The 1,153,433-nt window shown below is 39.0% G+C and overlaps 16 protein-coding genes and 4 long non-coding RNA genes across 31 annotated transcripts in view; 9 read left to right on the top strand and 11 right to left on the bottom strand.

Annotated features, from left to right (window-relative positions):
• Nucleotides 1-111,397, bottom strand: part of LOC115258752 (neurogenic protein mastermind) — a 564,992-nt gene extending 453,595 nt beyond the window's left edge. For 3 of the 5 annotated variants that reach the window (XM_062850838.1, XM_062850840.1, XM_062850841.1), the window contains exon 1: nucleotides 109,878-111,396. The gene's annotated coding sequence lies outside the window, so the exon portion shown is untranslated. Of the gene's footprint in view, nucleotides 1-109,877 lie in introns of all 5 variants that reach the window. The other 2 variants (XM_062850837.1, XM_062850839.1) reach the window with 1 other exon arrangement.
• LOC134286290 (uncharacterized protein K02A2.6-like) lies at nucleotides 24,536-26,530 on the top strand. Its single transcript, XM_062847891.1, has 2 exons — nucleotides 24,536-24,551; nucleotides 25,692-26,530. Exons 1-2 carry the CDS (start codon nucleotides 24,536-24,538, stop codon nucleotides 26,528-26,530), a joined length of 855 nt encoding a protein of 284 aa, XP_062703875.1.
• On the top strand, nucleotides 27,748-28,455 carry LOC115258811 (uncharacterized protein K02A2.6-like). The gene has a single exon (XM_062847890.1). It carries the CDS (start codon nucleotides 27,748-27,750, stop codon nucleotides 28,453-28,455), a length of 708 nt encoding a protein of 235 aa, XP_062703874.1.
• Nucleotides 72,029-74,154, top strand: LOC134287826 (uncharacterized). The gene is made up of 2 exons (XR_009997567.1): nucleotides 72,029-72,876; nucleotides 72,911-74,154. It is a non-coding gene; the product is annotated as an uncharacterized LOC134287826 (long non-coding RNA).
• A 17,052-nt stretch (nucleotides 111,398-128,449) lies between the features above and the next one.
• Nucleotides 128,450-139,497, bottom strand: LOC109409309 (coiled-coil domain-containing protein 43). The gene is made up of 3 exons (XM_029858748.2): nucleotides 139,215-139,497; nucleotides 138,940-139,155; nucleotides 128,450-128,914 (listed from the first exon to the last, which is right to left on the bottom strand). The coding sequence occupies exons 1-3, from the start codon at nucleotides 139,380-139,382 to the stop codon at nucleotides 128,651-128,653; spliced, it is 648 nt and encodes a 215-aa protein (XP_029714608.2). The 5' UTR covers nucleotides 139,383-139,497; the 3' UTR covers nucleotides 128,450-128,650.
• A 19,095-nt stretch (nucleotides 139,498-158,592) lies between these two features.
• Nucleotides 158,593-159,318, top strand: LOC115258812 (succinate dehydrogenase [ubiquinone] cytochrome b small subunit, mitochondrial-like). Its single transcript, XM_029859241.2, has one exon. It carries the CDS (start codon nucleotides 158,710-158,712, stop codon nucleotides 159,175-159,177), a length of 468 nt encoding a protein of 155 aa, XP_029715101.1. The 5' UTR covers nucleotides 158,593-158,709; the 3' UTR covers nucleotides 159,178-159,318.
• Nucleotides 159,319-211,548: 52,230 nt separating this feature from the next.
• Nucleotides 211,549-778,833, top strand: LOC115258767 (alpha-protein kinase 1). 2 transcript variants are annotated; one of them, XM_029859165.2, is made up of 8 exons: nucleotides 211,549-212,726; nucleotides 256,271-257,624; nucleotides 740,459-740,565; nucleotides 740,954-741,050; nucleotides 764,288-764,981; nucleotides 765,040-765,292; nucleotides 765,355-765,824; nucleotides 777,651-778,833. In XM_029859165.2, the coding sequence occupies exons 2-8, from the start codon at nucleotides 257,448-257,450 to the stop codon at nucleotides 777,755-777,757; spliced, it is 1,905 nt and encodes a 634-aa protein (XP_029715025.1). In that variant the 5' UTR covers nucleotides 211,549-212,726; nucleotides 256,271-257,447; the 3' UTR covers nucleotides 777,758-778,833. The 2 variants fall into 2 exon arrangements, with proteins under 2 accessions (XP_029715025.1, XP_062706820.1); XM_062850836.1 differs by lacking the exon at nucleotides 211,549-212,726 and adding an exon at nucleotides 674,148-674,305 and having other exon boundaries at nucleotides 257,487-257,624.
• On the bottom strand, nucleotides 459,476-460,048 carry LOC134286261 (uncharacterized). Its single transcript, XR_009996878.1, has 2 exons — nucleotides 459,852-460,048; nucleotides 459,476-459,789 (listed from the first exon to the last, which is right to left on the bottom strand). It is a non-coding gene; the product is annotated as an uncharacterized LOC134286261 (long non-coding RNA).
• Nucleotides 778,834-778,968: 135 nt separating the features above from the next.
• Nucleotides 778,969-811,321, bottom strand: LOC115258768 (alpha-taxilin). 2 transcript variants are annotated; one of them, XM_029859167.2, is made up of 6 exons: nucleotides 811,160-811,321; nucleotides 790,941-791,120; nucleotides 790,093-790,490; nucleotides 789,888-790,034; nucleotides 789,647-789,827; nucleotides 778,969-779,988 (listed from the first exon to the last, which is right to left on the bottom strand). In XM_029859167.2, the coding sequence occupies exons 2-6, from the start codon at nucleotides 791,031-791,033 to the stop codon at nucleotides 779,233-779,235; spliced, it is 1,575 nt and encodes a 524-aa protein (XP_029715027.1). In that variant the 5' UTR covers nucleotides 791,034-791,120; nucleotides 811,160-811,321; the 3' UTR covers nucleotides 778,969-779,232. The 2 variants fall into 2 exon arrangements, with proteins under 2 accessions (XP_029715027.1, XP_029715028.1); XM_029859168.2 differs by having other exon boundaries at nucleotides 790,941-791,104.
• Nucleotides 811,322-814,257: 2,936 nt separating this feature from the next.
• LOC109409303 (lysosome-associated membrane glycoprotein 1) lies at nucleotides 814,258-845,772 on the bottom strand. The gene is made up of 4 exons (XM_029862286.2): nucleotides 845,359-845,772; nucleotides 826,348-826,683; nucleotides 815,430-815,657; nucleotides 814,258-815,365 (listed from the first exon to the last, which is right to left on the bottom strand). The coding sequence occupies exons 1-4, from the start codon at nucleotides 845,414-845,416 to the stop codon at nucleotides 815,037-815,039; spliced, it is 951 nt and encodes a 316-aa protein (XP_029718146.2). The 5' UTR covers nucleotides 845,417-845,772; the 3' UTR covers nucleotides 814,258-815,036.
• Nucleotides 845,773-859,506: 13,734 nt separating this feature from the next.
• Nucleotides 859,507-954,925, bottom strand: LOC109419521 (sodium/potassium-transporting ATPase subunit beta-2). 6 transcript variants are annotated; one of them, XM_062850835.1, is made up of 9 exons: nucleotides 954,743-954,862; nucleotides 954,272-954,525; nucleotides 945,129-945,432; nucleotides 870,667-870,807; nucleotides 870,481-870,600; nucleotides 870,255-870,418; nucleotides 870,070-870,180; nucleotides 869,819-869,987; nucleotides 859,507-862,847 (listed from the first exon to the last, which is right to left on the bottom strand). In XM_062850835.1, exons 3-9 carry the CDS (start codon nucleotides 945,256-945,258, stop codon nucleotides 862,744-862,746), a joined length of 939 nt encoding a protein of 312 aa, XP_062706819.1. In that variant the 5' UTR covers nucleotides 945,259-945,432; nucleotides 954,272-954,525; nucleotides 954,743-954,862; the 3' UTR covers nucleotides 859,507-862,743. The 6 variants fall into 6 exon arrangements, with proteins under 6 accessions (XP_062706819.1, XP_062706818.1, XP_029718143.2 ...); XM_062850834.1 differs by having other exon boundaries at nucleotides 954,272-954,582; nucleotides 954,743-954,845; XM_029862283.2 differs by lacking the exon at nucleotides 954,272-954,525 and having other exon boundaries at nucleotides 954,773-954,925.
• Nucleotides 954,926-977,451: 22,526 nt separating this feature from the next.
• On the top strand, nucleotides 977,452-979,198 carry LOC134286252 (uncharacterized). Its single transcript, XR_009996875.1, has 2 exons — nucleotides 977,452-978,116; nucleotides 978,238-979,198. It is a non-coding gene; the product is annotated as an uncharacterized LOC134286252 (long non-coding RNA).
• An 11,254-nt stretch (nucleotides 979,199-990,452) lies between these two features.
• LOC115258593 (dynein axonemal assembly factor 1 homolog) lies at nucleotides 990,453-1,002,964 on the top strand. Its single transcript, XM_029858848.2, has 10 exons — nucleotides 990,453-990,590; nucleotides 990,643-990,734; nucleotides 990,814-990,953; nucleotides 991,024-991,111; nucleotides 999,533-999,675; nucleotides 999,732-999,830; nucleotides 999,899-999,963; nucleotides 1,000,027-1,000,112; nucleotides 1,000,170-1,000,213; nucleotides 1,000,271-1,002,964. Exons 1-10 carry the CDS (start codon nucleotides 990,550-990,552, stop codon nucleotides 1,002,893-1,002,895), a joined length of 3,423 nt encoding a protein of 1,140 aa, XP_029714708.1. The 5' UTR covers nucleotides 990,453-990,549; the 3' UTR covers nucleotides 1,002,896-1,002,964.
• LOC115258594 (cytosolic 10-formyltetrahydrofolate dehydrogenase) lies at nucleotides 1,002,904-1,018,609 on the bottom strand. Its single transcript, XM_029858849.2, has 3 exons — nucleotides 1,018,420-1,018,609; nucleotides 1,003,129-1,005,826; nucleotides 1,002,904-1,003,074 (listed from the first exon to the last, which is right to left on the bottom strand). Exons 1-3 carry the CDS (start codon nucleotides 1,018,462-1,018,464, stop codon nucleotides 1,003,019-1,003,021), a joined length of 2,799 nt encoding a protein of 932 aa, XP_029714709.1. The 5' UTR covers nucleotides 1,018,465-1,018,609; the 3' UTR covers nucleotides 1,002,904-1,003,018.
• Nucleotides 1,018,610-1,035,810: 17,201 nt separating this feature from the next.
• On the bottom strand, nucleotides 1,035,811-1,037,465 carry LOC109409299 (zinc carboxypeptidase A 1-like). The gene has a single exon (XM_019682741.3). The coding sequence runs from the start codon at nucleotides 1,037,417-1,037,419 to the stop codon at nucleotides 1,036,151-1,036,153; it is 1,269 nt and encodes a 422-aa protein (XP_019538286.3). The 5' UTR covers nucleotides 1,037,420-1,037,465; the 3' UTR covers nucleotides 1,035,811-1,036,150.
• A 14,356-nt stretch (nucleotides 1,037,466-1,051,821) lies between these two features.
• LOC115258746 (zinc carboxypeptidase A 1-like) lies at nucleotides 1,051,822-1,053,176 on the bottom strand. The gene has a single exon (XM_029859111.2). The coding sequence runs from the start codon at nucleotides 1,053,159-1,053,161 to the stop codon at nucleotides 1,051,878-1,051,880; it is 1,284 nt and encodes a 427-aa protein (XP_029714971.1). The 5' UTR covers nucleotides 1,053,162-1,053,176; the 3' UTR covers nucleotides 1,051,822-1,051,877.
• A 9,407-nt stretch (nucleotides 1,053,177-1,062,583) lies between these two features.
• Nucleotides 1,062,584-1,065,231, bottom strand: LOC115258786 (ionotropic receptor 75a-like). The gene is made up of 5 exons (XM_062847889.1): nucleotides 1,064,783-1,065,231; nucleotides 1,063,737-1,063,892; nucleotides 1,063,227-1,063,701; nucleotides 1,062,899-1,063,164; nucleotides 1,062,584-1,062,838 (listed from the first exon to the last, which is right to left on the bottom strand). The coding sequence occupies exons 1-5, from the start codon at nucleotides 1,065,211-1,065,213 to the stop codon at nucleotides 1,062,604-1,062,606; spliced, it is 1,563 nt and encodes a 520-aa protein (XP_062703873.1). The 5' UTR covers nucleotides 1,065,214-1,065,231; the 3' UTR covers nucleotides 1,062,584-1,062,603.
• Nucleotides 1,065,232-1,073,461: 8,230 nt separating this feature from the next.
• LOC109419514 (ionotropic receptor 75a-like) lies at nucleotides 1,073,462-1,076,175 on the bottom strand. Its single transcript, XM_062847888.1, has 5 exons — nucleotides 1,076,089-1,076,175; nucleotides 1,074,965-1,075,413; nucleotides 1,074,742-1,074,903; nucleotides 1,074,236-1,074,683; nucleotides 1,073,462-1,074,175 (listed from the first exon to the last, which is right to left on the bottom strand). Exons 1-5 carry the CDS (start codon nucleotides 1,076,173-1,076,175, stop codon nucleotides 1,073,633-1,073,635), a joined length of 1,689 nt encoding a protein of 562 aa, XP_062703872.1. The 3' UTR covers nucleotides 1,073,462-1,073,632.
• Nucleotides 1,076,176-1,087,688: 11,513 nt separating this feature from the next.
• Nucleotides 1,087,689-1,088,994, top strand: LOC109419528 (zinc carboxypeptidase A 1). The gene has a single exon (XM_019693744.3). It carries the CDS (start codon nucleotides 1,087,720-1,087,722, stop codon nucleotides 1,088,989-1,088,991), a length of 1,272 nt encoding a protein of 423 aa, XP_019549289.2. The 5' UTR covers nucleotides 1,087,689-1,087,719; the 3' UTR covers nucleotides 1,088,992-1,088,994.
• A 52,845-nt stretch (nucleotides 1,088,995-1,141,839) lies between these two features.
• Nucleotides 1,141,840-1,142,365, top strand: LOC115258669 (uncharacterized). The gene is made up of 2 exons (XR_009996873.1): nucleotides 1,141,840-1,142,087; nucleotides 1,142,185-1,142,365. It is a non-coding gene; the product is annotated as an uncharacterized LOC115258669 (long non-coding RNA).
• The last annotated feature ends 11,068 nt before the right edge of the window (nucleotides 1,142,366-1,153,433 follow it).

The following is a 1,153,433-nucleotide window of genomic DNA, read 5'->3' as shown; positions in this document are numbered from 1 at the left end:
TGTGCAACTAGAGGCGAAGAAAAGTGCCTTGAAGTTAAAAAGATATAAGAACATCTTAGAAGGCGATCTAACAGGACATTTGGAAATCTTAACCAATGTTACTGTAAATCCACTAGTAATACAAAATGAAGACTGGATGGAACCAAAATTCATCTTAGATATACCATACAAAGTTTCGATTGATGATCGGAGCGTATGGGAATCAGGAGGACCAACGGTTCGACCAGGATCTATTGTATTCTACACGGATGGATCGAAAATGAGTGATAGAACTGGGGCTGGAGTATATGGACCCAGGACTAAACTCGCCATACCGATGGGTAAATGGCCAAAGGTGTTCCAAGCTGAAATTCAAGCTGTTTTGGAATGCGCTGCCATCTGTCTTAAAAGAAAATATAGACATGCGAATATCTATATCTTTTCAGACAGTCAGGCAGCTTTAAAGGCAGTCTGCACATTTGAATGTTATTCTAAGCTAGTATGGGAGTGCATTACTCTACTGAAGGAACTGGCTGGAAGGAATACTGTGAAATTATTCTCGGTACCAGGCCATTGTGGAATTGCAGGCAACGAAATTGCGGACCAGCTAGCTAGGGAGGGATCTCTGGGTGCCTTGTATGGACCGGAACCCTTCTGTAGAGTATCATCTAGTGCTCTATCGATGGAGCTAAAAAAATGGGAGAAACAGAGCGTAGGAGCAAACTGGCATACTGCACCTGGAATATCCCAGTCAAAGAGATTCATCGTGCCAAGCGTGAAAAACACGAACACACTACTAAAACTTAGTAAACGCGAATTAAGTGTGTACACAGGATTGTTAACCGGGCACTGCCCATCTCGACACTTTCTATTGAAGCTCAAGAAGATTCAATCAGAAGAATGTCGGTTCTGTGGTTTCAACTCTGAAACCTCGGAACATCTACTTTGTGAGTGTAGTTTTATCTTTTAGAAGAGAGCACGTTATTTCGGTGGATGCATCATGCATCCCCGAGATATCTGGTGGAATATAAATCCCAAGAAGGTAGTGGCTTTCATTTTGGAAGCTATTCCAGACTGGGATATAATGCAGGCCTAAAAAAAAACAATCGCTAGTTCTTAATACTAGTGAGTGTACTAATGTACTGCATAAAGCATCTGGGTCTTACCACAATAGATCAATTAATGGTCGCAGTGGTTGCCCAGTAAACCACAGATCTTAATGGGAAGTGCATTCAAAATCGTATATCTCGCTGTCAAAAATCAAAGTCGTAAAAACCGTTGTGTCTTGTGATAATAAATATCAAGTCCAATTGTATATAAATCGTTGCTGCGATTGGGTTTGGAGTAAGTTTGTTGTGTATAAAGCAAGTCATAAATAGCGCTAATTGAAGTCATCTTTGTTTGCATACGTTTACCAGTCATATATATTGTTAGTAAAGTTTGGATGGGAATCGTAATGACTTAATGAATTCGGTGATTGGGTGGTGTTGGATGCAAAATAAAAAAAACATCCCACTTGCTTGCTTTGCTCATCTCCGCCTGGCCACTGATAATATTTTGGGACTGGAAACATTTTGTCTACCAATAATAATATTCGGGCAATCTTCGGGAGTGTTAATAGTTACCGAAGCAAGACATAAATGACAAATTTGTCTCACAATTATTCTTACATGAGCAGTAAACTTTTCCCGCGACGACGACAACGACGACGACGACGTCGTCGTCGAAACGTACACTCGATGCGGGACTAATGTTGTAAACAAAACATGTCGTAATGAGTGCAAATCCAACTCGCCACGGGTTGTATATAATTTGACAACTCATCATTAGGTATAATATATATTAGTACAGCATTGTGATAAATGGAATCGCAATGACTTAGAAAAAAATGCAGCCCATTCTTCATATCAGCGTTCATGTAGAAAGGCAAAGACAAGTTTCAAGGGTGGTTTAGAAAGCATCAGTTAATATTGGCCAAAATTTGTGCTCTGCTCAAGGCAGATCAGTTAGTACAATGGTATGGGCTTGGACTCACAATCTCGAGGTGCCGTGCTATAGGCTAGGTGTCAATTTTTTTGCAGCTAATTTCAGACATCGTATTACATGTCACCCGAAGTCGTATATTATTCTTTCGATCAATTATTTGGGACATCGTAATGATGATCATATGAAATCGCGAAACATCGTCAGAAGTATGTATATGGCCTCCACTTTGGTACGTATATAGCAGTTTTGTGCAGTTTATACGATGGAATAGGTTCTTATATAGTAGTGTATAACACAAATTATACAGACCAAAATGTTTACTGGGTGTGTACCCCTACAGGAAAAAAAAAACTCCTGAAGAAGCCTAAAGGGCTCATAGGGAAAATTTCACAAAAAAGCATTGTAGAAATTGTTGAGGCGCCGCAGTGCCTCAAACGGGAAACTCTTGGATTCCTGGCGGGACGGAGTCTCGCAAGACCTGGGGTACCAGAAATCCTCCGTTGATCCGGCTCGAAGGACCAAAATGTTTGGGGCTCCGCAGTGCCTCAAACGGGGGATTTCTTTCTCGCAAGAAAGAACACACGGGTTTTCACTTCAAACACTTTATTCACTTAACTTGGCGTTGTCCAAGCCACGCCAACGCTTGTAAGTACACTTCACTTAACACTTCACTTAACACTACTTGACCGTTTGCCAGGTCAGAATAAACTGTTTTCCAGTACGGAGTTGGTGCTCTCCTTATATAGCACCTCAACTTGGATCTAGAATGTTCTCCAACTTTCCCGAATAAAACATTCCAGAATATTCTAATCATCTGGCTACACTGCCTGGTGGAAGTCACTCACGAGTCACTCATGCGCGGCATGCACGCGTTCGTCCAACTGGGTGCCGCCGCGATGACGCGCGCTCGCTTACAGCTGTCACCATCAATCATCATCGCAATCATCGTTGGTGGTGAGTGGTCCCGCGCTGTCGCCGTGTTTACATTTGTGGGAGCTGGAGTGACGCTCTTCATTCTAATAGGGGAAAGAGGGGCACATTTTCCACCGGAGCGTACGATGGGCGCGAACAGAAATCTCGTTAATACAGATAAAAAAAAAAAGCATTGATAATATATCTGAGAGAAATCTCGGAGAAATTTTCGGAGCAATTCTTGGACAAATCATCCAAAGACATCCTGGACTGATTCCAGAAGAAATTATAGAGAAAATTCTTGGATGAATCGACGGTACAATGCATAGAGGAATCTTTAAAAAAGCCAAAAGAATCCTCTGAGCCCTTGTGTTCATAGAAATAGTTGCATAATAAAGCCTTGAAAAAAAATTATGGAAGAATTCTCTTAAGAATTCCTGAAGAAATAACTTTCCTGTAACACTTGAATACCTAAAAAAATATATTCGATGTTACTTTTGAAATGCGCATTTAAAGGGTGGACTCTCGAAGGAGTCTTAAAAAAATCACAAGAATTTCTAGAGGAACCATCAGCGAAATTCCATTAGGAAATCCTAGACCCTACAGAATACCATCATGGAACTCCTGGAGAAATTCTCAGAAAAAAAATGAAGGGATTCCCAGACCAATTTTGGAGTTCCATAATCCACGGGCATCCCCAGAGGCATCTTCGAGAGATTTTTCAGAGGAATTTCAATTGAATTTCTGGAACTATACTTTATATATCTGATTTAAATCCAGGAAGAATTGACAAAAGATATACTCGGAGTAATGTTGGGCAAATTCTAAAAGGTTATCTGAAGAAATTCTCTGGGAAATGATAAGGTAAATGCCTTGAGGAATCCAAACTAGAATCACATATGGAGTCTTTTGAAATTCTTGAACAAAATTCTCCAAAATTCAGCAAAACTACCTATTTTGATTTACCCAAGACTGAGAAATTCAGATTTTCAGAATCAACATTTTCCAGTCGTACTCATCCAGCACAATTCTTGTTTATACAGTCATTGCACAATTATGGGTCACACACAATTATTAGTCACTTTTCACTTTAATAGATAAATACTAATTAATTGCAAGCTTTTGTTAGCCATTATCATTTTTCGTTCATAAATTGATTTGTTTTTTGTCATTATACGTATCGCACACGGGCTTATACGTCAAAACATACATATTTTCGATTATTTTTTGTTCGGCACAAAACCATATGTCAAAGTAACGCTTCGATTGTGAATATCGTAAAGTGCGTGCGCTGCTTTCGTAAGCTCTGTAACAGCGTGCTTCAGTGATTTTCAAGTGCAAAATGGTATCGTCACCAGAACAAAGGTATAAGGTATAAGGTATAAAGGTACTTCAACGATTGTATGCAAATTATTTGGAAAGGACTTTTTGAGAATTAGCTGGAGGCCGATGAACTATCGTAAGATTTCAGAGGGAATTTCTTGAGAAATTCTAGAAAGAATCGCTGGAGAGATCCCTGGAAAAACATTCAAAGGTATTGCAGGAAGAATCGTCTAAAGATAATCCTAGAGGAATTTCTGAATGAAACGCGGGGAAAATCCTAGAAGAAATTGTAGGATGAATTCCTGGACAAATCTTTCGAGGGGTTAATTTAGCAGTTCTTGAGAAAGCTTCGGGATGAGATCTTGAAACCACTCCTTTGAGTATTCTCGGAAGTATTCTTAGAGAAGTCAAGTATATGGCGGAATCCTGGAGAATCCCTCAAAGGAATAACCAGCAGAAACATAAGAGCATTTCCTAGTGAATCCACTGTAGGATTTCTGGAAAACATTTCGGGAGAAAACCAGGATGGAACCAAGAGAAAATGATGAAGGCACTCTATCAAAACATCTTTATGTTAGTTCCTGTAGGAATTCACGCAAAAAATCTTGGATGATAGCTTGGATAAATTGTTGGAAAATGCTTGAAGTTATTTCTGCACACATTTTTGAATAATTTCCCAAAACAAAAGCCGTTAAAATTGCGGGTTAAATTCCTCGAGAGGAATCCTTTTCAAAAATTGTGATGGTATGTGCAGATGGATTTCCAACGGAATATGTGGATGATTTTTTGGAGTAATCGTCGAAAAAAGCATTTTTTTTTAATTTTTGAAGTTCCTTAGAGGATTTCTAAAGGAATTTGTAAAATAATATATCGAAACGTCGTGGAATTCTCGTTGGTAATTTAAAAAATATCTCAAAAGAATACCAACAAGCAGGGGTGAGAGATGATTTTTTTGAAACATTTGTTTCACTATTTTCAAAAATCTGTATTCCATGCAAAATTTTGGTGGAAAATCTGTGTCTCATAGAAAAATAAAATGCTCCCTCTAGCTCAAAAATCTGAATTTCATATAAAACGAAATTGGTACGGATGCTCAAACATCTGTAGATAAATCTGTATATATGACATCTTTGCCAACTCGAGTCCAATAGTTTCGAAATACATTCTCATAGCAAATTTTTAAGAAACCCTTCCAGAACTTCTGTAGGAATCCATTCTAGAGAATCCCTCTCTCGAATAGTTTCGCTGGATTTTAAGGTGAAATGCCGTAGAAATTTCTGAAGGAGTCCTCGTAGTAATTCTTTTTATTGTGCCCTAAATATATCTTCTGTGGATTCTCAGAGTGCGTCTCGTAGGAACCCTCGGATAAATCGATCAATTTATATAAAATTCCTGATGAAGTTCCTGGAAAATAAATAAAAATTACATTAAAACTTTTCAAGTACTCCTTTGAGGCATGGGGAAATTCTTGCAGAAGTGATCCTTCTATGAATTTCTTCAGCTGAAATCTTAGGATATTCTGGAGAAATCTGCTGGAACAATTAAATAAATCTTCAATGAAATTCTTGCATAAATTCAATTAATAACTTCATAAGAATTCTTAGGGTAATCTAAGAAGCAGCTTCTAAAAACTGCTTATAGAAATCCTCATGTAGCAATTTCTAAATGAATGCCTACAGTTGTCCTCGGAGGAATTTGGTGGGTTCTTGAAAAAAAAAAACGATTCTAGGATTAGCTCATGGAGGACGTCATGGAAAATCAAAATTACAGAAGAGATATTTTTGAAGGAAACCTCAGGTCCTGAGGTAATCCGCGAAGAAATTCCTGAAAAAATATCAATCAAACTGTAAAATTTTCGTAAAACTTTTTGGCATAAACTCACGTTGCAGTTCGTGGAGGAATTCCCGGAGAAATACTTGCAGAAGACATCCTCCTAAACACTTATGACGTTCTTTTTTGCAAAATTACTTGAAAAATTATCGGAAATATCCTTCATTGATTTTCTTGGAAAATTAGCCAGAGATTCCTTTAGAACTTCCTCCAGTGAATCTTCTTCCATAAAATCTCTGAGGAATTTTGCCATGGATTTTTCCAGAGTTTTCTCAAGAAAATCCATGGAATCATCATTGAATTATTTTGAAGACCTAACAATTAATCCTTCCATGGATTTTCTAAAGTTTTTCAGGGAAACCCTCCATGGTTTTATTATATTTTCCTCGGATTACTTTAACCTGTGTTGTTCTTTTAACAACGGCGTGCGTCCTGAAGGGTTGAAAAGTCCTCCAGCGGTTCTTTTATACAGTCGAGTCTCCTATTAGATGCTGCCACCCATGTTACGCCCATCGCAATTTCTCAGTTGTCTTGCATCCAATCCAGCTGATTTTTTTAGTGCAGTTAGTGGTTACTATAGACTCATGACTTACAAAAAATAATCAAATTGGTTAGGAGACAGACTGGAAAACGCGTTGGGCGTAAAGTGGGTGGCAGCGTCTCATAGGAGACCCGACTGTAAATTCATCATTGCATTGCTAAGGAAATACGAGTATCAAAGAAATTGCTCAATGAGTTTTTCTTTCAGAAAACTCTCCTGAGATTCTTTCGCAAAATTCTTCCGTAGATTTCTTTTAGCAAATCAATTCTGAATTCCTTCAGAAGGAAAATCTTCCTCCAAAAATTCTTTCAGGGATTCTTTCAGATAATTCTTGAAGCATTCCTTGAGATGCTGAAGGGTAATTCTTTCTTCTAGGGATTCAAAAACACATTTCGCTCAAGTTTCCAATAGAAATTCTTCCAGGGGTTCCTTACGATATTTCTTCAGAGAATCCTTTAGAAAATCTTCAATGGATTTCTTCCAAAATTTTATTACGGATATCTTCGGAAATATCTTCAGGAATCCATTCATAAAATCTTTCAAGAAATCTTTGAAAAATATCTTCCATAGAATCTCTCAGATATATCTCGAGGGCTTTCTTCAGATGTGCCCTTAAGATATTTTTTTAGATAATCCGCCATGAATTCCATTGGGAAGTTTTTCATGGGTGTCTTGTGAAACTTCTCCTAGATTTTCTTCAGAAATTCTTCTAGAGTGTCCCTTAGAAAATCCTTTTGAAGAAATCCTAAGTTTCTCCAAAAATATCTTCATTATTTAACCCAAGGCTCTAGAAGTTTAACATTACTTAATTGTTCCTTTGAATTCCACTAAGAATTTGCATCCTTTGACAGATACGTATTTCGACCTGCAAATTCTTAGTGGAATTCAAAGGAACAGTACTTAACCCGATTTTCTTTTTATTTACAGATATTCCCCTAACAAGCCCAGGTTAATCATCATTAATTATTGGGATTTTCAGGCTAGTTCATCTGCGCATTCAGAAATGTCTTTCAAAGATTGTTTCAGCAATTTTTTCAGCCAGAGATTTTTAATGTGCCGATGGTTCCTTCAGTTCTTAGTGCAGGAATTTGTTTATGAATTCCTCCAGAGATTCCATTGGAAATGTGTACAGGTATGCAATTATTTAAAAGATTCACACAGGAATTTTTTCTCACACAGGGATTATTGCTTTATTATTTTCAGTGATTCAAGCAAACATTCTCTGGAATTTCATACATCGACTCTTCAGTAGAACTCTCGCGTATTTGCCCAATATTTTTTTCCAGCATTATCTCTAAGGATAAGTCTAGGATTTTTCCACGGATTCAGAAATATCTGCAGAAAATTTTCCTAGGAGTTTCTCCAATTAATAACTGTGGAAGTGCTCAAAGAACACTAAGTTGGAGAGTGGCAGACCAAGTTCCAGTGGGAACGTAGAGCCATACAGAAGAAGAACAGGTTTGTTTTTTTTTTAAGGAAAATCGTCCAAACGGTTTTTTTCCAAGAACTCTTTTGAACTTTCTCAATAAATTCGCTTGAAGTTCCACCAAGTATATTTCCTGGTACTCCTTTAGGTTTTTTTTTTTCAAGGTTTCCTCCAGAGATACCTTCAGGAATCAGACGGGATATTTCTTAAAAAGATCCTTCAGAGATTCTTTAAGAAATTTCTCCATGAATTTTTTTTTCAGAAATATCTTCAAATTTCTTCCAAGGGTTTTTTTTATCATAAAATTCTCCCTTTTTAATTAACATGTGGAATTACCTCATAGGAACTCAGAAGCAAAAATTCCCACAACGGTTCTTGTTAGAATAACTTCTGCGTTTCCGTCAGAAATATCATCTGTGATTCCTTTCAAGATTCCTCCAACCCCAGAGATTTTTGTTGCAGTTCTTCCAAAAATTGAACATAAACTACTGGGCAAATTTTTTAATTTTTAGAGAATCCCTAAAAGAACTCTATAAGATACCTGGAAAGACCTTCTAGAAAAAAAATCTGAATGTTTTCCTAGAATAAAGTACCTGTAATAATTTTGGGAGCAATCTCTGGAGGTATTCATTTTATAATAATTTTTGAGAGAATAGATGAAGAATGTCCCTGAGATATCACTGAAGGGATTTTCAAAAGACTTTCATTAGAAACTTGTGGAGAGATTCCGGAAATAATCCAGAAAGTTCCTGTAACAATTCTTGAAAAAAAATCTTTAGGAATTTCTGAAGTAAATAAAAGAAAATCGGGTTAAGTACGGTTCCTTTGAATTCCACTAAGAATTTGCATCCTTTGACAGATACGTATTTCGACCTCAACTGTAAGGTCGTCTTCAGTGTCTTGTACTTGACTCGACTCAAGTCGAGTCAAGTACAAGACACTAAAGACGACCTTACAGTTGAGGTCGAAATACGTATCTGTCAAAGGATGCAAATTCTTAGTGGAATTCAAAGGAACCGTACTTAACCCGATTTTCTTTTATTTACAGATATTCCCCTAACAAGCCCAGGTTAATCATCATCATTTCTGAAGTAGTTTGCGAAGAATTATTACTCAAGGTATGCACTTCTATAAATATTTCTTGAAAACATCCTTCAGAAGTACCAAGAAATAAAGCTCTGGAAAAACACAGCTCCAAAAAACAAAGGAATCCCATAAGAAATGTCTGAATAAATCCTAAAACAGATTTATGAAGAAGTGTTTGAGGGAACCCCTAGACGGACTTTTGGAGAAAATCCTGGAGGAAATTTTGGAAGAATCTCTTGAGAATTCTTATGAGGAATTACCAGAGAAAAGCCAAGGAATAATTCGTGGGGGAATTTCAGAACAGATTCCCGAGAAAATCTCTGGAATAATTCTTGATGGTATCGTATAAGAATATATAGACTATAGAGGAATACTTGACAGGGCCTCTAGAGGAATTCCAGCAGAAAAATCTGAAAGAATTTCTGAACAAACTGAAGGTATTCGTCGAGGATTTTCTGCAAAAATCTCTGAAGGAATTTTGCGAAGGAATTTCTGCATAAATCTTTGGAGTTACTCCTGCTAGAATTTCTAGATTTACCTCTTCAAGAAGTCCTCGAGAAATCCCTAAGATAAATTCCTGGACAAAATTTTAACTGAATCCCTGAAAGATTTTTTTCTACTTCTGAAATAATTCTGGAAGATACATACTTATGAAGGAATACCGGGAAAATCCTGAATTAACCCGTAGTTCTTAACAGAATATTTTTAGAAATTTGTTGAGAAACTCCTAAACGAAATCTCAAGGACAATTTCTGATGGGATTAAATGAGCATGAGCATAGATGACCGCACAATTTGTAGTTGCTGCTCCGTGATTGACCGCAGTGTGTAAAAAATTCGAAGGTTGAAAGTGAAGATTGACAATCTCATTTTTTCATTCATGTTTGGCCACATTCATTGTCAGCAGAATGCCTCTCTTTTTTCATTCAATTCTCTGTCAGGAATATTTTTTCGCACGTCGTAAAATGTCCAATTTCTGTTAACAGACGCACAATCCGACTTAATGGACAAATAGAGCAGTTAATTAGTTTTGTAATTAACTATTATACACAAGGTTGAGGTGATTGGAAGAATAATCAGGAGTTACGGTCTAGTTATATTTCTCAGTGAAAATTTTCAGTGACAGAAAAATGAATGAATAAGTGAGAAAATTCATTCACCGAAATGAATTTTATTTTGATCCCTCAGTTGGAATCTTCAAAATTCACGTTGAATTTCACTCACTGAAAATGAAAATTTTAAACTCTGGACCGGAGCAATCCAAAATGCACAGTGAACCATTGAATGGGGCATGGGACTAGCACAGCATTCTCAATGTGCACAGTTTGAGAACTCTCAACTATATTAAGGACAATAACGGCGCCGGCCACGTCCTTACGGTATAATCAAAGTGTGCCTTAAACATAACAATAGAAACGTCTATAATGATTACTATTTCTGCAATACTATGTGATTTAAAATGAACTCTTCAAAATCTCACAGTAAATAATAGTATGAAACAAGCTCACCCATGCATGTGCCTCTATCTATATCTAAATCGCTGATTTATGAAAGGACCCGACCTGCTTCCAGTGATCAAAGTGAACCGACTGGGCGCGCTTTTCAGTATTTCTAAAAAAAAATGATTTCTCGTTATCGCCGAACTAAGAACTTTGTAAGATTGGATTCTAAATATTTGATGTACTCTTAAAAAAATGCTCAGTTTTAAACGTCTTAAATTTTAATACTGCTGAAACACATAAGTAAATATTTCGCTTCAGTTTGGTCCAACCTGTCAGCTGAGTGTCCGAATCAAGTCGCGAGGTTTTTTTTTGTATCTGAAACATATTTGCCAAATCGGTTCTTCAAGCTGCGCTAGTAGCGTAGGACAGACTACCGGCTCAATAAATGAAGACAAACACATGAGGACGTGCGGCGTGACTGTTCTACACTCTATCCTCGACAGGAGATGAGAGATTTGATTCAATTTCCGTTTCCGATCCTGACGTTGTTGTTAAAAACGATGGTGAATGCTTCCTAAAGCTGTCGTTGAGTTGTCTATCTCCGAGTAGAGGTATTCATCAAAACTGAGATGTTACGATGGAAATGACTAAACTTGCAAGGGGCTTGGCCCGTCATCATCGTCTTCTTCCTTCTCGCAGAAAAGCTGGGCGGAGTTGAAGCCTAATTCAAGTCTGTCGTCAATCTTCTAACTAAGCACTCCACACAGGCGGATAAAGAACTGCAATATTGATGGGTAGCTAATAGCTAGTGAACGAACGACGACGGCTGCCTGCTGATTTCCAATACCTACGTTTTACGCGATTGATGTTTTGTGGCATTCAACAGATGGATACGCGACGACGACGACGACGACGACGACAGGGGATACTCGTTGGAATAGAATGATTGATGACTTTTTCATCGATTGACTTTTAGTGAATGGTGGTATGCCAACAGGTGCCAGTGTGGCAATATGGATAGAATTATAATTGTAATGAAGTTCTTAGGAATATATAAAGATTGTTAATATTGAATTGAATTGTTGTTAAAGCGGTGAAAGAAATTTGAATTTTGAAATTTTTAAATATTTATTTTTTTAAGTCAGTGTACAAAGATAAGCAGAATCTACTTTACAGAAGGCAAGGTACAAAATGTGAGAATTATTCGCCTTGATTTGCTGCCTAGTGCCTGCCGTAGCATGAGGCTAGGAATAAATCGACCAGAAAAGAATAATGATTTGTGTTTGAAAGTTCGCACTCATTGGGGCGTTAAATTTGCTGTAATTGGCACAACATCGCCCCTGAACGATGTATCTCTTCGTTAGACAAGGAACTAATTAGTTTGAAATAAAAAGCCATCACTGATTCATTGCACAAGCGTTTGCCATTTGGGCGTGTAATCGTGAAATAAACTCAATTGATTCATGTCAATTAAATTCACAGTTCATCGTCAATTACACGCCCACGAGTGCATGATCATTGAAAGCAATTCGCATGCTTAAAGAGTTACTTATTTTTATGTACCGTCGTGCGGGGCTTCTTTTTACACTTTTTCATGATTTTTCAACTTTATGACATTATAACTCCCAGAGTAGTGAATGGATTTCCACAAGTTTTACACATAATAATTGTGAGTATGTATGTAGGATGTATGCAAAATTTGAACTGAATCCATCAATAAACAAAAAAGTTGTTCATACACCAATTGGACACATCTCATATAGAACCAGAGGGGGGCTACTTTGGACATTTTTATCTAAAACAAAATTGCATTTCAAATTCCAGGTTTATTTAGAAAACTACTTTGTACCAATACTGTAGTATACTATATCAGACATGATTTCAATAAATTGATGCGTTTGAAGATGGTTCCGTGCTACCTTTGATATTATGAGCAGCGTGATATTGCTATATAAATAGCCTGAAAAAAAGGACCATCAATCCTTTATTTGGGTGAAATGGTCTTTTATAATGTATAACGATACAAATATTCGATTGTATATGCTACGTTGATATATTTTGAATGAATTGATCAACCCTTTGAAATTTATGAACTGTAGAAACGATGCTTACAGACCAAATGTTCTGATACGTTATGTATATTTTATTCATTTATTCGATGTATTTTCGCGTCCTGCCAAGCAATAAACGGTCTGTTTGAAAAATAATTTCAACCAAATGGAGGGAAAACTATTGCTTCATAATAGTCCCAAAGACATCAAACAGATTTGAACCATATTTCGAATTCAAAAAATCCATATTCGAAAGTGTCCAAAGTAGCCCCGCATTTCAAAAGTAACCCCGCACGACGGTATTCAACCGGTCGGTATGTAGTTCCAGCTAAACCATCAACGCTGCGAATTGCTTTCTAATCCTTCGCCATTTCTGTGCAAAACCGTTTGGAGACTATCCAACAACTGGGACTGGAGCGAAACTGAGTCATTTAATTGCTCAAAACTCCGAAGAAGAATCTGCTTCACGACTTCACCTAATATGCCCCCATAATCATCACTGTCGTCCTCGTAGTCGTCGTCTCCATCGCACAACTAACGTCCAACGCACAACCATCAACGCTATAGACTGACTGTAGCTTGCTGTCTGTATCTGATTTCGAAACGCAACGACGAAACTCCTCTCGCAACTCTTTAGCAATTGCAATAAAAATAATGACTTTTATTGTTGCGACAATAAAATCTCCAGTCCAGTCCCCGGTTCGCTTGGTCGGTCGTCCCATCCGGGTGTACGTGGATACAAGACGAACGACAACACGTTTGGTCGATGATCAAATGGCGGTAATTATTCTGCGATTCATATCGTGTTGTTCTTAAGAGTACGCCAACAAGGGAACTGCATTTTTTCGAAGACTGCGTCTGCTGAATCGAAATAAATCCCCTCACCCGGTTTAATCTACTTCAGCTTCCAGTAGATAAAGTCCACCTTTACGGGGCTCCGGGCCATTTCGAGTGTGCGCTTAGTTTTATGGCCGGCCAGAGCCCCTCAGCTCAGCTGGTCTAGAATGATAAAGGTACGAGTATGGAGTGTAGGTAGGTATACCAGTACCACACATGCCACATTTGGGTCGTAAAAAGTTGAGTAGTCATGAACAGTGAGCATGATTCTTCGGACTGAGTGCAACAAAGATTACACCACTATTCAGTTTGACGGATGATGATAGCTTTTGAAGAGGTATTGAAGCCAAACGCACAGGTAGCACTCACATTCCGGAGATGAGCCATAAAACGGTGCTCGGAGTGACTATTTTTCAAGACGACACGCATTCATTCGTGAAACCGGATCGGCAGTGGTAGTGTGAGGTACCGTACATAGGTTCTTCTGGAGAGATAACGTGGGAAATCCACGACAGTAAAAATGGCGATGACGTTGCTGGAAGTTACCGAGCACTACGACTAGTCACTACGTGCTTAGTCATAAAACTATAAAGCATATGGTGTATGAATTGAAGGGGACGACGTTAGTTGCATGCTAAAAAGCTACATGGATGTACGGTTTAAACTGTTGAACAGATTAGTTCTTCTGTAGAAAGTCTCTGGGACTGCCCGAGCGGCGATGTCCGGGTAGGTTCCAGTCTAACGCTTGTTGGCAGATTTCGTTTCCGTTCCTGTGTAAGTAAGTGTGGTTAATTCACTCCCACTTTCGCTCCCGAATTTCTGTCACTGATATCGGCGATGGAGGCCATGATTCACGTATTATATACCGCAGGCACCTGGTGATAAAGGCCTTCAGCCGTTCAGTGTTCTCCTCTGATACACCTCAGGTTTCGCTGGTGCACAACAGCTCGAGTTACACGGATAAGTGCTGATGTGTACTAGCCTCTGTAATATTCTCGAGAATAGCTGCGTAGTCTTGCAGTAACGAACATTACGAGACGCTCTTTTAAAAGGACATCAAGATAATTTGATGGCGCATAGCCAGCTTCCCGGGAGGCCTTATCGCTCCCTTTGTCCTTGGATGGTGAAAAGAGTCGTCACCACGACAACATCCAACTGCTATGCAAGTATCGGGAACTGTTACTGCGTGCACCGTGATTTGACATCCTGAAGGCTAAGTTCCCATCGGCTAGACACACAGAAAGACTTGCCAACATGGAGAATTCACCAGCTCGGATACAAACCAGAAGACCGACGCCATGACAGCGACGCTACCAGGATGTTCTCCGCACGATCACTTATTTGGCAAAAGAATTGACTTTGACCGAAGGGCATGGGTATGAACTGCGTATCCGACTCCAAACCCTAGGGCCACCTCTTATTCAACGCCTAAACTAACTACTCTTCGAATCTTCGTGCCACTTTCTCTAAAGCTCTGACATGATTTGGGCCACCATCCTTTGGTAGATCTATCCTGCGCATGCCCCTTTTTTCTTCTAAGCAATGGGGGAATAGACTGCTCAACAGACCCCTGAACAGGGAGGTCCAAGTAGTGTTGGGGTAGGGCCCGCCTCCTACAACCAAAGTTGAAGCCAATAATACCATTTCCACAAACCAGTAAACAACCTTCTCATTGCAGTCAAACCCTTCGTGTCTCCGGAATCGTCAAGAAGGCATAGCTAGTGCACATCGCATCCCCAAGGCTAGCTGCGTAGCAAGCAGCAATGAACATCGTTGACTCGCTTTGGAAAGTCCACCAAGGTAGCATATGCTAGCGCATAGCCAGTTTCCCGAGAGGTCCGTGCCAGTCCTGTTGTCCTCGGAAGGCAGACAGGGTCAACACCATGCCTGTTTCCAACAGCACAGCATGTATCAAGAACTGATACCTCGTGAACAACGTTTTGACCATCCCGTAAGTAAGGCTCTATCAGCCAGCACACACAAGGACGTGCGGACATGGGGCCTCCACCTGCCCCAACTCCAACCGCGAGCTCGGATCCAACCCAGTAGACCGACGTCATGTACTAACCCCAACTAACTAACTAACTAACTAGTGACCCGTGCCGAGGAATGAGTGATCGAGAGGGTGAAAAAGATGCTCGAGCGTTGACGAAACCTGTGGTATACCTGTGCAAACACCCCCCCCCCCCCCACAGTATTTCGTCCTTTACTGCGTTAATGCAGGGCGCAGGGCTCTGGCGTAGCGGACCTTTTCCCGTAGTACTCGTGGGATTAAACATGAAGAACTCTAATAAAAATCAAAATTAGCAAGTAGTGGTAGTGGTGAGGCCAAGCTTCGCAAGAATTGGGTTGGCCAGGTCAACGTGGGAGCTCCGATCCATTTCCGCGCTAGCCTGCCAGTGGAGATATTGGACGAAGCGTGGTTGATGAGGACCATCAACAAAAGTGAGAAGGGCTGTACGGGATCGAAGTGGCTGAGCAGCAGCTTGGCATGGTCATCGACTTTGCGTCCACGAAGTGCAACATAAATAAGAACCTGAAAACAGCCCTGAGCGACTTTGTAAGTCGATGGACGATGCCAAGCAGGATCACGTGAGCCTCGTGAAGACTGCTGCAGTGGAGGAACCAGCGAAAGTAAAGGTTACGAAGTTTACCCAAACGGAGGCCCTCGCTTGTTATAAACACTCGCAGAAGCGAGTGAGGCAGTCTTCAGGTGAGGAGCTGTCTGGTGGTGCCTGCAAGGCTAGGAAAATGCTAACCCCGAATTCCGGTAGTAATACCGGCAAGTCCGACCTCAGCCAGGCGTCCCCGGAAAACTGGGAAGTGTGGGCTTGAAAAGGCTGGCCCGTCCCGGATGGAAGGGTACAGGGGGTTGGACCGTTGTTAGGCCCTCAGAAACTACATATTAGGGTGAACCGAGAGGGGGACCTTTAACGAAAGTTGAGCGTAAGAGGAAAAAGGAATAGAGACGCCAAACCAAGAAGGCGTAAAAGAGTATATGCCAAGCGCGAGAAAGGCGATGCGCTCGTCATCAAGACGGAACAGTTCAAGTACGTGGACGTCTTGAAGGCGAGCCGAAGTGCGCAGTATTAGTGATTAGACATACTGATACTCGAAGTTTTCGGCTATTCAGTCAGGCGGATTCAAACGGTAGTTTGTTAACTGCCCGACGTTTCGGCTGTGTTGGCAGCCTTCTTCTACGGGAAATAAGGTCTGTCGTTTCTAACAAACTACCGTTTGAATCCGCAAGACTGAATTGCCGAAAACTTCGAGTATCAGAATCTAACAGTCGGAAACTACAATAAAATTAGCCCGACACGAATGCACCCTTCAGGTGTAAAGTGTCGTAAATACATTAACAAACAAACAACAAACAATAAAATTAGCCGTACTCGTACGGGTGAAATAATCCTAGAGGAAGCGCGACAAAGAACGCAAGAGTGCCGCCTACAAAAGTTTGGTGGAAGAGGTCCTTGACGAAGGGGTAGAGGTGAGGGCTCTTACACAAGAGGCGACTTTGAAGTTGAAAAACCTAGACATGGTCACCGAAGTGGAAGAGCTCGTCACGGCACTGCGGCAACAGTGCAGGTGGCCGCCGCAGCCGTTAGGCTACGGAAGGGGCCGGTAGAGACACAAGGTAGCTTTGGTTCAGCTACCGGTGGCGGACGCAAAACAGTGTGTTGAAATAGGGAGGATTAAGGTAAGCTGGTGCGAATGACATCTGACATTCCGCGAGCCACCGGAGGTTTGTTTCAGGTGTCTGGAACCAGGACATAAGTCATGGGCCTGCAAAGGCTCTGACAGGAGTAAACTGTGTAGAAGACTCTGCGCCGAACGCAATAAGGCACAAGACTACAGGAGTCTACCCATTTGTTTGACTTGTACCAGGAAATCCGTGAACTACAGGCATCCATCGGGTGATCCAAAGTACCCGGCCCTCAAGTAAGCCGCAGCCAACAAATCACAGTGCAGGTTACGATGCTGAACATTAACCACTGTGATGCGGCTCAGCAACTGCTTTGTCAGGTGGTTTCTGAGTGTGGGACGCATATCGCCATCATAGTGGACCGTTACCGAGTACCCGCCAGCAACGGCAATCGGGTCGCGGATGGGTCCTGAAAAATAACGGCGATATAGACGACGGGTAAAGACTAAATACCCCGAGCAGAAATTGGTGTCTACTACCTATGAGGGCTTCGTGGTCATCACAGTAAACGGGGTCTTGTTTAGTAGCTGTTATGCGCCTCCGAGGTAGTCGACCGAGCAGTTTACGCAGGTGCTGGACTGTATGACGACCGTGCTGACAGAGCGAATGCCGGTGGTAATAGCGGGTGACTTTAATGTCTGGGCCGTGGAATGGGGAAGCCATTCCTCGAATCAGTGGGGTCAGATCCTGCTAGAGACACTGGCAATACTAGATGTCGTCATGGCTAATGTCGGTACCAACAGTACCTTTAGTCGGAACGGTGTGGAGTCGATAATTGACGTTCCTTTTTGTAGTCCTGGCCTAACAAATAGTTCGAACTGGAAACTAGACGATAGCTATGCTCACAAAGATCTGCCAGGTACCGACTCACAGCAGCAGGCAGCGGGTAGAAGAAGAGGCGGCTAAACCAAGGATTAGCCCTCACAGGTGGAAGACATCATACTTCGACGAAGGAGTATTTAAGGAGGTGCTCCGCCGTGAGCGAAACTTATTTGGTTTAGACGGCGATGAGCTGGTAGCGGTGCCCTGGGTACCCTCATGTGCGTGTGATGCGACCATGCCTAGGCGAGTCCACCCTAGAAATGGGAGGCCACAAGCTTACTGGTGGACCGACGCGATTGCGGACCTGCGCCGCGCCTGCCTACGGGCTAGGCGGCGGATGCAGCGAGCACGATCAGAGGAAGAGCGAAACGAACGGTGGGTGGTGCTCGCCACTGCAAAAGCCGCGCTGAAGACCGAGATAAGAGCAAGCAAAAAGGCCTGCTTTGAGGGTCTCTGTCAGAGTGCTAATGTGAACCCGTGGGGTGATGCCTACAGGATCGTTATGGCCAAGACGAGAGGTGTGATGGCTCCTATAGAGCAAACTCCAGAGATGTCGGAGGGGATCATCGAGGGGCTTTTTTCGCGTCATTATCCTAGTCCTTGGCCTCCTTTCGTAGGGCAGCCGAGGACTGGGGCAGGCGATGAGGGTCACCGATGTGGAACTTGCGGGGATCGCAAAGTCCCATAGCGTAGGTAAGGCCTCAGGTCCGGACGGAGTTCCGAACCTGGCCTTAAAAGTAGCTATTGCAGGGGCTTCCGAGCCGTTCAGGTCTGCTATGCAGATATGCCTGGACAAAGGAGTCATATCTACATACAACATTCAGTGTGAATCGCTGCTACAGGCTACGACTTTATGCATCCACATTGACTGAACAATTTGCAATTTGTACTCGTTATCATGATAAATCGACAATGATTTTTCATAAGGGCCTAACTGACTTGATCGATTTCTCTTCGTCGACTCTCTCTTTCGCTAATAACTTGATCAAAACAAACAAAATCATTATTCTTTTTGATCCTATAGCAACATGCAGTCGTCTTCTTCGCATTTCAATCAAAAAATCTTTGGTAAACTCAATACACATTCTGTGATAACACAAAGAGAGGATCGATGAAGAGAACTTGAAAATGTCAGTTAGGCCCAAATGAAAAATCAGTGTCGAAATGTCCAGTCCTTGACATTGGCTCGTAAACTAGAGCACGGCCCACATTTCGGCTTTCCTAATAACTTAGGTCATATGTGCTAATTTCCAGCTATGTTCGACCCATTTTATTCGCGCTCCGTAGTCAGGTGTCTCCGATGCCCCAATACCGATTCGTAGTCAGTCAGTCAGTACTTGTTCCGGAGATAAACAGGCCGCCATTGATAACACAACACCATCATCATCGTCATTCGTCATTCGTCACTTCGTCAATTTGTGACTATGGGCTTACGCCACTTTGTTCACCGGTGGTGGCGGCGACTGGTACGCGAATTGTTGGCGTAGGTACCTACCTACCATCATCATAGCTCACCATCGCCGCCGCCGCAGCCGTGCTAATATATCTTATCAGTGAAGGTCAACCTGCGGCGCGGGTTGTCAGGTACCTAGACTCTACCTACAGCGCGCACCGCGAGCAAGCCGAGCAAGGCTGGCACTTTCCCCTTCAACTTGTAGACGTCACGCCGTGCCAATTATTGGGACGGAAATTAGAACAAGGAAAGACCTTCGATCGTTCTTTCTTTGTCGGGAGATAGCGCCCCCGCAGGGGGAAGATAACTTGACGAAGTACAGTTTCATCAAATTCAGATTTGTTTGGTACCTTGAACGGCTTCCAAGTAACAGCAACAACAATGCCAGCGAAAGGCTCTTCCTGCGATAATCTATGTGTACAGTACATTGTACCTTCACTTCACATATGGATCGAGTCGAGAGGCATACTAATTTGTCTCGGTTTCCACGAAACGCTTAATTTATTCTCAATGATATCGCGATGAGGCGTGTGCAACATCGGAATACATGCTGGTTCGCCCCGTCGCCGTCGCCCCTTTCTAATCAACCTCAACAATGAAAAGTTTGTTCCCTCCTGTGGACTTAATGTGCTCGCAGTGTCGAAGAGCTTTTTCAACCCATACACTCCATGAAATAAAAATAGTACCTCAAAATAAATGCCTTATGGAATGAAACCAAGATTTGGGGCGCTCCAGTGAATTTAAACCTGGTTCTTCTGTGTACAACATAGTTATTTATGTAATGAGTTGCAGACAATTGTGTTTTGCAACGAGTTCCATACAAAGTTTTATGCAATGATTTTTTCATTATACAACGCATTTGAGTAGCATAATGTTCATAATGCAACTCAAATGAGTTGCATAATCAACATTATGCAACTATTTTTCATTATGCAACTCATTTCAGTTGCATTATGAACCGGTACGAAAAAGTAGGTCATTATGAAACTGAAATGAGTAGTATAAAACAGAAATTATGATATTGAATTGCATAAAATAAGTTAACTTTATGTACTACTGTTCAAGTCTGAGATTAAACTCTCTTCGAAATCGTAAAATAATAAATTCATCTTAATTTTAGTTATGTGGTTACGCTGGCTAAGATAGTGCGTAATGCCCACCTACCCCTACAATATTCATCTAAATTTCCAAAGGCAAAAGAAAATACATTGCTGCCTTACTTATCATGCAGAGTGTGCCCTTTCGCTTAAAGGCGGAACTTTCGTTATTTTCATCACAATACAACACCAGCCCTGCTGGTTAAGGCTTCAGTATCCTATAATACCATAGCATTACCTAGAGCATTACTGAAAATAGCTCTGAGTAAGTAGTGCTACTATCGCAATGATAATTAGCGGATTCGTAAATTGCAATGCAATTGTTTGTGGGTATGTTTAAAAGTTGAATGAAAAGTCTGATAAAATTTAGTTGACAAATGTCTAAAGTAGTGCAAATTGTCATTCCAGCTGAATTCACGATACATAGACAAGTTGAAAGCTTTTTTGCAGTTTTGTTCTCTAGAAAATGTTTAACTCTTTTCAGCTTGCACTTTTGTCAACTCACGCAAAACCCCAAAAAATCGACATATGCACGCAAAGCTTTCGGTTGTTGTTAGGTACTCCGCGTTGTTTATGTGAGCTTCAGGTTCTCGTGATATGTAGTACCAAATGCAATCATGTGTTGTTGTTGTTGTTAGAAGCACTTGTTGCCGTGTCAAGCCAAAGCCGAAGCCAGTGCGGCACCAACCAGCTCATTTGTTCCCCTTGACACACATTTGGGACTGTGCAAAAGCTGAATGCTTGCCGGAGTTGGCGGGCGCGAAGCTCTCGTGTGTAACTTTGCTTTTTTGCTTTCGATGGCGTTGCTTTTTTCTCGCATTCAACTGTGCTCAAAGTTGACTGTTGTTGCTGGCTGGTGCTGGTGCTGGTGCTGCTGCTAGTACCTACTGGGGGTTTGTGATGGGGGCTCTCTTCAAATAATTATAGGTTTTAGTAAGCAACAATCGTAGGTTCGTAGATAGGGTGTGGGACCAATGATACAGGGGCTTTTGTTTTGGGCACTTTTCATAAATAGCTCAGTCAGTTTTACACATATTGACTTGATGTTTTACACATGGCTTGATACTGTGCGTATGTCCGTATTCAATACAATTCAATTGGTAAGCAATCAATTGAGATATGGAATAAAGTGCCCAAAATAACACCTTGTGCCAAAAACCCCTTCACCCTAGTAGTTAAGGGTATGCGGTATACCGAAAAGTTTCGCCAAATGCACCTCGAAACGAAATTCCGCGGAATTCTACGGAATTCAACCAGGCGAAATTTATGATTTTGAATTTCGTTTCGTTTCGTCAAATTCTAAAAATTTCGCCTTCAAAAAATATATTTTGACGAAATTAAACGGAATTTCACGGAATGTCTAATAAATTTCGAAAACAAGTTCATTGTGTAAATGCCTTTTTTGAAAGAGTTTATTTTTTTAATGGAACTCTTGAAAGGGATTTACCATTACATCTGTATGACCAGGGCTGGATGTACGGGTGGGATGGGGGTGGCCGGGGGTGGTTATTCGGGCTCCGGGCCCCCACATTTTAGGCCCCCCTACAAAGACCTTTTTTGATTATTACACATCAACTTTATGTTTCATATTGCTCAAATACTGTTTGAAAACAAAGAAATTTTTGTATGCTCATCACCAATGGACCTTCGCATCCGCTCGGGCCTCGGGCAATCCTTGATCCGGGCCTGTGTATGATGAAACGCTATTCACGGTTAAGCTCTTATTCCTTTCGTTAATAAGAAATCCCGTAGAATTTTCTGGCCAAATTATATATGTACGATTCATAAAGCTTGTAACTAATGACGGTGGCCACAGCTACCGTTGGCTGAGGAGAGGGTCACAGAAGGTGACCCTTCCCAGTGGCTAACGAGACTCTGTATTTACCCTCAATCCCAGGGTCGGCACGCTTATCCTTGCTATTTCGCGGATTCAGGAAAACACTTGAGCTGCCTTTTTCACACTCCTGTTTATTCCTCCAAACTTTGTGCACTTCCTCTCTATCTTTCCCTAGCTCTCTACTTTCACTCTACTTCCACCCACTTTCTTAAGACTAATCTGACCTTCTGTCTTCGGGGCCCCTTTCTCCTGCTGTCCTCATCCACCGATCCTCTCCTTTCTCGTTCTTCTTCTGCTCGTTCAATGCGACCTTAATCGCCCGATCGAATCGGGGTATCTGCGGCCACTGGAGAACAGCTCCTAGGGTGGTCCTCGGCCTGGTGTAGCGAATAGCCGGATCATCATCTGCCCAAGCCTTCGCCGGATGTAGCCACGGCGGAAGGTGACCCATTTAGGGGTTAGGGTTCACCTCTTTGGTAGTGGTATAACTACGGCAAAACCTCGGGGTGCTGTGTGAGGGGGGGGGGGATTCCAGGTATTATATGGTTCATGGAATTATCTAGATTCTAGATTACCTGTGTCCTTGGAATCCACCACACACACACAATAGGAACACATTAGACACTACAAGTACAGAGGACTTCACGAGTGTCGATCACTTGGGCAAATGGCCGTTTCTTAGGTCGATTGAGGATCTGCAAGATCCTAATGGCCTCCTCTCGCTACCACCATCTACGGCCATGTTTCAGGTAAGGCCGAGTCATCTGGTGGCTAATGTTGACGGGTGATGGTAGCTGCTATATATGGCTGCGTCCTTTTCGGGTGACCAGCAAACACAAAGAGTGGAAACAAACAACACAAACACTTTCCTGAATTTTAAATAAACAAACAGACGAAAACTACACTAGACCACGACAAACTCTCATAAACCTGCTGAGGGGGTGCTACGAACCGTTACAAGCTATAACCCTAGGCTAGTCCCGAATCAAATGACCTGAAGGTAGAACACACTTTTTAAATTTTTTTGGGAGTGGTTTTTTGATCCCAGGTCCTCGATGAGAAGGGCATGCACATCAACCATAGCATCAGGTCCGCTTAACATGTAGAATCTTGAGTCCAGTTTTATCTGGTAGAATTGTTGGCTTAATATCTAGAGATGATTGTATTTATATTTTTAGAATTTGCGAATTGCGGATCGAGTTTGCGGATGCTTCAATGATTACCGCATATATTTCGTAAGCATTCTCTGTGAGTTTTACAGGGTATTTTCTGATAAATTCAATCATCTATCATTTCTTTGAAGGTTGTAGATTTCAAGCTGTCTTTAGCTTGATTGGTAAACATCTAGTAGTTGATGTTTCCACATCATATGCTTCATGTTTCTGATAAACAATCGATATTAGAGCATCTTACAGTAGAGGTGTGCGCCGATTTGAAATCTGGCGGCGTTTGGCGCTTTTTAATTCGGCGTCGGCGTGAATCGGCGTGGCCATAATTTTGACTTCTCTATCAATTTGATCTTCGCAAATCAATACTAGTTTTTTTTTTATTTTTTATTAACTTACCTCAATCGTTGAAGATTCAACAATTTTTTTATAATTAATGTTTAAATTTATTTAGATTTTCCTCTGTCTTTTTAAACTTATCTGAACCCTTTCCTTCCCGCGACTTGAACGGCTATTCCTATGCCAAGAAAGCATTTCCGAAAAAAGTGTTTGAACAAAAGTTTAGCAAATTGACTAAATTTTTCAAAATCAACGAAAATAGTTGTAAATCAATAGTGTTTTGATTGTTTATCAGCAGTTACACTTTTGAAACAAGTAGTTAGGATTTGGCTTTACCTAATGAGATTACAATCATATTCTAAAAAGTATTGCATCATATTTATCTGATTCCGCTTGTCTGGAGTTCGTAGAAAATCGATGGTGCTCTAGAGCAATCGTGGGAAGTAGAGAAGTAATAATCATCAACAAGCTGCACGAGAAATGAATCCAAAAGTTTTTTTTTTATTTTTTTGTATTTAAGATATTGTTAGAGTTTAGATACCCAAAATATCTTTCCAAGTATTTATCTCCAAACTCCATTAGGACTTTATCTTCAAATTCCCACTATATTCTACTTATATTCCACTAGCAAGTTGCTCCAAATCTTGAATACTCATTGAAAAAGAAACATCTGTACAAATGACTTGATTTTTTATGCAGTGAGATGTGCAAAACTCCAAGTAAATTGCTACAATATTGGCTGACTTACAGCTCAAAATGGTCAGAATCGGTCCAGGGCCCAAATGGTCCTCCACCCTTGCTAGGCAAAGTTGGGTACTTATCTGAAATGTTTAGACATAAATATCAAATTATATTTGAACACTCCTAGTCATTCATTCTGCATAAAATGCATGCGAATAGGAATTCAATTGTAAGTTTTGTGAGGAGGTGTTTCCAAATTAGATCACCGAATTTGTGAGTAGTTATATTTTTCATGTGTATGTTTGTTCTAATAAATGTATTATTTTAGCATTTTAGCTTACCGAAGACAAATCCAATGTCGGGTTTGATGTGAGAAACGGTAGAAAAACGGCAGCCCCAGCAACAAACCTAAAAATGGAACTGTAGCAAATGAAATCTTGAAGATGAGACTAAACTGAAACACCGCCACGCCAACGCTAGAAAAAAACACGCAGCATCCATTTCTTGATCAATTTGATATAACTGCAAAATTCCGCGGAACTTTTTCGAAAATTTCGTTTCGTTTCGAAAAATACCGAGTGAATTCGGATTTCGTATCGATCTCACGAAACATTTTTGAATTTCGTTTCGTTTCGTACCGCATTGCGTCAAAAATTTCACATATCGTTTCGTTTCGTTTCGCTTTGAAAAAATCCCATACCGCATACCCTTACTAGTAGTTGCCAAACCATAGTTTTGCCGCGTTTTAGAAACTTGATGAGGATGTTTTCTTTTTTTTGCGTTGAAAGCATTTTCTCAAGGATTTTACTGATGTGATTATAGTCATTCTATGTATTATAAATTTCATAATATTCAGCAAAAATTGTTGCCAAACATTATTTCGAAAAACTTTGCTAGTAATTATACAAACTTATTTAGAAATTATAATTTTTTTACGAAATTTTCCTGCGATTCACCTAGATAACAAGATTCACTAATGAGTTTTTTTGCCTTTCTCGTACACCAAAGTGTACTGAAAGGCTATATGTTCACTCAAAAAACTAATTTTCGATAGAAGGCTCGGAGGGTCAAGTCACATATACTAATCAACTCAGCTCGACGAATCGTTGGACACCGATTCGAGAGAGGAATTCATCTGTTACAACGGGTCTGGTTTCCGTGCGGTTGGCACATTCAAGGCGGAGCTTCGGTACAAAGAGCACGTGTCGAAAGAAGAGCTCTACGTTTTCGAGGGAACGAGGCAGCCACTGCTCGGACGGCAAACAATGTGCCGTTGAGGATCGTTGGAATCGATCTTCAAGATTTTTGCCACGTGTCGGAAAAGAAGGTTGACTGCAAGAAGCAGTTGAAGCCATTGCTGCTGAAGCATGCTGAAGTATTCGAAGGTGAGTTGGGCTGTTTCAAGCATGGCAAGGTGCATTTGTCCCTGAAAGAGGAAGCAGTTTCTAGGTTCTGCAAGCCAAGAAAGGTTCCGTTCGCGTTCAAGGAGAAGGTGGAAGCGGAACTGGATCAACTGGAAGAATCCGGCATTATTTCGAAAGCGCCATCATCAGAAGCAGAATGGGGTACACCGCTAGTCCCCGTTCTGAAGAAAGATTCGTCCATCAGGCTGTGTGCAGATTATTGGATCACGGTCAACCCGTTTTTGGTGGACAACCGTCACCCTTTCCCGGTGATAGACGAGATTTTTGCGGCGCTGCAAGGAGTTAAATATTTTTCGAAGCTCGACCTGAAGAACGCCTATTATCAGCAAGAGGTGGACGCAGACACAAGGCATCTGCTAACTTGGAGCACGCACAGAGGTGTGTACCTGATGAACCGGCTGCCATTCGGAACCAAGACAGCCTGTGCCATTTTTCAAGCGACGTTGGAGAAAGTTCTACAAGGCTGTCGTGGCACAGTCAGTTACCTGGATGATGTTATGGTGTCAGGTAGAACCGTGGAAGAACACCTGGAAAACCTGAATGCTAACGCGACTCAAGGAAGCGGGATTTGTACAGAACATGCAGAAGTGTGAATTTTTCAAACAAGAAGTCGGTTATCTTGGTCACGTCATCGACCAGGATGGCCTGCACAAGGACCCTGAAAAAGTTCAAGCAATCATGGATGTCAAACCGCCGAAGGATGTCAAGAAAGTTCGAGCATTCGTGGGCCTAGCGAACTATTATGCGAAGTTTTGCCCAAGTTTGGCCCAGTGTTTGAAACCGTTGTACGAGCTGCTGAGGGACGACGTGAAGTTTTCTTGGACGGAGAATCGGCAGAGAGCATTTGCAGCCATCAAGAAGCTGCTTTCGGAGGACACGGTTCTGGTATATACAACTCGGACATGCCGATCAAGCTCTATTGCGACGCTTCAAACGAAGGAATTGGAGCTGTTATTGTTCATGAGTTTCCGGACAAGAGTGAACGACCAATATCATTTGCATCGAGGGTGTTTAAGAAGCACGAAGCAGGATTTTCCGTGATCGACAAAGAAGCACTGGCCATCTATTACGGAATCAACAAGTTCAACACTTACCTGCAAGGACGACACTTCAAGCTCATGGTGGAACACAAGCCTTTGACAAGCCTCTTCAGTCCTAAGGGTGTTCCGGAGACAGCAGCTGGACGTTTGCAGCGATGGGCAGTTTTCCTGTCGAACTGTGACTACGAGATTCAACATGTGAAAGGAGTTCGAAACGTTCCAGCGGATTTTTTGTCAAGGCACCCCATTGGTAACGACGGAAGCGAAGAAGACGAGGACGAAGCGGTAAGTTTCCTGAATTTTGTGGAAGCTGAGACCCGTTCATTGGTAGAGCGCAAGCAGATCATCGTCGAAAGCCGCCGTGACAAGTTGTTGAGCCGTGTAGCTGAATACGTTAAATCTGGTTGACCGCAAATGATCCAAGAAGAGGACCTGAAGGTTTTCCACCGAAAGCGAGATGAGCTGAGCATTGAAGAAGGAGTTCTATATTGGGGCTACCGGATTGTAGTTCCAACCAAGCTGAGGAAGTTTTTGCTAGACGAGCTCCATTCAGTCCACCTGGGAATTGTGAAGATGAAGAGTTTGGCCAGGTCATATTTTTGGTGGCCATCCCTGGACAAAGAAATCGAGGACATGGGTAAGAAGTGCGAGATGTGCATGCAGCAGCGACCGGAGCGAAGCGATCCAATTTCCCTGTGGCGTTTAACCACGCCCCCTGTGATCGAGTCCACGTTGATCATTTTTCGTTTCGTGGTGCTGAGTTGCTGGTGATGGTGGATAGCCACAGCAAGTGGATCGAGGTGTTTCCATTACGCACGCTGACTTCGAAGGAAACAGTGGAGAAGATCTCCGAATTCATCGGCAGATTCGGTTCCATCGGTACACTGGTGTCCGACAACGGGACTGCATTTTCTTCGGAAGAGTTTCAAGATTTTTGTTCATCCCGGGGAATCAAGCATTTGCGGACAGCACCCTACAGCCCTTGTTCCAATGGTGCTGCAGAGAACGCAGTCAAAACAGCCAAGAACGCGATGAAGAAGCTATCATCGGATCCGGCGTTCCAACGAAAGTCGGTATCGTTGCATTTGAGCGCATATCTGGAGATGTATCGCGCCACCAAGCACGCGACAACCGGTGAAAGTCCCTTCAAGTTGATGTTCGGAAGAGAGATGAGAATCCGTTTCGACAAGCTGAAGGTAAATCACGAAAAACGACAACGCGAGAAGATTGAAGAACACCACCTCAAACAGAAGAGAACGGTATTCCAGATTGGTGAGACAGTCTATGCAAGAGATTACCGAAATCCGAAGAAGCCGCTATGGGTACGAGCAAAGATCGTCAAGAAGATTGGAGCTGTCCTATACGAGTGCGTTTCGGACGATCTAGGAATTATCAAGCGCAGGAGCCATCAGTTGTTGAAATACCCTTTCGATGACTATGACGACGAAGCAAGACAACCCACAGGCGCAGGTGCGTAACCGAATGATGCATCTAGTGAAGAGACGGAATACGGCTCGTTGGGCGAGTCAGACACGGAAGAGCGGGCCAGACAGCAACCACCACCGGCCGGGTCGTACGTAACTAGGTACAATCGAGTTGTGCTGCCACAACGTCGCTTGGGGGAAGAGTAGTTGTGGCGTATTGCATCTGGAGCGGCGACTAGCGTATTTGCGACGTGTTGCGTTCAACGCGACGACTCGATCTGCGGCGTCCAATCGTCGGTGCTACGCAACCGACCAAACAATCATCAGAGTAACTGTAGATGAAAATTACTTTGTAATAATTAGTTTAAGTTCTGATTCCAATAAAGATTGACCATATCTAACAATCACAATGGGATCTGAATTGCGCAGCACATCCAGCCTTTACTGTGCCGAAGTCCTTATTGATTTCCTCTTAAATTCTCCTTGAGTACCTTAACACACTTCTCACACCTCCTGGATCCCCCTCTTTCAAGTTCTTCTGCAATCCCTGCAAACTCCCTTGGCCGCATGTCATTGACTCAGATTCAGCATGATAAGAGAATTGATCTCATTGATTTTGTAGTGTATCACGGGATGTCCAATAATTTGAACTCTAAAAAAATCTCTACATGCTCCATGGACCTGTAGGATGTTACACCGCATCATTAATTTCGCTTGTTGATCTTCAGGTCTTTACTCTCGGAAGTTCTTGGAGGTCCTAGAATATCTTTGAAAACTCTTTCTCAACAGATCCATGGAAACCCCTATTTAATCTTTCCTAACCCCACATACATTGCCACCAGTCACATATCCCTCCCCTTCACTCCCCACATCCCTACAGGCTTCATTCTCAGTTTCCGTAAAATTTGGATGATCTGTCTCACTATTTGTTGAAAATGAATAGAAAAACATAAGACCTCCTCAATGACTTAGTAGATACTTTTCTGGGGGCAATGAAGGTTGTCGAAACTTATGATAAGCTTGGATTGAATGATCCGTGGAAAGTAGCGAAAACTGATTGCTTTCCAGAATAAATAGTGATCCTGTCACTATGTGGAATATCTGCGTGTCCAATACAAGTTCGATCTTCAAAATTGATTCAAATTTTCACAAAATTGACCATAACTCAGGGAAGAAAAAAAAGTGCATTCCAAAAATTTCAGCGATCAAAGCTTAGAAAATTACATTTTCAAAAATGTTTTTTTGAAAATTTTCTACGGGTTCGGGCATAGGCATAGAAAAGCCGGAAATTCTTTACAAATTTTCTCAACTGTGGAAGTTTTTTTTGGAAAACTTTTACCGGTTCACATTTTTTTTTTATTTAAAAGAATTTGTTTCTACGATGCTTCCTTCTCGAATTATTTTTCAAAGTAAATAATGTCAGGGGAAAACAAAAAAAAAACATCTGAGTTTTCCGAAAAAAAGGCGGCCCTGAATTTTTCTCAATTGTTTTTTTTTTTCATGTATCCCTGCCCTGTCTGTGGAAAAAGTTTCTTGAAAACCTGGGACCTTCGGCCCAATTTGTACGATAATAAAAACAATTCCCATTTACCAAAACCTAGACAAGGGCCTGTCCATAAACTACGTAGCTACTTAGAGGGGGAGGGTGGGTTGTGGCCAAAGTATACGTTTCATACAAATTTCGATAATTTTATATGATCAAATGTCTACGAGGGTTTATCGACAAAGGTTTTTGGAGGTTTTTTTTGTATGCAAAACGTTGAGAAGATATAAAGCCTGCTGTGTAAGTAGAGGTAAAAACATTAAATGAGGGGCTTAGATGAAAATGGGTGCAATTGACGATTTTGTCGATTTTGAGCTGACCATATTGAAGAGCTCTTCAGATTTCAAGATTTTAGGAACTTTTTAAGAACATTTTTACGATGAATGGAAAAATTGCAATAAATCGGAGAAAATTGGTTTCATTTTGAAACCCCATACATTTAGTGTGGGATAAAAAGTTGGTGAAATACTTTAAACCTCATTTACTCGAAGGTGGGTTTTTGTCACTTACAACCCATTGCTTCTAACCACCTTAAATATCATACGGACCTTCACTACATAGAAAGAAATTCTGAAAATTACACGTGACGTAAATATTAGAACGTTTAAAATTCCACTTCATTTCATTGAATTTTACATAAAAGAATGTCTTGCACACAACGTTGTAAACAAGCTCGATGCTGCAGACAACCTTTAATTTTACAATCCGATGGAGAATTGTGTTGAAAGCGATGGAGGTCATTTTGTTACAGCGAACTCGATGTAACAATTCTTAACTGTGTACTTACTGGCTAAAATACCAGGCATAAATTGTATATTTAGAGAAAGTTACAGAGTAGGAAGATAAGGTTGGACCAGTGATTGAATCCAGGGCATTCACTATATGAATGAGACTACTAAACCCGTCTTCTAATTGAAACTTGAACGTAAATTTGGTAGGTATAATTTTCATTGAAATCCTGTGAAACTGGATTATAGTTATAGACTTGCCCAAGAAAATCTAGAAGTCTTGGTAGAGACGAAACAGCCAAGGGCTGAAAGTCTTTTAAATAAAGACAAATCAATCAATCAATAGAAGTCTTGGTGTATTGATAATATGAAAATATATTTAAGTGCCATCATCATATTAACATTAATTACGTAATACAATTTGTCATTGGAATAGTTGAATTCAAGAAGCACATTGTTATCAAGTAATCCAAGAATTCACAACTGTTCAAATCATTGTTTTCCAATTCCTCCCAATTGACCTACAAAGCCGCTTCAAGCATTGCGCACTTCAATCCTCCGGTCACGATTGATTATTTCTCTTTCCCCCCAATCAAAATCATCCCACAAAAGACGCACGTTCGAAAAACAATGGAAAACTCCGAGGACTCTACCAAGCTAATTGTCAATGCTCCTCCGGGCAGCCATGAAGTATTGTGGTGCGTACTGGACTGGACTGGAGCTTTGCCTGGAGGCTATTCGCATCATGGCTTGCAAATTTAATTACAGAAAATAATAGAAAATGAATTGCATTATATTGGCTCTGTTTCTTCCCAGAGGATGGATGGATAGATGCTCGCTTCGCACAGCAGTACATAGTGCTCTCATTAAGTGTGCTGTGGCTTGATGTTCGGTTTGTACCGAGAACTCTTCGGGGGATTTGTGGAAAAATGAAAGGAAAAATACTGCAAGTGAACCATATTTGCTAAATTAAAAATTTTCCATGACAGTGTTGTGTGGGTCTGAGTAACACATTTTGAGTCAATTTATCTTTATTCTTAGGTACATTTTAATGAAATTAAACTTTTTGGGTATTTTGAAGGCTGGTTAGTTTTAAGAAAGACGAAATAAAATGAGAAAGGGTTTTGATTCTCCTGCAGATAATGTTTGCAATCAATAATGTTTGAAGTAAACTTCAATAACAAAAAAGATACCGTCGTCAATTGGGAAACTTTCTCCAAAGCCCTCAGAAAAGCATATTCATCAACACAATTTGATTCCATCTCTTATCAATTCTACTTATCCAACTGCTCACATAAAGCTCCCTGCTTTCGTCATCGCGCGCCATAACTGCCATTATTATCGTCGCCGCCCATTTGGGAAAGTGTGTGCTTACCTGAAAGAGAAAACAGAAGAAACCGAAATCCAATTATTTTTATGATGATAAATTAAACGAATTCATCTTCCCGTGGACGACGCGAAGGGGAGATGTGCTCATCATCACTCTCCACTGACTGGCTGCATCTCTGTAGCAGAGCTCCAACAGTATCATTAGATGTGGAAAACAACCACAATCGAGAGTGGCGTTTCGAGCGTGTTTGTGTGTCGGTCTGTGTGCCTAGCAAACTCCAGAAAGTTGCAGAGGAGCTCCGGCCCGATGCAGATGCACTTAAATCAACAAACGGATAAATATTTCTTCGAAATGGGTCATCCAAACAATGACGTCTCCCGTAAGTGCTTCTATACGCTCATAAATATAACTTTTCTTAGTAGCAGATGAATTCATAATGGAACGGGATCCACCTGATGAGCATATTACTGGCTGTATTTGGAGACACTAACATGAATTTAGTTGATTAACAGCACAAAAACTTGATCAAATAGTCCATAAATGTTCAAATAAAAACCTAATAGATGCGTTGCTTGAGTAATTAGTGCACATTGATAACAAATAGAATCAGATTTTGAGATACATATTAGGTAAAATGGAATTATTTCACTTTGAAGTGTAATATGCCGTTGAGCTTTAGAAGTTCCTTTTTTTTCTTTATTTACGACATTTCTATCCCGGGTTAGTTCATTTCGGGACTCACGGTTTTATTTTCCTTCCGAAGAAAGAATTCACATTTTGTGAGTATGTCGGTAGTAAGATTCGATCCCAGAATCTTGGCGTGATAGTCACGGGCTTTAACCACCACACCAGGTCCAGATTAATCTAAAACATCAGTGTTACCATAATCCGAGGTAACATTGATCAGAATTTTCGATCTTTCTTAAATAATTCCATTGTTAAAGCAAATATACACCATTTCACGGTACTACGAACTTCAGTACACTAAGGTATTTTACACGGAGATTACGTAAGGTATTAAAATCGTGTTAATTCGTAAATCCGTGTAAAAAGGTAGGCTGTTGCATAGCGTCTGAAAACAAATAATCCATTGATCGCGCTTGTAAATCGCAAAGCCTGTATTTGTGTGAGTTCTTAGATGACTTGGAATATCTTTGGATATTATTGCTCTACAGAACTATTGACCATGTACCTGTAGGATTTACACTGCATCAGTTCTGTAACAACAATGGATAGATTACCCTAGTAGATCTTGAGGCCTTTGATCGCGAAATTTCTTTTATGAACCTAGACTTGGAAATCAGATCATTACTGAACTATGTTTCATGGACCTGTAGGAGGTTGAACCGTATTAGTAATGAAACATCAATCCATTGATTGCACTTGTAGGTCTTAACTCCTTTACTCGAGTATGTTCTTGGGTTGCCTAGAATATCATTGAAAATAATTGAAATACCGCTCACTTGAATTTGTATAAATCTGTAGGATGTTACACTGCACCATTAATTTCGCTTGTAAATCTTCAGGTCTTTACTCGCGGAAGTTCTTGGAGGTCCTAGAATATCTTTGAAAACTACTTCTCAACAGATCCATGGAAACCCCTATTTAATCTCTCCTAACCCCACATACATTACCATCAGTCACATACCCCCTCCCCCTACACTCCTCACATTCCTTCTGAACCCTTCAGAATTCATTTATTTATTTATTTACATAAAGTCAACAGGTAATACAAATCACCCCAATGACACTTAACTAACATTTACAGACTGCCGTGGTACCTTACATAATTCACGTTTAAAACTACACTTATTTGCCTTGCGTGAAACATTAAAATCAAAAACAAAATAACATTTATTAAACACACGGGACATGCTACGAATCGGTTCGTGTTGACCGTAATTAGTCCTAGCTGAAGAAAGACGTAAAAATGAGTGTGTTCGAAGATTCCGGCGTCGTGCGTTGATGTTCAGCATGCTCAAGAGTGATGGGCAGTCAATATTGCCCTGCAGGAGGTCTCCGACAAAACATGCTTGAGCAACATTTCGCCTTGCAGCGAGAGATTCCAAATGTATAAGTAGGCAACGGCTCTCATAACTTGGTAGGTCGTGCTGATTCCTCCACCTGAGGTGGCGTAAGGCAAAACGAATAAACTTTCGCTGGATACGCTCAATTCGTTGTACGCTGTTATCATAGTAGGGGGCCCAAACAACTGCCGAATATTCCAGGATAGGACGTACGATTGAGCAGTATAGCGATTTCATGCAGTAAACGTCCTTGAACTTCTTGGAAAAGCGGAAGAGGAAGCCGAGCAGCGACGATGCTTTCCCAACGACATAAGCAACATGGTCCTTGAATGTCATTTTGGAGTCAAGGAGAATCCCCAGGTCCTTCACTGTCGATACACGATGTAATTGCACTCCTGCCAAAGCGTAATCGTAGCGGAAGGTTGTTTTCTTGCGGCTAAACGAAATGACAGAGCACTTCGACACATTCAGGGACATTCGGTTAACAGAACACCAAGTAGCAAAGGCTTCTAATTGTTGCTGAAGAAAAACGGCATCACGAGGTTCCCTAATCGTGGAATACAGCTTCAAATCGTCGGCATATGACAGCTTCATGCAGTTGAGGATCGAATTGACATCATTCATATACAGCAAAAACAAAAATGGACCGAGGTGACTGCCTTGCGGTACGCCAGATGATACTGGAAACGGGGAAGAAACATGATCGCCAAGTTTCACCTGCATACTACGACCGATTAAATAGGAACGGAGCCAGATAAGGAAGCTGCTGTTCATTCCCAATTTTTCGTATTTGGCGAGTGCAATTTGGTGGTTCATTTTGTCGAAAGCGGCGGATAGATCTGTGTAGATTGCGTCCACTTGATGCCCACTTTCTATTTGACGTATCAAATACGAAGTGAAACACGTCAAGTTTGTGGTCGTTGATCGTTTGGGCATGAATCCGTGCTGGTCCAGCGAGATATGATGGGAGAAACACTGAACCAACCTTTGAAGAACTATCTTCTCCATGAGCTTAGAGATGACACTCAACGAAGCAATTCCCCGGTAGTTTGAGACAGTCCTCTTGCAGCCTTTTTTAAAAACTGGAAAAACAAATGACTGCTTCCAGCAATCCGGAAAAACGCCAGTAGAGATGGAAAGATTGAACACGCAGGTCAATGGAGTAGCAAGCGAGTCCACACAACGTTTGATGACTATCGGAGGAATACCATCCGGACCGCATCCCGTAGATGATTTCAGCTCTTTACCAGCAGTAATGACCGCATCGTTAGTGATATCAAAACGCAGAGCGGCTGAAGGAAGGCTTGGAACGTTTCGGGTAGCGTCGTCTATGTCCTGCAGGTTAAGCTGTTCATCAACGAACACCCTACTGAATTGGGAGCGGAACAAATCGGCAATTGAGGCGGTAGTATCGGCTTCATGTAATCCATCAGTCATCGTAGAGGGCAATCCAGTTTCCTTCCGCTGATCGTTTACGTGCCGCCAAAAACTCTTAGGGTTCGATTTGAGGTTGTTTTGTAGGCGAACTAGGTGAGCATTGTAGAGGCGATCATTAAGTTGCTTATAAGCCGTGTTCGCTTCTAGATAACATGTTCTAGTAGAATCCGTGCGATATTTGCTGTGACGTCTCAGGGCTGCCTGTTTCACTCTTTTCAGGTTTTTGAGGTCGGCATTTGACCAAGCGGGTTTTGACGGTTCACGTTTAGACTTTTTGGGAACAAACTGGTCAATAGCATATAGCAACACACTAGACAATGTGCTAGCAGCGAGGTTTACGTCCGAATTACTCAAAATTCCGTTCCAATCGACACGAGCAAGGAAACCATCCATTTCGTCGAATTTTGCTCGGCTGAAATCATACGTGATGCTTTCCGAAGTGTCGTGGAAGCAACGATGTGGTTTCTTTTCCAAATTGATCAACAGTGGGAGGTGATGCCTCCCGATTTTAACGAGCGGCGCAGGGGCTTGCGTAACCATACAGTCGACGGTCAGCTCGTTGCTCACAAAGCATAAATCAAGTGACCGATTATTCTCGTTTTCCACACCAACCATCTGTTTGAGCCCTGCAGTACAATATGCATCAAGCAGCTCGCGTGAAGGTTCGCCAAGTGAAGACCGGGAAGAACATGGAAAGAAAGCTCCGCGGGGATCACGCTGCCAGGAAATCGTGCTCATGTTAAAATCGCCGAGGATGACCACGTTATCTCTGGGAGCCATTTGCGATACAACCCAGTTGAGCGAATCGATGTGACTCTCTATCAAAGATATGTCATTCACTCGATCGGGAGGAATGTACACAATGCAAACATAAATTTCTGCGTCGACAGTAGAAATTGCGACCCACAGCTGTTCAACCGACGAGCAATTCGGAGGGTTGATCAATCGGGACCTGAACCCAGAGCGCACCGCCAGTAACACACCGCCCCCGATGCTCTTGTTGCTATTTGACGGCGATCGGTCCTGTCGGTATACGACGAAAGAGTCGTCGAACAGCTGATTAGAGATGGTATCATCGTTCAGCCATGTTTCGGTGAGGGCGTAGACATCGTAGCTCCCGTCACTAAGAGCCAGCTGATACTCAGCGATAGAGCTGTTGATACCACCAACATTTTGGTAATACCAAACGACGTTAGAGGAAGCAGCTGCCACATTAGCATCACGGGGCGAGGACCTACGAATCGAAGAATCTTCAGGACGAGAATTGCTGCTATGGATGTCATACATGCCTTGGTTGGCAGATTGGAAGACCCCATCTCCAGCACTAGACTCAGGGCCGGGACGACTTGGATGGCAGGAACGAGTAGACAGCGGCATGTTATCGTCGACAGCAAAAGGCGCGACTGAGCTAGGTGGATCCGGGGCTTCCGTACTGCTTAGTGTCGTGCGTCCCGGGTCAAGTGGCGGTATGCTTGAGAAATAGTGCGTCGGCGAAGTGATGTGCGTTGGACACGACGATGACTTTCTACGAGCGATAATGCCCGCCGAAGAATACAAACTGGAAACGGAATGGCGATCAGGTACGGAGAGGTTTGCGTATTGAAGGTACTTGCCTGTGGAAGGAGGTTGGAGGACCTCGACTGCAGACTCAACAACAGGACCACGACGGCTTCGATGTTCGCTGGCAGCAGAAGGCAGGACTGAGTCGAGCTGCAGCGGGTCCCCCATAGTGCTTTCTAACAGGCGTCGTGGTGTCCTTGGTCCATCACGCTGGATTCCTCCATGGCAGAGAAACCGCTGGTTGAAGGGTTGGCTACTCTCGCATCGGTTCGAATCGGTGTCGGTTGTGGTTTCCAAAAATTTTCATTCGTTCGTGTGTCCTGGAACTCGCGAAAAACAATTCCTCTCGGCCAGGTTGAAGAAGACAAAGCTTTCTGCTTGACATTCTCGCACAGCCCAACTTTAAATGAGATGAACGATAAAGTGCTCACGTCACGGCCTTTAGCTACGAGGCGGACAACATCGACGTCATCCGTACCCAATCGACGAGACGCCAAAGCTTTCACTTGTTCCGTAGTCACATCGCGGGAAATGCGGGAGAGATAGAGCCAGAATTTTTGACTGGGTGGTCTTACAGCAAAATTATCGAAAGACGGTGACAGAGAATCTGACGTTCCGGGCAAGGCGGCTGGCGGCTGCGGTCTATCAGACTTTCCAAACAGTCGACGGCGTCTAGTAGAGATGACAGCCGAAGCGGAAAACTTCGATGATCTAGGGGTCATAGAGCTGGAATTGATGAGCTTCGAAAAATTCGAATTTATTTCGTTTTTCAATTCCATCAATATCTCCTGCTTCAAGCTTGCGACGATTTCATTGTGAGCAGTAAGCACACTCTTTTGACCCGATTCATAAGCCACGCGAACAGAATCTCTCATACGGATGTCATTCATTAGAATTGAGCACGCCTTGCACATCCAAAACACCTGGTCATTTGTCATCACCTCAGTGAAAGCAGGCGAGTCGATGCTGCAGCAAGCAGGATGAAACTTTTCTTTGCAAAAACCACGGCATGTAACATGCGCGTCGGTGATTTCTGTGGCACAAGAGTTGCAGATCGAAGGCATACTTAATTGCGCGCAGCGGTGGTGAATTCACTTTGAGATTCGCCTGCGGGTATGCAGTAGTGGAGGTCGACGAGTCGTATGCAAGAAATTCTTACGCAAGCGGCGGTACGGTCGTATAGGGCGAGGGGCGTTGAGGTAGCAGAACGGGATAATGTTGTTGTACCGGAGAAATGTTTAGTGCTGTGATATGGGCACTATTGATAATAAATCAATTGACACTCACTGTAACACGCGACTAAACACATTAACAAATACGAAACAAAGGTGCACAATAATTTGGGACAAAGGCAACAAATCGAAAAACGAATTAAAAAACCGCGACGGTGAGATTGCAACAAGCCAATATGACAGTGATGCCATACTCCATTTCCGCTAAAATTGCTACATCTGTTCCACTTCTTGCTGAAACTGAGTAGGAATACAAAGAACATATCGATATCTGAATAAGACCTACTCTATGACTGAGTAGACGTTCCGTTTTTTTCGGGTGCAATGAAGCTTCTGGCTTGGACCCAACAATTCATGGAAAGTAGCCAAAGCTGATTGCATTTCTGAAAAATAGTGATCCTGGCTACGACTCGGGATCACCGAATATGCAGCATGCCAGCGTGTCCAATTCAAGTTCGAGCTTCGATGTTTGGCTATGTCTGTTCATCATTCAAACAGGAAAACCACCGTGAACGAAATGCGGCAACGATTTGAAGTGACAAAGCTGCGAAGTCTTGTTGAGAAGTTTTCAAGGGAATCCCAGTCAACCAGTGATCGTATAAGATGTTGCATAAGATGATCTACCGTGTGCAGCATAGTTATCCCATGTTCCAAGCCAGCAAACTGAGAAAAAACGCGTTTTAGGTTTCAGCATTGTTTCCTTCCCTACGGACAAGTGTAATAAAAACTCAAAGTGAACCCACCAGCATAGTGTTAGAATCGATATTTATCACTGAAGTATGAACAAAAAGTTTCATAAACATTCAATTTACTTTGATTTTTTAAAGAAAAACTCTGGTGGGACTGTTATACCGATAAATCTAGCAAATTTTTGGATTTTCTCGGCATGAGCTGTCCATGTTGTAATTTTCATCATAAGCTGTCCCATGTCGAGTTTTGCAGCATAAGCTGTCCAATGTTGAATTTTACAAATGAAATCATGATTTCCGAAAAATATTCAGGATTTCCTCAAAGGGTCTCGGATAGCTTTTTATGCGTTTAAAGCCTGTATCCGCAATAATCGGGACACAGAAATACAGCTGTAACTCTGCAATAGATACATTGAAATTGCTCAAATTTTGTCTAATAATATGTTAAGATGTGTTCATTTCACCTACAAAATTTCATGTGAATCGGTGCAGTACTTTTTGTTGTAGCAAAGAAAGAGTAGACTGTGCGCCATTGAATTTTGTACAGCCCCTAGTTTTGCTTGTCAGCGCTTTTGAACTTTTGAATTTGGCAAAGGAAATGGCTGAAATTTTGAACACAAACCTCTCAATCTTCATTTGTTGCATAGGCAAAATTTCAAAAAAATCGATGCACTATCAACAATTTTATAGTCGAAACATGTATTGGGACTGAACGTGATTTTAGTCCCTCAGACAGCAATTAGTCAGCACCCTCTATTGTTTTGATTGAACTATTGAAAGTACAACATCAATAATCATGAAATAATGCAGGCTTTGGCCAGTAATAAACCCGTTTCCCACATCAGAGTCTACTTGGTTTATGAACAGGCCATTACCTCCTGGCCAGTGGGACCAAATGGTTCAGGAAAAAGTTATACCTGAATGTGGGCTCGTGTACGTGTATAGAAGAGAATCTCCGTGAGCGACGAACTAGTACGAAGAGCGCTAGTACGTTCAGCATCACGAGTATTCGGAAGACCCACGATGAAGTTAGCTCTCTACTGGACGTCGGGTAGAGTAGTGAACCCGAAGTCAATTTTGATGGTGGCTCCTCAGAGGAACCCTATGACATCATCCATTTTCACAGGTGCGAAGATATTACGCTCTGAGACGAGACTCGTGAACAGAAAAAGAAGAAATGTCGTATGTTAAAGCTTCACTGCAGCTGTCACGAAATGACCAGTTATTTCCTTTTAGTTTTGTGATCTAAATCGAGGGATATATTGTTTTTCGAGATTAATTTTGGTGACAAAATTAACCCGAAGTCGTGATTTCCTCTGTTCCACTGTCAAACCTACAATCGAAAACCAAGTATTTCCAATAATTACTGTGTTTGGTAACCTGGTTTGATCTTAGAGAGTCTCGTCTCGGACTAAAATATCCCCGCACCCGTGAACTTGGATGGTTCCTCTCTGGAGCCACCAGACTTTAGTAATACAAAGTTTCATCCTCACATGAATTTCAACGTGAGTAGAATCCTATCGCAACTCATGGGGTCTCCAGTTAGCTTAGCGGCTTCGCGGTCAAATCTATATATCGCCAATCCAGAGACGGCGGGTTCGATTCCCGTTCCGGTCGGGAAAATTTTCTCAACTCCCTGGGCATAGGTATCATTGTACTTGCCACACAATATACAAATTCATGCAATGGCAGGCAAAGGAAGCCCTTCAATTAATAACTGTGGAAGTGCTCAAAGAACACTAAGTGAGGCAGGTCAAGTTCCAGTGGGAACGTAGAGCCATAAAGAAGATGAAGAAGTCATGTGAAAAAAATGGCATAATGGTGAAAAAGAAGACTATCTTCGCAAGTCTCTTCTCAGCTTACGAAGGGTCTCCTCTCTGTGCAGATAATTCAGTCGATGGGCAAATGGTGCCAATGGTCCCAAAAACCGGAGTGTAAACAACTTAGGATCGTGTCCAGCCGAAATATAGGCCTATGCGCCGATGGATAACCGGGTAGCTTACTCGTATTCGGGAGCAGTACCAATTTCCGCAGCTTCCATCGATCGGAGTTCGATACACTTCGGCAAAGTAGCTTGAAACATGTACGGGTTTTTATTGGATTGCTGTTTCCAAAACCATGTTGGAGATGCCATTTTTTCCTGGCACTTTGTTGGCTATAAGACTTCCCGCTACCGAGGTGAGCTTCTGATTGGAAATTTGGGTTTCGTCCATATCAGCGACTACCACCTCATATGGCACAGAAGACCAAACCGTTACGTTGGCTCGTGCTACGAGAACAGTCCATCTATAATGGCTTTCGAGCTTTCTGGGCACCGCTCGAGTGAAATCGTCGGGCATTTTATCCTTATTATAGCCACTCTGTAGGCACCTCCCCATGGATTTCCTGTATACGCTACCTTGCTGAGCTTGATGCCTCTTTCGGGGGCCGCTCTCACTGCCCTAAATACAGGTTTATGTAATTCCCTTTCTTCATTAGTGTGGACTCTTTGCATCCTCCTTGCTCGAAGACAGTTCCGACGGAGTTCGGCGATGCTTTTATTCTACAGTAGACTGGACGGTGGACTTCCGTGGCTGTATCTTCCTCGGCATAGTTGCATCGCAGGCTCGAACCAGAGCCGAAACCAATTATTCAAGACTCAGGTTAAACAGGTTGCGCTCATACTAAAGCGCTTTTGCGAATACCTCCTTAGGCAGGAACAAATCTCATTTTCTTCTTTTGTCACTTTGCTCGTTGGCTCGTCAAGGGGGGGGATAATAAATAATAAATGAATTTGATGAAAAATTACCCAAACAATAAGGCAAAATCGTAAAACTTATCTGATTTGTTAAGAAATTTTCTCGACAACTTTAATTTCAGTTCAAAATTTTTAAATTTTTGAATAATTTATTTGTGCCCACCTCAAAATGTCGAGGGGGGGGGGGGGTGACATTATAGAAAATCGAAATTTGTGTCAGTCTTATCGATAAGTTTAGTCCTCCACTTCCGCTCTTTGGAAATATTCGTCCGTGCCTCCATCTGTACCCGCTCTTCTTGACAGCATCGAATCGCTTAGTGATCGCTAAGCGTATAATATTCGCGGACTCCCGGACGCCTTCCCTTCGATAGGTGCATGTGGATCTTTTTTTGGCTTGAACTAAGTTCAATCTAGATACCACATCTGGATATTCACCAACCTTCCAAATGTCCGCGTTTCCAGTTTCATCCACTATCCAGTTACTATTTCCGGATGGGATGCGATACTCAACCGAGATGACTGCTACCAGTGAAGTAGCGCCCCTCATTTTCGCAGTTGCACTTTGGTAGCTTCTTACACTCTTGTGCTCTGTGGCCATCCTCTCCACATCTGATGCACAGTTACGATTTATTTGGACTTTGGCCAAATTCTAAACTCGTAGCATCTGAAGCAGCTACGTAGCCTGCAGCTACGAACATCGATGACTCGCTTTGAAGAGTCCGTCACAATAGCATGCTGGCGCTCAGCCATTTTCCCGAGTGATCCATACCACTTCCTTTGTCCTCGAAAGGAAAGCAGGGTTGACACCCTGCCTGCTTTCAACTGCACAGCAAGTATTAAGAACTAATACCGCGTGCATAACGATTTGACCTTCTGCTGTGACTTCGGTTGTTCACAATCACCACCTCAGTTTTGAGGTAAGCCCGCTCCAGCTTCCTGAATCTCATCCACGCCTCCACAACCTTGATCGAGGGGGCAGCAGTTAACTTCACTTCTTCGATCGATTCACCGTAGACTTCCAGCCGACAATCTCCACCCCTACCAGGAACTCTAACCTCAAAACTTCGTCATACATGACATTCCACCGGACCCAGGATGGAACCTTGTGGGACTCCTGAGGTTATGTGGAAGCACTTCCGACCCACCTCTGTGTCGTAAACTACTGCTCGATTCTGGAAGTAACTTCCAAAAATCTACAGCTACTCGGGTATCTCAAGACGCAGGAGCACCTTCCCCGCCGTGTAGATCAAGCATATTGGCCTATGCTATGCTGACGGGTCTCCGGGTGGTTTCCCCGGCTTTGGCAATAGAACCAAACCCTGCCACTTCCAAATTTCTGGGAAAACTTCCTCGTCTAGGCATTTCTGCATAGCAGACCTGAACATCTCAGAAGCCTCTGCAATAGCTACTTTTAAGGCCAGGTTCGGGACTCCGTCCGGACCTGGGGCCTTACCTACGCTAAGGGACCTTATCCCCGCAAGTTCCACATCGGTGACTCTCTCCTCATCGCCAGCCCCAGTCCCCGGCTGTCCTACGAAAGGAGGCCAAGGACTAGGATCATGACGCGAAAAAAGCCTCTCTATGATCCCATTCAACATTTCTGGGGACTGCTCTGTAGGAGCTATTCCCGTCTTGACAATTACGATCCTGTAGACATTACTCCACGGATCGTAATGGCACTCTGACAGAGACCCTCGAAGCAGGCTCGCCCTTATCTTGGATGTGTGTATGTGTGTGTTTTTATGACTATGTACTATTGTTCAAACTAGGTTACTCACTTTTAAGGCACTTCCTGATGACCTTAACCCGGGAGCGGTCGCGTCGTGTACTGAGTACACACACCATAAAAAATGCACGCATGTGATACACAGCGTGAGCGCGGCGTCGCTGCAGCTAGTTAAAGACGCGACTGCTCGAGGGTTAACGCTTTTAGCACGAATGATTGATGAAGATCCCAGTCAACACATGATCGTATATGATGTTGATTATGATGCAAAAGTGGAGGCGATATACGCACACTTGTACGTACGCACAAGCATGTACGCATATGGCCTCCACTTTTGCATCCTATGCAACATCATATAAGACTTTGTGTTAGCTGGGATGTCCTGAGTCAAAAAGTGATGGCTAGAAAATTCCAGATCCTTCAAAAGCATGACCAGATCAGATCAAAAAGACGGCAAAATCGAGGGTTGACAAAATCGCGAGAAAGGCACCACCATCACTAGATCGATGGTGAAAAGTATTTGACTTTACCTTCCATTACAAATCAGTGAGATATAACCAAGAATTGGTGATGGTGATTAAGACAATTGGTTTAAAGAGCCATCATAATGCTCACGACCAAGCTTCAAAAATCCGGCGAACCTCATCATTACCGGACCGCGTCGCTTCATCGCCGTCAGCTGTTTTCTAGTTCGCATAGGTAAATACGCACGTTTCTGTATTCATGCATCGGACCGGCTAATTACACACCCGCCGCGCACAGAATCATAGCGAGTTTGCACATCCACTGGCACTGGTAAGGCATATGCTGGTTGGTGCTGGATTGGTGCTTCATAGTTTAGCGAGAGCTGCGCCACCACGGATCTTCACCGCTTCTCCTGAAGTTGAAGAGCTTTGGTAGGGCGGCGACGGCGGTTGGATTCAAGAGCCGGCAATGTACGGCTAGGCCGAAGCAGTAGACACAGACCAGACCGGGCGGCGGCCTTGAAGCTAACAACTACACTACTAGAGGCGCATACATTGTTCTCGTCCGGATTTCTGTGTTGCCTAATGGCATCTCTAATAGTACGTTTAATGGTCTCTAAAATGGTCTTGAGAGAGCCCGAACGTCAGTTAGTCGGTTAGTGCTTTGGTGGATGTCTAGTTTTTTTTTGTTTTACGGTTTTTGCTACGAGGGTTGAGAGTGGTAAAAGAAATCGCAGCAAAATGCGTGGTCAAGTTAGACCGACCTATATTATGGTTGTATTGCATATTTTATAGGATAAATTAAAAGTATTTTTTGCAACTCGGCACTATAAATTCTTGCTTTACACTTGCCGTTTTGGAACCGAAACGACCTACTTTGTCGCACTATATCAAACAATTGCATTATGGTTCATAATGCAACTCATTTCGGTTGCATTATGAACCATAATGCAATTGTTTGATCAATAATCTGAGTTTCCACCTTGGTTGACACCGTTTCCACGGTTAGAGCTTGCAAAACTGTGACGGTTGTAGTTGGTTATAGCACAGCTTGCTTGATCCATACTTCAGGTCTAGTATGTTGGAGCACGTGGTCGTTCCCATTGAACTACCGCGAAACGTGATGGTACTGACGGAAATGATCATATTCTAGGGAATAATTTTGGTCATTGCAAAAAATGTTGTATGCAACTCGTTGCAAAACTCAATTTTTACAGCACTCTTCGTATTTATCCAACTCGGCAAGCCTCGTTGGATAAATGTACGACTCGTGCTGTAAAAATCATCATTTTGCAACTCGTTGTATAAATAACTATTAATATCTGTTCCATTAGTTAACAAATTCTAAATTATATTATTTTATATTATAACATCTGTGTATGTTGATGGACTGTATAACAATTATTTTTAATTTATATATATTTTTCTTTTTTTTAATTTGTTTTTTATGTTTCGTTTGCAAGGAATTTTTTTCTCTCTGTTTTAATTAAACTTTTTCTACTACTTCTCCTTTCGTCATCTATTCTAGTTTTTTTTTATAATGGAACTTGCAGCACCTTCAAGATACTATGTTTGACATTCTTTTGTAGACAATTGCTCGGATTTTTTGACAGATTTCAAACCACAATTTGATAATGTTCTTAAGACACACACTTTCCTCCCTCCTCCCCAACGTTTGAAGTCCGCACCACTTAATAGTTCAGGGTAGAAACCAAGAGGCAGCAATCTCCCGAGGGGGTAATGTAGTTTCGTGTTTGTGGTCGTCGTCGTCGTCATCATCATCACCCACAGCCATCATGGCTCAGTTAGTTGCTGTTGCTGCCGTAGGAAATTGAGACAGAACGGAATCGTAATGCAATCTGTCAATCGTAACTGGCACAAGGAAGCAGGCTGAGTACATGCGCGACAGGACAGATCCTATTAGGGACACAGGCTCGGCTCGAGAGAGAAATGTTAACCCTGATGTCAACTGGGGCACGTGTATGCATGCCTGTGGAGCATGTGGAATTGGATAATGTACATATCCTGTTGAAAGCACCAGGTGGTCTATCCGGAAAGGATTCACCTCGGTGAGGGTGTGCTTTGTTTTGTGGGGGAGGCTTGAAGGGAGGTCGGTTGATGGATTGGCGAAGTAATGCTTTTTGCTAATATTGCACGGGAGATATGCTCTCAATTGATTTGTTTGAAGATTGCATGAAATTTAGGAATCATTTGTTCAGTAAAATATAAAACGCTTGTGAGAGCATAAAGTTGAATAATTGTCTCAAGAGCAAACTTATGTGTTCCTGACAGATTTTGGGCCGCTGAATCTCAAGCCGGGCTCAGATTTGCTCAAGCACGTCACAATTTTGAACTATATATCAATTTATAAGGCAAAATATGCGATGTTGAGCTTTTTTTAATTGCAGGCCATTAAGCATGGAATTTTTTTTTCATGTAATCAAAGGGTAAATTGGACAATTTACATCTAAATTAACATGAGAAGAATTAGCTTAAGTTAAAATTCACAAATAAAAATAAATTAAAAAAAAAAAATCTAAATTAACGGCTCATGCAAAATATTTCGTTTAACCAAATTAATAAAACATTTAAATCAAGTCATCCGGGAATTGCTCTAGGAAATCCTTCAGGGATTCCTCCAGGAATCCTACTGAGAATTTATCCAGGAATTTCTCCAGTAATTCCTCTTGGACCCCCATCAGGAATTCTTCCGGGGATCCCACCAGGAATTCCGTCGATAATTTCTCCAGAAATTCTTCCGGGAATCTCTCCAGGAATTTCTCTGGAAAGGTTCCCAGGATCTCCCCCGGGATTTTGTTTACAGGAATTCCATTTTTTATTCGTGAATTTTAACTAAGGCTAATTCTTCATATGCACAGGAATTCCATCAAGAATTTCTCCAAGAATTCTTCCAAAAATTTCTCAACGAATTCCTCCGCGATTTTCTCCAGGAATTGTTCTGAGGATTTCTTCAGGAAATCTTTCAGAAAATCCTCCAAGAATTTCGAGGGATTCTTTTGAACCTCCTCGGGGAATTTCTTCAGGAAATCTTCCGGTGTTTTCTCATGAAATCCTCTGGGAATTTCTCTAGGACTTCCTCCAGGAATTCCTCAGGAATTTTCTCTAGGAATTCCTTCGGGAATTTCTCCTGCAATTACTCTGGAAATTTATTCAGGAACTCCTTTTTCCTGGAGGAATCCCTGCAGGGAATTTCTGCAGGAATCTTCTTCTTCTTCTTATTCTTCTTGGCGTAACGTCCTCACTGGGACAAAGCCTGCTTCTCAGCTTAGTGTTCTATGAGCACTTCCACAGTTTTTAACTGAGAGCTTCCTCTGTCAATGACCATTTTGCATGTGTATATCGTGTGGCAGGCACGAAGATACTCTATGCCCAAGGAAATCAAGGAAATTTCCTTTACGAAAAGATCCTGGACCGACCGGGAATCGAACCCGTCACCCTCAGCATGGTCATGCTGAATACCCGTGCGTTTACCGCCTCGGTTATATGGCCCCCCCGGGGTTATTCCTGGAGGAATTACCGGAGGAATTGCTGGAGAAAATCCCGGAAGAAGTTCTGGAGAAATTACCAAAGGAATTCCCGGAGGAATCACCGGAGGAATTCCTGATGGGAGTCCTAGAGGAATTGCTGGAGAAATTTCCAGAGGAATTCCCAGAGACATTCCTGGAGGAATTCCTAGAGAAATTCCCGGAGGAATTCCTGAATAAATTCTCGGTGAAATTCCTGAAGGAATTCCCTGGAGGAATTTCCGGAGAAATTGGATGTCCTATAGAAATTCCCAGAGGAATTCTTGGAGAAATTCCCGGTAGAATTCCCGGAGGAATTCCTGGAAAATTTCTCGGAAGATTTCCTGGAGCAATTCCCGAAAGAATTCCTGTAGAAATTGCCGGAGACATTCCCGCATGGAAAACAAAGCCAAAGAAGCAATATTATGGGGTGACAAAATTTGTCTGCAAGGGAATCAAAGATGGTGTAAAAGTATTGCCTCTTGCACCACCGTATTCGACCGTCTACTGTCCTGCCAAATAGCTCATAGATTGCGGATCAACTTTGCTGAAAACGGAATAATTCTTGTTTATAAGAGTGTTGATAAAAGTATTTTTATTCGATACTAGACAGAACCTATCGAATAATATCAGAACCAAGGACATCAGATACGTCTTACTTTCTCTTAACATTCGGAACAATTTGCCAGACGTTTTCAAACTTTTGAGATGAAATTGTTTGAATATTTTGATTACTGGAGTCATCTAGCGTCACAATTGCCGGATAGATCTCAACCTGCCGAACAATTTTGCAGAAAACGCCATGCTTTTAGCTCATTAGAGTATCAAGATATACGAATTTATATACTTTACACAAGGCGCCACCAAGCGAATAAATCATGAATTAAAGACTCAACTTTGAAACAGTTTTTTGCTTACTGAAGAACTTTGTTGAAGATGGCATCATTCTATCTGATCAGGATTGTGAGATATAGAAGTTTGAACATTTTTCACCTAACGCCACCTAGAGGACGATTTTCGAACCAAAGATGTCATTGCCAGATAGTTTTTAGCCTGCTCATTATGGTATCGAGATATACGGGTTTGAAATTTTCAGATACAAGGCGCCACCTAGCAGATAAATCCTAAGCCAAAGACTTTACTATAAGATAGAAATGAGCTTGCTAAAGAACTTTGCCAAAACAGCAGCATTCTTTTTTATCAGGTTTCTGAGATATGAGGGTTTGAATTTTTATAACACTGGCGCCGCCTAGCGGCCGAATCGCGAACCAAAGTTGTCGTTGCCAGTTAGTTATTAACATGCTGAATAAATTCGCTGAGACACTACACTTCTACCTCATCGGGATCGTGAGGTATGCGTTGTGCAAAGTATGTGGCCAATTTTGGTACCCCAAGACAATCCGGAATAGCTTCGAAACCATGTGGACCAGGAACCCATGTCCCCGAAATCCAAAACTAGAAGAGTTTTTCAGGAAGTTGTGGAAATTTTATCAAAATCCATCGAAAAATAAAAAAGTTATGACCATTTTGCCTAGAACTGACTCTCTGTATTCAAAAAATAATATATCAAAATCTAAAAGACATACACTTCTGATTTTTTATATGTTACGCAAAATTTCCTGAATATTCTGATAAAAATATAAAACCATGGTTAGAACCAGGGTACCCCTTTGGTCCCAAGACCATAAAAACATAAAAACAAACTTTAAAAATTCACATTTTTTAACCCAAAACACAATTTGCCCCTTTCAACTTATGTTTTTAAAACTACAATTCAATAGCTTTCAAACAAAAAAAAAAAGAAGTTTAAAATCGGTCAACTGGTTCAAAAGTTATGATTATTTGAAATTATTTAGTAAAAACCTTGATTTTTAGGACCAGCCTATCTGAAAATTGAGTTTTGGCCCATATAATATTGAAATAAGTTCCATAACATGGGTTTCGACCAAATGTACTTTCGACCATATGTCATTCGAACAAACGTCATTCGAACAAACGTCTTTCGACAAAATGTCTTTCAATGAAATGTCTTTCGACGAAATGTCATAGATCGGAAGACCCTAACTTTCTGGGTTATCGGATTCTTGAGTTTTATGCGATAAAATATGTGCATGCTCACTAGCGCCGTCTAACGACCGATTTACGAATTAAACAATCCTTTATCTGTAAGACCTTAACCTACCAAGCAACTTTGCCGAAGACAAAACCTTCAAAAACATTAGAATCTGGAGTTGACTACACCTGTACTATACTGTTATTCTGTAAATCAAAGGACCCGTTTTAATTCCAAAAACCGTGTTAATTCCGGAATTTGTGAAAAAAAAAACGTACAAAAAAAGTGTAAAAAACCTTAGTGTACACAACAGAAAAGGGTTACATAGCCGATGCGGTAAGCGTACGCCCAGACAACCAGGAGTCGCATAAGAATGCACGCTATAAGTCGTATAAAATACTATTTTAAGTCAGTATCGCATATTTGTACAGCAGACGGACAATATTCATCGCATATGATGATATTTTTCGAACTTATTACGACGTATCAGGTAAAGTCATATAAGAATACAAATCAACTTTTATTTGGTATGAGTACATCGTAGTAGATAACATTCTAATGTTTTATTACGATGAACTTTGATTATTCGCAAAAGCGTGCGAATAATCCCGCAAAGCGTCAAATGAATTCACATAATTGCGTACTGCGATGATTATACAATTTCGCTTGGTACTTTTCTTATTGTGTCTGTTTAACTTGCATTGGTGTTTGGATGAAATCGCATGAAAGAACAAATAAACTCGTTAAAGTGTGCATACAAACTCGCATTAGCTAGAAGTGTTTATGTTAACATAATGCGATTTTATATGTGACTAGCTGACCCGGCAAACTATGTATTGCCCCATTTTAATTGTGGATCTTTCTCTACGACACTTTAGTTCTGATGGTTTTGAATATCTTCTGTTCTGATATTTTCTCAATTTTTTCTTGTTATTTTTTTAATGGTAATGCTCTTACCCTGAGAACAAATTAAACAATTCAAAAATCTTGTTGATGATTTCACGTTATCTTCCATTTGAGGCATTTGACTTTATCTTATTTTATTTTTGGTTGATTTTTTATGTAAAGGCCCACACTTTCATAACAGTGCAAACGAACAGCCTATTTCAAAAGAAGGAAAAATCGCAGATAAAGAATGCTGTTTGGTGGTTTGGTTGCTAATCAACTCTTTATCAATGTATCTTAATGGGACAAATCGATCATAGAGTTCACAGTTAAACTGCCATAAACTACACAACAGCGCCACTCGAAAAAAAAAACCTTCCATAAAAAGAAGGAAACATTTAGGTATGATGTAAATTTTAGCAGTTTGTCCGTATAGAAAATGTTATAGTGTGACTTGAAAGAACAGCCTATTACTAAAAGAAGGAAAAATCTCTGATGGAGTGAGCATTATAAGCGGCAGAAAGTACAACATGTGTGACACGACACAGATGACATGGTGATCATTCTACCTGTCAACTCATTCGGCTTTATGAACTTCAGCCTAATAACCGTCGGCCGTACACTTTTTCCTAATTAAGCAAAAATTTCTATTTAATTTGCATGAGAACCCCCTACAGTCTCTGGAAGCACTCACAATATCATAGATATTTCATGCCTTCAAAAATGTCCACATGCCAAATTTAGTTTGTTCTGGAAATATTATGCAGATATTCTCTGCATTCTGTTTCGTTAGGATGGTGGGGTGTTGCTCTCAGATGAAGGAAGGGTCGTTGACCCTCAACTTTTGAAGCATTCTTTGCCTTCAAAACCCTCCACATGCCAAATTTTGTTTTATTTGCTTGATTAATTTTTGAGTGATGAGTCATGTTTTACCTGTATGTGAGCATTTACCTTTACCCACCACCATAGAAACATTTCTGGTCTTCACAAACCTCCACATTTTTGACTGAGAATAAATTGAAACTTTTATCAGTACATTCTTATTACCTGGGAAACACACAGTTTGTGTTCATTTATCTGAATAAATTTTATTTTTTGTCGATCTTTTCTTCCTAGAAGGTCCCGGAGTGTAATGCGAAAGAATTACTTATTTTTAAAAGAAGGAACAATCTCAAATCAACTATTTAGCAGCGTGACTTGAAAAAACAGCATATTATTAAAAGAAGGAAAATTCTCAGATGGAGTGAGAAGCATAAATATCGGAAAGTACAACCTGTGTTACAATGCGGGATTGATGTACACTCCCGTTCAAAAGTTTGGGGTCACCCCCTCAAAAACATGTCATTTTTTTAGGCCCATATCTCCGCCAATTTGCGTCTGATTTCAAAACCCTAGGTTTCATTCAAAAGATAATAAGTCAAAGAAACTTTGAACATGATTTAAAAGAAACTTTTTCAAAAAATTTTGTATGTAAACTTAACCCAAAGTTGCCAAATTTTCTAAAAAATGAATATAAACTAACGGCAGTGTCGCTGGAAGTTGGGTCGACCAAATTTCAAGATGAGAGCGGTAATATGACCCATTTTCTATTAGCTTTCAACTGCTTTTTACAGAACTTAGCTAAAAAATCTAGAAAAAAAGTTATTAAGTAAATTAATCCTTGATGTCATCGACCAAAAGTTTGGGGTCACCCTTCAAAATGCTGTATCGGCCAACAGTTTGGGGTCACTATCGTAAAACATGGAAAAGTGATTTGTTGATATCTTTGTCATCTTTCATTCAATTTTAATTCTTCTTGGCTTATTTGAAACAAAATGAATGATACTTACTGCATAGACATTGAACCACACATATTTGTTGAAATTTACATACTAAAACTTAACGTAAAGTTGCCTCATTTTTTGAAGCGTGGTAAAATGTGCTAACTTTACATAACATTTTTATATACAAAAATCGTTAAATTCTTAAAGTTGAAGACATCAAACGTAAATTTAGTTAAATATCTTTGAAATGAGCCAAAAATAATTAAAATTGAACTATACAGGGGATAGACAAAATGATCGGGACAGGCAAAATTTTCTCTTCTCAAAAAATATTCAAATAGCTGTAACTTTTTTAAAAGTGCATCTTATATTCTCAAATTTTTACTGTAAGTGGATCAACTAGTTGTGTATCAGTGGACAGAATTTGGAAAAAATCGGGCTATTCTGCACGAAGTTATAAAGATTCTAGGAAAAGGTATATTTATCCGATAGCCAACTTTGAGCTGTTATATCTCCGGATTTAATGTACCGAATGCAATGAAATGCTGACCATTTATGACTTATATAATGAGCTTTAAAAAACTTTTGAATAAACTTAAAATTCTTAATACGGAAGAAAATTATAACGATTAGTTTAGTTTTCTAATAAAACACCAAATTTTCTTAAATTTCAATATCGTTTCAAAATTCAAGATGCTAATTAAAATTTATTTATATTCCCACTAATTGTCTTGAATATAAATATGTTTTAAAAGAAAATAACAACATAGCCGGCAATTCATTGAAAAAGTAATGGGATGCATAATGAAAATAGACCAATTTACTAAAAAATCATAAAATAAATGATATCGCTATAACTTTTTCTCTTGATAATAATTTCAAGTTGAGTCAAACGTTTTTCAGAGCACATTATATAAGTCGTAAATGGTCAAAATATCATTGCATTCGGTTCATTGAATCCGGAGATATAACAGCTCAAAGTTAGCTATCGGATAAATATACCTTTTTCTAGAATATTTATAACTTCGTGCAGAATAGCCCGATCTTTTCCAAATTTTGTCCACTGATACACAACTAGTTAATCCACTTACAGTAAAAATTTGAGAATATTTGATGCACTCTTCGAAAAGTTACAGCTATTTGAATAGTTTTTGAGTAGGAAAAAATTTGCCTGTCCCGATCATTTTGTCTATCCCCTGTAGATGACGAAGATATCATAAAATCACTTTTCCATGTTTTACGAAAGTGACCCCAAACTTTTGGTCGATGACATCAAAGATTAATTTACTTAATAACTTTTTTTTCTAGATTTTTTAGTTAAGTTCTGTAAAAAGCAGTTGAAAGCTAATAGAAAATGGGTCATATTACCGCTCTCATCTTAAAATTTGGTCGACCCAACTTCCAGCGACACTGCCATAAGTTTATATTCATTTTTTAGAAAATTTGGCAACTTTGGGTTAAGTTTACATACAAATTTTTTTGAAAAAGTTTCTTTTAAATCATGTTCAAAGTTTCTTTGACTTATTATCTTTTGAATGAAACCTAGGGTTTTGAAATCAGACGCAAATTGGCGGAGATATGGGTCTAAAAAAATGACATGTTTTTGAGGGGGTGACCCCAAACTTTTGAACGGGAGTGTATATGTTGCCTGGTGGCATTTTGGTTAAATAACCATGCTGCCTAATGTCCGTTCGGGATATTGTTCATTCGGCTGTATAACGTTCAGCATAATGGTTATTTCGCTTTTCATAGAAGGAACTCACAATATTATTGACATTTCCAGCCTTAAAACCTTCCATATTCCAAATTTATTTCCTTTTGCTTTTTTCACTGTTTTGTTACCGATGTTTTTTTGTTGGTTTTTGTTTTGTATTTTATGTTGAGTGTCGGACCCATCTCTTTTCTTGTTTAAAAACAGTAGGAAAATATTACAGAAGTGAATGGGTATTGTACCGCTGTAACTGTGTTTTAGCCAAAAATGTAAGTAACATGAATATAGAGATGACATCATAAATCTCTACATGCCAAATTTGATTCCCTTTGCTTGATTGATTCTCGAGTAATGAAGAAATGTCTGTTGTATGAGAGCTCCCTTTTCCAGAAAAGGCAGGATTTTCACATATACTTAACTTCAAAATACTTTTGTCAGGAATAAATCAGTTCTGTTTTATGAAGCCACTTGCTCCAACAGTTTATTTGCCTGTGTTTCATAAAATGGCTCATTCTTTAGCATGCCAACTAACATAACCTCATAATGTTTGACAGTTCTCATGTCACTTTGAGAGATCTTACATGAGAAAGGTAAAGACAAAAAAATCTTCACTTTGCCGACCTTATTGCCGTTCTCATTTTGCTCATGTTGTTACATCCTTCAAATTACCTGGAACTGTCAAAGGTTTTGTAGCTTATGTTTCGAGGTGTAATAAAGAATATCGTAATCAAGATTGAGATATTTTCTTATTAATATATTTGAAAATGTCATATATCAACCTGAAATGGAGTTCAGATTTACACTTTCTCTGCACCAGACCGGGTCCCGGGCATCAATTTACCCAGCAAACCAGAAGTCATATAAGGATGTTAGTCCAAAGTTATATTAATGGACACATTTAGTTAGAATTATATAAGGTGCAATAACAGATTAGGTTAAATTGTATACCAAGCCCACAATTTCATCCGATTTCATTTGGCAACATTAGTAATTTCAACTTTGCGTTTACAAATATATAACTTCAAGTTGGCATTCTTCAACAACTTCAGATGCACTTGTTGCGATTCTATTGTAATCTTAAATGTGAGATTACATATGAGGCCATATTTGTAAAAAAAATTATACGGTGAGAACATCTAGTTGAAGAGCCAGTGGTTGATGAAAGTTATATGTTTTTGGGAATATTTCAATAGGCGCATCTTTTAATTCAAATAAGTAAAGATACAGATGCGTTTTATTACATTAACCTACCTAAATCTCCTACTAGTAGCTCCAAAGGCATCTCTGAGCAAGTGCCAGCCCAGCCGTATAGCGAATGAACAGCTGCGTTGTTCTAGGCAGAAGTTTCTATCGTTTCTCGCACGGTTCATGCATTCATTTAGCTGCCGCTGTACAGCCTCATCCCAGCATAATAAATGAATTTCACTAAACCATCAGAATATTTCACACTTTGCTTTATTTTTCACCAACATTTTCGCTAAAATCCACACTGTTGATCAAGAGACTGACACGACTTGTTGTTATTTAATTATTTGTGAAAAAGAAATCATATAAAGAGTCAAACTAAGTTATATGTGAAATTATATAATGCTCCGGATGAATTCGTCTTGAATTGTATATGTCAAAATGATATTGTCAATTTGTACGTATATGGCCTCCAAAATGTATACGGATAGATTAAATGTGGGCATTTTAAACAATCCTTTTCGAACGAATAAATCCCCACATATCTGAGTTGCAACAGTGTAATGGATTTGAGTGCACAATTTTATCACCCAATGCTGGTATTTGTGGCCCTCCAGACCACACTTTGAATTATTTATATTTGCTTATACTTCACGTTCTACAACAGTCAGTTATTGACACAGTGGTAGAGTATCTGATTAATGAGATGCAGGTCGGAATACCTAGGCTTGAAATCTTCCTTTTTTTTATTTGCACATGTGCAAATGAAATCATATATATTGCCAAGCAAAGTTATAATAACAAGTTATATAACATGCCAAATGAATTCGTCTGAAGTTGTATTACTCAAAGTGGTTTTCCCAAAATGTACGTATATGGCCTCCAAATTTGTGCGAATAGAGCATATTTGGTGCATCTTATACAATGTGTTTTGGACGGATAAGAGTTCACTCAGCACAGTTGTAACAGAGTTATGTGAATCAATTTGTTGGCTGGGTAGTTCCTAAGGATTTATGACGTGTGACCGCTGTCCGTTGGCAACATGGTGATGGTGTTATGATTGTAGTCGTTAGTCTCCCAGGTTCGGCTTAGATCATGTTGGTCCTTTCAACCTACCTTGCTTTTGTAGTATTTAGAGGAATATATCTGGCGTTTAAATTGAATAGGTCGTATGTTTGTTGTGATTCCTATGTTGTTTAATTTTTTTTCTGATATGCACCATTCTAACGAAGTTATTTTCTATGAAGCTCAAAACATGCGTAAGAAAAAATGATATCATTTAATAAAATTGTTAAGGAACGACATGATCCTTAACAAATTTATTAAATGATATCATTTTTTCATTGCTCTTTGAGTTCTCAATGATATTCTGCAGGAATTTTTCGAGAAATTTTTCATTCAGGTTTTTTCTGAGAGTATACAATAAAATGTTCAAGGTTTTTAGTCTTGAAGAAACCCATATATGAGTGCGGAAAAGTAGGGAAATATTTGTCCAGATAGCGTAATTTTCCAACGGTCAATACTAAAGTGACCGTGAAGCGCCTCATGAATGGCAAAATGGGTGCCCGAGTATGGTACATAGCTACCTCCACTGAACTCCTACTGAGTGTGGGCGGAAATAGAGGCACGATCGGCACACGATTTCGGTTAAGGGGGATGCCCGACCGTGCAAGTTGATTGAGATTCAACTACAAATTAGAGAAGTTCCAATTGCCAGAAATTATCGACCCTTTTATACACGATTGCGTCACCGATCGGTTTTGCCACCGTTTGCAACCGACAGTGCACCCTCTGGAAGTGCCTCGGATGATTAGTTGTATCGTGCGAATCCAAATAGCCATTGCAAGGCTCCAGCGTCTGGCCCGTACGTGGCCTGTTCGCCAGTTAACATTCGCAGGGATGGTTGTTGCCCTGCTAAAGCAGATCGGCGGGAGTAAGCTAACGTCCGGCCACCAGAGCTGGTTTTGCCGGGTTGTAACCCTCATCCCGCGGTGGTCAGAAACCTGCCGGTTGGTGGCAGCCCTCTTAAGCCAGTTGCGCAGCCCACGGTCCTCCCAGGCATGTTTCCTCGGGGTGAAGTCGGCACACCACGGGAGTTAGATACCACGGTCTTTCCTCGGTGGCTATCGACGACAACCTTGCCAGCCACCACCGTTGTCGCCCCGCCGTTGTTCACCACCCATGCTGCCCTCTGCCAAGCGCCTGCCATTGTGGGACTGGTTCTTCGAGACGAAGCCGTCGTTGCACCCGTTGGGTCAGAAACCCCCGGCCTTTCCTCTGTGGCTATCGGGGCCCACCTAGCCAGCCACCGCCGTATTTGCCTCAACATTGATATTGGCAATTTAAAGTTTTCAAATGTCACTGGACTGCGGTCACTGGAGCACCGCACTCTGGATTGGTTTTGTTGCTTTTGACTGTTGAGCTTTTCTCTCAGCACATTTCTGTTTCATTTGTATGGGAGCCCCCCTTTCCAGTGGGGGGAGGGCTCTCACACTATGCTAAGAACCTTCCCCGGCCCCAAACCCACCTTCATACAAAATTTCACGCCGATCGGTTCAGTAGTTTCCGAATCCATAGCGGTCAGACAGACAGACCGACAGACAGACAGACAGACAGACAGACAGACAGAAATTCATTTTTATATATATAGATAGATAGATATATAGATAACAATGAAAGAGTTGTTGTTGGACTGTGGATATCAGTGCCAAAATGCTATAAGAAGGTGAACAGCCGTAACTATGGTTATAAAGTGATAATCAACCATGGGAGGGGCTGGCCAGAGAGCTGTAGTGAAAACTGTGCGGAAAATGGTGCCTCGTCGTTTTTAACTCCAGATAGTCTGCCAAATACGCCCAGCGCAGGTGAACCAAGTGCATTCCAACAAACACTAAGGTGAGTTAGAATATCATGGTAATTGATCAGCTTATTTCATAAGTAGCGTTTGTGAAGTCTGGCTCAACAATCCAAAGGTCATTAGTTCGATATCGAGCTGACAAGAATTGTTTTTTTTAATATTATTTTTCAGAAGCATTTCAGCTGGTTTCTAGTTTCCGGATTTCAGAAAGTTTCTGATTTGCGAATCGTTTCGATAGCTTTCAAGATAATTCAAGGAGTTTCAGAAAGGTTTTAAGGGCATTTCAAAGTCACTGAGTTTCAGAGGGCTTCAGATATATTGAAGGCGTTCATGGGCGTGTTAGGGAGTCTCAAAGAATTTTTGAAATATTTCTGGAGGTTCAGGGGGGTTTCATGGCTTTTCAAGAGCATCAAAGGGAAGTTAAAGTTGTTTAATGATGTTTCAAGGCGTATGAAAGCATTTCAGAGTGTTTCAAAGGAGACTCCAGTGGTTTTTTTGGGGTGTCCAACAGCCTGAAAACTCTTTCAAAACTATTCTTGATCTCTTGCAACCCTCTGGAACCCATCTGACCTAGCCATGGAACCATCAGAAATCCTCAGAAATCTCCATTAAACTTTCTGAATTACCATTTAACACGCCTGACATCGATTTGAGCCCCAAAACTATGAACGCTCTGAAACCCGTGGGGCCCCTGAAATCCTCAAGATCAAAGGCCTGCTAGTAGTGGAGACGTTCCTGAACAAATCTACAACTCCCTGAAATTCTCCTGAAATTTTCTGGAAACCCTTTTGGCCTCATATAATACTCCCAGGAGCAAACCAAGGGTACCTATGCAGACAATTTTATTATGCCCATTGTTCTAATTTCTGCAGATTTTCAATCGATGTGCTCCAATTCTATGATTCTATGTATTATAAAAAGAGGATCCACTTTATATTTGAGAAGTCAGCAGAGAAATGACAAATGATAGAAGTTTTAAGACAAAATAGAGAAGATAAAAGAAAAATGACAAAAAACAGGAGACATAAATCAGAAAATACACAACAGAAGACAATGGACAGAATTTAAAAGGTAGAAGTTGTAATACAGAAAATAGAAGACAGTGAATACAAGGCACACGACAGAAAACAAAATACAGTAATAAAAAAACGGAAGACAGTAAAAACGAATAATAGAGGAAAATAGAACAAACAGAAAACCAAATCGACCACATTCTAATCGACGGTTAATTCTTCTCGGATATAACTAACTTTCGATGCTTATTACCACGCGTCGAAGTCAAACACCGAGGCTCAATATCGAGCAGCTGCGTAACGCAGAAGTGGCACAAGACTACGCGCAGCAGTTAGCAGTGGCCCTGCCAACGGAAGAGCACCTTAGCGCAGCTACTCTTCAAGATGACTAGAGGGACGTCCGATCCGTCATAGGTAGTACCTCGGCTGCAGCACTAGGTCTCGCGACTCCGAATCACAGAAACGACTGGTACGAAGGCGAATGTGAACAGTTGAAAAACGAGAAGAATGCAGCATGGGCGATAATGCTGCAATACCGTATGAGAACAAATGAGGCACGTTATAGACAGGCGCGTGACAGGCAGAACTCACTCTTCCGGAGGAAGAACTTACCGCGCTAAGGACATACGGAAGTTCTACGAGAAGCTGAACCGCTCGCGCAGAGGCTTCGTACCACAAGCCGACATGTAGCGAAACAATCACTGGAATCTTCTCACGAGCGAGCGTGAGGTGGTGGTCGAGAGGTGTCAGCAGCAAGCCGATGAGCACCTCAATCGCAACGTTGTTAGCACTGAAGGTGACGTGGTAATAGATCTAGGAGCAGAGATGCCATATATACTGATTTATCTGTATTATACAGATTTTTGAGCTTCCGTACAGATTTCGTTTTACATGAAATACAGATTTTTGAGCTGAAGTGGCTATTTTATTTTTGTATAGGATACAGATTTTTCACGAAAATTTTGTATGAGATACAGATTTTTGAAAATAGTGATACAGATTTTTCAAAAAATCATCTGGCATCCCTGTCTAGGAGTACGTGCGCAGGACGAAAGATTTTCAACCTCTAACCTCAGAAAGATTGAGGAGGAGGTTGGCCGGTTGAAAAACAACAAAGCCGCTGGCTGGAGTAGATTAGCTATCAAAATACGGTGGAGAAGCACTGGTGAGAGCACTACACTGGGTCATTACTAAGATTTGGGAGGAGGAAGTACTACCGGAGGAATGGATGGAAGGTATCGTGTGTCCCATCTACAAAAAAGGCAACGAGTTGGTTTGCGGGAACTATCGCGCGATCACACTACTGAGCGCTGCCTACAAGGTACTCTCTCAAATTTCTTGCCGCCGTCTATCACCGATTGCAAGAGAGTTCGTGAAGCAATATCAGTCTGTATTCATAGGTGAACGCGCTACAACGGACCAGATGGTCGCTATCCGCTAGGTGTTGCAGAAATGCCGCGAATACAATGTGCCCACACATCACTTGTTCATCGATTTTAAATCGGCGTATGATTCAATCGTTCGAGACCAGCCTTGGCAGATTATGCACGAATATGGATTCCCGAATAAAATGATACGATTCATCAAGGCGACGATGGATCGAGTGATGTGCGTAGTTCGAGTATCAGGGACACTCTCAAATCCCTTCGAATCTCGCAGAGGGTTACGGCAAGGTTATGGTCTTTCGTGCTTCCTGAAGTCCGTTGAGCTGCTTGGTTTTGCTAATGATATTGATATTATATGTAGACGATGGTGGAAACGTCTATCCGACTAAAGAGTGGAGCCAGGCGAATCAGATTAGTCATTATTAAGTCGAATGATGGCAAAGAGCTCCAGGGAGGTAATACCACGCCTCGAATTACTATTGACGGTGATGAAATTAAAGCAGTTGAAGAATTCATGTACTTTGGCTCACTGGTGACCGCCGACATGGACACCAGCAGAGAAATCCAGAGACGCATTGTGGCAGGAAATCGAGCCTTCTTTGGACTCCGCAAACTCTACATTCGAACAAAGTTCGCCGTCACACGAAGTTAACTGTCTACAAAACGCTGATTTGACCGGTAGTCCTCAATGGGAACGGAGCATGGGCTCTACGTGTAGAGAACTAACGCGCCCTTGGAGGTTTTGAACGGGCCTTGTCAGTTCTAAAATTATTTTACTAATTTGTTACTTATTTATAAAATGCTATGAGTAGCATAGTATTTAACTTAAATCGAACAATCTTCTAGTAACTCACTATACCAGATGATTATTACCAGTTTCAATCGTGCTTTATTGATTTCGTGCCATACCTTATTCCATCTCTCACAAACCACCACGCGCGCTGGTTATTTGGTGATCATTAGCGAAAATGGGTGGTTATTAGCTGAATAGCACTTTAAATTATTCATCCGCGTTCGCTCATGCCGCAATCGTAATAGTAGAAAAAATGACTGGGGAAGAGATGAAAAAAAACGGGCGAACTTCCGTCATTCCATTATTATATGGAACTTATAACTGTGCAACAACCAGCCAGCAGTCTGCAGTAGTGGTGGCGGTCAGCAGAGTTTTTTTTTTATTGATGATCAATGTCAGTTGGGGTTTTCAGCAAACTACCTACCAAATCTCGCAAGATGCCATTCGTTCATGATGTCAATCAATCGAAAATTGGGAGATTGGCATCCAATTATGGACTGGCTGTGTTGACGTGTCACCAATTCCAATGAATATTAATTGAATTTAATTCTCGATAAAAGATACTTTGGAAAAAACTTTGATTTTTCATTGTAATTAAAACTGTGTTAAATTCCAAGGATTCCAAAGATTAAAAAAAATCAGCCATTTGATAGTAAATTTTGTGTCAAAATATGATTCTACCATCTAGGCATATATTGTATGTTTGGGCATCCCATCCATCTGTGCAAACAATTTCCACAAGATAATGAAGAAAATTTGTAACAAACTCTTGTTTCATCCATCTGGGTGATCGTTATCCAGAACTCAAAGCCGAGATTATAATCCTTTTGCAAGCGAGAATCCCAGTTTCATCTGTGCATTCGAGAGTGCTGGTTCCGATATGCTTTCAGCATTTATGTTTCGCCAGCAACAAACGGAATTTGTACCAATGATGGAGAGAACAACACACACTATGTAGGTATGCAACTAATTGGAACACCAGATTAACCAAAGCTTGCTGTAGTTGGAACTTTTTTTTCCGCACAAAACAAGATGTTCATTTTGCTTGGTGGCTCTTGAGCTGTTCAAACAATCGCAAGCAGCGTGTGTGCTTCACCAAGCAAATCATTATTTCTGGCACGCAATTTGCATGCGTGAATTGGCAGAATGTGTTTTGTGCAAGTGAATCATGTTCAAATAAAGATTCGTAAAACGATCTTTCGTTCGAGCGGAATAAAGTAAATGACATCGCAATCAATCCTGTGCTCAACAACCAGAAAACTGGAGTTATCTGGATATAATGTTCCTCATTATCTGGCTGCGTCGATTGATAAAATGAATTGTACGTGATCTCTCCTTTTTACGTCACGTCCCTCGAAACATCAGTCACCATGTGATATAATTGTTTTATGCTGCTCGCTCGCACACCTCTTCTGAGTTAACTACATGTATATAACATCATGGTGCAAGCAGCGTACCTACCAACCCACAATCGATGCCAGCAGTGATTTGGCACCTCGCAACACAATTTATACGCCGTGCATCGATGATTGCTGAGTGCAATTTAATGAATCACGAAATGTCTGATTACAGCTATTGAACAGAGGAGTAGGTACGAAAGTGATGATTATGGGCTTTTTCCGTCTCGTAATCCCATCTAGGTTTTAAATGTAAACTCTTTCCACTGCGTTTTGGCAGTTCAGTGCGAGGGCTAGGGAGACCAACCTTTTAATAGTGTTTTTTTTTTTAGCTAAAAAGGGTTGGCTAATACAGAAAAAGATAATTAACGAAATTAACACAAAAGCTGAATAATTGTGGGATTAAGAATAACGGGTTTTGTTGGATTTTATAGCATGAGCAGAGCATGTCTCGTATCCGTAGAGGACCACCGGTCTTCTAGGCGTTTTGTACATGGTGTTTTTGGTGCGGGGGTTAATCTTTTTAGACCACAGTTTCTCCTGGAGCACGTAATAGATGCGACTTCCACTGTACTGATATTGTGCCTTCGAACTTCACGGTTCCACCTATCTTTGCTGATCCGCGTTTCATGCGGATGTCCGTCCAGCTCTGCGACCGTTCTAAATGTTTTGGCGACAATGTCCATGCCATCTGCAAAGCACACAAATTGACTGGATTACGTGAAACTCGTACCTCGGCTGTTGAGTCCAAGTCATCGCAGTATACCTTTCAGAGCGACGCTGGAGAGTAGGCATGAGAGTCCATCATCTTGTCGCAGTCCCCGGCGACATAGCTCTGTGCGGTCGATACTGTCGTATCATATGGCGCCTTAAAGTCGATGGACAAATGAACCGATGAGACCTGGTATTCACGGCATTTCTGGAGATTTGCCATATGGTGAAGATCTGGTCCGTTGTCGACCGACCTTCGACGAAGCAGGCGTGATTCTTTCCTACGAATTCATTCGTTTTATGTTGCAAACGACGGAAGACGAACTTACCAGCTGCTTTGTTGGTTTTGAGCTGGTAAATAGCATCCTTAACTTCCCTCAGCGTGGTACAGGGGATGGCCAAAATGTATAGGGATAGACAACTTTTTTTCTCCCACAAAAAAATTCAACATGCTGCAACTTTTCATAGAGTGCATCATAAAATCTCAATTTTTGACTGTTTATCAACCTGTTATATGTGCATCATTGGTACAAATTTGGGCACGATTGATTATTTTTTGCGAAGTAAGAACCGTTCGGGTAGAACACTATTATTTAGACAACTAGTTTTTGAAGTGTCATATCTCGGAAACCAGTGAACCGAATTGAATAATTTTTTTCACGTTTATCAACAATATATTGATACTTAATACAAAGTTATAAAATGTAATATTTTCTCACGGCGAATTGAGTTATACCGAGCTGAAGTTTATACTCATGTAGAGGAAAATAAGTCAAATTTACAATACCACACAAAAATTATTAAATATGTTCTTCCTTCAATCTAAATAGGCTCTTATGTATCTGATTAGAGATAACTTGAGAACAGAAGTGAAAAATCTTTAGATATCAACACTAAAATTTATTGACATTGTTGTAAAAAAATAACATTTTTTCGAGAAAAATCCAAAAAGTGTCAATCTATGATAACTTTTTTCAACGTTTAAAAAGTAGGGGGATTAGGGGCACAATGGACACCCGGGGCGAAATGGACACCCCTGTTTTTGCCGAAACCGTTGACCTTTATGTTAAACTTTGAATGCATAAGTGTAAAGGAACAAGTTATTGTTCTATTTTCCAAAAGTACCATTTATATTGCTTCAAAATAACCAAAATATCATTGAAATTGAAGTATGTTTATCATATGGTGACATTCTTATAATTTCGAAGCAGCAGTAAATAAGGTATTACGAGTGTTTGAGTGTGTCCATCATACAAACAAGTAAATTGTTAGCTTATCTACATGTATACGCAGATTTGGCAATGGATGAAGTATTATATTTTTGATCAGAACTTACTCAAAATAGCAATTTCAATGTTGTAGTCGATTCGGGGCGAAATGAACACTCGCAATTATGAATGGATGTACGTCCATTGCATACTGTTAGGAGTTTTAAAGAGTTTGGAAAAAATCAATCCGATTATGTTAGCCTAAAATTTAGTTAATTAACTTTGATGTTATGTAAACTCGTCTAAGATGGAGTATTATATCTGTGGTATTGATCTCCGTAGGCAAATTACTTAACTGGTCGATATTATCAAAGATACAGCATAAAATATGCAGGGGTGTCCATTATGCCCCGATGGGTGTCCATTTCGCCCCGTACCTTTCCTGCCAGCCCCAAAAAACACACGGTTTACAATTCACTATTTCTTCACAATACCGACATTCTACGTGCTGTAAATTATTGAAATACGTAGGAAATAAGTTAAAGTTGTGAGCCAACTGATAATTTGTTAAGTTTTTGTCTGATATACAGGCCTAACATACTCATTTGCTTAGGGTGTCCATTATGCCCCTAATCCCCCTACCTACGTTTTAATGGTTTATGAAACATTTACCGTCCAATGGGGTAACTTGCAACACTTTTCGACTTTGCAGCAATATCATTGAAAATCTAAACATTTGAAACATCCTGTGAAGCATCGTGTACGCTAATTACCCCGAGTAGAATACTATGCAGCACTTGATTTACCAAAATACGTTGCCACCTAACCAGGAGGTGCGAAATACATGCTTGTTGCAAATTTCCCATCTGTGGGGTAACTTGCAACATAGGACATGAAGCTAAGATAGCTATCATTGAACAGCATTAATATTCTAGTATTTAGTCGTATTGTAAATTTTTGATGTTATGCATGAAACATACCATGAAAAGATGCACACTAACCAATTGACATATAATTTTTCATGAAAGGATTGAAAGTAATTGCAAGCGAGAATATATCGTTTAGCAACAGGTCTCACGTCCGTCAAACACAAAATATATATGATTCTCGTGACTTAGCACTCATTACAAAATGTCAACAATGATTATTGTCATTTCTTGAAAAGGTAGAGTGAGTCATCTTCAAGTAGTTTTCAGTTTGAAGTGGTGTTTGGCAATTTCAGCTAAATTAACATGATTGAAACACACCTATTCTACTTTGTAAATGTCAAACTCGCTAATTTGGGTATTTAACTGAAATAATTTACTCCATCCATTCAGAATTGATGTTGATGATTGCTTTACAGCATTCATAAACAAAAATTGAACTTTTAACATGATGAAACATGGATGAAACTTCAAAATGTGGAATATCCTAACAATGTTGAAGGTCACGTGCAAAAAAAATGTTAAAAATGAATTGTCATTTGAAAATGAACGCGTTACGTAATCAATAAATGATCCATTTCGGTTATTTCTGTCAAATATATCGTGAAATGAAAATAAATAATAAAAGGTTTCGTCAAATTCAACTGTTACAAGTTACCCCATAGTGGTTGTCGAATATAATAATGATTTTTTGCATTACTTAGTCGATAAGTTTATCAAACTTTTATCGTTTAGCTAAGCTTAAGTGCCCCACACAATGCATACGTTTGCGTGTGCGTGACAGTAGTTTGACACATTTCCCATGGGAAAACTGTCAAAAAAAAACGCAAATCTCGACGGAACGGACGCTATGTGTTCCAGGCTTTACTATTAGGTACCTCAACTGCAAGCAAGGTCATCAGACTTATCGCACTTACCATAAGGGAGAGGTCAAGCACGATTTTCATACTTGTTTTTATGGCATAAAATGAGCATTCCGTTTTAACAGTGTAGCTAAACCATAAACAAAGAAACAAAGCTAATTTTTATACTAAATCGATCTATGATACACATAGTCTTGATAACCGAAATAGTAGGGCATACTAGTTTTCATTATTATTAGAAAATGTTTCACATTTAGTGCCTGTCATCGTGTTGCAAGTTACACCGCTGTTGCAAGTAACCCCGTTTGACGGTACATATTGTTAGTGAACATTCAAAATTTCATTCATTTCGGTTCACTGGTTTCCGATATATGACAGCTTAAAAATGAGTTGTCTAAAAAATAGTGTTTTACCCGAACGGTTCTAGCTTTGCGAAATATTAATCAATCGAGCCCAAATTTGTACATATAGGTACATATGTATATATAAGTTTAAAAACAGTCAAAATTTTAGGTTTAGTGATGCGCTCTATGAAAAGTTATAGCAATGTAAACATTTTTGTGAGAGAAAAAAAAGTTGCCTATCCCAAACATACTGGCCATCTCCTGGAGTTGGTCATCAAAATGCTGTTTCCACCTTTCAATCACCTCAAGTCCATCCGTCAAGAGGCTCCCGTTTTGATCCCTGCATATTTCAGCTCGTGGTACGAATTCATTGCGGGATGCGTTGAGCCTTCTGGTAAATCTTCCGTGATTCTTGCGAACGGCACAGCAAATCCAAATGAGATTTTCACATTAGGCGCTGAATTTCGTTAAGAACTACATGTATCGCCCACCTTTGGGAATGATTTGTGGAAAAATACCCGGATTTTCCACGTTTCTGAAATGTTCAATTTATGAGTTGCTATGGGAACCGCGAATTTCCCCTTCGATTGTCTCCGTTCGTGGATTTTGTTAGATTTGGTAAATTTAAGCTTGAATTTGTTTTTTTTTTCAAAAATCTTCAGAAACATTCCGCACAAAACAGTTTAAAGATTTTCATCTAGAAACTACAGTAGTTTCAAGTAACTTATCTCTTCTTCTTCTTCTTTTATGGCTCTACTCACCCACTGGGACTTGGCCTGCTGCGCTTCAACTTGTGTTCTTTGAGCACTTCCACAGTTACTAATTGCGTGGCTTTCTTTGTCTGCCTTTGCATGAATTTGTATATTGTGAGGCAAGTACAATGATACACTAAATTTTCCCGATCAGAACGGGAATCGAACCCGCGTCTCCGGTTTGACGAACTATAGCCTTTACCACTAGGCTAACTGGAGACCTTAGTAACTACCCTCATACTAACCATTGGAATTCTAGGAATATGTGATGCACATTTCTTGTAAGTTTTTACATCAGTTATTAGCAATACCAATATTTGAAGTTTTGGTCACAATTAAGAGTATTTAACACCAACTTGAAAACGACTCAATAATGGGGTGCAGTGAATAATAATAGCACAGACAAACAGACGTCTCACTATACCCACTTCCCATCATATCCCTTTTTAACGAATTATTGAAATATTTTGTAGTTCGCAAATCTCTCGCTCATGGCACTCGCTCCGTTTTTGCTCCGGTTTGAGGTTTGCTCACTACCGCCATCTACTCAGTGGGCTTACGAAACACAGCATAATTAGCAGTGGGCGATTATGCTTTTGAGACGATGATTTTAATCGCACTTTGTTCCAAGTTATTCGTCTGTTTGCCTGTGATAACAGTTTAGTTTTTTATCTGTATTAACTAGATTTTTAGCCCTTGGCTAGTTCTCGGCACACACGCTTTACATCCCTTCCGAAGGAAGAACTCACATTTTGTGAGTTTGTCGGAAGTGTGATTCGATCCCAGGTCCTCGGCATGATAACCACATGTTCTAACCATCCAAACCGATCCACAGTTTGCTTTTATTTTTTACCATGATCATAGTTTTATGTCTCGGAAGATTTGATTTATATTTATTTGAGAGACTTTCAGCCCTTGGCTGGTTCATCTCTATGTCTCGGAAGAAGGTGGTACAAAAGAATGGATATTTTACCTGAAACAAGATAAAAAAATAGATTGTTAGAATGATTATTGCATTAATATGAAGAAAAATAGATAGAGTATTTCAAACCCAAAACACGGAAAAATATACCATTTTTGACCCAATATTTTATTTTCAATTTGAATGGGATTTTGTTCATGCGCTGGACTTCCTAAATTATTTTCGTAGCATCCACACATAACAATTTTCCTAGCCTTACTTTTGAACAAAAAAGTTTAATTTTTGTCTTTAAAAATTATAATTCAAAAGTAATTTGTTTGATTGAATCGATGTTTTCTAAAATGTTAAAGGATATTTAAAGGATTTTTTTGGAACATAAATACACCAAGACTAATATTCATCGCGGACCCATGTTATGTGATATATAATTCATTTTTTAAACCTTTTCATTCAACTTTTTATGCGAATTGTAGATGTAGAAGTTTGGCTTTCAGCTTCAACATTTGCCAAGTAGCCTAAGAAGGTCAAATGCATCCAACATTTTTTCTCAAATTTATATTTTTCATAAATTAAAAAAAAAGCAAAATTGGAGATTCTTTATACCATTTTTATAGTTTCTACGTACAATTTCCAATAAGGCGAGGGGCCTAGAGGGACATGCGTAATTTTGTTACCAATTATGTGACGACTTTTGAAATTTCCCAAAAAAGCAAATAAGAAAAAAACAGATTTTCACCCAGGAAAATACTCCCAGACACCCTTGGTCTGGCTCTTTAAGTTACCTGATGGACGGTTAACAAGAAAAAAAAATCTTAAATCATATTTGGGAATACTTCCCAACAACCCGGTTCCGGGTGTCGCTCCGGAAGTGATTAAAAGGGAACCAAACCCATGCATGCGACACATCAAAATGCAGCTTTTTCGATAACCTGATGCCGGGATAGGCCAAATGTAAAAATGAACCATGTAAGTGTTCCGGAGCCGGTTCCGGGTGTCCCACCGGAAGTGGTCAAATCTAAAAGTGAACCAAACCCATGCTTGGGGTTCATCAAATCATTTTGTCACTAACCTGATACACGGATAACAAGCACAGTCCATATAAGTTACTACCGGTAGTGCTACTAGTTCCAGGTGTCCCACCAGAACCAAACTCATGCATGCGATACATCAAATAGCTGCTTTTTAAGTATCCTGATGAACACTTGCCATGAACATAAGCTCAGAGCACATTTAAAACTACCGGTAGTGATCCGGAATCATTTCCGGGTGTCCCGTCACAATTGACCAAATGTGAAGTAAACCAACCCATGCATGGGACACATCAAACTGTGACGTTTTGATAATCTGATGAACGGTTAGCAAAAAAAAAAGGCTCAGACTACATAAGAGGCTACCGGTGGTGTGGCAGAAGCAGCGTTGGGTGCTTTGCCGGAATTACAAAAGTGAACAAAATCAATTGAAGCAATTGATTTGTGTAAGGAAACCAAAAGGGGAAAGGGCGAATGATCGCCTCATACAAAATGTTTAGGACTTTCAAACAGAAAAACGGTGGGGAGAGGGGTCAAAAATTTCCGATTCTAGCGTTACGTAATAATGCGCTGTCTTATGTTTTGATTAACCGTGCTCCTGTTTGAGCTTTTTGGCAGTATTGTATCCCAGATACTAATTTAAAGTTGTACAAACTTCCTTTCAAATATTTTAAAGCAGCCTTTATTTGAACAATAGAGCACAAGAAGTACACTCCTTTATTCAGCTCCTAAACATCCAATTTTGGTGATTTTATTCAACCTTCTGCTGAATTGAGGTTTATTGAAAGGCTGATTTAAGGCTGCATATGCTCTTAATCAGTAATCAATCAAAATATTTATTGTGGTAAAAAAAATAAAAAAAAACACTTTAGAAAAACACACAATTGATTGAAATCCTCGAAAAAGGGAGTATTACTTGTCATGTCTGAATTATCAAGCAATAAGTTGAACTACGCCTTTATTGAGGCTGAAGAAGGTTTGTGGACTCTACGAAAACATTGCTTGGGTCAACAGTCAACAGTTATTTGAGCTAAGGCTGAACAACAAATAATGAATTCTGAATGTTGGTGTATGTTTTGAAGCTGGTTACACAGATTAATAATATTCTATTTAACTTGATATTCGTGTACATACTGTTGATTAAAAAGGTTGAACAAGCCATGCTTTATACCAATATTCAGCTATAATTGGGTAATTTTTTTTTCAAATTCTTGTTGCTTATTCTCTAGAAAGTGATAAAAAAAGATGCAAACCACTTTGGTTGGGTTAAATTGATGGACCCCTTGCTTGCCATAGAGCATTTTTCATCAAATTTCACTTAATTAATCGCTTTGTATCTCGAAAATTCATGTTATAACATGTACAGACCTTAACCCTCTAATACCCAAATTTTTGATTTTGATCTAAATATCATTTTTCGTCATCTAAAATCGGTTTAAACATGTTTTGGAAGATGATTCTTTTCAATTCTCGATTTCGTGAATTTCAGTATTTGATTTTTCTAATTTTTATTTTTGAACATCCCCACACTTTCATATTTTTCCTGGAAGCCTATTTGGGGAACGGATTTTTTTAGATGAAAACATTTTGAGATTTTATGATTATTGTTGAAATATTATTATTTTAAATTTTTTTCAGAGAAAATTTTATTTTCCGTGTAATTTTAAGGAAAATAATTTTAGAGTGTATTCGACTCCCTTGAACTATTAAACAAGGATAGAATGATTTGGGAAAAAATTAAAATATGTTAATTGTAGCGATTCAATACAAAATAAACAATGACTTCTAAAAGGTGACTAAAACATCAATTTTTCTATGATTTTTAAAAAATGTAAATACGCTTTAAAATACACTAAAAACTATTTTAAGATATACAAAACAGTCCTAAATATCAGCCAAAAATATAAAAAATATGATTTTCCACGAAACAAAAATTACAAAAATGCTCAAACTATACCCCGTCTAAAGGCGGGATTGGGTATTAGAGGGTTAACATTTCTATGAAGAGAAAGTATACACCTTTCATTTGAAGTTGCAAATGTTTTGGCAGCCATCTTGGATTTAGCCGCCATTTTGAATTTTATTATTAAATCGCGATTTTTGCTGTGATCACAACCACCGATTTCAAATCTGGACTTTTCATTAGGTAGCTGAGAGTCTAAGCTTTTCAAAACACTCAAATATTTAGGTGTTCATTGACCGCTACAATCAAATATCGATGAAAATGTGAGCGAAAATAAGTGTTTTGATTTAACCTTCCTTTTGCAACACGTTGGCAGCAGCTCGCTGACGTAGTGTACGCCAAAGGAGGGTTGAATAGAGATTGCATGTATCACATTATTTACCAAAGTGAATCCAGATCATGTGACTCCTGCTCCCCATTAACGAAAACTCCTACCCGTGACAGTCGTGGAGAAGATAAGGTGATCTTGGTCTCTAGCACCACCCTTCTTCGATGACCATAAAGATGTGAAGATGTGTGTTGAACCCTTGTGCAATTTCGATTTTTTCTGGTCAATTACGGAGTAGCAACAATGAATTGTATGAACATCTAGAGTCGGGTCTCCTATTAGACGCTGTCATCCACTTTACGCCCACCGCGTTTTCCAGGCTGTCTTCTAACCATTCTTGTTCATTTTTTTGTATGTGATGAGTCTACAGTAAGCACTAACTGCGCTGAAAAAATCAGCTCGATTGGATGCAAGACAATTGAGAAATTGCGGTGGGCGTAAAGTGGGTGGCAGCGTCTAACATGAGACTCGACTGTATGCTGCTGATATCTATGCTCATGCTCAGACAACTTTGGCATATCCCAGAGGCAACAAAGTAGAAGAGCGGTTCCATATCATTTCAGCAACGAGTAATTTTCATATATCTTTATTTGGATGAAACCTTGCATACAAGTCTTTGGGGGAGAAAAACGCCGTTTTGCATACTTGGTTCGCCATTTTGAATCTAGCCTTACTTATGAGAAGGGCCTATGAAAAATGCACATGATATCTTCAAAAAATTGTATCTCAAAAACGGTTTGTCCGATCGGTTTGGTGTCTTCGGCGAAGTTTTAGACAATTGTTGGTGCTATATGGAGAAAATATGCACGGTAAAAAATATGTTTGGTTTTTGTGATTTGAACTAAAATATAGATTTTCCCTCAAAAGTGACATGTCAATATTTTTTTTATTATCCTTATGTTATAGCTGACTGAAAATGCTACCTAGTGCACAGTGGGTTGTTCTGGAGAAAAATAGGTTACAATGAAAAAAAAATGTTTTAAAAAATTACGGTTTTCAAAAATAGCTATTAAGTAAAGTCAAAAAAGTTTGTCGCCCTAATTTTATGAAAGTACATCAAATTTGCAAGAAAAAAGTACTTCGGTAACATTTTTCTAAGATGCACCGTTTAGAAGATATTACTAATTTAATATTGATTTTTTTGATAACTTAATAAGTTTTAGCCCTTTTCGGATGTACTCCGTGTTTCTCCAGTTTCAAAAGTATTTTTTTCGGAAAGATTGGAAAATTTTGAGTTAAAATGACACTGACAGCTTAAAGATTTGAGTTAAATTCTCTGCCTTAAAAGTATTTTGAAACAAGTTACAAAATCCCACTATCAAGAACAATGATTTCTTCCAGTGGTTTTTGGTGCCTTCTGCTGAAAACGTGCTAATAAGTATTAGATACAGGTAATTAGATACCAGTTAGCTGTACTACGTACAGTTGGTGATTGTCAACATGGTCTTTGTTGGAACTAGTCCACCATGGCCACGCTGGCCCAGGCTTGTAAACATTCGACACTTTTCACTGCCTTCGTTTCGTTGTCGCGGTCGGGTGTCAGCTTGCTTTATTTCATTCGAACGCGACTGCTACCTCTTACACACAACACAAGCGGCAGAACAAAGATCAATAAACAAAAAAGTGGATCAAATCAACGTAGTCTGACACGATGACATTAGTATAATTCCAGCTTTTCGCAAGATTTCAGCCAATTTTGATTAAAATTGGTATAATATTAGTATAATATTAGTCACCTTTCATCAAACTAGACGGCTGCTGACTGATACCTTAATCAACAACCGCCGCACTCTTTATTCATTCCAGGTATATACAATTTACAATCTTCTTCAATAACAATATACCTACGCCAGCAAATCTACCTCGCTCCAACTCTCCAAACTCGTACCTGACGATACCTGAGCGTTCAACTCTACCTATCTTCCAGCAGTCTTTACCCAGCATTCTATGATTTATACCCGTGAGCTGTATAATAATGTCTGACTCGGTTCTGAATTCATCCAGTATCTACTAGGGAAAACCAAACAGTAAATGCAGAAAGGTTGCTAGAAGCATAGTGATTTCATAGTAATTTCAGCTAATAATCCAGTGTTTTTGAACTAGATCCAGTGTTGTTTGATAACATAATAATTGTAAAGGAAAGTGTAACACGTTTTGGTGCAAAGGTAAGTTTTAAATACACATTTTAATTATATGTGTTGTGATATTTTCGTTCAAAACTAACAATTGGAAAATATTTTCTATGTTACAGATTACAAAATGAGTAAAATCAGATGTATTCGTCCATTCAAAGACATTCAGTGTTCGAAAGAGCTACGATATCTCACGGATGGTATCATCCAAAAACTAAAGTCAATTGGATTTTCCAAGGTATCCACACTGAACACCAAGGATTTTCGTATTTGTTCGTCTTGCCGTCTACATATTGATTCAAGAGCTCACCTCACCCAAAACGAAGAACAGAGCGTAGCCGGTGGCTCAAGGATGCCAACTGTTCAGACCATACCTGTTGTACCTGATTCGCAAAGCTATGAAAGTTTGGTCACGATACCATCAGCGTCAACGCTAAGCACAATTCAATCAAATGAAGACTTCACGATGCCTGTAGACGTCGAAATATTCAACCGAGGAATAGCAGCTATTCGTGTTTCGCCTATAGATTTAGGTAAGGTTAAAAATGTTCACTATCCTGAAAAAAAAGTGCGCTGAAATCGTCGAAGGTGTACGAAGAAATCTTTTTAAATTAGACGCTAAAACAGATAAAGCAAACGAGTTTAATGAAGTCATAGAAAATATGAAAATTAAATTTTTAAATTCAGCCACAAGGCAAGAAAAACTATCAATTTTATCATTGTTACCAAAATCATGGTCAGTACAAAAAATTGTAGACGAATTTAAAACTAGTAGAAATATGGCATCAGATGCAAGAAAGGAAAAAAATAATGTATTAGATTCATCTCAAGGTTCAAGCTCTGGAAAAGCTTTGAGTAATGAAACAAAAGAACTGGTTTTGAATTTTTTTGAGGACGATGATATAAGCCGTGCAATGCCAGGCCAAAGAGATTTTGTTAGCGTAAAGACAGGAAATAAGAGATTAGCTGTTCAGAAAAGATTGTTAAAGATGACATTAAGAGAAACTTTTTAAAAAGACACAGACACGTTTAATGCTTCCAGTGAGCTATTTGCTCTTTGAAGGAAGCACGACACTAGACAACGGACTAGCATGCAACGCCCAGTGACACAGCCGAAAACTTTTCGTGACAGCTGCGGCGGGAATCGAACCCGCGCTCCTTAGCACGATGCGACCAAAGGCTTGGTGACCTTAGCCGCACGACCACGAAGCTAATCGCTTTAATGAAATGTACGTCAATGTAAAAATAGGGTTTTCATCATTTGCAAGCCTCCGGCCAAGGCAATGTAAACTATTGACTATCACAGGAACACATAATGTTTGCGTTTGCACTACGCATGAAAATGTCAATTTAATTCTACATAGCTTAAAAAAATACAATGTCTTGAATGATCTAAAAACATTAACGAATAGATTACTTTGCGAAAATAAGACAACTCATTGCCATCTACGAAGATGTAAAAACTGCCCAGATACCTCAGTTTTAGAAGACAGTTTATTGAAACAACTGGAAGAAAACTTTGTTGAAAAGCTTCCATTCGAACAATGGGTTACCACTGACAGATGTGATTTAGAAACTATTGTAAAGCAAACCGATGACTTTGTTACATTTTTCAGCTCAAAATTAGAAAGTTTGATTCCGCATGATTTTGTAAAAACCGAACAATCCAATTTTTTGAAAACTACAAAACAGAACTTGCAAGATGGTGAATTTTTGGCTATTTGTGACTTTTCTGAAAATTACAGCTTCGTTTTGCAGGATGAAGTTCAATCACACCATTGGAACGTGCAACAGGCCACAATCCATCCTTTCGTAATATATTATACTGAAAATAGGCAAATTAAACATTTTAGCTTCATTATAATTTCAGAAGAACTAAGACATGATTCAGTCGCTGTTAATTTGTTTATTGATAAAATGATGAACTTTTTACAAATTGATCAAAATAAAAACATGAAAAAAATTTATTTTATGTCAGATGGTGCTGCTTCACAGTATAAAAACCGAAAAAACTTTTCTAGCCTTTGTAAGTTTAAGTCAAAGTATGGTATTGACGCTGAATGGCATTTCTTCGCAACATCGCAAGGAAAAGGTCCATGCGATGCTATTAGAGGTACGATAAAACGCATGGCTACCAGAGCAAGTTTAGCCAAAGAACGCGAACACCCGATAAAGACTGCTAGAGAGTTGTTTAATTGGGCAAACAAACGAAAAGAAGAAGAACTTACAAAGTTGTCATTTTGTTATTCTACTACAGAAGAATACGAAAATATGTCTTTGCAGCTAAATAATCAATATAATAATGCAAAAACAATTCAAGGAACTCAAAAATTCCACTCATTTCTTCCTCTATCAGAAAATACAATAAAGGCAAAGCTTTATTCAAACTGCCCTGACAATGATGCCAAAATATTCGATATTGTTAAGAAAGTTGTGTAAACAATAATTTGATAAAAATACAGGAATAAAAATAAACTGATGTACAAAGTATAATGTTATTTTTTATTGCGCACAAATACCACCCCTGAAAAATAAGCCTTATTCGCTCTTTTGAATCTTGCTAATTGAGGAGCTTGTGATATGCAAGAGTTGAATGCACATTTTCAACACAATACCACTGGAAGAAATCATTGTTCCTGATAGTGGGATTTTGTAACTTGTTTTTCAAAATACTTTTAAGGCAGAGAATTTCACTCAAATCTTTAAGCTGTCAGTGTCATTTTAACTCAAAATTTTCCAATCTTTCCGAAAAAAATACTTTTGAAACTGGAGAAACACGGAGTACATTCGAAAAGGGCTAAAACTTATTAAGTTATCAAAAAAATCAATATTAAATTAGTAATATCTTCTAAACGGTGCATCTTAGAAAAATGTTACCGAAGTACTTTTTTCTTGCAAATTTGATGTACTTTCATAAAATTAGGGCGACAAACTTTTTTGACTTTACTTAATAGCTTTTTTTGAAAACCGTAATTTTTTAAAACATTTTTTTTTCATTGTAACCTATTTTTCTCCAGAACAACCCACTGTGCACTAGGTAGCATTTTCAGTCAGCTATAACATAAGGATAATAAAAAAAATATTGACATGTCACTTTTGAGGGAAAATCTATATTTTAGTTCAAATCACAAAAACCAAACATATTTTTTGCCTTTCTCGTACACCAAGGTGTACCGAAAGGCTATATGTTCACTCCAAAAACGAAAATTTGATAGAGCCTCCGGAGAGGTCAAGTGTTATATACCAATCGACTCAGCTCGACGAGTTGAGATGATGTCTGTGTGTGTGTATGTGTGTGTGTGTGTATGTATGTGTGTGCGTATGTGTGTGTGTGTGTGTACAAAAAAGGTCACCTAACTTTTAGATAGTAAACATCAACCGATTTTAATGACCGACGGTTCATTCGACGCGGAATCTGGTCCCATTGTTTCCTGTTGAAAATGGTTCGGATCGGTCCAGCCGTTTCGGAGTTATGGCCATTTAGGTGTTCCGGATCGGTACCCGAGGAAGGGGCTGGATATGAAAATGCAACAAACCAATGCATGCGACCCATCAAACCACGGCATTTTCGATTATCTGATGAACGGGAAGTAGGAAAATAGTCTCAGACTATATCTGAACCGGTAGTGTTCCGGAACCGGTTCCGGGTGTCCTGCCGGAAGTGGCCAAATATAAAAGTGAGCATAACCCATGCATGTGACACATCAAAGCGCGGCTTTTTCGATAACCAGTTGAATGGAAAGCAGGAAAGAAGTTTCAGACCATATTTGAACCGGTAGTGTTCCGGAACCGGTTCCACTGTCCTGCCGGAAGTGGCCATTTAAAAAATTGAACCAAACCCATGCATGCGACATATCAAAGAGCGGCTTTTTCGATAACTAGATGAATGGTTAGCAGGAAAATAGTTTCATACCGTATTTGAACCGGTTGTGTTCCGGAAGCGGTTCCAGACGTCCCGCCGGAAGTGGCCAATTAAAAAAGTGAACCAAACCCATGCATGCGACGCATCAAAGAGCGGCTTTTTCGATTACCAGATGAACGGTAAGCAGGAAAATACCTTATCTGAACCGGTTGTGTTCCGAAACCGGTTCCAGGTGTCCGCTGGAAGTGGCCAATTGAAAAAGTGAACCAAACCCATGCATGCGACACATCAAAGAGCGGCTTTTTCGATATCCATATGCATGGTTAGCAGGAAAATAGTTTCATACCGTATTTGAACCGGTTGTGTTCCGGAACCGGTTCCAGGTATCCCGTCGGAAGTGACCAATTAAAAAACTGAGCCAAACCTATGCATGTGACGCACCAAATAGCGGATTTATCAATAACCAGATAAACGTTAAGCAGAAAAATAGTTTCAGACCATATCTGAACCGCTTATATATTACACTGACGAAATTAAAGGGGTGAATCCAACTGAATGCATCTGACGATGACCGAAGAATAGTAGTTCGTAACGCGTAACGCTTAACAAGCTGTTTCCGGTATTTGTCACAACATACCTGAACCGGTTGTGTTCCGGAACCGGTTCCAGGTGTCCCGCCGGAAGTGGCCAGTTAAAAAAGTGAACCAAAGCCATGCATATGAAACATCAAATCATCAAAAATGGTGGATAACCAGATAAACGGGTAGCAAGAAAATAGTCTCTGACCACACCTAAGATTATTAGCAGTGTTGCAGAATCAGAATTGGATTCATCGCTGAAATTACGAAGGTGAACAAAATCAATGCAAGCGATAAATATGCGTAAAAGAACAAAATCTTGATAAAAATTAAAGCGATCTTGTCAAATCACACCATTTTAGATTCCTGAGACGTAATTATACAGCAGGATGAATCAACGTTGTATGGGGAAATTTTAATTTAATAGCATCAACCCCCTTTTGCGGTTGAAATTACTACACACAATTTTGATGCAACTGGTTGAGCCTTCGCGCTTTGTAACACAGTTGAAATTTGAATGGGTTTTATTATGAGAAATTTTACTAGCTTGCATCTTTTTGTCAAATTTTTCATAAATCTTATAACCAATTTTATTATCATAAGGCTAAAGTGTGCAGACCAAAAATTGCCGAAATATCTTGCATCGGCATCCAGTGCTAGTGAAGGTGGTTAAGCAGTCAACTGAGAGGATTGATATTCTTCAGCTCTGCTTATATACGTTCAACATAATACATAACTTCGGAATATGAACCATTAATAAGTTTCCTAATTCGATTATGGCTTTGATATAATTGTTGCTTTTCTGAATAAGGCTGACACAAATTTCGATTTCCTCTTAAGTCAAGAGGGGTCCCTTTTGGGAATTTTATCATTTTGAGGAAGGGCACTAATGAATAGGAGAGATCGGGGCATAATGGACACCCGGGGCGAAATGGACATCCCTATTTTTGCCGAAACCGTTGACTTTTATGCAAAACTTTTAATGCATAAGTGTAAAGGAACAAGTCATCGTTCTATTTTTCAAAAGTACCATTCATATGCCTCCAAAATAACCTAAATATCATTGAAATTGAAATATGTTTTTCATATGGTGAAATTCTTATAATTTCAACGCAGTAGTAAATAAGGTATTACGAGTGTTTGAGTGTGTCCACCATAAAAACAAGTGAATTGCTACCTTATCTGCATGTATACGTAGATTTAGCAATGGATAAAGCATTTTATTTGTGATTAGAATTTACTCAAAATAGAAATTTCAATGTTGTAGTCGATTTGGGGCGAAATGAACACTGGTAATTATGAATGGATGTACGCGCATTGCATACTCTTATGCGTTTAAGAGTCAATCAATTGGATTATATTAGCCTAAAGTTTGTTTAATTAACTTTGATGTTGTATAAACTCAACTAAACTTGGGCCCATATAGCCGAGGCGGTAAACGCACGGGTATTCAGCATGACCATGCTGAGGGTGACTTCGTGCCTGCCACACGATATACGCATGCAAAATGGTCATTGGCAGAGGAAGCTCTCAGTTAATAACTGTGGAAGTTCTCATAGAACACTAAGCTGAGAAGCAGGCTTTGTCCCAATGAGGACGTTACGTTAAGAAGAGAGAGAGAGAGTTGTATAAACTCGTCTAAGATGGAGTATTTTATCTGTGGTATCGATCACCGTGGGCAAATTACTTGACTGATCGATGTAATCAAAGAATTAGCATAAAATATGCAGGGGTGTCCATTATGTTCCGATAGGTGTCCATTTCGCCCCGTACTTTCTCTGCCTGCCCTAAAAGAAAACACGATTTACAATTCATTATTTCTTCACAATAAAGACATTCTACCTGCTGTAAATGATTGAAATACGTAGGAAACAAACTAAAGTTGTAAGCGAACTAATAATATGTTAAGTTTTTCTCTGTTATACAGGCCTAACGTACTCATTTGCTTAGGGTGTCCATTATGCCCCTAATCCCCCTAAACGAATAAATTTTTAAATTTTGAAAGTGAAGGTAAATTAGAGTCCAGAAAATTTCTTACTAAATCCGATGAGTTAAGCGGATTTGCTTAATTGTTTGGGTATTTTTTATCAAATACATTAATTATTTATCAACTCTACTCCCCCATTGATAAGTCAACGAGCACTGTGACAAAAGAAGAAAATTATTATTATTATTATTTATCTTTATTAAAGAGATTTTCAGTCGGCGGCTGGTTCATCTCTGAAAAGAAGAAAATGAGATTTGTACCGTTCTACAGTATTCTCAAAATTCAGGAAAACTTCGGCTTATAGCTCTTGAGTACATATTCGACGAGAAAGGCACTATCACCACTAGGTGGATAAATCTTGGTTTTTACCGTGCATATTTTCTCCATATAGCAGCAACAATTGTCTAAAACTTCGCCGAAGACACCAAACCGATCGGACAAACCGTTTTCGAGATACAATTTTTTGAAGATATCATGTGCATTTTTCATAGGCCCTTCTCATAAGTAAGGCTAGATTCAAAATGGCGAACCAAGTATGCAAAACGGCGTTTTTGTTCCCCAAAAACTTGTATGCAAGGTTCCATGCAAATCAAAAAATACAAAAAATAAAAACTGGAAAAATTTCCCACTTGTTCGTGGAATCGCTATTTCTAATCTATTTTAATAGTCTTCTAGCAAACTGATACGCCATTCACTAAAGAGGTTGAAGAGGGTGGATTTTTTAAGGCTGACAAGATTGAGGGTAGACGAAATCGGAGGCAATACGAACTGTCTTTCTACCTAGTAATCATCAAATTTCCCAAGGTCCAACATTCGAAAAATTTTAAAACCTTAATGAAGTATTTCTATGCTTTTTTTTGTAACTATGCTTGCCACAATACGTTAGAATTGTTCGAGAATAAACTTTCATGAAGTTCAGTGTGTATGTGTGTTTTGTCTTGGAAAGCGGAACATTGGGTGGGTAATAGGCCTGTCCACCTTTTCAAAAATGTTCTCTGATTCTGAAGTCCACCCCCATATTTTGATTGGCATCGTAAAAGAAGTAACTGGTCAAAATTTCAGCCAAATCCATTTAAATTAAGAGGTGCATCAAATCAATTTTTGTGTTTTTCGACTATTTTTGAACTTGCCGTTGATGCCGTTTTAAAATATCAAACTTGTTACGTATATTAGGGTGTTTCAGAACGAAATCTATCAAAAAATCAACTTTTTTAGGTTTTTCTCCACAGATTGAAAAGATAGTGTAAATTTCTGTGACATATTATGCACATGTTTGGAGCGTTGAATTTCACAGAAGTTTACATGACATGTCATGTAAATCTCATGGAATATCATGTAAACTTCCATTATATGTCATGAAAATCAGCATGACTCAGAGTTTTTACATGACATATAACACAAATTTACATGATATATCATGTAAACCATCATAACTGGAAGTTTACATGACTAAAATGAAGTTTACATGACGTGTAAACCTCATTATTTTTATCTGTGTGATTACAAATGTGATAATGTTTCCTTCAATTTTATTGGCACACGTTGTTCGGAAAAGTTGTAGCAAACAAGTATAGCTTTCACAAATTTTAGTGTAGTTGTGATTTTTCGAAGTTCAAAAATAGTCGAAAAACACAAAATTGATTTGATGCACCTCTTAATTTCAATGGATTTGGCTGAAATTTTGACCAGTTACTTCTTTTAGGAAGCCAATCAAAATATGGGGGTGGACTTGAGAATCAGAGAACATTTTTGAAAAGGTGGACAGGCCTAGTGGGTAACTATTATTCAAGTCCAAAACTCCAATCGTTCTTGGAAAATATTCAAAACTATTTCACTGTCTCATAATATGACCCGCCTGCTGATCGTTCATGCCATCTAAAACAGGTTCTTCAAGCTCATCATTCGATTCTTTCCTCCCAGCTGAGATTAGCGCAATCGAAATTGTACGGTTTCTACTGTACAAACGTGGGCAGACGAGGTAGATGGTAGGTGGTTCCACTTCTCCATGGCAGAGTATTCTAAACATTATTAACGCTACAGAACAGTCAGTAGTGGCAGCAGCAGCAGTACCGAGCGAGAGTACACCAACTGGCTGCCCATATGTTGCGTTGCGTGTTTCGGGTATACTTTTTTTTTCTCTGTACTCAAAAGAAACTTTAACTACCATTCAACATCAACACCATCCTCATCATCATCATCATCACGGACAGAACGTCCAGAACGTAGGAAGAAGGTACAACACAACGCAACTCGCTGTGTACAGCTATAACGCCCCACACACAGCCGTCGGATTGAGGTGAGCGCGTGAGGTGAATGGAAGTGCGGTATAGCTGTTCTGACAAAATATAACAATTTCAAGTAGGTATTATAGTGGAGTTAATTGCCTCTTCGCAGTCTCGAACCGAATCGTCCCGTCCGTTCCGCATCAGTAAGCGAAAGATTGAGAAGTCAGATTCTGGATTCTGATGGCGGTGGTGGAGGCACAGCCGCGATGGTTACGGGTATTCATTGTGTTGCGCTCCCGACGTGAAGTGTGCGATTTTAACGGACTGGGCTCAGCTGAGCAGTGCGTTTTGTTGTTCGTGAAATTATTTGGGGAAGCAGCAAGTGGGATTTAATTGGCAGAGCTTCTAGTAATTCTAAAGTAAACTTTTGAATATTGATTCAAAGACTTTGCAATACACATAAACTCTGAATGTAACATTGCATATTTATTTCGATTTTTTTTTACCAATCGCAAATGTGCTTCATTAATCAGACAACATCTAAAGAAGCGGATAATTGCTAAAGAAAAAATCGGATATAATTCCAGATTTTTTTTGATTAGAATCCTTGATATGCTTCCTCAATTCCTTTTATTTCAATTTTATCTTCTAGACAAAACTTTGTTCTCCATAATCGTTTTAATGAAGAAACGAATTCAAAGTTCAAAGATTAAGAGATACAAATAAGAATGAAGAAAATAAAAGCATTGTAACTAAGAACATTGAAGGAGAAAGCTTATTGATATAATTTTAAAAAGATATAACTACAACAGCAGATACATTGCGTGTTATCTGAATTATTTGATTATTGATACTTGTTGTGTTAACGGTTCTAACATAAGGAAATGAAACCATCTTCACCTCATCTTTATATACCTAATAGTTATTCCAAAAACCCGAATTTCAAAGCCCAAATTACCCTAAACTTTGGTATCAATCGCCAATTTTGCTCCAATAGAGCCATTATCATAATTCCCACCTCCGAAGCGGCGTCGTCGCCATCCACAGGCATTTCTCATTTCTGCCACACCAAAAATTAGCATCCAGCCCATAAAGTACCACGCGCGGAGTAGACACGGTGCTGATTTCCGACATACAAAAAAACCCCATCGTGAAATTGCTCATTATGTTCATCCGCAAATGGAGATCGCCACCACGGGTGAGGAAGCGGAAAATAGTCAAAAATTCGAAATTTATATTCATTAACTTTGGGCAACAGGCAAAGCCTGGGCAAGGTTGGAATTCCACCGAAAGCCACGCAAAAAAGCATGGTCCGGTCCGGATCCATACTATAGCAATATGATACTGAAGATTGTATTGAAGCAATGGAGCGTGGTTTCGCCCCAATCCGGCAACAATTTTTGTTATTATACGGTAGTGCATCAAATGATGCGATTGGGTAGATTCTATGCTCTTGTGTACTTAATCTAGACGGGTTTACCGCTTATCATTCGTATGCAGAAGTTTCAATCCCTGGCCCGTCTTTTTCAACGAGATTTTCGCACCGAGGCTAGATCATCTAGGGACTCACGTTTCATTTCCCTTCCGAAGGGAATATTTTTTGCAAGAATGTTGGAAGTGGGATTGTATCCCAGCTCCTCGGTGTGATAGTCACGTGTTCTAACCATCACACCAGGTTCGCTACCGTCTCTTTCTTCTACGTTGTATCTTTTTACTCTGCCAAGCTTAAAATCTGAACAATATTATGAGGTGATCAACTAAAATTCGACAAAAATGCACATACACCCCTATGCATAATAAAACAAAATAAATAAAAAAAAAACACTACAATTTATATAAACAGATATTCAATTGGGTAAAATATCATACTGTTGGATGAAACACTATCCGCAAAGACACGTGCATCACATGGCACGGTTAGATCAAAGTAAAAGAGAACATTTTTTTCGTTAATAACTGACACAGCAGCTTCTTCTGCAATAGGTTTGAATTTGCAAACATGTTAAAAGGCTCGACTCGATGCCTCAGAGTTCGGAGTAGGGGGCGTTGGCGTTCAGCTGGGCTAATCTATGAGAGATGGCCCAGGTTGGCTCGCTGTAACAGTTATGGTTATAGCAACTGGTTGATAGCAAAAGCAATTGGGACTGATAGAAGAGAGCATCTGGTGCAACCTATGCACCGCATTTTGCAGAAATTCTAGTAAATCTTCCAGGAATTTGTTAAGAAAGCTTTCCTGGGATTTTTTTAGGAATTCTTCCAGGTTTTCCTCAAAGAATTCCTCTTCTGTGTTTCTTTCAATTCCAGCGAATTTCTTCTGTGTTTCTATCAGGACCAAATCCAGGGATTATTTTAAAAATTGCTCCAAGGATTTCCCCAGGAAGTCTTTTTAAAATTCCATCAAGAATTCCGCCCGGAATACTTTCAGGAACTCCTCCAATACTTTCTCCAGGAACTGTTTAGAGATTCCCTTAGAAATGTCTCTTTTGATTACTTCCGGGATTCCTTCTTGGGTTTCTTCAAGAACTCCTGCAGGGATTCCTTCAGAAACTGCTAGAGGGATTCCTGAAGGAGTTCTCACGAACTATACTTAGGATTCCTTCAGGATTTCTTCAAGAATTTCATCTGCGATTTCTTAAAAAAAATCTTTGTAGATGTCATCCAGAAATTCCTCAAGGGATTCTATTGCTGGGGGGAGTTAGGGTCATCATCATGAAAAACGGGTTTTTGTAGTGTGGTGGTCGACACACTCAAAACTGTAATTCATTAAGTTCATTGATATAGTAAACAAATAAACAAGTACAAACTTACAGTGCTACTTACAGAATTGGTTTTCTCCCACAATCTCAGCACCCGACCCTCAGCACTCGCTTTTTCCTGTTATATCAATCTATAAACTACAATCAATCAAAAACATGTCCAATAGATGTTTGTAGCTACTCACAATATGCTTTTACACAATCCTACGATTAACTACTCCTAGAAGGCGTTCATACAAAAGAAATCTTCACCCACGGTAAGTAATTTCATTTACAATAACAACACCAATTTCATAATAATTTGCACTTACTATTTTCAGCTATTCTAATTCAACTAATTATACAAGTTCTGTTCTAATTCAGGGGTTTTGGGATATATTTTAATAGATTCTCGTTCACTGGAATGCAATCCTACTCTGACAAAGCAAACAACACCAAGATGTCAGCGCCCAGTGTGTATCGGGCCGATGACAATGCATTTGTTCTCCACGTGTGCAATATGGAATTCGTTCGTTCATCAAACCCTTTCTATCCCGGCGTAACAGATTCCTTCATGTATTTCTTCAAGGATACCTCCAGAATTCCTCTAGAGATTTCTCCGGGAGTTCATCTGGACATCCTTTAGGAATTCCTACAGGCGTTCCTCTAGGATATCCTTCAGGAATGGTTTCAGGGATTCTTCCAAGAATTACTCCAGAGGTCGCTGCAGGAATTCCTTCAAGAATTCTACAAGGAATTTATCCAGGAATTCCTTAAGGGGTTCCTTCAAGGTTTTCTCCAGAGACTCTTCCTCGAACGATTTCTACAGGGATTACCTCAGGGATTTCTCCAAGAATTCCACCAGGAATTCTCGTAGGCATTCTTTCAGGAATTTATCCAGGTATTCTTCCTGGAATTCCTCCTTGGATTCCTGCAGAGATTTTTCACTACATGCATTCCTTTAGGACTTCCACCAGGCATTCCTCCAGAAATTTCTCCAGCAATTGCTTCAGGGACTCCTCCAAGAAATCCCCAAGAGTTCTCCCAGGAGTTTCTCCTGGGATTGCATCAGGAATTCTTCCCGAGGTTCCTCCAGGAATTCATACAGGCATTCCTACAGAATTCCATCCAGGGTCTCCTCGCGGAATTCCTCTAGAAATTACCCAAGTAATTTCTTCAGGACTTTCACCAAGAATTGATCTAGAAATTCCTTCATACAATCTGTAAGAAAATCATCCAGCTATTTCCCCAGGAAATGCTTCAGGGATTTGCTCAGAAATTTATCCAGTATTTTCTCTAGGAATACCTTCTGAAATTTTTCCTGCGATTGCTTCAATAATTGTTCCATATCTTGCTCCAGGAATCACTGCAGGTAGAGGTGTGCGCCGATTTGAAATCTGTCGGCGGCGTTTTGCACTTTTTTGCCGGTGGCGGCGGCGTGATCGGCGTGACGCCGAATGAATTTTCGGCGGCGACGGCGTGAAACGGCGTGGTCATAATATTTAAATTTTTCTCGATTCCGTTGATCAATTTCTGTGTTTGATTTATTAGTAACTCATCATTTTGAAGATGCAATGACATGTTTATATTTAAGGCTCAGTTATTTTTTTTATTCTCACATGTTTTTTTGAAAATTTATTGAAATAATTGTTATGGTGAATCAGCTGCCCTAAAAATTATCTAGAATGACCTTCTAAAGGAATTCCCGGAAGAAATTCTAGAGGAATTTCCGAATAAACTCTTTAAGGAATTCCCGGAGGAACTTATACACGAATTTCCAAAAGATCATCTTAAAGAGTTCCCTGTTGAACTCTTAAGAAACTCCTGGAAGAATTTCGGAAACAAATCTTAGAAGAACTCTTAGAGAAATTGCCGAAAGAACTCTTAGAGGAATTTCCGGAGGAATTCTTAGGGGAATTATCGGTGAAACTCATAGAAGAATTCTTGGAGGAAATTCCGGCCATTCCTTGTACAACTTCCAGAATTACTTTTAGAGCAACTAGTAAAGTAATTGCCAGAGGAATTTTCGGAGGAACTCGTAGAAAAAATTCCAAAGAAATTCGAAAAGGAATTCAAGGAGCAACTCGTAGAGAAATTATCAGAGGTATTTATAGATGAGTTCTCGGATGAGCTCTTTATGGATTTCCCAGAAGAACTTTTTGAGGAATTGCCAGCCGGATTTCTAGAGCAACTCCCGATGGAGTTCATAGAAGAATTCCCGAGAAATTCCTGAAGCAATTCCCGGATGAACTCAGACACTTCTAGATAAATTCCTGGGAGAAATCCTAGAGGAACGTTCGAGGAAATTCTTAAAGGACTTCTCGAAAGAATCTCGTGGCATACCCAGTGCAAGTTCTAGAAACAACTTATATAGCAACTCGTAGTGAAATTGCCTGGCGAACTTCTTCCCGGTGAAACTCGTAAAGGTGTTTCTGAAGATATTCGAACTCCCGGAAGCACTTCTAGATGAATTCCCGGAAGAACTTCTAGAGGAATTCCCGGAAGAACTTTTAGAGAAAGTCATGGTGAAACTCTTAGTGTAATTCTCGGAAAAAAAAATGGTGAGGAATCTCCCAAGGAACTCGGGAGGGAAGGAATTCCCGGAAGAATTCCTAGAGGAAACCCTAGCGAAATTCCCACAGGAACTTCTAAAGGAGTGTTTGGAGAAACTTCTAGAAGGAAATTCGAACTCTTAAAGAAACTCCTGGAAGAACTCCCAGAAGAATTCCCGGTATAACTCCTAGAGGAATTACAAGAGAAACTCCTAGAAAAAATATCGGAGGAAGCTTCTAGTATTTCCAGTGCAATTTCTATGAACTCTTAAAGGAGTTCCCGTAGAAATTCGTTAAGGAATTCCCGGATGAACTCGTTGAATAACTCGTGGAGGAATTCCCGGAAGTGCTCCAAGAGGAATTGTGTATGTATTTGGTTTTGAAGAGGGACATTTACCAAGTGATTCGTCCGGATTGATCTCCTAAAGGAACTCCCAGGATAAACTTTTAGACTTCTAGACAAATTCCTGAAGGATCTCCTAAAAGAATACCCGGAGTAACTCTTAGAGGAGTTTCTAGAGGAAGTTCTACAAAAAGTCAGTGAAACTTCTGCAGCAATGCCCGAAGAAACTCCTAGAGGATGTCTCGGAGGAAACCCTCGGATATCCCGAAGGACCTTCTAGAGTTCCCGGAAGAACTCATAGCGGAATGCTTCGTGAAACTGCTGGAAGAATCCTCAAAAGAGTTGCTGGAGAAATTTCATCTCTTCTGGAGATGAACACGACAACAACTTTTTTTTTCAGAATCACCAGCATTTTCTTCAATCTTCGGAATCCCTTGATTCTTTTTTTTTCAGCCATAAGCAGAGCCGTAGTGTAGTCCCATGGCGCCCTTGGCAAGCATACAGATTGGCGCCCCACGACAATTGGTGATTGTGTTTTTTAAAAAGATTGTAGTTATTCATTTTTTTTAATGTTTAAAAGTTGGGTTTTGGTGTTTCGAAAAAACAAGTTGTCCCTCGATTTTTTATTTGCTTAGAGTACTTTTCATTCGTGTTTTTATTTTATTGTTCAATGGATGTCACCTATTTTTTTCCAAAATTTATTTCTCTTGTACGAATATAAGTGCAAACATATTTTGTATTTCAAGAATTTCACTAAGACCAACATAGTAATAAGAAATGACATAAATGATGAATACATTTCTTCAAGATATCTTACAGATTCTTTTCTTTCCTGGGTTTTTTGTTCAACTGAATGATGCTTAAAAAATATACTCAATTGATTTTCAAGGGTTTTCAGGAAAACTCAAACGATTTATTTTACAAATTTTCGGCGATTAGCTCAATTGGTTTTACCAGAATTTTTCCACATAGAAATTTCTATATGAGCTTTTGTTGGAATCTGTGCAATAATTCCTGCTGGTATTACTAAACAAAATTATGCAGGAATCTCTGAAGGAATTCTGCTGGAATATCCGGTTCATCTGAGAATCCAGGAGACATTTCAGCAAGAATTTCCAACGGAATTCATGTAATAATTCTTACAGGAATTTCTGTAGTAGTTTGTAAAGAAATACATGAAGGAATGCCTGTAGGAATTCGTAGAGAACCCCTGGAAGAATTTCGAAAATACTGCTGAAATTTTTGAAGGAATCCCGGTAAAAGTTTCTTAAAGAATCTCTTGAGGATTTTCTTCAAAAAATCCATAGAAAATTTTATGAAGAAATCCCAGAGAAATTTTTGAAGGAATCCATGGAAGCTTTCAATCGAATTCTTTAAAGAAATTTTGTTACAAATCAATGGTAGATTTTCAAACGGAAAACCTAGTGATGTCTGAAGAAATTCTATATTTACGGTTTTCTGAAGGAATTTATTATGAAATTCATAAAATGTTTTCCATGGAAATTCTACTAGAAATGTTTGGATCTCTAGTGAACATGGAACAATTTTTGAAGATTTTCCAAGCTCTAATGTTGTCGTTGCCTTTTTTCTGAAGAAATCTATAGAACACTTTTTGAAAAAATATTTGGTCACATTATTTACTAAAGTAATCTATAAAATATTTTCTAGAATTTCTGAACGAATGCTTAAAGGCATTGCTGAAGAAATCCCTGAAGGAATTTCGAAAGAAATCTCTGCAGGGTTTTCTGTACAAATTACTGAAGGGTTTCAAAGTTAACTTGTAGATATTTTTGCAGGAATCTTCTTAGGAAGATTTCTGAAGACAATTCTGGAAAATTTATAAAGAACCTTTTTTAAGATTTTCCAGGAGAAACCCAGGAAAAAAATGTGAAATAGAAGTATGAGGAATTTCTGAGGCTATCCTTCAAGAAAATTTACAAATTTATCACTGAAAGATTTTTTGTAAGAATATCTGCTGAAACTCTGACATAACTAAGGCAAAATTATCTAATAAAATCTTTAGAGAAATATCAGGAGGAATCGTTTGACTTATTCCTGAAAAACATTCTAGATAACTTCCTGAATTTCTAAAGGAATAAAATAAATACTTCAATAAATGCGAAGAAAACCCTCGGAAGTAATCTCAAAACATCCCCAGTGAGAATGTTTAGGAATTTTTAGAAAGAAACTAGAATTTTGAAAATGGTTTCTCAAAATAAAATAGTAGATAAACTCCCTGCTCATATCATGGTAAATGCTTAGAATAAACTAGAGGAATCTGAGTTTTTGAGAAAACTGAAAAATTAAAAAAAAAAACATATTATCAATCTCAAACATTATAAACAGTGAAATCTTGACAACATTCCAGAAACCATAAGCAACATCCGATTGAACACGAATGTCAACTCATCTGGTAAAGTGTTCTTTATAAAACATAATAATTATAATTAGCATCATCCAGTTTCCTTCTAGCCTTAGGCCTTTTCGGCGCCCCTCTGAGGTTGGCGCCCTTGGCGGGGGCCAACCTGGCCAACCCCACGCTACGGCTCTGGCCATAAGTTATCTTCAGGAACCCCTGGTATCTTTGTAAACTCGTTTTAATTCCAAGGACAAACTCTTTCACTTTTTAGAACTGTTATAAATTTGGGTCAAAAAAATGGATCACCGCTGAAAACGACCTTACAAATGCTATGTGTGCAGATGATTCAATTCCATTCCATTGTAATGAAATAAATCAAGAAATGATTTAATTTATCAATGCGTTTTTAAGATCGGCGTAGAAAATTGGAGTTCGGCGGCGTAAGCGGCGGCGCGCCGAAAAATAACCGGCGGCGGCGTGAACCGAAAATCGGCGGCGGCGCCGGCGTGGCGCGACGGCGCACACCTCTAACTGCAGGGATTCCTCCAGGAGTTCCACCAAGAATTCCGCTGAGAATTCCTCCAGAAATTTCTTCAGTAATTTTTCCAGAGATTTCTCCACGAGTTTCTCCAAGGATTCTGCCAGGGATTCCTTCAGAAATTTCTTTAAAGGTTTCTGCAGGAATTCTTCCAGGAGTTTCTTAAGGTTTTTTCTCAGAAATTTCTCACGGAGCTCTTCTAGAGATTCCTCCAAAAATTTAACCAGTAATTTTTTCACGAATTTCTCTAAAGATTCCAGAAATTTCTTCAGGAATTTTTCCAAGAATTCACCCAGGGATTCCTTCAGAATTTCTTTAAAGGTTCCCCCAAGAATTCTTCCAGGACCCAGACAACCAGTAATCGTATAAGATGTAGCATAAGATGATAATGTGGAGGCCATATGCGTGCATGCCTCCATTTAGGCGCATGCAAAATGTACGCATATCGCCTCCACTTTATCATCTTATGCAACATCTTATAAGATTACTGGTTGGCTGGGGAGTTTCCTAAAGTTTTTTTTTTCAGAAATTTCTCGAGGAGTTCCTCTAGAGATGCCTCCAAAAATTTAACCAGTAATTAATTCACGAATTCCTCTAAAGATTCATTCAGGAATTCCCACAGCAATACCTCCAGAAATTCCCCCAGACATTCCTCCAGGAATTCCGCCAGGTATTTCTCCAGGATTTTTTTTTCAGAAACTCCTCCAAAAATTTCTTCAGGAATTTTTCCAGGAAATTCTCCAGGAATTTCTACAGGAATTGACATTCTTCAGAATTTATGCCAGCAATTATCACAGGAAATCCTCTTCTTCAGAAATTCTTTAGAAATATCTTCAGGATTTTTTCAGGGATTCCTGCAAGCATTCCTCCAGAGATTCCTACAGGAATTGTTCGGGGATTACTCCAAAGATTTCTCCACAAATTCCTCCAAAGGTTCCCCTATGGATTCCTTCAGGAATTCCTCCGAGGATTTCTCCAGGAATTCCTCCCGAAATTCTTCTTGAAATTCGTCCATGAATTTCTTAAGGGAGTTTTTCATAAATAGATATCTTAAAATTCATCTAGATATTCCTCTTGGAATTTATCCAGCAACTCTTTCAAGTATTCCCCTAGAATTCCTTCAGGGATTCCTCCAGTCATTTCCACAGAAATACTTCTAGAAATTCCTTCAGGGATACATCCAGGATTTTCTCCAGCAACTCCTTCAGGAATTCCTCCAGGAATTACCCTAGGAATTATTTCTTCAGGAATGCAACCAGGAATTTCTCCAGGAACTGCTCCTGGACATCCTTTGTATCCTTCACAAAATAAGTCGACAATTCTTCCAGGTAATCCTCTAGGGATTTCTTCAGAGATTCCTCCAGGAAGTTCTCCAGAAATACCTTCAGGAATTGCTTCAGGAATTTCTCCATGGATTTTCATAGAGATTCCTCCAAGAAATCCTTTAGAAAGTCTTGCAATTATTTTTCCAGAAAATCCTCCTGGAACTCTTAAAGAATTTTTTTCAGAAAATTCTCGAGGAATTCCTCCCAGAATTCCTCTGAAGATTTGTCCAGGTATTTCTCCAGGAATTCTTCCAGAGATTGCTCCAAGAAATCATCCAGAAATTCTCTCTTATTTCTTTCTGATAGGAAATCCAGTAATTTTTTCTGGCAAAATATACAAGGTCCCCTCTTTGTTTTTATTGATCTACAAAGTAACCAGCCTTGATGACAGCACTGACTAAAACACAAATTCAACGTGAAGGTTTCGTGCATCTTCCGAAAAATTCCCTTCTCGCATAAATCATCCTCTAGGAAAAAATCGGCGCTGCGCCGCCACTTTGCAAAACTGTGCCCATCTGTGCGCCGTGGGCAAAGTTCCTTCCTAATCTTCCGGACCATGTGGTCAAGTAAGTTTATGTCATAACACCTCATCTTCACCACCACCACCGCACCATGCCTCTGCGGTAATTAACTCTAATTTGATAAGAAAATTGATTATCACCGACCGACTGAGCGACAGTCTCTCAGCAGTGCTGGAACGAAATCCAATCCGACGACGATTCGGTGATGGTGGTGTCGCGCGTGTGTTTAGCTGCACTGCACCGTTGCTGCGTCGTCTTGGGTGTTCCTGGTAGGTAGTAAATTTCCGAATTTTGTTTGTTTCGTCGAAAAAATTAGCAAAGCGTTTGATTAGTGGCAGCTGCAGTTTCTCGAACGCTTTTTTTTTGGTTTGCAAAATGGTCTAAATGTCTCGCGGTTTCGGTCTCTGGAGAGAATTAATTTGGCGTTGTCGTCGCCATCCGGATCGGGAACAGCAGGTGACGTGACGGAAGCATGCAGTTTGATAAGTGGCTGACGGGAGGAGAGGTCACTAATTAGACGACGTCCTGAAGCTATATCGCGATACAGCTGGATTTTATCCGTAGGCTATGGTTTAAAATTTCGGAACAATTTGTTTTTTTTTTATAGAACACGAAATTTATTGCCGTTTATAGCCTATTAGCGAAATTCAAGGAAACGAACCAAAATGATGAGAAAAGAATAAACTAATTGATTATCAATTAATCAAAATGTGAATATAACAAAATACACCGCAAAATATGTATCGTAATCAGAGGTAACAATTAACATAAACAATATTAATTAACAATATTAATGCTGCAGCACGGGATCCTACAGAACGTGGAACGTTACAAACAGAAGCGGACACAGCAGATCCGCCATTTTCTGGAGAAAAAGCGCCGCCTGAAAGAAGCGGAGTGTGAAGAAATGGAACTGCTGTGCCGTTCCTAAGAAACACGGAAGTTCTATCAGAAGCTCAACGCATCCCGCAACGGCTTCGTGCCGCGAGCCGAAATATGCAGGGATAAAGACGGAGGCCTCTTGACGGACGGACGTGAGGTGATCGAAAGATGGAAGCAGCACTTCGATCAGCACCTGAATGGCGTCGAAAACGTAGGCACGGGAGAATACATAAACAGAGGAAACGACCACACCTGTGCAGCGGAGGACGGAAATGAACCAACTCCCACGCTGAGGGAAGTTAAGGATGCCATTCATCAGCTCAAAACCAACAAAGCAGCTGGTAAGGATGGTACCGCAACTGAAGTCATCAAGATGGGCCCAGAAAAGTTGGTGCTTGCGCCGGCTGATAGTCAGGATCTGGGAAACCGAACAGCTACCGGAGGAGTGGAAGGAAGGGATAATCTGCCCCATTCACAAGAAAGGCGACATCGCTCTGGAAGATGTGATGCGACGAGCCGGGCTCAACAGCCGGGGAACGATTTTCACAAAATTCGGTCAAAGCACACAATTGCGGACGACATGGACATTATTGCCAGAACATTTGGAATGGTGGCAGACTTGTACATCCACCTGAAACGCGAAACAGCAAAGGTCAGACTGGTGGTGAATGCCTCAAAAACAAAGTACATGCTGGTAGGCGGAACCGAACACGACCGGATCCATCTGGGTAGTAATGTTACGATAGACGAGGATACTTTCGAGGTGGTGGAGGAATTCGTCTACCTCGGATCCTTACTGACGGCTTACAACAACGTCAGCCGTGAAATTCGGAGACGCATCATCAGCGGAAGTCGGGCCTACTACGAGCTCCAGAAGAAACTGCGGTCGAAAAAGATTCACCCCCGCACCAAATGTACCATGTACAAGACGTTAATAAGACCGGTGGTTCTCTACGGACACGAGACATGCACCATGGTCGAGGAGGACCGGCAAGCACTCGGAGTTTTCGACTGACGCGTGCTAAGGACGATCTTCGGCGGTGTGCAGGAGAACGGTGTGTGGCGGAGAAGGATGAACCACGAGCTCGCTGCACTTTACGGCGAACCCAGCATCCAGAAGGTGGCCAAAGCCGGAAGGATACGGTGGGCAGGGCATGTTGCTAGAATGCCGGACAACAACCATGCAAAGCTGGTGTTTGCAACTGATCCGGTTGGCACAAGAAGGCGTGGAGCGCAGAGACCACGATGGGCGAACCATGTGGAACGTGACTTGGCGAGCATTGGGCGCGACCGAGGATGGAGAGCGGCAGCCACAAACCGAGTATTGTGGCGTACCGTAATCTGGGGGGAAGTTGATCACTTTTGCTTTATTCTTTTCAATAAAGTCAGGTACAAAGCATACCATTCCACACAAGTTTATGTTCAATAAGCCTACCATCAATGAATAAAAGTATTATGTGAGTCAAGGCGTTGATGGGAGGCGTTTTTTGACAGACAATCTTTTCATCGTGATTTATTACACATTCAAAAAAGTAGATATTTTATGTAAAATGTGACACAATTGGCATAAAAACCTTCAAAAATCCTTCAAATATATTTACCCAATCGATTTACGTCAAAAGTTCTTCCACTGAAACAGAATTGTAGCGTCCTCATCCGTTGGAAGACGTGGATCCCATAGTGTCAACTTTGTATGGTCGCCCTTTCTTCCGTCCACTGCCTGCTGTTATTGTAGTCAATACTGTAGCGAACCAATGTTGATCGCTGTGAGTGTTGGCATTGTCTAACATCCACTTTTAACTACTTTTTTGGTCAAGAGTCAGAACTACGCAACGTAACGTTGGTGGTCGACGTCATGGGGCAGCAGGGATTACAGTCCCGGGGCTTGACGAACCCCCTCGCTTGCGGGTCAGCCGCGTAGTCGCCGGCTAAGAATAGGACTACGAACCCCAATCCAAGGTCAAGGTGTCTAGCGACGTGGGCCATTAACCAAAAGAGAGAAGGATTGTTCGCGATCAAAGTGGCTGAGCAGCATCTTGGAAAGATCATCGACTTTGCGTCCACGAAGTCTAACATTAGTAAGGACCTGAAAACGGCCCTGGTTCAACTTCGTAAGTCGATGGACGATGCCAAGCAGAAGACGTGAGACTTGTGAAGACTGTAGCAGCGCGGAACCGGCGAAAGTAAAGATTACGAAGTTTACACAGATGGACTGCCGTTCTACGCTCAATTGTCCCATGTTATATGGGAATCCCAGATAACATGGGACAATTATGCGTAGAACGGCAGTGGAGGCCTTCGCTTTATGGGGGAAGTCCAAAAGGTGTGGCTCGTGATAAGCACTCGCAGAAACTGGCGAGGCAGCCGTCAGGTGAGGAGCTGTGTGAAAGCTGGGAAGGGTGGACCTGAAAAGGTTATCACGAGGAAGGGAACAGGGGGTTGCGACCGTTGTTAGGCCCTCAGCAACCACAGAGTAGGGTGAGCCCCTTGGACGAAAGTCAAGCGAAAGAAGAAGAAGAAGAAAAAGCCGCATGTCGAGAGGGTCAGGGACGCCAAGCCAAACGCGAGAAAGGCGACGCGCTCGTCATCAAGACCGAACAGTCTAAGTACTCGGACGTCTTGCAGGCGATGTGAAGTGACGCCAAGCTCGTGGTTCTGGGAACCGAGGTGCGCAGTATCAGTCGTACTCGTACAGGTAAGATGATCCTAGAGTTGATGCGCGATAAGGAACACAAGGGCACAACCTACAAAAGTTTGGCGTAAGAGGTCCTTGGCGAAGGGGTAGAGTTGAGGGTTCTTACGCAAGAGGCAACTTTAAAAGTGAAGAAACTAGACGATGTCACCGAAGCCCCAGTATTCGTCACGGCACTACGTAACGTAAGAAAGTTCGTTGAAGTAGGGAGAATCATGTCATCTGACTTTGCACGAGCCACCGGAGGTTTATTTCAGGTGTCTGGAACCACGGCACAAATGGGAGCGGACCTGGTGGGATGGTTAGAACTCTTGACCATCACGCCGAGGACCTGGGATCGAATCCCACTCCCGACAAACCCGCAAAATGTGAGTTCTTCCTTCGGAAGGGAAGTAAAGCGTTGGTCCCGAGATGAACTAGCCTAGGGCTAAAAATCTCGTTAATACAGATAAAAAAAACGGCACAAATCATGGGACTGAAAAGGCCCTGACAGGAGCAAACTGTGTAGGAGATTCGGCGCTGAAGACCATAAGGTACAAGGCTACACGAGTCCACCCATTTGTTTGTTTTGTACCTGGAAATCCGTGGGGGATGGATATCGCCATCACAGCGGACTCATACCGAATACCCGCCAGCAACGAAAATTGGGTCGCGGATGGGTCCAGAAAAGTGACGGAGATATGGACGACGGGTATATACCCCGTCCAGCAGTTGGTGCCTACTACCTATGAGGGCTTCATGGTCGCCAAAGTAAAGGGGGTCTTCTTCTGCAGCTGGTATGCGCCTCCACGGTGGCCGTTCGAGCAGTTCACGCAGATCCTGGACCGCATGACGACCGTGCTGACAGAGCAAAAGCCGGTGGTAATAGCGGGTGCCTTCAATGCCTGGGCAGTGGTATGAGGAATTAGTTTCACGAACCAGCGGGGTTAGATCCTGCTAGAGACACTGGCCATATCAGATGTCGACTTGGCTAATGTCGGTACTAAGAGTACCTTTAGTCGAAATGATGCGGAGTCGATTATTAACGTGACCTTTTGTAGTCGTGGCCTAACAAGTAGTTCGAACTGGAAAGTATGACTGATGCGACTGCTCGTGATAATCATTCGCAAAAGCGGAAAAGTCAGCCTTCAGGTGAGGAGCTGTGTGACGGTGCCCGCAAGGTTAGGAAAATGCTAACTCCGAAAGTCGGCAGTAATGCCAGCAAGTCGGACCCTAGCCAGGTGTCCCGGAAAGCTGGGAAGGGTGGACCTGAAAAGGTTCGACCGTCTCCGATGGAAGGGAACAGGGGGTTGCGACCGTTGTTAGGCCCTCAGCAACCACAGAGTAGGGTGAACCCCTTGGACGAAAGTCAAGCGAAAGAAGAAGAAGAAGAAAAAACCGCATGTCGAGAGGGTCAGGGACGCCAAGCCAAACGCGAGAAAGGCGACGCGCTCGTCATCAAGACCGAACAGTCTAAGTACTCGGACGTCTTGCAGGCGATGTGAAGTGACGCCAAGCTCGTGGTTCTGGGAACCGAGGTGCGCAGTATCAGATGTTCTCGTACGGGTGAGATGATCCTGGAGTTGATGCGCGATAAGGAACACAAGGGCACCACCTACAAAAGTTTGGCGTAAGAGGTCCTTGGCGAAGGGGTAGAGTTGAGGGCTCTTACGCAAGAGGCAACTTTAAAAGTGAAGAAACTAGACGATGTCACCGAAGCCCCAGTATTCGTCACGGCACTACGTAACGTAAGAAAGTTCGTTGAAGTGGGGAGAATCAGGGTTGGCTGGTGCGTATGTCATCTGACTTTACACGAGCCACCGGAGGTTTATTTCATGTGTCTGGAACCACGACACAAATCATGGGACTGAAAAGGCCCTGACAGGAGCAAACTGTGAAGGAGATTCGGCGCTGAAGACCATAAGGTACAAGGCTACACGAGTCCATCCATTTGTTTGTTTTGTACCGGGAAGTCCATGGGGGATGGATATCGCCATCACAGCGGACTCATACCGAATACCCGCCGGCAACGGAAATTGGGTCGCGGATGGGTCCAGAAAAGTGACGGAGATATGGACGACGGGTACATACCCCGTCCAGCAGTTGGTGCCTACTACCTATGAGAGCTTCGTGGTCGCCAAAGTAAAGGGGGTCTTCTTCTGCAGCTGGTATGCGCCTCCACGGTGGCCGTTCGAGCAGTTCACGCAGATCCTTGACCGCATGACGACCGTGCTGACAGAGCAAAAGCCGGTGGTAACAGCGGGTGCCTTCAATGCCTGGGCAGTGGTATGAGGAATTAGTTTCACGAACCAGCGGGGTTAGATCCTGCTAGAGACACTGGCCATATCAGATGTCGACTTGGCTAATGTCGGTACTAAGAGTACCTTTAGTCGAAATGATGCGGAGTCGATTATTAACGTGACCTTTTGTAGTCGTGTCCTAACAAGTAGTTCGAACTGGAAAGTAGACAATAGTTACACTCACAACAATCGAACACCTGGCGCTTTGCTACAGTATCCGACTACAACAACAGTAGGCAGCGGGTTGGAGGAAGAGGCGACTAGGCCAATGCTAAGCCCTCGCAGTTGGAAGACATCATACTTTGATGAAGGGGTATTTAGGGAGGTTAAGACGGTAACGAATTAGTAGCGGTGCTCTCACGTGCGTGCGATGCGACTATGCCTAGGCGAGTCCACCCTAGAAATGGGAGGCCACCGGCTTACTGGTGGACCGACACGATTCCGGACCTGTGCCACGCCTACCTACGGGCTAGGCGGCGGATGCAGCGAGCACGATCAGAGGAAATGTGGGTGGTATTCGCCGCTGCAAAAGCCGCGCTGAAGACCGAGATAAGAGCAAGCGAAAAGGCCTGCTTTGAAGGTCTCTTTCAGAGTGCCAATGCGAATCCGTGGGGTGATGCCTACTTACAGTATCGTGGTGGCCAAGACGAGAGGTGTAATGACTCCTACAGAGCAATCTCCAGAGATGTTAGAGGGGATCATCGATAGGGATTTTTCCCGTCCATGATCCTAGTCCTTGGCCTTCTTTCATAGGACAGCCGGGGACTGGGGCTAGCGATGAGAATATGGTCACCGATGTGGAACTTGCGAGGATAGCAAAGTCCCTTAGCGTAAGTAAGTCTCCAGGTCCAGAAGGAGTTACGAACCTGGCCTTAAATGTAGCTATTACAGAGGCTCTCGAGATGTTCAGGACTGCTATGCACAAATCCCTGGACGAGGAAGTTCTCCCAGAAGTCAGAAAGAGACAGAGCATGGTTCTATTGCCAAAGGCGGGAAAACCACCTGGAGACCCGTCAGCATGTAAGACCAATATGCTTGATCGACACAGCGAGGAAGGCGCTCAAAAAGATCATCCTCAATAGAATGTTGAGGTACACCGAGGGTGAAAATGGTCTTTCGTGTAGCCAGTAATACTTCCGGAAAGGGAAGTCGACCGTAGACGCTATCCGGTCGGTTATAAAAACCGCCGAATAAGCACTTAGGCGTATGAGAAGGGGGATTCGCTACTGTGTAGTGGGTAGTGACTCTGAATGTAAGGAATGCGGTTAATGGCACCAGTTGGCCAGCTATTGCCGATGCGCTCCTGCGTCTGCGGATACCCGGGTACCTATGTAGTGTACAAGAAATTCGGAAGTTACTTCCAGAATCGAGCACTAGTTTACGATACCGCGGTGGATCGGAAGTGTTTTACCGCAGGAGTTCCACAACGTTCCATTCTGGGTCAAATGTTATGAGGTAGTGGTTATCAACAACCGGAAGTCGGAGCAGCTAGCAGGGAGCGGTGAACAAGGCGAATGCACTATCACTTCGAAGCACTTCGTCAATCACTTGGAGGTGATGATCGTTGATAAACTTACCTTCGGTAATGTGGCTACACTTGCAAGAGAGCTTCTGCAGCTATAGTGGCACTGCCCCGGATGATGTTCAATAGCTCTGCGATGTACGCCAGTAAGCGCAAGCTTCTGGGAGCTGTCGCCTCGTCCATACTAAAGTATGCCCGACTTTGTGCACGCTGCTAAGTATCGAATGCTACCGTGGCAAGCCGTAAAGTACTTATAGGATAATCTGCCTGAGGGTTGCGAGCGCTTACCGTGTCATGTTGCCTATACTCAGTGTAGCTCCCATCTCCATTTTGCAACGAAAGCCCAAAACCAAGTTTCCAAAACATCCGAATTCCGGCCTGATCCACCTCTGTCCAAACGACTTTCCATCTCATAACACCGCGTACCAACCAAAAGCACGAGTCGTGACCAACAACAACAAAAATGCGCGATTTCAAAACAAACTACCTCAACACAGTGCGCGAGTATGGTGACAAGAAGCGGACATCCCCACACCTGATGGGAAAAAGCAGCTGACATGGAGACAGGCGAGACGCGAAGAGTGAACTCACAACACTCGCGTTTTGCTTTGCTCGCTCCGCTCGCAGTAGTGCTCTAATGTGGAAGTGAGTGTTTTAGCTCTTCGCCCGCCGAGCTGACTGACTATGATGGTCCTCACGTTAAAAAATGAGTTTATTGCCGCGAGCACGGCTTGTGTACAAACATTTCTCCGCACTTTGACTACGACGACGACCATTATTAATCGTCTCATCAGCAGTGTTGGTGTGTTGTTAAATAAATTACGTAACTTTTTTTAAGTGGAAATAAATATGCTTGCACTTTTACTATGCTGGGACCGCCGGATGGATTGGTGGACGACATAATCACTTTCATTTCCTAGATTTCATTGGAAAATGAAAACACTAAAATTTTAGATTTTAGTAATCCAATAGGAATCAATCAGAGTACCTGTTGGATTTCCTATGAAGACCATGGTTGACCAATCCATTCATTACGCAAAACTAGTTGGAATAACGATGATAACTAGTTTTGCTTTTGTCGGCAAAGATGGAGACTCGCTCGGGCGAAATCCAAGATACTACTACTAACAGAGAAAGGCACTCACTTCTGATTGGTTGTGCAAGGTAGCATAACTACAACCACGCTCTCTGTACCCATAATTGAGTGAGTGCATACATGTGTAGCCGTGTGGGTTGTTTTGTCGACTAGACACTCAAAAACTTAAGGCTTTTCTTATTGGATTATTTCAACGATTTCTCCTCCGTCATAACTCTTCATCAGGGTTGCCGTCAGCATTGGTGCGTAGTTTAACTGATGGTTGCCAGATTCGAACATGTAACACTTTTGCTTTATGGGTTGATAAGTCTCATATTTGAGACCTTTAATGTTTGGTGTTGGTGAAGCTCACAACTAGTTTGAGCTCAAAGATTGAAAGATGAAAACAACACTTCGCCGAACACTTGAATGACACAGACAAATGCATAAAAATAGCTAGGAAAGCCTTGGTAGCCTAGGAAACTAGGTTGAAATCATCCGTTACATCCTTCTTGGATATTTGAACCATTTAAATTTTATTCAGGTAATTGCTTTGGGAAATCAATTGGCAAATTTGTTCCTTCGGCTACATCTTTTCAAATCCTATCGGCATTTCTTAAGCAAATATTTTGAGAATTTTGGAAACTTCCATAAAATTTCTTTGTTAATTCCTTCAGAACATCCAAACAAGTTGACATACCCCTTTTAGAATCAGGAATTTGGAATATTTTTGGAAATTCCTCCGGAAATTTCTTTGGTTTTTTTTTTTCATTTTCTAGAGCAGTTTATTCACAAGCACTATCAGAAATTTCTCTGAAATCTGCTCTAATACTTCCTTTGAAAAATTCTCCGATATTTCCCGTAGAAATTCTTCCGGAATTCCTTCAGTAATTTCATTGGCGGATTGAAATAATCGCTTGCGCATTTATTTGAAAGCTATTTGGCAATTCTGTAGGAAACTTTAGGAAAATGCTCTTGATATTTATTCAGCTCTTTTTTGTGGAAATATTTCTGCAATCTATTTGGAAGTTGCATTGAGATTATTCTTTTATCCATTTATTTGGAAACACCTTCGATATTTCCTAAGGAACTTCTTCGGCAATTCGTTCCGGAAATCCTTTTACCAATATGTGGGGAATTCTTTCACCAACATTTATCGAAAGCAATTCGGCAAGTCTTTGACAATTTCTTAAGCAAATATTTCGATAGTTTCGAAAATTGCTATGAAGTTGCATTTGTATTTATTTTTCTATATTTTTGAAATATTTTGAGCAATGCATTTGCAAACTCAGATTTCTTTAAAATTTTCCGCTATATTTCTTTTAAAACACATTTCGGTATTTCCTGTGAAATTTCCGTCGGCATTTCTTTGGTTAAGACTTTTTTATGGGGTTTAAAAAAAAAATATTTACAGCTTAACGCAAGATTTTCTTACTTAAGATGCATTCTCTCTCTCTCTCTTCTTGGCGTAACGTCCTCACTGGGACAAAGCCTGCTTCTCAGCTTAGTGTTCTATGAGCACTTCCACAGTTATTAACTGAGAGCTTCCTCTGCCAATGACCATTTTGCATGTGTATATCGTGTGGCAGGCACGAAGATACTCTATGCCCAAGGAAGTCAAGGAAATTTCCTTTACGAAAAGATCCTGGACCGACCGGGAATCGAACCCGTCACCCTCAGCATGGTCATGCTGAATACCCGTGCGTTTACCGCCTCGGCTATATGGGCCCGAGATGCATCTGAAGTTCTATTTGGATTTCCTTCGAAATTTTCTTCAATGTAGAATCGTAGAGCGCTATCGACTGAAATTCTTTATAACCGGGGAAGTTTTCCGGCTTCGCAGTCATCAAATGCAATCAAACGACCAAATATCGTTCTTCATCCGACGTTTAGGTGTTTATTACCCTTTCTTCAGGGAATTCTACAATTAAAACGAGACATCATAAGCCAATTATAATAAGCAAAAAAGCATTATACCTCACAGAACTCACAATCGTTCTCGTTCTGCGGGCTCGATTTTAGCATGATCCGTCTAAAATTTCCAAAAAAAAGTGTTGGAAAAAATCCTACAAAAAATATCAAATTACTTCTACACATTTTTATCACTTGACATACTCTCAGAATAACAAAAAAACGTTTTTAAAAATATCTGAATTCATTTTTGCCAACATTTTTTTGGAAATTTTAGACGGATCAAGCTAAAACCAAGCCCGCAGAACGAGAACGATGGCGAGCTCTGTGAGGTCTAATGCTATTTAGCTTATTATAATTGGCTTATGATTTTATTTTTTTTTCTTCGATCACTTAACCTAATTTACAGCTCTATTGTTAACTAGGGCACTGCGTGAGCGATTCCAATTGGAAGCTGTACTTACACTTTGTACAGCGCCTAAATGTATTCTATTTTAATTGTACTATATCGAACTGGTTCCCGTTGCGCTGCTTTCACTTTCTACCCTCTCATGGTAGAATGATGAGCATGGGATGTTGATGTGGCTGTTCCTATTTCCAGTCCCATTGAGGGTCCATTATGGGTTGCCGTTCGCCAATGTACAAGTATCCGGGTTCATTTGAGCCATGTGCTCAGAAGAGGGTCAGTGGGTCAGGGAGAAAGAGCAACTGGCGAAAGTGCCGGGGCTGGGATCGAACCCACGACCATCTGCTTATGAAGCAAACGTGTAGCTACTACGCCACGGGCCCCGGCTGATTGGCTTATGATGTCTCGTATTAATTGTAGAATTCCTTGAAGAAGGTGGAATAAACATCGAAACGTCGGATGAAGAACGATATTTGGTCGTTTGATTGCGCTTGATGACTGCGAAGCCGAAAAACTTCCCCGGCTTCTTCAATGTATTTATCTAGGAATTTTATTCAAAATTTTCATAAGAAACTCTTAAAAACGTCGTTTTTTTGAAGATATTTTGGCAGCATCTTGTGTATATTTTTTTACACATAAAAAAGTTTAAAAAACAAAAATCCAACAATTTCTTGTCCAATTTCTTTTTACAAGAGAAAAATGTAACAGAACTACAGCACCATATTTCTAATAGGGTATTTTCCAGGTATACTAAAATCTCTTTTTATGCAGGTCATTTCAAGGCACTCATGTTCTGCATAATAAAGGCGAGGGGCTATTCCAGTGGTTCCCAAACTTTTTGCTATCGCGGCGCCCTTTGACATTTCCAAAAATGTCACGGCGCACCAAAGTTTTAAATATTTTTTTTTTAATTTTGGGCAACTTTCACTTTACGGTGTGCAAGACAAAATCGTGAAACACTTCTCTAATATCATGTTTTCAGAATTCAATATTTGGAAAACTATTTTTTAAATTAATTTCTCAAAGATAGTTTAAATATTTGTAAGATTCCAAAAATCATGTTGATTTCATTATAGAAGTTTAAAAAAAAAGAACAAACTCAGATGTACAGGTAAAACAAGCTGCTGAATTTCCAAAATTCAGTCAAAAATTCTGAAGCGTTTGTAATAATTAAAGAATTCTTATTGAATGAAAATGACTACACAGAGCTTGACCAAAGCTTCAACTTTTTGCGGAAATTGCAAAGCAACACTTTTATTATTTTGGAAAATTTCGGCAAACTGGGACACATGAAGAGATTGTAAAGACCTGCCAGGTGGGCTTTGATTGAACTTATTTTCATAAATTTCAATTTAACCCTTTGGTCCTGGATTGGCCATATATAACCCCATTTATGAAACTGAGCATAACGAGTTCAGCGAGGTTGCGGCAATACTGATGAAACAGTCCGGTTCAAAAAGGTCAAAGCTAGCTCTTCACACTACCAGATCGGAAAACCTGCATGCCGCTTAGCTGTTCCGAAGACCTTGTAATTATTCTGAAAAGAACGTAAATAATGTTCATGAAATTAAAACTTTAGACAAGATATAGTAAAATCAAAAGCTAAGCTTATGCTTAAGAATTCCAAAAACAATTTCAAAAACTTGAAATTTAAAAATGTGGTTTAAATTGATATGTTTAAATAGGATACCAGAAATCCTATGGAACAATCGAAGAGTCAGGAAAGATTAAAAAAAAATGTGAGCGACACTAGTTTTACTATTAAAAAAAATTAAAAGTGTTCCGCAATACAATTAAAGAGTTTGTTTTTTTTTTGTTTCGTCACAAAAGCAAAAATCCTGCGGCGCACCTGGGAATGGTTCGCGGCGCACCAGGGCGCCGCGGCGCACACTTTGGGAAGCACTGGGCTATTCAAAACCAATATTATGTATGAGAAAAATGTAATAATGACGGTAAGTATGGCTACGGCTGGCAGGGGGCGCTTAAAAGGAGAGCGAAAGGAAGTTGCTGGGGTGTTTCAGGGGGCTCCAAGTATTTCCCAGGATGTCTCAGGATTGTTTAAGAGGGTTTCAGGGTCATCTCTAGTTCCCAGGGACTTCAAAGGGTCTCTGGGGCTATTCAGTGAATCTCAGGGGATTCCAGAGGGCTGCAAGGGTGCAAGGGGTTTTAGGGGTTCCAGGTACCAGGAGAACTTGGGGGCGTTTCAAGGAAGTCCCCGGGGGGTACCAGTAGAAGTGTTTAAAAGAGTGGGGCTCCAGTGAGTCTCAGGTGCGTTACAGAGGGTCTCAAGGGCGTTTCGAGGGGTGCTTGGGGGTACCAGGCGTTCTCATGCGAGCTTCAAGAAGTTTCAGTGGCGTTCCAGGGGGTGCCAAAGATATTTCTGGGAAGTCCCAAGACGTTCTAGGGTGAACCTGGAGGTCTCAGGAGCGTTTCAGGGGATCTCAGGGGGTTACTGATCTCAAATAATCATTGGGAACCATGCACTAATTTGATTGCATTGGCTATTCTCGATGATAGATCGAATTAAACAGCGTTCTACACGATATGCGTTTCGGCTTTTCTTAAGCCTGAAATAGTCGCCTGCAGGGAGTTTCAGGGGGCTCAGGAATCTCATGTGGTCTAGGTGATCTCAAAGACGGTTCAACGGAGTTCAAAGCGATTTCAGGATGTACCTGCTGGTCTCAGTGAGTTTCAGGAGATTCCATGGGTATTCCAACGGCCCTAAAACCCATGGAACGACCTAAAAAACTCTCGATACCCCCCAGAAACACATTTGAAACTCTTTCAAACACCCCTGATATGCCGTAAATCCTATGAAACCTCCATAATCCCATTAACCCTTTGGAGCCGGAGGGGTCATATATGACCCCGGCGATGAAACCAAGCATAACAAACGTGTTCGACACCAGCGAGGTTGCGTCGACAGCGGCGAAACAAATCGGCTCCAAAAGGTTAAAACGCCCTTGGAACATTCCTGAAACTCCACTCTGACGTCCCTGAATATCCCTTGAAGCGCCCTTAAAATGCTATCAAACGCCTCGGAAACCTCTCGAAACGTCCTTAAAACGTTAATGAAACCCTGGAACCTCTTGAAACGCGCTCCTGAAACCCACATGAAGCCCTTTAACCCTTTGGAGTCGGAAGCGGAGGTATCAATATGACCCCGGCGATAAAATCGCACATTACATATTCGAGATCAACGAGAATGCGGCAGCAGTGGCAAAATTATCTGGTTCCAAAGGGTTAAAGGATTCGCGAGACTCTCTTAACTATCGATTGATTTTTGGAACCCTCATAAGCTCATTGAAACACAAACGAAACCTGTCGGAACGCCTGGCCACATGATCTCTGGTCGGAACCTGGCCATATAATCTGTGTGAACTCTCAAACAGTAACCACTCACATTCCGGTTGAAAACAGATGAGTTAAAGTGTCACATCGCAAAATCGGAACATGACCGGAATCTGTTCACATAACCTCTGTGAGGACTCCAGCAGTTCTCACTCACATGCAGGTCACTCGATTTAAATCTTTGTCCAGACGAAATTGATTCTCTCTGCTTCAAACATTCCCGTAGACACGACTGCTTTGCGATAAGAAGGTATGAATTATGATCCAATGTGTGGTTTTCGGGTTTTTAGTTGTTATCACCCTTTTCCCAAGTAACCAAAATGCTTTTTCAAATTCCGCGAAGTTCAAATAAAGTTCCAAATGAAACTTTCTGGCTGCTTAAGAGGCTAACGATGAGCCTTGCTGGAACTTTGGTCACAAGTTCCGGCAAGGCTCATTGTTAGCCTATTAAGCAGCCGGAAAGTTCCATTCAGAACTTTATCTGAACTTCGCGGAACTTTAAGGCTGCTTAAGATGCTACTCGGAAGTTTGTCGGAACTTTCAAGTTCATAGAAGTTCAGTTCAGTAGCATTGTGTTTCAATGAAGATTAAATTTATTTATGCAATTCAGTATTATAATTTTCATTTTATATAACTCATTGTTGGATCTCGCTCCAACGTCGTCGGCCGGCGTCATCGTAGGCTCTTCTACCGCACAACGCAGTGTGCAGAAGCAGCCCATTCAACAGCCAACTCATTGTCACCGCGGCAGCCTGATATTGCGTCGGGCTCCATGCATACAGCAGAGCAGCGCACAGCTGCTATTCATTCTTTGTATTTTGTACCTATCTCTGTAACGTTTGTATGTTCCATCCGTACTAGCAGTCGCCTATAAAAGACGACTGCACAATCTGTACCTATAGTGTGTATCGTCATATCACCGCCGTGTGGAGCACTGCCACACGGTGGTGCGAATAAATAGTTAAATCGTAGTCAAGCGTTGTTTCTTCTCCGCCGCTCGGGGCAATTAAAATTACACAACGTGGGGCTAGACATCCTGGCCGAAACACTCATTTTGGTATCATAATGGCCTATTTTTTCCGAACTGGCTCATTATGCAACTGAAATGAGTTGCATTATGAAAACTAGTTGTATATATTATAAACATTATGCAACTGTGCATTATAAACATTATGCAACTCAAATGGGTTGCATTATGAAAAAATCATTGCATAAAATTTTGTATGGAACTCGTTGAAAAACTCGATTTTTTCAGCACTCTTCGTATTTATCCAACTCGGCAAGGCTCGTTGGATAAATGTACGACTCGTGCTGAAAAAATCAACTTTTTGCAACTCGTTACATAAATAACTATTATTTTACAGAAAACAACTGTTTAAGCATACACGAATAAAAGACAAATATGAATTTATCAAATCAATGAATACTAGGCTTGAGCGAAAAAAAAAATTGCCGCCCATCGGATTCGAACCGATAGTCGCTGCGTGAGAACCCAACGCTCTACCATAGCACTACAGCTGCGATTGAGTGGGCAGCAGGTAAAATCTGACTTGAATCGATTTTCTGTCAACAGCAAGTTTTGCACATTTGTACAGTAGTGAAGTTAGCTTGACTTTGTCAAGTGTCTTCAGCAGCGCTGCGGTAAGTCGACAGGTTATCACGCAGGAGGATCCAGTTCAAATCTACATAGCAGCGACATGTGTAAAAATATAATTATCCGAAGCGATTTCCAGACGTGAATCACAAACCCACCAGCAGGGTTGTGATTCTGCACATTTTTGTTTCTGCATGAATTTTGTCAAAGTTCTGTCAGAAGCTGCTTAGCAGGCTATCCAGCGTGCTTATGTGAACTTTCAAGTTCCAAAATTACTTAAAAATGAAGCTGCTTAGAAGGCTAATGAGCAACCTCGAACAAGCTGCTTAGCTTATAAAGTAGGGTAAACAGGTTTAATATGCCCCCCCCTAAGCAGAAATGGCAATATATCTAAAATTGGCGCCTTATTCCATCTATTGTCCACTGCAAATCGTTGTTTCTGAAGTCAGTAAAGTGTTGCATGAGAACTTTACCTCTGGAGGGGCGGCTATGGAAGCTTTGAAACGTTTTCCGAAAACGTTCCAAAATTTACCTTATCAAAACAAACGGGGCAATACGCCCCATCAAAAGAAAAACGTCCAGCCCCGTGATAAAACTGTATCACGGGATAATTCTACCACATGCTTATCCTAGGAGGGCCTTTTAACAAGTGTTTAACTGCATAAAAGTTGCAAAATAACATAAGCGAACAGAACTGGCTTCATTTACAATAAAGCCAGCTTGCAAGAGGTAAAATATTACGCCAAAAGCCTCGATTTCAGACTTTTTGATATTTTTATTGCTTTTCTATACCAATCAACTAACGGATCAGCTTGATGGCAATTAGTCATCAATATTTAAGATTCCCAATCGATCTCGCATGCAAAAAGCGCTTGAATCGCTACAAAATAAAGGGGGGCGTTTTGCCCCGATGGGGCGTATTATACCCTTTTACCCTACCCTTTTATCTGAACTTTTGGTTACTTGGGTTAAGTCATCTGGATCAATGTTGTTAGCTATCTGGGAATCGCAAAGCTCAACAAACGCCTCTTCACTTTAACTGAATTGGACGATAAACATAGCCGAAAATACGAGCCTTGCTAACACTACCTAACTATAATGCCCCATCCGCAACAAAATTCTTAAGTTAGAATTTTCAATCGACATGATATTAACAAGTCATTTAACCATTTCCTTTTGCATAACCATTTGCAATTACTGACATGTTTCAGTATCATTAAGACTATACAACGTATATTAAAGGGCGGATTAATGGGAACTTCTTTAAAGGTTACTGATTTTAGCTGGCAACACTTCCGTCCACCAGCGAATAACAAGCTTTGTTTTCCATTCGGCATACCGCTACTCAGACAGATTGTTGACAACATTCGCATTCGAATGTATTGGTATTCAAAAGGTTCACAAAAGGAATTGCAGAAAACAAAAAAAAAACATAACATTGACCAAATTACATTCATTTCGTACTGCGTGTTATGTGTTTTGAGTGATAACTCAGGCAAATGGAATCTCAAACTGTATCTCACCTTTGCGGTTTATTTGCATGCTATTCCACAGGAAAAGTTGGAGAAATCCTCACTCGCTTGTTTATGAAACAGACTAAGCCTTACATTCGGAACCACAAATAAAATCAAATCAGCAACCCAATTTTCCTTTCACCAAGCTTTTATTTTCGAATCTTCTCGTACACTGATTATTCTGCACTTTTATGACACATGATAGAGCCTTCCAACTGGATTCTTGCTATCGAAAGCATCGAAGGTAAACACACACTTGTCACAGAACAGAAAACAAAACCAAACTCTGACACGGGTAACACTTTTTTCCGCTTTGCGATTCACATCAATGGTTTAGTAGGATCGGTCTTTCCGATTTTTTCTCCTTTTTGCACAGTCGAAGAAAAGTTTGTCAAGGTTGAAAATATCAGCACACTGTTGGTGACACCAAGTGGGAGTCTTTCTGTTTTCGGTAGTTTTGTTTTTGTTGGTGTTGTTTAACCAACATTAAGGCGATTATCTATTCAAATTAGAATACAAAATATTTTCTTAAAGCAGTGTTGCCAAACATGGAAGCGTTAAGAATATAAACATATATTATTTACTATCAATTTTGAAATGCAAACAAACTGCATAATATCAACATCAAAATATTATGTTCTTTTGCAGTGTTGCCAAACAGGAATCTTCTGGAATGCTACCATCTCGTTGGCAACAATGCTTCGATGCATTGCAACACAAACATTGGATCCCACGCATACTCGCACACACACTCTTCGCCGCTACAAGTCTGGGCGCCGTGAAATCCAAAATATTTTCACATACGCCACCACAAACCAAAAAAAAAAAAACTATGAAAAATCAATTGAATTTTTCCGCACGATCCATACATACACTCACACCAAATCAGGAAAACCGCTTAGTACAAAAATTACTTTTCCCACACCGAACCCAACACAAGAGAAAATCTGCTTCCACCCCACTGCTCATTACCCACCACTAGACCATTCGCCTTCTTCTTTTTTCCCTAAGACTTATTTTCCTCCTCAAACCCCGAAAACACTCGCTGTCTACACACGAGAAAAAAAGACAATTTCCGCACTTATTTTGGGTCCAACAAATCACTTTCCCCACAGAATCCACGACCAATGCACAAGTCAACCGAAGGCCACCGGGACACCGAAAAGGGGAACCAATCTTTCCGGACTGGACCTTCCCTAACTCTCCGGTAGACAGACGAATCTACGGCGACGACTACGCGAACGAAAACTACGGCGCGGCCACGACAGACAGACGACGTAACAAGTTCCAATCTTCGCACATTCCCGAAACAATCGGCACAGTTCGAAACAAATCCGCCGAAAACGCACTAGAACACCAGGTCCGGACACCAGGCAGGAAAATTGCGTATTCCGATATTTTTGGAGTAGTAGTACCCCCGAAGAAAGATAGGACCGCGTATACACTTTTGCGAGACGGAGAGTATAGATACAGTATACAAGAAGAGGTCTTCCTCGCAGGATCGCTTAATGAGATGTTATTCTGCTCGGCTGAGCTACTAACTGAGCGCGGTAAAGCGGTATGCGAGCGAAGGAACTCAGTTGCGTGGGGCTCAGTTCGGCCGCTGAGCGTACCTGCATCACTGGTTTTACTGCTAATCAGAACAAGCTTGTGATTGTGTGATTGATTTGAAGGTTGTGAGAAACAAATATGGCTGAATTTGAGCTCTATTTTGCTTCGCCGCAAATGAAGATGAGCAACTTCGGTAAAATCCGCAAGCGAGGGGCTTTTCGATGCCTTTATTGGATTTCGGCGAAAGTATTAACAGACTGCGATAGTATTCAGTAAAAATAGAAGAATCACAATTATTAGTAGCATCGCGTGGTCCATCAACACGTTAAAGCTTCGTTGGCAAGCTTGTTGGCTATGCTTGCATATTTTTGGACACCTTTAACTTATGAAAATGTGAACTCTCAAGTGTGACCTGAACAGATTGAAAGCCCTTAATTGAATCCTTAATTGAAAGTCAGTAGGGGAGACTGGGGAGACTTGATCCCTTTTTCTTAATTTACCTGAAACTTTAAGAAAAAACACAAAACTAGATCCGATTTCCGTACAAAATGGCAGGTAAAAATCTATTGCAAGTTAATACACAACAGGAGGCCTTTAAATTATTGTTAAAGTTTTCAAAACTGTGTTTTTATGGAGGCATGTCTTATGATGTATTTTTCAAAAATGGGTGACACTTGATCCCCCTTTGAGCACATGGTTTATTTAAAGGGAAAATAATTCCAGAGTCTTCTTATTCATTTTCTTTTCGAGTTTTCTTGTATTTTCGACGAATTTGGAGTGTTTGAAATTGTAAGATTTCCTTAAATTTTTAAGGATATGCCGTATTTTCAAAAATGGGGAGACTTGATCCCCCTTTTCTTGGTTTGTACTAAAGTTATAATTATCTGACACATTTTATCGTTGAATATACTAGAATTCCAAGTAAATAGAGGCTTCCGAATAGAATTTTATTTTTCACATGTATAATGTGTGTGTAATCCTCGAGGGATCAAGTCTCCCCATGTCACTATTGTGTATACTAAGCTGAATTAATTAAAATATGTTAACAACAGCCTTATTTGGATAAATAAGTTTTGAAGTATTCTATTTAAACTACGTGCTGTGAAATTTTGACATGGTTTGGTTTAACTTTCACAAAGTTATTGAGATTTTTCGGAATCGTCTAAAAGATTTCTGAAGGATTGAAAACAAACCATCAGCCGTTAAAAAATAATGCAATGTACAATCGAAATCACTTGTAGCCAAAACATAGTCGTTTGTCCAGCAGTAGTTTTGGAAAAATTATGCTAGAAGAAAAATGTTTTTGATTCCGAGTAAATATGGGGGGAACAAGTCTCCCCAGGGATCAAGTCTCCTCAGTCTCCCCTAATGGAATGAAAAGCGTCTGGACAGGTAGACGCACTAGCGATTCCTTAAGAAGACCCCAGATGACAACATTATTGATTATATTTTGACTGTTGTGGATTTTTTCATTATCGTAGGGTTCAGTTCACAATTTTCCACAATTGATGAAAACCGGTTGAAAAAATCGAGTAAAAAACTATTCAGGAAGTCCGGAAAAATTATAATCTATTTTCTGTGATTTTTTCAGGATATGTTGTTTTTTTTTTTGTTTCTGTGTTATGACCAATTTTATGGAATTATCCAGATGTGTTGTATGAGCCGTTTTCTTTGAAAAGTCATTACTTAAGAACGAAGCATCGTAGATACAATGTTGTTTTGTGAAATCACAAGCAAATTTTATAAGCAATCAAAAAAAATTCTAAATAAAAATTGTATTCCACAAAACTTTCCACTGTTGAGGAAAATTGGTTGGAAAAGTCGGAAAAACTATTTACAAAATCCTTAAAAATTCCAAAAAAAAATTTGGAGGAAAATTTCATAAGCTATATTTTGTGCAATATTCAAGATGTGTTTTTTTTTCGTTTCTTAGTAACCGTTATGTGGCCGACAGGGTACCCGGGTACCCAGTCCCCATTTAAAAAGCACGGTGTAGAAAAAAGCAAAAATTTTGTCGGACACATAACGGGTAATGATCATTTTTGTGCAAATAAATTATCAAGACGGTCGGAAATCAACCAACATCTGGACATTTTCCACAAATTTGGTAATTACTCAGGAACGAAAAATACATCTTGAAAATTTCACAGAATATTGCTTATGTAATTCCCTTCTATTTTTTTTTTGTGAATTTTACGAGATTCCCTAAAGAATTTTTCCAACTTTTCCTACCAATTTTCTTCAACAGTGGAAAATATTGTGGAAAACAATTTCCATTTTGTGTTTTTTTTTCTGGATTGCTGAACAAATTGCATACGATTTCACAAAAAAAAACATTGTGTCTAGGTCTACGATGCTTTGTTCTTAAGTTATGATTTTTCAAAGAAAACGGCTCATACAACACATCTGGATAATTTCCACAAAATTGGTCATAACTCAGAAACAAAAAAAAACAACATATCCTGAAAAAATCACAGAATACAGCTTATATATTTTCCTTCCAATTTTTTTTTAGAATTTGAGAAATTGAGAACTTTGGAAATTTTGTGGAAAACTATTATCATTTTGTATTTTTTTTAAATTGCGACCATGATTTTTTTTTTTTCAATTTGGTTTTTGTTCATATATACGATAATAAAAAAATCCAAAGTGTAAATTACAACGTTTAAATGATTTGACATCCATCCACACAACAGAAACACATTTTGTTGAATAAATTGAAACTTGAATTGCAAAGAGATATCCACGTGCTTCGGTAGGAATCAAACCCACGACTCCTAATTCGCTAGATGAGCGCTTCTATTCCCTAAAGGCAACTTCACTGGTGGGGGGTGGAAGCTCAGGTAAAATATTATCTCCTGGGCGCCCATTATAAACATCACCCCCGGCGAAGACTGGCGCTCGAGCCTAGCTATTTAGCACTGTAGTTGGAGGAAATGCCAATGCAGAACCCGTAGCTTCCGGGAAGGTAAGCCCAGCTCCCTGGGTTAGTGGGTTGGTGTCAGGCCCTGCGAGCCAGCCGTAAAAAAGACTAGCACCGGAAAATCAACAAGAGAAGAGTGCGAACCGATACCAATGGCGACGACCACAGCGACGAAAAGGGACTTGCGATTGGAAGCTCGGTACGTGGAACTGAAGATCTCTCAACTTCATCGGGAGCACCCGCATACTCGCCGATATACTGAAGGACCGCGGGTTCGGAATCGTAGCGCTGCAGAAGGTGTGTTGGACAAGATCTATGGTGCGAACGTTTAGAGGTAATCATACCATCTACCAGAGTTGCGGCAACACACGTGAGCTGGGAACAGCTTTTATAGTGATGGGCGACATGCAGAGGCGCGTGATCGGTTGGTGGCGGATCGACGAAAGAATGTGCAGGTTGAGGATCAGGGGGCGATTCTTCAACTTCAGCATAATAAACGTGCACAGCCCACACTCCGGAAGCACTGATGATGACAAGGACGCATTTTACGCGCAGCTCAGTGTGTGGATTTTTATCGCGAACCACTGAATGGTCCATGCTCAGCAAGTGATACATTCGCGAATGTAACATTTCGTGAACCAACATGCTCGGGAACGCTCCTCGAAATGATGTTCATTCTCTTGTCCGGTTCGATACGAGTGCGCAATCAAGAGAGAAGATGCTCGATGGCGCTAATGAAAGCGATGCATTCGGTAAGAATATTTTATTGCCATAATTATTTTTTTATTGTAACTACACAACCTGCAACGTCATGAATACAGTTAAATTTAATAGCAGTTCACGTTTTTAAAGCGAAAACGCATTAAATACTGATGAAAATAACGATTATTCACAGTTGCCCCAAGCCAACGATGAGAGATCATCGGTAAGTGTTACACTTAGCGATGCCCGCTCATCGCCGCAGCTTGTCTATATCGGAATATCTTCTTTGTGTTCCTTCGTGAACCATGCGACTCAACGAGGGAACATACACCGCTTGGTAATTGAAACAGAACCAACAGAAGGGAAGAAAAACTGCCGAGTGGTTCACTGATCACTTTTTCGTCCAAACACTGGCGCAGCTCGAACGCGAGTACGATCGCTGCCCAAACCACGACGTCCAGATCATCATAGGGGATCTAAACGCTCAGGTAGGCCAAGAGGAGGAATTCAGACCGACGATTGGAAAGTTCAGCGCCCACCAGCTGACGAACGAAAATGGCCTACGCCTCATCGATTTCGCCGCCTCCAAAAACATGGCCATTCGTAGCACCTTCTTCCAGCACAGCCTCCCGTATCGTTACACCTGGAGATCACCACAACAAACGGAATCGCAAATCGACCACGTTCTGATTGATGGACGGCACTTCTCCGACATTATCGACGTCAGGACCTATCGTGGCGCTAATATCGACTCTGATCACTACCTGGTGATGGTTAAACTGCGCCCAAAACTCTCCGTAATTAACAATGTACAGTACCGGCGGCCGCCCCGGTACGATCTAGAGCGACTGAAGCAACCGGATGTCGCCACCGCATACGCGCAGAATCTCGAGGCAGCGTTGCCGGACGAGGGTGTGCTCGATGTGGCCCCTCTAGAGGACTGCTGGAGTACAGTCAAAGCAGCCATCAACAACGCAGCCGAGAGCACTATCGGGTATGTAGAACGGATTCGACGAAACGATTGGTTCGACGAGGAGTGCAGAGCGGTTCTGGAGGAGAAGGATGCAGCGCGGACGGTAATGCTGCAGCATGGAACCCGACAGAATGTGGAGCGATACAGACAGAAGCGGAAGCAGCAGACCCGTCTCTTCCGGGAGAAAAAGCGCTGCCTGGAAGAAGCGGAGTGCGAGGAAATGGAACTGCTGTGCCGTTCACAGGAAACACGGAAGTTCTATCAGAAGCTCAACGCATCCCGCAAAGGCTACGTGCCGCAAGCCGAAATCTGCAGGGATAAGGATGGGAGCCTCCTGACGGACAAACGTGAGGTGATCGAAAGGTGGAAGCAGCACTTCGACGAGCACCTGAATGGCGAAGAGAATGTAGGCACGGAGGACCAAGGCAGCGGAGGAAATGACTATGTTGGTGCAGCAGAGGACGGGAACGAACCAACTCCCACGCTGAGGGAAGTTAAGGATGCCATCCACCAGCTCAAAAGCAACAAAGCGGCTAGTAAGGACGGTGTCGCAGCAGAACTCATCAAGATGGGCCCGGAAAAGTTGGCCACCTGTCTGCACCAGTTAGTAGTCAAGATCTGGGAAACCGAACAGCTACCGGAGGAGTGGAAGGAAGGGATAATCTGTCCCATCCACAAGAAAGGCGACAAGTTAATGTGTGAGAACTTTCGAGCGATCACCATTTTAAACGCCGCCTACAAAGTGCTATCCCAGATCATCTACCGTCGTCTCTCACCTAAAGTAAATGAGTTCGTGGGAAGTTACCAAGCCGGTTTCATCGACGGCCGTACGACAACGGACCAGATCTTCACCGTACGGCAAATCCTCCAGAAATGCCGTGAATACCAGGTCCCAACGCATCACCTGTTCATCGACTTCAAAGCGGCATACGACAGTATCGATCGGATTTCGGGTGAACTATCCAGTTCATTTGAATATCGACGGGGACTACGACAAGGTGATGGACTTTCCTGCCTACTATTCAACATCGCCCTGGAAGGTGTTATGCGACGAGCCGGGCTCAAAAGCCGGGGTACGATCTTCACGAAATCCAGCCAGTTTGTCTGTTTTGCGGATGACATGGATATTATTGCTAGAACATTTGGAGCGGTGGCAGAACAGTACACCCGCCTGAAACGTGAAGCAGCAAAGGTCGGACTGGTGGTGAATGCGGCTAAGACAAAGTACATGCTGGTAGGTGGGACTGAGCGAGACAGGATAAGCCTTGGCAGCAATGTTACGATAGACGGGGATACTTTCGAGGTGGTAGAAGAATTCGTCTACCTCGGTTCCTTGCTAACGGCTGACAATAACGTGAGCCGTGAAATACGAAGGCGCATCATCAGTGGAAGTCGTGCCTACTATGGGCTCCAGAAGAAACTGCGGTCAAAAAAGATTCACCCCTGCACCAAATGTACCATGTACAAGACGTTAATAAGACCGGTGGTTCTCTACGGACACGAGACATGGACGATGCTCGAGGAGGACCAGCAAGCACTCGGAGTTTTCGAGCGACGGGTGCTAAGGACGATCTTCGGCGGCGTGCAGGAGGACGGTGTGTGGCGGGGAAGGATGAACCACGAGCTCGCTGCACTTTACGGCGAACCCAGCATCCAGAAAGTGGCCAAAGCCGGAAGGATACGATGGGCAGGGCATGTTGCAAGAATGCCGGACAACAACCCTGCAAAGTTGGTGTTTGCTAACCATCCGGTTGGTACAAGAAGGCGTGGAGCGCAGAGAGCACGATGGGCGGACCAGGTGGAGCGTGATCTGGCGAGTGTTGGGCGTGACCGACGTTGGAGAGCTGCAGCTGCAAATCGAGTATTATGGCGGCAAATTGTTGATTCAGTATTATCATGAATTTGATGTTAACTAAATAAATGAAATGAACTTCACTGGTGGTCCATTTTTTGGCCCAAATTTATTCCAATTTTGGACAGTTCCAAATTAAATAGACCGAAGAAAATAGACCTAGGTGCTCGCGAACGCACCGGTTTTTATAAATTGGTTGGTCTATTTGAGTATAAACAGTAACAGGCAGCAAATTCATTGAGAACGTTGCGGCGGATATACATATTTTGTGTATTTTGCGAGTAATTCTGTATTCCCTGAAAGGAAATACTGGAGAATTCCTCGTGACGAATGGTTGGGGGATTTTCCGAAGGAATTGCGAAAGAAATCTGCGGCATAAACTGCAGGAGGATTTCGCGGAAGAAGCAGTGGCGGCAGAAATTTTTAACTAACTCCGGATGGAATGATTCCCGGGAGATGCTGTTGGAAAATAAATTGCTAGAGGATTCCCTAGAAGGAATCTCTGGATAATAACCCGGTAAGGAATGCAAGACGCATCCCCATAATGAATTGATGGAGGATTTCGTTATTTATTGGTTGTGGAAGAAATTGCTAGAAGATGGAACTGCTGCTGCCGAAAAGTTTTTCGTCTGAAGATTCCTTCCAAGATTCCCAAGAAGATTCCTCCAGTTTTTTTTTCTTCTAGGGATTCTTCTAAAGTTTTTTTTTTTGCTAGAAAGTCCTATATTAATCAGCAAATTTTGGCAAGGGGTTCCTTGTTGGAATCCCATAAGAAGTTCCTTACGGGGGTCCCTCCCAAAGTTTTTTCTTCGGATTTCTCCTAGATGTATTAGAGATTCCTCTAGGTGCTCCGTCTGGGGATTCCTCCAAGAATTCCCAACGGTGATTTCTCCAGGAATACTAAATAAGGATTCCACCAGGAACTTTTTTCGTGGATGCCTCCAGAAACTCCCATGGGAAATTCCTCCATCAATTCCCACCAGGGATTCCTCCGGGAACTCCTCTCGTACCGCTTAGACTCCGTTTTGATTGAACTGATTGTTGTATTTATACAGGAAACCGGTGTGACATCTTCCACCGAGGATTCCTCCAGGAGTTCCATCTGAGAATATAGTAGTTTCCACTGGAGATTCCTCCAAGAGTTTCTACCAGGGATTCCTTCAAGAGCTCCCGCTGAAGATTCCTCCAGGAGTTTCCGCTGGGGATTTTTCCAGAAGTATCCACCGTGGATTCCCTCAGAAATTTTCACAGTGGATTCCTCCAGCAACTCCCATCGCGAAATCCTCCAGAAACTACTACCGGGGATTCCAACAGAAGCTGCCAGGAGTTCCTGCTGGGGATTCTTCCAGGAGTTCCCGCTGAAGATTCCTCCAGAGGTTCCCACCGGGGCTTTATCAAGGTATTTCCAAAAATTCCCACCGCGAATAATTCCAGGAATTTTACAGAGCATTTCTCCAGCAAATCCCCCCACGAAATATCTAGAAACGATTCACCAGAAGTTCCCACCATAGATTCCTCCAGAACTTCCCTCCGGAGATTCCTCCAGATGTTCCCGATGGACAGTGGCGATTCCCTAACCTCAAATCTACCTGTGCACTAAGTATAAATTCTTGATTTTTTTGAACAAATTTGCTTGTAATAATGAGAAAATAACTAGAATACCTGCTTTCACACAATCTATTTCGATTTTGATCATAAATTTCCTGCAAGTGCAAGCTTTAGGGTCGGTGCACAGGTAAAAAGTGAGGTTACGCGACGCCGCTGTGGAGATTCCTACAGGACGGAATACCTTCAGAAGTTCCCACTTAGAGTTTCTGCTGGCTTTCCTGCTTAGAATTCCTGCAGGAGTCCCCATTGGGGAGTTCTTTCCAGGAATACATAAGAAATTCCTTCTGGGAATTCAATATGAGTTCCTTCCGGGAATTTTGAAATAGTTCCCTTCGGGAATTAAATAGAAAATGCTTCCTTCAATAGGAATTCCTTCCGGGAAACAGAAATTCTTCTAGGAATTCATCTGGAGTTCAGTCTGCGAATCCACCAGGAATTCCTTCCAAGAATCCTCCATGAGTTCCTCCCCTCCTTTCTGGAAGAACGCCTGCATTACTTCACAGCGGAACTCCTGGAGAAATTCTCGGAGCAACTCCTGGAGGAAGTCCTGGAGGAAGTCCTGGAGGAATTCCCGGAGGAACTCCAGGAGGAATTGCGGAGGAACCTCTGGAATAATTCTCGAAGAAACTCTTCAACAAACTCCAAGAAGAAGGAGTTTCCGGAGGAACTTCTGGAGAAATTCCTGGAGAAACGCCTGGGGTAATTCTTGGAGGAATTCTTCAAGAAACACTCGGAGGAACTCCTGCAAGAATTCCCAGAGGAACACCTGGAGGAACTTTCTGTACGAACTGTTGAAGAAATTTCCGATAGAACTTCTGGGGATATCCAGAAGGAACTCCAGGATGAATACCCGGATGAGGAACTCCTGCAGGAATTATGGGAGGAACTTCTGGAAGAATTTTCTGAGGAACTCCCCAAGGAACTCTTGGAGGAATTTCCGGAGGAACTCCTGGAGGAATTCCTTGAAGTTCCTGAAGGAATGTTCAGAGAAACTCCTGTAGGAGGTTTCCGCAAAACAATACCTGGGAGAATTCCCAGAGCAACACCTGGAGGAGTTCACGAAGGGATACCTGGAGGAGTTTCCGGAAAAACTGCTGAAGTAATTTCCGGAGGAACTCCTCAAGGAATTTCCGGAGGAACTCCTGAAGGAAGTTTCGGAGGAATTCTCGGAGGCACTTAAAAATTGCGGAAGGAACTCCTGAAGAAATCCACAGAGGGAACCCAGGAGGAATCCCCTGAGAAAAATCCTGGAGGAATCCTCTGAGGAAAATCCTGGAGGAATCTTCTGTGGGAGCTCCTGGAGAAATCTTCAATGTGAACACCTGGATGAATACCAGATGGAAACTCGTGGTGAAATCTGTTAAAGGAAACTCTTGGAGAAATTCCTGGTCGAAAATCCGGAAGCAATTTCCTGTGGATACTCTTGGAGGGATCCCCGGTGGGAATTCTTAGAGGTATCTTCATAAGGAGTTCCTGCAGGAAACCACTTAAGGAACCCTTGGAGAAATACCCTTAGGGAATCCTGAAAGGGAACTTCTGGAGGTAACATTCAGAGGAATCCCCTGAGGAAACCCTGGAAGTCTGCTGAAGGAAAAATCTTCTGAGTAAACTCCTGCAGGAATCCTCTGACAGAACTTTTTAAGAATCCTCCAAGGAATCCCAGGAGGAATTCTTTGAGGGAACCCCTCTCGGCAGGGAGTCACTCCTTAAGGAATCCCCTTAAGGTAAGGACTTCAGGAGAAATTCGCTGAGGAAAACCCTTGGAGAAATCCCCTGAAGAAATTTTTGGGGGAATCTGCTTAGAGAATCCATGAAGAAACCTTCTGAGGGAACTCTTGGGAGAATCCTCTGCCTGAACTCCATGAGAATCCACCAAAAACTATTGGGGGGAACCCTTGGAGGAATCCCCTGAAGAATCACCGGTGGAAAGTCCTGGAAGAATCATCTGAAGATACTTCTGGAAGTTTCCCCGGTGGGAATTCCTGAAGGAATCTCTAATGGGAATTCCTGAAGGAATCCCCAGCAGGAACTCCTCCAGGAATCCCCAGCCGGATGTTCTAGAGAAATCCCCAGAAGGAATTCTTGAAGGTCCTCTAAGGAAACTCTTGATGGATTCCCTGTGGTAACTCCTAGAGAAATTCCCTGAGGGCATTCCTGGAGGAATCCCCTTCGAAAATTCCTGCAGGAATCCCCTTCGAAAATTCCTGCAGGAATCCCCTGCGAGAGCTGCGGGAAGCGGGAATTCTTGATGAAATCCTCAGCGGGTATTCCTGGAGGAAACTCCAGAATGTTTTGAAGGAATTGTTCTGGAGGTAACTCCAGAAGGAATCTCCAGAGCGAGCTGCAGGAGAAATCATCAGCGGGAGCACCTTTACTATTGTGAATTTCTCTAGAAATTCCAAGAGGGAAATCCTGGCGGGATTATCAGAGGTAAATTCTCTGACGGAATGAATTCGTAATGTTTTATGGCTTCTCAGTCTTGACAAAATCAAATCACTGTTATGTTATTTTGTCCGACGTTTCGGTCCGTTTGGGACCTTCTTCAGGGACTACTTCGAATACACCAACGATACGGAATGAATTCGTGGCTAAATCACCAGAACGAATTTGTGGCGATTCCTTACAGATATCCTTAGAGAGGGCATAGTTACCTAAACGTATACCATCTCAGTTACCATTGATCAGTATATCATAATAGGCAACTTACTGGTGTCGTTCCTGATGTGCCCGAGGCACTCCTGGCTAAACTGATGATACTATGGAAGCGGTGCCATTTCACTTGTACAGAGTTGCTTCCGGATGTGTGGAATTTCTGAAGAGGACCAGCAGAGCCCACGCCTGGAATTACTCCGCTTAAGCAATCTGTATTCCCTGGTGCTCGGTCACCTCCCGGTGCCAAAGGTGGAAGTCCACACTGTTGTGTGGATATGGTTCGCTTAGGAAAGAATCCTTGGCTCCTACCTGACTCGCAGAAGGAAGGGTGTTCAAGCCTCTAGACTCCTATCCCTGCTGACCTGTCCATATTGCATGTGTGTACCTAGTAGTAAGGGTATGCGGTATACCGAAATATTTCGCCAAATACACATAGAAACGAAATTCTGCGGAATTCCACGGAATTAAACAAGGCGAAATTTATGATTTTGAAGTTTCGTTTCGTCAAATTCTAAAAATTTCGCCTTCAAAAATATAATTTGACGAAATTAAACGGAATTCCACGGAATGTCTAATAAATTTCTAAAGCAAGTTCATAGTGTAAATGTCCATATCATCTATCGGAGATCTTGTTAATCTCAAGTTACTGAAAAGTGTTATAAAATCATTTTGAATATCGAGAAACAAACCAGTGCCAGGTTGAAAGTCTCTTTAACCCTCGAGCAGTCGCGCTGTTGTATTTTGTACAACACGCTGAAAAAATCTCGCTTTTTATACTCAGCATTAGCGTGGTGCTGACGCAGATAGTCAACCCCGCGAGTTACGGAATGTTAATAAAGACAAAACAAATCTCGAATACACCTCTTATCATGTCTTTTATCTCGGATCTACCATAAAGACATTTTTCGAAAGCCCAAGTAACACACTTGTCACAGAAGAGTCACGGTGGCGCAGGTTATTGTTGCGCAGAAGTCGCTGTGACTTACTTCTAACAAATTAACACTTACTTGCTAGAAGTAGTTCACTGTGACTTCTGCGCAACAAAAATCTGTACAGCCGTGACTTTTCTGTGACAAGTGTTACTTGGAAGGATACTTTCAACGCTGGACCGTAAATTATATTTTGGTTAATTTTCCTGATGGAACCACATGTAAAAAAAAAATAAAAAAAATCTTCACTTTAGATTCCTGATAAAAATTTTTAGCAGAGTATGAAGAATAACAGGATTAGATGATATATGATGTGGGATGTACTAGCAAAAGTTTTGAGAAAACATGGAAACTCTCTCAGGAGATATCACTATAAAAATATTGGAAATCTCAGGAGAAATCGATTAAGACGCATTCGGTTTGTTCCATGGAAAAGTTTCTGGTTAAACCCTTTTGTAATAGTTTAAATTTCCAATGGAACTGTCCAGCCAACTTTTACACTAAGGGAACTCACTAAACAGTTTAAGTTGCTGCGTAGAGTCCAACTTCGTGTTCTTGAGTGATTCCTGGCAGAAACATTCTACAAAGACTGCCTTTTGAATTGTCATTCCTTCAGAACTGCGTACTGCTATCGAAGAAAAACGGTTTCTTAAGTGATTCAGACAAAGAATTTCTCATGCGTCAAGATAGGCTGAAAATTCCTTCTGAACTGCAAAGGATCCTTAAGCTATAACCTTCTGCTATTTGAGACATTCCATTAAATTGCTAATGAAATAATCGCAGATTGCCTTGGTGATCGCAACGTTTAATCAGGATAATCATTAACCAGCAGTTAACGCTGTAAAATGAATACTCCTATTTAATTCGGTAAAAAGACGTTTTTAGCTAGATTTCATCAGGTTATTCGCCAACAAACTCTGGACTAGTGAAACTTTTTTTTTTAAATAATCCGTAATTATGGAAAACATGTATTTTTTTATTTTTTTTCACCTGTTTTAGCAAAATAACTCATAAGCAAGTTTATTTTGGGACCTAAAGTCCCGAACCGAAAGACTGAAGGTTGAGCTCACACTAGGCTGTCCCAAAAAAAATCGATGTTTGAAAAGTCAAGGTGCTTAGCTCTTAAATGAAATATACGCATATTTGAAGGATTTTTGCAGAACATTTCGATTTTCTAAAAAATCGTTTAGAGGTTCCGCCAGAGCAATTTTTGAAAAAAAATTCAAACAGATTAAATATTTTTTTAGAGAAATGGCGCATATGAATAATTCTATCAGATAAAACTTTCAGTGTTGAAAAAAAAAAAATGGTACATGTAGTAAATTTTGATGAAAAATGCACAAAAATTAGATCATTTATCAGCCCTGGCGGAACCTCTAAACGATTTCTTAGAAATTTATCTGTTTTATTGATGTTTCTCAGTGAGCCAATCGAAAATCTAACTGTTATACAAAAATGCTTCAAATATGTATATCTTTCAGTATTATCATGAATTTGATGTTAACTAAATAAATGAATGTATATCTTTCATTTGAGGGTTTAGCAACTTGACTTTTAGAACATCGATTTTTTGTTGGGACAGCCTAACAGACACTGATTTTACTAGGTATTTTCTGAGAAATTCAAGCATCCATCAACCTTTTTGAAGATTTTAGCTTGATGGTAAACATCTAGTTTATGATTCTTATCATATGCCTCAGAATTCTGATAAACAATCGGTATTAGATCCTTTTATAGAGCTTTCGATTCCGGCGCTGCAGGTTTGGGGAATTAAAAGGATTTTTTTTTTATTTTCCTAACATTTCGACTCGTATTAGAGTCTGCTTCAGGGGATAATTCTGGTTAACCGTTTTTCGTTTGGGGTGCTATAGAACTATCGGTGTCTGAACTAGGTACTGAACATTGGATATTTGGATATTAAGTCAAACGTAGCGGTTTTTCTTAATTTCACTTAATGAAGCAATTGATTTCTTTGCACTACACCTCTAGTAGAGGTACCGGTTGGTTTGAAGATGGTGGCTCCCCAAGAAACAGAACTAGCTGAACAACGGTTTCTTAAGCTAAAGTTTGCTTAAGCATGGTTTGCTCCACTCTTGTACAACATCAATATTTGTTGGGTCGTTTGAAGTCCGAGCATTTTTTAACATCATCGTAATGATGCAACGTATTCATTAAGTCGTTGGAGCAATCTTGTTAGGATTTTAATTTAATTGTATGAAATTCCAATATCTATGGTTAAAAATTGTAAAAAATAGGATCTGGGACAATTTGGGTAGGAGGACCTACTAAGGGCACTTTGCGCGCTAGCTAGGGATGTAGTACCGGTAGTACCGGTATCGAAAATACCGGTATTACCGACCAATTTCTGGTACCGAAATACCGGTACTGACTGAACCTTGGTACCGGTACTTTCGGTACCGTGAAATCTCTACTGAAGTGCTGAAATCCGGTCACTAGTATAGCCAATATGCAATGGAAATAAACGAAAACAATTAAAACCAATTACTGCGACAAACAAACATTTCATATATGCAACATTTCTGCAAATTCAGGATATCCAAGCCATGATCAGTTTAATGAATGTTGAAGCATAGCATAGCATAGCATAGCATGAATACTTGCACAAATCTTGGATGGAGTTGCAAAGTTGAATATTTCCATTGACATTGCTGATGTCGCTACTATCTACAATGTCATAGATTCACTCAGCTCCACACACCTGGCCAAGTCCTTGCAAGCATTTATAAATCCCTTCATCAACTTAGAAAGAGCCCAGAACTGAAGCATCTTCCAATAGATGAAAGAATGTTGAAAATAGCGAATTTTCAACTTATATGCAGTTATAAAGTAAATATACTGAAATAGAAATATTTATAATTAAATAATATTGGAAAGATCTCACCAATTGTTGTGGGGTTTTTGTGGATCAATGCCGATCATCTAATTGTCTTGATTAATGTTCTTCTCTGTAAAGAACAACACAATACTCAGCAAAGAACAACACAATACCGATCAGTTTAATGAATGTTGAAATGGATTTACTAGCTTAGAATAAAACTTGTTAGATTAGGGTTTCTTTCAGGGGGTGAGAAACTCGGCACACTTCATTTTGTGCCAAATGTGCCGGTGATGTGCCGAACGTGCCGAAGTGTGCCAGCGTGCTGGCAGTCATGCTGTCAGTTGATCAATTGCTTTTTGTGTATCTGGCAACCTTTCGCTTGGTTTGTTTTGATTCTAAATCTTGCAACTTCATTGTAATCAAAAACCGATTCAAAAGCATGCTTGCATGAAATTGCAATCTCCTGATTATGCTGCGATCTTGCTGGTATTTGTAAGCATGTTTTTGGCAAAAAATTACTCCGCCGAATAAATATCAGTACCGTAGGAAACCCCCACTAGCTGCGCCAGGGGCTGTGCTTGTTTCAGTAAAATCAGGAAGGCTTGATCTTGATGCCGCTGCTAAGAAATTCAGCGCTTTGGGTCCTCATTCTTGTTACGCTTTCCCAGGCGCCTCCCATTAGACACAGCTAAAAAAATGCAGCTTTCGAGCTTCAAAAACATACGAGTTGCATTTTTTTCCAAAGTATTGAGAAAAGTTGTTTTCGTTACTTTCTTCTTCATTTTCTTTCTCCAGAAAAAAAAAACATTAAAAAAGTGCTGCCAGTTTGATGACAGCCAGCGTCATTAATGTGCCGGCGAGTGTGCCGGGCACTTTGTGCCGAGTTTCCCACCCCCTGGTTTCTTTTTTTTTTTCATCAGTTATTTATTCAGTTTTCAGAATCAGTTGAGATAGCATCATCAAGGAAAAATCTGTTAAATATTCTTCTGTCTCATCTTGCAGCTATATATCTGCTTTTGATACATGTAAGGTTGTTCCTGTTTCATTTTAGACTGATCAAGATACTGCCTGTGAAACTGCCCAGAAGCTAAAGAATAGCTCCAAAACAGTTTCATATAACTCATTTCTTTATATCTTTTTTTTAATCAATCTATATTTTAAGGCTAGCTTTATGACATCCCTTAAAACCGGAATTCACAAATGCCTGGTAAATTGTAGATATCCTGTGCAAAATATATTACTCTTCATTTTAGTGAAAAAAAATCCCAGTACCGGTATTTTACCGGTACTACCGGTACTGCAAGCCCCAGTACCGAAATACCGGTACTCACCAAAAGTGGTCGGTACTGCGACCCCTAGCGCTAGCACAGTGAACTTTGCAATTGATTTGATTGTTCGTATGCAGTGAGATGTGTTCAATATCTAATCACGTACAAAATTTCAAGTAAACTGCCCAAATGGTCTAACACCCAACTGTGACAAATGAAGTCTAGGGGATGAGAGTCTTAAGGGAAACACAATTCACGCCACCGGTAGGAAAAAAAATGCTAATTTGCACAAAATTGATATAATTGCAAACTTCCGCGGAATTTTTACGAAAATTTCGTTTCGTTTCGAAAAATACCGAGTGAATTCTGATTTCGTATCGATCTCACGAAACATTTTTAAATTTCGTTTCGTTTCGTATCGCATCGCCTCAAAAAAAATCACATACCGTTTCGTTTCGTATCGCTTTGAAAAAATCCCACACCGCATACCCTTACCTAGTAGGCATGAAGATACTCTATGTCCAACGAAATTAAGGAAATACCCTCCACCAAAAGTTTCTGGACCGAGCGGAAATCGAATCTGTCCCGCTCAGCAGGGTTATGCTGGATATCTACGCATTTACAGCTGTGGATACATGGGCCCTTGGAAATTCGTAGGCGATATAAATTTACAGCCTCGTAACTACATAATTCATAACTTGATTACATTTTGATTGCTTGCAATTTTAGTCAGCATTCATAATTCATAGCATTCTGTTGCTGCTATACTTAAGTGTATTGAAAAACATTCAAACAGAATAGTTGTAAAGCGATCAGCATTGATTTCGGACTGGAATAGTGGAAATGAGGCAATCTAATTTCATTCACTCGGTTTCGGTTTTACTTGTGATATGTTCTGCCTGTGATGGATTTCGATTAAGTACGAAGCCTTCAAAAAATGTGGTTTTGTAAATAATTCTTGTTTTTTATTCGTGGAATTTAGACATTTTCACCGGTTCGAATCTCTTCAGCAGCATAATGGGATTCTATAAACTACCTAACAGTGAAAAACAATACCCGGAATACGACTACTACCAGGATTATTATGGTGATGATAGCTTGTACGACGGCTTCAATTACTTCTCAGATTATTCAACACGGGAGCCATTATACGACCTGAACTACAACGATTACTATGCAGAAGATTCATTTTGTTGGTATTGCTGATGTATACCCTGTTTGAGTTAAAGAGGACAAATTGTGATACTAAATAGAAATAAAACATGTTTCTTTCAACATTGCTGATTGTATTTTTTTCCGACAATTAGTTTTTTTATTGCGTATCTGCTTCAGATCTTTATCGGAAAGCTATTATAACTGAACGAAATCGATTTCGGAAGTGTTACGCATGCTCCACATTTCCACGTCAATCTGCCGTCGCTACCATCGGCCATACCTATTTCCTGTACAAATCTTGAACTCGACGAATCCCCACATTCAAGGGCGCTACCGTCGTCTTTCGCCCTTGACGGTCTTGCGCTTTTCTTTCTTTTCCTCGCGCAGCTGTTTCTGCTTTTCGCGGTCCTGTTTGTCCTTTTCCTTCTTTTGCTGGCTTTCCAGTTTGGCCTGTTCGCGCTTTTCCCGTACCAAGGCGGCTACGTCGGCGGCGTTAGTGTTACGCGCGAGACCTCCGTTTGACGACGAAGAAGGCGCCCCTCCTCCGCCGGCTCCGTCATCGTCGTCCTCGCCATCCGGTTCGCTTTCCGAGAGCTGGGAAAAAAGTAAATCGAAGAATAGTTTTGAACAGGATTCATAAAATGTAAGTAAAACAGTGTAATGAAAAATGAATCAGCTCCAATTCACAAGACAGACGACAATTTAATAATATGAATACTCCCTGCAAAGTGCTATCCCATCTTTCGGTATTCATGCGTAATTATCAAGTCGGCTCCCTCTACGGCAGGTCGTATTTGGACCAGACGCCATACGGCATATGATCATATCGATCGCACTAAGTTATAGAAAATCATGAAAAAAAAACTGTTTACACGGGAAGCTTATTAGGTTGATCAAAGGAGAGTGTACTGAAGCATGAGTTAAAGACCCGCGATTCGCCACCATTGGAGGTTTTTACGAAGCACGTCTAAGAGAATCAATAATCATATCTCGGAAACTAAACAACATGCATCTCTGATTTTTTTTTATATGTTTCGCCAATTTTTTTTAAATTTTCAGAAAAAAAAATATACAACTAGTGAACCTTTTTGGTCCCAAGACAATGAAAACGTGAAAAAACACAAAAAAATGCAATTGTTTGCACTCAAACATAATTTGACCCGTTCAACGTATTTTTCCTGAAAACTACAATTCAATAGCTTTAATACAAAAAAAAATAAGTTTAAAAACGGTCAACTGATTCAAAAGTTATGATTTTTTTGAAATTTTTCAGTTTTTAAATTTTCGATTTTTAGGACCACCCTATCTGAAAATTGGTCACCCTAAGACAGGTCTTATTTTTTTGTCTTATATTGGATGAGCTACAAACCCACCAAGTTTCACGACAATCGGGGTTGCAGTTTATCGTTTTTTTATGGAATGGCTGTATGTATGTATGAGTAATCAATTGGCTTCTTTAGCGGTGTTGAGATAATTCCATATTCAGAATCTGCATGCAAAACTGAGCCGAAATCCAAATTTTCATGAATTTTGGTGCCCGGGAACCTATTTAAAAATCAGTTTGAAGTTTGTATGGGAGCGATTTGTCAGATCACCCCTCGTCGCATTTTGTACTGGGCGGAGCTGTCAAGCAGTTGGGCAGCTGTCAAAAGGTGATTTCGAAAAATCTCTTCGAAAGCGATTTTAGGTACCAAAATGAAGTTCTAAAAATCTGAAAAAAATCATGGTAGTTCAGAAAAAGGTGCTCTTTCGTATAAAATCAAAAAATCAATACATTTTTCTTAATTTGAAAACCCAATTGACTACATACAATGCTGACAATCACCAAATCAATTTTGAGGAATTTTTAGTAGAAGAGAAACATGCGGAGCTGTTGGAATACACTAGTTTACAGCGGCGCAGTATCATAACGTCCGAGGCCATAAAGTCCCAGGACTTTATGGCGCATTTTTCCGGGGCATAATGTCCGAACTTACAGATACGCCACGAAGTCCAAGGAAAGAAGGCACATAGGATATTATGACGCATCCAAACTTTTGGACGCTATTTCGCAAAAAAACGCGACTTAATGTCCGGGACTGTATGGCCTCGGACGTTGTGACCCGGCCCCGTTTACAGCATTTTTGAACTCGGTAAGCTGATGATCATTTTTGGTGCAGAATCATGCCTCCTCCTCTCCTCTTCTTGGCGTAACGTCCTCCTGGGACAAAGCCTGCTTCTCAGCTTAGTGTTCCATGAGCACTTCCACAGTTATTAACTGAGAGCTTCCTCTGCCAATGACCATTTTGCATGTGTATATCGTGTGGCAGGCACGAAGATACTCTATGCCCAAGGAAGTCAAGGAAATTTCCTTTACGAAAAGATCCTGGACCGACCGGGAATCGAACCCGTCACCCTCAGCATGGTCATGCTGAATACCCGTGCGTTTACCGCCTCGGCTATATGGGCAGAATCATGCCCTGAGTTCGAAAACACGAAGGAAAAAAATTACAGTAGAGCGGAAATTTTTTCGACTTTCCATACAAGGTTGATGATTTGAAATCGATTTTTGTTCTATTTTTAAGCAAAGTCGCTCACTTCACACATCTCATTCTCCGTAACTAATGCTCCGATTGAGTTGAATTTTTTACTGTAACTCGCCAACATATGATATGTCAAATAAACGTTGAGAAAGAATTTTTAAATTGTTTTTATCTCATTGAAAAAAATACATTTCTTCATATATTTTTGGAAATTTGCTAAAATTTTAGGAGATCGTCCCAAAAACTCGCCAATATCTTGAATTTCATCAATCTGACGCAAAGCCTGCATTCAGATCATCGAATGGTATTGTATTCAGCTTTTAATTTTTGGAAAAAGATTTGAAATTGGTTGAACAAAACGCAAGATATTTGGATTTTGGTAAATTCCATATTTTAAAAAATGTAAAACTCGATATTGAGCTAAAACTCAAAAACTGCTTTACTTAAAATTTTTTGAACCGGTTTGGAAATCAGCACTAAATTGTACTTCAAAAATTTTGGTAGTTGACAGAAGTTCACGACTTTCGTTTTATTTTGTACACTAGTGATATTGAATAGAAAAATATCCTGAGGAGCACTCATCTAAAAAAAATCCTGTCATTAGAATTGGGCTGAACATTACCCTGTATTTCAGTGCTACTGTGCGCCGCGGCGCTCTGGTGCGACGTGAATATTTTGCTGGTGCGCCGCAGGCTCTTGAGAGAAAACAAAACGAAAAAAAAGCCATATTGGAACGTTTTTTTTTTGTTTGAAGGAACTTGGCTTCAGCTTATTTTTCCAAAATTTATCCCAACCTTCGAATATTCTATGGAATTTCTGGTATCCTCTTAAAACATTTTAATTTTGACCAAACTTTTAAATTTAAAGAGTTTTGAGAAATTTTTGTTATGATTCTGAAAAAGATAATTGGATTTCTAATACTTCAGTTGAGTTTTCGATTGTACCTACAGCTTGTAATTGAAAGTAAATATTTTAAAAATCTTAATAAAGTTCTCTCCGGAATAACTTCCGTCAGTCTCCATTCTTTGAGTATACTCTAATGGTTTTCGGGACGACATGTTCAACTAACGTCACTATTACAGATTAATTCTGCAAATCCATCTTTAAAAAGATTATTTTTGAGATCTTGATTGAATATGATGGAAAACTATGTAACTTTTGATCTCATTAAGACACATCCACAAATGATTTAAGAAATGAGAGATTAAGACCTTTTTTTTATAAATTTTGTATGCCAAAGGCACTCCTGAAAGTTCATCAATTTTTTCAGTGGTCGTTCAAAACTAGGCATCCAAAACTCTTGTGAAAGATAGCCCTTCAAGTTTTTCTCAAGACATAATGATCAAATGCATGGTAATGAATGATCAATCATCAGCCTGGTCCTGAACATTATATTTTTGTATCTAAGTTTAAGTTGATGCGCCGCGAAATTTTCAAAAACTTCAAAAGGCGATACGATAGCAAAAAGTATGGGAACCTCTGCTATAAATGATATATTTTATGGAAGTTGCCTAAATCTCTTTGTTTGGGTTGTGACTGTTAGAAAGAAATAATGTCCTTTTAAAGCTATGACATAGAACTGCCGGTTATCGAAAACTTCCAGATGTTTTGGACTGAATATTCTGAATAGAAATGCTTTTGTTGACTTTTTAAATTACTTGAGCTTTATACATGTTAGGTTTTTAAATGAGTGATGTCGATGCTACGGGAAATCTCTATTATGTAATTAATTGAATTCGCTATATTGAAATAAAGAGCAGTTTGTGTTGAGCACCACGACAGATCGGAAGCTGTGATCTGGTCGGCAGAATTAAATATGTGTTTTCGCGATCTATAATTCGAAATTATGGTTGATTGGTGTGGTTCACCAGAGATCCCAACATACATACATTATAATCAAAGACATATTAAAAAAAATAAATAATGGTGGTCATGACCAGGTGATTTTCTTGGTCACGTAAAACGCTCTGGAGTTCTGAGTGGAATAATCTATTGATATTTTCCAATCAGTATGGATAATAAAACTTTTGATGGATATGCATGCTTTTTGAATAGAACATGTTTAGCCACGAAAGAAGAATTGTTGAAGTACTCATAGAACAGAAATTATCACGAGATACGGTATGTATATTAGACTGGGTCAACAAGGTCGATTTTTCGGAAAAAAGCTATTCCTCGATTCCTTCTAACGTCCATAATAACTGTGCCAAAATTGGGAGCGATTGGTTGCATGCCCGTATTCCTTCAAGAAATTATTTAGAAAATTACTAAAAGATTTTTTTTTTAATTTCCCAGATCATCCGTCCATTAGTTCGTTCGAGAATCCATTCAGGACTTCTTTGATAAATACCACTAAGAGTTCTATCGAGAATTCGTCCATGAGCATATTCGTTAATCCTTCAAAATAATTTCAAGAATCTATGACACATTCTACAGTGACGTTTCAACGCACAGTGGTCCACGAACCAGATTTACGAAGAAAGATGCATTCAGCGCCTTCAAATGAGTTTTTAGGCAAATATGGTCTTCTACAAAGTTGTCCCTAATAATAAGGCCCTCTTTTCAATGTACATGAAAATTAGGGTGGACCATATTTTCAAAGAAATTGGGAACCAAACTTTTTTATTTGCAATAATAACTATATACACACTTTGAAATAGCTGTAGATCTATCAATTTTGAGCAAATTTGCTGAAGACACTATTTATGTAGCTTTAAAATCGACCGATCTAGAGGTATTTTTCTGAATAAGCTTAGGGTGGTTCAAGAAAAACCGGTTTTCTGGCGATAACTTTTTCAGTTTCGATTTTTCATCAAAGTCGCCCAGGAAACACTTGTAGAGCATTTAAAGACGCGTCGTTTCGTGCGTTGAGATGGACCTTATCTCTTTTGGTTAAAAAATTACAGGCGCTTTTCTTAAAAAATCATAGTTTTTTAAAAAGGGTTTATGATGGGTTGGGGCAAAACATAAAAAATATCTTTTGCCCGCATTCAAAAGACGAAATGTTATTATGAAAATATCAAAAAATTAGAGGGGTGTTATTTTTGTAACTCAAGTGAACAATACTTGAGAAGTGCTTATTTTTTCTAGAAAATCATCAATATCTTTCGAACGGAATGACTTAGCAACATTCTAAGCGCACGAAAATGCGCGTTTTTGGAAGCTCTAAAAGTGGTTCTTAGGAGACTTTGACGAGAAATTTGAAACAAAAAAGATAATGCAATAAAACGATTTGTTTTAGCGTCACCCTATGAAAACTATGAGAAAATGCTCCAAATTTGGTCAAAACAGTTTAAACGCTTTATATTTTTTGTTTCCAATTTATCATCAAAGTTGTCTAAGAACCAGTTTTATAGCTTTCAAAAACGCACATTTTCGTGCGCTTTGAAAGCTATATTGCTACGTCATTCCGTTCGAAAGATATCGATGATTTTCTGGAAAAAATCGGCACTTTTCAAGTATTTATCACTTGAGTTACAAAAACAACACCCCTCTAATTTTTTGATATGTTTTGTAACAACATTTCTTTTTTTGAATACCGGCAAAAGATATTTTTTTATGTTTGCCCCAACCCGTCGTAACACCTTTTCAAAAAAAACTATGTTTTTTTTTAGAAAAACGCCCGTAACTTTTGAACCAAGAGAAATAACGACCATCTCCGCGCACGAAACGACGCGTCTTCAAATGCTTTATAAGTGTTTCTTGGGCGACTTTGATAAAAAATCGAAACTGAAAAAGTTAGCGTCAGAAAACCGGTTTTTCTTGAACCACCCTTAGCGTATTCAGAAAAATGCCTCTAGATCGGTCAATTTTAAAGCTACATACACTCCCGTTCAAAAGTTTGGGGTCACCCCCTCAAAAACATGTCATTTTTTTAGGCCAATATCTCCGCCAATTTGTGTCCGATTTTAAAACCCTAGGTGTCATTCAAAAGATAATAAGTCAAAGAAACTTTGAACATGATTTAAAAGAAACTTTTTCAAAAAATTTTGTATGTAAACTTAACCCAAAGTTGCCAAATTTTCTTAAAATTGAATATAAACTTACGGCAGTGTCGCTGGAAGTTGGGTCGACCAAATTTTAAGATGAGAGCGGAAATATGACCCATTTTCTATTAGCTTTCAACTGCTTTTTACAGAACTTAGCTAAAAAATCTAGAAAAAAAGTTATTAAGTAAATTAATTCTTGATGCCATCGACCAAAAGTTTGGGGTCACCCCTCAAAATGCTGTATCGGCCAAAAGTTTGGGGTCACTATCGTAAAACATGGAAAAGTGATTTGTTGATATCTTTGTCATCTTTCATTCAATTTTAATTCTTCTTGGCTTATTTGAAACAAAATGAATGATACTTACTGCATAGACATTGAATCACACATATTTGTTGAAATTTACATACTAAAACTTAACGTAAAATTGCCTCATTTTTTGAAGCGTGGGAAAATGTGCTAACTTTATATAACATTTTTATATACAAAAATCGTTAAATACGTTAAGTTGAAGACATCAAACGTAAATTTAGTTAATTATCTTTGAAATGAGCCAAAAATAATTAAAATTGAACAATAGATGACGAAGATATCACCAAATCACTTTTCTATGTTTTACGAAAGTGACCCCAAACTTTTGGCCGATACATCATATTGAGGGGTGACCCCAAACTTTTGGTCGATGACATCAAGGATTAATTTACTTAATAACTTTTTTTCTAGATTTTTTAGCTAAGTTCTGTAAAAAGCAGTTCAAAGCTAATAGAAAATGGGTCATATTACCGCTCTCATCCTAAAATTTGGTCGACCCAATTTCCAGCGACACTGCCGTAAGTTTATATTCATTTTTTAGAAAATTTGTCAATTTTGGGTTAAGTTTAAATACAAAAAATTTTGAAAAAGTTTCTTTTAAATCATGTTCAAAGTTTCTTTGACTTATTTTCTTTTGAATGAAACCTAGGGTTTTAAAATCGGACACAAATTGGCGGAGATATGGGCCTAAAAAAATGACATGTTTTTCAGGGGGTGACCCCAAACTTTTGAACGGGAGTGTAAATAGTGTCTTCAGCAAACTTGCTCAAAATTGATAGATCTACAACTAACCCTAAGAATGTATATAGTTATTCTTGCAAGTTTGGTTCCCAATTTCTTTGAAAATATGGTCCCCCCTTATTTTCATGTACATTGAAAAGAGGGCCTTATTTTTAGGGACATCTTTGAAGAAGACCATATTAATCTAGAAAATCATTTGAAAGCGCTGAATGCATCTTTCCTCGTAATTCTGTTTCGTGGACCATTGTGCAACGTTTTGAGGCCTTTTTGTCAGATTTTTCACTATACCTCGTAAATTCGACCGTAAACCCTCAAATATTTTAGCATATTCGGATTCCTTGTAACATTTCCAATAAGTATGATCTGTGGAACAGTTGGTTTTCATCGGAAATGTATGTTAAAAATGGGAATGAGTAGCGTGACGTTACAACGTTGTAACATCACGCTACTCATTCCCCCTTTTCACATACTTTTCCGATGAAAACTAACTGTTCAACAGATCATACTTATTGGAAATTTTACAAGGAAGCCGAATATGCAAAAATATTTAAGGGTTTACGGTCGAATTTACGAGTTATAGCGAAAAATCTGACAAAAAGGCGTCAAAACGTTGTAACGTCACGGTAGAATGTGTCTTATATAGAAATTGTTTCAGAAGTATTATGATGGATTTGCTTCGAAACTGCCTTCAGGAGTTCCCTCGATAATTCCTATAGAAGTATATTTAAAATGTTTTAGAAGCGTTTCCGGGAATCCTTGATTCATTCAGGAGTTCACAAGGCAAGTTCTTCAGAATTCTCAAAGAAATACTTTCTCTGAAAGCTCCTCCAAAATCTTTTACGGAAATACTTTTTGAAATAACTTAGGAAAATACTGCGCGATTGGGACAATTTCAATCCTAAAACTAAACGTCAAACTGGGACGGAAATCAAATTTGCATGAATTTTGCTGCCCGGGATCCTATCAAAAAATCAATTTGAAGTTTGTATGGGAGCGATTTGTGGAATTACCCCTCATGAGATTTTTTTCTGGAAGGAACTGTCAAGCAATTGCCCAGCTGTCAAATTGTAATATCAAAAAATCTTTTTGTTATTGGTCAAAATCACCTAGTCACCAAAAGAAAGTTTCAGTAATAATAATTAAAACATAGAGGCTAAGAAAAATATGTTCGTTGTTTAAAATTCTAAAATCAATGAAAGGAACATGCAATTAAATTTCATTTCTATAGAAGATCTTTCTAGAATTCCATCAGGTTTTTTTTGAAGATATTTTCTAGTAGTTCTTTTGAGAAGTTTGCTCTTTTTTTATTCTTATTCACTTAACCTAATTTACAGCTCTATTGTCCACTGGGGCACTACGTGAGCAATTTCAATTGACAGCTGCACTTTTGTACAGCGCCTAGATTCTATTCTACTTTATCGAACTGGTTGCCTTTCTGCTGCTTTCACTTTTTCTACTTTTTATACTTAGTAGAATGATGAGCACAAGGATGATGATGGATGGCCGTTGTTCCTTTCCAGTCCGATTGGGGTCCATTATGAGTAGCAGTTCGCCGATGTCCAGGTATCCGGGTCCATTTGAGCCATGGGGCTCAGAAGAGGGTCAGTGTCAGTTGCTCTCGGGGGAAAAGCAACTGACGAAAAATTGCAAGTGCCGGGGCTGGGAATCAAACCCATGACCATCCGCATATGAAGCGAACGTGTGACCAACTACGCCACGGGCCCCAGCTTAGAAGTTTGCTCTTAAAGGAGACTTTTTTGTTATTTTGAAAGTCCATCCAAGGATTATTTCTCCTGGAATTTCTTCTAGAATTCCTCTAAAAGTTCCTCTGAGAATGCCCTCGACAGTGTTTTCGAAAACTATTCCAGAAGCATACTATATTGAAATGCTTACAAAAGCTCTTTCGAGACTTTTATCCAGAAGTTCCTTCGATAGCTCTCCAACGATTCCTTGATAAATTTCTCCAAAATGGTTAATTAAGCCTTCCAGAGATTTTTTTTGGAATTCTTAGAGTAGTTCCTTCATTCTTGGGTTATTGCGAAAATTCTTCCATAAAGTTCTTCAGGAACTTCTCCAAAAGATTATTATTCGACAATTCCTCTAAAGCAGAGGTTCCCAAACTTTTTGATGAACTTTTGATATTTGCTAAAACACCATGACGTGTCTATGAGGAATCCATCCGCAGCTCCACCGGAAATTAGCATTCCTCAAAATAATATTTTTTGTTTTACCCGCAATATCATCTTGTAATTTTTCCAAGAGCTTCTCCTGATATTCCTTCTGAATTTCCTCAGGGGTTTTCTTTGATAGTTTCCGTGGGAGTTTTTCCATGATATTGTTTTTGAAATTCAATCGGCAATTCCTGAGACTCCCCCTCAGAATTTTTTAGGGAAATTCTCCTGCAATAAATCAGGAATTTTCTTCAGGGGTTCAAACAGGAGTTCCTTTTCTCCTGCATGGATCCCTTCCGGAATTTACTGCAATAGCTTCTGCTGGATTCGTCTTTGTAATGTCTCCAAGATTCTCTACTGAGGTTCCTTGCGGAATTAAACGTTCTATTCAGTAAATTCTCCAGGAGGTCCTTCTGAGGGGTGATACACAAATTATATCACGCAAAAATTGACCTATTTCAATCCCCCTCCCTCCTATGTTACACGTTTAGTATGAGACCTGAACAATTTTTGTATGGGTCGTCACGTTATGCGAAACCCCCTCCCCCTAAAAGCGTACCTTAATTTGTGCTTGGCCCCTGAGAGTCCCAAGAAGTGCACGAAAAACTTTCTGGATTAAACCCAAGAAGAAGTTCTAAAAAAATCCCATCCTAAGACTCCTGTTGGAATCTCTAACAAAACGTCTGAATAAAATCTACGTAAAAATCCCTTAAAGAAATCGAGAGGAACCCATTTCAATGTATTCATGGGAAAATACCCAGGAGGAGTTTTTGGAGGAATCCCTAAAAGAAATTCCTTAGGGAAATGTTATCCGGAAAAGTTGTTTTGAAGTGATCAATTTGCCTCCGATTTACGGTACCAAGGGAAACCCATTGTTGTCACTGACCTGACTATATTGCGATAAAATTTGCTGCTTGATTCGTCGCTCTTCTTCCGTGTATTCACGTTCCTCCTTCTTGGCAAGCTTCTGACTTTCCAGCAACTTGGCCAACTGCTCATCGACATCCAGTTTCATCTTTGAAGCTGCCCCAGCATCCTCCACCTGCTGGCATTGTTTCCATTTGTCGAGAATTTCTTTTATGAATGTGTTCAAATCGGTTTCCTAAAATGCGACGATGGTTGAGTTCCACTCAAATTTAACTGGAATTGACCTACACATACTAGAATTTCCGCCAGGATCCCCTCCAGAGCTTCGGTTTTTTCATCGTTGGTTTCGTCACCCTCGAGAATGCTCATAATGTAAGAACCAAACACACCCTCATCGGTGTTGAAATCTCGCAGCTTCCCGTTGAGCCACGAATTAAAACCATCTACGGTAGACACATCCATGGCGATTGTACGGAGGTGTGACGAGATTGTTTTTTTTCAGATAGATTAAAACTTAAAATAGGAACAATCGACCGCGAAATTCTTTTATTTTCTCCGGTCCCACTTATGTATTTGCACACACTCCGCACTTGCACCTCTGAAGAACTGAATGACAGATGTTTGACAGCAGTGGATTCGGCTTTTTTCGGACATATTTATTCCCCGACACAATGAAACATCGGATGAATTGGTTGTAGAGTAGCTCAATTTTATGAGTGAATTCGGGTCAGTTTGTGTGTAGCTCAGTTTGCAACGCTAGCGCGCGAATTGAAAGTTTGGCGCCATGACCCTTCGCAGGGCACGTGTACGTGCTAGAGAAACGAAAATACGCATGTAACAGCTTGCATAAAAAGCAGTCCTCTTTTTTGCACCGACTTTTTAAACCTGCACGCAGAAAGCCCTTTTCGTTTAAGTGAAATGAGACATTGTATCTTTTAATTATTTTAACTTAAGCTTATTCTTTTTCAGAGTCACGCATTTTGACTACATTTTGCAGTTTTCCAACTGACACTGAGGGAGAATGCAAGTGGTAACAGAAAATTGGGACTCTGTCAAGGAATAAGCATAAGAGTGCAGTATTAAGGACAAACGTCTTGAAATCTCGCTTCAACAGTGCATCAGAACTTCAAACGCACAAATCTCAAGAAGCAAGCCTCAAACAATCAACGATGCCACAAAAGTTCAGCCTATTGGACGCAGTGGCTTAATTTCCCCAACAGGGGAGGAAAAAAAAAACCTCAAACAATAGGTAGTGCATTTTATTATTCTGTTCTTGCTCACTTGTAAAAGCTTCAAATAAGAAGATCAGGTGCGCTGGTTTTGTTAACGAAGAGATTTGTGCACTCGAAACCGTGAGTAGGTGCCAGAGCCATTGTGGCGCAGCCATTTTGGGATTCTAACAAGTCTGTCCTGAAAAAGTAAAAAAAAAAACATTTCACTAAATCGAAGCAGTAATTTTTTATAACAACTGGAGCATGTTTGCATGAGTTTAACTAACTACAACTTTCAACTATAAACATAGTAATTTTAGTGTACTGTTATATTCTGCTCTCTTCTATTCCCTTTATTATCTTCTGTTCTTACCAGTTCTCTTATATTCTATTCAAATCTCTTCTATTGTCTACTCGTTTCCTCTAATTTTATTCTCTTTTATTAACTTTCTTTTATATTCTTCTATTATCTTCTATTATCTTCTATTAAATTCTATTATCTTTTATTATCTTCTATTATCTTCCATTCTCTTATATTCTCTTTTGTTCTCTTCTATTCTTTTCTATTCTCTTCTAAACTTTTATAAATTTTTCTCTTCTATTCTCTTTTTTTCGCTTTTATTATCTTATATTCTCTTTTATTTTCTTTTATTTTCTTCTATTATCTTCTATTAATTTCTATTCTTTTCTATTCTCTCCTATTTTCTAATATCATCTCCTTGTCTCTTCTATCATCTTCTATTTTCTTCCATTCTTCTCTATTATTATCTATTTTCTATGTCCTCATCTATCCCCTTGTATTCTTTTCTATTATTTTATTTACTTTTCTATTGTCTTTCATTCTCTTCTGCTTCCTTATCGTCGCTTTTATTCTCTGTAATTTTCTTCTATACTCTTCTATATTTTCCTATTCTCTTCCATTTCTGATCTGATTCAATTTTTCTGATCTTTTATATTCTCTTCTATAATGTCCTTTTTTCTTCTATTTTCTTTTATTCTTTTCTGCTCCCTTTTCTCCTCTTTTATTCTCTATTGTTCACTTCTCTTTTCTCCTATTTTCTACTGTTTCCTCATATTCTCTTCTCTCCTATTTTCTACTACTTCCACATATTCTCTTTTCATTTCTCTGCTATTCTCATTTATTCTCTTGAATACTCTCCTCTTCTTGTCTATTCTCTTCTATCCATTTCCATCTTATTTTCTTTTCTATTATGTCCTTTACTCTTCTATTTTCTTTTATTCTTTTCTGCTCCCTTTTCTTCTCTTTTACTCTCTATTGTTCACTTCTCTTTTCTCCTATTTTCTACTGTTTCCTCATATTCTCTTCTCTCCTATTGTCTACTACTTCCACATATTATCTTTTCATTTCTCTGCTATTCTCATTTATTCTTTTGAATACTCTTCTTTTCGCTTCTATTCTCTACTGGATTTTTCTATTATTTTTTATTCTCTTCTATTATCTTCAATTATCTTGTATTCTCTTATATACTCTTCTATTCTTTTCTGATTATATTCTTTTCTATTATCTTCTCTTCTGTCCTATTATCTACTCTACTATTATATTCTTTTGTATTCTTTTCTATTATCTCCTATTTTCTTCTGTTATCTTCTATTTTGTTCTATTCACTTCATTTTTTCATACTTTTCTATTCTCTTCTTTTTTCTCCTGATTGTTTCTATTCCAGTATATTCTCTCCTATTATTTTATTATCTATTCCTTTTTTGCTCTTCTATCATCTTCCATTCTCTTCCATTATTTTCTATTCTAGTCTATTCTTTTCTATTCTTTTCTTTTTTTTACTCTTCTATTGTCTCTTATTCTCTTCTGCTCCCTTCCATACAGTTTTATTCTTTAGTGTTCTCTGCTCTTCACACATGATCTCTCCTATTCCCTCATTTTCTCTTCTATTCTCTACTATTCTGTTCTATTCTCTTCTTCTGTTTTCTATTCTCTTCCAATTTTTTTATACTCTTCTTTTATCCTTTTCTATTCTTTTCCATTGTTTTCTTTTCCCTGCTATTTTTTCCATTCTCTTCTTTTCTTGTGTGTTCTCTTCTATCATCTTTAATTTTTACTTCTTCACTCTTTTATTGCCTTTCATTATCATCTACTCCATTCTCTTCTCTTTAATTTGGAGAAACGAACCAGCCAAGGGCTGAAAGTCTCTATTATATAGCTAAAAAATCAATCTCTTTACTGCTCTATTGTTCTCTTCTCTTCTCTTCCATTTTTTTCCTATTTTCTCAAATTCTCTCATATTATCTTCTATTTTCTGCTTTTCTCCTTTATTCTATAGAATACTTTTCTATTTTCTACTGGATTCTTCTATTCATTTTTTCATACTTTTCTTCTATTATTTTCCATTTTCTTTTATCCTCCTCCATTCTCTTCTATACTCTTCTATTTTATTCTGATCCATTCTATTATTTTCGATTCTCTTCTATTATCGTCTATACTCTTGGTTTCTCTTCTATTATCTTCTATTCTCTTGTAATATCTTTCATTATCTTCCATTCTCTTCTATTCTCTTCTTTTCTCTAATATTCCTTTCTATTATCTACTATTCTCTAATTTTCTCCTATTCTTTAATTTTCTCTTCTTTTCTTTTCTTTTTTTATCTGTATTAACGAGATATTTAGCCCTTGGCTAGTTCATCTCGGGACCCACGCTTTACTTCCCTATTCACATTTTTGTGAGTTTGTCGGGAGTGGGACTCGATCCCAGGTCCTTGGTGTGATATTCAAGTGTTTTAACCATCACACCATGTTCGCTCTTTTCTTTTCTCTTCTATTCTTTTCTTTTCTTTTATTTACTCGATAATTGTTTTATTTACTTCTGATCTCTTCTATTTCCTTTATTCTTTATTTTTCTTTTCTCTCCTCTCATGATCTCTCCTATTCCCTTCTTTTCTCTTCTTTTCTACTCTCTGCTATTCTCTTCTTTTCTCAACTATTTTCTTCTTTACTTTTCTTTTCCCTTCCCACAGAAGGAATTGTTATACTCTATTCTCTTCTATTATCTTCTAATATCTTTTATTCTTTTCTGTTCTCTTCCGTTTTTACTGATCTTTTATTTTCATCTATTTTTTCTAATTTCTTCTACACCCTTCTATTCTCCTTTATTCTCTACTATACTCTCCTTTTCTTTCCTATTCTTCCATATTCTCTTCCATTCTTTTCTGTTCTTGCCCATTCTCTTCCATACTCTTCTTTTTTCTTCACTCTTCTATTGCCTTTTATTATCATCTGCTCCCTTCTCTTCTATTTTATTCTCTATTGTTCTTTTCTCTCCTATTTTCTCATATTTTCTTCTATTTTCTCCCATTTTCTCCCATTTTCTCCTATTTTCTATTATTTTCTCCTATTTTCTACTATTTCCTCATATTCTCTTCAATTCTCTGTTATTCTCCTTAATTATCTTCAATACTCTTCCATTCTCTTCTATTCTCTACTGGATTCTTCTATTCTTTTTTTATATTTTTCAATTACAGTCGAATCTCCATGAGTCGATGTTCCTTGACTCGATATCGACTCATGGAGGTAAACTTTTCCATACTGAAAAATAATTTCTGGGTTACTATGATGGTCCCTCTAAAAAGCATCCCAAAGGATTTTTGTTCCACTACTCGATATTTCCTTGAGTCGATGGTCCCTTCGATATCGACTCATGGAGGTTTTACTGTATCTTCTTTTATCTTACATTATCTACCATTATTTTTTATTCTCTTCTTTTCTCTTCTATTCTCTTCTATTCTTTTATATTCCCTTCTGTTCTCTTCTATTCACTTCTATTATCTTCTTTTTCTAATATTCCTTTCTATTATCTACTATTCTCCCCTATTCTTTATTTGTCTCTTCTTTTATTTTCTTTCCTCTTCTATTCTATTCTATTCTCTTTGTATATTCTTGTCTATTCTCTTCTGTACTTGTTTACTGTTTTATTCACCTCTGCTTCCTTCTATTCTCTTTTATTCTTTATCGTTCTCTTTTTTCTCACCTGATCTCTCCAATTACCTCCTTGTCTTTTCTTTTCTCTTCTATTCTGTTTAATTCTCTTCCATTCTCTTCTGTACTTTTCTATTCTTTTCTAATATGTTATATTATTTTCTTCTATTCTCTTCCTTTTTCTGATCTTTTCTCTTTCACTCTGTTTTATACTCTTCTTTTCTCTTTTATTCTCTTCTATTCCTTTCTATTCTCTTCCATTCTCTTCTATTCATGTCTATTTTCTTTTCTTCACTTATATTTTTTCTTTACTCTTGTATTGTCTTTTATTATCTTCTGCTCCATTCTCTTCTTTTTTCCCTATTGTTTTCCTTTTTTCTCTCTTATTTTCTACTACAGTCGAACCTCCATGAGTCGATGTTTCTTGACTCGATATCGACTCATGGAGGTAACTTTCTCCATATTGAAAAATAATTTCTTGGTTACTATGATGATCCCTTCAAATAGCTATACAAGGGATTTCTGTTCCACTACTCGATATTCCCATGAGTCGATGGTCCCTTCAATATCGACCCATGGAGGTTTATCTGTATTTCCTCATATTCTCTTCTATTCTCTTCTGTTTACTTCTTTTCATTTTTATTTTCTGCTGTTCTATTTTATTCTCTTCTATAGTCTTCTGTTCTCGTCTATTATCTACTAGTTCCCTCTATTTTTTTTTTGTCTCTATTATCTTCCACTATCTTCCATTCTATTCTACTCTTTTAAAATCTTTTCTATTCTTTTCTGATCTGCTCTATTATTTTTAATATCTTTCATTCTCGTCCAAGTATTATCTCCATCTCTCTTCTATTCACTTCTATACTTTTATTATTTTTTTCCTTGTTTTTTCTTCCATTCTCTCGCATTCTTTTCTACACTCTTCTGTTTAATTTTATTCTCTTCTACTTTCTTCCAATCTTTCATATTATCTTCTCTTATGTCATATTATCTTCATTTCTCCTCCCTACTATTTTCATCTACGCTCTTCCATTCTCTTCCATTTTTGTTTATTTTTCCTTTTCTATTCCATTCCTTTTTTTCTCTTCTGTGGTTTACTATTTTCTTCTTTCTTCTATTACTTCGTTCCATTATCTCATATTCTCTTCTTTTTTCTTCGATTCTCTTCTATTATCTTCAAGTATCTTCCATTCGTTTCCATTCTCTCATATTCTCGCCTAGTTTCTTCAATCCTTTTCTATTCTCTTCTATTCTTTTCTCTACTCTTCTATTATCTCCGCTCATCAATTTTATTCTCTTGCACTCTCTTCTAATTTCTCATATTGCCCCAAGGGGTAGTCACTCTACACAGTGTGCCTTGGGCACACCGGGCACACCAGTGGCACAGAATGGCACATATGCCATAATAGCGGATGCTATAAATACATTTGACAATATCTGTGCCGTACATTGAACTGAAAATATTCAAAAATATTCCCAGCAAACCTTGAGCTCCAATGTAAATAAATTATCTGTCATCGTCAGAATTTTCTGGTTGATTAATTTGTATGAAATCGAATTATATTATTTCTTATTCTAGGATAATGGCGTTTGGAATGCTATTCACGCAAGAACAGAAATGAACCTCAGGCAGCGTTCGTGATTAGCTTACATTATTGATAACTTTGAAAGCAATGAAATGTAGTCCCTCTGGTTTCTTCTATCATCCCCTTGTAGATTTTTAAATGCATTTTTTAATCTACATGATTTACGATTCAGTAAGCCATTCTGGTACCGAATTATCGTTTCTATTGTTGCTGCCCAAGACACTTCGAACTGTCAGATATTCCCGAACAGAAGCTAGATCTGGAGGCTCTCATTTCGCTTATCGGTATGGTCCTCAAGCGGTCCAGAATTCGATTTACGTACCAGCCTCAAACCAGCCGTCTCAACCCATTCCAAAAGCAGGCAAGCTAGACGTTCATCTACACCAGACCTTCCCTGCTCCGTATGTCTAACTAATCCAGAAAACACACAGATAATGTTCCAATTACGGTGCAAAATACTTTGAACGTTTATAATCGAAAAGTAGTTAGATCATGTAAACCCGGGACAGTCAATAAAGTGTTCAAAAGATTTGCTTTTATAAGTAAAAATACAACATAAGATGAATTCATGAAATTTGCCAAAAGATACTTCTGTTTTTTTTTTTCATAAACTCAGACCGAAAGGCTGGAGCTTGAGCAGCCCTTCTAGCTAAGATTGAACTTTTGGGATGTTACACAGATGCCGTTTCATTTGTGGTCATTCATTCTCACTTGGCGAGTCCTGTTGAAGAGTGTTAGGCCAGGAAAACATTGGATATCTTTGCACAATCTTAGGTATTTTTTAGCTACAGAATCAAGTTTTGAAGGACAAGTTTATCATGGAAGTTGCAAGGACGAGTTGAACAATAGTAAAATCGGGTGTTAAGTTCATTCCTGTGTTTGCGTCAGTGTCCGCCATTCACCCTGAAATTAGAAAATAATACAATTAACCTTCGAATTAAAAAAAATATCCTGAAAGTATTTTCGTTGACATTTTAGGAAAAAGCAAAAACAATGAAGTACCTACAATAAATTTCACGGTTGCTAAGAACAAGTAATATCAGTGCGGCGTCGCTTTTTATAGCAGCCACCATAATACCTTTTGGAGCTTTGGCACGTCAGCACCTCGGCACACTAAGACACACCTGGTAGGCACCGTTGGCACAAATAAAATGTGTAGAGTGACTACCCCTTGTATTGCCCTTCCCCCTTCTTTTATTTTATCATCACTTCTCTTCCATTCAATTTTATTCTCTTCTACTTTTTTCTAATCTTTCCTATTATCTTCTATTTCTTCATATTACCTTCTTTTTTGTTCTTATTTCTTTTCTTTTTTTCTATTCGCTTCTATTATATTGTGTTATTTCATTTTTTATAGTCTTTTCTATTCATTTCTACTCTCTACTATTTTCATCTACGCTCTTTTATTCTCTTCCATGTTTGTTTATTTTTTTCTCTTCCATTCCTTTCTTTTCTGTGGTTTTCTGTTTTCTTCTTTCTTCTATTATTTCGTTCCATTATCTCATATTCTCTTCTATTTTCTTCGATTCTCTTCTATTATCTTCAAGTATCTTCCATTAGTTTCCATTCTCCATTCCATTCTCCATTCCATTCTCGTCTGGTTTCTTCAATACTTTTCTATTCTCTTCTATTATTTTCTTTACTCTTCTATTGTCTCCGCTCATCAGTTTTATTCTCTTGTACTCTCTTCTAATCTCTCATATTGCCCTTCCCCCTTCTTTTATATTATCATCACTTCTCTTCTATTGTTTCTATTTGCTTCTGTCCTCTTCGATTTTCTTATTTTTCTTTCATTTTCTTCTATTCTATTCTTTTCTCTTCCTTTTTCTTCTATTTTTTCACCTCTATTCACTTGCATTCTCTATTCTTTTCTATATATTTTTTTTATCTTCTATTTTCTTTTCTTTGACACTCCTATTCTTTTACTTCTGTTCTTTTACTGCGCATTTCCCACCCCAAAGGACCCCTATTGCAGTAAGTATAAGTGCGAGATCGTGAATAAAACTACGATTTTGAATCGAATCGTGTCGGTGTCTTCTGCGCACTTATGGGATGCAATATCGCAGTTTTATTCACGAGGGGTAGGAAATGCGCAATATATTCTCTTTCATTCATTTCGAGGGGGTTAGAAGCAAAGAGGTGTAAGTGACAAAACTCACTTTCGAGTAAATGAGGCGAACAGTTGTTCACTAATTTTTGATCCACTATAAACTGTAGGAAATTTCAAAATCGACCATATTTTCTTCGATTTATTGTAATATAATCTTTAAAAAATTGTAGAGATAATCTTTAAAAAATATCCTAAAAGCTTCAATTATGAAGATTTTTTTAATAGGCTCAGCTTAAAATCTTTGCATCTAGGCCCCATCTAGGCCTCCCATTTTATTCTTTTCTACTCTTTTCTAATCTCTCCCATTTCTTCTCTTCTCTTATAGTACCATCTCTCCTTTTCTAATGTTTTCTTTACGCTTCTTTACTCATTTTCATTTCCTTCTTTTCTTTTCTCTTTTTTCATCTAAATTCTTCTGTTTTTTCCTACTCATTGTCAATGGTTTACCTACTCTCTTATTCTCTTTTTGTATCTTGTTTTGTTTTAACTTCCGTTCTCCTCCAAAGTTCATTTCTCTTCTCTTCTCTTCTCTTCTCTTTTCTTCTCTTCTCTTCTCTTCTCTTCTCTTCTCTTCTCTTCTCTTCTCTTCTCTTCTCTTCTCTTCTCTTCTCTTCTCTTCTCTTCTCTTCTCTTCTCTTCTCTTCTCTTCTCTTCTCTTCTCTTCTCTTTTCTTCTTTTCTCTTCTCTTCTCATCCATTATTTTTCTTCTATTTTATTCTCTTCAACTCTCTACTATTGTCTGTTCATTTTTATTTTCTTATATTTTTTCAATTCTCACTTTATCAAACAATAAAAATTTGAATAGGCATATTTTACAAGTAATCCAGCAGATTCCTCCTGCCGCATGCCTGTTCCTATTCCGATGACTGAAAGCCTTGATAAAATGCAAATGCTGATGGTGGTGTAATGACTCTCATTCAAAATAGAGCATAAGATTCAATTATGACATTCCCGACCAACCTCATCCATCGAGCACACAAATCGTAGGAATCGTTTGGATTTGGTTTGTTATCCAGAAGGTTCTCATTGCTTACTTACTTACAATGCATGCCCTTCTTCTGATATGAGCTGGGAGAATTGTTGAAATGCATACCGAGCGCCGCACCAGCCGGCATCTGAGATAAAGATTTGAGGGAAGATGCTGCTGCAGCTTCTGTAAATATTGAATAGGGGTGTTCTCAAGTGGCACAGATAAGAAGGCGAGAAAATTCACTTGAACCTGCAGCCTCTTAAGTGATAGTTAAACATTGCACGTTGCTGGTTGCACTCTTGGTGTGGCTGTGCTGTGCTGGGGAAGCTTCTGTTTCGAGTGGGTGCCGCTGGCTGAAGTGATTGGGAACAGTGATTTTCGTTTGTTTGGGTTTTACTACAAGTGAATGTGACAAATTCTTTGTTTGCCAATAGTTATGCAGAAATACTACACATTTCAAATTTTTGAGCAAGTATTTATCTATAAACAAGGGAATCGACTCAAAAGCCTCTCTTCGATTTACATAATAAATTATGATCTGAAAATTTCTCCAGGAATTTCTGTAGAATTTTTTCCAAAGATTTCTTAGGGAATACACTCAGACATTCCTCACAGAATTCCCCAAGCTGTTTCCAGGTATTTTTGTAGATATTTCTTACAGGATCCCTCTAGGAATACTCAAATGATTTCTGCAAGAATTTTGCAAGATATACCAATAGGATTTCCAAGAGATTTTATGTATGAATTCCATAAGAAATTCCTCTTGGAATAATCTTAGCTATTGGAGATCCAGCAGGAGTTCCTGCCAAAATTCCTCTTTGAAACTCTGCGAGTTTTTTTTTTTCTCAGAGTATGGATCCTCCCAGATATCTCTCTAGGAATTGCTCCACGAATTCCACTACAAATTCATTAAAATAATTAAGATTTGAGACTCGCCCAATTTCACTCGAAAGATCATACCTGACAATTTTACAAGCTTTTCATCGCCAAAGCACTTCGTCATTAGTTCCAGCACGACCCTCAAAAGCTCTCGACTCGCCTGTCAAAAAATGCTTGTTTTTGTAGAGCATAAAAAATCATTCTTCAAACGGTGGATACAAAAGGATGCCCGCCCAGGGACCAGAAAAAAACCGCTTGTGGTAGATGGCCCTTTCTTCTGCAGTTACCATTTTCGCCGTGTTTGACGACGAAGCCCGACAACGATGAGCAACAAGCTGGAACGGTGGTGATGCTGGCAGGGTTTAGCCAGAAATAAACTACTTTTAATTGCTGGCAAATTGTTCAGAAGGTACTAACCTGACAAGCGAGGCGTGATGCTGCGGGATCTGGGTGGACCACCCCACCACCACCACCGTCCACCATCTTCCATGTCTACTTGTACCAGTATTCTCGCTCTGGTTTTATGGAGGGACGGATGTGGACGATGTCGTGCTGCAGTGACTGTTGTTACACTACTGGTGATTCGGTTCGTTTGATATACGCCTGTTGGAAAAGGGATTTCTCGTTTTGCTACTGAGTAGATCCTGCGGTTAACTGGCGGGAAGAAGTTCTTTTAGAGAGTATAGCGGAAACTATGTGAGATTTTTCCAAGCAGTTGCATTTTTCACTCTAAGAAGAATGCAATAAAGCAGTCAACTTCGTATGTAATCTCTCGTGCACCGCAGGGCAGAGGATAAATTGGATTAGAAAAAAATGGAAAGACAGATGTGGTATAGAAAATAGGTTGATTTATTCTCTTTTGTGGATATACTCACTGTAGTGCTGTTTTGTTATGCATTAAAATCATTATGATACTTTACAATTATTTCTAAATAGATAGTTCCTTAAGGATTCTATACAGGAGTTTCTCTGGAATTCCATTTAGGAAGTATATTCCTCTAAGAAGTCTTCTAGGGATTCCGGAATCTTTCACAATATTTTTACGAGTTTACCCTAAGCATTCCTTCCGGGATTCCTGTAGTAGTTCTGACCCAAATTTCACCTGGAATTCCATCTGAGATTTTCATGGAAGTTCCTTCTGGAGTTTATCAGGAATTCTTCCAGGGACTTCTCTAGGGATTCCTCTAGGGAAATTTTTCAAGCATTAAAACAGGATTTGCTACAGGCATTGCACCAGGAATTTCTGCAGGAGCTCCTCCAGGAATTAACCTAGGACTTCTTTCAAAAGTTCAGGAATATTTCCAGGAATCGCTCCTGGACTCTGCAGGAATTCCTCCAGAAATTCCCCGAGGGATTCATCCAAGAATTTCTCTAGGGATTCCTCCAGAATTCTTCCTGGAATCCTCAAGGATTTTTTTTTTTCCAGAAATTCCTCCAGGAATTTCTCCAAGAATCTTCCGAGGATGCTTCCAGAAATTCATCTAGAAATTACTCAAGAAATCTCCTGGAATCCTTCCAGGAATTCCTCAAGATATTCCTCCAGGAATCCCCGAAATATTTATAGGAATTCCTCCCGGAATTCTTCGAGGGATTTTTTCAGAAATGTCTCCTAGAATTCGTCCCAAAATTCCTCCAGAGTATTTTCGACGAGTTCATCCAGGGATTCCTCAAGGAATTTCTTCAGGGATTCCTTCATGAATTTCTCAGGATGAGTCCGAGCATACATATCAGGAATTCTTTCTGGAATTCCTCCAGGATTTTATCCAAGAAATCTTCCAGGGATGCTCTCAGAAATTTTTCTGAGAATTCCTGCAGGAGTCCAGTGATTCCTTGAGGAATACCTTCAGGCATTCTTCGAGACATTTCGTCTAGGGTTTTATCCAAGGATTTCTCTAGGAATTCATCCACGAATTTCTCCAGGGATTTTTTTTTCTAGATATTCCTCCAGGTATTCATCCAAAAAATTCTCTAGGGATTCCTCTAGGAATTCCTCCAAGAATTTTATCCAGGAATCCATACAAGCACTTCTTCCGGAATTCCTCCTAGAGTTTCTCCTGGCATTACCCTAGGATTTCCCCTAAGAATTCGTCTAGGAATTCCTCCAGAAATTGCTCCAGGAGTTTCTCCAGGAAATTCTTCAGAAATTTCTCCAGAAATTCTTCCATAAGTTTTCCAGAAACTCTTCCAGAGATTCCTACAGAAATTCCCCCAGGTAATACCCGGTAATTCCTCCAGGCATTACTCCAGGAATTCGTTCAGGTATTCTTTCAAGAGTTCTTCTTTGGATTCCCGTTGGAATTCTTCCAGAGGTTTCTCCAAGAGTTCCTTCAAAGATTCCTCTAAAACTGCTCTATGAATTTCTCCAGGGATTCCTCCCTACATTCCTCTAGTGATTTTTTTCACGAATTCATACAGGGATTCCTTCAGTAGTTCTACCAGGAATTTCTCCAATGATTTCTCGTAAAATTCCATCACGGATTTTTCCAAGAATTCCTCTAGGGATTAATTGAATAATTCCTCTTGGAATTTCTCTAGGAATTATCCAGAAATTCCTTTCGAAAATCCTATAGGAATTCCTCCAGATATTCCTCTAAGAATTTCTCGAAAGATACCTTCAGGTATTCATTCTGGCATTGATCCAAATCTCTTCTGGGATTCTTCCCACAATTTCCCCGAGGATTTCTGCAGGAGTACATCCAGCGACTGCTCTAGGAATTCTTCCAGAGATTCCTACAAAAAATTATCCAGGAATTTCCCCAGAGATTCCTCTGGGGCTGTTCATAAACCACGTAGACCAAAATTTGTCCATCTCTGACCCCTCCTCCCCCCTCGTAGACTTTTGTCCATTCAAAAAAGTTGAAATTTGTATGGAGCGTAGACTTTGGCCAGAACTCCCCTCCCTCCAAAAAGTCTACGTGGTTTATTAACGGCCCTTCTTGGAATTCTACCATTTCTTCAAAAACTACTTCAGAGATTCATCCAAGAATTCCTCTAGGGATTCCCCCAGAAATTCATCCAGGAGCTCCAACACGAATTGATCAAGGTATTCCTGCAGGAATCCAGGGATTTGTCTAGGAATCCCTGCAGGCATTCCTTCCGAAATTCCTCTAGGTATTCCATTAACAACTTCTTCAGCCGTTCCTACAGGAGTTCATCCAGGAATGTTTCCAGGAGCTCGATCAAGAAATTATCCCGAAATTCTCCCAAGAAATTCTGCAGGTATTCCAACTTAAATCTCTTCAGGAATCCCTCCACGAATTCCTCTAGAGATTCCTTCATGAAACCTTGTAGAGATTTTTCTTGGATATCTACCATGGATTTCTTCAAACATTACTTCACATATTTATCCAAGAATTCCTCTAGGGATTCCCTTATGAATTTCTCCAGGTATTCCAACATAAATCTCTTCAGGAAAATTCTCAAGTGATTCAGATTTGTTTTTTCCAGAAATTCCTCCCAGAATTCCTCCAGGGATTTCTCTAGCAATTCATGCAAGGTTTATTCCAAGAATTTCTAAGGATTCCTCCAAGAATTCCTCCGGGGATTGCTCCTGGAATTGCACTACGAATTCCTACAGAAATTTCTCCAGGAATTCATCCAGTAATTCTTCCAGGGATTCCTCCAAGAATTTTTTTTATAAATTTTCCCAGGTATTTCTTCTGGAATTTCATCACGGATTCCTACAAAAGTTCCTCCAGAAATTGATTCAGGAATTCCTCCATGCATTCCTCCAGAAATTACTTTTGGGGTTCTTTCAGAAACTCTTCCAGGAATTCTTCCTAGGAAGGATTTTTACAGGAATTCCTCCAGGTATTACTACAGCAATTTCTCTTGTGATTCTTTCCAAAATTCCTCTCGGGATACCTCAAAAAAAAAAATCAGGAGCACCCTAAGGAATTTCAAAAATGCTTCTATCATCTCTTTCTTTCTTTTTTCTTTCTTAAAGCAGAGATTCTGTTTTTTCTCCAAGAAGTCCTTCAAGAAGTTATCCATGGATTTCTTGAGCAACTATTCCAGAGGTTCCTCTAGGAGTTTTCTAGGAATGTTTTGAGAGTGATCTTCTAGAAAGTCTTTCAAGGATTCTTCCAAAAATTTGTCAAAGGATTCCTTCACAAATTCTCACGTTGCGTTTAGTTGTACAAGCTAGCAAGTATAAATTTGCTAGGATTGCTCCTCCCCCTCCTGACCAAGAATTTGGCTACGCCCTTGTACTCCGATACACACTGCTGTGGCGAGAAGCGGGAATCATCAACTGTAATGGCCCAAAAACGAACGGCAGGAACGGCTAGCACGGAATGTACTAAACCTGCCGCTACCGTAGTGCCGTTCCGCTTTGCCGTTTCTAGCTCACAATGTGAACGGAAAATCCTTGTTTAAATAAATACTAGTGTGTTTTTTTTTTGTATTGACAAATCCGGACGTTCTCCGTCGAAAACATACCAAAAATAAAATATTTCCAGTCCTTCAGAGGCTCATCTTGTAGGAGTTCTCTTTGGGATACTCCCAGGAGTTCCTTCAGGAATTCCATCTAAAATTCCTGCTGGTTTTTCTTCAGAAGGATTCGTTCGGAAAGTCCTTCTGAGATTTCTGGAGGATTTCCTGTATTTTTTTCGGACTTCCTTCAGGGAACACTCGAGTAGTGTCTTTCCGCATTCCTTTTAGAATTCTTTCCAGGTTTGCTCAGGAATTATATTCGGGATTCCTCAAGGAGTCTCTACTGGGACTCTTTTAAGAATTCCTCCCAGGAGTCCTCCAAGAACTGCTTCCAGAATTTCGAAAAAAGTTTGTTTAGATATTCGTCCAGAATCTCTCCAAGGGTTTCTCCAAGAATATCTTTTTGTAATTCTTTAAAAACGACTTTCAAAATTCCCCCAGAATTTTCTTTATCAAATTCCACTAGAACTATCTTCCAGGTCTATTTCCGGAATCTCTCCAAAAACTCTTTTCAATACTGCTCCAGAAATTTCGTCCATGGTTCCTTTAGAAATTTCTTTTAGGATTTCACAGACACTTCTTGATGAGTTCCTTTCGAGATACCTCCAGGAATACTTTGTGGAATTCCTTCGAGAAATGCTTCCGGAACTCCACCATGAATTGCTTTTGTAAATCTTCAGAAGTTTCTTCTGGGCTTTCTGTAGGAGTTTCTTCCGGAGTTCTCCAGAAGTTCCTCCCAGGATTTCTCCAGAAATTCCATCCGGGATTCCTCCAAGAGTTTCTCTCTGTGATTCCTCCAGGATTTCCTTCAAGAGTTTTCCTCAAAACATCATTCCCGCATTTCTCCAGAAGTTCCTTCGAGATCCCTCCAGGAATTCCTTCCGGGATTCATCCAGGAATTCCTAGCAGGATTTCTCCAGGAAATTCTCGAGAGACTCCTCCAGGAATTCCTTGCAGGATTCTTCCAGAAATTCCTCATGGGATTTTTCCATGACTTCTGGCAGGAATCCCGGAAAAAATTCCTGGAGAAATCCCGAGAGGAATTCCCGGAGGAAAACTTGGTGGAATCTCGAGAGGAATCCCAAGAGGAATTTTTGGGTAGCTTTGGCTAGAACTTTTTTGGAGAAATCCCTGAGGGAATATCTGAAGGAGTCACAGAATTCTTGACAGAATCGCGGAAGAAATTCGCAAAATTCCAGATAGCACTCAAGGAGGAATCCTGAAAGAATGCATTGGAAAAGTATTTGAAGGAATTCGGATAGGCATTTCGGAGAATTCCTGGAATGAACTCCTGGAGAAATATTGGACAGTACCGCTGGAAGAATCCCAACAGCATCTCCTCCCGACAGACTCATTGAAGATTTTCGCATGGAATTCCTGGGACAATACCAAACGGAACTCATCGATGAATTATGTAGGGAATCCTGCAAGGATTTACTGGGTAAAATTCGGAGAGATGTTCTTGTTTCTATACTGTTTAAACCCGGAATCTCTATACGCCCTTTTCACTTGTTAGTGTAGAATTGTACATTTCAAATCTAGTTCCAAACCCACTACACGTATAATAGCAGACAATGTACCTACCATAGATTGAATTTTAATAAACTTCGGTCTTTTTTTACGCTAATGTACACTAAAGGCCTTTCTTCATCTAGTTTAGGTAGTTTCACTGCTTGGCATTTATCAGCTATGTTAATGTTCCTGGATAGGATACACCTCCATTGTTCCCGTTATACAAATCTGCGAAGTGCTCTTACCGCGTGGCTGCCATCATATCCCCATATCGTTCCGAGCCATGCTTTCCTGCAGAGATAAGGAAATCCATAAATAAAAAACTGCAGGAGGAATTCCTCAAAATACTTCCTGGAGGATTTCCATTAGAAACATTTGAAAGAATTCCGGAATAAACTTCATAATTTTATTCTAGGATTCCTCTCGGATTTCCTTCTGTGATTCCTCAGGGAGCAATATCTGGGATTCTTTTTGGGATTCCTTCTGAAGTTCCCTCTGGGGTCCCTCCAGGAGTTTCTTCTGAGATTCGTAACAGGTTCCAACCTCCGGAACACCTTCCAGGATTCTTTTTGAAATTCCTTCTGGGCCTTCAAGGGATTTCTCATGAAGTTCTGGGAATTCTCCAGGAATTCTATCCAAAACTCTCAAAATAGTTTCTGATGAAAACCAGAAGGAACTTGCTTTAGGAACTTGATGAGGAAATCCATAAATAAAAACTGCAGGAGGCATTTCTCAAAACACTGCCTAATAAACTCATGGAGGATTTCCACTGGAAACATTTGAAACATTTCAGAATGAATTATCGAAATTATTCCAGAAGGACCTACAGGAATTCAAACTGGAACTCTTGAAGGAAACCAGTAAAGAGTTCCTGGACGAATCCTGCAAAGAGTTCTTGAAGAAATCCTGGAAGCAGTTTCTGATACTTCCCAGTTCAGAACTTCCAGGAATGAGTTCCAAAAGAAATCCCAGAAGAAGTTCCCGAAGAAATCCACAAAGGAGTTCCTGAAGAAATTTCAGAAGCAATTTCTGACAGAAAAAAAACTAGCCAGAAATCCGAAAGAATCCAGCAAGTAGTTCCTGTGGGAATAACGGAAGAAGTTCCCTGTGGAATTACCGTAGGAATTTCTGAAGAAATTCTTGAAGCAACCCCAGATGTAGGTCCTGAAAGAAGCACGGGTGGAGCTCGTGAAACAATTCAAAAAAGTTGTTGAAAGAATACCGAAGGAAGTTCTTGTAAGATTCCTGGAAGGATCTCAGAAAAAAAAAACCCTCAAGAAATCCCAGAAGGAACTCTCGCATAGAATTCCTGGAACGAATGCTTGACTGAATTTTAGAACGGCTTTCTGAAGGAATTTCTGAAGCAATTCCCGAGAGAACTCCTGGAGGGATTCCAAAAGAAATCCCGGGTAAAATTGCTTGAATTCCCAGAGGAATAATTTCTGGAAGTCAAGAATAAAACTTCTGAAGACATTAAAAAAACTATTAGGAGAACCTAGGATGGAATTCCTTGAAGATGAAAGAATCTAGGAAATGACAATGATTTTATTGCCCTTTTCCGGCTATACCAGTCGGCCAGTATGTCTGAAATATACGTAAAAACTTGAAGTATTTTTGGAAAATTGAGAGATAAATTTGTGAAAAAAAATTACTTGTTCTGTAACCTTAGTTGGTTAAAGCGCCGAACTAGCGATAACGGAGTCGTGGGTTTGAATCCCACCAAAACAAGTGGTAATTTTTTCACAAATTTATTTGCCTCAATTTGCCAAAATATCGGGGCCCGTGGCGTAGTGGTCCACACGTTCGCTTCATAAGCGGATGGTCATGGGTTCGAACCCAGCCCCGGCACTTGCAAATTTTCGTCAGCTGCTTTTCCCCCCGAGAGCAGCTGGCACCTGACCCTCTTCGGAGCATATAGCTCTAACGGACCCGGAATTTGGATATCGGCGATCCGCAACTCATAATGGACCCCCAATCGGACTGGAAAAGGAACAGCAGCCACACATCAGCATCATCGTGCTCATCATTCTACCATGGACAGGATAGAAGAATAGTGGTAATCACGTTCAAATGTATGCGTGCCTCTTTTGTAGATGTAGTTGTGAAACTTGAGGGAAAATATGTGCCCTCTTACACCGGTTGTTAGTTTTATCATTATTTAGCCGTTTTACCCAAATCAATTTGGTAATATTTTCATAGGCAATCTGAATAGCCTTTGAGATGGCGTGCATTTTTGTGTATGGAAAAATTCAAGCTAGTGTACGTGTGTTGAAATGTCACTTATCTCTATGAAAGAAGCACAAAGGCATCCAGTTCAATACAGTAGAATAGAATAGCATACATTTAGGCGCTGTACAAAGTGGAAGTGCAGCGTCCAATTGGAATCGCTCACGTAGTACCCAAGTGGACAAAAAGAGCTGTAAATTAGGATAAGTGATTAAGAATAAAAAAAATTGCCAAATAAACGTACTTTGCCTAAAAATACTTCAAGTTTTTACGTCAATCTAGGAATACCTGGAGTAATCTCAGAAGCTATTCCTTAATACTTTCCAGAAACAATCTCTGGTAAAATCTCGGAAGTACTTCCTGGGGGAATAGAGCTCTTGAAGGAATCACAGACTGAATCTCTGGAGCGGACCTGGTGTGATGGTTAAAGCACGAGACTATAACGCCGAGGACCTGGGATCGAATCCCACCCCCGACAAACTCACAAAATGTGAACCCTTCCTTCGAAGGGAAGTAAAGCGTGGGTCCCGAGATGAACTAGCCTAGGGCTAAAAATCTCGTTAATACAGATAAAAAAAACTGAATCTGTTTAGGAATCTCGGAAGAATCTCCTGGAAGTAACCCAGAGAATCATCAAGAACTTCCTGGGAATGCCACATAAAACTCCTGGAGGAGTCGTAGAATAAATTTGTGAAGGAACCATGAAGGAATTCTTGGAGGAATCCTGGATGGAATTTCTGTGGAATCCTAGCGTGACCTCCTGGCGGGGTGACACCGTGTTCTATTGTTGGAATCTAGGTTGGAATGAGTAATCATGACGAACGAAGTGTCGAACAGTTTCCTAAACCCTGGATCGTAGTAATCGTTTTCCATGGTGACAGATAGTTTTTGAAACCATTCAATCGTAAACACCAAAATGAACCGTTTCAACCGCATCGCCGCCCTCAACAAGCAATTTGCTAATACTTCAAGATACACCCAAATTCGGGTGTTTTGCCAAAAATCATCTCCTTCCCCGTCAAAATGGCGTCTGACACCTGCCTCATCAAACTACGCCAACCACTGGCGACTGGACCGGGCATTCTCGTGGATTCTACTGGGCACCATCCCGCTTGGACTAACCTACCCGAGCAAGGCCATGGACGTGGTAATCGCCGTCTGCGTCGTTGGACATCAGCAGACGGGCCTCTCCTCGGTGGTGACCGATTACGTTAGGACGGATTTTCTACGAGGGATGGCTACCAAGACTGTCCAAGGGGCGACTATGGCGCTGTCCGCAGCCACACTTGCTGGGTTGCTGTATTTGACTTTTGCTGATATTGGAATAACGGAGACGGTTCGTAGGATTTGGGCCGTGGAACCGAAGAAGTCAGTGGTAGTGTAGATATTTGTGATTATTGGAAACAGGTTATCAGTAAATAAAATGTTTATCTCAATTTCTCTGCAGTTTGGGGTGTTATGAATTTAACAGTACATATGATAAAAGAGTGCGAACTTTACCACTTCTAGTATCTACTCTGCATTACACAATGAAACCTAACCTCGGAATATTTTGTAATAAATATAAGCAAGAAAATGTCAGCAAAGAAGAAAACGCTTGAGAAAACGTGTTTTGTCTCTACCTCCTTGAAAAAAATGTAATCAACCCATTTCTAGTAATATGTATCTCCTTGTCACAACAACGACCCTATTGTTGTTGGAATCAGACTGAAAATCAACTTTTTAACCAGCAAATTACATCTTCCGTTTTCTCCCACGTGGCTTTCCCCATTAATACAGTGGTATAATACAGTCTCCCAACCGGACGATGAAGTTATTAAACTTTATAATAAACAAGTATCACTTTTCCGCCCGATTCGTCTATTTGTGGTGTGTCGACTGTCTTCAAAAGGCAAACTTTTCCTATTCTTATTCTTAGCTATTAGGTATGTTTTCCCAATTCTATTGCAGCAGCAAACAGGTATCACCAATTCATCCACGCAAGAACACATCACATAGTCACATCATCAAACTCTGGAATAGAAACCCCGTCGGGGAAAAGGTAAACTTCCCATGCGAATGAAATATTGCGAAACTTTGTCAAGCCGACCGACCGACGCCGCCGATGCCGACGATCGAAGACCGAAGACATGGAGGCGACTTTTCCTTGAAGGTTATTTCCTGTTTTCCTCGCGCAGTCCACCGGGAGCATCTCTAGACGACACGGCTGGAGCTCGAGGTCGAGAACATTCAACCGGTTCTTCTGTTTGTCTGACTATCTGCTGGAGAAGGTGTCTGTCTTGGGGGAGTACGATTGTGTTTATTTCCGGCCGAGACTTGCGGAGACTTATTTGTCTTACTTTTGATTGTTATTGCCTCGTGGGAGGTGGGTCCAAAATGTGTGGGGATGAGCAACGTTGGAGGGAAATGGATCGAAGTCTAATGAAGGAACAATTTCCTCCTTTGGATAAGTTTGAAAAAGCTATATTTGTCTTTCTTTGTAGAGGCTTCCTTAGGGGCTGATTTTGATAGTGAATCGCTTTACAGATGATAACATGTATTTTTTGCTGTAGATAATTTTCAATGCATTTCAAAACCCAATGTTTTTAATAAATCATAACTTTTGCACCAGTTCTATTATTTGACAATGGAATTCATTGGCGAAACTACAAATTTTTGCCAGGGGGTGCACTACGAACAAGTATTCATTAGTTCATCCATTCCTCATTCAACGCCCCATATCTCACAGCAATGCTTCAAAATTCTAGGGGGTGCCTGGCAACCCCGGAACCCCCGGTAGTTTCGCCTATGATGGAATTTATGCTGGCCTGCTTACCCTCACAGAAAGTTTGATGTTTGAGAGGTGTCGACACCGCTCAAACGTCAAATTTCGTATGATTCGTGCAGTAATCCATTATTGAATTTGATTTCAGGGAAAGTACGTTCAATGACCCAATATTCGAAATTTTGTTATAAAAATAATCTGCAAATATCTTCCTTGGTCCCGATACCACGAATATGTACACGATCATTACATACTTCTAAACACACGAGCCCTTCAAACGTCTTCATTCTGAGAACTACAGCTTAATAAATACCTTCATATCAATAAAACTAGTTTTTTTTTAGAATTAGAAGTTCTAACAAACCTAGAGCCACCATATCCTAAAACAACAGCAGGGCTTCCTTTTTAATTTCACCAGGGTTTCCTACAGAACCACTCCACAAATTCCTTAAAAAGTTTCTCATGATTTTTAATAGAAATTCCTTCAAAGATATCTCAGAGATTTCTTTCGGGGAACTCCTAGATAGATCACTTCCGAAATTGCTTCTGGTATTTTAGTCCAGGAATCCTTTAGATTTTTTTTCAAAAAAATCGACCGAGAATCTTACCAAATAAAGCCTGCGCACTTTAGAATCGGTACACTTTCAACCGGCTGCCGCTCAAAAACGGTGTAACTAGGAAAAAAGTGTTAGAAGAAATTGAAGCTTATCTATTGTAGTTTGTAAGAAAAATATAAAGGTTGCTGTTTTTATACTTTTAGATGAACTATTGATCTAAATTCGTAAATAGTGTAAGTTTGTTCTGCACACATTGAGCAAACACCAATCATTGTCAGATTCAAGATTTGTGTAGGAATATGTAATTATCAAACCCACCAATTACGCAGTATAGAATAGTTCTTGGTATTATGATTGTTGATTAAAAGAGGTAAAATATTCCATGAGTGTTTTAAATTTTCCAATATATCGATGGTAAGCCTTTGAAGGGTTTTATGGAAAATCAAAGACTTGCATAGATATTTAAGGTCAAAAAAGTTGTTTTCGAATAAGCTTTAGTTCGGCAAATACGGATACGGGAAGGACACTATACGAATAGTATTGGTATACAAGAAACCAATGATTTGATGCAGAACAATATAAATAATCGTGGCTCGAAAGCTGTATGGACTATTGCTGACGAAATTCATTGGATGTGTTTGGATGGCGTGAAATATCTAACGATTTTTTAAATAAAACTGAATCTACTCAGAAGTTTTTTATTTGTGATCATAGAATCACATATATAGTTCCATAATCTTTATGGTTTCCAGTGTTTTATCCATGAAAACTATCTTATTTTAGGCTAATTATGAGGAGTTAGTCTTGTGACTGTTAATTTCCGACTACTGTGAGGGAAAACTGCTAATAATTCCAAAAATAATCCAAGTTTCGATATGAATTAAGTTGGGCCACTTGAATTGGGGAATTCTTCTTCTTGGCGTAATGTCCTCACTGGGACAAAGCCTGCTTCTCAGCTTAGTGTTCTATGAGCACTTCCACAGTTATTAACTGAGAGCTTCCTCTGCCAATGACCATTTTGCATGTGTATATCGTGTGGCAGGCACGAAGATACTCTATGCCCAAGGAAGTCAAGAAAATTTCCTTTACGAAAAGATCCTGGACCGACCGGGAATCGAACCCGTCACCCTCAGCATGGTCATGCTGAATACCCGTGCGTTTACCGCCTCGGCTAATGGGCCCCTTGATTTGGGGAATTGTAGATCCAAAAAAACGATCTCAGAATGTATTTTTTCATCAAAAATTAGTTTGAGTAAAATTATGTTTTGAATATAGCGTGAATGGACAATAAGGCTATAAGTTTATTATGATATTGTGAACCATATTTGTTAAGAGTTTAATGTCGTAACTTGTTTTGAGCATATGTTTGATGAGTATAATTTTGTTTCTTCTTGAAATATCAGCCCGTAAACTGTGAAATTTGAAAACATTGACGATCATTGGTTTGTGCAGAATAAAATGGCAGGAATTTCACAATCAGGTCAAAATTTTATCTTGCAGAAATAAAATCTGATTTTTTTCATATTTTTCCTACAAAATACAATAAATAAGCTTCATTTGCTTCTTACAGCGTTTTTTTTTTTCTAGGTTTAACCGTTTTTGATCTGCAGCCGGTAGAAAGCGTACCGATTCTAAAGTGCGCAGGCTTTATTTGCTTATTTTTTGCCTTTCTCGTACACTAAGTGTACTGGAAAGGCTATATGTTCACTCCAAAAATGACTTTTTGATAGAAGGCCCGGAGGGTCGAGTCACATATACCAATCGACTCAGCTCGACGAATTGAGGTGATGTCTGTGTGTGTGTATGTGTGTATGTGTGTATGTGTGTATGTGTGTGCGTGTGTATGTATGTGTGTATGTGTGTGTACAAAAAACTCACATCACTCACAGATCGGTCCAGCCGTTCCGGAGTTATGGTCATTTAGGTGTTCCGGACCGGTACCCCTGGGAGGGGCCAGACATGAAAATGCAACAAATCCATGCATACGACATATCAAACCACGCCATTTGCGATCATCTGAGGAACGGTAAGCAGGAAAATAGTCTCGGATCATATCAGGACCGATAGTGTTCCGGAACCGGTTCCGGATGTCCCGCCGGAAGTGGCCAAATATAAAAGTGAACCAAACCCATGCATGCGACACACCAAACAGCGGCATTTTCGATAACCTGATGAACGGTAAGCAGGAAAACAGTATAAGGCCATATATGAACCGGTGGTGTTCCGGAACCGGTTCTGGGTGTCCCGCCGGAAGTGGCCAAATATAAAATTGAACATAACTCATTCATGCGACACATCAAACAGCGGCATTTTCGATAATTTGATGAACGGTAACCAGGAAAATAGTCTCAGACTAGTAATAGAACCGGTAGTGTTCCAGAACCGGTTCTGGGTGTCCCGCCGGAAGTTGCCCAATATAAAAGAAAACCAAACCCATGTATGCGACACATCAAACAGCGGCATTTTCGGTAACCTGATGATCGGTTAGCAGGAAAACAGTATCAAACCATATCTGAACCGGTAGTGTTCCGGAATTGGTTCCGGGGGGTCCCGATGGGTGAATGCAAACTTTTTAAGGATGTAAAAAATGTGTACGCATATGGTCAAATCTCAACCGTTACGTAGTAATTGAACTTTACATGTTTTTGACTTTGCATGCCTCGAACTGGCTATTAGTTGAAAATGTTCAAACTTATCGCAGCTTTTAAACCCTTTTTTACATAATTTTCTTTCACAAAAGAAAGATCTTTCAATCTATTGGGTTAGTTAAATAACTAAGTTTTCTAAAGCAAAAAAGCTCGAAAGTATTGTTTTGCTTTTCTCGTACACCGATTTGTAATGAAAGTCTATATGTTCACTCAAAAAACCAATTTTCCATAGAAGACTCGGAGGGTCAAGCCACACATCCCAATTAACTCAGTTCGACGAATTGAGATGATGTATGTATGTGTGTATTAGAGTGGGTCAACGTTGTATGGAAAAAATTTAAATTTGATCGCATCAACGGAACAAAGCTTTTGCAATCTGTATTAGCATCCAAAAACCTGTGCAAAATTTGGAAGCGATTGGTTGCGTCCCCGTATTCCGCATTGCGATTGAAATTTGTATGATATTTAGTATGGGAAAACGTACTTTTTTGCATTTTATTCATAATTTGAATTCTTTTGTCTAACACCATGTAACTAATGACGTTAAAGTATAGTCTAGGATATGCCGAAGACCGCAAAGTGATCCGACGCTTGTGAAAAAAGTTATTCCCTTGGTAACTTAGACCAGAAGTTGAGATTTTATTGATGTTATTCCTTCACATGTTAAATGTTAAGCACCACTGGGCAATCTGCACGTTATAACTTTTTTCACAAGTGTCGGATCACTTTGCGGTCTTCGGTAAAAATTTTCAGCATGTCCCAGGCTATACTTCAACGTCATCAGTTAGATCGTTTTAGACAAAAAAAATCAATTTAGGAGAAAAATGCAAAAAACATGTTTTTCCATACTAAATTCCATACAAATTTCAATCGCAATGCGGGATACGGGGACGCAACGGTGTCCGGCCATTTGGCCGAATGCCGTTTGGCCGAAAGAGTCGTTTGGCCGAATGCCGTTTGGCCGAATTCTGATCAAAAGAATTTTGAAGCGTGGGCAAACTCTGGATAACATTCCACCTACCAATATGACCATCAGAAATATTTCCTTCTTTCAATCATAGGCTATTCTTTCTAGTTTTACTATTAAGGGGTTAGCCGGCGTTGAAACTGTGAATCTTTTCAGCAGAGATTTTTCCTTCTTAGAATCATAGGCTGTATTTTCGACTAACACTGATACATAAAACAGGGGAATGATCGCTTAAGTACATCATTACTTTTTCGGCCAAACGGTATTCGGCCAAACGGCGTTCGGCCAAATGACCCTTTCGGCCAAATGGCGTTCGGCCAAATGACCCGGAACCGGACGCAACCGATCGCTCCCAAATTTTGCACTGTTGTTTTGGACGCCAAAAGGAATCGAAATAGCTGTGTTCCAAAAAATTGTGTATATATCTCTGTGTCTGTGCGCAAAAAAGTTCACTCATTTTTAAGGCACTTCCCATTAGTGGATTATTCGGATTATAGCTCGAATCAAACTGGAATTTTACCGCATTGTTTGCTATTAAAAATGGTTCGGATAGGTCGAGGCGTCCCGTTATGGCCATTTAATGGAGCTTTAGGACTTGAAACCATGCAATATGGATATATTTGAAATGGGGAAGAAATCTGGACTTCAAAAATGACAAACAAAGTATCCAAGATGGTGGTCTAAAATCCAAGATGGCAGCTTAAAACTCAAAATGACTTCTGTTTAGTGGAGTTTTGGGCTCTAAAACCGTTCAATATGGGCATGTTTGGTATGGGGAAGACAACCGGAGTTCAAAAATACTACCAGAAGAAGGCGTCTCAACATTCAAAATGGCGGTTGTTAAATGCAGTTTTGAGCTTTAAAACCATTCAATATTGGTGTATCTGGTATGGGGAAGAAGTCTGGAGTCCAAAAATAGCGACCAGAATTTCCAAGCTGCTGGACTTACCTAAACGGCGTCTCAAAATTTAAAATTGCGGCTCAAAAATCAAAAACCAGATAAACGATATGATATCTGATGCCATGAAATGGATTTCTGTTAAACGTATGCAAGTTCGATATTCATCAACATGTCACTTGAGTTGTGTTGAAATGTGTTTTCAAAGGCACGAGAAAGGCGCCATCACCGCTAGGTGGATTAATTAGGGTTTTTGGTTTTTATTTTTCATTTTTTAATTACGGTGTGGTAGTTTCAAAGTCGGTCTTCAAACACAGCTAGAAGAAGGATTAAGGTATATCCTTTTTTGTCTGGAAGTAAACGTATCTCAATTTTACCGAAACTAGTTTGAACGATAGTTCTATAAAATGTTTTCTGGAAAACTTATAATTAATGCTTCCTCTCAGATAAAAAGATCAGGAGAAACCTTGATCTTTCTTCTAACTGTGTATGGAAACCAATTTTGATATAATTGCTCCGTTATCAAAAAAAAGCAAATCAAAATATAAGGAAATATAACTAGTTTTCATTAAGTCGAGGCGTAATGCATTGTTGAACCATAGACTTGTTGAACTTTGTACAAAAATAAATGGAAAAATTTGAATTAGAAATGTTGAAGAAATTTCTGAGACTTTTTCAATATCCTAGAGAATCAAATGTCATCTTACATACTATACATAAAAATGTTCTGAAGAATTTGTTCCATACATTGTTCCGGTAAGTTGAAATTTCCCCGGGATCCCGGGATTTGAAAAAAAATTAAATCCCGAATTCCGAGATTTGTTTTTTTAGTCTGAGAATCATGAGCCTCTGCTTATGATTCGTTCAGTAGGACTTTTCAAAGGACAAAGAAAAACTTCTTATGTTGTCCCAAGAGATGTTTCAGAAAAAAAAACCCACGAATAATTTCCTAAACCAATCCTGAAGATATCCATAGTGCAATTTGGAAAGAATTCATAGAAGATTTTCTAAAGGAATCTCTGAATGAATTCCTGGAAGAATTTCAAGAATCGCAGGAATATTCTCTCAAGAAATCCCACAAATGGCAATTATCTTAAGGAATCCCAGAAAGAATTTGTAAAGGAAGCTTTGAAAAACGTCTCAAAGGAATCCTTTGCAAAATCAAGACTTTTGATTTTGTAAAAGCTATAGCTCGAAGAATTTTCTAAAAGAATTTCCGAAAAGATTTCGGAACAAAAAAAAACGTAGAGCAATTTCTGAGGATACTCATGGAACTAAGGAGGAATTTTTGCATGGATGCATGGATACATTTATAAGATCTTTTCCGAAGGAATCCGTCAAAGATTTTCTTAACCCTGAAGAATTTTCCAAAGAACTCCAGGAAACACTTTTAAAAGGAATAGATGGAAGGATTCATGAGAGAGTTTTAGTTTATTTAGTTCTTACCCAAGTAATCAGAAGTTCCGCTTTCCATGACAAATTCACTTTCAAGTTCCACAAAGTTCAGATAAAGTTCCGCACGGAACTTTCTAACTGCTTAAGAGGCTAACAATGAGCCTTGCTGGAGCTTCGCACAAAAGTTCCAGAAAGGCTTATTGTTAGCCTCTTAAGCAGCTAGAAAGTTTCGTTCGGAACTTCATCTGAGCTTCGTGGAACTTGAAAGCTGCCTAAGATGCCACTCGGAACTTTATTGGAACTTTCTAGTTCCTTGAAGTTCATTTCAGTACACAACAACAAAATATGAAAGTTAAACAGCACGTAAATTGAACATCAACTTAAATTTGCGGCAGAAAAATGTAAATCACCAACATTTAACGTCAGTCGAGCAGCCCGCTGCTGGCCAGACGGCTTGTTTACAGATTTTAAAGCAAATTCACTTTAAATTTACAGGGGATACTCAAAATAACTGGGACAGGTAAATTTTTCACGTTTCAAAAAATGTTCAACTCGCTGTAACTCGCTGTAAGTGCATCAAATATTCTCAAATTTTGACTGTGAATTTATCAACTAGTTGTGTATCAGTGGTTCAATTTTGGAAAAGATTGGGCCATTCTACACGAAGTTATGAAGATTCTAGAAAAAGGTATAATTATCCGATAGCCAACTTTGAGCTGTTATATCTCCGGATTCAATGAACCGAATGCAATGAAATTTTGTTCATTTATGACTAATATAATGAACTTTGGAAAACAGTCGACTTAATTTAAAATTATTCATTAGCATTAGCATTAGCATTAGCATTAAGCGAGTCGCACAAATTCGTAGGTGGTACAGTCCTAGACCGCTGTTATGAGGGTTGCCTCCTTCCCGTCCGAACCAAAGCACAAAGATTTGGGACTAATCTCTGACTCTTAGACAAGACTGACGCAATCCTCCAATGGTCGAGCACTGTCCTGGCCACGTCCTTGCGACTGCTGAGGAATGGGAAAGGATGGTTAGTTTTGGACACCTATGAAAAATGTAGACAACTCTACGATCTCTCAGGCCTAGGTGTCACGGGAATTTGGGTGTTGTTAGTGGAAGGGTAAACTCCAAAGGATACACTTGGTCAACGTTCAGGCACACCATTATTAGTATTCTTTGAATCCATTGTCTGCCCGATTCATCCTGGATTCCTCGTCGTCTTGAATTGTTGGTTGAATTACCAGATTCTTCGGTTGATAATCTGAAATATAAAATAATATTAACATCGTACGTCAAATAAGCTACATATTAGTGATACGCTCGCCACAGTTGCATATTTTTACAGCATTATTTATATCTTACGATAAATTTACCTCAAACCTGCTGAAATAAAATGTTGATTAGCAGTACATTGAAACAAAATTAACTACAAAACACAAAAAAAAACATCAAACTTTGATCTTGGAATATTTATTAATACGGTAAATATCAAGATCAAAATTTGAATTGGTAGATCTTACACCGCAACGCACCATTCTAAGGTGATCTACCCACGTTACGGGTGAAAAACGGGTGACTTAATTTAAAATTATTCATAAGAAAAAAAGTTATAGCGATTTCATTCATTCCATGTTTTTAAGTAAAATTATCTGATTTTCATATGCATCCCATTACTTTTTCAATTTAATGCCGGCTATTTGGATACTTACCTTTGAATATAAATATATTCAAGTCAATTAGAGGAAATTCAAATGAACTATAATTACTATCTAGAATTTTGAAACGATGATAAAGTTTTGGATAAATTGGTGTTATATTAGAAAAATAATCTAATCGTTATAATTTTCTTTCGTGTAAAGAATTAAGAGTTTAGTCAAAAGTTTTTAATAGCTCATTATATAAGTCATAAATGATCAAAATTTGATTGCATTCGGTTCGTTGATTCCGGAGATATAACAGCTCAAAGTTGGCTATCGAATAATTATACCTTTTTCTACAACCTTTATAACTTTGTGTAGAATAGCCCGATCTTTTCCAAAATTGAACCACTGATACACAACTAGTTGATGAACTTACAGTCAAAATTTGAGAATATTTGATGCCCTTTTTGAAAAGTTACAGCTAGTTGAAAATGTTTTGAAAAGTGAAAATTTAACCTGTCCCAGTTATTTTGAGTATCCCCTGTACATGCATCTGCTATAAATCATGCCAGTTACACTCGGACATCAGCTACACGAACGGCTGCTAGCAGCTGTGGCGATTTCCCCGTTGTCTTTCTCAGTACTTTCTGCAGCAGCCGGAGCATGTCGGGAATGCGTGCATTATGGTAGAAGCAGTTTAACTTTGACTGCCTGCTATTCAACAAGCAGAGATAGCCGAGAGAGTTCGGGCGTGCTACTCACACCCCAAGGATCTGAGTTTAATTCTCGCACGGAGCTCAATTTTTCTACATTTTTTTTCTAACAGGTATATGCAATGTAATTTTAAGATCGCACAAAAATTTCCATCATATATGACGGGGTCCTTTTGTTACATTCGATCCGCCATAATTTTACAGGTTTTTTCGAACTATGTAGCTTGATGTTCAAAGGATTTATTTTTGTAATTTTAGCAAAAACATCATTATAAGGAACTTTTCATAGACAACTTAATTAAATTCACCAAATCAATGAATATGAAATGCAAATGAAAAAAAAAAAATATGATGACCACCAGATTCGAACCGGAAGTCGCTGTGTTAGAGCCCTACACTCCACCCCAACACCCAATTGCGATGACGTGCAAGACGAATAAAATCTGACTTGAAGCAATCCACTGTCGACATTTAGGTTTGCACACTTGTACTGTAGTGAAGTTAACTTATCCATCTTATATATCTGTAGCAGCGCAGCGGTATGACGGCAGCTTATCACGCAGGGTGTTCCTGTTCAAATCTACATAGGAGTGCTACATGCATAAGTAAATTAAATTTTCGCCAACCAACGCGTAAACCATCATGGACATTAACCAGTAACGCGACTATTAGCGAAAATTTACATGAACGGAGCGTAATTTAACATGATTCATGTAAAAATCAGCGAAAAATCATGCACATAAAGGGAATGCTAGAGTTAGTGCACACACAGATAAAAATAATGAGATTTACACGTCAAACTTCAGTTTAGTCATGTAAACTTAGTGTTATGATGGTTTACATGATATATCATGTGAATTTGTGTTATATGTCATGTAAACTCACAGAATCATGCTGAATTACATGTCATATAATGGAAGTTTACATGATATTTTATGACTTTTACATGATATGTCATGTAAACTCCCGTGATATCCCACGCTCCAATCATGTGCATCATATGTCACAGAATTTTACACTCTTTTTTCGATCTGTGTATTCACATGAGATATCTTGTAAAATTACGTTACGATCGTGTGAATTTCCGCTAATAGTAGCGTAACCGGTTGAAGTCCATGATGGTTTACGCAATGGTTGGCGGAAATTTACACGATGGTACATTAATTTTACATTATATCTCATGTAAAAGTGCACTAACCCTAGCATTCCCTTTATGTGTATGATTTCTCACTGAATTTTAATTACATATTTTTTTCTGTTTATCACTCTGAGTTTATACATGACGTAGGCTCAGTGTACCAGTTATGGCTATAGTACCTCAAATTCGCCATAGTTGATTTTCAACCTTTAAAGATACAAATCAACAAGAAAAAAATCGTGAACAACAGATCACGATCACAAAAGATGATTGCAATCATTCAAACTTCACAATTTGCTCAAATTATGGTAGAAATAAATCATTTTCCTTAACTTTTCGGCCTCCTTGCACCCTATTTCGCCATAGTGTACCAGTTATGGCAACTCTCATAAGGAATGCATGTAAATAGTGCGAAGTGGAACCCAAATTAACAAATGTATCCATAACTGGTACAGGGTTCCTATCATTGGCACACGCTGTAATAAATACTAAAAGTAGTTTTGGCTCCGTTTCTATATTTTTCCTGTAAAGTATTGAAACAAATCAATCATTTGACTTATTGTTAACATTCGTCGGTCTTCTTCTTATTTTTGTAGAAATAGTTTTTCTTAGGTAGTGCGATAACTGGTACAGGCACCCTATATCATAAATTTACATGATATATCATATCATATATCATGTAAACCATCATAACAATAAGTTTACATGACTAAAATGAAGTTTACATGACGTGTAAATCTTATTATTTTTATCTGTGCAGAACTAAACAAGTATTGGGACGTAGAAATTTGGAAACCTTGAGTAAGCAGCTCTGATTTTACCTTGACAGCACTGATGATCGGAATACATACTTTTGTTCGTTGCAGTGTAGATTCAGTATTGTGTTTCAAACAGATTTTTCAACAGAGTTCCACCTAGATAGTATACCATGACTACTATTGTATGTACCACTCATCTCCACTTGTAGCAGGTGCGTGACCTTACCAAAGCGATAGAATTCCGAACGACTTCAACTGACTGCTGGAGTAGCATTCTGACCCCACGCTGCATACCCCCACCATGGCGGAATTCGGAATTGCGTGTGAAAACTGCTTCCGAATAAAATATTTAAGTACATTAATAATTCATTTTACGATGCGATGGGCAACTTCATTGCTGCTGATGGTATAGCAACAGCAGCAGCAGCATAAATCATAAACCTCTTGTGCTTTCTCTGTTCTATGCGCGTTCGCTGGACCCCGATGATGGCAGGTGTGTGTCCGACCCGCACTCGTTCTCATCCGTTTGAATAAATTGAGTTTTGCACATTGTGTGTGGGTCTATGGGAAAAGAAGCGTTCTTTCCCGGTCGGTGGTAGAAACGTTTTGTTCCGAGATTTGGTTCAATTTTGCACGTGTTTTGTTGATGGAGGAACAACATTTCAGTAGGAGTGGGAGCGACATAACGTTACTGGAAGGCAAAGTTTGTTCTTGGAAACCTAGTCCATGGTAGTCGGTCAGGTTGTAGGAGTACGTGTTTGAAATAAATGTTTCATGAGTATTTATAAAGAATGTTATGGACACTTATATTGGACTAACAAAGAACAGCAGTATCTCTGTTTCGGAAATTAAAGGTATGGACAATGTTTGAACAACTTTTTAGTGTTGAAGCTTGTTGTAAAGGAGATTGGGTAATCGAAAGTTATTGGGAAAGTAAAACTAAGTTAAGGTTATCTGTTTTATTATTTAATATTTTGGTATTTTGAACTATTGTTATTTGTTAAAAGATCGGAAACGACAAACTTTTGGTGTACCTAAGTTGTAACCTTTCACATCAACCAACTAAAAAAACAATATACACAATTTGTCATCATCCTCAGGCATAACATCCGAAAAGAAAGCCACTGCAACTGGCAATCGCAATGAATTTAGTTTATGTTTTTTTTTTCAGTTTTATTTACGCCACAATGATCACATTTCCTCGCGGTTCAACTCAACATTCATCCTCCATATATATTCCTTATAAAGTCAGAGGAAAACAAACAAACAATCCAAGTACAATCGGAATCGGAAACCAATTTCCACATGGTATATTTGGTAAACCAATGCGCTGCATATCCGCGGTTGATGCTGTGCTGCTGTGTGTTATGATGCACAAATTTGAATGCATCCAGTGCGAGCGGTGGGCAAGTAGCTGTAGCAGTTGGAGGTTGCCCTCAATATGCTCTCGTTCGTTTGAATTGTTGGATGATATGTTTCGTTCGGCTGATGTTTGTCAGTTACTGTTTACTCGACAGTTGTTTCATCTTTCGATTCCCAAACAAAACGTTTCCCAATCGGTTTTTAATGACCATGAATTGACAAAGCGAAGTTCCGAGTTGAACGAAGGGAGATGAAAAATTCATAAGTTATGTTTGAACCAGCTAATGAAAGGCGATTGTTATAGATTGATTCGTCATTTTGAAATTTTAATCATATTTGTGTTTGTTGTTTGCCTGAAAATATTCGATGTTCCTTATTTTTTCGTCCCTTGAATCAACGTACATTAAATTTGAATTAACTACCCCCAATACAAAAGTCTGAAATCATCTAACCCACCAGTCAAGTCCAGGATTGAAATTAATGTTTATTCAATGACAGCCCAAACAGTCAGTGGAGCCAAATAGTCGACAAGCGCCATCAAGAGTTGCTGTCTGTCAGTCATTTGACTCTGGCATACGCACCCAGCACAGTTCACAAACCCATTGTGGGAAAATCGTCGTCTGCTGCGGTGGAAATTTGCATTTTGGCTATCACAGCGGTTTTATTTTCCATTTCAGACATTTTCACGCTTTTGTTGGATGAACTATGTTGATGAGGTACTATTGGAACTCGTTAATGTTTAATCATTCAATTAGCATTGCAGATTTCAGTTAAGCTAGACGATGAAAATCAACGGTAATTGATAAAATTTCCCTATTTCGCTGCTTTTTTAAAATAAATATTAGCTCCTGCAGAGACGAGACGTTAGAACCACTCATGCAATAATTTGAGTTAATTTTTCATGTTTGTGTTGTTAACCCTTATGTGGCCGACAGGGTACCCGGGTACCCAGTGCCCATTTAAAAAGCACGGTGTAGAAAAAAGCAAAAAGTTTGTCGGCCGTTTGATTGACCGCCCATAGTTTCTACTTTAGTATCGTCGTCCGATCAGCTATTAATCCCAACAGGCAGCTTCAGTGTGTGAGTGTTTGCGATTTTCTATTTTCAGGTGAAAATGGCGCATGCTACGTCTGATAGCAGGTCAATGTAGGGAAGAGGAAGGAAGCGATGATTGCTATTGCTTGCCCACGGCAGACCGTGTAAATGTATGTTACACTATGTTTGCACAAGTTCATGCTGGGATGGAAGAGTTCCTTTTTTTTGGAAAAAGGGTTGTGTGGCAAAGGATTCACTTTAGACAACATGCAAGACACCCAGTGCTCCAACAAGGATTTTTTCGTTTGGAAACTTTTCTAAGATTGAAATAGGAATCGGAACCACCCACCGAACCCAAGCCAATCATTTTACACCTCTCATCTCTTACCTCTTGTCATCATCACCATATTTCGTTTCTCAACATCGTCATATCTCCTAACTTATCTCTTATGTCTCATCGCCCATCTTTCATCTATTATCATCATCATCATCATCATCATCATAATCATCTTTTATCATCATCTCTTATCATCATCTTTTATCGTCATTATCATCATCATCATCTCTCATCTCTCACCTTCATCTCTAATTTCTTATCTCTCATCCCTCATTTTTCATCTCTCATCTCTCATCGTCATCATCATCATTATCATCATCACCATCTCTCATTTTTGGTTATGATTTTTTATCTCTTATCCCAAATATAAAAATATCATACAACGTGCTTAACAACCCTTTCGGACTTTCATCTTTAGCATACACGGATTGATACAATCATTCACCCATTCAGTCCTGAGCACCCACGGAGGAGCAGAGGGTCAAACTGAAGAATTTCCCTCCATCCTAGGCGATTGCCACCTCCACTATCGCTCCCGAATTTCTGTCGCTATCGACTTTTGATGACATCGACGATGGAACTCCACATTGGAGATCCAATTGTGAGGTCACCATGCACAAATCATATGCCGCAGACATCTATTGATGAAAACCTGCAGCCGTCGAGTGTTCTCCACTTATACACACCTGGTTTCACTGGCGTACAGCAGCACAGATAAACGTTCAAGTTAAAAATTCGGATTTTTTTCCATACATTACTTAACTCTCCTTTGGCATTGAGGTCATTTTTTTTTTCTACTCAAACCGTACACTACGTCAGCGAGCAGTTCCCGACGTGATGCAAAAGGAAGGTTAAACTCGCAAAAGTAGCCCTCACCTTCCTGATCCGTGCACCTATGTCGATCTTGTGGGTCACATTATCCTCTCATGGGTGCGATGGGTGCGGTCCGCACCGGGCCCCCGGTTTCAGGGGGCCTCCAAATTAAGGAAGGTTTCTAACACAAGCTTGAATAAAGCTCTTAAAATAGCGAAAGATTCCTATAAGTTCAACACTTCGCAGAACTGCTGATAGGTTTGTGGGGCCCCTTCGTAATTATCAAGTGTTTTTTTTTTTTGGAATGGGCCACACAGATGGCTCAAAATTACAAAAAAATGCGTTAGAATTAAAATTGATTTTTACGAAATTCAGTATCGATATGGAAGTAAAATTCATAAGCATTGTGAAACCGTCCCTGATATCCTAATAACAGGACCAAACATAGTTGTTGACTTAACTTAAGGTAGCAGCTGAAGTTCAGGGCCACAATTATAAAAATTAAGATCTGAACACATGTCAGGTCAAAACCGTATTAACACCGTTTTTTTGCTTTCGTATGAAAAATAAGAGCAATCAACGTATCCAACGATTTCACCAAGTATTTCTTTCCAAGTATTCTTTGAAGCACTTCTGCGAGAATTCCTTCGGGCAGGGTATATACTTACTTAGGAATCTTTGGACGATAGTAGTTATTGGAAGAATTTCTGAAGAAATCTTTGAAATGCTTGAACAATGCTTCGTAAGAAATCCTTGAAAAGACTTCAAGAAAAACCATTTGAGGCATTACAAAAAGAATTCTTGCAGAAATTTCAAAGGACCCAAAGGAATCGTTTGTTGAAATATTTAAGAAGCTCTTTATGGCATTCTTGGGAATACATATTACTAAAGAAATTTCTTCAGAAGCACCTGGAGGAGTTCCCGAAGCAATCGCTGTAACATATTTCGAAGCAAATCTTGGAGGAGTTTGTAAAGAACTCCTTGAAGTATTTCATAAATGAATCGTAAAATATATGTAAGAAAGAGTTCATGGAGTTCCTCATTTGAAACAAATGCTTGATGGAATCTTTAGAAAAATTTCTTAGAAGCTTGGTGAAGAAATTCCGGACGAAATTAAGTTTATCGCTAAGTAAATCTTTAATGGTATCAATAGATGGAAACCTTGGAAGAATGCCTAAAGAGTTCATTGAAAAAAAAATACAACAAATTTTCTTGTAAGTATTTCAGCGAAAATTCTTGAAAGAATTCTTACTTTTTTATAATAACTTTCCTTTGGAAATTTCTTTGGATCTTTTTCAGTAATAACTTTGCGATTTAGCCCCAAATAAACGAACTAGATAAAAAAAAAGTAATAACTTTGGAAATCCTCGCAGCAATTCGTTAGGAAATATCTATGAACATTTATTTGGAAACTCCTTCGGCAGTTACTCTGAAAATTTTCTTCGGAAATTGGTTTGGGAATTCCTTAAGCATTTTTTTTCTAAACTATTTATTTAAAAAAAATCTTTGGCAATTCTTTTGAACATTGTCTCAGCTATTGAGTTCGCAATTCCTTTGGTAAAAATTATCAATAATTTTTTTAGAAACTCTGTTACAAGTTTCATTGAAAATTTCTACGGCAGTTCTTTTGAGAAATTGTTGGGCAATTCCTTTGGAAACATCTTTGATCAGTTCTCGGCAATGCTTCAGCAATGGCTTTGCGAACTTCTTCAGAATATTTTTTATCTACGGAAAATTCGTTTGAAAAATCCTCTGGAAATTACTTTGGGAATATCTTAATTTGAAAATGTATTTGGGGAATTTCCTGTGAGCTAACCCGTAAAAATCTTTCATATTACCTTTGGTGGAGATTTTTTTGGCAAATCCTTTGGAAACCCTGTTAGCCATTTTTGTTGGATTTGATTATTTTTGAGGTGTTCTTGGACAATTTTTTTGAAAACTATCTCGGCAATTCCTTTGAAATTTGGTTTGGTAGCTCATTCGGAAATTTCTGGGCAATATTATTCGAAATTGATTTAGATTTTTATTTTTTTAAATATCCACGGCATTGCTTTTCGAAATTCTTTGGGTAATAGCTTTAGAAATTTTTCAGTCAATATACTTTTTTTATGTTAATATACCTGATAGTTACTTCTGTAATTTTTTTTAATAGTTCCTTTCGAAATTCAGTCGGTTGGTACTTTGAAAATTCCTTAGTTAATTCGTAAATTGAGGTGGCAATTTTAGAAAACTTCTCCGTTAATTCTTCAAAAAAATCCTTTGGTAATTCCTCTGAAAATTTCATTTGATATTTTTTTACGGAATTCAGTCTATTATTCCTTTTGAGATTCACTCTTGCGAATTAAAAAAAAAAACAAGCATTTCAAATGGAACGGCCGGAAAAAATCTAAAAGAATTACCTAAGAAATTCCCAAAAATATAAGGAAGTTCACAAACCATTTCCTAAAAAAACACAAAAATGTTGGATGGAATACCAGTAGAATTTTTTTTTTATTTGCCACTGTTCTTGGGGGGATTTCTGTGAGAATTCTTGAAAGAATTCTTACATTATTTTATTCCTGAAGGAGGCTTGAGAGGAATTTCGGAAGGCCTCTTGGAATGTATTCCATAAGAATTTTGAATAAATCCTTGGTAGAATTCCTAAATCAATCCCTGGAATAAGCCCAAAAGTAACCCTCTGTGAAGCTCTTGGAGGAATTATTGAATTAATTTAGCAAAGCATGCTTTATCCAATTGATGAAACCTTCACAGAGGTTCCAAACAAGATCTTTGAAGAAATTCCGAAAGAGTTTTTTTTTTTAAGAAATATTTAGGAAATCTATTTAAAAAAAATACCGTATGAATTTTTGAAGCGACTCTTGCAGAATTCTCGATGGGCATCCTACACGAAATCTTAAACTTGCATTAATAATTTAAAAGATGCTTCTAGGCATTCTTAAAGAATTCTCGATAAAATTGGCAAACAGGAATCCTTGGAGAAACTTCTGAAGATATTATTTTATTTTATCTTATCAAATCAGGTAGCTGTTTCCTTACTATTTAAGCATATACGCTCCTATTATCATCCTACTGATCACAAAGGAATGAAGCGCTTCTTTTGTATTTTTGTTAGAAGTGGGCAAGAATGATAACAAAAATTACGAAATCAATCGGTGCGATAATCGCTTTGTTTTCGAATAGGATGAATTTGGGATTATAAGATTACTAAGGCACGTTGACCCTACCAGGAATTCTTAGAGATTTTTTTGAACGAATTTTTGGAGGAATTTCTGGAGGAATCAATAATAAATCCTAAAGAAATGCTTGATGGCAACTTAGAATGATTATTCAACAGGTGTTTCGAGAGAATATCCAAGGAGTCTTATCAAAATTCGCTATGAAAATTTCAGAAGAGTTCTTAGAGGAATACTAGCAAAAATTCCTGAAGGAATCCTTGGGGAAACTCCTAGAGTAGATGGATATTAAAGAATTCGTTTGCAGAAACCCAGAAGGATTTTTGAAAATAATTCTTACAGAAGTTCCTCTAAGAATTATCCATGGATTCTTTTAAAATTTCTTGGAAGATGTCTAGGATGAATCTTGTAGTACAATTTTAGAGAAACTCTTTGAAGAATTCTTGCAGAAATTTTTCAAGTAAAAAAAAACGTTGCAGTAAATCTTGAAAAAAATCCTTGGAGGAATTTCTAAAGGAGTACTTGGAAGAAATTCATAAGAAAACTTCAAAGGATCGCCAAGATGAGTAATTAATGCTTTAGGAAATGTCAAGATAAATTCTTGGGTCAATCAATGGAGAAATGCTTTCCGAGGAAAAATCATTTAAGGGATATTTGGAGGATCTCCTGAAAGGAACTATGGAGGAATGTTTGAAGAAATTCTAGAAGGACTTCTCTTCCTCTAACGGAATTCCGATGTAATTTCCTGAAAAAATATCTGGTACAAAAAATCATTGGATATTTTTTTGTAGTGATTTTTTCTAGAATTTTTCAATTCTTTGATAAGATGAACAAATATTTCGAGTAATACTCGATAAAGCCTTTGCAAGAATCTTTTGAAGTACTCTGAAGTACTTTTGAAAACATCCTCGGAGACAACACTGTAGGAATACCTGAAAGAATGTTTAGAGAAATGTTGATTGACACCCTTACAATAATCACTAGAAAGATTCTTGAAGACAAATTATTATTCAAGGCTTGATTGATTGATTTGTCTTTATTCAAGAGACTTTCAGCCCTTGGCTGGTTCATCTCTTCATTCAAGGAAGATTTTTTCAAAGGAAATGGTAAAACAATTTTTGAAGGAATTCCTAAAGAATTACTTGATGCATTTCCTAAATAAATTGTTAAAAAATTTCGACATAATTCTTAGAAAAATATCTTATGCTCTTTGATGGAACTCCGGGATGTATCCTTGCAGAAATCCCCGAAGAAATTCATAAAGGAATACAGAAAAAAAAATTAGCCTTCTGTCAGTCAGTTTCCAACGTTTTGTACAAAATACAACGGCGCGATTATTTAAGAGTTAGAAGAATAGATTTGTCATTGTAAAATATGTACATCTGTAATATTCATGGGGCCCACAAATTTGGTTCCGCACCGGGCCCTCAAATCCCTAGCTACGCCACTGGCCCTGGCACTTTCGTCAGTTGTTCTTCCCCCCTGAGAGCAGTTGACACTGACCCTCTTCTGAGCCTATGGCTCAAATTGACCCGGATACTTGGACATCGGTGAACGGCAACTCATAATGGACCCCCAATCGGACTGGAAACAGAAACAACCAACAGCCACACATTAACATCCTCGTGCTCATCATTCTACCATGATAGGGTAGAAAATGAAAGCAGCACAACGGTAACCAGTTGGATAGAGTAGAATTAGAATAATAGTAGTTTACGCAACAAGGTGCAGAATGACGATTTTTACAGCACGAGTCGTACATTTATCCAACGAGGCTTGCCGAGTTGGATAATTACGACGAGTGCTGGAAAAATCGAGTTCTGCACTGAGTTGCGTACAACGTTTTTTGCAATTTCATAAACTACCCTTGAGGATAGTTTTCAACAAAACTTTTCCATCAAACTGCACACTGATGTTCATAGTCAATGTTTAAGAAAATCTGATCATAATAGGTTATACTGTGCAGTTGTCACAATTTTTCAAAACTGCGTCCAGAAAGCATCATGAAGTTGACCAAAACTGAAAACAGTGCTGTAATGGTTCATTACGCAACGCAAATCAGTGCTGTAATGAACCATTACAGCACTGTTAATTTGGTGTGGGAAATTAGGCCTTTTCCTGTCAGATTTGCGTGAGGTAAAACAGCCTATTACGATGAGAAATTGCAAAAAATACATTTCGGCGCTGTGCAAATTGTAAGTACAGCTTCCAATTGGAATCACTCACACAGTGCCCTAGTGGACAAAAGAGCTGTAAATTAGGTTCAGTGATTGAAGAATAAAAAAAAAGATTTAATGTTGTTGAAAAAAAAAATAACTGCCCCAACTATCCTGTCCCTTAACAACCAAGAAATCTTCCTGAAAGCTGACAGTCAGTCTACGGCTGCCTGTCTTTTTCCAATCGATTGATTGATTGATTGATTTGTCTTTATTAAAGAGACTTTCAGCCCTTGGCTGGTTCGTCTCTATCCGAAACAAGAGGTGAGCCAGAAGGGCTCACCCGGGAAAATACAATATTTTTACAAATTAATATAAATTTTGACATTTCATTTTTTTTTTTTTTTTTTTTTTTTTTTTTTTTTTTTTTTTTTTTTTTTTTTTTTTTTTTTTAGTTTTCGGGTCCGGGGTCCAGGGGCCTGCGGCTTCTTTCGTGCCTCGTCTTGTCGGTCGGGTTGGTCGCAGGGGGTCTGTTCCTTCGCTTGTTTGGAGGGGGGTGCGGCTTACCGCTCGGGTTCCGGAAACGGGGGTCCGAGGTGCGGGCTCTTCCGACCAGGCTGGTCGTGGTTGTGGGCGTGTTGGTGGGGGTCGCTTGGGGTGGGGCTTACCACTCGGGTCCCGGGGAATCCGAGAGGGCCGAGGTGCCCAAAGTCCAATCGATCGTTACTCACGTGGCCGCAAAAAGGGAAAACATTGTTTTGGCAAAGTGCCTCCGATTGCTACCAGCCAGCAGCAGTTCGACATTGGCCATCATGCGCCACAAAACACTCTGCCCCGATGATCCCTCTACCACCCCTGGGCAATTATCATCTTATAGACATGGCACTACCCGAGTTCGGATCCGGACGATGAACAAAAAAGTAAAGTGAAATTCAAAGATGCACACTCCAGGCACATGTTGTGTACTCACTGTATACCTAAGTACTGCGCTCGATGGGATAAGGCGAAGCAAGCGGAGGAAGGAGGCACGACCGGAGAAAGCAATAATTTTCAAGCTCAAGTTCAAGCAGCAGTTGGCACCGATCCCACTTTTGGAGATTGTTTGGCGCACCACGGAGAGTGAATTATGATGGTGCCGTCGTGTCTCGATTATTTTACCACCACACTTGGCCTGCTCGCCTTTCCGTCCGTCCGGGGTTTTGGAATCACTAGAAAAGATGATGTGGTGCCAAAATCGGTTCGTAAACAAGCTTGCAATAAATTTCTTTCACTAGTCTTTCGCCGATGTGCACTTTATTTCTTTCAGAAGATTGGATGGATTTATTGATCAGGCAGTATAGTTGGGTCTGTCGCACAATACCGAAATACAGTAACATATGATTCGTTTGAAATCTGTTGGTACGTTTGAAGTTATTACTTACTAGCTTAATACTTGATGGGCTTCAACTCGTAGCGGTGAATCTACCCCGAATGAAGCAATCATCTGCACTGGTCTCGATCTTGGGCCAATAGCTTCCAGTCGCCCTGAACATTGAGCATCTCGGCTGATATGCGATCGACCCCTAGGGCCCTGTACGATTTCATGCTACGGATGGCTGTTTGATGATGGAGCTTCGCTGTGGACACGGATAATGCGTCGAACCCTTGGCGGATCATGCTGATGTGTTGGTGACGTGGCCGACAATTCAAAAAGGTTTCCAAAGTGCTCGAACCAGCGTTTCAACTCTTCAGCCGAGTCGGTCAATAGCATTGGCGTAACTAGGATTTTTTCCTGGAGGGGGGCCAGGGGGGCCTGACTTGAGATGAATTTTAAGCGGGATGGGCGCCCGATATGTGAATATGCAAATCAGTATTGTAGTTTTGAGTAATCAAAATGACTGTTTCTGATTTGTTTATAGTTTTGTAAACTATATGAGTACGAACAATTCCTCCAAGATTTTTTTCCATAGCTTAATTCAGTGATTCCATCTTGGCTTCTTCCAGAAATTCAATCAAGAATTCATCTAGGGATTCCACTAGACATTTTTTCGGGGATTTGTCCTGGGATATCTTCAGAGGTTCCTCCAGTAATTGTTCCAGTGCTTTTTTCGAAGTTTCCTTCAGGAATTTCTCCAGAGATCCTTTAAGGTATTTCTGCAGGTATTCAGAGATTTCTACAGGGATATCTCCATATATGCCTTCCAAAATTCCACTAGAGATTGCTCCAATAATTACATCTGGAATGATTCGAAGTATTTCTGCAGGAATGTATTCCAGAAATTCTTTTAGATAACTTTACTTAGAGATTCTTAAAAAACACTCCAAAAATTGCTTGAAAAATGTGTACAAAAAAAACTTTTTTTTATGTGTATTAACGAGATTTTCAGCCCTAGGCTAGTTCATCTCGGGACCCACGCTTTACTTCCCTTCCGAAGGAAGAACTCACATTTTGCTAGTTCGTCGGGAGTGGGATTCGATCCCAGATCCTTGGCGTGATAGTCAAGTGTTCTTACCATCCCACCAGGTCCGCTCCACTAGGGATCCTAGCATTCCTTCAACAATTACTGCAGACATTGATTTCTTCATTTTTTTTATCCAGGAATATTTATACAAAAATTCTTCCAGGTATTCGCTAAGAAAGCTCTCCTGAGATTCCATAAAGAGTCCTAATGGGGCTTGCTTCCGGGATTCCTCATCGGGTTTCTTCAGAAATAATTTCAAAGATCCTCCAGGGATTCACCGGAAATTTCTTCTGTTATTCTTACAAAAAAAAATTCCGAGATTATTTTAAACATGTCTAGAAGAAATCTTATTGGGATTCCTTCAGAAACTCTCGCAGGAATTAATCCAGGATTTCAGGATTTCCTCAGGAATTTCAGCGGTTTCTTCAGTATTTCCCCTGAGAATTCTTCAGAAAATCCTCCTGGAATTCCCTCAGAAATCGAACTTTGTATTTCATCAGGAATGAATCTTGAGATTCCTCCAGGAACTCCTTCGGAAATTCCTCCCGGATTTTTTTCATGAATTATTCCAGGTATTTCTCCTGGCATGCCTCTAGGATTTCATTCAGGCATTTCTCCAGAGACTTCTGCAAGAGTTCTACCAAAAATTTCTCCAGGTATTACCCCAGGTATTTCCTCAGGAATTACTCCAGGAATTTATTCAAGTTTGGATCCAGAAATTCTTCCATGAATTCCACCGAAAATTCTTCCAGGAATTTCTTCTCTACCCGAGCAGGAGAAAATAGCTGAAGAATACCAAACTCAGGTATGGAAAACCGAATACCTACAACCTGAATGAGGTATTAAGAAGCCCTGCATAAGCGGTAAAAGACTTAAAATAATAACTGGTGTATATTCTGGGCATAACACATGAATAATGGCCTCAGGTATGGCAATACCTAAATAATAATCGGCGATTTTTCCATACAACTAGCGATTTTTCCATAACTGAATAATACTTCAAGCAGCCCTCAACACCAAACCAATAACTCTTTGAGGTATTTCATCAATACCTACAAAATACCAAAATAGGATATTTTCAAGACCAGGGTAACCAACCAATACCTTGTCTTGGTATGATACCTGACTTTGGTATGCTGCAGTTATGTGGCAGTTATTCGTTCCTGCTCGGGTAGGGTTCCCTCTGCACATTCCTCCAGGATTCCACCGATGATTCTTGCAGTAATTCCTTCAGAAAATCCTCCTGGTACTCCACCAGAAATTCCTTTCTGAATTCCTCTAAAAATTTCTCCAGGAATTCCTGCAGAAACTTCTCCATGGATTCCTTCCAGAATTCCTCTAGAGATTCTTCCAGGAATTCATTCAGGGATTCTCAAGATATTCATTTAGGGATTCCTCCTGCAGTTCTTCCATGAATAGTTCCACGGATTTTCCCCAAGATTTCCTATAGACATTTGTCCAGGAATTCCTCCTGAGGTTCATCTAGAGATTGCTTCGGGAGTTCTTCTAAAAACTCCAAACTCCACTAGATTGCTCCCAGAATTCTTCTGAAAACTCCACCAGGAACTCATCTAGAAATGTATCCAGAGATTACTCCAGGCATTATTCCAGGAATTTCTCCAGGGATTTTTCAAGGAAATTCCCCAGGGTATCCTCCAGGGATTTCTTAAGGAATTTCTCGACAGATTCCTCCAGGAATTGATACAGGCATGTCTCCAGGAATTTATCCAGGGGTTACTCCAGGCATTCCTCCAGAAGTTCCTCCAAAGATTTCTATAGGGATTCCGCCAGGCATTAATCCAGGATTCCTTCAGAAATTACTATCGCAATTTCTCCAAGAAATTATCTAGAAAATCCTCCAGGGATTCATTTAGAAATTACCCCAAGAATTCCACCCGGAGTTTATCCAAGAAATATTCCAATAATTCTTCCTGGGATTCCTGAATGATTTCCTCCTGAGATATTTCTAGGAATTCCTTCAAATATTTTTTCAGGAATCCTCCAGGAAATCCTCAAGGGATTCTTTTAAAAATTTCCCCACAAATTCTTTCTGGAATTTATTCAAGAATTATTCCAGGTTTTCTTCCTGGCATTCTTCCAGGATTTCATCCAGGCATTTCTCCAGGGACTCCTCCAGGAGTTCTACCACGAATTTCACCAAAAATTACCCCAGGTATTTCTTCAGGAATACTTTCGGTAATTTATTCAGGAATGGATCCAGGAATTCCTCCAGGAATTTCTTTGGAAATTCGTACAGCAATTCCTTCAGGAATTGTTCCAGGAATTCCTCCAGAAATCCTTCCAGGGTTTCCCCCAAGAATTAATCCAGGAATTTCTTCTCCGCAGTTTCCTCTACACATTCCTCCAGGAATTATTTCATGGATTCCACCAGAAATTCCTCCGATGATTTCTCCAGTAATTCTTCCAGAAATTCCTTCTGAAATCGCTCCTGTAAGTCCTCCAGAAATTCCTCTGGAAATTTCTCCTGGAACTCCATTAGAAATTCCTCTCAGAATTCCTCTAGGAATTTCTTTAGGAAATTCTCTATGAATATATTCAGAAATTTCTCCATGGATTCCTTCCAGAATTCCTCTAGAGATTCTTCCAGGAATTCATTGAAGGATTCCTCAAAGAATGGATTAAGGGAGTCCTCCTGGAATTCATCCATGAATAGTTCCATGGGATTTCCCCAAGATTTCCTATAAAGATTTGTCCAGAAATTCCTCCTGAAATTCCACCTGGAACTTGTCCGGAAGTTCCTCCAGGAATCCCTCCTAAGGTTCCTCCAGAAATTTGTTTCAGGGGTTTCTCCAGGGTTCTTTCAAAGAATATCTCCAGGGATTCTTTCAAGATTTTTTGTGAACATTTCTCTAAGAAATTTTGCGGGAATTCCTTATGAGGTTTCTTCAGAAATACTCCAGGAATTTCTTCAGAAAGTCCTTCAGGAATTCATATAGGAATTCCTTCAGGAATTCCTCTGGGAATTCCTCAGAAATTACTACCGCAATGTCTCCAGGGGCTCCTCAAGAAATTCCACCAAGATTTACCGAAGGTATTTCTTCAGAAATTCCTACAGGAATTTCTTCAGAAATTGATCCAGGAATCCCTCCAGGAATTTCTTCGGAAATTCCTACAGCATTCCCCCAGGAATTTCTGCAGGAAATCCTTCACAGATTGCTTCCAATATTCTTTTAGGAGATTCTTCAGGAAATTCTATAGGAATTTTTCCAAGGGACTCCTCCGGAAATTCTTTCAGGTTTCCTCTAGGAATAAATCCATGAATTTCAACTCCAGAGATTCCTCTAGAAATCCGTCCAGGAATTATTCCACAGGTTCTTCTAGAAATTCCACCAAGAATTCCTCCAAGAATATACCAGAAATTCCTGCAGGGATTCCTCTAAGGATTCTTTCGTGAAATTCCTCCAAGAAATCCTCCTGGAATTCCTCCAGAAATTCCTCTGGGAATTCTTCTAGAAATTAATTTTGGAATTTCATCAGCAGTTTTTCTAATGCTCAGGCATTACTCCAGGAACTTTTCCAGGGATGCCTCCTTCAGAAATTTATCCATTAACTTTGGAGCCAAAGCCTGAAAGTCTCTTTATAAAAGACAAATAAATCAATCAATACATTAACTTTTCCAGGGAATCCGCCAGGAATTTAGGTAGGTATTGCTCCGAGAATTCTTGTAATGATTTCTCCCGAAATTCCTCTCGGGATTTTTTTTTTAATTTATTCAGCGGTTAGTTAAAAAATTACAGTATTCCGTTCATAATGTTTATCAGGGATTCACCCCAGGGGTTTTTAGGATTACTTGTAGATTTTTTGAATAATATGAAGGACTTCTAGAGGAATTCCTCCAGCGATTTGTATTGAAATTCTTTTAGATAATTTTAGAGGGACATAGAAGCCAAGAAATTCTCCAAGAAGTCATCCAGGAATTCTTTCACAATTATCTCATGAATACCAAGTCGGCACCAACATTTCAAAAGGGCGTAACTGCATTTGGAAGTAATACCTTCTTTCAAAGGTGTAGGTCGTACTGCCTCCCTTACACTCAAACCACCGTGGTTGTCGGAAAGAGGAGAGTTTTTCCCATCTGGTACTTGTTGTGAAAAACATGGAAATCATAACACATGATCCACAGCTTTAAAAGAAGGTGATGATTCCAAAAGCAGTTACGCCCTTTTGAAATGTTGGTGTCGAAGTCTTTTACAAGTCCAATCATGAATACCTTCAAACTTACGATTACATCTTGCAGCACCAGCTTTTAAATAAGGTACCCCGGGGCAAGTGGGACCTAAAAAAAGGCTAGTTTAGTTTTGTCAAGCCAAAAAATTCTAAACATAAATAATTTTATAATTCCAATGGTTCTAACAGACATTGTTGGTATATTTCTTCTTATTAACGGGCATTAAAACTGTTTCAAATTTTTTAAATTCTTTATATTATGCATATAATGAAAAGTGGAGCAGATCTTCATTTACAGCGTATCATGGGGCAAGTGGGACGTATTCGGATTTTTTGTACAAATGGCTTAATGCAGTTGCTGCATATATCTAAGGTAGCATAAATTATACATATCTTATGCGAACAACTATGTTTAGCGATTTATGTCGGGAAAAATTTGTGGTATCGTGCATAAATTACGTAACACACATAATAACGAATCACTGAGAAAAAAAAATGATTCAACTTTAGCAGCTGGTGCAAAACAAATTGATTTTATTTATACAAAAAGCGCCCTAAGGTTAAATTCCGAAAGATTTCCAAACTTACTTTCCATATTACGTAGTTGATGAGTCTCGCCAATAGATTTTTCAAGATTTACAGATGTTATGTTTTCCCTTACATAATTTTACGATTAATAAATAAAGATTTTTAAATCGTGAACTTCGAATAAGACGTTTTCTAAATTTTTCATGCTTTATGGCCGGCTCCCTAACATTCAGAACCTTATTATGCAACGAAAAACGAAAAAATAATAGAAATTACTTGAACGAAAATATGAAAAAAGATGATTTCGACAAAAATATGTTCTACCAAAACCTTTATCATTTTAAACAATAGTTTCATCATCAAAATAGAAGTAATTAATTATAATTCAACGATTGATTACGATTTGTGCTTCACTTTTGTGTAAATTTCGACTTAGGCTGAAGAAAGCGAGATCAAACTATGAAATTGTGTTTGTTTACTCTCATAGATCTCACTTGCCCCAGATGCTGAAATGCACTGGGGCAAGTGAGAGCAGTTAACTAAAGGTAATAAATGAAAATAAATTACATCTTTTTCGGTTAAAATAATTTGCAAGCACTCCAAATATTATCCTGAAACCGAAAAAGTTTTACTTTATTTGTTATTCTATTTTTGAACGACGAATGTAGAACAGTACGTTAATCTCACTAAGTGAATTAAAAATTACATATGGACAACAATAACATATATGGTCTCTTTATGGTGAGAACAATAACAATTTTTGAATTCAAAGCATCCGTTGGTGTGATACCTATGTTTTCTATGGAGAATGTTTGCCTTAAAACTAACAAATAAAAAAAAAATATGGCTGTAGGTCTCACTTGCCCCGGATTCTCACTTGCCCCGGGGTACCTTATATTAGAACTTCCTCAATGACCATTTGAATTTGTGCGTTGTTTGATAGACGCAAAAATACCCCTGGCCCACGAAATAAAAGGAATTAATAGTGACCGACTAGAAATCACCTCCAGCATGGTTTTAATGAATACACTCGCGTTTACGCTTCAGCTACGTACATCCACAGACAAACAGACGTAACTCTTATAAGAAATCCATCAAAAACTTTCGCCCGGTGTCATTTTTATGAGCACACTGCCACCTGTTGGTAGAACCGCACGCAACACTGTCGGCCATGATGGATTTCGATTTGACGTTTTGCTGTCATGCAAACACTACTACACAAATTGCCTGTAATTTTCGTTTGCAGCATTAAGCAACGTGTACACTAGCAAACGTCAAAGTGATCGAACACTAGCGCATCTGGTGGAACGATCGCGCAAATCAAATACAATTTGAATTGATCGTTAAATGCATGTGCCAAGCCGTTTTGAAGAGTGTTACGTCTGTTTGTCTGTGGTACATCTATTCTCATTAGGAATTCACAAACTTTTGCTGGAATTCCATTGCAAATTCAACCAGAGTTTTTTCCCTCATGATACTTGATTTCCATAAAGAAGCACTTAACCATATTTTGCAGTAATGCTACTAGAAAATTCGAAGATTCTTAAAGATACCCATCCAGGAATTCCTGGAAATTATCATTTAGATTTAATATCTCAGCGATTTAAAAAAAGAAGATTGCTTTTTATATAATTCTGATTGTATAATATTTCCAAACAAAACTAACTAATTACATAGACTATTTTGGACAATGATCTTGTAAAGAGTGACAAGTTGAGAATTGTCTCCAATAACTGTCAATTTAAACACATATTATGCCACATAAATTTCTATTACTGTACGTGCAGTTGAAACCTGGAATAGCACCACTTCCGAAGTTAGGTCCGACGCACGGATTTGAAGAAAAATCCAACTTCGCTAGTCGAAAACTGTGATTTTTAACTAAATTGAGAATATAGATCTATGTTTGTCACCACGACAGTGGTTTTCAGATTTTTTCTAATTTCCATATATAAAGTCACGAAAAATTTCTGGGGGAGGGCCTGGCGGATTCTGGGGGGGGCTGGCCCCCCCTCTAGTTACGTCAATGGTCAATAGCTGTCCAGACGTGTCTTTCACGGGCATCGTAGCACTGATCTCAGTCCCACTATGGCGACGTGAAACATCGTAGAGGAGACGAATGTTGTCGATATTTGAGGCATTCTCGCCTTCGTCGGCTAGTGAGCTCGCCCACGTTCTTTTGTCGCGCCTACATGAACGCCTCACTTCCTTCTTGAGAGCCGAATAGCGCCGACGGGCTACGGCTTTGGCTTCTCGTGTTATCGCTCGCTCTATCGCGGCTTTGACGTTCCTTCGCTCCTCTATCTTCCTCCAGGTGCCATCTGTGATCCACTGCTTTCTCTGGATGCGTAGCTTACCAAAATTATTCTCGTCGGTGGTGAAGAAGGCGTTCAGCGCTCCATTGATCTTCTACGCTTTCACCTTCTAGAATATCCGCAGCACGTTTCGCCAGCTCCTCGGCGAAGGACCTTTTCACCGCAGCGTCTTCCAGTCAGCGTGTGTTGAACCGACGTCCGATTTTCTTCTTCTGTCGCAGCTCACTACCAAGCTTGAGAATTCTGTCAGTCGCTCTTCCATTCCCACCGTTCAACAATACCTCGAAATGCTCTCTCCACCTGGCTGCCACCATTGTTTTTTTCTTCCAGTAAGTTTCTTTTCGGCCTCAGAACGTAATTCCAGATTTTGAGTGAACCACACTTAACTGTAAATGAAATCTAACTCCATAAGTTTGGAGCAAAACAAATTTTACATCATAAAGGCAAGATCCAATCACAAATTTGCCCAAGATTGCACTTTGCATGCCGTGCAGGGTGAAGTAAACCATCCCATCTACACACCTCAGTCTCATCATCGGCGTCTCGGTTCTTACTTACGAGAGAAAACATCCCATCACGTGTGGGTCGTCGGTCGGAAAGCAGGCAAAGTTTGTTAGGGTAAATGTACCAATAGTGGTGCTATTAGTAGCTCTTTGTAGTAAAAAAATTGAATAAAATTGATAATACCACAAAATAAAAAGTCTAAAAACGTTAATTGGTAGTTTTCCACTTAAATTTGCTAGGAAAAATGTGAAAACCATTGTTTATTTCAGTTTTTGCTACTAAATCACTTGCACCAACTATAGGTACACGGTTCCTATTATGGAGGTAAAATTTAACATTGGTTCCTATAGTGGCGCATCCCATTGAATTCTTATGGAACCTACCACTATAGGAACACTACCACCACTATAGGTGCAAAGGAGCAAAAAAATTAAGGAAAACAATTGTTTAAAATAGGTTTTTCGACAAATCCTGAACACAAAACTGAATTAATGTTATTAATTAGGTATGATGCATCTATGAAAAAAGTCATTTACAAGCTTTTTGGTCGAAATAGTGCTAAATTGCCACTACCACCACTATTGGTACTACCTCCACTAAGGGAGCTTTTACCCTATTCAATTTTCCAAACGGAATCTTTTCAATCCGTTCTCGTTGAGGTTGCGCTTGCCAGGGGAAGTGCATCCTGGTTTGGATGCATCTTCCTGTTATAGCAGAGTTGCCGTCTATAACACCTTGAGCATGCTTCTATCATCGACCATCGGAAAATGTGCGAGGTATCAGTTTGGCATTCAATTTGCAATTTCGTTTACCTCTGGAGAAGGGGTTTGGATGCATAAATTGTGATTCGACGTTTCAATTGGATTGTGAAAAGGTTTTCGGGATACTATTCCTAAGGTGTTTACTCAGAATGAAATAGATGAAGACCGCATATTAAGGTTTTGTGGTATCAGATCTTAAAAAAAACTGCGTGGCCCCCCTGGCCGCCAGATTCTTTTAATTCGAGCCAACTCAAATATTAACAATAATTAAGAGTTCCAGAAAAAATATCTCGAAAAATAATAAAATAATAATACACACTTATCAAACCTTTTTTACTCGAAAACCATAGAAAATTTCGCCAAGTATTTCTCCAAGAGAACCACTTCAATCTTATCATAGAATTTTAATAATTTTAACAAGTAAATAATTAATAATACAAAACACAAATGTGTGTTATGTTTCAATTAGACAACCCTCATATCGAGACGACCTTTATGCAATGTAGACATACCGTGAGTGTGTGTTGTCGAATGTTGTCATTGTTTATGTAAATATTTATTGTGAATTAATCATTCGTTCGAGTACTGTTAAGAAGTACACCGGTGTTTTTTTGCTTTCGTCCCGGTCCGTGAAATTCGTCCGCCGTTCGTTTTCCGTCCGCTGTTAAGTTGTCCACTGTGTGATACTCCAACAGGAACCAGCTCCTGTAGGGAAAAGAAGGACTTTGTAGAACCTGCTGCTATAGAGTGCAGTTTTGTGCTACTGCTACATGAATTTCCCTAGTAGTCAATTTTGTCATGCCAAGAGCAAAATACCTGGGATTTCTTTACGAATTCTTTCAAGGGCATCTTCAGAAATTCCTTTATGCATTTATTCAAGAACTTCTCCAGGAATTGTTTCAGAAATTCTTCATGGGACTTCTCCAGGAGTTTCTTTTTCGTGAATTCTCCCATGAGTATCTTGAAGGGTTCCGATAGTGATTGTCCTAGGGTTTGTTCAGTGATTTTATAGTGGATTGCTCCAGAGAATTTGTCAAGAATTCCTCTATGGGTTTCACCAGACATTCTTCCGGGAATTTCTCCTGGGATATCTATAAAAGTTTCTCCATTGATTGTTCCAGTACTTTTTTCGAGGACTCCTCCTGTAATTTCTCCAGGGATTCCCAAAGGAATATCAAAATAAATTCTGTTTTTTGTGCAAGTAGTCTTTCAGAGATTTTTTAGTGATTTCTCCATATTTTCGTTCAAGAATTCCACTAGTTTTTGCTCCAATAATTCAATCTGAAGTCATTCGAAGTATTTCAGCAGCAATATTTTCCAAAACCCTTACCAGGGATTAGCTAAAATTAATCCAGGAGTTCCTTGAAACATTGTACAAAACATTGTTTTGGGAGTCCATTCAAAGATTCCAATATTATTGCAGGCCTGGATTCCTTCATATTTCTTTTTTTTTTTCTTAGAGAAATTCTTTCAGGAATTTGTTAAGAAAGCTTTCCTGGGATTTCCTAAGGAATTCCTCATAGGACTGCATCCGGAATTCAGGAACTCTCGCTAGGATTTCTTTAGCAACTGCTACAGGGATTCCTCAAGGAGTTCCTACACGAACTCTTCTTAGAATTCCTTAAGGATTTCTCTAACGATTCCATCTGCTTTTTCTTCAGGAACTCTTTCTGGGATTTTTCAAGGGATTCTTCCACGAATTTCTTCAAAGATTCCTCCAGGAATTATTTCTTCTGGGGATTGCTGAAGGGATTCTTCTAAAAATTTATACAAGTATTCCTTCAGAAACGCCTTTAGAGATTCCTCCAGCAATTCTTCTAAATATTTTTCCAGGAGCATTTCTAAAGACACCTTCGTTGATCTCTACAGGCATTCCTCTAGGATTTCTCCCAGGGATTACTCCAAGAATTTCTGCAGGGCTTAACTCGGGAATTGCTTCTGTGATTCTTCCTGGAACAACTTATTTAAAAAAATCCTCCAAAGATTCTCTCAGGAACTCTTCTTAGGATTTCTTCAGGAATTCCTCCTTGTATTCTTTAAAGATTTCCTCCAGGAATTAATTCAGTACTTCCTCCAGGAACTGTTTAGGGAATCCCTTATTATTTCCTCTTGAAATTGCTTCCGGGATCCCTTCTGGAGTTTCTTCAGGAACTCTTCTAAGGATTCCTCCAAAATTTCTCCAAAAATTCCTTCTGCGATTTTTTCAGGAATTATTCCTGGTATCCTTCTAAGAATTCCTTAAGAAATTTATCCACGATTTTTTCAGGCATCGATACAGGCGTTCCTCTAGGAAATCCTCCATGTATGCCTCCAAGAATTCCTACATTTTTTCAGAGATTCCTCCTTGAAATCATCCTTCTTCATCTTCTTCTTTTTGGCTCTACGCCCACACTGGGACTGGGCCAGCCTCGCTTCAACTTAGTATTCTTAAAGCATTTCCAAAGTTATTAATTAAAGGGCTTTCTTTGCCTGCAATTGCATGAATTTGTATATTGTGAGGCAAGTACAATAATACTCTATGCCCAATGAGTCGAGAAAATTTTCCCGACCGGGACGGAAATCGAACCCGCCGTCTCCGGATTGGCGATCCATAGCCTCAACCATTAGGCTTACTGAAGACCCAAGAAATCCTTCTAGGTTTCTACAATGCATTCCTTCATGAATTCCTCCAGGCATTTCTCCAGAGATTCCTCCAGAAATTGCTTCCGGGATTGTTCCTAGAATTCTACCTGGAATTCATACAGAAATTTATCCAGGAGTTCTTCAAGGATTTTTTTTTTTCAGAGACTAAGAATTTCTCTAAAGATTTCTTCAGAAATTACTTCAGAGAATCATCCAAGAATTCCATCAGGAAATTTACAGGCATTTTTCCAGGGATTCCTTCTTGTATTCGTGCAGAGATTTCTATAGGATCTTTTTTTTTTCAGCGATTCCTCCAGGATTTGCTTCAGGAATCCTTTCAAGACATTCCTCCAGGAATCCATGCAGGCATTCCTCCAGGAATTAATCAAAGCATTCCCTAATAAATTATGTCTGCAGTTTATCCAGGAATTTCTCATGTAAATCCTTCAGAAATTCTTCCAGGGTTTTCTCCAGGAATACCTTTTGGAATTTTTCCAGGAATTCCTCCAAGAATCCTTCCAGATCAGAAATTGCTGCAAGGATTCCTCCAGGAATTCCGCTAAAAGTTCCTCCTGGAACTTCTTCACGAATTTCTCCAAGGGATTCCTTCAGAAATTCCTTCGAGGATTTCTCCAGTAATTCCTCCAGAAACTTCTTTGGAAGTTCTTCCAAGAGTTTCTCTGGGAATTTTTTCTTGAATTTCTCCCTGGGTTCCTGTAGAGAGTTCCCCAGAAATTCATTCAGTAATTGTTGTAAGCATTCCTCCAGGAATTTCTTCAAGGACTCCTCCAGGAATTCCAAAAAGAAAACCTCCAAGATTTCATTCAGGAATTTCTCCAGGAACTCTTCCAAGAAATTCTCGTGGAATTACCCCAAGAATTTCTTCAGGAATTCTTCCAGGAATTTTTTTAGGAATTTATCCTGGAATTGCTCCTGGATATTATTCAGAAATTTTGTCAGCTATTTCTCCTGGATTTTCTACAGATTTTTTTTGGGGATTTCTTCAGAAATTCTTCTGGAAGTTCTCTTAAAATATCCTCAGGTAATATTCAGGGATTCCTCCAGACATTTCTTCAGGAATTTCTCCTGAAAGTTCATAAGGGAATGGCTTCAGGTATTCATCCAGGGATTTCTTCACGATTTTTTTCAGAGATTTTCTCAGGGAATCCCCCAGGAAATCCTTTGAAGATTCCTCCAGGAAATCCTCCAAGGATTTTTTCGGAAAATATTTCAGGAAATTCTCCAGGATTTTTTTGGGAATTTCCCCTGGAGATTCTTCTAGAAAATCATCAAGTAGCTCTTTCATGAAATCCTCTAGATATTCCACCAGGAATTCCATCATGAATTCCTCCAGCAATTCCCACAGGAATACCTCAAGGAGTTCCTCCAGGCATTCCTCCAGAATTTTATCAAGGAATTTCTCCAGAAACTCCTCCAGAAATTACCCCAGGATTTTTTTCAGGAAATTATGTCAGCAATTCCTCTAGTGATTCCCCCAGGTATTTCTCCAGGAATTTCTTCTCAGATTCCATCAGAAAAGCTTCAGGGATTCCCCCAGAAATTTCACCAGGGATTTTCCCAAGGATTCCTCCAGGAAATCCTTCGAAGATTTCTCCAGGAAATCCTCCAGAAGTTCTTCCAAGAATTTTTCCAGGAAATCCTCCAGGAATACCATCAGGAATTTTCCAGGGATTTCTCCAGGTATTCCACCAGGAACTCCTTCAGAGATTCCTCCAGGGATATCTCCACAAATTTATTCAAGGATTTCCCCAGGGATTGTTTCAGGAAAAGCTTCGAGGATTTCTCAAGGGATTTTTCAGAAATAGAAAAATAATAGAAATAGCAATCTCCCAGAATTCCTCTGGAGATTCCTTCAGAAATTCATCCAGTGATTCTTACAAGATTTCCTCTAGAGATTCCTGAAGCAGTTCCCACAGGAATACCTCTAGGATTTCCTCCAGGATTTTATCCAGGAATTTCTCCAGGAAATTCTCCAGGAATTCATTTAAGAAATACCCCAGGAATTTCTTCAAGATTTCCTCCAGGAAATGCTTCTGGACATCCTTCAGAAATTTTATCAGCAATTCCTTGAGGATATTCTTCTGGATATTTTTCAGGGATTCCTCCATACATTCCTCCAGAGACTCCTCCAGGAATTTCTTCAGGGATTCCTCCAGGGATTTCCACACAAGAATCCTCCAAAAAATTATGTAGGATTTCTTCTAGGATTTTTTTATGAAATCTCTTCAGAAGTTTCTTTAGGTATTCCTCCCATAATTTATACAGGAATTTCTCCAGATATACTAGCATTAGCATTAGCATTAAGCAAGTCGCACAAATTCGTAGGTGGTACAGCCCTGGATCGCTGTTATGAGGGTTCCATCATTCTTGTCCGTTACCAAAGCACAAAGATTTGGGACTAATCTCTGACTCTTAGACAAGACTGACGCAATCCTCCAACGATCGAGTTCTGTCCTGGCCACGTCATTGCGACAGCTGAGGGAAGGGAAAGGAAGATTAGTTGGACACCTATGAAAGTACATAGAGACCTCTACATTCTTTCAGGCCTAGGCGTCACGGGAATATGGGTGAAAGTGGAAGGGTAAAGTTCAAAGGAAACGTTTGGTCAATGTTCATTCTCCAGATATACTTTCAAAAATTCTTCCAGGGATTCCTCTGGGAATATAGTCGAGAATTCCTCCAGGGATTCTACAAGGCTTCCTACAGGGATTTCTCTGGGAATTTCTAAAGAAATTTTTTCAAAAATTCATTCAGGAGTTCCTTCGGAAATTTCAGACATCCTCCAAACATTTTTTCAGGGATGTAGCCAAGAACTTTTTCAGGATTACGTGATTCTTTTTCAAGAATTTGTGGACGAATTCCTCCAGCGAATAGTATTGGAATATAGTTTAGAAGAGATGCATACAAGAACCAGGACATTCTAGGTTAGTCTTCAAAAAAGTTCGTAATTTTCAAAATATTGAAGAATTTGTAGACTTTAACAATATAAAAATCGAAGCAAAATAATGCACGAGTAAATAAAAATCCCTAACCTTCCAGAAATTGGTCACCGCTACCAGCATCACGTTGATTTGTGTAGATCAGGCGAGCTTTTTCTAACTTATTGAACAAAATACAACAGCGTGACAGATGAAGGATTAAATAATGCTTCAAAAATATTTTGTTAATATACTCAATTTCATCGTGTTGCGTTTAGTTATAAAAGCTAGTAGGTACAAATTTCCTAGGGGTGCTTGCCCCCTCCCCTGACCGGAAAGCTGGCTACGCCCTTGGAAGTATCACCGGAGAAAGGGATAGAAGGTATAGTGTGTCCCATCTACACTGATAGCGCCGCCTACAAGATACTCTTTGAAATTTTATGCCGCCGTTTATCACCGATTGCAAGAGAGTTCGTGGGGCAATATCAAGCTGGATTTATGCATGAACGCACTACAACGGACCATATGTTCGCCATCCGCCATGTGTTGCAGAAATGCAGTGAATACACGTGCCCACACATCACTTGTTCATCGATTACAATCGATCGAGAACAGCTATGGCAGATTATGCACGAATACGGATTCCCGGATAAACTGATACGATTGATCAAGGCGACGATGTATCGTGTGATGTGAGTAGATCGAGTATCAGGGGCGCTCTCGAGTCCCTCAGAGGGTTGCGCCAAGGTGATGGACTGTCGTGCTTGCTGTTCAACATTGCGTTAGAAGGTGTAATAAGGAGAGCGGGAATAAACACAAGCGGAACGATTTTCACGAAGTCCGTTCAGCTGCTTGGTTTCACTGATGATATTGATATTATAGCTCGCAAATTTGAGACGATGGTGGAAACGTACATCCGACTAAAGAGTGAAGCCAGGTGAATCGGATTAGTCATTAATGTGTCGAAGACAAAGTACACGATGGCAAAAGACTAGGTAGGAATCACCGCGCCCGCCATCGCGCCCGCCACCCCGAATTTATATCGACGGTGATGAAATCGAGGCGGTTGAAGAATTCGTGAACTTGGGCTCAATGGTAGCCGCCGACAACGACACCAGCAGAGAAATTCAGAGGCGCATTGTGGCAGGAAATCGTGCTTACTTTGGACTCCGCAGAACTCTGCGATCGAATAAAGTTCGCCGTAACACGAAGTTCACTATCTACAAAACGCTGATTAGACCGGTCGTCCTCTATGGGCACGAAACATGGACCCTACGTGCAGAGGACCAACGCGCCCTTGGAGTTTTCGAACGGAAGGTGTTGCGTACCATCTACGGCGGTGTGCAGATGGAAGACGGGACTTGGAGAAGGCGAATGAACCACGAGCTGCATCAGCTACTGAGAGAACCAACCATCGTCCATACCGCGAAAATCGAGAGGCTACGGTGGGCGAGTCACGTCATCAGGATCTCGGATAGCAACCCGACTAAAATGGTTCTCGAGAGTCATCCGACCGGTACAAGAAGACGTGGTGCACAGCGAGCTAGGTGGGTCGATCAAGTGGAAGACGATCTGCGGACCCGTCGCAGAGTGCAGAACTGGGGCGCCACAGCCATGGCCCGAGTAGACTGGAGACGACTCCTACGTACAGCAGAGGACACTCAAGCCTTAGTCTGACCGGTAAGGTAAGTAAGGTATATAACCTCTCAATGCAGCTGGTCATATAAGAAGTTTGGTCAAATCTTATGCTTGCAACAAATATGCAACACTAACAACATCCAAAGTAACGAACTTGCAACAACTTAGAGGTGTTTTTCTCTTCAATCTTCAACGAACATGCACAGCAATTGACGTGTCTTCTGTTCTAAAAGCTTTGCCATGGCCCCATCAAACACCGTCCGTTGCTCATCCGCCGACCTTGGCCCATTGCAGTCACGACAGAAGCGAAAGGTTCCAGCAGCCAAACCATCTTTGCCTATTTAATGTCAAGTTTCCAAGGGTCGACGCGGTTCAACTGCCCTTACATTTATCCGCTACTTAAACAAACGGTCTATCTATTACACCACACCTTAGCTTATTCGGTTGTCGGTTGTTAGTGGGAATCTAGACTCGACAGACCGGCGACAAGATAGATTGCACCGCCCGCCACCGTTCAATAAATCACCTTCGCCTTCGCTTTAGTGAAGGCGCGCGCGAATCACTCGCGCAATATGGCACTTCTGTTTCGGACTAACGACGTGACGGCATCATCGCATCGTGCGACTATGGATACCTACAAGACAACAGAGCTAGAGTGTTGTGCCATTTCCGATGACGATTGATTGCCAATGTTCGCTTCGCAGTTCATCAGCATTTCTTCCTCCCGTCCCGTGTTTTACGGCTTTTGCGTCGGGAAACAAGAGGCAAAAAAGTTGTTGCCACACACTTGGGTCCACTACCTACTGTTGGGATGGGGCTGACTGAGTGAGTAACAACGACGACGACACGATAAGTGGTCATTTGTCTATTGAGTGGTTGTTTCTGAGAGAAGAAGGTGGAAAATTGAAGACCCCACTTCTGGGAAACATCCACAAGAAAAACAGCAACAACTGCTGGGGAAGTAGGGGTGAAGCGAAAATATGGAATCGCCAACAGGAGTCTCTTCGGAGATTCTTCTAGCAATTATGTAAAAGATTCCTCCTAAAACTTCAATTAGAGATTTCTCCAGAAGTTCCTTTAGATATCTCTTCAGGAGATCTTTCAGAGATATATCTCTAGATCCTTCAGAGATTCATCCATGAGAATTCAGGGATGTCTCTAGGATTTTCATCAGGGATTCCTTCAGAAGAACTCTCAGCTTTTCCGACAGAAGTTCCTTCAAGGATCGCTCTAGAAGTTCCTTCGGAGCTTCTTTCAGGAGGATTCAGGGGCTCCTCCAGAAGGTAAAGAGGTATAAGAGGTCCTTCAGAGATTAGTGTAGGAGTTTCTTCAGGAATTCTTTCTGAAAATTCAAAAGTTCGAGCAGTAGTTTCTTCAGGGATTAGTCCAGTAGTTCCTTCAGAGATTTCTCCAGGAGTTCCTTCAGGAATTCGTGCAAAAGGTCCTCCAAAGAATTCCAATCAAGGATTTCTGCTGGCGTTTCTTTAGGAATGTATCTAGGAATTCCTATGGGGATCTCTGCAGGAGTTCCTTTAGTTATTCTTCAGGGATGCCTCCAGAAGTTCCATCAAGGGTTCCTACAGGAGTTCCTTCTGACATCTATCCTGGAATTCCTTCAGATATTTCTCCTAGAATGCCTTCAGAGATTATCCCAGCAGTTGCCTTAATAATTTCAGCAGGAGTTCCTTCGAGGATTCGTCCAGGATTTTTTCCAGAAATTTCTTCTGTAATTTCTTCTGGGATTCCTCTTGGAATACCTTTGGAATACCTCATGGAGTGTGTTCCAAATATTCTACCTAGAGTTCCTTGAGAGATTTATCTAGAATTTCCTTCAGGTATTCCTACATAAGTTCCTCCAACGATTAACTCAGGAATTCCTTTGAGGATTCCCGCAGTGCAGTATTCCTGCAGGGATCCCTCCAGGCGTGCCTTCAGGAATCGTCCCAGTAATTCCTTTAGCGATCTCCTCAGTAGTTCAGTAATTCTTCAAGGAGGATTCAGGGATGTCTTCAGGAGTTTCATCCAAGATTCCTTCAGAAGTTCCCTCTGACAGAAGCAGCTGCGACTAAAGTTTCAGTCCGAATTTCCTGCAGGGGTTTAGTCAAAGATCTCTCCAGGAGTTCCTTCACGGATCTTTACAGAATGACTTCCATGGATTTTCCCAGGAGGATTCAATAATGCTTCTCGGAGTTTCAGAGATTCCTAAAGAAGCTTCTTCAGGGATTAGTTCGGGAGTTCCTTCCAAGATTACTACAAGAGTTTTATCCGGGGTACCTCCAGAAGTTCCTTTACAGATTCCTCAAAGAATGGTATCTTAGAGTCTTTCGGAGATTTTTCCAGAAGGATTCAGGGATGCCTCCAGGAATTACATCATGGATTTCTCCAGAAGGCCCTTCAAAGATTCTTCTAGGAGTTCTTTCAAGGATTTCTTTAGGAATACAATCAGGCATACCTCCAGGATTTCTTCGGAATTCCTTCTAGGATTCCTACTGAAAATCCTTCTGAAATTCTTCCTGAAAATTCTTCTGGGATTTCTCCTGGAAGTCCTTCGGGAATTCTTCCTGGATATTTTTCGATATGCTTCGGGGATTCCTCCTGAAAATTCCACAGAGATACCTCCTGGAATTTTTTTGGAGATTCTTCCTGGAATTCCTACGGGGATAACTGGTTCATTCGGAAATTTCTCCTGGAATTCCATCGAGAATTCCTCCTGGAGTTCCTTTGGGAATTCCTTCTGGAATTCTCTTGGAATTTCTTCTGGAATTCCTCCGGGTAATCCTTCCGATTTTACTCCAGGAAATCTTTCGAGGAATCCTCCTGCAAATCCATCGGGGATTCCTCCTGTATACCTTTGGAGGTTCCTCCTGAAACATTTTCGAGGATTCAGCCTGGAAATTTTTCGGGTATTCCTCTTAGTAATCCTTCGAGGATGCCTCCGGGATTCCTTTGAGTATTCCTCCTGGTAATCCTTCGGGAATTCAGCCTGGAAATCTTTCGGTAATTTGTCCTAGAAATCCTTCGGGGATTCCTCCTGGAAATCTTTTGATGTTTCGTCCTGGATATCCTTTGAGGATTCCTCCTGGAGATCCTTTGGGGATGTCTACTGAAAGTCCTTCCGAGCTATCTTCTGGAAATCTTTCGTTGATTACTCCTGGAAATACTTCGGAAATTCCTTCTGAAATTTGTTCAGGGATTCATCCTGGCATTCCTATAGAAATTTCCACTGGAACTCCTTCGGGGACTCCTCCTGGCATTTCTTCGGTGAGTCCTACTGGAATCCCTTCTGGAATTCCTCGTGGAATGTCTTCTGTGATTTCTCTAAAATTTCGATCGAAGGAATTCATCCTGGAAATCCTTCAGAGATTCTTTCTGGAAATTCTTCGGAATGCCTTCTACGATTCCTCCTGAAAATCCTTCTGGAATTCCTCCAAGAAATCCTTCGTGGATTCCTACTGGAAGTTCTTCTTAAATTCCTCCTGGGAAATCCTTCGGAGATACCTCCTGGAAATCTTTTGGAGATTCCTCCTGGAGTTTCTTCGGGGAAACCTCGTTGCCTCGGGAATTCCTCATGGAATTCCTTTAGGAATTCCTCCTGGAGTTCCTGTGGGAATTCCTTTTAAAATCACTCCTAGAATGTCTTCGGGAATTCCTCCTGGTAATCCTTCGAGTTTTCCTCCTGGGAATCCTTCTTCAACAAATCCATCGGGGATTCCTTCTGTATAACCTTCGGGGATTTCTCCTGGATACTTTTCGGAGATTTAGCCTGGAAATTCTTCGGGGATTCTTCTTGGTAATCCTTCGAGGATTCCTCCGGAAAATTCTTTGAGGCTTAGTCCTGGAAATCCTTTTTTAGGATTCCTCCTTGAAATTCTGGAGTTCCTTCGAGAATTCCTCCTGGAATTCCTTGGGGAATCCCTCCTCAAATTTCATCGGGGATTCTTCCTGATAATCCTTCGGGAAATCCTCCTGGGAAATCCTTCGGGAAATCCTCCTTCGAGGAATCCTCCTGCAAATCCATCGGGGATTCCTCCTGTATAACTTTTGGAAATTCCTCCTGAAACATTTCCGGAAATTCAGCCTGGAAATCTTTCGGGAATTTGTCCTAGAAATCCCTCGGGGATTCCTCCTGGAAATCCTTTGATGATTCCTCCTGGAGATCCTTTGGGGATGTCTCCTGAAAGTCCTTCCGAGCTATCTTCTGGAAATCTTTCGTTGATTACTCTTGGAAATACTTCGGGAATTCCTTCTCAAGTTTTTCAGGGATTCATCCTGGAATTCGGGGAATTTCTTCTGGAACTCCTACGGGGACTCCTCTTGGCATTCCTTCGGCGATTCCTCCTGGAATTTCTTCTGGAATTCCTCGTGGAATGTCTTCTGGGATTTCTCTAAAATTCCGATCAAAGGAATTCATCCTGGAAATCCTTCAGAGATTCTTTCTGGAAATTCTTCGGAATGCCTGCTACTATTCCTCCTAAAAATCCTTCTGGAATTCCTCCTGGAAATCCTTCGGAGATACCTCCTGGAAATCTCTTGGAGATTCCTCCTGGAAATCCTCCGGGAATCTCTCTTGGAATTCCCTCTAGAACCCCTTCTGGAAATCCTTCGTGGTTTCCTCCTGGGGATCCTTTGGGATTGCTCCTAAAAAAAATCTGTACTTTCTTCTGGATATCCTTTGAAGAGTCCTGCTGGAAATCTTTCGTTGATTCCTCTTGGAAATCCTTTAAAGATTCCTCCTGAAATTATTGCGGCAATTCTTATGGTAATTCCTCCTGGAATTCCTCAGGAAATTTTTCCTTAAATTCTTATTAGAATTTCTTCTGGAACTCATTCGGTGATTCCTCCTGGAATCCCCCTCAAGATTCTTCCTAGAATATACTGGGATTCCTCTTGGAATAAACTGGGATTCCTCGTGGAATCTCTTCTGCGATTTTTCTAAATTTTCGATCAAAGATTTCTCCAGGAATTTCTACAGGGATCTCTCTAGGAGAGATTCTTGATCCACCAGGGATTCTTGCAGACGTTCCTTAAGGGATTCATTCAGCAGTTCCTGCAGGGATTCCTCCTCGAGTTCTTTCAGAGATTCTTTCAGACAAGACCAGTGTAATGCCTTCCAAATAGCGGGACCTTGTTAGCTTATGAAGCTTTTAAGAAAACAAAAAAAAACGATGTCAAAATCGATACTTTATTGTCCTTCATACGGATAATGTTCCAAAATCTCAGATTGCATTATGCTCCAGATTATTTATTTTTATTCAGTTAATGCTTGGTGCATCTTGACTCAGGTTCCCCTATCTATTGATTGCACCACGCCTCACGAACTCCTAATGGCAGCGCTTTCCACGTGGTTGTTTGTTTAATTAAATCAGAGCGGGGCGAACAATGTTGTTTGCCTTTTCCGTGGGCGGCACCACGGTAATTAAGTGCCTAATGGAGAGGGAGAAAAAGTTTGGTGGGTAAGAACCTCTGGAACCCAGCATTCTACCAAAGTGATCCCGTGAGGGGCGAGTTCAAGAGCCCCTTCAATTCAATTCCCATTGTCGAAGGTCAACGAAGGTCGAGCCCGGGATGATTGATGGATGCGAACGTCCTGGAAATTACTTTCTTTTCTAGGGGCGGGCGCGCAAACCCTTGAAATCCTTTTTTGATCCAGAGCCAGACGTTATAGAGCTAAAGCTAGTCGTCTGTCTAGTAGTTGGTCCTTAGCGTCGCCAAGTGGAATTTAACTTGTTCCCGTCCGAGCAAGACAGACGTTTTATGAAAATGGCATAGCGAAAATAGAAAAATGGCGCGAATCTGAAAGGATGCAAACGTGATTGATGGGCATTTTTACGTGTTTGCCTTCTTCGCTTTTTGGATTTCTGCCTTGCTCTGAATAATGAACTTTCTGGATGGGATTTTGATGAAGCTAATGCGTTTTTCTGGGATGGCTTGAATGCTCGTTTTGTAGCTGAAGAATGTCTCATATTGCTGCATTTCATTATCCATGATCTTTTAAAGATACTTAGTGATTAGTTTAGCACATGAGATAGAGTAACTTTTCAAGTTTTAAAGGGATAAAATGGTTGGAATCTAGTTCTTTTGAATACTACAATTCAAAATGATCTGCCACTACTTCAAATAAAAAAAAAAATGCGTCAAATTGCGTTCTATATACTTCTCCCCAAGAAGAGTAGTGGTAGTTCCACCAACCACGCAAATAATCAAAATCACCTTAATTCTTTTACCCGTTCAACGACCTTTAACCACCTTTTCTCTCTAATTACACATTTTTTAACAATATCGACTAACTCGGCTAACATTATACATGGTTTCCCAGCATTCGTTTTGCGACCCCAACTGCTTGCAGGCACGTTTCGATTGATCAACGGGGTGACAACAGACAGGGGGTCACGAGAGCCAAGGTTGGGAAGCGTTGGTAGAATTTAGTAAAAAATGCTGCATTTGCTTGCATTATCAAAAGGATCTACCACACAAACAAATTCCACAGATAAGATAATTGCGCCAAATTTGTGCCAAATTCTAGCGACTTTCCCTCACCACAAAACGCAAGCTAATGGCTTTTATGACTCCAGATTTCGCCATAAAACTGGATTTATGAGATTTGGTCTCGAGTTACAGCCAACACTTCTGCCTCGGGTTGGCTACCCAGCATCATCTTCGCCAAATAAAGTGAAATTGGTTAACTTTACTGTTGGTTCTAGCCAACGTCGCCACAGTCGACACCATTGATGTAATATGCGAGGAACAAAGAAATTTTTTCGACGCGATATACATCCGCTTGCGTAGGAGATGTGGCGACGATAAGCAAAAATTAGTGTAGTGGAACATTTATTGTTGGGCACTGGGTGCAGAATAATCTTCAACCGTCGTAGACAAATCCTTAGGATTAGTGGCGCCATAATTTGCTGTTTTGTGATGATATAGATTTATGTTAGAATTTACGGTACTTATTGATAGTAATTGATTTTTGAGGCTCCATGAAAATAGTAGTTGATGATGAACCTCAGAGTGTTTGCGGAACACCTGTAAGTAAAAGCAAACCGGGTTAGGTACTATTCCTTTTAATTCCACTTAGAATTTGTATCCTTTAACAGATAAGTATTTCGACCTTAACTGTCGTCATTAGTGTCTCGTACTTGAGTCGAGTCACGTACCAGCCAACGAAAACGACTCTAGAAAGTTAAGGTCAAAATACGAATCTGTCAAACGACGCAAATCCCTAGTCAAGACCAACAGTTGAAAATTTTGGATCAACAATTTGTAAACAAACATGTTTCTGTTAATTTAGGGCCTCTCCTACCTCACAATCACTAATTGAAATCACAAACATCAAGCTTTCTGTTAGTGGTGGTGAGATGCGTGGCTACATCTCAGAAGGCCCTAAGTCGACAGAAACGTGTTTCTTTACGTAATGTTGATGTGTCCTTTTCAATTGTTGGTCTTGAATTAAAAAAGAAAAGTACCTAACCCGATTGGGCTGTAAAACGGTGAGTCGATAAGGAGAGCGTCCAACATAGCTCTGGTTCTTACAAGTTCCTACCTCATGCTTCCGCGGGTCAAGCGATGACAAAGATCGTCAGCTAAGAGTTGTGTGCTTAGCTGGTAGTGCAGCCTAGGGGCTGTCCATTTATTACGTAAGGGCATTTTTACGATTTTTCGACACCCCCACCCCCCTTGTAAGATTTTTTGTATGAGAACCCAAATATTTTTGTATGGCGCTTAAGATTTCTCAAACCGGTCTTATTAGCGTTTTGTACATGGTGCATTTGGTGCGTGGGTAAATCTTTTTCGACCGCAGTTTCTTCTGGAGCCCGTAGTAGGCCCGACTTCCGCTGATGATGCGCCTTCGAGTTTCACGGCTCACGTTGTTGTCAGCCGTCAGTAAGGATCCGAGGTAGACGAATTCCTCCACCACCTCGAAAGTATCCCCGTCTATCGTAACATTACTACCCAGACGGACCTACCTACTACCTACCGGTCGTGCTCGGTTCCGCCTACCAACATGTACTTTGTTTTTGAGGCATTCACTGCTTTCGACATTTACTGCTTTGCGTTCCAGGCGGGTGTACAGCTCTGCCACCGTTCCAAATGTTCTAGCGATAATGTCCATGTCGTCCGCAAAGCACACAAATTGACCGGATTTTGTGAAAATCGTTCCTCGGCTGTTGAGCCCGGCTCGTCGCATCACACCTTCCAGAGCGATGTTGAAGAGTAGGCATGAGAGTCCGTCACCTTGTCGCAGTCCCCGGCGAGATTCGAATGAACTGGATAGTTCACCCGAAACCCGCAGTTTTGCACACCGTCCAGCGTTGCTTTAATCAGTCTAGTCAGCTTCCCAGGAAAGCCGTTTTCGTCCATGATTCTCCATACTCTGCGCGGTCGATACTGTCGTATGCCGCCAAAGTCGATGAACAGGTGATGCGTTGGGACCTGGTATTCACGGCTTTTCTGGAGAATTTGCCGTACGGTGAAGATCTGGTCCGTTGTCGACCGGCCGTCGATGAAGCCGGCTTGATAACTTCCCACGCACTCATTCGTTTTAGGTGAAAGACGACGGAAGATGACTGGGATAGCACTTTGTAGGCAGCATTTAAAATAGTGATCGCCCTGAAGTTCTCACATTCCAAATGGTCGACTTTCTTGTGCATGGCGCAGATTACCCCTTCCTTCCACTCCTTCGGTAGCTGTTCGGTTTCCCAGATCCTGACTATCAGCCGACGCAGACATGTGGCCAACTTTTCTGGGCCCATCTTGATGAGTTCAGCTGCGATACCATCCTTACCTACCAGCTGCTTTGTTGGTTTTGAGCTGGTGAATGGCATCCTTAACTTTCCTCAGCGTGGGGGTTGGTTCATTTCCGTCCTCCGCTGCACTGGCGTCGTCATTTCATCCGTTGCCGTGGTCTCCCGCGCCTACGTTCTCCACGCCATTCAGGTGCTGATCGAAGTGCTGCTTCCACCTTTCGATCACCTCACGTCCGTCCGTCAAGAGGCCTCCGTCTTTATCCCTGCATATTTCGGCTCACGGCCGTTGCGGGATGCGTTGAGCTTCTGATAGAACTTCCGTGTTTCTTGAGAACGGCACAGCAGTTCCATTTCTTCACACTCCGCTTCTTCCAGGCGGCGCTTTTTCTCCCGAAAGAGGCGGGCCTGCTGTTTCCGCTTCTGTTTGTAACGTTCCACGTTCTGTCGGGTCCCTTGCTGCAGCATTACCGCCCTCGCTGCGTTCTTCTCCTCCAAAACCGTTCTGCACTCTTCGACGAATCAATCGTTCCGTCGATTCCGTTCCACGTACCCGATGGTGCTCTCGGCTGCGTTGTTGATGGCTGCTTTCACTGTACTCCAGCAGTCCTCTAGAGGGGCCTCATCGAGCTCGCCCTCGTCTGTCATAAGATACAACAGAGATGGTTATATTTGCGATTTAGGGGAAGATAATATAGATCGATGAGATTTGAATTACCTTATGACAACTAAGTTGCCGGGTCATTAATTGGCACGGTAGCTTAGTTAGTGTAGTATATAGAACCACTGCTGATGAGTTGCCGACACTGATTTCGCTTGGTGATTCACACGATCACAAATTTGTAAGCAAATTTCTATCGTCTTTGGTGCAACCGTATCGTCAGCATCATCATGTGAACCCGAATACGTTCCGTTGCTCCAAGGTTTAAGCTTCGTTGTATCAGAAGCGATTGATTTAGTTGACTGGAATACTCGAAGACCTAAATATAGACGTTTAGATTTGTTATAAGACTACAACAAAAGACAACCGTGGATGTATTGGTATAGCCAGTGTCGTGAATATCCGTTCCGTCCGGAAGCCAAATGTGCGCAAATAAAGCCAATCTTTTCTTCGTTCCGAATGTGATTTCCGGAACATCTCCACCAGCAAAGAGCGCGACACGGACACGTCCGTTCGTCTCCCAATCCGCCAAAAGAAGAACGACCAAGCCAAAGCCGAGCAAGTTTGAAGCTTCGCCTGCTTTGTCGATTTATTATTCAACACATCTGTCAATCCAGTGAAAGTGTTATGTCGGCTGTCAGTGCTAGAAAATGCACTGAAATAAAACTGCAATTCCAAACCAATTTTTTGTCATTTGTTTTTTTTACGTATATTTTTATAGTTACTCTACAATTACGTTCTATATACTACAGTTAGTAAAGCACTTGTCTAGCGAATAAGGGTCGTGAGTTCAAGTCTCACCTGAGCTGTGGATTTTTTTCCCAATTTAACCAATAATTTACCCATCTGTACATATGTACGTTGAGTTATTTGAAAGTCAGATCAAATGTTTAACCTGCGGATGATCCTCGTCAAATTTCGGGAACATAACTTGCAGACTTACCACCATCTGTTCGCTGATTTTGAAGCAGCGTACTTCAGTGAAAAGGGAAGAACTTTGGCAGATAATGCCAGAACATGGTTTTCCGGCGAAACTAATAAGGATGATACGCGCAACGCTGGATGGGTCAAAATCAAGTATTCGGATCGCAGACGAAGTATCTACCTCGTATGTGACCTTGGATGGATTGAAGCAGGGTGAGGCTCTTTCAAATTTGCTGCTCAACATTGCACTCGAAAGAGCGACTAGGAGGTCTGGCGTGCAGAGGAATGGCACTATCATTACACGGTCGCACATGCTCCTCGGCTTTGCGGACGATTTTGATCTTTTTGAAGTTGTTGAAGATTTTTTTTTCTTGGGACACTTGTGACATGTGACAATGTCGTTTCCCGTGAAGAGAAAGGGCGTATTGCAACTGAGAACAGGGCCTTTTATGGGTTGCGTAACCAGCTTAGGTCCCGTAAATTGCAAACGCCAATGAAATCCGCTCTTTATAAGACACGGATACTTCCGATTCCTTAGACCGAAAAGCTTTCGGAGTTTTCGAGCGCAAAGTGCTGTGGACAAATCTCGGTGGGGAAACAAAAAATGGAATGTGACATGAATCACGAGTTGTACCAAGTGTACAAAGATGAGAATATTGTGAAACGTATAAAATACAGCAGACTTCAGTGGGCTGGACACTTAGTGTGAATGTCAGAAAAAAAGATAAGCGAAAAAAAATATTCAGCAGGGAGCCAGGTAGATGTCGAAGACTTCATGGACGGCCGCGAACGCGCTGGCTGCACGCGGTTGGAGTAGATCTGCGATCCCTATACGTTCGGGGAAACTGAAGGAACATCGCCCAAAACCGGTACTATACGCTCAGTGTTGTAGTAAAATTATTGTGACATTTGCACCCATTAAGACTCGGCCCGAATTCATTATTATCACAGTTGAATTTCGCACATGACTTCGCAGCAACTCATGTTCACAACTTTGCTCTAGCTCGTGAGAGGGTCATCGGCTGCACAACTGGTAAACAAATTAAGTTTGATTGGTGCAAAATATCGCTTGAAAATAAAAATACAGTGGATTTTCAAATTATTACAGAAGTCTAAACATTAACGAGAAATCCAATACTTCGAAGTTATCAAGGTAGGTACTTAACCCGATTTTCTTTTACTTAAATTAGAAATATTAGTAGCATATTACTGAACATTTTCAAGCATGTTTCTTTATGTTGTTAGTGACAGTGAGAACCTTCTAAGAGCTCCACATGTACAGAACGCCGATGATTCTCTACGGGCACAAGACCTGAACTATGATCAAGAAGGACATGCAAGCACTCGAAGTTTTCGAACGGCAGGTGCATAGGACCATCTTTGGCGGTGTGCAGGAGAAAGTTGCGTGACGGCGAAGAATGAACTATAAGAGATCGTCGCACTCTACTGCAAACCTAGCATCCGGAAGGTGGCAAAAAATGGAAGGATACCATGGGCAGGGTATATAGTGAAAATGCCGGACAACAGCTCTGCAAAGCCGTTGTTTACCATAAATCCGGATGGTTCAAGAAGACTGAGTGGACAGCGTGCAAGGTGGGCGGACAAAGTGCAGAACGATTTGGCAAGTGTGGAACGTCGGTGAGGATGGAGGACTGCTCCCATGCCATGATCCGAGTGTTGTGCGGAAGAATTGTAGATTTAGTTGTATTATAAGCGTAATGTAATGCTAAAAAATGAAAAAAAGAAACTATTTGACTGGTAAAGTAATGTTCAAAACATCATGGAGGCATTCTTTAACAAACTTCTAGAGAATTACCCTATTAAATAAACTCCTACAGACATCTGCAGGCACTCCAAAATGAACATTTGGAGGAATTCCAGAAGAATCTGTAGGAACTCTTTGAGAAATCCAAAAAAGAGTTCCTAGAAGAATTTTAGGAGTTTCCGAACTATTCCCAGAAGTAGTTCCGAAAGAGACCACAGCAAAGATTCTACGTTAAGGAGGAATCGGAGGAATCCGTAAAAGGAATTTCGGAAGGAGTTCTTCAAATATTCCCGAAAGAATACCCTGAAACAATCTCGAAGGGACTTCTGGAGAAATCCTGAAAGATCCCAAGTTAATCTACAGGGAGGATCTCAGAGACAAATTAGCTCTAAATGTAGCTTTAAATTAGCTTATTGATGCGGAACACTAACAATCAATTCAAATTTAATTTGTATCTGCAACTTTGCATGTTTAATTTACGAATTCGATTTAGTGCTGCGACGATAATAAATGAAATGATTCTCTGACAACCAGTAGCTCTTAGGCCATAAATAATTCACTCAAAAAAGTAAACAAAGGATTGCCCATACACGGAGAGACGAAACTACCCAAAAGTGAGTTCTTTCCACCGAACTTCGGGGTTGCGTGCGTCAAGCCAATTTTGAGTTGATGGAATCGATGTTTTTGTTGGGTTGTTCCCGCTTGCTTCCATTTGAAAAAAATACCTAATTTTAAGTTTTTTCCTCCCAACCGAAATTTTGACTAGGTTGTATTCACTCAAATTTGAGTACTGTGCTAGAAACTCAGTGTTGGCTTGACACACGGAACTGCAAAAGTTGGGGTGTTTCTCTCTTCACTCTCTGACAACAATAGAAAGAGCCCATGAAAAGGAAGATGAAAAAGAACTCAAAATTGAGTTTAAAAGTACCTAATTTTGAGTTTTTCAGTTTCTTCGTGTAGTAAACCAAATTAGTTTCTAAAGGTTTGAGCAATCCCCCTAACTGAATAATACCGCAAATTTATGGACAATCAATCAACGAACGAACCAAGAGTAGCTCATTTTTCGCCATATTTCCTAATGAACTGCCTTCGCTCGCAGGGCGCAGGTCTACCAACCTGACAGAGCCAACACAACTCCATGAATAATTTCCATAATTTCATATTCAACTCGCTTCGCCGCAAAATGAACCATTTGTTTACATTTTGCTTCGGCAATTGCATATCGTCTTCGTGTATCCGACTTCTCCCGAACGTTGTTGCACTTGCCGATGATTCGGTTCGTGTCCACCGCTTATCGTTTCTTCGGGCCGTGGTTTACTGACTACCACGAGATGCACTTCCACAGTCCAGTCCGACCGACTGCGACTACGACGACTGAGACCATCATCCGCTCAGCAGATGCTTTGGCCCAGTCCAAACAAGACGCCAGCCAGCCGTTCAGTTGCGTTCGACCCGTTCGACAGTGCAGTCAGCGTAGTAGCTTCGTGTGTTCTCGCGAGTTGTGTCGTATGTTATTGGCACAGGCTGGAAGGTGGAAGGTGTGTGTTGATTGTTGATGTCATCAAGGTGTGTGAAGAAGCGTGGCTCGTTGAAGAGATATGTTGGTATAAACCTAATCACGGCACTACACAGCTTTGATAGCGAGGTGCACGGGGTGCACAGGGAAGGTGTTCTGTTTGGGTTGATGTGTTATCAATTCCGAAGAAATCTTTGTCTGAAGTGTGCAGTATAATCTGGTCGTGCGATCGTCGCCAGTCGTGACTCAAGGGAAGACCCTCGGCTCCGACCGGTAGAAGACTGTGTTTGTGCGTGTTCGTTTTCGGACACATTCCGATACATTACTGTGTAGTCTTCTTTGAGTCGAGAGAGAAAGACGAATGGAGGATGGATGTGCCGTGGAGAGAATGAATAAAAGTGCATTCAAGTGAGGTGAAGAAGGAAAATTCAAAAGAAAAGAGTGAATGGATGGATGGGAAGAGATCATCAGTGACCAGAAGAAAGTTTTTCGTTTGTCGGGAAAGATGTTTCTCCGTCAATTAGTGCGTTGATTTGACGAGTTTAAACAATTTTCGATATTTGCTAAGTGGAGGGTTGACCTCCACTCCAACTCCAGGGTGTTCAGTGGTGCTCGCCCAGAGTGTTAAATTCAAACATTCCAGTAGTGTACGGGTTTCAAGTGGTCGGTCGGTGATTCACACACTATCGGAAGAGATCGCTCAATGGTAATTGATTGATTGCCACTATAAATGCTCGGTTCCCGGTGCTGAATGGCTGCGATGGAAGCTAGTGGATGTGGTGTAATATAAAACGAATGTGTCTACATAATAACTAAGCATAACTGGTTGGCACTACTCGCGTGTCGATGATCTTTCGAAATATTAGCACCAGTTTGGCCCCGTAGCAGTTTTGGGGGCGTGAAAGAATTTTGATTTCAAATTGAGGCTACATCAATGCAACTCGATGGCGACGTGAAGAAGTAACTGTGTCGAACATTGACTTAAAATTGTTTGATGGAACCTTGGCCTCCATGCAAATATAAAAAAGGTGAGTCTGCTGTTTTAGTATAAATGGAGTTAAGAGTACTAAATCTTATTCTGGAAGGCTTAATCTGACTACAATTTCTTAAAATCTGAAGCAGTTGTGTAACTACACTTTGCCAAAACGCAAAGTAAAAGTGTCAGTATTAATGATACGTGTTGTTGGTAATGTTCGTATGAAGTTTTTGGTCGAATGTTTGAATGAACTCCTCAGTGCTCAATAACTAGAGCCACCTGACGAACTAGCTCAACTTATAGTAAGACGTTCCCTAATAACGTCATATGTAATCTGTTGTGTTAACGTTGTGCACCATGGAGCTTCAACAGTGATTTCTCCTGAAACTTCAGAGCGTAATCCTTTTATAACTGCCCTAGAAAATTGATCGTAAATTTAATCGGAATATCGTGTATAAATTAAAGCAATCATTTCATCACTATTTTAGTTTGAAATTCTTTTGTATTTGCTGTTGAACCATTTCGCGGAAAGCTCTTAATGAATACAGTACGGACCCTATTTTGTCAGCCCCATTTTGCACCGAACTTTTTGCTCTCATTACCTAATGGTCAAACTTTGATCAATTCATTTAAGATCATCATCAAACTACTGCTGAAAGGCAGATCATACAGTGATAAAAAGTGTGAATATCGCTTGAGATTTTCTATGGGAGCTAAAAATGTGTTCCGGAAAGGGGCTGACAAAATCGGGTCACTTATGTACTACTATAAACTGTGAGCACTTCGCCGATTTTTTTTTTTTGGCTTGCAAATATTTGTTGTCATCAAAAGCTGTCAAGGATATCCATTTTCCGGAAAATCTAATAGATGTTTTTTTATTTACGCTTAGGAGCATAGCTTTACATTTATATACATTATGTCTTCAGGACACTACTGAGGAATTCCACGGAGTCATGTCAGTCGATCCTGAGCGACCATTTCAAAAATATCTGAAACTTTGCACAGTTTTTCAATTTCATCTAAATCGCCATTTTTCGATATCAAACCTTCATATTCACTCACGACTAACTTTTCAAAAGGGTGTATGCGAAAATAGTTCAAAAATATTCTAAAAGCTGTACAGCAAAAACGGATTGTTCGATTGTTATGAATTTTTCAGCAAAGTTAGATAACTAAATGATGATTCCTTAGAAAATATACACTGTAAAAAATTTCTTTTTTTACTATAAAAAAATATGATCTTTGTCACAAAAACTCAAATATCTCAGAACCCTATCTTTTTACCAACGTCAATTTTTTAGGGAAAATGGCCCATTATATCAGCTATCTACCATAAAATTTTGGTGATGGTAAACTGATAAACAAAAAAGTTATGACATTTCAAACATTTCACAATTTTTACATTTAGTAACAAAAAAAATTTTTTTTCTGTGTAAATTATTTCGAGAACTATATTTTGATGCTGATTTTATTGTAAAGGCTACCGCATGAATTAAACAAGTTGTTTTCATGATATTTTTGTTTGATTATTTATAATTACTATAGTATCTATTTGAACCTTACACGCGATCCAGTGTTGTGATCAAAAATATTGAGATTGTCATACTTTTTATTGTACGTGACTGGTGAAAAAATCCCTTGATAGTGTTGAAAAGCTGTGGATCATAAGAAAAATGGAATTAAACTTATTTTGAAGACGAAAGCTGCATAATAAAAGTTTTATATATACGCGTATACGTCTAGTTGATCTGCAAAAAAATACCTCTTAGGGTCGATTTCTTCACCCTGGCTTAGGCGTTAAGCCAGGTTTAACTATATGGGTAAGCCTGGCTTACGGGTTAAGCCGAGGTGAAGAAATCGGCCCTTAGAGAACAGACTTTATGATCGGAAAAATGCGAGTAACTTCAACAACAACAAATGCATGAGAGGTACATACCACAGACAAACAGACAAAACGCCTAGAACAATTTTCGTGAAAATCCATCGCCCAGTTCACACTACCACCACCTGGTGGAAATGTTTCACGAAACACTGCGTTGTGCAATATCGTCATCAGAAGGCGCTAGTGTGAAACGTCAAACGCAAAGAAAAACGATGGGCACTCTTCTGGTTATGAAAGCCACAACCAAGATTCAAAATGATCGTTAAAGGCGTGGTCAATGAAAATTTCGTCAGTGTTACGTTTGTTTGTCTGTATACTAGGGTGGCCCACACTTATATGAAAAGCAAAAATTTCGAAAAATGCTAAGTCTTACCTCCTAAATAAGTTGTTTAGGACTCCCAGAAGCTACGTTCAAAATTTGAGTAAAATCGGTTGAGCCTAAGGGGGCGCTCAAAACGCTTGAAGTTTATATGGGAAAACTTGGCCAAATGTAGAAATTTTAAGTTTTCTAATTTTGCCGCTAGGTGGCGCTGTAAGCGTTCAATAATCAAACCCTTTGGTATTATTGTAGGTGACTATATGCCAAACAACTTTGTCGAAGACCGCAAAGTGATCCGACGCCTGTGAAAAAAGTTATACCCTAGGCAAAGTGAGGCAAAGTAGTGAGATTTCATTATTGATATTATTCTTTTACATGTATTTGAAAAACAACAATAAAGTTTATCCTCACTTTACCAAGGGTATAACTTTTTTCACAGAAGTTGGATCACTTTGCGGTCTTCGACAAAGTTGTTTGGCATATAGTCACCTACAATAAGACCAAAGGGTTTGATTATTGAACGCTTACAGCGCCACCTGGCGGCAAAATTCGAAAACTTAAAATTTCTGCATACATTTGGTCAAGTTTTCCCATACAAACTTCAAGCGTTTTGAGCGCCCCCTTAGGCTCAACCGATTTTGCTCAAATTTTGAACGTAGCTTCTGGGACTCCAAAACAACTGATTTAGAAGGTAAGACTTGGCATTTTTCGAAATTTTTGTTTTTCATATAAGTGTGGGCCACCTTACTGTATACATATGTACCATGAAAATGCTCACGAAAAAGCAAAAAAATACTACCGCTATGGATATTAAAAATTTTATAGTAAATTTTTTCTTCGTCCAAGCAAACAACACCAAACTAGTCAGTTAAAACTAATAAGTGATTTTGTTTATTATAATCTAACGAACAACATGAACAGTCGCTTTCTCAAAGGTCTTCAACTCAACGCTCTCTTGTAGACCGCTTGTGAAAAAAAATGTTCAAAAGAGTTACGAAATCTCATAGATAAACTGAAAGAGACTGGTTATGCCCAAATTGAATACAAATTTACGCATTTGCACGTCCTGCCGTCTAGACTTTGACAAACGAGCCATCTGTATATCATCGGTAAAGCAGGGCGCAGGAAGTTCGAAAACGACAACAACTGAGAAATTGCCAGAAGTGCTAAGTGCAGAGAGTCATGCCACCGTATCATCAGCGACATCTGTTTAAACAATTTAATCACGCCTCTTTTCAAAAATGCTTTGAAATATACTTCAACATTTATACCCATTTCAATATTTTTAACGTTGCAAAACACGCTTTCAACATTCATCTTGAAGAAGAGGGAAAACACTTGTCCTCAAATGTAACAGCAAATTAATCAATAAACAACTAATGCGCGGAGGGCGTGATAAAATCGGAACAGTACTGTACATATAATATACATATGTAATACATAATAAAAACAGATTGTTCTACTCACGCAAGGCCATTAACAATAAAATCAGCATCAAACTGCGCTTTCCGGCCGAAATAATTTACACTAAAAAAAATTATTACTAAATGTGAAAATTGTGAAATGTTTGAAATGTTATAACTTTTTTGTTTATTAGTTTACCATCACCAAATTTTTATGGTAGATTGCTAATACAATGGACCGTCTTCCCTAAAAAAATTACGTTGGTAAAAAGATAGGGTTTTGAGATATTTGAGTTTTTGTGACAAAAATGATATTTTTTAATGTTAAAAAAGATGTTTTTTCACAGTGTATATTTTCTTAGGAATCACCATTTAGTTATCTAACTTTGCTGAAAAATTTATTGCAATCGAACGAACCATTTTGGCTGTGCAGATTTTTGAATATTTTTGAACCATTTTCACATACACCCTTTTGAAAAGTTAGTCGTGATTCAAAATAAAAATTTGATATCGGAAAATGACGATTTAGATGGAACTTAAAAACTGTGCAAAGTTTCAGTTCAATAGAAAATCATGAATTAAAAAATTTCCTTAATTTTGATGCTGTTGCTTGGAATCGCTCTACTGCTATCTTCTATAATCTAATAATTTCCACCGTTACACAGTGGCACGAATTTAGAATAAATGGAACGTTGGGTTAAGCGGCAAAACTATTGATTATAGCCATTCGATGTCTTCGGAAGAATTCCATATTTTTTAAAGTATTTTCAGAGGTGTAACGTTTTTTTGCTAAGCATATGAAAAAAAAAACAATATTTATTTGTCCAAATAGAATGACGTCTATGGAAACATTGAGCATGAGCATTATCATAGATGATCGTACAATTCGTAGTGGCTACTCCGTGATTGACCAGAACAATAGAAATTGCACAAGGAACCAACAAACGGTGCTTGGGAGTAGCTACCGCTCTCAATATGCACAGTTATTAAGGAATTCCAAATTTTATTAAGTCAATAACGGCACCAGCCACGTCCTTACGGTCATCGAGGAAGGAAAGGAATGTTAGTGTGACGTATGTAGAAGATTAATCAAGTAGGCGACCCTGGCGATATTAGATCAAGTAGGCGATTAAGTATCCCAGAGCTGACATTAGAGTAATATAAATACAGGAGGAGCTAATAAATCTAGTCATTCGATATTTTACCACTGAACTAGTAACAAGTCTTTTATTCGATCTACGACAACTCTCCCATTCAAGAGGTTATGGGCCTTTGGATCAGTTGAACAGTCTTGGAGAATCACTGAAGCGAACCGGTCGAAACTTTGGGTCAGCTCAAGATGGAAGCGAACAAGGTCGTTTTGGAGCGCCTGAACAACGCCAACTACGAAAGCTGGAGATTCAAGACAGAAATGTTGCTGATCCGGGAGTCATTATGGAAGTATATTTCGGAACAAGCGCCCGTGCCGGTGACCGCCGATTGGAAATCCGGGGACGACCGGGCAAGGGCAACCATAGCGTTATTCGTTGAAGACAGTCAACACTCAACCATCATGAACTGCAAGACTGCTAAAGAATCTTGGGAAGCTCTGAAGCAACGTCATCAAAATTCGTCGTTATCGTCGAAGGTCACTATCCTCAAACGAATTTGCCAAATGGAGTACCGCAATGGAGAAAACATGGAACGTCATATTCAAGATATGGAATCGCTCTTCTCCCGCCTGTCTAATGCTGGTCAGAAACTGGATCCGCCACTGATGGTAGCCATGGTTTTGAGGAGTCTGCCTGACTCATACGACACTTTGACGACGGCATTGGAGACGCGGTCCGACAACGAGCTTACGATGGAACTTGTGAAAGCGAAGCTGATAGACGAATCCTTGAAACGTTCCGGAACGCACAACGTCGGAGAATCAATTTTGAAGATTGAAGCTGGAAGAAAGCAGATCTTGTGCCATTCCTGTAACAAGCCTGGACATAAAATGAAAGATTGCCCGTTTTCAAACCGTCAGCGTCGACAGGAGAATCAAGGATTTCGTCCGAAGAATGAATTTCGTCAGCCATCATCGAAACCAAAACCGAAAGCCCGTGTGGTACGCGAGGAGAATGAAGATCAACCGTATTGTTTCACCGTCAACAAACAAATCAAGCCCAGGAATATGTGGATCGTCGATTCCGGAGCCAGCTGCCATATGTGTGGAGAACAAGATTTTTTCGAAAACTACGCAGAGCTATCCGGAATTACCGTTACGTTGGCGGATGGTAACGAAGCAGCAGTTGCTGGAAAAGGCAGTTGCACGTTGATGTGTCTGGATGACGTTCGTAACCATCATGAAGTGAAGCTTACCGATGTTTTGCACGTGCCGAGTTTGGATGCTCATTTGGTGTCAGTAGGAAGATTCACTGAAAAGGGTGCGGATGTTCTGTTCACTCAAAACACCTGCAAGATTATGAAGAATGGCAAGGTCGTTGCTACTGCAGACAAAAGCGAAGGTTTGTACCGTTTGAATCTCCTGACGAACAAGTCACTGAAGGCTGAAACGAAACACCCGAAAAATTGCATTCACATGTGGCACAAGAAACTTGGACATCGGGACCCGGATGCTATACAGAAGCTCGTGCGAGAGGACCTAGCAACCGGGATTCGGATCGAGAAATGCGCTGTGGACGAAGATTGTGAATGCTGCCTCGAAGGAAAACTGTCCAGGTTACCGTTCCCCAAGCAAACCGGAGAACAGTCCAAGAAGATGCTCGACTTGGTGCATACTGATGTATGTGGACCCATGAAGACGATCACTCCCGGCGGAATACGATATTTCATGACTATGATTGATGATTTCACGAGATTCACGAAGGTATATTTTTTGAAGCGAAAGGATGAAGTACCTGAAAAGATCCAGGAATTCGTTCAAATGGCGGAAACACGATTTGGAAAAACCCCGGCCATTATTCGCTCGGATTCAGGAGGAGAGTACAAATCCAAACATCTTGGTCGTTTCTATCGCAGTAAAGGGATCACCCCGCAATATACAGCAGCATACAGTCCCCAGCAAAATGGCATTGCAGAACGGAAAAACAGAACACTCGTTGAAATGGCTCGCTGCATGTTAATTGAAGCAAACATGGACGTACGTTTTTGGGCTGAAGCTATCAATACTGCAGCATACATACAAAATTTGCTCCCGACAAGATCAATCAAATCAACCCCCTACGAAGTATGGTTTGGAAGGAAACCTGACCTGAAGCATGTTCAAATGTTTGGAAGTCAAGCGTTTGTTCACATACCGGACCAGAAAAGGACAAAACTAGACTCAAAGGCAATGAAACTTACCTTTGTTGGATACGCGGACTCTCAAAAAGCTTATCGTTTCGTGGACCAATCAACAAACAAGCTCACATGCAGCAGGGATGCACGTTTCATCAACGAAGGAAAAGATCTTCAAAGCCAAGCAGTGGAGCGGCCTGGAAATATTGAAATCGATTTGGGAACACCAAAGGAGAATGACAGTAACAATCCTGTACCAACGTTCGATGATGATGAAGATTCTTTCGTGGACGCTAGTGAAGGGGAAACCAGCTCCAGTGCTGAAAGCGAGGATGATGTGGTGGAGATCAATACTTTAAGAAGATCCAACAGAAGTACGAAAGGAGTGGCTCCAAGTCGTTTCAAGGTCGGTATGGCTAAAAACCAACTTCCGGAACCTCGCTCGTTCAAGGAAGCCGTGGAAGGACCGGAAAGTGAACTTTGGAAAAGTGCCATCAAGGAGGAGCTGATGTCGCACCAAGAGAATAAAACGTGGGATCTAGTACCACTCCCACCTGGACGAAAAACCGTAGGATGTAAATGGATTTTCAAGCGTAAGTTAGACGAACACGGAAATGTGGCCCGCTATAAAGCAAGACTGGTTGCTCAAGGCTTTACTCAAAAATTTGGAACCGATTATGATGAAGTCTATGCCCCCGTCGTCAAAATGGTAACGTTCAGAACACTTTTGTCTGTGGCGACCCAACGGAACATGCTTATCAAACATGCAGATGTGAAAACTGCATACCTGAACGGAGAACTAGAAGAATTGGTCTACATGCGTCAGCCAGCCGGCTGTGAAATCGGCGACAAGAATTTAGTTTGCAAGCTTCGCAAAGGACTATATGGACTAAAACAATCTGCAAGAATTTGGAACAAAACGTTGGACAAAGTACTTGCCAGTTTGAAGTTCAAGCCATCCGTCAATGATCCCTGTTTGTATGTGCGAAACGAAAAAGGAAGAACTGCATATTTGGCTGTATACGTAGACGATTTTGTTGTGGTATGTAAAACCGAAAAAGAATATCAAGAAATCATCGATGCCCTGAATCGTAACTTCCAAATAACGTCGCTGGGCAATATGAAGCACTTCCTTGGAATCCAGGTCACTCGTTCGGAAAATGGCGTTGCTCTCAATCAAAAGGCGTATATCCAGAAGCTACTTGGACGATTTTACATGGACGAAGCCAAACAGTCAAAAATTCCCTTGGATCCTGGCCACCTACTACCAAAGGAGGAGAAACCAGAGCTACCAAACAACAACCAGTATGCTAGCCTGATAGGAGGATTGCTGTATGTGGCCGTCAACACCCGCCCAGATATCGCAGTAGCTGTTTCAATCCTAGGAAGGAAGACCAGTTGTCCAACACAGTCGGATTGGGTTGAAGCAAAAAGGATTTTACGTTATCTAAAAGGAACCATGGATTACGAATTGCATCTTGGCGCCAATACTTCCCCGCTTGAAGTCTACGTGGATGCTGACTGGGCAGGCGATGCTAAGGACAGAAAATCAACCACCGGATATTTGTTCCAATACGCAGGAGGGATGATTTCATGGTGCTCGAGGAAACAGGACAACGTGACACTAAGCAGCACGGAAGCAGAATATGTGGCCCTGGCTGAAAGCTGTAAGGAGTTGAACTGGATCCTGCGACTCTTTGACGACCTTGGAATCCCTGTGAATTTACCAATCAAGATACACGAGGACAATCAAAGCTGCATTAAACAAATCGGTGCAGCAGGCGTCAATCGTAAGTCAAAACACGTTGAAACCAAACACCACTTTGTAAGGCAATTAAAACAAGAAGGCATAATAGAACCCCAATATTTGTCAACTGAAGAGATGATAGCTGATATGATGACTAAACCATTGCAATTCATCAAGCTTTCACGTTTCCGACAAGCTGCTGGGATTCTTCCATCGAGGAGGAGTGTAGAAGATTAATCAAGTAGGCGACCCTGGCGATATTAGATCAAGTAGGCGATTAAGTATCCCAGAGCTGACATTAGAGTAATATAAATACAGGAGGAGCTAATAAATCTAGTCATTCGATATTTTACCACTGAACTAGTAACAAGTCTTTTATTCGATCTACGACAACTCTCCCATTCAAGAACGTACGTTGCTAATAGAGACCGAGATCACCTCATCTTTTCTGCGACTGTCACGGGACTCCTTCCCCTTTTCGTTAGTGGGGAGGGAGAAAAGTCACATGATCTTGATTCACTTTGGTAAGTAATGTGATTCATGCAACCTATTTGAATCAAAACGCGTATTATTTTGAATAAAATATTACACATATCGAGATCGACATCGAACTGACGAACCATTCAAATTTTACGTAAATACAAAAAATGAGAGAAGAATATTTATTATCAACTGAAAATGCATTGGGAACTTTTCAATATTGGATATATAAATATACAACAACCAGTGCAGAAACTTATACATCATATGGCAATAATTATTATGATAAAATGAAACGAGCTCACCGATAAACATCCATACAAGTGTCCACAGACTGTTCAGTGCGTATGTGCTGCAGCATCTTCCACTAACTGGCCTCTTCTCCGAAATCACACTGAATCGCTTCAACTACACATGGGTACGACGATGTGCACATTCAAATTGACGACGACGACGCGGCCGATCCGAATGAAAAAATCGGCATTTCCATTTGGCCCAAAATCACACTCCGAATGACGTCTTTGGAAACATTGTAGATAAAGTCTTTTTGAAAAATCTACAAAGTTATGAGCAACAATTGAAGTATACAATGTAATACCCCCTTAAAAGTGTTTTTTCAACATAACTTTTTTGTTTCAATTTGTTCGTTTTACAATATCCAAGGGTGTAAAATTCAATCTCATCGTTTCAAGGTAGTACAGCAATTTTTCAAAACGTGCAACATTAAGAGTAGCAGAATTTAGCAACCAATTTTCGGAAAGGAAGGGTATTAAGTTTTATGACGGTTCTCAAAACCTCTACAAGACTAATTGTTCATCAAATGTTACTTGGGAATGACTTCTTTAAATCTTTTTTTTTCTGTATAACTTTCGTGGATTAGTTTTTATTTTTTCTATGTTCTGCAAAGTTGTTAACACACTTAAATTAAATCGCCGACCTCAGCAAACGGATTGCCGAGAATCCAACAGCCGAGAATCCAGTAATAATTTTTACTGAATCTCGGTAAAAGTTTTACCGAGATGTCGTTAAAACTTTGCCGAGATCTCGGTAATCCAACTTTTTACCGAGATCTCGGAAAAGTTCTCCGAGACTCGGTCATGGTTTACCGAAATCTCGGTAATTTTTTTACCGAGAATCAGTAAATATTTTACCGAGATATCAGCTGTTGGATTCTCGGTAAACCGTTTACCGAGATCAATTTCTGAATTTAAGTGCGAAGGCTTCAAAAATATACGTTTAAGAAGAAGATCGTAAACAGATCAATTTTTATTTAGATCCATTACGATCAAATTAGAGCATGAGCATGAGCATGAGCATGAGATGACCGTACAATTCGTAGTTGCTACTCCGTTACTGACCAGAACAGTCAACATTGCACAGGGAACCAAATGGATGGGGCCTGGGTGTAGCTTTCCATCCTCAATGTGCAATTTTGAAGGTTCAAAACTTTATATTGTCAGTACCGGCGCCGGCCACGTCCTTACGGTCATCGGGGAAGGGAAGGAATGTTGGTGTGACATCCGTTGCTACTAGAGACCGTGTGTACCTCCGCATCCCCACGGTTGTCACAGAAAGGAAGTTTGTTACAAAGGAAGGGAAGGGATAGAAAGTTACATAGATCTGGATTCACATTGGTAAATGATGTGAGCTATGCAACCCTTGATATGGTTTAGTCTTCCGCCAGCCGGCTGTCGGAAGAATACAATAATTTTATTGTATGTTTGTGTATTAAATTTAATTGTATACCGTATTAGATCCATTACGATCAAATTAGAGAAAAAAAGTGAAAAAATATTGTTTATGCTGAATCGAAAAGATAGCCCAAAACTGTTTTCCGCAAGACTCTGTAGTTTAAAATCACTACAACATTACAGAACATCAGAAAATATAAAAAATAATACAAGAAAGTTATACCAGAAAAACTGTTTTAAAGATACCATTGTTATTTGATTAATTCTAAGAATCCCTCACGACCCCGTGTTGTTTTTTTATGTGCCTCGATATTGTATGAGTAACGGTTTAAATGTTCCGAAAATTCGCTGTCAATATCTGCTATTTTTAAAGTTGCGCGCTTTTGAAGTTTGTACTATAAAAGTGAGGAAATGGCCGTGCTACATTAAAACGATGAGATAGAATTTGTACACCCTTCAGAAAAGATGTGCATTTTTATAATATCTACAGTTTTCCTGAACGTTCGTTGCAAAACCGAAAAAAAGGAAAGAAAAAAGTTATAACGAACAAACACTTTTTAAGGAAGTATTACATTTTATGCTTCTTATGTTGCTTATGAAACTCTTCCGAAGACATTGAATGGCTAAAATGAACAATTTTGCCGCAAATCCCAATGTCCCACTTTTTTTTTACTTCGTCCCACTGTGCGTTACTAAGCAATCCTAACAGGTTTCATGGTTTACAAGTGTTTTTTTTTTTCAGAAAATAGACAGCTAGATGATGATTTTAGAAGCAATTTGTTTTTTTTTTTTACTTATTCGTTTATTTGGAAGGCTCGGGCGCCACATAGGCATAACTGAGCCGAAATCTTTTGTTTTTACATTGATTTTACATTTTACAATTTATTACTGCCTTAAGACTATGTTAGTTTGGGAAGCCGAAGTACTCGCGGCTATTTCGAGGTTAAGGATTGAAAAAAATAAAATAAAATAAAATTGGGAAGGACGGGTTTATGGGTTTAAAACTAAATTATTTGCTAACTTATACTAAAAACATTGAAGGGACAAATTATCCATATCTGTAACGGAACCAAAAAGAAAGGACTTTATTGGTAAACAACGACAAGAAGAGGACAAACGGAAGGGGGGCGACGACAGACAGGGTCGAACAACAAAACCAAAAGACAGACAACGAAAACAAGGAACGTACTACATCAAACTCTGACATCAACACGTTTCAAAAACTGGTAAATCAGGTTCATGTATTCCAAATCAAGTCCTGCCAACACTTCTCTAACGGGTTTCTGTTGTTTTCCTCGGACCTGGAGAATTTCATGCAGCTCAGATCTGACCTCACGATACTCATTGCATCCCCACACGACATGTTCGATATCCTGGTAAGCTACGCCACAGACACAGAGATTGCTTTCTGAGAGCCCAATACGGAAGGTATGTGCATTCAACAAATAGTGGTTGGACATCAGAGGACACATTACACGAATGAAATCGCGGCCTAAATCCAACCCTTTGAACCATGGCTTCTTCGACACCTGTGGAATGATGGAGTGCAACCATCTACCCATCTCTCCATCTCTCCATTTGTGTTGCCAGCTGATCAAGGCCTCCTGACGGGCCAATGCAAAAAAAATCGTCGAAGGCGATTTGACGCTCGTAAATATCGCCTCCGCTAACGCCCACCTTAGCCAGAGAGTCCGCTTTCTCATTGCCCGGAATTGAGCAATGTGAAGGGACCCAAGCTATGGTGATGATGTATGAGCGTTTGGACAAAGCACTCAAGACGTATCCCATTCAGGAAGTACGCTGAGTGCTTCATCGGTTTCATTGACCGAACAGCCTCCAGAGAGCTTAGACTGTCGGTAAAAATGAAGTAGGGTAACCTGGGGTAATACGCACCCCCAGGGCAAAACGCCCCCACGCTATTTCATTATATAAGTAAAGCTCCATTCGATGCAAGCAAACTAGACGTAAAACTGAGCCGGACAAGCCCAAGAATGCAAAGAATATTCGAATGAAAAGCGTGGAAAACGATGATTTTCCACATTTGGAAAGATTGGCAATTTAAGCAATTGCGCGCTGATTATATGGAATCAACCCATTAACTACCATCCGCCTCCTACACCTTCCATTTGCTGCCGTGAATAGTTAGATGGAGCCGCCTGGTATCTCATTAGAATTCAAAGCGGAAAATGCCAGAGGTCATATTGCCCCACCTCAAGGTGCGTTTTGCCCCCAACAGTTTTTCAGCACCCAAAACATAACACTTTTTTAAATTGTTAATTTGATACGGTAAAATTGATATCACGCGGACCAAAAGTTGGCGTCTCTTAGTAAAATAAGTAAACTAACTTTCAAAACGTAAGACACCCATAAAATCGTCTTAATCTCAGCTATAGGGCCACGTTTGCTTAGGGGGTGCATATTACCCCACCTTCCCCTAGTGCTCAGGTGGAAGAGTGCGAATGTACTCTAAGGTGTAGTATATAGCCGCTAGCTCAGCAATGTATACCGACGACGGGCTTGGTGGTCTAGTGGCTACCGCTTCTGATTCGTATGCAGAAGGTCATGGGTTCAATCCCTGGCCCGTCCTTTTCATCCTACTTTGTATCTTTCTATCCACTTTCTCTCGCTCTCTCTTCTCTACATATACAACTCATGTATATCCATATGTTCATAGCCATTGCTAGAACCAGAAACGAATTGAAAAAAAGTCGTTTCCCTCCCTTCCGACTTCTACTCACAGCACAGCGTATATATAACGCCTGTTAAGTTATGCAACCAAAGCGTGCTGTGCCGCTTGACCTTATTCACCACACAATCTATCACGAACACTATAAATAACCCCTATCCATGGATCGCATCACCGACCCAACGGTGACTCCCAGATCTGCCATCCTTTCCGTCTAACAAATACCCCAGTCCGTGCGGGTTGTGGGGACGCAGAGTGCTCTCGGTCTCTAGTAGCAACAACCAGTACACTCTAACATTCCTTTCCCTTCCCAGCTGACTATAAGGACTTGGCCGGCGCCGTTATTGATCGAATATGTATGAGCTGCTAAAATTGCACTTTGAGAATAAGTGGAATGTCCCAGCCCCTTATTCGGTTGGATCTCAGTACAATTGGTACCAGTTCAGATCAATCACGGAGGAGCAACCATTGACATGTATAGTCAGGCTTGACAGAAACTCCCTCGCGAGAAAATGAGGAAGCGATTTTGGCGATTTTTTGAGGAGTGAAAATAAAACTCAGAAATCACAACGCAAATCCTCAACAGCACCGAGCGCGAGCTTGCCGCGCAGCGAGGAGTTCGTCCAACACTCATAATTGCTTGTTGTGTTTCTCACGTCCACTCACACTCAAAAAGCTCTCGCGAGTTCCACTCCCATACAAAGAAAGACTCTCGAGGCGAAAATCGCACTCAAAAACCCGAAATAATCATCGGCTCTTTTTTCGTGCCCCTCTTCCTCGCTCTGTTTTTATTGCCTCTCTGTTTAAGGTTCGTTCGCTCCTTCGCGACGAGGCAAAGACAAAACACCGCTCTAGAGCATGTTGCAAAACTCTTTTGATTTCGAGGAGGATTATCAAGCCTGTGTATAGTCAGAATTGATAGTTGATAGTTTAGCTAGCTCAGCAATGTATACCGAACATGGCTTTTGAAGCATGTAGGTGACGCTATGAAATTCGTTGTAGACACCGAAACCACTCGAATCATCGGTTTTCGAACCGTCTGTGAAGAACTGTCTGTCCCTGCTAACATGCCCGAACTTACTTGCAAAAATTTGTGGAATACACACGGAACGAAAAGATTCTGGTATTCCGGTGATCTCATCCTTCATGGACAGATCAAGATCTACAGAGCAACTGTCGAAGCTTGAGAAGTTGTCACGATTGGTGTTAACCGGAGATGGGCTTACCTCCAGCGTCATGTACCAGTAGTACACACTCATAAAACGAGTTTGAGGGTTCTGTTCGAGCAGCTTTTCGAAATTTTCTATGACCAATGGATTCACAACCTCGCATCGGATGAGGAACCGGAACGATAACTCCGCAATTAGTTATCTTCTCAAATTTAAAATTAAGAATATATGGAATTCTAATATTCTAGTTCCTTCTAGTTCCAGCATATAAAAAAGTCTCAAATTTAGAAAATTGAATTATGAGCTTCTTGAGCTTGAGAATTGTATAAATCTAATTATTCAGGAACTCCAGCATTTTGAATTCAGCGCCATTTAGCGAATGAATTTCGAACATAGGTCTGTATTGTTAGCTAGTTTTGATTTTTTTTTAACAAGTTTGTCGACACGGCACGGTACTTTCTAACAATTTCAAATTTCAAGAGATTTGTATCTCTTGACCAACATGCCTCTTAGCCTGCTAGTCAATTTTGCTGATGATTTCCTTCGAGCTAGTTAGAGTTCTAAGATGTAAGAACATGATTTTCTTTCACACTATATGTCACCTAGAGGGGAATTTGGAACCAAGGTCTTTCTTACCAGTTAATTTGCAATCCACTGGTTAACTTTGTTGAAGACGACAAGCTTCTAGCTATTCAGGTTTTCAAAATTCAAGAATCTTAACGTTTTTCCCTTTATTAGGTTCGACAAATGATAGCGAGTTCGGACAGCAAGTAATTGCTCAGAAAATTGCAATCATAGTTATACAGTCTTTTCAGTCGTTTCAGACATATAGAGGAATTCCACGGAGTCATGTCAGTCGATCCTGAGCGACCATTTCAAAAATATCTGAAACTTTGCACAGTTTTTCAATTTCATATAAATCGCCATTTTTTGATATTAAACCTTCATATTCACTCACGACTAACTTTTCAAAAGGGTGTATGCGAAAATAGTTCTAAAATATTCTAAAAGCTGTACAGCAAAAACGGATTGTTCGATTGTTATAAATTTATCAGCAAAGTTAGATAACTAAATGATGATTCCTTAGAAAATATACACTGTAAAAAATTTCTTTTTCTACTTTGAAAAAATATGATATTTGTCACAAAAACTCAAATATCTCAAAACCCTATCTTTTTACCAACTTCAATTTTTTAGGGGAAATGGCCCATTATATCAGCTATCTACCATAAAATTTTGGTGATGGTAAACTGATAAACAAAAAAGTTATGACATTTCAAACATTTCACAATTTTTACATTTAGTAACAAAAAAAAAATTTTTTTTCTGTGTAAATTATTTCGAGAATTATATTTTGATGCTGATTTGATTGTAAAGGCTACCGCCTGAATTAAACAAGTTGTTTTCATGATACTTTAGTTTGATTATTCGTAATTACTATAGTATCTATTTTAAACTTAGACGCGATCCAGTGTTGTGATCAAAAATATTGAGATTGTCATACTTTTTATTGTACGTGCCTGGTGAAAAAATCCCTTGATAGTTTTGAAAAGCTGTTGATTATAAGAAAAATGGAATTGAATTTATTTTTAAGACAAAAGCTGTATAATAAAAGTTTTTTTATACGCGTATACGTCTAGTTTATCCGCAAAAAAAAATCCCTCTTACACACTTATTTCTGAATTGCCTGTTCGGTACTTTTTTGACGAGATTATAACAGCAGTACGATCTCGGTAGTTTCGGTAATCGATTTTACTGAGGCTCAGTAAAACAACTGTCAAAATCGTATGGAAAAGGTAAACACTGCATTTTTGCTGAACGAGTTCGGTGCTCAGCAGTTTTAATCTCGTCAAAAAATTACCGAACTCGGTGCGGTAATCAAAATTAAGTGTGTAGAGAACAGACTTTATGATCGGAAGAATGCGAGTAACTTCAACAGCAACAAATGCATAAGAGGTACATACCACAGACAAACAGACGAAACGTCTAGAACAATTTTAGTGAAAATTCATCGTCCAGTTCACACTATCACCACCTGGTGGAAATGTTTCACGAAACACTGCGTTGTGCAATATCGTCATCAGAAGGCGCTAGTGTGAAACGTCAAACGCAAAGAAAAACGATGGGCGCTCTTCTTGTTATGAAAGCCACAACCAAGATTCAAAATGATCGTTGAAGGCGTGGTCAATGAAAATTTCGCCAGTGTTACGTTTGTTTGTCTGTATACATACCTGACAATGCTCACGAAAAAAACAAAAAAATACTACCGCTATGAATATTAAAAATTTTATAGTATTTTTTTTCTTCAACCACCAACACCAAACAAGTAAGTTAAAATTAATAAGTGATTTTGTTTATTATAATCTAACGAACAAGATGAACAGTCGCTTTCTCAAAGGTCTTCAACTCAACGCTCTCTTGTAGACCGTTTGATGAAAAAAAATGTTCAAAAGAGTTACGAAATCTAACCGAAAGCACCATAGATAAACTGAAAGAGACTGGTTATGCCCAAATGTCCACATTGTGTACAAAATTACGCATTTGCACGTCCTGCCGTCTAGAATTTGACAAACGAGCCATCTGTATATCATCGGTAAAGCAGGGCGCAGGAAGTTCGAAAACGACAACAACTGAGAAATTGCCATCAGCGACATCTGTTTAAACAATTTAATTACGCCCCTTTTCAAAAATGCCCTGTAATATTCTTCAACATCTATACCCATTTCAATATTTTTAACGTTGCAAAACACGCTTTCAACATTCATCTTGAAGAAGAGGGAAAACACTTGTCCTCAAATGTAACAGCAAATTAATGAATAAACGACTAATGCGCGGAGGGCGTGATAAAATCGGAACATTACGGTACATAGTATATTATATTATATGTATATATAATATATAATAAAAACAACTTGTTTTACTCACGCAAGGCCATTAACAATAAAATCAGCATCAAACTTCAATTTCCGGCCGAAATAATTTACACTAAAAAAAATTATTACTAAATGTGAAAATTGTGAAATGTTTGAATTGTCATAACTTTTTTGTTTATTTTCATGGTAGATTGCTAATACAATGGACCGTTTTCTCTAAAAAATTACGTTGGTAAAAAGATAGGGTTTTGAGATATTTGAGTTTTTGTGACAAAAATGATATTTTTTAATGTTAAAAAAGATTTTTTTCACAGTGTATATTTTCTTAGGAATCGCCATTTAGTTATCTAACTTTGCTGAACAATAAAATCAGCATCAAATCGCGATTCCCGGCCGAAATAATTTACACAGAAAAATTTTTTTTACTAAATGTAAAAATTGTGAAATTTTTGAAATGTTATAACTTTTTTGTTTATTAGTTTACCATCACCAAATTTTTATGGTAGATTGCTAATACAATGGACCGTTTTCCCTAAAAAATTCAAGTTGGTAAAAAGATAGGGTTTTGAGATATTTGAGTTTTTGTGACAAAAATGATGTTTTTCAATGATAAAATAGATTTTTTTTCACAGTGTATATTTTCTTAGAAATCACCATTTAGCTATCTAACTTTGCTGAAAAATTCATAACAATCGAACAATCCGTTTTTGCTGTGCATATTTTTGAATATTTTTGAACCATTTTCACATACACCCTTTTGAAAAGTTAGTCGTGGCTCTAAATAAAAATTTGATATCGAAAAATGGCGATTTAGATGGAACTGAAAAACTGTGCAAAGTTTCAGTTCAATAGAAAATCATGAATTAAAAATTTTCCTTAATTTTGATGCTGTTGCTTGGAATCGCTCTATAAGTGCGATTCAGCATTTCACTGCCTCATACTTGCTGCATTTGTTTTTCATTGGTAATTCAGTCATTTTTTCATTGCATTTTTTGAATTAAATAATACTTCTTAGAAAACCTTTTATTGTGATTTTTTTATTTTGTTATGGAAAATTGGATTTATTTAAAGAACATTCGAAGTTTATTTGGTGGGAAAAATTGCCTTTTTTGTCAACAATTGATTTATTTATTGCAATTTTTGACGTTATCACAGGTAACGTTACCTAAATGGAAGGACCTTAATTGATTTTACCTAAATGGAGGTTTTAGTGTATTGACAATCAGACTCGACAGAATGATTTATTTCAACAGCTTCCCGGCAGTGCGGTGTCCAGAAGTCAGATAGGTCTAAATGCCGACGGGTCACCAGGTGGCTTCCCGGGTTAGGGCAGTATAACCAAATGTTTGCCTTTTCCACCTCTCCGGAAATTCGCCTCTGTCTATGCACATCTGCATAATCATTCTGAACATGTCAGAGCTCGCCTCGATGGCCGTCTTGATGGCTACTGTCGGGATACCGTCCAAACCCTGCGCCTTGTACTACTTGAGCGACTTTGCTATTGCAATAAGATCGCCGTTCGTTTCCGGGGTGACTTTACTTTCCCAGATCCTGACTGTCAGCCGATGCAGACAGGTGGGCCCATCTTGATGAGTTCAGCTGCGATACCATCCTTACCAGCTGCTTTTTTGGTTTTGAGCTCTTGAATGGCATCCTTAACTTCCCTCAGCGTGGGAGTTGGTTCATTTCCGTCCTCCGCTGCACTGGCGTCGTCGTTTCTTCCGTTGCCGTGGGCTCCCGTGCCTACGTTCTCCACGCCGTTCAGGTACTGATCGAAGTGCTGCTTCCACCTTTCGATCACCTCACGTCCGTCCGTCAAGAGGCCTCCGTCTTTATCCCTGCATATTTCGGCTCGCGGCACGAAGCCGTTGCGGGATGCGTTGAGCTTCTGATAGAACTTCCGTGTTTCTTGGGAACAGCACAGCAGTTCCATTTCTTCATAGTCCGCTTCTTCCAGGCGGCGCTTTTTCTCTCGAAAGAGGCGGGTCTGCTGTTTCCGCTTCTGTTTGTAACGTTCCACGTTCTGTCGGGTCCCTTGCTGCAGCATTACCACCCTCGCTGCGTTCTTCTCCTCCAAAAAAGTTCTGCATTCTTCGTCGAACCATTCGTTTCGTCGATTCCGTTCCATGTACCCGATGGTGCTCTCGGCTGCGTCGTTGATGACTGCTTTCACTGTACTCTAGGGGGGCCTCATCGAGCTCGCCCTCGTCTGGCAACGCGGCCTCGAGATTCTGCGCGTATGCTGAGGCGACATCCGGTTGTTTCAGTCGCTCTAGGTTGTACCGTGGCGGTCGCCGGTACCGTACATTGTTGATGACGGATAGTTTTGGGCGCAGTTTGACCATCACCAGATAGTGGTCGGAGTGGATGTTGGCGCCACGATAGGTCCTGACGTCGATAATGTCGGAGAAGTGCCGTACGTCAATCAGAACGTGGTGATTTGAGACTCCGTCTGTTGTGATGATCTCCAGGTGTAATGATAAGGGAGGATGTGTTGGGGAAAGTAGTAGACGTAGAGAGTAGTAGGCCGTTTTCGTTCATCTGCTGGTGGGCGCTGAACTCACCAATCGTCGGTCTGAATTCCTCCTCCTAGCCTACCTGAGCGTTCAAATCTCCTAAGATGATCTTGACGCCGCGGCTTGGGCAGCGATCGTACTCGCGTTCGAGCTGCGCGTAAAATGCGTCCTTGTCATCATCAGTACTTCCGGAATGTGGGCTGTGCACGTTTATTATGCTGAAGTTGAAGAATCGGCCCTTGATCCTTAACCTGCACATTCTTTTGTCGATCGGCCACCAATCGATCACGCGCCTCTGCATGTCGCCCATCACTATAAAAGCTGTTCCCAGCTCACGTGTGTTGCCGCAACTCTGGCAGATGGTAAGATTACCTCTAAACGTTCGCATCATGGATCCTGTCCAACACACCTCCTGCAGCGCTACGATGCCGAACCCGCGGTCCTTCAGTAGATCGGCTAGTATGCGGGTTCTCCCAATGAAGTTTAGAAATCGGCAGTTCCACGTACCGAGTTTCTAATCGCAAGTCCTATTTTGTTCGCTGGGGTCGTTGCCGTTGGTCTCGGTTCGTATTATTCTGTTGCTGATTTTCCGTTGCAATGGTTTTTTACGGCTGGTTCGTAGGGCCTGACACCACTTTCCGGAGGACCATAGTGCACAGTTGAGCTTAGAGTCCTTCCCTGGCACTCGGACTTAGATCAGCCGCCCCTAACATGGGGATCAGACGCTGTTGTGAGCCGCTCCTCCTGGAGAACAGACGCTCAGGTTTGCCGAAGCAAACCCCCCTTTACTGTCAGCCTACGGCCAAAGCTCCCACCGGGGTTGGTTACCCGATCTTCTCTAAGGTTGCTCATAGTGCCCAGTAACCCTCACTTCGTTCCATTCTACCCCCATCTAATACTAATAGCTCTAAGACAGGATACACGGAGTATTGCGATTTCTGGACACCAGCAGTATACCAGTTTGAGTCTATTACTGGGTAGGGATCGTCTTGGTATTGCGGCGTAGCATGCACGGCTTAGGATTCCGACTAGATCGTCGCTGGCTAGATCGGCGGTGTTACTCTCCATAAGCAGTCGTTTCAGAAATGCCGGCTTATCGAAGCTCGAGCTAGCCATCTCCGATGACGGTCGATTACCTTCGGCTGTGGCCGTCTTCCTCGGTGTTTCACCCTGTATCGAATCACCAGATGATCACTGTGCGTGTATCCATCATCGATCTTCCAATCCGAGCTAAAATTTAGACCTGGAATCCAGAAGGTCACATTAATGATAGACTCTGCACTGTTCCTACTGTAGGTTTTTTTTTGTATGTGGCAAGCATTAAGATACTCTATGCCTAAGAAAGTCAAGAAAGTTTCCTTTAAAGGGAATGTTCCTGGACCGACCGGGAATCGAACCCATCATCCTTAGCATGGTCATGCTAACTATCCACGTCTTTATAGCTCTAAGTATGGTTTGGTTAAATAGATGTTCGTGTAACAGATCGATTCTATTGCTGGCTAATCCATAATTTGATGACTGCATTGTCCCAATCACTGATAACGCGAAACCATTTGCGCCCTCTCGAAACTAATAAATAATATAGATTTGCTCTCACCTTCAGATTAGGTAACATCCGTTGCAGACACCCAATTTCACCGATCATCAATGGCCCGTCATCAGCGCCAGCGCGCCTGGGAGGGGAAAGTTTTCCCATTTTCGGTGCTTCGATGCACATGCAACAATTTTACAAAACTTTATCTGTCTGTTATCCAAACTTGCGTATGAAGCAAGAAGAAAAAAAAAACCTCAGTGAAACTTCTTCTCTTTGCCCTCTTTTTTATTCCCTATACTCTTCGGCGTGGCTGGCTGGCTGGCGGTGCTCAAGCTCAACCAACTCACATCTGTCTTTCGCCGGACAAACGTACAAATGAAAAATGAAAACTCCAAACCCGTTAACTTGTATTTTTCTTGTTTCCTCCAACTGCCGTGCTGTGCTGCCTGTGCGAATGCTTTGTGCGCGAGTGCCTTATTTTTATTGGAACAAAATCGCCGACTTTGGGTCTGTTGTAGAGTTTTGCCGCGCTGCTGGTCGGTCGTGGCTCCGTTCGGCCAGTACCCATCTACAGCAAGCTTGTTCGGAGCGCGAAGTTCAAAGTTTTAATTTTATTGTAGCTGAGTGGAACCCGACTGAAAAGGAGCAACATGAAGTTTTGAAGTTTTGACGAAGTGTAGAAATATGGTAGATTTAGGGAGTATTTATCTGGATGACTAAATCTCAAAGTGAACTATTCGAGAACATACACAAAATAAGGTGTTATTGACTCGAATTTGGTTTTTCTACGGCATTTTATACCTTCAAATCCTTGCTTGTGCTGTGGCTTGACTGGTAAAAGCGTCAGTCCAGCGAATACGGATTCACATGTTCGAATCTCGTCAGATTTTTTTTTCCTGAAAATAGATTACGTTAGTTGTCAATTTTCACATTGTTTTTCTTTAGTGTAAATGCTTATGGAATATTAGATCATAAATGCGAACACTTCTAACATATTTCCTCACTCGGGACATCCCATCCTGCTTCCCAGCAATCATTCGAACTGTGCTTCCAACAGCGATATTGTTAAACGGCTGCCCCAACTCACGACTCCGCCACGCCTCCGCTGCATGATGATCGGTTCGGTGTCCGGCCGAATCGAATCCACGGGAAAAACTTCTTTAATCACACTCTGCTTGCTTCTCGAGCTCGGGCTCAGTGTCCGTCGCGTCGCGCTGCTGGTTGTGGTTAGATATCTTCTCTTCGCATGTAGCCGATAAATCAAGAAAAAGATGCTACACAACGGCGGGCGATCGATGTCGGGGGCGCGAAGATGGTCTGGTCCTGCGCCAGCAGCGGGTAGGTAACAACATGGATTGGCCTTTGTTTTGGTTTCCTTGAAAGCGCGCAGTTTTAAGTGGAACTGCTGTTGCTGCTGCTGCCTGATCATCAACTACCGCAACCTCTATCTACCGAGTCGCCGATATTCGTCTGTTTGCGGGGGAGGTGAAGCAGGAAAGCTTGCTACGGTGTATGGTATTCATTGAACTGTTTTAGATACACAGATAAAAATAGTAAATTTTAATAGATCACATAAGGGAATATTTTAGAAAATATAATTTTTTTTTCAATTTTTGGGTGTAACACAGACATTTTGCTGTCCAATTTGTGAAAGAAATTGCACAATTAAAATTTCTGCACTGAACTTCTGAACAACTGAAAATTTGCATGATGGGAAACGGTCAAATCAAAGTCTTGAACATATTTCTAATAAGGAAGCACAGAATACAAAACCGATTTTTTACATTTTTGCTTCAAAACGTTTTTTAAGAATTTTATCGACAATTCCTTTCAAAACTTCCCAGGTAAATCCTTGGGCTTTTTTTTTCAGAAATTCCTCAGCGAAGTTTTCAAAACCCTTTCGGCAACTGCTTCGGAAACAGCTTAGGAAATATCTTTGAAAAGTGTTCGGAAATTCTCACAGTTTTTTTAAGAGTCCTTCTTTTAGGAATTTATCTGGCATTGTCTTTGGAAAATGAAATTTCTCAAGCAATTATTTCCTTAGAAATTTGTTTATGAACTCTTCCGGAAGTTTCTATAAAAAATTGTTCGACAATCACATTTGAATCTTTCACAATAATTCTTTTGGTAATTCTTCTAGTATTTTCTAAGGTAATTTCTTTTAAAATTTCTTATGGCAATTCCATTGGGAGTTTACAGGCACTTTTTTCCGGAATTTCCAAAGTGATTATCTGAAAAACTTATAAAAAAACGGAATTCATAAAGTAATTGCCAAAGAAATTCTCAAAAAAATAAATGTGCCGCAAGAATTGTTGAAGGAATTCCTGACAAAATTGTCCGGAAAACTTATAGTAAAAACAGGAAGCTTTATAAAACTTTCGAAGACAATTTGAAAACAAATGCCAAAGGATTTTCTCAAAATATTCCCGTAGAAATTTTTAAATAAATTGCTGAAAGACTAGTTGTTCAAGTTTTATTAGAATATTTAAAGTAATTCTCATTTTTTTTTCTAATTTCCAAGAAAACTCCATGGACAAGGTTAATGAACAAATCGAAAGAATCCCTGCCGGTGCAGTTTTTGGAGGAAAAAATATAAATGCAATAAAATACAAAAGATTATCAAAAATTGCCGAGGAAATTATCAAAGGCATTGCAAAAGAAAATTGTCTGGGCGAGATGGACCGAGACCGTTCTTAGTCGTCTGCTACAGACACCGCAAAGAAAAATATGGCACTTCCATTAGGAATTTACAGGCACCTTTTTCCGAATTTCCAAAGTGATTACCTGAGAAGATTCTAAAGAAACGACCGTAGGAATTCATTGAGTAATTGCCAAAGAAATTCTGAAAAAAAAAATGTGACGCAAGAATTGTTGAAGGAATTCCTTACTAAATTGTCGGGGAAATTTAAAGTAAAAACAGGCAGCTTCATAAAACTTTCGAAGACAATTTGAAAACAATTGCCAAAGGATTTTCCCAAAATATTTCCGTAGAAATTTATAAATAAATTGCCAAAAGGCTAGTTGTTTAAGTTTTATTAGAATATTTAAGGTAATTCTCATATTTTTTATTTCCGAAAAAGTCCCATAGAAATATTCAATGAGGAAAACTAGGTAGTCATAGCTGTCTGCTACAGACACCGCAAAGAAAAAAAAATCACAAAGATTTTTTTTGCAAGAACTGACCATGGAATTAAAATAAAATAGATGAATTGCCATTGAAATTTCCGATTTCCGAAGATTTTTAAAAGATTTGCTTTACACATTAAATCAAAAATTCATTAGATAATTTTAGCAATTGATTTTTTTTCAGGCTCAGGAATAAATTTAATAATTTATTTCTCTCATCTAAAACTGCAATTTTTCAAGAGATAAATTGCATAAATTTCATTTGAATTTTTTCTGATCTCTTCAGCTTTTCAGCTTTTTAAGAGATTCCTCCAGAAATTTATCGAAAGATTTTTTTTTAAGTAAACCATTCACTGATATCTTCAGAAATTCCTCCATGGAATCCAGTAACAAAATCTCCAGGTATATCTAAAGAAACTCTTCCGACGATTCCTACAAAAAACTGCCATGGAATTTTTAGGAAACTTCGTCAGAATTTGAAGTTTTCTCTAAGAATTCTTTTAGGAATTCTTCCATGGTTTTGTTTAGTAAATTCATAGTTTCCTTTAAAATTTTCTTTAAAGTTTTCCAAAGATTTTTCCTGAAATTAATTCAAGAACTCCATTAAAAAGCCTTCTATGGATTTCTTCTGGAATTGCTTCATTGATTTCTTTCGAAATTTCTCCTGGAATTCCTTCCAGAAAGTCTTGCAAGGATTCCTTTGAACTTCTTTCAAAACATCTATTATGGATTCCTCAAGATTTTTTTCTTTCAGAATTTCTCCTACAAGGGGACATTTATTAAGTACGCCATGTTCCTAGGGTGGAGAGGGGGTTTGTGAAAATGTGACATGCAATGTACATATTAGGTATAGGAAAACCCCGTACGAAGATGGGGGGGGGGGTGTTCGAAAATCCCCAATTTTCACGTGACAAACTTAATGGATGTTCCCCAAGATCCTCGTGATTATCAAAGAATTCCACCAGAAAAGGGTCAGAAGATCCTCCATAGATCTCAGATTTCTTCAGAAATTCGAACGAGAAGTCGTTCGGGGAATTAACTACGGACTACTGTATAGTTATGGGTCACTCTGTCACAATTATTAGTCAGCCAGTTCACCATGCAACTCAAATGGAATGGACCCATAATTGTGCGTGACCCATGATTGTGCTATGAGTGTACTTCAAAAAGTATTAAGTTAAGAATTTCTCAAGAAATTTCACAATTAGAAATTTTCCTGAAGATTTCTTCGCAAATTGATTATGAGATATCTCAATTAATTTGTCCAAGAGCTGTTTTGAGACTCCTCCTCTTTGATTTTTTTTTTTCAAAATGGCCCCTTGGATTCCTTTAGAAATTCGGTCTTAAAATCCACCAAGGCTTCTTTCAGAAATACTTCCAGAGATTGTTCAAGAAACTTCTCCAGTGCTCTCCTCAAATCTTCCAGAACAAAATTCCAAGAAATGTCCTTTAACAACTCTTTTGGGAAGAGTTTCATTGTTTCATTCTAGAATTCCACCAGGGATTACTTTTGAAGTTCTTCTTGAGATTCGTTAAACAAAATTCTCGGAAATTTCTCCAGGATTACTTCATCAATTATTTCAAAGAAAATTTTCCTAAGAATTTTGGAAAATTTCTTGATGAAGTCCACCAGAGATTTGTTTAGAAGTTATTTTATAGATTCTAAGTAAAATTCCAGCAGAAATATCTCCAGAAATTTCTTCAGGGAATCGTTTACAAAATATTGTAGGAATTCCTTCAAAGGTTCTAGCATAGGTAATTTTTTTACTATCGTCCAAATTGGGCCGAAGGGTCTCAGATTTTCATGAAACTTTTTCCACAGGCAGGGCTCATGGATAAATGAATAAAAAAAAATTGAGAAAAAATCAGGGTCGCCTATTTTTCCGGAAAACTCAGGTGGAAATTTCTTGTTTTCCCCTGACACTGCTTACTTTGAAAAATCATAACTCAAGAACGAAGCATCGTAGAAACAAGAAAACGTAGAAAATAAAAGCAAATTTTCCCAGAAATACAAAAGAATGAACTGGACGAAGTTTTCCACAAAATTTTCCACAGTTGAGAAAATTTGTAAAGAGAAGCCGGAAAAACTATGCCCGAACTCGTGGAAAAATTTTTGAAAAATATTTTTGAGGGGGTTATTTCATAAGCTTTAATTGCTGAAAACTTTGTCCAGTTAATACTTTTCTTAGATTTCTGAAAAAATTTGCTTCTATTTCTTTGAATGAACTTTGTTTCTACGATGCTTGGTTCTTGAGTTATGATTTTTCAAAGTAAGTAGTATCAGGGAAAACAAAAAATTTCCACCTGAGTTTTCCGGGAAAATAGGCGACCCTGAATTTTTCTCAATTTTATTTTTGTTCATATATTTTTGAGCCCTGCCTGTGGAAAAAGTTTCATGAAAATCTGAGACCCTTCGGCACAAACCCGTAAGGTAATAAAAAAATCTTCGGCATTTCTTCTAAAGATAACTCTAGGAATAAATTCCCGAAATCTTCAAGGAATTTATTCAGAAATATTTCTTTTGACATTCGTCAGGGTTCAGGATTTGAAAGATTTGAAGAACATCCAAGGGTATTTTTGAGGGATATTAACGGAAGCCAATATTCTCTATTTTCTCGGAAGCGTTGCTTCAGAAATTTCTGTTGATTTTTTTAGAAATGCGTTCGCAGATTTTGTCAGGAATACTTTCAGAAAATCCTCTTCATCAAAAGATTTCTTCGGAATTTTTTCTAAAAAATCTTCAATAAACTCTTCTAGGAATTCCACCAACGGTTTCTCGTGAAGTTTTGCGGAAATTCATCCTGGGATTCCTTCAAGAATTTCCCTGGGATTTCTTCAGATAATTCTTCAGAGATTTATTCAAAAGTGCTTATCTACGAATATTCTACTAGAGATTTCTGCCAGAAATTCCTGTTCGGACTTTTTTTTTACTTATTCGTTTATTTGGAAGGCTCGGGCGCCTCAGGGGCATAACTGAGCCGAAATCATTTGTTGTTTTTTTACAATATATTACATTTTACAATATTTACTGCTTTAATGCTATGTTAGTTTGGGGAGCCGAAGTACTCGCGGCTGTTTCGAGGTTAGGGATAAAAAATAAAATAAAATAAAATTGGGACTGTTCGGACTCAATCAAGCATATTTCAAGAAAAATTTTCAGAATTTTAGGAATTTCTTCAAATTTTCGCAAAAGTTTTTCCAATAAGTTTTTTTTTCAGAAATGTATCCGAACTTTAAAAAATTCTGCAGAGCTTCCTTCGCAAATTGTTCCAAGAGTTCCAAAGGATTTTTTGTTAAAAATTGCTCCTGCGGTTTCGTCAGGAATATCTTCTGGCATTGGGGTCTCCAGTTAGCCTAGTGGTTAAGGCTATGGATCACCAATGCGGAGACGGCGGGTTCGATTCCTGTTCCGGTCGAGAAAATATTCTCGACTCCCTGGGCATAGTGTATCATTGTACTTGCCCCACAATATACGAATTCATGCAATGGCAGGCGAAGAAAGCCCTTCAATTAATAATTATGGAAGTGCTCGAAGAACACTAAGTTGAAGCGAGGCAGTCCCAGTGAGAACGTCGAGCCACAAAGAAGAATAAGAAGAAGAAGTAGAAGAAGAAGAAGAAGAAGAAGAAGAATCTTCTGGGATTCTATCGGGAGTTCCTACAAGAATTGTTTCAAATATATCTCCAGGATTTTTTTTCAGAAATTTTCTGAAAATAGCACAAAAAAATTATGAAACCATATGTACTGAATGAATCCTTCAAAAACTATGCCTTAAGAGCTTCCCAGAAACAGTTCGTGACAATTTTATGGAGATATTCTTGGTCAAAAAGTCATAAAACAATGAATTAAGCTCTGAACAGATTTCGGGTTGAATGCCTGAAAGAATACCTGTAGAAACTTCCTGAGATACCTTTTTAATTCGAAAAACAAAATCTTGAGGAATTTCAAAAGAAATCGCTAAGTGATTTCTGATATTTGTAGATGAATTTTTGTTAATATCATTCCAAAAATGTCTACAGAAAATGCAGACAAACGTGCTTGCGGAATACCTAAATAAATTTATGATGATTTTTTGATCTCGTGGATATACCTCTGGAGAATTTTTCTTAAGACTTTTATATACAATTTTTGGAGGGATTAGTACAAAAACATCTTCAAAGTACTACCTGAAGAAATTTTTGAAGGAAACCCAGCAGAGACAAAAAAGACATCCTGGGAGCAATTCTTCAGAGAACCACTGAAGAAATTTCTGAAAAGAAATGAACCGTTGAAGGAACCTCCGAAACAATATCAAGAAGAGCTGAAGAACCCTCTGCAATCACCAGGGCCTCTGGTGCAAGTTGTCACATGTTTGCTTCATAAGCAGATGGTCGTGGGTTAGATCTCAGCCCCGACCCTTTCGTCAGTTGCTCTTTCCCCTGAGAGCAGCTGACACTGCCCCTTTTCTGAGCCCATGGCTTAAACGGATACCCGGATACAGAATCTTAAGAGAAATCCCTGAAGCATTGCCGAAGAAGAACTCTTAAAGTATCCCTGAAGAAACGTTTCAATAAATCCTATGCCGTTCCTGCTGGGGGAACTCCTGAAGGAAGTTTTGGAGAAACCCTTGAACGACTTTCAGAAGAATCTATTGAGAATTTCCCTTTTTTTAATTAATAAACAAATTCCTGAGAGATTATCTGATTACATAAATAATTTCTGAAAGAGTTTCTTGAATAATTTCTAAATTTCTAATGGAAAACCTTACAGGAGTTTCCCAAAAAAAACTCCCAGTCTCTATAACAAAATCTCCATGAATTGCATCGTTTGCAGATTTTTTTTTGAAAAAGAATTCCAACAGAATTCTCAAAAAAAATCTCTTGAAGGAAATTCTTATAATAAAAATTAAATACATACACGAACTTTTATAGCAATCCTTAATTTGTCAATTTGTCCATTTCTCACTCACGCCAGTATATGTAAAGTCTAGCTTTTGGAATAAAGTAAAACTTCCATTCGGCTGGTTAAGCCGCAAAAATCGATAATTAATTTAATTATGTCATCGAGCAACGGACTCATGTTCCGTAACCGGTCGTTTGAGAACGTCGCGACCCATTGGAAGCTTCCCGCTCACCGCGCGATCTCTTCGACACAGTCGTCGATGAGAGGTGTGTGGACTTCCAACACACAAAAACAATGCGCTCTCGCCTAGGCTTTACATATACAATATATGCGTAGTGTGGATGTACATCTCATTCCATCCGAAAGGGGTGCAATCTGTGGAAAAGATAACCTCGGAATTTTGTGTTGAACTTGAATTCAGGTTAGCAGCTTCGTCTTCGAGTCTTCTCGTGGCGTAGCGGCAACGCGCCTGTCTAGTGAGTAGGAGTCGTGAGTTCGAGTCTCACCGAGAGGACGAGTAACTTTTTCGCAAATTTCACCTCAATTTGTCCATTTCTCACTCACGCCAGTATATGTAAAGTCTAGCTTTTGGAATAAAGTAAAACTTTCATTCGGCTGGTTAAGCCGCAAAAATCGATAATTAATTTAATTATAATCCTTAAAATGATTTCATAAAGAATCACTGAAGAAACCCCAGGGCCCAGGGTTAAGAGAATTTCTGTTTTGGGAATCCAGTGCACTAGTTTGAGTATGAATCTTTTGAGAAATTTCTTCAGAAGCTAGAAAACACTCAATGAATATTTTTGGAAAAAATCCTCAAAGAATTTCTGGAGCAATTTTCAAATACATGGGTGGAAATGCATTCTGAAGGAATGCCCAGAGGAATTTCTGAAATAATTGTTGCTGAAATTATTCTAAGAAGAATCTTCTTTCTATAAACATTCTGGACAAAGTTTGATAAACCTTGAAAGAATTCCTGAAGGAATTTCTAGCGATATTCGAGAAGAAGAAGAGATACATTCTAAAAACATACTCAAGATAATCTTAAGAAGAATTCTTACTGAACTCATTAAAGGAATTCCTTTCTGAGAGTTTCTGATGAAATTTTTAGTAAAAAATAGTCAGCTGAACAGTTTTTGAAGATAATTTAAAAAAAAATACCAAATAATTTTCCAAACATTAACATTTTTTCATATTTTTTTTAACTGTGTAGACAAAACTTAGCAGCATTACAGCTACCGCTTCATAAATGCTGCTCTCGTTTTCGCCCTCCGAACCGACACTATACTGTTGGTTGGATAGATGTTATTGTTTTGTGCGGCGCGGAAGTACGGTGGAAGTTGGAAAAATGATCTGACCCAGTTTCAACTGCGGGGGTGCCTTTGTTTTTCGGAAACTAACTGCGCATGGCGGCTGTAATAGATTATTTAGAAACAAAAATAAACCATTTCATGGGGTTGATCGGGTGATGAAGGCTGGTTGCTCTTCGCTTGAAACCAAGTGTTTTTAAATTGGTTGCATTATTGGCTACCATGATAGCTAATATTAGATCACGTAGATCGAATTTCTTCTCTAAACTGGTGGATGCTTTTGTAAATGTGTTGATGCAATTTATCAGAGAAGGTATGATGTCCACTTAGATTAAATGAATCTTGTCTTCTTGATCTTGTATTTTCTCTGTCTTCTGTCGTATATGTCTTTCTTGTCTTTTACGCCTTCTTTATCTTCTTTACTTTCTTATTTTCTTCACCTACTCTGCCTTTTCTGATTTCTGTGTCTGCTCTGCTGTCTATGTATTCTTGCCTTTCTTCTTTACTTAGCTGTCTTCTCAGCTCTCTCTAGTTTTTTTCAGTTTCTGTTCATTTTGTCTTCTCTTTTCACTTTGTCTAAATTGTCTTTTCTACCTTCAGTGTGTTCTCTGTTTTCTGTAAAGAACACAGAAAACTACAAGTTCTTAATTTTCTCTTTCCTTATTGTTTTCTTGGCTTTCTCTGATTCCTTTAATATCTTTTAAATTTTTGTTTACTCTTTCTTTGCTGTCTTTTAAATCTTCTCTGTTCTCTTACCTCCCTGCCTTCTTATAATATCTAATTTCTTTGTGTTATCATTTCAGTATTTTTCGCCTTCTCTGTAATCTGCTATGTTCATGTTCATGCTCATTCTCTTATTTCTTTGTTTTCTATGTCTACTCTATCATTGCTATGTTTCCTGTCTTCTCCGTTTTTCCTGTGTACTCCGTTTAATCTGTCTTTCCTACTTGTATTTTCTGTCTTCTTTGTGTTCCTCGTGATCTGTTTTCATGCCTTTCTACCTTCCTTGTCTTCATTTTCTTTCCTCTTGCGTATGTCTGTTTTCATTGATTTTTATTCTGTCTTGTTCATCTTCATTTACTTTTTTTGTTTTGCTTTCTAGTGCTGTTTGTCATCATCTTCTCTTTATTTGGAAATCTCACAAATGGTTTCCATCATAAACAACCCACTCTACCGTGCCCATCTCCGATCTCTGTGAATCAACAAAAGACCAGGTACGACTTCATCTTCGTGTGAAATGACTCAATTCTCTGCCACTCCACACCGCAGTCGTTACTTTTGGATGCTGCTGTGGCGCGTAGAAAATTGCATCCGTTAGTGGTCTACTTTCGTGATGGCAACCGCACTAGATGCCTTCATGAGTGATCTACCTACCTACCCACTATGGTCGGTTGTTTGAGATGACGTTGGGCCCACCAGGCGTGTTACCAGACGATTCCGTAGGTACACTACCATGCACCATGGTCTGACTAAACACAATTTCAGTTTGATGCGCAGCCACTACCACCGACGCCGCCGCCGCCGCCGCCGCCAGTCAATCGGTAGTGAATTGAAGTGCATTAGTGCGTCCGATGCGATGCGATGGTTTGGGGTGTTTTCGTTTCATCTTCAAACCATCGTCAGACTGCAGGCAAGACCACGTACCTACCTAACGTGCTTCTGGTTCATAATTTTTCATACATGCATTAGTTCAAATCATGAAATTTGTCGAATTGCTCACACTGCGCGTGTGGTTTGTTGGTTCATGTGCGGTAGCAATATCGTTATGTGCTGCAATCAAGCAACCAAACGAACGACCGGCTCGCGTCGTGTTGAGGGCGGTACCGTAAAGTGGAGGATATTGCAGAAACCCTGAACAATTTTATAGAAATAAAATAAAAACGTTGAAAAAATAATAATAAATATAGTCAACAAACAAGATTAAAAAATAGTGAAAAACATAAGTGAGTCCTTCGTTCGGCAGAGAAGTACATCGTGGGTCTCGAGATGAACATACTTAGGAATTAATACTAATAGAATAAAAAATACAAAAATAAAAAACTATCAAAAAAATAAAAAAGTAAACAGCCAAAGAAGAGAAAATTACACTTAAATTTATAAAAAAAACCTTAACATAAGAATTAAAAAGTGTTCTATCAAATCTGATTCATATTTAATTGAGAATAGTCTAGTATATTGATCTTTTCTCCAATGTTTTGTTAAATTTTGGACAACTTAAAAATTCGGTTCTTTATTGTTATTTATTTCTAAAGTTTTTTTTTAATATTGTCCTAGGAAAAAGTGGGAGGTAAATGATCTAGTTTTATTTTGAAGTAAACTAGCACTAAACATTATCAATCCACAACCTACCTTACGGTACTCATCTTAAGAAACGAATACTACCGGCTCTGTAACGCCATCATCGTCGTCGTGACGGGTGGGTTTTACTGCGGTGGGTTACTGTACGGAGCTGGAAAAAAATATGATATTCTCCCCCGTTGCTACTACAATAACTGACGACGACGACGACGAGCTGGGGATGTGCAACAGGCAGCCCAGCAGCGAAGGAATTTGACGCGAGTTACGACCCACCACCGACCGAGTCAAGAATTGCTGCAGTGGGATTAATTTGGACTAATTTGCAGCACGTTATTCTGACTCGTGGGTGTTTTTTTTTTCGCTTCCACTTTGTTCCGAGGGCATCGAGTGGCCAGCCAGCCAGCCAGCAGCGGCAACTGGAGAGGATGATTTTAATACTCAAAAAAAATGAGCTGCAATTAATTGCAGTGGCCATAAAGGGTAGTTAAGCGCACGAGAGTGCAGTTGAGGAACGTGATGCATGGCGTGGAATTCTTTGATGGAACTGATTTGAGGAAGAGCATGATATTTTTTAAATTTTGAAATCAAGATACTACTTAATTGTGACAGATTTAATTCATGTTGATGCTACTCAAGTACTGTTTAAAAGACAGAATAAAAAACTTGGCAACTAATTCCGTGTTTTTTCAAGTCGTATTTTTCAAGGCGGGTTAAGCTGCGAATTCCCCTACTCTTACACTGGAGTTCTATTTCAGCGGTCTTTGCAACTGACAAAATATCATTTACGGTGGACCTTCTCTCCCGGAAGCTGAACTGGTCACTCGAGAGACCATCTACACCCTCGATGTGCTTAATCTGGGAAGACTCTCTTGTCCAGGCATTTCTGCATAGCAGATCTGGACATACCAGGATCTTCTACAAAAGCTACTTTTAAGGCCAGATTCGGAACTCGGTTCGGACATGCGCCCTTACCTACTAACATTTAAGATTTTGCAATCTCTACATGTGCCTCGTCGGTGACCCTATCCTCATCGCCACTCCCATTCTTCAGCGGTCCTACAAAGGGATGCTAAGGGATCGAATCATGACGCGGAAAGAGCTCCTCGATTATGTTGCATCTCTGAAGGCAGCTCGGTAGGAGCCAATACAGTTTTTGTCTTGGCCATCACGATCGTGTAAGCATTATCCTACGGGCTCATATTGACTCTCTGATGACTTCCACCTGTGAAGGTTTGGCCTAGTCGTCCCTTACTCTGCCCATTGCCTTCACTACCTGCTGTTATTATAGCCGATACTGAGCGAACCGCCAGGTGGTCGCTGTAAATGAAGGCATCGATTATCCTTCAGTTCAAACTATTTCTTGGGCCAGAATTACAAAAAGTACCGTCGATGATCGACTTCTCTCTATTCCAGTTAAAGGTTCTTTCAATACCGACATAAGCCAGATCGATATTGAGCACGGCCATTACCTCTAGTAGAAACTGATCCCGCTGGTTCGTGAAACGGCTTATCACTTCACCTTCGCCCTATCAGCTTGATCGTCATACAGTCCAGCATCTGCGTTAAGTGCTCGATCAACCACCGCGGAGGCAAATAGCAGACGTTGCGACCACGAAGTCTTCGTAAGATGTAGACACCAAATCCTGGACGGGGTATTTAACCGTTACCGCCATTTTTACCTATCCGTGACCCAGTTTCCGTACCGGCGGGTACTCTTCCTTCACTCAGAGGCTGGCTGACGCAGTAGTTACTGAACTGCGTCACGGTAGTTCAGATTCAGCTGCGTTACTTTCACTGTGACGTGTCACCTGCGGATATCTTGAATATCTTAGATATCCCAACGAGTGCTGTCTGTTCACGGAGGTTCCTCGAAACAAATCAAGCACTCAAGAGGGTGTGTAGAGCCGTGCTCGTTATGGAATTGGCTCGCCTATGCCAATCGGACATACCGACCAGCCCACGATGAGCTTTCCTGACGGACTTATTGGAGTTCGCCACCGGTAGCTGAACCAAGCTCGAGGATCATTTCGCCGAAACGAGTATGTGGAGAACTGCGCACATCGGCACCAAGATTAGTATGCTTGACCTTTGAGTATTTAGACTAGTCCGCCTTGATGACGAGGGCGTCGCTCTTTTCTCGCTTGACATATGTCCTCCTACCTCTCCTTAAATTGGCGCTCCATTTTCCTGAGTCTCTTTCTTCCTCTTTCTAGTGTCCACTAGGGTTCAAGAGGCTTCCTCCCTCTGACGCACTCGAACTTGTGGTGGCTGAGGACCTAACAATGGTTCGGAAGTTGCAGTTTCCTTCGATACGGGATGGAACAGCCTTTTCTGAATCACTCTTACCAGAATTCTGGGCCGTGCCGACTTACCGACATAACTACCGATTTTCAGGATTAACCATCCCCTAGCCTTGCGAGCGTCGCCTGTTAGCTCCTCACCTGACGGCTGCCTCATACGCTTCTTATCACTAAGAATCGCGTGCGGCGAACTTTTAGGGCTTCCCCCGAATACGAAGACCTCCGGCTCGTAGATTTCGACACCGTGAAGCGCTCTGCTGCTACCGTAATTTCTTTCATGGTCCTGCTTGACTGTCATCGTTGAATTACGAAGTAACATCAGGACCTACAGGAGGTTGTTACTGATGTTCGATATCGAGGGCGCAAGTCATTGATGGAGTTAAACAGCTGCATCCATGACCTCATCCGACTAGCTATTCGGAGATGTAATGGGGCTTCATACACGCAGCTACTCCCTCCTATCTCTGCTGTCCTGTAGAGTTAGATAGCCTACTCCTAGCGATAGGATTCATCTTACCCTATCTTCCATCTACCACTACCGCTACTAACTGATTTTGTTTTTATTTGTATTTGAAACTCAATTTGAAATCCCTCGAGAAACACGGGAATGAATGTCCATCTCCTCAGAGCCCAGCGTACACGCAGAAAAAAACATGGTAAATTTAAAAATATTTGAGGTAAATTCAAATAAATTGTCAATTTGTTCAGTCAACAAAAATAAAACTGTTTGAACCAAATCAAACGTCACATTTGAAGTGAATACAATCCATGTTTGAAACAAACATGCATCTTCTGACAGGTTATGTTAGAAATAAATGTAAAAAAAAAATGTTTTGATTGGCAGGGCGACCCTGGGAAAATCTTTGCTTCCCAAATCAATTTATACATTCTTTCCTATCACTAGGAAAACACACCTCTCCTGTGGCATTTTCAATGCCAACATCATGTGGATCGCATACGCTCCCGAAAACAACGGGATTTCGTTGATTTTTTTAAGGGAACTCAACACTTTTGGGAGGAGGAAATCTCCTTCGCTCTTGCAGCTGGAAATTGTGAGTTTTGTTTATGTTCTCGACGGCGAAACGGGGGACTCCTCAATGGGTATTGTAGAAATCAATATGTAAGTGAGTTAGTTTTAAAAATTTTAATTTTGGTTTTAAATATTTTATCTGTTTACCGAATAAACATGAATATTTTTGTTTCAAACGAACGAAATTTGTCTCCGTGATTAACGCGATGGCTAGGAATAAATTACTGTGAGGGGTTGCCGTATAGCCTCCGTTGACGATCGTGCATCTTTTCCATCCCCTTGATCATTCATTGAATCGCTAAATATTTTGAATTGGGGTTACCGTGTCCGGTGAACTCTTGCCACCGGAACAGCTGATCCGTAGTGTATTTCAAGGCCGAAATCTACACAGCAAAACGTTGATCGCCTACCGAAAGTCTTTTGGTCATCTCCCTAATTTCGTTACGCCATCATACTGTGATTCCGTTCACGCTATGTTTAGCTGTAGGTGCCACGATTTCAGCCTAGGTAATGGTTTTCTATTGCTAAAGTTAGGTTACCTACTTGAACCTACTTGAAAATTTCTTCAGATGTTCATTGACATATTCCTCCTGAAATTCCTTGGTGAATTTCTCTAGGGATCCTTTGGAGGTCTTCTTCTGGGACTTCTATAGAGAATAATGTAGGTACTTCATTGGTAAATTACAGCGGTATCACAACAAAAATTTTTGCAGGATATTTTAGGGAATTCTTCGAGGATTTCTTTCGAGAATTTCTTCGGGGAACTTTTGGCAGCCGGGGGGGGGGGGGGTCTGGCCCCCGGGGATCCGGCCCTGGAAATAGGTAAATCACGGTAAAAATTTCAGCGAATTTAATTCACGTATGAAAAAGTTGCAAGCTTTTGAACAAGGTATCCCGGGGCAAATGAAAACCCGGCCTAAGATAAAATTTACACCCAAACTAGAACTTTTTTAGGTCCCACTTTCCCCGGGTACCTTAAAACAACAAAAAAAAAAGACGAAAATACTTCTGTATGGACTATTGTTTGATACACTGTAATTGTTGGACGGAGAATCCTTTAGTTGAAATTTTACAAATTTGTCAGATTTGAGATTTTAAGTTTCATGGAAGTTTCAGAAGGGTCTCGGAGGAATTCGCGGGGGTTTAATAGGCCTGTTAACCCTTTGGAGCCGGAGGGGTCATATATGACCCCAACTTAGAAACGGCTGTATAATATCAATGTGTTCTATACTGGAGGTGAGGGGATCATTTCGTGTATTACACAGCGGTGTATATGTGTTAGTGCACCGAATTTGAGTTCACATAGCAACCCACCGCATCGAAAAACAGCTGACGTCATACGGTTTGTTTTTGAATTCGTGCGAGGGCAGCTACACCCTTAAAAACATCAACTCATACAACACACAAGATTTCGAAAAAGCAAGTCGAAGTATAAAAGCCAAATAAATGGCGTTAAACATTCATGGAATAACTTCTAATTAAATTTCAGCTTCATCTTGTGCCTAATCACTATTTTGAGCTGTTGAAACCAGAGCGTTAATGATTAATCATAAATTTAATCATGATTAATGATTAATGATTAAGATTAATCAAAATCATTATTCATAATCACAAAAAATTCTCATTTAATCATTAATCATTAATCTTAATCACACTGATTTCACAATTTAATCATTAATCAGTAATCATAATCATTAGAAAAAAAATTAATCAATCATTAATCATTCATCACCACAAATGATTTACCATATAAAATATATGATCCAGTTTGAATTGTTTCAAATGCTGTTCTGAATAATATAATTTATGATTCCTTTCTTAAAAACCTTCCAGAAAGAGTTACCTTTTACTTTTGGAACTTCAAAAATATGTTAAACGACAAATATATTTTAATCATTTCCTGTTTTTTGTGATTGAATCACCATGATTAATCATGATTTTTAATCAATGAGCCATTTTTAATCATTAATCATAATCAATAATCACAGTTGAAATTATTTTAATCATTAATCATAATCATTAATCATCCCAAAAATCAAATTATTCATTAATCATAATCAATAATCACCTAAATTGGAATTTTAATCACCAATGATTAATCATGATTAATTTTTTTGTTAATCATGAACGCTCTGGTTGAAACTTTAAACATTATTTGAAATATGATGTCACATATGTTTAGTCACACAATAAATTATATACAACTGTGTGTCAATTCTCTTGAGCGTGTTGCTCTGCTGTGGTTTCTAAGGGCGACCTAAGCGTTGTTGTTCAAACGACAACATGAAAATGGAGATACGTGAGACACTACAGAGAGTTAGTGTAAAATCTTCATAGGGTAATTCTACAGGTAAATTACTTATTTAATACTTATAACGTTTCGCTTATTGTAGGCTGATGCAACCATTCACTTCAAAACGAATTATTTAAAACGGCTTGTGTACATCGATGCGTAGAAATAACCAGAAATGCTAACGGAAAAGTAAGTTGACGCGACGAATGTCCTATATGGTGGACACTCTGTAATTTGATAATTATGATTCAACATTAAACCCCAAAAGAAAGATTCACCTCACGAGGAGAGCCATTCCCTTGTAGATATATTTTACCTATGTGATTTCCATTTCGTGATACAGTAAATGTGCATAAAATTTTCAACGGAAACCAATTGTTGTTTGATTTTTCTCGCCGATGAGCCGGTATGACGTCACTAACCTTCTCCTTCGAAGTAGTTTACATAAAAAATCTACTAACACAAGCTTACAGGAACTTCCTCCACACCTTCTATATATCACATTAGTATAATATCACCCATTCGATTAAACAGAATACTGTCTTCGGCAAAGTTGTTGCAAATTGAGTCCTCTATTAGAGAAAAATTGGGATATTTCTATTTGGGACTTCATTGATAACCTAGAACATCCTGAACACCATGAAATTTGGAAAAACGAAATAATTGACATACCAGTTGTTCTAAAAGCTGAACCTGGATGTGGGTTTCGTTTATGTGTACCCATTTAGCCTTTGTCAAGAATATCAAAAGGTATTTTATATTCTGGGATGTTCTAGGTGTTCCAAACTGTCCTGTAGTGAAGTCCTTCAAATCTACAAGAATAATTTTATGTATTTCCGCCACAATTAATAGCATTGCATAAGCTACTAGGATCTGTGAAGCTCTTGACATTTACAAGGCCATTTATAGACGCTATAGGGATATTCCAGGTCAGCCAATCTACCTTGGAGTTCAGGATTTCAGGTCTACACTCGTAACAGTATCCATATCTGTTATACTGAGAAACGCTACATAATCAACCGCAGTTACTGAAGCAATCTGAAGTCTACTAGCTTATTATAAACCTTTGGGACATCTAGGGTCGTCCAAACTATTCAAAACTACAAGAATAATTTTATGTGTTTTCACCATATATACCATATATACCATATATACCATTATATTATATACCATTATATTATATACCATTATATTATATACCATATATACCATGAACCTCCGAGGGGCCTCCACATTCGCTCCGGCCCCGGGCCCCCACAATCCTTAATCCGGGCCTGGGTATATGGGAGTTCCTGGAGAAATCCCTAAAAATATCCTGAGGTATATATAGAAGAAACTCTTCAGAAATCCAAGGAAAAGAAGCTCCTGGAATAATCCGTGGAGAAACTCCAGTAGTACTTTTGGAACTTCCTCCCTAAAGGACTTCTTATGCTCCACGAACAGAAAATTCTGGAGGAAACTAGAAAAATCCATTGAGAAATCTTTCCAAGAATAGCAAGAATAATTCCTAGGAAATTTATAGAGAAAACCTTGGTGGTATTGTAGGTAAAGAAAGGTAAGGAAGAATCTGCAGTAGTAATTCCTAAAGAAATCCCAGGCGGACAAAAGGATTCCATACGGAATTCTTGGAGGAATATCAATTGATACCAAGAAGACATCATCTTATTTGAATGCTTCCAACTGCTGGATGTTTGTATCGGGAATTCATCATTAAAAAAATCTCTGGAGGTTTTTTTCATGGAAATTCTAGAGGAATCCCTGGATTGACGTTTGTTACCGTAAACTATATTTTGAAAACAGTCGCATAGCTAGCATTTTTTTTTTTGCTGAATCGAAATTTTAAATGGTTTGGCCCTTTTCAAATATAACGGAAGATTTGTTTGTTACGTAATTTGTATATGTTTCTTAAATATATCAACTGATATAAAGATTGATTGTTAAACGGTATGCTAACACAATCGGATCAGAAAATCGATAATATCTGGAGAAAACGTAATCGAGGCCTCCCAAAATCGGGTCAGCACAGTATTATAATATTAAACGATTTTGAATTTCTGCATTAAGGATCAAAAAAAAATCTCAATAAAAATACTCCGGATAATCGAGTCTAAAATTCCGGATAATCGAACCCCGGATAATCGAGTCTCCGGATAATCGAGTCTCCGGATAATCGAGTCCGACCTGTAATAGTTTTGTATAATCTGCTGGGGTCCGCGAAGCTCTTGAAATCTCAAATGTCATTCAGAGACACTACAGGGATATTCTAGGTCAGCCAAACTACATTGGAGTTCAGGACTTCAGGTCTACACTCATAACAGTATCCATATCTGTTTTTCTGCGTAAAGCTGCATAATCAACCGCAGTTACTGGAGCAATCTGAAGTCTATTTTTTTATTATAACCCATTGGGACATTCACGGTCGTCCAAACTGTTCTATAATAAAGTTCTTTAAATCTACAAAAAAAACTTTATGTGTTTTCACTATAAATAATAGCATAGCATAATCTGCTGAGATCCGTGTAGCTCTTGAAATCTCAAATGTCATTTAGAGACACTATGGGAATGTTCCAGGTCAGCCAAACTATCCATGAGTTCAGAACTTCAGGTCTACACTCGTAACATCAGGCTATATCTGACATACTGAGTAACGTTTCATAATCAATAGCGGTGACTGAACCAACCTAAAGTCTACTATATATTTTTATGAACCTTTGGGACATTGAGGGTCGTCCAAACTATTTTGAAGTTTAGCTCTTGATAGAAACAGTAGTTAGTCTCACAATGAACTTTAGACTGTAATCTATAATGATAGTTTTGAGATATTCCAGATCAACATCGCTACTCCGGAGATCATAGCTTCAGGTCCACACTTGTGATAATAGCTTTTACCACTACGTTAAGGTGTTACATGATCAACTGTACTTACCATAGCAGTTAGAGGAACAATGCGCGTTGTTATATATTTTTGGGATATTATGGGATTATTACTGTTATGAAGCCTACACAGAAAAAAATATGTAATTAAAATTCTGCGAGAAATCATGCACATAATGGGAATGCTAGAGTTAGTGCACATTTACATGAGCTATAATGTAAAGTTACATTACCATCGTGTAAATTTCCACCAACCATCGCGTAAACCATCATGGACACCAACCGGTTACGCGACTATTGGCGGAAATTTACACGAACGTAACGTAATTTTACATGACATCTCATGTAAATATGCACTAACTCTAGTATTCCCTTTATGTGCATGATTTATATGAATTTTACATGAATATTTTTTTCTGTGTAGCTGATAAAAACAACCACTGTAATTTTCAGCAGACTTGCTGGACATGATAGATTACAAATCGTAGCTTTTGATGAAAGAAGTTACCGTTGCACTCGTAAACTTTAGGAACTAAACTCAAGAACAGTTTGGTTAACCTGTCTATTTATCTTCCAGAAGACATAATGGACATGATAGATTACAAATCGCAGCTTTTTATAATCAAAGCAGTTACCCTTACTCCCATAGACTGTAGGATCTGAACTCAAGAACAGTTTGGATGACCTAGGATATCCCGACTGATCTGATGCTGTCCATTGAACCTTCAGAAGACTTACTGGACATGATAGATTTTTTTTTGTTTGTATTTATGTGTATTTTAACTTATGCTAATTCTACACTTAGAACATGATAGATTACAAAACGCAGCTTTGTATAATGAAAGCAGTTACCGTTACACCCGTAGACTGTAGGATCTAAAGTCAAGAACAGTTTGGATGACCTAGGATATCCGGACTGATCTGATATTGTCAATTTACCTTTCAGAAGACTTGCTGGACATGACAGATTACAAATCGTAGCTTTGTATAATGAAAGAAGTCACCATTACACCCGTAGACTGTAGGATTTAAACTCAAGAGCAGTTTGGATGACCTGGGATATCTCGAATGATCTGATACTGTCTATTGACTTTTCAGAAGACTTACTGGACATGATAGATTACAAATTGTAGCTATGTATAATGAAAGCAGTTACCGTTACACCCATAGACTGTAGGATCTGAATTCAAGAACAGTTTGGATGACTTAGGATATCCCGAATAATCTGATACTGTCTATTGAATTTTCAGAAGACTTACTGGACATGATAGATTTCAAATTGTAGCTTTGTATAATGAAAGCAGTTACCGTTACACTCGCAGACTTTAGGATCTTAACTTAAGAACAGTTTGGATGACCTAGGATATCCCGACTGATCTGATATTGTCTATTTACCTTTCAGAAGACTTGCTGGACATGACAGATTACAAATCGCAGCTTTGTATAATGAAAGAAGATACCGTTATAGCCATAGACTTAAGGATCTAAACTCAAGAATAGTTTGGATGACCTAGGATGTCCAGAAAAAATATTCCGCATAATATTCTACAATTTTTATACTATTGAATACCAAAACTTTAGAAAAACGTAGAAAAAACTCCAGAAGAACGCTTGGAAATATTCCGGCTTCAAAGGGTTAATTTAAGACCTCCGCGATTTGAACGTAAATTAAGCAGAACCAGTGCAGAAAAGTCGGTACAAGATCGTAAATTAAGGTTTTTGTGTATGAAAAAAGGAAACAAGTTATATCTATGAAAGCATGTTTGTGTTCCAAGTGATGCAAAATTTATCGAGATCACCATGTTCCATTGTGCTGATTGGGAATGCTTAATTTTGTTATATCAGCGCCATCAGAATGAGCTCATCAGTTTTGGTGTAATTATAATGAAAGTATTTTTTCTTTTTTGTTTCTCATTCCAGTGCTCACAGACAAAGCCGCATCTATTGCTAGATAAACCCAAGAAGCGCCAAAAAATTAAGCACGCGTGGAAATTCCCGGCACTTGGCTGCCAGTCTAATGCTTGAAGAGCCTTGACTGAAAAAAAAAACGCAGTGAAACGACGTAAGAAATACTACACCTCGCCACATTTCGCGCGCCGGGCTCCTCCTAGCCAGGTTTTAACGATCTCTCGATTCGCAATTCCTAACGTAGAGCGGCAGCTGATTATTCCATAACCAACCGGCAGCAACCAACAACTGTCGATGCGAAATAGAGATATGCTTCCCGCATGGCTGCCGCCCGCCATTCGACTATACCTACAGCCAGCCAGTCAGTCAGTCAGTGACTGTGCGGTACTAAGAAGTCGTCGTAAGTGAAGTACGGAAAAATAAATCACACTCGAGGGGTTTCCACACAGACTGTAGCAACAACGCGTCTCTGCGTATCGCGTATCGCTTCGGACATTGATGTGCGCTGCTGCTGCTGCGTCTTGGAAATGGGAAATTCAGACGAAGAAGAGTTGAGCGTAAATAATCCTCCGCCGCGATATCTTTGAAACAACGAAAATAGGAAAGGAAAAGTGAAAGATTGCCCACGGACCGACCAACAAACGGTCGGCTGACTGCTCGCGGTGGCCAGCTGACTCCACGGCCTGTCGGTTCTTCTTCGAATTCGGCCGAGGTTAGACGCGGAAAGTGGAGTGGATCCCGGAATGGCCCCAACGACGATGATGACGACGACGTCGGTAGCAGTGTGTGAAGATATACGCAATTTACGCTCCAAGTGATGAGAAAGTGTTGATTTATAATAATTTTCTGCTTTTTTTTCCTGTGAAGAGATTCGGCTCGGGTGAAGAAGCCCTGAAGTGAGTGGTGCCAATAAAATTTAGTAGAAAACTTCCAAAACGTCTCTCCCGGCGGCGAGTATCCGCGAGCGAGCGATTTATGCGGGTGTCAGTGGAAAGTGCGGGGGCTACGTTAATTAAGATTTATTGTTCGACTAAAAGTTGAACAATCCGGTTGAAGAAGGAAAAGAGGCCGCACTTGAGTGTGTAAAGGAGCGAAGTGAGTGTCGAAGTTGAGGGGTCAGAGTGAGGGTTTACAGAAGAAGAGTTCATAAAACAGCTTCAAAGTGTCGCTCAAGGGGGTAGCAGCTAAGATGCCGCCGGTCAATATGCCGGAAAACGGTGGATCTGGACCGCCTAGTCGGACACCGTCTATCATGGACAGTCCCACGTTGGCCCGGGTCGAAAGGGCTCGACTGCGGCAGGAGGCCGGTGCTAATGGGAGCAGCCAGCGAGAGGATAGCTTGGAGCGAGCGTTGCTGGATCCAAAGGTAGGATTCTTCACGTTTGTTTATCATGTAGTCTGTTTGTTTATTTTAAGATTAAGATAACTGTAGAATATGTTATTATGAATTAAAATCTAAAACTTTGTCAACACAGGAGCGGTCGCGCCGTGTACTGAGTACACGCAACATGAAAAATACACGCTTTTGGTACACAGCGTGAGCGTGGCGCCGTTGCAGGAAATCAAAGGTGCGACTGCTCGTGGGTTAATTGAACTAAAGAGACACCAATAATAGAACAAGAATACTCAAAATTGTGGTATTTTTTGTATTGCTGATAAGAGTGACAAGACGAGAGGCATTGCCTGTGATTTAAACAATCTGCTAAGAAAATGGCGTACAACATATATATCAAAACATACACTTTATCTCCAGAGACGTTTTTATTAAATTAACAAATTCAGATTGGAAATTATGAAAAGAAATCCACGAAATCGACGGAGATAGTCGAGTGACTCCGTAGCTTGAAGGAATAGAAGCGCCCGTCTAGCGAATTGGGAGTCGTGAGTTTGAGTCTCACCGGAGTACGTGGATTTCTTTTAATAATTTCAAATCTCAATTTGTTCATCGAGCACATGTTCTGCTGTGCACATGGATGTCAAAGCATTTTCAACAGTGTAAGTTCTTCATCTTCATTCTTTGTTTTCATTTTTTAATTCAACATAGAACAGATCTGTTTCATGTTTCGAAACATTGTTAGAAGATTTATTTGGCTTTGAATCTATTGTCGAAGTGTGTTTTTACGTATTGGAATTTTATATATTGGGGCTGATATACTCCAAACACCAGAAAACGCTTGCGAGTATGCAATGGCATAGATTCTTGTTTTTCAAGCTTCTGTCTCAATTAATGAACTAACGTGCTTGCAACCCAGTGAGATCTGGTCTGCAAAACCTGGGAAGGTCTTGGAGTTTATCAATTCCATTGCACCTGACTGGGAGACGACGCGTCGTGGCAGTAGCTGATTACTTGACACATGGTAATTAGCTGGCTAGATGCGAATATCAAAACGGGACATGCCACAAAAGTTCAGCCTATTGGACGCAGTGGCTTAATTTCCCCAACAGGGGAGGAAAAAAAAAAAAGAAAAAAAAACGTAACCATCTACTAAAGCATTTCTTTTGCTCAACGTTTTGATGATTTCAAGGACGCTTTGATGCTTCTTCATTGTTTGTTCCATTCGCTGCTTGTCTATCCGGAAGGACTACACCCGCGATCCTAACTTGCTGATTCTGAATTAGGGACCCGCTAAACGATTTCTGCGGAACGTTGAGTCGAAGAGTGGTTACCTCTCTGCTTATGTACTCTACTGCAACCACAGCTGCCTTATTTGCAACTGACATAACTGCTCCTGCCTTCGCTGCTGTACCTGTTGTGTCCGCTGCTCAAGCTTCTCTCTCTGTTTCTTAGTCTGGTGAGTCTGCTGCTCATGTTGCCACTTCTGTTGCTGCTCGAGACGCTGCATCTCCTCTTTCGGGTTACGTACAAAAGGCTGGAAAACATAAGGCTGAATTAAGAAAGGCTGAAAGATTCAAAATGCTGAAATACAATACACCACGGGTTCCCAACCGGTGGTCCGCGGCCCCCTGGGGGCCGTGAAGCCAGTGTAGGAGGGCCGCGATGTTACCAAAAAAATTGGTTATTTTTCGTTCTATTTTGTGCAAATTATATATTTATAATTTTGTATACTGGAGTTTGAGGAACTAATTTTCAATATAAAACGCCTTCAGAAGAAAAAAATTTCGGCTGTGCCGCTATTTTTCAGCTACGATTCAAATTTAATGTTCATCATTGTTTACGAAATATGAGTGTCGAATAAAAAAAAACGTATCATTGATCGTCGAAAATCCCTCCCACAGTAAATTTCTGGTTACGTCACTGTACCCAAAAAACTGAGTTACGTTCATTTAATTCATATTTTATATTCTAAAAATTTTCATTGGGCCGCAGATGTTTTGACAATTCTTAAAGGGGGTCGCCGCCTCAAAAAGGTTGGGAACCCCTGCAATACACACTAAGATGAGCTCGGCAAACGCCGGCACCGCCGTGGCTCAGCAAATATTTATACTGAATCTCAATTAAAAATTACGTTTGTTAGCTGAATTTCGGCAAAACGTTTCCTGAGTCTCAGCAAACAAACAACACGATTGCTGAGATCCCGTTGGAAAACAAGTTGTCTGAGTGCTCGAAAAAATGCCGAGATTCAGCGAAATAAATTTAGTTTGTAAGGCTGAAACAGTAATTCGACAAGTTTTCAAACAGTGACCACCCAAACACTCAAACATAGACAAACAGATCTCAGCCGCTATTTTTCGAATATGTAAGGTAAATGTCACGGACTACCATGGAAAAATACCAATGATATTCACGGTGAATATCATTTGGCATAATTCAAAGGTAGTCCGTGACATTCACCTTAAATATTCGAAAAATAGCGGTTTTTCCGTGACTTTCTTGCAGAACTGGTCCAGCCGCACAAGTTTTTCATATACCATATTCTCATGTTCAGCTTCTAAAATGAGCTGTAGGTAGTTGAAATTAGATATGACGAAATGAAATTTTCAGCACTGTCTATGGCTCCAATTATTCCCATCGTACACTGATTCAACGGTATACTTGAAAATTTGCTAGATAATCGACAACCAAGCCATGAAATTTATATTGGTTTTGTGCAAACATTCGACCCTAGTTCAGAGTTGGCTAAACTAAGTCATTTTTATCATTGGGCAAACATGCTTCGGTTACTGTGCTCTGGATCAGAAAGTGTTACCCAAGCAACACAGATGACACAGAAGAGTAACGACAGCGCAAGTTTTTGGTTGCACAAGAGCTGTAGTTATTTGATTCCAACCCAATGCTAGAAAAACTTGGCATTGACTCGCGTGCAACCAAAATCCTGCGCTACTGTGACTCTTTCGTGACAAATGTACAATTGTTTGTCAGCTTAATCAATTTCATGCTATGTATTTTTGACGTCCTACATAACTACCACAGTATTTGTAGAGGTTCGACAGGGAACTCGACTTATTTCTCGAGAAGTTCGGCTTTCAGTCAAAGAAAAGCGTTGATTGTCTTATCTCATCGCCTACGTTTCGATCCAGATGTTGGGATATTCTTCAGGGCTCTAAATTAATCAATTTTTTTCTAATCCCGTGTACATCTCACGGTTGATTGTCGCGTTTTGAATTTGCACTGCACAAGTCTCATTTACTACCAGCACCCCCGATGGTAGTGGGTGAGTGGTACAAAATGAGAGGTCTACACCAGGAGGAGCCACATTTGCCAACACTGCCAGAGCTAACAGCTGATCGAACATTAGCCCTGAAGAAGATCCCAACATCTGGATCGAAATGTTGGCGATGAGATAAGAAAATCAACGCCTTTCTTTGACTCAAAGCCGAAATCCCCGAGAAATACGATAGTATTTTTCGAAAGAACAGCATATTTTTCAAATATGGCAAAATTAAGATTTTATATAATTTATAAGAACCTGTACATAACTTTCCATAACATCAAAACTCGAAAGAATAGCGGATGTTTTCAGCCTTTCGTGCATTCAGCCTTATGTTAGCGTCCCGCTTCTTCAACGGCCGTCGCTGCTTGTCCAGTGATGAGCTGATTGGTCGATGTATTATTTCACAATCTGTTCCTACGAAACTTCTTAAAACATTATTTTAGAGAAGGGTTCATGCAGAAACTCATCAAAGGCTTCGATTAGAAAACCGCTCTTACACTGAAAGATGGCTTGCGGTTAAAGTTACTATTCTGAGCGTCAACACAAATGTTCAACGCCACTTGATTTGTGCAGACTGAGATTCGTTTCAATTCAACAGATTAATGTTTTCAATTTTACCATGGACCCGATCAACAATTAAAAAAGTTTCTGTTGGCAACCGGATTCGAACCAAGAATCTTGTTATCACCAGGCTCGCACGCTACCACTCGGCTATCGAACCGGTTGATATGAGAGGATATAGAATGCACACAAGAAGCGTTTATGGGTTGTTGGTTTTGATTTGCCATAGTAAATTTGAAAACATTTTTGTGCTTGTCATAACCGCAAGCTGTCTTTCAGTGTAGAAATCTTCCAGGTATTATTTCAGAGCTGCGTTACGTAGAAAAGGCTGAAAAACAAAAGGCTGAAAGAATAAAATACTGAAACACGAAAAACTGAAATGAGATTTCGACGCCGTCAATTCAAAAACAGTCATTCTCAAGCCCTTGGTATGCTTTATTGATCAACCACTTAATTATGGCAATATTTCTCTAAAGAATAGCCTATTTTAAAAAGGAGAGAAAATCTCAAATGTGGAGCGGACCTGGTGTGATAGTTAGAACACTAGACTATCACGCCGAGGACCTGGGATCGAATCCCACTCCCGACAAACTCGCAAAATGTGAGTTCTTCCTTCGGAAGGGAAGTAAACCGTGGGTCCCGAGATGTACTAGCCTAGGGCTAAAAATCTCGTTAATACAAATAAAAAAAAAATCTCTAATGATATTGTTGGCAACTAAAATATCAACAATCACTACAACAGCATAACTCGGAAGAAAAGCCCTTGTTTAAAGAAGGAGAAATTATCGATTGAAAAGAACACCAGTCACATTTGTGTAATTGAGTGACCCACAGCCAAAGCGGTAAGTGCGCGGGAATTCAGAAAAATCATGCTGAGGGTGACCGGTTCAATACCGGTCAGTCCAGGAACATTTCGTGATAAAAATTTTCTTAGCTTTGGTGGGCACGCAGGGTTTTTTTGCTCGCCACAAAGAATGCAAAGGAGTTATTGGCGAAGGAAGGTCTCATTTAATAACTGTGAAAGTGGTGAAGTTGGCTTTGTTCCATTTGCGAAGTTACGCCAAGAAGAAGAGGATGTGTTATTTTAGTATACAACATTATTCTTTTGACTAAACCAACTTATAACTCATTTCATGCGTTTATGTACTTTCAGCCTTTATTGTTTTCAGTCTTTTGTCATTCAGCCTTATGTTAGAGTCCCCTTCAGCGATTCCAGTAAATTGAAAAAAAAAATCTGTCTGGAATGCTTTCGGAGTTTTTTTCTGAACACACCCTCAGGAATTATTTTACGTATTTTATTTAAAAAATTCAAAGTTTTCTTTGCAATTTTCACCAAATTTTCCTAGAGATATCCTTAAAGTAAGTACATATCCTTAGAAATTATTTAAGGAACTCCTTTTTAAAACCTTCTTTGGTATTCTCCCGAACTTGCTCTAATCCTACAGGAAGTCTTCCATAAATTCCTTTTGTTCTTCTAAAACATCTTCCATGAATTGCATCAGAGGACCCCCAGAAATATCTCTTAGAATTTCTCTAGAAAAGCTTTCATGGGTTTCGTTAGAAATTGCTTCACAGATTCTTTCAGAAATCCGTAAAAGAGAATCAGCCACGAATTACTTTCATCGAATTTTTCAGAAAATCCAAAGTTCAGGGTTCCAATGATTTTGTTGGAGACACCCTAAACAGTTTGTATAGCCAGTGCTAACGGTCACGCTACCAACTGGAATCTGCCTTTGTGAAATTTCTACGACTTTGTTACAGAAGACTATTGTGAACAATGCTATTATGAAATTAGAATAAGTTGGCCTTTCGCCATTAGAAATTAGTCTGTAATTTGATAGCCATGTGAAGAGACGTGTCGAGGAAGAATTTTAAGCTTAGACTAAATAAATTGATGTTAAGTTAGTGAGTCGATTTGAATAAAGTTAACTTCGGAGTATGTGGTTTTAGTGAATAAAATAGTGTTTTTGTGCTAAACTAAACTGACTGGTAGTGGCAGTGAATTGACCCCAACCGAAACCCAATTCCCAAGGCATAAGAATCGGATCCTAGGCATCCTAGGGTCGACCAACCAAGACAAATTCCGGCTTATATTCCCAAGCTATCGATCAGATTTCTTTAAAGAATCATTCACAGATTTCTTTAGATATTCTTCCAGGGATTTCTTAAGGAGTTTCTCAAGGACTGCCTTCAGATATTCCCAAGAATTCTTTGATGTAGATTTCCTTGGGTTTCTTCTGAAACTCCATTGCTTAGAAAATCAGTCGAGTCAAGTGCAACTCACTGAAGACGACATTACAATTGAGGGCGAAATACGTATCTGTCAAACGATGCAAATTCTTAGTGGAATTCAAAGGAGCAGTACTTAACACGATTTTCTTTTTAATTTTAGAAAATCTTCTTTACATTCGTTTGCACAACCTTTCTTAAACTTCTTCAATTTCTTCAGATTTTTCAACAGAGATTCCTTCAGAAATTCTATCAAATTTATTTATAAGTTCTTTCAGAGGCATCTTCAGTAAGTTTTCCAGAGCAAATCATTCAGATATTTCTTCAAAAAGAGCGCCAAAGATTTGTTATAAAATAGACCGATTCAATTATAAATTCCCAAAGGAATATGTCCGGGAATTTCTACATTGGTTCTTGCTAGATGAATGCAGATCATACACAAATTCCTAAAGTGAATCTTGCGTTATTTCTATCAGTAGTTCAGGCGAGAATTCTTTTAGAGATTCCTGCAAGAGTGCAAGGAGCTAATTCTTCAGAATTTCCTCCTGATATGCTTCCTTGCGTTCGTTCAGGATTTTTTTCTGACATTTCCTCTAAAGACAACACCTACAATTGTTCCACGGATTCTTCAAGAAATTTATGCAGAAATGACTCCTATAGGAATTTTTACAGAAATTTCTTTAGAAATATCTCAACAGTTTTTTCTACGTATCTTTACAGAAGCTTATCAGGGCGTTTCTCCAAGTTATTCTACAGGATTGCTTCAGGATAACTTCTAGAAAATATTCCAAAAATTTCTATTACAAGTTTTCTCTGTTTTTTTTTTCTTCTAAAAATGCCTTGGTAAAATTTTGAAGGAATTCCTCCATGGATTTCCCTAATAATTTTCGCAGGTATTTCATCAATTTCCTTTGGATTTCTTCAGAAATTCATCCAGAGATTCATTGAAGAGTACTTTATGAGATTTCCACGGGGATTCTGCTAGAGATTTTTTTTACATTTCTTCAGGATTTTTTTTTTCAAGAATTACTCCTTGTCACTGAATCAAAATTCAACCATCGTGCAACAATAATGATAATGTCGCAACCTGCAATAGTTGCGACAACCCACCCCATGCGATATTGGTTTGTCCCTACCAGCGATGCCAGATGATTTTCTGTATCACTCGTTTAAACATCTGTATCCCAAACAAAATTTGGGCGGAAAATCTGTATCCTATACAAATGAAAAATCTGTATTCCATACAAACGCAATCTGTATAGATGCTCAAAAATCTGTATAATTCAGATAAATCTGTATATATGGCATCCCTGGTCCCTACTTAAACAGAATAGGATAAGAATCATACACCACGACTTTACAGATTTTTAAACCTGGCACTGCGGTTTTCGAGGGATGTCTTTGAGACGGTAAACACCACAACGCTGTTGAAGATCTTTCATAAAAAAACGATTTTTAGTTAGTAATCACCGATTATTCACGAGCTGAAAAGTACGCAACAAGTTTTGCTTCTGTTTTGTCACCAACAAAAAAATTCGAGATAATGTCATTAGCTGTTACCAGTTGAGAAAAAGCGAAATTGCCGCGCTTTCTTTGTTTCTTGTTTTTCGTCTCTTTTATCCGACAGTTCTGCTCTTTGTAGTGATACTTTCAAAAATATCTTAAGGCGAAACTGGATCCATTTCCTCACAAATAATTTCCCTAGGCAACCCTTGGAAAAAATTTCCAAGGAAACTCCTTGGATTTTCAAAAAAAAAACTTTTTAGAGGAATTTCTGAATAATTCAAATAAAGAACTTTTGAAGTAAATCCCTTGATGATATTCCGGAACAGATCTCAGATCTGACGAAGTTTCTTGAGGCGAAACTGGAAGCGTTTCCTCATTTATTTGGTTTTTGATTTTTTATAAAATAACGAAGCAATATTTTCAAAATCGGGTTTCGTGCACATGTAGAGTATGGATCAAGGTATTTTCTGATTTTTCTCCAGATGGAAAATGTTTTCCATTCTTGCAGAAACAATTTTTAAACAAAATTTCACAAAAAAATGGTTTCTGTAAAAACGGAAGACATTTTCCAAGTGGAAACAATTCAGGAGATACCTTGATCCATACTCTACATGTGCACGAAAACCGATTTTGAAAATATTGCTTCGTTATTTTATAAAAAATCAAAAACCAAATAAATGAGGAAACGCTTCCAGTTTCGCCTCAAGAAACTTCGTCAGATCTGAGATCTGTTCCGGAATATCATCAAGGGATTTACTTCAAAAGTTCTTTATTTGAATTATTCAGAAATTCCTCTAAAAAGTTTTTTTTTTTGAAAATCCAAGGAGTTTCCTTGGAAATTTTTTCCAAGGGTTGCCTAGGGAAATTATTTCATAATTCAGATATTTTTTCAGGGTTATTTTTTTTTAGGAGTTGCACAAAAACTAATTGGCAAAGTGCTTGTAAGAATCAATGAAGCTGTTTCCGAAGAAATACATGGAGAATTGGCTGAAGTAATTCCTAAAAAAAACTTCTGACGATACCTTTAGAGATTCCTAGAAGAAATTCTTCAATATTTTTCCAGGATTCCAAGATAAAAATTCCTTAAACAATTTCTAAAGTTATCTCTGGATAAATGCATTAGAGAATCCTCGAAGAAACTCTCAAGATCCTCCTAAATAACTAGAAAAAAGTCTTGTAAAACTTCTGTTTAAACTCTGGATGTAATTCCAAGGAAATTTAGAAATTTTCTGGAGTGGTTCTTGTAGGAGTTTCTGTTGAAATCAGTTAAATTTTAAAAAGAGATCCCTACAGAAATTGAAGATAAAGGTACTGGCAGAATTCTTAAAGAAACTCGTTCGATTAATTTCGACACGGAGATCATTTTTAGCCCGGTTTACGATACCCAGCACTGGTACTTATATTGATATTTTAATTATTTCAGGCATCATTTTTCCAACCAAAAATTTGTAAACAAATTATTTTGAAAGAAAACCTTCATCGCAATGAAATGCATATTTGTTCACCTAATCTAATTAGCAAACAAATCGCAAATTGCCAAACACAAGGCTCGACCAGCACTGCAGCCATCGTCAGTAACCAAAATGTGTATGAGAGAGAACGCGATGCTACGGACCTTGTACCACACCGGAGGTGTAATGAATTGTAACCACCGAAGCGCGTTTGGTTCGATTGGGCTCCCCGCAATCTGCGTGAAGTTGGGCAATAACGTAAAATATGTACTCGTCGATAACCAACACCGACATATGCGGTGTATTTCCGAGCAAACTGTGATAGCAAGTTGAAAACTTATTTTGATATTGTGATATTGCAAAAGTTGATAACTTAGGTTGTTGTCGTTTTGGTCGTTATAACGGTTAAAACATCAAAAACAACAGCAGAAAAATGTTCCTGTGACAGCAAATTTTAAACAACTCCTGCTATCGATGATAGCAAATTGATAACTGTTTTGGTTATCAGCGCAATAAAAAATGAAATGTCGTTAAATGTAGAGTTTTTCTGTTGATATCAAATCAAAGATGCCATAATAAAATTGCACTAATGATTTATCCCTAGAATTACTTTTCATAGTTACTAAAATATTTAAAATTATTCTAACGCTGAATATTTACATTACTTTAAAATGACAGCAAACCTGAAACAAAATTTCAAATCAAATTAAGTAACAATAAAACTTACCAAAATATGATATCAATTTGTTTCTGAGTACAAACTATTTGATTTGCTTTAACTTTGTTGTTGGGCTTTGCTCGGGTTGCGTTTATCGGTTATGTGCTTTTGGTGACCCTGACCAAGTAACTGGCACGGCGGTAGCGTGGCGTTCGAAGAGTTTCAGCCGGTTGTGGAGACGATGAGGTAGTGTATGGCCTTCCGACGTACAGCTGGAAGGTCTCCCTCCTTAGGTGATAAAAGAAAGCGCTGGGATTAATGACTGGGAACTGTAAAGATAGTGAACGGAGGTGTTATATCGTGTGGCTGCAGTTGAAAATGTTACACATCAGTTCTATGTGGATTTTTCAGCTCCATCAAGACACAGCATATGGTCGCGGTTAGAGTCCGAGGCAAACATTCTATATTTTTGGGAGCAACTATTACAAGGATGATAATCTTCCATTCATTAGTCAACGGTACAATACTGTTTTTAAGTTGCAACTTGAGATCAAAATCTAGTACTACCTACCTTCTCTAGCAGAGGAAAGATGCCATCTCAGATAAGTGGAGCTTCTACTTCATCAGCAGTGTTAGTCACATACCTTTGTACTCAATAAAGGAATTCAACCACCCTCTTCTGTACGACACCTTGATGAGGAAGACGTGTGCATAAGACACGATGTATGAGTGGCACTAAAGTGCAATTTAGAGCAGAACGAAACTGACGTTTTCTCCATTTCGCACCTTTCTTTGCCCGCCGGGCCGCGCTCCAGATGACAACGATTAATTCTGCCGGTGCTTGTTTCACCAGAAGGAGCTGTGCTCGCTCATAAGCCCTCCTCATCAGCTAACACACGTCATACCAGTTACACACGAGATTCATGTGGAAGCATTTTACGCTACGTGAATGTGCTGCTTATGTAGCATGTGGAGTAGAATCATACACGTTGTGCATCCGAGAGTTTGAAATGAGTCCATGAATGAAGTTGGCCGTAATAAACGATCCGCTGACAGCTACTCATTTCGCTTGTCTTTCTGTTCTGTCTGAATCTGAAGCTCTGGGAGGTACTAACACAATTATCTTGACTGTTTGCCTTATCGGCGATTCACCAGTAAACACCAGTTCAACTGTCACTGCTTATCAGAAGATGTGATTAATGTCTTCTCCTAATCGAGAACAGTTCCGTTTTGTGAATGAAATTTTGCGATAGCAACATTGCAACGACGTGACAAATTGGAATAACAAAAAATTGTCAACATTCCGACTGACCGTATATTAACAAAATGAAAACACTTTATGTCGCACAACAGCACTTTACAATGGGAACTTTTCGAACAGAAGAAAAAAAAAACTAAATAAAAGCATATTTTGATATGGAGATCAAAAAAAGTGATATTGGTTTATTTAACATTAGAGGTAAAAGTACTGTAAATAATAGCTAAAATTTACTCCTCGACCAACATCATCATATCAAATTTAGCTCTTTTGAGAGCTAACCAATAGCAGCGAGCTATTCGGTTGATCTTCAAATATCAAATTTTTCTATTGGTCAGAAGTCCAAGGAACAATTTTTTGCTATTATTCTCAGTACTTTTACCTCTTATATCAATCAAACCAATATCACGTTTTGATCATCAGTACTTGACCTCTGCCCGGATTATGTATTTTCGGAAGTATTGTTTTCCTCGTCATGGGAGAGTTTTTGAAACTTGTCGATCTTAGAGTTGGCCTCAAATCCTTCCCAACCAAGCTGAGTTATATTCCCGAATTTCAGACAAATTGGACCCCAAAAATCCCCCATGCCGAAGGGAAATGTTTCTAAACATTTGTCTTTGTCATCATGCGTATGAGCATTAGTAAAGCTTAATATACGAGAATTATTTCTCCTGTAACCGCACAACTATCCTATATGAATTATTTTATCCACAATTAATAACTGAGAGCTTCCTCTGCCAATGATCATTTCGCATTGCGAATATCGTGCGGCAGGCACGAGTACACTCTATGTATGACCAAGGAAGTCAAGCTAATGTCCATCACGAAAAGTTCCTGGACCGACTGTAAATCTAGCCCGTCACCCTCAGCATGGTCGTACTGAATGCCTATGCGTTTGCTGCTTCGGCTATGAGAAGTGTTGTCATGGTATAATCAGAGCTAGATACTCAAGATTTCCACATTTGTCGCCCCTATACTGATACGCCCCCAAGGAAGTGTCCTCACTTTTGCATCTAATAAGGAAGTGTTCCGGGAAAACCCCTCCACGCATTATTATTTCTCATAATAATCGCGGAAGGGGAATTCTTGCTGGAATTTTTTCATGAATTTAGTAAGAATTCTCCCTAAAATTTCTAGAAAATTCTTCACGTTTACCTCCTAGAGATTCTTTCAGTATTAAAAAAAATAGGAATGTTTACAGAAAGAAGATTATAGAAGAATATCTCTAAATATTCCTCTTCGTATCTCTTCAGAAGATAATAAAGATAAAAAAAAATCTCTTCAGAATGCATCTCTGCCCTTTGATTTCTTTTAAAATTTCTACAGGGATCCCTTCAGAGACTCTTGCAGGAATTCCTCCAGGAATCATCCTTTCTTCGGGAGATTCTCAAAAATAATTTCAATGATTCGTTTTGAAACTGGTTCGAGGGTTTCTCAAAAAACCTTTACAAAATTCCTCCTGGGATTCCGTAACATTAAATGACGCGTGCCTGTTTGATGATGAAACTGCGCTCGCGCTTTATACGGCGAGCGAGGTTTTGGTAGTGTTTTACTTTTTACAATGGCGCGCATCCTGAAGGAGTTAAGTGATTACATAAGTTCATTCCTGCTTATATTTCTTCAAAAATTTCTCAAAAATATTGTCAGAATCTTTTCCAGGAGTTTTTCATTTGGGATTTTCCCAAAGTTTTTCTTTGGGATTTGGGAATTCTACAGTTTTTCAAGAAAATCATGCACCAACTTCTTCAAATTTTTCTGGAAAAGACGCAATTCTAGGAGTCTAGGATTCTGTCAGAAATTTCTCTAGGATTTTATTTAGAAATTAAAAAAAAATTCAAGAAACTTTTTCATAAATTATTGCTTGAATTTCTCCATAGGTTCGTTCTTTTCAAACGAACGGCAATTCAGTCATTCTCTCTTTAGAACTTTTTCTTTTGAACCGTTCGCGAACGGTTTGCTCATCTCTAGTTCATTCAGGTATTCCTCCAGGTATTGTTTTATATTTATTCAGAACTTCCTTTTGGAATTCCAAATTTCCCATTTTTTTCCAACACAATTTTTTTTTGTTCCTGCAAAAATTACTTAGAATCTACTCATTATAGCATTTTTTAAGGATTTTTTTTTTAAGTTATACCTGGGGAGGGATGTCCAGTTTTCCAGGTATTATTTCAAATATTCCATCCAAAATTCTTTATTTTTTATTTATTTAGTTTTTTTAATATCTTTTTATTCGTGAATTTTAACTTAAGCTTATTGTTCACCCAATTTATTTAGTTGTTTACCGAAGAATTCCCTTAGATTTTTTTGTTTCTGCAGGATTTCCTTCAGAACTTTTTTCCAGGTAGTAATTTAGGGATTTTGTGTACATGTCCCTTCAGAAATTGCTTAACATTTTTTTCGAAATTCCTTCAGAGTTCTTTCAACGATTCATGCAGGGAATCCTCCAGGGATCTCTTCGATAATGACATATTGAGGAATTTCTTCAAGCATACCAGTGCTTGTGCCTGCGATTTCTGTGAACATTTTAAAAAAGATATTCCTTCAGAAATTCATCAACGAGTTTTTCTCCAGGAATCCCTCGAGAAATTTTTAAAGTATTTTTTTTTTTCTTAAAATTACTTGCATAGTTTCTCCTGAAGTCTCTCATGATTTTTCCCAGATATTGTGTTTAATTTGTTTGTTCAGGTTCTCTTAGGTATTATCCTAGACATTCCTCCAGGAGTTGATTCACAGCGAACATTGGAAATTGCTTCAGGAATTTTTGTCCAGATATCCCTCCAAAAAAATTTCAAGATTTTTTTCAGAAAATTTTTGAAAATTCCTTCAGGGATTCCATTAAGAATTCTTCAGTAATTGTGCAATTTCTGGAAGAACTTCCGAAAAATCCCTGGATGAACATTTGAAAAACATCTGCAAGTATCTCTAAAGACATCCCAGGAGATTTGCATTTTGACGGAACCGCAAGAGCATTTTTAAATAAAAAAGAACTTGTAAAAATCGCCGAAAGAATTTCTCAAAAAAATCTTGGAGAGCCATGGGGAGAATGTCTGAAAATATTTTTTAGAATTTCTAGAAGAATATCTGAAAATTCCATGGAAGAACTTTTGAAGCAATCCCTTGTTGACATTCCTGAAGAAGTCCCTGATATTCTGAAGAAGTAAGACATAAAATTATCACCTAGAAAAAAAAATCACAAGGAATGCCAGCAAGAACTTCTGAAAGATCCCCAATGAATTTCTGAAGAAAGCTTCAGTAGAATCCCTGTGGAAATCTTAGGAAGTACTTGAATGCATCTCTGGAGAAATATCTGAAATAATTCCAGGGAAGTTCTTGAAGGAATCCCAGGAAGAATTTATTAAGAAACTTTTTGAAGAGCATCCGAAGAAACTTCTCGGGAAACCCTTGGTATAGTTCCTAGAAAAACTATTGCGGAATTAATAGGAAAATTGTAGGAAATATATTTTAATGAAAATCTTGGAAGATTTTCTGAAATTATTCCTGGAGAAATCTGTGAAATCTGGGAAATTCTTAAAAAAAAAATCCTGTAGGAATACCTAGAGAAACGCATCGATAAGAGTTTGCAAACATTTCGAAAAAAAACTTCTGACGATTTTTTTAGGAATAATTTTTGAATAACTTTCTTGAAGAATCCATGGAGAATTTATTGGGGTCGGATAAATTTCTGAGGTTATACAGGGAGAAATATTTTAAAGATATCATGAAGAAAAAAAATCTTGGAAACTTTCATGCGGGGATTTTCAATGGAATCGCTAGAGAAATACAAAGGACTTCCTGAAGAAATACCTGAACGATTATCTGAGGAACTATCTAGACAATTTTCTGAAGATACCACTGAAAGAATTTATTTAAGAATCTTTGAAATAATTTCTAAACGAATCCCTGTAGAAAATTCTGAAGAAATTTCTGGAGAAATTTACGATGGTTTTTAAACAAATCCCAATAAAAAAATCTAGGGAAATTCCTGGTGAAAATTCCGAAAGGAATCCAGAAAATCTTCCTTGCAGATATTCCCTCTTAAACTTTAGGAGAAATTTACGGTGGAATATCCAAAGATAGCTCTGGAGAAATTTCTTAAAGCATCCCTAGCTCAATTTCCAAAAATAACGACATAAGAGTTTATATGCGAAACCTTGGTTGATAATAAGACCGAATTTCTGTAGTAAGGAATCCATTGATAAGTATTGGAAAAACCTCATAGTAGATATCCCTGTACTTGAAATCCTGCCTTAAATTTATGGAGGAATCGATTAGAGGTTTTTGAAGGAATCTTCAAGAAAGTTTCTTTAAGAATTTTTGAAGGAGTCGGTGAAGAAATTCTATAGTAATTCTTGAAAAAAAAAAATCTGAAGGAATCATTGATTTTCTCCAAGAATCGCTGAATGCATTTCTGAAGGAAGCCTTAGATGGTTTTCTAGAAGAGTTCTCGAACGAACTCCTGCAAAAATGCTATGGCGTTTTTGAAGCTTTTTTGAAGCTTTTTGAAACCATTGAAGCTTTTCTAGAAGATTTTGTGGAGACATTTCTGGAGGACCTTTCACGAAAATTTAGAAGGAAATTGTAGACTTTGTAAAAGGAATTCCTAGAGCATTTTCTGGAGAAATGTATGAAGCAATACCGGATGGAATCTAGGAAAGGATTCATAATAAAAAAATCCAAAATTTATTTAGTTATTTTGTGGGGAAATCTTTAAAAACTACGGTGAAAAATTAAAAGGAGACTAGTTATTTTCAGAAGGAATCAATGGGAGAATGGATCATTTAAATGTCTCTAAGTTTAAGGTCGTATATGAGGACGCCTTTGATTTAGTGCGGTGAGCAACATCAAAGTGGACTTTAATGATGGATTCCTGAAGGATTTTTTAGAGAAATCATTACTGGCAAAATTTCCTTCAAATTTTCTGTAGGATTTTGTGAAGGAATCGCTGGAGGAATTTCTGAAGAAATGCCTGGAGGATTTTTGAATGACATTCTGGAGGTAGCCATGTTTTAAATTCCTTCGATAATTTTCTAGAGGAATCTTTAGAAGCTTTTCTGAAGAAATTCATTAAATAATTTATAACGGAATCCATGCAAGCAATCCAACAATCTTGTGAGGCATTTTGGAGAAATAAAGAGTAAAATATCAATCCATGTAGGAGTCTAAATAAAACCCTAAAGAAAATTGATTTATCACTGAAATACTTATTTCAGAATTGAGAATTCATTATTCTATCCATAATTATTAACTATGTTAGACAACGAACGCTAGGCGAAACAGAACACTCATAGTAGTTCTTACAAAAAAAAATGTGAGAACTACCCAAGTAACGCACTTGCACAGAAGAGTCGCAGCGGCGCAGGTTTTTGTTGCGCAAACGTCACTGTGACTTACTTCTAACACATAAATACCAACTTGCTAGAAGTAAGAAAATGTGACTTCTGTGCAACAAAAATATGCACCGCCGTTACTCTTCTGTGATAAGTGTGTTATTTGGGTAGTTCTTATTTTTTTTTGGGAAAGAACTATGAGTGTTGTGTTCTGTCTCGCGTCACGTTCTTTGTACATTGTCGAGGTTCTAACGTTAGCACAAACTCCAAGAAATTGAAGTATTAACTGAGAGCTACCTCGTTGACCAATGACAATGGTCGTGCTAAATACCCGTGCACTTGGGCTTACCGTTCCGGCTACGAGTCCTGTTTAGGGAGGTAAAATACTAAAAGCGATTGTGTAGCGAAATACGGCGTTGATTCCTGCTGCCGTAGTAACTCATGACATCATCAAGCCAACCAACTAACGGTATCATCCTCACAACAGTCAACTAGTCAATGATTCACCCCTTGACTTTACTCATCATAATTCTGTTCAAGCCTTCATCTCTTCATCCATCTTTTTCATTAACACTAATTTCACTTGCAAATATCGGTACAACACCCACACCCCTTTGCCACCGTTTGTCCCTCGAGACCCCGAGCCCGCCAATTGACTCGGGTCGGCACACTCATCCCCGAGCAGAGGGGAATATCAAATTAATAACTACGAAATCACAAAACCTGTTTTTATATCTTGTTTTGTTATTATTGAATTATCAAGGCATTACGTTTCCATAACATGTTTTGATGGACAATCTTATTTTGTTATGACCAAGCAATTGGTATGCAGCCCTTAAATAACATCTCAATATTACATTCTGTTGTGGAACAAGTTTGGTTATTATTGTATTATTGAGAGTGCACAAATACTTTATGGTATTGCTATCTAAACTAAAACAAATTTTGAAACAAAACCTACGTCATTCTACAACGTTATTTACAGCATTTGAGGGAAAACAACTGCATATTCACTCATCAATTTGTCTTCCTCTTCCATTTATCATTACATCCAAACTGAGACAAAGTGCATGCCCCATATCACTAGCTAGTATTCCGTGGGAAAAAGTTTGCATAATGCACCAGAAAAACTGTTTAACGATTTTTTGAAAAGTGCGCAAAGTTAGGCCCTAGGTGCGCAAAGTATGGTACACTTACGGTATCACATTTGATAAGAGGTATGGTATATTACGTGACATGGAGGTGCTGTAATGTGTACAAAACAAAGTCCCTGCTGGGCGGCGCGAGGTTTTGCTAAATTTCTGAAATTGACTGAGTTGTAGCTGAAAAGTACCCAAAATACCAGCCACTGCCCAAGTGGCGCAGTACCCTGCATACATCTAAACGAGAACATAGCAGACGATATTGAAGGTTTTTAAGGTTTTCAAAGGGACGTTCCAGATTCCGCCTTTGACATGTGAATTTCAATGATAAAAATGTCAAACTTATGGAATAAACTTGTTTGAACGAAGCTAATACAGACAGCTGAATCTAAAATTGTAGATGGTTTTGAATGGGATTTTTCAGAAATATTTTGTATTTCACATGTTTTCCCTGTCGTTCCAGAGGATGAAGTCGGATCTACCTATTTGAAAGATAGGTACATGAATAGTTGAAAATACACCTATTAGGGAAGAGAGAAACTGAAGTTCGCATTCTAACATGTTGGTCTAAATATATAGAATTCTCAGCCATCACGAAGTCATATATGATGTAGAATAGGATGCTAAAGTGGAGGCCATACCCGACTAGATGAACATAACAATAATATATCATAATTATATCTTAATGTGATATAACTAACAAATTATGTTATAATTTTGTTATGACATGGACTGTTTCAAACTTTTTCAAACTAAATTATAAGAAAATATATTATAATCTTTTGTAACTAGTTTTGTTACAAATAAATCAGAACAAACTCTGTTATAACTTTGTTATTTTTGCAACTGAACAAAATAATCAGTTGCAAAAATAACATAATTATATCAGAATATGAAATAATTTTAATTTTTAGCTATATTACAAAAAATGAGAAATTTGATTAAGTATTCGTTTTTTTTCATTGCTTGTAGAGCAAAAGGTCGATGGATAGCAGGTAAAAAATCAGAAAATGTTTATAAGGAAACAGCTTTATTCTATGTAATTGAAAAATTAAAAAAAAAATTCAATTGCTGTTGAGGGGCTGCAGTTTTGCTTGTTTTTCATTGCGTAGAATGCCGGAAGCGTATCCGGCTACCCTCAAAACTGAAAAGTACTCATATTTTTTCAACTTTGAACCGATTTAAGTGAACTTAAACTCGTTTGAATAAGACATCTTTTTTTATTGATTGGTTATGCGAATAGAACGATTGGGTTACGCGGTATTCCCAAAAGTCCAAATTTTCTGGAACATATCCTTATGCTATTGAGGGGCCCAGATGCAAAGAGGTGTAAGTGACCGTTTTGTCGAGTTTGAGCTGAACATATCAAAAAATCTTCAGATTTCAAGCTCACAGGAACTTTTTAAAGATTATTTTTATGATGATTAGAAAAATTACAGTAAATCAGAGAAAATTGGGTTGATATTGAAACTCCATACATTTTGAATGGGATGAAAAACTGGTGAAAAACTTCAAAGCTCATTTACTCGAAAGTGGGTTTTTGTAACTTACACCCCTTTGCTTCTAAGCTCCTCTATTCTAATATCGGCGTTGTTGGAGTTAGCGTATTGAAAAAAATATGGTCTCTCGTGAAATATGCTTCGTAATTACACTGTTGAAAACGCTTTGACATCCACGTGCAGCACAACAGAACATGTGCTCGATGAACAAATTGAGATTTGAATTATGAAAATGCTACGGTCAACCTTGGCTTGGTCAGCCAAAGCAAAATCAAGAAATTGACATTTATGCTTCGTAATGATTACTTTGAAGTCAATACTTTGGGCCTAGGCTGGGCAGATATGCTATTGGTGATTTGATGGTGCATGAAGAAGAAGAAGAACGATGGTGTTTTGAAAAATCCTATCCCTACCACACAGGAGAAGATTTTAAAATGTCTCTATAAAATCTAAAACAAAATCTAATTAAAAACGTTTTGATGTACGGTGTAAGACTTTGGACGGACTACATATTGAACGTATAAATTTAAATTTAACATTTTTTTTTTCTTGGTAAGGTACTTAATTTGTACCAATCACCAATTGGGTTTTTTAAATTAAGAATAATATATTGATTTTTTGATTTTAGTCGAAAGAGCACCTTTTTTTAAGCCAGTATGATTTTTTTCAGATTTTTTAAACTTTATTTTGATACCTTAAGCTTCAATTACAAAAAGATTTTTTGAAATCACCTTTTGACAGCTGGGCAATTGCTTGACAGCTCCGCCCAGTACGAAATGCGACGAGGGGTGATTCGACAAATCGATCCCATACAAACTTTAAATCGATTTTTAAATAGGTTCCCGGGCACCAAAGTTCATGAAAATTTGGATTTCGGCTCAGTTTGGCATGTATAGATTGTGAATATGGAATTATCTCAACACCACTAAAGAAGCCAATTGCAGCTGGTCTATGGAAAATTCCACGTGTATGGCAATTCGGTTTTTTTCTTAACTCACGATGACCAGATTGGTTCAGTCGGATTTGTTTTTGATGGAAAAAATAAATCTGGATCAAATGAGATCAATATTGTCAAAATCGGAGAAAATTTATCGCAGATATAACCATTACATAGCTTACCTTCTTTATTTTATTGTCTGCTGTTTCATATTATGAAGTAGAAAATAAAGGCATTGTAACTTCTAAAAATTTCATCAGACTCTTCCGTATTTTTTATTTTATTCATTGCTATAATTTGAGTTTTGGGTAAATATAGCATCATAGCTATTGATATGTTTATCTTTGTATTAATTTCCTTCTTTCAATATCCCAGTTCCGTTACGGTGCCAAATTCCTATCACTTTTCTACGATTCCCAATTCTTATAGGTTAAGTAAAATTTTAGCTTCAAAAAGTGATACATCTGCAAATGAGTTCTTTTTATCTCAAAATTGAGTAAACTTAGTTGAAATTATATGTCATGTCATATGTACTGCTATTCTAACCTCTAATTATAACGTCAAAAAGTATCGAACAGACTATGTATTACGAAGTAATGAATGTTAGTGAGAGTGGAGATAGCAAATATGGTACCTACTAAATAATTCTAATCAATAAAAATGTCAACTATACAGACAATTCTGCTCAATTGATGATTGCATTTGTCTATTATAACTTTTTTTTCTTTCGGTCTATTATTATTCGATCATATATTGTTTGACATTATGTCATAAATATCTTTTTTCATTACTAAAAATAATCTAAAACAGGATAAAACTAAACAGCATCTGCAGAAGTAATCATATCGGCATATGATATAATTACCTTTTACCTTCGCTCACGTAGGTACGTGTATAATCGCCGTTCTCACAACGCGAACAAAACAAAAAATTAAATAAAATCATCTCCGTCTGGAAAGGATCTTTGTCGCCGCCAAAATGCACCCCATGACGAAGCTCAATCATAAATAGTCGACTAGCAACTTTTTCGTCGTTCTCCTTGTTCCGAAACAGCCGACGACGGGCCCTGCGAACGCCACCACTGTTATTAGTGTTACAGTGCACATGTCTGCGCACCGCGATAGCGCTGTTGGTAAGAGAGAGAGGTTCGTTGTTTGATCTTGCATTCAAATCTCTGTCTATTTTTGTCCTGCGACTGGCAAACATGAAATGGGGGAATTGGGAAACTGGCAATACGTAGAACCAGTAAAGCTTCTATCGTCCCTCACTGCAAGTGTTGTGATAGCCTCATTGGTAAAGGCGACTGGAAATTTACGATAGCAGGATTGGAGGTTCAAATCCCGTCGATGTTTGTAAGTTTTTATAATGAATTCGAAATTTTTTTTTATGTGGCCTATTATTTTCTAAAAATAGAATAACACACTTAACATAATTACCCAAAAATGAGTAAAAAAAGTTAGTTTTTACCCTAATTTTTAACTAATTTAATAACTCTTTAATATCAAAATTTGTTATTGAAATATTTCCCAAATTCACTGTTATTAAGTTGTTATTGCCACTAACAAAACATGTTATTAAATTGATTTTTCAGGAACAAATTTTTGTTATGTGACTTGTTATTTTGCCGCTTATGACAGCCAAGTTTATAACTCAATATGTTATGTTAATAACATGAAAATTACTAATTCCATTATGCAGTTATTTTGCCAAAATAACGCATTTTGTTATGCTGTTGTTATTCTCTTCTGCTCGGGTCCTCACTCTCGTCGAGCATCGCATCACCCACCCAGAGCAGAAGGTTGATCGCGGAATCACATTTAACGGTTGGTTGATAGACTAACGACGACGACGACGACGCACACGAGTCACACAGACTATCAAAATGAAAAACACCATATTCGTCATTCGGCCACTCTGTGCACAGCACAAATTGCCGATACTAAAACGTTGAAGGTACCAGTGTAAATAAATGAGCTGAGGACAACCCAGAAGACCGGAGTGATTACTCATCTTCCTGACTGAGCCCGCGTGGCGTTACTTTAATTCACCCTCTTCTAAATACGGTGTTGCGGCGAGCAGCAGGAGAGAGTGCCTACTCCACCACCCACCACCACCACCAACTCCACCGACGAGACAAGACAACGACGACGACGGCATTCATTAGCATCCAAACCAAACCGTTCGTTGGCGTTGCGTTGATGATGCGGTAGTAATTCAATTAAAATACTGTCAAGAGTGTCAACCAACTAAAATATGGAAATTGTTCCACTTGGTAGTTTGTGGCTTGCTTCTGGCTTGTTACTGGCAGTAAGTTACTGCCGGTGTGCTATTGCTGTTGCCGCCATTGCATTGTCTGCGGCGAAGGGATGATGTTATTCTTGTCGGAGTCATCATCGTCGAAATCCAGTGAAGGGGACAAGGTGGTGGTCAAGAGTATGAATACCTTGACAGCATTGCCGCTGGCCGCTGGCTACTTGTATGGAAATACGTTTCCCCCTCGGTGATGAGGACAGTCTCCGATTGTTCAATGCAAAGAGTTTTTTTGTCGAATGCGGGTGTGTCTGAGAACTGTGCAGGCATGAACGGGTTTTGAACTCAAAGTTTTGTTCCAACAGCAACAAATTAAACAAAAATCATAACACTCACGTTGTTAGCCAAGCTGTTAGCACCACGTTATTGCAGAATCGGAGAGTTTATCAACTCACCATACACAAATCCAACTCAGTGCTACACGTCTAGTACTTCACCAGACATTCCCTTATTGGAGAAAGGTGCCAAAGTTGAAGTCATCTACACAGCTCTCAAGAAATCTTTAGTAACTGTGTTGTACCTACGTTCTCCACGCCGTTCAGGTGCTGATCGAAGTGCTGCTTCCACCTTTCGATCACCTCACGTCCGTCCGTCAAGAGGCCTCCGTCTCTATCCCTGCATATTTCGGCTCGAGGCTCGAAGCCGTCTCGGGATGCGTTGAGCTTCTGATAGAACTTCCGTGTTTCTTGGTAACGGCACAGCAGTTCCATTTCTTCGCACTCCGCTTCTTCCTGGCGGTGCTTTTTCTCTTGAAAGAGGCGGGTCTGCTGTTTCCGCTTCTGTTTCTAACGTTCCACGTTCTGTCGGGTCCCTTGCTGTAGCATTAGCGCCCTCGCTGGGTTCTTCTCCTCCAAAACCGTTCTGCACTCTTCGTCGAACCATTCGTTCCGTCGATTCCGTTCCACGTATCCGATGGTGCTCTCGGCTGCGTCTAGAGGGGCGCCATCGAGCTCGCCCTCGTCTGGCAACGCGGCCTCGAGATTCTGCGCGTATGCTGAGGCGACATCCGTGGCGGTCGCCGGTACCGTACATTGTTGATGACGGAGAGTTTTGGGCGCAGTTTGACCATCACCAGATAGTGGTCGGAGTCGATGTTGACGCCACGATAGGTTCTGACGTCGATCATGTCGGAGAAGTGCCGTGCATCAATCAGAGCGTGGTCGATTTGAGATTCTGTCTGCTGTGGTGATCTCCAGGTGTAACGATAAAACAGGCTGTGTTGGAAAAAGGTGCTGCGTATGGCCATACTATTGGAGGTGGCGAAATCAATGAGTCGTAGGCCGTTTTTCGTTCGTCTGCTGGTAGGCGCTGAACTTACCAATCGTCGGTCTGAATTCCTCCTCCTGGCCTACCTGAGCGTTCAAATCTCCTATGATGATATTGACGTCGTGGCTAGGGCAGCGATCGTCCTCGCGTTCGAGCTTCGCGTAAAATGCGTCCTTGTCATCATCAGTACTGCCGGAGTTTGGGCTGTGCACGTTTATCATACTGAAGTTGAAGAATCGGCCCTTGATCCTGAACTTGCACATTCTTTCGTCGATCGGCCACCAACCGATCACGCGCCTCTGCACGATGAAAGCTGTTCCCAGCACGCGTGTGTTGCCGCAGCTCTGGTAGATGGTATGATTACCTCTAAACTTTCGCACCGTGGATCCTGTCCAACACACCTCCTGCAGCGCTACGATGCCGAATCCGTAGTCCTTCAGTATGCGGATGCTCCCAATAAAGTTGAAGGATCGGCAGTTCCACGTACCGAGTTTCCAATCGTCCTTTTTGTTCCCTAGGGTCGTTGCCGTTGGTCTCGCTTCGTATTATTCTGTTGTTGGTTTTCCGTTACAATGTTTTTTTTACGGCTGGCTCGTAGGGCCTGACACCAGAGATGCCAGATATACAGATTTTTCTGTGTTATACAGATTTTTGACCTTCTATACAGACAAGATACAGAGTACAGAAAATACAGGTTCTGAAAATGTTATACAAATTTCTCCAGAAAGCACAAAATTTGATGTTATTTTCAATAAATTTAATGAAAACTGTATAAATTGCTGCTTAAACTTTAAAGAATTATTGAACACAAGCTTGCTATTTGGTACAAAATTCGCGTCCACAAGCACGTCCATAAGAAATAACAAATGAAATTCCTAAAGCAATAAATTCTTGACATATCCCAAAAATAACCCCTGGGAAACTCATAGAGGAAGCGATACGGGCAAACTTAAAGAGGAATCCTAATAAACCCGAGGAATTCCTGGATGAATTATTTGAGTAATTTGTAAAGAAATAACTTAAGATATCCATAGAGATTTTTTTTAAATAAATACCTAGAAGGACCCCCAGAGACATCTTTAAATGAATCCAGGGGTAAATCCCATCAGGAATTCCTGAAGAATTCCCAAGAGAAATTCCTGAAAGAGTCCTTAGAAAAAAATCGCGATACATACCTTAATAAATCAAAGAAGTAATTCTAGGTTGAAATATTGGAAAAATCCCTACATGAATTTCTGGATACATACCAAGAGACGTGTTCCTGTTTAAATTCCTGTAGAAAAAGTTCTATCACCAGCAAAAATATTTGAAGGTATCCCAAGAAAAACGTCTGGAAGTCTAAGAGAGAGAATGCCTGAAAAAAAAGTGGGGATGTATCTGAAGGTATTCTTATAGAAACTTCCGAAAAACTTCTTGGAGGAATTTCTGAAGGAACACCAGCAGAATCTCCTGGAGTAATTGCAGCAAGATTTTTTTGAAGAAACCTCACCACGAATTCACCACAGGTTTCGAAAAGGAATTGTATACGATAAATCCCAAAAAGAATTTATTGTACAATCTCTGAAAAAAAAAACAGAGAAAACCCACTGGAGGACATTTTGGGGAAATCCCTAGAAGTATCACGGCAGCAACTTTTGAAGCAATTCCAGCATCAACGTGAATCTCATAATACTCCTGGAGCAATCCCAGCAAGTATTCCTAGAGAAATCCCTGGAGGCATATTTGAAAAAAGAAGCTATTTTTTGTTGAAATTGGGAAGAGATTCACTTGAAGAAATTATTTCTACCCCGAGCATCATATATTTGAGGATGTCTTACGTCAACGTTTCGCCTTTTCCAGTTCCAGAAGTAACTTAGAAAAAAACATTTAGCAATTTGAATCGATATTGGTTAGATAGAGCTGGGCGTAAAAGAAGCAAAAAATTATTAATTTGCAATAACGTGGTTTTCAAAAATTAAGTGGAATAAGTGAAGTGAATTAAGTGTTTTCGTCAATTACGACTTGGAATGTAATTATTGAGAACCCAATCAGGTGGAATTCTCTGTTTATTTCATTTCCTTTTTTCAAATTTAAAAAAAAAATCGCCTTTGAGATATACACTTAACCAAATGAAACGAAATTTCGTTAAATTTGGGGTTATATAATTTCAAAATGTGAGTTTCTCAAATTTTTGTCTACCATTTCATAATTTTATTGACTAACGCAGCTCCTGATAGTTTTACGTTTACGTAACCGATCACAGTAAGCAATAGTAGGGGCCAATATAGCCGAGGCGGTAATCGCACGGGTATTCAGCATGACCATGCTGAGGGTGACGGGTTCGATTCCCGGTCGGTCCAGGATCTTTTCGTAAAGGAAATTTCCTTGACTTCCTTGGGCATAGAGTATCTTCGTGCCTGCCACACGATATACACATGCAAAATGGTCATTGGCAGAGGAAGCTCTCAGTTAATAACTGTGGAAGTGCTCATAGAACACTAAGCTGAGAAGCAGGCTTTGTCCCAGTGAGGACGTTACGCCGAGAAGAGGAGAGAGGAAGCAATAGTTCAAGCCACATTCGGTTTCATTATTGTATAAATTTGTTATGAAGCTTCTGTCTGTATGTCTTACTAGGAACTCTTAGTAGCAGTGATGGAGACATTTCTGGTGGAATAAAAGATTGTTTAAAAAAAATCCTTTAAAAATATTCAAGTCAATCCTCGTCGAAATCGTTAAAAGGAATCAGCAAATCCCAGAGGAAACTGATGGAGATGCACGATTTATGATAGGTGCAGATCTGTAGAAGAATTTCTGAAGAAATTCCGTGTAGAAGTATTTTAAATTTCCAGTGGAACGCTTTCAAAATTAAAAAGAAGGTTCAATAGCCTACAAAAGCAATAAATTGATCTTTGATGATAGGGTAGTTTTCCAAATGTTGCACTGTTTATGAAGATCGTTTTGTATGTAATTCGAACTCAAGTAATTCTCGCTTTCACAACTCTGCTATTATCACGTTTATAATGCCTGCGACCCTCCTAAAAGAGCAAGGTATAAAAGTACATATGAAGCTATAAAGTACCTATGTCAATTTGCTCATTGAATCTTTCGTTATTCTATTAGCCACAAAACCTTCCGTCCAAATCCGATACAACTTGTTAGCTCGTAATTCCAGAAAGGAAAATTGTCATCAAACACACCAAAAAACACCACCAAAACTCATCAAGCGGCAAATTTTATGGTCATCATTCGCCCTCCCATGAAAGTCGAAGGCCTTGCTGTAGGTACATAACTCCTCCGCAACAATCTGCCTTTGGTTGTTGCTGGCGTTCATTGTTGTTCATGACTTGACTTTTATCGCTTCATCATTGTCGTCCCTTATTCAGCCGATAACATCGCCATCGTCATCATCGTCGTCGTCGTCTTCGTCGTCCTCGTCTTTTGCCAAGTTCTTCCGGATCCTTCATCGCCGGTACCACCCACCGCACATCCTTTCCCGCACGAGCAAGAAGTAGAGACGGAGGGTTTTTAGTGCAAGTACCGTTCCGTACCGTGCGCCGTTTACTTTCATCTTTTACGGCAACCGGGGATGGTAATTTTCCCGGGGTCGTAAATTTTGGCTTTTATGGATAAATCTCAACCGGGTCGAGTTCCGAAGTCGGCCGACAGTATGGGCTTGGGATGTCTTGTTCTTGTATGTTCTTCGAAACATCGCATCGTGTGTATCTTGAAATGTTGGCGCCGCCATGCCTCGGTTCGTATCGTTTACACAAAGCACGCTGAACTTCAACCCACACCCACGGCGGGAGGAAGCGCCATAATGACCGTGAAGTGGATTATAAATAAATTAGATTCAATGAGCGGACATTATTAACGAGTGCCTAATTAATCATTTTCATTGCTTTCGTCTCTGCACATAGGAGGAGTATTTATCATGTCGATTGATGGGTTTGTTCTTGCTGTCATGTTTCCTACATATTGTTTTAGCCAACTTGTCTGTGGCTTTTCACGAAGTTTTGGATCTTTTTCAAAATAATTCTCCACAGTTTAGGTGTTCATTAAAATCCTGCTTCCACCTTTCAATGAACTCACGCTCGTCTATCGGAACAGTGCCGTCCTTCACCGCATATGTCGAATAACGATGCTTTCAAATGGTCAAATCTTAATTGTACTTTGAAATCTCTACGTCGTCACCTTCATAGGCTACAAACTTCCATCACATTGCAGTAATATCTTACTCGTTAAGCTACGAAACCCCAACCTTTTAGCCGTCTGCCGGTAAGCAAATTAGGGGCTGTCCATAAACCACGTGGTCATGAGGGGGGCGGGTTTGGCCAATGAGCATTTTGTATGGACGAAAAAAAATTGTATGGACTAATGATCACGCGGGGGGGCGTTGAGAAGTCCCAGAAAAATGACCACGTGGTTTATGGACAGCCCCTTAAGCGTAGGCGCAATTAAAGCTAATGAAGTGCACTACATGAAGGTGCTAATGGGACTTCGGTTGCCATCGTTCATCGAGGTCTTCTCAGCAGAAGAATTGACGTGAGCCGAGTTTCCTTTCTTGAAACGCAATCCGCACGTCGTCGTAGTCTCTAATAGCTATCACGCAGCATTGCGGTTGTCCGTGGTAGTCGCCATCGTCGATGACGCTCCCGCTACCTCCTGTAGTGAATTAATTTCATCAAATGGAGGTTGTAGCTGGGCGGGTTTCCTCTCCCAGAGTGCACACAAGTAGGTAATCTATGCTAATTCCGAGATAATTAGAATGCCGCACCGTTTCTGTTTAGCTACTGTGTTTCACCGGTTCGATGTGTGCGCTCGAAATCGGCGCGCATGTTTTGCGTATTCATAGAATGATTCCAGTCTGCCCGCGCAAACAACAGGAAAGCGTGATTATAATGCCACTTAGCGTGCTCACCAGTAAGCAGCCGGTTGGCGGCGGCGGCGTAAAAATAGAACCATCACGATAGTTTGGAGCCGGCCCGCTTACATTTAGTAGCGGTATCTGACGTGTGTGCATCATCTCTCACAACCTGCTGCTGGCTGGTGCGTTCGGGTTATTGCCTAATGGGTTGAACAACCAACTGTGTGAGCTGGTTTGCACTGTCACGATCGACTGTTGTTCCCACTCAGGTGGATTGTGTTGGTAGTGTTGAAAGGAGAATTTTGAATTTATTTATCTCATTAACACCAAAATCTCTTCACATTAATAACAAACACGATACTATTACGTATGTATCGAATACCATGGTTATCGTGATTAAGCGGATTTGTCGCGTTTGTATCTACTGAGCAGTGGATTTTGATGAAGACGGATTTGGTGGTCTATCGAAGACCGTTCCTGCATACTGAAGGTCCTCAACTCAATCCGAGATCCATCCCTTCCTCCTATTTATTATCTTTCTGCCTATTTTCTCCCTTTACTTTACAGGATTCTGATTACTTACTTCATATTAACGCCTAGCCATCGCTAAAATTACAAACGGGTTGAAAAGGTCGTTTTCTTTCAATCTATCGAACTATGGTGTGGGAATTCAATCATCTACAGGCAACATTAAATGATGGTCCATTTCGAAAATCTGGAGTCATTTTGGCTCCAAATTTGATCTTCTATATCTCCTGATCCTGGCTTGTTCGTAGATCGATATCTTCAACAAAGTTGTTTGGTACAAAAAGGAGTTACAGATGATGGACGATTCAATCGGAATTTCACATATAGGGAGCGCTAGTGAGCATAAAAATATAAAGTATTCGGTCACATAACCGGGGAAGTTTTCGGCTTCGCAGTCATCAAATGCAATCAACCGACTAAATATCGTTCTCCATCCGACGTTTCGGTGTTTATTACACCCTCTTCATTGAATTCTACAATTAAACGAGATCACATATATAACAAGATCCGGATTACTTAGAATATGGTGCCTTCGGCAAAGTTGTTTATAGGCCGTTCCAGAAATAATAAGCACACCTACGTATACCGAGAAAATAATAATTTTCATAACAAACAACTACGTTTATATTTTTATTAAAAGTATAATCTTCGATATATATATATAACAAGTTCATACATTAAAACGTGTTTTTATATCCATAATGTTCATTACAAAAAATCAACTTTTTAACTCTTTGCACAAACCACTTTTTTATACCTATACTGAATTCATGTACCATAAAATATTTTTTCCCAATTCACTCACCATAAAATATTTTTTCCCGGATCACTTCGAGAACATGTTTCTTGTGATACTTGATTAATGTTTTCTGAAAAATAACATTTAGCCTGTGCTTACGGGCACTATAAAATTTTGAGAAAACTTGAAAATTCAACTCTTTTCATTTTTTAAAGAATGTGTCCACATATTTTAGAATTTTTGAACATGTTCCTACAACAAATAAAAATATTTTACTCTACGCACGGTGAAGCTTTTACTTATAATTCAATTAAATTGTAGTTTAACACTTGCTCTAGTATAAATTTTGCTACTTGTATCAGCTATTGTAAAAACTGGTTTTTGGAAGACTATATTTGGAACTAACACCAATGATTGTCCGATGGACATGTGTATTTACTACCATGAATGTATTTTTTAATTTTTTTTCTAGTGTAAATTTTGACATAAAAGAAAAATTGTTAAACAAGGATTTTCAAAAATAGTGCAATTTGTGCAAAACGTTTTTGAGGTACGATTAAGGAATACTCTGCAACTTACAAACCAAAAATCAAATGTAGCTTTTGATAGCCGATATTTGATGTTAATTTATTTGAGCGGAATATGTGCGAAAATGAAGTTGATTCTTGCATTCATTCCTGAATGGCTGGGCTGCAAAGTTGTGCTTATAATTTCTGGAACAGTCTATATTGGGTTAAATGTTCACTAATGATGCATCTTTTGGTTGAACATTCCAAACAAAGATGGCGCTACTGAGCGTGAAAACTTACAATGCTCTGTGTGTGTGCTTTGTTATAGGCTAATCCAGATGACCCCCAATTGTAGAGGCGCTTGGTGAGATAAGGAGAAAATCGCTTGTTTACATAAAAAAAATCATTTTTTTGTCGTCAAATTTTACTCATTTTTTGCTCTAGAATTTGCTATTTTCCATTTGCAATGCACAATGGGTCCAGAGCCGTGTTTACGAAGACAAAAATGTTTGTGCGTAAACCATAAGTTTTAGATACATGGTGTCTTTGGGAAACTTTCTTCTTATTTTTCGACCTTTTTTCTCATTATTGTGAAATTAGGGTGGTCCCTCTTGTTTCGCTGATCTAAACATCTGCTTTTTAATAGTTTTATGCACGTTCACAAAATGTTCTACAAAGTTGTAAAAGAACTTATTTAGAGCAAGTTTGCCGAAGAAACCATTATTCTATCTCTTATGGTTCCTAACTTATGATTTTTTAACAGATTCATGTTAGGGTGATCCATGAATTTCAGTTTTCCTGGAATAACTTTTAAATCGTTCGTTTCTCGTAAATACTTTGTTCTTAGCACTTTTAGAACTATCAACGACGCATATTTTTTCCAAAGAGCTCAAAGTTTTAACTCTCATAGTTAAGAAGATATTGGCATTTTTTCTTCGAAAAATCACTTTTTTTTCAAAATGTCATATCTCAAAAAGGAGCAAATGGATTTTCAATCTCCCGGTTGCATTGGAAATATCGTACTCTGTTCTATTTATGGTGTAAAAACTGTAGGTACCTTTTTTGTTTAAAGCTTTTTATTGAATTTTGAAAATACGATTTTTTTCATGGAAAAGCAGTTGTAACTTTGAAAATCGATGAGATACAAACTTGGCGTCTTCGACAAAATTGTGAGTTTTTGGCTGTTGTAAAAGTGCCCAGAACAAAGTATTGCGAAAAAATCAACACATAAAATTATATTGAGTAAAAACAGATTTTAATATGAAAAATAACACATTTCAAGCAAATTCAACTCGTCTTTGTTAGATAGATCAAAGTAGCTTGGTAAATTGTCATCCATTTCATTGTAGAACCAATGTTTCATCACCATTTAGGCACAATGTTGATAAGATATTGTAAATCATGTAACTTTGATAGGCTTTTACGTTAACCTAAACATATACTAGTGATTGACATTTTCACTATCCATACATTGAAGTGATGAAATTGAAATTAAATTGATGGAAATCCGCTCAAAATCGCATTTTAAGTTGAGTTCATTGACGAATTATGGATTATAAGCAAATTTAAATATTTTCGACATGGTTACTTCGATCTATCTAACAAAGACTAGCCGAGTTTGCTGAAATTGTTTCGCTTTCCATATGGTCGGGATTCTGCTAAACCGAACCAAGGACCATTTTTTGAAAAATTGGGTTTTCTTAACCATTAAGTGAAGAAAATGATGATGATGATGTAAAAATCCAGCAATTCTGACAGCTCTTCGTGGAGTAAATTCAAAATTTCTGTTTGGCGGAACATACAAAACATCATTTTGCATCCAACCAGAGTGAACTGTAAACCATTCGATAGAATCAGCGAAATATTTTAGTTTTGGTCCAGCTGATGAACATTTCAAGTTCTCCTCATCGCCGTCAGATTTCTAACTTCTAACCGACTCATAATAACAATATGTGAGAGAATTTAACACGTAATTAAAATACGGGTGTTGGAGGATCCAATTATGTTTCGATGGAGTTGATAGCCATTTTTCCAAATCATATTCAGCCAGACCGAACCAAATGCGCACTGCATTTAAAAATCAATTTATTCTCAACAATTCAAAAATAAACTGGTTTTGAATACATGCGTTATGTCGATACACCTCATACCGATAATTTACCCCAGGAGCCGTCATTTAACTACAAGGTTAATTAGAATAATAAAGCTTGAAAAAAATCAACCAGTTGGTTCACTTTGGCTGATCGAAAAATGACGTTTTCACGAAAACCATACTTGAGAAGAACGTTTAAAAGTTGATTCAGACTTAACGACTGACCTTCAGCTAGGTAAAATGACCTAGAGGTAACGAGCTTGGTTATCACTCACATGATCTAAGTTCGAATCTCTTTCAAATTTTAGAAAACTTTTTTGTACTTAGTTCACTTTGGCAGAACATTTTCATGGTTTTCTTCGACCAGCATAAATTTGAAGTACACAAACTGCTCCACATTCACATCTCAGGACCTCAGGGTATGCAAGGACATCGTTTGACATAATCACTCTTGCTCTGTGCCTCCACATGCACCGCTTATGAAGAAAAAGTATGGGTGGGAAAAGCTGAGCTGGGAGGGCTTCCGCCGTTCATATTTCAAACTATTTTGAGACCTTCGTGCTACCATACTATACGCGTCCTTTTTGATTCTTGTAAAGGATTGTGAGTGATATCGATTTCAACTTGATAGACGATGGAAATTCGAGATTTTTTTCACTGTCCTACTGGTTTTACCTGAAACTAAAAAACACAATCAGCCAAACTGAACTATAAACCATTTTCTAATGTTTTTGATCAGCCAGAGTGAACTGAGTGCAAAGTACCAAGAAATACAATGTAATTATATCAATGATTCGAAATAATTTACATCTATTCTCAATTTCTGATGGATAATGAAGGCTTGTAAGTTACATGTGCGCGGAAAAGTTTCAAATAATCTTCGCTGTTGTTTATTTGTGAGTGGTTGAACTTTAAGCTTAATTATCTCGGAATTATCTTTTTGGCGCTTAGTTCAGTTTAGCAGAACCCCGGCCATATGAAAATCTGTTTTTACTCAATATAATTTTATGTGTTGATTTTTTCGCAAAACTCTGTTCTGGGCACTTTTATAGCAGCCAAAAACTCACAATTTTGTCGAAGACGCCAAGTTTGTATCTCATCGATTTTCAAAGTTACAACTGCTTTTTCATGAAAAAAAATCGTATTTTCAAAATTCAATTAAAAGTTTTAAACAAAAAAGGTACCTACAGTTTTTTCACCATAAATAGAACAGAGTACGATCTTTCCAATGCAACCGGTAGATTGAAAATCCATTTGCTCCTTTTTGAGACATGACATTTTGAAAAAAAGTGATTTTTAGAAGAAAAATGCCAATATCTATTTAACTATGAGAGTTAGAACTTTGAGCTCTTTGGAAAAAATATGCGTTATTGATAGTTCTAAAAGTACTCGGAACAAAGTATTTACGAGAAACGAACGATTTAAAAGTTATTTCCGGAAAACTGAAATTTAGGGATCACCCTAACATGAATCTTTTAAAAAAATATAAGTTAAGAACCATAAGAGATAGAATAATGGTTTCTTCGGCAAACTTGCTCTAAATAAGTTCTTTTACAACTTTGTAGAACATTTTGTGAACGTGCATAAAACTATTAAAAAGCAGATGTTTAGATCAGCGAAACAAGAGGGACCACCCTAATTTCACAATAATGAGAAAAAAGGTCGAAAAATAAGAAGAAAGTTTCCCAAAGACACCATGTATCTAAAACTTATGGTTTACGCACAAACATTTTTGTCTTCGTAAACACGGCTCTGGACCCATTGTGCAATGGCTTCTTGATGCCCACGCCAACAGACATCGGATTGGCCAGCTAACAAAAAATCCGGAAGATCGCCCTCCGGAGGCATAGCAAGAGCTCCTCAAATTAATCACATAAATTGTTCGTAAGTACCTACCGGATCTAAGCGCAACTGAAAGAGAATTAAATTTTCGTTCCAAAAAGTGCTCGTTTGTTTCTCTACGATGCAGGATTGAGCATGAGCATGAGCATGAGATGACCGTACAATTCGTGGTTGCTACTCCGTTACTGATTAGAACAGTCAATATTGCACAGGGAACCAAAAGGAAGGGGCCTGGGTTTAGCTTTCCATCCTCAATGTGCAATTTCGAAAATTCAAAACTATATTGTCAGTACCGGCGCCGGCCACGTCCTTACGGTCATCGAGGAAGGGAAGGAATGTTGGTGTGACATCCGTTGCTACTACGATGCAGGATTCGATACGAAAAAGTGAAAAAGTGCACTTTGCCTACGCTGCGCCATGGCAAATTTTGGCGGAGTCACGTTTTTCATAGGGTTCTTATTCCTGTTACCAGATGCGGAGGGATCGTTAGCTTCCGTTGGATTTACCTATTGCCAAGCCGTTTTTGTGGACGTCGCAAATATCGCCGAAATATTGTGTACTAAATCCCCGTATAATTCGTTCCAAGCATAGTTTGCTGCATCTTATACGTTTGTTTGTGTGATAACTTCCGAATTTGTCACATTACCGTTTGTGTTAGTTCATAATCACAATAACTAAAATTTTGTGCTTGGTATAAGAAACTGCAACGTTAAATATGGATGACCAGCTCTCAACCTGCAAAGTCATTGCTTGCGGCCTAAATTCGATTGAGTGTGAGGGTTTTTGCACCGGAGTATACCATGCATCGTGCGTGAAAATGAACTACTTAGAGTTGATTGAATATCGCAAATCTCATAACATGTGGTGGATGTGTAATTCATGTAGTGACAGGAAGGTTCAGCACAGTGGCGTAGCCACAAATTTGCTCTGGGAGGGGTTTTCGATGTTAAATAATACCATTTTTTATTTGACACTCACATTTCGTAAATGTGTACACTTAATTTGGAGCGTAGCTTCAAAATAGCGGCGCAGCCGAAAAAATTTTTCATAACGAAGCGTTTCATACTGGAATTTTGTTCCAGAAATTTTAGCTCTGGGGGGGGGGGGTATAACCCTAAAACCCCCCGTGGCTACGCCACTGGTTCAGCAACGTAACAATCGCAACATACAGCCAACTGACTTTGTAACATGTTCACCAAAAACCGATGCGATAACCCGAATCGACGACGGAATAGTAGCTCTAAAAAACAAGTAACTGCCATTCATCAGTCCCTTGCTAATTCCTCTGCTTGTATTGTACCGAACATTGATTCACCGACTGCAAATCAAGCCACTGCGGTACCATCGATGAAAGCACTACCTGACACCCAGTTGGGAACAAAAGCAACGAGCTGCCTGAGTAACATCGTAGAACAGAGGTCTGTAAACGATCGGTTTTGGTTCTTTCTAACTAGAATAAAAAATCAAGTTGGTGAACGAGAAATGTTCAAGTTCGTGTCCAAAGCGTTGGGAACAGATGATGTTGTGGTGAAGAAGCTAGCTCCAGCATGGAATGATTCCTGTTCGATGCCGTTCGTTTCCTTTAAAGTTGGAGTCAACGTTCGTCTGAAACAATCAGCGATGCTCCCGTCCACCTGGCCTCGCGGTTTGCATTTCAGGGAGTTTCGCAACCGTTATTCGGAACCACTGTAGCTCGTCTCTTACAGAAGATGTGTAGTTTCGTTTTGATCAAACTTCGTGTTGCAGTTCCATAGCTTGTCATTTTGTGTTTCGCCTGTCAATTTATGCAAGAATCTGTTGATTGTCACATGTGTTATTATATTGTAATTGTTGTGTTTAGTAAGTAAGAAATAATTCAAATAGACCAATAGTGATGTCCGTTGAATTTAAAATAAAGAAATAAAGAAATAAAACGTATATCACAAGATGTACTGCCTAAAATATCATTGGATTCTGATAACTTAGAAGGATGGAGTCTGCCAGATGATGAGTCGTTTAATTCAGAACTTCACACATAGTTGGCGCTAGTGAGCATACTAACTTTATAAGTAATATATCCCAGGAATCCGATCACTAAGGTATGTATCTGGAATCTTGGGCAAAGTTATTGGGTAGGTCAAGGAAGGTCGATGATGTGAGGTTTACAATAAAAAATATACGCAACGAAAAACTTGCAAAGCTTTGCCGTTTTGCGAATATGCCATCTTTTTTGGGTTGTGAAAACTTGTGTCGTCCCCCTTGAGCATAGCTCGCTCACGCCCTTGTTTCAATATTTTCGGGGGGAAGCGGAGTGTGATATTGCTACGAACTATGTATTAGGTATGGAAAAATAGGCTTCGAGGGAAGACGGGGTGTTGAAAATCAGCTAGAAATGTTACGTTATTTGTAAATGCTCTCTTTGTGTGGAGTTCCGAATCAAAGATCTAAAATTTTCATGCTCACTGACAAAAATTAGTTAGATGCATTTGATCATCGTACACACCAAGCGCTTACAGCAAAGCAAAAACAAGCAAAACGAATTGCTGAATATTCAGCAATATATTGTTGGGATCCAGCACAACTTGGTGCCCTATCAGCACAAATTGCTGGATGATTCAGAAAAGTTTGCATTGATGAATGCATTCAGCATGGCAAAACCAGCAAAATTTGTTGATTATCTGTCAAAAATGTTTAAAGTGTAGACTATACTTGCAGAGAAGAGAAGGTTATCTCCAGAGTCACGGAAAATTTCAACCGTGTTGACACGAAAGAGCAAAGTATTTCGGAGGCAGGTACACTAACTAACTCACCATGATGAAGAGAACAAAACTGCCGATAATACACAATTTCCCCCACACCATTTTAAAAATTAAAGGGAAGATTATTACAAAACAAATAACATGAAAAACACTTTTGTATAGAAGCTCATACTTGAGCAAAATAACAATTTAATTGATAAAAGGCCTGCGTTGAAAGTGCTTCATAAAGTTATGGACATGAGGAGCTTGTCTGGATTCTGATTCTATCACACAGCTTATTAGCCTAAATTAGGACATTATTCTGATATAAAATAAGCACTTGATTCAACTATGTTCAAGATTCTCAGTCTTATCTTTAATTCTAAATTATACACTGTAGAATTCGAAGTGGAAAATATATATACAACCAAGGTCAAACCAGCTGCATCCAAATGCACCCATATCAATTCTCATCTGGAAGTGCATCCCGTCTCTGCTACCTCACGATGCACCCTCGACTCCCATGAATAGAACACGAATAAAGGAAGTACCGCATCCTTATCGGAACCACCCCCATCTTCAACCAGTTCCTTCATTCTTAAACCTAGGAACCCTAGGAACATTGTTGCATCCTTATTCCGCATCTCACATACCGTCTTCTGCATGCAGAGCGCAGCTCTTGCTTTCAGTTTTCGTTTATGCCCGACTTCCATCTCCGTCGTCCGGGTCGGGCGGTACCTATCAATGTTTGTCATGCATACGTATGACCTCGTCTACGACAACTCACAAGGAATACAAACGGCTAGTGATATCCGAGAGCCGTATACCAAATTCACACCCCCGCTGCGCTCCACACAGTAGAACTCGATTTTTTCCCGGCTCATCTTCGTCGAAGAAAGAAGATCAATCCGGTTGGTGTAAGTGTTTGCCACCATCACCACTGCGCGCGAGCTCTCGCTCGCAATCTGGGCCATGTTTATGGATTCACCTAGCGAGTTGAAGTACGACAAGTTTTGCTTGATTGGATTTTTCTTTCTTTGAACTTCGTAGGTACGAGCTTCTTTGTCGCCGTCCAGTTCAATGAGCAAACTCTTGTACACAGCAAAACCGGTATCGGCGGTGGCGGCGGCGGCGGTGGCCCGTGGAGCAGCAAACCCAGCAGGTGTAATCACGGAAGATGTCTCATGTGCATTTCAAGTTGAAGTTCCAGTTCAAATCTGATCTTTTCGCGACGCGACGAGTGCACTGAGCACACCTCTCCAACCGGGGGAAACTTGTTTGTCAAACGGCCGACCAGAAGTGCCCGGCCGACTTTCACTCTCATTTTCAACGCGTGGTGCGAAATCAGGAAGGACAATTACTCAGCTGGGGCTCTCCTCAGCAAGTGGAAACGGGTTATTTAATTTCCCGCAAAGCAAGCAAAAAATTGAGAGGAAAATTTGCTCGTCCATCGTCGCAGCATCATCATCACTATCGTCAGATCTGGCTAGGCCAGGCCTCCCTGGTAGCTGGCCAAGTCACCGCCACCTGTTACCGGGAGTTTGCGGTTTGGCGCGGCGAAAGTGAGATTGACGTGGGAAGTTGTCGTAATGTTACGGTGGCAGCGACGACGGCCACGACAGCACGGTTGATAAAGCCGCTTTAACGAGATGTGCAATTAATGGAACTACCCGTAATCAAATTTTGAATAGGGTAGGATCAACTTGGCGCCTATTAAAATCATCGAGAAATGGTCAAAGTAGTACTTATAAATATGAAATTGGATTACTATCGATTATACACGGGATTATATAATTGCTTAGTGAAAGGATTGAGTAATAATCGATAATGAAGTTTTACTTTTTCCATCGAACAGTTATGAAGTCATTCATATAACAGTCGAATACGAATAGCTATCTTTACAACCTTTCAGACTTGGAGATCACTGAACTGAATTAACAATTCTTCACTATAACACTCGTTTCGTGACTGCGGTCCTCCATCATCGGCAACATCCTACATTTGCCAGATCATTCTGAACCATGTCCGTCCACCTTGCACGCAACCCTCCAGGTCTTCTTGTACCATCCGGATTTCTTGCAAACACCATCAGCTTTCCAGTCTTGTCAATCGTATCCTTTAAGCTTTTACCACCATTCGGATGCTTGGTGCACCGTAGAGTCACACACCATTCTCCTGCACACTGCTAAAGATGGCCCTAAGCATTCGTTGCTCGAACTCTTCCAGTGCTTGCATGTCCTCCTCGAGCAGGTTCTTGTGAAGACCATAGTAGACCCATAGTAGACCTTCGTATTTCACGACTAACGTTGTTGTCTGCCATTAATAAGGACCCAAGGTAGACGAAGTCCTCCACCACATCGAAAGTGTCTCCGTCTATAGTAATACTCCCGCACCTAGGCTTGCCCAGCCATTCGCGGTTCCGCCTGCCGGCATGTACTTTAATTCTTTAATTAAGACGCGTTTACCATCAGGTTGACCTTTGCTGCTTCTCGTTTTAGGCGGGTGTACAGTTCTACCACTGCTCCATATGTTCTAGCAATAAAATTCCTGTCGTCCGTAAGACAGATAAGTTGGCCGGATTTCGTGAAAATCGTGTCCCAGCTGTTGAGCCCGGCTCATCGTATAACGCCTTTCAGGGCGATGTTGAACAGTAGGAATAAGAGTTCATCACATACTCACAGTCTCTAGCGATATACGAACAAACCAGACTAATCGCCCGAAACCATTATGCATTTAACACCGTCCAACATCGCTGGTAGGCATTTTAACTCTTATGCAGAGCATCCTTATACCTAATTCAGATTGTAGGTACTTTTGCGGGCCCATCATGATAAGTTCAGCTCTGACATCATCCTTACCAGCAGATTTATTATACTTGAGCTGCTGAATAGCATCGTTAACCTCCTTCCTTCAACGTAGGAGTTGTCTCGTGGTTGCTCCCTTCTATGCTGACGTAGTCATCTAGGTGCTGCGAATAGAAACGGTTTTATTTTTCAAGCTAGCTAACACACACCAACACACTCCCGGCACACAGCTTGTAAACACGCACGAGCGTTCAATTTTCTTGCAAACACCTCTCTCAGCGCAGTTGTCAAACATGCCGTCGCGACGCTGTTCGGAAATGGTAAACATGATCAATCCACCATTATTCCAGTTTTGTTTTCGTGTGCAAAGTTTATTATTTTCCATTCGCGATGGAAATTTTGATGGATAGTTATTACAAAATTAGCTGAAAAGGGTTCAAAACAATGTTTATCCTTCTCCTCGCTTTCCAACGGATTGGCAGCGGCAAATGGAGATATCGTGACTACAGTTTTGATTATATCCGCAGCACCTAGATAACAATACTCTTCAATCAAGCACACAGGTACAACAAGGTTTAACATAACCTCTATCTTCAATGTTTGGCTCCCAATGTTTGGCTCCCGCAGAGAGAGCATATTGAGTCAGTCCGCGATACTCAGGTAGTCATTTCTCCCACTGCCTTGGTTCTCCGTGTCTATGCTCCCCGGACCATTCGAGTGTTGGCCGTAGTGCCACTTCCACCTTCCAATCACGTCACGTCCGTCCGTCCGTCCGTCAGCATGCTACCGTCATTACCCTTGAACATTTCGAGTTACGGCACGAATGCTTTGCGGGACGCGCAGAGAGCTTCCGGAAGAACTGCCGTGCTTCTTGTGAACACAGTTCATGGCCAACAGGTCCATTTGTTCGTACTCCGCTTCTTCCAGGCGGCGCTTTTTCTCTCTGAAGAGGCGGGTCTGCTGTTTCCACGTTCTTTTGTGTCGTTCCACGTTTTGCCAAGTTCCGTGCTGCAGCATGACCGCCTCGACTTGTTCTTCTCTTCCAAAATCTCTCTACGCTCATCGTTAAACCAATCGCTCCTTCAGCTCCGTTCCACATCCAACGTAGATTTCAGCTGTGTTGTAACTGGCTGCTTTCATTGTACTCCAGCGGTCATCGAGAGTTGCATCATTGAGCTCGTCAGGTTCCCCTGGATTTCCGCAAGTCCTTTCCGGGACAGCTCTTTTATCATTGCTATGTCCCGGACTTCTTAAAATGTCAGTTGTCTTCTATACAGCTGTCATTAAGTTTAACTGCGAAGACTAACTGGTTCCGAAGGGTCGTATCGAGGTATGCGTCAAAGTCACAGATGATGGCGATGCGCGCAATGCCACCAACTACTCGTCGACTGTCCCGTCGGACATAGCTTCCTATCACCTTGCCCCTTTCTAGCGTTCGACTTGCTTCTTCGAGATGCTTCTCTTTTGCCAAGTAGCACGTACTTTCATCGTCTTTTGCTACGACTATGGTCATCATGTCCGCTAGCATATATACTGGGTATTTTGATACTGTGCGGTACGTGTATACTGACCACCTTTCGACACATCAACCTGCAGGTATTCTCTATTCGCTCCTCGTTTCGGTGGACCGCTAGCGTACTCGACCACGCTGCGGTGTCATATTGTGATAGGTGAATCCAACGGCAGCTAACGATCCCTCCGCATCTGGTGGCAGGAATGAGAACTCTACGAAAAACGTGACTCCGCAAAAAAGTGCCATGGCGCAGCATAGGTAAAGTGCACTTTTTTCACTTTTTCGTATCGAATTCCGCATCGTAGAGAAACAAACGAGCACTTTTTGTAAAGAAAATTTACTCCTCTTTCAGATGCGCTTAGATCCGGTAGGTACTTACGAACAATTTATGTGATTAATTTGAGGAGCTCTTGCTATGCCTCCGGCGGGCGATCTTCCGGATTTTTTGTTAGCTGGCCAATCCGATGTCTGTCGGCGTGGGCATCAAGAATGATGATAATGAAAGCCATTGCAAATGGAAAATAGCAACTTCTAGAGCAAAAAATGAGTAAAATTTGACGACAAAAAATTGACTTTTTTATGTAAACAAACGATTTTCTCCTTATCTCACCAAGCGCTTCTACAATTGGGGGTCATCTGGATTAGCCTATATAGACACCACAACTGTTGCAAGCAACCTACGCTCGCTAGAGATTGCCGAGCTGTTCAACACTATCATAGACAACGGTATGATCGCTACGTCACTACCGAAGTTCAGCTCGCCGTCGATCATAACCCCAAACTACTTCAGTGATTGGTTGGAGATAATTGTGCGCCCGCCCATGGAGACCACCGCCCGTTGATCGAACTTGCAATGGTTCACTGCCACCATTACTGTGGTGTACCAGTGCCAGCTGTCTCGACCTAATCCCTTCCTCCACTATGCGTTGTCATACGCCACGTTTCATAGTACCAGGCCAAGGATTGAACCTTGAGGTACCCGGAATAATAGCGTCCACGTCGATCGCCGATTCCGGAAGGTGAACTGGTTATCAAAGAGTCCACAATATAATCCGCTTCAACAGCTTCACGGTGATGTCCAGCATACACTTTGTTAGGTTTGTTGACGGGTCACTTGCTGGCCTCCCGTGTTTGGATAATATTTAGAGTCAACCTTTGGTTATTCCACCTTTCAAGGAAATCGCCTCTGTCCAGACACATTTGCATAGCTATGCCGAACATGGCCTCAATAGCCGCATTAATGACTACGATTGGATAACCATCTGGGCCTGATGTCTTGTACACCTTGAGCGACTTCACTATTGCTATGAGCTCCTCGGTTTGTCACTGCGGCAACTTGGATTTGGCCGGTTTCGCCGTAGAAGACAGAGGGCTTATGATCATGTTTCGTGGCGCTGGAACTGAGAGCGTTCCGGGGATGTCAAAAAACATCCAGATATTCGCGTATGCCGCCTTGAAGTCGATGAACAGGTGGTGCGTTGGGACCTGGTATTCACGACATTTCTGGAGGATTTACCATACGGTGAAGATCTGGTCCATTGTCGACTGGCCATCGATGAAACCAGCTTGGTAACTTTCCACAAACTCAATTACTTAAGGTGACAGACGACGGAAGATGATCTGGGATAGCACTTTGTAGGCGGCATTCAAAATGGTGATCGCTCGAAAGTTCTCACACATTAACTTGTCATTTTCCTTCCACTCCTCTGGTAGCTTTTCGGTTTCCCAGATCTTGACTACTAACCGGAGCAGACAGGTAGTCCAGTCAACACAAGATCGCATATGATGTTGGATAGGATGTTAAAGTGGAGGCGATATGCGTACACTTTACACGTGGTTAAATGGAAGTATGTACGTATATGGCCTCCACTCTAGCATCCTATTCAATATCATGTAAGACTTTGTGTTAGCTGGGAGTTGTCTTTTCCGGGCCCATCTTGATGAGTCCTGCTGCGATACCGTCCTTACCAGCCGCTTTGTCGTTTTTGAGCTGGTGGATGGCATCCTTAACTTCCCTCAGCGTGGAAGTTGGTTCGTTCCCGTCCTCTGCTGCACCAACATAATCATTTGCTCCGCTGCCTTGATCCCCTGTGCCTACATTCTCTTCGCCATGCAGGTCCTCGTCAAAGTGCTGCTTCCACCTTTCGATCACCTCACGTCCGTCCATCAAAAGGCCTCCGTCCTTATCCCTGCACATTTCGGCTCGCGGCACGAAGCCGTTGCGGGATGCGTTGAGCTTCTTGTAGAACTTCAGTGTTTCTTGGGAACGGCACAGCAGTTCTATTTCGTCACATTCCGCTTCTTCCTGGCAGCGCTTTTCCTCTCGAAAGAGGCGGGTCTGCTGTTTCCGCTTCTGTTTGTAACGTTCCACGTTCTGTCGGGTCCTCTGCTGCAGCTTTACCGCCTGCGTTGCATTCTTCTCCTCCAAAACCGTTTTGCACTCTTCGTCAAACCATTCGTTCCGTCGATTCTGTTTTTCACTCGGGTACTCGGCTGCATCGTTGATGGCTGCTTTCACTGTACTCCAGCAGTCCTCTAGAGGGGCCACATCGAGCTCGCCCTCGTCTGGCAACGCAGCCTCGAGATTCTGCGCGTATGCTGAGGCGACATCCGGTTGTTTCAGTCGCTCTAGGTTGTACCGCCGGTACCGTACATTGTTGATGATGGAGAGTTTTGAGTGCAGTTTGACCATCACCAGATAGTGATCGGAGTCGATGTTGGCGCCACGATAGGTCCTGACGTCGACAATGTCGAAGAAGTGCCGTCCGTCAATTAGAACGCGGTCGATTTGAGATTCCGTCTGATGTGGTGATCTCCAAGTGCACGATGTATAAAACGCTAATAAGACCGGTGGTCGTTTACGGACACGAGGCAGGGACTATGCTCGAAGAGGACCTGTAAGCTCCCGGAGTTTTCGAGCGACAGAGTGAGGGTGGCCAAAGCCGGAAGAATGCGGTAGGCAGTGCATGTTGCAAGAATACCGGATAATAACCCTGCAAAGTTGGTGTTCGTGGCTGATCCGGTTAGCACAAGAAGGCTTGAAGCGCAGAGCGCACAATGGGCGGATCAGGTTTAGCGTGACTTGGCGAGCATTGGGCGTAACCGAGGATGGAGAGCGGCAGCCATAAACCGAGTATTGTGGCGTACTATTGTTGATTATGTCACAGACAAACAGACGTAACACTCTTCAAAACGGCTTGGCACATGCATTTAACGATCAATTCAAATTTCATTTGATTGGCGCGATCGTTCCACCAGATGCGCTAGTGTTCGATCGCTTTGACGTTTGCCAGTGTACACGTTGCTGAATGATGCAAACGAAAATTACAGGCAATTTGTGTAGTAGTGTGCGTGTCAGCAAAACGTCAAATCTAAATCCATCATGGCCGACAGTGTCGCCCGCGGTTCTACCAACAGGTGGCAGTGTGCTAATAAAAATGACACCGGGCAAAAGTTTTTGATGAATTTCCTCTAAGAGTTACGTCTGTTTGTCTGTGATTATGTCTTATCTTCAATGTGATGTTGAGCAAATAAATGTATGTGTGACCCGTGGAAGCGTGAAGCAGAAACTTGTGATGACCACAGCTATGTTGGAGGCTCCTTCCAAGTTGCCGTCTCACTATTTTGCAACTGCGCTTTATCGTTGTTGTCTAAAGTTCAAAATTTACTTTGCCCTCCCCCGCGTTAACAATTTTACCATACCGATTCGACGTCATCGTATTAACTGATTGATTTTTTATGTTTTTAATTTATTTCTCTTTCCAGGTATACACTCAACAATGGAACTGACAACCTGCGTATTTGAACGATTCACAAATACAAAAAATAATTTTTCGAAGCACCTTACTATTGCATTATTTGAGGTGCATTCTGCAGATGTACAGTAAGTAGGTACATAGTTTATTGCAAAAATACCGCTCGCACAGGTAAATGTTCATGAATATTTAAAAAATCGTTAAAACTCGAATTCCGTCAGCACACCTTTGACCACGTAGCCAAGAAGGACTTTTGGCTAGTCAAAAGTCACGCAATCCCCAAACCATCCTGCCCCTCACAACTATCGACTCCATGTAAACATGCCTCCAAAAAAATCCAGCTCCCCGTCTGTAGTTAGCTTCGAATTTGCTCCTTTTGCTTTCGCGAACCGAAACGAAACTGAAAACGGCACAAACAGAACAACCCAAAGCTACTCCGAGAACGCAATGGACAATCCACTAGGCACAAAAACAACAGCAAAAAAATAAATACAGATTCCAAAGCCGGAAAGAGTCCCGTGTCTTAATGCGGCGAAAGCGATTTATGTCTAGACGATGTGGAATATAAATGAGCTTTGTTATTATGGCTATGGGTCCCTGTTCGTTCGTGTGTTCGGCGGTGGTGTCTTCCTTCGTTTTTCTGTATGAGTAGGTTTCAAGCATGGCTGTACGGCTGCACTGTAGCCTTCGTGTCTTCCTTTTCCCAATCGAAACTTCCTTGGCGCAAATATTTCGCGGAAGGACGAGCCACTGACTGCGCGCTGGCTGCCCTAGAGGTTTGTGCTCCTCCGGCAAAAATATGCCTTCAGATTTGTATGTTAATGATGGGCTATTTCGCCATTAAAATATTCCTGCTGGAATGTAGTGTTGTGTTGGTCGTTCCCAGCGGTAGTGGTTTAAATCGTTGAATACACCACATATGAAGCTCTTCTATGCTGAAGTGGGTAGCGCTGGTGATGGTGAGAAACCGAGTCTTCGGGGCTTTTTAGGAAGTTGTTGCACGTTTTTATGTGCAAATGATAATAAATGCAGATTGGAAAAATATTGAAACGTGCGGATGTTTGACGACGTTTTTTTTTTGGAGTTTTAGAATAATTTGGGAATGAATCAACAAGAATATGATAACGACACGTGACACAATGATGCTATCCAAACAATAGACTTGCATTCAAGCACAACCTACTCTTGTAAAAGAGTTGTCTTCACTTTCGCTCCCGAATTTCTGTCGCTATCGGCTTTTGATGACATCGGCGATGGAGCTCCACGTTTGAGATCCAATTGTGAGGCCACCATGTACGAATTATATACCGCAGGAATCTATTGATGAGGACCTGCAGCCGTTGAGTGTTCTCCACTGATACATACCAGGTTTCACTGGCGTATAGCAGCTCAAATTTCACGTTCGAGTTGATAATTCGGATTTTGGTGCGTCAACTGATCTGGTTGTTTTACCATACATTTCTTAAACTCGCAAAAGTAGCCCTTGCCTTCTTGATCCGTGTACCTATGTCGATCTTGGTGCAGCCATCAGCCGTCATTTGGCTACTAAGATATTGGAAGCTTTCAACATTCTCTACTGATTGCCTGGCTAATGTAAAGCTGGAAGGGTTGACCGTGTTAACATCTAACGATTTAGTCTTGTTGACGTTGGTAAGACCTGCCGCGGAGAAGCGATTGCCAAGATCATCGAGCTTGCTCTGTATATCAGAATGCCGTTAAGCTAAGAGAGCAACGTCATCAACCAGTTTGAAGTCATTTAGGTGCACCATGGTAATGAGCTACCACACCAATCCACGATTTGGTTCACGATCAATCGCCTACCGGAATCTCATCGATTACGATGAGGAACAGTAGCGGTGATAAGATACACCTTTGCCAGCAACAACCAGGATGGGATCGGACAAAGCACCGCTGTGCAGTACTCTGCACGAAAATGCCCTCTACTATGCTTCAATGAGGCCGATGATTTTCTCAGGGACACCCATGCACCTGAGGGCTTCCCACATGTTTTCGTGGTTGAGACGACTAAAAGCGTTTCACATCCTTTTCGAGAGCCGAATATCGCTGACAGGCGATGGATTTGGCTCCTCGTGTTTGCTCGCTCTATCGTGGCTTTGGTGTTCTTTCGCTCCTCTATTAACCTCCAGAAGACGGGCTTGGTGGTCTAGTGGCTACCGTTTCTGGTTCATATGCAGAAGGTCATGGGTTCAATCCCTGGCCCGTCCCTTTCCTCCTACTTTGTATCTTTCTATATACTTTCTCCGTTCTCTCTACACAATACAACTCAGCCATCGCTAGAACAGAAACGGGTTGAAAAAGCCGTTTCCCTTCCTTCCAAAACTTTCACTGCACAGTGTCACAACCCAATTAGATAACGCCTACAAGTTATGTAATCAAGCGAACTGTACCGCACATCTTCAGAATAATAAAAACACACAATTTTATCACCTTATCCTGGCATCCACGCACCAATGTGTGAACCTTCTGCCAACCAATTCCCACCAACACTCCAACATCCGCATGAATTTGTGCTGACGCAGAGGTATATTCGGTCAGATGTGGATACAAACGATTGCAATCATCACTTCCTTACCCTTCTCCACATTGACCTGCAACCTGACGTGGCAGGCGCCATTGTAGCCTAAAAATAGAAGATCACCAACGCTCACACACTGAAGTTGCCTGCTAGTCCCCGGCAGATATCTCATTGGTTCCTTGTGTGAGTGTAGCTGCTCTGGTGATACTGGAGTAGCAACTACGGGCGGTCAATCAAGCTCAAACTTTCGATCCTCTATCTAGCTCCAGATATCATCTGTGAACCACTGCTTTCTCCGGATGCATAGCTCACCCAAATTGCCCCAGCCTCATTGGCTAGCGCTAGTTGTACCAGTTCAACCTGCTGGGCTAGAGTTATTACCAGTGCTGTCATGGTAAAATCAGAGCAGGTTACTCAAGGTTTCTAATTTTCAGCGCCCTCTATACTGGTACGCCCCTAGGAAATGACTTTACTATTGCGCCTAATTAAGAATAATTCCGGGAAATCCCGTCCATGCATTATTGTTTCACGAAATGTTTATGGGACTATCGCAGAAGGGGCATACTTGCTGGAATTTCTTTCATGTGTTTTACAAGCTTTCATCTTAAATTTAGAAAATTCCCCAGAAGAACCACCAAGAACACGCCAGACATTCTTTTGGGAATTCTTTGACGTATTATCAAATCTTTTTTAAGACTAAGTTTAAAAAAATAACAAAAACTAGCAAGAATTCCTCTAATGATTCTTCCTAATATCCCTTCAAAATGCATTCCTGTCCATGGATTTCTTTGAACACTTTTACAACTTTCCTTGGCACTTTTTCAGCAGTATTCAAGAAATTTCTCAAAAGATTCTTCTTTAAACTGGTCCACATGTTTCCTTAGAAATTTCTTCTTTTCTTCTGAAGAAGTTAGAAATTTCTTCTGGGGTTTCTTTAGGAATTCTACAGGAAACCCATTAACCCTTCAGGACGCGCGCTGTTGTAAAAAGTACAACACTTCCAAAAAATTTCGCTCGTCGTACACAGCGCGGGCGCGGTGCAGTTTCGGTTGCTTGATGGCGCGCGTCCTGAAATGTTAAAGGATTGATACATACGTTCATACTTGTATTCCTTCATGTATTTCTTCAAACATTTCTAAAGGAATTCCTCGCGAAATATTGTCAAAACTTTTCCAGGAGATTTATCTTGGAATTTCTCAGAAAACTACTAGAAACTTCTCAAAATTTTTTTATGAATTTCTCTAGGGGTTTCTCCAGAAATTTCTCCAAAAGTATTTCCAAAACATGCAATTCCAGAGAAATTGTTGTTTTTCAATATTCTTTCGGAAATTCCTCTTGGGTTTACCTTTAGAAACTAAGAAATTCTTCCAGATACTTTTTCAGAAACTATTGCTTAAATTTCTTCAAGAATACCTTCAGGTATTAGTTAATTTGATCAGGGATTTTCTCTTGTATTTATTTGGAAACTCCTCTAGTAAATTCTCAAGAGATTTTTCAGAAAGTTCCTTCAGGGACTCATTCAGAATTATTCTTCCAAAAACTTCCTCAATTTTTCTATAATTAATTGCAGAGGGTTTTCCAGTTCTTCCTGATAGAATTTCTAAGATTTTTGTCAAAAAACCTTTTTTTTCTTTAGTGGTTTTTGAGAAAAAAAAAACCTGCAGGTTTCTTATATTGTTTCGGCAGGATTTTTTTTTTTTGAAATTTCTCCGGGTTGTAGTTTAGGGATTTTGTTGTACAAATTCCTTCAGATATTGTACAATAATATTTTCAAAGAATTCCTTCAGAGGTTTCTTCAGAAGTTCTTCCAAGGATTCTTTCAGAAAATCCTCCAGGAATCCCTCAGAAATTAATTAAGAAAAGAAAAAAAAATAATATTCCACTACTACCTTTGTCCGCAATTTCAACAGAATTTTTCAAAATATTCCTTCAGGAAGTCCGGATTTTTCCAGAAGTCCCTCCAAAAGTTACTCAAGCAATTCTTTTTGTTTTTTTTTTTTCTGTGAACAAAGAGAGTATCTTTAAGTGTTTCTTCAGATATTCATCAACGGTTTTATCCAAGGCATTTATCCAGGAATAGCGCAAGAGGAAACTTCAGTAATTTTTAATCATAAAATCCCACAAAAAATCAGGATTTTTTTTAAGGTATCAGTTATTAAAAGGCCGAACCTAAAGGCACGTTATCCTCCATTTGAGATATTTGTGCTATCGCCATATATAAAAGACCTTTTCATTTATTTTTTTTTCTAAAGCTTTATAGGTACCTCTTGAAGTTTTCAAGAGATTTCTTGAAACGATCTTTCAAGAATTTCTAAAAAATCCCCCACGAATTCTTTAGTAATTTTTCGACATTTTTTGGAGAATTTCTCAAAATTTCTTGGAGGAACACAAATCTGAACAAATTTTAAGACAAAGGATAAGACATTCTTGGAATCTCCAGTTAGCCTAGTGCAATGGTAGGCAAAGAAAGTCCTTTAATTAATAACTGAGGAAGTGCTCTAAGAACACTAAGTTGAAGCGAGGCAGGCCAAGTGGGCTCAGTGGGGACGTAGAGCTATAAGGAAAAAGAAGAAGAAGAAGAAGAAGAAGATGATGATGATAATAATGAAGAAGAAGACGCTCAAGGAGATATTTATGTTTAAACTGCAAAAATGATAAAAAAATCGTGTATGATTTTTTTTTTCTGACGTAAATCGTGTATGATTTATTGCTGAAATCACTGAAAGAATAACACAAAAAAATCTTGGTGAAACGCTGGGAAGAATTTCCGAAGCAATCTCTGTAGGATTTGTAAAGAAGTTTTTAGAAGAGTATCTGAAAAATTCCATGGGAATTATTTTGAAGAAATCCCTTGCTTACTTTCCTGAGAAATCTCTAAAACTTTTAAGAATTCTCTAGATATAAATATCTTCTCAAGGAAATTTTAGAAGGAATCCCTGCAGGAATTACTGGAAGAAATCTTCAGTAGAATCCCTTTAGAATTCTTAGGTAGTACCTTTTTATAAATCCCTGTAGGAATATTCGAAAAAATCGCAGCGGAATTTGTGGAAAAAAATCAGAAGAAATTACTTTGAACTTCCTGATGAAATACCTGAAGAAACTTGCCGAGAAATCTTTAAGGAAAGTCCTAGAAAAAATATTGAGGATTTTGTAGAAAAAATCATGGGAAAATCCTTTAATAAAATTATTGGAGGATTTTGTAGAAGTATTCCTGAAAAATCTGTTAACAAATTTGTTATCAAAGTCCATTATACCTCGAGAATCAAACAAATAAGTTTCTGCAAAGATTTAAAGAAATAAACTCATGAGATATTACTAAAGGAATTTCCATAGAAGTTCCTCGGAAATATTCTCTAATGATTTTTTTAAGAACCCGTGGATAAAAAATTGGAGTTATCCTGGAGGTGAATGCTGGATAAATTTATAGGGTGTAGGAATATCTAGAGGGAATCTTGAAGGAATCTCTGTATGAACTCTTGCAGAAATCTCTGGAGAAGTACCTACCTGAATTACTGAAGGTAATAATTTAAGAATCTCTGGAGGAATTCCTATAGGAATTGCTGTTTGAGTTGCTCCCATGTGGAAATTTTAATGAAATTCCTAGGGCAATTCCTGATCAAACCCATGGTGGGCTTTCTGAAAAATATTTGAACGAATTTCTGACGGAATATCTGGGAAATTTTCTGAAAAAAATCACGGGAAAAATGTATTGAAGAATTTGCGAAATATTTTTTTTAAAGAAAAATCTTTAAAGTACTTTAAAGGAATTTCCGACGAATTTCTTTTTTGAACGAAACACTAGGCGAAAAAATTGCAGGGAAGTTTTTGAAAGTATCCCTGGAAGAATTTCTGAAAGAATCTTTTTGAGAATTTCTGCAGGAGTCTGCGGAAGATATTCTAAATAAATCCTGATAGTTAACGGTACTACGGTAAGAGAATTTGACTGATATGTTTGATCTAGCTACTTTATCGGCGCTGCAGTCTTGGGAATCAAAACAATTGTTTTAGATTTGTCCCGACATTCCGACTCTGTTTCGAGTCTTCTGCAAGACAGATTTTTCCTTTTGAAGAAGACCCGCGAAACAGAGTCGAAACGTCGGGACAAATCTTAAACAGTCGTTTTGATGCTTCAAGACTGCAGCGCCGATAAAGTAGCTGAATCCCGATAGATTGTATTGATTTTCGTATTGATCGTATTGATTTTTGGAAAAATCTATGGAAATTTTCAAAGTAATCTCACAAAAGCTTCTCTTGTGGAATTTTGAAAAGAAAAAAAAAATCAAGATGATCTTCTAACGAATATTCCGAAGGAACTTCTCGAGGAGATTCTTGGGATGTGTTCTAAGGAACTTTCAAAAAAAATCGATGGAAGAATTAATGATGGATTTATCAGAGAAATCTTCGTAGGTCTTCATGGCAGAATTTCCAAAAAAAAATCCTTAGAAGGATTTCTGAAGGAACCTCAGGATGATTTTTGAAGAATTTCTGAAGATATCCCTGATAAACTAAAGAAATCACTGGAGAAAATTGCCGAGTTAATCTTTAACAGATATTTTAAAGAGGCGATTGAGGAATTTCAGGAGGCATTTGACGAGCGATCCTTGAATAAATAAATAAATAAATAAATAAAAGAATCCTTGAAATATTTATTTTATTTGTATTGATTTCTGAAGAAATCCCTGGAAGAAGTCCCAATATCACAGAGTTTGTTTTGCACGTTTGAGGGTGCTATCAAAAATTTAATGCTCTTAAAAGTAAAATACATTTCCTACTTGTATGAGGCCATAAATAATCTTAGACTGTTTCATAATTTAGGAGTATATTACGGGTATTTTCGGCTTTCAGTCTTCGCGTAATCATAAACGGATTTATGCTCTACAGACAGAATCCGAAATTGGCGCGAAAGTGACCGACAAGTGTAGGAGGTAAAACAAAACCCAATATAAGTGAACCGGTAGATTTAAAAATTGCGCCAACGATCGAACTCAACCACTGAATGGATGACGTGCGACTATGTTCAACACATTATAACTCACGATTGAACGGAGTGATTATCTATCCTTCGAAAAAGGCTCAATACATGTAGCCGAAACGTCAGGTGTAGAGCATAAATCCGTTTATGATTACGCGAAGACTGAAAGCCGAAAATACCCGTAACATAACCACAATCACAGTCGATCCCCATACATTTAGGAGTATAGGCTGTCCGAAAAAAAATCGATCTTCGAAAAGTTCGGTGCTCAACCCTTAAATGAAATATATGCATATGACGCATTTTTGTAGAACATTTCGATTTTCTATAAAATCATTTAGAGGTTCCGCCAGGGCGATTTTTGAAAAATTACCCTTTTTTATGAAAATTTTCAAAAAAATCTTTTTTTCTAAGTTAGTGGAATTCAAAGGAACAGTACTTAACGCGATTTTCTTTTTATTTATCTTTTTTTCGTAATATTTTTTCATTTTTGATTTTTTCAATATGTGTTATTTTTCTATGGACCTCTAAGCATTCGTAAAGGGTATATGTTTTGGAAATATTGTGTTTAAATTGAAGACAAACCTTTTTTGTGCTAATAAAAGGCCTATTTTTTGAGCATTATTCATCAAAAATTCAAAAAAAAGTACATGTACTATTTTTTTATTTTCAACCGTGAAGGTTTTATCTGATAGTACTATGCATATGCGACATTTCTATAAAAAAAAGATACAAAATATCTTGCCTAGATGCTGATATATTACACTTTTAGTAAATGGACAATATTTGGAACGTTTGCTCAACTTTGTATATTGGTCTTTGTGGCACGCTAATGTATGTATATGAAAAAGGGCTAGGCTGAATATAAAAGCTTTTCTTCTTGGATGGTCAAGCAACTTCAAACAGGGCGTGTTTTTTTTTTTCATTCTAGGATGGTTGACAGTAGATTCATGAAGAGCTTATGTGAATATCTACAACAATGACGGGTGTCGTGGTTACTGGTAGCAACACATTAAGTACGAGATTATAGTGGTTTCTGCTTTTAGTAGTGTTGTGTATACGTACACGCTGCAATAACACGAACACCACTTGAGTTACTGTTTGAAAATAGTAAACAAAAATCAGCTGTTCCCAGCAAACTCAAATGGGCATACTTTAAACCAGTAGATTTGCATTAGTGTTCGTGACACTGCGCTGCGAAACCACTATGTTATTCCCGACACTTGCGTCTTTTTTTTTAAATAAGTAGGAACAATCATTCTATTCAGAGATTACGTAATCTGATGAAATTATGATTGATTTTTTTACTTATTCGCCTTCCAATCGGGCGCCTCATGGGCATAACTGAGCCGAAGTCATTTGTTGTTTTTACAATAGTTTTACATTTTACAATATTTACTGCCTTAATGCTATGTTAGTTCAGGAAGCTGAAGTACTTGCGGCTGTTTCGAGGTAAGGAATAAAAAATAAATAAAATTGGGAAGGAGGGACTTAGGGGTCTTAAACTAAATTATTTGCTAACTTATACTAAAAACATTGATGGGACAAATGTATTTATCTGAAACGGAACAAAAAAGAAAGGGCTTTATCGGTAGACAACTACAAGAAGAAGACAAACGGGAGGGGGGCAACAGACAGGAACGACAGCAAAACCAAATAGTGGACAAAGAAAACAAGGAACGTACTACATCAAATTCAAACATCAAAACGTTTCAAAAACTGATAAATCAGATTCATTCCAAAGCAAAGCCAGCCAACACTTCTCTAACGGGTTTCTGTTGCTTTTCTCAGACCCGGAGAATTTCATGCAGCTCAGATCTGACTCAGATGCTCATCGCATCCCCACACGACATGTTCGATATCTTGGTTAGTCTCACCGCAGACACAGAGATTGCTTTCTGAGAACCCAATACGGAAGAGATGTGCGTTTAGCAAATAGTGGTTGGACATCAGCCGACACATCACACGAATGAAATCGCGGCTTTAATCCAACCCTTTGAACCACGGCTTCTTCGACACCTGTGGAAAGATGGAGTGCAACCATCTACGCATCTCTCCATTTGTGTTGCCAGCTGATCAAGGTCTCCAGACGGGCCAATGCAAAAAAAAATCGTCGAAGGCGATTTGACGCTCGTAAATATCACCTTCGCTAGCGCCCACCTTAACCAGTGAGTCCACTTTCTCATTGTCCGGAATCAAACAATGTGAAGAGACCCAAACTATGGTGATGGTGTATGAGAGTTTGGACAAAGCATTCAAGGCCTGGCGTATTTCATTCAGGAAGTACGATGAGTGCTTTATCAGTTTCATTGACCGAGCAGCCTCCAGAGAACTTAGACTGCCGGTAAAAATGAAGTAGTGCTCAGGTGGAAGAGTGCTAATGTACTCTAAGGTGTAGTATATAGTCGCTAGCTCAGCTACGTTTACGCACAAAACAAGGCTTTTGAAGTATGAAGGTGGCGCTATGAAATTCGTTGTAGACCATCGAATCATCGATTTTTGAACCATCTGTGAAGAACTGTCTGTCCCCGCTAACATGCCCGAACTAACTTGCAAAAAATTGTAGAATACCTACGGAACGAAAAGATTCCGGTATACCGGTGATCTCATCCTAAAAGTTTGTTTGACCTTAAGAACTGATTACTCAGTGAGTAATTTGGACTCCACGACACCACTGAATACAGTTCAAGTTTCAATTCGGTCTCTGTATCGGAATTTTGATTTTGGAAACAGTAGGTTGTTGGCCTAAGGTCGCCTATCCACCTTAGGTATAGCTTCGGTGGAAGAGCATTTCATACTCAGCCGGTGGGTGCCAGCGTGCTAGATTATTAATTACAAGTGTTCCAGTATACCTAATGATTTGCCTTCCAGTAAGAACCTAGCTATGAAAATAGTGAAAATAAATAAAAGTACTTTCATCGCTCATTCTCGGTCCTCTCGCTCTACGCAGTGGAAAGGTCACGTGCGCTACTCTTCCTGTAAACAATGTAATTCCTTATCAGGCAGTCACTGACCAGTAAGCGACCACACAGCATCTCACAGTCGATATGCCTTGAATAGTCAGCAAAGTGCGACCATGCGTTCACTCATCAGTAAACAACAATAAAATCCGCCACCAACAAGCAACCCAACCAAAAGCGGTAGCACTATAACGCATTCAGTGCCAACAACCCACCTCAAGACGTTAATAAATTTTATGACCACAAAATTCATCGACGACAACACCTCGATTGTGACGCTGACGACTGCGACGACGGACGGTTCCACAAATGGACTCAATACAATAATTTGGCCGACAATCAGCGAGCATCCCACTCGGAGCCATAAAGTTAAATCGAAAGGCACAACCAACACCCGGCGCGGCGTTTGATGGTCGCCTCGCAGTCTATGCAAATTAGTGCCTGTTGTCGCTTGCTTATACCCAGTTCCTAAAATGTTCGACCACCGCAGCACCGCAGTGTTCTTTAGTGTCGCATGCCATTTTTTCGGGTTCCACTTGGGTGTCAAGAACAAGTTGTTCGACACATCTTCAACCTTCCCCCTTTCGAGAAGTACTTGACCCACTCAGCAGCCATTCTCCTCGATTTGGGACCCACTACCGACTGGCAGTACGACCCTGACAATTTGTTCACATTCAAAGACAAATGTGCTCGAGTGAAGATTAAGTCTCCACCAGCAAGAGTGGCGGCACTTCATGCACTTGAAACAATCGCGCCGTAATCTACTTCGATGATTTCCCACGGTTTTCAAGAAAAAAATATAAAAGCTGAAACAGGTCCTCCAATCAGCTGATTCGCTTGATGTTGAGACCCTGAATCGAATCAACCTACTCGAATTTCGCTGCGGGACGTAAATATCTTCGATGTTGTTTTTTTATTGAGATGTTTTGTGCGTAGAGGTAGAGACAAAAAATCATTAGCCGCCCGAAAGAGAGACAAAATCTGAATCAAACTTGTACACACGCACCAGCACCAACAGCAGCCAGCCAGCAGGGGCTTCTTCACGTGGCGCAAATTCCAGGCAATCAATCACGTCCCAAGGCGATGCGAGCTGAGCTGATGGGAAGTTCTTCGTAAAACTTTGATTTCAACAATATGGCACGACGGCGCGACGGCCCACAATGTAAAGCTGAGTCTCCGGAGTCCGGACAGACGCCTCTTCAGGGGGTTGGTGAACCACAGTCGCAATTTCGCCGCCGCCGCCGCCGCCGCCGTGAGAAGACGCAAATGATGACAGGCGACTGACTGCGTTGGTGGTGGGTGAGTGGTCGAAGAAAACGTGTCAAATAGTAGAGTCAGGCAACACGTGCGAAAGTTATTGGTACTTAAATTCTGAGAGAAAAGTAGACATATATTTGGAGAGCGTTGGTAAGATAGAGTCCTTAGCCCATCAATCATTTCCTGTTCTGGAGTGATAAGCTTTTGCAATCGCACATTTCACTGTCATCAGATCTGACATAATATCCCAAAATAGCAATGATCTTGGTTGCACCTGTAGATCTAGGTACAGGTGGTTACGTGTTTGTCACTTTCCGTTTTGTCAACACTGAAATTCGGGAAAATCTCTGGGTGAAATCCCAACGATCTTCCAAGGATCCGAGGAACTCCTGGAGGAATTCAGAAGGAACTCTTTGAGGAATTTCCGAGGAACTTCAGGAGAAAGAATTCCAGAGGAACTCCTGGAAAAGTTTCCAATAAACTCCTGAAGGAATTGCAGAGCAACTCCTAGAGGAATTCCGAGGAAATCCAGGAGGAACTTCCGAGTGTAGAATCTCACCGGGGGAAACTTTCCGCACACTTTTCGGGACACTAAAAAAAACTCGATAACTTTTTCACTTCGATATTTCATTGCCTCCGCACGCTACAATGCACAATGGTCCACGAACCAGATTTACGAGGAAAGATGCATTCAGCGCCTTCAATGATTTTTAGGCAAACATGGTCTTCTACAAAGTTGTGCCTAAAAATAAGGCCCTCTTTCCAATAACTATATACATTTTTCGGGAAAGTTGTTGATCTATCAGTTTTGAGCAAGTTTGCTGAAGACAGTTTTTATGTAGCTTTAAAATTGACCGATCTAGAGATGTTTTTCTCGGCCAAGGGCTGAAAGTCTCTTTAATAAAGACAAATCAATCAATCAATGTTTTTCTCAATTAGCTTAGGGTGATCGGCTCTGAGAGTCAATGCTAATCCACTGATAGGGTGAAGTGTATAGGATGGGCATTTATTTGTGAACTCTACTCATACGGTACCGGCGACCGCCACAGTTCAACCTAGAGCGACTGAAACAACCGGGTGTCGCCTCAGCATACGCGCAGAATCTCAAGGCCGCGTTGCCAGACGAGGGCGAGCTCGATGAGGCCTCTCTAGAGGACTGTTGGAGTACAGTGAAAGCAGCCATCAACGACGCAGCCGAGAGCACCGTCGGGTACGTGGAACGGAATCGACGGAACGAATGGTTCGACGAAGAGTGCAGAACGGTTTTGGAGGAGAAGAACGCAGCGAGGGCGGTAATGCTGCACAAGGGACTCGACAGAACGTGGAACGTTACAAACAGAAGCGGAAACAGCAGACCCGCCTCTTTCGGGAGAAAAAGCGCCGCCTGGAAGAAGCGGAGTGTGAAGAAATGGAACTGCTGTGCAGTTCCCAAGAAACACGGAAGTTCTATCAGAAGCTCAATGCATCCCGCAATGACTTTGTGCCGCGAGCCGAAATATGCAGGGATAAGGACGGAGGGCTCTTGACGGCTGATAGTCAGGATCTGGGAAACCAAACAGCTACCGGAGGAGTGGAAGCAAGGGGTAATCTGCCCCATTCACAAGAAAGGCGACCATTTGGAATGTGAGAACTTCAGGGCGATCACTATTTTGAATGCTGCCTACAAAGTGCTATCCCAGATCATCTTCCGTCGTCTGTCACCTAAAACGAATGAGTTCGTGAGAAGTTATCAAGCCGGCTTCATCGACGGCCAGTCAACAACGGACCAGATCTTTACCATACGGCAAATCCTCCAGAAATGCCGTGAATACCAGGTCCCAACGCATCACCTGTTCATCGACTTCATAGCGGCATACGACAATATCGACCGCGCAGAGCTATGGAGAATCATGGACGAAAACGGCTTTCCTGGGAAGCTGACTAGACTGATTAAAGCAACGATGGACGGTGTGCAAAACTGCGTAAGGGTGTCGGGTGAACTATCTAGTTCATTCGAATCTCGCCGGGGACTGCGACAAGGTGATGGACTCTCATGCCTACACGCTTAAAAATCCGTTCCAAAATTCGTGAACTAAATATCACGAGAAACGGAACCAATACATGTTTTAAATTCGTGATACATTTCCCGTAAACGTGATCAAGGCTTCCAGTTTTTGTGATATACTGTCGTAAATATAAGAACAAAAATCACGCTTGACCAGCCATACGGTTCATTTAGTAACGCGTTCAAATTCGAGAACTGGAATCACGATCGTCAGAGTTCAAACAAACATATTCGTGATTTTATTCCCAATAGCATGAACTGACTTCACGCGCGCTGTCATTGTTGATAACGCACGCTCGAAAACAAAACCCACCCGGTATTGATCGTCAACATAAGTGCCGAGATATGTACTTTATTTCAGTTCCCGTGTCCGCTTGAAATATAAAACAAATATTGATAAACCGTGAGTGCAGTGCTGTGGATAAAGAATAAATTTTAGCAGTTGAGTTACTTCGTTTAGGGGGCTAGAGATTCCCTTTTCTTGTGCTGCCGCAGATTTCTGCCGTTTGCTGCTGTTTCCCCGAATCATGTCTAAGTCGTTCCTGTTTTAAGTGAAATAAAATTCTACAACCATCGTTAAATTATCTGTTCTCCTGGCAATTGTAAGTATAGTGCAAAATGACGAAAATTGAATAATAAAGCAGTGCGATTATTCACTCACATGGTGAAAATCGTAAAAATTATTTTTTGTTCTTTTCTGTTCCCAATCCGACGTTTCATTATAGACCGTGAACTATGATCACGGTACCAAGAACAGGCTCTTATTGCCGTGATCAAAGTTCCTGTTGTCATGAACGAAGTTCCTGTCTCCGTGAACTTGGTTTCCAATTCCAGAACAAAGTTCTCCAATTTAAGAACACAGTTCACCATTACGTGATTTTTGTTTTTGGGACAGTGTCTGCCAGAGGCGTTACGTTTCTGTTCTGGAATAGAGTTCACAAATTTGTGATTTTACTTCATGGTGTATATTTGTAAGAGAAAATCTTGCTCGTTCTGGAATCCGTGACTGATTGTGGACGGTTTCCAGAACGGATTTTTTCGCGTGTACTCTTCAACATCGCTCTGGAAGGTGTGATGCGACGAGCCGGGCTCAACAGCCGGGGAACGATTTTCACAAAATCCAGACAATTTGTGTGCTTTGCGGAAGACATGGACATTATTGCCAGAACATTTGGAACGGTAGCAGAGCTGTACACCCGCCTGAAATGCAAAGCAGCAAAGGTCGGACTGGTGGTGAATGCCTCAAAAACAAAGTACATGCTGGTAGGCAGAACCGAAAACGACCGGATCCGTCTGGGTAGTAATGATACGATAGACGGGGATACTTTCGAGGTGGTGGATGAATTCGTCTACCTCGGGTCCTTACTGACGGCTGACAACAACGTGAGCCGTGAAATTCGGAGGCGCATCATCAGCGGAAGTCGGGCCTACTACGGGCTCCAGAAAAAAGTGCGGTCGAAAAAGATTCACCTACGCACCAAATGCATCATGTACAAAACGCTAATAAGACCGGTGGTCCTCTACGTGCACGAGACATGGACCATGCTCGAGGAGAACCTCCAAGCACTCGGAGTTTTCGAGCGACGCGTGCTAAGGACGATCTTCGGCGGTGTGCAGGAGAACGGTGTGTGGCGGAGAAGGATGAACCACGAACTCACTGCACTTTACGGCGAACCCAGCATCCAGAAGGTGGCCAAAGCCGGAAGGATACGGTGGGCAGGGCATGTTGCAAGAATGCCGGGCAAGAACGATGGGCGGACCAGGTGGAGCGTGACCTGGCGAGCATTGGGCTCGAGCGAGGATGGAGAGCGGCAGCCACAAACCGAGTATTGTGGCGTACTATTGTTGATTAGGTCTTGTCTTAATGATGTTGAACAAATAAATGAATGGATATCTTTAAGATGAAATACCTATCTGAGTGTGCAATTCAAGCCATTTTCGTCAGCACAAATCAATGATCGTCAACACTTACGAATTTCACTGCTTTCGGGCTGGTATATTCACAAATCTTCGATTCAAACGGCTACGTAGTCTTTTAATATAGGAAAACGAGGTTTATTATTTGCCCGACGTTTCGACAGTGGGGTGGTGTAATCTTCACTGCCCAAATTCTGCAAAGTGACGTAAGCGCCATTCAAAATGTCGATATTTGTTGGTATATTATATGTAATATCTGGTGTAAAAATAACACTGTGGTATGCCTGTTGTATTAAAATGCTAGATCTAGTTGTAATCTATCATCTATGGAAAGAAACTTAGAGGATGAGCAAGAGTTTTATGCATAATAACCAAAAAATGGGCCAAAACTATCAATGTCGCTTACGTCACTTTGCAGAATTTGGGCAGTTCAGGGGAAAATAATTTTTCGATTTTGGTCCTTATGTTTCGTCTAACTGTAACTATCTTGTCAAGTTGTTGTTTGTACATGACTGATTTGGTTTGTCTAGTTTTGCAACGGACTGTACCTACGCGATTGGCCCAAATTACCATCCATATACTACGTACTAGACTCATTTTTTTTTTTTTGGAAATCTTAGATACACCAAGTCTCTAAGTCTTGCCCTAGTTAGGAACGCAAAGCAAAAGGAAAATCACAGTTGATTGTATTGGTAAGAACAAGAGTCACTTATTGGTCTTCATCAACTATCACAAAACTTCTCGCATATTAATAAACTAACAAATCAGAACACTCATCAGTTCCTTGTCACATCATCCCAAGAATGAGGTAAGGTACCCCGGGGCAAGTGAGAATCCGGGGCAAGTGAGACCTACGGCTATAATTTTATCTATTTTTTGTTTTTAAGGCAAACATTCTTCATGGAAAACATAGGTATCACACCAACGGATACTATGAATTCAAAAATTGTTATTGTTCTCACCATAAAGAGACCATATATGTTATTGTTGTTCATATGTAATTTTCAATTCACTAAGTGAGATTAACGTGCTCTACTATATTCGTCGTTTAAAAATAGAATATCAAATAAAGTCCAACTTTTTCGGTTTCAGGATAATATTTGGAGTGCTTGCAAATTGTTTTAAGCGAAAAAGGTGTAATTTATTTTCATTTATTACCTTTAGTTAACTGCTCCCACTTGCCCCAGTGCATTTCAGCATCTGGGGCAAGTGAGACCTATGAGAGTAAACAAACACAATGTCATAGTTTGATCTCACTGTCTTCAACCTAAGTCGAAATTCACACAAAAGTGAAGTAAAAATCGATACCTTAAGTAATAAATCGTTGGATTATGTTTAATTACTACTATTCTGATGATGAAGCTATTGTTTAAAATGGTAAAGCCTTGGGTAGAACATATTTTTTTTTCCGAAACCATCTATTTTTCATATTTTCATCTAAGCACATTCTATTTTTTTTTTCGTTTTCCGTTGCATAATGAGTTTTACTGAGTGTTAAGAAACCGGCCATGAAGTATGAAAAAATTGGAAAACGACTTATTCAAAGTTCACGATTTAAAAATCTTTATTTAATGATCGGAAAATTATGTAGGGGAAAACATAACATCTGTAAATCTTGAAAAATCTTTTGACGAGATTCATCAACTATGTAATATGAAAAGCAAGTTTGGAAACCTTCCGGCATTTAACTGTATAGCGCTTTTTATATAAAAAAAATCAATTTGTTTTGCACAAGATGCTAATGTTAAATCAACTTTTTTGTCAGTGATGCGTTATTAAGAGTGTTACGTAATTTATGCACGATACTACAAAACACTTCCAACATAAATCGCTAGACATAGTTCGTATAAGCTATTTATAATTTATGCTAACTTACATACATACAGCAACTATATTAAGTCATTTGTACAAACATTCCGAATGAGTCCCACTTGCCCCGTGATACGGAGTAAATGAAGATCTGCTCCACTTTTCATTATATGCATAATATATAGAATGTATATTTTTTTAAACAGTTTTAATGCCCGTTAATCAGGAGAAATATACCAACAATGTCTTTTAGAACCATTGGAATTATAAAACTAATTATGTTTAGAATTTTTTTGCATGACAAAACCAAACTAGCCTTTTTTTAGGTCCCACTTGCCCCGGGGTACCTTACCTTTTCTACCTTTTCCTCGATTCAGCACTGTAACGACCCTTGATTACCTTCCATCACCGACGACCAACTTCGCAGTTCTACCCTACAAACTAACTGTGACACAAACATCGGCCGAAGTTTAATTAAAAATATGTCTCTCTCTGTTGATGATACCCAAAAGTTATTTATCCGTCTCATCGCAGGCAGTTTCTGTTCCTGGAGCAGCAGCACATTGTCTCCAGTCCAGGATTGTGCTTCGTGCCAACGGAGTTAGTTACGGAATGTAACAGGGGTGGGTAGACGTAGAGGTAGTGCTGCTTTCTGCGAAACTCTTCACAACATCTCCGGCGGCAGACAGACTGTCATGAAGGCATCATGATTAACTAACTAGGTAGATTTATGCTTGGGACTCATCTCATGGAACCGTTCAGCAACATATGGCAGTGCAAAAAAAAGCAAAAACGAAGCCTCCAGTAATTATATTCGTGTTTATTTTGGTTCTCTCTTTCTTTCCATATTATAATTTCCTTTGTCTGCTTCACTGTGACTGTTTATAATCACTGCTGGCTATTTGTATTAAGAAAACGGTTTTGAAATGGTGTTGGCGTTAATAGCATTAAATTTCACTTTAAAGAAATTGAACTACTTTTTTCAAGATTTTAATTTTTTTTTTGTCTACAATGGGGCACGTTCGGTGTAGTACTAGATTTGTAGTAATGAGCTGAATTTTAGTATGGTGAGAAGGTCAATTCTCCGGTTCTGCAATGAAATGATGCAAAAAGCGTGGGTATTATGATTCCTTGCATAATTTGATGCTGTTTGAGCAAAACTTTCGATAACTATATTGTTTATGTTGCAAGAAATGGAGAAAACAACAACACCTTTGCCCAATGTTTTACTCAAACAGCATCAAATTAGGCAAGGAATCATAATACCCACGCTTTTTGCACCATTTTATTGCAGAAACGGAGAATTGACCTTCTCACCATACTAAAATTCAGCTCATTACTACAAACCTAGTACTTCACCTATCTGTCCTATTCTGCAAAAATGCTTTAAAAAAATGAAATTTTAAAATTTGGATAAATATGTTCTTCTGCATAAACAGAAAACTTAATAAATAAATCAAGGATGAAGAAACATATCACGTAAATCTTCCAATCAAACAGTTTACCGAAAACAGTTTCCTTCCAAAAGACAGGGTTAGTGGTCCCACGGCTACCACTTCCTACGGCAGGAGGTCCAGGGTTCACGTCCCTTTCCTTCTACTTTATCTCTTTTCATCAAACCATCGTCTTACTCCTGGCATCCACGCATCAAACGTGAGCTTGCCTAACAGCCATTTTCAAAAAAAAAAAAAAATGCTCCAATAACCACTCAAGACGCAGTGAGGTTGTAGCCGGGACCCGTAGCGTAGTGGCTACACGTTCACTTCATAAGCGGATGGTCATGGGGGTTCGATCCCTGTCCCAGCACTTGCAAATTTTGCGTCCGTTGCACTTGCCCCCGGGAGTGGCTGACACCAGAGCTCTTCTGAGCATGTGTACTAACGGACCCGGAAACTTGGATATCGGGTAATGGCAACTCATAATAGATCCCCAATCGGACTGGAAAAGGAATTCGTGTTTATCATTCTACCATGGACAGGGTAGAAAAGTGACAGCAGCGCGAAACCAACCAATTCGATATAGTAGAATTAGAATAGAAGACATTTTGGCGCTGTACATAGTGTAAGTGCAGCCGCCAATTGGAATCGCTCACGCAGTGCCCTAGTGAACAAAAGAGATGTAAATTAGGATAAGAAATCTAATTAATCCACCTAGCGGTGATGGTACCTTTCTTGTGCCATCGAAAACCTATTTCAACAAAACTCAAGTGACATGTTGATGAACATCGCACTCTCATACGTTTAACTGAAATCCATTTCATGGCACCTGAAATCACATTGTTTATCTGGCTTTTGATGTTAGAGCCTTAACCCTTTGAAGCCGGAATTTTTCCAAGCGTTATTCTGAAGTTTTTTCTACGTTTTTCTGTAGTTTTGCTATTCAATAGTATAAAAACGGTACAATATTATGCGGAATATTTTTTCTGGACATCCTAGGTCATCCAAACCATTCTTAAGTTTAGATCCTTAAGTCTATGGGTGTAACGGTAACTGCTTTCATTATACAAAGCTACGATTTGTAATCTATCATGTTCAGTAAGTCTTCTGAAAATTCAATAGACAGTATCACATCAGTCGGGATATCCTAGGTAATCCAAACTGTTCTTGAGTTTAGATCCTAGAGTCTACGGATGAAACGGTAGCTTCTTTCATTACACAAAGCTACGATTTGAAATCTATCATGTCCAGTTAGTCTTCTGAAAATTTAATAGACAGTATCAGATCAGTCGAGATATCCTAGGTCATCCAAACTGTTCTTGAGTTTAGATTCTGAAGTCTGTGGGTGTATCGGTAACTTTTTTCATTACACAAAGCTACGATTTGTAATCTATCATGTTCAGTAAGTCTTCTGAAAATTTAATAGACAGCTTCAGATCAGTCGGGATATCCTAGGTCATCCAAACTGTTCTTGATTTTAGATCCCAAAGTCTATGGGTGTAACGGTAACTGCTTTTATTATACAAAGCTACGATTTGTAATCTATCAATCTTCTGAAAGGTAAATAGACAATATCAGATCAGTCGAAATATCCTAGGTCATCTAAAGTTTAGATCCTAAAGTTTACGGGTTTAACGGTAACTTCTTTCATTTTACAAAGCTACGATTTGTATTCAATCATGTCCAGTAAGTTTTCTGAAAGGTAAATAGACAATATCAGATCAGTCGAAATATCCTAGGTCATTTCAAGTTTAGATCCTAAAGTTTACGGGTTTAACGGTAACTTCTTTCATTAAAAGCTACGGTTTGTAATCTATCATGTCCAGCAAGTCTTCTGAAAGTTACAGTGGTTGTTTTTATCAACTAACCTTCATAACAGTAAGGAGCCCATAATATCCCAAAAATATATAACAACGCGCATTTTTTCTCTAACTGCTTTGGTAAGTACAGTGGATTATATAACACCTTAACGTAGTGGCAAAAGTTAGTATCACAAGTGTAGACCTGAAGCTATGGCCTCCGGAGTAGTGATGTTGATCTGGAATATCTCAAAACTATCTTGACTCATGATATGCCAGGGGGATTACAAATTATAGTCTTAAGTTCATTGTGAGAATAACTACTGTTACTATCAAGAGCTTAACTTGGACGTCCCTCAATGTCCCAAAGGTTCATAATAATATATAGAAGACTTCAGGTTGGTCCAGTCACCGCTATTGATTATGAAACGTTAATCAGTATGTCAGATATAGCTGATGTTACGAGTGTACCCGACTAGAAGATTCTAACAAAAATATAACATTATTATAACAAGCCCTGATATTTATAACTCATTGTGATATAATCAAGTTTTAATATCTTTGGGGTTTAAAAATATTATATCTCAATTATATCATATTATGTTATGAATGTTGTTTAATAACTCATTGTGAAATAATTTAGTTTCAATTACTTGACATTCAGAAAATCATTTTGTACAATTGTTTTAAAATAATGATAGGAACTAGTTTTCTTACCTCATACTTTGATATAATATTGATCAGATCATAACCAAATAGGTTATTATTTTGATTAGACCGGTGTACTTTTTGTTACAATTTTAGTTATTTTAACATCATCCTGCACCTAGTTTATAACATAATAAGTTAAAGAAAAAAAATATAGCATCATAACACAGTGTGTTATACACTTGATAGATTTTTCTAGTCGGGTACACCTAAAGTTCTGAACTCATGGATAGTTTGGCTGACCTGGAAGGAACATTCCCATAGTGTCTCTAAATGACATTTGAGATTTCAAGAGTTTTACGGATAGAGTAGAGTGGGGCAAAAGTTCGAGTGGGGCAAGAGTTTCTTTTGAAGTTTTTGAGCTTAATTCAAATTATATCTTTCGGGTGTCAAGGTTGTTCGAAGCCTTTTTGAAAAAGAGTCTTTCACTCCAAAAATTATGAAAATTAATCAATACTTCGAAAAGTTATGACAAAATGTTGGTTTTTGATCAAAAAATTGTAATATGCGATGCTCCTTCCAACGCATGGAATGGAATTGTAATGAAATCGAACTCGATATTTTATTTTGGGGCGCAACTAGGTATATTTTGAAGATGCTTTAGCATGTTTAACTTTTTGCAAAAAAGATTTGGAAATCATATTTTACACATAGTGAGGCAAAAGTTCGAGTCATGTGGCAACTTTAGGTAAAACCCCAAAATTCCACAAAATGTACATATTACCTCTAAAAATGATGAAATCAGTGAGAAAATTCGATCAAAGTTGAAAAAAAAGTTGTTTTATTTGAATTTGGCGGAAAACCCCTATTTTTGGTGAAGTAAGTTTAACCCTGATTTGGGTAAAAGCCAGATCGAACTTTAAAGTGTATTCCAGTTCCAACATCAAATATTAATTGGTTTTAGGTATTCCAATTACCAAAGTGTCGAAATAGTGTGCTACGGTTAGCGAAATACCACACAAACTAGATTCGAACTTTTGCCCCAATGGTGAAGCAAGAGTTCGAATTAGACACACACATACAAAAAGTGTTGTAGCTCAAAACTGAAAAGACATTTGGCGTTACTTTGTTCAGCAAAAGTTTAGCTCATGGATGATAGAATCATCACACGGTATTCATTTATTTATATCTGCTTCGATTTCTTGAAAACAATTGAATTTTCAACTAGGGTCGAACTTTTGCCCCACCTTACTCTATCAGCAGATTATGCTATGCTATTATTTATGGTGAAATCACATGAAGTTTTCTTAAAGATTTGAAGGAGTTCATTATAGAACAGTTTGACGACCCCAGATGTCCCAAAGGTTTATAATAAGCTAGTAGACTTCAAAGTGTATCAGTAACTGCAGTTGATTATGTAGCGTTTCTTAGTATATCAGATATGGATATTGTTACGAGTGTAGATCTGAAGTCCTGATCGCTAAGGAAGTTTGGCAGACCTGGAATATCCCTATAGTGTCTATAAATGACATAGTAGATGTCAAGAGCTTCACGAATCCCAGTAGGTTATGCAATGCTATTAATTGTGGCGAAAATACATAAAATTATTCTTGTACATTTTAAGGACTTCCCAGCCAACCACATATCGTAAATCATTGTGTGGAAAAAATCGTATATTTTCATATATTGAATCAGAATTGTATAATAGTATGTATATTTGTTGACAATGAATGCGTAAAATCGCATTTCATGCCAAATTAAATTTCAATTGCGATTTTGTTTCATATAGTCGTCTCCGATCATAAAAGGTGCGAGATACTATCGGTAGGATCGCACAAAATCGGATAGAATCGTGAAAAAAATATACATTCTTAGTGTCAAGCTGCAAGTTCGCTAGCATCGTATATATGATTTCTTTGAATCGTGGAAATCGTCGCTTCACATCGTATATGAAACTGCTAAATCGAGCTTGCTACCTAAAGGTATGATGAAAATCGGTGAAATCGTATACAACTGTAACAATGTTGTATATTGATCGTTTGCGTCACACTTGCGTCGTATACGAAGTAAATGAAATCGTAGAAATCGTATATTCATTTTTACAGTCTCATATGATTGTTACTGCACTTTTAATAGTCGAATATTAATCCTGAAAATCGTAAATGGTTTTGTTTACATATTTGTATGATGGAGAAAAAGAAAAAAAAGGAATTCATCACAAATTTGTATTTTTGTTGTTGTTGACACATTCCAACCATGGTAGCAATAATTTCAACCATATAGGGTATCGGGATGCTTCGTTGGCATAGCCCCCTCATTCGGCCTATCTCAACGTTAACCAAAAACTCAAACAAACACGCATAGTTGGATATCGGAAAAGCTATACGGCAAACAACTGTAACATTTCGTTTCAATTTTAGCACTTTTGAGCATTAAAAATGAATGAAAATGTCACTTTGTTTAGCTTTTGTAGACGCCATGATTCTTTGGCTTAGCGGGTAGTCTATACACATGATCATAAATGGCATAATTCTGGAACATTTCGAACTGACTTTTCAATAACTGAACATTTGATGCGACGGTCAAAGACGCTATTTTGAACTTGTATATTTGTTTTCAACGAATAATAAATATTTTACAAGCTGAATTTGGGCCGAATATTGAGGACATTTTTTTCACTATGTACCGTGTACCCAAATCTTGGCCCATCAGTAAAGTGACGTCAACAACACCGATAAAGTGACGTCAACTACATTGCTTGCGTAAGAACCAGAAAGAACGAACAGGAAGAAAGATTTTCTGTACGGTGACTGTAAAAATATAACACAATAATAGGGTTGCGTTGTTTTCGTTAATAAATTAAGAAAGAACTTAAGTTTAAGTAATTTATTTACAGTTTTTTGAAAATTTGGCTCCAAAAATGTAATGTACAAGTAAGGTTGGTGAACAAACAGAGATAATACTTTAGCAGAAATATTGAAAAAAATAGATAATAAGTGGTTCTAGTGCAAGGAAAGCAATAGGCCAACGTTGTATCCACTAATAAGCCAATTTTTGTACCATAGACCAACGTTGCATACCATCGCATCGAGTCTTTTCAACTTAATAAAGTAAATTCTTGAATATTTACGTTAGTTTACTTCCAATTGGGGAAACATACATTACCTAGAGTGTGTAATAGGGTCAACATATTATTGCTAGTGCTATTAATTCATGAGTTATGGTCAAAATTGTCAATGCGGCTTGCAAATTAGGCCAAGGAATGGTACATATACCCTATATAGGTTTTCATACTAGCAGATGACTTCCAATAAGTGATGTATAGATTCCAGCAATGATGTGAATTCCGGGCCTCTTGCACGGCACCACTTTTGGTGCCACTCAATGCACAACAACAACGCTCCCACCACAAGTCTCGCACCGTGTCATGCTAATTTTTATTCGTTTCATGCCATTCACTTTGAACTCTCTATTTTCAACTTGGCAATATAGCCAATAGAGATGACGCGCAGTTCTCAATCATAGGACCTAAGTTCGATTCCCATTAAACACCAATTGTTTTTTTATTTGAAAATCTTGAGTCGTATATTGGCACTCTCAATCGTAATAAGATCATGCATAATCGTATATAATCGCACGGGTATTCAGCATGACCATGCTGAGGGTGACGGGTTCGATTCCCGGTCGGTCCAGGATCTTTTCGTAAAGGAAATTTCCTTGACTTTCTTGGGCATAGAGTATCTTCGTGCCTGCCACACGATATACACATGCAAAATGGTCATTGGCAGAGGAAGCTCTCAGTTAATAACTGTGGAAGTGCTCATAGAACACTAAGCTGAGAAGCAGGCTTTGTCCCAGTGAGGACGTTACGCCAAGAAGAGGAGAGGAGAGGAGAGGATAATCGTATATTTAGACGGATAAAATCGGCGAAATCGTAGAAATTTTTCGAGAAATCGTAAATTATGATGGATGGAATTGCAGTAAGCGTATATATGTTTCGATATGGCCTCCACTTTAGTATGTATATGCCTGTTTCGTGCATTGAATACGATTTCTTTGGTGCTATATATGTGTGACTATTTCAGTTGCAATTTCGATATAGCAACCAAATTGCTGGCTGGGTTCACTATAGGACAGTTTGGAACACCTATAACATTCCAGAATATAAAATACCTTGTGATATTCTTGACAAAGGGTAAATGGATACATATACACGAAACCCACATTGAAATTCAGCTTTTAGAACAACTGGTATGTCAATTATTTCGTTTTTCCAAATTTCATGGTGTTCAGGATGTTCTAGGTTATCAATGAAGTCCCAAATACAAATATCCCCATTTTTCCCTAATAGGAGACTCAAATTGCAACAACTCTACCGAAGACAGTATTCTGTTTTATCGAATGGGTGAATGTATACAGCCGTTTCTATGTTTGGGTCATATATGACCCCTCCGGCTCCAAAGGGTTAAACTAAAAAAAAAATGCATTTTTGAATTTTGAGCCGCCATTTTGGATTAAGTCCGCCATTTTTGAAATTCCGGTCGCTAGTTTTGAACTCTAGACTTCTTCCCCATTCCAGATATACCTATATTGAATGGTTGCAGAGCCTAAAACTCCATTAAACAGCCGCTATATTGGATATTGGACCACCATCTTGGTTATTCTGGTTGCTATTTTTTGACTAATGGCAATATGTGTATTTGCATGGTGTTGAGGCCTAAAGCTTCATTAAAAAGATTCTACAGTCGACTCTCCACATGTCGATGTTCTACATCTTGATGTCTCTCCCTATCTCGATGGTTTGATCGGTCCCTTCAATCTGCATACATTTCACCTCTCTGTATGTCGATATCTCCTTATCTCGATATTTCCCTATCTCGATGCAATCTCGTTCGTTTTTGTTCTAGATTTTCTCTCTATATGTCGATATGCTCATATTCACAGGTTGCTAGATCTCGTTTCGTGGGTGCAAACATTCTGGGAATGCGAAGTGACATCTGTTTGTTGACGGTTTTCCTAGTTACGGAGGATTTCTCAATCTAGTGTGCATTACAAATTTGTTCTACAATTCAATCTCTCCCTATCTCGATGGTCCCTTCAATATCGAGATGTAGAGAGTCGACTGTATCTTGAATTTGGAGCCGTCACCTTGGATTTTAGACCGCTATCTTGGATATTCTGGTCGTTAGTTTTGAAGTCAAGACATCTTCCCTATATCAAAAATACTCATATTGAACGGTTTTGAGCCTAAAACACCATTTAACAGGCGCCATAATGAATTTTGAGCTACCATATTGGATTTAAGACTGCCACCTTGGATATTATGGTCGTTATTTTTGGATTTCCCAATACCCAATGTACTTATAATGCATGGTTTTAGAGCCTAAGACTCCGTTAAAAAGCCGCCATCTTGAAATTGGGGCTGCCATCTTAGATTTTAGACCGAAATTTTGGATATTCTGATCGCCACTTTTGAACTCCAGACATCCGACTTCGTGGAATTTCTGGTCTATTGCGATGATTTCCGCACAAAATTTGTCAAACATGCTAAAGGTTACAAAAATCGCCACAGTTTGATGTGTCGCATGATGGGGCTTGGTTCAGTTTTAAATACGGCCAGTTCTTCTGGTGCTGGTCCGGATCCCTGAAATGACCATAACTCCGGAACGCCTTGACCGATCCGGACCATCTTTAATAGCAAACAAATACGGTAAAATTCTGGTTCGAATCGAGCTATAATCCGAAAAATCGGTAAATGGGAAATACTTTAAAAGTGAGTGAACTTATTTTGCGCACATACATACATACATACATACATACACACATACATACACACATACATGCACAAATACAGACATCATCTCAATTTGTAGAACCGAGTTGATTGGTAGGGTAAATGATGATGGTTGGACCAATTTAAGGTATTTGAAAACGTAGACAAAATGTAGGCCAAGAATTTCTTATGATCGAATCATACCAATATGCTATACTTGTAATAGGCAGAATTCTCTACTCTTTTAGTTTATGAAAAGCTCTACGAAAACCTAAAATAGTCATGAAATAGTTTGTTAATTCGTTTTTAATGAGTATAGAATTTTGATCTTGGTTGGACCTACGTTGATTTTGGTTGGACCGAAAAAATGATCATGGTTGGACCATGATGTCAAGACACCCGAATGTCGTAAGAACAAATTGTGTAGGCAAATGGTATTCATTAGTAAACCTGGTTGAGTTCAACGACTTCGTGGACGGCCGCGAAGACGCTGGCTGCACGCGGTTGAAGAAGGCCTGGGAACTTTGAACTGGAATTGGAGGAACATCTCCCATGACCAACGATTCTACGCAGAGCACGGGTGTTAAGATACTAAAGCCATCTATAAAGATCTTTTCAAGGGTTTAGGTTTTGAAAAGCATTTGATTCAGGATTCAGGTTTAGAAAGGTTAAGGTTTGGAAAGTTTTCAATTGGTATAAATGAACTACCGTGACCGGCCCTAATTCTGCGCTGTCCCTAATTCGGCGCACTTTCTCGAATATATCACAAAATCACGGGCGTTAGTTCAATATTAGCTTCAACTATATTTTTTAAATATTGTTTCAATAGTAATGAAAAAGTTTGTGAAGAAAAATTTTTCAAATCAATGACCATTATTATGTAAAAAAATAAAACGATGTTGCAAGTACTGAAAATTCCCTAAAATCTGTGTCCGTTAGCGAAGCTGCTGAAAAGTTGCTTCGTGAGCTGAAGCATTTTGCGACATAAATAATGAAGAGAATGTCTGCTTTTCCATGCGCATCCTGTACTGCTGTCTTCGAGGAATCAGAATCGGCAAAAACAATTGAGTTTTCTTCTTCTTTTCTTAATCTTCTTGTTCTTCTTAGGTGCGCAGAATTAGGAACCGGTATAAAATGATGGTCCTAATGCTGCGCAGGCATTTCAAGACTAAGTTTTGAACATATAATTAATAAACAAACATCATATAAATTCCACCATAGTTATAACTAGGATATTCTATGTTTCTAGCAATCCGGTGAATGTAATTACGTCTTATTAAGTTAGTTTATAAACTTTAAAAGCTAATTTACGATGCTTGCATGTTTGATCTGATAGTTCGACCGGACTAATAACTTGTTTTAAACATTTCCCATCAACCTCGGGGAAAATTGTATAGATTCATGCAAGCATTCGTCAAATGCGATATATGATGTGAGTTTACATGGAATTTTCTTAAACAGTGGAAACCATGGAGTTAGACAAGAAAGAAGTCTCAGTTTGCAAACAAAGATTGTGCCAACTTGTCATGGCGAAAAAGTTTATATTGCCTTTAGAAATGAAAGTACCTAAATTTTAATAATATTTACATATGTGGATAACTAAAAAGCTTTACGTAGTTATTATTCGATAATGCTAACTTTTGTCCCATTGTGTATTATGTTTGAAATTCCCTTTGCTTAGTAATCAAAGTAGGTAATACATATTAATGTTGTTGTTAATGACGTGCAAAGTTCCAATATGGTCGTAATGTTGTATAAAAGTTGAAAATGAAGAATTCAATTGAATTTCATCAATGAATCATGTTCTCATTACAATATGTTATCTTTTAAGAGTTTTTCCCATGTGCGCAGAATAAGGAACATTCCAAAAGAGGGTGCGCAGAATTAGGAACAAAGTGACATTTTAGAATTTTCATTATATTACATATAAATTGAGTGTTTGGTATAAGAATTATATTTTTCCCTTATTTACAAAGCTAATAACTATGTGCGGTCAAAAATTCAGCCAAATCCCCAGCCAGGTTCGATTTACAATTTGTTACAGCTGATTGAAATTGAAAAAGTCTTAGGTGCGCAGAATATGGGCCCTCCATGGTACCAACATTTTTGCAATTTGTTATTATATGAATTAATGAATGAAATATTGAATTTGGTTATTAATTATCGTCAATGTTTATTACTTGATAAGATAGAACAAAAATTGGACTTGATGCCCCACCTTGAGAAAGGGATTTCTAGCTCCGCAGACGCAACATAGGACGCAGCACTCGATGCGTTGTAAATCAGTCCAGTACAGTGAAGAGAATTGTCAGACAAAAGCGGCACAAAACAAGCAACAAAGAAGACGCGGCGATTACTCTTTATCCCAACTAGTAACAGATAATGACATGATCTCGAAAATTATTGTTGCAGACAAAACGGATGCTGAATTTGTTGCGTACTTTTCAACTCGTGAATAATCAATTATTACTCACCCAAAATCGAAACTTTTTGATGATACATCTTCAGCAGCATTGCAGTGTTTACCGACTTGAAGCTACCGCTCAAAAATCACAATGCAAGGCTAGAAAATCTCTAAACTCGTGGTGCACGATCTTTGTCCTATTCTGTTCAAGTTGGGACCCTATGTCGCATTGGATAGAATGTCGCAACAAACTCAGGTTGCGACATTGTCGTTATTGTTGCGCGATGGTTGAATTTTGATTCACTGGTCTAGTACCATATGCCGATGCAGTGCGATTCGTTATGAATTCAGGAACACGTTGGCCACCTAGCTCCAACTCCAGAAAGTTTGTATGCTTCGGGCTTTATTTGATGCTGACATGCTATTGACCAGCCGACCGGTGACACTTTTCTGGCGCTCGTAATCGGGATCTACTTGATTCATGCGCTCAGGGTACAGAAACTGGCCGTCGGGATAACCTTTAAGTACTGGGAAAATTTCAGATGTTCGGATCCACGGGATGCAATGACCTCTTGGACAGTCGATTCTGGGTTGGCGATGTATCCGGTGGTGGGCAGCAGCTTTCCGGCGCATTATTTTATAAACACGGAGCTCTCCTTCACTGTCAGCGCGCACAAAGAAAATAGTAAACAAACTGAACTGACCTAGCAACCAACATGGTAACCGCTAGGTCTAACCCAAGTCTATCCACAATCATCCGTTGGACCAACCATTATCATATTCATTTGGTCTAATTTAACTAATAAATTGAGTTTTAAATGGAAAATGATGAATTTCCAATATGGCAACATGAAGTTTGTACATTTTCGCAAAAGTATAACAAAAAAAAGTTATAACTTCGCACAAAACATCTCTACTACAGATGTTTCAAAATGAGTCATTTTCTTGTCCAATATGTGCTTCTAGACAGCCTTCTCGAAATACGCAATTAATTAAAAGATTTGGAGATAATGTCATACAAAGTCAATTTGATTTGAATAAATAATGAGTTATTTTTTGACAATAGTAAGGTTTCGTCTCATTTATTGAAGAAAAAGTTCATCAAATCTGCATTGTTTCATATTGGTCCAACCATGATCAGTTTTTCGGCTGGTCCAACCATCATCATTTACCCTATATGAGACTTGATCCTCCGAGTCTTTTTTCGAAAAATCGTTTTTTGAGTGAATATTTAGCAGAAAGGCAAAAAAACACAGTGAGAAATACGGTCTGCTGTGGACAAGCGATTGCAATTATGTAGGGTAAAAGCTCCCTTAGTGGAGGTAGTACCAATAGTGGTGGTAGTTCCAATTTAGCACTATTTCGAACAAAAAGCTTGCAAATGAGATTTTAAATAGATGCATCATAACTAATTAATAACATTATTTCAGTTTTGTGTTTAGGATTTGCCGAAAAACCTATTTTAATCAATTATTTTCCTTAAATTTTTTGCTCCTTTGCACCTATGGTGTTCCTATAGTGGTGGGTCCCATAAGAATTCAATGGGATGCGCCACTATAGGAACCAATGTTAAATTTTACCTCCATAATAGGAACCGTGTACCTATAGTTGGTGCAAGTGATTTATTAGCAAAAACTGTAATAAACAATGGTTTTTACATTTTTCCTAGCAAATTTAAGTGAAAAACTACTGATTAACGTTTTCAGACTTTTTATTTTGTGGTATTATCAATTTTATTCAATTATTTTTCTACAAGGAACTACTAATAGCACCACTATTGGTACATTTACCCTATCACTTCTTTCCCCTTTCCCATATTGTTTCCAAGTTAATTTGGAAAAACTTATATTTACAAGATACATAATATCTAATGCAAACCGCACTGTAAGTGGATTCCTCACAGATTTCGAACAATATGTACGAATTTCCTCTTCATCCCGTGAAAGAACATTAACTATCCAAACCAAAGTTGACGTTTCCTCTTCGCATCCCGTATACTTACGTTTCATTACAACCGTATGTCCGCTGCCTTGTGTCTTCTGCGAGCGTGGTGTTGTTTTATTTATCACATTTTTTTCTGCACTCCTCATTCCTCCACTGGCTCCCGGATGATGCCAAAGGTCAATGCTATTTATTCATGATTAAAAGAAGTAGCATCTTGTAAGGACTAACGCTCACTGGGTACCCTCTCACAAGACTCCGTTACGGAACTCGTCGAGCAGAAGTTTTTCTGCTCATACTACACTCTTTCGTGCCTGACTGGACCTCTGGAAACTGTCGTAGTTCTTCTGTGAAGTTGGCTTATTGAAACGTTGACAAGTCGGAAAAGTTGCGGTGAGATTCTGCGCTCAGTTTGCGTTCCCACCACAGACTGAGAAAAGAACTCGCAACGCAATAGATCATTATGCATTCTAATGCTGTTCACATTCAAAGTAAGTGCCACCATGTCTCAGCACCAGCGGGAATTGAATGAGCAGTTAACCGAGAAGAGTCCAGGTCCGGGTCTTTGACGGCCTCAATGGGTAACTGTCATCTATTAGCTGCCATCACCATGATCACCATCATCGTCGGCCGGCACAAATGCGATATCGCCCTGTAATAATGCTAGAACGGGAGTTGAAATATAGAAAGAAGCGTAATTTGCATAAAAATGCTTGATTCTTCAGTGCGCCGTTTATGATTCGGTGTCACTCTTCTGTGACAGTCGAGTCGTCAGCAGTTCTGTGTTGCAACATTCGTTCCGCTGGTGATGAATAGCAATGACGGTGATTATGGAACGAACTGTTCTTCTTCAAGATGATACTTCAGCAGCTTGGCGAGACCCTGCTCTATCTCTGCATTTTGCATGCTAACGGCGATGGTGCGGTGGTGTGGCGAATGGTAAACAGATGTGGGAAGCGGACGTCCCCTGTGCAGTTCATTGCACTAACTGCACTTTGGATAGGAGGTTCATTCTAGGGCGACGGAGTTATGCACGTCCAAATGCAAATGATTGATGCAGAGTTTTGTGATGCAGAGATAAAAATCAGATGTGTGATCACTAGGTCAGACAGGAAACATCTAGGTGAAGTGCATGCAGATGCAGTTATGGCTTTACTTGTTACTCGATAGCTTTTATGCTTCACTGTAACTTTTGGCGTAAACAAGAGACGAGGGCATTCTTGTACAAGTTTTCAATCTCTCTTGAATAAATACCCAAGTAACACAGAAAACATCTTGAAAAATAATAATCCAAAAAGATGTTATATAACTGTATTATAAACGAATTGAAAAACATCTAGAGTTATATCAAATCTTTATTAAGTTAGTCGATAACAAGCAACCAAAAAATATCTGCAATTTCATCATGCCCGCAATACTTTGATCGCACAGTTATACAACATAATTAAAACTATGTACACATCCAATCAATCCAAAAACGAAAACAATCACTGTTTACTACGTTACACCATTCCACTTCGCGAAATTTAATTTCAGTTTTCAACGTGTCTGGGTCTGCATTATTTAAAAAATGACGTCTAGTTCTAGAAAAAACACATAATGGGAAATCATGAAGATCTAAATGAAACTAGATTTTTCAGGTTTTCAAGCCGATACTATGAGGCAAAATGTTCATCACGACATATGCAAGTGAAAACAAATAACTTGTGCCCTTTTCAGTTGATGGCAGCTTGCCTTACCTGATGTCATGCAACTTACAATTTTCATTTGGAAGACACTATTTTGCACTTTTATCATACATAATATACTCAATAAATTCATTTCTTGGTCAAACTTTACTGCTTTCGACAAAAATGAGACGAATAACAACAAGTTTTGACGTTTTGATAGTTATTTTTTCGCTAACGCAGAAGCTCTAACTCAGTTATATTGACGTTTGGATGTTCATCACAAAGCGGAATTATAACCTTTTTGTGAATATGTTGAAAATATGTTTTCAATACGCATTATAAATGTTTTGGTATTTTTTTTTTCGTGCAGAGTTGTTTGCAAAGCGGCTTAGAGTACAGTGCCGACTCAAAATATGAATAAAGGTACCGTTTACCCCCGTTCGTTTGAACGGCACCTCATGCAAACCAACGGGGTTCATTTTTTTAATTTGAACGTCTAGCAACTCTGTTAGCATCGAAAAACACACTACTGGCAACCTGATTTGGTGTTTTGTTTTAGTTCTGCGTTCCGTTTCACACCGTTCCATTAGCAGAATAACGTTTGAACCATTTTTAGTTTCAACGATGTGCAGATTAGAGGGGGTCAAACTAAAAAGTGTTCAGATTACATGCGGTCAAACAAACGAGGGTAGACGGTATTATAATATAAGTATTATGCAGAAAATTGATTTTGCTAAGATAATTTAGTGTATTCTAAAAAAAGCTTTTTAGTTTAAAAAAAATCGAATTTCTTCCGAGTCATGTATAGTCAATAACGAACTATTTTCAAGTTGTTCATAAAGCTTCTCAACAGCACTGTAAGCTTCATAAAATGTCTGCCATATTGTTTCTTTGTGTGGATTCAAAAAGTCCAAGAAAATTTCCAGAATTTTGTTTACCTTTATTTCATTTTTCAGCTCAACTCTGAAGCGCGTTTGTTATAGAAAAGTAAAATCAATAGTTTCACCATAAATCTCGAACCGCAGGTGAAACAGTTGTTCCGTTACCGAGCATGACCATTTTCTAATTTGTCATTCAAAGTAGAAAAATTTCCAATTATCGAAATCATCATTTGGTTCAACATATTTGGATTGAATATATAATTATGTTTTTATTAAATACGTGTTTAGGGGCTGTCCATAAACCACGTGGTCATGAGGGGGGGGGGGTGGTTTCGGCCAATGACCATTTTGTATGGACGAAAAAAAATTTTTGTATGGACCAATGACCACGCGGGGGGGGGGGATTAGAAGTCCCAAAAAAAATGGCCACGTGGTTTATGGACAGCCCCTTACTGTCATTTGGCATGACAGTTGGGATATGTTCCTTTAGGCTTGTTATATTATTGTTTTCTCCAAGTTATATTTCTTATACATAGCTTGATTTCAATTTCTGCCGATGATATGTTATATAAATGATTTCTGCAAGCTATATCTGTTGAAAAATGTTTATTTCCAACTACATGAATGTATTAGTATAAAACGTGTATTTTGAACTGTTTCTGAATTGATAAACAACTGCATTAGTCTTTAACATTTTACTTATTTGAAAATATTAGTACCATAAGAATATTACAGAACATGTTATACGACTTGAAACATGTTTTATAAGCCGCCATTTTTTGCGCTGTTTTGATTATACAAGTGTCCAAAAAGAAGTATATAATTCAAGGAAAATACAGCAGGTTATGTACTAAACGTGAATTATAAACAGTATTATAACTAGTTGTGTTACTTGGGTAAAGTGCTATGAGCCAAGTCACAGTGACATCTGTGCAACCCTTACATACGCTGCCGTGACTGTTTTGTAACCATGTGTGTGGCTTGGGGTTACAGTAATGCTGGGGTTTCGATGAAAAATCCGGAAACTGCAGAAAATTGTTAATTTGATGGACGATTCAGATAAAACAAAATTAGCGGAACCGGAAACCAACCTATTCCGATGGATGCTAGTGAACTCTGAAAGTAATCTGTAATCTCGTGAACTTTCACAAGGATTCAATCAAGGTAACAATCTTTAGTCAAAAAGACTAGAAGGGGTTCTTAGAGCCATCTTAAAACCAAGTTTCAAGGTATTTGATTTTATGACGGCTATCAAAGCCTATACAAGACTAATTGGTCATCAAAATGTTACTTGGAATAGAATTTCCTTCAGAAATTCGTTAAGTGGTTTGTTCGGGTATAAATCCAGTTTTTTATTCGAAATTCATCTAGAGATCCTTAATGGTTTTTATCACAGTCGAGTTTTATATATAAGGATTGTTGATATTTTTCGATGATAACAAACACACTAAAACATGATTTCTTCTTCTTCTTTTTCTTTATGGCTCTACGTTCACGCTGGGGCTTGGCCTGCCTCGCTTCAGCATAGTGTTCTTTAAACACTTCCACAGTTATTAATTGAAGGGCTTCCTTTGCCTGCCATTGCTTGAATTTGTATATTGTGAAGCAAGTACAATAATACACTATGCCCAGGGAGTCGAAAAAAATTTCCCGACCGGAACGGGAAACGAACCCGCCGTCTCCGGAATGGCAATCCATAGCCTTAACCACTAGGCTAACTGGAGACCCTCGATTTATAAAATCGATTCTTGTACATCAGATGATGAACGAAAATCAGTAGGCCGAAACATTATAAATCGTGTTTTAGTGTGTTTGTAATCACTGAAAAATATCAACAATCCTTAAATATATATCGACTAGAGATTGCTTCAGAATTTATATCCCGGATTTGTCCTTAACTTTCATCCGATGATTTTTTTTACAGAACATCCCCTCCCCCCTCGTAGCATATACCTCGTAGCATATGTTTACACACTTTTTGGGGAAATTTCTATCTAGGAAACCTTGTGAACCCGGTGTTTGCCACTTTCAGTAAACATGAAATGGCAAACTCGCGTGTCATGCCTCGATCCTGTGTGCTTGTCAACAACGCAATAGTTGCTACACTTATCTCTGAACTAACCACCAGAGATGTATGTGCTATCACAATTGACGTATCTGTTGGAAACCTCAACAGGAAATACGTCTATTGTTCTGTGTATTTACCGCATGATGAATCATCCCCTACGGATGCTTTCAAACAAGTCATCGCATACTGTACTTCAAAAGGCCTTCCGCTAATTGTTGGCAGTGATGCTAATGCTCACCATATCATCTGGGGCAGCTCAGACATCAATTTGAGAGGCTCCAGTTTGATGGAGTACTTAAGTAGTACAGATCTTGCATTACTTAACATAGGCAACCGCCCAACCTTCATAGTATCTGCTAGAGAGGAAGTATTAGATATAACGCTTTACTCTAGCAGAATTAGTCACGAGCTGACCAATTGGCATGTGTCAGATGAAGAATCTTTATCTGACCATCGCTACATCTTTTTTGAACATTTAAATGTTACTTCGCAAACATTGCGTTTCAGGAATCCTCGGTCAACAAACTGGGATCTCTATACTGATTTGGTTGCAGCCAAATTTCATGGATATTCGCCATCCATTGACACTCCAAGTGATTTAGATGATGCCGTTGATACTACAACGACCTTCATCATGGAAGCTTTTGAAGAAGCATGCCCTCTACGGTCTGTGAAGATCACAAGAGGAACCCCTTGGTGGAACTCTGATCTGGCGAAACTCAGGAAACAATGTAGAAAGAGTTGGAACAGACGACGATCGGCTGGTTCGGAGGCTTTCAGGTCGGCTCGCAAGGCCTACAGGAAAGCTCTCCGGTCTGCTGAACGATCCGGCTGGAAAAACCTTTGTACAAATGTTTTCAGCTTGAACGAAGTCAGTCGGTTAAACAAAATCCTTGCGAAATCTAAGGATTTCCGGGTGAACGAACTTCGTTTGCCAAATGGCGATCTGACTTCCTCTGATGAGGAAGTTTTGGAATGCTTATTCAGCACACACTTTCCTGGATGTGTGGATATTACATCTTCGGATGATCCTGATGTCTTTTCTTGTAGTTATGATATTGTTATGTATTGTAACTATAGAATCGATTGAGTGGGCTCTTAATAGCTTTGCTCCTTTCAAATCTTCTGGGGCAGATGGGATTTATCCTATTTTGCTTCAGAAGGGATTTGATTATTTCAAACATGTTTTGAAAAAAACTACTTGTTTGCAGTTTTGCTACAGGGTATATTCCCAAATCCTGGAGGGATATTACTGTAAAGTTTATTCCGAAAGTGGGTCGTGCGTCGTATGAAGAAGCAAAGAATTTCAGACCTATCAGTTTGACCTCTTTTCTTCTGAAATGCTTAGAACGCATTGTGGATCATCACCTCCGTGATGTTCATCTGGCCAACGTGCCTCTTCATGTGAACCAACATGCCTACCAATCTGGTAAGTCCACTGTGACTCTTTTACACAAGGTTGTTTACGATATCGAGAAAGCATTCGCTCAAAAGCAATCTTGTTTGGGTGTTTTCTTAGATATCGAGGGTGCCTTTGACAACGTGCCTTTCGATGCCATATTGGAAGCCGCACGGAGTCATGGTATATCTCCAATGATTTCCAATTGGATTCACCAAATGCTCAAAAACCGATATCTCTTCTCGACATTGCGTCTAGCAGGGATTAGGAAATTGAGTGTTTGTGGATGCCCCCAAGGGGGAGTCTTATCACCGCTTTTGTGGAATCTCGTAGCAGATACGCTATTGAGGCAACTCAATAATAGCGGTTTTCCTACTTATGGTTTTACCGACGACTACCTAGCATTTTTAGTTGGTATGTGTATCACCACCCTTTTCGACCTGATGCAAAGCGCCCAAAGGTATTTGACGGTTGGTGTCGCCAATGTGGCCTTTCGGTTAATCCGAGTAAAACATCTATTGTTCTTTTCACGGAAAGGCGAAACCGTAATGGCGTTCGACCTTTGCGTCTCTTTGATTCTGAAATCGATGTGACTGAACAGGTAAAGTACGTTGGAGTCATTCTTGATTCCTAGCTTTCCTGGACACCTCACATTGAGTTCAGAATCAAGAAAGCTTGTATGGCCTTCGGGTTATGCCGGCGTACTTTTGGTACAACTTGGGGTCTAAAACCCAAGTATATCAAATGGATTTACACAACTGTGGTTCGGCCAATATTGGCTTATGGATGTCTTGTGTGGTGGCAAAAGGGTGAAGTGAGAACGGTCCAATCAAAATTAGGCCATCTCCAAAGGATGTGCTTAATGGCGATGTCTGGAGCGTTCTCTTCAACTCCTACGGCAGCGCTAGAAGTTCTCTTTGACGTTGCCCCACTACACATTTATCTCAAACAAGAAGCCCTTTCTTGCACTTACCGGTTACGGGTACTGGGTCTACTAGAGGAAACTCCTGTGAACCGCACATCAACACACACCTCGTTGTTTCAACTTTTGGTGAATTGGGACAAAATTGTCCTTGTTCCAAGTGATCTTACAATTGCTTGTAATTTTCCATATAGGACATTTTCCACGAAATTCCCTTCCCGGGAAGAGTGGACATCTGGTTATCTGGAAAGAAGTACTTCAGACGGCATCGTATGTTACACTGATGGCTCCCTTCTCGAAGGTCGAGCAGGTGCTGGTGTTTATTCTCGTGAGCTAAGGATGTATCAGTCTTATTCACTTGGTAGACACTGCACCGTTTTTTAGGCCGAAATCTTTGCTCTTATGTGTGGAGTGCAATCAGCACTTCAGCAGCACGTAATGGGCAAATTAATATACTTCTGTTCAGATAGCCAGGCTGCTATTAAAGCACTTGCTTCGGCCAACTCCAGGTCGAAGATAGTTATCGCTTGTCGAACTCAAATCGAGGAGCTGAATTCAGCAAACGTTGTTCACCTTCTATGGGTACCTGGTCATTCTTCCATCGCTGGAAATGAATTGGCTGATGAGTTAGCTCGCTCTGGAGCATCACATGACTTCATTGGCCCTGAGCCAGCTATTCTGATATCGAAGTGTTGGATTAAGCTTTAGATTCACACCTGGGCTGTAACTCAACACAGACAATATTGGAATAGTTTGGAGTCATGTCGTCAAACCAAATTGTATAGTGCTAAGCCATCTCTACGGGTGGCGAAGTATCTAACTAATCTGTCTAAGCAGAATTGCAGCATGCTGGTCAAAGCATTGACTAGCCACTGCCGATTCAGCTATCACATGGCGAACATTCAGCAAGCTGATTCATTTGCCTGTGATAGCTGTGAATCCGATTATGGAACTTCGTATCATTTGATATGTAACTGTCCAGTTTTCGCGCAACTGCGTTTCCGAGTATTCGGTAAACACTTATTAAGTGAAACTGACTTCAGAAACCTGAATCTTCAGGATATTCTGTTGTTCTTAACCCGCTTTGGTAAAGAGCTATAGGCTCTCTTTCGCTTTATGCGTAATTACAGTGCCCTTTTCAGGGTTCATGGGTTCATTGTGGTACGCTTGTGCGTTAGTACCCTCTTCCAGGGTATTTTTCCTATTTCCCTACCTGTCCCTATCCCCATCCAAATCCTTTTTCCTTCCTTTTCCCTCAGGTAGATGATGAAATAGGCTGTTATTTTGGCGATGGCACAAATGTCCCAAATGAAGGATAACGTGCCTCTGGAGCCGGCCTTCTGATACCTGATACCTGATACCGATTTTTACATCCCCTCCCCCCTCGTAGCATATACCTCGTAGCATATGTTTACACACTTTTTGCATGTTAGCACAAACGTCTGTTATCTGTAGTAACACAAAAGCTCTTCCAGAAGTTTAATACATTCAGTGCGGCAATACGAAAAATGCAAGAGCCTGTTGACGGACGAACGCAAGGTGATTAAAAGGTGGAAGCTGCACTTTGATATTCACCTGAATGCCGAGTAGAATGTAAGAACGGGAGACCAAGGACAGAGTTACGACTACGTCAGTGCAGCAGAGGACATAGATGATCCAACTCCCATGCTAAGGGAACCCAAGCAACACACATGTTATAATAGAGTTACGACAGCGCAAGTTTTGGTTGTATGGAAGTTTATTTTACGTAATTCTAACATTGTGTTGAAATAACATAAAATAAACTTCTATACAACCAAAACTTGTAACTGCGCTGTCGTAACTTTTATATAACATGTGTGTTACTTGGGAAATTAAGGATGTTATTCACCCCCAGTAAACATTTTGGTCTGTATAATTTGTGTTATACACTACTATATAAGAACCAATTCAATCGTATAAACTGCACAAAACTGCTATATACGTACCAAAGTGGAGGCCATATACATACTTCTGACGATATTTCGCGATTTCATATGATCAACATTACGATGTCCCGAATAATCGATCGAAAGAATAACATACGACTTCGGATGATATGTAATACGATGTCCGAAATTAGCTATAAAAAAGTTGACACCTAGCCTAGAACACGGCCCCTCGAAATTGTGAGTCTAAGCCCATACCATTGTACTAACTGATCTGCCTTGAGAAGAGCACACAGTTTGGCCAATATAAGCTAAAGCTTTCTAAACCGCCCATGAAACTTGCCTTTGCCTTCCTACATGAATGCAGATATGAAGAATGAGCTGCAATTTTTTCAAAGTCATTGCGATTCCACTTATTACACTGCTGTACTGATATATAGTATACCTAATGATGAGTTGTCAATTTATATACAACTCGTAGCGAGTTGGATTTGCACTTATTACGATATGTTTTGTTTACAACATCAGTTCCGCATCGAGTGTACGTTTCGACGACGACGTCGTTGTCGTCGTCGTCGTCTTCGTCTCGAGGAAAGTTTACTGCTCATGTATTAATAATTGTGAGACAAATGTCTTCCATCGGTAACTATGAAGACTCCCAAGGATTGCCCGAATATCATTATTGGTAAACAGAATGTTTCCAGTCCCAAAACACAATCAGCGGCCAGGCGGTGATGAGCAAGGCAAATTGGTTGCTTTTTTTTATTTTACATCCAACACCACCCAAGCACCTCGTCGCGGTGCCGAAATTCATTAATTCATTACGATTCCCAACCAAACTTTACAAACATTATATATGTATGACTTGTAAGCGTAAGCAAACAGTGACGACTTCAATTTGCGCTATTTATGACTTGCTTCATACACAACATAATTACTCCAAAACAAATCGTAGCACCGATTTATATACAATTGGACTTGACATTATTTATCACAACATTCAACGGTTTTTACGATTATGATTTCTGACAGCGCGATATACGATTTTGAATGCACTTCCCATTACGATATGTGGTTTACTGGGCCAACTCAAAACTCATCAACCAGCAGGTAAGGATGGTATCGTAGTAGAACTCAGAAATGCCGTGAGTACCAGATCCCAATACATTACCCGTTCATCGACTTCAATGCGGCATACGGCAGTAACGACGACACATAGCTAAGGAAAATCTTGGACGAAAACGGCTTTCCTCAGAAGCGACCAAACTGATCAAAGCAACGATAGATAGTTGCGACAAGAAGACGGACTAACGTGCCAACTATTCAACATCTTTCTGAAAGGTGTAAGGCGATGAACTGGGCTTAACGAGGTACGGTTTTCACAAAATCCGGTTAATATATGTTCTTTGCGGACGACATAGACATTATCGCCAGAACTACGATAGACGAGGATATTTTCGTGAATTTCATATACCTTGGATCCTTACTTAATTTAAATCATGATATACCAAGGCGGCTCATCATAACGGGTTACATTAATCAACTTAATTATTTTTAATTCAAAGAAACAGACTCGTGGATCTACAAATATATTGTTGAGAAAAGCCTAAACCGTTATGTTGCGTCTCAAAACTAATAATGCTCTATAAAAATATTAGGACAAAAGCCGCAGTAATAGCAAAAAACTCTTCGTCTTCGTTATTTCTGCAAATCACTCCTTTTAGTCATACATTACTTTTCTACCACGAAAGAAATTACCTCGACTCTGTGAACCCATAAACCCCCATATTTAATGTAAACCGTGGTCGTTGTCTTTTTATGCCACCTCATTTTCCCATGTTCTCTATCTCTCTCGGCTGGCGGCGTCTTCGCACCAGAAAACGTTGCGGGCCCATTTTCTAGTTTAGGCCACGGACTGCCTGCTCTGCGGCATGCACTCATCTCTTTTTAAATACCCTTTTACCTCTGCTTCCGTTCCGTGTTCCGGCTAGAAATGGGCTGCTTTCCGGCCATCCTCTCCGCCTCTTCATTCTGTATCCAGCAGCGTCTTCGTCTTCGTCGCACCACCACCGAGCCCATTGTGTATTGGCTCTGCTGGTTATTGTTTCCATAAAACAACCAAGCGAATCATATTTTTTCCGCATTTTCTCCTCCCTCCCCCCACACCTTTCCGAATGGGGGCGCACTTCCACTCTTTTGCGCAGATTTCTCCCGCAAACGCGAAAATGCCCTTGTACCTACACGACGACGACGACGACGCAGCAGCGCGCGAGGAAGAAAGCATAAACGACGGATAAACCGTACGGCACAAATGAATGTCTTCATGTGTGTCATATGTAGGTACCACGCCGCTACCGCTCTGGTAGCATAAACCTGTGCCTCCATCGCATCGCAGCAGTTCCAAGTAGGGGAACAAAGCCCAAAATGCCAAGATGGGGTAAAATGGCCCAACTCATAAAATCATTCCTGAATGGGACTTGATCATTGCTATAGGTAAATGGTGTCAAGATATATTTGCATCAAACATTCTTCTAGAAGCTAGACCACCAAACCCACGAAAAATCCATTGATTTCCCAATGAAAATTGGCAACTTCCGGTTTTTCGTGCTTGCAATTAAGGTTTTCTGGTGATTTTATTACCAGCCAAGTGTTTCCAACGAGATTGAGGCACACATGGAGACGCATGGTTGTTGATGTCTAAGCTTTCCATGTTAGGTGTCATTCAAATATTACGATCATCGTTTTGCGGGGAGGGGGATAACACTCCATTTATTGAGTATACGAAAAAAGCGTGACACAGGGGGGAAAAGGAGTCGGAAATGCCCGAATACTGATGGACGTAATTTTTGAATGTTTTCATGAAGTGGCATCTTACCCCATGGCAGATGGTCGTTTTGCACCACTTCCGTTTAACGAATCAGTTTTTAAAATCGCTGAAAATCGATGAAAATGCAATAGTTTTGTGAATATTTTTGATGAAGTATCGAGCAAATATTGTCTAGTTACTGTTACCACTCTGGAAGCCTAACAAATGAAGCTAATTATCATTGAAAACGATGAAAGTTTGAAAAATGGCATTTTACCCCACTTGACCCTAATGCAATGATTCGTTGTTTTCTGTGCATCTATTACCACCGTGGAAAAGACCTGTATCGGGGCATGTTCAACCACTTATGAGCGCTGCAAAAGTGCAGCAACTGCATCCCAATCCTCTCTCTCTCTCTGGCGCTGATGACGACCGTTTTGTTGCTCGTTCCATCCCATTATGCATTGTTTATGCAATTGATGGAGGCAACAACTGTTATTGTTGTTGCCTCCGCGAGAGGCCGCAGGTGAACCACGACACAATCCGCGCGATGTTGGGGAAGATGTTTATTCAGTTAGCAGTCGTGTTATGTTTCCCAGCAGCTGTCTCTCATCAGGCCACTTGTGGCGGTGGTGGTGCGATGGTAGTGGGAGTCAGGTCGGCCATAATAGGTTAATAATTGCTGCAGAAATCGTTTCTTGATGGGGCACTCTTGAATGGTGATTTTTTGCACTTCAATTTCTATGCCATTATTGCGGTGACCGGGTGTGGTTCAAAGTGTAGCATTGTGTTTAGAGTAGTAATGCTAAGTGTTTTTTTTTATTTTTTCTTCTGCGGATATTTTGTATGATTGATGGTTTTGCTGCATTGTTTTGTATAGTATTTCTTTTCTTGATAGCTAATGGTATTCTTTTTCTTTTCATTACAGGTACTTATATCGATTGGCAATTTTTAAGAAATGACTTAAAACTGCGCTGGTTCAGGTACAATTCATAACAATGTTATGCAGTAACTCCAACATTACAACCATCCTGCTACAAATACAACAATAAAATATATGTCAATAACATACTTCACTACTTTACTTACTTCAGTCCTGAACACCCATAAAGGTGCAGAGGGCCGAATTGACAGATCTTCATCCTAGGCGATTGCCAATCGTCTCCTTGACCTGTGGCCAGGTCAAATTTCTGTCGACTTGCTTTATTTCGTTTTTAAAGCTACGCCGCCATGAGTCTCTGGGTCTGCCTATGCTGCGATGTCCTGCTGGGTTCCAATCTAACGCTTGCTTGCAGATTTCGTTTCCACCCCTGCGTAGAGTGTGGCTAACCCACCTTCACTTTCGCTCCCGAATTTCTGTCGCTATCGGCTTTTGATGACATCGACGATGGAGCTCCACGTTGGAGATCCAATTGTGAGGCCTTACTTACCTTACCGGTCAGGCTAAGGCCGGGGTGGCCTCTGTTGTACATAGTAGCCGCCTCCATTCCACTCGGTCCATGGCTGTTTGTCTCCAGTTTCGCACTCTGCGTAGGGTTCGCAGATCGTCCTCCACTTGGTCGACCCACCTAGCTCGCTGCGCTCCACGTCTTCTTGTACCGGTCGGATGACTCTCGAGAACCATTTTAGTCGGGTGGCTATCCGACATCCTGATGACGTGACCCGCCCACCGTAGCCACCCGATTTTCGCGGTATGGACGATGATTGGTTTTCCCAGCAGCTGATGCAGCTCGTGGTTCATTCGCCTTCTACAAGTCCCGTCTTCCATCTGCACTCCGCCGTAGATGGTACGCAACACCTTCCGTTCGAAAAATCCAAGGGCGCGTTGGTCCTCTGCACGTAGGGTCCATGTTTCGTGCCCATAGAGGAAGACCGGTCTAATAAGCATTTTATAGATAGTTAACTTCATGTTACGGCGAACTTTATTCGATCGTAGAGTTCTGCGGAGTCCAAAGTAAGCACGATTTCCTGCCACAATGCGCCTCTGAATTTCTCTGCTGGTGTCGTTGTCGTCGGTCACCAGTGAGCCCAAGTACACGAATTCTTCAACCGCCTCGATTTCATCACCGTCGATATGAATTCGGGGGGGGGGGGGGGGGGGGGCGTGCGCGGTGATTCCTTCCTGGAGCAATTTGCCATCATGTACTTTGTCTTCGACACATTAATGACTAATCCGATTCGCCTGGCTTCACTCTTTAGTCGGATGTACGTTTCCGCCATCGTCTCAAATTTACGAGCAAAAATATCAATATCATCGGCGAAACCAAGCAGCTGAACGGACTTCGTGAAAATCGTCGATCCATCGTCGCCTTGATCAACCGTATCAGTTTATCTGGAAATTCGTATTCGTGCATAATCTGCCATAGCTGTTCTCGATCGATTGTATCATACGCCGATTTAAAATCGATGAACAAGTGATGTGTGGGCACGTTGTATTCGCGGCATTTCTGCAACACCTGGCGGATGGCGAACATCTGGTCCGTTGAAGCGCGTTCACCCATGAATCCAGCCTGATATTGCCCCACGAACTCTCTTGCAATCGGCGATAGACGGCGGCATAAAATTTGAGAGAGTATCTTGTAGGCAGCGCTCAGTAGTGTGATCGCGCGGTAGTTCCCGCGTCCTAGGTTCCCGCTATCCAACTTCTCGCCCCTTTTGTAGATGGGACACTAGTATGGTACACGCTAGTATGGAAAAAATAAATCCTCGCTCCAGTCGACTTTTTAGATCCCATTTAGGTCCCATATGAACTGTACAAAATTTCAGCGCAATCGGTGAAACTATAATTTAGCGCAAGCGGTTCAAAGTTTTCATAGGATTTACTATGGGAAAAGTTACACTTTCAGATAAAAAATCCCAGAGGTCGTCCCTTGTCTCCATAATTCAAATCGATCAATGTTTCTTGTAGAAAAATCAATTATGAAACTTTCTTTCGAAGACCGCAAAACAATTGGATGCTTGTGGAAAAAGTTATTGATTTATTACCGATTAGTGATCCAACGAACGGCTTTTTATTTTGTTTTATCAGCAGCACTGCTGCTGCCGTTGTTGCATGGGATGGCGGGAGGCATCACCACCCCCAGAAACAGCAGCAGCCAAGGCAGCAGCTACAGTGCTGCTAATAAAACAAAACAAAAAGCCGTTCATTGGATCACTAACAGGTAATAAATCAATAACTTTTTCCACAAGCATCCAATTGTTTTGCGGTCTTCGAAGGAAAGTTTCATAATTGTTTTTTCTACAAGAAACATTGATCGATTTGAATTAAGGAGTCAAGGGACGACCTCTGGGATTTTTTATCTGAAAGTGTAACTTTTCCCACAGTAAATCCTATGAAAACTTTGAACCGCTTGCGCTAAATTATAGTTTCACCGATTGCGCTGAAATTTTGTACAGTTCATATGGGACCTAAATGGGATCTAAAAAGTCGACTGGAGCGAGGATTTGATATTTGTCCCATACTAATGGGACACACGATACCTTCCATCCATTCCTCCTGCAATACTTCCTTCTCCCAAATCTTGGTAATGACCCAGTGTAGTGCTCTCACCAGTGCTTTTCCGCCGTATTTTAGAAGCTCGCTTGGTAGTTGATCAGCTCCAGCGGCTTTGTTGTTTTTCAACCGGCCAACCTCCTCCTCAATCTCTTGGAGGTCAGAGGCCGGAAGTCTTTCGCCCTGTGCACATACTCCTAGATCTGTTACCACGCCACCTTCGGTACTTGCAACGTCGCCATTGAGGTGCTCATCGTAACGCTGCCGCCCCCTCTTGACCACCTCACGCTCGCTCGTGAGAATATTCCCGTAATTGTCTCGGCACATATCGGCTTTTGGCACAAAGCCTCTGCGCGAGCGGTTCAGCTTCTCGTAGAACTTTCGTGTGTCCTTAGCACGGTACAGCTCTTCCTTCGCTTCGCGATCTCGTTCTTCCTGCTGACGCTTCTTCATCCGGAAGACTGAGTTCTGCCTGTTCCGCGCCCGTCTGTAACGTGCCTCATTCGCTCTCGTACGGTGTTACTGCATTCTCGCCCATGCTGCATTCTTCTCACATGAGGAAAGAGCGATCCCCCAATCACCATGTCATTGTTGCCACAAAACTCTACAAACAGCTTTCCGTTTTCGCTCATTTCTCCGAGACCATGACGTCCCATGACGTGCTCATAGTCCGAGTTGCCTGAACCAACCTTCGCGTTCGAAGTTGCCCATGAGGATCTTGATATCACCTTTCGGAATCTTGTCCACGACAGCTTTCAATTGACTGTAGAAGTTCTCTTTATCTTGCAATTCGCAGATAAAGCATCGGTTGGCGCGTAACATTGGATCATGGTGAGGTTTTAAACCCGTGTACTGAATCTGGCTACAATTATCCTTTCATTAAAAGGTTCCCACTTGATGAGCGCTGCGTGGGTGTGAGCGCTGAGCAGGAAACCAACTCCACGGTGGCGAGGAGCGTGTTCACCTCGTTGGCCAGACTATAGCAGAATTTGACCCGACGGCCCAATCTGTGTTCTCCAAAGTTCGGCCAACGGACTTCGCTCAGTCCTATGATCTCAAGCTTCATACGGCATGCCTCATTGGCTAGTTGTGCCAGTTTACCCTGCTGGGCTAGGGTAATACATTCCAAGTTCCAATTCTTGTACGTAGTTTCGCGCTAAAAGTCGTTGCCGTTAAATCAGTTCGTAATCTTTCATTTTCGGTTTCTGTAACGTTTTTTTTTGGGTTTCGGAAACAGTAGGTTGTTGGCCTAAGGTCCCCTATCTACCGTGGTGAGGCTGCCACCTTAGGTATAGCTTCCAGTGCAGGAGCATTTCATACTCAGCAGATGGATGCCAGAACAGACGCTGTCTGAGCTGCACCTCCTTGGTGAACAGACGCTCGAGACGTACCTCCTTAATCTAGCTGAAGTTATAAGGACAACAGTTCCCAGGCTGCACTACCAGCTATACACACAACTCTTAGCTGGCGGTCTTTGTCATCGCTTGATCCGTGGAAGCATGAGGTAGGAACTTATGACAACTAGAGCTATGTTGGATGCTCTCCTTTTCGACTCACCGTTTTGCAGCCCAAAAAATAGTTGAAAGCTAATAGAAAATAGGTTATATTACCGTTCTCATCTTAAAATGTGGTCGACCCAATTTCCAGCAACACTACCGTAAGTTTATTTTCATTTTTTTTTTAGAAAATTTCTCAACTTAAGCTCAAGTTTACTTAAAAAAAATCGTAAATGTTTCATTTCACCCTTTGAAGCCGGATAATTTCGTCACTGCTGCCGCAACCTCGCTGGCCTCGAATACGTTTGTTATGCTCGGTTTCATCGCCGGGGTCATATTGACCCCTCCGGCTCCGAAGGGTTAAATCATGTTTAAAGTTTCTTTGTCTTATTATCTTTTGAATGAAATGTAGGGTTTTGAAATCGGACGCAAATTGGTGGAGATATGGGCCTAAAAATGACAAGTTATTGAGGGGGTGACCCCATACTTTTGATCGGGAGTGTATTTATTGAAATTTGCATTTTTTTTTGTAATTCCGAAAATGAGTTACTGAATCTACCATAAGAGTCGATTATTTTTTCGGAGTAAATCAGGTCCGATTCACTCTCAAAACTGCAACGCTTCCAAGCGTTTCAGATGATTTCAGATGGCTGTAAGGGGGGGGGGGGGAGTGGTCTTCATAGGCTCTCAGGTGAACTTTAGCGAGTTTTAAGAGACGTTTCAAGAGGTTTCAACTCCTGTCAAAGCGTTTTAAGGCATTTCGGGAGGTTTTAGAGGCGTTTTAGATGGCTTTATAAGCTTACACAGGTGAGCTTCACAAAGACTTCAGGGGGGATTCAGAGGCATTTCAAAGTCTTTCAATGCGTTTCAGGGCTTTCAGAATGTTTACGGGGTGGGGGGAGGAGGGTTCAAAGAGGCTGCAGTGGCTCGAAGGTGAATTTCACGAGATTTCAGACGCTTTTCAAATCGTTTTTAGGCGTTTCAGTGTATTTCAGGGCGTTTCAGGAGGTTTCATGGGAGTTTAAGAAAGCTTCAGAAGCTCGCAGGTGGATTTAACGGAGGTTTCATAGGGATTTGAGAGGCGTTTTTAAGCGTTCCATGAGGTTTCTGGAGGGCTTTTTTTACTCCCCTGTTGAGCTGCGCCAATAAGCTGAACTATTGTGGCTAAAGGGAGCAGGTGAGTTTCACGGAGGTTTAATGGGAGTTCCAAAGGCGTTTCAATGCAATTTCAGATAGCATCAGGGGGGCTTAGGGGGGCTTCAGAGGCTCGCAGGTGAATTTCAATACCGAAGTAGATTCGATGACCTATTGGGGATCCTTAAACAGACTATGAACTCACCACTTGACACTTATTTACATGAGGCTGTGTAATAATAAATTTAATTTTAGTGCTCCAATAGATCACTGATTACGGTAGTAGATTAGATGGCCTAAGCTCCAGGGAGATTTCGAATGCTCTTAACCCGTTTGACCCCAGGAAAAACATAAAAGTTCAAAAATTCGCCAACTGCCTATTTCTTAACAAAGTTCAACCAAATTTTGAACACAAACTCGCACAACACTATAGTTTTGGAAATATACGGGATCAACATTTTCTTGGACTTCTGGACGGAGTAAGGCTGGTGGGTCACTGGGTCAAATCGGGCAAAAAAAGGCCAAGTACGATTTGCACCTCTATAATTTCTTCTTAACGAGGATTCTTCTTTCAATGGGAGTTTGCACATTCCGTTGCCTAACGATAGTTGATGTTGCTACAGGTTAGAATTTGAGATTTTCCGATAGGTATCTATTGAGTTCTTGAGATATTCAACATTTCTGAACCATCCAAGTCTTGATTTGCGTTTGTTGTTTTCAAATGAAATTATATACGAGATATTATTCCCTTATTGACCCCATAGTCATCGGAGACATCTTTAGAACACGTGTTTCCCTTGTAGTACCATTAATATTTTCTGAATATCTCGAATCTTTGGTGATTTTTTCGAGTGTTCATGTTTTGTAAGGACAAATTTGGACAATCCAAATCCGTCCTTACAAAACATGAACACTCGAAATAATCACCACTTTTTTACATGTATCAGAAGCAAAAGATACCGGTGATTCTCCTGATTTAGGCTGGAGGATTACGCGATCTAGGAAGTGTAAAAAAATGGATAAGCTTTGAAATGTCTCTAAAATTTGTTAGTGAAATTATAGAATAACTAATTATACCTATTTGAATGTAAAATTGATCAAACGTATATCCGACACGAATGCACTTTAAGTGTAAAGTGTCGTTAATAAAAAAAAAACACTTTTTTACACCATTACTTAAACATCTGTATAATGTTTGTTATATCAACGAACAGTAGAAATTTGGACGATCTGATTGAAGTCAACGATTGCCTTCAGAAACCATTACTTCATCGAACAGGAGTAAGTTAAAGCCTAGACTAGATTCCTGAGTACCCGGGATGGCCTAGCTGAAGTCAGGCCTTAAGTTCATTGAGCTGTAGTTAAACTGTAATTACATGTTTTACCTATGTGGAACCTCTGAGCACTACATAAACATATATTCTATCATGTGTCAATAAAAAGGTCTTGCACAATTATTCCCAGGAAAATGTGATGACCTAAGCGAAGTTATGCCTTGACTTCAAAGAGCCATAGATGTACAACAATGAGCGTTATTTGCACGCGGAAAACAATGGTTAGCTCCTGGAACCAACACTACATCGAACAAGAGTAAGTAAATTCCTCGACTAGATTTCTGAATACACGAAACATCTTGATTGAAGTCAGGCCTTGAGTTCTATGAGATGTTGATAAACTGTAATCAAATAATAATCCTGTTCGATGTAGTATTGGTTTCTGGAGCTAACCGTTGTTTTCCGCATGCTTATAGGTCTAATTGTAGTCCATCTACGGTTATCCGTAGTCAAGGCATGACTTTAATCAGACCGTCCAAAATTTCTACTGTTCGTTGATATAACAAACATTATACAGATGTACAAGTATTGGTGTAAAAAAAAGCGATAAAAATAGTTGAAAATAATCCTGGTGATTATTTCGAGTGTTCTTGTTTTGTAAGGACGGATTCAGACAATCTGTCAAGATATTCAAGAAATATTAATACAGTAAGGACCCGATTTTGTCAGAGCCATTTTACGACAAACTTTTTGTTCTCATTACACTAGTTTACAGCATTTTTGAACTCGGTAAGCTGATGATCATTTTTGGTGTAGAATCATGCCCTGAGTTCGAAAACACGAAGGAAAAAAATTACAGTGGAGCGGAAATTTTTTCGACTTTCCATACAAGGTTGATGATTTGAAATCGATTTTTGTTCTATTTTTAAGCAACGTCACTCACTTCACACATCTCATTCTCCGTAACCAATGCTCCGATTGAGCTGAATTTTTTACTGTAACTCGCCTACATATGATATGTCAAATATACGTTGAGAAAGAATTTTTATATTGTTTTTGCCTTTCTCGTACACTAAGTGTACTGGAAAGGCTATATGTTCACTCCAAAAATGACTTTTTGATAGAAGGCCCGGAGGGTCAAATCACATATACCAATCGACTCATCTCGACGAATTGAGGTGATGTCTGTGTGTGTGTATGTGTGTGTGTATGTGTGTGCGTGTGTGTGTGTGTCTGTATGTGTGTGTACAAAAAACTCACATCACTTTTTGGCAGTAAACCTCATCCGATTTCAATGACCGACGGTTCATTCGACGCGGAATCTGGTCCCATTGTTTCCTATTGAAAATGGCTCAGATCGGTTCAGCCGTTCCGGAGATATGGCCATTTAGGTGTTCCGTAACGGTACCCCAGGAAGGGACCAGATATGAAAATGCATCAATCCTATGCATGCGACACATCAAACCACGGCATTTTCGATAACCTGATGAGTGGTAAGCAGGAAAATAGTCTAAGGCCATATCTGAACCGGTAGTGTTCCCGAACCGGTTCTGGGCGTCCCGCTGGAAGTGGCCATATATACAATTGAACCAAACCCATGCAAGCGATACATCAAACCACGGCATTTTAGATGACCTGATGGACAATGAGCAGGAAAATCATCTCAGGTCATATCTGAACCGGTAGTGTTCCGGAACCGGTTCTGGGTGTCCCGCTGGAAGTTTCGAAATATACAATTGAACCAAACCCATGCATGCGGCACATCAAACCACGGCATTTTCGATAACCAGATGAGCGGTAAGCAGGAAAATAGTCTCAGATCATATCTGAACCGGTAGTGTTCCGAAACCGGTTCTAGGCGTCCCTCTGGAAGTGGCCAAATATACAATTGAACCAAACCCATGCATGCGGCACATCAAACCACGGCATTTTCGATGACCTGATGGATAATGCGCAGGAAAATCATTTCAGACCATATGAACCGGTAGTGTTTCGGAACCGGTTCTGGGCGTCCCGCTGGAAGTGGCCATATATACAAGTGAACCAAACCCATGCATGCGGCACATCAAACCACGGCATTTTCGATGACCTGATGGACAATGAGCAGGAAAACCATCTCAGACCATATCTGGACCGGTAGTGTTCCGGAACCGGTTCTGGGTGTCCCGCTGGAAGTTTCGAAATATACAATTGAACCAAACCCATGCATGCGGCACATCAAACCACGGCATTTTCGATGACCTGATGGATAATGCGCAGGAAAATCATTTCAGACCATATGAACCGGTAGTGTTTCGGAACCGGTTCTGGGCGTCCCGCTGGAAGTGGCCATATATACAAGTGAACCAAACCCATGCATGCGGCACATCAAACCACGGCATTTTCGATGACCTGATGGACAATGAGCAGGAAAACCATCTCAGACCATATCTGAACCAGTAGTGTTCCGGAACCCGTTCCGGGGTTCCCGCTGAAGTGGTTAAATCTGAAAGAGAAACTAACCCGTACATGCGTCACATCAAATAGCGGCTTTTCAGATTACCTAATGAACGGCCAGCAAGTGTTTCGGAATCGGTTTTGAGTGGCCGGAAGAGGCCAAATGTAAAAGTAAACCGAATCCAGGCATGTGACACATCAAATCCTAGCTTTTGCGAAAACCTGATGAACAGTTAGCTAGAAAATAGCCTTACGTCACACTAAAGACAACTGATAGTGTTCCGGAATTGGTTCCGAGAGTCCCGTCGAAATTGTCAAACCCTGCATGTGACACCTTCAATTTGCAGCGTTTTTGGTTAACCGATGAGCAGTTAACAAGACAATAATGTTAGACTGTATTTGGTTCAGCCGGTAGTTACCCGGAATCAGATCCGGGTAGTAAAATGTAAAATTTAACCAAACCCATGGATGCGGTACATCAAATCACGACCAGTCTTGTAAACATTCGACACTTTTTACAACCTTCATTTCGTTGCCGCAGTCGGGTGTCAGCCGGCTTTGTTACATTCGTGCGTTATCGTTACCTCTTACCTACACACAACACGAGCAGTAGAACGAAGATCAATAAAGATAAGAAAGGGTCAAATCAATGTCATCTGACACGATGACATGTGTCTAATTCTAGCTTTACGCATAGATTTTCAGCCAATTCCGATTATGAATGTTAATATTAGTTTATTATTGCATGTTGCATTGAATACGACACACATGGGCAACATAGCTCTTATTATGGAAGAAGACAGGAATAACAAAAGCCGAAGCGTCTCCCGAAGCCGCTATCGTGGTGAAGTGCATTCGTTTGACATTTTTGTTTCGAACAGTAGTTTGATTGCTTGTGTTGCGAATGTCGGAGACAAAGGAGGCCGAATATCGACGAAAAGGTTCAAATGACTGTGATCTCTAACAAGACTGATCACAACTTATCGACAACCTGATGGGAAAATAGGGTCAGACCACATTAGATTCCCGGTAGTATTGCGGGTTCAGCTGTCGCTTCGAAAGTGGTTAGAAGTAAAAGTGAAGCAAACCCATTCATGTGATATATCAAATCGCGGTGATTAGGTAAAGGTGAATAAATTGCAATAAAATATTCTCAGACCATAATTGGGACAACCGGTAGTGTCATGGTCCATGACTCATGGAATCAGATCCGGCTATCCCACCGGAAATTACCAAATATAAAAATGAACCAAACCCATACATTCGACACATCAGATCGCAGATTTTTTGATAATCTAATGAACGGTTAACAAGAAAATAGCCTTAGATCACATTAGAGACTAGCTGTTGTGTAGCAGAACCAACGTTCATGTGAATAATTAAATCGTGGCTTTGTTTAATGGCCTGATAGATATTAGGTATGAACAACAGTGACGAATAGGTCTAAGTTCTCATTCATAATATAGACAAAACTAAAGCGATCTCATCAAATCGTACCATTTCAGATTCTTTTTCTTCTTTCTTCTTCATGGCTCGACGTCCGCGGGCTGGGACATGGCCTGCCTTGCTTCAACTTAGTGTTCTTTTGCACAGTTATTAATTGAAGGGCTTTCTTTGCCTGCCATTGCATGAATTTGTATATTGTGAGGCAAGTACAATGATACACTTTGCCCAGGGAATCGATAAAATTTTCCCAACCGGAACGGGAATCGAACCCACCGTCTCCGGATTGGCGATCCATAGCCATAACCACTAGGCTAACTGGAGACCCCATTTCAGATTCCTAAAGTGTAAATTTATAGCAGGATTGGTCATCGTTGAATGGAAAAATAAGAATTTGATCGCGTCAACAGAAGATGGTGGCTGTTTTAAGGAATTTTGAGCTCTAAAACTATGTAAAATAAGTGTATTTGATATGGGAAATATGTTCGGAGTCCACCAGAGTATCCAAGACAGCGGTCCAAAGTCCAAGATAATGGCCCAGTTCCAGTATTCAAGTTAGTGCCTATTTTATAGGATTTTTAATTCTTGCATTATGGGCATATTTTGTATGAAAATATGTCCAGAATTCAAAATTTGTAATCAGAAAACCCAAGCTGTGCGCTGTTTCACAAGGTCTGCAATATGACTATAGTTTGAATGGGGAAGAACGCCGGTCTTCGTCCAAAACTGGTAACCAGAAAATCATAAACGACATGCCAAATTTCAATACGGCGACTATTTTATGTAATTTTAGGTGCAGTGTCCAAAAATGAATACCAGAACATCCAAGATGGTGTCTCAATGTACAAGATGGCGATTAGTTCAGTTGGGGTAGATATCCGGAGTCATAAAATGATGACCGGAAAATCTAAAATGACGTTTCAAAATTTTGCGGCTTCATGACACTTGTTTGGGTTGAGTTTTGGATCGTTGTCTTATATTTTCTGAATATTGGATGTTATGCTAATATAAAATGTATCCATATTGAGTAGATTTAGCAAGCAGTTTTCATTTTGTATTTATGTCAATGTCATCAACATGTCGCTTGAGTTTTGTTGAAAGGATATATTAAAGCATGAGAAAGGCACCATCACCGCTAGGTGGATTAATTAGGTTTTTTCTTATTGAAAAAAATATATTTCTTCATATATTTTTGGAAATTTGGCTAAAAATTGAAGAGATCGTCCGTAAAACTCGCCAATATCTTGAATTTCATCAATCTGACGCAAAACCTGCATTCATATGATCGAATGGTATTGTATTCAGCTTTTAATTTATGGAAAAAGATTTGTAATTGGTTGAACAAAACGCAAGATATTTGAATTTAAGTAAATTCCATATTTTTAAAAGTTGTAAAACTTGATATTGAGCTAAAACTCAAAAACTGTTCTACTTAAAATTTTTTGAAGCACGGTTTCGAAATCAGCGCCAAATTGTACTTCAAAAACTTTGGTCGTTGACAGAAGTTCACGACTTTCGTTTTATTTTGTAAACTAGTGTTATCTTACGGTTAAACTTTAAACAATTAATTCATGTTTATCATCAAACTACATCTTAAATGAAAACATAGAGAGATAAAAAGTTTGAAGAGCTGTTCAGGTTTTAAAGGAGAGCAAAAAATGTGTTCTGAATAGGGGCTGACGAAATCGGGTCACTTATGTAGTACAAAAAGGGCAACACATGTTCTAAAGATGTCTCCGATGACCTATGGGGTCAATAAGGGAATATTATCTCGGGTTTAAATTCATTTGAAAACAACAAACGTAAATGAAGACTTGGATGGTTCAAAAATGTTGAATATCTAAAGAACTCAAAAGAAATCTATCGAAAAATCTCAAATTCGAGCCTGAAGCAACATCAACTATCGTTAGGCAACGGAATGTGCAAACTCCCATTGAAAAACTTCGTTAAGAGGAAAGTTATAGGGGTGCAAACCGTACTTGGCCTTTTTTTTTGCCCGACCCAGTGACCCACCGGCCTTACTCCGTCCAGAAGTCCAAGAAAATGTTGATCCCGTATATTTTCAAAACTATAGTGTTGTGCGTGCGAGTTTGTGTTCAAAATTTGGTTGAATTCTGTTGAGAAATGGGCTGTTGGCGATTTTTTCAACTTTTATTTTTTACCTGGGGTCAAACGGGTAAATCTTCAACCAACTTTTTCATTTAGGTAACGTTACCCTAATGAAGGGACTTAAATAGATTTTTCCCTAAATGCATTCTACCTAAATGGAGGTTTGAGTGTATGATACTTCTGGATGAAAATCAATAAAAAAAAATTCTGAATTTTGAACGCATTATATCTAATATGATTTTTTTGTTTAAATCAGGAGCTTTCACATCGTCGTGGCCTAATTAAATTTTGTTTTAATCATAGTTCTTAGTACGTTTATAACATATAAAAACCCGATTTAATTCACCTATGGTAGACAGAACCCTTCCTGCACTTATTAAAATTATTGTTGTATTGATTGTATTTAACATATTTATTTTGTGTAATTGACCAAAAGTTCTAGAAAATATTTAGGATTTGGCATCTAGTGGATTGGTTTCCAAAATAGCATCATGGACCATGGACTAAACTACCAGAAATGCCAGACACCTCCTGGAATCTTGTATGGAAAGTTTAAAAAATAGCTTACCTATTCTTTAATATTGTATCTTTTGTTAACTGCCAAAAGATCTTGAATCGATTAACAAATGGGTAAGAAAAACAGCGAGATACACTTTGTCTAATATCTCTTAATCAGTCGATTAAATTAGCTCCGAAGTACTTGGTATTCATGGTTATGGTGTAGAAAGGACAAAAACGATATATCTACTAAGTTAATCAGTTTTGGCATTAGCTAATTATGTTGGCTGTCCAGTTCTTGCATTTTTCCCACAATATATAAATTCAAAGCTTTCATTTAACATATTGTTAGTTTTCATAGAATTCACTTTATATGAGGTCAGTATTATTTATTGAAAAATAATTTCCCATATAATGGTCAAAAACTCATGCAAGATAACAAGCATAGATTCAACATCTAACAAGTGAATATAATAATAAAAAAGAATTTATTGAAATACTCTTCGTAAGATATCTTAGTAATCAAATGTCGAACCGAAATAAAATTTCAGGGCCTTTTACAAGGATATTGTAGCTTTCATTTGGTGCTAAGAGAATCCAAATTGGATGACTGAGATATTTATTATGATACCCTTGGTCAAAAATCTCTCAAAAAGTTAACCTGTATTACTCCCAAGTACTCTTTGAAAGATATCTCGGTAATCAAATGCCCAATCCTGATAAAATTGTATAGGGTTCTGCTAGAATGTTGTAGCTTTCATTTGGTGCCAGGAGAACCGAAATCGGTTGACAGACGGCTGAGATATTTATTATGATACACTTGGTAAAAAATCTCAAAAAGTTTAGTTGTATAAATCCTAAGTACTCTTCGAAAGATATCTCTGTAACCAAATGTTCAATCGAAATAAAATTTCTGTGCGATCTACTAGAATGCTGTAGCTTTCATTTGGTGCTAAGAGAACCCAAATCGGTTGACAAACAGCAGGGATATTTATTATGATACACTTGGTCAAAAATCTTAAAAAGTTTAGATGTATGACTCATAAGTACTCTTCGAGAGATACCTCGGTAACCAAACGTCCAATCGAAAAAAAATCAATAGCGTTCTGTAGCGGATGTAGCAGCTTTCATTTGCTTCCAAGAGAACTCAAATCGGTTGACAGGCGGCTGAGAAACGTGCGTGACTTTTTTATGTAACACACACACACACACACATACACACCTACACACACACATACAGACATTTGCTAAGTTGGTCGAGCTGAGTTCATTGGTATATGAGACTCAGCCCTCCGGGCCTTGTATCGAAAGTCTGTTTTTCGAGCGATATTTATACCCTTCTTATGGGTGTAAGAAGAGTAAAAACCAACAAAAACAACAATTTTTCTGAAAGCCTTTTTTCATTATCGAAAACGTTCATAGGCTTCCAGAGTTCATATAAGTTTTGTTTAGGCAAGATAAAAATATTGCTGAAAAAGCATTCTTCTCGGCTCTTGAATATAAAAGATGTCAAAAATACCATGCAAAGATTTTACTTTCGGTACATCCCACTGACCGAATCACGCAATTCTAAAAAAACCGCCCTGCTACACAGGAAAGAACAAAATACAAAACAGAAATAATTGTATGCAAATCGACACCCATTTTCCATGCATTATCAGTTTTTACCGACTGACTGTAGCCAATGGCGTACCGAGAAACAGAAAAAAATACAGCTCTTCGCATCATTCTGTATGCACCACTATGCGAGCCGGACGTGTTTCACACTATACACTTGTGCTGGTAGCTATGTGACTAGAGATTGAACCATGGTTAATAGCAGACGCTTCGTTCGTTTTGTAGTGGGTATGCATGTAAATAGTTGGGTAGCTGCCGGTCATCATCGTCGTCGACGGTACTAGGAAACCAACCAACCAACCGACCTAGCCAACCAGCAACACCCAATAATATAAAATGGAATATTGATTGCTGTTTAACGGGTATCATCTATTCCCACCACAAGCGTCCTCCTATGGTGGGTATTTTTTCGAGACAGGAACTAAAAACGGGGAAAATTATTGCCGGAAATCGGTGTCTGACGGTGGACCACCCGAGAAACGATTTTTTTTGTTGGTTGCAAATCAATGTTAAAGTCTTTTTGATAGCATTTTCAGAAGGATAAGTGTACCTGTTATCGTCAAAATAGTTCCATGTTTGGCCATTAAAATGGACGTGTGAATAGTCCACTTGATCGCAGAAAGTATTCATAGATTTATGCCCTTGAAGTCAATTGCGACTTGGGAGTATACTGTGAGAAATTTTGATAACTAGCTGCTACTGAATCTCCTGCATCTTCAAGCGTGTCACAGAAAAGAAACAGGATAAGTCCGAACAGGAATTTCAGCAATAAATAGTACAATGACCGATCGAGAAATATTCTTCTTCTTCTTTATGGCTCGACGTCCGCACTGGGACTTGGCCTACCTCGCTTCAACTTAGTGTTCTTTGAGCACTTCCAAAGTTATTAATTGAAGAGCTTATTATTATTAGCTTTATTATTAAGGAGATTTTCAGCTGGCGGTTGGTTCATCTCCACTTGAAGAGCTTTCTTTGCCTGCCATTGCATAAATTTGTATATTGCGAGGCAAGTAGAATGATACACTATGCTCAGGGAGTCGAGAAAATTTTCCCGACCGGAACGCCCAGCCAATTACATATCGTAAATCATTGTATGGAAAAAATCGTATATTTTCATATATTGAATCAGAATTGTATAATAATATGTATATTTATTGACAATGATTGCGTAAAATTGCATTTCATGCCAAATTAAATTTCAATTGCGATTTTGTTTCATATAGTCGCCTCCGATCATAAAAAGTGCGAAATACTATCGGTAGGATCGCACAGAGTCGGATAGAATCGTGAAAATTAACATACATTCTAAGTGTCAAGCTGCAAGTTCGCTAGCATCATATATATGATTTCTTTGAATCGTGGAAATCGTTGCTTCACATCGTATATGAATCTGCTAAATCGAGCTTGCTACCTAAAGGTATGATGAAAATCGGTGAAATCGTATACAACTATAACAATGTTGTACATTGATCGTTTGCGTCACACTGCGTCGTATATGAAGTGAACAAAATCTTAGAAATCGTATATTCATTTTTACAGTCACATATGATTGTTACTGCACTTTTAATAGTCGAATCTTAATCTAGTAAATCGTAACTGGTTTTATTGACATATTTGTATGATGCAGAAAAAGAAAAAATGGCATTCATCACAAATTTGTATTTTTGTTGTTGTTGACACATTCCAACCATTCCAACCAATAATTTCAACCAAATATATAGATTTTCATACTATTTCTATACAGCAGATGACTTACAATAAGTGATGTATAGATTCCAACAACGATGTGAATTCCGGGCCTCTTGCACGTTACCACTTTTGGTGCCACTCAACGCACAACAACAACGCTCCCACCATAAGTCTCGCACCGTATCATGCTAATTTTTATTCGTTTCATGCCATTCACTTTGAACTCTCTATTTTTAACTTGGCAATATAGCCAATAGAGATAACGCGCAGTTCTCAATCAAAGGACCTAAGTTCGATTCCCACTGAATACCAATTGTTTTTTTTATTTGAAAATCTTGAGTCGTATATTGGTACTCTCAATCGTAATAAGATCATGCATAATCGTATATATAGACGGATAAAATCGGCGAAATCGTAGATTTTTTTCGAGAAATCGTAAATCATGTTGGGTGGAATCGTAGTAATCGTATATATGTTTCGATATGGCCTCCACTTTAGTATGCATATGCCTGTTTCGTGCATTGAATACGATTTCTTTGGTTCTATATATGTGTGACTATTTCAGTTGCAACAACGATTTAGCAACCAAATAGCTGGCTGGGCGGTAATCGAACCCGCCGTCTCCGGATTGGTGATAAACTATAGTAATAAAAAAACTGCATTTTGTTTGAATCACAATGATGGAAATAACAGCCGACACTATCTTCACCCCTTCACGTTCAGAATAACTCAACTACTGATACGAGAAAGCACATGTTTCCTTGTCGTCGAATTACGTCTCAAGATACTCTCGAGCGCGCAGCGGTTTGACTTGTTACTTGCCACGGTCCATAACGTTCCATGGACCATGGCCTGGCCATGCGCTGCTGGCTGGATAAGATAAGCTCCGCTGCCGAAATTTCGCCACATCCATTTTGGTCGCGTGCTGCTACCATGTAATAATGGTCATCACAGCACAACCATTTGAAATTCACCCAACACAATGGTCGGTCACTTATTGACTTAATTTGGAATTAGCAGCTAACGAGTTAAAATTTTTGGCCAGATTGTGTAATTATACACGCTCCGATGAGCTGCGCTGCTGCCTGGTTGGAGCTGACCGCTGCTCGGTTGATGTAATCTCAGATGCATCGTTGTCCGCTCATTAAACCGTGGTTTAATGGGCATACCAGCTTCTATTATGTATCTTCTTTGGTCTCGTGAAATGAGGAGGCAACCTTTGGCTTGCACCACAACATCAGTAAACTGCATTGAGGATCTGGAAGAATATTGGAAGAGGCTTTCGTTTACTTTAAAATAAAATAATTGCTTTAGAGGCTTTCCACGGACCAGCACGAATCCATTTTAATCGATGTTTTTTTAATCTACTTGATATTTTTGTATACTATTCCTTTTTATGTGAGAAACCATTCGTTCATACCAAAAGTTCATATTTTGTCTCGACTAACTTTCAAATAGGGCCTATGAAAAAATGGAACACAAGCAAATAAAAAAATTATAACACGCAAACGGCTTGTTCGATCGGAAAGGTGTCTTGAGCAAAGTTGTAGAATAATATATGGCGGCTCTCAGAAAAATACACATTGAAAAATTTATTTAGTTTTTCTTCTGAAAAAACTGAATTTTGTTGCTAAAAATAAAATATCTCAAAAAGCTATTTTTTTACCTTCGTGTTTTTTTGTGAGAATAAAGTTCATTCTGTTAGCTGCCATCTGTAAAATTTTTATAGTGGTAAAAAATGGACAAAAAAGTTATGGCACTTTGAACATTTTTGGTTGCGTATTTTTTTTGAGTGCATGACGAATTTCCCGCAAACTAGATTTTGGGGTTGGCAGCACCCTCTCAGATTTCAATGGAATTGTGTAGGTATGAAGACTATGTACTTTAAAGCAACGTTGCATACTTTGTTTTTTTTTTTTTTTGTTAAGGTTATCTACACTAATATTTCAAAGGGCTTAAGTTTTTGACCCTTTTTTTATACCAATGTAACTTAAAAATAACATGACCTACAAAAAAGTGTGGTATGTGTGACTTTAAGGTATTTGTATAAACTTGCAAGTAAAAATTGAAATATTGAAAAAACGATCACGCTAAAAAAAGTTACAAAATAAATTGAAGTCAATTTGGAATACATGCCCATTTGCGAATCTAAATTAATCCTATTTCGGAGAACCAAACCCCACACCAACCATTAAGAATAGAATCCAAAATGGATCAAAGTAATTAAATTGCTATTATCTGAATCTAACCCAAAACAAAATGTTTTTTTTTTCAGTCAAACCAATTTTTGGGTATTTTTATACGTGGATTTTCACATATTAATATTGAACATAGCTTAATACAATCCCGTTCAAAAGTTTGGGGTCACCCCCTCAAAAACATGTCATTTTTTAGGCCCATATCTCCGCCAATTTGCGTCCGATTTCAAAACCCTAGGTTTCATTCAAAAGATAATAAGTCAAAGCAACTTTGAACACGATTTAAAAGCAACTTTTTCAAAAAAAATTGTATGTAAACTTAACCCAAAGTTGCCAAATTTTCTAAAAAATGAAAATAAACTTACGGCAGTGTCGCTGGATGTTGGGTCGACCAAATTTTAAGATGAAAGCGGTAATATGACCCATTTTCTATTAGCTTTCAACTGCTTTTTACAGAACTTAGCTAAAAAATCTAGAAAAAAAAGTTATTAAGTAAATTAATCCTTGATGTCATCGACCAAAAGTTTGGGGTCACCCCTCAAAATGCTGTATCGGCCGAAAAGTTTGGGGTCACTATCGTAAAACATGGAAAAGTGATTTGTTGATATCTTTGTCATCTTTCATTCAATTTTGATTCTTCTTGGCTTTTTTGAAACAAAATGAATGATACTTACTGCAAAGACATTGAACCACACATAGGGTTGAATGTCCACGTTTCGTGGAGCAAAGGTCGAGTATGCAGGAGGTATGTGGTAGAGATATCACGCCTGGCAACATTGTTGAAAGGATGTGTATGGGGGCGGACAAGTGGGACTCCGTTACTTCCACGGTTTCCCGAATCGTACTTGAACTACAGAGTAAATGGGGAGCCGAAAAACAGCTAGTTGAGTTGGCCCCCTTCCCCATCCAGGAGCTTGAGTTCAACGGGTAGTCTAAGTACTAGCCAGGACCTGCGCCTCCAGGGGAGAGTGAACAACTTAAGGCGGTAGCTGGTGGAACGCTTACTATTAGAGTGTACTCATCTACGGTCCCCCCCTTCTCGAAGTCATCCCTAACGGGCGTACCGCGAAGGTAAGGAAGAGAGAGAATGAGTTTTTAGTAGGTCGATCCCCACATCACCCGAGGAACCACCTCTTGGGTATCTGTTGCAGATTTTCTCATTCTGCAAAAAAAAAAAAAACATTAGTTGAAATTTACATACTAAAACTTAACGTAAAGTTGCCTCATTTTTTGAAGCGTGGTAAAATGTGCTAACTTTACATAACATTTTTATATACAAAAATCGTTAAATACGTTAAGTTGAAGACATCAAACGTAAATTTAGTTAATTATCTTTGAAATGAGCCAAAAATAATTAAAAATTAACTATAGATGACGAAGATATCACCAAATCACTTTTCCATGTTTTACGAAAGTGACCCCAAACTTTTGGCCGATGACATCAAGGATTAATTTACTTAATAACTTTTTTCTGGATTTTTTTAGCTAAGTTCTGTAAAAAGCAGTTGAAAGCTAATAGAAAATGGGTCATATTACCGCTCTCATCTTAAAATTTGGTTGACCCAACTTCCAGCGACACTGCCGTAAGTTTATATTCATTTTTTTAGAAAATTTGACAACTTTAGGTTAAGTTTACATACAAAATTTTTTGAAAAAGTTGCTTTTAAATCATGTTCAAAGTTGCTTTGACTTATTATCTTTTGAATGAAACCTAGGGTTTTGAAATCGGACGCAAATTGGCGGAGATATGGGCCTAAAAAAATGACATTTTTTTGAGGGGGCAACCCCAAACTTTTGAACGGGAGTGTATGTTTCAATTATAAATCTATCCAATACAAAGAATATAATTTAGGATTCTCTTTTGAACCAGAACACCAGATCTGTTACACAGAAATTCAGAACCAGAAGACGAATTTCAACTTAAAAGTTTCCTTATTCATGGGAGAATCTTTTTTTTAGAATACAATAAATACTTTGCATTAGATAGACTTGTGAATCAAACATATGGAGCTATGTTTAATTTAATATATGAAAATATCTGTAAAAAAAGCCCTGGATAAAAACTTTTTTTCTACCGAAGAGAAACACGCAAAATGATGACATGAAGTATTTGTTGTTAGGAACCGTCCATTAAAGACGTAGCATTTTAGGGGAAGTTTATGATATTGATGGGGGCCTTCTATTAGGTATGGGAGAATATACTTTAAGAGGGGAGGAGCTGTCAAAAATTTTCCACTAATGCTACCGTGATTTCGAATGCAGCGATATGGTAAAACTCAAACATTACAGAATCTTTGAAAAAGGTACAATAAGGACCGAAACGTCGGGTTAAGTAAACATAAAGTTGTTTTTGGTTGACCAAATTAGACTGAAATGCCAATTAAAAATATCATCCAACGTGTAGTCGATCACCCAAAAAAAGTCAAACTCAAAGCAATAAAACAAATACGACCACGATTCTCATCAGCCAACGAGATTGAAACTTTTACTACAAATCATTTTATTGCAATAGGTAAATATCATTTAAAATAAAATATCAATAATTTTGCTTTCGGGATGAAATTGATCAGTAAATGAAATACCTTTGCATGTGCCAAAAATATTGTTTCCACCTGAATTAACCACCCCAGAACGCGAAATGCTACGCAAAACTTTAACAAGTTTTCCCAATTTTTAATTATTCAAGTTTGAAACTTAATAAATTTTATGAAAACGCCTTAAAGTATGCACTTTTCATACTGAAAAAGTGATTACTTCCGGAAAAGTGGAATTTTATGTATAAATTTGAATATTCATAAAATTTTTGATGATGAAATCGTGTTCAGCAAATACTTGGCAGCTAAAAGCATCCATTCGAATATTCATTACATGTGCGATACAGCCACGGTAACAAAAGTTTGAAAGGGTATTTGAGATTCGCCAAACACGCAATTACGGGAAATATTGAATTTAATACAGAAATATGTGACTAATTGACTGTAAAACATGTAACTCATCATTCAATAATCCTTCAGCCGGATGATGGTCATTTTCTACAAATTGTTTTAAGTTTAAAGCAATATTTTTAACAAATGAAAATGAACCTCACGTCGATCAATTTCACCCGAAATCACGGTACCTCAGAAATGCTTTTCTTCAAAAGTGCCCATCTTGCGATATATGGCAAAATTTTAAATAATTACAAAAATGCATGTTTTGCAAATTGAAATATTTTTTCTTATTTGCATTTTTTTTGACTTTTAAAGCGTATTGACATTTTTCAATGTTATGAGAGTTCACATGATTATCTAAAAGTCACCCATACATAACTTTTTTGTAGGTAATGTAATTTTTAAGTTATATTGAGTAAAAATCGGTCAAATACTTTAGCCCTTTTCAAATATTAGTCTAGATAAATAAAAAAAACAACGTATGCAATCTTGCTTTAAAATAAATTCCATCGGATTCTGAGACAGTTTTACCAAACCTTTACGGCGAGTTTGCTTGAATTCGTCATACACTCTAAAAACACACAACCGAGAATGTTCAAAGTGCCCTAACTTTTTTGTACATTTTAGGCCAAACATTTCAATAGGTCCTATCTGCATTTGAGAGGCTCTCTTTGTTCAATTTCTCTTTCAATTATTGCAATGTAATGGCACACTTTTTCAACTATTTTTGCAGTACAAATCAAAAGACGATTGTTTTGACCATCGTTCAATGCAAAGAGACAATCATTATACAATGGAACAGCTGAGATATTAACGAAAGAGAGGGAAACCAAAGAGAGCCTCTCTTCTGCAGATTGGACCTTTAGACATGTTTGGCCTGATTTTTTTACCATTATGAAATTTCTACAGATGGTAGCTAACAGAATGAACTTTATTCTCACAAAATATCACAAAGGTAAAAAAAAGCTTTTTGAGATATTTTATTTTTAGTAACAAAATTCAGTTTTTTTAGAAGAAAAACTAAATAAATTTTTCAACGTGTATTTTTCTGAGAGCCACCATTTATTAATCTACAACTTTGCCGAAGAGAGTTTTCCGATCAAACAAGCAGTTTCAGAGATATGATTTTTCATTTGCATGTGTTCCATTTTTTCATAGGCCCTATTTGAAAGTTATTCGAGACTCTATAAAAAGTTTTAATATGAAAAAATTGTTATTTATATTGATTAGAACAGCTGTTCAAAATTAAATGCAAATCAAAAATGCAAAATTAAAAAAATGGATTTTTTTCGTGCTGCTTCGTGGAAAGCCTCTCTAGGGTTTGAATGCATGATATTGGTGTGCTTGAGCATGAACATCATGACCGTATTCCACGTAGTAACAACTCAATAAATTGGCAAGATTGATCTAAATTACAATAAATATATTATAGATAATACTACTACATTCCATTCCCAGCGTTACTTTCGATTACTTCAATTTTATCAGGCAAACTTCATAAGCGTAATCGATTGTTATCACCAAAATTGGTCTTGTACTTAAAAGCTTCCTAAGATAAACAATTTAAAATTATACTAAAAATCTTCTGTTGTAAAATGTACCATTAAACGAACTCATCAATTTTCATTTATTCTGTTTTTTATTTTACATTCATCGTCCGTAAGAAAAAGTTACCCGACGTACACCCTGTTTTTATTAGATCTGGTGTACAGTGCACTATTTTCAAAGCACTAGCTTCATACAAGTAAATGACCAAAAATATTTTCACGCAATTTTTTACATTTATAGCAACTTTTAAAATATAAAGACTGTTCTATGTCAAACGACATTTGCTGTCACATTTTTATTCATACCGCCAAAACTACAATTATGCCGATAAAAAACTGCTCTAAAAACAGGAAACAAGTGTGAACATGTTTGTGTTGCTTTTATCTTCGATAGTACATATTTGCCAAATTCAGAGTGTGAATAAGAAAGTTTTCATCAAGTGTTGCCCAAGGCAGCGAATCTTCTCTCCACAAGTCAAGCGATTCAGCTGTGGAACTGTAAAATTGCTACGGAGTTAATAAATTTGCAATAAAATATGTTAGGAACGGGGTTTTCTCGTCTGTTAGTGCCGCCATTTAAGGGATTTTTAAGGTATGTGCTGGGATCGTGAAATGGTGACGCTGACGCAAGCGTAACTTTATTATTTTCTTCATTGGTTTGGTTCTTATGATTAAAATTCGTTCGTGATTAAAGAAAAGCCGAATTTTATACACTAAATTTGTGTTCTTTGATAATGTGTAAATTTGTGTTGAAATTGACTCATAGGTATCTATTGGTGGGAGAATTAGAGGTTTGTGTCGTTGCAGAGACTGAGGAAAGGCGCTAAGCCTAGGTATAAGGCAAGGGCCACAGCACACATGACAAGTCTGTGTGGTGGCTCATCCCAGGAAGCTTTGGACCAAGGAGTGGCATTGACTTTCTTAGCAACGTCACTCTCATTCCACAATCTGGCACCAACATTTCAAAAGGGCGTAACTGTTTTTGGATATATCAACTTCTTTCAAAGTTGTGGATCTTCTTTTAAATTTCCCACGTCATTCACAAACATTACTAGACAGGGAAATTGCTCCTCTTTCCGATACTGCCGGTAAATTGCGTGAGAGCAATGAAAGTTACAGTTGTGAAAGAGGGGTTTGTTTCTAAATTCAGTTACTCCCTTTTGAAACCCTTCCGAGATACCTTTGGAAATTTTGTATGGAGTTTTACAACTGGCAACTTGATGGAAAGGGGGATGGCTTTCTCAGTCTTTGAGTCAAGAACGATTTTTATGTACATTCCTGACGTTTCGGCCTAGGGATTTGGCCTTTTTCAAGGGTCGCTGAAAACATGTATGTTAACATTTAACATTAAACATTTAACATATAAACATTGATAAAAAAAAAAACTCACTAGTGTCTACCGTCTATCGTTTTTGTGGCATTTGCATATAGAATGCTCTTCTGGGTTGCTTTTTATGTACTGTGTAGTAGAAAGTGTGGGATACAGTTTGATTGTTTTATGGGAATTTTACCTAACTTTCTACGTGTTGTTATTTAAGATTTTTAATTTTTGTATAATACACACTGTGTACTGGTAACGACTGTTTTAAAATATCGGTGGAATTTTTCTTTAGGGGAGGTATTGGTCATTTTAGGGTGCGTTCTTAGTTTTGTGGAAGATGATTTTGAACCGTTTGTTCTGTTGACATTTGTTCTATGGTAGTGGTGGTATGTCGTTTCCGACTATTGGACTTTTTAATAGAGTGTAGAAGTCCGGCATACGTCGTGCTTAGACCATCGACATTGGTACTGTGGTTAACTGTGTTGGATCTACTGGCAATATGACACATTTCTAGTATGGGTTATTTTGCAGTTCTGTTTGTTCTTTCTAGGATTTTTGGTTGTATTGTGTTGAACATGTGGTTATTTTCGATAATGTGTTTCAACACTGCTGTTTTTTCTCCTAATCTGATCATCTCTTTGTCTGTTTGTGTTTTGTTGTTTTGGATATGTTTAGTGTATTCGTGTATATTGGAAATTTCTTCTAGAATTTCTCTTGGAATTCCTTTCGTATTTTTTCCTGGAATTCTTTTCAAGATCCATCCACAAAACTCTTCCGCGAGTCCTCCAGGAGTTCCTTCAGTGATTTCCTCAGTATTTCTTTTTGGAATATTTCAATGAATTCATTCTTGGATTCCCTCCAAGGAGTTCAATCTGGGTTGTGCCTTCTGATATATCTACAAGAAATCAATCTGCATCCAGGAATTCATGCGTTCGATGTTTTTTCCAGGAGTTCCTTCATGGGTTCCTCCCACAGTTCTTTCTGGAATTCATTCTGAGATTTCGGCAGAAGTTTCAACTGGAATTGTTTCAGGAATTTTACCCGGGATTTTCTCTGGAATTTTACCCGGGATTTTCTCTGGAATTCCTTCAGAAGTTCCCTCCGGTTTTTTCAGAAGTTTTTTTCGGGATTGCTTCACGAGTTCTAAGCGACATTCCTTCAGTATTTCTCCAGTAATTTCTGCCTTCTGTGGTTTTTTCAGGAATTATTTTGAGAACTCATCCAGGCAATCCTTTCGGGATTCCTCCAAAATCACCGTGCAATATACCGCCAGGAACTCCTTTCATATGTTTCCTTTGCGAAATCTTTATGTTATATCGACAGGCTCTTGTGCAATTCCCCGGGATTTATTCATTCTTTAATTTAGTATTACATACATCAAATTCAAGATAAAACTAAATCACATAAAGTGTACGGTTGAGCTTAAAATCTTTCCCAGGCACCTCAGACGTTGATAAATCGCCCCTAACATGCAGATCAGACGCTATTGTGACGCTTCTTCTGCAGAACAAACGCAGAAACAAAAAAAAAACCTTCCCTGTTAGCTTATGACCAAAGTTCCCACCACTGTTGCTTGCAGTCCAGCCGGTGCCACGCGGATGTAGGAGTAGGAGTTGCAGAGCAGAGGCGAGTGATCTCATTGGGATCGGAATTGCGCGAAATACCCAGCCTTGCCGTGCTGGGTATAACAGGATTTCAGCGACATTTCAGGGGATCTTGAAGGGTCCTAGAGGGCTTCCTGAAGATCCAAACAAGGTATTGCTGTGTGCATTCGAAATGCAAATATCAAATGCGGGAGTACCAAATGCGGTAAGATTTTCTAACAAGTAACCCGATGTCAGTGGGAGCTTTCGAATCCTAGGTTGGCGGTGATATTGGCTATGGTTGCTACGTTGCCTTTGGTAACATGTGTTACCGCGTTTGAAGCGCATTTGGGCACCGTTTGCATCTTGAACGCACACAGCAATAAGTATACTTACATTGCACAATGGTCCACGAAACAGATTTACGAGGAAAGATGCATACAGCGCCTTCAAATGATTTTCTAGATTAATATGGTCTTCTACAAAGTTGTTCCTTAACATAAGGCCCTCTTTTCAATGTACATAAAAATTAGGGTGGTCCATATTTTCAAAGAAATTGGGAACCAAATTTTTTTATTTACAAGAATAACTATATACATTCTTCAGAAAAGTTGTAGATCTATCAATTTTGAGCAAGTTTGCTGAATACACTTTTTATGTAGCTTTAAAATTTACCGTTCTAGTGGTATTTTCCTGAATAAGCTTAGGGTGGTTCAAGAAAACCGGTTTTCTGGCGTTAACTTTTTCAGTTTCGATTTTTCATCAAAGTCACCCAAGAAACACTTGTAGAGCATTTGAAGACGCGTCGTTTCGTGCGCTCAGATCTCGTTATCTCTTTTGATTCAATAGTTACAGGCGTTTTTCTTAAAAAATCACAGTTTTTTAAATAGGTGTCAATCCGTCATAATTGGGGCAAACATAAAAAATATCGTTTGCCCGCATTCAAAAGAAGAAATGTTGTATTAAACATATCAAAAAATTAGAGGGGTGTTATTTTTGTATCTCAAGTGAAAAATACTTGAAAAGTGCCTATTTTTTTCTAGAAAATCATCAAATCTTCTAAACGGAATGACGTAGCCACATTCTCAGCGCACGAAAATGTGCGTTTTTCAATGCTCTGAAAATGGTTCTTTGACAACTTTGATGAGAAATTTGAAACAAAAAAGATAAAGCGTTTAAACTGTTTTGACCACATTTGGAGCATTTTCCCATAGTTTTCATAGGGTGAAGCTGGAACAAATCGTTTTATTGCTTTATCTTTTTTGTTTCGAATTTCTCGTCAAAGTCGCCTCAGAACCACTTTTAGAGCTTCCAAAATCGCGCATTTTCGTGCGCTGAGAATGTTGCTACGTCATTCCGTTTAGAAGATATTGATGATTTTCTAGAAAAAATAAGCACTTTTCAAGTATTTTTCACTTGAGTTACAAAAAAAACACCCCTCCAATTTTTTGATATGTTTTATAACAACATTTCTCCTTTTGAATGCGGGCAAAAGATATTTTTTGTGTTTGCCCCAACCCACCATAACACGTTTTCAAAACTATGATTTTTTAAGAAAAACGCCTGTAACTTTTGAACCAAAAGAGATTACGACCATCTCAGCGCACGAAACGACGCGTCTTCAAATGCTCTACAAGTGATTCTTGGGTGACTTTGATGAAAAATCGAAACTGAAAAAGTTAACGCCAGAAAACCAGATTTTCTTGAACTACCCTAAGTTTATTCAGAAAAATACCTCTAGATCGGTCAATTTCAAAGCTACATAAAAAGTGTCTTCAGCTAACTTGCTCAAAATTGATAGATCTACAACTTTTCTGAAGAATGTGTACAGTTATTCTTGCAAATAAAAAAGTTTGGTTACCAATTTCTTTGAAAATATGGACCACCCTAATTTTCATGCATATTGGAAAGCGGGCCTTATGATTAGGGACAACTTTGTAGAAGACCATATTTGCCTAAAAACTCATTTGGAGGCGTTGAATGCATCTTTCCTTGTAAATCTGTTTCGTGGACCACTGCATTGTGCATTGGTCTCAGAGACGTTTCAGAAGACATCAGGGATTTCAGGGGTGTTTCGTGGAGCTGCAGGAGGCTCCAGGAAGTTTCAGGGGTTTAAAGTATGGCATCGTCTTTTAGAGAGTCTTGAGGGTGGGTCCCTAGGGATCTCAGGGACGTTTCAAGAGATCTCTAGAGGCCTCACGGGGCTTCAGGGGGGTCGCAGGGTGTTTCAGGGGCGTTCCAGACGATCTCGGAGCGTTCCAGGGAGACTTAAGTTGTTTCGGGGGGGTCTCACGAGCGTTTCAGCGAGTCGCAGGGGGTTCCATGGAGGTTCCAGGGGGTGCCAGGTATGTTTCAGAGGGTTTCAAGTACGGCCATGGGGCTCGATGTATCCTAAAACAAATCTCAAACCCCCTGAAACCTTCTGGAAAGCATCTGAAACTCAAAAGCTTGGTCACCCCAAACTCCTCCCCCTCCTCGCCCTAAAACACTCCTGAATCATCTAGGAACCTTGGAAGGTTCCCTAAAGGCTCCCCTGAAATTCCAGGAAACCATTTGAAGTAAAAACTTACTTGAGAATAAAGTTTCCTCACTTATTTGATGCAAAAAAAAACCTCTCTTAATGTTCTTTTTTAATGTATGAAACTGAGGGGTGCAGTCAGTGAATGATGTTATCCAGTCGTTGTCGTTTTCAGTGATTATGTGGAATTTTGAGTGGCTTTCTCGTGGCATTTCTTGTGAAACCAGTGGAAGGCTGGTTCCATCAAGTTCTCGTCGTGTTTTTATCGCACGTGGTCGTTTCCAGTGCTTGTGCGCTGGCCTTCGACGATTCTTCCATTTTTTTCGGTTTGTCCTTCGTTCGACTCAGCGAATGGTGTGAACGAGTGAACATTCGATATGGTTTGGACGGAATTTTTGACCTGTTGGATGCCACAATCGATAGCATACACAAATATCCAGGGTTAGTAATTTTTATTTCAGCGATACGAAATATGCTATTCTCACGGTGACGAGAGAGCTTATTTTCATCATTTTGATTGAAAAGAACTTTTCCCTGTGGCGTAAACCTGGTGTGATGGTTAAAAGGTTGTTATCCGACATTCTTGCACCATGCCCTGCCCACCATATCCTTCCGGCTTTGGCCACCTTCTGGATGCTGGGTTCGCCGTAAAGTGCAACGAGCCCGTGGTTCATCCTTCTCTGCCACACACCGTTCTCCTGCACACCACCGAAGATCGTCCGTAACATACGTAGCTCGAAAACTCCGAGAGCTTGCATGGTACATGTCTCATGCCCGTAGAGGACCACCGGTCTTCTTAGCGTTTCGTGCATGGTGCATTTCGTGCGTGGGTGAATTTTTTTAGACCGCAGCTTTTTCTGGAGTCCGCTGATGATGCGCCTTCGAATTTCACGACTCACATTGTTGGCAGTCGTCAGTATGGATCCGATGTCCACCCAGACGGATCCGGTCGTTTTCAGTTCCGTTTACCAGCATGTACTTTGTTTTAAGGCATTCACCACCAGTTCAATCTTTTGCTGCTTCGCGTTTCAGGCGGGTGTACCGTTCTGCCACCGTTCCAAATGTTCTGGCGATAATGTCCATGACGTCCGCAAAGCACACGAATTGCCCGGATTTTGTGAAAATCGTTCCCCGGCTCGTCGCATCACACCTTCCAGAGCGATGTTGAAGAGTAGACATTAGATTCGGTCACCTTGTCGCAGTCCCCGGCGAGATTCGAATGAACTGGATAGTTCATCCGATACCCGTACGCAGTTTTACACACCGTCCATCATTGCTTTAATCAGTCTAGTCAGCTTCCCAGGAAAGCCGTTTTCGTCCATGATTCTCCATAGCTCTGCGCGGTCGATACTGTCGTATGCCGCTTTGAAGTCGATGAACAGGTGATGCGTTTGGACCTGGTATTCACGGCATTTCTGGAGGATTTGCTGTACGGTGAAGATCTGGTCCGTTGTCGACCGATCGTCGATGAAGCCGGCTTGATAACTTCCCTCGAACTCTTTCGTTTTAGGTGACAGACGACGAAAGATGATCAGGGGTAGCACTTTGCAGGCAGCATTCGAAATAGTGATCGCCCTGAAGTTCTCACATTCCAAATGGTCGCCTTTCTTGTGAATGGGGCAGATTACCCCTTCCTTCCACTCCTCCGGTAGCTGTTCGGTTTCCCAGATCCTGACTATCAGCCGATGCAGACAGGTGGCCAACTTTTCTGGGCCCATCTTGATGAGTTCAGCTGCGATACCATCCTTACCAGCTGCTTTGTTGGTTTTGAGCTGGTGAATGGCATCCTTAACTTCCCTCAGCGTGGGAGTTGGTTCATTTCTGTCCTCCGCTGCACTGGCGTCGTCGTTCCTTCCGTTGCCGTGGGCTCCCGTGCCTACGTTCTCCACGCCGTTCAGGTGCTGATCGAAGTGTGCTTCCACCTTTCGATCACCTCACGTCCGTCCGTCAAGAGGCCTCCGTCTTTATCCCTGCATAATTCGGCTCGCGGCACGAAGCCGTTGCGGGATGCGTTGAGCTTCTGATAGAACTTCCGTGTTTCTTGGGAACGGCACAGCAGTTCCATTTCTTCGCACTCCGTTTCTTCCAGGCAGCGCTTCTTCTCCCGAAAAACGCCGGGTCTGCTGCCTCCGCTCAGTTTGTAACGCTCCACATTCTGTCGGGTCCCTTGCTGCAGCATTACCACCCGCGCTGAGGTCTTCTCCTCCAAAACCGTTCTGCACTCTTTGTCGAACCATTCGTCCTGTCGATTGCGTTCCACGTACCCGAAGGTGCTCTCGGCAGCGTCGTTGATGGCTGCTTTCACTGTACTCCAGCAGTCCTCTAGAGGGGCCTCATCGAGCTCGCCCTCGTCTGGCAACGCAGCCTCGAAATTCTGCGTGTATGCTGAGGCGACATCCGGTTGTTTTAGTCGCTCTAGGTTGTACCGTGGCGGTCGCCGGTACCGTACATTGTTGATGACGGAGAATTTTGGGCGCAGTTTGACCATCGCTAAGTAGTAGTTGGAGTCGATGTTAACGCCACGATGTTTCACTCACCTAATTCTCACGAACATTTTTTCAAAGCAAATTAATAAAAAATGTGCTCGCGCCGGGATATGAACCTGGAATAATTCTAAACACAACCACGACACGCGCACTCTATCCACACCACTACGCCAACCACACAGAGGGAGTAATCTCTCTAATAAGTCTCTCTAATAAAGACAAATCAATCAATCAATCAACAGAGGGAGTAGAACATTTTCTGCATTAAAGCAATCATCGTCGGTGTCATAGGAGTCAAGAAAAGACAACATGATCGGCCGACTAAGGGCAAACGAAATTCCCGCAGCTTTAGGATTTCGCAAGCAAGATTTTTGCTTAAAATTGGCGTGATAGAGAATTCTATTTTCGTGGGAATGAGCGTTTATTCCGAACGCTGCAAATATTCAGTTGAATAGAATCCGGTGAGTTCGTTCCTTGTTGTTCACAGTTTAATAGATTATATTTTTATTATTTTATTAGTTATGAAACTACACTGTGGTGCAGAATTGATCGCACAAACGCCATTTTTTATACAAATGTTGTAGATGTTGTAACTATGGTTTGAGCTCAAAGTTTGGCACAGAATCAAACATGAATACACTGAATTGAACGCGTACGAATAAGGAGTACAAAGAGTTTTCGTTTATAGGTCTGGGCTTTGCAAGCTAACCAAAATGTGAAAAGGTGAACAATCAGCGGTACATCTGTGATTTATACGTGTGCTGCTGTCTGATCGCTTTTCCAAAAGTGTCCACAGTTTTATTGTCGCAACTACTGTATGATAAGAATTTAAAATGTAACACAGTGTGGTTAAAATCCTGAAATTTTATGAAAGAGATATTGAACATTTTAGGAGAAGGTTTCGTGACGATATAAATTCGGGGTGGTGGGCGCGGTGATTTCTCCCTGGAGCAATTTGCCATCATGTACTTTGTCTTCGACACATCAATGACTAATCGCCTCGCCTGGCTTTATTCTTTAGTCGGATGTACGTTTCCGCCATCGTCTCAAATTTACGAGCAATAATATCAATATCATCAGCGAAACGAACTTCGTGAAAATCGTTCCACTTGTGTTTATCATCGCTCTCTCAATTACACCCTCTAAAGCAATGTTGAACAGCAAGCACGAAAGACCATCACCTTGCGGTAAACCTCTGCGACATTCGAAGGGACTCGAGAGTGTCTCTGATACTCGAAGTACGCACATCACTCGATACATCGTCGCCTTGATCAATCGTATCAGTTTATCCGGGAATCCGTATTCGTGTATGTTACGGCAGTGTAAAACTACCTTTAACGTATCTATAGGTTAAACACTATGAGATACTCTCGAGTAGTGAGAGATGAGTGACTTCCCGAGTAGTGCTATGTACAGTAGGTGAAATATAGACAGAAACGTTTAAGATGTGAACCAGACAACTTGTGTTTTATTGAGTATGCATGCCGTTCTTTAATAGAACATTACAACTGGCGTACGAGGATGAAATCAAGTTTTGTGTTTTAATTATGAACAGTTTTTGAAATCTTATGTTTTTTTTTTTCGCGTGCAAGAGTTTTTTTTTAATATCTGGATAAGATTTTTTTTGTACAAAATGTGTTGATTTTAATGTTGTTATTTAATGTGGCTTTGAAGTGATTTGCTGTGATTCTGAGGCTACAAGGAGTTTTTGTTTTCGCCAGAACAATAGCCACAATGAGACATCTTTTATGTGATAACAAAGTAAAACCGATTCACTGAACATTTTCAGTGACATATTTTTGTACGAAAACTGAGATTTGCTTTTTTTGTGGTGCGTTTGTGTTTGGATTTTTTTTTGCCCGCCATAGATGATCGTTTTTGTACAGTGGAGCTCGGATTTATATTTTTTGGCCTTTTGTTTTTTGACGTCCAGGAGATTGTGTTTGCAGTGTTTTTTCCCTAGATAGAAGGTTCTATTTTTGACAGTTTTTTTTTTGCATTTCTCGTTTTGTGTGACTGAAAACAATGTATTTTATTGTGTTTCATTTTAATTTAATATAGAACATTTCATTTGCAATAAGGCCATTTTGAATCACAATACGATTCGTTTTGTCCAGCAAATTTGCTTTTGTCTGGATTTTGCCTTTTTTTGTTCTATTTTTGTTTATCTTTTTTTGTTTGTACATGATGAGCATGAGTACCCGAAAATTTTCTCAGCACCAATACAACACCAACATCGCTGATACAAATCTGATAATCGCACCAATATATGAGAACTATCCATTTGATTGTGAGAGAACGATGAGCAGCCCAAGGAGACAATTGAGAATGCAACTAGCAACGTACAGAGCAACAGATTGGTTAATGCAGCAAAAGATGTTTATTGGTTTTGAAAAGAACGTTAGGTTATGATGAAGATCGTTCGTTTTGCTGCTTACCAACTTTTCATGCATCGATGAAATCAAATGGTGAAAACGATGATTTTTTTGTTCCTATGGCGTGAATTTGAACAGTGAAGTTTTATTTTCAAATAGTGATGTTTCAGCCCATTTTGTACAATTTTCGCGTGTATTTTTGAAAAGATTTTTTTTTTTATTGTTTGGTGTATAATTTTGTGCTATTTGTGTTTTTTTGTATTCGCCCATTTTTTTTGATAGCCAGGAGGTTGATTTGAATCAACATATTTTTCCCCTGACAGCATTTAAGATTTGGTTTGAGTGAAAAGCATTTTTTTTAATATGTTTGAATTTTGAATGATTTGGATTGCATTTTATCTGGCCCATTTTGATTCGCTAATGTTTTTTTTTGTCCAGAAAGTTTGCTTTTACTGGATTTGTTTTTTTTAATGTTTGCGCCGTTTGCTCATGGTGAGCAGGAGTACCTGAAATCATTCTCAGAGTACATGCATCACGACGACGACGACGACGACGACGTCATCAAACCGAGTGTACCCAAGACTCTTTACACCTTACCGTTACCGACATGAGTTTTGGATACCTCAAGTTCTCGTTTAACTATGGGGCTCACGATGAAAGCTGAGTGGACCGATCAACAGTGGAACGAGACATGTGTGCGCAGTGCATTCTCGTTGGGGTGTATACAACGGAGCTGAAGTTGTGGATAGACTCTACCTGACCTGAAATACATATCGAGGAAAAACTCAGACACTCTGTGAGACCCGCACAATCTTCGGAACATTTTGATTATTTTTCTAGGGTGGTTGCACTAAGTATGAAGCTAGTAAGAAAAAGGAAGATAACTATAATACAAAATAGTTTGACACATAGACGTTTTGCAGAATTGAAACAAAACCTTTTAAATCAATTGATAATGCAATTCTAAAACTTGTCTTTACCTTAAGTAGTTCATTATTTGAATTTTCCGATATGATTTCGCTTTCAGTGTACTGTACATCCTGTATATTTTGTTAATTGTTTTAGTTAAACTTATTAGTAAAATTCTAAAATTTTACATTCGAAAAATGTTTGTTTGTTATCTTAAGGGGAAAGGTGTTACGGCAGTGTAAAACTACCTTTAACGTATCTATAGGTTAAACACTATGAGATACTCTCGAGTAGTGAGAGATGAGTGACTTCCCGAGTAGTGCTATGTACAGTAGGTGAAATATAGACAGAAACGTTTAAGATGTGAACCAGACAACTTGTGTTTTATTGAGTATGCATGCCGTTCTTTAATAGAACATTACAGTGTATAATCTGCCATAGCTGTTCTCGATCGATTGCATCATACGCCGATTTGAAATCGATGAACAAGTGATGTGTGGGCACGTTACATTCGCGGCATTTCTGCAACACCTGGCGGATGGCGAACACCTGGTTCATTGTAGTGCGTTTACCCATTAACCCAGCCTGATATTGCCCCACGAATTCTCTTGCAATCGGTGATAGACGGTGGCATGAGAGAGTTGTAGGCAGCGCTCAGTAGTGTGATCGCGTGGTAGTTCCCGCAATACAACTTGTCGCCCTTTTTGTAGAAGGGACTGGGACACACGATACCTTCCATCCACTCCTCCGGTAATACTTCCTCCTCCCAAATCTTGGTAATGACCCAGTGTAGTGCTCTCACCAGTGCTTCTTCACCATATTTTAGAAGCTTGCTTGGTAGTTGATCTGCTCTAGCGGCTTTGTTGTTTTTCAACCGGCCAACCTCCTCCTCAATCTCTTGGATGTCAGGGGCCGGAAGTCTTTCGTCCTGTGCACATACTCCTAAATCTGCTACAGGCGGCGAGTTAGATTTCCGGTTTGGTCGAATAATTTGTTCAGCTTCTGGGCCCAAGTAAGACAATTGTCACAGAGAATCACGGCGGCGCTAGTTTTTGTTGTGTAGAAGTCACTGTGACTTTTTTCTAGCAAGTAAGTATTTATTTGTTAGAAGTAAGTCACAGTGAAATCTACGCAACGAAAACCTGCGCCGCCGTGACTCTTCTGTGACAAGTGTGTTACATGGGGGGTCATAACTGTATCATTATGTATGCCGTTAACGTAACAAACAACGTTAAGCCACAAGAAAAAGAATAACGGGACACAATTTCTTCAGGCCAATTACACACTCTAATGACCAATGTTTTCGCAATAGAACTGGAAAGATACTTAAGGACCTTAACTTGTGCAATCAAACTCAAACAGCACCTGTTATCATGAACAGCTTCCATTTATCGAATAATATTATAGCGAAAACCTTCTAATAATTCATACTCCACGATATACGCAGTAATATTTGCCTACATCTCTTCATCTGCACTCCACAGCACTTCTACTTCAATCGAAAAAAAAAAACTTCCAGATGATGAACTTCACTAACCTGACTTGAACATCTTTGACTTCTCACATGTAACATAGGGCATAGGACTATTTGAACAGGAGGACCTATTTTGGGTACTTGCTGCTAGACCTCAACCAAATTTATACCAATTGACTTGAATTTTATTATCTCACCAAGTTCCAAAGCTAGTTCCAAAGTCAAGCACTCGGTTCAACAATTGACTGAGTTGTTGCAGCAAGTCCTACTCCCCAAATGCTCTCAGACACTACTCAATTCCAAACCACCGAAACGCTGGTGATGATTCGGTGATGTTGTTCAATTCTAATGATGAAATGATGCTGACTGGCCCCATTCATCGCCAGCAGCTGCTGATGGAATCCACATTCTCAACCTCAGCCAATATCTTCAGTCGGGTACATGACCGGAGACCGTCGTCGTCTTTGCCATATGTACCAGCTGCCAACTGCGCGCTAAGAATTCATCGAGAATGCCGCGCCGGGAGGAACTCTATTGACCAAACTGGAAAACGTTCTCACCTCACCAATCAAGCACAAAACTTACTTGTTGTGTTTGTACCCATATGTGAACAGTGTGAAACTACATACGAGCTGCGAAGTGGCGTAATATAGAGGTTCTCGACACCTGCCCACGATGAAGTCCTACCAGTGGGCTAGTGTACAAACGGAAAGTTTCCTAAGTAGATTTTGAACGATGTTAGGTTAGAACATTCTTGCATTCTCGAGCGTGACTACTGTTTGGCTGTCCGTTTGTGGCTGGGTACACGCACTATAGCCCACCAGACGTTAGACGTCCATCGCCGTATCGCCGTTTCTGTTGGGTGGCGTGTTTCGAGTTGGACGTCATCGTTCTCCAGACTGTTGGGCTCCATGACTGGCAAACTCGATTATAATGAAGTGCTTATGATTTATGTGGTGGGTTCTTCTAGAAGGGGGTTGTTGCTGCGCGGTTGTTTGCAGAATTCTACCGGGGGTTGTTCTGACGTTGAGGAGGGGGTTGTTCATATGTTCGCCAACGTAATGAATTATTAATGTACTCTCCAGTCGAATATTTCACGTGGAGGTGGTTGGTACCAGTCTACTAGTTCCGCACTTTTCACACAACTAGCTGAAACACGCAATGCAATGCACAATGGGTCCAGAGCCGTATTTACGAAGACAAAAATGTTTGTGCCTAAACCATAAGTTTTAGATACATGGTGCCTTTGGGAAAGTTTGTTTTTATTTTTCGACCTTTTTTCTCATTATTGTGAAATTAGGGTGGTCCCTCTAGTTTCGCCGATCCAAACATCTGCTTTTAAATAGTTTTATGTACGTTCACAAAATGTTCTACAAAGTTGTAAAAGAACTTATTTGGAGCAAGTTTGCCGAAGAAACTATTATTCTATCTCTTATGGTTCCTAACTTATAATTTTTTAAAAGATTCATGTTAGGGTGATCCATGAATTGCAGCTTTCCTTTTAATTCGTTCGTTTTTAGTAAATACTTTGTTCCGAGCACTTTTAGAACTATCAACGACGCATATTTTTTCCAAAGAGCGCAAAGTTCTAACTCTCATAGTTAAAAAGATATTGGCATTTTTCTTCGATAAATCACTTTTATTCAAAAAGTCATATCTCAAAAAGGAGCAAATGGATTTTCAATCTCCCGGTTGCATTGGAAAGATCGTACTCTGTTCTATTTATGGTGAAAAAACTGTAGGTACCTTTTTTGTTTAAATCTTTTTATTGAATTTTGAAAATACGATTTTTTTCATGGAAAAGCAGCTGTATCTTTGAAAATCGATGAGATACAAACTTGTCGTCTTCGACAAAATTGTGAGTTTTTGGCTGCAATAAAAGTGCCCAAAACAAAGTATTGCAAAAAAATCAACACATAAAATTATATTGAGTAAAAACAGATTTTCATATGAAAAATGACACACTTCAAGCAATTTCAACTCGTCTTTGTTAGATAGATCAAAGTAGCTTGGTAAATGGTCATCTATTTCATTCTAGAACCAATGTTTATTTATACTGTCATCACCATTTAGGCACAATGTTGATAAGATATTGTAAATCATGTAACTTTGATAGGCTTTTACGTTAACATAAACATATACTAGTGATTGACATTTTCACTATCCATACATTAAAGTGTTGAAATTGACATTAAATTGATGAAAATCAGCTCAAAATCACATTTTAAGTTGAGTTCATTGACGAATTATGGACTATAAGCAAATTTAAACATTTTCGACATGGTTACTTCGATTTATCTAACAAAGACTAGTCGAGTTTGCTGAAATTGTTCCGCTTTCCATATGAAAATCGGTTTTTATTCAATATAATTTTATGTGTTGATTTTTTCGCAATACTTTGTTCTGGCCACTTTTAGAGCAGCCAAAAGCTCACAATTTTGTCGAAGACGCCAAAGTTGTATCTAATCGATTTTCAAAGTTACAGCTGCATTTCTATGAAAAAAAATTGCATTTTCAAAATTCAATAAAAAGTTTTAAACAAAAAAGGTACCTACAGTTTTTTCACCATAAATAGAACATAGTACGATCTTTCCAATGCAACTGAGAGATTGAAAATCCATTTGCTTCTTTTTGAGATATGACTTTTTGAAAAAAGTGATTTTTCGAATGCCAATATCTTTTTAACTATGAGAGTTAGAACTTTGAGCTCTTTGGAAAAAAATATGCATCGTTGATAGTTCTAAAAGTGCTCGGAACAAAGTATTTACTAAAAACGAACGAATTAAAAGTTATTTCAGGAAAACTGCAATTCATGGATCACCCTAACATGAATCTTTTAAAAAATTATAAGTTAGGAACCATAAGAGATAGAATAATGGTTTCTTCGGCAAACTTGCTCCAAATAAGTTCTTTTACAACTTTGTAGATAATTTTGTGAACGTACATAAAACTATTAAAAAAGCAGATGTTTGGATCAGCGAAACTAGAGGGACCACCCTAATTTCACAATAATGAGAAAAAAGGTCGAAAAATAAAAACAAACTTTCCTAAAAACATCATGTATCTAAAGCTTAAGGTTTAGGCACAAACATTTTTGTCTTCGTAAACACGGCTCTGGATCCATTGTGCAATGGCCGAATGGGATACGGTTGAGTGATTTTGAGTGTTTATTGAATTTGATTGAAGTGAGAGTTGTAATTCATCCAGGTCGGGCATAAATTTTTCAGAGTATCACGAGTTCTGATCTGTATATTTCAGAATTTTCACCATATTGCATTAAAGCTTGATTGTGGTTTCGTGTACAATCGCTACCTCAGGAAACCTATTTATGAGTTCAACAAGATGTGATATTTCCCAAGAGTTATACATATAGTAAATAGCTCGCTTAAGATACACACCGCAAGCGTCATGTGATGATGCTTAGAGAAATCCTCTGTGCTGCTGAGTGCAGCCATGGCAAAGGCATAGCTAGCTACTCAAGGTTTCATAATTTTAAATTTTCCTCCTACACTGATATTCCTCATTAACGGTTTTTATACCCAGTGGAACCTATTTCCCTCAAGTGTAACTTTTGGCAAAATGGCTTGTAATCGATTTTAGTTATAAAAGTATCGAAAACCGGTTCCGGCAGGAACTTGAAAAGCCATTTTAAGGTTTCTTGCAAAAACACGGCCGAAGGGCTTAGAATTAAAGCCTGTATCCGCAATAATCGGGACACAGAAGTATGGCAGTAACTCTGTACTGAATCAATAAAAATTGATCAAAAATTAACTGAGAACTCTTTGATGTATGTTTATTATTTGTGCAAAATTTCATTAAAATCGATGCATTACTTTTAACTGTGGATGAGAAACAAACAGACGTGGTTTTTAGGATTTTGTACAATCATCACCAATTTTTATTCGTATACTAGATGGATCTTTTCCGCTACAATTCAAATTTCTGTGAGGATAATTATGAAATTTCGTGAGCAGTTATGATACTTATAGAGACACCTTCTTGCAATATTTCATCAACTTTTATCGATTGGATTGAAAGACACTGGTGTTGATAGGGGATAGTGTTAGTGAAAATGTTTCATGTTTTTCATGTGCGATGTTTGCCCATTCATAACTTTTGAATATCTCTGCCAATTTTCATGAAATTTTCACAGAAGGTAGTTGATTATGTGTATATTATCCCTGCAAAATTTGGTGATTATTGGTGAAGTACTTTCAACAATACAATCGAAACAATAAGGGGTGCTCACTAACACTAGTTTACAAAATAAAACAAAAGTCGTGAACTTCTGTCAACGACCAAAATTTTTGAAACACAATTTAGCACTGATTTTGAAACCGTGCTTCAAAAAATTTTAAGTAGAGCAGTTTTTGAGTTTTAGCTCAATATCGAGTTTTACAACTTTTAAAAATATGGAATTTACTAAAATTCAAATATCTTGCGTTTTGTTCAACCAATTTCAAATCTTTTTCCATAAATTAAAAGCTGAATACAATACCATTCGATCATCTGAATGCAGGTTTTGCGTCAGATTGATGAAATTCAAGATATTGGCGAGTTTTAGAGACGATCTCCTTAAATTTTAGCAAAATTTCCAAAAATATATGTAGAAATGTATTTTTTCAATAAGAAAAAAACAATCTAAAAATTCTTTTTAAACGTTTATTTGACATATCATATGTAGGCGAGTTACAGTAAAAAAATCAGCTCAATCGGAGCATTGATTACGGAGAATGAGATGTGTGAAGTGAGCGACGTTGCTTAAAAATAGAACAAAAATCGATTTCAAATCATCACCATTGTATGGAAAGTCGAAAAAAATTCCGCTCTACTGTAACTTTTTTCTTTCACGTTTTTGAACTCAGGGCATGAATCTACACCAAAAATGATCATCAGCTTACCGAGTTAAAAAATGCTGTAAACTAGTGTAATTGTTGTCTGAGGGGCTAAAATCACGGTTAGCCCCAATATATGTTTCGGCTATAAAATTGTTGATAGTGCATCGATTTTTTGAAATTTTGCCTATGCAAGGGATGTATATTGAGAGGTTTGTGTTCAAAATTTCAGCCATTTCTTTTGCCAAATTTAAAAGTTACAGCGCTGACAAGCTAAACCAGGGGCTGTACAAAATTCAATTGCTCGCGTTCTACTGTTTCATTGATACAACAAAAGGTACTTCACCGATTCAATTGAAATTTTGCAGGTGAAATAAACATATCTTGAGATATTATCAAGCAAAATTTGACCAATTTTAATGTATATATTGCAGAGTCGCAGCCATATTTCAGTGTCCCGATTATTGCGGATACAGGCTTTAACAAAGTAATGGACCAATTATCCGGATTTTCCGAAACTGATTCCGATAGCGAGCGAGGAATTTCAACTCAGGTAACCACTAATCATTGTTCTGAGCATTATAAAGGGTTTAATGGCCTCTTTTCAGTGCTAAATACCTCTATATAAGCATTCCTAATGCTTATAGGCACTATAACCAGTATGAACTAAAATAAGCCCTGTAAGCCTATATAAAGCCTACAAGCTGTAAAGAAGTTTATCAGTGCTGTCACAGGTCGGTCATGATCAATACATTTTAAACATCCATTTCGGATGGGATTGGCGGAACGGGATTATTTTTGTTGTTGGAATGTTTATCGGAATGGTGTTGTTAAATAGATAATGGAATCTGGTAATCTTGATCATTCCATTTTTTTTCAATCAAGACAAACTCCAGCTCGCTTCCCTCTTCCTCTGAAACGTTTCCCAACCATTTATATAAACATTGCTTCTCCTGCATCAATTCCTGCGTTCGTCACCACCAAGCTTACCACTGAATCATCCTCATCACTTATCATTCTAAGCCTTCGAAATGTCCAAACTATTTTGTTTTTCATGGTTTAAATACTAGTTTGATCGCACCATTCCCATGGTGCATTGATGGAGCAGATGAGAAAGGCAACGGACTTGGACTTGATCAGGAATCCGGAGGACAACAGCTATAATCTGGATGAAGTAGCATAAAAGCAACTTCAATGGAAGCGAAGGAAGTTAAAAAAGAACAGGAAATAAACAAAATATTTTTTTTCTTTTCTTTTTGTCTTACTTTTGACAACATTCGCTCCAGAGACTTGGTACGATATTTTAAAATTGGCCATATATCAGCCGAATAATTCGCCAAAAGTCAAAAGTGGCTTTTGAGCAGCTCTATAAGAGGATATAGAACCAATTGGCTCTGTTAGCCAGGTTCTACATTCGACTATAGAACCGACTTAATGCCATTTTTACGGCTTAATGGTTACTTGGGAATTCCATTATAGAGTGTGTGTAAATAATTATTCCAAGTAATCCCCCAATTTCTACGTTTTTTGTCGGTATCACTGTAGGAATTCTCGCAGTAATTCGTTTTATGAGCTCAGCAAGAATATCTTCAGATATTCTTTAAGAATGATGCATTAGTTTGGATTTTTATTCGTGATTACCTCACAGGACACCAATTTTCTTTAAGACTTCTCTCCAAATTCATCGAAATTTATCTGGACTTTTTGTAGAAAGAAGATTCATGTAGGAGTTTTAAATGATTTTACCAAAAATGCCTCCAAATATTTATTCAGGTATAATCTCTCCTAATCCTGTAGGGTGACTTAGGATATTATCGGCAGGTTTGTCGACCAAATTGCCTGAAACAAGGCCATATAATTCAACTTGGCTATGAAGGGCCAACTTTGGGTTCAACAGGTTTCAAAGAATTCCCCATGACGAACAGAACAAAACCGCCGGAAATACGTAAGTTCCCCTAATTCTTTGAAAATTTCTAATGAAATTCCTCCTGAGATTCTTTTATGAACTCCTCAACGAGTTTTTCTTGAGATTTTTCAAGAATTTTCTGGAAATACTCTTCAAGGGCCTTGTCCGCGGGTTACATTTAGAATTATTCCAGATAATTATTCCTTGGATTCCTGTTTCCTCCAAATTATTTTCAAGAGTTGTTTCTACGAATACGAATATTGTCAGGTCTTTATTCAGAGATTCATTAACACATCCTTACTGCGACGGGAATTCATCCCGCAGCGGATGTCTTTCAGACGCTGTAACACAAACCAGTTTCATAGTTTTGTTTTGCAACAGATACTCGAAACTACAATTTGTTTTCATTAAACAAGACATAAAATAAAATATAAATTAACTTTCACTTTTAGTTTTGTCCAGACGTCAACAAAGAACGCATATAATGACACTAATAATCTACATCTCTCTCTCTCTTCTTGGCGTTACGTCTTCATTGGGACAAAGCCTGCTTCTCAGCTAAGTATTCTATAAACACTCCAAAGTGATTAACTGAGAGCTTCCTCTGCCAATGACCATTTTGCATGCGTATATCGTGTGGCAGGCACGAAGATACTCTATGCCCAAGGAAGTCAAGGAAATTTCCTTCACGAAAAGATCCTGGACCGACCGGGAATCGAACCCGTCACCCTCATCATGGTCATGCTGAATACCCGTGCGTTTACCGCCTCGGCTATATGGGCCCTCATCTACATCTATATCTATATAAATAAAAATGGAATGGTGTTTGTATGTCACGAATAGGCTCGGGAACGGGTCAACGAATCTACATAATTTTTCAGTGTTACATTCGAAAATCAACAGGGAACGCACCGAAAACGAGAAAGTTCGAAAATCCGTTTTGCGGGGCATTTTTATTCAGAGCTGCATGTCAAAAAACACAGTAGGCACGCAGAACGACGTTTGCCGGGACAGCTAGTACAACATACAATTTGATTTTTCACTACAGCTTGCACATACAACTTGAACAAGAACTTGTATGCAAGCGATACAACATATTCATGCACAATTACAGTGCTGTTCGTCAGTATTGGCATGGGTGAACAATGCTATACCTTCAGAAATTTCTTCAATGATTTCGTCAAGACTCCGACGCGGAATTTTATTATCTTTCTAAAATTGCTACATGGTTTTCTTTTTAAGTTCCTTTACTTCCAGTATTACTTCAGGAATTTCATCCACCAATCTTTTCAGAAATTGCACAGCTTTTGAAGAAGTATTCCAATGAATGCGAGACGAACCGGCCACGGGCTAAAAGCTTCTTTAATAAAGCTATAATAATAAATTCCAGTGGTATCCACACACACTTAGTTTAGAATACCGTGTTCGGTATTTTTTTGACGAAAATAGAACAGCTGAACACAGCTATACTGCATTGTTTATCTTTTGCACCCGGTTTTGACAGTTGGTGTACTGAGCCTCAGTAAAATCGATTACCGAAGCTACCGAAATAGTTCTGCTGTTCTATTTTCGTCAAAAAAGTGCTGAACAGGCAAATCAGGAATGAGTGTGCAGAAGTTTTTTTCAGGAATTCCTGCAGAAAATCCTCTGGGGATCGCTACAGAAATTTATTCAAAACTCCCCCAAAACCTACAGAATTTTATTCAGAGATTCCTTCAGGAATTTCTCCTGCGTTTTTTTTTTAGACTTACTTCCAGAGCTACACCATTGGTTTCACATGGAATTCTTCTTGCAATTCTTCCAGAGCTACCTCAGAGTTTCGCCAGGTGTTTTTGTCCAGGAATCTCTTTATAAATTAAACCAAGATCTCGTTCTAGGAATCTCCAGAAGAATCTCCAGCAATTCTTTTAGGAATTCCTTCAGAACACTTTCTAGAAATTCCTTCAGAAATTTCTTTGAAATTTTTTTAGCGATGTCTGGAAGGAACATTATGAGATATATCTGACGGAATTGCAGGATCAGTTCCAACAGGGATCCTTGTAGGAGTTTCTGTAGTAGGCTTTTAAGGAATTCATGGAGGACGTTTTTAAGAATTTTTGGAGGAGTTTCTAAAAAAAATATAATTACTTTTGTAGAAACCATTTCAATGCAATTGGATTATTGGAATCTCCGGAGATATTTCTAAAAAATCTCTGAAGAAATTTCAAAAGCAAAAGGTGGAGGAACTTCTGAAAAAATCTCAGGAGGAATTTCGTAACAAAACTTTGGGCATGTTCCTTTAGAAGTCCTTGAAGGTATGCTTTAAATAATTCCTGGAAGATTGTCTAGAAGAATCCCAGGGAAATTATTGAATAAATCCCAGGAGGAATTGAGAAAACTTTAGTGAAATTCTTAGAATAATTCCTGGATAAATCCTTTTATCAAAATCATGGAAGATTTTTTGAAAGAATCGTAGATTGAAAATAAATTGAAAAGTATTGGAGATTGAAAGTAAATTGGAGAAAATCGTTGTCATATTTCTAAGGTAATTGCTGTATGAATATTTGAAAAATCAACTTCGGTAATGATTCTTAAAAAATGTCTAAAAGAAATTCTGTAGAGTTTTTGTTCGGGGTAATTTTTTTTTTTCGGCGCATCTACACAAAAATTGAAAGCAGATTTTAATTGGAACAGCTTCAATGCAGAAAGTTGAAATTATTTATTTATATATTTTTTTAAATTAATCTTAATTAACTTGCATTTTGGTATCTTACTTAACGAATTTCTTATGACACCTCTTCATGGTTGGGTGTGGGTTGGGGTTGGGAGTACAATAGATTTGTACTTCCAATCCCAATCGAACCAGTGTTGTCAGTTCCAGATCGAAATAGCACCACAACAATCTACATGTTTCTGAAAAAAAAATGCCTAGACGATTTTCTGAAAAATAAATCATTGGAAAAATTTCTGAAGAAATTATGAATAAATCCTTGAAGAATTTTCTAAAAGAATCTCCAGAGGAATTTCTGAAGTGATCCTTGGCGGAGTTTTAGAATGAATCCATCGAAAACTACCTGAAGAAAAAAAATCTAAGAAATACTCTATGGAAGATCTTAAGGAACAACAAATCTGTGGAAGATTTCGAATTTTGGAAAGAATCCACAGAATATGCTGTATTGGAACCCATGGAAATATTTGTTAAAGAATCTCTAAAGAAATTTCCGGAGGAATTTCAAAAAAAAAAATAGAAATCCTTTATAGAAGTTCTGAACGAAATTTTGGAGAAATGTTTGAAGAAATGTTTGAAAGAAATATCTGTAAGAATTCTGAACTTTAGTTTTTGGAATAAAATCGTTGGTAGAATTTGTGAAGAAATCTTTCGATGATTATGTGAAAGAATTTCCGGAGGAATTTTTTGATAGAAACCCATGGAAAGTATTCCAGAGGAATTATTGGATAAATTTTGAAGTTCGAAGAAATTTTTGGATTTTCTTATGGAATCACTGAGAGAATCCCATAACAAAATTCTCACAGGATTCCCTGGCAGTATATTTTTAAGATTCCCTGGATGATTGCTGAAAGGTATCTATTGAGGAGTTCCTAATGATATCCATGGTTGGTTTTCTTAATGAATCCGTCAATATTTTTTTTTGGAGGAGTCTCTCGAAAAGTTTCTGTAATTCATGGAGAAATCTATCTTTGAAAATCCATGCAAGCATCTGCAAAGTAATTCGAGAAATTTCGAAAGCATTGCAAATGAAATTTCTTGAAAAATAACGTTTTTGAAGAATATGCAAAGAATCTCTAGACGAATTTCTGAAGTGATCCTTGGGCGGGGTTTTGGAAGGAATCCATAGAAAACTTCAATATTTGCTTAAAAAATTCCGAAGAAATGCTTAAAGGATTATCTGAAGCAAAGCCCAGGAGAAATTTGTCATAAAACTTTTGGAATAATATCTAAAAAATTAACGCCAGAGGGATTTTTGGAAAAAAATCTGTTGAAGATTTTCTGGTAGAATCCATGGATCAATTTTAGAAGGAATCCAAAGATTATTTTCTAATAGAATCCATGGATAAATTTATTATAGAATGTATAGAAATTTTTGAACTAATCTGAAAAAATATGGGAATCCTCAGAGGAGTTTCTGAACAAAATTTTGGAGATATTTTTGAAGAAATCTTTGAAAAAATGTCTGTAAGAAATCTTAACTATCATTTTTAGAAAGATTCGTTGGTAGAATTTCTGAAAATATTCGTTAATGATTATCTGAAATAATTCACGGAGGGATTTTTTTTAAATCCTTGAAGAAAAAAAATCCATAAAAAATAATTTTACAGTAATCTCTGAAAGAATAACTGAGATTTTGTGGAAGATTATCAAAAGGTATCTATTGAGGAGTTCCTTATGAAATCCATGGATGGTTTTGTAAATGAATCCGTTTTTATTTTTTGAAGAAATAAATTGATTTTTTTTTTGAAATTCATGGAGAAAACTATCCAAAAAATTCAAAGAAATTTCCGATATCATAATGGATATATAAAAAACGCATAGACGCATAAAAATTGTAATATTCACATGCCCTCCATGTTTGTGAGGGTGCAGAAAGATTCAAAAAATCATATAGGTGATTTTATTATATTCTGTAGGGCTAAATTGAAATTTTCCAGTACGCAAATAGTTATTTATATAACGAATTGCCAAAAGCTGATTTTTTCAGCACGAGTCGAGCTGATTTTTTTTCAGCACGAATCGAGGCTTGCCGAGTTGGATAATTACGAAGAGTGCTGAAAAAATCAAGTTTCATAACGAGTTCCATACAAAATTTTGTGCAATGATTTTTTCATAATGCATCCCATTTGAACGTTATACAACTATGTTTCAATATGCGACTCATTTCAGTTGGAAAAATTGATACCAAATGAGTTATATAAAATATAAATCATGATACTGAATTGCATAAAAGGTATTTTTAACCCGGGAGCGGTCGCGTCGTGTACTGAGTACAGGCGCCATGAAAAATGCACGCATGTGGTACACAGCGTAAGCGCAGTGTCGCTGCAGGTAGTCAAAGACGCGACTGCTCGAGGGTTAAATATGAGGAAGCAAATCAGATCTAAACAGCCGATTACTCATTGAGTAATTAAAAGTAATCTCAATGACACCTCTGGACTGCTGCTTCTTTCTTGCACATAATCAAATTCTTATTTTAGTCGTCCTTCATGCTGGAAAACCTGAACTTATTTTTTTTTCAACAAAGTCAAGAATTCATGTTTATTCAATTTATTGCCACTACTTCCTGAACATATCACGTATTTGTTTGTAACTCCGAACAATGGCCCATGTGCGAGAGAAACCTGCTTTGAAAGAACTGAACCAAATAAGACACTATACAAACGCCCTGCTTTGTTTATGACTACACATCAGTCGGTCGGTGGATGTGAGAACAAACATTCCGATATGCATCCGAGACACAAGACGACCATATGCTGGCAGGCACTCAATTTTATGCTTGCTTTGACGTGTGTGTGAAGCATATTCCCGCTGTCCGCCCGAGTGGTGGGTATCCACATCCAGCATCCGAAAGAAGACCCGTTCTCATCGAATGGTTCAACACTTGAGGCCTCTTGCTGTCTATAGCCACCAGCCAAGCCAGTACCACCATCGATTCGGGAATTAATTTCATTCGCACCCCGTCCCATGCCAAGCCACATTTACTTCCATTCTTCCTCCGCCGCAGACATTCCCGAAAATTCAATATTGCGCCACACTGACAGAGTGGACCCTCAGCATCCGGAACGGCGGCCGGCTGGAACTGCTCTTAAACCAGCTAACGTTCGCCCCATTGATCTCGGACTGCTGCCTGCCTGCCAGTGGCACCCGCATACGAAATTATGCGTCACGTACGCGGTGGCGGTGGAGCTGTCTTTTTTTTGCGAAAAAAAGTGGATAAAACACGTGCGGTGGAGCGCTGAAATAGATTCATCACATGATGATTATTGCCCTCCAGTCTACTTTAATATTTGGCGTTCGTGCAATGCTGCTTGCTTATTTTGCTACTTGGTTTGGCAGACAGGATTCGTTTTCATCATCCAGCACTAATATCGTTATCGGTGTCTTCCTTGCATCACTGGAAATCTACTTCTTCATATGCGCTAATTTTCGTCATACTTCGCGTCTGAGGCAATAATTACATATATTCAAACTTACCTTTACCAATGGCTCATCAGATGAAAGCAAAAAGATGTAGACTATCAATAACTAGCTCCTACTGCACTGGGGATCCAATAATTACGCGAAATTTTACGTTTCAATATCACTCTACTTACTAGTTGAATTTTTTTTTATCGTTTTGCGTACGACGAAGACAACCGCATCAAAACAGCAGCTAGCCGAATCGTTCTTCATCAACGTTCAATTTTCATTTCACCAGGTTCCTTTCCTTAATCAACCTTCAATTCACACCCAACAAAAGCTCAGTGGTATTTCACTGCTGAGGAATGCAGCAAAAGCTGTTCAATTAATAAAAATAAATAAATCACTTTTTTCCCGTCGGTAAAATGTAAACAACAAGTTGGTTTCGTCCACACACCAAATAATTTTGTAATATCCAGGCGCGTAATTTCTGGTGACGTATCAAATTTCGAATGTAATTCAACTCTGCTGCATCGTTTTCCAACAATTATCACACTCACCATGTACACCGTAATTGGCCCCGGAAAAGGTCAACAAACCCATTTCAGCAGATACCTAGAAGCAGTATTATATTTATCACCTATCTTCTAACTCGGTGAAATAACCGAGAGGTAAGGGATATGACTCACAATCAACGGATCAGTGTACGAATCCATGCCAATATTTTACTTATATATGATTCATCAATCGATCCGGTTCTAGCGATTGCTAGACACATTTTCAAGCTACGGCGGCTGATTTACTGCCTGGAAAGGATGTAATTTTTACATCACTTTTACGACGCGACTGATGTGCAGTGAAAGTGATGTGGTATCACAAGATTTTTTTTTGCTGTGCAGGGAAGATGCAAGAAAATGTGTGCCTGGTTTTCCACATTCAAAACATCGAATTTCACAACCACAGAGTAAGATTTATTCGTTGCACTGTGATGTTGTATTATGATCTGGTTGGCAAAAAATATTAGTTGAAATAATTTGGTCACTATTATAAAGCTTAATTGATCTTAACTTAAAAGCTTTCTGCTCAAAAGTATTTTATAATCGTGATTTGATTTGTATTGTGAAGAATTTGACCGACTTTTCGAATAAACACCTACAGCAGAGGTTCCCAAACTTTTTGCTATCGCGGCGCCCTTTGACATTTCCAAAAATGTCGCGGCGCACCAAAGTTTTTATTTAAGTTTTTTTTTTTTAATTTTAGGCAACATTCACTTTATAGTGTGAAATCGTGAAATATTTCTCTGATATCATGTTTTCAGAATTCAATATTTGGAAAACCATCTATTTTTTAATCAATTTCTCAAAGATAGTTTGAATATTTGTCAGATTTCAAAAACCATGTTGATTTCATCATAGAAGTTTTAAAAATAAGAAGAAACTTAGATGTACAGGTAAAACAAGCCGGTGAATTCCAACAATTCAGCCAAAAATTCTAAATGCGTTTGCAATAATTAAAGAATTCTTATTGAATGGAAATAACTACACAAAACTTGACCAAAGCTTCAATTTTTCGCGGAAATTGCAAAGCAACACTTATATTTATTTTGGAAAATTTCGGCAAACTGAGACACATGAAGAGATTGTAATGACCTGCCATGTGGGCTTTGACTGAACCTATTTTCATAAATTTCAACTTAACCCTTTGGGCCTGGATTGGCCATATATAACCCCATTGATGAAACCGAGCATAACAAACTTATTCGAGTTCATCGAGGTTGCGGCAGTACTGATGAAACAGTCCGGTTCAAAAAGGTTAAAGCTAACTCTTCACACTACCAGATCGGCAAACCTGCATGCCGCTAAGCTGTTCCGAAGACTTTGTAATTATTCTGAAAAGAACGCAAATAATGCTCTTGAAATTAAAATATTGGACAAGTTATAGTAAAATCAAGAGCTAAGCTGAAGCTTAAGAATTCCAAAAAAAAGGATTCCAGAAATCCTATGGAACAATTGAAGAGTCAGGAAAGAATAAAAAAAATGTGAGCGACACTAAGCAAAAAGCAAAAATTCTGCGGCGCACCTGGAAAAGCTTCGCGGCGCACAGTTTGGGAAGCACTGACCTACAGTCAAATCATAATTTTTGACTATCCAATGTATCATAGTGTCACGTAGAAAGCACACCGTAGGAATTGAACTAAAGACAAACGTCTTGAAATCCCGCTTCAACAGTTCATCAGAACTTCAGGCACTTAAATCTCAAGAAGCAAGCGTCGAACAACAGTGAGATTTTTATTTAGTTCTTGCTCCCTTGTAATAAGCTTAAAATAAAAAGATCGCGTGCGCTGATTTTGTCTACATACAAAGAGATTTGAGCACTAAAAATAGTGAGTAGGTGCCAAAGTCGGCCATTGTGACGGCCATGTTGGGATTTTAACAAGTCTGTTCTTGAGGTTATTTCCCAAATACCTACTCGAGGACTTGGCGCATTCAGAATACGAGAGAAAAATATTTAATTATGCTATTTTAACACTTCTAAGAGCAACAGTGAGAGCTTTGAATTTTGGAAAGTACGAAATCCTCTCAAAAATACCAGAATCAACATCTATCACGACGAGGCCAACATTTATATTTAGTAGACTGCAATCAATCGCATGAACAATTGCATGATGTTCAATGGAAATTTGAGTAAACGATTCTTTTAAAACAACTAAATTTTTACTAAATTGGTTATAGCATAGATAATTTTATTGTCCAAGTCAAAAAACTGTGACAATAACCCTCCAAGTTTATTGCGTGAAAGAAATTGTACAGTAGAAAATTGATATTAAAAATCAAAACATGATCTGCATGAAGACGAACGTTTGTATCAAAATCCTAAATATCCTAAATCAATTAGAAAATTCAGAATACAAAACATAAAATTTGGTTTTTCAATTCGATCTCAGCAAATATACAGGGGGTGGCCAAAATGTATGTTATAGGCAACTTTTTCTCTAACAAAAAAGTTGAACATACTGTAACTTTTCGTAGAGTGCATAAAAATTCTCAAATTTAAACTGTTGGTCAACCTGTTATATTTGCATCATTGGTACAAATTAAACCTCGATCGGTTAATCTTTCACGGAGAAAGATCCGCTCTTGTATAACACTATTTTTTAGACAACTTATTTTAAAACCATCATGTTGCGGAAATCAGTGAACCGAATTGACTGAAATTTTGAAAGTTTATCAAATTTGAGATTTTTTTGTACACTCTATAAAAAGTTACAGCATGTTGAACTTTTTTTGTAAGAGAAAAACAGTTATTATTTTGAGTAGCAGTTCGCCGATATCCAGGTATCCGGGTCCGTATGAGCCATGGGGCTCAGAAGAGGGTCAGTGTCAGTCCCTCTCGGTAAAGAGCAACTGACGAAAAATTGCATGTGCCGGGGCTGGGAATCAAACCCATGACCATCCGCATATGAAGCGAACGTGTGACCAACTACGCCACGGGCCTCGACAGAAAAACAGTTGCCTCTCCCAAACATATTGGCCATCCCCTGTAGTAAGAACAGCTAGTTAATAGCAAAATTATTTCATATGTAGCATATCATTCAAAGAACAAAATAATATCATAAAATTTTATGTAGTAAACAGCTTTTATTGTTCGATTCAATTGTTTAAAAATTGTGAAAGAATCTCTCTCAAAACATTTTGAGAATTTCTTCGAAAACTCCTGTTTTCCAGTAATTTCTTCTAAAATTTTCTGGGCCATTTCTTCGAAGTTTTTGTCTGCAATTAGTTAGGCATTTTTATTTTGAAAATTCCCTCATTAAAGTCTTTGGAAATTTAAGTGGCGAAGACTTTTTGAATTTCTTTTGGATCGCCTTTTAAAATTTCTATGGATTTTTTTTTTCCAAGAACCTTTCGGCAAATCTTCTAAAAATGTATTCGGTATTTCATTTGGAATCTGCTAGGACAATTCCTTTAGGAGTAGATTTGAAAGGTTTCAGAAGTTTTTACAAGAGTTTTTGCTAATCATTTTTGTGAATTTCTCGAATATTTTTTTTTTTTTGTAATTTTCTTTGCAATTGTTAAAGCTGCCGGGGCCCGTGGCGTAGTGGCTACACGTTTGCTTCATTAGCAGATGGTCACGGGTTCGATTCCAGCCCCGGCACTTTCATCAGTTGTTCTTTCTTCCTGAGAGAAGCTGACACTGACCCTCTTCTGAGCCCATGGCTCAAATGAACCCGGATTCTTGGACATTGGCGAACCCATAATGGACCCCCAATAGGACTGGAAAAAGGAACAACCAACAGCCACACATTAACATCCTCGTGCTCATCATTCTACCATAATAGGGTAGAAAGTGAAAGCAGTGCAACGGCATCCAGTTCGATATAGTAGAATAAGAATAGAATACATTTAGGCGCTGTACATAGTGTAAGTACAGCTTCCAATTGGAATCGCTCACGTAGTGCCCTAGTGGACAATAGAGCTGTAACTTAGGTTCATTTCATTTATTTAGTTAACATCAAATTCATGATAATACTGAATCAACAATTTGCCGCCATAATACTCGATTTGCAGCTGCAGCTCTCCAACGTCGGTCACGCCCAACACTCGCCAGATCACGCTCCACCTGGTCAGCCCATCGTGCTCTCTGCGCCCCACGCCTTCTTGTACCAACCGGATGGTTAGCAAACACCAACTTTGCAGGGTTGTTTTCCGGCATTCTTGCAACATGCCCTGCCCACCGTATCCTTCCGGCTTTGGCTACCTTCTGGATGCTGGGTTCGCCATAAAGTGCAGCGAGCTCGTGGTTCATCCTTCTCCGCCACACACCGTTCTCCTGCACGCCGCCGAAGATCGTCCTTAGCACCCGTCGCTCGAAAACTCCGAGTGCTTGCATGTCCTCCTCGAGCATCGTCCACGTCTCGTGCCCGTAGAGAACCACCGGTCTTATTAACGTCTTGTACATGGTACATTTGGTGCGGGGGTGAATCTTTTTTGACCGCAGTTTCTTCTGGAGCCCATAATAGGCACGACTTCCACTGATGATGCGCCTTCGTATTTCACGGCTCACGTTATTGTCAGCCGTTAGCAAGGAACCGAGGTAGACGAATTCTTCTACCACCTCGAAAGTATCCCCGTCTATCGTAACATTGCTGTCAAGGCTTGTCCTGTCTCGCTCAGTCCCACCTACCAGCATGTACTTTGTCTTAGCCGCATTCACCACCAGTCCGACCTTTGCTGCTTCACGTTTCAGGCGGGTGTACTGTTCTGCCACCGTTCCAAATGTCCTAGCAATAATATCCATGTCATCCGCAAAACATACAAATTGGCTGGATTTCGTGAAGATCTTACCCCGGCTGTTGAGCCCGGCTCGTCGCATAACACCTTCCAGGGCGATGTTGAATAGTAGGCAGGAAAGTCCATCACCTTGTCGTAGTCCCCGTCGAGATTCAAATGAACTGGATAGTTCACCTGAAATCCTTACGCTGTTCTGCACACCGTCCATCGTTGTTCTTATCAGTCTAGTCAGCTTCCCGGGAACGCTGTTCTCGTCCATAATTTTCCATAGCTCTGTGCGGTCGATACTGTCGTATGCCGCTTTGAAGTCGATGAACAGGTGATGCGTTGGGACCTGGTATTCACGGCATTTCTGGAGGATTTGCCGTACGGTAAAGATCTGGTCCGTTGTCGACCGGCCTTCGATGAAACCGGCTTGGTAACTTCCCACGAACTCATTTACTTTAGGTGAAAGACGACGGAAGATGATCTGGGATAGCACTTTGTAGGCGGCATTCAAAATGGTGATCGCTCGAAAGTTCTCACACATTAACTTGTCGCCTTTCTTGTGGATGGGACAGATTATCCCTTCCTTCCACTCCTCCGGTAGCTGTTCGGTTTCCCAGATCTTGACAACTAACTGGTGCAGACAGGTGGCCAACTTTTCCGGGCCCATCTTGATGAGTTCCGCTGCGATACCGTCCTTACCAGCCGCTTTGTTGTTTTTGAGCTGGTGGATGGCATCCTTAACTTCCCTCAGCGTGGGAGTTGGTTCGTTCCCGTCCTCTGTTGCACCAACATAGTCATTTCCTCCGCTGCCTTGGTCCTCCGTGCCTACATTCTCTTCGCCATTCAGGTGCTCGTCGAAGTGCTGCTTCCACCTTTCGATCACCTCACGTTTGTCCGTCAGAAGGCTCCCGTCCTTATCCCTGCAGATTTCGGCTTGCGGCACGTAGCCTTTGCGGGATGCGTTGAGCTTCTGGTAGAACTTGCGTGTTTCCTGTGAACGGCACAGCAGTTCCATTTCCTCGCACTCCGCTTCTTCCAGGCGGCGCTTTTTCTCCGAGAAGAGACGGGTCTGCTGCTTCCGCTTCTGTCTGTATCGCTCCACATTCTGTCGGGTTCCATGCTGCAGCATTACCGCCCGCGCTGCATCCTTCTCCTTCAGAACCGCTCTGCACTCCTCGTCGAACCAATCGTTTCGTCGACTCCGTTCTACGTACCCGATAGTGCTCTCAGCTGCGTTGTTGATGGCTGCTTTGACTGTACTCCAGCAGTCCTCTAGAGGGGCCACATCGAGCACACCCTCGTCCGGCAACGCTGCCTCGAGGTTCTGCGCGTATGCGGTGGCGACATCCGGTTGCTTCAGTCGCTCTAGATCGTACCGGGGCGGCCGCCGGTACTGTACATTGTTAATAACGGAGAGTTTTGGGCGCAGTTTAACCATCACCAGGTAGTGATCAGAGTCGATATTAGCGCCACGATAGGTCCTGACGTCGATAATGTCGGAGAAGTGCCGTCCATTAATCAGAACGTGGTCGATTTGCGATTCCGTTTGTTGTGGTGATCTCCAGGTGTAACGATACGGGAGGCTGTGCTGGAAGAAGGTGCTACGAATGGCCATGTTCTTGGAGGCGGCGAAATCGATGAGACGTAGGCCATTTTCGTTCGTCAGCTGGTGGGCGCTGAACTTTCCAATCGTCGGTCTGAATTCCTCCTCCTGGCCTACCTGAGCGTTTAGATCCCCTATGATGATCTTGACGTCGTGGTTTGGGCAGCGGTCGTACTCGCGTTCGAGCTGCGCGTAAAATGCGTCTTTGTCATCATCAGTGCTTCCGGAGTGAGGGCTGTGCACGTTTATTATGCTAATGTTAAAGAATCGGCCCTTGATCCTCAACCTGCACATTCTTTCGTCGATCGGCCACCAACCGATCACGCGCCTCTGCATGTCGCCCATCACTTTAAAAGCTGTTCCCAGCTCACGTGTGTTGCCGCAACTCTGGTAGATGGTATGATTACCTCTAAACGTTCGCACCATAGATCCTGTCCAACACACCTCCTGCAGCGCTACGATTCCGAACCCGCGGTCCTTCAGTATATCGGCGAGTATGCGGGTGCTCCCGATGAAGTTGAGAGATCTGCAGTTCCACGTACCGAGCTTCCAATCGCAAGTCCCTTTTCGTCGCTGTGGTCGTCGCCATTGGTATCGGTTCGCATTCTTCTCTTGTTGATTTTCTTGAATAACTTAGGTTAGGTGATTGATTGATTCTTCGGGAGGTCATTCAGAAATTTCTTTATGATTGATTCTGGAAATTTCTAGTATTTATTTTTAATATTGAAATTTGTTTCCGATTTTCCTTTATCAATATCTTTGATTTTTTTTTCGGCTTCTTCTATGAAATTCCCAATTCCAAATGGAGTTTTGCAGGCAGCTTTTCAGCGGAGGAATCTCTGAAGGAACCACCTGAGAAATTCCTGAAGGAACGTCTGGAGCAACTGAACGAACACAAATGGAACAAACTGAAAGAATCCATGGAACTTGAAAAATCCCTGCAGAAATTTCTGAAGTAATTCTAGGAATATTGAAGAAGTCACCAAAGATATTTCTGAAAATATCGCAGAAGAAATTTCAGAAGGAAATTTGAAGAAATCTGAAGAAAAATCTGAATGATTCCCGGAAGAATTTCTGAATAAAATCAGAAGGTGGATTTTCTGAAGAAATTCCAGAAAACCTTAAGAAACACCTGGAGACCCCTTGTGGAATACCTTACAAAACCTCTTGAGTATATTTGGAAAAGAAAAAATCCTGGAAAAATCACTTAATATATATCCTAAACAAATGTTTAATAAATTTCTGGAGGAATTCAAGGAGAAATCTCTGTGTGGATTACTGTAGGAATCTCTGTAGTCTTTCCGTAAGAATCTTTACAAGAACCTCTGAAAGAATCTATAGAAAAATTTCTGAGGGAATCCTTGGAAAATTTTCTAAGGCCTTCTTAAGAAATCCTTGGAAGAGAAATGTCTTGAAGGAATATCTAAAGGAATGTGAGAAAATCTTAGGAATTTCCCTTATAATCTCTTGTAGAATTTCTGAAACAATCTTTGGAGAAAATATTTGAGAAAGCTTCTGAGAAAATATTGAAGGAGTTCTGAATTTCTAATATATTTGTAAATCATTTTATTATATATCCGTGAATCGTTTTTTAAAAAAAATCTAAGGAGTTTTTAGAAGGTTTTCTAGATATTTTTTTTAGGAATCTCTACGAAAAACAAATCTGTAGAAATTAATAGTTGAATTTCTGAAACAATCTAAGTAAGATTTTTTTAAAGGAATTCTTGATGTATTTTCTGAAGGAACCCATGCAACTTTTTTTGGAAATTATTCGTGCAAGACTTTCTGAAAGAGTTCTTGAAGATATTTCTGCAGGACGTTCATAAGTCTAAAGGAATCCCCAGAAGACTTTGTAGAAGAATTTCTGAGTGATTATCTTTAGGATTTCCTGGATTATTTTTTAAAATATTCTACGACGAGTTTCCACAAGAGTCCCTGATAGTATATCTTTAAGAATCACTGGCAATTTATGGGAACTCATGAAAGATTTTTAAATGAATCCAAAGATGGATTTCAGCAAGAGACCATGAAAGAATTATTGCAAAATCTGTGGAAGTTTTTCCAAAGTAATCCCTGGTGAAATTTGGAAAAAAGTTTCTGGAGGAAAATCTGGCGATATTTCTGAAGAAATTATTAGCCACATGTATAATTAAAGCCATGGGAGATTTTCTGAGAAAAATAAACCCTCGAATCTCTGCGCAAAATTCCCGAATAGAACTCACATTTTAAAGAGTCCGTGGTGGAATTTCTAAATAAATCCCAGGAAGATATTCCGACAGAACTTAAGATTTTAATTAATCCCTGGAGCAATTTCTAAAGCAAACTCCGGAGAAAATTAAGGGATAAATCCTTGGAAGATCGTTTGAGAGAATGCTTAAAAGAATTACCAAATGATTTTTCTGAAAAAAAATCTAGAAAAGTCCCAAAAAGAAATCTCTTAGGGATTTTCTAAAGAAGTCTACTAGAGAAATTTCTGCAGAAACTCATACACAGCTTTTTTGCACAACTCTTTGTGGAACTTCTGGAGAAATCCCTAGTGGAATTTCTGGCGAAAATGGAACTTACTGTGGGAATTTCTGGGGAAATCCTTAAAAGAATTTTCAAAGTAACCTCGGTACAAATTTTTGAGGGAACTTTTGAATCGTTTTCTGAAAAACTGTGGAACAGTTTCTGAAGGCACCACTAGAAGTTTTATTAAAGGAATCTATGGTGAAAAAAAAAAGAAATGTCTGAAGGAATCTCTGAACGATTTTTTCAAAGAAACCCAGGAGGAATTTCTGCTCAAATTAATGGATATTTTTTGGAAAAAAAATAAAGGAATATCAGAAGTAAGTAATGCAAGATGCTATGAAAGAATTATTTGTGGAATTTAAGGAATAGAAACAATTTCTAAACAAATCCCTGAAGATAATTTTCGAATTAATTCATGGAAGATTTTTTCAACGAATACGTAAGGGAATTTTGGACCGAATACTCAAGCAAATTTCCGATAATTTTATAGAAGAATTTTTGACGAAATTTTGGTAGACTTTCTCAAGGAATCTGAAAAAGATTTACCAAACGAATGTCCAGAGAAATTTCTGAATAAATATCCACAGGAATTTCTGAAATAATTCCTGGGCGAATTTCTCAAACAATCTCTGATATGATTTGTGAAAAATCGTGGAGGAATTGGTGAAGCAATTCATGCCTGATTTCGCAAAAGAAGTCTTTGGACACTTATGGAGGAATACATGGAAGAGTTTCTGAAATAATCTAAAACATGATGATTTTATTTAGGAAGTTTTCTTCGGAGACCGTCATAATAATGTTGAAAATTCTGGATTCATTCACGTTTATTTAACACTAAGCTGATAGCTGTATAAACCTACATAACTCGTACAGAAAGATCGATCGGAATATACAGCACAACCAGTAATCACGCTCCATCAAGTGCTTGTCACGAATCTCTAAATTTCCGAAGGAACACCAAGATTAATTTCAGATGGAATCCGTGGAGGAATTTCTTTAGCAATTCGTTATGGAAAAAAATTGAAGCAATTCGTAATGAAATTCTAGGGTAAATCTCGATGAAAATAAAGTTCCAAAACCGTAAACTGTAAATTGAGAAATAGCTCAACATTGTTACGTGCTGGAGCAAACCTGAGCTCAGGTACGGATTCAGCGGTCAAAGATCTGTCAGAGATACTTGTGTTTGCTTTTGCGATAGACCAATAGTTGAGTTTTGTTTTGCTGTGTAATCGTCGTTGTCGTCATGATATCATGACTCGTAGTCATGATATAATAAAATGGCATATTTTATAATTTTATTACTTTTTTGGTATGTTTTTGGAAGTTGGTGTTTTGTCGTGCAGAATTATGTCAAATTTTATTCATAATTCATTAAAGTTAAAGAGAGATGTAGAATAAGCGTAACTTGTGATTTGTATACTATACGATATACACAGACTTACAGACGTAACACTCTGATAATTTCCATCGTACACCGATTGAATGGCGTATTCAAAGCTTGATAGTTCGTCAACTGCCTGCCTATTCGTGACGCTCGCATTGTTTTTGTTCGAGTTTGACGTCATCTATTTGATTGTTGGCCAAACTCAATGTTTTTAGCATTGGGCAAATATATTTCCGGGACTATGATTTGAATCAAAAAATATTCAAAGTAATACGTCTGTTTGTCTAAGCTATACATGAATACACCACTGATAACACACTTGTTTTATTCAGTATCTACGCAACACAGCACCAAATTACCCCAAAAGCCTTTAAGCAATTTCGAGCCCATTCTATAAACTCAGTAATAGCTTACCATGCTTGTTCGTTCATTCGACAGGTCACAAATTACGGCATTTTATGCTGGTTGTACGACCCAGAAAAGTTCATGGACCAAACACCATCCTACCAGTTTTCCCTATATCCGCCCGACAGAAAAAAAACCGGACGTCTCGTCGCCATCCCGGAAAATTCCGGATATAGCAAAGGGCAAGGCTATTTTTGTCACGACAAATTTACTTTCCCATCCTTGAAGTCAAAGTTGCTAAATGCGACCACGACTGCTGCTGCTGCTACAGGACTGTAATGACCAACTCGGAAGCGGTGAAGGGAAAGTGGTCGGATGCCGCCAAATCCCGGCGCAAACAGGATGTACCGTCACTTGATTCAGTTTGCAGCACTGCAAGCCGAGCCGATCTCGGAGGTGGTCGTCATCGTCGTCGAGGCGTATTGAGAGAGATGTCTTGCCACATCCGTCCGGGATGAAGCGATGTGACGGCGGCGCGACGTCGTCGCCACTCGTCGTGGCGCGGTTTGCCTTCTGGCAGAAAAGATGATGGTTTCGTAACCCTGCCTCGCCATTCGGCAGAGAAACGAAATAAAAAGCGGCACTCGACGACGAGAAGCAGTGAAACACGATTCGCACTCACAAAAGGACATCAGCACGTTTTCCCACTTACGTGTGTATGCGGGTATGTGTGTCGAAAGCTGGTTAAAATTTGATAAGGAAACTCCGGGAAAAAAGCCGGCAGCCAGCGGAGAATCTCATCTGCTCCACAAGTTTGGGAATGGTTTGCTGGCAATGCGTTGATGCTGTTTGTCGAGAATCCGGTTGCAGCCTCGCCGAGAAGGAAGTGTCGTACTGCGAAATAGGATTGAAACTTAATTTCAGACAGACAGTGTGTGGAGTAATTTGATGTTTTCCGGCTGTTTGTGCTTTGAAAGAGGTGATAGCAAAAAAAAAAAAACGATAACGTTAACGTCTTTATTTGTGAAGACCGATCCGAGCTGGATCAAGTTGATTAGTCAAGTCAGGTATTGAGAATTCTTTTACATCCCGAAACAGTAATAATCATGGTAGTAATAGTGAATAAAATATCAAAATCTTATTACAAAATAAGTTGAATAGATGAGAAATCAAATCCAAGCGAATACAAACAACATCCGAGAATTCTGGACGATCTTCTGCTATCGATTACCAGGTCAAATTGACATCGGCTTATTTTGTTCCTCATCGAGTAAAACCTTTATCTGCTGCGATGACCTGCAGATTTCGTTTTCTTCCTTGGGTATGTTGTGTTCACCTTCACCTTCGAAATTCCATCGTAATCTCAGTTTTTGATGGCACTGACGATGTGAATCCGTGATAGAGATCCTATTGTGAGATCACCATGTACGAATTATACACCGCAGGAGCCCGTTGATAATGACCTGTATCCATTGAGCGTACTTCACGGATACACACTTGGTTTCACTGGCCTACAGCCAGTTTGGGATTACTTCAGAAATTTATTCAAGCGATTATTGCAGATTCCTCCATCTGGGAAGTCAGAAGTTTATTAAGGGATTCCCTGGAGGGATTTCTGCGGGAATGCTTTCTTCCTTTCTACAGGATGAATCCAGAAGCTGGACTATTCTTCCGGAACTCTTGAAGAATTCCAAGAAAGAATTCCTTACCCAGTGAGTTTGTGTGGCTTCATGCCAAGCTTCATGCTGATATTTTTTCCTAATCTGAGCGATAATTCATTAGTGAGAAATAAGATAAAATGCTCTATCAAACATGTTTCTCTCACGTACGTTTTTTTTTTAATTTTTCATAAAATTGTGAAGAAATATCCATCACAAGGGAGTTCGCAAAGAACCTCTTGAAATTTTTTTGGAAGAAGTCCCAGGATGAAATTAATAATAAACTTTCTGAAGAAATGTCTGGTGGAATCTGTCGATAAATTACTGAAAAAAATCCAAACCCGAAATCCGAAAAATCGAAAAAATATCTGGAAAAACGCGTGGATAAGCCTCGGTATCGATTCTCGGAAACACCACATAAAAAAATGTGAAGAAATTCGTGTAGGAATATTTCTGAATGATTTCATGATGAATCCGTGAAGAAATTCTTGGTGTTCTCCTAGTAGAAAATCCAACATGACGTTCTGAAAAAACACATGAGGATATACCCAGAAATAAAACCTAAATAATCTCTGTTTGCATTTCAACAAGAATCTGTGAAGGAATTCTTGTTGAAATCATTGAAAAATTTCAAGCAAGACTCCCTGAGGAAATTCTTGTAAGCCTGCCAGCGGTTATTTCCAATAAAATTTCTGAGCGAATCCTTGAAGACATGTCTGAAGATAGTTATCATTATCATCATCAGAAAATTAAAAAAAAATCTTTGGGAGAATTTCCGAATGAATCCCTAAAGAAATTTGTGAAGGAACCCCTAAAAAATTTTCTGAAGTGGTCCCCGGAAGTATTTCTGAAGGAATCCATGGAAAACCTTCCATCTTTCTAAAAAAAACCATGGTGGTTTCCTCTGTACAATTCGCTGGGGGTATTTCTGAAAGAATCCATGAATCAATTTTGAATGAAAACCAAGGAAGATTGGCTGCAACAATTTCTCTAAGAAATTTCTGGATCATTTGCTTTTGAATCCGTAGGGGGTTTTTAAAATAAACCCTGTGGGGAAATTTCTGAAACTGATGATAAATGGTGAAAAATAAATCATTACAAGAATTTCTGACAAAATCCCTGGAGAATTTTTAAAGAATCAATGAAGCAATATGTGAAGGAAATATTGGGAGAATTTCTTAATAAATCCCTGCAGAATTTTCTCCAGAAATTCCGGGAAGATTTTCTGATGGAGACTTTAGAGGATTTTTTCAAAGGAATCATTGCAATATTTTCTAAAAGGAACTCTTAGAGGAATTTCTATAAATATTCTAATGTTCCGATTATCTGAAGGAATTATTTTAAGCATTTTCAAAGAAATTCTGAAGAAAATTCCCGGAAGAACTTTTCATGGAGAATTTTTTTTATGAAACCCAATAATTACTTCCAAAGGACTATCATGGAAGATTTTTCGAAAGTATCCGATTCGAAAGGATTTGAAGGAATTTAGTGAGGTATTTTCTAGAGAAAACCTTGAAAAAAAAAATAACCGAATGAAGTCACGGGATGTTGTTAAAGAAGTTTTTGGATTTTTTTTTTAACTCCCCAAACATGATTTTCAAAGAAAGGAAGGATTTTCTAACTGATTCACTGTAGAAATTCCTGAAGAAATATCTAGAGAAATTTCTAAAAGAATCTCTGGATGAATTCTCGAAGCATCCTAATATCACATGGATTTTTATGCGAGTTAACGCGAAAATATTAGGATACTCGCAAGGGGGATTTCAGGACGTTTCAGAGCATTTTCTGCGGGATTAAGAGGAGTAACGAAAGCGTAACGGAGGAGTTTTCGGGGGATTTGGGGCCTCTCAGGTGCGTTACATGGGGTCCGAGGGGGTTTAAGGGGGATTTTGGAGGCATTTCAGGACGTTTCAGAGCATTTTCTGCAGGATTAAGAGGCGTTACGAAAGCGTTACGGAGGCATTTCAGGAAGTTTCAGAGCGCACTCTGAAATACCTTAAAACACCCCTCAAACCTCTTGCAACACCTTTCAAAGGCTTCTGAGATTCCCTGAAGCCCCTTGAAACGTCCATGAACCCCATAATTTCTATTGAAATGCCCCTGAATTCCCCGTAATCCCATTAAAACGCCAACAAAACATGACAGAACGCCCTTAAAGGCTCCTCAAATCCCATGAAACAACCCCCTGAAACGCCCCTGACGTCCCTTGGATCCCCCTTTTAGCCCCACCTCAACTGCCCAGGAGCAAGACCTGTTCTCGCGGACTGATTCTCTAATTATAGCCCAAATTTAATTTATGCATAAATTTCCCTCTTTTTATGGTTTTTTTTTAATTTATGCACATTTTTAATTTATGCAGTCCCAGCAATGTGCACAAAAAGGAGAGTATTTACTATGGTTATAAAAGATCCGGTGTCCAAACCGGAGAGTTGCTTCAAATATGAAGATGCAAAAAAATGAAGAAATGCTGAGGTATTTTTACATATATTTATGAAAACGTAAGCAATTTCCAAGATAAAAAAATACATCGGGAAAATCACAAAAACATTTTTTCTTTGAATTGTCAGAAAGGAAAAATCAGGACGGAAATTTGAATTGTATTTTTGCGAGCGTAGGGTGTTACAGGGGGATTTGAGAAGACGTAAGATAGTTTCAATTAGTCTTAAGGGTGAGCGTTAGAAGGACACCCAGGGGACTTCAGGGGGGAATTTTAGATTCATTTTACAGGGATGATACACCTTCCAGAAGCCGCCGTGGTCTCCTAAGAACATCTTAGAAACCCCATTGAGCTCGTCTGAAAACCTCTAAGACCCTTAAACGTCCGTGAGACCCCCTGAAGTGCCCCTGAAATCACCTTTGCACTCCTAAAAACCGTTGGGACTTCCTGAGACCCCCCGAAACCCCTATAGACCTCCTGGTACCCTTTGAAACTAACTGGGATTCCCTGAAATGCCACTGAGATCCCGGGAGCCCCGCTAAAACCAGCCGAGAACCCGATGCGATGGAATTACCCGAGACTCGCTGAAACGGTCCTTCAGGCTTCAGGTTACTTTCTGGTACTACTCTGAAACGCCTCTGAAGCCTTCAAATACTACTTGAGACCACCTGGGTCCCCTGAACGACTCTGAGAGCCCCACTGAGACCAGAGCTAGGACCAGAGGTTATCATGGAGGCTACTCCAAGTTACTCACTGAGTAACCAGCTCTCGAGATACAAATAAACAGCTTCTCAGTGAATCAAGGAATTGTTTTCGCCCTATCGGATATAAGGAAATCGCCTATGTGATTCTTGAGATATTTTTGCACCCCCATGAATATGAGAAAATAATGTTTTCTAATTGAGTTTCCCAGACTTGCACAGAATTATTTGTTGTGATATAGACAAAGTTTCTTACGCTGTGTCAAATATGGGAAAATTGTCTGTATATTTTTTACGCTCTTACATTTTTTGGAAATATGACCCTTTTGGTTATTCTTACTTTTTACGGTTATAGACGTTTAAGAAAAGTCTCATATATGAAATTGGATATTACTCTTTTGCATCCCATATACATGAAGCTATATGATTATTTCCGCGTTATTGCGCCCTAAAATTTGTAAAAATTATTCTGATTGTGGGTGGATTCTTTTGTTTGATATTGAGACCTCTTCTAGGAATTATTTCAGATATTCTCCCAAAAAAGAAAATTTTGGAAATTGTTTTAGAAATTCGTCCCGGGATTTTTTCAGGAACTTATTCGTATATTTCACTAGTTATTTATCGCAATTCCTCGATGAATTTCTTCAGCAATATTTTAGATTTTTGTTATTTAATTCTTTGAACGATTCCTCCAGAAATATTTCAAAGGATCTGTTTAGAAAATCATTCATATATAGCTTAAGCAATTACTCTGTTGATTACTGTAAAAAATCCTCCTGATATTTCTTCTGAAATTCATCCGGCAATTACTTCAGAAAATCTTGCATAAAAACATTTCTCAGATAATTTCTTGTGAAATTCTACCAGAAATTCCTTTAAAAAACGTTTAGAATGTACCTAAAAGTTGCCAATAGATTACCCAGAAATAAGTCTAAGAATTCCTTTATGCAACCATCCTTGAGACAGAGGTTATTTCAAAAATTCTTGTAGAAGTTCGTTTAAAAAATCCTTCGAAAATTTCTCCTGGGATTAATGCTGGGTTTCCTTCGGGTGTTTGAAGAATTTTTCATAATTTTTCCAGTATATTTGATACGAACCAACCAAACAAGGGTTGAAAACCTCATCAATAAAGACAATAATAATAATTTCGTACAGAAATTTCGCCAGAGAAATGCTCAGAAATTGCATTGAATTTCCGCTAGATTGTGTTCAGCAATTTGAACAGGGATTCATGCGGAAAATACTCAAGTGCTTTTTCTATGACATTAGGCCGTTACAAATATTTATTTCACTTTTTGTCCCACCACTCTTCGGCTGGTCGAGGGGGGGGGGGGATAAAAATAATAAAGCATTTATTCTGAAAAATATTAAAAACTCATCGGATTTGTTTAAGAATTTTCAGCAAGACCTGATATTTTGATAATTATTTTTCATCTGCCCCCTCAAAATGCGAAATCCAGCCAAAAATTTTTAAAGGGGGGGGGGGACAAAAAGTCAAAAATAAATTTGTATCAGTCTTACACAAAAACTTATCTAGACGATCCTCCAGATAATCTTTCAGGAATTTCATTAGCAATATATTCACAAAAAGTTCCAGGAATATTTTCATAAAATCCTCTACGAATATTGCTAGAAAATTTCTCCAGAAATTTTCCGAGAAGTTTCTCCAGCAAATTCATCCAGATTTCTTCCTGGGAAACTTTTCACAAATCCTTGGGATTCCATCAGATATTCTTCGAAAGTACTTTCTTAAATTTCTACTTGGATTCCTTTTGAATTTCCTTTCTAGATTTTTTTATCTCCATATTTTTAGGGACCGCTTCACAAATTTCAGTAGGGGATTTCTTCAGAAGTTCATCCATGGAGTTTTCTGATACACACTAAAATCTTGTGGAGGAGCTATTCTTAAGGGAATCTTGCAGAAACAATAAAAATCCCTGGAGGAATCCTTTAGAGAATCACTGAAGAAATCGCTGAAAAATAAATATTTTTTAAAATAAATTTCAAATAATATATACATGAACTGAAGACCTCTCTACAGGTCTTCTATGTGTAACAATTTCTTGACAAAATTCTTAAAAAATAACAAGGTATAGATTATGGATTATGGATTAAGATGCCTAAGGAATTTCTGAGATAATATTCAGAAAGTTCTGAAGAATCACAAGAAAAATTTCTGAACAAAATTTTAGAGAAAGGTCTGAATAAATCCTAAACAATATTTGGACCTGATGGGATTTCTGGAGAAACCGCTTGAGGAACTATCAGACGAATCTCTTAAGGAATTCTTCTGGAAGAATTTTCAAAACAATTGTCTGAGCTAATCCTTGAATACATTTATGTGCACAACATATCAACAATAGTACGCCACAATACTTGGTTCGTCGCTGTCGCTCTCCACCCCCGTTCACATTCAAGGCTCCAGCTCCACCGCTCCATCTGGTCCGACCATCGTAGTCTCTGCTCCCTGAATATATGGAGTAATACCTGAAGGAACATCCGGAGAAATTTCACCTATAATTTCTGAAAGAGCTCATGGAAAAAAATCTGAGTTTCGGAAAAAAAAACCCTGAAGATAATTCGAAAAAAAAAAATCCAGAATGTTTGTATTTTTTTAGTTCTTGCATTCCATCTTTCGAAGAAACAAACCTTTGAATGCTTTTCTTGAGAAACCCAAAGAGAAACTCATGGAGGACGAATTAAGACGAATTTCTGAAGAAATTAAAAATAAAATCTCCTGAAGGAATTCTTTCAGGAATGTTCAAATATTCAACGAATACATGCGTGAACTCCTTTTGAGAAATTTCTTCACAAACTCCAGAAGAAGACCCAAGAGAAAAGGAACCCGACGTTCTCAAACAAATACATGGATAGTATTTTCAAGCACCTTCTTCCAGCACAGCCTCCCGTAGCGTTACACCTGGAGATCACCACAACAAACGGAATCGCAAATCGACCACGTTTTGATTGATGGACGGCACTTCTCCGACATTATCGACGTCAGGACCTATCGTGGCGCTAATATCGACTCTGATCATTAGCTGGTGATGGTTAAACTGCGCCCAAAACTCTCCGTTATTAACAACGTACATTACCGGCGGCCGCCCCGGTACGATCTAGAGCGACTGAAGCAACCGGATGTCGCCACCGCATACGCGCAGAATCTTGAGGCAGCGTTGCCGGACGAGGGTGTGCTCGATGTGGCCCCTCTAGAGGACTGCTGGAGTACAGTCAAAGCAGCCATCAACAACGCAGCTGAGAGCACTATCGGGTACGTAGAACGGAGTCGACGAAACGATTGGTTCGACGAGGAGTGCAGAGCGGTTCTGGAGGAGAAGGATGCAGCGCGGGCGGTAATGCTGCAGCATGGAACCCGACAGAATGTGGAGCGATACAGACAGAAGCGGAAGCAGCAGACCCGTCTCTTCCGGGAGAAAAAGCGCCGCCTGGAAGAAGCGGAGTGCGAGGAAATGGAACTGCTGTGCCGTTCACAGGAAACACGCAAGTTCTACCAGAAGCTCAACGCATCCCGCAAAGGCTACGTGCCGCAAGCCGAAATCTGCAGGGATAAGGACGGGAGCCTCCTGACGGACAAACGTGAGGTGATCGAAAGGTGGAAGCAGCACTTCAACGAGCACCTGAATGGCGAAGAGAGTGTAGGCACGGAGGACCAAGGCAGCGGAGGAAATGACTATGTTGGTGCAGCAGAGGACGGGAACGAACCAACTCCCACGCTGAGGGAAGTTAAGGATGCCATCCCCCAGCTCAAAAATAACAAAGCGGCTGGTAAGGACGGTATCGCAGCGGAACTCTTCAAGATGGGCCCGGAAAAGTTGGCCACCTGTCTGCACCAGTTAGTAGTCAAGATCTGGGAAACCGAACAGCTACCGGAGGAGTGGAAGGAAGGGATAATCTGTCCCATCCACAAAAAAGGCGACAAGTTAATGTGTGAGAACTTTCGAGCGATCACCATTTTGAATGCCGCCTACAAAGTGCTATCCCAGATCATCTTCCATCGTCTTTCACTTGAAGTAAATGAGTTCGTGAGAAGTTACCAAGCCGGTTTCATCGACGGCCGGTCAACAACGGACCAGATCTTCACCGTACGGCAAATCCTCCAGAAATGCCGTGAATACCAGGTCCCAACGCATCACCTGTTCATCGACTTCAAAGCGGCATACGACAGTATCGACCGCACAGAGCTATGGAAAATTATGGACGAGAACAGCTTTCCCGGGAAGCTGACTAGACTGATAAGAGCAACGATGGACGGTGTGCAGAACAGCGTAAGGATTTCGGGTGAACTATCTAGTTCATTTGAATCTCGACGAGGACTACGACAAGGTGATGGACTTTCCTGCCTACTATCCAACATCGCCCTGGAAGGTGTTATGCGACGAGCCGGGCTCAACAGCCGGGGTACGATCTTCACGAAATCCAGCCAATTTGTCTGTTTTGCGGATGACATGGATATTATTGCTAGAACATTTGGAACGATGACAGAACAGTACACCCGCCTGAAACGTGAAGCAGCAAAGGTCGGACTGGTGGTGTATGCGGCTAAGACAAAGTACATGCTGGTAGGTGGAACTGAGCGAGACAGGACAAGCCTTGGCAGCAATGTTACGATAGACGGGGATACTTTCGAGGTGGTAGAAGAATTCGTCTACCTCGGTTCCTTGCTAACGGCTGACAATAACGTGAGCCGTGAAATACGAAGGCGCATCATCAGTGGAAGTCGTGCCTACTATGGGCTCCAGAAGAAACTGCGGTCAAAAAAGATTCACCCCCGCACCAAATGTACCATGTACAAGACGTTAATAAGACCGGTGGTTCTCTACGGACACGAGACATGGACGATGCTCGAGGAGGACCTGCAAGCACTCGGAGTTTTCGAGCGATGGGTGCTAAGGACGATTTTCGGCGGCGTGCAGGATCACGGTGTGTGGCGGAGAAGGATGAACCACGAGCTCGCTGCACTTTACGGCGAACCCAACATCCTGAAAGTGGCTAAAGCTGGACGGATACGGTGGGCAGGGCATGTTGCAAGAATGCCGGAAAACAACCCTGCAAAGTTGGTGTTTGCTAACCATCCGGTTGGTACAAGAAGGCGTGGGGCGCAGAGAGCACGATGGGCTGACCAGGTGGAGCGTGATCTGGCGAGTGTTGGGCGTGACCGACGTTGGAGAGCTGCAGCTGCAAATCGAGTATTATGGCGGCAAATTGTTGATTCAGTATTATCATGAATTTGATGTCAACTAAATAAATGAAATGAATATTTTCAAGCATTTTCAAAATATACATGGAAAAATCTGTGGGGTAATTCCTGCTATAATCTATTTTCAATAAAACTGTAAATTCTGTAAATTCTGAAAGAATCCCTAAAGGAATTTCTGGTGGTGTCCATGAAGTTAATCGTGCAGAAAATTCTGAAGTAGTGCAAGTAGTGCAGTAGTGCTACCTTCTATAAAAATCTCTGATGGATCGTTTGAAGAATACTTGAAGAACTCATAAATGGAATTCCTGCACAAACATCTCTTCTGCGATATTTGCAGAAAAAAATGTGGGAATAATGACACCGTTCAACACTAAATTTTGTTTTGGGATGAGAAAAAAAAATAACAGGGGTTCGGGACCCTAGAAGTGTCATAGTGAAAGAATTTTTGAAAAATATTGGACCGGGTCTTCAGAGTTTAAAACCGAAGTTTGTATGGAGAACTTGGGGTGTTCCGTGGAGCGGACCTGGTGGGGTGGTTAGAACACTTGACTATAATGCCGAGGACCTGGGATCGAATCCCACTCCCGACAAACTCGCAAAATGTGAGTTCTTCCTTCGGAAGGGAAGTAAAGCGTGAGTCCCGAGATGAACTAGCCTAGGGCTAAAAATCTCGTTAATACAGATAAAAAAAAACTTGGGGTGTTCAATTGATATTTATGTGAATTAGAACGTGCTGTGCATATATTTAGGCGTTAGACAATAACGAAACTAACCCAAATACCGAAAACGCCTAAAAATATGCACGGCACGTTCGGTTCTAATGCACATATCAATTGAACACTCCAAGTTTTCCATACAATCTTCGGTTTTAAACTGTGAAGGCCCGGTACAATATTTTTCAAAAAAATTTCCACTATGACACTTCTAGGGTCCCAAATCCCTGTTTTTTTTTTCATCCCATAACACCAAATTTTGTAAAATTTTGTCGAGCAGTGTAATTGGTGAAGAGGATTTCCCCGGAATGATACTTAATTATGTGCAATAATAAAGTCATTTGGGATCTCCAGTTATATTCAATTCCCGTTCCGTTGAAATAATTTTGCACAAAATTTTCGATTCTCGTAAAAGTCCACTTTTGTTAACTTAAACCTTATATTTCTCTTCAAGCAACCTACGGAAATTTTACATAAAATGACCAAATCACTGCAGAGCTAAAAGTCTCCTTTTCTAACAGAGAAAAAAATAAAACTTTTCCTTCGAATTAAGTTAACAAACTTTGAACCTCATCGTCATCTGCGGTCGCTTAAATGCTGCAAAGCCCTCTCCAACCTGTGCTCGTCTGTTTCACATCTATTTCATCGTGGCCGAGCTATTTTGCTTTGTTTTGTTTCCGATGGGAAAGTTGGTCCACCCATTTTCCATGCACAGTAGGTTATACTGGTAGATACATACCTATCCATAATGCAACACGGTAATGGGAAAAAAAATCGACAACGAGGGACGACGCGACGGTTGGAGGAAACGCTGTGAAACGATTCGTTTTAAGATTAAGAGAAATATTATTTAATAAAAAATATAAATAAGTAAAACATAAAACGGTAACTCCTAATACTCCCTCGTTCTGAATTTACAGCACCATTCGTAGCTTTGCGTAAAAAACTGATAGTCTTTCTGTACGTTATTTAAAGAAATATATTTTCAAAAATTTTAAACTCTCTATTTTCATTATTTTTTTTAGATTATGTACTTTTTAAAATATACCATATATTATTTAGTAGACGCATTTTGTTCATTTCACATTATGATGCGTTTTGTTTTATCAAACCAATAAAAATCAAAAAAAAAATCAGCAAACGAATAGGTTTAAAAAACTAGAAGACAAATTTTACCCCGATTTCCCTCAAATTGCAGGCAAAGCTTTTCAACGAGAGCAAGTTTGGAAATTCGTGGTACATATTTCGTTTTTTTTTGGTTCATCTTCAAGTGATCCAAACGCCCGAGGGGATGTGGCGAATGCTACGAAACAAAAAGTTCAAAACCCGGCCATAGCCTGTAGTAGAGCAAGGGTTTTTTAAGTGAAAATGGTTGTAAAACATGTGTAACGATGTTGCGATGAGTTTAATTTTTTTTCCCTCCCCGATCGGGGATCATAAGTTTTCATGCAATTTTAAAAATCCACTTCACAAGTACCTACCTAATGGGATTGGGGAAAAAATCGGCGATGAAGGTTTCAACGATGAGTTTGTTGTTTTTTTCCGACGACGACGACGTGCCCGAGCGAATCGAAAGGAAAATGCAATAAAAAAGCTGTTGAGGTTAACCGTAACGAATGTCGGAGATTTATCGCCCAGTTGAATGGTTTTAATTGTGTTTGGGTCGATTGTTATCTGTGCGGGGCCTGCAGATTGGGCTGCATTGTGCATCGTGACCAAAAACGTGCGGAAAAGTTTGGTAACAGTTTTTTTTTTTTCTCGCTTTTCTTTTTCGTTGCAGGTGAGGTTGATCAAAAAGCACGATGCAGTTCGGAATAAAATTGATGCAATAACAAACAGTTAACTGGTAAGCGATGAAATCGTTCGAAAGTATATCGTTGGTAGAGAGTGGAAAACTGTTTCGTAAGTCACTTAAAATTGCATTATAAAAAAATTAAGCCCAATACTGGAAGATGTAGCTGCTATATTGACCAATGTAAAATTTTATATTCTTTGAACAAAGTTCTATCTCCTATTTTTATTATTGTATAATTAATATTTATTTCATTTTTGTTTTCTATTCCCATTCAAATTTTTCTATTTCTAACGCTTTAGTTTTATCTCCAACTATTAATCTCCCATCTGCTGTCATTTGTCCTCTGTTCTCTCTCTTCTGTCATCTGTATTCAATTTTCTGTCTTCTGTTCACTGTTTTTTGCCTACTGTCTTACATCTGTCTTCTAACTTTTACTTTTAATCCATATTGTACTCTCATCAAATGTACTACATACGTCATCACACACTTTTTGAGTGAGAAATCGATAGGAAGAAAATTTCAAAAATAATGTTTGGTTCAAACCTTTAAGGTGAAACTGTATACATTCTCCTCATTTTTTTGGCTTTGATTATTCATTAAAAAACCTAGCAATAATTTTAAAATGGGTTTCCATACACAAAAGAATGATCAATGTATCTTTTCATGTTTTTTTTTTTTTTTTTTCTGGTGGAATATGTTTTCAACTTTTTTAATATTTTTTTAATAATTTTACACAAAAAATGGAAATCTTATGGAAAACTAATAAACATTTACACCAAAAGGTAATTCAGGAAATACCTTGATCTTTCCTCTAGATGTGCATGAATGCCAATTTTAAAAATATTGCTCCGTTATTGAGGAAAAAGAAAAAAATGTAAAAAAATGAGAAATGCATTAAATTTAGGCTGTCCAAAAAAAATCACTGCTTAAAAAGTCAAAGTGCTCCCAAAATAAATGGTATGTATATTTGAAGCATTTTTGCGAAACATTTCGTTTTTCAAAAAAAAAATATTAAAGGTTCCGCCAGGACGATTTTAAAAAAATTACCCTTTTTCATGAAAATTCTCATAAAAAAACATTTTTTCGATTTTTTTCAACTTCTGGATTGATTCAATATTTTTGAATGTTTCCATGGATCCTGAGGCATTTTGGAAGGCTATTGGTTTTTGAAATATTGTGTATATGTTGTCGGCAGAACATATTTTTGTTGCTGAAACATTGTTTGAACATTTTTACAAATTTACTAAAGAACATATGCACATATTTTTTTTATTTTCAACAATGAAATGTTCACATGGTAGTACTATTCGGATGGATCATTTTTCTTAAAAAAATATTAGAAATATATTTTTCTATCTCACTTGGCAAAAGGTGCATTTTTATGCAAACTTTATTCTTATGAGAGCCCCCAAAAAAAATTTTTTTTTTTTGGTCTACTCTAGGATTTTCTTCTGGCATTTAAACGTGGTTCCCTCTTGAATGTTTCAGGAATTCCTCAGCACATCTCTTCTGGGAATCCTGCAAAAGTTTCTTGTTAGATTCCTCAACGAGCTTTTTCTTGGTGCCCCCAAAGATTTTTGTACTCTCTCTGTTGTAAATGTCTGCAATAGTTCCTTTTGGCTTCCGTCCAAATATTTCTTTTGGATTTTTTTTTTAAATTCACTTGAAGTTTCTTCTGGGATTTCTCAAGAGATGCTCCTGTAATTTGTACAGAAGTTTTATTTTCTGTATTTCTGCCGGAGTTTCTTCTGGGATTTTCCAGAAATTTATATCTGAAATATCTTGAGGAGGTTCTTTCGAAAAAATCAAAGAGTTCTTTCTTGGATTTTTTGTGGTCTTTCTTCTGGGAATCCACCTAGATTTATTTTTCGGTTTCATTTTTCAAGAAACATTTCTGAGATTCCCTCTAAATATTTTTTCTGAAACACCTAAGCATCACTATAATCATAAGTTTCTACCCAGATTCCTCGAGGAGTGTTTTCTTGTATTATTCAAGAGCTCTATGAGATTTATCCTGAAGATCCTTTTTCAATGCCTCCATTAGCATCTTGTAGGTTTTTTTCCTAGGATTCCTGTAGAAATTGTTTCTAGGATTCCTTCTGAAATTTCAGAAATTTTTGTTTTCCAGAAGTTCTTTCGTTGAATCAATCCTAAAGTTGTTCTTCCTCCTTCTTCCTCTTCTTCTTTATGGCTCTACGTCCCCCCTGGGACTGGGCCTGCCTCACTTCAACTTAGTGTTTTTGAGCACTTCCACAGTTATTAATTGAAGGGCTTTCTTTGCCTGCCATTGCATGAATTTGTATATTGTGAGGCAAGTATAATTATACACTATGCACAGGGAGTCGAGAAAATTTTCCCGACTGGAACGGGAATCGAACCCGCCGTCTCCGGATTGGCGATCCAAAGCCTTAACCACTAGGCTAACTGGAGACCCAGTTGTTCCTCCTGAATTTTCTCAAAGGATTTTTCTCTGTGTTTTATTTTTTTAATCCTGCTGGGGTCCCTCCAGATATTTCTCCCAAGATTGATTCTAAAGGTCGTTCTGGGATTCTTCAGATGTTTCTTTTTTTTAATATTTTCTCAATATTTTTCCAATACCTATTTTCAATATTTTCTCAATATTTTTTCTGGTATTTCTTCTAAAGTTTCTTCTCAGATTTTTTTTTTCTGTAGTCTTTTCGAAAGATGCTTCTGAGCTACTGTATGAGGGTTCCCTTAAGCTGTCAAGAGGAATTCTCCATGTGTTCCCTTTTTTTAATGAATGCCGTCTGGTATTGCTCCAGATCTTTGTTGTCCCAGGTGTAAAAACAGGAGACAATATCGGCTATTTTAATATGTAAATTTTGAAAATCAGTTAAAAAAACAACATAGATACAAATTCGTGGAAAGGAGGATGGCTTTCTCAGTCTTCGAATCAAGAACAATTTTTATCTACATTCCCGACGTTTCGGCCCAGAGTTTTGGGCAATTTTAAGGGTTGCTGGAAACATGTATTTTAACAATTTACATAAATCCAAAAAATATGAACTAGAAAAAAATTCCACAAAATTTAACACTGTTAAAATAATTCATAAAGAAAAGCCGGAAATCTACACCCGAGCTCGAGGAAAGTTTAAAATAAAATATTTTTTAGAAGGAAACTTTATAAGATTCAATTTCAGTAAATTTTAGGATATACTTTTTTTCGTTCCTGAGCTATGGCCAATTTTCTGCAAAAATACCAAGTGCGCCTTTGCTCTCAAAATCCATATTTTAATCGAAGCATCGGAAAAATGAAGTGGTTTATCAAAGCAATTGCAAATTTTCTAAAGTATCTGAAAAAAAAGATATGGGATTGGTTTAAATGAAGTACTAGTCGGAATGGATTATATTTTTTATGAAATATTACACCGTTAAAGAAAGCTGGGGAAAACGGTTTCTGCCTCAATTTCCCATTGTACTAAAAAGGAACTAATTCTTTCCTATGGAACAAATAAGATTATTTTTATCATATTTTTTTATTTATTTTTTCAATTATTTAGTGTATTACTACAGTACACGAATTTCCTACAGGCACAAATTTCCTAAATGGAGGAGAACGTGCCTCTGGAGCCGACCTACTGACTGACCTGACAGTACATACTAAGCAATTGCTTTGAAGAAAAACTAGTTCATCTCGGGACCCACACTTTACTTCCCTTTCGAAGAACTCACATTTTGCGAGTTTGTCGGGAGTGAGATTCGATCCCAGATCCTCGGTGTGATAGCCGTAACGTGGGTAGATCACCTTGGAATGGTGCGTTACGGTGTAAGATCTACCATATCAAGTTTTGATCTTGCTATTTTCCGGCCGGGTTTATTTAAATGCAGGAACATTCCAGGATCAAAATTTGGTGTACTTTTTTACACTATTTATTTAATTATTTTTTTACTCTATTTTTCACTGCTAATATACCGTTTATTTCAGAGGGATGCAGGTAAATTTAACCTATATGTAAATAACCATTTACAAAAATATAACAGTGGAGAACGTATCACAATTTAATACTATTTTCTATTTCAGATTAACAAGCAGGCAATCAGCGATCAAAGCGGCGAATTATCTCTTTCTTTAGAAAGGTCAAGATTACCGTACGATACAGTGACAAGTAGACCGCGTCGATTTATTCGTGCCGAGTTCCATAATTATGGTTTCTTTTTCGAACTTTTACGATAATGTATTTTTGTTTTTCATCACATCTTCAACTTATATTACGCGTTGCGAACTTTCGCGGATAATAAATATGTACAACGGTTTTATTATAAGCAATCTTATTAACACGGGAACGTGAAAAAAGTAATACAAGAACATAGGTGAAACTCAAAAGCAACGATTTTAGTTGTTTAGTTGTCCAGTTTTCTCGTAAAGCTACGGCGCGGGTTTCGGTTTTTCAGCATTGGCAGTAACACTAAACGGAATTGCATACAGTTTATTTTATGACTGAGAAACGATAAGCTTAAAACGTGCGTTATTACGAGTTGATCCGACATAAGCGTGGTTTAAAAATTATTCATACCCGGTATATAATTAAATTTAATACACAAACATACAATAAAATTATTGTATTCTTTCGACAGCCGGCTGGCGGAAGACTAAATCATATCAAGGGTTGCATAGTTCATACCACATACCAATGTGAATCCAGATCTATGTAACTTTCTATCCCTTCCCTTCCCACTAACAAACTTCCTTCCTGTGACAACCGTGGGGATGCGGAGGTACACACGGTCTCTAGTAGCAACGGATGTCACACCAACATTCCTTCCCTTCCCCGATGACCGTAAGGACGTGGCCGGCGCCGGTACTGACAATATAAAGATTTGAACCTTCAAAATTGCACATTGAGGATGGAAAGCTACACCCAGGCCCCATCCATTTGGTTCCCTGTGCAATGTTGACTGTTCTGGTCAGTAACGGAGTAGCAACTACGAATTGTACGGTCATCTCATGCTCATGCTCATGCTCAGTGAGATTCGATCCCAGATCCTCGGTGTGATAGTCAAGTGTTCTAACCATCACACCAGGTCCGCTCCGCAGAAGAAAAACTTTATTTTTGCGATGCTTCGATTGAAATATGGACTTTCGAAGACAAGGCTTATATGGTAATTTTTCACAAAATCGGCAATAATTCAGAAACGAAAAAAAAAACTAAATCCTTAAAGTAACAGAAATTGATGTTTATAAGCTTTTCTTCCCAAAAATATTTTATTAAAAATTTTCCGCGAGTTCGGGCATAGTTTTTCCGGCTTTTCTTTAAGAATTTTATCAACGGTGGAAAACTTTTTCTAGTTCATATATATATTATTTTATTCCTGAGTAAATTTGATTTCATTTTCATAAAAAAAACTTTGCTTCTACGATGTCTCGTCCTTGAGTTATGATTTTTTTTTATATAAAAGGCTTATATAGCACATTTGGACATCTATATATATAAAAATGCAGTGGCATACGTGGGACCGCGCATAACTTGCGAACGGATGGTCCGATTTGGGTCGTTTGAGTTTTGTTCTGTTAGTTTTCACCCAAGGAAGGTTTATGAGACAAAAAACATGGAAAATTGGGAGTTTTTTGAAAATCGGGTTTTCGTGGATTTTGAACGGGGACTTGGACTTGACTAGGGACTTGAAACGTCAAAAAACACAGTAGGCAAAACAAAGTTTGCCGGGTACAGCTAGTTTTTCATAAAATTTGTCATAGCTAAAAATCGAAAAAAAGTGCATTCCAAAAATTGCAGCGATAAAAAGCTTGTGAAATCAGTATCCCGAAAAAAAAATTTTTGAAAATTTTCCACGAGTTCGGGCATAGTTTGTCCGGCTTTTCTTTATGAATTTTCTCAACGGTGGAAAATTTTGTGGAAAGCTTTTCCAGTTCATATTTGCTTTCATTTTCCTGAAAAAAACTTTGTTTCTACGATGCTTCATTCTTAAGTTATGATTTTCCAAGTAAGTAGTGTCAAGGGAAAACAAAAAAAAATATACCTAGGTTTTCCGAGAAAATAGGCGACCCTGAGTTTTTCTCAATTTTTTATTTATTTATAAACTTATGTCCTGTATTCCTGTGTTTATCTCTTTTCTGTCATAAGTTGTAAATTTTCTGATTCCTTTCGCCAGTGATCTGTCTTTTTTTTTTTCTTTATTTTATCTCTGCTGTCTTCCAACGGCTATCAATTGCCATTTGTCTTCTGACTGCTAACATTAACGCTGGAATCTCTTTTCATGACTAAGGGTACAAACATTGAACACCCTTGAAGGTTTCAAGGGTTTCTACGGGGTTTCTGGGCCGATGTATAAGTGATTCAAGGCAGTTTTGGTATCCCCTGACCCTGAATCACCTTAAGGCTGCTTAAAATTCATTGTAGCCCCCTTGAAATTCATAGGAACACTGTAAAGCCCCTTTAAATTATTTTTAAAATCCTCTGAACTTTGCTGAAACCTCTTGAAGCCCTATAAAATGCCCTGAAATGACTTTGAAACTTCCTAATCTCCCTGAAATACCCATAAAATACTATTGAAATCCCCTGAACTCTCCTTCGATACCCCTGAAACGTCCCTTAAGTCCCCGATATCTGCAGAATCTTTCTAAAACGCTGCTGAAACCCCATAAACTCTCAGTAACTCCCCTGAAAATCTCCGAAGCCTGCATGATATCGTTTGGAAGCCTCCTGAACTGAAATTCCCTTCAAGCAATTAAAAACCTTTCTTCTCCATCTTTATTGTTCGACGTTCGCATTGGAACTTGGCCTGCCTCTCTTCAACTTATTGTTCTTTGAGCACTTCCACAGTTATTAATTGAAGGGTTTTTTTTGCCTGCCATTGTATGCATTTGTACATTATTGTCCCGACCAAAACGGGAATAGAACCCGGCATCTCCGAATTGGTGATCCATAGCCTTAACCACTTGGTTAACTGAACACCCTTAAGATCCCGTGAATTCTTCTTAAACCCAATTGAAACCCCCTGAACCCCTTTGAAAACCCGTAATGAGACCCCAAAACCCCTGAAATCTCCTAAAAAGGGTAATGACATTACCTGAAACATCATAAAACACTCTAGAATATAGGTTTCCATAGTTTTCACAGTACTACTTGATCCACCAACGGCAGTTTCAAAATAGTTAGAACAGTCATTGGTGGATAGTACTGTGAAAAGTTGATGAAGAAAAAAGTTACCACAAAATCACCATAAAAAAAAGCCCAGATCATTAACAACCGACAACTACAAGAACAGACTATTTATGACGAAAACGATAGACCATTTTTTCCCTTGGAAAAGGCCACATCCCATGACCGAAACGTTGGGCAGCATAAAATAAATCGTTTAATTTTCAAGACTGAGAGTGCCACATTCCTCCGAAAATAAAAGAATCTCCAGAATCATGGGAGACATCTGGAGGGATTAAAAACGGATTTTTAAAATAAATTTTCAGATCTTTTTTGAAACTGTTTCAGGAATTTCGTGAATAGTTCTCTTATAGGTTTCTAATCAGTAGCTATTAAGCATCAATTGAAGGAATGCCAGAAGATAGTCAAGAAAGAATCCCAAATAAAGCTTCTTGGGAAGTATCAAAAGAGCCCTCTGAAGGAATTTCGGATAGTCAATCTGGAGGAATCCCATGCGGATTTTTTTTTTTTTTTTTTTTTTTGAAACAAAAATTAGCGTAAGGAGAGTAAGAGAGTATGACTAGAACAGTTTGATCAATGGTAAAACTCGTCTTCCTTGGTTGACAAAGGCTCATCAGTCTTATATCTTTTAAAATCTGTTGAAAGAAATAAATTTTATCCGCATTCTTCTATCGTTGATTGGAAAATCAAACTGAGCAGACCGTAAACATCGAAAATGTGATAAACCTCGTACAGCTTATTTCGCTAACTCTCCGTGAAGTGCACCATGTAGACTTCAAGCCTGAATCCAAAAGCAATCGAGGCTGAACTGATGCTATTATGTGTAAATCCACTTTGCGGTCTCTCCTCTCAACTGGTTGCACTTTTATCCTCAAACCGCTTTGGAGGGTTTCCCTCTTCTAGAACGCTTTTCCTTGCCTCGGAGGAACATCTAGGTAGATGCAGTCCACCGAACAAGAAACGCAGCAACGAACGGTGGGCAAAGCTCTGCTCCTCGGGTTGCGTGCATACATGGACTGCTGCCCTGTATTGCAATAACATCCCGGCGGCAGGCTCAGGGGAAGACCATTTATTTCACCCATGGCACATGGCATGGCTCGGTTCGCTCGAAATGGTGAACTTGCAAGCAGCTTTCCTCGTATAAAACTTTTTCCCTGTTGCATTCGGGGGTTTGTCCCACGCTTCGAGGTGGGGATGGAAAAGAGAACCCCGAGCCCGACGACCGTGTATACTTAGTAGAGAAGAGCAATTAAAATACCATCTGCTGGAATGTGTTGAGTCCTTCGTCAGCATCAACTTCGTAGTCGTCGTTTTCGACGTAGTAGACGTCGTCGACGACCAGGCAAAGCTTTAAGTGGGATTAAAAACTCATAATTTCATGTGCTGATGAATTGCTTCTGCGTCAGCACTAATTTGAGAGATGAGGATGAAACAAAAAAAAGAAGTCTGGGATGCAAAACAATTATGGACGGTAGGAAACCTCATCATCGATAATTTGATTAGCACCGATCGGGAGAAAAAGAGTTCGGGTTTTTTACGGATAATCAGACTGCTAGTGGGAATAATGTGGAAGTAATCCACTTTTATACATATTTATTACATAAGCACAATGTTAAGTGCAATGAAATTTCACATTTGGAAAAATAATAACCATAATGAGAGAAATGGAAAACTGGCTTTTTATTTTGCAACTTAACGCAGTGTTAAAAATATTCACATAATTCCTGGTTTCCTTCAATACTCTTGAAAAGATCCCAAAACTCTAAGGAAATCTTATTAGGAGATGCATGAGGAATCCTCAGGATATCCTTGATGAGTTCTTCGCTCTTTTTTCTAATATAAGTAAATAACGTAAGCTCTCCGGTGAAGGCTCTATTCGGGGCCCAAGAATTTCGAAACACATTGTTTCACCCCTACTACATAAATTGGACTTAGACGTTTTTATTTTTTTAATAGAACGGTGATTACAGATGAGTTCTTCTGTGGCATCTAGACTATTTTTTGGATGAATTAGGTATCACGTTTGAAAACTAACACAGTTTTTATTGAACTCAGCAAAAGCACTTTTCTGTCACTTAAAACTGCAACAATAAAGCGTTTCTAAACAGAGTGTGTGAAAAAATCAGTTTTTGAGAGTAACTTTAAAAATACATGTAGGGTATTGGTTCCCTTATTAAGCATGTGGCTCCCATTTTCATCCTAGGAAAAACAAAGAATTGAAGCGCTGTTTGTTTTGTTCCTTATTTTTGTATTTTTTGGAAGAAGTGAGCACCCATGAAAACAAAAAGAACGGAATCAATCGGTGCCGTAATCGCTTGTTTTCGAATAGGATGAATATGGGAGCGTAAGATTACTGATGGTATACATACCCTACATCAATAGAAATTTCAATCTATCAGTAGGTTTTAATTTAATCAATAATATGACAATGATGAGATATACAGGGAATGGCCAAAATGTTTGGGATGGGCCCTTTTTTTCTCCAACAAAAAAGTTCAACGGACTGTAACGTTTCATGGAGTGCATTAAAACTTCTCAAGCTTTGACTGTTTGTCAACCTATTATATGTGTCATCAATGGTACAAATTTGAGCTCGATTGGTTAATCTTTCACGAAGATAGAACCACAGACAAACAGACGTAACACCTTGAACGATTTTCATGGAAATCCATCGCCCAGTAAACACTAACATCACCTGGTGGAAAAGTTGCACGAATCACTGTGTTGTGCAATAACGTCAACAGAAGACGCTAGTGTGAAACGTCAAACGCATAGAAAAACGCTGCGTGCGCCTCTGGTTGTGAAAGCCACAACTATGAAAATTTAAAATCATCGTTAAAAGCGTGGTCGATGGGAATTTCGCAAGTGTTACATCTGTTTGTCTATGATAGAACCGTTCTGGTAAATCACTATTTTTTCAGACAACTAATCTTCCCACGACGCATAAGAATGTAACGACTTGACATTTTAACCCCTACAGAGGAAAATAAGTCAAATTTACAGAAGTACACAGAAATGACAAAATGTGTTCTTCCATTAATCCAAATAGGTCCTAATATATCTTATTATAGATATCTTGAGAGCAGAAGTAGAAAATCTTTGGATATCAAAACTAAAAATTAACGACATTGATGTAAAAAAAATACGATTTTTCGAGAAAGATCCAAAAAAGTGTCATTCCATCACAACTTTTTTCAATGTTCAAAAAGTACCGTCGTGCGGGGCTACTTTTGAAATGCGGGGCTACTTTGGACACTTTTGAATATGGATTTTTTGAATTCAAAATATGGTTCAAATCTGTTTGATGTCTTACTAACTATTATAAAGCAATAGTTTTCCCTTCCTTTGGTTGAAATTATTTTTCAAACAGACCGTTTATTGCTTGTCAGGACGCGAAAAAACATCGAATAAACCAATATAATATACATAACGTATCAGAACATTTGGTCTGTAGGCATTGTTTCTACAGTTCATAAATTTCAAAGGGTTGATCAATTCATTCAAAATGTATCAACGTAGCATATACAATCGAATATTTGTATCGTTATACGTTATAAATGACCGTTTCGCCCAAATAAAGGATTGATGGTCTCTTTTTTCAGGCTATCTATATAGCAATATCACGCTGTTCATAATACCAAAGGTAGCACAGAACCATCTTAAAACGCATATTTTTATTGAAATTATGTATGATACAGTATACTACAGTATTGGTACAATGTAGTTTTCCAAATAACCCTGGAATTTGAAATGCAGTTTTGTTATAGATAAAAATGTCCAAAGTAGCCCCCATCCGGTTCTATATGAGATGTGTCCGATTGGTGTATGAACAACTTTGTTGTTTATTGATGGATTTAGCTCAAATTTTGCATACATCCTACATACATACTCACAATTATTGTGTATAAAAATTGCGGAAATTCATTCACTAGTCTGGGAGTTATAATGTCATAAAGTTGAAAAACCATGAAAAAGTGTATAAAGAAGCCCCGCACGACGGTACCTATGTTCTAAAGCCTTTTCAATCATTAATATATTGTTGATAAACGTTCAAAATTTCATTCGATTTGGTTCACTGGTTTCCGAAATATGACAGTTCAAAAATAAGTTCTCTGAAAAATAGTGTTGTACAAGTACGGTTCTAGCTTCGCGAAAGATTGACCAATCAAGCTCAAATTTGTACCAATGGTGCACGTATAATAGGTTGACAAACAGTAATAATTTGAAATTTTTTGATGCACTCTATGAAAAGTTACAGCTTGTTGATCTTTTTTGTGAGAGAGAAAAAAATTGCCTATCCCAAACATTTTGGCCACCCCCTGTATTTAAATGTTAAGTTAAAAAATATTGAAAATTTCTACTTCTGAACAAAGAAAAACCACCCATATGGTTATTTCTCCAAAATTTTTGGAAAACCTTTCAGGATAAATACAGAAATTCTTGCAGGATAGTTTCAGAAAATCCTCCACGAAATTTCTAAAAATTTCTCGAAGGATTTATCAAGAAAACCATTCACAGATTTCTTCAAAAATTCCCCATTGATTTTTTGAAAAGTTCTTCAATGATTCCTTCAGAAAGTTTTCCATGTCATTTTTAAGAAATTCTGAAAAAAATTGTAAGGGGGAATTTCTTTCAGTATTGTTGATTTTTTCTGATGCTCCCTAAACTGCCGTTCTACGCCTGATTGTATCATGTTATATGGGAATCCGATATAACATGGGACAATCGGGCGTAGAAAGGCAGTAAATGTTCGTTCAAAACCAGATAGCTAAAAGCTGAGAACTCTTTTATCAATCCTTTCAAGGGTTTGTTTTGGAAATCCTCAAGGGAATTCCAGGTTTTGGAAAATATGAATCCATCAGAAGATTCTCCAGAAATTATTTTATTAAATTATCCATGGATTCCTACAACAAATCTTCCAGAATTCCATGAGTTTTCTCAGAAATCTCCTCACGTATTTTTCAACTGCCTCTCCTGAGATTTTTTTCAGAAATGTTTTTCAGTAATTTCATTTGGAAAATCAAAACTTCCTAATATTTTTATAAATTTCGCAAGCGATTTCGTTAGAATATCTTCCAAAGTTTCCTCCAAAAATTCATAAAGGGGATGTAAGCGGCGCAATTGTCTTTTTTTTACTCAATCCAGATTCATAAAAAAAGTGCCAAAGGTTGATTTAGAAATTTTTCCGGATATTTCATAGAAAATCTCATATGGATTCCTTCCTAAATTACACTATGCATTGGTATCTTCAGAAATAACGCCAGGATATCATTCATGAAATCTTCCAAGGATTCTTTCAAAAAAAATCCTGGGAATCTTTAAGAAATCTCGCCAGGGATTCCTCAGATATGCCCTAAAGAATGTCTTTAAGAATTCTCCCAATAATTCGTTTGAAAAGTTTTACATGGATTCCTTTGGAACGTCCTCTGGGATTACTTAAGAAATGCTGCCAGAATGTCCTTCAGAAAATCCTTCTGTAGGAATTAGTATTTTCTCCAGGGATTCCTTCAAGATTATTTTTCTAGGGAACTAAAGGTATTATATTTTTTTTATCATTGAGGTTTTTAACCATAGGCTGATTTATCTTCGCATTCCGAAGATCTTTAAAAGATTGTTTCAGAAATTCTTTCATCCATGCAGCGATTTGTTTTAGAAAATTTTCGCCAATTCTTACAGGTATTTGTTCGCGAAAGATTTTTTCGGAAATATCTCTAAGGGTTCCACTGGAAATATCCGCAGGAATTTCTTCGGGGATTCATCTAAATAATCCACCAAGAGTGGAGCGCACCTGGTGTGATGGTTAAAGCACGTGACTATCACGCCGAGGACCTGGGATCGAATCCCACTCCCGACAATCTCGCAAAATGTGAGTTCTTCCTTCGGAAGGGAAGTAAAGCGTGGGTCCCGAGATGAACTAGCCCAGGGCTAAAAATCTCGTTAATACAGATAAAAAAATCCACCAAGAACTCGTCCAGGGATGCATTATTATTTCAAATATTCTAGTAAGGACTCTTCCAAATAAATCTTTAGAAATTCATTCAGAGATACTTTCAGGTGTCCCAGTACATAGTATTAATCAGTATACTTTACCAGAAATTCCTTCAGCATTTCATCCGAGAAAATTTAACCAGAAATATTTCCTAAAAAGTTTCTCAAGACTACTACTTACTTTCAGACCTGGGCACCCACGATGGTGCAGAGGGCCGAATTGTAAGGTTTCCATCCTGGGCGATTGTCAGCCATCGCCTTGACCTGTGGCCAGGTCAAATTTCTGTCGACTTGCTTGATTTCGTTGTTGAGGCTGCGCCGCCATGAGCCTCTGGGTCTGCCTCTGCTGCGATGTCCTGCTGGATTCCAATCCAACGCTTGTTTGCAGATTTCGTTTCCACCCCTGCGTAGAGTGTGGCCGACCCACCTCCACTTTCGCTCCCGATTTTCTGTCGCTATCGGCTTTTAATGACATCGACGATGGATCTCCACGTTGGAGATCCAATTGTGAGGACACCATGCACGAATTATGTACCGCAGGCATCTATTGGTGAAGACCTGTAGCCGTTGAGTGTTCTCCACTGATACACACCAGGTTTCACTGGCGTATAGCAACACAGATTTTACGTTCGAGTTGTAAATTCGGATTCTGGAGCGTTGACTAATCTGGTTGTTCTTCCATACATTTCTTAAACTCGCAAAAGCAGCCCTAACCTTCTTGATCAGTGCACTTATGTCGATCTTGGTGCCACCATTTTACTACCAAGATATTGGAAGCTTTCAACATTCTCTACTGATTGCCCAGCTACCGTAAAGCTGGAAGGGTTGACCGTGTTTACATCCAACGATTTGGTCTTGTTGACGTTGATAGTAAGACCTACCGCTGAGGAGCGATTGGCAAGATCATTGAGCTTGCTCTGCATATCAGAGCGCCATTGCGCGGTGATAGTATACATCCTTGCCTCACTTCAGCAACGACCCGGATGGGATCGGACAAAATACTCTGCACGAAAATGCCCTGTACTGTGCTTCAATGAGGCTGATGATTTTCTCAGGGACACCCTTGCACCTGAGGGCTTCCCACATGTTTTCGTGATTGAGACGGTCGAAAACTTTTTCGTTATCAATGAACACCAGGTAGAGAGATTCTTGGAATTCATTGATTTGCTCCAGGATGATATGGAGCGTGATAATATGATCCACACAGGATCGTCCGGCACGGAATCCTGCTTGCTGCCGTGGATTTTTTAAAGAAAGCTTTTCTAGTACTGTATTAAAGAATTTCTCTAGGATTTATTGTAAAGTTTTTCTATAAATTCTTTTGCAGTTCTACCAAGTGACTTACAAGATGTTTCTCGTAATATTCCCACGGGAATCTCCCAGGGATTCCTTTAAAAATATTTTCGAGGACTTTTACAGGAATAAGATTGGTTTTTTTTTTCAAAAATTTCTTCATGGATTCTTTTAATAATTCCTACATGTATTCTTTCCCAAATTTCTTCAGGAATTTCTAACAAAAATATTTCCAGGGACTCTTCATTGTCTTAAGAATTTCTTTGTGAATTTCAGCAAGACATTTCTTCCATGGATCCGTTTCTCATAAAATTTCCCTATCAAGAAAACTTTGCAGAAATACCTCCAAGAGTTCCCCAGGCTTCCCTTGATTCCCTCTGGATTCCTCCAGAGATTTCTTCAGCAGTTCTTCATGAAATTATACAAAAAAATCTAAAGTGAATGTACAAATAGATAGCGAAAAAAGTACCAATTTCGGGTTTTAAAGAAACTCAAGGAACATGTAGAATTTTAGTAACTCACCTGAAGTGTACGATACAATCAATAAAGATTGGAATATAAATATCAATAGTTCCAATCCTCTCCCCTACAAGAACAGTACCGCATGATCCGCGGAAACAACGCTTAATTCACTGCAAATGTTTACGATCGAATAAACTTTATGATGGGAAAATAAAAACGAATTATTCCCGACACCCCCGCGTGCCGTTTCTGGTCTCTGGTTCCGCCATTCACACCAACAACTCCGACGCACCTAAATCCAATCAAGGCATACATTTTCGCGCAATTCCTCACACCGCACCGATATGGATGGCGGCGAGGGATTCGGAACGTAATCAAACTGGTTCGAATCACGCTCTTTTCCTCGACCGCGACCAACCAAACCCTACACACCGCCCCACCTTGGATCTTGGATAGGAAAATCCAGCCTTACCCATTTTATTTTTCCGAATCGTTTCGCGCAAATATTCCACCCAATCAACCGTGGCCACTCGACGCGTCGAGCGTCGGATCGGTTGCCTTCGCGTAGGTATGTAGTTTGCTCAAGTGTATGGCGGTGGTGGTATTAAGTTGCATTTTATCGTCTTCCTGGGGGCTCTCCACTCCAGTCTTCATACCTAGTTCCAGGTTCGGCGTGTAATTTTATGCTCGCGCTAGGGTATCAGGGTATCAATATCAATGCGGAGATCGGAGATCGTTCGATGGCAGGTGCTGGCAAGAGCCAGTTGGGCTACTGCTGGCTGTTGTATGTAGGGCCACTTGGAGGCATATCGAATGCCTAAAGGTATGGTGTAGCTTACTTTCAATCGAAAACACACCGTCGTCGCCGCGCGAACCCATTTTGAATCTCAACTTACGGAATAAGAAAAGGGCTTGAGGCTCGCTTAAAGTGGTGGTGTGACGTAAATCAATCAGGCTGTTGCGTTAGATATTGGAATGAAATTGGTTGGGTATTTTAAAAGAAGTTAGTTGTAGCGATGATTTAGATGATAGAAATAAGCCATTCCATAAGAAAACCGACAAAGTCGATCTCAGAATGTTGTAAAGCTTGGTAAGTTTGATAAACATTCATATTTCAGAACATTCATTTTATATAACCTATCGACATATCAAAAATATCATGTTTTTTTAGTTTTTGAATATGACTATAATATTCTTTGAAACTAGTCACTCTGTTAATTTGACTAAACAGTAAATTCTAAAAAAAAAAAAAAATGGGCATTGCTATGCAAAGCTAAGTGGCCTCTGGCATTTTTTATATGCTTAGTTATACAGTGAGGACCCGATTGTGTTGGCCCCATTTGCTCTCATTATCTTAGGGTCATGTATTAAGAATTTTTTTAATATTTATCATCAAATTATAGCTGAGGTGCAGAACATAGAGGGATAAAAAGTTTGAAAAACTGTTTAAGTTTTTGAAGAGAGTAGAAAATGTGTTCCGAAAAGGGGCTGACAAATTCGGGTCACTTATGTATAGGAATTTACGATAGGTGCCTTGCTTAGCCATTATTCTTATTTGAAACATTTGTGGTAAAAATGAAATGACATAATTCCATGTTCAATAATTCCATTTTGTATACCTGGAACGAAAAACTTCATTAGTTCATGGATCTGGAATTATTCTGAGTATGATGGGTTAGGTTTTTTTCTTGCGTATTGATTCATATGCTGAATTCTTCCGAAACATGCTTTTCGACTTACCAAGATACAACAATTTACAAAATAATCATTTTGGCATTTTAGCATTTTATTCTGAAATCTTCCGCTCAACTGGTTCTCCCGGGGGAATGTCCGGTTTTTATTTTGGAACCTGCTTTCCGATATGTTTAGTTTCAACTGGGCTTAGTGCCTATATGGTTAGCGGCGTCATTTATCTAGGGGTTCCATTAGCCGCAGAGTGTGGGTTCAGTTCCTGCTCCAGTCAGAGAAAACTTTTCGTTAAACAGAAAATTTATGGGAATGGGAGTCATATGTGTGTTCTCCATTTTCATTGGGATTCCCCCGGATATTTCTTCTGGGATACCTCCAAACAGTCCATTTGAGAAACATCAAGGAATTTTGGCTGCTGTTTTTTGTTTTGCTGCGATTGTAACGAGTTTAATCTTTCTTAGTTAAGGTAGTGACTACGGTAAGGATAGCTCAGATCAATCTACTTTCGTAATTATCTTCTATCGTATTTTTCGTAAGGGGAATTTCTATCTAGGAAACGTTGTGAATCGGGTGTTTGCTACTTTCAGTAAAAATGAAATAGCAAACTCACGTGTCATGCCTCGAGCATGTGTGCTTGTCAACAACGCAATGCACATTGGGCAAAATCAAGCCCAAAGGTGGAAAAAATTAATAATTTTCTTAATACAAGACACTATGTCACAATCAATGGCTTATTCGAAAGCAAATTTTCTCAAGAATTGGTTGGTGAATGATTCATGTACGGGCAACTGCTCTGAAGCGAGTGATAGAGCCCGTTTTACCCCAGTTCCCCCCAAAATTGGTGAATTTCTGTTATTTTACGGCACTTGTTATGATTTTAATGATTATTTCGCTGGGATACCATCGCCCCACTCCCATTGAGTAAATTTACATACAAAAAGTTATTAAAATGTTGGAATTTTAGGGTGTTGTGGGGTCAATTAGGCAATGGTATATTTTCAAGGTAGAAATTCATTTTTTATTTTTGTTTATGAGTTTTTACGTGACAATAACTAAATAAATGATCGAATACACATGGTTTATTCCTAAAGAAACCATTTTTGGCGAGTTTGATCTCAAACTATTGGTTATATTTAAGTTTTCCCGCATACAAATATGAATAGTTCCCATCCTTATAGCACCGATTCCAAACATTTCCAAACGATCAGCCAATGCTTATATACTCTAAAAATATCCTAAATGTTGTTTGCGCATAGCCTCATAGACGGGAGGTGACGGCAGCATATTGTTTTAGGGCTTAGTTTACCCAAACTCCCCTATAAACTTATTTTTTATTGTTTTTAAATTAAAACAACTTTAACTTGAAACTTCTATGCATGATATGAGTTAATATTGATGAAGAGCTGATCAGTAATATCACTGCATACTATGAAATTTAGAAATTAAGGGTACAATGGGGTTAAATGAGAAAAAAACATTCAAAAAGCTTGAATGACCATATAAGTTGACAAATAGCTTGTTTGGCAGATAATTTCTATACGAATGATTATTGTACTCACGACATTGCTTCAGCGGGGTGTAAAGCCTGTTTCACCCCAATTTCCTTGAAAGTATAATCAAATTGTTCCATTGTAGTTAATATAATATATCATTCATATTATAACATTCCGATTCCAATTGGTATACATGAAAGATGTTATAAATATGATGTTTGGGGGATAATGGGGCAAAATATGCTGCTGCTTATTTCTCGGAATTTTGGAATTGAAGATGAAGAAATTTATAATCAATACGTGAAATAATATTTATAACCCATGTCGCACACTTCCATTATTCACCATTCCAAGCATTTCATGATGAAGAGCTGTAGCGTGAATTTGAGAATATCCAAACTGCTGCTTGCCGATAGACTTTATAGGGGTTGTAGTAACACATTGTAGTAACAAGTCTCCAAAATGCATTCGTTACATTTTTGATAACGAAATAGAAACTTAAACATCAAATAGGTATTTATTTTGTTTTGCTATACACTAGAGTGACTAGAAGAGAGAGTGGCGTCAATGTCAAAATTGGAACAGCGATCATCTGTCAAATCCATACAAATTCCCGTTCCAAACGAGCAGGAGACCTGTCAAAATTGGAACATGACGCCACTCTCCCTTCCAGTCACTCTACTATACACTAATAGTATGACAGTCTTATTCCACTTAGCCAAGTACACTACCCGTCATAAGTACTCAAAAATGTATTGCAACAATATTATACCGCAGTAACTCACCTTGATATCTCCAATACCTTACAAAGATGCTGTCTTCATCAATGTTATTCAGAAGCCCAAAAGCAACTACTTTTCTGAAAGCGGCATTTTTGTAGGTGTTCTGGTTTTAGAGATATCGAGGTGAGTTAGGGTGATTCAATATTATAGCAATACTTTTTGTGAGTCTCTACTTATGACGGATAGTGTTCATCTTTTAGTAATAGATACTAGATTTCCTAAGCACATCTCTTTGGACATCTGATCATAATCGAAGTCACCTTCATCTTGCGTTGCGTTCATTGAAGCAGAATCTTCCCGTTTGTGGCGGTAGTACAATTTCATCGTTTTTATAAAGGCATACTGCCATTATATTTGACGAGTTTTGCTGTGGGGATGATTTCCTTGCCAGATGTTTTCGAACAAGCTTATGTCGTATATGCAGTCTTTCGCCTGCTTGTTTGCTAACGAAGATCAGTGGTGGATAGCGTTTGTCCATAAACCACGTGGTCATTTTCTTGGGACTTCTCAACAACCCCCCCCCCCTCCCCCCCCCCCCGGGGTCATTAGTCCATACAAATTATTTTTTTCTTCCATACAAAATGGTCATTGGCGCAAACAACATTTAGGATATTTTTGGAGTATATAAGCATTGGCTGATCGTTTGGAAATGTTTGGAATCGGTGGTATAAGGATGGGAACTATTCATATTTGTATCTGTATTTCTACCTTGAAAATATACCATTGCCTAATTGACCCCACAACACCCTAAAATTCCAACATTTTAATAACTTTTTGTTTGTAACTTTACTCAATGGGAGTGGGGCGATGGTATCCCAGCGAAATAATCATTAAAATCATAACAAGTGCCGTAAAATAACAGACATTCACCAATTTTGGGGGGGAACTGGGGTAAAACGGGCTCTATAACTCACTTAAGAGAAGTTGCCCGTACATGAATCATTCACCAACCAATTCTTGTGAAAATTTGCTTTCGAATAAGCCATTGATGGTGATATAGTGTCTTGTATTAAGAAAGTTAATAATTTTTTCCACCTTTGGGCTTGATTTTGCCCAATGTGCAATGGTTGCTACACTCATCTCTGAACTAACTACTAGAGATGTATGTGCTATCACAATCGATGTATCTGTTGGAAACCTCAACAGAAAATACGTTTATTGTTCGGTTTATTTACCGCATGATGAACCATCCCCTACGGATGCTTTCAAGCAAGTCATTGCATACTGCACTTCAAAAGACCTTCCGCTAATTGGTGGTAGTGATGCTAATGCTCACCATATAATCTGGGCAGCTCAGACATCAATTTGAGAGGCTCCAGTTTGATGGAATAATTAAGTAGTACAGATCTTGGATTACTTAACATAGGCAACCGCCCAACCTTCAGGTATTTGCAGGTATTTGCTAGAGAGGAAGTGTTAGACATAACGCTTTGCTCTAGCTCTAGCAGAATTAGTCATGAGCTGACCAATTGGCATGTGTCAGAGAAAGAATCTTTATCTGACCATCGCTACATCTTGTTTGAACATGTTGACAACTTTTGCGTTTCAGGGACCCCCGGTCAACCAACTGGGATCTCTTTACCGATTTGGTTGCAGTCAAATTTCATGGATACTCACCATCAATTGACATTCCAAGTGATTTAGATGATGCCGTTGATACTACTGCGGCCTTCATCATGGAAGCTTTTGAAGAAGCATGCCCTCTACGGTCTGTGAAGATCACAAGAAGAACCCCTTGGTGGAACTGTGATCTGGCGAAACGCAGGAAACAATGTAGAAAGAGTTGGAACATCCTTGCGAAATCTAAGGATTTCCGAGTGAACGAACTTCGTTTGCCAAATGGCGATCTGACTTACTCTGATAAGGAAACTCTGGAATGCTTATTCAGCACACACTTCCCTGGATGTGTAGATATTACATCTTCGGATGAACCTGATGTCTTTTCTTGTAGTTATGATTCCCGGCTTCGGCTCTGAGTATTGTAACTATAGAATCGATTGAATGGGCACTAAATAGCTTTGCACCTTCCAAATCTCCTAGGGCACATAGGATTTACTCTATTTTACTTCAGAAGAGATTTGCTTATTTCAAACATATTCCCAAATCTTGGCGGGATATTACTGTGAAGTTTATTCCAAAAGTGGGTCGTGCGTCGTATGAAGAAGCAAAGAGTTTCAGACCTATCAGTTTGACCTCTTTTCTTCTGAAATGCTTAGATCGCTTTGTGGATCATCACATCCGTGATGTTCATCTGGCCAACGTGCCTCTTCATGTAAACCAACATGCCAACCAATCTGGTAAGTCCACTGTGACTCTTTTACACAAGGTTGTTTACGATATCGAGAAAACATTCGCTCAAAAGCAATCTTGTGTGGGTGTTTTCTTAGATATTGAGGATGCCTTGGACAATGTGCCTTTCGATGCCATATTGGAAGCCGCACGGAGTCATGGTATATCTCCAATGATTTCCAATTGGATTCATCAAATGCTCAAAAACCGATATCTTTTCGCGACATTGCGTCAGGCATCGGTTAGGAAATTGTGTGTTTGTGGATGCCCCCAAAGGGGAGTCTTGTCACCGCTTTTGTGGAATCTCGTAGCAGATACGCTATTGAGGCAACTCAAAAATAGCGGTTTTCCTACTTATGGTTTTGCCGACGACTGCCAAGCATTGTTAGTTGGTTATATGTATCACCACCCTTTTCGACCTGATGCAAAGCGCCCTTCAGGTAGTTGAGGGTTGGTGTCGCCAAAATGGCGAAACCGTAATGGCGTTCGACCTTTGCGTCTCTTTGATTCTGAAATCAATGTAACTGAACAGTTAAAGTACGTTGGAGTCATTCTTGATTCCAAGCTTTCCTGAACACCTCATATTGAGCTCAGAATCAAGAAAATGCCTGCGAACCTTTGGTAAAACTTGGGCTCTAAAACCCAAGTATATCAATTAGATTTACACAACTGTTGTTCGACCAATATGGATGTCTTGTGTGGTGGAAAAAGGGCGACGTGAGAACGATCCAATCAAAATTAGGCCATCTCCTGTGGATGTGCTGAATGGCAATGTCTGGAGCGTTCTCTTCAATTCCCACGACAGCCGTTGAAGTTCTCTTTGACGTTGCTCCACTACACATTCATCTCAAACAAGAAGCACTTTCTTGCACTTAATGTCAACGGATACTCGGTCTACTAGAGGAAACTCCTGTGAACCACACATCAACACACACCTCGTTGTTTCCACTGAATTGGGACAAAAAGACAAAACGCAATGCACATTGGGCAAAATCAAGCCCAAAGGTGGAAAAAATTAATAATTTTCTTAATACAAGACACTATGTCACAATCAATGGCTTATTCGAAAGCAAATTTTCTCAAGAATTGGTTGGTGAATGATTCATGTACGGGCAACTGCTCTGAAGCGAGTGATAGAGCCCGTTTTACCCCAGTTCCCCCCAAAATTGGTGAATTTCTGTTATTTTACGGCACTTGTTATGATTTTAATGATTATTTCGCTGGGATACCATCGCCCCACTCCCATTGAGTAAATTTACATACAAAAAGTTATTAAAATGTTGGAATTTTAGGGTGTTGTGGGGTCAATTAGGCAATGGTATATTTTCAAGGTAGAAATTCATTTTTTATTTTTGTTTATGAGTTTTTACGTGACAATAACTAAATAAATGATCGAATACACATGGTTTATTCCTAAAGAAACCATTTTTGGCGAGTTTGATCTCAAACTATTGGTTATATTTAAGTTTTCCCGCATACAAATATGAATAGTTCCCATCCTTATAGCACCGATTCCAAACATTTCCAAACGATCAGCCAATGCTTATATACTCTAAAAATATCCTAAATGTTGTTTGCGCATAGCCTCATAGACGGGAGGTGACGGCAGCATATTGTTTTAGGGCTTAGTTTACCCAAACTCCCCTATAAACTTATTTTTTATTGTTTTTAAATTAAAACAACTTTAACTTGAAACTTCTATGCATGATATGAGTTAATATTGATGAAGAGCTGATCAGTAATATCACTGCATACTATGAAATTTAGAAATTAAGGGTACAATGGGGTTAAATGAGAAAAAAACATTCAAAAAGCTTGAATGACCATATAAGTTGACAAATAGCTTGTTTGGCAGATAATTTCTATACGAATGATTATTGTACTCACGACATTGCTTCAGCGGGGTGTAAAGCCTGTTTCACCCCAATTTCCTTGAAAGTATAATCAAATTGTTCCATTGTAGTTAATATAATATATCATTCATATTATAACATTCCGATTCCAATTGGTATACATGAAAGATGTTATAAATATGATGTTTGGGGGATAATGGGGCAAAATATGCTGCTGCTTATTTCTCGGAATTTTGGAATTGAAGATGAAGAAATTTATAATCAATACGTGAAATAATATTTATAACCCATGTCGCACACTTCCATTATTCACCATTCCAAGCATTTCATGATGAAGAGCTGTAGCGTGAATTTGAGAATATCCAAACTGCTGCTTGCCGATAGACTTTATAGGGGTTGTAGTAACACATTGTAGTAACAAGTCTCCAAAATGCATTCGTTACATTTTTGATAACGAAATAGAAACTTAAACATCAAATAGGTATTTATTTTGTTTTGCTATACACTAGAGTGACTAGAAGAGAGAGTGGCGTCAATGTCAAAATTGGAACAGCGATCATCTGTCAAATCCATACAAATTCCCGTTCCAAACGAGCAGGAGACCTGTCAAAATTGGAACATGACGCCACTCTCCCTTCCAGTCACTCTACTATACACTAATAGTATGACAGTCTTATTCCACTTAGCCAAGTACACTACCCGTCATAAGTACTCAAAAATGTATTGCAACAATATTATACCGCAGTAACTCACCTTGATATCTCCAATACCTTACAAAGATGCTGTCTTCATCAATGTTATTCAGAAGCCCAAAAGCAACTACTTTTCTGAAAGCGGCATTTTTGTAGGTGTTCTGGTTTTAGAGATATCGAGGTGAGTTAGGGTGATTCAATATTATAGCAATACTTTTTGTGAGTCTCTACTTATGACGGATAGTGTTCATCTTTTAGTAATAGATACTAGATTTCCTAAGCACATCTCTTTGGACATCTGATCATAATCGAAGTCACCTTCATCTTGCGTTGCGTTCATTGAAGCAGAATCTTCCCGTTTGTGGCGGTAGTACAATTTCATCGTTTTTATAAAGGCATACTGCCATTATATTTGACGAGTTTTGCTGTGGGGATGATTTCCTTGCCAGATGTTTTCGAACAAGCTTATGTCGTATATGCAGTCTTTCGCCTGCTTGTTTGCTAACGAAGATCAGTGGTGGATACAAATTATGGTCCATACAAATTATTTTTTTCTTCCATACAAAATGGTCATTGGCGCAAACAACATTTAGGATATTTTTGGAGTATATAAGCATTGGCTGATCGTTTGGAAATGTTTGGAATCGGTGGTATAAGGATGGGAACTATTCATATTTGTATCTGTATTTCTACCTTGAAAATATACCATTGCCTAATTGACCCCACAACACCCTAAAATTCCAACATTTTAATAACTTTTTGTTTGTAACTTTACTCAATGGGAGTGGGGCGATGGTATCCCAGCGAAATAATCATTAAAATCATAACAAGTGCCGTAAAATAACAGACATTCACCAATTTTGGGGGGGAACTGGGGTAAAACGGGCTCTATAACTCACTTAAGAGAAGTTGCCCGTACATGAATCATTCACCAACCAATTCTTGTGAAAATTTGCTTTCGAATAAGCCATTGATGGTGATATAGTGTCTTGTATTAAGAAAGTTAATAATTTTTTCCACCTTTGGGCTTGATTTTGCCCAATGTGCAATGGTTGCTACACTCATCTCTGAACTAACTACTAGAGATGTATGTGCTATCACAATCGATGTATCTGTTGGAAACCTCAACAGAAAATACGTTTATTGTTCGGTTTATTTACCGCATGATGAACCATCCCCTACGGATGCTTTCAAGCAAGTCATTGCATACTGCACTTCAAAAGACCTTCCGCTAATTGGTGGTAGTGATGCTAATGCTCACCATATAATCTGGGCAGCTCAGACATCAATTTGAGAGGCTCCAGTTTGATGGAATAATTAAGTAGTACAGATCTTGGATTACTTAACATAGGCAACCGCCCAACCTTCAGGTATTTGCAGGTATTTGCTAGAGAGGAAGTGTTAGACATAACGCTTTGCTCTAGCTCTAGCAGAATTAGTCATGAGCTGACCAATTGGCATGTGTCAGAGAAAGAATCTTTATCTGACCATCGCTACATCTTGTTTGAACATGTTGACAACTTTTGCGTTTCAGGGACCCCCGGTCAACCAACTGGGATCTCTTTACCGATTTGGTTGCAGTCAAATTTCATGGATACTCACCATCAATTGACATTCCAAGTGATTTAGATGATGCCGTTGATACTACTGCGGCCTTCATCATGGAAGCTTTTGAAGAAGCATGCCCTCTACGGTCTGTGAAGATCACAAGAAGAACCCCTTGGTGGAACTGTGATCTGGCGAAACGCAGGAAACAATGTAGAAAGAGTTGGAACATCCTTGCGAAATCTAAGGATTTCCGAGTGAACGAACTTCGTTTGCCAAATGGCGATCTGACTTACTCTGATAAGGAAACTCTGGAATGCTTATTCAGCACACACTTCCCTGGATGTGTAGATATTACATCTTCGGATGAACCTGATGTCTTTTCTTGTAGTTATGATTCCCGGCTTCGGCTCTGAGTATTGTAACTATAGAATCGATTGAATGGGCACTAAATAGCTTTGCACCTTCCAAATCTCCTAGGGCACATAGGATTTACTCTATTTTACTTCAGAAGAGATTTGCTTATTTCAAACATATTCCCAAATCTTGGCGGGATATTACTGTGAAGTTTATTCCAAAAGTGGGTCGTGCGTCGTATGAAGAAGCAAAGAGTTTCAGACCTATCAGTTTGACCTCTTTTCTTCTGAAATGCTTAGATCGCTTTGTGGATCATCACATCCGTGATGTTCATCTGGCCAACGTGCCTCTTCATGTAAACCAACATGCCAACCAATCTGGTAAGTCCACTGTGACTCTTTTACACAAGGTTGTTTACGATATCGAGAAAACATTCGCTCAAAAGCAATCTTGTGTGGGTGTTTTCTTAGATATTGAGGATGCCTTGGACAATGTGCCTTTCGATGCCATATTGGAAGCCGCACGGAGTCATGGTATATCTCCAATGATTTCCAATTGGATTCATCAAATGCTCAAAAACCGATATCTTTTCGCGACATTGCGTCAGGCATCGGTTAGGAAATTGTGTGTTTGTGGATGCCCCCAAAGGGGAGTCTTGTCACCGCTTTTGTGGAATCTCGTAGCAGATACGCTATTGAGGCAACTCAAAAATAGCGGTTTTCCTACTTATGGTTTTGCCGACGACTGCCAAGCATTGTTAGTTGGTTATATGTATCACCACCCTTTTCGACCTGATGCAAAGCGCCCTTCAGGTAGTTGAGGGTTGGTGTCGCCAAAATGGCGAAACCGTAATGGCGTTCGACCTTTGCGTCTCTTTGATTCTGAAATCAATGTAACTGAACAGTTAAAGTACGTTGGAGTCATTCTTGATTCCAAGCTTTCCTGAACACCTCATATTGAGCTCAGAATCAAGAAAATGCCTGCGAACCTTTGGTAAAACTTGGGCTCTAAAACCCAAGTATATCAATTAGATTTACACAACTGTTGTTCGACCAATATGGATGTCTTGTGTGGTGGAAAAAGGGCGACGTGAGAACGATCCAATCAAAATTAGGCCATCTCCTGTGGATGTGCTGAATGGCAATGTCTGGAGCGTTCTCTTCAATTCCCACGACAGCCGTTGAAGTTCTCTTTGACGTTGCTCCACTACACATTCATCTCAAACAAGAAGCACTTTCTTGCACTTAATGTCAACGGATACTCGGTCTACTAGAGGAAACTCCTGTGAACCACACATCAACACACACCTCGTTGTTTCCACTGAATTGGGACAAAATTGTCCTTGCTCCAAGTGATCTTACAATTGCTTGTAATTTCTCATATAGGACATTTTCCACGAAATTCCTTTCCCGGGAAGAGTGGACATCTGGGTATCTGGAAAGAAGTGTTTCAGGCGGCATCGTATGTTACACTGATGGCTCCCTTTTCGAAGGTCGAGCAGGTGCTGGTGTTTTTTTTCTCATGAGCTAAGGCTGTATCAGTCTTACTCACTTGGTAGACACTGCACCGTTTTTCAGGCCGAAATCTTTGCTCTTATGTGCGGAGTGCAATCAGCACTTCAGCAGCACGTAATGGACAAAGTTATATACTTCTGTTCAGATAGCCAGGCTGCTATTAAAGCACTTGCGTCGGCCAACTCTAGGTCGAAGGTAGTTATCGCTTGTCGAACTCAAATCGAAGAGCTGAATTCAGCAAACGCTGTTCACCTTGTATGGGTACCTGGCCATTCTTCCATCGCTGGAAATGAATTGGCTGATGAGTTAGCTCGCACTGGAGCATCACATGACTTCATTGGCCCTGAGCCAGCTATTCCGATATCGAAGTGTTGGGTAAAGCTTCAGATTCACACCTGGGCTGCCACTCAACACAGACAATACTGGAATAGTTTGGAGTCATGTCGTCAAACCAAAATGTATTGTACTGAGCCATCTCCAAGGGTGGCGAAGTATCTTACAAATCTGTCAAAGCAGAATTGCAGCATTCTGGTCAAAGCATTGACAGGCCACTGCCGACTCATCTATCACATGGCGAATATTCAGCAAGCTGATTCATTTGCATGTGATAATTGTGAATCCGATTATGGAACTTCGTATCATTTGATATGTAACTGTCCAGTTTTTGCGCAACTGCGTTTCCGAGTATTCGGTAAACACTTATTAAGTGAAACTGACTTCAGAAACCTGAATCTTTAGGATATTCTGTTGTTCTTAGCCCACTGTGGTAAAGAGCTATAGGCTCTCTTTCGCTTTATGCGTTATTACAGTGCCCTTTTTAGGGCGCTGTTTGAACCCATTGTGGTACGCTTGTGCGTTAGTACCCTCTTCCAGGGTATTTTTCCTATTTCCCTACCTGTCCCTATCCCCATCCAAATCCTTTTTCCTTCATTTTCCCTCAGGTAGATGATGAAATAGGCTGTTATTTTGGCGATGGCACAAATGTCCCAAATGGAGGATAACGTGCCTCTGGAGCCGGGCTTCTGATAACTGATAATCGGCTGTCTCTAGGACTGCCATCTCTTGCTGGAGGCGCCACTCGCGTAACTTCTCCGGTGTTCAAAACTGTCATGTTGAAGTTGTCGCAGAGGTCATATATCAAAGTTGAACGGCTGTCATCGTACAGATCCCCCCAGCCTGTACCATGGGAGTTGAAATCTCCCATGAGCAGCCGAGGCTCAGGCATAACCGAGCAGATGTGGGCGAGATCCTTGCGAGATATCACAGTTCTCGGAGGAAGATATATGGAGGCAACACTGAGGGTTTTACCTCGGATAGTCACCTCACATGCGACGGCTTCAATGCCTGTCATCGGATGAAAATCGACTCTGTAAAATGAGTGCTGCTTCTTGATCCCTAGAAGCACCCCTTCGTACGAGTCGGACCGATCAAGACGGATTATGTTGAAATCGGAAAAAGGTAAGGTTACATCGGGTGTCAGCCATGTTTCGGATAACGCAAAAACATCGCATTGTAAATTGTTAATTAAAAATTTGAAAGAGTCTAATTTTGGTACGATACTACGACAGTTGTGCACAGAAATCATATCTTCGACCTCGGTGGTTAAATTAGCCATCGAAAGATACGAATGTCGCAAGGAGGGGCATTTTAGAAGCCAACTGCTTCAAAAGAGGAGACACACAAGGAAGAAGTGCTATGACAATGCTCTTCACTGAGTCAGAAGCATTAAAGAAGTTAAGGACGATGTCTACGATGCCAGAAAGCGTAAACATCGGAGCACCAAGAGGTTGTTCCTGGTTCTCCGAATGCTGTCCCTCTGGCTGAGAAGTCGAAAAAATTGGAAAATCTGGGATTTTTTATGTTCCCGGGGGCGAAGGAAAGTCTCGTTCATCTTGGATTTTGAACCCAGGAGGTGAACGTTTGGCGCCTTTCTTAACACTCCTAGAATTTGTCACGGTGGGTTGAGGATCACTGCTAGGCAGATTCCGAGGTTTTTTGGTGGGTCTCTGGAGCCTCATCCGTTTCCTCTTTTCACCCTTGAAAACAAAGGGAATCCCGTCCCCGACCTCAGAGTACATACAGCTTCACAGGTAGCCGAAGTTTGCCAATCACCAGCAGATCTGGTAATGCAGATCCGGAGAAGTTCACACAAAACTCATCAGATGGTGTATAAACCTTCTTCTCTCCCTCCTGGGAGACCGAATGCAGTTGCCGGCAATCCAGTATCTGGACAGGAGGTAGAGAAGGGTTATGGAAACGACCATAGCCTTGCATGATCGTTTCGCAGGTCAAAGATCCTTCGGCGACCTTCCCCGAAATCTCAATCGACGCGCTTGGAAGGTACACGTAGTACTCAAGCGTAAATAACTCACAAGCCACAATCTCATTAGCCTGTTTTCGGTCGCCTACTGTCACCCGAAGCTTAGCTGTACCGACCATATCGATGGAGACAACGGAAGAATACCGCTTAGTCAGACCCTTGTTGATGTGAACGGTGTGCAAACGTTTGCCTTTGGGTCGGAAGAAAACAACACATGGCCCGCCAAAGTCGGGAGGGCAGGACTTGAGGCGGGGGGACGTCGAAACAGATTTACTGTTGGTGTCCATTGGAGAAGCACCAGGGTGAAGGGAGACAAAGGGGTTAGCATTTATATCGCCTTGTTGGCTCGAGCAATGCGATGCCAATAACAAAGCTTCGTTGATGCGGTACGACGTACCCCCGCCATTATCATCATCGCCCATTGTGGCAGCTAACTACCACCACGGGGCACTCAAAAATCTTAAACTAACACTTATCACGGGGACGAAATAATCAAAGAAACAAGGGACAAAATTAACGCTACAGGAAAAGCGAGGAAAAAAAACCGGACGAACGAAAAGTTGCGACTATCTCGCACGAACGCTCGCCAAAGAGTGATTTGAGCTGCGCTTAGAATGAGTCCTTGTTATCATTAGTGCTTCCGTAGTGTGGGCTGTACACTAGGCCGTCCCTAATTTTGCAAAAATTGGAAATGTTATAAGTTCGTTAGTGGAAAATGATCGTTTTAGCTAAAAAATGATCGTGTCAAAATTTGAAGTCCATATCTCAAGGCTAAGTGGTCCCTCAAAAGTTGTCAAAAATTGTATAGGACCAAAAAAACATGAAATTTTTTTCGACAAAAAAATACGTTATTCTACTAAAACCGGTGATTTTAGGACCCTAAAGGGCCAAAAATGTGCTTAGATTTGCGATATCACTACTCGTTTTTGAGTTATTGAACAAAATAGGGTAAGTTTCCTTCGGAATCAAAAAAAAGTGGTCAAAATGCTGATTTTTCAGTCGTTTTTTGTCAATATCTTGGAAACGAGTAGAGATATCGCAAATCTAAGCACATTTTTGGTCCTTTAGGATCCTAAAATCACCGGTTTTAGTGGAACAGCGTATCTGTTTCGTCGAAAAAAAAATTTATGTTGTTTTGGTCCCATACAATTTTTGACAACTTTAGGCCACTTGAGGGACCACTTAGCCTTGAGATACGGACTTCAAATTTTGACACGATCATTTTTTAGCTAAAACGATCAATTTCCACTAACGAACTTATAACATTTCTAAATTTTGCAAAATAAGGGACGGCCTACTGTACACGTTGATTATGCTGAAGTTGGAGAATCTGGCCTTTTGCAGCGCTACGATGCCAAACTAGCGGTCTTTCAGTACATCGGCAAGTATCAGGATGCTCTTGATGAAGTTGACCGATCTGCAGCTCTATTTTCGACTATCCAAATGCAAGTCCTCCTTCGTCGCTGTTAACGCCGCCAGTCAGTGGTTTCTAATTTCGACTGCTGCGTAATCCGCGAATGAAAATTGAATGTTTTCAAGCATTTAAAAAACCTATAATAACGTTCTATACGCCTCTATGATCCGGATTCCATGCCGACGATTGTTTCGATAACGCACCATCTTCGATAGGCAGCAAACCTCGTTACTCTCCAAAACCTCAATTATGTCAATCTTAGCCCTCCCACAACACAGCACCGCAGCACGTTTCCTTGAAGGTAATTCGCCGTTTAACGTTCGCTCAACAACTTGCAATTTGCGGAACAATTTGATTCCTAATCCTCGGATTGATTTCTGGGATTAAATCGGCTATTGGCAAATTTATAATTCAAAACTCAATTCCGCGTACTACGGCGGATCGACGACGGTAGCGGACTATTAGGAAGGGATTTGTACTCCAGCAGCAGCACACGGAAGCGTGAAGAAGCAATCACGGACCGACGAATATCGGATCCGCACCGTGTCTTGTGATGGCATTACCCAAGCTGGCAATTTTTCTCAACCACCACCGGCGCACGGTGCGCGGCGTACGGAAAGAGAGTGAAAGTCACGGGGATTTTAAAGGGCAACGCAATCTCAGCAAAACTCCGCGCTGGCTGCTCGAAGGAGTGTTACGGATGAGCGAGAAGCGCGTTGCTATCAATTTCACGGAAAATGGGTACCAATCGAACTCGAGTCGCAAACGAATCAATAATTGCTTAATCGTTTCGTCTTCTTTCGTCGATTTGCTTGCTGCTGATGGTATGGCGGGGCGGGCGGTCAAAGCCAGGTCAATCAAAGCACAAATTGAACCGTGGCACAGAGGGATACAGTGGAAAAACGTGTCTTAAGCCATTATGTTGATACAAAAAAAATCGAAAATAGTATGATTTTTTTAAAAGTTTCTTTTTTAACCACTCAATTTTCAAAAAAAGACGGTCAGTTGTATCTCAGAGGTTTTTTTCACATATGTTGTTGGTTAGACTTATAAGTTTGACCTTTTTTCCACACTACTTAGAGTGTATTGGCAATCATTACATCCGTGATGTTCATCTGCCTATCATGCCTCGTAATGTGAACCAACAGCCACCCAATCTAGAAAGTCCACTGTGACAATGCTAAACAATACTTCTATTGAACAATGTATGTATATACTAAACACCTCTAAGAGTATTCGACCATCCACATCCAGATCCGTCCCACTGTGCGCGGCAATTATCGCTACTTAACTGCCTCAAGAGTAATCCACAAAGACTGACACCGCGCGGCATTTACCCATCAACAACGCTTTGATTGAGACGGTGCGCGGTGTGTGCTTTGTTTTCTAGTGGCTCTTATCTGGAGCGCGTTGATGAGGAGGATGAAAGAGAAATAGGAGTGGGGAGGAAGATCTATCATTGGCCCCGGGGAAAACAATTTGGTTGATTTTCCAATTTCACATTAATGCCTAAAAGTCAATATGCCAATCAAAATTATCCCATTTGTCTCGAACGCAAGGGTGCTACCATTTAGGTATGGTGGACTTTTTATTTCGTTTGATTGAAAAGGTTAATTTGTAGCACAACAGAAGATACCAATTAGGTGCGATTTTAAGTTCGACTAATGGTTTGTGGAAAACCTTGAGTGAGGATTTGATAGTTTGTTTTCGTTGTGTTATTTTGCAACGATAATGAACTTAATTTTCGCTGAATTTAGTGATGCATTAACCATCGAATTTGTGAGCACGTGTATAATTGTTTTAATGGAAGCTTATTCAATCATTTGCTTCCGCAAAGCTTAAATTCATTAAGTTTGATTTAAGCTTGACTGAAGTAAATCAAATTTGGTTAAGACTTGATTCTTTCTGAACGTCAAATCGTTTCTGAAGTGAAACCATAACCTATCAGAACAAGCATTGTTTGCAAGAGAAAGTCTAAAAACGGCACATCATTACAAGAATTGCTTACCATTCAATAACGTCACGAACGAAGGAGGAAGTCGTGAATATTTAAAATCACGATTGGATTCCTCCGCCAGTCGATGACGCATATACGCACGCGAAGTTTGAACACAGTACAGTGCCTTCGTCATTCTCGATTCAAAGCTAGATTCAAAGCAAATCGGTAGAAAGATGGGTTGCCTGTGATTTAGAGCCAATCGTGATGAATTTGTAGTACACACGTACTCGATAAACGGGATCACACACGACTGAAGTTATGTAGAGTGGAATACAGAGCATGTGCAAAATGCCACCAACATGAATTCGCGGGATATTTTTGGGCAGAAGGATGACTATCGATCATTTCCAGCCTAAAACACGAAAAATTCCCATTTTTGACACGATATTTTTCAATTTGAATAAGATTTTGTTCATGCACTGGATTTCGTGAATCATTTACTTTTGAATAAACACATAAACGGTTGTTTGGATTGATATGGATCGGAGATGTTTGAGGATATTCGTAGGACACTTAGGAAAAAAAAAATACACTGTGAGCAATATTCATCGCGGATCTATGTTGATGTCATATAATTTGAATTTTCCAAAAACCTTACCCTTCTATTTTTCATTATTTTTCTGTAGAAAGCTGACCTTCACCCCCAAAATTTGCCAAGTAGTTCAGGATGGTCAAATGCTTCTTACTAATTTTCTCGAGTTTTTATTTTTCATCAATTTTTAAAACAAGCAATAGCAAACCATTCTTGAGATTTTTTTTATATAAAAAAAATTTGCGTACAGATTTCAATTAAAAAAAACTGTGTATATTTTTTTCCTGTATCCAACAATACTTAAGTTTCATCGAAACATAAAAAATAAAAGTTTTAGGGACCTTGTAAAATGTTATTCGAGATTATTTTACAATTTAACAGTTTTTATCAAAAAAGGATCAACTAGTCCTCGGATATCTGAATTTCCTCGATTTAAGAGTGAACAGCGATTACTTAGTATTAAATAATGAAGTGATGGGAGAGAAATGAAGATGATGAGGAGCAAGGGATGAACAATAAATAGTGAGCAGTGAGAAGTGAGTAGACATGAATTAGCAGTGAAAGGTAAGTAGTAAATGAGCCCTGAACAGTGGCAAGTGAACTGTAAGGAAAAGGCAATGAAAAAGTAAGGAGTAAGAAATGGGGAATGAAGATAAGTAAGCAGTGCAAAATGAGGAGTGAAGAGTGAGAAGAAAGGAATGCGAAGTAAGTAGCGTGGAGTGAGAAGTGAGCAGTGAAGCGAACGGCGAACATTGAACAGTGAAGACTAAGAAACGGAGAGTATGAAGCAATGAGGAAACAGTTTCTAATAAAAAATACATGCAAAAATGCTAAAATGCGCAAAAAAATGTACTTCGTTTATTTTGCATTGTTTTAGTTATCTGTGTTGAGAAATGTTTGTTTTTTTTTTGGAAATGGTAATATGTGAGTGGTGTGATGAAGTGAAACGTGAGAAGTGAGGAATGAAGAGCGAACAGTGAAGCGTTAGGGATGTGGAGTAAGAAGTAAACAAGAATAAGCATTAAATCAGTCTGATGCAAGAAGTGTAAATCAGTGAGGAGTGAGAACTAAGCAGTGAAGAATCAGAAGCAAGTAGTAATCAGTGAGGAATAAGAATTTAAAAAACAAAGAACAAGGAGTACGGAGCATTACGGAGTGAAAAGTTGAAAGTGAGAAGTGAGAATCAATAACTCAAGGGGTGTTCATCAGTAGTAACGTGTACACGAGCAAAGAAAAAACTGTGAAAATTTACATATTTTGTGTGTTTAATTTTGGATTCATGTGTGTTTTCAATTACGTGAATTTAAAATGGAGCCCATCATCGAATTTCGACATATTTTCATCGATTCCGTTCCAAAAATACACATATTGTAAGGATTTCCGTAAATGTTCGAAAAACGGTAGCTGTCGTCTTGGGTTTCAAAATGGCGTCGGACATCGTTTTTCGACACCTATTCGTAGAGCCTGCTCCGAAAATATTCACATTAACTTTAAGAAAACATACAAAAATTCTCCGGGAATGCCGACAATTTCTTTGTAAATCCTTAACATTCTACGAGACTCCTGATATAATCTGTGAAATTCAATATGGGACAGTTTATGCTGAAAATCTTACATGACATGGGCCAGCTTATGCCGAGAAAATCTTGGAAATTGATTGATTTATCATTATTGCAATCCCACCAGAATTTTCTTTAAGTTGAAACGGGTGGGGCAAGAAGAAACTGCGGTCGAAAAAGATTCACCCACGCACCAAATGCACCATGTACAAAACGCTAATAAGACCGGTAATCCTCTACGGGCACGAGACATGGACCATGCTCGAGGAGGACCTACAAGCACTCGGAGTTTTCGAGCGTCGCGTGCTAAGAACGATCTTCGGCGGTGTGCAGGAGAACGGTGTGTGGCGGAGAAGGATGAACCACGAGCTCGCTGCACTTTACGGAGAACCCAGCATCCAGAAGGTGGCCAAAGCCGGAAGGATACGGTGGGCAGGGCATGTTGCAAGAATGCCGGACAACAACCCTGCAAAGCTGGTGTTTGCAACTGATCCGGTTGGCACAAGAAGGCGTGGAGCGCAGAGAGCACGATGGGCGGACCAGGTGGAGCGTGACTTGGTGAGCATCGGGCGCGACCGAGGATAGAGAGCGGCAGCCACGAACCGTGTATTATGGAGAAATATTGTTGATTCAGTTTTATCTTGAATTTGATGTAATAATAAATAAATGAAATGAATGGGTGGGGCAAGATGCAACGCAAAGTTTTGAAATAGATATCATCACAATTTGAAAATGTATCCTTTGCCATAAGTTGGTTTGAACCACAAACTGTGTGGCATGGCATTCAAAATGTTTATAACACTAGTTTATAGTATTTTTGAACTCGGTAAGCTGATGATCATTTTTGGTGTAGAATCATGCCCTCTGTTCGAAAACGCGAAAGAAAAAAAAATAGTAGAGCGGAAATTTTTTCGAATTTCCATACAAGGTTGATGATTTGAAATCGATTTTTGTTCTATTTTTAAGCAAAGTCACTCACTTCACACGCCTCATTCTCCGTAATCAATGCCCCGATTTAGCTGATTTTGTACTGTAACTTGCCTAAATATGATATGTCAAATAAACAACGAGAAAGAATTTTTATTTTTTTTTAATTATGCTAAAATTTAAGGAGATCGTCCCTAAAACTCGCCAATATCTTGAATTTTATCAATCTGACGCAGAATTACAGCTCTTAATTTATAGAAACACTAGCTGTCCCGGCAAACGTCTTACTGCCTGCCTACTGTGTTTTTTGACGTACAGCTCAATAGAGACATGCCCCGCAAAGTCATCTGTATGGGAGCCCCCCGTTCCAGAGATCGGAGAGGTCTCACACCAAGCTAAGAACCTTCCCCGGCCCCAACAGTACCCACATACAAAATTTCACACCGATCGGTTCAGTAGTTTCCGAATGCATAGCGGTCAGACAGACAGACAGACAGACAGACGGAAATCCATTTTTATATATATAGATATTTAAAATTGGTTGAACAAAACGCATAATATTCGAATTTTAGTTAATGCCATATTTTAAAAAGTTTTAAAACTCAATATTGAACAAAAACTCAAAAACTGTTCCACTTAATTTTTTTGAAGCACTGTTTCGAATTCAGCGCTAAATTGTGCTTCAAAAATTTTGTTCGTTTTTGTTCATACTTCAATGACAAATGCCAATTCTAACGCTATCCAGATGAATTCACCTTGTATTTTAAAGCACTTGTTCGTAGAGAAGGAAATAAGGCTGAGACGCGTTTTTCTCAGATGGCTATTTAGGAAATGGGACAACTATGCTGCACACGGCAGCATTTAATGGTCAAGTGTTTCTAACTATTATTTTTCATCGATTTTCAAGTCAAGCAATTGTAATTTCCAATTGAACCGTTCCTACACACTTAATTTGGAATACCGTGTTCGGTAAATTTTTGACGAAAATAGAACAGCTGAATACAGCTATAACGGATTGTTTACCTTTTGCACCCGTTTTTGACAGTTGGTTTACTAAGCCTCAGTAAAACCGAATACCGAAGCTACCGAAAAAGTACTGCTGTTCTATTTTCGTCAAAAAAGTACCGAACAGGCAATTCAGGATTGAGTGTGTAAGTACACAGCAGCGAATTAAAAAAAATATAAAAAAATAACTTTGTAAAATGTAATTTGAGTCGGTCTAAACATTCACATATCAGAAAAAATCGATCATTTTTTACTGATACGGTAAAACAATCTCGAATGACATTCAACAAGGTCCCGTACAATATTTGAAATTTATTTATTTATTTTTTAATTCGCTGAATGGTTTGACGTGGCAAAAATCTGCATTTTGTAATTGCAAATTATATGTCGAAATTAGTTTTAGTATCAAAAATTCAAAAATTGATTCCTACTGCTTGTTTTCAGTAATCGATAAAAAGAAAAAAAAATAAAAAGAAATCTTCGAAAGAAAGTGTTACTGGCATTTGACTATGCTAGGCAGTTTAACAAACTTTGAGGCTGAAAGTCAGCTAGCTATAAAAAAAAAAACACACAAATCGTAGGGTGAGATTTTTGGAAACTTTATCCTTGAAATATCCTGAAACATCTCCGAAGACACCATTTAAATCCAACAAACCGTTTTCAATTCATCTATATATATAAAAATGAATTTCCGTCTGTCTGTCTGTCTGTCTGTCTGACCGCCATGCATTCAGAAACTACTGAACCGATCGGTGTGAAATTTTGTATGTGAGTAATCTTGGGACCGGGGAAGGTTCTTAGCTTGGTGCGGGACCTATCCGGTCTCTGGAACGGGGGGCTCCCATTCAGAATACTTTGCGGGGACGTCCCTTCGGAGCTGCCCACAAACACGTTAAAAGTGATCTAGAGTGCCGTGTTTAGAAATCGTTTGAGGCAAACCCTCTTCCAACATTGAGTCTCTGAAAGTTCCTATAATGTGTGCAAGAACGGGCGTTCAAGCAAAGCAAAGCTGACATTTACAGTGGTTTTGCATGGTATGTGAATAATAGTTGTTTGTGAACTTTCAGTTCCATATAAAAGAATGGCCATAGAACCAAGTTTCCACCGAAAACAGGCAGTCGATCCAAGAGTTAATTGGAGAAGTGCATTGAGAAGCCCGGTATTCGACCATAGAGTTTGCTCTGGTGCTCCCCTAAACCACAGTCGATGGAAATAATGCAGGTAAATGCACCATGATGAAATTTTAACGTGGCTCAAATTGCTCTAAAAATGGTCAAAATGTTGATGAATTCAATCGCGAATTTCCATATTTATTCACTACCTATCATGTTTTGAGCATTTGCACTGCAAAAGCATATCAGTTCTTCGCAATATGTGGTACGTGGAAAAATTAACTCTGCACACACCTACCTCCCGGTTGACACACACCTCAATTTCTGTGTTGTCTTTCGACCGATTCAGTTGATTTCTAGAATAGAGTAAGCTTATTTCGCAACTACACACAAAAATATATCAACCGTATGTAAGGCAGCTGAGAAAATGCGGTGGACGTAAAGTGGGAGGCATCGTGTATAACGTATTCCGACTGTAGTTCAACTCCGAATGTCGTAACACTTGGTGGGATTGTAGTTAGTTCTTTTTCGACAAAAAGGAGCCCACTTTTATGATAGGGTGTTAAACAATCAATTTTGTCCACACCTTTTTTTTTACAAAAAGTGGCCTTCAAGTATTTCTTCATGGATTCCTCCAGGATTTTTTTTCAGAGATTTCACCAGGAATTTCATCAGGGATTCCTCCAAAAAAAAAATTCAGAGATTTCTGCAGAAATTTCTCTAGGAGTTCCAACGGGAATTTTTTTTTTCTTTCAGAGATTTCCCTAGGGATTGCCCCATGAAATCCTTCAAGGAATCTCGCAAGGAAACCTCCAAAATTCATCCACGATTTCTTAAGGAATTCATCTGGAGATTTCCCCAGGAATTTGCCGAGGGCTTCTTCCACGAAATACTCCATGAGTTTCTATATGGTTTCTCTGAGAATAACAAAGAGATTTCTTCAGAATTTCCCATTATATTAGTCCAGGAGTTCCTCCAGGGATTTATCCCGCAATTTTTTACGATATTCTTCCAAGAAATCCTTTTGAGATTCATTCAAGACTTCCTTCAGGATTTTCTACAAAAGTACCTCGAGTAATTCCTGGAAGAATCTCTGGAGGAATCCTTACAGTTCTACCTGAAGGTTTATCTGGAGGAATATCTGATGGAATCTGTGGATGATTTCCTGGATAAATCCCCGGAGAAATTAATGGAGTGTTTGAAGAAATCCCAGGAAGAATCTCTGTAGTAATTTCTGGAAAAGAATTCAGCACGAATCCATGGAGGCATGACTGGAGAAATAAAAGGATGAATCCCCGGAGTAATTAATGGAGGAACTTATAGATGAATCCCTAGAGAATCCCTGACGAAGACTCATAGAAATTCCTGAAGGAATATTTAAAAAAATCGGAATTCCTAGAAAAATCTCTTGAATTCTTGAAAAAAGCATGGAGGTATTCCTAGAGGAATCCTTGGAGAACTTTCTGGAGTTTTTTTTTTAGATTTTCTTTAGGATCCCTGCAGTTATTCTTGGAGGAATTCATGGAGAAGTCTCCGGAGCAATTCCTCGAAAAAATTTTGGAGTTGTCGTCGCGATCACCAAGGAAATCTTTGATTATTTCATTCGCAAAATCATGAAACATTTCAAATAAGCAGAAAATCATGGTTTACGCAGCAATTTAATCTGTTTAGTGAGTACCCCTATTAGTTCTTGGAGCAATAAAAAGGGCAATACAAGGTTTGCCGGGTCAGCTAGTAATTTTATAAAGATGAAAATTGCAAATATTAGGTGAGTAAAAAACTAAAAAAAACATGAGAATATGTTTTGTTTCACGACAACAATATTGACTCAAAAATAGATATTTTTTTATTTTTTGCTGAGCTTTGCTTCACTTTTATTCTGTTTGTTTAACTTGTTTCTATCCTGTTATTTGCCTCATCCTTGTCGTGCTCTTTTAACTGCGTTTTTCTTCTCTTTTTACTCTCTTTTTTGCTCTACTCTTTGCCCTCAGCCACTTGTCATTCGAATACTACCCCACAGTAAAAAAGGGAGCCAAAATCTCTGATCCCCATTGTGCGTTGAACTCCATTTGATAGCAAAAAGTTTGTAAACAGTAAACTATTCAGGACCAACACTTGAAAAGCGCGAAATATTTTCTACACCAAAAGAGAAAATTTTCGAAAATACTAGGAGAATTATGAAAAAATGTAATTCTGTTAGCTGTAATTTGTTGCAATAAATAAAAACGTGTTCGAATTAGGTCGTAATTGGGGATGCAAAGAACTTTTTTGTTAAAAAAAAATATCACTCGTAAACTTCGCCTAAATCAAATGTTTGACCTGAAACAGATGCTGACTTTAAAAACATGGCCGAATCGCAGCCGGTTGTTTACCCTGAGTTTTCCCTTGCACACTCACAAAAATTTTTCAAAGAGAATAGTAGCACACAGAACCCGTAGCTTCCGGGAAGGTAAGCCCAGCTCCCTGGGTTAGTGGGTTGGTGCAAAGATATCCGATTAACAAGATGGCCATGTGAGTGGGGTGTCCATATACATCATAGGAAACATGGTCGACCCAAAAGACTTAATAGAAATGTGCGTAGCTTCCGGCAGGTTTTTCGTTAAAATATTAATATAAAATGTTAAATCGTGTTTCCGATGATTCCAAGCGATGATCGCAATCACTCGCATCCAGATGATGCTCGAATTTGGAGAAGTTTTAAGAGAATGCCTGGCGTAATGAATTTGAATAAACTGCATTTTTTAGTCTCGTGAGTGGCCACTGGTACACTGATTGTATGTAAAATGACAACATACTGGGGGTCGCGAGCGTCGCGGTAGTCAAGCTTGGGAAATGATGGGGTTAAATATTCAGTCCGTCTCGCCCAAGCATGCTCATGCATGGCCTAAAAAATGTTTGACCTTGTAAAATCTACGCCCCTCGAATCAGATATTTATATTTTGCACCATATTTAACACATAATGAATGGAAAAATAGTATACAAAGCGTTTACAAAAATATATTTTCTGTTTAATATTTAAAAAACGTTAGCAATAAAATTATTTGACTTTCCGAGTTCTTGCACAGTTTGGCTGTTTCTCTATTGAAACGGGTAAATCGTGTCGTACGCTACGGCGTAGTACATATGATCTGACAACACTCCCGGTTTGCTCCCACATTATTCACCAGGATGCTCCAGATTGTCCGTCGCATTGTTTCTGGAGACCAGCTTTTAAGTCCTTGAGCCACCCGCCCTCAATTTAGAATTGTAATAGTTCTGCAACTACCTTCAGCTAGAACACTTAGCATAAGCCTAAAATGATTAAAAGCAAAGCAATAAATAATAAATTGTTGAAATAAAACGAAGTTACAAACCTTTTCTTACCCTACCCCCACCGAGCACAAACGTTTGTTAACTGAAAACAGTGTTGTTTATTAGTAACTTTCAGTTAGCAACCACCAAAAGCAAGGCACACTTCTACTCCTATACCACTATTTTGATTCTATATTCTTCCGCAAGCTTACTGATGGCGCTGCAGTTATGTTTCCAGAAATGTATGTAAGTTGAGGGGGTCTGGTTGGTGTCAGGCCCTGCGAGCCAGACGTAAAAAAAACTAGCACCGGAAAATCAACAAGAGAAGAATGCGAACCGATACCAATGGCGACGACCACAGCGACGAAAAGGGACTTGCGATTGGAAGCTCGGTACGTGGAACTGCAGATCTCTCAACTTCATCGGGAGCACCCGCATACTCGCCGATATACTGAAGGACCGCGGGTTCGGAATCGTAGCGCTGCAGGAGGTTTGTTGGACAAGATCTATGGTGCGAACGTTTAGAGATAATCATACCATCTACCAGAGTTGCGGCAACACACGTGAGCTGGGAACAGCTTTTATAGTGATGGGCGACGAAAGAATGTGCAGGTTGAGGATCAAGGGCCGATTCTTTAACATTAGCATAATAAACGTGCACAGCCCTCACTCCGGAAGCACTGATGATGACAAAGACGCATTTTACGCGCAGCTCGAACGCGAGTACGACCGCTGCCCAAACCACGACGTCAAGATCATCATAGGGGATCTAAACGCTCAGGAAGGCCAGGAGGAGGAATTCAGACCGACGATTGGAAAGTTCAGCGCCCACCAGCTGACGAACGAAAATGGCCTACGCCTCATCGATTTCGCCGCCTCCAAGAACATGGCCATTCGTAGCACCTTCTTCCAGCACAGCCTCCCGTATCGTTACACCTGGAGATCACCACAACAAACGGAATCGCAAATCGACCACGTTCTGATTGATGGACGGCACTTCTCCAACATTATCGACGTCAGGACCTATCGTGGCGCTAATATCGACTCTGATCACTACCTGGTGATGGTTAAACTGCGCCCAAAACTCTCCGTTATTAACAATGTACTGTACCGGCGGCCGCCCCGGTACGATCTAGAGCGACTGAAGAAACCGGATGTCGCCACCGCATACGCGCAGAACCTCGAGGCAGCGTTGCCGGACGAGGGTGTGCTCGATGTGGCCCCTCTAGAGGACTGCTGGAGTACAGTCAAAGCAGCCATCAACAACGCAGCCGAGAGCACTATCGGGTACGTAGAACGGAGTCGACGAAACGATTGGTTCGACGAAGAGTGCAGAGCGGTTCTGGAGGAGAAGGATACAGCGCGGGCGGTAATGCCGCAGCATGGAACCCGACAGAATGTGGAGCGATACAGACAGAAGCGGAAGCAGCAGACCCGTCTCTTCCGGGAGAAAAAGCGCCGCCTGGAAGAAGCGGAGTGCGAGGAAATGGAACTGCTGTGCCGTTCACAGGAAACACGCAAGTTCTACCAGAAGCTCAATGCATCCCGCAAAGGCTACGTGCCGCAAGCCGAAATCTGCAGGGATAAGGAAGGGAGCCTCCTGACGGACAAACGTGAGGTGATCGAAAGGTGGAAGCAGCACTTCGACGAGCACCTGAATGGCGAAGAGAATGTAGGCACGGAGGACCAAGGCAGCGGAGGAAATGACTATATTGGTGCAGCAGAGGACGGGAACGAACCAACCCCCACGCTGAGGGAAGTTAAGGATGCCGTCCACCAGCTCAAAAACAACAAAGCGGCTGGTAAGGACGGTATCGCAGCAGAACTCATCAAGATGGGCCCGGAAAAGTTGGCCACCTGTCTGCACCAGTTAGTAGTCCGGATCTGGGAGACCGAACAGCTACCGGAGGAGTGGAAGGAAGGGATAATCTGTCCCATCCACAAGAAAGGCGACAAGTTAATGTGTGAGAACTTTCGAGCGATCACCGTTTTGAATGCCGCTTACAAAGTGCTATCCCAGATCATCTTCCGTCGTCTTTCACCTAAATTAAATGAGTTCGTGGGAAGTTACCAAGCCGGTTTCATCGACGGCCGGTCGACAACGGATCAGATCTTCACCGTACGGCAAATCCTCCAGAAATGCCGTGAATACCAGGTCCCAACGCACCACCTGTTCATCGACTTCAAAGCGGCATACGACAGTATCGACCGCACAGAGCTATGGAAAACTATGAATGAGAACAGCTTTCCCGGGAAGCTGACTAGACTGATAAGAGCAACGATGGACGGTGTGCAGAACAGCGTAAGGATTTCGGGTGAGCTATCCAGTTCATTTGAATCTCGACGGGGACTACGACAAGGTGATGGACTTTCCTGCCTACTCTTCAACATCGCCCTGGAAGGTGTTATGCGGACGAGCCGGGCTCAACAGCCGTGGTACGATCTTCACAAAATCCAGCCAATTTGTCTGTTTTGCGGATGACATGGATATTATTGCCAGAACATTTGGAACGGTGGCAGAACAGTACACCCGCCTGAAACGTGAAGCAGCAAAGGTCGGACTGGTGGTGAATGCAGCTAAGACAAAGTACATGCTGGTAGGTGGGACTGAGCGAGACAGGACAAGCCTTGGCAGCAATGTTACGATAGACGGGGATACTTTCGAGGTGGTAGAAGAATTCGTCTATCTCGGTTCCTTGCTAACGGCTGACAATAACGTGAGGTGTGAAATACGAAGGCGCATCATCAGTGGAAGTCGTGCCTACTATGGGCTCCAGAAGAAACTGCGGTCAAAAAAGATTCACCCCCGCACCAAATGTACCATGTACAAGACGCTAATAAGACCGGTGGTTCTCTACGGGCACGAGACATGGACCATGCTCGAGGAGGACCTGCAAGCACTCGGAGCTTTCGAGCGACGCGTGCTAAGGACGATCTTCGGCGGTGTGCAGGAAAACGGTGTGTGGCCAGGGATTGGCGGCATGCACCGTGCGGTGCAAAAAAAGGGTGTGCTTCACACAATCGCAAGTGCTCGTCTCCCGTTTTGCCGAGAGACAAGAGACGTATGAGTGAGAGCTGTCGTAATTGTGCGAGAGACAATCGCAGCACTAGCTCTACGGCGCAGGGAGTAATGCACGGTGCTTGGGACTGCGCTTGTCTCCAAACAGAAAAAAATCAATTAATAAATTAATTGAAGAGTTTGTGTTTTCGGCAAAGTTGTTAAGCTTGTCAAGGGTTGACAAGTGATGGGTCGTTTGATTCGAAATTTTTGCAATCATGCGTAGTATCAAGCCAAGTGCTAAGTACGGAGACAAGCACCGAGAGAGTGCAGCGTGAGAGACAGGAGAGCTCCAGCGCGCGGCAAAGCAAGCGAGCAACACACAACCGATTGCGCGTACTCGTCTCCTTCTAGTTTGTTGTGCTGTCTCGTAGCAGAGTGTGCAGCACGCAAAGAGTTTTGAGTCGCACCCTATCCCTGTGTGTGGCGGAGAACGATGAACCACGAGCTCGCTGCACTTTACGGCGAACACAGTATCCAGAAAGTGGCCAAAGCTGGAAGGATACGGTGGGCAGGGCATGTTGCAAGAATGCCGGACAACAACCCTGCAAAGTTGGTGTTTGCTAACCATCCGGTTGGTACAAGAAGGCGTGGAGCGCAGAGAGCACGATGGGCGAACCAGGTGGAACGTGATCTGGCGAGTGTTGGGCGTGACCGAGGATGGAGAGCTGCAGCTGCAAATCGAGTATTATGGCGGCAAATTGTTGATTCAGTATTATCATGAATTTGATGTGAACTAAATAAATAAAATGAAATGAGTAGCACACAGTAGTAGTGTGTTCCTAACTGTTTTGCTTTGCTCTGTTATTTGTTGTCTTTGCTATATTTATTCTATACTCTGTGCCATGCTTTTAACTGCAACTGTCGCTGCTTTTGAAAAAAAAAACAATAGTGCAACAGGACAATGCTAATAGCAGAACAAACAGCAGTGATTTTTCCCTCTACTCCTATCCTGTCATACTTTTACTACTTTGCATTACTCTTCTTTTCAACTTCCTGTGCTATTTTCTCTGTTCTCTGTCGTTTTCTATGCTTTTTTGCATATGGTACGCTATAGCGTGATCATAGCCCTGCTGTTTTACTTGCCATTTTCCCTGTTATTTGCTCTCCAATTTATTGTTCTTTCGAATAATTGATCTACTTTCTGTCTTGTTATTCGTATAATTGCTCTTCTCCCTCCACTCTGACCTTCTTACCATGTCTCTCCCTGTTTTTTATTGCTTGATGTGTGCTATGTTTGATCTTTACCTTGCTAATAGTGTTTTGTTTTCTGTGCTATTTTTTAGATCTTTTCTTTACCTTCTTTTTCTCTCTTTGCTCTTCGTCCTTTGTCATTTTTGTTCTTACTGTTTACCATCATATTTATTTCCCTGCTATTCACAAACTTTCCAGACTATACTTTGATAATGTGACAAAAAACTGGGTAACAAACAAGACCAACATTAAAGGAAGCAGCAGCACAATTTTTTCTTTTATTTAGATTTCTTTTTGGTCTGATTGTTTTGCCATACATCAATAAAGTGGATATACCCGAGTTTCAGAATTTCTACGATTATAGTCCGTTTTCAATGTAAATTCACGAAATGCTGAAGCATGTAGGAACAGGTGCCGACTGATAACGTCGATATGTTTTACCAATGCTATCAAGGCTAGCGTACGAGTATCTTTGTTTCATGTACCACATTATCACAGAAACGCTTGTGATGCGCCACTATGGCTTCCGGTTTTCGCTTTTATCGCGGTTTGCCATAAAGATTCGTTCATCTGCAAATAGTTCAATCAATTTTTTTTCGCACAGCGATGATAATTGAAGTTCGAATGGTAGAGCTGTGTTTGCGCCATTAAAGTTGGTTGTACTGTATTGTATAAAAAAAACAAAATCGCAGTTATTTACAAAACTCACTTGGATTATAGGAAAACTATCTGTGATAAAATTGTGCCGATTTCTGTAAACAAATTTGTACTCTAAAAGTTTGAATATACCTTTGGTGTAGCTAATAAGCCGTTTATATTTAACCTTTTGGAGACGGATTGATTAGTTGCTAGTACTGCAGCATCGCTGACCTGTAATACATTTATAATGTTCCATTTTATCGTTGGAGTCGACATTTTAACAGGTTTTAATCAGCCTTTTAAACTTATGTAAAGAACAAATAAAACTTTCCAAATATACTTAAAAAATTTAAAAATTCAAGATAATGTTTTTAAAATTTCTAAGATTAAAAATTAGAATTCTTAAACGTTTTATTCATCTTCTTCAATTTCAATTTCTTGTTTTTATGTGCCAAATTTTCTTTATTTCTCTGAAATATGCATTTCTTCTCTTCCTTCTTCATATCAATACTAATTGTGAGGTTTTCTCCGCCTTCCCTTGTCTCATCAATGAAGCTAAAAAGAACGAAATGTTGGAATTTTTATTACAGCGAGAATTGCTCTCACGGGCAGGTTTGGTTGCTTTGTGAATTTGGCACCGCTTTAGAGTTGTAAAACATAAAAAAAACGCTGACTCACAATTCCAACGCCAAAGATTGAGTTGGTAGACTTTTATCTTAATCTAAACATTGTTGAACAACAATTACCGGAGATATGAACCAACCAATTGGGGTGGCGACGGACTAATGTTGTCTCGCGGACAGGCAAACAAAAGAACGAGATTGGAATTTGTGTCAGGCCGGGCAGACGCGACACGATGTCGTTGTCCGAGTTGTTATAATTGGCTTCTTTAGCGGTGTTGAGATAATTCCATATTCTGAATCTGCTTGCGAAACTGAGCCGAAATCCAAATTTTCATGAATTTTGGTGACCGGGAACCTATTTAAAAATCAATTTGAAGTTTGTATGGGAGCGATTTGTTGAATCACCCCTCGTCGCATTTTGTACTGGCTGAAGCTGTCAAACAGTTACCCAGCTGTCAAAAGGTGATTTCAAAAAATCTCTTTGAAATTGATTTTAGGTACCAAAATAAAGTTCTAAAAATCTGAAAAAAAAAATAATAGCGGCTCAGAAAAAGGTGCTCTTTCGTATAAAATCAAAAAATCGATACATTTTTCCTAATTTAAAAACCCAATTGACGTAACCTAGTCGGACTGAAATGTGTGATAAAGAGCCATTAGAGGATGATGTGCTTCTGAAGACATTGTCTTTGGGGGTTGTTTTCGAGGTAGTTATGTGATGAGTAAAAAAAAACAAATATCTTTCATAACATATAATGTTCTTACAATTTCATTTATTTACTAATTTCTAATATTTGATTTCTTTTCGTTTCAGGTAACATAATGCACATGTCAAATGGCCACTCATCAGGTATTAACATTTAAATAGGCATATATTTCTACACTATAGATCAACGATTTAAAGAAACCTTAATTGTTCCTTAGGTCTCGTAAAAAAAAATCTTAAAGAAAGACCCAGTGCTGAAAAATTCATTTCGTCATATCTAAATTCAATCACCTACAGCGCATTTCAGAAGCTGAACCTGAGAATATGGTATATGAAAAACTTGTGCAGCTAGTCCAGTTCTGCAAGAAAGTCACGGAAAAAATGCCATTTTTTGAATATTTAAGGTAAATGTCACGGACTACCTTCAAAAAAATGCCAATGATATTCACGGTGAATATCATTTGGCATTTTTCAAAGGTAGCCCGTGACATTTATCTTAAATATTCTAAAAATGGTGGTTTTTCCGTGACTTTCTTGCAGAACTAGGCTAGCCGCACAAGTTTTTCATATACCATATTCTCAGGTTCAGCTTCTAAAATGCGCTGTAGGTGATTGAAATTAGGTATGACGAAATGAATTTTTCAGCACTGGAAAGACCAGAGAAATTCTCGGGCAATTAGCAGAAATTCTTAAAAAAAATGGATTGAGCATTCCTGAAATATTTCCCAAAACAGTTTGAATAGAATTTCTGGAAGAATTCCTGACGAACTTACTTGTGCGATTCTAACAAAAAAAAAGTTGCAAGCATTCCTGGAGTATTTTTTTAACGGTTTCCCGATGATTTCTGTAAACGAATTCCTTAAGTGTAATGTAGAAAACCATACAAGGAATTCATGGAAGATATCTTCAGAGGGCTGTTTAAGAAGGACTTATAGAAATTATTGTTCGCATTCCGAAGAAATTCGCGGAGCAATTAACCCTCTAATACCCAATTTTTTATTTTGATCTAAATATCATTTTTCGTCATCTAAAATCGATTTTAACATGTTTTGGAAGATGATTCTTTTTAATCCTCGATTTCGTGAATTTCAGTTTTTGATTTTTCTAATTTTTATTTTTGAACATCCCCACAGTTTTATATTTTTCCTGGAAGCCTATTTGGGGTACAGATTTTTTGAGATAAAAACATTTTGAGATTTTATGATTATTGTTGAAATATTTTTATTTTTATTTTTTTTTCATAGACAATTTTATTTTTCGTGTAATTTTAAGGAAAATAATTTTAGAGTGTATTCCATTCCCTAAAACTATAAAACTAGGATAGAACGATTTGGGAAAAATATAAAATATGTTAATTGTAGCGATTAAATACAAAATAAACAATGACTTCTAGAAGGTGACCAAACATCAATTATTCAATGATTTAAAAAAAATGTAAATGAGCATTAAAATACACCAAAAACCAATTTTAGATATACAAAACAGTCATAAATATTAGCCAAAATTATTTAAAAAAATGATTTTCCACGAATCAAAAATTACAAAAATGCTCAAACTATACCCCGTCTGAAGGCGGGGTTGGGTATTAGAGGTGAAATACAGCAAAAGAAAAAAAGAATTTCCTGGAGAAATTCTTGAAGGAATTTTTGCAGCAGCCCTTAGTAGAATTTTTTGAGTGATCGTTCACGATTTTCTTGCAAAATTCTGGGAGAAATTTAAATCCCAAATTCTGAAATAAACTGGGAGGAATTCATTTTTTTTTAATCCTCGATAGATTTTTTGAGAAATTTTTTGAACAGTTATTCGTTTTTTTTTTGTTAAAGTTCCTACAGAAATCTCGAATTGATTCCAGGAGATTATTAAGTAAGAAAACTAGCATAGGGTGACAAAGGGTATTATCGGCAGGTTTCTTTACATCATGGGGGGATTCTGCGGGCCGAATTGCCTGAAATTTGGGCATATAACTCAGCTTGGTTGCGAAGGATTTGAGGCCAACTTTGAGATCAACAGGTGAAGAAGTGAACAATACTGTCGAAAATACGTAAGTTCCCCTATATGCAATTTTCAAAAATAAAAACTCAAAACATGTCTGCAAGTTATTCTCCAAAGAATTCCTAAATAAATTCCTAAAGCAATTCGTGGAGAGATTCTCAAAGACATTCCTAGAAAAAAATCTCGTAAGGATTCCAGAAGGAAGTCTCGAAAAATTTCTGGAGTAATTATCGAAAGTACTTCTGCAGGTATTATTGAAGGAATTTGTGGAGATATTTTTTATTCTTAATCACTTAACCTAATTTACAGCTCCTTTGTCCACTAGGGCACTACGTGAGCGATTCCAATTGGACGCTGCACTTTTACCATTGTACAGCGCCTAAATGTATACTATTCTAATTCAACTATATCGAACTGGCGCCTTGTGCTGCTTTCACTTTTCTACCCTGTCCACAGTAGAATGATGAGCACGATGATGCTGATGTGTGGCTGCTGCTCCTTTTCCAGTCCGATTGGGGGTCCATTATGAGTTGCGGTTCGCCGATATCCAAGTTTCCGGGTCCGTTAGAGTATATGCTCCGAAGAGGGTCAGGTGTCAGCTGCTCTCGGGGGGAAGAGCAACTGACGAAAAATTGCAAGTGCCGGGGCTGGGTTCGAACCCATGACCATCCGCTTATGAAGCGAACGTGCGGACCACTACGCCACGGGCCCCGACATTTGTGGAGATATTGTCGAAGTCATTTCTGGAGGAATTTTCGAAGAAATTCATGGACAGATTCTCGACGACAGATTCATGGACAGATTCTCCGGAAGAATTATCAATGGAATTTCAGAGAGAAATCTCGAAAAAGGAATCTCTAAGGAATTCGCGGAGATTTTTTTCGGGGGATTTCTCAAGGTTATTCGTAGTGTAATTTCTACAGGAATAATCGAAAGAATCCCTTGAGGACTTTCTTAAAGAATTTCTGGGAGAATGTTCGAAGGAATTCGGAGAGAAATTCTCGAACACATTTCTGGAGAAATTTGCGAAGGAGTTTCTTGTGAAATTTTCCAAGAGAAATTCTCGATTCTGGAATCGCTAGAGGTCTTTTCAAAGGAATTCCAGGAAGGATTTTCGAAGGAATTTCGGGAGAAATTCTCGAACAAATTCCTGGAGAAATTTTTATCGGAATTGCCACATAAATTCTTAAAGGAGTTTCTGCAGAAATTATTGTTTTCCTGGGAAAATTAATTGATCAAAAATGTATGAGCTGCTTAAACTGCACTTTGAGAATAAGTGGAGTGTCCCAGCCCTTATTCATTTGGAGCTCAGTGCAATTGGTACCAGCACAGATCAATCACGGAGGAGCAACCATTGACATGTATAGTCAGATTTGATCGTTGATCGAAATTAGTGTTTTCCTGGGGAAATTCTCAAAAAGATTCTGGAGGGATTTCCGAAGATAATCCTTTTATAAATCTCGGAAAAATTCCTGAAGAAAGTCTTGAAAAATTCCGGGAGGAATTCTAGAGAAAAAAAATTCCTGGAGGAATTCCAGCATTTCCATTGCTGACGTTCTTGAAGGAGTTCCTGGTACTATTCTTGATGGAATTGCTGGAATCTCTGAGGAAATTCTCAAGAAAACTCGTGGAGAAATTATCGAAAGAACTTCTGATAGAACTCTCGAAGGGATTCCACGACGGAATTTTCGGAGATATTCTCAAAGGAATTTATAGAGGATTTCTCAAGGTGAAGTCATTTTTACATGAATTCACAATTTTTTGGCGAAATTTTAGAAAAAAAATGTTGGAAGATTCTTCGAAGCAATTCGAAGAGAAATTGTCAAAAACATTTCCAAAGAAATTTGCGAAGGATTTTTTTTTATGAAATTTTCGTGAGAATTCCTGGAGAAATTCTCGAGGATGTTACCGAAAATATTTTCGAAAAAAAATCCAGAAACATTTTTCGAAGGAATGCCTGTAGAAATTCTTGAAGATATTACTGATGGAATTCTTGATGGAATTTCCAAAAAAAAATGTTTGAAGACGTTCCTGGAGAAATTATCGTTATCCTGGGGAAATTCTAAAGGAAATTCCTGGAGGGATTCTCGTAAATATTCCGTGGAGAAATTTTCGTAAGAATTTCTGGAGGAAGTCTTTAAATAGTCCTGCGAAAATTCTTTAAAAAATCTTGAAGGAACTTTTGGAGAATTTCTAGCAATTCCATTAATGACATTCCTGAAGGATTTTTCGTAGGAGTAAAGAATTCTCTAAGGAATTTCAGGAGGAATTCTCGAAGGAATTCCTGAAGGAATTCTCAAAGATATTCCAGGAGAAATTCTTGCGGGATTTTCTAGATAAAATTTTAGAGGAGTTCTCGAAGGAACTTCTGAAAAGACATTACAAGAATAATTAGCAATTACCGGAATAATTCTCGGAGGAATTTCTGAAGGAACTCTAAGAATAATTTCTCGGAAAAATTGTCAGAAGAATACACAAATTTCTGTACATATTTTTGGCCAATTTTCGAGAAAAAATAATCTTTTCTCGAAACAACTTTACGTATGTGGGGAAATGTTTGCTGTTGTTTGAGAATGTTTTTAAGCTAATTCTGGTGGAAGCCTGGAAAGAATTTCTGCCAAATGCAATTGAGTTGATCCAAAATTTCCAAGATGCCGAAATCATTGTTTTTTTTTTGTTTCAAATGAAAATGCCAAACACATTTTTGCACAATTTTCAAAAAAAAAAATGTGTCAAAGTTTCTGTTGTAATTCATATAACAGGAATACTAGAAGTCATACTATTGAGTTCAAGAGAGAATTTTCTCTAAGGGGCTTCTAAGGAAATATTCTAGCGCATTCAAACGAAGAGTGAAAAGCAAATTTCAATAATCTTCGTTCGATTACATATTAAGGCTGGATATGTGTATTAATAAAGCTTGTTCATGCTTCCATTCCTTAAAGTTGTTTCAAAGTAGTGGCCATATTTTTAATACGAGTAAGGATTAAACACCACCAATCGACCCAAGTTGTGTTTATAATAATATAAAAAATGTTAACGATGATTAACCACCTTATTCCATTGAGATATGCTTGAGCAGCCCACCCAGACATTGACCTGCTTTGGGAGTTGCTGGCAAGCCAATCCAATTTGCTGCGTCTGCCTCATTCCAATGTAACCATGATGTGTCCGGCCTCTGAAAGTGCAGTGCGTGTCAGTCAGTGGGGCGTTGGAACAAACCGAAGAAAACGCAACCATCCGAGCACAATGCGGTGGGCGAGAATCTTCAGTACTAATTCTTGAGCAGTGTTAAACAGTCACGGCTGACTGGACGGACGCAACCGTGTGAAGTCTTACTACTGTGCCTGCGAGTTTGAACTGCATGGGAAGCCTTGAACGCTTGAACCCTTCCCCCACAACCGCCCACTTCGGTGTCTGTGTCAATGTTCATTCGTGCTGAAAATCAGATATTGGTTTATTACCACCACGAGTGAACGTCCGAGGTCAGGCCGGCAATTTTCCGGTTTCCATTACCGAGTTTTGCCTGTCGGTGGAAAACAAATGATGATGATAACTAAACGGAACTTTTTACGACTTCTCACACACATAATTCAATTTCGAGCTCCCATTTTCATTAGGATTCTCCCATTACAACAGGCTTGTTGATTTTGCCTCATATGAATGGGCTTTTTCCGCACATACCCTCTACGTGCACACCTGTAATGACTTTCCCACAATTTCCCCCCTTTTGGTTTGTTGTAAATTCCCAAACTACAGGGAACGTAGCAGCATCGACACCGCGTCGCAGCTAAATGGATCATTACTCCGTTCCTGTGTGACTTGCCTGGGTCCTCAACCTTCACCCGCAGCTCTGCATCGTACCGACGCGACGACTGGGTCAAACACAACTTTTTATTTTTTTGCATATTTACGACCCCAAACAGGCCGTTCCGATCTTTTGCTTTCCCATTATTGTGCACTGGCTGGCCGTCGATGCCGAAGCCCATCCATTGCGGGATGGTGTAATTATTTGCATACCCACATACATAGGTACATATCGGGGCTCGAGAGCGATGCGATGTGCTAATGGATAATTCCTGTTCGAGTGAATGCGGAGATTGCGTTCCACAATACTATCGCAACGTCGTAGAAAGGGTTATTTAGACTTCTCATTGGAGCAGCAAGGATTTTTTTTCATAAGGGGTTCTAGAGGATTTAGGACGAAGGATTTCAAGCCTCTTGACAAAATTGGTAAAACTGTGTTAAGAACTATGAAAAGAGACGTAAAGTTTTGTGAACATATTTAAAAAAAAAACTATTTTAAAAATGCAAGCGTCTTGAATACACTAAATGGGACTTGCAATAAAGTGCAGGTAGTGTGAAGAAAGCTCTGATAGAATAGTTAAGGATCTCTGGAAAAACCCATGGAAGTTGTCCAGAAGAAATCACTGAAAGAGTCCTGGAGTCATTTCCGAAGGACTTCCTGGAAGATCTCAGGAGAAGTCCCTGAAGGAAATAATGGAGGAATCAAAAAAAAAGAATCCCTGAAAGAATCTCAAGATTATTGCCTGACGAAATGCCGGCAAAAATCTCTGGGAAAATCTAGCGGGAAATCCCTAAAAGAATTCCGGGAGCAATCAAAGAAGAAATCCGTGAAAGAGTCCCCGGACAAATTATGAGAAGAAACCCGTGAAGAATTGATTGGATAATCTTATAAGGAGGAATCCATGAAGGAATCCAGGAGAAATTATAAGGAAATCCCGTTTTTTAATTACGAAAGAATTGAAGAAATGAGAAATGTCACGAAATTTCGTGGAAAAATGTCATGACATTTTTTTTTTAATTTTCAAACATTCACGGTGCGAATTTCCATCCGTGGCGATTGCCAATCTGAAATTCAGATTAGTTATGAAACATTATTTATGTCGTCTATAAATACTTATAGGTGGTGAATTAGCAAAATAAAAAATGGTTTTTCCATGACATTTCCAATCCCTCCTTTGTTGAGTAACACATTGCCTTGGACAGACCAAATCTATCTGTTGTGATGAATAGAGTAAGAATATTAGGTATACCTGGACCTATCGCGTAAAAAATTCAGAAGATACCCTGATCCATACTCTACATGTGCACGAAAACCGATTTTGAAAATATTGCTTCGTTATTTAATAAAAATTTAAAAACCAAAAAATGAGGAAATGCTTCCAGTTTCACCTTAAGGTAAATCCGCAAGTATCACTGAAGAAATTTCAGTAGAAATTAAAAATAATATACATGAAGAAAATTCCAAATAAATTATTGGAAGATTTCTTTGAAAAATAACAGGAATATTTTAAGAATTCATTGATGGATTTTCTGAAGAATTTCCAAAACGAATACCTGAAGAAACAACTGGAAACCTCTGGTGTAAAACCTAACAAAACCTCTTGGAATACTTTTGTAAAAAAAAAGATATCCTGGATAAATTTCATAATAAAAATCCTAAACATATTTATAATGAGTTGCTGGAGGAATCCATATGGAAATTCCTAGAGGTGCCATTGCTGGAAATCCTTGGGGAAATTTCTGAGAAAGTACTAAAAGGAATACTCGGCGGAATTTCTGATGATTCCTCTGTGTGTAGGATTCTCTGCAATAATTCCAGCCTTTCCATAACAGTTCTTAAAAGAATCTTTAGAAAAATTACTGAAGGAATTCTTGGAGGATTTTCTAAGACTTTCTTAAGAAATCCTTGGATCCATTTCTGGAAAAGGGATGTCTTAAACGAACAGCCAAAGAGATGTGAAGATATCTTGGTATTTTTTTTAAATAATCTCCAGTAGAGTTTCTAAAGCAATCCTTAGAGAAAATTCTTTAGAAAGTTTCTGAGAATTTTTTAAAGAGTTCTGAATTTCTCTGATTCTTAATGTAGCCGTGTATCATTTTCTGAAAAATAAAAACATCCATGGGGTATTTTTATGAAAGTTCATGGAAGGTATTCTAGATTAATACTTTGAGAAATTGGTGGTGGAATCTCTATGAAAAAAAAATCTGAAGAAACTCATGGATGAATTTCTGGAACAACATATGAGGGGCCCAGATGCGAAGGGGTGTAAGTGACCATTTTGTCGATTTTGAGTTGAGCATATAAAAAAATCTTCAGATTTCAAGCTTTCAGGAACATTTTTAAGTTTGTTTTTTCGATGATTAGAAAAATTTAAGTTGGGTCGATTTTTCAATTCCATACATTTTGTATAGGATGAAAAATTCGTGTATAACTTTAAACCTTATATACTCGATATTGGGTTTTTGTGACTTACACCCCTTTACTTCTAACCCCCTCATATGCAAGATTTTTATAGGAATTCTAAAAGTATTTTCTGAAGGACTTCATGCAACATTTTTGAAAGCTATCCTGCAAGTTTTTGTTAAGGAGTAATTGGATAAATTTCTGGAGGACATTTTCGAGTGTAAAGAAATATTTCATAAAAGAATTTCTGCCTTTTTTCTCTAAAATTTCCTGGATGATTTTTTAAAGTAAATCTAAGAAGAGTTTCCAAAAGGATCCCTGACAGATTTTTTAAGAATCAACGGCATATTTTTTCAGCAACTCGTGAAAGATTTTTTAAATGAATCCTAGGATAAATTTCACATGGATCCTTGAAATAATTATCGAAAAATCTGTGCAAGTTTTTTAAAGTAATCCTTGGAGAAATTTGTAAAGAAATCACTGGAGGAAAATCTGGAAATATTTCTGAAGAATTGGTCGAATTTATAATAAAAGCCATGGGAGATTTTCTGAAAGAATCCCCCGAAAAATGTGTGAAAGAATCTCTAGGGCAGTTTCTATCACTGCAGAAAATTCCCCAATGAATATCACATTTTTTTAAGAATCCCTTAAGGAATTTCTAAAGAAATCCCAGAAAGGTTTTTGACAGAAATTCAGATGAAAAAAACCTGAAGCAATTTCTAAAGCAAACCCCGGTGAAAGTTTTGAAATAAATCCTTGAAAGATCGTTTGGATTTACCGAAGGGTTTTTGGGAAAAAAATCTAGATAAATCTAGAAAAAAAAATAGGAAAGAAAATCCTGATGGAATTTCTGTTATAAATCTAACACAACTTTCTTGCACAACTCTTTGTGAAACTTTTGGAGGAATCCCTTGTGGCATTTCTGGAGAAATTGGAAATTTGTGAAGAAATCCTTCCAAAGTATCCCCAGTACAAATGTTTGTAGGAACTTTTTAAACATTTTCTGAAAAACTCTGGAAAAGTTTCTCAAAGCGTTCCTGAAAGTTTTAATAAAAAAAACTCTGGAGAATTCATGAATAAATGTATAAAGAAATTTCTTAAGGAATCTCCGAACATTTTTTTGAAAAAATTCCCTGGAGGATTTTCTGCCCAAATTCATTGATATTTTTTTTGGAAAAAATGGAGGAATTTCAGAAGTTAATTATGTAAGATGCTTTGAAATAATTCTTTGTGGAATTTGTAGAATAGGAGAAATTTATTAACAAAACCCTGAAGAAACTTTCCGAATGAATCCATGGAAGATTTTTTGAAAGACTTCAAATTTTTGGCCGAATACACGGACAAATTTCCTACACATATTTTTCAGGTATTTTCTCCCAGAAAATTTGAGAGATTTCTCCCTAAATTTCAACACGAGTTATTCCTGGGATTTCATCTAAAGTTCCACCCATATTTTTAAAAGAATTTTTCATGTTTTATGAGAGAAATTCATTCCAGATTTTCTTCCCAGAGGTTATCTCTTGTTTTTAGAGTATGCTCGTTTTTAAGTAGGAAAACATTTAAATTAAAAAAAAAACTAATTCGGTTGAAAATATCTGAAGATTCACCCCCGACCAAATGTAACATGTAGGAACGCTAATAAGCAGGTTTCACGGCGGGAAAATTTTCTCGACTCCCTGGACATAGTGTTTAATTGTCCTTTCCTCACAATGGAAATGCTCAAAGAACAATAAGTTGAATAAAGGCAGGCCAAGTTCAATGGGAACGTAGAGCCATAAAGAAGGACAAGAAGAAAGGTTCCTCCTGAATTTTTTCCAAAATGTTCTTTAAAAATAAATCTGTTAAAGACTCCTTCGAAGTTCATACAAATATTTCATCTGAAATTATTCCAGGATTTCTTTAAAAATATCCCTGGAAATTCTTTCAAAATTCCCGATGAGATTCCTCTAATATAGTTTGTACAGGGATTTCAAGTCCATGGAAATCTTGATGGAAATCTTTTATGGATTTCTTCCAACATTAATCCATGAATTCCTTCAGGAATTACTTCAAGAATTCGGTCATAAAGTCTACCAAAATTTCTGTCAGAAATCCTCCGGCAGTTTTTTTTTTTCAGAATTTCCCTAGAGATTTTTAAAGTAATTTCTCTAGCTTTTTTTAAAGATATTTCTCAGTTATTGCCTCATGATTTTTTCAAGAATTTTCTTCAATAACTTTTAGATAGATTTTGATCAGTTACTCTAAAACTCCACCAGGAATCACTAAAGAAATTCTCTAGGATTTTTTTGGAAATTTTCCCAAGGAATCCTTCAGAATATCCTACAGGGGTTTCTTCAGAATTTCTTTTAAAGATTCTTTCATAACATTTTCCAGAAAACTTTCAATAGATTCTTTCAGAAATTTGATCAGGCATTTCTTCATGCTGTACAGTATTCAGAAAGATTGTGATTCAGGCAGGAATTTATCCAGAGATTCCTTTAGGATTTCCTCTAAGGATAATTTTAGTGAATTCTTTAAAGATTCTTCAAGAAATGTATTCAAAAATATTTCCTAGTAATTTATACAGATTCTTTTTCAGAAATATCTCAAGAGTTTTCCCCAACGCTTTTCGCAGATGCTTACGCGTTTATCCACAGGATTTTTTTGGATTTCTTCAGGCATTTTCTAAACATTCCTTAATATATTTTTCTAGGAATTCAACCAAGGGTATTCCGAGAAGTTTCTGTAGGTTTTTCTTCAGATATTTTTTTTCTAGATTTTCATTCAAAAGTATTTCCATAGATTTCTAAAGGGATTCTAATGAAGATTTGTTCAGAAATTCCTTAAGAAGTTCTTTCAGAACTTTTTGCTGGGACTCCTTGTGAAATAACATGAAAGATTTTTTATCTCCAGAAACTTCTTCAGGGATTTCTTGGAAAGTTCTTCCATTAAGTTTTTCAAAAATTCTTCTACAACTTTTTTTTTACAAATTATACGAGGATCACTTCGGAGATTATTCCCAGGGGTTTTCCCAGAATTCTTTGTGGAATTTCTTTAGTTTTTTTTATCAGAAACTAGCTGTCCCGGCAAACTTTGTCTTGCCATCTTCTGGTGGTTTGACAACTGTTGAACTCAAAATAGCACCGCACTCTAGATTGGTTTCATTTCGATCGTATGGATTTCCTTCCCAGCTCATGAAAAACCAGTACTTGTTCAATTTTCTTACTTTTCTAATTGATTTTCGTATTTTTTTTTGTACATATAAACACAGCCACCACGAATACGAACCGAACCGTGCAAGAGACATGCTGATTGGTTCATCCGTTCTTGAGTTTTGTTGCCTCAAAGGAACTTCAAACTCATTTTTATATATATATATAGAAGATTAGTACATTATTTTTTTTAGAAATTGCTCCCACGTTTCCATCAGAAATATCTCCTGGAATGTCTATAGAGACTCCTGAAGAATATGTTCAGATATTCCTTTAGTGATTTTCCAGAAGTTCTTCCAGAACAAGTTCAAAAAATAATGAAGATTTCCCTGAGGGAATATTTTGAAGACATCTCTGCAGGATTGTCTCAAGAACTCCCAGAGGCCAAACTCTGGAAAAATTCATAGCAATATCTGGAGAATTCTTGAAGGAGCTTTTCAAGAAACCCCTGAAGGCACAAGAATCTCTTTCAAATTTTCTTAAGTAATTGCCCAGTAATGCCCAAGAAATCACTTAATAAATGAAGTAATACCTGAAGAAACCTTTGGAGAAAATCAAGCAATAATTTCTTAAAAAGTTTCTGGGAAATACTATAATTTATGGAAAAATCTCCAAATCTTTGTGAAAAATATCTCCTGGAATTGCATCTTTTGTAGAAACGTTTGGAAGAATTCCTGGAGAAACCCTTGGAGGAATTCCCAGGATAAATTCTTGAGAAATTTCTAGAGAGTTTTCAGATAAATCCCAAAAAAAACTTCTGGGAAAAAAATTGACCATATTTGTGGAGAAACTTCTTCAAAAATGTTTGCAGAAATTAATGACGAAATACAAGCCTGAACTAATGTAGCAATCCTTGTAGGAATTTCCTATACAATCCCTTCCCAAGTAACATTTTATAGTCAAATAGACTAGAAGAGGTTCTTAGAACCATCATAAAACCAAAATAAAAGGTGTTTGGTTTAATGACGGTTCTGAAAACCTCTCCAAGACTAATTAGTCCTTAAAATGTTGCTTGGGTTTAGGAATCCCAGAGAGAATTTCCGAGGAAACCCGTGGACCAGATGAATCTTCTGAGATTTTTTTTAGAAAAATCTTTAGAAATCCTATTGCAAATTCCTGAATCCCTGAAAGAATCTTGGGAGAAATCCCTGGAGATATTTTCAAAGATATGCTATGCATGGATAGGGATACTAAAGGGAATTTAAAGAAGAATTCTTTCTAGAATCAATTTAAGAAATCCTACGAGAATCTTCTTTCGGTAAACATTTCAGAATATTTTGAATAAATTCTGAAAGAACTCTCCAAGGAAATTCTGGCGGTGTCCCTGGTGGTAATCCTGAAGAATTTGTAGAAATTTTTAGAAAAATTCTGGCAAAACTCATTAAAAGAATTCCAGAAAAAAAATCCTTTCCGTGTTAATTACAGAAAAAAATGTGAAAAAATCATACATGGAGGGTATATTCTGGAATAATTTTCAATTAGGCGCAATTGTGAAGCCATTTCCTTGAGGGCGTACCAGTACAGGGGGCGCTAAAATTTAGAAACCTTGAGTAACCAGCTCTGATTTTACCAGAAGGTGGTGAAAGTTGGCACGATACAGTAAGCAGGTCATTTTGCAAGAATGCCGTACAACGATCCTGCTGAGAAGTTGGTGTTCACTACTTATCCGGCTGGCACAAAAAGGCGTGAAGCTTAGAGAACACGATGAGCGAACGAGGCGGAGCGTGATTTGAAGAGCATTGGGAGTGACCGAGGATGGAGAGCTGCAGCCGCATACCGAGTAATTGTGGCGTACCATTATTATTATTTAAACTGGCTTTCTCAGTCTGGAAAAATTCAAAACGACTAGTTTTGTATTGCCTGACGTTTCGGCCTTGTGTATTTGGTCTTTTTCAAGGGTAAACTAAAATAGAGTATACAATTTTGTTGTTATAACATAGAACAGAAAACATAACATAAAACTACACCTACTAAGGACAAACGTCTTGAAATCCCGCTTTAATAGTGCATCAGAACTTCAGATGCACAAATCTCAAGAAGCAAGTCATGCAACAGTGTATGTATTTTATTATTCTGTTTTTGCTCGCTTGTAATAAGCTGAAAATAAGAAAATCAGGTGGCCTGGTTTTATTTACAAAGAGATTCGTGCGCTCGAAATCGTGAGTAGGTCATTGTGGCGGCAATTTTGGGATTCTAACAAGTCTGTCCTTAATGTGATGTTGAAGGAATAAAGTATGTATGCACTTTTCAATCAGATTAGAAGATTGAAGCCCCCGCTAAACTCTTTGCTTCGCCTATGGCTATGATCCATTTATTGTACGCACTCTCTTCCACTCGAGGCACCCCGGCAGGTGAGAATCACTTCGAAACAAAGGATTCCTTTCATTGTCTTTTCGTATTCACCCCCACACTGCCTGGTTGAACGAAGCAATTTGTAAAATCAATATCCTGCTCATCGAGAAGGAAACCGCACACGTTGCGTTAGATTGAAGTTCGAACGAGCAAAGGCCTCATCGGTTTCCGGAAAGCCTTACCAGTCAGGAGTGGATAACAAGCTCTGGAAAATCATTGAAAAAGACGAAAGGGGGATACTCCAAGAATGCGGTGCATTCCGTTTCACCTAATTGCGTTCGTCGGCTTTTCCGCGAATATCCGTTCGGCAGGAAGGGGCGCAATAGAAATGAAGAAGCTTATCGATTCGCTTTTTTTTGTGACGTCGACGTCGAAGCGATTTCCGCCTCCCATTGAGTCTGTCGTCGTCCGATTCAAGTGGTGCGTTCAGTGTAGGAAATGAGCTCTCGGCGAAAGAAGCTGAAGCATCCTTCCTCCGCATCAATGAATGGTCGGTTCACTATCAGACAAACGAACGAAAACGAAAGTCCGATAAAGGGAAGGGTTCGTTGAGCAGCATCTTTGTTGCAACAGTGGACGACGGTGTCAATGTCTGCAGACCCATGGATGGGTGAACGAGGAAGAAAACTGAGACAACGACGATAGAAATGATGATGTCGTCAAGTCAGTGAGTCAAAGTGTGATGCCTTTGCCCTCCTCTGTTCAGTCAATGCTGGAGGCACGAGACGCCAGACGATTAAATAACACGAGTGCAATGACATGAGTACAAACAAGCAATCTTGTTGGGGGCTTATCAGCTTGTCGTTTCGCTGCTGTGGACTCTTATCACTGATCAGCAATTTAAAATTGCCCGAATTGAATTGTCGATATTCTTGCATTCGATGTCCCTTAGAATTGTTTGGCATGTTTACTGCCATGCCAAACAACTCTAACAGCCATCGATATAAGAATATCGGATATTTAATTCCTGCAATAGCATGGAATGAGCTCACCGATAAAACTGATTCGTAATTAATATAAACCCATTGAAGTGCTGTTGCTGCTGACAAAAAAATGTAATAAAATTAAAAATATCGACTTATCTTTACTATTCCATAAATCTGCATACTTCTGCTTTTTTTCTCATGCGATGATTCATGGGCAATCAATATTATCTGCATTATCGAAGATATCTCGTTTAGGGCACGTTTAACTTGACCCTCCACAAGTGTAATCCTATGTTCAGTAAAAAAAATGTTATCATCTCTGCAGCTGACCTCTGCATCCAAATAAATAAAATAATAATTTGAATGTAATTAATAACGAAAAATCAACAAGCTGTCATCCGAAAGCGGTGGGTTCATCAACATCTCCCAATCACGCTTCAGCCGATTCAGCCGAATCCGAAACAAAAGACGTGATTTACATCGCTAATAAGCGCGACGACGACTTCTTGTCTGCAGCACAGACATACTGGCTGGGCTCGTCACACGGATTCCTCCCCTGACTGTCTGACTGCGAGAAGAGGAAATGCGCATGATTAATTAACAGCGCGCGCTCGTTGGCGGTCGATTCAATGGCCTCTTCCGATACGACGACGCGACCGTTTGCCGATTAGGCTTCCTCAGAATTCCCTGCTGACGGAAAGGAAAAGTGATTTCATCATCATCGTCAAATCATATGGTACCCAGCCAGCAGCTTGGTTGGGGCGGCACAATTCATTAGAAAGCGTTTATGCCGCTGCTGTGGCGGCGCGGCGGTCAGTTGTTATCAACTTCCTTTACCGGGTGATTTCCATTGCTGCTAGTCACTTGAACAATCGGTATGCATTGGATGATTAGAATGCGATATGAAAGTCTTTATGCAGCTGTGTTTATTTGTATGTTGCAAGAGCAAGAGGTTTCAAGCAGTTCTACCGAACATTTATCTAGAAGTTCCACCGAGAATTCACATTCCAAGAAATCCCATAAAAGTTTAGTCAAGAACTCCTGTAGAATTTTAACTGTGGATTCTTCTAGAAGTTACCAAAAATTCCTTCAGGAATTTCACGGGAAACACCAGAGACAAAACGAGAACATTTTTCCCCCTGATGAAGGCACCATCCTTAACCCTAAAAGGGATACCTGGGGTCCATTGGACCCCAGGCGCCTTTCAGAGCTCGTCTTTGATGGAACACACTCAGCGAGGTGACGAAACTGAGGCCATGAAGGTATCCTTTTTAGGGTTAAGTGGCGAAACATTGGGTAAAAAATAAACCCGTTTGCAGAATAAAGACTGCGTAACCACTAAAAGTCTTCTCTATATGTTTCTCCGCAAAATTTCTCTCCAAGTTCCAACGGAAACTTCTCTACGAGCAGCACCGGAAACTCTTCTCCTGTAAATCCTTGTAGACTAGCTCCGCTTGATTGAGTGAGAAGTTCCACCGAATATTCCAGCAGGAGTTTCACCGAGAATGCTGTGGGAGTTCCACAGAAAATTCTTCTCGAAGTTCTACCGAAAATTCCTGTAACAGTTTCACTAGAAATTCCTTGTATTTTTTGGTCAAATATACAAGAGGAGGTTCTTATAACCATCATAAAACCAAAATTAAAGGTAGCAGGTTTTTATGAAGGTTTTCAGAACCACTACTAGACAAATTTATCATTAAAATGTTACTTGGGATTTATATAAGAGTTCCAAACAAAATTTCTTTAGGCATTCACCCGACTCTTCTAGAATTTCCGCTGGGATGTTTGTAGTCCATCAAGAACTTTTCAAGAAGTTCCAGTAATAATTCCCGCAAAAGCTTTCACCAGAAACTTCTATAGGACATCCACCGCTGATTCTTGCAGGAGTTTTACATGGAATTCATGTAGCTGTTTCACTGGAAATTCCAGCACGAGTTTTGCCGAGTATTTAGGAGAGAGTTTCACTAGAAATACCAGTAGAAGCACCACTCAAGGAGTTCCACTTGGAATACACAGCGAAACAAAAATAACGATTGGTCTGTCTCAAGAGCAAACTTATGTGTCTCTGACAGATTTTGGGCCGCTGAATCCGAGTCCGGGCTCAGATTTGCTCCAGCACGTCACAATGCTTAAATCTATTAAATTTGATTTGGTAAAACGAAATATTTTACATGAGTCGTTAATTTAGATGTTAATTGACCAATTTACCCCTTGATTGCTTAAAAAAAATATTTCCATGCTTAATGGCATACAATTAAAAAAGCCCAAAATCGCATATTTTGCCCTATAAATTGGGGTATAGGTAGCTCAAAATTGTGATGTGCTGGAGCAAATCTGAGCTTGGATTTGGATTCAGCGGCCCAAAATCTGTCAGAGATACATAAGTTTGCCATTGAGACAAAAAATGTTGCGCTGTGATATTTTGAAAAGTTCCACCGAAAATTTCTCTAGCAGTTCCATTACGAATACCTGCAGCAGTTCGGTGGTGCATCTAGGAATACAACCGAAAGTTCCTCCAAGAGTTACACCGGGAACTCCTCTAGATGTTTTATCGGGAGCTTCTCAAGAAGTATGGCAAGAAGTTTTCCGGCTTTCAGTCACAGTAAAAACGTTGATAATTTCATATCATAGCCAACGTTTCGATCCTTGGGTTGGGATCTTCCTCAGGGCCCAACCCAAGGATCGAAACGTTGGCAATGATTTAACACTATCAATGCTTTTACCGTGGTTGAAAGCTTTCGATGCTCATAGTTATCAAAAATCCCAATCGAATGGCTCCAAAATCTTCTTAAGGAGTTCCGTCAGGAATTGCTTTAGGATTTTCACCACACATTCCGGCAAAAGCACTATTGTAAAAACCCACAGGAATTCAAGCAGTCCTTTTTGGAGCCCCTTCTGGGAACCCTTCAAGGAGTTCTACTGGGAACACCTCTAGGAGTTCCATCGGCGATTCTTGTAGCATTCTACCGAGAATTTCAAGAGTTTTGACCGAAGCCTCCACCGGAGTTAAAACAAGAATTCCACCGCGAAATATCGGGAAATTCTGAAGGAGTTTCACTGGTAAGAATTATTCTTCTAGAAGTTCCACCTGGAGTTCTACAGAGGACTCCTCTAGAAGTCCCTTCGAGAATTCCAAAAGTAGTTCCACCGACAATTTCACTAGAAGCTCTAGAATTATTTTACAAGTTTTACTGATAATTCTTCTAGGAGTTCCACCGAAAAGACCTCTAGAAGTTCCTCTGCGAATACCCGCCATTCTTTCAGGGATTCCTCCAGCAGCTCCTCCAGAGGTTCTTCCAAGCATACCTCCAGGAGTTTCAGGGATTCCTCAAGCAGTCTCTTCAGAGATTGGTTCAGGGATTAGCCAGGAGTTATTTTTAATTATTTAGAATAAATTCAAAGATAGACATCACAACGGCTGCCTTACAAATACAGAAAGCACGGATCTCGTCATCCAAACATAACCCAGCGCTGAAAATACTACTCATTACTTGCTGAAAATGCTACAAATGCTACTCACTTGCTTGCTCACAAACATTAAGTAGCATTTTCAACATCATGCATTTGACGTGCTCTTGAAAACGCGAGCCAAAAATGCACATGCACTCGCTCCCATTTCAGATTCCTCCAAGAGTTTCAGAATGTCCTTTAGGGATTCGTTTATGGCTACGACTGTGATGGATTGCATTGCATTTTAGTCTTGACCAAATTCAAATAGTGCTATTTATTTTGTCACAGAGTCTCTGAGGAAGGTCCCAAATGTGACCGAAACGACGACAGACAAGATTAAAAAGCAGTAGTTGATTTTTTTTATCTTTATCTGTATTAACGAGATTTTTAGCCCTAGGCTAGTTCATCTCGCGACATGTGAGTTTGTCGGGAGTGGGATTCGATCCCAGGTCCTCGGCGTGATAGTCAAGTGTTCTAACCATCACATCAGGTCCGCTCCACTGTAGTTGAATTTTGTCAAGACTGAAATGGTAAATTTTCAAGTCATCTACTTCAGGAATTCTTCCAGTAATTTTTCCAGGGATTGCTCCTATAGCTTTTTGGAGTTTTTTTTAACAAAAATACGTCTTTGTCCAGAGACTGAACGTAACTAACATTAGACAACGGACGGTGTCCGGCCATTTTTTCGTTTTTATTTACGTGGATTTTGTAACTATTGCTAATTATAGTTCAGTTCAATCATTTTCAAGTTATAGGTAGTTTAATCCAAACATAGTTAAAAACATGGCTAGTTCAAGGTTGAGATTTGACCATATGGGTAGAACTTTTTTCGGCACCACTAATGGTCCTCCATCACCCCTTAAAACCTTTGCACTCACGAACCTAACAAACTGCATGATTTCCAGAAGTTTCTTATTTGTGCCGCAGTTAAATTGACATTAATTCCAGGGATACGCCATCTCAAAAAGGTTTTGAACCACTGCGAATTCTTCCAATGGATTCAGGGGAAAATTCTTGTAGGACATCCGTCAAGAATTCCTGTTGGGTGTTCCAACGGGAATGTTGTAGAAATTTCAGTAGGATTTCTTTTAGTAGTTTCCAAAAGATTTTGTTTTGGAGTTGCACCGATTATTTCTCTAGGAGTTTCACGGTTGTTTCTGGCAAGATTTTCTCTAGGAGTTCCACTGAATGTGCCTCTTGATGTGTCACAAGGAAATCCTCAAAGAGTTCAACAGAGAATTTCTCTAGAAACTCCTTCAGAAATTCCTCATGCAGTTCTATAATTTGACCAAGAATTTCTCTAAGAGTTCCACTATGAATTACTCTAGAAGTGCCAAGAGGCATTTTTCCGCTTTGGGGACATAATGCCACCATTAATTTGATTATACAGATTATACAAATAACCATGGGCGTAGCCAGAGCTTGGCAATGAGGGGGGGCCGGGCCTGCATATCTTTTTCTAGGCATTCTCACAAGCAATTCCTTATGGGATTGCTTCGGAGATTCCTCATGAGATTTCTTCAGGAATTCCTCCAGCTATTCCTCCAAGAATTCCTTCAAGGATTCATCCGGGAATTTCGTCTACCTATGTTTCTTCCAGAAACAACCCCAATGATTATTTTAAAAATTCTTTCATGGATTTCGCCAGGAACTCTTTTTAGAATTCCTTCTGGAATTTCTTTTGGAATTCTTTCAGGAACTCCTCCTGGAATTAATCCAGTACTTCCTTAGGGATTCTCTTAGGAATGCCTCTTGAAATTGCTTCCGGGATCCCTTCTGTTTTTTTTAGGAAGTGCTCTAAAGATTTCTTCAGGAAATGCCACAGTGATTCCTCCACGAATTCTGCTAAGACTCCTTCAGAATTTCTGCAAAAATACAATTCTTCAGGAATTATTCCTGGTATTCCTCTACCAATTCCTTTAGAGATTCTCCATGCCATTTCATCAGAAATTTTTCCTGGGCTTCCTGTGGGAATTCCTGCAGGAGTTTCTTTTAAAATTCCTCCAGGAATTCATCTAGAGATTCCTCTGAAAATTTCGCAAGAAATTCCTTTAGGAATCCCTCTAGAGATTTCTCCAGGAATTCCTCTTGCATTCCTCTAGAATATTCTACAGGGATTTTTCCAAGAATTCCTACAGGATTTTTTTGAAATTTCTTCCAAGCATTCCTCCAGAGTTTCCACCATGTATGCTTTCAGGATTTCCTCCAAGCATTGCTCCAAAGATTTCTCCAAGAATTCCTCCAGGAATTCGAATAGGCTTTCTTCCAGGGTTTTATCCAGGCATTCTTCCAGGTATTTCTATTTGGATTCCTGCAGAGATTTCTCTAGGAATTCTTTCAGTGAATCTTCCAGGATTTCTCACAGATATACCTCCAGGAATTGATTTAGGGACTCCTTCAGCAGTTCCTCAAGCAACTCCCCAGGAGTTCTTCCAGGAGTTTCTCCTGGGATTGCTTCAGGAATTCTTCCTGGGATTCCTCCTGGAATTAATGCTGGCATTCCTCCAGGAATTTCAACAGGATCTCCTCGAAGAATTCCTCCAGAAACTATCCCATGATTTTTTTTTTCAGGGATTCCTCCAGGAATTTCTCCAGGAAATCCTTCAAAGATTCCTTCAGAAATTCTTCCAGACTTTTCTCTAGCATTCCTCCAGAAATTGCTGCTCGGATTTCTCCATGAATTCCACCAGAAATTCCGTTAAGAATTTCTCCATGAACTTCTCCAGGGATTTTTCCAGAGATTTCTCCACGAATTTCTCTAAGGATTCTTTCGAGGCTTGCTTCAGAAATTGATTCAAGGATTTCTCCAGGAACTCCTCCAGAAATTCCCCTAGAAAATCTTCCAGAAATTTGTCAAAGGGATTTTCTCCAGAAATTCATCCAGTAATTGTTTTAAAAATTTCCTGTACATGTTCCTCCAGGAATACCTTCAAGAATTCCTCCAGTAATTCTCACAAGAATATCTCCAGGAATGCCTGCAAGCATTACTCCAAGATTTCATCAAGGAACTCCTCCGTTAAATTCTCTAGGAATTACCCCAGGAATTTCTTCAGGAATTGCTCCAGGAATTTCTCCGTTAATTGATCCAGGAATTACTCCTGGGCATCCTTCAGAAATTATGTCAGCTATTTCTCCACGAAACCCTCTAGGGATTTCTTCAGAAATTCTTCCAGTAAATTCTCCAGGAATACCTTCGGGAAATTTTCAGGGATTCCTACAGGCATTTCTCCAGAAATTCCCTCAGAGATTCCTCCAGGAACTGCTTCAAGAATCCCTCCAGGGATTTCTCCACGATTTTCTCCCGGGATTTTCCCAGGGATTCCTCCAGGAAACCCTTCAAAGATTTCTCCAGAATATTCTTCAATTCTCCAAGGATTCTTCCTGGAAATCCTCTAAGGGGAAATTCTTCAGGAATTCTTCCGGAAAATTTTCCAGGATCACGAATTTTTCAAGGATTCCTCCACGGGTTTCTCCACAAATTTCCACAAGGGTTCCCCCAGGGATTCCTTCCGAAACACTTTCGAGAATTTCTCCAGAAATTTCCCCTTAAAATTTCTCCAGGAATTTCTCGAGAGATTTTTTTCAGAAATAGAAAAATAAAAGAAATCGAAATCTTTCAGAGTTCCTTTATAGATTTCTCCATAAATTAAACCAGTAATTCTTTCAAAAATTCCTCTAGAGGTTGCTCCAGGAATTCCTTCAAGGATTCTTCTTACAATTCCCACAGGAATACCTCTATGAATTCCTCCAGGCATTTATCCAGAATTTTATCCAGGAATTTCTCCAGCAACTTTTTCAGGAATTCCTCCTTGGATAACCCCAGGAATTTCTTTAGGAAATACTCTAGGGATTTCTTCAGAGATTCTTCCAGGAAATTCTCCAGAAATTCTTCGAGGATTTGCTTCAGGGATTCCTCCAGGGATTGCTCCATGAATTTCTCCAGAGATTTCCCCATAGATTCATACAGGGGATCCTCCAGAAATTCCTCCAAAGATTCTTCCAGGAAATCCTCCTGGAAGTTCCCAAGAGATTTTCTCAGAAATTTTTCCATGAATTCCTTAAAGAATTCCTCTGGGCAGTTCTCCAGGAATTATTTAAGGAGTTGCTCCAAAAAATCATCCAAGAATTCCTTCAGGAATTCCTCCAAGGATCACACCAGGAATTTGATCAAAAGTTCCTCCAGGATTCTCTATAGAGAGTATTCCAGGAATTGCTCCCAGCATTCCTCCAGAAATTACTTCAGGGTTTCTCTGCGAATTCCGCCACAGATTCCTTCAGATCGGATAGATTTCCTCTAGGAATTCCTCAAGAAATTTCTTCAGATTTTTTTCCAGCGATTCCTCACAGAATTCCTTGAGGAATTTCCCCAGAATCCTTCAGAAATTTAACTAGGATTGTTCTAGGAACTTCTCAAGAGTTTTCGGCAGAAATTTTTCTGGGGGTTCCTTCCAAAATTTATCCAGAAATTTTTCCAGAGATTGTACATGGTTCCCTCCAGGCATACCAGTAGGAGTTCCTTCAGATGCTTCTTCAGGTATTTATCTAGGAAGTTTTCCAGGGATTACTCCGGGATTTATCCAGGGATTGTTTTAGGAATTGTTCAAATGATTTCATCAGAAATTCCTCTCAGGTTCTCTTAAAAAAATTTTCAGGAGTTGTTTTTTTCGGAAATTTAAGAAATCTTTCAATCATCTTTTCCACATGTACACAAGAATTTCTCCAGGAAAGGGCTGTTTTCAAGAATCATTCCAGCAGCTTCTTCAGAAGTTTATTCAGAGATTCCATTCCATTCTTTCAATAGGTATATAATAGAACCAATCAGTCCTTCATGGATTCTTTCGAACACACATGCCACAACAAAAATCACGACAGCGCTGGTTTTGGTATCGCAGAGGTCATTGTGACTAATTTTAAACATATAAGAACTTACATGCTCAAAGTGCTTGCAGACATTTCTCCAGAGAATCCTTCAAGAATTCACCCAGAGAAAACTCTTTCGGAGTTCTTCCAGGAATTCCTCCCGGAATTTCTCTAGAAAATTCACCAGGTATTCTTCTAGGGATTCCTTCTTAAATTCCTTTTTAAACGTATTGTACAAAATCAACAACGTGACTGCTAAATGGTTTAATAATACTTTTAGAATATAATGTTATCATACTTAATTTCATCGTGTTGCGTTGTGTTAAAAAAGCTAGTAGGTTAAAGTTGCTTGCTCCTTCCCCCCCACCCCCCCCCCCCCCCTCCCTGACCGAAAAGCTTGCTAAGCCCTTGCAAATTACTTACATCAAACAGTTATTACAATGTCAAGTGGTTTTGGAACATGGATTTTAGAACGGCTGACAAAACTACACTGCAATATCTAAACAAAATTCGGTTATAGTGACTTAATTTATTTGAATGGTTCTAACATTTAACCCTCTAATACCCAACCTCACCTTTAGACGGGGTATAATCAGTGGTGGAAATTGATCGCGAACGTGTGCTTGCGCGCTACAAAAAAATGCCACCGCATCGCAAACCTTTGCTGTGCGATGGTGTTCGTACGTCTGTGGCTCACGATCGCACGACACGAACGCCAACGAGTGCATCGCATCTTTTGCAAACGCGATGCTTTTTTATTTTGGAGGTTCGCGGCCGATATTTCTGTAATGTAATCAAATGTTGGTAAACTTTTTCGTCGATATCATTTATTGAAATGGTACCTGACCAGTATAATCAAAAAACACCCAACTAATTGCCTTTAAGTGTACAAAAAATGGCAACAAACCAAGTGTTCTACATTGTGATCCTTCTGGCGAACCAACTGCGATTCTGCTCGTTCGACATTTGTTTTGTGTTGGTTTGTCGATTCGGGAAATCGTGAACCGTTGTCTCTTTTAAGGTTCGCGAGCGCGTGAGCAAAGATTGTGTTTGATGCGAACCAAAAAACACGTCAAGCGCATGATGCTTTCCACCACTGGGTATAATTTGAGCATATTTGTAATTTTTGTTTCTTGGACATTCCATTTTTTTATATTTTTTACTGATGTTTAGAAATATTCTGTATATATCATAAGTATTTTGGTGACTTTTGAAGCTTACTTAAATTTTTTTAAAAATCATTGAAAAATTGATGTTTTAATCACCTTCCAGAAGTCATTGTATATTTTGTATTGAATCGCTTCAATTAACACATTTTAAATTTTTCCCAAATCATACTATCATAGTAAAATAGTTTAAGGGAATCGAATACACTCTAAAATTATTTTTCTTAAAATTACACGGAAAATAAAATTTCCTATGAAAAAAATATAAAATAAAAATATTCCAACAATAATCATAAAATCTCACAATGTTTTCATCTCAAAAAATCCGTCTCCCAAATAGGCTTTAAGGAAAAATATAAAAGTGTGGGGATGTTCAAAAATAAAAATTAGAAAAATCAAAAACAGAAATTCTCAAAATCGAGAATTAAAAAGAATCATCTTCCAAAACATGTTTAAATCGATTTTAGATGACGAAAAATGATATTTAGATCAAAATAAAAAATTGGGTATTAGAGGGTTTACATAGCACAGACTTACAAAATGTTTCAAATGAGAGATATCAAAACCAATATGGAACAGACAAGAAGAGTTTTATGTTCTCTGTCACATCAGCAACCTTAAATAAGTCTGGAGCTCGATTTGAATAGGTCGTATGTGCTTTTTTTTTATTCTTGATCACTTAACCTAATTAACAGCTCTATTGTCCACTGGGGCACTACGTGAGCAATTTCAATTGACAGCTGCACTTACATTTTGTACAGCGCCTAGATTCTATTCTACTTTATCGAACTGGTTGCCTTTCTGCTACTTTCACTTTTTCTACTCTATACCTAGTAAAATGATGAGCACAAGGATGATGATGGATGGCCGTTGTTCCTTTCCAGTCCGATTGGGGGTCCATTATGAGTAGCAGTTCGCCGATGTCCAGGTATCCGGGTCCGTTAGAGCCATGGGGCTCAGAAGAGGGTCAGTGTCAGTTGCTCTCGGGGGAAAAGCAACTGACGAAAAATTGCAAGTGCCAGGGCTGGGAATCAAACTCATGACCATCCGCATATGAAGCGAACGTGTGACCAACTACGCCACGGGCCCCGGTGTCGTATGTGCTTTTGTCGATATAAAATTCGATCAGTTTATTTTAGTCATTGTAGCAATATGGCAGATATTTTGCAAATTTTCAATGATAGAACAGAAAGCCTGTTTTGTGAGGATTCTGCTGTTTGTATCAACTTTGCTCAATTTCAACGGTTTTCGCTATTATAAGCGAATCCAACTGATCGAATTTTTAATCGACAAAAGCGCATACGACCTATTCAAATCGAGCTCCAGAAGTGATCAAAAAAGTTACGCTTTATCATGTAATCTTCATTGACCAAATATACTGGGTTGATTTTGAAAGTCTTTAGTATGCTCATATGTCCTCTAAGACTATAATCATTGAGATTTGAGAACCTTCTTATACTTAAAGCACTTTTTGCAGCTGTTATTTAAATATAATCATGCAATGAAAGAAGATTTAGCATTGCATCCAAAGCTTTTGATAGAGTGCTATGCATTGCCCCAGTTAGTGAAGCTGTAGCAAGCCTTCCCAAGTAACCAAAAGTTCAGATAAAAGCGTACTTAATAAGCTAAGCAGCTCGTTCGAGGTTGCTCATTAGCCTTCTGAGCAGCTTCATTTTTAAGTAATTTTGGAACTTGGAAGTTCACATAAGCACGCTGGATAGCCTTCTAAGTAGCTTCTGACAGAGCTTTGACAAAATTCATGCAGAAAAAAAATTTGTTTTCCAGAATCACAACCCTGTTGGTGGGTTTGTGATTCATGTCTGGGAAATTGCTTGTGATAATTATATTTTCACACATATGTCTGCTATGTAGATTTGAACTGAATCCTCCTGCGTAAGCCTGCCGACTTACCGCTGCGCTGCTGAAGACACTTGACAAAATCAAGCTAACTTCACTAAATACTGTACAAATGTGCAAAAATAGCTGCCGACAGAAAATCGATTCAAGTCAGACTTAAGCTGCTGTTCACTCAATCGCAACTGTAGTACTGTGGTAGAGCGTAGAGTTCTTACGTAGCGACTATCGGTTTGAATCCGATGGGCGGCAATTTTTTTGCTCAAGCCTAGTATTCATTGATTTGATAAATTCATATTTGTCTTTTATTCGTGTATGCTTAAACAGTTGTTTTCTGTAAAAAAATAAATTTAATTTTCATTGTAACACAATGCTACTGAACTGAACTTCTATGAACTTGAAAGTTCCGACAAAGTTCCGAGTATCATCTTAAGCAGGTTGAAAGTTCAGCGAAGTTCAGATAAAGTTCCAAATGGAACTTTCTGGCTGCTTAAGAGGCTAACAATGAGCCTTGCCGGAACTTGTGACCGAAGTTCCAGCAAGGCTCATCGTTAGCCTCTTAAGCAGCCAGAAAGTTCCATTTGGAACTTTATCTGAACTTCGTGAAACTTGAAAGTGCATTTTGTCATGGGGAGCGGAACTTTTGGATACTTGGGTTTGTAGCAAGTTTAATTTCGTTTGAGTAGTAACTTGTTTGGTCTTTTCCCACCAAATAATAGAAGCATAAGTAATAAAGGGTGTCACAATGGCCATATAATTCCATTTTGTGGTAATGTACTGGATTAATATCTGGGAAGGGTAGAAGTTCATTGGAAATACTGTCAATACTTTCGTTAAACAAATTCTTGGCGGTTTTCTTGAGGTATCGTTGACTCTTTTTCTGAAAATTTGATGCACGAATTTTCAATTGAAAAAGGAATATTTTGATGCTGGATTATTTCTAAGAATTATCAAGAGCATTTCTGATAAAAAAATTTATAAAAGTTTTTTTTTTGCTAAATTTCAGAAAACTTTAAACCACATTCAGTTGGTTTTGTTTCCAAGTTCATGTCAATCTATATTTCAATGAACAATGTCGCCTTCCCATAACCCCGATTCACTAGAAGAACCAGACTGGACTGGCGGCGATTGGCTCCATACCAAAAGAGAAATGGAAAACCATCTCCGAAACGTATGATTAACTGCGCTCTATTTTATGCCACCGATGCCAATCGCCACGGTCAAGTTCGTGGCACCACTGCTGCTGCTACTACAGCGGCGACCAGTGTACATAGTTGGAGATTCGACAATTCAGCGAAATCGCTACCATTTAATTATTGTAATGGATATGCTGTTCAAGGTAAACGAAATCATACACTCTACTGACGGCGACGAGGACCGACCGACCAACTGGCAAAAATGGCAATCTACATTATTATTGGTGCGCCGCCATGTCGTCGTCATTTTGGAGTTTTTTTTTACTTTGGTCTGTTCCTGCCAAAAAGCCGCCGACTTGTGGCGAAATTGCTTCCTAGATAGGCATCAGTCGGTTTATTTTTATGACAATCCTCGCATGCATGTATGAATGGCGCGAGACAGAGAGTGTTTTCCATATATGATTACAAGGATACACCTGTTCCATGGGGGGCATGAGGCTATTAAGGCCCAGTGCTGCGTAGTTTTATGAATCGAGTCTGGAAAGCCGGAGTAATCATAGGTCTCTACACTTAGGGGAGAGAGAGACGTGGTCGTCGCCGTAAGGAGTATTTCCCCGTAAACGCGATTGAACTCCATAATGGTGTGTGGGAGGGGGTGGATGATCGTTCTCATGTTTTTGTTATGCAAAATCGGGCATCCGCTAGGTACTGGTACATGCACGTGCGGAAAATAGGGTAGAATTAAATTCCGAGTACAAACCGAGCGAACAAGTGAAGGGTAAAATGTTACGTTACACTGCAAATTTTGTTTGCTGGTATTCAGCAAATTTTGCTGATTTTTTTTTGTGCTGATTTCATTCAGTAATATGAATTTACTGAATATCAGCAATTATTTTTCAACTTGCTGAACCATCCAGCAATTTTGACAGTTGATCAGCAACGTTGTGCTGAAGTTCAGCAAAAATTTTGCTGAAATTCAGCAATTTATTTTGCTGATTTTTTTTGTGCTGGAAGCGTTTCGAAAATTTGGCGTGTATAGCTTGGCTTCATTTTGGTGAAGCTTTACCTAGAAGTTGGCGGCAGGAGAACTTACCGATGTAAACAAGTTTAAATATTGTATATGCGAAAAATCGAAAAATAGAAATGGCTCTGTTGGAGGGAAAATCTTTCTAATGCTGAATATTTGTTTCGTTGTTTGTTCGCCATTCATGTGCTGAGGTAGCAATATATAGCAACAAACGAAGTATGGGAAAAGGGTTCGCAATTTCCTTTTCTAAACTGAAACAACCAGAACAGCTGAAGTCTCCCTTTAAGACACTTTTTCCAAATCGAAGTAAAGTTTTGATTCAACATGACTTTATAACACAGCAAAAAATGTATGAAATTGTTACATCGATTGTATTGCGATTTGTTGTCTAAATCCAGTACATCGATACGGGTAGAGACAGAAGTCGGTCTAGTAGTGTAGGATCTGAGATTGATAAGGATGTGCGTGTACATGCAGATGCCGATTTCCAGAGTTTTAATGAAAGTCGAAGTGGCATACGTTCACATTGGTCCGTGGTTTGCCGCGAAGAAATTAAATAGAAAAAACACGAAGCTGGAGGAAAAGGACGAATCAACGAATAAACCCACAGAATCGAAGAACCTTGACCTTCTAGGATCATTTATTCTTTCCATCGTCTTTGACCACTAAAATGCACATCAAAATTTTCACAATTAGACTACTTTGCTATAAACAAGCTTTTCGATCAATAGCTTGTGATTGAGCATCTAACCCCACAAAACAACGAAACCACCATATAATTTACCAATCGGTCATAATCGACCGCTTGATCAGAGCCCTGTTCAAAGCACTAATCGTCCCAAATCGCCATGACCTCCAGCCACAGCAGCAGCAGCAGCAACAGCGGTCGTGATTTGATCCGGCATCATAGCCATTTCGTGACTTTCAGATCGATGGTCGAAAATCAAACAAATCAATCAACAGCCCCGATCCAGTTGTGTAAATTGGGTGGTTAGTGAGTCAATTGTTCCCATCCACCCGCCCATTTCGTGATTAAGCGGTTAAGTCGCGCTCGGATCGTTCGGGTGACATTGATCACTTGGTGGCACGAACTAGATTATCGCAGTTTATGCGATCGTTGCGGTAACGATCCACGCCGCACCGCTGCGCTTAGGAAGTCATCAATCATTCTTTGTATCGTAGATTCATGTCCATCTAGCTGGCAGGACACTTTTCATAAAATCAAAAATAAAGACCGTTAAGTGAGTGTACCAAGTGCGTACCATAGCGTACCTAACGGGATTTTGAACGTACCTGACGAATTCTTAGAAAACAGGTGTCCTGCTGGATAGATGGTGGTTTTTTCGAAAATCTCCATTAATCTTTCTGACGCTAAGGTTTTCTGCACGTACCAACAGCGTACCTTCCGAATCTGACCTCCTTTTTTAACGTACCTCAAAATTTCCCATACTTTCTTACATAAAACTTTTCAAATTACATTATATGTTTAATAAAACAGCTTCATTGCATTCCTTGTAAAATTCTAGGTATGTTTGACCTAAAAAAGTTTATACTTAAGTTCAAATTTGACTAATTTATGACAAAAAACGTATTTTTTAATAGGTATAAGCGATATACTTGATAAACTCCTGAAAGTATGCTACCCATGCATAATTTCAAACAATAGCCGGTATGTATGCAATATAAATACACACGAAAAAAAGCAAAAAACGGAACTGTCAGAATATAACATAACATATTGATTGAACATAACATAAAATGAAAATAATACGAAAATAAATAATTTCGTTGAAAATTTCTCGTAAGTAATATAAATCTCATTTAACTGATATTATTTCATCCCGGCATCATTGCTAGATAAATAAAATATGTTTTGCAAGTATTCACATTCAACGGTCCTCGAAAAAATTTGACTTAGTTGAACTAATTCGTGTAATATAAGAGAATAAGTGAAAATTATGCTTCTTCAAAGAAATCTGTTAGGTACGTTGCGAAAATCTCACTGAATTGTTAAAAACTCGACTTGGTATTATTGTTGGATGTATAAAATATGTTTTAAAAGTACTCACACTCAACGTACCTCGAAAATATTTGACTTAGTTGAACTAATTCGTGTAATATAAGAGAATAAGTGAAAATTATGCTTCTTCAAAGAAATATGTTAGGTACGTTGCGAAAATCTCACTGAATTGTTAAAAACTCGACTTGGTATTATTGTTGGATGTATGAAATATGTTTTGCAAGTATTCACATTCAACGTACCTCGAAAATATTTGACTTAGTTGAACTAATTCGTGTTATATAAGAGAATAAGTGAAAATAATGCTTTTTCAAAGAAATATGTTAGGTACGTTGCATAAATCTCACTGAATTGTTAATAACTCGATTTGGTATTATTGTTGGATGTATAAAATATGTTTTACAAGTATTCACATTCAACGTACCTTGAAAATAATTGACTTAGTTGAACTTATTCGTGTTATATAAGAGAAAAAAAGAAAATTATGCTTCTTCAGAGAAATCTGTTAGGTACGTTGCATAAATCTTACTGAATTGCTAATAACTCGACTTGGTATTATTGTTGGATGTATAAAATATGTTTTGAAAGTATTCACATTCAACGTACCTCGAAAATATTTGACTTAGTTGAACTAATTCGTGTTAAAGTGATAATTATGCTTCTTCAAAGAAATCTGTTAGGTACGTTGTATAAATCTCACTGAATTGTTAATAACTCGACTTGGTATTATTGTTGGATGTTTAAAAAATGTTTTGCAAGTATTCACATTCAACGTACCTCAAAAATATTTGACTTAGTTGAATTAATTCGTGTTATATAAGAGAACTAGCTGTACCCGGAAAACTTTGTATTGCCTACTGCGTTTTTTGACGTTTCAATTTTCTATCCAAGACCAAGTCCCCGGTCACGAAGTGTATTGAAGATCAATTTTCAAAAACTCTCAATTTTTCATGTTTTTTTGCCTCATAAACCTTCCTTGGGTGAAAACTAACAGAACAAAACAAAGATGATCAAAATCAGACCTTCCGTTCGCAAGTTATGCGCGGTCCCACGTATGCCACTGCATTTTTATATATATAGATAAGTGAAAATTAGGCTTCTTCAGAGAAATCTGTTAGGTACGTTGCATAAATCTCACTGAATTGTTAATAACTCGATTTGGTATTATTGTTGGATGTATAAATTATGTTTTACAAGTATTCACATTCAACGTACCTCGAAAATAATTGACTTAGTTGAACTAATTCGTGTTATATAAGAGAATAAGTGAAAATTATGCTTCTTCAAAGAAATCTGTTAGGTACGTTGCATAAATCTTACTGAATTGTTAATAACTCGATTTGGTATTATTGTTGGATGTATAAAATATGTTTTACAAGTATTCACATTCAACGTACCTCGAAAATAATTGACTTAGTTGAACTTATTCGTGTAATATAAGACAATTAATGAAAATTATGCTTCTTCAGAGAAATCTGTTAGGAACGTTGCATAAATATTACTGAATTGCTAATAACTCGACTTGGTATTATTGTTGGATGTATAAAATATGTTTTAAAAGTATTCACATTCAACGTACCTCGAAAATATTTGACTTAGTTGAACTAATTCGTGTTATATAAGAGAATAAGTGAAAATAATGCTTTTTCAAAGAAATATGTTAGGTACGTTGCGAAAATCTCACTGAATTGTTAATAACTCGACTTGGTATTATTGTTGAATGTATAAAATATGTTTTAAAAGTACTCACACTCAACGTACCTCGAAAATATTTAACTTAGTTGAACTAATTCGTGTAATATAAGAGAATAAGTGAAAATTATGCTTCTTCAAATAAATCTGTTAGGTACGTTGCGAAAATCTCACTGAATTGTTAAAAACTCGACTTGGTATTATTGTTGGATGTATAAAATATGTTTTACAAGTATTCACATTCAACGTACCTCGAAAATATTTGACTTAGTTGAACTAATTCGTGTTATATAAGAGAATAGGTGAAAATAATGCTTTTTCAAAGAAATATGTTAGGTACGTTGCATAAATGGCCGGGGTTCTGCTAAACCGAACTAAGCGCCAAAAACTTTATTCCGAGATAATTAAGCTTAAAGTTCAACCACTCACAAATAAACAACAGCTAAGATTATTTGAAACTTTTCCACACACATGTAACTTACAAGCCTTTATGAATCATCAGAGACGAAGAATACATGTAAATTATTTGAAATCATTGATATAATTACATTTAATTTTTCAGTACTTCGCACTCAGTTCACTCTGGCTGAACAAAAACATTGGAATATGGTTTATAGTTCAGTGTGGCTGGCTGTGTTTCTTAGTTTCATAGAAAACCATTCGGATTGTGAAAAAAAAACTCGAATTTTCATCGTCTATGAAATTCAAATCGATATCACTCACAATTCTTTACATGAATCAGAGAGGACGCGTATATTATGGTAGCATGGAGGTTTCAAAATAGTTTGAAATATGAACGGCGGAAGCCCCGGAAGCCTTCCCAGCTCAGCCATTCCCACCTATGTTTTTTTATAGGCGGTGCATGTGCAGGCAAGAGTGATTATGTAAAATGATGTCCTTGCATGTCCTGAGATCCTGGGATGTGAAAATGGAGCAATTTGTCTACTTCAAATTTATACTGGTCGAAGAAAACCATGAAAATGATCTGCCAAAGTGAACTAAGACAAAAAAAAAATCGAAAATATTAAAGTGATTTGAACTTGGGTCCTTTAAGTGATAACCAAGCACGTTACCTCTAGGTCATTTTAGCTAGCTGAAGATCAGTCGTTAAGTCTGAATCAAGTTCTAAATATTCTTCTCTAGCATGGTTTTCGTGAAAACGCCATTTTTCGATCAGCCAAAGCGAACCAAGTGTTTGATTTTTTTCAAGCTTTATTATTCTTATTAGCCTTGTTGTTCAATGACGGCTTCTGTGTTAAATTATCAGTATGAGGTGTGTCGACATAACGCAGGTATTTAAGACCAGTTGATTTTTGTATTGTTGCGAATAAATAGATTCTAAAATGCAGTGGATTTGGTTCGGTCTGGCTGAATGTGATTTGGAAAAATGGCGATCAGCACCATCGAAACATAGTTGTATCCTCCAACATCCATACTTCTAATAACGTGCTCAATTCTCCTACAGATTGTTACTATGAGTCGGTTGGAAGTCAGAAATTTGACGGCGATGAGCATAACTTGAAATGTTCTTCATTTGGACCAACACTAAAACATTTCGCTGATTCTATAGAATGGTTTACAGTTCACTCTGGTTGGATGCAATTTTATTTTTTGTATGTTCTGCCAAACAGAAATTTTGAATTTACTCCACGAAGAGCTGTCAGAATTATTGCATTTTTACATGGAAGGAGGATCATCAATTTCTTCATCCAATGGTAAAGAAAACTCAATTTTTCAAAAAATGGTCTTTGGTTCGGTTTAGCAGAACCCCGACCATCTCACTGAATTGTTAATAACTCGATTTGGTATTATTGTTGGATGTATAAAATATGTTTTACAAGTATTCACATTCAACGTACCTTGAAAATAATTGACTTAGTTGAACTTATTCGTGTTATATAAGAGAAAAAAAAGAAAATTATGCTTCTTCAGAGAAATCTGTTAGGTACGTTGCATAAATCTTACTGAATTGCTAATAACTCGACTTGGTATTATTGTTGGATGTATAAATATGTTTTGAAAGTATTCACATTCAACGTACCTCGAAAATATTTGACTTAGTTGAACTAATTCGTGTTAAAGTGATAATTATGCTTCTTCAAAGAAATCTGTTAGGTCTCTCTCTCTCTTCGTGGCGTAACGTCCTCATTGGGACAAAGCCTGCTTCTCAGCTTAGTGTTCTATGAGCACTTCCACAGTTATTAACTGAGAGCTTCCACTGCCAATGACCATTTTGCATGCGTATATCGTGTGGCAGGCACGAAGATACTCTATGCCCAAGGAAGTCAAGGAAATTTCCTTTACGAAAAGATCCTGGACCGACCGGGAATCGAACCCGTCACCCTCAGCATGGTCATGCTGAATACCCGTGCGTTTACCGCCTCGGCTATATGGGCCCTACAAAATCTGTTAGGTACGTTGTATAAATCTCACTGGATTGTTAATAACTCGACTTGGTATTATTGTTGGATGTTTAAAAAATGTTTTGCAAGTATTCACATTCAACGTACCTCAAAAATATTTGACTTAGTTGAATTAATTCGTGTTATATAAGAGAATAAGTGAAAATTATGCTTCTTCAGAGAAATCTGTTAGGTACGTTGCATAAATCTCACTGAATTGTTAATAACTCGATTTGGTATTATTGTTGGACGTATAAATTATGTTTTACAAGTATTCACATTCAACGTACCTCGAAAATAATTGACTTAGTTGAACTAATTCGTGTTATATAAGAGAATAAGTGAAAATTATGCTTCTTCAAAGAAATCTGTTAGGTACGTTGCATAAATCTTACTGAATTGTTAATAACTCGATTTGGTGTTATTGTTGGATGTATAAAATATGTTTTAAAAGTATTCACATTCAACGTACCTCGAAAATAATTGACTTAGTTGAACTTATTCGTGTAATATAAGAGAATTAATGAAAATTATGCTTCTTCAGAGAAATCTGTTAGGTACGTTGCATAAATCTTACTGAATTGTTATTAACTCAAGTTGGTATTATTGTTGGATGTATAAAATATGTTTTAAAAGTATTCACATTCAACGTACCTCGAAAATAATTGACTTAGTTGAACTAATTCGTGTTATATAAGAGAATAAGTGAAAATTATGCTTCTTCAAAGAAATCTGTTAGGTACGTTGCATAAATCTCACTGAATTGTTAATAACTCGATTTGGTATTATTGTTGGATGTATAAAATATGTTTTACAAGTATTCACATTCAACGTACCTCGAAAATAATTGACTTAATTGAACTTATTCGTGTAAAATAAATATCTCAAATATATCTCTTCTTTTAATATCAACAGAATTACATACATTCCAAATAATACAATTTTGCTTAATTCTAATACTAATTATAATCTAATAAATAAGAGAATTATTGAAAATTATGCTTCTTCAGAGAAATCTGTTAGGTACGTTGCATAAATCTTACTGAATTGCTAATAACTCGACTTGGTATTATTGTTGGATGTATAAAATATGTTTTACAAGTATTCACATTCAACGTACCTCGAAAATATTTGACTTAGTTGAACTTATTCATGTTATATAAGAGAATAAGAGAAAATTATGCTTCTTCAGAGAAATCTGTTAGGTACGTTGCATAAATCTCGCTGAATTGTTAATAACTCGATTTGGTATTATTGTTATATGTATAAAATATGTTTTACAAGTATTCACATTCAACGTACCTCGAAAATAATTGACTTAGTTGAACTTATTCGTGTAATATAAGAGAATAAGTGAAAATTATGCTTCTTCGGAGAAATCTGTTAGGTACGTTGCATAAATCTTACTGAATTGTTAATAACTCGACTTGGTGTTATTGTTGGATGTACACTCCCGTTCAAAAGTTTGGGGTCACCCCCTCAAAAACATGTCATTTTTTTAGGCCCATATCTCCGCCAATTTGCGTTCGATTTTAAAACTCTAGGTTTCATTCAAAAGATAATAAGTTAAAGAAACTTTGAACATGATTTAAAAGAAGCTTTTTCAAAAAAATTTGTATATAAACTTAACCCAAAGTTGCCAAATTTTCTAAAAAATGAATATAAACTTACGGCAGTGTCACTGGAAATTGGGTCAACAAAATTTTAAGATGAGAGCGGTAATATGACCCATTTTCTTTTAGCTTTCAACTGCTTTTTACAGAACTTAGCTAAAAAATCTAGAAAAAAAAGTTATTAAGTAAATTAATCCTTGATGTCATCGACCAAAAGTTTGGGGTCACTATCGTAAAACATGGAAAAGTGATTTGTTGATATCTTTGTCATCTTTCATTCAATTTAAATTCTTCTTGGCTTATTTGAAACAAAATGAATGATACTTACCGCATAGACATTGAACCACACATATTTGTTGAAATTTATATACTAAAACTTAATGTAAAGTTGCCTCATTTTTTGAAGCGTGGTAAAATGTGCTAACTTTACATAACATTTTTATATACAAAAATCGTTAAATACGTTAAGTTAAAGACATCAAACGTAAATTTAGTTAATTATCTTTGAAATGAGTCAAAAATAATAAAAATTGAACTATAGATGACGAAGATATCACCAAATCACTTTTCCATGTTTTACGAAAGTGACCCCAAACTTTTGGCCGATACATCATATTGAGGGGTGACCCCAAACTTTTGGTCGATGACATCAAGGATTAATTTTCTTGATAACTTTTTTTTTCTAGATTTTTTAGCTAAGTTCTGTAAAAAGCAGATGAAAGCTAATAGAAAATGGGTCATATTACCGCTCTCATGTTAAAATTTGGTCGACCCAACTTCCAGCGACACTGCCGTAAGTTTATATTAATTTTTTAGAAAATTTGGCAACTTTGGGTTAAGTTTACATACAATTTTTTTTTGAAAAAGCTTCTTTTAAATCATGTTCAAAGTTTCTTTGACTTATTATCTTTTGAATGAAACCTAGAGTTTTAAAATCGAACGCAAATTGGCGGAGATATGGGCCTAAAAAAATGACATGTTTTTGAGGGGGTGACCCCAAACTTTTGAACGGGAGTGTACATCCAACAATAACACCAAGTCGAGTTATTAACAATTCAGTAAGATTTATGCAACGTACCTAACAGATTTCTCCGAAGAAGCATAATTTTCACTTATTCTCTTATATTACACGAATAAGGGTTTTGAATTAGGGTTTTGAAATCGGACGCAAACTGGCGCAGATATGGGCCTAAAAAATGACATGTTTTTGAGGGGGTGACCCCAAACTTTTGAAAGGGAGTGTATAAAATATGTTTTACAAGTATTCACATTCAACGTACCTCGAAAATAATTGACTTAATTGAACTTATTCGTGTAAAATAAATATCTCAAATATATCTCTTCTTTTAATATCAACAGAATTACATACATTCCAAATGATACAATTTTGCTTAATTCTAATACTAATTATAATCTAATAAATAAGAGAATTAATGAAAATAATGCTTCTTCAGAGAAATCTGTTAGGTACGTTGCATAAATCTCACTGAATTGTTAATAAATCGACTTGGTATTATTGTTCGATGTATAAAATATGTTTAACAAGTATTGACATTCAACGATCCTCGAAAACAATTGACTTAGTTGAACTAATTCGTGTTATATAAGAGAATTAATGAAAATTATGCTTCTTCAGAGAAATCTGTTAGGTACGTTGCATAAATCTTACTGAATTGCTAATAACTCGACTTGGTATTATTGTTGGATGTATAAAATATGTTTTAAAAGTATTCACATTCAACGTACCTCGAAAATAATTGACTTAGTTGAACTAATTCGTGAAATATAAGAGAATAAGAGAAAATTATGCTTCTTCAAAGAAATCTGTTAGGTACGTTGCATAAATCTCACTGAATTGTTAATAAATCGACTTGGTATTATTGTTGGATGTATAAAATATGTTTTACAAGTATTTATATTCAACGTACCTCGAAAATAATTGACTTAGTTGAACTAATTCGTGTTATATAAGAGAATAAGTGAAAATTATGCTTTTTCGAAGAAATCTGTTAGGTACGTTGCATAAATCTTACTGAATTGTTAATAACTCGACTTGGTATTATTGTTGGATGTATAAAATATGTTTTACAAGTATTTATATTCAACGTACCTCGAAAATAATTGACTTAGTTGAACTAATTCGTGTAAAATAAATATCTCAAATATATCTCTTCTTTTAATTTCAACAGAATTACATACATGCCAAATGATACAATTTTGCTTAATTCTAATATTAATTATAATCTAATAAATAAAAGAATTAATGAAAATAATGCTTCTTCAGAGAAATCTGTTAGGTACGTTGCATAAATCTTACTGAATTGCTAATAACTCGACTTGGTGTTATTGTTGGATGTATAAAATATGTTTTACAAGTATTTACATTCAACGTACCTCGAAAATAATTGACTTAGTTGAACTAATTCGTGTTATATAAGAGAATTAATGAAAATTATGCTTCTTCAGAGAAATCTGTTAGGTACGTTGCATAAATCTCACTGAATTGTTAATAACTCGACTTGGTATTATTGTTGGATGTATAAAAAATGTTTTACAAGTATTTATATTCAACGTACCTCGAAAATAATTGACTTAGTTGAACTAATTCGTGTTATATAAGAGAAAAAGTGAAAATTATGCTTCTTCAGAGAAATCTGTTAGGTACGTTGCATAAATTTCACTGAATTGTTAATAACTCGACTTGTTATTATTGTTGGATGTATAAAATATGTTTTGCAAGTATTCACATTCATCGTACCTCGAAAATATTTGACTTAATTGAACTTATTCGTGTAAAATAAATATCTCAAATATATCTCTTCTTTTAATATCAACAGAATTACATACATTCCAAATGATACAATTTTGCTTAATTCTAATACTATTTATAATCTAATAAATAAGAGAATTAATGAAAATAATGCTTCTTCAGAGAAATCTGTTAGGTACGTTGCATAAATCTTACTGAATTGCTAATAACTCGACTTGGTGTTATTGTTGGATGTATAAAATATGTTTTACAAGTATTTACATTCAACGTACCTCGAAAATAATTGACTTAGTTGAACTAATTCGTGTTATATAAGAGAATTAATGAAAATTATGCTTCTTCAGAGAAATCTGTTAGGTACGTTGCATAAATCTCACTGAATTGTTAATAACTCGACTTGGTATTATTGTTGGATGTATAAAATATGTTTTACAAGTATTTATATTCAACGTACCTCGAAAATAATTGACTTAGTTGAACTAATTCGTGTTATATAAGAGAATAAGTGAAAATTATGCTTCTTCAAAGAAATCTGTTAGGTACGTTGCATAAATCTTACTGAATTGTTAATATCTCGACTTGGTATTATTGTTGGATGTATAAAATATGTTTTGCAAGTATTCACATTCAACGTACCTCGAAAACATTTGACTTAGTTGAACTAATTCGTGTTATACACTCAGTAGCAAAAAAAACCGAATTGAATTTTTCTTCCAAAATCCGTCTTGTTCAAATTGCTGCAACTTTGACAATCATCAATATTTTTGACTGAAAATTTTACCACCTATCATCAATATATTGATAATGTATGGACAAAATTACGCTTACGCACTATGTGTTACGTGTAGAATGTCATAAAAAACTAGCAGACCAAACGAAAATTTATAAAAATATGTCATATAATATAGATTGTCTATTAAAACTTAGATCAAAACATTAATGAAACGAATTGACCTTGGCTTTTTTTCTGCACCGGTGTTTCAGCGTGGTCAATATGGAGTGAAAACTGTAGGCACCCACAGTGGTACTTCAACTTTAACGATTTCTGTGGCCCAAACCGCTGGATGAAAACATTTCAAATTTTGACCACAACATTTCCTATATTTACTGACGCTGCAGTGAAATTTTTATGAAGCTTCTTAAATTTTTCACTGAAATACGGATTTTTGAAAAAGGTATGTCCAAAACTGGATTTTTTCATATAAGTTGTTATAACACAAAATATATAACTTCTATCAATTTTAAATTTTGTCCATACATTGTGGTAAAATTTTCAGTCAAAAATATTGATGATTGTCAAAGTTGCAGCAGATTGAACATGACGGATTTTGGAAGAAAAATTCAACTCGGCTTTTTTTTGCTGATGAGTGTATAACACGAATTAGTTCAACTAAGGTACGTTGAATGTGAATACTTGCAAAACTTATTTTATACATCCAACAATAATACCAAGTCGAGTTATTAACAATTCAGTGAGATTTATGCAACGTACCTAACAGATTTCTCTGAAGAAGCATAATTTTCACTTATTCTCTTATATTACACGAATTAGTTCAACTAAGTCAATTATTTTCGAGGTACGTTGAATGTGAATACTTGTAAAACATATTTTATACATCCAACAATAATACCAAGTCGAGTTATTAACAATTCAGTAAGATTTATGCCACGTACCTAACAGATTTATTTGAAGAAGCATAATTTTCGCTTATTCTCTTATATAACACGAATTAGTTCAACTAAGTCAATTATTTTCGAGGTACGTTGAATGAGAATACTTGTAAAACATATTTTATACATCGAACAATAATACCAAGTCGAGTTATTGACAATTCAGTGAGATTTATGCAACGTACCTAACAGATTTATTTGAAGAAGCATAATTTTCGCTTATTCTCTTATATAACACGAATTAGTTCAACTAAGTCAATTATTTTCGAGGTACGTTGAATGAGAATACTTGTAAAACATATTTTATACATCCAACAATAATACCAAATCGAGTTATAAACAATTCAGTGAGATTTATGCAACGTACCTAACAGATTTCTCTGAAGAAGCATAATTTTCACTTATTCTCTTAGATAACACGAATTAGTTCAACTAAGTCAATTATTTTCGAGGTACGTTGAATGTGAATACTTTTAAAACATATTTTATACATCCAACAATAATACCAAGTCGAGTTATTGACAATTCAGTGAGATTTATGCAACGTACCTAACAGATTTATTTGAAGAAGCATAATTTTCGCTTATTCTCTTAGATAACACGAATTAGCTCAACTAAGTCAATTATTTTCGAGGTACGTTGAATGAGAATACTTGTAAAACATATTTTAAACATCCAACAATAATACCAAATCGAGTTATAAACAATTCAGTGAGATTTATGCAACGTACCTAACAGATTTCTCTGAAGAAGCATAATTTTCGCTTATTCTCTTAGATAACACGAATTAGCTCAACTAAGTCAATTATTTTCGAGGTACGTTGAATGAGAATACTTGTAAAACATATTTTAAACATCCAACAATAATACCAAATCGAGTTATAAACAATTCAGTGAGATTTATGCAACGTACCTAACAGATTTATTTGAAGAAGCATAATTTTCGCTTATTCTCTTAGATAACACGAATTAGCTCAACTAAGTCAATTATTTTCGAAGTAAGTTGAATGTGAATACTTGTAAAACATATTTTATACATCCAACAATAATACCAAGTCGAGTTATTAACAATTCAGTAAGATTTATGCAACGTACCTAACAGATTTATTTGAAGAAGCATAATTTTCGCTTATTCTCTTATATAACACGAATTAGTTCAACTAAGTCAATTATTTTCGAGGTACGTTGAATGTGAATACTTTTAAAACATATTTTATACATCCAACAATAATACCAAGTCGAGTTATTGACAATTCAGTGAGATTTATGCAACGTACCTAACAGATTTCTCTGAAGAAGCATAATTTTCACTTATTCTCTTATATAACACGAATTAGTTCAACTAAGTCAATTATTTTCGAGGTACGTTGAATGTGAATACTTGCAAAACATATTTTATACATCGAACAATAATACCAAGTCGAGTTATTAACAATTCAGTAAGATTTATGCAACGTACCTAACAGATTTATTTGAAGAAGCATAATTTTCGCTTATTCTCTTATATAACACGAATTAGTTCAACTAAGTCAATTATTTTCGAGGTACGTTGAATGAGAATACTTGTAAAACATATTTTATACATCGAACAATAATACCAAGTCGAGTTATCAACAATTCAGTAAGATTTATGCAACGTACCTAACAGATTTATTTGAAGAAGCATAATTTTCGCTTATTCTCTTATATAACACGAATTAGTTCAACTAAGTCAATTATTTTCGAGGTACGTTGAATGAGAATACTTGTAAAACATATTTTATACATCGAACAATAATACCAAGTCGAGTTATTAACAATTCAGTAAGATTTATGCAACGTACCTAACAGATTTATTTGAAGAAGCATAGTTTTCGCTTATTCTCTTATATAACACGAATTAGTTTAACTAAGTCAATTATTTTCGAGGTACGTTGAATGAGAATACTTGTAAAACATATTTTATACATCGAACAATAATACCAAGTCGAGTTATTAACAATTCAGTAAGATTTATGCAACGTACCTAACAGATTTATTTGAAGAAGCATAATTTTCGCTTATTCTCTTATATAACACGAATTAGTTCAACTAAGTCAATTATTTTCGAGGTACGTTGAATGAGAATACTTGTAAAACATATTTTATACATCGAACAATAATACCAAGTCGAGTTATCAACAATTCAGTAAGATTTATGCAACGTACCTAACAGATTTATTTGAAGAAGCATAATTTTCGCTTATTCTCTTATATAACACGAATTAGTTCAACTAAGTCAATTATTTTCGAGGTACGTTGAATGAGAATACTTGTAAAACATATTTTATACATCGAACAATAATACCAAGTCGAGTTATCAACAATTCAGTAAGATTTATGCAACGTACCTAACAGATTTATTTGAAGAAGCATAATTTTCGCTTATTCTCTTATATAACACGAATTAGTTCAACTAAGTCAATTATTTTCGAGGTACGTTGAATGAGAATACTTGTAAAACATATTTTATACATCGAACAATAATACCAAGTCGAGTTATCAACAATTCAGTAAGATTTATGCAACGTACCTAACAGATTTATTTGAAGAAGCATAGTTTTCGCTTATTCTCTTATATAACACGAATTAGTTTAACTAAGTCAATTATTTTCGAGGTACGTTGAATGAGAATACTTGTAAAACATATTTTATACATCGAACAATAATACCAAGTCGAGTTATTAACAATTCAGTAAGATTTATGCAACGTACCTAACAGATTTCTTTGAAGAAGCATAATTATCACTTTAACACGAATTAGTTCAACTAAGTCAATTATTTTCGAGGTACGTTGAATGTGAATACTTTTAAAACACATTTTATACATCCAACAATAATACCAAGTCGAGTTATTAACAATTCAGTAAGATTTATGCAACGTACCTAACAGATTTATTTGAAGAAGCATAGTTTTCGCTTATTCTCTTATATAACACGAATTAGTTTAACTAAGTCAATTATTTTCGAGGTACGTTGAATGAGAATACTTGTAAAACATATTTTATACATCGAACAATAATACCAAGTCGAGTTATTAACAATTCAGTAAGATTTATGCAACGTACCTAACAGATTTATTTGAAGAAGCATAATTTTCGCTTATTCTCTTATATAACACGAATTAGTTCAACTAAGTCAATTATTTTCGAGGTACGTTGAATGAGAATACTTGTTAAACATATTTTAAACATCCAACAATAATACCAAGTCGAGTTATTAACAATTCAGTGAGATTTATACAACGTACCTAACAGATTTCTTTGAAGAAGCATAATTATCACTTTAACACGAATTAGTTCAACTAAGTCAATTATTTTCGAGGTACGTTGAATGTGAATACTTTTAAAACACATTTTATACATCCAAAAATAATACCAAGTCGAGTTATTAACAATTCAGTGAGATTTATACAACGTACCTAACAGATTTCTTTGAAGAAGCATAATTATCACTTTAACACGAATTAGTTCAACTAAGTCAATTATTTTCGAGGTACGTTGAATGTGAATACTTTTAAAACACATTTTATACATCCAACAATAATACCAAGTCGAGTTATTAACAATTCAGTAAGATTTATGCAACGTACCTAACAGATTTATTTGAAGAAGCATAATTGTCACTTATTCTCTTATATTACACGAATTAGTTCAACTAAGTCAAATATTTTCGAGGTACGTTGAATGAGAATACTTGTAAAACATGTTTTATACATCCAACAATAATACCAAGTCGAGTTATTAACAATTCAGTAAGATTTATGCAACGCACCTAACAGATTTCTCTGTAGAAGCATAATTTTCACTTGTTCTCTTATATAACACGAATTAGTTCAATTAAGTCAAATTTTTTCGAGGTACGTTGAATGTGAATACTTGCATAACATATTTTCTACATCTAGCAATGATGCCGGGATGAAATAATATCAGTTAAGTGAGATTTATATTACTTACGAGAAATTTTCAACGAAATTATTTATTTTCGTATTATTTTCATTTTATGTTATGTTCAATCAATATGTTATGTTATATTCTGACAGTTCCGTTTTTTGCTTTTTTTCGTGTGTATTTATATTGCATACATACCGGCTATTGTTTGAAATTATGCATGGGTAGCATACTTTCAGGAGTTTATCAAGTATATCGCTTATACCTATTAAAAAATACGTTTTTTGTCATAAATTAGTCAAATTTGAACTTAAGTATAAACTTTTTTAGGTCAAACATACCTAGAATTTTACAAGGAATGCAATGAAGCTGTTTTATTAAACATATAATGTAATTTGAAAAGTTTTATGTAAGAAAGTATGGGAAATTTTGAGGTACGTTAAAAAAGGAGGTCAGATTCGGAAGGTACGCTGTTGGTACGTGCAGAAAACCTTAGCGTCAGAAAGATTCATGGAGATTTTCGAAAAAACCACCATCTATCCAGCAGGACACCTGTTTTCTAAGAATTCGTCAGGTACGTTCAAAATCCCGTTAGGTACGCTATGGTACGCACTTGGTACACTCACTTAACGGTCTTTATTTTTGATTTTATGAAAAGTGTCCTGCCAGCTAGATGGACATCGTAGATTCGTGTCCGTTCGCAACTGTACCTACCTACTTATAACGTTTGTTTTAATTTTCATTCTCTCCTACGAGCGATAACTCCTTCGACGACGGCCGCGGCGTCGTCGCCGGGTTGCGTAATGGCCGTGGCCAGCAGTTTATCGGACCATAACTCTCAGTCACGTAAAGTGCATTTCTTCTCTTCACAGCGGTGGAGACTATCTTCATCACTAGCCTGGTTGTTCCATCCTTCCGATCCTCCATAGAGCGGAAAACTAAAGTTTGTGGCAAAATTAACAACATCCATCGAATGAATGAAAATCGATGACAAGACTTAGGCCTTCCGTTATGTCCGTTATGGGTTTTCTGGGGTTTCAAAGTATTTCAAAACGTTTCAAGGGTTTCAGAGTGCTTCCGTAAAGTATCACGGATGCCTACGGTGATCTCAGGGGGGTTTCATGAGGGGTTTCGAGGCTTTCTATTTGGTTTCAGAAGTCAAGTACAAACCTTATTCGAAATAAAGCAAGAAATCCCTAGCTACGCTTGTAGATTACCTTTGTAGATATATATAACCTCACCCATTTCTTCACTAATCATAGTAGCAGAAGCCTATGTGAACATGACTTTTGTTCATAGTGTTTCAAATGATCGCATGCTATGCTTGTAAAACAGTTCAATCGATCTACAGCCATAACTAACAAGGGAAGGTTACGATGGCATCCCCCTGGATTTAAATCAAACTATGTTTTTTAACTGATGATAAATCGACTGATTTGGTGGAATTGATTAAGTTTGGCTACGCAGTCATTTATTGAACAAACGACACGGGGATTGTGTCTTCCTCAGGGGGTAAATATTTACCCCCTGAGGAAGACACAATCCCCGTGTCCAAACGTCGGGCAAATAAAGAACGTCGTTTGTTCAATAAATGACTGCGTAGCCAAACTTAATCAATTCCACCAAATCAGTCGATTTATCATCAGTTAAAAAACATAGTTTGATTTAAATTCCAGGGGGATGCCATCGTAATATTTACCCCCTGAGGAAGACACAATCCCCGTGTCGAAACGTCGGGCAAATAAAGAACCTCGTTTGTTCAATAAATGACTGCGTAGCCAAACTTAATCAACTATCTCTCTCTCTTCTTGACGTAACGTCCTCATTGGGACAAAGCCTGCTTCTCAGCTTAGTGTTCTATGAGCCCTTCCACAGTTATTAACTGAGAGCTTCCTCTGCCAATGACCATTTTGCATGCGTATATCGTGTGGCAGGCACGAAGATACTCTATGCCCAAGGAAGTCAAGGAAATTTCCTTTACGAAAAGATCCTGGACCGACCGGGAATCGAACCCGTCACCCTCAGCATGGTCATGCTGAATACCCGTGCGTTTACCGCCTTAATCAACTATGTTTTTTTTTATTCTATATGTGGAAATATGAAATATGCCTTTTGGGGGATGGACCAGTGGTGTAACCAGAAGGGGCCCGCGATAGGCCAAATTTGCCCAAAAGTTACATTATTGAATAATATCAAACTTTGTTAAAGAAATAGGCATAATAAAACATAATTTTGTTACAAATTTAGTTTGTCATAGCAATGTTACTATGTCAAAAGTTTAGCAACCAATTCTCACCCTGAAAACGCCTATGACAAACTGAATTTGCAACAAAAATATTTTTTAATGTACATTCTGCCTATTTCTGCAGCAATAAAATTGTATATTGTCATTTTCACAAAGTTTGATATTATTCAATTAAATGTAACATTTCGGAGTTTTTCCCCTTTAGAGGCCTTTGCTGGCTACCATCCTGGCTTGGAAGGCCATATAACTATGATAAAATACATCATATGTTTTGAAAGTCACTATTCTGTATCCTTCCATGGTCATCGCTTACACAGCGTAACAAAAATTAACTTTTTGTCTGTCTCAAGAGCAAACTTATGTGTCTCCGAAGGATTTTGGGCCGCTGAATCCGAATCCGGGCTCAGATTTGCTCTAACACGTCACAATTTTGAGCTATACCTCAATTTATGGGGCAAAATATGCGATTTTGGGCTTTTTTGACTGCAAGCCATTAAGCAAGGAAATATTTTTTTCAAGCAATCAAAAGGTTAATTGGTCAATTAACATCTAAATTAACGATTCATGCAAAATATTTCGTTTTACTAAATCGAATTTGATAGTTTTAAGCGATTTATGTTAGGTACGATATTTCCCATACAAGTCATCCTCCAAAAGTTGCATGCAAGTTTTCATGCTAACATAAAATGCTTAAATCTATCAAATTTGATTAGGTAAAACGAAATATTTTGCATGAATCGTTAATTTAGCTGTTAATTGACCAATTTACCTTTTGATTGCTTAAGAAAAAATATTTCCTTGCTTAATGGCTTGCAGTCAAAAAAGCCCAAAATCGCATATTTTGCCCTATAAATTGAGGTATAGCTCAAAATTGTGACGTGTTAGAGCAAATCTGAGCTCGGATTCGGATTCAGCAGCCCAAAATCCTTCGGAGACACATAAGTTTGCTCTTGAGACAAAAAAATGTTGCGCTGTGTTATGTGTCGCAAGTCCATTTCAGACGGCACTCACGCCTTTTTATTGGCATTTATTCTCATTTTTATCGAGTAATGGTTTGAATTTGAAACCAATTAGGTGCCTGTCCTCACTATTGCTAGATCAACTATTTGTGCCATCGCCATACATATACATACAAGGGATGGGGATTAGGAAGAGGAAAGGTGGTGAAACAGAAAGGGGTACCCTAGAAGAGGGAATGGTACGTAACGCATGGGCGTAACTAGACCTCATAGCCCATACCACAATGCGTTTAATAAGTGCCCTGAAAATAGCACTGTAAGACGCAAAAGCCTAAAGAAAGTCTATAGGTAATTGGAAGTATGTATGTAGCTTGTGACGCCATGCGACTTTCAATATGACAGCACGCCACAAAAGCATCGAAAGCATCCTGAACATTCAAGAAATCACCCAAGCAAAAACTACGTTTGAGCGAGTGCTTTCTTAAAAATGTATCCAACTTTGTGTAAAAGAGTCACTGTGGACATCCCCAAATGGGAGGAAAATATGTGAGCCCACATGAATAAGCATGTTAACCAAACGAACATCACAGGTGTGATAATCGATAATGCGTTTTAAGAATTTCAGAAGGAACGAGGTTATCCTGACATATCTGAAGCTATTTCCATCTTCATACAACGTACGCACCCTTTCAGGATAAACTGTAGAGTAATTTTACGACATAAAGACACCCGATAGAAAAAGAACATAAGAGTAGTTACTGAAATACTCAAATCCCTCCGGAAAAAAACAGGATAATCCCCATTCGCTACTGGCGATTTGAAGCAGAGCTTTTAAGTGCCCGCTTTGTCGGTTTTATAGCTACAATACCCGGAGCGGAAGCTAGAGATTCGTGACCATACAAAAAATGGATTATCCAAATATTTTGAACTTGATCAGATCAAAATGTCATCCAAAAGTACCTCTTGCGGTCATCACAGACCGCAGAAGACAAGCTTTATTTAAAGCAATAGTAATGGTATACCACAATGGAAGGCGTTGTAGTAACAACCCTACAATGAAACTCTCTTGAAGTGCCAATAGAAGTGAGTTATCCATGAAATATGATCGCTTACAAATTAGTACAGGTTTCCTAGTTTGTTGAGCAGGGATGCCTGAATACGCAAAGTTTGCAAAGAAACTCAAATGTGTAAAGAAGGTCAAATAGTGATTCCTCATTTGACACATGAGAATCGGTCTACTTATGGAAAATTCTGTTTAGGTTAGGTGCAACTATATGTTAGGTTTTCGATGAACTGTACTGTCTAAGTATTTCATCAAGCTGAAGTCTCTCAAATTAGTATTTGAGAGACTGAAAACAATACGCAGCAACTTACTTGGAAGCATTCATGGAAAAAATTTGAACATACTTTGACGTTATTCTAAAATATAGTATGCTCGAGGCACGTCACGCAAATAGTATCCTTGCCGTAGCCACTTTTCAAACTAGACGGGATGCACTTTTTGCAATCGCAGCACAAAAAACGATCATTAACGATAAACCAAATCGGTATCAATTGAAAAACACCGTTGGCGAAAACGCATTAAGCGAAACCATATATGACACATTCTACCGTGACGTTACAACGTTTTGACGCATTCGTGACAAGATTTTCCACTATAACTCATGAAAACGATTGTAAACCTCAAAATATTTTTTTATATTTGGATTCCTTGTAAAATTTCTGATATATTTGACCTATTGAACATTTAGTTTACATTAGAAAAACGTGCTTAAAATGCGTATTTGTAGCGTGACGTTACAACGCGCTAGAATCCAACCCTCTCTACCGCGCTACCAACATCTTAAAAAATCTGCTCAAATTTTTATGATATTCTATTTTTTTTTTCTACCATTGAAATTTATTGGTTGGTTCGTCAATTCAATGAAATAAAACATATAAATTTCGGATTTGTTTTTGGATAATCGACTTTTACATTTCGTGACGTTACAACGCCCGTTCAGTTTCAAACAGGGTTCTGCTCTCGTTGTAACGTCACGAAAATGCACATCATGTTAGAATCAGAATAATCAGCCAAATCTGCCCGAATTTGTGATTATGTTATTGCATTATCTTCACTGCTTCAAGGGGAACTTTATACTATTGAAAATCCGTTTTGTGATAAATGGCTCAGAGGGCCAAGTTATTGCTATCAGTAGTATGAATATTCCTTTATAAAGGTTAATGACAACGGCACCCATCTTCGGTTTAGTACCACCCATATTCTTCTAGTTTTGTCCTAAAGACTAGCGCGCTGAGATCCATTACTTCACACCGCCAGATATTTAGATTTTTCAGCATATAACTAGCATCACGCTATCGAGATAAACATTTTTTCAATAATCTATGCAATGTCATCTATTCAAGTGAAAATGCTTTAATTTGTTTACGAGAATTTATTGAATCAATAGCATACCAGAGGATCTACATACCACTTAGGACCCTAAGATAAACTTCTGTGATCTCAGAGACAAATAGACCTAACAGTGATAAAAAATCTTAATTACTTAGAGAGTTGGTGTCTTTGGAAAATTTGTTTGATAAATCAACGACTTACAGCTAATTTACCATTTGACGTAAGATTTCGCCACTGGCCGATGCTTATTAAAATTTTGTAATAGTTTGCAAATGATTTCTCAAAAAGTTTCCTACAAGTTTCGACTAATTGACTAGTTTCTCGTATAAAATTGGTATATTTTTGGGCACTTTTTAAAAAGTTCTAACTTTTCTTTTATAAATAAATATAATGTGCATGGTTTTCCAAAATTTCAACTACCACTAGGCCAGTACAACCTTAAACTAAACGACTTTTAAACTGAAGATTCTTAAAAAGTTAAATAACTCTCTAAGTAATCAGGGTCCTGAGATACATGAGTCGGTGATTCTTGTGATATCAAAGACAGGTAACACTGACATAATTTCCATTCCATAGGGGAGACTAGGTAGACTTGATCCCTTTTTCTTGATTTGCCTGTAACTTTAATTAAAACAAAAAACTAGATCCGATTTTCGTACAGACCTGTCACTCTGTACGAAAATCGGATTTGGTTTCAAGCATCTATTGCATATACACAACAGAAAGGCTTAAATTTATTGTTGAAGTTTTCAAAATTATGTTTTTGGGACATGTCTTATGATGCATTTTACAAGAATGGATGACACTTGATCCCCTTTTAAGCGCATGATTAATTTTAAGGGAAAAAAAACTTCAGAGGCTTGATCTCCATGATGTGTATTAAAATAATAATTATCTGACACATTTTAACATTGAATATACTAGAATTCCAAGTAAATCGAGGGTTCCAAATAGATTTTTATTTTTCATACATAAAATATGATTACTCGAAGGATCAAGTCTCCCCATATCAATATTGTATATACTAAGCTAATTCACCTAAAGCATGTTTATAAAAATCTTAGTTGGATAAATAAGATTGATAGTACTTTATTTCAACTATGTGCTGTGGAACTTTGACACGATTTGATTCATTTTTCACAAAGAGACTTTTAGGAATCTTTTAAAAGATTTCTGAAGGACTGAAAACAAACTGTCAGTCGTTAAAAAAATAGTGGAATGGACAATTTGTAAAGACGTAGTTTTGGAAAAAAAATATGTTAGAAGAAAACTGTTTTTGAATCCAAGAAAACATGGGGGAACAACTCTCCCCAGGGATAAAGTCTCCTCAGTCTTCCCTGTATTTCAAGATCCTTATTATTTAGACAGTTGGTGTCCCCGACAAAGTTGTTTGGCTGGTCAAGAACTTTCAATTGATGGGCCGTATGATTTCAAATCCTTCCACTAGGAGGCGGTAGAGAGTATACACATTTTTAGTTTCGTTTATCTCAGGATCCTGAATAATTAGAAATATTGTTGCTTCGGTAAAGTTGTTTGGTAGATCAAAAACTTTCATTTTAATAGCCGTTTGGTTTTGATTTCTGCCGCACCGTGGCGCTAGTTGCAAATTGACAAAAGCATACCAATTTTATTATTTATCTTGAAAACATTCAACAAGCCGTAACTTAAAAAAATACCAAGAATTTTCAAATTTTGACTGATAGTTTCTCATCTTGTTATCTGTAAATGCTACAAATTTGGACTTGATCGGAGATGGACTGCTTCAAGCAGAATACATCTTTTTGACTGTTGTTTTATTAACTCTTGTATCTTGGGACCAAGTGAAACAAATCAAATCAATTTTTGAACATTTATGAGTAATATGTTGGTCTTTAATTACCATTTGATTCGAATACAATATGTCCAAAGTGAAAAAAGTTCCAGCTTGTAGAATACTTTTTGAGAAATTCTAATCATTTACCAGCTTTTGCAAAATGGAAACTAGCGTCTTCTAGTGGCGAAATCTCGCATCAACTGGTTAATCCACTGAAAGTCCTCGACTCACCAAATTTTGCCGAAGAAACCATCTTTCCAAGTAATCGGGGTCCTGAGATACATGAAATTTGGAATTTGTAAGTTCTCTACCGCCGCTTTTTTGTGGAACTTTAAACCACACTATCCATCAACTGTAAGTCTTTGACCAACCTAACAACTTTGCTGAAAACACCAACTCTCGAAATTATCAATTCCCTGAGATATACGAGAAGGTAATTTTGTCAGTGTTTCGTCTGTTTGGCTCTGATATCATAAAAATGATTGGTTTGAGTGGCATTTTTACAAGATCGCAGTACAATTACAATTTAAACATTTTTTGGAATTTGTATAGAGCGTAGATTTTGGCCAAACATCACCTCCCTCTCTGTCCTTCAAGTGTCTACGTAGTTTATGAAAGGGACTTAATGGTACGCAATTTATGCATGATACCTTGAAAAAGGGCTCATCCACAACGAGAAAGAAATTGGTTTGGAATATAGAACTACCTTTGTCCACTGCAGAAGCCGTCCACGCCAGAGAAATTTGGTCTTTTCCACAGAACTTTTTTTCGTGACGTTACAACGCAAACTTCAACCAGGTGAAACTCAGGCGTCAGTGAACCGATTTCCTTTGTTTTAATCTCATTTGAAAGATATTCTGGAGTACAAAGACCATACAAAATTTCAAATTTGAAACTTGTTCCGAATTTGAATAAATTTCATAAAGGTTGATTTTTCGTGACGTTACAACGCTTTAAAAACCTATACTTTGACCAACCATACCTCATAGTTGTAAAGTATTACAATTGAAATTCTTTGTATGCTAAACAATTTACATACATTTATCTGATAGTCATGGAAGACTTTTGAAAAATCAGTGCATTGGTGTTTAAAATACGGCAGCTTTGATGAAAAGTGTGTCTAAATACCTTAAAATCACGATTTTATTGTTAATCTTAACCGTCGTTCAATAAATATTTATTGTTACATTAATATCATGTTGCATACATTTTTGGACGACAAGAGTAGTGTAGAATGTTATAAAAATCTGAAATATGCCAAATTTCAACTTTGAAAATTTAGTATTGGTGATACGGGGCCCGTAGAATGTGTCATATGTATATGTATGGTAATGTAAGCTAATAAACCACCTTTTTTTCAATCCCGTCCTTATTTAACCTCAATTTTGAGACTTAAGAAGGGCTACCCTTTTTACAAGTGAGCAAAACCAGGATACACTGGAACCTCTTTTTATGCACATGGCTGGGACTGCATAAATTAAAAATGTGCATAAATTAAAAAAAGGCATAAAAAGAGGGAAATTTATGCATAAATTAAGTTTGGGCTTTAATTAGAGAATCTAGTTTGCGAGAACAAGTCTTGCTCCTGGGCAGTTGAGATGGGGCTAAGGGGGTTTCCAGAAAGTTCCCAAATAGCCCAAAAAGGGGGTTCCAAGGGGCTTCAGGGGCGGTTTAAGGGGTTGTTTTGGGGGATTTGAGGAGCCTTTTAAGGGTGTTGACAAGATTTTTTGTGTTTTTATGGGATTACGGGGAATTCTGGGGTATTTCAATAGTAATAAGTGGGTTTCAGGGGCGTTCCAAGGGGCATTAGGGGCAATTCAAGGAATCTCAGGAGCATATAAAGGGCGTTGCAAGGGGTTTGAAGTGTGTTTTAAGGTATTTCAGAGTCTGCTCTGAAACTTCCTGAAATGCCTCAAAAATCCCCCTTAAACCTCCCGGGGACCCCATGTAACGCACCTGAAAGGCTTCGAAACCCTTGAGAACTCCTCCGTAACGCTTCCATAACGCCTCTGAATCCCCCGAAAATGCTCTGAAACGTCCTGAAATGCCTTCAAAATCCCCCTTAAACCCCCTCGGATTCCATGTCACGCACCTGAGAGATCTCAAACCCCCCGAAAACTCCTCCGTAACGCTTTCGTAACGCCTCTTAATTCGGAAGAAAATGCTCTGAAATGTCCTAAAATGCCTTCAAAATCCCCCTTAAACCCCCTCGGACCCTATGTAAGGCACAAATGAGGCTTCGAACCCCACGAAAACTCATTGTAACGCTTCCGTAATGCCTCTGCATCCCTCCGAAAATGCTCTGAAACGTCCTGGAATGCCTTCAAAATCCCCCTTAAGCCCCCTCGGTCCCCATGTAACGCACCTGAGAGGCCCCAAACCTCCCTAAAACTCCTCCGTAACGCTTTCGTAACGCCTCTTATTTCCTCAGAAAATGCTTCGAATCGTCCTGAAATGCCTTCCGAATCCCCCTTAAACCCCCTTGGACCCCATGTAACGCACCTGAGAAGCTCCGAACACCCCGAAAAACTCCTCCGTAACGCTTCAGTAACGCCTCTGAATCACGCCGAAAATGGTCTGAAACATCCTGAAATGCCTCAAAAAATCCTCCTAAACCAAAAACCCTAAAAACGCCTCCGTAACGCCTCTGAAACCAGTCCAAAATGCTCTGAGACTTCCTGAAATGTCTCCGAAACCTCCTTAAGACCCACTCGAACCCCATGTAACGCACATGAGACCTTCGAAAACACCCAAAAACGAACCTGTTACCTTCCTTTGCTCTCCTCTGTGAACACCCCTTGACCGCCGTTGCGATAGTTTTCGTCATTATTAAATATTCTTATGCACAATATGGGTTCAGAGTAGCTTTCCCTCTTTTTATGCAGGGCATAAAAAAAGGTGCATAAATTAAAAGTGCATAAACATAACATGAGGTTTTAAGAGGTTTTAGTGTATACAAAAGAAGGTATGATGCTTCGTTCGTTGAATTTGTGCGTTTAAAGCTTCTAATGCAGATTCGAAACAGGGTGTTTTGATGTTTCACCTTAATCTTTTTTCCTTCATTTTCCCGCAATCTGACGTAGAAGGTGCCATTTGCGCATTAAAATTGAAAATCACCAACACAAATTGAATATGTCTGTTTGTCTAGGGCAAATACTTATCTTACAATTACATAGTTTCTGCATCAAGGGAGCGTCCATAAATTACGTCACGCTTTAAGGGGGGAGGGGGGGTTCAGCGAAGTGTGACGACTCATACAAATATTTCAGACGTCCCATACAAAAAATGTGACATAGGGGGGAGGGGGGGTTGAAAATGACCAATTTTTGCGTGACGTAATTTATGGACATTCCCCAAGTTCTTACCCAATTATAACCATAGTGATGTATCTGTCTGTTCGTGATTTGTAAGATGTTGGTGTAGAGTGATAAGTGACATTTCAACACACGAACACTAGCGTGAATTTTTCCATACACGGAGAAACTGAAAAACTCAAAATTAGGTACTTTTAAACTCAATTTTGAGTTCTTTCTCATCTCCCTTTTCATGCGCTCTTTCTGTTGTTGTCAGAGAGTGAAGAGAGAAACAGCTCAACTTTTGCAGTTCCGTGCATCAAGCCAACACTGAGTTTCTAGCACAGTACTCAAATTTGAGTGAATTCAACATAGTCAAAATTTCGGTTGGGTGGAAAAAAAACTTAAAATTAGGTATTTGTTTCACATGGAAGCCAGCGGGAACAACCCAACAAAAACATCGATTCCATCAACTCAAAATTGGCTTGACGCACGCAACCCCGAAGTTGGGTGGAAAGAACTCACTTTTGGGTAGTTTCGTCTCTCCGTGTACACAAACATGCACGCTAATTCAAAGGCTATTCAGATTGCATATGCAAATATTACCCAATTGATTTGAGTAAAACGGCTAAATAATGATAAAACTAACAACCGGGGTAAGAGTGCACATACTTTCCCCCAAGTTTCACAACTACATCTAGAAAAGAGACACGCATACATTTGAACGTGATTAGCACTAGAGTTTTGTTTTCAATGATCACCAATGCAAAGTAGTTTTGGTAATGCACGTGTTCACTCGTCTGACTTTTGAGCGGAGTCGTGCGGACCGTGGAAACGTGGGACCCTTGCATGAGTTCACTAATTTGACGTTTGTACGGAGCCATGTTTATTAAAACTAAACTCGTTTATGGCTCCGCTGAAAAGTCAAATAAGACAGCATCTATTAAGTACCGTAAACCGGGGTCAAATTGATCTCCGGGTCGAAATTGATCAGACGCTTTTCAGTTAGATTAAACATATTTCAAATAGTTTCCTTCCAAATATCATTATGTAGGAATCATATACTAAAGGATACATGTAAGGAAACTATTTAAAACATGCTTTAGCTAACGGAAAAACGTCTGATCAATTTCGACCCGGAGATCAATTTGACCCCGGTTTACGGTACGTCACGCTAAAATTGGGAATTCCCCAGGGATTCCCCTCCTCCATTCGTACGGGTTTTTCCTATCCCTAATACATTGCTCGTCACACTTTTACAACCCCCCCCCCCTCCTATATGATCGTGACGTACTTAATGGATGGCCCATAAGTGAACACGTGCATTGTTCCATTCTACCCACCGGTCACTGACTAGCCATTCTTCATTGCATGAAGAAATTATTTGACAGATCTCAGATCACTGACATATAACCCTTGAGCAAAAAAGAACTCTCAGAATGACCTGCGATTTGTCAAATCGTGTTATGAACAACACCGCATAGCTCTGCTCACCAGGCCAAGCCCGTGCGGAGGGGGGGAGGGGGTGGTGGGCGTTTTGGGTGTTAAACCAAACCCCCCCCCCCCCCCCTTACCGACGCTCCATACACTAGACGCCCTCCGCCTTTTGCTAAAATTGAGAAAACCCATCCCTTGGCGCCATTTCTGTGCACGGGGCAGCCTGGCATCGCAAGTTTAAGGTGAGATCATTAATGGTGACATGTAAGCAATCATGATGGGCCAAATTGTATCACAGTGGTGACCCGAGTAGGTGGAAAAATCTGATGAATAGCATATTCAGTTATGATTGATTGAATTACTGAAGAGCAAAAACTGATATTGGTTTGATTGATATAAGAAGTAAAAGAACAGAAATAATAGCAAAATCTAATACGGTGAACTACTCAATAATAGCTCGTTAAGATATTACAAGATCAAAACAATAGCAGACAAGATTTGCCACTTTTTTCTAGAAATAAAAAAATGTCAGCACGCAGCATCGAACCTACGACCTTAGGATTTACAAGCGGCGATGCTTACCACTCAACTATGGCTCGCTGTTGTAAATAACATGAGAATAAAAGCATGCGGTTCTTCGTTTTAACAGCTCAGAAAGGGGCACATGGCATTTCACTAACATTGAGCCATCTCTATGGGTGTATGTGTTCCATTTCGTGCAGAAGAGCTAAACTTGTTCTTATGTAGAAATTTTCAGTTATTTCGACAAGAACAAAAACTGATATCATATCACTTTGAGCTATTCGTGCGATATTCATTAGATTTTTGAATAACTCCTCAAAATCACATCGAGCTATGACAGCAAAAAGTGTTCAATTTAAGATATGATTTAGATATTCTCGTCTACCCGGGGATCTTATAAACTCTGGATAGGTAATACGCCATTGCTCCACATTCTCAGCTCCACATTATTGGTAATCCAAAATTAGAAAGCGACAGACGAGATACAGAAACTATTCGCATGCTCAAATTGGAGGTTAAAAAAAGATCAAAAGAGCAAGATGAAGTCGAGAAGAGTTATACCCAAATAAACATAAAATATCTATAAAATCTGAATTTCAATATATGTTTCATAGGCGTTATGTATGCGTTTCATAAATCATCTTTTGTTCCTTCCAGGATTTCTTCAGGGATTTCTTCCAGGATTCTTTCTGGAATTGTTTCCGAGATTTCTTCAGGATTCCCTTCTAAGATTCCACCAAGAACTCATCACGTACCGAGACTCCTCCAGAAATTCGTACCGAGCCTAATCCAAGAGGTTCAGGCCTCCTAGGAGCAATTTCGTGAAGATATACTTGGAGAAGACCTAAAAGGAACATCTGGAGCAGTCAGTGTTATATAACTGACGAAGTTGAAGGGATGATTCCAGCTGAATGCGTCTGATGATGACCGAAGAATTGTAGGCCGAAACGTGTCATGCGAAAATAAGCTGTTTCCGTTATTTGTCACCGATAATTGCCAATAAACCCATATAACAATCGTTCACGGTGATCAACCCTAGTTAGTAAAAATCCTTGTGGAATACCTGAAGAAATTTGAAAGAATTAGAAAGAATTATTCCCGGAGAGACCCCGGAAGACATTCCTAAAAATTGGACAAGGATTCTTTGAAGAATTCTCGTAAGAAGTTTCTGGAACAATTCAAGAAAGAACCCTGGGGGAACCCCTTCTTCGATTCCTGGAGGACCTGAGAAGATATGGAAGGAACTCCTGGAGGGATCCCAGAGGAAGTATCTTAAGAAATTCTGAATTAACCCCCAAGGAATTCCCAAAAGACCTTCTGGGGCAATCCTGAAAGCAATTACTGAAGTAATCCTAAAATAAATTCTGACAAAAATCGTGAAACGAGTTTTCAAAAGAATATCAAAAGGTGTTCTTGGAGGAGTCTTAAAAGGAAATTCTGGAGAAATTCCGGAACTCCTGCTAGAACACTTCCCCTGGAGAAAATTAAAAACTTAAAAAAAAATAAACAAAACAAAACATGATTGATCACCCGCAGTTGCTAGTCCAGTATCGCCAGATCAGTTAACCTCAAACAGGAACCAATGAGATAGCTGCTGGGGACTAATAGGCATCTTCAGTGTGTGAGCGTTGGTAATCTTGTATTTTTAGACGATTATTCTTTATTACACCAACGAACCTAACCTCAAAATGACTGACAATTCACAGGTCATTTTGACAGATGCAACATGAGCAAGAAAAGGACGGCAACAAGATCGATAAAGTAGAATATATGATCCGTCTTTTTCCTGCATGTGTGTGGTCTGTCAAAATGACCTCAGAAGTGTCAAACATTTTCATGGCTGCCTTTGTTCGTGTAATGAAGAATGGCGCCTGCTGCGTCAGGTTGCAGGTCAATGTGGGGAAGGAGAGGAGAGTGATGATTGCAATCGCTTGTTACCACAGGCCGTTGAGTCCTCTGCACCCAAGGAGAATACATTTTACTAAGGTGGCGCAGATAAACATTGCAAACCACTGGTTGTCTCTTCCACTCTTCTGGTGTTCTTATGCAACTAAAATAGTAACGTCACTATTTCAGTTCCATAAGAACACCAGAAGAATGGAAGAGACAACCAGTGGTTTGCAATGTGTATCTGCGCCACCTTAGTAAAATGTATTCTCCTTGCTCTGCACCTGCCCAAGGTCATGCGGATGTCGGTATGTCGGTGGAAATGTTTTATTTTTGGCACAGAGTTCATGCATTATTGGTGCATAGATGCCAGGCGTAAAGTGATAGATTGTGTGAAGAATACTGTGAAGCGACAAAGACTTAAAAAATATCATTGAATCCGCCGTGAAATCGCAATGCAAAGCTTAAAAATCTCTAAACTCGTTGAGTACGATCTTAATCCTATTCTGTTTCAGTTGAGATAAACTTATGTCGCATTGGGTGGATTATCACTTCAAATGCAGGTTGCGACATTGTTATTATTATTGCGAGACGTAAAATTTTGCTTCAGTGCACATTGGTCGGGCTCCATACAAAGGGGCGGCCAAAACTCTCAAAAAACGAAATTGATATTTTTAAACTTTTTTTCACCTTATAACAAAGTTAATGTATTGTAGTTTTATGATTCTTAATTAACAGCATACCAGCTTTGGTATTTCAATGACATTTTCACCGCCAAAGTGGCCTAAGTCATAAAATTGAAAAATGATCCATTCGAAAAAAGTAAAATAATTATATTTTGAGAATGGAATATATGTTTTATGTTATCCAGCATATGAAAGCTTGTTGTTGGACTGTTTGAATGCACGTATGGTGCAAAATTAATATGTCACAAAACTTTTCAAATTTTCATATATTGTACCTTACGATTCTTGGTAATTTTTAAGTAAGAAAACGGTTCGTGTCGTCACGTGTCGCTGCAATTTCGAATAGTGCATCTTAAACATCATGCTTAGGGCTGCATAAAAACGTTTAAATATTTTGCAGAAATCTTCAGTTTTTCAAATTAGAGCTATTTAAAAAAGTCATGTTTTTTCATATATTTTATGTTATTTTGCCATTTGTGACTGAAGTAAAATTTATCTACCCACATTTTTCACACGTTTTGAACAAACTTGGTTGGATTTGATCGAAAGTTGATCATTTAATTATATTCAAATTGGTTTTCTAACAAAAAACGCAAAAAATGTGGGGTTTACTGATTTTTACCATTTCTGAAATTATTGAGGTTACGTAATTTTTGAATACCCCTTTTTAAACCCTAAAAATACGATGCAACATATCTAGACAACATATAACTTCGATTACACACATAAAAAGAGTTTTGGCCGAACTTTATCTTTTTCCGACCATTGTGCAGTGGTCCAGAGCGATTTTAGAGGATAAGAACGCAGCACGGGCGGCAATGCTGCAGTATGGAACCCGGCAGAAATTTTCAAAAGAAGAAGCGCCGCCTAGATGATGCAAAGAGCGAAGATAAGGAACTAACGCCGTTCCCAAGAAACACGGAAGTTCTAGCAGAAGCTCAACGCTTCCCGCAACGGCTTGGCGCCGCGAGCCGGAATATGCAGGGATAAGAACGGGAGCATCGTGACGGACGGACATGAAGTGATGGATAGGTGGAAGCAGCCCTTCGATGAGCACCTGAATGGCATGAAGATCGTAGGCATGGGAGACCGCGACAAAGGAGGGAACCACTACGCCAATGCAGTAGACGATGGAATTGTGCCAAATCCCACGCTGAGAGAAGTTAAGGGTGCCATTCAGCAGCTCAAAACCAACAAAGCAGCTGGTAAGGATGTTATTGGAGCTATACTCATCAATATGGGGCCAGAAAAGTTGGCAACCTGTCTGCACCGATTTATAGTCAGGATCTGGGTAAATGCTGTCCGGGACCTCCTTCCTCCCCCCCCCCTACTGTAGCGAATTCAGTGAAAATGTTACCCTGAAAAGGATAACGATACACCGTAACCACATCCATCTTTTTTCCACCAGAAATTACTATTCTAGTCCATCGTGAAATCTCGCACTTTTCAGAACAAACCAGCGCGATGAAGGACTAGAATAGCCAAACCGCAAGCAGTAGGTTCCGGCGAGTCCTGGAACGTGCGCACATCCGTAAAGCAGCGCAGATATAAATTGCAAACATTAAATAGCACTCAATTTTCATTATCAGCTTAGCAGAAGTCAGCTGGTGCTGCCGTACTGATGATGGCCACGACCGGGAGGAAATGAAGACCATTTGAAATGGAAACCAGGAAGACACGAAGCACAAGTATTTCACTGGGTGGGACCTCTGTCTTCTTCCTACAGGAGGGCTCACGGACGAATCACAAACAGATATGGAAAGGAAAAGTGGAAAATTTCTTTTCCTCGCCAACTCAGAGCTCAGATCGGAGGTGGTGGTGGTCAGTGATTTGTGGAACGGGTCTCGACGGGACGACGACGCAGGGCGTAGTTGGAAGTCAATGGGGCTTGGAAATGGTAAACCGCTCATAAATCAGACATTTATTGCATGCTTTCTTCGGAATGAGCGGTGGTAGAACTGAGGTGGTCATTTGATAGCACAGACAACTGCTATGGATGCCGCAGAGACTACGGTGTCTATGAGGTGCAAACTTGTGAACGATTCTCCTATGAATCAGGACTGATTTCTTGGTTGCGAAAATGTGCATTTTCAATTTGATGTAAAATGTGAAATATATGGAGCACCAAACTCTTCAATCTGAGAAATAAGTGGAATCTCCCCAACAAAACCTAGGTCAAATCGACAACAGGTGTTTGTAGCCATTTGAATGGAAGTAGGTGCTAATTGTTCGCTGATTGTGCGCGGTGGTCATGCTTCTTCTAACTATTCTTCTCAATGATCCAGCATTTCCATTGCAAATCGGTCGAACTTTCCTGACCGCCGTATCTTCAAACGCATTCAACCAGATAGTGAATGTGACTGACCTGCCGCTAGCTGGCTAACCCCATGCCATGTAGCGTGGTTGACCCCGATTGTTGTCCCCTTCGGCATTTGCTCACCCATCAGCCAGCAGTCAGTCATCCATCTGCCTGCACACCCATCCATCTGAACCGCTTTTAAGTGGCTCCATTTAAAATTCAATTAGCGCAAAACGCGGACACTGAAAGCATCTCCGTGAAATTGTTGTTGCACCGCGGGTCATTGTGGTCATTTGGCGGTATTTGTTGACGATGCTGCTGCTGGTGCCTCGCCTGTTGCAAATGGGGCTGACGACGATGACGATTGCGCTAAACCGATTAAAAGCTTAGTCATCTTGCGATCTGCTAGCTGCGGAGAGGCGGCGAGGCAGACGCCGCAGTAGCTATTTGAATTTTACTGTGCGATCCGAAAATCGTTTAAGTCATGTGGAGAATATCCGGCGCGGGACGAAGACCACCCCAAGGGATTACTATCTTTGCGTGCGGAATGACGACGACGTTCGCCGCGTATAAGCCTTATCCATGAATCATCTGGCACAGTCACTAGGTGTCGTAACAGCATGCATTGAACTGACACCTTACGTGCGAGAAGGTTGCTGTTGGTGTAATTGCCAACGATTTCATGTGGAGCGCGATTCGCTACGATGAGATGGATAAAGTCAGCGGGTTATGTGATTTCACAAACCCGGGGTGTGTACTGTGTGCAGCCAGTTAAAGTTGAAATTGTTAAAACATATTATGGAAATTACATTTGATTTACAAAGTTGGATAGGTTACGTCAACCAAACGTAATTTGTTCCGTGGATCATCTGTGAGTATGGTCAAATCATTAAAAAGTCAAGAGGAAACGAATATACATAAAATAAAACTGTTCATTCATTTATATTGATCTTGATTAACAAATAGAGGTAATATCTCATATTTTTCCCTTTTTTTCTTTTCAGGTATTACCGTATGACGATTTTTACTTGGTGAATCAAAAGGTACCTATATGAAAACCTACCTTGACACTTTGAACTGAACTATTCCAATAATTTGCGTTGATTGCGTTGATGTAGTTCACAGAAACCACTAAACAAGGAGGGTGGGGGGGGGGGGGGGGTGGGGTGGGCGAGAGGTTGTCCTTCTGAATTCAACATTTAGGAGGTATGTCGCGAATGCGAGCGTCACCTAACCATGGCTCAAATAGTGTCTCTTCTGGCACCTAGCGGCTTAAAAAGAAAATGTTCCTCCGTTGGAAGTTATACCTAAGGTAGTAGCCCCAACCCGATAGGGGTTCTTAGGCCTACAAGCTACTATTCCCGAAACCTCAAAAAGCATTCAACAAGCCAAAAGTGAAAGATGATGAAATAATTTAAACGACAGCGACTTTCAGGCGCCCAACAAGTGCAAATCGGCATAGCAGTTTTGAGGAATCAAACGGACTGTTTTAGATTTTTAGTTCCTAAGTTTTATTAACTCTATATGAGTATGAACAATTCCTCCAGGGTTTTTTTTTCATAGCTTACTGCAGCGATTCTGTCATTTCTCCAGAGATTTCATGAAGAATTCAACTAGGAATTTTACCAGACATTTCCTCGGGGATTCTTTCAGGAATATCCCCAGAGATCCTTTAATGTATTTCTGCATGTATTTCTGCAGAGATTATTTCAGGGATTTCTCCATATATTCCTCCGCTGAAGATTGCTCTAATAACTCCATTTGGAATTATTCGAAGTATTTCTAAAGGAAAGACTTCAAGAAATTTTTACTAGAGATTATTCAAAAAATTATCCAGGAATTGCTTAAAAACTGTACAAATAATCCTCCAGGAGTACATCCAAGTATTCCTTGAATAATTTGTCCAGAAATTGATGCAGACATGGATTTCTTCAGATTTTTAATCCAGGAATATTTACAGAAATTCTTCCAGGAATTCGTTAAGAATGCTCTGCTAAGATATTTCAAGGAATTCCTCATGGGATTGCTTCCTGGAATTCCTCCAAGAATTCTTCCAGGGATTCATGTGAGACTTCTTTCTGTGATTCTTTCAGGAACAACTTCAAAGATTATTTTAAAAATGACTCCAAGAACTCTTCTCCATTCAGGAATTCCTACTGGAATTCTTTCTGAAACTCTTCCAGGAAATAATCCAATACTTCTTTTAGAAACTATTAAGATTTCCTGAAAAATTCCTCTTAAGATTGCTTCTGAGATTCCTTCTGGAACTGCAACAGGGATTCCTCTAAGTGTTCCTCTACGTACTCTTTTCAGAAATTCTTCGGAGAAATATCAGATTTTACATTTTCTCAGGAATTTCAGCTATTTTCCTTGATACTTTCTCCAGGGATTTCTTCAGAAACTCGTCCTGGAATTCCCTCAGAAATTGCTCCTTGGATTTCTTCCTAAGATTTCTCCAAGAATTTCTCAAGGGATTCCTCCAGAAATTTCTCCTGAAATTCTTTCAGGATTACTCTGGGGATTCTTTCAGGGATTTCTCTAAAAAATCATACAAAGATTCGTTTAGAAATTTGTCTAGTGATTGCTTCTGGAATTCCTCCAAGAATTTCTCCTAGGGTTCCTCCTGAAACTGCTCCCATGATTCTTCAAGGAAATCTTCAGGAATTCTTTTAGGGATTTTCTCAAGCAATTCCTCATGGAATTTATGCAGAGAGTACTACAGGAGTTCCTCTAGAGATATTTCAAGGAATTTCTCTAGGCATGTCTCCTACAGGTATGTCTTCAGGAATTTCTTCAGGGGTTCCTCCAGGATTTCCTTGAGGGACTCCTCCAGGAATACTTTCAAGAATTCCACCAAGAATTGCTACGTAAATTCCACCAGGAATTCCTACGGGAATTCCTCCAAGAATGCCTTCGGAAATTCCTCCATTCAGAAATGCCTCCTGAATTGATTCAGGAATACCTACAGGAATTCCCTCAGAAACTACTAATGCAATTTCCCCATGAAATCCTCCTGGGATTCCTTCAGAAATTCCCGCAGGAATTCCTCCCCGAATAAATCCAGAAATTATTTCAGGTATTCTTTCAGGAGGTTCTCTATGAGTTCTTCCTGAAGTTCTACCTCCTGGCATTCCTCCAGGATTTCATCAAGGCATTTCTACTGAGGCTCCTCCAGGAATTCCACCAAGAATTTCTCCAGTAATTACCCCAAGTATTTCTTCAGGAATTCCTCCAAGGGTTTCTCCACGAATTCCTTCGGAAAGTCCTACAGTAGTTCTTCCAGGAATTTCTCCAGGTAATCCTCCAGGGAATCTTTCAGAAATAATTTTAGAGATTTCTTCAGGCATTTCACCGTGAATTTTCCAGGGATTCTTCCAGGAATTTTTCCAGGATTTCCTCCAAATATTCCTTCAGAAATTCCACCAGGCATTCCTTCAGTTTTTTACCTTCATTGATTCCTCTAGTAATTCCTCCGAAATTCCTCCTAGAATTCCTCCTCAAATTCCTCCAGATGCTTATTTGAGTATTCCTCCTGAAATTCCTCTGGAATTCTCTAGGAATTTCTTCAGAAATTTCTCCACTGATACCAATCAGATTTCTCCAGGATAAATTCTCTAGGGATGTCTCCAGTTACTTTATAAAGACACTACACTGTCTTCAGCCAGAGGCTGCACAGACTGAACATTGCATACACGAGACAACGGACAACACACATGGCCCACATGGAGAATTTTCCGTTCGACGAAAAGTTTTCCCCGACTGGAGCGGGAATCGAACCCGCACTCCGAGGCTTACGAAACGCGCAGACGACTGACGCCGCTAGCCGCACGGCCACGAAGTTCACTACTTTAAACATGTCTAATAAATAATTCCGAATAAAAAATCGGGGAAACCTCCAGGGATTGCTCCACAATTTTCTCTAAGAATTCCTCCAGGGATTCCTCCCAGGAATTCCTCCAGGGATTCCGCTAGGTATCCCTGCAAGAATTCCTCCAGGTAGGAAATCGTCCACGAATTCATCCAGGAATTTCTCCAGGGATTTCTCCAGGAATACATCTAGGGATTGTTCCAGGAATTCTTCCAGAGGTTCCTCGCAGAATTCCTCTACGAATTCATCTACACACCAAACGCTTTCAGCAGTATATTGCTGAATTTTGCCGAGCTGAAGGATCCAGCAAAATGTTTTGCTGAACTTTCAGTAAAGTTTGCTGAATTTCAGCAAACGTTACTGGTGATCAGCAGAGCAAATCAGCTAAATTTTTCTGTATTTCAGCAAAATGTTTACTGAAACATTCAGCTCGGCAAAATTCAGCAAAACTGTGCTGAAATTCTCAATCGATTTTTGGTGTGTAGGGATTGCTTCAGGCATTCCCGGAGTTTCTCCATGGGTGCCTCAAGGAAATCATCCTGTTATTTCTTCAGAAATTCCTCCAGCGATTACTCCAAAAACTCCTCTATCGATTTTTCCAGGAATTTCTCCAGATATACTTTTGAAAATTCCTCTAACAATTTCTCCAGAGATTCATCAGGAATTCGTCAAGGATTTCCTTCAGAGGTTGCTCCTGAAATTTCTTCAAGAATCTCTTTAGGGATTTCTCCAAAAATTTCCGCCAGAAATTTGTCTACTAATTCCTCCAGGAATTCCTTAAGTAGATTCCTCCCATAATTGCTCCAGGGTTTCTCCAGGGATTCCTACAGAGTTGCAACGTCCGTGACTCCAAACGACAACGCTTGAAGCAATATTTCCGGAGTTGCACAAAGTGAAGTTGTTTTCGATACTCGACGTATGCAATGGGTTTTGGCATGTACAGTACATTTGTCGTAGGAAAGCAGTCCAATAACGGCCTTTTGACAGGTATTTTGGAAGCTTGGGCATGTTCTGCTCGTTGAAGATCTCTCAACAGAAGCCTAAAACAGCCAATACATAGGCAATAATACAAATTTGCCAAAGAATTTTCGAAATGGATTTATTGATTTCTGTTTGGACTCATCCCCGTCTCTCATATGACACACTTTTGTATGGGACTTCTGAATTTTGGGTATGGGTTGTCACACTTTTCTGAAGCTCCCTCCTAACGCAAAGTATGAAGTAATTTATAGAAATTCCCCCTTCATGAATATGTAGCTTCAGGAATTTCTTTTATAAGGCAATCCAAGGATTCGTTCAAAAATTCCTCCATCGAATCCTATCCTTCAGGAATTCCTCAATAAATTTCGTCATGGAATATTTCCAGGAATTACTCCCGAAGTTCTTTCATGATTATTTTGTGATTCCAACAGCTACCCCCCTCAGAGATTAACACACAGATTCCTTCAGGAACTCCTACGGGTATTCTTCCAAGAATTCAATTAGAAATGCCTCAAGGATCTCTCCCAAACTTGCATGCAACTTTTGGAAGGTGACTTGTATGGGAAATATCGTACCTATCATAAATCGCTTAAAACTATCAAATTCGATTTGGTAAAACGAATTATTTTACATGAGTCGTTAATTGAGATGTTAATTGACCAATTTACCTTTTGATTGCCTAAAAAAAATATTTCCATGATTGATGACTGGCAGTCAAAAAAGCCCAAAATCGCATATTTTGCCCTATAAATTGAGGTATAGCTCAAAATTCTGACGTGTTGGGGCAAATCTGAGCCCAGATTCGGATTCAGCCGCCCAAAATCTGTCAGAGACACATAAGTTTGCTCTTGAGACAAAAAAATGTTGCTCTGTGTATTTTTTTTTTATCTGTAGGGTAAAAACACTAGACTTCGCCCCCCTAAAATTCTGCACTAATCTTCGCCACTTCATACATAAAAAATGACATTTGTATGGAGGGGGCGAAGACTAGAGCAGTGGCGAAGTCTAGTGCTTTTACCCTATTAACGAGATTTTTAGCCCTAGGCTAGTTCATCTCGGGACCCACGCTTTACTTCCCTTCTGAAGGAAGAACCCACATTTTGTGAGTTTGTCGGGAGTGGGATTCGATCCCAGGTCCTCGGCGTGAATCTGCGCTGTGTAATTAATGGACAGCCTCTTAACCCGTATGACCCCAGGTAAGAAATAAAAGTTCAAAATATTCAAATTTTGAACACAAACTCGTACTATAGTGTTGTACGAGTTTGTGTTCAAAATTTGGTTGAATTCTGTTTGGAAATATACGGGATCTTGGAGGCGAATGAATTAAAATTAATAAATTTAAAGCCTCAAAAAAAAAAAGAAAATATATATATATATATATATATATATATATATATATATATATATATATATATATATATATATATATATATATATATATATATATATATATATATATATATATATATATATATATATATATATATATATATATATATGTATATATATATATATATATATATATATATATATATATATATATATCTACGGGATCAACATTTTCTTGGACTTCTGGACGGAGTAAGGCCGGTTGGTCACTGGGTCAAGTCGGGCATAAATAAGGCCAAGTACGATTTGCACCCCCATAACATTCTTCTTAACGAAGTTTTTCAACGGGAGTTTGCACATTCCATTGCCCAACGATAGTTGATGTTGCTACAGGTTCGAATTTGAGATTTTCCGATAGGTTTCTTTGAGTTCTTGAGATATTCAACATTTCTAAACCATCCAAGTCTTCATTTGCGTTTGTTGTTTTCAAATGAAATTAAACACTTAACATTATTCCCTTATTGAACCCATAGTTCATCGGAGACATCTTTTGAACATGTGTTGGCCTTGTAGTAATGTTAATATTTCCTGAATATCTCGATTGATTGTCCGAATCCGTCGTTACAAAACATGAACACTCGAAATAATCACCAAGGATTATTTTCAATTGTTTTTATCGCTTTTATTTGCATCAATACTTGAACATCTGTATAATGTTTGTTATATCAACGAACAGTAGAAATTTTAGACGAACTGATTGAAGTCATGCCTTGACTACAGAGAACCGTAGATGGACTACAATTAGACCTATTTGCATGCGGAAAACAACGGTTAGCTCCAGATACCAATACTACATCGAACAGGAATAAGTAAATTCCTCGATAAGATTCCTGAGTACCCGGGATGGCCTGGCTGAAGTCAGGCCTTGAGTTCATTGAGCTGTGGATAAACTGTAATCACATGTTTTACCTATAGGGAACCTCTGCGCACTACATAAACTCATATTCTATTATGTGTCAAAAAAGGTCTCGCACAACTATTCTCAGAAAAAAATTGATGACCTAAGCGAAGTCATGCCTTGACTTCAGAGAACCATAGACGGACAACAATGAGAGTTTTATGCACGCGGAAAACAATGGCTACCCAGACAACCAATTCACACGTATAACGAAGTTTACGACCGTGTTGTGCGTGCAACTAACCGTAAAAGTTTCATCGCATAAAATGCGGCGAATATGTTCTATGCGTACAAAAGTGGAGGCGATATGCGTGCATTGACGAAACAAGAATAGCGCTATATGAGTTGAAGCGATATCATCAGCGATCAACGACGTGTACTTTATTGCGATGTTATGAATCGTATTATGCGACTTGTTTTTATTATAACAAAAAAGGGACAACTCACGCCGCTCCCAGTATCAAACTTATCACTTTTGGATTAACTACTGATACCTTACACTTAACACCACATCATTCTTATGAAATAAGCTGATTAATTGTGATGGCACTCTAACTCATCTCAATGTTTTCCTAAATCAAACTGACTTACCTGTGTTGTCCGAATATGGGTCAGTTCGGCAAGCAACTCGAAGCTGAACGTAAAGTTCAGCATTTTTTCTAATACGGCCGAGTCAAAAATTGAATCACCAGATTTGTTGACGGCCACTGATGGATTTTATGTTGAAAAATAGTTCACTACCGAATGATTTTTTCCTTTCGCAACGAATTCACACGACAATCACAGGCAGAGAGCTAATTTTTCCTTGTTATCACATTTCACATCGCATCATGTACGCATTACAGGTTCTCGCTAATATGAGTTTGAATGTATATGTAAACAAATTCGCTAATGCATTTGTACGAGTTAATTGGCATACTAATGCTAGTAGAGATGTCATAATAAAATGAAATCGCAATATGCGATTTCGAATGTTGTTTTGCGAGTTTGCTGGTGTAATTATGCGATAATGTTTCGCTCATCGCTTAAAAACATCAAAATACCGTGTATTGTGGTGAATTTCGCACTTTGGTTGCACATAGTGTAAACAGTTATGTGATTGTGAGGTACATTAGTGTTAATATGATGAAATCTATGCATTTTTATGCGAGTTCTGGTTGTCTGGGTAACTCCAGAAACCAATACTACATCGAACAGGAATAAGTAAATTCCTCGACTAGATTTCTGAATACACAGGACATCTTGATTGAAGTCAGGAGTTGAGGAGTCTTGAGTTCTACTTCTGGAAACCCCCCTGGAAATACTTCTGGAAGAATCTTTTGATAACTTCCTAGAGATATTTCAAAAAAGATACCTGAGAGGATTCCCAGAGGAATTCCTGAAAGGTGCCCTGGAGACTGGAGGAATATATATACAAAGAAATTTACGAAGAAACCTTCCAAAAAACTCCAACAAAAACTTCAAAAAGTAAATACAGACTGAATGTCTGAAGAAATTTCTAGAGGAATTTCGAAATGAATATCTTGAGGAACATCTAAAAATTCCATACAAGAATCTCTCTAGGAATAACCACAAAAATCTTTGTTGATACTTTCGAAGGAAATGCTAGAGCAACTCCTCTAAATCTGTTATGGAATTTCTGCAGGATTAGCGGAAAGAATATCTGGAGAAACACCTGGAGGAATCTGATAAAGAATGTCAAAGAACATCTGGAAAATGTGGGAACTCGACAAATTATGGAATTTGAGAATCCGTACGATTGATTTTGGCAACATTGTGGGAGTGATCATTTTCCTTGGAGCATCCAGAACACATCAGGTGTGGCTGGATTGATTCCGAAAGGTTATGTAAGCATAGAATTACATTTTACTTCTTATTTTGACATGTTTTGACAGCGTTTAAGGAATAGTCATTTTTACCTGTACTTTGGGGCCACCGTGATATGTTCGACCCATGGGACTAGAACATTGCCACCTTTTAAGTAAATAATGCTTCATCGCAATAGTTTTTGTATTCATGTGTCATTTTTCAGCGAACCATGACTTCAACGGATTCCGGAACAACTCCGGTACTGTATGATAAACAGTTAGATGTGGCAGTTGACTTAATTAGCCAGGTCACAAGTCAAGGTGCAATGGTGGGTAATCGACCAGGATGGAGTTCTTTCTTTTCTGCCCTCTGCACTGTCATATGGCTCAGTACCTAAAGCAGTGCATATTAATATTTGGTATGAAATGGACTGTTTATCGGGTTACCAGAAACACTACTCTCGCGATGTCTTCATTATTTTATCTGCACTGTGAGATACACATGATTGGCTATTTGAATTACAGATATAAAACATGAAGAAATATCGTGGGAACTGTCCACCAGGCACGGTAATCGAACCCACCAACAATTGCACAATCGACATCGCTCTAAACGGCGACAACGATCGAGCTACGTAGCTGCTGTCTTTGCCAGACCAGACCTAAACTCGCGGTGCAAATTTTCCCCTTTCATTTTCAACAGATTACCATTGCATTGGTTGCCACCTTGTCGTTAGCACTTTTGCTTTTGCTCTGTGTTTTAATTAGGTACGCGCCTCTGATGTGATCCGAATTCCATCCGTATGTAGCCTACATGTACGTACGGAACGAGAACGACCAACCGACGACGACGACGAGACGACAGAGAGCCACATTTCGATCAAAAACTTTGGACCTGCAATCGGGCTCCATCAGACCACACACCACACGTCGTCACCACACACAGGAGGATTATATCGAGCTCTATAGCTGATGGCTGACTACCTGTCTGTTTAACAGGTGCAATCGAGCAGGTCGCACATTGGAATAGTTAACGAATTCCTGGCCAAAAATCATGTTAAGCTTGATTTTCTTGATTTTCTTGATTTTCTTCAGCATATATTTGTTTCAGACATACAGTTTGGCTAGCGATTTTTGAGGATTAGACAAAAAATGCATCTGTGCTACCCCAATGTGAGCCTTGTGGTGTGAATCGGATCAACGAGATTCGCGTGTTGAGTGATGACAGAACCTGAGGTAAGCTCGCCAAGCAGATTATTATCGCTCGCTTTTGCTCACTCATTGAGGTGCATTCCTCACAGGCACCACATACCTCATATCCCACTCAGTAAGTGCGCTACTGAACTAGGTGTATGTACACAGTTGCTGCAGCAATGCACATATCACATACCTACCTACCTACCGATATGAAATTGCGTAACACGCAGCAAATCGGTTGCAACGAGCTAGCAGGTTTGATTGCTACCAGCTCTGGATGATGATGGAAAGGGTTGCAATTCGCTCGCCAGATTGTAGCATTTTATTTGATGCGTGTTGGGTCGGTCCGGGGTGTGATCTGTTTCGAAAATTTTGCTTGCACGTTGGGTTGTTCTGGTGTGATTACAAATATTACTAGGTATGTGGTTATTGACATGCAACTATTCTGCTATAGGGGCTGTCGGTTGATTCAGGTGGGACGGTTACACTGAACGAAACCACTGAAGCTTTGTGGTTCGCTGTTCTAATCCGGATGCTTTTCATCGCATCCATGATGGTTCAGTTTGAAAAGGACGAAATGTATCAATCATATGTCAGGCTAGCATATTGATGTGTGTCGTTTCCAGCAATTTCAGCTGATAATGCTGATATTTTGATTGGGCAGCGGTTTATTCAAAGCAAATTTCGATTGTATTTGCAAGTAACGGGACCTAAGCTGCTTACGCAGACCGTAAAACCTAATTTTCTCAACTACAAGCTAGGATACACAACATGGTCAACAACTTCAAAAACTTATCATCAATCCCTACCTCATTACTAACTAACAACAGCATGCACTTTGTTTTGATCGAGTTTGATGTCAACCAAGCCTCCTTGCTGGCTTCCGTTTCAGAGGAGCAAAAGCTTCTCACACTGCCTTACGATCGATGCCGATGCGATCAATAACATCCGCAAAGATAAGGAGCATGTCAGGCAAATTGATGATAGTGACATTCCTTTGCATGACAGACCTCCCAATCACTCCGTCGAAAGCAATGAGTAAACTGGCAATCTGAACTTATTTTGATCCAAGCTTTGAACAATTCAACGGTGCGCTTAACATATTAATTTGTTAGCCGAAAAACGATGTTCCGACGTTATATACTAAAGCTCATTTATTTTCACAGATCTAACGATGCTAGATTTCTAGAGACATTTCTGAAGAAATCCTTAAATTTATTTAAAAAAAAACACTGGTAACACTGGTAAGCGATTAAATGAATTCCCGTAATACTTTTTTATTGAACCTTTAAAGATTTTTTTATCTGTATTAACTAGAGATGGGCGAACCGTTCGCGAACGGTTCCGAAGAACTAGTTCTAAGGCGAGAATGACTGAACTGTCGTTCGTTTGAAAAGAACGGTAGTTCTCCGTTCTCTAAAATTGAGAAAAATGAATGCCTTGCTGAACTGCTCATTCAGCTTTTCCAATGAACGAATATTTGGTTCAGAGAGAGCGAATGTTTTAAGTGATCCCTACCCAACCATCCTTGCAAAATGGTACTCCGTTTGCCTGCAGCCGGTCGAAAACGGCAGTTGTTTAATACTTGGTCAATGCAGAGTATAAAAAATCCTACATATTCTTGCGAAGAGAAAATTGCTTTTTATGTACACTCATTGCACAATTATGGGTCACACACAATTATTAGTCACTTTTCACTTTAATAGATAAATACTAATTAATTGCAAGCTTTTGTTAGCTATTATCATTTTTCGTTCATAAGTTGATTTGTTTTGTGTCATTATACGTATCGCACACGGGCTTATACGTCAAACCATACATATTTCCGATATTTTTTGCTCGGCGCAAAACCACATGTCAAAGTAACGCTTCGATTGTGAATATCGGAAAGTGCGTGCGCTGCTTTCGTAAGCTCTGTAAAAGCGAGCTTCAGTGATTCTAAAGTGCAAAATGGTATCGTCGCCAGAACAAAGGTATAATTAACGTTCTAAATGTAGAAATTCATGTGACTGCAGCTAATAAAAGCTTATTTCTGGCAAAATTTAAGTGACTCATTATTGTGCCAAGGAACACCGAAAATCACACAATTATGGGTCGCTTTTTGTACAGCATAATATTGACAGTTCTGCGTACATGGGCATTGTATACTTTTAGGCATTTATCGGTGGCTGTGTTGGAGATTTTGTCCCAGCTATGTAAAATTGCTTCCAAATCGTGAAAACACGCTTCGTTAAGAGATTTGAGACCAGTTTTAGATTCTACTTTAGTTGATCTATCAAGAATAAGTGATCAATCAGTGAAAAAAAAATAGACAAAACATTATTGTTGAGCCGATTCCTTTTGAGTGACCCATAATAGGCAACAAATTGACCCATAATTGTACAACAGCCAAATTTGACCCATTATTGTGGTTTTGATTATTCACCAACATTTTAGTAATTTTCACCGCCTAAAGTGAATTTCACAAGCAGATTTTTATACAGAACAATAAAAAGGAGTTACAATGAACAGAATATAAAATAAAAATGATGAAAGTGTTATTTTTGTATGTAAAACGATTCATATTATGGAATGATTGTTCCTTGAGTGACCCATAATTGTGCAATGAGTGTACTCACGTAAATAACACATCAACGTACAAACGTCGAATTTCGATTCACAAAACAACCATAAAAACTAGTGAACGGAAGAACGGTTCAAAAGAACTAGTTCTTTTTAAGGAACTGCTCAATTGAGAATGGTTCTCTTGAAAGAACTGTTTTGCCCATCTCTAGTATTAACGAGATTTTTAGCCTTTGGCTAGTTCATCTCAGGACCCACGCTTTACTTCCCTTCCGAAGGAAGAACTCACATTTTGCGAGTTTGTCGGGAGTGGGATTCGATCCCAGGTCCTCGGCGTGATAGTCAAGTGTTCTAACCACACGCCAGATCCGCTCCACAAGTTTTAAAGATTTTTAAACGGAAGTTTTGAAGGGATGTTTGGAGGAATCTAAGGAAGAATTAATAAACCCATCATTGGAAGAATTTCTGAAGAAATTTTAAAAACGGAATTCCTAAAGGTGTTCATACAAATATTTTTTAAAGAATCCCTGGAAGAGTTTTTTGAAGAATCTCTGTACGGATGTTTAAGGGATCTTCTGGAGAATTTTCAAAATTAATCCATGGGGGAGTTACTGAGGAATTTTTGGAAAAATTTCCAAAGCAATCCTCCGAGAAAATTCTGAAGCAGAGCATGGGTTTTCAGATCGTGCACCGTGAAACCATACCAGGTGCATCGCATCAGTTCTCTTGAGCTATGACCATGCTACAAGTTTGATGAAAATATTTAAAAAATAAACTGACTAAAAACGCAATGTTATATGAAATAATAAATTAAGGAATACTTCAAGAAAATTAGAGCAATGCGTCTCTGCTACAAACTGTTCCAAGATAATTGACAAATGCATAATAAATATCTAAATACTCGAGAGAAGAGTTCACCAAGGGCCTCGTCAAATATAAAAAAAAAAATAATCTAATAAATAAATGCAATGCATCATCGTGAACTTCACTTACAATCTCAAAAGGAATATGGCTAGTGTTTCCGAAACGTTGAGAAGGGATCGTTCAATTATATTTGAAGAGATTCACCAAAAATCTTAAAGGTTGTTTGCTAATGATCATTTCAAGAGTTAGCGAACTCTAAAAACATCAAACAATCCTCAATCATTTTTCAAGAATCTTAAAAATTTCTAAACAATATTTACAACATTGGTATTAATATTTCAGTTATTCACGAGTGATCAATGCAGAGTTTCGTCGAGGTTCTCGTCAGAAATGTAATTCGCAAACCAGACATTAATTTTATGAAAACCAGACCCATGTTTAGATTACATTCTAGTCCGAAAATTTCTAAAAATTACAAGTCAGGATCAAAATTATTTCGGCGTGCGATAAAATATCAAAACTAAGGCCTGTACTCGAAAAAAATGCACCTCAGAAAAAAGTGCATCTGAGATATCTTCGCCAATATTTCACCGATTTTCATGAAATTTCCATGGCATCATCTACACATACTATACAGTAACCATTTAAAAAATCAGCTGTTTGGATGCGTTCAATCAAAAGCTACACTATTTTCTGTGGCGCATTTTTGTCGAGTACAGGCCTTAAGGCTTCTTACGGCATCATCAGCATCGGCAGCCATGTTGGATATGCGGCTCGAAATTTCAAAGTGTTGATTTTCTGCAACCAAAGCAAATATTCGTATGAAAAAGTATCACACTATTTGCTCACTCGCAGTGATTACACTTTTTCTGCTGCGTTGCTGCAGAATTGACATTTTTATTACTTCAAAAACGCGAGGCAAACAATCATTAAAAAGCAAAAAGTCAATGATTCGTTTGAAAGCTTCGTGATGCATTATGACACCTTAATATCAAATGTCGGAAAACACATTACAACAAACTTCAAATTTCTTGCTTTTTTTTTCCTTTTTTTTTTGAGCAGGTGCACCGCGTAGGTTTTTATTTTCAAACTAGTCTATTTGTGGACGCAGTAGCGCCCCACTATGGGGAAAGTGGTGGTCAAAAATCGAAAAATTAACTTGCTTTGAATGACGTGTCTTATATACCATTTGATAGCCAGATAGTTCAAACCTAGATTCCCAAAATTTCAGCCCTCTGTGATGGAATCTCATTGCGCCACAGATATCAGACTTAGAAAAATAGTGAAAATCGTAGAAAAAATGCTTTTAAACAAATGCAATTTTCTCAGTGAAAAAACGGTTTAATTTTGGAATTCAATCCACCGTTGGGAATGTTAATGTCTAAACTTTAAAATGGGTGTGTTTTGGGGTAACACGGTTAATTGAAATTAGTAAAAAAAATGGGTAATTATTGACAAAAACAACATTTTTGCCTAAGTTGGTCTATATCTAACAAGCAGGGTCGAGCAGTCTCAAGAGACCGCAACCACAGTTTAGTTTGAGGTCTATACTATCTGCAGAACGCGAATCCAGCTGCGGATGAGTGTCATTTTGACACAAGACCGAAAAACGGATTTTTTAATTATTTTTTTTTTGTTAATTACGATTTATTGATTATGCGAGCACTTACATAAACAAAGTCGTACAAACTAAACAGTTCTCAAAAAGTGGAACTGTTGATTGTCAAATTAAGTCTAAAAAATGTTGCACTCTTAATTATTTTTATGTTAAAAATGGGTGAAAACTGACAGCAAATTATCGTCCATTCAGAAACTGTATCAACCCATCTGAACTGAAATGCTTCTTTCATTCACGAAAATGCTGTTTATATTTTCAATACATATTTACCAATGGGGAAAGAAACACCACATCTTATATATTTATAGTTACAATATTTTCAAATCACGAGTTTGTTTTCAACGCTAGCAACGTAAATATTGCACATTAACAAATATGAAAATAATTGTTTGTGGTAATATGGAACATAGGAGCATCGTGTTGCCACAGACAAACAGACGTATCACTTGGAACATAATGCGATAAAAATCATCGTCACGAAAACATAATCGCCCAATGTTAATTACGTTAAAAAGGGAAACGATTGGAATTGAGTAGAGTGCGATGTATGTTTGTCTGAGTTGTTACTTTAGATCTAAAAAAGTCTCAAATAGTCAATTCTATTCTATTCTATTCTATTCTAGCCCTTGCGCAGCCAGTATTGAAAAGCATCCTGGAAATACCAAAAATTCTTCCGGTATTTTCTTGTCAGCATTAATATTTGCAGCATATCAGCGATATGATACAAATATTAAAATGGCCAGGCCCACTGTGCAGACTAATTGGGTTTGAAGGAAATTCAAAAATATACGGCATTCAGATTATCCACGTATGAATAACATGATTAACGTAATGTTTTGAATTTGATAAAGGAAGAAACGGGGACAACCGTACCAACCGTTTCATTTTGAGGGAATGCATTGTGTTAATAGAATCGTTGGAAGTGGCGTCGCTAAGAAGGTTAATGCGCACTCCTTTCTTGCTGGTGGGTCTTCTCCTGGGATGGGATACAGGTATTTTGGCCATATATCCTGGCTATAATGCCTAGGCTAGAGCGCCTTTGCTCGCCCCTCTGAAACGAGATTGAAAAGAAAAACCTATACACGCACTAAGCTAAAATTTGTGCATTTTCAACATTATAACTACTACATAGAAATCCAAATAACATATAAACATGATACAAAAATGGCAACGTTTTCAAAGAAGTGCACTACAATTTGATTTTCAAATACTATCTTAATACCGGAACGAACTCACCAGTTACATAAAAATGGTTCAATCATCCAAAGAACAAACAAGCGACTTCCTTTTCCATAATCTCCACACAAGCCGCCAATCATCCCAAGCACGGAAGCTGATGTATGGCGAATTGTTATATCATATACAATTTCCACAATATGTTTTGTCGAAAATCACCACGAATATCACTCTTTCCTCCTTGATTAATTCTAGAAATCATTTTACGCGACAACTTCAAAAGCACTTTGAAAACCAAACCCCTTGGGCGATTCATTCTTTCACCAAACAAACCAACTTTTACAACACAAATAAATTCCTTCCGGTTTTCGCACTTGATGGTCCTAAAGCCGTGTTCACTAGTTTATCAATTAATTTTCTATTTACTAGTGAACTTAGAAAATTTTCACTTTCAGTTGTGACGCCACCATCCAAACCTCACATCGCTCCATGGTGAAGCGCTCCCAATCTATCAGCCAAAATCTTCATTTCACTCACACCACTTGCGCTGGATTTTAAATGGATTGTCAATACAGATTAAAACTATTTCTCAAATGACTCTGTTCACCATTTTCACAACATTATAATTTTGTATTCCATCGACCGAATTTGATTTTTTCCGTGACAGCAAAATTTTAGAGCAGCCGTTCGCGCGCGTCGCTTGCTGCGATCCACCCCACGTTGATAAAAATCCAAAAAAAAAAAGTCTCAAATAGTCAATGCAACAAAAGCATTTGAGTATATCGAGGTAAAATATAATTTTGATCTTGCTAAAGAAGAACGACTACAGTATGTAGACGTTCGCTTGGTGAAAACGCTTAACCCTAGTAGGATGTTAGGGTCAATATGACCCAGACAGGCACGTTGGACGTGCACTACGCTCAAGGTTGTTAATCGATAATTTATCGTTATCGGCGATAAAGTTAACGTCTGTTATGGTTTATCGTCGATAACGTGGTCGATAACGATAACGTCTTTAGGCGGAAACGTCATCGGCGATACAGTTAACTGTGAAAAATATCGACTCGATAACGTCTCCGAAAATTTTTCTACACGATCTGAACCGTTGTTGATGCCGTCACTAGGGTAACTAGATTTAACGCAAAATTATCGAATGTACGTTGATCTTCCCGTTGATTTATCGTTTGATTAAATATCGTTATCGGAAGATTATCGAGCAACCTTTATCGTTATCGAGTTTGCGTTGAGTTAACTGTCGATAATTTATCGGTTAACAACCCTGACTACGCTGTCGTGGAGCGAAAAATCTAACATCTTAGGAGGTTTAAACTGCAATGCTTTTTATCTGCAAATCCGCTAAGTGCAACAATTTTACAGTTATCGCACCGCTATCCATCATAATGAAATGTCAACAGCGATGCTATGTTTTTCTCATGTACTTTTGCTGCAATGCGATGTTTTTCAAATGCAATGTGCATTCTGCAGCAACTGACAGTTCTATGACATCTGCCAGTTGTTGCTGTACAGTACAATAGACGTTCGAAACTTGGAAACGATGTTATGTTTGGCGGTATTTAATGTAGAAACTATTGAAAGGCTCTTTTAGTCACGAGAAAAATTGCATATAGACATAACGATTCAAATATGGTGAATTTGATTGGCCATGTTCTCAAAAATCGTGAAAGTGGATATAAAATGTATACAATTCCCAAAAATTTATATGGAATGATGTCACCTGATCAGAAAAATGAGTAGATATTGCTTGTGAATTTGATTAAGTTACAAGAGAGAGTTAGTTAATAAAATTTATGATGGCAATTTATCAATGAAATTTATGTTCTATTCAGTAGTGCATTCATTCATTCATTCCTGCGGTATTAAAAATAGAGACAAATCATCAACTTAGTTAATGATGTTGATATGTTTTGAGGTTATGGCTTTCAGTCTTGGAAGAAAAACTCAAAAACGGATTGTTAAGTTTTCATGATGAAAACTTAACAATCCGTTTTTGAGTTTTTCTTCCAAGACTGAAAGCCATAACCTCAAAACATAAGATCAACAGTCGATTCCTCAAGAAAGATGTTGATATGTGTTCAGTCAAATAATAGAAGCATATTAAAAACTATAGTTTCGATGATTTTGAAAAAATATTACAGTAAGGAGGAGGGGGGGGGGGGCAGATAAGTTGGGGGGAGGCTCTTGGTAGATAAAATTTTTTTTACCAAAATACCTGATTGATAAAACAATACTCTTATATAACATTATAAAATAGGGGGGGGGACGGTTTGCCTAGAAGGGAAGCTGCTGAGGTGTTGCTTCCACCTCCACCTCATCTTATGCATGGCAATTTTATTCTAGTTTTGATTTGCATTTGAACTGCCCTAAAAATTAAAAACAAACGTTTAAGTTTATTGTTCAGGAATAAGTAGCTCCTAACTGGGTTAAACATTAGTTACACCTTCCAGATGTGATGAAAATACATAAATTTGACTAGTGTTATGCTAATCTTACTAGAATATTGTCAAAAAATGTGGAAAAACCAAAAAAATATTTTTGGCCACCACTTTGTATGGAGGCGCCCCATAGTGCGCCCGTGGTGTGTGTTTTTTTTTAATATAAACGGTTCATGTGTTATTCACGCTTGTAGATTTTAAATAAAAAAGCATTACATTTTTCTACGTTTTGAATAGTTTTTTTTTATTTGGTGAATTCAATGCAGCTTATATTTACATTTGAAAAACTTCGGTGAAGTCACCGGACAAACAGGGCTATCTGTGTTATTTCCAGCAACTGCTGCATTCGGTTGTCCAAGAGTGACAGATTCTTTTCTGCATTAAAAAAAATTAAAATTTTCAACTTCTGTTGTCTGTGACTTTTTTCATCAAATGCAAATGCTGTATCTGGTAGTGTGAGGCTGTCTTTGGTTGTCTAAGGCTGGTTTATCTGGTTGTCTAAGGCTGGTTTTGTTTTCTGCATCTGATAGTGAAAAAGAATTTAAGTGTAAAATATCTAAAAAAAAAACAAAATTTTCTGTTTTCTGTGCTATTTTCATCAAATGCTGTGTCTGGTTGTCTAAGGTTGTCAGTGGTTTTGTTCTCTGCATCTGATAGTGAGAATGAATTAAAGTGTCAAATATTTAAAAAAAAATCAAAATTTTCAACGTCTGTTGTCTGTGATTTTTTTTTCATAGAATGCTATATGTCTGGTTGTCTAAGGTTGTCACTGGTTTTGTTTTCTGCACCTGATAGTGAAAAAGAATTGAAGTGTCAAATATCTTATATTTTGTGAGATTTTTTCCGCGTGTTGCGTAGTGCACCGCGAGACATAATGTCTGAAAACCCCTGCTCTGAAGGTATTTCTGAAGGAAATTGTGGTTTTCGTGGAATTTCGGAAGAAAATCTTGAAAAAAAAATGAAGCAGATGAATTCCTGACGAATCGTTGAAGAATTTCTGATGGAATTCCCACAAGTTTTTGTAAAAGAATTAAGCATTTCTGGAGACATCCCTACTGGACCTAATGAACCTGGAGGATTTTGTATCTCTAAAAAAATCTAATGAATCCTGAAAAGATCTGTAGAAAGAATTCGTGATGAAACTTCTGAAGCATCCTTGAAGATTTTTCCAAATGCAAGAAAATCCAGCTGAAAAAAAAAATCGGAAGCAATCTTTGAAGGATTTTCTAAAATAATTTAGAGAAATTTTTGAATAAAGTTCTGTACAAATTTTTTAAGGTCTTCCTGGGAAAATTCCTAAAAAAACATGGAATAATTTATGAAGGAATCCTTCCAAGGATTCCTAGTCTAAACTTTATGGAATTTATGGTGGAATCACTACCCAGCCAACACGAAGTCGCATATCATGTAGAATAGGATGCTAAAGTGGAGGCCATACTGCCGTTATACGCCCGATTGTCCCATGTTATATGGGAATCCCATATAACATGGGACAATTATGCGTAGAACGGCAGCATATGCGTACACGCTTCCATTTAACCGCATGTAAAGTGTACGCATATCACCTCCACTTCAGTATCCTATTCTACAACATATGCGATCGCGTGTTGGCTGGGTACTATAACTAATGAAGGAGTCCCTGACGTAATTCCTAAAGCAACCTTTAAAGAAAATTCCCAAATCAATTCTTGAAAAAAATGAAGGAATCTGCGAAGGAATTAAAAAATCAAAAATCAAAAATCAAAAAAATGAGGAAATGCTCCCAGTTTCGCCTTAAGGGATCTCGGGATGAATGGCCAAAAAAAGTTCTGATTTCCGAAGGAATCCTTGAATTAATTCTAGGACGAATCCTTCGAAAAATGTGTTCAAGAATTCTTGGATAACCTATTGATAGAATATCACTAAAGAAAATCTTGAAGAAATAGTTTCAAATCCACAAGTAGGAATTCTTGAAGGAATTCCTGATCACAATGATACATATTGCCCATTTTACTGGCATATTACCAGGTTTGCTGGTATGTCTGAAACATACTGGGAAAACTTGTAATTAGAAGGCACGAAATGTTGCTAATTGACAAATTGAGAGATGAAATTTGTGAAAAAAATCGCGTTCTGGTGGGATTCGAACCCACGACTCCGTATTCGCTAGACCGGCGCTTTAACCAACTAAGCCACAGAACAGGTAATGGTTCTGCGGAATAGAAAGCCAAACTGACTCCGAAGCCGCACCGTGAGCACTCCTATTTCACAAACTCATCTCTCTTTTCGGCTTAGATGCCAATCCACAACACACACTCCTGTTTGTGCCCACTAACGACAAGTGCGAGCGAATTATTTATATGAAGCCGAGACTTACTCTCGCACTCCGCATACCTAGCTACCAGGCAGTTTGTTTTGCTGGTGTCTAATTAGTATGCGTCGAGAGCTCGGCACGGTCGGACGCTCGGACGACCGAATTGCGCCGTGTGACGCAAGCAAGGGTACAATGATACATATTGCCCATTTTACTGGCATATTACCAGGTTTGCTGGTATGTCTGAAACATACTGGAAAAACTTGTAATTAGAAGGCACGAAATGTTGCTAATTGACAAATTGAGAGATGAAATTTGTGAAAAAAATCGCGTTCTGGTGGGATTCGAACCCACGACTCCGTATTCGCTAGACCGGCGCTTTAACCAACTAAGCCACAGAACAGGTAATGGTTCTGCGGAATACAAAGCCAAACTGACTCCGAAGCCGCACCGTGAACACTCCTATTTCACAAACTCATCTCTCTTTTCGGCTTAGATGCCAATCCTCGGCTTCATATAAATAATTCGGCTTCATATAAATAATTCGCTCGCACTTGTCGTTAGTGGGCACAAACAGGAGGAGCAACATTTCGTGCCTTCTAATTACAAGTTTTTCCAGTAAATTCCTGATGAATTCGGAGTTTTGATGGCATCATGGGGAAAATTTCTGATGAATTGCTTGGAAGCATCCGTGGACATATTCCTAAAGGAATCATTGAAGGAATTCCTAAATAAACTTCGTTGGCGACTCAAAATTTCAAAAACGTCAGGGTTATTTTAAAAGGCTATATTTGCAATGCAAGCTGAATAATAGTTTCTTCTCCTAAAGTTTTCTAAAGAGTGATTTATTGCACTTTTATACACCAAAAATATTTGCTGGGCCTGGCGCCACGTAGTGGTGGAATTGTGTACCATTCTTTACATTTTGTTGTAGGAGACATCTTATAGATTTTCAGAATAAAATTTTCCCTGAATTTGTTTTAACCCTCGAACGATCGCGCTGTTGTATTTTGTACAACACGTTGAAAAAATCTCGCTTTTTGTACTCAGCATTAGCGTGGTGCTGACACAGGTAGTCAACCGCGCGAGTTACGGAAAGTTAAAATAAGCTTAGCTCAGCTTAGCTTTTTAGTAGTGGTACTTAGTAAACTGGTACGAATTGCTCTGAGATTCAACTGAATAAATGGCTGGGTACTCTACTTATTCTTAAAATACAAGTGAAGCGGCCCATACATTTTGGATCATAAACGGCGACGGCCAAGTTCTTACAGTCAGTTGGGAAGCGAAAAGAATGTTAGTGTATGATTTATTTTTGCTACTAGAGAACAAGGAGCACTCTGCGTCTCCACAACCAGCATGGATGGGGTATTTGTTAGTAGGGTAGGATGTTAGAACTGGAGTTGGTTAGTAGGGTAGGATGTTAGAACTGGAGTCAAAGCGGCTCAGCTTGCTTGATTACATAACTATTAGGCGTTATCTAATATACTGACGAATACGAATCAAAAGCGGCAGCCACAAGACCACCAAGCGCGTCTTCCCTGAATTTGTTCAAAATTATTTTTTTTAGGATTTTTTTCTAAATATTCTATAGGGGATGTAACTCATCAGTACTTTTACTCCTGGAAAGTTACTTTCAAATTCTAATACCCGAAACTCTATGCTTCATAAGAAAAAGAAATACTTATCAATAGTTTTGTTTCGACAGCTGCCACCAGTACATCCTTCCGCTTACAGTAATTACCCACATTAAAATATCTGGTCAATCCTCGCTTAAAAGCATCCTATAACATAACCATTTCAGGTGCACGGGGAGAAGCAACAGCTGACCTCGGTAAACCATCAACAGCACACTCCACACCACCGAGCCCACATTGCCTTAATTGCCCAAAAACCGATCTGCAAGCAGATGCTTTTACCTACCTATCTGCATTTGGCCCAAACAGAGCAAAGAGCCGGCAGTGAGCCGGCTTTGCCATTTTTCGCCACTTCTCTGTGACCGAGTTCTCATCATTACAACAGCGAAAACCGCTCACTCACAGAGTAAACCGTTTTGTAGAGCACTTTACGACGACGAAGACGACGACAACATCGACCATGATCTTCACCGACCGACTAGGAACCGGTTTGAGGTTCGCAATGATGTTCTTTTTTCACGGCGGTTCTCGGGCTCCATTGGAATCGTCACGTGTCATATCATTGTGTTTCATGGGGTCTCCAGTTAGTTAAAGTGGTTAAAGCTATGAATCGCCAATCCGGAGACGGTGGGTTCGATTCCCGTTCCGGTCGGGAAAATTTTCTCGACTTCCTGGGCATAGTGTATCATTGTACTTGCCTCACAATATACAAATTCATGCAATGGCAGGCAAAGAAAGCCGTTTAATTCATAACTGTAGAAGTGTACAAAGAACACTAAGTTAAAGCGAGACAGGCCAAGTTCCAGTGGGGACGTCGAGCCATAAAGAAGAAGATCATTGTTTGCAGTGTTGGCCCCGATTGTTCGGTAAAACGGAGCAAAATGTCCCTACCATAACAAAGCTTGTTCTAAACTAGGAGCTCTTTCTTATTTGATAGCTGAAAGCTTTTCTTGCTGATTGATCATCTATCAACACCTACCATAAACCGCTGTCAAGCAGCTTTTACCCAAGACTCACTTCCCTATAAACTCAGCCGCACTGAATGCTAAGTGGGCGAGCGAATGCATCATCACTTCTTTTTCATGTACAATAGCGCGATCTTTCCCAAATTTAGACTATTGATAGAAAACTAGCTAAATCCAACTTACAGTAAAAATTTAAGAATTTTTGATGCACTTTTCAAAAAGTTACAACTAGTTGATAATTTATTGAAAAGTGAAAATTTTGCCTGTCCCAATCATTTTGATGGTGAATGTAGCACATGTCCTCAGTCTCCCCTATCACAATGGTGACGACGACGCGAATCTAACCGAGCAAAATATGCAGCTGGATAAGTTCTCCGGAAAACAGGAACCCGCATACTGCTGAGTCTGATCCGCTAGCTCTGCTTGTTGTTGTGCTACTGCTGCTGCATATTGACTGCTCGGTCGGTCTGGCCCAAAATGAAGAGTTCACCGGACCGGGCCATAATCAGCAAATACAAAGTATCCAAACAAGTGGGGAATCTGATTGAATTTGCGCTCTCACTACTACGGCTGAAAAGAGTTCAAGGGACAACGGCAACGGGACAATCCGCCACTACTCAGGGTAAATACCCTGGCCGGAATATGTTCCAGCCAGGTCCAGAACGTAGGAAAGGAAAACAGCTCGCAGCGTTAGAGAGCAAACATAAAACCGGATTTTCATTCGCTGTACCAGGGTATTCCTGGTTCTTCTACCGGGAAATTGGGTGGATTTAGGCTACGGCTCCATATTGCTCACAGGAAAGAGATTTTGTTTGGTGAGCTTGAAAAGTTAGTTGAATCAGAATCAATTTTCTTCATCCTCTCCTCTTCTTGAGTAACGTCCTCAATGGGACAAAGTCTGCTTATCAGATGAGTATTGTAATAAGTTCTTCTACAGTTATTAGCTTAAAGTTTCCTCTGCCAATAATACATTTTGCATGAGTATGCAGTGTGGCAGGCACAACGATACTCGTTGCCCAAAAAAGTCAAGAAAATTTCCATTACGACAACTTCCGAGATCGATCGGGAATCGAACCCATCACCCTCAACATGATTTAAGCATATCCGCGCGTTTACCACAACGCATTACTCAGAAGTCTAGAAATTTTTGGTAATTCGTGAAAAATAATCAAATACGCAATGAAGTAAAGTATGGAACAAGCTCACCAATGATTAGACAGCCCTATCGGCATCGATTGGTAATTTCAAAGCGCAAAGAAGCAAACGAGATACAAACGAGCAACACGCAGGTAGCAATAGTCGAATCTCAATTCTACGCATTCAAAACAACTTCGTCCAACGGTACCGAAAGCACAAGCGACAAGAAAAGCTCTTTCCTGTGTTGTGAGAGAGCACAAATAAAGACGGTGAAAAATGGCGAAACAAACATTCACAAACACACACACGAGAAGGGTTTTCCTTTTTCGGATGTTGTCATAGTTTTTTTTGCGTCCGGCATTTAGGAATGAACATGTGCACTGTGCACATGCACCTACGAAGGCACGGCTGGCATCTATCTACCGCGGACCAGTGTGTGATGCGAATCTACCGCTGTTAGAGGATAAGGAGCATTTACACTTGCAGTCAGATATAAAGTGCATAAATTTACTGCATTTGACACTGGTTTTAGGTGGCGGACTGAGAAGAGATCGGCAAAGATGGTCGTGCTGAAACAAAAACGAGGCGAATCCAAGGTCCAAAGTCGAAGGTTAAACGATGCATCGTGGAATATTATTCAGTGGGGAGAAGCGGATTAAAAGTTTTAAAGAATGGTCTGTGAAGTGCTGATATTAACAAAACATGTATTAATATTTAGTACATAATTCATTACGAATTCCAGAAACAATCTTGAACCGGAGGCCCGTAAACCACGTACTCCGAACCTTTACCCTCTTAGACCCCTTTTTCCCATGTGAACTGTTGTCCGTACGAAAATTTTAAAATTTGTATGGAGCGTTGACTTTGGTCGGATCTCTCTGTTCCCAAGCAAATGACGAACATCATGTTGTTTTATGAAGGTCTCTAATTAACTACAACAAAACATCAAGAGTACTGCACAACGGTGTTTTGTCCGATCCCATCCGGGTCGTTGCTGGAGTGAGGCAAGGATGTATACTGTCACCGCTACGGTTCCTCATCCTAATCGACAAGTTCCTGGTAGGTGCGATTGACCGTGAACCAAATCGGGGATTGCTGTGGCAGCTCATTACCACGGAGCACCTAAATGACTTCAAATTGGCTGATGACCAAGGTAAGTAAAAGGAAGGTAATCCAATATGTCAGATTCCAACATCCGCCATATTGGAAAACATAACGACAGCTGGCAAGTTTGTATTTAATTTTTTTCACTAGTGAGATGACAAACAAAAACTTTCAGCCCTAGCAACGTAGCAACCCCACAGAAACCATTCACGCTTAACTTTCTCAGCACTAAAATTGGACAAACTCCATGACACTCATCGAGTGTTTCCTACTTACACGGATTGCAAATTAGCTCGTACACCCACTTAAGCAAATATTTAGCAATATTTTCGGCAAAGCAATCTCTTTTAGTTAAGAAATCGCCATTGCATTCATAATTAACAAAAATGCGGGGGCTCGAGCAAATTTTAAACCTGGGGGAACATTACTCATTTTATGAGTGCCATGGAAATATGTCAACATTGGTTATCCGTGTTGAGAATGTTGTTGTCGATGCGGCGCAGCAACGCTTCTGTAGCGTTCTGCAGCATAAACAAACTGGCCGGCTGTCACCTCCATCCCCCCGCAGTGTGCCGCACTCCCCGCATCCACTTACTGCTTATACGCTAACACCTTCCTTATAAACATCTTGGGCTCGATGATCTTGCCAATCGCTCCTCAGCGGCAGGTCTTACCATCAACGTCAACAAGACTAAATCGTTGGATGTAAACACGATCAACCCTTCCAGCTTTACGAGAGCTGGGCAATCAGTGGAGAATGTTGAAAGCTTCCAATATCTTGGTAGGCAAATGGCGGCTGATGGCGGCACCAAGATCGACATAGGTGTACGGATCAAGAAGGCGAAGGCTGCCTTTACGAGTTAAAGAAATGTATGGAAAAACAACCAGATTAGTCGACGAACCAAAATCTTAATTTTCAACGTGAAATCTGTGCTGCTATATGCCATTGAAACCTGATGTGTATCAGCGGAGAACATGCAGGTCTTCATCAATAGATGCCTGCTGTATATAATTCGTGCATGGTGGCCTCACAATTGGATCTCAAACGTGGAGTTCCATCGTCGATGTCATCAAAAGCCGATAGCGACAGAAATTCTGGAGCGAAAGTGGAGATGGGCCCCTACGCAGGGGCGGGAATGAAATCTGCAAACAAGCGTTAGATTGGAACCCAGTAGGACATCGCTGCAGAGGCAGACTCAGAGGCTCATGGCGGCGCAGCCTCAACAACGAAATCAAGCAAGTCGACAGGAATTTGACCTGGCCACAGGTCAAGGCGATGGCTGGCAATCGCTTAGGATGGAAATCTTTCAATTCGGCCCTCTGCACCACCGTGGGTGCCCAGGACTGTGAGTAAGTAAGTAAAACAAGTATCAAGTAGATCATTCCGTCGCGGTATGACTATGCAGTAAGGTGGCCCACACTTATATGAAAAGCAAAAATTTCGAAAAATGCCAAGTCTTACCTCCTAAATCAGTTCTTTTGGACTCCCAGAAGCTACGTTCAAAATTTGAGCAAAATCGGTTGAGCCTAAGGGGGCGCTCAAAACGCTTGAAGTTTGTATGGGAAAACTTGGCCAAATGTATGCAAAAATTTAAAGTTTTCGAATTTTGCCGCTGGGTGGCGCTGTAAGCGTTTAATAATCAAACCCTTTGGTATTATTGTAGGTGACTATATGCCAAACAACTTTGTCGAAGACCGCAAAGTGATCCAACGTCTGTGAAAAAAGTTATACCCTAGGTAAAATGAGGATCAACTTTATTGTTGTTTTTCCAATACATGTAAAAGAATAATATCAATAAATGAAATCTCAATACTTTGCCTCACTTTGCCTAGGGTATAACTTTTTTCACAGCCGTCGGATCACTTTGCGGTCTTCGAAAAAGTTGTTTGGCATATAGTCACCTACAATAATACCAAAGAGTTTGATTATTGAACGCTTACAGCGCCACCTAGCGGCAAAATTCGAAAACTTTAAATTTCTGCATACATATGGCCAAGTTTTCCCATACAAACTTCAAGCGTTTTGAGCACCCCCTTAGGCTCAACCGATTATGCTCAAATTTTGAACGTAGCTTCTGGGAGTCCAAAAGAACTGATTTAGGAGGTAAGACTTGGCATTTTTCGAAATTTTTGCTTTTTATATAAGTGTGGGCCACCCTACTATGCAGCCATTGGAAATCCTTGCGTTGGCGGTGGGATCATATTCAACATTATCGTCAGTTTTCTGAAAGAATAAAATAAAAGTATGAAGAAATTCCGGGAGGATTTTTATAGGAGTCCCTAAAGGTATTTCGGAAAACAAATCGATGGAAGAATTTTTCGAAAAAAAAGTCCCGGCTAAAAATCCTTAAGAAATTCTTGCAATGCGGAACGGAAAAAGGAGAAAAGGAAAACAAATTGGGAGAAAATCCTAGATAAAATTCTTGCGGGATTATCTAAGAGAATCCTGGAGGGATTCGTGGGCATATATCTGAAGTAGTCCCTGAGGGGTATCCGGAAAAACATCTGGATAAAACTCGGTAAAAAATCCAAGAAAAATTTCTTGAGAAATTTCAAAAGGGTTAACCTGTGGAAATTCCTAGAAACTAATCCTGGAAAAAATTTGAATTAATTTCTGATTTTGTGGAGAAATGTCTAGAGACATATTTGGAGAATATACATGAAGGGAAACCTGGAAGAGTTTCCGAAGAGATTACTGTTCGAATCTCTAGTGGGATTCCCGTTGTAATCACTGACAAAAAGCTGGCAGTAATCTATCGGAGAATTCCTGTAGTAACTCTGGCAACACTTGTGTGATTGAAACGGTTCTTACTATTGTCTGTTAAATTTTGATTAATTACGTTGTGTAAAAGGCAGTAAAAATATTGTGTTGTGCATGCTTCAGAAGCTGGAAAGCCATTGTCCATTATATGTTATAGAATATTCTAGTACCAGTGCTAACGTTGCTAAATTATCCAAATAAAAATTGCGAAAACCCGACGGCTAGAAGTTTCAGTTTGAATGGTAGTAGTAGTGCCAAAGCTGTTGATCCTGCTGTTGTTGTTGTTGCTGCTGTGCTGTGCTTGCTGGTCATACATTCCGTAAAGTGAAAGCGAAAACAGACTCTACCTTCTTGGTCTTTGTTGGCTCTAGTACGCCACCAATACGCTATAGTGGTTCTGACTACGAGTAGTGCCGCTATTGTTTACCGCTATTACCCAGTAGTTGGTATACATTTAGAGAGGCTCTGGCTCACATTATAGTCGGATTTGATTGAAAAAGTATATAACTCTAGTACGTCGCCAATACACTGTGGTGGTTCTGGCTGCTCCGAGTAGTGCCGCTATCGTTTACCGCTATTACCCAGTAGTTGGTACTCACTTAGAGGGCTCTGGCTCAACTGTCGGCCGGATTTAATTGTGTGGCAGAAGAAGTCATAAAGAACTTGCGGTTTTGTCAGTGAGTAGTAAGTAATAAAGTGGGGTCAAGGTAGGTACTTCCAGCACCAACAAGAAAAAAACAGTCTTTCATCACAAGTAAGTGCTCTCACCTTTCACAGAAGCTACATCGTCGATATTAAATACTGGCAGCACGTCTTGCGCTGTAGTACTAGATTAATTCTGATTGCATACCAATCTTGAATGTGCATGTATTGATCTGTATGTTTTATTGTTGTTTTGTTATCTACGAAATTTACCTGTTTGTGTTGGCTATACTACTGAAAAGTTGCTGGTTGTTGAAGGTGCTAGAAATTCTTGATCAAAGCGAGGCATGCGTAATATGCGGGGGGACGGAAAGAAGTCAAAATAAATTTTTAATTTGTTTTAACTGTTCGTGCGCGACCCATTCGAAATGTAGGAAAACGACTGTTGGCTCAACACAAAGTAAACATAGTAAACACTTCTGCTCGGTGAAATGCGTCAATGAATACAATAACAGTGGAAAAACACGCAATACTAACATGCCAATGATTAGCTTTGTCAATACGGAATTGAAGACTGCTATTATGAATGAAACCCACAACATGAAAGAATCAGTTAGGTCTGTAACATCTGCAATTGAAAGATCGCAAGAATTCTTAGCATCAAAATTCGATTCAATACTAGACGAGTTTAAAAAATTAAAAGAAGAAAATAATTTACTTAAATTGGAATTGCAGAATTTGAAATCCACCCATTCATTTCTTGTAAATGTGGTGCGCAAATTAGAAGTAAATTCAGATAAAATTGATAAATCTGGTGTTGCTAATAATGCTATTTTCCACGGAATCCCACAGAGTAAAAATGAGAACGTGCATGCAATAATCAGTAATGTTGTTAACAACGTTTTAGATGTTAATCTGCCATCGGATGCAATTGTTTCAGCGTCGCGAATGTACACTAGTGGTGTAGAGTCAAACTCCATGAGACCTGTTCGAGTCGTTTTTAAGGATACCGCTTCAAAGGATCAAGTTTTGCTTAAGAAAAAGCAGATAGGGAAGGTATCTTCAACCATGATTGATTCACGGATTTCACAGACAGGTCGATCAATAAACGTCGTTATACGCGATGAACTAACGCCTCTTTCCTCTGTTTTATTTAAAGAAATATGTAAAAATAGATCAAAACTCCACATCAAATATGTTTGGACTGGTAAAGGAGGAGTAGTTCTAGTGAGAAGAGATGATAAATCGAAGCCTCTTTCTATTAAAAGTAGGGATGATCTTGATCGTTTGTTTCGTCAGCCTAACTTGAAAACTACCACAGTAAAACCTTTACATTGAGTGGCTTATCCTTGATAGTTTGTAAAAAATAGTGTTTTTTTATATATAATGGCTTGTACACTTGAAAATTACTTTCATGATTCAATTGATGATTTCAATCAATCATGTTGTCGCAGTACGAATCAAGTCAAAGGACTGCGTGTTTTGCAATGGAATACAAGAGGGTTAAATGATCTAAGTAAATTTGATAGCTTGTTACAGAGTATTAAGAGTTTTTGTGTGCCGGTTGACGTAATTGTTGTCAGTGAAACCTGGTTAAAGATTGAGAACGTATCCCTCTATCGAATACCAGGTTACGTTGCCGTTTTTTCATGTAGGAATAGTTCTAGTGGAGGCCTAGCTATTTACATTAAACAGGGAATCAAGCATAGGCTTGTGTGTAATGAAGCAGTGGATGGGATGCATCATATTCACGTCGAAATTGAACTAAATAAGCATTGTATGGACTTTCATGGCATATATGGTCAGCGTTAAGTCAGAGGGGACCAAGTAACAAAATTGACGAAAATTAGATTTTTAGGGCAATCGATTAAGAACTACTTAAGCTACTTGGAACATTCACCCAATTTTCTTAATGTTACTATTAACGAGAGTTATAGCACAATTTTCTTTTGATTGAACTGCAAAAATCGATAATAGTGTGCAGTCAGAGTGGACCATATGCTTGATGTCAAGAGAGTTGAAAAAATGTGTATTGGTTAAAATCCAATAAATAAAATAGTTTATCATCAAAATGTGATACGTTTCCAAATCGCATGACTCCCTAACGCATTTTCTGATGATTATTGATCAAGAAAGCACGTGAAATTCCATTTTATTATGGTCAATATCGTATTTTACAGATCATCGTGTTGAAGCATATTGTGGCAATTCGCGTGCAGACAGAGTGGACCATGTGTCTCTAAGAAAAATAATTGAAACTACCTTATTCTTCGTAATCCTTTCCAAATCAAAATATGTTTGTTTAGTAGCTGTTGGGCATAATATTGAAATGTACCAATACCCGTTTCACGAAGAAATTGGTTTTACAGATTATTTAAGAATTGTGTACTTGGTTCACTCTGTCTGAACAAATTTTTGAAAAACGCCAGTCCTTTGAATAAATTATTATGAACTGTGTAACTACAATATTTCAAAAACGTACCGAACTATGAGAATACATTCAAAAGTTGTTAACTAGTAAACGTTCAAGTTGAGAATCCTTAAATAGCTCATAAATTGACTACCCTTCATGTGATATTGAACTGTTGTACTTGGCCCACTATGATTGAACATAAAAATTTAAAATGGTAATCAACAGTGTAATAACAGAAATTACAAATTGCAAACTTCCTGCTCACATTATACACTACTGCTATTAACTGTTGTCCTACTTGTACATTATTTTTTCATCAAATATGTAAAAACGTAAGTGTAAACTGTAGTTGGTTGAAGATTTTCCAAAAACCGTTCAGTCAGAGTGGACTAGGTACAATCAATTACTTAGCAATTTCTCGGTTTAAAGCTTTATTTTACGTTTTTTTGCGATCAATACAAAGCGATGTTGTGATGAATAGTTATTAAGATATATGGCAAAAATTCAAGAACATTTGTTGAAAAACTCAAAATTTATAGAGTTGCAAACTTTAAAGTCGTTTTTCTAGAAATTAAGTAAAAGACACATGGTCCTCTCTGACTTAACGCCGACCATATAGACCCCCTTGTTTTGATTTCCACCGTTTTAATGATATGCTAGAGAGATGGTTACATAACACGAACAGAAATCGATCGTCTTTTATTGCTGGAGACTTAAATGTACCTTTGAATATGGCTAACAATAATGTTGTCATAAAATATAGAAGATTGTTGGAATCATATGACTTCATATGCAAGAATACTTTCGTAACTAGACCAGCAAGTAATAATATACTGGATCATTTTGTTTGTAAAATGGATGATGCAGAGCTAGTTCGTAACGATACAATTTTCTCAGATATCAGTGATCATTTTCCAATTCTCTCATCGATTAGGTTTAAAACTAATAGAGCCCAGCAACTCGTACATAAACATATAAATGATCACACAAAACTTAGAAATGATTTCAATTGCTATATTAACAGTATTGATACGGTTTCAGATGCTGAGTTGACACTGTCTAATATAACATCCACATATCACAGTATGTTATCAAATTGTACTAAAATTGTTACTAAAAATTTCAATGTCAAAAACAATCTTTGCCCTTGGTTAACATATGATGCTTGGTTTTTAATGAAGCTCAAAAGCAATTACTTAAAGCGAGTAAAAAAGAACCCTACTGATAGTCACTTAAAAGATATGCTCAAACATGTCAGTGGAAAATTAGACCGTGTCAAAAGAAACTGTAAGAAGCGGTACTATGAGAATCTTTTAAAAGCCACATGTCACTCTAAATTTTGGAAAAACATAAATAGTATTTTTGGAAGATCACGAGAAGACAAACAAATATTGCTTATTAATGATGGGAGGAGGACAAAAAGTGATCAAGAAACCTGTGAGGTTTTTAATAACTACTTTACAAGAATAGGGCACGAATTAGCTAACAACATTAGCAGGAACCCGCGAATGAGTCCATATGAGAATGTTGTGAGCGTGAGTAGTTCAATTTTCTTGCAACCGTCGACTGTAATTGAGGTAGTTACACTCATTAGTGAACTTGATTCAAATAAAAGTTCTGGATATGATGGAATCTCAGTGAAGCTTTTGAAGAGTAATCCGCTACAGTTTGCGAAAATTTTATCCGACGTGTTCAACCTGATCATCACCAATGGACAATACCCCGATAGTCTTAAAATTGCAAAAGTTACACCAATCTTCAAAACGGGTGATGCTACTATACCAAGCAATTACCGTCCTATATCTACTTTATCGGTTTTCACTAAAATACTAGAGAAGCTTCTAGTTTCTAGATTAATCGGGTTTTTTGATCAGAATAATGTTTTATATAAAATGCAGTATGGATTCAGGCGTGGGTGCAGTACCAGCACGGCTATCATTGAACTGGTGGACTACGTAGTTAGCAAACTAGAAGCAAAGGATATAGTAGGAGCTCTGTTCTTAGATCTACAAAAGGCATTTGATACCTTAAATCATAATATTCTTCTTAATAAGTTAGAACGTTACGGAATAAGAGGGATCGCTAGATCTGTCATCGAAAGCTACTTATCAAATAGGAAACAGTACGTGGCCATAGGAAATGCTAAGAGTTCAATGAAGGATATTAATATTGGTGTACCCCAAGGTAGCAATATAGGCCCGTTACTGTTTTTAATTTACATAAATGACCTTGGATCAATTGCTTTAAAAGGAGTTCCTAGGCTTTTCGCGGATGACACTGCTATATTTTACCCAAATCGAAGCGCCCGTTCAATAATAGCTGATATTGAAAGTGATCTTATATTGTTAAATAATTACTTCTCCATAAACCTACTTTCCTTAAATTTCATCAAAACCAAATATATGATATTTCATTCGATAAATAAAAGAGTCGAACTTCATGATAACCCAAAGATTGGTCGAATCAGGATAGGCGAAGTCAATGAATTCAAATACTTAGGTATCATTTTTGATTCCACATTAACTTGGGGCAGTCACATCAATTACGTTGAAAACAAAGTATCGGTTTTGTGTGGTGCAATGCGTAGAGTTAGTGATTTTGTAAGTAGAAAGGCATTATTGAGTTTTTACTATGGATGTGTTCATTCACTGCTTCAGTACGTTATCGCTGTTTGGGGGAATGCTTGTAAGTCTAGGCTAAAAAAGCTTCAAGTAATACAAAATAGGTGTGTTAAAATTATTTATAAACTTCCCTTTTTATATCCTACCCTAAATCTCTACTCGAATACATCTCATGGTATACTTCCGATACGTGGCATGGTAGATCTTCAAACATGTACATTCGTTCACGATATTAGGTTCAATACTCATAAACATCATAATTTATATTTACCTGTAGTAAGCAGCACGAGAAGTACAAGACAAGCTAATCATCTGGTACGCATAAGAGCCAGCACTTCACTTGGTCAAAAGCGTATATCAGTTAAAGGTCCCATACTTTTTAATTCCTTTCCCAGCAACTTAAGAAGCATCGAGAACAAAAGCACTTTCAAAGCCAAGCTTAAACATCATTTCAAAAGTAAAGTCATTGATTTTATTTAAACCGTTTCAACCATAATTCTTGAATCCACTTAAATTTCGTTTTCTTTTGTTGTTATTTTTATTTTTATATATATATAATTTTTTTTTATTTCTTTAGAGTTTAAAAGGTGTTGTCAGATTTATTGTCTATTGTTCTGTGTGATTATTTAAAATTTAAGAGCCCCTTAAAAGGAATTTTTTTTCCACTGGGGTCTCATAATTCTGTTTAATTTATTGTTTGTTCCTCCACACTAATACAAAATGTTTGTGTATTGTTTTGTTTTTAGTAAGGAGTCCACTACCCGGGGGCTCCAGAAGTGAGCTTTTTGGTGTGGGGGTCAGCGGAGGGTCATAAAAAAAAAACTCTGGAAGTTAATCTTAGAAAAATAGCTGAAACATTCCAGCGTATGATGATTAACCGGGGAATATCTGTAAGTAAAAAGAAAATCGTGTTAAGTACTGTTCCTTTGAATTCCACTAAGAATTTGCATCCTTTGACAGATACGTATTTCGATCTCAACTGTAAGGTCGTCTGTCAGTGTCTTGTACTTGACAGCGTAATTATTAACAGAAAGAAATAATCTAATCTCTGGTGGAGTTCCTGAAGAAATTTGTATACACATGAATCCCTATACACATGATATATTATCTGAAGCAATTCCTGGAAAATATAAATGCAAAACCGGAGGATTTTCCAGAGGATTCCCTGGAGATATTTCTGAAATCATCTATCAAAAACTTTTCAAAGCATTCCTTGAGGAATTCTCAGCTCAATATCTGAATGGAGGAAAATGTTAAATGATTAACGCTGGAGGATTTGTTGAAATTATCATTGGAAGATTTTATGATGGAATCCCTGAAAACCGTGGAAGATTTTCTTTAAAAATCCCCGCAGGAACTACTATTGGCACATTCCACGCACTCCTTCAACGCGGCTTTTTTTAACCTTCATTGAACGATATTTACGTGCTCTTGTGATCGATTTTGTTTCTTTTTTTTTGCACTAAAATGAAAATAATGACTTATAAGATGCTTTTGACCGCGATTGCTGATTTTTGGAAAATGTTCGGTTCTTTCAGTCTCCTAAGCAGCTAAAACGATTATTGCACGGCAATCTGACAATTCGATCTAGAATTATAATTAATTATAATTCGTCTTCTTCAAAGATTTAGAGGGTTTGTAGAGACACGCACACAAACAATTAAACAAAACCTCTACATCGGCGTCGCGTAACCTCACTTTTTACCTGTGCACCAACTAAAAATTCTTGAATTTTTTGAACAAATTTGCTTGTAATAATTAGAAAATGACAAGCATAGCATGCTTTCACTCATTTCTATTTCGATTTTGATCATACATCCCCTGTAATAGCAAGTTTTAGGGTCGGTTCACAGGTAAAAAGTGAGGTTACGCGACGCCGCTGCTCTAAATCTTTAGGGACGACGAAATATACGTCATAGACCGTTTCAGCTGCTTGGAGGACTGAAATAACCGAAAACATTTAAACGATAATTACTTATATTATTCTAGTAGTTCTTTTCTTGGTAATTTGAAAGCCATTTCGAGAAAGCAGCCAATTTCTTGGCGTTAAGTAAAAATTTTGGCATTTTTTTGTTCGATGGTTATACGTTCTGTTTCCTGTTTTTTTAGAGAAAAAATATTCAAATTACCAAAAAGAACGAATGGATTGAAGTTCTATTCAGATTTTATCGTTCGATATGCAGGTTGGCATGTATTTAACAACATAACAATTTTCGGTAGCAAACACTTGATTTTCGAGCAAAGCGTTTCGCCTGAAATGCGCCATTAAAATCCAACGAGCCATTTTTGAAGGAATTCATGGTGGATTATTCCAAAAGAATCCCTAAGGAAATTTCTGGAGGATTCGTCAGAAGAATTTCCGAAGGAATGCATGGAATATCTTCGGAAGGAGTTAATGGAAGGGTTTCTGAAGAAGTTTCTGGGGAAACTTCTTTTTGTACGTTGGATTTCAATGCTGATTTCAATTGGCTTCTTTAACGGTATTGAGAAAATTCGATATTCTGAATCTGCATGTCAAACTGAGCCGAAATCCAAATTTTCATGAATTTTGGTGCCCGGGATAAATGGGTTCATAATCAATTTGAAGTTTGTATAGGAGCGATTCGTCGCAGTTTGTACTGGGCGGAGCTGTCAAACAGTTGCCCAGCTGTCAAAAGGAGATTTCTAAAAATCTCTTTGAAATTGATTTTAGGTGCCAAAATAAAGTTCTAAAAATTAGCATTAGCATTAGCATTAGCATTAGCATTAAGCGAGTCGCACAAATTCGTAGGTGGTACAGTCCTAGACCGCTGTTATGAGGGTTGCCTCCTTCCCGTCCGAACCAAAGCACAAAGATGTGGGACTAATCTCTGACTCTTAGACAAGACTGACGCAATCCTCCAATGGTCGAGCACTGTCCTGGCCACGTTCTTGCGACTGCTGAGGAATGGGAAAGGATGGTTAGTTTTGGACACCTATGAAAAATGTAGACAACTCTACGATCTCTCAGGCCTAGGTGTCACGGGATTGTTAGGTTGTTGTTAGTGGAAGGGTAAACTCCAAAGGATACGTTTGGTCAACGTTCAGGCACACCATTTTTAGACTGCTTCGAATCAGTTGTCTGCCCATTTCATCCTAATTTCCTCGTCATCTTGGTTGGATTACTAGCTTCTTCGGTTGGTAATCTGAAATGTAAAATAATATTAACATCGTACGTCAAATAAGCTACATATTAGTGATACGCTCGCCACAGTTACATATTTTTATAATATGATTTATATCATACGATAAATTTACCTGAATCCTGCCGTATAAAATAAAATAAAAACGATACATTTTTCAAAATTTAAAAACCCAATTGTTTCCAGTGACGTGAAAATGCAGAATTCGTGAAATTATAGAGTATATAAAGAATTTCTCACAGGAATATCAGATGGAATTCATGGAAGACTTTCTGAAAAGAATCATTGGAAAATTTTCCATGACTATCGTTTACGACTGAAACTTTCGATGAGCGAGATAATTTTTCGGCAATAGCAGTTTGAGTGGTTAGCAAACACAGTTTTTGCTCCTACGTCCGACATTACAAACCATCTACAGATACAATACAGACAACCAAATGTAGGCCACTACACATGTTTACAATAATACAAACTCCTGTAAGTAGGGGAAAATGGGGCACATCGAGGAAAATAATCGGAAATCAATGTATATTCAAACACCTAATTTTTAGATCCCCTGAAGAAGGTTCAATAAAGAACCGAAACGTCGGACGTAGGAGCAAAAACTGTGTTTGCTAACCACTCAGACTGCTATTGCCGAAAAATTTTCTCGGAAAATTTTCCAAAAAAAAAGCCTTGAGGAGGTTTCTGGTGGATTTTCCAAAGAAGTCCAATGAGGGCCTTTTAAAGGAGTCTGTGAAAGGTTTTCTAAATGAATCCTTGAAAAAATTTCCAGAGAAATCTTCAAGAGAATTTTTGAAGAAGTCCATGGAAATTTGAAGAGGAACCCATAGGGCAATTTGAAGAACTATTGGCAGATTTTCTGAAAGATTTTCGGATGAAATCCCTGGAATTCCTCTTTTTCTCGGAGAAGCCCTGGAAAAAGCAACTGAACTAGATGATTTTAACAAAAATCTATAATAACACTATTTTACAAAATAAAACGAAAGTCGTGAACTTCTGTTAATGACCAAAATTTCTGAAGCACAATTTAGCGCTGATTTCAAAACCGTGCTTCAAAAAGTTTTAAGTAGAACAGTTTTTGAGTTTTAGCTCAATATTGAGTTCAACAACTTTTTAAAATATGGGATTACATAAAATTCAAATATCTTGCGTTTTGTTCAACCAATTTCAAATCTTTTTCCATCATTTAAGAGCTGAATCTAATACCATTCGATCATCTGAATGTAGGTTTTGCGTCAGATTGATGAAATTCAAGATATTGGCGAGTTTTAGGGACAATCTCCTTAAATTTTAGCAAAATTTCCAAAAATATATGAAGAAATGTATTTTCTGTTTCAATTTAAAATAAATAAGTTAAAAATTCTTTCTCATTGTTTGTTTGATATATCATATGTATTTAGGCGAGTTACAGTAAAAAAATCAGCTAAATCGGATCATTGAATACGGAGAACGAGATGTGTGAAGTAAGCGACTTTGCTTAAAAATAGAACAAAAATCGATTTCAAATCATCAACCTTGTATGGAAAGTCGAAAAAATTTCAGCTCTACTGTATTTTTTTTCCTTCGCGTTTTCGAACTCAGGGCATGATTCTACACCAAAAATGATCATCAGCTTACCAAGTTCAAAAATGCTGTAAACTAGTGTAATCCGAAATCACCGGGAAAATACGGGAAAAACACGGGAAATTGAAAAAGGCACCGGGAAAAATCTGTACGGTATCTGTCTGTAGTGCATTAGTGACAAGCAAGTCTCGAAAAGAATGATAGCAACGTCAAAGAGCCGGCAAATGTTGACTATTTTCAAAGACATGCAGCCTCTCAGATTTTTTTAGTAGTGTGGATCTTAGGTCTCGATAATTTCATGTAAAATAAATCTGTGTGATATTTTTTAGGTTTCTGGAAGATTTCCCGAAAAACTCTAGCAAACTTCCAGCGAAAATATCGAAGAAGTTCATGAAGGCCCTCTCGGAATTCCTGGAGAACTTGGTTGACCTGCAGACGTTACTTCCGGCAAAGAGATTTTTACGTTTGAAAAAAATATGTCTGTTCCTGGAGGAATTCTGGTGACATTCTTAGTGGAACTCTATATAATTTCTACCAAATCCCTTAAATATGATTCCTTCTTTGGCAGAAGCCAAGGAAAAAAATCTTGAAAAATGCCTGACAGAATTCACAGCGAAATTGTACCTATCCCTTTTGTACAGAGTTTTGGAGGAGCTTTAGGCAACATTCAAATAAAAATCTGAAGAGTGAGTAACATAGGAAATTATAAAAAAATAAAAAAGAATTCTTAAAAAAAAGCTACTCCTGAAAATCAATCTGATGGAATCCTCTAAGGAATGTGTAAAGAAACCTCCTCGAACCTTCGAAAGAGTATCGTTTTCAACAGACTCCCATCTCATACCGACTTTTCGATCCCTCCAAGCATAACACCTTCTTCGAATGAGTATAATCAGTTTTCCCGGGTAGACGAGAATATGTAAATTGGATCTCAAATCGAACAACTTCGTATTTCTATGTATTTTTAATGTGCTATTCATAGATTTACTGAATATCGCACAAATAACTCATAGTGATATGATATCAATTGTTGTTCTTGTCGTAATATCTGAAAATTGCTACATAAGAACAAATGTAGTACGTCTGGCCGAATGGAACACATACACACATTGAGACGGCTCAATGTTAGTGAAATGCCATGTGCATTTTTCTGAGTTGTGGAAACGAAGAACCTTATGCTCTTATTCCCCAATAGCGAGCTACAGTTAAGTGGTAAGCATTGCCGCCAGCGGATCCTAATGTCGAAAGTTCGATATTGGTTATTGGCTTTTTCTTTGTTTTCAAGGAAAAAGGTCAACAAATCTATTGTTCTGATCTTGTAATATCTTAACAAGCTAATTATGAACACTTCTCCATACTAAGTGTAGAATTAGCATTAGTTAAAACACACAAATAAAAATTAAAAAAAAAACTTCTGCATTCTAAATTTTGATATTTGCTGTTTTGCCTCAGTCTTTCATTTAGTAATAACGGAATGTTTTATTCGTTAGATTTTCTCACCTACTGGGGTTGTACTTTTAATACCGCCCTCTAATATTAGAGGGCGGTATAAGGAACAAAACGGATTACACATATTCAAAGATTTCCGTGTTAATTTTTATGTAAGAAAGGGAAATTAACGTCGCAGATTGTAGAGTTACTTAGCTATTTTAAAATAATAAATATTGAAGTCAGGAAATCTTTAAAACTCGTATCATATTATAGACCAACTATAAGTAATGTCCTACTGGAATATTAATCGGGCATCGTAATACTGAAGTTGAATGGACACCCTATTGATAGATAACTAGTTGATCAACTTACAGTCCTAGTTTGATCATTTTTATGCACTTTTCGAAAGCTAGGTGACCATTTTTTGAAAAGTGAAAATTTTGCATATCCTTATCATTTTGTATAGCCCCTGTAATAAGGCAACAAAAATATATGCAAAAGTACGCTAAAAGATTTGAAATTGGTGAAGCAGTTGAAAAGTTTTCGAATTCTAAAGTTTTTTAAGTACAAACAAAGGAGAAAAAAAATAAAAATAAAACTTTTGAAAACTCTTATTTTGGGTGTTTTTGAAAAAAAAAAGTTCTACAAGTTTTTTTAAAATCAATTTGAAAGAGATTCATAAACAAAGAATGAAAATCGGTTGAAAATTGAGAATGTTATGATAGCAAAAGCAGCTTTATTAAAATTCGGGATGTTTACGCCACCTCTAAATACCAATATTTTTGACTCAAACTCAAATGTTTTTTTTCTTTATGTGATTAGAATCTAGAAGACTATACGAATTCCAGCTGCACCCTATTGTATAGTGGCACGTATTCGCGTTCGAGTTGCTAGCAAAATGCGTCCTTCTACTACTCTGAGCTTAAATTCCGTTCTCCGTCATGTGGCGAAAAAATAACTCTATTTTCGATGCAAATGCATCTCAACAGAAATTAATTCAATAAATCTCTTGGATATGAATTATCCACAAAAAAACGCATTTCAAAATTCAATTTAATTTCCCGCTCCCAGAAACGCACTCACGCACGCATCAACATTTTCAGCGGGCAAAAAACACGTGCTGTGGCAAACGAAAGCCCCGAGTTATCACATTATTGTCCAGACAGAACCCGTGCATTTCTCCGCTTGCCAGTTCCTATAATATTGCATACAATTATGCACGCTTTGTTGGTTGGGCGGCCAAGCCATCTCGCCCAATCTCACTCAAATATACTTATCAACGTTGAATATACGCAGTTCGTTCGGGATTTGCTTTGATGATATGCATGTACCTCGCAGGCCACTTCACAGAACAAAAGCTCCAAATATGTGCCCTTCAACGTGGATTCGATCAACTGGCGGAATTCAGAGTTTATTTATCCGCTTGAACTCACCTTTTGGGGGCGAAATTCGAATTTTGCATTCGTCATATAAGGATTGATGGTGGCGGCGTGGCAGGATGTACGACGGACAGCAAAGTACTAACTGCCATAGTATGTAGATGAGAAAACCGGGGTGAAAAGTGCTACTCTGGAGTAAACATATCAAAATGTTCTATAAGCAAAGTTTATAGAACATTTTGATATGTCTACTCCAGAGTAGCACTTTTCACCCCGCTTTTCTCATCTACATACTATGGCAGTTAGTACTTTGCTGTTGTTAGATCATGATTTGTGACTAGAATTCTGGTAACAATTTCAGTAGTGACTACAATTGGTAATTTTTATTGTTGTTTTGAACGTTACTTTAGGCGCATTTTACGTCATGATGTGCTGGAAATGGCATCTCATTTGAATGTTGACTGCTGAAACAGCAGCAGCAGTTCGCTAAGCTGCTCGTTACCTGGAATCCGTCCATGGTACCCACCGTATGGATGGTGGCTCCGGGTGGTCCACCCAAACACAGCCAGCAGCGATTCGAAATGACGAATACCACATGACACCCGTGTTTGTGCGAAGCAAACACTGTGCCATGTCGTCGTCGTCATTGTTGGAGCTCCGTGTCCATAGCAGAATTTTATTTGCCAAGTAATTTTTGAAATTGTTTTCCGCATCGGTATCAGCTTTCGAGCGACGACGTTGATTTTGCCCGTTTTAAAAGGTGTTGTTTGAGTTGGAAATTAAATTTATGCGATGTTTCATTGTTTGAGGAGCGTAGTGCTAGTAACAGAAGAACGTAAAATGATACCTTGTGTGATGACAAAAACTATGCGCCTGCTTACTTTATCACTGCTGTTCCGTGATCAATCAAAACTAAAATTAAGATGGTATGATACAAAAAATGTTTTATAAATCCTTTGGGAATTGAGAAAGGATTTCTTCAAAAAAATACTTTTTCCAATTTGTTCTATAAATTCTTTTAGTGGATTTGTTAGTACGTTTTTCAGAGATACAATCAGAAATTCGTGCAGGTACTTCTATAAAAAGTTCATAACATATTTGTTCAGGATTTGCACTAGGAATGCAGTTTAAAATATCCGCAGGGTTTATTAGAGATTCTTGCATCACTATTTCCAGATATTCTTGCAGGCGTTCATACAGATATATCTCAAGGATATTCTCCATATATTTTCCTAACAATATCTCCGGCTTGTGATACATCTAAGATTTTTTTCCTTTGAAAATATCCTTGGAGTATTTTTTTAAGGAATATCTTCAGAAATACACTCACAGATTGCTCTAGTAATATTTCCGGAAACTTGAACCGGACTTTTATCAAACGATTTTTCTAGAAGTTTACCAAAACATTCCTCAATTAATTCTCCAATGAATTTCACCAAGGGTTTCCCGAAAAATTTCTCCAAGTACTTTTCTAGTTAGCCTAGTCTAGTGGTTAAGGTTATGGATCGCCAATCCGGAGACGACGGGTTCGATTCCCGTTCCAGTCGGGAAAATTTTCTCGACTCCCTGGGCATAGTGTATCATTGTACTTGCCTTACAATATACACATTCATGCACTGGCTGGCAATGAAAGCCCTCCAATTGATAACTGTGGAAGTGCTCAAAGAACACTACGTTGGAGAGAGGCAGCCCAAGTTCTAGTGGAAACGTAGAGCCATACAGAAGAAGAAGAAGACTTTTCCAAGATTCCTTTGGAAATTTTCATAGGTTTTCTTTAAATATTCCTCGAGTAGTCCATTTTAAAGGGCTTCCTGTGGTTTGTACAGGTATTCTAAAGGATATTTCTTCTGAAATTTATCCAAGGTTTCTCTCAGAAATTTATTCTTGTTTTTTTTCAGAGATTCTGTCAAAAAGGTGACGGCTTGGTGGTATAGTGGCTACCACTTTTGATTCATATACAGAAAATCCTGGGTTCAATTCCTGGGCAGTCCCTTTCCTCCTACTTTGTATCTCTCTATATAACTTATCCTTCTTCTCTACATATACAACTCATGTATACTCACATGTTCATAGTCATCGCTAGAACAGAAACTGGTTTAAAAAGCCGTTTCCTTTTCTTGCAACTTTCACAGCAAAGTGTAAGCCTATCAGATAACGCCTCCGAGTTCTGCAATCAAGCGAACTGTGTCGCACATCATTTTAAGAGTAAACACACTAATCTTGACACTTTAAAACTAACGCCTGGCATCCACGCACAATGTGTGAACCTACGGCCAACCATATCCTACCAACACTCTGACATCCGCATGAATTTGTGCAGACGCATAAGTATAATTGGTCTGCTGTGGATAAAAACGATTGTAATCATCACTTCCTTCCTTTTCCTCACATTGACCTGCAACCTGCCATTGTCGCCTAAAAATGAAAGATCACCAACACTCACACACTGAAGATGCCTTCTAGTCCCCGGCAGATATCCCGGTAGTTCCTTATGTGAGCGTAGATGGTCTGGCGATAAGAGTAGCATCTACGGGCGGTCAATCAAGCTCAAGCAACCTCAACCTCAACTCCTTAAGACATTCCGTCAAAAATATCTCCAGATACTTCTCCAGAATTTCAGAATTTCTTGCATGGAGTTTTTTTTTTAAATTTCCCCTATAAATTTCTTTAAAATTCCTACAAAGATTCAGAAATTCGTTCTATAATTCCTGCAAGATTTCCTTGAGAAGTTTTTTCTGTATTCTGGAATCTGTAGATACTGCAGACTAAGGTTCTAGTGGAATATTTAAAGAGAGCCCTCGATATATTTCTAAGGAGTCGCTGCAAAATTGTCTGGAGGAATCCTAGGAAGAATTCCTGGACATACCTCAGCAAGAGTTCTTAAAAGCATTTCTTATACCAGTTTTGCAAGAATTAGTTTACAAAAATACCTTAGGGTAATTTTTCAGACACAAATAAAATCCTGAATGAATTCTTTGGAAAAGCACTGAACAAATTTATGAAATCCAATGGGTTGGTCACTCGGCACATTGTGCCCAGTACACATATGTCGGCACATCCCGACACAATTCAGCACACACGGACACAGCAATGAAATCTAACTTTGCGGTATGGAATCAACCTGCCAACATACTTATGATTGCAAAAATCCCTTTATATAGATTCAAGACAAGTGTTCTGGGTGGAATTTTGTCGGTAAACACCGATCACATTAACAACATTCGCCGAAAATAGCATACCTGAAATTGATGAAATCATACCTGGAAGAATTAGAGAGTCCTCTACAGATGGTTACAGATGAAAATCTTGAAAAAATCCTTAAGAATGCCAAGGAATAGATTATGGAATTATTTCTACACAGAATATGCTTGCAGATAAGTCCACACAAATATTGGACAATCCCTGGAGGAATATTTGAAGCAACTTCTGCAGAAATCCCTAGATGAACTGCTAAAAAAATTTCTTATGAAAATGCTATAGAAATTTTCAATCAAATGCCTGAGAAAATCCTTGATAATATCTTGGGGAATATCTGAAAGAATCTCTAGAGAAGTCCCAACAATTTCTGAAACAATTCCTGGAAAATTTCTGAATTTATAAAGGAAATCGTAGAAGAAGTTCTGAAAGAATTTCCGCATCTCTGTGAAAAACTATCTTTTTTTTTATTCTTAATCACTTAACCTAATTTACAGCTCTATTGTCCACTGGGGCACTACGTGAGCAATTTCAATTGACACCTGCACTTACATTTTGTACAGCGCCTAGATTCTATTCTACTTTATCGAACTGGTTGCCATTCTGCTGCTTTCACTTTTTCTACTTTATACCTAGTAGAATGATGAGCACAAGGATGATGATGGATGACCGTTGTTCCTTTCCAGTCCGATTGGGGGTCCATTATGAGTAGCAGTTCGCCGATGTCCAGGTATCCGGGTCCGTCTGAGCCATAGGGCTCAGAAGAGGGTCAGTGCCAGTTGCTCTCGGGGGAAAAGCAACTGACGAAAAATTGCAAGTGCCGGGGCTGGGAATCAAACCCATGACCATCCGCATATGAAGCGAAGGTGTGACCAACTACGCCACGGGCCCCGGCATATAAAAAAAAAAAACTATCTTATGGAGAAAACTTTTGAGGGACTTCTAAAAAAGCCTCTGGAAAAATTCGTACAAGAATTTTTCTTTTCTTCTCGAGATATACCAAAGAGAACCAGGTCGAAATTCAGATAATATTCCTGGAGGAATTTCTTCTGGAATGTTGGCAGTTTCAGTACATGAAGTACATGCACGAACTGTAGCGACCCTTGAAGAAATTTTCTAAAGAATCTGTTCAGACCCTGAAAGGTCGGTCCGTCTGGCAACGCAGACACATGTTCCACAAACGTAGATCAGTTCGTCCCATTTCTCCCCATAAGTTAACTGCCCCATCTCTATCAGCAGATAAATGTAGATAGCACAGGTAGTCCGATCGATAGCTACTGATCGGTATCATTCGGTGTCATATTCACCACTGACCTCATCGTATCGCAGAGAATACGAGAGGCAGTTTAGTCTAAAACCAACCACTCGTAGTACCGCGTCGCAATCGAATTAACAATAAATCGGTCGAGCAATAAATTTGTAGTTTTCAACCAAGAAGTGGTTTCAATAAACGGTCGTTTCTCTGTGCCAAATTACGTGTCGCGAGTGACTACAAGTTCCGAAGATCTTTCGCCAACGGTCCCGGTAAAGTATAGAAACAGAATCCCTGAAGGAATTTCTGAAGGCACCCTTAAACTAGTCGAAACTTTAGAGATTTTTTTGGAGAAATTCTTGAAGAAGATACAAGAACATCTTTAGGTATACCTGTAGCGATAAATTTACAAAAAAATACAGGAATGCATTCCACAGAGATTCCAAAAGTTATCCTGAGAGAATCCTCTTTCACAAACGATAAATCTTGATTAATCCTAAGAAAATCCCTTAAGAAATTTCTGGCGATATCGCTGAATGAAATCGTGGAGAAAATTCTAAAGAAGTGCATTGGAAAACGCACATTCTAAATCGAGTTTACCATGACAGTACTGGCATTGCTGCCAAAAGTATTCCGGTGCAAATCTTTTTAATTTCTGTGGTAGGTGTTGACAATTTTTCATTGAAGTCACACTGGTGAAAACTTCAGAGATGTTTTCGAGCTGTTAACTTTATAACCCGAGCAAAGGCGAATAACAAAATAATAACAAATTCTGTTACCTGGTTATCAATCGTTTGATAATTGAGTTTGTTATCATTTAGGTTGAATTAATAGCCAACATAACAAAAACGATAACTCAAATTTACTTCTCAAACACCAACATGATCAGAAGTTAAGTTATCATTGAGTTCAAGTTGATAACTAATTGAGTTATACAATATTTTGTTCAGCATTGCATTTAGTTATCAACATGAAAAAATACAGCTGATTGATAACTGGTTTTGTTATCAATTAGTTATCATTCAGAGCTATTTTATCGACGAAAATAGTAAAAATCTACTTTACCGACATCGTCAGGAATTGAAAAAAAAAGTTTCTTATAATGCGCAACCCATGTTTTCAACTATTGCGCCCAGCGGATCTCGAACCCTGATCGAGTGATTGCCGGTCGCAACCGATAGCCCCTATACCAACGGGACTCAGTGAGAGTTGGAGTATTTGAAAGCTACGCTTTCGTACTACAGTCGCATTGAAGGTGGAAAGCGGAATCTATTTTTAGATTCGAGGTTCATCAGTCTCTCACTTTTGAGAAAGCTTTGAAGTATGCGTTTGGGTACTGATAACACATTTTGTTATCAGCAAGGATAGGAACACTCATTTGCAAAGAGCTACATTCACTTGCAGTTTTCTCAGCTCAGAAGCGTGCATTCAAAAAAACGATGTATGGACGACTTTTGCCTGGTGATTTTGTCTAAAAGTTTGCCGAATAGAGTAGGGGTCGCACACGCATACCGAAGTCGTGAGGGAGCTGCGAAGGCAACTCTCCACGAGGTGAATGTAAGTTACACTCACCTCGTGGAGAGTCGCTTTTACAGCTCCTTCACGACTTTGGGATTCGTGTGCGACCCCTATTCAATTCGGCAAAGTTTTAAACAAAACCACAAGGCAAAAGTTGTCCATACATCGTTTTTTGATTGCACGCTTCTGAGTTGAGAAAATAGCAAGTGAGTGTAACTCTTTGCAAGTGAGTGTTCCCATCTCTGTCATTAAGTATTTTTATATTATCACGATAGATCAAAACTATCGATAACTAAATTTGTTATCATCTGGTTATCATAACACATAACACAGTTTATCATCAAAGTGATATCACTCTGTTATCCGTCTTTGCTCGGGAAGCCATTTGTGTATATAAGTGTATATAGTGTATAGATCGCCTACAAGTCATGCAACCCAAGCGAGGTGTGCCGCTTGATCTTCATAGTGTTCACCACACAATCTATCACCTTACGAACACTATAAACATCCTCTATTCATGGATCGCATCACCGACCCAACGGTGACTCCCAGATCTCCCATCCTTTCCGTCTAACAAATACCTCAGTCCGTGCTGGTTGTAGGGATGCAGAGGTGCTCTTGGTCTTTTTTTTATCTGTATTAACGAGATTTTTAGCCCTAGGCTAGTTCATCTCGGGACCCACGCTTTACTTCTCTTCCGAAGGAAGAACTCACATTTTGTGAGTTTGTCTGGAGTGGGATTCGATCTCAGGTCCTCGGCGTGACAGTCACGTGCTTTAACCATCACTCTAGGTCCGCTTCTTCTCGGTCTTTAGTAGTAACAACCAGCATACTCTAACATTCCTTCCCCTTCCCAACTGACTATAAGGACGTGGCCGGTGCCATTACTGATCAAAAATGTATGAGCATGCCACAATAGTTCAGCCTATTGGACGCAGTGGCTTAATTTCCCCAACAGGGGAGGAAAAAAAATGAAATTTTGAAATTGGAGTCCAGAACTTAAAAAGAAAATTCAGATGTAATTTTTTAACAATCTTCAGCGAAATTTTGATTAAGAAAAAACCTATATACCTTTGTAGAGGTAATTCTCAAATATTTCGTGGGGCAATCCACTAATACACAAAACACAAGAGACTTTCATGTGTACTTTTACTGCACAAACCATTATCAAATACACAGAGAAGACACTGGAAAATATGTCAATATACCTCAACACAAACCCTCCGTTGATATTTAAATACCTTAAGAAACACGCAAGAGTCTTCAACGAAAATTCCTTAAGGCATATATTTCAAAATTGTGAGTCTCAACACCCCATCCCCTGTTCTTCAATAGTTACTGTAGCGAATTTGTCTAAAATTTTGTCATGAGAAATTCCTACATGACGCTACATTACTTCAGCTGTGGATATTCATAAAAGTTTTCCTACTTTTGCAATAAATTTATCAAGAAATGTTACTCTTTTAACCCTAGTACCAGTTCAAATTTACCTGTAAAAATTGTGCAAACAGATCCAAATCTCTTAGTCTTTTTTTCATACTGGCTGGTTGAATTTTCTTGAAGAATTCCAGAAACATGCAAAGGTTTCTGGAAGAATTCCTAGAACAACCATTGCTGTTGGAATTGCTTATAGAAGTAGTAGGACCTTGTTAAAGATTTTATTGGATCCGAAATTTTTGATGAGAATTTTTGCAAAAGACGGATTTTCTGAGGAAAATTGCGGATGGTACATATCTTAATTGAAAGATAAACATAATGAGAAATGCATGAGTATGAGCATAGATGACTGTACAATTCATTGTTGGTACTTCGTGATTGACTAGAAAAATCTAAACAAAACATGGAACCAAGATACGGAGCATGGAAGTAGTTTACCGTTTTCAATTTGCATTCGAGTGTTCCAAACTTTATTAAGTCACATACGGCTTCCAGCCACGTCTCTATGATCATCGAGAAAGGGAAGGAATATTAGTAAGGCGTTGCTACTAGAGACTGAGTTTAACTCTACTTCTCCGAAACTGTCTTGGGAAGGTGTTTTTGTTAGTGGTGAGGGTTAAAATCACATGAACTGGATACACATGGTTAGGGATGTGATTCATGTAACCTTTATTTGAATCAAAAACTTTACATTTTGATTAAACTATAGCACATTTCCACACCGAAAATGACGAATTCATTCATATTATTTCGTAAATACGAAAATTGAGCAAAAAAAGAAATTGTAATCGACCACAAATGATTCTGGAACATGGGCCAATTCTTGACGTTACGAACCATTCAATATTTGTTGGGGAAGTCATATACTGTTAATTATGCCAATAATGTGGAACGAGCTCACCGGCGAATGTCTGACTGGTATTGCCACCGTGACTCACATGACCGAATTCTTTCAAAAATCTTTTTTATTATATCACAAACTCACAACGATGACGCGATGCAGGGGGCTGCTGCCTTTAGATAGATAAACACAAAGATAAAGCCTGTATCCGCAATAATCGGGACACAGAAGTACGTCTGTAGCTCTGTAATGAATCGGCGAAATTGGCCAAATAATTGACTCAGAACTCTTTGGTGTATGTTTATTATTTGTGGCAAATTTCATAAAAATCGATGCATTACTTTTAACTGTGGATGAAAAACAAACAGACGTGGTTTTAAGCATTTTGTACAATCATGACCAATTTTCATTCGCATAGTAGATGGTTCTTTTAGGCTACAGTTCAAAGTTCTGTGATGATAATTATGAAATTTCGTTAGCAGTTATGATACTTATAGCGACACTTTCTTGCAAAATTTTATCAACTTTTATCGATTGGTTTGAAAGCTACTTGTGTCGATAAGGGTGAGTGTAAGTGAAAATTTTTCGGGTTTTTCATGTGCGATGTTTGGCTATTCATAACTTTCGAATTTCTCTGCCAATTTTCATGAAATTTTCACAGAAGGTAGTTGATTATGTGTATATTATGTCTGCAAAATTTGATGATTATTGGTATAGTACTTTCAACAGTACAATTGAAACAATAAGGGTTGCTGACTAATTGCTGTCTGAGGGGCTAAAATCGCGTTCAGTCCCAATAAATGTTTCGACTATAAAATTGTTGATAGTGCATCGATTCTTTTGAAATTTTGCGTATGCAATGAATGTAGATTGAGAGGTTTGTGTTTAAAATTTCAACCACTTTCTTTGCAAAATTCAAAAGTTTCAGCACTGACAAGCAAAACTAGGGGCTGTACAAAATTCAATGGCGCACATTTTATTCTTTCATTGCTACAACAAAAAGTACATCACCGATTCACATGAAATTTTGTAGGTGAAATGAACACAGCTTAAGATATTATTAGGCCAAATTTGAGCATTTTTTTTTATATATCTATTACAGATTTATAGCTGAATTTCTGTGTCCCGATTATTGCGGATACAGGCTTTAAGTCTATTTAAAAATATAAATTGACATGTTTAAAAAAAGTATGAACAAATTTGTAGAAATTTTACTGATAATTTATTGTTATTTTCATGTTAATGTTTATTGATATTTTTATTGAGAGTATTGATACTTCACCAAAAACAATTCCTTGAAGAACCTTTCAAGAAATGTGAGAAAACGTGCTGCCATATAACAACCATTCCCGAGTAGGTGAGAAAATCTAACGAATAGCACATTCAGTTATTAATAATTGAATTACTGAATAACAAAAACTTATATTAGTTTGATTGTGATAAGAGGTGATATATTAGAAATAATATCAAAATCTAGTATGGAGAAGTACTTGATAATAGCTCGTTAAGATATAATAAAATCAAAACAATAGCAGACAAGATTTGTCGACATTTTTCTTTAAAAAAAATGTCAACATCCAGCAGCATCCCGAGCAGGAATGAATAATTGACACATAACTGCAGCATAACTAAGTCAGGCTTCACACCTGAACAAGGTATTGATTTTTTTATTGATCGGTTAGTCTGGTTTTAAAAATAACTTATTTTAGTATTTTGTAGGTTTTGAGTCACCGACAAAAAAAAAATACGTTAACGAGTTATTTGTTTGGTATTGAGGACTGCTTGAGGTATTATTATATTATGGAAAAACTACTATTTGAATAGAAAAACGATTAATTATTATTTAGGTATCGCAATACCTGATGTCAAGTTGTAGGTACTGGGTTTTGCATACCTGAGTTTGGTATTCTACAGCTATTTTCTCCTGCTCGGGATTTCACTAACATTGAGCCATCTCTATGGATGTATGTGTTCTATTTCGTGCAGAAGAGCTAAATTTGTTCTTATGTAGAAATTTTCCAATAAACCGACAAAAACAAAAACTGATATCACATCACTATGAGTTATTGGTGCGATATTCTTTAAAATTTTGAATAACACATCAAAATCAGATCGAGCTATGACAGCAAAAAATGTTCAATTTGAGATTTGATTTAGACATTCTCGTCTGTCCGGGTTCTTGTCGTTAACAGAGCAGCAACTTTACAGCTAATAATTATGGTTAGGCCAGCCATCAAAGCACATAATTCCAATTACCTTGTAGAGTATTTCCAGCAATTCATAAAAGTAGATCTAAACTTTTATACCCACTTCCACCAAAGATAAAGCACTCTCCCTCTCTTGATTCATATTACCTTAAGCATCATCCTGCGGCTACCCGATCGAAGGATAACATATTGGAAAAATACTTCCGGTGACATAAATTTTACGAGAACCCCCCACCAGTAACTGGCACCGTATCGACGACGAATCACACAGGAACGTGCTCTACCCGTACAGCTTATACCTACTTCGAATTCAGAATCGACGACGGCGAACAAACAAGCGAACTAAAGAACGAACGACCGACCAAGGACCGACGGACGACGGGCGACGTTCCGAAAACTGTCAAGAATTTACACCGGGAATCACATTCAACGTACGATTGGATTTTTCCCTGGATAGCTTTCACGGCGGGGATATATCTTTTCCTTTTGGCGGGTGTTATCCCGTGTGAAAGGATGTGATAAAAAAAAAACTAGTTTCTTCGCTCTTCTTCTTTTTCTTCTTCATGGCTCGACGTTCCCACTGGAACTAAGCCTGCCTTTCTTCAACTTAGTGTTCTTTGAGCACTTCCACAGTTAAAAAGAAGGGCTTTCTTTGCCTGCCATTGCATGAATTTGTACATTGTGAGGCAAGCACAATGATATACTATGCCCAGGGAGTCAAGAAAATTTTCCCGACCGGAACGGAAATCGAACCTGCCGTCTCCGGATTGGCGAGCCATAGCCTTAACCACTAGGTTATCTGGAGACCATTGCTTTGGTTGCTAATACTACTGATTTTTGCTAGAGTAATCATGAAAAAATATATTTCCACAATCAAGATTCTCCTTCCGCTCGGGTTGGATCGAAAATATTTTCACAAAACATCACCCATCCAAGGAGAAAAGTCAGTAAAAATCTAGCTGCTACCGGCAGCGTGCTGGTGGGTGCATCCGTACGTGATGCACACTGCCTTCACTTTTCCACCAGTCACAAGGAAAAACGTCCGAATGGCTCCATTCAACTCGTACCTAGAGGTGCTTGGATTCTTTCCTCCGGCTCTTCTTCGGACCGACGCGACGCCGATGATGCATCTTAATCTAACTCTGGAGTAGTGCAGTTTTCACGATTCTTGAAATCGCAATGCAGTAAACTGGACGGCGGACCAGATATAGAAGTGCATCCCGTTCCGGGGAACGGATGATGCGCGCTGTTGGCGATGTTGAATTGAATTTATGAGTTTTCTAGTTTTATGGTGGTCGATAGGTTTTATGGGAGGAAATTTTTCTCCTGGGAAAATAATCGCGTACCCCACGTCATTCTATGTTTTATGGGTCAAGATGTTTTACAAGCTGGAATGTTAAACGGTTTTATGTTTACTATGAGGAATAATCTAGCTCTTGATACTAACGATGATTTTTATTTTCTCTATCTCTTTCAGGTTGGTACTTATCGATTTGTTGAAAGTAAATCATCGACTGATGATTAAAATCATCTTCACTATTCTGCTTCAGAAAATCTTCCGAAAGGTGATAATTAAGATTATAATCAGAACTTTTCCTAATATTTTACGTATTCTTTTACTGTTAAAAGGTTCTATTTTGGGCTCATATATCTGTAAAACGCAAACATGTGAGAATTCAGAAAAACCATGCTGTGCTGATAGCATCTGGAAGTGCTCATGAAATACTACTACATTCTTCTGAAAAGGAATTCTTTCAGCAAAATCTCTAGCAGGGGTTCCTGCGGTATTCCGGTAACAGACATTTTAGTTTTTTTGAGATTCCTCCAGCATAGATTCTGCTGACAGGATTGTTTCCAGCATTTTTTTTTCTTCTTGAGGATTTCTTGAGCAGTTCTTCCAGGAACTCCTCCAGGAATTCATTAAATAACTCTTCCGGGAGTTGTTTCATTCAGAATTCAAACATTGAACCAAAGTTCGTTTGGAAATTCCTCCAGGAGTTCCTTTAACAATTTCTCCGGGAGTTTTTAAGAGCGTTTCCCAGAAAATTCCCCAAATGAATTGCTGGATGAATTCCCGAAGAAACTTTTAAAGCTGTTTTCCAAGAAACACCTGCAAGAACACGAAAATCCCAAATTCTTCGACGAATTGCCAATGGAAATCCTTCAAGAATTCCCTTCGGAATACCAAGGAAATTCTTGGGAAATTCCTCAAGGAGTTCCTTGAGAAATTCCTCAAGGAGTTCCTTCGGAAATTCCCAAATGGGTTCCTTGTAGAGTTTTTCTAGGAGTTGCTTCGGGAATTCTCCAGGAACTCTCCGAAAATTGTCTTCGGCAATTGTTTCAGGAGTTTCTCTAAGAGTTTCATTGCTAATTCAGCCAGAAGTTGCTCCAGGGATTCCTGAATGAATTTTTCGGCGATATATCCAGAAGTTATTTTAGGCATTCATCTGGGGTTCTTTTAAGGAGTTCTTTTGAGAATTCCTTGAGGAGTTCCAACTGGGTTTTTAAGAAGTTTCTTCAAGAATTCCACCAAGTGTTCCTTCGGTAATCCCTTATATTTGTCTTTTGAGAATTCTTCCAACTGTTCCTTCAGGTATTTCTTCATATGTTCTTTCGGGAAATGCTCCCAGAATTTGCGACGTTCTTACGCAAATTCCTCTAGGAGTTCCTTCAGAAACTCCTCCAGATATTCCATTGGAGATTCCCTTGAAAATTACTTTAGGAGTTGTATCGCGAAGTCCCTTTGGGAATTTCTTCAGGAGCTCCTCCGACCCAACTGACAATTGCAAATCACAAACAAGCAAGCTTGCTGAATTGTTGCTTAATAATGGCAATGATAGCTGAACTAAAGTTATGCTCTACACATTACTGTTTAAATAATTTTTCAATTGAGAAAATAGTGAATGTTCGATTTTCCTCATCGGTATCAACAATGATAAATTAAAACACTTTTCAAAAGTTTAACAAGAAATTTATTCGACAAGCATTGATTCCTTAACAAAAGAGTTTAATAAAACATTTGTCTGCATCTTATTAAGCTGATGTATCGATTAGCATATGCTCCTAAACAATGTGCTTTTCACTTGTCAAATAAACGCCTTCAGCCCGTCATAGTTTGACTCGGAACTTGGTTCGGATTATGGGATAAATCATGGCTAAAACTTTTTAGACAACCAAGTTATTTAAAGACCGAAATTTAAAACGAATCACATAAAATAAAACAGAATAGAATTATGTAGTATAACATTGAGTGCCAAGAGACGTAATCAACGTAAAAATGAGGCATTTATTTATTATTATTAGTATGTAACAAGATACATTGTACCATGATTATTACATTTTTTTATCTTCCGCAGCAGTTCGATTGTACGAGACGCTTGGATCGATGCATTTGACATTTCAGTGCTGTCGTGTTTACTGAATATTGTTCCCATAGTCACCTTGATAACCAAACAGCATTCAGAAATCGACACATTTCAAGTATCCCTAAACATCCTCATGCACTATTTATTGAACATAATATCAAAATTCCATGACAAAAATTCCTTCCAAAAAGACTTATCCAAATTTATGTGAACAAAACCCGAACAAAGGTTGTACGTGAAAATAATTCAAATGTTATTCAACATTATGCTGAATTAATTCGTCATAATGGTGCCTGTCAAATGAGTGATTGTTAGTTGGGGAGTTTTCCTGAACAAATTTCTTCGAGCATTGCTTCGGGAATTCCTCCAGATATTCCATTGAAAATTTCTCCAGGTGCTTTTACGAGAATTCCTTCAGAAGTGCTTTCGGGAATTAATTGAGGATCCCTATCAGATTTTTCTATGGGAGTTGTTTCAAGAATTGCTTCAAGTGATTTTTCAGGAATTACACCTGGTGTTCCATTGGTAATTCCTCCAGGAGTTTCCAAGGAAATATCTCTAGAAGTTGCTTCGAAATTTTCTTTGGAATTTCCGTCGGGATTTCCTAAAATAGTTCCACAATAAGCTATATCGACAGAATTCCTCCAGGTATTCTTTCGGAAATTTCTCTAGGCATTACTTTGAGAATACCTCCAAGTGCTCGGGAATTCCTGCGGGAATTCCTCCAAGAAATTCTTCGGGAGTTCAACCAAGAGCTTCTTCGGGAATTACTTGATGTGCTCTGTCAGATTTTCCTAAAGGAGTTCTTTCTTAGAATTTCTTCAGGCGTTCCTTCGGGAATTCCGTCGGTAATTCCTCCAGGCGCTCGTCAGGAACTTAATTGGAAATTTCTCCAGGTGCTCCCTCAGAAATTGTTCCAGGTGCTCCCTCGGAAATTCCTTTAGTAGTTCCATCGGAAGATCTTCCGGGAGATCCTCCAGGAAGGCCTCTTTGAGTTCCTTCGGTACTTTCTTCAGTAGTTCCTCCGGGAATCCTTCCGCCAGTTCTTTCTAGGAGTTCCTTCGGGATTTCTTCCAGAAGTGCCTTCGAGACTTCCTTGGGGAGTTTCATTGGGGTTTACTAAAGGAGTTCCTTCGAGAATTAAATCAGGTGTTCCTTCGGGAATTCTCCCTGGAATTCCATCGGAAATTCCTCCAGATGCTTTTTTGAATTGCTTTAGAAATTCCATCAAAAGTTCCTTCAATAGCTACTTCGGAAATTCCTCTAAGACTTCCTTCGAAAATTCCTCCAGGCGTTCCTTCGGAAATAAGTTCCGGCAATTCCACTAGGAGGCCTCTCGGTAGTTCCTTCGGGAAACCCCTCAGGTATTGCAACTGGAATGCATTTAGGAGTTTCTTCGAGAGTCCCTCGAGAAGGATCTTCGGAAATTCCTTCAGGAGTTCCGTCGAGAATTCCTCCAGGAATTCAGTTGGGAATTTTTCAAAGAGATTCGTTGAGATTTTCTTCCTTCCAGGAATTTCTCCTAAAATTTTTTCTAAGGTGCTCCTTGTTGAATTATTATAGGAGTTCCAGGAAACCTCTCGAGAATTCCTCCTTTTGGAATTGTTCTTCTTGAAATTATTTGAGAAACTCAAAATCGTGTTTTCATTAAAAAAAAATCTTCGAGAATTCCTTCTGGAGTTTCTTCGGATATGACTGCAGGAGTTCCTTCGTAAATTCCTACAGGAATTTTTTTCCGAGGAAACCCCCAGGCAGGAGTTCTTCAAAAATTTCTCCGTGAGTTTCATCGGGAAATCCTCCAGGTGATTTTTTTGGGAATACTTTTGATGTATCCAAAAAAATCCTTTGGGAATCCTACCAGAAGATCTTCCGGAAATTACTCCAGGAGTTCCTTTGTGAATTCTTCCAGAAGTTCCTTTGGGAATTCCCCTAAGAGTTGCTTCGAAAATTCTTCCAGGAGTTTCATCGGGAAGTCCTAATGGAGTGTCTACGGGAACCTCTGAAGAAATAGCCGAAGAAATTCCTGTGGTAATGAAATTCTTCGGCAATTCCTTCAGAGGTTCCTGCGAAGTATTCCTTCTCCGTTGGGCATTCCTTCAAAAGTTCCTTCAGGAGTTTCTTCTGAAATTCCTTCCAGACCTTATTCAGGATTTTTGCCAGGAGTTCCTTCAAGGAACCAAAACAGTTCTTTCAGTAAAGTCTTCAATCCGGGAAATTTCTCGAGAAATACCCAAAGTATTTCATAGAGGGATTCTCAAAAAAAAATCCTGAGGAAATTCCCTGACGAAATCCTAAAACAACTCATGGAAAAACTTCTGGAGGAGATACTGATAAAACTCATGGTACATTCCTGGAGAAACTCTTGCAGAAATTCCCGAAGGAACACATTGGGGAATTCCCGATTTCTCTATATTATTCTTGGGGGAATCTTTAAAGAAACTTCTGGTGAAATCCCTAATGGAACTCTTAGAGGAATTCACGATTAAACTCCTTCAAGAATTTCCGACAAAAGTTGTGGAACTATTTGCAATAAAACTCCTAAATAAATTCCCAATGATATTCAAGAAGAAATTAAGTTGCTGGAAGAATTGCAATTGAAATACTTGAGCATTTCCTGTTCAAAATCCTGGAGAAACTTCCAATTGAACTCCTGGATGGATTTCTAGTAAAATACATGGAGGAATTGCCAATGGGAAAATCCCAATGAAACTCATGGGGAAAGTCCCAATGAAAATTCCGATGAAACTCATAGATTTGCAAAGAATTGCCAAATGAAATCAGGAATTCCCATTGGAACTCCTTTAGAAATTCTCAAAGAAACTTTTGGAGGTATTCAAAGAGTAATTTCAGGGGAAAACCATAATTTAATTCATGCAAGGTTTGCATATAAAACACCTGCAGGGTTTCGCAATGGATCTCCTGAATTGAATTCAAAAAGTTTCCTGGATGAATAAATGAAGGAAGTCCTTGAGGAATTCTCAATAAAACTCTTGGAGAAATTATCGAGAGAACGCCCGGAGTAATCATAAATTAAATTCGCGTATAAAAATTTTGGTAGAATTCCTGAAGCGATATCCAATCGAGAGCGCAGTAGGCTTTGCCTCGTGCAGACGTTTTCTAAGCTGCTCGTCACATTTCGTTCGCGTTTGTTAGTTTTTTTTTTTCTTTTTCGCGATTTCGCCGACGGTTTGACCGGTGCTACGCCATCCGGATGGTACTTCCGCGGGTGCTAGTGTTTGTTCTGTGTAGTTTTGAAATAATTTATTGATTGTGAAAAGAAATGTGAAGAATTGTGTTCAATCTTAGTTCCGCGCTGATGGAATGTCTGGTAGTGCTACGCCATCCGGCGTTGATGTAAATAAAGTTTTCTGCGTGATTGCATACCGCTGTTTACCGCTCGAGGCTCGCAAACGGTGGCAAAGTACGTATCGAGTGTGAAAATTTGTCGTTAACTCCGCGTTTCTAGAAATCATCCGGTAATTTTTCGATTATAAAGTGCTTATGGTGTGGCTTTGATTTGCTCCAGTTTTTCACGTTCTTTTCTTGTCTTTGGCTAATATGCCGCGCCATCAGTGATTCGCGAGTGGCTAGAAAATCATAGTGTAGGTTCATGTGCATAATTTTGTGTATTGCGAATGATGAAGCGCTTGTGAAGCACCGTTTGTTCCAATGATGACGAACTACGTACGCGACGGCGGCGAGGCAAGGAGTAAGCGTGATACCGTGACCGAGCTGTAAAGCAGTTTCCATAGTGATGGCAGCGCTACCTTGGATGGTTTCTGGTGAGATTTTCTAATTACATATTACTACAACAAATTGAACTAAATACGCGCCAGCTTCGAAGATTATCTTTGAAGCAGGAAGTGTGTTTGCAATATCATTATCCATTTGATAACGGTAATGTACACATACGGGGCTTGTTGTAAGTGAAAGTGACCTCGGAATGGACGTGAGTAACCAGGCATTCTGAAACGGGTCACTGGATCCCAACAGAGCTATCACCTTTCAACTCCCGGGCTAAAGATGGTTTCAGTTTTGAATGTGACATTCATTAAAAATCGCACAGAAAACTGCAGACATCTTTCTTCCATAATACCACTGCCGGACAGTGGGAGTTGAATTGTATACACACACACACACATTCCTGAAGCGATATCCAATGAAACTTCCGGAGGAATTCCCTATGCAGTTCCTGGATGTGATGTCCTGTGATGGCACGTTCCAAATCCTCACATTTGTAGTACTTCATACATTTATCAAACATTCTTCAACACCTCGTCTGATGCATACAACTCCAGCCACATCAAGAACTGCTTACCTCTCTACTCATTCATCCGCTCAACACCCATGTCAGGATACCACACTGGAGAGATTATCGAAAACAATCCTAGAAAATTTCTCCGAAAAACTGCATTGTGGCTCTCTCAGATGATTGAAGCGTCGGTCAAACTAATACGGAGTCATGTATTCTAATCGCACCAGAGCAAAAACATTTTTTTTGCAAATTTTTCTCTTTATTTGTCAATCATTTAACGCAGTGTCTCTTGACTTCAAGTTTTATAATGTGTACCATATATACCAGCAAACTTGCTGTATGATACTTCTTCTTCTTCTTTTTCATCTTGGCGAATAGTCCCCATTGGGAGAAGCCTGCTTTCAGCTTCTCAATGTTCTAAGCCTACTTCCTCAGTTTTTAGCTGAAAGCTTCCTTTGCCAATGACCATTTTTGATGTGCATATCGTATGGTTGGCACGAATATGCTCTACGAACGAAATTTCCATTACGACAAGTTCCTGGACCGATCGGGAATCGAACTCGGCACCCTCAGCATGATCATGCTGAATACTTACACCTTTACAGCTGTGGCTATATGGGCCCTTCGGTGCTTACTGCCAAGGGAAATACGGTGCCTCTCAATAAAACAGTTTCATCAGCAGCAGTAGCATCCGTCAATCAATCTGACAGATATGGACCCCCGTGTGAAATTATTATTCGTCACAATGTCAACCGTTGACAAACGCATGATTGACGGAAACATCTGAATGTGGTGTCTGCAAATGTGTGTCATTGAGGAAAGCTCTCGGCGTCATATTCGTCGTAGACCTTTCGAATCGATTTTCTTCACGAATGTGAAAATGTAATTTGCAAATCCAATTGAAAATATCTAGTAAAAATTGAAAAATGACGCCATCACACGTTCTGCCTCCTTCAATTCCTCTGCAATAGTGTTATAAAAATTGCAGTTTTAGATACCGTAAGGTCACCATTTGTCATACAATGATTCTTCCATATTTCGTTACCACTCCTTCCCATACACTATGAACATTAGGCCTGTCCAGCTTTTCAAAAATGTTCTCTGATTCTCAAGTCCACCCCCATATTTTGATTGGCATCCTGAAAGAAGCAACTGGTCAAAATTTCAGCCAAATCCATTGAAATTAAGAGGTGCATCAAATCAATTTTGTGTTTTTCGACTATTTTTGAACTTCAAAAAATCATAACTACGCTAAAACATGTCAAAACTTTATTCTTTGGCAGAAATTGAAAGCTATACTTGTTGGCTACAACTTCTCCAAACAATGTGTACCAATAAAATTGAAGGAGACATGTGTAATTATCACATTTGTGATCAGAAAAACCTTAAAAAGTTGATTTTTTAATAGATTTCGTTCTGGAATACCCTAATATACGTAATAAGTTTGATATTTTAAAACGGCATCATATTCTCTCATATTTTTGGGTTATTTGCTTCTTTGACACTAATGCTGTAGGAGTTGAGCAAAAAATATTAAAATTCGGGAAAGCCAAATGTGGCCTTAAAACTAGCTTTTCGGAGGCAATCACGTTGTGGCGCGAAATTGTACTGAACGTAGTAGCTTTGCTTCCTTGTAGTTTGCCTAGGCTACCCCCTACTACGGGTGATAACAAACAAGCGTGATGACAGGTGTTGGCTATCATATCAGTGCTGATGCGATGCCACTTTTTGCGCGCCAAAGCGTGATTGCACCCGAAAAGCTAGTTTTTAGGCCACATTTGGCTTTCACGAATTTTAGTAATTTTTGCTCAACTCCTACTGCATTAGTGTCAAAGAAGCAAATAACCAAAAAACATTGGAGAATATGATGCCGTTTTGAAAAATCCAACTTATTAAGTATATTAGGGTGTTCCAGAACGAAATCTATCAAAAAATCAACTTTTTAAGGTTTTTCTGATTACAAATGTGATAATTACACATGTTTCCTTCAATTTTATAGGCACACGTTGTTCGGAGAAGTTGTAGCAAACAAGTATAGCTTTCAATTTCTGTCAAAAGAATTAAGTTTTGACAAGTTTTAGTGTAGTTATGATTTTTTGAAGTTCAAAAATAATCGAAAAACACAAAATTGATTTGATGCACCTCTTAATTTCAATGGATTTGGCTGAAATTTTGACCAGTTACTTCTTTCAGGATGCCAATCAAAATATGGGGGTGGACTTGAGAATCAGAGAACATTTTTGAAAAGCTGGACAGGCCTAATGAACATCTAGGGTAGTAACTCTCCCACAGTAACTAAGCCACTGTAATCCTTATGGCACAATTTATCTCACGCTTTTCCACGCTTCTCGTTTCTGGGTCTAGTACCGGATTGGGACCGGCTGGCAACTCACGTGCATCATATACAGACAGAAGCCCGCCATGTCCCACTTGGATGCTTTATTGCCGATGTGATTCGACTTTGAGCAGCTGACTCACTCACCACTGTGTACGCTGCTACTACAAGTCCATATGAGCCAATAATAGTGGCATGTATAAATCGACGACGGAATCGACAGACGGATTACACCAGCAGCTGCTGTGAATGGTTCCGATGATCTAATCCCTTCGGCACCGACGACGGAAGCTGGATGACTACCGACGACGCCACGGAACGAAGATGACTGTCACGCCACACACACACATACCGTCCGACATGGGTTGTTCTCCAAATATTTGGGTCAGCCAATAATGATGATGGTGTCATAAAAATTAACACCCGCTCTGCGCAGTGCGGATTGTTTAGGGGAGAGTTGTCAATAGTAAGGATACATATGAACAGTAAGACTAAAGCTTCTTGTTCTTTTTAGCATAAATCGGACAACACCTGATTCTCAGCTTATAGTGTGCTGTGAACACTTCCACAGTTATCAACTCAGAGCTTTCTCTTACAAGGTCCATTTTGCTCATGTATATCATGTTTCAAGCACGAAGATTTCCTTTACAAAAAGTTCCTGGACCGACCGAGAATCGAACTCGTTATCATCTGGCTAAGACTATCCTTCTCTCATTTGCATAACTGTCAAAGGTGAATAGGAAACCCAGCAAGGATAGGACTGTTATGCGAATAGGGGCAGTAAGGCTGTCATCCAAAATAAAACACTAGGGTTTCTTGAGTTATTTAAAGTTGTCGCTTCACGTACAGGTTTGGTGTCGTTCACATCCTTATGTCTACCGGGTTCAAGTAGGAGTGCTGTGGTAGTAAAATAGCAGCACGAGATACTCTGGATACGATTCACACAATTGGTCGGCTCAATCCTCTGTTTATCTGTCTGTAGATCTTAAGAACTTTTAAAGACTGGACAGATTTATCCTCAATCATTTATTTGAAGGTTCATGCATCATAAAGCATAACGGAGCTAAATTCTTATAAACTTTTAATTACCACCACAATATGATATAGGTACCCAATGGGAACTGTGAAACGATTTGGTCGAGTTTGAATTTGAAATCCGCTGTTAGACCAAGCCCACTCGTGGGCTTAACACTACACACGCAAAAGCACGTCGTTAACGATTTTTAATTTCGTTATCCACCCACTTTCGCACCGGTCGTTCGTTTCCATGTGAGTAAAATAATGATCGGTCGCCTTTGCGCACCGGTGGTCTCTATTCTATCCGTACCATCGGTTTTTGCACTTCTGTAAATCATCGCAATATTTTGTGTATTTCTATGGTGTTATTGCAAATCTTATTCAGTATAATAATCTGTTCTCATATTTTGAAAGAAGGGGTTTTGGATAAGACTGAAAACAGTTAGTAAAAATTGAACTCAAATAAATAATTCCCTTGGAGATTTGTACCAGTTTTGGTGCGTTTAAAGATATTATTTTCTCAATAATGTATGATTGTATTTAATCTCGGAATTCAAGCAATCTTTTTTTAAATTATGTGTTTGTTGCTTACTGTATGACTTGTAGGTTGAATTTTGATCTAAAATAATATCCATCTCTTCGATATCCATGTTTCCTTTCTCGCAAGAAATTTATCTGAATTTGAGATTTTGAGCATCTTTTTAATAATTAGGTTTATTGAATAATTACATACCTTGCATTTCCAACACATTTATAACGTAGTTGTCTCCTTTACAACGTAGGTCAAGATTTTTGAATCCTGGTCATAGTAGAAGCTGTCTTCTAACAGTCTGCGATAAGTTTGCGCAACCTTTTTAATTAACGTGTATTTTAACTTCAGCTTATTCTATACTCAGTCACAACCTTTTAGTTACAAAGCATCAATCGGAAATCTTAATATATATATATATATATATATATATATATATATATATATATATATATATATATTGCGCTCCTTTGGATGCTGGTATATGAATATTTTGTTGGAAGCAGATTCTATGCGCTTGAAGTAGACTGCGTATTTGTTAAAGTACATAATACACTCTCCTTTTTTGCACTTCATACAACAATTGTTGTATTTTAACATCCAACACCTTGCTTTTTCTATAACGAGGAACCTACAATATGGCAGTCCTGCACACCGCCTATTTTAATTGATGAAACTTGGCAGCTCGGCTACATTTTTTTTAGATTTTTATCGGTATGATTAAAGTTTGTTTTTACAAACAAAAATTACTGAATTACTTTTTTCTGCTTTGCCTTATTGTTTCTACAAGGGTGAAGTTACCCATTTCGCACACTTTCTTCCTAATGCCTCGTTTGTTTAATTTATATTTTTAAATTTATATTAATAAACCACCCATTGACGACCACCATTTTCAAAAACAGCAATCAAACCAAAACACCTTTGCCTTTTTCGAAATATTCACGACAAAACGAAACGCGAGGCACAGCTCTTTCAAAACGGGGGATCTCAGCCCGCAAAGTAAAGAAAGAAAACCTTGTGGTCACTTATTACCGTCAAATGGTATCTTTCCGGGTTAGAAAATACGCACATCTTCTCACCGGAATCTGCGACGGATGACGATAATTTTGAAGCTTGTCGGAACAAACTTCGCGAGTTATTTATTTGGACATTTTTCTAAATGTGCGAAACCAAACTTTACTTGCTGCATAGCAACCCCGGCTCAAACATGTACGTGTTAAAATAGCAAAACTCACTGAATCACTATACATTTCTTCAAATATTAGTTTCGAAACGATCGGCCGAATCAAAAACTAAAGGTGTGATTATGAACAATCGTAACTATTTTTATAAGAAAATCAATACATTTTCGTTATGCATGATCGTAAAATTGGCGAAGAAGGGAAAACTTTATTCATAACATACTTAAGCAAAGCTTGTCAATTTAAACCTATTATTTTTCTGCGTTTGTATTGTCACTCTATCACAATTGTATGTCAGACAATTTGTTGTATTATTCGTGTAACGATCTATGTTTTGGTTGAAAATTTCAAAGCAAGTAAAAATAAAATTTTTAAATATTTGATGCAAACTAAAATAAAACAAGACAAGAAAATCATTCTCTAGAAACTATATACATACCTGGCAACAAATCCATACTCATGTTCTTTCGTCTCCTCTTTACGCTACCCAGAGAGCTAAACGCGAGAGAGCGCACGAGCCTACGGATAGAGACCGTACTTTGCGTGTCTCTATATTCTAAGCCCCGCTACGAACCGTACGTAAACTTTTCGCTTTCGAGTCCTACTTAGCAGCGACCGGTGCGGGTCGCTTCTTTGTTCGGAGCTCTACTTAACGTTAAAACGCTTGATTGAGCCCATGAGTGGGCTTGGTCTTAGAAGTACTGCAAATGTCTTAACCGTTTAGAATATATTTTCAATCAAGAGTTTGGAGTTATGTGAAGAAAGCTAGGAGGAAGAAATTAGTAGTAAACTTGCTAGAGAACTATTATGGCGAAAAATCCGATGGAATCACTGGCAGCATTGCCAGCAAAACCAGTAAATAAAGCTTTTTCGGGGTTTTGGAAGGTCTCAGATGCGTTACATAGATTCCGAGGGGGTTTTCGGCGGATTTCGGAGGCATTTCAAGAAGCTTCAGAGGAGTCTCGATGAGTTTCAGAAATCTTTGAGATGTTACATGAACGTTTTCAGAGGTTGCGGAGGGTTTAAGGTACGTTACATGGGGTCTAATGGGGGTTGTCGGGGGGTTTCTGACGCATTCCAGGATGTTTCAGAGTATTTTCGGCGGGTTCCCAAGACATTACTGTGGCGTTACATAAGCGTCGGTAGCGTGGGGGTTTCATAGGGTGTCAGGTGCGTTACATGGGGTCCGAGGGGTTTTATGGGGACTTCGGAAGCATTTCAGGCAGATTTGGAGGATTTTAGAGGCGTTACGAGGCATTTCAGGAAACTTCAGAGAACTTTTGGAGGGTTTCAGAGGCGTTACACATATTTTTTCGGAGGTTAAGGAGGGCTCAGGTGCGTTACATGGTCCCTCCTTAGATGTTTAAGGGGGATTTCGGAGACATTTCAGGAAGCTTTGGTGGATTTTTGGCGGGTTTCAGCGTTATTGAGGCGTTTTCAATGGTTTTGGACACGTTACATAAGGTTCGAGAGGGTTTCAGGAGGACTTCAGAGGTATTTCAGAAAGATCCAGAAGATTAAGGAGGCGTTACGCAGTTTTCGGGGGTTTCGGATGGTTTTAGGTTCGTAACATTTAGTGCTAGGGAGTTCTAGGGGTTTTTGGACCCCTAGAAGGTTTTAAAACCCTTGAAACCCCTTGAAATGCTCCTGAAATACCTTGAAACGTCTCTGAATCTGTAACTTCCATAAACTCATTGAACTATTCTTGAAATCTCCGCAATCTATTTGCCCCCTGAAACCTCTCGGAAGACCTTTAAAAGGCTCCAGAAACCTCACTTTTAGGAACGCTTTCAAAACCTTCCTGAAGTCCCCTGAAACTCTCTGAATTGTCTCTGAAATGTCTTTAAATGACCCTTTAACCCTCTGAACACTCTTTAAAAATTTCTGAAAACGCCCTGAAGCGCCCTTCAAGCTCTCTTTTTGGGAACTTCTTGGCAACCCTCTTGGCGTCATGTTAAAATTAGAGATTAAAACTTCTAATTTTAGCGTGACGTACCTAATGAGTACTCTCTAAGGGAATATAGTAAACGTAGATTCAATCAATGGACGAAGTAGGGGTCTCAAAGAGGGTCAAAAGGGGGACTTTAGGGAGACCTCTAGTCTTTTAGGGCCGGTGTGTGTTTAAGTTTATGTTGCTGCTACTGCCACAACCTCACTGGTCTGGAAACGTTTGCTATGCTTGGTTTCATCGCCCCTTCTGCAGAGTTGATGTACACGTGCTGTAGTCCCATGTACGGGAGCCACATTACAAGCAAGCTCCCAGGAGCACAGTACATTTTGAGACCGAAAGTTGTGTGCCTCATTTTTCTCAAGATGTGTCTCATGAGCTTCGTCTCATGCGCTGGTTAAATTAGAAAATTTCACGACAAAAACTTCCTAAACGAACGAGTATTGAAACCTTAACCTTTGCATTGGGAGTGCCTAGTCGTATCGCATAGACCAACCAGACACTTGTGTTGTGTACGGAAAAAAGTTGTTGAGGTTCTTCGTTACCAAGAAGGTGTTTTGCACCTTAGATACCAACAGCTCACGCAGCGCATGAGACGAGCTCCCCGGGAGCTATGTGCCTAGCTCGCACCCACCAAATTTTCGTGAGCCTCCTAGCAGCGCAGCACACTGCGATTTTGAAGAGCTGGGAGACAATTTGGTGGGAGGCTCGCTGTCACATTTATGTACACATGAGCAATGGGCAACTCTGATTTCAAGAAGGTTTTTGTAGGTGTTCTAGAGCGTATAAAGAAGTTTCACAAGTTTTAGAAATATTTGTTGGAGTTTCAGCAGCGTTCAAGGTAGCTCTTAAAAGAAGTATCAAGGAACTTCAGTAGATTTCAAGGGTATTAGAAGTACTTTTGTTGGTGTTGTGCTATAGAGTGTCTCAAGGGGTCTGTTGATATTCATGGGGTTTCAGGAGCGTGCAGATAGGCCTCAAGGGTTTTCAGAGAGTTTCAGGTGAGTTTTCAAAGAAAAATCAAGAAATAAACACAATATTCATTTTAGAAACATGCAAAGGATTACTTTTAAAGTTATGTCAAGATCTACACACTTAAAACAGAATGCCGAGATCGGCTGTGCGGATCTCGGTTAATGTTGATTTGCTGAAATCTCGGCTAAACGCTTGACGTTTGATGTTTGATTGTAGCGGCACTCATGGGTGCTGCTATGAATAAACTTTAATTTTTGCTGATATCTCAGTTAAAATGCGATTGCCGAGCGCTCGGCTGTGCGGATCTCGGCAAAAGAATGAAAATTAGCCGAGCTCAACTGAGTGTGTAGGTACGAAATAAATTGTTGAGGGGATAATGGAACCTTCAAGCTTATCTGAATTCTTCAAAAAATCTCTAGGGATTTAAAAAACGTGAAAGAAGGATAATTTCTTATGGAATTTCTTAAGCGAATGTGTTCCGATTTTATTTTTTTTTGAACCTGGATAGTTAACATATGTACCTCTATAACTTTTTTCACCTGCGAGAAACCAACTCTTTCTTTTTCTTCAAATCAAACGAGTTGAATAGCCTCTTTGACAGAGTCCCTGTCACGTAAACTACAGTATCGGACAATAAAAATGCACCAAAGCCGTTTTCCCATACAAACTAGTCAACTTTAGATTACCATATCTCAGTTATTTCTCAACCGATTGTTTTCATTTTTCTGTGACGAACTACAAAACACTTCAATTTTCCAAAACTATTGAAAAAGTTCGGAGATAGCTATTGATACAAAAGTTACAGATAGGTTGAATTTTGACAATAAAAATGCACCAAGTCAAAAAATGTAATAGCAAACAATTCTAAAGGCAAATCATGTTGGTCTCTTCAGCAAATATATTCGTCATCACACAAGACGCAAATTTGCCGAAGACGCCATGATGATATGACGTAACCATTATTTGTTATAAAACTTTTTGTCTTGGTGCATTTTTATTGTCAAAATTCAACCTATCTGTAACTTTTGTATCAATAGCTATCTCCGAACTTTTTCAATAGTTTTGGAAAATTGAAGTGTTTTGTAGTTCGCCACAGAAAAATGAAAACAATCGGTAGAGAAATAACTGAGCTATGGTAATCTAAAGTTGACTAGTTTGTATGGGAAAACGGCTTTAGTGCATTTTTATTGTCCGATACTGTACATGGCGACCGTGAGAGGACCCTTCGAATACATTTGAGGTTAGAATCGACCTCGTAGTATAAGAAATTATTTCACAATGCATTAAGAACAATAACAAAATATATGTTTTAGAAAATCATAGAATGTCTGCCTCACTATCAACTACATTCTCCTATAAATAACGCGTAGCTCCAAATTTATCGCGTTGTTCCTGGAGCGTGACGGCGGCGACGGCAGCAGTTGGCTTTGGCAGCTAAACAAGCCACAATCAAATCGGAAGAATTGTTCGTTACGACTGTATATGACATGGCTCCCGTCCCTTCAAATCACTGCGATTATTGGGGAAGGAAAACCTCGAAACTGTGTCAATGAATGCCGCCACCCATATGTGACAGCTGACACCCAGCAAAGAAAGAAGTAGACTTGATAGTCTAGAGACGTCTACTGACACTACTACATATTGCCACCATAATTCCACGAGTTGAGACAATAAGTTTGGCAGAAGGGAACATAGTACAACACACCCACGGCGGTAGATGTTATCGCGAAAATACAAAAGAGATCCCCCAGCGGAAACATCCTGTGATAACAATTCAACGACCTTCAGAGAAGAGAAGTAGCAGCCGGAAAACAGGACACATGTGTTTCCACCAACAGCTCAATATGTTTATGTCCAACGCGGCTTTCTTCAGATGTGAATACATGTGTAGGTTTTCAGCAAAGGAGTAGAACACCGGAAGAAAGGAAAATTTACGATGGTAAATGGTCGTAAAAGTTGACTGAGACGCCACTTGCATGCATGGAAGAAGGGCTACTTCATCTGAAAAATGCATGCATTGCACGCGATCACGTTTTGTGCGAAAACTGTGTCAGAACGATTCGAGGGTTTGAGAACTTCAAACGGAGTGGAGAGTTAGATGTACAAGTACCTTGATAAATTAAAAACAACTAATTTTTAGTTCATTCATTCACCACTGCTTTATGGTTGGTAATTCCACCGCTTGACCGTCCTCAATTGTGTTAATCCTGCTTGTATGTACAGCTTCTTTGGTATGATTCTACATATCTTCAAAATTTCCTTTTCAGGCAGCAATGCCACAGTCTTGCATCGTGCATCACTGATGGATACATATAAAACCTATTCATGTCGCTCCGATCCATGCTTTACTGTACTTCAACAATAACACTCTATTCGTACCTTTGCCGTTTTTTGCTGCGGTAGATTCGTTTCTCTTTTACTCTTGCAACACTGTTCACTGTTGCACTATCATTCGACTTCAAGCGACATTTATTATAAGAAACTAATTAAGAAGCAATTGTATTGCTTTGAAAAGTCGGTTTTGTTGTACATAATCAAATAATACTAGTGGAAACGAGGCAACACTGTTTTCCAATTGTTAAACGACAAAAAAGTGTTCAAATATTCTAAATAAAAGAACTACCCCTCACGAATCATTTCGGCAAAGATATTCCAAAACTCATCTTTGAGACAAAGATCCTTGCATCATTTTTGGGCCCGAACGACGATGTTTTATGACACAATTTTATGTCTGTTGGCCTCGTTCATTCTGATGTATCTGCGTTATGAAAGGAACAGACAAGAGCTGCTGTGAAGTCTTGTGAAAATCAACAGAATAGCTTTCCGTAAAAAAAAGGAAGCACTAACCTCAATGCAACATAAAACAACGAGCAGTATCATTAGCCTTCGCCAAACTACTGCAATTATATTACTCGTATACCAACAGAACAATAAATTCCACACATGTTAGTCATCATTGGATTATCACTTTTGTATTCGTTGTTCGTCATTCCCATTGAAAACTGCACCATTGGAATAAATTTACCTCCCACCCTCCCACAATACACACCTTTAGAGAATCAACCTAATTAAAACCATGCTCTGATTGATAATGCAATTAATTTTCCTATTTTTAGAACTTCCGGTCAGCGCCCACACACAAAAAGGGTGCATTGGCAATCCTACCGACAATTCAATCACAAAATGTCAATCCCATTCCCCAACAACGCCGCACCACACCGCACCGGGGGGATTGGAATAATTGTGAATCAATCAGACCAGGCGAACTCTCATAAATAAAATATGAAAATTGTCAGCTTCGGTTCCCGTCAAATGAGTTCCCGCAGCAGCCATCAGCTGCCAATAAACATTTTTGCGACATGACCATGTACACACGAACAGGTACCGAACCGGTACATTCTGCAAACAGCCTCAGGGTTGTCACTGGACCGAACCATGTGTATGCGGAGCCTGGCTGATAAATGTTTAATGAGCACAACTTGCATCCTGCATATGTTTGGGTTCCGTGTATTTAAAATCACCCTTTTGTAGATGAACCGATTGGGAGTCGAGGTTGCACTCCGATGCTTCCCCAGAAGGGGAAGCCGTGGCGAAATGTATATTTTAAGGAAACTATGAAAAGGACATTACGCTAAAGCCGCGATAGAGCGAGCGAAAACACGAGGAGCCAAAGTCGTAGCCCGTCAGTGCAATTCGGCTCTCGAAAAGGAAATGAATCGCTCATGTAGACGGGACAATAGAGTGTGGGCGGATTCCCTAGCCGACGAAGGCGAGAAAGCCGCAAACACCGGCGACATCCGTCTCCTCTACGATGTTTCACGTCGCCTTAGTCCTTAGTGGGACCAAGATGAATGCTACGATGCCCTTGAAAGACACGTCTGGACAGTTACTGACCGACCCGGCTGACCAGTTGAAACGCTGGTTCGAGCACTTTGGAAACTTTTTTGAAGTGTCGGTCACGCCATCAACAACCTCAATCAATTATTCCGCAACATATGGGAAACCGCGACATTTCCGGCCGACTGGATCGAAGGCGTCTTGGTAAAGGTACCCAAGAAGGGTGACCTGACTGTATGCGATAATTGGCGGAGCATCCTGTTACTGTGTGTCAATTTCAAAGTCCTCTGCAAAGCGATCCTTAACCGGATAGAGGAGAAGATTGACGTAACTCTCCGACGGCAGCAAGCAAGATTCCGTGCCGGACGATCTTGTGTGGACCATATTGTCACGCTTCGTATCATTCTGGAGCAAGTCAATGAATTCCAAGAGTCTCTCTACCTGGTGTTCATAGATTATGATAAAGCTTTCGACTGTCTCAATCACGGAAACATGTGGGAAGCCCTCACGCGCAAGGGTCTCCCTGAGAAAATCATCGGCCTCATTGAAGCACAGTTCAGGGCATTTTCTTGCAGAGTACTGCACAACGGTATTTTGTCCGATCCCATCCAGATCGTTGCTGGAGTGAGGCAAGGATGTATCCTATCATCGCTATTGTTCCTCATCGTAATCGACGAGATCCTGGTAGGTGCGATTGATCGTGGTAGCCCATTACCATGGAGCACCTAAATGACTTCAAATTGGCTGATGACGTTGCTCTCCTAGCTCAACTGCGCTCTGATATGCAGAGCAAGCTCGATGATCTTGCCAATCGCTCCTGAGCGGCAGGTCTTACCATCAACGTCAACAATACCAAATCGTTGGATGTAAACACGGTCAACTCTTCCAGCTTTACGGAAGCCGGGCAATCTGTGGAGAATGTTGAAAGCTTCCAATATCTTGGTAAGCCCAATGGCGGCCGATGGCGGCACCAAGATCGACATAGGTGCACGGATCGAGAAGGCGAGCGCTGCTTTTGCGAGTTTAAGAAATGTATGGAAAAACAACAGTCGACGCACCAAAATCTAAATTTTCAACTCGAACGTGAAATCTGTAATTTCGAGAAAGCTTACTCGCATACTTCAGGAAATTTTCCATGAATATCTTCAATAATTTTGCTTCCCTTGCGATGTCTGTGGAAATTTCGATAAAAAAATTTCTAAAATAATTCTGCAAACATTTTCATGATGGTGCTCGTTACAAGAAATGATGATGCTAAAATTTTACTTGGATTTGATACGCTTTAGCAGTTTGCTTAAAATGATTTTCAAAGTTCTACAAAAAATACTTGAAAAATCAAAAGTTTCCTATTGTTCAAAGAAATTTTACGTATTTTCTTAATAACTGTTTTCGGAGCTTGACAAAAACGTCAACAGAAATGACATTAATACTTCTACAGATAATGCCTCTCAATGATTTACAAAAGCTACAATAAATTCTGTATAGATGTCAGTGAAAGAATATGTGTTGTAATTTCGACATGGATCATACCAAAAGTTTTATTTTTGTTCAATTTAAATTCCAATATAAACTTCTTTTTGGTACATTTCCCCAAAAATTCATCCTAAAAATAATTCCACCTATGAATTTAAAATTCGTATAAATCCTACTGAAAAATCCTTTCAGACCTTCAAAAATTTCTAGACTGAGTTAAAAATTACTAAAAAATCGCCAGTTAGAGGTGTGCGCCGCCGCCGATTTTCGGTTCACGCCGCCGCTGCCGATTATTTTTCGCCGATTTTGCTTACGCCGCCGAACTCCTACTTTTCTACGCCGATCTCAAAAACGCATTGATAAATTATATTATTTCTTGATTTATTTCATTAAAATATTTCATTGGAGTCATCTGCATACAAAGCATATACTGCATATAACAGTTCTAAAAATTTGGAACACTAAAATAGATTAAATTACGTTCAGTTCCACCAGTAGTTGTTTCAAATTCTAAACTTCGCTCGTCGCGTCAACGATGTTTTCAAAGTGAAAGCCCTTTGAATTGAATCGAGTTCACAAAAATACCGGGGATCCCTGAAGATAATCGATGGCTGAAGAAACAATCTAGGGATTCCGAAGATTGAAGAAAATGCTTATGCTAGTCATTCTAAAGAAAATGTATTTGTCGTGTTCATCCCCAGAAGAGATGAAATTTCTCCAGCAACTCTTTTGAAGATTCTTCCAGCAGTTTCACCAAGAATTCCGCTAGGAGTTCCTCCGGGAACTCTAGAAGGTATTTCGGAAATTCCGAGGGTTTCCTAGGAGACATCCTCTAGGAGTTTCTCCGGGCATTGCTACAGAAGTTTCACTGAGACATTTTGTAGTACTTCCCCAAGAAATTCCTCTATAAGAGTTACTCCGGGTATTCTTTCATGAGATCCTCCGGGAATTCCTCTAGAAGTTCCTCCTGGTAATTCCTTTAGGAGTTCGTCCTGCAATTCCTCTAGGAGCACCTCCAGGATTTCTCCACGAGTTCGTCAACGAATTCATCCGGGAATTCCTTAACGAATTTTTACGGGAATGCCTTCAAGAGATCATAGAAATTGCACTGGAAACACCAGAAGTTTTCTCCGATAATTTCTCTAGGAGTTTCTCCGGTAATTCCTCTGGAAGTTCTTCCGGGAATTCTTCTGAGGGTTCTCCGGCAATTTCTGTAGCAGTTCCTCCTGGATTTCTTCCAGGAGTTTCTTTAAGAGTTCTTCCGGAAATTCTTCCAGAAGTTTCTCCGAACATTCCACTAGAAGTTCCCGTGAGAATTTCTCTAGGATTTCCTCCGGGAATTTCTCTACGAGTTCTTTCGGGAATACCTCACTGATTTTTTCCGGGAATTACACTAAGAGTTTCACCGTGACTTTCTCTAAAAGTTCTTCCGGGAATTCATCTAGGAGTACTTCCGGGAATTCGAATATCTTCGAGGACACCTTCACGAGTTTCACCGGGAATAAGTTATCCAGGCAATTTCACTACAATATGCGGCAGGAAAAAATGCGAAAGTATTTTTCAACTTCAAACCTCATTTTCGTCCATTTAACGTTAACAAATCTATGATTTAACGTTCCGTGATCTCTAACAGGGCTATATTCTGATAAGTTGTTTAAAGATTTTTCTAATTTGGTCACTAGCCTATACAAGACAGCGCCTGAAACTGAAGGCATTTAGCATTTTCAAACCACTGAAAAGTTAATAGGCCGCTAAATTTCATATCTGATAAAATAAATAATTTAATTTTCTCTGCATATCATAATATATGTGTTCTGCTTTTATCTAGTATGTGATATTACATGGCTCTGGATTATTTAGTATGCCTTGGTTTTTTATTTCGTTATACAGTTAAAATATTTACTATAGCAGCCATTTTGTCTTATGGTCATTGGGTGCGCAGATTTTTGATACTCACGTTTCAGGCTTACATTATCACAAGCTGAAAATCAAATAAGATCATATTTATTTTATTGTGCTAGAATATAGACATTGACGGATACACTATCATGAAAAAACAGTCAAATAAATCTCATACTAAGCCTGTGATAGCACCTTGCAATTTTCGCATTTCTTCCTGCCGCACCCTGTACGAGCTGCTTTATCATTTTTTTTTTCTAGAAGTTGCACTGGGTATGCCAGGAATTTCCTCCGAGAATTCCTTTTAGAATTCCCCCAGAAGTTCTTCCGGAAATTCCTCTAAAGTTCCGGGAATATATCCTGGAGTTTTCCTAAACGTTCCTCTAGGAGTTCTCCCAGGAATTTTTCTAGAAGTATTTGGGTTCATCCGGGAATTCCTCTACGATTTCTTCCGGATTTTTCTTCACGAAATTCTTGGGAATTCTTCTAGGAGTTCCATCAAGAATTTCTCTAGACCTTCGCTCAGGAATTTATGTGGGAGTTCATCCGGGAATTTCTTTAGGAATACCTCCGGGAATTCCTCTACGAGTTCCTCTATGAGTTCCTCAGGGAATTTCTATACGCATTTCTTCGGGAATTGCTCTAAAAATTGTCCCGGGAATTCCTTTAAGGGTTCATCCGGGAACTCATCTAGGAAAACCTCTGGTAATTTCTCTACGAGTTCCTCCTTGAATTACTTTCCGAATTTCTTCGACAATTTCTCTAGGAGTTCCTCCGGAAATTCCTCCGAAAGATCCTCCGGCAATTACTTTACTACTATTTCTGGGTGTTTCACAAAGAATGCCCGGTGTTTCCTCCGAGAATTCTTCTATAGGTTCCTCCGTGAATTCCACTGAGAAATTCTCCGGAAATTCCTCTAAGAGTGCCTCCGGCAATTTATCTAATAGTTCTTCTAAGATTTGTTTCCGGATTTCTTCCAGGAGTTTCTCCAAACGTTCCTCTAAGAGTTCATCAGGGAATTCTTTTAAATGTTCTTTTGGAAATTCGTTCAAGTAATATTTTCAGATTGCTGGAGTTGGTATTGAGATGTGAACTAGTATGTGAAGCACTTTTTGGAAGGGTTTTGGGCTGTAATTCTGGAAAAAGATCATTTACTGTTTACAGTTTACTGGAAGAGCTGGAGAAATTCCAGGACATTTAGCATTCAATATTTCTGAATATTTGACTTCTACTGAAGATTCCTAAAGAAATTTCATGTTGGAGTCAAAATTCATTTATTCCAAAAGAGATTTGGATGAAACGAAAAATGTCTGGTGAATCATTTAAGTTATTTGAAGCAGTTCCTGATGGAATACGGCATTTTAGTGGATGTGTTCAAAAATTTTCCCTGGATTTTCAATATATTTTTTTCATAGAAAGAAAACAATTCAGAATTGCTACAGAAGTTTATTTTGAATTGAACATCTGAAAAAGTTGAAAGCAAAGCTTTATGGGAAAAAATCTAAAATTTAAGAGGTGAGAATTTCATGCTGGAATGCCGGATTTAGGCGAATGCCGCATTGCGGTAAAGCCTCTTAAAAAAAATGCTGGATTTCTGATGGAATGTTTAAGATATTTTTAGTAGTTTGTGCGAAATTTCCTAGGAACAATCATAATTAACCAGTTATGAATACATACAAAGTGGTAATACTTCCACAAAATTAGAACAGCTAAACACCAAACTCGTTCAGCAAAAATCAATTGTTTACCTTGCCCACACGTTTGTGGCAGTTGTTGTATTGCGGTGCAGTATTATGTATTACAGAAATAACTGGAATAATTCTGTCGTTACAATGTCGCCATGATAAAATCGATTAAATATTCCAGCAGTAAGCGTGCTCTCAGTGGAATCTGTGAAAGAGTTCTGACAATTTGTGTAGGTGGTTTTGTCTTCCAAATCCCAAAAAGTGTCGGTGGGATTCTGAAGACAGATTTTAATAAACCCCGTTAAGAGTAGAATAATCATAGGTAAGACTTCTGTGTGATTTTTGACAGTGCGTTTGAAGAACTTTCTAAAAAGGAGATACAGGTTCTTATGGTAAGCTTCTTGAAAGAAAATTGCACATAAATTAGAAATTATTTTGCAGAATTATCGGAGATGCTGTATAGATGTATAGATGTTCTTGATTAAGTTTGCCAGAAATTTAAACATTCTATGTTTTTGAAGATCATGATCTTTACTAATATATTGTTAAGCTATTTCCACCTGACCACCTCACTTACCATTAAGAATTTTTTGTTTGGTTATTAGGAAAAAAAATTTGGAAAGAGCTCTGTTTAAAACTTTTTATAAAAAAAGTCTGTCAGAATCTGAAAATCTGATCCCAAGTTTTCTAGTAAAATAAAAATTTATCTCGAAAATCTACTTGAATATATTTTGGAATCCAATCGATTTCTTTCAAAAGCTCGCTCAGAATCTCCTCTGACGATGTCGTCAGATAATCATAAAAAGTTTTCTGCAGAATGTGTTGGTAAATTCGTCAATCTGCATTATTAAGTAGATTTAACATGGACCTGGAAACTTTTACCTACGAAATTCTGGAAAAACCAAAGAATTCCATTTTCACATACAAGTAAACACTCGGTTTTAACATTCCTTTTGCATCACGTTGGCAGCAGCTCGCTGACGTAGTGTACGGTTTGGGTAAAAAATGACCCTAATGCCAAAGGAGGGTTAAATTAATCCAGCAAAAAACCTCAGGATTCTTCGACACCTCTATGGCGTAGGTTTACCTGACTAGTTGCCACCAGTTTTAAAACTTCTGTATTGAAAAACAATTTTCCCATGATGCATTTCATTCGAATCCCCTAAACCAGAATCAACTCCACTCCCAAGTGTGGGTCAATTCTCACGTATGGAAACCGTACACTGTACTGTGACGACGATGCATTAATAATTGAGCGCGTGATGCTTTTGATTCGCACTTTCCAATGCAAATGTGCAGGCGGTGAAGTTGCTGCTGCCTTTTCCGTTATGGGTGGATGAGTTTTCATTTTCGGGTCCATTTTCGGGAGTTCGGGTGGATAATTTTGTGGTTGTACAGGGGATGGCCAAAATGTTTGGGATAGGCAACTTTTTTCTCTCACAAAAAAGTTCAACATGGTGTAACTTTTCATAGAGTGCATCGAATATTCTCAAATTTTGACTGTTTGTCAACCTATTATATGTGCATTATTGGTACAAATTTGAGCTCGATTGGTTGATCTTTCGCGAAGTTATAACCGTTCTTGTAAAACACTATTTTTTAGACTACTAATTTTTGAGCTGTCATATCTCGGAGACCATTGAACCGAATTGAATGAAATTTTAAACTTTTACTCACAATATATTAATGCTTGAAAATCATTTAAAACATGGATACTTTTTAAACGTTGAAAAAAGTTATGATGGATTGACACTTTTTGGATCTTTTTCGAAAAAATGTAGTTTTTTTACATCAATGTCATTAAATTTTATCTTCGATATACAAAGATTTTCCACTTCTGTTCATAAGATATCTATAAAAAGATATATAAGAGCCTATTTGGATTAAAGGAAAAACACATTTAGTAGCTTTTGTGCAGTATTGTAAATTTGACTCATTTTCCTCTAAAAGGGTGAAAATGTCAAACCATCATAACTTTTTTTCAACGTTTAAAAAGTATCTATGTTCTGATGAATTTTCAAGCACTATTATATTGTTGATAATCGCTCAAAATTTCATTCAATTCGGTTCACTGGTCTCCGAGATATGACAGTTCAAAAATTGATAGTCTTGAAAATAGTGTTTTACCAGATCAGTTATAACTTCGCGAAAGATCAACCAATCGAGCTCAAATTTGTACCACTGATGCACATGTAATAGGTTGACAAACAGTCAAAATTTGTGAATATTCGATGCACTCTATGAAAAGTTACACCATGTTGAACTTTTTTGTGAGAGAAAAAAAGTTGCCTATCCCAAACATTTTGGCCATCCCCTGTATATTAGTATTTATTTTGTTTAGCTTTGATTTATAGTTGATATACAGTGTATCAAACAATTGTCCGTACAGCAATTTTTTGGTCAAAATAATTTTTCATTCAAATGTTCATAACTTTTTTATTTGTCAGTCAAAAACGCTGAATTTTGACCAATCATGAACCATATATTAAAGCTCCATTGGTAAAATTTTGAGCGAGATCGAATAAATTTTCTGAAAGTTATAGAACTTTCAGAAAAACTTATAAGATTTTTGAACACATTTTTAAAACATTATATCTCAGTATGTACGCGATGAATCTTTTTCAATTTTTAGTGTGTTACAGCTGATACCTAAGGCTTCCATATGCAGCTGCTTTTGAGGTTTTAAATTCACTACAAAAAATATGAAAAATGTGCTTATGTAGTTGACGATTTTTAAAAATTTACCATATTTTGCACATATAATCTGCCAAACGTTTTCCACCAATAAAAGTGCATTAACTGAACGAAAAATACATAGGACCTACTCTTCATATGTAGTTTAGTAGGTCCTGTATAAAAATATTACATTAAGAGAGTTTCAAAACGTTGAAAACACTTGGCACTTTAATTGATCAAAATATGATAAATTTCCAAATGACACTCTGAAAATATACAGATTTTTCATATTTTCTGTAGTGAATATGAAACCTCAAACGAAGTTGCATATGAAAGCCTTAGATATAAGCTGTATCACCAAAAAAAATGAAAAAGTTTCATCGAGTACATATTGAGATATAATGTTTTAAAAATGTGTTCAAAAACCTTATAAGTTTTACTAAAAGTTCTATAACTTTCAGAAAACTTATTCGATCTCACTCAAAATGTTACCAATGGAGCTTCAATATATGGTTCATGATTGGTCAAAATTTCAGCGTATTTGATTGATGTAGGGTAAAAGGGTATAATACGCCCCACCGGGGTAAAACGCCCCCTTCATTTTCTAGCGATTCAAGCGCTTTTTGCATGCGGGATCGATTGGAAATCTTAAATATTGATGATTAATTGCCATCAAGCTGATCCGTTAGTTGATTGGTATAGAAAAGCAATAAAAATATCAAAAAGTCTGAAATCGAGGCTTTTGGCGTAATATTTTACCTCTTGCAAGCTGGCTTCATTGTAAACGAAGTCAGTTCTGTTCGCTTATGTTATTTTGCAACTTTTATGCAGTTAAACACTTGTTAAAAGGCCCTCCTAGGATAAGCATGTGATAGAATTATCCACTGGTACAGTTTTATCACGGGGCTGGACGTTTTTCTTTTGATGGGGCGTATTGCCCCGTTTGTTTTGATAAGGTAAATTTTGGAACGTTTTCGGAAAACGTTTCTAAGCTTCCATAGCCGCCCCTCCAGAGGTAAAGTTCTCATGCAACACTTCACTGACTTTAGAAACAACGATTTGCAGTGGACAATAGATGGAATAAGGCGCCAGTTTTAGATATATTGCCATTTCTGCTTAGGGGGGGGGGGGGGCATACTATACCTGTTTACCCTATCTAAAAATTATGATCATTTGAATGAAAAATTATTTTGACCAAAAAATTGCTGTACGGACAGTTGTTTGATACACTGTATGATTGATTTGTAAAGAGAAGCCCTTGTTTCTAACTGAATACAGATAATAGTTTCATTTTTAATTACTAAATAAATGATTTCCAAATTCCACCTAAAATCTTTCTATTACGGTTCAGATTCAATCCAATCCATCGATATAATTTAAAATTTGAAAATCTCGATAATGAAGAAAAATAATAATCATTGCACCAGTTTTTAACATTTTTGAACTCCATGAGTTGGAATTCGTTTTAAGTATAGAAGCATACTAAGAGTGAGACTGGAAATGCAGTGAAAAAAACTATTTTTCTATTTTTTATTGAAATTTTAAATTTGATACCTGTTGAAAAGCAGAGAACCCGGTAGAGGTAGGCGGCTTCGTGGGCGGCCGCGAACTCGCTGGCTGCACGCGGTTGAAGAAGATCTACGATCCCTACACGTTCGGGGAAACTGGAGGAACATCGCCCAAGACCGACGAAGATGGTGCTCTACTATACGCTCGGCATTGGAGTAAAGTTACTTTGTAGCCAACAAGGTATCAAGGTAGGTACCTGTTGAAAAAAAAAATGTACATCCTATTTTTTCTCCAAATATCAGTAAAATCAGTTTTGTTTTTTGTTTTTTTTTTTTTTTGTGCGGAATCAAAAGAAACAAAAGTGATTACACTTATTCAAAGAGGGTATTCTGCTAAGAGGGTTAGAAAAGTCGGTATAAGTTCATTTTTATGCTGATTTTATTTTCTTTATTAAAGAGTTTCCGCCAGAGGCTGGTTTAAATGAAGTCTTACTGTAATGTTGAATAGGCGTTACCTGGATTAAAGCAAAGCACTAACAAGAAAGGTGTGATGTTTTTATTTTAATCATAGGTAGATTTTAAAATAATCATAAATACTCTGAATAGTATAATAATGAACACGAGCGTGATCATTTAAAAAGCACAAACCAATATGACACATATGATCCAACAATAATCGTTCAAAATATCCCCTTGGCCTTGTCATCAATCAATCCCATCACGATATGATTGCAGTTTCCTGTTCCCAGGAAAAAAGTAAAATTAATCATCACAAATCCACCCCCCAATCCAGTTGAGTTGCGTTGTTGTGAAAATGAAAACGTGTGATCTCAAACCGAGAGGTCGTTATTATTTTCATTCAATTTTCACCGATAAATACCACCGCAACCGCGCTGCTGCACTACTGCCACTGCGTGATGCTCGAAATGTGTGTCGCCTCGGTTGTCGTCGAATGTGGATCATGGTAATCAAATCAATTATAATTATTTTCGAAGGCTAACGTGACGCGTGTGAAAAAAAATATGGTACGTCAACGGTGTCGGGCTGTGGCCAATGGCCAGTCTCATTGAAGAGTGTGAGAGATATGTAGAGGATAAAAAAATGAAAAATAACATGATAAACCGCCACAACACCACCAACCGAATGAAATGCGTGACGTGAGTTTGTGTCATTTTTCCAATTGGACCGATTTTTATCCACTTTCCACTACTGCTGTTGATGTTGTTATTTGCTCTGGGAATTGCATGAAAACTGTACACGGTAAAAAATCTGCACTGTGATATAAACTGATTGGCACTTGAATTCGCACTACTGTTCAATCAGTTTGTTATCAATTACATATCATTTGACAAAGAACATCCAATGCCTCTTCAATTTTAATGTAACTTCACATCAATTCGTTGTCGACAATGTTTTGATTTACAAACTAAAATTAAAAAAAATGTGTACAGCCGCACCCAGATTCGATACCAGGGACCTTTAGAGTCACGATCAACTATTTTACCACTACACTGCTTCACATCTGTTAGAGAGGTGCGAATTGAAGCGAAGCACTTTCTACCGCCTGTCATCTATATTTACTTTCATGCCCAAAACAGTCATTACCAAATCAACAACTTTTCACTTTGGATCGTATTGCTTTTTACAGAAGTGCAAATCGAAGGGATTTTCTGTTGATTTCTCTGGTGGGTTTGTTTTGGTCCTCAAATCAACACTGACAGCATTGCGATCTCAAAGGAAAAGCACTTCTGATCATGTGGATTACGACATTGTATAGTTAAGGGATTTTTCCCTTACATCTAGCGTGCAGAATTTTTACCGTGTATGTTTATATTTTTCTTTGCGGAAAAGTAATATGATCTATTGAAAATTCATCAAATAATGAAACATGCAATTCATGACGTAAAATCCAAACGCTCAGCACAGTTTAGACTGAGCGTTAGAAATGTTCAAATAACTCTAGTTTCCAAAATAAAACGAAATCGTGAAATTGAAGCATTTGAAAGCAAAGTGCGTTAGGTTGACAAATTTAAAGAAAAATTTGTGAAAAATACCTCTTGTTTTAGTGGGATTCGAACACACTGCTTCGTATTCCTAGTTCGACACTAACCAAGTAAGCCACAAAAAAAATTACAACCTATCAGATGGTTGCAGGTTTATCGGTGCGATAAACGGACTCCAAACAGTTTTGATGGGAAAATTGTAAATTGCATTTTCGACGCTTAATAGTTATTTATGCAACAAGTTGCAAAAAAATATTTTTTACTTGAGTGAAACTAGTTTAAAAATATAATGTCGGAATCCATTCCACTGTGTGTCTCACTGGCGCAATTATACAAACATTTTTTCCACATCTCATTATACTTAATTTACAGCGAATTTAAAATATAAAAAAAAAGAAAAAAAAAATGGATATGATATCATTTTCTAAGTAACAATTTTGATTATATCGAAGTTTTGTAGCGATTCAAAAACTCTAAACATAAAACCATTGATACCGACTTTAAGGACAAGGTATTTGGAGTACATAGCTCAGAATTTCTAGAGCACCGTTTTTTAGAACCGTTGAACGGATTTGGAAGAAAATGCATCACTCTAATTGTTCAGTGGTTGTCAACAGCGTGATGCATTTTAATCCAAATCCGTTCAACGGTTCTAAAAACGGTGCTTTAGAAATTTTGAGCAATGTACTCTAAATACCTTGTCCTTTTGAAGTCATCTTGAGTTCTAATATGCCTCCATAAGCCCTCGTTCTGGCTAGTTGGCCCAGTCTTATTACGATCTACAGGACTTTCGTATGCAAACCGGCTTAGGATTTCGGGTTGTATCATAGTTTTATCGTATCCCCGATACAACCTTCTAAATAAAACTATCTCTGACTTGTCAAACATTTGTTTTGTTTATTTCTCACTAATGTTCGATCTTCAGAATAAATTATGCTGTTTTTTATACAGCCATCAATTCGAAAGATGTCGATCTGGAATTCAGATTTGTTTTCCTATTTAATACGTGTTAGGAGACATGCCACGGAAAATTTGTGGTGAATGTGACTGTGATAATGACAGAAATAAGTGTGCCACTCAAACTGTGCATTAATTGAAAGTTAAATTCATTTAATTTACTCTATGAAAATGGATGCTAAAAAGGGTTTTTCAACATAGCGGGTTTTTCAAGGACATTAAGTAATTTTTCTGAAAATAAGCATGACGGAAACGTGTTGAATCGTTAAGTTTGATCTCAAGCTGTACGTAAAATCATAATATTTAGTAAAGATTTTTCTGTATTTACATAAATTAACCCTCCTGAGGTGGTTATATCTGAGCTCATGACAGAACTAGCGGTTTTATCACAGCATTTTTTGGTCTATGTTACGGCCACGAAATCTTTTGTTGGTTTAATGCATTGCCTCAGAGTTTTGTGTATTTGTTTACAAAAAAAACTCTCCGACAACAACCGCAAATGAAAGTTTTATTGAAATGGTATATAATAAGTGATAAAACCAATCCATGACTACTTGCTAGTCTTCAACTGAAGATGTTTATAGCAGAAGTTATATGACAGTTTTATGGAATGCCAAAGGTGCAAAGTAAAAAACTACCACATAAAACTAATATAGAACTAGCTTTTTCACATGCTCGTATAAAACCAGGATAAAACAAGAATAAACCTTCAAGGCATGCTGAATGTTACTTGGGTTATTTTCTTACAGTGTTTTTTATTCGTGTTTTTCTCTAAGAATTAGTCGCCAAAAATGTTCCAAAATTTATTTCTTTTATACGAGTATAAGTTCGAACACATTTTGCATTTCACGAATCTCACTAAGATCAGCATAATAATTAGAAATAACATTTGAGATTCCTTACATAAATAATACATCAATTTATTCAAGACATCTCTGTTGAAATATTGTTTTCTTTTTTTTTCTTTTTTTTTCAACAGATTTTTTTAAACACCTAATTAAGTATTAGGGGTTTTCTGGAAACTTCAAATTATCTATTTTACCAATTTTTGGCGATCGGTTCATTTGGTATTACTAGATGGAAAGAAATAAAGAACGATTTTTATCTCCATTCACGACGTTTCGGCCTAGGGATTTGGCCTTTTTCAAGGGTCGTAGTGTCTACCGTCTATCGTTTTTGAGTTGCATAAGAAATGCTCTTCTGGGTTGCTTTTCATGTATACGTGTCGTTTTTTTTTTAATTTTGTGTAAGTCACTGTGCACTGGTAACGTCTGTTTCGAATACAGTCGTTACCTGTGCACAGTGAATTGCACAAAATTAAAAAAAAAATAAAATAACAACACGTAAACGATAGACGATAGACACTACAACCCTTGAAAAAGGCCTAGGCCGAAACGTCGGCAATGTAGATAAAAATCGTTCTTGATTCGATGTCTGAGAAAGCCACCACCCTTTCCATCAAATTTCCAGTCGTTAAACCCGATATGGTATTACTAGAATTTTCCAATAACTTTACCAAAGGTTTCTTTTGAAGGTAAATACAAATATTTTTCAGAAGATTTGTAAAAAAAATCAGTGATCCATAGACGAAAAATGGACATAGATAAATATCAGGAGGAATTCCTGAAAAAAATCGATATGAGTTTTTTGTTGTAATCTCGGGAAGATTTCCTTCCGGAATTTCTAAAAGAAATTATGTGAGAATCTCTGAAGGAATTCTGCTGGAATATCCGCTTCATATGAAAATCCGGGATTCCAATGGAATTCATGCAGTAATTCTTGCAGGAACTCCTGGAGTAGTTCATGTGTAGAAATGCCTAACGAATTGGTACTACTGGAAGAATTTCTGAAAGAATACTTGGAAGATTTAAGAAGGAATACTTGCAAAAGTTGCTTAAGGAATCTCTTGAGGATATTCTTAAAAAAAACCTGGAAGGTTTAACTAGAAATCCTTTCCAACGGTATACATAGAGAAAAATCTGAAGGAGTTTCAAATTTTTGGTTTTCTGGAGGAATCATGAGGTTGGTTTTCTCGGGGAATTGTAGCAGAAATGTATGGAGCAATTTCAAGTGAACATGGGACAATTTCGAAAAAATAAATCAATGTAGGATTGTCTATTTTGTAGGAATCCTTGCAGAAATTACCGAGGTAATCTATTAAAGGGTTTAAAAGTTATCATCAAAGAATCTCTATAAGAAACTGAATTCTCAAAATTTTGAAAATTTTCCAGGATAAACTCAGGAAAAAATGTTGAATAGAAGTATTGAGAAATAGAAACATAAAGAATTTTGAAGGAATCAGTGGAGGTAATTCTAAAGGTATTCTTATAGAAAATTTATCACTGAAAGGTTTTTTTTTTGAAAGAATATCTGCCAAAATTCCTTGACAATGCTATAGAAGATTATCTACTAGAATCCTTAGAGAAATATCCCAAGTAACAATCCTAATTCTATTTGGTTTTATTTGTTTTTATGATAGTTTTATCGAAATATTGCATATTCTAGTTGATCTTATCGGAGTTTCAGCTGAGCATAACTATTCTTCATCAATATGTGGTTTTAAAAACACCTCCAAGAATACTTGAGATTCAGTTCATAAAACCATAAACACAACAAGAACTGTTGAACTTATTTTCAGTTTTATAAGGTTCTTGTAGTTTTCTTCAACCATCCGTTCTCGATCAAGAGCAACTGTTCTCGCATGAGAACAGTTTGGTACATGAAAAATACAAGAAAAAACTCAAGCATCACATTTTGATTCTCATCGTTTCATTATTGCTGCCAATCAATAACACCTACCCGGAATCCCAACCGCGACGCGGTGCAGTGCCAAGTTCCTCCGGTTGCAGCATCCAAAATGAGATTGGTTTGGTCATCCAGGACGTCGATTCCCTTGTAATCGGAGGTCAAATAATCGACCTGCAAAATCACTTACCTGTTGGAAATGCTGACCGGAGGAATAAGGCGCTGCACCACATCAAGGCCGGTTCCCGAAAAAAGTCTGCCTGGTTGGCAACGGTACCGGACTGACGATTAAATTTATCGCACGAAGTTCACAAAATCCACCGCGGTGCGATAATTTATTGTTTGTTTACAATTTGGCGTACATGATTTATGACGTTCTCGGCGGAGTTTGCATAAATCTACAGTGTATCAAACAATTGTCCGTACAACAATTGATTGGTCAAAATAATTTTTCATTTAAATGATTATAACTTTTTTATACGTCAATCAAAAACGCTGAAATTCTGACCAATTATAACCCATATATTAAAGCTCCATTGGTTAAATTTTGAGCGAGATCGAATAAGTTTCCTGAAAATTATAGAAGCTTCAGTAAAACTTATAAAATTTTTGAATACATTTTCAAAACATTATATCTCAATATGTACTTGATGAAACTTTTTCAATATTTTTCGTGTTACAGCTTATACCTAAGGCTTTCGTATGCAGCTTCGTTTAAGGTTTTATATTCACTACAAAAAATATGAAAAATCTGTATATGTTCAGAGTGTCATTTGAAAATTTATCATATTTTGATCAATAAAATTGCCAAGTGTTTTCAACTTTTTTAAACTCTCCTCATGATATATTTTTATACAGGACCTACTAAACTACATATGAAGAATAGGTCCTATGGATTTTTCGTTCAGTTAATGCACTTTTATTGGTGGAAAACGTTTGGCAGATTATATGTGCAACATATGGTAAATTTTAAAACATCGTCAACCACATACGCACATTTTTCATATTTTTTGTAGTGAATATAAAACCCCAAACATGGCTGCATATGAAAGCCTTAGGTATAAGATGTAACACAAAAAAATTAAAAAAAAAATTCATCGAGTTCATATTGAGATATAATGTTTTAAAAATGTGTTCAAAAATCTTATAAGTTTTACTAAAAGTTCAATAACATTCAGAAAACTTATTCGATCTCGCTCAAAATTTTACTAATGGAGCTTTAATATATTAATCATGATTGGTCAAAATTTCAGCGTTTTTGATTGACGCATAAAAAAGTTATTAACATTTGAATGAAAAACTATTTTGACAAAAAATTTTCTGTACGGACAATTGTTTGATACACTGTACATCCAGAACGTTATAAACCTGAGTACTCTTGAGTAATACTTCTTACCCTTGCATAAGATGAAATAAATTTAAGGCGTTCTTGATGGAGGCCAACCAGGCTGCATTGAGAACGTTATAAATCCTAGTATTCTTGAGTTATCCTTTTAGCTCTGGCATGAGTTGAAAGAAATTTAAGACGATCTTATGGTGATTTTGATTAAAACCATCGATGATGGACCGACCACCGGCCTAGATTTCAATGGAAGCCATGTTGAGAAAACTCATGAGCAATGTTCGCATGACCAGGAATAATATTTTTAAATATTTTATTAGTGCGTTATAATGGAAGCGCGTTGCAATTTTTGGAAGTATCTTGCAACATATATACGATGAATTTTGCTTGGCATTTATCATCCTTGCTACATCCCGGAAATATTTCCAAATTGTGTAATAAATTAATCCCGATTATAATAATGTGTCATTTTCATTGTGTTTTTAATTTCAATTTAATTCACCAAACTTTTCTGTCGACATAAAAGCTGCATCAGCAACAACACTGACAAATTTATTATCGTTTTATCATGCACTTGAAGAATTCTACAAGGAGAGAGCAATTCGCCTTGAGGACAACTTGGGAAGTACAACAAGTTTTATGATAAATTTAAAAACAACTCTACAAGAGCATCTTAGGATGGGCCTCTTTGATCTTATGGCGGGTTTATGGTTGAGTTGATGTCGTGTTGTAGAGCAATTTGGTTTATGCATGGTTTAAAAGAACAGGTGTTGAAGAATACTTCAAAAGCATTATAAAATTAATTTTGTTACTTGGGATGAGGAAGAATTAATTTACTAATTTCAGGATAAATACATCGATAACTTAGTGGAGCGGGCTGCAAAACGGTGAGTCGATAAGGAGAGCATCCAACATAGCTCTGGTCCTCACAAGTTCCTACCTCATGCTTCCACGGGTCAAACGATGACAAAGACCGCCAGCTAAGAGTTGTGTGCTTAGCTGGTAGCGCAGCCTGGGCACTGTTGTCCTTCTGACTTCAGCTAGATTGAGGAGGTACGTCCCGAGCGTCTGTTCACCAAGGAGGTGCGGCTCAAACAGCGTCTGTTCTGGCATCCAGCGGCTGAGTATGAAATGCTGTATTGCGTCAGCTATACCTAAGAAGGCAGCCCCTTCAACGCAATGTAGGCAGCGCAGCCCCGGTAAGGTAGCCTGCTGAAAACCTTCAAACACCCAGAAAAGCAATAGTAGAGTAAACGGATTGATTCCCAGATAGACCACGTGCTGGTCGACGGGCGCCATTTCTCGGACGTCATAGATGTGAGGTCCTACAGAGGCCCGAACATCGACTCGACAGGACGATGCGTTTCAATATCCAGCGCTTGTCAACCGAAGGGGTTGCTGCACAGTACCATCAGAAGCTAGACGAGAGGATAGGAGAGACCAACGGATCTGGAGATGTCAACAGCTTATGGGGAAGTATCCACGAAGCAGTCACAACAACAGCGCAAGAGGTGATTGGTACCGCTCAGCGACGCCAACGTAATGGTTGGTTTGACGAGGACTGCCAACGAGCGACGAACGAAAAGAATGCCGCCAGAAGTCGAATGCTAGTGGCCGGTACCCGGCAGAACAGAGAGCGGTACAGGGTTGCAAGAGCAGAAGAGAAACGAATGCACCGCAGGAAAAAACGGCAACACGAAGAGAGTGTTATTGCTGAAGCGCAGGAAAGTATGGACAGGAACGATATGCGGAGGTTTTATGCAACTGTCAATGGCGCGCGGCACAAGACTGCGCCAGTGCCCGCCATGTGCAATGACCGGGAAGGAAATTTGCTGACAGACAAAACAATGGTGGCAGCCAGGTGGAAGGAGCACTTCGAAGATTTGTTGAATGGTAGCAGCGAAGGAGCACCCAGGAACAGGATTAACATAATGGATGACAGTCAAGCAGTGGAACCACCAACACTGGATGAGGTTAAAAAGGCTTTTAAGGAGCTGAAAAACAGCAAGGCTGCTGGGAAGGACGAGATCCCGGTCGAACTTCTTAAGCACGGAAGCGAGCAGCTACATCAATCAATCCATTAGATTATTATAAAGATTTGGGAGGATGAAGAATTGCCCACCAGTTGGTTGGATGGCCTCATATGCCCAATCTACAAGAAAGGGCACAGACTGGAGTGTGCCAATTACAGAGGGATTACCCTTTTAAATTCGGCGTATAAGATACTGTCGCGTGTCCTGTTCAACAGACTGCGACCTCTTGAGGAGTCCTTCGTCGGCGAATACCAGGCTGGTTTTCGTGAGGGCCGATCAACGACGGATCGAATGTTTATCCTGCTGATGATCCTAGATAAATTTCGGGAATATAACTTGCAGACTCACCATCTGTTCATTGATTTTAAAGCAGCGTACGATTCAGTGAAAAGAAATGAGCTTTGGCAGATAATGTCAGAACATGGTTTTCCGGCGAAACTAATTAGGCTGATACGCGCAACGCTGGATGGATCAAAATCAAGTATTCGGATCGCGGACGAAGTGTCTACGTCGTTTGTGACCTTGGATGGATTGAAGCAGGGAGATGCTCTTTCAAATTTATTGTTCAACATTGCACTCGAAGGAGCGATTAGGAGGTCAGGCGTGCAGAGGAATGGCTCTATCATCACACGGTCGCACATGCTCCTCGGTTTTGCGGACGATATTGATCTCATCGGCATCGATCGTAGGGCAGTGGAGGAAGCTTATGCTCCTCTGAAGAGAGAGACAGCGAGGATAGGCTTGACGATTAACTCTACCAAGACGAAGTACATGATAGCGGGTAGAGACAGAAGCAGGCCTAGTGGTGTTAGTGCTGAGGTAGTGATTGATGGGGAAGTGTTTGAAGTTGTTGAAGAATTTGTTTATCTTGGAACACTTGTGACATGTGACAATAACGTTTCCCGTGAAGTGAAAAGGCGTATTGCAGCTGCGAATAGGGCCTTTTACGGATTGCGTAGCCAGCTTAGGTCCCGTAACTTGCAAACGCAAACAAAATTCGCTCTGTATAAGACGCTGATTCTTCCGGTTGCCCTCTACGGTCACGAAGCGTGGACGTTAAAGGAGGTAGACCGAAAAGCTTTTGAAGTTTTTGAGCGCAAAGTGCTGCGGACAATTCTCGGTGGGAAACAAGAAAATGGAGTGTGGCGCAGACGCATGAATCATGAGTTGTACCAAGTGTACGAAGATGCGAATATTGTGAAACGTATAAAATACGGCAGACTTCAGTGGGCTGGACACGTAGTGCGAATGTCGGAAGAAAGAATAGCGAAAACAATATTCAGCAGAGAACCCGGTAGAGGTAGGCGACTTCGTGGGCGGCCGCGAACTCGCTGGCTGCACGCGGTTGAAGAAGATCTACGATCCCTACACGTTCGGGGAAACTGGAGGAACATCGCCCAAGACCGACGAAGATGGTGCTATACTATACGCTCGGCATTGGAGCAAAGTTACTTTGTTGGCTATCAAGGTAGGTAACTTAGTGCAGCGGACCTGGTGTGATGGTTAGAACACTTGACTATCACGCCGAGGACCTGGGATCGAATCCCACTCCCGACAAACACGCAAAATGTGAGTTCTTCCTTCGGAAGGGAAGTAAAGCGTGGGTCCCGAGATGAACTAGCCCAGGGCTAAAAATCTCGTTAATACAGATAAAAAAACATAGGGTGACAATGGGTATTATCGGCAGGTTTGTTCTCTTCGTCATGGGGTTTTTTTCTCAGCCTGAAACTTGGCCATATGATTCAGCTTAGTTGGGAAGGATTCGAGACCAACTCTGAGGTCAATAGGTTTCGAAAAACCCCCAAAGACGAAGAGAACAAAACGGCCGAGAATAGGTAATTTCCCCTAGATAACTTCCTGATTTTCTAAAGGCCTGAAAGAAATATTTCAATTAATGCGAAGAAATTCCTCAAAAGTGGCCTAGACTAGTTTCTCAAAATAAAATAGGTAACATCTTGGTAGATGCTCAAAATAAACAATAGTTTCATACGCCCATTTCAAAATGGTAATATGTTGATGCAAAAGTGTGGTATTTCATGAAATTCATTATCGAGTCAAAAATTGCAAATATTTTCGTGATTTTGACTTGAAATGTTCTACGTAAAATCGTATATCTCTATGTTCATAAAAGTTCTTCACGTTTGCTCTAGTAGAACTTTTCCTTGATAGCCCATGCCTCGGCTGACACCGAACCAACAACATTTGTTAGTTATATCATTTTTTGAGACGATTTTTGGTACTTCAATGATACGGTATGGGGAAGCACCGTCATGCCCGAAGCAGGATGTTCCATCATCTCAACACTCACCTACCACCAAAAAAAAATAACCATTTTAGAGTGAAACAATATGCAGCACTATAAAGCTCAGTGCTGCTGCAGTGTCGAACCATGGCCCCAAGCACGCGTAGCGGTGATGGTGGTGGCTGTCGTCGTTGTCATCGGACGTTTGCGTGTCAATATTGTGTAGAACTGCTGGAAGGCAACACCGACGATGGATCAAGAGCTATCTACATGGGAGGACAGGATGGAGGAACAAGATTTTGCTTTTTCGAAGTCCACAAAACAAGCAGCGGGCAGACACCCAAGTGAAACGGTCGTTCCGTTCTGCCAGCTCAGAGTCCCTGAGGCGTATTTATTCAGTTTCAAACTGTATCATAGGACAATGTGGCTGTACTGCTAGTTGCAACGCAAATCCGAAAATCGGTGTGGTTGGGTAAAAATTTTCGATTGGGATGGAAAATTCGTGAATCAATTTGTGATTCATGCTTTCAAGGACAATAGTGATAGAGAGGAATGGAAAAAATCACTTTAAACTTCGCTACAAACACTGACTGTTCAAGAATATTCTATCTAACTGCATCGCATTAAGATCTTTTTCTTTTTGACCATTAAAATGTATTATCCACAAAATATCCTTCATACTGTATATCTCAGAGATGAACGGAATGTCATGGAAAAATGTCATGACATTTTTTCAGCTCCATTTCCATTTCCATTTATGAATGCATCTGATCTTGTACCGACTTTTCGAACCCTCTAAGCAGAATACCCTCTATGAATGAGTGTAATCAGTTTCGTACCTTTTAATTCCGCCCTATGTTGCTTATCCTTTGACAGATACGCGTATTTCGACTACCACTTGTAATCTTCCGCAGTGTCAGTTATCCACTGACACTGAGGAAGATTACAAGTGGTAGTCGAAATACGCGTATCTGTCAAAGGATAAGCAACATAGGGCGGAATTAAAAGGTACGAAACTGATTACACTCATTCATAAGACCAAGCCCACTCATGGGCTCAATCAAGCGTTTTAACGTTAAGTAGAGCCCCGAACAAAGAAGCGAACCGCACCGGTCGCTGCTAAGGAGGGCTCGAAAGCGAAAAGTTTACGTACGGTTCGTAGCAGGGCTGAGAATATACACTGAAAAACAAGAAAACCCAAGTTTGAGTATTTTTAAACTCACTTTTGAGTTCTTTTTTGCATCCTCTTTCATTCGCTCTCTTTATTGTTGTCAAAGAGTGAATAGCAAAACAACCCAACTTTGAGAGTTCGATGCGGGAAGCCAAAATTGAGTTAGTGACATAGTACCGAAAGTTGAGTAATTTTAACTGACGGTTGCGTAAAAAGAACTTCGACGCTAGGTACTTTGGCCGTATACGCCTAAATGCAAACTACCTACCTACATCGACTCTATCAACTCAAAATTGGCTTCCCGCACGCAACCTCGAAGTTGGGTGGAATGAACTCACTTTTGGGTACTTTCGTTTCTCCGTGTAGAGACACGCAAAGTACGGTCTCTATCCGTAGGCTCGTGCGCTCTCTCGCGTTTAGCTCTCTGGGTAGCGTAAAGAGGAGACGAAAGAACATGAGTATGGATTTGTAGCCAGGTATATAGTTTCTAGAGAATGATTTTCTTGTTTTGTATATGTAGGAATTTATTTTAGTTTGCATCAAATATTTAAAATTTTTATTTTTACTTGCTTTTAAATTTTCAACCAAACAATATCATAGATCGTTACACGAATAACACAACAAATTGTCTGACATACAATTGTGATAGAGTGACAATACAAACGCAGAAAAATAATAGGTTTAAATTGACAAGCTTTGCTTAAGTATGTTATGAATAAAGTTTTCCCTTCTTCGCAAATTTTAGGATCATGCATAACGAAAATGTATTGATTTTCTTATAAAAATAGTTACGATTGTTCATAATCACACCTTCAGTTTTTGGTTCCGTCGATCGTTTCGAAACTAATATTTGAAGAAATGTATAGTGATTCAGTGAGTTTTGCTATTTTAACACGTACATGTTTGAGCCGGGGTTGCTACGCAGCAAGTAAAGTTTGGTTTCGCACATTTAGAAAAATGTCCAAATAAATAGCTCGCGAAGTTCGTTCCGACAAGTTCCAAAATTATCGTCATCCGTCGCAGATTCCGGTGAGAAGATGTGCGTATTTTCTAACCCGGAAAAATACCATTTGACGGTAATAAGTGACCACAAGGTTTTCTTTCTTCACTTTCCGGGCTGAGATCCCTCGCTTTGAAAGAGCTGTGCCTCGCCTTTCGATTTGTCGTGAATATTTCGAAAAAGGCAAAGGAGTTTTGGTTTGATTGCTGTTTTTGAAAATGGTGGTCGTCAGTGGGTGGTTTATTAAATATAAATTTAAAAATATAAATTAAATAAACGAGACATTAGGAAGAAAGTGTGCGAAAAGGGTAACTTCCCCCTTGTAGAAACAATAAGGCAAAGCAGAAAAAAATCTGCGAAGACCCCATGCGAATAACACCGATCATACAGAATAGGAGGTTCGACATTAGATCTATAAAAACAACCCAACAATTGGGGAGATCTTTCCAATATTACACATTTATTCACAGCTCTTTTATCCATATTTTCATATATTTAAAACATATTCATCAACATGCTATCTGGATCGTTTGGTACAATATGTCCACGCATTCTTCCTCCCCTGTAAATTCGAGAAGTACCTTGCCAAAAGAAAATATTCTGTACTCCAAGTATTTCGAAGAATCATCTTGAATCTGCTTCCAACAAAATATTCATATACCAGCATCCAAAGGATCGCAATATATATTAAGATTTCCGATTGATGCTTTGTAACTAAAAGGTTGTGACTGAATATAGAATAAGCTGAAGTTAAAATACACATTAATGAAAAAAGGTTGCGCAAACTTATCGCAGACTGTTGGAAGACAGCTTCTACTATGACCAGGATTCAAAAATCTTGACCTACGTTGTAAAGGAGACAACTACGTTATAAATGTGTTGGAAATGCAAGGGATGTAATTATTCAATAAACCTAATTATTAAAAAGATGCTCAAAATCTCAAATTCAGATAAATTTCTTGCGAGAAAGGCAACATGAGTATCGAAGAGATGGATATTATTTAAGATAAAAATTCAACCTACAAGTCATACAGTAAGCAACAAACACATAATTTAAAAAAAGATTGCTTGAATTCTGAGATTAAATACAATCATACTGATGATAAATCGACTGATTTGGTGGAATTGATTATGTTTGGCTACGCAGTCATTTATTGAACAAACGACGTTCTTTATTTGCCCGAAGACACAATCCCCGTGTCGAAACGTCGGGCAAATAAAGAACGTCGTTTGATCAATAAATGACTGCGTAGCCAAACATAATCAAATACAATCATACATTATTGAGAAAATAATATCTTTAAACGCACCAAAACTGGTACAAATCTCCAAGGGAATTATTTATTTGAGTTCAATTTTTACTAACTGTTTTCAGTCTTATCCAAAACCCCTTCTTTCAAAATATGAGCACAGATTATTATACTGAATAAGATTTGCAATAACACCATAGAAATCACGAAATATTGCGATGATTTACAGAAGTGCAAAAAAACCGATGGTACGGATAGAATAGAGACCACCGGTGCGCAAAGGCGACCGATCATTATTTTATTCACATGGAAACGAACAACCGGTGCGAAAATGGGTGGATAACGGAATTAAAAATCGTTAACGACGTGCTGTTGCGTGTGTAATATGAAGCCCACCAGTGGGCTTGGTCTAATGCATCTGAGTTAAGAGCAGAAGAATGCAGTCTTCAGTTAGCCTGGTGGTTATGGCTTTAAATCGCCAATCCGGAGACGGTGGGTTCAATTCCCGTTCCGGTCGGGAAAATTCTCTCTACTCCCTGGGCATAGTGTATCATTGTGCTTGCCTCACAATATTGTAATTCATGCAATGACTGGCAAAGAAAGCCCTCCAATCAATAACTGTGGAAGTGTTCAAAGATCACTAAGTTGGAGAAAGGCAGGCCAAGTTTCAGTGGGAGCGTAGAGCCATACAGCAGAAGAAGAAGAATACAGTAAGTTTTTGCGAGTGAAAATTACTATTCCCGGTAATAGGAATGCGAGCAGATACTTTATTATTATTGTTTTCAATGTCCTTAACCTTGAAACATTTTCACTTTGGTGAAGAATTAGTATAGGGATAACAAGTTCATAGATAAAAAGAAAAAAATCATTTTCTGCTCCTGGGTCAACTTCGGACACTTCTGTTCCCTTGAAAACCTCCGTCTAATCGCATAAACCAAACCAGCCGGTTTCAGACGACATTCTGACGAAAAATTCAAATTTGTCTGTGTACACATTTTCCAGCTGATGTCATTCTCAAAGCAATATGCCGCCCACTACTGCTCCAAAGCAGCCAGGGACAGGATTGAAGGCCCTTTAGCAATAGTTTGTTTATCCTGTGCTGCCACTGCTTTTGAGGCTGCTGCTGCTGCTGCTGCCTGCATCATCGAAATCAAGTGCTTTGCTGTATCACCATTAGGGCAGTTCAGACTTTAAACATGTCAAAAATCCAAAGCTCCCATATATTCGTTACAATCATTGGTGTAAAACTAGAGTCTTGTCAAATTTTCAGCCATTTCTGTGGTGATTTAATGGTGGCCCAAGAGCAAAATAGGTTTATATGGGAATTACTATGGAGAATTTTCGAAAAAGGCTCTCCGCGCTGTAGAGCATTACCACATGGATGAAGTCATAGGGTCAAGGCCAAATTGAATTCTTCAGATCTCAATGATGAATGTTGCCGAAGACCGGAACTTATTTCGACAATCGGGGAAAAAGTTATTAAACAAATTCTCACTCGCATGCGCATCTTTATACACGATGTCCTGCAAGGTGTGCAAGTAGGTAGCACGCATACTATGATTGCGTGTCAAGCGTGTCGATCGAGCTGTGGTCTTCTGTTCAAGCATGCATGAATGAATATTGATTAATAACTTCTGTCTCGTGAGTCGAAACGAGTTGCGGTCTTCGGCAACATTCATCATTGAGATCTGAAGAATTCAATTTGACTTTGACCCAACGCCTTCATCCATGTGGTGATGCTCTACAGCGCGGAGAACCTTTTTCAAAAATTCTCCATAGTAATCCCCATATAAACCTATTTTGGTTTTGGGCCACCATTTAATCACCACCGAAATGGCTGAAAATTTGACAGGACTCTAGTTTTGCACCAAGGATTGTAATGAACATATGGGAGCTTTGAGTTTTTAACATGTTTAAAGTCTGAACTGCCCTAATCACCATAGACCCCCCTAGTACAGGGGACGAATCACTTTTATAGTTTCGCCGCTTTTATAAAAGCTTCTTCTCCCTCGAACCACCCCCCGATCGTCGTCGGACGGAACGAAGTGCATCAGGAATAGGAAGCAAGCAGCTGCGGTTTTGCTAAAGTGCCGATAGTGGCGCTTTTCTGATAAATGCGGTAAACGTGATAGCAGTGTAAACAAGCAGAAAAGCTTGCGCTACGGAATCATAGACGGCGCTCGTGTTCCATGTGTTTTTCACATATACAGCGGCGCCGCCTGGCACCTATCCACTAGAGTCAGTCTAGTTAGAGTCTGGCGGACTGTCACTTTCGATCGGAGCCAATCGAGCATGACGTCACGGTGTAGCATTTATCGGTGAGGACACTATGACGTCATGCTCGATTGGCTCCGGTCGAAAGTGACAGTCCGCCAGACTCTAATTATAGGGACTCTACTATCCACTCGAAACATCATGCGCAACACGGGTGCAAAATGCCAGTCAGAAAAAAAGAAGTAAACAACTTGAAATTTGTATGGTGATGTAATCAATTCTCTGTTACTGCAATGGATCCAGAAGAAACGCGTAGGGATAATGATTTTGTTTCTAATTTGCAACTTTTTGCCCCAAGGCACAAATCGCTGCGATGCGGAACAAGTGCAAGTCAGCGATTTCTCCATACAAGAAAAATGATTTTACTTTTAATGTGGTGGCGCCATCTCTGAGAAAAACCAGCTTTGATTCCTTACTATTGAATAAAAATGCAATCAAAGTTTCGGTTTCTGCTGCCGGAGGCACCGGTCACAATAAGTAGAATAAAATGTAATTCTGAGAAGGAACCGGGCGGTTGTGGTGCTTAGCTGGCGGATTTTTTTTTTTCTTCTTGGTTGTGCAGTTCAAACTCAAAACAACATCGTTTCGGTGGTATTTTGGAAACGATTTCACTGAATTATTCATATTGAAATAGAGTCTAGAGTTGCTAGCGTTGTTAAGTCCGATGGTCCTTTGTCCTTATGGAGGGAAGGGATGCAAATAGTTGGATAAGACACGTCTTATGTGTTGAAAGAGAGCATGTAATGCCAGTCCGCAAGAAAGTGCCAAATATTTGACAGAACATATAAATAGACTCGTTTTAAGTGCCTCAAGTGCCCCATTAAATTTTTTCTTACCTCACCTTACCAGTCAGACTAAGGCCTGAGTGTCCTCTGCTGTACGTAGGAGTTATCTCCATTCTACTCGATCCATGGCTCCAGTTCCGTATTCTGCGAAGTGTCCGCAGATCGTCCTCCACTTGATCGACGCACCTAGCTCGCTGCGCTCCACGTCTTCTTGTACCGGTCGGATGACTCTCGAGAACCATTTTAGTCGGGTTGCTATCCGACATCCTGATGACGTGACCCGCCCACCGTAGCCTCCCGATTTTCGCGGTATGGACGATGGTTGGTTCTCGCAGCAGCTGATGCAGCTCGTGGTTCATTCGCCTTCTCCAAGTCCCGTATTCCATCTGCACTCCGCCGTAGATAGTACGTAACACCTTCCGTTCGAAAACTCTGGCGCGTTGGTCCTCTGCACGTAGGGTCCATGCTTCGTGCCCATAGAGGACTATCGGTCTAATCAGTGGTTTGTAGATAGTTAAGTAACTCCGTTCACGGTTCGATCGTAGAGTTCTGCGGAGTCCAAAGTTAGCTCGATCTCCCGCCACCATACGTCTCTGAACTTCTCTGCTGGTGTCGTTGTCGGCGGTCACCACAGAGCCCAAGTACACGAATTCTTCAACCGCCTCGATTTCATCACCGTCGATAGAAATTAGGAGTGGCGGCGCGGTGAATGCTCCCTGGAGCCTTTTGCCATCATGTAATTTGTCTTCACATTAATGACTAATCCGATTCACCTGGCTTCATTTTTTAGTCGGATGTACGTTTCCGCCATCGTCTCAAATTTGCGATCAATAATATCAATATAATCAGCAAAAGCAAGCAGCTGAACAGACTTCGTAAAAATCGTTCCACTCGTGTTTATCCCCTTCTCCTTATTACATCCTCTAAAGCAATGTTAAACAGCAAGCACGAAAAACCATCACCTTGTCGTTACCCTCTGCGAGATGCGAATGGACTCGAGAGTATCCCTGATACTCGAACTACGCACATCACTCGATTCATCGTCGCCTTGATTAATCGTATCAGTTTATCCGGGAATACGGATTCGTGCATAATCTGCCATAGCTGTTCTCGATCGATTGTATCATATGCCGATTTGAAATCGATGAACAAGTGATGGGTGGGCACGTTGTATTCGCGGCATCTCTGCAACACCTGGCGGATGGCGAACATCTGGTTCGTCGTAGCGCGTTCACCCATGAATCCAGCCTGATATTGCCCTACGAACTCTCTTGCAATCGGTGATAGACGGCAGCATAAAATTTGAGAGAGTATCTTGTAGGCAGCACTCAGTAGTGTGATCGCGCGGTAGTTCCCGCAATCCAACTTGTCGCCCTTTTTGTAGATGGGACACATGATACCTTCCATCCATTTCTCCTGTAATACTTCCTTCTCCCAAATCTTGGTAATGACCCAGTGTGGTGCTCTCATCAGTGCTTCTCCACCGTGTTTTAGTAACTCGTATAGTTGGTTTTGGTAGGCACTATCTATATATGTATTTAGAGTGGGTCAACGTTGTATGGAGAAAATTTAAAGTTGATCGCATCAACCCGGAACAAAGCTTATTCAATCTTTTTTAGCGTCTTAAACCACTGTGCAAAATTTAGAAGCGATTGGTTGATTCCCCGTATTCCGCATTGCGATTGAAATTTGTAAGGAATTTAATATGGGAAAACGTACTTTTTTGCATTTTCTTCATAAGATGAATTGTTTTGTCTAATATTTATCATGTAGCTTATGACGTTTCACAAGTGTCGGATAAGTTTGCGGTCTTCAGCAAAGTTTTTCGGCATATCCTAGGCTATACTTCAACGTCTTTAGTTTTATCGTTTCAGACAAAAAAAATCAATTAAGAAGAAAAATTCAAAAAAGCACGTTTTTCCATACAAATTTCAATCGCAATGCGAAATATGGGGACGCAACCAATCGCTCCCAAATTTTGCACAGTTGTTTTGGACGCCAAAGCGAATCGAAACTGCTTTGTTCCAAAAAATCGACTTTGTTGACCCAACAATAAAATTCTATATGTCAGTCTGTCTGTCTGACCTTATGGATTCGTCGGAAATTACAGAACCGATTAGCGGGGAAGGTTCTTGGCATAGTGTGAGACTTCTTCCATCTCTGAAAAGGGAGCTCCCATACAAATTATTTGGCGGGTGACATCTCCAAAAAGTTGCATGTCAAAAAATACAGTACGCAGGCAGTACGACGTTTTCCAGGACAGCTAGTAATTTATAAAATTATGAGCATGTTTAATAGTTATCCCTTCGCAAAAGATAATAGGGTTCTGAATGACATTTAAAACTGATATCATCCTTTTAACGTTAAAAATAGAGTGTAGTTAGATTGAGAACCCCTGGTAAAGATACTCGAGGATACAGACGAAAGCACCAGGATAATCAACTAATTATAATACATATTGAACCTAGTGGGGTTTACTTTGCATCTACTTTTATCCAAGACAGTTATTGAGCCTTGAAAAAGGGCTATTTTTTGCTCTATAATACCCATAACCAACCTTATTGACATTTTAGAACCCCTTTTTACCTCTACAAAGTTCCCAAGTAACACAGAAAACATCTTTGAAAATAAACTTTAAAAAAGACGTTGTAGTATAGTAGGGGAGACCGGGGAGACTTGATCCCTTTTTCTTAACTTACCTGAAACTTTAAGAAAAAACACAAAACTAGATCCGATTTCCGTAAAAAATGGCAGGTAAACTTCTATTGCAAGTTAATACACAACAGAAGGCCTTTAAATTATTGTTAAAGTTTTCAAAACTGTGTTTTTATGGAGGCATGTCTTATGATGTATTTTTCAAAAATGGGTGACACTTGATCCCCCTTTGAGCACATGGCTTATTTAAGGGGAAAATAATTCCAGAGTCTTCCTATTAATTCTCTTTTCGAGTTTTCTTGTATTTTCCATGAATATGAAGTGTTTGAAATTGTAAGATTTCCTTAAATTTTTTAGGATATGCCGTATTTTCAAAATGGGGAGACTTGATCCCCCTTTTCTTGGTTTGTACTAAAGTTATAATTATCTGACACATTTTATCGTTGAATTGACTAGAATTCCAAGTAAGTAGAGGTTTCCGAATAGAATTTTATTTTTCACATGTATAATGTGTGTGTAATCCTCGAGGGATCAAGTCTCCCCATGTCACTGTTGTGTATACTAAGCTGAATTAATTAAAATATGTCAACAACAGCCTTATATGGATAAATAAGTTTTAGAGTATTTTATTTAAACTATGTGCTGTAAAATTTTGACACGATTTGGTTCAATTTTCACAAAGTTATTGAGATTTTTCGAAATCGCCTCAAAGATTTCTGAAGGACTGAAAATAAACCATCAGCCGTTAAAAAATAATGCAATGTACAATCGAAATCACTTGTAGGCAAAACATAGTCGCTTGTCCAGGAGTAGTTTTGGAAAAAATATTCTAGAAGAAAAATGTTTTTGATTCCGAGCAAATATGGGGGGAACAAGTCTCCCCAGGGATCAAGTCTCCTCAGTCTCCCCTACTATAATCGTATTTGTACACATATTATGTTGAAATCATGTTTTAACTCTGTTTGGCAATAACAAGTTACTAAAACATATTATCATCCTCACTACAAGTAAAAATATCGTAAATTTAACGTTGGTTACACAAGATATTTATATCACCGTTTTCCTTCAATTGAAGATGTATAACATCAGCAGCACATAGTATTAACCTTTGAGATCAAACATGTTATTAAAACGTTGTTTTTACGTACTAAATACGTTAATGTACAACATTATTAGTTTGCTATCTCTTCGCACTGATTTGATCATTATTTAAGAAACATCTCTTTCACTTAAAAATACAAGGCAATCCAAATACGATAGCAACTTTAATTTTATGGTTTGTGGATTGATCCTGCTACAAGTATGCTGAACGAGGTAACCAATGGGTATGTTAATAGTCTCTAAAAACTTGGCGCAGACCAATCAGCAGATCACAGTCACCATGGCTCGAAAGATGGACGCCACCATTCAACTTTATTTACATGGTAGGCCTCCCGTCATCTAAAAATCACTGGGGATACTTACCTAGCGGCTAAATCTCCCTTACCAGCAAAGTTTTTACACTATGTTTATCCCGTGAAGCAAACGAAAACAATTAATTGGTATTTGTTCTAGGAAACGCACTCTAACTTTGTTATTGTTATACCTATGTTCAAAACAGGTAATCCAAAACCAAAAATGACATCGTCGTATGCTATTGAGTAGTAGATGTTCAAAATACGTTGCTATGATGTTTTTTCAATGTATTTCATTCGACTCAAGTGGTATTCGACAAACATGTTGTTAAGATGTATAGCAGTCGTAATTTAAACGTATTTCTAAAATTTTGAGCTCTTCCGTATATCAGGCCAGACCAATTATAGTGCCTGCTAAAAAGTTTCACCCTATTATTTATATATTTGGCCGTTAATTCATCTACTGATGTTTCTGCCAATAATTATCCATCTGGAACAGTTCAAATATGTAATGAAATAATATAATCTCCCTATTGATAACGAAGACAAATTCTACAGTCGAAAAGAACATCATATATCATATGCTCACAATTGCGATACCTTCACTGGTTTCCGAGATATTTTAAAAAAATTTCGTATTTTGGTATCCAACTCAAAAAATACTGAAAAATGACATTTTTTTTCAAACATCTCAGAAAACAGTAGAGATATCGCAATTTTGAGCACAAATTTGGTCCAATTGGGTTTTAGAATCACCGATTTAGTCTAGAAAAATTAAGTTTGAAAATTAAATTTGAAATGTTTTTTGAAAGTTTGTTCTAGCAAAAATATCACTTGAACCCTTTGCGCCACCGCTAAAATCAACCGAAATCGCTCATTTTTGTAAAGCTCACTTATTTCGTTTAGTAGATCACTTTCCACTCGGGAAATTATATATCGGAGAGATTTTTTGAAATTAGCCCCACCCTAGTGTAGGTGCTAAGGTGAGTGACTATAAATCAGGAGGTCCTAGTTCAATTCCCAGTTTTCCCACAGATTAATGTATACATTCCTAAGCATCTCTCCAAAAATAGAGGCTCACGAAAGTGTTTTTATTTAATTTTACACAATTAATAAATTTAATTGATTACTGCCCAGGTAACCATTAAGCATTTGAATAAGCCGTGTATCAGCCCGTATTACGCATTTAAACTGCTTGCTGCCCTACATAAGCAGTTCGAATGCATAGCTGCCTTGAGTTAGCATAAGCTGTGCTGCTCAAAAGCTTTCGGCTGTTAATTAGCATTTCAACTGCTTGAAGTGGTTTCACTTGGGAGCATACAGAATGCTTTTCAACTGCTCTTTAAATGCTAGGAGCAAACAGGTTGGGAGATATGTTACGCATTTGGCAACACATTTTGTCTCTCTCTTACAGAGCCTATGCTTCTGTTTACAAATTTGTGCATCTTATTTGTTTCTTCATTTTCCCCTACTCATACAAAAGCACCAAAGAAAAAATTACTGCAGCTGGATTGGATTGGGAACTTGTCCATCAAAAAATCACCAATTATTTATCATTTCGTCGGAAAATATGTGCCGAATAGGTGGATGCTTTGGTGGATCATAGGATTGTTTGAAAGAGGGAAGAAACAATCATATTCCACAGATATTTAAAAGAAGGGATAGTAATGGGTAATTCTCGCTGAGACCGGCCCACTATTTACACCTTGTCTTCAAAAATGTTCAAGGTGCCGATTTTCTGAAAGCCCTCGCCTAAAAAGTAAGAAAAATGCATTTGGTTACTCAAATTGATGGTCCCCTCGTTAGTTAGAGCCACAACAATTTTTGCAGACCCCTCGATTTTGGTCAAATGGTGGCTCATTTAAACCGTTATAACTCGAAAGTTTCTCGAACAACCACCTCAAAACGAATTGTTGTTGAAAAGAGGAAAGATAGAGCTACTATTTACAATAATAAAAAGTTGGGTCGGCCATATTGAATTTGGCCGCCATCTTGGATTTTCATACAAAAACATTTTTTTCACCATGAGGGCAACCACCAATTTTCAAAATTTTTGCATCAATTGAAAGCTGGGACATTTATACATAACATATCAAAAAATTAGAGATGTCTTTTTCTTCTTTCAAAAGTTATTTGACGTTTTGTAAATCATGCCACTTTTGCGCACTGGGCCCGGTGCCGACCGTTTACATAAATGCAGCGATATTTCGCAGTGTTTACGAACATGAATTCAAATTCTGAACCCGCTAATGGAAAGCTGAAGGTTTAAGCATTTCAAAACACAAAAAAAGTTATAAAAACAATGCCCCCATCATTGAGAAACAGTCAAAAACGGAAACGAACCTCCGATTTGGCCAAATTTTGCGGCAGGCGCCTTTGTGTATACATGCAGGCGTAAACTCGGATGCTGTTGCATGTCTTTGCCGGTGCGCAAGGAAATGTATGGAGAAAATGAGGCTTAATTTACAAAACTGCAGATAACTTTTGAAAGAAGAAAAAGACATCTCTAATTTTTTGATATGTTATGTATAAATGTCCCAGCTTTCAATTGATGCAAAAATTTTGAAAATCGGTGGTTGCCCTCATGGTGAAAAAAATGTTTTGGTATAAAAATCCAATATGGCGGCCAAAATCAATATGGCCGACCCAACTTTTTATTATTGTAAATAGTAGCTCTATCTTTCCTCTTTTCAACAACAATTCGTTTTGAGGTGATTGTTTGAGAAACTTTTGAGTTATAACGGTTTAAATGAGCCACCATTTGACCAAAATCGAGGGGTCTGCAAAAATTGTTGTGGCTCTAACTAACGGGGGGTCCATCAATTTGAGTAACCAAATGCATTTTTCTTACTTTTTAGGCGAGGGCTTTCAGAAAATCGACACCTTAAATATTTTTGAAGACAAGGTGTAAATAGTGGGCCGATCTCAGCGAGAATTACCCAATGCTCTACCACAATGAAATATCTCAATTAAAACATGTTTTGGATGTTGAATCTGAAGCTGTTATCGAATCATTCTTTATATTGGCGATTAAATCAACGCACGCCACCGGGACAGCTTTAGCATCGTGGATCAGGAGCAACAGAATCCGAAGCAGATATGATTAATCAATCTCCGGATCGTAAGTTCAAACCTATACATCACTACAAAAATCAGCAAAAAAGTACCACCTAGCACCGGCTGGAATATGGAAGAACGATGAAGCGGGGAAGCAGGCTGAGAGAACGAGAAGCAGACGTCAATCTATTTTTGTTTTTTTTTTTGCTCGACGAGGCGTTACGCTTATTTGACATTTCGTCACGACGTTCCTGAAGGGATAGCACTAAGACAGCCCGTTTTTTTGCCAAAACCTGCTGTGAGGTAGCACTATAGGCGCATATACGGCTAATTAGCATTAAACGCCTTGTCTTAAAGGCTACTATAATGCTGAAGGAATGCTATTTTAAATGCTTACTGGTTACTTGGGTGATTAAGCGCATATTAAGCCTTAAATCAGCCTTCCAATGAACCTTAAATCAGCTATAAGTTGAATAAAATCACCAAAATTGTATGTTTAGGAGCTAAGTAAAGGATACCTCTTCTGTTAGCTTTTGTTCAAATGAAGCCTGATTTAAAATAGTTGGAGAAACGTTTGTGCAGCATCAAATTGTTACCTGGGACGATTTTGAAATATATGAAATAAACGACGGGTACATTCAAAAACTACGTCTGTATCTTGAAACAATGGATGTATAGAGGGTCGGCGTCTTCGGCAAAGATATTCGTATTGAGGATATCTACAACTTTGCCGAAGATTCCATATTAAAAATAAAACGTAAAATAAAAAAAGTTGGAATTTGCATCGACGCCTGTGGCAAAGTTGCGCACAAAAATCAAACGCCATCGGACGCGCCATTTATTAGAAAATTGTCTTCCGAAAACACCATGCCGATAAAATCACGTTTAAGGACAAACGTCTTGAAATCCCGATTTAACAGTGCATCAGAACTTCAGACGCACAAATCTCAAGAAACAAGCTCCAAACAACAGTGCATTTTATTATTCTATTCTTGCTCACTTGTAATAAGCTTCAAATAAAGAGATCAGGTTTTGTTTACGAAGAGAATTGTGCGCTCGAAATCGTGAGTAGGTTCCAAAGTCGGCCATTGTGGCGGCCATTTTGGAATTCTAACAAGTCTGTCCTTAAAGACGCTACTGAAAAAGGTTCAGTCCATTCCATTCCATTCGTCCCACCGTGCACTAGTTTGATGTAAAGTTTAAGAATCTTTTTTAGATCTTATGAGTTCACTGCGACTTACGCAGTTCAGTGAATCCCCTTATTTTTTAGGTTCCACTTTGGAGGTGTCTTGTTGTATGTGATTTGAATCAAAAGAGCACCCTTATTTCCATTTTGAACAAATTTTGAAAACTATACCGCACCTTGCTGACCATGTTCAAAAAAGACTAACTTTATTCACACCTAACAACACTGCAATTGAATTAGGGACCATCTGAAAGCCATGTAGATTTGTTGGAAAGGGATGTAAGAAAAAATGCATCGAGGGAAAAGGAAGAGGTCTGAGATTGCTTAGCTATGCTATACGTGGTTAATGAATTGCGCTTTATCATATCTTTTCCAAAAGAAGGTACTAATAAAGTTTTTTTTCTCTCTCTTTACAGGTACACAAACTTTAAATGGTCGCCAATGCCACCAATAGCAATACGGTATGAAGCCCAAGATTATTGGGTAACTTTTGTTAGTCTAATCCTTTGACCATATGCTTAGTGAGACTAATGTTCGAAGAACAGATACTTCAAGAAGATGTAAACATGTACACCCATTTCATCAAAATTCATTTCTTAAAATTAATATCTGATATTTCAAGTAAAAACAAGCCCATAACAATGACTAACCGCCATGATTGATAATAACATTTGAAAAAAGCCTCAATAAGGGTATGTCCGTAAACTACATACACTATTAGGTGGGGGGGGGAGGTGATTGGCCATAGCTAACGGTTCATATATATTTCATAAATTTAATTGTGTATGCACAAAAGTCTACGATGAGGGAGGGGGTTTGAGATGACATAGTTTTTTTTCTCTCTGTCTTTTATATCTGAATTAACGAGATGTTTAGCCCTAGGCTAGTTCATCTCGGGACCCACGCTTTACTTCCCTTCCCTTCTCTCTCTTTTTACTAGCTCAGACCTGTTGATCCATAAAGCCAAGGGTTGTGAAATTTAACACACTTTGTATATGTGTGTTTTAATTTCCATGGAATAATGGGACGACCGAAACTGAAGCCCCTTTAGTAATTTGCTGATGCGGATCAGGGACATGATTACATCACATTTAATTTAAACATTTTTGTTGATGTCAATTTCTTGATTTTTGCTTTGGTTGACCAAGCCATGTGGGAAATTACACCGTTGAAAATGCTTTGACATCCAATTGCTCGATGAACAAATTGAGATTTGAAATATGAAAAGAAATCCACGTACTCCGGCGAGACTCGAACTCATGACTCCCAATTGTTCATCGAGCAATTGTTAGTTAGTATTTCAATAAGAGGGAATTTGTTACTAAGTATTGATGTTTTTATCTTATTTCATCGTAGTGAGGGTATTAAAATAGTATATGTGTCAGATTTTTAATATTATTTCTACATAGTAGTTTATAGATAACGCATAATGTAAACATTCTTGATCAATTATGAAAATTCATAATAAATACTAATCTGCAGAACTGACTTTGTCCCAGTATAAGATGTTATCCAAACAACGACGAAGCCAATGTCACCTGAACATTCGTTACACAATCCCCTCTGATCTGCTTTGCGAGCCAACCGAGAGTACTTTTCCCGTAAATAAGTACATTACTCATTGATTAGTTTCCCCATCGTTTCATATTTCATTGATCCCGAACTCGGCCTCCACAGCAGCTTGCACTCGGAGCCCATCATAAGCTGTGTGTCCCCTCGAGGTAAACGATTATAATACGCCAGATAAACGAACAAAACAAGCCTATTTACATCGAAAAGCTCTCACAACCCGATCAGAAAGGCATAACAAAAATGTAACAAAATTATATCAACGGTTGATAGATATATCAACGTCTGTTATATTTAGATATATTTGACAAAAATGATTTGAAAACCTGATATAATTATATCAGAATTATAACAAGGTCAGTTATAATACAAATAAATTCATTTTGGTCATCTTTATATGAACATTATAACAAACATAGTTATAGTTTTGAAAATACAGTTTATGTCAAATGAACATTTCACTGGTGGTGTTTGGTACGCAGTTACGCCGCTGTGTGGTGCTATTGTGCTTGTAAAATACAGTATTTTTGACAAGTTTGTATCATGATCCAGACCCTTAAGAAAGTTCAGGTTATACGTTTAATTTATTGACATACTTGTAGATTGAGGGTTATCCGTTATTGGAAGTTCACAATCGATTTCTTGATTATCTAGGTTCAAATTCACTAACATAAATCAAACCTTAAATAAACTAATGCAGTATTTTAAGAAATACTGCATTAGTTTAAGAAAGCTTAGATAGATGTTGTCGCTCTTATCTTGGATTCTCAACCAGCTGCGTTCAAAACGCGCAGCATCATGACATCGTCATGCATTTTGAGCAAATGCCGGAGCAAATGCCAAATAGGTGCTTTCGACTAGGGGGGGAACTTGTTTAAACTATTGTTTGCTGAAAATAAAAACATTATATGAGATCACGATGCAAAGCGAACGTCACAGAATTGCTTTAGTATGTCAATTGTTGTACCATGTAATGTTAAAATTGTGCATTAAACACTTCATTTTTTATTTCACAAGCCATCTAAATCTGACAATCTCCAGAAGTGCATTTCGCCAGAAGTGCTAACGACCCGAAGCGGTGAAATTTCCATCAACAAGACTACTGCATAACTTTGCCACAGGCAGAAACTTCCTAGATGGTGAGTGAGGAGCATTAGATAATTATTTAATAACATATGTCATATGTGTTGGGGTCTCCAGTTAGCCAAGTGGTTAAGGCTATGGATCGCCAATCCGGAAACGGCGGGTTCGATTCCCGTTCCAGTCGGGAAAATTTTCTCGACTCCCTGGGCGTAGTGTATCATTGTACTTGCCTCACAATATACAAATTCATGCAATGGCAGGCAAAGAACGCCCTTCAATTAATAACTAGGGAAGTGCTTAAAGAACAATAAGTTGAAGCGAGGCAGGCCAAGTCCCAGTGGGTACGTAGAGCCATAAAGAAGAAGAAGAAGAAGATGTCAAAATGTTCTAATTTAATTACTCGCTAGCACCAAGAGAAGGTGAAATTGTATACCACTCTGTTCACTGTTTAAGAGCCATTAATTATCTCTACAACTTTGATGAAAATACGGTTTTTATTTCTTCTCTGAATCATGAGATAAAGCATGCGAAAATGCAGAGCAAATTCTTGAGATACAATTATAACTAAATTGTACCCACTTTTGTTATTACATCCTAAGATGACGTAATTGCGATCAATTGTATCAACAACACTTTTATGTGACGTCATATTTTCTCTCCCCTGTACGTTGGACAAGTGAGTCTATTTATAGACCTGCCGCCAAAACGAAGAACCACTTGATCATATACCGCCGCTCACTTCAAGTGCTGCAATGGCCTCATTGATAAAGGCGCCGGATTGCAATTGAAGTCTGTCGTCCTTGGTTCGATTCCCGTCTGGGTGAGGGTTTTTTATATACTACGTGGAGCAAGTTTTTTATACAAAAAATATTTCGCTAAAAATAAATAACACTCTTAATAAAAATTACCCAAAAATGAGTTAAAATTTACCCAACTCAATTTTTACCCAATATATTTATATCAAATTTATAACAACATGTGTTATAATTTTTTGACCATTCCAATATTTATTATATCTCACGTTGTTATAAATTTGTTAATATTGTATCAACACCTGTTATGATTATGTTATGGCTAGAGCAATTTTAGTTATATTTTTTGTTATTTTAACACCTAACCGGCGAATTTTATAACTTATTCTGTTATGAAAAATCTTTGAAATAAATAACTCAATCGGTTATAATTTTGTTATGCCTTTCTGATCGGGAAGAGTCGTACGTTATTAGTCGCATCTCTGTCAAGCTACACAACTGCCTGCCTACGTAGTACTGGTAGATTGAAGCCACGCTCGTTTCAAGAAGGACCAGGGGAGGAAGCGTTGTGCCATGAGACATCACTCCGACCGGTGGTGGTCCGACGAACGGAACGGAAGATGGATCTTATAATGAAGTATCACCACCACAACGCACATTCAATGGCTTCTGGGGCTTAGGCTTTCAGTCTCTCTGCGTCCGTATGTCTGTCCAAGCCTGGAGGTCATCATTGCGGCCGAGCCCTCCGCAGCAACCGCTCCGAGTACCTACATGTAGGTACCTACGGTGTGTTCTGTGATGTAGATGTAGGCAGGCATGTGATGTTAATGAGATTGTCAAAGGATCAAACCGACATTGGGTGCACATTTACACCTACGTACCGCACAGTCAGTCGGTCAATGGCTGTGGGGAAATCTATTCCGGTTGGGGCTGAAGCTGTTCAGTCACCCGAATGCCACTAGTCATATTGTTGTCGGTCGGACAGGATGCCCAGTAAACCATACATCGTATAAATTTGACTATATGAAATCGCATTTTCTTAGATATAAAATCATAATCGTAAAAAATGCTGAATCTCGTAGCAAAAACGACAAATCGCATTGTATATAAATCATCATTGCGATTGATTTACGACGTCCAAAATTAACATCACAACAAGCCGTATATAACGCAATTTGAAATCACTTTCAAACGGAATATAAAATCGATGTATAAAATATCGAAAGAAATCACAGTAAAATAGTCACCCAAACTCCACCAAATTATCAGTGCGTTGTGAACATTATTTTAATTACAATGCCAGTACTTACAGTTTATAAAGTCTGCAACTAGAATGGGGGGGGGGGCGGCAAACCACCCACAAAATTGCTCAACTTACATTTCACTGCTTCAACCCTTATCACACGATTTCAACACACTTTAAACACTGGATTGCTCACGTCCCCTTTGCGTTGTTGCTATTAAATTGCAGCTGAATCGCGGTACGAACTGTGGCTCAACCCGGAAATATCCCAATTACCCGTTGTACTCGGTCAATTATTGAAACTTGCTCCGAATCGACACCGAACGTTTTGGAATGGAATTCTCCAGCACCAGATTCTCACTTTGCACAGTATCCAAACTGCCCACCTAATCCGAAGGATCTTCTCATCACGGCTAGCGCGAGTCGTTGTGCCTGGATTCGTAACCCATCCATTGGCTTTTTTGTAATCGATGAACGTCAAACGAAGCACTGATTTAAGCACAAGCACTTATTTCACCAAAACGCTGGTTTTCAATCCAGAGCATCTAGGCCTAAACGAAATAATTTTGAGAACATTTTTCCGCGACGGCGACGACGACGACGACGAACGCGCGATGTGAATGTTGTAAACAATGCTAGCCGTAAATACTGCCAATTGAAATTCGCTGAAAGTTGTATAAACTGACAGATCACAATATGATATATCAGAGCAAATGAATATTAAACGGAATCGTAAGGACTTAGGAGAATTGCCACCTAGTCTTCATACCTGCATATATGGAAAAGTGGCATTTGCTTTGACAGGCTGAAGTTTAAGTTTATATTGGCGATAATGCGCAGCCACTTCAAGCACAACTAACTAGATCAGTGGTATGGTATCAGATTCAGGATCTCGAGGTTCTGTGTTCGAGTCTAGGTGTTACTTTTTTTTGTCGATAGTTTGAAACCTTGTTTGAAACATCGTAGTGACAATCACCGAATCTGTTTCTTATTCATCGATGAATTGAACATCGTATTACTGATTATGGGAAATCGTGATTTGTCGCCACAAGTATATATATGGCCTCCACTTTGGTGCGTATATAGTAGATTCGTGCACTTTATACGAGTGAATTGGTTTCTATATGGTGATGTATAACCCACATTATACAACCCAAAATGTTTACTGGGTGGTCCTGCTAAACAGATTAGACCAATTTACGTTCATTTCCTCCTGGGCCCAGGTGTGGTCGGGCATGCAACCTATTGTGCCAGGTTAGACACGTCACAGTGACTACCGGGTAAAACCATTGGGAAGGACAAAATAATTGCAGATAAAAATTTGTACACAATGGCAAATACACCTTCTACATTTGATTTAAGTTTAACAGGTATCAATGAAGAAGCAAAGACTTTCGTTGATTCGAAGAATATAGTATGAAACGATCTCTCCTTTTGTAACTTTTTGTGCCAAAGTCTACACACGTCCAGAAAGTTTTGTTGAAATACTCAGAATACGATTTAGTGCAGAAGGCGTCTATACCTACAGAAAATGTGGGTTTCTTGAGCACATAAAAAATGACAAAAAGCATGAAAAAGCTATTTCCTTACATAAACCAGACGAAAGCTCATTTCCATTTCTCCAGTAAAAAGTAGAACAAATTATCTCCCATTAGTTTCATCCACTTCTATCTCAATAAACAGTTGGTAAACATCATCAAAGGATAACCCACTCATAATCAGCTGCTTTGAATCGGCTTCCCGAGTGAATCCACAAACGACGAAGAGTTTCACCGTTTTTTTCCTGTAAAGTATTTACACACCAACAAACCAACCCTCGCCCCACCGAGATAGGAAAGTCAGCTCATCTCAACATGGAACAGGATTACCGGCTGGCTTTAGCCATTCCGACCCCAAACGACCAACAACCGTCACCCTCCACGCCATTGCGTTGTCCTGCAACATTTCTATGCTTTGGTCCGGAACGTTGTAGAAAAGGCGGTGGTGGTGTAGATTACTTTACGACTTTTTTCCCGCGACTGTTTGCTCTATGTTCACTCGTTTCAAGGCGGCGCGGTCGGTAGCAGCTGAAAGAATGGCCCGGAAAATGCGAAACTTCAGTGAACTAGGGAAATTCTGCGGACGAATGAAAATTTATTGACCTACTTAAGCCGACGTTCCGTTGTTGCTGTTTGTCATTCTGAATAAAGGAACTGTAAATATCGTAACGGCCAATTGGTGGAAGAATGTCAAAGAGACAAAATTGTTTCCCATGGCTTTTTTTAGATGGTCAGAGTCAGACTATCGGTGACTCAATTAATTCTACTTGAAAGTGAGATAAACAACTCGGACATTTTCTCAAAGCGATTTATTGTAACCTGGCTTTGATATGCTACATACATACATACAACATACATTTATTTGCTCAACATCACAATTAAGACAAGACATAATCAACAATAGTACGCCACAATACTCGGTTTCGCACAATGCTTGCCAAGTCACGCTCCACCTGGTCCGCCCATCGTGCTCTCTGCGCTCCACGCCTTCATGTGCCAACCGGATCAGTTGCAAACACCAGCTTTGCAGGGTTGTTGTCCAGCATTCTTGCAACATACCCTGTCCATCGTATCCTTCCGGCTTTGGCCACCTTCTGGATGCAGGGTTCGCCGTAAAGTGCAGCGAGCTCGTGGTTCATCCTTCTCCTGCACACCGCCGAATATCGTTCTTAGCACGCGTAGCTCGAAAACTCCGAGTGCTTGCAGGTACTCCTCGAGCATGGTCCATGTCTCGTGTCCGTAGAGCACCACCGGTCTTATTAGCGTATTGTATATGGTGCATTTGGTGCGTAGGTGAATCTTTTTAGACCGCAGCTGGATCCCGTAGACTTCCGCTGATTATACGCCTTCGAGTTTCACGACTCACATTGTTGTCAGCCGTCGGTAAGGATCCGAGGTAGACGAATTCCTCCACCACCTCGAAGGTATCCCCGTTTATCGTAACATTACTACCTAGACGGTTCCGGTCGTGTTCGGTTCCGCCTACCAGTATGTACTTTGTTTTTGAGGCATTCACCGCCAGTCCGACCTTTGCTGCTTCGTGTTTCAGGCGGGTGTACAGTTCTGTCACTGTTCCAAATGTTCTGGAGATAATGTCCATGTCGCCCGCAAAACACACAAATTGACCGGATTTTGAGAATATCGTTCCCCGGATGTTGAGCCCGGCTCGTTGTATCACACCTTCAAGGGCGATGTTGAAGAGTAGGCATAAGAGTTCATCACCTTGTCGCAGTCCTCGGCGAGATACAAATGAACTGGATAATTCACCAGTAACCCTTACGCAGTTCTGCACACCGTCCATCGTTTCTTTAATCAGTCTAGTCAGCTTCCCAGGAAAGCCATTTTCGTCCACGATTCTCCATAGCTCTGCGCGGTCGATACTATCGTATGCCGCTTTGAAGTCGATGAACAGGTGATGCGTTGGGACCTGGTATTCATGGCATTTCTGGAGGATTTGCCGTACGGAGAAGATCTGGTCCGTTGTCGACCGGCCGTCGATGAAGGCGGTTTGATAACTTCCCACGAACTCATTTGTTTTAGGTGACAGACGAAGGAAGATTATCTGGGATCGCACTTTGTAGGCAGCATTCAAAATGGTGATCGCTCTGAAGTTCTCACATTCCAAATGGTCGCCTTTCTTGTGAATGGGGCAGTTTAACCCTTTCTTCCACTCCTCCGGTATCTGTTCGGTTTCCCAGATCTTAACTAACGGCCAGTGCAAACAGGTGGACAACTTTTCTGGGCCCATCTTGATGAGTTCAGTTGCGAATCGCAGCCTGCGATACCATCCTTACCAGCTGCTTTGTTGGTTTTGAGCTGGTGAATGGCATCCTTAACTTCCCTCAGCGTGGGGGTTGGTTCATTTCCGTCCTCCGCTACACTGGCATCGTCGTTTCTACCGTTGTCGTGGTCTCTCGTGCCTACGTTTTACACGTTATTCAGGTGCTGATCGAAGTGCTGCTTCCACCTTTCAATCACCTCACGTCCGTCCGTCAAGAGGCCTCCGTCTTTATCCCTGCATATTTCGGCTTGTGGCACGAAGGCGTTGCGAGATGCGTTGAGCTTCTGATAGAACTTTCGTGTTTCTTGGGAGCGGCACAGCAGTTCCATTTCCTCGCACTCCGCTTCTTCCAGGCGGAGCCTTTTCTCCCGAAAGAGGCGGGTCTGCTGTTCCCGCTTCTGTTTGTAACGCTCCACGTTCTGTCGAGTCCCTTGCTGCATCATTACCACCCTCGCTGCGTTCTTCTCATCCAAAACCGTTCTGCACTCTTCGTCGAACCATTCGTTCCGTCGATTCCGTTCCACGTACCCGATGGTGCTCTCGGCTGCGTCGTTGATGGCTACTTCCACTGTACTCCAGCAGTCCTCAAGAGAGGCCTCATCGAGCTCGCCCTCGTCTGGCAATGCGGCCTCGAGATGCTGCGCGTATGCTGAGGCGACATCCGGTTGCTTCAGTCGCTCTAGGTTGTACCGCGGCGGTCGCCGGTACCGTACATTGTTTTGGGCGCAGTTTGACCATCACCAGATAGTGGTCGGAGTCGATGTTGGCACCACGATAGGTCCTGACGTCGACAATGTCGGAGAAGTGCCGTCCGTCAATCAGAACGTGGTCGATTTGAGATTCCGCCTGCTGTGGTGATCTCCAGGTGTAACGATAAGGGAGGCTGTGTTGGAAAAAGATGCTACGTATGGCCATATTTTTGGAGGCGGCGAAATTAATGAGTCGTAGGCCGTTTTCGTTCGTCTGCTGGTGGGTGCTAAACTTACCAATCGTCGGTCTGAATTCCTCCTCCTGGCCTACCTGAGCGTTCAAATCTCCTATGATGATCTTGACGTCGTGGCTTGGGCAGCGATCGTACTCGCGTTCGAGCTGCGCGTAAAATGCGTCCTTGTCATCATCAGTACTTCCGGAGTGTGGGCTGTGCACGTTTATTATGCTGAAGTTGAAGAATCGGCCCTTGATCTTCAACCTGCACATTCTTTCGTCGATCGGCCACCAACCGATCACGCGCCTCTGCATATCACCCATCAGCCAGCGTGTGTCGCCGCAGCTCTGGTAAATGGTATGATTACCTCTAAACGTTCGTACCATGGATCCTGTCCAACATACCTCCTGCAGCGCCACGATGCTGAACCCGCGGTCCTTCAGTAGATCGGCGAGTATGCGGGTGCTCCCAATGAAGTTAAGAGATCGGCAGTTCCACGTACTGAGATTCCAATCGCAAGTCCTTTTTGTTCGCTGGGGTCGTTGCCGTTGGTCTCGGTTCGTATTATTCTGTTGCTGATTTTCCGTTACAATGGTTTTTTTTTACGGCTGGCTCGTAGGGCCTGACACGAACCTCCTACTTTTCGGAGGACCATAGTGCACAGATGAGCTTAGAGTCCTTCCCTGGCACTCGGATGTACATCAGCCGCCCCTAACATGGGGATCAGATGCTGTTGTGAGCCGCTCCTCCTGGAGAACAGACGCTCAGGTTTGCCGAAGCAAACCCCCCTTCCCTTCCCTGTCAGCCTACGACCAAATTCCCACCGAGGTTGGTTACCCGATCTTTCCAAAGGTTGCTCATAGTTCCCGGCCGGTACCACGAGGAGGTAGGGATAGGAGTTGCTGGGCAGAGGCTAGTGGACCACAATGTGATCTGAATTGCGTAGCATACCCAGCCTTTACCGTGCCAAAGAAATTAAGCACTGTTTGTTTTATATTTCTGATTTTTTTTTGTTTGTTAGAAGTAAGCACGAATTTGAACAAAAAGAACGAAAACAATCGGTTCCGTGATCGCTTTATTTTCGAAAAAGAATAATTTGGTAGCATAAATATTACTAATGTTGATCCAACATAATTTAGATTTTAGAGAATCTCGCAAGTTTTGGAAAACTTGTTATTCTTCTTTTAGAAACATCTTTGCGAAGTTATGAACGAAATAGTAATAGTTTTTTTTTTTTTAATAAAATCTTAGTTCCAAAAATTTTTCTTAAATTAATGGGATTTAAAAATGCACTTGTTTGGTGAATGATTTTCCTGTATCCCATCTGTAACATAAATGGGAATATATAAATAAAAACAGAAACAAAGTCATCCACCAACATTGTGTATGAACCACTCAATTCAGCGAACTACGCACAGCTCACCACCACAAACTACGCTCGTCCTTCAGCAAATTGAAATAGTTCAAACATTTCAGCTACCATGCTCCAATTGCTCCAGTGGCATAGTCCGATAACGGATCATGGTCGTCGTCCTATGCGTTGCGTATGCATACATATTTGATTACACAACTGTGCCAATGAACTGGAACTAACGGCATTTCATTTTCCTTATTGCTTCCTTCCGACCTTCCTTTCCGCCCTGCAACTTCTCCATGCGTTATCAACTTCCTTCAAGAAGTGTGACATCTTCGCATATAAGTTTCTTGAGAAGAACAAAGACCAGTCAAGCAACCCTTATGAATAGGTTGAGACGAGTGGGGTTCAATGCGTGCAAAAGCAAAAGGGTCTATAGGAACACGTAAAACTTGAACAATCAAATGTTTTAGTTAGAGTTCAGTTTCTCTCGGTATTCCCATTGGCTATGATAAGATTATATTATTTCTTTGGCGCAACTATTGTGGTGTGAGAACTAGAGCAAAGACAACAAAAGCTATTTTTCGGTAGACAGAGGCTCGGATAACTTTGTGCAATCTAATTAGCTTGGTAATCAAATTTAAACATATCTTTCAATACTTTTGCACAGGGGGATAGGAAGCAAAGTGTCAAAAACATATTGTTTTTTATCTGAACTTGAACATTTTGTGCAGAAGTTATTACTTTCCTTTTTTTGTAATGGTCAATATGTGTAAAAAAAAATTGGTTTTTCTGGAGATTTTCGTATTTATTTTTAATTTTTATGGGGTCATCACTAAAACACTGTCTAAATTATTTTAGCTTACACCGCAAAGCACAAGTCAAGAATACACTTTTACTCATTTTTTATGTTTTCTTGGGTATAAGTGAGAAAAATATGCATATATACAGTTTTGCTTTTTGTTCCACTTCTGGATTCAAACTCATATGCTGAGTGAACTGTTTTTACTGTGTAAGTTTTTTTAAATTTTTTTCCTGGAAAAAAAATCTAGTTCAGGAGAAGCATTGCTGCTCAGAATCCCATTTTGATCAAGATGTAAATGATAAAAAACGCTTTTTTTGAGTTTCTATGCTTCGCACTTCCAAAGATGTTAATCACATAGTCCTACGTCGAAATCCTTCTCGCGACAGATATCATCTCTGGAGCACTATCAAAGGTCCTTGTCACATGAATACAAATCAACTCGGCGTACTCATTTTTCCAACTATCGGTAACTGGGGAGAAGTCTATCGATTCCACTTCCCACTTTTCACCATTTTCCATTGAAGACAACTTCCAGCCCGAGAAGCATTCGCATTCGTTTGTCCGTTCCGTTCATTCGTTCCTCCAGATCAGTGGTCACCAAACTGCGGCCCGCGGCCCTCGAGAAGGTTTAGTGCGGCCCGCGATCTGATTTTGAAATATATTACACACTAAGTTAAGCTCGGCAAATTTTTATTCTTTTGTCGAGATTCGCACCGCCGAGCGCTCGGCAATCGCAATTTAACTGAGATATCAGCTAAAAGTCAAGTTTATTCATAGCAGCGCCCATGGGTACCGCTAGCATCTAACATAAAACGTCAAGCGTTTAGCCGACATTTCAGCAAACGAACTTTAAACGAGATTTGCACAGCCGTCTCGGCATTCTGTTTTAAGTGTGTAGAAAGATAGTAAAAACTAAAATCAAACATTTTTATCAAAGCCCTTTTAAGAAGTAAAGAAATAATTCCCAAGCAAAAGATACAAGTAAACAAAAAGCTAATTTAATTCATTATGGTTAACTAAAATCATTTTCATCTGCCCAAATAATATGTCTCTTTTTATTTTGACTCTGATGCATTACTCTGTAGGATATAAAGGATGACTTGTATGTTGAAGTTAAATCCTGAAACTATGAAAAATTGATCAAAATAAATTCCTAAATGCCTTGCGGCCCGCAGCCTTCTTGTAAAATTCAATTGTGGCCCCCGTAGACAGTAAGCCTGAGGACCACTGCTCCAGATATAACCCTCAGGGGAGCAGCTTCAGCCTGGCTGCTGCCGTCACACACGTAATCCACGTATCCCGAGCTTGCATGCATGCTAATACATCAGATCACATCAAAGTGTTCCCCATCGTTCGTTCGTTCGTTGTCTGTCGAAACGGAAAACATCCACGAGGAAACTTGAAGAGGTCCATACCTACATTTTTCGGCCGCTTTCGCTGGCGATTTGTGCACAGCATGCGGTACAACCTCCAGCAGCCAGCCAGCCAGCGACAGACCGTCCGATGATGTTTTTGATCTTTGGTTGAGAGAAGCATAAGGATTGTGCGATGTTGCACGAGCGAGTATCTCCCTTTCTGTTGACTTGATGGTACGAACGTGACACACAAAAGTCGTGCAGTACGTTCTGAACTAAAGGCGAAAATAAAGTTCTTCCCGGCGCGCGTAGTCGTTGAACGAAGACTACGACGCTATTTGGGTGACATCTAATGAAACGATGCTGTGAATAATTGAAATTCGGTTAGTCTTATCTGAAATGGTAGGCGAGACTGGCCTGTGCGTTGGTTGCAAATGTCAATGAATTTATTCTGCCGCGTGCAAGAATGTCAATGATTATGTTATTCTGAACATTTTAGGCCAACGACCTAAACAAATGCGTATTCTGAATGTTAAGTCCAGCATAACATCTCAAGTAACATATTTAAATCAGATTGGCTCAAAGTTTGCCAAAAACTAAAATAAAATAATTTAGGGTTTACAAAACTTCTCAAAACTAAGCCAAATCAGAAAAAAGAAGTTATTAGATTTTTAACTAAGATTATAATAAGGTACCCCGGGGCAAGTGAGAATCGGGGGCAAGGGAGACCTATAGCTAGTATTTTTATTATTATTTATTTTTAAGACTAACATTCTTCATGGAAAACATAGGTATCACACCTACGGATACTTTGAATACAAAAAATGTTATTGTTTCAACCATAAAGAGACCATATACGTTATTGTTGTTCATATGTAATTTTCAATTCACAAATTGAGATTGACGTGCTCTACTACATTCGTCGTTTAAAAATAGATTTGTCATTATACAAATACTTTTTCGGTTTCAGGATAGTATTTGGAGTTCTTGCAAATGATTTCAAGCGAAAAGGCTGTATTTTATTTTTATTTATTACCTTTAGTTTACTGCTCTCACTTGCCCCAGTGCATTTCGCTATCTGGGGTAAGTGGGACCTATGAGAATAAACAAACACAATTTTATGGGTTCATCTCGCCTTGTCCAGTCTAAGATGAAATAATCACGAAAGTCAATAAAAATTGACGCGTTAAGTAATCTACTATTGAATTATACTTTATTACCTCTATTTAGATGATGAAATTCTTGTTAAAAATGGTAAAACCTTGGGTAAAACAAAAAAAATCAAAAGCATGTATTGTTTATATTAAATATCTTCCATTATTTTTTCACTGAACGCTGCATAATGAATTCTTTTGAGCATTCAGAAACTGTCCATAAAAATTTAAAATAGGGAAATGACCTTTTCAAAATTCATGATTTAAAAAAACTTTATTTAATGATCGTAAGATTATGTAAGGGAGAAGATATTACTGAAAATCTCAAAACCCCAGATTTACTTTTGGCGAGATTCATCAACTATATAATATAGAGACCAAGTTTCGAAATCTTTTGTCTCTTCACTTTACGGCGCTTTTTGTATAAAAAATCAATTAATTTTGCATGAGCTGCTAGAGTTGATTCAAGTATTTTTTTTCCCCAGCGATTTTTTATGTGTTACGTAATTTATGCACGATACCATAAACCTCTTCTTATTTTAATCTCTAAAGATAGTCATTCATATAAAAGATTTATGATTTATGTTACCTTATTTGTTGCAACTTATATTAAGCCCTTTGAACAAAAACTCTGAATAGGTCCCACTTGCCCCGTAAAACGCAGTAAATGAAGATTTGCTTCACTTTTTATTATATGCATAATATATGGAATTTTAAAATTTTGAAACAGTTTTAATGCACGTTAATAAGTACAAATATACCAACAACGTCTTTTGGGTTCATTGGAATTATTAAAAAAATGTGTTCTGAAATTTTTGGCATGACAAAACCAAATTAGCATATTTTTAGGTCCCACTTGCCCCGGGGTACCTTAAACTTCTTGGAAGACTTCCAGAGTATTGTGGATTCTGATTATTTTTAATAAAAATATTGGAGGGATTCACCATACTGTGTAAATATCGCGTTGAATACCTCTCGACAGCAGATTACATTGCAATCAGCTTCAACGCTGCAATTTTATTATTGTTTCAATTAATACATTTGACTATAATATAATATGAAACTTACATTCTAGTATTTACATTCGCGATGATTTGAACATCATAACTTATCAACTACCTCTTAAACTATTACCGGTTTTCTATACCCGACATTATGCCAACTATTATCCAGTGCTGCCAGTTTCACCAAACAGTAGTAAAATCACCACAACAGCAATCTTTGACTTTTTTCAATCGCAGTTTTATGAAACTTAATAAGCAAATAAATAATCATGGCTTACACAGCTAATTACCCAAGCAAAGGCGTATAACAAGTACTATCACTTTTGTTATTTTTGTTATCATCTTGTCAAATTTATGATATCCAGGTGATAACAAATTTGGTTATCAACAATTTTGCTTTATCGCGATAACGAAAAAAAAAACTAAATGATAACAAAATAGGTTATGCCCGGGCACGTGGCGTAGTTGTCACACGTTCACTTCATAAGTGGATGGTCATCGGTTCAATCCCAGCCCCGGCACTTAAAAAGACACGGACATGTTCAATGTTCCAGTGAGCTATTCGTTCTTTTAAGGAAGCACGACACTAGACAACGGACTTGCATGCAACATCTAGTGGCACAGCCGAAAACTTTTCCTGACAGCTGCGGCGAGAATCGAACCCACGCTCCTCAGCACGATACGATTGAATGCTTGGTGACACTAGCCGCATGACCACGAAGCCACACAATTGCAATGTTTCGTCAGTTGCTTCTTTCCCCGAAAGCGGCTGACATCTGACCCTCTTCTAAGCATTTTCTCAAACGGACCCGAAAACTTGGATATCGGCTAACGACAACTCATAATGGGCCCCCAATCGGACTGGAAAAAGGAACAAGAGCCAAACATCACCATCCTCGTGCTCATCATTCTACCATGGACAGGGTAGAAAAGTGAAAGCAGCACAGTTCGATATAGGGAATCGCGCTACTTGGGCGGTGGCTTCTATATTCGTCTGTTTTCCACTATAACTCAGTCAAATTTGAACCAATTGACACAACTTTTGGAATGTGGTGAGATAGATATAGTATCTACCCGTGTACAACATTTCAAGTCAATTGGTTCAAAATTGACTGAGTTATAGTGGAAAACAGACGAATATAGAAGCCACCGCCAAAGTGGCGCGATACCCTAGTAGAATTATAATAGAATACATTTACGCGCTGTAGGGCGCCATCCACAAATTACGTAACGCTCTAGGGGGAGGGGGAGTATGGCCGAGCGTTAAGGTCCATACAAAAATATAGGGTTTTCATGCAAAAAAGCGTTACGGAGGGGGGAGGGGGGTCGAAAAATGTCGATTTTAGCGTTACGTAATAAATGGATGCTGCCTAGAAAGTGTATCTAACCGCTGCTGTTAGTTGTATTCGCTTACGTAGTGCCCAAGTGGACAATAGAGCTGTAAGGAAGCGGTTAAGAATAAAAAAAATCCCGAAGAGAACTACTGTAGGAATCCTTAGAGGAATTACAGGTAAGATTTGTGTAGGAATCCTTGAAGAAACCTCTAGGGCAATCTCAGCAAGAATTTCTAGAGAAATCGCATCTCGAATTTGATGAGGAATTCCAAGAGGATTTCTCCAAACACTTTTCCTTAAGTTCCTCCAAGAGTTCCAATTGGCATTTCTTTGTGGATTTCTCCAAGAGTTTCTTCAGGAAATACTCTCGGAATGCTCGCCCACTGGGATTTCTGCATAACTTCCTTTTATGATTTTACTGGGATTTTTAAAATGATTCCTTTAAGTTTCTCCAAATATTTCTGCCACATGTCGTTCCTCCAATAATAACGTTTAGAATTCATCCAAGAACTCTTCTGGTATAACCTCTAGATATACTTGTTGGGATAAGTCAGTATTTTTTTCAGGAATTCCAACACAACATCTCTAGGAATTCTTCTTCGTTTTCTTACTGAAAATCCTCTTCGGATTGTCTTGTGAATTTATGTGGAAATTTCTCCTGGAACGTTCATGGGATTCCAGAAATTCGTGGTAAGAATCCTCTAGGAAGTCTTGCAACTCCTGGAGGATTCCTAAGATCAATAACTGCATAAATACCATGTGAAAGTGCTTGTGAAAATCAAGCAAGAATGCTTGGAGAAATCCTGGTAGGGGTTCCTGAAGGAATCTCAGCAAGAATTCTTGTAGGTATTCCGAGAGAAATTTCTAGAGCAATCTCCGGAACAAATTCTGGAGGAATCCTTGGATAAATCAATGGAAGATTCCCAGTAGAAGTTTCTAGCAGAATTTCACCAGACATCCCTAGAGGTATTCCAAAAGGATTTCTCAAGAAATTTCTACGGAACTTCAGATGACTCACGGTGTCTTTTTCGTATAACTTTATAAAAAAAAATTCGGCATGTCTCAAAATTGGACAGAAGCAAGTCGGGGGGTCTAGAGCAACTTTTTTTTTTGAAGTTTTTTTTTCATTCAAATTAACGTTAATTTAGCCAAGAAACAAAAAAAAAAATGCAGTGTGAATTTCTTAATTTAATTAGGATGTTATATTAGCTATTATAATGGCTAAGCCTTCTTAAGGTGGTAGTAGAACGAAGCCACGATGAAATTTCATGAGCACATACCTAGCGAACCGAATGGTCAGTCACGCTGAAAAGTTGATCAATTAGTTTATAAGGTAACACATGATGAATTAGACATTTTTTGAAAATTGATTTTTGAAAATTTTGAACTGGGATTTTGGAGCGTCAAAAACGCAGTAGGCTGGATAGAGTTTACCAGGGATAGCTAGCATAATTGTTGTTGTTTCGTTGGTTCATATAAACAATCGTTCTATAAATCTGTTGGAAAGCAATTTTTTCGAATCTAACCTGTAATCGCGCTGCGTAAAGATGACGCCTCCTAGAACTCACGAGGAAAATCGAAGCAAAGTTTGTGTTTTGTGTCTAAAGAAATCAAATTTAAGAAAAATATCCAAAAAAACAGTGCTCTTGGTAAAAAATCGGTTTCTGCCGGACATTGACGTAAGAAGCAGGTATTACCCGAAGCAAATTTGCTATCGTTGCTCATTTGCTATAAATGAAAATCAAAACGTGGAAGTCCACAAGTACAAAAACTTTCAGCGTGTATCTACAAGGAGTGGAATGTTGTGTAAATGCAAGGGGAATGACATATCCTTTTCTAACCGGAATATCCGCATTTATCCGTTTCTAACCGTCGCTAACCGTTGCTAAGCGAGCAGCTAAGTGAGCAGAAGTTAGACGCGGTTAACGACGGTTAGAAACGGATAAATGCGGATGTTTCGGTTAGAAAAGGATATGTCATTCCCCTTGTGTAAATGTGACGTGTCTGTGGCTGCTCGTGTGACCTTGACTCAGTTCGGCGGCTATCAGATCAACAACTCCAAGAAACGTGGGAGGCCTTCGGTGTCAGAGAATTCAAAAAAGGTACGAACAGCAAAACTTTGTACGATTTGTTATTCCAAACTTTCCAAGGGCAAAAGGCATTCGTGTACCCGAGTTGAGAGGCAGCAAAACCTCCTGCAAATGGTAACTGGCGACCACCCACGGTCCGGCGATTCAGTCGTAGCTGCGTATTTGAAGGAGAACCGTGATTCAGATGGATCTATTGCATTAGCAAACATAAGAGGACGACCGTCGCACTGGGTCACGGGTTCTGCAGTTTCACGCAGTACGAAAGTTTTATCCATGGATGATATGTTTCTTATCAAAAACATATGCGATTTGAGTACCAGATAAACCTTGCGACTAAGTAGTGCCCTCCGGGGTATGGATATCGAGGTTCCCTCGAATTTACCCCAGCAAATAACAAACGCGAACCAGATGCTTAAAGAGTTTTTCTCCATTACTCGCATTTCTTTCGATTTGGAGAAAGAGAAGAAGAATCCGCAAGCATGTGCGTCAACGAAACCGGCAGTTTATTGTAACGATGTCAAGGCGTTAATACAGTTTATTCCCAAGTAACACACTTGTCACCTAAGAGTCACGGCGGCGCAGGTTTTTGTTACGCAGAAGTCACTGTGACTTACTTCTTACAAATAAACACTTACTTGCTAGAAGTAAGTCACAGTGACTTCTGCACAACAAAAACCTGCGCCGCCGTGACTCTTCGGTGACAAGTGTGTTACTTGGGTTCTGACGGTGCGATCGTTGTCTCTAGCAGACGTATTCTTCAAGATAGGAGCGGATGGTGGTGGAGGATCATTCAAAATCACGTTGTCTATCGTCGAAAAAAATCAAAGAAATGATAAAGGAGGAAAGGACACAGGAGTCAAGAAATTGTTACTGCTCGCTGTTGCACCAGGCATAACGGAAAAATACACCAATATTGCGAAAGTTTGGTCAACACTACTCAAATTGAACGAATTGGAGGCAGTAGTGGCAGGGGACCTTAAAATTGTCAATCTTTTGCTGGGACTCATGGGACACAGCTCTTCCCATCCTTGTCCATATTGCTGCACAAGTAAATCGAAGTTATCCCAAGAGTGCATGATTCCAAGAACGCTTGGGTTAATCAGAACCAATTACGAAAAATAGGAAGATGATGGTGCCGACGACAAACGAGTAAAGAATTTTTACAATTGTGTTCAATACCCTTTGCTATGTTGGTCACCCGATCAAACAACAGTGATGCTGTGTCCACCTCCCGTGCTCCATATCGTTCTTGGGATAATAAATGCAGTCTATAAGGCGGTTGAGACTGCCGATCCAGCAACTGCTGAGCAGTGGGTAAAAGCCAGTTCTTGTCAACGACACAGCAAATATGGATTCACTGGCAGACATTGTCACAAACTACTGGACAAAAGAACCATGTTGGAATTTGATGGGCCGCTCGGAATGTTTCGATCTGTAAGAATGTATCATACTAACTGTAACTAATAATATATTTTGTATAGGTACTCGACAGTTTCGCTGCCGTTTTCAAGGCTTGCCTTCAAGAAAAACGTGAAGTTGGCTACCAAGACTCCCTTGAAGAATTTACAGCACACTGGATCGAGGCGAAACTTCCGAACAGTTCCAAGTTGCACATCCTGCGATTCCATGTCCCAGAATTTTGTAATTCCGTTGGATCAGGATTAGGACGATATTGCGAACAGGCTAGTGAGACCGTCCATTTTGATTTTGGTCTAACTTGGGACAAGTTGAAAGTTCCAGAGTCATTAGAGCACTACGACGATCACTTGCTTCGTTCAGTTGTTTTGTATAACAGTAACCATTTGTAAAGACATACACAATTAATTCTTTAACATATCCGTTTGAATTCTAATGGCAATAAATATTTATGCGTTATATCATACCTTTTATCTTAGTATCACTACTCTTCTTTATGTACCAAATCTGTAATTCGTTTTAAAAGGAAAAGTGGGCGTTGATACATGTTTAAAGGATTTTTTACAAGAAACAAGACTTTCCAAGACTACGAAGCGTAATGATGCTTGTTAAAAAAGGTATTGACATTAAACCGATTGAATATTATAATTGGCTTGTTATACTGAACATTTCGTCATTTATTCGTTCGGATATGGCTTAATAACTTTTTCCACAAACTTATTATGGTATTTCAGAGGTCTAATTTATCGTGAAATTTTATATGAGAATTCATCAGCGTTTTGATTTGAGGGTATACTGGGTGCCCTCCAGCAGCTTTTCTTCAAAAAAGTCCCATAGAAAATTCTATGTAAACTTTGATCGGCGAAAATACAGTTTCTCAAATCAAGCTGATTTTTAGCACAGTTGATATGGGACCTAAATGAAATTAAAAAAGTAGGTTGTGCAGGTAGTGAGACTTAACATTTTTCATATAATTGTGTCCTCGCTTATGTGCATTATATGACACATTCCGTCAAATTTTAACTACACGCCAAGAAATTTGCTACTTTCTGTAGGCAGTTTTCAAAGTTTCGAATATTATTAGAAGGATATAAGTAAATATCTTCATTTTGGTGCAAAAAGAATCAAAATCGATAGCAGGAACCCGGAAATATCGCTCGATGAAGTTCAAAAACCGCGGTGTAGAAGTGCGTGAAATGTGTCATATACAGACAATTTTTGAAAAAAAATACTCCAGACCCCCCGACAGTTTATTTCGGGGTTGATCGTAAATGAAAGGAGGAAGTCTCAGCTTAATTGTGTCAAATTTTCAGACATGCCGAATTTTTTGTTTTGAATTTGTTCTACGCAGCACACCGTGGACTGCTGGGGTTCCTACGAAAATTCCTCCTAGGATTGCTCCAGGAATTCTTCCTGGGATTCTTCAAGGTAGTATTATTGAAGTTATTCCAGGAATTTCGGCTATGATTCCTTCAGAGATATCATCAAGCATTTCCTCGGAAATTCTTGCAGAAATTTTCAAGTATTTTCAGTGGGAATATCTCCAAATATTGATTTTGAGAGTCCTTCAGGAATTCCTGGGCATTACTCTGCAGATATTGCATAGAAAACCCATAAAAAAAACCCTGGAGGATTCCTACCTAAAATGTTTTGTGAAACTCCAGTAGCAGTCCTGGAGCAATTCCAGCTATAGTTTCTAAAATAATCTCAAGAGCATTCCCAGTAGGAATTCCGAATTGCTTGAGGAATCCAAGAATAAATTACAGCAGGAATTACTGAAGGAATCCCAGCAAGAAACCCAACAGAAATTCCTGAGAAAACCCCTGTTAAAAATATATGCAGGAATCATATTAGGAATTTCTGAAGGAGCTCATAGAGAAATTTTAATAGGAACCCCAGCAGACAAATTTGGAATTTTTTTGAGAGCAAAATCTGAATATATCCATGGAGATATCACTGGAGGAATTAATGCGGAAATATTTGCAAAAATCTCAAGAGGAATTCATGAAAAAATGCTTGGAGAAGTGCCTCGAAGGTATTTCATCAGGAATCCCAGCAGGAATCCCTTAGAGTAGCCCATCATATATTCCTGGAGGCATTCCTCTTGAAATTCCTCTACAAATGTCTGATGGGATTCTTCTAAAAATGTTTATTGAATTGATTCAGATGATTCTCCAAGTATTTATACTTATTCTTATATATATATTCCTCTGTGATACCTTCAAGGTTGCTCCAGAGATTTCTTCAAGGATTCCTTTAGATTTTTCTCTAAGAGTAGGGTAAATTCACCAGTTATGGCCGTAGTGGTTCCCTACTTGGCCATTGTGGAAATTTAGAAAGTTTTGACCTATTATAAATGTTTTGTAGCAAGAATTTAAATGTATCTTGTCATTAGAACTCTTGAAATGAAGCAAAATTTTGAAATATCTTAAATATCCACTATGGTCAAATAAGGAACCACTATGGCGATAACTGGCACACTCAGTCTGCCAGCAGAGATTTCTACTAGAATTTATCGAGGAATTCTTGCAAAGATTTCTTAAATATTTTCAGCAGCGATTGCTCTAGAATTTCCTCTTGAGCGTCCTCCTTGGTTTCCTCGAGGACTAACAGCGGAAATTGGCTGAAAATTCTCAGCAAAACATCCTGGTAGATTCTACCAGAAATTTTTGGATGTTTCCCAGCATCATTCCTAGAGCAATCCTAGCAATAAATTTCTAAAGGAAATTGAATCCCAGGTAAAAAATTTGTAAGAAGCCCACCAAAATTTTGTGGAAAATTTTTTCCACTTCATATTTTTTTTGGATTCCAGAGAAAATTTGCTTTTATTTCCATTAAAACCTTGTTTCTATGATGCTTCGTTCTTGAGTTATGATTTTTCAAAGAAAAGGCTTATATGGCACATTTGGACATTTCGGCACCTACATTTCAAAAGGGCGTAACTGCATTTGGAAGTAATACCTTATTTCAAAGCTGTAGGTCGTACTGCCTCCCTTACACTCAAACCACCGTGGTTGTCGGAAAAAGGAGAGTTTCCCAAGTAACACAACTTGTTGTAATAATGTATATAATACATGCCTCATACAAACGTCAATGTTTTGTTCTAAATATGGAAAACTTATTTTCGTACACTTATATCACCGAAAAAGCGCAAAAAATGGCGGCTTATAAAACATCTTTATGATGTTACAAAAGATGTTTTTCAATACATTCTTATAACATAACATTAAGTATCGAATATGTTCTTAGCAATATCGTAAAGACTTGGTAGCAGAAACATCACGATTTACCAAATGAACACTGCAAATAATTTTGACACCTATTATGTACTATTTAGTAATGGCTGAAAATAATTTTCCAGCCTTACATTTCATTTGTAATTTATCATCTCGATGTTCGGTCACTATGACTTAATTTCATGTGCCATTCAAAATTTATGGTGAAATAAATACATTCACCTCTCATGCATCCATTCGCTTTCCATCAGATCGATAGTAAGAATGGAGATTTTGATTATCTCACTGGTTTTTGTGAGATTTAAAAAAAAAATCAGACATGCAACATGGTGGCTACTTGAGACAGCACCGTCTGGAAGTTTTGAAATGCTATTTTTAATCACAGTACTAAACATGTGCTTGTATTCGTTACATATAAATAAGGAAATTTAATCACTTCATTGAATGTTTGAACTGCGCTAAATAATTTTTTTTTATGGATATCTGTACATGAACTAACGGCTAATATTTGTGTAAAAGTGTGAAACTTTTTAGCAGGCACTGTAATCTGTCAGTCCTGATAGGAAAGAATCCAGAATATTAGAATTATGTTCAAATAACATCGGTTGTACATCACAACAACATGTTTGTCAAATACTTCTTGAATGGAATGAAATACATTGAAATAACATCATAATAACGTTTTTTCAACATCCTTTTCCAAATAGTAAACAACGATGTGATTGTTGTTTTTGAATACCTGTTCTGAACATAAGTATAACAATAACAAATCTGTAGTGCAGTTTCTGACTTCAATCTAATTATTTTGATATTAAATGTTTCGCGGAATTAAAATAAGTGTTTATAAGTGAGATTTTTTTTTTTATCTAGTTCGTTTATTTGGGGCTCAATCGCGTATAACGCTTTACGGAGCCGAGGATCTTTCTTTGTACTTAATAGTATACATTATACAGAGTAATAACTTTTTAATGATATCTGTTAGTAATGGGTGGAAGCCAGGGTACTCGTGGCAGCTCGAGGTTAGAAGGTCACATTTTGAGGGATGGACAGGGTAAGGATTGGGCCAAAGGTTTCACTGCTGCTCATCCGGGGGTGAATCGCATCTTGCTAGCGTATTCGGTGCCTTGTGGTGTTGGTACCAACTTGTTGTGGGACTTGGTTTTCCGGATGGCCAGGAGCAGCTTGGTAACACAAAGAGGACAAAACAGAGAAAAAAGAAACTGGAGAAGAAAACACAAGCAAATTAAACTTTTATACCAGCAGAGCGAAGAAAGTCGAAAATACATCCCATGTATGTGACATCGCGGGTCCCCAACACATCTCTCACAAGAACAAAGGGTTGTCTACCTCGGGCCTCAAGGGTATCCAAAAGTAGCGCTCTGGAGGCGTCATTATCCGGGCATTGCCAAACAACGTGGTCGATGTCATCATAACCGGAACCGCACTTAGTACAAACATTGCTCAACGCGAGGTTAATCCTGTGTAAATGCGCGTCTAGCGAGTAATGGTTGGACATAAGTCTTGACATCACGCGAATGAAATTGCGACTTACATCCAGACCATACCACCACACTCGCAAAGAAACATTAGGAATAATGGAATGTAACCACCGTCCCAGCTGGCCATCTCGCCAATCATTTTGCCAACTTTGAAGAGAACTCTGGCGAACAAAATGGAAAAATTCATCATGTGAAATTCTTCTATCATAGATCTCACCTTCCTGTGCGCCCACCTTTGCGAGAGAGTCCGCCTTCTCATTGCCATAAATTGAGCAATGTGAGGGGACCCATACAAAGGTAATCTTGTATGATCTTTCGACCAGTGCACCCATCTGCTCCCTTATTTTTGTAAGAAAGTAAGATGAATGTTTTACAGGTTTCATCGACCGGAGTGCCTCAATCGAACTAAGGCTATCCGAGAAGATGAAGAAATGGTCTACGGGCATGTTGGAAATCATCCCCAAAGCGAAGTTGATTGCTGCCAGCTCAGCAACATAAACCGAACAAGGTTCCTGAAGTTTGCGGAAGGCGGTGAAATTTTCATTGAAAACACCGAAACCAGTGGATCCATTTATGCGAGACCCATCAGTGAAGAAACTCTTACAGGAATTGACATTTTGGTACTTTTCGTTAAAAATGCGAGGAATAGATATACATCGAAGTTGATCTGGTATTCCATGAATAGCTTGTTTCATGGACAGATCGTATTTAACAGAGGAACTGTCATTAGTGAAGTGTACACGGGGAGGATTATAACTTGGTAGGCTTATATCAGATGACATGTAGAACAGATAGATTCTCATGAATTTTGATTGAGTGTTCAGACTGAGCATTTCTTCGAAATTTTCAATGACAAGTGTGTTGCTCACTCCACACTTGATAAGTAACCTTAGCGAGAGCTCCCAGAATCGGTTCTGGAGAGGTTTCACCCCTGCCAGGACCTCAAGGCTCGCATTATGCGTTGAGTGCATACAGCCGAGAGCAATACGCAAACAACGGTATTGAATTCGTTCCAACTTTATTAGGTGGCAGTTTGCTGCTGAGTGGAAGCAGAAAGAGCCATACTCAATAACAGAGAGAATAGTCGTTTTGTAAAGTTTTATGAGGTCTTCCGGGTGAGCACCCCACCATGTTCCGGTAATTGCGCGTAGAAAATTGATCCTTTGTTGACATTTTTGCACCAAATACTTGATTTGGGTACCCCAAGTGCCTTTAGAATCAAACCAGACCCCAAGGTATTTCGAAGTCAAAGACTGGTCGATTTCTATTCCCAAAAGATTGAGTTTCAGTTGGGCTGGGTTCCGCTTTCTAGAAAACACAACCAATTGAGTTTTTTGCGGAGCAAACTCGATCCCTAAATCTCTTGCCCAGATTGACAGATTATTTAGAGAATTTTGCAATGGTCTTTGCAACATTTCTGCATGTGGGCCTTTTAGAGAAACCACAGCATCATCTGCAAGTTGTCTTAGCGTGCATTGTCCTTCCAAGCAACTATCAATGTCTTTCACGTAAAAATTATAAAGCAAGGGACTTAAACATGAGCCTTGGGGTAAGCCCATGTAACTTATTCTGGAAGTTGTCAGTTGTCCGAGATTGAAGCTCATATGTTTTTCTGACAACAAATTATACAAGAAATTATTTAAAATTCCTGGAAGTCCACTATTGTGCAGTTTTTCTGACAATATTCCTATGGAAACTGAATCAAAGGCGCCCTTAATATCCAAGAAAACTGAAGCCAGTTGCTCCTTTTCCGCAAAGGCCAGTTGAATATCTGTTGAAAGCAACGCTAGACAATCGTTTGTTCCTTTGCCCTTGCGAAACCCGAACTGTGTATTTGAAAGCAAGTTATTCGATTCGACCCAATGATCGAGTCGTGATAGGATCATTTTTTCCAACAATTTCCTTAAACATGATAACATAGCAATTGGGCGGTATGAATTATGATCAGACGCTGGTTTACCAGGCTTTTGAATAGCTATTACTTTGACCTGTCTCCATTCATGCGGAACGATGTTGTTCTCCATGAATGAGTTGAACAGGTCCAGTAATCGTCTTTTCGCGATATCTGGGAGATTCTTTAGAAGATTGAACTTGATCATATCGCATCCCGGAGCGGAATTGTTTGATGAAAGAAGAGCCATAGAAAGTTCCAGCATAGTGAAGGGTCTGTCCAGAGAACCGTCTCTTGGGGATGTTTCCCAAGAAATCGGTTGTGCTGGGACTGAGTCTGGGCAGACCTTTTTCGCAAAGCTGAATATCCAACGGTTGGAGTATTCGTCACTCTCATTAGAAGAAGAGCGGTTTCGCATGTTGCGAGCCACTCTCCAAAGCGTTGTCATTGAAGTTTCTCTTGAGAGACCCTCAATGAAGTGTCGCCAATAACTACGCTTCTTCGCTTTCAGCAGGTTTCTCAGCTGTCTTTCGAGCTTTGCGTACTCTTGATAAAGATCTGACGTACCGTGCCTACGAAAAGTTTTGAAAGCATCAGATTTTTTAAGATACAACTGGGTGCAATCATCATCCCAACCTAGTGTGGCTGGTCTTCTTTTGAAGGTTGCACTTGGAACACGTCGTTTTTGTGATTCTAATGCACTCTTATATATCAGTTCAGACAGGAATCGATACTCATCCAAAGGTGGGAGGGGATTGAATGATTCGATGCCAAAAGATACCGCTTCTGCATACTTTTGCCAATCGATATTCCTTGTGAGGTCAAAAGGAACCTGAATTGGATGGTCTGACCTTTCACTATTATGCTTTATGGTGGTTATAATGGGTAAGTGATCACTATCATGAGGATCCTCGATTACCTTCCACAAGCAATCGAATGATAGTGAGCTTGACCCCAGTGATAGGTCGAGACGACTTTCTTTGCCGTCAGATGCAATACGTGTCACTTCACCTGTATTTAAAATGTTCAAATTGAAATCGTCGCACAAATCATAGAAAATGGCCGCTCTATTATCGTCATATGGTTCGCCCCACCCTGTACCATGCGCGTTCATATCACCCAGAATTAAAACTGGATGTGATAGTGCAGAAACCGCATTCCAAAGATGACGGCGGTTAATTGAAATTCTTGGAGGAATGTAAACGGAAGCTACGCAAAGTTCTTTACCCTTTACGTTTATTTGGCAAGCGACGATTTCTACGCCAGGATGAGTCGCGATTGGAATTCTATAAAATGAGTAAGTCTTTTTGATCCCCAAAAGAACTCCCCCATAATGGTCATCTCTATCCTGGCGTATAATGTTAAAATCGTGGAAGTTGAGTTCATCTTCAGAAGAAAGCCATGTTTCACAAAGGGCAAAAATATCACAATCAGAGTTGTGAATCAAAAACTTAAACAGGTCTAATTTAGGTTTTAGACTATGACAGTTCCACTGTAGCACAGTGATCATATCTTGTACCTCACTTGATGAATTATCCATCGAAAGATATGATCGCAGCAAGGAGGGGCCATGATTGTGTCAGATTCCGAAAATATTCTTCTACTGTAGGTATAAACATATCAATAATGCCTCTTAATGTTTCTGGAAGGCTGAGGGCATTATATAAGCGATCCACGAGAACCCTAAAAGTAAACAGTCCTCGCTTGGGTCTAGGAGGCTTGCTTGAACTGCGAGGAACTTTGGTAGCTTTTTTCTTGCTACCTTGTCGATTATTTCTCTTTGAAGTGTATTTAACAGGCGGAGACGGGGGTGACAGGTTCTTGCTACAACATGGAGCTGAAGCTAGAGGAACCTGATTCTTCGGAGTTTTTAAGTTTACCCCGTCTCCTTTATCATTAGGCAAACTTTTGAGGGAAGACTTTAAAAAGACCTTTCGGCGCAATCCCGGGGAAGATGATGACTTCCTTTTTCCAGGTGCGTGTACCTCCGAAAGAGATCCACCCTCATCAGTTTCGCCATCGTCCTGATCATCGGAAGACAACTCCTGATAGGGATTTTCAACTGGGACAGCTGATTCAGACACGGAATCTGGTGTTTTAAAAGATTTCACCATCTCCGCATATGTCTGTTTGGAGCGCTTTATGATAGAGCGACTCTCATTTCGAATGCGTCTTTTGTAAGCCGGGCAAACTTGCAAGTCGTGTGGATCTCCGCCACAGTAGCTACATTTTTCCGCTTCCTGTGTGCAAGAGTCCTCCAAGTGAGCTTGGTTGCATTTGCCACAACGGGGCTTGTTGTCGCAAAAGCTATCACTGTGACCAAACTGCTTGCATTTGGTACAATTAAAAACCTTCGGCCTAAAAAGATGCACTGGGTAAAAACCACCATCAATTACAACAAATTCCGGGAGGACGGAACCTGGAAAAGTCACTCGAAAAAACGCTGAAGGCGAGTACACCTTTTTATTTCCTTCCATGGAAACCTTAGATAAGCGTTTACAGTCTAGGATAGCCACATCAGGAATTGACCTATTTTTGAATCGACCAAAGCCGGTCTTGATGTCCTCACATGTCAGCATTTCGTCGAGGATCTTCCCCTCCACCTCCACTTCTCGTGCTGGCACATAGACCGCGTATTCAACAGTAAACGCTTCGTGTTGAGCAATTTCATTTGCTGCTTTGTAGCTAGGTGCGGTAACACGCAGCTTGGATGCTTTCACTTGGTGAATAACGGTCCCAGGATACTTACGCGTCAGCTCTCGAGAAATCAAAAGCATATTCAATGGTTTGCATTTGCGCCGGAAATAGACAACCCAAGGTCCAGGCGAAGATGGCTGATAAAACCGCGTACGAGCAATGATATCATTGGGAGGCGTTTCGCCTCCAATCGAATCGTCCATGTGGAAACAAATTTATGGAAAATAACTCAAAAGTGCAAAAGAGGAAGAGACAAACCTTAAAGTATTTACAGTGCACTTTCTTCCTTAGGACGACAACTGTTTGGTTTGTAAACCAAACAATGTTTATAATATATAGAAAAAAAATAAAGCAAAAAAAAAAAAAAAAACTTGTACTAATAATATACGAATTCAATTCTTATGTTTATTTTAGCGCACCCTGTAGGATGCAAAAAAAAAACGGTATTGAAAAAAAAGAAAAAATAGCTAATAAAAAAAAAAACAAAAAAAAAATGTTCTGTTATTTACAGTTTGTACACCCTTACCCGTATACAGTAGTTTGGGAACCACTGTTATGGATGTCAAAAAAAAGCACGTGGTCGAATGTGGACTGGGGATACAATAGACAAAAGCGATCAAAACAAATTGGGCGGACAAAAGAGTGTATCGAAAGAGTGATACTTATCTGACCGGAGCAGGTAGATATTTATCACAGGCAGGCAGATGGTAAAGCTGTCCGTCGCGTCTGCCTTCGCACCCGTCGCCGCCGTCCTCTTTTTTGACGGAGGGGCTGATGATGGCGATAATGATGACTTTTGGATGCGATTATTCGTTGACCTTGATGTACGATGATGCAAGCACCTCGCTTCCGCGTTGCGCTGGATACCACCTTGCGACACTACACTTCGCACAAGCAGGAGAATGCACGATATAAAAAACCTTCCGCAATTGCGGGGGAAAAAACTCTACTTCTACGAGGTCTATCGCGTGGTGAGATACGGAGCACACGTCCGACTCGTCCAAATGCACAACAGGGAATGTATAAGTGAGATTTAGCGGCCACGTAAGTACCCAAAGTGCCAATCCATTAGGGCTAAATCGACTTCCGCAATCGCCAAGAAGTGAATATTCTTATACCCGTGAGGCAAATTTGAAGCCTAGACGACAACAAAATATCAAGTCCAGGCAATCAACAATCGCAAAGCATAAAATATTAGTGTTGAATTAGTTGGAAAGCTTCAAGTGCAATCGATTTTTCATAAATAATGTTCAAGCGAATGAGAAGAGACAGTGAATTGATAAACTTATACATCAACGTATTTAATACGTAAACTTAACGTATTCTCAACATACTTCAGCGCAAAGGTTATAACTATGTGGTGTTGATGTTTCTTATAACATCTTGAATTGAAAGCAGACAATAATACGAAACGCTAGTGCAATCAACGTTCAATTTACGTTACTCTAACTTATGGTTAGGTTGATAAGATTTTTCAGTGACTTGTTATTGCCAAACATAGTTAAAACGTGATTTTAACATAATATGTGTTCAAATTCGATTATAGTACCATACTACAACATCTTTTTCAAATTTAATTTTCAAAGATGTTTTCTGTGTTACTTGGGTTTTCCCATCTGGTACTTGTTGTGAAAAACATGGAAATCATAACACATGATCCACAGCTTTAAAAGAAGGTGATGATTCCAAAAGCAGTTACGCCCTTTTGAAATGTTGGTGTCGATTTTTCAACAAAATTGGCTGTAACTCAAAAACGAAAAAAAGTGCATTCCAAAAATTTCAGCGATTAAAGCTTGTGAAATAACCTTCTCAAAAATATGTTTTTGAAAATTTTTCACGAGTTCGGGCATAGTTTTCCGGCATTTCTTTACAAATTTTCCCAACTGTGGAAAATTTTGTGGAAAACTTTTCCATTTCATATTTTTTGTGATTTCTGAGAAAATTTGCTTTCATTTTCTAGAAACAACCTTGCTTCTACGGTGATTTGTTCTTGAGTTATGATTTTTCAAAGACCACTTACTCAGGGGAAAACAAAAAAAATCCAACTGAGTTTTCCGGAAAAATAGGCGACCCTGATTTTTCTAATTTTTGTTTTGTTCATATATCCATGAGCCCTGCCTGTGAAAAAAGTTTTTTTGAAAATCTGAGACCCTTCGGCCCAATTTATACGATAATAAAAAAAAACCCATAGGCAACTTTTTTTCTCTCACAAAAAAGTGCAACAAACTGTAACTTTCCATAGAGGGCATTGAAAAATCTTAAATTTCACCGGTTTGTCAACCTATCTTATAGTCGGCGTCAAGTCAGAGGGGACCATGTGACAGAATCGGCGAAAATGAGATTTTGAAGGCATTTGATCAATTAGCTACTTGAAACATTCACATTTTCTTTTGATTGAACTGCGAAAATCGATAATAGTGTGCAGTCAGAGTGGAACAAATGCTTGATGTCGAAAGAGTTGAAAAAAAATATGTTTTTGTTAAAATCCAATAATCAAAATAGTTTATCATCAAACTGTGATACGTTTCCAAATCATATGCCTCCCTAACGCATTTTCTGATCATTATTAATCAAGGAAGCACGTTAAAATCCATTTTATAATAGTAAACATTGTATTTGAAAGATCACCGTGTTGAAGCATATAGACTGTTTCAGAAATTATAAATACACTTTGTTAATTCAATTAAATGAGCTGTTCTAATGTTTTTTACCAACTTGTTTCAGAGTATAGCATATTGTACTCCATATTTTTATGTTTCCTTTCAATTGTCTTGATATTTTAAAGAACACTCGAGTTCTCTAACAAATAACTTAATTTTTCAAATTTGCATTTGCACAAAGGTGTTTTTAATGATTTCAACATTATTTATCACTAAATACCAAAAATTATCTAAATTTTTATCACATTCGCTCTCTCAACAAGTTGTCTAAGTAATGCCTTAATCAAAATTTGAGAAAAATCGATAAAAGCATTCCCACAACATTTTTTCGGAGATCAAGTTTTTAATTTTTTAAGGTTTTCTACGGAACATAAAAACTACCACACAGTTTCTTAGCTTTCCTGAACGCATTTAATCTAAACATACTTATTTTTTCAGCTTATTCGATTCTTGAGAAAATTACTCTTACTAATCGAGAAATATCTTTTATTATCGATACATTATCGATTGTGTTTGGAAATTAAATATTTTATCTGTGAGATTTTTTTCTTTTATACTATGTTACATTTTTTACCACTTTGTGCAACTTCAAATTTTAATCATCTATTTTACAGAGCCCTATTTTTGACCTTTTACCAGAATCATCAACAAAATTGGTATTATTTGCTTCGTTAGCATGTTTACTATAAGAGCTAGAAGAAACTTTTTTGGATATTATGCTCAAATTGAAATGGCAGTTAATCGTTAGTGTATTTATAATTTCTGAAACAGTCTATATTGTGGCTTTTTCCGTGCAGACAGAGTGGACCATGTGTCTCTAAGAAAAATAGTTGGAATTACCTTATTCTTCGTAATCCTTTCAAAATCAAAATATCTTTGTTTAGTAGCTGTTGGGCATCATTTTGAAATGCACCAATTCCCGTTTTATAAAGAAATATATTTTACTGGTTTTTGAAAATTTTACTTCGTTCACTCTATCTGAACAAAGTTTTGAAAAACGCCAGTGCTCTGAATGAATTTTTATGTACTATGTAACTACAATATTACAAAACTTGCCGAACTATGAACATACATTCAAAATTAGTTATCCATTACATATTCTAGCAAGAGTTCTTAAATACGTCGTTTGCTGACTATCATTCATGTGATATTGAACAGTTGTACTTGGACCACTCTGACTGAACATATAAATTGTAAAATGTAATCTTCAGCATTATAAGAAAAAATATAAAATTTTGAACCCTCAGTTTACATATACAACACTCCTGTAAATTTTCGTCCTCCTTGTGGGTTTTTTTATCATATATGGAAGAACTTGAGTGCATAACGTAGTTGGTTGTAGTTTTTTTTTCGAAAATGGTTTAGTCAGAGTGGACCAAGTACAATCAGTTACTTAGCAATTACTTTGTTTTAAACTTCATTTTACTTTTTTTCGCAATCAATACAGAGTGATGCTTCGATGAATAGTTATCAAGATTTATCGGAAAATTACAAGAAAATTTTTTGAAAACCTCGAAATTCATAGAGTCGTTTTTCTCGAAATTAAGAAAAAGACACAGGGTCCTCTCTGACTTAACGCCGACTATATGTGCATCAATGGTACAAATTTGAGCTTGATTATTTAATCTTTCGCGAACGGTTGTACTGTCATATCTCGGAAACAAGTGAACCGAATTGAATGAAATTTTGAACATTTATCAACAGTATATTGATACTTGATACGATGCTATAAAATGTATTATCTTCTCTCGACGAATGCGATTATACCGGTTTGACTATTTCACCCATAAAGTAAAAAATAAGTCGAATTTACAACACCACACACAAATTACTAAATGTGTTTTTTTCTTCAATTCAAATAGGCAAATCCATGATTATATCTTCTTAGAGATATCTTGAGAACAGAAGTAGAAAATCTTTGAATATCAAAACTAAAATTTAATGACATTGATGTAAAAAAATACATTTTTTCGAGAAAGATCCAAAAAGTGTCAATCAATGATTACGTTCAAAAAGGACCTATGTTTTTATGAAGCATTAATATATTGTTGATAAACGTTCAAAATTTCATTCAATTCGGTTCACTGGTTTTCAAGATATGGTAGTTCAAAAATAAGGTGTCTAAAAAATAGTGTTTACGAGAATGCTTCGCGAAAGATTAACCAATACGAAGACAACGAATACGCCATTACGTCATACCTCCCGGATGAGCTTCAGAGAACCCTAACCCCCAGTCCTTACCACGCCCATCCTAAAAGCATATGTGACCAACTAATTTCGAGCTGCGACGAGTATCCTGGCCCCGTTCCATACTAACTATGTTGTTCAAGAAATACATTTGTACATAAAATACAAAAAATAGTTTTGGCTCCGCAAAGCGTTAAACGTGAATGAGCCCCAAATAAATGAACTAGATAAAAAAAAAGATTAACCAATCGAGCTCAAATTTGTACCAGTGCATCATATAAAAGTATGAAACAGTCAAAATATGATAATTTTTGATGCACTCTATGAAAAGCTGATGAACTTTTTTTGTGAGAGAAAAAAAGTTGCCTATCCCAAACATTTTGGTCACCCCCTTACCATAAATAATGAGATTCTTGTCAAAATCAGTTTGTTGCACCATTAGAAAATTAAACTAACCTCAGCCAAAAACTTACTCTACACGCAACCTGAGATTGGCAGATTCTAATACAGTTGGGTATGAAACATATACAAATATTGTATTAGGGCCTTGCAAATACAAAAATTGGTAGGTGGCAGTATACCAAAAATTGTATTGGCTTCCTAGAATCTGGAAAAGGAAAATTTCGCATGTGTGCGTGTGCTCTGTCGCACTGGTTTCTCATTATTTGTTCTATTTTTAGACTGATCATGGCAGCAGCGGCGGCATCAAATACCAATACATGTTTAAAAAGAAATACGGGCGGCGGCGAGAATCGAACCGAGGCACTGTAATGGTGATTCACAGTACCCTGCGCTCTAACCAGCACGGCTACAACTGCACATGGATAGACACGAGGCTGAAAGCCATCATCATCAACACAAACGTGGCTTGGTGATGGAAGTGATACAGCCGCCACACTGAACAATGGGTCCAGAGCCGCATTTGCGAAGACAAAACTGTTTAAGCTTCAGCTTTAAGTTTTAAGACACATATTGTGTTTTAGAAAGTTTATTTTCAATTGTTGACCCTATTCCCTATTATTGTTATGTTTGGGTGGTTCGTCTGGTTAAACTGATTCAAAAATCTGCTTTCTAATAATTTTATGTGCGATGCCATGATGGATAGTGATGGATCGTTTAATTAGAAATTCCAACAATAAACGGCAAATTTTAAATTTCATATATCTCAGGACTCTCACCACTTAGAAAGTTGGTGTCTTCGACAACGTTGTTAAGTGAGTCAAGGGCTTACAGTTATAATGGTCCACTAGGCGGCGCTAGTTGCACATTTGCTAAATCATTCAAATGATTGATATTTTTTCGTGAAGTAATCAACAAGCTGTAAGTTTGTTTTCTTTGAACGTGTCTAAGTCAAGTCAAAGGTTTTTCAAATAGCTATGTATTAGTCATAATTGTGCAATGTCGCATTTCATTCGGTTTACTTGATCCAGAGATATAGCAATTAAACGAAGAACACTCAAATATGAACTACTTTATTAGAGTTGCTCCAATTTTATGTAAAGTTATCCAATCGAGCCAAAATTTGTACCGTTTATAGCTTACTAGTTGTGCAACTGGCAGGAAAAATTTGAGAATGTTTGGTGCATTTTTGAAAAAGTTATAGCTTGCTGAATATATTTGAAATAATAAATAAAAGTTGCATGCTTCAATTAATTCGTAACTAGCGCCGCCAACTGACAGAACCTTGAACCAATCAGCCAATCAACTGAGCGGCCGTAACCAACCTAACAACATCGCCGAAGACATCAAATTTCTAAGTGATCTGAGTCCTGAGATGTATGGAATATAATATTTGTTTGCTCACTAGCGCTGCCTTGTGGTGGAATTTTGAATCAAACGACTCATCATTTGTTAGTTCTTGACCAGCCAAATAATATTGCCGAAGACACCAACTCTCTAAGTAACCAGGATGATGAGATATTTGGTATAAACATTTCATCAGTGTTACGTCTGTTTGTCTCTGGTATGACAGATATCACGTACCGTACATCTTAGCACCATGATTACTTAAATATTCGGTATACTTGGCAAAGTTGTTAGGCCAGCCAAGGTTTTACTGGTGATGGGCCGTTGGATTCAAAATTCCACCACTAGGTAACGCTGACGATAAATTAATTATTATATTCCATATATCTCAGAACTCTGATTACTTAGAAAATTTGTTTCTTCGGCAATGTTGTTTGGTTTATTAAGGCGTTTCAGTTGATTAGCTGATTGGTTCAGGATTCTGCCAGTAGACGGCGCTAGTTGCAAATTAGAAGAAGCATGTATCTTTTACTTATTATCTCGAATATATTCAGCAACCTGTAACTTTCTATAATATGTAGGGAATATTCTCAAATTTTATCTGCTAGTTGCACAACTAATTAGCTATAAATGGTACAAATTTGAGCTCGATTGATTAGTTTTACATGAAGTTGGAGCGACTCTAGTAAAATGTTTCATATTTGAGTGTTGTTCGTTAAAGTGCTATATCTCTGGATTAAGTGAACCGAATGAAATGAAATTTTGCACATTTATGACTAATATATAGCTCTTTGAAAAACCTTTGACTTGACTTAAATATGTTCAAAGAAAACTAAATTACAGCTTTTTGATTGCTTTACGAAAAAAAACATTCATTTCCATAATTTTGCAAATGTGTAACTTGCGCTTCCTTGTGGCAAAATTTCGAAACAAGTGGACCATTAACTGTAAGCCCTTGACCTACCAAACAACATTGTCAAAGACACCAACTTTGTAAGTGACCAGAATTCTGAGATATATTAAATTTAAAATTTGCTTGACCTCTAGCACCGCCTAGTGGTATATACAAAAGCATGCTAAGTTTTAAAAATTGCCTAAAACATTTTTAGCAAGTTGTATCCTTTTAAAAAGTCCACCAAAACTATTTTGATTACTTATTCCTCAACGAGTTTGATTTAATTGGTGCAAATTTGGGCTTGATTGATTATTCAACTTTACACGAAATTAGAGCCCTTCTATCTATATCTAGTTTTTGACTTCCGTTTATCAAATTACTGTACCTTAGGACTAAGCGAACCGAATTAAATTAAATTTTGAAAGTTTATGACTAATGTATTGGTCTTCATGTATCGTTGGACTCGACTAAAATATGACCAAAGGCAAAAAAGTTGCAATTTATTGAAAACTTTTCGAAAAGTTGTTATGATTCGAATGTTTTATCCAAGGGCTGAAAGTCTCTTTAATAAAGACAAATCAATCAAATCAATCGAATGTTTTATTTTTGTAAATTTGCTATAACTTTGTAAAACATTCTGATATTGTATAGAGAATAGTTAATCAGCAGATTTTTGGATAAGTCACACTTGATTGACCGTAATCATTTCACAATAATGAAAAAAAAAGAAATGGCAGAACTTGGCAGAAACATTTTTGTCTTCGTAAATACGACTCTAGACCCATTGTGCACTGAAAAGCCCGCATCCAGCAGGTTGCTGTTTGCAAGTGGAAAATTCCATGTAGACAATAGGACGCGAAGCTCAGCAGCGAAGCGAAAGTTATTTTTAGACGCAACCCGGTTCAACTTCTCGGGTTTGAATGGAGGTGTTTGTGTGTAGTGGTATGGAAGCTTTGAAACCGTGTAGCGCATCTTAATACAACGAATGGATTATGATTTATCACATTTTCTGTACGTTTTTAATACATAAATTGGTAGAAAAGGCATATCTCAATTTTTGGTAGCTTTTCTTGTTTTGCGTGTAGTTCCACCAAAAGAATAACGCATCGTACTGAACCAATAACTTGGTCACATTGTTGTGAACCATATCCCCACCCATTCACCCCCACCTCAAGACCTCCATCGTCAATTTGTGAATGAAACAGACCCAGAGTCCACCACTGACTGGCGCCAGCCAGACTAACAACGGAATTATACTGACTGCCGCAGCTATAGCCAGAACAACGGACGCTTTCCACTATTTATCCAACCGAACAATCGCATAAAGTCGGATCAGAGGGTGAGCCAGCAGCGGTTTACTGGTGGGCAGGAACGAAGCCTTGGAAGGTAATTTACCGCCTCGCATCGCATCGTCGTTAGGTGTGTTTGTGTGGGGGTTCCGATGCGGTTAAAGGAAACCCCTTGGAATGAAGGAAGAAAAAAAACGGCAAACGACATCATTGAAATAAACACGAACGTAAAATTTTCCCCACACACCGAACCAGGCAGACGAACAGAACAGGCGTTTCAGGTCATTTTCCATTTGTTGAGTTTCCGCCGCTTGCGTTACACCACGCTCTATTAAAATGCTTCAACGGATGGGGTTGTTGTGGGAAATGATAAGCAGAACCCCAAAAACCTTCAAGCTCTTTCTCAACACTTCAGGGTTGTGGGAAAGGGTGCTAAACGCTGAAATGGATTGGTTTCCGTGCCAAAAGGATATTCATTTAATTTTCATCGTCGAGCTGCTGAAAAGTGGTTTCGTTCCATTTACATCAGAGCAAGGACAGAGACTAGTAGTATCAGAATCAACTTCTAAAAATTTTCAAAAAATTCTTATATCTCATACTTTTAGCGGTTAACCAACCATGCTACCATCTTCTGCATTGAATATGATTGAAGCTGATATGAAATCTCGTTTCTAAAACCTTAAGTTATGATGTCCGAAGCACAAAAAGTGTTTTCTTCTGGTACTCTGATAGTAATATAGGTTACATCTCCATATCTTATAATCCCTCGAAATGAATTTAATAACCGTTCAGAAATATCTCCAGCACCAGAAATCATCTAAGAAAATATGAAAACGATCCAAATAGATCCAAATAACTCCATTCCTGTCTATTTCCTTCCCTCCACCTACCACCCACTGTTTTCAATACACTCATTTTCGTTTCAGTTATCCTCTGTAACCAAGTTCATCTTACCACCAGGCATTCCGAAATGAAAGTAAATTGCTTGATTTGAGTCAAAACAATATGCGGTGCGTGCCTGGAATCGTAAATCGAACCCAGATTTTATAAGCCTCCCAATCTCTTCCCGGTTCCTACTGCACGACGACGACGTCTTAGAATTAATCCAACAATTTCGTTCGTGAACACATACACCTAGCTGCCTCCTCGTTTCGAATAGACCAGATCTCCATTAGATACCTACCTAACAATGTCATTTCGTCTTTGTTTCTGCTTTCAGGTGAGTTTTACGGTGAGGGACGACTAGGACGGTGTGACGGTGGTGGCGTCCACTACTGATTGAAATTAAGCTCAAAACAAGGAACTGATTGGGCTTTCAAGGAGTACAGGTTAACTATGCTATATTGTAAAAAATGATTGTCAAAATGCATACGAGATGTAGGTATTGAATTGTGTGTACGAGATACAATAAAACCTCTTTTTATGCATGTTATTTGTATGCACTTTTAATTTATGCCAGGGAGTGTTATAGAGGAAAGCAAAGGAAGGTTACAGGGGACTTTTGAGGTATCACGAGAGGTTACAGCAGGGTTTAGGGGATTTTAGAGGCATTTTAGGAAGTTCTCAGATTCAGATATTCAGAGGCGTTACGGTGGAGTTTTCGGGGGTTTCGGAGCCTCTTAGGTGCGTTACATGGGGTCCGAGGGTGCTTAACCCTTTGAAGCCGGAATTTATGCAAGCGTTATTGTAGAGTTTTTTCCTACGTTTTTCTGTAGTTTTGGTGTTCAACAGCATAGAAAGGGTAGAATACGATGCAGAATATTTTTTCTGGAAATCCTAGGTCTTCAAAACTGTTCTTGAGTTTCATTCCTAAAGTCTACGGGTGTAACGATAACTTCTATCATTATATAGAGCTACGATTTGTATTTTATCATGTCCAGTAAGTCTTCTGAAAGTACAAAAGTCAATATCATATTAGTCCGGATACCCTAGGTCATCCAAACTGTTCTACCCCAAAGTCAACAAGTGTAACGGTAACTTCTTTAATTATACAAAACTACTATTTGTAATCTGTCATGTTCAGTAAGTCTTCTGAAAGACAGTATCATAACAGTCAGGATTTCCCAGGTCATCCAAATAATTCTTGAGTTCAGATCCTGATGTCTACGTGTGTAACGGTAACTTCTTTCATAATATAAAGCTAAGATTTATAATCTATCATGTCCAGTAAGTTTCTTGAATGTTTAAAAGACAGTACCAGATCAGTCGGAATATCCTAGGTCATCCAAATTGTTCTGGAGTTCAGTTGCTGAAGTCTACGTGTGTAACGGTATTTTGTTTTATTATATAAAGCTTCGAATTGTATTCTATCATGTCCAGTAAGTCTTCTGAAAGTACAATATACGGTATCATATCAGTCCGGATACCCAACCCATCCAAACAGTTCCTGTGTTTAGATCCTAAAGTCTACGAGTGTAAAGGTAACCTTTTGTCACTATACAAAGTTACGATTTGTAATTTATCATCTCAAGTAGGTCTTCTGAAAGTTCAAAAGACAGTATCAGATCAGTCGGGATATCCTAGGTCATCCAAACTGTTCTGGAGTTCAGATCCTAAAGTCTACGAGTGTGAAGGTAACTTCTTTCACTATACAAAGCTACGATATGTAATCTATCATGTCCAGTAATTCTTCTGTATGTTCAATCATGACAATCATATTGGCAAGGGTTATCCAAACCATTATATTGTTTAAAATCTATCATCTACACTACAGCACTGCCCTGAAATATGGACAACATGCAACATTGTATCTACTTTATTTATTTGTAATGAAACTGAAACAACATTTCTTCACCACAATACCCGATGGCTGCAATTCTTATCCTCGGCCGCGTCCCACATTTGTCTTCAGATTTGTGCTCGAGATGTGGCTTTGTCAAATCTTCAGCTTAGCTGGAATTTCTTAGTTGTAAAGAAGTTCAGTAATCCTGAAATATCTCAAAGGTATTTTGGAATGGCTCTGAGTTACACAGAACTTCACAGATCTGGGAGGGTTAGACTAGACTAGGTATCGTAACTTTTTATAGAACAAATAACGATTGCAACGAATGCAGATTTCAAAAAACAAGTTTTATAAAACTTTGAACATGTTTAAATGTTTCAAAGGTACGGAACAATGTCTACTAGTCTTTCAAGATTATAAGTAAACATCGTTCATTATGTATTATTATTTAGTGTAGCAGGCTAGCATTGCAAATGTAGATATAAAGTTGTGTACTCCATGAAAGATTTTTTGACCAAAATTATCTCAAATCTATCATGAAGTGACCCTTAAGAGTTGAGAGGTTCATGGATCTTATTTAGTTATGTAACGTTACTATCTAAAACGAAACCACCCCATGTTCCAGTGGTTGTTTTTATCAACTAAGCTCCATAACAGTGAGTATGGCCCATAATATCCCAAAAATGTATAACAACACCTCGAAATACTTTGGTGAATACAGTAGGTATAGCACTACTTAACAAACAGACAAAAGCTATTATCACAAGTGTTGACCTGAGGCAATGATCTCCGAAGTGTTTTGGTTGATCTGGAATAGCTGAAAACTAACTTGGAATGACTCATGAAATGCCAGCGGCATTATTTGTAGATTACAGTTGGGTGTATAATGTTATAGTTCATTGTGAGAATAAGTACTGTTACTGTCAAGAGCTAAACTTCTCAGTATGCCAGATATGGCTGATGTTACGAGTGTAGACTTGAAATTCTAAACTCCAAGATAGTTTGTCTGACCTAAAATCCCATGGTGTCTCTATATGGCATTTGAGATTTCAAGAGCTTAACAGATCTCAGCAGATTGTGAAAACACATAAAGCTTTACTTGTACATTTGAAGGACTTCCTTATAGAACAGTTTGAATGACCCTGAATATCCTAAAGGTTTATGATAAACAAGAAGACTTCAGATTGGTCCTGTAACCACGGATAAATATGCAACGTTACTCAGTATAGTGGATATAGCTGTTGTTACGAGTGTAGACCTGAAGTTCTGAACTCTAAGGTATTTTGGCTGAACAAGAATACCCCTATAGTGTTAATAAATGACATTCTAGATGTCAAGAGCTTCACGGATCCCAGTAGGTTATGCAATTCTATTGTTTATGGCGAAAATACATAAAATTATTCTTGTAGATTTGAAGGACTTAACTACAGTACAGTTTGGAACACCTAAAACATCCCAGAGTGTAAAATACGTTTGGATATTCTTGACGAAGGTTATATTAATACATATGATCGTAACCCATATCCAAGTTCATCTTTTAGAACAACTGGTATGTCAATTATTTGGTTTTTACAAATTTCAAGGTGTTCAGGATACTCTAGGTTATCAATGAAGTCTCAAATAAAAATATTTCTATTTTTCCCTAATAGAGGACTTAATTTGCAACAACTTTGCCGAAGACAGTATTCTGTTTTAATGAGTATGTGAATTTTTACAGCCTTTTCTATGTTGGGGTCTTATTTGACCCCTCCGGATCCAAAGGGTTCAGGGGGATTTTAGAGGCTTTTCAGGAAGTTTCAGATCATTTTCGACGGGTTCCAGAGGCGCTACGGAAACGTTTTCGGAACTTTTCGGTGCGTTACATGGGATTCAAGAGGATTTGGGAATGAAATGCCTCTGGAACCCGGTACGCTTTGCATGGGGTCTACAAACCCCCTAAAACGCACCTGAAAACCCCTTTAAATGCCCCTAAAATGCCGCTAAAACCACTAGGAATACCCTTTACATGTTCCTAAAACACCCCGAAAATCTCTTAAAATAAAGTACCGTATTCAGCTGTTCTATTTTCGGTAAAAGTTCCGATTACCGAATGTTCAGCAACATATTACCGAAGTTCGTCAAAAAATTACCGAACTTTCGGTAAACTCTACTGAATCATCGGTAATGTTTACCGAATGTTCGGTAAAAAATAGCCGAACTTCTGTAAAACTGTACTGAACTTCGGTAATCCAAACTTTTACCGAAAATAGAACAGCCGAATAAGTGGCTCTAAAATAAGTGTGTACACTGAAATACCTTGAAACGTCCCTCAAACCACTTGCAATGCCCACAGAGATCCCTTGAATTGCCCTTAAAGCTCCTTGAATCGTCCCTGAAACCCTCTCAATACTATTGAAATGCCCCTGAAGGCTCTGTAATCCCATCAAAACGCCAACAAATCGTGACAGAACGCCCACAAAAGGCTCCTCAAATCCCCTGAATCAACCCCTTAAAACGCCCCTGAAGCCCCTTGAAACCCCCTTTTTCGGGCTTTTTGGGAACTTTCTGGAAACCCTCTTAGCCCCACCTCAAATGCCCAGGAGCAAGACCTGTTGTCACGAACTATACACAGATTTCTCTCTTTTTATGGCTTTTTAATTTATGGATATTTTTAATTTATGCAGTCCCAGTCAGGTACATAAAAAGAGGTTGCAGTGTACCTCGATTTAGTGGGCATTTCAATTTTCAAAATGTCTATAAAATCGAAACGAATTTTTATATATTATTTTATTTTGATAAAAGGCTTGGCGTTTTTGACATATATTACCACTACCTCGCTAGCTTGTTATGATCGAAATCTTTTGTCTCCAAAATATGTATGGTTAATTCAAAAGGCAATATTTTGAGTAATTAACATTAGACCTGTTCACTTTTTTTGACCTACCCGTGTCACATCAAATTATCAATCCACATGCAAAAACAAGTCTTCAGTCCAAAAATGAGCCAAATTGATAAAGGTTTAGAGGTGTATCAAATCGATTTTGTGTTTTTTTCGAGCATTTTCACGAAAATGTACTCCAATATCCAGAAAATTGCACCGAAAAGGTATCAAAAACACCATTAAAATATAGTTGGAACAATACTCTACAACTTTGCCGAAGACACTACGGTGTTTAAATTGCTTATTACAAAGTTATTCAACAATTTTCGTTAAAAAATCGCGAAAAAATACAATATTTTTACGGTTTTTCATGTAAAAGTCATTTAACTTTACATTGTTTTAAGTGACTAATCTAATTAGCTATTGCTCCTATGTGTTGCGAACATTTCGTCCATACATCATTTTAGTGTAGGAATTCGTTTTCATTGACTAATTATCAAATGTATGTCACGTTGATACTAAAAATCGCAAAGAGTTGCCAGTACAAAATTAAACAAAGTTACCCATGATTAAAACGTCATTACATTTCTTTGTCGCATCTGCATCAGTTTCAATTTGGTGTAGATGGTTGAGCATGAGACTGCCGATTCGAAGATTCAAGGTTCGAGCCCTGGAATAGGATTTTTTGCGTCTCGATCCAGCTATAAGTTAATGAGACTACGCTCTGCATCTCATTGCAATTCGGAATCATAGCCTTGTTTCGAAACCGTGTAGTTGTTTTGCTTGTGGCTAGATAGAAGCAAGTAATCTCCACAGTTGTATGATAAATTTTGCATCCAGAAGCAGTTCCATCATCGTATTGTTTTAGCTAAAATAATCGGTATCAAACAGATGTCCAATATTTCGTTCAGCTGATCTCGTCGACACGATTTCTTGTCAACAAGTAAACTAAATATCTAGCTAGTCCTGGAATGGGCTTAATTGGTAGGTCCCGATCATCATTATTTGGGAGATTGCGTGTAAGTCATGGGTCATGGCTCATGGCAGATTCATCATCCTAACTGCTACAAAGAAAGAAAAAAAGTTTATTATGTATTTGAGCTTGAACCTGGGACCTTCTGATCCGCAGGCTCGAGTCTTATCATCTGCGCCATCTCTGATACTTGAATCAAAAGACATTAGAATACGATGGCATGACGTCTTAATCATGGGTAACTTTGTTTTAATTCGTGCTGGCAACTCTACGCGATTTTTAGTATCAACGTGACATACTTTTGATAATAAGTCATTGAAAACGAATTCCAACACAAAAACGATGTATGGACGAAATGTTCGTTACACAAAGGAGAAATAGCTAATTTATTTAGTCACGTAAAGTAATGTAAAATTACACGACTTATATATGTAAAATCGTAAAAATATCGTGTTTTTTCGTGATTTCTCAACTAAAATTATTGAATAGCTTCGAAATAAGCAATTTAAACACCGTAGTATCTTCGACAAAGTTGTAGAGTATTGTACTAACTATATCCTAACGGTATTTTCGGCACCCTTTCGGAGCAATTTTCTGGATTTATGAGTAAATTTCTGTGAAAACGGTTAAAAAAACACAAAATCGATTTGATACACCTTTAAATCTTTATCAATTTGGCTAAATTTTGGACTGAAGACTTGTTTTTGCATGTGGGTTGATAATTTGATGTGTCACGGAGAATTGGAGAAAAAAAGTTTCAAAGTGAACAGGTCTAATGAACATACACAATAACGTTATTTGCATAAATGTTCCAAAAAAAAACAAAAATTTCAGAAACTTTTCCAGGATTTCTTTGAAAACGTCACCGAGGATTTACCCTGGAGTTCCTTTGCGAATTGCTTCATAAAAGTTCCTCTACGAATTGCTTCAGAAACTCCGCCAGAGATCCCTTCTGAAACTCCTCCAGGGGTTCCATTGGAAATTTGGAGATTCGTGACAAGCATTTGATAGAATGTGGTTACTGGTTGTGTTATATTTATCATGTTACAGATTTTTGCAGAAAATCTTCCATGTGTTCCTCCAAAAGTGTCACAAAGAATTATTTTACGAAATCTGGCATAAATTGCTTCACCAATTCCTCCATGATTGCTTACAAATCATTTCAGAGATTGTTTGAGAAATTCTCCCAGGGATTGCTTCGGAAGTTCCTCTGGATATTTATTTAGAAATTCCTCTAGGCATACGTTTGGAGAATCTATTGGAGGTTCCTTTGGAAAACTTTCCAAAAATTTCTTTAGAAATTCTTCTTAAAAAATTAAAAAAAAATATTTCGGAAACATTTTTGTTCGGCCAAAATTCCCTCACCGATTCTTTCAAAAACTCTTCCGTGAAAACATTCGAAAATTTTCTTCGGGGATTTGTTTAGAACTCCTCCCATTATACAAATTCAACATAGAATTCTTTCAAAGCATCTTACATGATTTACTTCTAAAATTCTTCAATTTTTATTCAAAAAATTTTCATGAATACAAGCGATTTTCAGCCCTCAGCTGGTTCGTCTCTTAGGTACAAGCAGAGATACCTACGGGGATTCTTTCAAAAATTCGTTGAGAGAAAAATGTTTGGACATTTATTCAAAAGTATACCCAGTGAATCCTTTAATAAAACTTTCAACGATGCCTTCAGAAACTATTCCTGAGCTTTTCAGAAAATGTTTCAAAAGTTCTTTCAAAAATTTGAACTGAGGTTTCTTTGGAAATTCCACCAAGGATTTCACCAGAAATTCTCATTGCAACTTCCAATATCTCCAGAAATTCCACTAAGGATTTCTTGAGAAGTTTCACAAAGAATTGTGTATGAGTTTATGCAGCAAATCTTCCAGGAATTTTCTTAGAAAACCATTAAGAGATTTTCCCTATTTTTTCGAAACTTTTCTAGATTTTTTTTTTCGAATTTTTTTTCGGAAATTCCTTTGAGCATTCCCTCAAACGATCTTGCAAGGATTTTTCCAAAACTTTCTCTGGTGTTTGCTTAAGATTTCTTCTGGGATTCTATTTATTTAAACTTCTGTCAGAAATATTCTTGGGATTGAAAAATTGTGAGATCTTTTCGGGAATTATCTGTAGATATTCCTATAGAAGCTGCCCTAGAGGTTCCTTCACAATTTTTTCGAGGGGTGCTTTTAGAAAATCTTTCATGGCGTTGACTATAAATTCGACTCATAAATTTGTTACAAATTTTATTTTTGTGTTACGTTATATTTTCCCAAGTGAAATGCATATTTGTTATGCTCTGAAGTGATAGAGCATCTTGAAATATCATCTGTCTCTTATTGATGGCCTACATTTAGGTCATGTCGGGCACTGATATTAACTAGAAGACTTCCCTAACAGAGACATCAATAGGGAGACGTCTCACATTAAAATCTGATTCAGGATGCCCCTTAGGATTAGAAATTCCTAGACAAAACTCAAGCTATGAAAGCAACCAATGCTGCGAACAAAAGGCAACCTGCCAGAGGAAATACGATTACAGGATTCATGATGGACCAACAACATTAATGAAACCTCGACATCCTCGACATCGGACATTGGTATCCACTAGGGTAACCGGGCAAAATTTATGTTCTGTGTTGTACATGTCCAAATGTGTTGTCCTAGTTTATAACACATTTGTAATGTTCCATTCCAATATGTTATATTTTTGTGCATTTGTAGTGCTTCATTATTTTTTCGTAATAAATTCTTCAGAAATATCTCCAGATTTCCTTTACAGATTTCTTTACAAATTTCTTCAAGGATTACTTTGAAAAAACTTCCACAGATTTTTCGATAATTCTTCCATGAGCCCTTGCTGAAATTCATCCATGATCCATTTAAAAAATCTTTCACTAGTTCCTGAAAAAAAAATCTCCCAGGGATTATTAAAGAAATTCTTCCAGAGACTCCTTTGGAAACTCCTCGTAAATTTACTTTGAAAAAAATCACCCAGGAAATCCTAAAGAAAAACAATCAGAAATTCTTTCACAAAATCTTCTAGGGATTCATTTGGACTTAAGAATGTCCTCCAGAAATTTCTCTAAAAACTTCTTAAGAAAATCTTCCAAAAATATAGCATGGATTCCTTAAGAATATACTTCCAGAATCCCTTTCAAAAAATCTTGCAAATTATTTCCGAAATTCATCCACGAACTGCTTCAGATTTTTTTTTTCAAAAAGGTTTCTCTGGATTTTTTCAAATCCTTCATGTAGAAATCCTTCCAAGAACTTTCTCAAAAATGCTCCATGGATTTTTTTTAAATGATTCATGAATATATTAAGAATCAGAAAATCAGAAGTCCTTCGAAATTTTTTCAGAAACTTTCTAAAGAATTATCTCCAAGGATGTCTTCAGAAATTCATCAAGAAATTATTAAGGAAATTCCCAAGGCTTCTCCACATTCCTTTAGATGTTCCTTCAAGTCATTTCTCTTCCAGAAAATGCTACAATATTCTTTTTAGGAAGGCTTAGAAAATCCTCCAAGAATTCCTTCAGAATTTTTTCTACAGTTTCTTCCAGAGATTCTTATAAGGAATCTCACGGAAAGGCTGGAAGACATTCTTGCAAAGATTCAAAAATAGAAAGCCACACAGAGATTTTATCAGAAATTCCGCCGTTCTATGTATTTTCTTAAAAAATCCTCCAGGATTACCTCTAAATTCATAAAAAAATGTCTATGATTTTAAAGGATTTCTGTAGCGTTTTTCCAAATATATCTCAAGAGGTTTTGTTAGATATTCCATCAGAAGCTCCCAGGTGTTTCTTCAAGTATTCCTCCTGAAATGTCGTCAAAAAATCCATCTTTGAATTCTTAAAATATTCCTGTTTTTCAGAAATTTATTCAGGAATTCATTGAGAATTGACTTCAGATTGTTTTGTAAATTCCTTCTGAAATATCTTCAGCGATACTATCGGAAATATCTTTAGAGACTTTTTCAATATTTCTAGAGGTACTTCAGAAATTTCAGCAGGGACTTCTTCAATAGTTGTTCCATGGATTCTTTCAGAAGTTCCGTCAGAGATTCCTCCAGGAATTAATCCATGGGAATGTACCAGTGAAGGGGCGCTAAAATCGGGGAACCTTGACTAACTAGCTCTGATTTTGCCATGACAGCACTGGAAATAACTTATCACACATCTTGTCAGTAATCTGCCGAAGCATTACAATGACCTGTATTTGGAATTTGATACAAATTTTGGGATTCATTCTGCTGAGTACACGCCAAGATAGTATAAAACATCTACTAAAAATATCAGGAATTCTCGGTGAGGAAGTCATGAGAAATCTTGAAAGAAGGTTGTAGGCAAGCTTTGAGAAAAAGTCATTTTTTTATGTTTTTTAAATATTTTTTATGTGTGTTATTAGGCCTTAAATTTTGGCAGGATATTTAAATTATTAGAAACATTATCCGATACTAAAGTTTGAAAAATTTCGAAGAAAAACAGTATTAGAAATATATTTCGTTCTTCCTGTTTCGCCAGAAAATCATATCCATCAAAATATTTGCGTTTTGGAATAGGATATTTACGGTTAGCATTGCACTGAATGCCTAATTGCTTTACAATATCACGAATTCATTACATCGAAGCCAACCTGTAGCTAGCAGCTTGTCTTTTCGGATCATGATTGGTGCGGCGTATTAATGCTCCCCGAACTGGTTTCACTATCAAATTGATAGTGAGTGCAGTTAAGCTGTGACGCATGCTAACGAGGAGGGTTGACAAGTTCACAAGTGTCACTGGATGGTAGGCACCAGGACAGCGACGGCGATGACGACGCCAAGCCAACAGAATTAATATGCATTAGAGTGGGTCAACGTTGTATGGAGAAACTTTAAATTTGATTGTATCATCCCGGAACAAAGCTTTTTCAATCTGTATTAGCGCCTAAAACAACTGTGCAAAATTTGGGAGCGATTGGTTGCGTCCCCGTATTCCGCATTGCGATTGAAATTTGTATGGAAGTTAGTATGGGAAAACGTACTTTTCTGCATTTTACTCTTAAGTTGAATTCTTTTGTTCAATACCATGTAACTAATGACGTTAAAGTATAGCCTAGGATATGCCGAGAAACTTTGCCGAAGACCGCAAAGTGATCCGACGCTTGTGAAAAAAGTTATTCGCCTGGTAACTTAGGCCAAAAATTGTGATTTTATTATTGATGTTATTCCTTTACATGTTAAATGTTAAGCACCACCGGGCAATCTGTACGTTATAACTTTTTTCACAAGTGTCGGATCACTTTGCGGTCTTCGGCAAAGTTTTTCGGCATATCCTAGGCTATACTTTACCGTCATTGGTTAGATTGTTTTAGAAGAAAAATTTCAATTAATGAGAAAAATGCAAAAAATCACGTTTTCCCATACAAAATTCCATACAAATTTCAATCGCAATGCGGAATACGGGGAAGCAACCAATCGCTCCCAAATTTTGCACAGTTACTTTGTACGCTAAAATGAATCGAAAAAGCTTTGTTCCAAAAAATCGACTTTGTTGACCCAGTCTAATATGCATATTACTGGACGACATGTGGCACCTGTTTATTATGTAAACTTGTGCCGTGCCGGTCGTTTTGTGTGATTGCTGTTTTAGTACGCGTAAGCGGTAGTGATTTAACGACAGTAATTAACTCCGCTTATCGAGCGAGCGATGATGTGCGTGTTGTTTCTGCCCCTGCGATGCTTTTAGTGGATTGAATGATAACTATGTGGTTTGGATGTCAATTGGCTGTAATGAGCGTTCGCTATCATTAACGATGATTGATTGAAACATTGAGCATAACTGGGTAATGGCTCCACGCCTTTTTGTATTTACCCACCTGAACCGTTATCAGGGTTGCAGGATTGTTGTTCGGCATTATTGCAACATGGGCAGCCCACCGTATCCTTCCAGCTTTGATCACCTTCTGGATGCTGGGTTTGCTGTAGAGTGCAGTGAGGTCGCCACACCGCCCATGATCATCCTTCGCACGCGTTGCTCGAAAACTCCAAGTGCTGGCAGGTCCTTTGAGCATGGGCCATGTCGTATGAGTCTAAAAATATATTAACACTGAAAATTGATTTTTTTTATTCATGCGGCATAGAAGCATCATTCACCCTTGAAGCCAATCCACAAAACCCATCTCAAATGAAAAAGATCTTCAATTGAAGTATTCCCTCGATGGCATCCATTACTTCAAGCTCTCCGACAAAATGCCAGCAGAAGTCAGCTTCCCTCCACCGCCATTGAATGTCTCTGTTTGCCTCAGGCTCATGCATGCAAGTTCTAGGCCACCAACCTGCCTGCCTAGCACCAACCAAAATGGGAAACCATCACATCATCGTTTCCCCAAAGGACAGGTGACGTGAGCGCTTTCCACCACCACAGCCACCAGCCACCCACTCACAACTTCAACGACAACGACACATGGCAATGGCAATGGCAGTTTACTGACTGCCTTTTATGTTGGTTGGTTGGTGCTGCGCTGTTGCGGTGTGGTGGCAATTTTTCACTGCACCGAGACACGATAAGAACTGGCATTCCCAGTGCGACACATTCCTTCCGGAGCGGTGGAAATTGGCTTATTGGTTGGGAACGGTTCTGTTCTGTTGTCGGTTGTGGGCATATATCAAGGAAGGTTTCTGGTGGTTTAAGATATTGATTGTTTTATTTTTGCTCTGAATGTCTTGATCTGTTTTCTGTATGAAAGGGAATATGGATCAGGCGAAAAGTAAGTAGGAAGGATTTTACTTTGATAAAAATAACAACATTTCGATTTGTCTTAGAATTGTGATAGAGGAGTTTTATAAACGACTGCTATGGTTGTAACAGTCTTTCCGATAGTTGGGTACCTAAACATTTACCTAATCTATTTAACCCACAGTCTGTCTTCTGCTGAAATGCTCCACCACTCACCCATAATGTTCCTCGAACGATCAATCCCTTGTACTTGCACTTGAACACAAATGTTATCACTTGTTACAAGTTTCCAACGCTGCAACCGTCTGCTTCCCATCCACCCCAAAAACTGACTACACAAATCTTGATTAGCTTAATTCTGTTCTGTCAGTTGCGGTTCGTTCGGGACGAATGGCTCGAAATGTTCATTCCGTTCCTGTTGACAGCCAACCCAGCCACCTTACAAGTATGGCACCCAGTCAGTGTCGACTGGAAGTTAAATTCCACCATTGTAAAGAGGTGTTACTGACGACTGCAAGAGTACAGGGAAAGAGGAGTCTTTTGCATGCTACATAGATATACACGTACATGTACGTACTAACCAGAATGATAGATATAGATCACGTCTGCAGCATTCAAGTGAAAGTCAGCGGAATAATTTTTGTGGTTGGGATCGGATTGAGAAGAGTAGGGTAACTAGGACGCCATCACAGTGCAACGAAGAAATCTTTCTCTGTGGTTGTGAAATACGATGTTTCATATACCACAAATCCACACACACTTTTGTTTGCATACTCCCTAGACGAAGACAACTTGTTGTTTACATTTTCCCGACGGGGAAAAAGTGTTTTTTTAAATAATCTAACAAGTTTTGCTGCATTCTTTGCCGCAGTGAAATCTAACTTTAAAGTGTCAAAGAGCTTTTGCAGCGTGTGAATTGAAGGTTGGTTCAACAAGTGAATCTGGCGAAATGAGAATTGAACGATGATGAAGATCAATTCGGCTGGCTGCTGCTTTAGTGCGGTTGCCTCCGTCGTACGCAAAACGAGAAAAAAAATTTAACTCGTAATTGGATTGCTAGTGCTGTAGGGACTGGTTATTGATAGTCTACATCTTTTTGCTTGAGGGCCCATATAGCCGAGGCGGTAAACGCACGGGTATTCAGCATGACCATGCTGTGGGTGACGGGTTCGATTCCCGGTCGGTCCAGGATCTTTTCGTAAAGGAAATTTCCTTGACTTCCTTGGGCATAGAGTATCTTCGTGCCTGCCACACGATATACGCATGCAAAATGGTCATTGGCAGAGGAAGCTCTCAGTTAATAACTGTGGAAGTGCTCATAGAACACTAAGCTGAGAAGCAGGCTTTGTCCCAATGAGGACGTTACGCCAAGAAGAGAGAGAGAGAGATCTTTTTGCTTCCATCAGATGAGTGGAGCGGACCGGGTGTGATGGTTAGAACACTTGACTATCACGCCGAGGACCTGGGATCGAATCCCACTCCCGACAAACTCACAAAATGTGAGTTCTTCCTTCGGAAGGGAAGTAAGGCGTGGGTCCCGAGGTGAACTAGCCTAAGGCTAAAAATCTCGTTAATACAGAAAAAAAAAAAATCCATCAGATGAGCCATTGGCAAAGGTAAGCTTGAACATCTGAAATAATTGGCTATTTTTAGTCTAATATGACGGGAATTAGCGCATATGACTAAGTAGATTTCTACCCTATCTTGACTATGGCTCAAAATTTGACGTTTGTGTCTTCGGTGGAGTTGTTCATACGGATGAAAATCTTCAATTCAAATGATTTTTGGTTAGAAATTGATTAACTAGGTGATGCTGTAGCATAATTGATTTGATTTGATAATATCTCAGCTCAACAGAAGAATATTATTTTGGCGTTTTCTGCAAATATGTTTATCTGGCCAAACTTAGTCCGGTAGTGTAGTTATTTGTAAGAAATCCTGCGAACAAGATATAAATATGGCGTCTTCAACAAAATAGTTCAAGTAAGATCTACAGCTAAAAATTACCGCAAATGATATTTTGATCTACATACAAGGACCCCTGCAAAGATTTATCTATGAGAATATTCAGCAATTCTTCCCTATTATTTTCAATGGAATACTCCTAGGACTTATCTTGTAATTTCTCCAGAGCATCCTGCAGGGCCTTGGCCCATATTTTTTCCTGGAATTCCTCCCGGTATTTCACTCAGGATTCCTCATGGCATTCCTTCAAGTCTTATAGGGGTTCCTCCAGAATACTTTCAGGAATTCCTCCCGAAATTCCTTCGCATATTTCTCCTGGGATTCTTCCCGAGATCCACCCAATATTGGGGCTCTTTGGTTGATTTCTCATTAAATTACTTTAGAGGTTTCTTTAACCTTCCTTAGTCCCTAAAAAAAAGTTACAAATAAGACCCTGGGGTCATTTTTGACCCCAAACTTGGAACGGCTCTCAAAAATCAGTGACTGAGCTGATTTTGATTTTCTTTGGCCCAAATGAAAGCCACACATGTCTAGTTTTCAAAACCCCCGGAGAGTTCCGGATTTGGTCACTGTGGCCACCGGGAACCTGCTTCAACTGAAAAATGCCGCTTTAGAGACCCTAACTTTGGCAAGCTATAACTTTGCAACCAAACAAATAATCAGGACCGTTCAAGAATCGTTGGAAAGGTATTCACGTGGACTTTGATTAAAGACATTAATATTGACTAATTCTTAAGAACCGGTTCCGGAAATCTGGAACATCCGGAAAGTAATGTTTTTCACGATAATGTGCTAGAAAGCACATTCATATTATTTACAGGATAGAAGTTTTTGCATCAAACTTCTTTAGGCCATAATACATTCTGTCGAGAACTATTTCTGTATGTTTCTGGTTATGTCCCGTCCTTCTGGAACAGGTTCCAGGGATCCCACAAGATGGCCAACGAGTTGACTGTAACGAAATTGAACGGTTTTCCGCGCTAAACACATCTGCGTTGGTTAACTCATGATGAAATCTCAATAATTTTACATGCTCCATATTGTTGTGATATGTAAAAATATTGTTGGACATTGTGGTCTTATGTGGCCACCGGAGTGACCACCGGAGAAACCCGTATTGAGGGAGTTTCATGTTTTTGCAACAAAGATAGGCATTCGACGGTTCTAACTTCATGTTTTTTCATGGCCATGTGGGTCCTGGCATTGAAAAGAAGAATTGACCATTCTGGTCTGTTTTAGCTACCGGAATGACCACCGGAGATATCCGTATTGAGGGAGTTTCATGTTTTTGCAATAAAGATAGGCATTCAACGGCTCTAACTTTATGATTTTTCATGGCCATGTGGCTTCTGGCATTGAAAAGAAGAATTGACCACAATGGTCTGTTTTGGCCACCGGAGTGACCACCGGAGAAACTCGTATTGAGGGAGTATCATGTTTTTGCAACAAAGATAGGCATTCGAAGTCTCTAACTTCATGATTTTTCATGGACATGTTGCTTCTGGTATTAAAAAGAACAATTGAATATTCTGGTTCGCTTTGGCCACCGGAGTGACCACCGGTGAAATCCGTATTGAGGGAGTTTCATGTTTTTGCAACAAATATAGGCATTCGACGGCTCTAACTTAATGATTTTTCATGGCCATGTGGCTTCTGGCATTAAAAAGAAGAATTGACCATTCTGGTCCGTTTTGGCACTGGCTCGGTCCACGGCGACGGCGACGACGACGAAGTGATGATGAAGAATAAATTAACGACAGTTTGGTTTTTGGGAGACCACGCACAGTAGTTGGAACGAAACGAGGATAATGATCGAGCATATGATGATGATGATCAACAACGAGGCGCAAGATTTTTTTATGGGTTACCAATCGTGATGTTGTCAGAGGCGTAGCTAGATGTTCATCATACGTTATTTATTTATCGTCGCAAATATTGTGTATACGACAGTTGTGGAAATTTTACTATACTGTGGTTGAAAGTTTTATTGAATTAAAGCTCTGATGCATTTGACGGACTTTGTGGTTTGATGTTTAATGTTCTTGATTACTCCTGGGCACTGGGTTTTATCCCTGGCCCTGGCCAGTCTCTTTCAACCTATTTTATAACTTTGTATATACAGTCGAGACTCTTATAAGATCACTAGTCGGGGGGCGCAATAGGAATCCGCTTAATAGGAGACTAAGAGCTTATAGGTTTTCGGCCTTTTGGGGGTATGGAATATTATCTCGGGTGTGTTAAGAGTTCTTCGGCAAAGTTTTAGGGCTTGATAAGATCTACCATTTAGAACTTCGGTTCATAGGATTAGTTGGCAACTTGGCCGCTAGAGGGACCATCAACAGTTTGATGCTAAATTGCACTACAGAAACCATATCAGGTTGTCAAGCAAACGTTACGATATGCGACAGCTCAAGACCCTGATAATTTGAAAGGATAGTGTCTTCGGAAAAGTTGTTGGGTACGCCAATAACTTACTGACGATGAGTTGCGAAGTTCAAAATTCCTCCACTGGGCGGCGCTAGTAAATATGCAAATTTTAGAAATTTCATAGCTCAGAATCCTGATAACTTACGAAGTTGGTGTCTTCGGCAAAGTTGTTCAGTATGACATAAACTTACATAAAAATTAACACTTGTTTCGCAATTCTGCCACTAGGTGGCACTAGTGAACATGCAAACTTTAGAAAACTTATAGCTCAGAATCCTAATAACTTAGAAAGTTGATGTCTTCGGCAAAGTTGAGCAATATGACATAAACTTACATAAAAAAACACATGTTTCAAAATTCTGCCACTAGGTGGTGTTTACCGTTTTTTCGTCTTTTTCCTACTTTTTTTGTAATTTTTCGGCTTGGCAAAACTAATGTAGCTCCCCCCGATAACTTATTAAGTTGGTGTCTTTGGAAAAGTTAATCAGAATGACATAAACTTTCATAACAATAAACACTTGTTTCGCAATTCTGCCACTAGGCGGAGCTAGTGACCATGCAAATTTTAGAAATCTCATAGCTCAGAATCCTGATAACTTAGAAAGTTGGTGTCTTCGGCAAAGTTGATCAGTATGACTTAGACTTGCACAAAATGGGACACTTGTGACAGAATTCTGCCTCTAAGTGGCACCAGTAAACACGCAAATTTTAAAAATCTCATAGCTCAGAATTCTGCAAACTTGGAGGGACTGTATTCTTCATTGATGAGATACTTGGTTTGAAATTCTGCCCCTGGGCAGCATGCACATTTTATTAATTGTATACCTTGATGTCAGTCGGACTCGAAAGGAATCCTCCGTAGAACGAGTATGCCAGTTGAAACTACTAGACGAATCAATTTTATTAAAAAAATTAAAGAATTGCGAAGTGTTCATAAAACTCACTAAATGGATAATATTTGTGACTGAATTCCTCGATTGCAGAACTTGATAATTCCCTCATTCAAGTGAAACATTGTTTGTCTTCCTCAAGAAAGCCCTTCTCCTACCAACTAAGACAACTTTTCATTCTGAAAAAGCTGACTTCACGTAAGTATAAGAAAATAGAGCCAGCAAGAAAGGAGAAAGCATATCAAGTACTAACAAATAATGTGAACATATCTAAAAACATAATGAAAAGAAACGATGTGATTTTCAAGAACAGTGAACATAGACGACCGAAACGTTAAGTGGTGTTAACCAAAATATACGATGAAAGGTTTGTTTGTGAACCGAAGTAAAACTATCCTCAATTCTCGAACTAACCATATTACCATTGACAGTGCAGTATCAGACTACAAGAATCGCAGTATATTTTAACATGAATGGCCACTACTACAGAATAACCTTGTTGAACAATAAGAATAACGACTGAGCATAAAGATAATATGTCGCGTGTCGAAGCATGAAAATTGAGCCATCGAAAGACTGCTTCTGGTGATAAATCTAGATAATATGAGCGTTTAAAAATAAACATAGGAGTTCCCTAGTATGTTTCTCCAGGTGGCCATCGGAGTCAAAGCAGACCAGAATAGTCAAAATAGTACACAATCATGAAGTTATAGCCGTCGAATGCCCATCTTTGTTGCAAAAACATGGAAGTCCCTCAATGCGATTTTTTCCGGTGGTCACTCCGCTGGCCAAAACGGACCAGAATGGTCAATTCTTCTTTTTAATGCCAGAAGCCACATGGCCATGAAAAATCATGAAGTTAGAGCCGTCGAATGCCTATATTTGTTGCAAAAACATGAAACTCCCTCAATACGGATTTCACCAGTGGTCACTCCGGTGGCCAAAGCGAACCAGAATATTCAATTGTTCTTTTTAATACCAGAAGCAACATGTCCATGAAAAATCATGAAGTTAGAGCCTTCGAATGCCTATCTTTGTTGCAAAAACATGAAACTCACTCAATACGAGTTTCTCCGGTGGTCACTCCGGTGGCCAAAACAGACCATTGTGGTCAATTCTTCTTTTCAATGCCAGAAGCCACATGGCCATGAAAAATCATGAAGTTAAAGCCGTCGAATACCTATATTTGTTGCAAAAACATGAAACTCCTTCAATACGGATTTCTCCGGTGGTCAATACGGATTTCTCCGGTGGCCAAAACAGACCGGAATGGTCAATTCTTCTATTTAATGCCAGAAGCCACATGGCCATGAAAAATCATGAAGTTAGAGCCGTCGAATGCCTATCTTTGTTGCAAAAACATGGAAGTCCCTCAATACGGGTTTCTCCGGTGGTCACTCCGGTGGCCACATAAGACCACAATGTCCAACAATATTTTTACATATCACAACAATATGGAGCATGTAAAATTATTGAGGTTTCATCATGAGTTAACCAACGCAGATGTGTTTAGCGCGGAAAACCGTTCAATTTCGTTACAGTCAACTCGTTGGCCATCTTGTGGGATCCCTGGAACCGGTTCCAGAAGGACGGGACATAACCAGAAACATACAGAAATAGTTCTCGACAGATTGTATTATGGCCTAAAGAAGTTTGATGCAAAAACTTCTATCCTGTAAATAATATATATGTGCTTTCTAGCACATTATCGTGAAAAACATTACTTTCCGGATGTTCCGGATTTCCGGAACCGGTTCTTAAGAATTAGTCAATATTAATGTCTTTAATCAAAGTCCACGTGAATACCTTTCCAACGATTCTTGAACGGTTCTGATTTCTTGTTTGGTTGCAAAGTTATAGCTTGCCAAAGTTAGGGTCTCTAAAGCGGCATTTTTCAGTTGAAGCAGGTTCCCGGTGGCCACAGTGACCAAATCCGGAACTCTCCGGGGGTTTTGAAAACTAGACATGTGTGGCTTTCATTTGGGCCAAAGAAAATCAAAATCGGCCCTGCCACTGATTTTTGAGAGCCGTTCAAAGTTTGGGGTCAAAAATGACCCCAGGGTCTTATTTGTAACTTTTTTTATGGGAGCTCCCCTAGGGGTCGTCCAATGTTTTGGATGAATGGAAATGCTAGTTTTCCACAAAAAAATAATTGTCTGAAAATTTCACATTTCTAGGCCTTTCGAAACAAAAGCTATAGCGAATTGAAATTCGGAAAAGGTCAAAAAAGACCCCAAGACCTTACTAAGGTTAATAACCTCTATTGAGATTCCATCAAATATTCCTTGTTAGAATATTACTAGGTTTCCTCCCGGGTTTTATTCAGGCATATCTCCCGGGATTCCTTCCAAAACTCCTCTCAGGATTCCTTCAGGAATTTTCCCAGGTTTACTCAAAAAATTCCTACCGACATTCATTTAGGGACTTCTTTTCGGGATTCAGTTAAGGATATTTTCCGGAATTCAGGATGTCATTCAATAATTTCTCGCGTGAGTCACTGTTTTCTCCCAGGATTTTCATGGATTTCTTTCCGCATTTTCCCGTGATTCCCGTGCCGGTTCATATCATTGGTCGTTTCCGGGTTTTCTTCCGGAATTCCGTTGTAAATTCCTCCCAAGATTGATTGCTTCCGGGATTCCTTCAGGGATATTTTCGGCATTCTATCAGGTATTTCTTCCTAGGATTACTTCATCGATTCCTCCCGGGATTCATCTAGGGAATTCTTCCAGGATTCTTTTACGCATTATTCTCGAGACTGCATCAGGGAGGTCTGTGTCATTTAGCATATGGCCATTTAAATCGAGATGGTAAATTACAAGTGAAATGAGAGGATTAAAAATTATTTTGAGCCATGACAAAACAGCACCAAAATAGGTGTCATATTTATTTACATAGTGTGTGTTTGATAATTTATGATTTCTCTGCAAGCAAAAGGAAGAACCTAAAACGGGGTATCTTTGATAATGCGGGTAACTTTAATAGTACGGCAGGCATTGTATAGTTTATCTTATAACTATGATTCCGTCAACCAGTTAAGAAAACGGCAAACGTAGATCAATTCTATACATATGAAAGTTCATCTTAGACGTATTTCATGCAAGTTTCTTCAAGGTTCAAGGTATTTCTTCCTAGGATTACTTCATCGATTCCTCCCGGGATTCATCTAGGGATTTCTTCCAGGATTCTTTCACGCATTATTCTCGAGACTGCATCAGGGGGGTCTGTGTCATTTAGCATAAGGCCATTTGGCATAAGGTCGTTTGGCATAAGGTTACTTGGCATAAAGACATTTGGCATAATGAATGTGCCAATTGTCCATCGTGCCAAATGATCGTTAGGCCAAATGACTTCATGCCAAATGTCCCACTCCTCCGGGCTACTTTCACGGATTACTTCCGGGATTTCTTCATTGATTTCTCTCAGGTATCCTCTAAAAAAAATCCTCCCGAGATTCATTCAGGGATTCTTTCAAGCATTCTTCTCAGGATTAATTTAAAAATATCTTCGGGAATTTCTTATGAGATTTCTGCATTGATTTTTCCCGAGATTCCTTCATTGCTTCCTCCCGGGATTGCTTTGGAATTTCTCCCGAGATTCCATCCGAGTTTTTTCACGGACCATTCCCAAGTTTACATCAGGGATTGCTCCAGAATTCTTCCTGAGTTTTTTTTTTTTTCGAACATCCTTTACCCTTTTTCTCCCTGTTAGGGAAATTAATCCACTTTTACCGGGTTTCTTTTAAAGATTCCTCCAAAGATGCATTTAGGGGTTCCTTTAAGGATTCTTCCGGGGATTCTATTAGAGATTATTCCCGAAATTCCTTCGGATATTTCTTCAATAATTTCTTTTGGGATCCCTGTCGCTTTTTTTTTCAAGTATTCCTTCCAAGTTTCATTTACGAATTCTTCCTGGATATTCACATGATTCGTTTGAGGATTCTCTGGGGATATCTTTAGTAAACTCTCCTTAGTTTTCGTCGAGGATTCCACTTCTTCAGAGATCTTATCATTGATTTCATCCGAGATGTTTTTTTTAAGAATTTCTTTCGGAATTTTGTCCCGGGATTTTTTCAGTGATTTCCTCTGGAATTCCTTCAGATAATTCTTCTGGGATTGTTTCAGTGATATATCGTTTTGGCTAGGATTCATCCCGGGATTCCCTTGGGGATTTCTTCTGGGATTCTTTCACGGGTCATCCCCGAGACTGCTTTTGGAATCATCATCGAAAATTCGTCCAGAAATCATTCCTAGGTTTTCTTTCGGAATTTCTTTAGGTATTTGATCTGGGATGCCTTCAGGGATTTCTTCAAGGATTCCACTCGGTTCTACATCAAGTATTTCCCTTGGGATTCCTTCACTGATTTTTGCCAGGTTTCCTCTAGAATTTCCTCTCAAGATGCATTCAGATATTCTAGATTCTTCCAGAATTTCTTTAAGGATTTCTTGTGAAATTATTCCATTGATTTCTCCCTGGACTTCTCTGGCATTCTTTCGGTTGTTCCGTTCAATATTTATTTAGGGATTTCTATGGGAATTTCTCCTGAATCCTTTCAGGTTATCCTTCCTCCCGTGATCCAATTGTTAGTTCTTCCCGACTTTAGGAATTCATCCCAGAATTCCATCGGGATTCTTTTGATTATTCCATCAGAGTTTCTTTCAGGGATTCATCACAGGATTCTTTAGAGATTTCTCCTTAGATTTCATCAGAGACTTTTTCCTCAGGTATTCCTTCCACGATTCCTCCAAGGATTTCTCTCGGGACTCTTACATAATGTATCTTGGAATTCCACCAGGGATTCCTTCAATCATTCATTCCGGGGATCCTGTAAAATTCTTACACAGAACTCTCCAAAGATTATTTCAGAAATACCTCTAAGATATACAAAAAGACTGCTTTGGAGCTTCTTTCAAGCATCACTCCCATATTCTTTAAGGATTTCTTCCGTGGATTCTGCCGGATTTCTTTTGGGTTTCTTTCATAGGTTTCTTCCAAAATTCCTTCTGGAATTCTTCCTGCATTGAGTCCCCTCGAGATTCTCTCATCGATTCTTCACAGGTTTTCTAAGGGATTGCTTCCGAGATTCTTTCAGGGGCTCTTCAATGATTCTTCCCGGGATTCTCTTGCGGATTTCTCCCAAGACTTTTTTCATTCCTTCCACCTTTTTTTGCCAGCTTCTACTCCCGATGTTTATTTTAGAATTATTTCATTGATTAAACACGGGTTTGCTTCAGGGATTTCTCCCGAGTTCTTTTCGGGAATGCTTCTGAGATTATTTTATCCACTTCTCCAGGATTCCTTTCGGCATTATTTCAAGGTGAATTCCATTCTAGATTCTTTTCGAATTATCTTCGGGATTCTTCTAGGGATCCTTTCAGAATTCTCTCAAAGACTGCTCTGGAGATTCTTCCAGGGATAACTTCCAGGATTCGTTCAGGGATTTGTGCTGGGAAACCTTCTGGATTCTTTCACGGATTTTTGTAGGAATTCCTTACGAGAAACATCCTGAGTGTTCTCCCGGGGATCCTTCCATGTTTTCTACGGGAATTTCTCACGGGATTTCTCCTTACAGAGAATGGGAGGATATATCCCATCAGGAATCAGTAGGGTGGCTCCATAAGAACGTTCTCCAAAATTCACAATTAAAAAAAAAAAGATCCTGAAACAAACGCATATTGAGCCAAAACACTTTCAACATGGCTCTACTGAGTAACAAAGTTGAATTAGATGATCCAATAAGAGTGAGGCGTAAGAAAAAATAAGAGTAATGTTGATAACAAATTTTTATGAAAATTCAAATAGTAAGATACTTTGGGCGCTAACGGATTGCAAATGCCGGGCTGATACAACTGGCGTGAATTTTGCGTTTTTCACGATTTTTGCATTTCGTGAAACTCAACACGATAAAAAAAAAGTACATTTTCAAATTAGAGTTCTGGAATATTAGAATATTAGCTTCCCGAGCAGAGGAGAATAGCAAGTTAATAACTACGAAATCACATAACCTGTTTTTATATCTTGTTTTGTTATTATTAAATTATCAAGGCATAGCTTTTCCATAACAAATTTTATTTGACAATCTCATTTTGTTATAATCAAGCTATTGATATACATTACCTAAATTACATTTAAATAACATGTTTTGTTGAAGTTCAAGTTAAGTTATTGTTGTACTATTGATCAACTTATCAGCAATAGCACAACAGTAACAAGTTTTGAAACCACAGCAACAATTATGACCTGTCCCTTTGTGTTGTTTCATTTTTGTATTCAGTTGAAAAGAAAATTCCTGAACGATTCCTTTTTAGAATTCCTTAAATAATTTTCGGATAAGCACTTGGAAGTTGTGGAGGAACCTTTCGATAAATCCCTGGAGAAGTCTTCAAGAGAACTACTGGCGCAATTTTCTTAGAAATTCCGAAGTTAATTCTTCTGAGCAATTATTAGGATTCTTGGCAAAATCTTTTGAAAAACTCCTGGAGAATCCTTCGGAAAAACTCATGGTGAAATCCTCTAAGAAATTTTCAGAGAAATCTTAAGATGAACTTCAGGACTAATGGTCATCGGAAATTCTGAAGAAACCCTTGAAGGGATTCTATGCAGGATTCTGGAGGAATTTCCAGAGGAGTCTCTAAAAATCCATGAAAGATTCCGTCAAAGAACTCTCGGAGAAATTTCTGGAAGATTTTTGGAGTTATTTATGGAAAAGTTTATGACCAAATCTGTCGACAAATTTTTGGAAGAATTTTATGACAAAGTCATTTGATAAACATAAAAGGAGTTTTTGACGGAATCCTTGAAGAAATAAATAGAGGAATTTTAGAAAAAAAGATTGCAAAAATTTTTGGTGAAAGTCCTGTAAGAATCATCAGAGGAAGTTCAAGAGAAATTATAGCAATTTTTTTTTGGAGGAATTCTTATAGAATCCAGGAGGAATATTCGACATAATTCTTGAATCCAGGGAAAAATCGGAGGAATTCAAACAATCTTTCCAGGAAAATTGTAATAATCTGTACAATATTTCCAATATTCCAAAAATTTTCTGCAAAACTGATGAGCATTCTAAAAATTCTTCAGTTTCTATGCTGAAAAAAAAACAAGGTCCTCGTGCTCCGAAAACAATTAAAGTATAACAGTTTATAAATTAAAGGTGGAAATCGAAGCTCGTCGTATTTGATAATATAGAAAATGCTAAAGTACGATTATCTTGCGACATCAAATCTCTTAGAATGAATTATAAGCTGAATATAGTATTTTTCGATCATTTGAAAATATTGTCAAAGTGATGAGCCTCATGTTATTGGCGGGTTTGTGAGACAAAGCGAATATTTTTTTATAATAAATATTATAACTTATTTAGTAACGAGTTTGATATCATAGCAAATTCTGCTCTCCGATTATTATCAATAACCAAGGTTGCGACCATTAATTTGCAAAGATTTACATTCATTTGCGATTATCTCAGTTCAGAAGCATGCTATCGAAAAACAATGTATGGATGAATTTAACCTTGTAGTTTTATCTGAAAGTTTGGCGAATAACATTGGGGTCGCAAACGTATACCAAAGTCGTGAGCGAGCTGTGAAGGCAACTCTCCACGCGGTGAATGTAAATTTCATTCACGCTGTGGAAAGTTGCCTTCACAGCTCGCTCACGACTTTGGAATGCGTGTGCGACCCCTATGTTATTCGCCAAACTTTCAGATAAAACTACAAGGTTAAATTCATCCATACATTATTTTTCGATAGCATGCTTCTGAACTGAGATAATAACAAATGAATGTAAATCTTTGCAAATGAATGGTTGCAACCTTGTCAATAACATATTGATATCAAAATTTGTTATTGAAATATTTCCCGAATTCACTGTTATTAAGTTGTTATTGAAACTAACAAAACAAGTTATTGAAATGGTTTTTCAGGAACATTTTTTTTGGTTATGGAATTTGTTATTTTGCCGCTTATGACAGACAAGTTAATAACACAATATGTTATGGTAATAACTTAAAAATAATCTATTTTAATATTCAGTTATTTTGCCCAAATAACACAGCTCCTTATGCTGTTGTTATTCCCTTCTGCTCGGGTTGGATTGCACTGCGCTAAACGCTCAATTTGTTATAAGGCGCTGGTCCAAGAACTACGTAGACTCATTTTTGGCTTTCTAAGGCTCCCCCTTTACCTCTCGTAGACTTTTGTTCATTCAAAATTTCCAAATTGTGTATGGAGCGTAGACTTTGGCCAGACCCCTCCCGCCCTACAGTATACTTAGTCAGACCCAAACTGAGAAGTCCTTTTTCAGATTTTTGTTTTTTTTTTTTGAAACCTTTGAAGTCATTCCTGTTCTAATACAATGATCAACTACCGTCTGCAATTTTGAGTAGAATTCAACGTTTTAACGGAACTTCCAGTGTGATGGAACAGGTTCAAAAAGTCAGTGAATCATGGTAAGATTTCTGAAATTATGACATTTAGGAGTTTCTTGGTGGTTTATAAATGCATTTTTGGTGTAATGTTGCAAAAACCGTCTAACGGAAACATTTGGTGAAATTTCGTAGACAATTTCAACAGAATCTCTTCAAAAATGATGGCATTTTTATAGAATTCGATAAAGCAGGCTTTGTTAAAACTCTGGATGGAATATTAGTAATAAGAAGTTTCTAGCAGAATTTCTTTTAAAACCCTGCAGGATTTTCTTGATTCAACATGGAAGAGTTTCAGACATTGGCGGAATTGACGTAATTCCTGAATCAGTTATTAGTGAAACTATAACAAAAAAAAAAGAAATAATCAGAAAATATATAACCTTCTGTAGAATTATGATAGAATTACTGTTTGATTTCCAATCGGGGACTCTTGGTAGAATTCATGGAGGATTTTTGTTTGCAAAATGCTTGAATAAATGTTAAGGTTTCCTAGATCCTAAGATTGAGGACATTTAGGTTATTTGTTTTCTACAGAAATTCCATTAGCGTTCCCAGAAACCATTATCACTAATTTCTAATAAATTGTTTCAAGATTTCATCATGAAATTGCACTTGCGTTGAATCTCACAAAAAAAAGTTTCCGCAAAATTAAATCCATGAATTTCTATGAAGTTTCTGAAAATGCTCAAGAAAGTTTGCCAAAAGATGTTTTGGGACTTACTCTAGACTTGTTTCAGGAATTTCTTCCCTTTTCTGAAATATTTTCCTAATTTCTTCAGGGATTTTTTTCGGTTTTTTTTCAGGAATTTCTTCCTTTCTTAGAAATATCTCCCAAAGGAACAACATATATAAGCGGTTTTATCATAAAATTGCACTAGAATTACTTTGCTTCTTTCTACAGAAAAGTTTCTTCAAAAATTAATCCATGAGTTTCCCAAAAAAAAAATCTAAAAATATTCTTGAAATTCCGCTGAAAGATCTTTAGGGACTGATGATTTTTTTGTTTCAGAATATTATTTGCCAATTATTCCAAAAGTTTTTCGTAGGATAGAAGACACCCTGATTGATAAGCAATCAATGAATCATCGATCCAAAAAATGCCTTCATCAATTTAAAAAACTTTTTTTAAACTTATTTTTCGTTGTAGAAGTTGTTATCTAAAGTTGTAGTTATCAATAGAAATGCTCCTTATCTGGAGTGCAACAAAAGTCAATATGAGCATGAATAGTTTATTTTATCTAAAAATTCTTGCTTTAGGGTAACATTGCGTACTATCGGCAGGTTTTTTCTCTTTGTCAGGGAGGGTTTTTGTCGGTCGAATTTCCTGAAACTTGTTTCAGCTTGGTTGGGAAGGTTTTAAGGCCTTCTCTGAGTTCAAGGGGTTTTAAAAACCCATAACAAGAGAACAAAACTGGCGAAAAAAAATAAGTTCCCTTAAATAAGTCAAAACCAGATATTTTTTATACTGGCGCGGATTTGGCGACTTTGGGCATGGATTTCAAATGGTTTGTCGCGGAACGGCTCCGTAAATGTAAGCTCAAGTTGATTCTGAAATTGGTTTTCACCCAGTACGCTATCAAACCTCGAATTAAAGCACAAATCTTGCCAACAATGTTTCCAGTTGTCGAAAACCAAAATTCACCGATGAAATTGCCATTTTCCTCTACGGGTTGCGGTACCCTTTATCTGCTTGTCTGCAGCTCCTGTGGGAAATAATACAAAGGCAAATTGCACCCGGCAAACCATCACATGTGTTTCTTACACAACATTGTTTGGAATCACGACGGGCGTTTTGCTGTGTGATTTGTTCTGGCTGATTGTTTCTATGCTTAGGGGGCGTCCATAAATGACGTAGCTTTTTTTGAGCGATTTTTAATACCCCCCTCCCCCCTCGTAGCATTTCGTCACAAATTCAGACACTCCCCTCTATAAATGACGTAGCTTGTTAAACACCCCCCCCCCTCAACAAACTTTTCATGTAAAAAAAAACTCGAACTCAGCTCTGATTTCAATTTTAACTTGTATTCTAATAGAATATTATGAAAAAAAAAAACAACAATAGCAAGAAACATTGCCGACTGCCAGGTTCAGATCGCCGACATCAAGACCATAGGTGCAACCAGTGGAGATTATCACCAAAGCTAATGACTCAATAAACCATCCATCGTTCTGCTACCATATTAGCCTAGAAGTTCTTCCGAAGATATTAGTTTGTTCACTAATAAATCTATTAAGAATAACAAATTGATTTCATTTGAATAAAATTCACCACGACATTCGAAGGACCCTGTAGGAGTTTCTTCTAAAATTCTTACAGCAGTTTATTTTGGAATTCCTAGAGAAGTTTATTTTGGGATTCCCATTTTTGAGAATGTCTCCCTTTTTAGTTCCTCCAGCACTTCGTTCTGAGATTTCTCCAAGGATTTTTTTGGTATTCCATTACAAAATTCCTCTTTATTGTATTCCTTCAGGAGTTCCTTCAAAGATCCCTCCAATAACTCATTCTGGAGTTCCTTCTTAGATTCCTCCAAAAGCTCCTTCTGAGATTTCTCCAGGAGTTTTTTTTCTAAGGTTTTTCTAAAAGTTTATCCATGGTTTCCTTCAGGAGTTCTTTCATGGTTTTTTCTCCTCTCTTCCACCAGCAGTTTCTTTAGACATCTCTACAGGGATTTTAACCGGAATTTCTTTGGAGATTCCATCAGAACTTCTTGCTGTGTTTCCTAAAAAAGTTCCTTTCGGGATTCCTCATGGAGTTCCCTCTTGGCTTCCTTCAGGAATTCACTCAGATATACATTCCAAGATCTCGGTAGGTAACCCCTCCGGTATTCTTTCAAAACCCTCCCAGGAGTTACTTCTGTGATTCCTCCAGGTGTTCCTTTTTGGATTCCTTCAGGAATTCCTTCCTGGATTCTTCTGGGATTCCTCGAGGACTTCCTTCTAGGATTTATCCAGGATTTTTTTCCCGGGACTCCTTCAGTAACTTTTTCCAGCATCCCTCCATTCACTCCATCCAGGATTCCTCCAGGATATCTTAAAACTCTGCGAAGAATCCCTTAACGGGTTCCTCCCATATATGCTTCTGGATTTTCTTTCTTAGATTTCATCAGGAGGTATATCCAGATAATCTTTTGTGATTCCCCAAAAGTTATTTTCGGGATTGCTTCAGAAATTCCTTACGGGATTCTTTCAATTATTTCTTCCGTGCTTTCTTCAGAAATAAACCAGGAGTTCCTTCTGACAATCTACAAATATCTCCATCTAGGATTCTTCCAGAAGTTTATTCAAGATGTCTCCGAAAGCTTCATCTAAATTGCTCCAGGTACTCCTCACGGAATTTCTTTTGAAATTTCTCTATTTCCTTTCATGATTGTTCCAGGAGTTCCTTCTGAAATTCTTGTGGAAGTTCCTTCAAGGATTCCTTCTGAGATTCCTCCAGATCCTTTGGAAATTCCTTACAAAGTTGCTAGAAGACTTCCTTAAATTGTTGGATGAATTCTGCGAGGAAGTTCTGAATAAACTATATAAGGAACTCTTGGAATGTTGCCGTAATGCCAAAAGCTTAGCCAAATTTTCCTTTGTAACCTTAGCGGCGTGCAGTGCCCTCTATATCTAGCAGCAAACTATTGGTCTTGAGAAACATTTCAGCGAAATAGATTTTCGTCTGCAAACACAATATATTATTCTTTACGCAGGTTCAAAACCACTTTCTCAGATACAGTTGTTGCGTCCGATAGCTGATGATGTCTTATGAAATGAAGCCGGCATTTATTTCCATTATTTGTTATTTACAATCATGTGAATGGAAAAAAAATCATGCAATTTTCTTAGTTTACTGGATAATAATACTAAATGCTAGTAAAAAGTTTATTAATTATGAAATATTTTTTTTCTATAGGCCTAGTAGAAAGCTACGTAGCATATCACAAACCCCTACCCCCCTAACGTCACACTTCGTCACAAAATCACAAACACCCCCCTCCCCACCAAAAAGCTACGTCATTTATGGACGACCCCTTAGGAACCGGCCGGCGGCCAACAACAGAAGCAAGTGAAAGTACTTATACCGACGAGTGTGTTCGGCCTTGTTTGCATTGGCTGAAGAATTATGGTTTGGATACGTTCCTTTGAATAGCTACTGCCTGGTTTGATACTTGGTCGAACTTATTGTCCAACGAAATGAAGTGTGTGTATCCTTTTCGGTGGAAACTATACATCAGTACATATCTGAAAGGAATAGATTTTGTTGAGGCGAGTACAAGTACATTCGAAGAATTATGTGTGAAAATTTTGGATTATACACTGAGAAAAATAGTTTTTTGATGGTTTCATCAATCTTCTCCTTCTTAGTTTAGTGCTGTTTGAGCTAGTTTAGTTAAAAACTAAAAGCTGTCTTTCGCGGGGATCATAATTTAAGCTCAAGTAATTTCTTACCTTGACCATTTCGATATTTTTTTTTTGCAGTGGTCACGCAATAGCGGAAACAAGAACAAAAGCCAACAAAAATCAAAACGACAGTTTTCAACCATTACAATGGGTGGTACGGTTTTAACCGGTAATGAAATGAGCGGCGGGACTATCGTTTGTGCAAAACCAGAAATGGCTTATTTTTGGGAGGCGACTTTATAGTCCCACCAGTTTCAGTGCTGTTTCTTCTACAGCACAGCAATGATGGAGCACAAAAGGAACAAAAGGACTACTGAAAGCCTAAAATTAGTTGGACCCAAAGCACAAAAGCTTTGGAAGTTTGAACGAACGTGTTGTGGCGTGGTAAATAGCATACAGTAAAGAGCAGTACAGTAAGGGACAAAACAACTAGATTATTTTTTATTCAGGTAAAATCAAAGTTTCTGCAGTATGCTGTTTGGGAATTCGAAAGTTATTATGAACAAATTTGTGTGCTTAGCTGGTAGTGCAGCCTGGCCACTGTAGGACTTCTTACTTCAGCTCGATTGAGGAGCTACGACCCGAGCGTCTGTTCACCATAGAGGTTCGGCTCAAACAGCGTCTGCTCTGGCATCCAGCGGCTGAGTAAGAAATGCTGCACCACGCCCAGCTGGTTGCCCCATCAGCGTGGTCGTCCCAGTGTTGGTTGGGACGTTAAACAGAACTGGCAGGATGGCCCTCCGGCGAGACAGGAGTGTTGGCATAGGCCCAATAAGCCACCCGTAAAAACCCCATTGCGAATAACATAGGAGAAAATATGACTCGATACAATCGGCAATGAACCACGCGACGAAATAAGGACTACGATTGGAAACTCGGAACATGGAATTGCAAGTCACTTGGTTTCGAAGGATGTGACAGGATAATTTACGATGAACTACATTCCCGCAACTTCGACATCGTGGCGTTGCAGGAACTTTGTTGGACTGGACAGAAAGTGTGGAAAAGCGGGCATCGAGCGGCTACCTTCTACCAAAGCTGTGGCACCACCAATGAACTGGGAACAGGATTTATAGTGTTGGGCAAGATGCGACAACGTGTGATCGGGTAGCAGCCGATCAACACAAGGATGTGCATGTTAAGAGTTAAGGGCCGTTTCTTCAACTACAGCATCATCAACGTCCACTGCCCACACGAAGGGAGACCTGATGACGAGAAAGAAACGTTCTACACGCAGTTAGGGGTCGTCCATACATGACGAAGCTTTTTGGGGGGGAGGGGGGTATTTGTGGTTTTGTGACGAAGTGTGGCGATAGGAGGTAGGGGTTCATGATATGCTACGTAGCTTTCTACTAAGCTTAATCAAATTTTTACTTGCTTTAAGTAGCATTATCCAGTAAATAAAAAAATATATTTATACATATTGCATGATCTGTTTTTTTTTTTCATCACATTAATGTAAATAACAAATAATGGACATAAATGTCGGCTTTATTTCATAAGACGTGCAGTTATTGGACGCAACAACTGTATCTGAGAAAATGGTTTTGAAGTCCTGCGTAAAGAAAAATGAATAATGAAAGAATAATGTGTATGAAAATCAATTTCGCTCAAATGCTTTCAAAGAACTATAGTTTGCTGCTTGCTATAGGGCACTCCGTGCTGCTAAGGCTACAAAGGAAAAAGTTTTTGGCATTATGTCATTATTCCAGGAGTGCCCTATATAGATTCTGCAAAACTTCATTGAAGAATTCCTTCATAAATTTCTTAAGGAGCTCCTCATGCAGCTTTGTAAGGAATTTCTCATGGTGTTCTTTATTGGTTTCCCCAACAGGAGAAGGATAACATTTTCACAGGAATTCCTACTGGGAATCCCAGAAAAAGCTTCTGAAAACATCCCAAAAGGATTTGGAAGAATCTCAAAAGGAATCCCTCAAGGAACTTCCAGAAGAATTTCAGAAGAAACTCCTGGAGGAATCTTGTAAGGAAATCATACAGAAATTCCAAAAAAAAAATCCCATGAGGAGTTCCTGGAGCAATTCTGGATAGAGCTTTTAAAGAAATCTTGTTTATTCAATGGTTTATTTATGGAAAAATTTCAGAAGGAACTTTTTGTAGAGTCTCAGAACAAACTTCTAAAGAAATCACGGTCGAAATTATTGAAGGAATCCCGGAAGAAATTTCTGAAGGAATCCCGAAAATAACTTTTGAAGAATCCCGGAAGATATCCAGATAGAACTCCTGGTGAAACCTTAGAAAGAAAATCCTGAAGGAATTCAAAAAGGAGTGAATGGAGGGATGCCGGCAAAAGTTTATGGAGAAGTCCTGGAAAAAAAATCCTGGATAAATCCTAGAAGGAAGTCCTCGAGGAATCCCAGAAGCAACTCCTGGAGGGGAGTTGAAAGAATGCCGGAGCATTTCCAACAGAGATCTCGGAATGAATGTCGGAGTGAATTTCTGAAGTATACCAAGAAGGAACTCCTGGAGGAACCCAGAGAGGGACTTATTCAGGAAACCCAGAAAGAATTTCTGATGGAATTTCAAAAAAAACCGTTTGAAATCCCTGAAGAGATGTCGGAAGAATCTGATGGTGAAACAGAGGAGAAGAAAACCTTGAAAGAATTCCCGAAGGAAACCATGGATAAACTTTTAGAAAAACCATAGAAGAAAAAACTCCCGCAAAAATCTCAGAAGGAACTTTTAGAAGAATCGAAGAAGGAACTCCGGAAAAAGTTCTTTGAGGGATCTCTGAAGGAACCCCTAAAGGAATACAAAAAGGAGGAAATCTCAAATGGAATCCCAATGGAAATTCTTGGAGAAATCCCAGAAGGAAGTGCTGGAGGAATTAAAAAGGGAGGAATTCTCAAAAATGGGAATCCTAAAAGAAGCTCCTTGAGGAATTCCAGAATGAACTGCTGCAAGAATTTTAGAAGAAACTCCTTCAGGGTCCTCCAAATGTCGTGGTGAATTTTATTCAAATGAAACCAAATTGATATTCTTAACAGATTTAATAGTGGGCAAACTGATATCTTCGGAAGAGCTGCTGGGTTAATATGGTATTGAATTGTATTGGGAGCATCTACATATTGTTCTTCAGCATTAAGCAGAACGATGGGCGGTTTTATTGAGTCATTAGCTTTGGTGATATTCTCCTCTGGTTGCACCTATGATATTGATGTTGGCGATCTGAACCTGACCGTCGGAAATGTTTTCTTATTCTGTCTGTATTAATTAGATGTTTAGCCCTTTTCATCTCGGAACACACGCTTTACTTCCCTTCCGAAGGAAGAACTCACATTTTGAGAGTTTGTCGGGAGTGGGATTCGATCCCAGATCCTCGGCGAGATAGTCACGTGCTTTAACCATCACACCAGATCCGCTCCACAGTCGGCAATGTTTTCTATCTATTGTTGTTTTTTCGTAATATTCGTTAAACATACAAGTTAAAATTGAAATCAGAACATAGTTTCGAGTTTTTTTGTTACTTGCTTTTTAACATGAAAATTTTAATGTTTGAGGTGGGGGGTTGTTCAACAAGCTACGTCATTTATAGGGGGGGTTATCAAAATTTGTGTCAAAATGCTACGAGGGGGGAGGGGAGTATTAAAAATCGCTTAAAAAGCTACGTCATTTATGGATGCCCCCTTAAAGTAAACATACGATGGTTGCTCGCCGCGTGACGTGAAAATCGTTGTCGGCGACATGATAACGGCCAGCGATGCGTAAACTTTGCAGCCTCCCGTGGTATGGTAGTCCGAAGCACCTTCTTCGTCCGCAAAGATATCCACAAAGCCACCTGGAGATAACCCGACCATCAAACAGAAAACTAAATTGACCACGTTCTAATTGACGGTAAATTCTTCTCGGATATAACCAATGTCTGCACATACCGCAGTGCGAATATAGATTCGGATCACTACTTAGTATGCATGCGCTTAAAAATTTCGAAGGTTATCAGCAGCTGCGTAACGTAGAAGTGGCTCAAGAATACGCGCAGCAGCTAGCAGTGGCCCTACCAACCGAAGAGCAGCTTGGCGCAGCTACACTTGAAGATGGCTGGAGGGACATCCGATCCGCCATAGGTAGTACCTCGGCTACAGCACTAGGCTTTGCGACTCCGAATCACAGAAACGACTGGTACGACGGCGAATGTGAACAGTTGAAAAACGAGAAGAATGCAGCATGGGCGAGAATGTTGCAACACCGTACGAGGGCGAATGAGGCACGTTACAGTCAGGCGCGGAACAGGCAGAACTCTGTTTTCCGGAGGAAGAAGCGCCAGTAGGAAGAACGAAATCGCGAAGCGATGGGAGAGCTGTACCGCGCTAAGGACACACGGAAGTTCTACGAGAAGCTGAACCGCTCGTGCAGAGGCTTTGTGACACAAGCCGACATGTGCCGAGATAATCACGGGAATATTCTCACGAGCGAGCGTGAGGTGGTCGAGAGGTGGCGGCAGCATTACGATGAGCATCTCAATGGCGACGTTGCAAGTACCGAAGGTGGTGTGGTAACAGATCTAGGAGAACGTGCGCAGGATGAAAGATTTCAAGCTCCTAACATCCAAAAGATTGAGGAGGAGGTTGGCCGGTTGAAAAGCAACAAAGCCGCTGGAGCAGATCAATTACCAAGTCAGCTTCTTAAATACGGTGGTAAGAGCACTACACTGGGTCATTACCAAGATTTGGAAGGAGGAAGTATTACCGGAGAAATGGACGGAAGGTATCGTGTGTCTCATCTACAAAAAGGGCAACAAGTTGGATAGCGGGAACTATCGCCTGATCACACTACTGAGCGCTGCCTACAAGATACTATCTCAAATGTTATGCCGCCGTCTATCACCGATTGCAAGTGAGTTCGTGGGGCAATATCAGGCTGGATTCTTTGGTGAACGAACTACATCGGATCATCATGTTCGCCATCCGCCAAATGTTGCAGAAATGCCGCGAATACAACGTGCCCACACATCACTTGTTTATCGATTTCAAATCGGCGAATAATACAATCGATCGAGAACAGCTATGGCAGATTATGCACGAATACAGATTCCCGGATAAATGATACGATTGATCAAGCCGACGATGGATCGAGTGATGTGCATAGTCGAGTATCAGGGACACTCTTGAGTCCCTTCAAATCTCGACAGGGTTACGGCAAGGTGATGGTCTCTCGTAATTGCTGAAGTCCGTCGAGCTGCTTGGTTTCGCTGATGATATTGGTATTATAGCTCGGAAATTTGAGACGATGGCAGAAACGTATATCCGACTAAAGCGAAGCCAGGCGAATCGGATTAATCATTAATGTGTCGAAGACAAAGTACATGATGGCAAAGGGCTCCAGGGAGGAATCACCGCGCCCTTTACCACGAATTTCTATCGACGGTGATGAAATCGAGGCCGACAACGACATCAGCAGAGAAAATCAGAGACGCATTGTGGCAGGGAATCGCAATCGAGCTTACTTTGGACTCCGCAGAACTCGACAAAGTTCGCCGTCACATGAAGTTAACTATCAACAAAACGATGATTAGACCGATAGTTCTGTATGGGCACGAAGCATGGACTCTACGTGCAGAGGACCAACGCACCCTTGGAGTTTTCGAAAGGAGGGGGCTGCGTACCATCTACGGCGGAGTGCAGAGCAGATGAAAGACGTGAATAGGAGAAGGCGAATAAACCAAGAACTGCATCAGCTACTAAAAGAACCAACCATCGTCCACACTGCGAAAATCGGGAGGCTACGGTGGGCGGGTCACGTCATCAGGATGTCGGATAGCAACCCGACTAAAATGATTCTCGAAAGCCATCCGACCGGTACAAGAAGACGTGGAGCGCAGCGAGCTAGGTGGGTCGATCAAGTGGAGGACGATTTGTGGACCCTTCGCAGAGTTCGGAACTGGAGACACACAGCCTTGGACCGAGTAGACTGGAGACCACTCCTACGTACAGCAGAGGACACTCAGACCTTAGTCTGACCGGTAAGGTAAGGTATGAACAAATGTGTTGCCCCTTTAGAATACTGCTGGAGTACAATAAAAGCACTTTTTCGACGAAAAGTGCATAACTATTTTGGAGATGAAGAACACTGCGTGGACGGTGATGCTGCAGCAAGGAACCCGACAGAACGTGCAACGATACAGAGAGAAGTGTAAACAGCAGACCCGCTTCTTTCGCGAGAATTAACGCCGGGTTATTTAGGCGATGTCAGCAGCTCTATATAATTCACGTCAATTTGCAAACCATCGACGTCGTGCTCCACAACCACAAACTCGTCATCTTTTAAGGTGAATATATAACGAAGCCACACCTCGAATTTTCAAGAGCACAAATCTGAGGAACCAATAAACGGATTGCGCTGAAAAGTTGATCGGTTGGTGACCCGCTGGTGGTGACCAATCGATCAACTTTTCAGCGCAAATCAACACTCGGTTCTTTAGATTTGTGCTTTTGAAAATTTGAAATGTGGCTTCGTTATATATTCACCTTAATTTCCCACACCATCTGCATCCTTCAATATTGATTTGACACATTCACCTCTTCTGGCTTCGCTAAACTCCGAATTACTATTAGGAGCATGCTATGAATGTGAAACTGTTGCTTTCGTTGAACCTCGGATGCTGCGGCCTTTGCCCTTTGCCCCAGCAACACTCAGCAGCCATTACACGTGTAACACCTATCGCACTTTGAACGATGTGGATGGTGGGGACAGCGCGGGACCGCGCGGACCTAATGGGGCATAATGGAAACTGTTTACGTGAACCAACTACTCCATTCCATCCCATCATCATCATCGATCCCGTCCGTCTAAAGCAGCGTGGATTGTGTAGCAGTCTAGCAGTAACACACATTATTATTTAGGCACTCGGTTTGGTAAATTTAATTTTTGGAATACGCTCGTTACTCGCTTCTCTGAGCTACCCCACCCACGCCACGCCACACGCCAAGACCCCCCAGGGGAACTCTAATCTGATTAAGGTATTTTAGTCGTCGCCGCGAAGTGCGATGGCACCGCACCGACCGACGACGATAACGTGACATGTGATGGGTATGGTGCTGCGCTATGAAGAGCGGACACGTACCAAGCTAATGTTGTTGGTGCGATGGATGGAGCCGGCTGGCTGGCCCGGGAGGAGGACTCATGACGGAAAATTTCGCGCATTTCGTGCGTGACCCAGATTCTAAATGAGGGGTGGTTCTGTTCCGGCGCGGCGTGCGCGGCTGCTGGGCACGCTCGCGATGAAATCGAAATTCAAGTGGCAACTTTGTGTAAACATGGCTCGTCATAATTAGCACGAGCCCTGAATCGGCCACGAGGATGTGGATGAAGGCAAGGATGAGTAATGGAATCTGTTGAACGACATAGTATCGATAGGTTTTAATGTGATGGCTTGTGTAAAGAGCGAATTTTAATTAGATGGCGTGTGTTTACGGATTGGAACAGGGCTGGAATTAATTTGATTGTCTAGAATAAACTACATAGCAACTAATGTATCTCCAAAAGCGTATTATATATTAGGGCAAGTAATGTTAACTAACCAGCTCTAATGAAGGTTTATACTCACAGACGGAAATTTGCTCAGGAAATAGTGGAACTGAAAAATGCCATGGCATTTCATCCGTAAAATGTTCTGAACCTCAAAGGTCAATTGTGCCAGTTTACTCTTCTGAGCTGGGGTTAGCGTATTCCAAGTTCCAATTTATTTCTACCTAGATGACCTTGTGAACACGGTGCAGTGTTTGCTACTTTCAGCGAAAATTAAATTGCAATCTCGCGTGTCATGCCTCGAGCATGTGTGCTTGTCAGCAACGCAGTCCAAATACTCGTGTAAGAAGGATTTTTTTCCAATGATTGTTTTAGAAATTCCTCCAAGAGTTTTATCAGGATTCATCTAAAAGATCCGCCAAGAGTTTCTTAATAAATTCAGGAAGAATTACTTTGAAATTTCTTCGAGGATTCCTCAGGAAATTTCATCATATATTCTTACAGATATTCTTCCAAGAAAGGAGGAATAATCCTTCTAGAATATGTGCAGTTCACATATCCCTCAACTGTTTCTTTCAGAAGTTCTTGCAACGATTTTCCAAGAGTAAATTTTTGCGTCCTTTCATGGATTTCACAAAATTCAAAAAAATCTTTCAAAAATGCCACTAATGATTCTTTTATAAATTTGTTCAAGTTTTTTTAGAGGACTTATTCCAAAAAATCCTTTTATTTATCCCGTTGAAACGGCTATCTCAGTCTTAATTTTCAAACGATTTATTTCATTCTACCCGACGTTTCGGCCATGGGTTTTGGCCTTTTTCAAGGGAAAAATTGTCTATCGTCCTTGTCCTTGTTACAATTTCTATTTGTCACTTTATCCGGGTCATTGCTTTTTTGTCCAATTTAGGGAAATATAAACGATAATTTTGGTCAATGTTTTGCTTGCTCATATAACGGCTGTTTTAAAATAAAATCCAGTTCCAGTCGAAAAATCCCAAATCAATTTCTCCAAGGGTTTTCTTGGAAATTTCTCCAAGAATTACTTCAAGAATTTCTCCAGAATCCTCCAGAATTTCTGCAGAAATTTCTCTAAGAAACTCTCTCATAACTCACTTCAATCAAGCGGAATGAATGCCCAAAGTTATGACATAAAATTATGATATTTTTTTTTGGCGAAAACATCGATTTCGAAGTGGTCTTAAGACCACTTAAATAATAAAGTTTTGTATTTTTCAAAAAAATATAATAAAATATTATGAATTTCAAATAACTCAACGTACATATGTCAAATCTCACCTGAGCTGTGGATTTTTGCCAACTTAACCAATAATTTACCCATCTGTACATATGTACGTTGAGTTATTTAAAATTCATAATTGACCGATTGGTATTACCGAAAATTTGCACTTTGAGTGAGTCATAAAATATTAACTAGTAGCTATTGTTTATTCAGTATGGATATGGAGCATATATGAATGCAAAACAAATTTTATATGTTGTCGTTTTTCGTTCAGAAAATGTGAATTACTTCAAAGGTGACCCATCTTGCCCCATCACAGCGCAAACTCGGTCACTTTTTAAAACTTCCTGTTTAATATCATATTTTGTATTAATGAACTTTTCATTGACTTTTAGCATAGCTAACTAGTGTAATAAAGAGTGGAGGACGAATACAAACCATTACGAATTGTATTTAGAAAGTTTTGAAGATCCTGCCTCGAGTGACCCATCTTGTCCTGCCCCACCCTACTAAAGAAATTTTATCAAAAAATCCTTCAGAAATTTCTACAAAATTCTAAATTAAGAATTCTTTTGAGAAACCTTGTAAGTTGTCGTCAATTTTTTGTCCAAGTATTTCTTCATGGATTTCCTTATACGATTCTCGAGAAATTTCTTCAAAAAATCTATTAATTTCTGCAAGAATGATTCTAGAAGTTCCTACAAGGGTATCTATGTATAAAAGTCCAAGAATGCCTGCTGAAGACTTTACAAATATTCCTTTAGGTATTCCTCCAAGGATTTCTTTAAACAATTCTTTCAAAGATTCTTTCCTAATTTCTTGAAAAATATGTACTGCTACCACATCATACACTATTTCTCAAAATATGCCGTAAGGCATTTCTGCAACGATTCAGCTTGCAATTCTTTCTGTTATGATCCAGCAGGATCTGTTACATATATTTCTAATGAAATACCTGCATGCATTCCCTTGAAAATACCTTCAACATCTCTTAAAGGATTAAGTGCAGGAATTATCCCAAGGATTCCTTCAGGAGTCTTCCAAAAAAATCCGAAGAGTATTTCATCCAAGAAAAACTTTTGTAAATTCTCCAAAGCAATATTTCAAAGTTCCTTCAAAGAACTTTGTGAAAATTTCTACGAGGATTTCATCAAGCATTTCTCCAAGTAGTGCAGAAGCTTCAGTTTTGACCAGCCCGGAGTTTTGGCCATAGTGCGGTATTCTGCCTGTTACGATCGGCATATCTTAAATCGGCATAAATATATTTTTTACTAGTAGATTCTAATATAATATGATGATTACAGCTGTGAAAACCATACATTTTGATTAAAAACTGGAAGAAAAAAAATATTTTTTCTTAAAAAATCAGCTCTCATATATCTATTTTGGCCAGGGTGCTTCTAATTTGGCCACTCCCATAAGAAATACACGTGATTGGCCAAAATAGAAACCAAAGCTGAGAATATGGCCAAAACTGCGGCAATGCTTCTATTTTGGCCAGTGCCACTTTTAATACGAAAATCAAGTATTAGCTTGATTTCTGCATTTTTCTAATAAAGTATAGATCGAAACCTTTCATTTAACACATTGGTTGATTTCATTGCATTATTGGTTATTTTTATAAAAATGATTTCCCTTAGACTGGCCAAAACCGATGCCCGCACCCTATTGAATAAGAAATTTATTTGGGCGTTTTTTTTTTTATTTAAAAATTTTAAATTAAAAAAAAATCTGCCAGAAATTCTTCTAACATTTTTTTGTAAATTCTTCCAGGAATTGGAAGCTGGGAGACATACGCGTCCAAAGGATCCTTTCAGAAACGCTTCCACAGACTCCCACAGAAATTCTACCAGGGATTCCTTTAGATATTTTCTTCAGAAATTCTGTATGGGAATCCTCCATAAACAGTTTGTCCAAGAATTTCAATGAACTACCATGAAGACTTGGAATTTATATGTTATGAAAAACTCCTGAGATAGTAGTCTTTGATAACAATACATATTAATTTTCATTTATTAATGACACATTCTACCGTGACGTTACAACGTTTTGACGCATTCGTAGACAGATTTTCCACTATAACTCATGAAAACAAGCGTAAACCTTAACATATTTTTTCATATTCGGATTCCTTGTAAAATTTCTGATATATTTGACCTATTGAACATTTAGTTTTCATTAGAAAAACGTGTTCAAAATGCGTATTTGTAGCGTGACGTTACAACGCGCTAGAATCCGACCCTCTCTAACGCGCTACCAACATCTTAAAAAATCTGCTCGGATTTTTATGACATTCTGATTTTTTTTCCACCATTGAAATTTATTGGTTTGTTCTTCAATTCAATGGAATAAAACATTTAAATTTCGGATTTGTTTTTGGATAATCGACTTTTACATTTCGTGACGTTACAACGCCTGTTCAGTTTCAAACAGGATTCTGCTCGCGTTGTAACGTCACGAAAATGCACATCATGTTAGTATCAGAATAATCAGCCAAATTTACCAGAATTTGTGAATATATTATTGCATTATCTCCACTGCTTCAAGGGAGACTTTATTCTATTGAAAATCTGTTTTGTGATAAATGGCTCGGAGGGCCAAGTTATTGCTATCAGTAGTATGAATACTCCTTCATGAAGGTTAATGACACCGGCACCCATCTTCGCTTTAGTATCACCCATATTCTTCTAGTTTTGCTCCAAAGACTAGCGCACTGAGATCCATGATTTTACACCGCCATGTATTTAAAATTTTCAGCATATAACTCATCACGCTGTCGAGATAAGACACATTCTACCGTGATGTTACAACGTTTCTTCGCATTCGTAGTCAGATTTTTCACTTTAATTCATAAAAACGACTGTAAACCTCAAAACATTTTATCATATTCAGATTCCTTGTAAAATTTCCGATATGGCTGACCTGTTTAACATAAAGTTTTCATTAGAAAAACTTGTTTAAAATGCGTATTTGTAGCATGACGTTACAACGCGCTAGTATTCGACTCCCTCTACCGCGCAACCAACATCTTGACAAATTTGCTCGGGTTTTTATTTCAAACTGAAAATTTCTCCCCCCATTGAAATTTATAGGTTTGTTCTTCAATGCAGTGAAATAAAACATATGCATTTCGGATACGTTTTTGGATTTTTACATTTCGTGACGCTACAACGCCCGTTCAGTTTCAAACAGGGTTCTGCTCGCGTTGTAACGTCACTAAAATGCGCATCATTCTAGAATCAGAATAATCAGCAAAAATTGCCCGAATTTGTGAATATATTATTGCATTATTTTCACTGCTCTAAGAGTAACTTATTTGTATTGAAAATCTGTTTTGTGATAAATGGCACGGAGCGCCAAGTTATTGCTATCAGCAGTATCAAAACTCCTTCATGAAGGTTAATGGTACCCATCTTCGGCCTAGTACCACCCATATTCATCGCATTTTGTCCCAAAGACTAAACCGTTGATATTCATTACTTCGCACCGCCAGATATTTAGATTTTGCAGCATAAAACTAATCATGCCGTCGAATTAAACAGTTTCTCAATAATTTATGCAATGTCATTGATTCAATTACGCTTTAAGATGTACGAGCAGTTATTGAACCAAAGACATACCTGAGGATCTGCACATCACTTATGGGCATCAATTTCTGTGATTCCAGAGACAAATAGACCTAATTCTGACAAAAAAATCCATCCTATATATGTCAGAGTCATAATTACTTAGAAAGTTAGTGTCTTTGGCAAAGTCGTTTGATAAGTCAAAAACTTACAGCCGATAGTAAGATGTGTGATTCTGACACACTGGGCGACGCTAATTAAAAGTTTACAATAGTTTACAAACGATTAGAATTTCTCAAAAAGTTTTCAACAAATTTTGACTAATTGAGAAATTATTTTTTGGCAAAATTGTTGGGCACTTTACAAAAAGTTATAACATGTTGAATATTTTTTGAATAAATATAAAATGCATGATTTTTCAAAATTTTAACTACCACTAGTCAGTTAGAAACTTGAACCAAACGGCTTTTAAACTGAAAATTCTTGACAAGATAAACAACTTTTCCAAGGACATCAACATTCTAAAAGTCTAAAGTCTAAGTAATTAGAGTCCTGAGATATATGAGTTTCAATTTCGTAGGTGTTACGTCTGTTTGTCGGTGATTCTTGTTATATCAAAAAAAGATGTAACACTGACGTAATATCCATTCCATATATTTCAAGATCCTAACTATTTAGACAGTTGGTGTCCTCGACAAAATTGTTTGGCTGGTCAAGAACTTTGGTGGGCCGTATGATTTCAAATCCTTCCACTAGGAGGCGCTAGAGGGCATACACATTTTTAGTTTTACTTATCTCAGGATCGTGATTAATTGGAAAGATGGTTGCTTCATTAAAGTTGTTTGGTAGATCAAGGACTTTCAGTTTGATAGCCGTATGGTATTAATTTCTGCCACACAGTGGTGGTAGTTGCAAATTTTCAAAAGCATGCCAATTTTATTAATTACCCAAAACACATTCAACAAACCGTAACTTTTTATAAAATATATCAAAAATTCTCAAATTATGACTGATAGTTCCTCATCTTGTTATCTGTAATTTCTACAAATTTGGACTTGATTGGTTAGCTCTACACAAATATGGAGCGCTTTAAGTAGAATCGTATTTTGACTGTTGTTCTGTTAACTCTTATATCTTATGGGTAGTACGCAGTACGCAAGAAATTTCTTGGCCTATCTCGATGCGTGGAAAATTCAGGCAAGGAATCGGTCAAGAAATGAGCAAGCGTCGCTATATTCCGGATCCTAGTACGGAGCTGAAACGAAACGTCAAATCAAACGTGGCTTGCTATGTTAAATTTCTTGACCATTCCGGTCACGAAAAAATAATGCACTGAACGAAAATTACTTGAGTGATTCTGTTTGAAGTGCATACCTCGCATTAGGAATAAATAAATCAAATCAAATTAAATTTTGAAAGTTAAGAATTATATATTGATCTTTGATTACCATTTGATTTAAATACAATGTGTCCAAAGTGAAAAAAGTTGCAGCTTGTAGAATACTTTTCAAGAAATTCTAATCCCTTTACTGCTTTTGCAAAATGGAAACTAACGTCTTCTAGTGGCAATATCTCGCATCTATTGGTAAATCAACTGCAAGTCCTTTACTTACCAAACAACTTTGCCGAAAAAATCGTATATCTATGTAATAGGGATCCTGAGATGTATGGAATTTAAAATTTGTAGGTTCTCTAGCGCCGCCTGTTGGTGGAACTTAAAAATCCAACTATCCATTAACTGTAAGTCTTTGACCAACTTAATAACTTTTTAATTTCGTCAGTGTTTCGTCTGTTCACTACTGATATCATAGAAATTTTCGGTTTGAGTGGTATTTGATTACGATTAAAAAATTTTACAATATCACAGTACAATTACATCGTAGATTTTGGTCATCTCCCCCGTCCTTCAAAAGTCTACGTAGTTTATGAACGGGCAATGGTACGCAATTTATAAACGATACCTTGAAAAAGAGCTCACACACAACGAGAACGAAACTGTTTGTGTTTACGTTTGTCCAATTCAGATGCCGTCCAAGCCAGATAGATTTGGTCTTCCCCACAGAACTTTTTTTCGTGACGTTACAACGCAAACTTCAACCAGGTGAAACTCAGGCTTCCGTGAACCGATTTTCTTTCTTTTAGTCTCATTTGAAAGATCCTTTCGAGTACAAAGAGCTTACAAAATTTCATATTTGTAACGTTTTCCGTATTTGAATAAAATTTAAAAATGTTGATTTTTCGTGACGTTACAACGCAATAAAAACCCATACTATGATCAGCCATATTTCAGAGTTGTAAAGTCTTCCGATTAAAAATCTTTTTATGCTAAAAAATCTACATACATTTATCTACAAATGATGGAAGACTTTTGAAAAATCAGTGTGTTTGTGTTTAAAATACGACAGTTTGGATGAAAAGTGTGCCTAAATGACTTAAAATCACGATATTAATGTTAATTTTAATCGTCGTTCAATTTATATTTCTTGTCATACTAATATCATGTCGAATACATTTTTGGATGGCAAAAGTAATGTAGAATGTGATAGAAATGTCAAATATACCATAACTCAACTTTGAAAAATTGGTATTGATGATACGGGGTCCGTAGAATGTGTCTAATATTAAATTTCATTGGTATGGTCAGGGCGCTAGCTGTACCCACCCTAAATACTCACATTTTAGAACACGTGAACCACATGGGTGGTAGTAATCAGATTTATCATTTTTTTACATTCAGAAATAAGTCCACAAATTGCCTCAGGAACATTCAAAAATCCTTCCAGATTTTATCTAGGGATCTCTCCAGAAATGTTTAAAGAAATTCCTCAATATTTTTTCATGAGTTCCACCAAACTCCGCCAAGCTTTTTCAGGTATATCTCCAGAAATTTCCTCAGAAACTCCTCCATGGATACCTGCAAGAGCTTCACTAAGATTTCTTTTCTTCGGATATTCCTCAAGAAATTCATGCAATAGTTCTTCCTAAGCTTCCAACAGAGATTTTACTGGAGTTTTCTTCAAGAACTCTTTCAAGGGCATTTTTCAAAGCTTTAGGCATTTTTTCAGGAATTTCAGCAAAGGATTTCGTCAGAAGCTTTTGCATGGATTGGATGCTTTTGGTACTCTCAGTATTAAAAAGCATAAGATTTATTCAATTCAGCCCAAATTTTCCGTCCTGGGATGCTGCCTTTTTCAATGGAAAAAATGGTCCTTCATTTTTTGTCCATGGTCAATTTATCTGTTGGTAAAAGTCATATCTCATGGCCGAAACGTCGGGCAGAATAAAATAAACCGTTCGACTTTCAAGACTGAGAGTGCCAAACTCCTGCTGTTAACTTATTTGCAGTCGTTCACCAAGAACAAAAAAAAGTTCTTCAGATATTCCTCTAAGATTTTCTTCATAAATCTTACGGAGATTCTTTCGGAAATTCATCCAAGGGTTCCTCAAAAAAATCCTTGAGAAATTATTTCAAAGATTGAGACTCGTGTAGAAGTTCCTACAGGTTTTTTTTTTAGAAATTGCTTCTGCAGCCTTTTATGGGGCTCTCCTAATTCTTTCAGCAATTAATAACGATTTTCAAAAATTAAACAATGCATGAAAGTTGCAGTAAGATTTTTTGCAAGAATCCCTGAAGAAATTTCTTCACATATCCATGGAGGGTGATCTGAATGAATCCCATGGTGATTCCTTTGTAGATTCCTAGAAGAATTCTAGATACAAAAAAAATCCTGAAGCAGTTTTGAAGCTATTTGTGGATGAATTCCTGATTGCAAGCCTTGGAGAAAACCTAAAGAAACTTTTTAAAATGCCTCTCTAATTTCTTGAAAAAAAAAATCAAACGGCATTTTAACAGCCGTTCTACGCCCGATTGTCCCATGTTATATGGAAATCCCAATACAATCGGGCGTAGAACGGCAGTTGAGAGGAACTCTGAAAGTAATTCTAAGAAAAAATTGCTTAGGATTCTTTAGAGGAAAACTTGGAGACATCTATATAGAAATTTCTGAAGGAATCGGATGATAATCTTTTGATAAATGTCTGCAAAAAATGCAGACAAAATCATTGGTGGAATTCTTAAAGAAATCCCTCAATAAGTTTCTGAGGGACCCCGAAGAATTTTCTGAAGAAATACTTAGAACTCCTGGAGATACCCATGGAAGAGTTCATAGAAGAACATCTTATACAATTGCTGAAATTATTGGTAAACAAAAGTCGCTGGACAAATTTTTGAAGGAAACTATGCAAAAATAATAAAAACTCCTGGGTGAATTTATCAGAGAACCACTGAAGAAATTTCTGAGAAAAAAATATTTTTTTTAGAATGAACCTTTGGAATAATAAGTACTTTGAATAAATGTAGAACTCTCAACAGGTATTCATAGAAGAATTCCTTGAAAAATTCCTTAAAAATGCCAAGGAATAAACTCTGAACTAGTTTCTGCAGGAATTGGTTAGACAATCTTTGAAGAAATCGTTAGAGAATTTTCAAGGGAAATTTCATAACAAATACCTGCAAAAATCCCTGAATATAAATAAGTAATACCTGAAGTAATTTCAGAAGTATTATACTTCAGGTGTTACTTTTTTATGTTTTTTAAACAACAATAATTTCTTAAAAAGTTCCTGGAAAAATTTCTGTATTTCTAAAGGAAGACCACAGATTGTCTTAAAAAAGATGTCTTTCGAGTGAATTAGTGGCACATTGTTTGAAAGGAATCCCTGGAAAAGCTTTAAAGAAAACTTAGGAGAAATTTGAAAAAAAAGCAAGGATATAGTAAAATATTCTTAGAAATTCCTTGAGTTATATTTATTTCTGTAAGAATTGATGCAAATATTACAATAAAAAAATCAAGTGTGTGGAAACAGAATCTTTGAAGAAGTCACTGGAGGAATCCTTGGATGATTTGTGAAAGAAATCTGTGGAAAAATAACTTAGGAAATCAATGGAAGGTTTTCTGCAAAAATCCTTATAGAGATTTATGAGTAACCTCTAGATAAGTTTCCGAAGGAAAGATGGTTTCATGGGCAAACTCTTTGATGAATTCCTGACACATTCTTTGAAGATGTTACCGCAGTTACCGTAACAGAAAATTTTCTATAAGAATCCGAAGACGAATTTCCAGAGGAATCCCTGGAGGATTTTTTTTAAAGAAAACCATGGATAACTATTATGAAATCACTAGAAGGTATTGTAAAGGAATGCTTGGCGTTTATGGTCAATCTCTTGATCAATAGAATAGTTTGTAAATACATTTTTGAGAATTTTAAAGAAACCCTTTAGAATCTTCTCTAGGAATTCATAGAGGAACTCCTAAGGTACAGGGGGTGGCTAAAATGTTTGGGATAGGCAATTTTTTTTTCCCTCACAAAAAAATTCAACATGCTGTTACTTTTTATAAAGTGCATCAACAATTCTCAACTGTTTCTCAAACTATTATATGTGCATCATTGGTACAAATTTGAGCTCGATTGGTTAATCTTTCGAGAAGCTAGAATCGTTCTCGTAAAACATTATTTTAAGACAACTAATCTTTGAACTGTCATATTTCTAGTGAACCGAATTGAATGAAATTTTGAACGATTATCAACAGTATATAAATGCTTGAAATTTCTTCAAAACTTGTGTAGGGTCAGGGACCATTTGGGCAGGGGGACCTATTTTGGGCATTTGCTGCTTTAATTCAGACGTTTTTAAACCGAACATGGCTAGATGCTGTAAGTATCTGATCGAGATCCAAAAATTAATTCAATCGGTTCAAAGTTGGCTGAGTTATAGTAGCAAGTGCCCAAAAATAGGTCCTCCTGCCCAAATGGTCCCAGACCCTACTTATTAAACGATGAAAAAAGTTATAATGGTTTGACATTTTCACCCATATTGGTTCTAATATATCTTATTACGGATATATTGAGAACAGAAGTAAAAAATTTTCGGATATGAAAAATAAAATTTAATGACATTGCACAGTGGGCAGAAAAGGGCCTGTAATCGGACTTATTTAGAAGCCGCTGGTTTTGAAACTCCAACTGATGCATTTCCCATGGAAAATGGGCCGATAAATCGAATGGTGATGGTTTCATCTCGTGCAGACCTCGAGAAGGGGTTCATTTTACCCAATTTTACCCTAAATCAGCCGTTTGCAATGGGTATACTTCCATAGCTCTACACGCCGCTGATTTTTTTTGTATATAAATTGACGAATATGATATTTTTATGTTTACAGAATTAACTGATAAAGATTTCATGCAGTGCTGAGCCTTATAAGTGACCCATTTTGCCCTATTTCATCCTATATTTATTGTTTTAATGAACATACGCTTGTAACTTCAATTCATTCAGATTTTTTTGTACATGAATGAAGAAATTTCATGCTATTATATCTACAAAATTGAATGACGATGCCATCATGCTATGCTCAGTCCAAGAAGTGGCGTATTTTACCCCATTTCACCCTATATTCGTAATATGCTCCAATAATTTAAGCTTATAATTGGACAATTAAGATGTAACCAGCTCTACAGTATTGAATGACGATGGGGCCATGCTGTGACAAGTCTGAGTATTGGCCCATTTTACCCTATATAAGTTATATCGCAAACAGATCTCTATAATTTAGTTTGCTGCAGAATATTTTACTAACTAATCGACAAATTTTATGTTATCATCTATTCTGAATATAATGATAGTGATGGCATGCAGTGCTGAGTTCAAGAAATAGTCGATTTTCACCCTACATTAACAATTTTAGTAAAAATATCGCTCTAAATCAGATTCTGATACTTTTTATATAGTATTGTTCAAATTTGGCGTAATGCTCTACAGAATAGCTTCCAGGGAAATTTTGTAAAGAATTCCGGGGAATCCTAATATTCTTATGTTTACAGAATAGACTGACGAAGCGTTGATGCAGTGCTGAGCCTTATAAGTGACCCATTTTACCCTATTTCACCCTATATTTTTTGTTTTAATGAACATATGCCTGTAACTTCAGTTTATTCAGTTTTTCTTGTACATGAATGAAAAAATTCCATACTACCTTATCTTCAAAATTGAATAACAATGACATCATGCTATGCTTAATTGGAGTATATTACCCCATTTTACCCTATATTAGTAATATTAGTGTATATAACGTATAGTGCTTCAAATTCTGCAATAGTTCAAGTTTATGATTGGACAAGTAATGTGTAATCAGCTCTACAGCATTTTATAATGATGTTCTCAAAGTTTGAGAATTTTTGATGAATTCTATGAAAAGTTGAACTTGTGAGAGAAAAAAAAAGTTTCATATCTCAAAGATTTTGGCCACCCCCTTCATGTTTTTGTACAGAGCTTTAACTAGTTATACAGCCTTGGATTTAATCAGCTTGATCTACCACAAAATATAAACAGCTTCAAAGATTAATCTCGATAACACAGGTCTATCAACAACACCAATTCTGACTAGAGAAGACCACCTTATTACCTACACGTCCCAGAAAACAGAAAGCATTCAAGTTTTCCTGAAGTGATGATACTAAACCACCACCACCATGTAAGTGTTTGCTTTGGGTACACAAACATCATAATCCGAGTCGATAATCCTTCGTCGACTGGTTCTTCGATGTTTGCCCAACAACGTTGGTAAATGCGATGCGGTGGAACTGATTACAGTCAACAGATCATAATCAGATTATGGAGCTTATCTCATCGCCTGTGTGTGTTAATATCTATTGGGAATTGGAATAAGTCCAATAATTAGAAAAAAAATAAGAAATTGTTGATGGTTCTCGTTTTCTCATTATATGGTTCTCCGGTAATATTCTAGCGAAGAAAGGGAAGCATCTTTCTACGTGGTCCATTTCCTTGCGTTGACATCATCCACCACAGAAGACTGAAGACTGAAATGAGCCGGAAAGTATTAGACTTATAGAGCGGTCGTAGAAAGTCAATCAAACTAACCGCAAGACAATAATGGATAGAACGAAAATAAAATCGAAACGTTCCATCTTGATAGGGAAAGACGATAATCGAGAACAAAAGTGGAAGAAAAGCTCATAATTCTATCTGATTGCATCATGTGCAATAATATTGTCTTGTAAGCTTTTGATGTTTTTCCCTTGGAAAATGTGTTACAGGGAGGTACACAGTTCTGCTACCGTTCTAAATGTTCTGGCGATAATGCCAAGTCGTTCGCAAAGTAAACAAATTGACCGGATTTGGTGAAAACCATATCCAGGCTGTTGAGCTCGACTCGTCCCATTACACTTTCCAGGGTGATGTTGAAAAGTAGACATCGGAGTCGTTCACCTCGTAGTTCCCATCAAGATTCTAAACCCATCTAAAATATTTCTAATAATTTCCCATTTCCCTTCCCATTGTTCTTGTTAGCTAGATCAAAGAACTTCCGTTCATTCCGAAAGCACATCCGAGTTTTGTGGCACACCGCTCTCGTTCGACGAACCGAACAACTTTTCCTTTATGGCGCGTACAACAACTCTCAACAACCATTCTCAGCACCTTTCCCTCTATCAAAGGAGCAATGAAGCGGAAACCCCGACCTTTTTGTACCCTTTCCTTCCTTCCCACTTCCAAACCCCCCCAACCAGAAGAGCCATTCAAAAATCTCAGCCATCGTCTAAGTTTCGACGAGTTTTCCATCAAAAGAACGTGTGAATATTTTATGATTGCTGCCTTCCATTCACGCGCGCCGTTTTGCTCATGCTCGTCGGCCGTCGCAACTGCACAAAAGAGCGAAAGAAACGCCACCAAGAAAAACAGCTGATGGAGAGGAAAACTTCATCCTTCGTTGTTCTAGAGGAGTGGGTGCCGCACAAAGACGGGAGCGGGAGGTTGAACCACTTCCGGTGGTTCCGTTACAGTTCCCCAGTTCGTTTCGTCTGTTTGGGGCCCGGAAGCACTTGAGTGGGTGTTGGTTGGCCGACAGAAGAACGCGACGCGCCAAGTGCCAATGACTGAGTGAAATGAGAGGAGCAGAGCGGAGTCAAGCTTTCTCGGAATGTTTTATGTGCTTTACATAAAATATTACTCGCATAGCCCAGTCGACATGGGTCCGGGCCCGAGCCGGAGCATGGTTCTGGACCATTGGCGTAGCAAGGGAGAAGGTTTTTCCATTTCTTCCAAATTTTGCGTTCATCCAACAAGCTCGTTGATGCTCCTCGCTGTACTGACATACCCATGTAACTACTAAGCACTGTTCTAAGCATTATAACAGTCATTGAACAGCTTTTCAGTGTTAAAAAGCTCTATATAAGCATTCCTAATGCTTATAGGCATTATAAACAGTAATAACAATAATAAATAAGCCCTGTATGGTGGAGCGGACGGTGTGATGGTTAGAACACTTGACTATCACGCCGAGGACCTGGGATCGACTCCCACTCCCGACAAACTCGCAAAATGTGAGTTCTTCCTTCGGAAGGGAAGTAAAGCGTGGGTCCCGAGATGAACTAGCCCAGGGCTAAAAATCTCGTTAATACAGATAAAAAAAAAGCCCTGTATGCCTATATAAAGTCTGCAAGCTGTAAAGAAGTAAATCAGTGCTGCCACAGGGCTTGGAGTACATGACGTAAAGCTTGGATGAATTCTTGAAGAAATTCTTCGAGGAACCCCAGAAGAATACTGTGAGAAATGCCTGGCCTGGATAAGTTTCTGAAGAAATTCCTTGAGAAAGTCCAGGAGGATTCCTAGCGTAATTTCTGAAGGAATTCCAAGAGGAAATCTTGAAGCAATTCCTGAAGGAATGTCTGGAGGAATCCTTCGGGGTTTCCCTGGTAGAATTCTTGGAGGAATGCCTGAAGCAATTTCTGGAGGAATCTCTGAAAGAATTTCTGCAGGAATTCCTAGAAGAATGGCTGGAGGAATTCTTGAAAGAAAGCAGGAAGCAATTCCTGGAAGAACGCCTGGAGGAATCTCTTTCCCTTCACTTTTCAACTATTTTTACAGTACAAATCAAAAGACGATTGTTTTAACCATCGTTCAATGCAAGGAGACAATCATAATACAAATAAACAGCTGATAGATTAACGAAAGAGAGGGAAACCAAAGAGAGCCTCTCTTCTGCAGATAGGACCATTAGACATGTTTGGCCTGAAATCACACTTTGCTAACCGGAAAAATCCGTATTTATCCGTTGCTAACCGTCGTTAACCGCGTCTAACTGCTGCTCAGTTAGCAGCGGTTAACGACGGTTAGGAACGAATGAACGTGGATTTTCCGGTTAGGAAAAGATATGTCATTCCCCTTGATTTTAATGAGAAATATGAAATATTTTTACCATTAGAATATTCTGTCCCAGGGTGATCTATTAGGGCAGCGAACCACTTGGGCAGCGTACTGTTCTGTTACTGTTAATAACTCAATCAATTCTAAACCAATTGACTTGAAATTTTGTATACGGCTAGATACTATACGTTCCAACTTATGAAAAAATTTGACTTAATAAAATTTTGATAAACCCAGAACAGAGTAAAAATCTTTTAATTCAAATTGGACTTAAATATTACTGAAGTAACATTTTGTAGCTACAGAAAATTTCGAGAACCGTAAATTCTATTTTTTTTTCAATTACAGCAAATACTGATTTTTTTTTTTCAAATACATCGAAAGTCAAACAAATGCCACAAAAGGATGGTTAAAGAGTTTTTTAAAATGAGTTGTGTTTCAATAGCATTATGTTTTAAAACGCATTCTTTTTTTTTTCTTTTAACGTTGTAGCTAACCGTTTTCTATGGAACTGCCTTTAACACTGTTAGTGTTAAATTTTTGTAAGTTTTAAATTGTATGTTAGCATTTTTTTATTGGCCAACGAAAATGTTTAAATTCTGTAAAGTTGCTTTTAATTGGAAAAGAGTACAGTAATGTTCCGATTTTATCACGCCCTCCACGTGTCAGTCCTTCAATTTTCATTATTTTTCTGTTACATTTGAAAGCAAGTGCTTCCCCTCTTATTAAAAATACTGTATTAGATTGGATTAGATAAGATTGCAAAAGAGTGTTTTACATTGGATAATAATTTTCAAGTATCATTGATCCACCGACAATTGATCATTACAAGTTTATCATGTACAAGTGGATTAACGAAAACTTCTAAAAATGTTTAATTGGATATAGGAAGTAAAAATATAAATAAATTGAAATAATTTTGTTCATCATTGAATCATGAAAACATTGATTATGTTTATTTTCGACATTTTTCATTATTTTCATTGACGCTCTCACCCGCTCTTACTAATACCATCATAAGCTGTCAACATATTGCACCGAAACCGTTCGTTTTTCCGGTGTCAATTGCTACACCGGTGTAGTGCACCGTCGGGAATAAACGAATTCGACATAAGTGCCTTGGAACCAGTTTTACGGATGTTCCGGGGAACCGGTTCCGGGGTCCATTTTTAAATATGATTCAATACCATCATGCGACACCTCAAACTTCGTGATTTTTCAAGATACATCATTCTGAACTGTTTTTGTGTTATCCGAAATATTTTTGGCCATTTTGGAACCGAAAGGCGGATTTCACGGGAATTGGTTCCGGTGGTCCCGAGGTCAAATTTTCTAAGATGAATAAACACCATCATGCGACATATCAAACTTCATGATTTTGAAAGTTACAGCATATTATTACGATGATTGGTCATTTAGAATACATTTGAAAATTTTGGAATCGGTTTACCGATTTTCCGTAATCCAGTTCCGGGGGAAAGTTTTGGAAATGGTGCAATACTGTCATTTGGAATTTCAAACATCGCGGTTTTCAAAATACACCATTATGTGCTAGTTTTGCGTTGCATGAAATACTTCTGGCCATTTTAGAACCGACAAACTGCTTACCGGGAAATGATTTAAGCGGTTCCGGGTTCCATTTTTTGAATGTGAACGAAACAGTATCATGCGACACCTCGAATTTCGTGGTTTTTCAAGATACATCATTCTGAGCTGTTTTTGTGTTATCCAAAATAAAGGGTGATACGGTCAAAATTTGGTCACAAAATTTGTTTCATAACTTGAGACTGCGTACACCAAAACAGCTGATTTTTGGACCATTATTGGTACATTATATGTAGCTTATACCATAAAATTTTCATCAAAATCGGTTTAGTATTTGCGGAGATATTGTGAATCCTGAAAACTGCAATTTTAAAATTTTGTACAAAGTGGATTAAAAAATAAGAACACATGTTTACTCCTTTTTTTATAGAGCCAGAAATACTGAACCAATTTCAATAAAAATTTTTCTGTGTGTAAAGTATACATATCAAAATGTTATGTAAAAATTTCTTTCAATTTGATTCAGCCGTTACAAAGTTATATTTGTTTAGGTGGTCAAATTTTGTCAAATTTTGTCGAGTCAAGTCAAATTTTGGTCACACAATTTTTTTCATAACTTTAGATTGCGTACACCAAAACAGCTGATTTTTGGATCAGTAATGGTACACTATATGTATCTTGTACCATAAATTTTTTTTTTTTTTTTCCAATTCGTTTATTTAAGGCTCAATCGCCGAATCCAGCTTTACAGAGCCAATAATCACTTTCTATTATAAATAGAGTTAAAAGATTTTCCATTTTTTATTTTGTAAGATACACTTTTTCCTCTCGACGGAGTGTCGACAACTTCCACTTGGGCCGTGCTGGGGGAACACTGATCGCCGCAAACTTTCTTTGCTTCGTTCAAAGCAGTTTTGTTCGACCGCCGTCGTTTGTTCGTGTTCTGATCACAGTCGGTGGATGAGCTCGATACATTTTCGTTGTGGTATTCGTCATCGTCCGTCCAATCGTCGTTTTGTTTCGCTTCATCATCATGGGCATCCAACGGTGGAAAGTCGTCCTTACTAAAAAGTTCGTTTGTGTTTTCTGAACTCGCATTCGTTGTTAGCGTTGTTGCTGTCTCTGTCAATCCAGTTGATTCCGTGTCAATCTGTGCCGTTCTGTTACCCTGGCGGGATAATCTCGGTTGATTAATGTATGACACCGTAGTGTTGTCGCTACCGATCGCAATAATATATGGTATATCACGAAAGAGATTCATGCGAAGCACTCTAACGCCATTGGGAACGCCGGGAAAATACTGTCTCCAGGTTTCATTTCTAATAGAAATTACTTCCCCGTATTTCACCATATGCTCCCTTACGGCCGTGTTGCTCACCGTGGAGGGAAGGTCGTGGACCCTTACGGTTACCGCGTCGCCATCCACATAGACGGGTATATGGAATTCTTTACTGGCAGCAACAATTGTTCGCTTCCAATTGTGCTCCAGTTGATACCGCAAAGCAATTTCTTTGTTGGTCATTTCGACCAGCACACAGTTGCGTGTATTATGCAACTGAATGCTTTTCACGTCTGCATATTGAAGCTTCATTTGGTTCTCCAGAAAATGTTTCACAGTCCCAACGTTGGGACGAGATGGGAGGACACTAATGTCAATAACAAGAACGTTTTCTCGCGCCGCGCACATAATTTACTGCGATTTTGGAACGACAGAAAGTGAATGTATAGAGAGCACGACCGGTGTATGTGATTGCTGGCAGTCAACGACCATAAAATTTTCATCAAAATCGGTCTAGTATTTGTGGAGATATTGTTGAACCCTGAGATCCGCAATTTTAAAATTTTGTGCAAAGAGGATTCATACATTTTTACTGTTTTATTTATAGAGCCAGAGATACTTAACCGATTTCAATGAAAATTTTTCTGTATGTGTAGTATGCATATCAAAATGTTGTGTAAAAATTTCATTCAATTTGATCCAGCCGTTACAAAGTTATATTTGCTTAAGTGGCACCCGGTCAGTTTTTTTCATATTCAAACTGCTACAACTTTGAAAGTATTCATACAAAATGGCTGAAAATTTTACTAAGAACGTTTTTTCATAATAGTACTATACTGTAAAATTTTGATAAAAATCGGAGCAGTATTGGTAGTTCTATAATCAAAATTGTGCTTTATTGACCTTAAATTTCCGAAAATTTACTATGGAGCGCCTTTGTACAAAATTTTAAAAAGGTAGGTCGATGGTTTTGTCTATATATCAACCAATACTCAATCGATTTTGATGAAAATTTTATGGTATAAGCTACATATAATGTAGCATTACTGGTCCAAAATTCAGCTGTTTTGGTGTACGCAGTCTAAAGTTATGAAAAAAATTGTGTGACCAAATTTTGACCGTATCACCCTTTACTTCCTCCTGGTATTTCTTCAAGGACTTCTCCATGGGTTTTTCAAGGAATACCTCTATCGATTCTTTCAGTGAATTCTCTAGGTATTCCTTTATGGATTGCTCCCAATATTTCTTCAATATGCTTCTCTTGGGATTTTCCAGGCATCCCTGATGTTCCACCAGACATTTTTGCAGAGATTCCTCCATGGGATTTTTTTTTAGATATCCAAGGATAAAGTCTGTGTAGTAATTTCTCGAGGGAACACCAAAGCAACTTCTGGAATAATCATAGAAAGATTGACTTGAATCATCTCAAAAGTTTTCGAAGGAACCTCAGGTGAAATTATAAGAAGAAACAATAGATGATTTCCGAGAGGTATTACAGTAAACATTTCTGGACAAAACTTGGGAGGAGTTATTGGAAAAAACATTGGTTTGAGGAATCCAGCAGGAACTCTTTCAAGAAGGCCAATAGGAGCTCCTAGAGGAATCCCTTGAGAAATTTATGAGGGAATCTTTGGATAAAATTTCATGGAGGAATCTCCGGAGGAACTTCAGGAAGAATCTTAGAAAAAATCTCTGAAGGATTTTTTAGAAGGATTTTGGGATTTATCATTGTGTTAATTTCAGCAGAAGTTCTAGGAGGAATTGCTGAAGGAAACTATGCAGGACTTTCTAAAGAAACCCCATCGAGAATTCCTGGAGAAATCTAAAGAAAAATTCCTAGAAAAAATATCTGGAGAAGTCCCTGGAAAACCGGTAGAGGTATTCTACAGAGAACGCTCTAAAGAAATCACAGGAGGAAATGCTGAAAAAATCTCACGAAGATTTTCCGGAAGTAATCCAGCAAGAATGCCAGGATTAAATCCTATAGGAATCAATAGAAGAACTTCTGGAGGTACCATAGTTGAAATTTCCGAGACAGGATTTGTTGGAAGAACCGCAGGAGAAGTTGGTTGAGGAATCTTTGGAGGAAGGTCATGAGGAGTTTCTGCAGGCATTTCATGAGGAATTTCTGGAAAACTGTTTGGATAAAATCTCTGGAGGAATTCCTGGATGATTCGTTGGAGAAATCCCTGGAAGAACAACCGAAGAAATTACGGCAAAAATTCCAGGAGGGTTGCCTGGCAGGATCCCAGCAAAAAAGCCATGAGAAAGCTCTAGAAGAACCCCTAGCAAAATTTTTGAAGTTTCACAGTTAGAATTTCTGGAAGAGTCCTAGCAAGAATAGTTGGAAGAATCGCAGGAAAAGTTTGTTGATGAATTCCAGCTGAAATTTCTGGAGGAAGGTCACGAGTAGCTCCTGGAGGAATCCCATGAGAAATTAGTGAAGGAATCCCGCGATAAAATCTCTAAATGAATTCCTAGCAGAATCACCGGAGGAACTTTTTGCAGAATGTTCAAAATATTGCCTTGAATAATCCCAGCAAATATCCTCAAATAAATCCCACAATGAATCATCAGAAAAATTCTAGAAGAACTCCTGAAGGTACTAATGAAGACAAGAACTTTTGGAGGAGTTCTAGGAGGATTTGTTGGCAGAGCCACAGTTGCAACTGCTTAAGAGATCCCAGCTGGAATTCCTGAATAAAATCTCTGAAGACGTTCCTGGAGCAATTACCGGAAGAACTTCTGGAAAAGCTTAGATTATATCCCAGGATTCCCCCACGAATTTCTCATGGGAATCCTCCAGGAGCTCCTCTTGGCTTTCCTGAAGGAGTTCTAGCTGGAATCGTCAAAGCGACTCCTGATGTGGTTCTTCCAACAATTTCTCCCAGGACTCATCCTGAAATTCTCATTTCTCATCTCTCTTAATTCTTCTAAGGTTTCTTCTTATAATTTCTCCTGGGGTTCCTTCAAAAACTCTTAGGATGATTCTAGGCAATCTTTCTACGTTTCTTCCAGAAGTTCTTTTGGTGTTTCCTCGAGTGATTACTCCAGAAACTTTATCCTGGGATTTCTCAGAAAATTTTTCATGGAATCCCTCCTGGAGCTCCAGCTGGGATTCAACAAGCGATTTCTACTGTGTTTCTTTCAGGAATACCCTCTATGACTCCTCCAGAAAGTTTTAATATGATACCTGCAGGAAAACCTCTATGGATTTCTCTTGACATTCGTTCTGGGTTTCTTTCAAGTAGTCTTTCTAGGATACTTCCAAAAATGCCTCTGGTGATACTTCTAGTGATTTTTCTAAAAACTAGTAGGTATTACTAGAGAATTCTCTTGTGAAATCTCTTAAGGAATATTTGGAGGAATCCTAAAAGATGTTCTTTGAATATATACCAAGAGGAATGCCTCGAGAAATCCCTGGAATAATGTTTAGAAGTATTGTGGAGTAATCCATGAAAGAGTCCCTGAAGGAATGGCAGGTAATCATTTCTTGGAGGTAGCCGAAACGAGTTCTTGGAGGAATCCCATGAGGAATTTCTCGAGAAATCCCAGGCTAAAATCTCTGAAGGAATTCCTGGAAGAATCTCCGGAGAAACTTCTGGAAGAATCACAAGAAGATTGTCTTGAATAACCTCACCAAGAATTCCTGAAAAAAAAACAATATAAATCTCGAGAGAAATCCCTACAAGAATTGCGGGAGGAATCATAGTAGGAATTTCACGAATAATCCTTGGAGGGATTGCTGGAGAAATCTCTGCAAAAATGTCTGGTGGAACTTCAGGGATGCCTGGAAAATCCCAAGAGAAGCATATTGAAGAAATATCGGGAGGAATCCATAAAGGAATACCTAGAGAATTCACTGGAAGAATCGATAGAGGTATTCCTTGAAAAAACCCATGGAGAATTCCTTGAAGAAATACCAGGAGGAAGTATTTTGGATAACACAAAAACAGCTCAGAATAATGTATCTTGAAAAACGTCTTCAGCATACGCTGTACAGGCTGCGTAAACTAAGCCTAAACATAAGTGTACGTTTCTTAAACTAGTTTTAAATCTACCTCTGCTAATATTAAAATCGAAATCACTGACATTTAACAAATTAAAACACACTTCTAGGGGGTGGTTCTGACCAAACACGGTACGATGCCTACTGACCGAGAACAAGGAATGAGAACGGGTACGACGCACAGGAACGAAGAACTAGCTTCTTGCTGTAGTAGATGAGAACAGTCGATTCGATTACATATATGTCTTAGAGGAATTTCTGATAGAATCCTCGGAACAATTCATACAGGAAGCCCTGGAGGAATCCCTAAAACAATTTTTGGAAAAATCTCGTGAGAAAATCGTGGAAGAATTTCTCTAGGAATCCCCGAAGGATTTCTGGAGAATTTGCTGGAGAAATTGTTGTAGAAATTTCTGCTGTCATTACTGCAGGTACTCCTGAATCAATTCTTGGATGAATTCCTGGGAAAGTACTGAGAGAAAATCCTGGATGAAATCCTGGAGGAATGCTTGGCGGAATTCCTGGAAGAACTCCTTGAGGAATTCCTAGAGAAATCTCTTCAGGAATTCCTGGAGGAATCCATAAAGGTATTCCTTGGGTAATCTCCAGAGGAATTCCTGAAAGAATCCATGCAGGATTTCCAGGAGGAATCCCTAGAGAAATTCTTAAAGCAATCCCTGCAGGATTTCCTAAAGCAAACCCTGAAAAAAAAAACTCTTGTATAAATCCCTGGAGGAATCACTGGAGAAGTCCCAGTAAGAATTCCGGGAGAAACCCCAGGACTCCAGGAGGAATTCCTGAGGGAATCCCAGGAAGAGTTTCTGAAGAAATCCCAGGAGGAGTTTCTGAAGAAATTCCAGAAAGAGTTCTTTGAGAAATCCTGAAAGAGTCCTAAGAAGAGTTCATGCACGAACCTCAAGAGGAATTCCGGAAGCAACCCCAAGAAAAATTCCTAAGGGAATCCTTAAACAATTCCTGGAGGAAGTCCTGGAACAATTCCAGGACTTACTTACTTATTTTCAGACCTGAGCACCCACGGTGGTGCAGAGGACCGAATTAAAAGATTTCCATCCTGGGCCATTGCCAGCCATCGCCTTAACCTGTGGCCAGGTCAAATTTCTGTCGACTTGTTTAATTTCGTTGTTGAAGCTGCGCCGCCATGAACCTCTGGGTCTGGATCTGCTGCGATGTCCTGCTGGGTTCCAGTCTAACGCTTGCTTGCAGATTTCGTTTCTGCCCCTGCGCAGAGTGTGACCGACCCACCTCCACTTTCGCTCCCGAATTTCTGTCGCTATCGGCTTTTGATGACATCGACGATGAAGCTCCACGTTGGTGATCCAATTGTGAGGCCACCATGCACGAACTATATACCGCAGGCATCTATTGATAAAGACCTGCAGCCGTTCCGTGTTCTCCGCTGATACACACCAGGTTTCACTGGCGTATAGCAGCACAGATTTCACGTTCGAGTTGAAAATTCGAATTTTGGTGCGTCGCACACTGGGGCAAAACGCAGTTATGGACAGACAAAACCTCTAGTGCTTTGGATATCCATCCTAGAGGTTTGGTGCCTTTAGAGAAGTGTCTTGTAAGAGTTTTGACTAAAACCTGGTAACTCAATAATTGATCTAGATAAGTTGCAACTGATCTAGATCAGTTTTAGCTTTTTATAGAAGCGTCATAGAAGAAAACTTTCTTCGGCAAAGTTGTTCATTCTGATATTTTTGACATTTCTTCCGAAGACACTTATACTCTATAATGCACACGAAAGGCACAGATATTTGTTAAATCAATAATACTGTTGAAGCGCACATAGGGTGGGGCGGGGCAAGATGGGTCAGTGCCATTTTCGGGCGCATTACTCATGCTTTGATTATGCTAATAATTTTGTTAGATGACCAGCATGAATATACAAAAGTTTGGGGCATTGATTGAAAAATTATTCACTCTCATTGGAAATAAAATATAATATGGTTTTTAGCCATTTTTCTTATGCAATACATTCCATATAATCTCCATATAAACAGCTGCGGGGTAAGATGGGTCACCTTCAATCAATCAATTTTGAACGTATTTTTGGAGCATTCAAAAGTTATTTATTTTTTATTACAAGACTATATCATAAATGACTTCAATCAAGCGGAATGAACGCGCAAAATTATAACATAAAATTATATTTTTTTAGTGAAAACACCGATTTTCAAGTCGCCTTAGGACCACTCAAATCGTATAGTTTTTTATATTTCAAATAAATTTATAAAATGTTTACTAGTAGCTCTTGTTTACTCAGTATGGATATGGAGCATATATGAATGCAGAACTAATTTTATATTTTGACGTTTTTCGTTGAGAAAATGTGAATTACTTAAAAGGTGACCCATCTTGCCCCGCACTTTTTTCACGGCGCAAAATCGATCACTTTTTAAAACTGCTTGTTTAACATCATGTTTTGTATTTAATGGACTTTTTATCGACTTTTAGCATAGGTAGCTAGTGTATTGAAGAGTAGAGGACGAATACAAACCAATACGATCTGTATTTACAAAGTTTTGGTGATCCATCCTTAGGTGACCCATCTTGCCCCGTCCCACCCTACAATTATTTGGTATTTATTTACTTGTCAAGACGTATGGTCCAAATCAATAAAAATAACATATCTAGATACATATTCACATGGCATATACTGGCCGGAGCAACACTAAATATGTATTTCTTGTATTCATGTTTTATCACAGTAATTACCCATACATGTTACATTAAAAACAATCGGAAAATTGCTTTACATCATGTTTGGAGTTCAAAAAATTGATCTTAATGGTCAATTTTCATTTATTTTCGTGTTGATTTCAAACTAGTATATAGCAAAAGCCCCGAGTTACCCCACTTTTCTTTCCCCACTGTATCGATGCTAGTGGTATTGACATGGTTTGGCCAAAAAATTAGCAGCCTTCGCCTGCTGCTTCATGAGTTATCAAATTAATTGTAAATTACCTATTTTTTGTTATTAAAATAAGAAAAACCTCCGATTTCCGTGATTAGGTAAGTTTTTGTTATGGAATAATCTTTTTCATATATATTTTTGCTAACCTAACGTTCGAATTTTTTTCTGATTTTTTTACTTGAAAATATTGATCAAAATCGATTTTTTTCGACTTTTTCAGTAAAGTAGCCCACTGTGCCTTTCGTGTGCATTATATAGTATAAGTGTCTTCGGAATAAATGTCAAAAATATCAGAATGAACAACTTTGCCGAAGAAAGTTTTCTGTCTGGTTTTGTCTGTCCTTAACTGCGTTCTGCCCCAGTGTGCGTCGACAGATCTGGTTGTTTTTCCATACATTTCTTAAACTCGCAAAAGCAGCCCTCGCCTTTTTGATCCGTGCACCTATGTCGATCTTGGTGCCGCCATCGGCCGCCATTTGGCTACCAAGATATTGGAAGCTTTCAACATTCTCCACTGACTGCCCAGCTACCGTAAAGCTGGAAGGGTTGACCGTGTTTACATCCAACGATTTGGTCTTGTTGACGTTGATGGTAAGACCTGCCGTTGAGGAGCGATCGGCAAGATCATCGAGCTTGGTTTGCATATCAGAGCGCCGTTGAGCTAGGAGAGCAACGTCATCAGCCAGTTCGAAGTCATTTAGGTGCTCCATGGTAATGGGTTGCCACAGCAATCCACGATTTGGTTCGCGGTCAATCGCACCAACCAGGATCTCATCGATTACGATGAGGAACAGTAGCGTGCCTCACTCCAGCAACGACCCGGATGGGATCGGACAAAGCACCATTGTGCAGTACTCTGCACGAAAATGCCCTGTACTGTGCTTCAATGAGGCCGATGATTTTCTCAGAAAGACCCTTGCGCCTGAGGGCCACATGTTTCCGTGATTGAGACGGTCGAAAGCTTTTTCGTAATCAATGAACACCTGTTAGAGAGACTCTTGGAATTCATTGATTTGCTCCAGAATGATACGGAGCGTGACAATATGGTCCAAACAGGGTCGTCCGGCACGGAATCCTGCTTGCTGCCGTAGGAGAGTTGCGTCAATCTTCTCCTGTATTCAGTTAAGGATCACTTTGCAGAGGACTTTGAGAACGATACACAGTAACACGATGCCCCGCCAACTATCGCATACAATCAGAGGTCACCCCTGGGGCCCTGTTCGATTTCATGCTACGGATGGCTGTTTCTATCTCCTGCACTGATGGAGCTTCGGTGTTGACACGGGTAATGCGTCGAACCCTTGGCGGATCTTGCTGAGGTGTTGATCGCGTGACCGACACTTGAAAAAGGTTTCCAAAGTGCTAGAACCAGCGTTTCAACTGGTCAGCTGGGTCGGTCAGTAACTCTTCAGACGTGTCTTCCACGGGCATCGTAGCATTCATCTTGGTCCCAGTAAGGCGACGTGAGACATCGTAGAGGAGACGGGTGTCGCCTGTGTTTGCGGCTTTCTCGCCTTCGTCGGCTAGGGAGTCCGCCCACGCTCTTTTGTGCCGTCTACATGAGCGTTTCACTTCCTTCTCGAGAGCTGAAAAGCGCTGACGAGCTACGGCTTTGGCTCCTCGTGTTTTCGCTCGCTCTATTGCGGCTTTGGCCTTCCTTCGCTCCTCTATCTTCCTCCAGGTATCATCTGTGATCCACTGCTTTCTTCGGGTGCGTAGCTCACCCAAATTACCTATTCTCGCCGGTGGCGATAAAGGCGTTCTTGATGGCACTCCATTGATCTTCTACGCTTCCTCCTTCTGGAATATTTGCAGCACGGTTCTCTAGCTCCTCGACGAAGGAACTTTTCACCGTTTGCGCCAGTGCAACACACAGTGGGACGGATTCCGATATTATATATTTTTAAACTAGTTTTCCTATAGTAAAAACATTTCTAGAAAACTAAACATAAATGACGGTTAACTGTTCAAACAAACACGATAACGAAAAAACCACTAGACTTTCGAATCCTTGAAAAAGGTCCAATAAGGAGCGAAACGTCGGATCAAGAAAACATATAGTTGTTTTGATTCTCCCAGAAAACTGAAAAGCCAGCAACATAACTGAAGACATATCATTGTTGCCACAAAACTCTGCAAACAGCTCTCCGTTTTCGTTCATTTCTCCGAGACCATGGCGTTCCATGACATGCTCATAGTCCGAGTTGTCGGAACCATCCTTCGCGTTGAAATCGCCCATGAGGATCTTGATATCACCTTTCGGAGTCTTGTCCACGACCGCATTCAGTTGACTGTAAAAGTTCTCTTTATCTTGCAATTCGGCAGCATCGGTTGGCGCGTAACATTGGATCATGGTAAAGTATCGAACCCCGGTTCTGAATCTGTCTACAATTATCCTCTCATCAATAGGTTCCCACTTCATGAGCGCAACGTGGGCGTGAGCGCTGAGCAGGAAACCAACTCCACGGTGGCGAGGAGCGTGTTCACCTCGTAGGCCAGAGTATAGCAGAATTTGACCCGACGTCAATCTGTGTTCTCCAAAGTTCGGCCAACGGACTTCGCTCAGTCCTAGGATCTCAAGCTTCATACGGCATGCCTCGTTGGCTACTTGTGCCAGTTTACCCTGTTGGGCTACGGTTAATACATTCCAAGTTCCAATTTTTGTCCGTTGGTTCGCTCTATAGTCGTTGCCGTTGAATCAGTTCGTAATCTTTCATTTTCATTTTCGGTTTCAGTAACGTTTTTTTGGGTTTCGGAGACAGTAGGTTGTTGGCCTAAGGTCCCCTATTCACCGTGGTGGGGCTGCCACCTTAGGTATAGCTTCCGGTGGAGGAGCATTTCATACTCAATCGCTGGAGTCCAGAACAGACGCTGTTTGAGCCACACCTCCTTAGTGAACAGACGCTCAAGACGTACCTCCTCAATCTAGCTGAAGTCAGAAGGACAACAGTGCCCTGGCTGCACTACCAGCTAAGCACACAACTCTTAGCTGGCGGTCTTTGTCATCGCTTGACCCATGGAAGCATGAGGTAGGAACTTGTGAGGACCAGAGCTATGTTGGACGCTCTCCTTTTCGACTCACCGTTTTGCAGCCCTGATAATATTGATACCTACATAAATTTCCCATTTCTGCGTTGAACTGCTTCCGTAACTCTCTTCGTACTCATATACAGAATGACAAAAACTGCAATATGACCGTAAAAGAATGTTTGAATGAATACCCTCCCTAGCTCCACCACTGTTCCTGCAACAAGGCGGCCCTGGAAGTTTATGGGATCTTGAATTCATGGCGCGCCAAGCATGGTGCAATACTGAACACTGTTGAACTTCGACTCTCGTCGGGTTCTTTAGTGGGTGAAAGTGGATGTGTTGGGTGGGGTCATGCATGGTGGTATGGTTGGTGTTGTGTTTTGCTCTTCGTGTTAATGGGCCACCCGGAAAAGTGGGGGCTAATTTTAGAATTTATGATGGTTGAATTTAGAGCAAACTTTTCTCTCGCAATTGTTGAGCGCTGATAGGAATAAAGTTGCATAATGTATGGGATTATGCAATCAGTTGTGCAGGATTTGTGTGTTTCCTTCGCACAATAAAGAAAGCGGGACTGTGGGGATAATCGGTTTGAAAGATTGATTGTGATTCTGGTAGAAGTGGGGAGCATTTGAAATAAGACAAGGAATAGTGAATTGAAAGGAAATCCATTATTTATAAATCGCTCTACAATAAAAGCTTTGCAGTATATTTTTGCCTGAAACCAAAAACTTTAAATTTGTTACCTTCCCCATCTGCATTATTCACTGTTAATTCTTCTAAGCTCCAAATAAAGCTCAACTTTTAATAACTCTCTAACTGATGGTTTTCCTCCTTTCTCTTACTTTTTCCCATTTCAGAAGTCGCTGCTAATTGGCCGTATTCCGGTGGCCCAGATGACCGGACCGATCAAGCGGGGTCTACTCTGGCAGCAGCGGGACCGGCTTTTCTCCCGATGGAAGGAAAGGTTCGTTTCTCACGGCGGCGCGCGATGTCATGTCATGCTGCTGCTCCGCCGTCGCTTAAATAGATGATAGCCTATAACACGACGAGGGTCGACGTGGCGTGCGCTGTTTCTCGTTGGTTCCGAATCTAATTCATTTGATGGCACATCACATACCTTCCGTAGCTTTCTCAGAAAAAAAGGCTGTTGATGACTTTGGGTCAAATTCAGCACTCCTTGCCTTTTTGCGAGTGTTAATTCCATGACTACAGTTCGTGACTAGAATGTGCCGGACAAGCCGGCGCGGGGCACGATGAGAAACAGCACAATAACGTCGGTCGACTTGGGCTCGAAAAAAAAAAAAATCAATTGCAAACACTAATGAGCCATTGTGCGCTTACGATTATTGCAGATATTTCATTCTGACACGTGATTATCTCAACTGCTTCAAACGGGCGTCTGGATCGGCATCGGAGAAGATTTCCGACATGGGCCAGTTTATTTTCAAGGTGAGTTTTGGAAGAACTGTCATAACAAAGGCATTCAAAAATAACGTAAACTTTTTTGGGGGCCGGGAAGGGTATTACAGAGTTAACGCATCATACAAACATTCAAAATCATTACAGAGGATATGCTGCCAGATATTGCAAAAAATAAACTAAATTATTTTTATGACCCCCAAGATTCTTGAAGCATATAATGGTGGGCATTTTTTCGGGTACACTAAATAATCTTGCTCAACCAGCATTGAATTTGTTTTTGGTTAAGAAAGCTGAAACATCAAGGCGTCCGAAGTCAAGCTTATAATTGTTTAACGGAACAATTCGAAGTGATATAGTGCAACTGCCAACACAGATCACCGCCTGGCTGCTGGTCCGACTTTCGGTTGCTAACAACCACAACTTCAGCTTTGTGGTGCGCCAGTTTCCTGCAGTTCACCCACTCCTCCAGACGCGATCGAGTGGGCTGCAGTCAACTCCACTTCTTCGATCGATTCACCGTAGACCTCCAATGTCATATCATCCGCAAATCGGGGAAATTTCACCTCAACGCCTCTTCGTATAGGGTATCGCGCCACTTGGGCGGTGGCTTCTATATTCGTCTGTTTTCCACTATAACTCAGTCAATTTTGAATCAATTGACTTGATATGTTGTACACGCGTAGATACTATACCTATCTCACCACATTCCAAAAGTTGTGTCAATTGGTTCAAATTTGACTGAGTTATAGTGGAAAACAGACGAATATAGAAGCCACCGCCCAAATGGCGCGATTCCCTATGGCATTCTGTTATAGATTTACCCAAGAATTTACCTAAAATGCACACTAAATTACTGGCAACCCTACCAAATCCCAAATTGCCCACAATGTAACTACATATCTTGTTTTGCTTTGTTTAATCTCCCCCACTTACACCTCAGTTATGTATTATAGTCAGCATGTTAACCACGCGAATAAACACGTTTCGATAGTTCCTCGTGTAATTCCGTGTATTTTTATAATTATAATCCGGAAAACTACTCTCGGCTACGACACATTTCATAACACCGATCCCAGGATGGAACCTTGCGGGACTCCTGTGGTTATGTGAAAGCACTGCCGACCCACCGCTGAGTCGTAAACTATAGTACCGTAAACCGGGGTAAAATTGATCTTCGGGTTGAAATTGATCAGTAATTTTTCATGTAGATGAAGCATTTTTTAAAGAATTTCCTTTCAAATATCGTTTAGTATCTGATTCCAACATCATGATACTTGAAAGAAAGCTATTGAATGTATGGTTTTTCTAACGGAAAAACGTCTGATCAATTTCGACCCGAAGATCAATTTGACCCCGGTTTACGGTACTCGATTCTGGAAGTAGCTTCCGAGCATCTTGTACAAGTGCCCGAGTATCATCAGAAGCAGTTGCGCATCGACAATAGCCGCCCAACTGCCACTATTGAACGCGTTACTCACATCCCGACTCGGCGGTCTTTGTAGCCGACAAGATAACGTCTACGGCTGACCTTCCTTTCCGGAAGTCGAACTGGTGACTCGTCGAGAGACCATGTACAGTTTCGGTGTGCCACAACAGTCTGTTGAGGATGATATTTTCGAGGACTTTTATGGCCGTGTGTATCAAGCATATTGGTCTATATGTAAACGGATCTCCGGGTGGTTTTCCCGCCTTTGGAATAGTACCAGGCGCTGCCACTTCCACACCTCTGGGAAGACACTCTCGGCCAGGCATTTCCGCATAGCAGACCTGAACATCCCGGGACCCTCTGCAAAAGCCCTTTTTAAGGCCAGATTTGGAACTTCGTCCGAACCTGGGACCTCACCTACGCTAAGGGACTTTACTATCCCCAAAAGTTCCTCATGGGTGACCCTCTCCCCATCACCAGTCCCAGTCACCAGCTGTCCTACGTAAGGAAGCCAAGGACTAGGATCATGACGCGGAAAAAAAAACCCCTCGATGATCCCCTCAGACATCTCTATAGAGACTGCTCTGTATAAGCCATTGCACCTCTTGTCTTGTCCATCACGATCCTGTAGGCATAACCCCACGGATTCGCATTGACACTCCGACAGATCAGGCCTTTTTGCTTGCCCTTATCTCGGTCCTCCGCGCTACTTAAGCAGCGGTGAACACCACCAACCGTTAATTTCGATCTTCCTCATATCCTTAGGCAGGCGCGGCGCAGGTCCGCAATCACTTGAGTGCACCAGTAAGCAGGTGGTCCCCCATTTCTAGGGTGGACTTGCCTAGGGACATGGTCGCATCGCACGCACGCGAAAGCACCGCTACCACCTCGTCCTATTTTAACAGGTATAACAAGAGTAGGTTTCGCTCACGGTGGAGCGCCTCCCTAAATACCTCGTCGATAAAGTATGCTATTTTCCACCTACGAGGGCTTGACCCTAGCCCAGCCGCGCCTCTTTCTCTACCCGCTGCCTGAAGTTGTTGTAGTCGATACTGTGATCACTGTGAGTGTAGCTATTGTCTATTCTACAGTTCAAACTACTTGTTAGGCCAGGACTACAAAAAGTTACGTCGATAATCGACTCAGCTCCGTTTCGACTGAAAGTACTTTTGGTACCGACGTTAGTCAGAACGGCATCGAGCATGGGCAGTGCCTCTAGCAGGATCTGACCTCGCTGGCTCGTAAAACGGCTTACCCATTCCACTGACCAGGCATTGAAGTCACCCGCTATTACCACCGGCCTTCGTTCTTTCAGCACGATTGTCATACAGTCCAACATTTGCGTAAACTGCTCGATCGGCCACCGCGGAGGCGCATAACAGCTACAGAAGAAGACCCCGTTTACTTTGGCGACCACGAAGCCCTCATAGGTAGTAGACACATGTAGATACCAACTCCTGTACGGGGTATTTACCCGTCGTCCATATCACCGCCATATTTCTGGACCCAACCGCGATACAGTTGCCGTTGCCGGCGGGTACTCGATATGGGTCCGCAATGATGGCGATATCCGTCTCCCACTCAGAAACCGCCTGACAAAGCAGTTGCTGAGCCGCGTCAGTGGTTCAGGTTCAGCTGCGTTACCTGCACTGTGATTTGTTCACTGCGGCTTTCTTAGAGGTCAGGCACCTTGGACCACCCGTTGGATGTCTGTTGTTCACGGATTTCCCGGAATAATTCAAACACATGGGTGGCCTCGTGCAGCCTTGTGCCTTATGGCCTTCGACGCCACATTGCCTGTACAGCTTGCTTCTGTCAGGGACTTTGCAGTCCCATGACTATTGACTTGTGTCCTAGTTCCAAACACCTGGAGCAAACCTCCGGTCGCTCATGATAGCGTCAGTTGGCATACTAATCAGCCCACCTTCAGCTGTCCTGTCCTTATCTACGTCCGCCATAGGCAGCTGTACCATAATACTACCTGTGTCCCTGCCGGGCCCTTCCGTAGCCGAACGGCTGTGATGGCCACCTGCACCTTGCACTGTTGCCGCATTGCCGTGACGACCTATTCTGGGTGAGTGATCTCGTCTAGGTTTTACACTTTCAGAGTCGCCTCTACTGTAAGAGCCCTCACCTCGACACCCTCGCCAAGGACCTCTTCCGCCAGACTTTTGAAGACGGCGTCCATACGCTCCTTGTCGCGCTTGAGCTTACTTACCGGTTAGACTAAGGCCTGAGAGACCTCTGCTGTACGTAGGAGTCGTCTCCATTCTACTCGGTCCATGGTTGTATGTTTCCAGTTCCGCATTCTGCAAAGGGTCCGCAAGTCGTCTTCCACTTGTACCGGTCGGATAACTCTCAAGAACCTTTTTGTCGGTTTGCTGTTCCACATCCTGATGACGTGATCGGCAAACCGTGGTCTCCCGATTTTCGTGGTGAGGATGATGTTTGGTTCTCTCTGCAGCTGATGCAGTTCCCGCAATCCAACTTGTAGATTGCAAGCCCTTTTTGTGGATGGGGCACACGATAGCTTCTATCCATTACTCCGCTTGAGCTCGAGGTTCATTTTACCTGTACTGTTTCTCTTCGCATGTCAGTCCCATGTTGTTTTTCAAAGTGCCTACCCTTTATAATATAACTTCAATTATTTTCAAAAAAAATATGTAAGTATTCACTACATACCTTTTTTGAGCCACATTGAGCTGTAAAATTAGGCGAGAAAGGTTTCAAATTTGTTTAAAATGGTTCCGGGTCATTTGACCGAACGCCATTTGGCTGAATGCCGTTTGGCCGAAAATGAAAGGATGAACATAAGTGACCATGCCACTGTTCCTCACATCAGTATAACTTGAAAGAACAGCCTATGATTCAAAGAAGGAAAAATCTATGACAAAATATTGGCAGATTCAATGCCAACTATTCCCTGAATGTCAAAACTAGTAAGAATAGCCTATGAATAAAAGAAAGAAATATTTCTGATGATCATATTGGTAGTTAGAATGTCAAAAACTTTCTCTGAATCTTTTGGTAATAATTCGGCCAAACGATCCATTCGACCAAATGGCCGGACACCGTGTACGAGTACGTCTAATACTGCGCACGTCAGCTCCCAGATCCACGAGCTTGACGTAGTTTTTCATCGCTTTCAAGATTACCTAGTACTTGGACTCTTCAGTCTTCAGACTTGATGACGAGCGCGTCACCCTTTTCGTGCTTGGCACCTAACCTCCTAGATACCTTTGGTTTAGTGTTCCTACGGTCATGCTCATCCTTTCCCGTTCATAATGGCCCAGGGAAGCGTCCCCCTCCGGACCCGCCCTATGAAGTGGTTGTTGAGCACCTATCAATGACCGCAACCGGCGCAACCCCTTGTTCTCTTTAATCCGTGACGCCTGGCTGGGGTCCGACTTACCGGAATTACTGCCGAGTTTCGACCGCCTAGCCTTGCGGGCGCGCGCCACCTGGTAACTTCTTACCTGACGGCTACCTCACACGCTTCTGTGATTGCTTGTCAAAAGTAATCGACTTTGCCGACTCTGCCGCACTTCTTGGGCTCCCCGCGAGAGCGAATAAGATCCATGCCAGCTGATGCACAGCCACCTCCATCGCAAGAAAACACATCTCTATTTTTGTTGATAGCTCTCATCAACCACGCTCCGGTTGATTATCTCACCCGAAATACTAGCGAGGGAGGAACATTGGTGTTGCTAGAGGGGGGGGGGGGGGTCTGGTTGAACTCCTAGATGATTTTTTGGTAGAATAACTAGAGAAAGTAGAGAAATTCTGGGAGGGATTTCTGAAAGAATTCCAAGAGCAATCCCTGGCGCAACCTCTGGATCAATCCGTGGAGGAATTCTTGAATGAATTCGTGAAGGAAACCTGACCCAGTCAACCAATGGTCGTATAAGATGTTGCATAAGATGTTAAAGTGGAGGCGATATGCGTACATTTTACATGCGCCAGGCATTCACGCATATGGCTTCCAGTTTATCATCTTATGCAACATCGTATACGCTTACTGGTTGTCTGGGGAAGGAATTTCTGGAGGAATCCTGGAGGAATTCCAAGAGCAATTCCTGGCGGACTCCCTGGAGAAATTTCTGCAAGAATTCCTGGAGCAAACATTGGACGATGTCCTGAAGGAATCCCTAGATGAATTCCCTAGAGAATTTTTTGAAGAAACCTCTTGAGACTTTCCTGGAGGAATCCTTAGAGAAATATCTGGAGAAATTTTTGAAAAATCTCTGGGGGAATTCTTAGAAAAATCCTAGTAGAATTCCAAGCGAATTTCCTGAAGCAACTTCTGGAAGAGCCTCTGGAGGAATGCCTCCATTCCTGGTGGAATCCCAGGAGGAATTCCTGGAGAAAGTAGTAGACGAATTCTTGGGAAAATTCCGTGAAACTACTTCCCCTGAATGAATTCCAAGAAGAAATTCCAGAGGAATTCTTGAGGAATCCTTGGAGAAATTTCTGAAGAAATTCCTAGACAAATTCCCACAGGAATTTCTTGAGAAATTCTAGGAGGAATTTTTGGAGGATGCTTTTGGGGATTTTTTGCATGATTCCCTGGAAAAATCCTTAGAGGAGTCCCTGAAGGTATTCCTTGTGGAATTTCTGGAGGATTCCCTGGTGGAATTTACGGAGGATTCCCTGGAGGAATACCTGGAGGAATCTCAGGAGAAATTCCTGGATAAATTCCTGGAGGAAACCCTGAAAAATTCCTGGGGAAATTCCACAAATAATTTCTGAAGAAATTCCTGGAGGATTAACTGGATAGATTCCTGGATAGTTCCTGGATAAATTTCTAAAGAAATAACTGGGGTAATTCTTGGAGGAGCTACAGGAAAAACTCCTGGAGAAACTCCTGGAGGAATACCTGGAATAATTCCTAGCTAATTTCTTGGAGGAGTTCCTGAGAGAATTTCTCAAGGAATCCCTGGAGGATTTCCTGAAAAAATTGACGTAGTAAATTTCAAAGGAATTCCTGGATGTATTTATGGAGGAATTTCTGAAGGAATACCTGGAGGAATGCCTGTAGGTATTCCTAAAGGAATTCCTGAAGAAATGCATAAACGAACCCCTGGAGAAATTCCTGGAAAGATGCCAGTAGGAATTTCTGGAGGAATCTCTAGAGGATTTTCTGGAGAAATCCCTACATAAATTGCATGAGGAATCCCTGGAAGAATCCCTAGAGAAAATCCCTAGAGAAAATCCCTGGAGGATTTCCTTGGAGGAATCCCTGGAGGTACTCCTGGAGGAATCACTGGATGAATTCCTGAAGAAATCCAAGGAGCAATCCTTGAGGGCATAGTAGAGGGAGTTTCTAAAGAAATCCCAGAAGGTACTAAAGAAATCGCTGAAATTCCTGAGGAAGTTCGAAGGATTTCTAAAAAAAATCGTAGAGAAACTCTTGGAAGAATCCCTGAAGAAATCCCAGGAGGAATCTCGGAAGCAATCCCAAGAGGAATTCCTAAGGGAATCCCCATCAATTCCTGAAGGAAGTCTTAAATTTATTTCTGGAGGAGTTTCTAAAAGAATGCCAGTAGGAATTCATAAAGAGTTCTTGGAGGTATTTTTAAAATAATCCCTGAAGTTAATCCTGAAAGAATCACAGAAGGATTTCCCAGGTGATTCTTTAGAAGATTTTTTGTAGTAACCCTATGAGGAATCCGGGAAGCAATTCCTTAGGGAATCTCAGGAGAGGTTTCTAAGCGAATTCATGGAAGATTTTTTGTAGAGATCCCTGAGTATAAAAAAAAATTGAAGAAATCCGTGCCTGCAGTTTCTGGACGAATCATTGAAGGAATACTTTGATGGACTGCTAAATGAATTGTTATTCAAAATTTATAAGCAGTTCCTGGATTATTTTACGAATTGTAAAATTTTCTGAAAAACAATCTGGAAAACATTCCTACAGAAATACATCGAATAATTCCAAATGGTATTTTTAGAGCAATCTCTAACGGAATTCTGAAAAGAGTACATGGAGAAATTCCTGAAGAAATCTCTGAAAAAATACCTGCAGAAATACATTGAAATATCTCGGGAGAAATTCATCGAAAAACGCACTGGATTAATCACTGGAGGAACCTCTAAAGATATAGCATGAGCATGAGCAATTCGTAGTTGCTACTCCGTGATTGACCAGAGCAATCGAAATTGCACAAGGAACCAATGAATAGGGCTTGGGACTGGCTTACTATTCTCAATGTACACAGTTCGAGAGCTCTCAACTTTAATAAGGTCAATAACGGCGCCGGCCACGTCTTTACGGTCATCGAAGATGAGAGGGAATGTTGATAAGACAAACGTTGTTATAAAGCCCACGAATCGCTGCATCTCCACGTTTGTCTCAGGAAGGATTTTTTTGTTAGTAGGGTAAGGTACATTGTCAGTCCGGGAGTCACCTATGATTGGTGATATGGTTTGACAATGGATCAATACACAAACCGCCGTCAACAACCGACCACTTTTCGACGCAAAAACTAGCCAAAAAGAAAATTCTTTCGCGCGTCTTCACTCCACTAGGGAGCAGAAACCTTATGTCTATTCCACTCAGAAATACACTGAACGCGACTCATTTGTCGGCGCCCGGATTTTTTTTCTCGACCGGCGAGCCCGAACTAACATTTTGCACTCTTGTGTAAATACAAAAAAATGAAAGAAAATATTTATTATCAACTAAAAGTGTATTGGGAACTAGCGCCGACGGGAAGCGAAAAATTCGGACCCGACTCGAGCCACGACGCGTCCACCGCACACTGAATTCCGAAAAAGCGGCCTGTACACTTTGTCGTCGACGACGACGACGCGCACGCAGATGATCCGATTGAAAAAGAGGCCTGTACACTTTGCCTCCAAAAACTCACTCACTGGAGGAACCTCTAAAGATATACCAGGAAAAATCCCCGAAGAAATGCCTGGTGAAATATCTAGATAAATTCTTGAAGGAATCCAAGATGAAAAAAATCCTGGAGGAATTATTCATACTCATGGGGCCGTTCATAAACCACGTAGACTTTTTGGGGGGAGGGGGGGGCTGGCCAAAGTCTACGCTCCATACAAATTTCAAAATTCTTGTATGGACAAAAGTCTACGAGGGGGGAGGGGGGGGGGGTCTGAGATGGCCAAATTTTGGTCTACGTGGTTTATGAACAGCCCCCATGTAGTTTAGCAAACAAGGAACAAATCTAAATCTGCAATGCCGATTTGCATGTTCACGTTTCGGGCGCCCATGCCGCTTAAAAGTCATCTAAAGTCAGACACCCCTCCACCCCTCCCCCCTGGGCAACCTCCAGAAAAAAATAAAATCCTACCTACGCCAATGGGGAGCAAATGGGGTTTCTCCGCATCTTTCAGGTGTTTAGGGAAGTGCTGCTTTCACCTTTCAATCATCTCACGTTAGTCCGTCAGTATGCTTTCGTCCGTATAACTGCACAATTCGGCTTTCGAAACAAAGCCTTTTCGGGATGTGTTGAGCTTCGTATAATTTTTCATGATTCTTGAAAATGGCACAGCTGCTGCGATGGCATTTTCTTACACTTCGCTACTTTCAGATGACGTTTTTCGTCCCGCTCTCAGTTAACATTAACATTAATAGTTTTGTGTATGGAAATGTGAATAGAAAGCTATGCTTAGAAGCAGTATCTGTCCAAGAAATGAAAAATTTAAACTCATAAAGAGTTTGTAAATGGCGATCTGCTATCAGCTAGAATTGCTTAATTGATATGTTAAGTATTGCCATTTATCAACATAAATAATTCATTCTCTTGATTGTGTTTTAATTAACAGTCTTCGCAAATTGATGTGTTCCAATTACCATCAATAGTTTTCAATTAACAAGCTCCTTTCCATCAATCGCCGTAATTAATTTCAATACCGTTGAAGGATTATCATACCCATTCAACACGAAAGCTTAATTCCTAGAACAATGGAACGGCTCCGGATAAACACCAGCCTTTCCCCAAGTTTCTAAATAACCGATAGTCATTTGTTTATCTGTCTCCAAAATACCCCTCCCCGGCCATCCAAGAAAACCCATCTCGACATTCCCGGCGTGTTAACTCCAATCGTTTTCCCCGTTGACGCCCACGTCTAATTAATGAATTTATTAAGCCGGCCAGCACTACTGCTGGCAGCAAAACTAATTACAAATGCCAGGCAAATATCTAAACAAACTGGTGAATCCACCCGGAATGGAAACGAATGGCCAAACCGATCGTCCATCCCAGTACTATTGCCGACCGCCCTGCCCCCGGAAGGGACGAAACAATGCGGGTAATTAGGTGTCATTTATCTCTCGCAAAATCCACCGATGTGGCGCCACGCCGCGCCGTAAGGAAATTGAATCGTTTTGCCATTTGGACACACGACCACCGCACAGGGATGGAATAGAATTGGTGTCATTCTCGTGTTGCCCACATGTGGCAATCAACGGTATTATTGGTGGATACAGTTTTCCGACCGAATTTCCCACCTTTATTTCAGGAATAACACAGTTGTACCGTGCATTTGTATCCTATCTAGTGCTAGGTAGGTAGGGGAACTGCGGGCATAACGCCCCCCCCCCCCCCGGGGGCAAAACGCCTTCACGCGATTTCATCATATTGTGGATGCCTTCGTTAGATGCAAGCAAACTAGAACTCAAACTGAGCAGGTTAAGCCCAAGAACGGCTGCTATTGTCGAAAGAAAAGCGTGAAAAACGACGATTTTCCACATTTGGAAAGATTCCCTAATTTGCAGCGCACAGAAATTAAGACATTGCGCGTTGATTATATTGAATCAACCCATTAAACTACCACGCGCCTCCTACCCCTTCATTTGCTGCTGGGAAGAGTTCGATGGAGCCCCTTGGTATTTCACAACAAGTCAAAGCGGGAAATGCCAGCGGGCGTTTTGCCTCACCCAAAAAGGCGTTTTGCCTCCTGCAGTTTTCCGGCACCTAATAAGTAACACTTTTTTGAATTGTTTATTTGAAAGAGAAATTTTGTGGGCACGCGGGCCTAAAGTTGAAGTCTCTTAGGTAAGGGAGTAAACTGCTCTCTAAGGTAGAATACGACCTTAAAATAAGCATCATTTGAGGTTGATGACCACATATTCTTAGCCGGGGCGTTATGCCCCTCTTTCCCCTACTCTTGAATGTGAATCGTTCGCCGGAGGAATAAAGGATGGTGGTTCAATCAAATTCTCAGACAACTACCGTTTGCCGTAGGTATAGCTGCAGAGCATCGCATCAGAGACGGGTGCATCTGCCCATCGTCATTTTCCGCTTTTCCACTCGATAACATGTGAGTAGATAGGTATCGGCATTCAGCTCCGACGGTGCCCGTCCGTTCCTGTCCTGTACGTGAGCACACGTGTCTACGAAATGGGGGTTTACACGTTTTCCGTGTGCAGCAAATATTGGGTGAAAGTGATATTCAAATCAACCTTGCTGCTGCAGCCTGTCTGTACCTACCCGTTCTAAAGGTAAAAGATGTGCAAAACGTGGAGCTCTGTTTGGAAATATGTACCTAGTAGGAAAGGAATACATACGGCAGTAGATGCAGTGGCTTAGAAAAGTGCATTTTGCCGGTATTTGATTATTGATTGGAAATTGGGATATATGCGTTCAATCATGCATCGTTAAAGAGAATTTATGATGTGTACTTTAACACTGGTTTTATTCATAGAACCATGTTTACTCGAACAATTGCGAGATGAATCATCGGAAGAATACTCAGACGCAACATATCTGGAGAATCTTGGAGAAGTTCTAGGAGAAATCTAAAAAAGTTATTTCTGGACGAATCTTTGGGTGAATTAAAAAAGGTGTTCTGATGAATCTCTAGAGCAAGTTTCGGTAAAATTCCTGGAAAAGCACTTCGGGTAAATTCTTAAAAGAAACCTTGAAATCCTGGATCAATATTTAGATAAAAACCTGCAAAAAATCTTAACAAAAAATATGGAAGAACATCATTTTTTGAACAAATCATTACTAAATTTCTGATGAGATTCCTGAAGTGGGCGAACCCCTGGAAAATCGTCGAAAGAATTCCTAAAGGAATCCCTCGATAAATTTCTGAATGTAACCTCAGAGAAGTTTCTGCAGGAATGAATTAAGGACATCCTGAACGAATTCCTTGAGCAATTCTCAGGGATGTTTCAGGAGCTCGTGCCCAAGGGAGGGGTTTTGGCGATTAAACCCCTCCCATTGCCACTAAGTGCCCTCCGTATTTTACCGAGAATGCGCAAAACCCCTCTTTTTCTGCCTTTTTCTGCGCATGGGCCTGCAAGGAGTAATACTCAGTTGCATAATATTGGGCAAATCCTCAAGGGGATCACAAATTTAAAAAATCCTAGAAGAATCCCAGTATGTAAACAATTTTCTAAAAAAAATCGTCGAAGGAAATCCTAGAGGTAATTTTTCAAAAAAATCCTGGAATAAATTATTAGAGAAGTTCTTTGAGCATCCTCATAATCCTTCCTTAAGGAAGCCCTAAAACAGTTCCTGGAAGAATCCTTAAAGACAATCTTTGAACGATTTGTGTGGGAAATCTGATTTGGTTGTACGATTTCTAAAATCAAGATTTTTAAGAAATTTCCAGAAATTTCAAACGGATATTTAGCAAACTCTTTGGGCAATCATTACCCCAAGAACTTCGAAAAAATTAAGTTCTAGAAGCTCCATTATTTCCATCCGAGATTTTTTTTTCCAGAATATCAATGAGGGTTCCAACATAAATTCTTTTGAGAATTCAGTTGAAGTATTCCTTAACCCTCCTAAGATATAAATCTAGGCGCACCACGACGGCGCAGTGTACGTTCAGCGAGCCTGTCTGGGTCATATTAACGCCAACATCATTGGCATAGCTAGGCCAGCCTCCCCCTGAAATTTTTCATGACTTTATATATGGAAATTAGAAAAAATCTGAGAGCCACTGTGTTACGGTGAAACATCAAGAAATTCCATTGCAATTTTGCATACAAACTTTAGAGGCACGAATCTGACGAACAAATCATCGAGCCAAGCCGCACTTGTTTTTCCTGGCTTTGCTCACTTCCAAAAAGGGACAGCTTTTACAAATCGAGAGCATTTGTTTACAAATTTTCAAGATTGGTGCTCTTGAAAAAGTGAGTAGGGGACCAAGTCGGCCATTGTGGCAGCCATGTTTGTATTCTCTTAAGTTTCTCCTTACACAGCGCAATATTTTTTTGTCTCAAGAGCAAACTTATGTGTCTCCGAAGGATTTTGGGCCGCTGAATCCGAATCCGGGCTCAGATTTGCTCCAACACGTCACAATTTTGAGCTATACCTCAATTTATAGGGCAATATTTGCGATTTTGGGCTTTTTTGACTGCAAGCCATTAAGCAAGGAAATATTTTTTTTAAACAATCAAAAGGTTAATTGGTCAATTAACATCTAAATTAACGACTCATGCAAAATATTTCGTTTAACCTAATAAAATTTGATAGATTTAAGCGTTTTATGTTAGTATGAAAACTTGCATACAACTTTTGGAGGGTGACTTGTATGGGAAATATCGTACCTAACATAAATCGCTTAAAACTATCAAATTCGATTTGGTAAAACGAAATATTTTGCATAAGTCGTTAAATTAGATGTTAATTGACCAATTTACCTTTTGATTGCTTAAAAAAATATTTCCTCGCTCAATGGCTTGCAGTCAAAAAAGCCCAAAATCGCATATTTTGCCCTATAAATTGAGGTATAGCTCAAAATTGTGACGTGTTAGAGCAAATCTGAGCCTTGATTCGGATTCAGCGGCTCAAAATCCTTCGGAGACACATAAGTTTGCTCTTGAGACAGACAAAAAGTTAATTTTTGTTACGCTGTGTTATAGATCTATAATAGACATATGCATTTAAATTGATAGTTATTGGAGACTTTTCTCAACTTGTCACACTTTACAAAATCATTGTCCTATATGGACTATGTGATTGACTCTATTAGCTTTGTAAGGAAATATGATACCAGAAATCTGAATTAGAATTACATATATAAAAAGCAATGCTTTGTACGACTTCTTTTTTGAATCGCCGAATAATGAAATCTTAAGTTTTCAAAGGTTTCTTTTTTGGGTATCCCAAAGAAGTTCTGAAATTTCTAGCAGCATTACAGAATAATATTAATAAATGCTTCCTTGTGGAATTCAAGTATCATATGGAAAACAATCTGTTAGAATTTGAAATGGAATACAGCAGAAGCTTTTGGAGTTCCAGAGAAAATAGATATCACATTATAAAGGGCCCATATAGCTGAAGCGTAAACGCGAGTGTATTCATTAAAACCATGCTGAAGGTGATTTCTAGTCAGTCCTTGAAGGATTTCCTGCAGAAATTCCTGGATGAATTGCTATAGGAATTTCTGAAAACAAAAAAATCGCAGAGGAACTCCTGAACCAATTCCTGAAGAAATTCCTGGATGAATTCCTGAAGAAATACCTGGGGTAATTCCTGAAGGAACTCTTGGTGGAATTTCTTGAGAAGTTCCTGGAGAAATGCCTGGAGGAATATCTGAAATAATTCCAGGAGAAATTTCTGGGGCAATTCCTGAAGGAATCTCTGGAAGATTTCCTGGAGGATTCCTGAAGAAATCTTTGAAGGAATTCCTAGAGCAATCTCAGGAGGAGTTCATGCAGGAATCCCTGGAGGAATTCTTGGAGTAATTCCTGGAATCCGGAAGGAATTTCTGGGGGAATTTCTGAAGGAAATTGCGGTAGTAAATTCTGTAGAAATTCCAGGAGGAACTCCAGGATCAATGTCTGGAGGAATTCCTGGGGTAATGCTGAAGAAACCTCTTGATGAATTCCTGGAGGAATCATAGACATTTTTAGAGAAATTCCTGAAGAACCCCTGTGCGAATTCTTGGGAAAACCCCTGAAGGAATCTCTTAATCAATTTTTGGAGAAACCTTAGGAGGAATGCCTGGAGCAACTTCTGGACAGATTTCTGTCGGAAACCAAGGAGGAACTTCTGGACAAAAAATCATGGTGGAATCGTAGGAGAAATTCCTGGGGAAAATCCCTAGAGGAATTCTTGGGGCATTTCCGTGGAACTATCTCTGGGAGAATTCCTGGAGGAATCCTTGAATTGTTCCCTAAAGGAATCTCTACAGGGGTTTTGGAAGGAATCCCTGGAGGAATTTCTGAAGAAATTCCTAGAGGAATTTCCAGATTAATATCTGGAGGAATTCCAGGAGGAATTTCCCAAAGAATTCCAGGAGGAACTGTTAGAGCAATTTCTAGAGGAATTCCAGGAGGAATTTCCCAAAGAATTCCAGGAGGAATTGCTAGAGCAATTTCTGGAGAAATTCCAGGAGGAATTCTTGGAGGAATTTCTGGAGGAAATACTAGAGGAATCATCGGAGGAAACGAGGAATCTCTGGAAGAATCCTCAGAGGAATTCCTGGTGTATTCCTGGGGCAATTTTTGGAGGATCCATGAAAAAATTCCTGGCGGAATCTTGAGAGGAATCCCTGGAGGAGAAATTCCTGGTAAAATTTCCTGATGAATCCTGGAAAATTTCCTGAATAAATTTCTGAATTTACCTGGGGTAATTTATGGAGAAATGCTTGGTGGAATTCCTGGAGGAGTTCACGGAGAAATGCTTGGATGAAATCCTAAATGAATGCCTGGAGGAATACCTGGAATAATTCCTGAAGAAATCTCTGAAGAAATTTCTAGAGGAATTTCAGGAGGAATTTATGCAGGAATCCCTGGAGGAATTCTTAGAGTAATCCCTGGACTAACTCTGTGAGAAATCCCTGGGGGATTTTTTTTAAGGAATCCCTGGAGGATTTCCTGGAGAAATTCCTGGAGAAACTGCGATAATTATTTCTTAAGGAGTTCCTGTAGGGATTCTTGGGATAATTCTGGAGGAATCCCCATAGAAATGCTTGGATAAACTCCTGGGGGAATGTCTGGAAACATGCCTGTTCGAATATCTGGAGGAATCTCTAGAGAAATTCCTTAAGAAATTTCTAGAGGGGTTCCTGGAGGATTCCCTGCATAAATTCCATTAGCAATCTATGGAGGAATTCCTGGAGAATTTCCTTAAAGACTCACTGGAACAATTGCAGGAGCAATCCCTTATGAAATTCCTGGAGGAATCTCTAGAGAAATCTCTAGAGGAATTCCTGGACGAATCCCTGTAGAAATTTTTGGAGAAATATTTGGAGAAATCCCTTGAGGGATTCCCGGAGAAAACCCAGGAAGAATTCCAGAAGAAATACAAAGTTCAATTTCTGAGGGAATTCCAGAAAGAAATCCCAAGAAGAGTTCTAGCAGACAATTTTAAAATAATCCCGGAAGTTGTTCCTGAAAGAATTATAGAAGGAATTCGCGGGTGATTCCCTGCAGGAATTTTTGGAGAAATTTCTGAAGAAACCCCATGAGGAATTCTTTAGGGAATCTCAGGAAAGCTTTCTTAGCGAATTCCTGGAAGCATTTTTGTAGGAATCCCTGGAAAAAAATCTGAAGAAATCCGTGTCTGTAGTAATTTCTGGACAAATTATTGAAGGAATACTTGTATGAACCCCTAAAGAATTTTTTGTACAAATGTTTTAAGCAACTCCTGGATTATTTTTAAATAATCGCTGGTATAATTTTCTGAAAGAATTTTTTAAATAAATTCCTGCAAAAATACTTCGAAACATTCCAGATGGAATTATTGGAGCAATCTCTAGCGGAATTTTGGAAGGAATATATGGAGAAATCCCTGTAGATATCTCCGAAGAAATACCTTGAAGAATCTCTGGAGAAATTCCTGAAGGAAACCTCAAAGAGGAGGAACCACTATAGATATCCCAGGACAAATTCTCGAAGATATGTCTGGGTGATCTCCATGATGGAATCGCTGCAACAAGCTATGGAAGAAAATCCTGAAGGATTTATTGACACTCATATAGTTTACGAAACTATGGACAAATCTAAAACTGACATTTTGATTCCTTAAAACTGCAATGCCGATTTTCATATTCACATAGCGGGCGCCCATTCCGCTTAAAAGTCATTACAAGTCAGCCCCCCCCCCCTGGGCCCCCTCCAGAAAAAATCCTAGCTACGCCAATGCCCAACATCCTTATAGGGTTATGGAATTCATTTGAGAATTCTCAGATCATTTTCTGGAAGGTTTCTTTAAGAACTCTAAAGATGTGTCATCCAAAAATTTCAACAAAGTTTTAGAATTGGGAATTTCTACATAAGCTTCTTCAGAATTTCTGTCAATAATTATTTTGCCAATCGCTACAACATAATTTTTCATTATAAAATAATTCATTTAAATATTCCTTCCTTAGTTTCAAATTCCTATAAGGCATTCCCTATGTGTTCCATGTGTTCCTTGGAGAACAGGAAATCAGTCAAAGATTATCAATTTTTCCTCAAAATTCTCTAAAATATCTTTCTAAAATTCCTTCGGCGATTCTTGAGAAGACTTTTTTAGTAACTCCTCTTAGGTTTGCTCAATTTACTGCTTCATATATGACTGCAGAATTGCTCCGAATTTGGGTGGAAACCATCCGAAGTTTATCCAAAGATTTTGTCATTCGTAATAATTCTGCAGAAGGGTTTTTAAACTTTATTCTTTTAACCTAGTTGTGCATTGGGGTCATTGATCCTTAAACGGGCACTACGTCAGCGGGGTGAACATCAGCTAATGCAGGATAAATGTTAAATTATATTTTAATATTGATTATATACATATTAGCTATTGCGTTGACATTTTATTAATGTAACAATTCTCTACCCTACCATCTAGGTCATAAGAGGACTCGTCAGCAAATAATACTGATTCAAATTATATACAAATTGATACTTTATTTCAGTCCGCTACATTAAATTTCATGGCACTATATTTCGTTACTGTATTGACTATGCCATATTTCAATATTATATTTCATCATAATAAATTATACTTTTGACTATATTACTAAATGAGGTTGGGAGGGCAATATTGAAGTTGTAACTTTACGATGGAGTGGTTGCCTACCGGAGTGTGGTAAGAAGTAACTGTAACATCCGTGTAGATGGTTTGCAATGGATTTGATGCGCCCTTCTTGTGACAAACCATCCCGTAGGAAGATTGAAAAGTGATGTGAATCTCATTATTCACCCTGTTGGATTATACTGTTGGAAGAGATTCTTATAAATCCGCGGATTTCGCGTAAGTTCCTCCACTTACGGGTCCGCCACAACCCCTTTTGGCCCTTTATGCTGTGATTGAGTATATATCATTTATCGTGTTTACATTTTGATACTATAATAATGTTCTACCCTATCATCTAGCACGTAAAAGGCTTCGTCACCGAAAAAAAATCATTTACTTCATCTACAAATGATATCTTATTTCATTTCGCTACATTACATTACATTTCATTATTATATTTATTATTATTTATAATTATTTATTATTATATTTATTGACTATATTACATTTCATCATAAATTTTCTTCAAATATTATATGTAAATTATTATATAATCATGTAACTATATGGGGTTGGGAGGGTGCATCAGGGCATCATTGAAGTTGTAACTGTACGACGGAGTGGATTGCCAGCCGGAGTGTGGTGAGAAGTAACTAGAACATCCTTGTAGATGGGTTCTTCTATCCCAACAGTTGCAATGGATTTAACGCGCCCTTCTTATAACAAACCATCCCGTAGAAAGCTTGACAAGTAATGTGAATTTCATTATTCACCTTGTTGGATCATACTGTTGGATGAGATTCTCTTAAACCCGCGGATTTCGCGTAAGTGTCTCTACTTACGGGTCCGCCACACCCCCTTTTGGCCCTTCATACAGCGGTATGTTGAATTCAAAGTGGTAATGAAATTTTATCTTTACTGTTAAGTGGAACTGCATGCAGAGCAAGACTCAAGCTAGGATGGTGGCTACCTAGGGTATTTTAACCAATAGTGGACCCCTTAGTAGCTGAAAATTGCTCTGATCGTTAAAACAGTATGATATTCCAATTAAATTGCCCCTGTCAACGTTTGCACAGCAAGTTCTATGTCTTTCCTGCACATTGCACACAAAAACCTTACCAAACCACCCTATATTTCCCATAAAATAATCATTTCAAATCTGGCTCAAATTATCATATAGTGGTCCCCCCGGGGTCCACTATAGGATTGTTGGGGTCCACTATAGGATAAATCGTATTCTCTTACCATGTTAAAACGGAGACAATAGTGGACCCCCTTGGATTTAACCAATAGTGGTCCCCCAGATTTGTTTACATTTACATATTTGTTCAAAAAATCAAATTATTGCTTTCCAGCGTAGCTCCACCACTTGTAACTACTGGCTAGGAACATGATCCATCGTCTCTCGGTGGAAGTTCACCGGTAAAAACAGATTTAAGCAGGAAAATTAGGAAAAAATATAAGGGGGTCCACTATAGGTAAGGGGTCCACTATTGGCTAAAATACCCTACATACATACAATTCTGCAGAAGGGTTCTTTAGAAATTGCTCTGGTTATTCTTTCGAGGGTTTGTTTGGGAAATTTGATTTAATTTTTCTCCAGGATTATGATTAATGATTTCTTCTAGAATTCCCACGAAGACAGCTTCATAATGTCCTTCAAAATATGCTGCAGGAATTATTCAAAAGATAATCTCAGAAATTGCTCCAAATTTCTTAGAAGTAAATTTTAAAGGATTTTCAAAAGCATTGTATAACAATTTAATTGAGAACTGAACAATTTAATGTTAAAAACTGTGTAAAGTCAGCAACAGAATAATACGAACCGAGACCAACGGCAAAGACCCCAGCAAACAAAAAGGACTTGCGATTGGAAACTCGGTACGTGGAACTGTCGATCTCTCAACTTCATTGGGAGCACCCACATACTCGCCGATCTACTGGAGGACCGCGGGTTCGGCATCGTAGCGCTGCAGGAGGTGTGTTGGACAGGATCCATGGTTCGAACGTTTAGAGGTAATCATACCATCTACCAGAGCTGCGACAACACACGCGAGCTGGGAACAGCTTTCATCGTGATGGGTGATATGCAAAGGCGCGTGATCGGTTGGTGACCGATCGACGAAAGAATGTGCAGGTTGAGGATCAAGGGCCGATTCTTCAACTTCAGCATAATAAACGTGCACAGCCCACACTCCGGAAGTACTGATGATGACAAGGACGCATTTTACGCGCAGCTCGAACGCGAGTACGATCGCTGCCCAAGCCACGACGTCAAGATCATCATAGGAGATTTGAACGCTCAGGTAGGCCAGGAGGAGGAATTCAGACCGACGATTGGTAAGTTCAGCGTGTATCAGCGACGAACGAAAACGGCCTACGACTCATTGATTTCGCCGCCTCCAAAAATATGACCATACGTAGCACCTTTTTCCAACACAGCCACCTGGAGGTCACCACAGCAGACGGAATCTCAAATCGACCACGTTCTGATTGACGGACGGCACTTCTCCGACATTATCGACGTCAGGAGATGACCTATTGTGGCGCCAACATCGACTCCGACCACTATCTGGTGATGGTCAAACTGCGCCCAAATCTGCTGGAGTACAGTGAGAGCAGCCATCAACGACGCAGCCGAGAGCACTATCGGGTACGTGGAACGGAATCGACGGAACGAATGGTTCGACGAAGAGTGCAGAACGGTTTTGGAGGAGAAGAATGCAGCGAGGGCGGTAATGCTGCAGCAAGGGACTCGACAGAACGTGGAACATTATAAACAGAAGCGGAAACAGCAGACCCGCCTCTTTCGGGAGAAAAAGCGCCGCCTGGAAGAAGCGGAGTGTGAAGAAATGGAACACGAAAGTTCTATCAGAACCTCAACGCATCCCGCTTTGTGCCGCGAGCCGAAATATGCAGGGATAGAGACGGAGGCCTCTTGACGGACGGACGTGAGGTGATCGAAAGGTGGAAGCAGCACTTCAATCAGCACCTGAACAACGTGGAGAACGTAGGCACGGGAGCCCACGGCAACGGAAGGAACGACGACGCCAGTGCAGCGGAGGACGGAAATGAACCAACTCCCACGCTGAGGGAAGTTAAGGATGCCATTCAAGGATGGTATCGTAGCTGAACTCATCATCATGTTTGTTTGTTTTCATTAAGTTACATCAAAACTTTTGCATAACTAAAACTTGTTGCAGAATACTTTTTTCATGCGCTTTTTCGGTCATACAAAAGTCATAAAACATGTTGCTGTATCTTTATTTCATAACTGACAAATGTTTTGGAGTAGTACGGAAAACTTCTCTATAACAAGGTGTGTTGCTTGGGTGTTTATGGTGCTGAGTCATTAGACCGAGTACGTTAGTCCGAATTGGTCATTAGGCCGAATGGGGTTAATGACAAAGAAGGGCTGCCTAGTTGAATGCTTTGATTAAGATGCATGCATATATTTTGAAAGATCAGACAATTTTCAAAAGAAGGAAAAGTCTGATGGGAGAGCTAGTAGTGTAACCGTCCAAAATCATAGTTAACCCTAGAAGGATGTTGGGGTCAATATGACCTAGCCCAGAGCCAGAATTACGTTTTATCTATTCCCATATATGTCACAAAACACAACTGCGTCACGTGGGAAGTACTATACGTAAATCCATCACCTTGCTGTGTGGTGGTGGCTGTTTTTTTTCTCGACCAGTAACGAAAAATATTAACGTCATAAAATGAATACCTATATCTTCCTATTTTGGACAAAAACTGCTCCTTCGGGAATAATCAGACAGATGATGGCGTTCAAGATGGCTTTCGTCGCTTCGCCTTATCCATGTATGCGACACGTGATGCGGCAGCAGGTCTTGGTCTAACATATTGGATCCATATTGGGAAAACCAATGAGGGGGGTGATTGATGTGATCCCGAAAAACGAGAAAACCCCCGTCTGTCGCCACTTGAATGAACGTCGTCTGACAGATCCACCGACAGATGCCGACAGCCCGTCGTGAGACGGTAGCAGCAAATCAATTAAAATCAATTTATATTCACTTCGCTGAACAAACATTCCACAACGTTCGAACTCTGTCTGGATGGCGGTCCATATCCTTCCTAACTCTTTTGTGCGATTTCCCACAGAATCGGAGCAGAGAAATCTCGTGTGTTGATCCAACGATGGCAACGGCGACGATATAGCTTCGCGAGCTAAAGTTGCTTAATTGCATTTCCCAGCCGCATCTACCGGCATCGCATCGTCGTCGTTGTCGTCGTTATTGTTGATGACGACAGGCCTCGTGAACACGGAGATCCGCTTTGTCTGAGGCCACGTTTTTCGCAGGTTCCACCATCCGTAACATACCTTTGCACACCCGTGTGAATCTATACAGCCTCTTGGTGTGGCACGAATGCTGCGGTTGTGCTAACAACGGATAAACTGTACCTTCGGAATCCAATCGAGAAAATGGGTTCCGTCAACCGTTGTTGTCGATTCAATACGTGTAATCCAGCAATAGCGTGGAATATGAAGAATAGGAATCAGTCTTGGTCGTTAGTTCAGATATGCAAGGAGGCATGTTGCAATACGCACCAATAATTCAGCATTTCCGGCATTTTCTTTTATTTGATTCGACAACCTGAGCTCGTTTGAGGTGGTTAAGGTTGAGCTGTGTGACCTACACTTCTTCATTTTCGTTTTGGCGTAACTTCCCCACTGAGACAAAGCCTGCTGCTTATCAGCTTGTGTTCTATGAGCACTTCCACAGTTATAAGCTGAGAGTTTCCTCTGCCATGCATGCGTGTATCGTGTGGAAGGCACGAAGGTACTCTTTAGCATGGTTTCCCAAACTGTGGGTCGCGACCCACCAGGGGGGTCGCCGGTATTCATTCAGGAGGTCGCGAGGGACAGTCGAATATTTTACTGTAATAGACAACAAATGAGAGAATTTCTATGGTGGGTGGGTCGCGAAAAGTACGACTGTTGACCAAAGGGGGTCGCGCACCAGAAAGTTTAGGAACCTATAGTTTATGGATCGACCGGGAATCAGACATGTCTAGCCATGAAGTAATCGTCGATGATCCTAGTGCAGGCCTGCCCGACCTTTCACGGCCGCGGGCCAAACCTAACCCTTCATACCAGTTGACGGGCCAGAAATTAAAACACGACTATGGAACATTTTTTTCAAAAAAAATCTGAACTTTGCTGGTCAAAATAATTTAATCCAAAAGAAATATTAGGATTCTAAAGATGAGAATGAAACTATTGTTACAACACTTTTCAGTTTCTAAAGAAATTTCAGTGCTTAGTGAATACATGAGAATTCTTGTAGTATTTTGGAATTTGTTTCAGTATTAACTCTCCTAGAATGTTAGGATGAGCGCACCACGCTGGCATAGTGCACGTCCAGCGTGTCTGGTTGGGTCATATTGACCCCAAGATCTTACTAGGGTTAAGAAAATATAATGGCTTTTTTAAAGTTCTCAAAAGTTTACAACAACTTTCACATTGATATAACCTGACGATTTCTCGCAATCTGTAAATGAAAACATGTATTTATACATTTATAAATACGCACTGAAATTTCAAATTATTTATTTTATTTACACTTCACTAGGGAAAGAAAAATACACTCAAAAATATTACTTGAAAGGCCAAATTATATTATTTTTCTTTAATCGTGTCGAGGGCCACACAAAATGTCCTCACGGGCCGGTTCCGGCCCGCGGGCCTTACGTTGGACAGCCCTGTCCTAGTGGTTATCTATGCAAGCAGGGAGACCACCTGAAAATTGGCGCAGCCCCTATTTATGACTCACATTTATGGTACAGTTCACTAGTTCCTATACCAAGTTTTGTCTAGAAATTATCGTTTTAGTGATCAATCCTTAAAAAAAATAACAAAAATTCACCTTTCTCATTTACAGATTAAACTGGTAGACGTGGAGAAGGTCGAGTGGTTGAACCGCCGGTCGTACAGCGCAATTGGCTTGCTTCTCGGGTCCCGAGAGGGTCGTGTCTTATTGCGCTGCGACCAAGGTCTGGAGGATTGGTTCGAGCTGCTGGAGGAATGCACCCTGAGTAGCAAGGAACGTCGTCGCGCCCTTCGCCTAACGCAGGGACCGCGATCGCGTGCCTCGCTTGCTGCTCCGGTGTCTCACACCTCGCTGCAAAACAACCATCTTGGCCTCGGCGGAACCTACTCGGGTGCGATCGAAGACTGGCTCATGTCCCGGCACCACAAAACGTCCAGCAACCATCACCATCTGCACTTCCTACACTCGGATTCCGTGCCGGATCTGAGCACCATCAATGAGAATGGGCTCATCAGTGGAATGCTGACTAACCACTCGACGCCCAAGAAGGTCCCAAATGCGCGGCACAACTTCATTGGAAGCTCATCCAACGGCTATAACAGTCACAATGGAAGCTACAGCAACGGGTTCCCGTATTCGCCGCTGAAGAAGCTGTCAGACAACTTCCTCAACGGCAACAGCACCTACATCATCAACGACGAAGATGAGGAAGTGGAACTGAGACGAGGAGGACGATACAGGGACAATGATGATCTTTACCGACGGCCCTTGGGACCGTCCGGGAACGACAGCAATAGACATTCACGTTAGTTACCATGCTAAGTTCTTTCTTAATGGTTAATAACAGAGTCTTCTCCTTTCAGTACTAACCGATCTGGACTTTTCGGCCTGTGATAGTGGCCTGGATACGCCACCCTCGACGCACCGTCCGTCCAGCTGCCGCGACAATGTGTTCATGATTGCAGCCTATAACCACCACAACCAAAGCATCAGCAAGGATAAAACCACCGACACGGGAATCAGTTCCTCCCGTGGTACTTTGGTTTCGCCGGCCAACAGCATCCGCCACGGCTTCCTCAATAACAATAACAACAACATGAACAGTTACGGTTCACGGTAAGGTTGATGAGACTGAAGTGATGAAATATTTGACTCAAATTCGAATCTTTGTTCTCCAGATATAGCGTCCAGGAGCAGAAGATCCTTCGGGCTCGCAACAACGCCGAAGAGAACAAGAACTCGATCCGATCGATTCGTGCCGAGTTCTTCGAGCAGAACAAATACAACAACAACATCACCAACGGACATCACTACCATCCACAGCAGGGAAGCATTGGAAGCAATGGAAACATACATCAGTTGCAGCAGCAACAGCAACAACTATCCCAGCATTACCACCATCACAATCATCAGCATCAGCACCAACATCTGCTGCAACAACAGCAACAACAACAGCAGCACATTAACGGCCTGAACAACAATCCTAACGGGCACTACCAACAGCAGCCGCAGCCGCAGCAACACTACAATGGCAACAGTATTAACAACGGAAGCGTCAACGGAAACGGGACAGCGGCGTTGCGAGATCGCTACCAGCATCCGGCACTGGCGGCAATCATCAACGAATCGCAGGGAATGAAGTTTAGAGGTAAGTTGGGATCAGAGCAATAATTGTTCGCGTAGTTGGAAATCGGAAGCGGGTTCTTAAGGTGAAACGGGACGCCGTGTTATTTTTCCTATCTTGCCTCTCTTTCTAACAATTTGCCTCGCGATTTTGAAGATGGTAATCTCGAGTTCTCTTGCACTGAAGATGATGAAAAACAATCAGCATGTGCAGTGCAAGTGAGCATACACAATGATAGGTTTTTGTTGCAAAATATGAAGTAGAATCTGAGATTAGGGTAAAAGCTCCCTTAGTGGAGGTAGTACCAATAGTGGTGGTAGTGCCAATTTAGCACTATTTCGAACAAAAAGCTTGCAAATGACAGTTTTAATAGATGCATCATAACTAATTAATAACATTAATTGAGTTTTGTGTTCAGGATTTGCCGAAAAACCTATTTTAAACAATTATTTTCCTTAAATTTTTTGCTCCTTTGCACCTATAGTGGTGGGTCCCATAAGAATTCAATGGGATGCGCCACTATAGGAACCAATGTTAAATTTTACCTCCATAATAGGAACCGTGTACCTATAGTTGGTGCAAGTGATTTATTAGCAAAAACTGAAATAAACAATGGTTTTTACATTTTTCCTAGCAAGTTTAAGTGAAAAACTACCGATTAACGTTTTCAGACTTTTTATTTTGTGGTATTATCAATTTTATTCAATTATTTTTCTACAAGGAGCTACTAATAGCACCACTATTGGTACATTTACCCTACCATCTTAGTAGCAACAGAGCAATGGCGGATATTTACCCGACCGTCCCGTCCGCCCTTAAAGGGTATCCAATATCCATGTTATTGGAAGATTATTTAATTTCCCAACTAACATTTATTGTGAATGTAAACGTCAACAAAGCGTCCTTAATACGGCTTGATGCTGAGTTACTGTGTTGTACATATGGACGGAAGCTTCTATGCAAGCCCTATACCAATGAATCTGGCGAACTTAATCAGCTTGTACATGCTGTGCGAGAAGCTTCTATGCCACCAAGACATAGCTCTTTTCTCTGCTCCTATGTAACCACTAACTGAATAACATCTTGAGAAGGCGCTTTCTCAGCCTTTTCGCGGTTGGTTTATAATAGTTATACGGCATCCCCAAATTAATCGATTAAATATAATTAGGTTATGGATACCGTGACGCAATACAAGTGAAACTGGAGTTATTGATTTTAAAATTGAATAATTAAAGTACTTGCCGCTACTTGGAATTGAACGTCCGATCTTCGTATCCACTGGTCCCGATTATGTCCTCGCTGCCACACTGCTATATATAAATAGAATAGAAAATAGCCCGTTTTGTTTTACTCCAGACAAGGCTTCATAATTGTGCCACAAGAAACCTTACCCAACTTCATCTTGCTGCAAAAGCTTGTGAAACGTCAAACGCAATAATGTTTACATTGAACAAGCTGAGTGGTTGCGCCAACAGATTCTTCTTCACAGCTTCTAGCTGAAAGAGTGTTCTTTAAACGGCTACGAAGCGCTGCTGTTTTGTGTTTTGGCAACATTACAAAACGTACTGTATAAGAGCAGCTGTTGTAGTGGCTGGGACTCTTACTCGATTTGCACATCTTCCGGCAAATCTTCCGGCATTGAATTAAAGTGCAATAAAAGCAACTCAAATAATTTCACAGCACAGAAATGGATAGCTGTAAAGAATTTGTGTAGTAGCTATATATCCCGCTTGAAGTTTGTTTTGACAATAATGTTTACATTCGACAAGCCGTGTTGGTAAACCAACAGTTTCTTTATTACAGCTTCTAGCTGCAATGAAATCGCATAATGGCCTTTAAAGCGCTGCTGGTTTGGGGATTTGTCAGTATAACGAATTGTACTATATAGTAGCAGCTGTTTTGCTAGTGGGGACTCCTATTCGATTTGTTCAAGTTTTCACATCTTCCGGGAAATCTCCCAGAGTTGGAATAGAGTGGAGTAAAGGCAGCCCCAGTAACAAGCAATGGATTTCTGAAAACCGAGTTTGGTAGCTGTATGGTGCTTGTTTTACAGTCGTGTATTAGCTTCTGATTTATATTTGACTAGCTTCTCTTTTATTCAGCGTTGACTGCTTTTATTCGATGGTTACACAACAGAAAGCAAATGACTGAAGCTTATAGCGCTGAAAATGTTAGTTGGGTTCTACATCTGTATGGCTTTAGGGGATTTTCTCAAGGACTCGTTCAAACATTTCTTTCATCAGTTGTTCCTCGAACATTTTTTATGGATTTTCATCAAAACTCATCCAAAGATTCATTTCAAAATATCCACATTGATATCGCCCAGGTCTCTTCCAAGAACTCCACCATAATTCAGGGATCTCTTCAGAAATTCAAAAATACCTCCCGGGATACCTTCAGAGATGCTTTATGAGATGTTGTCTAGGATTTCTTCTCGGGATTTCTTTCGGAGTTGCTTCCCGCATTCCTCAAGGAATGTCTGATAGTTTTTTTTCTCGGATTTTTCCCGGAATGATCTGAAGAGTTTCTTCCTAGAAACCTTCCGGGACCGGGATTTATTCTATCAAAATCTAACAAAAATCACATTATTCCAGGAATTTTTTTACATTCCATCAGGGATCTCTCCTTTTGGGATTCTCACAGTAATTTCTCCGACGAATCCTACGACTCCTTACTTTTTTCTCGAGATATGTTTCGATAACTCGATTACCAGGGGTTTCTCCTGAGATCCCTCCCGGTATTTCTTCAGGAACTTTTTCCTGGGATTCTTTTGTAGATTTCTCTTAGAATTTGAGAGATGTTAGAAGTGAGCACGAATAAAAACAAAAATAACGAAAGCAATTGGTGCCGTCATCGCTTGTTTTTGAATAGGATGTTTTTGGGAGCGTGAGAATAATTATGGTACTCAGACCCTATGCCTTTAGGTATTTCTCCGAGGATTTTTCTCAAGGTATTCCTCAAGGATGCTTTCTGATATAGGGTGGGGTGGGGCAAAATGGGTATAGGTTTGTATTCGTCCTCTACTCTTTAATACACTAGTTAGCTATGCTAAAAGTCGATAAAAAAGTTCTTCAAATACAAAATATGATGATGAACAAGCAGTTTTAAAAAGTGACCGATTTTGCGTCATGAAAAAGTACGGGGCAAGATGGGTCACCTTTTAATAAATTCAAATTTTCTCAACGAAAAACGGAAATATTGTGCGTTTAGCACTAAATTGATTTCCGAAAAAAATTCATTGACTTCCGCTGCCTTTCCTATGCGTTAAACATAACGTCGGAAGTAGTGCGCTGTACAGTAAATCTGTTTTTCTTTACAGCGCACTACTTCCGACGTTATGTTTAACGCATAGGAAAGGCAGCGGAAGTCAATGAAGTTTTTTCGGAAATCAATTTAGTGCTAAACGCACAATATACATATATGTATAAGATTTGTTCCGTATTCATATATGCTCGATATCCATACAGAGTAAACAAGAGCTACTAGTAAACATTTCATTAATTTATTTGGAAAATAAAAAACTTTACGATCTGAGTGACCCTGACGGCTTGAAAATCGATGTTTTGACTGAAAAATTATCATAATTTTATGTTATAATTTTAGGCGTTCATTCCGCTTGATTGAAGGGAGTTATGAGATACTCTTGTAATAGCAAATAAATAGCTTTTAAATGCTTCAAGAATACACTCAAAATTGAAGGTGACCCATCTTGCCCCGCGGTTGTTTATAAGGAGATTATATGGAATGTATCGCATAAGAAAAATGGCTAAAAACCTTTTTTTTTATTTCCAATGAGAGTGAATAATTTTTCAATCAATACCCTAAGCTTTTGTATATTCGTGCTGGTTACCTAACATTTTTTTTTATCTGTATTAACGAGATTTTTAGCCCTAGGCTAGTTCATCTCGGGACCCACACTTTACTTCCCTTCCGAAGGAAGAACTCACATTTTGCGAGTTTGTCGGGAGTGGGATTCGATCCCAGGTCCTCGGCGTGATAGTCAAGTGTTCTAACCATCACACCAGATCCGCTCCAAATTATTAACATAATCAAAACATGAGTAATGCGCTCGAAAATGGCACTGGCCCATCTTGCCCCGCCCCACCCTAATTGTGCACAGATTTTTCACGAAATTTCTTCGGAACTGCCCTAGAATGATGATGATTAACCTGGGCTTGTTAGGGGAATCTTTTTACTTACTGCCCTAGAAATTCTTTTAAGGACTCCTTTAGGATTATATACAGGAATTCCGCTCGGAATTCGGCCAGTGATTCCTCCAGGATTTTTTTAAGGGATTACTTCTCCAATTGGGTTTTTAAATTCTGAAAAATGTATTGATTTTTTGATTTTATTCGAAAGAGCATCTTTTTCTGAGCCACTATGATTTTTTTCAGATTTTTAGAACTTTATTTTGGTATCTAAAATGAATTTCAAAGAGATTTTTTCAAATCACCTTTTGACAGCTGGGCAACTGCTTGACAGCTCCGCCCAGTACAAAATTCGACTAGGGGTGATTCGACAAATCGCTCCCATACAAACTTCAAATTGATTTTTAAGTAGGTTCCCGGGCATTAAAATTGATGAAAATTTGGATTTCGGTTCAGTTTGACATGCAGATTCAGAATATGGAATTGTCTAAACATCGCTAAAGAAGCCAATTGCTGTCTCAACTTCATCAGGAATATCTTCAGGAGTTCCGTTAGGGATCCCTCCCAAGGTTATTTTAGGGATGCTTCACTTTTTTTTTGTGGATGCCTTGTAGTATTTTATCTAGAAATACTTCAGAGATTAATCCGAAATTTTTCCAGCATTCCTCCGGGAATTCCTCCAGAGATTTTTTTTCTGGGATTCCTCCCGGAATTACCTCAGGTTATTTCTTCCGCGATTTCTTTAGAACTATATCCCAAAATAACAAGTAAGATTCTTGCTCTAGGGGATCCTTCCAAGGATTTCTTGAAGAATTCCTTCCCAGATTCTTATCAGGATTTTCCACAGACATTTCGCATTTCCTTTTGTTTTTCTTGGGGATTTGACTGTTGATGTTTATGTTTGGAGGTTATGGCTTTCAGTCTTGGCCCCCCTAATAACTCAAAAACGGATTCTTAAATTTCTCTCGAGATCTTCACAAGGATACCTCACGTATTTGTTTTCTGAGATTTTTTCATTGATTCCTCCAAAGATTCCTTCCGGATTCGTCCAGGAAAATGTTAAATTTGTTGGTTTTCCCTCAAGAATTTACCCCAGATTTGCATCGATAAGCTTTCTATCGATTTTCATTTGAAATCTTCCTGGGATTTTTCACCGATCAACTCCATGTTTGCTTCAGAGATTGCTCACGGGATCTTTACCGGACATTTTTAAGGTATTCCTGCAGGATCCTTCTAGGGCAGGGGTTTTCAGACATTTCGGCTCGCGGTGCACTTTTTGAAAATAAATCGCTTCACGGTGCACAAGTCCATTATTAATAAAAAAAAACAATTATAAATTTGCCAAAAAGCTGTCGTATTTTTCACAGCATTTCCAAGGTGCATACACTCGTCATTATTTTTTTTCCACGAATTATGGCATTGTCTTACGTTTTTCATCACTTATCGGAGCATAGTGAAGTGACATAGTTATTCGACTTGGAATATTTCTTGCTCAGAATGTTTCTGAAAGCTTACAGACAAGATCTTTATAAACGCTGAATGAAATCTTGAGCTGAATTAGTGGTATTTTGATTTCAAGAACCTCGGGGAAGTCCTTTGAAGACTATTGTATTATTTCTAGTGTGGTTTTTTGATAGACGTTTTTCCAAGACTTTTACAATATTTCTTAACAATTTTTAGCAAGACATTTGGATTATTTTATATTAGGCTGACACAAATTTCGATTTTCTCTAATGTCACCCCCCCCCCCCTCGGAAAATTTTGGTCGGATTTCGAAATTTTTTGGGGGGACACAAATAAATTATACAAAAATTTAAAAAATTTGGACCGAAATTAGAGTTGTCGAGAAAATTTCTTAACAAATCCGATGAGTTTTACAATTTTGCCTAATTGTTTGGGTAACTTTTCAGCAAATACATTTATTATTTATTATCCACCCCCTTGACGAGTCAACGAGCAAAGTGACAAAAGAAGAAAATGAGATTTGTTCCGGCCTTATTTGGTTTTTTTTTTTCAGAACTTTGGCATATATTGACAATATTTTTGATAAATTCCTTCCAGGCTCTCTTGTCAATTCGGAAGGAGATTTCTATAAAAATCTTAAATACGTCATCAGTCGAATTCTTGGTGAACTGATTTCGAGAACAGTGATAGTTTCTTCTCTGGTATTAAGCAAAGCCACAGAAATATTAGTAAGATTTCTTCTGAGATTTTTTTAATGCATTCATTGAAGATACATTGGAGATGCCTTGTAGAGTGCTTGTTAATATACATTACAAGATCTTGGAAAAAAAGAATAATATTTATTAGGAGAGTTTTAGCCAAGATTTTGGCAGATTTGTTCCATGATTCTTTGCGAATATCTGAGACGATTTTTGCTGGATCCGAGTTTAACTCGTTGGCTGGAATAATGGAAATTTTATTCTTAATCCCTTGAAGCACCTTCCAATAGTCCAGTTGTTCTAATTAATTCGATTTTTTTTCATGAAATAGGTATTGAATTTAAATTTGAATATGCAAGATTGTTGCGGTGCACTTGCCATGGCTTCGCGGTGCACCAAGTGCACCGCGGTGCATGATCTGACAACCGCTGTTCTAGGGAATCCTTATGTAATTTTAGCTAGAATTTCTCTGCAAATTTCTTTGGGATTTTTTCAAAAAAATCCTCCTTGGGATTTCTTCAGCCATTCCTCACAGAACATTCCTGACATTTCTTCACAAAATACACCAGGAGGGATTAATCCTGAAACCCTTTTCGAGATTTTTCTCAGGATTCCACCAGGAAATCCTCCTGGAACTCAAACTTTTATAGGTAATCCAGAAAGAATTTTGCCTGAGATTTCTGCAGGAATTCTTTCATAGATTCTTCCAGGGATTTTCCCAGCAATTTCTTCAGGAATATCCTGAAGAGTTCCCTTAGGAATTCCTCCCAAGCTTCTTTCAGGGATTCTTCACAGAGTTTCTTCAAAGATTTCTTAAAGAATTCCCCTCGTTTCTTTTACCAGAGATTCCTCCCGGGATTTTTTTTTTTCAAAAGTTCTTCGGGAATTCCGCCAGGGATTTTTATCTGTCATTCCTCCTGGGTTCGTCCAAGAGAAATTTCTGCGATCCCTCCCGAGATTTGTTCAAAAAATACTTCAGGGGTTTCTCCAACGATTTCTTCAAGGATTTCTCTCGAGGTTTTTTTCATGATTTCATCCAGTGATTCCTTATGGGACTCTTCTTCAAGTTTTTATAGAGACTGCTGAAATCTCTTTTTATGAATTCGTCCAAGGATTTGTCTGGGGGATTTCCCTGAGGTTCCTACCAGGATTGTTTTGGGAATATTTAAATAGTTTCTCAAGAGATTCCTTGCGGGATTCTTCAAGGAATGTTTCACGGGAATTATCCTGAGATTTCTCCCAGAATTCCTTTTGGAATTATTCCAGAAATTTCAGGATTATTCCAAAGGTTTCTCCCAACATTATTTTTATAATTCCTTTTGGGAAGCCCACTAGTGGAATATTGTGGGATTCTTCCCGGGATTCCTTATACCTGGGATGGTCAAATTTTGGTGTATGTGGTTTATGAACAGCCCCCTATCAGCATTTTTCCAAGAAGTCTTTCCAGGATTCTTCCTTGAGAATTTGACCGATTTTTCCCCGAGTTTTCATGGGATCCTACAGAATTTCTTACCAGAATTGCTTCCAGATGTTTTCCCGGTATTGCTTCCACGGTTCTCGTGTGATTTTCACGGAGTTTCAACTGCATTTTGCCCAACGACATTCCCGTGGAATTTCTACCAGGATTTCTCCAGAGCTCCACAAGAGTTTCTCTTAGGATATATCGTAGATGTTGTCTAGAAATTTTTCCGCGGTATTCTTCGGATTTTCACAAGGGCTCCTTCAAGGATTTTTAAGGAGTTTTTCGCGAATCTTCAGGAATTCCTCTCAAGATTTCTTCCAATGTTTCTCCGGTAACTTCTTCAAGAAATTTCAATATGTTCTAGAATTTCACGCTGGATTTTAACACGGGTTTTAGCTGGGATATTTTCTAAATATTATCGCGGGATTCTTTGAGATTTCTCTCGTAGTTTCCCCGAGATTTTTCCCAGGCGATTATTTGCGGTGTTGATCCTGGGATGTCTCTCAGAGTTTATCTGAATTTAACGTGGACTTTCTCCTAAGATTTTTTTTCCGAAGGGCCAAGTTTTTTTTTTTCAGAGATTTTTTTCAGTTTTTGAAAAAATATTCGAGAGATCTCGTTAAACTTTCGTGAAGGAAGAAATCCTGAAAAAAAATTAAGCATATCGGAAAATAGTTCTGGGAGTAATCCCGGGAAGAAATATTAAGGAAATTCAAGGAGGAACTCTGAAAACCTTTAAGAGAAATCCCAAACTATGAGCGAAGTCCCATGAGAAAATCCAAGAGAAATATCGTACCATCTGGAAGAAAACCCTATAAGAACTTCTGCAAAAATCTCGTAAAAAATCCGAAAAACCCATAAGAGAAATTCTTTGAAGGTTTTTGTCCCGGGAAAACTTTGGTAAGAATCCCAGGAACAACTCTCAGAAATCTCGAAAGAACAAAGAACAAAACTCTTGAAAAGAAGTTTTTATGGGAGCGAATGCGTAAAACCTTCTGGATGGAAGCTTATTAGAACTAGAGTAAGCCAGAAAAAGAAAAACTCTGGCAAATCTCCAGGAAAAACAACTCAATTCATGGAAGTGGTCGTGGGAAATATTCTGTAAGAAATTACGAAATAATTTGAAGAAAAGGAAACGTGGTAGACATCCAAGGAGCAATCCCGGAAGGATTTCAAGGAAGAACATTACTAAGCTACCAGTACAGAGAACAGACATCGAAGTTCAGCTTCAAAACTGTGTAATGAATTTAACCCTTTTCTTTCCACGACTTCGAACGGCTATATCTATGCCAAAAAAGCGTTTCCGAAAAAAGTGGTAGAACAAAAGTTATTGCAAATTGGCTATTTTTTTCGAAATCAATGAAAAAAATTTTGGTTGTAAATCAACAGGTTTTTGATTGTTTATCAATAGTTCAACTATTGGAACAAGTAGATAGTAGTAGGGTTAACCTTATGAGGTTATAACCATATTCTAAAAATTATTGCATCATATTCATCTAATTCCGTTTGTCCGGAGTTCGTCAAAAACCGATGGTGCTCTAGAGCAACCATGGGAAGTAGAGGGTTAACGACTATACGGTCTGTGAAGTTACTAATTCGACTTCTGGGTGTTTTTTCTGTATTTTTTTTAGTTTGGATGCCATTTCTTTTTTAAGGAAATTTTAGGTGGTAGTGTCAAAGTAATTTCTTGCAACTGGGAAAGTTAAAAAAAATTGAACCAATTTTGGCTCATTTTGAAGGATTTTGCAAACAAAAAAGTTTTTGGAAGAATTCAGCGATTAGGTGGAATGTCTTGGATAGTAAATCTAGCACATTTTCTCTTATAAATTTTAACTAAACATTTGATAATATTTCTGCATAATTTCATAAAATTAAATTTTATAAAATTTGAGATATCGTGAGGTGCCCATATTTCGTGCACTTAAGAATTCTCGAAGTTTGATAAACGACTGAAATTTTACCATAAAGTTTATCAGATTAATTTCTTCAGTAATATTTAGTGCTGGCACTATACTGCCCCCACTCGCATAACAGTCCCATTTGCAAAAAGTAGGAATTGAGAAAACGGCATTTGAAGTTTGAAAACTTGTTTCCATATAAAACTTTGAAAAATCGCCAAAATTTGAAAAATATTTCGATCATCTCGAAACTTTCACAGATCGCTTTGCACATGAATATATAACTGTAAAAAATATTACAATCACTACAAAGTTGTTCAGTTTTGTGTTACGTAACACAAAAATCCACGATGGGACTGTTATGCGGGTACTTTTGATATGGGACGCTCATAACTTGGTATTTTTTTCATACATTGGCATAAAAATTCGTAATTTTTATTGTTGTTTTTGGAAGTACATCAAAAATGATGACTATTCATAACGTTAACTCAAAAGTGATGAAAAATCAAATGGGACTGTTATGCGAGTGGGGGCAGTATAGCTCCTAAGAAAAATATAAATTAGGCAACTTACCATTACACAAGATATTTTCAGCATTAGTTTTGATCTGTTTGAAAGTGTCAAATTTCGTGCACGGGTTCCAAATTTCGTTCAAAATGGGTCCAAATTTCGCTCACTCTGAAAGACGTATAATTCGCCTGAATGTGTTAATTTTTAAAACGTAGCATACTCGTATAATACCCATGAAACCATAACGTGTAGATAAAATCGATGTCTGTGACGAAATATGAGTGAATATTTGCTGTTTCCCATATTCGTCCCTTATGTTTACATTGAGATTTCCAAAAATCATTCTGTAGTTTTAAGGGTTATTATTTTTGACGTTTTCTTTTGCTCCTTAATGAACATCTTTATTAAACAATATATTAAGGGTACTCACTAAACAGATTAATTTGCTGCGTAAGCCGTGCTTTTCTGCTTATTTGAAATGTTTCATGATTTTGCGAATGAAATAATCAAAGATTGCCTTGGTGATCACGACGTTTAATCAGTTTAATCAGTTTACGCTTTTAAGTGAATCCCCCTATTGTTTGATATTTGAATCAAATGTTCACTAATTTTACTGATGGTCAGTACTGTGAATCGATTCATTTTATAATTGTAGCTTTTTACCTTTCTTTTATGTGCCATTAATAGCCACATTCCTTGGGAGGTAAATTCTAGTAAAGTGTCGTCTTCCAAATTTGTGTTCTGGTAATAAGGCTTATGGCAATAATTTGCTTGAATGAAACTAGCAGCTCTGTAAGCTACTACTCCCAATGTTTGAGTAAATAAAAGTATCCCGAGCTTATATAGTATTCCAACATTTATTTGTTTATATATTTTTTTTTTCATTTTCTACGTAGTTTATGAGCAGGCCCTAGCTAATTTTAAACCAATCAAAAGAGTTATTAGAGCTATTATTAATAACCGAATCATGATATGGCCCAGGCTATGGCCACAAGTACACATGAACCTCTAAAACAAAGTTTTAAAAAGAATGCACGAAATTAGGGACCCATACAAATTGTGGGTTCCTAATTTCGCCAACAACATAAATGTTGAAACACCCACGGTTACTTTTGAATTAAAACTTTCAAAATTACCACTGGAAAACTCAGGGAATTTCATTTGGTCTTATGAGATGATTATTTAATTCTATCAAAGGGTTCAACCAAGGATGGCTTCAGAATATAACAATCAAAATTATGTTTATATTTTATCAAATCATGATTTAACCCCCCCCCCCCTTCTTTCAAACTTTTAAATGCTAAAAAATACTATGAACAAAAAGTGCTCGAACAAAAGTTGTCAGGGATCACTGAAATTTATCGAAATCGTAAAAAAAGTTTTTAATTGTTTATCAATAAATAAAATAAATAGTTATTGATTGTTTATCAATAGTTTCACTATTGAACCAATAATTAGAGTGTACAAGTGCTCTTATAAGCTTATAACCTCTTCCCAAACGCTTTTATAACATATTGAAGTGAACTGGTTTAGGTCGGATTCACTAAAAAGTGATGGTGCTCTACAGACACCATTTGCGTTAAACTGCATTGCAAGGATCCAGTTTTGGGATACTTTGGGCGTAAACGGGTTAACTAATCATTTAACCGTCTCTCTTTCCTCATTTTCAGATCGTTCCTACTCGGACTGCCAGCAGGTACCGCGCCGACAGTGGACTAGCAACACGCCCAGTCCCAAACGCATTCCATTCCTGGGAACACCGCCGACCCGTGTCTAAGAACGGAATTCCAGTCGGACACTCCCAGTGTAAATCCAAATACCTAGCCGTTAGAACTACCACACCGTCGAATTTCAAATTCACGCGGATACCGAATTATGCGATAGAAGAAAAAAAAACATAGTGAGTGATTAGTTTTTCGAAACCTACCGATATAGTAATTCAAACTCGTAGACCATTAGCAGTAGTGAAGCCCATTTTGTACCCCGTTTTGTAGATTTGACGATGATATTCGATTCAAACCTGCTCGGCTTAGTCCCCCCTAGATTAGTTGTAGACTTGTTCTGAATCTCAACAGTCGCAAACATATCAACCAGTCAAACAGTTTCACCACGTTCGAATACCGATTTCGAACTGAAGATACTTTCACCTCTCCTTGAATTTTACGAAGAACAATAACACAGGGCAAAAAAGGAGCTCGAAGCTCTTTCACACAAACTCGAACAAAATAATCAAAACGATTCGTATACTTTCAAAGCTAGAATGTCGTTGTCGTAACGTCGTAAGAAAGCCAGGCAAATCAAAATCAAAGAAAAATTCAACGAATACAGTAGGAGAGAAGTTTACTTACAACTTTTAGGTCAGCTTTTAGGATGCACTAACTGTGCTTAAAATGTGTTGTTATTGCTTTCGATCGAAATTTTAGCTTCCGCGTGTTTCGGATGCAATTTGTCTTGATTGAAAATCAGAGTTCGGTTTTGTTTTAGCAATAAGGCGTCGTGTTCTCACACAACGATCGAAGTAGAACTTTGATCAGTTAGTTGATGAAACGTTCGATGCACGCAGTGTGTTTTGAGCTGTTCCGTATTCACCTATTAATCCATTCATTAGTCAGCGTTAGGTTCCCTACTAGAGTTATGCTAGATGCTAAGGAGCAAAATCGAAACGAAGAAACAAAACGCCAAGTGTTCACATTTTAGATTCTAACGAATGGAGTGCGGAGTTCACCCTCTTTCTATACATGAGGACGACGCCCGCACTGACGAATAAGGGTCTAGTAATGATGGTTTTTGTTTTCGTACGTAGAAAAATTCGTGTTTAGGTGATATGTATATGAAATAAAATCAAAAATCGAATTAATTGCGTTCAATTTCCTTGAAAAGACAATCCGAAAAAGACCATTTTAGTTCATCATGTTAGCTCCCTCCTAAACCATTATGACTTCGACCTTTCAGGGCAGTGATATCTAAAGCATCGTCCAACTAGAGATGTTCAAAACTATCTTATTTTTATTGATTACGTACGTTGAGACACGTTGATTAATAAATAAATAATTGGCAAACCCAAAACGCGGAAGTCCGGGCTTGCAGGTCTTTGATTGTAATCGATCGACGTAAAAGCTACATGGGGGACAGTGCATGCACAGTTCGTTTGTGTTCTTGGTTTTGTAAATGTCCGTGCCAGATATGGTACAAATGGTTAAACGCAGACAAGTACAAGTGAACGGTTGAATGAAATGGATTCACTTACAGTGTCTACGTGGCGACTACCTCGGCTGGTTCCGCTTGTTGTACTGCTTCCGAGGCGGGTTGAGGCTGTTCGTCCTTTGATTCAGTTGTTTCGACGACAGCGGCAGGTTTCTCTTCTTCGGTGGATTCTGGTTTTGGCTCCTCTGCCAGAGTCTCATCAACGGCCGCCTTGCTGAGTTCCTCCGCTTGTGGTGGTGCCGCTGCTTCAACAGCGGGAATCGAATTATCACCCTCAACACCATTAGTCTTCTGGTTGCCTTCCGGTTCAGGTTCCACCGTCTTCGCGCCCTTGCCCTTCTTGTCCTTCTTACCCTTTTTGCCTTGCGGCTGTGTCTGCCCATTGACCGAAGCAGGGGTATCCTCTTTTTTCGGCTCAACATTCTGGATCGCACTCAGTTGGCCCTGCAAGGCGGCGAGGTTTTCCTTCAGAGCTGAACAACTCTTGGTCATGATTTCGAGACGATCCTCTTGCTTCTTGGTTGGGACCGGAAGCGGCTCGGGTTCTGGCATTTGACTGGGCACTTCGACGATTTGCGGAATTTCCACTTTGTTATCTTCCAGGGCTTTGAAGTAAGCTGTGCGTTCGTTCTGCAGCGTTCGACAGAGTTTCTGCAGCTGGAACAGTTGGCGAGCGGTTTTCATGATGTGCTCGTCGCGGACCTGCTTTTCGGACATCAAGTCTATCAGAGCAGCGTTGCTTCGTTCCCACTTGGTCTTCCAGGTGATGGTTTCTTTTTCCAGGGTTCGAATTTTCTTGGACATCTGGAAAAAAAGAGGAATGAACATAAGTATTGTTTCTTTACTGAGCTTTGAAGGACGGTAGTTATAATACTGCTAGGTCTACATTATTGTGAATAAAAATTTAAAAAAAAAAACTCTTCAGGGATTCTTCCAGGAATTCCTCCAGGGATTCTTGCAGGAATTTCTCCAAGGATTCTTCCAGGAATTCCTCCAGGGATTCTTCCAGGAATTCCTTCAGAGATTCTTCCAGGAATTTCTCCGGAAATTCCTCTAGAAATTCTTTCAGAAATACTTCCAGAAATTCCTCCAGGAATTGTTTCTTGAATTCTTCCTGGAATTCTTCCAGAAAATTTTCCAGAAATTCCTGCAGGACTTCTTCAAGGAATTTCTCCAGAAATTTTTCCAGATATTCTTCCAGGAATTCTTTCGGGAATTCTTCCAGGATATCCTCCAGTAACTCTTCCATGAAATCCTCTAGAAACTCTTCCAGAAATTTATCCAGAAATTCCTCCAGGAAATCCTGTGGAAATTACTCCGCGACCTCCTTCGGGAATTCGTTCGGGGATTCTGGAAATTCTAAAGATATTCTTCCAGGAATTCTTTCGGAAACTCTTCCAGGACATCCTCCAATAACTCTTCTATGAATTTCTCCATGAACTCTTCCAGAAATTCCTCCAGGAAATCCTGCGCGACCTCTTCTGGGGATTCCTCCAGAATTTTCCCAATGGTCTACTTCAGGGATTTCTCCAGGAATTCCTTCGAAGATACATTAAGAAAGTTTTCCACAAATTCCTCCGGGGATTTGTCCAGGAATTCCTTCATGGATTATTCTAGGAATTCCTCCAGAAATTCTTTCAAGATTTTCCACAGAAACTCTTCCAGGAATCCCTCCGGGATTTTCTAAAGGAATTCCTTCAAGGATTCCGCCGTAAATTCTTTCGGGAATACTTCAAGAAATTCTTCCAGAACTTTTCCGAGAACTAATCCGGGGATTCCTCCAGAATTTTCGCCTGGGACTCCACCAAGAATTTCTTCAGGGATTATGACAAGCAGGGCGCAAAATTTTCGAGCAGACGAGTTGAAGTTCACCATGCGGCAATTTTCATTCACTTGCCAGCATATTCATATTCAGCTGCTCGATACTCGTTTGTCAACTGAATGAAAGTCAATGAATATCTGTAAGCATCTTACAAAGTGTTAAATTGCTGATAAAATATTAACGTTTCGATTATTTACATTTAACGGTGCTTTACACAGATCTTTTCCCATTTGATTGTTGTGGAGTGTTTTTGGAAGGAATCGTAGCAATAAACGTAGGTAATTTTGAAAATGTTTCTCGATCGGCTTCATATTCAATGACTACGAATTGACTGACTGTGTGAAGAGGGAGAGCGAAAATGAATTTTTGTTTTGAATATTCAGTGCAGAATCATTCAAATTCGTGCAGTTTTCAGTCAATGACTATGAACATTTTGCACCCTGATGACAAGTATTCCTCCAGAAATTTCTCTTGGGATTCCTTCTGGGATTCCTCCAGGAATTCCCTTTGAAAGATTCCTTTAAAAAAAGCTGTTAGAATTCCTCCTGGATTTTTTTTCCTGAAATTCCACCAGAAATTCCCCCGAGAATTCTTCCAGGATTTTTTGCAGAGATTCCTTTCAATAATTCCTCCAGGAATTTTTCCAGATATTTTTCCAGGAATTTCACCAAGGATTCCTTCGGGAAGTCCTCTGCGAACTCCTCCGGAGACTCTTCCAGCATTTCGTCCGGGGATTCCTCCAGGAATTTCTTCGGGGATTTCACCAGGATTTCCTCTGGAGATTACTTCAAAGATTCGTTCAGAAATTTCTTCCGAAGATTACTTAAAAAAGTGCTCCGTGTATTCTACCAGGAACTCCTCTGAGGATGTCTTCAGAAATTCCTTAAAGGGCCTCTTCCAGGAATTCCTAGAAGAAGTCCTGGAGGAATTCTCGGAAAAAGTCCAGTAAAAATTGCTACGGTATGAATTTCTTTTTTTTTTTTTTTTTTTTTTTTTTTTTTTCAAAGTGATTACGGCGGTAGCACACTGTGCTTATGTTCTACACCGCACCCTTTCCCTACATTTGCTTCTAGGAGCCTCTATTTTTATTTCAACACACAGAAGTACGTAGGCGTGTGTGGCCCAAGTCGACACTGTTTTGGCCTGCGTTGAACAAAAATAGTTTTAATAAAAGTTTCCCCTTTTTTTCTTTTTGTCAATTGGTTTTTTGTAGTACATATGGTTCATGTATTTAGTTAGGTTCTTGTCAATTTGTCAGTTATTCGAATTAGATCTCCAAGGTAATAGTCAATTAAGTCATTCTGATCTGTTCTATCATAGCAACTTTAGTCTTTGCTTTATTGAAGTGTAGTTTTATTGGAAATATGCTGAATGTCGTTATTAAAAAGAGACGTCTGAAACTGTGTCCTGCTAGTTGTTCCGTCATGCACATACATCATGTCGTAATAATGCCTAGGAGATTAACAAAAACACGTGTGTTCGGTCAGATGTTCATTGCGTAGAAAGTCAAGGAAAATAGGTTTCTGTACTGTCAACCGGCGAAAAGCCTACGGGTGAATATTAAAAAATGAATAATAATTCTATCTAGCGCATTGTTTCCTATCGGCCACTATTTTAGTCTAGTCCCAACTTCAAGCTTTTTTTTCAATCTTAGCGTCAATTGTCTTCTAGATACTTCTAGATAGATTCATCGAATCAGTCGAACCCTATGTTAACCCTTTGGAGCCGGAGGGGTCATATATGACCCCGGCGATGAAACCGAGCATAACAAACGTGTTCGACACCAGCGAGGTTGCGTCGACAGCGGCGAAAAAAACCGGCTTCAAAAGGTTAAAATATAGTCGATTCTGTGTCAAATTGTTTTCTTGATTTCGCTAATCGTTTTCTCTGTGTTCATCTCCTGTGTCCTTAAATTGTCATCGGTCCAAAACCCACAGAAACATGTAACTGAACTTCTGATATTTTTCTGTTGGTGTCTTAACATCATCTAAGAAATAAACTAAAATACGCCAAGTTGGTCAGTTGATTGGAATAAAACAAAAATGCTTGTCAACTATTTTGTATTCATTCCCCTACAAATACTATGAAAAATATTCAAATTCGTTCAATTGTCCTATCAATCCTTCCTAGATAAACCATGTCATTTTCTCAAGCGTAGCCAAGAAATGTCAACCTAGTCATACACAAGTAACGTTATTCAGTTAATAAAAAGCAGTCAGTATTTGTCAAAAATGTCACGTCGAACGCATTGACGTCAACAATGCGTTTAAGTGTTCGCACGTTAGCTTCGAATCTATCAACACAATTAAGTGCTGCAAATCTCCTTCCCACTATTAATTCTTCGGTCGATTTTAATTGCTTTATTTAAAGAAAAATTGTAAGTGTAAAAATTCAAAAAAGAGACTATGACATTAATAAATTACTAATCAAAATCAACTGAGAAACGTGAGAAATAGAACCCAAACAACATTTTGAAGTCAGCTGGCTGTAAAAGGTTCCAAAACCTGTCACAAATCCTAAAATATCTTTATTAGGATTTGCAACGATCACCAAAACCTTCTCAAATCCAACCGACTTGGAACTGTTGCTTGGGAATAGACTCTACTAAGCCCCGGCGGTTCCTCCGTGTTTATCGAGTATGTCTGATGCATATGATCAGCCATACTCCATCTGCAGCAGCCGGTTCGTGATGAACCGTTGGAGGCGCATTAAAGTGTTAAAAAGGTGATATGTTTCACTAAAGAACACTACATTACAATAATCAAAATGAAACTCCTTCACTTTAATACCGTCAACCCCTGCGAACTTGGCCAGGGCGGTATGAATTTCTGGAGGAATTTTCAGAGGAACTTCTGGAGAAATTCCCGGACCAATTTCTGGAGGAATTTCTGCAGGAACCCTAGGAGGAATTCCTGGTTGAATACCTGGAGTAAATCCTGGGGGCATCCTCAGAGGAATTTCTGGAAAAATCCCAAGAGGAATTGTAAAAGGAATATCTGGAGGAATGCCTGGCAGAATTCCTGGAAGAAATTCAGGCGGAATTCCTGGAAGAAATCGTGAAAGAATTCCTGGATGAATTCCTGATGTTATTACTGGAGGAATCCCTGGAAGAAATTCTGGAACAGTTAATGGAGGTAATCCAGGAAAAATTCCTAATGGAATTCCTGGAAGATTTCCCAAAGGAATTCTTGGGAGAATTCCTGCAGGAATTCGTAAAATATTTCCTGGGGAAATCCCCAGAGGAAATCCTAGAGGAATCCCCAGAGGATATCCTGTAAGAATATCCGGAGAAATTCTTCATCGCATATTTTGTCCTATAAGTTGAGGTATAGCTCAAAATTGTGACGTGTTGGAGCAAATCTGAGCCTGGATTCGGATTCAGCGGCCCAAAATCCTTCGGGGACACATAAGTTTGCTCCTGAGACAAAAACATGTTGCGCTGTGTAAGTGAACATTAGCTTTATTAGTGACTAATTGATTCGATTGTTTTTCAATAGTTCTATAATGATTTAAAGTTACTATCAGTAAATAGTTATTTATGCAATGAGTTGCAAAAAGCTGATTTTTTCAGCACGAGTCGTACATTTATCCAACGCGGCTTGCCGAGTTGGATAAATACGAAGAGTGCTGAAAAATCGAGTTTTGCAACGAGTTCCATACAAAATTTTATGCAATGATTGTTTTCATAATGCAACCCATTTGAGTTGCATAATGTTCATAATGCAACTCAAATGAGTTGCATAATGAACATTATACAACTATTTTTCATTATGCAACTCATTTCAGTTGCATAATGAGCCAGTTCGGAAAAATTGACCATTATGATACCAAAATGAGTTATATAAATTGTAAATTATGATACTGAATTGCATAAAATTAATTTTTTGCTACTCCGTCCTTTAATATCTAATTTTATACTTGCCTTTTTGGTATCGTAACGGCCTACTTTTCTTCATTAAATACAAGAGTTGCATTATGATTCATAATGCAACTCATTTGGGTTGCATTATGAATCATAATGCGATTGTTTGATTGGAAACCAAAGTTGCCAAGGTAAGAGCTCGAAATATTGTGACGAATGTGACGGTTATAGCACGGCTTGCTTGATTCAAATTTCGTAGGATGGAACACGTGGGCGCTCTCATTCAGCCATGGGGAAGCACGATGGTACTGTTTAAATAAATTAGGTTCTATCGTTTTTTTGTCATTGCAAAAAATGTTGTATGCAACTCGTTGCAAAACTCGATTTTTACAGCACTCGTCATATTTATCCAACTCGGCAAGCCTCGTTGGATAAATGTACGACTCGTGCTGTAAAAATCATCATTTTGCAACTCGTTACATAAATAACTATAAGATGTTTTTAAATAGTTGCAAAAGTGCCTGCAAAGTTCTCATGGACTTTTTATTAAAAAAGAGTTTATTTCTCAATTACACTTAAAAACAATTCGTAACAAATAAATAACAATAAATATTATAGTTGCTTGGATCAGGTTTGTATAATCAAATATTTGTTAACCCTTTCTTTCCCACAAGGTTTTTTGACATTTAAAAATAGATAAAATGGTTTCTAAACAAATCACCAGAACAAAAGATGTATAGTTTTACTCCAAAATATCGTTAGAAATGAAAAATTTGATTTTTTAGGTGGATCACCTGTGATCCATTGGGAAGATGGATGCACTAAAGGCACATATATAAATTTTGTTTTTTTTGTATTTAGTTTTTTTAAACTATATATTTATTAATCGTCTATTACACCTTTAATTTATCTCGAGATTCTTATCTAGCCCTTCTGTAAAACTTAATGAAACTTGGGGAACTTATTGCAGTTATCATAAGAAGTTTGGTACATGTATTCGGACATGGTTCGCTTCGAATCTATGGCTTCTCTCATCGTACCATATAAACCCTCCTGGATTAATCTGCGACTTATTGCCGGCGATAAATAGATTACATTATAATTATATGAAATAATGACATTTTTACATAAAACACTAATAACAATGGCAAATGTCTTGGATGTAAACAAACATGCTAACAAAGAACAGGTTAGATCAGGAAGGATAAAAATGTCGTTATGTTCCCAATGGATCACTGATGATCCACATGTTTGTTCATAAAATTAGTGTTCTATCGTCAACTTGTTCATGAAACGGTATTTGATTGTGCTAATATACATACTGTAGGGCATGCTAGTATTTTTTTCCGTTGAAAATAATGTTCATGTTTCGGAATATTGAATATTCAAATATTGTTTGAATTAAAATAGAAAAAATACCGACTTTCGCTGAATCATTTAGCTCTAGAACAAAAACGAGCAGAGAAATTTTCACCAAACTTGGCATAATAGTTTATCAAACGTATACAAACATCTAACGAAAAAATGGAAATGATCTAACTTATCCTGTATTTGTATGAACAGTGCAAAGTAGTGGATCACCTGTGCTACCATGGGAAAGAAAGGGTTAACATAGTAAGCATTGGATTTGTATCCCCTCAATAAATCATTCTTTGTTAGTCACTACACCTGGTCAGACGCTTTTCATTCTATCAGGTTATGAGCCCAGGATAGCTCTTACTGACTGGTGTAGCCTAGCAACCGGCCAAACAACAAGCCGAAAAGTGAAAAATTTTCCTCAAGAAGTCTGCAAGATTTTTTCATCTGAAGCATGTCCGTGAGAAGATCTGGAGAAGCGTTCCTGCCACCACCAGCAGCTCAAGATGGATTTCCGGTCGAAGACGGATTACCGCCAAACGGTCCTGCTCAAGCTATCGGTTCCGGCAGCCGAAGGGAAATGGCCCCCGGGGGAAACCAGGAAGCAAGAGTGTACGACCAGCGAGTTCCGTTCAGCAGTGCGTCTCATCAATCCCTGGAGAAGCTGAAGGGCCGTGACGATTACGCGGCGTGGGCGTTCGGAATACGGATGGTGATGATTAAGGAGGGAACCTGGCGAGCTGTGAATTCCCCGGACGACGTGCAGATCAGCGAGGATTTGTCCGACCGTGCCTTGGCGACAATTTGCCTCAGTATCGAGAGGTATAATTATAGCCTCGTTCAAAATGCCCGGACAGCCAAAGAAGCTTGGCACAGCCTTCGGACCGCCTTCCAGGATAGCGGGAAATATCGGAAGATGAGCCTGCTGCGGAAGTTGATGCGGTTGGAACTCGAGGACTGTTCTTCCGTGGAGGAGTACGTGGATGAAATTTTGACCACAAGCCAGAAGCTGCAGGAGATCGGTTTCCCCCTCAACGACGAATGGATGTCGCTGATCCTCATGATGGGGCTGCCGAAACGATACGAACCGATGGTCATGGGAATGGACGCATCAGGTATCAAGTGGACGGCAGACTGGGTGAAGTCGTAGATTCTCCAGGACGTGACGATCGAGCCCGGAACCAGGGCTGGCGGTTCAAGTGGGGCATTAGCGACTCGTCCGAAGCAAGGTAGCAGGAAGAAGGACAAGTCAGTCATGCGGTGCTTCAAGTGCGAGAAGCTTGGGTACTACGCGTCGGAGTGTCCACAGAAGTCGACGACGAAGAGCGAGAAGAATTCCCGGAGCACGAAAAAGAAGGCACTCTTGGCGTGCAAGAAGCGGAACTCCCTGGACGAGTGGATATTGGACTCTGGAGCCGGAGACCACATGTGCAGAGACGAGAGTATTCTAGTTGGCACCAAGCAGGTGGCACAGACCAGTTTTGTGGCAGACGCTTCCGAAATACCGGTTGTGGCCACGGGGACCGTCGAGCTGGATGCTGATGTGGAAGGTGAGTGCTGTAGGCTAGATATTTCTAACATGCTCTGTGTTCCAGACCTTGCAGTAAATCTCCTTTCTGTGAGTTGTATCTGCAAGAAGGGCTATTGCGTAACATTCTCGAGGGAATCGTGTGTGGTCAAGGACGAAACAACTGGAGAAGTTATCGCCACGGGCCGCGAGAAGGACGGCCTCTGCCAACTGAACCAGGTTGGTCAAACGAGTGCGTGTGTGGCACGACCAGCCACCAGTCTGGAGATTTGGCATCGGCGACTGTGTGAAGCGATTACCTGGCATGGTGGTCGGCATGGACATCTCAAGCGGGACGATGTCACTTTGTGTCCCTTGCATCGAGGCGAAGCATCAGAGGTTACCGTTCAAATCCGGTGGCACGAGAACAAGCGATCTTCTCGAGGTCGTGCATTCGGACGTGTGCGGAGCAATAAAGAAGCCTTCCCTTGGCGGAAACAAGTATTTCGTCACCTTTATCGATGATGCGAGCAGGATGACCATCGTCTATTTTCTGAAGGCCAAGAAGGATGTGTTCGAGGCGTTCAAGGAGTTCAAGGCCTACTCCGAAACCCAGACTGGGAAGAAGCTGAAGTGCCTGCGAACCGACAACGGCGGCGAATATACCGGTAAGCAATTCGAGGATTTTCTCAAGGCGGATGGCATTCGCCACGAGACGACCGTGCCTCACAATCCGGAGCAAAATGGGTTGGCTGAGCGCATGAACCGGACGATTCAGGAGCGTGCGAGAAGTCTGATGTTTGACGGCAAGTTGGACAAACGATTTTGGGCGGAAGCAACGTCGACAGCCGTTCATTTGATCAACCGATCACCGACGAAGGGCATCTCCGTCACCCCTTTCGAGAAGTTTACGGGACGGAAACCGGATCTGTCCAATCTACGAGTCTTCGGGTCAAAAGCGATGGCTTACGTGCCGAAGGTGAAGCGTGCGAAGTGGGACCCCAAGTCAGAGCCGTGTATCCTGATTGGCTATTCGGAGTGTTCCAAAGCCTATCGAATGTTCAACCCGAAGAACAATCAAATTTTTGAAAGTCGGGACGTGGTAATACTGGATGAGCGCCAGGTAGCGGAGGTTCCGGTACCGGAGGAGACCGGTTCGACCGTTTTCTCAAAATTTTCTCAAAATTTTATGGTTAAGATACATAATGACCACCATTTTTTATTGTAAACTAGCTATCCCGGCAAACTTTGTCTTGCCAAGCTGTGGTGGTTTGACAACTGTTGAAGTCATAACGTCACCGCACTCTAGATTGGTTCCATTTCAATCGTGTTGATTTCCTTCCCAGCTCACGAAAATCAGTACTTTGTCAATATTCTTACTTTTCTAGTTGTTTTCCCTAACTTTTTGGACATATAAACACAGCCAACACGAATACGAACTGAACCGTGCAAGAGTCAAGCTGATCGGTTCATCCGTTCTTGAGTTTTGTTGCCTCAAAGGCACTTCAAACTCATTTTTATATATATAGAAGTGCCATTTACCATTCGCCGAATGGTATAGAACAATAGGGGTGATGGTGAGTGTGCCGTGTAAATTACAATACGTTTAATGGTGAATATTTTTCGAAAAAATGGTGTTGTAACAATAAAATTTATCGTATTTTTATGATATTTTTTGTCAGGGTAGGCACTAAGAGGATTTTCTACCACTTCATGGATTTTCTACCTTTTTCGTTACTGGTGGAATTCGTCTATTTCGGAGCCTCACTATCTTGACAACAATGTGAGTCGTGAAATTCAAATGAGCATGCTCTGAAAAAGTAGAGCATGCCCAAAACATGAAAAAATGCCATTTTTACTCGATATTTTTCAATTTAAATGGGATTTTTAAATGAGTCTTTCTTATGTGACTTACCTTCTCCATGTCGCCTTTGTAACCGACAAAGATGTTGTGGCTCTTCTTGAGCGAATCCTGAAACTCGCCGTATTTGTCCGAATACATGTTGACCTGCTCACGCAGATGCACTTCAACCATCTGCAAGTCCGCCAGTTGTTTCTTCACCTTGGTCAATTCGTTGATAATGATCTCCTTCTCACTGAAATTGATCAAATTCATTGAAATATCGCGTTTTGTCGGTCCTTTCATGGAGACTTACGCTAGGAATTTCTCCTTCTCGGCAGCTGCTTCCATGTTAGCTTTGGCGAGTTTTGCCTCGTTCAGTTGCGTAACCAAATCCATCTGCTTGTTCATCTTGTCCATCTGCTGGTCCCTCAACTCGTACTGTTCTAGGATGAACTTGAACCTACGGACAAACTCAATTTTAGTTATTTATTCACGAGTAACAACGAACAAACACCAACTTCTTAGCCATCTCCATATTGTCGTCCTTCAGCTGCTGGTTCTTCTGGTTGTTCTCATCCATCACGGCCTGGATTTCGTTCAACGACTTCTGGAACTTGGCCTGCGTTTCGCGGCGCTTCTCCTCCTCTTCCTTGATCCGGGCCATACTTTCGTCCTTGATCATGCGGTTCTGTTTCTGTAGCTCTCGGCACAGCTGTTCCAGTTTGCTTTTGGTGTTGGCCGTTTTGCTGTGCTCGAGAATCATATTCTCGCGTTCCTTCTTGGTCGCTTCCATGCTGCGCTCGTACTGCTTGTGCAGCTGCACCAGTCGTTTGTTTTCTTTCTCCGATTCGACCAGCCGCTTGTACACCAGATTGAATTTTTCCTCCAACGACAAACCATTTAGCTGTTTGTTCAGCTGCAACGGACAAGCTAATATAAGTATTTCACAATACAATAGAATTTTAAAGACGTTGTCAACCACTTTTGGTCCACCACAAGTTATTCAGAGTGGGCCCCTAGATAAGTGTATAAATCATTCAAGTGGAAAATCCGGGTTTATGAATCATTTAAGGAAATGAAATTCGGGGTAATGTCCCATAGCTGGCGATCCATTTTAATGTGAATTTTCATGATCTCGCGATAGCACCCTGCGCAGTTTTTAGTAGTTGAATAAAAAGATTAAATTTTGGTGTGCCAGTAATTAAGAATGGTCATTTTTGCCCATTTCATAGCTAAAATCGAATCATTTCTTGTGGGAGCGAGTTATTCCCCTTTCCCTATATTTATCAGCATCATTTCAACATCCGAGAAATGAGTTTCACAAAATTCACCTTCACTCCAAACTATCAGTCAAATTTCCACTTACCTGTTCCTGTATCTTGGCCTCCCGCTGCTTATCCTCGCGCATCTGTTTCTTCAGCTCGGCCGGATGCCGTTCTCCGTTGTTGGCGGCTTCCATGTCGTCGCAGGTTCCGGTCCAAAATCACAACAATCACACGGATATACTTGCTTCACAAATGCACTAATCCCCTAATAGTAGGTATAGCTAGAATGTTTATTAAATCGATACGGAAAACGCACTTTCAGCCTTCTTGAGATCGTCGTCTGGAAACTATCACACGGAGCCTATCTTTGCGACTTGCTCCCAGAACTGATCGGTGGGAGTTGGAGGAACTATTTCACACTATTTCACTGAGACGTTGTGCACAAGAGAAATTACATTCAAGTCTTTGCTAGGAGAAGGCGGTGGTAGGTGGAAAATACTAGGAAAATCACTAATTTTTCCGGCTGGCAAAATAAAACAGACACAAACACCGAATGTTTTCCTTGCTTCTGGTTCGCGAACAGAAGCCGCTTTGAAGGCGATGCGCGATGAAGTTTGACGCAACTTTGTTTGGGTGCGAGAGTGTCGGTTACAATGCCACAGGCACGTGATTGGCAGTGATGCCGGGCTACATTCGACTTTCGAGGGTTCGGGTAGGGATTTTTATGATTCCAAGATTGCATCGATATGCGGGAATTTTGACACGAATTTCTTCGGGAATTTCTGAAAGAATTCCATCGGGCCAACAAATTCTATTTATTTCTTTTTCTCCATGCATTCATTCGGGAACTACTCTAGACATCATTTATATTTCGACCCCCAGAGGTTCCCATCGAAATTGTAATATGGTATTCTTTGGAGAATTTCTTCAGGAAATTGCTATAAGGATTCCTAGTGGTATTTCTCAAGTGATTTTTTAAGGAATTCTTCCAGAAGTTTGTTGGGACTTCGATTAGGCAGAGGTAATTTTTCAAGGTAGTTGGAATTTCAACGAGAATTTATGTGAAGCAAGCGGATGTGATGGATTTAACCTTCACGTACCCGACCCCCAACATCTGATTTTCAAAATGCTGGCATTTCGTCAATTTTCATCCAACTTTTTTGAAATTGCCCTCAATCGATCATAAATTGGTGCAAGTTTATAACACCCAAGTGGCCATGCAATATCCGGAACCATTTCGGAGATATTCCGGATTGTACTGGGGTCAGGGAGGGTGCCAAAATGACTAAAAATTATCATTTCGTGTGTTTTTGTGTTTGAACCATCGATTTTCAGCGGAATTTTTGTTGCGAATAATGAAACACAACTGTGATGACTAGATTTGAATAAGTTGACCCATCCGGATCCCTGGTTTGCAACTAAAACATGCCGTGCGACTTATCAAACTTAAAGAGACGAACCAGCCAAGGGCTGAAAGTCTCTCTAATAAAGACAAATCAATCAATCAACTTATCAAACTTCATGATTTCAAGAGAATGGGGTTGAAAAAATTGACTAAAGTATGAAGCAACTGATATGGCCGCTCCGGAATACCTGAAATAGGTTCCGCGAGGGCCTCTCAAACACAATAACACACGAAATAATCACTTTTGGTCATGTGGCAAAACTGACAACTCCCCCACCCCCTGACCCCAGTACAAACCAGAATATCTCCGGAATGGTTCCGGATATTTCATGGCCACTTGAATGTAATAAACTTGCACAAATTTATGATCGATTAAGGGTGACTTTAAAAAAATCGGATGAAAATTGACGAACTGCCAGCATTTTCAAAATGAGTTGTCGGCGGTCGGGTATGTGAAGGTCAAGGATGGAAATCTAGTGATCATGATCAGATTTCGAATGTGTCGCGGTCGAACGGCATCGCGCGATCATAGCAACAACGATAACATTTTGTCGTCAAGCATCGTAACAAACTTTGGTCCGAGAAGAATGATTCGCTCGGCATGTGCGGGCGCGATGCGATCGTTATCATGAAGTCGAAATGATAAATTAGTGATTTCATTCACTTTTTGAGCATTCTTGGTGATTTAACTTCCAGATATGCTTATGAACGTATCATTTCGAATCATGAATGCGGCTTACGGGTGCATGAGTGGCAAACAATGTGATGAATACAATTTATCATGACTTGTAACATGATCCGATAACGGGTCATCACGCGATAAAGCGTGCATCAGATGCTTTAATTGTTCTATGATACGAGCACGGCGTGAGGCGTCGGCATCATGCTACTGCATGAACAATAGACTGGCCCAAAAACAAAAATATCGAAAAATTTCACGGGGCACCCTCTAGAATCGTGCCTTTGGATGAGAAGAACAATCTGTGAAAGATTCAGCTCAATCGGTTGAAAACTGAGCTGGCGCAAATGAGTTGAAGGCTTGTATGGGATGTTCAGTCTAAATATATGGGAAATTGGATGACCTCCAGTCTCTCATATAGCACGCCGGTTTGGCGAGTTCGATTTGGCTCAGAATTGAAAGAATAGCAGTTGATACCCTAATGAACAACTTTGTAGAAGACAATATCATGATAAAACTTAATTTAGTTGCGGTTTTAGCCAAAGAAAGCAGGATGAGGATATCTTCCCCCATTTACTCTGGGTTGTTATATACAGCACGTGTTGGTCGGCCGTAGCTTGCGCGCTACATCATAGGCAGCTATGTAATTCTACATTGTCTCGATACTCACCCACATGCGTGAGCAATGGAAATGAAGGACAATATAGCCGCCTCTGATGTAGTGGGCAAATTTCAAACGGCAAACACGTGCTGCCTGTAACAACCGAGAGTAAACGGGGGAAGATGTCCTAATCCTGGTTTCGTTGGCTAAAACCGCAACTAAATTAAGTTTTATCATGATATGGTCTTCTACAAAGTTGTTCATTAGGGTATCAACTGCTATTCTTTCAATTCTGAGCCAAATCGAACTCGCCAAACCGGCGTGCAGTATGAGAGACTGGAGGCCATCCAATTTCCCATATATTTGGGCTGAGCATCCCATACAAACCTTCAACTCATTTGCGCCAGCTCAGTTTTCAACCGATTGAGCTGAATCTTTCACAGATTGTTCTTCTCATCCAAAGGCACGATTCTAGAGGGTGCCCCGTGAATTTTGAAAACTTTTTTTTCGCTTCATACAAATGTGGGCCGGTCTAATGAACAAGGCTATCTTGGATTATTCGTATCCTGTATCATTTATCGCTTGAAGTGATTTTCTGCCATCCTTGGTGAAGGTTAATCGGAAATTTTACAAGGTGTTTCAACGAGAATTTCTTCAGGAATTCTTTGGCAAATTCCTTCATGAGTTTCTTTGAGGAATTCCTCCAGGCATCTTTGGGGAATTTTTCCAAGGATGAAAGGAAGAATTTTGTCAAAGATTCTTTAAGAACTCTTTTGAAGATTCCATCAAAAATTGTTCAAAGACTTTCAGGGAATATCTCCAAAGATTCTTGTTGAATTTCTGCAGCGATACTTGAGGGAATGACTCCAGAAATTTTTGAGGAATTACATTCAAAAATGTGTTCTAGAACTCCTTTAACACTTAAACTACTGAGGGGGTGAAAACTCCCACGAACTACCAAGGGTCCAAAAAAAGTCGGAAGTCCAACTTTGACAAGGCATTTCTCGGCCGTTTTTCAACCGATTTTAAAACTTTTTTTTGCGATGGAACCGGACAGGTTTCAAGAACGGGTCTGGTACGTTTGGCATAAGGCCGTTTGGCATAAGGACATTTGGCATAAGGACGTTTGGCATAAAGGACATTTGGCATAAAGGACGTTTGGCATAAAGGACGTTTGGCATAAGGGACGTTTGGCATAAAGGACGTTTGGCATAAAGAATATGTGAAATATATTTTCCCTCTGGAGAAAAATTAAAGAACAGCCTTCAAGGGAAAGAAGGCAAACTTGTTGTTGGTGCATTATATTGGATCTCATATTTTCGAAATAACCTTTTGCTTCCATGAATTTGTTTTTTTTTCGGAAGGGGAATGTTCCTTCTTTTGTATATAGGCTGTTCTTCATCGATACAAGCAATTTAGATTCCGGTAATGATTCTTTCTAGCAAATCATCCTTGTCTGCATATTATATCCATAAAAGTTATGGCATTATAATGTATTATCCTTCTTTTGTATACTTATCCTTCTTTTACGTTAAGTATGTATGTCACTTTTTACTGAAATCATTTTATGCCAAACGTACTTTATGCCAAATGTCCATTATGCCAAACGTCCTTTATGCCAAATGTCCTTTATGCCAAGTGTCCTTTATGCCAAACGTCCTTATGCCAAATGGCATTATGCCAAATGGCCTTATGCCAAACGTACCAGACCCTCAAGAACAGCGTCCATCTTAAAGATTTTAAAATAGATGCGTCTACCCAAAGTTATTAAGCAAAAGGCACTTCCTACTGTTTTTGAGAACGCCTTTTTTGCACACTTTGATCAATAAAATAAAATTTACAGCGATGACATATGATTTTTTCGACCCTAAATCATGCGTACAGCCGAAGTGAACATGTTCATACAAAATAAGTGATTTTTCAGTACACTGATCTTTTAAATTACTGAAAAAACTGCTAAAATACCCTATTTTTCACATAAAATAAGCAATAAATTAAAATTCAAAGCGATGACATATAGTTTTTTTGGTTTTAAATTGTTCGTAGGATTGTACTGGACATTTCTGATTGAAAATAAAAATGTTTTAATTACACTCTTATTTTGTTTTACCCGAAGAACTATGAAAATTCCATATTTTTTACAAAAAGTAGTCAACAAAACTAAAACTAAAACGATAACTTGTAATTTTTTAGTCTTGAATTGTTCTTAGTAGTTTGGGAGACATACTTGAAGAATAATAGTGATGTTTTCATTACACTCATATTTTGATTTACTCAAAAACCATCGAAAATATCACATTTCTCACACAAAGTGGTTAAGGGCGGACGGGACGGTCGGGGAAATATCCGCCATTGCTCTGTTGCTACTAAGATGGTAATCTCAGATTCTACTTCATATTTTGCAACAAAAACCTATCACTGTGTATGCTCACTTGCAGTGCATATGCTGATTGTTTTTCAGCATCTTCAGTGCGATAGAACTCGAGATTACCATCTTCAAAATCGCGAGGCAAATTGTTAGAAAGAGAGGCAAGATAGGAAAAATAACACGGCGTCCCGTTTCACCTTAACAAATATAAATGGCTTACAATGCATTGCAGTTTTTTGCCTTGAAATTATCCGTGAAAGAGTTCAGGACATATTTGAGTGTGATAAAAACGTGACTATTGTTCATCAAATACAATAGTCACGTTTTTATCACACTCTTAATTTATTTTACTCAAAAAGTTACAAAAATACCATAATTTTCATACAAAATAGTCAATAAACCAAAATTTAAAGCCATAACATGTAGTTTTTTGGTCTTAAATTTCCAATAGAATGTACTGGTCATGATTTTGATAAGTTTTGAAGTTAACATTACACTAATATTTTGTTTTATCAAAAAAATGTACAAAAACATCACATTTCTACACAAAAAAGTCAATAAGCCAAATTTTAAATCAATGACGTGTAGTTTTAATACTTTGAATTTATCGTAGTAATTGAGTGGGTTTATTTGAACAATACTAGTGATGTTATATTACACTCATAATTTATTTCGCTCGAAATACTAGAAACATATCACATTTTTCACACAAAGTAGTCAACAAATAAAAATTGAATTCAATGCATATGTTTTTTTGCTTTTAAATTATTCGTGGTAGAATACTGGACGTATTTTATAAACAATAGTGAAGTTTTCATGACACTCTTAATATATTTTACAAAAAATTAAAGCAATAACATATAGTTGATTGGCTTTTAGTTTTCCGTTAGAATGTACCAGACATGTATTTGATAAAATTTTGTTTTTAGGGGCCGTACACAAATTACTTCACGCTCTAATGGGGGAGGGGGGGTTTTGCAGAGCGTGACGACCCTTACAAAAAATATTGAGGTCCCATACAAAAAGTGTGACATAGGGGGGGAGGGGGTGTTGAAAAAGGTCGATTTTTGCGTGACATAATTTGTGTATCACCCCTTAGTATTACACTCACATTTTGTTCAACTAAAAAAATCACGAATGTGTCCAATAAATTTTCACACAAAATAGCCAATATTCCAAAATTCAATGCGAAAACATGCAGAATTGTATTCTTGATTTTTTTGTACCAGTTCTAGGTTGTATATTATTTGGAAAAAATACAAAGGAAACCGGAAATCCTCGGGGAATTTTATTTAACAGGGAAATCTTTTCGAAAATTTCGAAAGGGTTCGAAAAGTCGGTACAAGAGGGATATCTTTTTTTAATTTGTGAATTTTAACAATGCTAACTCTGCGCTGTTATGAGATTTGCTTTCTTCCCGTCCGTTACCAAAACACAGATATTTGAGGCTAATCACTGACTATATTTCAAGATTGACGTAGTTTCTCTCAGGCCTAGGGGTCACGGGTATTACTGGAAGGTCCAGAGAATTTGATTGGCAAAGTTTAGGCACAATTAAGAATATACAGAAACAAGCTCACCAAATTATACGAGTTCCAGTACTCTTGAGACGAAATTGTCGACATATATCTGCGTCTCCTGAACATGAAGTAGCAATCACCAAAAAATACACGGAAACTCCGTACAAATGAAAATAAGTTACGAACTTTACTGGTATGAATAAAACAAGTTTTCCAAAGTTAAGGTTAGGTTATGTGTCTTTAGTTGAGAGATTTTCAGCTCGAGGGCGTCCCATCTGTTACTTTTCAAAAGTTTGTCTAGTGTTTATTTCTTTATGAGCATCTACTACTACTTCTTTGTAGTAGGAAGTGTCAAACAAATATTTTCACGAAATGCTGAAGGTTCTTACGTGTCATTCCGTGAAGAAGTTGAAGAGTCTTCTGGAAGATTATTCGAAAAACAAGTTAAATGAAGAAAGAATCTCTTCAACCGTGTTAGAGGAATAAGAAGAGGGCTCCTATATCTAGCAGCTATTTCCGGTATGCTGTCAATTTTGATACGATGCTGCAAATTCCATGTATGTACAAGGATGTTTCCAGAATGCAAAATATGTTTTCCGTTTTTAACTGTTTCGTTAAGTGTGAGTATGACTATTATTTATTAAATATATTAAGTGCATTCTTACAAACATTCCAAGACCAAAAAACTATATACTATCGCATTAAATTTTGATTTCTATTGCTATAGATATATGGTATTTCTATATTTCTATAAGATCACTGTTGTTTATCAAACAAGTCTCTTACTTCAATACGAATAACTTCGTGACATTGATTGTCTCAAATTTTTATTTGTTGACTACTTTGTGTGAAAAATGTGGTATTTTCCTAGTATTTCGAGTGAAATAAATTATGAGTGTTATACAAACATCACTAGTATTGTTCAAATAAACCCACTCAATTACTACGATAAATTCAAAATATTGAAACTACATGTCATTGATTTAAAATTTGGCTTATTGACTTTTTTGTGTAAAAATGTGATGTTTTTGTACATTTTTTTGATAAAACAAAATATTAGTGTAATGTTAACTACAAATCTTATCAAAATCATGACCAGTACATTCTATTGGAAATTTAAGGCCAAAAAACTACATGTAATGGCTTTAAATTTTGGTTTATTGACTATTTTATATGAAAATTATGGTATTTTTGTAACTTTTTGGGTAAAATAAATTAAGAGTGTTATAAAAACGTGATTATTGTTCATCAAATATGTCCTGAACTCTTTCATGGATAATTTCTAGGCAAAAAACTGCAATGCATTGTAAGCCATTTTTATTTGTTAACAACTTTGTGTGAGAAATGTGGTATTTTCGATGGTTTTTGAGTAAATCAAAATATGAGTGTAATGAAAACATCACTATTATTCTTCAAGTATGTCTCCCAAACTACTAAGAACAATTCAAGACTAAAAAACTACAAGTTATCGTTTTAATTTTAGTTTTGTTGACTACTTTTTGTAAAAAATATGGAATTTTCATAGTTCTTCGGGTAAAACAAAATAAGAGTGTAATTAAAACATTTTTATTTTTAATCAGAAATGTCCAGTACAATCCTACGAACAATTCAAGACCAAAAAAACTATATGTCATCGCTTTGAATTTTGATTTATTGCTTATTTTATGTGAAAAATAGGGTATTTTAGCAGTTTTTTCAGTAATTTAAAAGATCAGTGTACTGAAAAATCACTTATTTTGTATAAACATGTTCACTTCGGCTGTACGCATGATTTAGGGTCGAAAAAATCATATGTCATCGCTTTAAATTTTATTTTATGGATCAAAGTGTGCAAAAAAGGCGTTCTCAAAAAAAAGTAGGAAGTGCCTTTTGCTTAATAACTTTGGGTAGACGCATCAATTTTAAAATCTTTAAGATGGACGCTGTTCTTGGAACCTGTCCGGTTCCATCGCAAAAAAAAAGTTTTAAAATCGGTTGAAAAACGGCCGAGAAATACCTTGTCAAAGTTGGACTTCCGACTTTTTTTGGACCCTTGGTAGTTTAGGAGTTAAAGCCATCTTTCGTAAATCCTTCGAGAAAATCAGTTGAAAATCGGAATTTTTGACACGCGAAAATCGATTTTTCTCCAAAACCGTGCGTCGGACGTATTTCGGGCACAGTGCACCTGATAGAGGGCCAGGTCCGCTTTCCAGCACGCTACGTCCGACATTAGGTTTCACGCACAGACAAACAGACGTGTCACTTGGAAGAAAATGCGATAAAAATCATCGTCACGCAAACATAATCGCCCAATGCTAATTATGCTGTGGTACGCAAATCTACTGAGTAGATGGCGGTAGTGAGCAAACGTTAAACAGGAGCAAAAACGATGCGAGCGCCATGAGCGAGCGATTTGCGAACTACGGAATATTTGAATAATCCGTTAAAAAGTGAAACGATGGGAAGTGAGTAGAGTGAGACGTCTGTTTGTCTGTGTTTCACGTATGGATTTTGAGAAAATTCGATTGTCGGGTGTGAGGAAACTTCGGGTTTCAACCGCGACGACAATAATTTCTCAAAAGATTACACTAACGGGATACCACAGATAAACAGACGTAACATTGCGAAATTTCCACCGACCACGCTTGTTCGGGGAGTCACCAAACCTTTGTAGCGAAACACAGGTAGTTGTGGGAAATCGCTTTAAGCTGAAAAGATCTTTATTAGTTTTGTATAAGTTCAGTAAACGGAATGCAATCTTACAATTTTGGTGTCCTACCGTACGACGATGTTACTTTCGTGCTTCCGGGATACACGGCTATATACCAAGTATTTTGGACTATATAATGGTAAGGCAATGTAACATAATGTTTGATGAGGCAATAATAATCAATAAACTTACTTATTCTATAGAGGTTTAAGGTGAATAATACACTCTGATGAATCCAAATTATCGCAGTGCCGTAGTGCCACTCAAAACAGCAAATTCTAGTAATAGGTGCAATATAACAATTATTAAACTGATCCAATTCAAAGACATGTAACTTTCTTACCGTATGTAACTGTTTGAAGGAAATAAGCGATGGAAAACTGTAATTCTTACAAGAAAAGGCTTTCTAACTGTGTTTATCATACCGGCTAATTATCACTAAGGATCAAATCTGAATAGTCATCATCGGTGACAGATCGTCGTTTTTGCTAGTATTTATCTTGTCTTCTCCACCTACTAGCTGTCATGCTCTGTGGTAACCACACTGATCGATTCGGCCGAGGGGCTAGCTGATCGGCGCAACAACGCTTTTAACGATCATTTTAAATTTTCATAATTGTGGCTTTCACAACCAGAGGCGCGCGCATTGTTTTTCTATGCGTTTGACGTTTCACACTAGCGCCTTCTGTTGACGATATTGCATAACACAGTGATTCGAGCAACTTTTCCACCAGGTGATGGTAGTGTGAACTGGGCGATGGATTTCCATGAAAATCGTTCAAGGTGTTACGTCTGTTTGTCTGTGGAATGACAGTTCAATCGATAAAGTGACAATTCGCCCCGAACAAAAAAAATCTTCATACAAACTTTAAATGCATTTTAAAAATAGTTCCCAGGCACCAAAAATGATGAAATTATGGATTTCGACTAATTTTTGGACGGAGATTCCGATTACATATACAATAATCTGGATACCCCTAAAGAACCCAATTCCTCTAGAAATAATTAATATTTTATATTTATATGCGGGAATTTTTACACGTTTTTTTTCGGGAATTCCTGAAATAATTTATCGAGCCAATAAATTATATTTATTTCTATTTCTCCATGCATTCATTCGGAAACTACTCAGACATTTAATATTTCGAGATCTCCTCCAGAGAGCTGCAGAGGTTTCCATCGAAAATTTATTAAGATATTCTTTGAAGAATTTCTTCATGAAATTGCTATAAGGATTCCTAGTGGTATTTCTCAAGTGATTCTTTAACCCTCGAGCAGTCGCGTCTTTGAATACCTGCAGCGACGCCGCGCTCACGCTGTGTACCACATGCGTGCATTTTTCATGGTGCGTGTACTCAGTACACGACGCGACAGCTCCCGGATTAAGGATTTCTTCCAAAAGTTTTTTTGGGGACTTCGATTAGGAATTCCAGAGGGTATTTCTAAATCCACTATTTCAACAAGAATTTATTCATGTGAAGAAAGCAAAGGTGATGGATTAAATCAGAAATTTTACAAGGTGTTTCAACGCGAATTTCTTCAGGAAGTCTTTGGCAAATTCTTCAAGAGTTTCTTTGGGGATTTCCACCAGGAATCCTTGGGAAATTTGTCCAAGGATAAATGGGAGAATTCCCCCAAAGTTTTTTTTTTAAAGAATTCATCTGAAGATTCCATCAACAAATTTTCAAAGACTGTCAGGGAATATTTCGAAAGATTCTTGTTGAGTTTCTGCAGGGATACTTGAAGGAATACTTTCAGTTTTTTTTTTAAAGGAATTTCAATCAAAAATGTGTTCTATAATTCCTTTAAGCAATCTTTCGTGAATCCTGTCACAAAATCATAAATAATTCCTCAAAATATTACATTGGAAATTTCTAACGGGATATGTACTGTACTGTCTTTGGGGGTTGTTTTAAAGAATCCTTCTCGCGGATTTATTATTTCGAAATTCTTTGAGAATTTTTTCCAGTGAATCCTAGAAGAATTTCTCAAGCAACTCGTTGGTGGTTTTTTACAGAGATTCATTCAAAAATTAGTCCTGGGATCCCAACGGCATTTCCTCCAGGTATTCTAACGACTGCTTCTCCAATGATTCGTTGAGGATTTTCTTCAGGGGTTTGTTTCTGGAAGTATTCTAAGAATTTCTTTGGGAAATTCCTTCAGGGATCCCTTTTTCAGAAATCAGTTAAGCTTCTTTTTGGTTTTTTTGGCATTTTGAAGAGCTTTATTCCCCAGATCATTAGAGGTCTTGAAAAGCTCTTTGAATTTATGTTAATTTAAAGAAACCCATAGACAAAAGGGGAATTTCTCCATTCAAATCCTTTAGAAAACGATTGAGAATTTATCAAGTGATTTTTAAGGATATGCATCCAGAGAATCCTCTTTGCAAAATTCCTCCGGGCGGGAGTGTCATCTCATCTTGATATCTTTCCAAGGACGTAGCCAGCTTTTCGGTCAGGTGGGGAGAGCACACCTAGTAAATTTATACCTGCTAGTTTTTACAACTGTACATATTGTATAGCGCATTTAGTTCACCACTGGACTATCGCACTAGTTTTCAAGAGTGCGAAAACGCAAATAAAAGTGCGCGCTTGCATCCAATCGACTCGGTGTCTTCAGAGCACTTATGCAGCATACATCGAAGAATTAGTGCGCCGAAGACATCAATTTGATTTGATGCAATAACGCAGTTTTATTTGCGTTTTCGCACTTATGAAGACTCACACGGCGTCAAAATCTAGATTATTATCGAGCTTTCATGTACCTCGGATTTTTCATCGAAAATGACTAGTATTTGAGCCATATTTTCATAAGCGGAAAGCTAGAAAATATTCTATCAACGAAAATTTTTCAATCCTTTTTTATGGAACGTTTTTCGGCTCAAAACTGCCTTAAATGATTTTTAGTATGAAAAAAGCCAAAAACTTATCTAAATCAAAATTTCCCCGATGAAATATTTTCAAACTTTCCAATTATAAAATATAGCCGGAATGCTGACATTCTCTGAAGAAAGATTACAGATACATGAAAGTTCAAAAATAATCGAAATTTTGACACCGTGACTCAGTGCGCAGTCCAGTGGTGAACAGAGTTGCTCTCTGTCACTATCAATGGTAGGTGAACCGCCGATTTTGATAGGCTGACTGCGATCCAAGTCAGCGTATGCTCTGTTGAGTCACCGTCACTTTCCTTTTTCCATCACAACTGGACTGATTGCGGTGGCGGGTAGATATCACTGATAGGCCACCTTCAAAATTTGTTTAAAAATCAAAACAAACACTTACCGTGATGAAATTTGAATATGTTGTACAGAATAGCAAGTTTTGCATGCTAGTCATTTTGGCTTAAATCGCTTAGTTGCTATCTGAGACGAGACTCGCGAAGACGGTCTTCTTTTTCTCCACTTTGTTATTTTTTTCTTCTTCCTATCTGTGTTGACATTATGTTTTGGGCTGGTGGTTCAAACACGTACGTGACCGCATCACCTCACATGCAGTGTGACTGAATCCCATTCACGCACAAAATCATGTTGAGATGAAATTGAGATGAAACAGGAGAAGAAAATGCTGCTCTGAGTGAATTTTGGCTTCAGAATTTATCTCGGATAGCAATACTTTCCTCGTTTTAGGTAACGTAATCAAACGGGCTACAACTGACAGCTCAGTTGGGCTGCATTTGACGTTGCTTTTTTTTCCTCTTCGCGAGTCTTGTCTCAGGTTGCTATGATAGTGCGGGTCAATATCAAGTCGTTGCCGGTCACTATCGGTTTGATATTGATCGGCCTACAGTGATAGTGACGGTGGTGCAAAATCAGTAGTCAACTGGCATGACTGATATTTCGCAGCTCTTGTGGTGAACTAAATGCGGTATATATTGCTTTGACAACAAAACGCTCTGCCAATTTTCAGTCGGTATTTCTGAATCATCGCGACGAATCAAGCACCACCTCTGATGCTGATTGGCTGGCGACGACTCTGGCGACGATTTCATCCGCGACGGAATCAAATCGTCGCGTTCGATAAGGAGGGAAATCGTCATCGTCAATAACACAATGAAATTGAAAATGATAATGAGCCATTTTACGAAGTGACAACAATGTTGATGATGATATTGATTTTCACGGGTTATTGGACGCTACCTCGCCTGTCAAAATTCATTCATAAAATCGGCTCGTAAAATAGACTAGGGTAGAAGCTTCAGTTTTGGCCAGTCCGGAGTTTTGGCCATAGTGCGGTATTGAGCCTGTTGCTATCTAAATCGGCGTAAATTTATTTTTTACTAGTAGATCCTAATACAATATGATGATTACAGCTGTGAAAACCACACATTTTGATTAAAAACTGGAAGAAAAAAATAGATTTCCTTAAAAAGTCTACTCCCATATATCTATTTTGGCCAGGGTGCTTCTAATTTGGCCACTCCCATAAGAAATACACGTGATTGGCCAAAATAGAAACCAAACTTAAGAATATGGCCAAAACTGCAGGAGAGCTACTATTTTGGCCAGTGCCACTTTTAATACAAAAATCAAGTATTGGGATTTCTGCATTTTTCCTTCAAAATATAGATTGAAACCTTTCTTTTAACGTATTGGTTGTTTTCATAGGATTATTGGTTATTTTTATAAAAATGATTTCCTTTAGACTGGCCAAAACCGGTGCCCGCACCCTATATCATATTTTGAAAGCATTGTTTGAATCATCAGCAGTCACGCTGTTGTATTTTATACAATACGTTGAAAAAACCTCGCCTGTTCTACACAATTCAGCGTGAAACTAATTCCTGAATGAATCCTAGGATAAGTCCTAAGACAGTTGTTGAAGGAAACGCTCGAGGCGTTCCCGGGAAAATTTCTGAAGCAATCCCTTGTCAAATGTTTGAAAGAAAGGACTTTTAAAGGAACACCCTCAAAACATTTCAGGAAAACCACACAGAGGACTCTCTGGAGTAGTTCCTGAAGAAATCCATGAATAACTTCTACAATAGGGTTTCTTGGAGAAAAAAAAAATCTCAGGATATACTCCTGAAAGAATCGCATGAAGAAATTTCTTTTGCAAGAACTGCAGGAAGTATTCTTGAAGGAATTCATGGATGGATTCATGATTAAATTCGTGGCTAAACTCCTACAATGTCTTGGAGAAAATTGAGAAAATATTTCTGGATGACTTTTTGGAGAATTTCCTGACTGAATCGCAGGAGTAATTCCCCTAGAAATCCTTAAAGTAATTAAAAAAAACTGCAAAAATTCTTGGACGAATCCCTGGAGAAATTTCTGGAAAAATCTCAGGAGTAATTCCTGGAGGAGTTCCAGGAGCAATCTCTGGAGACAATGGCGGAAGAATCACTGGGGGAATGCCTGAATTTAAGTATGAAGGAATTCTTGCTGATATTCCTAGACAAATTTCTGGGGGAATCTTTGGCGGAATCCCAGGAGAAATTTTTGAAGGTATCCTTAGTGAAATTCCAAGAGGATTCCCTGAAGGAAGGAAGGAAGAGGATTCCCTGAAGAAGAATTCTTGGATAAATCCCTGGAGCAATATATCTGAAGGAATCTGTAGTGGATTTTTTCGAATCTGCAGGAATTCCTGGAGGAATTCCCAGAGGAATCCCCGGATTCCAAGAGGATTTCTTGGATCAATTCCAGGAGGATTTCCTGGATCAATTCCAGGAAGAATTCTTGGGAGAATTTGTAGACGAATCTCTAGAAGACTCCTCGTGGTAGAAATCGAAGAGAAATCCATGGAGGAATTCCTGGATAAATTCTTGGAGGAATCTCTGGAAGAATTCCTAGAGAAATCCCTGGATGTACTCCTACAGAAGTCCCTATAGATATTCTGGGATGAATCCGTGAAGAAATATCTGAAGACATCCTTGCAGATATTCCTGGAAGAATCCTTGGAGGAATTCCTGGGAAATTCTTAAAAGAGTTAATGAAAGCATTTCTGAATGAATTTCTGGAGGAAGGCCTATACAAATCCCTGGATTCCAAGAGAAAATACTGGATGAACTCCTAGGGGAATCCCTGAAGGGAGCCCTAGAGGAAGAGAAACTGTTTGATGATTCCCTAAAGTAAATTCTGATGAAATCTGGGATAGAATGTGATAGAATTCAAGCGAAATCACTGGATAAATTTTTGGAGGAATCTCCGGAAGAATTCCTAGAGGAATTCTTTGATGCATTTCTGCAGAAATCCTTAGAGGAATTCTGGAAGAAATCCCTGGAGAAATTTCCGAAGAAATTCCTGGAGGAAGTCCTGCAAGAATTCCTGCAGAATTGCCTGGACGAGTTCCTGGAGGAATGCCTGGATAATTTCTTTGATGAATACAGGGAGGAACTTCTGGATTCCTGAAGGCATTCCTGCAGGATTTCCTGGAGAAATTTTTGGAAGGATTCCTGGAAAAATCCGGTGAAATTTCTGCATGAATTTATGATGAAATCCCTCGAAGTATTTTGAGAGGAACTCCTGGGGAAATTTTTGAAGATATGCCTTGAGGATTTCCTGGAGGAATTCCTTGAAATTTTTTTAGGGAATCCTTGGAAGAATTCCTGGAGATCCTTTGAATTTCAATTCCCGCAGGAATTCCTGCTAGAACTATTCGGAGAATTTCAAAAGGAAAGTTCCTAGAGTAATGCGTGGAGGAATTTCTGGATTTCCCAGGGTAATTCTTGTATGAATTCTTGGGAGTTCCTAAGGGATCCCTGGATGAACTAAAAATCCTTTAAAATTCCTGAAGGAATCCCTAAAGGGATTTTTTAGTGAATCCCTGGAAGAATTTCTAAAGAATTCCGTGATAAAATCCCAAGAGAAATCCCTGAAGCAATTCCTGGAGGAATCTTTGGAAGAATTCCACAGAAATCCCTTAGAGGAATTCAGGGAGAAAAGCCTGGAGAAATTCTTAGAATCCATGGACAAATTCCTGGAGGAATTGCTGGAAGTATTCCTGGAAGAATTTCTGAAGCCAGCCTGGAAAATTTCCTAGAGGAATTGCAGCAGGAATCCATAGGGAAATTCTTGAATGAATCTTTGGAGGATGGAATTCTAGAAGAAATCCCTGGAGAAATTCCTGAAAAAAAATAGTAGGACTCCCTGTAGTAATAATTGTAGGAATTCATGGAGGATTCCCTTGAAGAATCACTGGAGCAATTCCAGGAGTAATCCCCGTAAGAATTCTTGGAGGGATCCCAGGAGCATTTCCTGGAGGTATTCTTGGAGAAATTCCTGGAGCTATTTCTAGAGGAATTTGGTGTCCGGCCATTTGACCGAACGCCGTTTGGCCGAATGCCGTTTGGCCGAATCATGGTCAAATTAATTCAGAGATGAGGATAGACTCCGGGTAGCATTTTAGCTGCCAATATGATCATCAGAAATGTTTCCTTCTTTTAATCATAGGCTATTCTTTCTAGTTTAATCGAGCGGAGATTATTTGGCTTTGAAAATGCGAATATTTATGTCAGAGATTTTTCCTTCTTTGAATCATAGGCTATTCTTTCGAATTGAACTGATATGGGGAACGGTGACATAGCATAGCATAGCATAGCATAGCATAGCCGACCGTACACATCCTGGGGCGGCTGTCGATTGAGACGTTTAATGCGCCAGAAAAGTTGCCTGGGACTTGACAAACCTTTCATTTAACGAACTCTCGACACCTGGCCAGGTCCTTACGATCAGCGGGGATGGGGAGGAAATGTTGGTTAGATATCTACTCAGAATATGTCCAAGAACTTGGCCCACTTCATAGATATCTGGAGTTGGAAGTTGGATAGGGTTTAATGGGGTGTGCTTTCCTTGGCGAAAAAGCGTATGAGAAATGGTTTAATCATTTACCTGGTTACCACTGAAAAAGTAAACATAAGTATTAAGCAAATCGCACAGATTTCGTAGGTAGATGTTTCACGGCGTAGCTGTACCACTACTAGAGAAATCACTAAACATTTTTGAGAATATACACTTCACTGGGTGGCGTAGTTCCGCAAGCCTGACTTTTTCATCGGCCGAATTGAAATTCACGAGACAACGAAGAAACAACGCGACACAAATTTTTTGCAGCTGCCGTTCAACTAATATGGGGAACGGTGACATGAGCACTTAAATTAATCATTTCGTGTTCGGCCAAACGGCGTTCGGCCAAATGGCGTTCGGCCAAACGGCATTCGGCCAAATGACCCGTAACCAAGAAATTTATTCTTGGAGAAATCCCTCCAGGAATTTCCGGAGGACTCCCTGGTGGAATCCCTAGAGGAGTTCCTGGACGATTTTTTTTTAAATTTATTTTTTATTTATTAATTTCGTCAACCGACGCGACGTAGACTAGTACATTATACATATACATATTTTTTTCTCATTTTCTAATAAAATAATTATGAAATACAGTTTGAAAATAACACAAAAAAAGTAATGTTTTGAGTGTTTATTTTTTTTTGTTAATGGTTTGTAAATGTTTTAAAATTTTACTTGGACATTGTAAAGTCAATCATTTCGCAATGTTTATAATAACCAACTATCATTCGGCATATATGTAGGTATCTCTAGAGAAATTTCCTGAGGATTTCTGGAGAAATCCCAGAAAGAATTCCTGAAAAAATCGGAGAAGGAATTCATAAATAAATACAAAGAGGAGTTCCTGAAGAAATCGCAGAAGGAATTCCTGCAAAAATTAAAAAAAAAATCCTTAGCAGAGATCATGCATGAACTTCTGGAGCAACCCCTGCAGCAATTACTAAAGGAATCCCTGGAGGAATTCCGGACGATATCCAGGAGGAATCCCAGAAGCAATCCAGAGAGGAATTTCTAAGTGAAAATCTGAACAATTCCTGTAGGAATGAAGGAATCCTTGTATAAATTTGTAAAATTACCCTTGGAGCTGTTCGTGAGAGAATGCTAAGTGAAATTCCCGAGTTAATCCCTATAAGAATTATTATAGAAATTCTTGGAGGAATTCCTGAAAAAAAAACCAGGAGAAATCCCGGTAGTAATTTCATGAGGAATTTCTTAGGAAATTCGAGAAGGGATTTTTAAACGAATTCCTGGAAAACATTCTGAATGATGATGATTAACCTGGGCTTGTTAGGGGAATATCTGTAAATAAAAAGAAAATCGGGTTAAGTACGGTTCCTTTGAATTCCACTAAGAATTTGCATCCTTTGACAGATACGTATTTCGACCTCAACTGTAAGGTCGTCTTCAGTGTCTTGTACCTTACAGTTGAGGTCGAAATACGTATCTGTCAAAGGATGCAAATTCTTAGTGGAATTCAAAGGAACCTTACTTAACCCGATTTTCTTTTTATTTATTCTGAATGAATCCCTGGAAAAGAAAATCCAAAGAAATTTATGACTGCAGTAGTTTCTAAACGAATGATTGAAGAAATTCTTGGATTAACTTTGAAAAGTCTTTTTGTAGAAAAATTTGGAATAAACTGGCCGAATTTTATGAAAGAATTCCTGGAACAATATCTTGCCGAAATACTTCCAATGAATTTTCAGGAGCAATGCTTAAAAAATACTGGAACAATCGCTGGAGGAACCGCTAAAGAAATCCTTGGCGAAATTCCCGGTGATTTTTTGATGAAATCCCTAGAGGAACTCTTGAAGGAAATCTATTGAAGAATTCATTATCGAATCTCTGAAGCAAGCTGTAGGAAAATTCTTGGAGGATTAATTTCATTTATTTGGAGGCTCAATCGCCTTTTTTTGGAACTATTCTATATCACAAACTTATTTATTGAGTTTGTGATTCTATGCTTGCAGTAGTATCTGTAAGATTTTTTGAAGGAATCGGAACACCGCCAGACGTCCATGGAGGGTCACTAAAGAGAAATTCCTGGAGAAGGCCTGGAGAAGAAATTCCTGAAGAAATGCCTGAAAGAATTTTTGAAGGCGTTCCAGGAGAATTTGAACTATTAGCATGACGTTTGTTTGTTTGTTGGGGGGGGGGGGGGGGTGTTTGGTTTTGTCACGGCCCTCTGCCCCCTCCTCTGGCTACGCCTATGTTTTTTTCAGAGTGGATCCATTCAGAAAATCTTTTAAAAAATTTATTGGGCAATTTCTCTTGGGATTTCTAGCGAAACTTCTCAGAAAATTTGATTTATCCAGAAAATCTGTCAGAAATACATACACGGATTTCAATGCTAATTTATCAAGGTATTTTAACGATATTTTTTTCCAGGGATTCTTTAAGACATTTTATTGGGGACATCATTTAGGATTTTTTTGCGAAGTTGCTTGCAAAACCATCTGGTTTTAATCAAGGATTTCGTGAGAAACTTTATCAAGGAACTCGTTTGAGAATTATTCCACGGGTTCCATTGACAATTGCTTCAATTATTTCATCAAGAATTTCTCCATACATTCTTTGGATGTTTTATTCACGAATTCTCTGGGAAATTACTATTGTAAGTAATATAATAACAACTTATTGTAAACAATGACACGAATGCCACAATAATGATAAAGTGTCGTTAATAAATAGTAATAATAATTATTGTAAACAGCATTGTTAATGATTAGGGTGCGTAAAAAATAGCGTTATGTTAAATGTCAAAAAAAATAAGGGAACTCGACATCAGTCCAACATCAACAGATGTCTGTTTAATTTTGTCGTCTATTTTCATTTTACTGGAACAAAGGAATACTGGTTTTCGTTGAACCTAGTCCACTTGTATACCTACTATGCGAGTTTCATTTCAAATGAATGTATGTTCGATAGACATGGGAAACATGTAAATATTATTCAATGCTATCATCTGAATAAACATGCGGAGCTTCATGGAGACGACGAGAATACATACCATCCGTAAAGTCCCAGAAGAACATCAAAACATTCTTACACATCGTCACTTACGTTAACTACAACCCAAAATTCACGATCGCCACTCAGAAGAAGACAAACGGCGAAGGAAGAGTACGATCGGTGAGATCGGTGAGACTGATCCAATTAAGACTATAAATGTGTGAAAATTACAGCACGAGGTGAAACGACATCCACTTTTCAACTCCCGCTTTTGCCGGCCTGTGATAGTTTCCATTGGCGATTTTCCACCAGTTCTTCTCACTTACAGACTTTTCCACGATTTTTCCACACTTTTAATCAATTACTTTTCCGGAAACTTCACTAACTTTAGTGACACTATTTTCATTCACTTTTTCACGGCGCACCGTACGACGGAAAATACGCATAAAGAAAGGAAAAGTTCTAACGCTACTGCGGTTACCTATCGTAAGACCCAGTAAGATCCAGTGCAATGCAAGGAGAGTGAGAGTGAGAAAACGCGGAAAATGTTCACCGCGGTGAGGGGTAAAAATAGCCGCACGGTGTGTGGCGTATGGTTGATCCCGCGATAAAGTTGTCTCTTCGAAACTCGGAAAAGCCGTTTGCGCAGGCGCCAGTGTAAATTGAACGATTTTACCGGATAGGTACTAACTGTTGATACGAACAGTTTAATCAATAATTAGGAAAGTATTTACTATCAAGCGAAACGTAAATAATCACTTTCAATAATTTTGGTCGATTTTTTTCCAGACTTTGGCCTTTTCAATCGATACCGATCTGGTTTTTTTTGCTACTGTTCATTATTGTGCTTTGATTGTAAAGAGTTTAATCTTGTCTAGTTTGGATAGTGGCTACGGTTATAGGATAACTCAGATCAATCTTGAGCATACAAGAACAGCAATGATCAATCTTTGCAGACTTGTAAAAGGGTACAGTCCAAGTGACTTTAGTCCAAGAACCTTACTTTCGTACAAGTAATTTCTATGTAGAAAACCTTGTGATGCCGCTGTTTGCTACTTTTAATAAAAATGAAATGGCAAACTCGCGTGTCATGCCTCGAGCCTGTGTGCTTGTCACCAACGCAATCATTGCTACACTCGTTCCTGAATTAACCACCAGAGATGTTTGTGCTGTCACAATTGATGTTTCTGTTGAAAACATCAACAGGAAATACGTCTATTATTCCGTGTATTTACCACATTATGAACCATCCCCTACGGTTGCATTCAAGCAAGTCATCAATTCTCCAATTGACTTATTGATTTTATTGGACTTACTGTCGTGTGCAGCATAGTTGTCCCATGTTAATAGGGATTCCCATAGCACATGGGACAACTATGCAGCACGCGGCAGCTTAGGTGTCAGATGAAGAATCTTTATCTGTCTATCGCTATAACCGGAATACCCGAACTAACTGTGATCTCTTCACTGCGGCCAAATTTCATGTATACTCATCATCCATCAACACTCCACGACTTTAATCATGGAAGCTTTTGAAGAAGCATGCCCTCTGCGGTCTGTGAAGATCACAAAAGGAACCCCTTGGTGGAACTCTGATCTGGCGAAACTCAGGAAACAATGTAGAAAGAGTTGGAACAGACGACGTTAGGCTAGTTCGGAGGCTTTCAGGTCGGCTCGCAAGGCCTACAGGAAAGTTCTTCGGTCTGCTGAACGATCCGGCTGGAAAAACCTTTGTACAAATGTTTCCAGGTTGAGTGAAGTCAGTCGGTTAAACAAAATCCTTGCGAAATCTAAGGATTACCGAGTGAACGAACTTCGTTTGCCAAATGGCGATCTGACTTCCTCTGATGAGGGAGTTCTGGAATGCTTATTCAGCACACACTTCCCTGGATGTGTGGATATTACTTCTTCGGATGAACCTGATCTATTTTCTTGTTGTTATGATTCCCTGGCCTCGGCTTGGAGTATTGTAACATTAGAATAGATTGAGTGGGCACTTAATAGCTTTGCTCCTTTCAAATCTCCTGGGGCAGATGCTTCAGATTATTTCAAACATGTTTTGAAAAAAACTACTTGTTTGCAGTTTTGCTATAAGGTATATTCCCAAATTTCTTTCGGGATATTATTGTAAAGTTTATTCCGAATGTGGGTAGAGCGTCGTATAAAGAAGCAAAGAGTTTCAGGCTTTCAGTTTTACATCTTTTCTTTTGAAATGCTTAGAACGCATTGTCGATCATCATCCGTGATGTTCATCCGTGAACATCATCCGTGATGTTCATCTGACCAACGTGTCTCTTCATGTGAACCAACATGTTTACCAATCTGGTAAGTACACTGTGGCTCTTTTACACAAAGTTGTATACGATATCGAGAAGGTATTCGCTCAAAAGCAATCTTGTTTGAGGGTTTTCTTAGATATTGAGGGTGCTTTTGGCAACGTGCATTTCGATGCCATATTGGAAGCCGCACGGAGTCATGGTATATCTCCAATGACTTCCAATTGGATTCACCAAATGCTTGAAAACCGATATCTCTACTCGACAATGCGTCCAACAGCGATTGGGAAATTGAGTCTTTGTGGATGCCTCAAGGGGGAGTCTTATATTTTGGACCTGATGCAAAGCGCTCTTCAGGTAGTTGAGGGTTGGGCGTGGCGAAGTTTCTAACAACTCCGTCCAAACTGATTGCAGAATGCTGGTGTTCCTCATGGGACTTCCCCAGGAGATCTTACCGGGATTCCTCCCAGAATTTCTACAGGAGTTATTCCTAGCATTTCTGCTAGAGCTCCTCCAAAGTTTTTCACGAATTTACTGCAGGGATCCCTCCCGAGATTTCGTCCGAAGTTTCTCCCATAACGGCAAGACAATTTCTGTGTGTTTTCTTCTAGTGTTTCTAACAGGATTTCTGGAGGAATTTCAACCGATATATTTCCTACACGTTTCACCTGAAATTTCTCTCCAAGCTTCTTCCGGGGCTTTTCTCAGGGCCAAATTGCCTCCCACGGGGGTGGACCTCCCCAAAGGGTTATGCCTCTTCAAAACTTTCCGGTCGCTTGCGCAAGCGCTGGTTTCTTACACCGATGTTACCGATCAACTTTTTTTATTTATTGATTCATAAAAATTACTCTAATCAACTACAAGAAAGGTATATTATAAACAAGATTTTTTTTCTCTTTTTCTGTTTCTGTCTTTCGAATTTTGGGTTTCTGGTGGTGCTTTTTCCAAAATCACTTCCTTTTCCTCTCAAATGGCTTAAAAAGTCTGTTCCTGTTTTTTTTTTGTTCGCGGGAAATATTATAACTGCTCAACGTTTATAATTCACTGTTTCTTGGACTATGTTTGTATTCTATGTTTTGAAGAATGCTGAAGGTTTTATTTTTGGGTCGTTGTTTCTCTCTGTTTCTGTATTGGTACTTTTAGACGTATTTGTTGTGTGAATTGATTAAAGAACGAATAAAGACGAGATGAAACAATGCATGTATTCCCCTCGCTTCCAACAATAATATTGTTGAACAGTACACCTTCTTATGCGGTACTGTTACGAAATCTCCAACTTTTTTTCGCACCAATTTTTCTTCTCTCAGTTCTGAATGCTCTTCGCCGCTGGATTCGCATATGGACACATATTACACGCACTTGTTGTTAAAACGACCTGGTTATTTGAGATGTTTCACTGATTTGAAGTTGCCGACTTCGGTATTAGGATTTCGGTAAATTTTTGCCTACAGACTTATTTCATTTCACAGGATATGGTACAATTCATCGTAATATAAACAACCGAACGTTCGGCTAATCTAAATTAACGGATTTTGGTCAAATTTCACAGAATTTGATTAATTTCAGATCTGGACTTGATGTCTCGCTCCAGAATCGTATCGCATCCCGTAAAATGAAGACAGTGAGTAAGTTCGTTAAAATTACACTCGGATTCGGTAAAAGTTTACCGCAGATCGGTTAGAATATACAGAGGGTCGGCAAAAGTGTAACGCGATTCGGCAAACATTACAAATGTTACAAATATTCAAAAATTATTAGCTCAAGCCTGATGAATTTCTACCAAAATTTTACTCTACGGAAACCCTAAACCCGAGCTCGGCAATTTTCAGTGCACGAACGATGGATTTTGGTATTCTTCTCAGATCAGAAGAGCATTCTCGCGGAAGGTATCAAGCAATGCTTACGCTCATACACGCGCGCGCGCATCTTACATGCTTACGTATCCCCGGGATCGGGTGCTTCGGCGTCCGGCCAGGTAGGCAATCAGGACGATCACAATCAGCAGGATCAGGGCGCATCCGACGGCAATCGGAACGATGTCCGGCGTGTCGATGGCATCGCAGTCCTTGGCAATCGAGAACTTGGCGTTCTGTTTGTTGTGGAACGCCTCGAACTGCAGCTTGGAGACGGTCACGGTCGAAGTGGAGTTATCACTCGCGGTCAAGTTGAGCTTCTGGGGCCGGTTGCAGTGGTAGGACATGTCCGTCGGGGTCTTGAACAGGGTTTGCTTATTTTCCAGGGTGAGCGTTTGGTTGTCTGCAATGAAGGCATTCAAAGGTTAGTTTAAGCACAGATGACGAAAGACTGTAGAGCCACATACCCTTGGCATTGGGGAACTGCTCTCCGAAAATCACCAGGTAGAAGCTCATTCCGGACAGGGCAAACTCGTGTTCGGTGGTGTTACGTCTGAAGCTGACCGTCAGGGTGTTCTTCTCGACGGATTCCGGACCCCACAAGAGCTGGATAAACTGGTCATTGTCGGCGCAGGAGCCGTTCACAACGCGGGCATTCTTCGGCACATCGTACAGGACGGTTGCAGGCTTATCAGCTGCAACGAGGGGGGAAACAAATCGAAAGGAAAGGCTCGAAAATTTAGCATCGTTGATGTTATGTAAAAGGTGCTGCATATGAATGGTAAGGGGCATAGGGAAAAACAAACACGTCAATCGATCGAATGTACGTTCACACGCCTTCCGGTGTCGTAAAGCGCAAAAAATCGATGAGATTATTATTATTGTACAATTGGTAATAGCTTGCTGGTAGCTTTGATTATACCAGAAATTATAATTTTAGAGATGCTTGTGATATGTTGCGATTTCGATGAAGATCCAATGGAAAATTGGAAATTACGATAGTATTTCAACAAGTTTGAGTAAAACTGGTGAGACCGATTAATTATTTTGGCTATTCCGAAGAATTACTTCCTAAGAGATTTTTTAGTGTTCTTTCGAGATTTCTGAGAATTGATATTGGGATTTCTACCACAGTTTCTCGCAGAATTTCTGCAGGAGTTTTTCACGAGGTCTCTGCTGGGGTACCTCCAGGCCTTTTTTTTCAGAGGTTTTCCCAAGTTTCTTGCTGGATTTCTCTCGGAGATAGTTCCAAAAGTTATCCAAAGTTCCTTATGGAATTTCTCTAAGTAGTTTTCCGCTATAGCTTTCCAACAGTTTCTCTCAAGATTTTGTAGAAGTTCTTTTAGGGGTTTCTTCTAAAAAGTTTTTCGATATTATTCTTTGATATACTCGCGGGATTTCTCTCGAAGGTTTTTTGGGTTGCTCCCTGAATTCCCTTAATACTTCCAGCCGGGATTTTTCCCAGAATTTTTTTTCCCCCAGATGCCCCAGCTTTTCTTAGGACTTATTCCAAACTACCTTTCGAGTTTTTCCAATAGATCTTTGAGGGGTTTTGCGTAAGGTTTCACCTGGATTACTTCCGACATTTATCTGGGAATTTCTTACAAGGAATTTAGTCCCAGGAGATATTTCGAGAAAAACTATTACAAAAATCTCTGCAAGAACTCCTGGAGCAACTATTGAAGAAACTTAAAAAATGGGCAGCCAATATTTTGGAACGATGTTTGGTAAGGATTTTGAGAAAATTTCTGGGAATTATACGAGGAGAAGCCTAGAAAAGCTCTGAAACAAATCATTTTCATTTTCATTTTGCAGCATTTGGTGGGGCAATGAGAGCGCAAGTCAGTCCAAAGCCGATGATACGGAGGGGTAATGGCTGAATAGTCTTTGCTGACCACATAAACGCCATGGGATAGGAAAAGAGTATTTTGGTGTGGGATTAGGGTGTTTGTACAGACTTGACAATATCAATGCTATTTAGATGCAAAATAATTTTAAGGCTCAATAGTGAATCGCATACCTTCCAAAACCAAAAAAACAATAATCCACAAAATGCCAAGCAAGTCATAGAAAAAAAAGCGCTCGATTGTTTATTTTGTCAATTATAACAAACGGGATCTTCTACCCTCTCCGACTCGCCAGTCACCCCGGAAAAAAGTCCCTTCAGTTCTGGAAAATATATTATCCCCAATTAAGCCTTTAATCGAAATGTCCGCGTGGTCTTGTAGTACCCCTGCCAGGTAAGAATCAGTCATTGCCATACATATTAAATGCTAGACATGACCCCATGGATAGCATTTGCATATGTTAAAGCTTTGCTGATGTGACTTTCCTATTAGGCAATTCTCTCATCTCATGTTTGTCTTCAAAACCTTGTCAAGCTTAGAAAACTGAAGTTAATAAGTAATACATTACAAGGTTCGAATTCCCATAGAATGAGATCATTCATTCGCACTACAACACCATAGGAGATAATATCACATTGGCTGATTACAGTACGAATGTGAAAAATCTCCCTTTTCCCCCTATCCGCAACCCGGGGACGCGCCCTGTTGGATTTCGAAAGCCTCGGAGAATATTACAAACCTTCAATGGCATTCCCATACAATAACCCACATTGCCCATTCAGGGGTCTGACTGGGCCTATTACCCTCCCTTAGTTTGTAATATTCTCACCAAATTGGAATTATATTTTCCCGACACATAAATGACTTCGACAAATGTTCGATATACTAGGCAGCAGCCAAGGCAGCAGCATGATCAGTATAACTATATCAGATGACTTGAAGATCTGATTTTTAAAGAACTGTTTGCCATTGCTTATACATTCAGCTATTCTAATCATTACTGCAAAGCACATCGGCCACATGCCCAAAATCAAAGCTTCCTGGAAAATATAATCCAAGCCCAGGGCCCAAAAAGCACTAACAAACTTAGGAGAAAACCCAGGATAAATTCAGAAAAACTCTGAGAAACATCCCAAGACCAAAGCCGAAAGGAATCTTCTGAAAAGTACCAGGAGAACATAAAAAAAAACATCCCGTAAGAACCTTTAGGAAATATTCCAGCTGAAACACCTGTAGAAATTTAAAGCGAAACTCTGAAGAAAGCTCACGAACATTTTTTGAAAACTCCTAAGGAAATCTTTGCAGGAGCTCTAGTAGAAATCCCAGAAAAACTCCTGCACCAGCTCTGGAAGAAATCCCGGGAAGATCTTCTGGAAAAGTCATATGAAAAGCACTGGAAGGAATCGCGAAAAATCTTTAAGAGGAATTCCGAAAGAAACTTTAGAAGAAATTTTGTGAAAACTCCTGCGATATATCTTGAGAGAAACTTTTGTGAAGATCTCGGAAATAATCATGAAAGAAACCCCGCAAAAATTTCTTTGTGCAAAACGTAGGAGCACCACGAGAAACTCTGAAAGCAATACGCAAAAAAACCTCTGTTTTTTTTTTTTGAAGGATCCTCGTGAAAAGCTTCAGCAGAAATCGGCAAAAATAAAGGAATCTTGGAAGATTCTTAAGCAGAAATGCAGGAAAGAATCCAAAACTGGGAAAATACCAGTAAGGATCCGGATGAATCTCCGGAAAGAATAAAAAAAAAGAATACAAAGAAAAATGGCATGGAAAGTACGGAACAATCTTGCGAGTAATCCTGGGAGGCATTCCAAGAGGTATTTCTGAAGAAGTTCCAGAGAAAAACCCTGTCGGAATTTCTGGAAAACATCCTTGTAACGGTATTTCTAGATTAATTTCAACTACCAGATTGATATCAGCAATGTAATAAACTCTGTGAACTTTACTTCTGAGTAGATCTAGAAGCAATAAAGTTTACTACTTGTTATTCATACCACCCAATGCCGGAAGTTCGCTGGAAGATGTAACCATTGTCATCAAAAGGAGCACATGATCAAGAATGGAGTCAAGGATGTAGCGTTCATGGTGGGCAGAAATCAAACTTCCGGAGGTCGTCGAAAACAGCTCGACTTCAGCACAAGTGACCATATCATCAACGACAAGATGTGCTGCAGGAGCCTGTGGTCAAACTAAATCACCTGATCATCATCAATGATGGCAAACACTCCCAAAGAGTCCAAAGAGGCGAATCTCTAGCATCGGATATTAGTCCATGGGAGGTATCAGTTTGAAATCTCTGGTAAAGATGGTAGTCGGAAAGAATGTCGACGAGGTCCGGTAACGGTGCTTGTGAAGTCACGTAGAGAACCATTCAAGGGTACACACGCATTGGTGCCAACTTGTGACGTAATTGGGGGGCGAAGCTCTTAAAAGTTGAATAAAATGCAACTTTTTAAGCTCTATGCACTAGTTTTCACGTCAACTACGCAGCATATTGGCGCGTATGGGTACACGGGTGCGTGCAAAAAGGTCGTTGGTATTAATCTATTCGGATTACATTTGACATATACGACGGCATTTGACATATACGACGGCATTTGACGTTACTTCTTCTTGATCATCGATGATCACTAAAACTTTTCCGGGGTTTACGTGCTGAAAACGAAATCAAGTACCTAATTCAAAAGCTTCGGAATTGTGTCAATTGCGACAGCAGCCGCGGGATTCTGGATTTCCGGTCAACCTAGGGCATGCATATTGTTCAAAAACTCAACTCTAATCACTTAGGATTTCTTATGGGATCCCTTTAAGTATGCTTCTAAAAATTTATTCCGGGTTTCTTTCAGGAGTTCCTCCAGAGTTCTTTCAGGGATCCCTAAGGTATTTCACCCAGGATTCCTTTCGGAATCCTCCTAAGGATTTTACCTGGTGTTCCTACATCGGTTCCTCCCGGGATTCCTTCGCGGATTCTTTTACGGAATATTCCCGAGACTGCATCATGGAATCTTTTAGGAATCCACTTTCGGGCTTTCTAAAGGGATTCTTCCCGAGATTTCTTTATTATTTCCAGGTATTCTTTAACCTTTCAGGACGCGCGCCTGTTTGGCCCTAAAGGACTGTTTGCAGTTCAGAAGCAATGACAGTTTAAATGGCAGTCACCGTAAACAGTTTCTGCGAGGAACCGCTGAAGAAGGTTCTTGAGCGATTCCTTTCGAACAAGTAAATAACTGGACTCTGAACTGCATCGCGCTCGGGCTGTATACGACGAACAAGGTTTCTTTGGTAGTGTTGCATCTTTTACAACGGCGCGCGTTCTGCAGGCTTCCTCTCTAAATTAATTTAGGGATTGTTCTCGGAATTCCTCTAGGGATTTCATTCGGAATTCCTTCTGAGATTGTTTCGGTAACTTTACTCGGGACGCCGTCATTGATTTCTCCCAGGATTGTTTTTGGGGATTTCTCCAGGGACACCTCCCGGCATTTTTTTTCAAGATTACAGGTATCGCTCCCGACATTGATTTAGGAATTCTATCCGGGATTTCTTAATAAATTTTTCATATGATTCCTTTAGAAAATTCCTCTAAGAGTTTTCATCGAAGATTCATTTATGGGTTCCATTAAGGATTCCTCCATTTTTACAGATATTCTTCCAGAGATTCTTTGATTATTTTCTCTAGAGATTCTGTTATGGATTTCTTCCGACATTTTTCCCCGGATTCCTACGGTGATTTCCTCTAGAATCCATTAATAATTCCTTCTTGGACTCGGGACTGCTTCAGAGAAATTTCCTGGCATTCAAACAGGGATTCCTCTCGGGAGTCCTTTATTCAATCCTCCCGGTATTGTTCAGCTTTGAGAATGTCTTTTGGCATTCCTTTTGGGATTCTGCCACGGATTATTCCCGAGACTGCATGCATCAGGAATCATTATCAGGAATTCCTCCAGAATTATTTTTGAGTTTATTTCGTTTTTTTTAGTTACTTCTCCCGGGCAGGAATTTCTGTCGATTACCTTCATTGATTTTTCTTTATTTCTCCTAGAAATTCCTCCCGGGATTAACTTAGCGATTCTTTCAAGGATACTTGCCGGGATTCTCTCTGGATTTCTACTGGAATTCTTTCAGGTATTCAAAATTTATCTATGGATTCATCATGCAGTCTTTCAGAAATTCTAAAAACTTCTCCCGTAATCTAATTTAATGATTGATTCTCCCCTTGTTCCATTAGGAATCCATCCCAGAATTCTTTAGAGATTCGCCATAGATTCTTTAATTATTCCATCAGGGGTCCTTTCAGTGATTCCACCTAGAATTATTTCAGAGATTTCTAATGGGATTTTTTTAGAGACTCTTCAGAATCCTCCACGGATTCCTCTCGAGACTACTTCCGAGATTACTTCCAGGATTCTTCCATTTTTTTTTTCTTGGGAATCCTCAAGGGATTCCTTCAATGATTCCTCAAAGGATTTCTCATGGGATTCCTTTAGGAGTTTCCACAATATTCTAACAGAGATCTTTCCCAGGATTCCTTCAGGGATTCCTCTAAAATATTCAAAAGAACTGCTTTTGAGTTACTTTCAAGGATTACCCCCAGACTTTCTTCTGGGAATTCTGCCGGGTTTATCCCTGGGTTCCTTCCGAAATTATGATTATGATGATCTGAAGGAATCATTTCGGCATTCTTTTAGGCAGCATCCATTCATTACGTAACGCTTAAATCGACCTTTTTCAACCTCCCCCTTCCTCCTACCGTAACGCATTTTTGTATAAAAATCCAAAATTTTTTGTGTGGGTCGAAACCCTCGGCCGTACTTCCCTTAGAACTTTACATAATTTGTGGACGACGCCTTATGGAGTCTGAACGGAATTCTTTCCTAGGTTTCTCCTGGGATTTCTTCCAGTATTATTTTAGATAGGAACTTTTTTTTACAATTTCTTTATTTGACAGGCCCAGACGCCCGAAGGCTTTACGGAGCCAATAAAACCCTTTTCATTTAGAATTAGACAGACAAACTAACAAAATCACAGCCACTCTGTGATTCCTGAATACCACACAACTTCTTAAGGATCCTCTCAGACTTTTCTTTTAGGGATTATTCCCGGGATTCCTTCAGGGATTTGTGCTGAGATTCCCCCTATTGAATAAAATATCTAACGTAAGTTTACTGTAGGACATTGCGCTGTTTTGATTGGATGAAATTTTCAGCAAGAGTTAAATAGAGGGATACAATTTTGTGCACGGTAAAGGCTGGGTATGCTGCGCAATTCAGATCCCATTGTGATCCACTAGCCTCTGCCCAGCAACTCCTATCCCTACCTCCACGCGGTACCGGCCGGAAACTATGAGCAACCTTAGGGAAGATCGGGTAACCAACCCCGGTGGGACCTTTGGTCGTAGGCTGACAGGGAAGGGGGGGTTTGCTTCGGCAAACCTGAGCGTCTGTTCTCCAGGAGGAGCGGCTCACAACAGCGTCTGATCCCCATGTTAGGGGCGGCTGATCTACGTCCGAGTGCCAGGGAAGGACTCTAAGCTCAACTGTGCACTATGGTCCTCCGGAAAGTAGGGGGTTGGTGTCAGGCCCTACGAGCCAGCCGTAAAAACCCATTGTAACGGAAAATCAGCAACAGAATAATACGAACCGAGACCAACGGCAACGACCCCAGCGAACAAAAAGGACTTGCGATTGGAAACTCGGTACGTGGAACTGTCGATCTCTCAACTTCATTGGGAGCACCCGCATACTCGCCGATCTACTGAAGGACCGCGGTTTCGGCATCGTAGCGCTGCAGGAGGTGTGTTGGACAGGATCCATGGTGCGAACGTTTAGAGGTAATCATACCATCTACCAGAGCTGCGGCAACACACGCGAGCTGGGAACAGCTTTCATCGTGATGGGTGATATGCAGAGGCGCGTGATCGGTTGGTGGCCGATCGACGAAAGAATGTGCAGGTTGAGGATCAAGGGCCGATTCTTCAACTTCAGCATAATAAACGTGCACAGCCCACACTCCGGAAGTACTGATGATGACAAGGACGCATTTTACGCGCAGCTCGAACGCGAGTACGACCGCTGCCCAAGCCACGACGTCAAGATCATCATTGGAGATTTGAACGCTCAGGTAGGCCAGGAGGAGGAATTCAGACCGACGATTGGTAAGTTTAGCGCCCACCAGCAAACGAACGAAAACGGCCTACGACTCATTGATTTCGCCGCCTCCAAAAATATGGCCATACGTAGCACCTTTTTCCAACACAGCCTCCCTTATCGTTACACCTGGAGATCACCACAGCAGACGGAATCTCAAATCGACCACGTTCTGATTGACGGACGGCACTTCTCCGACATTATCGACGTCAGGACCTATCGTGGCGCCAATATCGACTCCGACCACTATCTGGTGATGGTCAAACTGCGCCCAAAACTCTCCGTCATCAACAATGTACGGTACCGGCGACCGCCACGGTACAACCTAGAGCGACTGAAGCAACCGGATGTCGCCTCAGCATACGCGCAGAATCTCGAAGCCGCGTTGCCAGACGAGGGCGAGCTCGATGAGGCCCCTCTAGAGGACTGCTGGAGTACAGTGAAAGCAGCCATCAACGACGCAGCCGAGAGCACCATCGGGTACGTGGAACGGAATCGACGAAACGAATGGTTCGACGAAGAGTGCAGAACGGTTTTGGAGGAGAAGAACGCAGCGAGGGCGGTAATGCTGCAGCAAGGGACTCGACAGAACGTGGAACGTTACAAACAGAAGCGGAAACAGCAGACCCGCCTCTTTCGGGAGAAAAAGCGCCGCCTGGAAGAAGCGGAGTGTGAAGAAATGGAACTGCTGTGCCGTTCCCAAGAAACACGGAAGTTTTATCAGAAACTCAACGCATCCCGCAACGGCTTCGTGCCGCGAGCCGAAATATGCAGGGATAAAGACGGAGGCCTCTTGACGGACGGACGTGAGGTGATCGAAAGGTGGAAGCAGCACTTCGATCAGCACCTGAACGGCGTGGAGAACGTAGGCACGGGAGCCCACGGCAACGGAAGGAACGACCGCGCCAGTGCAGCGGAGGACGGAAATGAACCAACTCCCACGCTGAGGGAAGTTAAGGATGCCATTCACCAGCTCAAAACCAACAAAGCAGCTGGTAAGGATGGTATCGCAGCTGAACTCATCAAGATGGGCCCAGAAAAGTTGGCCACCTGTCTGCATCGGCTGATAGTCAGGATCTGGGAAACCGAACAGCTACCGGAGGAGTGGAAGGAAGGGTTAATCTGCCCCATTCACAAGAAAGGCGACCATTTGGAATGTGAGAACTTCAGGGCGATCACTATTTTGAATGCTGCCTACAAAGTGCTATCCCAGATCATCTTCCGTCGTCTGTCACCTAAAACAAATGAGTTCGTGGGAAGTTATCAAGCCGGCTTCATCGACGGCCGGTCGACAACGGACCAGATCTTTACCGTACGGCAAATCCTCCAGAAATGCCGTGAATACCAGGTCCCAACGCACCACCTGTTCATCGACTTCAAAGCGGCATACGATAGTATCGACCGCGCGGAGCTATGGAGAATCATGGACGAAAACGGCTTTCCTGGGAAGCTGACTAGACTGATTAAAGCAACGATGGACGGTGTGCAAAACTGCGTAAGGGTTTCGGGTGAACTATCCAGTTCATTCGTATCTCGCCGGGGACTGCGACAAGGTGACGGACTCTCATGTCTACTCTTCAACATCGCGCTGGAAGGTGTGATGCGACGAGCCGGGCTCAACAGCCGGGGAACGATTTTCACAAAATCCGGTCAATTTGTGTGCTTTGCGGACGACATGGACATTATCGCTAGAACATTTGGAACGGTGGCAGAACTGTACACCCGCCTGAAACGCGAAGCAGCAAAGGTCGGACTGGTGGTGAATGCCTCAAAAACAAAGTACATGCTGGTAGGCGGAACCGAACACGACCGGATCCGTCTGGGTAGTAATGTTACGATAGACGGGGATACTTTCGAGGTGGTAGAAGAATTCGTCTATCTCGGATCCTTACTGACGGCTGACAACAACGTGAGCCGTGAAATTCGGAGGCGCATCATCAGCGGAAGTCGGGCCTACTACGGGCTCCAGAAGAAACTGCGGTCGAAAAAGATTCACCAACGCACCAAATGCACCATGTACAAAACGTTAATAAGACCGGTAATCCTCTACGGGCACGAGACATGGACCATGCTCGAGGAGGACCTACAAGCACTCGGAGTTTTCGAGCGACGCGTGCTAAGAACGATCTTCGGCGGTGTGCAGGAGAACGGTGTGTGGCGGAGAAGAATGAACCACGAGCTCGCTGCACTTTATGGCGAACCCAGCATCCAGAAGGTGGCCAAAGCCGGAAGGATACGGTGGGCAGGGCATGTTGCAAGAATGCCGGACAACAACCCTGCAAAGCTGGTGTTTGCAACGGATCCGGTTGGCACAAGAAGGCGTGGAGCGCAGAGAGAACGATGGGCGGACCAGGTGGAGCGTGACTTGGCGAACATGGGGCGTGACCGAGGATGGAGAGCGGCAGCCACAAACCGAGTATTGTGGCGTACTATTGTTAATTATGTCTTGTCTTAATGATGTGGAACAAATAAATGTATGTATGTACAATTTTGTGCAGAGCTCTATTTACAGAATATTCAAAGCATCTTATTGAAAGCCGAGTTCTGAAAAAAAATATACCAAAGGAGTTTTATACACGTGAAGCGGACCTGTTGTGATAGTTAAAACACTTGACTATCATGCCAAGGACCTGGGATCGAATCTCACTCCCGACAAACTCACAAAATGTGAGTTCTTCCTTCGGAAAGGAAGTAAAGCGTGGGTCCCGAGATGAACTAGCCTAGGGCTAAAAATCTCGTCAATACAGATAAAAAAAAGTTTTATACAAATAGGGTTCCACTGGAATCAGTTCCTTGAAGGATTTTAAATTGTTGGTTTATTCGGTCAAATTTTTATAGATTTCTCACGATCAACGCGGAATTATCAAGTAATGACGTTTTATCACACCACCACCTAGTTCATGATTGACCAAACAGAGAATCGGTTGAATTCTGAGAATTGGACGATAATAGTCCCGTGGCAACATATGTTTTGTTACGATGAATGTTCTGCCTGGCAGTGCCCAAAATGTGTCTTTCGCAAAGGGCAAGTAATCTGTAGGCATGCTATCACATTATTTGTTATTCAATACCTTCAACAAACATACAAATTTGCCAGACTCGACTGATAATGCGATCAATATTCATTTCCGGAATGCATTCTGAACTGATAACAAATCGGCGCCAAATGTGAAATTTGATGCGTTAAGTAATAGGTACATCAGCGTGTACCATCAACTCGTAAGCCAAAGAAAGTCTGTTCAATCATTCAAATTCGTTAGAATATTTGTTACATAAGGTGATGGCGGATGGTGTTGGGTTTCCATTCGAGTCTTTTCTATTGAACAGTCAACTTTAGAACTGTTGACTGATGAACGGTCGAAAAGACAAGCGATTGAGTCACTTACCAGCATCCCGATAGGTGACGTTGAGCTGCAGGGCCATCTGGGTCATCACGCAAGTCTGGTTGGTGGTAGCGTTGACGTAGGTCCAGCTGCCTACTTCGGGCTCCGGGACTGGCGTTGGCTTTGGTGGTTCAGTTGTTGTTGTTGTTGTTGGTGATGTTGTAGTAGGCGCAGCAGTAGTTGTCGGTGCCACAGTTGACGTCGTTGTGTGTGGAGGCTCTGGTGTAGTTGTCGTAGTAGTTGTTGTGCGAGTAGTAGGCGCTGCAGTCGAACTTGTTGTAGGGGGTGGTGGTGCACTGGTTGGTGGGTCGACTGGAGGAACGGGACCATCGTTTTGAGCTGCCCGGAAAGAAAAAAAGAAATGAATCACCATTAGCATTGGTTTTGTTTTGCTTTCATTGGATTGTTGTGAGCAGTTTCATACTTTGAAATGATACACAAGTTGACTCAGACAATATACGGGTAAAATGCTGACATGAGCGAATCCTGGTTATCGCCTTTGAGGCTGCGAGTTTTGCTTATTTACAAATCAGTTCGCTTGGCAGGCATTTCATCTTCTCGCTCGACGTAACACAAATCCACAGGGAAGTTAAACACTGATAACGACAATGAACGACAACGGTGGTCGTCTCAGATTATTCGAGTGCTGTGTCACCAACTGCACGATTAAAAGGCTCTCAACGGAATAGTTTCTGCAGCCCAATTGTAGCAGAGCTAAAATGTATGAAAACGTGCGATTTGAACATGCTGTCAAGTGCCGATGATAGGCGGAGATTGCTCTATTGAAACGTAGGAGTGGATTACGTATAGTAGCAAATATAGGCAAATTTGATCGAAATGGCTATGCAAGTGCAACTCTAATACCTATCAGCAAATTATATTTAGAAGAGCCAACCATATATCGTTCAATTGTGTGCACTACAGCTTGTTATCATTGTCGAAAGGGTATCCAGTTCAACAGACTAAGAGCTATTGAGAAATCCTTCGTCGGCGAATACCAGGCTGGTTTTCGTGAGGGCCGATTGATAACGGATCTAATGTTTAACCTGCGGATGATCCTAGATAAATTTCGGGAATATAATTTGCAGATTCATTATATGTTCATTAATTTTAAGGACAGACTAATTAGAATCCCAAAATGGCCGCCACAATGGTGGATTTCGGCACCTACTCACGATTTTGAGGGCACAAATCTTGTTGTAAACAAATCCAGCACCCCTGGGTTTCTCATTTTAAGCTTGTTACAAGTGAGCAAGAACAGAATAATAAAATGCATTGTTGTCTGAAGCTTGCTTCTTGAGATTTGTGCGTCTGAAGTTCTCATGCACTTTTGTAGTGGGATGTCAAGACGTTTGTCCTTAAAGAACGATTCAGTGAAAAGAAATGAGCTGTCAGAACATGGTTTTCCGGCGAAACTTATTAGCCTGACACGAGCAACGATAGATGGATCAAAATAAAGAATTCCGATCGCAGACGATCCCGATCCCATTGAATATACGTTATAATACATGATTTTTCTTAGAAATTCGTCTAAAATTTCCACGAACATTTATTTTAGATAATATTGCACGGATTCCTTCAGAAACTTTTCCATGAATTTCTTTAGAAATTCTTCCCTCTAGAGAGGAACCTTCAAGAATATCACCAAGAATTTTCTAGCAAACCTTCCATGCATAAGGAAATTTCGCCATAAATTATTTCAAAAATTATCTCAAAAAATCTCCGGAGTTCAAAAAACCATCCACGAATACCAGACATTCTTACAACATTTTTTTCTAGGAAATAAAGACTTCAATTACATAAATTTCTTCAGATTTTTTTTCAAAAAATCTTCCTAATATTCTCAGAATTATTTTTCAGAGATCCCTTAAGATATTTAAACAGCGATTCGTTAAGAAATATCTCCCAAGTTCCCTTTAGAAATTCTTCCAGAGATTTCTAAAAAAATTTTTTTTCCTAAGAATTTCTATTGCGAATCTAGTAAATTCCTTCTAAAAATTCTCAATTGATATTTTTTTTATTTGAATTTTTAATTTCTATACAGTAAACCCTTTGGAAATTTGTCATGAGATTTTTTTTATTATTTTCTATTCTATTAAAGAAGTTTTAGTGTTCGCTAGACATTCTTCCAGGATTTCCTTGAAAAAAAAAAACTTTCAAGACTTCCTCCGGGTATTCTTTCAGAAAATCCAGGAATTTCTCTAAACATGTGTTAATGAAATCCTGAAGCATTTTCACCAAGAGTTTCTCAAGCATTTTTTCCAGGTATTGCTCAAGGAATTTCTTCAGGAACATCTTCTAGGCTTTCTTCGGGAATTCCTGGAATTCTTTCAGATTATCCCCCAGGGATAGATTTCGTAGATTTCTCGAAAAATTAGATGGAAGATTTTTTTTTCTAAAATTTCTTCTAGAATTCTCTTAGAAGTTCCTCCACTACTGATTATTTTTGAAAGTTCTTAAGGAAATTTACCGGAAATATCTCCAGAGATTCCTTCAGTTTTTTTTTCATGAATGCCAGTACGAGATTTCATCAGAAATTCTTCCATGGATTTTTCTTTTGAAACCCAACTAGAGCTTATTCGAAGCATTTTCAGATATTCATCCGGAGATTCTTTCAAAGATTCCTCTAGGAATCCTTTGGAAAATTTTGTCAGGAGGTACTGAATTAGTTTCTAGAAGGTTTCTTTTTGGTACTGGACTCTACGGTCCGTTTAGAAATATCTCCTAGGATTCTTTCAGAGATTCCCCCAAGAGTTCGTTCGGACATTTCTTCACGTATTTTACAGTAGTATTTCACGTACACTACCCGTCATAAGTATAGACTCACAAAAAGTATTTTTTTTTTTTTTTTTTTTTTTTTTTTGAAAGGTTTCTAGCGGCACGCCGACGGACGTAGAAACCTCTCCCATCACTGTGCGCACAAGCGTCTCGCGTTTGCGCGGACAACGATAGTTCACTAGGCCTTTGGATAGGATAGAGAACGTAATCCTTCAGAAGCAGTTCACCAGCCGTGCACGGAACATGTCGTCCAGTAAGACACTGTTGCGTACTGACTCAGAAGGTTACGGTAGAAGGTGTGAAAGTTTCGGTTTTGTCATATGGTCGATTTTGTATTTGTTTTTTTTTCTGTCATGTCTAGGTTTAAAGAATGTTATTGTTCATTATGCTGTGCCCTATAATTCAGTAATCTTTGGTGTGCCTATGATCTGTTAGATAGTCGATGTGTTTGTTATGTCCATTTTCGTTGATCATCATTTTAGTACTGTTTTTATTATCTTTGAAAGTTGTCTTTCGTCCACATCCCTAGCACTATCAGCATCGGTCCAAATAAGTCCATATTAAATAAAACCTTTCATACACTCAGTCGAAAAATGTAAAAATATTTAATTTGTCATAAATAGTCTACGTTAGTCAAAGTCGAAGTAGTCAGTTTTTGTCGATTTCGTCTTGATCACACGTTAGCTTCGAATCTATAAGCAAGCACTGTTAAATGCTGCACTTCCCATTATTAGTTTCTTAGTTATTTATAGAGTTATTATAGAGAAAATTGAATCACGTAAGCACATCAAATGTTGAGAACTATGTATTAGCAAATTAAATACGTGAATTAAATTTGTATTTGTTAAAATTAACCGAATAGAGGGAAGCCCAGGAAACAGTTCAAAGTCTGCTGACTCAAAAAAGATTCCGAGACTCGTCAAAAAACGACTCTCGAAACCTTCCCAGACTCAATCGACCGGAGCTGTTTTCTGGGTATAGAAACTACTAGGCCCCAGCAGGTCCCTCCTGTTTATCGAGCATTTCTGATGAATCAGCCATACTCCATCTGTAGCAGCCGGTTCGCAATGAACCGTTGGAGGCGCATTAAAGTGTTAAAGGTGATATTTTCATTACAAGAATTACAATTAATATCCTTCACTTTAATACCGTCGAACCCTGTGATCTTGGCCAGGGAGTATAGACTCACAAAAAGTATTGCAACAATATTGCATCACCCTGACTCACCTCGATATCTTCAAAATCTGAGGACTTACAAAGATGCTGTCTTCAGCAAAGTTATTCAGAAGCCCAAAAGCAACAACTTCTCTGAAGGTGGCATTTTTGTAGGTGTTCTGGTTTTAGGGATATTGAGGTGAGCAAGGGTGATGCAATATTGTTGCAATACTTTTTGTGAGTTCGTACTTATGACGGGTAGTGTATTTACGAATACTACATATTTTTTCTAGGATTCCCTTAAGGAATTTCTAAAGTTATTCCTGGAGATACTTCTGGTTATTCCAAGAAAATTATTTGAAAATTTCCTGAAAAGATTTCTGAACATGAATCGCTGAAGTAATTTTTGGAGGATTACTACAGGAATATCTAGGGAATACTTGGAGGAACTCCTTGAGATGGTTCTCTAGAAATTCCTAGAAGAATTTTATCAGGTAAAAAAGTCTGAATTAGTCTTTGGAGGAGTTTTTGGAGAAACCCCTTGAGATAGCTCTGCAGGAATTCCTAGAAGCATTTTATGAAACACTATTGAAGGAATCCATGGACAAATAGCCTGGTGGAGTTTCTGAAAAAATCCCTGACCAGATTTCTGAAGCACACTCTTGAGAAACTTCTGAAGTAAATCCGGAAAATATTCTGGAGGAATCCTTAAAACAAGTTTCCTTGGAATCCAAGCAGAAACTGTAAACAAAGGTATTGTAGAAGTGCTTGGATGAATCCCAAAATAAATTTCAGAAGGGATTCTTGGAGGATATTATGAACCGAACCAAGAAGAAGAGCTGGAGATACCTATGGAGCTGGAGGAGTTCTTAACATAATTTCTTGAAAATGTCTGAAGATATTAGGGTAGGTAATCAAAATTTGAACCAAATTGCGGCTTTCTGAAGCAGTGCAAATTTTAAGTGATTTTTTCTCCCACATGGAAATAATTTACTACGGCAATGTATGTACATGAAAGCCACGGGTATAAGCTTTCTGTTAAATGGTAAAAAGTTTGTATTTGCACCGAATTTCATTGAAATATTTGATTTTTCATCAACAATGATTGTAATCTTAATTTGAACCAATTTTAATCTTAATTTGAACTACTGGCGGCAGCAGCTCGAGAAACTCACAAAACAGCTAATTCCATGCTAAACAATGAAAAATCACATGAATCTGCTAATTCTCATACCTATTTTTCATTAGGCAGTGGAATCTCAACTCAGAATGTTCGAAATTCTTTAGGAAATTGGAAACTAAATTTGGATTTTTCCATCCCTCAACAGTAAACAAAGCAACTACTAGCGCAATCTACATGCCAACACTAGAAGCTCACCCCCGTTTACTAGTTCAACTAGGGGCAATAGTTGCCTGAAAAGTACGTCGTTTTAATGAATTTTGATATGGTTCAAATTAAAATTACAATTTGACTAGTTCAAAGTTTGATTTCTTACCCTAGTGCACAAAAATCTCTGAAACATTGTCTTAAATAATCGTTAGAGGAATTTTCAGAGGAAATTCAGCAGAAATTTGAAACAAATACAGAAGAATTTTTGATGGAATCACAAAAATGTGTTTTTAAAGAAATTGATTTTTTTTTCAGAAATGCCTAGAAATCTGGAAAATGCTCTGCAGAGATTTCAAGGAAAAAAATCTAGAGATGTTCTTGGAGAAACACCGAAATATAATGCCGGAAGTGATTTCTGAAAGAATCCCTGAAAGTACCTCTGAAGGGATTCCTGAAGGGTCCCCGAAATAATTTCTGAATGAATCCCCCGAATAGATGTCTCAATGAATCCCAAGAGAATTTTATGGCGCAATCTCTGGTGAAAGAGTACCTTCTTTAAAAGAAACTCTAAAACCCTTTAAAAGAAATCCTAGAAGAATCTCTAAGAAACTTTCTAGAAAAAAAAGTCCGGAAGTAATGTCCGAGAGAATCTCCGGAGGAATTCCTATCGAGGAGCTCCAACAAAAATTTTGGAAAGCATTCCTTTTAGAATTTTAGGAGAATTTTAGAAGAAACTTCCAAACAACTCCTGGAGGTAAACTCATTTTTTATTGAACAGTAATGAATTTTGAGCTCACGGACGATATGCATAAGGTTCAATATAGATGTACAGGGGATACTCAAAATAACTGGGACAGGTTAAATTTTCACCTTTCAAAAAATTTTCAGCAAGCTGTAACTTTTCGAAAAGAGCATCAAATTTTCTCAAATTTTTACCGTAAGTTCATCAACTAGTTGTGTATCAGTGGTCCAATTTTGAAAAAGATCGGGCTGTTCTACACGAAGTTAGAAAAATTCTAGAAAAAGGTAAAATTATCCGATAGCCAACTTTGAGCTGTTATATCTCCGGATTCAATGAACCGAATGCAATGAAATTTTGATCGTTTATGACTAATATAATGAGCTTTGAAAAACATTTGACCTAACTTCAAATCATTAATAAGAAAAAAAGGTATAGCGATTTAATTTATTCTATGTTTTTTTTAGTAAATTCTCTATTTTTCATATGCATCCCATAACTTTTTCAATTTAATACCAGCCATTTGGTTGCTTTCCTTAGAAACATAAATACATTATTGTCAATTAGAGGGTATTTAAATGAACTATAATTACTATGTCAAATTTTGAAACGATGATGAAATTTTGGTAAAATTGGTGTTATATTAGAAAACTAATCTAATTGTTATAATTTTCTTTCGTGTAAAGAATTTTAAATTCAGTCAAAAGTTTTTGATAGCTCTTTATATTAGTCATGAACGATCAAAATTTCATTGCATTCGGTTCATTGAATCCGGAGATATAACAGCTCAAAGATGGCTATCGGATAATTATACCTTTTTCTAGAAACTTGCTAACTTCGTTTAGAATAGCCCGATCTTTTTCAAAATTGGACCACCGATGCACAACTAGTTGATGAACTTACAGTAGAAAATGAGAATATTTGATGCCCTTTTCGAAAAGTTACAGTTAGTTGAACATTTTTTGAAAAGTGAAAATTTTACCTGTCCCAGTTATTTTGAGTATCCCCTGTAATTGTCATGGGGGCGCACCAGTAAATGAGCCGCATAGAACAGGCATCCCGGGTAGAGGTCAAGTACTGACGATCAAAAAGTTATGTTGGTTTGATTGATATAAGAGATAAAAGATCTGAAAATAATATCAGAAAAAATGTTCCTGGAACATCTGACCAACATCAAAATTTGATATTTGAAGAACAACCGAGAAGCTCGCTGCTATTGGTTAGATCTTACAATAACAATGATACATATGACTATGATGTTCTAGGAGAAAGTTTTTAGATATTATTTTCAGAACCGTACCGGCATCGATTGTATGGCACTCGAGGAAGTTCCTCTAAAAGAGAGAGGCATTGAGGATAGCCTTGATGATCAACTCGACTAAGACGAAGTATAAGATTGCGGGTAGAGACAGAGTTATGTTAGTGCTGAAGTTGTTTAAGAATTTGTTTATCTTGGAGCTCTTGTGACATCCGTCTCCTCTACGATGTCTCACGTCGCCTTAGTGGGACCAAGATGAATGATACGATGCCCGTGAAAAACACGTCTGCACAGTTACTGACCGACTCGGCTGACCAGTTGAATCGCTGGTTCTAGTACTTTGGAAACCTTTTTCAAGTGTCGGTCACGCCATCAACACCTCAACATGATCCGCCAAGGGTTCGACGCATTACACGTGGCAACACCGAAGCTCCATCAGTGGAGAAGATAGTAACAGTCATCCCTAGCATGAAATCGAACAGAGCCCTAGGGTTCGATCGCACATCAACTGAGATGCTCAAAGCTGACCCCGTAGTATCCGCACAACTACTGCATCAATTATTCTGCAACATATGGAAAACCGCGACATTTCCGGCCGACTGGCGTCTTAGTAAAGGTACCCAAAAAGGGTGACCTGACTGTATGCGATGATTGGCAGGGCATCATGTTACTGTGTATCGTTCTCAAAGTCCTCTGCAAAGTGATCCTTAACCGGATACAGGAGAAGATTGACGCAACTCTCCGACGGCAGCATGCAGGATTCCGTGACGGACGATCCTGTGTGGACCATATTGTCACGCTCCGTATCATTCTGGAGCAAATCAATGAATTAGAAAAGTCTCTCTACCTGGTTTTCATTGATTACGAAAAAGCTTTCGACCGTCTCAATCACGGAAACATGTGGGAAGCCCTCAGGCGCAAGGGTCTCCCTGAGAAAATCATCGGCCTCATTGAAGCACAGTACAGGCGTACAGGGCATTTTCGTGCAGAGTACTACACAACGGTGTTTTGTCCGATCCCATCCGGATCGTTGCTGGAGTGAGGCAAGGATGTATACTATCACCGCTACTGTTCTTCATCGTAATCGACGAGATCCTGGATGGTGCGATTGATCGTGAACTAAATCGTGGATTGCTGTGGCAGCCCATTACCATGGAGCACCTATATGACTTCGAATTGGCTGATGACGATGCTCTCCTAGCTCAACGGCGCTCTGATATGCAGAGCAAGCTCGATGATCTTGCCAATCGCTCCTCAGCGGCAGGTCTTACCATCAACGTCAACAAGATCAAATCGTTGGATGTAAACACGGTCAACCCTTCCAGCTTTACGGTAGCTGGGCCATCAGTGGAGAATGTTGAAAGCTTCCAATATCTTGGTAGCCAAATGGCGGCCGATGGTGGCACCAAGATCGACATAGGTGTACGGATCAAGAAGGCGAGGGCTGATTTTGCGACTTTGAGAAATGTATGAAAAAAACGACGCACCAAAATCCGAATTTTCATTTTTTTTTTTTTTTTTTTTTTATCTTTATTAACGAGATTTTTAACCCTAGGCTAGTTCATCTCGGGACCCACGCTTTACTTCCCTTCCGAAGGAAGAACTCACATTTTGTGAGTCTGTCGGGAGTGGAATTCGATCCCAGGTCCTCGGCGTGATAGTCAAGTGTTCTAACCATCACACCAGGTCCGCTCCGAATTTTCAACTCGAACGTGAATTCTATGCTGCTATACTCCAGTGAAACCTGGTGTGTATCAGTGGAGAAAACGCAACGGCTGCAGGTCTTCATCAATGCCTGCAGTATATAATTCGTGCATGGTGGTCTTACAATTGGATCTCCAACGTGAAACTGCATCGTCGATGTCATCAAAAGCCAATAGCGACAGAAATTCGGGAGCGAAAGTGGAGGTGGGTCGGCCACACTCATTGGAGGGGCGGAAACGAAATCTGCAAGCAAGCGTTAGATTAGAACCCAGCAGGACATCGCAGCAGAGGCAGACCCAAAGGCTCATTTCGGCGCAGCCTCAACAACGAAACCAAGCAAGTCGACAGAAATATGACCTGGCCACAGGTCAAAGCGATGGCTGGCAATCGCCCAGGATGGTAATCTTTCAATTCGACCCTCTGCACCACCGTGGGTGCCCAGGACTGACACACAACACTTGTGACATGCGAGAATGACGTTTTCCGTGAAGCGATCATGTTGGGGATAATTTCTGTTAAAAAAAAAAACTAGCAAATAGTTTGTTGCGGAGAAACATGGATCGCGAGTTGTATTAAGTGTGTAAAGAAGCACGGAACCAGGAAGAGCTCAACGACTTCGTGCTGGCTGCACGTGGTTGAAGAACATCTGGGAATCATAAATATTCAGAGAAACTGGAGATAGATCGCTTAAGATCTACGATGATAATGTTCTACTATACACTCAACGTTTGAATGAAGGTACTTTGTAATCAGCAAGATATAAAGGACATTCAGATAAGGTAGGTATAACTGTGGCAGGTACAAAGATACCCAATGATCAATATAGAAAAGAAAATTTCAGTTACGAAAGTTTCTGGACCGACCGGGTATCCTATTCAGAAACTCTCAGGTATATCCTGATCTTAGACTGTGTTCCATGTAGCAAAATGCTCATGCTAAAATAGACAAAAACAAAATATAAAATCTAATCTACACCTTCGCTAATCGGAAGCCCATTTTCCACTTGCATAAATTACGCAACAAAGTTTGCCACTGTGCAAAAATAGATCCGCAGGTAAAAAATCAGCGAAAAGTGCAAATTAATCGATTATCCGATGTCTGTCAGACAGCTCAGTCCGTATCACCGCCCCCACATTAACGCCCAACCGATCCGGCTGCCATACCCAGATAAAAATAGCGTGGAAAGCGCTCTCCGAAGGTCATCGAATTGGAAATGATTAAACTAATTTTTCATTGTTTGCATCTATCCAGCTGTGAGCTTGAGCGACTGAATGCAACTCCCACATGGAGATGTCCTCCCGAACCGAAATGCATTCCTCCACTTTCTATTCTCGAACCAAGTTTGAAACTAAACAACTACTGTGCATTTTGCCTTTGTATATATATGGCGCAGCGAAGATTGACAAATCACATTAGCTCACTCGACGGCTTCTCGCCGGGAATGCAAAATAAAACGGGCGGCAAATGCTGCCGGCTGGCTTCGACTGTGTGACTGATAACGGCGTATGGCCAAGAAGGATGGGTAAGTAAAGCTTATTTTATTGCAAATATACCTACAGTAACTGACACAATTTAAATCCTATTTATTTGATAATGTTGACTCCTTATTTGTCAAAACATACAAAGTTACAAAAGAAAGGCTAAAATACTTTGTAATACAATTTCATGCAATTTAAGCTACATTCGGTAAGCCTCGTTTAAGGACAAACGTCTTGAAATCCCGCTTCAACAGTGCATTGAAACTTCAGACGCACAAATCTCAAGAAACAAGCTTCAAACAACAATGCATTTTATTATTCCGTTCTTGCTCACTTGTAATTAGCTTAAAATAAGAAGCTCAGGTGCGCCGGTTTTGTTTACGAAGATATTTGTGTCCTCAAAATCGTGAGTAGGTGCCAAAGTCGGCCATTGTGGCGGCCATTTTAAGATTCTAACAAGTCTGTCCTTAATAATTGTACAACTTGTGTTGAAAAAATAATCTTTTTGCATTTCTTAGAAGGAATAGCTGTTATTGAAAGACATTAAAATTCAGAGACCCAAGCCGCCCATAGCCCAAGCCCAGAAGTTCAATATGTATCATTTCAAAATCTGCCAACACGTACTTCACCATTTGTCCAGTACTGTAATGCACGTTCAAGTACAGCTTGGCATCGTGTATGTACTTGATACAGATACCAAACGGTGGCCAGGCCACATGCATGTAATCGTCGTCACTTTCTGTTGCTTGCTTATGGAGAGTGAATGAGTAATGCACGAGGTTTGCTACTGTTGCATGGATATACCTAATGTACAAATTGGCTTGCCAAGAAAGATTATAGGTTGATAAAGACGAGAGCGACGTAAATACGCAGCAGCAGCAGCAGCAGCAACAACGTTGTAGCTATGATAAACGCAGTGACAAACATCCACTGGTCAACAAACATGGTGGATGTTGTTTGCTAGATAAATATAGCCGATTTTATAATTTTGGGCCTATCAGAAGGATCTTCAGGGCGATCACTATTTTGAATGCTGCCTACAAAGTGCTATCCCAGATCATCTTCCGTCGTCTGTCACCTAAAACAAATGAGTTCGTGGGAAGTTATCAAGCCGGCTTCATCGACGGCCGGTCGACAACGGACCAGATCTTTACCGTACGGCAAATCCTCCAGAAATGCCGTGAATACCAGGTCCCAACGCACCACCTGTTCATCGACTTCAAAGCGGCATACGATAGTATCGACCGCGCAAAGCTATGGAGAATCATGGACGAAGACGGCTTTCCTGGGAAGCTGACTAGACTGATTAAAGCAACGATGGACGGTGTGCAAAAGGGTTCGTTCAAATATTACGTAACGCTAAGGGGGGAGGGAGGGGGTCCAGTGCTGCGTTACGCTTCATACAAAATTTTAAAATTTCCCATACAAAAGTTGTTACGTGGGGGAGGGAGGGGGTCAAAAATTGGCAAATTTAGTGTTATGTAATATTTGAATGAACCCAAACTGCGTAAGGGTTTCGGGTGAACTATCCAGTTCATTCGTATCTCGCCGGGGACTGCGACAAGGTGACGGACTCTCATGTCTACTCTTCAACATCGCGCTGGAAGGTGTGATGCGACGAGCCGGGCTCAACAGCCGGGGAACGATTTTCACAAAATCCGGTCAATTTGTGTGCTTTGCGGACGACATGGACATTATCGCTAGAACATTTGGAACGGTGGCAGAACTGTACACCCGCCTGAAACGCAAAGCAGCAAAGGTCGGACTGGTGGTGAATGCCTCAAAAACAAAGTACATGCTGGTAGGCGGAACCGAAAACGATCGGATCCGTCTGGGTAGTAATGTTACGATAGACGGGGATACTTTCGAGGTGGTGGAGGAATTCGTCTACCTCGGATCCTTACTGACGGCTGATAACAACGTGAGCCGAGAAATTCGGAGGCGCATCATCAGCGGAAGTCGGGCCTACTACGGGCTCCAGAAGAAACTGCGGTCGAAAAAGATTCACCCACGCACCAAATGCACCAAATGCAAATGCATGTACAAAACGCTAATAAGACCGGTGATCCTCTACGGGCACGAGACATGGACCATGCTCGAGGAGGACCTACAAGCACTCGGAGTTTTCGAGCGACGCGTGCTAAGAACGATCTTCGGCGGTGTGCAGGAGAACAGTGTGTGGCGGAGAAGGATGAACCACGAGCTCGCTGCACTTTACGGTGAACCCAGCATCCAGAAGGTGGCCAAAGCCGGAAGGATACGTTGGGCGGGGCATGTTGCAAGAATGCCGGACAACAACCCTGCAAAGCTGGTGTTTGCAACAGATCCGGTTCGCACAAGAAGGCGTGGAGCGCAGAGAGCACGATGGGCGGACCAGGTGGAGCGTGACTTGGCGAGCATTGGGCGCGACCGAGGATGGAGAGCGGCAGCCACAAACCGAGTATTGTGGCGTACTATTGTTGATTATGTCTTGTCTTAATGATGTTGTACAAATAAATGTATGTAAGAAGGATCAACTCAGTCGCCGTTCAAATTATTAGGTCAATGTTAAAAAATCGCAAAACAGCAGTAAACAGTTAGACCGTTCGCAATGCTGTTTTATTTTGTATGGCGAGTTTTAACATTTTTAAAACTCGTCATACAAAATAAAACAGCATTGCGAACGGCCTTAGAAAACTCTTCTACAGTTCAAAATCCAGGCTATTCTACTCTGGAAAAACTTTCAAACAAAATAATAAATTCTTACTTCTAAATGAGTAATTCACTGGTTCCAGAAGATGCCATACGGCATTCCGGAATTTAGCCAAGATACGATTTACACGAAATCCGGTCAATTTATATGCTTTGCTTATGATATGGACTTATCAGTCCAACGTACAGTGGGACAAATTCCAAAAAAAATGTGCGACATCGGTATATTGGGCACAACTATTGAATATGGTAATTCCCCTGGTAAAAAATTACCATTCATTACATGGTGAATATTATTAACATATGACTGGTTTTATTGTTCACAATAAAACACATAGTAGATATATTGTTACTTTTTACAATAGAAATCAAGCCCATACAGTTCGTACAATAAGTGAACATTAGCTTTATTAGTGACTAATTATTCGATTGTTTTTCAATAGTTCTATAATAATTTAAAGTTACTATCAGTAAAAATTAATTTAAGATGTTTTTAAATAGGTTGTTGCAATAGTTGCAAAAGTGCCTGCAAAGTTCTCATGGACTTTTTATTAAAACGAGTTTATTTTTCCATTACACTTAAAAACAGTTCGTAACAAATAAATAAGAATAAATATTATTGTTGCTAGGATCATGTTTGTATAATCAAATACAAAATCACTTGACATATTTTTTTAAAGTTTTCGTTTTAAATTTGAGTGCAGTAGATGTTTTGGTTATCGAATGTTATTCGCTAAAACTTCAACGACTGACAGACGTCAAACCGTGTTGGCAGAGGAAGCTCTCAATGAATAACTGAGGAAGTACTTATAGAAAACTAGTTGAAAAGCAGGTTTAGCCAAGTGAGGATGTTACGACAAGAAAAAGATGAACAATGATTTTTCTAATGTTTTCCAATAAATTAAAGGAATCTAGTAAATAGTAAACTACCATTGATAACAATATAAATACAATTAGTTTAATGGGGTCAATTGAACCGATGTTAAAATAAACATGCAATAATATTTGTTATGTAAACAGATTTCGCCTTTGAAAAACCAAAGAATTCATATTTCTCGGTAACATTTTTCTCCAGCATTTACAGATACTAATGGCCACATGAATTGTGAACGATTTATGGTATGGATCATACGACCTGAGGTCTGACTTGTGATATTTGGCAGTTATTTGAAAAGATTGAAGATAGATCTTATCAACAGCTGCCAAGCAATACATACCAGACAGACATCATTCTGGCGGCCGTTAGTGCTCGTAAATGCTGGATATAAATGTTAGCGGGAAATATAAATTCTATGGATTTTCGAAAGCGAAAACTGCTTACAAATAACAACAAATATTATTGTATTTTTATTGTAACAACGATTCATTTGACGCCATTCAATTAATTGTATTTGTATTGTAAGAACAATGAAAAAACATTAAGATATATTGTTTTTTTTTTTGAAAATTGCCCTAAAACACAATACATTCTATTGTTTTTCGCGAAAAAGTGTATGAAAATTTTCTCAAAATTTTATGGTTAAGATACATAACGACCACCATTTTTTATTGTAAAAGTGACATTTACCATTCGCCGAATGGTATAGAACAATAGGGGTGATGGTGAGTGTGCCGTGTAAATTACAATACGTTTAATGGTGAATATTTTTCGCAAAAATGGTGTTGTAACAATAAAATTTATCGTATTTTTATGATATTTTTTTATCAGGGTTGATGCCTTGGGAAGAATTTCATCATTTTTGTCATGTACTTGTTAAGGGTGTAACGTTTTTGCGGTTGAAAGGGATATACCTACACTTGGGGGTGGAAGCTTAGTTGTCCTACCAACATAAGAGCAGCTTGGCGCAGCTACACTTGAAGATGGCTTGAAGGACATTCGATCCACCATAGGTAGTACCTCTGCTGCAGCACTTGGCTCTGCGACTCCGAATCACAGGTACGACTGGTATTATCAATCCAGTCGAGAACCGGATATTTCGACTAGTAAAAAATGATTTTTCGCAAAATCCATGCGTCAGAGCCAGTGCTGCAATTTTTCGACAGGTCTTTATGATAGCGATGTTTTGCTTTTTTCATTTTCTCCGTTTTGGTTTTCCTGTCAAAGTTGCTTTCCGATCAGCAACACGGAAGCGAAATGAAATAGGTACTCACACTCGCACGCAGCGTGCTGAAAGTGAGAGCTGACAGGGCTAAATTTCCATTCAATTTTCTGTAGTTGAGTGTTTTCACCCGTGCTAACGTATAGGGCACTCACTCTCACAAGCCACCGCTTGAGACGAATGGCCTTTCAGCATGAGTAGTGTGTGGATGATTGGGAATTGATCTTGTTGGGTCGCTCACGAATGGAGCTCTCGGACTCTGTCAGTTCTCACATCGAGGAACTGAAAACGACCGCCGCAGTCATTCATTTTCGGCTGAAAAGCAGGCACTGAGACTGATATTTTGCAGGACTGGTCAGAGCTAACTTCGGAATAAGTAAGTGCGCTGTTCAGTATGGACGCATGGATTGTGAGAAAAATCGGTTTTCGCCGCCGTCTGTCACCGATTGCAAGAGATTCATGCGTGAACGCTCTACAATGGACCAGATGTTCGCCATCCGCCAAGTGTTGCAGAAATGCCGCGAATACAACGTGCCCACACACCACTTGTTCATCGATTTTAAATCCGCGTATGATACAATCGTTCGAGACCAGCTATTGCAGATTATGCACGAATACGGATTCTCGGATAAACTGATTCGATTAATCAAGGCGACGATGGATCGAATAATGTGGGTAGTTCGAGTATCAGGGGTACTCACGAGTCCCTTCAAATCTCGCAGAGGGTTAGGTAAGGTGATGGTCTTTTGTGCTTGTTGTTTAACATTGCTTTAGAAGGTGTAATAAACACAAGTGGAATGATTTGCAGAACGTCCATTCAGCTGCTTGGTTTCGCTGAAGATATTGATATTATAGCACGCAAATTTGAGACGATGGCGGAAACGTACATCCAACTGAAGAATGAAGCCAGGTGAATCGGATTAGTCATTAATGTGTCGAAAACAAATGGTAAAGGGCACTAAGGAGGAATTACCGCACCCGCCACTATAAATTTCTATCGGCAATGATGAAATCGTGGCGGTTGAAGAATTCGTGTACTTGGGCTCACTGGTGACCGCCGACAACGACATCAGCGATCAGCAGAGAAATTCAGAGACGCATGTGGCAGGATATCGAGCTTACTTTGGACTCCGCAGTACTCTACGATTGAACAAACTTCACCGTCACGTGACATTAACTTATCGACAAAACGCTGATTAGACCGGTAGTCCTCTATGGGCACGAAACATGGACTCTAAGTGCAAAGGTCCAACGCACCCTTGGAGTTTTCGAACGAAAGGTGTTGCGTATTATCTACGGCGGAGATGGGACATGGAGAAGTCGAATTAACAAGCTGCATCAGCTTCTAGCTACTGACAGAACCAACCATCGTCCACGCCGCGAAAATCGGGAGGCTACGGTGGGCGAATCACGTCATCAGGATGTCGGATAGAATCCCGATTAAAATGGTTCTAGAGAGTCATCCGGTACAAGAGCTAGGTGGGATCAAGTGGAGGACGATTTGCGGGTCCGTCGCAGAAAGCAGAACTGGAGACGCACAGCCATGACCCGAGTAGAATGGAGTCGACTTCTACGTACAGCAGAGGAGACTCAAGCCTGGAACACATAGCGTCCGTTCCGTCGAGGTTTGCGTTTCTTTTACAGTTTTCCCATGAGAAATGTGTCAAACTACTGTCACGCATACGCAAACGTATGCATTGTGTGGGGCACTTCAGGCCTTAGTCTGAGGTAAGCCTAAAATTCAAAATGACAACCCACAACTCAAGATAGTGTCTGTTGGAATGGAGTTCAGGCTCTAGTCTAAACCATGTATAATTGGTATAGAGATGTTCAGTCAGTGTCTAAGCATGTAGACTAGAGAATACCTAAAATGGCTGCTAAAAGTCTAAAACTGGTGCGTCTGTTTATGTAAATTAGGGACTAAAACCATGTAATACCGTATACCCCCTTTGGTTTGAACGACACCTCATGCAAACCAACGGGGTTCTTTTTTTTTTAATTTCAACTTCTAGTAACCCTGTGGGCATCGAAAAACACATTAATGGTATCCTTTTTTGCTGTTTTGTGTTGATTCTGCGTTCCGTTTCACTCTGTTCCATGAGCAGAACGATTTTTTAGTTTGAACGATGTGCAGATTAGCGGGGGTCAAATTAAAAAGATTAGATGCGGTCAAACCAACGGTAGACGGTATGGATATATATGCTATGGGGAAGATGTTCGAAGTCCATAGATGGCGATTAGAATATATCCAATATGGCGGCATATAATTTAAAATATTTAACGATCAAAAATTCAAGATGGCGGCTTTTTTGGCGTTTTAAGCTCTGAAATTGTGCATATTCTTGGATATACTAAGAAGGCATAAGGAAGATATTTAGTGTCTAGAAATAGAAATTAGAATATCCAAGGTGGCGGCCTTAAATCCAAAATGGCGGTATAACATACGAAATTACGGCTGTTACATGGAGATTTAGGTTCTGAAACTATACTATATGATGGCACAAATTTTCCAAATAGAGGAGAACGTATAGTCAAGAAGAATTAAAATTGAATGAAAGATGACAAAGATATCAACATGGGGCTGTTTATAAACCACGTAGACCAAATTATGCCCATCTCAGACCCCCCCTCCCCCCTCGTAGACTTTTGTCCATACAAAAATTTTGAAATTTGTATGGAGCGTAGACTTTGGTCAGACCCCCCTCCTCCCCCCAAGAAGTCCACGTGCATAGGCGCCAACTTAGGGGGGGCAAGCATGGTTTTGCACCCCCAATATTTGACAATTTTTCGATTTTCCCATACAAAAAATCAATAAAACCACGCTTTGCCCCCCAATAATTTGACCAAGTTGGCGCGTCTGTCCACGTGGTTTATGAACGGCCCCCAAATCACTTTTCCATGTTTTACGATGGTGACCCCAAACTTTTGGCCGATACATCATTTTGAGGGGTGACCCCAAACTTTTGGTCGATGACATCAAGAGTCAATTTACTTGACAATTAACTTGAGAAAGAAGCTCATAATGCAATAGTTTTCAACCGCATTAGATGAACCCAAATATGAACAAAATAATTTTATAGTTGAAACTTCTAAATAAAGCTTGATGAACTGCAGTTTAAAATTTCAAATTGATTTTATTTAGCTCAGGCAAGACAGGCCGACTAGTCTGGCAACTCTGAACCGAATCAAACGAACAAGCAAAATCAGCGACAAAATGAATCATCATAAACTTTTCTTCCTTTTCATCACCTCGGTTATGATCAAGAATATTCCCGTTCTTTTTAGATCATATAGAATCATGTTATCATCGTTTCTGTGCTGCTTAGCATTGCTTTCGTATTTTCAAGAACATGGTAAGCCGGCCTTGTCCAAATTACGTTTTAGTTTTGGTAGCCTCTCCACAAAGCAGCCCCAAAACAGCTGTTCGCTTCGAAAGTGGACCATGAAAAAAGCAGAAACTTGAAGCGCAAATGACGATGGCTTTTATCAGCCGCCTGGGAAACGCTGCTCTTTGTTCACCGCCCTTCTGATATCACCCGAAGCCTACTGCTACTGCTGTTCGGAAGCCATGTTAAAATGAAAAATATTCCTACGAAAGCTCAACTCCCAGCCTACTAGATGCTGAACGGATCCAATAAACAAAAGAATCTACCTTGTATGCAGGATGGTTTCGGAAGTGGCCTACTGATTAGGGCCAATCTCGGATAAATAAGATTAGAGCGCTGTTGATTCTTCGGGATTACACAATGACAAAAAAAAAACACCCCCTTGAAGGTACTCACCACCGCAGATCGCCAATCCGGCCGTCAGCAGGACGGCAAAGCTTAGCAGAGCCTTCATTTTGTAATCGCCTACTTTTGCGAAGAATTTCCGAGACAGTCAGTCAGATGATCGCGCGGTTCTAGAATCACTCTACGCGGACAGATCACAGGAGGCACTGGCACTGTATGTAGCTTTTAGCTGTCGTTTCGGTTCTCACTACAATAATTGAATACGCGTCGTAGCACACAGCACCAACAAATGGATGATAATGGGGAGGAAAATAAAGGCAATATTCAACACCGTTCACCTTCTGCGAACTGCGACTGATTGATAAATAATACACACTGTACTGCTCCTGAGCTGCGAGCTGAGCACTACGGGCGAGGAAGGTTCTTGCTTTGACGATGTTGATGTTCGTTCCTCGAACGACGGCGACGACACCACTACATCGACATAATGACAGAAATGCAAGTGCTGCATGCGGTGCACTCTCCAACTTTTGATCTAGACAAAAGTGCATTCAAACTGGGTGACGGTGGCGCCCTCGTCACGTTCGACTCAAAAGCACTGTTTAAGGTGAAATGGGATCAGCGAGCACGTCAAGGACTGCAGACTTGTTAGACTTGTTAGAATCCCAAAATGGCCGCCACAATGGCCGACTTTGGTATCTACTCACGATTTCGAGCGCACAAATGTCTTATTAACCCTAAAAGGGATACCTGGGGTCCATTGGACCTTAGGCGCCTTTCAGAACTCGTCTTTGATGGAACACACTCAGAGAGGTGACGAAACTGAGGCCATGAAGGTATCCCTTTTAGGGTTAAACAAAACCAGCGCACCTGATCTTCTTATTTTAAGCTAATTATTGTCGCGCTTATCTTAGATTCTCAGCAAGCTGCGTTCGAAACGCGCAGCCTCAGATCGCGCCAGACCGCGCACGTATAATTTGTACACGGTGTGCACCTTGGCTAAAACTGTTTTGTAGCCGCCGGGTGGAGCTGTCAGCCGCCGTGTACAAATCAAACGGGCGCAATCTTATGGCGGCTGACTCAGATCAGCAGGATCTGAGTGATTAAGCTAGGATGCACAATACAAGTGAGCAAGAACAGAATAATAAAACGCACTGTTGTTTGAAGCCTGCTTCTTGAGATTTGTGCGTTTGAAGTTCTGATGCAAAGTTGAAGTGGGATTTCAAGACGTTTGTCATTAAACTTATTAAAGACACTATGCAGTAATCATAATCAAATCATATGAGAAAACAAATTTTATCAATCAATCAACTCAACCCAACAAACATTTTTGCTAAACAAGAGTTGAACAAACCACTTTTAAGTAAATTTCAGCTTTAGAAATGATTATTCATCTAGTTCTGTTTTTTGGGAACCCAAACTAGGGTGGCCCACACTTATATGAAAAACAAAAAAATTGAAAAATGCCAAGTCTCACCTCTTTAATGAGTTGTTTTGAACTCCCAGAAGCTACGTTCAAAATTTGAGCTAAATCGATAAAGCCTAAGGGGGCGCTCAACAAGCTTGAAGTTTGTATAGGAAATCTTGGCCAAATGTATGCAGAAATCTAAAGTTTTCGAATTTTGCCACTAGGTGGCGCTGTAAGCGTTCAATATTCAAAACCTTTGGTATTTGTGTAGATGACTATATACCAAACAACTTTGCCGAAGACCGCAAAGTGATCCAACGTCTATGAAAAAAGTTATACCCTAGGCAAAGTGAGGCAAAGTATTGAGATTTCATTCCCAAGTAACAATGACTTAAAGTTTTTCTAGATCATCCTGAATCCTGAATCATTCTGAAGCTAAAATATACGGTTTTCATTTGTAACTAGCTGTCTCGGCAAACGTCGTTCTGCCTGCCTACTGTGTTTTTTGACATGCGACTCTGTAGAAAAATGCCCCGCAAAACTGAATTTCAAACTTTCTCGTTTTCGGTGCGTTCTCGGTTGGTTTTCCCAATTGTTTTTTCGTACGAACACGTCGGAGCCCTGGCGGAATACAACAGTGAAAGAATCATGCCTATCTGTTGACCCGTTCCCGAGCCTATTCGTGACATACAAACAGAGCCGTAGCGTGGTCCCATGGCGCCCTTGGCAAGCATCCAGATTAGCGCCCCATGACAATTGAATATCGCTAATTTGCAAAAAAATTGTTGTTATTCATTTTTTAAAGTTTCTTTAAAAGCTAGATTTTGGTTTCCCGAAGAAACAAATTTACCCCGATGTTTTGTTTTTATTTTCTTAAAGTATTTTTATTTTTAATCACTAAAACATTTTTCATAATTAATTTCTCTTACACGAATGTAAGTACGAAAACATTTTAAATTTAAATAATCTGATTAACACCAGCAAAATAATTTGAAATTACATTTCAGATTGCTAATAATAATGATGCATACATTTCTTCAAGAAATCGTACAGTATTTTTTTTATTTTCAGGACTTTTTGTTCAACTGATTTTTGTTTCCAAAAATACTTAATACTTGGATGAAGACCGGGAGGAATTCCTGAAGAACTTTCATTGTGAGTTTTTGTTAGAATCTCTAGATGAATTCCTTCTGGAATCACTGAATGAAGTTCTGAAAAAATCTCTGGAGTTTCTGCAGGAATATCTGATTAAAACTCGGGAAACATTTCAGCAAAAATTTTCAATGTTATTCATGAAGTAATTCTTGCAGGAGTTCCTGGTACAGTTTGTGAAGAAATGCTTGAAGGAATGTCTATAAGAATTTGTGGAGACCCACTGAAAGTATTTCTGATAGAATGCTTGGAATAATTTTTGAAGGAATTCCTGAAAAAATCTTAAGGAATCTCGAAGTATTTTCAAGGGTATTTTTTAATCCCTAGAAGGAATTTGTGAAGGAATTCATGTAAAGATTTCAAAATAAACCTTTGGAGAACTTTTTGATGATCAAGGGCGGATTTTCTAACGGAATAACTGGGGAAACTTCTGAAATAGTTCCAAATTTAAGATTTATTGGAGGGATTCCAGCAGAAATTTAGGGAAAAATCTTTAGTGAACATGGAAAAAATCGAAAGAAATCACTAGAAGCTTTTCTAAGCGATATGAGATTTTTTTCTGAGAGGTATTTCTGAGGGAATTCTTGGGATTTCTGAAGATGAGCATGAGCATGAGCATGAGCATGATTGACCGCCCGCGGTTGCTCCTCTGTTATTGCAAGGACAGCTGCATTTACACAAAGAACCAACAGATAATGCTTGGGACTAGCCTCCTCCTCATTGTGTAAATCCTGGCATCCCAATACTTTTTTAAAAAGCAATACCAGCGCCGGCCGCGTCCGAATGCAGGTCAATTGAGGATAGGGAAGGAAGTGATGACGTGATTCTCGCTTAGGCCAATAACCGAGGAATTCTCTGCGTTACTACGAGTAATCACTAGGAGTTTGGATACGGGAAGGGATGATTTGTTAGGGGCTTTGTTTTGATAAACAAATTGCTACAATCACCAGACCGATTCTTGTTTTGCTATGAACGATGCACTCGCGAAAAATTGAATACGTCCTCACATACGCGACATGTCAGGGAATAATGTCCACCGCACAATCAATTCGAGAAAACGAAACCGTATCTACCTACTGCTAGCTGGCGTCTAACGGCTGATCCCGGATACCACACTCACGCCCCGATCACTATATTTTAACTACCGGATGGCTTCCAGCCATTTCATTTTTTTATATCAAAAATAGTTCGCGTTAAACGAGGTTCGCGAAAATAAGAAACGGAAGAAACACATCAACACCCGTGAAATTACGAAATTGTACTCGATGAAACAGAACACGCGAAATTACGAAACTCGGCTCGAAGAAATCGACGCGGACACCGTGGTCTACCTGCCACTGAATCGAACGGTTATCTTAATCTTTCTAAAAAAGAGATGCTTCGCCGTTTTGATCGCTGCTTGTAAATCTGAAATAGAAAACAGTATTAAATGATGATACGTTCACAACAGTTATATTTTTTGTAAATTGTTATTTACACATAGGACAAATTTACCTGCATCCCTCTGAAACAAACGGTATATTAGCAGTGAAAAACAAATTACAAAAATAGAATAAAAAATAATGAATAAACAAAAAACAGTAAAAACAGTAAAAAAAAAAGTAAACCAAATCTTGATTCTGCATTTAAATTAACCAGACTGGAAAATAGCAAGATCAAAATTTGGTATGGTATGGTAGATCTTACGCCGTAACGCACCATTCCAAGGTGATCTACCCGCGTTACGGGTTGATTTCTGAAGATGTCTCTAAAGTATTTTCTATAGGAATTAAGGCAAAATGTGAAATAAAAGTATTGAGAAATAGAAGGGTTCATCCCTTAGAAGATTTAAGGAATCTGTGGAGAAATTTTTGGCGGTATCCTTAAGGAAAATTTCCAAATTTATCCCTGAAGGATTAAAAAATCTTTAGGAAACTATGGAAGTTTCGAAAGGAAACCTTTGACCAATTTCTGAATGAATTCCTAGATAACTCCTGAATGTCTTCTATAGGGGTCCCTCGAGAAATTTCGAGAGGAATCTTCAGAAGAAATTTTGATTTCTTTTTTAAGCATTCCTGAAAAAGTTTCTGTGAGAGGCATTGTTGAAGATTGTTTCAAAGAAATTCCTAGAGGAATTTCCGAAAGAATTTTTTAAAGACTTTCTGGAGGAAACCTAGCAAGAAAATTCGAACAAATACTCAAAATAATCTGGAGAAATCTGATTCTTTATTAATACAGAACGTAAAAAATTCAACATCATTTTTAGGTAGGTACTGTAAATAGTGAAATCTTGATACATTCAAGAAAACAATTGAATCATTCTGTTTCCTTCCAGCCTTAGGCCTTTTCGGCGCCCCTCTGAGGTTGGCGCCCTTGGCGGGGGCCAACCTGGCCAACCGCACGCTACGGCTCTGCATACAAACACCATTCCATTTTTATTTATATAGATGACCGATCAAGTGCACAAATATCAGCATTTATCTCATTTGATTCAAACATATATTACAAGTCGTGGGAGATAAATTTTCAGCACATCAGCGATATCTGAAGCATCATTTTTTTTATATTATATGGTTAAGGCCGTCAGATCAACGCTCGTAACAAAGCATCGGCTACACGTTAAACTCATTATAACGCGTTTTGGTAGTCATAGAAGATCAGTTGAATCACGTGATATTTGAATGTACATCTTAGAAGCTTCCCGAATCATCCAAACTATTCAGAAAATTAGACATATAATTTGAATGTGTAATGGTCTATCAAAAGAAGTACACAAATATCCGAATTTGCTCATTTGATTTAATATACTTGTAATGCTAATAATGGGAGACAAATTTCTAGTGCGTCAGGGATATCTGAGGTCACTTGTAATAGCATATGGCTAAGGCCTTCATATCAACAACCCGTAGCAAATCATCGGCTTAGGCTCGTGTACAAGAAAGGAAGGCAAGGGAGGGGTTTTTCGTAGTTTTCGTAAAGGTGTGGTGGTACCTAGTTCATGGAATTTCGGAGATGAGAGGGGTTCCCAACTAACAATCACTCATTTAACAGGCACCATTATGACGAATTAATTCAGCATAATGTTGAATAACATTTGAATTATTTTCACGTACAACCTATGTTCGGGTTTTGTTTACACAAATTTAACCCCCCAAACTTCTCCCTTGGGCACGAGCTTGCATCGGCTACATTTCAAACTTAGTGTAGAGTATCGCAGTAGACGCATATTGCCACAGTCAGTGGTGAATTGAAACGTTTCAAGTGGTGAATTAAATTAGTATGGGAAATTAACCGATTGCAGCGCCACGCTATTGCCACTTGTGTTGCCTATTTCAAATTGCCGTTCAATTCCTTACACAGTTTCGGAACTGGACTTGGATGTCTGTTCTCTGTGAGTTAATGTCTGAGCATCACTACCATCAATTAGCGGAAGGCATTTTGAAGTGCAGTATGCAATGACTTGCTTGAAAGCATCCGTATGGGATGGTTCATCATGCAATAAATAAACCGAACAATAAACGTATTTTCTGTTAAGGTTTCCAACAGATACATCGATTGTGATAGCACATACATCTCTAGTAGTTAGTTCAGAGATGAGTGTAGCAACGATTGCGTTGTTGACAAGCACATATGCTCGAGGCATGACACGTTAGTTTACCTTTTCATTTTTACCACAGAGAACAGACATCCAGGCTAGAACAAATTTCATTCGGAAAGTTGTGTAAGGATTTGAATCTTCACTTGAGAAAGGTTGCAAACCAATACACGATGACAATACTAACGCCACCAAACACCATATTGCCACAGTCAGTGGTGAATTGAAACATTTCAAGTGGTGAATTAAATTAGTATGGGAAATTAACCGATTGCAGCGCCACGCTATTGCCACTTGTGTTGCCGATTTCAAATGGCCGTTAAATTCCTTACACAGTTTCGGAACTAGACTTGGATGTCTGTTCTCTGTGTTTTTACTGAAAGTAGCAAACACAGGATTCACACGGTTTTCTAGATAGAAATTCCTCTAACTAAAGTAAGGTTCTTGGACTAACGCCAGCTGTACCATTTTGCATAAGTATGCAAAGATTGATCGTTGCTGTTTTTTTTTTTGTGCTGAAGATTGATCTGAACTATCCTAACCGTAGCCACTACCCAAACTAGGCAAGATTAAGCTCTTAACAATCACAGCACAAAAAAGAATACCAACAATAAAGTCAGATCGGTATCGATTTGAATGCCAGGCGAGGATGCACAGAATACACTGTGTAAAACGCATAATGCGAAACCATATAGGTGAAAATTTAAATTAATTAATAACATCTTCATAATCCCGCCCTTATTCAGCCTCAAGTATGAGATTCAGAGGCAGCTGATTGTCTCGGAGAAACACCAGGTCCACCACCACGCTATTGCTCCGGTTAGGAAGTCAGTGAGGGCAAATACAGTGGAGGATGCCCTGGTACTCCACAGGCTCCGTTTGCGATTAGGTTTTCATAATGTTGTATCTCGCACCGGCAGCAGCGGCGCAAACGTAGGCTCTACCTCATCCAAGCAAGCAGCGTGCGTTTCCATTCAACCACGCTGCGCATTGTTCAATCTTTAACTCGTCAGCCCGACCAAGGTAAGTAAAGGGAAGGTAATCTAATGTGTCAGATTGCACCATCCGCCATACAGTGCCGATTCGTTCGTTGGGGGCTCGTTAGATGGGCTGTCTCAGTGGTTGAATGTTCACTGGTTGGGACAAAACCCAACTAAAAAGCACTGTCAATGTCAAAATCGATGTCAAAACGAGTTTGACGTCTGACCGCCGTCGCATCGCAGCTCCTATATACAGAATGTTTGTGCAAGTATGTGAGTGTTTCGTGACATATTTCTTGTCACTTGCGTGTGTCTTGAGCATTCTGATCAGTTGTCAGTTGACCCAACGAACGAACACGGTTCGCTAATCGGGGCGCAATCGTGACCCAACCAGCGAATCCAGGCTGTATTGGAAAACCTAAAGACAGCTGGCAAGTTTGTGTTTAATTTTTTTCACTAGTGAGATCTAGAGTGAGATGACAAACAAAAACTTTCAGCCCTAGCAACGTAGCAACCCCAAAGAAACCATTCACGCTTAACTTTCTCAGCACTAAAATCGGACAAACTCCATGACACTCATCGAGTGTTTCTTACTTACACAGATTTCAAATTAGCTCGTACACCCGCTTAAGCAAATATTTTGCAATATTTTCGGCAAAGCAATCTCTTTTGGTTAAGAAATCACCATTGTATTCATAATTAACAAAAATGCGGGAGCGGGAGCAAATTTTAAACCTGTGGGAATATTACTCATTTTATGAGTGCCATGGAAATGTGTCAACATTGGTTATCCGTGTTGAGAATGTTGTTGCCGATGCGGCGTAGCAACGCTTCTGTAGCGTTCTGCAGCATAAACAAACTGGCCGGCTGTCACCTCCATCCCCCCGCAGTGTGCCGCACTCCCCGCATCCACTTACTGCTTATACGCTAACACCTTCCTTATAAACATCTTGAGCCCGACGACGCGGTGGGCACCGTATGTGCAATAGTATGGTACAAACATCAAATTCTCGCTCCAGTTGACTTTTTCGATTCCATTTAGGTCCCATATGAACTGTACAAAATTTCAGCGCAATCGGTGAAACTATAATTTAGCGCAAGCGGTTCAAAGTTTGCATAGGATTCAATATGGGAAAAGATACACTTTTAAACAAAAAATCCCAGAGGTCGCCCCTTGTCTCCTTAATTCAAATGGATCAACGTTTCTTGTAGAAAAATCATTTATGAAACTTTCTTTCGAAGACCGCAAAACAATTGGATGCATGTGAAAAAAGTTATTGATTTATTACCGATTAGTGATCCGACGAACGGCTTTTTGTTTTGTTTTATCAGCAGCACTGCTGCTGCCGTTGCTGCATGGGGTGGCGGGTGGCACAGAGAACAGACATCCAAGTTCAGTTCCGAAACTGTGTAAGGAATTTAACGGCCATTTGAAATCGGCAACACAAGTGGCAATAGCGTGGCGCTGCAATCAGTAAATTTCCCATACAAATTTAATTCACCACTTGAAATGTTTCAATTCACCACTGACTGTGGCAATACGGTGTTTGGTGGCGTTAGTGTTGTCATCGTGTATTGGTTTGCAACCTTACTCAAGTAAAGATTCAAATCCTTACACAACTTTTCGAATGAAATTTGTTCTAGCCTGGATGTCTGTTCTCTGTGCGGGTGGCATCACCACCCCCAGAAACAGCAGCAGCCAAGGCAGCAGCTACAAAAAATACAAAAATAAGAAACAAAACAAACAGCGCTTCAATCCTTTGTTTTTCGTACACACCAAATTTTTTGAAACCCTTCCAGCACAAAAAAAATCAGCAAAATAAATTGCTGACTTTCAGCAATTTTTTTTGCTGAATTTCAGCACAACGTTGCTGATCAACTGTCAAAATTGCTGGATGGTTCAGCAAGTTGAAAAATAATTGCTGATATTCAGTAAATTCGCATTGCTGAATGAAATCAGCACAAAAAAAATCAGCAAAGTTTGCTGAATACCAGTAAACAAAATTTGGTGTGTAGGATGAAAATGGGAGCCACATGCTTAATAAGGGAACTAATACCCTAGTACTAGTTTCTCTAGCGTGTGATTAAGTGTTTTTCGAAACGTTCTAGGGTAATTTTCCAATTGTTGCACAGCTAAAAATTCACCAATTGTTGCACAGCTCATAAGAATAACATGGAGTGTGTAACAATATGCGAGTTTTTAGCTGTGCAACAATTGGAAAATTACCCTAAATAATTAGCGTTATAGTATAAAAGGTAGCTGCTTTGAAAAACAACATGGGATGACATGCGAAGATTATCAACTTGAAAAATAAAACATTCATGATATATGTACATATTTGATACAGTTCTATGCCATAACTTCAAATTCTAATATTGGTTTATTCAGTTAAGGAAAGAACAAACTGCACAAGACCAAATGTCACATTACATTGAACTATTAGTTTTAGCTATATGCTGTCTTCGGGCATGTTTCTTCATATTTTTTGAACATTTTTTTTCCAACAAAGTGAAATTAGCGACATAATCATTAAAGCACTAATAATAACAATTTTAAGCATCATCTGTTTTTTCTGTGATCATCATCATCTCATCTGTTTGTCTGTGATCATCATCTGTTTGCCTGTGATCATCATCACATTATCTGTTTTTTTAGAGGCGAATGAACCCTTCTGGTTTAAAACCTCTATAATAAACGCATAAAAACATTATCTGTTTGTCTGCGATCAACATCACATAATTTGTTTGTCTGTGATTATCATCACATCATCTGTTTGTCTGTGATCATCATCACTTCGAACACTGTGGTCATCATAATTTCGAACATGAGTCACTGCTCCTACGATTACCGGCCTCTACCGGCACAAATGCAGCTGCTATCTTGCCATTTAGGTTGGTGTTCGTTACCTGCCCTGTGTTTTCGTTCTACCGATCGAGCCTTCACAACGGGCTCCAGCAGTTTTCGTTACTGCTCAGTTATTTTGAAAGCTTAACCTTTAATTGAGATGGTTTTCCTTACTCATCTCTGAAGTGGTCTTCTGAAGTGTGTAACATGGAGTAGTGTTCTTTACTACTCTGAGACGGTTTTCATTACACGTCTCTGGGAAGCGTTTTTCACTACACACTTCCCGCAATCAGTCTTCAATACATATGTACTTGCTAACTGGAGATTTTCATTACGCACGTCACAAAAAAAAACTTTTTGTTGGGATTTCCCACTGTGAGTGGTTTTCCTATCTATATATATATATATAAATGCAGTGGCATACGTGGGACCACGCATAACTTGCGAACGGATGGTTCGATTTAGGCCGTCTAAGTTTTGTTCGGTTAGTTTTCACCCAAGGAAGGTTTATGAGGCAAAAAACATGGAAAAATTGAGAGTTTTTGAAAATCGGGTTTTCATACAGTTTGAACGGGGACTCGGGCTCGGCTAGGGACTAGAAACGTCAAAAAACGCAGTAGGCAAGACAAAGTTTGCCGGGGACAGCTAGTTTCTTCTGATTTGTTTATGACCTGCAGCTGGTCAAAAATGCTCCTGGCAGGATCGCCAATGTAAATACTTAATAACTTATAGAAGGAATCACCCAACGGGGAACCTTGATACTCTTACCCGCTTGCCACTCCACCGTTGGAACTGATGTTTGCTCCGGCTCCGGCCGAGTGTTTCCACCGAACTGGCGCCAACCACTGAGTTGTGTTACAAACATAATCAACTTGTCTGTCTGTCCTGTCCTGTCGGGCAGCAAGGATAAGGCGAGTATGTACCATATAATAAAGGACAAGCTTGGTATACACCTCACAGTTCCATTTTGACATCCAAATCTGTGAAAAAAGTATTCACATTCCTACAATAGAAATGGCTTCAAGAATAGTTTTCCAATTTTAATATTTTATTGGTTTGTATAATTCTAAGGTTTATTTATTGAGAAGATAGAAAATTGAAAATGCTATCAATTAGTGTAAACATATCATATGAAAAAATATATATTATCAGGAAAGTATTGAGATGGGTAGTCTTACCCTGGTGGCGCGTATTAAACCGATTCATCCTACTCAGCTGGGACGGTACCGCGAATAAGGATAGGATTTGCTGGAAAGACGCTAATGGCCTCAATGGGATATATGCGTCATGTGTTACCTTTACCGAGCCCACATTGTATGACTGGACTTTGATTTGAATAGGTCGCAAGTTTGCTGTGAATCTGGGTTACATACGGCATATCCCAAACAAAGCCCAGGAGCGACAAAGTCATTCTCAGTAGAACAGTTCTGCTGTTCAATTTATCGACATGACATGGCGACCGTGACAGCTGGTCCACAGAGAACAGACATCCAAGTTCAGTTCCGAAACTGTGTAAGGAATTTAACGGCCATTTGAAATCGGCAACACAAGTGGCAATAGCGTGGCGCTGCAATCAGTAAATTTCCCATACAAATTTAATTCACCACTTGAAATGTTTCAATTCACCACTGACTGTGGCAATACGGTGTTTGGTGGCGTTAGTGTTGTCATCGTGTATTGGTTTGCAACCTTACTCAAGTAAAGATTCAAATCCTTACACAACTTTTCGAATGAAATTTGTTCTAGCCTGGATGTCTGTTCTCTGTGGCTGGTCCTAGGACCAAGAAACCTTATTGTATGCAGAAATGGCTACGACACAGAGTATTATGTAATTATGAAATAACTTTCCCGGACAAGTACACACTGAAGCCCATTGGTGAATTCGCCATTTCATAAAAGAAAACAATCCCGCTTTAGAACCACTAACTGGATGTTTTATTGATTTCTTTCTTAAAAATGTTTACATTCAAGCATAATTAGTCGTTCAAATTATTATTTCTCTTCTCTCATTTATCTTATCGCTCTTCAACTCTGGCAAATTCGGAACATTTTCTTCTCTTCGGCCCTTGTGAGTATATGAAGCGTGCGTCCGTTTATCCTGTTTTCTTTCACTGGATGTGGTTATTCTTCTTTCCTTCAATTGTAGCAGTTAGGTTTTTGTTATTTTCTTGTCTCTTTTTGTTTGCATATTTATCATTTTAAGGATATTTTTTTTTTGTTTTAGACTTGTTTCAATTAGTTCGCTTTCTTGATTTTACTGTTTTTATTTAGTTTTTAAAGTGTCCACTTAACATTAGTTGTTGCATATGTGAACTAAAACAGACGATGATCTACCGTTTCCTGTTAATTGTTGAATAAAACCTTCACGGGAACGGCTTTGAATCGAATTAAACACTGACTATTGTTGTATTTTCTTTCATCAAAATGTAGATTCAAAACTAGAAAGTGTCTGCTTGATATTCTAAAAAAGTATTAATCCGTTATTTCACCACAGTTGCGCTAAGTATATGCTTTATTTTATTTCGACTTGTTCTTGATTACTCTATATCTATTTTTGGTTTATTCAAGCAAAAATTCAGAAACAAGTTAGTAGGATTGCCGAAGAGAAAATGATTACTGCCATATTCGACAATACAGGGACAAACTTTTGAAAATATCAGTTGAAGTTCCGATCACGCAATTCAAAAGTCGTCTAATGGAAAATAAAGAAAAATATTTGAGAAAAACAATCGAAGGAAAGATCTTCTGAAGGGAGATTCTAGATGTTTATTTCAACTTTTCGCTTTGGGTAAATTGTTCCTAGATTGCTAGACTATTTGGAGCACGTGTAACACTTAAGTACGTACATACTAACTATTTATAACAAGTTATATATGCTCTTTTGTGATAATTTTCTTCTGTAGCCTATTTATTCTTATCGTTAAGGTAGTTATTTATTAATATTTTATCAATATATTATTTGGATTCTAATAGTCTTAGCAGCTAACCGAGTTTCCGATTACATGAAATTATAAAAACCTAATCGCGTCGTTTAGATCTGTGTATTTTATTTGAATTGATTTCGTGTATTTTTTTCGCGGGTACTTTTTGTTAGTAGTTAAGTTTCCTCGTTATAAGCACTACAGCGTCATTTTTATTGATTCAACATTCATGGGTTCAGTATTATTTTTCTAATATTTGTTTCTGTTCTTAAGTGCAGCTTGCATTTCTATTTGCTCTTCTTCTTAGAATCTAGAATTCTCTTTGCAAGCGCTGAGAATAATTTCCATTTTATCCACATAGTTTTTACTCCGATTTCGCATTCAAGCTTTCTTGACGACACTTATGCTGGATTTTTTTCCTGAATAGCCCACGAGTGTTGTCACATTGACAGCTACCTAGCAAAATAAGGTGGTGTGACATGAATTTCGCTTATATGGCAACACTGCGGTGCAGCTTATGACAATCATCATGCAAATAAATTTTGTTTTTTCAACAAAATGTAATACAAAATCGGTGTCACTAAAAGTTGAGCTGACAAGCGTGGAAATGCTTATTTATTACATATTTTGGAAACTGTTTTTTGTGTTTATTAGTTGAAGAGAGAAGAGGGTAATGAATATTTACAATTCTGTGCCTAGTTTACAGGAAATATCTTTTTAGGTTTTGATGTATTGGGCGAAAATTGATAGAATCCGCCACAGATTGGGTCGTAGCATGTAAACAAAGCGTGCCGAGAGTTTCGTTTCACGTTTCTTTAGCAGATCACAGAAGGCGTTTCTTTTGCTTTGATAGGCAAGCGCTTGCTTTGTTTACTGTGTTCCCAGATGAGGATCACCGCATGCTACGATCAGCAAGCTGCTGTTATTGCTGAGATGCGTTTAAAAATTGAGTTTCTTATGCAAACGGCATTTGGCAAAGATAATCCCAATAACATTTTGACATTTTTTGTGTATGTAATATTAAATCGAAACAAAAATACAAAGAATCCATATTTTTTTTTTTCAAATCAGCTTCCTTCTCCATGATGGCAAAAAGAGTTGCCAATTTTTCGGTCGTGCACTACAAGATGTCTGGTGAAGTAAAAAAAGACGACGTGGCAAGTGTAAGTGTCAACAACAATGGTGAAGATTAAAGGCGAAATGGGTGACAAAAATGGCGGCAGATGGGAAATAAAAGGCAAAACGAACGGCTTAATCGAACCAAGGACGTTCCAGAAAACTAGGATTGTATGAAAGCGTGTCAAATCAAACCAACAGAGTTCGTCTCTACAGATTTCTCAGTTTTTATTTCAATAATCATTCATTAAAAAGATATAGTGGATTTACATTGTTGTTTATTTTTGTTCATTTTATTACTTTTTATTCATAACTTCCATTATTAATTTTACGTTTAGCTGTAATCGTGTGTGTATGTGTAAGTGGTGGGTGTTTGAATAGTTCTTCCGGTTTTTTTTTCTGTCATTGTTGTAGGTGAATGAAACTATTGTTCTGCTTGTGTTGAGAACTGCTTTAAATGCTTTTTTCTTCGCATGTTGTGATTTGCTTGAAAGCGACGCTACCCTGCGACTTTGAAAGTTGAGCTCTAGAAGTTGTTTGACTCTATCTCTGATTCAGTAGTGATTTATTTATTTTTTTTTTGTGTCTAGTAAGTTGTAAAAGCTGTTGCTCTTTTTCTCTATTTTTTTCAAGGGAGCTTAACTGTAGGTGTATCTTTGCCTGCGATAGTTTTAAATCTAACAATTAGTGTGTTACTGCACTCGAGTTGATGTTGGTATTTTTGTATACGCTTGTTGCATTACGGCTTACAGCTATTTCAACTTGTTCGTCTCACTTTAGATGGTAATTATCGAAATACTAAGAAAGAAATCTAACATTCTATTCACAATCAATTTTACATAGCTTCTGTGGTAATTGTAGCGGTTCTTGTTGAATAGCTTTCTAAACGTAGTTAAACAACTAAATTCGCTTCAAATAAAACTGTCACATGTTTCGATAATTCATTGAGGTTATTCTAAAAATGTTAACTAAATTTATATAAATCTACTAACGTCAAAGCTCGAAAAGGCATGAATGCTTCTGTATAGCATAGCATTCCTTCGCTTTTATTCAACATCTGCTGTGAGTGTGTGTGTTATATTTTACTTATACTACTCATTCATCTGTTACAAATAATCTATTTTGACTAAAACAGTTTTATCAACTTTATTAACTTGGGTTTCGCCTTGATTTTCATTACATGAACACAGTGCGCAATCGATAACTGAACAGGTCGAAATTATAAACACAAATTCGAAATACTTGCTTGTAGGAAACACTAAATAAATATCAATAATCCTAGAAATAAATAACAACTCAGATCTGTATACGGAGGACGAAAACAACAAAAAAGTTTTACACTGAGGAAAATAATCGAACCGAAACGAGGCTAGCACATTGAAATTTGTCTAAAGCGCACTATCAGTAACATTCAATAATCAGCTGATGCTTTGCATTTGGTCGATGCTGGTTCCATCTCGACGCGTTTGTTTTGTTCATTTTCTGTTTCTGTTTGTAAGAGACTCAATTTTTATGTTTGATTTTATCAGTTTTTCTATCAATTTTCCCCAATAATAATCATTAATAATACTTTCAACAACATTTTCCGTTTTTTTTTCTCTGTGTTATTATATGCAATTGAAGTACTTTTGTTTCCACTGACAGGTTTGCTTTTTTTTTTGGTTATTTATGCATTCGTTTCGGCTTTTTCGGGGCACCATATAATGGTGTGTATAAATTTAGTGCCGTGTTTTTTCCCGGTGTGGAACTGGAAACAAAAGTTTATTGTTGTCCTGTCAAAGATGGCGGACTCGACCGGAACTGTGCAGTCAACCTGCACAACTGAAGCGATCTCGACTACACATCTCCAATAGGCTAACATTTTCAAGTTTAATTATTTGTTTAGTGTTAAATGGCGAAATCCCTAATTACATTATCAAATTTATTTGTGTACGGCTTATGCTGCAGTTTTTTTTTTCTTTAATCAGCTATTAATTACATCAAATTATACTTTCTCTGCTCGGATTTACTCTTGTTCTTTTTTGTTTTATTGATGTCGTTACTGTGGGCTATATCATCTGCAACGCTTCGTGGTATGATAGTAAACTTGTTTTCACTTGGGCAATTCATGATTTTTTTTTTATTATTTTATTATTTCTTTGTTGGGCAGTGAGTGTAAGAATAGAAAGAGGCCCGTAAACTTGTTTCTCATTCAGATGATTTTTTGACTATTTCCTGCTGATTTCCTTCCGTAGCATTGCTACTTATCCGATCTCTGTTTTCACTGATATTTCGCGCAGTTGTATGTGTATTTTCCGTATTCTTCACTCTGTTTAGCTTTCATTTGTTTTAATAAACCACTTATGTCAACGCATTAAACTTTAAAATCGATTAAACGGAACAAGATTGGTTTTTGATTTCAATCAAACCCACAAATATATCGATACCTTTCCTATGTATGTGTCTGTAATTTTGTTAAACCTCTATAAAAAGCTCCACTTTGTATTCAGATAGTATCGACTTACACAAAAATAACTTTTCCCGCGGCGTCCTGTCTCCAAAAATTACATTCACTTTTAATAGTTTAAGTCCTCATTAAATGTTCTCACCTGTACACACAGTTCGGAATTCAAAAACGAACTGATTCAGTGTTTTCAAATTACCTCTAAAATAATCACCCCCCGAAGAATGTGCCTCTCCCATTCTTTAGCCTTATTTAGAAGAATAAATCGTGTGTCGGTCAGCTTCTTCCGGTTTTTTTTATTTCCTTGCTTGCATTTCAGTCCAAGTTTCCAAGTAACAGACATCACCCCTTCGTCGACGAATCGCTCTTTCCTATCGCATCGAACTCGGCTAACCTTCACCTTCACTGCGTTTCACGAAATTTGTTCTCATTAATGCGTGTTGAATTGTTTCGGCTTCGGTTCGCGATATTTGTATGAGTTATACCTTTAAGAGCTGTACATGGGATTTTCATTGATTTTTTTTCCTAGACGAGATGATGTTTCGCGTATGTATTTTTTATATAATTAACCTCTAGTTTGTTGTATTTGTTAATTATACTTTAAATTAATTAAAGATCGCACCTAAATTTGTTGTTTTTTTAATAGCTTGCATAACTCTTCCTCCAGATGTTTAACCAACTTTCGAGAATCCCTGTTCACTTCAGTTCCTGCCTTCTTTTTCAAGCTTTGCTTATAGAATATTAATTGTTTTAACATACTGATTTCTTCTTCTTACGTTTTTTGGTTTCTTCTTTCTTCTGTGTTTTCGCGTCAGTTGCTCACTGCTGATGTTGATTGCAGTTTTTTTTTTCATATGGTGGTAGTTACTGTTGTTCGGTATTATTCATGTTCTTCTGTTGTTTCTTCTGGTAGATGTTCTCTCGCCTGCACCTAGACTCATCTTCTTCGGCCTGCTTTACTCTTGCCAGCTGCTACTAGGGACGATGGCCGCGTTTCTTAGTCAACCATCAGCTCGAAGTGGACGGACCCTCTTCGCTCGGCACGGTCGTGGACGATGTTTCGTGCCCAGGCTTTGCATTCGATGTTTATCAGGACGCCGTCTGGAAGGAGGAATAAATGGGAAACATTGCAATGATTTGGATTTTTTGTAGCTTCAGCTGAATATAAGTTTTTTGTTTTCATTGACCTATATTAACTTCAATTTCATTTTGACAAATTACTCTAACTCTTCATAAGGCTTCTGGTATAACTCAAATATAAACAATTCATTTTTAATGAACAAAGTTAAAAGTCAATACAAAGAAAGCAACCATGCGACTCCATTATCAGAATTGCATTGAGATTGAAACTGTTGACATCAACTCGTAACACTTTAGGGATAGGAAGACGGGTTATATATGACCCCGGCGATAAAACCGAGCATTACAAACGTGTTCGAGGACAGTTGGTTGAAACAATCCAGGTTAAATAGTGAAATTAAGTACAGTTAAGCCGCCTACTACGTCTTATCTTGACTGCCTGCTTTATATTGATTGTCTTCCAACCAATTTATTTGATATCACTAGTTTACAACATTTTTGAACTCGGTAAACCAATGATCTTTTTTGGTGTAGAATCAAGCACTGAGTTCGAAAACGCAATGAAAAAAAAAAAATACAGTGGAGCGGAATTTTTTTCGACTTCCCATACAAGGTTGATGATTTTAACCCTCTAATACCCAAATTTTTTATTTTGATCTAAATATCATTTTTCGTCATCTAAAATCGATTTAAACATGTTTTGGAAGATGAATCTTTTCAATTCTCAATTTCGTGAATTTTGGTTTTTGATTTCTCTAATTTTTATTTTTGAACATCCCCACACTTTTATATTTTTCCTGTAAACCTATTTGGGGTACGGATTTTTAGAGGTGAAAACATTTTGAGATTTTATGATTATTGTTGAAATATTTTTATTTTATTATTTTTTTCAAAGGAAACTTTATTTTCCGTGTAATTTTAAGAAAATTAATTTTAGAGTGTATTCGATTCCCTTGAACTATTAAACTAGAATAGAATGATTTGGGAAAAATTTAAAATATGTTAATTGTAGCCATTCAGTACAAAATAAACTATTACTTCTAAAAGATGATTAAAACATCAATTTTTCAATGATTTTTCAAAAATGTAATTGCGTTTTAAAATACACCAAAAACCATTTTGAGATATACAAAACAGCCTTAAATATCAACCAAAAATATAAAAAAAAAAAATTTCCACGAAACAAAAATTACAAAAATGCTCAAACTATACTCCGTATAAAGGCGGGGTTGGGTATTAGAGGGTTAAGGGGGATTTCATGGACGTTCCAAAGGGCTTTACGGAAAATCAGGGAGTCTCAGGAGCCCGTGAGGGGGTTTCAGAAGCGTGTTAAGTCATTTCAAAATCATTACAGAGAGGTTTAGGAACGTTTGAAAGGCGTTCCTTGAAGTTTTAAGAGAGTTTGATACCATTTCCGAGGTGTTTCAAGTAGAGATGTGCGCCGCCACGCCACGCTGGCGCCGCCGCCGATTTTCGGTTCACGCCGCCGCTGCCGATTATTTTTCGGCGCGCCGCCGCTTACGCCGCCGAACTACAATTTTCTACGCTGATCTCAAAAACGCATTGATAAATTAAATTATTTCTATATTTATTTCCTTACAATATTTCAAGCAATGGAGTCATCTGCATACATAGCATTTGTAGGGTCGTTTTCAGCGGTGGTACATTTTTCTTGGGTAAAATTTATAACAGTTCTAAAAAAGTGAAAGAGTTTGTCCTTCGAATTAAAACGAGTTTACAAAGATACCGGGGGTTCCTGAAGATAACTGATGGCTGAAAACAAATCTAGGGATTCCGAAGGTTGAAGAAAATACAGGTGATTCTGAAAAAAAAGTTTTTGTCGTGTTGATCTCCAGAAGAGATGAATTTCTCCAGCAACTCTTTAGAGGATTCTTCCAGCAGTTTAGCCAAGCATTCCGCTAAGAGTTCCTCCGAGAACTCTAGAAGGTGCTTTGGGAAATCCGAGGGTTTCCTCCGAAACATCCTCTAGGAGTTTCTTCGGGCATTGCTAAAAAAGTTTCATTGAGAATTTATGTAGTACTTCCTCTAGAAACTCCTCTAAGAGTTGCTCCAAGTATTCTTTTAGGAGATCCTCCAGAAATTCATCTAGAAGTCTAGAAGTTTTTCCTGGGAATTCCTTTAGGAGATCATCCGACAATTCCTCTACGACAGAGGGCCAAATGACCACTAGGTTAAAGTCCCTCTTCAAAACCAAACACACACACAATTCCTCTAGGAGCACCTCCGGGAATTCCTCCACGAGTTCTTCAACGAGTTCATCCGGGAATTTCATAACGAATTTCTACGGGAATTCCTTTAAGAGTCCATAGAAATTGCACTAGAAATACCAGAAGTTTTCTTGTAATTCCTCTAGGAGTTCTTCCACGAATTCTTCTGGGAGTTCTTCCGGCAAGCTCTGTAGCAGTTCCTCCTGGAATTCTTCCAATAGTTTCTTTAAGAATTCTCCGGAAATTCTTCCAGAAGTTTCTCCGAACATTCCTCTAGAAGTTCCTGTGGGAATTTCTCTAGGGTTTCCTCTAGGAATTCTTCCGGGAATTACTTCCATTCCGAGTTCCTTCGGGGATTCCTAACCAATTTTTTCCGAGAATTACACTAAGTGTTTTACCGTGACTTTCTCTAAATGTTCTTCCGGGAATTCGTCTAGAAGTGCTTCCGGGAGTTCGAATATCTTCGGAAACACCTTAACGAGTTTCACCGGGAAGAAGTTCCCCAGGCAATTCCACTACGAGTTGCTATATAAGTTTTTTTAGAACTTGCACAAGCCCTTTAAGAATTTCCCCGAACGTTCCTTTAGCAGTTCTCCGAGGAATTTCTCTAGAAGTATCTGAGTTCATCCGAGAATCTCTACAAGTTCTTCCGGGAATTTCTTCACGAATTTCATGGGAATTCTTCTAGGAGTTTCATTGGGAGTTGCTCTAGAAATCCGGCTGGGAATTCCTCTAGAAATCCTTCCGGGAAATCCATTAAGAGTTCATCCGAGAACTCATCTATGAATACCTCTGGTAATTTCTCTACGAGTTCCTCCTTGAATTCCTTTTCGAATTTCTTCGCTAATTTCTTTACGAGTTCCTCCAAAAATTCCTCCGAAAATTCATCTGGCAATTACTTTACTAGTTGCTCTAACAATATTTCTGGGAGTTGCACAAGGATTGCCCGGATTTTCCTCCGAGAATTCCTATATGAGTTCCACCGGTAATTCCCCTAAGAATTCCTCCGGAAATACCTCTAAGCGTTCCTCCGGCAATTTCTCTAAGAGTTCTTCTAAGATTTGTTTCCGGAATTTTTCGAGGAGTTTCCCCAAACGTTCCTCTAGGAGTTTATCACGTAACTCTTTTAGATGCTCTTTTGGAAGCTCGTTTAGAAGTTCATCCGGGAATTCCTCTAGGTGTACCTAGAGGAATGCCTCTACGAGTTCTTCCAGGAATTCCTTGAAGAGTTTATTCAGAAATTCCTCTAGAAATTCCACCAGGCATTCCTCTAGAGTTTCTTCCGGGAATTCCTTTAAAGTCATTCTGGATAATTTGTTGGGCAGCTCTTCACCATAACAATTATTTCAATAAATTTTCAAAAAATATGTGATAATAGAAAAAAACTAAACCGTAACTATAAACATGTCATTGCATCTTCAAAATTTCAAAATGATGAGTTACTAAAAAATAAAACACTTACATTGATTAACGAAATTAACAAAAATTTAAAAATTATGACCACGCCGTTTCACGCCGCCGCCGCCGAAAATTCATTCGGCGTCACGCCGATCACGCTGCCGCCGCCGGCCAAAAAAGTGCAAAACGCTGCCGCCGACAGATTTCAAATCGGCGCACACCTCTAGTTTCAAGGGGTTTGTGGAGCTTATTCCAAGGAGGGTTTCAGCGACATATCAAATTGTTTATGATGATTTTATGGGTGTTTCAAGTACGTTTTCATGCATTTCATGTCAGTGTCGTATCAAGAGGTTTCAAGTACACTTTTAAATCAAAGGACTGTTCAAGGATGTTTCCAAAGTTTTTATTATGTTTTCTCTGAAAATCCTCTGAAGCGTCCTGAAAACCATCTAAAACCCACGCAGACCCCATGTAACGCACATGAGACCCTACGAAACCCCCGAAAACGCCTGCGTAGCGACTCCGTAACGTCTCTGAAATCCGCGGAAAATGCATTTACATTTACATAACAATGTAATTTGCCTAGCATTTTCTCGGGAACAAATCCGAAGATCTGGCAAACGCACTGATCTGAGAGTACTACTTGATGTTCACTGCGAGTAAGCAAGCAATGGGTAGCATTTCCAGATCAATTTGCTTGCATAATCTCCAGATTTGTGCTCGAGAAAAATTCAGAGAAATACAAGACGGCCATTTTGGCGGTCATCTTTGTTCTTCAGCAACCTTGTCCTTAAACTTCTTGATATGATTTCGAAATTCCTCTAATACCCCCTCTCTCGAACGTCGTGTAACGCACCTGAGACCCTCCTAAACCCCTGAAAACGCCTGCGTAACGCCTTTAAAATCCGCCGAAAAACCTCTGGAACTTCCTCAAATTTCTCCGAAATTCCCCTGAAACCCCCTTGTAGTGAATGTGCTAAGTGATTGATTGAAATTTGTTGAGCGTGCTTTCGAGAAGTACTAGATTAGCGTTGACAGGCATTGATGATCATGATGATTAGATGTCGCATGCGTGCGCTTGCTTTTGTGCAGAAAGTTGACTCTTCTTTCTCTCAGTAGATGAATAAAAGGGGTGAAAAGGAGATGGCTGATGGCCACGCTCAAGCGTCAAGCAGAGTGATGGGAGAAGTGTGCGTGCGAAACTTTTGAATGGACAGTGAGAGAGAGTGAGTAATGCGCAACACAGATTGGACGTACGGGCATTAGTTAGGATAGGAGATGTGTATGTGAGAGCAAGACGGCGATAGCTTTTGAAAGGGTTCGGAAGAAATGTGGGCGAAATTTTCCTCATTCTGTTGGCTGAGTTTGCGGGTAACGGACGTAGGAAAAAAATTATCAATTTAGAAAGGACGCGTTAAAAAGTTTATCCGAATTTCGATTTCGGAAGTTTAAAACGGCTGAATTTACGACACCCCTAAGACCTCATGTAAAGCACTTAAGCACTTTCGAAAACGCCTACGTAACACCTCTTAAATCCGCTGAAAATGCTCCTTTAATCATCCCGAAATGAGTCCAAAATCCTCCTAACATCCTAAGACCTGAGGCCCTCCGAAAATGTATCTGTAACGTCTCCAAAACCCGTCGAAAATCCTCTGAAACTCTGCAATGTCTTCGAAAACACTGACAAATGAGGCTTTTGGTTTATTTTAGATTGGTTACTTATGGAATATCATGCAAATAATTACAAAAAAATAAACAAATAAAATCCTTGAAGAAAGTCAAACAACTGTTTTTCCTCACGATGAATGTAGGAACTTTTTCTTGTCTCAACCAGGCCTTTCGAATGAGATATGGGTCATTGGTGTACATTCTGCGCCCAGATTCACCCAGTCTCCTTTTCTGTTAACATAGCCTTTGATGCGGTAAAAACTCGCGCAAGGCGGAGACAGAGGCAGGCATTATGGTGTTATTGCTGAAGTAGTGATTGATGGAAATGTGTTTGAAGATGTTGAAGAAGTTTTTTTTCTTATTCTGAAACATTTTTGACGTACTGGAAAAACTTGTAATTAGAAGGTACGAAATTTTGCTAATTGACAAATTGAGAGATGAAATTTGTGAAAAAATCGCGAAGTCGCACCGTGCACACTCCTATTTCACAAACTCATCTCTCTTTCGGCTTAGATGCCAATCCACAACACACTCCTGTTTGGGGTCAGTTTGGCTGTCTATTCCGCAGAATAATTACTTGTTCTGTGGCTTAGTTGGTTAAAGCGCCGGTCAAGCGAATACGGAGTCGTAGGTTCGAATCCCACCAGAACGCGATTTTTTTCACAAATTGTATCTCTCAATTTGTCAATTAGCAACATTTCGTGCCTTCTAATTACAAGTTTTTCCAGTATTCTTTTAAGAATTCTCTACGAAAATAAAACTGGATGTTCAAAAGCACCGCATGCAATATGGCGTTTGTCCGTGCCAGCAAGTTGCAAAATTGATAAAAAGCTATTCAGATAGAATTTCTAGAATTTTGTTTTTTCGAAGAACGCAGAAATTCAATTACAATTCTTGAACTTTCAGTGATTTAGTTCATATGGCCATCAAGATTTCAGATAGCTCTAATACAACATAGAAAACATATTAGACCAGCTTCCTTATTACTGATACGAACTTCAATATTCTGCAAAAAATAAATATCTAAGCTCCAAAATTCTGTTAGAAACAAACAGTATTGAAAAAACACTTTGTATTCTAATTTCTGAAATCAGGAAATTTTTCTAAAAAAAGTGTGTTATTATCGATTTTCAATATCTGGCCCGTCGACTGGTATGGAGTGTTACTTGTGGACCGCGTCCATTAAAGGTTGGGCAGGTCTGATTCAGTATAAACAACCTCTTCAAACCTTGAAAAACCACTAAATCCTTTATATGTTTCTTGGATGAGATTTTCGTGGGTTCTGATGTTCCGAACAAATTTTCAGTATGTTATTATGCATCATTTTCCTGAAGACAGTTCAGTGTTGGCATGTTGTTATTATTTCTGCGCATTTTTTTTATTTTCCTTTGAAAAATGAAAAAAAAAAGTCAAAGCAAAAGGAAAAGTTGAATAAAAATGCTATCTTTTGTAGGTCAACTGATGAGTTGCTCTTTGTCTCTTCCGAACCTAAAATGTGTTTAAAAATTGTCAATTTCTTTCGCTTTTTAAGGTTTTAAAATGGTTTTCGTTGCTTGGGTTGTTCATGTGTTCCAAGTTCTGCATACAAACTTCGGTCATAAACTGAGAAGTCCCGTTCCAATATTTTTCAAAAAGAAAAGTATTGAAATATTGAACATATTTCCTATCTAGTAAAATTCTCAGTTCTGTAATACTTACTCTTGGGGCTCTCGAAGTGCACCGCGACGATCGGTGGCAGGTATCCTTCGATGTTCTTGAACGGGAAAAAGTATCCGGGGAATCCTCGGCGGGGGAAGTAGTTGATGGGGCCGATGTGTTCGTTATCGGCGGGATTCTCACCGGCGCACGAGACCCAAACGATGTTGGCCTGTTGGCGTGGGAATGTGAAAGAGTGTGAGGGTAAACTATGAATAGTCTTGCGAATCAAATTTAAAATGGTTAACACTCACGTTCTTGTCACCTCGGCTGAGTTCGGAGCTGATGTGCTCTCGCAGATCTTCGGGCATCGACTCCGGCAAGTTATCGGTAGTGTTGTACAGATCTGGGACCCAGTTGAAGATCTGGAGGGAAACAGGGTTTGAATGAACAGTGTCCAAAAGTTGTCCATCCTGGATGGATGGATGGATAAGCTTACCTTGTTGAGCTTCAGGAATATGCAGGGGCTCTTCTTCTTGAAGTTGTATCGGTTCGCCTTGGTGCAGGAGCTCCATTCGTTCATAGGAACTTTGCAAACCTTGCCCTCTGGCGGTGGGTTGTCGAACGAGCAGTCGACACGGTTGTCTTCTTCTTGGTGGTACGCTACAATGATCATGAATTTAGAGGATATCGAACTATGATCGAAACTAAGATGAGAAACTTACGTTCCAAGAACTCATCGATTTGCGTCGTCCAGGCTTCAACGTTTCCGTTGTCGGATGCCTTGTACCAAATTAACGTACTCTCTACGTTGTCCTCTTTTGGCATCGGCCGGAAGCCAAGACCTGTTTGATAAATATGATCGACCGATCAGGCATGGGGTGGGATTTAGGAACCGTGAGTTCACTTACCCGGATTGGACCCTATCAGCGATTCACCGAGTTGATATTTTGGCATTTTCATATCTAACGTCTGCCAAAATACTGCAAGCATCGCTGCGAAGAATCCGATCAACGCCGCATAGAATACCAGGTAGAAGAACAGGATTTTCGCTGTGGAATGGAGAAAATGAGAGAAACAATGTTGTCATTAGAGTGTATTTTAATTTAGTTCTTGTCTTAGTTTTTATGTGGAAATGCAGCCATCTTGTAAGTTTTTTTTTGTTTTTATTTATGTGTATTTTAACTTAGAGCTAATTCTACACTCCCATCTTGTAAGTTGTTTCAAAGGTTATAAGTAAGAAGGGTCAAATACTGGCATCTAAATGGTTGTTTTGGCCACGTGATTCCAATTCAGAGAACTTTATGGATGGAGTTTAAGAGCCTTGGAGTTATTTTTAGTGGCATATTTGAAGGAATTCTTGCCGAAACTTTTAAAGAAATTCTAGCAGGAATTCCTGAAGGAACCCAGCTATAAAATTAGAGAAATCCACGACATTGCTGAAGGAATCCTTGGAAACTTTTGAAATGAATATTTGGACAAATTTCAGAAAATATCTTTGAAAGCTTCCTCGGAGGAATTCCAGAAAAAAAAACAGTAAAGAATGTATGTAGAATACATGTAGAATTATATGTATAGAAATTCTCAAAATAATGTCTGTTTGAACCTTCGTTGGAAATAATTGGTTCAAATATGCTACTCGATATTGACTGCGAGTAAGCAGGCAATGAGTAGCATTTTGGGATAAATTTGTTTGATCTGGAGAATTATTGATTTGACCAAAAATTCGAATAAAACTTAAGGCGGCCATTTTTGTAGTCTTGCACAGAGTCAACTTCACATTATTGGCAAGTATTTCTCATTTCTCATGGGATCAACCATATGGTATGGAATGGAATAGAGAAATAGGAGCCAAAATTTTAAGTAAAACTATTTATTTTTATACTGGATCCCCCATTTAGATAATGAGTCTGGACTGCCTAAATAGATTTTTTCCTTAATGGATTCAGTTTATTTATCAAATGGATTAGCAGAAAAGTTTAAGGTTGGCGATTTGGCTAGGAGATTCAAATGAAGGTATGCGGGGTTTCAAAGGGATTTCAAGGGGTGACTTCACAGGCTCTCAGATGAGCTCCACGTGGATTTTCAGGAAGGTTTTCAGGGGCGTTTTAGAAGCTTTAAGAGGGCTTCATAGGCTCTCATAATTTTACGGAGATTTCCGAGGCGTTTCAAAGTGATTCACGGGGTTTTAATGCATTTCAGGGCACTTCCAGTGCATTCGAGGTGGTGGTTTCAGAGGGGCTTTAGGGGTCTATGCGGTTTCTCAGGTAATTTCCACGGGGGCTTCAGGGGAATCTCAGAGGCGTTCCAAACCGTTTAAAGACGTTTTGGGTCGTTTCAGAAAGTTTTAGAGGGTTTGAGAAAGTGAATGGGGTTCAGAGACGTTTTAAAGCATTTCAAGGGGGTTTCTATCAACCCCTAAAAAGGCTTTCATAAACAACTGGAATGAAACCAAAAATTTGGTGCTGATTTGAATTGACGGTTGCATTAAACTGGAAACACAGTGATTTGGCGGAGCCCCTACATTTACATTTAATTGACTACAGGGTTGTTTCAAATGAGTTAAATTATTTACATACTTGTATGTTTTGTAGGTTTGACCAAGAGCACTAAACACATTGTACAATGTGTGAAAATCCGTTTCTCAGTTGCATTAATTTATCTCCCAGACAACCAGTAATCGTATAAGATGTTGCATAAGATGTTAAAGTGGAGGCCATATACGTCCAAGTCTCCATTTAGGTGCATGTAAAATGTACACATATCGCCTCCCCTTTAACATATTATTCAACATCTTATACAACCATTGGTTGACTGGGCTTCTTAGGGGTTGTCCATTAATTACGTAAGAGTTTATGGGGGGAGGGGGGGATTTGAGAAATCTTACGCGCCATACAAAAATATTTCGGCTCTCATACAAAAAAAACTTACAAGGGGGGTGAGGGTGTCAGAAAATCGTGAAAATTTCCTTACGTAATAAATGAATAGCCCCTTACGACATGTAGCGAAGTGTGCTGAGCCTGACATTCTGCAACCAAAAACACCTGGCGCCAAACCGATGATGTCGGCTTTAAATATTCGTGCTTTCTCCAGGAGGCTGCTTCCAATGAGTTTCAGAGCGTTCCAATGCGTATCCGGGCGTTTCCGGGTGTCTCAGAGGGGCTATAAGGGGCCTCATGGGCTTTCAGATTGGTTTCACGGTGGTTTTAGGAGGGTTTTAGGGCGTTTCAAGACGATTCAGGGCATTTGATGATTATTTACTGCAGGATTTTAAAGGCCTCGCCGGCTGTCATGTGAGTTAAACGGGGATTTTCGGGTGTTTCAGAGGCATTTGAGGACGTTTCAGGAGGTGTCAGAGAGCTTGTCAGAGAAATTCTCGGGAACTTCACAGGTTTTCAGGCAAGGTACAGGGGGGTTCAGATGCGTTACAAAATGTTTCAAGGGATTTAAGTGCATTTAAGGGCGTTCCAGTGTGTTTCTGGTGGCTTCAGAGAGGCTCTTGGGGGCTTTGCGGGTTCTCAGGTGAGTTCCACGGGGGTTTCGGGGGAATTTTGAAGGCGTTTCAATGCGTTCCCGAGTGATTCAGGGTGTTTCAGGAGGTTTCAGAAGGACTCAGAAGGACTAGTTTTATGGGGGTTTAGGGATGGCATACATTTGAGGAGGGTTTCAAAGCGTTTCATGACGTTTCAGGGCGTTAGAAGAGGTTTTAGATGAATTTTATGGGGCTTCCAATGCTCTCAGGTGAGTAATCCAGAGGTTTCAGAGGCGTTTATGGGCGTTTTAGAAGATTACAAAGGGGCTTAGGGAACTTCACAGGATCCCAGGCGGGCTACAGTGGTGGTTCAGAGGCGTTTCAAAGCGTTTCATGGGCATTGACGCTATACAGTTATGAACTTACTTCAAAAATACTTGATATGCGTGTGAATCCGATGACTTATGCTCAGAAAGTTCTAAGAGCACCTCAAGTACAGTCAGGATTCGTTATACACGGTGGGCGGTACTTTACACACCAAAAATCGATTGAGGGTTTCAGAAAAATTTTGCTAAATTATCCCGAGCTGAAGGTTTCTGCAAAAATTTTGCTTAGATTCAGCAAAATTTGCTGATATGTTCAGTAAACTCTGCCGATCACCAGTAACGTTTTGCTGAAATTCAGCAAACTTTGCTGAAAGCTCAGTAAAAAAATTGTTGGACCCTTCAGCTCGGCAAAATTCAGCTAAATATTGCTGAAAGCGTTTCCGGGTGTCCCGCCGGACGTGGCCAAACATAAAAGTGAACTAAACCCATGCATGCGACATTTCAAACCGCGGCTTTTCTGATAACCTGATCAACAGTAAGCAGGAAAACAATCTCAGATCATATCGGAATCGGTAGTGTTCCAGGACCGGTTCCAGATGTCCCGCTGGAGGTGGTCAAGTATAAAAGTTAACCAAACCCATGCATGCGACATATCAAATGATGGCTTTTTTATACCCTGATGAACAGTAAGCAGGAAAATATTCTCAGAACATATTTGAATCGGTAGTGATCTAGAACCGGTTCCAGGTATCCCGCTGGAAGTGGCCAAATATAAAAGTGAACTAAACCCATGCATGCAACATATCAAACCGCGGTTTTTCGACAACCTTATGAACAGTAAGGAGGAAAATATTCTCCGAACATATCTGAGTCGGTAGTGATCTGGAACCGGTTCCAGGTGTTCCACCGGAAATGGTCAAATATGAAAGTGAACCAATCCCGTGGATGCGAAACCTCAAATCTGTTTTTTTTTGATAACCTGATGAACGGTTAGCAAGAAAGTAGGATCAGACAACATCAAGAACTACCGGTGCTGTTCCGGAATTCATTCCGGGTGTCCCGCCGAAAGTAACCAAATATAAAAGTGAACCGAAGTCGCATGCATGGGGACTCATCAAATCGCGGCTTTTTAGGCATCTTTATTTAGCAAAAGATAGTTTCCGATCATATTTAGGACTACCGGTAGTGTTCCGCAACCGATTACGGATGTTTCATAGAAAATGGTCAATCGTAAAGGAGAACCAACTCATGAATGCGATACATTAAATGACTTTTTAGGTAACCTGATGAACGGTTATCAAGAAGAAATCATAGACCATACTATGGAAAACCAATAGTGTGCCGAAACCAATTCCAGGTGACCCACCGGAAGTAATCAAATGTAGAATGGAACCAAACGTATGCATGCAGCATATTAAATAACGTCTCCTCCGATAATGTGAAGAACGCTCAGCAAGAAAATAGTCTCAGGCCATATTTAAGACTACCGGTAGTTTTCCGGAACAAGTTTCGAGTATCTTGCCGGAACTAGCGAAATGCAAAAATGAACCACACTCATGCATGCGGTACATCAGTTCGCGACTTTTTTTAGGAAAACTTATTAACACTTTGCGTGGAGCTAGTCTAAGGCCACATCAGGAACAAAAGGTACAATCCCGGAACTGGTTCTGGGTGTCCCACTGGAAGTGGTAAAATGAAAAAGCGACCCATATCCATGCAGGCGATACATCAAATCGTGTTGTTTAGGTAACCTAATGAACATTGGCAATGAAATAGTCTCAGACTATATTTGAGAGACCCGGTAGTGTTCCGGAACCTGTTCGGGGTACCCCACAGCTAGCCGTGAAGAGATCTCACCAAATCACTCAATGTCAGATTCCTGAGATGTGAATATACAGTAAGTGACTCATCCACGTTGTATGGTAAAATTTAAAATTAATCGCATCAACCCCGAAAAAAACTTTTCCAATTCCCTGTTGCGTCTAAAATTACTGGATAAAATTTTGATGCAACTGGTTGTGCCATCGCGCTCTGTAATATGGTTGAAGTTTGTAAGGCAAATTTTACATGCTTGCTTTTTTTGTCAAATTTTACATGAACGTTGTAACCTATGATATGATAATAAAATATAGCCTTGAGTTTACAGAAAAAACCGCAAAATCTGCCGGGGACTGCTAGTTTTACTAAAAGTTGAAATTTGTTGAACAAAATTCTGTTGCATTGATTCATAAAGATCAACCCGGTATTATTTAGTTGTTCAGATTTTTTTTTGCAATATTTGAGTTGCGACCAAAGTTATCCGCAAAAGTTGTTTTGAAGTAATCAATTTGACCCCGGATTACAATACTTTTGTCCCAGTGTAGTTTTTCCCTCCTTACTGTATGTTTTCTTGAAATCCATACTTTGTACCATAGGGAAGACAAAATAACCGCCTCAGTGAAATCATAAAACCGTGAAAAGCAATTTGGCATGTTGTTTGTTACAAGGTTGCATGGCGTGTGCTCGTACGTAGGTTAGGTAGTTGAACACCCACCGCCAATCAACTTTTGATTTGATATCGATTATTTGCAGTTTTCCTCAACGTAAAAAAAGTTCGTCAATCGCGAAAGGAAGGCAAGGATGTAATCGATTATGTATTACTGGCGGAAGGTGGTTCGAAGTGCGACAGTCTGTCTGGCAGCATCTACAGTAATAACAATACGATACGATAGTGTTCTATTGAAAGTGTATTCAGAGGTACTTGTATCAATCGTAATTATATTTTAATTCTTTTATCAGTCCTGATGTATTTGAGCCTCCTTAACTTCAAGCTTATTCTAATAGTTTCATTTGAAAATAAATACAATTATGACATTGAATTAACACGAATCCGTCATTTTTCAAACAATATTATTCCCGATACATTCTATATTTTGCCAATCTATTCCTGAACCTGTTAAGGTCAAACTCATGCGATTAAAAATAACCTACCACAGGAAAAATCTATACACCCAACTATAGCAAGAAAAACCCCACTGGCACATCGGATGGAAGGCCCAACCCACAACTAGTACCCGGTGAAAGCCCGATTGAAGCGACACTCCTCCTCCGGATTCGCCCACTATCTTTAGTTCTGTTGGATTCCCTATTGAAGAACGATGGCTTCATATAGGTATCGTCATATACCTACGCATAGAGAGCAAAAGAACGAGAGATTAGATTGGCCACCATCACCATCACCACCACCGACTATGACGGTGACTAAAGTGGCTGATTTCCCATTCACCACTCTAGGACGCTAGGACGACGATGATGATGATGACGAAGATGTGTCCCCTCGGGGTTCATCACACGAGCTGTGGCGGTGGTGCTATGCTAGTGAATCATTAAATTCACTTTGGCAAACATTTTACCATTTAGCAGTTTCTGCGCCATCGGGAGTGAGAAAAAAGATGGCTCCGCTGGCAATGTGGACAACCATGGATGAATGAGATATGAGCAGGCTGAATAAGGGACAAAAAGACGAGGATAGAATCCACAGGAATGTTCTTCGTGAGGAAACTCTCCCACTAATTGTATTATTGTCCACCTGAGGGGCTGCTTTCGATAGAAATGGTTTAGCTTACTATATTGTGTTTATGAACCGACTTGATCGTTCTTTCAACAATATCCTTGCGTAGCTTATGAATTGAAGGGATTTATCGAACAAAATGTGGAGACACCGGTTTCGCAACACCTTCAAACACAATATGGAATACATTAATAATAATAAATAAAAACTCAACTGACCAAAGCTCAACGATCGTTCGGTCCCAAGAAGCTACTGATGAGATACAGGGGATGGCCAAAATGTTTGGGATAGGCAACTTTTTTTTCTCTCACAAAAAAGTTCAACATGCTATAACTTTTCATAGAGCGCATCAAAAAATCTCAAATTTTGACTGTTTGTCAACCTATTATATGTGCATCACTGGTACAAATTTGGGCTCAATTGATTAATATTTCGCAAAGTTAGAACAGTACGGGTAAAACACCTTTTTTTAGACATCTCATTTTTGAGCTGCCATATCTCGGAAACCAGTAAACCGAATTGAATGAAATTTTGAACGTACACCAACAATATGTAAATGCTTCACAAACTATTAAAACATTGGTACTTTTTAAATGTTAAAAAAAGTTATCATGGATTGACAGTTTTTGGATTTTTTTCGAAAAAATGTAATTTTTTTACATCAATGTCAATAAATTTTAGTGTTGATATCCAAAGATTTTCCACTTCTGTTCTCAAATTATCTCTAATTAGATATATTAGAGCCTATTTAGATTGAAGGAAAAACACATTTAATAATATTTGTGTGGTATTGTAAATTTTACTTATTCTCCTCTATATGGGTAAAAATTTCAACCCGGTATAACTTAATTTGCCGTGAGAAAATATTACATTTTATAACGTCGTATTAAGTATCAATATATTGTTGATAAACGTTAAAAAATTCATTCAATTCGGTTCACTGGTTTCCGAGATATGACTGTTCAAAAAATAGTTGTCTAAAAAGTAGTGTTTTACGCGAACGGTTCCAACTTCGCGAAAAATTAATCAATCGAGCCCAAATTTGTACCAATGATGCACATATGATAGGTTGACAAACAGTCAAAATTTGAGATTTTTTTATACACTCTATGAATAGTTACAGCATGTTAAATATTTTTGTGGGAGAAAAAAAGTTGCCTATCCCAAACATTTTGGCCATCCCCTGTAGTTAAATCACATACTTTTTCATGAGGAGGGCCTTGTATCGAACCCCACTGCAGATTAACTCACAAAAGGCACTTGAGCATACGCATGAGCATCAGGGATAGGGTGCGACTCAAAAATCTTTACGCGCAGCACACGCTGCTACGAGAAAACACAATCCCAAGTAACACTTTGATAATCAATTAGTCTTGTAGAGGTTTTGCGAACCGTCATAAAACCAAATACCTTTTATTTTGGTTTTATAATGATACCAAGAACTTTTTCTAATCGTATACTTCTTCTTCTTCTTTTTTGTGGCTCGACGCCCGCATTGGAACTTGCACTGCCTCTCTTCAACTTAGTGTTCTTAGAGCACTTCCGCAGTTATTAATTGAAGGGCTTCCTTTACCTGCCATTGCATGAATTTGTGCATTGTGTGGCAAGTACAATTATACTCTATGCCCAGGGAGTTGAGAAAAGTTTCCCGACTGGAACGGGAATCGAACCCGCCGTCTCCGGATAGGCAATCCATAGCCTTAACCACTAGGCTAACTGGATACCCCTCTAGTCGTATACACTCTCTCTATATTTATCTCTGTGCTTGACTCTACGCAAGATTGGTGATATTTCTAAAAACAATATCCATGAATGTGAACAGAAATTCTTCCAGGAATTTCTTTAGACATCAAAAATTTCTGCAGAGATTGCTTTGATAAAACTTTCAGCGATGTCTATAGGAACTATTCCCGAGTTTTTTCAGAAAATGTTTCAAAAGTTCCTTAAAAAAATTGTACTGAGGTTACTTTGGATTTCGGCAGAAACTCCCACAGAAACTTTCATTTTTTCTAGAAGTTCCACTAGGGATTCTTCTAGAAGTTTCACAAAAAGTTGTTTATGAGTTTCTACAGCAATCCCTTCGGGGATTTCTGTCTGTAGAAAATCCTTCTGAGATTTACCCTACTTTTTCGGGACTTTTCTAGATTTTTTTCCCCAAAAAATAGTTTGGAAATTCCTTTGAGCATTCTCTTAACCGAGTAGTGTGCGGTAGTTCGGCAGCAGCAAAGTTTCGCGCGCTCGCTTTGCTAGATTTTTGCGATTTTATTTTCTCTGCGGGGCTCCGACGACGGGACGCCAAGCAGTCAGTAGTGTGCGGTAGTTCGGCAGCAGCAAAGTTTCGCGCGCTCGCTTTGCTAGACTTTTGCGATTTTATTTTCTCTGCGGGGGAGTGAGTTTTTGGAGGCAAAGTGTACAGGCCGCGTTTTCATTCGGATCGTCCGCGTGCGCATCGTTGTCGTCGTCGTCGTCGTCTATTTGACTGCTCATCTTCGTACGGGGCGATTTATGATACGATAAATGGAACAAACAACATTTTTTGCGATTTTAGTCAACATACATTGAAATGTTCGTCACGTCAAGTGTCGGCCCAAGTTCCAAAGCCACGTTTATTTTCTCTTTCGTTAATTTTCGCACTTCGAAAACTATCTGAATGGTTCGTCATCTTCGATGTCGGCATGTGTTTTGTTTTAGTCCAAATGAAAATAAGTGGTTTGATATTAATAGGGTTGCATGAATCACTCCACTTACCAAAGTGAACTCATATCATGCGCCCTTTCCCCTCCCCACTAACAAAAAGTCCTTCCCATGACAGACGTGGAGACGCAGAGGTGATCTCGGTCTTTAGTAAGCAACGCACGTCATAATAACATTCCTTTCCTTCCTCGATGACCGTAAGGACGTGGCCGGCGCCGTTATTGACCTAATAAAGTTTGGAATTCTCGAAGATGCACATTGAGGACGGTAAGCTACTCCCAAGCTCCGTCTGTTGGTTCCTTGTGCAACTTCGATTGTTCTGGTCAATCACGGAGTAGCAACTACGAATAGTACGGTCATCTATGCTCATGCTCATGCTCCTTTGAGCATTCTCTTAACCCTCAAAGCCCCAGGACAAACTTCTTATTTTTAATCGGCTGATACTCAGGATCTGTAAAATATAAAAATAAGTGGTTTTCATTATGATCGATGGGAAGAGTTGTACTTCATGTAAGAGTAGTTTTCAAACCAGAAGTCCATGTTTTAACCTGTTTTTGCACCGGAAATAAGTGTTCCCTGGTGCAATGTTTTGGCGATTTGTCTATGAATCTAGTATTTTATAATAGTTCTGAAATCTTTAACAACTTGAAATGGTAGGCCAACGCAAGAAAAAAATGATGAGGCTGCTTTCTAGCATGAGTTGCATCTGAAACTTTGTCCCGGGAGTGTACTTCCGGTAGGACTCCCTAAGACCAAATTTTGTGAACATAATCATTTTGGACCTGAAAAGATGATTTTAGAAGTTTGGTGTCTATGAAGAATTTGTTTTGTATTTTTGAGCCCTTCTTTCAAAAGTATCACTGATGTGATTAATCCACCTAAAATTCAAACACGGGTCATACTTTTATCCAACGAATTATTACTGGATAATTGCATACTTTTAGGCGTTTATCGGTTTCCGTCCCAATTTACAAAATTGATTCCAATTTGTAAAAGCACGTTTCGCTAAGAAATTAAAGGTCAAATTTAGATTCCACTTTGATTGATCTACCGAGAATCAACAGCTATTTATTGAAAAAGTAGCCAAAAGGCAGCTGTAGAGCATATCGCCAAACATAACACCAGGGAACACTTATTTCCGGTGCAAAATCAGGTTCAAGCAAGGACTTCCGGTTTGACAACTACCCTTGCATGAAGTACAACTCTTCCCATCAATCATAATGAAAACCACTTATTTTTATATTTTACAGATCCTGAGTATCAGCCGATAAAAAATAAAAAGTTTGTCCTGGGGCTTTGAGGGTTAAACGATTTTCCAAGAATTTATTCCAAAACATTCTCCGGGGTTTGCTTTAGAAATAACTTTCGAGATTTTTCAAAAATATGAATTTCTGTTATAAAATCTTCCTGAAAAATCTTCAGAAATTTCTCCAGGTACTTGGAAAAAGAGGGAGATCAATTCGGGAATTTTCTGCGGGGATTTCTACAGAAACTCCTCTAAGCTGCCGTCCTACGCATAGTTTTCCCATATTATATAGGACTCCTATACAACATGGGACGACTATGCGTAGAACGGCAGTAGGTGTTCCTTCACATTTTTTCGAGGGATTCTTTAAGAAAACCCCCTATGGCTTTTATTATTAAGGCTCAAATAACCATCATTCAATCATCAGCAATCATCAATAAATCAAAAGCAGTTTTCTTGCTCCAAATCACAAACCCGTCATTGAAAATGGTTTCACTGTTACCCAGATGGTGACTAGAGTGCAGTGATAAATTTTTATTAACATTGGTTGAGATTTTAATGAGAAAACTGGTTTTGAGTTTTTGATAAACGATGATGGTTTCTTTCCTCTTAATTGGACTAATAATTAATCAGAAAATCGCCAGATTATCCTCCACAAATTTCCTTATAAATTTCTCCAAGGATTACTTTGGAATAAAAAAAACTGCCACAATTTTATTCGATAACTCTTTTATGGACCCTTGCTGAAGTCCATCATATGATTCATTTAAAAAATCTTGCACGAGTTCCTGAAAAAATCTTCCATGAAATCTTAAAGAAATTCTTTCAGAAATTTCTTTGGAAACTCCTCGTAGATTTTCTTAAAATAAAAATACAGAAAATCCTAAAGAAAAACGGTCAGAAATTATTTTGCAAAATCTTATAGGGATTCCTTTAGACTGTAGAATGAATTTCTTCAAAAACTCCTTAAGAAAGTCTTGCACGAAGAGCTTCCAAAAATGTTGCATGGTTTCCTTTAGAAAGTACTTATCCAAAGAGATTCCCCCAAAAGTTTTTAAAAGCGTTTTTCAGGAAACCTTCCATGAACTTTTTCAAACATATTTTAGGGAGCATCCATTAAGTACGTTACGCTAAAATGGGAAATTTTCGACCCCCTTTCTCCCCTTCGTACGGGTTTTCCTTATACTTAACACATTGCTTGTCACATTTTCATAACACCCCCTCTAGGGCCGTGACGTACTTGATGGATGGCCCCTTATGGATTTTTTTACAAAATCATTCACGAATACACTAAGAACCATAAATTCAGAACTTCTTCAAAATTTTCTCAGACGATTTCTAAGGGATTTTCTACAAGGATTGCTTTAGTAATTCTTCAAAAGATTATTAAGGAAATTCCCAAGATTTCTTTACATCCCTTTAAATTTTCCTTCAAGACATTTCTCTTCCAGCAATTGCTCCAAGGATTTCGTAAGATAGTATCAAAAAATCCTCCAAGGATTGCTTCATTTTTGTTTCACACATTTTTCAGAGATTCTTATAAGGATTCTTACAGAAAGGCTGGAAGGCATTCATCAGACAGAGATTTCATCAGAAATTCCGTCGGGTGTATTTTCTCAGAAATTCCTCCAGGATTTACCTCTAAGAATTTCTTCCCAATTAGCCCAGTGGTTAAGGCTATGGATCGCCAATCCGGAGACGGCGGGTTCGATTCCCGTTCCGGTCGGGAAAATTTTCTCGACTCCCTGGGCACAGAGTATCATTGTACTTGCCTCACACTAAGTTGAAGCGAGGCAGGCCAAGTCCCAGTGCGGACGTAGAGCCATAAAGAAGAAGAAGAATTTCTTCTCCAGTAATTTATTGAAAAAAACGTTCAGGATTTTCATTAGGGGATTTCTCCAGATTTTTTTCCCATAAATATCTCAAAGTTGTTCCATGGATTCTTTCAGAAGGTGTTCCAGCAGTTTCTTCAGGAATTCAACATGGGAATGTACGTCTCAGGAATGTACCAGTGAAGGGGTGCTGAAATCGGGGAACCTAGCCCTGTTTTTACCATGGCAGCAGTCGGAAATAATTTATCACACATCTTGTCAGTAATCTGTCGAAGCATTACAAAGACTTTTTTATGGAATTCGCTACAAATATTGGAATTCAATCAGCTGAGTTCACGCCAAGATAGTATAAGGCATCTACCAAAAATATCATGAATGGTCGGACTCGATTATCCGGAGTCGGGTTCTGGCGCTTCCTGAAATGATATCTCGCAAACGGAATGCTGTAAGAATCTGAAATTTTGACTGATCACAAATCAAAGTTGGCATGACAACATGTCAAAATTTCAGCTTTATAGAGCATTTCGTTCCCAAGATATATGTTTGAGAAGCAACCGAACCTGACTCCGGATAATCGAGTCCGACCTGTATTACAATTCTCGGTGAGGAAGTTATAATAAATCTTGAAAGAAGTTTGTAAGAAAGCTTTGAGGAAAAGTCTGGCAAATGGGCAGTTTGCATGCATCCGTCAAAAATGTTGTCATTGCTAAGGAATCTGCATAAAATATCGGCAGAGAACCACCCCATACACTCCGCTCATCGTAATCATCGACAAATCGAGAAATATTTATATTATAAAATGAAGTCAGAAAAAAAAGTATGAGATTATGGTAATTATAAAACTAAGTATGTCATGAGGTATGCTTTGGCGCTATTATGGGTGCTCCACAATAGTTATTTATGTAACGAGTTGCAAAAAGTTGATTTTTTCAGCACGAGTCGTATTTTTATCCAACGAGGCTTGCCGAGAAGTGTCCTGAAAAAATCGAGTTTTGCAACGAGCTGCATACAAAATTTTATGCAATGATTTTACATTATATAACTCATTTGAGTTGCATAAAGTTTATTATGCATCTCATATCGGTTGCATAATCAAGCAGTTTGGAAAAAATCGCCATTATGGTACCGACATTCTTTATGTAAAATAGAAATTATGATATAGAATAGCATAAAACAATTTATTGATATTAAGTGTTTCGCGTGTGAAAAGGCTAAAAAGTCATCATAATACAAACTGCAAGTTTTAAAATGATCTCCGGCTTAGGAATGCGACCACGACAGTGCGGCCAGTCTGGAGCGGAAAACGGAATCCTGTCACTGACTGCACCATCGGACATAAATAAACCGAATAGCTTAATTTTTAGAAGCTTCAATACCTCCTTCAGAGGTACACGTTTCCCAACAGAGGATACTTTTATAACGAACAAAACAATATCATCCGATATCACATTTCCCGCCGTTGCATCGTGTACTTATGAGCTGAAGCCTCTTGGCCGTGGGCTCCAAGGAAAGTCCTGGCACATCACCATCGTCCAATGGTCCAATGACGATGAATAATTTGTTGACGTCGGCGGAGTCATATTTTCGTTCCCCAACCCCGAAAGTGCTCCAGCTCAGCCACCTACCTGACCCAAAAACTCCTTCCGCTTTTCCCATGACGGGCCCATCGATAGGTAGGACGGTACGAAACCTGGTTGGACTGTGGTTCGCCGTCTCATCATGTAAGCCCATTTATGATGTGAAATCAGAAACCTTGACAAAAAGGACACGAAAGCCATCAATTTCCTCTGACGCCCCCCCCCCCCCCCCTCGATCCTTGTTGCTGCTGGCTGCCCCAAATGGTGTTTCCTCTTTTTCTTCTTTTCTATGGAGGAAAACGGTTATTTTTTCTCGAAATGTGAATGTGTTCGGTGGCACGTACCCACCAGCTAGCCCGAACGAAAATGGGGCTGGGTGGGAGAGTATCCAGGCGCAGGCATTGTACAATATGCTTCCCGTTTTCAACAACAGCGCAGCAAGCACTTTTGGTTCTGTTTGTTTTTCCGAGCGGAGCGGTGGCGATATGAATCACATTAAAGCTCAATTTGAGTGCTTTCCTTGGCAAATTTCTTGTGCCTGGTGCTACATAAAAAAATGGATACCCCTAGATGAACTTAAATAGTTGAAAAGAGGGACGATGGACGGGTTGAATCATAAAACAACCTTGAATATTGTTGACATCACGTCTGTTTTTCTGTGACCAAGTTATAAAAAATTCAGGCTGAATGGATAATATGAATCTGAACTCAATCGGGTATCCTATAAGATGCTGCCACGCACTTTACACCCACTCATCTGTCGATTACCCCTTGTATGCCATCTGGAGAATTATTCATGAGTTTCTGCTTGGGATTTCTTCGGAAACTTCTTCTGGGAATTCCAACAGAAATTTATTTCTGGAGATTCCTTCCAGAAGACCTTCTGGGAATTACTTCAGGCATTCAATCGGATGATCTAAACAAATTCCTGTAACAACAGCAGAGTCTGTGACTCCTCAGACAATTTCTTCTAGAGTTTAAACAAGTTATTCAATTCGAGGATTTCTCCAAGAAGTCCTGAAGGATTTCCAGAATGAACACCTGGAGTGCCCCAATAAAACGTCTGGAAGATTTCCATTAAGAACTTAAAAAGGAACTCCTGGATGAATAAAAAAAAAACAAAAAAAACTCTCGGAGGATTCAAATAAGGAGCATCTGGAGAATGCTCACAATAAACTTATGGAGGATTCTCTGGTGGAACTTGTGGAGGATACCCAGTAGGAAACCCTAACAAAATTCATACGATGTTTATGGGTGAAATCTATAGGATTTCTTCAGGAATTCCATCTGAGAATTCCGTCTAAATTTTTACACAAATGCTTCCAAAAATTCCATATTTCTTTATGGATTCCTTCTATGTTCCTTAACTGATAATTTTTAGAAATTTCTCCAGGAATTCCTTCAGGTCAAGAGGGCTCCCAGAACAAAATTCCGCAGAATACTCAGAACGAATTCCTGGAGGATTCTCTGATGGAACTCTTGGAGGATACCCAGTAGAAAATCCTAAAAAAATAAAAAAAAAGAGAATAATGGAGGGAATTTCACAGAAGCTCTTAGAGTAATCCATAAAAAATACAGTAGAAACTACTGCAAAAACAAACGAAGGCATATTGGCACCTCAGAAGAATTATCTGCAGGAATTCCAGGTATGCCATCTGCGAATTCTTCAGCAATAACATCTGAAGATTATGCCGGAAATTGATTCCTCCACGAATGCTTTCTGTGGATTTCACATTCCTTTACTGATTCATCTATGGATTCCTTCCAAATTTCTTTATAGATTCATCCTGGGATCAAAAATGTATGAAGTGAATCCTCTCGAAGGATTCATAAATAAAACCTGAAAAATTCCCGTCAGGAATTTCGGAAGAAACTTCTGAATGAATCCCAAAAAGAACTCATGGGAGATTCCCAAATGAAACTTCTGATGGATTCTCATAAGGAACTCCTGGGGGATCATCTGATAGTACTCTTGGATGATAGTCAATAGGAAATTCTATGGATTTTCTAAAGACGATTATGGAGAGAATTTAGCAGAAGCTTTTTGAGGAATCCATAAACAAATTTATGGATTAATTTTAGTAGAAACTCCTGCAAGAATCCTAAAAATCACGCTTGCTGGCATCTCAGAAGAAACTCCTGCAGGAATCCCAGAAGGTACTCTTCGAAGAATCTAAAAAGAAACATCTGAAGACATTGCTGAATAGATCTCAGAATCTCAGAATAAGTGCGCAATCCTGAGATAATAATGTCAGAAGGAGCTCTTTGATTAATCTCAGAAGCAACTCCTGAAAGAATTTTTGAAAAAAAAAAACTTTTTTGGGGCGAATCCCAGGATCAACTTCTGGAGGAACCTCAGATAGAACCCAGAATGAATTCCTTAATGAAGTACAATTCCAGATAGACCTCTTGACGGATTTCCCATAGAAACTCACATCAGTTTAATTTCCAAAAAAAAACATCTGGATAAATGTCAGGCTTCCTCAACTCTTTTAAGTATCCGAACTAAGGATGGGAAAAGTCACGAAATTTCATGAAAAAAATGTTGGGCAAAATAAGCCACTACGTCCAATAAGTTGAACTTTTGTGGCATAATGTTTACATCTCTAATACATAATGTTGATTAATTATGGAAAATTAATGATGTCGTCGATCTATGTAGGACAATGAAATAAGCATTGGATAAATTCCGTTTGAGCCTTTACATTAGTTTTAAAATATTTTATTTTTGTAATGATTTTTGAAAAGAAAAAGAGGTTTTGCGCCCTTTTGAGAATGATTTTAAATGTAAATCGCTCAAGGGGGCTTTTCCCTCTTTCTAAATTTTGAATTAAAATAAATAATAATAATAATAATAATAATAATAATGAAATAAGCACATAACAAAATGACATTTTCCATCCCTGATCCAAAAAAAAACTTCTCATAGAATTCCAAGGGATAACCAAGTGGAACCGTTCGAGATTATCTAGAGGAAATACAGAAATATTTATGAAGGAATCCCAGAAGTAACCCTTTGGTGTAACTTTAACCCTATATTACCCAATAACTTCAAGGACAAGCTCGTAAGAATCCCAAGATGGCCACCGCAATGGCTGAATTTCGCACCTATCCACAATTTTAAGCACGCATATATAAAAAAAGACACGATAACAGTGCTCTGGATGTTCTTAATTTATCCTAATTATAAGTAAGAAAGAACAAAATAAACAATTACACTATTGCTACAAGTTGAAATTAGTGAGTTTGAGATTTGAGAAAAATATGCCATTTTTTACTCGATATTTTTCAATTTAGATGTGGTTTTGTTATAGCGCTAGATTTCTTGAATAATTTAATACGGTTATACGGTTTGTTACATTGAAATGATGTCTTCATAGATATTTGAGGATATTTGAACGGCCTTCAGAAAAAAAAATGCACTGCGAGCAATATTCATAACGGATCTATGTTGGATGTCATATAATTTCAATTTTTCAGAAACCTCGCCTATCGATTTATTTTTGAATTATTTTTATGCAGAAAGTCTACTGTCTGCCAAGAAATTTTCTAAGTAGCCCGGGATGGCCAATTGTTTCTAACTATTTTTTTTTTCTAATTTTTATTTTACATCGGTAAGCGAATAAAAAAAATAAAAAATAAAAATTTATCGGACCTTCTGAAATGTCATTCGAGTTTTTTTTACAGTTCTACAATTTTATCATAAAAAGATCAATTAATTCTCGAAAATGGTAATTTCAGACTGCCTTGAATAATATTTAACAGAGTTCTAATTCTTTCCTTGGATGTGTGGACAAATTCTGTTTAGTATTTTAATTGTGTAGAATCTAATTTTTGGTATAAAAATATATCAAAAATTGTTCCCTTTTGCTTGTTTTGAAAATCAGTGAACAAAAAAATCAAGAAACAAATAGTTGGAAGAATTCGACCAGCCTGGGCTACTTGGAAAATTTTGAAGCTAGAAGTCAGCTTTACACTGAACAAAAATAAGAAAAAATCGAAGGGTAAGGTTTAAGGAAAATTGAAATTATCTGACATCCAACATAGATTCACGATGAATATTACTCTCAGTGCATTTTAACTACTAAAAGTCTTACAAATATCTTAAAACATCTTCAAAGACATCATTTCAATCCAACAACCCGTTTTAGAGTTATAGTTTTTGAAGAAAAAAATGCAGTTATTTCAAATACGATCTTTTTAAAAGTTAGGTGAAGAATAATACAAGCAAATAACATATAAAAACTTCAGATAGATATTCATACATGAGCAACATTTCATTTGAATTGAGGTTGCATCTACGCGACTCGTGCGTTGAGCTGGAAATCTATACATTACAAATTTCCCCACCAATCTATAGCAGTAAAAGAATATAAAGGAGTTGAAAACACTCCAAAATTATTTAGGAAAATATTTACTCAAAAATACATTTTTCCTTAAAAAAAATAAAATCCAATTAGATCGATTTTTGATGACGAAAATTATATTACGATGACACTTTTTTAAGGGCGAACGGGACGATCAAGGAAATATTCGCCATATTGCTCTGATGCTACTTAGATGGTAATCTCAGATTCTACTTCATATTATGGAACAAAAACTTATCATTGTGTATGCTCACTTGCAGTGCATATGCTGATTGTTTTTCACCCTCTCTGTGCGATAGAAATCGAGATTACCATCTTCGAAATCGCGAGACAAATTGTTAGAAAGAGAGGGAAGATAAGAAAATTAACACGGCGTTTCGTATCACCTTAAGCAGCCGCCATCTTGGATTCCCGACTGCCATCTTGGGTATTCTGGACGCTATTTTTAAACCCCGTACATCTTCCCCATTCCAAATATGTATACCTACATTGAATGGTTTTGGCGTCTAAAACTCCATTAAACCGATACCATCTTGGATTTGGAGCAGGCCTCTGAGATTTTAGACTTCCATCTTGGATATTCCGGTCGACATTTTTGGACTCCGGACATCTTCCCCGTACCAAATATACCCATATTGCATGGTTTTGGAACCAAAACCTCCATTAATCAGCCGCCATGAATTTGGAGCCGCCATCTTGAATTTAAGACCACCATCTTGGATGTTGTGCTCGCCAATTTTGGACTCCAAACATCTTCCCCAAATGCATATTGCATGGTTTTGAAACCTAAAACACCATTAAATAGCCGCCGTTTTGAATTCTCAGCCGCTATCTTGGATTTCAGTCTGCCATCTTGGGTATTCTGGTCGCCATTTTTTGTCTCCTGACATCTTCCGCGTCCCAAACATACCCCTATTGGTTTTGAAGCCTAAAACTCCATTAAACAGCCACCATGTTTAATTTGCAGTCGCCATATTGGATTTCAGACCGCCATATTGGATATTCTGGTCGCCATGTTTGGACTCTAGACATCTTCCCTATACCAAATATACCCATATTGCATGATTTTGCAGCCTTAAACTCTATTAAACAGCCACCACATTGAATTTTGAGCCGCCATCTTGGATATTAGGCCACTATCTTGAGTTTTAAGCCGACATCGTGGAATTTTTGTTCTCCAGTGTTGGTTTTCGCACAACATTCGTCAACAATGCTAAAGGATACAAAAATCAGGGCATGATACGCATGATAGGGCTTGGTTCAGTTTTATATACGGCCAGTTCTACCGTAGCTGGTCTGGATCACTGAAATGGTCATATCTCCGGAACGCCTTGACCGATCCACTCCATTTTTAATAGCAAATAATGGCCGAAATATCGGCCAATGGGAAGTGCCATACATACACACATACAGACATCATCTCAATTCGTTGATTGGTAGGTATATGTGACTTGACCCTCCGAGCCTTTTATCGAAAATTCGTTTTTCGAGTGAACATATAGCCTTTCATACAATGTGTACGAGAAAGGCAAAAATGATAGAGTTTTAATCGAATTCCCATCTAACTTAGCACCAACGAATGATGATAGAGTTTATCGCATCCCGGCTAATGTATCATGGCCAATTGGGTATCAACTACTAATTCATCACGAATGTTGCTGTTTTTCGGATAACCAACCGAAATGGTATGTTAGACATACGTAATGCCTGAAGTTCATAGGCACAATATGTGTGGAAAAATGGACAAATTAAGTGGAAAAATTGCGAAAAAATCCACGTAGTTCTGGTGGGATTTGAACCCACGTCTCCCCAAGTTCGCTAGACAGGGCGCGTTAACCAACTCCGCCACAGAACAAGGTAACACTTCTGTGAAGTAGAAAGCCAACCTGAACCAAAGCCCACCTCACCCCACGTTCTTTCCTCGCAATTCACCATATCTTTCGGTCCTTAGATGTCCACTTCCAACACTCTCTGAGCGTGCTTACGAACAACAGTTAGAGCAAGTTATTTTTAGTGTCGAGACTTTTTGCCTATCCACAGCACATGGCGGAGTTGGTTAACGCGCCCTGTCTAGCGAACTTGGGGAGACGTGGGTTCAAATCCCACCAGAACTACGTGGATTTTTTCGCAATTTTTCCACTCAATTTGTCCATTTTTCAACACATATTGTGCCTATGAACTTCAGGCATTACGTATGTCTACTAATTCATATCATGTAGAAAATATAGTGAATGAACTATAATTGTCTTAAACGTCAAATTTCGGCGAAATTTCGCGAAATTATTTATAGGGGCTGATTATTAATAGTCTATTGTAGTAATTGTTGGGTATTTTCCGTCTGATATGACTGGAATTAACGCATATGACGAAGAAAATTTCTACCCTATTAGAAAGTTAAGGACAGACGTGTTAGAATTCCAAAATGGCCGACTTTGGTACCTACTCACGATTTCGAGCGCACAAATCTCTTTGTAAACAAAACCAATCAACCTGATCTTCTTATTTTAATCTTATTACAAGTGAGCAAGAACAGAATAATAGAATGCACTGTTGTTTGAAGTTTGTTTCTTGAGATTTGTGCATCGGAAGTTTTGATGCATTGTTGAAGCGGGATTTCAAGATGTTTGTCCTTAAAATAGTTCAGAAAATTCCGTGAAAGTTCCTTAAGGTATTCCATAGTCGCCTAAATAGATCATTGAAAAAACTCCTAGACGAATGTCAGAAGAAACTCAAGGAGCCATTCCTGCTGGAACTTGTAATAGGAACCCCAAAGGAACTCCTTGAGAATCCCAAGAGCGGCTTGTTGCCCCTTTTCAATTGTTAGGCTCCTTGAAAACGTCCGCCCACTTAAACAAACAAACCGTAGATAGGCAGGGACACGTCCGTCCGCAAACCCGACTCACGCCCAATCGATCATTTAGCACCGATAATGCTCCACCACCGGAGTTCCTCCTAATGGCATTATCGCACGCAACGGTCAGTCTAAACACGCTCGCAACTCGGTATAGTCCAAGCCTCGTAACGATAACTATAGTTGTCGTTTGTTTTTTCGCGACATAGTTCACAAGTCGAAGGGGGCGTTCAGAAACCACGTAGTTTTTTTTAATGAAGAAGGTTAGGGGTTTGACTAATACTAGATTAATCTACCAAGGAAAAACGAAGGGATAGTTCTGATAAGCTTCTATGTACATTAACACTGAATTACGAACATAGTTCACAAGCAGCCCCTAAAGGGAGGAAACAGATTAAAATTTCGTGATGTATTGATTTTTTTTTCAGTCAGTGAGGAGAAACAACTACTCGGTTGGTCGCAATGCGGCGGTATTCGGTTTCCTTCCGGATATAAAATTTTGCTTTGCCGGTATCCCCTTTTAGTTGGTCAATTTAATGCGGTTGGTATTGTACACTAACGAAAAGAAAATGAGGAAAACTGTATAGGATGGTGCTGCAGTTACATAATTGTTGAAGGTGGATCGGTTTTCGTCGAGGACGGCTTCACGAGAATGAACCGAAGTGGTGGGCGTAGAGGAGATGAATACTTAGAAGTTTCTTCGGACCGGTTAGTTTGAATTTGAGTAGATAGATGAAAAAAAAATAGTTTTCGAATATATTTGGACATCTGCTTGAACGTTGATAGCATCTAGTATATCGATTGATCTGAAATTTCTACTGTAAAATAACAATTACTTCAAATGTTTCACGACATTGCGTCAAGCACCGATTAGAGAATCAAGTGTTTGTAGATGCTCCCGAGAGGGAGTCTTGCCCTCATTTTTGTAGAATGTCAAAACAAATTCGCAATTGAGGCCACTTAACATGAATCAGCCCAGATATATTTTTTACAAACAACACATTTTGTGTTAGAGACATTATATCGCAATATTAGTAGAATACGAGCTAGTGAAATTATGAACATTGTTGCAAAATTATATGTTGGATGTGAAGCAATCCTTGAATCGAAACTAAACGAGAAACCAAAGTATCTCGTACAGTAATGTGTCGTTTGTTCAATATTACAGAGCACGCGTCGTAAAAAGATGACGTTAATTACTGTGGAACATTTATCTTCCGAGGTGAAACAGACGACAATAATTGGTTTCATTCGAGGAGGAATTGTAAATATAGCCGAAGGGCAGCAACAAATTAGCAAATTGTTTGTAGCGGTTGCAGGTGATGGCACATGTGTGACCTTGAAGGATTCGAAGATTATGAGCTCATAATATACATTGCAATGCAATTTTGGTAATATCCAGTACATTGCATAGAGTTTTAGGGTGTGTAATTTTTAGAAAAAAAAAATCAAGTATAACTCACTAGTTAAAACAGATTTTACAACGATGCTTATTCCCACTGTATCGATGAATTCCTTTCCATAAGCTCTGCACGTTTGCAGCGACGACAAGTACAATTAGCGTTATTTGCTTTAGCAACAGCAGCACGAGGATTTCTGACCTTCGGAACCCTCACGAGAGCAAGATTTTTGCATATAATAAACAAGCTGTCTACTGGTTTGGTGGATACCGAACCGATACTTGGTTGAACGGGGATAACCCTTACGGGGACTGCCGGCCGCGCCACCGCCATTCGAAAGATAACAGTTTGTGAATGTTGATTGCGTGTAACCAACCACGATGTCAGCTAGGTTTATCCCCATCGTGGCTGAGTGAAATTAAACAAATTAATTATTGCTTCTAGCAAACAAGCTCTAATAGGGTCTCCCTTCTAGTAACTGGTATTTATCTGAACGTTCGACTCACTGATAGGATATGTTTCGGCTAGTGGCGCTAGAGAAACGATTTAACAGTAGTAATAGTTTGAAATTCACTTATCAGTTTCTTGTTATGGCAGACAGGAATAAGGATTTGACCACAAAATTCTTGATCATGCTCAAGTAACATTTTGATGACCAGTTTGTCTTGTAGATAACCGTCATAAAACCTTATGTACCTTTTATTTTGGTTTTACATTGGTTTTAAGAATCTCTTTAAATTTATTTTTCTGAAAAATGTTACTTGGGAAGGGCGTGACCGTACCAAATATGTTTGAAGAAATCTTTGATCGATTTCCGATAGAAAGTCTTAAGAAATTCCGGAGAAATTCCAGAGGGTATCTGAGGAGGAATGTCTACGGAAATTCCTGAGGGAATATCTGGAGAAAGTCCTTGGAATATTCCTGGTGGAATTTCTACAAGAATATCATGATAAATTTTAGATGAAATCTTGGAGAAACCCATTGGTAAAATTCCTGGAGATATCTCTTGATATAATTCCTGGAGAAATTACTGTATTTCTGAAGGAATGTTGAAGATACATCCAAATCTTAAGAGTCATATAAAATCTCTTAAGAAATTTGTTATGAATTCCTATGAAAAATCTTAAAAAAATAATTTAAGAAAGATATTTTTGAATGCGTTCTTGAATGAAAATCTTGGGAAAATTCTAACAATTTCTTGGGGAAAATTCTGCAGGAATTTTCGCGAAAATACTTGAAAGAGTACCCGGAGAAATTGCTGAAGGAAACTACGAATGCATATCTGAAGCACTCTCTGAGGAAATCCTGATGGAATCAATGAAAATAATCACGCAGGAATTCTGAAGGAATTGGCGAAGACATTGCTTGATACGTTCTTGTGAGAATTTCCAATAGAATCCCTGGAAAAATTTCCAAATGAATCTGAGGAACAGTTTCGGAAGAAACTGCAAGAGGAATTTTTCAAAGAATATCTTGATTTTTTTAGGGAATAGTGGAGGTTTTCTGAAGAAAATATTAAAAAAAATCTGAAGGAATCCAAGGAAGAAATTTCTGAAGTTATTCATGGAAGCTCTGGAATTAATTCTTAAGAAATTCTTAGAGGAATATCGGAACTAATCTCAGGGAAATTTCTGAAAAAAAAATCTTGAAAGATATTTTTTATTCTTAACCATTTAGCCTAGCAGCTCTTTTGTCTACTAGGGCACTACGTGAGCGATTCCAATTGGCAGCTGCACTCGCAGCGCCTAAATGTATTCTATTCTAATTCTACTATATCGAACTGGTTGCCTATGTGCTGCTGTCACTTTCCTACCCTGTACATGGTAGAGTGATAAGCACGAGGATGTTGATGTGTGGCTGCTGTTCCCTTGCCAGTGCAATTGAGGGTCTATTATGAGTTACCATTTCGCCGATATCCAATTATCCGGGTCCGTCACAAAGTACCGGGACTGGGATCGAACCCATGACCATCCACTTATTAAGTGAACTTGTGACCACTGCGCCACAGGCCCCAGCCTTGAAAGATATTATAAAGGAAATTCATGGATAATCATGAATTTCCAAAAAGATGCATTTTTTAAGGAATATATAAATCAAATTTGGAAAGAATGCATGAAAGATTTTCAAAAGAAAACCTTAGAAGAGTTTCTTATTAATTTTCTTATGATAATTTCTGAAAGAATCCTTGGAAGATTTTTTAAAGGAATCCGCGGAAGAATTTCTGATGGAAACCATGAAAGAATTTCTCAAATCCCTGGAGAACATTCTTAAGAAATCTTTGAAAGAGTTTCTTCATGTAACTTTAAAAATATTTTTCGAAGAAATTTAAGAAAGAGGAAGTAATTGAAAGAATTCTGGATTTTTGTATTCCTGAAGGAATCGTTTCAAAAATTTCCAAAAAATGTATGAATATCTGCAGGAATCTTCAAGGGAAATCGTATTGAAATAATTGAAATTACTGGAAGAATTTACACAAGAATCTCTACTGGAGTTTCTGGCGGAATATCTGTAGAAACTCTGGAGACCTTGCTGATGAAATTTCCAATAAAATCATCGGAGAAATTCGTAAGTGAATCTCTGGAAGAATATCTGAAGAGACCACTGGAGGATTTTTAAGAATCTCTAGAAAAAAATATGAAGTAATCTATTGAGTTTTTCTAACGGATTTTTTTTTAAACTTTTCTAAAGCAATCCTTGGAGGAATTTCTGAAGTTATTCATATAGGACTTTTCTAAGCAAAAATGTATCAAGAATTTTAGAGGAGTAAGGTACACCGGGGCAAGATGAAACGTGAAATTTTGAAATAGATTTCAATACAAATGTTACTTACCAAATATTGTTTGATTAAAAAATAGGTATTATGATATTCATAATGTTTTTCATTATTATAGATAACAACACAATAACCAGCTGTTTCATCTCACCCTCGTTTCAAATAGCCCCGGTGTACCTTATTTGAAATAATCTCCAGGGAAATTTCTCTAAGAACCCGTGAAATATATTATGAGAGAATTTCATAAACCAATTTTGTAAATAATTCATGAAACATGTTTAAAAAAAAAAAACCTGGAGAAGTTTTTAAAGGAATCTCTGAGAGGAGTTTCTGAAACAATCCCTGGAGGGTTTTCTCAAGGAAAATATGCGAGATATTCTGCCGGAAACTTTGAAAAAATTAAGCAATTTTTATAAGATTTTTTTCTGAAATTTTTAAATAAAAAATATGAATTTCTGAATTCCTGAGACAATTGTTGGAGGACTATTTGATAAAAAAAAATCGTGCAGGAGTTTTGTGGAAATCAATAAAACGTTTTTTTTTGGAGAAATCTCTAGAGGAACTTCAGGAGGAATTCCCGTAGTAATTTCTGAAAGAATCCAGAAACTATTTTTCAAAGGTGTTCTTGGAGAAATTTCTAGAGGAATTTCTACGGTAGTGTATAAAGGAATTCTAAAGGAATCCCTGGAAAAATTGTCAAAAGGAAGAAATTTCCAGGCACATTTGTGATGGAATCTCCGGAGGGATTTTCAGAAGGAATACTTAGATGGATTCTAAAAGAAATCGTTGGTGAAATTTCTGAATAGAAATTTCTAGAGGAAAAATCGAACGAAAACTCTGGATGAATTTTGAAGAAATTTATGGATGAGTTTATGAAGTAATTCATTAGACTTTGTAAAAGAATCCATCGGAAAAATGTCTGAAGGAAGGAACTAGGACTTTTAAATTTCCCGGGATTCAACTTCCCGGAAAACGGGGGATAATATAAAGATTTCCCAGGATCCCGAGAATTAAGTAAATTCCATTGCCAAGCGAGGAGTGTTTTAAATACACACAATCCTTTAGCAGATATCATGATACTACATTTTCGATTTCGGGAAGCCCTGAAAGAAACCCCAAGAGGAGTTTGTAAAGTAACTTCCAAAGTAATCCAAACAAAAAACAATTTTTAATAAATCCATAAAAGATTTTTAAAAAAGAGCATCAACGAAAAATCATTCAAAGATTTTCAATAGAAAGATTTCTAATAAAGGTACTTTTAAGGGAACTTTGATAATTTTCTGAGGAATCCTAGAAGTAGGATTTTTGAAACAATCTCTGGAAGTTTTTTTTTTAAACAAATCGATAAAGAAAATTTTCAAATGAATCGTAGAAAGTTATTTCGGAATTATCAGTCAAGGAATAGCTCGGGATATTTTTTTTTAAAGAAACGTATTCTCATACTGGAAGTTAAATAATATTTTCTTGATTCTTCCTTATTTTTCCCTCTTTTTCATATACAACCAGCTTCAGAGTGGACTAGACTAGGAATTCAAAAACTCTAAACATTTCGGTATTATTTTGATATACACTAGCCGTCATAAGTACGGACTCACAAAAGGTATAACAACAATATTGCATCACCCTCACTCACCTCGATATCTCTAAAACCAGAACACCTACAAAAATGCCACCTTCAAAAAAGTTATTGCTTGGTCTTCTGAATAACTTTCCTGAAGACAGCATCTTTGTAAGTTCTCAGGTTTTGGAGATATCGAGGTGAGTCAGGGTGATGCAATATTGTTGCAATACTTTTTGTGAGTCCGTACTTATGTATGACGGGTAGTGTAGATGTTATAAAGAGAACTATAGTTTTTCAGAAAAGTGCTTGCAGAACACTTTCCCAAAATCTTTGAAAAACAAAAAGTCCGGTCTAATTTAACGCCGACCATACTTTCCTGATCATAAGTGTGGTATCACCTCTTCAAAAACAAGGTATTTTTTAGTTCACATCTCCGCCAATGTGATAACAAACCAAAGAAAAATTAGACAATAGACATGTTTCATTAGATTTTCTCAAAAAAAAAAACAAAATTTTAAAAGTTCACCTAAGCGTGCAACGTTTTCGAAAATACAAATTAAAACTTAATGCTGTGTTGCTGGTAATTGGGTAGGCCAGATTTTATAAGAGCAGAAGTATAACCTATTTTCTTGCATTTGCTTTTTGTAAAATATTGCTGAAAAAAATCTAGAAAAATCCAGTTATTTTGTAAATGAACTGTTCATTTCTTTAAGGATGTGATCTGCGCCGTTATTGATCTTTTATGATTGAGATCACTACACTATGGATAGTGGCGAGAATTTCAATTGATTCATTTTGCCCACAGATTTCAGACAGATCATTAAAAATACTCCACCAATAGCAAATAACAAGATTATATCAAAATCATCAAAATTATGACAACTGTTGTTAATAATAACACAAGCTAATATAATATAGTATTCTGCTACGATTATATCAACAAACAATATATAACAAATATAACAAAATTTAACCAAAATTTGATATTATTTTGGTAACCGAATTATAACAAAATTTATTGTATATATTATAAAATTAGATATTTATTACAAAGTACGTATAAATATATCTTCCTTTAACATAGTTTTGCAAGTTATATTTGTTAAGCTTTTTGTAACAAAATTATTTAAAAATTCATCATATTTTCCAATTCTTGCGAAAAAGTTTGAGATTCACATTACTCGTGCCAAGAGTTGAATAATAAAACATATAACTTTTTCTTTTTTTTATTAGAGAGATTTTCAGCCCAAGGCTGGTTCATCTCTTATATAATTTCTTTTTTTTTTCTTAAATAGTTAACAAAGCTTGTTGCATTTTAGTGATAATGAAACAATTTTAATCTAACAAAATTTGATATAGTTTTGTTGTAATTATATCACAGTTTGTTATATTTGTGTTATTTTTTTTTTATTTTAACTACCAATATTTAATGGTTTATAAACACCATTATTAGAACAAAAATCCTTGTAAAAATAAAACTAGTGTTAATATTATTATTTCCATCTGGTCAGGTAGCCAAAATTAATGATAAGGAATTTCTTCGTTGATCTTTCGCCAACTCGACAGTGGACACCATTCGAGTTTTTTCTTCAAAAGGAAAATGAATCCATGGCTACCACGAAAGACTAGCCCAAGCCTAGAAATCTCGTGAATGAAGAAAACATCAACTTACTAAGCTGAAAAGTATTTTTTTTTTTGAAAAAAAAAACACTGGGTCTTCAAATGAAACGTCTGCCAATGCGGTGCTCTGTCGCTCTTCGCAACAATTTACGTCCATATGTATTTGCAAATGCAGTAAAATTTGATTCGGCTTGGATTCCACGAGTAAATTTATTGCAAGGCAGAGTGAGGCATTGACTTTGAGTTGTCTACCATTGGGTATTAATATTAAACAGCTGTGATTTTTTTTCCGTTCCATAGAGTTTGTAAATTTATGAGTTTGCTACCGTGAAAGGTGATTTACCGGATCCAGTGACATTCCATATAGGTTCACAAGATTGTAATTATATGGCAATTTATTCAAAACTATCGTGTGAAAAGAGAATTCGGTATTTATAAGATATTTGTAAAATGTTGCATCAGAAAGTTTAATTTTTTTAACGTGATTCTGTTTTAGTAGACATTTAAAAAAAACAAGACAAATGTTGACTCTTCCAAGTTATACCTTTTTTTCCACTTCCATAGACTTTCTACCGAATAAAGTTTAATGTTAAATTACAGTTTGGAAAGTTTGGTAAATATTCCTACGTATACTTTCAGGAACTATATCACGAAAGTATTTTCAACATCCTACAGATGAATACATACCGTGAGACAGTCCCAAATTTGGTTCACCACGGTTCTCGCTGTGACAGCGATAGTGTGCATTCGCCGAAGCGTCCAGCGCGATTTTTTTTTTTTCGAAGGTGAAATGCCACCACTCGTTCCTCACTTGGCGAATAGTGGATGCGAGGGTGGTCCGTCCATATTGAAAAAAGTCCTGAGCCTCGTCACTTTACAGCATCAAAAGTGAGAATTTTAATCCAACGCCTACAATGGGTATATGTAACTCAATCGTCAAACGAAAAGAATATGAATAGGAATAGGAATAGGAATACGAACAGGAATAGGACTAGGACTAGGACTAGGACTAGGACTAGGACTAGGACTAGGACTAGGACTAGGACTAGGACTAAGACTAGGACTAAAGCATTGTCCAGTTAGAATCCGGACGCAGATAATCACTTATATCTCAGAGGTGGAATAACAAACAGAAAAGGTGAATCCCTCAAAACAAAGATAATTTACTGTAGTTTCATGGAAAAATATCATTAAAATTATTTAATTTAATTTTTAATACATTTTCTCATTTTTTCTGTGATTACTTCCTTAAAAATCTGCACAATGGTAGTAAATTTTAACATCAACCCCTTCGGCGGATTTGTTTAACAATCAGGTCATCTCTGTAGTGTCCTGAGACCCTCTACCAATCTGATTAGGATTCCAAAGAAACTTTGCAAAATATTTCTCTTCTTGCGAAATTAAGGGCTATTCAGTGAATTCCAAAGAAGCGAAATTTGAGTGTTTTTTCGTTAATAAACACTACCCAACAGTGATGACACCACTACACATCTCAGGCTGTCGTGATAGCTCACCAAATTAGCTCAAACCTCTACAGATCCATTGTGGGCATTTTTGAAAAGCAGCACGCGATTCTTGAGGTTATGATCTTTGTACACATTTGGTGTCAAAATCGTGATGTGAGAAAACGATGTCCAGAGCTCGAACTTCCTGGCAAATCTTGGAATTCCAAGCAGATTTATCCATGAACATAAACTTCAATCTTCCTTGGGCACTTCCTCATGGCATGGTTAACAACATCTGTGCACATCACACATAATGGTTATGGAGACATCAACATTTTTCGCGACTGTCGTACCTGACCACGCTTAATTTTCAGCGTGTTTGTGCAAGATTTTTTTCCTTCACTTGTCTTCAATCTGAAATAACTTTTCACTCGTAGCAAGAAAATCGATAAAATTTTCACCATCAATAGAGGACTTGTTTATGATCAGACTGCTGTAAAAACATATGATTATGATCATTGAGAGCGTCACAATAAATTATCCTTTGCGTCCGGATTCTAACTGGACAATGCTTTAGGACTAGGACTAGGACTAGGACTAGGACTAGGACTAGGACTAGGACTAGGACTAGGACTAGGACTAGTACTAGGACTAGGACTAGGACTAGGACTAGGACTAGGACTAGGACTAGGACTAGGACTAGGACTAGGACTAGGACTAGGACTAGGACTAGGACTAGGACTAGTACTAGGACTAGGACTAGGACTAGGACTAGGACTAGGACTAGGACTAGGACTAGAACTAGGACTAGGACTAGGACTAGGACTAGGACTAGGACTAGGACTAGGACTAGGACTAGGACTAGGACTAGGAATAGGAAAAGGAATAGGAATAGGAATAAGAATAGGCATAGGAATAGGAATAGGAATAGGAAATAGGAATAGGAATAGGAATAGGAATAGGAATAGAAATAGGACTAGGACTAGTACTAGGACTAGGACTAGGACTAGGACTAGGACTAGGACTAGGACTAGGACTAGGACTAGAACTAGGACTAGGACTAGGACTAGGACTAGGGCTAGGACTAGGACTAGGACTAGGACTAGGACTAGGAATAGGAAAAGGAATAGGAATAGGAATAAGAATAGGCATAGGAATAGGAATAGGAATAGGAATAGGAATAGGAATAGGAATAGGAATAGGAATAGGAATAGGAATAGGAATAGGAATAGGAATAGGAATAGGAATAGGAATAGGAATAGGAATAGAATAGGAATAGGAATAGGAAATAGGAATAGGAATAGAAATAGGACTAGGAATAGGAATAGAATAGGAATAGGAATAGGAAATAGGAATAGGAATAGGAATAGATGGGTTGAATAGGTGCTGTATGTATTAAGTTAATCTTGTTTAGTGATTCTTATCAGGAAAGGACTTGGAACTTCTAGTCCCACCCTAGTGAGGCCATGTGTATATTGGCAGATGATTCTTGATGGAGTGCACCCGAAAAAAAGAGAAACGAGCAAAAAACTGATACACTCGTCGTTCGAAGTACCCATCGCTGAAGTCGTGGGTGGTTTGGAGAAAACCGAAACACACAGCCCATGGTCGGACGCACATGGAGAGCGGAACCCAAGACGACGACGACGACGACGATGCGGCTGGCTGCTTGTTTTCGGAAGCCGGGTTATTTTTAGTCAAGGCGCAGGCGCTCTGAGGCAGGCGTGTGAGTGTTTGTATGTCACACACCGTCCATGACGACGACGACGACGACGACGACAAGAGTTTGCTTCCATCCGATGCAGGTCAAACGTATACGTAGGTAGACGCAGGTATGTGAACTTGGGAAGGCCTTCCGAAATGGGGTTTTGGATGGGTCAATTTGTGGGGGAGGGCTGTTCAGGATGCAGGGATGAGTGGTTATGACTGATTCGTATTTCCAAGAATCGGTTCTATGTCGATGGAGCTCATAGGTGTGTCTCACTAAACGGTGAAGGAGTGAGGTCGGAGGTGAACTGATCCAAAGAAGATATGAAAAACTCATTAAAATTTAAATTTTATCGATTATAGCTTTCTCATGTAATTTCGCCTGGGGAGTTATGAGCGTAGCCGCAATCTAATTTTCGGAAAGCGATCATGATTTAAGTCGTCGAAAGCGTTATGAGATGATAGGAGAGGGAACTTCAGTACGAATTTATTGTACTGTTCTGGCAATTTAGTCTTTCTGTACCATAGTTTTAGAAAGCTCTTATAGTGTTACCAGCTAGGTGAAATTTCTTTGCTAATGATCCCATAGATTCTAAAACGACCTGAGGGTGACAGGTTCAATTCCCGGTCGATCCAGGAGCTTTTTGTAATGAATTCCCTTGACTGGGCATAGGATATCTTCGTGCCTGCCACATGATATACACATGCAAGATGGTCATTGCCAGAGAATGCTCTCAGTTATTAACTGTGGAAGTGGTCTTAGAACACTAAGCTGAGAAGCAAGCTTTGACCTAGTGAGGACGGTACGCCAAAAGGACGAAGAACCAAAACCCGATGACATAAACTCCGAAATTTACTGAAAAGAAATCGGCGCCATACTTTCATCCAAATTGCCACAGTAATTACCAAAAGCAATAATATCTAACGATAAATCGCTTTGATTGCTACTACAGGGCTTAGCCAAATCAATATTGCCTGCGGTACCGGTCGACTATTGCGATAAGGTTGAGTGTCATTCCAAGCCGAGCAAGTCAAATCATCAAACCACGGGTTTGCATAAGCATACGGATGAGTTTGAGTTGTTCGCTAAGCTGATAAGCAGAACCGTTGCTCTTCCGGTATTCCCTTCGGTGACGTTACCATCCGCATCGCATACTTCCCAACGTGGTAAAACAATCCAACAAATCTCATGCGTTATCAGTAGTGGAGCAGTCTATGACCCTCTACCTACTACTCGTAGTTACAGCACACTCCAGTTAGCAGTACATATATTGAGGAACCAGTAGCTCTGATTCATGCGCTGCTTAAATGCACGAGATTAAACTCGTGTGAAGTTGTATGTTGTTTGAAATATTCCACCATTATTAGTTTTTTCTTCTTCAGCTAATCAGAGGCAGTTCATGATCGCGGGTTTGAATCTTCATTCTTAGAATCTCATGAGTTTCTGCTAAAACTATACAAGGCATTCTCTTGAAATTCATCCGAGATTTGCTTCCTAAAATTTCTTCAGGAGTTCCATCCACTCTTTAAAATTTCGCCAGGAACTCTTACAAGATTGTTTTCTAAAATCCGTCCTGCAGTTATTTCTGATATTTCATTAGGATTTCTTCTGGGATTCTCCCAAAATGTAATTCATGGATTCCTTTAAAAGTTTTTCTATAAATTCATCAGAAGTTCCTTTTTGGATTCTTCAAAGAGTGTTTTTTGACATTTTTCCAGGAAATTCTTCTGAAACTCGTTTAAAAATTTGTCCACGTGTTCCTTGTAGGATTCCTGTAGAGTAATGCGGGGCAAAAGTTCGCACGGGGCAAAAGTTCGCAGTGGGTCTTTTTCTGTGCACAAGTTAAGAACCCAAACAAATCTGTATGGGTTTGACACATAATCAGGTCAGTTACTCGTCAATAAAAATTGGATTGATTTCGTTATGGTTTGGCAGAGTTATGCAAAAAAATGTGTTTCGGGGTGTTTTGATAGAATTTTTGGACCTTTTCGAATAAGAACTTGTAGTAACAAGAAGAAGAAAAATCTCATAACCTCTTGACGTCGGAGAATCGTTATTCCATAGTAGTTCGAGAGGTGCACTCGAATAAACAATAAACTACTAGTACTTCTTACAGAAAGGGACATTGTTAAAACCTCTACAGTGGGGCAAAAGTTCGCAGTAGTTGTGGGGCAAAAGTTCGCACTAGATTTCTGAATCTAGTACATCAATATAATTACAGAATCTTTGAAGCAATGAAGATTTCGTATAGAAACTACTATATATGTATAATATGTGTAGTATGCATCCTGAAATCGTTCCGGCAGAGGGTTTGAACTTAGTTTTGTGAGAAGTTCCATTGTAAGACAAACATTATGTTAACCCATTTCAAGAAATGAAAAATGGTCAAAAACATATTTAAACATTTTCTTCGTCATCCTCGTTGTGTCTTTTCGTATGTTTCTGAAGTTCTTATGTTCATCGACTCTACCGGGGTCTTTCATAGCTTAGTTTGTAAATTAACAGCTATAACTCATCACCATACTGACGGGGATAAGATTCGATTACGGTCCTGTTCAACAGTTTTGCTGCATATTTGTTTTTTTTTGTTGTATTTTGTATTTTGTGCAACATGTATCTCTATGATTACCCCACAATGTATTTTGGCAACTTTCAGTAACGCTGGAAAGGACAGCTCTTAGTTAATAGTTGTGGAAGTCTTCATAAAACACATTGTATACAAAAGCTGTACACCAGGTCGTATTCCAGTTGGGCCGTAATGCTAAAAACAGAAGGAAACAGATTTCATGGCTAGATTGAATAGACGAACATGAATTAACATGCAATAAAAGAACATCACACAAAGAAACTACCCTGTACAAGGTGCGAACTTTTGCCCCGCATAATGCGAACTTTTGCCCCCACTATGGGGCAAAAGTTCGCATTGGAGTACTTGTATTAAAAATTGTATTACTAAAACTACAAAAGTAATGCCAAAAAATCTAGTACTACATTTTGAAGGCAACATGATAGGGACCCTTTTAACGAAGAAAAATGATATTGTTTTCTTTTCGTTTATTAGTTATTTTGTGAAGTCTGTTAGGTGCGAACTTTTGCCCCGCATTACTCTAGGAGTTCTTTTTAGTGTTTGTACAGCATATATATATATATAGATAATATTTGAGTACTCACTTGCGCCACTTGGATGTGGAATTCCACATTATACTTGTCTTCATCAGTTAGTGTTTGATCTACTAAACAACTTTTCAGAAGACACCATCTTTCTAAGTAATCAGGATTCTGAGATGTATGAGTTATAAAATTTCAATGCCCACTAGCGCCACCTAGATGTGGAGTTTCAAACCAAACGGCTCTCCATCAGTTAGTGTTTAACCAACAAAACAACTTTGCCGAAGACACCATCTTTCTAAGTACGATCCTGAGTTATATGGGATATAAAAATTACATGCTCACTAGCGCCACCTATCGGTTGAAATCTGAATTTCTCAGATCACCTCGCGAAGGCCCTTGATATCTCAAGTAACTTTGCCGAAGACACTATATTTCTAGATCATTTAGATTTTGAAATACACTAATTCACATTCAACTGTCTATCTTATCTTAAATATAGTACGTTCTTCATATTGCGATTTTCAATTTTCCGCATTATAAGGAGTTACACTGTTTTCAAAAAAGGTCTTATAATATTCCAAATAAGATTCCTGTAGAATACATTTGGGGTTGACATCGATAGAAAAGATGGTTTTAAAGTAATAGTCGATAATTCTCATGTGTTGTACAAAGTACAACAGCGCGATTAACGGAAGGTTAACATGATTTATTTGAAAAGAGTGTCTAAATTATGAAACAAGTAGTTCATGCTAGAAGTTTGAATACTTTCGGTGCCATTTCTCGAAATATGAGCCGTCCAATGTATATTATTTCAGCCAGAATACAGTCTAGAAGACATTAGGAGCTATTAGAAGACGTAATAGTAGTAAACGCTGTGATTTATGCAAGTGAAACCATCATATTTCATCAAAACAATACCTAAATACGTGATTTTTTGATGGTTTGTGTTATTTTTTTTCTGTTAAAAACGTTGTTTTTCGCAAAATTTCAGCCTGCTTTGGTCATGAAACTTTCATTAGATTCTTTTGAAACACTTCCGATAAAAATAACTACATGAAATCTCAATTGAGAAACATTTAAAAAATTATGACATATTTATATGAGATGCATGCAAAATTAATATGGCAACACTTCCAAAAACGATCTAATTCATGATTTACAAAAGTCGATCTATAATGCAGATCACCATACAAAATGACTTTGTTGGATATTTTTCGAAATTTGATAGTTTTTTATTATGGAATTCTAAAAATTGTACAATTCGGCTAAACGAGTGTCTAGGCAAAAAATGACATTTGAAGGGGTTTTACCCTCGTTTTACCTTGTTTCAGTGTATATGTAAGTGTGATGTATCACATTTTTATAAAACAGTACTAGATATATTATCACAACGATAAAAAGTTTTATCATAAAATCTTTTGTATGAGTTTCCTAGCACTTTTTTGAAATTTTTTTAGCCTCGGTTAAACGAATGTCTATCACTGTATTTATATTTGTGCCGATTGTATACGTGTATGCAGGCTTACCAAGACCAAGATTTTTTTTTGAAATTTTGTGACGTTATTTATGGATCTATCTTAAATACCTTATATAACATTCGTCCTAATTCGTTAAGCTCCGTTTTTGAGAGGCCTCCGTGGAAACTGTTACAGGTGTTCCGAAGCAGCCATATTAGTTAATACTTACTTCAATGTATCTTTTCTGCCCCATTCTCTAGAAATCATGAAGATAAATACGTCGCACGGCATGTTTTGGCTGCAAACCCGAAATGTCCCCGAAATGACGCCCCGGTGGAACCCACACTAGATGTTCCGAGTGGCAATATTAGTTCATACAGCATTTCTGACTCATTCTTTCGAAATTATGAAAATTGATATGTCGCACGGCGTGTTTAGGTTGAAAACCAGAAGTGTCTCCAATGAGGCCCTGCGGAACCTGTCACGGTGATCCGGATGGGCCAAAAAATCTGGTTATCGCAGTTGTATTTCATTGTTTGCAACCAAAACTGCGCTGAAAATCGAAGGTTCAAACACAATAACACACGAAATAATCACTTTTAGTCATTTTGGCAATTCTCCTGACCCCAACACAATCCGGAATATCTCCGAAATGGTTCCGGATATTGCATGGCCACTTGAACATAATAAACTTGCACTAATTTATAATCTATTGAGAGCAACTTCAAAAAAAAAAAAACGGATGAAAATTGACGAAATGCCATTTGAATTTTGAAAAATAGATTAAAAGTCCGGGAAGTGTATCATTCTGGAAACCGTCGTTCAAAGAACTGCAACTGTCATATACGTCACTCTTGCATTCAACAAAAATAGACAGAAACATGAACTTTATTTTGATTTTCAATCCCCAGATGCTCCCCGGAGTCAAAAAACTCAGGTGTAAACATTTTGTCGAAAACAGTAAAATGTTATCAGTGTAATCAGAATGTTCTAAAAGTTGTCAAAGAAGAGTTCCACGATAAACTGCATAATTGTATTTAAGGAATGTGTTTTTTCGAAAAAAAAATTGTTCGTATTTAAATATGGCAAAATATTTTGCCAAAGAATATTCATCCATTTTTGATAATATTTCGTTTTTATTAACTGAAAACCACGTACTGTGTTGACAAAAACGTAACAAACCTGTATTCATAACATTGTAATGATGTCTCCAGGAACTCCTGAAGGATGCCCAGAAGAAACTCCTATAGGAATCCCATGAAGCCTGATGGTTTCTTACAAGGAGCTCTTAAAGGATTTCTTGAAAGAACTCCTGCAGGATTCCTAAATGGAACTTCTGAAGGATTCTCACAATAAACTGATGGATCCAAGGAACTCCTGGAGGATTTACATAAGCAACAACTGGTGGATTCACAGAAAAAAAAAAAAAATCATGGGAGATTTCTATAAGCCACACCAGGAGGGCTCCCAAAAGCAACTTCTGGGGGATTCCCAGAAGGAACTCTTGGGGGAAGCAGTCTTGTTAGAGATCACAGTCATTTGAACCTTTTCGTCGATATTCGACCTCCTTTGTCTCCGACATTCGCCACACAAGCAATCAAACTACTGTACGAAATAAAAATGTCAAACGAATGCGCTTCACCGCGATAGCGTCTTCGAGAGACGGTTCGGTATTTGTTATTCCTGTCTTCTTCCATAATGAGAGCTGTGTTGAGCAAATGTGTACCGTATTCAATGCAACATGCAATAATAAATTAATACTAACATTCATAATCGGAATTGGCTGTAAATATATGCGAAAAGCTAGAATTAGACAAATGTCATCGTGTCAGACGATAATGATTTGACGCTTTCTTATGTTTATTGATCTTCGTTCTACTGCTCGTGTTGTGTGTAGGTAAGAGGTAACGATAGCGCACGAATGTAACAAAGCAAGCCGACACTCGACTGTGGCAACGAAATGAAGGTAGTGAAAAATGTCGAATGTTTACAAGACTGGGGGAAGCGAAATAAGATATCCTGAAGAAATTCCAATGACGAATAAAGATAAAATCCAACCAAATCTCTGAAAATATTCAAAATCAAAGTTCCAGAAGGACCTCCTGCTGTACAAACACTAAAAAGAACTCCTAGAGTAATGCGGGGCAAAAGTTCGCACCTAACAGACTTCACAAAATAACTAATAAACGAAAAGAAAACAATATCATTTTTCTTCGTTAAAAGGGTCCCTATCATGTTGCCTTCAAAATGTAGTACTAGATTTTTTGGCATTACTTTTGTAGTTTTAGTAATACAATTTTTAATACAAGTACTCCAATGCGAACTTTTGCCCCATAGTGGGGGCAAAAGTTCGCATTATGCGGGGCAAAAGTTCGCACCTTGTACAGGGTAGTTTCTTTGTGTGATGTTCTTTTATTGCATGTTAATTCATGTTCGTCTATTCAATCTAGCCATGAAATCTGTTTCCTTCTGTTTTTAGCATTACGGCCCAACTGGAATACGACCTGGTGTACAGCTTTTGTATACAATGTGTTTTATGAAGACTTCCACAACTATTAACTAAGAGCTGTCCTTTCCAGCGTTACTGAAAGTTGCCAAAATACATTGTGGGGTAATCATAGAGATACATGTTGCACAAAATACAAAATACAACAAAAAAAAAACAAATATGCAGCAAAACTGTTGAACAGGACCGTAATCGAATCTTATCCCCGTCAGTATGGTGATGAGTTATAGCTGTTAATTTACAAACTAAGCTATGAAAGACCCCGGTAGAGTCGATGAACATAAGAACTTCAGAAACATACGAAAAGACACAACGAGGATGACGAAGAAAATGTTTAAATATGTTTTTGACCATTTTTCATTTCTTGAAATGGGTTAACATAATGTTTGTCTTACAATGGAACTTCTCACAAAACTAAGTTCAAACCCTCTGCCGGAACGATTTCAGGATGCATACTACACATATTATACATATATAGTAGTTTCTATACGAAATCTTCATTGCTTCAAAGATTCTGTAATTATATTGATGTACTAGATTCAGAAATCTAGTGCGAACTTTTGCCCCACAACTACTGCGAACTTTTGCCCCACTGTAGAGGTTTTAACAATGTCCCTTTCTGTAAGAAGTACTAGTAGTTTATTGTTTATTCGAGTGCACCTCTCGAACTACTATGGAATAACGATTCTCCGACGTCAAGAGGTTATGAGATTTTTCTTCTTCTTGTTACTACAAGTTCTTATTCGAAAAGGTCCAAAAATTCTATCAAAACACCCCGAAACACATTTTTTTGCATAACTCTGCCAAACCATAACGAAATCAATCCAATTTTTATTGACGAGTAACTGACCTGATTATGTGTCAAACCCATACAGATTTGTTTGGGTTCTTAACTTGTGCACAGAAAAAGACCCACTGCGAACTTTTGCCCCGTGCGAACTTTTGCCCCGCATTACTCTACAGGAATCCTACAAGGAACACGTGGACAAATTTTTAAACGAGTTTCAGAAGAATTTCCTGGAAAAATGTCAAAAAACACTCTTTGAAGAATCCAAAAAGGAACTTCTGATGAATTTATAGAAAAACTTTTAAAGGAATCCATGAATTACATTTTGGGAGAATCCCAGAAGAAATCCTAATGAAATATCAGAAATAACTGCAGGACGGATTTTAGAAAACAATCTTGTAAGAGTTCCTGGCGAAATTTTAAAGAGTGGATGGAACTCCTGAAGAAATTTTAGGAAGCAAATCTCGGATGAATTTCAAGAGAATGCCTTGTATAGTTTTAGCAGAAACTCATGAGATTCTAAGAATGAAGATTCAAACCCGCGATCATGAACTGCCTCTGATTAGCTGAAGAAGAAAAAACTAATAATGGTGGAATATTTCAAACAACATACAACTTCACACGAGTTTAATCTCGTGCATTTAAGCAGCGCATGAATCAGAGCTACTGGTTCCTCAATATATGTACTGCTAACTGGAGTGTGCTGTAACTACGAGTAGTAGGTAGAGGGTCATAGACTGCTCCACTACTGATAACGCATGAGATTTGTTGGATTGTTTTACCACGTTGGGAAGTATGCGATGCGGATGGTAACGTCACCGAAGGGAATACCGGAAGAGCAACGGTTCTGCTTATCAGCTTAGCGAACAACTCAAACTCATCCGTATGCTTATGCAAACCCGTGGTTTGATGATTTGACTTGCTCGGCTTGGAATGACACTCAACCTTATCGCAATAGTCGACCGGTACCGCAGGCAATATTGATTTGGCTAAGCCCTGTAGTAGCAATCAAAGCGATTTATCGTTAGATATTATTGCTTTTGGTAATTACTGTGGCAATTTGGATGAAAGTATGGCGCCGATTTCTTTTCAGTAAATTTCGGAGTTTATGTCATCGGGTTTTGGTTCTTCGTCCTTTTGGCGTACCGTCATATATATATATATATATCTATATATAAAAATGCAGTGGCATACGTGGGACCGCGCATAACTCGCGAACGGAACGTCCGATTTGGGTCATCTTTGTTTTGTTCTGTTAGTTTTCACCCAAGGAAGGTTTATGAGCCGAAAAACATAGAGAAAATTGAGATTTTTTTAAATCGATGTTTGATACATTTTGAACGGGGGCTTGGTCTTGGCTAGAAACTTGAAACGTCAAAAAGCGCAGTAGGCAAGACAAAGTTTGCCGGGTACAGCTAGTATATATATATATATATATATATATATATATATATATATATATATATATATATATATATATATATATATATATATATATATATATATATATATATATATATATATATATATATATATATATATATATATATATATATATATATATATATATATATATATATATATATATATATATATATATATATATATATATATATATAAGTTAAGATCGAACCCTCCTGGACATTCCCCATGAAAAGCATCGCCTTCACACCGATGCTCATGGCAACAACAACAACGACAACACCGACGACGACGACGGCGATGCCAGCCCGTTCAACCTCGAGCCCGCAAGCCGCAAACATCAGCAGTTCTGCCCCTAGCACCCAGAAGTAGAACGGACGCACCTAGCCAGGTCAGCAAGCCCGGCAGCCACCGATGTCACCAAGTGGACGGACCCACCGACGGACCACATCAGCAGGTTTATGCCAAGCAACAGCAACATGGCAATCACTTCCTGTATTTTTCATAATAAGCACTTTCTTGATAGGTTTCATTTGAATTGAAAGACAATAAAGAATTATTACTTTTCCGGACGTCAAGTCGAACAGTTAGTCTTTTTTTAAAACCTAGTCTGGATGACGAGACTCAGAAGTGGCGCAGTCGTGTAGTTTTCGGTCGTGAGTGAAAGTGATTCTGCTAACCAACGGGGGATTACCGGAGGAAGAATAACAGTGCTCACCTTGCCGAAACCCAGAACCAGCTTCGAGAACCAGCGGATTACTGGATACATCGAACACCGGCGGATTACCGGACCAAACGTGGAACATCATCTAGAATACCGGCGGATTACCGGCGTTTCAAAGGATTTTGCAAAACGTAAGTAATTTAAGTTTCTTTTTAAGTGGAAATTCGTGACTATTAAATCAGAAGAATATCAAATCATAATTAGTGAAAGTGATTACCTCATATGAAAACAAAACTATCTTCCTATAATTAAAATTTATTACCAAAAGTGTAGGTTTAATTAGTGCTTGAAAATCTTTAGAGTGTGTGTTTACCGAAAAAAAGTGAAAAGTTTCTTGATTTTTTTTTCTCATCCGTGCTTTTGTTGAAAAAATGGCACAAAGATACGATGAAAACCGTGATCTGCTTCAAATCCAGGTAGGTGAACTGGAGAACCAGATACGCGAGTTGGCGGGAGCAATGCAACATCGAGATCAACGTATCGTTGAATTAGAAGCACTTGCTGCCAACCAACAAATGGGAGCGGCAGCAGCAGTGCAGCAAAATAATTCAGTGGAGAGTGCCTTGCGTGCACTGCAAACACCACAGATTATACGGGTACTTCAACCATTTGATGGTAACCCAATAAAATTACATTCGTTCATTAAATCGATTGACGACTTAATGCCAGAAATCGAACGTGTGAGAAACACACCGGCTTACACCGTATGGCTCCTTGCCATTAGGTCGAAAATTATCGGAGACGCTGATAGCGTACTCGAATTCTATGGGACTGGTTCCGATTGGAGTGAAATTAAATCGAACTTAATAACTCACTATAGTGATAAAAGAGACGAGGTGACTCTTACAAAAGACCTATTCAAGATGACACAAAAAGATAAGCCAATCGAAGAGTTTTATAAAGAGATTCAATTTTGTTTATCTCTAATGGTAAATCAATTGAATCTTAATGAATCGAATATTGACATAAGAAATGCAAAAAACCATTTCTTTCAAGAAATGGGCCTGAAGGTCTTCCTCGCTGGGCTCAACGAGCCTATCGGGCAAATTATAAGGGCACAATGCCCCTCCTCGCTTAAAGATGCTCTCAGAAGATGTCTTGAGGAGCGTAATTATCACCATCAAAAGCCAAAATATAATCCACCACCACCACCATCATCGCGCAAATTTCAATATCCAAACAATCCATTTTTGCCAGGCCCCAGACCTCAACCATTACCACGTATTCCTTTCCAGCCAAACCCTTCCACTCCACACCCTTTCCCGCGAGCACCACAGTACGCTAACTCCAACCCTTTCTATCGAACACAACATCCCTTCCAACAATTCCCACCTCAACGAACATTGCCTCCAAACCCACCGTTTCGAGCCCAACCTCTAAATCCTTTCCAACAAACACATCCCTTTTCTCATCAGAATAATCCACCTAAACCAAACTCAGGATCTTTCCGTCATCAAAAACCCAGCCCAATGGAAGTCGATCAGTCGCTAAAGAGTCTAAAAGTAAATTACATGAATCGCCCTAATTGGCATGAAGTATTCTACACAGAACCAATGGATTACTACGGCCAATTCGGTGATCCATATAGTTTTTACCAATACGAACCAAACGATTATTACAACGATTTACCTGTTAATGATCAAGATAAATTTGATAACAATACCGAACAACAAGACACTTCCGAACCAGAGAGTGATACATTAAATTTTCATATGGAATCGCCCAAAACGGCAGATACCTAAAAAGTAACAATTTTTTACCGTATATTAAACTGAGTACTAAATATGGAGAGTTCAAATTTTTAGTTGACACCGGTGCCAACAAAAATTATTTGAACCCGGAATTAGTTGATGTAAACATTTTTAAGAAATGCAATCCCACAAAAGTGAAAAACATTAGTGGAAAGCACACGATCGACAAATACGTTGAATTGGACATTTTCGGGAAAAGCTTGAAATTTTATGCATTGAAATTTCACGCATTTTTCGATGGACTAATAGGCTATGAATCGCTTAGAGATTTAAAAGCCGAAATTTTAACATCTTCGAATATTTTAAAACTCCCTACTTGTTCAGTAAACATGCTTCGGAAATACCCTGACTCATTCAGTTGTAATCTGAACGCTTACGAGGAAATTCCTCTTGCCCTTAAAACAAATGTGTCGAATGGCGATTTTTTTGTTGAACATCCACTTCCTTTAACGGACGAAGTGATGGTTCTGCCAGGAGTTTATACAGCAAAAAACAATAAGACTACTGTCCTGTTGAAAAACTGCTGTGAAGTTCCGGTAAAAATCAGTCCTAATCGACTTATTTTTTCAGAGCTAAATAATTTCGAAGTCGAACAAAAAGTTGAAGATTATGAGCCTGGATACGTGTTTGACAATACATCAATTGACCCTAGGTTGAAAAGTCAACTTAGAGTAGACCATTTGAACTCGGAGGAAAAACGTAAACTAATGACCTTGATTTCTAAATTTCCCAGTATCTTTTATTTAGAAGGTGACGATTTAAGCTTTACAAATGTCATCAAACACAAAATTGAAACTAAAGATGAACTGCCAGTTCACGCTAAAAGCTATAGGTACCCCTACTGCCACAAAGAGGAGGTACAAAAACAAATTTCAAAAATGCTGTCTCAAGGAATCATACGCCCTAGCACGTCTCCTTGGTGCTCCCCAATATGGATAGTACCAAAGAAACTAGATGCATCAGGAAATCAAAAATGGAGATTAGTAGTCGACTATAGGAAGCTCAACGAGAAAACTATAGACGATAAATACCCTCTCCCAAATATAACCGAAATACTTGACAAATTGGGAAAATGCCAGTATTTCACGACTTTGGACTTGGCATCAGGTTTTCACCAGATCGAAGTTCACCCAGATGACATCCAGAAAACAGCGTTTTCTGTAGAACATGGGCTATATGAATACTTAAGAATGCCATTCGGGCTGAAAAACGCTCCAGCGACCTTTCAGCGAGTGATGGATCACGTACTTCGTGACCTCATTGGAAAATGTTGTCTTGTCTATATGGACGACATTATCATTTTTTCTGTTTCCCTCCAGGAGCATATAGAAAATTTGACAAAAATTTTTGCGGCATTGGAGAAAGTTAATTTAAAAATTCAATTAGATAAAAGTGAGTTTTTAAAAAAGGAGGTTGCATTTCTCGGACATATTGTTACCGACAATGGCGTCAAACCAAACCCGAGCAAAATTGAAGCAATTCAAAATTGGCCCATCCCTAAAAACCAGAAAGAACTTAGAGGCTTTTTAGGCATTTTAGGATATTATCGCAGGTTCGTTCGCGATTTTGCAAAAATCACAAAACCTCTCACTGCTCAACTGAGGAAGGGCGAGAGCGTAGAACATACAGACCAATTTCTAAAAACATTCGCTATATGCAAAAACCTTTTAACACAAAGTGATATCCTTCAATACCCGGACTTCGAAAAACCTTTTGTTTTAACCACAGATGCCAGCAATTTTGCCCTAGGAGCTGTCCTCTCTCAAGGTCCAATTGGACAAGACAGACCTGTAGCATATGCATCTCGGACATTAACAAAAACTGAAGAACGGTACTCAGCAATAGAAAAAGAGTTACTAGCTATCGTGTGGGCAACTCAATATTTCAGGCCTTATTTGTTCGGAAGGAAGTTCACATTATATACAGATCACCAGCCTTTGACTTATGCCTTAAATCTCAAAACTCCGAACACAAAACTTGTTAAATGGCGCTTGCAACTATTAGAATATGATTTCGATATAAAACACCGACCCGGAAAACAGAACGTTGTCGCGGATGCCTTATCGAGGATCACTCATGATTTGAATATAAACGAAAATGACTCAGATTCAGATGATGCGTCAGTGCATTCTGCTGACACAGACGATTCTGAATTCATCAAATGCACAGAAAAACCAGTAAATTTTTTTCACAACCAAATTGTTTTAAAAGTTAACGCTGACGAATCCGAGACCTACGAAGAAATTTTTCCCCGTGTACATCGAAGAACCATAACAAAGGTAACATTTGGCGTGCCAAATTTGATTAAAATACTAAAAGAATATATGGACCCTAGACGTTCCAATTGTATAATGTGTCCCGAAACGGTTATTCCTACCCTACAATTCGTGTACAAAAACTATTTTAGTAGATGCAAGACTTTCAAAATTTGTATATCTCAAAAAATTCTTATTGACCTTCCCAAATTAGAGGACCAAACTTCAATCATTGAAGATACTCATGAAACTGCTCATAGAGGCATTCGTGAGAACCTAGAAGAAATCAAAAGAAGATTCTACTTCCCTAACATGAAACGGAAAATAAGAAAATACATTGTACTTTGTGATACTTGTAACAGAGCAAAATATGAAAGAAAACCATACAAGATTAAACTAGGAGAAACACCAATTCCGAAGCAGCCACTGGAAATCATCCATATGGACATTTACATCGCTCAACCAAACATTTTTTTATCTGCTGTTGACAAATTCACCAGGTACGGTACTTTAATTCCAATTAAGTCAAGATCTATCCCCGATATCCGAAAAGCAATAGTAAAGTACATAGCAATGTTTGGCACCCCTACTATGATTGTTTCTGACAACGAGCCAGCTATTAAGTCTATAGAGATCAGAGGAATGCTCTCAGATCTCAATATTCAACAATACTTTACTCCAAGCAATCACAGTCAAATGAATGGAATTGTAGAAAGGTTTCATTCCACTATCACCGAAATTTTTAATGCAAATAAACATAAATATGGCGATATGCCGAACAAAGAAAAATTTCTAATCGCTTGTTCTTTGTACAACAATAGCATCCACACAGCGACTAACCTAAAACCAAGGGAGATACTTTATGTTTCCAAAAACGGGCAGGAACGACCCTTAGACATGGAACGCGTTATTGAGCTAAGAGATAAGTTGTATGACGAAGTACAACTTAAACTCAAAAAAACGCAGGACCAACAAAACAAACTGCACAACAAGAAACGAGAGGACCCACCCACTTTGGAAACTGGAGATGCTGTGTACAACCGGATTCAGGGAGTGAAGTCGAAAATCAAGGATCGCTTCCAGTCAGTGCGAGTAGTAGCCAACCGAGGTCGCACGTACAAAGATTCAGCAAAAAGGAAACTGCATAAAGAAAAACTCAGACGCGTTCGAAAATAGAAATATAACATTTCTAATACATTCTTTATTTTTTTTTTTTCCCTCTCTCTCATTTTAGATGAAACCGAATCGAACATTTTTCACCGCCCTCATACTGTTCCTGAACTATCAACTATCCCTTACCCAATTTTCAAAAATCCTAAACCTGAAACAAAATCCTGGCCTCCTTACAATTGAAACCGGCAGTAGCTTTATAAAAATAGGAAACCATAAACTTTTTCACGTTATCGAATTAAACAACTATGATCCTATCTTTACAAAACTACTCAAAAATATTCAAGGACTACATAGATTCTCAAACTTTACGGATCTTGTCGAAATTTTGGAAATGAAATTCAATACCGTTCATAGCATTTTTAACGATCTTCAACCAAAGATAAGACAAAAAAGAGGATTGTTCAATGTGCTCGGAACAACAATAAAAGAAATAACTGGTAACATGGACCATAATGATTTTGAGCAAATTTCTAAAATAATAACTGAGTTGCAGATTAGTAATAAAGTATTGACAAATGAGAATAATGAACAGTTTAAAATTAACCTGCAACTTCAGAATCGTATTAATTCCATAATAAATCGCCTAAGTCAACAACAAAATGAAATCACGAAAAACATTATATCTGCGCGATTAGAAAATGAGACAAGCAGGAATTTCAAAATTCTTAGAGAAACGATGAAAATTAACTACAATTTGGATAATCTAAAGTCACATCTAGAGAACATTTTTGAATCAGTACAGCTTGCTAGAACCAAAGTCATCCCAAAACAAATATTGTCAGTAGAAGAGTTAGGATTTGTCTCAAACATTTTGGAGCAGCAAAATATCAGACCGAATAGCATAGAACAGATTTATGAGTTTTTAGATTTGTCCGCGTTCTATAATAATACAAGATTAATTTTCATTATTTCAATCCCCAGAATAGATAACACAACATACGTTGAATTTTTATTAGAACCTCTTTTAGTTTCAAACAAGACTTTAAAACTTCCAGCCAATGTTGCTTTGCATAATGGTAACAAAACCTACTTCACCAAGGAGAAATGCCGAAGGATCGGAGTAACCAAACTCTGCAGTCTCGACAAACTAGTAGACATCACCGGAGACTCGTGTTATTCCAAACTACTGAAAGGGCTATCCGGTAACTGCACCTTCACTAAGTACCACCAACCTCGGGCAGTAAAAAGGATTACAGACAACCACATTGTAATCACAGATGTACGAAACATGGAGATCGATTCGAACTGTGGTTTGACCAGAAGGAATTTATCTGGAACGTATCTAATAGAGTTCCACAACTGTTCTGTTATGATAAACGGTACAAAGTACAGTAATGCCGAGTCATATAGAATGGAACCTGCACTGGTAATGTCATTGGACGGTTTGCACATCAACCAACAGACCCTGGAGACCCAACCAAATATTGATGAAATCCATATTAGAAATAGGCACCAGCTGGAAACAATAACGAAACAGCATAAAATTCAGACATACACCTCACTAAGTATGTCAACTCTCTGTTTCCTTTTAAGTATTTTTGCAGGCCTTCTATGGATAGTCAAGAGACGAAAACAAATATCTCTTTATCTAGGATCATCCACGGAGTCCAACGTGAACCCGAAGGACCAACCAAGCAGAACCGAGGTCAACCCAACGAATCGGGACGATTCGTCTCCAAAAGGGGGAGTAGTTAAGATCGAACCCTCCTGGACATTCCCCATGAAAAGCATCGCCTTCACACCGATGCTCATGGCAACAACAACAACGACAACACCGACGACGACGACGGCGATGCCAGCCCGTTCAACCTCGAGCCCGCAAGCCGCAAACATCAGCAGTTCTGCCCCTAGCACCCAGAAGTAGAACGGACGCACCTAGCCAGGTCAGCAAGCCCGGCAGCCACCGATGTCACCAAGTGGACGGACCCACCGACGGACCACATCAGCAGGTTTATGCCAAGCAACAGCAACATGGCAATCACTTCCTGTATTTTTCATAATAAGCACTTTCTTGATAGGTTTCATTTGAATTGAAAGACAATAAAGAATTATTACTTTTCCGGACGTCAAGTCGAACAGTTAGTCTTTTTTTAAAACCTAGTCTGGATGACGAGACTCAGAAGTTATATATATATAAATGCAGTGGCATACGTGGGACCGCGCATAACTTGCGAAAGGATGGTCCGATTTGGGTCGTCTAAGTTTTGTTCTGTTAGTTTTCACCCAAGGAAGGTTTATGAGGAAAAAAAACATGGGAAAATTGAGAGTTTTTGAAAATCGGTTTTTCACACATTTTGAACGGGGACTTGGGCTTGGCTAGGGACTTGAAACGTCAAAAAACGTAGTAGGCAAGACAAAGTTTGCCGGGGACAGCTAGTAACTCATATATCTCGAGATCCTGATTACTTAGAAAGATGATGTCTTCAGCAAAGTTGTTTAGTAGATCGAACACTAACTGATGGAGAGCCGTATGATTTGAAACTCCACATCTAGGTGGCGCTAGTGGGTATTCAAATTTTATTACTCATGTCTCAGGACCCTGATTACTTAGAAAGACGGTGTCTTCTGAAAAGTTGTTTAGTAGATCAAACACTAACTGATGAAGACAAATATGACGTGCAATTTCACATCCAGGTGGCACTAGTGAGCATTCCCATTTTATACCTCATATATCTCAAGATCCTGATTACTTAAAAAGATGATGTCTTCGACATTGTTGTTTGATGGATAAAGGATGGATGTACTTATCTATCCCGTGACATTGACAACCTTAAGATAGAGTATATTGAAATACGACGGTCAGATATTGAATATTTTACAGAGCGCTTTAACTTCATGTAAAATTAATCAATCAAGTGCAAATTTAAACAAATTATAATCAACTAGTTGTGTAATTTTCTAATTTTGAAAACTTTCGGAAGTATAAAAATTAACAACTCTAGATGAATAATAACACGTTCATGCTTTAGCAAATTTACAACTAGCGTCTTCTGGTGGCAGAAGCACGAATCAAATGGTCAATTAACTGAAAGCCCTTGATCTACCCCAACCTTGCCAAAGATATCAACTTCCCAGGTAATCAGACTCGGAGATATATAAGATATAAAATTTGCATACTCATTAGCACCACTTACTGGCGAAATATTGATTTCAACGACCCATCTTCCAAATGCACTTAACCTATTTGACAACTTTGCCGAAACCACCATCGCTCTTCTAGTAACCAGGATCCAGAGAACTATTGCATATACATTGTATATGTTCACTAGCGTCATCTAGTGGTGAAATTACGATTCAAACGGACAACTATCTGTAAGTTTTCGATCTTTTAGAAGGTCGGCACGAGAGGTACCTTTTCTTCCATTTGGTCTTTGATCTACCAAACAACTTTGCCGAAGACACCATCTTTCTGAGTAAAGTGGAGCTTCGTGGCTGTTCGGTTAGCGTTACCAAGCGTGTAACCGCACCATGCTATCCACTGGTGTATGTAATGTATGTCGTACATGAGATTAAAAATTTATATGCTCACTAGCGCCTCCTAGTGGTGGCATTTGAAATCAAACTGTCACTCATCTATAAGCCCTTGATATACCAAACATCTTTGCCGAAGACACTATCTTTCTAAGTAATAAGGGTCCAGCGATACATAATATATAATATTTACGTCTTCGAACATAATATATAATATTTACGTGCTCATTAGCGCCGCCAAGTGATGAAATTTCAAATTAAACTGCGAATCATCCGTAAGTACTTGACCTACCAAACAACTTTGTCGAAGACACCATCTTTCTAAGTCATCAGGTTCCCGAGATACATAGGATATAAAGTTTATTTGCTCACTAGCGCCGCCTAGTGGTGGAATTTCCAACTAAACGACCAATAAGCTGTAAGCCGTTTACCTACCAAACAACTTTGCCGAAGACACCATCTTTCTAAGACATCAGGATCCTGAGATATAAGATATAACATGAAATTGCTCACTAGCGCCGCCTAGTGGTGAAATTTCAAATTAAACTGCGAATCATCCGTAAGTCCTTGACCTACCAAAAAACTTTGTCAAAGACACCATCTTTCTAAGTAATCAGGATCCCGAGATACATAGGCTATAAAGTTTATTTGCTCACTAGCGCCGCCTAGTGGTGGAATTTCCAATTAAACGGCCAACAATCTGTAAGCCGTTGACTTACCAAACAACTTTGCCGAAGACACCATCTTTCTAAGACATCAGGATCCTGAGATATAAGATATAACATGATATTGCTCACTAGCGCCGCCTAGTGGTGAAATTTCAAATTAAACTGCGAATCATCCGTAAGTCCTTGACCTACCAAAAAACTTTGTCAAAGACACCATCTTTCTAAGTAATCAGGATCCCGAGATACATAGGCTATAAAGTTTATTTGCTCACTAGCGCCGCCTAGTGGTGGAATTTCCAATTAAACGGCCAACAATCTGTAAGCCGTTGACTTACCAAACAACTTTGCCGAAGACACCATCTTTCTAAGACATCAGGATCCTGAGATATAAGATATAACATGATATTGCTCACTAGCGCCGCCTAGTGGACGTATTACGAATCAACTTTGTCAGCATCAAGTAGCCCATGAAATTTACAACAACTTTGCCAAAGACAGTCCTCCTATAAACAATCAGGATCCTTAGATATTTCAGTATGTATGGGTGTTGTACAAAGTACAACGCGCGACTGCTCGCGTTACAAAAATTGGCGCGAGTACTGAAAGGTTAAAAATGAATGTGGTTCACAGCTAAGACTCATTTATAATATATTTCTTCAGATTGAATGAAGTAAGCAAATTATTTAACCAAATCTTGCATTTTTGTATGAGCATCTGCTTTTGAATAAACAGGGTACACAAAATCTGATACTTCTTGCAGTTCTTTCACTTTGCAGTAGAGATGGGTAACTCACTCGCGAATCGACTCAAAGAATCGATTCGCGAAACCGAGTGAGAGAACCATGACTCTTTTCAAAAGAGTTGCGATTCTCTGATGGCAATATCAATTCAAACGAGTCACTGAAAAGTGTTAGCTTGACTGAGCATTAAATGATGAAACAACGAAGAGCATCGCAGTCTTTGCCACTGATCATTTATTCATTCTTATATTGTGTGGCCGGATAGCAAAAGTGATTCGATTCTTTGGTGTTAAATCTGCGTATCCAGCATTTTAGTACGTCTTGCTCAGACATTTGTGCATACTGTCAAGGCGAACCATGCAAGCGGTTTTTCTTGAAAACTATAGAAATGTTCGAAAAGGAGTCAGATCACACCGAAAATCGACATTTTTCTTTCGGAAGCGATTCACTCTCAAAATTGAACCAATTTTCCCATCTCTACTTTGCAGTCTAGATTTTTGAAGGACTGAAAACAAACCATCAGCCGTTAAAAAATAATGAAATGTACAATCGAAATCACTTGTAGCCAAAACATAGTCGTTTGTCCAGGAGTAGTTTTAGAAAAATTATGCTAGAAGAAAATTGTTTTTGATTCCGAGAAGAAATAAGGGAACCAGTCTCCCCAGGGATCAAGTCTCCTCAGCCTCCCCTACTTGAAAGTAGTTTGATGCTTGTCCAAATCACCAAAGATCTCCTGAAGATCTTGTCTAGCTATGGAATTGAAGTTCTTGAAATAAAATGTAATTGATTGTGGCTGAGATCAATTACACGAAAATTACTGTCTTTAGAAACGGCCACTGACGCATGGACGTTGTGAGATCCATATCTTCAACGTTATAGTTTGCAAAGGCTTATGATTTAAGCCAGTCATTGTCAATGAGAATAATGTGTTTGAAAATTTTCTCATTTTTTTATTTTGCAAAATTGAAGAATTTGAAAATTTATAGTACATGGAAAATAATTCTGTTAATAGCAATTTTAAGTTCTCATAGCTATTGCTGAACTTTCTGAAAGTATTGCTGAGGAATACTTAAGTTTTTTGCGAATCTCTTGAAACTTTTGCAGGATCCTGAAATAATGTTTGGTAAAACTGTTCTGTTAAAGGAACGGTTCATAGGAGAGCATCCAGAAATGCATCAATTCTTAGCGATATCTTTGAATTATTTATAAGTTGAAAAAAAATAAATAAAAAATGTTGATGTTTTTTGTTACAAATACTAGAATGCTTATCTAGGAATTCCTCCAAAAATAGTTTCGGAGCCGATTCCATTTTTTCCAGAAGTTTGACCTGATATCGCCACAAATTTCTTTTGAAAATGTCTCACTTTATTTTATGAAATCTGAATTTGTAATTATGTGTAAATGGAATTATTTGATCTTTTAAGTATTTTCAGCATACAGTAAATATTCGAAAGGGGCAAGAGTATAACAGCGACTAATCATTAATCAGGTTGAACTTTCCACAGACACCAACAAATTTCGATTAATCAGCAAACTCGCGTGATTTCATTATGACTTACACATGTACCGGTTTTTCATCTCCACGAGAATGGAAACATCACTGCCATCATTCTTCGTTCGAATATTCTAGCAATACATGCATCCCTCTTATCGGGCCATTAATCATCGCATTTCCCCCTCCCTCACTGGACAGCTGTTCTTTCGAAAAGAAGACTTCAATAGAAAACACATGTGTAGTAAAGTCAACAACTGGGACAAAAATAAAGCTACCCCATTCTCGGCATCAATTATGCGCGCCAATCTATTTCCATACGCCGCCGCGGCCGTTGATGACGCCAACAAATATCTGACGTCGACGTTGTTGGTTCACCAGACGGCATTATTGGCAATCAATGAGTTGCGTATAGAAGTTCTGGTTCGATACCAGTGTTCCGGTGAATTGTGGCAGCGAACTGCAGTCAGTAGGTTTGGGATATTCTCTGAATTTATTACTTTCAAATTTATGCCATTGATTCAGTTTCGGAATCGGCTGACGTCCAGCAGCAATGAGTGCTTTAGGTGTTCGATACTCAGATCATTGCTAGTCGAATTTCACCACTGTCTGTAACCGTTCTTAGTTGAAGTGTTCTCGTCGATGCGTAATTGAGTGCTAAATTTTCACAGTGACGTTCAGGGAATGACGATGTAGAGTAAATATAGGCACCAGTTACTTTCTCGGAGCGTGTTTTAAAGATGGCTATGTGCTCAGCATATTAGTATAGTTGATAACACTAGTTTACAAAATAAAACGAAAGTCGTGAACTTCTGTCAACGACCAAAATTTTTGAAGCATAATTTAGCGCTGATTTCGAAACCGTGCTTCAAAAAAATTAAAGTAGAACAGTTTTTGAGTTTTAGCTCAATATCGAGTTTTAAAACTTTTTAAAATATGGAATTTAATAAAATTCAAATATCTTGCGTTTTGTTCAACCAATTTTAAATCTTTTTCCATAAATTAAAAGCTGAATATAATACCATTCGATCATCTGAATGCAGGTATTGCGTCAGATTGATGAAAATCAAGATATTGGCGAGTTTTGGGGACGATCTCCTTAAATTTTTGCAAAATTTCCAAAAATTTATGAAGAAATGTATTTTTTTCAATAAGAAACAAACAATTTCAAAACTCTTTTTCAATGTTTATTTGATATATCATATGTGGGTGAGTTACAGTAAAAAATTCAGCTCAATCGGAGCATTGATTACGGAGAATGAGATGTGTGAAGTTAACGACTTTTCTTAAAAACAGAACAAAAATCGATTTCAAATCATCAACCTTGTATGGAAAGTCGAAAAAAATTCCGCTCTACTGCAATTTTTTTCCTTCGCGTTTTCGAACTCAGGGCATGATTCTACACCAAAAACGATCATCAGCTTACCGAGTTCAAAAATGCTGTAAACTAGTGTAATGGATGATGTTGTTTATCACCGTATAGAACTGTTGATTCATATGGGTTGACAGGGCGTTCTGAAGAAATTATATCATGCTTACGACATACATCCAGTAAAGTCATTAATCATCTGCACCCGACGATCGTTCGTTATTTTAATTACCATCCTATGATGGAAGAAACGGCATTTTTGCTCAATCTTCTAACTAAATTGGTGTTCGTTACCGTCAACTGACGATTGAATCACGTTTAATCTAGAATTTTTCTAGCTTTTAAAATATCAATCGATTTTTTATGCTGCAACGTATTTTTCGTTTTTGAAAATAAACAACAAAATGATTCACGGTAGAGCCAGTCAATTTGTTTGCTTTCCATCCAGCCTTCGCATGGGTATCGAAGCTCGAGTCAATTCCGAACATTACAGCCAAAGCGTTTTGGAACATCACCAGATATTGACGATAAGACTGTCATCTCCTTCTTTTTGGAATAACGTCCCCACAGGGACAGAGCCTGCTTCTCAGTCTTACATCGCAATTTTTCTTCCACCGCAAAAACAGTATATGACATACTCGCTAGTGGCTAGTGAATGTTAAAGTTATGCCATATGTCCGACGTTCGTCATCGACTGCTCAATGCGTATCGTTGTTATCGCTTGGCAGCAGCGGTTGACGGTGGGCGGTTGTAAACAATCTACGAGGGATTGTATCGAATCAGTAGAACAGAGAAAATAGCTACCTATGTCACTATATATTGGTACCAAACAGAAAATCTTAATAAATGAAATTGTTGTATAGTGAACATTACAAAGCATGTGTTAACGAAGACTGTTTCAAAGACTTTCGGGAAATTAGTTGACGTTTTTTTCGGGGATCAAAAGCAACGGCGATATTACTAAACCGCCCCGCCGGTTATCTTTGGGGTTAACTACTCATAACATGCAGTAAAAACAACTTTAATAACCGTTTTTTCATCAGATTTAATATAGGTACTTCGAATAGTTTACTTGTAAATATAGGGCTGTTAGAATCAGATACGCAAAGCAAAGCAAAGCAAGCAAAGCAAAGATAACCGTACACATCGTAGTTGCTACTCCGTGATTGACCAGAACAATCGAAGTTGCACAGAGAGCCAATGAATGTGAAAGCTTGGGACTAGCTAACCATTCTCAATGTGCACAATTCGAGAGTTCAGCTATTTAAAGTCAATAACGGCGCTGGCCACGTCCTTACGGTCATCAGGAAAGGGAAGGAATGTTAGTTCGACAACCGTTGCTACTAGAAACCGTGGAATCCACAGCATCCACAGTTGTCACGGGAAGGAATGGTGGTTAGTAGGGTAGGGTAAGGTGTGGATCTAGGAGCCACCTCTGTTAGGTGATATGATCCACTAGTTATATGGAAATACACGTCGCGGTCTTCATCACGATTATGATTTATTTGATCACGATGACCACTGATCCCGGATTTCGTGCTCGCGTTTCCATCGCCCTACCGTGGAAACCGACTGATCTACGATTATTGTAGCGCGATTCTGAACCCGGATTTTTTACTCGCACTTCCATCGCCCTACCGTGGAAACCGACTCTGGGGCTGTTAGAATCAGATACGATATTGAAAAGGAGAATATTTAAAATATGCTTTAACTAATTGAAAAATGTTTAATCAATTTGACCCTGGTTATGGTATGTTCAAAAGTTGTAGTGTTGTAAGCTTGTTTTTCATTCGAACATGTTCCACAATTAGTCTAGAAACGTAGCAGAAAAGATCATAGTTTAAAGTAATGCGACCAAATTAACGCCGAATTCTAACGCCGAAGAAAAAATGTTCCTTTGATAGAAGGTCTTACAGAGATCACATCCTTTCAAAGCTACCGCTAGTGCAGGGGTTTTCAGACCTTTAGGCTTGCGGTGCACTTTTTGAAAATAATTTTTTGTAATTGCGTTGCGTTTTCCCTTACTTTTCACTCGCGGTTGTAATGTTAAAACGGCCTACTTTTCTTCACTAAAACAAAAGTGCCGAAAAGTACTACTTTTCGGCACACTTGAGAGTGCTGAAAAGTATCACTTTTCGGCACCTTTGCCAGAACCCAATTTTCGATAACTTTCGAGGCTACCGTAGACACAGCTGCTACTTCTAAATCCTCTGATGAGCTCGAATCCGAATCAGGACTATCCAGATTCAGATTAAGACTGCAGATCAGGCGTAGAAGCAGCAGCTGAAGCTACTTTTGCTCTACTTGCCCATGGTGCGGTTGCGGTATGACGACGACGGAAGCAAATTTCTGACACCTAGCCTATCATAGCCTACCTGACCAAACAAAAGCACCACGCTGACGCGCATGAATGATGCCACGTGGTTCGTCTTGATACATGTACGTGTAGCAAGATTGTACCAAAGATTATTCTGAATGGGTATTTTTTGCAATTACAAAAAACTTTGTATGCAACTCGTTGCAAAACTTGATTTTTTCAGCACCCGTCGTATTTATCCAACTCGGCAAGCCTCGTTGGATAAATGTACGACTCGTGCTGAAAAAATCATCATTTTGCAACTTGTTGCATAAATAACTATTTTACGCTTTCACGATTTTAATTTTGTGTTCTGCGTCATTTTACATTGATTTCGCAATATTCTAGAAAACGAGAGATATAAATGAAATGGAAACCGTGAATTTGAGGGCGTGTAATGATAAGGCAGACCCAGAGGTGCATGACCACGCACTCTAACAAGGAAAATTTGAAAGACGTTTTTCCAAGACCACTGTCATTTCTGGAGCATACATTACTTGCCAAAAACTCTTAGATTATCCTTGGAAACTACATTTTCAAAACTTTTGCATATTTCTGACAAAGTATTTGGTAAATTTCCTCTAGGTTTCCTGGTCAACTCGTGAGATCAGACGAAGATTCTGGTAGATACCGTCCCTACACAATTATGGATCACACACAGTTACGGATCAATTTGATGTTTGAATTTGAAGCCCAATACCTTGCCTAAAACATATATTTACTATAGCACGAAATTCATTTTTATAGCATGATCCTATTTGGTTACTGAGATAAAAAGTGATTTACCAGAGTTTAATCTGAAAACCAAATGTTAACCAAATGTATTATATGATATTGATGGTTCAATCGCCGCGAATTGATGTGTTGGTGGTTCATCGATTGTTTTCGGCGAAAAAATAATAAAACTGTTGTTTTGCCAGATTGTCCGGACGTTTCGGTCGATTTTACTGGCCTTCGACCATCTTCTGCGGACTAATCTTCTAGTCGTCTTTTCACTACTGGTAATGGACGTCCAGTAGTGAAAAGACGACTAGAAGATTAGTCCGCAGAAGATGGTCGAAGGCCAGTAAAATCGACCGAAACGTCCGGACAATCTGGCAAAACAACAGTTTTATTATTTTTTCGCCGAAAACAATCGATGAACCACCAACACAAATGTATTATAATGCAACGATAGAGTTGTCTTCTCACAACACCCAGAAAATAACCAAATTCCATAAGAAGCTACTCCTGCAGTGGTAAGGCGCTGTCCATAAACTACGTAGACTCATTTTGTGCCATCTCAGACCCCCCCCTCCCCCTCCGTAGACTTTTGTTCATACAAAATTTTCGAAATTTGTATGGAGCGTAGACTTTGGCCAGACCCCCCCGTCCCCCCCTAAGAGTCTACGTAGTTTATGGACAGGCCCTAAGCTGTAAAAGTGTCGAAATTCATCGATTTTAATATAAAAATCGATCATACACCTTGGATAAGATATGTGTTTGGCAAAGTTTCGCTTGACTCTGGGATTCAAATACAAAAATAATGTGGTTTTCAACAGTGATCCATAATGTGACCCAGAAACTGATCATTTGACGCTATTCATTTTAAACAAATATAGATTTATGCTCTGCTCAAAACCCGCAACATGGGTAGATCACCTTAGAATGGTGTGTTGCGGTGTAAGATCTACCAAATCAAATTTTGATCTCGATACATATTTATAAATATTCCAAGATCAAAGTTTTATGTACTTTTTGTGCTTATGTAGTATTTGTGTTTCAATCTCTCTCTCTTCTTGGCGTAACGTCCTCATTGGGACAAAGCCTGCTTCTCAGCTTAGTGTTCTATGAGCACTTTCACAGTTATTAACTGAGAGCTTCCTCTGCCAATGACCATTTTGCATGCGTATATCGTGTGGCAGGCACGAAGATACTCTATACCCAAGGAAGTCAAGGAAATTTCCTTTACGAAAAGATCCTGGACCGACCGGGAATCGAACCCGTCACCCTCAGCATGGTCATGCTGAATACCCGTGCGTTTACCGCCTCGGCTATATGGGCCCTTTGTGTTTCAATGTTACTGCTAATTATCATTTTAATTCAGCAGGATTCAGGTAAATTTATCGTATAATACGAATTATATTGTAATAGTAGTTTACGCAACAAGGTACAGAATGACGATTTTTACAGCACGAGTCGTACATTTATCCAACGAGGCAGTGACGAGGAAACCAGGATGAATTGGGCAGACAACTGATATGACGCAGTTAAACAATGGTGCGCCTGAACGTTGACCAAGCGTATCCTTTGGAGTTTACCCTTCCACTAACAACACCCAAATTCCCGTGACACCTAGGCCTGAGAGATCGTAGAGTTGTCTACATTTTTCATAGGTGTCCAAAACTAACCATACTTTTCCATCTCTCAGCAGTCGCAAGGACGTTGCCAGGACAGTGCTCGACCATTGGAGGATTGCGTCAGTCTTGTCTAAGAGTCAGAGATTAGTTCCAAATCTTTGTGCTTTGGTTCGGACGGGAAGGAGGCAACCCTCATAACACCGGTCTAGGACTGTACCACCTACGAATTTTTGCGACTCGCTTAATGCTAATGCTTATATAAATTTTTGCTTCGCTCAATGCTCTTAACACAGTATTTTTAGCATAAAGTGCCAAACGTATCATTTAAAACATAGAACCTTGAAAACCAGGTGTCTTGAAACGCAAATCTATATATATAAAAATGAGTTTGAAGTCCCTTTGAGGCAACAAAACTCACGAACGGATGAACCGATTGGCATGACCCTTGCACGGTTCGATTCGTATTCATGGTGGCTGTGTTTATATGTATAAAAAGTTACGAAAATCATTTGAGAAGTAATAAAGAAGTAATAAAGAATGTAAAAATACTGATTTTTCATGAGCCGGGAAGAAAATTGGCGTGATTGAAATGAAATCAATCTAGAGTGCGTTGCTGCAATGTCCTCAACAGCTGTCAAACCACCACAGCTTAGCAAGACAAAGTTTGCCGGGACAGCTAGTTGGTAATAATAACACTTAAGATGTAGAACATCACTGAACCCTAGTGTCGTACCTCTTGCAAAGTAAATAGTTTCGGGACTTTTTATGATTTTCTTTTGTTTCTGTTGTGATACTCCATCATTTAGATAAACAATACACTGCATAATTGAGCATTACCAACGCAAATTTAACATTTAAGTTGCAATTCTTAAGAATGACGCACTGATACATGATATGGCAAACATTAATCCATAATGTGTGGTACTCTGTGAAGCTGATCCGTAATAGGGATTTTTCTAAACAGTGAAATATTTTATATACATTTTTACGTGAAATTGACTTGCCATTAAATTTCAAATAAGTCGGTAATCAAAAGTTCAAAATAAAACACATCCAACGCCATTGCTTTACAAATCGATCAAGCGCAAGGTGTGAAGTTCCAGAGCGGTAAAATTCCGGAAGGGTTTTTCCACAGTTACCGAATCGATAAAACAACACTGGACGAAAAATCGGCAATAATTGAGTCCCTGAAGAAGGTCTTAAATGAGACCGAAACGTCGGACAAGATTAAATAGCTGTATTTGAATTTTGTCAAGACTGGAAGAGCCATTTTCAAGCTAAAATCTATCACAGTCGAATCCAAAAAAGTATGTGAATATGGGCAGTACAGCAAGTGTTAAAAAATAACCTGCTGGGGCAATAACTTATCTGCAGTACTACCGCAAAAGTCACCGCAATTATTGTTCCTTGCCAAAGCGAGTCAGCATCAAACTCATCGAATCGTGTTCATTCCACGAGTTTATATTTTCACGAGCAGCCTTCAGTATGTTTTATTTCCCGCGTCTATCCATATGAGCCAAACAGCCGTAGTGACTGTCAGTCATTCCAAATGGTCAGTTTCTAATCGCACACATCATAAACTAATTGTCAGCTTAATTGTTAGTGGCAGTGCCAGTGGCAGACTGGCAATAGCGATATCCCCAAGCCACGAGGGGAGTTTTGTTTAGTTTTCCGATGAATATTAATCGATTCACGTAAAGCGGGGAATTCTACAATGTGGATAATCATCAGTCAGTCGCCTTTCATTCAATAGCATCTGAATGTCACGATACACGATATGATTTGATATGATGAGATGCAGTGACGTATTTTTCTCCGATTGAGAAAATAATCAAATAGGATAGATTGAAACTGATTAGAACAATTATTGACTTGTCTGTCCAAAACTTTTTCGAGAGTTTATTCATTGTCGAGTGGTGTTGTTGTCACCGCGGTCATTCAAAGAACTTAACCCATGTATATAAATATTGAAAAAAAAAATAAATAATAGAGTTGAACAAAATACAAAATTTGGCAAAAAGTGACACCAGTCACAAAACGAGTAACAACTTACTCACATAGTACTTTTGAATTGTATCATCATTTTCACTCATCGCATGTGTTTACGCTGTCGTAGTCAGAATGCGGGTAGACATTCCAAACCCATGTCAGACCCTCCCAAGCCTCAAAAGCTGTCAACCAAGCAATGCTGTTGTCGTTCATTTTTACTACACTTGATGACCCGAACATAAGTAAATATCTAAGTATTTTCTTAATTAACGAACTATCACATCTCCATTTTCCTATGAGCAAAACGCATTTACAATTACGGCAATACAGCAAATAGTCAAGCTTATCTTCCTGTTGAGAATGTTTAACAATTATTGCATTTTGATGCAAAATTTGAGAATTGGTCCCGAGTGGAATATAACAAGTTATACCAATATCACTAAAATTAAAACAAAATAAAAGAGTCATCAGCAATACCACGTAAAATATGACTTTTGCGTTGATTCAATTTAGTAATTTTTTACTATTTTTTGCATAATTGCTATTATTTCGACACGAAATTCAAACTTATATTCACACCGACCATCATATTATGTTTCCACTTTATCATCATCCTCTATTCAAGACGTCTTGCAAACCTCGTGGTCCGCCTTGTGCAGTTCTCAATGGTAATGGTAGCTTGAAGCTATATGATTCTAGCCTGCCCACCACTCCGGGGAGCAGCATGTGCAAGTATCAAAAATAAATTATGACACCACGGTGGCCATCACGAGACATGCAAATTCTACCGAATGAAATGGAATTGCTGGCGCTGCGAATCGAAGCCAAAGAACCGTTTGGTCGCGGTGCTGAATCGCTCATTTGTCGGAGTGGATTAAGTGCTTCTCCTGGCAATCAGCCGCCCGCTACACACTCTCAATATAGGTAGTAGCGAACGATTTCAGATTTACTATGTGTGCCTGTTTGTGCCATGCCGTGTCCCCGATCGAGTGCAAACCTTGAATCGGGTTGTGTTTTATTTGTTTGACATAAACACTGGAAATTATAAATACAATTTCCAATACTCATATGTGGAGAAACGTGATGCAAAATGCACCTAGTGGGGTACGATGACTTGAATGTATTCAATTTTTTTATGGTGACTTTTATTTTAGTTTTCATCACTTTCTGAGCTTTTCAGTAGATTCTGGTTAATAAATAAAAAAAAACAGTTCACTTTTGCAAAAACAAAAAAAAACGAAATATCTTTTAAAAAGGAAAAACCAGTAAGATCGAGAATTTCTTTTATTTTCACTACTTCGGATAGATTAGTCTATTTCATCTGTGACTTACACAGTTCTTCAGTGTCTAGTGATCGACTCTTTATATATTTTTTTCTTTCAGATCTTTTTTTCATATTCTCAGTTTTTTGTTTGTTTTTCAGTTTTTATTTATTTTCTCATTTGTCTCTTTCCACTATGTCTTACCTTCATTGTTTGGTAAAATATAACGTGGAACACCTATTTATTATTTGGATTTCAAAAGTTATGTGAAACTTCTTACCTACTAAACAAACCATTGCATTTGAAATTTATGATTCAGTAAGCAACCGAAATATTTAGTTCAATAATTTTAACTAGATTTATATAACAGAGCATTCGCTTTCTTCAAAGTAAAAAAAAATGGAGATGCATGGTTTTTTTGTGGTTTAGTGTACTACGCGACATGTAGTTTTACTACGTCACTAAGAACTACATCAACCGAATTTATTTGGCCAACTCGTCCTCAGATAGTCTATTTCGAAATATCTATTCTGGTGAAATAAATGCATAACAAATGTCTAAAGTGACATTTATTCCGAATACCCCTTACTTCCAATCGATCGCCGTCATCGCCGAGATACGGATCCGATCTCGGACCAAGACACGACATCCAACGTCAGCGTCGCGTCGGCCGATCGATGAGCAGAACGAGGCCATCCGGTACACTACCGCGCGCTGGCTGGCTGGTACGGTATGCAATATGCAATGCATGTATCGGGAACGTTATGGGGAAACGTGCCCATGCAGATGTTTTATCAAGTTCAATTGATATTAATACATATTGATTGTTTCTCCATTGAATTAATTTAGCAAACAAGAAAGCGTTCAATTGGTCACCGAGTAGTGGCTGGCAATGTTGGAAGTGCAGGCAGCCACATCGCGTGCTGACTTGGTGACTGTATACGACATGGGTCGGTTTGGTCCGGTCCGGGAGAGTCTTTTCCCTTACGTAATTTACGTTCCAAATGGAGCAGAAGCTATGTTCTACCGAGGGTAGATAGTTGGTTTAACAGACGCCTTGAGGAAGTTACATTCCACCTGAGTCAGGATCTTCCAGGCCATGGCTGCTTCCGCATCTACACTATCCACATTGTTTTGGTCATGCGGGTTTACCCGAATGTCCCGTTAGTGCTGGTGTAGAGGAAACCACGTTACACGTTATGTTCATGTGTCCGCGTTTTCGCACAATGCGTGACCGCATGCTTGCCACATGCGGGGAAGACACAACTCCGAACAATTTTGTCCAGAGGATGTGTAGGGATGAGTTTGGCTGGAATACCGTTTCAACAGCCATCACCTACATCGTCTTGGAGATACAGAGAAGGTGACGCGTGGACTCGGAGAATGGCTAGTTCAGACGCGATGCAAAAGGTGGTCCAGAGGTTCGGCGTCGGCTTCGTAGGCCACACCGCTGGCTGCTCTGCGATCGAAATCGACCCTTGCTGCGATTAAGGGGCCCCGGAGAGAATATCCTGGTAGTGTTGCTGTCGTGGCGTCGGTCTACTGGGTTAGATCCGAGCCCGAGGTTGGAAAGGGGTCCTTACTAAGGGCCGGGGCAGGTGGAGCAACGGCTACGCAGCTAACCTTGAGGGTGCGATGTGTACTAGCCCCTCTCTGAAGCAATGCCTTCTTAGTGGTTCCGGAGAGACGAAGGGTGTGAGTGGCGACCATGGGAATGTGTTTAGTGGGTCGATGAGGAAGTACTCCTGGCTTTTGCTTTTGTTGTAGAGGACGGCTTTAACCCCACACTATCCGGATCTTCCTGTTCGGGGTATGTTGAGTACATTTTCGCCCCATGGTTTATAAGATGAAAAAAAAGAAGCTATGTTCTATGAACACTTCCAATTATTAACTAACAGCTTTTTTGTTAATCAAGCATCGCTAAAATTCTGGCACGAACTACCAGCATAACGTGCTCAAGAAACAACAGAATCAAGCGTCTCGATATTCAATATGGTGATTTCAACCGTTTATGGTAGTTTATTCATGGAGCAGTGGAAACAGCAGGTACCACTCAGCGATGCAAATGTAAGGATACTGCTAGGAGTCGAATGTTAGTGGCCGTTACCCGGATCAACAGACATCGGTGCAGGGTATGATCTTGATGCAGTGGATTCGTTTTTCTTGTGCTCGTTGAAAAAAAGGAACCAATCTACCGCAGCAAGAAACGACAGAACGAAGAGAGTATGCTTGCTTATGCGCAGAAAAGCACGGATCGAACCGATAGGCAGAGGTTTCATACAACTGCCAATGGTGTGCGGCGTCAGGAAATTAGCTGTCAGGCAAAACAATCAATGGTAATAATCAAGTGGCAGGAGCACTAAGACGATTCAGTGAAAGACATCGTAAACGGGAGTCAATTTGATCACCGAAGTGAAATTGATCAATCGAAGACGAAGTTGTTATTCTATTTTAGGCACTCCTACACGTCATTTTGATCGTAGAATTATTACTTCTTCTAGTTCATACATGAGATGAGTGTAGACTTTTCAGATTTTAGAAAAAGTTAGCTTTCCTTCATTGCTTTTAGGGGTTTGCGATGTGTTTCGTACGTAGCTGAAATCGTTGGTACTAAACAATCATTTGCCACTACAAGTACCTGTACACTTTCTGTGTTGAAATTTTGTTGTAGCTATTTTGAATATAAGTTGAGGAGAAATTCGAGAATTTAGTTTTGCCTTTGAACAATCAAATTTCAAAGTATCCCAAAGTAGCTAAAGTTTCCTGGAGCTCAGTTCTATATTAATCATTTATATGTATAACCGTGTATAACATTGATTTTGTAGCTAATAACAGTTACAACCCAAAGCCGGGGTTCATGCAGCTCTAAAAACTTCAAGAATCTTTACTAGATACTTTTTAATTATTCCACTTATCATGAGAACATAAGCAGTTTACACAGCATTGTACTATAAAATATCAGGCGGACAAAAATCGAAAAAGTGACCCTCACCAAATCTTTTTGTTATATTTTTTGTCGAAAGTAAACATTCCAATTAGGTAAAGGCCAATGTTTCAAATCTCTAACACTTTGCGTTTCTGCGATATGAAATGTCTAAGTTGGGAATTTGCGAAAAATAGAACTATTTTGCCGGATAAGCTCGGTTTTATCTTTAATCAATTTTAGACAATTTTTTCACGAGAAACCCTTTAGTTTACAATACATCATTGGAAAAGGTTACAAAAATGTATGTAGAAAAGGAAACTCCAGGTGTTTATTGGAGCCAGGTCCAGAGCCGGATTTACAAAACTGTCAATTATACGGGCGTACCTGGAATGAATAATTTTAGGTTGTTTTTGTAATTCTAAAAGCTGGCCCTAGTCGCCCTTCATCGGAACACATCGAGAGATCATCCAAACATTGCACGTATGTCCCAGAATAATCCGAAGAGAAAATCGATCAAGAGAAATCGATCAATGCTGATACACACTTGTAGAAGAAAGTGCTCATACAGTGGATATACCAGGCGAATTTTTATATGATGTTTGCAAAAAAAATCTTTTCAAAATCTCCCATAAATTTCTTCTCGAATATCATCAAAGAAATAACTGATTCATCAGGAATTCACCATAAATGACACCTTTAATCGAGGAATAAAATTTCGCTTGAGCTCGACCATATTTTCGTAAAGAAATTGCAATATTTTCAAAATAATGTAGCAAAATTCTTCTCAGTATTCCTCAAAACAAGTTTCAACAGTTCTGGGTCTGAATAGTAGATAATTAACATTCCTTCATAAAAAATCCCAAAAATAATACCAAAAGTGCCATTGAAGAAATAGGGAGGTAATCAAAAATAAACAACAAAAGTTCTATAAGCAAATAAAAAATTCATAAAAAAACAAACTTTTCTATAAATAGCAGAGATGCGATCATTTGCTTCGGTGAAAGCAGAAGGTGCTCTTGAGGTGGGGCAGTAAAAACGTCTAAAAATCAATGATTAAATCAACGATTCCAATAAAAAAAAAGTTCGCAAAAGTTGAAATTTCCTATACTTAAATAAATATAATAAGAGACAATCGAATGCTGAATTACACTTATATGACTAAATTCACTCATTTTTAAGACGGCATACAATACAATTTACGCGGGCAATTGCTTGCTGTCCGAACTCGCCTTTGCTCATCGGAATTAGAAAAAGAGATAACAATTATGTTTACATTATATTTCTTGAACCTACACGCACTTTATTTATTGCTAATTTTTATTATAATTTATTTTTCAAGTTATTTGCATTTTTCATTGCTTTCTCGATATTGTTTATTGTGAAAATTTTGTAATTTATTATGCTGTGAGAAATATTTCTATTAAAAGGCTGAGTTGGTCTCACTTAGAAATCAAAAAATTCTTTGTTTTCTTACTCAGTTTCCATTGAAAGTAGGAGAAAATAATTGTCAATGGATTGTCCCACTTTTAGTTGAATTTGAGTAAAAAAACAAAGGATTTTTCGATTTCTGAGTAAGGTCAACTCAGCCACTGAGTATAAATTTTTCTCGGTGTAGAAAAATTGCACTTATTAATGAAAAATTCAAAGTTCCTTGAAAGGGAAAAACAACTTTTTTATAATGGTTAACCTGGGCTTGTTAGGGGAATATCTGTAAATAAAAAAGAAAATCGCGTTAAGTACTGTTCCTTTGAATTCCACTAAGAATTTGCATCCTTTGACAGATACGTATTTCGACCTCAACTGTAAGGTCGTCTTCAGTGTCTTGTCGAGTCAAGTACAAGACACTGAAGACGACCTTACAGTTGAGGTCGAAATACGTATCTATCAAAGGATGCAAATTCTTAGTGGAATTCAAAGGAACAGTACTTAACGCGATTTTCTTTTTTATTTAACTTTTTTATTGCAATTGTTGATTTATTTATTGTATTTTAGACTTTTCTAAAGCTCGAATATATAATTAAAAACAAATTGATATTTATGGAAAATTTTAATTCGATTATCCTTTTTCAGTTTTTTTATGGAACTTTTGTCCTTTATTGCTGATGCCACCTCTATTTCTTCACTGGTACTTTAATGGTATTATTAATGGAAATAATCAGCTTTCATAGCATAGCATAGCATGAATACTTGCACAAATCTTGGATGGAGTTGCAAAGTTGAATATTTCCATTGACATTGCTGATGTCGCTACTATCTTCAATGTCATAGATTCACTCAGCTCCACACACCTGGCCAAGTCCTTGCAAGCATTTATAAATCCCTTCATCAACTTAGAAAGAGCCCAGAACTGAAGCATCTTCCAATAGATGAAAGGATGTTGAAAATAGCGAATTTTCAACTTATATGCAGTTAAATATACTGAAATAGAATTATTTATAAATAAATAATATTGGAAAGATCTCACCAATTGTTGTGGGGGTTTTGTGGTTCAATGCCGATCATCTAATTGTTTTGATTAATGTTCTTCTCTGTAAAGAACAACACAATACTCAGCAAAGAACAACACAATACTGAACACTAAACCTAATGGAAATAATCAGCTTTCATGTGTCGTTAATATTTTAACCGGCCTTGCGTTGGTTGTAACATTTGATTAGTAAAACCGAACCCAGAAATTCCTAAAATTCTTTCAATTTTGAATGAAACTACGGCAATTCTTGTAAGAACTTAGTGAAAAATTCTTCAAAGTGTCTCAGGAAGGATGTTTTTGACTCTCCATTCTACACAGTTCAGGTGAAGATTTTCTCTAGGATTTCCTGTAAAAGGCTTGTTCAAACGTGCCGATTTGGAAACATCAAAATGCGCGCCAAGCCATTTCAAATCCACGCCTAAATCACCAAATCCGAGCCAATACAAAAACACATGGTTTTAATAAAACTAATACAATGCCGGAAATATTCAAAGAAAGTCAACTATTCATGCTCATCTTGACTTTTGTTGCGGAAATTTTGAATTGGATAAAGCAAAGTTATGGATCAATAGTTTTTTTTTTATGTCAGATCAACCAATCAAATGATGTCTATTATTTAACGAGAAATCGCTAATTTATTTTATTCCTTCGGGAGACATTTCTGAAAAAAGAAGAATTTTAGAAAAAAAAATGTTTGGCAATAATTTAAAACATGAAGCAAAATATGTGTGGAAAAGTATTAATTCATTAGAACTTTCAGATAAGAGTTTCTGGCCAGACTTTTGGAATATATGCAAAGATTTCATTCTTCCGAGATCATCAGTCTTACGATCTCGGAAGATTCAACGATTTCTTCACGTATTCTACAAAACAATTCCAAGAAGTCTACCAAGAAACTCTTCAATAACTATGCCCGCAATTCTGCCAACAAGTTCCTGAACTAGAAAAAAAAAACACCTTGACTCGGCAGAATTGAACATATTTTTCTGATAATTTAATCAGAGTTTTTAGCAAAACAATCGATTTGACAGACAATACCTGATTCAGGAATTCCGTTGCTCTAAAACTAAAAGATAGTTGCAGTCTTTCCAATAAAAAAAATCACAATACATCACATGACATGCATCTAGTTAGTTGAAATTATTTTAAAGTTATTGTAATAAAAATTTCAAAAAAAGTTACTTACAGTGTTTATTTTTTCTTGTTTCAAACTTTTATTCGTGAAATGAGTATCGTAAACTGGGTGATCAGCGGGGTAACATTGATTGACCCACCCCATGGATTGTTCAAATTAACAATTTTCATTGAACCAGTTTCTGTTAACTAATAATTTTTCGTAATATGTTACGGTTTAACTACTAAATGACATCAAGTTTATGGAAATTTAGCTCCATTAACATATAAATAAATCGATTTTTCCCTAATTGTGTTACGTAACGCAATTTGTACCATTCTCAAACATTCATGCTTGGCTTGATTGCTAGATAAAATATTAAGTTCGAAATCACTGTATAGACTCACTATGATATTCCTGTGTTGGATTTCATAAACAAAACTGTTATGAAAGTGCTTCTTTTCAAGTAAATATACGATTTATTGAAAGTAGGCTCTAAATTCCTTAAGCCATTGTTCTGAGTGTAGAATTAGCATTTAAGTTAAAATACACATTAATAAAAATAAAAAAAAAATAAGCCATTGCCTACCTTTAGGTGTTATTCGCGATTTATGGAATTCTAATCCTGAAATAACTAAAAGAGTACATAACTTGTAAGAATTTCGACAAAATATTCGAAATCAGGGCCCCCAAATTTAGTAAGTAAGGGTATTTGCAACAGAAACGAACATTGTTCACTTGGGTGATCAACGTTACCCCAACTCAAAAAATCCTATTTAAACATGTTTGAAAGTTTCACTATAGTTTTTCAAACAGCTTAACTCATATTTAGAGCGACAGTACTTGTTTTGAAAAATATGAAACATGTAACGTTTACTTAAACAAAGGAGTTAATCAAGAAAAATCGAAAATTGTGATCAATGTTACCCCGGATTACGGTAATCTTAAGACAGCAGACACTTTATGACTTCAGAGTCTTTTTAATGTCGTCCATATAGCACGTGGACATCTTGTAGGGGGTTTGATACATATGGTTTTGATATGAATGACAAAACGTCGAAAAGTGAAAGAATGGAGGTCCGTTACGTTTGATCGAATGACGTTTGGTTGAAAGTACATTTGGTCGAAATGCAGACAACCCCAGCATCAGTTCTCCGATTACTATTTACTGGCACATATCCTTCAATTGTCAATTCGTCCTGAAATAGACTATTTTAGAGGTTAGACGATTTACATGAGTGGACGCACATTTTTTTGAAAAGACATTTTGCGTACTGATGAAAAGATATCGAATAACAAATAATATAGCCGGTAGTGGTCACACGTTCACTTCATAAGTGGATGGTCGTGGGCTCGATCCCAGCCCCGGCACTTGCAATTTTTCGTCAGTTGCTCTTCTCTCCGAGCGCGGCTGGCACCTCTTCTGAGCATATGCTCTAACGTACTTGGAAGCTTGGATATCAGCTAACGGCAACACATAATGGAGCCCCAATCGGACTTATCATTCTTCCAAGGACAGGGTAGAAAAGTGACACAAAGGCAACCAGGTAGATATAGTGGAATTATAATAGAATACATTTGAGCGCTGAACAAAGTGTTAGTGTAGCTGTCAATAGGACGCAATCAGTAAAGTACTAAATTTGTAGTATTTAATGAGCTGAATTTTGTATGGTCAGAAGGTAAATTCTCCGTTTCTACAATGAAATGATGCAAAAAACGTGGGTATTATGATTCCTTGTGTAATTTGATGCTATATGAGCAAAAGTTTGGGTAACTGTGCTATTGTTATCTCCATTTTTTGCATTGATGTTTAAGCAAAGTTTTCCAAAGTTTTGCTCAAACAGCATTAAATTAGGCAAGGAATCATAATATTGTCAGATTTCTTGAAACGTAAACACCGCGCGGTCGTTGAAATGTTTCAAAAAGGGGCTTTGCACGAAAGTTCGCGCGGTCTATCGTTTTCGAAAGGAACAGCCGCACCATAGGAAACGCCGCAATGTTATTTCCCATAAAGATGAAGTAAACAGGGAGTGAAAACCACGGATGTACCTTTCGGAAGCGATAGGCCGCGTGCACTTTTGTGCAAATCCCACACTACCCACGCTTTTCGCACCATTTTATTACAAAAAACGGAGAATTTGTCTTCTGACCATACAAAAAAACAGCTCATTACTACAAATCTAGTACTTCACTGATTGCATCCTATTGGAATCGCTCACGCAGTGCCCTAGTGGACAAGATAGCTGTAAATTAGGTTGAATGGTTGAAGCATAAAAAAACAGCAGATACTTCAGGATTTCATGATTTAAGACAGTTGCATCAACAGATCATGAGTTCACAGCAGAAGCTTCAAAAGTTTCCATAGAACTTAAGAAATTCTGCTAAAATTGAGTGATCACAAATCTTTTCAAGTACACTACTTCAACCTTTCAATTTTAGTTAGAAATGCTTATAAAATCATGGAGCCTTAAATTATGTTTATTCAATTTCATGTGAACTCGAATGTCTTATCGACATTTATATGAAATATTTTAATAGTAAATTATGTTACAAGTTAAAAAAAAACGTGTTTTTTTTTTTTAAAGAGTCGTGCATTCAAAGAGGCTTGCCGAGTTGGATAAATACGAAGAGTGCTGAAAAAATCGAGTTTTGCAACGAGTTCCATACAAAATTTAATATGATTTTTTCATTATACGGCCGGGGTTCTGCTAAACCGAACTAAACGCCAAAAACTTTATTCCGAGATAATTAAGGTTAAAGTTCAACCAGTCACAAATAAACAACAGCTTAGATTATTTGAAACTTTTCCGCACACTTGTAACTTACAAGCCTTTATTAACCATCAGAGATGAAGTATACATGTAAATTATTTGAAATCATTGATATAATCAGATTTAATTTCTCAGTGCTTTGCACTTAGTTCACTCTGGCTGAACAAAAACATTGGAATTTGGTTTATAGTTCAGTGTGGCTGACTGTGTTTCTTTGTTTCAGAGAAAACCAGTTGGATTATGAAAAAATCTTGTTTTTTCATCATCTATGATGTTGAAATCGATATCACTTACAATCCTTTACATCAATCAGAGATGACGCGTATAGTATGGTAGCACAGAGGTCTCAAAATAGTTTGAAATATGAACAGTAGAAGCCTGGGAGGCTAAGCCCTTCCCACCCATGTTTTGATTTTTTCATAGGCAGTGCATGTGCAGGTACAGAGCAAGAGTGATTATGTCAAATGATGTCCTTGCATATCCTGTAGTCCTGAGATGTGAAAGTGGAGCAATTTGTGTATTTCAAATTTATGCTGGTCGAAGAAAACCATGAAAATGTTCTGCCAAAGTGCACTAAGTACAAATAAGTTTTCAAAAATATGAAAGAGATTCGAACTTCAATCACCTGAGTGATAACCAAGCGCGTTACCTCTAGATCCTATTACCTTGCTGAAGGTCAGTCGTTGAGTCTGAATCAAGTTCTAAACATTCTTCTCAAGGATGGTTTTCGTGAAAACGCCAATTTTCGATCAGCCAAAGCGAACTAAGTGTTGATTTTTTTCATGCTCTATTATTCTAATAATCCTTGTTGTTCAATGACGGCTCCTGTGTTAAAATATCAGTATGAGGAGTGTCGACATAATGCAGGTATTCAAAACCAGTGGATGTTTGTATTATTGAGAATAAATTGATTCTAAAATGCAGTGGATTTGGTTCGGTCTGGCTGAATGTGATTTGGAAAAATGGCGATCAGCGCCATCGAAACATAATTGGATCCTCCAACACCCATATTTCTAATTACGTGTTTAATTCTATCAAACATTGTTACTATGAATCGGTTAGAAGTTAGAAATCTGACGGTGATGAGGAGAACTTGAAATGTTCATCATCTGGGTCAAAACTGAAATATTTCGCTGATTCTATGGAATGGTTTATAGTTCACTCTGGTTGGATGCAATTTTATATTTTGTATGTTCTGCCACACAGAAATTTTGAATTTACTCCACGAAGGACTGTCAGAATTACTGGATTTTAACATAGAAGGAAGATCATCTCATTTCAATGATTAAGAAAACTCAATTTTTCAAAAAATGGTCTTTGGTTCGGTTTTGCAACCCAAATGAGTTGAATTATGAACATTATGCAAATATTTTTCATAACGCAACTCATTTCTTTTGCATAATGAACCAGTTTGGTAAAATTGGCCATTCTGATTCCAAAATGAGTTATATAAAATAGGAATTATGATACGGAATTGCATAAAATTGTTTTATGGCTCCGTTTTATATTTAACTTAATATTACTGAGCTTTACAATAATTCGCAATCAATTTGTCCTGAAATTGACCGTTTCAGAGGTTATTTTATTACTTCCTGTTACTTTCGCATATTATAGGAGACTCATCGACACAAACTTTTGAAAACATGCATCTTTCACGACGAGATACAGCAACTTTATCCCCACGAAAATTGTTTTCACATTGTGTCTGATGTAAAACTAATCGCATCAGAAACGCTCCACAACCCATCTCACTTCAATTTCCAAATGCAATCATCCGCAAAACGTTATCAGGAAATAGTTGTCAAGTGCGTTACCCGCTTCCCCATCTTCGATCTTTCCCCCTTTCCCCTATCGAAATGGGAAAAATCCCTCAATCAACCACATCGCCTCCCACAGGCACGTACCCCCATCAACCGTATTATTAACCATCGCACCGTCGTCGTCGTCGTCGTCAACCGGTGCGGTGGTTGATGGTCGTTTCGGATACTACCGACAACCGTGCGCCACCACCGCCATCCAGGAGGGCGATAGAGAAAAAGGGTTATGTAACTGCTGGGAAAATTGCTTCTCGTCGTCGGTCGATCGCTTGCCAACAAATACAAAACATTTGCCGTCTGCTGCCGCCAACCTATGTCCTTTTGGGCAGTGTTTAAACTCGGCAATTGCATTCTGCCACCCCACTGTTGTGCAAGTGGGGGCCGTGCAATTGAGGTGGTCCCGTGGGGTGGCGGGGTTCGGGGAATGTCCACTGGACCGACTAAAAGTCTGACCGATGTAAGAGTGTATCGATTTTCCAGTTTTGGACAATTTTACGACGGTGACGGTTGGGGAGATGCGATGAGTCACGTGGGGATGGGTATGAACAGTTCTGATCGAGATTATTTGATTTGATGGGGATTTTTATGGATTGCGTTCGGTGAATTGCAACGAAAGGGGAAATTAAATTTCAGTTAGGGAAATTGCAATATTTATGGGGATCCTACTTCATTGGAAAATTTATGTAATCAGTTTGAGTCAGCGATGTGTGTTGTGAGTATCGAGAGGTTTGATGAGATTGTGAGGGCTGTTTGGAAAATGTGCGAGAGAGAATGGGGATTCGGGAGAGCCGAGAGGATCTTTCAAGGATACACAGAGGGAGGGCGAGAGAATGACAGCAATCAACCCCCTTTTCCATGGAGGGTGGGAAAAACAAGATGGCTGCTTTCCAGTGCTAGAAGGACAACTTGTCCCCTAAGGATTCCCACAGGATTGAATATGGTATTATAATTGCTGTTAGGAGTATTGGATTAGGTACTTACCCCAGCTCGAACCGGTTCTTCCGAGACATTGGCTTGTTTCGCTGTTCCAGCAAAATTGTCTGAAGCCCTCCCATTTGCCCAATTTTTCGGGTGGGGCATAATATTGTTCCGCTACTTTCTTATCGGCCATGGCTATGCCCTTTCACACTGGCTAATCCTTCCGTAAAACTAAGTGCTAGGCGAGAAGAAAACCGTTCCCGTTGATGTGTATTACCGAACTCGCGAAATCGTTTTGCTGCTGCTGCTGCGGGCAAACTCTACCAAATTCAACTTTTCACTTCCTCACCGAAACCAGCATTCGATACTGCAAGAAGAAATCAACATCAAAATTCCACCGAAGAACATTGAAACGTTTTTGAAAACTAGAAACGCGCACACACGACGGCCTTCTCAAGTCTGGACGATTTTTCGTTTTTCCGATCCGATTTTCCTTCAATTTTTATGTAACAATCTGCCAGTAATGAAAAATCTTCGCGACTACACTCTCCAGCAAGCATGTCCTACTTGTGTTCTCACTCCAGCGCTCTCTCTTCTTCTCCCTTGCACTCGTTCACCATCCATTCACTCCATCTCACTCATGCCATCACATGCTTTCCAGCGATTTTTTCCACATTCTCACTTTTCCAAAAGTCCTTATTGTTACCATTTACACTAGAAAAATCCACAGTTCAGAATGTCCTTTACACTTCGACTCCCCCAAAATGAATTCACTTCACTGTCCTTCCCCTTCCAAAGTCCCCAATCCTTTAATCACTTTCAACGAGTCCTTCACACTTCACATTCACAGCAGGAACTTCACTTCCTTCAAAGAAAAAAAAAAAACTCACATCTAAGTATAGGCCTCCAGCTCACACAGATCCTCTACACAAAGCTGTCCGCTCTTCAGCACAGCACGACACGAACTCCGCCGTGCAAGCAATCGGCCCAGTGTCCTGAGCTGCTGCTGAATCGTTTCTTTCACGACTTCGTCTACCTCGGTACCTACAATGTAGCTCTCCAAGAAAGTCCGACCGTTCGTCGTTGTTGCGCTGGATGGAGCCGTTACGACGGACCAAAACGCGTGCTGGCTGCGGTTCACACTCTGAGCACGGACGACCGTTTATATGCGCTCTGCGCTCCTCGTGAATAGGGTGCAATCGATCTCACGGGAGCACAGCTGGGCGCGAGAAAAGGGGAGCCACTTCTCCGAGAGAGAGCGTTTTCGCTGGATGGAGTAACTACTGGAGAGAATTGGATTTTCCCCATGTTCACCACCATGCTCGCACGGTGTTGTGCACTGTCCAAGTACACTACATACATGTTGGGGTGGCACTGTGGGATCGCGGGTAGGGGAGTAATCGGTCAAAAGAAGAGGATCGCGTGAAGAGGTGTAATAAATTTGCGATTTTTTTTCTGCTCTCGTGGAAATCGATTCGGTATCATTACCGAGCGCCGCCAGGGATGTTGGCCATGGAAGATGGAAAAACTAGCTAGCTCTCTGGCTGATCCAATTAGGTTATGGCAACTATGAAGGTAGAATAGGGTGGGCCCATTTGTGGAAAATGAGTCACAGTCACATTGGGTGTTCCGGAAAGCATGGACCCGATAAAGACAATCGGTATAGTATCAATGTACCATGCAAACTTTATATATGTATATAATACAATATACATATTTTAATATTAAATGTCATAACATTACTTATTCTTTTAAACAAAATTATCAATTTTAAATCTGTTCTGATTTGTGCAGGAGACTTTGGCAAGATTTAGTAGATTACCCTAGCATAGGCTCATCCACTCTGAATAGTGACTTTACAATAAAATGCAAGCGTAAAAGCCTCTGATGAGGTGAAATAGCCAAATATATTAAATGAAGTATTACACATAGGTGGTCCCAGAGCTTACAAAATATGAACCGTTTGATTTGGGCCTTTGTACCTAGGTGGCGCTAGTGAGTATACAAACATTAAATCACTGACTATTGAGACAAAATTAAAAATCTGTAAAGTTCTTTGGTAGTTCAAGAACTTATAAATAATGGATCGTTTAATTCAGGATTTTGCTCATTGGTGGCGTCAGGGAGCATAAACATTTTAAAGGGCACTGCACTGTTTTGATTTTGAATGTGATTTGAACGATTCTTGGCCTTGATTTCCACAAAATTTCTGTAAGAGTGAAAGAGAAGGAGAGTTTATCTGAGCAAACGTCGTGCTGTCTGCCTATTATGTTATTTTTATATGCTAGTTTAATTTAAAAACACTTCACTAATACTTCACTTTTGCAAAAGAAAATAAAAAATGAATAACTCTTTTAAAGAAAAACTAGAAAGGACGAGCAAATTCCTTTTAATTCTACTACTGTGCTTATCTTCGGACAGATAGGCCTATTTCGTCTGTGACTTACAGACTTCTTCAGGTGCAGCAAACAAGTTATATATTTCATATAGATTGAAGCATTTAGAATGATTTGGTACGTCAAGAACATATAGATGATAGATCACTTTATTCAGAACTTTACCACTACCCAGTCAACCAGTGATCGTATAAGATGTTGAATAAGATGTTAAAGTGGAGGCGATATGCGTACATTGGAGGCATGCACGCATACGGCCTCCCCTGTATCAGCTTATGCAACATATTATACGATTATTGGTTGTCTGGGTAGGGCGTTGTCCATTAATTACGAAAGATTTCATAAGGAGGGTGAAGAGTGGTTGAGCGATCTGAAGGGGCGTTCATAAACAACGTAGACTTGGGACCGGGGGAGGATTGTATGGTCTGGCCAAAGTTTACGCTCCATACATTTTTTTTTGTATGGACAAAAGTCTACGAGGGGGGAGGGGGGCTGAGATGGCCAAAATTAGATTTAACGTGGTTTATAAACATTGAACAACCCCTGAACGCCATACATGCATATTTTAAACTAGCTGTCCCGGCAAACGTCGTTCTGCTTGCCTACTGTGTTTTTGACATGCAGCTCTTTGGAAAAACGCCCCGCAAAGTGGAATTTCAAACTTTCTCGTTTTCGGTGCATTCCCGGTCGATTTTCCCAATTATTTTTTCGTACGAACACGTCGGAGCACTGCACGAATGAATCCCTGAAAGAATGGTGTCGATCCGTTGGCCCGTTCCCGAACCTATTCGTGACATACAAACACCATTCCATTTTTATTTATATAGATTTCATCCAAAATACCTTACAATGCAGATCAAAACTTCTCAATATTCTATAACGTTAAACGGCAAGTTTATATCTTATGTGTTACAAGTTCTTGATTACTTATAAAAATTGTGTCTTCGGAAAAAGTGATTGATATATAGAACATACAAGTGATGGGTCGTTTGATTTGGAGCTTTTCCACTGATTGGCATTGGGTATGCAAATTTCATATCATGTATCCCATTTAGAAAGATGGTCATATCGACAAAATTGTTTGTTGGGTCAAGAACATATAAATGTTTGATCGTTAGATTCGTAACTTCACACATAGGTGGTGCCAGGAAGTATGCAAATTTTATTTGTAAATGCATAATTTTCAAAGATCCTAGTTATTTACAGAGAAGGTGTCTTCGGCAAAGTTTGGTAGGTAAAGTGCATACAGATATAGGGTGATTTGATTCCTAATCCCATGACTAGGTTGCGCTAGTGAGTATGTAAATTGTTCTTTTTCTTAATTCTTCTTCTTTTATGGCTCGACATTGGTTTTGAAACTTGTACTGCCTCTCTTGTTTTTTGTTTTTGGCTGTCAAAATGACCTGAGGAGACATTTTCATGGCTAGCTTTTGTTTGCGTAATGAAGAATAGAGCACTTCCAAAGCTATTAATTGAAGGGCTTTGTTTGCCTGCCATTGCATGAATTTGTGCATTATGAGGCAAGGACAATGATACACTACCGGAACTTGAATCGAACCCGCCGTCTCTGGATTGGCGATCCATAGCCTTTATCACTAGGCTAACTCGAGAACCCCAACAAACCTCATTGTGTTCAGAGAAATTGGAGTATTCAAGATTAGGGATAGGTTGGAAGGCTGGTCTACGCTCTTAAACTTGATCTTGAATATTTTAGCTGAATAAACTGTTATTCGGCTATCACTGTTAGTTGGGTTGGTACCATTTAAAGTTACCTAAAACTTTCTTGAGCATAAGTTATCGAATCTACATGCATAACTTGTATGCTTGAATGGTTGAATGAAAGTCATGTTTGTATTGTCTCATGCAACTGTGTGCTGGCAAGTGGTAAGTTTTATGTTTGTTGAACCGTTTATGTAGCCGGCAGGGTACCCTGCCTTTTTCGATTTCAATTTTCTATATCCAAATGTTTATTGAGACCTGGAAGTTGAAACTCTGCTAGATCTAAGAACTCGTGAATATATATCTATTAACGGAGTTGATCAGAGAGTTGAGTTTAAAGTTTGGAGGGGCAGAGGGTGGAGCTCATGCATTGTTTTATTTCGTGGAATGCCGGCAGGGTATCCAGGTACCAGGGTAGCAGGGTACGAAATCGAAGTGATCAGATTTCCGTCAATTCTTCATCGTTTTTAGAATTATTTGTCTCATTTAACTCAGAAACTCTTTAACTATCGAGCAAATATTCGGTTGGACCGATATGATCACCACGGTTTTTTGGAAAATCCGAATTTATGCTTCCATAAATTACTATTTTGAAACTTACACATTGATGAGGCTAGGACACTTTAAAGTGACCACCGCCTATCATGGCCTCATGGGAAGCGTCTTCTGATATCACAGCTTCGTAGTTAATACGTTGTATGATTTCTGGCTGGTCAGATCTATATGCTGAGAAAATTTTAGGAAATCCAGTAAATTGTTTTTTTTTTATATAAAAACGGGGACTTGGAAATCCGGATTTGCCGGCACCCACGGTGATCGGACTGGTTCAACGGAATATTATCTCGATAGAAAATGAGTTTGTGAGTTGAATGAGCCATAAATGTTAAAAACCGGTGCAAAATTCACGGAGATATGATCATTTCAATTTTGTGGGTACCCGGGTATACTGCAGGCATTCTGCGGGTGTTTTTTTTTCGCTGGCCACATAACGGTTAAGAACCTCTAAGAGCTCCCTTGAGTATAGATCATTGGAACTAAAAGCGTTATCAGTCTGGAATGTCTTGAATCCCTTCTGAAACGGCCAGACACGCATATAAAACGCTTTCGAGCACCGCTGGAATCTCGCTTGAGAGAAGTGATCCAAAATGTATTTTCAGAAAATGTAGGCCCTTAAACCCCGTCAGAACACCCCTCAAAACCCTCTATAACGCCCTTGAGACCCTCCGGAACTCACGAAAACGCCTGCGTAGCGCGTCTGAAACCCGTCAAAAGTTCTCTGACGCTTCCTGAAATGCCTTCGAAATCCGCCTAAAACTCCCTCGGAGCCCATGTAACGTACCTGAGACCCTCAGAAACCATTAAGTGAATCATTTTCCTTGGTTCAAAAATGTATCTGGGAGTAGAAATTTCATTTGCACATTTCGAGATTGATTTCCAATCACTATATTTGTAATAGTCATTTGTATCGCATCAATATAAATGATACAAATTAATGTGAATGTGGCATATCTTATGAAGGCATTGATCTCATTATAATTAATTGTTTATTGCACCGAGGAAAATATTGTTTGAGAGCATTGTTGCAGCATGTTTTCCAATTCTTGTATCTATACGGGGTATTCTGGGCTCAAAAAAAGAAACCATATTAAAACTTTTATTCAAATTTTTAAATGAGATTGCATATTTCGTTTGATATTGTTTTCCTTTTTTTGGTATACTTTATTCAGTCTTGAAGATTCGTTTATGATAAACCCCTGACCCCTACCCCCTTCCCCCCTCAAGGATTTCTGAATTACTGGAGATTCGTTTCACGATTTGGCATGATGTCCTCCTTCAAGACTGCGGCTCTGCTATGGCTACTGCCGTGTGAGCCTTTATTTTTTAGTTATTATTATAATGTTATTTGAAAAGAGAAAGAGGTTTTGTGCCTCTTTGAGAAAGATTTCGTTTTTGTAATGTCGAAATCACTCAAAGGGGTTTTTCCTCTTTTTCAAAATTTGAAGTTGAAATAAACAATAACAATAACCCTCAAAAACGCCTATGCAATGCCTGTGTAACGCCTCTGAAATCCGCTAAAAATCTTCAAAAGAAACCTGAAATGCCTTAAAAATCCTCCTTAAAAATTCCGTAGGACCCCATGTAACGCACCTGAGAACTTCAGAAACCTCCGAAAACACCTATGTAACGCCTCTAAAATTTGACAAAAATCTTCAGAAGCTTCCTGAAATGCCCTTAAACAAAAAATGACCCCTATAATCCCCTCGGATCCCATGTAACGCACCAGAGACCTCAAGAATTCTTCGAAAACGCTTGCGTAACGCCTCTAAAACTCACCTAAGACCCTCTGAAGCCTTCTGAAATGCCTTCGAAATCCTCCTAAATTTCCCTCGGACCCCATCTAACCTGAGACTCTCAGAAACCTCCGAAAAACGCCTATGTAACGCCTCCGAAACTCGCCATAACTCTTCTAAAGCTTTCTAAAATGCCTTCGAAATGCCCCGACAACCTCACCCCCTCCCCATCTGAAACTCCCTTGAAAGCCTCTGAAACCCCGCTTGACCCCCGTTGAATCTCCAGGTAACTCGCCCTTCTTAAACTTCTTGCAACCTTGAATAGGAGGTTTGGGTGTATAATGCTTTGCAGAATCAACAGAACTTCGGCCTAATGACCGAGCATCAAAACTAGCAAACAAGTAGTTTTGATGCTCGGTCATTAGGCCGAAGTTCATTAGGCCGAAATTTATTGGGCCGAAGGTCATTGGGACGATTTGCAATTTAACAGTTATGAAACTGGAAACGGGTCTGTTTTATTTATCTTTTTCAACAATTATTAACCTTCTTCGTGCATTAGCTTGCGCGCACCTCGCTGACCTAGTTCACGTTTAGGGGTCATAATGACCCTAATGCACGAAGAGGGTTAACTACTTTAACAATGAAACTAGAAAGTAGTCTATGTTTAAAAGAAGAAACAATTTATGATTTGCATATCAGCAGTTTTAGCGCCAAAAACTATGTTAGTAATGATACTAGAAAGAACAGCTTAAGAAGGAAAAATTCATTGCTAAAATACAAAAAGCAAGTTAGTAAAGTTCTGGTCAAGGTTGATATTGATACTTATCAATAATATGTATTTTATATGATAAATATAAGTTTGAGTTTCTAAATAGTATCAATCCACTTAAAAGTGTGATGTTTCATCGAGCTTCAAAAGTGGAATGTTAAAAAGGCCTTAGTTTCAAGCTGTTTTCGATGATTTATGAAAAAATAATTAATTGCTCTATAAATCTATTTTTTTTCGTGACAGGAATTGCTGGCAACTACGAGAATGCCACCATAAAAATTTTGCAATATTTGATGAAATGTTTCTGATAATGTTTTGGCTCAATCTCGTCCCTCTGACCCATAGTCACCCCCAACGCAATATCTGTAGATGCACAGAAGCAATGATAACGGAAACCATCATTTTTTTAAGTTTTATGCATTCAGCATGACCATTCTGGGGTTGAATTCCCGGTCTAAAAACTTTTCGTAATGAAAATTTCCTTGACTACCTAGGAAATGAAGTATCTTCGTGCCTGCCACCGCGATATGCACATGCAAAATGGTCATTGGCAAGGGAAACTAGGTGTGGAAGTGCTCATAGAACACTACACGCTAAAACCACTCAGCACCTAGAATGTGTAAGCCCTACTCATAAGTGCATAATTTCCAGACCACACCAGAAATGTGTAACACATTCACAAAAACAGCTCGTACACTCTTCTAGATGCGAAATGTCATTTTTTTTGTTTTCCAAGGTCATTAGTAAACCTAGTTTGATTGCCATACAATATTTTTTGCGAATTTCATGATTTTGCGGACGCATGTGCTGATTTTGTGAATGTGTAAGTGTTACACATTTTAGGTGTAAAATGGTGTTAAAGTATGTACTTTAGTGCAGAACAGTTTTAGCAAGTATGCTGAAAAGCAGGCTTTGTCTCAGTGGACACGTCACGGGAAGAACAATACCCCATCACCAGCGTAGTGTACATTCGGCCTAATGGCCTTCGGCCGAATGGCCTGACACCGGTGTTGTCGGCGCACTATTTCTCATTTAAAACTTGTGCTATAGTCCAGTGGTGAACTAAATGCGCAATAAATGCCCTTTCGCATACTCTGAGCAAGAAGCGTACCGGATATTTATTTTTAGCTACTATTTCTAGATATTCACTGTAAAATTCTTCCTATTTTCATATTTATCTGTAACAGCATTAGAAAGATAAGATATTGAAAGAGTTTCATTTTTGTTTGCTAAAATCTAAAACATAATAATTCTTTTGTCATTTTTTTAGGAGGGTCTGTAGTGCGAAATTCGAATTCCATTAAATACCATATTTATTTTGAGTTTGAATGATTGAACGAGCAGAGAGCATCGAAATTCGGCCCTTGAGCGCAAAATATTACTGTTGAAGATTACTGGCCATTCAAAACATTTGTATCCGACAAATCTTCTTAATTCTTCAACTTCAAAGTAATATTACTCTTTGAATATACCTACAACCTGTCAGTAGCTGCTGGTGATGACATTCCCATCAATCGATACGGAACCGATCCTGTTGTTGACACCGCCGCAAAGTTGCATAGCACAGAACAAATGCAATCATTTCGCTCTTCTTTTGACCATTCTCATCTCACCGAACATCCCACAGTTTGTCTCCGGCGCGCGTGCTTGCACTGGAAATCACCCACAATCTCTCACACACGCGGTTCGGAAGCAGTAGGGTGCATTTGGAAGTTTTTTTTTTGGTTTTTGAGAGAGCAACTAAACCGGAGAGCATGGAATTACAATCACCACCACACAAAAAGAACATTGTAGCAATTTCCCGAGAGTAGTTGTTCACAGATTCTTCCCTATTCACATTGGCTTGGCACATACGGTTGCGATATGGGGGTGAGCGTAGGGAGAGCCGAGAGCGCGCGGGAGAGTAAGAGTCCGAATCCGAGTGAATTTTCCTGCTGTGAGTTTTCATTACTGGCTTTTCCGACTGTGCTTGCGCAAAATGGACCAGGCCGCATGCGCCCCCACTTCGATCGACGCTGCAGTGATACTAACACAGTGATGCGCGCCCAAGCAAGGAAGTCGATTTCGAAGGGGTCGCCTGGTTGTCTGCCTATCCGGTCGGACGGTCGGTCGGTCTTCAAGTGGAATGTGGGAAAACGTGTGTCCTCGTTCCTGATTGCGAGTCCCGTCGTCGTCGTCGTCTTCGACGTTCTGCTTTGCACCTTTCGACTAGGGTTTCTGCTCCTCAGTGGGGAGGTCTTTTTTCACGAGCACTGCTGATCGTAAGGTTTCACTTCTAGCACTTCCTGCTCGGAACGTTCGGGTGAAAATTTTGCAATGCACCTTTCGGCGTAGATGGTGCTCTGGATAAGGGTCGAAAATGGAAGAGTTTTCTTCGTCTTCACTATTTTTGCTAATCCCTTTTTTTTCTTCGAGATTGACCTTGAAATGAGGAACCGCTTTGGATATGCACCAGACCTAGGCGCGGAGGCTCAAAAGGGATCGAAAAAACGAAAATCTTACGGTTTCTGTAGGGATTACAAAAATTTTCACCAGAATCTCTGTACACCACACTGAAGAGCACACAAGAAAGGACAAACGCGCTCACTATGACCACATAGAACCGACTTCTCTATGCAAGTGGATCCTCCTGAACTGGAATCAGACCGTCGTCGGTGCCAAACGAGTTTCCAACCATCATCGGTCCAAGAAAATCTCTCCCATCATCTCCTCTCTCTCTCGCATCTCAACCAATTTCCAGTGAGATTTTCCAGCCCTTCAGAATGGTTGTGTAACCGATTTTCCTCCCCCATTCCAGGTTTTCTTCAAGCGGCGATGATGTTTCGGTCTCTTCTCGAATCGGCAGATCGGCTCTCGCCAGCCAAATCCATTACGTCATTCCTCAGCTGTTACGCCATTAGTTGGTCGTCGCTGAAGTGCTCTTCGTTTGCTCACGTCCTTCCTCCTGCTGCTGGAGGACAAACAATCTTCTCCGGTTCTGTTGCAGTTCGGTTCCGACGGGGGAAGGCAGTCAGTGGGGGAGTGTCTAAGCAACTCATCGCTTTATCATCTGCGTTTGAATATTAAAATTTGAAACGACCCTTCTCACCGCCCCACCAAACAGTATCCACTTAATGTCTATTTACCATCATACACATGAAAGACCCCGTACATTTCATAATTAATTTTCGATTCTTATATGCTTTGACACAGAACGCTGCTGCTGGCTCCGGGGGGCTCTACGGCTAAAGTCGTGTCGCTCCATAATTAAATTTCCATCACCTCCTAAGAAGAGCATGTTATCTTCTGCTGGTGAAGGTTGCTCTTGAGAAAGTGCTACTTAGTCTGGTATATGGCAGATAAAAAAATCGCTGCAGGTGCTTTCTCATTTCCTTTGTACTTGCTTTTCCGACAAAAACAGAACCGTTACGTAATCGACGTCAGTTCTGGGGTGCCGCGTTCGTTTCATTGTTAAGAATTTGTTTCACATTGGTAAGGAGGATGGTAAACTCTTGTTTTGGAATTGTCCAGAGTGTTATCTGTCGAGATTTGATATTTTCAATTGTTATTTGGGGCACAGAACATGGACATGGGAGGGTAACCAGGAACCAAAGCAATCTTTGGAGTTTTTTGGATAATTCTTTAAAACCAATTTCCCGCTAAACTGTGACGATTCTGAATAGCTCTATTCTTAAGATCTACCATAGCTCCATAGCCAGAGCCCGTGGTGGCACATTCGCTTCATAAACGGATGGTCATGGGTGTGATTCCCAGCCCCAACATATGCATTTGTTTGTTCAGTCGCATGTTCTCCTGGTCATCCCGGAGTATTGAAGTATCGGGGATTACACCTACGCTCTGTAAACAGCCCAAGTAACATTTTGATGACCAACAAGTCTTGTAAAGGTTTTTTGAACCGTAATAAAGCCTAACCCCTTTTATTTAAATTTTATCATAGTTCTAAGAGCCTCTTCTAGTCTATTTCACTAATAAATGTTACTTGGGAGATGGTCACAGGTTAAATTTCCATCCCCGCCATCAAAAACGTTTCATAAAACCGGCACAAATTACTCTCTAAGCAATCTCTTCCAATTAATTTCGGATAACGAGTAACCCCTCTGTGACCCCCGTAGATGTCCTTCCAAAGTCTACCGAAGTTCCTGAAATTCAGTGAAACCACTTGAAATACCTTCAAACACCTTGAAACGCTTCGATAACCTCACCATACACCACTCCTCTCTTACTAAAGCTCCACCAAACCCCCGGAGTCCTTCTTGATAATTCCCTGAAACGTCTTGAATCGCCTTGAAACCCTTTGCAATATCCCCCAAAGTTTCTTCAAACTTTTCTGAAGCTCTTCTGAAAGACCTTGAATGCTTCAGGAACAGTTATGTAAGTCTCAGAAATCCCTGATACCCCCGAGAATTTGCTGAAACTTTTCTGAAATTCCCCCCGAAACCCCCCTGTAAAGCCTTCTGAAACCCTGCAGGACATTGTAGTGTCCGGAGGGATAATTCCGAGCACACCAGCCGAATCTAGCAGCTGAACGGACGTAGGTTATTCACTCTGTTGTTTTCTCTCACTGCACTCTTTCTCGGTACTGAATGTTCCGGTACGATGATCGGTGCCCCCTGAAGCTCATTGACTGTGTCGCCGGAGTAACCTGGAAGTGGTTTCGAGGTGGTTGTGTTGTTTCAGGTATCTCGGCTTAAAGATGGCGCAATGCACCCAGGATTTCCTGCTTCGAAAACATTTTGAAGTCTGAAATGAAGGATATGCACATAAGCAATTTGTTTAGCAATCTTATAGAATATGTAATACTAATTTTCAACGAATAATATGGTGAAATCACTTACCTCCTACAATTTGTCGTCCATCAACTTTTTTTTAACTTTTTTTCTGAGTCCTCCTCTCTCTCCTCTCCTCTTCTTGGCGTAACGTCCTCACTGGGACAAAGCCTGCTTCTCAGCTTAGTGTTCAATGAGCACTTCCACAGTTTTTAACTGAGAGCTTCCTCTGCCAATGACCATTTTGCATGCGTATATCGTGTGGCAGGCACGAAGATACTCTATGCCCAAGGAAGTCAAGGAAATTTCCTTTACGAAAAGATCCTGGACCGACCGGGAATCGAACCCGTCACCCTCAGCATGGTCATGCTGAATACCCGTGCGTTTACCGCCTCGGCTATATGGGCCCTTTTTCTGAGTCCATGCGTTACAAAAAGTGACAACGATGCATTACCATGAACAAAGTTCCTATTATTGGGTAAAAGATCACGTGCAATGAGTTTCCAACTCACGGAGCCGTGATTTCTGTTCTCATATTCTAATGCGTAACGGATTCGTAAACAGATATGAATTTTGTTCCTGGATATAGGAACAAATTCAGGGAAGCGGGATCCGACAAATCATGTAAATAAGAACCACTTCACGAAATCGAGGAAACCGACTGTTCCACTTACCATGATTTTTTGTTCATGAAAATCGGAACGGATTTTTCAGCGTGTAGGGCAAGTGAGACCTATGAGAGTAAACAAACACAATTTCATAGTTTGATCTCGCTTAAATCAGCCTAAGTCGAAATTTACACAAAAGGGAAGTAAAAATCGGCGCCTTAAGTAATCAATCGTTGAATTATACTTAATTACTTCTATTCTGATGATTAAGCTTTTGTTTAAAATGGTGAAGTCTTGGGTAGAACATATTGTTTTCGAAACCATCTATTTATCATATTTTCGTCAAAGCAAATTCTATGATTTTTTCGTTTGTTTTGCTGCATAATGAGTTTTTCTGAGTGTTAAGGAATCTTATGGCCGATATAAAAAAAATGGAAAACGACTTATTCAAAGTTCACGATTTAAAAATATTTGTTTAATGATCGTAAAATTATGCAAAGGAAAACATAACATCTCTAAATCTTGAAAAAACTTTTGGCGAGATTCATCAACTACGTAATATGAAAACCAAGTTTGGAAATCTTTCGGCTTTTAACTTTATGGCGCTTTTTGTATAAAACATCAATTTGTTTTGTACGAGCTGCTTAAATTAAAATCATTTTTTTTTTTCTCAGTGATTCGTAATTATATGTGTTACGTAATTTATGCACGATACCACAGAACTCTTCCAACATAAATCGCTAAACATAGTTATTCGGATAAGATATATATATTTTATGCTACCTAACATATAAGCAGCCACTATACTAACCTTCATCCAGCCAACGTACATTTTCCACCTTCGGAAAAGCACAAAAATGGTCATAACTTTTTTGTTTTTTGATGGATTTTGATGAAATTTTCACAACTTCCCGAAAAACTCTTCTAGTTTATTATGCCGGGGACATGGGTGCCTGGTCCACATGGTTCCGGAGTTATTCCGGATTGTCTTGGGGTACCAAAATTGGCCACATACTTTGCGCAACATATATCTCAAGATCCCGATGAGATAGAAGTATAGTGTCTTCGGCGAATTTGTTCAGCAGGTTAAGAACTAACTGGCAACGGCGACTTTGGTTCGCGATTCGGCCGCTAGGCGGCGCCAGTGGCAAAAATGTTCAAACCCTCATATCTCAGAAACCTGATAAGATAGAATGATGCTGTCTTCGGCAAAAATCTTCAGCAAGCTCCGAACTATCTGATAGTGAAGTCTTTGGTTTGGGATTTATCCGCTAGGTGGCGCATTGTGTCTGAAAAATTCAAACACGTTTATCTCGATACTCTAATGAGGTACAAGCATGCCGTTTTCAGCAAAGTTGTTCAGCAGGCTAAGAACTATCTGGCAATGGCGTCTTTGGTTCGAGAATCGTCCGCTAGATGGCGCCAGGGTCAAAAATCTTCAAACTTCTATATCTCAGAATCCTGATAAGATAGAATGATGCCGTCTTCAACAAAGTTCTTCAGCAAGCTAAAAACTCTTTATCTTGAAAATCGGAAAACGTCCAAACTTTTCCGAAAGTTGAAAGGAAGTAAGACGTATCTGGTGTCCTTGGTTCTGATATTATTCGATAGGTTCCGTCTAGTATTAAGAAAATATTTGTATGAACACCCTAATTACCAAAAAGTATTCCATTTTCAGCATAGTTGTCCAGCAAGCTAAGAGCCATTTGGCAGGATAGTAGACTGCCGAGTACGGTGGTACAAGAGGCAATACTTTAACACCGTATTTGACACCCTGCAGACAAATTTTGTCGCCCTACAATATTGCTTCTTTTACTCCGTTTTTTCTTCCGGGTATGTCTCCGGGAATTTCTACAGGAACTCTTCCGGGAATTTTTCCAGGAATTTCTCCGGGAGTTCCACCGTTATCCAAGTTATCCAAGAATTCCACTGGAAATTCCTCAAGAACTTCCTTCAGGAATTTCTTCAGGAAATCTGCCGGGAATCCTTCAGAAGTTCCTCCGGGAAATCTTCTAGGAAATCCTCCAGGAATTCCTCTGGGGATTTCTCCGGAAATTCCCCCAGGATTTCCTCTTGGTCTCCCATCAGGAACTCCTTCAGGATTCCTTCGGCAATTTCTGCGGAAATTCTTCTGGGAATTTTTCCAGAAATTCATCCGGACATTTTTTCCAAGATTTTCTTCGGGAATTTCACTGGGAATTTTCCCAGGAATTCGTCCATGAGTGCCTCCAGGAATTCCTCCGGAAATTTCTTCAGGAATCCTTCCGGGATGTTCTATATGAATTTCTCCAAGAATTTCTCTAGGAATTTCTCCGGGAATTTTTCCAGGAGTTTTTCCAGGAACATATCCGGGAATTTTCTAAGGAAAACTATCGGTTTTTTTTTTTCAAGAAAATCCTCTGGTAATTTCTCCAGGAAGCTTCCGTGATTTTTTTTTCTCACAAGACCCTCGAGAATTTCTCCCGGAATGGGGCACCTTCGGTGAAGTACTAGATTTGTAGTAATGAGCAGAATTTTAGTATGGAGAGAAGGTCAGTTCTCTGATTCTGCAATTAAATGGTACAAAAAACGTGGGTATTATGATTTCTTGCCTAATTTGATGCTGTTTGAGCAAAGCTTTGGATAACTTTGTTGTTTATTTTGCAAGAAGTGGAAAAAAACAACAACACTGTTGCCCAAAGTTTTGCTCAAACATCATCAAATTAGGCAAGGAATCATAATACCCACGCTTTTTGCATCATTTCCCTGCAGAAACGGAGAATTGTCTCACCATACTAAAATTCAGCTCATTACTATAAATCTAGTACTTCACCGATCTGTCCTATTCCTCTAGGACTTCCTTTACGAATACCTCCGGGAATTTCTCAAGGAATTCCTCCGAGAATGTCTCCGGGAATTTCTCCAGGAAATCCTCCAGGAGTAATTTTGGGAATTTCTTCTGGAAATCTTCCAAAAAATCCTCCAGGAATTCTTTCAGGAATTCCTCCGGGAATTTTTAAAGGAAATCTACAGGATTTGCTCAGGAAATCCTCTGGGAATTTCACCATGTATTCCTCTGCGAATCCCTCGAGGATTTCCTCCAGGAATTCCTCAGGAAATGTCTCTAGGAATTCCTCCGGTGATTTCTCCAGCAATTCCTCTGGTAAATTCTTCAGGGAATCCTTCTTCCTGGGGGATTCCCCGAAAAACTCCTGGAAGAATCACTGGAGGAAACCCCTGAGGGAATTCCAGAAGGGATCCCCGGCAGAATTCTTGGAGAAATACCCGAAAGAATTCCTGGAGATAAGCCCGGAAAAAGTCCTGGGGAAATTACTGAAGGAATGACTGGAGGAACTGCTGGTGGGAGTCTTAGAAGAATTCCCGGAGAAATTCCTGGAGAGAATCGTAAAGAAATTCCTAGTGGAATTCCAGGAAAAATTTGGAAGGATTTCCTGAAGAAACTTTTAGTGGAATTTCTGGAGAAATTTCAGGGAGAATTTCCAGAGACATTCGTGGTAGAGTTCCTGGAGAAAACAAAGGAGGAATACTTAGAGAAATTCTCAGAGGGTTTTCTGAAAAACAAAAAATGTCACGGAAGACTTCCCGGAGAAATTTCCAGTGGACTTTTTTGAAAAAAAAAAACGGAAATTTTCCTGAAGAAATTTCCGGAGGAATTCCTGGAAGAATTTCTGGAGGATTTCCCGGACAATTTCTTGAAAAAATTTTCGAAGCAATTCCTGGCGGATTTCCTAAAGAAATTCTCGAGGGAATTCCCGGAGACATTCCCGGAGATATTCCTGGAGGAACTCCTAGAAAAAATTCTTGGAGAAATTCAGCCTGGAGAAATTCTTGAAAGAATTCCTGGAGAAATTCCCAGAAGAATTCCTGGGGAAATTACCTAAGGAATTCCTGAAGGAATCTCCGCAGGAGTTCCTGATGTGGGTCCTAGAGGAAATGTTGGAAAAAATTCCGAAGGAATTCCCGGAGACATTTCCAGAGGAATTTCTAGAGAAATCCCCGGAGAAATTCCTGGAAAAACTCCCGGAAGAGTTCCTGTAGAAATTCCCGGAGACATTCCCGGAAGTAAAAACGGAGCAATATTGTGGGGTGACAAAATTTGTCTGCAGGGTGTCAAAGACGGTGTAGCGAATAACCTAGCGAATAAATCACGAATCAAAGACTCAACTATCAGACAGTTTTAAGCTTGCTGAAGAACTTGGTTGAAGACAGCATCATTCTATCTTATCAAGATTCCGAGATACGGAAGTTTGAAGATTTTTGACCCTGGCGCCACCTAGCGGACGATTCTCGAACCAAAGACGTCATTGCCAGATAGTTCTTAGCCTGCTGAATAACTTTGCTGAAAACAGCATGCTTGTACCTCATTAGAGTATCGAGATAAACGTGTTTGAATTTTTCAGACTCAATGCGCCACCTAGCGGATAAATCCCAAACCAAAGACTTCACTATCAGATAGTTCGGAGCTTGCTGAAGATTTTTGCCGAAGACAGCATCATTCTATCTTATCAGGTTTCTGAGATATGAGGGTTTGAACATTTTTGCCACTGGCGCCGCCTAGCGGCCGAATCGCGAACCAAAGTCGCCGTTGCCAGTTAGTTTTTAACCTGCTGAACAAATTCGCCGAAGACACTATACTTCTATCTCATCGGGATCTTGAGATATATGTTGCGCAAAGTATGTGGCCAATTTTGGTACCCCAAGACAATCCGGAATAACTCCGGAACCATGTGGACCAGGCACCCATGTCCCCGGCATAATAAACTAGAAGAGTTTTTCGGGAAGTTGTGAAAATTTCATCAAAATCCATCAAAAAACAAAAAAGTTATGACCATTTTTGTGCTTTTCCGAAGGTGGAAAATGTACGTTGGCTGGATGAAGGTTAAGCAATTTTTAAAAACATTCCGAATAGGTCCCACTTGCCCCGTGATACGGAGTAAATGAAGATCTGCTCCACTTTTCATTATATGCATAATATACAGAATGTAAAAATTTTGAAACAGTTTCAATGTCTGTTAATACGAAGAAATATACAACAATGTCTTTTAGAAACATTAGAATTATAAAATAATTTATGTTTGAAATTTTTTGGCTTGACAAAACTATACTAGCATTTTTTTGGTCCCACTTTCCCCTGGGTACTTTATGTAGTGTCCGGAGGGACACTTCCGAACACACCAGCCGAATCCTGCAGCTGAACGCACGCTCACGAGGAGGAGCAAGACCTTCTCGCACAAAATGCTTTACAAGACTGACGTTTCATTTCATGTTGATCGATTGCTTTGTTTTTCCGGTGGTGCATAACCGCATCTGATGCTATATGCCCTATTGACCTTTTTCTCTCTATCTCTCTCAACCCCTACAGACATCACGTCGAATTTTCCGAGTCCCTCACCCACTTTTAACCAGTGCTGAAATAGTTATTTATGCAACAAGATGCACGCTCAGAAAACCGTTCTGATAAATGTGAACAAACAAACGCAAATATGAGAACAAGCAAATATACACCGTGAACTGGAACTAGTTCCAGCTGTCAATATGGGCGTTCCAGAAAACGTGAAATCTAGTTCACGGTGTACATTTCTTATTGTTGTTATCGTTGCTATGCATAGTTTCCGTTTATTCCCGACGTTCCCGTTGCCGTGATTGGGAGTGCACGCATATCGGAACGGATTTTTTTTGCGAGTGCAAAATGAAGATTTTTTCAGCACGAGTCGTACACTCCCGATCAAAAGATTAAGGTCACCCTCTCAATAACATGTCATTTTTTAAGACCCATATCTCCGCCAATTTGCGTCCTATTCGAAAACCCTAGATCTCATTCAAAAGATAATAAGGCGGCATCCATTTATTACGTATCGCTAAAATCGACCATTTTTGACCCCCCTCTCCCCTTCGTAACGCTTTTTCGTATGAAATTTTTTTTGTATGGACCATAACGCTCGACCAAATTCCCCCCTCCCTTTAGAGCATTACGTATTATGTGGACGGCGCCTAAGTCAAAGAAACTTTGAACATGATTTAAATGAAACCTTATTTAAAATTGTTTGTATGTAAACTTAAGCTTAAGTTGCCAAATTTTCTAAAAAATAAAAACAAACTTACGGCAGAGTCGAATTGCTGAACTTTTCCAACATCTGGGGCCTGTAGCATAATCGGGCTAATAATATTAGCTACAAGTTACAAGTTACAAGTTACAAGTACTAATATTACAAGGGCTAATAATTTGTGTTGCATAAAAGCTCGATTTTCCACTAACATTATTAGTACCGTAAAACGGGGTATCATTGATCAGCGGGGTAACATTGATCGGCTTGACCGACCTCATGAAATGTTCAAACAAGCATTTTACATTGGATAAGTTTCTGTTATCGAATGGTATATCGTGATCTGCTATCATTTGGCTATTAAATGCCATGTAATTCATGAAACTTGAGTTTCATAAACAATAAAATAAATCGATTTTTCCATAACTGTGTTTCGTAGCGCAATGAAATACATTGTCAAACATTCATGCATGGCATGAATACTAGATGCAATATGAGATTCGAAATCACTGTATTACTTCAATATGATATCCTAGAGTTGGATTTAATGAACAAAACTTTTATAAAAACGCTCTTTTTAAATAAAATATACAATTTATTAAAAGTAGGCTATTAATTCCTTAAGCCATTGCCTACCTTTAGGCGTTATTCGCGGTTTGGAGGATTTTAATCCTAAAATAACTCAAAAAGTACATAACTTGTAAGAATTTGGACAACATATTCGAAATCAGCGACCCCGAATTTAGTAAGTAAGGGAGTTTTCAACACTAATGAACATTGATCACTGACATGATCAATGTTACCCCAAATCAACAAAATAAAAAATTAGATTAAAAAGTATATTTAAACATGTTTAAAAGTTTCACAATACTTTTTCGAGTAGTTTAACACATAATCAGAGGGTCAGTACTTGTTTTAAAAAAATAAAACATGTAACATTTGCTTTAACAAGAGAATTATTCAAGAAAGATCGAAAATTCTGATCAATGTTACCCCGGATTACGGTACTTGTCATATTAGAGACCATGAAAATACAAGTTATTTTGGTTCATTTACCTGTCAAAGTTCATGCGATGGTTCACTATTAATTTGAAATGGCAGTTGTTTGTTTATTTTTTTTTTGTATTTTCGAGTAATATCCAAGGAAAAATGAAAAAAAGTTAACAGAATGTTCGTAAAGAAATAACTTCATAGAAGTTTTGCTTTCTCGATTCGATACATGAAGAAAAGCATGTGCTATTCGGATCATTTTGGGCCGCTCTAACGAAATAAATTGATTCTATGACATTTCCCGGAAAATCATTTACCGGAAAGACATTTTCCGGAAATCATTTCCCGGAACGACCCATTTTCCGGAAGCCCATTTCCCGGAAAACTGTTATCGCTATTCTCAGACTCATTAAATTTCAACCTTTTTTTATGAAATGCACAATATTGACTCATTTTGGTTGGTATTCGTTAAGGAATTTAAGCAGGGCTTTTAGCGTTATTTCCAACTGCTTGAGAAAACATTTAAAAATATTAGCAGTTACGATGCCAACAGTTTTATCACTACACCTTGAATAAACAGCCATTGTTTAACACTTAAAATACCAAGGGTCCAAAAAAAATCGGAAGTCCAACTTTGGCAAGGCATTTCTCGGCTGTTTTTCAACCGATTTCAAAACTTTTTTTTTGCAATGGAACCGGACAGGTTTCAAGAACAACGTCCATTTTAAAGATTTTAAAATAGATGCGTCTACCCAAAGTTATTAAGCAAAAGCCACTTCCTAGTTTTTATGATATCGCATTTTTTGCACACTTTGATCAATAAAATAAAATTTAAAGCGATGACATATGTTTTTTCGACTCTAAATCATGCGTACAGCTGGAGTGAACATGTTCATGCAAAATAAGTGATTTTTCAGTACACTGAAAAAACTGCTAAAATACCCTATTTTTAACATAAAATAAGCAATGAACCAAAACTCAAAGCAATGACATATAGTTTTTTTGGTCTTAAATTGTTCGTAGAACTATACCAGACATTTTTGATGAACAATGAAAATATTCTCATTACACTCTTATTTTGTTTTACCCGAAAAACTACGAAAAATTCATATTTTTGATACAAAGTAGTCAACAAAACTAAACTTAAAACACGATAGCATGTAGTTTTTTAGCCTTGAATTGTTCGTAGCAGTTTGGGGGACATACTTGAAGAATAATAGTGACGTTTTCATTACACTCAAATTTTGATTCACTCAAAAACCAACAAAAGTACCACATTTTCACACAAAGTGGTTAACAAATAAAAATGGCTTAAAATGCATTGAAGTTTTTTACCTTAAAATTATCTGGACATATTTGAAGAAAAATAGAGATGTTTCCATGACACTCTTAATTTATTTTACTCAAAAAATTACAAAAATATCATAATTTTCATACAAAACAGTCAATAAAACAAAATTTAAAGCCATAACATGTACACCAAAACCTCTATTTAGGTAACGAGTCGGGACTGCCTAAATAGAATTTTTACCTAAATGGATTCATTACCTAAATGGATTCAGTTCATTACCTAAATGGAGTACAAGGTTGCAAAGATGTTTAAGAAGGTGAGTTACTAGGAGATTTAAAGGAGGTCATGTGGAGGGAGTTTCAGATGGCTTTCAAGAAGTTTCAGGAGGGGATGGGTTTCAGGAGGGAAGGGGCTTCAGGGGCGTTTTCGGGGGTTTTGCAGGGTCTTAGATCAGAATTTTCATTCAAATGACTAGCTGTGCACGAAACACGAAAAACCCTGCAAAATTCCGCCACACTGAAAAATTATTGAATGTCGGGTCAAAGTCGGGTCAATTTTTATCGTATGTTGGGCCATTGTTGGACCAACATCGAACATCTGTTGGGTCTATGTTGGGTTTGGTGGCCAAAATAAAAACAGTTAAATGATAGGTTGATGTCGGGTTTGACGTCATCACATCTGGAGCTGATATCAATTGAATGATGGAAGGATGGTTGCTTATTTCAATTTCAACTGGAAATGACGCTGAATACTGACACTTTTCAACACTGCACGGAAGGGGGGGGGGGGTTAGGGGGCATATCTCAACATTACATCCCCCTCCCTCCCCCCATATCCCCTTAACACAACTCACTACTTCTTTCCCGTAAACTACCCTTATACCTCATCTTAAGTACTCCAACTGATCTGAACACAGTCAAATTCCATTTAGGTAACGTTACCTAAATGGAGGGACCTAAATAGATTTTACCTAAATGGATCCTACCTAAATGGAGGTTTGAGTGTAGTTGATTGGCCTTAATTTTTCCGTTAGAATGTACTGGACATGCTTTTGATAAAATGTGGAAGTTTACATTACACTAATATTTTGTTTGATCTAAAAATGTACGAAAATACCACATTTTTGCACAAAAAGTCAATAAGCCAAAAGTTAAATCAATGACATGTAGTTTTTTTAACTTTGAATGTATCGTAGAAGTTTAAAGGATTTATTTGAACAATACTAGTGATGTTTTAAATACACACATATTTTATTTTACTCGAAATACTAGGAAAATACTACATTTTTCACACAAAGTAATCGATAAATGATAATTGGAGGCAATGCATTGTAGTTTATTATCATGAAATTATTCGTAAGCTCACCAAATGATACGAGTTCCAGTTCTCTTGAGACGAAATTGTCAACTTCCATTTGCGTCTCCTGAACATGCAGTAGCAATACCAAAAAATACAGGGAAATTCCGTGAAAGATTTCCAAAGTTTAGGTTAGTGATTGCTCCATAAATTTTCCATGTATTCCTTTAGAAAGCCTTTCTAGATATTATCAGTAAATCCATCATATAACACTAGTTTACAGAATTTTTGAACTGGTGTAGAATCATACCCTGAGTTCGAAAACGCGAAGGAAAAAAATTACAGTAGAGCGGAAATTTTTTCGACTTTCTATACAAGGTTGATGATTTGAAATCGATTTTTGTTCTAGTTTTAAGCAAAGTCGCTCACTTCATACGTCTCATTCTCCGTAATTAATGCTCCGATTGAGTTGAATTTTTTACTGAAACTCGCCTACATATGATATGTCAAAAAACGTTGAGAAAGAATTTTTAAATTGTTTTTTTTTTTCTTTTTGAAAAAAAATACATTTCTTCATATATTTTTGTTGTCATAAGTTTAAATGTGAACGTGATCTGTTGTTCACAATTTTTTTCTTGTTGATTTTCATCATTACAGGTTAAAAATCAACTATGACGAATTTGAGGTACTATACTGCCTATGATCGCATAATTGTCCCATATGAATAGGAAACCCAGCAAAGATGGGACTGATATGCGATCATGGGCAGTATAGCCATAACTGGTACACTGAGCCTATTTATTATTTAAATAACATTAATAATGACGAATTTCGCGCCAACTCGACCAGTGGTTGGCAACACCCTCTCAGAATCGAATGAAACTTGGTGGGCATAAAGACTAGGTTTTTATAAGCAACTTTGCATACTTAAATTTTCGAAAATTTTCAAGAGTAACATTTGAAGAGGGCCTAACTTTTTTTCGAAGATTTTTTTAAAATCGATGTAACTCAAAAATGACAAGACCTATAGAAAAGTGTTGTATGGGGGACTTTTAGAGAATTGTCCAAGCTTTCATGAAAAAATATTTTAAAAATTCTAAATACATTTTTACACGCTAAAAAATATATTTTAAAAATTAAAAGTCAATTTACAGAAAATGCCCACTTTTTTATGTTTTGAAATTTTTTTCCAAGAAAGTCAATATTGTTGCCTAACTTTCCTCCATAGATCACAAGATGGGCACTTTTAAGGAAAAAAAGTTTTTCGAACAAAAACTTTTTCATGTTATTTTTTTTAGCGTGTTGCGCATTAACTCGTACAGGATGTATCAAGAATCCTTATACCCATTTAATAACACTCAATGGGTATTACAACTTTGTTTGATTGGGTGCCTTCTTTTTCTTGGCGTTACATCCCAACTGGAATAGAACCTGTTTCTCAGCTTGTTTTGATATCTGAATGCTTAAAACAGCATTCTGTTTGCTGAAATTGTATTATTGTGTGCCTAGAACCAGTGAACTAACATCATTATTAGAAGCGAATGATAAAGAATCGGTGTTATTTCAACAATGGCTAACCACTGATCGATGCAATTTGGAAACTATTACTAAGACTATAGACGAGTTTGTTCCGTATTTTGTAGAAAAAGTTTATAAGCTTATAACTCATGATTTCATTTATAAAGAACAATCCTCATTTTTGCGGGATGAACAATAATCTCTTAAACAGGGTGAAGTATTAACAATTTGTGACTTTTCAGAAAATTATTCATTTATCATTCAAAATTCAGCTCAAGGTTACCATTGGAATAATTCTCAAGCTACCATTCACCCCTTTGAAGTGTACTACAGAAAAGAAAATAAGTTGGAAAACTTGAGCTTTATAATAATATCTGAAGTACTTACACACGATACAACAGCAGTTCAGTTATTTATATCAAAACTGCTGGATTTCATTAAACAATCGATTGATTTCTCAAAAATTACTTTCATGTCAGATGGAGCAGCAGCTCATTATAAGAACAAAAAAAAAATTGCCAGTTTGTGCAGTTTTTGGTCCAATTATGGATTGGAATTGGATAGGATTGGATAGGATTGGATAGGATTGGATAGGGCCCATATAGCCGAGGCGGTAAACGCACGGGTATTCAGCATGACCATGCTGAGGGTGACGGGTTCGATTCCCGGTCGGTACAGGATCTTTTCGTAAAGGAAATTTCCTTGACTTCCTTGGGCATAGAGTATCTTCGTGCCTGCCACACGATATACGCATGCAAAATGGTCATTGGCAGAGGAAGCTCTCAGTTAATAACTGTGGAAGTGCTCATAGAACACTAAGCTGAGAAGCAGGCTTTGTCCCAATGAGGACGTTACGCCAAGAAGAAAGAAAGAATGGATTGGAAGCAGAATGGCACTTCTTCGCAACTTCACATGGCAAAGGTCCATGTGACGCTGTTGGAGGTACTCTGAAGCGAATGGCAAAACGAGCAAGTCTTGCTCGAGATTATGGGAACACAATCACAACTCCTCGAGAACTGTATGACTGGGCAGTTAAACAGTCAGATATACATATAACAAAACTGAATTTCTGCTTTATTTCAAATGAACAATATGCAAAAATGTCGGATGAACTTGAAGAACTATACACATACAGTCACGTAAAAACAATACCTGGTACACAAAAATTTCATTCATTTGTGCCAATTTCTGAAAATCAATTTAAGCGAAGAAGTTTTCGAATTCAAAAGATAATCCAAAAAAGTTTACTTTGTTTCAGATAGACTAAAGATCTAATATTCAAAAAACGTTACAATAGAATGTATAAAAGAAGGATGTATATATTGTAGAAAAGAAAATAATTGAATACACATATACATATGTACATATTTCATCAATACACAAGCGTTTTCATTGATATAAAACCCTAAAAGCAAATTTGTCTTGAGCCCTTTCCAATATCAAGCACGTTTTCAATGTCAAGCACGTTAAGATATTAAAAAAGTAGTTGAGCCCATTAAGTTTTAATGGATTGTCATTACGATTCTGGATACATTACTGTACGAATTAATGCACAACACGCAAAAAAAAAAAAAAATGAAAAAGTTTTTTTTAGAATTTTTTTTTTTTCCTTAAAAGTGCCCATCTTGTGATGTATGGAGGAAAGTTAGGCAACTATATTGTCTTTCTTGGGAAAAAAAATTCAAAACATAAAAAAGTGGGCTTTTTCTGTAAATTGACTTTTAATTTTGAAAAGATATTTTTTAGCGTGTAAAACATTTTTTTATATTTTTTAAATATGTTTTCTTGAAAGCTTGGACAACTCCCTAAAAGTCCCCCATACATCACTTTTTTGTACAACTTATCATATTCGAGTTATATTTTTTTGTGAAAAAAACGGCTAATGCGCAACACGCTAAAAAAACTAACATGAAAAAGTTTTTGTTAGAAAACCTTTTTTTCCTTAAAAGTGCCCATCTTGTGATGTATGGAGGAAAGTTAGGCAACAATATTGACTTTCTTGGAAAAAAAAAATCAAAATATAAAAAAGTGGGCATTTTCTGTAAATTGACTTTTAATTTTAAAAATATATTTTTTAGCGTGTAAAAATGTATTTAGAATTTTTAAAATATTTTTTCATGAAAGCTTGGACAATTCTCTAAATGTCACCCATACATCACTTTTTTGTACATCTTATCATATTCGAGTTATTTTTTGTAAAAAAAAAACGGTTAAAGAACTTTGACTCTTTTTAAATGTTAGTCTAGGTTAATTTTGAAAAAACAAAATACGCAAAGTTGCTTGAAAAGGTAAAGTCTTGAAACCTACAAAATTTCATAACATTCTGAGGGGGTGCTGCCAACCCCGAAGACGAGTTGGTGCGAAATTCGTCTATATTGTCATTTTATTTAAGTATTATAACATTTAAATATATAATGACGTTTTGGTTGAAATGATGTGTTATAGTTAGATAATCCGCTCACAGGAAATCCACCACCAAATTGAATTAAGAACAAGTATTGGTAACTAACTCCCACACAATAACAACACAATTGGTGAAGTACTAAAATTGAAGTACTGAGCTGAATTTTTGTATGGTGAGAAGGTCAATTCTCCGTTTCTGCAATATAATCATGGAAAAAGCGTGGGTATTATAAATCCTTGCCTAATTTGATGCTATTTGAGCAAAACTTTGGGTAACTGCGTTGTTTAAGTTGCAATAAATGGAGAAAACAACAACACAGTGAGCTTAAAATTAGCTATAAGTTAAATTACACGTTAATAATAAAAAAAAACAACACAATTACCCAAAGTTTTGCTCAAACAGTATCAAATTAGGCAAGGAATCATAATACCCACGCTTTTTCCACTATTATATTGCAGAAACAGATAATTGACCTTCTCACCATACAAAAATTCGGCTCATTACTTCAATTCTAGTACTTCCCCGGTTATGTTCTATTACACATCTAGAGAAGAGGAATATTTCTACGTATATATGTATATATATGTATATATACGTATATATGTATATATATGCTTTTTTGCACCGTATTCGACCCCCTGCAGAAATTTTTTGTCACACCACAATATGTTCCCACCAGTTTTAGCATACATTGGTTCGTTTCGCTGCTAGAAATATTAAGCGTCGGTTACACTTTTTGGGTGGTGCATGGAATAATCGGTTTGTTTACTTGCTACTTTCCTTGGTGTTTGACGTGTGAACAAATATTTTAGACGATTGAACATTTGCACGGTAATCTATAAAGCAATGCAAGATGCAATATTATTTTAAATGCATGATAGTGAAGCAAAATTTGAGAGCAAAATCACGTGGTGCATAAAAGTGAATAGCTTATTTACTTATTGGTGTCCTTCAATCCCTTAGACCCCTAATCTTCGTATTCCAATAGGACCGATTACACAGCGCAACATTTTTTTGTCTCAAGCGGAAACTTATGTGTCTCTGACAGATATTGGGCCGCTGAATCCGAAACCGGGCTCAGATTTGCTCCAGCACGTCACAATTTTGAGCCGTACCTCAATTTATAGGGCAAAATATGAGATTTTGGGCTTTTTTGGCTGCAAGCCATTAAGCATGGAAATATTTTAAGCAATCAAAAGGTAAATTGGTCAATTAACATCTGAATTAACGCCTCATGCAAAATATTTCGTTTTACCAAATCAAATTTGATAGATTTAAGCATTTTATGTTAGTATGTAAACTTGCATGCAACTTCCGAAGGATGACTTGTATGAGAAATATCGTACCTAACAGAAACCGTGCCAACACTGTCGAAGTGCGATTACCCCTGCAAGACAGGAGGAGAAATATATTTTTTAACGCTACCTTTTTCTACAACCGGAGTCAATTTGCCGAAGGCATGGTGTATGTATTGTATTTTGCATCTACCATTCATAGAGACGAACTCAGAAACGGGGGCAGGAAATTAGTAGAATTATTAATCTTTCGAGGTCGTTTCCAATGTGCTCTTCTTTGCACGGATGCAATATGCTAAAGCTTACGTCTAGCAGGTAGTATAACGTTGACTTGAAATTATCGATTTCAATTATGTTACTGCATCTAGAGAAGTGTATTTATCGGCTCAGTTGCATTAGCAGTTATAACATGTCAAAAAGATGGATCTCTTATTCATTTCAATAGGGAATGAATTCACACTATGACGACAACTAGCCAAGAAAAACATTCAACTGCAAGTGATTATCACGTCTTTTGTAGCGGATCATTGGCTGAGCTACTGGTTTGCAGCGGTAATTATCGTCCACCCGACAGTTTACCTTCTACGGTGGCTATTTAAAACCCACCTTAATTAATTTACTGTTAATTGATCACATGATGATACACCTCACAAGCCTCGGGCTCAGAAAGACAGTATGTGTAAGACACGGGAAGGCATGTTTTCCACCTCGTTCAATTAGCATCCCGAATCGTTTGCTAATCAACAGTTGACACCGATTTGCCAACGATAATCGATCCGCGATCTACGTAATTGAAACAAGTTGTGAAATAGGCGAATTGGCTGCGACAAAAATCTGGTTGTTGCTAGAGGAAACCTGGATTCTACGACAGTTCAACCTGTTAGCATGACGAGTACGAGGCTATTTTTATGGGCAAGACTGACTACAAAGTCGCGTGGCAGATACGCGCATTGTCAATTGGGTTGCCAGACGCTCAAAGCTTCTCAACTCGGTAAACATGATTGACGGCATCAATTGATACTCGTTAAGTGGTTAGATCAACTTGTTGATCATCTGCCCATTTGGTATCATTATTGGGGTGTTTATATGTAGATTTATTCATATCTGAAATGGCTGTGCCGGTGAAATCAACCTTCTTTCGTTAAAAAATATTTAGTTTAAAAAAAACTAGCCGATTTTGGAATCCATTAACGTTATTTTCAGTTTTCTTAAACATCATAAAATTAATTATTAATCATTTTTTTTTAATTCCTTTGTAAACAAATGTTGATGTTTTTAAAACAAGTGAAGTACTTACTACCGGTCTAATAAGCGTTTTGTAGATAGTTAACTTCGTGTTACGGCGAACTTTCCTGCCACAATGCGCCTCTGAATTTCTCTGCTGGTGTCGTTGTCGGCGGTCACCAGTGAGCCCAAGTAGGGTATGTGTGCCATCAGTAATCTCATGCTCCCTTTTTCATCCTATTCGAAAACAAGCGATTACGGCACCGATTGACTCCGTTCTTTTTGTTTCCATGGGTGCTCACTGCTAACAAAAAATACAAAAATAAGAAACAAAACCAAAAGCGCTTCAATCCTTTGTTTTTCGTGGGATGAAAATGGGAGCCACATGCTTAATAGGGGAACCAATACCCTACACGAATTCAAAGATTCGAGATTCGAAGGGACTCGAGAGTGTCCCTGATACAGGTATACCTCGATTTAGTGGACCTTCGATTATATAGACCCTCGATTTTATGTACTTCGATTTTATGTACATTTTACCTCGATTTTATGTACATTTTTTAATGATAATTTTTTTTTAATATTCAATCAGTTTAAAACTTGTAGTTTGTATCATGATGGCTTATAATGCAGGGGTTTTTAGCCTTTTGACACGTGGAGCACAATTTTATCAAAAAATTGTTTTGTGGAGCACCCATATTAGCGCCGAAGCATACCTCATGACATACTTAGTTCTATATATTTACCGTAATCTCATACTTCCCTTTCTGACTTCATTTTTTAAATAAATATCCCTAGCGGAGTAGGGTAATTGATCCGATCATGGAGGAGTTAAGCACTGGGTTCATGCTTAAACCACAATTGTATCGCCCCAAGCAATTTTTTTACATGGGTTGAATTGAAAATAATAAAATCTATCCTTTATCTACGGGAAAATAACGGAATATTGCCACTTTGAGGTTGTTATGAGCATTTTATTCGTTTTTATCTAAAAGAACATTGTGTTCCTATTGTTGCGGTATTTGTTCCTAATGTTGCGGTATTTGTTCCTAATGTTGCGGTATCCCATTGAAATCATATGGGATACCGCAACATTAGGAACACTACCGCAACAATAGGAACACAGCAGCAAACATATTAAGGAAAATATATTTTTTAAATAGGTTTTTGGGCAAATCTTAAGCAAACAAATGGTGCAATCTCATAATTTAAGCACAATACATCTATTAAAAATACCTTTTGGTAACATTTCAGTCGAAAAAGTGCTCAATTGGCCATTACTGCAACATTAGGTACTACCACAACGATGGGAACAATTACCCTATATGGAGTGATTTTCTGGTGATATTTTTAACAGATCCCTTAGCAATGACAACATTTTTGGCGGATGCATGCAAACTGCTCATTCGCCAGATTTTCCCTCAATGTTTTCTAACAAACATTTTCAACATTTCTTATGGCTTCCTCACCGAGAATTGTATTATGATATTTTCGGTAGATGCCCGCGGATTGCATTCCAAAATTTGTAGCAAATTCTATAAAAAGGTCATTTTAATGCTTCGGCTGATTACTGACAAGATGTGTGATAAATTAATTTTAGAGCTGTCATGGTAGAATCAGAGCTAGTTGTTCAAGGTTCCCGGATTTCAGCGTCCCTCGTACATTACCAAGGATAAATTCATGGAGGAATCTTTGAAAGAACCGCTTGGCAATTCTTGAAGGAACTGCTGGAACAACTTCTAAAAGAATCCATAGAACAACTTTACAAGGAATCCCTGTCTTCCAGCCTTTCCATAGAAATCCTCCGTAGAGATCTGCGAAATCTGAAGAAAAATTTCTGAAGCAATCCTTGGAGCAATTTCTAGAAATGAAATATCTTGAAGCAATATCTACAGGGATGTGAATAAATTTGGGAATCCTTAATAACAATTATCTCTCGTAGAATTTCTAAAGCAATCCATGAAGACAGTTCTTTCGAAAGCTTCGGAAATTTTTTAAAGAAGTTTTGAGTTTCTGATTCTTAATTTATCCGTGAATCATATTCTAAAAGTTCATGGAATCTTTTTGAGAAACTTTAAGGAAGGTTTTCTAGATGAAAGCTTCAAAAAATTCTGAAGGAATCTCTATTCAAGATTTCTAAATAACATTCTAAAGACTAGAGGAATCCCTAGAAGATTTTGTGAAAAAAAACTACTGAATTTCTTTCGGATTTGCAGGATGAATTTTTGAAGTAAGTCTATGGGCAGCTTCCAAAGATTTTTTGCAGGAACTCGTGAAATATTTTTTAAACGAATCCCAGGATGGATTTCTGCAAGGGTCCATGAAAAAATTATTGAAAAATTATCTGTGAAAAATTTTTTCAAAGAAATGGAGAAATTTGTAAAGAAATCTAGATATTTTTGAAGAAATTTATTATTATTATTATTATTATTAGTCGAAATTATAACAAATTTCCCGAATGGACCTCACATTTTTTATTGAGTCCCTGGATGAATTTCTAGAGAAATCCCAGGAAGTTTTTCAGACAGAAATTCAAATTAAAAAAATCCCTGGAGCAATTTTTAAAGCAAACCCCGGAGAATATTTTGAAAAAAAATCCTTGGGGGTTCGTTTTAGAGAATGCCTAATGCTTAATTTTCGGAGGTTTTTTCGGAAAAAAATCTTAAAAGGTAAATCTCTGAAGGATTTTCTGAAGAAAATCCCTGGAGGAATTCCTACAAATAATACATAACTCATTCTGAAACTTCTGGAGAAATCACTTGTGACTAGTGGAATTTCTGTAGAAATTGGAAGTTGCTGTGAGAATTTCTGGTGAAATCCATTGAAGAATTTCCAAAGTAACCCCAGTTCAAATTTTTTAAGAAACTCTTAAAACATTTTCTGAAAAATAGTTTCTGAAGGCATCATTGAAAATTTTATTAAAGGAATCTCAGGATAAATTTCCGAACAAATGTCTAAAGATATTTCTGAAGGATTCTCTGTAATGATTTTTGTATAAATCCGTAGAGGAATTTTTACTCAAAGTCATGAATATTTTTTGGAAAAGAATGGAGGAATTTCAGAAGCAAATCATGAAAGATGCATTGGAGAATTCTTTGTGAAATTTATAGAATAGAAGGAATTTCTAAACAAATCTCTGATGAGAATTTCCAAATGAATCCTAGAAGATTTTTTGAAAAAATCCGTGAAGGATTTTTTGGCCGAATACTTGGACAAGTTTCCGCAAACAAAAATAGAAAGATGTTTTACAAGAATTTCTGAAGAAATTTTTGGTAGATTTTCCAAAGAAATTAAAAAAATAATCTCCGAACGAATGCCTACAGAAATTTATAAATAAATAACTGGAGGAATTTCTGAAGTAATCCCTGGGCGAATTTCTCAAACAATTTCTGAAATGGTTTGTGAACAATCATGTAGGAATTGGTGAAGCAATTCTTGTCAAATTTCGTTAAATAATGCTTTGTGACTCTTCTAAAGAAAAACATGGAGGATTTTCTGAAATATTCTGTAACATGTTGATTTGAGGTGGTGGGTTTTATTCGGAGGCCGAAAATTCTGGGTTCACTTAATCTTATTTAACACTTCAGAATTGCAATAAAAGGCGGCCGAGTAGATAGCGGCACAGGCCTACTCTTCTCATACAGAAAGATCTTTCGGCAAATACAGCACAACCAGTAATCACGTTCTATCAGGTGCTTGCCACGAATCTCTAAATTTTCGAAGGAATTGCTTGAGGAATTTCAGATGGAATCCCTGGAGGAATTTATGAAGCAATTCTTTTTTTTTTTTTTTTTCATAGTGATTACGGCGGTAGCACACTGTGCTTATGTTCTAACACCGCACCCTTTCCCTACGTTTGCTTCTATGAGCCTCTATTTTTGTTTCAACACACAGAAGTACGTAGGCATATCGTGGCCCAAGTCGACACTGTTTTGGCCTGCGTTGAACAAAAATAGTTTTAATAAAAGTTTCCCCTTTTTTCTTTTTGTCAATTGTTTTTTTTTTGTAGTATGGTCCATGTATTTAGTTAGGTTCTTGTCAATTTGTCAGTTATTCGAAGTAGATCTCCAATATGTAGTCAATAAGTCAATTAAGTCATTCTGATCTGTTCTATCATAGCAGCTTTAGTCTTTGCTTTATTGAAGTGTAGTTTTATTGGAAATATGCTGAATATCGTTATTAAAAAGAGACGTCTGGAACTGTGTCCTGCTAGTTGTTCCGTCATACACTAATAATGCCTAGGAGATTAACGAAAACACGTGTGTTCGGTCAGATGTCCATTGCGTAGAAAGTCAAGGAAAATAGGTTTCTTTATTGTCAGTTGTTATGTAAGCCTCGCTTGAAGCACTTCCCGTGAGAACCCTGTCATCTGTACACCAACTAATCCGTATCTTCGTACACAGCTAAATATTATACTGCCAACCGGCGAAAAGCCTATGGGTAAATATTAAAAAAAAATGAATAATAATGCTGTCTAGCGCGTTGTTTCCTATCGGCCACTATTTTAGTCTAGTTCCCAACTGCAAGCTTTTTTCCAATCTTATCGTCAATTGTCTTCTAGATACCCCACGGAATTGATGAGTAGTGAGTTCAATGCAGAGATCCCCCCCCTCACACTCCCAAATTGTGGTAGGCCCCCGCTAAACCTGCAAACCAGACCCACTCCCAGCCAAAAGCTCTAGCAGATGTGGACAAACCGGTGCTCAACGTGCTCTCCCATAGTGGCAACATCAAATATGTGGACTGTACAACAATAGTAGTTTTAATGAAATGAATACTAAGAATTTAGGCCGACACTCGAAGTGACGAACTTTACAGTGCTAGTTGAGTAAATACACGAAAGATGGGTAACAATAAATGTGCACAAACAGATGCATAACAATATGCATGCAAAAAAAGGCCGCAACTATCCATGGTGAATTTAAAATAATGACAGCGTAAATATAATGGAACAGATTCACCGAATTTAGCTCCAAAATGCCCCCTAGACGATGGTATTGTTCACTCTTTGTAGCCACGCGTTGTAGAAAACGAACCTGAAATGACAAGAAGACAGTGGGCCGCCAAACTTCACAAAATGGCGGCCCGGAAATTTTAGTAGTCTGTTTATAGCATTGTTGAGCATCATAGAGAGCATAATTTATATTCAGTTTTAAATATAGTTTCTTGTTACTATGCTAAGAAATAGAAGAAATAGAGAGATTCAAAAGTTTTTTTTTTTTCTACCTGCACCAGTGAACTTCTTGAGTGAACAGCATTCAACATCTAAAATTTAGATTCTAAATTGTTCATTCACGAATGCGATTTTCTTATCACCCTGCCCTGTCTTAATTAGAAGATATAAGTAATGCAGAGACATCCCATATGCACTCTTGCATTACATAATAAGGTTGGACCCTGCTGCAATCAATGTCGTTATGCTATCCACTCCTGAGTTTATAGTTGCTATAAAAATAATTTCGAAGAAGTGAAAAAGAATAGTACGAATCAACTTGTTAATAAAATGCTGCTACTATTACTATTACTACTACTCTTACTACTACTACTAACTACTACTACTAATACTACTATCAAAAGTGCAATGAGTGATCGTTGGCTTCCCAGTCTTGTTAATAGTTAGAGGGTTAGTATAGACTGGTAATAAGCCCTGTCGGTCCCCCCAGCACTGCGCGTAATCAACTGTTGTTAGATCATGCGACAGCGATTAAGCGTATGCTGGAGGCATGACAAATCAAGCGTTTAAATTAAAGTCAATAAAGCAATCGTATGATTATTCAGATTCTATTTTAGTTTAATTTTGTAAAGACATGCTTTAATTCAAAACCTAGTTACTTTCAAATACTATTCCATTTACTATTTCACTAATTTTCGTTACTATATTTAATTTAGCTAATCTATAATTATAAAAGACTAAAATTGAAATTATTTAAACACATTTTCACTATACATATGACGACGCTTGATAAGTCATCGTCAAACCCATCACTCTTGGACAGGGAGGAATTTATGAAGCAATTCGTAAACAAATTCCAGAGTAAATAAATCCTCAGAGACATTTTCAAAAGAACCCCTGATTGAATTTCTGTTTTTTTTTTCATTTTTTTGGGACATTTATGCAAATAGCGTTATTGTGTTTGTCCAGGTTGAAAATATTGGCTTTTCCATCAACCATACATAGTTTGAAGGCAAAAGATTTCGATCGTAACAAAATAGCGAGATAGTGATTTATTCGTTATTTGGCGAGAATTACTAATATATGCAAAAAACTCCGAGCCTTTTATCGAAAACTCAGTTTTCATGAAATTTTTATATGTTTTGATATAAAATTTAAATAAAAATAAAATAAAAAAAATTTGCTTCGATTTTATGTAAAATTCGATTTTATAGACATTTCAAAAACTGAAATGTCCACTAAATCGAGGTATACCTGTACTCGAACTACGCACATCACTTGATCCATCGTCGCCTACATTAATCGTATCAGTTTATCCTGGAATCCGAATTCGTGCATTTTTAAACAACAAATATATTTGAATCATTCCAAGTTTTTGTGATTGATAAATCATGATTTTTAATCAATGAGCCATTTTTAATCATTAATCATAACCTTTAGTCATCCTAAAAATCAAATTAAACATGAATCGTGTCTCAAAAATCAAGTCAATCGGTTCAAAATTGACTGAGTTCTACCAGCAAGTGCCCAAAATAGGTGCTCCTGCCCAAATGGTCCCAGACCCGAGTTGATCTAGAAACACAATTTTTCGACAGGAATTGGTGGCAACTTCGAGGATGACACTATACAATTTTTGATCCGATATTCGCAATATTTGATAAGATATTTCAGATAATGTTTTGACCCAAACTCGCCCCTCTGAACCATTGTCATCCCCAACGACGGTATCATAATGAAATTTCGTTAAATAATGTTAAAAACAAAGAATATTCGCATTTCAACGTTAATTTCAAAGAATATTAACATTTGACAACGATGAGAGAACATCGGAAAGGGTTACACTTAACGGTGCCCGCTTATCGCCGCAGCTTATGTATATTGGAGTATCTTTTTTGTATTCCGCATTTCATATATGGTATGAGCGCCCTTTTTCAGCCCTTTGGTCATCCTTAAAAAACGACGATGTAAGCACCGATGGTTTCCGTTCTTTTTGTCATCACTTCTAAAAAACGATACAAATAGCGCTTTGATTTCGATAGGAAGAAAATGGGAGCACTTGGTTGAAGATGGGTTCCGTTCCCCTAAATCAGTGTTTCCCATATTTGTAGGAGGTATCGCCCCCTTGGAGCTGAAGAAACACATTTTCGCCCTCCCCCCACTCCCACGTAAGATTTGGAGTGATACACAAATTATGTCGCGCTAAAATCTATATTTTTAAATCGCCCCTCCCCTCTATGCCACGCTTTTTGTAAGGGACCACACCATTATTTATAGATGTTGTCACGTTCTGCAAAACTCCCTCCTTCCCTCTAAAGCGTGACGTAATTTGAACTCAGCCCTTTTGGTTTTAATAAGTAACAGGCTGAAACTATACCTACCTAAATATCTTAAAAGCCCATACTATTATACACACTAAAAAAATCTGAATATTCAAGATGACACAAACGCTCAAGTTTGACGTAATTTACCATGACATAAACACAATTATCATTTATAATTGTGTCAATGATACTGCAAACACGAAAATATTGACTGTTTTGCCAAATGACTCGATTTTATGTATCAAGTCTATTAAAATTACATGAGTGATGACTCAACGGCCCCTCTCACGCTGATCGATCACAAGTGAAACGTCAAACGAATACGTAAACAAAAAATGGCTGCTGGCTAGTGTAATTCGGGGTAAGTTTTAGGAAGAAAATTTAATATATTTCAACCATTTTCAACCAAAAACTGTGTTTTAGGGTTTAAGTATTCACTATTCCGCACCTTATAACGTTGGTAGGAAGAAACCGGAACGCAGCATAGTAAGTGTAGGAAGGAACAATTCCCTAATGTTCACTCTTCAGCTATCCAGACCAAAGTTCTACATTAGTTTTGACTGTAAGTGCCCTTAATTTAGAAATAAAGTGAATGAGAAACTAATTTCATTTCATGTGTCGGTTTATTTTGAAAAAAATTGAGGCGGGATTCTAGTAAACCCCGATGTTGGCAGGCATCTAAAGTGAGGTTATGTTGCTATTGGATTCGCTGACGCTCTGTACTCATGTACAATTAAAATCAGACTTAATTTTATGTCATTTTGATCGCTGTCATATGTCGGCGTAAAATGACATAAAATTACATGATTTTTTCGTGGTGTGTACGATACCGTGCGTTTTCATGTACATATCTGTATAGGTATCGCTGTTACTTTGATTTCATTGTATTTTAAACACATTGATTTTCCACAATTAATATTAACTTCACCTCACATACCACATATCAAAAACCCAAAATAACCGAAGATTGGAAAAATATCAAATTTATTATTCGTGTGAAAATTACAACTTAGAAATATATCGGTGTGTATTCAAGTTTAGTCAAGTCTAACAGCTTTTCATAGTGATTGAGAATTCAGAAATAGTTGGCGATCTAATGAATGGGTAGTACGCAGATCACGAGAAATTTCTTGAGCTATCTCGATGCGTGTAAAATTCAGGCAAGGAATCGCTCAAGAAATAAGAAAGCGTCGCATTATCCCGGATCCTAGTGGCCCTCCGAACTCTTCGGATAAACTAATCTCGGATTAATAGTTGTTTATGTAACGAGTTGAAAAAGTTGAATTTTTCAGCACGAGTCGTACATTTATGCAACAAGGCTTGCCGAATTGGATAAATACCAAGAGTGCTGAAAAAATCGAGTTTTGCAACGAGTTCCATACGAAATTTTATGCAATGATTTTTTCATAATGCAACTCAAATGAGTTGCATTATGAACATTATACAACTATTTTTCATTATGCAACTCATTTCAGTTGCACAATGATTCAGTTCGGAAAATATGGCCATTATGATACCAAAATAAGTTAGATAAAATATAAATTGTGATACTGAATTGCATAAAAATCTTTTTAATACAGATAAAAAATCTTCATGATTTTCTCTTGAGGGTCGTGAATCTCACCACAGACAGAACGATAGTTTCCTCATCAGTGCTTATAAAGTTCGTGAAATTTCCATGTTTTGATTGAAAATTCCATGTTTGAACAAAACTGTTTCTTCAAGTTAGAAAAAACTCGGTTCCTTTCATAATTGCGATTAATTGATTCCTTATGAAAGCCATTCAAACTATCTGTTCCAATTAAATTGATGTTTTTTTTCAAACAATTTTGCCAAGAGGTTCAATTAGAAACTTGTTTTTTTTTAATAAATCCTTGAATAAACTTGAAATGTTAGGTACTCTTCATGATTAAGCAGATACACTGGGCTTGCTATTATGCTATTGATAAGGCTGATACAATAGTTATTTATGCAACAAGTTGCAAAATGATGATTTTTTCAGCACGAGTCGTACATTTATCCAACGAGGCTTGCCGAGTTGGATAAATACGACGAGTGCTGAAAAAATCGAATTTTGCAACGAGTTGCATACAAAGTTTTTTGCAATTGCGAAAAATACCCATTCAGGATCTTCCTAGTTTCACAAACATGGAATCAGATAGAACCACGTGGAAACTCTCATGCACGACAGCGCGGCTGTTGTGTTTGATCAGGTAGGCTATAGCGTAGTAGGTGTCACAGATTTTCATTCTTCCGTCGTCATCAAACAGCAGTATGGACAAGAGAAGGGAGTTTCAGCTAGTGTTTTCTATAGGGCACTGCATTGTTTTGATTTTGTATGGGATTTTGACGTTTCTTGGCCTTGTTGTTTACATAATTTCTGTAAGAGTGAAAGAGAAGGAGAGAATTGCATGCAGTGACCTATGCCAGATCTGCACTTAACTAGGGTATTCGTTCCCTTATTAAGCATGTGGCTCCCATTTTCATCCCACGAAAAACAAAGGATGAAGCGCTGCACAGTGGGAAAAAAACAGTGCAAACCTACACTAAATTCTGTATCTCACGAACGCATCCGGCTTTTCTAATGAACAAAACGGTTTTAGGCGTAAAATTGTCTGGAGAATCGAATGGAAGTGTTAAAACAGACCGCACGGATCATTATCTTGCTCATTTTGCCCTAATTCCCCAATTTTTTATTAACATTTATATGAAACTAGCTCTAAAACAATTATGAAACATGAATGCGGTTTGCCTTGAAGGACTTTTGTGAAGGATTAAGAAGTAGAGAATCGATTTGAAGGGATTGCAGTGACCGCATGAATGTATTTTTGCTTATTTTACCCTAATTCCCCTCATATATAAAGTTTTGTATGAAATTAGCTCCATAAATCGCAAGGAAGTTATGAGTGGTATGCTAAGAAGGTTCTTTTCAGTGAATTATGATACAAGGAATTGATGAGAAGTGATTGCAGTGACCACGCGAATGTAATTATGCTCATTATACCCTAATTCCCCACATATATTGAGTTTTGTATGAAATTAGCTTCTTACTCGCAAGAAAATTATGAGTGGTATGCTAAGACGGCTTTCTTTAGTGGATTATGATACAGGGAATCGACTAGAAATGGTTGCAGTGACCGCGTGAATGTTATTATGCTTATTTTACCCTTATTCCCCACATATATTGAGTTTTTTATGAAATTTGATCCATAATTCACAAGAAAATTATGAGTGGTATGCTAAGCAAGAGTTTTTAGTGGATGATCGCGTGAATGTTATTATGTTTATTTTACCCTAATTCCCCACATATATTGAGTTTTGCATCAAATTAGCTCTATAACTCGCAAGGAAATTATGAGTGGTATGCTCTGAAGGGTTTCTTTAGTGGATGATGATACAAGGAATAGATTAGAAGTGATTGCAGTGTGTGTGTGTGAATGTAGTTATGCTCATTTTACCCTAATTCTCTACATATGTTGAGTTTTGTGTTACATTAGCACCATAACTCGCAAGAAAATTATGGCTGGTATGCAAGAAAGATTTTCTTTAGTGGATTATGATACACGGTGATGAAAAAAGATTCCAGTGAACGCGTGAATGTAATTATGCTCATTTTACCCTAATTTCCCACAAACATTGAGTTTTGCGTTAAATTAGCTCTATGCTAATTATGCTATTATTTAGTGCATACCATGCTGGTATTTAGTGAATTATTTATACTACAAGGAATTGATTAGAAGTAATGTCAGTATGCTCATTTCACCCTAATTCCCCACATATATTGAGTTTTGCATGAAATTAGCTATATAACTCACAAGAAATGGGTGGTATGTTGTGAAGTATTTCTTTAGTGGGTGATACAAGGAATCGATTAGAAGTAAATGTAGTATCCACGTGAATGTAAATATGCTTAATTTACCCTTATACCCCACACATATTGTGTTTTGTATGAAATTAACTCTTTAACTAGCAAGAAATTTATGAGTGGAATGTTGAGAAGTGCTTATTTGGAGGATGAGAATACAAGGAATACATTTAAAATGATTGCAGTGACCGCGTGAATGCTATTATGCTCATTTTACAATAGTTTCCCATAAGTGTAGAATTAGCATAAGTTAAAATACACATAAATAAAAACAAAAAAAAAATAGTTCCCCATATATATTATGCCATGAAGGAGTTCTTTATTGAGTTATGATATAAAGAATCGAGTAGAAATTAATGCAGTGAGCGTGATTGTTATTTTGGTTATCCAACCCTAATTACCCACATATATTGAGTTTTGTATGGTAAGCTCTATAACTCACAAGAAACTGGATACCATACCATAATTACATTAACGCGGTCACTGTTACCACTTCTATTTGATTCCTTGTATCATAATCCTTCTTGGTATACCACTCATAATTTTCTTGTGAGTTATGAAGCTAATTTCATACAAAACTCAATATATGTGGAGAATTAGGGTTTAATGAGCATAATTACATTCACGCGGTCACTGCAATCATTTTCAATCGCTCCCGTGTTTCATAATCCACTAAATAAACACTTCCTTGCATACCACCCATAATTTTCTCGTGAATTACGGAGCAAAACTCAATATATGTAGGGAATAAGGGGAAAATGAGCATAACTACATTCGCGCGGACACTGTAATCACTTCTAATCTATTCCGTGTATCATCATCCACTGAAGATACCCTTCATAACATACCACTCACAATTTCCTTGCGAGTTAAGAAGCTAATTTCATGCAAAACTCAAAATATGTGGGGAATTGGGGTAAATTGAGCATAATTACATTCGAGCAGTTACTGCAATCACTTCTTATCGATATCATCAACCACTAAAGAAACCCTTCTTAGCATACCACCGTGAGTTATAGAACTAATTTCATACAAAACTCAATATATGTGGAGAATTAGGGTAAAATGAGCATAATAACATTCACGCGGTAACTGCAATCATTTTTAATATATTTCTTGTATCATAATCCATTAAAGCAAGCCTTCTCAGCATACCACTCATAATTTTTTTGCAAGTTATGGAGCTAATTTCATACAAAACTCAATGAATATGGAGAATTAAGGTAAAATCAGCATAATTACATTAGCGCGGTCACTGCAATCACTTCTCATAGATTCCTTGTATCATAATCCACTAAAAAACTCTTGCTTAGCATACCACTCATAATTTTCTTGTGAATTATGGAGCTAATTTCATACAAAACACAATATACGTGGGGAATTAGGACAAAACGAGCATAATTACATTCGCTTGGTCAATGCAATCACTTCTAATTGATTCCTTATATAATAATCCACTAAAAAGCCTTCTTAGCATACCACTCATAATTTCCTTGCGAGTTGTGGAGCTAATTTCATACAAAACTCAATATATGAGGGGAATAAGGGTAAAATAAGCATAATTACATTCACGCGGTCACTGCAACAATTTCTAGTCGATTCCCTGTATCATAATCCACTAAAGAAAGCCTTCTTAGCATACCACTCATAATTTTCTTGCAAGTAAGGAGCTAATTTCATACAAAACTCAATATATGTGGGGAATTAGGGTCAAATGAGCATAATAACATTCACGCGGTCAATGCAATCACTTCTCATCGATTCCTTGTATCATCATCCACTAAAAAACTCTTGCTTAGCATACCACTCATAATTTTCTTGGGAATTATGGAGCTAATTTCATAAAAAAAAAACTCAATATATGTGGGGAATTAGAGTAAAATAAGCATAATAACATTCACGTGGTCACTGCAACCATTTCTAGTCGATTCCCTGTATCATAATCCACTAAAGAAAGCCTTCTTAGCATACCACTCATAATTTTCTTGCGAGTAAGGAGCTAATTTCATACAAAACTCAATATATGTGGGGAATTAGGTTATAATGGGCATAATTACATTCGCGCGGTCACTGCAATCACTTCTCATCAATTCCTTGTACCATAATTCACTAAAGAGAGCCTTCTTAGCATACCACTCATAATTTCCTTGCGAGTTATGGAGCTAATTTCATACAAAACTCTATATATGAGGGGAATTAGGGTAAAATAAGCATAAATACATTCATGCGGTCACTGCAATCACTTCAAATCGATTCTATACATCTTAATCCTTCACAAAAGTCCTTCAAGGCAAACCGCATTCATGTTTCATAATTGTTTTAGAGCTAGTTTCATATAAATGTTAATAAAAATTGGGGAATTAGGGCAAAATGAGCAAGATAATGATCCGTGCGGTCTGTTTTAACACTTCCATTCGATTCTCCAGACAATTTTACGCCTAAAACCGTTTTTTCATTAGAAAAGCCGGATGCGTTCGTGAGATACAGAATTTAGTGTAGGTTTGCACTGTTTTTTTCCCACTGTGCGCTGTTTGTTTTGTTTCTTATTTTTGTATTTTTTGTTAGAAGTGAGCACCCATGAAAACAAAAAGAACGGAGTCAATCGGTGCCGTAATCGCTTGTTTTCGAATAGGATGAAAATGGGAGCATGAGATTACTGATGGCACACATACCCTAAATCTTCCTGATTCGGACGAGTGCTCAGTGGATATAGACGCAACAGTTGTACCAACGGAAAATGTGCCAGTTAGTAAAAAGTGTGCGTAATCAAAAGTGCCGAAAAGTGCTACTTTTCAGTTCTCAAAAAAGTGCCGAAAAGTAGCACTTTTCGGCACTTTTGCTCTAGTAATGAAAAGTAGGCTGTTATATGATTGCTACCGCGAGTGAAAAGTAGGTAAATAAGCAGCGCAATTGCAAAAATTTATTTTTGACTTTTTGTCTCCTCCCCCTTCAAAAAATTTTGGCTGGATTTCACATTTTGAGGGGGCCTTATTTCACCCCCTAGGGCGCCCCCTTGTGCCCATTTGAGGAATCTTCGCTCTAATTCATTCAAAAACCTTTTTTTTTTTAAGAAAGCGCAACATAGCATCCCCTTTTTTCACCAGAATAAATCAGGAATTTTCTGCAGACTGACCTCCCGATATAAATTGTTACTTTAAACCATGCCGTCATGTTTTTCTCGAATTCTCTCTAATACCTAACCCCGCCTTTAGAAAGTGTATTGTATGAGCTTTTTGTATTTTCTATTCCCTGGGAAATCAAAGCTTTTAAATTTTTTTTCTAATATTATTTTTGGAATCTTTTAAAAGCGTATTTACATTTTTTTTATTATTGAAAAACGATGTTTTGTTACCTTTCATATGTAGGGTCTGGGACCATTTGGGCAGGAGCACCTATTTTGGGCACTTGCTGCTATAACTCAGTCAATTTTGAACCGGTTGACTTGATTTTTCAGACACGATCAGATACGCACAGTATCTAGCTATGTTCAAAAATTCAAGTCAATCAGTTTGAAATTGACTGAGTTACAGCAGCAAGTGCCCAAAATAGGTGCTCCTGCCCAAATGGTCCCAGACCCTATGTTTTGGCTTCTTTTATATTGGCTCACAACAATTAGAACTTCTGGAGAAATCCATAAAAAGAAATCCTCAACAAATCTCCAAAAGGAGCTCTTGGAATAAAACTCACGATTGAAATCCTGGAGTATTTCCCGAAAGGTGCTACGCAAAATTTGAAGAAACCCAAGCAAAGAAACCGCCCAAAGGAACTTATGAAGATGCTGGACGAATTTTGGGATGCCTCCTGGAAGATTCCCAAGATGGAACACCTGGAGAAACCCTCTGAACAAACTTTTGAGAAACCCCGGAGGGATCTTCTGGAGAATTTCCCAGAGCTATCCCAGAAGACAAAAAATACCTAGTCTAGATTTCTTCAGGAGAATTCTTTTATAAGTTTTCTTTGGCGATTCCAATGGAAGTTCCTATAGGGAAATTTTCCTGGATTCTTCCTGGAGTTCACTTTTACAATTTCTCCAAGAGTTCCCTTGAGAAATTCCTCCAAAAAATTTATCTAGGGATTCCTCCACAAGATCTCTTTGGTTAACCCTTAAGGAGTTTCCTCCGGCGATTTCTCTTGGAGTTTCTTTTTGTGATTGCAATGAAAATGCCTTCAGAAACTTCTCCAGAAGGTGGGGAGCGGATCTGGTGTGATGGTTAGAACACTTGACTATCACGCTGAGGACCTGGGATCGAATCCCACTCCCGACATACTCGCAAAATGCGAGTTCTTCCTTCGGAAGGGAAGTAAAGCGTGGGTCCCGAGATGAACTAGCCTAGGGCTAAAAATCTCGTTAATACAGATAAATAATAATTATTCTCCAGAAGGTCCTTATAGCGATTCCTCTAAGAAATCTCTCTGAGGATTTCTTCAGGAATCTTATCTGGCAATTTCCCTATGAGGATTTCTCTTGGAGTTTCTACTGGGGCTTCCATTGAAAATGCCTTCATGGATTTTCCCTAGGAATTCTTTCTGAGGTTTCTCCAGAAGCTTCTTCTATGGATTTCTTCAAAAGTTCTCTCAGTGGTTCTTCCAGATTTTCCCTCAGAAGATCTCTTGAGGATTACTCCAAAAATTTCTGCTGGAGATTTCCTCAGGAAGGGATTTCTCCAGGAGTTATTTCCGGGGATTTCTTTAAGAGTTTTCCCAGGGTATTCTTTCAAATGTCCCTTTTGAGAATGTCTATGTTAATTCCTTTAGGGAAATTATCTGGGAATTCCCTTTGGAGATTATTCTAAAAGTTACATCTGGGTATTTATCCAGGAGTTTTTTTTTCTGGGGTTCCCCTTTGGGAACTCCTCCAGAAGTTCCCTCTGAATATTTTAATGAAAGTTTTCTCAGAGTATTTCTCCAGGAAATGGCTACATGAATTCCTTTAGGATTATTGAAAACTTCAAAACTTCAAAACGTTTTGAAAAAGTTTCAGATGTTTATACACGTTTTTACGCGAATGTATCTATCCCGTAAGATTAGAAAAATAGGGTCAACACAACATCAAAGAAGAGCTTATGAAATGATAAAGGAGAAGTTTGTGAATTTTGTGAAACCAATTGGGCCAGCAAGCTTATAAATGTCAAAATGTCAAGACATTTGCAATCTACATTCATATTGAAGTAAAATCAGTTTCTAGAAAACATAGCATTAGCAATAATGAAACGTAATGAAGCTTTTGCTATGTTTTCGCTGAGCTTTCCATCTTCGTCGATTTAAGCACATAGCGGTTACTATATGCATTTGGCGCGAATTGATCAACGCTTTGCTCGTTGCTCGTCATCGAAACACGTGCGCCATGGGCCCTACCGCCAGCTCCAGCATGGAGCTGGATGGAAGCGACCGTACTTATTTATTACGGTCGAGGCAGCCTGGCAACCGACAAAGTTGTTATTTTCACATTGAGTGAAACAAAACCAAGGTGGCTGCTCGCTAGCGTTTGGTTTTCCAGAAGAAAATAATCGGAAAATGGTACGCGAGTGTGTGGACGAGTCTTTTGGACCGAAAAAGTAAGTAGTATTAGCCTAAAGTTGTCCGAATCTAATAAGATTTCCATTCCAGGATGACCAAAAAGTCGATTGTGGACTCGTGCAAGAAGAACAAGCTCTACATCACCCCACACCTGAACGATATCCTCTATTTGAACTACTCGGGTAACAAACGAAAATCAATTAATTGCGCCTTTAGTTTTGAAATCCAATTTTAAAATTGTTCATGTTTCCCATTTGAAAGGATACAACGCAATCGAGTCGTTGGAAGAATATGTCGGATTGAAGTGCTTGTGGTTGGAGTGCAATGCCATCTCGGAGATCAAGGGGCTGGAAAATCAAACGGAGTTGAAATGTTTGTACCTGCAGAATAATCTCATTACGGTAGGTTGCAATGGGCTTCGGATTAAGGATGAACTTGTTTCGAAACTTACGATTCTTGGTACATTTGTAGAAAATTGAAAACCTAGAGAGCTGTAAACAATTGGATACTTTGAACTTGTCCCACAACCACATTACTAGAATCGAGAATTGTGGTCATGGTAAGTACTTGCCTTCATGGCTTTATGGTTGCAACGTAGTAATTCACCAGCTGGGTGTTTAGTAGAGTATATCGTTCATGGAGGAATGTCTTGATCAACAGCATGCAGCTAGTTGCTTGAGCTTGATTGACTGTCCGTTGCTGCTACTCCAGTATCGCTAGATCAGCTACACTCACACATGGAAAATAACTGCTTGGGACTAACAGGCATCTTCATTGTGTGATTAATCATCTAATTTTAGGCGAGAATGGCGCCTGCTACGTCAGGTTGCAGGTCAATTTGAGGAAATGTAGGGAAGTGTTGATTGCAATCGCTTGCCCACTTTTGGCCGTGGAGTCCTTTGCGCCTGCACATCCGCATGACGTCGTAGTGTTGTTGGGAAATGGTTATTTCTGACGCAGGGTTCACGCACTGGTGCGTAGATGCCAGGCGTGAAGTGATAGATGGTGTGAAGATTATTGTGAAAAGGATGCGACACAGTTCGTTTGGTTGCATAAGTTGTAGGCGTTATATAAATAACACTGTACTGTGAAAGTTGGAATGAAGGGAAACGGCTTTTTTCAATCCGTCTCTAGCGATGGTAACGAACGGATAAACATGAGATGTTTATAGGTTTCGACTGGATGGTTGTTGATTTTTTATACAATCAATACATGAGATGTATATGTAGAAAAGAGAGGGTTCCCCAGGTATTCTTTCAACGGTTCCTTCTTCGTTGGGTTTCTGTAGAAATCCGCCTCCAAAGGATTTTTCAAATAATTTTTCCAACAGTTTTCAAAGAATTGTTCCAAAGATATCTCTTAAGCATTTCTCCGTGGATTCTGTCAGGAATTTCATCAAGGATTCCTCGAGACATTTATTGATTGCTGTCAGGTCTCGGGGCTGAAATGCATCTTTACTCTACAGAGAAATATGCACACTCGTGGTGCCACCAAGAATCGATACTTTCCATGATCAGACAAAGAAGCTCTGGGGTCCTTTTTAGTTGTTTTTGATATATTTTATTTCTATTTGCAGGAAGGAAGTCGATACAAAATTTTCCTCCACTTTGTTATAATTATTAACTAAACTTCTTAGTACTGAAGACACAAGAACAAGAAACACAAGAAACTAACCTAATCTGCTCACTGAAAATCAAGCATCGTTACCGTTTTGTATGAAAATGGATTGCCGGTAGTTTTGCTTTGTCTGACACTGTATGTCCAAAATTCTTACTGCATTATTGGTACCATTTTTTCAAAGGTAAATTACGTTGACCATATAATTAACAACACATTCTTTCACAGCTCAATACAAAGTTAATCTCCCACCTTTCCTAATCCTTGAGGTTGCAATGCCTACTCCTAAATTCCACAGATTCAATGTTAGGAAGAAGTTTTTGATACCAACGCAGCTTGACATGACGAAAACTGATCACTTATTTAGCAAGATGGACAACTTAATTTATAACGACAAAGTAGATATCTTTACAAAGCCAACGTGTGATCAATACTCAATTCTTAAAATACATTTTTGACGTCAATGAGTTCTATCTGATACTTTGGACAAACATTTATCATTTCTTACTAGCTGAACTGAAAACTCATAAAAAACATCATACTCAATGAGTATTACTCATCTGACCGAATATACAAATTTTTGTTGATCTCTAGGTAATATTAAAGCATGACAGAAAGATAAAAGAAATTTTGTTAGACGCTTCTTTTTGATAACGACATGATTAGGATTACAGCATACTTAATTGAACTTCAATGAAAATTCCTATAATTTTTCTATGGTCTATAACTCAAATTTTAGTATTGAAATATAATTTAAAATATAATTTTCTCTTTTTTAATTCAGAATAGTTGATCTTATTTATTATTCTATGAATTAATTGCATTTTAAATCAAGAAGTACATATATCACATACTTTTCGTCTTTGATACTTACCATTATTTTTTATTTGGATACAATAATAATCAACAATGATGATCAACAAAATTTTTAAAATTCCGTAGTATTATTTGCATTATTGTGCCAAGTCTAATCCAACCCCTTTCCCCAACCCATACCATTACCCATCCGATGGTGTTCATTTGTTCCGCACGGACTATTACGGCCATTACCCCTCCTTGATCTTCGGCTTTGGATTGACTTGCGCTCTTATTGCCCCACCAAACGCTGCAAAATGAAATGAAGGATTCCTCGAGACATTTATTCAGAAATACTTCCATAAATACCTCCGAAGGATTATCCTAAAAAACTTTCGTCGATTCCTTTGAAGGTTCCCTTCCAAAGCTGCTGCCATAGTTACAAGCAAAAAGAAAAGTTCTAGGCATTCCTTCCAAGGATTTCACCAGTAATTTTGACAAGCTTGGAAGAATATCCAGAAGAATCTTTGATAACATGCCTAGAAAAAACTTGAAACGAAATCATAGAGATATCTTTAGTAAAATTCCAAAAAGGAAGAATTTAAAAAAAATCTTCGAAAGAATTTTTGGCGAAATGCTTTGAAGAATTCTTGGAAAAATCCTCCATTCGGCATTCGGGAGAAGCCCTTAAACGTATTCCATAAAATATATATATGAACAAATTTTAGAGAAATCTTTAAAATGATTCCAATAGAGATCCTCGGAAGGGTGGTATCACATTTCCCGGAATGCCACTTCCCGGAATGCCATTTCCCAGAGTGACATTTCCCGGAATGACATTTCCCGGAATGACACATTTTCCGGAATGATAATTTTCCCGGAATGCCACTTACCGGAATGATCATTTTCCCGGAAAGCTATTTCCCGGAATGCCATTTGCCGGAGTGACATTTCCCGGAATTACTAATTTCGCGAAATGAGGTATCAAGTCAGCTAGCGGGGAGCTAGCGTGCTAGGTTATTGAATTGAATGGCTTAAATTCTAAGGACTCGGTCATCTATGTTCATGCTCATGCTCATGAATGGCTTAAATTCTAAGGACGGACATTGGGCAGCCTAGTCGAATAGTTTGATTTTGATATGTGCTCGAGGTATGTGCACCTTGAAAGAACAGCCTATTTTCAAAAGAAGGAAAAATCTCTGATTTGAGAGTTTGTGATGTGGTCAATATTACAGTAGCATAGCATCCTTATTAAATGAATTGCTAATGTTGTATACATATACTTCGAAAGAACAGCCTATTTTTAAAAGAAGGAAAAATCTCTGATGAGAGAGTTAGTAGTATGTATTTGCATTTATGATAATAATCAATCCATTCAACTCGGCTACTATACTGTACTATAAGCGGCCACTCTACTAACTTTCCCATCAGAGATTTTTCCTTCTTTTAAAAATAGGCTGTTCTTTCGAGGTGTATGCTGCCTATAATCGCATAACTGTCCCATATGAATAGGAAATCCAGCAAATATGGGACTGATATGCGATCATAGGCAGTATGTGTTTCATAATAATACCATTCCATTAGGCTGCCCAGTGGCCGTCCTTTTTAAGCTGTGGTAGTTTGCTTCAAAATGAAGTACAGGCTGATATGTTGGTTGCATTTGTTGTTTTTTGATATGTACTTTGCTGTGGTAGATGAGAAGGTCTAAGGGCTTTCGACTAAAACACCTTCGATTTATCACAGACAACCGGCTGGTTGGTCCGACGAGAGCACGACATACGAAGTCTTCACGGACAACTGAATGGTTGGTCCAATGAGGACATGCCAATCAAATTCCCCCACAAAAAACTCTTCCAATTATAAAGAAAAGGAGATGTGGTATTTTTGTGCTAATTAAGGCTGAGGATTATGATTGAATTCATTACCAGTTCAACTATCAAGAAGATAACACGCAACCCACCAAAAAAGTCATTCGACCTGTAATATCCTATTCGACCTATTGACACTTTCGTTCTGAAGTATCATACTTCAGCCTCAATGATCCAGCATCATTCCGGGAAATGTCACTCCGGGAAATGGCATTCCGCGAAATGTGTCATTCCGGGAAATGGCATTCCGGATAATGTGTCATTCCGGGAAATGTCACTCCGGGAAATGGTATTCCGGGAAATGTGTCATTCCGGGAAATGTCACTCGGGGAAATGGCATTCCGGGAGTTGGCATTCCGGGAAATGTGATACCACCCTCGGAAGAATTACTGGATTACTCTGGCATGTACAGATAGAGAAATTTTCGAAAGCATGTAATTCCTACAAGGGTTCTCAAAGTAAATCTTGTATGTTGTTTTTTTTTTAAGTTATTCAGGAAGGACTTCTTGGAATAACCCCTTGTGAAGTTATTTGTAGAACCGATGGAAAAATGCTTGCAGAAACATTAAGAAAAAAAAGTTTAAGAGTAACTTTCCAAGGATTTGATGAACCCTGGAAGAATTTCCGGGGTAATCTTTGGTACCATTTCTAGAATAATTCCAGAAAGGAAGAATTTCTGGATAATTCTTCGAATGAATTCCTGTGGAAATTCTTGCAAGAATTGTTGGAGAAATCCTTGAACGAATCTCTGGAAAACAGGTAAATTTTTGAAAGAATTCCAATAGAGGTCCTCGGAAGAATTACTGGCACTATCCTTGGAAGAATTGATGAAGAGATTTTTGAAAGTAAAAATTCTAGCAGGATTCTCAAAACAAAAAACAAAGTAGGGATTTTTTGGAGTAATTCATGGAGGACTTCTTGGAATAACTCTTTAAAGAATCATTTGAAGAATCTCTAGAGAAACAATAGGAATTATTCCTGTAGGAATACAGTCGAACCTCCATGAGTCGATGTTCCTTGACTCGATATCGACTCAAGGAGGTAAATTTTTCCATACTGAAAAATAGCTTCTGGGTTACAATTATGGTCCCCCCAAAAAGCTTCCCAAAGGATTTTTGTTCCACTACTCGATATTTCCTTGAGTCGATGGAGGTTTTACTGTATTATAAAATCAAGGAAAGTTTCTAAGAAAGTTATTTGATAAGGTTCTCGGAAAATACTAGGATTAAATACCCAAGAAATTCTTTTCATTTTAAGAAAAACATCGGCAAGACCCTGAAAAAATCTTGGAGTATTCAGAGAACTCCTCGAAAAATCCGTTGGAATGCTCAGAATTCTTGAAAAAAAAAAACAATATTGATAAAATCCTTAGTATATTTCTTGGAGGTTTCATTGCAAGGATCTTTAATAAATTCTTGAATGTTTTTAGAAAATTTTTTTGAAGAATATTTGGAGAATACTTTGTATTATTTTCTAGAGGAATCAAAAAAGGATTCTTAGAAAAAATGTGTGAAGAAATCTAGAGTATTTCTAGAGTATCTTTATATTAATTCCTAGAGGTGTTCTTTAGATGTTCTGGGAATCTTTCACATATTTTCAAGAGAAATCCTTAGGAGAATTCTTGAATTCATGTCTTTTTTTATTTCTGGAAGCATCATATTAAGATTACAATGAGTAATCCTGGATGAAGAAAATCGAAGATATAGCAATTCGAAAATTTTCTTGAAAAATCTTATTCTGTAGGATAACTCTTTGAAGGAATTGCAGAATAATTGATCGAAACATTATCATGAGCCATTCAATGAAATTTACAATGAATGCTTGGGAAAATTCTTTCAATTTTCTGGAGGAGTGCTTCAAAGAGTTTATGGACAAATTATTGAAAGATTTCCCGATCAATTAATCAAAATAATTCCATAAGCAACCATTAGAAGGCTCGTAAGAAGAAGTTCCGTAAGTCTCTTTTTTAGTAAAATCTTTCGAATATTTTTTTTGATAAATTCTTGAAGAGTTGCTAGGAGAACTTTTGAAAATATACGGAGAACCATTTGTAATGTCTTTCAGAGGAATCCCAGAAGAAATCTTTGAAATAATTCTTGAAGAAATCTTTAAAGAATTCATTGAGAAATTCGTTGGAAAATTAATTCTTGGGGGTGTTCCTCAGATTTCAAAGAGTTTTTGAACTAATTTCAAAAGACCTCTTTAGAAGAACCTTTAAGCTATTGGAATATTTCTAGGAGAATACCATGAATAATCCTATAAGGAAAGAATCGCGAATTCACCATTTCAAACATTTCCGAATAACTTTTCAAGATAAATTCTTGAAAGAATTCCCGGAGGAATCTTTGGCAAATATTGTGAACAAACCCTTGAAAGAATTATCAGAACATTCGATCGAAAAAAATATCTTGGAAAACCATTCAATGAATATCTGCACAATTTTTTGGAAGATTTCCTCAGAATCCAGAGGCTCAGATTTCCAGAGTTTTCCAGAGGAATGATTGGAAGAACTTCTGGGAAATTCTTGGAAAAATATTCCGCAAAATTATTGAAAATCATTCTTGAAGATACAATAAAAAAATCTGTAGAAACTGTTGGAGGAATTCCTGGAGGAATATTTGAAAAAACTCTTAGAAGATTGTATAAAGAATTACTCGCGATAACTTCTGAGGGTTTCTAGATAAATCCTTAAAAAAACGGAAAAGCCCTATCAAGAGATTTCAGATACCATTTGAGGAATTTCTTAAAAAGTCCTAGGAAGAAATTCTTTAGAAATTTCTGCAAGAATTTTTGGAGCATCACAGAAAAAAACCACGAAAAGATTTTTGAAAAAAAACCTTAATACATTTTTTGAAAAAATTGATGAAAGAATTACTTGACAACTTCTTGGAGGATTTGAAGACTAGCTCTTAGCAGAATGTTTGGAGCAAACTTTGAAATGTTTTCTAGAGGAATGCCAGGAAGAATCCTTGGAAAAATTCTTGAAAAAATCTTTGAATAATTCCTTGAGAAATCCGTTCAGAAGTTTCTGGAGGATTGTTTATGATGATGAATCTGGGCGTGTTAGTAGAATAATTGTAAATAAAAAGAAAATCTTTTTTATAATAATTCCTGCAGATGTGCGGGGAGTCTTTGGAATATTTCCAGGAGAAGGCTTTAGGAGAATTCTTGAGGCTCTTTTGGGAAGGATTTCTGCAGAGATCCGCGAACGTATTCCTTGAAAATGCCTGGCAGAATTCTAGGAAGATTTTCTGCTTGTATTCTGGAAGTAATCCTGGAAGTTTTCTGAAAGCATTTGCTCCATGCATACTTGAAGGAATTCCTGCAAACGTGTCTGGTTATCTGTCCGGATGCCGTTTAACTGAATGTCGTTTAACCGAATGCCATCTGGCCGAATGCATGATTTGGCCGAATGCATTTTGGTCGAATTAAAATCGAAGGAATTTAGAAGAACTTTTTGACATGCTAGCTGATTTCTTTAATTTGATCATAGGCTATTCCTAATTTTACCATTCAGAGATGAGTAGGTTGACGCTGAAATCATCATTATTTTAACAGATATTTATCCTTTGAAAGTTTTAAATTGAAATATAGGCTGCTCTCGAGTTATATTGATGTGAGGAACAATGGCATTATCACTTGAGCTCATAATTCATTCTTGGCCAAACGGCATTCGGCCAAACGGCGTTCGTCGAAATGGTCCTTTCGGCCAAATGACCCGAAACCCTTGCAAGAACTCTTCAAAGAATTCCTGGCGCAATATTTAGGAACCCAAAACATTCTGAAACAACTAAAACAACTGCAGAAATCTTTTGAAGTGTTCCTGGAGAAGTCCTTAGAAAAACTATTGCAAGAGTCCTTGGAAGAATTTCTAAAGGAGTTGTGGAAAAAATCCCCAAAAATCCTTTGACGAATTCTTGAAGGATTTCTAGTTATATAAATCCTTAGGTGTAGTCCTGAAAGAAAACTTGGAAGGGTTCCAGGTAGATTTCTTGGATTTTCGGCTTGTAGTCTGAAATAATTTCAGATCATCACCAACGTTTCGGTCCAGGTATGGGACCTTCCTCAGGGTTCAATACAACAATCAACCTGTCACAGAACTTTTTTGATAGCAAAAAATGTCGGGTCGTAAAGAGTCACGAAGTCTGCTACACTTCTGGGTCATCCGTTATGATTTGGTCCAGGGAATCCCCTTCTATCACGGAGAAATACCTGCCAGGATTGACCACTTCTTTAACTGATTGTAGTATTGGCATAATTCCTAGAGAAATTCTTGGAAGGTTTCCTGGGATGGTCCTTGGAAGACTTCCTGAGCAATCTCTTTAAATAATTCCCAAAAGAACTGTTTTGGAAATTTGGAGAAATAGTTTGAGTTCTTAGCGAAAGGTTGCTTTTGCGCTACACGAAGTCGTCAGCTGCGTTCACCCTCTTCCTGGGTACGTCTTTATTGTTGCCGTTAAACAAACTCTCGAAGTATTGCACCAACCTGACTGCATTTTGTCCCAGTTAATCCACGTTGTGGGTGCTAGCGCAGCCTTGTTCCGCTCAATATTGACAGTTCCCTAAAATCTCCGCATACCCTTCCAATCCATGCTTTCCTGCGCTTCAGCAGTCACATTCTGTACCCGTTGTAGCCGTTTCTTGCAGCGCTCGATCTCAATGTAATAATAATCTTTAATTATTTTGCAAACATTCGCCAGACATTCTTCCGGTGCTGAACACTTTCAACTTGTCGCACAACTATTTGAAGACGGCAGACAACTTGGACCATCTACGTCACTGCAACTTTGTATCGGTATTGGACCTGTCGCATAACCGCATCGAAGACATTGCAATCGTTAAGGTAAGGGTCCAATGCAGCTCTGAATATTATTTAATTAACGGCTCTATTATTTCAAGATCTTGGGGGACATGAAGGAGCTCCGCGTACTAACCATGACTGGAAATCCGGTGGTTAATGAAATTCCGTCCTATCGAAAGACACTTATATTGGAATGCGTGAGTATTTCTGCAACATATTTCGAATGTGTTTATTAATGAAAGGCTTTATTCGATTCTTTTATCAGAAAAATTTGACTTATTTGGATACTCGCCCTGTGTTTGACCGAGATCGAGCTTGTGCTGAAGCATGGTTTGTATAGACTGTATAACTTTTGATTTATTGGTCGTGCACTAAACATATCTTGTTCATTAGGAAACGGGGTGGATACGAAGAGGAGCGTAAAGAGCTTTTGCGTTGGAAGAAGGAGGAACAGAGAAAGATACGTCGTAGCATTAACGGTAGGTGATTGAAGTGGTAGGTTGGTAGAAGTGATTAAATGGTAAGATTATTTCCAGCCACTTTGAGGATGCGACATCGAGGCGATGGAGAGCCTGAGCTGGTAAGTTAAAGATATCTAGTAGTAGAGCTAAAGTGTAAGTAAAAATTTATGTTTTAGCTAAAAACCAGCAGTGATGAAGAGGACGAAGGTAGATCGCCTAAAGTTGACAAAGAAATGAACTCAATGTTGGAAATTAATCAAAAGACCAACGAACAAGCTTGGGCTGAAGTCGAGAAGATGTTCTGCACTGCTCCAAGTGCCACAGGGACATCAGGTATTTTCCAAAGGTTTACTTCTAGTAGGGGTGGTGGAACTGATAACGATGCCGGCGATGAGGTGATTGAAGAACGAGAGGAAGAAGGCGAGAGTACTCTTGAAGAAAACAATTTTGTACCGCTTAAAAAACTGATCGAGGAAATTCCCTCCGATGATGAGGATGCTCTTGAGAACATTAGAGAAAACTCAGATGAAACCTGTTTAAATACTCCGACGAGAAAGCTCATAGAAGAGATAGCATCTAATAACGATCAAGACGAATGCGACACAGAACCGTCATCATCTGAGTACCACGAGGCGTTGGAAAAACCAGCCGAATGTTCGGTGAAGATTCTGGAGTCGTTGTCATCAACCACCGGAAGTCCAAACTATGAATCCCCTGTCTCCTCTAGAAGCTGTGACACCGAGCCCAAAACGTTGATTGAAGAAATTGAACCATCTGAAGACGATGACGAAGAAGAAGAAGAAGAGCAACACTCTGAAGATAAGCCTGAAGTTTCAAAACCTCTCAGTAAGAACATGGAAAGGGTAATGTCCACTGAGAAGGAAGACGACACTCTGAATGTGCTGATCGAGAGCAACGAAGAAATATCAATCATCATGGAGTCCAAAGATGGAGAACTCATCAGTAAAGTTGAGTCTCGGCCACCATCGGTTGAGTGCAAGAAATACAAGGTAGTTTCCCAGGATGACTTGGATAACTCGGAATCAGAGCCAACGGACATTACGAATGTAGATCATGAATGCAAAAGTAGCAGCGTTTCTGTCACTTCTAGCACAGATTCATCGGACAGCGAGGACATGTTTGACAAAATCGTCCCGAATAAACACCCCAAACTGGCTACAAGCTATCGCCGCGATTCAACAACTTCTACGGACAGCGAGGATGAACTGGAACTCGACTCGAAAATTCCGATTAACTTGGAGAAGGAGAAGTCTATTGCACAATGTATTGACGAATACAAGAAGTTCTTCAGGGCAGCTAAAGTGTTGGACACGGATCCAGAAGATGAGCCGAGCGGTAAAATCGTTAGGCCTCATACCGCCAAGTCTAAGCGAACAGAGCCAGTTGTCTACGAAGGCGTACTGCAAAATATGGAGAAGAACTCCAACGAGACGAAAATTGAAGAAGCGAGGGCGGAGGCAAAGGAATCCAAGGAAAAGGTCATTGGTCGCCTGATTGAGCAGCAGAGCATGGTTGACATGAACTTGGAGGATCAGAAGATCTCAATCGGTGGACAGGAACATGACTTCAATGAATACAGATTGCAAGCTTTCAAGAAGGACCAGGAAAAGTTGCAATGTCTGATTGATCGAGTCACCGCTCAGAAGGATTTGTATAACGCGCACATTGACCAAATTCATGATCAGCTGGCAAACATCATGGAGGATTACGATCAAATTGGATTGAAGCTCAAGAAAGTTGACGACTTACTCGAAAATATCAAAGAAGAGCCAAAAGTTTCAGAAGTACCGTTACCCGAATCGGAAGAAGAAATCCCTGAGGAACTGGAAGAGGAACAGTCATCTGAACATGAACAAGAACTCACAGAAAATGACAACATTGCACTGCAAATTATCGAGAAGATCGTCGCTCAACCGGAGAAACCGGCTGACAAAGAACCGAAGTCCAACTCGGATAACTCTTCGGAGTCGTCATCCGCAGAAGAAGACTTTATGGATTTAATTCGCCCGGACCATAATTTGCTTGAAATTCTTTCTTCTCCAAAGCCTATACCCATTCTAGATCCGGAGCTTGTTCCAGACGCAGCTAATGAATTTCAACGAGATCCTGTTTATCAAAAGTTCATCGAGATTCAAGAAGAAATTGATAAACTCACCGAAGACGAGCTGTACAACATTGTTACGGAAGCAACAGAGGAGTTCTCTGAGGAAGCACACCCCCAACAGTGCTTGAACACTCAAGTCGATCAATATTGGAAGCAATACGACAACATTGAAGATTTCCGCAAGAACATCAACGTGGAATCACATCCCATCATTCAAAAGTTCCGTCAGTTTATCCGCTGTCACTGCGAGAATGAAAACCCCGGTGAAGCAAACTCCACTATCGATAATCTGGACAAGGTGTGTCGAAAGCTGGAGAGACGTCTTTCAAACCAGCTGTTCGATGAGTACTTGGAGTTTAGTCGTAGGGTGAGTATTGCTACGCTAGGAGGTGAATCCAGCGCCAACGAAATCGAGCTGATTGAAGTTGACGAAGAGGAGAAGGATGTTGGAGAGGAAATTGTGGAGAAGGTTGCTGCTTCGATTGAAGAAGAAGGGGAAGAAGGGGTTGCAGAGAAAGAGGTTATGAACGAAATCGTCGAGCAACGCGAAGAAAACGGTGATGATCCGAGTGTTGCTCAGGACATGGAAGATGTAGAATCTAAGCCTGTGGATAATAATGGGGCAGTTGACGATGCTGAAGAAACTAAAGATATGGACAACTGTGATTTTGAATAGGTTATTCAAGTGTTTATTTTGTCACAAAGTAGCGCCTTAATGTAATAAATGCACACGTTTTATGATGAATTGCGGAAAAACTTGTTTCTCCCTGTTGAGAAGGCCTGCCTTGAAAATTGTTCATCAATACTCAATGGTCACACATTTGGTTTTAAGGTATTCGTTCAGAGCTTCTTGACCTAGAAAGATTAAAAATTTAGTTAAAATCAACGCTAGCAGTTATCAAGATTTACCTAGGTCCTTTCCAAAGCCGCTCTGTTTAAACCCTCCAAAAGGAGCAGCAACGTCTGTCTTGTTATACGTGTTGACAAAGACGGTTCCAGCCTCAACTTTATCCGCAAACAGCATAGCTTTCCGGATATCTTTGGTGAATACTCCGCTTGCCAGTCCGTATTCCGTAGCATTTGCCCTCTGAACCAACGCATCAAAGTCACTACTGTGGAACTTCGAAATGACCATGATAGGTCCGAAGGATTCCTCCTTGGCGATGAACATGTGATCCTGAACATTGGTGAACACAGTCGGCTCGAAGAACCACCCTTTCATGTTTGGCACTCGTTTACCTCCATAGACGAGTTTCGCTCCTTCCTTAACTCCAATCTCGCAATACTCCATCAACTTGTCCATGTGAGATTTGTGGTTTTGTGGACCGTGAGCCGTTCCTCTATTCAGTGGGTCACCAATCGCCATAGTCTTGATGTTTTTCACTACCTTTCGCACGAATTCGTCGTGAATCTTATCCTCCACAAAAAGCCGTCCAGCAGCTATACAGTTTTCACCTTTGTTGAAGAACACAGAGGACATTCCCAATCGAACGGCTTTGTCCATGTCACAATCAGCGAAAATTATCAGCGGACTCTTTCCACCCAGCTCCATTGAACACTTCTTGATGTTCGATTCAGCACATGACGCCATAATTTTCTTTCCAATGGGTGTTGATCCAGTGAAGCCAAGCTTTCGTACCAAGGGGTGCTCGGAAATGGCTTGACCCGTGATTGATCCGGCTCCGGTAACTACGTTGATTACACCTGGTGGGAATCCAGCTTTCACCGAGAGTTCCGCAAACTTCAAGGCAGTCAGGGGACAAACCTGCGCAGGTTTGATTACTACAGTGTTGCCAGCGGCAATACAGGCAGCCATTTTCCACGAGAGCATCATGAGAGGATAATTCCAAGGGGTGATCAACCCACAGACTCCAATGGGTTCTCGCTTGGTGAAGGTAAGTACGTTGTTCGGTTTAGCTGGATTTACGGGAATTGTTGACCCTTCGATTTTGTCCGTCCAGCCAGCGTAATATCGCCATGCATCGATGGACATACCAACGTGAGTTTTCAGAGCCAACGTGTATACTGCTCCTGAGTCAACGGATTCTATGGTTGCCAGCTCTTCCTTGTACTGTTCCATAAGGTCAGCCAGTTTGTACATCATTTGTCCACGCTCTCTGGCAGACACCTGACTCCAAACGCCCTTAAAGGCATCATGAGCGCATCTTATGGCGTAGTCTACATCTGAAGCGGAAGCAGCTGCAACTCTACAGATTACTTGCTCCGTAGTAGGATTGATAATATCTAGGGTCTTTTTGTTCTCTGCGTCAATAAACCGTCCGTTTACAAACATCTGCACTGGAACGGAAATGGTCTTCTTATTCTCTCTCAACACTACGGATTCATAATCTGGCCCAGAACTTTCCTGGTTTGCGCCATTCCTTGTTCGGCTTATAACTTCATTCAAGAATTCCTGGAAGCTAGGAGCCATGAATAGGTTTTCATTCTCTAGCGGGATCTCCAGTGCATCTTTGACTTCTTCCACCAAGCGAACGACGTCCATCGAACCTGCCCCACAAGCGAAGAAGTCCGTTTCAGCTTCGATCTCAACCTTCAAAATAGACTTCCAAATGCCCTTTATAATCTCTTCCATCTCCACTTCTCGTTCGTTTAACTCCAATGGAACAACTTTTTTCCCGACTTGGGCGAACCATTGACTAGCCTGAATCATCTTACTTCCTTTCTTCACACGTTTAACTTTCACTAACTGCCCATCGGACCCAATGATAAAAATTCCTTCCCGATCCACATAAGCTGGACCTGCAGATCCCTTGAATTTCAAAGGTTTCGCGTTAGCCAACACCGCCGGCCCACATAGCGATGCTCCATGCAACCGTACGGGACATTCACTTCCATCCTCCGCAACGATCACCGCCAGTGCCCCAGGTACCGAGTCCAATCCCCTAATAAAATTGAAAATCCTCTTCGCCGATTGATTCAAGTTGATAAACTGATTCTCTTCTCGGAACAGCGCCGGGTCGTACGTTGCACCGATCTCCGTCTGCGTAATCTTCGGTGCCGTTCCGTCCGCAATCATATCCACAGCTTCCAGCATGGCCGTGACTCCTTCCGGGTACAAGAATCGCTTGTACAACGTATCCAGCGTATCGTCTCCCAACACCGGACACTGCCTCTGCAGCAGAATCGGTCCCGTATCCAGCCCATCGTCGGCCCAGAAGATCGAGAACCCAGCCGTATCGTCGCCTTCGATCAAAGTCCACGAGATGGCACTCGCACCACGGTGTCTGGGCAATATCGACGGATGGTAGCAAATGCTTCCGAACTTCGCCCCATCGATCACCTCCATAGGAATAAACTGACTACAGAACGGCAACACGTTCAAATTAGCGCCAACCGACCGGTACTTCTCCAGCACTTCCGGAATGGGAACGCCCTTGCGACGCCATGCCGAAATCTTGAAAACCGGAATGTTCAGCTGCCGAGCGGTTGTGGCGAGAATGTCCTCCCGACTTCCCTTGTCGGCAATGGTGAACACTCCGACCACCATGTGGTGATGCTCCAACAGAACTTCCAGCACTTCGGCTGCGAAATTACTCTGCCCGATAATGGCTATTTTTAGGTCTTCTGGCTGACCGCTACCGTTGAGCTGGAACGATAAGGCAGAGGAAGTTTGTTTGTTAGTCGACGTAACCTGTAGTCGCATGGGTTATGCAAAAAGGAATAATGATATGAGTGGCAAAGATCAAGCCAGGCCCCTTAGCTAGTAAATGATTGGGCACTTATCAGAAATGCAATTATTTAAAATGTTGATAACCAATTGAATTTGATAATTTTAGAATTATTTTCAAATGCTCTTCCAAAAACCATAGAATGTTCTATGTAGGGACGGGAATGTTCGATTAGTTCAACATCTTCTTAAGGACATGCTCACGATTTTGAGCGCAAACATCTCATTGAAACCAAAACCAGCACACCGTATCTTTTTATTTTAAGCTCACGGACTTTCTTCGAAAAATGTCAATGATATTCACGGTGAATATCATTTGGCATTTTTCAAAGATAGTCCGTGACATTTACCTTAAATATTCGAAAAATAGCGTTTTTTTCGTGACTTTCTTGTAGAACTTGCGGCTAGACCGCACATACCATATTCTCAAGTTCAGTTTATAAAATGAGCTGTAGGTGAATGAATTTAGATATGACGAAATGAAATTTTCAGCACTTAGAAATTTTAGCTTCTTAGATAAGTGAGCTGCTCGAAAGGTTGCTCCAAAACTCCTTCTATATTTCGCATTATATATACCCCAAGAGCTCTCTCAAAGATTCTCGTAGGAGAGGTTTCTGCATTAGTTCCTCCGTCGATTTCACTATCAAATCCTTCACATATTCCTCCACAAATTCCTTCTGAGATTACTTTAGGAATTTCTCAAAAGATCTCACCACAATTCTCCAACAATTCGTCAAGCAATTCTTCCTGCAATTTCTCCCAAATGTATTCCAGATATTTGTTCAGTAATTTGGTCATCCTCCAGAGATTTCAGGTGTTCTTCCGCAGATTTCTCCTGGAGTTCTTTCACACATTGTTCCACGAATTCTTTCAGGGATTTCTTGCAGATATTCATCCAGTAATTCTTAGAGAATTTATAAGGAAGGTTCACTAAACAACATAAATTGGAGATTCTATATTATTTATCCTGTGTAAACATCGCCATCACCAAAGCAAATTATGATTATTTCATTCGCAGTTTCATGAAACATTTCAAAAAGCAGATAGTCATGGTTTACGCAGCTATTGACGCTGCTTAGTTAATCCTCTTATTATTTTTCTCCAGGAATTTCTCTAGGAATTTACTTAGGTACTTCAAAACAAAAATCTTCTGAGATTCGTTCTGGAATATTTCCAAAAAAATTGTTCAGGAATACCATTGGAAATTCTACCACAAAGGCCTTTACTGCCGTGAATCGCAAGTCAGTCCCATATGTAAAAAGTAGGCATTGAGAAAATGGACTCTGAAAGTTTCAAAATTGATTTCTATCTAAAACTTCAAAAAATCACCATGAAACGAAAACATCTGCGATCATTATGAAACTTTCACAAACTTTTTGAAATGTGAGAACATAACTGTAAAAAATATAAAACTGGCTTAAACCTTGTTTGGTTTTGTACTGGAGGGTACAAAAGTTCGTGATGGGACTGACTTGCGATTACTTTTCATTATGGGACAATCCGACTTGGTGTTGTTTTTCAATTTTACTGAACAAACTATATATTTTTATTCACGTAGCTGAAAGATCATCCGAAGAAAGGTCGAAAACAATCATTAACTCAATTTTGACCAAATTGCATATGGGACTGACTTGCGATTCACGGCAGTTTAGTAGTATCTAAAAAGATTCAGACAATTCTTGCAATAGTTCCTCTAGAGAGGCTTTCAGAGATTCTTCCAGGAATTCTTATTCCCATCCGCAATTTCAAGAATTTCAAATTTCTCTAACTTTTTATAAATTATTCTAGAATTTTCTAAAAAGAAAAACACTTAAATGTTTCTAGAAATTCTAATATTCTAATGGCTATTTCATAAGGAAATGTTCTAGAGAATTTTCCAAAAATTTCCCCGCAGATTGCTCCGGGAATTATTCCAGAGTTTTTTTTTTTTTTTTGAGATCTTTCAGTGTGGAAATTCGTCCAGAGAATCTTTCTGGGTTTATTACAGCGGCTTACCCGAGAATTCAAACAGAGCTTGCACTATTTATTCGTCCAGAAGCATCTCGAAAGCATCATCTGTAGAACTTTCGCCAAAGCTTTCTCCAGGAATTCATCCTAGCCTACCATTAGTAGTTAATCCTAAGTTCTTCTAGGACTTTATGTAGAGATACCTTCAGGTAAATAAAGCTTTTTTGCAAAAATACCGCCAGAAATTCTTTCACAGATTCTATTAGGAATTGGTTCAAAGTTTCACAAGAATTCTTTAGATATTGCTCCTTCAGAGATCCCTTCAAGAATTCTCCAAAGATTGTCCCGCAAACAAGCGGAAGTTTCTCAAATTCCTCATTCAGATATTGCTCCAGAAGTTTTAGGAGTTCATGCAGGTTTTCCTCTTTTCACCAGAGTTTTCACTAGGTAGTCTATCAGGCGTCCTTCCAAAGAGTCCTTCATGAATTCTTCAAGAGATTATTCCATGAATTCTATCAGGGATTCCTCTAGAATTTCTTGTATCTATTCAATCAGTAATTGTCATGGCTATTATCCAATTATTCCATTTCGCCAGGTATTCTTCTAGGAAATTCATCATACAAAATCAAGGATTTTCATTTTCCTAAGAATTATTTCAAAACAATTTTTCTAACATCTATATCTATATCTATATATATATATATATATATATATATATATATATATATATATATATATATATATATATATATATATATATATATATATATATATATATATATATATATATATATATATATATATATATATATATAAATGTAGTGGCATACGTGGGACCGCGCATAACTTGCGAACGGAAGGTCCGATTTTGGTCGTCTTAGTTTTGTTCTGTTAGTTTTCACCCAAGGAAGGTTTATGACGCAAAAAAACATGGAAAAATTGAGTTTTTGAAAATCGATCTCCCATACATTTTGTGACCGGGGACTTGGTCTTGGCTAGAAACTTGAAACGTCAAAAAACGCAGTAGGCAAGACAAAGTTTGCCGGGTACAGCTAGTTTTCTATAAATTCCTTCACAGTTTCCTTTAAAAAATGCTTAAAAATTATTCAATTTTTTTTCAGATATTTTAATGGATATCTCTCAAAAACTGTTCCTGAGAATCCTTCAGAAGTTCCCCCCAAGGTTGCTGCTTGAATTCTTTCAGAGTTCCTTAACAGGTGTTTTTGAGAACTTCCTCCTTCTGAAATTCTTCTGGGAATTCCACAGCATTTCCTTTACGATTTCCTCCATGAAATTCTTTGAAGTTTCTTCTTGAAAATCTTTCAAGTATTCTTGGTCCAAATTGTTTGCAGAGGTTTTTTTTTTTTCATTTCAAGAATTCAACTATTCCTCCAGAGATTCTACTGATAATCCCATTTGAAATTCCTCTATGAGTTGTGGGACTCAGAAATTCTTTCCGAAGCCATTTTTGGAATTTCGGGCATCATTCCAGTGATTTTTCCAGGAATTCATTTAGAGACTCGTCCTGGAATTCTTCTTGCAGATATTCCTTCAGAAGTTCTTCTATAAAGATTCACCCAGTAATTCTCCAAAGTATCTTCCAATATCTCATTTCACAATTTCCTCCAGGAATGCATGCGGATACTTCTGTAGATTTATTTATATAGTCTCTCAGTAAGGGATTTCTTCACATATACGCCATAAGGAGTTTCTTCGGAGATTCCCCCAGGAAGACTTCGTTTAGTGGTTTACTAGAAATTCATCCACAGATTACAGGAAACCAAGAATTCTATCAGAAAAAATCTACTAAATCTGGAACGAAACACTAGAGAAACTTTAGCAGAAATTTTGGAAGAATATCTGAAGTAACACCTGTGCAAACTCATGAAGCCATTCTTGAAATAATTTTTGGGATAAGATTTTTTGGAGATATTCCTGATTGCAGCTCTTGAAAAAATCCTGGTGAAATCTTGTCGGAAACTCTTGCATGATTTCGTGGTGGAATCTATGAAGAGATAGCTGGAAAAAATCCTGGACGAATTTCTTGAGAAACTTGAGATAGAGTTCAAGGTGAAACCTCTGTAGAAATTCTTGGAGTAATCTCCGAAAGAGTTCTATAAGAAGTATCTAGAAGAGCTCTTGGAAGTTTTTCTGGAATGACACCTGGAAGTAAGAACTCTGGATGAATACATGAAGGTATTTCTAAAGGGTTTGTATTGGATTTTTTCTTGTCAGAATCTCGGGATCAGATTCTAGAGGAACCTCTGGAGGAACTCCAGACCTAGAGGTATCAGAACATCGGCGATTTACTTTTCGGGAATATCGTGAAAAAAATCTGGGAGGAATCTCTAGTAATGTTTTCAAACGTCAATACGCCTACGCGTCGTCACCCAGTCTGATGAGAGTTCGCTTTCGGCGTCATGTTTTTGTTTCGACGATGTCCCTGCTTGGGAGGAATCCCTGGAGGAATCGTGGTAAGAGTTTCTGGAAAATTCCCCGAAGGAGTCCCAGCAGAAAACTCTGGAGAAGTCCTTGCAGGAATCTCGGAATCTTTGAAAGCAACTCAAAGAAATTCCTGGAAAGAACCCTTGGAACATTCGCGGAAAGATTCCCTGGAAGAATCGCAGGGGAAATACTTTGAAGAACCTCTGAAAAAATCCTGGAAGGAACCCTAGATAAGCCTTGGAGGATTCTGAAAATAAAATAAAAATATTGCAAGAATCCCAGGAAAAATCTAGAAGGAATCACAGTAGACATCCTAACAGGAATCTCTGGAGAAGTCCTTAGAGGTTTTTCGGAAACAATCCCTGAAGAAATCTCTGGAATTATCTTGGGAGTTACTGCTGAAGGAATCTCAGATGGAATCTAGAGGAATACCAGGAAGTATTTCAAAGAAAGACTGATAAAATACCAGAAGTAATCTCGTGAGAAATCCTGGGCAGAAACCTTGGAGGAGTACCGAATGTTACCCCAGGAAAAACCATAGTAGGAATCATTGTATGAATCCCAGGATGAATTCCTGAGAGGGATCGCTAGATTAACCGCAGGTGGAATTTGGGGTTCAAAACCGGGTGGAACTGTTGGAGAAATCTGTTGGGGTATTTCGGAAAAAGTTTTTAAAGGAATCACTAGAAAAATTCCGGGGAAAATCTTTGGAAGAATCTCAAAAATAATCCCTGGATAAGTTCTGGGAAGCAATCCCTGAAAAAATCCGAGAAGAAATCCTTGGAAAAGTTTTAGATACCTTGAAGAATGTCTGCATCCAGCAAGGATTCCCTAGAGAAATCCCGTGAGGAATGCTTGAAGGTTATTCGTGAGGAATCTCTGGAGTAGTTCTTTTAAGTAATCCGGAAACATTCCCTGAAAAAAAATCTGGAATAATCCTGAAAGTTAACTGTGAAGGATACTCGAAAGAAATGCAGAAGGAATCCCGAAAGAAACCATGGGATAGTGTGTTATTTTCTGAAATATTATAAATCTCAGATGTAATGATACATCTGTATCAAAAAGGAGTCGAAAACTTTAGAGCTGTTGAATTACTTTGCTTATCTTTAACTGTCCAAAATATCGCCTAGTTAATCCTGATTTAATACCGACCATCTGAAGAAATACCTGCAGGATAGACTGTCCCAAAAAAATCGAAGATCGAAAAGTCAAGGTGCTCAACCCTTAAATGAAAGATATGCATATTTGAAGCATTTTTGTAGAACATTTCGATTTTCTAAAAAATCATTTAGAGGTTCCGCCAGGGCGATTTTTGAAAAATGGCCTTTTCTCATGAAAAGTTTAAAAAAAATCATTTTTTCGTAATATGTTTTCAATTTTTGATTTTTTTCAATATTATTCTTTTTTTGTATGGACCTCTAGGCATTCTAGAAGGGGATAACTTTTTGAAATATTGTATTTATATTGACGGCAGAACCGTTTTTGTGCTAATAAAAAGACTATTTTTTGAGAATGTTTCATCTAAATTTGAGACACGATTTTTTTTTATTTTCAACCATGAGAAGTTTATCTGGTAGTACTATTTGTATGCGTAATTTCTCTAAAAAAAGATTTAAAACTAGCTGTACCCTGCAAACTTTTGTTGAATTCGTTTTTGAACCTGGGTTGGAACTGGATCGGTGGAAAATGTGTAAACAAACAAACGTCAAACAAATTTTAGTACAAGCAAACCTTGAGTCGGGTTGATGTTGCAACTGTGATCTGATCCAGTTCCAACCCAGGTTGGAACTGAATCAAAAACGAAAACGACATTTGTCTTGCCTACTGCGTTTTTTGACGTTTCAAGTTTCTAGCCAAGTCCAAGTCTCCGGTGGAAGAGGTATAGAAAATCGATTTTCGAAAACTCTCAATTTGTTCATGTTTTAGACCTCATAAACCTTGCTTGGGTGAAAACTAACAGAACAAAACTAAGACGAGCAAAATCGAACCTTCCGTTCGCAAGTTATGCGCGGTCCCACGTATGCCACTGCATTTTTATATATATATATAAGATAGATTAGGGGGATTCACTTAACAGCGTAAACTGATTTAACTGATTAAATGTCGCGATCACCAAGGCAATCTTTGATTATTTCATTCGCAAAATCATGAAACATTTCAAATAAGCAGAAAATCATGGCTTACGCAGCAATTTAATCTGTTTAGTGAGTACCCATATTGTAAGGTCTTTGTGACACTCCAATGTACGTATACAAAAAGAAGTTAGGCTTAAAAATACAGCTTTCCTTATTGGATGGTCAAGCTAGTTTAAACATGGATCTTTTATTCTGGGTGATTGGCAGTAGATTCATGAAGAGCTTTTATCTGAATAATTTACAACAATGACAGGTAGCAACGCATTGATTTCGATATTATGTTGTGGAATTCTCGACTATTACACCCCTTTTCTGGAGTAGCAAAAAACATTTCATGCAGAGATAACATAATAGTGATGGAATTAATAAAAAATAACTAAGTTAAGTCAAGACTGATTTAAAAAAAAAACATAGAAAATAATAAAAAAAATAATAGGCTTTTGAGGAAATACGCGATCTTATGAATCTTAAACGTTTATTTCTTTGATGAATTGAACTAATATTTTGACACGAAATTGCAAATATGCTGAATTTTGCATATACGAAATACAAATGCTGTCTGATCACAAGCTAAGGCACGACAGGACAACGAAAATGCGTCAAAGTTATCGGACAACGGCAGTCTTTTGATTTACACATTTTCAGTTTTGCACTTACACCCACACATGTGATCAGAAATGTTTTGTATTTCTTGTACGCAAAATTCTTCATCGTGATTTTTCTGAAGTTTTGTGCATGAAATGGTCGTTCCTGTTTTAGAAAAGTAGTCGAGAATTCTACGACGTAATCTCAACTAAATGCGTTGCTACCAGTAACCACGATATCCGCCATATTTGTAGTTATTCAGATAAAAGCTTTTCTTGAATCTACTGCCAACCAACCGAGAATAAAAGATCCATATTTAAACTAGCTTGAACATCCAACAAGGAAAGTTTTTTTTAACTTCTTTTTATATACGAACATTTGGAGTGTCACAAAGACCTTACAATATTAAAATACCTATACAAAGTTTTGGAAAAAAATGAAATATTGTCCATTTACTAAAATCCTAATATCTCAGCTTCTAGACAAGATATTTTCAAAATTTTTTCAGAGAAGTGACGCATACAAATAGTACTATTAGATAAAAATTTCAAAATTGAAAATAAAAAATCGTGCATGTATTTTTTTTTCTCAAATTTAGATGACAAATTCTCAAAAAATAGTCTTTTTATCAACATAAAAACGATTCTGCAGTCATATAAATACAATATTTCACAAACTTATCCCGTTCAAGAATGCTTAGAGGTCCATAGAAAAATAGAAAAATATTAAAAAAATTCAGAAGTTAAAAAAATATTACGAAAAAATGATTTTTTTGAGACTTTTCATGAAAAAAGGCCATTTTTTTTCAAAAATCGCCCTGGCGGAACCTCTAAATGTTTTTTTTAGGAAATCGAAATATTCTACAAAAATGCTTCAAATATGCACATCTTTCATTTAAGGGTTAAGCACCCTGACTTTTCAAACATCGATTTTTTTGGGACAGTCTACTGCAGGAGCTCCTTGAAAACTACTTGCAAGAATCATTGAATGAGTCCCAGCATGAGTACTCGGAGAAATCTCGGAGAAATTCCTGGAAGTATTCCAAAATAACGCTCCAAATATATCTCAGAAATAATCCCTGGAGGAATACCAAAGGTAATCCCGGGAAAAGTTTTAGTGGGAATTTTTGTTTATGTCGTAGGATGATTTCTTAAAAGGTATCTCTGGAATTTCTGGAGGAATCCAGAAAAAAAATAGTAAAAGTCTGGAAAGAAATCATTATAGAAAATCTTCTAGATATCCCGGGTAAAATCATTCTATGAATCCCGAGTTGAAAGCTTGGAGAAATCGGTTTGGAAAGCCTCCAAGAATGTCTTTAAAAATCTCAGAAGAAATTCTTTGATAAATTTGGAAAAGGGTTTCTGAAATAATCCCCAGAAGAGTCGCGTGAGAATTTGAATGAAGAAGCGCAGAAGGAACGTCTATATCTATCACCGGAGAAGTCCTGGAGGAAATCCCAGAAGAAATTTGAGATGAAATATCTCGATGTATCCAGAAAAGATTCCTTATAAAAACCTCAGGGGAAATACTTGGAAGAGGTTTGAGGGTTATCCCTTAGGAGGAACCAGGTGTTTCTGCAATTATTCTGGAAAAATCTCCTGAAAAAAATCTTTGGAATATTCCTGGAAGTTATCCTTTGGAAAAATCGCGGTAGGATTCCTTGAAGGAATCCCAGGAGAAATCCTTTAAGGTATCGCGGAAGGAATAAAGGGTGATACGGTCAAAATTTGGTCAAATATTTTTTTTCATAACTTTAGACTGCGTACACCAAAACAGCTAATTTTTGGACCAGTAATGCTACATTATATGTAGCTTATACCATAAAATTTTCATCAAAATCGATTAAGTAATGGTTGATATATAGATAAAAACATCGACCTACCTTTTTAAAATTTTGTACAAAGGCGCTCCATAGTAAATTTTCGGAAATTTAAGGTCAGTAAAGCACAATTTTGATCATAGAACTACCAATACTGCTCCGATTTTTATCAAAATTTTACATTTTAATACTATTATGTAAATATGTTCTTAGTAAAATTTTGAGCCATTTTGTATGAATACTTTCAAAGTTGTAGCAGTTTGAATATGAAAAAAACTGACCGGGTGCCACTTAAGCAAATATAACTTTGTAACTGCTGGATCAAATTGAATGAAATTTTTACATTACATATTGATATGCATACTTCACATACAAAAAAATTTTCATTGAAATCGGTTAAGTATCTCTGGCTCTATAAATAAAACAGTAAAAATGTGTGAATCCTCTTTGCACAAATTTTTAAAATTGCAGATCTCAGGGTTCAACAATATCTCCGCAAATACTAGACAGATTTTGATGAAAATTTTATGGTACAAGCTACATATAATGTACAATTACTGATCCAAAAATCAGATGTTTTGGTGTACGCAATCTAAAGTTATGAAAAAAATTATGTGACCAAAATTTGACTTGACTTGACAAAATTTGACAAAATTTGACCACCTAAACAAATATAACTTTTTAACGGCTGGATCAAATTGAATGAAATTTTTACACAACATTTTGATATGTGTACTTTACATACAGAAAAATTTTCATTGAAATTGGTTCAGTATTTCTGGATCTATAAATAAAAGAGTAAAAATGTGTTCTTATTTTTTAATCCTCTTTGTACAAAATTTTAAAATTGCAGTTTTCAGGATTCACAATATCTCCGCAAATACTAAACCGATTTTGATGAAAATTTATGGTATAAGCTACATATAAAGTACCATTACTGGTCCAAAATTCAGCTGTTTTGGTGACCTCAGTTTCAAGTTATGAAACAAATTGTTTGACCAAATTTTGACCGTATCACCCTTTATCTGGATGAGTTCCTGGAAATATTCCGGAAACATTGAAGAAATTTCGGGAGAAGTCAAGGGAGAAATTCTAGAATCCCGAAATTATTCACGAGAGAAATTCTTTGAGAAATCCTAGAAGGAATCACTGAAGTTACCCTGGAAGGAATGCATAGAGGAATTTCTAGAAAAAAAACCCTCGGAGGAATACTGAAAGTAATCCCGGAAAATACCCAAGTAATAATCAGCATGCCTTGAAGGTTTATTCATGTTTTATCCTGGTTTTATACGAGCATGTCAACAAGCTAGTTGTTCTAAATTAGTTTTATATGGTAGATTTTTACTTTGGCGTTCCATTAAACTATCATATAACTTCTGCTATAAACATCTTCATTTAAAGACTTGCAAGTAGACATGAATTGGTTTTATCACTTATTATATACCATTTCAATAAAACTTGCATTTGCGGTTGTTGTCGGAGAGATATTTTTTGTAAACAAATACACAAAACTGTGAGGCAATGCATAAAACCAACAAAAGATTTCGTGGCCGTAACATAAACCAAAAAATGCTGTGATAAAACCGCTAGTTCTATCATGAGCTCAGTTATGACTACCTCAGGAGGGTTAGCCCTATTGGAGGAATCATCAGGAACACAGAGTTTTATCAGAAAAATATGTCGCCTAGCCGGGATAATTTATGTAAATACAGAAAAGTTATTACTCAATTTTATGATTTCACGTACAGCTGAAGATCAAATTAAACCATACAACACTTTTCCATCATTTTATTGTGTCAGAAAAATTACATAATGTCTTTCAAACTCCGCTGTGTTGAAAAAAATTCCACCGAGTAAATTAAATGCATATAACTTCCAAATTATGCATAGTTTGTGTGGCGCACTTAGTTTTTGTCATTATCACAGTCACATTCACCAACAATTTTCCGTGGCATGTCTCCTGACACGTATTCAATAGGAAAACAAATCTGAATTCCATATCTGCATCTTTCCAATTGATGGCTGGATAAACAACCAAGCATAATTTATTCTGACGATCGAACATTGAGAGTGAAAAATAATCAAAACAATTATTTGACAAGTCAGAAGATGGTTTTATTTAGAAGATTGATAAAACTATGATACAACCCGAAATCCTAAGCCGGTTTGCATACGAAGTCCTGTAGACCCTAATAAGACTGGGCCAACTAGCCAGAACGTGGGCTTATTGAAGCATACAAGAACTCGAGAGCATTTTCAAGTCGGCATCAATGGTTTTATGTTTAGGATTTTTTGAATCGCTAAAAAACTTCGATAAAATTAAAATTGTTACTTGGGATATCATATTGGGAATCTTTGCATGAATCGCAGAATTGATTCCTAAAATGAATCTTTGGGATAACTCCAGGCTGAATTTCAAAAATGAACCAGTGTGAAATTTCTGGAATAATTCATGGAGGTATTTTGGCAATGCTGCTGAAATAATCACTGGAGAAATTTAAGTGTAGAATTAGCTATAAGTTAAAATACACATAAATATAAACAAAAAAAAAAAAAAACTGGAGAAATTCGTTTAGATATTATTGGTAACATCCCAGATAGAAAGCTTGGAGGAATTGATTTTGAAAGCCTCCAAGAATTCCTAAATAAATTCAAGGAAAAGTTCCTAAAGAAATCCTGGAAGATTCGCAGGATGATTTCGTGGAAAAATCGTAGAAGTAATTCCTCGATCAACCACTGGAGACTCTCCTGGAAGTAAACCCTGAAGAAATCCCATGAAGAACTTTGGGGAGTTTCCTCGGAAGATCTCCCTGAAGGAACCCCGGGATAACTTCCAGGATAAATCAGTGAGGAATTTTTGGAGTAGTACCTGGAAATATTATGAAAAAAAATCCCTCAAGATATTGAAGGAATTCCTGGAAAAATCCGTGAAGAAACTCCGGAAAACGAAACTGAGTAGAAATTTTGGGAGGAAAACTTGAAGGAGGTTAAGGAAAATCCCTGGGAAATTTCGTGATAAAAGCCGAAGGCAATCTCCGGAGGAACCCCGGGAAGCACCTCTAAACGATCCTTATTTTTCTTCTTCTTTATGACTCTACGTTCCCACTGAAACTTGGCATGCCTCTTTTCAACTTTGATTTTCTGAGCACTTCCGCTGTTATTGATTGAAGGGCTTTCTTTGCCTGTCATTGCATGAATTTGTATATTGTGAGTCGAGAAAAGTTATGCCTATGTTGAGAAATGTAATGTCCAATAAACGCTCAATAAATTACAAGTTTCCGCTGATTTTTTCTTTTTCCTGGCAGACAGAGCATGCTAGTCAGAATAATTTCTATCCACAATTCCACAGTTCAACTTCGTCGTTCGTACATCGTCTGTAGGCAAAATTATACTCTATACCCAAGGATGTCATAAACATTTCCATATCTAAAACATCCTTTACCGAGCAGAAATCGAACCCGTCACTATCAGCGTCTTGTTAAATACACGAGCGTTCTCCATTTCAGCTACATATATGGGCTCTAGCGATCACAAAAATTGTAACTTCCACTACATTTATTGCAATTCAATCCAATACTAACATATCCATTTGTCTTTACACCGTTGCATTCACTTCCAGAACTCATGATCAATCCGATTTCGCTTCAAACTGTACACAAAAATCACGTCTCCCACAATTTTCACTTCATTCCCCCTGCACCGTTCACGAAAGACTGATTTAATTCACTGGTGGACGATGGAAGTTGAGTAAGTCGACTGATCTACTAACCTAACCGCAGCCTGTCATTTATACAGCTTCCCAGAGCTGTGCGATTATTTACAACGCGCCATCGTATCGCGTTGTCCGAGCCTGAGTCGATCGATAGGTGAAGTTTGTAAGTAAGTGATCGCGTTCTGTCTCGGAACCTGAGACTTAGGCACACCTTATCAATTTCGCTTCCTTTCTCGAAGACGATAGGCCGGCGAGGAAAGCGTGCAGCCATAGAGGGCTCCATAAGCCAAGCTGCCGCGCGCCGCCGTATCGCCTTCGTACACGAGCCAGCTAGCTAATGATTGTCAGACAAAACACCATCGCCCGGGCTTCGAGGGGGTTCGATTGAGGAGGGATCGGATAGACACATTTTGGGGAGAATCACGCGCTGCCAGGCTTGTCGATTGATAATTTGTTTGGCTTTCTTCCAGTGCATTTCTTCGGTGTTCTTTACGACAGACGTTTTCAACTTCGCGGCCACGTATGCTTTTTATTGCAATGAATAACCGTATTTATTTTGTAGGCTGTTCCTAATTGAAATAGTGAAAAATGTAAGCGAAATGTAAGTTATATTTTTGAACGTTCAACAAATCAATCAAAACTTAACTCTTAACATAACACTGAGACAAAGTTTCGAGATTCTTGATGATTTGAGAACCCACGTATAACTTATTCCGTTTTACAAATTCTACTAAGTCGTTAAGTTGTAAAAATGTTTATGCGATCTGTACATGTATTTTATTCACAAGTTAAGGTTAAATATTTTCACGCAAATTTGCTATAAAAATAGCTATCAGAACGAAACGAAACGATTTGTCACTAATCGACTTTTCTGTTCGATTTCATGCTACAGATGGCTGTTTCTATGTACTGCAATGATGGAGCTTCGGGGTTGGCTTTGGTAATGCATCGAACCCTTGGCGGACCATGCTGAGATGTTTTTTTATTATTCTTCAATCACTTAACCTAATTTACAGCTCTTTTTGTCCACTAGGGCACTGCGTGAGCGATTTCAATTGGCGGCTGCACTTACACTTTGCATAGCGCCTTAATGTAATCTATTAATTCTACACACTTAGAAATTTTGAAATTTCCACGAAACGGAATCACCAAAAAACGTAAATGTTTGCAAGACTGAATCACAAATTGGACTCAATTTTACGCGCAACATGTAAGTGCTGGTTGATTAACAAATCCGTTTCACCAGAAACGTAGAATCAGTATCACGTTCATCAGCCACCTTCCAACTCGGTGAAATAGCCGAGAGGTAAGAGATGTGGCTCACGATCAGCAGATCCGGAGTTCGAATCCCATGCATGACAGACAATATTTTACTTTTCTATGTTTTATCTGTCAAATCGGTTCTAGCGATTGCTAGACGCTAAAAAAAAAACAAATTTTATTTTGGGGTGTCTTGAAAAACGTAAATTTACATGTTATAACCTCTAAATTTGTGTTTTTGAAGAAGCTCGTATATGTCAGGTTCAGGACACTTAAAATTACATGATATTTTCTAGGTGTGTACTATATCGAACTGCTTGCCTTTTGCGCTGCTGTCACTTTTCTACCCTATCCATGGTAGAATGATGAGCACGAGAATGTTGATGTTCCTTTTCCAGTCCGATTGAGGGTCCGTTATGAGTTGCCGTTTAGCCGATATCCATGTTTCCGAGTCCGGTAGAGCATATGCTCAGAAGAGGGTCAGGTGTCAGCCGCTCTCGGGGGGAACAGCAAATGACGAAAAATTGCAAGTGCCGGGGCTGGGATCGAACCCATGATCATCCACTTATGAAGTGAACGTGCAGCCACTACGCCACGGGCCCCGGCAATCAGGTATCAGGTATCAGAAGGCCGGCTCCAGAGGCACGTTATCCTCCATTTGGGACATTTGTGCCATCGCCAAAATAACAGCCTATTTCATCATCTACCTGAGGGAAAAGGAAGGAAAAAGGATTTGGATGGGGAAAGGGACAGGTAGCGAAATAGGAAAAATGCCCTGGAAGAGGGTACTAACGCACAAGCGTACCACAATGGGTTCAAAGAGCGCCCTGAAAAGGGCACTGTAATAACGCATAAAGCGAAAGAGAGCCTATAGCTCTTTACCACAGCGGGTTAAGAACAACAGAACCTGAAGATTCAGGTTTCTGAAGTCAGCTTCACTTAATAAGTGTTTAACGAATACTCGGAAACGCAGTTGTGCGAAAACTGGACAGTTACATATCAAATGATACGAAGTTCCATAATCCGATTCACAGCTATCACAGGCAAATGAATCAGCTTGCTGAATATTCGCCATGTGATAGCTGAGTCGGCAGTGGCCAGTCAATGCTTTGACCAGCATGCTGCAATTCTGCTTAGACAGATTAGTTAGATACTTCGCCACCCGTAGAGATGGCTCAGCACTATACAATTTGGTTTGACGACATGACTCCAAACTATTCCAATATTCTCTGTGTTGAGTGACAGCCCAGGTGTGAATCTGAAGCTTAATCCAACACTTCGATATCGGAATAGCTGGCTCAGGGCCAATGTAGTCATGTGATGCTCCAGAACGAGCTAACTCATCAGCCAATTCATTTCCAGCGATGGAAGAATGACCAGATACCCATAGAAGGTGAACAGCGTTTGCTGAATTCAGTTCTTCGATTTGAGTTCGACAAGCGATAACTATTTTCGACCTGGGGTTGGCCGAAGCAAGTGCTTTAACAGCAGCCTGGCTATCTGAACAGAAGTATATTACTTTGCCCATTACGTGCTGCTGATGTGCTGATTGCACTCCGCACATAAGAACAAAGATTTCGGCCTGAAAAACGGTGCAGTGTCTACCAAGTGAGTAAGACTGATACAGCCTTAGCTCACGAGAATAAACACCAGCCCTTCTCGACCTTCGAGAAGGGAGCCATCAGTGTAACATACGATGCCGTCTGAAATACTTCTTTCCAGATAACCAGATGTCCACTCTTCCCGGGAAGGGAATTTCGTGGAAAATGTCCTATATGGAAAATTACAAGCAATTGTAAGATCACTTGGAGCAAGGACTATTTTGTCCCGATTCACCAAAAGTGGAAACAACGAGGTGTGTGTTGATGTGCGGTTCACAGGAGTTTCCTCTGGTAGACCGAGTACCCGTAACCGGTAAGTGCAAGAAAGTGCTTCTTGTTTGAGATGAATGTGTAGTGGGGCAACGTCAAAGAGAACTTCTAGCGCTGCCGTGGGAGTTGAAGAGAAAGCTCCAGACATTGCCATTAAGCACATCCTTTGGAGATGGCCTAACTTTGATTGGACCATTCTCACTTCGCCCTTTTGCCACCACACAAGACATCCATAAGCCAATATTGGACAAACAACAGTTGTGTAAATCCATTTGATATACTTGGGTTTTAACCCCCAAGTTGTACCAAAGGTTTGCCGGCATTGCCAGAAGGCCATACAAGCTTTCTTGATTCTGAACTCAATGTGAGGTGTCCAGGAAAGCTTGGAATCAAGAATGACTCCAACGTACTTTACCTGTTCAGTCACATAGATTTCAGAATCAAAGAGACGCAAACGTCGAACGCCATTGCGGTTTCGCCTTTCCGTGAAAAGAACAATAGATGTTTTACTCGGATTAACCGAAAGGCCAAATTGGCGACACCAGCCCTCAACTACCTGAAGGGCGTTTTGCATCAGGTCGAAAAGGGTGCTGATGCACATACCAACTAACAATGTTAGGTAGTAGTCGACAAAACCATAAGTAGGAAAACCGCTACTATTGTGTTGCCTCAATAGCGTATCTGCTACGAGATTCCACGAAAGCGGTGATAAGACTCCCCCTTGTGGGCATCCACAAACACTCAATTTCTTAATCCCTGCTAGATGCAATGTCGAAAAGAGATATCGGTTTTTGAGCATTTGGTGAATCCAATTGGAAATCATTGGAGATATACCATGACTCCTTGCGACTTCCAATATGGCATCGAAAGGCACGTTGTCAAAGGCACCCTCGATATCTAAGAAAACACCCAAACAAGATTGCTTTTGAGCGAATGCTTTCTCGATATCGTAAACAACCTTGTGTAAAAGAGTCACAGTGGACTTACCAGATTGGTAGGCATGTTGGTTCACATGAAGAGGCACGTTGGCCAGATGAACATCACGGATGTGATGATCCACAATGCGTTCTAAGCATTTCAGAAGAAAAGAGGTCAAACTGATAGGTCTGAAACTCTTTGCTTCTTCATACGACGCACGACCCACTTTCGGAATAAACTTTACAGTAATATCCCTTCAGGATTTAAGAACATACCCTGTAGCAAAACTGCAAACAAGTAGTTTTTTCAAAACATGTTTGAAATGATCAAATCCCTTCTGAAGCAAAATAGGATAAATCCCATCTGCCCCAGGAGATTTGAAAGGAGCAAAGCTATTAAGAGCCCACTCAATCGATTCTATAGTTACAATACTCCGAGCCGAAGCTAAAGAATCATAACTACAAGAAAAGACATCAGGATCATCCGAAGATGTAATATCCACACATCCAGGGAAGTGTGTGCTGAATAAGCATTCCAGAACTTCCTCATCAGAGGAAGTCAGATCGCCATTTGGCAAACGAAGTTCGTTCACCCGGATATCCTTAGATTTCGCAAGGATTTTGTTTAACCGACTGACTTCACTCAAGCTGGAAACATTTGTACAAAGGTTTTTCCAGCCGGATCGTTCAGCAGACCGGAGAGCTTTCCTGTAGGCCTTGCGAGCCGACCTGAAAGCCTCCGAACCAGCCGAATGTCGTCTTTCTACATTGTTTCCTGAGTTTCGCCAGATCAGAGTTCCACCAAGGGGTTCCTCTTGTGATCTTAACAGACCGTAGAGGACATGCTTCTTCAAAAGCTTCCATGATGAAGGTCGTTGTAGTATCAACGGCATCATCTAAATCAATTGGAGTGCCAATGGATGGTGAATATCCATGAAATTTCGCTGCAACCAAATCAGTATAAAGATCCCAGTTTGTTGACCGAGGATTCCTGAAACGCTATGTTTGCGAAGTAACATTTAAATGTTCAAAAAAGATGTACCGATGGTCAGATAAAGGTTCTTCATCTGACACATGCCAATTGGTCAGCTCGTGACTAATTCTGCTAGAGCAAAGCGTTATATCTAACACTTCCTCTCTAGCAGATACCATGAAGGTTGGGCGGTTGCCTATGTTAAGTAATGCAAGATCTGTACTACTTAAGTACTCCATCAAACTGGAGCCTCTCAAGTTAATGTCTGAGCTGCCCCAGATGATATGGTGAGCATTAGCATCACTGCCAACAATTAGCGGAAGGCCTTTTGAAGTGTTGAGGTTTCCATCAGATACATCAATTGTGATAGCACATACATCTCTGGTGGTTAGTTCAGAGATGAGTGTAGCAACTATTGCGTTGTTGACAAGCACCTAGACAAGCACACAGGCTCGAGGCATGACACGCGAGTTTGCTATTTCATGTTTACTGAAAGTGACAAACACCGGGTTCACAAGGTTTCCTAGATAGAAATTTCCCTTACGAAAGTAAGGTTCTTGTACCAAGGCCAAGTCTGCAAAGATTGATCGTTGCTGTTCTTTTATGCTGAAGATTGGTCTGAGCTATCTTAACCGTAGCCACTACCCAAACTAGGTAAGATTAAACTCTTCGCAACAACAGCACAACAAAGAACAGCAACTATAAAACCAAATCGGTATCGATTGGAAAACGCCAAAGGCGAGGATACACAGAATATACTGTGTAAATCGCATAATGTGAAACCATATAGGTGAAAATTTAAACTAATTAACAACATCTTTATAATCCCGCCCTTATTTAGCCTCAAGTGAGACTAAAGAAGGGCAGCTGATTGTCTCGGAGAAACACAAGGTCCACTGCACCATTGCTCCGGTTAGCGCAGTAAGGGCTACATACTGTGGAGGGCGCCCTGGTACTCCACAGGCTCCGTTAGCGGTTAGGTTTTTATTAGACCCCCCTAGCCATTCATTCCTAGGATAGGTAAGCATAAAGCCGCATCACACCATGAATTAGGGGTCACCTGTTGGTGGATTCTTACCACCGGAACAGGCGGTCCGTAGTGTTATTCTTAGCCAATTGAGATAATCGCTACCGACACTACACAGCTATCTAGGCTGATCGAGAAAAGAAGTTAATATTGATGATCAACTTCATACGGACTCGAACAGCCGGGGGGAAGAGCAAATGACGAAAAATTGCAAGTGCCGGGGCTGGGATCGAACCCATGACCATCCACTTATGAAGTGAACGTGCAGCCACTACGCCACGGGCCCCGGCAATGCTGAGATGTTGGTGGAGTGCCCAACACCAGACGTGTCTTTCATGGGCATTGTAGCATTCATCTTAGTCCCACTAAGGTGACGTAATACAACGTAGAAAAGACGAATGTGGCCGGTATTTGCGGATTTCTCGTCTCCGTCGGCTCCCAAGTAACAATTTAAGTTTTGTTCTGCTCTATGAGAGATCTTCATGACCAATTTTATAAAACTTGCAATAAAAATGATTCATACACAGATCGAAAAGATAGTGTAAATTTCTGTGGCATATACATGATGCACATGATTGAAGTTTACATGATATGTCATGTAAATCTCATGAAAAGTCATGTAAACTTCCATTAAATGTCATGTAATGCAGCTCGACTCAGAGTTTTTACATGACATATGAAATAAATTTACATGATATATCATGTAAACCATCATAACTGGAAGATTACATGACTTAAATGAAGTTTACATGACGTGTAAACTTCATTATTTTTATCTGTGTACATCAAAACCTCTTGATAACTTCTTCAAGAGCATCTTCCGGCTAAATGGACCACTCTTGGAGAGGTTTTCTAAACAACAATAATAGTAGCAATAAAACTGTTTTAAAACCTAGATGAAAAAAATACATTCTCGAAAAGAGGTTATGATGATTGTTGATGTTTTTTTTTTTTTCATTAAAAACTATGACAGCTCAGGATGCAGAGAAGCTTCTTCGATGATACGTAAAGTCCAGGAGGACACATCATTTGTAAGTAGAAAGCGATCATTTCAAAGTAATATTTTAGTAGTTATTGTGGTGCATTCAATTTCACCGTGAATATTGGGATTGCAGAAACATAAAATTAATGCGCTTCGAAAATAATCAATATTATCATCTTGGAAAGAAATAAATCTTTTTTTTTTAATTTACTAAAACTACCTCGAATGACAGAAAAAAACTCAGCTGGGAGAGTTTATTTATGTAAGTATGTTATAGAAATGGCGGCAAATCATCAATTTATTGCTTATTTGAGCAAAATTCTGGAGCTCGATTTGAATAGGTCGTATGTGCTTTCGTCGATATAAAACTCGATCAGTTGGGTTCGCTTCTTATAGCGGAAACTGTTGAAATTTAACAAAATCAATACATACAACCGATTCCTTATCAAACAAGAAGTTGGTTTTATCATTAAAAGCCACCGAAATATCATCCATATTGCTACTATTACTAAAATAAACTGATCGAATTTTATATCGACGAAAGCACATACGACCTATTTAAATCGAGCTCCAGAATTAACTATTTTCGTTTCACGTCAGCTAATTCTTCAATATGGCGACGACCAGAATTAGCGAAAATAAAACGAAAGCAAGTTTACTTTTATGATGACCGCAAAAAAAAACCTAGCAGTGTCGTAGTTTCTCATTTTCCACCAACAGGTGTCGTTACTAATCGAACGGATCGCCATCTGTTGAGAGTTTGAACTGTTTTATTGTGGTAATAATGAATGCCAGAAGGTTTACATATTGGAGTGTTTTGTTTACTCTTAAAATCTGGCTTTATGGTTTTTATAAAAGTAGTCATAAATCTGTGAGTTTAAATTATTATTGTAATAAATCCCTAATAAAAATCAAACAAAACCGATCAGCAATGGAATTGTTACTTGGGCTAGGAAGTCCGCCCACGCTCTTTCGTCCCGGTACATGAGTGTTTCAGTTTCTTCTAGAGAGCCAAATAGTGCTGACGGGCTACGGCTTTGGCTCCTTGTGCTTTCGTTCGCTCTATCGTGGCGTTAGCATTCCATCCCTCTTCTATCTTCCACCAGGTGTCATCCACTGGTGTTATCCACTGCTTTCTCAGGGTACGTAGCTAACCCAAATTATCGCTCATTCCGTGCATGCTATGTACATTGAAAACCAGCTGCCTACTATCATCTAATTTTAGGTGAATTACGAATAAAAACAATTCCTGCAACGCCAATAAAAACAGATAAGAGCTTTGATAATTTATATTCAAAAAATAATCGGGTAAAACAAAGAAAAGCATAGAAGACGCTCAGAAGAAAATCATTTGGGAGGCAATATGAAGATTGTTCGCTTTCCTTCTTACTGCGGGTTCTTACGTAGCCAATGCACAAAAACGACAAATTCTGTTGACTAGTTCCAGATGATGAAACTAATCTTAGAGCTTGCCTGATAAGTGACTCCGCTGTTATTCGATCTGGTTTCTACCAGCTTACCAGAACTGCATGTGTTGATTGTGCTAACGTCACCCTCATGCTCTAAATCATTAACCGACGACGACGACGCCGGATCACTTCCAATCAAAATCAGTTTAAGGGCTCGTGACATGAACATGCGCTGCAGCCACTATCATCAGAGTAGTGTTGTAAACAGCATCCATTGAGGATTGATTGAACAAACTAGTCTGTCGCTGATCCAAGATTTAACCGGTTGCTCGACTTTCGCGCCATCACTTACAGCAGCTTACAGCGCCTTTCATCGGAGTACACTATCCGGTTAAGGGCGGATTCGACACTATTAGTGGAAGGGTGATAATGTTGAACTTATTAGTTCAGATGACCTAGTGCTGGCAGGATTCTATCTGAGGATCTTTGTTTAGGAAGCGCTAAATAAATGATTGACATAATCTATGAAGCAGGATGAGTTTGCAATCATAGCGGGTGTTTACGCTCCTTTTTGCCCATTGCGATTTAATTTATTTAATTACGTGTAAACTGTAGCAAATGAAAAATTTTCATCGATGCCATGACGGTGCAAAATAAGCTTGTCTATATTTCAATATGTACAGTTCTAAATAAAACAATATTAGAATCATCTAGCAAAACTACGCATCTGAGTATAGAAAGTGCCTTAAAATCTACCACCCAAGTGAGAATTTGGAATCATTAATAAGCATGCCAGCTTAACAAGTGTTCAACGAATGCGCCGACAGTTGAATAAGAGTATGTGTTGAAAAAAGAGTCGAATAAATATTTCTAACAGTTTAAATAGCACTTTAGTTCATCACATTTATGAAAATTGAACAACTGATCGAACAGAAGTTTAAGAAGTGTTGTTTAGGAATTCCCATCTACAGCTAAATAATGTTCTAATAATGTATGAAGACAAGCTGTTTCCGACATATTAGATGCTATTATTCCACATATCATTCACAGTGGAACTAGTAGATCAAACATAGGTTAACAAGACTAGCTAATGCTTAATCGTTCTGTTCAGCTGCTTATTAGCAGCGCACTTAATTGCCATTGTTCGCCATGTTTACATGTGTAAACACAGTTTCAAATTATTCTACATCAAACAGGAGCCTTCCCAAGTAACACAGAAAACATCTTCAGAAATAAAAATTACGGAAGATGTTTTATAATAGTATTATAAGCGGATCTAACAACTTCTTATGTTGTAATTAAGCTGAAACTATGTTGGCCAAAAACAAACATCAATAAAAATTATTTTTACTCAATAACGAATGAAATTTGCTACTTTTACAGTTATAAAGCACTATTAAAACAACAAATGCAAGTTAGTTTCTGTATGAAAAGTTTTGCATTTGCTGTGGTTTGCTGCCGCTGATAAGTAATCCGTTTTTTTGGTTTCGGTAAACAGACCAGCAGTACGGGTTTATATAAAAAAAGCATCCATCGAGCTTACTACTCCTGTCAGTACACCCCATGTTCTGATCACTATGGCAAACAAGTGTAGCCACATGAATCTTTCCTTAACACAATGCACTCTCTGCGGCCTTTTTGTGCCGGTTTTGATTACAGATCGTTACTACTGCAATGTTTGCTAGCCAGATCCAACTTCCAAAGCAATATCGTACAGCTTGTACTCCGCCCACCGTGAATGTGTGGAGCCGTAGCTTTTCGGACGTCACCTGGTTGAGACCGATGGTCATCGGAATGTAGATCCTGCCGGGCCCCTATCTCAAAAATCCCACGAACTGCAAAGCCGTTCATTGCTGAAGGATATTCCGAACACGGGATGGTCGGGTAAACCATCGACCACCAGGAATCTCGTGAAAACGAATAAACACTCCGACGGATCACCAACAAAACAAGTACCGTGATTGCTAATGAAAATATTTTGACATTTGACAGATACAGCTATGCCACGTTGAAAGATAAGCTGTAAATAAGTTATTTTGGTGTCGAGAAATTCTTCCCATAACAAAATTGAAACTAATGAATGAACACGCTAGGAAGATGTTATTTAAATGTATTATTTCCGTTATTATAAGTACTTTTTCAATCGTTTGCAGCGTAGTTGTTGGAAACTTTTTTTAACGTAATTTTAACTTTTTTACAACCAAAACAATGGGTTTGAATTGCGATTTGTGTTCCACCAGAAAAAGTATGCTGATCACAGCACCGCCTTAAAGCATTTGTACAAAAATAAAAAAGCAATTCAAAATATCATTCTTTTCTTTTTAATTTTGTTGTTATTCGGCTGAAAAAATATTTCTTAAACATAAACACATTTGAATCGCAACTGAAGAACGATCAGAATTGAACTATAGCTATAGTTGATTTTTTTTTGTTATTCTTGAAACTTTCAACCGATACTGTAATTCTCATGGAAAGCTGCCATATTGTTTTTCAAGAGAAATATCCCAAATTTTCGAAATTTTGATGTTCATTTTTTAATTTGACTCAGTGGCGCTTGAATTCTGATGAAGTAAAACCATAAGTTTCACCATGAAACTAGCAGCGCATGTGAAAAAACTCCGCCTTTATTGCATGAGCTTTTAAATTATATTGTCAGCACAGTTTATAAACTATCATATATGAGCCTAGCCTTCATCATCTGGAAAAATATCATGATGTTGCAGTTTTCAATACAATTACTTTGTGTCCGTTGATACGACTCGTGTACGTTTTGATAATAATACATAGTTTATATTTATATTGGTCTTGTATTATGGGATTCCACAAGTTATATTACCTTCAAACAACTGAATTCTAACAAATGTTTATGGTATGTTATATTAAAGCATTATATATGCAATATTGCTTGAAAATAACCTTATTCCAACTAATGAACATAATTGCATCATATAGGTTGTCTGCTAGTTGTTGATTATGACAAATAGCTTATTTACAATCGAAACCTTGGGTGGAATGTACTTGGAACGAAATTATTAGTACTATAAGTGAATTGGCATACATCTTGTATAACTTATAAGATGTTTTATAAGCCGCCATTTTTTGCGCTGTTTTGAATATATAAGTGTTTCAAATTATGTTAATAATGCAAGAAAAATACATCAGATCTAGTATGAAACGTGTATTTTGAACTGTTATATAACAAGTTGTGTTACTTGGGTGCAGCTACTACTAAGCTCCAGTAGCGCTGCTGATAGGGTCTCCAGTTAGCCCAATGGTTAAGGCTCGTTCCGGCCGGGAAAATTTTCTCGACTCCCTGGGCATTGTGTACCATTGTACTTGCCACACAATGTACAATAATTCAAGCAATGGCATTCAAAGAAAGCCCTTTAATTAATAACTGTGGAAGTCGTGCTTTCAGTACAAGGACCTGGGATCGAATCCCTCTCCCGAAAAACTAAAAAAAAAATCCCTCACTAGTGCTCATGAGGTTCATAAATATTAATAAAACATATAAAATTAATACTTATGATATTTTTTTTATATAAAATTGCGAACTATATAATATGACATGATTTGTTTCGTTGATGAATCTTTTTTTTAATCAACGCTGTCCGTTTGACAGACCCCCACCCACCTCTACGTGGACAAGTATAGACTTTCCTTAAAACTCCTCCCCCTTCTATTCAAAGGTGTCCATGTGATATATGGAGAGTATGGAGATTAATTTATTGATTAATTCTGGGGATTTTTCCAGATTTTTTTTTCAGACGTTCCTTAAGGCATTCCCTTCTCAAGTAACACAGAAAACATCTTCAGAAATAAAAATTACAGAAGATGTTTTATAGTAGTATTATAAGCGGATCTGACAACTTCTTATGTTATTATTTAACTGAAATTAAGTTGCCCAAAAACAAACATCAATAAAAATTACATTGACTCATTCATGTATGAAACATGCTACTTTTACAATTATATAGCACTTCAAAAGCATCAAATTCAAGTTGATTTATTTATGATCAGTTGCGCAGTCTTTTATGGTTTGTGTTAAATGATTTCGGTGGACTGACCAGCAGTAATATCTCTAGAAAGAATCAAGCATCCACCGAGCTTAGTTCTCGTATTACCCCGTCATGTTAGGCTATGTTCTGAGCACTTCTGTAAACCATTGATAAGCCACTTCAACCTTTCGGAAAAACAATGTACCCTCTGTGGCCCTTTGCGCCAGTTTTGTAGACTTTATGTTGCTATTACAATGTTCGCAATCCTGATCCAACTTCCCAAATAATTCCGCTCCACACAGCTTGCGCTCTAGCCACCGCGAAAGTGTTAGTATGTATATTAGATGTTGCTTTTCGGATGCCATCGTAAATGCCGGGACTGCTAACAGATCTTGTTGGCCGGGATGTAGATCCTGGCGGGTCCCTGTGTCATAAATCCTACGAACTGTGAAATCGTTCATCCTTAGCGCTGCAGGAAACTGACTTCGAACACGGGATGGTCGGGTAAATCATCGACCACCAGGAATCCCGTGAAGACGACGAAACTCCGACGGATGACCAAAACAAACAAGCAGCACGATTGCTAATAACAACATTTTGACGTTTGACAGATATAGTTAAGCCGCGTTAAATGATTAGCTGTAAAAGAGTTAGTTCAGTGTCGCAAAATACTTTCTATGACTAAATTATGAATCTATTGCGAAGTAGTTCGCGAAAAGTAATTTTTACGTAATTTCAACTTATTTACAATGACAACACTAGATTTCGATTGCGGTTTGTGTTCCACTAGATAAAATTATGCAGATCACAGTACCGCCTAAAAAATAAGTACACAAATAAAAATGCGACACAAATTGATTTTTTTTTCAAATATTTTTGTTATCAATTGGTAGAAATTGTTTTCTCAAATTTAAACTCATTAGGTTACCAATTGAAGTATGATCAGTTGTTTGAATTACAGGCTAAAATGTAAATATGGTTGAAATTTTAATAATTCCTAATACTTTCAACCGATACTGTAATTCTTATGGATAGCTGCCATATTGTTTATCGAGACAATTTTAAAGAAATATCGCAAAATTTCATAATTTTTATATGCATTTTCTAATTCAACTCAATGGTGCTTGAATTCTGATGAAGTAAAACCAGAAGTTTCGCAGTGAATCTAGCCGCGCATGTGAAAAAGCACCATCTCCACTGGCTAGTTCCCATATAATAAATTATACTATCAGCAAAATTTTTAAGCTGTCATATATTATAGCATCCATTACTTGGAAACAAATATGTTGTTGCAGTTATCAATACAATTGTGTTTTGTCCGATGATACAGCATAAGTACAAGATTCATGTAGTGTCGATATTCAATTTAGTGTTTTACTATGGGATCCCACAAGCTATATAACCTTCAAATAACTTAATTCCAACTAATGATTATTGTATGTAATATAACAGCATTCTGTAAGCTGTACTCTTCGAAAAATACCTTATTCCAACTGATGATAGTGGCTGCATTAAATAGGTATTTTGCACGTTTTCAATGAAGGCAAATATCTTATTTGCAACCAATTAACATTCAGTGGCTGGATGGAACGTACCTTGAACGACATAATTAGTACTATACGTGTATTGGCATGCATCTTATATAACTTATAAGATGTTCTATAAGCCGCCATTTTTTGCGCTGTTTTGATTATATAAGTGTGCCATATTATGTAAATAATGCAAGAAAATTACAACAGATCTAGTATGAAACGTGTAATTTTAACTGTTATATAACAAGTTGTGTTACTTAAGATTTAAGTATGTGATTCCCCCGGAATCAATCCAGAAATTCGAGCCTGAGATTCCTCCAAGGACCCCTGATGGTTTCCCAAAAGCAACCCACTCAAGGAGGGATACAAGTAGGAACTTCTAGAAGAAACACTTCGAGAAATCTAAGAATGAAGCCATGGGTGAATTCCAGATAGAACTCATTCAGGAATTTTAAAAACACCTCCAGTTGGTATCCCATAGAAAATTCCTGTTTGAATTTTAAAACGATGGCTTGGTAGATTGCCAGAAGGAAATATTTGAAGAATTTTTGAGCTGCAAACTGGTGAAATGATAAGGAGCGTCCAATATAGCTCTGCTCCTCACAAGTTCCTACATCATGCTTCAACGGGTCAAGCGATGACAAAGACCGTCAGCTAAGAGTTGTGTGCTCATGCGCTGTCCATAAACTACGTAGACTTATTTTTGATCATCTTGGATCCCCCCTCTCCAGTTAGCCTAGTGATTAAAGCTATGGATCGCCAATCCGGTGACGGCAGGTTCATGCAATGGCTGGCAAAGGCCTTCAATTGGTCGGCGTTCACTCAGAGTGGACTACGCGATTTTTTGGGCAGGTAAAAATAAGCTGAGGAATTCATTAAACCTGAACTTTTCGAAGTTATTTTGATGCAGAATATTAGTATTTCTGAAAATAATACCAGAGATTTGAAATTTCAAGTGCTTGCAGGACATTTTCTCGAAATCATTGAAAAGCACATGGACTGGTCTTACTTAACGACGACCAATTAATAACTGTGGAAGTGCTTAAAGAACACTAAGTTGAAGAGAGGTAGGCCAAGTCCCAGTTGGGACGTAGAGCCAAAAAGAAGAAGAAGAAGATCCCCTCCCCCTCGTAGACTTTTGTTCATACAAAATTTGCGGAATTTGTATGGACTTTGGTCAGACCCCCTCCCCCCATAAGAGTCTACGTTGTTTATGGACAGGCCCTTAGCTGATAATACAGCCTAGGCACTGTTGTCCTTCTGACTTCAGCTAGATTGAGGAAGTACTTCCTGAGCGTCTGTTCACCAAGGAGGTGCGGCCGTGAGTGCGGCTCAAACAGCGTCTGTTTTGGCATCCAGCGGCTAAGTATAAAATGATCCGCCATTGGAAGCTATACTTAAGATGGCAAGTCCCATCACGGTGGATAGCATACTTTAGGCTAACACTGTTCCCGAAACCCAAAAACCGTTAAAGGAACCGTAAATGAAAGATTACGAACTGATTTAACTTCTTATGAACCTAAAAAAAACCTGGAATAATCCAAAAGGGAAAAGTTCTAGAAGAATGTCAGAAGAAAAAATGGAAAAATTCTTAAAAGGAACTCAAAAAAACGCCATACTACAACTCTTGAAGAGGAAGAAATTCGGAAGGATCTCTTGGTTAAAAGTCAGAATGAATTTCTTTAGGAAATTCAATTCCTGATGGAACTCTTTAAAACATTTCCAATTGAACCCACCAGATGGAATTTAAAAAGGGCTATCTGGTTTAACTTTAGAACAGGGATTCCCAACCTTTTTGAGGTGGCGACCCCCTTTAAAAATTGTCGAAACATCTGGGGCCCAATGATTTTTTTTTTGGAAAAAAATTCGAATTTAATGAACGAAACCAAGTTTTTTGGGAACAGTGACGTAGCCAGAAATTTACTGTGGGAGGGGCTTTCGACGATCAATGATACGTTTTTTTTTATTCGACACTCACATTTCGTTAACAATGATGCCATGTACATTCAATTTGAGTTATAGCTGAAAAATAGCGGCGCAGCCGAAAAATTTTTCATCTGAAGGAGTTTTATACTGAAAATTTGTTCCTAAAATTGTTGCTTTCGCGGATGGCGGTGTACAAAATTAACAATTGGTATAATATGCACAAAATAGAATAAAAATTTAACAAGTTTTTGGTAACATCGCGGCCCCCTTGGACTGGCTTCACGGCCCCCCAGGGGGCCGCGGACCACCGGTTGGGAACCCGTGCTTTAGAAGGAACTCCTGAAGAAATCTCTGGAGACACTCTTGCGGAAATTCCTGATAGAACTTCTAATGGAAATCTAATGGAAATCCCAAAGGAAGTGCTGGAGAACCCTCAGGACAGGACCTCTAGGTGTTTTTTCTGCACAAACTTCTGGAGGGATTCCAAGGGGATCGTAGAAGGCTGTGCGCGTGATCGGTTGCATTTATGGATCGTCCGTCATCCAATATTTGTAAACGAATTCTAAGAGATACACAAATGGATGATCATGCCCTGAGCTCGAAAACGTGAAGGAAAAACAATACAATAGAGCGGATTTTATTTTCGACTTTCCATACAAGGCTGGCATTTGAAATCGTTTTTTGTTCTATTTTTAAGCAAAGTTTATCTCTTCATACACCTCATTCTTCTTAACAAATGCATCAATTGAGCCGATTTTTTTACTGTAACTCGCTTACATCTTATATTTCAAAAGTTCATTTAGAAGAAAAAAATTTTTTTCTTTAAAAAATTACAAATCTTTATAATTTTTTGAAAATTTTGCTAAAATTTAAGAAGATCGTCCCATATACTCACCGATATCTCAACGTTCACCAATCTGACGCAAAAATTGTGTTCAGATGATCAAAGCATCTTATGATTAGCTTCCTATGTTTGGAAAGATTGTAAATTGGATGACTGCAATGTAAGATATTCGAATTAAAAAAAAAAACATATTTTTAAAAACTGTTAAACTCGATTTTTAGGTAAAGTTCAAAAACTGTTGTACTCAAACATTTTTGGAGCACGGTCTTGAAGCCAGCACTTAACAATGCATCAAAAATAGTGGTCGTTGAGTTCACGACTGTTGTTTTATTTTGTAAGCTAGTGTTACCTAGAAGAACATCCAGGAAGGAAATTGCCGAAGAATCTCTTCGGCGAATCTCCGTGAAACTTCGAGAAAACCCCCCTGAGAGAAATCACTGCTAAATATTTACAATGAAGTTGTGTAGGAATTTCTGGACAAATTCGGATGACAGGTTTCAAACCTATAAAAGGCTAACACGCAGGCTATTTTGACACTTATTTATTAGGGCTAGTCTCTAAGAGTCTGCTAGTCGTCTGGTGGATAAGCGCAATCTTGAGTTTTGAATGTGATAATATCTTGAGAAACAGTGTAGCAATTAAATGTTTATTACTGATTTCACGTTTCAATCTACACTTAAAATAAAATCTAAGTCTATTGTACTTCTGCCTGTTGCAACTTCTTCATGACTCTAGAGGTCAGAACCTGGATTCGCTATGAGTCAATGTGACTAAAAAACGATATGCAATAGTGTAGTAAATCTAACTTCCATTTCTATGCCGATCAGGAGACACGTACGCTCAATCTTTGACAACACCTTGTCAAACTTTAAAATAATTTCGTTTCTCCGACTCCTCGAGCATGGTCACCAGGGAATCCAGAGTCTCCTCCCCAGTTGGTATTATTTGCTCCGGTGGAAGTACGAATCCATTGTAACCACCCATGGGACGCAGCTCGTACGTGTAGGACAATCGCACCTTCTGAACGCCATATGCCCACTCGCTGCTGCTTCCACTGGCCGGATAAATTGCGTCGTAGATGTTCCCGTAGCGGTACTGTGTCCCGTACCGCTTTGCCAAGGATGTTACGGTCGCATTGGCAATCTCGTCCAGGTCGTCGTGATTCGGCGTTCGTTCACTGGTGTGCCCGTAGGGGAAAAGCAGCAACTGGGAGTATGAGTGGAATGCGATGTAGGCTTGGATCTTTCCGCTGAGTGTGTTTATGTACTCGGACAGAGATTTCGTTTCCTTCTCGGAGAATGCCCCTGGCCCACCGTACGAGTCAGCATAACAGCGACGACTGGTTCCTGCTACTCCCCAGAAGAAGTCCCAATTCCGGTTGGGATCGGCCCCAAAACATCCATTCGGATACGGAGTTCTGGTCTTTCGCCAGTAACGGTTCCTTCGGTGGCTGTAGACGTAGCCATCGGGGTTCACGCTTGGGAAAACGTACCAGTCGTAGCTTTCGGCAATTTTTCTCACACTGGCGTCTTCACTTGTGAGCAGTTCGTTCAAAATGTAGGTGACCGTAGCAGGAGAGATCCACTCGCGAGCATGGATACCACCTTCGATGAAAATTCCCGGATTACCAGATTTATACGACACTTTGACTCCTTTAATCGATCGTTTTTCGTAAGATCGCCCTCCTTCAATCACTTCGACTTGCGTGTATTCCGCCGCAAGCTTATCCAACCAAGCATGGATTTCTTCCAAATTGTGGTACTCCGTCCAGTCAAACACTCCCTTCAGTCGCTTCGACTGCATTCGATTGCGTTCGTCATCGATGGTTTGTTGCACATTAGAATTAATTATCCTTCCGCAAATTTTCTCCATCTTCAAAGTCTCTGCAAAGTCAGCCAGCTTATGTGGCGGCACTATCACAGTAAATTTATCGCCAACTTTGTGTCCACTTTCGAGGAATATGTAGGCATCACTGTTCATTTCAATCCCATGCAATGTATCCATCTGCTGCTTTGTCTTCGCGGTCACTTGGTATACTTTATAATTGTCATATCGAGCAACTTCTTCACAGAAAACCAACTGCAAACTTAATAATATCACCAACGCACCCACTTTCGTCAGGAGATCCATTATGAAGAACCGCTCCCTTGGAACTGCGTTTCATCAGGCAGATGACCGTCAATTTATATGAATATTATTACCTGCAGATCCCGGATGACCACCCAGCGACGGATGGTCACATCTGTGATGGAACTGCTTGGTATGTGCATCGCCACCAGCTTCGTACCGGCGCGGAATGGCTAATGAGCATCGAAGTAGCGCGAACAGTTAAGTCCATTGATAAAGTTCAACAGGTTCCCGGGGGATTGGGCCCGTGGATGGATGGCTAGTAGCATATGAATTAGCAAGTTTCACTTCTTAAGGTGTCTGTCGCGGTGGGTACCTACTGTCATTGACCTTGGGTGGGTGTTTGGAATTCTAGAATTTCGCGGGACGTAATTTCTTTAGGCACAGTATTGTTGATTTATTAATTCATAACTGTTGCATATATTTACTTTTCAGTGTTATATGAGCACTTTAAGGTTTATAACTGAACTGAGAGCTTTTGCAGTTTGCATTCGTATATTTTGTGACTGGCACGATGATATTCTATGCAAAACTGCATCAAACTACACACCACTGATGTTCAGCTATGTTTAAAAAAGTCTGATGATGGCAGGTTGTACTGTGCAGTTGTCACAATTTTTCAAAACTGCGTTCAGAAAGCATCAAGAAGTTGATCAAAACTGAAAACAGTGCTGTAATGGTTCATTACGCAACGCAAATCAGTGATGTAATGAACCATTACAGCACTGCCATTTTGGTGTGGGGAAGTAGGCCTTTTCCGGGCAGATTTGCATGAGGTAAAACAGCTTATTACGATGAGAAATTGCAAAAAAATTGACTAAATCATCCACAGTAAAAATCTAGAAATCTAGATAAAAATCGTTACACAGTGTCAAAATTTCAATTATTATCAAACTTTCATGTATCTTGGATTTTTCTTCGGAGGATATCAGCATTATGGCTATATTTTGTGAACGAACAGTTTGAAAATAATCCATCGGAAAAATTATGACTTACTTAAGTGTTTGGATATTTTCCTTACCAAAGTTATTTCAATACTGTTTTAAGAAATCTTGGGAGCAATTTGTGTCTTGAAGGAATGTATAAAAGAATGTGTAGAATTCTTGGGAATTCTTTCAACAATCTTTTGTAGAATGTCTAAAGCAATCCTTGCAGAAAAATCTTTATATAACTTTCGAGAAAATTTTGAAAGAGTTCTGAATTGCTGATTCCTGATATATCCGTGAATCGTCAAACGGGGTTACTTGCAACAGCGCACAATGGTCCACGAACCAGATTTACGAGGAAAGATGCATTCAGCGCCTTCAAATGATTTTTTAGACAAATATGGTCTTCTACAAAGTTGTTGCTAATAATAAGGCCCTCTTTCCAATATACATGAACATAAGGGGGGTCCATATTTTCACATGAATTGGAAACCAAACTTTTTATTTTTAACTATATAAATTCTTCGGCAAAGTTGGAGACCTATCAATTTTGAGCAAGTTTGCTGAAGACAGTTTTTCTGTAGCTTTAAAATTGACCGATCTAGAGATATACAGAGTGTTAGGTTCATGAGTGCAAACTTTTTAAAGGGTGATAGAGGACCATAAATGGTGACATAAATTGATCTACGCATATGGTCAAATTTCAACCGTTACGTAGTTATTGAACTTCCAATGTTTTTGACTCTTATTGCCTTAACTGGCTATAACTTGAAAATGGTCAAACTTATCGCAGTTTTTAGATCCGTATTGGAAAGATTATTGAATTTTCTATCAAATTACATCTTTGAATCGATTGGTTTATTTGAAAAACTACGTTTTCTAGGGCAAAATAGCTAAAAATAGTGTGTTTTAAATTGTTTTTGTCAATTATCTTTGAAACATGCGTAATAATTTAAAATTATTTCTTTTACAAAGTTGTGGCCCTTATTACATTCTACAATTCGTTCTTTGATACCGAACTTCTATCGCTTATAGCTTTTTTTGCAATTTTGATGTAAATGTGCGGCACAGTGCGCCAAAAAGTGCTTACCATGACAGTTGCAAATTTATGATCTGAAATGCGATGTTTGAATCAGAATTGAAAGAAAACGGTAAGAGATAGAGGTTTGATGTCAAAGAACGAATTGTAGAGTGGAACAGGGAATACAACTTTGCCTAAGAGAGATTTTTAAATTATTACGCATTTTTTCAAAGATAACACACCACTTTTGAGCTATTTGCCCTAGAAAACTTAGTTATTGAACTAAACCAATCGATTCAAAGATGCTATTTGATAGAAAAATCAATAATCTTTCGAATAAGGGTAAAAAAACTGCGATAAGTTTGACCATTTTTAAGTTATAGCCAGTTAAGGCAATAAGAATGGGAAGTTCAATAACTACGTAACGGTTGAGATTTGACCATGTGCGTAGACCATTTTTTTCACTATTTATGGTCCTCTATCACCCTTTAAAAAGTTTGCACTCAGGAACCTAACACCCTGTATTTCTGAATTAACTTAGGGTAATTCAAGAAAAACAGGTTTTCTGGCTTTAACTTTTTCAGTTTCAATTTCTCATCAAAGTCGCCCAAGAAACACTTGTGTAGCGTCGTTTCGTGCGCTGAGACGATCGTTATCTCTTTTGGTTCAAAAGTTATGAACGTTTCTCTTCAAAAATCATAGTTTATTCAAAAGGCGATATTACGGGTTGGGGCAAAGATAAAACATATATTTTTCCAGCATGCAAAAGAAGAAATATTGTTATGAAACATATCAAAAAATTGGAGAGGTGTTATTTTTGTAACTCAAGAAAAAAATAGTTGAAAAGTGCCTATATCTTCTAGAAAATCATCAATATCTTTTGAACGGAATGACGTAGCAACATTCTCAGTGCACGAAAATGTGCGTTTTAAGAAGCTGGTTCTTTGACGAATTTGATGAGAAAATTAAAACAAAAAAGTTAGAGCGTATCTAATCAAATCGACGATAATAAACTTAGGGGGCTATTTTATAACTCGAGTCGATTAAATCGGGTCGCCTGCTATCACTGTCGAGTCGAGCAGAAAAGCGATCACAGAAACCGACTAGCTCGACAGTCGACAGCAGAAGAGTGGTCGATTCGCGATTTTGACAGTTTACTAAGAAGAAATTTATTTACACAAGCTTTTTACGAGCGGCCGCGTCGTTGAATGTTGGTGTCTGCGGTAAACATGTCCAGCTGGGTGATGCGTGTCTGGTAGTGATCATGTGGAACCGGCCAACCCAATCTGGTCCTGTTGCGGGCATCGAAATTACACCCGCGGGGACCTGGATCGTGAACATTTCGGTCAGGGCACCAAAACCAGGCATGCGAAGGCTCTGTCTACATGATTTTTTATATTCATCTTCTTGGTCACCGTAAAACGTCAAATGGCCTCCCTGGCCAACCATTGGTCAACCCATGGCCACCGGAATGTGCTCTGCAAAAGCCTATTTCGAGGACGTTTTGGCCATACGGTCAAAACTAGAAATGCGACGGCTCTTTCTTCATGATTTTTCATATACATCATTTTAGTAAGCATGAAATGGTCTAATGGTTTTCCTTACCAACCCGTGGCCACTGAAATATACCCTGGAGGAACCTGTTCCGAGGACCTTTGGACCATGGTGCCAAATTTAGGCATGCGACGGCTCTATCTTCATGCTTTTTCATATCCATCATCTTGGTTACCGTAAAAAGGTCCAATGTCCTCCCTGGCCAATCGAAATGCGTCCTGAAGGTGCTTTCTTCGTGAACGCCAAAACTAGGCATGCGACGGTCTATCTTCTTGATTATTTATATTAATTATCCTTTTTTTCCTCCCCGCTGTTAGGGCAATCGAGCCACTACATACACTCCCGTTCAAAAGTTTGGGGTCACCCCTAGGGCTTCCATCTACTCAGCCTAGAAAATCAGGACATTTCATGCATTTTCTTAAAAATGAGTAAAACTCCTCGGATTTGTTAAGAAATTTTTGCCAAATTGAGGCCAAAATCAGGACAGATGGTAACCCTAGTCACCCCCTCAAAAACATGTCATTTTTTTAGGCCCATATCGGCGCCAATTTGCGTCCGATTTTAAAACCCTAGGTTTCATTCAAAAGATAATAAGTCAAAGAAACTTTAAACATGATTTAAAAGAAACTTTTTCAAAATTTTTTTTATGTAAACTTAACCCAAAGTTGCCAAATTTTCTAAAAAATGAAAATAAACTTACGGCAGTGTCGCTGGAAGTTGGGTCGACCAAGTTTTAAGATGAGAGCGGTAATATGACCCATTTTCTATTAGCTTTCAACTGCTTTTTACAGAACTTAGCTAAAAAATCTAGAAAAAAAGTTATTAAGTAAATTAATCCTTGATGTCATCGACCAAAAGTTTGGGGTCACCCCTCAAAATGCTGTATCGGCCAAAAGTTTGGGGTCACTATCGTAAAACATGGAAAAGTGATTTGTTGATATCTTTGTCATTTTTCATTCAATTTTAATTCTTCTTGGCTTATTTGAAACAAAATGAATGATACTTACTGCATAGAAATTGAACCACCATATTTGCTGAAATTTACATACTAAAACTTAACGTAAAGTTGCCTCATTTTTTGAAGCGTGGTAAAATGTGCTAACTTTACGTAACATTTTTATATACAAAAATCGTTAAATACGTTAAGTTGAAGACATCAAACGTAAATTTAGTTAATTATCTTTGAAATGAGCCAAAAATAATTAAAATTGAACTATATATGACAAAGATATCACCAAATCACTTTTCCATGTTTTACGAAAGTGACCCTAAACTTTTGGCCGATACATCATATTGAGGGGTGACCCCAAACTTTTGGTCGATGACATCAAGGATTAATTTACTTAATAACTTTTTTTCTAGATTGTTTAGCTAAGTTCTGTAAAAAGCAGTTGAAAGCTGATAGAAAATGGGTCATATTACCGCTCTCATCTTAAAATTTGGTCGACCCAACTTCCAGCGACACTGCCATAAGTTTAAATTCATTTTTTAGAAAATTTGGCAACTTTAGGTTAAGTTTACATACAAAATTTTTTGAAAAAGTTTCTTTTAAATCATGTTCAAAGTTTCTTTGACTTATTATCTTTTGAATGAAACCTAGAGTTTTGAAATCAGATGCAAATTGGCGGAGATATGGGTCTAAAAAAATGACACGTTTTTGAGGGGGTGACCCCAAACTTTTGAACGGGAGTGTAAATATAATAAGCTGAACTTTTGTGACATCCATCATCCATAAAAAGGAATAATGGCCAGGCAACTATGGTCATCCCGTGGTCATAAGAATGTGACCTGGAGAAATCTGTTTCGAGGACGTTCAGGCCATGGAGCCAGAACTACGTATGCGACGGCTCTATTTTCATGAATTTTCCTCTCTGGTTCTCCAGAAATTCCTCTAGGAATTCCTCCGAAAATTCCTCCAGGAATTCCTCCGGAAATTCGTCCAGGAATTCCTCCGGCAATTCCACCAGGGATTCCTCCAGAAATTCTTCAAGGATTTCCTCTAGAAATTCTTCCAGAAATTCTTCTAGAAATTTGTCCAGAATTCCTCTAGGAATTTATCCAGAAATTCCTCTGGTAATTTGTTCAGAAATTCCTCTAAGAATTTGTTCAGAAAATCCTCTAGGATTTTTTTCCAGAAATTCCTCTAGGAATTTTCCCAGAAATTCCTCAAGGAATTTCTCCAGAAATTCCTCTAGGAATTTCTCTCAAAATTCCTCTAGGAATTTCTTCAGAAATTCCTCTAGGAATTTCTCCAGAAATTCCTCTAGGAATTTCTCAAGAAATTGCTCTAGGAATTTCTCCAGAAATTCCTTTTGGAAATTCTCCAAAAATTCCTCTAGTAATTTCTCCAGAAATTCCTCTAAAAATTTCTCCAGAAATTCCTCTAGAAATTTCTCCAGAAATTCCTCTAGGAATTTCTCCAGAAATTCCTCTAGGAATTTCTCCAGAAATTCCTCTAGGAATTTCTCCAGAAATTCCTCTAGGAATTTCTCCAGAAATTCCTCTAGGAATTTCTCCAGAAATTCCTCTAGGAATTTCTCCAGAAATTCCTCCAGAAATTCCTCCAGAAATTTCTCCAGAAATTCCTCCAGAAATTTCTCCAGAAATTCCTCTAGGAATTTCTTTAGAAATTCCTCGAGAAATTTCTCCAGAAATTCCTCTAGGAATTTCTCCAGAAATTCCTCTAGGAATTTCTCCAGAAATTCCTCTACGAATTTCTCCAGACATTCCTCTAGAAATTTCACCAGGAATTCCTCTAGGAATTTCTCCAGAAATTCCTCTGGGAATTCCCCAGAAATTCCTCTAAGAATTTATCCAGAAATTCCCCAAGAAATTTTTTCCAGAAATTCCTCTAGGAATTCCTCCTGAAATTCCTCTACGAATTTCTCCAGAAATTTCTCTAGTAATTCCACCAGGAATTCCTCAAGGAATTTCTTCAGAAATTCCTCTAGGAATTTCTCCAAAAATTCCCCTACGAATTTCTCCAGACATTCCTCTAGAAATTTCACCAGGAATTCCTCTAGGAATTTCTCCAGGAATTCCTCTAGGAATTTCCCAGAAATTCCTCTAAGAATTTATCCATAAATATCCCAAGAAATTTCTCCAGAAATTCTTCTACGAATTCATCCAGAAATTCCTCTACGAATTTCTCCAGAAATTTCTCAAGAAATTCCACAAGGAATTTCTCAAGGAATTTCTTCAGAAATTCCTCTAGGAATTTCTTCAGAAATTCCTCTACGAATTTCTACAAAAATTCCTCTAAGAATTTCTCCAGACATTCCTCTAGAAATTTCACGAGGAGTTCCTCTAGGAATTTCTCCAGAAATTCCTCTAAGAATTTCCCAGAAATTCCTCTAAGAATTTATCCAGAAATTCCCCAAGAAATTTCACCAGAAATTCCTCTAGTAATTTCTCCAGAAATTCCCCTAACAATTTCCCAGAAATTCCTCTAAGAATTTATCCAGAAATTTCCCAAGAAATTTCTCCAGAAATTCTTCTAGAAATTTCTCCAGAAATTCCTCCAGAACTTTCTCCAGAAATTCCTCTAGAAATTTCTCCAGAAATTCCTCTAGGAATTTCTTCATAAATTCCTCGAGAAATTTCTCCAAAAATTCCTCTAGGAATTTCTCCAAAAATTCCTCTAGGAATTTCTCCAGAAACTCCTCTAGAAATTTAACCAGGAAACCCTCTAGAAATTCCTTCAGAAACTCCTCCAGGAATTTCCTCAGAAATTCCTTTAGGAATTTTCCCAGAAATTTCTCTAGGAATTGCTCCAGACATTCTTCTAGTCATTTCTCCAGAAATTCCTCTAGGAATTCCTCCAGAAATTGCTTTCGGTATTTCTCCAGCAATCCCTTTAGGAATTCCTGTATAATTCCTCCGGAAATTTCGCTATGAATTCCTCCGGAAATTGCTCCAGTAATTTGTCCACAAATTCCTCTAGGAATTCCTCCAGAATTCCTCAAGGAATTCCTCCACAAATTCTTCTAGAGATTCCTCCAGAATTCTTCCAGAAATTCCTCCAGGAATTCCTACATAATTCTTCAAGGAATTCCTCCGTTAAATTCTTTCCTCCGAATATTCCTCTAGAAATTCCTCTGGATTTTTTTCTGGAAACTTCTCTAGGAATTCCTCTGGAAATTGCTTTAGAAATTTCTCTAGGAATTCCTCCTGGAATATCTCTAGGAATTCCCTTGGAATTCCTCCAGAGGAATATTCGGAAGAATTCCTAGAGAAATTTCTGGAGGAATTCTGGATGAAACCCTTAAAGGAATTTGTGGAGAAATGCCTTGTGGAATTCCTTCGGAAATTCCTGCAGCAATTCCTCCGGGAATTCCTCCAGGAATTCCTCTATGAATTGCTCCGGAAATTCCTTCACGATTTCCTCTAGGAATTCCTTCAGGAATTCCTCCGGAATTTCCACCAGAAATTCCTCTAGGAATTTCTTTAGGAATTCCTCTAGTAATTCCTCCAGAAATTCCTCTACGAATTCCGTCAGAAATTCCTCTAGAAATTCTTCCAGAAATTCATCTTGGAATTTCTCTAGAAATTCCTCTAGGAATTTTCGGAGAAATTCCTAGAAGAATTTCTGGAGAAATGCCCAGAGGAATTTCTGAAGGAATTTAAATTATTGGAGGAATTTCTGGAGGAATTCCTTGAAGAATTTTAAGAGGAATTCCTGGAGAAATTCGTGGAGGAATTCCTGCAGGAATTTCCGGAGGGATTCTTGCAGAACTTTCCGGCGGAACTTCTGGAGGAATTCCTGGAGGAGTTCTCGGAGGATTTTCCGAAGGAATTTCTGGAGGAATTTCTGGAAATATTCTCGGAGGAATTGCTGCAGGAATTTCCGGATGAATTCCACAAGGTATTTCTCCACAAATTTCTTTAAAGGTTTCATCCAGAATTCCTCCAGAATTACTCTTGGAATTCTTCCGAATATTCCTCTGGAGGAATTCCTAGGGGAATTCCTAGAGATATTCCAGGAGGAATTCCTAGAGAAATTTCTAAAGCAATTTCCAGAGGAATTCCTAGAGAAGTTTCCAGAAAAAATTCCAGAGGATTTTCTAGAGGAATATTCGGAGGAATTCCTAGAGATTTTAACGGAGGAATTCCTTGAGGAATGATGTTGGAATTCCTGGAGGAATTTCTGGAAGAATTCTGGAGGAATTTGGGAGGAATCTCTAGAAGAATTTGTGGAGAAATTCCTTGAGGAGTTCTAGAGAAATTCCTGGAGGTATTTGTGGATAAATTTTTGGAGGAATTTCCGGAGGAGGAATTCCTGGAGGAATTTTTGGAGTAATTCCTAGAGGAAATTATACAGGAATTGCTGGAGAAATACCGAAAGAAATTTCTGGAGGAATTCCTAGAGGAATTTCTGGAGAAATGACTAGAGAAATTTCTGGAGAAATTCCTAGAGAAATTCCTGGTTAAATTTCTAGATGAATTTCTGGAGAAATTCCTAGAGGAATTTTTGGAGAAATTCCTGAAGGAATTTTTAGAGAAATTCCTAGAGGAATTTTTAGAGAAATTCCTAGAGGAATTTCTGGGAACTCTTAGAGGAATTTCTGGGAAATTCGTAGAGGAATTTCTGGAGAAATTCCTTGAGGAATTCCTGGTGATATTTCTAGAGGAATTTCTGGAGAAATTCGTAGAGGAATTTTTGGAGCAATTCCTAGAGGAATTTCTGGAGTAATTCTTAGAGGAATTTCTGGAGAAATTCCTAGAAGAATTTCTTCAGAAATTTCTTGAGGAATTTCTGGATTAATTCTCAGGGGAATTTCTGGGAAATTCTTGGAGGAATTTCTGGAAAAACTCCTAGAAGAATTCTTAGAAGAATTTCTGGAGAAATTCTTGGATGAATATTTGGGGAAATTCCTAGAGGAATTTTTGGAGAAATTTCTTGAGGAATTTTTGGAGAAATTCCTAGAGGAATTTCTGGAGAAATTCCTAGAGGAATTTCTGGAGAAATTTCTGAAGAAATTCCTAGAGGAATTTCTGAAGATTTTCCTAGAGGAATTTCTGAAGAAATTCCTAGAGGAATTCCTGGTTAAATTTCTAGAGGAACTTCTGGAGAAATTCCTAGATGAATTTTTGGAGAAATTCCTAGAGGAATTTCTGAGAAATTCTTAAGGGAATTTCTGGGAAACTCGTAGAGGAATTTCTGGAGAAATTCCTTGAGGAATTCTTGGTGAAATTTCTAGAGGAGTTTCTGGGGAAATTCGTAGAGGATGTTTTGGAGAAATTCCTAGAGGAATTTCTGGAGAAATTCCTAGATGAATTTCTGGAGAAATTTCTTGAGGAATTTCTGGATAAATTCTCAGAGGAATTTCTGGGAAACTCTTAGAGGAATTTCTAGAGGAATTTCTGGAGAAATTCGTAGAGGAATTTCAGGAGGAATTCCTGGAGGAATTTCTAGAGGAATTCCTGGAGGAATTCCTAGAGGAATTTCTGTGGGAATTCCTAGAGATATTTCTGAAGGAATTCCTAGAGGAATTTCTGGAGGAATTCCTAGAGGAATATCTGCAGGAAATCCTAGAGGATTTTCTGGAGGAATTCCTAGAGGAATTGCTGGAGGAATCACTAGAGGAATTTCTGGAGGAATTCCTAGAGGAATTTCTGAAGGAATTCCTAGAGGATTTTCTGGAGGAATTCCTAGAGGAATTGCTGGAGGAATTCCTAGAAGAATTGCTGGAGGAATTCCTAGAGGAATTGCTGGAGGAATTCCTAGAGGAATTCCTGGAGGAATTCCTAGAGGAATTCCTGGAGGAATTCCTAGAGGAATTCCTGGAGGAATTCCTAGATGAATTCCTGCAGGAATTCCTGGAGTAATTCATGTAGGAATTCCCAGAGGAATTCTTGTAGGTATTCCTGTAGGAATTCCTGGAAGAATTCCTAGAGGAATTTCTGGAGGAATTCCTGGAGGAATTTCTAGAGGAGTTTCTCGAGGAATTCCTAGAGAAGTTCCTGGAGGTATTCCTAGAGGAGTTCCTTGAGGAATTCCTAGAGGAGTTCCTGGAGGAATTCCTAGAGGAGTTCCTGAAGGAATTCCTAGAACAGTTCCTGGAGGAATTCCTAGAGGAACTCCTGGAGGAATTCCTAGAGGAATTTCCAGAGGAATTCTCAGAGAAATTGCCGGAGGAATTCTTACAGGAATTATGTAGGAATTCCGAGAGGAATATCTGGAGGAATTCCTAGAGAAATTTTTGTAGGAATTCTGGAGGAATCCCTAGTGGAATTTCTGGAGGAATTCCTTGAGTGTAATCGATTTATTCCGACGCAATTCCTGGTTTCAGTTTCTTAGATGCCTGCAGGCGAAGAACCAGGTTTTGATCACCTAAACACAGGATAAACATAAAAAGATAGAAGATCTGGCGCTATGGCCAAAGCGTCCTGGGAGCAGGCTCCTCCAGAGCATATTCCGGTGGCCACGGGTTGGCCAAGGAGGTCATTAATCCTTTTTATGGATAATAAGATGGTATACATATATGAAAAATGGTGAATATAGGGCCTTCGCATGCCTAGTTTTGGCACTATGGTCAAAATTTCTTCGAAGTTAGCTCCTCCAGGGCACATTCCGGTGGCCACGGGTTCACCAGGGTGGCCGTTGGTTCGCTAAGATGATGGACATGATGAATCATCAAGAAAGAGCCACCGCATGCCTAGCTTTGGTGTCCTGACCAAGGCGGCCTTGACTGAATGCCAAGGTTTCCGCGGGGGCCATTCCGACACTCGCGACAGGACCAGATCGGGTTGATCGGTTCTACATGTCCACTACCAACCAAGCTACCAAACACTCATAATCAGCTGGACATTTTTGCCTAATACAACAATATGCTATCTAGTACTGCAACCATAATTTAAAGCGTATGCCGTATACTGAATACCCGACGCGATCGCTCGTGTATCTCTTTTTGGCGTGACTGATGGAGGGTTTAAAACGGATTCCAATGAATATTCTAGAGTAGTTTTACTAATAAAATGCAAAAAAAATCCCTACGCGCACAAAGCCATGTTGTTGGTAAAAATTCAAAATTTCACATCAATCTTTCTGATCGCTGTGCGCAGCAGGCACTGATTGCTGTGCGATGACAGGTGGCCGACCGTTTTCATCGAGTCGTTTTAGTGAGTCGAGCATTCGTTGTGTTTGACTATTTACTCGACATCCATCGACCAACTTGTTTTGTATAATTCGACAACTATCGAGTCACATGAAATTACGGTCGACTCGAGTTATAAAATAGCCCCCTTAAATTTTAAACAAAAAAAAAGTATGACATAGGCTTACATAAAAATGAACACTTGTTTCACAATTCTGCCACTAAGCGGCGCTAGTGAACATGCAAATTTTAGAAATCTCCTGGCTCAGAATCCTGATAGCTTAGAAAGTTGGTGTCTTCGGCAAAGTTGATCAGTAGGACATAGACTTACATAAACATAAACAGTTATTTTGCAATTCTGCCACTAGGCCAATTGCGAAACAAGTGTTGATTTTTATGTAAGTCTATGTCCTACTGATCAACTTTGCCGAAGACATCAACTTTCTAAGTAATCGGGATTCTGAGATATGAGGTTTTGAAAATATGCATGTTCACTAGCGCCGCCTTGTTGCAGAATTGTGAAACAAGTGTTCATTTTTATGTAAGTCTATTCTATGTCATACTGATCAACTTTGCCGAAGACACCATCTATTGGGATTCTGAGATATGAGGTTTTCAAAGTTTACATACTCACTAGCGCCGCCCAGTGGAGGAATTGCGAGCTTCGTAACTCATCATCTTCGAGTTATTGGTGTACCCAACAACTTTGCCGAGGATTGTGCCTTCCAAATTATCAGGGTCTTGAGCTGTCGCATATCGTAACGTTTGCTTGACAACCTGATATGGTTCCTGTAGTGCAATTTAGCATCAAACTGTTGATGGTGCATCTAGCGGCCAAGTTGCCCTAAAACTTTGCCGAAGAAAGTATTGCGCTATCTCTTAACACACACGAGATAATAGGCCACACCCCTAAAAACCCTAAATCCCATAAGCTCTTAGTCTCCTATAACGCTCACCTCTGTTTAGTAGGAGTCCGTTTAATAGGAATTCGATTAGTAAGAGACTCGACTCGACATCAAAAACTGATAATATGACCAAAATCTAGAATATAAGTTCAGCTAACTTAGCTTCATGTCATGTGTTGCAAGTTACCCCACAGATGGGGTAACTTGCAACAAGCATGTATTTCAAACCTACTGTTTAGATGGCGTATTTTTGTAAATGAAATTATGCATAGTATTCTACTTTTGGTAATAAGTGTACATTAGAGTCCCTATAATTAAAGTCTGGCGGACTGTCATTTTCGACCGGAGCCAATCGAGCATGACGTCATAGTGTCCTCACCGATAAATGCTACACCGTGACGTCATGCTCGATTGGCTCCGATCGAAAGTGACAGTCCGCCAGACTCTAACTAGACTGACTCTAGTGTACATGATGCTTTACAGTATAGTTGAAATGTTTAGATTTTAAACGATATTGCTTCAAAGTCGAAAAGTGTTGTAAGTTAACCCATTTGACTAAAAAATAAATCCATGAAATATTTTTGAGAAGGTTCATGCAAGGTTTTCTAGATGAATTCTTTGAAAATTTTCTGGAAGAATCCCTATGAAAATTAAATCTGAAGAAATTCGTAGATGAATTTCACGAGCAATCTGTGAAAATTTTTGAAGTATTTTTTAAAGGATCTATGGATTTTTTTTTTTAATTTTTAGGAGCTATTCGTGCAAGGCATTTTAATGTATGTCTTTAGGATTTCCTGGATGATATTTTAAAGTAAATCTACGAGGAATTTCCGAAGAAGTCTCTGAAAAAAATTCTTAAGGATCCCTGCGAGATTGTTTTCAAAAAACACTCGAAAGATTTTTAAATGAATCCAAGGATGGATTCAGCAAGGGTCCTTGAACGAGTTATCGAAAAAAATGTTTTTTTTTTCAAAGTAATCCTTGGAGAAATTTGTAAAGAAATCTCTGGAGGAAAATCTGAAGATATTTCTGAAGAAATTATTAGGCTTTATAATAAAATCCATGGGAGATTTTCTGAAAGAATCTCTCGAAAAAAATGTGAAGGAAGTTTTTGTAGGAATCCCTGCAAAAAAAATCGCGAATGGATCTCACATTTTTTTAAGAGTCGTCCCTGGAGGAATTTCTAAAGAAATCACAGGAAGATTTTCTGATAGAAATTCTGATTAAAAAATCTCTGGAGAAATTTATAATGTAAACCTTGGAGAAAGTTTTGGATTTAATCCTTAGAAGAACGTTGGAGAGAATGCTCGAAAGAATTTCCGAAGGATTTTTCGGAAAACAAATCTAGGAAAGGCCCAAAAAATAAGGTTAATCTCAGAAGGATTTTACACAACTCTTTGTGAAACTTTTAGAAGAATCTCTTGTGGCATTTCTGGAGAAAGTTGCTATGGAAGTTTCTGGTGAAATCCTTAATAGAATTTTCAAAGCCCAGTTAAAATTTTTAAAAGATTTTGTGAAACATTTTCTGAAAAACTCTGAAATAGTTTCCGAAGGTATCGCTGAAAGCTTTATTAATGGAATCTCTTTAAAATCTTCTGAACAAATGTCAGTTGAAAAAAAAAATGTGTAAAACTAATGCAGAACAACAGCTTAATTGTGTTGGTTAGTCTCGATAGGGTTGTTATACTATAGATTTAATACCAGTTACACGGATTTTTCCCATACAAATGTTTAGGTTAATGGTTTACAGAAGCTTAAATCTCAATATCCAATAGAAGGTTGAAACCTTTTAAACTGCATGTTGAATCCCATACATTTATATCTATAAGTACGAACGTCATCAAAACGACAAAGCACTTCACATCGCTAATTGAACCCAAACAAATGAATATTAACGATTGCCTATCACTCAAGTAGCTCTTTATTTATTCATTCATATCACATCACTATCAGTTCGCGTCAACAATCTTTGCAGTTCTCATAATAACCCCTTTTCTGCGATTCCTCCAGCAACGTCACCAGCGAGTCAAGAGTCTCCTCTCCAGTCGGGACAATCTGCTTAGGTGGTAGCACAAATCCGTTCCATGAGCCCGAACCAGGTCGCAGTTCGTAGGTGTAGGCGATTTTCACATCTAACGTTCCGTAGGCCCAATCGACACTGGCACCACTGGCCGGGTAGATGGCATCGTAGATGTTTCCGTACTTGTACTTGGTACCGTATCGTTTCGCTAAGGATGTCACCGTTGCCTTTGCGATCTCGTCCAGGTCGTTGTGATTTGGAGTGTGCTCATGGGTGTGTCCGTATGGGAACAGAAGTAGCTGGGAGTATGAATGGAACGAGATGTACGCTTGGATTTTGCCTTTGAGTGAGGCGACGAACTCGGACAAGGTTTTCGTTTCAACTTCCGAAAAAGCGTACGGACCACCATAAGTTTCGGACTGGCATCTACTGCTAGTTCCTTGCTCCGCCCAATGGAAGTCCCAGTTACGATTCGGGTCAGCTCCAAAGCATCCTCCAGAGTAGGGTGTGCGGGTTTTTCTCCAGAGTCGATCCTTCTTATGAGTGTAGACGTATCCATCTGGATTAACACTAGGGAACATATACCAGTCGAAGTTTTCTGCGATGTTTCGCACTTTAGGATCGGTACTTGTGAGTAATTCGTTGAGAATGTAAGCTACAGTTGCCGGAGAGATCCATTCACGAGCATGAATACCTCCTTCTATGAACACGCCAGGATTTCCTGATTTGTAAGACACTTTCACACCCTTAATTGATCGGTTCTCGTAAGAATATCCACCCTCAAGGAGTTCCACTTGATCATATTGGTTTGCCAGTTTGTCTAACCAGGCATGGATATCCTCCAACTCATAATAGTTGTTGAAATCGAAAGCACCTCTTGCACGTTTAGACACCATTTGTTGTTTTTCTTCGTCAATTGACTTTTGCATATTCGTTTCCAGCAATCTAGCGCGGATACCTTCATTGTGGAGTGCTTCCGTGAAGTCAGCTAACTTGTGGGGTGCCACAACGATGTTGAACTTGGCTCCGACATTGGTACCACTTTCCAAGAAAATCAAACTATCACTTGATTGTTTCAGATCGTTCAGCAACTTCAACTGACTGTTGGATGTTGGAATGACTTCGTAAACCCTGTAGTTATCATAACGAGCAACTTCACTTCCATATGTCACTCCGAAACACAGGCAAATCGCTACGACGCTTCCTGCCGCCGAAAGACCCATTTTTACGCCTATCCGAGTACAAACTAACCTGAACAATTGCAAACGTATGCCATTTATAGTTCACGTTGAGTACATCGTTAAGTGGAAATTATAGTCTTATCAGTATATTACTTCACTGAAGCTCATACCCAGGTTTAACTCCGTTGGGTACTTCAAATTGGAAGCCTGTTGTTGAAATTATCCATACAGTTGGATTTATTAATCGTATTGTTTCAAAATATTCCACGCTGCGTCTGACATCGTCTTTTACATTTGCATTAGCTATTAACATTGAGAGAACATGTAGTCTCAATCCAGGTTTGATACTTAGTATGCTTGCCTTGAATTTATTTTATAGTTACCGTGCCTACTAATGAACGGTTAGGGGGTCTGATAAACATTCAATTGTTGACGAATCCTGTGGAATACCAGGGCATCTTCTTTAGTATTACCACATAGTATTACGCTATTAACAGCTACAGGGGATAGACGAAATGATCGGGACAGGCAAAATTTTAACTTTTCAAAAAATGTTCAAATAGCGAAATATAAAAACTCAAAGTTGGCTATCGGATAGTTACGACTTTTTCCAGAATCTTTCTAACTTCATGTAGAAAAGCCCGATCTTTCCCAAATCTGGACCATCGATATACAACTAGTTGATCAACTTACACTAAAAATTTTAGATGTGTTGATGCACTTTTCAAAAAGTTACAGCTATTTGTCCATTTTTTGAAAAGTGAAAATTTTGCCTGTCCCTATCATTATGTCTCTCCCCTGTATGTGCCGGCTTTGGGACAGAAGGTCGAAGGACAAATTAATGGGTGAAGGACAAAAGGTCGAATGGACAAAAAGTCAAAGGGACAAATCGTCGATTGGGACAAAAGGTCGAATGGACGAAAGGGCGAATGAACAAAAATTTTAGTAGACCATTTTACCAGCTGGTTTGTCTCACTTATATGAAAAAATATTTGATGAGCCTATGTTGTTGATCATTGAGAGAAACATTATAGTGCATATAAAAATCATATGCATATCAACCACCAACATTTCTATAGGATGTTTTTCCTTCTTTTGTTTACAGGCTGTTCTTTCAAGTTGTGTTAATGTAGTGTTTATTTGCAATTTAGTTTCATTTTTGTTCAAGAATTTTTCCTTCCTAAATTTATAGGCTGTGTGGAGTGGCCCTGGTGTGATGGTTAAAGCACGTGACTATCACGCCTAGGACCTGGTATCGAGTCCCACTCCCGACAAACTGTAACAAAAGGACCTCGTCATATATGATGAAATTTTTGGGCTATTAAAAATTACATTGCCGCTATCTGTTAGAAAATATAAAGTAAATTTGAACTACGAGTGAGAATCGAACTCAGATTCTTTGGGAGTGAGTAGCACTCTCGGCTATTTCAGCTTGTTGAATAGCAGACAGTTAAAACTAAACTGCGTCTACCATAACGAACGAACTGCCGACCTGCTTTGGCTGCAGTGGTGTCTCGAAGTTACTCCAAGTTACTCATTGAGTAACGGAGCTCTTCAGATTAAAAAAAAAACAAATTAATCTTCATATACCCGACCCCCGACAACTCATTTTCAAAAAGCTGGAATTGCGTCAGTTTTCATCCGATTTTTTTTTTTTTTTGAAGTCGTCCTCAATTGATCATAAATTAGTGAAATTTCATTACATTCAAATGGTAATATCCGGAGCCATTCCGGAGATATTCCGGATTGTACAGGGGTCAGGAGGTGGGGGAGGTGTGTGTTTTGCCAAATGGCTAAAAATGATTATTTCGTGTGTTATTGTGTTTGAGAGGCCCCCGCGGAACCTATTTCAGGTGTTCTGGAGCAGGCATATTAGTTGCTACATACTTCAGTCAATTTTTTCTGCCCTATTCTGTCGAAATCATGGAGTTTGATATGTCGCACGACATGTTTTGGATGAAAACCAGAAATGTCCCCAATGAGGCCCCCGCGGAACCTGTCACCGTGATCCGGATGGGTCAACTTATTCGAATCAGATTATCGCAGTTGTGTTTTATTTTTCGCAAAAAAAACGCTGAAAATCGATGGTTCAAACACATAAAACACGAAATAATCATTTTTAGCCATTTCGGCACCCTCCCTGACCCCAGTATAATCCGGAATATCTCCGGAATAGTTCTGGATATTGCATGGTCACTTGGGTGTAATAAACTTTCACCAATTTATGATCAATTGAAGGCGACTTCAAAAAAGTCGGATGAAAATTGACGAAATGCCAGCATTTTGAAAATAAGATGTCGGGAGTCGGGTACGTGAAGGTTAATTTGTTACACTCAAACCTCCGTTTAGGTAGAATCCATTTAGGTAAAATGTATTTAGGTCCCTCCGTTTAGGTAACGTTACCTAAATGGAATCTGATTGTGTTGAGAGCAGTTGGTGTGTTTCAGATTATTTACGAATAAGGTTGGCTACAGCACTAGGCTTCGCGACTCCGATTCACAGAAACGACTGGTACGATGGCGAATGTGAACAATTGAAAAACGAGAAGAATGCAGCATTGGCGAGAATGCTGCAACACCGTACGAGAGCGAATGAGGCACGTTACAAACAGGCGCGGAACAGGCAGAACTCAGTCTTCCGGATGAAGATGCGCCAGCAGGAAGAACGAGATCGCGAAGCGATGGAAGAGCTGTACCGCGCTAAGGACACACGAAAGTTCTACGAGAAGCTAAACCGCTCGCGCAGAGGCTTTGTGCCACAAGCCGACATGTGCCGAGATAATCACGGGAATATTCTCACGAGCGAGCGTGAGGTGGTCGAGAGATGGCGGCAGCATTACGATGAGCACCTCAATGGCGACGTTGCAAGTACCGAAGGTTCGCGGTAACAGATCTAGGAGTATGTGCACAGGACGAAAGACTTCTGGCCCCTGACCTCCAAGAGATTGAAGAGGAGGTTGGCCGGTTGAAAAACAACAAAGCCGCTGGAGCAGATCAACTACCAAGCGAGCTTCTAAAATACGGTGGAGAAGCACTGGTGAGAGCACTACACTGGGTCATTACCTAGATTTGGGAGGAGGAAGTATTGCCGGAGGAATGGATGGAAGGTATCGTGTGTCCCATCTACAAAAAGGGCGATAAGTTGGATTGCGGGAACTATCGCGCGATCACAGTACTGAGCGCTGCCTACAAGATACTCTCTCAAATTTTATGCCGCCGTCTATCACCGATTGCAAGAGAGTTCGTGGGGCAATATCAGGCTGGATTCATGAGTGAACGCGCTACAACGGACCAGATGTTCGCCATCCGCCAGGTGTTGCAGAAATGCCGCGAATACAACGTGCCCACACATCACTTATTCATCGATTTCAAATCGGCGTATGATACAATCGATCGAGAACAGCTATGGCAGATTATGCACGAATACGGATTCCCGGATAAACTGATACGGTTGATCAAGGCGACGATGGATCGAGTGATGTGCGTAGTTCGAGTATCAGGGACACTCTCGAGTCCCTTCGAATCTCGCAGAGGGTTACGGCAAGGTGATGGTCTTTCGTGCTTGCTGTTCAACATTGCTTTGGAGGGTGTAATAAGAAGAGCGGGGATAAACACGAGTGGGACGATTTTCACGAAGTCCGTTCAGCTGCTTGGTTTCGCTGATGATATCGATATTATTGCTCGTAAATTTGAGACGATGGCGGAAACGTACATCCGACTAAAGAGTGAAGCCAGGCGAATCGGATTAGTCATTAATGTGTCGAAGACAAAGTACATGATGGCAAAGGGCTCCAGGGAGGAATCACCGTGCCCGCCACCCCGAATTCATATCGACGGTGATGAAATCGAGGCGGTTGAAGAATACGTGTACTTGGGCTCACTGGTGGCCGACGACAACGTCACCAGCAGAGAAATTCAGAGGCGCATTGTGGCAGGAAATCGTGCCTACTTTGGACTCCGCAGAACTCTACGATCGAATAAAGTTCGCCGTAACACGAAGTTAACCATCTACAAAACGTTGATTAGACCGGTCGTCCTCTATGGGCACGAAACATGGACCCTACGTGCAGAGGACCAACGCGACCTTGGAGTTTTCGAACGGAAGGTGTTGCGTACCATCTACGGCGGAGTGCAGATGGAAGACGGGACTTGGAGAAGGCGAATGAACCAAGAGCTGCATCAGCTGCTGAGAGAACCAACCATCATCCATGCCGCGAAAATCGGGAGGCTACGGTAGGCGGGTCACGTCATCAGGATGTCAGATAGCAACCCGACTAAAATGGTTCTCGAGAGTCATCCGACCGGTACAAGAAGACGTGGAGCGCAGCGAGCTAGGTGGGTCGACCAAGTGGAGGACGATTTGCGGACCCTACGCAGAGTGCGGAACTGGAGACAAACAGCCATGGACCGAGTGAAATGGAGGCGGCTACTATGTACAGCAGAGGCCACCCCGGCCTTAGCCTGACCGGTAAGGTAAGGTAAGTTGGTATACGGAAAATAAGTAACGAGAGGAGCTAAAGTGAGTTTAGGGCGTGATCAGGGGGAGCAATGATGGTGGTGGGAGGGGGGTATTTCACTTGAGACCCTCCGAAACCCTTGAAAACGCCTTCGTAATACCTCTGCAACCTGTCAAAAATCCTCTGAAGCATTCTGAAATGCCTTCGAAATGCCTCTAAAATTCCCTCGAACCCATGTAACGCCCCTGAGACTCTCAGAAACCATAAAAAACACGCCTAAGGTATGCACACAGCAAAATCTAGCCACCGCATTTTGGATAGAAATTTCTCTATTTTCAACGAATCGTGGCAATCTCTGGCGCAAATGAAAGCTTATTGTGTACTAGGATAGGATGTGACACCTGCAACTTCTCTGTCTAATTTCACAGCTTGCTGTCTTGTTTTCCCGCGTTGCTAAGATTATTGGTCCCCAAATTGGTCCCTTTTGGGCTGACTAGTTGTCGTATCCTATCCTAGATTGTGTAAGGATTCGAAAAATATTTACTTCGGGATATATTTTGACATTGTGTTTAAAATAGAGTCAAGGGAACAAGAAGTCCTCGAAAAGTTTTTGCACAAACGTGCTGAAAATCTGACAATGTACATTAAAGCGACCGTCCCCGCAGACCTAATTTAGCTTTCAAGTATTCTGTTCTATACATCATTACAACCTGGAAAGGTTGCAGATCAACTTAAGAGCAAGAAAAAATCGAAGTTCGGCAAGAAATACATAAAGCCTGTATCCGAATTAATCGGGACACACAAATGCAGTAATAACTCTGCAACAGATACATTAAAAATGCTCAAATTTGGCCTAATAACATCCTAAGATATATGCATTTAACCTACAAAATTTCATGTGAATCGGTGCAGTACTTTTTGTTGTACCAATGAAAGAGTAGAATGTGCTCATTGAATTTTGTACAGCCCCTAGTTTTGCTTGTCAGCGCTGTAACTTATGAATTTGGCAAAGGAAATGGCTGAAATTTTGAACACAAACCTCTCAATCTAAATTTGTTTTATAGGCAAAATTTCAATAACATCGATGCACTATCAACAATTTTATAGTCGAAACATGTATTGGGCCTGAACGTGATTTTAGCCCCTCAGACAGCAATTAGTCACCACCCTTTATTGTTTCGATTGTACTATTGAAAGTACTATACCAATGATCATCAAATTTTGCAGACATAATATGCACATAATCAACAACCTTCTGTGAAAATTTCATGAAAATTGGCAGAGACATTCAAAAGTTATGAATAGGCAAACATCGTACATGAAAAACACGAAAATTTTTCACTTACACTCACCCCTATCAACACCAGTAGCTTTCAAACCAATGGATAAAAGTTGATGAAATTTTGCAAGAAAGTGTCTCTATAAGTATCATAACTGCTAACGAAATTTCATAATTATCATCACAGAACTTTGAACTGTAGCGTAAAAGAACCATCTACTATGCGAATGAAAATTGGCCATGATTGTACAAAATGCTTAAAACCACGTCTGTTTGTTTTTCATCCACAGTTAAAAGTAATGTATCGATTTTTATGAAATTTGGCATAAATAATAAACATACACCAAAGAGTTCTCAGTCAATTATTAGGCTAATTTTACCGATTCATTACAGAGCTATAGCCGTACTTCTGTGTCCCGATTATTGCGGATACAGGCTTTAGTTTGGTCAACAATATGAATTTGTGGTTTGAAAAACCGAACTTTTAGAAATACATGTACAGCAAATCATTTTTTTCACTACGGGAAATGTCGGGAAAAATGGCTGGCACCCCTTATTCAAAAGCTTAGATATTGTGTATTGATTTGAATTGATTTTTGTCCCCTGTTTTTGGCGGAGAATGCTTGCGTTTGTATGCAGAAAACTATGTAGAAACTGTACTGCATTTTTCCAAAAAACGTAAAATCTCATACACTTCAAAACTCAACCCAATTGAAAAATATTGAGTAACCGTGAATTGGAACCTTCAAAAAATGTCAAGAACGACAGCTTTCATCGAAAAATAAGATTGATTTTGACACAAAGGTGGTAAAAATTTCTTGGCATGCGGTCGAAGGTACTGTGCAAAACTTTACGGAAGGACTCAAGCTCAAAACTTGAGATGACGGATATAACAAGTCAAATCAGCAATGTCTTGATGTTGATTTTAAGTAAATTAATGCTTTTTTACGATGAATTGCTTTTGGTTTGGGAACAAGTTGGAATGAATTATTACTGCTTGATTTTCTTTGGCCAGATTTTGCTGTGCGCATACCTTACAAAACGCCTGAGTAACGCCTTAGAAACCCGCCGATATCCTCTGAAGCTTCCTGAAATACCTTCGAAATCCCCCTAAAACCCCCTCGAACCCCATAACGCGCCTAAGACCCTCAGAAACCATCGAAAACGCATACGTAACGCCTGAATAACGCCTCTGAAACTCACCAAAGATTCTCTGAAGCTCTTTGAAATGTCTTCGAAATCCCTCTAAAATCCCCTCGAACCCCATGTAACGCACATGAGACCCTCAGAATTCCTCCAGAAATTTCTCCACGGATCTTTCACAGACTTCTTTAGAAATTCATCCATTTTATTTTTTGCTGAAATTTCCTTTTTGAGATACCTTGATAAATTTTCCCAAGGATTTCATTAATCCTCGAGCTGCCGCGTCTTTGACTACCTGCAACGACGCCACGCTTACGCTGTGTACCACAAGCGTGCATTTTTCATAATGTGTGTACTCAGTACACGACGCGACCGCTCCCGGGTTAAGCAACCTTTTATGGATTACTTTCAAAATTGCTCTATGGGTTTTTTGAGAAGGTACCAGAAAACCCTGCAGGGATTCCTCCTGGAGTTCATACTGAGATTTTTACAGGATTTCCACCAGATATTTCTCATTGTATTTCCGCGTATATTCTACAGGCATTGTCTTAAGGATAACTCCAAGTATTGCTCTGAGAATTCTTTGATGAATATATTCAGAAATGTTTCCTAAATATTTCAGCAGGAATCCATTTAGATATATGTATCTCCAGTTTTTTAAAAAGATCTTTACATAAACTTATCTAGGAATACTTTCAGAAATGCTTTCAGCGATTCCTTCAGAAAAATGCTCAAAATTCCTCCAGAAATTTCGCCATGGATTTCATTAGACATTTTTCCACAAACTCATAAAGGAATTTTCTTAAACTTATAAGCTTTTCTAGCAACTCCACCCAAAGCTTCTCCTGCATTTTTTTCCGGGTATTTAACTTAGAACTTTTCAAAACTTCCGGCTGAGATTTCTTCAAAATTTTCCAGGGTTTTTTTTTCAGATATTGCACTGGAGATCCATTCGAAAGTAGGGTAATTTGCCAATTGTTGCCGGCCAAAAACTCGCCTATTGTTGCACACTCCATGATTTTCTTATGGGGCGTGCAATAACACAGCGCAACATTTTTTTGTCTCAAGAGCAAACTTATGTGTCTCCGAAGGATTTTGGGCCGCTGAATCCGAATCCGGGCTCAGATTTGCTCCAACACGTCACAATTTTGAGCTATACCTCAATTTATAGGGCAAAATATGCGATTTTGGGCTTTTTTTGACTGCAAGCCATTAAGCAAGGAAATATTTTTTTAAGCAATCAAAAGGTTAATTGGTCAATTAACATCTAAATTAACGATTCATGCAAAATATTTCGTTTTACCTAATCAAATTTGATAGATTTAAGCATTTTATGTTAGTATGAAAACTTGCATGCAACTTTTGGAGGGTGACTTGTATGGGAAATATCGTACCTAACATAAATCGCTTAAAACTATCAAATTCGATTTGGTAAAACGAAATATTTTGCATGAATCGTTAATTTAGATGTTAATTGACCAATTAACCTTTTGATTGCTTAAAAAAATATTTCCTTGCTTAATGGCTTGCAGTCAAAAAAGCCCAAAATCGCATATTTTGCCCTATAAATTGAGGTATAGCTCAAAATTGTGACGTGTTAGAGCAAATCTGAGCCCGGATTCGGATTCAGCGGCCCAAAATCCTTCGGAGACACATAAGTTTGCTCTTGAGACAGACAAAAAGTTAATTTTTGTTACGCTGTGTAATTGGCGAATTTTTACCCGTGCAACAATTGGCGATTTACCCTACTTCCTGAGATTTTTACAGAAATTTTACTGGAGATTTTTTCGAAAATTCCTCTGAAGATTCTTACTTTCCCGCTCAGATTTCTTTTGATATTCCGTCAGGGATTCATTCAAAAATATCTTCAAAGTCTCCTTGAAAATTTAAGGGATTTTTTAGGAATTTTCGTGCGGGGTTTCTTCAACAGTTCTTTCATGGAGTTTACAGAAATTCATCGAATAATTTCTATTGGAAATTTAGGTTATTTCGGCAATTCTTCAAAGGGTTCCTCCAAGAATTCCATATGAAATTCCTTCTGGAGATTTCTTGCAAAAAATTTTACACGATTTTATTTTCGAAATAGCTCTTAAGGCTCTGACAGAAATATCTCGTGGGGCTCCTACAAAGATTTATGTTGGAATTGTTTCAGATGTTTATCCAGAGATTTTCCTTAGAAGTTTATCCACAAATTGCACAAAAATGCCTGAAAGAATTCTAGAAGGAATCTCTAAAGGAATTTCTAAAGAAACACCAGGAATCCCTTCTTTAAAAACTCTTTATTATAACTTTGAAAGAAATTCGTGAAAATTTTCCGGAGCGATTCTTGGACGAAATCTCCTAGGAAAGCACCTGAAAAACTCCTTAAGATACCTCCTTAATTCCTAGAATGTTGTATTGTTTATTTCTTGCAACTTCAACAACACAGTTATCCAAACTTTTGCTCAAACTGCATCAAATTAAGCAAGAAATCATAATACCCACGATGTTTGCATCATTTCATTGCAGAAATGAAGAATTGATCATCTCACCACACAAAACCCCAGCTCACTACTTTCAATCTAGTACTTCACTGACTGCGTCCTATTAACTTAATTCCAACCTCTTCAAGCTAGAGAATCACTCGACCCAATGCGACGTCCGATAGCACGGAATAGCCCACTCTCCAGCGCGAATGCAAAGAATGCAGCGACCGTGCCGGCAATCAGTAGCAAAAATATTGGAAAAGCTCCCTCCATGCTGACGCTGGAAACCACACTCGCCACCAGACAGTCCGGTTTCTTGGTAATCCACAATTCGACAAAACGGTTGAAAGCCCCCACTTCACGAAGCCGTGCTAGTCTGGAATGGAGTGTTAGATTGATGGCAGCTGTTATGCTTAGCAAGTGGGATCGTACTTACTTGATGTTAAACAGCTCACGGAACGGAGAATCTTTTCGAATGAGAAGACCCACCCACTGAGGAGGCATCACCTCGATCTCGTTGAGGTCGCACATCTCGCTAAAGTCGTACGAGTTACGAATGACGTTGTAGGCAATCATTCTATCGCAATGATATGCATAAGTTCCAGCGCGTACTTGCTGAATTCCATGGGCAGGTTCCACATGGAAGTTATCGGTCAAATCTTTCTTCTCCATAAGATAGTGAACGTCAGAATGTTTGGAGGCCTGTAGGTAGGTTTTTGGTATGTTAGTTGTGTAGTAGGTAAATCGCGCGCAACAGTACTAACCCTGAAGAATTCCTCTGCCTCGACAGTGCCATCAATGCCAACGGTCAGTTGGCTATCGGCCAGTCGATTCAACGTCCTTATGTTGGACATTTGTGGACCTTGCATCAGAATGGAGAAAAAGCCCGAACTGTAGTAGTTGAACACCACAATCGAACAGGCGAAGAGCATCATCTGAGACAACCGACCCGGTGAGCTTCGATTGATAAATTCACATCCTTCCTGGCAGAAGTTTGCCAACGATTCCATGCACATGGTATACAATGAGAAATGTTCGTGGAATTCTCTAACGTCCTGCTCCAGGTGTTCTTCAGTCATGAAGTTGATCTTCACGGCTACAGCTCCAATCAGAATGGTTAGTGCAACGGTAAACCATGTTTCCATGGCAAATGGTTGAGTGAAGATGTTATTCGTGAGGCTGTTACTTACTGGTGTACGGAAAATAAACATCGATCTGAAATTTAGATTGAGTATTGAACTAAAGAATAAAGATTGAATTGATCTATAATCTACCTATAAGCCATGAAATTCTGCAAGCAGGTTAGATCATCCATATTCAGATTTGCCACCTCAAAAATAGATAAATGCGCTTGTTGATCACGTACAGCATCAGAATTTCTTTTGTATGATTCATTTCCAGGTTTTAGGTTGTAGTGTTCCCATTCGATTCTGAAATATTGATAGAGTATTTGACATTATCATCATTATGTAGGATTCTAGGTTTACTGTTTACATAGAGTAACAGGTAACCCGAGCAAAGGCGGATAACTAAGTGATATCACTTTGATAACAAACTATGTTATCGGTATTATCATTTTGTTATTTTTGTTATCATCTTTTCCAATTTATGATAATCAAATGATAACAATTTTAGTTATCAATAATTTTGGTCTGTCGCGATAACATAAAAATACTATATGATAACAAAATATGTTATCAGTTTCCAAACGCACATTTCAAAGTTTTCCCAAAACTGAGGGTCTGGTGGAATTCGAATCTAAAAATAGATTCCGCTTTCCATCTTCAATGCAGTTCGAAAGCGTAGCCTTCAACTACTCTCCTTCTCACTGAGTCCCGTTGGTATAGGGGCTATCGGCTGCGACCGGTAATCACTCGATCAGGGTTCGAGACCCAGTGGGCGCAATAGTTGAAAACATAGGTTATAATTATAAGAAACTTTTTTCAGTTGCTACCTATGTCGGTAAAGTAGATTTTTACTATTTTGGTCGATAAAATAGGCCTGAATGATAACTAAATGATAATAAAACCTGTTATCAATCAGCTGTATTTTTTCGTGTTGATAACTAAATGTAATATTGAATAGAATAGTGTATAACACAATTAGTTATCAACTTGAACTCAATGATAACACAATTTCTTATCATTTTGGTATTGGTGGAGTAAATTTGAGTTATCATTTTTGTTATGTTGGCTCTTAATTCAACCTAAATGATAACAAACTCAATTATCAAACGAATGATAACCAGGTAACAGAACTTGTTATCATTTGGATATCCGCCTTTGCTCGGGAAACTACACATGGTAAATTGAAGTCTCACCTAAAATTCAAATTTCCTTCAATTGCTTTAACAAGCATGTAACCCATACGAGCAGCAACATCCTCTTCTGGTTGTTTGTAAGATTCAAAAAATTCTAGAATATGGTTGACTGCATCATTAGAAAGTGGAAACAACTGTGATACTATTGCAACTCTCATCGTAATATCCGACAAATTCTCTCGATTCTGGTATTTCAGCTTGACCCCTAACTTACTCTCCCCAAAATTAACTTTTCCATTCTGATGTTCGAAAACCTCACGATCGTGCAATACCTTCAGCTTTCCTCCGAGCGATAATCCGTTGTTATAAACATCATACAGCCTAAGCTCGTCGTCATTCTGTTTGGTGAGGATCTTCACCTCAGCATCCACGTACAGATCAATATCATCCATATCCAGTAAAACTGAGTTATTAACGTACCTATCCAGCATCACCCAGAAAGTAGTCGAAGTGAAACATCGCCTGCTAGCACACTTTGGCATAAAGCTTCTTATCAGTCAAATAGCAAACTAAAATTACCAAATATACTACCTCAACCAACAGTTGTCCGCTCATTGGGCATCCGTATTCCAAAAATACGCCCAAGTTTGTGCGATTCCTCCAAAGTATCCGATTCATTTGCTGTTCTAAATCCAACGTTTCATCACCCAGGTTCATCAATTGGACGAACTTCGCAGCTCTAGACAGATTGCCAATCAAATCTCTATTATCTGCAATTTAAAGCACACCCGACTACAAAATTATATCAAGTTTATATCATCTTGTGTTATTATGTTATAATATTTTTCTCTAACTTAGTATGTTATAAATTAGATACAGGATGATGTTAAAATAACTAAAATTGTAACAAAAAGTACACTGGTTTTATCAAAATTACCTATTTTGTTATAATCATATCAAAATTATAACAAAAAGTGATATGAGTTTTAGCCTCAGGATTACTACTTTCTATCAAAATTTGATACAATTTTGTAACATTATTTTTCAAATGTCGAAGACTCAAAACTAAATTATAATACAATGAGTTACCAAATAACATTTATAACATAATGTGATATAATTGAGAATTTGAAAATACCAACGATGTTGAACATGATTATATCACAATCAGTTATAAATATCATGGATTGTTAGGATTCTGTTATTTTTTTGTTATAATTTTCTAGTCGGGCAGTCTGTGTTAAAATCCCAAATGAGCACATTTGACTCACAAAGGAAAATAGCCACCAACCTTTCAAGTCCCAGCAGTTGAAGATGGTGATATAATCGAGCTGCACTACGGTGGAGAAGTAGCTCACCAAGAAATTGATAACAAAACTGGGTTCGAAGAGAACTGACATGGTGCAGAATGGTGCAGATGGTGGTGTGTTCTTGCTTAAGATGGTAAACGATTTGAAGGGCGATTAGTTTCAAGAAAGGGTATAAGTTGATGGAAATTGAGACGTGAAGTGAACAGTCCATGAATAAATTATGAAATGGACATTTGAAGTTGACAACGTAATTTTTGTTGGACAGCATAATAATGATTCAATGAGGAGGACATGCAACGTCATAGTGAACTCATGTAAAGGACAATTCTATGATTTTATCATATTTTTCAATGATATGATGATTTTCATGGCTGCGGTAGGACATTGACAGCTGCGGTAGAGCTCAGCGGCAACCACAGGGTGGAAAAGTTTCTAAAAATCCGCAATAATATCGAATGAAACGAACTCACCAACTCATATATGCATCAAGGACGTAGCTAGAGGGGCCATGGAGAGAGGGCGTGGCCCCTTCCTGGCCGCCATTATTTTTCTTTCAATTCAAACCAATTTAAGATTATCAGAGTTCCAGAAAAAAAAACATTGAAAATATTTAAAAATATCATCAACATAATTATCAAACTTTATCTTCCCGAAACCCACAATTTACCAACTATTTCTTTAAAAGCACCAATCTTATCATATAATTTTACCAAATAACAAGCTTGGTTGAATGGCTGAATCTTGTGATTTTTATTCATGGAAGAGACATATGCTGATATCGAGTGGAAAGACTCAATAAGGACGAATTTTCACTAGTATACAATTCAAACATACGTTATGTTAAGAGCATAAAATACCTGTGATTACTTTATGAAAACCTCTAAGGTAGCCTTCAGAAGTTTCGCCAGGTATTTTTTCTGAATCTTCTACACAGTTTCCTTCAAGAATTTCTCTAGAGATTTCGCAAGATATTCCTCCGGAAATTTTCCTAGGATATCATTGGAGCTTCCTCCAGTGGTTGTTTCAATGCTTTATAACTAGGATTCCTTCAGATATTTCTGTAGGCATTCGTTCAAAGATTTCATCAAGGATTCTCCATATACTCCTTCAATAATTCTGCTAGAGTTCGCTCTAATGATTCCATTTGAAATAATTCGTTGTATTTTTGATATATACATAATGAATCCAGGAATTCCTTAATCATTTTATACAAAAAAAATCTCTAAACGGATCTATCAAAGTTCTTTTAAAGGATTTCTTAAATAATTTGTCCAGAAATCGCTTCAGACATGAATTCTTTCAGATTTACAGAAATTCTTCCAGAAATTCGTTGAGAAAGCTCTCCTAGGATTTGTTAGGCAATTCTTCATGGGGTTTCTTCGGGAATTCTGTGGCGTGCTGTGATTGTTTCAGAGATAACTCCAGGTCTTATTCTAAAAATTCCCCCTAGGATTCCTCCAGGAAAACTTCTTGGGATTCCATCAGGAATTCTTCTTGGAACTCTTTCAGCGACTCCTCCCGGAATTATTACAGGACTTCCTTCAGAAATTGTTTAAGGATTCCCCTAGGAATTTCTTTTGGAATTGCTTCCAGGATTCGTCCTGGGGGTCCTCCAGTGATTTAACCAGAAATTCCTCCAGAAGTACCTCCAGGGTTTTATCTGGGGATTCCTGCAAGTATTCATTTAAGAATACCTTGCCTTCACGATTGTCCCTGGAATTCCTAAAGAGATTCTTAAGATCCCAAAGGAATTCATCCTGGGATTCCTCCAGGAATTCTTCAAGATGTTTCTTGCAGGACCCAGGATTTCCTCCAGGAATTACCCCAAGAATTTCTACAGGAATTGATTCAGGAATTTCTCCAGGAATTACTTCAGGAATTTCTACAACAATTTTTCCAGCCATTTCTTCAGAAATCTTTCAAGGAATTCTTCCACAAATTTCTCCTGGATTTCCTCCAGGAATTTTCCCAGGGATTTTTCCAGGTATTTTGCAAAGAATTTCTGCTCTAGGAATGAAATTCCTCCCAGCATTCCTCCAGAAATTTCTCCATGCATTCCTTCAGGGATTCCTCCAGCCATAGCCTCCGGGATTCCCCCAGGAAATCCTCCAGGCATTGCTCCAGGAATTCCTCCAGAGATTCCTCCAAGAATTGCTCTATGGATTCCTCCAGGAGTTCCTCCAAGAATTTCTTTCAGGGGTTCCACCAGGAATTCTTCCAGGAATTGCTTGAAGTATTCAGGGATTCCTCCAAGGCTTTTCTAGGAATTCCTCATAGAATTCCTCCAGGTTTTATCCCAGAGATTCCCCGGGAATTTATTCAGAAGTTCTTCTAGGGGTTTCCCCAGAGATATTGCCAAGCATTCCCAAGGGATTTCACCAAGGATTTCTCCATGCATTTCCCCTGGAATTGTTCCGTGCATTCTTTCAGAAATTCATCCAGAAATTCCACTAAGGATTCCTCCAGAAATAACGCCAGGAATTCCTACAGGACTTTCTCAAGAAATTTCGTCAGAAATTCATCCAGGCATTTCTCACAGAATTCTTCTGGAAGTTCCTCCAGGAATTTCTCAATGAATGTATCCAGGGATTCCTCCAGAAATTCATTTATGATTTTTTTCAGGAATTCCTTCAGGCATTTTTCCAAGAATTCCTTTAGGGATTTCTCTAGAAGTTCCTTCAAGGGTTTCCTCCTAGGATAGCGATTGTAATTTGTCCAGATGTTCCTCCAGGCATTTCGCTAGGAATTCCTCCAGGAATTGCTGCAGGGAATCTTTCAGGACATCCTGCAGCGATTTCTCTAAGAATTCTTCCAGGTATTCCTCTAGAAATTCTTCCAGAAATTCCTCCAAGGACTCCTTCCGAAATTCCTCTAGGAATTCCTTAAGAGATTTCTTCAGAAATATATCCAGAAACTCCTCCTAGGATTTTTCCAGAAATTGCTACAGATATTCCACCAAGGATTCCTCCAGGAATTCCTCCATAAACTCCTCTAGGAATTCCTTCTGGAATTTCTCAATTGATTTCATTAGATTTTCACCACAGATTCCTCCTACAATTTCTCCAGGGAGACTCTGGAGCAGTTCAAGGGGTCTTATGGAGTACCAACGGAGTTTCAGAGGTTCTCAGGGGAACTTCAGAGAGTTTCAGGGAGTACCAGGAAATCTCAGGGGCGACTCATTGCATTGGGGTACTAAGAGGTCCCAGGAGCCCCCATAGCTTCAGGGTGTTTTAGAAGCGCTTCTATAGCGTTTCGGTGAACTACAACTGAATTTCAGGGGCGATTCAAGGAGTCTTAGGAACGTTTCAGGGGTCTCAGAATATTATACAGCTTAAAATTATTGGATTTTCGCACTTCGCTGGCCCAAGTTGGAAAAGCAATTTACTCATTTGAGCTAAAATGGGACAAGAAATAGAGGCACCCGTCTAGCGAATTGGGAGTCGTGAGTTCGAGTTTCACCGGAGTACGTGGATTTCTTTTCATAAATCAAATCCCAATTTATTCATCGAGCACATGTTTCTGTTGCCTACATGGCTGTCAAAGCATTTTCAACAGAGCCATATTGGTGCTTTCTAATGTGTCTCCACAAGCAATGTGTACTTAGCAAATAAAAATAAAATAACCTATATAGCGTTTAGATACCATTTGTGTTAAGCAAGAGTTTCTATTTTTATTATTTTTCGCTATAGTTCATTCAAGTTTAACCAATTTTTTTTTTAATAGTGAGATACTTTGGTAAATGGCGAGCTTGGTGGTCAAGTGGCTACCGCTTCTGATTCATATGCAGAAGGTCCTGGGTTCAATCCCTGACTTGTCCCCTCCATCCTACTTTAGATCTTTCTATCTATTTTCTCTCTTTTATACATATATATCTTTTGCATATACGTATGTTCATAGCCATCGCTAGAACCAGTAACGGATTGAACAAAATCCGTTTCTCTTCCTTCCAACGTTTCTCCCAACACAAAATGTTCACACCGGTTTCAGCATACATTGGTTGAAGTCGCCGCTACAGTTTTTCAGTAGCAGATGCGTGTTTTGAGATGGTGTTTCGACTAATCGGTTTGTTTACGCGCTGTTTCCTTTGTTGTTGGATGTATGCTTTCAAAGATTGAACATTTGCACGATCGTCGTGAAATCCTTGCAATGCTCAATATATTACGCAAAAACGACTTCTGTTTACTGCTGTTTTTCTTCTTCGCCAGATTTTGTTTTCAAACTTTTGATGGCATGCTCGATAGGTAGCCGATTTCGAAGTTCGATAGGTAGATTTGGTTTCACTCTTTGCGGGTCTCTGGTGTAAGCACCTCTCTACACTGAACGAATCCCTCCACCCAAGATCGACTGAGAGGCGATACGATCACGCCCCTTAACGACATTCGGTTGGAAACCGTATGGTCCACAGACCGAATGATGTCATCCTAAAACCGGATGACAGTGATATGAAAATAGAAAGTCGACCATATGGTCGAGCAACTTTGGTTTTTAGCGATTGATAACAATAATGTCACCGCTAACTTTCTCAAAAAATGATGGGCTTGGTGGCCAGGGTACCCTAGCGGGCACCCTTTTCAAAAATGATGGCATGTCCAGGATAGGACATGCGACGCCAAATCGACAACGACCCGGGTGTCACGATCAAGGAACTTGTTACGCTATCGATGAATAAATTCGGTGCATCTGTGTGGCCTTCGCTCTGCAACTAATATTCATTCACATAGCGTGGGTTGACTCATACGCGAATAAGATGATCGTCATCCGCTTTTTAGGATGATTGCTGTATGACTGATTCGTCATTCGAAAACACGATTTTGGTAATTTGGACTGGATGGTCGGACAAATCAGTCGATTTCGGGATGGGGTTTTCGTTCAGTGTAGGCACCACGCACGAATGCGTGAACCCTTTGCCAAAAAAATAAACATTTCTCACCATAACTCCGACATCCGCATGAACTTGTGCAGATTCAGTGAACTCCACGTTCTATTGGCAACAAGCGATTACAATCATCGCTTCCCATCCCCGCATTTACCTGACGTAGCAGGCGCTATTGTCGTCTAAAAATAAAAGATCATCAATTCTCACACACTGACTGAAGATGCATGTTCGTCCCAAGCAGATATCCCATTAATTCCTTGTGTGAGTGTAGCTGGTCTGGCGATACTGGAGTAGCATCTACGGGCGATCAATCGATTTGCATTCTCATTTTCACTCCTGTAGTTCTGGTTAGATTCCGACTTCCGCCGGTCTGCCGGTGCGCCGGTTACCCAGAGTACCAATTATTTAGCATTTTGTTGCCAATAGTTCTGCCAATGGTTCTGCCAAGGCATGGATTGTAATGAATTCAATTTCGGTCTTTTATTTTTGTAGCTACGCCCAGGTATATTTTGTAGATGCTTTGGCTTTTGGCATGTTTAACATTTTGCGAAAAAAGATTTGGAAGTCACATTTAACACATACATAGTGGGGCAAAAGGTCGAATTGTGGGGCAAGAGTACGAGTCATATAGCATCTTTAGGTAAAAACCTAAAATTCTTCGAAACGTACATACCTACCTTGATACCTTGTTGGCTACAAAGTAACAACGCCGAGTGTATAATAGAGCACCATCTTTGTCGGTCTTGGGCGATGTTCCTCCAGTTTCCCCGAACGTGTAGGAATCGTAGATCTTCTTCAACCGCTTGCAGCCAGCGAGTTCGCGGCCGCCCAAGAAGTCGCCTACCTCTACCGAGTTCTCTGCTGAATATTGTTTTCGCTATTCTTTCTTCCGACATTCGCACTACGTATCCAGCCCACTGAAGTCTGCCGTATTTTATACGTTTCACAATATTCGTATCTTCGTCAGTGATGGAAAACAGTGAGGAATGCAGCTGAGTAGACACAAACGCAAAGCTATCCTACTCGTGAACAACAGAAGCCAGAATATATTCGCACTTCCTTCACTCGCGAGCTAACCAAGCTGGTCGCACTCGTGATTGATTCGCGAAGCAGCTCTGAACATTTTTCAATTTTGTGAAAAAACGAATTTACACGGCCGACAGATTAACTTTTCAGGAACAATAAAGCACAAAACACTACCATCTGATGGATAATTACTTGTTTTGCTATTAAAATCGCACCAACATGCAATTCCCGCATCTCCACTTGATCTTCGCGAATAAAAATTCATGAGTGTTTTTGTTTTTGTTTTGCTTTTTACTCGTGAAGCAAGCGGGTGCGAATAAACTCACACACGGCTTACTCTCGGCACCGTGAGTAAACCGTTTGTTGCTTTTACACTCGCGAGTTGATTCAGGATGAGAGTATTTCCATCTCTGATCTTCGTACACTTGCTACAACTCGTGATTCATGCGTCTGCGCCACACCCCCTTTTTTTGTTTCCTACCGAAAATTGTCCGCAGCACTTTGCGCTCAAAAACTCCAAAAGCTTTTCGGTCTACCTCCTTTAACGTACACGCTTCGTGACCGTAGAGGGCAACCGGAAGAATCAGCGACTTATATAGAGCGAATTTTGTTTGCGTTTGCAAGTTACGGGACCTAAGCTGACTTCGTAATCCGTAAAAGGCAGCTGCAATACGCCTTTTCACTTCACAGGAAACGTCATTGTCACATGTCACAAGTGTTCCAAGATAAACAAATTCTTCATCAACTTCAAACACATCCCCATCAATCACTACTTCAGCACTAACACCACTAGGCCTGCTTCTGTCTCTACCCGCTATCACGTACTTCGTCTTGGTAGAGTACGAAACGTACATTATATCTTTAAAAATGAAGAAACAAATGAGATATTTTGTTCAAAGTTGTAGAAATTTGCCGTTTTATCTGAATTGGGTGAAAAACTACTAGTTTTTGGTGTGGTAAATTTAACCCTAATTTGGGTAAAATCTAGAGCGAATTTTAAAGTGCATTCCACATTCAACATCATATTTTTAGTGTCATATTATTATGTGTTATGTTACATAAGTGTCATATTATTATGTTACCGTTAGCGTAATTCGACAAACATTATATTCGAACTTTTGCCCCAGCGGTGGGGCAAGAGTTTAAATTGGACGCACACTAACAAAACGTGTTGTAGCTTAGAATTGAAAAGACATTTGGCCTAACTTTGTTCAGCAAAGTTTTAGCCCATGGATGTTTAGAAGAATTACCACACGGTATTCATTTAGGGTACTGGTTCCCTTATTAAGCATGTGGCTCCCATTTTCATCCTACGAAAAACAAAGAATAGAAGCACTGTTTGTTTTGTTTCTCATTTTTGTATTTTTTGTTGGAAGTGAGCACCCATGAAAACAAAAAGATCGGAATCAATCGGTGCCGTAATCGCTTGTTTTCGAATAAGATGAATATGGGAACGTGAGGTTACTGATGGCACTCGTACCCTATTTATATCTGCTTTGATTTTTTGAAAAACATACAATTTTCAACTAGGGTCGAACTTTTGCCCCACTCTTTGAGCCACCTACAATTATCCCATATAAGTCCTTGTTTGGTACAGTTGTGGTACAGTGTGTATCAGCGCATCATAGGAAACTTATATTGATGTTCAATCCATAAATCATATTGCTTCCATTTATTTCGAAATTCGAATTGATAGGTTTACAAAAATTTCTTCTTGACAATGCCATCGGTTGTAATCTGGTCAAAGCGTTTGTTCAAAACGTTCCTGACCAAGTCTTTCGTAACAAACTGCGATACAATTTCCGCCCCAAAAGTCCCAACTGATAGCACTAATCCAAACCCAAGGAGAACAAATATTGGAAACGCACCAGTAATGGTCACACTGGAGATGATATTTCCCGATAAACATTCCGGCTTCTTGGCTACCCAATAGTCGGCAAACCTCTTCTTGATCCCAACCTCCAGCATTCGCATATACTTGACCCTGAACAGCTCCCGAAAGGGCGAATCCTTCCGCACCACGTGGTCCACAAATTGGGTGGGCATACTTTCCAGTTCATTCAGATCGCAAACTTCCGTTGAGTCAAACAAATTTCTTATAAGGTTGTAGGCCACGTTGCGTTCGCAGTTGTACGCGAAATTTCCTCGACGCACTCGCTGGAGGCCCACAGACGAGTTGACGAAAGTCTTTTCCGTCACTTTCTTCTTGGTGAGGTAGTCGACATCGGGTAGATGGGATTGCTGAAATATGGTAAAATACAATAAAAAATTGAAATACAAAACACCCGTATCAGTATTCACGTAGAAAAATGCCTTCTCATAGGTCACATTTTCGATGCCCAACTCAATGTGGCTATCAGCCAACTGAACCAACGACTTGATATCCGACTCCTTGTGACTGCCGATCAAATCCGATACAATCTCCGAAGTGTAGTAGTTGTAGACCATGAGTGTGCAGAGCAGCATGAACAGTTGCATCGCCCTGCCCGACAAACTTTCCGGCATGTATTGCGATCCCTGTTGACAGTAGTTTCCCAGAAATTCAACGATCAAACTCAGAAACGGGGGGTTCTCTCTGGCTCTTAGGATGTCTCTGAGTTTGTACTCGGCCGAAAAGCTAAATTTCATCGCAATGCTTCCGAGGACGATGGTCAGCAAGATCATTAGCCAGACGTTGGTAGAAAATGGTCTAATAAATGCGTTGTCCGTCAGTTGAGTGCTTTCCGGTGTTTTGAAGATGAACATCAGCCTGAAATGAGATTTGGAATGTATACTAAACATCTTTGTGTTGCGTTTCACAATCATACTCGAAAGTCATGTAGCTCAGAACGCTTGCCAGGTGTTCCATCCTCTTGATTTTGGTCATCAAACCTGTCGAGGAGAGATCTATTTCCTTATTGACCAGTGCTCCCAGAATACCGCCAGTAGAATCATTGAATGTCCAGCGATCGTAGTGAATATAATGAACTCTGAAACATTTGCTTCATAATTAACTTATTCAATTAGAATAGATCCTAATAGTTCACTAACTTGTAAAGCAAAGTGGCATGTAGAGCTTTGATCAGTCGATGTCCAAATCGTACCGCATGGTCCATGTGGCGGTCCTTATCCGACTCCAAATGAGTAACAACCTGCTCAATAGAGTTGTTAAGACGCGGAAACCTTTGCGACACGGTTCCCACTCGAAGCGTCAAATCCGTCAAAGTTCTTCGATGTTCGTATTTTGGTTTACCAGCAAAGCGACTCGGCCCCAGCCGGTTCGTCTCCAGGTTGATGTCTCTGTCGAGCGTTACATTGAGTTGTCCGCCAAGTGGACGTCCATTGTTGTACACATCGTACAGTCCGTTTCGGGTGAGTACTTTTACTTCTGCATCAACGTACAAATTCACGTTTTCCAGGAAGTTGAACACGGTTTGATTGCGCTGCCAATCAATTATCAGCCAAAAAGTTGATGTAGAGAAACACTTGTAGTCAATGCACTAAAAAAAATATGTAATAAGCAGATCTGTTCAGTGGAGCGCAATGTTGGAGTTTTCTGCAAAGTTGTTCGTTTAAATAAACTTTGTCTGTCAATGCGATATCATATGGACCATATGGATACATCCTGATATTCATCAAAGGGGTTCCTACTGAGATAAAACCAAGGTGTCCTGGTATTCCTACTCCAGAGAGTCCTCCTGGGATCCCTCGAATGATTGTTTTGGAATTCCTCCAAGGAATGCTTTCGGGATTGTTGCAGAACACACGTCCCGGGATTGTTTATAGGGATTCCTACCGGAATTCACCTTAAATTCTTCTTGGAATTCTCCAGGGATCCTTCCCAGAATTCCACTAGAAATTTCTCAGGGATTACTCTCGGAATTCCTCTAGCTGTTCCCCAAGAAATTACTTCCGAAATTCTTCTAGGGTTTCCTGCTAGGCTTTTTCCGAAGATACCTGGATTTCCTCTACAAAATCTCTCCGTGATTCCACCATGAAGTTCCACCGGAGATTCGTCTTATAAATCCAAGATTTTTATTTTTATTTTTACATTACATTACATCTACATGATTACTTAACCTAACCTAACTCTAATACAGGTAATGCAAGCGAGAACGAATTAGCCTATTCTTGAACACATCCACAGACAAATTGAAATCAAACAAATGATTCACTAGATTGAAGACACTACATAAATCCTTGAACAACTCTTGCTGGCATTTTTCCCGGTATTTCTCCAGGGTTTCCTCCTGTGATTCCATCGCGGATTACTTCAGGGGTACGTCTCGAGTTTCCTTCAGAGGTTGCTCTTTTGACTACATTAGGAGTTTTTCCTATTTAAGTACAGGGGATCGGGATAGACAAAAAGATCGGGACAGGCAAAATTTTCACTTTTAAAAAAATGTCCAATTAGCTGTAACTTTTCGAAAAGATCTTTTCCAAATTTTGTCAACTGATACACAACTAGTTGATCAATTTACAGTGGAAATTTGAGAATATTTGATACACGTTTCGAAAAGTTACACCTATTTGAACTTTTTTTTGAGAAGGGAAAATTTGCCTGTCCCGATCATTTTGTCTATTCCTTGTATATTCCCACTGCGGTTTCCGCCAAAAAAAATCTTGTTTAGGAATTGTTATCGGGATTACTGCGAGAATTCCTCCTGGGATTCATTGTGGGATTCCTATAAGTATTTGTCCTGGGATTTCTCCAGGAACATCTTTCGGGATTCCTTTCGGGATTCCTCTTGGAATTTCACCTGGGATCACTTCCAGCGTACTTGCCGAGATTCCTCCTTCCGAGATACCTCAGGTTGATCCTCAAGAAGTTCTTTCCACAATTTCTCCAGGAATTTTTTTTTCTGGGATTCCTTTTCGGAGACTGTGTTTCAGATATCCTTCAGGCCTGAAGATATTCCTTACTTACGGGTCGATATTTAAGATCTGATGGCTAACGGAGATTCCCCAAGGGCCTTCCGCAATTGCTCTAAGAATCCGTACTAGATATTTTTATGGGATTTTTCTGGGATTCCTTAAGGCATGCCTCCTGAGTCATGGGATGCAAGTTGCAACTATGTCATTTTAGATGCACGATGGTTGAAATTTTATTCAGTGATAAGGGGTCGTCCATAAATGATGTAGCATTTTTTGACGATTTTTGACACGCCCTTCCCCCCTCCCAGCTTATTTTCCCATACCTAATGCGTAGCATTTTCGGAGACTCCCCCTCCCCTTTAAATGCTACGTCATTTATGGGTTTATGGGTTTATGGAGACCCCTAAGGGGTTTCTCCCAGGATTTGTTGCGGAAATCCATCCGGGATTATTCCTGGGATTCGTTTATGTTTTTTTTTTTGAGATTTCTACCAGAATTTCATCAGAAATTTCTCCTGTACTACCGTCATTGATTCTTAGCGGGATGTTTAGTGAGGACTTTTTCAAGATTTCCTGCAATTTTTTTCCAAGATTTTTTCAAGGATTCCATCAGAACTATACCAGGGATTCAATACGAATTTTTCTTAAGATTCAATACGGAATTCCTTCTGGGATGCCATCATTGATATTATCAGGAACTTCCGCAATGACTTCTTCCAGCGATCAGCGATTCCTCCAGAAATTCCCACCGGATTGATTGAGTAGTTGATTGATTGATTTAGCTATATTATAGAGACTTTCAGCCCTTGGCTGGTTCGTCTCTTTCTATGATTCCACTCAGGATTTTTACAGAGATTTATTCGAGGTTTTCCCAGGATTCCTGCAAGGATTCCTTCCCAGATTTTTTCCAGGACTCTTAGAGTGAATCGATTAAGAATTCCTTCCTTGATTTTTACGGGGTCCTTTCAGGGATTTTTCTAGGGATTTCTCTCTATATTCCTTCCAGCATTGCTCACGGGATTCTTTTTATATCATATACTGATTTATCGACCATATTCTATTAATAACTTGATGATTTTGTGGCTATATCGGTCTCTTTCTATTCATAGTATAAGGGAGTAGAAATCAAAGTGGATAATGAAATGATAGATATGATAGGCATACCCCTATGAATGGACTGCGAATTCCGAAAAAGCTACCGATCGATAGGATTTGTGATGAAAACAGAACAATACATAGGCAGTCGGGTGCCTGAAACTTTTGCCAGTCTTGGTAAGGTGGTATGAACTACCAACCAAGCCGATCTGTTTAAAAGTACAGGGCGCACGGCAGAAGTTTCACGCATTCGATGTATTCGTTCAATACATGGCCTACTTGCCTAATTTCACCTTCTATAAAATTTTCACACTTGTTCGCTACCTAGCGAATTCTATCATATCTATCATTTCATTATGCACTTTGATCTCTACTCCCTTATAATATGAGTAGAAAGAGACCGATATAGCCACAAAATCATCAAGGGATTCTTTTCGTGATTTTCATGGGGTTCCTTTAGAGATTTCTCCCGAGATTATTTTCAGGCTTCCTAACGAAGGATTTCTTCCGAGATTTCTCGGAGTTCCTTCAGCTACTCTGACGTGAATCGCATATCAGTCCCATCTTTGCTGGATTTCCTATACAAATGGGACAGATATGCGATTCACGGCAGTACTCCTTTCGAGGTTTTTGTCTCATTTCAGAATTGCAGCATTGATTCCTCCCGAGATTCTCCTACAGGTGAAGAGTGACATCTCCCTATTTAATGCATTACCATTGAGTTTTTATCTATCTATCTATATAAATAAAATTGGAATGGTGTTTGTATGTCATGAATAGGCTCGGGAACAGGTCAACAGATCGACATGATTCTTTCACTGTTGCATTCCGCCAGGGCTCCGACGTGTTCGTACGCAAAAATAATTAGAAAAAGTGACCGGGAAGGTAAGAAAAACAGGAAAATCTGAAATTCCATTTTGAGGAGCATTTCTTCATGGAACCGGATATCAAAAAAACAGAGTAGGCAGGCAGGACGACGTTTGCCGGGACTGCTAGTGTTTAATAAAAAAAAAAAATGATCACATAGAACTGACAAGATAACATCTGAAGTGGATAATCCGCTTATTGACAATTGGCCATGAGTTCTATTATCATAACTCAAGAAATTTCTAAAAAAAAAACAAAACGACGAGGAATTTCTTTAGAAATCCATGTTGAAATTCTTGAAATAAACCATTGTGTATTAGAAGAGAAATTTCAGAAGAAGTTCCTGATATAGCTTTCCAATGAATTTCTGAAAAAATCTCTCAAAGTATCCTTTACGTAATTAACGAAGAAACAACTATCAAATTCGTATTTTCTGACTTCTTAGAGGAATATTTGGATAAACAAATGGATTAACATCGTAAATATATCTACAAAAATCTCTGAAAATGAACATTAACTAGGCTACGGCTTATTTGTCAAAAGTTGTTGTAACCTGGAATTCGTAAGCTCTTCTGAATTTAAATGACATTAATAGAGAAACCTCTGAGTTTAAGCCAAAAATATTGAGATTTAGAGGTCGCGCAATTGCTTCAAAGTTGAATGTTCGAGTAATAAAAAGGTGTTTTCACTTCAAGTGCCATAACTTTCTCAATTTTCAACCGATTTTCAATCTTTTTTATGAATTTCTCACAAATTAAATTTTGAATAAACTACTCCTCCTCCTCCTCTTCTTGGCGTAACGTCCTCACTGGGACAAAGCCTGCTTCTCAGCTTAGTGTTCTATGAGCAATTCCACAGATATTAACTGAGAGCTTCCTCTGCCAATGACCATTTTGCATGCGTATATCGAGTGGCAGGCACGAAGATACTGTTGAGAGATGCATTCGAGCACCCCTCGTAATCGAGACAACATTTATGAAATATGGATACACCATGGATATGTGTGTTATCGATTGTTATTGTTTATAGTTGTAAAATGTTGAATGTAAATAAATGTCCATTCGTTCGTGTACAGTGAAACAGTACGCAGGTGTTTTGTTCTTCTCCGTTCAGTGATTTCCTTTCTCGTCCCGCTGTTGTGAGGTTTCTGCTGTGTTGCAAAATCTAACAGGTTTTGAGTCCAGGTATGGATGAGAAAGTGAAAGTCGCCGCGTTCGATGGATCCGGCTTCCACAACTGGAAGTTCCGGATGGAAACCATCCTCGATACGTTCGGTCTCCTGGATTGCGTCGAACGGGAGGTTGCTGAGATCGACGAGTTGCTAGTGATGGCTGACGATAGCGTAGAAGTGAAAACGGAAAAGAAAAGACGAATGGCGGAACGGAAAATCGCAGATAAAAGGTGTAAAGCTGTGATTATTTCGGCTATCGCGGACAGTCAACTAGAACTGGTTAAAGACTGTGCGACCCCAAAGCATATGTGGAGTACTTTGAGGTCGGTGTTCGAATGTCGCGGTGTCGCTGGGCAACTTTACATTAGAAAGCAGCTACTTACATTGAAGTATGTGGAGGAAGTTGGTGTTAGTTTGCCAGAACACTTGATTCAGTTCGACTGTTTGATTCGTGAACTCAAAGAAAGTGGTGCGACAGTGGAAGAATCGGACGCGATTTGCCATTTATTATTAACATTGCCATCGTCGTTTGATTCAGTTGTTACTGCCATCGAAACTCTTCCGAATGGAGTAACGATGGCATTTGTGAAGAAGCGTTTGCTAGACGTTGATTTGAAGAAAAATCTTGTGAACAATGACAGTGGTGAGAGCAAGGGTGAAAGCAACATTGCTATGATAAGCAGACACACGTGGGGAAAAGTAAAGTGCTTTCGGTGCGGCAAACTTGGTCACAAGCGAGCAGACTGTTATGTGTCAGTGGTTCCCAAGCGGAGTCGGTACGGAAGAGTGAAACTTCGAAACGGTGAGAGAGATTTAGTAATTGAAGAAGATGGTACCTCGAATTGCGCAGATGTTGCTTTCTTAGTGTCGAGAGAAAAAGAACAACTGGAGAAAGTGCAGTGGTTTTTAGACTCTGGAGTGACGGACCACATAGTGAAGGATGCAAGTTATTTTGACAAAATGCGACGCTTGGAACAACCGGTGGCAGTGGAGATGGCGAATGGAGAGAAACAGCTGGCGGAATATTGCGGCGATGTGGTTCTGTATGCGGTTGTCGACGGCCAGAGAAATATGTGTGAAGCAAAGAATGTACTCTACCTCCCAGGATTGAAGAAGAATGTGTTATCTGTGAATCGATTGGCGAGGTCTGGGATGCAGGTCAGCTTTACTTGTGACAAAGTGGAATTGGTAAAAGGTGGTGAAGTGTTGGTTGTCGGGCATCACACAGGTAAACAGTATGGAATTAACATGTTGTGTAAGAGCATGCGACGTGAAGAAGGAGAAGCGGCTAGCTTGCCGATAAAGTTTTGAAGATCAGAAAAAAAAAAACAGCAAAATACGGGATTTCAGTCTAGGAGGGGTCAGTAAGACCATAGGATTTTTAGTGATTTAGCGAAAGAGTTTACGTGAATTAGTGCGTATGTATTAAATATGACGAGTCGAAAGATAAATGTTTATTTTATTGAGGAAGCGTGAGGCACAGCTGAAGTGTTTGATTATGTTATCAATTTAGAATATCGAATGATAGATCTGTGGTTATATTATAAATTTGATCGTTGTACTCGGGTTGTCGACTTGAGGAGGGGTGTTGAGAGATGCATTCGAGCACCCCTCGTAATCGAGACAACATTTATGAAATATGGATACACCATGGATATGTGTGTTATCGATTGTTATTGTTTATAGTTGTAAAATGTTGAATGTAAATAAAAGTCCATTCGTTCGTGTACAGTGAAACAGTACGCAGGTGTTTTGTTCTTCTCCGTTCAGTGATTTCCTTTCTCGTCCCGCTGTTGTGAGGTTTCTGCTGTGTTGCAAAATCTAACAGATACTCTATGCCCAAGGAAGTCAGGGAAATTTCCTTTACGAAAAGATCCTGGACCGACCGGGAATCGAACCCGTCACCCTCAGCATGGTCATGCTGAATACCCGTTCGTTTACCGCCTCGGCTATATGGGCCCTTGAATAAACTCGTAGAATATTAAATTTTCCCAAAGTCACGCAAAATATGAGTTTTTAAGGATTTAATTTATTTTTTTCTCCTTTTTACAAAAAAATTCACCTTTAGCATCCGATAACTTTTCAACCGGTTGACCAATTTTAATTTTTTTAGCTTGCTTTTGTAGATATTTCTGTTGCCTATCTTTGTCCCAAACAAACTTTTCATCAAAGTAGTCATTTTTATCAAACTTTTCATCAAAAACTGTCGAAACATGCCCTAAAACTTTATTTTTTCATGCAAAATTGAAGTTTTTGACGATTATTTTCATTTTTTTACTCCAAACCAGATTCTTAGCATCATATTTAGGGATATGGAACACATAAGAGGTTTTTTTTTTCATTTTTTTTTTCCTTGCATTTAGAACATGAAAATATTGTTTTGCTTCAGAACACTCCAAAAACTGAAGTTTAAGGCTTCCATATGATTATTTAGAAAGAAATTTTCACTTTAAACCCGAAACTAAGCAAGAAAACAATTAAAATTTTGCCAAAATTCTGATTTTTCCTATAAAATACGTGTTTTTGAACGGTTTTTGGTATTTATCCATTTTAAAACAATTTTTTAAAGGTACAGTTTATTCACAGCCTAAGAATGCAACAAAAACATCTACAAAAGCAAGCTTAAAAAAATTGAAATTGGTCAAACGGTTAAAAAGATTCGAAGATTCTATAGTTTAAAAAATTGTAAAAAGAAGGAAAAAATATATTAAATTTTTAAAAACTCATATTTAACGTGACTTTGGAAAAAAATAATGTTGTACGAGTTTATTCGAAACTTAATTTGTGAAAAATTAAAAAAAAAAGATTAAAAACCGGTCGAAAATTTGGAAAGTTATGGCACTTGAAGTGCAAACACCTTTTTATTGCTCGAAAATTCAACTTTGAAGCGATTGCGCGACCTCTAAATCTCAATATTTTTGGATTAAACTTAGAGGTTTCTCTTTTTGTGTCATTTGGATGCAGAAGAGCTTACGAATTGCAGGTTTCAATAACTTTTGAAAAATAAGCAGCAGCCTTATGTATAAACTCCTAGGAAACATTTGCGGAGACATTTACTGATAAATCCCTGAAGGAATCTGAGGAAAAATTGCAACAGGTATCCTTGAAGGAAATCCTGGTGGATTTTCTGATGAAATACATAGACGAAATCGGGAGGTCGCATGTGGATGATTCTTTCGAAAGAAAACCGTGGTTATATCACTGAAAGATATCATGCAAGTAGCTCTGGAGGAATGCTTGAAAACAAATTCTGGAGACCCTTACCAATATTAAATTCGAATGGAATAATAGATGTAATTCCTAGAAAATTTCCAGAAGAAGTTCCTAGAGGGGTTAGTGATAGTATAACTGTATGAATTCCTTATGGAAGCTCTGGAAGAATTTCTATGATAACCGAAGCAATCGCCAGAGGAATTTTTATAAGAATCCTTAAAAAGTTCTCTGAAACAAAAAAAAATAAACAAATTCCTGGAGAAGTTTTTGAGGAAATTTATTGAACACTTTTTAAAGGAATCCTTGTAAATATGTGTGTTGAAGGTATCCCTGGATGTATAAAATAATCTTAGAAGTAGAGAATAGAGATTTCTAAGAACAATAATGAGGGAACTTTAAAAGCAATGAAGCAATATTTGAAGCAAATCATAGATTTTTTTGAAAAAATAAGTTTTTGAAGGAATTTCAGAAGCAAACCTTGGGAATTTTGGAAATTAATCCCTGAAAGAAGATTCTTAAGAAATTCTGAATTTTTGATTTCCGGAAGGAATCGCTGGAAGAACTCCTGAAGGGAACGTTTTTATGAGAGAATCAGCGGAGGGATTTCTGAAAGGATTTCCTGAGAAAGTACAAGGAATATTTTTATGTACTTGGAGAAATATGAAAGAGAAATATGTGCGGCTCCGTGGTCGTGCGGCTAGGGTCACCAAGCTCTTAGTCGCATCGTGCTGAGGAGCGCGGGTTCGATTCCCGCCGCAGCTGTCAGGAAAAGTTTTCGGCTGTGCCACTGGGCGTTGCATGCTAGTCCGTTGTCTAGTGTCGTGCTTCCTTCAAAGAGCAAAAAGCTCACTGGAAGCATTGAACGTGTCCGTGTCTTTTTAAAATATCAGGAGGGAATGTCTAGAGGAGTTTTAAAACATAACTCTGGTGAACAAATTCACGGAAGAATTTCTGAAGGAATTCATGCAAGATTTAAAAAAAAATCCCTTGCTAAGTTTATGAAAGAATCCGTGGAAAATTTTCAGAGATGGAATGGAAACTTCTGTGGGTTTTATACAGGTTTTTTTAAAGCAATTAATGGAAGATTGGTAGAAAAAGTTTAAGAGGAATCTCTAGAGGTATTACAGATGGAATTCTTAGAGAAACTTTATCACGGAATCCTTAGAAATTTTTATGTAATACTAGCTGTCCCGGCAAACGTCGTACTGCCTGACTTATGTGTTTTTTTACGTAGCTCCATAGGTAGGGACGTCCCCCGCAAAGTCCCTGTATGGGAGCCCCCCGTTCCAGAGACCGGAGAGGTCCCGCACCAAGCTAAGAACCTTCCCCGGCCCCAAAAATACTCAAATATAAAATTTCATACCGATCGGTCCAGTAGTTTTCGAATCCATAACGGTCAGACAGACAGACAGAAATTTATTTTTATATATATAGAATGCCTAGAGTATTTTCTCAAGACATCTGGAGTAAGCTTTGCGAGAATTTCTCATGTAAAGACTGCCCCAGAAAGTATGGACGCACCTAGTCTTCAGTTGTCTGGGCCTGATCGATGGTTCTTGTTTCGGGCTCCGTTTTGTCTGTTTCTGTTTACTATAGGACCGAAAATTCAAACGTTTGTTGCCACGATGAACATTGGAATTCGAAATGGTAACTTTTTTGGCCATACCCCGCTCTGTGTTAGTTAGAAGGTTTTTTGTTGTGCTCAAACACCTTCATTATTTGTTTATTTAATCGAGGGATAGCAGGATCTGTATTTTTTACCCAATTTTTGCCTATGCTTTAACGTGTTATTCCCATTGTAATTGCTAATTGCTGGTTGCACAATTTTCTAACTTACTCCCACCATATTTTGTTCTTTTCCTAAGTGACCTTTCAAACTCTGTTCATCGTTTGTGCACATTTTTTCAATGATGTTTCGTTGAAAGCTCATGTATTTTGAAATACACTGTTGGAACCGCAAAAACCGTTATACAAATGCCGAGAAAATAGGTTGACCAACAGGATGTAGCTTTCACAAAGAACTAGTCATCAATAGTTATGAAATGCCAGTATTTTCTTACTGCGTCCATACTTTCTGGACCGGTCTTTAAGCTGTGGAATATTTTGTCAAATAAATCTTGGAAGAATCTTTGCAAGAGAAGTTCGTGAAGAAGTTCCTTGGATAATTTCTGGAAGTTTTTTTTAAGTTTGCTGAAGATTTTTCAAGGATTCTAGTAGAACTTTTTGAAGGATCCATGAAACATTTACCAAAAGAACCAGAGAAGGCATTTCTAAAGGAGGCCCTGGTAGATTTTCGCAATGAATCATCGGAGGGATTACTTATGAAAAGTTTTCTCAAGGATTCTTTGGAGAAATTGTAAGTGAAATCTCTAGAGCAATTTCTGAAGAAAATTGAACTTGATGGCCAATTGTAGACGTTTTCAGAACCGTCATAAAACCATACACCTTTTTGGTTTTATGATTATTCTAAGAACCACTTCAAGTCCATTTGACTATAAAATGTTACTTGGGACGAAACATTTTCTAAAATAATTCCTCAAGAAATTTCTAAAGAAACCCCCAGAGAAATTTGTCACGATTCACTAAAAAATCTCTGGAGAACATTTCCGAATTAATTCCTGGATGAATTACCTGGAAAAAATCCTGAATCTCAGGTAAAACTCTTAGGAATTTCCCAAAGGAACCAATTCGTGCAAGATTTACCTAATTAGTTTTTTGAGAGATTTCTTAAGGAATCCCTAATGTAATGTCTGCAACAATCTCTGAAGAAACTCTGATGGGAGATTTTCTGAATGAAACCATGAAGAAATTTCCGAATGCATTTCAAGAACATTTTTTTAAGGAATCTCTGAAGGATTTTCTAAAGAATCCCTGGACATATTTCTGTAAAATATTTGGAATATTTCTGAAGAATTCACTTGAGGGGCCCACAATCAAAGGGGTGTAAGTGACCATTTTGTCAATTTTGAGCTGAGCATATCATAAAATTCTTCAGGTTTCAAGCTTTTAGGAACTTTTTTAAGATTGTTTCTACGATGATTAGAAAAATTACAATAAATCAGAGAAAATTGAGTTGATTTTGAAACTCTATACATTTTGTATGGGATGAAAAAATGATCCAAAACTTTAAACCTCATTTACTCGAAAGTAGGTTTTTGTCACTTACACCCCTTTGCTTCTAAACCCCTCACTTAGAAATATTTTTTTTTAAATTGGAGAAAATTCTGAAAAACTCTGTGACTTTTCTAGATTTCTGATTTACACTCAGCTCTTAGCTGATGTATCCCTGACAACCGTTCCTAGAATCTATTGACAAACATTAAGATGGTCCGATAATGTATAATTATTCATTTTTCCAAGGCGCTATACCATCATTTTAGATTTTAGCATGTGATTGTACAACATCTTTTTGCGAACTGTAAACTAAGTTTATTCTACATCGACCGGGATCTCACTGACAACTGCACTGCACAATTACACAAATGTGAACAATAGACTGTTCAGTGAAAGTAGGAAAAAAAGTTACGTTACCAGTTTGAAAGTGGCACAATAATTATCGACTCACCCTTTATGTAATTATGGTCATTAATTTCTGGCTACATTATTTTTAAAATGTGTCTTGACTACTGTTTACATTCTAACTGACCTTCTGTATAATTTCATCCCTCCCATTACAGGCGTGATCCAAAACCACACCGACGTTGGTTCGAAATCTGTTGGTAATACGTTCGGCTTGTTCTGCAGAATCAAATACGCCCTTATTTAGGTTGACCATATCAACAAACATAGCCTGATTTGAGAAACTCCGTACAAATTCGTAGCTTTCTGCAACAAATGTGGGATCATTACTATAGTTAGTTTCCACGGCACTATACTAGTTGTAATTCTCACCTTTTGAATTCCAACAGTTGAAAAGTGTAAGATAACTGAGATTCACAGCAGAGAAATAACTAAGCAGTAGTTGACTCACAATCGCTGTTTCGGCCATTTTGACCGAATAAAATGAAAGAATCGAATCGTGCCTTAGGGTGTATTATGGATGCATTTATACGCAAGTAGCAAACGCAAATCAAGGAAAATATGACAACATAATAGAGACGTCAATACAGTTGAACAATATTAATAATTGAGATGCACCACAACCGACTGCAAAAAAACGGATTAATTTGATCAAGCTTGTCAATCAGTGTATGAATGATTGGTAAACAGTACTTTGCTTGGGGTGAGCTAAACTTGACATTGAAGAATCAACATTTCAGTGCAAATGTTTCCGGAGTTCTTCAAGTGCACGTGAATAACGTAGCACTGTACGCAGCAATTCAGAAAAAAAAACCTATCCAAAAGACCACTGACTGTTTTATGGCCTTACAGAGTGATAACGTCCATACTACCGCAAAACTACACAGAGCATGGCATTCAAATTCAAGTACCTACCGAACTATTTCCATCGGTAGCTAAATCCCCTTGAAGTGTCGTTTCGAATGCCACGAATAGGAGTTTCCATTTAACGAGGAACATGAAATGGACTATAAATGGCACCTGATCAACCTTGAAACAGTTAGTTTGTAGTTGGGTAACTCAAGAAAATGGGTCTTTCGGTAGCAGTTACTGCTGTGGGGATTTGTTTGTGCTTCGGAACGGCTTTTGGAAGCGAAGTTGCTCGCTATGATAACTACAGGGTGTACGAAGTGATTCCCTCGTCTACGAATCAGCTGAACCTGCTTAAAGATCTGGAAGGGTCGAGTGATAGTTTGATTTTCCTGAAAAGTGGTGACCAAGTTGGAACAAAGTTTAATGTAGTTGTGGCACCCCACAAGTTGGCTGACTTCACGGAAGCCCTCCTCAACGAAGGGATTCATGCTCGATTACTGGAGACGAATATGCAAAAGTCAATTGACGAAGAAAACCAACGAATGCTGTCCAAGCGTGCCGGAGGTTCTTTCGATTTCAACGACTATTACGAGTTAGAGGACATCCATGCCTGGTTGGATAAGTTGGCAAATCAATATGATCAAGTAGAACTTCTTGAGGGCGGTCATTCCTACGAAAACCGATCAATCAAGGGTGTGAAAGTGTCTTACAAATCAGGAAATCCGGGTGTGTTCGTAGAAGGAGGTATTCACGCTCGCGAATGGATCTCTCCGGCAACTGTCGCTTACATTCTCAACGAATTACTCACCAATACCGATCCTAAAGTACGAAACATCGCTGAAAACTACGACTGGTACATGTTCCCTAGTGTGAATCCTGATGGATACGTCTACACTCATAAGAAAGACCGACTCTGGAGGAAGACCCGTACACCCTACTCTGGAGGATGCTTTGGCGCTGACCCGAATCGTAACTGGGACTTCCATTGGGCTGAGCAAGGAACCAGCAATAAGTGCGTATCCGATACTTACGGTGGACCTCACCCCTTTTCCGAAGTAGAAACGAAAACCTTGTCCCAGTTCATTGCCTCGCTGAAGAGCAAAATCCAAGCGTACATCTCATTCCACTCATACTCCCAGCTACTGCTGTTCCCTTACGGACACACCCATGAGCACACCCCGAATCACAACGATCTGTACGACATTGCCAACGCAACGATCAAATCCCTCGCGAAACGCTACGGTACCTACTATACGTTCGGGAACACCTTCGATGCCATCTACCCGGCCAGTGGAGCCAGTATGGATTGGGCCTACGGAACGCTGGACGTGAAAATCTCCTACACCTACGAGCTACGACCCGGACAGGAGTCGTGGGATGGATTCGTGCTTCCACCAAAGCAAATTATCCCAACTGGAGAGGAGACTTTGGATTCGTTGGTTACGCTGCTAGAGGAATCGAATGGCAGAGGGTATTTTAAAAACTGAAAAGTTTAAAAAATGCGAAAAACAGTACTGAAATTTTGTAAATACAATTAAATATTGATAACTAGAGTAAACGACTTTATTTCACAACACTAAAAAATAGAGAAATTTTACGATTGGAGATTTATGGCTTTATCTGTCATTTTCTGCTAAAAGAACAAGGGAATAGAGTAAAAGCTGCAGAAGGCTAATAGCATAGCATAGCTATGCTATGCATAGGATGAATTTGGGATGAATACTATTGCACAAATCTTGAATGGAGTTGCAAAGTTGAATATACCAATTAATATTGCTGATGTCGCTACTATCTATAATGTCATAGACCCACTCAGCTCCACACACCTGGTCAAGTCCTTGCAATCATTTTTGTTTTAGTCCAATCATCAACTTAGAAAGAGCCGCTGGATGCCAGAACAAACGCTGTTTGAGTCGCACCTTCTTGGTGAACAGACGCTAGGGTCGTTGTAACTTCTTAATCTAGTTTATGTCAGAAGGACAACAGTGCCCAGACCAGGCTGCACTATCAACTAAGCACACAAATCTTACCTGGCGGTCTTTGTCATCTCTTGACCCGTGGAAGTATGAGCTAGGAACTTGTGAGGACCAGAACTATGTTGGACGCTCTCCTTATCAACTCATTGTTTTGCAGCCCAGCTATAAAAACCAACCGTTGATTAAAAAAATGGAAGAAAAAGTAATTTACCTTATTGTTTCAAGAACGTTTGGAAACGATTGTTAAGAATATTTTGGCAAACTTATAGGAAGCTTTTCCACTTTAATTAAGAATTTAAAAAACGGATAAAAGCTCTTGATAAGGCAATTTCTTAAAAGCTTTCTTGATGGAGATTTTAGTAAAAACGACGGCGGAATGAATCTGAACACATCTCTTGTAGGATAAGTGATAACATTTCTGAAGACATTTTTGATGAGTTAGGTATACGTTCAACACAATTTTAGTCGGTTTTTAAGAAGAAGCTTCCTAGTTGAATTCTGAACTTCTTTATGAGGTGATTTGAAAACTTCTCCAAAATTCAGCAAGGAAAGGCCCTCAAACTATATCTAGAAAAATCGCTTGAAACTGTTTCAAGGAGTTTTAGTTCATGTAAGAATTTGACATTTGAGAACACAAATACATACATACATTTATTTGTTCAACATCACATTTAAGACAAGACATAATCAACAATAGTACCCCACAATACTCGGCTTGTGGCTGCCGCTCTCCATCCTCGGTCGTGCCCAATGCTCGCCAGGTTACGCTCCACCTGGTCCGCCCATCGTGCTCTCTGCGCTCCACGCCTTCTTGTGCCAACCGGATCAGTTGCAAACACCAGCTTTGCAGGGTTGTTGTCCGGCATTCTTGCAACATGCCCTGCCCACCGTATCCTTCCGGCTTTGGCCACCTTCTGGATGCTGAGTTCACCGTAGACTGCAGCGAGCTCGTAAAGGCACGGTAAAGGCTGGGTATGCTGCGCAATTCAGATCCCATTGTGATCCACTAGCCTCTGCCCAGCAACTCCTATCCCTACCTCCTCGTAGTACCGGCCGGAAACTATGAGCAACCTTAGGGAAGATCGGGTAACCAACCCCGGTGGGAACTTTGGTCGTAGGCTGACAGGGAAGGGGGAGATTGCTTCGGTGAACCTGAACGTCTGTTCTCCAGGAGCAGCTGCTCACAACAGCGTCTGATCCCCATGTTAGGGGCGGCTGATCTACCTCCGAGTGCCAGGGAAGGACTCTAAGTTCAACTGTGCACTATGGTCCTCCGGAAAGTAGGGGGTTGGTGTCAGGCCCTACGAGCCAGCCGTAAAAAACCATTGTAACGGAAAATCAGCAACAGAACGGTTCGTAACCAACGGCAACGACCCCCAACACAAATACATATTTCTGTATTTTAACTGAGCATGAGCAGAGATGACCGTACAATTCGAAGTTGCTACTCCGTGATAGGCTAGAATAATCGAAATTGCACAAGGAACCAACAAATGGAGCATGGGACTAGCTTGCCACTCGCAATGTGCACCTTCGAGAATTCCAAACAATATTAAGTCAATAACGGCACCGGCCACGTCCTTACGGTCATCGAGGAAAGGAAGAAATGTTAGTATGACGTGCGTTGTTACTAGAGACCGAGATCACCTCGTCTTCTCCACGACTGTCACGGGAAGGAGTTTTTGTTAGTGAGGAGGGGGAAAAGTCGCATGCTTTGGATTTAATTGGGTAAGCGATGTGATTCATGCAACCTCTTTTCAAATTGGAACGGTTTTTTTATGATTAATATATAACACATATCGACACCAACTAAAGATGACGAACCGTTCAAAATGTATCGTAAATGAAAAAAAAACAAATTGAGAGAATGGAAAGAATAATATTAGAAAGTATGTGTAATTAACAAAAAGTGACATGGAAACTTGGGCCTGTGTTATTACAGAATGTGTATCGAGTTTTCCAAAGAATTTTTGGTTATAGGGAATCGCGCTACTTGGGCGGTGGCTTCTATATTCGTCTGTTTTCCACTATAACTCAGTCAATCTTGAACCAATTGACACAATTCTTGGAATGCGGTGAGATAGGTATAGTATCTACCCGTGTACAAAATGTCAAGTCAATCGGTTCAAAATTGACCGAGTTACAGTGGAAAACAGACGAAAATAACAGACGAAGAAAACCACCGCCCAAGCAGCGCGATACCCTACTTCGAAGGGGACGACAACAGAAAAAAGAATCGCAGTAGTCCGTGCGTGCGAGCGGTTGCTTCAAAATTTTCGCGTCACGTTTTTTCGCCTCCGCGTAAAGTTCGATTCGGCCGATTTGGCTAAGAAATGGCTGACACGGCTTAGCCATCAAATCCGAATAGTGCTTAGTGGCAGCGTAGTCATACTAAATCGTCCTGATGTGGTTTTCAGAGTGTTTTTTGATGAAGTGATCCTTACGGAATACAGCCGGAAAAGTGAAAAAAACGGTTTGATGAGCGGTGGAGGAGTGGTTGCAGCATGCGTGTTCTGCATGAGTGTCCTACAGAGGAATTGAGTTTTGTTATTCTTAAAAATGCCGTTTATAAAAAAGAGAAGTGATTTTAAGTGAAAGATGCGGAATGTCCTCCGAATCTCAGTTTGTGTCGAAGCAACGGTGAGAAGTACTTGTGTTGGTTGAAGCATTGCCCACAAGCAAGTGGCCACCGTGCCCCGTACTTCCGGGAAACTGTGCAGTGATTAGGGGTTATTTCAATCAAATTAAGAAATAAAAGCTATGCCGGTAGTGTTTTTTCCATAACTTCAATTTATTTTTAACAGAAATGTCAAAAAGTTATATCCCACGAGCGTCAGGCTGGTTTGATTGGAACCTGAGTAAAACCATTTAAAGCGGATCGGTTCGGAATGTGGTGTTTATTGTGTGAATAATTGTATCTCATTTCAAACAAATGAAAAGAATTATAGCGAATAACTGAAAAACATGGGCCGAAGTGATCCGAAACGAAAATTCAGTGGCCCGCAAGCATTCAAGTTATGTGCATGTGTGTGAATGTGTGCTTTCAACCTTGACGGTGGACCAGGCACGAGAACCAACCGCACGCCGGATGCAACAAGAATGCCAAAGGATTTACCGGTGAGCCCGTTTCAAGTTGTAAAAGTAGTTTGTTATCATTGATATTGTTGTTCCTGTGTAAAACGTCTCCAAGATTATCACTCTGATTTATTTAGTTCAATTCATAAGTAATTATTTCTTTAATTACTACACCCATTTTTTTGGCACGGGTCTGGTTTTTGCTATAGCTCAGTCAATTTTCAACCGATTCTCATGAAATTTTGTACACATGTAAACACGATTAGTACTATCAGTGTACAAAATTTCATAAGAATCGGTTCAAAGTTGACTAAGTTATAGCAAAATAACGACCCGTGCAAAAAAAGAATCGGGTGTAAAAGCAACAACACTGCCACATACCATGAAGCACACTTTGTATTAACATTATTTTGTTGTATACTGCCACATTTGCTGGATTTCCTATGCAAATGGTTGATTGATTGATTTGTCTTTATTAAAGAGACTTTCAGCCCTTGGCTGGTTCGTCTCTCAGTATGCAAGTGGGACAAACATGCGATTCACAGAAGCATATTTTATATTTATTTTGGTTTTTACAATATTTTTTGGAAACAAGCCCTTTTAAGAAAAAACAATATTGTTGATATTGTACTCTGCATGTTGGTACGACTCCTCCTAGCAAACAAAAATCAATAGCTTAAACGCATATGTCCGTTTTCAAGCAAATAGTCTTGCATTCAAGTACCTTCTAAAAATATCCGATTAATTCACTTTTATAATTAAACTCATACACTATAATACGTCAAAAATGGTAGAAGCAAACTTCATAACAATTCAAATTAGTATATTTACAGGTTTATTGTACTTGAAAAGCAATATCAACAATAACTTATTTATTAATTTAAAACCTTCAGAATGTTTTATGTAGTTTATGGAAAACATAGCATCAAACTTAAATTTTAATCTGGCTGTTTCCAAAAAGAAATATTTGATCAAAGCAGGATCAATATTTGATATAATTTGCTCTATTTTTGCGTTCTGTTTTATTGTTACTACTTATAAACGTTTTATTCCAGGAGGATTCAGGTAAATCTACCATTTCATATAGGAGGATTCAGGTATATCTATAATTTTCCTTTTCTATTTCAGATTTGAAATCAAACACCCAACAAAGATCAAGTTATGAAAGGAACCAGGCACCAACCAAACATGTTTTGTGCACCTGAACGTTGACCAAACGTTTCCTTTGATTTTTACCCTCCCACTAATACCCAAATTCCCGTGACGCCTAGGCCTGAAAGAATGTAGAGGTCTCTATGTACTTTCATAGGTGTCCAACTAAGCTTCCTTTCCCATCCCTCAGCTGTCGCAAGGACGTGGCCAGGACAGTACTCGACCGTTGGAGGATTGCGTCAATCTTGTCTAAGAGTCGGAGATTAGTCCCAAATCTTTGTGCTATGGTAACGGACAAGAAGGCTGCAACCCTCATAACAGCGATCCAGGGCTGTACCACCTACGAATTTGTGCGACTTGCTTAATGCTAATGCTAATGCTAATGCTAATACTTCGAAGGGGACGACAACATGTTGCTATAGAAACAAGAAGAATAATTATTTAGAGTGTGTTGATCAAGTTATTAGCGAAAGAGAGAGTCAACGAAGAGAAATCGATCAAGTCAGCCAGGCCCAAATGAAAAATCATTCTTGATTTGTTGGGTTAATAAATGAAAAATATTTTATGCGATTCAATATCATAATTTCAATTTTAAATAACTCATTTTGGTATCTTAATAGCCATCTTTTCCGCACGGGTTCATTATGCAACTGAAAGAGATGCATAATGAAAAATAGTTGCATAATGTTCATTATAAATGAATGGAAAAAAACATTGCATAAAATTTTGTATGTAACTCGCTGCGAAACTCATTTTTTTCAGCACTCTTCGTATATATCCAACTTGGCAAACCTTGTTGAATAAATGTACGACTCGTGCTAAAAAATCAACTTTTTGCAACTTTCAATGTTTATATAATATAGTGATAGTTATTTTAATAATATGGAACGAACTCCCCGATAACTACTAATCCAAGTGTCCAGTGATAATATGCTGTTAATCGACGAAGCTAAAAGCGGCATCTTGCCACCGAATGGCATCGCCACAACAAATCACACTGAACTGCCTCGACTCATACCACAGCATCCGAACCGACCTGGAACCGCTCGAACCGAACCGAGCCGCTCGACTGCGCAACGGCACCCACCTCCGGTATCTAATCACTACGGCACCTGAAGCGAACTCAATACATATTTCTGTGTTTTAATTTTTATAAAACAGATATGGTCTTTCATTTTTTTTTCCTACGACCGATTGTTGTATATCGGATAAAATTTTCTTCCACAACATAATTAAACCAGCTTATTGGTCAAAACTCATTCGAGGTTGAATGATCAGTGCTTAACATTAGCATAGCACGAATACTTGCAAAAATCGTGGATGGAGTTGCAAAGATGAGCATATTCATTGCTATTATAGATTTCGCTACTATCTACAATAACATGGACCCACTCATCTCTACACACCTGGCCAAGTCCTTGCATGCATTTTATAATTCTTATTATCAACTTAGAAAGCGTCCAGAACTGATAGGATGGTGAAAATAGCGAATGAAGAAATATGATAAAACAACAATATAATTCTGCTATTCTGCTTTTCTGCTATTATCAACGCATCCCCTGGCTTTCGCCCATCTGCGTTGTCTTTTCACTAGGCAATACGTCTACCAAATTGATGTTTATGGGCTTGCCGGACCAAGTCATGTAGCTAAGCCAAACACCCTACCTACAACTGTTGGGTAGGCACCATTGTCCCGCCCACTGGTCTTTTACAGCTAGTTGTAGGTGCATGTGTGCGTGTAAGACTTTTAACATGTTAAAAATTCAGAGCTCCCATATGTTCATTACAATCCTTGGTGCAAAACTAGATCCCTGTAAAATTTTCAGCCGTTTCGGTGGTGATTTAATGATGGCCCAAAAGCAAAATATGTTTATATGGGAATTACTATGGCGAATTTTCGAAAAAGGCTCTCCGCGCTGTAGACCATTACCACATGGATGAAGTCATAGGGTCAAAGTCAAATTGAATTCTTCAGACCTCAATGATGAATGTTGCCGAAGACTGCAACTCGTTTCGACCTACGAGACAGAAGTTATTAATCAATATTCATCCGTGTATGCTTGAACAGAAGACCACAGCTCGATCGACACGCTTGACACGTAATCATAGTATGCGTGTTACCTTCTTGCATACCTTGCAGGACATCAAGTACAAAGATGCGCATGCGAGTGAGAATTTGTTTAATAACTTTTTACCCGATTGTCGAAATAACTTCCGGTTTTCGGCAACATTCACCACTGAGGTCTGAAGAATTTAATTCGGCTTTGACGCGGAGAACCTTTTTCGAAAATTCTCCATAGTAATTCCCATATAAACCTATTTCGCTTTTGGGCCACCATTAAATCACCACCGAAATGGCTAAATATTTTACAGGGCTCTAGTTTTGCACCAAGGATTGTAATGAACATATGGGAGCTTTGAATTTTTGACATGTCTAAAGTCTGAACTGCCCTAGTGTAAGTGTTGGTGTAAGTGTGTTAGTGTTGGTGTATTGCAGGCGCCAACTCGTTCTAATCCACTCTGATTGCTAACACCCTAAGGACTGTTCATTTTATAAAGAGGACACCTTATTTGTGTGATATCTTTTTTATTTTTCAATAAAATCATTACCAGTTTTTTGCATAAACTTCCATAGCTATTCTACAGTGTAGGAAAAATATAACATTATACAAATTGTCCTTAGTGATGGAACTGGAGCGGTTTTCGTTAAAACTCAGTAAAAAACAATTTCTCAAAATTCAACATAACTTTCCACATACATAACTTTTGAATTTTTATGAACTTTTCAATGTGTTGGGATCTAATACTATTCTACTAAAGGTAGAACGTAATAGTTGGTCAATAATAATGCACCAAGCATTATACAGCTTGATATAGTAAGTTGCCTTGTTATCAATGAAATTGATAAAACATACTTATTTAAGTCCAGTGATGCAATAACACTACGAATTCAGTTCAAAATTTGTCCAGTATAGAAGAGAATCGCATTCTAAATTATACCGAAGAAAAATATGCTTTAAAGTATATTCTTCATCATAAATTTAATCCTTCATTATGGCCATAGTGAAAAATTTCACATTTTTTGCCCCATAAATGCAAGTTTTCGATTCTAGAGAAGCTTATTATTATTTATTTTCAGCAAGGCTTGATCCTATGTGACTATATAGCTTATTTGAAAATAACTACATGTAAAGTTTTATTTTCGACATCATTGTTATGTTGTATTTGCAATGGGTTACATCGTTATTTTGAAGAACCTTCAAAGAACGAAGCTGTTTTTCCTCCGGTAACTGCCATGAAGCGCAGTAACCAAGCCAACAATGCTATCAAGAAGCGGTTTTCTGCATTTAAAATTGCATTATTAGTACTTTCGGCTAGATCCATTGAAAACATTCAAAATTTAATATTCTCATATTTTTTGTTTAACAAATAAATTTTGTTCTGAAAATCGAGACCAACTTGTAACTTTAATATCTCAACAACTAATATTCCGATTAGGTCTATATTTTGCCAGAATATGTATCACTCATACTGCTGCAGTATGGCAAACACTTTTATGAAATTAAAAACGATACACCGATGTTTTACAGTAATTTTGTGTTTATCTTTAGTTTTTGGGGATCGAAAAATTGACCTCTTCTAACACTGCCACATTTCTATGAAGTCCAACAATTTTAACCCACTTTAATTATAGTTATTATCTGCTAATATAATGTACTGAACAACCAACCAAGGCTGCTCAAATTTGAACTACACATTTTCTTTTTATAGCCTTGCAAAGTTGTCCTCTTTATAAAATGAACAGTCCTTATTGAACCATTACCCTTAAATCTGGCAATCTATGAAATAGAATGAGTTAAGCGCCTGTACATAAGTCAGTTAATCAAACAAGGAATATTAGTATTAAAGCGAAGATACAATGATACAACGCCCCGAACCTAGAGAGCACAAACCCCAAGAACAAAATGACAGGCTGCGCGAACAGTTGATCGACTGGCCACCACCAGTGAATAACCAATTGAGCAAACCCTCCAGCACAAACCGCCACCAGCTCTCCCGACCTGCGCCCAGCAAATCCGAGACACAGCCCAGCCATAGCTTCACCTTAAAACCAAAATCTAGATTACAGAGCACAATACTTCCCAAGTAACCACGCAGCTCGAGCCACAAATCACGCACAACACGGCACAAATAAGACAAACACTACCCCGCCCGTACAACTGAAACCGAAATAGAGTAGAAAAGGGTCTCTTTCCACTCCAACCCGGAATCAACTGCACCCACAGGGCAGCGCACCTCACCAACACCGCACTCATTCATGCATCATTGTCCGAGCCACACGGTCACCTGGGTTGAGTCTATCTGCATGACCTCACCCAACCCGTAACACAGTTAAAATCCCTCTCTTGCATTACAAAGTACTCCCTCTTCCCAAAAGTCTGTGCGTGGTATAAATGAGATCTTAAGGCTGAAGAAATCGTCACCAATACAACCGCCACTGAGCACTCAATGATGTCGGCCTTATCAATGACGACCCCCTCAGTCCCAAACCCAATTATCCCACACTACCCAAGTAACCACCCTGCTGAAGCCGTATGCACCGCACGCACAGATCACACATACACACCGACACGCACCACCCCACACAAACCACCAAGGCCGAACAAAAGCGGAAAGCGGTGCCACCACTGCTGAATCACGACTTTTTCAGTATAATTCAGCAATCGTAGATCCATTCCCCGACCCTACTCAGCCCTAACGGTCCATAGCAATGCAATGCCTGTCAATATATGCGCCTCACACCCCACACGCCCCTACACCCTAACAGTATGGTCACTTGGGTATCCCTGGGTTTTTGACATGATGATCAGGGATCACAGACATCAAAACGTTCCACACTTTATCAGGGCTTACGACCTGTAGACATACTTACCTTACCGGTCAGGCTAAGGCCGGGGTGGCCTCTGCTGTACATAGTAGCCGTCTCCATTCCACTCGGTCCATGGCTGTTTGTCTCCAGTTCCGCACTCTGCGTAGGGTCCGCTGCGCTCCACGTCTTCTTGTACCGGTCGAATGATTCTCGAGAACCATTTTAGTCGGGTTGCTATCTGACATCCTGATGATGTGACCCGCCCACCGCAGCCTCCCGATTTTCGCGGTATGGACGATGGTTGGTTCTCTCAGCAGCTGATGCAGCTCGTGGTTCATTCGCCTTCTCCAAGTCCCGTCTTCCATCTGCACTCCGCCGTAGATGGTACGCAACACCTTCCGTTCGAAAACTCCAAGGGCGCGTTGGTCCTCTGCACGTAGGGTCCATGTTTCGTGCCCATAGAGGACGACCGGTCTAATCAGCGTTTTGTAGATGGTTAACTTCTTGTTACGGCGAACTTTATTCGATCGTAGAGTTCTGCGGAGTCCAAAGTAAGAACGATTTCCTGCCACAATGCGCCTCTGAATTTCTCTGCTGGTGTCGTTGTCGGCGGTCACTAGTGAGCCCAAGTACACGAATTCTTCAACCGCCTCGATTTCATCACCGTCGATATGAATTCGGGGTGGCGGGTGCGGTGATTCCTCCCTGGAGCCCTTTGCCATCATGTACTTTGTCTCCGACACATTAATGACTAATCCGATTCGCCTGGCTTCACTCTTTATTCGGATGTACGTTTCCGCGACCTGTAGACATGATGATTTCTCAATAGTTTCACGCTCTTTCGGACCTTCCGCTAAGGGAGACCATCATGGCTAGCGGTGTTGATAAAACAACAATATAATGTACAAAAAATAAATTGGAAAGATCTCACCAAGTTTCATATCGTGAGACGAACGGACTCCACGGCGAACGCGATCGATTCTGCTGCGTTGCTCAACCAATGCTGGAGCGATGCATTCATAGCAAGGAATAACGCAATTCTTCAGAGCTAGGACTCTGCGTTACTGACCACGCTGGTACGGAATTTGATCAACATGGCATCCCAAATACGAAATCAATTCAAATTCCAGTTAAGAGATTGCACAAATTCTTTGAAAATTAATCACAAGCTAACAGATAGATTCGACACTGATTTTTCATTTGGGCCTAACTGACATTTTCGAGTTCTCTTCATCGATCCTCTCTTTGTGTTATCACAGAATGTGTATTGAGTTTTCCAAAGATTTTTTGGTTGAAATCAGAGTTGCTCTCTGTCACTATCAATGGTAGGCAAACTACAGATTTTGATAGGCTGACTGCGATTCAAGTCAGCGTGTGCTCTGTTGAGTCACTGTCACTTTCCTTTTCCCATCAAAACTGGACTGACTGCGATGGCGGGTAGATATCACTGATAGGCCATCTTTAAAAAAAAATTTAAAATCAAAATAAACCCTTACCGTGATGAAATTTGGATATGTGGTACAAAATAACAAGTTTTGCATGTTAGTCAGTAAAAATTTTAAATTTTGACTAAAATCGCCAAAATATCAGTTCAGTTGCAATGATAGTGCTCTGGAGTGCAGGTCAGTATCAAGTCGTTGCCGATCACTACCGTCTTGATATTGATCGGCCTACAGTGATAGTGACGGTGGCGCAAAATCAGTGGTCAACTGACATGACTGATTTTGCGCAGCTCTGGTTGAAATGCGTAGAAGACGACTACATGTTGCTATAGAACTACATGTTGCATAGCAAATATAGAAAGAATAATGATTTTGTTTGTTTTTATCAAGTTATTAGCGAAAAAGAGAGTCGATGAAGAGAAATCGATCAAGTCAGTTAGGCCCTTATGAAAAATCATTGTCGAATTTAACGGTAATTATGCGAGAGTTTTATTAACCCGTTAACGCCCAAGGTGTCTCACAATTTAAATCTTCAAATAAATTTGTTATCAAAAGTCAAGTTCCAATGAAATAAGCATGATTTGATGAAAAAAATGGAAGTCTATGGTGTAGTTCCAAAAAAATTCTTCATTGTAGGTCCTCAATATCTGATAATTTTCTCGAGTTCTACTTCAGCACAACTTCTACGCTATCGTTATATTCTGATCCGTATAGATAAAATGCAGCTCTAAACAAGTGAGAGAGATGATAACCACTCAAAAAGAATAGAAAAAAAATGATAAATTGGGGCAGAAATATAACCCGATAAACGCCTAAAAGTATGCAATGCATGGTTCTTGTAATTTCATGTAGTTTCGACTGCAGTGTTCAACATTTCTCATTTTTTTAACAAATCAAATAAAGAGAGCTCACTATGTGTGGCATAAGCAAACGTTAAAATGCTTTAGGAGTTAGATTTTACACAGATAATTATTTCTAATAAAGTAAATTGAGTTTTTCCTTCAGCACCCCACAAATTCTCTTTACGTACTCACCATACGTAAACTTTTCAGAAGTTTTTTTTTATTAAAAAGAGAAAATCGTGTTAAGTACTGTTCCATTTAATTTGTTTCCTTTGACAGATACGTATTTCGACCTCAACTATATGGTCGTCTTCGGTGTCTCGTATTTACAGGTATTCTACTAACACGCCCAGGTTCATCATCATTCCATGTGTTGATATAAAATTTCAACTAGATATACTTCACACGGCTTTTCCACTTTTGTTTGTACTACTCTATGATTGTTTATTCGCGATCAATATGTAAACTTTATGGTGTTACTCTGGGCACTATCAAAGTTACATTGAAAAGATAATGTGAAATCTCCGAATGAATCCCGGGAGGATATACAGAAGGAATTCTGAGAGTCATATCTGGTAGAGTTCTGAGGGAATCTCAACTAAAAGCTTGGTAGAAATCCCTGAAACAATCACAGAAGAAATCCCGCGAGGAATTGCTGTATAAATCCCGAGCGAGGATCCCGGCTCATAGAAAGAATTCCATTAGGATTCTCTGAATTCGCTTCGACAGAACACTTTGAAAGCATACTAAAGTGAATCTGTGAAGTAATTCCAGAAGAAATCCATGATAGAATGCTGGGTAAAATTTCTGAAAGAATCCTTTCAGGATTTTCTAAAGCAATTCTGGCAGAAATCCCTGAAGTTATTCCTGAAGGAATCCCGTAAAGAAAACCTGATGTATTCCTTAGAGAGATCATGACAGGAATTCCGGCCAGAAGCTGAGCAGGCATTCCTGCAAGAACCATAGGAAGTATCTCTATGACCTAGGGTTGCCTGAAAACAATCTCGGAAGAAACATATATTTTTTCATTTTTTTTTTCGGGAGGGATCCTTTAAGGAATAACAGCAGGAATCATGGAAAGAATCATTGAAGGAATTCCAGCACAAATCCCTGAAAGAATGCAGAAAAGAATAACTAACAGAATCCTTTCAGGATTTTCCAAAACAACGCTTGCAAAAATCCCTGGAGAGAACTCCGGAGCAATCCATACAGCAATCTCGGAAGCAATATCTGAAGGAATCTTGGGAATAAACCTGAGAAGATTCTCGAAAGGAATGCATGAAGAAATCCTGGAAAGAATTCCTCAAGGTATCTTAAAAAAGAACCTCAGCACATCTAATCTCATCTCAATTCTTCACCCTATTCTCTAGCCTCTACCTTACTGTCTTCTTTGCCCTCTATTCCAACCCTCTATTCTACGCTCTATCATAATCTTCAACCCTACCATCTGCCCTACCCTCTAAACTATCCTCTACTATAACCACTGCCCTATCCTATACCGTACCTTCTAGTCTATATTGTACTTAATCGTACCGTCTACTCTACTCTCTACCCTAACATTTTTCCTACCCTCAAACCTTTTTTTTATTTATAATGCTCTCTATACTCTCTATTCTACCCTTCTCCCTACCGTCTACCCCATCCTCTACCCTAACCTTCTACTCCACTCCCTCTACTCTATCATTCACCCAAACCCTCTACCCGACCGTCTGCTCCACCTTTCATCCTACCCGCTACCATACCATCTACCCTTTAGATAGGCATATTGCATGGTATTGTAGCTCAAACTACCATTCCGTGGAACTACTAATTTGGGTATGGTCCGCCATCTTGGGTTTCAAAATGGCGTCGGATATTCATTTTTGAGTTCTACTCATGAAGTTCGATCGATAGATACCCATATTGCATGGTTTCATAGCTCAAACTCTCATTCTGTGTCCGCCATCTTGGATATGGTCCGCCATCTTGTATTTCAAAATGGCGTTGAATATTGATTTTTTACTTCTACTCATCATGCCCGATCGATCGATACCCATATATCATGGTATCATAGCTCAAACTACCATTCCGTGGCCGCCATCTTGGATATGGTCCGCCATCTTGGATTTCAAAATAGCGTAAAATATCGATTTATGACTTCTACTCAACAAGCCCTATAGATAGATACCCATATTGCATGGTATTATAGATCAAACTGCCATTTCATGGCCGCCATATTGAATATGGTCCGCCATCTTTGATTTCAAAATGGCGTCGGATATTCATTTTTGAGTTCTACTTGTGAAGCCCGATCGATAGATACCCATATTGCATAGTATCCGAAGCAGCATTGTCGTTAAAAAGCATATGTTCTGGAGTTTTGACCGCCATCTTGGAACCTAAGCCGCCATCTTGAATTTAAACATCCTTGCTACCACCTCCACATCCTAAGGAATGTGTATACCAAATTTGATTGAAATTTCTTGACGCATTTCAGAGTTATGCCTATGTTCCGGCATACATATATACATACATACATAAATATAAACATACAAATAGACAAACATACAAACATATAAACATACAAGCATATAAACATACAATCATACATATATCGACTTTTGTATGTATTGATTAACAACTCTGCCGAAGAAATGAACTGTAAATTATTAACCATTGTCAGGGAAATAACTTTTTTTTCGCATTGGAAATGATGCTCACAGATCGTGACAATATGCATTCTTTGCAGCATCGTTTACGCCACCTAGTGAACCAGTCACATACTATATTGTCCACTATGAGCAAGGTATGGGTGTGGGGAACATCTTCTCTGAAGAAAGTATTCTAAAATTTTGCATAATTCTGGAGATATTCACATCCAAAGGACTGTCCTATTTATAGGACGCTGGGCGTTCGGGGCATCTGTCCTATAAATAGGACGCTGGGCGGATATGGGTTAAGTGACAGAAAGAAATCCTTTTTTTTCATTTCCGATAAGACTTGCGATATTTTCGTTCCAAAGCTATCTCATCGAATCCTACCCAGTGAAGCGCCTTTCGTTATGCTATCAGTCGCATGGCTCATGCTGGCTTAGGTTGATCGATTTTCATTCGCTTGAATCTCGTTTGAATTATTGACGGAAACATCGAACTGATCGGCTCCAGAGGCACGTTCTCCTCCACCGATTAGTACTCTATACTCTGATCAGCTGGAAACTGGCTAATTCGTGATTGATTTTTATCAACAATAGAAACCTAACTAATCGTATTGAGAGGTATTGAGTAAAATGAAATTGGGCCCCTTTTTGGAACTGATGGAAGGTTTCCCTTCGAATCAGTTCAATAGGTATGATATTGAATGGCAACAGCATGAAGAGCCTAAAATAGGACCCCATGCCCAAATAGTATTCTCGCGTTTAGTATCATACAGGCGTATCTACAATGACCGATTTCTCTTCGTCGATTTTCTCTTCGGATTATTCCGGAAAATACGACCAATATTCGGATGATCTCTCGGTGTATTTTGGTGAATGACGACTAGGACTAGCACCTAAAACAACAAAAACAACCAAAAATCATTTGCAAGCCAAGTTACTAGCCGAAGAGAAAATCGATGAAGAGAAATCGATCATTGTAGATACGCCCGTATGCTACTGAGCGCGAGGTATAGGTATGTATGTTTGGACAAAATAAGGACTCATAGGGTGTTGGTTTCCTTATTAAGCATGTGGCTTTCATTTTTGTCATACGAAAAACAAAGGATTGAAGTGCTCTTTGCTTTTTTTTATTATTTTTATATTTTTTTGTTAGAAGTGAGCACGTATAAAACAAAAAGAATGAACGACGTTTAATCAGTTTAATCAGTTTACGCTGTTAAGTGAATCCCCCTAGTGATTAATCGAACGTATCATTGATATACAGTAAACTTTTTGATTATTTTATTTTAATCACATAAACTAGGCATCATGTTTTACTATGTAATTCATTCATTGCATACTTACAGGTGATACATGCATACTTTATAGGCGTTTAATCATAAGAAATAGTTTAATCAATTATTAATCAGTGATTGAGCGCTTTTCGAATGATTGAATCGACACTGATTTTTCATTAGGGCCTAACTGACATTTCCAATTTCTCTTCATCGATCCTCTCTTTGTGTTATTACAGAATGTGTATTGAATTTTCCAAAGATTTTTGGTTGAAATGCGAAGAAGACGAAACAGAGGAGAAATCGATCAAGTCAGTTAAGCACTTATGAAAAATCATTTAATGTGCTAAATGCAATCAAGTTACGCCTAAAAGTATGCAATTGAATTCGCATAATTGCGCACTGCGATGATTATACTACTTCGCTTGTTACTTTTCTTATTATGTTAGTTTAACCCACAAACTGGTGTACAAACTAAATCGCTTAAAAGCGAAAATAAACTCGTTCAAATGTACATTTAAACTCGCATAAGCTAGAATCGTTAACGTTGGCATATTGCAGTGTGATATGTGATTACAATGAAAGACGTGCTCCCCAGTTCGCATCGTACTCTTGTGCTGTGCGGACGTAAGCTCTCTCTGCTGCAGGAAGTTTTACTACCTAAAGCAATTCAACAGTACTTCTCAGTACTACCCACAATAGCACTTTTCAGCGCTAAATTTATACCTACTGATTCCTTTTCGATCCTTGCCTGGACCCGTGCCTTCGATTATTCGTTGGACCCGTTTACGGAAGTCAAATTCCGTGAAACGGTGGTAATCCTACTTGGACACCGATTAGGGAAAAAACCTCCTGGAAGGTCGCTTCAAATTAAATCATGGTTGCATCATCAAACAAAAGGAAGGGTGAATCCTTGAATTCACCGCTTCCGTCCAAAAAAGTCGGTTTCAAAACTGTCGCTAAACGCGGCAAAGTTAGAAGGAAAGGAGAACTTTCAGCTTCTCCGCTTCCTTCTACTAAAACAATTGTTTCGGATGAAAATTTCGTTGAAATGAGTAATCCTTATGAAACGCTGAACAATTTTTCGGAACAGCAAATTGAGGATGCCTCTAGCCCAGGTACTTCAATTTCTGCTAAAAAACAACGGGTGCCGCCAATCGTGGCCAGCGTCTGTGAATTTGCTGGTTTTAGGCAGGAGATCTTGAACTCCATAAGGGGAATCAAGGTTTCCTTCCAAATTGCCAGGAAAGGAGACTGCCGCGTATTGCCGGAAACCCTGAAAGATCGGGATCTTCTTCTCAAGTACCTTACTGAGAAGAAGCATAAATTTTTCACATACGACGACAGGTCTGCACGCTTGTTCAAAGTCGTATTAAAAGGTCTCTCTAGTGATGACAAATCACCTGATGAGATCAAAACTGAACTCAACTTATTACTTGGATTCACTCCAGTTCAAGTAATAAAAATGAAAAAGAGAACCCGGTCTGAGAATCCTCGGCAGGGTATCTCTCAAGAATTTTATTTAGTTCACTTCAACAAAAGTGATCTAAATAACTTGAAATATTTGGAAAAGGCGAAGAAAATGTTTCTTGTCCAAGTGACATGGGAACATTTTCGTAAGCCTGGGGGAAATTTCCAGAACCCAACTCAGTGCCGTCAGTGCCAAGGTTGGGGGCACGGAACGAAACATTGCCACATGGATGCTAAATGCATGATTTGTGGAGGTTCTTCTCACGCCAAGGACAACTGTCCGGTAAGGGAAGATACCAGGAAGTTTAAATGTACGAATTGCGGTGGCAACCATAAGTCAAACTTTTGGGATTGCCCTATTCGCAAAAAAGTTGTCGAATCACGTGCCCGGCAGATGAATGGAAACGCTAGTCGTACCCGAAACTCTGCAGGTAGAATTTCTAACAACACAAATTCTTCCATCAACGATCGGTTGAATAATTTTCATACCGCTCGTACCTATTCGCCGGAGGTAGTTAACCACCAAACAAATCTTCGAGCAAATAATCTACCCTCCAGCAGTGAAGTGAGTAATATTTCTAATTTTGTTCAATCGAATCGAGCTACCTATGCCCATGTGGCTGCGGGTAAGCAAAATTCAAATAATTCCTATCACCAAACATCAAATTCGGAAAATGCACGTGATTCAGGCATGTCTGCTTCCGATTTTGACTTTTTATCTGAACAATTGCAACAAATGATTGATGCAATGTTCAAAACTCAAACTATGGCTGAAGCAGTCCAAGTTGGAGTTAAATTTACAAATAAAATAGTAATTGGATTACGTTTTGGTAATGGATCCAAATAAATTTTTGAACATTTTAAACTGGAATGCTCGTTCTCTAAATGGTAAAGAGGATGAGCTATTCCATTTTTTAACAGTTAATAATGTGCATATTGCAGTTATTACTGAAACTTATCTAAAACCTGGGTCTTCAATCAAACGAAACCCAAACTATTTTATTTATAGAAATGATTGCCTAGATGGAGCATGTGGTGGAGTTGCTATCATCGTCGACAGGCGCATCAAGCACCAAATTTTTTCATCATTCGAAACCAAAGTTTTTGAAACTTTGGGTGTTTCTGTTGAAACAAACTTTGGTAAACATACTTTCATTGCGGCCTACTTGCCTTTTCAATGCACTGGCCAGCAAATAGATTTTCTTAAATCTGATTTGCGAAAATTAACTCGCAACAGGTCAAAATTTTTCATAATTGGTGATTTTAATGCGAAACACCGCTCGTGGAATAATCTTCAGTCCAATTCAAACGGCAGGATTTTATTTGATCAGTGCTCTTCAGGATATTTTTCTATTCTATATCCCGATAGCCCCACTTGTTTTTCTTCTGCTAGAAATCCCTCAACAATTGATTTGGTCTTAACTGACTCAAGTCAGCATTGTAGCCAATTGATTACTCATGCTGACTTTGATTCTGATCATCTTCCTGTAACATTTCAAATTTCCCATGAAGCGATTTTTAATCCCATCAGCTCTACTTTCAATTATCACAGAGCTGACTGGGATACATATAAAACATACATCGATAGCCATTTAGATGTTAATGTTTCATTGGAAACACATTTTGATATTGACAATGCCCTCGAAACTTTGACTAGTACTATAGTCGAAGCTAGAAGCGCATCAATACCAAAGTGTGAAGTCAAATTCGACTCAGTTATTATTGACGACGATCTGAAACTTCTGATCCGTCTTAAAAGCGTGAGAAGAAGACAATTCCAACGAACTCGAGATCCTGCTTTGAAAGTAATCTGGCAGGATCTTCAGAAGGAAATTAAAAAACGTTTCACCGAATTGAGAAACAAAAATTTTGCAAATAAAGTTTCTCAATTAAACCCCGGCTCTAAGCCGTTTTGGAAATTGACAAAAATTTTGAAAAAACCTCAGAAGCCTATTCCTGCGCTGAAAGAGGATAACAAAATATTATTAACTAATTCTGAAAAAGCACAAAAACTTGCCAAACAGTTTGAAAGTGCGCATAATTTCAGTATAGGTCTCACTAGTCCAATAGAACATCAGGTTGCCCGCGAATTCGAAAACATTCTCAATCATGAGAACATTTTCGACAATTCATTGGGCACTGATTTGGACGAAGTGAGATCTATTATAAAGAAGTTTAAGAATATGAAAGCTCCGGGTGATGACGGAATTTTCTATATTCTCATCAAAAAACTTCCAGAAAGTTGCTTATCATTTTTGGTTAATATATTTAACAAATGTTTTCAGTTAGCATATTTTCCTGAAAAATGGAAAAATGCTAAAGTTGTTCCAATTTTGAAGCCTGACAAAAATCCTGCCGAAGCTTCTAGTTATCGTCCAATTAGCTTACTGTCATCTATCAGTAAACTTTTTGAAAAACTTATTTTAAATAGAATGATGATTCATATTGATGAAAATTCTATTTTTGCCAATGAGCAGTTCGGATTCCGCCATGGTCATTCGACTACTCATCAACTTTTACGGGTAACGAATTTCATTCGTTCCAATAAATCTGAAGGTTACTCCACTGGTGTAGCACTTCTTGACATAGAAAAAGCATTCGATAGTGTTTGGCACGAAGGCTTGATTGTAAAATTGAAACATTTTAATTTTCCACTATATATTATTAAAATTATTCAAAATTATTTATCGGATCGAACACTTCAGGTAAATTATCAAAATTCCAAGTCAGATAGATTACCTGTAAGAGCTGGTGTTCCACAAGGCAGCATACTGGGACCAATCTTATACAATATTTTTACCTCCGACTTACCTGATTTGCCACAGGGATGTCAAAAATCGTTATTTGCAGATGACACAGGAATCTCAGCCAAGGGGCGAAGTTTGCGTGTCATTTGTAGTAGATTGCAAAAAAGTTCAGATATTTTTTCTTCTTATTTGCAAAAATGGAAGATTTCTCCAAATGCTTCCAAAACTCAACTTATCATATTCCCACATAAGCCAAGAGCTCTTTATTTGAAACCCTCAAGTAGACATGTTGTCACTATGAGGGGAACTCCAATAAATTGGTCGGAAGAAGTTAAGTATCTAGGGCTCTTACTAGATAAAAACTTAACTTTTAAAAACCACATAGAAAGCATTCAAACTAAGTGCAATAAATACATTAAGTGTTTATACCCACTTATTAATAGAAAATCAAAACTTTGTCGCAAAAACAAATTTTTGATTTATAAACAAATTTTCAGACCGGCCATGTTGTACGCTGTCCCAATATGGTCGAGCTGTTGCAATACCAGAAAGAAGCAACTTCAGAGGATTCAAAATAAAATTTTGAAAATGATTCTGAAGTTGTCTCCCTGGTATAGCACTAATGAGTTGCATCAAATTTCTAATATTGAAACATTGGAACAGATGTCAACTAAAATCATTGCCAACTTTCGTCAAAAATCGTTGCAGTCTTCTATTGCTACGATTAGCTCTTTGTATAATTAATTTAAGGTGGGTTAGGGTTAGGATAAGTTGAAAAAAATGTATTTCTGACATGCAGGTGAAAAATAAAGCCTGCAAAAAATCTTAACTGCTACAGCAAATGAAATGTAATATGTTATTAATTAGTATTGATAATAGCTTAAATTTATTTCACCAAATTAGGATGATAGTGTGTTATAATACACAGAACACCTAGATTAAGTTGAAGAATGTAAAAATTGATTGAGATACTAATAAAGATTATTTAAAAAAAAAAAAAAATGAAAGACGTGCTGTCGGAGTTCCAAAAAGCTACAAGAAAGTGAAAAGACATCATTATGGTTACCTACATAACAAGTAACAAAGTCATCATTTTTGTTTTGTTGACCTGATAATTAACAATGGGTGGGGCTACCAAGGGAGGAATAGTGATAACTGTGCGGGAAATCATGTTACTTCATTTTGAGCTCTAGATTGACAATTAATTAGTGTGTTTCATATAAGTAGTGTTTGGTGTTAAGTGTGAAGTGCGGCTCGATAATCCAAAGGTTATTAGTTCGATACTTAGGTGACAAGCTTTTTTATTTCTAATATTATTAAGTCGCATAAAATGCTATATTACGTCGCAATAGAGCATACCGAGCATCGCATAAAATATCGCTTCAAATCATATAGCGTCATTATTTTTCCGTCAATGCACGTATAGCGCAGTGCCTCCACTTTTGTACGCATAAGGCACTTTTACTGCATCGCATGCGATGTAACTTTACCGCATAAAAGTACGTATATCATGAACATAAATTTCATTATACGTGCAAATTGGTTGTCTGGGAAAGTGATTCACTCTTGTTCCTATCCTTCAACATCGGCCTGGAAAGCGTAATACGACGAGCCGCGCTCTAAAGCCAAGGCATGATTTTCACGAAATTCGCCTGTTTTGCAGTTGTCATGGATGTAGGGTAGCGAACCACTTGGACAGCGGCCGGTATTTTGGACACTCTTCGCTATAACTTAGTCAATTCCAAACCAATTGACTTGAAATTTTGTACACGGTTAGATACTATAATTATCTCATCGCGTTCCAAAAATTGTGTCAATTGGTTCAGAATTGACTGAGTGATAGCAGAAAAGTGCCCTAAATAGGTTCTATTTTCAATAACTCAATAATGGTATATTTTGCAATTCTCTATCTTATTTTTTTTTTGTTTTTGGTTTGCCATTGTAATGTTAAAATTTGACATTCTTTAATTATTTTGTCGAACAATGTCAGTTATTATTTTTACCCTTTTGTCACTTATTTCAAACAAACCAATGACAAATTTTACCATTCAGTAATTCTTTTTGAATGGTAAAACTTGCAATTGTTTTGTAATTCTTTTCTGCCCGGGGAGAGTCGGGGACACTTTCAAGGTGGTGAAATACTTCGTCTACCTCAGATCTTTAACGGCATACAACAACATGAGCTGTGAAACACGAAGGTGCAGTAGAAGTCTGGCCTACAAAGTACTCCGTAAGAACCTGCGGTCGAAAAAGTTTCACCACGCACAAAATGCACCAGGTGCCGATAAGACCGGTAGTTCTCTACTGGTACGAGACCTGGGCCATGCTATAGAAGGATATGCAAACACTCAAGTGTTTGCAAGATGGTCCTTATCTTTTGTGGTGTGCAGGAGAACTGTGTGTGGCGGCAAAGAATGAACTACGAGCTCGCTGCACTCTACGGAGAACTTAGGATCTGGAAGGACGCGAAAGCAAATTTTTCAAAACGTTTACTGTATATTGATAAAAAGCTCGATGAATCACTATTTTTAAACAAAAATTTGTGATTTGAATTGAACGCGCTGCCTGCCGAAATGGTTTCACTTCCTTACCTTATAACCTAAGCACTAAACGCTCGAATATTCAGAAAGATCTCGTTGATGTTTAGGATAGCTTTAACACAGACAAACAGACGTAACACCTTGAACGATTTTCATGGAAATCCATCGCCCAGCTCACACTACCATCACCTGGTGGAAAAGTTGCACGAATCACTGTGTTGTGCAATATCGTTAACAGAAGGCGCTAGTGTGAAACGTCAAACGCATAGAAAAACGATGCGCCTCTGGTTGTGAAAGCCACAACTATGAAAATTTAAAATGATCGTTAAAAGCGTGGTCGATGGAAATTTCACAAGTGTTACGTCTGTTTGTCTGTGGCTTTACGGTTCGGGAACTTTTCCTAGGCAAGTTGAGAAGCAGGCTCCGTTCCAGTCATGATATTATGGCAAGAAAAAGAAACATAACAAATTTTTGATAGTTTGTCATCACAAACGTGATTGGACCTGAAATGCTGATGCAATATCGCCCGACTTGTCCTACATTTTCATGGCATCCGTTGTCACAACGCAATCGATGGGTATTTCGCAATTATATATGTAAACCCCAGATATTTATAGTGAGTTTACAAATACTAAGTTTAAATACGCAATTCAACATTATTCCAGTTTCACCACGTATTGCGCTCACATCGGTTTCGAATCAGCTCAAATGGCTGCAGCGATAATCCGATTTTGCTCTTCCCATCAAACTACACGCGAACTACGTCAGTGATCTTTTTCCCATAATAATTCCAGCAGCTAATCTCATAAAATATTGCTTACCCAGGCGAGCCTTCCTTCCCTCATCATTTCACTTCATTGACGTCAATCTCGTGCGATTTTTGCTTTCTTCATTATGTATTCATGTTCTTAGGAGTCAACAACGCATACCCTGCCAATACCCCGGGGAGGGCAAAAATAATAGATTGCAGTGAAATGGTTGTTATGATTGGGATTTCAATCGGGCAATTAAGAAAAAAAAACTTTGCAAAAGAAAACAATCCTACTGATACACTTATACAGCAATCACACCAATCCGCTCCATCCATCCGATTGCATGATATTTTGTACTCACATGGGGACTCCCAATTGCTGAAAAAAGGATTAGCGAACTATGTGTGATATTTACGGATTCAATCCATCAAGGGTTTGAGAAATATTAAAGGAAACGCATGGTCGGTCGTAGTAGTACATTTAAATAATATTAGGGAGCGTCCACAAATGACGTAGCATTTTTTGACCGATTTTTTACTCCCCCCTCTCCCATCGCACAATGGGAAAAAATAGGTATAAAACGCGAATAAATTCAATATCTCTGCTCGGAGTGAATGTATTTGAATGAATGTTTGACAAAAACTGTTAAATTCTCTATAGTTGCAGATAAGGAGAGTGTCATTAGCCGCACGATGCTGGAAGTCAATGTATTTAGCTCGTTTTGCCCCACTCTCTCACTTTTTCACTTTTTTTCGAAAATTCCTGAAGTACAAAATAAATGGTTTATTTAAATCGTGTTTGTGCAAAAACTTCCGTAGCATCGAATGGAGGCACGGTAAAGGCTGGGTATGCTGCGCTATTCAGATCCTATTGTGATCCACTAACCTCTGCCCAGCAACTCCTATCCCTTCCTCCTCGCGGTACCGGCCGGAAACTATAAGGTTGCTCATAGGGAAGATCGGGTAACCAACCCCGGTGGGAACTTTGGTCGTAGGCTGACAGGGAAGGGGGGGTTTGCTTCGGCAAACCTGAGCGTATGTTCTCCAGGAGGAGCGGCTCCCAACAGCGTCTGATCCCCATGTTAGGTGTGGCTGATCTACGTCCGAGTGCCAGGGAAGGACTCTAAGCTCAACTGTGCACTATGGTCCTCCGGAAAGTAGGGGGTTGGTGTCAGGCCCTACGAGCCAGCCGTAAAAAAACCATTGTAACGGAAAATCAGCAACAGAATAATACGAACCGAGACCAACGGCAACGACCCCAGCGAACAAAAAGGACTTGCGATTGAAAACTCGGTACGTGGAACTGCCGGTCGCTCAACTTCATTGGGAGCACCCGCATACTCGCCGATCTACTGAAGGACCGCGGGTTCGGCATCGTAGCGCTGCAGGAGGTGTGTTGGACAGGGTCCATGGTGCGAACGTTTAGAGATAATCATACCATCTACCAGAGCTGCGGCAACACACGCGAGCTGGGAACAGCTTTCATCGTGATGGGTGATATGCAGAGGCGCGTGATCGGTTGGTGGCCGATCGACGAAAGAATGTGCAGGTTGAGGATCAAGGGCCGATTCTTCAACTTCAGCATAATAAACGTGCACAACCCACACTCCGGAAGCACTGATGATGACAAGGACGCATTTTACGCGCAGCTCGAACGCGAGTACGATCGCTGCCCAAGCCACGACGTCAAGATCATCATAGGAGATTTAAACGCTCAGGTAGGCCAGGATGAGGTATTCAGACCGACGATTGGTAAGTTCAGCGCCCACCAGCAAACGAACGAAAACGGCCTACGACTCATTGATTTCGCCGCCACCAAAAATATGGCCATACGTAGCACCTTTTTCCAACACAGCCTCCCTTATCGTTATGCCTGGAGATCACCCCAGCAGGCGGAATCTCAAATCGACCACGTTCTGATTGACGGACGGCACTTCTCCGACATTATCGACGTCTGGACCTATCGTGGCGCCAACATCGACTCCGACCACTATCTGGTGATGGTCAATCTGCGCCCAAAACTCTCCGTCATCAACAATGTACGGTACCGACGACCGCCATGGTATAACCTAGAGCGACTAAAACAGCCGGATGTCGTCTCAACGAGGCCGCGTTGCCAGACGAGAGCAAGCTCGATGAGGCCCTTCTACAGGACTGCTGGAGTACAGTGAAAGCAGCCATCAACGATGCAGTCGAGAGCACCATCGGGTACGTAGAACGGAGTCCACGGAACGAAAGGTTCGACGAAGAGTGCAGAATGAACCAACTCCCACGCTGAGGGAAGTTAAGGATGCCATTCACCAGCTTAAAACCAACAAAGCAGCTGGTAAGGATGGTATCGCAGCCGAACTCATCAAGATGGGCCCAGAAAAGTTGGCCAAACTGTCTGCATCGGCTGATAGTCAGGATCTGGGAAACCGAACAGCTACCGGAGGAGTGGAAGGAAGGGGTAATCTGCCCCATTCACAAGAAAGGCGACCATTTGGAATGTGAGAACTTCAGGGCGATCACTATTTTGAATGCTGCCTACAAAGTGCTATCCCAGATCATCTTCCGTCGCCTGTCACCTAAAACAAATGAGTTCGTGGGAAGTTATCAAGCCGGCTTCATCGATGGCCGGTCGACAACGGACCAGATCTTTACCGTACGGCAAATCCTCCAGAAATGCCGTGAATACCAGGTCCCAACGCATCACCTGTTCAGCGACTTCAAATCGGCATACGACAGTATCGACCGCACAGAGCTATGGAGAATCATGGACGAAAACGGCTTTCCTGGGAAGCTGATTAGACTGACTAAAGCAACGATGGACGGTGTGCAAAACTGCGTAAGGGTTTCGGGTGAACTATCCAGTTCATTCAAATCTCGCCGGGGACTGCGACAAGGTGATGGACTCTCATGCCTACTCTTCAACATCGCTCTGGAAGGTGTGATGCGACGAGCCGCGCTTAACTGCCGGGGAACACAAAATCCGGAGAAATTGTGTGCTTTGCGGACGACATGGACATTATTGCCAGCACATTTGGAACGGTGGCAGAGCTGTCCACCCGCCTGAAACGCGAAGCAGCAAAGGTCGAACTGGTGGTGAATGCCTCAAAAACAAAGTACATGCTGGTAGGCGGAACCGAACACGACCGGATCCGTCTGGGTAGTAATGTTACAATAGACGTGGATACTTTCGAGGTGGTGGAGGAATTCGTCTTCCTCGGATCCTTACTGACGGCTGACAACAACGTGAGCCGTGAAATTCGGAGGCGCATCATCAGCGGAAGTCGGGCCTACTACGGGCTACAGAAGAAACTGCGGTCGAAAAAGATTCACCCACGCACCAAATGTACAAAGTCGAAGACCGGTGGTCCTCTACGGGTACGAGACATGGACCATGCTCGAGGAGGACCTGCAAGCACTCGGAGTTTTCGAGCGACGCATGCTAAGGACGATCTTCGGCGGTGTGCAGGAGAACGGTGTGTGGCGGAGAAGGATGAACCACGAGCTCGCTGCACTTTACGGTGAACCCAGCATCCAGAAGGTGGCCAAAGCCGGAAGGATACGATTCGATAAAAAGTCCTGACGATGGAAATGTCTGTCAATCAGGACGTGATCGATTTGGGATTTCGTATGCTGTGATGATCTTCATAATGTCAGAAACGAAAAATTTATCATCTTATCATGCAAAAATTCATTTCATTACTTGAAATCTAGTACTTCATCAGACATGCCCTATAGTGTTAATTTTGTGTCTTCACTAGGCCGTCCCTTATTTTGCAAAATTTAGAAATGTTATAAGTTCGTTAGTGGAAAATGATCGTTTTAGCTAAAAAATGATCGTGTCAAAATTTGAAGTCCGTATCTCAAGGCTAAGTGGTCCCTCAAGGGGCCTAAAGTTGTCAAAAATTGTATGGGACCAAAAAAACATGAAATTTTTTCGACGAAAAAATACGCTATTCTACTAAAACCGGTGATTTTAGGACCCTAAAGGGCCAAAAATGTGCTTAGATTTGCGATATCTCTACTCGTTTTTGAGTTATTGAACAAAATAGGGTAAGTTTCCTTCGGAATCTAAAAAAAATGGTCAAAAATGCTGATTTTTCAGTTGTTTTTTGTCAATATCTTAGAAACGAGTAAAGATATCGCAAATCTAAGCACATTTTTGGCCCTTTAGGGTCCTAAAATCACCGGTTTTAGTGGAATAGCGTATTTGTTTTGTCGAAAAAAATTTCATGTTTTTTTGGTCCCATACATTTTTTTGACAACTTTAGGCCCCTTGAGGGACCACTTAGCCTTGAGATACGGACTTCAAATTTTGACCCGATCATTTTTTAGCTAAAACGATCATTTTCCACTAACGAACTTATAACATTTCTAAATTTTGCAAAATAAGGGACGGCCTAGTCTTCACGTACACATTATGCAGCTTTTACTGAGCAGGACCAGGGATCTAAATTACGTATGCTGGTAAGTCTGTTCTGTGGCACGGTTTCTTCCAAAGCGAATAATTGTAGATTAAATTCCGTGCATGCTTAGCATTATAATGACCTTTTGTTTTAACGCTTTATCGATTGGTTATGTAATCGCGTCGATGACTAGGCTTTTGAACGCTGAATGATATCAATCAAGCATATTTTATAAGGTGCTTGAGCTTGAGCTGAAGTGAAACCGGTACGAATGAACCCATTGAGTACTCAGCTCAAAATCCACACAAAAAAAGCCAAAAAGAAGCAGCTGCAGACGTTTATGCATCAGCTGGCAGATCGTTTTCATTGGATCGCATATTTTCCCAGAAGACAATCAAAGAGTCACCTACCATCGCCGCACCGGTGTGGCTCCAGCCCTCCACCGTACTTGCGTGCGTACGTACGTTTGTACGTACGTACGATCGTGAGATCCTTGACTGGGGAGCTTCTCAGAGCGAATGACGTCAATGCAGAAATTGGCATTCCAACAACAACAACAGTGCATATACCCAGTTCCCTGGCTGACTGGCTGGCTGGCTGGCTACTGACCGACCAACAATTGGGTTCTTTAGGGGTATCCTGATTATTGCATAATTGGAATCTCCGTCCAAAAATTAGTCGAAATCCAAAATTTCATCATTTTCGGTGGCCGGGAACTATTTTTAAAATGCATTTAAAGTTTGTATGGGGAAAATTTTTGGTTCGGAGCGAACTGTCACTTTATCGATTGAACTGTCATTCTAGCCACGGAAATTAAAACTGTTTTGTTTATTTAACCATCAAAACAAATGAATCGGGACGCAATAAAATCACCATATACTCAGAAAAATGGGCTCTTTCGATTTGGCTAAAGAAAATGGCAATATTTAATTCACTAAACAACCCAATTGCCGACGTCTGACGGCGGCCGGCGGTGCTGTTGAAGTAGGCTCGCTACTGGTGGTCAATCGGCTGAATTTGCTTTGATAATCTAGATGGAAAATGGTTTTTGCGACGATTGAAAGACTTAACCAGTTAAAGAAGGATTTACTATAAAATAAATCATACACGGTCAGAAAATTCACTCATTTTCGAGCTAAAGTGGGACAACTCAAAATTGAGTAAATTTTTTTTCCAGCGATAGCGCTGGCCCAAGTGCGAAAATCCCATCAGTTTAAGCCGTATAATATTCTTGATGATGCGAAGAATATTATACGGCTTAATCCAGTTGGATTTTTGCACTTGGGCCAGCGCTATCGCTGGAAACGCAATTTACTCATTTTTTGAGCTGTTCCAGTTTAGCTCAGTTTTGTGTGAATCTTACTCATTTTAGAGTAACATTTTCTTAGCGTGTAGTTTATAAATTATATTAAAAGCTATACAACTAAAAATGAGCATAACTGAATTAATAATTTCTATTGCGTGATTGACTTCAAAAAATGCCTATAGAATCAACAAACGAAGACTGGGGTTGGCTTACTATGCTCAATGTTCATCTTTAAGAGTTCGAAGCTTTTCAATGTCGATAACGGTGCCCGCCACGTCCTTACGACCTTTCAAAGATTTTAGAAAATGCAAGCATAAAAATGAAACCATATGAATGCGTATCTAAAATGATCGATTTCTCTTCATCGGTTTTCTCTTCGGATTATACCGGGAAATACGACCAATATTCGGATAACCTATCGATGTGTTTCGGTGAAGGACGACAAGGACTAGCATCTAAAACAACAAGAACAACCGAAAATGATTCACCGGTCAAGTTATTGACCAAAGAGAAAATCGATGAAGAGAAATCGATCATTGTAGGTACTGTAGGTCTGTATGATACCTACTGCGCGAGAAATGTGTCAATGATAATGTTGATAATATTATGACAATGTAATATTATCTAAATACATAATGTAAAATTTACTATTTATTAAACTTTAACAATCAAACAATAGCATGGAACGAGCTCACCAATTTTTGTGACATCAAAACGAAAGCTTTTCCAACGCAACGATAGATTTTTTATGCCATGAAAAGGGTACAAATATAATTATCGATGAATCACTTTCTGAAAGTTATTTTCAACGCCCAGCAAAGGCTCCATCACCGCTAGGTGGATTAACTCAAGCTTTTCAGCTTGAAAAAATCAGTTTTCAAACAGCATTGAACATTGTGTGCGTTCTAAGGAACCAGCAACCATCAGGTATAAGGTATCAGAAGGCCGGCTCCAGAGGCACGTTCACGTTATCCTTCATTTGGGACATTTGTGCCATCGCCAAAATAATAGCCAATTTCATCATCTACCTGAGGGAAAATGAAGGAAATAAGGATGAGGATGGGGATAAGGACAGGTAGGGAAATAGGAAAAGTACCATGGAAGAGGATACTAACGCATAAGCGTACCACAATGGGTTCAAACAGCGCCCTGAAAAGGGCACTGTAATAACGCATAAAGCGAAAGAGAGCCTATAGCTCTTTCCCACAGCGGGTTAAGAACAACAGAATATCCTGAATATTCAGGTCTCTGAAGTCAGTTTCACTTAATAAGTGTTTACCGAATACTCGGAAACGCAGTTGCGCAAAAACTGGACAGTTAAGGTACCCCGGGGCAAGTGGGGCCTAATAAAAGGCTAGTTTGGTTTTGTCATGCCAAAAAATTCTAAACATCCCAAGTAACCACAGTGCTGAAGCCTTATTGAATGCAGATATACGGTGTATTTAGTGCAATCATTACTTTACATGCAAACTTAAGGTTGATTTAAAGTGGAAGTGGGCAATTATAGATTCAAATTAAGATTATACTGGTATAATCGTGAAGCAGTCGCATAATTGCCCATTTCCACTTTAAATCAACTTTAAGTTTGCATGTAAAGTAATGATTGCTCTAAGTACACCGTATATCTGCATGCAATAAGGCTTCAGCACCGTGGTTACTTGGGATAATTAGTTTTATAATTCCAATGGTTCTAAAAGACATTGTTGGTATATTTCTCCTTAATAACAGGCATTAAAACTGTTTCAAAATTTTTACATTCTTTATATTATGCATATAATGAAAAGTGGAGCAGATCTTCATTTACTCCGTATCACGGGGCAAGTGGGACTCATTCGGAATGTTTGTACAAATGGCTTAATATAGTTGCTGCATATATGTAAGGTAGTATGATTTATAAATAGCTCATACGAATAACTATGTCTAGCGATTTATGTTGGAAGTGTTTTGTGGTATCGTGCATAAATTACGTAACACTCATAATAACGCATCACTGACAACAAAGTTGATTTAACATTAGCATCTTGTGCAAAACAAATTGATTTTTTCTATACAAAAAGCGCTGTACAGTTAAATTTCGGAAGGTTTCCAAACTTGCTTTTCATATTACATGGTTGATGAATCTCGTCAAAAGATTTTTCAAGTTTTACAGATGTTATGTTTTCCCTTACATAATTTTCCGTTCATTAAATAAAGATTTTTAAATCGTGGAATTTGAATAGGGTATCGCGCTACTTGGGCGGTGGTTTTCTTCGTCTGTTTTCCACTGTAACTCGGCCAATTTTGAACCGATTGACTTGAAATTTTGTACACGGGTAGATACTATACCTATCTCACCGCATTCCAAGAATTGTGTCAATTGGTTCAAGATTGACTGAGTTATAGTGGAAAACAGACGAATATAGAAGCCACCGCCCAAGTAGCGCGATTCCCTAAGTCGTTTTCCAATTTTTTCAAACTTTATGGCCAGTTTCTATATACTCAGAAAAACTCATTATGCAACGGAAAACGAAAAAAAATAGAATGTGCTTAGATGAAAATATGAAAAATAGATGGTTTTGGAAAAAATATGTTCTACCCAAGGCTTTACCATTTTAAACAATAGCTTCATCATCAGAATAGTAGTAGTTAAACATAATTTAACGATTTATTACCTAAGGCACCGATTTTTACTTCACTTTTGTGTGAATTTCGGCTAAGGTTGAAGATAGCGAGATCAAACTATGGCATTGTGTTTGTTTACTCTCATAAGTCTCACTTGCCCCAGATGCTGAAATGCACTGGGTCAAGTGGGAGCAGCTAACTAAAGGTAATAAATGAAAATAAATTACACCTTTTTCGCTTAAAATAATTTGCAAGCACTCCAAATATTATCCTGAAACCGAAAAAGTTTGACTTTATTTGCTATTCTATTTTTTAACGACGAATATAGTAGAGCACGTTAATCTCACTTAGTGAATTGAAAATTACATATGAACAACAATAACATATATGGTCTCTTTATGGTAAGAACAATAATAATTTTTGAATTCAAAGTATCCGTTGGTGTGATACCTATGTCTTCCATGAAGAATGTTTGCCTTAAAAACAAAAAATAGATAAAATTATAGCCGTAGGTCTCACTTGCCCCGGATTCTCACTTGCCCCGGGGTACCTTACATATCAACTTCGTATCGTTCCATAATCGGATTCACAGCTATCACAGGCAAATGAATCAGCTTGCTGAATATTCGCCATGTGATAGCTGAGTCAGGAGTGGCCGGTCAATGCTTTGACCAGAATGCTGCAATTTTGCTTTGACAGATTTGTAAGATACTTCGCCACCCTTGGAGATGGCTCGGTACAATACAATTTGGTTTGACGACATGACTCCAAACTATTCCAGTATTGGCTGGGTTGAGTAGCAGCCCAGGTGTGAATCTAAAGCTTTACCCAACAATTCGATATCGGAATAGCTGGCTCAGGGCCAATGAAGTCATGTGATGCTCCAGTACGAGCTAACTTATCAGCCAATTCATTTCCAGCGATGGAAGAATGGCCTGGTACCCATACAAGGTGAACTGCGTTTGCTGAATTCAGCTCCTCGATTTAAGTTCGACAAGCGATAACTATCTTCGACCTGGAGTTGGCCGAAGCAAGTGCTTTAATAGCAGCCTGGCTATCTGAACAGAAGTATATTACTTTGCCCATTACGTGCTGCTGGAGTGTCGATTGCACTTCACACATAAGAGCAAAGATGTCGGCCTAAAAAACTGTGCAGTGTCTACCAAGTGAGTAAGACTGATACAGCCTTAGCTCACGAGAATAAACACCAGCACCTGCTCGACCTTCGAGAAGGGAGCCATCAGTGTAACATACGATGCCGTCTGAAATACTTCTTTCCAGATATCCAGATGTCCACTCTACCCGGGAAGGGAGTTTCGTGGAAAATGTCCTATATGGAAAATTACAAGCAATTGTAAGATCACTTGGAGCAAGGACAACTTTGTCCCAATTCACCAAAAGTGGAAACAACGAGGTGTGTGTTGAACTGCGGTTCACAGGAGTTTCCTATAGTAAATCGAGTACCCATAGGCGGTAAGTGCAAGAAAGTGCTTCTTGTTTGAGATGAATGTGTAGTGGGGCAACGTTAAAGAGAACTTCGAGCGCTGCCGTGGGAGTTGAAGAGAACGCTCCAGACATCGCCATTAAGCACATCCTTTGCAGATGGCCTAACTTTGATTGAATCGTTCTCATTTCGCCCTTTTGCCACCACATAAGACATCCATAGGCCAATATTGGCCGAACAACAGTTGTGTAGATCCATTTTTTTATCTGTATTAACGAGATTTTTAGCCCTAGGCTAGTTCATCTCGGGACCCACGCTTTACTTCCCTTCCGAAGGAAGAACTCACATTTTGCGAGTTTGTCGGGAGTGGGATTCGATCCCAGGTCCTCGGCGTGATAGTCAAGTGTTCTAACCATTACACCAAGTCCGCTCCACTGTAGATCCATTTGATATACTTGGGTTTAAGACTCCAAGTTGTACCAAAGGTTCGCCGGCATTGCCCGAAGGCCATACAAGCTTTCTGAACTCAATGTGAGGTGTCCAGGAAAGCTTGGAATCAAGAATGACTCCAACGTACTTTACCTGTTCAGTCACATTGATTTCAGAATCAAAGAGACGGAGAGGTCGAACGCCATTACGGTTTCGCCTTTTCGTAAAAAGAACAATAGATGTTTTACCCGGATTAACCGAAAGGCCATATTGGCGACACCAACCCTCAACTACCTGAAGGGCGCTTTGCATCAGGTCGGAAAGGGTGGTGATACACATCAACTAACAATGCTAGGTAGTCGTCAGCAAAACCATAAGTAGGAAAACCGCTATTATTGAGTTGCCTCAATAGCGTATCTGCTACGAGATTTCACAAAAGCGGTGACAAGACTCACCCTTGGGGGCATCCACAAACACTCAATTTCCTAATCCCTGCTAGACGCAATGTCGAGAAGAGGTATTGGTTTTTGAGTATATGATGAATCCAATTGGAAATCATTGGAGATATGCCATGACTACGTGCGGCTTCCAATATGGCATCGAAAGACACATTGTCAAAGGCACCCTCGATATCTAAGAAAACACCCAAACAAGATTGCTTTTGAGCGAATGCTTTCTCGATATCGTAAACAACCTTGTGTAAAAGAGTCACAGTGGACTTACCAGATTGGTAGGCATGTTGGTTCACATGAAGAGGCACGTTGGCCAGATGAACATCACGGATGTGATGATCCACAAAGCGTTCTAAGCATTTCAGAAGAAAAGAGGTCAAACTGATAGGTCTGAAACTCCTTGCTTCTTCATACGACGCATGACCCACTTTCGGAATAAACTTCACAGTAATATCCCGTGAAGCAAAACTGCAAACAAGTATTTTTTTTCAAAACATGTTCGAAATGATCAAATCCCTTCTGCAGCAAAATAGGATAAATCCCATCTGCCCCAGGAGATTTGAAAGGAGCAAAGCTATTAAGTGCCCACTCAATCGATTCTATAGTTACAATACTCCGAGCCGAAGCCAGGGAATCGTAACTACAAGAAAAGATATCAGGTTCATCCGAAGATGTAATATCCACACATCCAGGGAAGTGTATGCTGAATAAGCATTCCAGAACTTCCTCATCAGAGGAAGTCAGATCGCCATTTGGCAAACGAAGTTCGTTCACTCGGAAATCCTTAGATTTCGCAAGGATTTTATTTAACCGACTGACTTCACTCAAACTGGAAACATTTGTACAAATGTGTTTTTCCAGCCGGATCGTTCAGCAGACCGGAGAGCTTTCCTGTAGGCCTTGCGAGCCGACCTGAAAGCCTCTGAACCAGCCGAATGTCGTCTGTTCCAACTCTTTCTACATTGTTTCCTGAGTTTCGCCAGATCAGAGTTCCACCAAGGGGTTCCTCTTGTGATCTTCACAGACCGTAGAGGACATGCTTCCTTCAAAAGCTTCCATGATAAAGGTCGTTGTAGTATTAACGGCATCATCTAAATCACTTGGAGTGTCAATGGATGGTGAGTATCCATGAAATTTGGCCGCAACCAAATCAGTAAAAAAAATCCCAGTTTGTTGACCGGGGATCCCTGAAACGCAATGTTTGCGAAGTAACATTTAAATGTTCAAAAAAGATGTAGCGATGGTCAGATAAAGATTCTTCATCTGACACATGCCAATTGGTCAGCTCGTGACTGATTCTACTAGAGCAAAGCGTTATGTCTAACACTTCCTCTCTACCATATACCATTAAGGTTGGGCGGTTTCCTATGTTAAAAAATGCAAGATCTGTACTACTTAAGTACTCCATCGAACTGGAGCCCCTCAAGTTAATGTCTGAGCTGCCCCAGATGATATGGTGAGCATTAGCATCACTGCCAACAATTAGCGGAAGGCCTTTTGAAGTACAGTATGCGATGACATATTTGATAGCATCCGTAAGAGATGGTTCATCATGCGGTAAATAAACCGAACAATAGACGTATTTCCTGTTGAGGTTCCCAACAGATACATCAATTGTGATAGCACATACATCTCTGGTGGTTAGTTCAGAGATGAGTGTAGCAACGATTGCGTTGTTGACAAGCACACATGCTCGAGGCATGACACGTGAGTTTGCCATTCCATTTTTACTGAAAGTAGCAAACACCGGATTCACAAGGTTTCCTAGATAGAAAATCCCCTTACGAAAGTAATGTTCTTGAACTAACGCCACTTGGGCTGAACCATTTTGCATAAGTCTGCAAAGATTGATTGTTGCTGTTCTTTTATGCTGAAGATTGATCTGAGCTATCCTAACCGTAGCCACTACCCAAACTAGGCAAGATTAAATTATTCGCAACAACAGCACAACAAAGAACAGCATCAACAAAACCAAATCGGTATTGATTGGAAAACGCCAAAGGCGAGGATACACAGAATACACTGTGTAAATCGCATAATGCGAAACCATAAAGGTGAAAATTTAAACTAATCAACAACATCTTCATAATCCCACCCTTATTTAGCCTCTAGTGAGACTAAAGAAGGGCAGCTGATTGTCTCGGAGAAACACAAGGTCCACTGCACCATTGCTCCGGTTAGCGCAGTAAGGGCAACAAACTGTGGAAGGCGCTCTGGTACTCCACAGGCTCCGTTTGCGGTTAGGATTATATTAGACCCCCCTAGCCATTCATTCCTAGGCACGGTAAGCATGAAGCCGCATCACACCATGAATTAGGGGTCACCTGTTGGTGGATTCTTACCACCGGAACAGGCGGTCCGTAGTGTTATTCTTAGCCAATTGAGACAATCGTTACCGACACTACACAGCTATCTAGGCTAATCGAGAAAAGAAGTTAATATTGATGATCAACTTCATACGGGCCCGAACACAGCCGATCGATGAATCACTTTCTGAAAGTTATTTTTAACGCACGGCAAAAGCTCCATCATCGCTAGGTGGATTAACTCAAGCTTTTCAGCATAAAAAAATCGGTTTTCAAACAGCATTAAACATTGTGTGCGTTCTAAGGACCAAACAATCATGCTGCACCACTCCAAATTGATTCTGATGCCGTCTTGCAGCGATGTAATGATCGTCGGTCGGCATTGTCGGTTCTGTGCGTTTGTCTCACACTTGCCGATGCGATGATTCAGAAGCATCCGCGGCATCAGCGGTGGCGGCAACGGCGCGTCGATATCGCAATGTGATGCAATGGGATTCCTCCCCTCGATGGGGATCCATGTATGGGCGATATTATAACGACCTTACGGTACCGTTTTTGGCGCGTTAGATGTGAATCCACGTCCACGTCATCGGTGCTAATGGAGTTAAGATCCAATCGAGCCGATGATTGGTGGAAAATCCGTCTTAAGTAAGGTGAGCTAAGTGGAAATTTGAATTTCATTGGCGAAAAGCCCACAATTACGGGGCCCACGAATTGGGATTCGCGTGGTCGAGATAGAGGTACATACAGGAAAAACCACCCGTCAGTTGAATTTTCTACAAATTGTATTAAGAAACCTAATGGATGCCGTGCGAGATGACGCATGAAACAATCGCGTGCGTGTTCAAAAGTAGATTACGGTGTTTTTTTTGAAATTATTGCTATGAACAAAAGATTAATTATTAGGTTTTCAAGGAAAATTCCAATTATTGCAGAAACGGTACTTTGAGGAAAGGTAAGCAAATTGGTGAAAACTTTGACGAGCCAAGGGATTTACGTTTGGAAAATCAATTTGATGAACTGGAAGTGAAATACTAGGAGTCACAAAATCAATGCAGCTTAGTGTTCTATAAGCCCTACATAGTTTAAAAGCATCCTCTGCCAAAGACCATTGGCATTATTGTTCATCCATAAAATGGTAATTTATCGATGGTAGTTGCAAAAATAAAAATGTATACCTTGCAATGAATGTACTCCATACAGTTTGCATTAACCTTATAAAATCAATGCGTGTTACGTTTTGATTAATTCATTGAGTTCCGATAAGATTGCGTGAGTAGCATCGAAATTTTTGATTTTTGCGTTTGTAGCATCAAAAGTTTTAGACACATTCTTTCGTGACGTAACATCTTGATAATTAGATTTTCCAACATAACTCATAAGAACCGAATCAATCACCTACTGGTGAAGGCGCCTTACTCGTACTTCCGAAAATCCATTTCAACAAAAATCATGCAACATGTTGATGAATATCGCACTTTCATACGTTAAATAAAAATCCACTTCATGGCACCAGAAAATCATATCGTTTATTTGGCTTTTGAAGTTTGACCCTTAAGCTAGTAAACCGAAATCTTGAATTGTAAGCCGCCATTTTGGATTTTGGACGCCAAACTTCTTCCCCATACCGCCACCTTGATTATTCTGGTATCTATTTTTGGACTCCAGCAATCCTCCTTATACGAAATATATGCACATTGAATGATTTATTAGCCTAAAACACCAGCCACCATCTTGAATATTAGGACGCCATTTTTGGACTCCGGACATCTTCCCCATACGAAATGTACCAATATTACATGGTTTTAGAGTTCTAAACAAACAGTCACCATTGTGAATTTGAAGCCGCCATCTTGAATGTATGGCTGCCATCTTGAATGTTGGGCCAACATCGTGGAATTTCTGGTCTCCAGTGTTGATCTCCACATAAAATTCGTCAACCAAGATTACAAAAATCGTCGCAGTTTGATGTGTCACATGATGGGGCTTGGTTCTTGGTGGTTTTGTATACGGCCAGATCTACCGGTGCTAATTCAGATCACTGAAATGGCCATATCTCCGCAACGCCTTGACCGATCTGGACCATTTTTAATAGCAAACAATGCGATAAAATTTTTTGTTCGGTTCGTGCTAAACTCCGAAAAATCAGCCAAAGGGAAGTGCCTTAAAAGTGAGTGAACTCTTTTTGTGCACAGACATGCACTCATACAGACATCACCTCGATTCGTCAAACTGAGTTAATTGGTATATGTGACTTGACCCTCCGTGCCGTCTATAGAAACGTGACGATACAACGCGATACCAACATCTCACACCCCCAAATACATCCAAAATCATCTTTTAGAAAACTAGCGATTACAGCACCGGTCCAGTCCGTTCTATTTGTTTTTATGCGTGCTCACTTCTGACCAAAATAAAAAAAATCCACGAAAATCTTCGAAAGAATTTCAAGGCAACTCCCCGAAGGAATTTCAGGAGGAATACCCGAAGGAATTCTAGGAGGAATCCCTAAAGGAATTTTAGGAGGAATCCCAGAAGGAATTCTAGGAAGAACTCTGAAGGAATTTCAGTAGGAATGCCTAATAAAATCCCAAGAGGAACCCTCGAAAGAATTCCAGAAGGAACCTTCGGGGGACTTCTATGAGAAATTTTAGGAAAAATCTCCGAAAGAATTCCAGGACAACTCCCCGAAGGAATTCCAGGAGGAATTCCCGAAGGAAATCCAGGAGGAATACCAGAAGGAATCCCCAAAGGAATTCTAAGAGGAATGCCCGAAGAAATTCCCAGAGGAACCCTCGGAGGAATTTCAGGAGGAACCCTCGAAGAATTTTCATGAGGAATCCCCGAAGGAATTTCAGGAGGAGTTCCAGGAGGAATCCCAGAAGAATCCCAGGGAGAATCCCTGAGGTAATTCTAGGAAGAATCCCCGAAGGAATCCCATGGGGGTATTCCCAGAAGACTTCCAGGAGGAATCTCCGAAGGAATTTCAGGAGGAAATCCCGAAGGAATTCCAGGAGGAACCCCTAAGCAATTCCAGGAAGAATCCCCGAAGGAAGCCAAGGAGAGATCCCAGGGGGGTATTTCCGGAAGAATTCCAGGAGGGATCCCCGAAAGAATTTCAGGAAAAATCCCCGAAGGAATTCCAGGAGTAATCCCCTAAGCGATTGCAGGAGAATCCCGAAGTATTTCTTGGAAAATTCCAAGAAAAAATCCTTGAGGGAATCACATAGGGGTATTCCCAGGAGAATTTCAGGAGGAATCTCTGACGTAATTCCAGGAGAAATCCCTGAAGGAATTTCAGGGAGAATCCCCAAAAGAATTCTAGGAAGAATCCTCGAGCGAATTCCAGGAGGAATCCTTAAATTCCAGACGGAATCCCTGATGAAAGTCCAAGTAGAATTCCTGAAGGAATTTCAGAAGGAATCCTCGAAAGAATTCCAGGAAAAATCCACGAAGCAATTCTAGGGAGAATACCAGAAAGAATGCCAGGAAGAATTCCCGAAGAAATTCCAGGGAGAATTCCGAAGGAATGCTAGTAAGAATACCCGCAGGAATTCCAGTAGGAATTTGTTGAAGGAAGTTTAGAACGAATCCCCGAAGGATGTCCAGGAGGAGTCCCTGCAGGAATTCTAGGAGAAATTTCTGAATGATTTCCAGGCGGAGCTCTCGAAAGATTTTCAAGAAGAATCATCGGAAGAACACGTTCCAAGCTACCAGTAGGAACCCTTGATAGATTTTCAGGGGGAATGTTTTCAGGAAGCAGGAAGGATTTCCAGAACGAATCTCCGAAGAATTTTCAGAAGGAATCCCCGAAAGAATTCCTGAAGAGATTCCAGTAGAAAATCCTGGAGGATTTTCTGAAAGAAATCATGAAGGAATTCTTGTCGGAACTCCATGGGAGATCCTTCAAAGAAATCCTGGAGATATGCCTGACCATAATCCTAAGCAAACTATTGTAGAAACTACTAGAAAAATCCCCGAAGGAACTCCTGTAGGAGTTTCTGAAAGAACTCCAGGACCGATCCCTGGAAGAACCCCTTAAGGAACTTCTCGAGGAATCTTAGAAGGAATTCCAGGACTAATCTTTGAATGAACTTCTCTCTCTCTCTCTCTGTGACTTCGTGGCCGTGCGGCTAGTGTCACCATGCATTCAGTGGCATCATGCTGGGAAGTGCGGGTTCGATTCCCGCCGCAGCTGTCAGGAATAGTTTTCGTCTGTGTCTCTGGGCGTAGCATGCTACTTCGTTGTCTAGTGTCGTGCTTTCTTCAAAGAGCGAATAACTCACAGGAAGCTTTGAACGTGTCCGTGCGCGTTAAAAGCGGAACCTATCAATAAGAATCTTTCCTTGCGATCAAGTTGAACATAACTACTATAACAAAACCGAATACTTTATAACTTCTCAATGGTGATAAAGTAATACGACATGCACTATACAAAGGACACGGAATATACCACAATAGACCAAATATTGGTCGCAGTGTTTTATGTCCAGAACAGAGAAAAAACATCACTAACACGCCCAGGTTCATCATCATCCTACTGGGGAGATCCCTGAAGCAACTCCTGGAGAGATCCCCGAAAGAACTCCTCGAAGAAATTATAATCAGGATCTGTGAAGAAACCCAACCAGGGATCCCAGAAGGAGCTCCAGGATAAATTTCTGAAAGAATTTTTTAAATTAAATTAAATTCCAGGAGGAATTCCAGGTGGGGTTATTGAAGAAATTTTTGGGAGCGACCCCAGAAGGAACTCCTGAAAAGGTCCCTGAACTTTATGTACAGTCGAGACTCTTATAAGATCACTGGTCGGGGGGCGCAATAGGAATCCGCTTAATAGGAGACTAAGAGCTTATGGGATTTCGGCTTTTTGGGGGTGTGGCCTATTATCTCGGGTGTGTTAAGAGTTAGCGCAATAGGGCTTGATAAGATCTACCATTTAGAACTTTGGTTCGTATGATTAGTTGGCAACTTGGCCGCTACAGGAACCATATCAGGTTGTCAAGCAAACGTCACGATATGCGACATCTCAAGACACTGATAATTCGGAAGGATAGTTTCTTCGGAAAAGTACCCAACAGCCAATAACTTACTGACGATGAGTTGCGAAGTTCGAAATTCCTCCACTGGGCGGCGCTAGTGAGCAAGTAAATTTTCAAAACCTCATATCTCAGAATCCCGATAACTTAGAAAGTTGGTGTCTTTGGCAAAGTTGATCAGTATGATATGAACTTTCATAAAATAAACACTTGTTTCGCAATTCTGCCACTAGGCGGTGCTAGTGAACATGCAAATTTTAGAAATCTTATATCTCAGAATCCCGATAACTTAGAAAGTTGGTGTCTTTGGCAAAGTTGATCAAAATGACAAAAACTTACACTGTGGTGCACAATTAATCGGACAAACGCCGATTTTCATACAAAGTTGATCAGTATAACATTGCCGAAGACACCAACTTTCTAAGCTATCAACATTCTGAGCTATGAAATGTCTAAAATTTGCATGTTCACTAGCGCCGCCTAGTGGCAAAATTGCGAAACAAGTGCTTATTTTTATGTAAGTTTATGTCATACTAATCAACTTTGCCAAACACACCAACTTTCTAAGTTATCAGCATTCTGAGCTATGAGATTTCTAAAATTTGCTAGTTTACTAGCGCCTCCTAGTGGCAGAATTTTGAAACAAGTAGATATTTTTATGTAAGTTTATGTCATATTAATGTTGCCGAAGACACCGACTTTCTAAGTTATCGGTATTCTGAGATATGAGTTTTTGAAAATTTATTTGCTCACTAGCGCCGCCCAGTGGAGGAATTTCGAACTTCGCAACTCATCGTCAGTTAGTTATTGGCGTACCCAACAACTTTTCCGAAGAAACTATCCTTCCAAATTATCAGTGTCTTGAGCTGTCGCATATCGTAACGTTTGCTTGACAACCTGATATGGTTCCATTAGTGCAATTTAGTATCAAACTGTTGATGGTCCCTCTAGCGGCCAAGTTGCCAATTAATCATATGAACCGAAGTTGTAAATGGTAGATCTTATCAAGTCCTAAAACTTTGCCGAAGAAAGTATTGCGCTAACTCTCAACACACCCGAGATAATAGGCCACACCCCCAAAAAGCCGAAATCCCATAAGCTCTTAGTCTCCTATAACGCTCACCCCGTCTAGTAGGAGTTCGTTTAATAGGAATCCGTTTAATAGGCATTCGTTTAGTAAGAGACTCGACTGTATAACGTCGTAGGGGGTGCGAATGGGTCAAAAAAGCATACACCCGAATTCAGTTTTCAATAACTTGCAAGGAAAGAATAATTTTATCATTGGAATGTGATTTTAAGTAATGTTCATGTAACAATGAATGCTGAACAGTGAGAGTATTAGCTAAACAATTACTGATTAATGGTGTCAATGGCTGAACACAATGAATGCTGAATATTGGTTTGAAGTATGGCTTGTTCAACCTTGTTAATCAGCAATACATAGATGGCTGAATATCAAGTTGAATAGAATGATATTCATCTGCGTAACCAGCTTTGCAAAATTAATCATCTGTTGTTCAACCTTTAAACATATATTTTTTGGCAGCTGACCCAAGCATGGTTTTCGTGAAGTCCACATCGCTTCTTCAGCCTCAATACAGACTTAGTTCAACTTATGTTCTTGACTATTCAGACACAACAAGTAATGCTATTGTTTTCGAGGATATGTATAAAATTGTGTGTGGTGTAAGTGCTAAGGAGAGTTACTATAAATCAGGAGGTCCGAGTTCAATTCGCAGTTTTCCCATAGATTAATTTGTACATTCCTACACATCTCTTCTGGATGGAAATAGACGCAGCTAATGGTAAAAATAGGCTCACGAAAGTTTTTTATTTTATTTAGGCCGTTACAAGTATGTCTTTCACTTTTTGTGCCACCACTCTTTGGCTGGTCAAGCCAACCCCCCCTGATGAGTTTTTAATATTTTTCAGATAAAATGCTTTATTTTTTTATCCCCCAGGATAAAAATATTTGGTAAAGAATTTTTAACAAGACCCGATATTTTGATAAATATTTTTTTATCTGCCCCCTCAAAATGCAAAATCCAGCCAAAAATTTTTGAAGGGGGGAGACAAAAAGTCAAAAAGAAATTTGTACCCGCCTTATACACAATTTAGGCTAAAATATAAACGACTCATAAAAAAGTGATCATTTTCCATAACACAATCAGAAATTGCCAATAAAAAAATAGGGGTGGGAGCAATAATAAACTATAAAATTTCCATAAACAAATCAAAAAGTGCATAAATAATTCTAAACTTCCCATAAATAATTGATTTTCGAGCAATAAAAAATGTCAGAATTTCCACAAATAAATCAACAATTGCAATAAAAAACTATATTTTTTCCAACAAAAAAGTTTAAATTTTCCATAAATAAATCTGATTTTTAGATAAATAATTTAAAAATTCCTAATTGAAAAACATTAAAAAGCAATTGAAAATTGAGTAATAAATGCGAAATAATGAGCAAAGTAAAAGTACCGGATGAGTCATGTGGCGAAGCCGCATAGAGGATTGAGGTGCGGTGGCGGTAGAAGGCCGCCGAAGTTTCCGAAAGCCGATGCGCCGTAACTGCGTCGATTCGGTTCTAGGCAATCCACAGATCCAAGAATTTGCCTGGTATAATGCTAACAGAGATGTTATCCTTTTTTAAAGTCCGACGAGCGTTAGCGAGTTCGGACAGCAAGCGATTGTCTGTTAATTTACACAATAGTTTCAGTTTTTCTATCATAGTTCTAAGATGTAGTATGTTCGAAATTTTTTGTTGGAAAAAATATAGTTTTTTATTGCAATTGTTGATTTATTTGTGGAAATTCTGACATTTTTTATTGCTCGAAAATCAATTATTTATGGGAAGTTTTGATTTATTTATGCGCTTTTTGAATTGTTTATGGAACTTTTATAGTTTATTATTGCTTCCACCCCTATTTATTTATTGGCAATTTTCGAATTATTTATGGAAAATTTTTAACTTATTATGGGACGATTAATTGGCTGCCCACAATTAATACACAATTTGATTAAGGTGAAGGTTGCTCGAGATCATAATAATAAGTTTGGCTCCCGCTCTAATAACCCTCTCAACCGCCCACTCAAAACAAACAAATCAGACGGCGCACAGTGTAGTGTGACTTGGTCAAATAAACTAACAAAAACTTTCCAAAATGAGCTGTATTAAAATAGCAGTTGTACCTTTGAATTTTGGCACACATATTTATTACATGTGCCCACCAACACAATTTGTTCTTATAAATTTTTTTTAAATTTATTTAAATCCCTACTTTGCCCAATATTTTCACCAATTATCCCATTGTGCAGCACTTCATTTACGTTTTTGTTGACAACTCTCCTCTCTTCTCTCGTACTTTTTCTCTCTGACCGTAGAAAACTACCGTGTTATGGGGTGACATTAATAGATGTAATTTTAATTCATAAACAGCGAACGATTGTTCTGTTATCTATTGAAATCACATTAGCAGTATGATATTTAAAATAGTTAAAAAGATTAACAAAATAACAGCCTTCGTGATAAACATGAACTGCGGTTTAATCAATTTCACCGTACACGCAAAAAAATAAATTGTGAACACAATTAAATTCTAGTTCAAATCAACCAATTTTTCAGTTTACTATAGCGACAAACTGATTTCTAGTTAAAATTAAGCTGCTCCATTGTTTGATAATACAAATATTTTCATTTGTCGAAATTTTTGACAGTTTGTTAGAGCAAACACAGATTTGGTAGTTTTAACATAAAATACCAGATTGTTTTAACCCTTTGGAGCCGGAGATATGAGCCCGGCGATGAAACCGAGCATAACAAACGTGTTCGACACCAGCGAGGTTGCGTCGACAGCGGCGAAACAAATCGGCTCCAAAAGGTTAAACGACTGCACTTTTGCCTTTAACAAAGCCGGTATGTGATTGTGTCGGTGGTGGCTGCTCCTGCGGCAGCTCGGAAATCTATGTTTAGACACTCGTCGAGTGGATGGAATCAAGAACGAATTAAAAAATGACAAAAAACGCGAAACCGACCAACTTTTTGTGGATGTTGTCTTGAGTGCCTGCGCGTTATCCATCACGGCCAAAACTGCACTTGGAAGTTGGAGTGATGGATTTGCTACACTTTCTTCGTTGTGGCGATGTTGGGGTAAGAATTTAAAGATGTGTGAGTGCTTCCGGGCCATGTCTGTGGTCCTCATTTTGTTGATACAAATGAAGTTTTTAACGTTATATGGAATGATGGTAATTGGTTGTTTTGATCGATAAACTCTACGTAAGAACAAAGAAATATTACTTTGGAATAAGTAAATTGCCAGTTTGAAAATCAACCATGCGTTTTATTGTTTTAAACAAGCCTAATTTTTCTGCGTGTACGTTGAACAATACCACTCAGTTTAACGATACGCTCTTCCGTTTTAGCGAACCGCGATGTAAATTGATCCGGGTTTTGGACCACAAAAGTGGAAAACGCGTAAGTTTTTCGCGATAAACGGTAAGTCAGGCGAAAGTGAGGTCAATTTCACGTAATCGATCAACTTATTACAGTGCTCTGTTGTGTAGAAGACTGTTAAAAAATGATTAAAAAAAAGGGTGACGCGCTTGTCGAAGAAAAAAAAGTGCAGTGTGTGCTACATTTAGGCACGAAATTGTGAAAATTGCAAAGCAGTACTTCCTGACGGATGAAAAATATAGTTGTCTACCACAAGTAGCAACCTGAGTGCCTTTTGAGAAGGTAAGCAAGTCTAATTTTGAGAAATTGTTCGCTAACTTCCGCGCTTCTCGATGACTATGGTGAGGGGAGGGAGGTACCAGTTATGGATACATTTCTTAATTTCGGTTCCTTTTCGCACTATTTGCATGCATTCCTTATGGGGTTAGCCATAACTGGTACATTATGGCGATAAAGGGTGCAAGGAAGCCGAAGTTTCAAGGAAAATTATTTATTTCTACCAAGATTTGAGGAAAATGTGGAGTTTCAATGAGTGCGACTATCTTTTGTGAACGTGGTATGTTGTTCACAAAATTTTTCTTGTTGATTTACATCGTTAAAGGGTGAAAGTTAACTATGGCGAATAATTGGTACTATTGCCATAATTGGTACACTTACCCTATAACACCATAAAATTTTTGGTTCGATATACGCAATATTTGATGAGATATTTGACCCATTGGTCGCGCACTGATCGTCGGCGCGAAAAATGAAAATCGGTGGCGTGGCAAACAGCAGCATATGGCGTTTCGCCGATACCTCGTTTGGCGTGAGACAAAAAGTGTCGACGGTGGTGTGGCGCGGTGGCACGCAGGTCTGATTGGGCCTACACCAACAGTTCTGTCTCGCCGGAGAGCCATCGTGTCAGTTCTGTTCAACCTCCTAACTAACACTGGGACGACCACGCTTATGAGGCTACCAGCTTGGATCTAGCCGCTGGATGCAAGAACAGACGCTGTTTGAGCCGCACCTCCTTGGTGAACAGACGCTCGGGTCATACCTACTCAATCTAGCTGAAGTCCGAAAGACAACAGTGCCCAGGCCAGGCTGCACTGCCAACTAAGCACACAACTCTTAACTGGCGGTCTTTGTCATCGCTTGACCCGTGGAAGCATGAGGTAGGAACTTGTGGGGACCAGAGCCGTTTTGCAGCCCAAATATTACACAGTTGTGTGAAACCGTAAGTGGTTTCTTGAAACTTCAAATGCAACTTGAAATTCCTTGATCTGATTAAACGCAACCAACAAAGAATGTAAAATTTATACGAATAAAATGAAAAATGAATCGACATCTCATGTTGAGCTGATTGATCAGCTCAGCTGTTCGCAACACAATCCCAAGCTGCATATCCAAAACGAATTGCTCTTTTACACGCATGGATAGGCCGATTGACCCAGCAATAGATAGGCCTACTGGCCAACGCTCCTCCGATCACCTGGCTAGGTTCAATTATCGAATTTACACTCGCTTCTTCTCGCTGGTTTACCCATTTTGCTTGCCTTCACGGCGCATCGACGCATTCAAAGATTTTGGGCCAAGCGCATGCAACCTCCCCGAAGTGATGATCCAGTATATTGACGTCAGTTTGTACGTCCATACCGACGTACCTACGTACGTACATTCCCACATACACACACGCGCCGGCAGACACCCCGTTCATAATAGATGCAACGGAAACCTGCTTACGCCTAGAGCCATGAGAAGTGCCTTGAGAGAGGTCCGCACTGACGTCCGCGGCGGGCTCTTGGCTCCGACGGCCGGCGACGGGGTTTGCTATTTAATGCACTACTTTTACCGAATTTGTACGGCGATTGTGAAGTTTCACGTAAATGCGTCACTTGAACCCCCCGTTTTTGGTACCTACTGCAAATTGGCTTTGTAACCAATCGATAGGTGCGTGGCTCGAGCGTCATGCACACAAGAGGGGTGCCCCGTGCAATTAAGTTTTGCAATGAGCTAAATTAACGGTGAATTGGTTAAACACGTTGATCTTTGGACTTTGAAGGAGGAAGACCTTTTCCTTCATTGCAACATTGAAGGTAAAACGTTTTCATGACGCAAATTGATCAATGTTTTTCGTTCCTCCTATTGGCCGACCAATAGGAAAATCCGAGACCATGTCAGAGCAGAGCAAGTGATTGTTCAATGTGTGTGGTGAACGGATAGAAGGCCTTGTAATGCATGGTGGAGTCTAATATGGGGTACATACGAGGCCAATCGATCAATTTTCAAATTATTAATGCTTACGACGAGGGGTAGACATAGGCTAAATCATTATATAATGATAGAATTGGGGGAGTATTTGAATTTTATTGAGTCTGCCTACCAGAGACGGGAGCTCAGCTAAAACAATAGCCCACTGACGTCAATGGAAACCTTCGTTCAGGTAGTGCGTATATTTAAGATATTGGTACGAATCTAGCTGGCTATCAAGCACGCAAGTACGTACATTAGCAGAAAACATGATCAAGGATAGAACACGAATTAGATCAACTCAAATGTATGAAGACAAGACTGCTGCAGTGATTTTTTATTCGGTGGGTATAACTCATTTACCCGTGAACGCCCAAGGTGTATCATAACTTGAAACTTCAAATAAATTTGTTATCAATAGTCAATTTTCAAACAACTAAACATGTCTATGGTGTAGTTTCAAAAAAAAAATCTTCAACGTAGGATCTCAACACCGGATATTTTTATCAAGTTCTACTTCAGCAATACTTCTATACTATCGCTATATTCTGATAGTTACAAGACAACTCTAAATTATTGAAAGAGATGTTAGATTCTCAAAAAGCATAGAAAAATACTGTCAGATTACATTACGTCATTACGGCTTTTTACAAAAGTGTCTATCCACCTCAAACAACTATCTTATTTTTTCTCTTAAGGTGCCATTAGACTGTTTGTTATTATGTCAAATGTTAGCCATTGAAGTCAGACATTTATCCAAGGTTGCTATTATTCACGTTGAGTTGGTCATTTCTCGGGCTTGTTTGGCCAAATATTTGTCATGTCTAATGGGACCTTTACGCTCCCATTCTTTTTTGATCTAAATAAAACTTTTCGATTCACCTGGTCAGAGTGTCTGGGTTCGATCAGCCCAGCATTTTTCTGTAAGAGAGGATACATGAATTAGGTTATTTTTTTATCACATTATCGATTGGAACACATAAATATTAATCGACAAAAGGATAGATATTCATCGGTGAGTTCATTCCATTTTAAAATAATCAATTTTATACGATACACACTAAAGCTTTTTTTTATTCAGGTAATTGTTTGCACTTCTAATTTATACACTATGCCTTGAATAAAGAGGAAGAGCTATTCAAAACCAACATTGTGCATAAGAAAATGTAACAAGGACAATAACTATACGGCTACGGCTGCCAGGGGGTGTTTCTAGGGAAGAGCAAAGAGAGTTGTTTTTCAGGGGGTCCCAGACGGTTTCAATGGTGTTTCAGAGAGTCTCAGAGGCGTTTCAGGTGTACTGAGAGGGGCTTCAGTGGGTCTCACAGGCGCGTCAAGGGGTTTTTTAGGGGGTCCCAGGGGCCTTAGGAACACTTTAGGGATTCTCAGAAGTGTTTCAGTGTGTCTCAGGGAGTTCCACGTGGTTTCAGAGAGATGCCAAGGGGTTTCAGGGGCGCTTCAGGGATCTCAGGGGCGTTTCATTGGAGTGGGGGGACATTTTCCGTCAGCGTTTATGACGACAAAAACAAGAGTGTCGTTTTACAAATTTATTGAACCACGCTGTTACCAAGTGCACAGTCGTTAGACTTTCAAGAAATATATCTGTCCCTTTTCCACATGGACAACGATCGCTGATTGGTGATCGTTGTCGATGACATTTACATGTATCGGTGCTTCAAGTGTCTCCAGCAGGACTCTGCAGGACTATATTGTGGATTTACCGGCTACTTGTATTCTACCGGTCGCTTCAGTATGGCCTCCAAAGTAGCCGTTTGTTAAAAAGAGCAACTTAAAAATTATTTGAAACATTTTTATTGTATGCGCTATTCCTCGTTGACACTAGCTATTCAGCGACATTCATTTTTTGACAATCAAGTTGATTTTTATATGAAAACGGCTACATTGTAACGGCTACTTAAGTAAAACCGGTAGAATACAAATAGCCGGTAAATCCACAATATCAATATGGAAATAAATGCATTCAAGTACCATCTTCAAGGGAGTGAAGTTCTACCTTCCATATCACTGTCATGATCCCATACAGCACTGAGAGTTACACATTGCATGAATTTGTATATTGTGAGGCAAGGACAATGAAACATTATGCCCAGGGTTTTCCCCGACCGCAACGGGAATCGAACCCGACGTCTCCAGATTGGCGGGTTGTAGGACAAAAGGTCGAAGGTCAAAAGGTCGAAGGTCAAAAGGTCTAAGGTCAAAAGGTCAAAGGGCCAAAAGGTCGAAAGGTCGAAATAAAAAATAATACCTAGGACAAAAGGTCGAAGGACAAAAGGTCGAAAGGACGAAGGGTCAAAAGGTCGAAAGGTCGAAATTGAAAAAAAGTAAACTAGAACAAAAGGTCGAAAGGTTGAATTGAAAAATGGATCATGATACAGAAGATCAAAATAACCATAAATATTTTCTTTCCTCTTCCTTCTTACTTTACATTCTCACTGCAGCTAGGCCTGCATCTTTTCAACTTAGTGTTCTTTTAGCACTTTCGCAGTTATTAATTGAAGGGCTTTCTTTGCCTGTCATAGTATGAATTTTTATATTATATGACAAGCATACACTATTCTTAAGAAGTCGACAATATTTCCTGACCGGAACGGGAATCCAACCTTTAATTACAGTGGGTTTTTATAATAGTTGGTGTTTTCCTAGTACTAGTTTGTTGTAGAATGCATGATTCATTTGAACAATTATTGCCGTTACTACTATTAGTTTCTTTTATAGAATTTAGCCTTTTTTTAAGATAAGCTGTTCTTTCTAGTAATGTTTTTTGGCAGTTGTTGAAATTATCACTAAAAATTTGTTAATAGAATTTTGCTTTCCTTTAAACATAGGCTGTTCTTTCTAGTAGTGCTTTTTGATAATTTTTGGCGTACTTACTAATAATATAACTCTGTATAATATTTTTCCTTCTTTTAAAAATAGTTCTTTCGTTCTTTCTAAATATACTATCACAGCGATTATTTTAAATTTGGTTTTAAATATGTCCAAAGAGATCTCCTACAAAGATCTACTTAAATATCGAAAGATGTGAAGATCAACGTTACGTTTTATTTTTTTAATAACCTCTAGTTCAATGTACTTATTAAACATTGCGTTGTTGATGCTGTTTACGTAATTTTTCTATTCGTTTTGACCATTTCTTTTTATTTTATCCAAAAACTCATATTGTATGAGTGACGCAATGCGAGAAATATTTATGGCGTAAATCATCGCGCTGCAGGTTCTTGAATAAATTTACCTAACGAATCCTGGCCTTTCAGTTTTATTACTAACTACAGCCTTCGAGCCTTTGACCTTCCAACCTTCTTCCTCTCGACATTTAGGCTTGTTATTTTTTTTATTTTGACCTTTCGACCTTTCGACCTTTTGACCCTTCAACCTTTCGACCTTTTGTCCTAGTTATTTTTTTGTTGTTTCGACCTTTCGACCTTTTAACCGCTCGTCATTTCGACCTTTCGACCTTTTGTCTTGGTTATTTTTTTATTTCGACCTTTCGACCTTTTGACCCTTCGACCTTTTGACATAGATCCTATTTATGCACAAAATTCCCTCTTTTTATGCCTCAATGAGGATCATCCTACACCAGCTGCGATTGGCTTTGTGCAAACAAGGCCGATTCTTAGTAAACTACTATCAGGCTCCAGAGGCACGTTCTCCTCTTTTTGGGAAATTTGTAACATAACAAACTACTATGGTGATGGAGCCAGAGCAAACGATGCCATCCCTACCACCCATCGGTTGCGGGGGTCCAAAGGGGTACCAGGAAATCCCAGGGGCGTTTCAAGAAGGCTCAGAGGAGGCTCAGAGGTCTCAGAGGATTCCGCTTTGATGAGTCTCAGTGGGTTGCATGGAAGTTCCAAAGGTTCTCAGGTGCGTTTCAGAGGATTTCAGAGGATGCCAGAAGCAGGGTGCAAAATAATGACAGTCATTGACAGAAAACAGAACGAATTTGATTATTTCTGCACTGAATTTCAAAACAAAAATGGCATTGTCGCTCTTCCTCTTCACATAGTCAGTCAGTCATGCCGTGGTCATTGAACATGAAGCCGATCGAGAAACATCTTAATAATAACCTGCGTTTTTGGCTACAGTTCCCACCAAAAACGCTCAGCAATTTAGCACTTGGTAAGATGTTTACAAATATTATTCATATACTTCTATTCAATGAACTACCTGCACCGGTTTCCGACACATTCCACCGCGAGAGGCGCTTCAAGTTTTCTTGAGCTCTATCGGAAACTAATGGAAACTGTCAGAAGTTCCACCAAATTCCAACAGATGGTGACTCTATAGAGTATACCATTTTACAGTGATTGTACCAAACTATGGAATGCCGTATTTTATATTTTTTTTGTTTCTGGCTACGCGATCAATGGTATATTTGAAATGCTTTTAAGTGCATTGTTTTAAATTTCCATTGTAATTTTCATAAAACAATGCACATGCAAGCATTTTCATTTAATATGAATATTTCAAATGTATGTTTATTTTATGTGGTGCCATAATTTGGTGCAGTACGGTAAAGCTGCAACAGGATCGTTTTGACAGATGATTTGTGTAAAACGTTGCGAGCGTGACGACAACAAAAACAAACAAAAAATCAAAACGTTGGAATTCCGATTGATTTTCGCGGAAGAATTGTTCGCGGAATTGTATATTTCAGTGAAAAATATAATGAATCAGCCGAATAAGTTATTTACGCGAGTGAAAACTACGGAGGGCCTGATTACGAGTGTCACTTCACGGTGAAAACCAAAAAGTGACACCGGTAATAAGGACGGTGAAAGTGATTCCCCTTTGATTAACCCACAACTTTTTCACCGTGGATTCGCAATGTGTCACCGTGATCGATTCTCACCGTGAAGTGACACTCATAATAAGGGCCGGAGTGACAGTGTCGTGACAATAAGAACGCTTTCCCGTCTAAATTTCAAGGGAGACAACAACCAGCTACTCCAAACGAAACGGGAAAGCTCCCGGTCGGATTTACACTTCAGATTTCCATTGAATGGACATTAGGAAGGAACTGAGGAGATACTGGATTACCTGGCTGCAAAGAAGAAGGTGTTGATGGCCAGCGAGCATGCATGAAACCCCCGGGGTGAACATCCGGCAGAAGCACATCCCACCGCGGAGAAGTAACCACCATGTCAAAGAAAATTATTTTAATGCCGAAATCGCCAGATACGATCAGGTCGGCCATCGTGACACATTGCGGAACGGATTGACCCCCAGAGATTGTGGAGCTGGAGCAGCAATGTTCGATGTGCAAAATGAAGATGACGAACCGAGAGCCGGTTCCGATCCAAGAATGTTACGGGTGTGGAGCGAAAGATGAAAGAGGGATAGTGCCGCCTCATACAAGACGATTGAAGAGAAATTGTATGTGCATTTTTTAATAAATGTTTTAAGCAAATTTGTTTTCTTTCGGTGGATTCTCATTCTCGTTTATAGACGTATCCAGTTTCGGGCGGGACGGGAAATTGAAGGGACTAAGAAAATGCAGCAAATTGGGATCAAACTTATCGACTTGATCCACCAAATTTTCTACATTTGTTTCCCATTTTTCAGGATTGGTTTTGGATTTTCATACCTAGCAATAGAAGTCAAAAGGGTCTGGGACCATTTGGGTAGGAGCACCTATTTTAGGCACTTGCTGCTATAACTCAGTCAATTTTGAACCGATTGGCTTGATTTTTGAGACATGATCAGCTGGCACAGTAGCTAGCCATGTTTTTCCAAATTCAAGTCAATCGGTTTGAAATTGACTGAGATATAGCAGCAAGTGCTCAAAAAAGGGGCTCCTGCCCAAATGGTCCCAGACCCTATTTATCAAATTAAATTAACGATTTGTGGGCAAAGGCTAGAAGCCATTACAAACATTTCCTGTCTAAATTAAAGGTGTGCAATCACTGACAATTTGCAAATCAAAAGTATGCTAATATATTGCAGTTAGAAATTTCTTCTTGGCGTAACGTCCCAACTGGGACAAAGCCTATTCCTCAACATGTGTTCTGAAAGCGCTCCCTCTGCTGAATGAACATTTGTCATGTGTATATCGCAGGCACGAACATGCTTTACGAAAAGTTCTTAGACCCTCTGCATGGATCCAACCTAATTGTGCTCATTCTGCGAATGGAGTGACGTGAGAAAAGTCGGAGTCGTATATCGAGGTGAGAAATCTCGACTCGAATGAGGTGACTCTCCATTTGATTTACACGGCGAGTCACTTCATTCGAGAGTGGATTCCTCATCTCGATATACGACTCCGACATTTCTCACGTCACTCCATTCGCAGAATAAGCACAAATGTTTGAAGACATCTATATCATTCAATTTGCTATTTCGGCACAAAATATTAAGAAAATGTTTCAAATTGAATATAGAAATTACTGAAGAAAGAATATGGTTTTAAAAGACATTTAGGGCGTCACCTCGCCACTTGGGAGAACTTGGTGAACCAGTTTAAAATATTTGAAGTTGAATACAAAAGTTATTTTAAAACTATTTCAAAGTTTCAGGAGAAAGAATATGGTTTTAAAAGACATTTAGGGCGTCACCTCGCCACTTGGGAGAACTTGGTGAACCAGTTTAAAATATTTGAAGTTGAATACAAAAGTTACTTTAAAACTATTTCAAAGTTTCAGGAGAAAGAATATGGTTTTAAAAGACATTTAGGGCGTCACCTCGCCACTTGGGAGAACTTGGTGAACCAGTTTAAAATATTTGAAGTTGAATACAAAAGTTACTTTAAAACAATTTTGAAGTTTCAGGAGAAAGAATATGGTTTTAAAATACATTTAGGGCGTCACCTCGCCACTTGGGAGAACTTGATGAACCACTTTTATATATATGAAATTTAATACAAAAGTTACTTTAAAACAATTTTGAAGTTTCAGGAGAAAGAATATGGTTTTAAAAGACACTTAGGGTGTCACCTCGCCATTTGGGAGAACTTGGTGAACCAGTTTAAAATATTTGAAGTTGAATACAAAAGTTACTTTAAAACTATTTCGAAGTTTCAGGAGAAAGAATACGGTTTTAAAAGACATTTAGGGCGTCACCTCGCCACTTGGGAGAACTTGGTGAACCAGTTAAAAATATTTGAAGTTGAATACAAAAGTTATTTTAAAACTATTTCAAAGTTTCAGGAGAAAGAATATGGTTTTAAAAGACATTTAGGGCGTCACCTCGCCACTTGGGAGAACTTGGTGAACCAGTTTAAAATATTTGAAGTTGAATACAAAAGTTACTTTAAAACAATTTTGAAGTTTCAGGAGAAAGAATATGGTTTTAAAATACATTTAGGGCGTCACCTCGCCACTTGGAAGAACTTGATGAACCACTTTTATATATATGAAATTTAATACAAAAATTACTTTAAAAAAATTTTGAAGTTTCAGGAGAAAGAATATCGTTTTAAAAGAAACTTAGGGCGTCACCTCGCCACTTGAGAGAACTTGGTGAACCAGTTTAAAATATTTGAAGTTGAATACAAAAGTTACTTTAAAACTATTTCGAAGTTTCAGGAGAAAGAATACGGTTTTAAAAGACATTTAGGGCGTCACCTCGCCACTTGGGAGAACTTGGTGAACCACTTTTATATATATGAAATTTAATACAAAAGTTACTTTAAAACAATTTTGAAGTTTCAGGAGAAAGAATATGGTTTTAAAATACATTTAGGGCGTCACCTCGCCACTTGGGAGAAAGTTGAAGAACCACTTTTATGTATATGAAATTTAATACAAAAGTTACTTTAAAAAAATTTTGAAGTTTCAGGAGAAAGAATATGGTTTTAAAAGACACTTAGGGCGTCACCTCGCCATTTGGGAGAACTTGGTGAACCAGCTTTGGGTATAGAATATGTGTCACCATGCAACTTTGGAGAACTTGGTGAACCAGCTTTGGGTATTTGTGTTTAAACGCAAGAAACACTTCTGAAATACTTCAAAAATTAGAAGAAAGAATATGCGTCACCACGCAACTTTGGAGAACTTGGTGAACCAGCTTTGGGTATTTGTGTTTAAACGCAAGAAACACTTCTGAAATACTTCAAAGATTAGAAGAAAGAATATGCGTCACCACGCAACTTTGGAGAACTTGGTGAACCAGCTTTGGGTATTTGTGTTTAAACGCAAGAAACACTTCTGAAATACTTCAAAGATTAGAAGAAAGAATATGCGTCACCACGCAACTTTGGAGAACTTGGTGAACCAGCTTTGGGTATTTGTGTTTAAACGCAAGAAACACTTCTGAAATACTTCAAAAATTAGAAGAAAGAATATGCGTCACCACGCAACTTTGGAGAACTTGGTGAACCAGCTTTGGGTATTTGTGTTTAAACGCAAGAAACACTTCTGAAATACTTCAAAGATTAGAAGAAAGAATATGCGTCACCACGCAACTTTGGAGAGCTTGGTGAACCAGCTTTGGGTATTTGTGTTTAAACGCAAGAAACACTTCTGAAATACTTCAAAGATTAGAAGAAAGAATATGCGTCACCACGCAACTTTGGAGAACTTGGTGAACCAGCTTTGGGTATTTGTGTTTAAACGCAAGAAACACTTCTGAAATACTTCAAAGATTAGAAGAAAGAATATGCGTCACCACGCAACTTTGGAGAACTTGGTGAACCAGCTTTGGGTATAGAATATGTGTCACCATGCAACTTTGGAGAACTTGGTGAATCAGCTTTGGGTATTTGTGTTTAAACGCAAGAAACACTTCTGAAATACTTAAAGGATTAAAAGAAAGAATATGTGTCACCACGCAACTTTGGAGAACTTGGTGAACCAGCTTTGGGTATTTGTGTTTAAACGCAAGAAACACTTCTGAAATACTTAAAGGATTCAATAAAATAATATGTGCCACCATGCAACTTTGGAGAACTTGGTGAACCAGCTTTGGGTATTTGTGTTTAAACGCAAGAAACACTTCTGAAATACTTCAAAGATTAGAAAAAAGAATAGGATGTGTCACCATGCAACTTTGGAGAACTTGGTGAACCAGCTTTGGGTATTTGTGTTTAAACGCAAGAAACACTTCTGAAATACTTAAAGGATGAAAAGAAAGAATATGTGCCACCACGCAACTTTGGAGAACTTGGTGAACCAGTTTTGGGTATTTGTGTTTAAACACAAGAAACACTTCTGAAATACTTCAAGGATGAAAAGAAAGAATATGTGTCACCATGCAACTTTGGATAACTTGGTGAACCAGCTTTGGGTATTTGTGTTTAAACGCAAGAAACACTTCTGAAATACTTCAAAGATTAGAAAAAAGAATATGCGTCACCACGCAACTTTGGAGAACTTGGTGAACCAGCTTTGGGTATTTGTGTTTAAACGCAAGAAACACTTCTGAAATACTTCAAAGATTAGAAAAAAGAATAGGATGTGTCACCATGCAACTTTGGAGAACTTGGTGAACCAGTTTTGGGTATTTGTGTTTAAACACAAGAAACACTTCTGAAATACTTCAAGGATGAAAAGAAAGAATATGTGTCACCATGCAACTTTGGATAACTTGGTGAACCAGCTTTGGGTATTTGTGTTTAAACGCAAGAAACACTTCTGAAATACTTCAAAGATTAGAAAAAAGAATATGCGTCACCACGCAACTTTGGAGAACTTGGTGAACCAGCTTTGGGTATTTGTGTTTAAACGCAAGAAACACTTCTGAAATACTTCAAAGATTAGAAAAAAGAATAGGATGTGTCACCATGCAACTTTGGAGAACTTGGTGAACCAGTTTTGGGTATTTGTGTTTAAACGCAAGAAACACTTCTGAAATACTTCAAAAATTAGAAGAAAGAATATGCGTCACCACGCAACTTTGGAGAACTTGGTGAACCAGCTTTGGGTATTTGTGTTTAAACGCAAGAAACACTTCTGAAATACTTCAAAGATTAGAAGAAAGAATATGCGTCACCACGCAACTTTGGAGAGCTTGGTGAACCAGCTTTGGGTATTTGTGTTTAAACGCAAGAAACACTTCTGAAATACTTCAAAGATTAGAAGAAAGAATATGCGTCACCACGCAACTTTGGAGAACTTGGTGAACCAGCTTTGGGTATTTGTGTTTAAACGCAAGAAACACTTCTGAAATACTTAAAGGATTAAAAGAAAGAATATGTGTCACCACGCAACTTTGGAGAACTTGGTGAACCAGCTTTGGGTATTTGTGTTTAAACGCAAGAAACACTTCTGAAATACTTAAAGGATTCAAAGAAATAATATGTGCCACCATGCAACTTTGGAGAACTTGGTGAACCAGCTTTGGGTATTTGTGTTTAAACGCAAGAAACACTTCTGAAATACTTCAAAGATTAGAAAAAAGAATATGCGTCACCACGCAACTTTGGAGAACTTGGTGAACCAGCTTTGGGTATTTGTGTTTAAACGCAAGAAACACTTCTGAAATACTTCAAAGATTAGAAAAAAGAATAGGATGTGTCACCATGCAACTTTGGAGAACTTGGTGAACCAGTTTTGGGTATTTGTGTTTAAACGCAAGAAACACTTCTGAAATACTTCAAAAATTAGAAGAAAGAATATGCGTCACCACGCAACTTTGGAGAACTTGGTGAACCAGCTTTGGGTATTTGTGTTTAAACGCAAGAAACACTTCTGAAATACTTCAAAGATTAGAAGAAAGAATATGCGTCACCACGCAACTTTGGAGAGCTTGGTGAACCAGCTTTGGGTATTTGTGTTTAAACGCAAGAAACACTTCTGAAATACTTCAAAGATTAGAAGAAAGAATATGCGTCACCACGCAACTTTGGAGAACTTGGTGAACCAGCTTTGGGTATTTGTGTTTAAACGCAAGAAACACTTCTGAAATACTTCAAAGATTAGAAGAAAGAATATGCGTCACCACGCAACTTTGGAGAACTTGGTGAACCAGCTTTGGGTATTTGTGTTTAAACGCAAGAAACACTTCTGAAATACTTCAAAAATTAGAAGAAAGAATATGCGTCACCACGCAACTTTGGAGAACTTGGTGAACCAGCTTTGGGTATTTGTGTTTAAACGCAAGAAACACTTCTGAAATACTTCAAAGATTAGAAGAAAGAATAGGATGTGTCACCATGCAACTTTGGAGAACTTGGTGAACCAGCTTTGGGTATAGAATATGTGTCACCATGCAACTTTGGAGAACTTGGTGAATCAGCTTTGGGTATTTGTGTTTAAACGCAAGAAACACTTCTGAAATACTTAAAGGATTCAAAGAAATAATATGTGCCACCATGCAACTTTGGAGAACTTGGTGAACCAGCTTTGGGTATTTGTGTTTAAACGCAAGAAACACTTCTGAAATACTTCAAAGATTAGAAGAAAGAATAGGATGTGTCACCATGCAACTTTGGAGAACTTGGTGAACCAGCTTTGGGTATAGAATATGTGTCACCATGCAACTTTGGAGAACTTGGTGAATCAGCTTTGGGTATTTGTGTTTAAACGCAAGAAACACTTCTGAAATACTTAAAGGATTAAAAGAAAGAATATGTGTCACCACGCAACTTTGGAGAACTTGGTGAACCAGCTTTGGGTATTTGTGTTTAAACGCAAGAAACACTTCTGAAATACTTAAAGGATTCAAAGAAATAATATGTGCCACCATGCAAATTTGGAGAACTTGGTGAACCAGCTTTGGGTATTTGTGTTTAAACGCAAGAAACACTTCTGAAATACTTCAAAGATTAGAAAAAAGAATAGGATGTGTCACCATGCAACTTTGGAGAACTTGGTGAACCAGCTTTGGGTATTTGTGTTTAAACGCAAGAAACACTTCTGAAATACTTAAAGGATGAAAAGAAAGAATATGTGCCACCACGCAACTTTGGAGAACTTGGTGAACCAGTTTTGGGTATTTGTGTTTAAACACAAGAAACACTTCTGAAATACTTCAAGGATGAAAAGAAAGAATATGTGTCACCATGCAACTTTGGATAACTTGGTGAACCAGCTTTGGGTATTTGTGTTTAAACGCAAGAAACACTTCTGAAATACTTCAAAGATTAGAAAAAAGAATATGCGTCACCACGCAACTTTGGAGAACTTGGTGAACCAGCTTTGGGTATTTGTGTTTAAACGCAAGAAACACTTCTGAAATACTTCAAAGATTAGAAAAAAGAATAGGATGTGTCACCATGCATCTTTGGAGAACTTGGTGAACCAGTTTTGGGTATTTGTGTTTAAACACAAGAAACACTTCTGAAATACTTCAAAGATTAGAAGAAAGAATATGCGTCACCACGCAACTTTGGAGAACTTGGTGAACCAGCTTTGGGTATTTGTGTTTAAACGCAAGAAACACTTCTCAAATACTTAAAGGATTAAAAGAAAGAATATGTGCCACCATGCAACTTTGGAGAACTTGGTGAACCAGCTTTGGGTATTTGTGTTTAAACGCAAGAAACACTTCTGAAATACTTCAAAGATTAGAAGAAAGAATATGCGTCACCACGCAACTTTGGAGAACTTGGTGAACCAGCTTTGGGTATTTGTGTTTAAACGCAAGAAACACTTCTGAAATACTTAAAGGATTAAAAGAAAGAATATGTGCCACCATGCAACTTTGGAGAGCTTGGTGAACCAGCTTTGGGTATTTGTGTTTAAACGCAAGAAACACTTCTGAAATACTTCAAAGATAAGAAGAAAGAATAGGATGTGTCACCATGCAACTTTGGAGAACTTGGTGAACCAGCTTTGGGTATTTGTGTTTAAACGCAAGAAACACTTCTGAAATACTTAAAGGATTAAAAGAAAGAATATGTGCCACCATGCAACTTTGGAGAACTTGGTGAACCAGCTTTGGGTATTTGTGTTTAAACGCAAGAAACACTTCTGAAATACTTCAAAGATTAGAAGAAAGAATATGCGTCACCACGCAACTTTGGAGAACTTGGTGAACCAGCTTTGGGTATTTGTGTTTAACCCTTTATAAGGCAGTGGCAACTATATTGCCACCTACTGTTTGTATTTTTTTCTGTTTTATAACGATATATTTCAAACTTTTTTTTTGTTTACGCAAAATTGAGATTACTAACAACGCCTGGTATTTTTTTAGTACCAAACAATGCTTAAACAACAATTTGGGAGCCATTTGTAGTCTCAAAAATGGCTAAATTTGACCGCGTGAAGAAAATTAGCTCAAACTTATTGTAAAATTATAGATTTTGTAAATATTTTAAGAAATAATCAAATTATGGGTTGACATGAGCTTACCTACACAGTTTATATTATGGGTTAAGCCCTGATCCCCTCTAAAATCTCTTTACCGGCTTTTTGTCGAAGTCAAAAGAAGAAAAGTACCCCAAACGGGCAGTGGCAAGTATATTGCCACCAGCGCTGGTGGCCTAAACGGGCAGTGGCAACTATATTGCCACCTCAAAAGCTCAATTTTGGGCTTAACGGGCAGTGGCAACTATATTGCCACCTAGATTTTTGAGAGTTTCTTTCAAACAAAAATTGTTTTGTACATGTAATCATGTATATAATCATTTCCATAATAGTATGCGTTGACAACTCTTCTAGTTTTCTCTGCCTTATAAAGGGTTAAACGCAAGAAACACTTCTGAAATACTTCAAAGATAAGAAGAAAGAATAGGATGTGTCACCATGCAACTTTGGAGAACTTGGTGAACCAGCTTTGGGTATTTGTGTTTAAACGCAAGAAACACTTCTGAAATACTTCAAAGATTAGAAAAAAGAATATGCGTCACCACGCAACTTTGGAGAACTTGGTGAACCAGCTTTGGGTATTTGTGTTTAAACGCAAGAAACACTTCTGAAATACTTCAAAGATAAGAAGAAAGAATAGGATGTGTCACCATGCAACTTTGGAGAACTTGGTGAACCAGCTTTGGGTATTTGTGTTTAAACGCAAGAAACACTTCTGAAATACTTCAAAGATTAGAAGAAAGAATATGCGTCACCACGCAACTTTGGAGAACTTGGTGAACCAGCTTTGGGTATTTGTGTTTAAACGCAAGAAACACTTCTGAAATACTTAAAGGATTAAAAGAAAGAATATGTGCCACCATGCAACTTTGGAGAACTTGGTGAACCAGCTTTGGGTATTTGTGTTTAAACGCAAGAAACACTTCTGAAATACTTCAAAGATTAGAAGAAAGAATATGCGTCACCACGCAACGTTGGAGAACTTGGTGAACCAGCTTTGGGTATTTGTGATTAAACGCAAGATTTACATTTGAACTTCTTCAAAATTTTATATGAAAGAATATGCGTTAACTCGCAACGTGGGAGAGCTTGGTAAACCGGCTTTTAATTCACCTCGCAGCTGCTTTGAAATCAATGCAAGGATAAGTTATTTGAATGTTTCAATTTTGGAGAGTATGGTGAATTTTCGGATTTTTTTATAGAAACCTCAACCACCCCCCCCCCCTCCTTCCCCCAAAGGTTGTTTTTATTACTTATAAATAAATATTATGGTAAAATAAGAATACTGTCGAACTTGTTCAAAACTTTAGGTGGCCAGGATAGGATGTCTTTGATTTGTCTACCATGTGCGATTGGTAACCGGTAAGATAAATATTGAACAGCCATGATTTCCAGAGGACACTGCAAGAAATAGTAAAAAATAAATAACAATAATTAAAACGGGAGTGAATTCTCAACTTTCAAATGGTTTTAGCCAAATATAGTTTGCATTTTCTATTCATATTGTTAGAAAACCTTTTAGTTTAGCGTTTCAATGGTTTAGTTTGTCAATCGCGGAGTTTCCATCATTTTTACTCGTGTTTGAAGACCACTACCGCTACCTTGTGAGCATTTAACGAAACACAGCAAAGATCTTTGATGAAATATCTAAATAAACTCCTGGTGTTGGGAGGACCATCCTATCCCACTACGAACGCAGCCGAAACATCCTTCGGGGCTCTTCCGCTGACAGCCGTCAGCTTGTGACAGATGTCATCGAGTTTCGGTGTGCATCGTTCTACGTTGACCGTCATTATTATAATTGCGATCGCCGGCTCGCGTGCATACACGTTTTACATAGGGGCTGTCCATAAACCACGTGGTCATTTTTTGGGACTTTTCAAACCCCCCCCCCCCCCCCTACCACGTGGTTTATGGACAGCCCCATAGTAAATTGTTTTATTTAATAAAGTTATGTTTTAACCCGTTAATGCGAGTCGCGCCCATAAGCATATCACGTATCGCAACATCTGGATTAATTCCTGAAGAAAGAAACCCCTGCAAAAGTTTTTGAGGGATTTTCTAGATGAAACTTTGGAGGAAGTTCTGGAGAAATCTCTGAAGGAATCCCTTGAGGAATATCTTAAATCAGTTCAGGAGGAACCCCTGTTGGAATTTTTAGTCGAAAGGAACGGCTGCTGAAATCACTGAAGAAATTATCGTACGAATTGAAGAAATTCCTGGGAGAGGAAATTTCGAAGGAATCCCGGAAAGCATCCCTGAAGAAACAACAAGAAAAAAAAACTTGCAGGAATCTCTGAAACTCCCAAAGGAATCTCGTAACATCCCTTGAAGAAATCCTCAAAGAAAAGGAAACTTTCCTGAAAGAACTCCTGAAGGAATTCCTAGAGGAAAGGAATTTATGGAAGAGTTCCTGAAGGAACCTTGAAGGACTCGTTGAATGAACTACAGGATAAATTCCTAAAGGAATTCCTGTAAGAATCCATAAAAAATCCTGAACGAGTCCTTGATGAAACTTCTGGAAGGAATCCTAGAAGGAACTTCTGAATAAAACCCTGAAGGAATCGCTTAAGGAACTCCTGGAAGGATCACACGATGGCACCACCGAAGAAATCCTTGAGAAACTCCCTCAGAAATCTTATAAATAAGTTCAGAAAGAATCCTTCAAGGAATTTCTGTACTTCAAAGGAACTTCCAAAGAACTCTCAGATGGAACTCTTGAAGGAGTCTTTGAAAAAATCCAGGAACAATCTTAAAATCAAATTCTCGAGGAGTCCTTGCAGGAAATCCTGGGAAGATTCCTTATCGAATCCATGGAGTAACTCTTGAAACTCAAGTCCTTGAAGGACGTTCTGGATAAAATCTTGGAGGAACTCCTGGATAAAAACCTGAACGAACTCCTTAAGAAAACCCTGTAGGAACTCCTGACAGAAATCCCAAGATTTCCCAAGAATTCCTTCAAGGGTTCCTCCAGGAGTTTGTTCAGAGATTCATTAAGGAGTTTCTTCAGGAGTTCCTTCAGAAATTGCTTCAAAGAATCCTTCAGGAGTTCTATCAGGGATCTCTTCTGGGTTTCCAACAGGGCTTTGTTTCAGATTCCTTCAAAAGTTCATTCTGATTTTTTTCGAGATATTTTCCAGCGGTCCTTTCAGAGATCTTTTAGAAATCCTTCATGGATTCTTTAGGGATTCCTTGCAGGAGTTACTGCAGGGTTTCTTATACGAATTCCTTTAGGGATTACCCTAGGAATTCCTTCAAGGGTTCCTGCAGGAAGAACCCTTGGACTCCTGGGGG

Source organism: Aedes albopictus, chromosome 2, assembly GCF_035046485.1.
Source record: "Aedes albopictus strain Foshan chromosome 2, AalbF5, whole genome shotgun sequence".
Lineage (NCBI taxonomy): Eukaryota > Metazoa > Arthropoda > Insecta > Diptera > Culicidae > Aedes > Aedes albopictus.
The sequence above is the reverse complement of the archived record's forward strand: the minus strand, read 5'-3'. Positions and strand labels throughout refer to the sequence as shown.

Excerpts from the sequence above, each read along its gene's own strand:
- LOC115258811 (XM_062847890.1), top strand. The coding sequence starts at position 27,748 with ATGGTGGATAGCCACAGCAAGTGGATCGAGGTGTTTCCATTACGCACG.
- LOC109409309 (XM_029858748.2), bottom strand. The coding sequence starts at position 139,382 with ATGGATGTGTCTACCGTAGATGGTTTTAATTCGTGGCTCAACGGGAAG. Across the intron at positions 139,156-139,214 it reads GGATCCTGGCGGAAATTCTA|GAAACCGATTTGAACACATT; the intron begins GTATGTGTAGGT and ends GTCGCATTTTAG. Across the intron at positions 128,915-138,939 it reads TTTTATCGCAATATAGTCAG|CTCTCGGAAAGCGAACCGGA; the intron begins GTCAGTGACAAC and ends CTTTTTTCCCAG.
- LOC115258812 (XM_029859241.2), top strand. The coding sequence starts at position 158,710 with ATGAACCGTTTCAACCGCATCGCCGCCCTCAACAAGCAATTTGCTAAT.
- LOC115258767 (XM_029859165.2), top strand. The coding sequence starts at position 257,448 with ATGCCGCCGGTCAATATGCCGGAAAACGGTGGATCTGGACCGCCTAGT. Across the intron at positions 257,625-740,458 it reads GAGCGTTGCTGGATCCAAAG|AAGTCGCTGCTAATTGGCCG; the intron begins GTAGGATTCTTC and ends TTCCCATTTCAG. Across the intron at positions 740,566-740,953 it reads TTCTCCCGATGGAAGGAAAG|ATATTTCATTCTGACACGTG; the intron begins GTTCGTTTCTCA and ends CGATTATTGCAG.
- LOC115258768 (XM_029859167.2), bottom strand. The coding sequence starts at position 791,033 with ATGGAAGCCGCCAACAACGGAGAACGGCATCCGGCCGAGCTGAAGAAA. Across the intron at positions 790,035-790,092 it reads AATATGGAGATGGCTAAGAA|GTTCAAGTTCATCCTAGAAC; the intron begins GTTGGTGTTTGT and ends GTTTGTCCGTAG. Across the intron at positions 779,989-789,646 it reads ACAAAGGCGACATGGAGAAG|ATGTCCAAGAAAATTCGAAC; the intron begins GTAAGTCACATA and ends CTTTTTTTCCAG.
- LOC109409303 (XM_029862286.2), bottom strand. The coding sequence starts at position 845,416 with ATGAAGGCTCTGCTAAGCTTTGCCGTCCTGCTGACGGCCGGATTGGCG. Across the intron at positions 826,684-845,358 it reads CGGATTGGCGATCTGCGGTG|CTCAAAACGATGGTCCCGTT; the intron begins GTGAGTACCTTC and ends CTTTCCGGGCAG. Across the intron at positions 815,366-815,429 it reads GCAGTTCCCCAATGCCAAGG|ACAACCAAACGCTCACCCTG; the intron begins GTATGTGGCTCT and ends CCTTCATTGCAG.
- LOC109419521 (XM_029862283.2), bottom strand. The coding sequence starts at position 945,258 with ATGGCCGATAAGAAAGTAGCGGAACAATATTATGCCCCACCCGAAAAA. Across the intron at positions 870,808-945,128 it reads AAGAACCGGTTCGAGCTGGG|CGAAAATCCTGTTCTTCTAC; the intron begins GTAAGTACCTAA and ends TCCATTCCACAG. Across the intron at positions 870,601-870,666 it reads GCTGATAGGGTCCAATCCGG|GTCTTGGCTTCCGGCCGATG; the intron begins GTAAGTGAACTC and ends TTTATCAAACAG.
- LOC115258593 (XM_029858848.2), top strand. The coding sequence starts at position 990,550 with ATGGTACGCGAGTGTGTGGACGAGTCTTTTGGACCGAAAAA. Across the intron at positions 1,000,113-1,000,169 it reads GATACGTCGTAGCATTAACG|CCACTTTGAGGATGCGACAT; the intron begins GTAGGTGATTGA and ends GATTATTTCCAG. Across the intron at positions 1,000,214-1,000,270 it reads GCGATGGAGAGCCTGAGCTG|CTAAAAACCAGCAGTGATGA; the intron begins GTAAGTTAAAGA and ends TTTATGTTTTAG.
- LOC115258594 (XM_029858849.2), bottom strand. The coding sequence starts at position 1,018,464 with ATGAGTTCTGGAAGTGAATGCAACGGTGTAAAGACAAATGGATAT. Across the intron at positions 1,005,827-1,018,419 it reads GTGTAAAGACAAATGGATAT|CTCAACGGTAGCGGTCAGCC; the intron begins GTTAGTATTGGA and ends TTATCGTTCCAG. Across the intron at positions 1,003,075-1,003,128 it reads CGGCTTTGGAAAGGACCTAG|GTCAAGAAGCTCTGAACGAA; the intron begins GTAAATCTTGAT and ends TAATCTTTCTAG.
- LOC109409299 (XM_019682741.3), bottom strand. The coding sequence starts at position 1,037,419 with ATGGATCTCCTGACGAAAGTGGGTGCGTTGGTGATATTATTAAGTTTG.
- LOC115258746 (XM_029859111.2), bottom strand. The coding sequence starts at position 1,053,161 with ATGGGTCTTTCGGCGGCAGGAAGCGTCGTAGCGATTTGCCTGTGTTTC.
- LOC115258786 (XM_062847889.1), bottom strand. The coding sequence starts at position 1,065,213 with ATGCTGGATAGGTACGTTAATAACTCAGTTTTACTGGATATGGATGAT. Across the intron at positions 1,063,165-1,063,226 it reads AGGCAGAGGAATTCTTCAGG|GCCTCCAAACATTCTGACGT; the intron begins GTTAGTACTGTT and ends ACCTACCTACAG. Across the intron at positions 1,062,839-1,062,898 it reads CGTGAGCTGTTTAACATCAA|ACTAGCACGGCTTCGTGAAG; the intron begins GTAAGTACGATC and ends ACTCCATTCCAG.
- LOC109419514 (XM_062847888.1), bottom strand. The coding sequence starts at position 1,076,175 with ATGGAATCACAGGAGGAAACCCTGGAGAAATACCGGGAAAAATGCCAG. Across the intron at positions 1,074,904-1,074,964 it reads CATGCCACTTTGCTTTACAA|AGTTCATTATATTCACTACG; the intron begins GTTAGTGAACTA and ends CAAATGTTTCAG. Across the intron at positions 1,074,176-1,074,235 it reads ATGAGAAGGCATTTTTCTAC|CAATCCCATCTACCCGATGT; the intron begins GTGAATACTGAT and ends ACCATATTTCAG.
- LOC109419528 (XM_019693744.3), top strand. The coding sequence starts at position 1,087,720 with ATGGGTCTTTCGGTAGCAGTTACTGCTGTGGGGATTTGTTTGTGCTTC.